The sequence below is a fragment of the Polypterus senegalus genome, chromosome 7 (assembly GCF_016835505.1).
Source record: "Polypterus senegalus isolate Bchr_013 chromosome 7, ASM1683550v1, whole genome shotgun sequence".
NCBI classification, from domain to species: domain Eukaryota; kingdom Metazoa; phylum Chordata; class Cladistia; order Polypteriformes; family Polypteridae; genus Polypterus; species Polypterus senegalus.
The window spans coordinates 124,992,997-125,956,811 of NC_053160.1; the positions used below are offsets into that span (position 1 = coordinate 124,992,997).

A 963,815-nucleotide genomic window follows, 5' to 3' on the forward strand; every position below is an offset into this window, starting at 1 on the left:
GGGTATAACAAAAAAGACAGCAACTGTTCTTATACTGACAGGTGCTCTGACAACAAAATCCAATCTCTGTGATACAGAATTGGTACCATGTTAGGTGAAATCTTTTTTTTCAAACATAGGAAGTATGCTGTTGGATCTATCAGAAAAAGGCTTCTCGCTGAAACTAAAACTACTATTTTTAGAATTTCAAAGTTTTCAAAAATAAATGATTTTCTTCTAGTTTTATCATATCATTTTTGAGACTTTAACCATATTGGCTTTAGCATCATGGAAAATATGAGTTCTTTGCCCAAAATGTCATAAAAATAAAGTATAGACTGATTTCAAGTCCATAGCTTTTCAGCAAGGCTGCTAAAGAATAACCATTCTGAAACGTAACTAGTGTAATCAATGAAGACAGCACATACTTTATTGATCAAACAATTAATCTTTCACCTCATCTCATAGAGAGAGCAAACACTTGAACATGTGTATTCAATGTTTTACAAGTAGGTTATTGGCTCATGGATGTGCTAAAGGATTGATTATGGCCAAATGTAATTTAGAATTTTGATAGTTTTTTTTCATTGCCATTTAATAGTAGGGTACTTAGAACATTATGTAGCTTTGTACATATGACAGTTTTGTATGTGATATTATGCTGCTGATTTCTTGTGTAATGCTATACTGTAAGGCATGAGGCACACCTTTAGTTTCCAATCCATTAATTAAAAAAAAAATGTCTTTACTGCTTATGAAATGTCTTGTGTATGCAATCAAAAGCAACAACCTTATCTGTTTCACGAGTTGGTTTATCAAAGGTGAGTGAAAAATAGGGCTAGGCGATATAGACCACAATTTATATTACAATTACTTTGATCCAAAATGCAATATTTAATATATCTCAATATGTTCTCAAAATACCTTAAAGAGTGAAGATCAGCATATTTCTTGTTAGACCAAAAGAAACAGAAAGTCTGGTGGGAAATTTCCAGTGTCTGGCAGTCTCTGTGAGGTTTGACGAGAGTGTAGGTGCAACCTCATACACACAACTTAATTTTGAGTCATTGCTTCACTGAGCATCTGCGTGGGTAGTTGTATCATGTGCAGATACTGTACTGTTCGAGTTTCATAGCGCTTCTCAAAGTTGTCTTTGCGGTGAACCAAAAATGTGAGAAACTCTGTCAGTTTACACTGAAAGAAAAATGAACAGTCCTAGAAAATGTTGATTCTGGAATGAAGAAAAATGTCATGGTGAATACTTTCCGAATTATGCCTTCAATGCTGTAAACAATTTTGAGGGATTGAAAAAAATAAGAGGACAATGTCAAAGGTCGGGCATTAGGATCTGAACGAAAAAAAATTAGAAGCTTGCTTATATTTCTATAAAAGAAACAAATATAACATCTCATTTTTCATTTTGTATTTTCATGACTATATTTCTATTATAAAAGAAAATCTTGAGACGAGGCTATTGCCAAGAGATTTTTTTCAAGTCCCGCCCTCCTGTCAACCATTTTCAATCACTCCCACAGTCCTCTCAACTCTCATTCATTTGAAAGCTTTTATCAGACACAGTTCCTTTGCTCTCAGCTCTTATAAATTTTTACATTTTCCTCACTTGAAGTTCCCAATAAAGGAAGACTTATTATGTCCAAATCTTATTGAAGAATTTCATTCTGCAGGGTTATCAACAGAAGAAATGAGTACACGTGCAATCCTAGCACCGAGAAACAATGAAGTCAAATGAATTAACGCGGAAATTGTTGATCAGTTACATGCAAATTGGTTAAATGCGTATCAATAGACTATGCTGAAGCAATTGGTGGTGATGGTGCAGAAGATGAAAACATCAACTTACAATATCCTATAAAATATCTACAACCATCAACACCATCCGGTCTTCCACCAGCCAAATTACCATGGAAAGAAGGATGTATTGTAATGTTATTGAGTAATTTATATCTGAGTGATGGGCTATGCAATAGGATAAGATTACAGGTAAAATTCCATTACAATGAACTCCCAGAGACCTAAAAAATATTTTGTTGTAATGAGATCCTGTATTTGTTACTATAGTGCTTTCTTTAACTCGCGTCCAGGTGTTTGCAATCATTTCAATAGCTTCTTTCGGTGTTCATTTTAATGTCCTTCTGCCTACAAGTTATGCTGAAGAGAATTTTTTCTCAGCATTTCCTTGCCATAAAACACTTTCAGGGTGCGAATGTCCAAATCCAATGGCTGTAGCACAGCTGTCCAATTGGGTAGGAGGAATTCAACGCGAACATTATCTAAATGTGGAATCCTGTTGTGTGCAGCATAGTTATCAATCAGAAGCCGAATCATCCTTTTCTTCTTCTTCTTCATATTGTGAGGTTTCTGAACACTTTTGGGATACCCCCCACTCCTCACCCAACGGGAACGACATGCTGAAGTGTGTCCCGAAACGCGATTGCAGCGTCTGTGGAAGATTGTCCGTTGCTGGGGCAGAGCAACAGCGGGTTCACAGCGCTTCGGTGAAGCATCACAGAAGCAAATCGTAAAAGATCGGGGTCGAGCTATAAGTCCCTGTCTTACACCCCAAAACACGAGGCTAAGTCTAAGTACTTTAGCAAAACTAGCTTTATTCAGCTTGAAACAGGAACGGCACAGTTATTTATTGGAGCGTGATCTGCCACTCTGCTATACACAGACACAGCAGTCAGACAGGGTCGTGGCCAGGTCAGTTACCAAGTAATCCTGTTGTCTGCATTTACAATATATGTGCTCCTAACCTTGCACCACCCATCAAGATCTTTTCTGTTTGCTTTGCTGGAGAGACACAGCATAGCTGTGTGCCTGCTGTTGCCCCGGCAACTGATAAACTGTCTTCCACAGAGGTGGAGATCACACTTTGGGACTCTCTTCAGCCTGCTGTTTAGTTGGGGGAGGTCCCAAGAGAGTTTACAAACCTCACATTTTCTTGAATGAGTGGCATATTAATAGGAATGTTTCTTGAACGAGCATCACTGAACCACATAAAAACTGCTTTCTCGACGTCTTCAAATCCAGCAGTTCACATAAATTTGCAACCCAAGATTGTTCTTCTTTTTTTGCTCGGTCTTTCAAGAAAGCTGACAGTGTCGATGTCGAAATTCTGAATTCACTGGCAATGTCTTTTTTTCTTTTTGCCCACAATCGAGAGCTGTAAAAAATGTATTTTTTTTTCTAATATGTCTGCCGTTTCTATAGGAGGGTGACCATGAGTTAAATTCCAATGGATGTTTTTGAAATGTTGATGAGCAATAAGCAAAGGGTATCAGTGAAAACCGCAGGAAACAAAAAAGGCAAAAAAAAAAAAACAGTATGCGGAAAGTTCGAAGAAAGAGAAAAAAATTACAGTGTTTCTGTTTGGGGATTGTTGTGCACAACTAAGCTGTGGCCACAGAACAACCTGCTCTGTGGATGATTCATTCAGGCATTTCAAGGTCTTTTGTGCGCTTCGTTGTAATGAAAGTATCTGCTGAATGTACTTCATAGTAACAAGATTTCTATAGACTCGTGTCACATGGGGAAGCTGTCAGGACCATAAAAATACTTTGTTGTAATGAAAACTTTGTTGTAAAGATATTTGTTGTAATGGAATTTTACCTGTAGCTGTATTCAGAATTGGTCGAACAATTCTGACATGTAAAATTTTAACAGCTGACATGAAAGTTAATGTAGCGCATCTTCTGCGGATAACATTAGACACCAAAGGAGATCTTGATATGCTATTTATATTAAAATGTTTAGAGTTTCCCGTTAGAATACCTTTTGCTATGACACTTAACAAATCACAGGGACAAACATTTGAAAAAGTCAGTTTATTTATTAGAGAGAAAGAAACGATATTCACTCACTGGTAGTTATATGTTGCGTTGTCATGATGTAAGTACAAACACGCAATCAAAATTCAATGTGATATAGATGAAAAGTTAATTAAAAAATGTTTTTACTGAAGTTTTACAGTAAAAGTGCAAGTTTGAAAAGGATTTGCATGTTAATTTCAAAGCCAAACAGAACAAAAAGATAATTTTCTTTCAATTTATTATGTTTTACTATTTTTTACTATGGTTAATTACTTGCTGTAATATAAAATAGTTAGTTCTGTTATGCATATGCAACAATTCCCATGAACACAATCTGTTTAAATTGCACTTCTGCTTCCCCATACGCAAGTGGCAGATCTGTGAAGTGGCTAGTGCATAGCACCCACCTGGGGGTTGGCGAATGAAGCAAGCAAGGGGCAGAGCCCCCTAGTCTAAAATAAAATTCAAGTTACATCTAATGTGTTATTTTTAAATAAAATATTTTTTGCAGTTTAAGAAGCACTGTTTTTTTTTTTTATAGGTATTGTCTGACTTGGGTCACAGAGTTAGTATTACAAAAGACAGAAAGGTTACTCCAGGTTTCCAAGGAAAATACAGGTACTTTATTACAATATAGAGAAGGCAGTTACAGTCTCAAGAGTTCATTCAAAGTAGGAGCTGTTACTTCAGCATTCAAGAACACGAGATAGGACCACAACATAGGCAGTCATCTTGATTTAGTTCCCATCTTCAGATTAGAATAACACCAGCAGCTTGGAATCACTGCTGTGGCAGACAAGGAGAGTATGAGGAAGAGCAGGTCAGAGCCTGGTGTTAAATGTCCTGAACATCGTGCCATAAGCACATCACATGGTAAGACTGATCCTGCATTGGAGAACCAATTACTTTTGGTTTATTGTTTACCACATGCAGCAGAGCAGCTATGGAGTGTTCCTTGCTCCACTGCCAAATGGCAAATTAACAGTGACCCCGGTCACAATAGTATACATATTTTCCCCATATTAATTATAAAGAAATTTCCATTATAATGAAATATTTTTATGCTCCCACGAATTTCGTTACAACAGTATTCCTCCTGTACTAACCTCTGTTCGCAAAGTAATATGGTTGTATATTGGATTTCTTCCAGTAATCCTGACAGATTCACAAGGACAAATATTTAAAATAAAATATCATTGCAAAGTTAATGTGCGGTGAGTTAAATATCCGTTGTTTTAATTAGGAAACTAAATTTACCTGCTAGGGCCAATTTGGCAATGCAAATCCACCTAATTCACATTTCATTGGACTGTGGAAGGAAATAGGATTCCTGCCTTGTGCGTGATGATTGCTGGGAGAGGCTCCAGCTTTCCTGTGACCCTTTCCTAGATAAGTGGGTTAGGAAGACAGATGGATGATTGAATTTACCTGTTAAACAAAATACAAACTCAGAATGAAAATAAACTTGACAATAATGCAATTTTTTCATAACTGATACCAACAAAAAGATTTTCTGGATTATACAGTATTTAACATTTATAATAAATTGTGGAAAATCAAATCAAAGTCCTTAAAATATTTGCATTTACATATTTATTGTCTTAAATATCTAACCAAATTGGAAAAGTGTTACATGAATTTGATATCCAAAATCATATTGGAGAATTAATTATAACAATATCCATGCTTATTGCATAAATTAAATTTACTTAACATTATGAGGTGCAGTATAGGAAAAAACAATTATATGATTTGAGTTAAGCTATATTGAAAGTATTGAGTCGCATACAAAGACAATGGTGTAACAGAGATGCATTGAACATTCATTGCACATTTATTCTTTCTGTGCCAAATATGTTGATTAATGCATGGTGTAACTGTATGAATTATCTTGTTTATATAAAACTCAGTCAATTTGTCCCAGTAACTAAAGCGATTATTAAGTGGATATCTCTGATTCAGAGACATCAGAGTGAGAGAATTTCTACTAAATGTTCTACTAAAAACAGTAAAATTAAAGCAATCACAATGGCCAGGCAACATCTATTCCAGAGTGTTTAAAGAGGATAGTGAATAAATATATAGATATTATAGTATATTTAAAAGGAAATTACTGTAAATATCAAAGGGTGAAAGTTAGGCAAATGTCCCATTACATAACATAGGCCACTTTTAGTAACTATAGGCCAGTAAGTGTGTCGTGTATCATGGGAAAATGAATGGAACCAATTACAGAATCAAACAAAAGACTGAGAACAAGTACATAAATAAACAATCAACACAGATTAGACAGTAAGTTTCACTAATGTGCTAAATTTCTGTAAGAAAACAATAGCAGTAGAGTGTTGTACTGTGTTAGATTGATACAGGAGAAAGTAGGGTGAAATGACACCTTTTATTGGCTAACTAAATAGATTACAAATGCAAGTTTTCAAGGCAGCTAAGGCCCCTTCATCAGGAAAGGTGTAATCTATTTAGTTAGCCAATAAAAGGTGTCATTTCACCCTACTTTCTCCTATAAGAAAACAACAAACGGATGTAAACACAAAGTTATCTATCCTGATTTTTAAACAGATTTCAATAAAGTAACATATCAGAGGCTAGTAATAAAACTGAAATGAGCAGGGAATGAGGGCACTGTGTAAACCTTGCTCAAAACGCTTTCTAAACCTGTCTATGGCTGGATCCTATCTGGCACCATCTCTGTCTTTCCATCTCTTCTGCACTTAAACTGGTGAAGCAGGATTAAGTGAGTGGATAATTTAGTCTTAGTTGATACTCACCCTATACCCCTTGTCGTATGATAAACCTTGACATAAATTAACAAACAACCAATAGATAAACCACTAGGAACTGTATTATGGAAAGTGAACAGCCCTCTAAACATTCTGTAACAGATACAGTATCTTTGCTATCTAGGTGATAGTAACTGCCCATTTAAAACAATTACTAAAACAAACATTTAGACAAGACTTCTGCTTGCAACAAATGTGGACTGCAATGGGCTGAAAGTTTGCACTTCACTATGCAAACCTATTTATGGCAAAATTGGAGGAAGATTTTATGTCAACATTCGTCTTAAAACTGATGTTGTATATCCGTTACATAGATGACATATTCATAATGTGGACTGCCAGTAAGAAAGACCTCCTCCATTTTCATACCAAATACAATTCTTTCCACCCCAACATAAAGCTGAAGCTTAATTACTCAAAAACTGAAGTCAGTTTCCTTGACACCACCATTCAACTGGAAGATAACACTCTGGTAACTTCTGTTTTCCACAAACCGACTGACAGACGGACCTAACTGAGAATTGATAGTTTCCACCCCAAGCATATAAGGCACTTCATTATTTTCAGCCAAGCAGTACGTTACAACCATATTTGCTCAGACCCATCAGACCAGGATAGACAACTGCAGGAGCTTAAACAAGATTTCATCAGACAAGGTTATTCCCCCAAAACAACAGACACTCAAATAAGAAGAGCTACCCAGCCATACCCAGAGACCACCTTCTGGAATATAAAAACAAAGACAACAAGAACAGCATCCCTCTTGTTGTCACCTATAGCTGGCATCTTGAAGCACTTTAAAAAATTATAAAAGAACTTCAGTCAATGCTAAATAAGGACGGAACGCTGAAAGATGTACTGTATTTTCAGAACCACCCCTCCTTGCATACAGACAACCACCAAACCTGCAGCAACTAATTGTCCGAAGCTCCCTAAGTAAACCAATAGAAAGTGGCACATCTCCCTGCCTACAGAAAAGGTGCAAAACATGTGCTTACGTTTATGATACAAATTGTGTAGTTGCACTGCTGAATAGAACATCACATAAAGGGATCATTTTCCTGCAGATCATCTAATGTGGTCTACCTAATCATGTGTATGAAATATCCTGACACTGCACTCTGTTGGGAGGAACTGGACAAACACTCTGCCAAAGAATGAACTAACATAGGTTCTACATAAAGCACAACAATAGGGATGTTCCTGTAGCAGCTTACTTCAACAGCCATGGACACTGTTAGAAGGACTTTAAAGTCAAAGTGCTTATGGGTAACTTCAGAACACAGCAAGTGAGAAAAGAATGGGAAATTAATCTCATACTAAAATTTAACACATTACAACATGGTTTAAATAGAGACAAGACTTTTATGGCCATATATGAGGATAGTTTGCATCTCTCGGACTGACCCAGACAACCTGACTACAGATCCACATTGTATGGTAAAACTCATCAAAAACTTCAAAAGACTCTGTTGGACAGTCTTATCAAAAGATCTTGACAATACATTGTTCTCCTCTCTTGTTAAATGAATCTTAGCCTGAAGAGGTCAATTAATTTTTTACATCTAAGATGTCTCACTTGAAGGTTTTTCAATGCGGTATCTGTCCTTATCTGTATATAAGCATAGGGAATTCTATTCTCTGTATTACATCTTGCCTCAAGAAGGGGGATGAGTTGTCTCGAAAGCTTGCATATTGTAATCTATTTAGTTGCTAATAAAAGGTGTCATTTTGCTTGACTTTTTACAACAAAACAAACAGCAAACGTACAACACACAATATCAAATGTCTGGCTTTTGTTATTCGTGAATAATAAAACACAGATGACCTAGCCAACTAATTTATCCCAGCATAAAAGAATTGTCAATATCATCTGAGGATCTTGATTCTCTAGGATATGTCAGTTCCTCAGAATTCATCCTCGGCTGTCAAGGTCATCTTGTCTCCTCTACATACTGCTACCTAAAAGGAGAATCTTTGAGGTGGCCACCTCATTAACTATAATCCACATAAGATAAAAGTGGGTAGTGATGCAAAGGATAGTAACACTTTTACAGCTTGTTCGCGTCTCTTATTCTTTTTTTAGCAGGTGTTAATTTCCAATAAATTGGATTGTTGTGCTTTTGTATTTTTCAGTACTGACACATTAATACCATCTTGGATGGAGTCCTGGTTACAAAACATGAAATAAATTATTTCTAATTAATTGACAGATCATGAGACCATGGGCCTCATGTATAACGCCGTGCGTAGAACTCGCACTATAACATGGCGTAAGCACAAAAGCCGAAATGTGCTTACGCACAGAAAAATCCAGATGCAGGAATCTGTGCGTACTCCAACTTCCACGTCCTTCCGTTACATAAATCCCGATCAGCGTGAAAACTAACACTCGTGCACGCGCATTATGTAACGACCCAAAATCCTCCCAGATATACGCCTATTTGAATATGCAAATCAATATAAATCGCCCTTAAGCGCAGCCTTCTGTGAAAAGACAATGGGAAAAGCACGGGGAAAATATAAGAATTTCAGCGAATACCAAGTGGAGGCAAAGGAAAAAACATACTATTTGTTCAAATAAACCGTGGTATAATCAACAAAATGAAGTTGATCGAGTGACATAGCGTGTTGGAGAAACTTGAAAGCTCACATTCACAAAATCGCACAGTGCCGGAAATAAAAAAGAAGTCACATATCAAAGTTGCCGTGAAAAGAAGAGTTGTAAGCCCACTGTCTGAGTGTCATATGAAAGTTTATTAGGGTACAGAGAAAAAAGGCACACGGTGGGGAAAAAGCACGAAATGTCAACTTTAATCTCGAATTTTCCACTTTAATCACGTAGTTTATTTTGTCATTTAGTAGAACATTATAAAATCGTTTAATTAACCAGTTTCTCAACATTACATCGTAATTAAAGTAGCACGTTAAATGCTTTGTTTTGTATTTGATCTTCTACTAGTATGTGATCTATGTGTGTGAATCACTGCTTGCTTCTTAAACTGGCTCTCTTCCTCTAACTGGACACAGAGTCCATTACATTTGTGATATTACAGCTCTTTGAATAACTAAAATACTGAGATGTATACGTGATGTCATTTTCATGATGATAGGAGCTAAAGCACATTATTAAACATGTGTTTCATGAGCCTCGTGCTCATGACAAGCATTTATCTTTTGTCGAAATTTGTCGCTGCTTTTAGCTGTGTTGTTATTTTCTTTCTGTTTTATATTCAATATATATTGGCGTGACCGCCCCAAGAGTCCTTGCTTTTCTTTCCCCAAGTAACCGATCGCCATACAATCAGCTCTGTAATAGACATTAAGCCATCTGTAAGCTTAGCCGATTCTTCAAAACGCTTAAAGAACATTGAAATATCTTCGTAGTACATGTTTAATTATTCTATCCTTCACGACACTCCCAGTGAAGAATATAGATTATTTAAATGAAGTTAAAGTTTTATGTGTATAATTTAACAAACATATTTTGCTTCATTTCACCTTAAAAATGATATCGCATCATATGTAAATACGCGCTTTATAAAGTGGCTCAGGTTGTGAGATATTATAACTGTAGTGCAAGTTTACAGTGTGGTGATTGTACTTATAAGTACAAACCGTTCTACAAGGAGCAATTGATTGAGTGCATTTAAAGTTCTTGGGATTAAACTGTTTCTGAACCGCGAGGTCCGTACAGGAAAGGCTTTAAAACATTTTGCAGTGGCAGAGACAGCGTGTGCTTAATGCTGTATACCGATAATTCTTTCCGATCAGCTGCTGCTGTGATTCACACTCAGATACAGTGATATAAATACTCCGAGTCGTGCAGTGAGAGTAATATGGAAAAAGATGATCCGCTGTGGCAACTCCTAACGGGAGGAGCTGAAAGAAGAAGAAGAAATAGAAGTGAGAGTAACAACGCTAAAGCAGTTATGGTATTTGGAATACTATGGCTGTTCCCTGGACCATTATATTGTTACGAGTTAATTACAATCAGATGCATTACACTAATAAACAATATGCGGTTAGTTTCTGTGTATTTATAAAGCCGCGTCATGAAAATAATGAGTAATCACACAAGAACAGTACCATTGCTTTGACGCTGGGTGCCGCCAGTTTGCAAAACCGAGCGGAGAACTTGTGTACGACAAGGCATGAGGTACCGTGGAAAAGTGTGTGGCTTTACGCCAAGTGTAGGTTTTATACATCGCGATTTGAACGTGGAAAAGTTCTTACGCAACATTTCTGTGCGTACGCACCGTTTATACATGAGGCCCCATGTGTCCAGCAAAGTCGAGCCAGTAGTCCAAATGTGCAGATTATATTTGGAATGTCAATTAATTGTGTTCAACTGAAGGATATAATAAAAATATTTGTCCCCTGCTCTCTTCGCTTGCCAAACCCACGTGTTTGGTTTACCGAATATACAATTTAAAGAGATTATTTTCATGGGAATTGTTACATATGCGTTATTTTCACTTTTACTTTAAAAACTTTTATAAAAACAGTACTTCTCCTATATTTCCACTTTGCCACTTTGTGTCTCTGCTGCTCGCAGTGCGATCGCATCTCCGTGATCATAAATATACACCTGACCGAATTGTGTTTTCTTTGAAATGAAACTTGTTGTTGCTTTAACTGTTGCGGGAGCCCAGATTCTCATAGCGTATTGTCCATTATTGTGTAAATCTACGTTTTGTGCATTAAATGATGTGAAGGAGAAAAGACTTTGTTTTCTGCTCTTTGCCTTTTATTTCTTACCTCGCTTTGTCCTGCTATTTTTTTCAATTACACCTGGTCCTGATGATTAACTTCTTTTTGTTTTCGCTAATGCAATCTTTACTATCTTTTTTTTTGATACTGTAGCGACTGACATAATAAAGTGTCACAAAAGTTTTACTTGAACAATTGCTGACTTCGTAACCCCAAGTACAACTTTCTAGCACCCTCTCATCCCCCAGGTCTCACCCAATTTACTGCATCAATCAATACCCCTCTAACAGTCTTCCGTGCTGTACTCCGCCCTCCCTCAATCAGACCTAACAGTCACTTAAAACACAAAAGGCTTCAACCTGGCTGGGATGCTACAATACTTTCTAATTTTACTGCTTTCATATTCTTTACCTTTCTCTGCATGTGTATCGCACCTTCATTTGTTTGAGCCTTTCGAATTCCAATGCTTTCATAATCTCTTACCTGCCTTTTTTTTCTCTCCAACGCTTTTGGGACTCTTTTCTCCGTGTGCCTCTTTCTTCTTTGCTTAGTCATTGACGTTTCATCTAGAATGTATTGTTCGTATACGCTTTATATGTATTGAGTGCACAAGATCTGTGTGTGCTACGTGCCTTTACACGACTGAGTGTTTGCTGGCTGTGCTCTCTTATTTGATATTGCTTGCGTCTCATCTCGCAGGTCTTTTAAGTGTCTTCCGAGAAGATCATGTATTGTCGCCCTGCTTTTTCTTTCCAGGATTTTTTTTTTTTATAATAGATAGACTTGAATTACTTTAGATTAAAGAAAAAAATAGCATTTTTTACTTCTTTTTTCCAGTGTTTAGGGCAGATGCACTTTCATTTAATTAGTAAAAACTGAACATTTCTTTGTGTCCAGTATATAAGCACAGAATTTAATTGGTACTAAAATGAACCAGATAATTTGACCAAAACAATTTTTTACATTTATTTTTTAACATTTTTCTTAATCTTTCTTTCACATAATCTTAATCATTCCACTAAAACCTCTGAAAGCAGCACCCACACTGGTTTAAACAATTCTTTGCTATGAAGCATTTTTTGTGAGCTACGCTTGAGTGGTGTGGCCTTGTTATGTAATAATAACCTTTCAAGTTGTATGAAGCTGTTGTTTAATATGCTTCTGCTTACCTAAAAAGTTAAAATCAAGCTTTTCTGTATTCTGTTTCTTATGTTATTAGTAATCACAAAATGATTAACAATTGCAAGTAAATGAGAAATATGTTTACCCATGATGCAAGACACTGTACTATACAAAAGTATGTAATATTTTTAACCATTTTTTCTTGGCTAATATTTTTTCTATAATAGCATATTTCTGTAGCTTTCATTTGTTTAATTGGTATGCAATTGTTACAGTGGCTTGAGCTAGCATTAGCGTGCATAACTTTATAAGAACAGAAAGAAAAGAATAAACCAGCCGTTCATACTATGAAGATACACATAAAAAAATAGCCAATTGGTATATTAAATGAAAAGTACATTTATCATTCCAGTTGTTTTTCCCCAGAGGTCTTATTATTTTGTAGTCATTTGATACTAAGTGACAGTTGTGATGAACATTCATGTTCCAAGCAAGCCTACTAATTCCCTGTCCGTGTGTATCTCTGTTCAGTTTAATCAATGTTTCCTTAGTAATAACAATGCAACCGCATGATTTGCTTTCCATTTATTACTGTATAGCTCTTCTCTTCTGTACCTCTTGCCCTTGTCCTAATTCCACAGTAAATAATGCCCGCTCACTGTTATTCAGCTCGGGTCAGCAAACTTATGACACCATCTGAAGAAACTGCTGAAGAATACAAAGAAGGGATATGCCAGAAATCAATAAGTAAGTTGTTTGTAGTTTTTCCCTGAAGACACTACCAATTTCCAACAGGCTTGTTTTTATTTAATTGATCACAGACTTTTTTGTAATAAACTTTTCCATTTTAAATTTGATAAGACTAGCTCAAAGAAATTCAGTATTCTTTGCACAAATAAGAATATATTGTAGCACTTAGATTCAAATGTGTGTGAATTAAACTATAATGATCTTAAAAATATTTGCTGAAATGTTAGAAGTGTGAGCTCTTCAACCAGGTAACAGCCATTTTGTTGTTAAAAACACTGTTTTGTTTTGCCAAAGATGCACAGAGCAGAACCTTAGTAAAACAGTTACTAACAAACCTTATAAATGAAATATCTGCATTACCCCGAAAAAGACATCTTGGCTGAAGAAGAGGCCTGAGTTGCCTCAAAAGCTTGCATTTTGTAATCTTTTTAGTAAGTCAATGAAGTGTGTCATTTTACTTAACTTCTCACTACATTCATAATGGCTAACATGGTACAACACCCTAGTACTGCTGAAAATGACTGAAACCCACTCACATTGTATAAACTAGCTCCCACAGTTACCATCAGATATGTAAAGGCTACTGTACAACAACAACATCAACATTTATTTATATAGCACATTTTCATACAAATAATGTAGCTCAAAGTGCTTTACATGATGAAGAAAAAAGGAAAAAAAAAGACTAAGTAAGAATTACAATAAGACAATACTAATAAACACAGAATGTACAGAATGTGTAAGAGCAGTATATTATTTTGTTAATATTATAACAGAACAAGGACTGTTATTACAGCTTCTCATTACCATTAAGCTAAATTCAGTTTCCTTTCACCATTCAGATGCATGCTATTGTAAATTTGCGCTCTAAATGTATCTCTTGTGAGAGTTAAGTTAGGCATTCTGTGCTACTGTTGCTTTTGGCCCAATGCTATTAGCTTGATTTAGGTTTGTCAGTAACCCCAGAGGTTAAAATGTAGGTTTAAGAAAGAGTGGATAGATAGGTCTTAAAACATTTTATCCCTTTTCTATACACCTAATAATTACTGTGCTTTCACGTTAAAAATAATTTGCTCAGTTATCTCTTCTAACACTATAACAGGCGCAATGTTTAATAAGATTTTTTTTTCATTTCATTCCCCAACAGAGTTTTAATAGCTACTTTAAAACTTAATGAGATTCTCATTTTTTTCTTTCTTTTCCTGCCTTAGGTTTTCTATTACTGCCTCACTGGGGTTTCCTTTTTTTTCCTGAATAGCTATATCACACTTAAAATGTTAAAATTTTAATTCTGTGGTGACACAAATCAAGAGTTGAACATATTAAACCTGGTATGAGAACTGTTTCTTTTCAATTTGATTGTGCTCCTGTTTATGTATATGTGTTTGTGAAAATCAGGATACATGTTGTGTTACTAGGACGGATTTAATTTTATTACAATCTCAGAAATGTTAGTAAAACCTTGAGTAGAATGACATGATCATCCCAGATAATGGTAAATGTTTTAACTGAAATATGGAAAGTGCATTGTACACCCTTGAAATCTTTCAGTAAAGTGAACAGTTACACTGTAGTCACTACTTTGTCCTCAGAACACCCCTATTCCTTCTGCTTACTAAAAAATTGCAAAAGTGTTTTTTTTATATTTTTGTTGATTTTAGTTAGAAACAGATAACATTCCATAGAGTTAAGATAAATTTATCAAATCAAATTTGATCCCCACCCAGCAATGGTGTTTACAATTTGCAGGTTGCATTTGCTCCATTATCCATAGGAAAGGGAAAGATGGAACAGTAAATCACAATCACGTTTTTCCTTCAGTTCATGTCAGGAAGACAAAATTGGAATTATGTTTCGTGGTCAACCAGTTACTTGGGGGATTTGGGGGAATATAAATTAATGTTATTTGTAATATGAAACTATAATATACCGGTTTGTGTTGTTGTGAACTTTTGTTTTTATTGCTACAATGAACTTTTTTTTATCATAGTCATTTGTTTACCCATTTTAAAAAGAGTGGTTAATTGCCTATGTGACAATAAAAAAATCAGAATTGAATCAGATGTTTGTAGCAGCCTGTGACCTATGCTTAGTCACAGTTTCCTTTTTGAGCAATGTGGAGCCATTTTGGTGCAGGCCATGAGAAGTCTGCTTGCTTAAAGTGGTAACATTCTTTGGAGAAATCAATATTTTGCCATACTTCTGTCCATCACACTTGGCCTGTGTTCTGTCTGTCCTTTAAAATAGTGGGCATAGATGGACTCCTATGGAGCAGCGTTATAGCTACATGTTCACAATATTTTTGCATTGAAATTCAGCCAATTTACAATTCATTTTTATGCTATTCCATTTGTTTGAATTCCTCTTACCTATGAATTGACAGCTGTTACTCTTCAGAGCACCATATTTTGTCTTTTAAGCCTCCGGCTCACTTGTCAGCCCCTGCTGGAACACAAGATTTGTCATATATAAATCTATGTTAATGGTATCTTAGCATCCTAATATCATGTCTTATTGGTTCCTAGAGTTTTCCTAAACTGGCAGCCATTTTTTGACAAACTAGTGGTTTCCCCATTGTACAGCATGCAGTTGTAGTACTCCCACCTAACATTTTGGAATTATAAGTGGCATCATTTCTGTTTTGCAGCTGGTTATCTACTTCTTTTCTGAAGCCTTTAACTATATAGTTTCTGTACATGGTTTTTGCAAGCTTAATGAAATAACTGATCTCAAAGGCCAATCCAGACTGAGAGCATATCACGTCATCACCATTACTTTTCTGATAGGAGCCATTCTTAAGGCACTAGTTGGTCCCTAGCACATTGTCTCCTTGCTCTGCTGTAGGCAGGTAGCTAACTTTACTCTACAAATCAAATTTGTGAAAAGAAAGACCATGCACAGGAGAGGTTACATTTTTTGTTTACAAGAAATAAATAGTTGATATTGTGAGTAAAGGTATTGTTTTAGGGAACTCAAAATTCAAGTATTTTACAACTCAGTGGAAGTTCCATTAGAATAGCACTCCTACTTGCTAGAGCCTTTGTATATGGTGTATTATGTCAGCCATTCTGGAGCCTTCTACCTGTTTGTCTAGGGAGGGAAATACTGCAGTCTACCTCACATGTTTTTTATATTTCTCATTTATTAAGATTTCTCCTTAAACAGCAGAGCTTCTTGGAATTCTTAGTGTTAATCATTTCTTTAGCAAGTTAATGTAATCAGTTTGTTGCAAGCGACAGGGCTTGTGAAGATTAAAAAAAGGCTTAATCTTCAAAACTAGGTCTCCATTTCAAAAATGAAGTCCAACTCCCGGGAAGGCCTGAAAATGTAAGGTCAGTCTCTCAAGCAAAAGATATCCTGGCCCTCACAAATCTCAAGAGGCAGTCTTTTTGCCTGTAAACCAAAAAGGAGCCAAGCATATAAATCTTAAAAAAGGTTTTACTGATTTCATAAAGTTCCTGGCTCAGAATAACTAAAACAGTGATTCCTAATAGCGATAAATAAAGTTTACTTAAGAAAAACAAACAAAAATGAAAAATAACTAATTCCTCAGCAAAGATGTCTGTGAATAGGGCTTTGCAAGGTCCCCACAGCTGCAATGTCAGGGGGTTCTGAATCCTTAGGTTCAATAAAAGCAGCACAGATAATATTTAGAAGAATAAATATACATACACATACACAATAATTAAAAACGTACTATTCATTAAATGAGAATTACTAATTACAAGAATAAACAACAAAATTTCATAGAAAATGACCTTAAAGTAGTCAATAAAAATTAACAATATAAATAAAGGTAATTAAAAAAAACAATATTAGGGACAGAGCCCGGATTAAACTGTAACAATTTTAATCCAAGAAAGCAAGTGAATATAATGAACAAATAAATTCTCCTGGATGAACTAAAATCACTTTCCCTGTGATCAAAATCAGTACTTTATTTGATTTTAGGAGTTTTGAGAAAACATGCTTTCTTTTACAACTAGAAAGATGTACAGTGTAGTATTGGAATATATAATCATAAAATGTAATCATTGTATAACATCATGATTGTATAAACCCACATTAACTTCATCTGATAATCCACTTTAGGGGACATTTTTAAGTCCTCTTTCAGGCCTAATAAGATGTGTGTCATCCATACAATAACTCCTAGAACCAAATTTTACCACTGTTGCTAAACTGTTGTCTAATTAAACTTAAGTACCATGTTCATTGCAGCTAAAGTTCAAGATTTTCAAAATACAGTGGAACCTCGGGTCACAACCATAATTCGTTCCAAAACTCTAGTCGTAACCCGATTTGGTCGTGACCCGAAGTAATTTCCCCCATAGGATTGTATGTAAATACAATTAATCCGTTCCAGACAGCACGGACTGTATGTAAATATATTTTTTTAAAGGTTTTTAAGCACAAAATAGTTCATTATACCATAGTATGTACAGCGTAACAGTAAACTAAATGTAAAAACATTGAATAACACTGAGAAAACCTTGAACAGAGAAAAGTAACATTGCAAGAATTCATGCTATAGCCTTACAAACCAAACCGCTCACTGTAAACACTTTTTTTTCCCTGTGCTTAAAACTCATTAAAAAAATTAACATTTGAAAAATCCATAATTTAATTAACAACCAAGAAAAGTAACATTGCAACAATTCATGCTACGAACCGAAAAATTAACATTTGAAAAATCTGTAATACATAAACTAACATTGCATGAGTCAAGTTCTGGCATGAAGGAATTGGGTGGAGAGGAGACTACAGTTTTGAGGTAAAGTCTGTGACGATGCGGGTTCACTGCATGCTCCCAGCTCGCTTCCGGGAGCCCTTAAACTCATCACCGTTGGTAATGTTACCGATGAGCACGACAGTGAGGCACTACAGTGGAGCAATCGGATGGTGCAAAAAGTACCAAGTGCTTTTATTAAAATCAACAAAACAACAATCAAAAACAAAGTCCAAATTAAATAAAGTGCAGTGCTTTCAGAATCCTTCAATAAATAAATGAGCCCATAAAAACAGAAGTAAATCCAATAGAAAAAAGTCTTCATTAAATACAACAGATTAAAACAGTGCTCGAAGCAGTCTCTTTAAAAACAAGCCCGGTGCATTCTTTAACTGCCTTCTCGGCCTTACTGCCTTCTTTAACTGCCTTCTTGCGCTCTCTCTATCTTTCGTGCTCTCTCTCTCTCGCTCGCCCGCTGCACAGGGAATGCACAGGGAGAGACTGAACACGTGCGGAAATCATCGGTGCGTACGAACCGGAAGGGTAACTGGCTTGTTCGTCACCTGAGTGTTTGGTTGTAAATAGATGCAAAAGTTTGGCAAACTTTTTTGTCGTAACCCAATTTGTACGTGGTCCGAGACGTTCGTGACCCGAGGTTCCACTGTACATTGTTTAAAAACCCCAGTGCCAGTAGGTGGCTTCCTTCCAAAGACTTCAAGATCTGTTTTTTTTTTATTTCTGATTGCAGCTTAGACTTTTCTTTATGCAAAGTAAACAAAGCTGAATGACTGTTTGTGTCCTGTCATCGCTTGACTGTAGAATGTACAGTTTCTTGTATATGATAGCTTATTTATATCCACTGTTTGACTTACATGATCCAATTCAAGATTATGTACTTGTGTACTAACTGCTGACACCCTTTAAAGCAATAATTCATGACCACATACATAGTGTGCATTTCCAGCTGTGAGTTACTAGTTAACTTAGTGTGCAACTGTGTGACATGTAGAAGGAAATAGAAACCATGCAGATTCACATAGATAATGGATACCTCAGATAAACAGGATTCAAAATGGGAACTGGATTCAACAATATTAACCATCGGATCACCATCACATCAGATATCTTTGTGAATTACTCAAATCATTTTCTGCTGTGTTTTAATTGGAGATTTTTCATTTCTGATGGAGTATATTATTATGCTCATTCATAATTCTGTCTGTCTGTCTGTCTAAAAGTAAACATTTGATCTATTTTAAATATATGCCAAGCTGAAACAAACCTCCCTAAAAGTGATTTTTGAGATATAATTATTTCATTGTATTGTGTTGATACAGAATATATTTATTCTTACAATTATAATGCAATGAGTGTTCATTTCAGTTCACGTTGACTGTTTTTCACAGCATTTTAAAAGTTGTCTGTTTTCTACATTTGTCTCTGTGTACAGGTGAGAGAAGTTTGATAGCTTTTCTAAATGTATTAAATTAAATTTGTCATGTAAAGGCTGAAAAGGGTGAGATATTCTGAGAATTTTCTTTTATTGCTTTAATGTGATGACTGAATCCTTGCCGTGTGGCCCATGCTATCCTTGTGTTGCCTAGGCTCTGAGAACATCTTTTATTTCTTTGTAGTGCCAGAGTGGTACTTATATAAGCTGCTTTCCACCACAGTTTGCAGATTCTAGTTTAATTTGTAACAGTGAACCGTTACTTGACTAAAATAAGAGTTGCTTAGTTACGTGACAGACAGGTGCAAGCTTACATTTTACACTGTGCTGCATTCATTTAATGATCAGCAGTTTCCTTATTTTACAGTATTGTGCTTCTCTGAAACATTGTGAGATGGGGATTTTAAAATCTTATACCTGTGCTCTAGCATTGTAAGCTTTAAAAGGGACCCCAAAACATTTTTAAAAAGAAAATTAGAAGCAATCAACATATTCTTCAAATTTAAAATAATTTCAAGGTGAATCAAACAATTTTTTTTTCCCAAAACTAGCATGTTATTTGTTTGACTTCATTTTATTTTTAAAAAATAAAATCATTCCAAATGGTAATTTTAGTCATATGACTAGTTTTAATAATTTGCATAAGTATCTTCTTTGGGGGTATTGGCTTCCATCACATTCCTTTCCCTCCATTAAGATTAAATCCCCTAAAAGGCTTTATAGTAATCTTTAACCCTTTTCATCTTTTAGCAACAGTGTTGCTTTCTTTATTCTTGTATGTCTTCTGCTGTCTCTACTTTCTGTATTGTGCCATTTTGGTTCCTGTTTTACTTCAGGTATACTGCTGGGATACTACATAACCCAAAAAAATAGATCACTCAAAATATCCTTAATCTCTGTTTTTCAGCAATTAAGCAGTTCTTTCTCATTAGACTAGTTTTTATTCCAAATTAATACAAGGAGTCCTCTTAGGCAGCAAACATGTATTGATCAAATAGGAAAAATATGTTCCAGGTACCACTTTTATGGAAGGGTGAGCCCTTTTCCCATTTAATAAAGTGAGGATGATTAAATGGATATGTCTTTAACATGACACACCCTTTCAAATGTTCCTTCTTAAAAACAAAGGAAAATTGACCTCCCAGAAGGACCTTTGTGATGTTGCTTGCCTCAATTGGCTTCCTCGAACATCTGGTGGAACTTTATGGCTCTGTCCTATCCATAATAAATCTAGTTCACCCTTGAAAAGGGCTATGGTTCTCCATTGTGTGATTTTTAATTACTTATGTTTTTATAACTTTTGTGATGTTTTCTGATTCTGTACTATTTTTGGAATTCCCTTTTTAGAACACGCATCCATACCTTTACTCATATTGAGTATAAAACATCTACACAGATGTATAAAAATGCCATACAGAGCCTCTCAAATCATATAGGCTGCATATAAGCAGATGCAAACTGCCAAACATAAACCTCTATAAAATCTGATATCATAACTAGTTAGAAAACTTAGTGAATGTGTCCCTGGCAATTGTAAAATAATACATTTATTAATTGGAGGTTCTAGACTGCCTATTCTCTGTCTTAGTAATCCTGAAGCAGTCTTTCATAGAAAACATTGGCTAAAACAAGCCGTCTTTCCAGCATGTGCATTGATACAAAGTAACTGCAAACTTTTAGTCACAGTAGGTAATTGTACTTTTTAATTTATTTTCAAATTCAAATAGTAGTTTTATGTTTGCCCCTGGGAGAACTGAGCAAAAGAAAAAGCTTGGATAACAGGCAGCATCATTTTTAAAAGATTTTCCCCATCAGTATGTACAGTATTACATACATGGTGTGCATTTAGAAACATGTGTAATGTGCAAGACTACAGCAAATACCTCCAGGGAATTTTAATAACAAATTAATAACATCTGTCTTTTGCAGTGTATGCGGCACATATAATTGGCCATTCAAAAAATTGGTCATTATATTGACAATGCATATGCTGTATTCATCTAAGTTTCAGTTGAGTAATAATTAACAAAACATAAGCATTTCTACTTATCTTCTGTAAAACTTGCCTGCATGTTTTTTTCCTTTTTCATCTTTGTTTTAAAGGGTGTAAAGCACAATCATGAGAATCTAACTGTAGCTTGTTCATCGGTGTTCTACTTTTCTGTTTAGAGATAGCATATTACCTGCTATTTAAGTTTTTAAAATTTGCCTGTATATTCTGGTTCTATGCAGATTGTACCTGCCTTTATGTCAATAGGATTCAACAGGCTTGTATCTTCTACTGTACTTTATTTGCAAAACCTCAAGCTTTTCTCTCAACTGAAGTGTTTGCTACCTCAAATGACTTTTTAATGTACTTTATAATAACTACATACTGCATTGCCAGATGATATTTAGAGATTATTTTAATTACTTCCTTCTATGCATTCTCTGTCATGATGTTATTGTTTTGCATGCTTCAGTATTTGAAATGCACAGGTTGCCTCAGTGATGTTCACTATTAATGTAATAGGCTGAGATGAGTGTGGACAACTTTTTAATAACAATCTAAATAGCATGCCAGCCTTATTGTTGATTTCAAATTGTAATGCCTATAGTGCAGATGTAGCAATAAATATATGTTTTCATAAATTTAAATCTTATTCCGGGGAGGGAGAGTATTTGGCATTTTGCATTTGATGAAGGGCCCAGCTTGGTAGAAGCACATGATAATAATGAAGTTACAGTAACTTGGTTTGAAAATAAAAATATTTTTGTATGTTGAAATCCAATAGAAAGTCCAAAAGAAAGTGACAACATTGGATCATTCTGTCTTGTTTGTTTTATATTTAGAATGCTGTAATTTAATCAGTTAGTTTTTAAAATTTAACAGCAAAGTCGACAGTTGCAGTTTTGTATGTAAAGTTTTCTACTGCGTTTGTACATATTAAAACAATTTTTCATAAAGCAAAATGTATATAAAGAACATAGCATCCTTAGTGAACTTATATTTTAATTATTATGTGTACTTCCAGTAATAAAAATATGTGATCTGTTTCCATAACTTTATATCTTATTATAGTGGAGGGGAGTAGAAAGTGCTTTGCAATTATAATGGACCCATTTTCCTAGAAGTGTAACATAAAAATAACACGTTGAAATCAATGAGGCTGCTGTGCACTTTCTTTCAGTTTTCTTACTAATAACCCAACATTTATTACTATAACAAATTTTCTTACACAGGATGTAGCTCAAAGAGCTTTACAAAATGTAAAAGAAATTATTGCAAGAAAAGAAAAACAAATTAGGTAAGAAGAAGAATGAATAAATAATTCAATACATATATAAAACAGATCTATAATTTATAGAAAGTTAAATATCATTTTCTATGTCTCTAAAGATAAGTCCGATGATAAGGTCAGATGGCTGGGAAAGACAGAAAAAAAAAACAAAATCTGCAAGGGCTCCAAGGCCAAAAGACTGCCCAGCCCCCACTAGAAATTCTATCTAACATAAATGTACTTAAGTCATTCCTTATTGTTAGATATGTACATACTATATTTCGTTAAAACTGAATTGCCCTATAAAGTTTCTTTTTTGTAAATTGTGCTTTTACTTGAGTAATTTTTCAGGGCTTCCTTTTATTTCCGTGGTTTCCGTGTAAGATACTTATACATAAGTTAATTTTGTTTGAGAAGTAATACTCCTGCTTGGGTAATGTTTTTGTACTTTTTCCATCTCGGGTTACCACCATGAAAAATTAGTGTGGGAAAATATAGGACAATTTAAAATTGGGACACCTTTCAGGACATCTGATTACCCTATATATCCAGTATAATTGATATAAACTTCATAATGTTGAAGAATTTAATATGCACTTTATATAGGTTAGAAAATAATGTATATAGTAAAAAATGTACACGCTGAAACATACATTGGATCACTCAGTGCCCAATAAATGCCATCATTTGGCAGACTTCTTAGCCTATACTCTACTATACGAGGGGCATCCAAAATGTTTCCAGAATTGTGATGTAATGGGAGAGTGAAGGATCAGATTACACACAAAAAAGCTCTGGATTGGTTTTGGCATGTAGTATTGTTTTAATTACCATTTGAGTTAGACCTGTTCATAGTCATTTAGCGCAATGTCGTGGTTTGAACAATATACTAACATCAAGTTCATGTGCAAATTAGGGACTTGTATGCTAACGGCACTGCAGCAACATATCTGAAGCTGATTTCCCCAGTTTGCACATGAACTTGATGTTAGCACATTGTTCGAACTGCAACATTGCGACATCAAGTTCATGTGCAAATTTGGAACTTTTACGCTAGCGTCAATTCAGCACTTCCTGCAGTGCTGCTAGCGTATCTGAAGCTGATTTTGCACACCCCAATTTGCACATTGACTGCCCCTCGTATAGTAAAACATTGTAGTAAATCTTGTTCTATTTCATTCTGAAAAGTAAATGGCCAGATGTATATACAGTTGTTTCTTATTTTATAATTGTTAATTAAAATGTGCAGATGATGAACAGGAAAATTATGGTCTCACTTAGACCCATTCTTATAAGCTCTCAGTAAAGTGGTAATCCCCAGCCTTAAAATTTTTTCACTGGAACTCCAAATCAATCCAAGACTTCAATTTTTACACCAAATAACAAAAAGAAGACTTTGTTCCCAAAAGCAAAGTTTGTTCTTATTCTTTTCTTCTGCTCCTTTCTTGTACAGGAGCAGCTTTACATTGTGCTTTTCACAAACAAAACACCATTAAAGTACTGTTTCTGCCAAAGTGACATCTGTAATGTCAAGTGCTAATGCATTTGACTAAGTCAATTGCATCAAAATACTGGATTTAGTGAAAACACAGTTTTGAAATAAAATTTTTATAAAAATGAGTGCATTCTCAGAATATTAGTTGATGCATGTTTTGAGCTGAAAAATGAAAGATTTCCTTGTTTTTAATGTTAGTTGAGTTGGAAACAATTCAACATTAAGTATTTGCTATATATTTTTTTCTCTTATTTATTAAAAATAACAAGGAATTTATATTTAGAAGGTTAGAAAATGCCATTTTATTTGTCCAGAAGAGAGAAAGTTGTTTAAATTGTTTTTACTAAACTATACAAAGTCTAGTTTAATCTGTTGTTTTGCCAATGTAATAGGTATGCATACAGTTATAGGAGTGGTCTCTGATGAGCATGGGGAGAGGTTTAAATCATTTAAATGTAGGAAAGTTAGACTCACTCCATTTTCCACTATGCATTAACAGACTTCTGTTGATCATTCCATTGTGAAACAACTTTAGAGGATTATAAGAGAAAAAAACAATTAAGTGACTAGTTTTATTTCAATTAATAATTACAGTATATTTAAAAGTGTTGTATTTGTAATTAAGACCTGATGAACCATTTAGATGAACAAGGCAGTCGCCTAGGGCAGCAAAAACTTGGGTGGGTTTAAACATTACAGACACAACATGGAAACATTCAGACTTAATTGAAATCTAAATAATCAACATAGATCTCAGCATTAATGTTTGCAGTGCACTATCAATTGGAAAGTATTTTATGATACATGTAAAAGTAAATTGCATTATTACAAATATTTGTGATGCGCCATCTTTTGGAATGACATACTGAGTTTTATTACTAAAAATAGTTTGTCTGGTATTTCTGGAGTCAATGGAGGCTCTAATCGGAGCTCTCGAGAAACTGACCGAGGAGTCCGAGTGTCTGGGCTTGTGACTGTCCTGGATAAAAACCAAAATCCAGGCCTTTATTGACCTCTTAGGAATAGCCATCAACAATGTAAAGAGACAGTGTTGACCTTGTCAAGAAGTTTACGTACCTCGACAGCAGCAATCACGTCTCTGGTCACTCTTTCTATGAAGTCAGTTGATGGATTGAGAGAGCATGGGTTCATGAGGTCACTGGAAAGGGGTGTGTAGCTCTTGATATCTGTGGAAAAAGACGAAGGTCCAAGTCTTTAGAGTCCTGGTGCTTCCTGTCTTGCTATATGGTTGGGAGACATGGATGCTATCCAGTCTCTCTTCGGAGAATCCTTCGGTAACACTGGATGAGCAATTTCTCACGGAGTCCTGATTGAGGCACATTACCTACATTGTGAGGGAGCATCAGTTACGGCACTATGGCCATGTGGTCATTAGGCAGCAGCAGATAGGGATTCACCCTAATTTCTGAAAGGTGGGACTGGAACATGTGTCTGTCTGGGGGGTTGCCAACCAGGGTACCGAACTGTGCTCCCTATCTTGACCTGTCTGATATTATCTTATCAGATGGAGAGAACCTGATTTTTTTTGTCTGCCTTGAATACCACATATTTTTATTACTTAAAAAATTCACTTTGGCAAAAGTGAGGATTAAAATTTAGGGTACATTCACAGATTTGAGAGGTAAGTAAAAGTCTCATTCTCCATGTCAAAGAAAAAGAGGGCAATAAGACTTTTCCCAGCACAGATGACCAGATACAAGGCAAGAAAGATAAAATTTCACATATCAATCTTTTATTTTATGAAGCATTTATTAAGAAACGCCATAAAATTCATCCTATGTTGCTGAATACAGCAGTGGTCTTGTTTCAGTTATTCTTTTTGAACTTGGTATAGAAAAAGGCTTACTTTTGAGCATGCAGATATTTTTACAGTAATAAAATTATGTACTGTTTTAATAATGAAATACTTAAGAAGAGCAGACCAGCAATGGACACAATGTGGTTTAATTGTAAAGGATACATTTATATTACTTATCCATCTGCTTTTGTGGAGAATTTAGTGTTTTATACACAACAGATTAAAAACTGTAGTTGTGTGAATGCAATTTTTCCATAGTCTCAGCTGACAGTGACCCTCTTCCATAACCAGACATAAGCATCATTTAAAAACAGACAAAAAAGGGCAAATATTTAAACATGAAAGAAAACAGCTGTTAGCTGGACTTTTAATGATGGTTAATTTGCACATACATGAAGCTATTTTATCTTCAGAATAAGTATTTATCTTCTAATGGCTAAAACAAATACACAATATATTTAGAAAATAAATGCTTTATAGGTGAGCTTTTGCTTTCTCAGTACCCAAGTTATTTTGTTCAGCAATAGGCAGGAGTGTAGCATCTCACTTTTTATCATTAAATTCAAATTTTGTTTCACAAAATAGTCCAATAAACAATCTACTGTAGTTACTCTCCTTTATTTTTGGAAAATTCTAGCATTTTTTTTGTTTTTTTTAAACTTCTTGTATTAATGGCCTTCAATTTGTTTTTCTATGATATACAATACAATACAGTACAACTTATTTTTGTATAGTGGTCTTCACGGAGTACAGGCACAAAGCACTATGAAGAAATTCTCAGGTAAAATATAAGCATAGTTTGTATGTGCTCCATCATCAATTAGCACCCAAAAATACTTTCCCTCAAGTAATTTATATGGATAATTTATCCATTATAAGGACGTTCATCATGGCTTTGTAAAGGGCAAACATTTTTAGGGAATTTAACAAAAGATATGGTCAGTGACCAGTTGTCTTGCCAATGTGCCTTTTCTCACTTCAGCAGTGACACACTCTTGATACTAAGCTATGCCTCATATGTGCCTGATCTGTCCAAATGTTCCAGGTTAAAATAAAAAAGAGAAGCGTAGAGATGGAAAAAATGGAAGAGAGACATGACTCTGTATCAGTATGGAGTTTGTGCATTTTCGTTGTGTCTGCATGGGATTTTCTTCAGGCAATTTGTTTTTTTTCTCTCACATCCCAATGATTTGTAGACTATAAACTAGTCCCATACAAGTCTGTGTAAGTATACCATATGCCCTGCAGTGATCTGGTACCTCATTCTGGGTTGGTTCCTGCCTAGTGCCTTATGCAGCTGGCATTGCCATTAGCAACTGTAAACATGGATTAAGCAGACTTACAAAATGGATATATTTAGAACAAAATCTCTCTGAGATTTCTGCTTAATTTACTGTGTCCCAGCTTTGTCCTCAAGTTCTGCTTCTGGCTGGGTACTAAACTTTATACTAAATGATCTGCTTATTCCGGGACATAGTATGCTTACTAAAAATGAAAAATAATGTTTTTGTCTGTGAGTGAATAAGGTTTGAAATTTCAAATAAAATGGACCTTTTGGATAATTTGATAAATATTTTTTACATATTGATTATAAAAAGGTCCAGCTGGATTTCTCTATATGAGGAAGCAAGTCAAGTCATCTGTATAAAAAATAAAAATAATCTTTCTTATTTTGATCGATTGAAATTAACACATCTGCAACATTTTGACCATAAATGAAGAATATAATCCTTGTCAGGAAAAGTTAGAAAATAGAGAATAAAAATTCTATAGCATGATGCAGATGTGTATTTTTTATAAAATAGATCAAAGCAGCTAAATGTGAAAACATTCTAATGGGGTTAAAGAACAAAGATGTAGAAAGCATACAAGAACAGCATGCTACTAGACATTCTGGCTAGAAACCAAACTACACCCTGCATTACCAAAATAGATAGGCTACTATACTCATAATTGCGTTGCTCAGTCTGCTTTATTCTCTAAATGAGAATTTCTCATTTCAGATGCATTCCTTTCTGTCCAAACACCTTCACTTAGCAACCTATTCATTAAAAATAATTAGATGGCGATATTTGCTAATGAATGGCGCAGTCAGTGCTGTTACCATCTAGGAATATACAGTGTATTAAACATTTAGACTATAGTAAACATAGTGAGAAGTCAAGCAAAATGACATCTTCTATTGGCTAACTAAAAAGATTACAATATGCAAGCTTTCAAGGCAACATTTTTCCTGATGAAGGGTCCTGAGTTGCCTCAAAAGCGTGCATATTATAATCTTTTTAGTTAGTCAATAAAAGGTGTCATTTTGCTTGACTTCTCACTACATCCATAATGGCTAACATGGTACAACACCCTAGTGTTACAGACTATACAGTAGTGCATGTAATCCAAATAATAATAAAATGCAAAGGTGATAAATTCATATCCACACTAATAGCTGAATATCTACGGTCCCAAAATAGTCAATTAATTAAATAAAGCTTATTAATGTATTATATTCATATTATAAAGATTTACTGAAAATAACTAATCATGACTAAATACGGTACCAAAATAGTCAATTAATAAAGCTTATTAATGTATTCATATTATAAAGATTTACTGAAAATAACTAATCATGACTAAATTGCTATCCTGTTCTCTTTCTCAGCTTTGCTTTATACTTTCCTTTTTCTTCCTTTTTTCGCTTTTTCTGCTTCCTCTCACATTTACCTTCATGAATATGCTTACGTCACAGAGCATAATTGTGGTACTAAATTCTGATATAAAATCTGGTATAGACAGAGACTTTTCATGTAAATGCATCCTTGAAGGACCTAGGTCTGTCGTATTCATGCAACTGTTGCTAAGCTTTCACATTATAAAAGGTAACTAAACAACAGAATTACTAAGAACATTTGCTCAAGGTCAGGTCTTTTTTAAGAGTGCAGCAGTTTTTTTTTTTTTTTTTTTGGTATTCAAAGTACTTATATTGTTATCTTTTAATACCCAGTGCATCTGTGGCTTATTTCCTCTTTCCTATTATAGAATGACAAGCTGCAGTGATTTCACTGGTGCTGAATACATGCGTCATGTGTGCGTTACTTATCTGTGAATTTCTTCATAATAAAGGACAAATGAAGGTCTAGGGCTGTGTATTGCCTTTTGTACGTTGAATTATATATTTACTCTAAAATGTTTTTTGACGTTTTTAACAGGAAACTGAGCAGGACTTTTTGACTGCTTTCGCTTGCTACTTATTAAAATTTGGACAAATATGGTTGTCTACTATATATATTACTTCTTTACTCTAGTCTAAGCTTTTACCATATAGCTGTTTTTCCTTTCTTCACCTGTAAAAATGTCATTCAGACTGTCTATGCTATGTTAACAAAAAAGTACACAATGGCAGATGGATCCATTCTATAGGAGTGATTATCCAATTGGGCACATATACCACTGGGAATGACCACTTCCCCTGGGCAACTGTGGGAAGCCTCAATGCTCTTACTTGAACACCTGTGCAGTTATTTCAATCTCAAATGTGAATTATGCAAATGCTTCTGAGTATGTGCACATTAATGTTGCAGTTTTATTTTTCACATAATTAATTTACTTTTGTCATTCATTGTTTGATATAAATTTGGAAATCCTAGTGACTTTCCATAGGGTGTGCATACTGATTTTCCCTTTTCCTTTTTAAGAATGCAACATGGCTATAATGGCTTATTTAGGGTGAAAGTTTTGTTTTTGCTTCCCTAACTCACAGAATTACGTTGGCTCAAAAAATGTAGTAAGGAAGTTTTGATGTATGGACTAAAGAAATGTTACATAACCTTTACATTGACAGAAGGTTTTTGTTTACATTGCTGTTGCTGATCTCTGCATCCAGCCCTGCATGTTGGCCCTCCAACCTGCAGGGAAAAACCTGGGGGTTTTTGGCAGAATTGGCACTACAGCCACCATAAAAAACCTCACACTGTTCAATTCCATCTGAACTACTGTGGTGCTGAGGTGTCACCCGTTGCATGTTTGCACTTGGTTCCTAATCTGGGATCCTGAGTTGATTGGTCATGTGGTGGGTGCAGCAATGCGCTGTATCAATACATGCTCCTGACCCCCCTCTCTCTCTCTCTCTCTCTCTCTAGTATAAAATCATCATCAGCTTCTTTTCATCAAATAAAGTATCATCATTTAATGAAATCATTTACCTTCATCTGCTGTCATATTAGAGCCATTTGGGCATAGTATCATCTGCTTTATCTGAAACCTTCATCTAATTTAAATCACCCCGAGCCATCTTATCTGTGGTTTTCACAGTAATTATTTTATATCTTTATTTCAGATCTATCTGGGTCAACTTTATGTCCTATTATGGCTACAAAATCACTCAGACTGGAAAGATATAACTATTGACACAAAATTGGTTTACATACAGTATGGCATAAATAGGGATACAATTTATTGTTTGTTTAGAACTTTTGCAAAATCCTTGGGAAGCAAATTGTATTTCAAGGCTGTGTTGAAGATGTGAAACTGTTCTTGGCCTCATTATTCATGTTTCTGTAAATCTGTAGGTCAAATAGTTCTTATTCACTGTCAAGAGAACATAGTATTACAATTGTATATTTACAGAAGTACAATACATCTGACAATTTGAATGTAATTGTAGGCATCATTATTATTATTAACTTCAGTCATATTGTGGACCAAAATGGTGCAAATCCATTGCTGCTTCAGGATACAAGGAATGGACCCTTGCCAGGCTGTGAATTATTGCATGACTCATTAAGAGCAATTAAAAAACAGGTTCATCAATTGTAACCTTTGCATTCACACATTAATGTATTGTGGGCCATGCTGTGCAGACAAAATATACCATTATTTAGAAGATTCTGCATGATATAAACATTAGCCATGGTGTAAAAAGGACGTTTGCATTTATTGCTTGTACGGGGATGATGATATTCTGACTTGTATGTCTTATGACCTTTTCCCGTAAGTAAACAAAGTTAACATTTACCTCAGGCAGAAACACGTAAGAAATAAAAGCAATCTCATCTGTTAGTTTTCTGGCTCCTGGTGTTGACTTCAAAATGGCAGACAAAAAGTAAAAGACAAGCCTTCATGAAACTACTCCTCATCTTCAAAATGAGTGACAGCTTTTTCTATTTGGTTTCCTGCATAGATTTTAATTTGCCAGCAATTATTGCCTGCAACTTAGTATTGTTGGATGCGAGAATGCTAAACATGATCTCACTTGTTGCAATATTTAATTTTATTACCTTATAATATAATGTAAAAAAAGTCCAATTGTATATCTCGCATGTCATGTACATTGTATATAGAAAAGAATCACACCCCTTTCAAATCCTCACATTTTGCTACTTTGCATCCTGAAATAAATATTCATGCAAAAAATATATATTTCTTCTGTTTTATTTACTCAATGCAACTTATAACAACAAAGTGAAAGATATTTTAGCAATAGTTCAGAAAAAAAAAAAAAAAGAAAAGAATTACTGAGAGGGTTAAAAGATCACCCCCCGTTTCAGTACTTTGAAGAATCTCCTTTTGCTTTGATTACATCCGTGAGTCTGCTGGGATACTTCTCCACCAACTTTGCCCACTCTTCTTTACAAAACTGTTCAAGCTCAATCAAACTGGATGTTGCTGTCATTCCACAGATTTTTAATAGGGTTTAAGTCCGGGCTTTGAGGATTCAACACAAAGACATTCAACTTTGCTGTGTGCTTTGGGTCATTGTCATGCTGGAAGCTGAACCTTCTTCCCTCTGACAACTTTCTGGTAGAGGGCAGTAGGTTTTCCTTAAGAATTCGACAGTATTTTGCCCCATCCATTGTTCCTTCATCTTGATATGTGCCCCAGTCCATGCTACAGAGAAACATCCCCAAAGAGGATGCTACCACCTCCATGCTTTGCTGCAGGCATGGTGTTCTTTGGATGGTAAACTGTATTGGCTTTACACCAGATACACCATTTGGCATTGAACCCAAATAGTTTGATTTTGGTCTCGTCTGACCATAACACCTTTTTCCACTTTGTCTCAGAATCTTGAAGATGTGTTTTGGCAAATCTGAATCTAGACTTGATGTGGCCTTTTTTGTGAAGTGGCTTTTTTTGATGCAACCCTCCCATATAAGCCACATTTATAGAGCATTTCTTATATTGTTGTCACATGCACACAGTAACCACTCTTTGCCAAAAATTCCTGTAACTGCTTCAAATTTACCATAAGCCTCTTGGTAGCCTGTCTGACCAGTTTCGTCCTCGCTCTTCCATTCAATTTAGAGAGATGGCCTGATCTGGGAAAGGTCCTAGTACTACCAAACACTTCCCACTTCCTGATTATGGACTTGACTATGCTCCTAGAGATCGATAAAGCATTTATTTTTTTTTTAATCCATCTCCTGACTTGTGCCCATCCACAACTTTATCCCTGAGATATTTTGGTACTGCCTTTTTCCCCATAGTTAATTGTTTTGTTTCAGTTGCACTTCCAAGCACTGGAATTCTCTAAGAATAGCTGAAAGAAATAAGAATGATTACAGTTGATCACAGGTGAAGTGAGTATAAAATATATAGAGGTAAAGCAGTATATTGATGGTGATTTAAAAAAGGCATTTGTTTTTACTTTATAAGTTAATAAAATTAAATACTGCAACAAATGAGATCATGTTTACCATTTTTTCCTCTATGTCATTATGTAATTAGTCTCATTGCTCGCATGGGCTGATAGACCCATTTGCAGTTTATAAATGGGATAGGCATACAGTTTTCTGACCATTTGGAAATGGTTTGACTGTATGAGCAAACGTAAAGAAATGAAACAAGATAAAAGCCATAAACTGAATTTCCTTTAACACTAGAATGTTTGAAGCCTACGAAAAAACTTGTAATCCCAGCCCACCTTAAATCCCTTCACACCTCTCCATCAGCGTCTTTTGTTTTGTAAATGATTTGATCAGCTCAAACAGCAAGCGGTCTATTATCCCATCCCCCAACTTGACGGAGCTCAACTCGGGCAAAAAGTTCTTCCAGTTAAAGGCAAGGCTCCTTATCTGTGTGTGGGGTTCCTGGAGTTGTATAGGGTAAATAATACAGTATATTATTATTTGGAATGCATGCATTTCATGTGTGTTCTGTGTCTACAAACATCTGGGTAAGTGTAGAATGAAAGAAAATACAATGCAAGAAATGCCGAACACATACCTAAAATAGAAACTTTTTCCAATGTATACTAATAATGACATGAAGTAAAATGGGACTTCCACCTGCAGCTATAGTCACTTTAGCATACAAGCAATTCACCATGCTAGTGTTTAGATGCTGATGGTATATGCGCCCAAAAAGAAGAAGCCTTTGATTTCAGTCTGTAACAACCGGTGTAAAGTTTGGCTACTGGCAAAAGACATTATTGAAGGAATATAAGCAGACCCACACACGCTGGTGAATCATGTCTTCTGGGTATCTTGTTGTCACTTGAATTTAGTGTTTTTCAGTTTTATTCTTGGATAAAAGCACACTTGTTTTGTTATACCTTTGAGAAAGTGTTTATATTTTATTCCAGTAACCAGTTGAATGAGATCAAATCTGTCTCTGTCTCTCTCACACATGCACTATAGCTGCAGGTGGAAGTCCCATTTTACTTTATGATGCCAACCAGAGCTGCATTGTGGTGCAGCAAGTCTATTAGCCAGTGAAAGCGCTGCAAAGAAGTTGTCTGTTGTTATGGTCCTACCTTTGTCCAGTCTGATAGCGGTCACAGGACATCATATATTTGATTGCTGGTACAGCAAATAGTTCTGAGCAGGAATCAACCACAGCACCCACTGTAGTCATCGCTGCTTTTGTAGAAAGAATGGAGATAAATACCATCAACTCAGAAAGGGAGAGGCAAGTTTGTTGTACCACGTGAACGTCACTGAGGGTATAAAACTGAATAATAAAAAAACAAGCACTAACTTTTACAAGTAGCCAAAATTTACACCAGATGTAACAGACTCAAATCAAATGTATGTTTTAATTATATTATAATGATAATAATAATAGCAGCTCACTACTCAAAACGCAGAGTGCCCGGTTTCGAACCCAACACCTTTGGGTTGTAAGGCAGCAGTTCTTACCACTGCACCATTCAAGAATACCTATAAACTCCCTGTCAATTGACATTTGAGCTTGGGTTTTTAACTCATTGACAACAACATGTAAATCAAATGCTTTTTTTTTCTTTGGTTATATTCTCGAATAAAAGCACACGTATTTATTTGCTATTTGGTCCAAAGTTTTCACACATTATTCACTTCACGTCAATATTAGTATAACATGGAAAAAAGTTTCTGCTTTAGATATTTAAATCAAATGCTTTTTTTCTTTGGTTATGTTCTTGAATAAAAGTGCACGTGTTTTTTGATATTTGGACTAAAGTCTTTACACATTATACACTTCACGTCATTATTAGTATAACATGGAAAAAGTTCCTGCTTTAGTTATGTATTCAGCATTTCTTGCCTCACATTTCCTTTCATCCCACACTTATCCTGATCTTTGTAGACACAGAACACATATGAAATGCAAGTATTCCAAATAATGATATATTGTATTATTTACGCTATACAACTCCAGGAACCTTACACACAAATAAGGAGCCTTGGCTTGAGCTGGGAGAACTTTTTGTCCCAGTTGCGCTCCGTCAAGTTGGGGGATGGGACAGCAGGCTGCTTGCTGCTTGTGCTGATCGACACATTTACAAAACAAAATAAGCTGATGGTAGAGGTACAAAGGGATTTAAGGTGGGCCGGGATTATGACTTTTTTTTTAGGCTTCAGGGATTCTACAATAGTGTTAAGTAAGGACTTTTCTTTACTTTGCAATACCAACCATTTCTCTATTTTTGTGTGAACTGTTTTACTTTGAATTTTTACTAAAGGTTTAAAAAGGAAGATATTTTGTCTGTAGAATCATTTCAATGTGTCCCACTGTTGCCAGAATTCCATTGAAGCAAATTAAAGTTACAGAACGTAATTTTGGGTAAACGCAGCTACATCCAACAATACTCATTTGCAGGCAATAAATGCTGGCAAATTAATATCAATGTGGGAAAACAAATAGGAAAAGGCTGCTATTTTGAAGACAAGGAGCAATTTTGTGAGGTCTTTTCCTTTTTGTCTGCCATTGTGAAGTCCACACCAGAAACCAGAAAATAGATGAGGTTGCCATTATTTCTAATCTGTTTCTGCCTGAGGTAAATGTTAACTTTGTTTACTTACTGGAAAAGTTAATGAGACATGCAAGTCAGAATATCATCCTACCCTGTACAAGCAAGAAATGTTAATGTACTATTTACATTACGTCAAATGTTTAAGTTATACAGAATATTGTAAATAACTGTACATTTTTTCTGAACTGCATGGGCCACATTATATTGATATGTGAATGCCAAGGTTACAATTGACTAATCTGTTGGTTAAACTGCTCTTAATGCTCCAGGCAATAATTCACAACCTTGCAGGGGTCATCTCCTTGTCTCTTGAAGCAGTAATGGAGCTGCACCTGTTTGGTCCACAATATGACTGAAGGTAATAATGATGTTAAACTATTGTTTTGTCTTGGTAGAGTAATATACTACTCTACTTTTCCCTTTTGTATTTTTAATGTGTAGCCTTTGTCAGAATGCCTCAAATCTCACAGACTTACCACTGTTTATAAGGTATTGTACCACCTTCCCTTCTACATCTATACTAATAAAAGGCAAAGCCCTCACTGACTGACTGACTGACTGACTGATTCACTGACTCATCACTAATTCTCCAACTTCCTGTGTAGGTAGAAGGCTGAAATTTGGCAGGCTGATTCCTTACAGCTTACTTACAAAAGTTGGGCAGGTTTCATTTCGAAATTCTACGCGTAATGGTCATAAATGGAAGCTATTTTTCTCCATATAATGTAATAGAGTTGAGCTGTATGGCTGTGGGGGGCAGAGTTTCGTGTGACATCAACGCTCCAAACAGCGCTGAACAAAAAACACCATTTCACAATTGAGAAGGCAGAAAAAGATTATGAAGCAAGTGATGCATACAAGCGTATTCATAAATACAAGCATATTCATAAGTACAGCTACTGCGGAAACAAAGCACGGCGTGAACCGTAAGTTTACATTAAGTTTATAGACACACTCCTGCTGCCGTTTGCCATGCCTACGGGGAATGACGGTATTCGCGACATACAAGTTTACTGAGAAGACACGAGGTATAAACGAGACTTTGGATCACTTTGTAATGGAGTTAAAATTGCTGTAGCAAGAAACTTTTAAGTGCCGGGTCTTACCTAAAGTTTAAATTAAGTTCATAGACAGGCTGCCACTGGCGTTTGTCATGCCCACGGGTAATGCGGGATACAAGTTTAATGAGAGGACGCAGGGTATAAACGACAGTTTTGATCACTTTCTAAGTTCAAATTGCTGGTCAAAGGCTGTGCTTATGCAAATTCCGAGAGACTGTGTTTGTGGGGGGATTGACAGTTAAGGCGGGTGGAGGAGTGACGTCATCCTCTCCCCTCCCATTCACCTCATTTCGCTCTGAGCTGAGCTCACAGTACGCCGTCTTCCGAAGCAACTTCGTCAGACTGCCACCAAATACTCACAGAAAAATCCACAAGTTAATACACACGCTGTCTCTAGAGTTTCTCCACACTGAATCCTCCAGGCACTACTTACAAAAGGTTACATTGACAATCGTGTTACGTTATTTTTAAAATGTTTCCTTTTCTTCTCGATTCATTTTACCCTTGCACCCCCTTGGTTTGAGAAGAAGTATGAGAAAATATGAGGTTAACACAGAAAAACAGATCACCAATTCTAGCTTTATGAATAATCGATTCGCCATCAATAATTGTTTTGGTAAAGCCATACTCAGTGTAATCCTACTTCCATTTTTTAATTCTTCCGCCACTAGCCATGATTAAATGAACGGTAAAAAAGTAAGAGCGAAGTGAGGGTGACTTATTCAGGCAGGCATATATATGACAGCAACACTCATGACAATGTCAATCATGTTACGTTATTATTAAAATGTTTCCTTTTCTTTTTCATTACTTCTTTAACACACTACTTCTCTGCTGCGAGGCGCGGGTATTTTGCTATATATATATATATGAATGACCTCCAAAGAGTGCTGAGACTTTTGATCACGTGAACGAGTCTGTAAAAAATGGGGTCTCCTGCCCAGCGAAAGTCGAGCAGCCGGTACACGCGCATAGCTGTGCCGGCCTTTGAGACGCTGACTGCACTTCTGCCTTAAGTCAAAGTGAGCACTTTTAATTTTTTTCATCCTCCCCCTGAGCTATAGCCCAGACAAGTGCAAACACGAGACCCCTTTTCTACACTGCGGCAAACTAATATTAAGGCGATTCGCACTTTCTTTTGCACGTATACGATTATGAGGTCGTCAGCTCGGATTATGAAGACACGCACAGGAGTGGAGGACTGACAGTGCCATCACAGCCGATTAATGGCAGGGACGTCTCACGTTCGAGGAGGGCAGGTCCCAAACGACGTCGGCTCCAGTGCTCGTCGGGGCTTCGGACCTGTAAAAAGAGAAAAGGGAGGGCCAGAAGCACTGCCAGGACACTCACCCCGAGCGTCCTGTCGGTCTCTGTACCGGCACTGCTCTCCCCCACTTCCGACAGCCCACGACTTGACTGACTGGCTCCTCCGCCGCAGGTTCCATGCCCGTCCTCTTGCTCTCAGTGGGTCCGCTCTCACAGGCGGCTCGCCCAGCCGCCCAGGGGATTCCCTCTGCCTCCTCACCGCTTCAGAGATGCGGCGATTCTTCGAGCCGCAGCGGCTCCGATTTCGCAGCCTCCTCTGCTGGCACTGTCGCGCTGCCGACAGCCCGTGGCCCGGCGTGCTCCTGCCACGGATGCAGATCCGGATTGTCCCTCCCTGTAGAAAACAAGGTACAGGCGACCCCGAAGGGCCGATTACTGCAGGGCAGGGCACTCACCTCCCGGATCCCGTCACTCCGAGGCCCCTGCCTCGGTGTGGCCTTCTGCGTCGTAACGCCGGCCTGGCCGTCCTTCCCGACAGCGCGACCCTCGGAGCCCGCTGCGCTCTGCCGGCGCCCGTTCTTCTTCCTCCGCACCCGGGAATGGCCTTTCTGCGGTCTGGCGGCGGTCTCCGGGGTAAACCGCTCCCATGGGGTTGTGCACGGGCTGCTCCTGCGGCAAGTGTGTGGAGTCCGCTGCTGCGCCGGGTCATTCATAAAATATTTATTAATTTGGGGCCCCCGTCTTGCACCAGACGGTTGGACCTACGTTGGGCGCCATTGTGAACTTGAACCCGGACACAGGCAGACAGACATCGTTGGTTCCACCACACACTTGTTTATTTACAATATTTACAAAACTGTGCTCAAACCCCGATTCCCCAACTGTCCAGGCCTCACAAGTCCAATGCCTTTCTCCTGGCCACCTCCCGTCCTCTCTCTCAGCTCCGTCCTCTTCCACCCGACTCTCGCCTCTGACTGGAGGGAGGCAGCCCCTTAAATGGGAACCCGGATGGGCTCCAGCTGCTTCCCGGCAATCCGTCCCAGCCACATCCCAGTGTGGCGGAAGTGCCGGCTGCGCACCCGGAAGCCGTCCAGGTGTCCCCTGTCGTCTTCCCCCCAGCACTTCCTGGTGTGGCGGAAGTGCTGGGCTCCAGGGTTCCTCGGTGGCCACGAGCCCCTACAGGGTTGGGCTTCCAAGTCGTCTGCCCGTGGCCCCCAATACAACCAGGGCGATCGCCCCCTCGCGGTCTGGAGGAGGCACAAGCCCTCCTCTGGTCTTCCTGGGCATCCCGGCCGGGCTCCAGCCCCGGCCGAGGACCACACAGGATATTCCGGCACCGGGGCGTCGCCTGGCGGTGGCCACGGGTCCCTACAGGGCTGGGCTTCCAAGCCCTGTACCCGAGGCCCCCAACATAACCAGGACAGACGTCCCCTCGCGGTCTGGAAGAGGCACAAGCCCTCCTCTGGTCCTCCTGGGCGTCCCGGCCGGGCTCCAGCCCCAGCCGGGGACCACAATATATATATGTGTATATGTAGATATGTATATATGTATATAGATATGAAGATATGTATGTGTATATATATGTATGTATATATATATATATATATATATATATATATATATATATATATATATATATATATATATATATATATATATATATATGTGTGTGTGTAGACTCAAACCCATTATGACAGCAGCAATCCAAGCTGTGAGAAAACAGTAAAAAGGAGGCGTGTCAGACGTCGTGGTACATTTTCTGATGCAGCTAGACGAAAACAACTTTGTGACGCTGCTGCCAAATACACAAAACAATTACTTTGACAATCATATGTTATTTTTAAAATGTTTCCTTTTCTTTTTCATAACTTCTTTAACACACGACATCGCTGCGAAGCATGGGTATTTTGCTATATATATATATATATATGACAGCAACACTCATAACAGTGACAAAACACTTACATTGACAATCATGTTACGTTTTTTTTTAAAATGGTTCCTTTTTTTTTCATAACTTCTTTAACACACTACTTCTCCGCTGCGAAGCGTGGGTATTTTGCTAATTTATAATATAAGCAAGTATATATTGGCAACCATACAACCTGATAAATGCTGATGTTGTAGTTCAGGTGGCACAAAGACTTTTTTGTTTTTTAAAATGTCTCTAGTAAAGGCATCTTTTTTGGTCAGCTTTCTTCAGAACAGGCTGCATGCCTGTCTCAAAATTGCTGCCGAGTTATACTCCTCATGGCAATGGTGTGACTGAGAGATGCTTCTTCATCAGATGGTAGAAGAGAGAGAGGGAGAGGCAAAGCAAGCAAATTTGTAGACTCTCTGTCCAAACCCTACAGCCAATAGGGTGTTGTGGTGCTTAATGGCTTCAGGAAACTTTAGAACAATAGAATTCTGGTGCAACACAAGGGTTTCACACCTTCCCCCAATACCATTTGTTAAGGTGAAGCTTGCCAGCTAGGTAGTTGGCCTGCATGTCGGGGTTGATTGAGAGAGCCCTGCAGATAATCACTTGCCAAACTGGATTTATTCAGTTCCCCCAATCCTTTCGTAAAATTACAAAGCCTCAGTCCTAAAAATGGGGGAAAGGTTCTTAACTATCCAACCACTGCTGTTCTTATCAATGATATAACACTAATGTTTAAGTTACAAATAAAGGCATACAAAATATTTATCAACTTACATACAAAATTTTACACCACAGCAACTATTAAATTCAAATTTTCAGATGTATTGTACTTCAGTAAATGTACGATTATAATATTATGGCCTCTTGATAGTGAAAAAATGATATTTGACCAGCAGATTTCCAGAAGAATGAAGAATGAGGCCAAGGACAGTTTGACATCATAAGCACCATCTTGAAATACAATTCACTTCCCAAAAATATTGTGAAAGTTCCAGACAAGCAATAAATTGTAGTACTATTTATGCCATACTGTATGTAAACCAATGTTTTGTCAGTATGGTTATTTCTTTCCAGTCTGAACTGTCTGAGCGGTTGTGTAGTGTCGCAAAGCCATAATTATACATACAACTGATCCAGATAAATCTGAAATATAGAAATAAACAAACTACAGTGAAAACCACAGATAAGATGACGTGAATTGTGTTTTAAATTATTTGTAGGTCGCAGATAAAGTGGATTGTCTATACCCAAATGGCTCTAATATGAGAGCAAAAAAGGACAAATTTCCACTCAGGAATCTATTAAGTATCAATTATTATTCTTAAAAATGGCAACCAATTCAAGCAGTGCAGGCAATGTGCTGTGGTTTTAGTGGTAAATTTGTCTTAAAAACAGCTAATGTGTTACTATGCAAATTTTCATACTCTAAAAACTGTATATCAAAGTGCCATAACTTATGTGAAATAGGTGTTGTCCTGGTTTAAAGCCCATGAACTGTAATGATGTAATGAAACATTAATAATAACAGTTTATTTAAACACAAGACAGCAGAAGAAACTCATTGTAAAATGTATAATAACTTAATATTTTGTAGCATTTTATGAACTGATCATTTTGGGAGGAAAATTAAGAAGTAATTTGGCAAATCGAGTATATCTCCCCACAGTTGCAAACAGGATGGGATGGAGCAACTTAACTCTAAGCCACCCCCATCTAACTATGCAAACTCAGATAATGTTACATGGGCATTTCTGAAATCCTAACTCCACCTGTGTATGAGCATGCCCCTCTGAGCTTTGCACTCCAACCCCCGAGCCCCCCCCGAGCTCCATGTCTGTCCCATCCCGTGTCTGTGCAGCGAGAGCTACTTGCCAACGTTTGACTTTCTTCCTTTGAGCATTCGAGTGGTTGTCAGATAAGTGAAAGAGGAGAATATACAAAATATTGCAAGTTCAATCAGCCATTCTTAAGGTAAAATTAAAGCAGTAAACTAATTGCTAGATGAAGTCGCACAGAACATTTCTCCATTTTTAGATGGACGAATCACAAATTTGCCAGTTCTTCTCAATGGGAAATTTTGAAATCTTAAAATCTTGTACATTGCGATTTGTTTGAGAGATCTCAATGAAAAATGACCTGTCATGATAAATTTCTTTGATGAACATGTGTGCCTCATCTCAACAAAACTGGTCTACAGGGAACCGAGTTGTTTTATACAGACAGACTGACGGACGTGGGCTTTCGCAATAGAAGCTTAGGAAATTACTGTATATGTGAACACACCTAAAAAATAGTTTAAACTATATGGACTGGAAGGAAGTGTTGGATGTACATTGTTTCATTTAACAGTTTATGCTTGTTATATTTAGATGATGGCAAAAGGCATAATTTTATATCAGAATAGCAGCCTGCAAAAACTATGTTTTGCACTATGACATATGTCATATTATTTTCAGTGACATTCTTTGTTCATATTTCTGTTGCATAGTGAGAAATATGAAATATCTATATGATAGTTCAGTTAAATTTATCGTGCAAGTTGATATGTGGTGGATTCCATTTTAGTATTCTATCTGTATTTTTCCTTTAAAATCACCAATTGTTTATTTTGAATTTCTTGTTTACCTTTGTCTGGAAGAATCTGGTATTTTTTTCTCTAAATATGGCCATATATTTACAGTATATTACTTATGCTATCACAAAAAACTTTATTGGTAAATAGTTCATTATCATTTAATTAATTAGATTATATTATTTTCATTTAATTAAATGTGGTTAATAAAGTCATTCCTAAAAAGCAGTTCATGAAAAATTTAAGAGAGGTGCTCATTCCACATCTTTGTATATTGAACTTGGCTAAATAACCTAAATGCCAGGATTAAAACAATTAATGAAGAAAGAATGTATTTATAAGAATGAGAATGAGTTTTTGTGGCATCTATACTAATAAAAGGCAAAGCCCTCACTCACTCATTGACTCACTCACTCACTGACTCATCACTAATTCTCCAACTTCCCGTGTGGGTGGAAGGCTGAAATTTGGCAGGTTCATTCCTTACAGCTTCCTTACAAAAGTTGGGCAGGTTTTATATCGAAATTCTACGCGTAATGGTCATAACTGGAAGCAGTTTTTCTCCATTTACTGTAATGGAGATGAGCTTCAACGCCGTGGGGGCGGAGTTTCGTGTGACAGCATCACACCTCCCACGTAATCACGCAGTACATAGAAAACCAGGAAGACCTCAAAAAAGCGCTTAAGAAAACATGCATTATATAATTGAGAAGGCAGCGAAACAATAAGAAGCGAGCGAGTGACATATACAACCATATTCATGAGTTCTGCTACTTCGGAAACAAAGCACGATGTAAACCTACACTTTAAATTAAGTTCATAGACAGGCTGCGCTGGCGTTTGTAATTTAGTGCCTGCCCATATAAGGCCGTCCGTCAGCGGCAATCCAATAGCAAACTGCCACGGGTAAATATTCACGGGTGAAGGACTGTGCTTATGGAGAGGAAGATGAGATGGTCAGGGTGGTGTTTGACACAAACTCAGCAAAACTGTGAGAGAAAGTTTTAAGTGCCAGGACTAAGGTAACATTAAATACAGCTATGGACATAGCACGAGATGGCACCAGCACAGCTGGGAACCTTCGATGCATGTACACCGAGTGGCTCACGTGAACTGACGCAGTGCACAGATAAAAGCAACAGTTCCAAAGAGCTGAACAAAACCGAATTACACAATTGAAAAGGCAGCAAAAATATGAAGCGCCTGATAAGCATATTCATAAATCCAGCTACTGTGGAAACAAAGCACACGGTGGAAAAGTCAATGTCCCGCTAAAGGAAGACAGTGTAAAAACCCGTGCATGCAGTGTGTCAGGTCTCAGATAAAGAAGAAGACGAGCTGTTTATTGATGCAGTAAGAAACGAATCGATGAATGAAACCTGTCATCTTTACAACGATTGACAAACACGGAATGTAACTTGAACACAACACATCCTACAAATACGAACCTGATTGAAAGAAATAATGATAATCAAATCCTTGATGACAGCAACACTCAGTAACACTCACAAAACAAATACTGTATATTGACAGTCATGTTACGTTATTTTTAAAATGTTCCCTTTTCTTTTTCTACCTTTTTAACACACTACTTCTCGCTCGATACGCTGGTATATATATATGTATATATATATCCCGCTCTACATACTCGAATAATGGATACTTTATTCGCCATCAATGATTGTTTTGGTAAAGCCATACTCAGTGTATTCATTAGATGAATGGTAAAAAAGTAAGAGCGAGGGGAGGATGACTCATTGAGGCATGCAGGCTGTAGTGCCAACTCTATCTGAATTGCGATCACATTTGAAAAACATATCTTTTCAAGTTCTATTTAGTCCATATGTGTCAAACTCAAGGGCAAGGCCACATCCGCCCGGCGTAATTATATCCGACCCGAGATCATTTTATATACTGTATTATTGTTATTAAAGCCCGGTATATGAAGCGCTGGTAACACAATAAACTACAGATCCCATAATGCAGCTTTCAGCTGCCTTGCATCAGGGTAACCTGAATGCAATTCAGAAGATACAGAAAACAGCATAATTAAATAAGAATCTGACACTTCAGCGGACGTTTTAACCCATGCACAATCACAAAGTGATTTCAAGTGAAGCTGCTTTTATGGGAGACACAAATGCACCAGTTCACCTTGCCCCACTTTCCCTGTTGCCAAGTACTGTTAAACCAAGTCGTCACTACGGTGTTCCCAAATACGCACTTTGCTGATAAACTGAGCGCACTGCGCACTGAGTTTGCACGGCGCTTTGGTGACTTTGATGAACAAAAAAAGTCCGTCTACATGCGGCTCGAACCTTGTGCATGTTTGGTAGCACATATCTGTGTGAGAAGCTCTTCTCAGTGATAAAGACTAACAAAACAGCACACAGGAGTCGCCTCACTGATGAGCACCTGCAATCCATCCTGAGAATCTCCACAACACAGAACCTCACACCAAACAGAAACGAACTTGTGGCCAAAAAGATGCCAGGCGTCCAGCTCTAAAATGACATATGAGCAAAGACAACTGAATGATTTGATTTGTTATTGCACGTAAGAGCGGAGTCAACGTTTTAACAAACAGCGTATTGCACTGATACTGAAATAGCTGTGTGTGTATATATGTAGATATGTATGTATATATGTATATATATGTTTATATATGTGTGTGTGTATATATGTATATATATATATATATATATGTATTTGTGTGTATATATGTGTGTGTATGTACAGTATGTATATGTGTGTATATATGTGTGTGTATATATGTAGATATATATATGTATGTATATATGTGTATATGTATAGATATGTATATATATATATGTTTATGTGTGTGTGTGTAAATATATATATATATATATATGACAACAACACTCATCACTCACAACAGTGACAATCAGGTTACGTTATTTTCAAAATGTTTCCTTTTCTTTTCATTGCTTCTTTAACACACTACTTCTCCGCTGCGAAGCGCGGGTATTTTGCTAGTAATAAATAAGCAGAAGATACAGTATACCTTGGATATAATAAACTAAACTGAACTGAGAGTACTGTACGGTTTATATCCTCTAGAGACTGTAAGCAAATACTCGGGTTGCCTTTGTCTATTTTTTCATATGCTTTAAATATCGCTAAGGTGTTGCATCATTAGTTTATTGTGCATAATAATGAGCATTGTCTCTTTTATAATACTTTATATTTGTGTGCTGTCCTTATCTAGTCCTCTGTTTTTATTGCATTCAATTCTGATATCCTTCATGTTTTCTCAAATGCCAAAATCAAAGATCTTACTGAGATGAGATTTCTTTTTCGTATCTCCAACAACAGTAATAATGAACATTTAAAATTCCTCTCCTTTCAATTAGATTAATAGGAATAGTATTTTGCAATCTTCTAAGCAAAGGAAGAAGGTACATAAGTTTATAACATGAAAATTCTTTAACCTATATAATCCATTTCAGGGTTATGGGAGGCTGAGAGCACTGACAGCAAGGCAGTAAACAACCTGTCCATCGCAACACCCACTCATGCACACAACCATAGTGCCCAATTTGAAATCCCTGGTTACCAAACTTGCACATATATAGGAAGATAAGTCATGCAGACACAGGAAAATTGAACCACTGGATACTACATTTGTGAGGCTGCCCACTGTGCAATTCTCAGACTTGCAAAATTAATTTGTTGCTTTTAATCCTTACAGATTGGTTAACATGATCCTTGTGAAGTAGGACTGATTTTGAAAACATAGGGACAGATTACAGGAAGATAATGCTAATAATCCGTTTAATTTTCTCCTCACTCCAAATGACATCTCCTACAACCTGAAGTTTTAAGAGATATTATAACGTTGTTTTCTCTCACACAATTGACCACAATCTTTTATGTCGCTATGCAAAAGCATTTTCTCTATGAGGTATGCACTATTAATTATGAATGTCACTATCAAAATGCAAAACATTTAAAGGACATCTGGTTAATGGACTGCATATAATGACTACAATTAGTGTGCATCTTTTTTGAACCAACTATGTAATACATAGAAAAGAGAAAAAAAGTATTATTGCTCTTAATCTATCTATTTACATTGGGCTGTGATAAATTGTGCTCCAGTTAAAAGTCAATGCTTCTTTTGCATTTACTGTTCCCAGTCATCCCAGGTTCAGATACCTTAAACTTTTATATAACATTAGGACGTTTTTGATTAAAACTGATCTTTCAGCCTAACATAATTTGTCATCTCCTCTTTGCCTAACATTTTGTAAATATTTTTTTTTCAAGAAGGTCTGAAAAGATTGATTTCCTGTACATTACCCGTTAACTTGTTTTGGGTATCTACAATTCTGTTTGTACAGTAATAATTTCTTACATTTTTTAATCAATTTCCATTTTAAAGACACTAAAATTTACACCAAATCTCATCACTCTTTGCTTATATTGAAACGACTCACCTCCTTCTTTCTTTCTTCATTCAGTACCATGCATTTCTGGAGTCCATGTAGTAGCTCCATTCTACACTTTCTCTTTTACTATTGTATCTTTTATATAATGCCCATCATATTTCAGATGAGGCCTTAAGTGCATTACACAACTTTTGATGTGGGCTCCATGCAGTCCATTGTATAACCCAGCATTCTATTAGTCTTTTTTTAATTGCTTACTGTATGTACACTCTGTTTGTGGAAAGTTATGGATCCAGTACAATCCACATGTTTCATAATCAGCACTTTCTATTTCTCATTGTATAAAAATATTATTATATAAATATCTTAATGTACATGACTTTAGACTTATTTAGACTAAACTTAATTTTACTTGTATTTTCCCATATATGAATTTTGTTTGTAATTAATTATTTTTTTTTTAAGTTTCTGATGGCCCACTTCAGTGTCATCTATATATATAATTCACTAAGGCAAGACAACCATAGAAAGCACGCCGGAAGGGGCGTGGATTCACTAAGCCGCCGACAAGTGAGACACCTATGGCGCACGCAGAAAAGAGCCACGCCCACCAACTCCAAGACCATTGGATACGACGACAACTCACAGAGCCACGCCCACCAACTCGGACGCGATGACACAGAAAAACCAGCATCATTTATATTCGTCTGTCGTAGAGGTCACATGCAGCTCCAACCCACGTGGACTGTTAATAGAGGCATGTTTCTCGCGGAGGTGTATCGCCATATGCGGCGTGTAAAACTGTTTGTGAGGGGTATCCCATGGGATCCTTAAAACGTTCCTTTACAACTGAGGTTAAAACACAGTGAAGTGAACAGTCTTTAAAAAACGAGTTTTCGGTTACAACACACGACCGCGTGCACCATTGCAAACTGTTTTACACGCTACATACAGCAATTCGCATCCGCGACAAACATGAGTCGTCTTAGATACTCCTGCACTTTGTACACACCCACCTCGCTACCACTGTGGTCGGGTGTCTTGGTGGATTATTAATAGAAAGGCAGCCAATACCGCACAGAGCAATGAAGTCTACGTGAGTCACAGGTGCATCTGGACTGTACAAAGACGACAACGACTCGAGTGACGAGTTGGGATGTGGGCACATGAGCAGGCAGTGTATACTGAACGAGAAATCAGCAGACTAGCATGGCGGAGGGAGCGGAGTGGATGTCCTTTTCTTCTCCTCCCGTTCCACCCTGAGCGCCACACGGACGATTGTGTGTTGGTTCATTCCGTGCATTGGTTAAAACCCAATGAAGGAAGCAGTCTTTAAACACCAATAAGCCCTGTGCCTCTGTTTCATTACCGTCTCACCTGCTTCACCAATGCAGGCCCCGCAACAGGCAGCCAACCGGGTAACCAGTCTTTGGGTTCAGGGGGGAGTATGGTTACAAAGCTGAAACTTAAAGGAATTGACGGAAGGGCACCACCAGGTGTGTAGCCTTTCGCTTCATTTGACTCAACACAGAAAACCTCACCCAGCCCGGACACGGACAGGATTGACAGATTGATAGCTCTTTCTCGATTCTGTGGGTGATGGTTCATGGCAGTTCTTAGTTGGTGGAGTGATTTGGCTGGTTATTTCCGAAAACGAACGAGACTCCCGCCTGCTAAATAGTTACACGACCCAACAGCGGTCAGTGTCCAAATTCTTAGAGGGACAAGTGGCTTTCAGCCATGTGAGATTGAGCATTAAAGGTCTGTGATGCACTTGTATGTCCGGTACTGCACGCGTGCTACACTGAATGGATCAACGTGTGTCTACCCGGCGTGGGGAGGCGTGGGTAAGCCGTTGAACCCCATTCGTGATGGAGACCGTGGCTTCCAATTGTTCCCCACGAACGAGAAATTCCCAGTACGTGCGGGTCATACGCTCGCACTGATTACGTCCCTGCCCTTTGTAAAGCCCCCCATGGTCAGGTGACTTGGTGGATTATATATATAATAAAAAAAGCAGCCGGAACCGCAAAGAACAATGAAAAGTCAACGTGGAAACCGACTGAGGCGGTGTTTGGAAAATTAACAGTCAACGTGACTCACAAGTGCGTGTGGACTGTACACAAACGAAAGCGACTTAGGTAGGGAGTTGGGGCGGGCACATAAGCGGACAGTGCGTACTGAACGAGCGCCGTTCAACCCGTCCTTCGCTTTGGAAGGAGAAAGCGAGACGGCGCTCCTCCGGTTTTCAGTCACGGACAATTGTATGTTGGTTCGTAGCGTGCATTGTTGCAATGTTACTTTTCTTGGTGGTTTATTAAATTACGGATTTTTCAAATGTTTATTTTTTCCTCTGTGCTTAAAAATCATTTAAAAAGCGGCCTGATTATGCGGCATACGCCGCAGGTTGGCTAGTCTAATATACTTACCTTGTTTAGCATTTTATCTTGTGATTTGATGTGAGTTCTGCAGCATTACAGGATGAAGAAAGAAAAAAAAGACAAAATATATTAAAAAATAAAATTAGGCAATATTAATTAACATAGAATAAAAGTAAGGTCTCATGGCCAGAGAGGACAGAAAAAACAATAAAAACTCCAGATGGCTGGAGGAAAAAAAAATCTGCAGGGGTTCCGAGGCCACGAGACCCTCCAGCCCTCTCTAGGCATTCTACCTAACATAAATGACCTCAATCAGTCCTCATGGTATTCAGGGTTCACATGGAACAACTTAATGATGATGGTCATGTGGACTTCTGGACTTTAAACCATCAATGTAGAGACATTACACTGTTTTGATCAGGTAGTGTTAGCGCTGTTCGCCACCACAGAAAACCGGAAAAAGAACAGTAGAGAAAGTAGGGGTTAGTATGGATTATGGAGCCAACATGAATGATAATGATAATTAGATGCATATCCAGAGTATCTTTATTAAGCTAAAATGAAGCTATGAGAAAGCCATGTTAAAATAATGTGTTTTTAGCAGTTTTTTTAAAGTGCTCCACTATATTAGCTTGGTGAATTTCTGTTGGTAAGCTATTCCAGATTTTAGGTGCATAACGGCAGAAGGCTACCTCACCTCTTGTTTTAAGTTTAGCTCTTGGAATTACTGTATAAGCAGACACTCATTTGAAGATCTAAGGTTACGTTTAGGAGTGTAAGGTGAGAGGCATTCTGAAATATAGGATAGAGTGAGATTATTTAAAGATTTTTAAACCATAAGCAGTATTTTAAAGTCAATTCTAAATGATACAGGTAACGAATGTAGTGATATCAGAACTGGAGAGATGCGTTTGAATTTTCTTTTCCTAGTTAAGATTCTAGCAGCTGCATTCAAACTAATGTTGCACTGCTGCACTATGGTCCTAATTTGGTATCCTGAGGTGGCTTGTTGTGTGGTGGGTGTTACAGAGCATGCTCCCAACCTCTCTAGGGTCTTGTCCATTTCATTTACTTATTTGTTTATCCATACTGTTTCAGTTCTGCGGAGGGCTGGCGTCCTGCCCGGGATTTGTTCCTGCCTTAATGCCCTGTGTTGGCTAGGTTTGGCTCCAGCAGAACCCCATAACCCTGTGTTAGTATATAGCGGGTTGGATAATGGATGGATGGATGTTTAAGATTGTATTTATGTATTTAGTTATTTTTCTTTGTTATAGTAGCTCTTTATTTCACTTATAGTAAATCATTTTGAACTACACTGTGTGTGAAAATGTTGTATATAAAAAATATTTGGCTAATGATGTTGCTTTGTAAAGGAATTTTGGGGAGAATGTGGGATAAAGAAACTGATCCTTCCTTAACAGCTTTAAAATTTTGCTTGGTAAATTCAGCATAGCAACACAGCAAGATAAACATCTTTATCAAATTCCACAGAAATGTTCACCTAGGCTAGAGCAGCAGTCAGAAAAATAGTCACATCTTCTTTAGTTTCAAACTCATCTCCTGTTATTACCTGAACTAACTTGACAGACTTGCATCTGAATCTGGGAAGGTAAAGGAGTGAGAGCTGCAAGGCAAGTATTAGTTCAACTTAATCCTTACTGGAAGTGTTTTGTCATCTTTTAGGTGTTTATTTAGAAGAAGTGATTCCCACATTTCTCACAGTCTTTGTTAAATTTGTTAAATAGTGCGACTCAAACCACCTACAACTGAACACCAGCAAAACCAAGGAGCTGGTGGTGAATTTTAGGAGGACCAGGCCCTTCATGGACCCCGTGATCATCAGAGGTGACTGTGTGCAGAGGGTGCAGACCTATAAATATCTAGGAGTGCAGCTGGATGATAAATTGGACTGGACTGCCAATACTGTTGCTCTGTGCAAGAGAGGACAGAGCCGACTATACTTCCTTAGAAGGCTGGCGTCTTTCAACATCTGCAATAAGATGCTGCAGATGTTCTATCAGACGGTTGTGCCAAACGCCCTCTTCTACGCTGTGGTGTGCTGAGGAGGCAGCATAAAGAAGAGGGACGCCTCAGGCCTGGACAAACTGGTGAAAAACAGGCTCTATTGTAGGCACGGAGCTGGACAGTTTGAAATCCGTGGCAGAGCGACGGGCGCTGAGCAGGCTCCTGTCAATCATGAAGAATCCAATGCTTCCACTGAACAGTATCATCTCCAGACAGAGGAGCAGCTTCAGTGACAGACTGAGGAGAGCATTCCTCCTCCACACTATGCGACTCTTCAGTTCCACCCGGGGGGGTAAACGTTAACATTATACAAAGTTATTGTCTGTTATACCTGCATTTTTATCACTCTTTAATTCAATATTGTTTTTTATCAGTATGCTGCTGCTGGAGTATGTGAATTTCCCTTTGGGATTAATAAAGTATCTATCTATAGTGCATCCGGAAAGTATTCACAGCTCATCACTTTTTTCACATTTTGTTATGTTACAGACTTATTCCAAAATGGATTAAATTAATTTTTTTCCTCAGAATTCTACACACAACACCCCATAATGACAACGTGAAAAAAGTTTACTTGAGATTTTTGCAAATTCATAAAAAATAAAAAAAGTTGAGAAAGCACATGTACATAAATATTCACAGCCTTTGCCGTGAAGCTCAAAATTGAGCTCAGGTGCATCCTGTTTCCCCTGATCATCATTGAGATGTTTCTACAGCTTAATTGGAGTCCACCTGTGGTAAATTCATTTGATTGGACATGATTTGGAAAGGCACACACCTGACTATAAGGTCCTACAGTTGACAGTTCATGTCAGAGCACAAACCAAGCATGAAGTCAAAGGAATTGTCTGTAGACCTCCGAGACAGGATTATCTCGAGGCACAAATCTGGGGAAGGTTACAGAAAAATTTCTGCTGCTTTGAAGGTCCCAATGAGCACAGTGGCTTCCATCATCCGTAAGTGGAAGAAGGTTGAAACCACCAGGACACTTCCTAGAGCTGGCCGGCCATCTAAACTGAGCGATTGGGGGAGAAGGGCCTTAGTCAGGGAGGTGACCAAGAACCCGATGGTCACTCTGTCAGAGCTCCAGAGGTCCTCTGTGAATAGAGGAGAACCTTCCAGAAGGACAACCATCTCTGCAGCAATCCATCAATCAGGCCTGTATGGTAGAGTGGCCAGACTGAGCCCACTCCTTAGTAAAAGGCACATGGCAGCCCACCTGGAGTTTGCCAAAAGGCACCTGAAGAAATGAGAAACAAAATTCTCTGGTCTGATGAGACAAAGATTGAAGTTTTTGGTGTGAATGCCAGGTGTCACATTTGGAGGAAACCAGGTACCGCTCATCACCAGGCCAATACCATCCCTACAGTGAAGCATGGTAGTGGCAGCATCATGCTGTGGGGATGTTTTTCAGCGGCAGGAACTGGGAGACTAGTCAGGATAAAGGGAAAGATGACTGCAGCAATGTACAGAGACATCCTGGATGAAAACCTGCTCCAGAGCGCTCTTGACCTCCGACTGGGGCAACGGTTCATCTTTCAGCAGGACAACGACCCTAAGCACACAGCCAAGATATCAAAGGAGTGGCTTCAGGACAACTGTGTGAATGTCCTTGAGTGGCCCAGCCAGACCCCAGACTTGAATCCGATTGAACATCTCTGGAGAGATCTTAAAATGGCTGTGCACCGACGTTTCCCATCCAACCTGATGGAGCTTGAGAGGTGCTGCAAAGAGGAATGGGCGAAACTGGCCAAGGATAGGTGTGCCAAGCTTGTGGCATCATATTCAAAAAGACTTGAGGCTGTAATTGCTGCCAAAGGTGCATCGACAAAGTATTGAGCAAAGGCTGTGAATACTTATGTACATGTGATTTCTCAGTTTTTTTATTTTTAATAAATTTGCAAAACCTCAAGTAAACTTTTTTCACATTGTCATTATGGGGTGTTGTGTGTAGAATTCTGAGGAAAAAAATAAATTTAATCCATTATGGAATAAGGCTGTAACATAACAAAATGTGGAAAAAGTGATTCGCTGTGAAACTTTCCGGATGCACTGTAGTTATGCTACTTTGATAGCAGAAGAAACATTTATTTTGCATATTCATTTTACTTTTGTAAATTCCAGTTAATATTGTATCTTTTTTTATTCTTTTATAGCACACTGTGTTACATGCCATGACATTGTTTATTTTTTTATTTAATTCATAATTCATCATGTTGAACAAGTTGTGAGTTTGATACTAGCCTGGTGACAATGCACTACATACTCTACTGCTGTCAATAATAACATGCTGCCTAATAATGAAATGAATTATTTAATTAATGAAGTGTGATTTTTGAATAGAATAGTTTCAGGGTCTTTTTATAGTTAATATTGTTTTGAAATAACAATTCTAAAATGATTTTGACAACTTATCAGTGTAAATCTTTGTGATGGAATGGCATCCTATCTAGAGCTGTTTCTCACAGAGTTCCCAGAAAAGGATCTAGTAATTTGTGACTTGTGAATTACTGTAATTGGGTTGGAGAATATTATTTTATGTTACAAGTGTAAATGCCATATTACATTCCCTTATGTACAGTTAAGTATTTATGACCTACTTAAACTGACCTTTACAACATTTTGCAAAGCATATTTTCTTGGTCTGAATATATTTCCTGAATTCCCCATACTTCTCAAATATTTCAGCATTTTCCTTTAAGTTTAACATCTGTAGTATTTATTCTGTGGCTATCTTTGGAGTATTGCATGATTAGTTTCCAAACCAACCTTTAGAATAAATAAAACTCTTAAGTTGCTTCATGGAATCCTTTTATATTTGAGTTTGGAACTGGTGTAGTTCCAGTAACAGTAGTAGTAATGTCGTGTGTGCAGAGTGCAGTGAAATTCTTACTTATGTGTCCAACTATATTATTTAATCTATACTAATAAAAGGCAAAGCCCTCACTGACTCACTGACTGACTCACTCACTCACTGACTCACTTATCACTAATTCTCCAACTTCCCGTGTAGGTAGAAAGCTGAAATTTGCCTGGCTCATTCCTTACAGCTTACTTACAAAAGTTAAGCAGGTTTCATTTGGAAATTCTACACGTAACGGTCGATAACGTCCGCCATGTTGAACTTTCTTATTTATGGCCCCATCTTCACAAAATTTGGTAGGCGGCTTCCCTGTGCTAACCAAAACCGATGTACGTACTTATTTCGGTGGTATGACGCCATTGTCCGCCATATTGAATTTTCCAACGTCACCAATTTTCAAACTTCCCGTGTAGGTAGAAGGCTGACCCCATCTTCACGAAATTTGGTAGGCGGCTTCCCTGTGCTAACCAAAACCGATGTACATGCTTATTTCGGTGGTATGACGCCATTATCGGCCGCCATATTGAATTTTCCAAACGTCACTAATTCTCCAACTTCCTGTGTAGGTAGAAGGCTGAAATTTGGCAGGCCCATTCCTTACAGCTTACTTAAAAAAGTTAAACAGGTTTCATTTCGAAAGTCTACGCGTAACGGTCATAACGGTCGACAATGTCCGCCATATTGAACTTTCTTATTCATGGCCCTATCTTCACGAAATTTGGTAGGCGGCTTCCCTGCACTAACTCAAACCAATGTACGTACTTATTTCGGTGGTATGATGCCAATGTCGGCCGCCATATTGAACTTTTCAACAGTATTTGTTACTTAAGGGCCCATCTTCAAGAAATTCTATCGATCAAAGAACTGTCACTTACCGAGTGGTTTCCATGCCCGGAGATACCATCTACCTTTTCCATTCTCTTTGTTCCATATTGCACGGCCATATCAGGCTCACTCTTGATATCCGGAGGAACATTGTGTCTTATGTATTGAATGACTGGGACAGGTTCAAGGTGTGGACTGATGATGGTACAGGAGATAATCATACTACACAGGAGCACTAGAAGAGTGAAATGCTTAAGCCCTTCACCTATGGTTCTGCATGTGAGTTGATGGCTGCCGCTGAATTGTTCGGTTGTCGCTTTCAAGTGTACCGAAATGGCCAAATATTTTACACCTTTGGACAACCGCCAATGCCTCTTAAACATCTTAGATTCACAGGTGACAATTTCAGTAGTGGACACTTTGATGTTTATGAATGTTTAAACTCTCAAAAGCTGGATGTGATTTTATCGATGAAACTGGTTGTGTGCTTACAACGCTTGACAGATGCCGAATGTCACTTCAACACAACAAATCCTGCAAATACTGTCGTAATTGAAACAAACCATGAAATTCAAACCGATTATGACAGCAGCAATCCAAGCTGTGAGATTTGAGACAAGATTACTGTTCACATGACCAACTGTAAGTTGCATGCTCAAGAGTAAGCTCAGCGCACAGCTTGGTCATATTACAACCGGAGGGCCGAACTGACAACGTGGCACACAAAGAGATCCTTAACAAATAATTTTTAGCATATTTTCCTTCAGTTTAAAAAGGTTTAATTTTCTTCTTAATAAAAATTTTAATGCAGTACTTCGCCGCTGCGAAGCGCGGGTATTTTGCTAGTAAAAACATAAATTAACTTATGTTAAGTACTCCTTACCCCTGTTTCCATACCACTTGTTCAGTTGTGCTACCAGTTCCTGAAACACTGTGGACATAAAAATACAGAGAAAAACTCCAGTGTACATTTGATTTGAAACAAAGCAATTTATAGAGAATAGTGTTTAAAACAAACAAAACAAAATATGGAAAGAAAACAAAAATAAAAAACAGCATTTTCTGAAATTGTAGGCTTTCAGATTTTTATGGCTGTTTTATTTAGAAAGGAACTGAATTTAATTGGAGTAGTATGGGTGTAGTTTGTTCTGTGATGGACTGGCACTCTGTCCAGGGCTGTTTCCTGCTCCTTTTGTATTCCAGAATAGGCTCTAATGTTGAATCCCCTTAAACTTGATTAAGCAAGTGTAAGTATGGAATGGAAATGAATAGAATTTGAAGTCACCTTAATCGTTATTTAAATTTTTACTGTTATAATAATGAGAGTCTTTACTTTTAAAGAGAAAATATGAGTAATGCACATATTGGCATTTTAACAGTTTCTTAGTTCTGACAATCTGTGCTATTCCATGAGCCAAACTATTTTAAAAACTGCTATAAAAATAAATTAAACTGAATTGCCTGTTGGTCTGCATATCTATTATTTGAAATATTATACCAGTATTGGGTACTGTGATGGCATAGCATGCACTTACCATTTTTACATGGCTTAGAGTTCAGTTTAGTTCCCAGCTTGATTGCCTTTGGTCTGTTTAAATTTCATTGTATTGCCATATTTAGTTATTCCTTCAGTATATATTTTCTTTTTCCTTGCAGTACAAAGATATTCTGTCATGTTAATTGGCAACTTTTGTCAGTGTCTTCTGCAATCGACTGTTACTCCACTAGCCAATGACTGTAATCTGTTACTCATAGAATCAAATTCCTCTCTCTATAACAAAGAGCAGGAAAAATGAAGTAGTAGAAGTTGAATAGATTACTATATTTAAACTGCAAATAAAATTAATATGTATGTTGTTTAAGCATGCAAACAATTCACCATGAAAAGGATAAAAGGTCTTGGCCACATATAGTAGTTCAGAAGAGCTGAAATTATCCAAAATTAATGAGTAATGTCAAGTAAAAGATAAACTGTGTAAAAATGATTCTGTTCTTTACTAAAATGCAGACTTTTTCCAGTCTTGGCCTCTTAGGTTACTTTATCCAGATTGATATGATAGTGCCATTGACTTATTTAGTGGTGAATACATAGGCCTAATATTTTACTAATACTTCTTACAGCATTGAGCAAGAAAGGGCACAAGGTTGGAACCAACCATTGATCACATACACACTCAAAAATATAGGGCTTATAAGGAAACCTCAGTCAATCTAACCTACATGTTTTTGGATACAGCAGGGAATTTCAGTACCTGGAGGAAGTCCATAGAATATTTAGAAAACATGCAAACTCCGCACTTGCAGACTGGCCACTGTGATCTTTTCCACTGCAATTTCTTATTAATTCATATTTGGTATGTGCTGTTTGCATGTGACAACTACTTGAAAGAGACTTCATGCTCTACATGCTGCTAGGTCAGGAAGGAATATGCCTCTGCTCTCTCAGAAAGAATGTTGATTTTTTGCCAAATCTGATTGAAGAACAGTTCTATTGGAACAGTGTGCTCTAGACGAATGAAACAAAGGTAGAGTTGTTTGACCAAAATTGCAGGTGTCATGCTTGATGAAAACCAAAAACAAAAAAAAAAAACTGCATAACATAGCGGTATAGTTTGTGGCTGCCTTTCTGCCGCTGAGTCTACCTAGCTTGTAGTGGTGTAACGTTGCACAAAAGTGAAAAAAGACAAGCAAAACGTGCAATTTCTCTTCATTTATTATGAGCTAGCTGATATACCCAGCGTTGCCTGGGAGGAAAATAAAGTTTTTTTTTTTAGTTTTTTTTAATTGTTTGAGAAAAACACAATTTAAAAAAAAACAACTTTAAAAATAAATTAGCAAACAATGAAGACTCACTAATGTGGTTGTTTTGCGGTCTTGTGTGTATGTTATCATCCAGTTGACGCTCGGAACCGGCCAACTCTATTTAATTTGAAAAGGAACAGGGGCGCGGTGCTGCTTAAACATAAAGAATGCTGGCAGTCGCCTGCTATATACTGTGTAAGCCAGCACGGGATCCTAGAAAGTATTGAAATCGTCAGAGCTACTCTGGACATCTCTCTACTGTGAGGATTCGTGTTGCTGACGTGCTCGCATTGTTTGTGCATTAACAGCTAAGCGTCTGTCTTTCTTAGGAGGTTTCATTTTGCCGGTGTGCTGGCATCGCTTGCGTTTCCTCGGAGTTGGAGCCCTCCCCCCGACTTTACGTCTCACCTCCGGGCTGGACAGACACACACACTTGCACAAGTAGAACTCTATTTAATTTCCAAAGCAACAGGGGCGCAGTGGTGCTCATACATTAAGAATGCTGGCAGTCACCTCCAGTTCTCCCTCTGGTGGTCGATCCGAGTGTCAACTGGATGATAACATGCATACAGTGCCGTAAGATCACCCACCCAGAAGGGGGTGGGCTAGGGTTGATTTCACCCTACAGTATTTTTAGTCGACCATTGAGAAACATTTGTTCCAAGTTTCATGAAAATTGCTCCAGCCGTTCGGACGTCATGCTGGAACATAGATGCATGCACACATTGACTTTTATATATATATAGATTTAACTTGAAAAAATATATACAGTACTTGTACAAACTTGTAAACAGTGGCAAACTGGCCATAATTTCCTGAACAGGTATGGATTGCAAAGAAAATTTCTTTGAATAAAAAAAATTACATTTCTTTGTTTAAAAAAAAACATATGTAAGCATAGGCGTTACAGACAATAATTTATGTTAATGTTGCTGCAACCTACTAACAAAACTTAGTGCTTCTGAAGGTTATCAAATAAGAAATAATAAATATATAGTATAATAAAGTAAAGATCCTTTAAAGTACAGCATGTAGAAAATTATTGATTCGTTCTATTCCCATGTTATTTTAAGAAAAAAATTATTTGTCCAAATTGTCTGCAGAAAGTAGTGAGAACAAAGGCTGAAGCCTCAGATAAGTCATGTAAAACTACAGCTTGTACTTGTTTTTAAATGGCTAGTGTGACTTCACAGTTGAAATATGGGCAAGAGGGAACGTCGTACTGGGGTTCATTCTCTTTTAACATTTTTTTTTTTTTAAAACTTGGTTGTTATTGCTTTTGCCAGGTCTGAGTTAGCAAGGAGATGTTTTTTAAATACCTTAAGGAGCAGTGTCTGCATTCCTCTTTTTTTTTTTTTTCTTTTCTTGTACTGGTGATATTCATATTTGGATGATGGCGTCTTAATGAGTGATCATGTTTGATATACTGCTAGCAACATACCTGTCTTCGTCTTATCCATTTGTCTTTGCCTGTTGCTACTATAGTTTATTGGAAAACTGAAATGTTACCAAAGAGGAGACTTGAAGGATGCGGGAGGATCCTCATGTTCTGGCTTTTCACTGGCTATACATTCGAGGCTGCATCACTGAACATGTGCTACTTCAATTGTGAAATTACGGTTCTGTTGTGGAGTTAGAGTTTTTAATTTTATCGAAGAGAGGGCACACTGTAGGATCCTGGCCTTTACTGACCTCTTGGGCCCAACCTTCAGCAGTGTCTGCAGAGAAAATGTCCACCCTGTCGAGAGGTTTACTTACCTTGGCAGCAGCAATCATGTCTCTGGTGACTCTTCCTATGGAGTCAGTATATGGATTAGCAGAGCATTTTGGGGGTCACAGCATCACTGGAAAGGGATGTGTGGTGCTCCTGATATCTTTGCAAAATGACAAAGCTCCAGTTCTTTAGAGTCCTGGTGCTTCCTGTTTTGCTATATGTTTGCAAGACTAGGACACTATCTAGAGACCTGAGATGAGGACTGGACTCCTTAGTCACTGTGTCTCTTCAGAGAGTCTTTGGGTACAACTGGTTTGACTTTATGTTGAATGAGCAGTTGCTCACGGAGTCCCAAATAAGACACATTACCTGCATTGAGAGGGAGCAACAGAAACAGCATTATGGCCATGTTGTGTGATCCGGCTCACAGGATCCTCATTGTTGACCTGAGCGGCTGGACCAGGCCAAGGGGACGCCCATGTAACACCTGGCTGCGGCAGATAGATTGTCATTTCTTGGGGGTGGGACTACACCATGTGTCTGCCTGAGTGTTTGTCAACCAGAATCCCAAGCTGTTTTGTAGTGTGGTCATTATGACAACGTGCTGTACAAGTGCATGCTCCCCAACTTGACTTGACCTGAACTGGGCACACTGTATCTTGTCAAGTATGACTTTATTCGCTAGCGTTTTGGTCAACTGACCATTACAGTATGAAAAAGTTATGCATGTAACATGTGTAGTTAAAGCTAAACTGTATTCACTTGCATTATAATGTGTGCCAAGACAAATGTTCCTTACTGATCCGCATAGTACAAATACATGTACAATTAAACTCTTACTAGCTTAATGCAACAGGTGACATCACAGCCCCACACTTGAACAGTATAAGGTTTTTTTTACAGTTACTGTAGTGCCAATCTTACCACCAACCCCCCAAGTTGTCCCTGCAAGTTGGAGGACCAGCTTGCAGGGCTGGATGCAGATTAATGTCATAACTAGGACAAAACAGGTTAAGGAAGTAGAGTTTACAGGATTCAAATCAGAAACCTTTTGATTGCTGGTGCAGATCCCTAGCCTCAGAGCCACCACTCTGCTCCAGTGTGGAAGAATAAGAAGTTTCTATAGAAATGTACTTTATTTCTGTAAAAGTGGCCAACAATTGTGAAAGCCACGGCTGTACTTAACAGTATTTTTCAACATCAGACAATTGCTTTTCAAACTTTTGATTTGAATAAATGATTTAAAAAAAATATTGTATGCTGTTATTTGTTAATTTGGATAATATTTATCTAAATGACCCATGTTATTTAAATGAACATCAAATATACATACATGCAAATATGTTAAAACACATATGTTTTTATGTGTACATTGAATTTGTTCATGTATGTCTTCTGTAGATGCTCTTTTCTCTGATGTTCTTAACATATTATATTCTGCAGAATGGGAGCAGCTGACAATATTTATAAGGGAAGAAGCACTTTCATGGAAGAGCTTTCTGAGGCCTCTGAAATCTTGTTCAAAGCAACTTCACACTCACTTGTTATCCTTGATGAGCTTGGTCGTGGGACAAGCACTCATGATGGCATTGCAATTGCATATGCCACTCTAGAGTATTTCATCAAACAAGTAAGTACTTATTGCAGTTAACCTATTTGTTTAGTTTCATTTATTTCCCTGCAATGCACATAGCTTAAGCTCTTTGGATATTTCCGTATTCTTTATTTGCTAAAAGTGTTGGTTTTTAAAAATCTATAATAGAGTCTTCAGCTAATTATGATGGCTGATCCAAATAGCAAAGTCATTTATAATAGTCAAAGCTTTGTAGGACTGCAGTGTGATTTTATGATACGAAACACAGAATCAGCGTTTGGAGTTCTTCACAAAAATTTTTTGATCTTATATTTTTTGTGTTCCCTGGGCTTGCAACCTGTCCAACTGATAATAGTCCCAGAGCTGATATAAATTGAATTAATTCTTTATGTCAGTAATGATTTAGGAAATTTTTAGGTTACCTCAGCTGCGTGTTCAACTATTTGACCAGCAGCTCATTTGAATGCCAAACTGATACATCTTCACATGGAAGCGAGATAAGCCGCATCAAAGGTTTATAAGTGTATACGGTTAAGCCGCATCAAAGGTTTATAAGTGTATACCACCTATTTACATACAGTATAAGATTTACTTCCTTCTATAAGTAAAGTAATTTTCCTTTGCTTCCAAATCTGAAGCTACTTTTGAAACAAATATCCTATAAATACATGGATTCTTCCTTTGCTATAACTGGGAAAACTTCCCCTTTCTATTTCTTAACTGCTGAATCGCAAAAATTCTCCTTTGAGGTTCTAAGTGCAGCTGGTCACTCTGATTCAATGGACTACAATACATTCAGCTGATACTTGTATTCTAAAGATTAAACATTAGGTAAACACATTACAACCCATTATTTGAATTTAATAATCACATAATTGGTACTTTCTTCATGATAATAGGGCTTAAGAGAGTTTTTGGGGTTGCAAATGTATATGATGTGTTTAAAAAATGGTAATGTATTTTTGAATGCTTAAAATAGAAGCTGAAAAAATGTCATGCTACTATTTAAAAGAACCAATACAAGCATCTAGAAATTTGAAGTACCGCTAGCCAAATAAAGGTGAGTTCCAGAAATTATTAATAGCGTTTGATTTCTTCAGTATGTACTCAAACTAGATTGTCATTAGGAGTTATTACAACTCAATTTTGTTGATCATGGCTACTGTCATTAAAAATGTCAGAACAATGGGGTGAAGAAAAGAAAACCTTCAAGAGAGCAGGTTGTAGTTCAAAAGATGCCCAAACTAACAGGCTGTTCTAACAAGATAGCTAAAAAAGGAAGATCTGCTGATGATCCAACAGATGCACAATACATACAGTAGCTGAAGGACTAACCTTGTTGTTCTGCCTTCAACATCATGTTCAGCATCTGTGCAGGTAGGTGAATTACGGATTTTGGAACATCATCAAATTAATAATAACTGTGATGTTACAGATAAAGATGCCTGCTACAGTATAAATCTAGTCTGCTGGGTAAAATAAATTATGAGAAATGAAGATATTGAAAATTATTGGGTTAGAAGGATGCAAAATGCCAGAATAAAGATGACAATGCCTTAGTGGCAGTATAAACACCAATAACAGGTTTTCTTATAGTCTCACTTCAAATTCAAATCCAGCAATGGAGAGAGTATGAGAGGTCTCCTATAAATCTCTGTCTTATGCAAGTTCTTCCTCCTTGTTTGGCTATATGTAGAATATGGTTTGTTTTATTTTCTGTGTTTCATTTTGATTTGTGATTGTTATTTGCTTGATTTTTAAAATAATTAATAATAATTCTTTACATTTACATAGTATTTTTCTTACTACTCAGAGCCCTCAAAGCACAGAGGACCCATGACACAAATCCATGATCTCCTTACTGCATGGCAGCAGCACTACCATTTTTCTTCAGTACCTTTATGTTATTTTCCTCCAATTTTGTGTTGTTTTTTAAAATGGGTGGCAGAGTTGGAAGGCACAGAGATGTCATAGCCTGTGGGCACCTGATTGGCTTAATCTTGCCCTGTTTATAATTATGTACGTTTCAAACAAGTGTTAAAACAAAATATCAATCGGTTTTTCCAATAATTATTTCCATGTACAGGGTAGATCATGTACACTTGTTGCTTTATTGTGAAATATGTGAAACAGTTTTATGCTGGCCAGGTTCTAATTAAATGTACAAGTCAAAACTATACCGTCCCAAAAAGGAAGAAAAAAAAATATAACATTGAGTAATATGCAATACCAGACTCCAGCTTATTCCATACCAGTCCCACTTTGAGTTTTAACAGATTAAAGAAATGTGTGGGTGTTCAGCATAAAGTTGATTACAGTAAATAGCTGAGGCAGCAAAATTATCTTAAGCTTGTATAAGTACATTCAAATAAAGTAATACTTATTATACAGCAACTGCCTACTGTTAAGAATGTAACAAGTGTCCTTCCAGTTACCTACAGAAAGAATATGTATTTTGTAGCTCCTTATTCCTTGTCTCCCTCATTCAACTGCCCAAACTTATACAAGTATTAATTTCTCTTGTTCTATGGATGTAAAATTAGCACCATAATCAAGCAGTTCTTGATTGCTGGAAGTATTTTGCCGATGACATACAATCCCTGAAAACATTTACTGAAACAATTAGTAAAAATGGCATATAGCTTGATTTTTAATACTAGTGAAAGCAGGAGCATGAGCAAATTTCTTGACTGCTGCTGAGCTCTTGGCACTGAAAAGACACTGAAAGTCTTGCTGAAATTTTGAATACCAGTCTGATGTTAAAACATACATACTGATAAACTGATACAGGTTTAAAAAGAAATCTTATTTAAATATTCTTTATGAAGGTTAGCCAATTATTACTGTAAATGGCCAGTATTACCCCTTCTTCTCTCATCTTAGTTATATACATTTTTAGGAGCTTATATTTTTGTGTTATCTTTTTTGTGGCATTTTGTGGAATGTTTAAACTTAAAAAGAAATTTATCTTACAGTTAAAAGGAATACTCCACCCTAAATTACATTTTTTTTTTTTTAGTTACCCCTGTAGTTTGTAGTGGTGGCCAAGAAAATGTTTTAATTTCATGCTTTCGTGTAGAAATTAAATATTAAATATTCAAACTAAACTGGATTTGATAGGTGACCAGTGCTATACTGTGCCAAGCAATGAGAAAAAAGTCCATGGAAAAAAGAAAAAAAAATTCTCATGAAACTCATGTTGCATAATCCAAATGTCTGATTTCCATTTGTGTAGTCAAAATACATTTTTTGTTAAAATATTATTAACACTTACTTTCTGAAAAGCCAGCACTGAATGTAAACAGGCAAGGTATTTCCACAATGCTGTGAGACTGAATTGATGATCTGCATCTCCTTCTCATTCTTTGGTATAGAAGACTGTCTTTAATTTAATTTCTCCATGAAAATTTGAGATTAAAAATCTTTGTCACCCACCATTACATGCAAGATGGGGGTAAGTAGCATTTAAGAAACGCCATGTTTGGAGGCACTCTCATTTATCACCATATGCTTTTTACATGTGTATATGAATGCCAGCTGTGTATCTGTGTATTCATAACAATAATATCCAATAAATGTCATGCACAGATGTTTGAAACTCAGTGAAGTATTGAATGCAGTTTATTTTATTTTATTGAAGGATCACTTTTACTTCTGTATATACATTTACTCTGTATATGCAAAAACTAAGACTGAAGTTGAAATTTGTCTCTCTTATCAGTGAATTTTTGTACCCGATGTATTTACTAGAAATGAACAAGGCCATTTTAAAAAGTAGTCGACACAAAAAAGATGATAACAGGTACTTGACAGTGAAAGAATAAAGTATATTGTAGTTCAATTGTGAAATAGAGTACAGTTTATTACAAAGTTAGAGAAACAATTCACAAACTGTAAGATCAATTATAATATTTAGGTATGTTTGAAATGCATAGTTTATAATACATATTTATATTATAAGATTTTATGGGTTATTTATTCATTTTAGGTTTTTAACATTGTTGTATTGCAGCTAAATGGGGTTTTATTGGGTGGTTTTATATAGGTGTTTTAGTTAATATAGTGCGAGCATGTCCGGCACAATTCTGAGTTTACCTCAGTGGCTGCTGACGTAAGCTCGCAGTATGAGTCAGTTTTGTGTGACATTGATCGAAGTTTACCAGAGTTTGGCAGAATTGTCTCATATAGGGAAAAAGTGGGTTAGTTTTGTGTTATTAATGGCTTTATTAATACTAATGGGTTACAATTGGCTGAGCATGTAAAATGGGGAGAGTGTAAAATGTCACATGTACTGTTAAAACATGTTCGGTGTCGTGGGCCTCAAATCCAACGAAACACTATTTGAGAGAGGAGTCCCACCTGATGACCTCTGTGATTCTCCTGTGTGACTGACATTCTGCCAAGTCACAACATTGGTTTAATTTACAGCAGTTTGGAATGTGCAGCACATATTTTGTTTAGATACGGTGGGAAAGGTTTCTTCCCAAATTACCAAAAAGGTGCATATTAGTGAAATTGCCAGTTCCAAATTGGTCCTGCATGAGAGTGAATGTGGGCAATTGATTGGTGCTCAGTCGAGGTCCATTTCCTACCTTGCTTTCAATATTGCAAGAATAATCTATGGCCTGCCAGGGCCCTGATGTTGTGATTCCTTGTGAGACCACTAAAATAAGACTCAGTACAGGCCAGAATCCAACTAAACCTGCCAAGAAAAGGTTCAGTTTCCTGCAGCATAAGGAACAACTTGAATTGCTGGCTTTGCACTACACCTGGTCATATGAAACTTTGGCTTCAAAATGTTCAAAAATGTGAGAACGGTCCCAAAAATAAACAAAATGCCCTCAAAGGTGAGAATAACTGTTTGTAGACAGTACTGCAAAAATATTTTTTTACAAAAGAAGGCTTTATTAACAAAAAATATACAAAAAATCACATAAAGCTCAAAAGAGCAAGAAGGATTTGCCAGCACAGCAGTTCTAAGGAAACGGGTCCCAAAAAACTATCCAGAAGTCAGAATCTCAAAAACCAGAAGCAAATGAATCAAAAAGTCAATAAACACAAAGACTTAGCAATAGCAAAACAGGGTAAATCTAACCAACTACCAGTGCATTCAATGTTCCACTGAACATACAGTAATTAAAATAATAATTGCATTTCACAAAAATTCATAATTATACAAATGATAAACATGATTAACAATTTAAACATTAACAATAACAATTAAAGAATAAAAATAAAGGGAAAAGGTATAAAAAGGGAATTAAAACTTAAGCCGGGGAACCTTGTTTAACACATAACACCTGTATTAGACTAAATGGGTCTGAAAATATTGCATTATGTTAGCATTTTGAGTTTTCCTCGACTTAATCATATCATGTCACCAGATGCATTTTCCATTAAAACTTTCAGCCATTGACTCCTTACACAAAAATGTCTTTCATCTTATAAGAAAGTAGCTGTGATTGCAGAAGAGAGGATGAAGATATGATACAGAACAGACTAAGGACACAGTGACATAACTATTTTTGACTCTTAATTCTTGTTGTTGATCCTATTACTTTGTAAATGCAACTAATTTAGCTACAAAACTGCTGTATTTTCCAAACTGAATCAAAAATTGCCCCTTTTCCCATCACTTACCTGTAACACCATCATCATCCTTAACATTAACTGCTATTATTTGTGATAAACCTAAGCCTCCATGATTATTTGCTCTTAAATCTCAAGTGGCATGAATATTAGATTTAGGGTATATTGAATGCTTTGTCACATGATATACCTATGATTCATTTTTCCTGCTTAATCTGGAATAACCCTATGGAAACACTACCTCTAGAATCCACAAAACCAGTAGTTTCAAATCTTATGTAACTTGTGGGTCTTTATTTATGTTCATGCACTGTGTGTTTTGTTTCCTTTTTTTTTCATAGTATAGTAGCTAGTTCAGGATGAACTCATTTTTATGGTGTTTATTTAAGGAAATCGTCCTGTCTACAACAAAATGCCACCCTTCTTCTGGCAAAATTAAATCCTTCCTTCCACATCTGCCAAAACCACATCAGTATTCTGACAAAACCTATGTGCGCCCAGTAGTAATACTCCATCCTCCCTCCTATCTCTTTCAAAGGGGCATCTGTTCCTCCATCAAGGAAGTGAACATCATCATTTTACACCTTAAATCATGGAAATGTTTTAGGAGATAAGGCATAATAAAGCTGCAGTGTACATTTGTTTGAAGAAAAATAAGTTTAAAGGAGATGAACACAACTGGCTATCTAAAATGTACTTGTACCCAAGAGAAACGTGTAGCTTAAAATATCGATCGACAGAAGTGCATCTGTCAATGGGTTAACTGCCAGCATTGTAAAAATGATTGACAGCTACTACAATTTCTTCCAAAACGTCCAGCTTGTATTTTCTCATTTTTGCATCTGATTTATTTGGAAGGTGAGAGGATTTGATGGAGGTCAGAGGCAGGAAGAAGGATGGCATTTTGCTCAGTTACAGAATGCAGATGGTGTTTTGTTGGAGAACAGATGCCATTATGAAAGAAATAGGAGAGAGGATGGACTTTTGCCAGAGGATGGATGGTGTTTTGTTGAAGGGTGGAAAATGTCCTAAAATGGATACTGTATAATTGAAATCTTACTGCATTAGAGCATATGATAAAAGTAAGATAAAAAGAGATTTCTTCTGGTGTATGACTTTCTTTAATCTATCCACTGTCTGAGAAACTGCTGTACACTGAAGAGGCTCAGCTCTTTTTCCCCTGAGCATTTTCATAGTGATGACTGCATTTGCAGCTTATTCAGGTGATCATTTCATCCTTACAGCCTCTCACCGAAAACGGATTTGCTAAGGAGAAGTGTAAACATGTTTGTTCTTGGAGGTTAGTGCATGAGATAATTCTCCATTTACCAATTACTGTAACATTAAGCCGCATACAACAAGTTTGCTTCTAACCAAAGCCAGCTTATGCAATGTAGTCTAAATAGGATACCCTTTTGACCCATAGCCCAGTCATAGATCAGATGGATTTAGCTAATTGACCAGAGTCTGCTGACATTGCTAATCTACCTATATATACACTATATTTGTTGCAATGAGCTACAGGTGTTTGGAAAACAGTGCCCTGCCATTTATTTTAGTCACAATCTTGGCTTTAATCCTCCGTGTAAGAATTAACTGGGCAGCTTTGTAAGGTCATGCTAGAGTTCACAGGTTTGCATTCTTTATTCAGATTTGCTCAAAAAGTGGAGTGGTCTGCAAAAGTGGAGTAGTTATTAAATATGATGCCTTTGAGTTTGCAGTTTACCAGTGAAGACAAGATACAATTTTTAAGCCAACAATCCTTTATTCCAATTAGAAATAATATTTGGAAGGATAGAATAATCAATCTAGTCATTACACTTAGTTGGCAGAATTTTTAGTTGAAGTTTAAAGCTAATTTGCTGTCATTTTTTTTTTTTATTGATAAAAGAAGCTTAGAAGTTTATGTGTTAATTGCAAGTAGTGGCATTTGATTTTGAAAAGCCCCAGGCTGACATTTACAACCAGCATTTTGTTCTGGTAAGTTGTTAAAGCAGAGAGGAGGAAAAAGTCACATCTGTAGACCATTTTCTTTTCAATAATGCTCTGTTGTTCAGGTGCTTCTTCTTTTCTTTCTTTTTTTAAGTGGCTGAAAAAGGCACAGTGAATAGTAATATTTTTTTAAACAGAAAATCTCCTAGAATTGATTTTTATTTTTATAAAGATCATCAGTGGTCAAAAAGCTATCGAGGGAGTTTTAAAAAAATATTAATTCAAGTCCATCTTCAGAAATGATTTGTCCATTTATACTCTCATACCATCTGTGCATGTTACTTTCACCTGATTTTCAATTAGTTAATCACATTCTTTTTGACACTGGCACATTAAAAATGTTGTTGTCGAAAGTCAGTAGTCGCTCTACTTTTTGTCCTACTAATGCAGAGTGGTGAAGATTAAGAAAATGCTTACTGTACTGTGCATCTGAATAGTAAAAACAATTGGAAAATAATAAATAGACAATTATTATGTGATATCCATGCTTCTGTTTTAAGTAGGCTAACCCTTGCTTGGTTTTAGGTGCTCAGGACTAGGCTCTTTAGATCTCTATAATAAGCATTACCACAGAACTTGAAGAAGACTTTTATAGTTGTACCGTGGCTGAGTTTCACTCTGTAGGTTTACTTGTTGCTCTGAAGGAAAGGTATTAAAAGTAAGGGATTCATAATGTATTTTTAAACGAGTGTTAAAACTCAATCTTTATCTTAAAATGAAAATTAAGCAATTTAAAACTAAGCAGAAGAAGATCTTGCTGAATTTTAGAATGCTGATGGAAACAACTGACTACCAAAAGCAGATTATTTTTTTGAATGGTCGGGTTGTGTCATTAAGTTCTAAGATAACAGAGATGGATAATGGAAATTATAGAAGTAATGCTATTTTCTGAGATTTAAAGAAAATGCTGAAAATGGAAGCGTCAATGCTTTTCTGAAGAAAGAATTTGGATTACTGGCCAAAAACATGCCCAGATCTAGTAATAAATGTTACTTCATAGCAGCCACTGTATCAGCTAACTGTAAGAAGCACAGAGTTGCTGTTCTTCACTGCAGGTTGCAAGCCAAAATACTTGATGTGTTTTCTGAAAATGCAAATGCTGATTGATTCTGTTACATGATGGAAATGAGTACTAGGAATAGCCCTCTGCGTTTTTTCACCAATCACATTATCAATCCTCTTTCCTTCCTTATACTGTAAATGGCCAAATTTTAAATATGAAAGGCCACCGTATTATTGTGGTTATGGATGCAAAAGTCTTTCTTTCTTTCTTTCTTTCTTTCTTTCTTTCTTTCTTTTGATTAATTCTTATTAATAAAATCAAAAGAACATCAGCATGTTGAAATAAAAAACAATGAATACATGAAACAAACAAGCAGACAGTGTCCTGCAATCATCCCATCACCCAATCCTTCCCATTCCTTGAGCCTTACCCTAAGGAGTTGCAGTCAACAGACCACACCACTACTCCCAAACAAGAGAACAACTGCATCAAAAGTTTGCACTGATAGAAGATGTGTGTTTAAAAACACCAGGAAAACCCTAATGAGCGTGGAATCACTGAATTCCCCATTGATTTATGATGCCATTAGATAGAAAAGAATTGGATTTTAAAGCAACGAAAGGAAGCAAGGAAAAACGTCAGCATCTACAGTGCCCAAGTGGAGACCAGAAAGCCAGAACAGCAGAGCAAAACCAATATATGCAAAAATATCCCTGGAACAACATGTGGGCAAATGCCTTCATGAATTATTTGCTAGGTAAAATGTCCTTTCCCTGCATTCATATTACTCGCTTGACTCATTCACTTTGTGAATTTGTTTCTAATTTGAATCTGACTGATTATTTTCAATTGCTAAATTCTTCTAATAACACATTTCTCCTGTTGGCTTCATCCTCATGCATTCTCATGCAAGACTACATTTTTATTTCAAAGTTGCTCTCCTTCCTTGCTGCGAATGCATCTTTTGAAACTGTCTGCCTATCTGACAGTTATGTTCCTTCTATTGCAAATTTTACTTCTGAGTGTTCTTCATACTGCCATTTTGGAGTTTTAATTGTCTCTGCACTGTAATAATATATTTTGTGTTAAGTTTGCCTCTGAGTTTAAAGACATCATTAATAGTAACACTGGCTCAGGTGATGATGTTGTGTATGACTGGCTGGCTGAAAAAGGTTTATTTGAAACTTCACTATTGGCTGTGCTGGTAACTTAGCTCATACTCCTGCTCTTTTTTTATTAGTGGCAGACCTATCTCTTTTCCCCGCGTATATCAGGTTATTACAACACTTGATGCCATTAATGATGACTCCAAGCCTGGAAACATTCTAAGGTTTCTGTCTCTCCTTTTTCTATCTCCAACTCAGATCAGTACCTGAAGCACATGGTGTCCTAATATCCGATCCACTACCTTCCTACCTCTTTATACATTTTTTGTTTGCTATTCTGTAATTAAAGCCCATTGTGTCCATATGCAACTTTATTTAAGGCATCTGTTAGATATCTACCTTTATTCTCAGTCTTTACTGTTTTCCCTATCTCTTGTAGAGCTATATTTAAAGACATCACTGCATCCTCTAAAAACCCAAATTACCAGCCTTTACCTTACTGCATACAAACTTTATACTATGCTTTTGGCCATGGATACCATTTGTCACTTTTGTCCCTTATACAGTATATCCCTTACAGATTTCTTTATAAGTTTTGGGATTTCCCCCAAGTTGTTTTTGGTCTTCTGTCTCTGACCTTACCCTAACATTTATTCAATAGAGGCTAATTTGGTAAAGAGAGCTGCTAAACTAGTCCTAGCCTCTTGCAGAAAATCTTCTGATTCTGTCTCTCTCCATAAATTTCTGGAAATTCTCATTCTTTAAAATAGTTTCTTACTTGAAAACTTTCAGCAGTGCAGATCAATGGATCATTTGGTCCCTATACTAAGAGATGTAATATGCTGTGCATTTGGTTAGGAGCTGGAAGGCCAGTGGTCCGCATTGTTTTCTCAGTCTCAATTTCTATTTTTTCTTTTTTGCTGTGTTTCTCTGTTTTCAAGTTGTATATGAATAATACTAACTGTACCTTAGTTTGTGTTTAACTTACTTAGGTTTTTATGGCAGTTGTTTTCTTGCATAACGTCCTTGAAAAACAATAACTTAACTTATAACGAAAAGTGGGCGGCGCAGTGGGTAGCGCTGCTGCCTCACAGTTAGGAGACCCGAGTTCGCTTCCCAGGTCCTCCCTGTGTGGAGTTTGTATATTCTCCCCGTGTCTGCGTGGGTTTCCTCCAGGGGCTCCGGTTTCCTCCCCCAGTCCAAAGACATGCAACTTGGGTGCATTGGTGATCCTAAATTGTCCCTAGTCTGTGCTTAGTGTGTGGGTGTGTGTGTGTTTGCACCCTGCGGTGGGCTGGCACCCTATGTTGGCTGGGATTGGCTCCAGCAGACCCCCGTGACCCTGTAGTTAGGATATAGCTGGTTGGGTAATGGATGGATGGATAACAAAGAGTCTGTGGTGCAACATGGGTAAGTTTTTTTTTTCTGGCTGAAATTGTGGTTGTTTAACTGAGTCCAGATGGCTGATTTCCAAAAAAACAGCACTCAGATTTTAAACCATTGTTTTAAAAAATAGTTTACAAGCAAGCAAAACACATGCTGCAGGTTTATTTTCTTATAATTTTATTCTAATACTTTATTTTAATACTTTAAAAAATTAGTCCAACAGAGAATACAGTTACATACACACACCAATTTCTCTTTGTATTCAGAGTATTCTGAGGAGTTCTTAACTATATGAAAGATTTTTGCTTCACCATCAGATATATTATATTTAGTTTGCCTCTGGATGCTTAGGCTTGAAAAGGGATATTTCTCACAGCTTGTATAGCATGTAATAATGCAGGTATCAGATAAAATACTTTTATATGTGTTGATAAATGAAAGCAAAATCTAACTGTAAAATATATAAAATAACTGTCAGTATACTAAAAACACATGTATGATCTGTATACCCTTCTAAAACATAAACTACGGTGAGATACTAATTATTCATTTTATACGCTTCAACCTATTAGGCCTCCTACCCATACCTATCCGCTCTCACTGAAGGTCTTACCCATTGTCATCACGATCCCACAGAAGATAGATAGATAGATAGATACTTTATTAATCCCAAGGGGAAATTCAACAGGTGTTCACTGATCACTTTTCCCACAGTTGCGATTATACACATTTATGATAAAGGGGATTTAATTTTTTCATATGTCCATTCTTTCCTATTCTATTTCTTTGTTGAACAGAGACCCCAGATATTCTAATGGAAATACTCTGCCCACACTGCATGGCATCCATTTTTAAGGACAGATTAACTCTCACTCCCAGGGGGCATTTAACAACTTAAAGTCTGTCAACTTAAATGGCACATATTTGGGATGCATAAGAATATTGTAGTATACATCTAAAAACATGCAAACATGGGGAAAAGAAATGCTACAATTTTAACCAAATATCCTAATGCTGAGAGGTACATCCACTTTCACTGCATCCCCCGTTTGATTTTTATTTTCCTATAATTTTGAATACATTTTTTTCTTTTATAAACCCCGTTTTCCATTAGAGGATTATATGGAGCCCGAGGCTTCCTTAGCAGCTTTGGGTGTAAGGTAATAATGAATAGAGGCACAATCATACACACATACACAGAGTCTTTTTGGAGTCAATGGTTAACCTAAGAGACAAAATGTAGACACAGAGTGTGAAATGCACTTCCTGAACTCCACACCTGGCCAGGATTAAATAGAGGCTTAGGGAACTGTGATTCATAAGTGCCTACCACTATGCCAGTGTACTGCCCCCTAATTTTAAACTAGTATGATTAATTTACAAGGAATGCAACTAGTCACTTACCATTTTTTGTAGAACACAAGAATAGTTTTGATGAGAACAGATCAATAAGACCAATAAGGAGCATCAGTCTTACAAAAATAACATCATGTCAACTTTTGGAGAAATGTTATTAAGCTATCCACTTATCAGTTTTACAAAGTTTTATTTTTTTTCTTTTACTCATTTAAACAAATTTGGTGAAGTAATATGTTTATGTAGCACATACAAACATGAACAGAAGACTAACCTTAAGTGCCACTTTTTTTTTTCTTAAATTTATGAAACAACAAAAAAAAAAAACAATGTACAGTTTTCTTTTTCTCTTTCTCTCCAGAGTAATGTTCACAAACTGAAAAGGTGGGAAAATGCACTTTTTTTTTATACTTTGACTTTTAACACTGTCAAACAGCAAAACCACACCTTCACTCCAGCTAATCATATTGAAGATAAAGTCACAACTGAGCTAAATGTTTCCTTCTTTTCTATCCTACTGTTTCTCTTTTATTTGTCAACCAGAATGTTCATTACTCATGCTCTTTGTATATCTACAGCAAACAGAAAATCTCCCTTCTCACTCGCTCACACACACACACACACTCATATACACACATGCATATCCGTGCATACTTGGTCCGAATTGTTAAATGAGCAGCATTCATATACACTCACATACAGATGCTAACATGGTACTGGTTATCTGCAGGACACCACAATGGGAGAAGTAATTCTTTTTTTTTTTCCTTTCTACACACATACATATTTACTTCTTAGATAGATAGATAGATAGATAGATATTTTATTAATCCCAAGGGGAAATTCACATAATCCAGCAGCAGTATACTGATACAAAGAAACAATATTAAATTAAATAGTAATAAAAATGAAAAGAATTAAAATAAAATTAAAATGTTCGCATTTACTCCCCCGGGTGGAATTGAAGAGTCGCATAGTGTGGGGGAGGAACGATCTCCTCAGTCTGTCAGTGGAACAGGACAGTGACAAAAGTCTGTCACTGAAGCTACTCCTCTGTCTGGAGATGATCCTGTTAAGTGGATGCAGTGGATTCTTCATGATTGACAGGAGTTTGCTTAGTGCCCGTCGCTCTGCCACAGATGTTAAACTGTCCAACTTTAATCCTACAATGGAGCCTGCCTTCTTAACAAGTTTGTCCAGGCGTGAGGCGTCTTTCATCTTTATGCTGCCACCCCAGCACACCACCGCGTAGAAGAGGGCACTCGCCACAACCGTCTGGTAGAACATCTGCAGCATCTTACTGCAGATGTTGAAGGATGCCAACCTTCTCAGAAAGTATAGTCTGCTCTGAGCTTTCTTACATAGAGCATCAGTATTGGCAGTCCAGTCCAATTTGTCATCCAGCTGCACTCCCAGATATTTAAAGGTCTGCACCCTCTGCACACAGTCACCTCTGATGATCACAGGGTCCATGAGGGTCCTCGGCCTCCTAAAATCCACCACCAGCTCCTTGGTCTTGCTGGTGTTAAGGTGTAAGTGGTTTGAGTCGCACCATTTAACAAAGTCCTTGATTAGTTTCCTATACTCCTCCTCCTGCCCACTCCTGATGCAGCCCACAATAGCAGTGTCATCAGCGAACTTTTGCACGTAGCAGGACTCCAAGTCATATTGGAAGTCTGATGGATTTCATACTTTGGGCCACATATGCAAAGCAAATCTTCATTTAAACGTATCAAGAAAACAATCGAAAGTGTTATTTGTATAAGGTGTCTGGGTAAAATATTTTTTTGCAAAATTCTGTATAGGATGAACAGGACTAAATACAAATATACAGTATGCTGTATACAAAAGCAGTTATACAAATAATATAATTTCTAAAGTGGGACATCTAGCTTCCCCCTATACAAAGGAGACAATTCTAGCAGATACAGTGCTATTTCCATTCTAGTCTAAATGGCACTCCATTCAAGTTCAAGTTTATTGTCATGAGTGTGTAGTACAATACAATTCTTACTTGCTGGTCTCCCATAGATGAGCAACAGTAGAACAATACCAACAGTAAACAGAAAAGGACAAATGATTATATATTCATATATTGATTGCAATGATATGCATATAAGACATATATTCAAAGAAAACTATACAGTTGTGAATTCTAGCTATTCAGCAATATAAACCCACACAGAATTAATTTTAAATCTGCCTATTTATCTTTCTGGAAACTTTATGTGGAATTACAAGTGGGCTGAATTTTAATATTTGACTACGTAAGTACAGTACTTGAGGTTGTTTTTTTTTTTGCACACGTATTGTGCACAGTAAGTTCAAGTCTTTTAAACATTAAATTAGTGAAATCAGAAAATGGATATTCAGTATAATGGGAAATTGAAAATGCAACAGGCCGCACAGTAATCTGGATATTGATTAGGCACATGAATAAATGCCAATGCAAACAGTTTTAGGGTGGCATGATGATGCAATTGTTTGCATTGCCACCTCATGGATCCAATGCCATAGTCTGGATATTGTCTGTGTGAAGTTTGCTTAATCTAAATACATCTACAAGGATTTTATTCTGAATGTCCATATTTTTTACTCCTATTCCTCTCAAAACAAGTGGATTAAGTTAACTGGTGATTCCAAACTGGCCCCTCTATCCACATCTAGAGTTTCTTATCTTTTGACCATTGCTATTGGGTTAGGCTGTGGCTTCTGTGACATTGATTAGATTAAATGGGTTTGAAAATGTTATGTTGCATTATAATAGGTATAAAATATGCTGGCATATTTTTAAATTGTAATTTTTGCCTTGAAATGTTCTTTGCAACTAGCATCATCTCTTTCTTTTGCTACTTGACTATCTCTTCAAACAGAAGTGTTAGACTTCGGGACAATGTTTTATCGTAGCTGAGGAAGATTAGCATTTCTAAAATAAATCTGTGCTACTGTGTATTATGCAGATTGGATTTAGCAGCTATAGTCAAGACAAGAAATTGAAGGCTTATATTGGTCTAGCCAGATTATTCAGTGATGTGATGATCATTCTCTGTCAATTTTTTGCCCTTAAAGCGCAATTTATTGTATACACTTTCCAGGGTGGTCCTCATCAAATCAAAGTGTCAGTGATGCATGTGTTAAATACTTAACTATTTCCAATGAATTGCTGCTCTAGGCTGTTCATCATTGTCATGAGTGATGGCAACATTTTGAAATTTAACTACATTTTAACCACCTGGCTCAAACAATTTTTGTTTAATTCCTTTTTGTAGGTGAAATCTCTAACACTTTTTGTGACTCATTATCCTTTGCTATGTGAACTGGAAAAGCAGTACCCTAAAAATGTTAGCAACTTTCACATGGCTTTCCTGTTAAATGAACCGGAGAGTAAAGACAAAGGTTAGTAATTTTACTTTGTATACAAACGTTAGTCAAAAAGTATTTGCAAATGACACAGCTTCCAAATATTGATAGCACAGGACCAAGACACCTGCTGTGATTACCATGTGCACCAAAGAAGAGCAACCATTATTAGATAAATTATGTTCACAGTTTTCTGAAACTGGCACTATTCCTTGCTATATCAGTGTTACAGCATGATGCCGTGTTATAAGTTGAAGCCAGCAATACAGAGTGAGTACTAGGTTTCAGCTGCCACAAGGTGTGTTTTTTTACATGACATCCATACATTTGAATCACTCTAGCAGACTGGAAAATCTGTCACTGAGTCTTGACCTGGTTACACCAGAGTGACAATTTTATGCAGTATATATATGCACCTTGCCACTTTTCATAACATATGCTCCAAGTTGCAAAATACAAAGTATTTTGAAAAGTGAGAGACTGACTTGATGCACTTATAAGATCTATATTGCAGATTTGTTAGTTATGTTAAATGTGTTACTGAATAATTTTGACTTAACCTTATAATATATGCCTCATTTTACACTTCAGAATGTGATATGTTAAGTGTTAATTTTATTTTAACTGTATGGTGTTTGATATTCATGTCATATGTAGTATTATTTATTTAGCATGCATCTTTACCCAAGATGAGTTATATATTTATTTATATTCTTGGCTATTGAGACAGAGGCTCAGTATGGCGTTATTTCAGTGCCACTATTCTGAGCGCACGTAAAAAAATATTGCAAGTGCAAGTGTTGCATTTTGAGGAGAAATTTATTTTGAGCGTACAAAAGCTGAATTTGAGTGAACAAAATTCATTGCTGCGTGCATAAAATGTATTTCAGTGTTTGCACTTATCCATATACACACACACAATAGCACCCCCTCTCGCTCAGTTTTTTCATTTGCGCTTGCTCGCAATGTGTTGCTTGCGCTCACAACATTCTCTGCTGCAAGCGCTCAACTCTCTGTACACCGTTATAAGTGTGCCACAAAACCAACCAATCACAGACTTGGTTTAAAAAATTCTGATTGGCTCTTACGGTCTCCAATCAGCTCGCTAGCTGCTGCATTCCGGAAACAGTCCGAAATGTAGCTAAATCCAGCTAAACTCAATTAAACCCCAATTTGCGGATAATATCTTTAATTATTTTATTTTAAAATATATTATTTGTTAAGACTATCGTTGGTGTAGTATAATGTAGTTGCATTATACAACCATGCCAACTGACTCTCCAAATTATATTCTGATTGGAGACCGTAAGAGCCAATCAGAATTTTTGAAACCAAGTCTGTGATTGGTTGGTTTTGTGGCACACTTATAACGGTGTACAGAGAGTTGAGCGCTCGCAGCAGAGAATGTTGTGAGCGCAAGCAACACATTGCGAGCAAGCGCAAATGAAAAAACTGAGCGAGAGGGGTGCTATTGTGTGTGTGTATATGGATAAGCGCAAACACTGAAATACATTTTTTGCACGCAGCAATGAATTTTGTTCACTCAAATTCAGCTTTTGTACGCTCAAAATAAATTTCTCTTCAAAATGCAACACTTGCACTTGCAATCTTTTTTTACGTGCGCTCAATATTTTTTTACGTGTGCTCAGAATAGTGGCACTGAAATAACGCCATAGCTCAGAATGAACGGGTAGGTATGAGGTTGTAAGTTGAAGTCTGTAACCATTGGGTCAAAACCAGACTGTCCAAAAAAAAAATAAAACAAAACCCATGTGAGTTCTAGGTGAATTCTAAGCACATACAACTTGTTTCTACACTGAAGGTCCAGTTTGAGTCCTGTAAGCTTGGAGAATGAGGCTGGACCTGTCCAGACACCAAGATCCCCCTGTTTCTAATGAGTCTGCACACAGTTTCTGTAAAGAACTTGCAGACTTGGGTGTGAGTGCTGATACTAATGTGATATGGGAGACTTTCCGTGACAAGACCCTAAAGGTTGCTGAAGGTTCTGTTGGTGTTGCCGGTGTTTCAAGAAGGAGGTGTTTCACCACACCAGAGAAGGGTGATCACCTGGATTGTGGCAACTACAGAGGGATAACATTGCCCTCTGTGTCAGGTATGGTCCTTGCTAGTGTCATACTCAATAGGACCCTCAATGTTTTTACGCCTAAGATGTCTACCATCAGCCACTTCCTGGCACTGAAGGTTCTCATGGAGTTTCTTTGCAGCCTTTGTCGATTTTCATAAATCTTTCGACTCAGTTGATCAAGCTGCCCCGTGGAACATCCTGAGACTTTGCAGGATCCCCCCAACGTTTCTGGATATCATGGCCGACTTGTACACTGGTACTGTGAGTGCTGTGTAGAGTGGAGGCAGAACCTCTGTTTTCCCTAGTTGATTCTGGGGTTTGGCAGGGGTATGTTCTTGCTCCTACTCTGCTCAATGCTTGCATGGACTGGGTGTTGGGCAGGGCCATGGGATCTAGCATCTGTTGGTGAAGAAAGATTCACTGATCTTGACTTTTCCGATGATGCTGTGATTTTCCTGGAGTCAATGGAGGCTATGAGCAGAGCTCTTGAGAGAGTGAGCAATTGAGTGTCTGGGCTTGCGATTGTCCTGGATAAAAACCAAAATCCAGGCCTTTAATGACCTCTTGGGCAGAGCGATCAGCAGTATGTCTGTCTAGAATATTGACTTTATTAAGAGATTTACTTACCTCGGCAGTGACATTCATGTCTCTAGTGACTCTTCTTATGAAGTCAGTAGATGGATTGGGAGATCATGGGGGTTATGAGGTCGCTGGAAAGGGGTGTTTGGCAAGGATGAAGGTCCAAGTCTTTTAGAGTCCGGGTGCTTTCTGTGTTTGTATACGTTGTGAGACATGGATGCTATCCAGTGACCTGAAACAAAGTCTGGACTCCTTTGATACTTTGTCTCTTTGGAGAGTCCTTAGGTACCACTGGTTTGACTTTGTGTCGAGCTAGAGGTGGCTCACAGAGTTCCAAATGAGGTACATTACCTGCATTGTGAGGGAGCATCAGTTCCAACACTATGGCCTTGTGGCGTTGTTCCCCAGCTCACAAGATCCTCATTGCTACGAACCCAAGCAGCTGATCCAGGCCAAGGGGACTTCCATGTAACACCTGCTGTTTCGATCTGGATACTGTTTTCGCGCTGTACCACTGCATGTTCCCCGACCTGACCTGAATTCCAGGTGAAAAATAGATACCTTTACCTTAATTGTTTTCTGTTTTGTGGTTCAGGTGTGGTTATAAACCGTTTTTAATAAATAATCCAAACAAGCTTTCTTTAATAAACACTGGTAACAAAAGGAGTATATTATGATTCATTTTAAGTTTATTTTTTGTTTATTGTTATTTTTGTTTATTACATTTCCATTTTTTGCTAATTCTCATTTTGGTTTGCCTTCCTTGTGTTTTGTGGGTGGAGCCCCAAGAAGCAGAGGCACCCTGATGTCACTGAGGAAGAACTGTGTTCAGCCTTAGTATTCTGAAGCTAGGAAAGATCTTTCAGTGTTTTTAGTGTTCATTGATTGCATATCATTATAACTATTGGATTTTCTGGTTTATTGGATTTATTTTCTTCTCTTCATGGTTTTCGAATATTGTATTTCAATTTGAAATTTGTTTGCTCTCGGCTGTCTTTTAAATCAGACTTTTTGCCTCATTTTTGCCATTTTTATTTTTTGAGTGATACATAAATAAATTCTTTGCTTTACAAAAATAGTTTGTTGTCTTTGTCCTTCTTAGTTAGAAGTTTTTAACGTTCATCTCTTTTAGGAGAGCATTTAAATGAAATTTTTGTATACAGTTAGGTCCATAAATATTTGGACAGAGACAACTTTTTTCTAATTTTGTTTCTGTACATTACCACAATGAATTTTAAATGAAACAGATGCAGTTGAAGTGCAGACTTTCAGCTTTAACTCAGTGGGTTGAACAAAAAGATTACATAAAAATGCGAGGCAACTAAAGCATTTTTTTCACACAATCCCTTCATTTCAGGGGCTCAAAAGTAATTGGACAATTGACTCAAAGGCTATTTCATGGGCAGGTGTGGTCAAGTCTGTCGTTATGTCATTAGCAATTAAGCAGATAAAAGGCCTGGAGTTGATTTGAGGTGTGGTGCTTGCATGTGGAAGATTTTGCTGTGAACAGACAATATGCGGTCCAAATATTTATGGACCTAACTGTATTTTAGCACATTAAAGAGGTATTGTGTACTGTTAAGGCAGGAACCCTTTTAGGTTTTTGTAGGCTGAAGCCAGCTCGTGAACCAATACCCCAGTCTGAGGTTGTATGCTCACTGGAGCAGGTGTTCTTTAAGGATTTCTCTGTATTTGGCGGCATTAATCCTTCCTCAGTTCTGCACAGTCTCCTCTCCCTGTCCCTGCTGCTCATAAGCACCCCCAGCATGATGTTGCCACCATCACGCTTTACTATAGGGATAGTACTAATACTAAGAAGGTGACAAGCAGTGCCTGGTCTTTGCTAGACATTGTGTTTGAAGTACTGTCAAAAGAGTTTCATTTTTGTATCATCAGACACCAGAGGATATTTTTCCTTACTTCTCAGTGCTGTTTGGCAAACTTTAAGAAGGGTTTAGCCACTCTACCATAAATGCCGGACTAATAGAGTACTGCTGATATTGTCATCCTTCTAACAGATTTTCCTATCTCAACAGAGGACTTCTGAAGCTCTGATAGACTCACCCAGGTGCTTCCTGTCTGGTTATTCAGTTTGGCTAGGTAGCCAGCTCTAGAAAGATTGTTAGTGGTTTGAAACTTCTTCCATTTAACAGTGATTTACATCACCATCCTCCTGGAAATACTCAAATCTTTAAAATTGTTTTATACCTTTGCTGTGATCTATGCTTCACCTGAAGTTTATCATGGAGGTCTATAGGGAATCCCTTGGATTTCATGGCACTTCCTCTTAGTTTCCACTAATGTCTTCGAAAACATGATTCAGCCTTAAGTGAACACAGTGGCATGTAAAAGTATTCAATCCCCTTGAAATTTTCAGGTAAATATCTACAGAAAATGGTTTATTTTGACTTTGGAAATGGATTGTTACAGCGTAAGAGTTCACATTAAAAGTAGTAAATGGATAAATGTATGTACAAATATTTTATCATACAGAAAATTATGATGGCTTAAATAGTTAATAGTTAAATAATTTTGCATGCCACTGTATATAGATATATAAGAATGGTCACAAACAGACAAGCATATAACACAAGGAGGCTGGTACTTGCTGTTTAGAGTTCTAATATATCTTGGCACAGATAAATAGTTTTATGATACCAAGTCTTTAGTTGTTGCTCCAGGTTCAAGTGGAGGATTCTTCTTACATTGGAGTGCACTCTTTCTCTTTGCTTCATGATCCTTTGTCTGTGGTGTACAGTTCTTTCCTCAGTTAAACCCTTTGATGTGTTATGTGCATTATTCTTCCTGGCACAGATGTGTAGATATTGAAGTTCCCTTCTTGAAGAGATAGCTGTTTCTCAGCGTTCAGACTGGTTCACTGTTTACCTTGGCAAACTGAATCTCATCTCACAGGCTCTCAAAGAAAAGAGTGTTGGCTTTGGGTTCCCAAAGTGAGAAGAGCGGCTCATCAGCTTGCTGTTTCAGAAAATTTCAGTGATTTTTGGATAGTGTGCTCAAGAGTGACCCTAGACAGAGTGCCCCTGTGTATTTCCTCAGAAATCCCATGAGAGAGCCACCTGGGAGAGCCAGAGAGTGTCCCTAGGATGGTGTAGTGAGTTTTAAGGGAATGTATGACTTCTCCTGATTGGATTATAGTCACTTCTAATTACAAAATCAGTGTTTCCTTATAGATGTGTTGTTCTAGCCATCAAAGTTTTCATTCAGCGATTTATAGCTCTTTGTTTTTTGTTTAAGACCATTTCAAACCTTCTAGCTCAAAAATGTCTGGCTTAACTCTGATTTATACCTTTGTTATCAGATGAAGTTCAGGTAGATCATGGTACAAAGAGTTTGGTCACTTACTTTGGAATTTAAGATGGGAGAAGGCAAAGCTGGATGTTCGCATCCCTGTTAAATCTGCTTTTTTAACAGGCCTGGTGTGCTACACAGAATGGGCAATGCCCACTTTGTCCTACACCCAAGCAGTTTAATTTGCTTTGAAGTGACTGGTCTGTGAATTATGATAAAGTAAAGCTTAATCACCAAACATTTTAGTAATTAACACAGATTTGAAGAAGAAAGCCTTAATATCTGATTTGAGCTCAAGCAATTGAATCAGTGAAAATCCCCAGAGAACTGTAAATTAGGACGAATCGGGTCCACCATCAACTTCACAAAAATTGTAAATATTTTAATATTCTGAAAAATCCATGTTTTTATTGGCAATTATATACAAGTTTAGCTGATCCAGATATTTATGTGAAATATGCAAACCCTAATACACACTTGTGCGCACAGCATGTTAAATTTCTCTCTCTTTATTTATATATATATATATATATATATATATATATATATATATAGTGGTATTTGGCCGGCTTGTCTTCCCGACCAATACCCCCAGGCTGCCAGATGGAGCCCTCCCTGCAGTATGGAGGGGCCCCGAAGACCAGCAGGGAGTCATGGACTTTGTAATTTTTATCCTCAGCCCTGCTGATACCACAGGGACCACAAGAGAGAGCCGCAGGGAGGACCGAAGACTTCTTTGTGCCCTATATCCCGGAAGTGTGTTTAAGGAAGAGTGACGTGCTTCCGGGGTGAAGAAGAAGGACTTGTACCTAACCTAGAAGTGATATTTAATCACAAGGACTGGGGATTGGGAACACTTCCGAGTCAGGGAGAATAAAAGGACTATGGGAGCTCCCAGACGGCGAGCTGAGCTGGGTGGAAGGGTGGCAACGCGTCTGGGAGCTGGAGGATTGGATTATTGTATTTGTTATTGGTTTATATGAGTATAGTGGAGGAGAGGGTGCTTTGTGCACTGTGGCAAATTAATAAAGTCGATTATTGGACTTTTACCTGGTGTCTGGAGTCGTGGACAGGGGTTCAAGGGTGCGATATTGCCCCAATCTGTCACTATATATATATATATATATATATATAGGCCAACGTCTGTCTGTCCGCGTTTTATGAGAGAACTACTTAACGAATTTTTAGTTCGGTTGCGGCACCGATTTATTTGAGCAAATCCAAAAGACGGGCTGCGGGCCGAGAGGAGAGGGAAACGGGACCTCATCAGTAGGGAGATGGACGGGGCCCATCCTCACTCATGCGCCAGCCTCCGTTTGAGTCGCTCTGCCTCTCGCCAAGTGTTGGAGCATACCTTGCCTCCGCTTAGCTAGCAATACCTGTTTGTTCAGCAGACATTATCATCTAGAGCAGGGGTGTCAAACTCGAGTCCTGGAGGGCCGCAGTGGCTGCAGGTTTTCATTCTAACCATCTTCTTAATTAGTGACCAGTTTCTGCTGCTAATTACTTCTTTTAATTAACTTGACTCAGGCCCTTTACTGTAGTTGTTTCTTTTTCCTTAATTAGCAGCCAAACAATAATGAGACACAAAACAAGTCGAAACATCACATCATATCTAAAAATAAAGAAAGGCGAAGGTCTCAGTAAGGTTGATCTCTCAGGTCACCAAAACACTTTGACGATGTTCTTATGAAAAACAGAAAATCAACAGTTTTGGAAATGTCAGCTGTGACAGAATGAGAGTAACAACAAGCCATGGAATTAAATAACAAGTTTAATTAACATCAAGAATTGGCTTCTCATTAAGAAACTGGTTGGATTTTGAAGCCCCAGTTTAGCTGGTTATCTGTTGGCCCGTTTCATATCTCATTTCTGTTTGGCTGCATTTTAATGAAGCAACGAATCAATTCAGAGGACTGAATCCTTCTAACAGGGCTATTAAAATGTGAATCAGCAGTGAAAAACAGGTCACTGATTAGGAAAAGGGTTAGAATGAAAACCTGTAGTCGCTGCGGCCCTCCAGGCCTGGAGTTCGACACCCATGATCTAGAGATTGTTTAAGAGTAACGTCTGACATTTTTGTGAGAGAAATCATAGCTACGTGTATTTTAGAGGGTATCTGCTCATTGAGATTTCTCCCATCAGAGCTGAACATTATCAGATACAGTGGCAACGTTTGATGTTGGAGCCTACCTGCCTTCTGCCTGGCCAGAGATACCTTGCCAACTTTTTACATTTTTGGCAAAGAGATCACAGCTACATTTTCACCCCTGATAGCAAAACCAAAAATATTGTATATCAAGAGGCCCTCGGATACCAAGCTATCAATATAAATTCTTCTCAACACAAATAATTACATTTTGTTTTCATTTATTTATTGATTTTTTAAAGATTGTCCTGTTTCACTACTGTGCAGGCAAAGTCACAGGGAAAGCTAGTATGAACTATGAAGCTTATTGGATTATGATATGGAGATAAACTCAGTGTTTAACACTGAGCCCCACTTTCACCAAAATCAGTTTATGGTATGTGTAAACAATTTCTTATCCCTGCTCTTTCTCTCTTTCTTTTTTGAGAACAATCTGATTACATTCCATTTAGATGTATCAAGATACTATTTTCAATGTCTTATTGTGGAGAACCCCGATATAATATTTATTGTTAATTCTGGTCCATTTTTATGTGTTTTTATTATTATTATTTATAATTTATTTTAGTAAGTTTTATTAATATTGTTCGGTGTATATTTTATTTAGTTTCAATGTGTTTTTGTTGTCCTGTGTTCCTTGTGCTTTGTTGGTGGAACACTAATAGGGGGGCTGCCCTGATGTCAAAGAACAACCACAGCCTGTATATTTCAGTCTAGGCAGGAGGACATTTATCCATCCATCCATCCATTTTCTAACCCGCTGAATCCAAACACAGGGTCACGGGGGTCTGCTGGAGCCAATCCCAGCCAACACAGGGCACAAGGCAGGAACCAATCCTGGGCAGGGTGCCAACCCACCGCAGGACACACACAAACACACCCACACACCAAGCACACACTAGGGCCAATTTTAGAATCGCCAATCCACCTAACCTGCATGTCATTGGATTGTGGGAGGAAACCCACGCAGACACGGAGAGAACATGCAAACTCCACGCAGGGAGGACCCGGGAAGTGAACCCAGGTCTCCTAACTGCGAGGCAGCAGCGCTACCACTGCGCCACCGTGCCGTCCGGAGGACATTTAGTGGTTCATTCATTTGTTGTTGAAGTTTATAAGTATTGCTTTTCTTCGTTAATTCTGATTTCTGAATTTCTTGCTTATGTTATTGAGATTACAGTTTACTGGATTGTGGACTGGACTTGTTTGCTTTGGATTACATTTTTATGAAAATCATTTTTGCCCTTGTTTTGCCTTTTAGACATTTTGTGCTTTTTCTAATTTTCAAATAAATATCTGTATTAAAGATTTTGCTTTTGCCTTGTCCTTCCAAACTAGAGATTCCTTATGGTTCATTTCTTTTCAAGGGAATTTTTAGTTGTTTTTTAGGTCACTAAAATATATCATTAACCTTTAACCCAGCTCTCCATTTTTAGGGGTCTCTAATCCAAAGCCTGCAGGTATTATTTGGGGTATCTTTGACTTGTGGTAAGCCTTTTCTGGACAAGCTGGTGAAGTTCCTTGCCTGATTTGTGGAACATTTTGAAAAATCTCACACCCTTTTGCAATGTTTGTGTCACCACTTGACGAAATTAGGTGATGTTCTCAAATTAGGCTCTGGTGGATTAGGTGGATTCGATCATGAGAGTGTAGATGAACGGAAAACATCATTTGTTAACAAGATTAAATACATTTTTAACTGACATGCATTTTTGCAAGTTCAGAATGTGTAGTTTATATCAATATTTAAAACTTTGAATGCTTTTCAACAATCTAGTTTGTGTGTACACGTTAAGTTGTTTTCTTTTTTTTTTTAAGCAATATTCTTTATATCTCTTTGGCTTGATTAATTAATTGGATAGATAAATGAAATCTGTCTGAATAGCTTAAATAAACATGCCTCTTCAGTGAATATTAATACATTTTTGAATGTGCTCTTATATACATAAAAATGTCAGATTTACTTAAATAGAAGATTATTTTTTTATGTTAGTAAGTAGTGCTAACGTGGCAATGTAACAGACAATATTTGCTCACACCAGCCCTGTTTTTAAAGATAACACTACTGTTAATTAAATGTTATTCTCTAAATGGCTATGAACTATATGGCTATATAGTCTAATGAACATGATAGTTGTCAATTTCCTAGACAAAACATGGATGCACAACTAAGAATTGGTCATAAATGGAAAAGTATTTTCTGGGAGTACTTTGAATATGACACTGTCAGTAATAAGAGCAACTGCATAATTCATGTACATGGCACTGAGGTTTGTGCAATTAATTTAAAGGAAAATAATCTGATTAATTTAAATATTCTTAAACTGATTTTGTAAAGAAGTCTTTCATGAAATTGAGGGCTGTGATATACTACGAGTGATATTCAAAAAGTTTCCACACTTTTATATTTTCGTTGGACACGGTGAAGGTGGGAGGAGTAGTAATTGAGCATTAAAAAGTTGGTGAGGTGCTGGGAAAATTGCATTGCAAATGAAGGTGACTATGTAGAAAAGAGATGTAACTTGTTTTTGAAATTCTTAATAAATAGAGTTTAAAAAAGTGTGTAAACTTTTTGAATGTCCCTTGTAAAAATCACCCATCCATTCATCCATCCATCCATCCTCTTCCACTTATCCGAGGTCGGGTCACAGGGCAGCAGCTTGAGCAGAGATGCCCAGACTTCCCTCTCCCTGGCCACTTCTACTAGCTCTTCCGGGAGAATCCCAAGGCGTTCCCAGGCCAGCCGAGAGACGTCCCTCCAGCGTGTCCTGGGTCTTCCCCTGGTTGGACGTGCCCGGAACACCTCATCAGGGAAGCGTCCAGGAGGCATCCTGATCAGATGCCCGAGCCACCTCATCTGACTCCTCTCGATGCGGAGGAGCAGCGACTCTACTCTGAGCCCCTCGCGGATGACTGAGCTTCTCACCCTATCTTTAAGGGAAAGCCCAGACACCCTGTGGATGCTCGGGCATCTGACAAATCTCCCAAAGAAAGTAAAATGTGAGACTAAATTAGTTAGTAAACTTCACATGTGCCTCTGCAGAAAGTTGATGACTGGTGCTGTCAGCTCACTTAATCATACACAAAAAAGACACTGTACTGGCATAGCCCTCTATTGAATGTCAAGTAGGTTGTGTGAATTATTGCCTTCATAAGATACTGATATACAACCCCAATGCCAAAAAAGTTGGGACACTGTGTAACATGTAAATAAAAACAGAATGTAATGATTTGCAAATCAAATAAACCCATATGTTATTCACATAGAAATCATATCAGATGTTGAAAGTGAGACATTTTACTGTTTCATGGAAATCATTAGCTCATTTTGAATTTGATGACAGCAACACATCTCAAAAAAGTTAGGATGGAGGCAACAAAAGGCTGGACAAGTAAGTGCTACTAAAAAAAAGATGACCAATCTTCAAAAATCTGTGTCTACAAATTCTAATATCTGAGTTCCACTAATTATACTACCCTCATATAAAATATACTTATGTTGTGGCAGTATTTACCTGGAAAACACTGACCTGTGCTAATTGAACTGGTTTTGCCCGGCAGGTGCTTTTTCCATTTGGCTTAATTATGATTTTTATTTTGTCAGTTATGAAGGACGTGTTATGTTAAGTAAACTCCAGAGGATGTGCCTCAGATCCTCCATTTTTTGTCACTTCTGTTAACAGTCATGTGATATAATACATGCAGTATATTAACATATATGAATAATATCATTCCTCATATCATGTTATCTGTAATTGCTAGAAAACACTCCAGACCCATGAGTTTTCTGCTTGGATGAATGGGAGCTAAAACTGACATTATTGAATTTGATTGTTACAGAGACATCAGATGATCTGCAGCCAGAGTTTATCACTTTCCTCTATTTGCTAACAAGGGGAGCAGCTGCAAGAAGTTATGGCCTCAATGTAGCCAAATTAGCTGGGATCCCAGATGAAATACTTCAGACTGCTGCCTTCAAATCAAAAGAACTGGAGAACTTAATAAATTCAAAAAGGTAAGAAGTTCATAAATTAAAGACGGCAACCTGATTGAAAATATGTTTTAAATGAAAAACATTCAGATTAATCTAGGATTTAGTGAAATTAGATTTATTATTTTTTTCATATTTAAGGGATGTTTTCAGTGTCATTCTATGTAAGAATGTTTTCCTTCTTCTCTTGTACTACAGTACGTCTCCCCTTTGTAAAAGAAGAACAAAAACATGCTTTGTAAACCTTTTTAACATACAGATATTCAAAGTACTCTGCACCAAACCATGTAATCAACTGTATTTTCTATTGAATATTCTTATCTTCTAGTTTGTCAGGTCAGGTCAGCACGTTCCCGCACCCACCACACGACAAAAACACCTTGGGATCCTGGTTGGCAACCCCCCTGGCAGACACATGGTCCAGTCCCACCCTTAATGAGCATCTATCTGCTGTAGCCAGATGTTACGTGGGCATCCCCATGACCTGGTCAACAATGAGGATCCTGCGAGCTGGATCACCCTCGGGGAATGTGCACATTTAAACCCCTCAAGAGTTGAGGAAATGTATCACAGTTACAATGCAGTTAACTGAACATAGCTATAAATAGCATATTCCTCAGGACTTATTTTTTCCTCTCATAATTTTAAACCATTTTCATTACGTTTCACTATTTACGTGCAAGAATTTCTCAGTATTAACTTTATCAGTGCTTTTGGTGCTTTTGTTAATTGCAGGATGACTGAGAGGTTCAAATTTGTTGTTTTTTTGTAGAGGGGATTAATTTAAGTTAATTTAAGGGTTAATTTAAGGACCTCCATAACAGAAAAGTGATCATTATAACATTTAAGGTTATTAAAAAGGCTTATGTTGCAGTCACCTGTCATGGAAGCATCCTTCAGCAAATTCTGTTCACTCTTACTATGAATGTAGTTCATCATAAAATAAATCAGATGTCCACTGTGATATTTGCCTTTCAAAAATACACAATAGGCAGTAAATCAATTAAAATTAACTGGCTATCACACTTGTGTGTGCATTAAAAAGTCGGCACATTTCATTTCATACTGCTGCGGTAAAGACTGAATCTGTCTGTGTTGTAGGACATTTCTAACAATCCTCTTATGTAACATGCTCCACTGTGTTCTTGAAATATCTCTTGTCAGTTGGCAGCCTAACTATATGCAATGTTATGAAAATATTTTTCAGTATTTTTTCATTTAGTTTTTAAAAATGTCAGATGTACACGATCTACATTTACGCTTTTAGTTTAACCCACAGAAAGTGTTATAGAAACATTTAACAACCTGATTTTAACTATCAAAAATCACTTGAATTAATGTTCTGAGTCTGATCAATCATGAGTTAGAACTACTGCCAGGTTATCACATATTAAATTGCATTTCTGAATTGCTTTCTACTTGTTTTTGCATTGTTAAACCACAAGTTTTGAACTTTAATATTTATATGAACAAGTTCCCTCTATTTTCAGAATTTAGCAAATATATTTGTGACTTTCACTTGGGAACTCTAAATACTCTCGATATTTGTTCTTCAAAACCTTCCCGCAAAGTATATGCAGAAGGTTAAGAAGAATAAGATTGTTCTTATATGGATGTGATTTTATAGAAGGATTTCTCTTACTCTTGAGGATTTACTTTCTTAGCAACAGGGTTTTGACACAGGAGACCCCATTGGCTTTCCACTCACATCAACAAAAGCAAACTCTGTAAATCGGATGTTGATCTAACTCTAGCAAAAAAGATAAACCTTCAGGAAGAAAGTAGAACAATTAGGGGAAAGTGAAGGGCTCTCAGCCAAACACTATTCCAAAACTGTGTGGCGTGTAAGCCAGGCAATAGGGATTTAATTAATAAATTGTGCATGATCAGGACTAATATTAAAATTTCACATTTGAGAAGATTAAGGTTTATATCTCATTGGACAAACACAACCCTGTGGGCCTAATTTAAGAAATTACACAAACATATTAATGTTTATACCAGTTTATATATTCATTGATATAAATGGATTCTTCTATAATAACAAATCTTACTGTACCTCCGCAGTTGCTCTACACCTATTTAAAGTTTGTATCTCCTCCACTTGTCTGTGTGGGTTTCCTCCAGGTAACCCAGTTTTCTCCTACATGCCTAAGATGTGCTTATTAATTTAATTAGTGTCTCTAAATTGCCCCAGTGTTTGTGAGCAAAAGTATCTGCTTGAGGGCACCCTCTATTGGACTGGCACCCTATCCAAAGCTGACTGGCTAAATTGTGTCCAGTGCTGCTAAAAAGGGATTTGGTTCTGTATTCTATGAGATAACAATTTGATAAAAAAGATGGCAAGTGTCATTCGGTTATCATATTTCAATATGTTTTATATCTTGTAGACATACATACAGTAAGTAGTGAAAAGCTATTAATAGATTAAAGGTTATATTTTGGCATATTTTTTGGTGATCAGAGAAGCTTTTTAAAAATCGCTTGACAAAATGGCCAATACCTGATGTTGTGGTATATATACGATTATAAATAATGCTTCACTTACCATATGTAAACCATACACCAGAATGCTTGAGCTGAAAATGCTAGCCACTTGCTAGTAATGTGGTTGCCTAGGCAGCATGTAAAATAATGCCTCTCTACAAGCAAGCACCAAATGTATATACGTTGTGAGCTGGCCATTGTACATGCAGAACAATATACGTGGTAATATATGTTTGTTCTGTCATTAAATGATTATTGGTATAGAGTCAAGGTCCATGGTGATGAAGCTAAAAATTTATGTACTGCAATTGAATTTAAACTAATGATTGCATTGCAAGAATCCATCTCCCTTTAAAAGGCATGTGAGCAAAGGATTTGGTCAAAAACTCTATATTTACTAACCAGCTTTAAGATTTACAAAAGATTAAAACAAAACATCCAAACTGCCAACCCCTTTTTAAAATATCCTGTGCTAGGCCCTATTTCCTGTGAATAGTGCACTGCAATTATTTTTAGCGGATTTATTTTTGATGTCCATTGCTTACTACAGATTCCCTGCCTTGATGTTTTTCCCTAATTAGCTATTGCTAGGTTGCCTCCAGCCAATTTTCTTTCTCCGGAATCTCCAGGACTTCAGTATTTGTGCTTCTTGTTTCTTTTCTTCCAGATGGTCCATATAAAAGGCGACTACTCCACACCTGAGTTTCCTTTTGAAGCTAATTAGTCATGATTACTATGTGACTTTTATACATTACTATTAATAAGTCAATTAGGTAAAATTGTTAGGTAAACAATTTGCCAAACTACAGTAATGTCTGCCGCCCCTCTTTCAGGGAGAACTACAGAATGAGCCCTCTGGCTTTATCACTAGAATTACCAAAACCTAAGAAAAAACTCTTAAATCTGGCCCACCTTAAATCCCTTCGCACCTCTCTGTCAGCGTCTTTTGTCTTGTAAATGTGTCGATAAGCACAAGCAGCAAGCAACCTGCTATACCACCCTCTCACCGCCACAGAACGGGTAAGAAGTTCCCCCAACTGAAGCATTGGTTATCTTGCAGTGAAGTGGTGGAGTTTTAGAGGGGAAGTAATAGATCGTTATTTGGAACACATACATTTCATGTGTGATCCGTGTCTACAACATCTATGTAAACACATCGTTAAAACAGAAACGTTTTTAATGTTTTAGTAATGACAAAATGTAGACATAAACTCTAGAATGTGTGAAGGCTGAAGTCTAAATATCAAATAAACACTTTCACAAAAGGTGCAAGTGCAATACAATAGCTTCCGTGGTGCAGCGGTAAGAACCGCTAACGTGTAATCAAGAGGCCGTGGGATCGATCCTGTGTGTCTCGCAAATTTATCATTTTGAGTAGTGAGCTGCTGTTATTGTTAATATTATACAATAAAAACATACATTTGATTTGCGCCTGTAACAGCCGGTGTAAATTTACTTGTAAATGTTAGCGTTTTTTTTTTTCTTTCACTTTTATTCTTTCAGTCACGATACATACTACCACAACCCCCAAACCACACAACCCAAAAATGGATCTGATGCTGTTAGTTTTTATTTGAAACTGGTAGTAACTGTAGATGTGAGGGTGTTTTCAGACAATGGAACTGTAAATTCTCTGATCTGGAGGGATAAATGCTGACACAAATGCTGGTGAATCTGCCTTCTTGGTATCTCATTATCACTTGAATTTTTTTTATTCAGTTTTATTGAGTGTTCCTGCTTATGCTGAATTAGTATGTACCTTATGGTCCATGATGCCAAAGCCGCACTGACAAAAAAACAAAGACATAGGTATATATGATATTTGGAATTATTCATTTTATGACCTGTATAGTATATTTCGGAAAACACTGTGACACTGATGCAACATTATTCATATTAATTTGCATACCTTCTTGCGGTTGTAATCAGTGACCGCATTTTTAACTTTTTTTCCGATCTTGCCCAGTTCTCTACATTTGGGTACATGATGGTGTTTCTTTTGTACTCCAGGACGTGCAGAGGAAAGAATAGTACAGAGAGGTCAGGTCTGCGGTACAGTAATCCCTCCTCGATCGCGGGGGTTGCGTTCCAGAACCCCCTGCGATAAGTGAAAATCCGCGAAGTAGAAACCATATGTTTGTATGGTTATTTTTATATATTTTAAGCCCTTAGAAACACTCCCACACTGTTTATAAATATTCTCCGCACAGTTATACAGTAAACCCTCGTTTATCGCGGTTAATCCGCTCCAGACAGCTAAATTAATTTCCATGAAGTAGGATTCTTTATTTATAAATCTAATATTTTCACAGTTAGAGCATAGAAAACCTGTTTGTGACCTTCTAAATAAGTTTTTTAACATTATTAGAGCCCTCTAGACATGAAATAACACCCTTTAGTCAAAAGTTTAAACTGTGCTCCATGACAAGACAGAGATGACAGTTCTTTCTCACAATTAAAAGAATGCAAACATATCTTCCTCTTCAAAGGAGTGCCTGTCAGGAGCAGAGAAAGTCAGAGAGTGAGAGAAAAGTAAACAATCAAAAAATCAATAGGGCTGTTGGGCTTTTAAGTATACGAAGCACCCGCGATAAAGCGGTTGCAATGAAGGGATCAATGTGAAGGTAGTCTTTCAGCATTTTTTACAGAAGCGTCCGTATCTTCTAAGCAATCAGCCACTGTGCAAACAGCCCCTCTGCTCACACCCCCTCCGTCAGGAGCAGAGAATGTCAGGGAGAGTGAGAGAGAAAGAGAAAAGCAAACAATAAAAAATCAATACGTTGCTGTTAGAGCTTTGAAGTGTGCAAAGCACCGCGCGGGAAGCATATCGTATATCATTGAGGAATTTTATTTAATACATAATACGTGCTCTGATTGGGTAGCTTCTCAGCCATCTGCCAATAGCGTCCCTTGTATGAAATCAACTGGGCAAACAAACTGAGGAAGCATGTACTATAAATTAAAAGATCCCTTGTCCGCAGAAATCCAGGAACCAGCGAAAGATCCGTGATATATATTTAGATATGCTTACATTTAAAATCCGCAATGGAGTGAAGCCGCAAAAGTCAAAGTGCGATATAGAGAGGGATCACTGTATATGCAATCATCAAATTCAAATGTTAACTGTTCCCACACACCTAAGTACCACCATTCCTATATTTACGACGTGTACCTGTTGCAATGTACACACTTCTCTCTGTGCTGTGGTTCCTATAACATTGAATGGGCACCTGACACTGACTGGGTTTGCTTTCATGGGAGCAGCGGTGGTCTTGGAACAGAAGCTTGTCGATGTTGCATCCTGTTTTTCTATTTTCATCGTCTTTTCTTGTAAGAAGTGACAACAAAGTTCCTCTGCAAGGTGAACAAAGAACACTCAGTGGACACATTTATGCCTCGTACAGTACATGTGCGTTCATCTGCGCCAGGTCAGGCATATTATAACACACAGCAACCGGCCACCTGCGTGCTCCTGCTCGCACTGAATAAGCTCACGTCCATGATGTCAACGCAGCACCGGGCACAAAAAGAAAGAGACAAATATATGTGACATTTTGAAGTAATCATTTTATGACCTGTATAGTACCAATCAGAAAACATCATCACACTAATGCAATATTAAATTTATGGTACTCATAAAAGTTAGCTTTTTTTCAGTTTTATTCTCTCAGTCACGTTCATGATTTCCTCATTCCATCCCTGTCCAAATAGATCTGACCTTAGGTAACAGCATTAGCATAAATTTGTACTGATACTGGATCATCTCAGAGAATGTAATAAACTTAATGTATACGTTTTAAATGGAAAACAAAAACATTACAGATACATTTTTGAGCATTGAATAATATATTTTAGCATGTTTTCATATATTTAATCAACTAAAAATCATTGTAACCATTAGCTTTTATATTAAATTGCAGTATTGTGAATTTCCTCATGGGATTAATAAAGTATCTATCTATCATCTATCAATCTATTTCAGGATGAATGTCACTTTTGGCAGTCATTAAATTATTGCATTTTGGGACTTAGGAAAAAGTGCTTAGATGTATCAGCTGCTTAGAATTGTTGTTTCATTAATGTTGTGATGCTAGTAACAATCTACAATGTAATGGCTAACAGAACAGCCTCTCTTATCTAGAGTTCTGGGTTCAAATCCCTATCCTAGTAACTGTCTATGAAGAGGAAAGTGCATTTTCTCCCTGGGTCTGCATATTGATAAATAGGAATAATCTTTATACGTACATAAAGTACATTCTTCAATAGTAGCATTTTACAAACATGTCAGTTGTAGTTGTTGGAATTAATATTGTTGCAGTGTTTTTTAGGTTTTCTTTGTAGTACCCTACCTGGTAGAAGGCAGTTGAGCTTTTATAGTTACAGATTTGATTTTCATTAAACCGTGATTCCCCTACACAAACCAACACACCTTCTTATCAACAGTCTAAACAGTTTAATATAAATGATCTAATTTTATTTTTTCTGGATTTCATGAAATCCACAGTTAGCACCTTTAAGACCTAGCAGTCATTGCCTCTACTAATGCATTTGAAACACAAACAGATATATGAGTCATGTTATTTTATTTTTGAGCATTTCACACAATATACAGTACTAGAATCTACAATTTATGTAATATATAATATTTTGTTTTAATTCAGTACTGTGACACATTTAACTTAAAAAGGGTAGAAACAAATTGTGATATTTTCCACATTTTCCTGTTTTTCAGGTACAACTGGAACCTTAAAATTTATAAGGCATTTTTCTGAATGTTTATTGACTCAAAAATGTTTCATAGGTGGTCACATAAGCAGAGAGTATTTAAATAAAGTTAATTTGCAGACATATTCTGTGTCTTCATCTTAAACCTAGAGAGTTCTATAGCTTTGCCAAGCAGTCCAGCTGCTGATGTGTTATTTGTAAATAGTTCAGTTTTCCATTTTCAGATGTTTCACAGATAATAAGATACTCTAATTTAAATTTACATAGAATGTATTTGTTACAATAATAACACAAATAAAGTCGTCCAGGTTTTGTTTTCCCAACAGGTAGAAGATAACACTTTACTTACTGTTAAAAAGAAGGCTGTTAGAACATTAAAAATTGAATATTAAAAATGTTACAAAAGATGACGAAAACCTCATAGATGTTAAGTGGAACTTTATGCCAACGTCATTACAGAAACTCTTTCAAAGTTCATAAGGAAAGGTATTTTATCCTAAACACACAAAGGGGACTGAAAGAGGTATACTGACATACTTGCTTGAAGGAGAAGGGTTCATATTCTGAGTGAATTCACCATGATAAAGCGATAGCAGAATTGAAATTACAAAGCCTATAGAAGATGGTGTCTTGACACGAAGAAGAGTACACAAAACAAAGAGATGGTATAGATTTTTTTGAAAGAATGATATTGAAAAACTAACAGAACAAGGCTATTCATCAGACAAAACTGAGTCATACCATAAATTCTGTATGCTACTTTCAAAAAATAATTTACCTAATATAAACATTATTATGTTCTAGGTGTATTACAAATGTTGTGCTTGACTGGTTCTTGCCTTTTACTCAGTGCTGTCAGGATCGACTCCAATTTCCTGTGACCCTTAATTGGAATAAACAGGTCCAAAGTAAGGTGAATGGATGTAAATGTAAAAAATGAATAGCCAGAAGACACTGGATTTATTCATGGTCTATGCTTTTGAGGGATCTATAGCAGGCTTCCCGGGTTTGCCTTCCTCAGATGATTTGTGTACTGAAACAATTTCAGAGTATACACATTGAATTGTGAAACAAAAATTGTTCTAATAGCACCTTAATCAGAGCAACCATTTTATGTTCTGTTTACCAGTAAGTAATTATGGCAATTGTAATTTTCCAACTGAGCAGTCACATTTTTCAAAAGGGTTTGCAGTCGTTGAATTTCTTATTTTTTCATTTGCCAGATACTACACACTTATTGCTCATATTAGTCATTATCAAAGATTTGTGTATTTTCAATCTAGCCTATATCTCAAGGAAATAGGTGCATTATGCCTAGACATTTGATATAGCTCACGTCCAATAAGTATTTAGCCAAATGAGGAAATATCTGCTGAGCACAAAAGTTATCATTTACTGTAAATAAGACATTTAAAAGAAACAGATTCACATAACATGGAAAATATTTCTTTACAGACCTACTTACACAGAAAACATGACTTGTAGTTCTTTGTTTTGTCTATATGCTGATTCTTTACAGTTTAAAAATTAAATAAGGGAGGGAGTAACAGTTAATGGCACCCTGAATTAGCTTTACTTAAGTTATTTTTCTCTTATTAGTTAGATTACCCATCAGCTCCTTCTTTTGTAAAATGAGAACTTCCTTGTCTACCAGTCTAGAAATACTGCCCTTGTCTCCTAGCATTGGAAAGGGGTTCTCAGAGTTCAAGTAGATGATAGCATTACCATATTATGATTTTAACCTAAATTATCCACAATATTATGCACTTTATTATATAGTAGAACTAGGGGGCTGTGCCACCTGCTCGCTTTGCTTGCCCTCCTCCCACCCCCCAGGCCGCACTGTGTGCCAGCCACTTTGCGTCTCTGCCACTCGTGTTGTGATGGGGGGGATGAACACATGCTAAGGAGATGTGGTCGGATCAGCTGCTGTTTTGCTACTGCTGCTGCCAAGCTGTGCGTTCTGCTTGTCGCACTGCGTGTCAATCATTTAAAAGCCTGTGCAGCAGCTGTCCTTTTGTCTCACTGCCTTGTCTCGCAGGACGTTAAAGTGTCTCAGAGAAAATCATGTATCATCGCCTTCCAAGATTTTTTTTTTTATAATAGAGAGCTATCTTAAGTATAGGTCAGGAACACATTAATTTGTCTTTTCCCAAGCCAGGTGAACCTAATAAATTTGAGGTTGGGTTTCCTTACTTGACCCTGTCCAGAAACCTAAGAAGTAGAAACCTAAGAAGTAGGGTCACCCTTTGCTTTTGGAACAGCATCAGTCCTATACAAGTCCTAAATTGTTTATAGTGGGATGTTGCACAAAGAAAATCCTCCATTCCTTTGGGGAATAAAGGAAGAGGAAATCTACTCTATGCTCCTGAACTTTGGATAATGGCTTAATGGTGATTAAATTTATTGATGGAATAAGCCAAGGAAATTTAACTCTTTAATTAGTTTAGCAGTGTGTATGGGAACATTATCATCCTGGAATAGGTGAATATCATTAGACAAAAGTATTTGCACCAAAGGTTGCATCTAGTCTGATGACCTGTTATTTTTTTTACCCTACTTTTATCCATGCAAAGCAGTCATTTGACCTAACGACTCCAACTTGATGGCTGCCTATACTGTTAGGGAGCTTAACGGATGTATAATAGTTGGTAACAAGAAACCTTCGTTCAAGATATCCTTTGCCTTTCTCCAACTGTAAACTTATCAGAATATAGGAAATAATATTAAAGATTACTTGTTACTTTCCATTAATGATGGGTCCATTCTTTGTGCTTTTTAAATCAAGTTTTATGCGATTGTAAATGTTAGATACAACTGTTTTTTGTAGTTTTTGATTGGAACCTATGCCGTGTATTTCAGCTTTGTGAAGCTCACAACATGCTTTTTTTACGTTGTCGCAGAGGTTCTGATTTTGCTCTGTTAGTATTGTGCCACTTACCAACTAAATGTGAACTGTGACCTTGTTGATGTTTGAAATATGTTTTAGTTATAATTCAGCCTGTTGCCTATGACAACAGTTTTGCAGGTTTTGTGATTGATGCACATGTAGTTCAGATAAATTCCATTTGAAATTTTTGAAAGTCTGTTAATTGTTGTGTGTTATTTTTAAAATGTACATATTAAAGTACTAATTCGCAGCCCTTTTATACAACTTATACATACAGTACTACAAACTGCATTTGTCCTTCAGGGGTAATTGCAATTTTAGGTTATTTTATTTTATTTTTTTCATTATTTTCTCCATCCCCTATAGATACTGTATATAAAATGGAGAGAGGGAATATTAAAGACACAACTATTATTCTTCCGAAGTTATAAGTCCAAAAGTGAAAACATTACTGCTGTGGCCGCCATGGAGGGGCAGGAGTGCTTACCTGCAGAAATGTCTGTGCTGTTAGTTTCAGCAATAGCCTTCAGGACTTGGCTAGGGACATTACAGATCACAACATAACCAAGTCCTTTTGAAGCAGCTTTGGAGAATGTGATCCAATGTCATTCAATTAGACCACAGCAGGCAGATTGGAGACTCTGCTTAATTCTATTTTTAATGGTTTTATGGAGTAGGCAGTTTATCATACATTGCTTGGACAAGGAATTTTATTTGGTTTGGTTCTGATTTCCATATCTCAGCACGGGTCACCTTCCTCTCAACCACATTCTCCCATCTTGTCCACACTCCTTATGTCTCAGTGCGACTTCTCTGCATGGTTCTTTCCTCCTCAACTGCTTCTGTCATATAGATTATTGAACAGGATTACAGAATTCCATCTAAAAGCACTTTGTATGATGTTTACTTTTACTAATGTTGCTATCATCATTAGATCCTCATTTCCAAAGAAAAGCTTCTTTCACCTGTTTGTGAATTCCTCTGATATATTTTTGCGTTGTATTTTCCCTTTTCTGCCTTAAGAGTGTGCCGGTAGAGCAAAAGATCTCACAAACCCCACTGAGGCTGACATTTCTTTCAAAGTCCACAGATTATTCTATAATATAGGCTCTTCATTAAGGGACTTGTGACATTTCCAGCATTGATGTTTATAGGTTTGGAAATATGCTGTCTAACCTTAAGCAGACACAGATACATGAAGCCTTGATCTGCATTCCCTGAAGTATTTCATAATTCAATTCACTTTTTGCCAGGAACTGCTAAAGTCACATTTGCAGAAGAAGAATAATTTAAGTGCTTGCCAGATATAGTTTTGTCACTTCTCTAAGAGTCTTATAAAGATTTCCAAGAAACAGCTATACCAAAATATTATTAGAGTTTTTTTTTTAGTTATCAATGTTATTAATTAGATAGCTAAGAAAATTGTCCTCCAAAATTTCACAAAATCTGGATATAATGCACTTCATGTGTAGATGTAATAACAGATGATATATGAATATACTAAATTTGTTTGATTGGATCATAAAGGAAATATCCCTTAAACAGAAGATATATTTTGTTTTATCATATTTTTACTGTTAATTGCATAAAACAAAAGCATTTTTATTTTCAGAACGTGCAATATTATATGTTTATTTTTGTAATATGCACTTCTGTGCATTTCTACTAGCTCTTGGTCACAGCTGTCCTTTGCCATTTCTTGACACTGACCATTAAATATGACCTTGCTCATTTGAGTTTCATTTGCTTTAGTATTTCAGCAGTCTCCTGGTACTCCACATTGAGATTAATTCAGAATTTTCAAATTTATTAAATATCTGTTTGACCTTACAAACTGGTTAAACAGCCAGCACTTCACTCATTTGGAGCTTCATGGCAAAGGCTGTGAATACTTATGTACATGTGATTTCTCAGTTTTTTATTTTTAATAAATTTGCAAAACCTCAAGTAAACTTTTTTCACGTTGTCATTATGGGGTGTTGTGTGTAGAATTCTGAGGAAAAAATGAATTTAATCCATTTTGGAATAAGGCTGTAACATAACAAAATGTGGAAAAAGTGATGCGTTGTGAATACTTTCTGGATGCACTGTATGTAGTAGATTGCTCAGCAGATGTTTAAGATACCTACAGTAGCTCTATGACCAAAAAGTGGGTATGAGGGATCACAAGAGGCCTGGAAGAATACCCACACACTGACAGATACTAGCACAGGTTCAGGCTGAGTGAGATAGGCAAGGATATAAAAGCTAAGTTGATCTGTACCCTTTAATAGGTATTGAAGTCCAGCAAGGTACAGGGACATAGATCTGCCAAAGGCAGCTCTAGAGTAAGTCCACCGAATATTTTCATGGCCTGATCATGTAAGTGACCAATGGATTTCCCCAGAAACACCCTCAGAGTGGGATGAACTTTGTAAGTACCCTTTAGAAACATAAGGACTGACAGTGTTGCCAGAACTCAAGATAGTAACAAAGATTCAAAGGTGTTTTGGAGAAATATGGTGATTACAGAGCTGTTGTTTTGTTTATTAGCAAGTTGGCAGGCCAATCCACTGATGGAAACAGACTTGATTTTAGCCAATATACTCTATATTAGAGTGGAAAAGTAAACTATAAAGGTGACTGACTACTTGGGATGAGGAAATGCCAAGATAGAAGGAATTATCAAAAAATATAGAATGAGTGTTACTTCAGCATAAAGTCAAGTCACATTCCAACGTGGTATCCAGTGTGTAGTAATGTGTAATTTACATGTCACATGAAGGGAATCAAATGCTCCCTGTAAGATGAATAGAGTGGTTGAGTTTTTTATTCTTATTTTTATTTGTTTTTATTTTAGCGTCCTTTAGTTTATTAAAGACACTATACAAATTATTCATTGTAACATTTTATTTACCATTTTCAGCTTTAACAGTATTTGTAGCTGCTGGTAGGTAAGGCAGGATCAAGCACGGGACAAATGTGTGCCAAAAGAAATCTCTCAGTCCAAAAGTTCGTTTTAAAAGATTTTGTGAAAATTTAAAGCAAATAGCCCACACAAGAATAAAGAAAAGGGTTGTTATGCATGTAGAATATAAGGTGAAAAAAAGTCTCTTCTTTAAACTTAGCTTTTCTTGTCATACTTCAGTTGTTTCTATACTTAAAGATGCTGTACTTCACCTTCAGTACGCTCTAAACATACAGCACTGCGCATTCAATAGAGCATGTTGCATTACATACTATTGCACACGTTAAGGCATGGTTTAAAATCATGTGCCCTCCATGCCTTACTCACGGCAAGGACTGGTCACTAACTAAGACTAATCTATAGTCAGAGAGACAAGAAATACAGGTAAAATTCCATTACAACGAACTCCCAGGGACCTAAGAAATATTTTGTTGTAGCGAAAATTTTGTTGTAATGAGATTCTGTATTTGTTACTATAGTTCTTTTTTTAACTTGTGTCCAGGCATTTGCAATCATTTCAATAGCTTCTTTCGCATTAATTTTAATCTCCTCAAGCCTACAAGTTATGCTGACAAGAATTTTTCTCAGCATTTCCTTGCCATAATACACTTTCAGGGAGCGAATGATGCCCAAATCCAATTGTTGAAGCACTGCTGTGCAATTGGGTGGGAGGAATTCAACGTGAACATTATCTAAATGTGGAAGCATGTTGTGTACGGCACAGTTATCAATCAGAAGCCGAATCATCCTTTTCTTCTTCATATTGTGAGATTTCTGAACACTTTTGGGATCCCCCCCCACTCCCCACCCAACGGGAACAACACGCTGAAGTGCGTCCTGAAGCGCGATTGCAGCGTCTTTGAAAGAATGTTTTGCTGGGGCAGGGCAATAGCAGGCTTACAGCGGTGCAGTGAAGTGCCACAGAAGCAAATCATAAAAGAATGGGGCCAAGTCCCTGTCTTGCACCCCAAAACACGAGGCTTAGTCTCAGTACTTTAATAAAACCAGCTTTATTCAGCTTGAAACAGGAACAGCACAGTTATTTATTGTAGCGTGATCTGCCACTCTGCTATACACAGACACAGCAGTCAGGCAGGGTCATGGCCAGGTCAGTGACCAAGTAATCCTGTTATATGCATTTACAATTTACCTGCTCCTAACCTTGCATCACCCATCAAGATCTTTTCTGTTTACTTTGGCGGAGAGATGCAGCATAGCGGTGAGCCTGCTATTGCCCCGTACAGACGTGGAGATCACACTTCGGAACGCTCTTCGGCGTGTTGTCCAGCTGGGGAGGTCCCAAGAGAGTTTAGAAACGTCATATTTTCTTGAATGAGTGCTGCATTAATAGGAATGTTTCTTGAACGAGCATCACTGAACCACATAAAAACTGCCTTTTCAACGTCTTCAAATGCAGCAGTTCACATATGTTTACACCCCGAGATTTTTCTTCTTTTTTTGCTCTGTCTTTCAAGAAAGTAGACAGTGTCGATGGTGAAATTCAGAATTCACTGGCAACGTCTTTTTTCTTTTTGCTGCAATTGACAGCTGCAAAAAATGAAAGTTTTTTTTTTCTCTAATATTAACTGTTATTGTTTTTTCGTGTCTGCCGTTTCTATTGGACGGTGACAATGAGTTAAATTTCAATGGATGTTTTTCACATGTTAACGAGCAATAAGCAAAAAGTATCACTGAAAACCGCAGGAAACAAAAACGGAAAGAAAAAAAAAACAATACGAGGAAAGTTCGAAGAAAGAAAAAAAAAAATGACAGTGTTTCTGTTTGGGGATTGTTGTGAACAACTGAGCTGTGGCCACAGAACCAACTGATCTGAAGATGATTCATTCAGGCATTTCAAGGTCTTTTGTGCACTTCATTGTAATGAAAGTATCTGCTGAATGTACTTCGTAGTAACAAGATTTCTATAGGCACGTGTCATATGGGAAACTGTCGGAACCATAAAAATACTTTGTTGTAATGAAAATTTCGTTGTAAAGGTATTTGTTGTAACAGAATTTTACCTTTAGTTAGAATATACCAATTCAATTAAGCTTGTGAGGGTTATAAGAACATCCCATAGACTATGCACTAATATTTTCCTTTTTCTTTTTCTATTAAATATTACAAACAGATTTGTTTCCATTGCACATGCTATAGGCCACCAGTCTGTCATAAGGCACAATCACAAACACCAGAGCAAATAAACCCACCAATTATTCAAGCAGCATATCTTTTGTAGGAGTCCTCCTATAATATGAGAAATCTATGTAACAGCTGAATTAGGTTTCTTAATAATGGAGCAAATGTTGATGAATCCTTTCATGATGCATTTGTAAATACCTCAGTTAGGAACTGAAAGGTGGAGACATCTTATTTATCACATACATAAACTTCCTGGTTTACTCAGAAATCTAGCTAAACTACAATCATAATGTTAGTTTAGCAATATTGTGATAACATTTAAGAAAGACGTCTTATACCTATGAACCACTGTTTGAGCCATAACACGTTTCTTCTAGTCATATTAATATGAACTGATCAGTATGGTGAATATTCCAGCATATCATATCGTCCAGCTGAGCTTTCCTGAAGTAGAAGAAACACTTCACTGCTATACGCCTGCCAACTCTCTAATTACGGAAAGCTGGAGCGGAAACTACACTCAGCTGCACAGAGAAGAACAAGGCCGTAAAAGAAAAAGCTGAAGAGGAAACACCTGAAAGCTATGTAGATGATTAAAACATTGCAATAATTTGATCAGAACTAGTTGATACATTTGAAATGATGCACTGTATAACTGATTATCAAAATAGTGTAGGTTTAAATTAAAAAAGAAGCCCTCTTACTTGAATAAAAAAACAACTATTTAAATATTAAAGATACACAAAGTATGGATTGAATTGGATTAGATACTGTAGATTTAATACTGAATGAATAGATATTACTGTGTCACCATGTTTATATGGAAAAATATATACAGGAAAAAATAATTTGTTGACACTTTCTACATTCTAATAATTTATTAAGATAATCTGTCAATGGTGAAATAGCATGGCCTCTCAAAGAGGGAATAAAAGGTGAGTGGCACAAGTTGTTAAAGAGCAATTAAAAATAAAATTAACAGTTTACCAATGAACCTTCCATTCTTCTGCCTATTTTACGTTTGTAAAAGTTCACTTGTGTTGATGGAGTTATATTTTTCAGCTACAGTTGTCTAGATTAAAGAAATGTGAAAGATGTGTATCTGTTTGCAAAGAGGTGAGACATTTTAAGGTTTAGCTCTAGTGTTGTTTTTAGGATTTAATAACATAGCAAGGATAGGATGTTCTAGGGAAAAACAAATAATGCATCATAGGTGTTATGGCTCCTAATACAGTTAAATGGGTTGAGTGTGTCTTTTTGTCATTGTTACAAAATGCAGTGATGATGAACTCTTTTATCAAAATAGTATTTCTGACATCACTGTAATATCTTTAAAAGGAACAGCTGCTCATTTGCACTTACTTGCTGCTCTCAGAAAATCTTTTTTATGACTAAATACATCCTGAGACGATGATCACTGCTGAGACGTACAGCAATTGGTATAATAGACCTTACATTCCAAAAATGAAAGAATTACGAGGAAAAAATTGAATGAGTTTATTCTGTTTAGCATAAAATATGTCATAAAATGATATAAAATTTCAAATAAAATAATTTTGAAAATTGTTAAACTGATTAAATGAAATGTCTTATTGAATCTTTAAAAAGCATAATAAATTGGCAAAAAATAGACTAATCTTTACTATGAAAGACCTCTGAAGAATATTTGCTTGATTCCAGGGCAAATAAAGCATACACCTGGCTTCAACACTTTTGCTCACCCACTGATAGTATCTGCTGTCCTTATTAGACACAGAGAAAGTAGATTTAGTTGTATAAGTAAAGTCATTTAATGATTTGGGGCCATGATAAAGCACTATGTGATAACTACATAACAGACCAGAAGAGTATGGTGAATAATCTTACAGTTGAGGACACAGGTCCAAATTAAAAATTAATACAAACTCCTCTTTACTTTTTCCATACATAGCATAGCAGAAGGCTTTGTAATGGGGTGAACATTTTTACATACACCTTTTTAAAGATTTATTCTTTCTAGAATCCATGACTGTGATTTAACCATTCACTGCATGACATGGCTAACCCATGAACACTTTAACTAATTGCAATCAGTTTCACTTGTTGTATATGACAATCCTGAAATTCTAAAGCCCAGCATATTTTAAAAGCAAAAAATAGCACTTCATAATAAGTCCTACTGTATTTTAGTGGACACAATTCCATTTTGTTTTTAACTAAACCTCAAAATGTGTTTTAAATGAAAGTTGAAGGTCTATGAATTTTGTTTACAGCACTTCTCTGTGTATCCTGTCTTTTCTAGTCTTAGCTGTCATTTCATGTTTACTGCAAAGAGAGGTTTTGCCGACTGTACTACTATGAGTTTATTTTTAAGAAAAATGTTACAAATTAAAGTTGATTTTGAAATAAAAGTTCTTAGAGCATTGTTTTAAACATTTTAGGAAATTCCCTACCATACCTTAAAGTGGAGGAAATAATCAAAACACCAGTGAGAAGACCTGAAATGTCCCATGAGTCATACTTTCCACCTGTAGTGTCCTGCATGTATTAGATATTTATGCCATGTTTATTATTCCTTTCAAGTAAACAGTGATGTAGTTTTTTTGTTATAACTTTAAGTTATGGAGCATAGATGTTGTGGTGTGTCTTCTCTGGAATTCATTCAGAATGATACTTCCCTCATAGCTACTATCTTCCCTGATACAGCAGTGGTTATAATTCAACTCAGGCCACAGGATTCAATGGCGTTTTTTGACACAGCCTCAAGAGTGTCTCCTTCATAGTAGCTGGATCTTTCTCTCTCTATCTCTTTCAGTATGCAAAGCACTTTGCCTCTCCTGTTATGGCTACCAATGAGATATGATGAAAGTCATTTGCTTCTGTGAAGTTTCTGAGAGTTGTCTCTCATATTATTGTGTGGGCGTTATTGAAATGAATTGGACTAAGTCATATTGGCCAAACCATTTTTTTTTGTGATGAACAGTATAAAAATACAGACTGTTATATGGTGGGTATTGTACAATATTGATTGTACAAATTAAATAGTTTATAATGTACATTACTTCTTTGAAGTAGTGTTATTTCAAGGATGTCCACTATTCAGTGAGCTAGTGCCACAGGACAGAATTAACCATATGGGAGAACTAGGACCAAAAATACCTAAACATGAAACACAAGTCTCACTCTTCACAAGCATCTTGATGGCTGTATCTGCTCATTTACATTAACCAGTGAAAAAGTTATAGTTAAACAAATGTATTATTATAATTATTATTATAAGCTCTTGAAAAAAATAAAACTAGTCTTGCTAGTCAACTGCTTTGGGCACATCCTGTGGTGGTGCCAATTAGGAAAATGAAATTCACAGGTGTCACAAGTGCAGGGTTTCTCAACCTGTGGCTCGCTTCACCTAAACATGTGGGCCAGACAAGTACCTGGATGTTACTGATACTCGGTCTCAAATCATTAGCATTGGTTATTCTTCTTCCTATTAATGTTTAGTAGATGTTTACCAGCACATTATATAGTATGTGAATGTTCATAATCCTCTCCTATTTTGTGTGTCTGTCAAATAAGTTTATTTGAGCATTTTACAATGCTTCGTTAAGTGCTTCACATTGAACAAAATTTTAAATTATCATGGGCAAAAATAGTTTCTCTATGTAAAGTGTGTGCAGCAGTTCCTAAAATGTTTGCAAGATGTCTTCCCAACCTTCTTTGTGCTTCACTTGTTTGCTTACATGTACTTTTTTTCTAGAAACTGAAAGTGCAACTAGTCTTCTATTTTATCCTTTTATTTTTAAACTCAATCTAAGTCTACGGATGATCCTTTACATTCTTCTACATCTGGAATGCAGAGTACAAAACAATTAAATCTATTTTCAATCCATTTATTTATCCTACAGCTTTAATACTACAATCACAACTGAGGCGATTCTTACCTTGACTTGCACCCTTTAGGTAGAATTAGCTGTAAGAAAATGCAACTCACAAAGGTTTTAGTAGCACATCCTGTCTTAAAAAGCAAGAAATAGCATATTGTTAAAAAAAATAACTCTCAGGTTTCTGGTTTCCTGGGAACTTGGCTCAGTTTATGAGGACAAATATTATACACTGTGGTGGGTGACTGGGTCCCACGCCCCTTCTACTTATGTTCCGGGGGAGCAGCCATGGGTTTACCTCAATACCTCCCCTGGGACGCTTGGTGGCAGCCTCCCTGGCTGACGATGGTGCCTCAGTTTCCCAAAGGGTTCCATGGGAGATGGTGTTCTCCACAGCCCTGTGGGGATCTGGGGTGGCCACGATGAGGTGCTGCATGGATCCCGGAGCCAGCTTGGACAACTCTACAGCCCCGCCCGGAAGTGCAATCAGGAACAGGTGATCAAGCACCTGGAGCACTTCCAGGTGGGCAATAAAAAGGACCAACAACCACCACTCAAGGCCAGAATCAGGAGGAAGAGGATGAGGTTGCCTGGGAGGAGTGGTGGTGCCAGAAGAAAGGTTGTTACTTGTGTTGTTACTGTGCTTGGGACTGTGTTGTGGCTGGAGGGTTCATGGGGAAGATGTGCCCTCCAGCTGTAGAAAAATAAAAGTCCTTTGTGTTTTTACATGTGCCTCTGTGTCAGTCTGTGCCAGGTTGGGCACTATATAGCGCCTTCATTCACAACACTGAGATAATTATGTGAAAATCATTGTTTTGTATGATATTCTTGTGAACTTCTGTTTAGCTCTTTGCATGTTTTTGACAGGATTTCAAGGTATTGTGAGTTTTTTTTTAATAATATGTCATTATACAATATAATTGTTTTGTTTAACCCTGCTTTCTGGAGTGGATTGTTGTATTAGTGTACAGTCGACCCTTGACATACGACCATCCTGACATGCAAACAACTTGATTTACAACCAAAATTTTTGTTTTGATTTACGACCAACATTTTGTGTTATGACCCGAATGCGGTCACATGTATCCGCTTGTGCGATTGTAAACAAACAGCCGAGAGCGTTCGTAAGCATCAGTCGGAGCCCAGATACATGTGTTTGTGGACGTAATTTTGGTCAGTGCAGTGATTTATCTATATATATAATTCACTAAGACCATGGCAAGCAAGACGCATAATTGCTAAGGAAGGAACAGAAGGTTACAAAGGTAAAGAAAGCGATTGTTAAGGGATGTTAGCTAGTGGGCTGGCGCGGCACATAATGATGTAATCAGGCTGAGTCAGCACCGGCTTGCTTTGGAGTGTATTATTACAGCAGTTCACAAAACGACCAGCTTTGAACTGAGTGCTCGACTACTGTCATTATTAACTTGAGAAACAGCGATCACAATTGAAACGAAGAAGGAAATTGTGCGGAAATATGAGAGTGGCGTTCGTGACCGATCTCGCTAATATGTACAGCATGTCGAAATCCACCATCTCGACAATTTTACAAGGAAACGATTTGCATAAGGAGGCTCCTTCTAAACAATAACCACCTTCCGTTTCATTCTCCTCCTCCTCCCTTCCTGCAGCCCAAAGATGTCAAATTAAATGGTGAGTACAGTGTGAAATTGTTGTTTCCGGTAGGCTAGGCACTTTTTATAACTTTTTGGTTAGTACATTAGAAAAATTCTTGGTGTTTTGGTAAATTATGCGCATTATACAACCCTTTTTTATTATGAAAAGGTTAAGTAAGTGTTGCTGTGGGAGGTTCGGAGCGCATTACGGGTATTTCCATTATTTCTTATGGGAAAAATAGTCTTGACTTACAACCAACTTGAGTTACAACCAGCCCTCGCGAACAAATTGAGTTCGTAAGTCCAGGGTCCACTGTATTGGTAATGTATTGGGGTATAGTGTTGGTCAATTGGTTTTGTCTTGCTTGTTTATCCTGCCTTCAGATCGGTAGGGTGTGATCATTCTAACACTGCACTGCAATACATTTTTACATATGGTATAACATGATTCTTATTTACTGAGTAACACATTTGTGAATATGTTCCTTTTTTTTTAATAACAGCCTTCATTTCATGTTTGCTTTATAGACATGTCAGTGGCTATTACATGTGGTTTTCTGCAGCAATCTCATCATGCAATATGTTTACCGCCCTCTTATTTGACAGTAAAATTGTCTTGTATTTTTCATAATGTTTTCAAGTTGACTGTATACATTGTGCTAAACTGAACGCTTTCATGTTGAAATATAATGGATTTTGAGGTGTGACACACTGCCCATTTATTAAAGTGTCACTTCTCTGACTGGTTGCATACACTGCTGCCTAAAATATCAGTATCACTTCATTTTTTTTTTTTGATTTCTTGACCAGATTATTGACTAAAGTCACTTATGTGAAAATCGTGCATTGACATACACACATGCAGCCATTAAGGAGAAGTGTGGTGTGAACAATAAAACGTTTTTCACATTGAAGTATACTTGTACATCTGGATGATTGCGAACAAGAATAAAACATTAAACAGGTTTATGTGTTTGGGAGCCAGTGAAATGTGTTGGCATCACAATGCATGCCATTACAAAATATTAGAAAAAGGATAATAGGGAAAATATATATCAAGGGGAGTCAAGAAGCTGCAAGACAGTGTGGGCAAACAGCTTAATGTGGGTCTGTTTAAAAATTTCATGCATGTTATCTATTTATCCCACCACTGTCAAGTGTGAGTGAGTCTATATATGTGTGTGACCTGAGACAGACTGGTATCCCTTCAATGGACAGTTCCAGATGCTGCTGGCTCTTCCCCACCCTCTGACTCTGATTTGGAGTAAATAGGTTACAAAAAAGGCGGCTGGATATTTTTTGTTACCATTGCACGTTGTGTGCTGCAGGTTCACATCTGCAGGGATCTGCCTAGTCATTTCCATGTAAACATTGCACTTAATTACTGTGTCTGCATACATTTTCCTCATGAATCTACCTCTGCAGTTTTATTTCTAAAGTATTGATTGCATTAATTGCTCCTTTTAGGAATACTTAAAGGATTTGGTAGGAACTGGACATCTTCAGTAAACTCTGAAAAATGGCTGTTTAAACCAGTGGTGATAGTGAAGGTGTGCATAAAATTGGAATGAGTTGTTGTTGTTAAGAAACCTTGTACACTAACATATACCACTACTACAAAATACAGTAACGGTATGCACAACATTTTACAAATTCTCAAGTAACATTGCAACTTTTTTTTAGTACTTAGCAAGTGCTTTAGTTGGTTTATAGCAGAAGCAGCACATTGAAATTGAAGCAACATAGGCAGACTGTAGCAGACAGTTCAAGTGTAGGGTGAGAGCACTGCAAAATCACTTTCTGTAGTCAATAATAATGATGCATCTGTATCTGTTTTTCAGAAATCTGCAGAAATCTCTAACTGAAGTTTGGAGAATTGACGACAGAGAAGGCTTAAAGGATTGGCTTCTTTCCAATTCATCGTTCACTTCTGTATTCTCCAATCCCCACACACCATAAACTTACACAATTTGTGTGATTGCAGATCAGCCATAATGACAGCCTTTTTGTAACTGTTGCAATTATATAATGTTGTGCAGAAAAAATAATGACCTTTTCAATCTTTGGAGTATTGATCTTCAGCTTTTGAACTAACCATTTGCTGTGTCAGGATTATTATTGGTCCTTTTAAAATGTTTTTGTTGCAATTAAAAAAATCTATAACAGTATACTGTAAAGAATTCACTGAGAGTCACTTTACAGTATGCTGTTTACCTGCCAATAGTTTTTCCTGATCTTGGATGTTGGACACTGTTTTTTTAAGCAATTAAAACTTGAAATAAATGTTTTAAATCAATACAAAAGATCTGGGAAGCTTTTTGCTGAGTGTCAAATTAGAGTAAATGAAAATGGGCAATACGAAATGTCATAATTGAAAGTAAATATGCACATAAATGCTGAAATAAAGTTATTGGATGTGCAGAATGTATTTATTTTTGTATTAATTGGAAAAAAAATCTTAAAATGGTAATGAACAATGAAGAAGCAGCAAGCAGCATTATATTTTTAAATCCAGTTAACAGTGAGAAACAATAATCTGAATTGAACACTTGTTTGCATGCATTTTAAACCAAAGTGCCTCAGCTATATTTAGTCTAACCATTTTCAGCCTCAATATTTTATTTATTTCTTCCAATGTATTTGCCAGTTATTCATTTCTTGAAGTTGTTAATTGTTTGTTTAAGGGGTGGTTCAGTAGTTAGCAATGCTGTGTCACAGATCCAGCATCCTGGGTTCATATCATGTACTCAGTTGTTTGAGAGGACTTTGCTCACAGGAGCTGATGGCAGATTTTCATCTACCTACCCAAAGATGTATGTGTAGGCGGATTAGTGACTGTATATTGTCTTCAACTGAAATGAGTGTTCGCAATTGTGAGTCTTTATTTTTGAATTAAGTGCATTTGACAATGTATTTTTGTTTGTTTGCATGAGTAGAACTTTCAAATTTCTATCATCATCCATATAATGCAAGATTTGAACTGAATATCTTGTGGGCAGTCAGAAAGAGAGAGATGTCAGAAATTCATTGATGCACTTAGCATCTTAATAAATCCTATTATTTATAACCCCATTTTAAGGAACCTCAGAGTACTATAATACAATGTACAGTGCATCTGGAAAGTATTCACAGCGCATCACTTTCTCCACATTTTGTTAGTTACAGCCTTATTCCAAAATGGATTAAATTCATTTTTGCCCTCAGAATTCTGCACACAACACCCCATAATGACAACGTGAAAAAAGTTTACTTGAAATATTTGCAAATTTATTAAAAATAAAAAACAGAGAAATCACATGTACATAAGTATTCACAGCCTTTGCCATGAAGCTCAAAATTGAGCTCAGGTGCATCCTGTTTCCCCTGATCATCCTTGAGATGTTTCTGCAGCTTAATTGGAGTCCACCTGTGGTAAATTCAGTTGATTAGACATGATTTGGAAAGGCACACACCTGTCTATATAAAGTCCCACAGTTGACAGTTCATGTCAGAGTACAAACCAAGCATGAAGTAAAAGGAATTGTCTGTAGACCTCTGAGACAGGATTGTCTCGAGGCACAAATCTGGGGAAGGTTACAGAAAAATGTCTGCTGCTTTGAAGGTCCCAATGAGCACAGTGGCCTCCATCATCCATAAGTGGAAGGAGTTCGAAACCACCAGAACTCTTCCTAGAGCTGGCCGGCCATCTAAACTGAGTGATCGGGGGAGAAGGGCCTTAGTCAGGGAGGTGACCAAGAACCCGATGGTCACTCTGTCAGAGCTCCAGAGGTCCTCTGTGGAGAGAGGAGAACCTTCCAGAAGGACAACCATCTCTGCAGGAATCCACCAATCAGGCCTGTATGGTAGAGTGGCCAGACGGAAGCAACTGCTTAGTAAAAGGCACATGGCAGCCCGCCTGGAGTTTGCCAAAAGGCCCCTGAAGGACTCTCAGACCATGAGAAACAAAATTCTCTAGTCTGATGAGACAAAGATTGAACTCTTTGGTGTGAATGCCAGGCGTCATGTTTGGAGGAAACCAGGCACCGCTCATCACCAGGCCAATACCATCCCTACAGTGAAGCATGGTGGTTGCAGCATCATGCTGTGGGGATGTTTTTCAGCGGCAGGAACTGGGAGACTAGTCAGGATAAAGGGAAAGATGACTGCAGCAATGTACAGAGACATCCTGGATGAAAACCTGCTCCAGAGCGCTCTTGACCTCAGACTGGGGCGACGGTTCATCTTTCAGCAGGACAATGACCCTAAGCACACTGCCAAGATATCAAAGGAGTGGCTTCAGGACAACTCTGTGAATGTCCTTGAGTGGCCCAGCCAGAGCCCAGACTTGAATCCGATTGAACATCTCTTGAGAGATCTTAAAATGGCTGTGCACTGACGCTTCCCAGTTCAACCTGATGGAGCTTGAGAGGTGCTGCAAAGAGGAATGGGCGAACCTGGCCAAGGGTAGGTGTGCCAAGCTTGTGGCATCATATTCAAAAAGACTTGAGGCTGTAATTGCTGCCAAAGGTGCATCGACAAAGTATTGAGCAAAGGCTGTGAATACTTATGTACATGTGATTTCTCAGTCTCTTTATTTTTTATAAATTTGCAAAAACTTCAAGTAAACTTTTTTCATGTTGTCATTATGGGGTGTTGTGTGTAGGATTCTGAGGAAAAAATGAATTTAATCCATTTTTGAATAAGGCTGTAACATAACAAAATGTGGAAAAAGTGATGCGCTGTAATACTATATAATACATGGTGATTCTAATGGATGGGGCCCCAAGATATGATGTATTACTGTCTTAATAATGAAGCAATCCAAACAAAATAAAGATCACAGTATTCTTGGATACATATTCGAATGAGTGAGGCATGGTGCTCTTTTTGTGTTATTTGTGAATGAACTAGATGACTGTGAGATCAGTGAAGGTTATTTCCAGCAAGATGGGGCAACCTGTTGCAGGTCAGCTTGCAACATGGCACAAATTGAATTGTTTTTTGGCAATTAGGTCATTTCAAAGGGACTATGGCTACCTCGTTCCCCAGATTAAGTCGCCTCCTGATTTTCTCCTTTGGGGAGCACTGAAAGGAAAAGTGTACAAGAACATGATGAGATGACAGATGATGTTGTGGGGGATCTCCTCCCAGATCTGGACCAGGGCATCACTGAGCTCCTGGACAGTCTGAGGTGCAACCTGGTGGCATTGGATGGACCAAAACATAATGTCCCAGAGGTGTTCTATTGGATTTAGGTCAGGAAAGTGTGGTGGCCAGTCAATGGTATCAATTCCTTCATCCTCCAGGAACTGCCTGCATACTCTCACCACATGAGGCCAGGAATTGTCGTGCACCAGGAGCCACTGTACCAGCATAAGGTCTGACAATGGGTCCAAGGATTTCATCCTGATACCTAATGGCAGCCAAGGTGCCTTTGTCAAGCCTGTAGCAGTCTGTGTGACCCTCCATGGATATGCCTCCCCAGACAATCATTAACCCACCACCAAACTGCTCATGCTGAATGATGTTACAGGCAGCATAATGTTCTCCATGGCTTCTCCAGACCCTTTCACTTCTGTCACGTGCTCAGGGTGAACCTGCTCTCATCTGTAAAAAGCACAGGGCACCAGTGATGCATCTGTCAATTCTGGTATTCTATGGCAAATGCCAATCGAGCTGCATGCTGCTGGGCAGTGAGCTCAGGGCCCATTAGAGGACATGGGGCCCTTGGGTAACCCTCATGAAGTCTTTCTGGTTGTTTGGTCAGAGACATTCACACCAGTGGCCTGCTGGAGGTCATTTTGTAGGGCTCTGGCAGTGCTCATCCTGTTCCTCCTTGCCCAAAGGAGCAGATACTGGTCCTGCTGATGGGTTATGGACCTTCTATGGCCCTCTCCAGCTCTCCTAGAGTAACTGCTTGTCTCCTAGAATCTCCTCCATGCCCTTGAGACTGTGCAGTGAGACACAGCAAACCTTCTGGCAATGACACGTATTGATGTGCCATCCTGGAGAAGTTGGACTACCTGTGCAACCTCTGTAGGGTCCAGGTATCGCCTCATGCTACCAGTAATGACACTGACTGTAGCCAAATGCAAAACTAGTGAAGAAACAGTCAGAAAAGATGAGGAGGGAAATTTGTTAGGTTGAAATCTCTCTCAAAGATTTAGAATGTAAATAACAGGATTTTGAAAGATTGTAATGTAAATCAAGATACTTACTTGACATATTTTGAAGGAATACGTTATTTGTGTTGCAGCAATGCTGAACAGTTCAGTAAAATCTTTCACACACAGAAATGTTTTGTTATACAGGGTGACACAGAAATACGGGAACTATTGAAAAAAAACAATAAAAATAGAAGAAATCCAACAAAAAAAAAATTATTGACAGCAATTAAACCACTACAACTTGCCTTTTAAGAGACAGTAATCCAAATTATCAATGTCTGAAAATTACGTACTGTAGATGGCGTCCTCCTGTACATATGCATTCTTCCAATCTACTGTTGAAGTTCCCCATTGATCGCTGCAACATCTCAGCTGAGATACCACGAATTTCGTCTTGAATTCCTTGTTTCAATTCATTCAGTGTCCTTGGCCGAGACGTGTAGACCTGACTCTTAAGGTAGCCCCACAAGAAAAAAAATCACAAATGGACAAATCCGGTGATCTTGAGGGCCAGGGAATGTCACCGAATCTTGAGATGACACGGTTACCGAACAATTCTCGCACAGTTGCCATTGATTGCCTTGCAATTGATTACTAAATTACTAAATGGCGAGATTGTTTACAGCTCAAGGTCCCTGTTCCGCAGTGCTGCCAACTGTACATGGCTGCCACTACGCATTTCAAAAGGGTTTCTGTGTCACCCTGTATATGTAAAGCTTTAAATAAACATATACAATTTTTAGGGGTGTGTTTGACTTGCAAGCAACATATATAAACAATCAGAACTCTGCTTAGTTTGTTTATGTAAACATAAACATATGACACTGTGTGCCAGAAATAAATATAAATGTAAATACAATTAACACCTTTAACAATAAAAACTATTATAAACATAACCATATAAAACCATGTGTGCAAAAAATAAATATAAATTTGTATACAAATATATATATACAGCACCTTTAACAATAAAAACTATTGGTGCAAAACTTTAGTTGTTTTATAAACTTACTCAAATAAAAGTATCAGTTTATCTCTTTAATCAATCTCTTTGCATTTGGTTTTGCAAGCTGCAGAAGGAACTGTTCTAGGTAATTACAAATTGCACTATACTACATGTTTTAGGATGGTTGACTTTCATTTTGCAATTTAGATAAAGTCTGGAGAATAAGTGATTCAACAGGGTTGACTTTATTTTCTCATTTTCTCTTCTGTGATGGTTGTGAAGCTGAGTACACTCTGAAGGACCTGGAGCCTCATGTATTAACGGTGCGTACGCACAAAAATGTTGTGTACGTCAGTTTCGTCACACACTTTGACTTCTATAAAAACTAATGTTGGCGAAAGCCACGTACAATCTCACGGTAGCCCCCTACCTTTTGCAAACTGGTGGCACCCAGCACCAAAGCAGTGCTACTGTTTTTTTACCTTTCTTTTTCATATTCACATCAAGGATGCAGGATTTATCAAATACACTGGAATTAATTGCATATCATTTACAATTTTAATTCAATTGGATTTAATCATTCTGTAACAATATAATGAAGACTGGCTTCTAAGTCGATTTTGATTTCCAAGAACTGTCCTCTTGGAGCTGTGTGCTGAACTGGCACCAGCTTTACAAAGGCAGAATTTGAAGAATTGTGCTGTACCTACAGTAGTACATACAGTATATATCATGCATTAGTCAGCATGAATGACACTGGATAAAAATTGTCTCAGAATCTGCTACAGAGAGTGTTAATGGTCCTGTACTGTTAACTAGATTAGAGGAGGAATGACAGCAGATATGGAGGATGGTTGAGGTCTTTAATAATTTTGTTTGCCTTTCTGATGCAGCATCCTGAAGACAGCTAGGTGCCAGTATTATTCACTGCAATGCTTTATGATCTTGAGCCAAACAGGTGCTTGTGACGGTGCGGGTCCTGCTTTATGCTCCCTCTTCCAGTTCTATGGACCTGTTGAACCCAACACTGTCCATAATGTAACCAGATGAGCTGGCAGATGAGGACAAATCACACTGAGCAAGGAAATGGTGATAAAGGTGTTCAGTGCTTTTATTAAAACAGTGCCCAAAGTGCAGCGCTTCAAAGTTCCATAAATAAATAATGCACAAAAAGCACAAGTTACAAGTGGAGATTAAAATCCATAATAAATAAATCTTTTTAAAAGAAGGTTAAAATTAACAGGCTGGAAGCAGTTCTTTTTCAAACATCCGGTGCCTTCTTCCTTGTAACTGGTGGCTCCCCTGCTTATCCCAAAAGGCTTTGCAACTGAGGAGTCGCCCTACCTGCTGCTGCAGCTGACCATCTCCTGGTCCGGTTGCCTTCCGCTCCCTGGCTATGTACAGCTTTCTCCCTGGAATGAGACTCGGGTTCCCCCAACGGCCAGGGTGCTCACGCTGGGGCTCAGCCTCCCAAGCCTGTCTAACTCCCGCTGCTTTCCACGGTCTTACACGGTGAGCCATCAGCCTTCTTGGTCACTCCAGCTCCTTGAAATCGTTCAGCTAGAGCGACCACTTCTACCTGTCTCCTCAAGTGTCAGTCCACGTTTTGCTCACCACTGATTGCCCTTGCTGACTAAACTTTTTCTAAAGTTTATATAAGTTTAAACTTACCTTGGTGCATCTGATCATGACTACTTCGCAAAGAAGATACCGTTCTGTCCTTAGCAGTCCAGATAAAAAGACACCACGGCCTGAAGGCAGCACAGACAAGGATGTCATCTCTCCCTTCATGGCTTCTTTTATTGAGAAAATGAAAAAAATTGCTGGGGGTCAGGTGAACTCTTTACAGGGCATCATTCAACAGAATCATACCAAGCTCCGGGCCACAATGATCACCTTGAAGGCTCACTTCCATGTGCTTCAGAATGATGTCTCTGTTAAAGCAATGACTGATCACCAGTCTGCTGAAATTTCTGCCATCTTTCAAGAGGCTGACTCCCTGTCAGCAAAGTTCACCAAGATGGAAGGCTGTCATAATCTAAGACTTGTCATCATAAGGATTGGTAGGGAAGGAAATGATATGCTGGCTTTGCTTCATCAGCACTAGTCAAAAAATTTTCTTGCTCTTGCTTCCTTTGAGCCCATTATAGAGAGGGCACATAGGGTGTATAGTGCATGGGATAGCACATCTTGCCCTTCTGCTATCATAATGTGGTTTATCCATTATCAAGACCGCCTGACAGTTAATTGAGAGGCAGGAAAATTTCAGGAGCTCTGCTTTGAAAGTCATAAATGTTATTTTTATCTGGCCGTTAGTGCTAAAATGGCTGCGGCAAGATGGGCAATGAATGCACCAATCAGAAGAGCGAAGGAGTTACAAGTTACTCCTTTTTTTGTTTTTTCCTGCACGTCTCAAGCTCTCTTTTGGAAGTCAACATAGGTTTTCCAAAACTCCAGCAAAGGTGTGCAAAGCTTTAGATGACTTTGAATCATTTGGCACCTTTCCTCTGTGATACTTTAACACTAGAATTACCAGAGCCTACGAGAACACTCGTAAATCTGGTCCACCTTAAATCCATTCGCACCTCTCCGTCAGCGTCTTTGTCTTGTAAATGTGCCGATTAAGACAATCAGCCGGCTATTCCTTTTCCCACTGTCGCAGAACGTTCACTAAGTTTTCTCAGCTCTTGCCTTGTTTGATTACCTGGGAGTGAGTGAACTTCTGGAGTTTTAGAGTGGAAATAACAGATCGTTATCTGGAACACATGCATTTCATGTGTGTTCCGTTTCTACAGTAATCTGTCTAAACACATTGTTAAAACCAAAACTTTTTCATATTTTAGTAATAAATGTTACAAAATGCTGCGGTGGGCTGGCACCCTGCCCGGGGTTTGTTTCCTGCCTTGCGCCCTGTGTTGGCTGGGATTGGCTCTAGCAGACCCCCGTGACTCTGTAGTTAGGATATAGTGGGTTGGATAATGAATGGCTGGATGTTACAAAATCTAGGCATAAATTATAAAATGTGTGAAGCCTGAAGTCCAAAAATCAAATAAACACTTTCACAAAAGGTTCAAGGACAGTACAACAGCTTCTGTAGTGTAGTGGTAAGATTTGCTGACTTGTAATCAAGGGGCCACCGGTTTGATCCCCACTGCCTCCTGTATTTGCCGTTTGTAGTAGTGAGCTGATTTTATTGTTAATATTATACAGTGCACACATACACTTGGTTTGCGTCTATAACAGACCATGTACATTTATAGTACTGTGTGTGCTTGTAAAACTTACCTTTTTTTTTTCATTTTTATTCTCTCACGATCACGATACATACTACCGCCCTAGGGATCTGACGCTGTTAGTTTTTATTTGAAACTGGAAATAACTGTAGATGTGAGTGGCGTTTTGAGGCCAATGGAACTGGACATTCTCTGATCTGGAGGGATAAAAGCTGGCACACAAACGCTGGTGAATCTGCTTTCTTTGTATCTCACCGCCACTTTATTTATTTTTTATTCAGTTTTATTGAGTGTTCCTGCTCATGCAGAATTAGTATGCACCTTATGGTTTATGATGTCAAAAAAAAAGATGTAGGTATATATGATATTTGGAAGAAATCATTTTATGACCTGAATAGTACCAATAAGAAAACATCATCACACTAATGCAATATTATTTGAAAACGAACAGCGTCAGATCGGGTGTGAATTTACGCTGGCACTGTTAGAGTCGAATCAGGAGAGGAGAGGAGAGGCGAGGCGGGGCGGGGGTGGGGAGGGCGGGATCGTCATTGACAGAATAAAACTGAGAAAAGCTAACTTTTACAAGTACCATAAATTTATAGCTAATGTCCCATATATTTGTCTTTCTTTTTTTCTCCGTGCTGAAAGAACCGTCCTTCCTACATTTATGATGTGTACCTGTTGCAATGTACAGTCAACCCTCGTTTATCGCGGTTAATCCGTTCCAGACTCTGCCGCGATAAATGAATTTCCGCGAAGTAGAAACCATATGTTTGTATGGTTATTTTTATATATTTTAAGCCCTTATAAACTCTCCCACACTGTTAACATTATTAGAGCCCTCTAGACATGAAATAACACCCTTTAGTCAAACGTTTAAACTGTGCTTCATTACAAGACAGAGATGGCAGTTCTTTCTCACAATTAAAAGAATGCAAACATATCTTATCTTCAAAGGAGCACAATCAAAAAATCAATACGTGCTTTTAAGTATACAGAAGCACCGCAAAGCGGCATTTTGTAGAGGAGCGTCCTATCTTCTAGGCAAACAGCTACTGTGTAAACAGCCCCCTCTGCTCACACCCCCTCCGTCAGGCAGAGAGAATGAGAGAGACAGAGAGAAGCAAACAAAACAAGCCACGCTGAAGCATATCTTTTAGCATTGAGGAGTTTTAGTTAATATGTAATACATGCTCTGATTGGGTAGCTTCTAAGCCATCCGCCAATAGCGTCTCTTGTATGAAATCAACTGGGCTAACAAACTGAGGAAGCGTGTAGCATAAATTAAAAGACACATTGTCCGCAGAAAGCGGTGAACCAGCAAAAAATCCGTGATATATATTTAGATGTGCTTACATTTAAAATCCGCGATAGAGTGAAGCCGCGAAAGTCGAAGCGCGATATAGCGAGGGATTACTGTACACACTTCTATCTATGCCATGGTTTCTATTACATTGAAAGGGCACTTGACACTGAGGGAAGCGGCTGTCTTGGAACAGAAGCTTGTCGATGTTTCATCCTCCTTTTCTTTTTCCATCGCCTTTTCTAGTAAGATGCGATGACAAAATTCCTCTGCAATATGAGCCATGAACCCCGTGCATGCCTTGCACAGTACATGTGTGTTGATCCTGCTGCCCTGAATAAGCTCATGCCTTCAGGTGCACGACGTCGACGCAGCACGGAGAAAATAAAAGAAAGAGACAAATATATGTTACATTGGGTATAAATTTATGGTACTTGTAAAAGTTAGCTTTTTTCAGTTTTATTTTCTAAATGAGGATCACGCTCTAACACCCCCTCCCACCCCCGCCTCTCCTGATCTGATTCTAAGTTAAGGCGCCAGCGTAAATTCACACCCGATCTGACGTTGTTCGTTTTCAAATAATATTGCATTAGTGTGATGATGTTTTCTTATTGGTACTATTCAGGTCATAAAATTATTTCTTCAAAATATCATATATACCTACGTCTGTGTTTTTTTTTTGACATCATAAACCATAAGGTGCATACTAATTCTGCGTGAGTAGGAACACTCAATAAAACTGAATAAAAACAAATAAAGTGACGGTGAGATACGAAGAAGGCAGATTCACCAGCGTTTGTGTGTCAGCTTTTATCCCTCCAGATCAGAGAATATCCAGTTCCACTGGCCTCAAAACGCCACTCACATCTACAGTTATTCCCAGTTTCAAATAAAAACTAACAGCGTCAGATCCCTAGGGTGGCAGTATGGATCGTGATTGTGAGTGAGAGAATAAAAGTAAAAAAAAAGGTACATTTTACAAGTACAGTACTATAAATGTACACGGTCTGTTACAGACGCAAACCAAATGTATGTGTGTACTGTATAATATTAACAATAAGAGCAGCTCACTACTGAAAATGACAAATATAGGAGGTAGTGGTGATCGAACCGGTGGCCCCATGATTACAAGTCAGCAAATTTTACTGCTACACCACAGAAGCTGTTGTATTGTCCTTGAAACTTTTGTGAAAGTGTTTATTTGATGTTTGGATTTCATGCTTCACACATTCTATAGTTTATGCCTACATTTTGTCATTTATTACTAAAATATGAAAACGTTTCTGTTTTAGCAATGTGTTTACACAGATTACTGTAGAAATGGAACACACATGAAATGCATGTGTTCCAAATAACAATCTATTGTTTTCAGCATTCATATTATTATTATCATCAGCATTAATAATATTATTATTGTTATTAGCATTATTATGCATATATTTTTTATTTACTTATTTATTGCTTTATTTTTATTTATATATATATATATTTATTTTTATTTTTTTTTATTTTTTTTCTTCAGATTAAATTATACATTTATTTACTTAACTAACTCACCTGAAGGCACCATACATTAGCTAATCACACACACAACTATGGGTACACTAAGGTTTGTCAGTTGGAATGTTCATGGAACTGGCTCTAGAGAGAAGAGATTAAAGATTTTTGATCAGCTTAAAAGACTGCAGGCAGATGTTGTCTTATTACAAGAGACTCATAGGTCTGCCACAGTTGCAGATGAACTTAAAACATCTGAGTTTCCCACACTGTTCTCTGCCGCCTATAACTCTAGACAAAGAGGTGTAGCTATTTTAATACACAAAAATACAAATTTCAAAGTATTGGACACAGTCTCAGATCCAGATGGTAGATTTATAATACTAAAACTATCTATACAAAATCAAAGCTTATGTATTGTTAGCATATACTGTCCAAACATAGATGACCCGCATTCTTTCATAATTTTTCTCTGTACTCTCCGAACACTTGGACTGTCCACTTATACTTGCGGAGATTTTAATTTTTGGATGGATCATTCTTCAGACAGGCTCAGTACAGCTGGGACTCAGCGCAGTTGGCATTCCACTAATATAGTCAAACAGTATATGAGTGATTATGGGCTTTGTGATGCATGGCGATCTTTTATCCCATCCGTAGAGAGTATACTTTTTTCTCACATGTTCATCACTCTCACTCACGTTTGGACTATTTTCTAGTCAGCAGCTCATTATTGGCTGACATTTCAGACACTGAGATACACCCTATAGTTGTCAGCGATCATGCTCCAGTTTCTTTAACTCTGTTAAATAAGAAAACAATCCCATCAGGTAAAACTGGAGGTTTAATACGTCACTGCTTAAAGATGAAGGTTTTGTGGAATATTATAAAAAAGAGTGGGCTTTATATTTAGAACACAATGACATTCCTGGAACATCAGCATCTGTTCTCTGGGAGGCAGGGAAAGCAGTGATGAGAGGTAAAATAATTTCCTTCTCATCACATAAGAAAAAAATAGAAAACAAACGTATTCAGGAATTAGAAGAAATCATTAAGTCTCTAGAGGCATCCCCAGAAGAAGAATTACAAAACAAATTGCGTAAAAGTAAACTAGAACTTAAAGGAATTATTGACAAAAACACAATTTTAGCACAAAGACTACGAATAGAAAACTTTGAACACGGTAATAAATCAGGCAAGTTTTTAGCCAACCAGTTAAAAATAAACAAAGAGAAAACTGCCATATCTGCTGTTAAAGACTCAACTGGGAATATAGTATATGACCCTGAAAGAATAAACAACACTTTCAGAGATTTTTACAAAACCTTGTACTCACCACAGATTAACCCATCAGATAATGAGATCAATGAGTTTCTAGACAGGATAATACTTCCTAAATTATCAGATAGCCAAGCTACAGTCCTGGACTCGCCATTAACATCAGATGAGCTTCAGGAAGCTCTTAACTCCATGCCTAATAGGAAGGCTCCAGGTCCAGATGGGTTTCCAGCAGAGTTCTACAAAGAATTCTGGATCATTCTGGCGCCAACATTCTTCAGAATGATGTGTGAAATACAAGAAAATGGTAGACTACAGCCAAACATGAATTCAGCCAACATTAGTCTCCTGTTAAAACCAGGCAAAGATCCTATATTTCCTACCAGCTATCCCAATTTCTCTTATTAATGTTGACCTGAAAATAATTTGTAAAGCCCTTGCAAAAAGATTAGAGAAGGTAACCCCTTTCATAATACATCCAGACCAAACTGGTTTCATTAAGGGGAGACATTCATCCACAAATTCACGTAGATTACTCAACTTAATAGACTTTTCTTATAGCAGAAACATGGAAACCAGTATATTATCTCTCGATGCAGAAAAGGCTTTTGATAGAGTTAACTGGAAGTTCTTATTTGCAACTTTACATAAATTTGGTTTTGGAAACTTCTTCATAAACTGGTTAAAAATTTTATACAGTTCACCAACAGCATGCGTCAGGACAAATGACCAAACATCAGATAGCTTCTGTCTTCAGAGGGGGACCAGGCAGGGATGCCCTCTCTCCCCCTCGCTATTTGCTATCTTTATTGAACCACTAGCAGCAGCAATCAGGCAAACTACAGTTATTAAAGGCATAAAGTGTAAGAACATAGAACATAAAATCAGTCTTTATGCAGATGACGTGTTACTTTATCTTCAGAATTCTCAATCCTCTCTCTCCCAGGCAATTGAACTAATAAACTCCTTTTCAAGAGTTTCAGATTATTCAATAAACTGGTTAAAATCCACAGTTCTTCCAATTAATTTCTCTTTTGTCAATTCCCTTAATACACAATTGGAATCAGGGAATATTACATACCTGGGCATTCATGTGTCTCCCAGGCTGGCAGATCTAACTAAACTAAACTACATCCCACTATTAAAGAAAGTGGAAGATGATCTTGCTAGATGGAAATCCTTACCGATATCACTTATGGGGAGGGTTGCCACAATTAAAATGATGGTTTTACCAAGAATCAATTACTTATTTTCTATGATCCCAAACAAGCCATCATCTGATTGGTTTAGATCCCTGGACTCCTCCATCACTAAATTCCTTTGGAAGGATAAACCTCCACGAATTAGCTTAAAAACACTACAGAAGACCAAAGATAGAGGAGGGTTGGATCTACCCAACTTCTATCATTATTTCTTAACCAACAGGCTCCAATATATACCAAGATGGTTGCAACATAACCCGCTGGATGAGTCCTGGTTAGATGTAGAACAGACACTTTGCAATACTATAGAGCTTTCGGACCTACCGTTTATTAGCTCAAAAATAAGAAAGCATGAAAGCTTTAAAAGTATTAATATCAGTACCTCACTGACAGCATGGTGGGAATATCTAAAAATGACGGAGTCTTCACTAATTCCATGCAGACGCACACCCATCTGGAATAATCCTGACATATTGCAAAACAATAAAATGATGAACCTCCCATACTGGAAAAGTAAAGGAATTCTATACATGGAACACATAGTTGAAGGATTGGATTTCATTCCATTTAACAGAATAGTCTCCCAATTTGGGATAGACAAGAATAGATTTTAGAATATCTCCAAATTAAATCAGTAGTTAAAGAAAAATTTAAGCTTAAAGTAGAATTACAAACACCATCAAGGGTATTAGACTTCTGTAATCTCAAACACCCCAAATTACTGTCTAAAGTATATAAAACATTGACCAAAATAGATGATACAATAGCAATTCCTATAGGCAAATGGGAGGAGGATCTATTAGTTAGCTTTGATCAGACTTTCTGGTCCCAAACCTGTTTAAAAACTTTTAAAACGATCAGAAACCCCAATTTACAACTAATTCAATACAAAATTCTACACAGAGTACACTATACAGGTCATCGGATGTTCAGGATGGGATTTGTGCCATCTGACACCTGCACACACTGCACAGACAACATTCCTGACAGTTATATCCACGCACTGTGGTCATGTCCACCTGTTCAGGGATTCTGGTATAGAGTATGTGAAGACCTGTCAAAGTGTCTGAAATGTGATATCCCAACTTCCCCCTCATTTTGCTTGCTGGGGAACCTAGAGGATGTCCCGATTGAAACAAATTTGGTTCACGTGGTTCTCACTGCCATATGCATCGCTAAGAAAACTATCCTCATAAACTGGAAAAACAAAGATAATCTTTGCATTAACCAGTATAGAAATCTTTTATTGGATCATATTACACTTGAGACAGCCTCTGCCTCCACTTCAAATCAATCTCTCTGGGCTCCTTTGATCGGTTCCATCACATAGCGATGATGGAGGGTCATTGATATGGTCCTGCGGGATGCTGTGGTTGATGTGGTGGAGAGTCTGAGCTTGGAGTATCTGGAGGATCCCTGGGGTGGGTTCACTAGGGGGGTCTTGGGCTGGGGGCTGCTGCCCGACTCTGGTGGTGCTTGGGTTACCTCCGGGGGTGGGCTTCTGGTGGTTGTGTGTAGGGCCTTAGGGGGGTCTTGACGGTGGCTGGGTCGCTGCCTAGTGGCTGCAATGCCCCTGGGTTGGTCTGGGTGTGGGCCTGGTGGCTTAGGGTTTGGGGCGGCCGTCCCGGATGGGGATATGGGTGGGGCCTTGGGGATTGGGTCCTGGCATGTACGCTGCGGGAAGAGGGCGGACGTGCGGCAGTTCCACCATGGGGAGGGATGTCCGGGAGGGAGGATCCAGCTTTATCCTGGGTGTCTTATGTCTTACTTAATCTGAATGTTGAGTAAATGTGGGGATGGGAGTAAATATTCTGCTGGGGTGGTGTGGGTTGGTGGCCTCAGACTCCGTGGGGCTCTGTGATGCTGCTGCTTCGGGCCATGGCTAGATAGGCTGGGGCCTCCGTGCCCTGGGTGGATTTTGGGAACGGAGGTGCCTATTGGGGCCAGTAGGGGAGCTGGCTCCCTGGAGGGCTCAGGCCCCTCAGCCGTCCTCCCCATCCTCAGACATTTCCCTCCTCCTGCTCCTTCACATCATCACACAAACATGCACATAGGGCCTTGGGGTGTGGGTAAGTCAGGGGTGCGGTATGGATCCCGTTTCCGCAGTCCTGTGGCAGCCTACACCCCAATTTTATTTGCACATTAAACACTTCCACAAAAAACATTCCACACAAATGCACACTTAGGGCCTTGGGAGTGGGCACACTCAACGGCATCCGGTGGGGAAATTTCAGCCTCACTCCGAGTGCGGTGTCCACTTCCAATTTTAAACTGCACCTAGTCACGGAGAGTTTTGGGGGAGGTGGGGCTGTGTGTTGGCATCAGCTGGTGTAGGCCACATGGTGCCGGCACTGCCTGCGCCCCAACCACAAAATGCACCTTATCAGCACACACCAACACTACATTAGAGCAGGCGGAGGGAGACTAGAGGTCTTATCACACTCTGTTCTCAGTTAGCTGCCGGGGCTGGAGGCTAGGAGTGGGAGCTGGCCGTCTGCCTGTGGTCTGGAGTGGTGGGTTGCTTTGCTCTACGTTGGATGGGGTGCCTGCTCACTATTACCCCTGCGGAACGGGCTAACTCTGCGTCCAGGAATGGCTGTACCTCAGGTACGGCAGCACCGGGACCAGAGTTAGGTAGGGTGTGTGTGGGAGTGTGAATGGGTGTCTGGCGTACATCCTTGTAAGTCTTGGGTTGTATGTGTATGTGAGAGCATGAGGGAGGGAGTGTATGACTGTGTTTGTGTGTGACTGTATATGTCAGGTGGGGTTTTGGACTCCTCCCTCTCCTGGGACATCTGGCAATACTACAACATCTTTGCCTACCCTCCCCTGCCTTAAGCATCTGTCTGGTCGCTCCCGGTGGCTGCCTGGTGGGATCTGGTTCCCTGGGCTCTGTTGGATCCTCGGCGGGTGGGTGCCCTGGGTCCCGGGCTGCTGGGTTCCGGGCCCGGCCGACTCGGGGAGAGCGGCTGCGGGCGGCCTGAGGGCTTGCCGTTGATATCTCCGGGACTCTGCCGGCTGCTGGTTGTGACCCCGGGTGATCCTCTGCGCCTCGGGTGGGGGTTGGGGCTTCTCTGGTGACGGCCTCCCTGGGGTCTCCGCGCTCTGGGGTGACCTCTGGATCTCTGGGCTTGGAACTCCCTCCATCTTCCGCACGTTTTGGGGGCAGGTCTGTGGCCCTTCACACTCACTATTGGATGCTCCTATAGAGAAACCTTACACATACAAGCGTGCGTACACACACAGGTGCTCACATGGTGATTTCATAAGTATGACTTGGACATCTTCAGCACATGATCTAAGGTTGTGGTGGCCTTAAATGCCTCAGTAATAATTACTGTATGATTGTCAGCAAACATTTTTACTTTTATATATCTTCATGTAGCTGATGCAGCAATGTTTTTGTCTTGTGGTTTTTTGTTTCCCCCTCTTTCTGCAGGTCTAGAAGCGGATTCTGGTTCATTTATTGTTTATTCTATACGAAACCCCACCCTCCCCTTTACCTCCATCTCTTCCTTCTCTCTCTTCTTTTTCTTTCACTTTTGTCTCCGTGTCCGGTTCGAATCTTAAAAACATCTAAAAATATTTTTAATAAAGTTTTGGTATCAGGCGTGACGTCAGCAGAAGCTGTAACGCTCCACCTGAGAGAAAAACTGTAAGGCTAGTCGCCAGCATTCAGACATCAATTCTGATTGCTTCACAGCCGAACAGGACACGGTAAAAAAAAAAAAAACAAATAACAATCTATTATTTCCACTCTAAAACTCCAGCAGTTCACTCCCAGATAATCAAACAAGGCATGAGCTGGGAAAACTTAGTGAACGTTCTGCGACGGTGGGGGATGGAATAGCCGGCTGCTTGCTGCTTGTCTTAATCGGCACATTTACAGGACAAAGACGCTGACGGAGAGGTGCGAATGGATTTAAGGTGGGTCGGATTTATGAGTGTTCTTGTAGGCTCTGGTAATTCTAGTGTTAATGGGGGTCTACACCCTTCATTTCTCTACTGGGCTGTCACCATGACTTTTCAAACCAATGCTGGTGTGAAGTTTGTCTAGCTAAGGTTCTGCTGTTAACTGACTTTTATTTATTCTAAGAATTTTATGAGGACTGATTAATTCCTAATTGTTCTGGTGACTTTAATTTAACTTCTGTTAACTGCTGTTTATTATGTTTTAACCTTGGAGGGTAATGCCATGGACTGTTCATCAGGGTCTATGTATTCAGTTTACATTTTGCACAATCATTGATCCTGATGGCGGGGGAGTTTTCATTTTTGTTTAATTTTTTCTGTATCGTTTTGTTGAGGGGGGTTGGTGGACGTGTGCATGCAGCTGCTCGTGGTTTTGTAACAAGTGCCATGTGCATATTAACTGTGATGCCTTGCACCCTTGGGTTGTATGTGTATCAGCTTATTAGCCTTTGTAATTTATCTCCCAGATGTCTTAGGGCAGACATTCTGTTTCACTCATGCAAGGTTGGAGGTGGTGGGGTGTTGAGGGCTTTGAGATACGTCATGCCTGGTTTAAAGTCTTACAACCAGTTGTTTAAATGTCTGAGACGGCGGTTATCCGGAGTATGGGATTACAGGTTTTATGTCATTTTTTTGTGGGAAGAGGGTTTGCTGAGACATGCTTTCTGAGTTTGAGGATGAATGGAGGACACCCGCTCCTTTGGGGATTCACATATCTCGTTTGGCACATCTTTCTGTATTTCTTCCTTTCTGCCTTTGCTGTTTGCTTTATTTCAGACCATTGCTAATTTACATATAGCTTCTTGAAATGTGAGAGCCTTGTCCACACCTGATCAAGGGTCTTATGTGACTAACTTTCTACATAGAATCCACATTGATATCACATTCTTAGTTGATATGCATTTGTTAAAGTGTGATGTGATGCGAGCTGCCTCCAAACAATATATGCTTGTCTTATCATCATCTGCCCCGTCCCACAAGTGTAGAGTTATGATACTTGTCAGGAGATCCTTTTAGCTTAAGGTTCTGGGGTCTGGATGTGATTCTAAGGGCAGGTACTATTTTCTCCTGTCCAAGCTTGGTGCTAGGAGGATTGGATTTATTGTGGTGTACTCTCCCATGCCCTTTCATAGCACCTTCTTCCAGAACTTGGCTAGTCAGATTCTTACACACCATGACTTTGAGTTTGTTATTGACAAAGATGCCAATGCTGTGTCAGAGAATCCATTTCTTCTTGGTCCTACCATCCTCTCTCATTTCAATTTTGGCTGACAATTATTAAAATGAATTTTGTTAGCACTCTGCTCTCTCCCTCTGCACCACCTAAGTTCTGGCAAAGTGTTAAGTCACTAGCTTCTTCATTCCTTTGGAATCACAAGAGACCATCTATTAAACACTCCACTTTGATCCCTCCCCGATTTCATGCTGTACCACTGCCTTTACTCAAAGGCCAGTCTGGTTCTGTCTTCTCCCCAGCATCCTGCTTCCTGGTTGTCCATAGAGGCAATATATAATTTCCCCCATTGCACAACGTCTTTTCCAGTTCCTTCTAATAAAATAAGATCCCTTTCTCCTACTGTTGGCCCCATTGTCTCTTATGCAATCCAAACTGCCAAGATAGCACCTCTTCACTCCTTTATTTCATAGTTCTGCCCTAAATATCAGAGGCCGTCCAATTTCCTCTTCCCCTTGGTGTTAGTCTGGTACATCTGTGCTAGGAGATATATTTAATGAGTCAGGACTGGATTAATTCCTTTCTCTTCACTCCAGGCATCCTATCCCTTTCACCTCCCATTTTCTTCTGTTCGTAATTGAGGTCTGTGCTCAGGACAAGTGTAGTCCTCTTCTCTTCCCCTGTTCCAATGCATCCCCTGTACTCATTTGCTTTATCCCTTTCTTATAATTCTAAAGCAGTATCTGGTCTCTATTCCCTTCTCCGTAAAGCTTCCCTCAAAACTTTCCCAAACATGTCTAATTGGCTAACCTGTCACCATCCTCTGCATTGTACAGGAAAACATCTTTCAAAGTATTAAAAATTGTTCTAAAAATCCTAATTAACAGCACACACAATATAAATTTGTTCAATAAACTATACCCTACTCCCCGGGGATGGCATCTAATTAGACTAGATTTAGATCCCCTATGTCACCTCTTAGAGTCCCTGTCACTTTTCTTCACATTTTCTGGGAATGCCCTCTGGCTGAGGCTCTCAGGTGCTATTTAGCAGAATCCCTCTCTACAATTCTTTCTTTCCCCATTCCTTTGTCTCCTCAAGTTCTTCTCCTCCTAGACCTTTCTTCTCTTCCCTCACACTCTTTTTCTCCCAGTTGAGGCTGTTAATGACTGAGACCATTCCAGCTAAATTGCTTTTAGCCTCTCATTGGAAATCTCCTGCCTTTGTCTCTCCTACTATCTGGAAGTCTACCTTTTATAATCTTGTCCTCCTTGAACTTTCTGCGTCATATTTGCTCCATGATGTTGTTTTCCTGTGTACAGCTTTTCTCTTGTGTTTTTTTTTTTATTTTTTTACTATGTCCTGTGCGGTGTGCCAGTTTACTCACCAACTCTTTTTTTTTTTCCCTTTTTTATGTTGTTGTTTAAATAGCAGTCTCCGATGGAGTTTGCTGGTGATGGTGGTGGTTTGGGCTGTTGTTGTGTTTGTTCTTATATAGCTTGACATCAGTTATTTATGTTGGTTTTCTTTGGCTGTATTTCTTTTTCTTGTTATAAATAAAAATTTGATCACAAAAAGAAAAAAAACAGTTACTCCAGAATCCACTTTATAGATTGCAGCTCAGCTTTTAGCATTGTTATACTATTATAGCGGACCACTTTGTACCACCCTCTGAAACAGGATTTTGGACTTCTATCCAACAGACCTCAGTGTGTGCTGCTTGGCAGGATCACATCCTCCACACCGACCCTCAATACCCTCCACAGGGTATTACGATGTCTCATTTTCTGAACTCCTTGTTCACTTCTGACTGTGTGCCCAGAAACAGTCCCAACTCCATCATTAAATTTGATTATGACATCAATAATATAAGACTGATCACCAACATGAATGGAACAACTAACAGTGAAGAAGTTCATCATTTGACTCATTGACACCAGGACAGTAAGCCCACCATTAACCCCACCAGCAAAACCAAGGAATTGATCATAGACTTCAAAAAGCAGAAGGAAGTCATAAGAAACATAAGAAATTTCACAAAAGAAAAGAGACCTTTTAATCCATGAAGCCCATTTGTTTAACTAAAAGTGTCCCAATATCTTATCCATATTCTTCTTAAGGGTTGTTAAGGTTTCTGCTTTAACTACATTGTAACGGCCGACCCACTCGTCTGGAGCGGCAGCTACAACCACCAAGACCCATAGCCTGGCAAACTGAGGAAACGTTAGACCAGACAAACCGTACTTCTTCCAAATAACTTCCCCCAATTGACGATTAAATAATCAAAAAACAAACAGTATATAAAATAATATGTATATATATTGATAATGAAAAGAAACAAACAACAAAACAATATACATTTCACTCCCTCCAAAGCCCCCACACAACACAACCCCAGAAATGAATGGCGCTACGCAATAATTAAAAGTGCATTAATAAACATACAGCAAAAACCCTCCCTTGTCCTGACACTGAACATGAAACAAGTATGACTCACAGAAAACACAAAGACACACATAAAAGTCCAAAAGATTAAATGGAGGATGATTACTGAATGTGAACCTTGTCCAGCTGGAAAGTGTCCTACGGCAATTATACTCATATAAAATTGTTGGCTCTCTCCAGTCCCACAAAAAGCATTCTCACCGTATTATCTTCGGCGTGTCATCATGTTAGGTGAACTGTTAAATTGTCCTATCCAAGGAAAGTACCATTTAGTGATGTTAGTAAGACGTTGCATCTGCATGTCACCTGCACAGGTGTGGTTCTTTCCACTATTAGGTATTGTTAATTTTGCTTTATACAATCCTTATATATTATTTGATATTATCCGTATGTATGGTGTTCGCGTCAACATCCCATACGTATGGTGTTCGCGTCAATACCTCGACTCAGTACAAGTTAGAACCATGCAATGGGACTCTGCCTCAGTAGTTAGAACATAACGTGGCAAACGCGGACGCAGTATTGCATGATTGGCTATGAATGTTCGAATGCTTCAGTGACTCTGGTGGATGGCCGAGTATAGTAAGTCGGTGTTGGTTTGAGCAGATAACAGTAAGTTCGGTTGGTTTTTGGAACATTGGTTTGATGGGGCTTACTTTCCAGGACTAACATTGTCGACTGACTTAAACTCTTCGAAAGCTCTGGAACCGTAAGTAATTTAGAACATATCGCCATTTGCTTGGTACGTCGAAATCTATCTTTGGGCAGTTCGGTTTTAGCATCCGACCTTCTGACATCTATTAGCAAACTGATTAATGATGGTGGGGTATTAACAATGGTCATTGTTTAAATTTTAGCCAGTCTCAGATCTAAAATGACCATGGCAACATAATTATTACTCCGACTCTGATTAAAGTCGTATAATATGGTTTGTTTTGAAAATTTGTTTGCCGGAAAAAATCAAACGAGGTCCGCCGAAGAGCTGAGTTTACGTCTCGCAGCCCCATTTAAACAGGAAGCTCTTCATTACATTGGCTGAAAAGGTGTATTTTAAGCACAAATCAGTGCCATGATAACAAAATTATTTCAAGGACTTAACAAAACAAATAATTCTTTGCAGAGAAAATATGGATTTCACAAACGTAGAATTTGTAGCCCGATTCGATCCGGCTCCCAGTCGCTAGTTTAACTATATTTTTAGGATACTGCAGCTTAAGAGGATTGAACTTTACTGTCATGTATGTATTTTTTAAGCTGGCAGAGAAACAAAATACATAAAAAGGAAAGACTGTGAAAAATAGGAGTAGAAAGAAATTGAAATGAATCCACCCTATTCACTATGACGTCATTAACTTAACAAAGGTGTGTATGGAGGTTATTAGACCTGATGGTGGTGTGGGAGTCCTAAAGTCTACAATGAGTTCCAATATTTTAAGTGTATTAAGGTCACGATTGTTGAGGGCACACTAATAGGTCAGCTGATCCACCTCTACATGATATGGCACATCATCCCAGTTTTTGATCAGGCTGATAAAGGTGATCCACCAATTTTATTGAGGGGTCATTGGAGGTGAAGCTGTTTATTATACAGAGAGAAATGGGCAAGAGAAAGAACACACTCCTGATTTGATGTTGTGCTCAGCATTAGCGACTCCTTCACTGTCTGGCATAGTCCAAATCAATACGAAAAGTTTCCTATGGAGAAGCTCTTGTAAGACTATATTAATGGAGAACTAAAAACTAAGCTTTGAGCCAAAGATTAATTAAAAATATGTGTAAGCACAGGTGCTAGTCTATCAGCATGTTGTCTTAGGGTGGAGGGAGAGACATCATCTGGGCCAGCTGCTTCATGACAGAGGCATGCTGCATATTTGTAATATTTCTAAGCTAGAAAAAGCAGGCTTTTGATTGCACAGAGCTGTGACATCTGAAAGTGAAATCTTTGTCAAATGCAGCATCTACATTTTGAATAGATTGACCTAAACTAAAATTCAAACCTTTATGATTGTTTATTATTTACTTACTCTTCAAAAAGGTATCATAGAACAACTTATGCCCTTAAACCGACACCATTTTAGGTCAATAAAGCAGTTTATGAATGATATGATTGAAGTAATATTTATGTATTATTCATCTATTGCTTATACATTATTCATCTATCACTCCAAAACCCTAGGCTGTAGATGGTGCATCTTACAGAATATATAAAATTTCAATCAATGCCCTAGTTTTCACATGCTGGCAATTCAACAATGCCCAAAATGGATGGACTTGACAACTGCCAAGCCTCGACCACACATTTAAAAGACCCAATGACTTTAATGAATATACATTTAAGTACAATTAATAAAGAGAGATCATAACCAAATGCAAAACTATTTATTAACAATAAATATATCAAGCAAGAATTTTTCATGGAAGAGGTGAAAAGCTGAACCAATTAACCGATATTTCCCACAACATTTCCCAGAATTATTTGAGGAAAAGGGAAAAAAAGAAAATTCAAAATGCCTGAAAACAACACAAAGCTCACTTTAATAATTAGAATGACAAAATATTTTTTGTTACTCAAGACCCTGTTCTCTTGTGATTGTGCTGTAATTTTAACTAATATACTGTAACACATCTAAAAGGCTGTGGTGATAAGAACACACGACACCGACCCAAAGCCTAGTCCAGCTCAAAATGTAATTGCTCACCAAACCAATAAAAAAACCCAAAAATAAGAAAACATGCAAATTTTCAACTCAAAAGAGTCAGGAAAATTGCCATTAAGAAGGTACCACACGCAGAGTCCAGGCCAAATGGTTACACTCCTTTTCTCCTGTGTTTATATACCTCCTAATTAGGCCTGAAATGACAATCTTTTTGATGGATCCTGAGACTTGTGTCTAGCAGAGGGTATTATCTTAAAAAATGGACCAGGTTCCTAGCTGGGAAATGCAGTGTGTAAAAGACTACTTCAGTGCTGCCAGAAAGCCATAACAATGACAAAACAACCACAAATCGATCATGATACAAATAATAAAGTTGCTCTCCACTTTTACTTAAAAAAAATTCTCCGAGCAATCCAAAACAGACTCTGATGGGAGGCCTCCATTGAGAGGCATTACAATGGTGGCTGTAGCTCTCAGGACGCTCTCTCAGGTATGGTGTTCTCAGTGCACTGTCTATGGTCTTGTATAAGTGCTGTTGGAGTGTTTGGGCAAAGTCTGAATGGTGGAAGGTTACAGAGAGATACAATTCAAAAATTTAGGGGTTGAGAAGGTCTGTAGTTAGGGTCCTCCAGCACATCCAGCTTGCAGGAGTAAAGATCTTCAAAGAGTAATAAAACCTTCTTAGAACTTTAAGACAAAATTGTGTTAGATGCCATCGCCCCTGTGGCAGGAGACCTGTCTAGTTCTGGATTTAAAACACAATTAAATTCCCCAGCCATTATAATTTTATGAGTTTTCACACTGGGAATGGATGCAAATACATTTTGCATGAATTCCCTATCATCAACATTCGGTGCATAAATATTTATCAAAATCACTTTACAGTTAAATAAATTACCTATGACAATCACATATCTCCCTTCAGGATCAGATACTACATCTGATACTACAAATGAGACCGTTCTATATATGAGAATTCCCACACCTCTAGTTTTCTTTGTAAAGCTGGAATGGAACATTTGGCCAGTTCAGTCTTTGTGCAGCCGAAACTGATCCTTGCTTAATACGTGGGTGGCCTGTAAAAATACTATTTTAACATTTAGACCTGTTAGGTGAGAAAATACTTTCTTTCTCTTTAATTTGTAATTCAGGCCTTTAAAATTTCATCTCACAAAGTTAACTGTCCGGTCTCTGAGACATTGCTTCTGAACTTTTGTAGTCTTAACTGAAAATAAGACAGTTTTGACCTTAATTTCCAATTTTCCCAGGAGTTATTGCCATGAAGCCTATTGTTACATTGGCACTTATAATTATAAGGATTAAAAGGATATATTAGAGATAGCATACTCTCTTTCTCTGCCCCCCTAGTCCCCCCAAAACCACCTCCCCACTTGAGGCTGGAGCACACTTCACAAAGTCCCAGTCCTCTGACATATCTAGAGACAGAGCACATCCAAAACAAAACAAGCCCCCCAGCAGCGGTGTATGAGGAATAAAATTGAGATATCTATTGCCAATACAGTCCAATTACTTTTAGCATAAAATATAATCAACAATCTTGAGATAGCAAGATAGAAAATGGCAGGGAATGGTGTTAAAAAGTGGCCCTGGATAAGCATAGTAAACCCTAATACAATAATAACAATAACAATAATTAATTAATCAAATGATTAATTTCTTCCACACATACATACCTATGCACATATAATTGTAATAAAGTATAAACAAAAAGTGGCCGAGGAGGGTAAAGGATGTATAATTACAGCGCCAGTATCATTGCAAGTGGATCAAACAGCCAGTAAGATCTTCTTTGCCATGCCATGACAGGATGCAACTCACGATCGTATTTCTAAAAAGTGTTTTGAGATCAGTTTTCTTAACTCTTTTTCTGTTTGCTCCATAGAGGTAAAGAAGTAATGCTTGTCTTGAATATCCACTTGCAGTTTGGCAGGGTACAAGAGGGTGTATCTGATTTCAGCTTTCCGTTACCGCTGTTTAATGTTGTAAAATGTGGCGCATTTAGCAGCTGTTAAAGGTGAGAAATCAGGGAAATTACGAATGTGGTTATATTCAAATATACTCACCTAAAGGATTATTAGGAACACCTGTTCAATTTCTCATTAATGCAATTATCTAATCAACCAATCACATGGCAGTTGCTTCAATGCATTTAGGGGTGTGGTCCTGGTCAAGACAATCTCCTGAACTCCCAACTGAATGTCAGAATGGGAAAGAAAGGTGATTTAAGCAATTTTGAGCGTGGCATGGTTGTTAGTGCCAGACGGGCCGGTCTGAGTATTTCACAATCTGCTCAGTTACTAGGATTTTCACGCACAACCATTTCTAGGGTTTACAAAGAATGGTTTGAAAAGGGAAAAACATCCAGTATGCGGCAGTCCTGTGGGCGAAAATGCCTTGTTGATGCTAGAGGTCAGAGGAGAATGGGCCGACTGATTCAAGCTGATAGAAGAGCGACTTTGACTGAAATAACCACTCGTTACAACCGAGGTATGCAGCAAAGCATTTGTGAAGCCACAACATGCACAACCTTGAGGCGGATAGGCTACAACAGCAGAAGACCCCACCGGGTACCACTCATCTCCACTACAATTAGGAAAAAGAGGCTACAATTTGCACAAGTTTACCAAAATTGGACAGTTGAAGACTGGAAAAATGTTGCCTGGTCTGATGAGTCTCGATTTCTGTTGAGACATTCAAATGGTAGAGTCAGAATTTGGCGTAAACAGAATGAGAACATGGATCCATCATGCCTTGTTACCACTGTGCAGGCTGGTGGTGGTGGTGGTGGTGTAATGGTGTGGGGGATGTTTTCTTGGCACACTTTAGGCCCCTTAGTGCCAATTGGGCATCGTTTAAATGCCACGGGCTACCTGAGCATTGTTTCTCACCATGTCCATCCGTTCATGACCACCATGTACCCATCCTCTGATGGCTACTTCCAGCAGGATAATGCACCATGTCACAAAGCTCGAATCATTTCAAATTGGTTTCTTGAACATGACAATGAGTTCACTGTACTAAAAGGGCCCCCACAGTCACCAGATGTCAACCAAATAGAGCATCTTTGGGATGTGGTGGAACGGGAGCTTCGTGCCCTGGATGTGCATCCCACAAATCTCCATCAACTGCAAGATGCTATCCTATCAATATGGGCCAACATTTCTAAAGAATGCTTTCAGCACCTTGTTGAATCAATGCCACGTAGAATTAAGGCAGTTCTGAAGGCGAAAGGGGGTCAAACACCATATTAGTATGGTGTTCCTAATAATCCTTTAGGTGAGTGTATAATCTCTTTCTGTCTGAGAAGTGACATTACATGCAATTTAAATTGTAACTTTTTGAAGCACACGATAAGACTCCTAGGTTTAGTGGTATTTGATCCCCGTATGTGGTAAGCTGCTGCTATCTCTGTGTCTGATTTAAAGTCCTCTCCAATTATTTTTGAGAATAGTTCAGCTACGAATTTCACTTGGTTTGGAATTTCACAATTCTTTGGTATACCTTCAATTCTAATATTATTCCTTCTGCATCCGTCTTCCATTGCAACAAGTCCTTCTCTGAGTTGTTTGTATTCAGAATTTGCAGCCGTTGCTTTTCCATCAGCAGTAGATATTAGATGTTCGGCTGTTTCAATTCGAGTCATGAATGTTTGCTTGACATCTTCCAACTGAGCGCCATATTGCTTTCGTACAATAAACCAATCAGTATCTATCAGCTAGAAATATTTGGGGAAAAAATCTCAACTTTCTCAGCATTTCTCCATGTAGAACCTAAGAAATACCCTTTCACAGTTACACAATTAAAAGTTGTGAAAACCAGGGGTGCTCTAGCCTTGCAGATGCTTATTGATCATGATACTCTCTCCCCGGGTCCTTACAGTGCATCCGGAAAGTATTCACAGCACATCACTTTTTCCACATTTTGTTATGTTACAGCCTTATTCCAAAATGGATTAAATTCATTTTTTTCCTCAGAATTCTACACACAACACCCCATAATGACAATGTGAAAAAAGTTTACTTGAGGTTTTTGCAAATTTATTAAAAATAAAAAACTGATAAATCACATGTACATAAGTATTCACAGCCTTTGCTCAATACTTTGTCGATGCATCTTTGGCAGCAATTACAGCCTCAAGTCTTTTTGAATATGATGCCACAAGCTTGGCACACCTCTCCTTGGCCAGTTTTGCCCATTCCTCTTTGCAGCACCTCTCAAGCTCCATCAGGTTGGATGGGAAGTGTCGGTGTACAGCCATTTTAAGATCTCTCCGGAGATGTTCAATCGGATTCAAGTCTGGCCTCTGGCTGGGCCACTCAAGGACATTCACAGAGTTGTCCTGAAGCCACTCCTTTGATATCTTGGCTGTGTGCTTAGGGTCGTTGCCCTGCTGAAAGATGAACCGTCGCCCCAGTCTGAGGTCAACAGCGCTTTGGAGCAGCTTTTCATCTAGGATGTCTCTGTACATTGCTGCAGTCATCTTTCCCTTAATCCTGACTAGTCTCCCAGCTCCTGCCGCTGAAAAACATCCCCACAGCATGATGCTGCCACCACCATGCTTCACGGTAGGGATGGTATTGGCCTGGTGATGAGCAGTGCCTGGTTTCCTCCAAACATGACGCCTGGCATTCACACCAAAGAGTTCAATCTTTGTCTCATCAGACCAGAGAATTTTGTTTCTCATGGTCTGAGAGTCCTTCAGGTGCCTTTTGGCAAACTCCAGGCGGGCTGCCATGTGCCTTTTACTAAGGAGTGGCTTCCGTCTGGCCACTCTACAATACAGGCCTGATTGGTGGATTGCTGCAGAGATGGTTGTCCTTCTGGAAGGTTCTCCTCTCTCCACAGAGGACCTCTGGAGCTCTGACAGAGTGACCATCGAGTTCTTGGTCACCTCCCTGACTAAGGCCCTTCTCCCCCGATCACTCAGTTTAGATGGCCGGCCAGCTCTAGGAAGAGTCCTGGTGGTTTTGAACTTCTTACACTTATGGATGATGGAGGCCACTGTGCTCATTGGGACCTTCAAAGCAGCAGAAATTTTTCTGTAACCTTCCCCAGATTTGTGCCTCGAGACAATCCTGTCTCGGAGGTCTACAGACAATTCCTTTGACTTCATGCTTGGTTTGTGCTCTGACATGAACTGTCAACTGTGGGACCTTATATTGACAGGTGTGTGCCTTTCCAAATCATGTCAAATCAACTGAATTTACCACAGGTGGACTCCAATTAAGCTGCAGAAGCATCTCACGGATGATCAGGGGAAACAGGATGCACCTGAGCTCAATTTTGATCTTCATGGCAAAGGCTGTGAATACCTATGTACAGGTGCTTTTGTCGTGGCGAAAAATTCATCATCAGAAGGCTTTTTACCTAAAAATAAAGGCTATTAGGACTCGAGATAGACAAACAGAGTTTTAAGGCTTTATTGCAATAAATCAACCACACGGACTCAACCCAATTCGGCTGAATGAGATTGAGCCCCGATCATTACAGCCATTGAAGTTTTTATAACAATTTCTTATCATTTTGGCTCATGCACCTGGTTTACTGTCCATTATTCCTCTTGGTGTCTGTTTGGCTTATTTTGATTGGTCTAAGACTGGGTGGATGGTTTCCCCCCAGTCTCTTCTCTAACTCCCTTCTTACTCCTGTCTGGCCAGACCTTGAGTTTCCATGGGAACCCTTATTATCTCCTTACTTTTCCTATTACTGGCCCCCTTATGGAATTTGTAATCTTTCTATGCTGTTCCCATTTTCTCTCACTGGCCAAGGCTTCAATTCCATATAGGGGTTTCCTCTCTTAAGCCTTCCAAACTTTTTACAATAGTGACCTGAAGCTTAAGCTTTAATTAAAAAGAAGTATAGTATGTGCTTTCATTTGATCATTGCTTGGCATGCTTGATTTGTCTTAATTTCTATACTAAAGTTAATTGCTAATATATCCTTATAGTATTTTTGCTAATGCCTGCATTTACTAAGATTTTCTCTTCATGCATTAGGTCAGCGTGACCCTGCTTATAGTAAAAGCCTTTTGTTGCCTTTCTGCTGATTCATCAATCCAGCTGCTTTTAGAGGCCTCTTCTCTATGTTATCTCTTCCTAGCTTTGAATCACAGGTGTTCTCAAACTCTTATCCTGTCCAAAACTGGTCTCGGTGTATCAATTAGCTGTTCTTTTCTTTAGATTGGAAATTTTAATGTAAGCCTATAAAATAATGCAATATAACTGATTTTTAGTTAAATATTTACTAGACCTATCGTATTTGCTTCAATATTCTAATTTATGCTTAATCTAATGTTTTAGAAGCTTTTAATTACTTTTTATGGCTCTATATGCTAATTTGCTATTCTCTTATGCTAATAAAAATTTTTCCTTCTACACTTTCTCAATTCTTTTACTTTTAATAACTTTGCAAAAATCTCAAGTAAACATTTTTCATGTTGTCATTATGGGGTGTTGTATGTAGAATTCTGAGGAAAAAAATGAATTTATTCGATTTTGGAATAAGGGTGTAACATAAAATGTGGAAAAAGTGATGCACTATACAGCTGGTGTCTCGGCTGGGTAATGGCTCTGGCCACCCATCACAATGTATATAAAAGAATAATAAGCAGTCAATTTATTTGAGATCAAAGCTTATTAAATACCCAGGTCACAGTTGTTCTTATCTTATGATGCATTGAATATTGATTGATATTCATTGCTGCCTACAGATCAACTTCACTCCCAAATAAACTGAACTGTACATGAAATAATAAAAGTACTATCTGCACTGATGCTAGTTTCCATTTTGAAGAAACCTTTTGAAGGTTTACTGTATAAGTCTTTCCAGCAAACAAATTCTTTTCACCACGAGGGACTGTTAAAAATAAACTTTTTTTTTCAGTGTGGACTTTCATATTCATTTCCTATGCACACAAAAAGATAGTTAACTATGAATATGAATAAAGGAAGGAGTAGCAATATATTAGAACAGTGAAGAGGGAAATACAAAACTGTGAATCTTTTGTCATATGTTGTCTTACATTTTCTTTCCAAGTAGCTTTCACAGAATGCAAATTAATTAACATTATGCTTATTATTAATAGTCACCTGAAACAAAAATTCATATAATATATCTAGGTTGGCCTTCACTTTACAAAACTAAACAATAACGGTTAGTAAGACTATGAAACATTTTCTCCAATAAACAACCAACCATTTTCTGAATCTAGTTATCCAGTACCATGATGTACTCACTAGAAATGATTAAAGACAAAACAGAAGGAGAACAGGACTTACAAGTATAAAAACAGAAGTAAATTTGATTTTACATTTAACATTGTATGGAGAAAAATGCAAAAATTCAGCACAAATAAGTTGTCTGCAGAAAAGGTTTCTGTTGCCAGTAGACTACAAATCAAAGCATAATACTGTACTTCAGATATTTGGAATGGACACGAGCTGCTACATCTGATTATTTCTGAACATCACCAAACATCCGTGTGACACCTGCACTTGAAAAGGACCTTTACTTGCAAATTAACTCTTTGAGGGCTGAATATTCTTTCCAAAAAACATAGTTTCATGAAAGCAGTGGTTTCACAAAGAAATCAATATAAAATGTCTGTTGCTGCATGCTGCAGCTGCCACTTTGCCAAGAATGTGTGGCAGGCTTGCTGCCAGGCTGTCTTCGCGTCACGGTCACAGTGCATTGCAATCTGGTTTCTACCTCTTATCATTGTTAAACAGCAGACCTCCTGTTGAACATTGCTGTAGGCATATCAGCTGCATGAACCCATTCAGCACCATGATTAGCAGGGGACCAGTCAGCTGAAGCTGGAACCACACATTCGTTTTTGATCACTTTCCAGCAATTCATAGTCCCAGTTCAGAGATAATACAGTAGGCAAAACGTCGTCCATGCGGTATTTTGCTTTACATATTCGCTTTGATCTCTCACCATTATACTAGTGCCATTTTTGCTCTTGTCTGTGCCTTACTACTTGGACATCTCGGTCAAACCAATGAAGCTAATTTTCCTTCTAGCAATAAGAGTACAACTAAAACATAACGGTTGGTTTTGTCACAGTTTACAGTCGATTACCATCGTCAACTCCTCCTTTTGACAAAAGTCCACATCAGCCCTGAAAGAGTTAATAATATTTCTTGGAATTGTTTGACAGTGTAATACGTCTTGGTTGGGGTTGCAGCCAAATGCGGAGGTTGCACAAGGAATCTACAATCTGTCATGCTTTACTTTTTTTACCCATTATACTAAATGTTAAAATTATAGCTTTCTTTTCTTAATTTTCCCTCCACTACTTTATCTTTTTTTTCAATTTAAAAAGTTTGCCACAGTTTCTTTTCCACTAGCAATCTAATAGGGCCTTCAGGTGTCACCCGAAGAGTCCTATATAAACCGCCTGTCGACTTTGTTTTTTTTGGTGAGGCATTTCATCATTTCTTATGTTGTTTGGGTTCTCTGAGCACATTTCATCGGTTTTCTTAGTCTTTGACCATTTTTGTTTTGATCTTTTTCTTTTTGACTCATGGTTCCTGTTTCTTTTCACTTTTGTGGGTAGCTTTGGATCTTATAAGATTTCCATTTTTTTGGTTTCTTTAGTATTTAATATTTCGCTTTGTTATTCTTTTGAATTTTGTTACTTTAGAAATGTTTGAGTTCTTATATTGAGATCTCTATTTAATAAATTAAATTAAATGTAAGAGTTTTGTTTATTTGGGTCAGTGGTTTTGGATAGTCCCCTTCCCCTTTTTGGATTTTGCTATTTTGTTGTTATGTGTTTAATTTAGTGAACTCCAAAACTTAGAATGCTTTGTAAGAGATAGACCAGTAGTGGTTTGTAAGTAAAGAAACACCTTAAAAAACTCAACACCTTATTTGTCTTTTTGTAAGTACAAAAATATTAGTCCCTTAGTGGAGAATAATATCTTGCATATAGATTAATGATGTTTTTTTTATTAATGTCAAGCAATGTTTAATTTTTAAATTGAGTCCATTTATCAGAAAAAACTGGGCACTCAATAGCTACAATTGTAAAGCAGGAATTTACTGACCAGGCTAATTAGCCTAAGGAAATACAAGTGGCTATGACATTAAAAGACCATAACTGAAAAAAGCAACTTGTGGGTGGGTTGTGCCTGAGCTTCTTTGTTATTGAATGGCCCAAGAAGTGACAAGCAGACTTATAGTTACGTCGAGTAGTCAGTGATACAATTTTCATAATTTTGGCTCTGTGTGCCACCACAAAGGATTTGAAATGAAGCAATCAAGATGTGATTCAAGTATAGACTTGCAGTTTTAATGTAAGGCATTTAACAAAAACAGAAAAGACAGCCATTTTTATACATGGTGACCCCCTGTTTCCTGCAGAGGCATTCACTCTCTTGGAAATGTGTTCTTTTAAAATTGTGGCATATTAAATAACTAAACAATATCATAATATACCAGAAAAGGCGATATCCCTCCCATAGTGATTACGGCGGTACAAGAATCACATGAGACAAAATATCTTTTAGCTTACATTTACTGATGTTTTACGCGGTTACAGATGGGGAGGCATATGGACAGACTTTATCCAGGTGGGAAATCTGGATCAACACAGTCAGCCATTTTCTCCATCCCCACGCTGGGAGGTTTTTCGACAACTCTTTGTGTCGACAAGAAGTTTCAAGGGTCTGGCTACTGTCCAGACCTTTTATACGGTTCTTCTTCAACTTGCTGGTCCTTTCTGTCTCCAAACAAGGGCTGAATTCCTCCCCCACAAAATACAGAAATATCATAGTGCTTACATGCCGATTCTCATTTCCCCAATAAGGAAAGAAGATTTGTGCTGATAGAGGACAGAAATACCCTAACCTGTGTTTAAGCTGACTATACAAGCCTCCAGTTGTCTTTGGCTATCTAATCCAGTGCTTGGCTAGCAATTCTAACTGCTGAGCCCCTGTGTGCCACAGTTAACATGCACATGTGAATAAAACTCATAACAGTATTGTCCAGATATAGTGACATAAAGAAAAATGTAGTATAACACCCAACCCCCAATTTTCAGGGGCCCAAAAGTATTTGGACAAACTAACAAAATCATGAATATAACAATCATTTTCAATACTTGGTTCAAAGTCCTTTGCAGTAAATGACTGCCTGAAGTCTGGAGCCCATGGCCTTCTTCAAGCCCATGGCCTTCTTCAAGTTCAAATACTCTACTGATGCTTTGCCAGTCCTTAACTGGAGCTTTCTTCTGGTGCTGCTTGTTCGTTGGAACATTCTGCCTTCAGTTTTGTATTCAGCATGTGCAATGCATGGCCAATTGGGTTGAGGTCATTTGATTGCCTTGGTCATTGCAGAATATTCAACTTCTTGGCCCTGAAAAGTATTTGGTTTGCTGTTACAGTATGTTTTGACACAATGCCCATCTGTACTGTAAAGCATCATCCTATCAGTTTTGCAGAATTTGTGTGAATCTGAGCAGACATTATAGCCCTGCACACTTCAGACATCATTTTGCAACTTTCATCAGTAGTCATATCATCCATAAACATCAGTGACCCACTTCCATTCACAGATGATGTGGTATGCTACAGATCATAAGCTGTTCCTTCCCTTCTCCATATTCTTCTCTATCCATCATTCTGATACATATTGATCTTAATTTCATTTGTTCCAAAACTGGACTGTTTTTTAAATTATTTTGTGGCAAATTCTAATTTGTACTTGAGGATAGCTCAGTGGTCTAAACCTTATGGTATACCCTTTGTATTTATTTTTGTGAAGTCTTTTCTTGATTGTAGACTTTTGTCAATGATAGGACCACCTCTCAGAGAGTTTTCTTTGTTTGGCTAAATGTCGTGAACTGTTTTTTCTTCAGCAAGGATAGAATTCTGGGATCATCTAACACAGTTTTCTCCCATGATTGTCCAGGCCTTCTGGTGTTACTGAGCTCAATTGTGCATTCCTTCTCTTTAAGAATGTACCAGATGGTTGATTTAACCACTCCTGGTGTTTCTACTATCTCTTGGATGGGTTTCTCTGCTTAATGATGACCTGTTGTTACTTGCATAGACAGCTCTTTGGACTTCATATTGAGAGTTCAAAGTGACAGCTTCCAAATGCAAATTCCATACTTGGAATCAACTCCAGACCTTCTACTTCCTTAGTGGTTAATTAAGAAATGAGAGAACTTCTCTCACCTGGCTACGGATGGTGTCACAGTCTAAATACTAATGGACCTAACTGTATGAGGATCAGAAAATGGGCAGACGTATGCTTTGTTGAGTACAGTGTGGCAGTAGGGGGCGCTAGCGCTCCCTCGTACCCTCAGGGATGACTCCAGACACCGAGTAAAAGTCCAAGACTTTTTATTCTTTTTCACCATGCACAAAGCACCTTCCACACTACTGATAAACTATTAAATCACTAACTCCAACACAATAAACACTCCTCCTCGCCCAGACACTTGCTCCTCTACCTCCTAGCTCAGCTCAGTGTCTGGACTGAGGCGTCGTCCTTTTATAGCCCCTGACCCGGAGGTGTTCCTGTCCCAGCAGTCCACAGTTCCTTATTCCTTCCGGGTCAGGGCAATCAATCCACCACTTCAACTCTTCGTTCAGGAGCACGACATTTCCTCCCATCACGTGACCGTGATGTACTCCCGGGTCATACGGCATCATAAAGCCCATAAGCCCCCCCACAGCGACTCCTGGTGGTCCCCAAGGTATCCAGCAGGGCTGTGTATAAACACTACAAAGTCCATAAGGCCCTGCTGGACCTCGGGCACGATCCTGCTGTCGGAGAGCTCCTCCTGGTCTGGTGTGGGGACCGCATAGAAGCCGGCAGTCCTCCATAACAGTTTTAAATTATTTATCTGTTTCTATAACAGTTTAGCACTGATCGTGCACATCATCTACCAACATCTACCAAAATACTGACACTACAGAAAATGGCTGTGGAACAGCTTGACAGTCAATTGTCCAAATACTTTTAAGTCTCTGAAAAAAGGGAGGGTTTGGAACATTTATAAAAATAGCTCTCATTCCTAAATGGCTCATACTATACAAGTGTTTCTGTCAAACCCTTTGAATTAATGCTGAAAGCCTACACTTCATTCATGTTATTATTTCTTCATTTCTAATCCATTGTGGTGGCATATTAATTATGAAAATTGTGTTACTGTCCAAATACTTATGGTCTCAGCTGTATTCTACTGGTCACTTAAATTGAGTTGTGAGTCTATATGAATGGTGTCAAGCAGGGACTGGAGAACTGAGGTATGGCTGATTAGGATTGTTTGTTGAAACACAGGGGCTACTCTGTACCATGACATCCCATCAGTCCATGACATGTGACAGGAACTAGTATAAGTATGGTCTCTCAGTCTCTCTGTCTCTTTCTCTTTCTGCAATTCTCCAGAATGTATATACAGTAGAGTCTCGCTTATCCTACCTTCGCTTATCCAACATTCCGTATTATCCGACATCCCACTGCAAAAAACAAACAAACAAAAAAAAAAAAAACGCATCAATTGGCAACAAGAACTGCAAGTTGCGAGCATGAGCGTAGTCTATTTTGTGTTGCTCCCGACTCTGCCGCAGCTAATTACAGTGGAACTTCGGTTTGCGAGCATAATTCGTTCTGGAAATGTGCTTGCAGTCCAAAGCACTTATACAGTCTATCAATGCGAATTTCCCCATGAGAAATAATGGAAACTCAGATGATTCGTTCCACAACCCAAAACTATTCATATAAAAATGATTAATACAAAATATAAATTAAAAATACATAAAGCAAATTAACCTGCACTTTACCTTTGAAAAGAATCATGGCTGGTGTGAGTGAGTTTCAAAACTCTTGTGGGATTCCACCCAACGGGACGACACGCGGAAGAGCGTCCCAAAGGAATCGCGTCTCCCAGCGCTGTAGCAGTTCGACGTAAAAGCCAATCTGAAAAGATCACAGACATGCTATAAGCACCTGCCATTGATGGTTGATACAAGGAACATTATAAATGTGCACGACAAAGTATTACTTTCCCCCGACCCTGCCTGACTGCTGTGTCTGTGTGTAGGAGAATGGCAGATCCTGCTACATTAAATAACCTCGCTGTTGCTGTTTCATAATAAAGCAGGTGTTGCTAAATGTACTGAGATTCAGCTTTGAGTTTTCTGGGTGCAAGACGGGTACTCGCACGTCACAGCACAAATACACACACGCAGTCACAATGCTGTAGTAAACAGTATACGCTCGTACAGATGTTGACTATATGAGTGACGGAGTTAAGGCTCTAGAAACTGCAATTAATTACATTGAGCAACAAGAAGAAGCTACTGGAATCGACATAATGATGCTGCAAAGATGGCGAGACTTCACAGCGAAGAAACGGCACTCGTCAGGAAGGCAGACTATGATCAAAAATGTCTTTAAATCATCACAGGACTGAACGTTTTAAGTACAGTACATACTGTATTTAACGTCAGACGATTCTGTAAATGTAAGTTCATTTTTCAGTTAATTTATTCTGTTGTTTAGTTGTAAAAAATGATTATTAGGTTCGTAATGTGTAAAATTATACCATAGTTTGACGTTTAATAGGCTTTTTCTTAACACCTGCCATTATCCAACATTTTCGCGAGACTCTACTGTATATAGGATGAATTTTATAGTGGACTGGCCTCTTATTATTGAGTATTCTGTTGTCAGGTTTTTTAAATTTAACTGATTAGTATTAGTAACATTATAATTTGAAAGCATGAAACATATAATATGTGTAACAGTTGAGTAAAACTCATTAAACAAGCATTTTTAGAAACACAGGGTTGTGGTTTTTTGTTTTTGAAACTGCACACTTCATACTAATTGATATTGATAACTGTAGTTTGACCCGCTGTCCATTTTCTCTTCCATCAATTAATATTCTGAGCCATGCAGCTGAATGCTCAAAATTCACTCTTTAAAGAAAAATGCTGAATTACATGATAGACTGCATAGCAGGGGTCACATTATTTATTTGAACATGTACCTAAAAGGTTAAAGAAGAAAGGAGGACATGCCATGTTTGCAGATAAGCAGTTCAGCCAAACATCAAAGTGGAGAACGTCACCATCTCGCTACATCACGGCATGTTACACAGTAGCATTCATTTTTCATTTTTAAACTATTTTTTTTAAATGACAGAGCTTGTACTTGTATTTATAATTCTCTGTGTTCTGAAGCTTAAAAGAAATGTATCTACTTGTTTATACCTCTGCCCAGCAAAGGGCTGTGATAAAAAAGGATTGCTTATTTGAGATTCTGAGATAGGTCTCCAAGGAAAGAAATGAGCATCTTCAAAGATGTTATTGGATACTAATCCAAAGTGATAAAGTTGCATGTCTCTGTGAATCAAAAGTGGAACTTGCAGGCTTCAGAGATTTGATTGGCTATGTCTAAGCTTATTGGGGAGCATGCTCAGATAATACTGTAGAGATATTCTCTAAGTTAATGTATCATGGGCTGGATGGCTGAGCTGTTATTTCAAGGATTTCTTTAGGCATTCATGCAGGATTTATTGGCTGGGTCCTAGCCTTGCTTTACTCCTGTGTTGTGTGAACAACTTAAATATTTGATCTGAGAGGTGTGGATTTTGACTGTAGTTTTAATGATCTTTAGAGACAAATGAATTTTTCAAGAAAAGAATAATTTTTCTTATTACACTATTTTCACCAACCATGAAAACCTAGCATAAATTTCATACTGTTTGCATTACTTTATGCAGTTCATCCCTCATAAACTAAACTGTGAATCACTAAACAATTATTCAGATGAAGGTGAATCAAAGCCTAGTATTCCTTTTAATCTTTCCCTTGCTACCAATGCAATGATAGAGAATGACTCACAGTCCCTCTAAGGTCCTATGCAATTTGCTTTCATTGCAAAAGAAAATCTCATGCTTCTGAAAGTTTGAAGCATGTCCATGCTTATTTTAAGTCACACTAAAAGGGCTTCACCCTGTATACACATTTGTAAGCATCTGTGGACAAGTTAAATATTCCTGGAGACATTGAACTTGTCAGGTTTTCCAGACCCCAAGACACTCCCCCTATCTGTGCACTGCACTGAAACTCTATCAATGCAGGCAGGAATTGCTTGTAACCATAGGTTTGCAGCGGCGCTGCGTAATTCGCCGGTTGGCTGATGGTTGATGTGGGGAACAGTCTAACCCGGCCACTAACCCGGCCTCATTACTTATTGTTTGCTGTGTCTTTGTGTATTAAAGTGGTAGCTCCTGTTTGAATAAAGACACTGGCTGTGTCTGTTTGATGAAAATAAAGCTTGGTTTTCCTGAAACCTGTGGACTCAGCATCTTCTCTCGAGTGCAAGACAGCAGCTCAACTGTCACATGGCACCTGAAGTGGGGTCTTGCACCGATAGATCCTCAACAGGTGTACGAGATGAGGCTCCAGAAGGCACTCCTGTCTTTGCCAATCTCCTGGTGAAGACGGCTCCCTCGGATGACCGCGAGCGTTTCCTATCCTGTTTTGAACACATGGCAACACTGATGTACTCGGGATGAGGATCTGTTTTGGCTCCCTTTTTAACTGGGGAGGCCTTACAGGTCATGCAAATTCTCCCTCCAAAAAGGCTTGATAATTATGACTTCCTGAAGCAACAGATTCGCCTCCGCACAAGCTATGACAACCCATTGTCCAAGGGACATCAGTTTTGGATGTGGCATATTGATCAAGATTGGCATATACAGGGACAGGTCCATGACTTAGGAGACCTGATTCAAAGCTGGTATTGATACAGTCTTGTCAGGGATAAGTGAAAACCTTTGTAATAAGATGCTCCGGAGCGATGTCCACTTGCTGCTGGACCTGACCTGGCAGTCCAAGCCACATGTAAACAGAGGGGCTATCTTAACTTGGCTCTGACTTCAACCCAATCATTGCATCACTGTCTGCTGACCATTCATCGAAGCTACAGGTCGCAACTTCCATCTCCACCTCATCCTTGCCTTTCTTCAGAGCAATGACTTCTGCCACCCCCTGCCTCAGTTTCTCCTGCTCAAGACCAGGCTCCTAAAGTTGCTGACAAAGTTGCTGGGGGCACACAGACCAGCTGGGATTGAGCACAGGTTCTTCTGTTGTGATTAACTGGGGATCTGGCTCAGGGGTACTGCCTCTTACCTACACAGACCATAGACCTCATTCTGCCCCAGGTATGCATTTCTCAGGCTTACCTCAGGTTGAAGAAGAAGTTGGTTGGAGGCAAAATCCCGGCTCTGTTGGACTCTGGTAGTGACCTCCGTGTAGTCCACTATGACTTACTCAGGCTCATTACCTACACAAATATGGACTGGGTTAACATTCGCTGTGGTTCAGGTGTTAAAGAATATGAGACTATTTTCCTCCCTCTGAAATTTAAGGGAAATTTAAGGTTTGGACCACCGTATCAGACACTTCACCCTGGCCTCTTTTATTCGAGAAAGGGAATGGACTCTTCCCACGCATCCTAGCCACCTGCAGGGCATCTGAAATTGAGAGGGTGGGGTTCCCTGCTGACAAAGTCAGTCAAGGAGCTGGCTTAGAGCTACAGGCACAGCAGCTATGGGCCTCGGAGCAACAATGGCTGGAGAAAAGTGGGGTGCTGCATCAGGCCCGGAGGAAACAGAGACTGATACTCTAACTGTGTTTATGTGCCTCCAATGGGCTGACAACAGCTTAGACTTTGCATTTAAATAAGCACATGTCACAAATGACTCCTACTAAATGGAGCAGGAGGACCCGAATTTCAAAACAGCACATTTCTTGATTAAGGATGCTTTCTTATATTGGGTGATTTCTGATTGCTGATCAAACAGTTGATGGCCCCGAGCAAGCACAGAGAAATGGTTTTAAAAATTGCTCACACCCATGTCATAGGGGGTAATCTTGGCATGTAGAAGACCAGGGATCACATTTTGAAATGTTTTTATTAGCTGAATATGGGCTGAGATGTGGAACAGTTTTGCAAGTCTTGTTTGTCCCTAATGTCAAGTTGTTTCTCACCAATGCCTATTTTGGATGTCTCCTTTGAGAGGGTTGGGTTAGACATTGTTGGCCCACTTCTCAAGAGTAAGAATGGTTACTAGTACATGCTCGTTTTGGTTAATTATGCAGCAAGGTACCCTAAGGTGGCTGCTCTGCGGAAGGCCAATGCCCAAGCTATTGCTATGGCTATATCAGAAATATTCACGCATATTGGAATTCCTTGTGATTTGTTGATTCGGTTGTTTCACTCCAAGAGTAGATTTCTAAATTGTCCTCTATTGTAGTGGAGCATCAGCATTGTGAACAGGAGGCAGGAAAATGCAAACTTTGCAAATTCAAAAATGGCGATTGAGTCCTAGTGTTGATCCCTTTTGACCCCCATAAATTTCAGGTGAAGTGGCTGGGTTCAGTGGTAGTGGAGGAGCATATGAGTCCTGTAAATTACAAAGTCAGAATACCCAGCTGGTTAAAGCCCATGCAAATCTTACATGTTAATATTTTCAAAGAGTGAAATGAACAACATGAGTTGTTGGCCACGTCAGTAGAAGTTTCTCAGACTGAGGTTGTTATTGGTGATGATATGATGGACTGAGTTGCTGTCACTGTTTAAAAGGAAATTTGGATGTCTTTTCAGTCATGCCTGGCCAGTCTGAAATTGGTAAACAAAAGATCGTAACTGAATATGGCATTAAAATACAGATGTGCCTGTATCGTCCCGTGGAAGTGACAAGGAATATATATGATAGGCGAGGAGATGAAAAAGATGCTCAAACTGGGTGTAATTCGCGAAAGTAAAAGTGAGTGGCAAAGCCCAATTTTTCTGGTTTCAAAGACAGACAGTTCAGTTTAGTTGTGTATAGATTTTAGAGGCATGAATAATGTTTCCAAGTTTGATGTGTATCCGATGCAGCGCATTGATGACATGTTGGAGAAACTCAGACAAGCTTCATATATTTCCATCCTGGATCTCACAAAGGGATACTGGCAGGTACCCCTGGAGGTGTCCGGTTGCGAGAAGACAGCATTTCATACCCCAGATGAGTTGTTTGAATTCACCAGGCTCCTATTTTGGCTCCATGGTGCACCATTGGCTTTTCAGCAGATGATGAATCAGATTCTGCAACAAAATTCTGAGTATGCTGGGGCATATATCTATGATTTTGTCATTTTCAATAATAATTGGAAGTTGCATCTTGACCATCTGCAAGTGGTGCTTGACAGTTTGATGCTGGCTGGGTTGATAAGCTAACCCTAAGAATTGTAAATTGGGGATTCATTTGGGATATACTATGGGGAATGGTTTGATTAAACCTCGGATGGATAAGGTGGGTAAAGTACTTGCGTATTCACGTCCTGAAATGCAGAAGCAGGTTCTTGGTTTCTTATGACTCACTGGATATTACAGGCAATTCATTCTTAACTTCAATGACCTGACGAAGGGCCGAAAAAAACTCACCATTGTCTAGACCAGGGGTCCTCACTCACAGTCCTGGAGGGCCGCAGTAGCTGCAGGTTTTTGTTCTAACCCAGTTGCTTAATTAGAAAGCAATTCTTGCCAATAATTTAATTTCATGGCTTGTTAGTGCTTTAACTCTACTATGTCAGGTAATTCTAATATCCTATATTTTCTTCCCCTTTCTAAGTTTATCATCCAAATGATATGAAGGCTAAAATGGATGAGTAATTCTCAGTGCTTCACTTTTTTCTCTTCACTTTCCTTCCAAGTATTTAATTAAACTCAATAGTGCATGATAAATACACACAGATGTAAGTGGTAACAAGCTAAATGGAGAAATGCTGGACTCTTTTGTCTTTTGCATGTTATTGCTAATTAGGAGCAATTAAAACCAATAATACAACTATTTAAGACTAAAATAAGCAATAAGGGTTCAAAATTTTAACAAATGAGACAACTAAGGTGAAACAGAAGTGTTCATTGAGCAGGAAGTGCTTCTTATTGAGCAACTGGTTTAGAGCAAACACCTGCAGCCACTGCGGCCCTCCAGGACTGTGATTGAGGACCCCTGGTCTAGACCGATGATTGTGAAAGACCTTTGTCTGAATTGAAGGCCTCTTTGTCTTCATTCTCGGTTCTGTGGGATCTGTACTTTTCTAATAAATTCATTTTACAGATGGCTGCAAGTGCTTTCGTTTTGAGAGTGGTGTTCTCTTAGTGTTTTCGATGAGGGGGAACATCCCATCATGTTTCTGAGCAAGAAATTACTCCCAAGGGAACGTTAGTATTCGACCATTTAGAAAGGAATGCTTAGCAATTAAGTGGGCAGTGGTGGCCCTCCGCTATTACTTGTAGGGCAGACTGTCAACCCTAGTAATGGATCACGCTCCGCTCCAGTGGCTCTACTGGCAGAAAGATATGAACTCCTGACTCATTAGGTTGTTTATTAGTTTGCAGCCATTTTCTTTTGATGTTTGCCATTTGCCTGGGTCTATGCACATCATTGCAGACGTCCTCTCATGTCTGGCTGAGCCTGGCTTAGACAGTCACTTTGTTCACTTTCTGTGAACAAAGGTGTTTTTGATTACTGATTGTTTGCTGTGTCTGTGTGTATTAAAGTGGTACCTCCCGTTTGACTAAAGACCCTGACTGTGCCTGTTTTGGTCAAAATAAAGCCTGTAAACTCAGTGTGTTTTCTCGAATTCTTGTGTCTCAAACTGTATAAACTATTTTAAAAAAGACCATTTAGAAAAAGTTAGATCCAAATCAAAATGAATAGAGGAAATATGTTTAATTATTAAACACTCAACAGAACAGATTTAGAGCAGACAGTGGGGATATGGAGATGACACAGAAAAAGATAAAGAGGAACATTACCAAATATACAAATTGTTGAAGGAATTTTAAAAGCAGATTTAAGAACAGTGCTTCCATCTGTATTTTTTTCTTTTAGCAGTTTCTATGTACTGTATCTGCACTGGTAAAATTATGACAGGTCTTTAGTAACAACTATATTGTTACACTTGGAGTACATGCTGATGGCACACAATTCCTTAACTCTTTGTGACACCCACCTTTCTCATTTGAGCATTAAGTAGTATATTAGCAAAAAGATTTTTCCTGATAATGTTGCCTACTATAATCATTATTGACATGCTTTTTTATGGTTGCCAATTGGAAGATAATAAAAAAATAGTTAATAGATGTGAAACCAGGCAAGGAGTAAGGAATAAGTCAGCAAATGTGACTTGCACTAAAATGAACAAATTAAGGAAATTAGGAAATTAAGTTAAAGAAGGTATTCAGGAAATGCAAAATGAACCTAACACTTGGCTTATTCAGAACGAAACTAGGTACTGCCAAAAAATGTGATTTTTTTTCCCTTTTTTATTCTTTAACCAACCAAGAAAATTTTATAATTGGAATGGAGCCCCATATTTATATCGAAAGTCTGCTAAAGTCAGAAGCACTCTCAATCACAAAACGAATTGCTCCTGATTGCATCACATAAATAAATAAAACAAAAACCTCTAAACATAAAAATATAATTCTAAAAGGTTGAAATTCTTAAAGGACAAATAGACAAAAATGTAACATTAATGAAAAACACAAATTAGAAAACTAAGAGAAAAATTCAGGGAGCTGGAGTGATTAGGTGGGGCAGGCGACTCTCCTCGGAAGTACAGGAAGGCAGGGGGAGTCGGAAGGATTCAGATGATGAGCCTTGGTGGTGTCCATGGACAATAAGGACCTAAGCCTGGATTCCGATGGGTAGCACTGCTGTTGAGGCTTGTAGCAGCATGGACCCGGGCACACTGTTTAAGTACAGTAGGATAGCTGTACCTTTTGGTCAGGCATCTTCTCCACCTGCAAGGTTCAGTCAGAATAAGGGGAGGAGATGCCAAGATAAAGGGATGCACCAGGATTTTTAGAACAGTTTCCTTGCCTGTGAGATTTTAGCCTCATTCTAATGGATTTTAATACTTATGGATTTGAACCTCCATACAGTTCACCATTTTTTTTATGAATTATTTATTTCTGGAAGAGAGCACTGCATTTTGGGACACTGTTGATTTTGAATTATTTTTAATGAAAGCACTTCTGCACTTTATTACACCTACCCCTTGCTATATGTGTATTGTGTCAAGATCTGCTGGCACACCTCTTGAGTATGTTATTGGCGGCAGCACGTTCAAGAAGCTCCCTGGAAGGATGCAGTAGCATGGAGCTGAGCTTCCTGTAGCAGCGGTGGGCAGCGGTGGAATGAGCCAAGGTGGTGAGGACTGAAGATTGGAGAAGGAATACAATACAATACAATACAATAGTTTATTTTTGTATAGCCCAAAATCACACAGGAAGTGCCGCAATGGGCTTTAACAGGCCCTGCCTTTTGACAGCCCCCCCAGCCTTGACTCTCTGAGAAGACAAGGAAAAACTCCCAAAAAAAACCTTGTAGGGAAAAATGGAAGAAACCTTGGGAAAGGCAGTTCAAAGAGAGAACCCTTTCCAGGTAGGTTGGGCGTGCAGTGGGTGTCAAAAGAAGGGGGTCAATACAATACACAGAACAGAACAAATCCTTAATACAGCATAAAAATAAAAATTTTAGAAGTACAGAGCAGAATTTAACAGTAGATGATATCTATACTAATAAAAGGCAAAGCCCTCACTGACTGACTGACTGACTGACTCACTGACTCATCACTAATTCTCCAACTTCCCGTGTAGGTAGAAGGCTGAAATTTGGCAGGCTCATTCCTTACAGCTTCCTTACAAAAGCTGGGCAGGTTTCATTTCGAAAGTCTATGCATAATGGTCATAACTAGAAGCTATTTTTCTCCATTTACTGTAATGGAGTTGAGCTCGAAAACCGTGGGGGGCGGAGTTTCGTGTGACATCATCACGCCTCTCACGTAATCACGCATTACGTAGAAAACCAAGAAGAGCTACAAAAGCGCTGAAGAAAACATGCATTATATAATTAAGAAGGCAGCTAAACAATTAGAAGTGAGCGAGTGACATATAAAACCATATTCAGTGGCTCACGTGAACTGACGCAGTAGACAAAAGCAACAGTTCCAAAGAGTGCTGAACAAAAACTGAATTACACTGCTACGCTCAAATAGACAAACCACACGCCGTGGCTAATAGTAGAGGCTTCACCTCTAGAGCTGACTTCCGAGGTTCGATTCCGAGAGGGGATGCGCTTCTTGATTCATTTTATCCTCGCATCCCCTTGGTTGGAGCGCATGAAAAAATATGCGGTTAGCAGAAAGACAGATCACCAATTGAAGCTTTATGAATAATGTATACTTTATTAGCGATCAATGATTGTTTTGGTAAAACCATACTCCGTGTATTCATTAGATGAACGGTAAAAAAATAAAGAGCAAGGGGAGGGTAACTTAATGAGGCACGCAGGCAAAACCACAATAGCACGCTGGGCTTGATGTACTGTAGTGCACGTCAACTCGATCTGAATTGCGCGATCACATTGAAAAATATTTCTTTTCAAGTTCTATTTAGTCCATACTCAAGGCCCACGGGCCACATCCGCCCAGCATGTAATTATAACCAGCCTGCGATATCATTTTATATACTGTATTATTGTTATTAATGGCCGGGGATATGAAGCGCTGGTAACACAATAAACTACAGATCCCATAATGCAGCTCTTCAGCTGCCTTGCAACACTTACCGCGTTAATCAAGTCTAGCTTATGATGCTGCAAGTTATTGCGAAGCTAGCCCACACGATGCCGAAGAGAAAAGGTGATTCTGAACACAGAGCCTTTAAAAACCGATGGGAGGCTGAGTATATGTTTACTGACATTGCCGGTAAACCCGTGTGTCTCATTTGTGGAGCTAATGTGGCTGTAATTACAGAATTTAATCTAAGACGGCACTATGAGACAAAACATCAAGATAACCTGAAAGACCTGAATGCAATGCACAAGATACAGAAAGCAGAAGAGTTAAAGAAGAATCTGACACTTTAGCAGATGTTTTTACCTGTGTAAAATCACAAAGTGATTTCAAGTGAAGCTACTTTTATGGGAGACACAAAGGCACCAGTGCAACTTGCCCCACTTTCCCTTTGCCAAGTAATCTTGAACCAAATCGGCACAACGGTGTTCCCAAATCTGAACTTTGCTGATAAACTGAGAGCACTGTGCACTGAGTTCGCACGCCGCTTTGGTAAATTTGAAGAACAAAAAGAATTTTGAGTTGTTTCAACCCATTTGCCGTAGATGTGGAAACTGCACCTGTGCAGATTCAGATGGAGGTGATTGAGCTGCAGTGTAATGGCACACTGAAGGCAAAGTACGATACTGAATGGCCCGCACAGTGTATTCACTCCATGCCCCAATGCCCAAACTCCGTCTACATGCGGCTCGAACCTTGTGCATGTTTGGTAGCACATATCTGTGTGAGAAGCTCTTCTCAGTGATGAAGACTAACAAAACAGCACACAGGAGTCGCCTCACTGATGAGCACCTGCAGTCCATCCTGAGAATCTCCACAACACAGAACCTCACACCAAACAGAAACGAACTTGTTGCCAAAAAGATGCCAGGCGTCCAGCTCTGATAAAATGACATATGAGCAGAGACAACTGAATGATTTGATTTGTTATTGCTGAAAAGAACAAATTTTATTTATATTTCCAGGTTTTGTTATGCACCATGTTCATATCTGAATTTGTATAATTTTGACAGGATATTTTTTTTATGGAGAGCAAAATATTTTGGGATATTTAAAATTTAAGTTTATTTTTATATAAAATTACATAAGAGTAAAGAAATTTGAATGTTTGTTCTTTTAACGTTTACTTTATTTCTAACTTGTACGAGGTGTGGCAGAAAAGTAATGAGACTGATTTTTATTTACCAAAGTTTAAATTTTTCAAACATCAATGTTATCCCTTCAAAGTAGTTCCCTTGGGCAGCTACACACCGATGGAGACGTTGTTCCCACTGTTGGTAGCAGCGCTGGAAGTCTTCAACCGGTATGGTCTTCAGCATGTCCGTTACACTTTTTTGAATGTTTTCTAAAGTCGAAATGACGTCCTTTGAGGACATTTTCAGTTTAGGAAAAAGGAAAAAGTCACACGGACTGAGGTCAGGGAATAAGGGGCTGGGGAACCACAGGAATGTGTTTTTCAATTGTCTTTCTGCTCAATTGTGAGGTTTTTCGGCACCATTTTAGCACAGACCTTTCGCATGTGCAAATGTTCAGTCTAAATTTGATGAGCGGTAAATCTGTTCAAATTTAATTGTTCACTCAACATTGTTAATGTTAAACGACGGTCTGATCTCACAAGAGTGTTCACACGTTCGATGTTTTCATTGGTTTTCAAAGTTGAAGGCCTCCCTGAAAAACTTGAGCTCGGGATAAAGAATGTTCCCATAGGCCTGTTTTAACTTTTCAAACGTCACACTTGCCGATTCTCCAAGCAACACAAAATTTAATGGCACAACATTGCTCCAAATTCCGCTGTTCCATTTTGCGTGGCCGACAACCAAAAACACAACCGCAAATAGCAGTCACAAAATCACGTAGTTAACGGAAGGAGTTGAAACTTCGCACTGAGCTATGGGAGTGTACTGATACACGTGCTCTATCAAGGACAACAGCGCAGCGTTACCAGATCGCATGCAGTGTTGCCAGTCTCATTACTTTTCTGCCACACCTTGTATAATTTAGACAGGATATATTTTTATGGAGAGCAAAATATTATAAGTTATTTAAGGTTTCAGTTGATTTATTACGGAATAATATTCTGTCAACTAAATAAAAATTCCTTCTATTTAAAATTTAAATAGAAGTTGAACAGATACGATAGTTCATAATATCCACGCAGACTTGCACGTAAGAGCGAGTCATCCGTTTTAACAAGCAGCGTATTGCACTGATGCGAAATACCCTGCCCATTTAATTATTTTGGAATGGATAAATAAATTAAGATTTTGTACAAATAATGTTTTTCATTTTTCTTCCTTCATGGATTCTGGCACCCCAGCAACAGTTGCTCGCACCCCAAAGACTGTATATATGTGTGTATATATATATATTCTAGCAGAATACCAGCTCACAGCCGGAGAAGTAGTGTGTTAAAGAAGGTACGAAAAGAAAAGGAAAAATTTTAAAAATAACGTAAGATGGTTGTTAATGTAATTGTTTTGTCATTGATATGAGTGTTGTTCTCATATCTATCTATATATCTATATATCTATCTATATATATATATATGTTGTTCTCATATCTATCTATCTATCTATCTATCTATCTATCTATCTATCTATCTATATATATGTTGTTCTCATATATATCTATATATATATATATATCTCTATCTATCTATCTATATATATATATATACCGCAGCTTGGCAGCGGAGAAGTAGTGTGTTAAAGAAGGAAAGAGAAAGAAAAGGAAACATTTTGAAAATAACGTAACATGATTGTCAATGTAATTGTTTTGTCACTGTTATGAGTGTCGCTGTGATATATATATATAGCAAAATACCCAGCTTCATGCGATGTCATGTGTTAAAGTAGTTATGAAAAGAAAAGGAAACATTTTAAAAATAATGTAACATGATTGTCAAAGTAATTGTTTTGTGTATTTGGCGGCAGCGCCACGAAGTTGTTTTCGTAGCTGCATCAGAAAATGTACCACGACGTCTGACACGCCTCCTTTTTACTGTTTTCTCACAGCTTGGATTGCTGCTGTCATATATATATACACACACACACACACACATACATACATACATACATACATACATACATATATATATATACATATATATACACATACATATCTTCATATCTACATATTTACATACATATCTACATATACACATATATATATATATATATATATATATATATACATACATACCTATCTACATCATATATATACACACACATACATACATACACACACAAATTATATATATGTGTGTGTATGTATGTATGTATGTGTGTGTGTGTGTGTGTGTATATACACATACATATACTTGTGTGTATGTTTGTATGTGTCTATATGTGTGTGTATAGGTTTGGTCACTGAGTGCAAGGGAAAAATAATAAATTATTGTCTATAAGTTATTAAACAGTAAAACATTAACGTTTTAAGAAGTACAGGTACATTGAAATTACATTTTCTATGTGAGCGTTCAAATTTGTGCCTCTGGTAATGTGCCTTACCGGCATTTAAAGAAAATTAGTTTTGTGTCCTCTGCAGTGTTAAGAGAGAAAAGCTTTGGTTTGGGATAAAAGGAAAAAGGTGTAAAGAAAGGAAAGTTGCCTTTTTCTTTTATATAGTATAGAGATGTGTTAAGCTGACGTTATGATTGCCTTTTGGGGACAGTCGCGGTGGGTCTTGTGTAGACTGGTGAGACGTCCTGCCATTAATCGGCTGTGATGGCACTGTCAGTCCTCCACTCCTGTGCGTGTCTTCATAATCCGAGCTGAGGACCTCATAATCGTATACGTGCAAAAGAAAGTGTGAATCGCCTTAATATTATTTTGCCGTGGTGTAGAAAAGGGGTCCCGTGTTTGCACTTGTCTGGGCTATAGCAGGGGAGGATGAAAAAAATTAAAAGTGCTCACTTTGACTTAAGGCAGAAGCACAGTCAGCGTCTCAAAGGCCGGCACAGCTATGCACGCTGGCTGCTGCGACTTTTGCTGGGCAGGAGACCACAGTTTTTGCAGACACGTTCATGATATCAAAAGTCTCAGCGCTCTTTGGAGGTCATTCATATATATATATATAGCAAAATACCCGCGCTCACAGCGGAGAAGTAGTGTGTTAAAGAAGTAATGAAAAAGAAAAGGAAACATTTTAATAATAACGTAACATGATTGACATTGTCATGAGTGTTGCTGTCATATATATGCCTGCCTAAATAAGTCACTCTCGCTTTGCTCTTACTTTTTTACCGTTCATTTAATCATGGCTAGTGGCGGAAAAATTATAAAATGGAAGGAGGATGGCTTTACCAAAACAATTATTGATGGCGAATCGATTATTCATAAAGCTTGAATTGGTGATCTGTTTTTCTGTGTTAACCTCATATTTTTCATACTTCTTCTCAAACTAAGGTGGTGCGAGGGTAAAATGAATCGGGATGCTCTGATCAATGTAATCGGTGTACCAGGAAATCATGCATTGACAAAGCTCCCCTTGCTTGTAATGCAAAGTGTGATTAAATGCATTATTTTTAACGCGTTATGGAGCACATGCATCAAGCTTCTCAGCTGTGCTTGTGCTAAGAAAAGGAAAGATTTTAAAATAGCGTAACACGATTGTCAATGTGACCTTTTGTAAGTAGTGCCTGGAGGATTCAGTGTGGAGAAACTCTAGAGACTGCGTGTGTATTAACTGTGAGTTTTTCTGTGAGTATTTGGTGGCAGTCTGACGGTTGCTTGAAGACGGCGTTAACGGAGCTCAGCTCAGAGCGAAATGAGATGAATGGGAGGGGAGATGATGACATGACTCCCCCACCCGCCTTAACTGTCAATCCCCCACAAACACAGTCTCTCGGAATTTGCATAAGCACACCCCTTCACCTACAATTTTAACTTAGTTACAAAGTGATCAAAACTCTCGTTTATATCCTCGCCCTCTCATTAAACTTGTATCCCGCATTACCTGTGGGCATGTGAAACGCCAGCGTAGCCTGTCTATGAACTTAATTTAAAGTTTAGGTTTACACCTTGCTTTCTTTCAGTAGCAGCACTCATGAATATGGTAGTATATGTCACTTTCCGCTTCTATTGTTTCGCTGCCTTCTCAATTATATAATGCATGTTTTCTTAAGCACTTTTGGAGGTCTTCCTGGTTTTCTACACACTGCGCTGACAGTCAGTTCACGTGATTACGTGGGAGGCGTGATGATGTCACACGAAACTCCGCCCCCCCACGTCATTCCAGCTCAACTCCATTACAGTTAATGGAGAAAAATACCTTCTAGTTATGACCATTAGGCATAGAATTTCGAAATGAAACCTGCCCAACTTTTGTAAGTAAGCTGTAAGGAATGAGCCTGCCAAATTTCAGCCTTCTACCTACACGGGAAGTTGGAGAATTAGTGATGAGTGAGTGAGTGAGTGAGTGAGTGAGTGAGTGAGTGAGTGAGTGAGGGCTTTGCCTTTAATTAGTATAGATATATACATATATATATATATGTCACACACGCGCATGGGAGGCAGCTAAAGGGCTTGAGTGAAGGCAGTTCGAGGCATGCCGGGTGTGGCAGAGTGCACTGACTCTTTTCTCCCTTGCCTGTAGACCATCCCGGGGATTTCACCTGGATCTCCTGACATCACTTCGGGACTGAGCCAATGGAAGTCGGCCACACCAGCTCCAGTCCCTCTGATGTCACCTCCTCTGAGCCAATGGTGGAAGACCACGTGCCAGATCCATACGACCTCACTTCCTGTCTCCCCCTTTAAAACCTGCCCCTTTTCCTTTGTTTCTTTAGTCTTGTTTTGGACTCGGTTGTATGCACTTCAGTGCTCTGTATTTTGCTAAGAAAAACGACTTTTGCAGCCAGGATACCACAATATACGGGTGGCTGCCCCAACTCTTTATCTGTCAATGTCTCGTTCTTGTGACAGTGGCGTAGTCGGCAGGATGGAGAAGGGGACAGGACCTGCAATATACCCAGGTGGGAGCGTGCGGGCCGAGTATTCAGGCGGGAGGGTGCCCGTGGTTCGGCGTGACCGGTGCGGGCTCCGCTCCCGGCACTCATAACTAGCCATCTGGAGTGGCCAGGAGTGGCGGGTGGGGCTCACAGAATTGGGCTGCCCTGGAGGGGGAGGCAAAAGGGACTCAGTATGCTCTCTTGGGGGAGAGTGCCTGCCTCCCTGCGAAACCAAAGCCCCATTTACCACCTAGGGGTGCCCCAGACTGGCAGGTGAATAAAATAAAAACATGGAGGTTGGACCCTGAACGGCCAACCAACAAACAAGCCTGGTCCTTATGGGCAATGGTAGGGCATTGGCTACGGCCATTTGAAAACACGCCCTACCAAATAATAGAGCAGGTAGCTTGCTATCTGCTCCTGGAAGCGCTTCCCGTGGCTTCACCCAGCGGTTTGGGGCGAGCGGTTTAAGAACATGCTGAGCTCATAGAGCTTATGGAGACGCAGAGGGCGGCCTCACACTCTGGGGAGCAGAACCGTCCTCATGTCAAACTCAGCCGGGTATGTTCCAAGACCTAGCCCCACCCTGTACAATCCGAGCCTGTATTGGCGTCCCGGGCTGGCGCGCAAACCGCTTGGAGGCAAGGAGGAATGCAGGTGGAGGGTGAGGAGGGTTGGTGTGCTCTGGCTAATCCGTTGGCGGTCCCACATACTGGCGTGGTGATCGCCAACGGACACAAGACCACAGGTTTGTTCGACTCCGGCAGCAACATTTCATTGTTGCCCGCCGCTTTGTGCAACCGCAACAGTGGCTAAATTTAAGACCGGTATAACCTGTGTCCACGGAGACATCCGCTGGTACAGGTCCGCCGCTGTGTCATCAGTTACGGAGGGTCAGTTCAGTAAACTCACCGTAGCGTCCTACCTGATCCTCCACACCCGGTGATACTAGGGCGGACTGGTCTAAAATCAAAAGCGGTGAGACACATACCACTCCGGGGTTAATTTGGGCCTCGTTATGGACGGAGATAACCCGTCTCAAGCTGCCTCCACGCCGTGTAATCAGCCGGCAGAGAGAGACGGCAGTCGCCCTGACTGACGTGGCAACTCCGGGCCGTCGCGGGCTAACACGCCATCCACCAACGCCGCGGCGGGCGGGAGGAAACCACGCCCATTGAGGTCGCGCTGACCCTCTCTCCGTGTTGCGGTTCCAATTTAAAGAAACGCCGGCTTCTGAATGACTCCCTGAAGTTTGTAAAAATGCAGTGGTCCTTGTCAATGGCCAGCGCACTAATCAGTCGATGCCACAGGGCCCCTACTTTGTGCTAGATAATGACCTCCTTTACCGTGTAGCAATGCATGACGGGCAGGAGACGAGGCTGCTGCTAGTGCAGCGTACCTTCCGCGGCAGGTCTGTGAGCTAGCACACGCCCACCTCCTAGGTGGCCACCTGGGCACCGAAAAAACTCTGGAGCGGATCAAGCTCCGTTTCTACTGGCCAGGAATTAATGAGGAGGTTCGTCGCTTTGCGCTTCCTGCCCGGAGTGTCAACTGCGACAAGTTCCTAGGAGGGACCGTGCTCCTCTCATTCCTATTCCACTGATTGACGTTCCCTTCCACAGAATCGGGTCGACCTGGTGGGACCCTGGAGCCCTCAGCCCGAGGACACAAGTACATTTTAGTCCTCGTGGATTACGCTACGATACCCGAAGCTGTTCCGTTGCGCTCAGCTACCTCTAAAGCCATCGCACGGAATTACTAGGGTATTCGCGTGGGGATCCCCAAAGAAGTCTTGACAGACCAGGGGACCCCTTCACCTCGGAAACGTTCAAGGAGACTGCCAGATTACTGAAAATAAAGCATTTAAAGACCTCGGTGTATCATCCTCAAACCGACGGATTAGTAGAGAGGTTTAATCAAACTCTCAAGCAAATGCTGCGTAAGGTGGTCAGCGAGGATGGAAGGAACTGGGATCAGCTCCTCCCCCTCGTCCTTTTTGCCTATCGGAAGTCCCACAAGCCTCCACGGGTTCTCCCCTTTGAACTACTGTACGGGCGACAACCTCGGGCATATTAGATATTTTGAAAGAAGGCTGGGAAGAAGAGGCTCTTCCCTCCACAAACATACTGGAGTATATCGCGAGTTACGCGATAGATTTGGAAAGATTCGCCTGTCCTTAAAAGTCACATGGAGGAGGCTCAAGCAGCACAGGCCGGTACTACAACGCGCACGCCTCTTCGGAGTTCCGCCCGGAGATCGGGTCATGGTCCTAGTGCCTACCTCCCACTCTAAATTGCTTGCCCACTGGCAGGGCCCCTCTGAAGTTAAGGAGAGGAAGGGACTGGTCGACTATTTGGTGAGTCAACCCAATCGCCGGCCAAAGGAGCGGGTTTATCATGTGAACCTGCTGAAACCGTGGAAGGACAGGGACCCCGATCCCTCCTCCGCCAGCCCGCTCACTCTTCGCTCACACACACGACCTTAACTTCGCACGGACTTAAGTCCCAGACAGCGGCAGGAGCTGGAAACAGTTATCCGGACCGTTGGGGAGGTAGTCAGTGAGAACCCGGAAGGACCTCTCTGATTGAGCACAACATGTGACAGAGCCCGGGGTTGTTGTCCGAGAACGCCCGTATCGTCTTCCCGAGGCAAAAAAGGCTGAAGTGGAGCTTGAGATCAAGCGCATGCTGGAGCTAGGTGTGATTGAGGAAAGTTATAGTCCCTGGTCCAGCCCCATTGTGCTCGTCGGTAAGCCTGACGGAAGTTGGAGGTTCTGCAATGACTTCCGTCGGCTTAATCAAGTCTCCCAATTTGATGCTTATCCAATGCCACGCGTGGGCGACCTCCTCGAGAGGCTTGGACAGGCTCAATACCTGACCACACTTGACATGACGAAAGGGTACTGGCAGGTTCCTTTAACGGACTCCGAAGGTAAAACGCGTTTAGTACCCCTAGCGGACACTGGCAGTATCGTGTCCTTCCATTTGGGTTACACGGGCTCCAGCAACCTTTCAGCGTCTGGTGGACAAAGTGCTTCGCCTCATAACTCATACAGTGCTGCCTACCTGGATGGCGTGGTCATCTATTCCAGCACATGGAAGGAACACCTACAGCATGTCCAAGCGGTATTACGGACACTTGGTGAGGCGGGCTCGGATTAATCCCAGAAATGCTTCTTGGATTAAGCGAGGCCAAATATTTAGGCTACCTGGTGGGTCGGGGTACCGTAAGGCCACAGTGCTCCAAAATTGATGCCATTCTGAAATGGCCCGTCCATGAACCAAGCGGCAGGTCCAAGCCTTTCGGTTAGCGGGTACTACCGCCGGTTTGTACCCGGTTTTGGAGAGAGCGGCGCCTTGACTGATTTAACAAAGAAGAGGGCCCGAACATTGTGGTATGGACTGAAAAACAGGCGCTGCATTTGGTGACTTAAAGCAGGCCCTTACGCCCACACCTGTTTTGATGGCACCTAACTTTTCTTTGCCTTTCATCCTCCAGACGGACGCTTCGGACACAGGCCTGGGCGCCGTGCTGAGCCAAAGCGTCGATGGTGTGGAGCACCCCATCATGTTCCTGAGCCGGAAACTGTTGGACCGGGAGACCAGGTATGCTGCGGTGGAGAGGGAGGCTCTGGCGATTAAATGGGCGATTACTCAGCTGAGGTACTACCTGTTGGGCGGAATTCACCCTTGTCACGGACCATGCACCCTACAGTGGATGGCCCTCCACAAGGAGTCGAATCCGCGGGTCACCCGGTGGTTTCTTGACCTGCAGCCGTACAAGTTTTCGCTCGTTCATCGCCGGGCGCTCCACGCCAACGCTGATGCTCTTTCGGGTTCACGACCTCTCGGTTAGGGTCGCCCGACCCGTCGGGTCTGGGCTAAGGGGGGGGCCTTGTCACACACGTGCGCATGGGAGGCAGCTAAAGGGCTTGAGTGAAGGCAGTTCGAGGCATGCCGGGTGTGGCAGAGTGCACTGACTCTTTTCTCCCTTGCCTGTAGACCATCCCGGGGATTTCACCTGGATCTCCTGACATCACTTCGGGACTGAGCCAATGGAAGTCGGCCACACCAGCTCCAGTCCCTCTGATGTCACCTCCGCTACGAGCCAATGGTGGAAGACCACGTGCCAGATCCATACGACCTCACTTCCTGTCTCCCCCTTTAAAACCTGCCCCTTTTCCTTTGTTTCCTTAGTCTTGTTTTGGACTCGGTTGTATGCACTTCAGTGCTCTGTATTTTGCTAAGAAAAACGACTTTTGCAGCCAGGATACCACAATATACGGGTGGCTGCCCCAACTCTTTATCTGTCAATGTCTCGTTCTTGTGACAATATATAGATATATATATATGTTAGCAGAATACCAGCCTTGCAGCGAGAAGTAGTGTTTAAAGAAGGTACGAAAAGAAAAGGAAAAATTTTAAAAATAACGTAACATGATTGTTAATGTAATTGTTTTGTGATTGATATGAGTGTTGTTCTCATATCTATCTATATATATATTTCTCTATCTATCTATATATATATATACCCGCGCTTGGCAGCGGAGAAGTAGTGTGTTAAAGAAGGAAAGAGAAAGAAAAGGAAACATTTTAAAAATAATGTAACATGATTGTCAAAGTAATTGTTTTGTGTATTTGGCGGCAGCGTCCAGAAGTTGTTTTCGTAGCTGCATCAGAAAATGTACCACGACGTCTGACACACGCCCTTTTACTGTTTTCTCACAGCTTGGATTGTTGCTGTCATATATATATACACACACATACACACACACACACACATACATACATACATACATACATACATACATACATACATACATACACACACACAAATTATATACATGTGTGTATGTATGTATGTATGTATGTATGTATGTATGTATGTATGTATGTATGTGTGTGTGTGTGTATATATACACATACATATACTTGTGTATATGTTTGTATGTGTCTATATGTGTGTGTATAGGTTTGGTCACTGAGTGCAAGGGAAAATAATAAATTATAGTCTATAAGTTATTAAACAGTAAAACATTAACGTTTTAAGAAGTACAGGTACATTGAAATTACATTTTCTATGTGAACATTCAAATTTGTGCCTCTGGTAATGTGCCGTACCGGCATTTAAAGAAAATTAATTTTGTGTCCTCTGCAGTGTTAGCGAGAAAGGCTTTGGTTTGGGATAAAAGGAAAAAGGTGTAAAGAAAGGAAAGTTGCCTTTTCTTTTATATAGTATAGAGATGTGTTAAGCTGGCGTTATGATCGCCTTTTTGGGGACAGTCGCGGTGGGTCTTGTGTAGACTGGTGAGCGTCCCTGCCATTAATCGGCTGTGATGGCACTGTCAGTCCTCCACTCCTGTGCGTGTCTTCATAATCCGAGCTGAGGACCTCATAATCGTGATACGTGCAAAAGAAAGTGTGAATCGCCTTAATATTATTTTGCCGTGGTGTAGAAAAGGGGTCCGTGTTTGCACTTGTCTGGGCTATAAGCGCGGGGAGGATGAAAAATTAAAAGTACTCACTTTGACTTAAGGCAGAAGCACAGTCAGCGTCTCAAAGGCCGGCACAGCTATGCAGCGCTGGCTGCTCGACTTTTGCTGGGCAGGAGACCACAGTTTTGCAGACACGTTCATGATATCAATAGTCTCAGCGCTCTTTGGAGGTCATTCATATATATATATATAGCAAAATCCCCGCGCCTCGCAGCGGAGAAGTAGTGTGTTAAAGAAGTAATGAAAAGAAAAGGAAACATTTTAATAATAACGTAACATGATTGACATTGTTATATGTTTGTATGTGTCTATATGTGTGTGTATAGGTTTGGTCACTGAGTGCAAGGGAAAAATAATAAATTATAGTCTATAAGTTATTAAACAGTAAAACATTAACGTTTAAGAAGTACAGGTACATTGAAATTACATTTTCTATGTGAACATTCAAATTTGTGCCTCTGGTAATGTGCCTTACCGGCATTTAAAGAAAATTAGTTTTGTGTCCTCTGCAGTGTTAAGCGAGAAAGGCTTTGGTTTGGGATAAAAGGAAAAAAGGTGTAAAGAAAGGAAAGTTGCCTTTTTCTTTTATATAGTATAGTAAAATACCAGCTTCGCAGGAGAAGTAGTGTGTTAAAGAAGCAATGAAAAGAAAAGGAAACATTTTGAAAATAACGTAACCTGATTGTCAATGTAATTGTTTTGTCTCTGTTGTGAGTGTTGAGTGTTGTTGTCATATATATATATATATATATATATATATATATATATATATATATATATATATATATTTTACACACACACATAAACATATATATATATACATATCTATACATATACACATATATACATACATATATATCTACATATATACACACACATATATACACACACATACATACATACACACACATATATACACAGAAATACATATATATATATATATATATACATACATACACACACACATATATAAGCATATATATACATATACATACATATCTACATATATACACACACAGCTATTTCAGTATCAGTGCAATACGCTGTTTGTTAAAACGTTGACTCCGCTCTTACGTGCAATAACAAATCAAATCATTCAGTTGTCTTTGCTCATATGTCATTTTAGAGCTGGACGCCTGGCATCTTTTGGCCACAAGTTCGTTTCTGTTTGGTGTGAGGTTCTGTGTTGTGGAGATTCTCAGGATGGATTGCAGGTGCTCATCAGTGAGGCGACTCCTGTGTGCTGTTTTGTTAGTCTTTATCACTGAGAAGAGCTTCTCACACAGATATGTGCTACCAAACATGCACAAGGTTCGAGCCGCATGTAGACGGACTTTTTTTGTTCTTCAAAGTCACCAAAGCGCCGTGCAAACTCAATGCGCAATAAACTCTAGTAAGCAGTAAGTGTTAGGCAAGGCAGCTGAAGCGCTGCATTATGGGATCTGTAGTTTATTGTGTTACCAGCGCTTCATATACCGGGCTTTAATAACAATAATACAGTATATAAAATGATCTCATGGGCGGATATAATTACACGGGCGGATGTGGCCCATGCCCTTGAGTTTGACACATATGGACTAAATAGAACTTGAAAAGATATATTTTTCAAATGTGATCGCGCAATTCAGATAGAGTTGACGCCACTACAGCCTGCATGCCTCAATGAGTCATCCTCCCCTCGCTCTTACTTTTTTATAGTTCATCTAATGAATACACTGAGTATGGCTTTACCAAAACAATCATTGATGGCGAATAAAGTATCCATTATTCGAGTATGTAGAGCGGGATATATATATTTACATATATATATACCCGCGTATCATGAGAAGTAGTGTGTTAAAAAGGTAGAAAAGAAAAGGGAACATTTTAAAAATAACGTAACATGACTTTCAATATACAGTATTTGTTTTGTGAGTGTTACTGAGTGTTGCTGTCATCAAGGATTTGATTATCATTATTTCTTTCAATCAGGTTCGTATTTGTAGGATGTGTTGTGTTCAAGTTACATTCCGTGTTTGTCAATCGTTGTAAAGATGACAGGTTTCATTCATCGATTCGTTTCTTACTGCATCAATAAACAGCTCGTCTTCTTCTTTATCTGAGACCTGACACACTGCATGCACGGGTTTTTTACACTGTCTTCCTTTAGCGGGACATTGACTTTTTCCACCGTGTGCTTTGTTTCCACAGTAGCTGCATTTATGAATATGCTTATCAGGCGCTTCATATTTTTGCTGCCTTTTCAATTGTGTAATTCGGTTTTGTTCAGCGCTCTTTGGAACTGTTGCTTTTTATCTGTGCACTGCGTCAGTTCACGTGAGCAGCTCGGTGTACTTGCATCGAAGGTTCCCAGCTGTGCTGGTGCCATCTCGTGCTATGTCCATAGCTTTATTTAATGTTACCTTAGTCCTGGCACTTAAAACTTTCTCTCGCAGTTTCGCTGAGTTTGTGCCAAACACCACGCTGACCATCTCATCTTCCTCTGCATAAGCACAGTCCTTAACCCGTGAATATTTAGTGGGAGTTTGCTATTGGATTGCCGCTGACGGACGGCCTTATATGGGCAGGCACTAAATTACAAACGCCAGCGCAGCCTGTCTATGAACTTAATTTAAAGTGTAGGTTTACATCGTGCTTTGTTTCAGTAGCAGAACTCATCAATATGGTTGTATATGTCACTCGCTTCGCTTCTTATTGTTTAGCTGCCTTCTCAATTATATGTTTTCTTCAGCGCTTTTTTGAGGTCTTCCTGATTTTCTATGTGCTGCGTGATTACGTGGGAGGCGTGATGATGTCACACGAAACTCCTCCCACGGCATTGAAGCTCATCTCCATTACAGTAAATGGAGAAAACTGCTTCCAGTTATGACCATTACGCGTAGAATTTCGATATAAAACCTGCCCAACTTTTGTAAGGAAGCTGTAAGGAATGAACATGCCAAATTTCAGCCTTCCACCCACACGGGAAGTTGGAGAATTAGTGATGAGTCAGTGAGTGAGTCAGTGAGTGAGTGAGTGAGTGAGTGAGGGCTTTGCCTTTTATTAGTATAGATATATATGTGTGTGTGTGTGTGTATATATGTAGATATGTATGTATATATGTAGATATGTATATATATATGTTTATATGTGTGTGTGTGTGTATATATATATATATATATATATATATGACAGCAACACTCATCACTCACAACAGTGACAAAACAATTACATTGACAATCATGTTACGTTATTTTCAAAATCTTTCCTTTTCTTTTTCATTACTTCTTTAACACACTACTTCTCCGCTGCTGCTATATATATATATATATACCCCGATCTACATACTCTCAAATAGACAAACCACACGCCGTGGCGCAATAGAAGAGGCTTCACCTATAGCGCCGACGTCCGAGGTTCGATTCCTGAGAGGGTGTACACTGGGTGTATGCCTGATGACCCCAAAATTAGGGTGAAACACGTGTCGCGTATTCTTTGCATTATTTCACAGTAAAACTATTTCAATATATATATACATACATATATATACACACACATACATATATATCAGCTTCCGTTTCATTTTACCCTCGCATCCCCTTGGTTTGAGGCGTATGAAAAATATGCGGTTAACGCAGAAAGACAGATCACCAATTGAAGCTTTATGAATAATGGATACTTTATTCGCCATCAATGATTGTTTTGGTAAAGCCATACTCAGTGTAATCATTAGATGAGCGGTAAAAAGTAAGCCTTGAGGAGGGTGACTTATTGAGGCACTCAGGCGAAACCAAAATAGCACGCAAGCTCGATGTAGTGTGCGTCAACTCGATCTGAATTGCGCGATCACATTCGAAAAAATATATCTTTTCAAGTTTTATTTAGTCGACACAAATATCTTTGGTTGGAATGTAAGGCGAATTTACTCTTTACATTTCTATGGTGAAGAAAAAATTATGCAATGATGCCTACATTTAACTTCCATTCCTACCAAAGACATTTCTGTCAACTAAATAAAAATTCCTTCTATTTAAAATTTAAATAGAACTTGAACAGATCGATAGTTCATAATATCCACACAGACTTGCGTGAGAGCGGGAGTCATCCGTTTTAACAAGCAACATATTGCACTGATACGAAATAGCCTGCCCATTTAATTATTTAGGAATGGATGAATAAAGTAATATTTTGTACAAATAATGTTTCTCATTTTTCCTCCTTGATGGATTCCAAATACAAACCTAATTGCAAGAAATAATGATAATCAAATCCTTGATGACAGCAACACTCATGACGGTCACAAAACTATTACTTTGACAATCATGTTACGTTATTTTTAAAATGTTTCCTTTTCTTAGCACAAGCACAGCTGAGAAGCTTCGATGCATGTACTCCATAATGCGTTAAAAAAATAACACATTTAATCACACTTTCAATTCCAAGCAAAGGGGAACTTTTGTCAATGCATGATTTCCTGGTATATCGATTACATTGATGCAGACATCAGAGCTACAAAAATGTTAGAGTCGGAATAAAGCGCGTTCCTAGGACTGATCGGAGAAAAATTCCATTTCAAAAGACTACCCGACGGAAGACTTAATAAAAGCATGGTTTTGTGCACACTGAAAGCAAGCAAAATCAGATGCATTACAGAAAGCGGACTTTGTGGCTCTTACTGGGGATCATTGGACTTCCTTGACCGTTAGTAATTCTAATTACATCTAATTACAAAATGTTCAATGATCACACTGTTTTAGCCTAATGTACAAAATAAATTTGGCTAAGGTTACTCAGAGTTTAAAGGTGAAGCTGGTCAAATTACCTTTTATTTTTCTGCCTTAGTTTTTTAAGAAGAAAAACTGCACTTTATATTAAAATTTTTTTATTATTATTTAAAGACAATACCATTCTGAAAATGTACTTAAAGTACTTAAAATACCACTTTATTTTTAAGTCTGGCCAATTTTAGCCAGGGATGATATTTTTTGTTTCTATTTTGAATTGAAATGCAGTTTAAAAGCATTTTTTTCAGAAATTAAAAGAGCTTGAGTTTAAAATATTCATGTCCATGTCTATTATTTGATTCTGTCGCCCACTAAAACCCTTTTAAATTAAAAAAAAAAACAGTTGCGACTTGTGGCAAATTTTCATGTGTGATTACATACATTCCACGGCTGAAACAGTGCTGGGCGAGCCAATCCGATGAAAGGACCCCTCTTTCCCATGATTCCTGTGATCCTCCATCAGGGATGACTTTACCATAGGCAGGCAAACAACTTGGCAGGTGGGCCGTGGCACCAATTGCCACATTTGAGTACCGAGAACAGAAACAGAATAGGTGAGGGTTAGTATTCAATTATAACTATCATGTTACTTATGTTTTACTGCTAGTGACTAACAACAGAGATGCAGTATGTACATTTAATCAGCAGCTCTAGTCAGGATATGCTAAACTGAAGTTTTGAGTCTTCAGCCGGGATTTTAAAGGCTGAGACCGAAGGGGCATCTCTTATAGAAGCAGGAAGACCATTCCACAGTTTAGGGGCCCTGTAACTAAAAGCTTGACCTCCCACTTTTATTTTATTAATCCTTGGAATCATAAGCAGACTGGCATCTTGAGATCTTAATGTGCGCATCAGGTCATGATAAGCTCAGACAAGTAAGCCGGACCTTGGCCATTTAATGCTTTATATGTTAAAAGGAGGATTTTGAAATCTGCCCTAATCTTAACAGTGTAAGGATTTAAGAAATGGAGTTATGTGTTCATATTTTCTTGTTCTTGTAATAATTCTTGCAGCCGCATTTTGGATTAACTGGAGACTGCACTGAGAACAGTTTGAACAGCCAGTGAACACTGCATTGCAGTAGTCAATCCTACTAGAGATAAATGCATGAATTAATTTCTCAGAATCCTATTTATTTAGAAAGTGCCTTAATTTCCTAACATTTTAAGATGGAAGAAACATGTTTTCGACAACTTTGTAATATGTGCTTTAAATGACATGCTAGAGTCAAAGATAACTCCTAGATTGCGGGCTGATTCAGTAAAGTTAATTGGGATTCCAACTGAGTTAAATGATGACAAAATATTGCTGTGATCAGCGTCATTCCCTCTAACAATTAACATCTCTGTTTTATCTGTATTTAAAGACAAGTAGTTATCATTCATCCACTCCTTTAATTCGCTAACACAACTAATTAAAGACAACATCGGAGAAACTTCATTTGATTTAAATGAAAGGTATAACTGGGTGTCATCTGCATATGAGTGAAAATTAACATTATGGAATCAACAAGCAGGTTAGGTGCCAGACTCATTTTTAAAAGAACCCACAGACCTAAGCCTGAGGAGGATGTTTTAAGAGCTGAACTTTTTAATGGACTGTTGCTTGATTGTTTTATTGTCTTTTAAATTTTCTTATTCTTTTAATGTCCTGATTTTATGAAGGGGGCTTTGGTTTTGGTTTTATGAATGGATTGTAGTGCTTTTATCGATTTTAGTGCAGTGCAGGGCCACAATGTGGACCTGAGCAACCAGTTGCACTAGTTTGGATGAAAGGTGGAGCCTTCCCATGCAAATGGAGGCTTAAAGGAGGGAGGTATTGGTATAGCAGGTCCGCAGATTAGAAAAAGGTGGTGTTTTTAATAAATGACAACTTAGCTGGCTCGATTTCTGTGTGTCTGTGTGTTTTCACAACTGCGGGAGCTTAGTGACATAATTGGGGTGAGATGCACCAGTACGTGAGGGTGTGACCTGTCTCAATTGCTTCATTGGCTTCCTTCTGTGTGTGACTGGGACACTGCACACATGAAGGCATATAAGGATGAGCTGGCATGAGAAGATCTGAGAATTGGAAAACAGATCAGCAGGAGAGAGAAGGAGCCAGAGGTTGACAGACGGGATGGAGAGAAGCAGGCAGGAAGACAGAAGAGAGCTGGTGCAAGAACAAACGCACAAGCGAGAAAGAGGGGTGGCAGGCAGCTGTGAGGCGAGCCCCTCACAGGAGTGGGTGGCCATCACTCAGGAGCTGTAGTAGAGAATGGCTTCAGCTGGGAGCAGGAGTGACCAGGTGGTGCAAGTGACTTTCCTCATAAGTCTGGGAAGGCAGCAGGAGTCGGAGTAATTCGGATGGTGAGCCTTACTAGTTAAAAGCATTATTCCCAAATATCACGCAGGCAACTGTATAGACACATCTCGCATAAGCGTTACTCAGTTTACTGTATAGGCATGTCTTACATAAGCATCAAGCCCTAGCATTACCTTGGCAATGGTGTAGACACAACTTCTGCTAGCCTCATAATCACATGTCATAAGAAATGTTTTCTAGAGCCCAGGTGTTGCATGTTCTTGACAGTGATACAAGCAGTGATGTTGAGGAGCCTCTCATCAGCAGAGATGACGAAGTGAATATTTCTTCAGGCAGTGAATGTGATCCTGAGGAATCCAAAAGTGACACTAGCATTTGGGTTTCTGTTGACCCTGCCTCAAACAAACCAACACTACCTTGTTTTGATCTTCTGGGGCAGCAAGTAATAAAAATGAATGTTAACAGCCAAAATGCACATGAAGTTATTTCTTGATGATGACATGATTGAAAAAATTGTTGCATGCTGAACAGTGACGTACACCTAAGCAGTTTTTTGGCTGGAGCAAGAAAGTCTGTATCTCCAATTTTAGTCTGTTTTCACTGGATGTTGGTTAGTTTCAGAATTGATTTTAAAATTTTACCGCTGGTTTTTAAATTAATACATGTGTATACTCCCACCTGTTTATCTGAATTGTGTGTTATACACCAGCCATCCAATCTACCAGTCAGTTGTCTCTTGTTGTTTCTCATACTAAGTGCAAAACTAAGGGGGATAGAACTTTTGCAGCTGCTGGACCTCGTCTGTGGAAATCTTTACGCTATTACATTAAAGGAGTCACCTTCAATCGAACTGTTTAAAAACTAGATTGAAGACGCATTTCTACTCTTTCTGGGACCTTCAATGATACTGATAGTTCCTTCCTCTTAGTGATTTTTTTGTTTCAATTTACTGCTGGTTTGTATTATAATTTACTGAATTTTATTCTATTTTTTTATGTTTATTGTAAAGCATTTTGGCTACAGCATTTTGTTGTTTTAAATGTGCTCTATAAATAAATCAATGCTGATGTTGACAAAAGACATACCGTTTTTACTCGTGTACCACGTGCCCGGGTGTAAGACGCGCACAATAATTTTTACAAAGAAAATCGCCCCGTGTACAATGTGCATTGTGATTGGATAGGAAGCGTTTAGAGAGAGACAGAGAGCACGAGAGAGAGAGAGAGAGCGCAAGTAAGCGAGCGAGCCCAAGCAGAAGAAATAAACATTACAGAATTACGTTTCCTTGTGTATGACGCGCACCTGATTTTCTAATGCTAATTTTCGGGAAAAAATGTGCACATGGTACATGCATAAATACGGTATTTTGACTGTATATATGGTATGTGCATCATCATCATCATCATTATTACTATTATTATTATTAGTAGTAGTAGTAGTAGTAATATTAGTAGTTGTAGTAGTAGTATACCTTTTACACTTCACTTTACATTTCAGTTTTTTGTATAGTTTACAGTAGAAAGATGAGATTTTTTTAAAATGTCATGTTTGAAGCCAAGAAAACACAACACTCTTTACAGGTTTGTTTTCAGAAGTAATGTAATGCTAAGGAGGTTAATAAACATCATGAAAATAGCTTAACAGTCATACAAATGTCACTGAGAACAACAGACTCCTTTTACTGTAGCCACAGCACACTTAAAGCCTCAATAAAACATTTGTTTGTCATATGACCAATGAGTGACTTCTGTTTGTTCTTCTATATCTGGCTGGGTGGCCATATCAAAGTATCACAGCACTTGCTAGCCAGTGAAATAGTGCTTGTGGGAAGGCTCTTATTCCAATTTGCAAGGATTGGAGATGCTCAAAAGAATACGGCCACAAGACATCTGAAAGATTGCCAGCAAGTTGTCACATTTCCTAAATTAAAGCGTTTTGTTGTCTACAGAGACATGCATTCTTCTGCTCACCATCAGAACCATGGACTGAAAATCTGCAAAGCTTGACATCTGGCACTGACCTCTTGCTCTTGTGAAATGTACCTGGAGCTTACATGGCCCGAGCTGCCATAGATTGGCATTGAGTCATCTAAAGAAATGAACCCTGCAAGTCCTTTAGGTGTAATTGTTGGATTTTAAAACACCAGCAATATGAACAGTTATGTTCATCAGCACCTGTAATTGCCAGTTGGCTATGCTGCTTGTTAGATGCAAATTGATTCTGTCATCCATCATACAGTCTTTCATTTGCTGGCCTCCCTAGTGCCTCTTTCCTACAAGACCATGCCCAACCATATGTAGCTACTATCTTCTAGGAATGTTTATATGATATTGGCCTGGAGTCGATGAACCTTTCTGTGATACAGAATACATAAGATGTTCTAGGTCTCCAAATAAAATCTGCTCCACACATAAAATCTGCTCCACACAATCTAAAGACCACCACCTACCTGCCTAGTTTGGTGTACTAAGAAATTTTATGCCTATATAATTGCAGACTATAGTATGATGCATCTTGTATAGTAATTAGAGTGCTCCTGAGATTTAGGCTTCACTTATGTAATAATACTGATTAAATTCAAATATATAACCTGTATATAACTGTTTAACCACAAAATACATGCATACATTTCATAAGTTTTCAGCTGAAAGCTTGGACTTGTGGGATTGCAATATTAATACAGAAGTAAAGTGAAAAACATTCCATCATTCTGATCTCTGCTGTATGAATTTCTAGAAAGATTTTTTGTATTTTAAAGTAGAGATATCACCGGGGAAAAAGGAATGGCCCTGCCTCCATTTAGACATAGGATACTTTCGTCTGGTGATGTTATGTTTCAGCCACAATTTCTTTCCTGGCATATGTTCATTTCTTTGTTATTTCTATTGTTTTTGAGTTATTTTTGTTTTGATCACATGTTCTGTTATTTTTTCATAAATTAATTTTTTTTCCTGATCTTTTCATGTTTGCTATTGGTTTTTGATTATATGGATTTCTCCCAAAAATGAAAGGTAATTTTTGCACAATTCCATCATCATCCTGGGTGGTGTTTAGTCTTGATGAAAAAATAGTTTGACTTCTGCTTTTGATCCCTGCATGTTTTTTGACTACCCTTAATTTTATCATCCATCTCTTTCAAAATCTTGTCTCTCTTTTTCGAGCCTGCATGTTTCATGTACTTTTTGTCAATACTGCTGTGTTTAATTATTGTTTAGTATTTATGTATTGTGTGTTTATGCTGTTTATTTACGTTCTTTTTGTTCTATGGGTAGAACCCCAAGAGGCAGGGGCACCATTATGTCACTGTTGATGGACTCTCCTCTGCCATTATATTTTACATTGAAGTGCATTCATTGAGGTTAGTGTGTAACGGCCGACCCCTTACCCAGCCGGCAGCTACACTTTCAAGACCTGTGGCCTGGATAAAATTACTGAGGCTAATCAATCAATATTAAGCTAAACCTCTAACAAATAAAATTTTCCCCACAATCGACGGTTTAAACATAAGCACGCAAAGAGCAGATATATAAAAATAGGTGGATAAATATATTAAATGAAGCAATAACAAAAAATGCTAATTTCACACATTGAAAATAAGTATATATATAGATATGTAAATCCCTCCACCAGAGCAACAACGAGACAACACCATACAGTATATACATGAACAAACCCTCCCTTGACCCAGTAACATATAACAAACACAAAACACAAATAACAATGAATGAATATGGAAAATGCCAATGATAGTGAACTTGAGTCTAAGTATACAACTGTTCTGAGTACAGACGACTGGTCAACAGATAAGTGATGTGTTTGAATTTCCCGGAAAAAATGGAAGGACTTCACCGTGAATCCTCAGCGTGTGGTGGATAATGTAGTCCAACCCCGGGGCCACTGGTGATGATTGAATTGAAATAAGTCTGGCAGAATGAAAAACAAACTGGTACAAAAGCGCGATGTGGAAAACAGCAGGTGAAGTTGGTTCGTTGTTGTAAAATGTAATCTCGGTCTTTCTCTCTCCTCCTCTGTTCCCTTCTGATTGTTTATATAGTAATGAGCCCGCTGTAATTGATTGATTGTAAATAGGGACTTTCCATCTTGGGGCTGCGGCCTCTTTCCATCATCCGTCCCCCCTGTATTTACGGGGACGACATTCACTGAATATAAACAGCAAACAGGATGATGGAAGCAAAACACACTCAGTTCAAACATTGAAAACACTATTACTATGTACAGTAGTCCCGCTAAAAGTGGAGTCTAGATTTACCATCAATATTCTGTTAGATTTGCTGGTTTCTATGGATTTTTGGTTCTGATTATTGGATTTTATCTTTGATTTATGTATTAGGACTTATCTGCCTTGGATTGCCTTTTAAACCATATCCTTTTGCCTTATTTTTTTCTTTTTTACCTTTCCTTACTATTTTTGTTCTTCCTTTGTTTATCATAAATAAATCTTTAATTTATAAAGATTTTTTGTTGGTCTATGTCTATTCAAACCAAAAAGTCATGATAATCCTCTGCCCTGAAGGGCATTTTTGTTTATTTTGAATTTTTAAAAACCTGATCCCCACTATGGGTCTGTGCAAGACTTTGAAGCCAGCATTTTGAGTTTGATTGTGGCTGCCTGAGGTGAGGCCTTATTCTGAGGCTAACCAATGTGATCCTGGTCAGGTTTTCATTTATTATGAGGTCTGTTCACCCCTTTTCACTATCTTCTGTACTGCTTATAACTAACAGGTGAGTTGAGTGCAGTTTTTTACATTAATGGACGTTGGTATAAGTTTATTAGGTAAAGAGAAACTGCACAACATATTATCCATCCATCCATCCATCCTCTTCCGCTTATCCGAGGTCGGGTCGCAGGGGCAGCAGCTTAAGCAGAGAGGCCCAGACTTCCCTCTCCCCGGCCACTTCTTCCAGCTCTTCTGGGAGAATCCCAAGGCGTTCCCAGGCCAGCCAGGAGACATAGTCCCTCCAGCGTGTCCTGGGTCTTCCCCGGCCTCCTCCCGGTTGGGCGTGCACGGAACACCTCACCAGGGAAGCGTCCAGGAGGCATCCTGATCAGATGCCCGAGCCACCTCATCTGACTCCTCTCGATGCGGAGGAGCAGCGGCTCTACTCTGAGCCCCTCCCGGATGACTGAGCTTCTCACCCTATCTTTAAGGGAAAGCCCAGACACCCTGCGGAGGAAACTCATTTCAGCTGCTTGTATTCGCGATCTCATTCTTTCGGTCACTACAAATAGCTCATGACCATAGGTGAGGGTAGGAGTGTAGATCGACTGGTAAATTGAGAGCTTTGCCTTACGGCTCAGCTCCTTTTTCACCACGACAGACCGATGCAACATATTAAATATCCCATAAGTCATTCTCACTGTAGGGAGTGTAAAGTGTGTCATATGTAGCATGTAAGTTGATAAAAAAATCTTCTTTTGTAATGTTAAACAATCAAACTAGTTTTCTACCCCCGGAGTCTCATTGATGAGGATAGTAATATTTTGGCCGGGTTTATGGCTGAATTGTTTTTAATATAACTCTATGAAGGACATTGTAAAGCTATCCCTGTAGGAAGGCCATAAACTGCCTAGCTGGTGTGAAGCTGGTCTGGAGGGCTGAAATGTGGCTATTTACAATTCACCATTCTGTTCCTCAACACCCCATTGGTCCAGGATTGGATGAACAAAAACCTCTCTCTGCATTGCTCTCTATAATATTTCTCTTTTCCCCAAAGCAAAACAATGATAAATATAAAAACAACACCAAATAAGACTTAAGAACAATATAGTTAATTAAGATACAGCCAAATTCATCAATCAATGTATCTTTATGTACCGCTTTTCTAGTAAGGACATTGGGGAGCTCAATCTACCTGCAAGAATGCACGCCACATGAAATACTGCTTTTTCAAAAAGCACACATTCACAAACACATATAAACTAACAACATACAGCCTAACAGCAAGTGTGAAAGAAACCCACATGAAAATTGTACATGGACTCCTTACTCTTAGGTATCATCACATTGCCACCCTCACACTCTTATATAACATTTTTATTTATCAAGTACATAAAGGAACTTTAGGAATGAAGAGAAAAAAATCCAAGTAATTGCTGTCTGTATTTGTTCATTATATGATTGCGTGCACCTTCTTATAATGTCCTCAGAAAGAACAAGAATTTAAAGATGAGGCAAAACCTCATGTGGAGTCAAAGCCTTCAAGTTTATAAATGTATATACAGTAGTTGTGAATTTTAAGAGGTACCCTTGAACTGTACCTGAACCCAAATCACAACAAAATACACAAAAAAGTATGAACTAATAACGGGTTTTGTTTTAGGTAAGGGTTCAACACAGGGAGAGTATAAAAGTACAGCAAAAGGGAAAACACAAAGAACCAAGGCTCCATAGGGCATACCTGTGCACATTTGTGTCCCTGACTACTGCATTGAATGGCTGGTCCACTTGCCCTCTAACCTTTCTCATCAATGCTCATTCTGTAACTCCTGATCTCTCTTCTATCTGCCAGCTGTGCCCTTGCCTCCTAACTCCAGGTTCACCAGTTATATCGCAGGAAGGAGATGTTTTTAAGCCTTCACCAGTGACAGCTTCTGGTTCAGCAGCAAGAATCAGTTCCAAATGATAAAAGAGGCAAAGATCAAACTAATAAACAACAAGCAGGTCAAAGCCAGAAACTCTAAATACATAAAAAACCAAGCCTTATTTTCTAATCAAAAATCATTCTTGGAAAAACACACAAAATCCTGACTCCCTAAACAGTAATAGAATAACTAATCACACTGTAATGTTTTTGTTTTATATTGCGAATATTGGACACCAGCACTGTGAATAGCAGGCCACCAAGTGTACTATCAGCAACAGTATCTGGTAATTTAACAAGTCTTTGAATGCCAAAAGCATCCGAAGAAGATATATTTTGCCATTTTAAAAATGAAGGGACACTTCTTGAATTTCTTAGTATCCGGGGCAGAGCGACGGGCGCCGTGCAGGCTCCTGTCAATAATGGAAAATCCACTACATCCACTGAACAGGATCATCTCCAGACAGAGGAGCAGCTTCAGCGACAGACTGCTGTCACTGTCCTGCTCCACTGACAGACTGAGGAGATCGTTCCTCCCTCACACTATGCGACTCTTCAACTCCACCCGGGGGGGTAAACGTTAATATTATACAAAATGATTGTCTGTCTGTTATACCTTCAATGTTATCACTCTTTAATTTAATATTGTTCTTTATCAGTATGCTGCTGCTGGAGTATGTGAATTTCCCCTTGGGATTAATAAAGTATCTATCTATCTATCTATCTATCTATCTATCTATCTATCTATCTATCTATCTATCTATCTATCTATCTACTGTATGTGGTACCACTCATTGAACCATGGAACAGTAACATAATGAACTGAAATTGCTCAACAATTACTTACACTCAACAATGTACAAGAAAGACCAAACAGCTTTGCAGTTTTGTCCATCTCAAGGGAACTTGAATGTTAAGTGAATTTTGTGGATGTAATTAATGACTAGCAATGAGTGAACCCCAATGAATTCACTTAGCCTTGGGTTTGGTGAAATCATGGAACTGTTTGGGAACTTTACCGAATTTAATGAAATGCATTGAAGTCAATGGGCAAGGAAAAACTGAATTAGTTTTTTAGTGGATTATAATGGGACAGTGGTCTTTTAAGTGTCCTTGACAGCTAGGGAAATGTCCCCAACTATGCTGGACTGATTCTTGTGGCCAAAAAGTTGATGTGAGTTGTGAGGTAGCAGTTGCTACTGGAGATAAAATTAATATAATTAAGCATCAGAACAGTAACATTTTTAGAGAGAAAAAAATAATTCATTAAGGGTTGCACTCCACAGTTTCAATTGCAGGTACTCACCTCCCTCAAACCAAAAAATACAAAGTTCTTTTTTTTCCCCCAGCACATTTGCTCAATCACTCCCACTGCTACCAAATGCAGAACAGGTAAGTGGGTATGTCACTCCTTCCTGTTTGCATCAGCTGTAGACCACTCTGGGTAATACTATTTACAGTGTCGGCTCAGTATTACACACAGATCACAAAGATATTACACAAAGATACAAATACACCAACACATTTTCAGTTACCTTTAGCAGGCGTGCTTTGTGTTTAAACATATGCTCAATTTTTACACAAATGTTTAGCCCATTATTAGGATAGATAGATAGATAGATAGATAGATAGATAGATAGATAGATAGATAGATAGATTATTCATAATTTAATAATACTCTCTGTAGTGGTGCCAGATATGGCCATGCTGTGCCCCTGTGGTTTGTCTACAATTAAGATCAGACAGGTTGTCCTTCTCAGTACCCTAGAGGGGCCAGTACAAGTTGAAAAGAGACCTCAACAGTGTCCTTTGGCTTAGCAAAAGAAGTCCTTAGAGTTAAGAGTTTTGAACAGCCTTGCATTGCTCTAGTAAGGGCTCTAAGGCATTGCTACTTACGCTCCATTAATTATGTATATATCTTGCATTTTCCATTTGATTCTATGGTGTAAAAATATTTTTTTATGCTTGCACACCTTATTTTTAAACTCAAAATGGGGAGGGAGAGGGAGAGGCAATTCAGTTAACACTGACACCACATGGGCCTTCTGAACAGATACTTCTATGAATTTTTGACTGATTAATATAATCAATAGGACACCCACCCTGGGATGGTACATTAATGCAGTAAATGGGGTGTGGGATCTTTTTTTCACATTCTGGTCAGAATGAAGAGATCTGTATAATTTATGAACAAGGTTCATAAATTGATGAGAGTCTACACATTAACACTTTCACATTTTCCGTTGCGAATCGAAACATACCCGAAGACTTGCTTTTACAAATAACCCAGACATGCTTGTTGTAATATGCAAAATAATGCAATTTATTTTTAATATAATGATAATAGAAGATGGATATATGCAAATACATACATATTGTGGTAAGCCAGCCCCCCGTACACAGCAGACACAACACCAAATGTCCAAAGCACACACGTTTATTATGCTTTCAGTCTTACATGACACCTCATAATGCCCTAATCAGCCAACTCAGTCCCTTCTTTCCTTTAGTCTCTCTATGCTTCTGCTGCCTTTACGCCTCTTCTCCCAAACTTCGTCTTCTTCCTCCCAACTCCAGCTCTTCTACTGGAGTGAGGCAGCCTTTTGTATAACAACCCGGATGTGCTCCAGGTGCTCTGTGACGTTCTGGTGGCACTTCCTGGTGTGGTGAAGTGCCGCATGAACACCTGGAAGCACTCTGGGTGTCCCTGGAATTCCTTCCGGCAGCACTTCCAAGTGTGGCGGGGGTGCTGCCATCCAGGATTCCATAAACGTCCGGGCGCCCCCTGGTGGTGGCCATGGGTCTCAACAGGGATGAGCTTCCAAGCTCTGATCCTGTGGCCCCCATGCAGACCAGGGCGTTTGCCCTCTTGTGTCCTAGGGGAGGTATTGGCCCTCTCCCAGGTTCTTCCAGGCATCCCGGTTGGGTAGTATTCCCAGCAGTCCGCCACAATATATATATGTATATTGTGATGGATGGCTGGGGCCCATGCCTAGCCGGGATGCCCCTTCACCACATCTGCCAGGGGGACAAGGGTGGTAAGCCCAGTATCTCCCCCTGGACGCTAGATGGCAGCCTCCCTGGGTTGCAGTGGTGCCTCTGACTCTCCCAGGGCTTCATGGGGGTTGGAGTTCTGTGCAATTCTGTGGGGTTCCGCAGGCACCGCCAGGGGGTGCTGCAGCAGGAACTGCTGGTCCCTTTTGGGCACTGGTTTCACCTTACCCAGAAGTGCAGCCAGATGTTGCCAATCAAGCACCTTGAGAGAAAGAAGAAGAGTGCTTGATGTGACTTTTATACTGTGCTTGAGACTGTGTTGTGGCTGGAGGGATTACGGGGAAGATGTGCCCTCCAGCTGAAGAAAATAAAAGTCTTTATATTTTATACGTGCCTCCGTGTCCATCTGTGTCGGGTCAGGCACCTATATAGTGCCTTTTCTTACACTGGCGTAGCCGGCAGGAATTTGGTTTGTCTTTTCGGCCGGGACCTGTTCCAAAATTTGTGTACACACAGCAGCGGAAGCATGCATACAGTTTGCACGTTGGATCTTGCCAGGGAAACATTTTGGAGAAATGGCTGTATCTTACCAAGCAAGATGTGCACGATATATAATTTCAAGTTGAATAATTGTATGCTTTGTGCATATGAAGCTTGAGTGAATTATGTGCATTGCTACCTTCCATTCCTTTTCTGAGATGTTGAGTGAGAGATCCTTTTCCCACTGTACTCTGGGATCTTTGAAAGGCAGGGACTTTAAAATATTTTTATATATTACAGAAATGCTGTTTGACTCCTCAAGGCTGATCAATATTTTTTCAGGCATACAGGTAGGTGGGAGGTGAGGAAAATTGGGTAGGTTTTTTTTTAACAAAGTTTATAATTTCAAGCTAGTGAAAGAAATGTGTAGCTGGAAAGCTATATTTGCAGTGTAATTGTTCGTAGGATGCAAAGATGAAGACATTGCCTATGTACAGATCTCTAATCCCAGATGTTTTCCAGACATTAAAAGCTGCATACGTTTGAGAGGGTGGAAAAAGGTGGTTCTCATGCAGAGGTGCCACAGATAAAAGTTTCTCTATCTTAAAATGCTTCCTACATTGGTTCCATATTCTGAGGGAGTGAAGCACATTTGGGTTGTTAGTATATTGGTGATGACTTGTACTTATTGGGGTACAAAGCAAGAAATATAAAGAAGTAGTGCAGGATTTTATTTCTATTGCGGACCAAGCCTGTGTCTGCTCACCTATTTGTGTCCAGGTTTTTATAGCTTATATATTCACCACCCAGTAATAAATCTGAAAGTTAGGTAAAGCCATGCCACCTTCTTCATTAGGTCTTTGTAGGGTCGTCTTTTGGATACTTGGATGTTTTGAATTCTAAATAAATGTGGTTATATTTTAATCTAATTAAAAAAAATATTTATTAATGTATATTGGAATGTTTTAAAATAGAAAGGGAAGCTTAGGAATATTTTTCTTCTTGACAATGTCAATTCTTCCAGCTAAAGTGTGATAAAGGGTGGACCATCTATGCAAGTCTTGTTTCATTTTTTCCAGAATTCATTGCCTTTGTCTTAATTTGACTCAGGGATCTTAGGACACTGTATTTCAGCAACAGCTATGTAATCCTGGAAGACAGCAGCTTTTTAAACTGAGTCCACACCAAAAGTACAAACACTAACCAGCTGGTGTGAAACTGTACATCTTTTAAATGTTTCAAATATCCATGAGAGCTGACAGTCACAAATCTTCTTCTAGTTTTCTGTGTCATTGATTCCAAGTGTAACTATTAACAGAGTTTTACTTTTCATTCTTTATTATTTCATTAAATTCATTTTTTAAAATAATTAATTTGACTTTCTAGAAGCATCATTACTTTGTGAAGGTGACAGCTGAGGGACTACAGCAGCAATTACCGCTACTGATGTCACAAGGCTTTTCAAAGCCTTTGGTGGCATATCACATGCTGAAATTTGTACTCCAGTATCCTAATGGTAAGTACAACTATTTTTGCCATTTCTGGATCCAGACTTGCATTTTAGCAATACCAAAGAAATGTAAGGAAAAACAACATACTTGCTTTATTGAACAGAAAAACTGATTTCAGATGTGCTAACGTAATTACAAATGTTAGCATTTAAACATAATTCATTAAGAAAGTTTACCACACTGGAGAATTGGCTGTTGAAAATGGAGCTATGCATTCATATGTGATTGATAAATTATATATCATGTATTTCAAGCAACAATAGTCATTTGCAACATTGATAACACCTTGGCTATATTTTAATCATTCTAAAGGTAAACTGATATATATTTATATAAAAAAAACTCCTGGGAACTTCTCAAAAGATAAAGATTTAACAATTACTATGTTAAGGTAGACCAAGGATCAAAGCTGGGTTTGGAAAAAAGAACAGATATTTTTAAAATTTCACTTTAATTTAGTTTAGTGATATAACAGGCTTTTGAGAATAAGAGGCTAACATGCATCACTAGAAAAGTACAAAAAGTGCTCTTTTATAAAATCCGCTTCAACTTCAGGCAGCACGGGCTGGATGTGTGGGTGAGTCTGAGAAGAGTGTTTAATGCCAAAACTCATTAACTGAAATGCTAACAGACTTTTTTGCCAATGAAAGATGGGGATGATGTTGAGCTTGCTGGCCTTTCCTTCTGCACTGATTTTACAGAACCTCCATAAATGGGTGCTCCCTACTGATCTGCGTGTTAAAGCAAGCTTTGCTGAGATGCAGATTAACAATGCTTTTACTAGGCTCTTCACTAATCTTCAGAATAAAATAACTTGGCAAAAAGTATTTTTTAATTAAGACATTCTCTCCCTACAAAAACCAATACCTTTATGAATCTTTTCAACTTCATGTACAGTTCTAAACTGTTTGGATTGATATACTTGTCAAATTATAAATCTTTGTTGAACAATTGATTGAGTACACGTTAAGGCTAGTTTTACATTTTTAGATGCTGATGTTAATGAAAAATATAGATTACTGTGTTTTCAAGGTACTTAACCCAAACACTGGTAGACCATATTTTTATTATCAAAACACTTGTCTCATTAATCATTTATTAACAGATAATCTTACAGATGCCGGTGAGAGGGTACCCTGCAATCAAGAGGTTGCTGAGGACAAAGGCATCTCCAAGGTGGTAAAGGGCACAGTTAAACCTGGCAGAGCACTTTAGGGGGAAGAGTTTAGAGAGAGAGAGAGAAACAGGCAGCAGAGGATGTCCAATATATACAAGTGCAGGAACACAAGGGCCTCTAAGGGACAGTATACACTGTATATGTTCTGCATGTCTCAGAAGGGCATTGGACATGGGCACCAGCAGAAGTGTGTGTGTGTGAGAGAGAGGGAGATGGCAGAATGTAATCTTACCAAAGAATTCTAGAGTGCAGATGATCCAGCTATTGTTATGGGTACCTGTTCATTGTCATGTGGAAACAATGAAGCCAATGGAGAAAGGCCAGACTTAGCAACACATTCTGGTGTGTGAGGATCTGTTTAGGAAAAGAAGGACACATGAGGTTTCCAGAATGGGAAGTCCACCAATGACTCTGAAAGAAAATCCAAGACTTGGATGGAGTGATGCCAGGAGAGACTGCAAAGACAACTCCCTGTTAGAAGTGGGACAAAAAAAGGCCAGACATTAAAGAGAGAAATAGAAAGAGCGAAACCTAAGGTAAATTAAACACTTTTTTGACAGTACTGGGTGGGGCAGTGTGATGAATGGAGGTTTTTGATTGTTACTGTGTCCATTCCACATGTTTTTCTGCTTTTTCATTATTTAAAAATTATAATATTTTAATTTTGCTTTGCTTGTTATTTCACCACCTTTTTGTTTTCATTTTAGACCATGGGCATCACCATTTTTAGTTGTTTGTTGTTGGCAGTGGGCCCTTATTGTCACCACATTTTCAGCTTCTAAAATATGGCAGCACCCATTTCCCCAGATTTTGGGATAGTTAGGAAAAAAAACTTTCTGTTCTATACTTTCAAATTGTTTTTTTCTGGGATTTGCAACTTTTTTTTATCTAAAGTTACTCATTACTATTTTCTTCTGTGGCATAAATATATCAGATACTCATTTCCTGGTCTTGTTGTTTTGTGGTCAGGACCTAAAGGGTAGCAGCTTCTGCTTTATTTCTCCTAGTTTATTTGTACCCAGATTTACTCTTTTGTGTATGTCTCTTGCTTTTGCACTTTTTTGCCTACTGTTTGTTGTTTTGAGTACAGAGGGCAATGACAACATCTGTTTTTGCAGCTGCTTTTAAATTTTTGAAAGGTGGATAGTACAGGTGGGATGGGAATATTGGGTTATCTTTTTCGAATTTCATTTGTCTGTGTAAAACTGTTTTGTGTGGCCACTACAGCTCTATCTCTGTTAAAAAAGCATATTAATGAGGGGATTCCTGAACATTATTTTTCTTACATTAAAACCAGAAAATATATCTTACTGTACTCTATACTGGGCTTTCGAGTGACTGAGTGAGGAGTCTGAGTGTCTGGATTTGCGAGTGTCCTGGATAAAATCCAAGATCCAGGCCTTTAATAATCTCTTAGGCACAGCCATCAGCAGTGTGTCAGTCTGCGGAGAGAGTGTCGACTTTGTCTAGAGGTTTACTTACCTCAGCAGTGACATTCATGTCTTCCTATGGTCAGTAGACAGATTTGGAAACCATGGGGGATCCCGATATCTATGCAAAAAGACAAAGGTCCAAGTCTTTATTGTCCTGGTGCATTCTGCCTTGCAATATGGTTACAAGATATGGATGCTATCCAGTGACCTGAGACAAAGACTGGACTCGTTTGGTAATGTGTCTCTTCAGAGAATCCACAGGTGCTACTGGTTTGACTTTGTGTTGAATGAGCAGTTGTTCATGGAGCCCTGAATGAGGCACATTACCAGCATTGTGAGGAAGCATCAGTTTTGGCACTACGGCCATGTGGCACGATTCCTGAGGGTTGTCCAGCTCACAGGATCCACAATGTTGGGCACCATAGTGGCTGGACCAGGCCAAGGGGACGTCTATGTAACACCTGGTTGTGGCAGATAGAGAGTCATTTCCAGAAGGTGGGACTGGAATGCATGTCTGCCTTGGGGGTTGCCAACCAGGATCCCAAGCTGTTTCGTCGTGTGGTGGGTGTGGCAACACGCTGAACCTGTGCAAGCTCCCCAACCTGATCTGACCTGACTTGACCTGTACACCTTAAGTCTTTACCTTACCATCTGTCTGAGCAGTGAACAAGCTTTACTTCACCACAGATACTGAGTTACACTTGTATGTTAGCACAGCAATTTAGCCATGGCCGAATATCAGTAAAATGGCCCCCACTGAACAGTCAAAATTTTAACCTACGTCTGCTCTATTACTTTCCAGTGTAGCCTGCAGACGGCGCTCCTGTCGCCCAAAGCTAACGCAGGTAACAAGTTCAGCACATGTGCTTTTATTTTTTTCATTTTCCAAGTGGGAAACGCCTTCCCCCATTTGCCACCTATTTAGTTCCAGCACAGCACAAAAGCACAATTCCCTTTTTTCTTTTCCCTTCTCTTCTTTCTCTCTCTTTGACTCCACTCCTCCTAGCAAGCTTCGTCCTCTTTCATGCAATTCTGGCCACTCCAGGTGCTTGATGACCTTCTTCCGGCAGCACTTCTGGATGTCCTAGATAAGCTCTCTCCCCCAGTCCTTGCAGTAGAGAGGCATCCCAGCCGTACGCCACACCAGTTACCAAACTTACTAGTCTACAGTGAATATACAGTACCAATACCAAGGTATATGTTACCTTAAGAATTGGATCCCTAACTTTGTGTACTTCATGAATAATCATGTTTTTGGATGAAGTTTTTGTAGTTGTTTAGTTTCACGAACATACACAATTTCTGAGATCAGAAAGTGTGCTATAGCAACAGGCTATTAATAAATGCATTTGCTAATATGATTACCATAACAAATTAAATAACGCAATCCAGATATTGTTATGGTTTCATACTCTGTTTAAATGTTGTGTTGTTCTCTGATCCCCTTTTCACAATATATGCAGCTAAAAGGGAACCCTAGGAATTCATTTTTTCCCAATAGCTCCCTGAGAAAAGGTATATATTTTTTTACCTTTATTCCTTGACAAAAGTTTGTTTTATTACAGGTACCACCATTTTGTAGCAATCTCTTTGGACATTGCCATTGCAGATTACCTTAGAACCACCTAGGAATGCACATTGTCTGACATTATTAACAGTATGAGGGTCAGGCCATGCATTTCTGGAGTATACAAAATCTGGATAAACAATGGTGTTCAAGTGTGATTTTTGCAGTAAATAACTATTCCTTATTACAGACTTGCTTTGAGTTTTAAGGTCTTTGGTTTTTGATCCCATTATGTTCCAGCCCTGGTCTAGTAAAAGTATTCGCACACTGGGTGATATATTTGATGAGTCAGGCCTTCAGACATTCTAAACTCTAAAATCTTCCATTTCTATCCCCTTATCTTTCTTTTTCTTTTACTACAAGTTAGATCTTTTTTAAAGCCTGTGGGGTTCCATTGTCTTTTTCTGCTGCTTCGCATTCTTTGTATAGTTTCTCACTCTGTCGTCTGGTTGCAAAACAGTGTCTACATTTATATGCATTGATTTGTAAGGCATCATATTGTTCACTATCAATTAAGTCAATGTGGCTCAGAGATTTTCATTGGTATCAAGGAATCCTAATTATCAACAAACTCAATTGAAAATTGTCCACCAATTATACTCCCTATGTACATGCATATGTTTAGTTTTTTTGTCTGGGATGTCTGATATTCATACTCCCATACTCTCTATCAGCATCCCTTTGCTACCCCACATTTTCATACTTCTAGATTTTTCCTCACTTAATTTATTGGTTACCCAGCAGAGGGTATTTGCGCTAGGGACAAATGCTGCTAAAGATGCACTTGCCTCTCATTGGAAATCTCCTGACTGCTTTTCTCCTTCTGTCTGGAAGTCCGTCTTTTTAAATATGATCCTTTTGGAGATGTCAGGATCAATGGGGCATCTGGCTCTTATACTGATAAATGAATATACACAGTATATCTGGTTTGAGTGTGGATGCCCTCTGGTCCGAGGTGTAACCCTAGTCCTTCTTCTGTTTCTTCTTCTTCTTAATGGGGTCAGTGCTGTGCTGTTCCCTTGCTTGCTGGTCCTCTTGTCCTCCTTTATTTGTTTGTTTTCCAATTTTCCAATTTTAATGTAGCAGTGTTGGGTTGTGTTACAGGGTATTAAGGGAAGTTGAGGTGGGGCCGAGCATGTGGTTGTACCTTATTGTAATTCTTGTTAGAATGGCCTCCCCTTTAAAGTGTTTGCTTTGTATTTCAATTGAAATTTGATCAAATAAAAAGGTCTTTGGTTAGCATTTCAAACATGATGACAATCCAGTTAAACTTTTAAACCAATTTCAATTATGTTTCATCTCCTGATCCTCTTCTTCAATAAAAATTCTTTAATTATTATTTAAATCTGAGCTAGTACTGATACTGTGCAGCATACATTTTAAAGCTTAAGTATACATTTTAGTTTCCTAAAGATACGCTTTTGGTGAAACAGTTGCAATTGCTATGTGATAAATCCAATCCATACCAGGGGGCTCATGAATAGCATCTTGAGTAGAATTCACATTAAAACATGGCGTAAGGACAAAACTAGAAATATGCGTACGCACAAAACAAATTCAGATGCCTAAAACTGTGCGTAAAAAATGTTATACAGTATGTCCTTTCCCTTTATAAAACCTAATCAATGTGAATTTTAACACACATACATGTGTCTACAGCCCCACCCCAACTCCTCTTAGAACTCTGCCTATTTGAGTTTAAGTGAAACGTATAAAAGGAAGAATTTCAGCTAATGAAAAATGGAGGTCTTGTTCAGTGAAGTGGAAAAACTTACTGTTTGGTGATCTTTTGTTCACATTCTATAGTCTTAATTTAATATACAGTAGTACATAATTATATAAGACAGCTTTGACCTTAATTTCCAATTTTTCCAGGAGTTATTGCCATGAAGCCTATTGTTACAATTATAGGGATTAAAAGGGTAGATAAAAAACAGCTTGCTCTAAACCACACCTCACAAAGTCCCAGTCCTCTGACATACCTAGAAACAGAGCACGTCCAAAACAAAACAAGCTCCCCAGCAGCGGTGCATGATTAAAATAAAGATATCTATTGACAGTACAGTCCAAATACTACAAACATGAAACATAATCTTAAATAGTTTTGAGAAAGTAACTCTGGGAATGATATTAAACAGTAGACCTGGATAAGCAGATAACGTTTGAAAGTAAGCCCTACTACAATAAGCCAAGGGTATGATGTTAAACGTACCAAAAATGCCACATACATACATACAGTCATACAATTGTAATTAAAATATAAAAATTAAAATATAAAAATGGAATGTATAGTTACAGAATGAGTTTCATTGCGATTGGGTCCTACAGCAGGTAAGATCTTTGCAATGCCAGGACATGATGCAACTCATGATTGTCTTTCAAAAAATGTTGGGATCTGTTTTCTTAGCTCTTTTTCTGCTTCCTCCATAGATGTAAAAATGAAGAACTTGCCTTGAATGTCCACTTTCAGTTTGGCAGGATACAAGAGGTTAAATCTGATCTGGGTGTTCCGTAAGCGCTGTTTAATGCAGTAAAATCGGACACGTTTAGCTGTTAAGGGTGGGAAATCAGGGAAAATATGAATGTGGTTATTATATCTTGTTTCTGTCTGAGAAGTAACATTATATATAGTTTAAACTGTAATTTTGCAATGCGCACAAAAGTCCTAGGCTTTGACGTATTCAATCCATGTATGTGGTAAGCTGCTGCTATCTCGGTGTCTGATTTGAAATCCTCTCCAATTATTTTAAAGAACAGTTCAGCTACGAATTTCACTGGTTGTGGATTTTCACGATATCCAGGGAGACCTTAGATTCTGATATTATTCCTTCTGCATCCATCTTCCAGTGCAGCTAGTCTGTCTCCAAGCAATTTGCATTCGGAATTTGCAGCCGTTGGTTTTTCGTCAGCGGTAGATGGCAGTTGTTCTGCTATTTCAGTATGAGTTGTGAATGTTTGCTTAATGTTTTCAAACTAATATCCAAGTACTCTAAATTTGTTCTCAAATTTAGATGCATTTTCCTGTATTTTTTCAATTCTTTCTAGCATGCCTCAAAGCGATTATTTAAACAGGTTTCCTGGTCTTTAATATCCTGAAGCAGCTTCTCGTTTATCTTGTGTATGTCCATTATTTCTTTCCTTGTATCATTTATGTCCTTTATCCTTACATCATTTATATCCTTCTTTATATTATCCTTGAGCTCTTTTATGTCTTGAGCGGTGGCCATTGTGGTGATCATTGCCTTCAGCTTGGACAGATCATTTTGGTCTTCCCTGAATTCCGTGGGTGAAGTGTTCTTTGCCTGGAGTTTGTATGTTTTCCTGGTGTGTTTCCTTGGCACGCTTCGGTTTCCTTCCAAAGGCATTCAGGTTAGGGGATTTGGTGATGCTAAATTGACGCTACTCGTGTATGGGTGTGCTTGTATTCACCATGCGATGAGCTGGATTCCCTTCCAGGAATTGTTCCTACCTTGTACACGTGCTTGTTGGGATGGGTGCAAGTATATGGAAGCATATGGAGGAAACCCACCAGGAAAGCATACAAACTCCAGGAAGCAATTAACAGTATATTAACAGTATACATTATTTAAATGAAGTTAATTTATCAGTAAAATATTTTATTTTAATGTATTTCATCATAAAAATGATATCAAGTATACATCCTTGTCTTCTAACAACACACAGCTCCAAGAGGATAGCTCTTGGAAATCTAAATCAACTTAGAAGCCAGTCATCATCATGGCACAAGAAATCAATATGATCTCTAAAAACGCACTTTCTTCTAATTCTTAAATTTGCAATGTCTTCTAACAACAGTAGTTGGAATAGTTTGGCCATTCTGTGCACCATTATATTGTTACAGAATGATTACAATTAAGATGGACTTGTAAATCTGTGTAAAAATGTGTAAATGATATGCAATTAATTTTGGTGTATTTGATAAAGCCTGCATCATCGATGCAACTCTATGAAAGAAAGGGAAACCACACAGAAACAGCAGCACTGTTTTGACACTTGTTTGCCAACTGTTTACAAAACCGAGCAGAAACAGGTTGTGACAGAACCACTAGGGGGCATGTCAGCCACCCAACCTGACACAGACAGACATGAGATGCACACTTATAAAACATGAGTGCTTTTATTTTTTGTTTCTTCACTCATGGAGAACGTGTTCCCTATTCCCACGAGCCCACGACACATTCCAAGCACAAACAGCACACCTTAATACACTTCTCTTCTTTCTTTTCTCTTTACTCTTTCTCCTCCATTCATCCTCGGCAAGCCTTGTCTCCCTGGCTCCCCGATTACTATCTGCTGGCTCCTTATATAAGGCACCCAGAAATACATCAGGTGCTTGTTGCCCTAATTCCAGCAGCACTTCCGGGTGTGGAGGAAGAACCACCCAATCGGGCTCAGGAATAGCTGCAGCACACCCTGGTGGCGCCTCCAGATCCCCACAGGGCTGTGTCTAACTCCATCTCCCATGAAGCCATGCGGGAGTCTGAGACCCCGCCATCTAGCAACCCAGTGGTGCTGCCATCTAGTATTCTGGGGGAGGTAATACTCTGTCCATACTTGTTCCTCTGATCCTTCCAAGGAGGAGGCGTCCTGGCCAGGCAAGGGCCCCGGCCATCCATGACAATTTGTACACATTGTCAGAGGCTGCCGTGAAAATGTGCATAGTTTAGTTTTTATACATCTTGATGTAAGCATAGAAACGGCTGTACGCAACATTTTTGTGCATTTATACAGTACATGAGGCCCCAGGTCACTATATGTGCTCCTATATTAAAAGGACAAAAGGTTTAATTTCTCCCTGTTAGTATAGTTGTGTATGCAGATTGTCCCAGCAATGGACTGATAGCCTGTCTAGGGTTGATTGTTGTCTCTCTCATATGCTCTGGCTTCACTGTGACTAGATGAAGTAGATATAAGAATGTTATATTGCTAACTTCTTTTTCTATCCCATGAACATGCCACCACTTTATACCAAATAGACCAAAGAGGAACATTATGGTAACAGTGACACAACCAAGTAATAAAGAGATTTAACAATTAGAAGATGAAACACTTACTTACTACACTGGTGACCATAAGGTTAAAGAAGATTCTCTACCTTATTGCATGTAATTTAAAACTTCTTTGCACCATAAACTTTACCAACAAAGTAAATGTGCAGTTAATTTCAGTTTATTGAGGCATAATTTGGATGTCTGTATTTTCATACAAGGACCGATTATTTACTGTAAATTATTAACCTGGGTTATTTTCCATTACTGTACTGTATATCACACTATTGTGCTACTGAGAATAATACATCTTTCTGCAAAAGTAATATTACTTATATGATTTAGTACACAAAATAGCAGTGATCACAAAAAAGAAACACAACTTAATAAAGGAAATGATACCCCAACTGTAGTGGATAAACTTATTTGTTTCTGCTGATAGCTAAAAAGACTTGAGATACAACTGATTACAGAATTGCTTCTTCCACAAAAAAATATGTTTCTGATTGATCGTTCTTTAAAGAAATCCTTAATCTCAATGCTGTCAAATTACATTTTTAAAGCAATGTTTTTCTTTGTTATTATTATTATTATTATCATTATCACATATTTAATGGGTATTTTTATTCCATGCAACTTTCCACAATTAGCAAAGGATTTCTTGAGGGAAGAAGAATGCTTAATCAGTTTACAGCAGATTGTGGAACTGCATCTACACAAATTCTGTTTTCATTAAAATAATCTGTACATTCTTGAATCTTTACAGACAATGCTGGCAAAGCTTTGCATTATGTTATGCTTTGAGATAGAAGAACCAATTCATGTAATCCTGCTGCAGCCTGCATCCTAGAGTTTAATTACTGTATCTGTGGATGCTTTGCTAAAATGTAACTCTTGCAGTTGTCTCTTCAAAAACAAACCCCCATTTTGTCTGCATTCTTTAGACATTTTATCCAGCAATCATTAAAACAGGGTTCAGTCTAACTCTTATTGTACTGAAAGGACACAAGAGGACACATAGGGTGATGGGATTTCAGAGACACAAGTGGGCTAAGTTCAGCAGATCTTTCTATTTTTGACGTCTCAGGGTTTCTTCTAAACTGATGCTCATTTATTTACTATACCACTATTGTTTCCTTTCTCCATACCAAAAGAAAAAATGAGTTTCTAAATGAATTATGTTCAAATGCAACTCTACTTTGTGTCAGTTTCTTAAGCCCCACAGACCTGTGTAATACAACACACCTGAAGTCACATTTAGAAGTTAGGGACCTGCTTGCACACATGGGTAAGCTAATGTTTTTTGAATCCAAGTGCTTGGTTTCATGTCCAGCCTCAAACGGCACAAAATGGATAGGGGCAGGGCTCAGAATGGCTTCTCTCCAGTGCTAATCATATAATGTGACAGTTAATTGAGGTAACTACTTCAGAGTTAATGTTAATATCACTTATGTGGTGTATAACATCTTTCCCGTGTTGTTTTCAGTATGGAGGCTAATATTAAAGCTTTAGGATAAGCCTGTAGTGGCTAAATGTCTGCCCTCCACAATAAATTTCTACATGACAGAGGTGTTTGATATTTACACTGTTTGTGAATTTCCCAGGTGCCAGTAAACACCACTATGTATTTTTGTTCTGTGGAGATCTCATATTGAGAGTTTACTAACATATTTTTTATTTTCAACTTCCCTAATTTTCAAAGAGTTCATGCAAAAATTAAAGACATAAATAGGAGGGAGTTATCAGTGACAGACTTGGTTTCTCATGAACAGTACTTAATACTGGTTTGGAAAAGCACATGGAACCACACTAATGGGCGAACGTTACCAGTAGGTCAGCAATTGCCTTAGGTGCCAAGGTCCCCAAGGCCGCATAAAACATCTCATCAACTTACAGTTAAAAAAATTTTTTGTTTTAGTTTTGGTTTTTGCTTATGTTTTTTCTAAAAATCCATATGCTATAATGACATCAGAATGATTAATAATGATTTTCTCAAATCCCATCCCAAAGTCCCTATTAAATTTGACTATTCTACGATCTTATCCATTTGTCTGCGGAAGTAATTTGTGTACATATTAAAAAAAATTAAGTGAAACCCCAGCAGGAGTTAAAAAAGATGAAGCGGGTGGAAAGCAGAAAGATTTTAGCAATGCTGCCTAAAGTAACAACCTTTTCATGGTGTCTAGTGAAGATACCACCATTACTAAAGAGTAACAAGAAGCCACTGCTACATGCAAGACAACCTTACAAGGCCTTCGAATTGGATTGGCAAAGATAGTTATATAGATAATATTTAACAACTAGTGAGTAGCAGTTAGCTTACTAACCAATGTGTTACACTTGAAGATGACCCAGCATTCTGGCCAAAACAGATGTTGGATAAAGATGTTCCAAAATATCAAAAGGGGAGCAGATTTACAAGCAGTAACTATTACATGCAAGTGAAGAATGGAGAAAAGATAAGCAGGTCCAGGCTTGCGTAAAGTAAAAAAGTACTATGTAATGTGCTTTTGTTGCTGCCTGTTTGGAAACTGAGAAGAGAGTACTAAGTGAGGAATGGGTTCAATAACAGGAAAAATCTTTCAACACACTTGAGACAGCACGAAAAGTCTACTGAACACATTACTAACTTAGCTACCTGGTGCAAGCTCTCAAAGAAACCACAAACAAACACAGCTATAGATCAAGTGAACCAAGATATAATTGCTCTGGGATTAAACTGCTGGACAGAGATTTTAAGAAGATTAATTGCAATTGTGAACCGTCTGGCAGAGTGTAACCTTGCATTTCGTGGCAACTTAGACAGGTTGTTTGGATCTGGAAATGGAAGTTTCCATGGAAGTAGAAGTAGAACGGATGGCTCAGTTTTACCCCATCATGTGGGAGCATATGAGAAATTAGGTAAAAGAGCAAGTGATACTTATTTAAGGAAGCATATTCAAAATGAGCTAATTTGCCTTATGGCAAAATGTACAACTGATGCCACTGTAGAGAGAGTAAGGAAAGCCAAATATTTTGCAGTAATCATGGGCTGCACTCTAGACTCACAATTAACAACTATAAATTTACGAGTTGTAAATTGTGAGATTTCAAAAGGTGTCTCCATTCATGAGCACTTTGTTGTTTTTCTTCTGGCACTTGACACAACACAAAAGGCTTATGTAAGTTATTTTTAGGTCTCCTAGTAACACTAGGTTTGGATCTTTCGAACCATCGAAGCCAGTATTATGGTAATGGGAATAACATGCAGGATAAAAAGCATGGTGTCCTGAAAGTGCTAGAACAAAACACCAAGGCATTATGTAGTCCTTGTGGGAATCACACAGTAAATCTTGTTGTTGGTGATACAGCCAAGTCATCTGTGACATCTGTCAGCTTCTTTGGTCTGTTACAGCAATTTTACATTCTGTTTGGTCTTTCTGTTTTGTCTGTTTAGCTCCTCAGTTCACCGCTGGACCATTCCACAAAACATTTCAAGAACTTTACACTAAAAGCATCATCAACATCCAGATGTGAGTGTCGTTTTGAAGCTGTTAAAGCTGTTTACTACCGGCTGCTTGAAATCATGAAGGCATTGACTGCTCTAAAGGTGTAGGCCTCAGAGAAATGGTATGCAGAAGTTGTCTCAACAAGAAGCATTTGCCAGGAAATGCATAGATGGCCTTTTGTGGTAAGTAGCGTTGTGTGGTTCAATGTTTTGTTCCACATAAATAAAGTAAGCAAGACCATGTAGAACCCCAAAGTTTCAGTCAAGACAGTGATGGAGGAAATCAGGGCAGTTACAGAATTCCTCCATGTATTCCAAGATCAGCGATTAAACTCTGCCAAAACAGATTCCAGGGAGATAGCAAAGAGAACTGAGGTGGAGATGAGCTGGCCAGAGGTGCATCAGAGAAGAACAGTTATACAGCTTGAGTGTGAAGGAAGAGTAGCTCTTTGAAAGAGAGGTTTTTCCTGCCTCTTATAGATACAGCCCTTGTTATTAGAGGTGAGATTTTAAACTTATATACAATAGTATTTTGACTCTGTTAGGCAGCGATTTATCCATTTAAAGCCACCACTATATCACTCTTACAGTTTGAAACATTTAATGCAGAGGTTCTCAGTCATGTTCACGGAGGGCCACAGTGGCTGCAGGTCTTATTTCCAACTAGTTTCATAATCTGAAGACAGTCCTTGCTGATAATGAAACTTGCTATCTTACTATTTGGCTTGTTGGTGCTTTCATTCATCCAAGAGAAACTTTATTTGCACCGTAGTTTCCTTCTCTGACAAGGTTAGCCATACACTGTAAAAAATAAAATGTTAAATTTACAGTAAAGTACTGGCAGCTGGGTTGCCAGAATTTTACTGTAAAAAAAAAGTGACAGTATTTTTAGGTCTATAAAAATGTTATTTTTCTGATAAAAAAACTGGCAGATGGGTTGCCAAAATTTTACTATAATAAATAAGGTGACAATGGTTTTAGGTCTACTGTATAACTTTGTAGTAAATATCTGTTTTTTCTTTAAAACACATTCTAACAGAAGGGAATGTTTAACTATAACCAGAAATTCATACAGTATAATAAATATGCTAATCAATAAACCATTAGAAAGTATTGTCAGGGTCAAATCCCAGTACACATTTAGAAAAAGTAAAGTAACATCCAATAGCAAACATGTACCATTTAATTATACACATTGAAAACAATTCAATGTTTAAGGAAGTTATAGCACATTGTCTGGTGGGGAAGTAAAGTTTGCTTTTGTGGTATATGGTGTCCTACAGGTGTACCAGCTTAACGAATACAACCCACCATAAATCAGCTTCCGTAACAACAAAAATCTTCAGCAAGCAGGGAAAAATAAGTTTGTTAACTTTGTTAAAGTTTTTTCCCCTACTATTCAAAGGTATACAGTTCACCAGGAACAATATTGTAAAAGGGGGCGTGTCCTATGCAAATATCGTGACATTGGTGTTACTGAAACAGCGCTTTACCATTTCATATTTTACAGTTGTTTACCTTTGCTATTTAACAGTTTTACAATGCAAAATTAACAGATTTTTTTCAATGTAATTGTAATGCATCTGTAAACGGTATACAGTAAACCCTCGTTTATCGCTGTTAATCGGTTCCAGACTCTACCGCGATAAATGAATTTCCACGAAGTAGAATTCTTTATTTATAAATCGAATATTTTCGCAGTTAGAGCATAGAAAACCTGTTTACGACCTTCTGAATATGTTTTTAACATTATTAGAGCCCTCTAGGCATGAAATAACACCCTATAGTCAAAAGTTTAAACTGTGCTCCATGACAAGACAGGGATGACAGTTCCGTCTCACAATTAAAAGAATGCAAACATATCTTCCTCTTCAAAGGAGTGTGTGTCAGGAGCAGAGAATGTCAGAGAGAGAGACAGAGACACAGAGAGAGAAAAGCAAACAATCAAAAATCAATAGGGCTGTTCGGGCTTTTAAGTATGCGAAGCACCGCCGGAGAAAGCAGCTGCAAGAAAGTGAGCAATGTGAAGGTAGTCTTTCAGCATTTTTCAGAGGAGCGTCCGTATCCTCTAGGCCAGTGTCCGAACAGCCCCCCTGCTCACACCCCCTACGTCAGGAACAGAGGATGTCAGAGAGAGTGAGAAAGAGAAAAAGCAAACAATCAAAAATCAATACGTGCTGTTTGGGCTTTCCCGTATGCGAAGCACCGTGCGGGAAGCACATCGTAAATCATTGAGGAGTTTTATTTAATATGTAATACGTGCTCTGATTGGGTAGCTTCTCAGCCATCCGCCAATAGCGTCCCTTGTATGAAATCAACTGGGCAAACCAACTGAGGAAGCATGTACCATAAATTAAAACATCCATTGTCAGCAGAAATCCGCGAACCAGCAAAAAATCCGTGATATATATTTAGATATGCTTACATTTAAAATCAATGATAGAGTGAAGCCGCGAAAGTCGAAGCGCAATATAGTGAGGGATCACTGTATAGCTTATTTTAAAGGTAGAAAAATATCAATTTTACAGAATTTGGCTGTAAAAAATAATGAAATGTATTGTTTAAGGTATACAGGTAATTTTCAGTAGAACATAAGGCAACTTTCCTTTTTCAGAAAAGGTCTTTTACTTTCACCATTTACAGTATTTTTACAGTTAAATTTACTGACATTTTTTACAGTGTATTGTGGCAGTAGGGGGCGCTAGTGCTCCCTTGAACCCTTAGGTATGACTCCAGACACCAGGTAAAAGTCCAAGACCTTTTATTGTTTTCTTCAGTGCACCAAGCACCTCCCACACTACTCATATATTTAAATCACTATAAACTACTCTTCCTCGCCCAGACACTTTGCTCCTCTCCCACCCAGCACAGCTCAGTATCTGGACTGAGGCACCGTCCTTTTATAGCCCCTGACCCGGAGGTGTTTCTGTCCCATCAATCCATAGTTCTTAATTCCTTCCGGTTTAGGGCAATCAGTCCTTTTATTCAACCCGGGAGCACGACATTTCTTCCCGTCACGTGACCGTGACGTACTCCCGGGTCATACGGCCTCACAGGGCCAATAAGCCCCCCCACAGCGACTCCTGGTGGTCCCCAAGGTATCCAGCAGGGCTGTATATAAACACTACAAAGTCCATAAGGCCCTGCTGGACCTCAGGGCACGATTCTGCTGTCGGGAGAGCTCCTCCTGGTGGCCTGGGGTGCGGACCGGCATGGGAAGCCGGCAGTCCTCCACAGTATGTTTTGCGGACCAGAACAGATTTAAACTTAAAGCTCCTTCTAATTCCCCTCTCATTTAATTCTAATTTAATTTTTTTCATACAGATATTTCATGGTGCATATGCACAGGTTTAAAAAGATGCATGTTACCTGGAGAACTGCTGGTTTATTGGTTTTCTACATTTCATTATTAAGTAACTAGTAACAGCGCACTGCACGTTATCTTGAACATTCATAATTTTCATCCTCTTTCTCTGTACGCTTAGCATTCATTTGCTCAGAGGTTGATGCACCAGCTGGTTCCTGAGCAGCTCTTCTTTTCTCCACCCTAGCGCCCCAGTTCTTCTCTTCTTTCGTCAGCATCTTTTTGCATTAAAACTGATTAAGTCAGTGTTTGTGTTGCAATTACTTAGTACGTTTTCTTTAATTTTTCACTTAAGCTGGCACATAAGTCTTCAATCTGCCCCAAGAATGATTTAAGATATGAAGTGATAGGGGAAGTGACAGCAAAGGTGGTAAGGATGAGAACTGCACCCGTACGCATGCATCACATGGCTGTCCTACTGGCTGCTGCCGAAAGTTGATTCTACAATAAGATAAAAATAAAAAGAGAAATAACCTTGGAGGTCAATCATCACACCCAAACGCAGATAGTAGACGTCACGTAGTATATGTGTGCCAAATTTCTTGTCAATTGTTCAAACGGTTAGCGATCTACAGGTAATTTCAATTCCTGGAAATACAAACGAACAGCCACGGTAGTGTATTATATATAAAGATGTCTGAAAACGGGCAAATATTAAAAGTTAAATGCAGCTGCTAAAAACTGAAATAGACAATTAATGGTTCTGAATTGTAACAGGCAAGATAACAATTAAGCCCAAGAAATGTATTGCTTTAGTAGCAAATAAATGGGTTCTAATTAAGAAATTAGTTGAAGTGAAAACCTGGAGCTACTGTGGACCTTCAGGACTGTAATTGAGGACCTTTGATCTAAAATGTAAATAAAATTTGTCTTTGATGAATGAAAGAACTAACAAGGCCTATAGTTAAATGCCAAGTTTCATTATCAGCAAGGACTGATTTCTAATTAGGAAACTGGCTGGAATGAAAACCTGTAGCTGCTGTGGTCTTCCAGGACTGTGATTAAGGACCCCTGATTTAAAGTTTTAATTCACAAGACTGAACAGAATGAAATAACTTAGAGTTACAATATTTTTGATTTAAGAGCTTAGCTATATTAAACCATCCAAATATATATTTTTTTCAAAATCATATTGCCATTGGTGATGCATACATAAAAGTCTGGCAGTTGAAACTTCAACAAGAGTGGGCGTTGTAGCTGCCTTCCGCTTGAAGCTTTCTGAAGGTTCATCTTTGTTTCTACAACAAAGGAAAGTTTATTCAGTTATTTTGCATTTTAAATATCAAGTAAGTGCTGTAATCTTTTTTTTCTATTTTTATTTGTGTCTTATTGATGAAGAAGTTCAATAATGATGCTATTTTACACTTTGTTTAGAATGACCACATAGATTTGCTGTAATGATTGGTAGTGTTATGTGGACATAACCCTTAAAAATAATGAAAATGGATTAATGGATTCAAGGTTTTCCTTCCTTTTGTCCTCTGGTTGTTAATGAAAAATTCCTCAAGTTCATTTGTTTGCTGTTTAAAAGGCAGTAATGCAAAAATACTCCCAGCAAAGATTTCATGTTTATTGTTCATTATGTGCCAAATAAAATATGACTTGACTTGACTTGGTCATGGAGGCACAGCTTTCAGACATCGACCAGAGTTTAAAAACTGGTTTTCAGCTTTCTGTCATGTAAAAAATATTACTTCGTTTGACATCTATTAATTTTATTAATTGTCCATCAAGATTTAGCAAATAAAGCTCTGACCATTTGCTCTTACTCTTTAAAGGAAGCTAAGTCCACTAATCCAATAAAGGTCAGACTTCCTCACTCAAACTGAGGAAGATGATGAGAGTATTTTTGTGTTGTGGAAGTAAAGATATAAGAGAACAAATAATTTCCATACCAACAGTGACTAGATTGGCAATTGTCCAGAGTTTGCAAGTGTTGACATCTGCAACCTCATTTCTCTTTTCAATGTTACTGATTAATTGTTTTTGTTTAGTGCATTTCAAGAGCAAAAAGCAGCGTATGGACTTCATGCTACATTGTCTCACACTTGTGTGAGGACAGACCCCTCTAGAAGAATTGGAACAAAAAAACTGTTCATGACAGCACTCACTCAACTAATGATTTTTGAGCTTAAACTGTGTGACCTCTGGGAAGCCACTGATATTACAGAATGAACTGTGTGGCTTACCAGGGACCACATTTAATTATTTGGCATTGTGAAGGACAGATCCCACTTCTCCCATAAACTCTTTGTTCCACTTCCATCTGGCAGAAGGCACTGTAGCTTTCTAACCATTTCTGGCAGGTTCTTGCTGTCCGGGCACTAAACTCTGTGCTTTCCCAAAGCGCTCCAATCTGCTTCTAATAGGTTTTTTATAGACAATATTTGTTAAACTTGTTACTGCTGTTGCTTTCAAACTATGAAGATGGTGCCTGTGTTTGGCTTTGCCTCTCCCTCAGTCAAGGCGTTTGTGTTTTTTTACTTGTTTTATTAGTACATTCTCTTCTGATGCTGTCATTTCTTTGTGGACATACATGATTACCACTGAGTACTGGCGATCTGATCTACAATGGATGAGTTTTAATTTAGATGGAATCGTGTTATTTTTTCCAGTACTGCTCCAGCATGATTCGGCTTTCTGTGTACCTCCACTATTGCTGGTCGGGATAACTGCTTACACGTCGGGGATCCCACTGGAGGAAGCGTGGAAAAGGGGCCGGATTTCTTGTGCTGCTTCTTTGGCTTCAGAGAGATTGTGGGGCTGTGAATTTTATTTTATCACCTCATGTACTCAGAGTGAGAGTGAGGTGATCTGAGAGTATTGTTTTAGGACTGCTCCCAGGCAGGTATGCTTGAGACCTGTCTGTCCTTGACCAACCACCACTCCTCTTTTTCTTCTGCGTCCTACTTACCATCTAAAAATGTGGACACCTACTGCTTATCAAGGTAGGAAACCTGATCTGCTTTGTGGCTTACCATAACTTTCTGATTTCACTCAAATTACTGCTCTGCTGAACCTCTCTGCTAAAATGATGTTAATAAATGTCCACTCTGTCGCTCAAAGTCCTTTATTCTCATCTACTTATTTTGCCATGAGAGGCTGGATTTTATGTTCATTTCTGAGATGTGGCAGCGTGAGAATGCAGTCTCACATTTTTTGGAATTGTGTCCTGGGAACTGTTCATTCCAGAGTGCACCACGGACTTCTGGGTGGGAAAGTGGAACCACAGTCATTTTTAGAAGACATTTTTATGCCATATGATTTCTTTGAGTCTTTGCAAGTCTTTCGAGATGATGATGACTATAATTGGATGTATTCACGCCCGTATTATGTTTTAAAATATTGTCTGCCTGGTTCTTCTACATCTTTTCTCTCTGGCTTTCAAATTGGAAGATGGGGACTTTAACATTTATATTGATAATTTATCTAATAATACTGCCATGGAGTTTCAGAGCATCTTCGAAACTTTTAACTTTGTTCAACATGTATCTGGCCTTACTCACATTGCAGGACACACTTTAGACCTGGTTTTCACTTATGGTGTTATCCTTGACAACTTACACATAAATAAAGTTACTTTTAGTGATCCTAAATCAAATTCTTAACATCTCAATCAGCTCAAAGTCTTTCTCTAATACATGTACTAAGCCTTTATTGATTACTCTACTATATCTGAATGTTCATCTCTTTTTAATTTATCTGGTTCTTATGATAATGCTGAGGTCCTTGTTAATTCTTTTAATGATCAGTGCAAGGACATTCTTGATAGGGTTGTCCCTTATAAAATTAGTTGTCGTTCTGTTTTTCACATACCTTGGCTTAACAATCTTACCCATAATCTTTGATGCTCCTGGCGGAAAGCAGAACATTTATGGAAGTCTATAGGTTTGGTTATCCATCATGAACATTTTAAAGAATTACTTTACTCTTATAATGAATCAGTGAAAGAGGCTCGGTCTTATCTTGCTAATCTCATAACCTATAGTAAAAATCCAGTTTTGTCTTGGTAAAGTTCTATATTACTCTACTTTCCCTTTTGTATTAATGTGTAGCCTTTGTCAGAATCCCTCAAATCCCATAGACTTATCACTATTTATAAGGTATTGTACTTTATATCTTCTCCTCACCTTCCCTTCTACATCTATAACCTCAGCCAATTTACATAAAGTAAAAGATAAGTTAAGTTACAACTTTAAATAATGTATTATTGATAGTATTAATAAAATAATAATAACCAAAGTGCAAGTGAATATTGGCAAGCATACAACCTGATAAATGCTGATGTGCCTTTTCATACAGCACACAGACTTGTTACTTACTTAAATGTCTTTAGTTAAGTCATCATTTCTAGGTTTCTTCGGGACAGACCACATGCCTGTCTCAATATGGCTGCTGAGCTGTGCTCTTCATATTGTTGTCCTTTCCATTGTAATGGTGTGTGAGAGAGAGAGAGAGTGAAGAATAAAGCAAGCAAATTTATTAATTTTCTGCCTAAACCCTTATACCAATAGGGTGTCATGGTACTGAACGACCTCTGAATCAAAACCAAATAGCCAACTTTAGACCAATAGAGTTCTGGTGCAACAAATCCCCCCAAAATCTATTTGTTGAGTTAAGCTTGACAACTAGGTAGTTTGGTTTTCCTAGGAAGGCTGATTGAGAGAGTACTGCAGAGAATCACGTCCCCCAACAATGTCATAAAATTCATTTCCTGAGTCAGTTCTAAAGACTTCATGATTAGGCATGAAAGCATATCAATGAAATAAAACACTAATATTACATTTTCTTTGTCTGACTTACCAAGTAAAGATGAACAAAATATTTATCAACTTATATACACAATTTGACCCCACAACAAATCCCAAGGTATTATTCAATACCATTAACAACAATGTTACACCTTCTCCCCAGCATGTTTTGCTTCTCACAGATGATGACTGCAATACATGTCTTAATCATTTTGTGAATAAGGTGATGGATTTGAGATCTAAAATCTCCTTAAGTTCCTATCTGTATGACAATACCACTCAGTAACCAGAGTCTTTTACTTCTTTCTCTCAGATTTCACTTAATGATCTATTTGCAATAGTTGGCAAGCTGAGACCTACATCATCTTCTCTAGTGATATTACCTCCTGTTTTACTTGGGGCCATCAGTCCATCTTTGCTGTCTATAATCAATAGCTCTCTCAAGCAAGGGTATGTTTCCTCCTATTTTAAACACACCAAGGTAATTCTTTTACTAAAAAAAAAAAAACTAACCCTGATCCTAGCTCTATGTGCAATTATCGTCCAATTTCAAAATGTACTGTTTATTAGTAAAATATTAGAAAAGGGGGCAGCACGGTTGCGCAGTGGGTAGTGCTGCTGCTTCGCAGTTAGGAGACCCGGGTTCACTTCCCTGGTCCTTCCTGCATGGAGTTTACGTGTTCTCCCTGTGTATGCATGGGTTTTCTCTGGGTGCTCCAGTTTCCTCCCGCAGTTCAAAGACATGCAGGTTAGGTGCATTGGGGATTCTTAATTGTCCCTATCGTGTGCTTGGTGTGTGTGTATATGTGTGTGTGTGGCATGTGTGTTTGCGCCCTGTGGTGTGCTGGCGCCCTGCCCTGGATTTGTTTCCTGCCTTGCACCTTGTGTTGGCTGGGATTGGCTCCAGCAGACACCCGTGACCCTGTAGTTAGGGAATTGTTCCATATATGTTTTACTTGACTTTAGTGAGCCTTTGATACTGTAGATCATTACATCTTATTTAATAGGCTTAGACAGTTGGTAGGTATTTCTGACTCTGCCTTGAACTGGTTTTCATCTTACTTATCAAATAGAAACTCTTCTGTTAGTTCTGTCACTGCTTCTCTAAAATATGTGGTTCCTCAAGGCTCAATCCTTGGTCTGTTGTTATTTTCATTTTACGTCCTTACTTTAGCAGGGATCATTCAGTCTTTTAAAAACATCTCATTACTTTTATGTTGATGACATTCAGCTATATATTTCTTTTAAGCTACACCAGCTCGATGAGTTATCCGCCCAGCAAAACGGAAATCATGGTTATTGCTTCTGATGACACTTATCCTAAGATTAGTCAAGCACTTGCATCTTTCTGCATGACTGCTAAGTCCAGTGTTCAAAACTTTGTAGTTATATTTGCTTGCTCTCTGAGTTTTAATTTGTATGGTTCTCGTTCCTGTTACTTTCATTCAAGCAATATTTCAAAACTGCATTTTATAGTGTCATCATCGGAACTGGAAAAAAATGTTCATGCATTTTCCTCATGCTTAAATTATTGTAATGTGTTGTTTACTGGATTGGACAAATCATCTCTTTTGCATCCATAAGCTGTACAAAATGCAGTGACTAGGTTGCTAATGTGTTCTAGAAAGATCATATTACTCCTATTTTAAACTTATTGCTTTGGCTTCCAGTGGATTTTAGGATTTGTTTTAAAATTCTGGTACTTATTTATAGAGCATTGCCTGGAAAAGCTCCAGTCTACTTATTCAATCACCTTCTCAAACTTACTGCTTCTTACACAGTTAGATCTCAGGCTGAAAATCTGTTAGTTGTTCCATATACAAGATTAAAAACAAGGGGGGATAGAGCATATGCACCAAAGATTTGGAACATCTCCCTCTTCACTTTCGTATGGCTGACTCTGTGGACTCTTTTAAAAAAACAGTTAAAAATGTTCTTGTTTAGCCAGGATTTTTTTAGAGTCTTTTATTAATTTTATATTATTTTAATTTACATAATGTATTTGTTAGATTTTTCCCAGAAGTTCTTGTCTAGCTTTTTTTTTTTCTTCACCCATGGGTGCACATCTTCCCCGTGTCCCACAGGGAGTACACAGTCCCAAGCACAAACACACAAAGTAAAGCACCCTCTTCTTCCTCCAGCACTTCCTTCTCACAGGCAACCTTGTCCTCCTCCTCCCGATTCTGGCTCCTGGAGTGGTGGCTGCTGGCCCCTTTTATAGTTCATCTGGAAGTGCTCCAGGTGCTAGATTGCCAAGTTCCAGCTGCACTTCTGGGTGTGGTGAAAACACTGCCCAGAAGGGCTCAGGGGATCCAGCTGCAGCAACCCCTGGCAGCACCTGTGGAACCCAACAGGGCTGCATCCAACTCCAATTTCCATGGAGACCTGCGGGAAACCAAGGGACTGCTACAACCCAGGGAGGCGGCCATCTAGTGTCCAGGGAGAGGTATTGCACAGTCCATAGCTGCTCCCCCTGAGCATATAATAAATGGGCGTCCCGGCCGGTCAAGGACCCCAGTTGTCCGCCACAATATAATAAATATATATATATATATATTTATAAATATATATATATATATATATATATATATATATATATATATATATATATATATATATATATATATATATATATATATATATATATATATAAACTGCTCAAAAAATTAAAGGAACACTTTGAAAACACATCAGATCTCAATGGGAAAAAGAAATCCTCCTGGATATCTATACTGATATAGACTGGGTAATGTGTTAGGAGCGAAAGGATGCCACATCGTTTGATGGAAATGAAAATGATCAACCTACAGAGCCCTGAATTCAAAGAGCGCCCCAAAATCAGAGTGAAAAAATTATGTGGCAGGCTAGTCCATTTTGCCAAAATTTAATTGCAGCAACTCAAAATTATACGCAGCACTTTGTATGGCCCCTGTGTTCTTGTATACATGCCTGACAACATCGGTGCATCCTTCTAATGAGATGACAGATGGTGGTGTGGGGGATCTCCTCCCAGATCTGGACCAGGGCATCACTGAGCTCCTGGACAGTCTGAGGTGCAACCTGGTGGCATTAGATGGACCAAAACATAATGTCCCAGAGGTGTTCTATTGGATTTAGGTCAGGAAAGTGTGGTGGCCAGTCAATGGTATCAATTCCTTCATCCTCCAGGAACTGCCTGCATACTCTCACCACATGAGGCCAGGAATTGTCGTGCACCAGGAGCCACTTTACCAGCATTGGGTCTGACAATGGGTCCAAGGATTTCATCCTGATACCTAATGGCAGCCAATGTGCCTTTGTCAAGCCTGTAGCAGTCTGTGTGACCCTCCATGGATATGCCTCCCCAGACAATCATTAACCCACCACCAAACTGCTCATGCTGAATGATGTTACAGGCAGCATAATGTTCTCCATGGCTTCTCCAGACCCTTTCACTTCTGTCACGTGCTCAGGGTGAACCTGCTCTCATCTGTAAAAGCACAGGGCACCAGTGGTGCATCTGCCAATTCTGGTATTCTATGGCGAATGCCAATCGAGCTGCATGCTGCTGGGCAGTGAGCTCATGGCCCATTAGAGGACATGGGGCCCTTGGGTCACCCTCATGAAGTCTTTCTGGTTGTTTGGTCAGAGACATTCACACCAGTGGCCTGCTGGAGGTCATTTTGTAGGGCTCTGGCAGTGCTTATCCTGTTCCTCCTTGCCCAAAGGAGCAGATACTGGTCCTGCTGATGGGTTATGGACCTTCTATGGCCCTCTCCAGCTCTCCTAGAGTAACTGCTTGTCTCCTAGAATCTCCTCCATGCCCTTGAGACTGTGCAGGGAGACACAGCAAACCTTCTGGCAATGACGTGTTGATGTGCCATCCTGGAGAAGTTGGACTACCTGTGCAACCTCTGTAGGGTCCAGGTATGCCTCATGCTACCGGTAGTGACACTGACTGTAGCCAAATGCAAAACTAGTGAAGAAACAGTCAGAAAAGATGAGGAGGGGAAAATGTCAGTGGTCTCCACCTGTTAAACCATTCCTGTTTTGGGGGTCATCTCATTGTTACCCTTCTAGTGCATCTGTTGTTAATTTCATTAACACCACAGCAGCTGAAACTGATTAACAACCCCCTCTGCTACTTAACTGACCAGATTAATATCCCATAAGTTTCATTGACTTTATGCTATACTCTGATTAAAAGTGTTCCTTTAATTCTTTTGAGCAGTATATATATTGTCAAGGACGAGGAGACAACAATAAGGGTTGGGGTTTCCGGCCCGTATATTGTACAGAACTTTGCACAAAAAGGAAAACTGGTCAAAGCACAAACTAAACAGTTCATAGCGCGCCGACTCCTGGCGTCGCGCCATTTTATTGGGGGGAGCGGAAGTGGAGGATGCGGGAAGGACCGCAAGGGAGGATGGGAAGGATGGCGTCAGGGCAAGATGGCGGAGGAAGGGCGGAAGTACGCACTGCGGTCAATCCAGCCTATGGTGCAGGAAGGTCTTTCTTTCTATGAGGAAGCAGAGGGAGAAAGTTAATACCCCACCATTCCCTGGCGCGAATGGTTTCCCAGGTGCTATCGAATCAATCCGCGCCTCCTACTGCGCGTGCGTGACACGATCCCCCTTAGCCCAGGACCGTCAGGTGGGCGGACCTAACCGAGAGGTCGTGAATACGAGAGGGCATCGGCATTGGCCTGAAGGGTGCCCGCCGATAAGTGACAGTGAACTTATACGGCTGTAAGTCCAGGAACCACCTGGTGACCCGCGGATTCGACTCTTTGTGTAGGGACATCCACTGAAGTGCAGCGTGATCAGTCACCAGAGCGAATTCGCGACCCAGCAGGTAGTAACGGAGGTGGGTCACTGCCCACTTAATGGCCAAGGCCTCCCTCTCCACTGCAGCGTACCGGTCTCCCGGTCCATCAGTTCCGGCTAAGGTACATCACAGGGTGCTCGACACCATCGGCGCTTTGGCTCAGCACGGCACCCAGGCCTGTGTCCGGCGTCGGTCTGGAAAATAAGCGGGAGCCCAAAATGGGCGTCCGTAACACAGGTGCCGGCGTTAGGGCCTTCTTTAGGTCACTGAGCGCGTGTTCTGCTTTGTCGGTCCACACCACGTATAGGGGCGCCCTTTTTGTCAGGTCAGTCAAGGGTGCTGCTCTTTGGAGAAGCGGGAACAAACCGGCGGTAGTAACCGCAAGCCCCAAGAAAGCCTGCACCTGTTTCTTGGTATTGGACGGGCCATTCTAAGATGTCTTTAACTTTGGAGCTCTGTGGCGCACCTGTCCTTGTCCCACGAGGTAGCCTAAATATTTGGCCTCCTTTAATCCAAAAACACTTCCGGGGTTTATGCGGAGGCGGCTTTAGCCAGTGTTAGGAGGACAGCTGCGACCTGCAGTAGATGCTCCTCCCAGGTGCGGAATAGATGACAACGTCATCCAGGTAAGCGGCACTATAGGACTGGTGGGGCTTCAGCACTCTATCTACCAGGCGTTGGAAGGTCGCGGGGCCCGTGCAGCCCAAATGGGAGGACCTTGTACTGCCAGTGCCCGCTAGGGGTGCTAAAGGCCGTTTTTCCTTTGCGGATGCCGTTAAAGGAATTTGCCAATACCCTTTTGTCATGTCAAGGGTAGTCAGATACGAGCCGTACCCAGCCGCTCAAGGAGGTCGTCAATGCGGGGCATGGGGTAGGCATCGAACTTGGAGATCTGATTCAGGCGTCTAAAGTCATTACAGAACCTCCAGGAGCCGTCTGGCTTGGAGGCGAGGACAATAGGGCTGGACCAGGGACTATGGCTCTCTTCAATTATGTCCATGTCCAACATCGTTTCACCTCCAGTTCGACCTCTGCGCGTTTTGCCTCCGGAGTCTGGTAGGGCCTCTCGGACGATTACCGGGCTCCGTGACTATATCGTGGGCAATCAGCGGTCCGGCGGGTGACTCGCTCACTACCTCGGGGATGGCTCGGAGTGTTTGGGCTAACTCCTGCCGCTGCTTGGGGTCAGCTCTTCGCCGAGGTTAAGGGCAGTTGTGCTTGCGAAAGGGAGAGTGACCTATGGGAGCTGGGAGCTCCTCTCTATCTCTCAGGGCTTTAACAGGTTGACATGATAGATCCTCTCACTTTCGGTCGGCGATTGGGCTGTTTCACCAAATAGTCGGCGAGTCCTTTCTCTCCTTAACCTCGTAAGGCCCTTGCCAGTGGCGAGCAGCTTCGAGTGGGAGGTCGGGGCGAGCACCATAACTTCGGTCCCAGGCGGAACTCCCTGAGGGCGGAGTTGCGGTTGTAACACCGGGCCTGCGCTGCTTGCGCCGAGTCACGTGCTCTTTTAGGAGGGGCCTGATCTTTGTGAGTCGGTCGCGCAGTTGCGCACGTACTCAAAATGTTAGAGGAGGGAAGAGCCTCGGCCTCCCAGCCTTCTTTTAGGATGTCGAGGATTCCCCGGGGTTGTCGCCCGTATAGCAATTCAAATGGGGAGAAGCCTGTAGAGGCCTGGGGTACCTCCCGGTAGGCAAAAGCACGAGCGGGAGGAGCTGGTCCCAGTTCCTGCCGTCGCGCTGACTACCTTGCGGAGCATCTGCTTAAGCGTCTGATTAAACGTTCGACCAACCCGTCAGTTTGCGGGTGATAGACTGGCGCTTTCAGGTGCTTTATCTGCAGTAATTTGGCTACCTCCTTGAGCGTATCCGAAGTGAAGGCGTACCCTGGTCCGTGAGGACCTCCTTGGATGCCCACGTGTGAAACAAATTAACCAGTTCCGTGCGATGCTTTTAGTATTAGCGGGCGCGGGGAACCGCCTCTGGTACCGGGTGGCATAGTCCACCATGACTAGGATATACTTGTGGCCACGGGTTGAGGGCTCCAGGGGTCCCACCAAATCGACCCCTATCCTTTCAAAGGGGATGTCCACGAGGGAATAGGGACTAGAGGAGCACGGTCCCTCCTAGGAATCTGGCGGGTCTGGCACTCGGACAGGATTGACAGAACCGCGGACCTCCTCATTGATCCCAGGCCAGTAAAAGCGGGCTTAATCCTCTCCAGTGTTTTTGGCCCGAGGTGGCCCTAGGAGGTGAGCATGTGCCAACTTCGCATATCTCCGCCCGGAAGGTGCAGCGGAATTAGCAACAACTTCCGCACCTCGCCCTCATGGGTAGCCACTTTCGGTACAACAGATCATTCTCAAGGACAAAGAAGGGTTCCAGCGTGTGGATCCGTCCGCTGTTGAGCTGTTAGGCAGAACGACGCATTCGGGCAAAGCGCGGGAGTCATCATTCCACTGCTCCCTCTTAAAGGAGGCGGCGTGGACGAAATTGATGGTCCAGGCGCCGAGGAGTCTTGGGGCCTGGGCCGGGAAGAGTTCCTGGCTAGTCCCTTCTCCGGCGGAATCTTCGGGTCAAGGTCCGTAGCCACGGAAGGTCCCCGAGACACCAGCGCCCATAGGGCCTGCCCTTGTGCGGCGTGGAGGCGCGGGAGGGTGCCTTTTCCCCTCATAACAAGATCCAACGAGGCCCCGGGAGCGGCGAATGGCTTACCGCTGATTCTTTTAGACCAGTCTTGTCCCAAAATCACTGGGAAGGGGGTTCAGGTACCACAGCGACCGTCATTTGGATTGGTTCCCCTTCCAGGTGACATAGCAGTGGCGGAGCGATATGACCTAGTCCCCCATGCACACAGTGACCAACAAATGCTGTTTTAACCACTGTTGCGGTAAGACAAAGCGGCGAGCAACAATGGTAATGTTGCTGCGGAATCAAACAAAGCCACCACGGCGTGCCCATTTAGCAACACCACTCCCGTGTTCGGACTCGCCAAGGGATGCGGCGGGTACAATACCTCTCCGATGTCCAGCTGCAGTCCATAGGCTCGGGCGATGTGATGGGGCAGTTTGGTAGCAGGTGACCGGTCTCGCCACACTTGAAACAGCGCGGCGGTCCCGGCCTCTCTCTGGCTCTGGCTGGCGCTTCTGCAGCGTCGAGGGCTCGGGGTGGCCGCCCGTCCCTGCGGTTCCAGCGAGCAGGCTTTTCTGACCCCCAAGTGGAGGACCGCCAACTGGCGCTCCAGGGCGTCGAGGAGGCCCGACATGTTTGATAAGCGTGTCCCGGACCTGCTGGGCGAGGGAACTGGGCATCGCATTGACCAGGCCTTCACAGGCCACCCGCTCGACCACTTTCCGCCCGTGGGTCCCTCTGGCGTAGCCAGCGGCCCATCTTGCCCCAGAACTTCGAGCGCCTGGGCGCGCGGGCTTTTCAGGGTCAAAGACCCAGTTCCGCCATTCGACGCCTGCTGGCCCGGGCTAATGCCGTAGCGGGCCAGTATTTCGGGCTTGAGGAGGTCGTAATTAGCGGCCTCCTCCTCAGGAGGTCATAATAGGCCCAGCGCCCCTTCAGGTATGGCGCCAGGATGGGCGCCCACTTTCGGACCGCTGCCACTCGTTCGGGTGGCGTCCTCTCAAACATGCCCAGGTAGGCGTCGGCGTCCTCGAAGGGCCCATCGGGACTAAAGGAGGCGGCTGCCTGCGAGTCTGGTCTCGCCCGTTGGGCTTCCACTAACCTGGCCGTGGCCTCCAGCTCCCGGGTGGTGGCGGCTTGCGCAGCTGCAGCGCCTGGAGCTGGTCATTCATCTGCAGCACCGTGTTGAGGTCCTGTCCCTCCGTCATTCCGGGATCTCTCTATCCTGCCGACTCGCCACTTGTAAGGACCGAGGAGACAGCAATAAGGGTTGGGGTTTCCGGCCCGTATATTGTACAGAACTACAAAAAAACTGGTCAAAATAAACTAAACAGTTCATAGCGCGCCGACTCCTGGCGTCGCGGCCATTATTGGGGGGAGCGGAAGTGGAGGATGCGGGAAGGACCGCAAGGGAGGATGGGAAGGATGGCGTCAGGGCAAGATGGCGGAGGAAGGGCGGAAGTACGCACTGCGGTCAATCCAGCCTATGGTGCAGGAAGGTCTTTCTTTCTATGAGGAAGCAGAGGGAGAAAGTTAATACCCGCCATTCCCTGGCGAATGGTTTCCCAGGTGCTATCGAATCAATCCATGACCTCCTACTCGCGTGCGTGACAATATATATATATATATATATATATATATATATATATATATATATGTTTCAAAAGTGCATGACTGATGAAACATAGGGTGGTTTTATATTTACAGATTTCCTATTGTATGCATGTAATACTGGTCTTTACTTTTGTCCATTGTCACAGTAATACATATCAGCAATCAACAATGGAAATGTTCCTCCCTGAATCCAGGAGTGCTTCCACTTGGAAGATATTTACCACTACTACTCATGTATGGGATATCGCCAAGGGGTACGTAAGTGCAAATAAACCACTTCTCCCCCTCTACCTGCATCCCTCCTCGTTCCCGGGTAAGTTGCCCAAGGACTTCAGAACAGGCTCCGCTTTATATGAAAGAGACATAATCTGTGGGACATAATCCCCACGGAGTCCACTAGAGGACCGTTCTGCTCTCCCAGATTTTGAGGCTGGCTTAGTTGAGTCTAGGGGCTATATAAGTTCCTCCATGGTGTTAAAGTCTCCCCATACTGGCTGCGTAATGTTTTTGGGAAGACTTTTCAGGATTATAAAGCAGACCTGCTGTACTATTTGAAATGTTTATAATATGAATGGCCACAGTTATTGTGCCAGTTGTTCCCAGAGAGAAAAATCTTGCTCCCGGGTCTACCTCTCTGGATCGAATTCCAAAATTTTTATTTTTTTCACCTGCTTGTCTGGGAATAGCCCAAATTTATCTGGGATCTTGACCCCAATTGTCGGCTCAGCCCTCTCCTCCGAGAGAGCATAATAAGGCCCCTTTGTTTCCTCACTAGGAACAAGCCCACATCTGTGTGTCTCTTCTTCACACTCCCTTTGGTTAAATACCAGCCAGGTTTTATATTTTGAGAGCGGAACCTGCACCGGGTCACTCCTGACCACCGGACAAACCCCGCACCAAGAAACTTGGCCCCGGCCCACCTGGATAGACTTCAGGTCCTCTTCCGGTTTCTTCTGGGAACCACAAATCCTGCCGGCTACGCCACTGTCACAAGAACAAATCAAAGACATCATGAAGGTTTGGGGTAGCCACCCATATATTGTTTCAAGGCTGCAAAATAGGTTTAAATTTTAAAGGAGATGTTCACAGATCCGAGTCCAAAACAGAACTGTGTAGGAAATTACATCATTGGAGGCATCTGAACTGGAAGTGACGTCCTCGAAGGCCCCAGCACCGAAAGTGATGTCATCATCAGCGCTGGGAGCAGAAGTAACACCATCAGAGGCACCAGAAGCCAGTGGGATTAGCCGAGAATGGTTTGCAAAGAACTGAGAGAGACATTATTGAGGAACTATTATTACTCAGGCCCTTTAGCTGCCTCCTACTCGCATGTGTGTGACACTATCTATTTACCTATTGTCATTTATTTATCTATTTATTGTGTAGTATAGCTCTTGTTTTGCACTTGTACTGTGTTTATGTATATATTATTTTTTCTTGCCACTCTAGGCTGTGTATGCATGGTTTGATAAAAAGGCTCTTGACTTGACTCTTTTCTGCCAAGTGATTTTACATAGGGCTTACTGACCATAGGGCAGAATGAGTTGCATGAAGAAATAATCATATGTATATATACACACACACACTCTTTTTATCACTCTGAAGCAACAAGTAAACAATTTGTAAGTATGTCCTTATGTACTCATCCAAAACCATACTTTTATGATTTTTTTTCATGCTAGTCCCTGAAACAATTTCTGTTTACAACTAGACACAGAGACACATTGCATTTGTACCTCAGACTTTGGTTTTAGAGCTACAGTTCTTAAATCTTCTCCTGACTTCTGTTACAGGTGCCCCAGAAAGGTTTAAGGTATTTTTATTTTATATGCTTTTTTTGTGAATTTTTTTTTTTTAAAGAAGCAACATCTGGAATAAACTAAGTACATATTTACATACCACATTCTTCCAATTCTGTGTCATGGGGTGGAGGTACACCTAAACCATTCACAAAGGGGCCAATAGAGAGTGTCCAGTCAACCTAAACAGCACATTTTTGGCATTCAAGTCGAAACTGGCATATTCATAACAGTGGAGTGGAACAGTGACATTCAATCTATTGGGTAAGTTGTAAGGGTCTTAGTATGAAATTGTGAGAGAAAGAGCACTGCACAGAAAACCAACTCTGGGAGAATGTGCGGCAGACAGCCACCAGGTTTGGTAATTGAACCCATGACACTTGAACTGTAAAAGTGCTTGCCATGACTCTTCAATGTTATACTATATGCCATACTGCAAAATCAAGCATAGCATAAAGTCCTTCAGCAAATGTGGTGTTATTCTGATAAGAGTCCACACTGTAATCAGAATCTGACTGAAGGTCTTCATATTTCCACATCACTAGTATTCTGTATCTTTTCTAGAACTTTTTTTGAAGAAGGTGGCATTTTCCAAGTGCAAAATTTGTCTTATATGTGCCATCCAAGCAATCCCCATACACTCTGATAGAAGCTTTGTGTGTAATGTAGCCTAAAGATGAGCTGTCGCACACACAATTTATTTATTGACCTATGCTCAGCTGTGACATGTAATACGAATGACCAATCATAGACAAGTATACATCACTGGAATCCTCAGCTATTCAGTGGTAATAAGTCTTTCACTGAATGTGGCTTGATGCATGTGACATCTTTGAAAAAATCACATTCACTCCGCACAGTGGCGCAGTGGATAGTGTTGCTGCCTCGCAGTTAGGAGACCTGGGTTCACTTCCCTGGTCCTCCCTGCGTGGAGTCTGCATGTTCTCCCCGTGTCTGCGTGGGTTTCCTCCCACGGTCCAAAGACATGCAGGTTAGGTGCATTGGCGATTCTAAATTGTTCCTAGTGTGTGTGTGGGTGTGTGTATGTGCCCTGCGGTGGGCTGGCACCCTGCCCGGGGTTTGTTTCCTGCCTTGCTCCCTGTGTTGGCTGGGAATGGCTCCAGCAGACCCCCATGACCCTGTAGTTAGGATATAGTAGGTTGGATAACAAATGGATGGATGGACATTCACTCCGTTGTGATACATTTCTCGCATTGGCTTATACTGTATGTGTGCAAATTGCGTTTTTTACTAATGCACAGAGAGCAGACACAATGAAAATCTATGATTTATTTGAAAAAAGACAACCTTGGGTATGCAGCAATACCATTATTGCTTTTGATTGATTTGTGGATTTATTGCAATGTACACAAACATCTTTGAAATATAGCAGTGTGACACCTCATGCATAAGTGGATACAGCTACCAAAATATTATCGACAGAATCAGCAGGTAGGAGATAGGATTAGAAATGTAGTTACATAGTCTTGAAAAAGAAGATGGAAGAGAGAGAGAGAGAGAGAGGTTAGGAGAACGCACTGATACAGCGCATTGCCGCACCAACCACACAACAAACCAACTCAGGATCCCAGAATTGGACCCGACTGCAGCCATGCGATGGGTGACACTTCAGCACCACACTAGTTTAGATGGAATGGAACCAGGGTGCAGTTTTTATGGTGGCTGGAGTGCCAATTCTGCCACCAACCCCCAGGGAAAAGCATATTTCAGTTTCTGTATACACAAACATTTTAACAATTATTTTATATTGGAGAATTGTTTCATTTCTAATCTGCATTTCTTGAGATTACCAATAGATTTTGGCACATAGAAGCATCACTAGCAATGCATGGAATATCCAATTTGGGCATAGAATGGCATTGTTACCCTAATAAAGAGGTAACAACATTCAGCCTTACATCATTACTGTACAGTGCCACAGTTGCTTTCATTCGTAATTTCATATTATGTCTGTATTAGCCTTCAGCACTACTACCATGGTCAAGATAGAGCTCACTCCCTGATTTCATGTATTTCTTTGGACTTTTGGAGGAAAACTGTAATAGCCCAAGAAAAACACAAACAATGATGGAACAGGATTTGAACCCAGTGTCCTGGAGCTATAAGACTGTTGTGCTAAATGTTGTGTCAGTATTGTTGCCCAGCTATCAATCTTTATTGGATAAAGTGCCCTTAAGTAACCATGTTTTTATAATGTGATTTACAAAGCAAGCATATATTTCATTGCAGGATGATGATCCCAACAGATCGATGTTTCCTCATTTAATTTCGTTACTGTCAATGCAGAAAGGTAGGATATTTAATTTTTCACAAGAGGCAAATGAGAAAGGAAGAATTATTTTAGGAAATATGCACTTACTTTATGAAACAAGGTTTAACACAGAAAATAAAAATGATTTTCTAAAGATTCCCAGTACTGTTTCAGTATTATTTAATTATATCTGTAATTATCCACTTGCAGCTCCTTCTGAACACTTATTGTGAGATCTATTTTGCTGACCTTTCAGGACAATAAAGACAGAGTAAATTGGAATGTTGGATATTTTTGCCTGCAGCATTCTATTTTCAGGAATCTATTTTTATAGTGCTCATCTTCTTTGTTTTTCCTGTGCAGTACATTGATGTTGCTGAGTTTCATGCTAATGCGATGGGCACGTTCATTAAATACACCGCATCCAGCTCTATGTACTCGATACCCTTTGGAACAGTTGCAGTACAGATGAATATATCTAGCCACCCATGCAGTCATTCATTCCCAGAGCTTCATTTTTTATTTAGGGTCCTGGACAGACTATGGAGTTCTTACTGGTAGATTTAATTAAATATTAAGTATCTTTGGTTTGGTTTAAGTAGTATCTATCCAAAAAGAATGTGAAAATGGAAAAGGGAAGCATGTCACTATTGGGATCTCATTTATTACTGAGATACCAATCAAAGCTGCATTTAAATTGTGGCTAAGTTACACTTTTCTCTAAATATAAGGAATTCTTCATTTTTGTCTGAAATTTTTTTAAAATGCAGAGAAATTGTGTGCCTTCTCCAGACCACATATCTTGTGTTCAAGAAAAATTAAGCAGGTGATGCTGACTTTTCCTCTTGTCATCTCTGTTTATGTAATTCTTAATAATATTCAGATATGAATCTGATTTCCCTAATAAGGATGTAACAGTCGCTACTCTAAAGAAATACAGAAAACTGCCATTTAATGAAAATGTATTAATTATGTGTAGTATTGGTTGTGCTACTACTCCAAATACTTTTTTTCAACAGCCTATTTTGAATTAGGTCTAAAAGACTAGTAGTAGGTTTTATTTTGTAAATTTTACAGATGATGTCTGGTTTTCTTCATCAATGTAAATTACTAAGCTGTCATGACATGATGTGTTACAGCGCTATCAGATGCGGAAGCTGACCACTCCTTTTGTAATCTCTTGCTATACGCTTTATTATTAAGAAAATTCACATCTTCATTGCTATTAATTTTAAGTGAATTTTTTCCATACATTGTAGACTTCTTATTTGTCGGGTCATGTATTTTTCTGAATAAAACAAGCGTCAGTATTTTTATTTCATAATTTGAAATAGAAGTGGAAGTGGCCTTGTAGAGTGGCTTGTTTAAAACTTTCAGTACATAGAGACCAGTAGAACTGACACTTCATTGATCTCGGTTGATAGAGTCAGTAATATTACATGTACAAAATACAATGAAATCCTTGCTTGTAAATGCTAATGAAAATGCAACAACTCGTAACCTCTGTCTTCCTTTCCTGACAAATTACAGAGCAATACGTTGCTGTGTATATTTTAGGACTGTGAACAAATGTTTGGGAACATTTTTTTGTATAAGGCATTTTTCTCAGCAAACTAGTCTTTTTAATCTGGAAAACGTGCCTGTTTGATTAAAACCAAATTGACTGAACAATATTTGAAAATAGGTTATCAAGTGACTTCTGGACTCTGATATTTATTTTTGTGTTTTGGCTTGTTGCTATATCTTTGCTCCTAATAGTTTATTACTCATTTGCCTGTACTACAACTTTGATTTTTGCCTCATCCTTTACTGTGGTTATATAAGTGTCTGATAATTTATCCTTTAATTTGTGCATTTATTGGAATGGAAGAAACAAATGAAAGGCAATCAGATATGTTCTGTAAAAGATTTTAATAAAAGCAGAAATAATTAAATAATAAAAATTAGAGCCATGGGTCATAATTTAGTCTAAAGTATGAGAATGTGTAGGACCATTCACAATCTGAAGAGACCTCAAAGAATCAATCAGGGAAAACCTGTGCTGAGGATGTAAATTTAAAAACCATATGAATATTAATGTCATAAATAAGCTTAAATAATCATAATCAATCATAGCTAAACTAGAGATGTATATTAAGGACCAGGAGGATTGTAATTATTAGTATCACTATGCATAATTCAATTTTAAGGGTCTAATATATCTAGTTACTTAAAGATATTTGAACTACATTATTAAAATCCCTCTAAGTCTACCTTCTTGACCTCTAATGTGTGATTTATAGAGATAGGAGAGATCGCAACTGAACAAGTGGTATCTCTTCTTAATAAACACTTAAAAAAAGTGCAGAAACGTATTGAACATCCCTCATAATATTACCTAAAACAGTTTCAAACAAGCAAGTGTCCAGTAGAAAACATTTGTAGAATGCTTTGCTGTGACACACTTTTATCTGATGCTTATATTAGTAAAAATATGCAGACGTCTCCACTAAGAGATCTGAAATTATTTTGAGGTCAAAGTATGGAGACCACAATATTTATTTGTAATTCATTTTACAGTTGTAGCAGAAAGTAATTTTGCATAGTAACTAACAAAATTAAATATATCATGATAAATATTTATGATCATTTATGATCATAGAACTAAAGCCTGGATGCTGCCCTAAACAGTCAAGTAACCCTTTGGTCCGAGTTGGTGACCAGGTGAAATAAGTTTACATTTTGAGGGGAAGTATGACAAAATGGTGGACTCATTTTAAATTTTATTCCACAAAATTCATTCTACATCTTGTAATGGATTCAGTGCCAAAAAAAATGTAATCACTCCTTGGAAGTTTTTGCTATACAGCATTTAATCACAATCGATCTAATCTTGTTTTGTTGACACTGATAATCAAAAAAAGACTCCTTAATGTCAAAATTAAAATAGATCTCTGTAAAATGGTATAAATTATTTACAAATATAAGCCGCAAAACAATTGATTGTATAAGTATTCATCCCCTTTATTATGACACACTTTAATCGTCACTGGTTTAACCAATTGGTTTTAATGGTTATTTCATTAATTCAATGGACATCCCTTGTCTGGGGTTTTAGTTGATTATAATATAAATACTACTGTACCAGAGGGTCCATCTTGTGGTGAGTCACTATGGTGGACTTAACCCACACAATGAAGGCAAAAGAACACTCCATACATCTCCATGATAATGTGATTGAAAAGCTCAAATCACAGGATAAACTAAGAGAGCTACAGTATGACAACCCAAATGATCTTTCAGGCTACAGTCACTGCGATTGGAGATACTGTAAGAGATACTGTACAAGAGTTATTGTCTGGGTGCTTCACAAGTCACAGCTTTATGGGAGAATAGCAAGTGAAAGCCACTGTAAAAAAAAAAGACATCTTGACTAGAGTTTGCCAGGAGGTATATGTGAAACTCTGAGGTCAACTAGAAGAAGGTTATATGGTCTGAAGAGACCAAAATTTAACTTTTTCAGCATCAGACTATAACTGTCATGTCTGACATAAATCAAACACTGCATATATTTAAAAAATGCAACATGAAGCATGGCAGTGGCAGCGTCAAGCTATGGAGACGATTCTTTGTTGAAGGCCCTGGAAAGATTACAAGGGAAGAGGATAAAATGAATGCAGCAAAATACAGTGAAATACTGAAAGAAAACCTGATGCAGTTTACAGGAAACCTGCATCTTGATATAACATTTGTCTTTGCGAAAGACAATGACACCAAGAATAAAGCCAAAGCTACACAATGGCTTAAAAATGACAATGTTAATATTCTGAATTGGCCAAGTCAGAGTCTAAATTTCAATACAATTAAAAATGTGTGACCGAACTTGAAAAGGCCTGTTCAGTTATGATTGCCATACAGTCTAGCAGAGCCTGAGAAGTATTTTAAAGAGGAATGGGGAAATATTGCATAGATGTGCAAAGCTGATAGAGAATCTGTCCACATAGACTGAAGGCTATAATGGCTGCCAAAAGGTGCATCTGCTTAATACTGACATAAAGGAGATTAATATTTATATGATAAATTATTTTGTGTTTTACACTTGTAATTAATTTAGACCACTTTGAGGAGATATGTTCTCACATTAAACTTAGAGGTTTTTTCAAAAAACCCAAATTAATTTGTTTCAATGATATATAACAATATATTGTGAAAACTTTCAAGAAGTGAATACTTTTTAAAGGCACTGTACACAAAACAGGGATAGGGCTTTGAAACTGGAAGATGAGTCTCCTGTTTATGTTTGCATCGTATGTTCAATTCCATGGAAACTGTTTGCACGTTGTCCCTCTTCCAAATCACAAAAAATTCCTGTAAAATTGTTAGCCTGCTGGTAATACTGTTGTCTGATCTCTAGATTTGCTGAAATGACAAGAACAAACAACCTTCTACCCTTAGCTGCTTACAGATGGTTCCAGTACTAAAACTTGTGCAGTGGTCATTCAGACTCCACATATCTGACCTCTTGTGATCAAAAAATGACATTGTACATTGAATGGATGACGATATTAACTTTTTGCAAATAGCTAGGATACCGTAAATAGGAATCATAGGTAAGAGATAATTATGTTTTGATTTCATTGAACTTTGTGATTATATTAAGGTAATCACTTTAGTTCAAGGTTTTAAATATAATTTAAATGGTTATAGTTTATGTGGCTGCATAGTAAAATTATAATTGCAATACCACCATCAATGTAAAACACCTGGGGCCTCATGTATAAACGGTGCGTACACACAGAAATGGTGCGTAAGAACGTTTCCACGTTCAAATCGCGATGCATAAAACCTACACTTGGCGTAAAGCCATGTACTTTTCCATGGTACCTCATACCCTGTCGTACGCAAGTTCTCCACTCGGTTTTGCAGACTGGCGGCACCCAGCGCCAAAGCAGTGCTACTGTTCCTGTGTGGTTACCTTTTATTTCTTAGAACCACATTCCTGACGCGGCTTTATAAATACACTGAATCTAACCGCATATTGTTTATTAGTGTAATGGATCTGATTGTAATTAACCTGTAACAATATAATGGCCCAGGAAATAGCCATAGTATTCCAAATACCATAACTGCTTTAGCGTTGTTACTCTCACTGCAACTTCTTCTTCTTCTTTTTCTTCTTTCAGCTGCTCCCTTTAAGGGTTGCCACAGCAGATCATCTTTTTCCATATTACCCTCTCTGCACCACTCGGAGTATTTATACAGTATCACTGTATCTGAGTGGGGAATCACAACAGCAGCTGATCAGAAAGAGAATTATTGGTATACAGCATCAAGCACACGCTGCCTTCAGAAACTGTTTCATGCCAGGAACTATAAACACACTCAATCAACTGCTCCTTGTAGAACTGTTTGTACTTATAAATACAATTACCTCACTGTAAACTTGCACTACAGTTATAATATTGCACAACCTGCTCCACTTTATAAAGTGCGTATTTACATATGATGACGATATCAATTTTAAGATGAAATGCAGCAAAATATGTTGATTATATTACACGGATAAAACTTTAACTTCATTTAAATAATCTGTATTGTTAATATTTAAACGTGAGGGCACGGTGCCGCAGTGCTAGCAAGTTCACGTATTGTCCCTGCCTTGTGCTGTATATTTACTGAGGCTGGCACGACACTTTAAGGATAGACGGATAGAATAATTAAACACGTACTATGAAGATATTTCAAGTTTTGAAGAATCGTCGTTGTAAGCTTACCGATGGCTTAACGTCTATTACAAAGCTGATAGTGTGACGATTGGGTATTTGGGGAAAGAAAAGTAAGGACAGGAATTGGAGGTTAGTATGTTTGAAAGAGACAGTACTGCTGCAATAAATTATTTCATCGAAGGTCGCGCCTAGCGCAGCAGCATCTTGTGTGAGACATGAACAATCACTGCGCCATTGTGTTCTCATGTTTAATAACATGCTTTCATTCCAATCATCATGAAAATGATATCACGTATACATCTCAGTATTTTAATTATTCAGAGAGCTGTAATATCACGAATGTAATGGATTCTGTGTGCTGTCGGAGAAAGAGAAAGAACGGAAGCACGTAGTGATTCACACACATAGAGCAAATTGAAGAACAAATACAAAACAAAGCATTTAACATGCTACTTTAGTTACGATTGGATTTGAGAAACTAGTAAATTAAATGATTTTAAGATGAAGTTTATGATGTTCTACTTTAATGACAAAATAAACTATGTGATTAAAGTGGAAATTTCGAGATTAAGGTTGACATTTCATGCTTTTTTCCAACTGTGTGCCTATTTTTTTTTTTGTCTGTACCCTAATAAGCTCAGACGGTGGGCTACGACTCCCTTTTCATGGCGACTTTGATATCTGACAACTTCTTTTTTATTTTGGCACTGTGCAACTTTGTGAACTTGAGCTTTCGAGTTTCTCCGGCATGCTATGTCACTCGATCAACTTCCTTTTGTTGATTATACCACTGTTTAAATCAAAAAATAGTATGTTTTTCCTTTGCCTCCACTTGTTCTTTGCTGAAATTCTTATTTTTTCCCCCGTGCTTTTCCCATTGTCTTTTCACAGAAGGCTGCGCTTAAGGGCTATTTAAATTGATTTGCATATTCAAAGAGGCGTAATTCTGGGAGGGGTTGGGGCGTGACTGCACGCGCGTTACTTTTCACGCTGACCGGGATTTATGTAGCGGAAGAACATGGAAGTTGCCAAACGCACAGATTCCTGCATCTGGATTTTTCTGTGTGTAAGCACATTTCGGCTTTTGTGCTTACGTCATGTTATAGTGTGAGTTCTACGCACGACGTTATGTATGAGGCCCCTGGTTATGTGGTTGTTCAAATAGAGAACTACTTATATTACTAGTTATGTTTGTTTGTACTAATACTCCAAAATAACACATTTTTTCACTTATGTGGCATAGATTTGATTTTTTAGAGAAACATGAAATGCAAAAAATGAAAGAAAGCCTGCTAATGCAGCCCAATTGGCATGTATTTTCTGCAGTGTCACACTTCAAGCGTGTATTTTTTCATTCATTCAGACAAATTCAGAAGTGATGAGTCTACTCAAAGCATTTTTGAGCACTTGCTATCGTGAGCTGACCAATGTAAACAATCAAAAGTCGACTGGTATAGCTGGTATACAGTATGTGTTTGTCTCTTAGGCTACATTTGTCTGATTAATTAATCTTTTTTTTGCAGATTCAGGATAGATACCAATAAAACAGTCATATCATATTTGAATCTCTTGCGAAATAAATTTAAGCAATCAAACAAAAAAAATTGCATATGAACCAAAAAATGGTATTGAGACACTACGGTCTGAATGAAGCCTTGATATGCTGTAGGGGCATACACAGTCAAACGCATCTAGTATGGATTTTTCATCTCATTTTTATCATTGTGACTTTTCTATAGCATTGCTTCAGTGTCGCTAGCTCCTTCATCCCATCACCCATACACAGCTGAAACTTTTAAAATGAAAATATTTCTTACAATTTTTAAACGTAGTATATAAATAAGGCACTGCATGTGTACGTAATTCTTAAGGTCAATACTTAACTTTTTTTATTTGTAAATTTTAAATTGACTGATCTGCCCTCAACACAAACTCAGGCACTGGCTCGACCTAAATGCCCATTGAATGGGGTTGTAAAATGGACCCAAAGGCTGCCTTATGTCTGCAACACCTGAAAATATAAGAGACAGTGAAAAAATAAAAGCAGGATATATTAAATACTTCTGAGATCAGCTATTGCACCATGATCATGAGCATTTAAGCAGCTCAGTTTCACTATATCACAAGAGCTGTTTGTACAAAAACAGATAGGGCAGTGAACTGGCACAATAATAAAAGCAATGTGACAAGGATTAAGAACTGGTTTGCCAGCCATTGTAATGGGCAATGCTTGATCAATGTCAGATAATATAGATGAACTGTCTGCTCTCAGGGTGGGTCACGGTGCATTTTATGTAAAGCTGGCTTAAACCTGAAATGCCTGATACTGTTTTAATGCTGGGCAGATTTTCCCTTATTCAAGCAGTGTGGTATGGAAACTCAGTGTTGTATGGAAACAAACACAGGAAGGATACTGGCCATTTATGTGAAAGTGGAATGGTACATATTACAGTTAAAATTGTAGTGTATAATTCTGACTTTGAAATTCTGGCTGTCTGAATTCATCCACATTATTTGCTCAGGGAGATAAGTCACATCATCCTTATCAATGTTTAAATTCCTCCCTCTGCAAATAGGGATTCCGCAATGGAAATGATTCACTCTGTCACCAACACTTTAATAATGACTTACTGTGACCCTGCAGTTATAATATGTGGTGAATTCAACCATGTTACTGTGGAGGGAAGAATGAAAAACATTCATTATTATGTGTCATGTTGCATTTAAGGAATCAACAAGCTGGAGCTTCTCTATTCAAATGTTAAAGATGACTAAGTGTAAACTTCTGACACCTTTGAGCAGATCTGACCACATCTAATTAATCTTATTAACAGCTGAAGGCCTGTTCGCAGACGGCAATCTGTTACCACCGCAATAGTGAGGAAGTGGAGCCTGCAGGCTGAATGATTGCTTCTTTATGACAGGCTGGAAAATGATGTATAAGTCACATGGGAGCAATTTTGAGGAACTCCGTTTCTGCTTCACAGAGTATATTAACTTTTGTGTCGACACTGTAGCACCCTCAAAGAAAGTTTGTTGCTTTCCAAACAACAAGCCCTGAATTACTAAAAAGCTAAAAATTCTCTTGAATGAGTGAAAGAGCATTTAAATCTGGTGACACAGAGTCTCTGAAGGACACACAGCAACTAATGAAGAAAAGGAAGCTTACAAAGCTAAAAGAGAAAACAAACTTACTCAGAATACCATGAAAGATCTCTGGAATGGACTGGGCATAATTGCTGGCTTCAAGCAATCTAGTGCTCAGGTACTAGAAGGGGATGTGGGCAAAGCTAATGTCATGAATCAATTTTGTTAACACTAGAATTCCTGACGCCTGCGAAAATTTTAATTTTCCTCATAGCTCCTTATCACTGCAGCAATTGCCTACCGACAACTGCTTCTGTTTTGCAAATGTGTCTATTAGCAGCATGCAGCCTACACAGACCCATCCTTCCATTCAGCAAGATCAAGTCATCACATACCAAAATTTTCACAGCTGAAGTGGGTATTGATGTTTTAGTCTGTCAATGAGTTGTAGGGAATTATATAAGTAAATGATATATCATTATTTAAAATAGATACATTTCATGTTCATGATCTATAACGATCTGTGTAAATATAGGATGGCATAGGAAATGCAAGACAATGAACACATAGCTAAAACAGAATTTTTTTTTGTGTGTTATAGTAATAATGATATAATGTTGACGTCAAGTGAAGAATGTGTAAAGACTGAAGTTCAAATATCAAATAAACACTTTCACAAAAGGTATAACAACACATGTGTGCTTTTATTCAAGAATAAAACCAAATCATACAATTTACCTGTTGCTGTGAATGTGTAAAAACTGAAGCCCAAATACCAGTGGGTACAAAATAAAGATGTTTGCATGCATTTGTGTGTTCCATTTTCAACCAGTTTTATTCAATATCCATGCAGCTGTTCAGGCTGTGGGCTGCAAATTTGCAACTATGACAAGGAATGGTAATAAGGAGCTGTTAGGAAAATTAAAGTAGTCCGGAACAATGAAATTTTCACAGGCTTCAGGGATTCTAGTGTTAACAGATTTCTCCTTCCCATTGCCACCTTCTTCCAATTACCAGTCACCCCACAACATCCCTACTACATTAACAACTTCTCTCACTTCAGCTGAAACAGCCAATGATGAGTTCACCTCTGACCATCTGTTATGATGGGGGAGTTTTTCCAAGCAAAATCCACAATGACTTCACACTGTCTGGGGAGCAGGCCAGGCTCTTCTCTGATGCACCCAGCAGAAGCACATTTAATTCAGCCAATTCCAAGGGGAGACATGCTGGTTTCAGAAGTAGCAGACCCTCAAAATGGGAAAGTGGTCACAAAACTAAAAGTCCCAAAAAATATTTAGCAAATTCCCCAACAGAGAGAGGACAGCAATCAACCTTTGGCTGTAGATAAGGGGAAGACAACATCTTTTTAAAGTAAAAGACTTATTTTCTCAAAAGCTCTGTAACAGAGAACTGCTTCATAGAGTGAGAAAAGCATAAAAGATATGCCCAAAGGGCACTCTAAAAAGCAACAGTGTCCAAGTGCAGAATCCAAAGAGAGCAGTCAAAAACAGAGTAGAAGTCAGAAATACAGAGAATCATTAATAATCATAAAACACAGGAAAGCTCACCGACACCAAGAATATGACAATGAACCACATTAGACCAGTGGGTTCTTTATAGAGGCCTTTATAGAGTTGAGGGTGATTCAGTACAGAGTCAGACATGTGGCCTTGAAACATAACTACACAATAAAAAAGATAAACAATATATTAAGCATATGAAAAATGCTTTAAATTAATCAAAGAAGACAATCAGAGATTATAGAAAATTACCAAGCAAAACCATGGCACATTCAGTATGGACTGTCAGCAAATGAAGGACAGGTGATGAGACAACTGAGGAAGCTACACATAGGACAAACAGCAAGACCAGATGGAGGCAGTCCTCAAGTTCTTTAGGCTTGTGCTGTCCAACATTGTTGTATCCTCTGTCAGCTGTTCAGCTTGTCCCTAAGGCTTTCAGAAAGTGCTGTTGTTGTGGAAAATATCCTGCATTGTTCATGTTCTGAAGAAGGCAGGTGCCACTTTACCTAACGCCTGCAGACTAGAGTCACTTATGGTAGGTCTTAATTCATGAAGATCATTTGAGTGGCTGATCCTGAACTATACAAGTCCTCTTGTGGTAGACCACCCAGATCCACTGCAGTTTGTGAAACGGTCAAAGTTTGAAGTGGATGATGCAATTATCTGTCTTCTCCACAAGGCTTTTTCTCACATGGACAAAACTCTAATCACAGTAAGCATTATGATTTTTCTTTTTTTCCAGTGCCTTCAATACCAGTCGGCCCTGTCAAGGGGTAAGCTCAAATATATGCAGTGGGATGTGCCTATGGTGTCCTGGATAATGCACTATTCATCCAGTAGACCACAGTTTGTGAGTGTGGAATGGCAGGTCAACAGCTTCATAATCAGGAGTCCATTTTCAATAAATAAAAAATGAATTGGACAGCTCATTCTCCATGCGTGTGCGTGCTCATGCAGTTGCAGGTAGTTGGTGGACTAATTGGGGTGAGATACACCTGCATATGAGGGTGTGGTCTGTCTCAATTGCTACATTGGCTTCCTGTGGTGTGTGATTGAGGCACTGGGTCCACAGAAGCCAATAAGAACAGGTTGGCATGAGAAAAAGGTAGATCAAGACAGAAAGTGAAGATCCATGAGAGCTCGCTTGGTTGGAGAGGTAGAGGGAGCCAGCTAGCCAACCAGAAATGTGGGAAAGGCAGCCCGGACGTTAGCCCCATGGAAGAGCAAAGGATCAACGCTCTAGGGGCTGGTTCGTCCCCACTGATTATGTGTAGAGAAGTGTGGATGATCATAGCCTAGTCCTCCAGAGATATCTGAGGAATGCTGGTGCGAGCAATAGGGATGATGGGAGGACAACTGACGCAGAGCGGTCTGGCTAGTGATATATGTAGCACCAAGACATGGGTCTGGTGGTTATGGACTATGGCTACTGAAGTCTCAGGTAGCTGAATGAACAATGGGTGAGCTGGGGAGACAAAGAAGGGGTTGTGCTGGGCTCGTATAGGTGCTGTGAATTTTAAAGATCCAATGGCTGTTAAATTTTAAGCTCATTTTAATTCAGATTTTTTTTTTAACCTCACGGACCATCACTGTTTTAATGGATTATTTATTTACTATGGATGAAGCACTGCACTTTTTGAACACAATATGTTTGATTTCCTTTAATTAAAGCACTAGAGCACTTTTTACACCTTCCCCTTGCCTTGTGTGATGTCCTCATTTGCTTGGCTCATCCCTAAGAAATGTTATTGGCGGTGGAAAGTTCAAAAGGGTCCTGGAGGAATAAGAAGTATGGAACTAACCTGCACTGTCACAGTGAGGCTCTGATATGAATGTGAGCAATACTGGAGAACCACAAGGAACAGTTCTGTCTCCTTTTCTCTTCACTTTTATACTCCTCAGATTATAAATATAACACCCGGTCATGTCACTTGCAGAAATTTTCAGATAATTCTGCACTTATGTGTTGTATCAATAGGGGGGATGAGACAAAATAAAGGAGTTACATGGGGAGCAAAACAAAGTAACTGGTTATTGACTTTTACCACAAATAATGCTGTGTCCAGTCACTATTCAGGAGAGGATTTGGAGGGGGTGGTCCCCCAAGTACTCCTAACATGTACTTGGGGGGGTCAATATCAATAACAGGTTAGACTGGTCTCATAACAAAGAGGAACTATACAAGAAAGGGCAGAGCAGACTCTTTTTTTTCTTAGGTGATTGCATTATTTTAATGTGGGTAGTGACATTCTTCACATATTCTGCAACTTTATGATGGACAATGCAATTTTGCAAGCTGTGATGTACTGAGGTAATAACATCATTTCAAGAGAGGTTGACCAAATCAACAAATTAACTAAAAGGACAGGCTCAGTTATGGGACACATCTAATCTCCTAGAGGTAGTAGCGAAGGAGAGAAATCAAACAAAAATGGTTGCCATTATGAACAATACTGCACCTCATCTCTTTGACACACTAACACTAAGTAAGTACTTTCAGCTAATGGATTATTTAGCATATGTATGTCAAGAAACACTAATGGGGCTTCTTTATGCTAACAGCAATATGCCTGCATAATACCTGACTGTGACTGTGATTGCCAAATCAGAAGTTTTGTTTCTTAATTTTCTTCTTTTTCAGTCATCCTGGTGTGTGTTCACACCATAGTGTGTGTGAGCATGTTTGTGTGCAAATGTCTATCTATCTATCTATCTATCTATCTATCTATCTATCTATCTATCTATCTATCTATCTATCTATCTATCTATCTATCTATCTATCTATCTATCTATCTATCTATCTATCTAATGAGCTTCTGTTTAAAGCTTAACTCACCAATGGAGACAAATAAAGTTCTACAGTAATATACTCTATAAGAGACAAAAGGTGACATCTTTTCAGAACAAATCACAGTACAGAAACTGCACTTGTTAAAGTAGTAAATGACTTGCGGGTAAATGCAGACAGAGGCCATTTATCTGTTCTCATCCTCTTAGATCTGAGTGCTGCATTTGACACCATTGATCATAATATTCTTAGAAATCGCCTTAGTCATTGGGTGGGCCTCTCTGGTGGTGTCTTAAATTGGTTTGAATCCTACCTGGCAGGGAGAAAATTCTTTGTGAGTTGTGGTAATCAAATCTCAAAGACACATGATATCCGATATGGTGTTCCACAAGGCTCTATCCTGGGTCCGCTGCTGTTCTCAATCTACATGCTTCCGTTAGGTCAGATTATCTCAGGTTACAACGTGAGTTACCACAGCTATGCGGATGACACACAACTGTACTTATCTATAGCACCTGATGACTCTGACTCTTTCGATACACTAACACAATGTCTTAATGGTATTTCTGAATGGATGAATAGTAATTTTCTCAAACTAAATAAAGAGAAAACTGAAATTTTAGTAATTGGCAATAATGGATTCAGCGAGGTTATCAGAAATAAACTTGATGCACTAGGATTAAAAGTTAAGACGGAAGTAAAAAATTTAGGGGTAACCGTTGACTGTAATCTGAATTTTAAATCGCATATTCATCAGACCACTAGGACAGCATTTTTCACTTAAGAAACATAGCTAAAGTTAGACCTCTTATATCATTGAAAGATGCGGAGAAATTAATTCACGCTTTTGTTTTCAGTAGACTAGATTACTGTAACACACTCCTCTCAGGACTACCCAAAAAAGACATAAATCATTTGCAACGAGTGCAGAATGCAGCTGCTAGAATCCTAACTGGGAAAAGAAAATCCGAACACATTTCTCCAGTTTTGATGTCACTACACTGGTTGCCTGTGTCATTCAGGATTGACTTTAAAATACTGCTTATGGTTTATAAAGCCTTAAATAATCTCGCTCCATCTTATATATCGGAATGCCTGACGCGTTATATTCCAAATCGTAACCTTAGATCTTCAAATGAGTGTCTCCTTATAATTCCAAAAGCTAAACTTAAAAGAAGTGGTGAGGCGGCCTTCTGCTGTTATGCACCTAAAATCTGGAATAGCCTGCCAATAGGAATTCGCCAGGCAAATACAGTAGAGCACTTTAAAACACTGCTGAAAACACATTACTTTAACATGGCCTTTTTATAACTTCACTTTAACTTTATACTGATACTCTGTATGTTCAATTCTTCATAATAACTATTCACAGTGGCTCCAAAATCCATACTGACCCCTACTCTCTCTTCTGTTTCTTTTTCCGGTTTCTTTGTGGTGGCCTGCCTGCACCACCTACTCAAAGCATCATGATGCACCAACATTGATGGACTGAAACCCAGAAGTCTACGTGACCTTCATCATTAGGTCCTTCCATGAAAACCCTAAATACAAAGAGGACTGTTTGACTTATGTTAGGTAGATTGCCCAGAGGGGACTGGGCGGTCTCTTGGTCTGGAACCCCTACAGATTTTATTTTTTTCTCCAGCCTTTGGAGTTTTTTGTTTTTCTGTCCACCCTGGCCATCGGACCTTACTCTTATTCTATGTTAATTAATGTTGACTTATGTTTATCTTTTATTGTGTCTTCTATTTCTCTATTCATTTTGTAAAGCACTTTGAGCTACATTTTTTATATGAATATGTGCTATATAAATACATGTTGATTGATTGATTGATTGATTGACATCTGTTAAGTGGCAGAATGTGACACTAAAAGGCAGCTGTGGAACAGTTTACAGGTAGTTCTTCAAGGAAGTTTGTTCAACACAGTTTCATTTTCATTGAGTTATTTTGAATAGAGCATACCGAACAAAGTTTTGAATTTTTAAAATCTCTTATTGAAAAGTACTGACTTATACTATATAATTTAAAACTTATACTTTATCTAATAAAACAGATAAACATTTGGTGTGACTTCTATTTTGGATACTGTTTCAAACTCTTTGAAAGAGGTTATTTCAACTTGAACATTTGTTATATACTGTATATAGTTTTCATCTTTTACTTGCTCAACAGCTGCTCCTGATGGCAAAATAGATGCCCACGGTAAGTAAATGAAATGCCTGCAGAGTCACATGAACAGCAGTGGCTTGTGACTGATACTATCTATTTGTGCAGTTGCAGTAGCTTGCTCAAACCTAAGTTCTGCCATCTCAGATCTCCTGCTGTTTGAAATGGTATCAGGTAAATGACATGATCAATTTATTTAGAAATAAATGGTAGAAGAAAAAATCCCCTATGTGAGACTCTGACTATTTATTAATACAGTTAATAGGCAGGTATTTTGTATTTACATTATACTAAAAACAATCTCACCACTGCATATGATATTATAATTTATTATTAAAGCATTACAATAACTTCCTATCCATCATGGTCTATTGCAGCTAACACTTTTAGCTTGAGACTTTAACACAGATTTTAACAATTTATATGGATTTTGTGGCATGTTTTGTCACAAGGTCGAGCTGCTAACAGCAAAAGCAATTTATTTAGATAGCTATAGCTGTGGGGAGGTGTGCCAATGAGAAGTGACACGAGCAGTGTAGTTAATGGGTAGTTTAGCAATTATGTACGTGTGATTGGGAATACCAGTGCAACCATTTCTTATTTGGAGTGGGGGGATGGTTGCTGGGAGGTTCATTGAAGTTTACATGTTGTCCCAAAGAGGGCATCGAATATGTAGTGGTGGTGATTTTTGAACAAGATTATGTTTATCATTGCTAGTCTAAACAAAACATCATATTCAGATTATGAAAACTAGACTCAGAGAAGCAGGAGATCTTTTGTTAAAACTACTCAATAAAAAGTGCCAGCTTTAGCCAAAGGGCTGGTAGAAGCAATCAGAGCATTCAAACAGCCAGACTGTGCCTCGTCATGCTAGTTCTACACCAGTCACCAGCTCACCATCACATGTGTTACAAGCCCCAAGTGTGATAAGGAAATGCTCAAACTTAAAGGACTAAATTTAAAAAGCTGAAGGAAGAACCTTGGAGTAATATTAGGCAAAAGGTCATATCTCAAATGTGACATCAAATAGGTGTTTGTACATGCATGACAATGATACTGTTACATGGAATTATATGCCCACAGTACATGCTTATGATGTTATCATTTTTCAGTGCAGTTAAACAATTACATGCAGGCCTTGTAAGAAAAAAAAGATTCTTAATAATCTAGGTCATCTTCTATACTGTAAACTCACAGGTATACACTGCCTTGTGATTTTTATATTTTGGGTGGTGAATTAAAAAAAAGTAATCATTTTTTACCTGTTAGTTATAGTTTTTTTTATTGTTTTTGCACTATAATTAAATATTAGTATTTTACTTTAATGCTAGTTGTTTGAATTTTTGACTTGTTTTTTTTAATTTGATATATTTTATTAATCCTGTTTGCATGACCCTTGGAAGTCAGAGTCCAGGGTCAGCCATTGTGCAGCTCCCCATGAGCAATTTTCAGGTTAAGGGCTTTGTTCAATGGACCAACAGAGTAGGATTGCTTCTGGCAGTAATGAGATTTGAACTGGAACCTTACAATTACCACCACAGATCCTTCATATCAGAGACACCACTCTAACTTTAATATTTTCTAATAGTTAAATCTATGTTTAAAGCAAAACAGTCATTTTACTCAATAAAAGGTCAGTATATTGGTGGAACTGAACAGAGTGATGAATCCTTGCGCCAGGTAGTAGCAGCAGCAGCATGTCTGGCTGTTTTTTCCTTACCAATGAGACAGTTCACTGGAGTGTAGCAAATATACCTCAGTGTGACTCAGGCAGTTGATCACAACACTTTTAAATGATCAGTGGAGAGTTTTTTTTGTTAATTAATATTATGGCCTCTAGAGGTTGTGTGATCAGTCCTGAAGTTGTATAAAGTGTGCAGTAAGACAAAAAAAAAAAACTTTTTACCCCTACTTTAGAATAAAGCTTGACAGGAAGGAGGTGCTTGCTTTTGGCATTCAGAGGACATGAAGAGAATCATACTGACAGTTGTTATTTCTGTTAATGCAAAATATATAACACAATGAATCAGAAAGATATTGTTTTCTAATCTTCCATCAGCAAAATGAATTGTACAAAATGGACCTGAGCTCTTGGAAGAAGAGTTTCATATGTCAATAAAGATGGATCCTCATTTTACTTAACTGACATACTTTCAAATAGCCTAGTGCAGAAACATGGTAGAGATTAAAATTCAGACCAATGGAGAATATTTATTGATTCATTTTAAAGATGACTCTAAAAATCATAAAAGTGAATGTATATTAATGCTTGTTGCTCATTCAGTGCATTTGAAAGAAACCAATGAGAACTTTGAAAATCCTCTTGAGAAAATGAACTACAATAAGCACTTGATTAATATGTGAGAACCTAAAAGTATCTTAATGGGTTAGCAGTCGGGGCATACAAAATTCTCATGTTTTCTCTTTAAGTGGACAGCAGAGCCAAGAATTTACAAGGAATGGCCAGCTAGAAAAAAGCTACAGATCAGTTCCAAATATTTCATCAGACCTAGCTTGGTGGATCCAGATAAAGTGCTTGGTTTAATAAAGTGGTTTGTCAAACCACTTTCAAAAGATGGAGCCCATTTGATTTATTTGTGCCAAAGTTTCTGCCTTTGTTTGAGGCAATATTGGAAGAAGGCATTTTAGCCAGATGTGATATAAGAAATGTGATTTCTGATGCAAAGTTTGATGGTGTGATGGAACAAAAGGATTGGGTATCATTTAAAGAAGTAATTTCACATTTTTAGGTAACAATAAGGATCCAAATTTTAAAGAATTTGTAAAAAAGTTATTAGTTAATTTTAAAGAATTGGGATGCAATATCAATCTCAAAGAACATATTTTGGATTCGTATTTGGAATTTTTGCCTGACAATCTTGGACCAGTGAGTAAGCAGGACAAAAGATTCGAATGACATTCCAGGACATAGAAAGATGGTATCAGGAATGTTGGGATGTCAGTATGATGGAGGACTACTACTGCATGATTCATTGGAATGCAACAGAAAATGTCTAGAAACAACGGTTCACCAAAGAAAATTTTTGGATGAAAAAAAAAAAAACTAAGAAGTGACAAAAACTAGACAAGTTATATGCAATTCAATGAATATGTATTATTGTTTTCTTTACATATGTATTTAAAAATATTAAATTGACTAAATATGTTCATGTTAAAATAACACTGTCACTTGAATAAATTGTGTGATTTGTAAAATTTCTTTTCAATTTCATACTTAAATGTAATGATATGGAAACAATTATAATAAAACCTTGATTATCCATCAGTACCTATTAACCATTAGGACCAAAAAAAAACACCAGCCTATTACTGTACTACTACGTACACTGTGAGCTTTGCACACTGGAACAACTTTCTCTTCTGCTAGTGCATAGTGTACTTCCCCAGCTCCACAGTGTCAGTCACGTACCTTCAGTTTTAATAGCATGTCATAACTTTTCCCTTTTGCTATAATGAATCTACTATACATTGTTATGGCTGATAAACGTATGAATGTTGTGTTGAAACTGTCACAAAAAATTGAAGTTATTGAGCATTTATGAAATGAAGAAAGTGTTTCAAACATTGCTTCTATTTACGGAGTAGAATGAACAGTGAACAATGTAAATACAAATGTGTCGCGTAGCATTACGTATATCTCTGGCCTAAGGCTACCCGATGGCTTCAGCAGGCCCAAAAATGGGGAGCTGGCAATAACAACAAAAATAGTCAAAAATAAAGCAAATGCCCCAAAAGAGGAAGGAAAACAGTTAACATTTGGCTTATATTAAAAGTGCTAATGAAGAATCTTTATAGAGAAAGGGTTTATTTACAAAATAATATCAAAATACAAAGAAAGGCCTAAAATAGCAAAGAAAGGCACAAAGGAGTTGTCAGATTGTTAATCCTTAACCAACAAAGACCTAATACCAAATCAATCAATCAATCAATCAATCAACATTTATTTATATAGCACATATTCATACAAAAAAATGTAGCTCAAAGTGCTTTACAAAATGAATAGAAAAATAGAAGACACAATAAAAAATAAACGTAAGTCAACATTAATTAACATAGAATAAGAGTAAGGTCCGATGGCCAGGGTGGACAGAAAAAACAAAAAACTCCAAAGGCTGGAGAAAAAAATAAAATCTGTAGGGATTCCAGACCAAGAGACCGCCCAGTCCCCTCTGGGCAATCTACCTAACATTAGTCAAACAGTCCTCTTTGTATTTAGGGTTTTCATGGAAGGACCTGATGATGATGGTCACGTTGACTTCTGGCTTTCAGTCCATCAATGTTGGTGCATCATGATGGTTTGAGTAGGTGGTGGTGGCGCAGGCCGCCACCACAAAGAAACCGGAAAAAGAAACAGAAGAGAGAGTAGGGGTCAGTATGGATGTTGGAGCCACTGTGAATAGTTATTAAATTAAATTAAATTAAATCCAAAAATTAGTATTCTTTAAATAAAGCAGAAAGTAATCAAGAAAGCCAAGAAATCCAAGATAAAAAACACAATGATTACTAAAGCTCTACAACAGATAGATCATTTCCATTTCTAAGCCTTCTCAGCTCACTGATATAGTGAGAGGGAGGGCCCAGGGAGTAGTGATGTCAGAGCAGTCCTGCTTCTTGGAGCTCCACCCACAAAGAACACAGAACACAAGAACATTTAAAAGGACACAACTCAGTAATACATGCAACAGAAAATGCAATAAAATAAAGCATATACTGCAATTCAACAAAAACAAGAATAAAATACACATATAATACCATATCAATGTGTTTTTTTTTAATTAGGTGGGGTTTGGAATAGAGACATGACACAGGAAGAGGATTAGGTATCTGTCTGGCATTTTGCATCTGCATCCTGTTAGTATGATTAAGTGCACTTTGTAGCACATTTATTGAAAACACACAAAATCAAGCAGAGCAAAGAAGATACATAGAAATTCTTACCAAAAACTTAATTTCAGACATGAGCCTGTTATTTTTTAAATGTTTGATAGAGGCAAAACATTTTTGTGTAATTGTGGTTTTCTTTTCTGTACTAGATTGGCATGTATAGTCATTAGGCATCTGTTTCATATGAAAAAATATTGAATAAAAATAAATTTTGCTCGAATTTCTGGTAACTTAATACTGCATGGCAACTAACAGAATGAAGTAATCTGGTGTACAAAGTCCAATCAGCTTTGTACATGAATATAAGAAACAGCCTAACCAAAGCAGATTTGAAGCTATTTGGTTCAAGGCTTATCAAGGATGCTAATATCCAGACCATTTTATTTATTTTTTATTTTTTGGAGAATCATGACTAGGGTGTTTAAAAACATCAAGAAAATAGAAAACATTTCTTGAGTAAAATATTTGCCTGCTTTTCATAATTTCATTAACCAACAGACACACTCAGTTACTTGTAGACAGATAGATAATACCATCCCAAGGCACTTTACAAGTATAGATCCATAGTGAAATTCTTCACACTCTTCCCAGAGCAAATACAGATTAAGTGACATTTGCTGAGGGTCACACAGTTGGTCAAAGGAGAGAACTGAATTGGCATCTTTGTGGTTTAGAGTCCATTTTCATACCTTTTACACCACATTATTTAGTTTGATAAATTATTCCTTTAATATTGAATTTCAATTTCCTGCCACCACCATCACCCCCCTTTACATTCTCTTGTGTACTTTATATCTTTACTGGTGACCTTCAGCTTTCTCTTATTAAGATTACTGAGAAAAAAATCCATTGAGATTAAATGGCATCTGTCGCTTTTGTTCTTTCTTCTTGTTAACTCCAAGATAAAAATAGCCTCTTTACTTTAGTGCAAATCTGTTTAGCATTACTCTTGAGTCGTAACATGTATTCTTGATGAAACCGTCTTTCATAATGAACAAATTTTCTACATATTGGCGATATTTGTTTACTAATGTCTACTATGCATTAAACCTAAATCTCTCTAGTATGACATTTTGTCTTTTTTTGTGATAGTAAAAAAATGTTTTAATATTGGGATGTTAGCATCCTCAGGTTTGACATGAAAGTGGGGCGTCCTGGAACTGTTAAAGAATATCTGCTAAGCAGTGCTAGCATTTCACTGCCATTATACTATACTTTATCCACTTTTGTATGAAATCATCTTTAACATAAACTCTACAGCAGTAAATCCCATGTTTCTGTTGGTTACAGTTGTACATGCCACTGCTGCTAGCATGGTATAGTGCAGTGTGTCCCAACCTCGGTCCTGTGGCTGCAGGTTTTTGTTCCAACCAGATTCCTAATCAGTGACAACACCTGATAACACTGATCTCATTTAATTAGCTGGTATTATTTTTCTTTTATTCCACATTCAGAAAAGTACAGCAGCATGATTTTTACATTAATAAGACATTTAAAAATATTTCTGCTTTTGCCATGCTTAACTCTCTTTTATTGATTTCATTATATTTTGCCCTTCTCTGTGCAGTTTTTCCTCTTTGTTGTATCTTACTAATGATAATTAAAAATGAGCTAAGCAGACACACTGGCAAACAACACGGAATAATCAAAGGCTGCAACTACTTTAGCATTAGACCCACTAATTAGTAAATAATGGTTTAATTAAACAATTAGAACACCTAGAAAAGTAGAATAAAGATCAAGATGAAAATATTGTTAAAAAGAAAAACATACATTATTCCCATATAACTGCTTGGTACATTTTAATATATATTGATTCCTGGACATTGGTCTCCAGAATCTGCTGATACTGAGTGGAATCCATGCGTCCCTCAACTTTGACAAGATTCCCAGTCCCTGCACTGGCCACACAGCCCCACAGCATGATGGAACCACCACCATATTTTACTGTAGGTAGCAGGTGTTTTTCTTGGAATGCTGTGTTCTTTTTCCTCCATGCATAACGCCCCTTGTTATGCCCAAATAACTCAATTTTAGTTTCATCAGTCCACAGCACCTTATTCTAAAATGAAGCTGGCTTGTCCAAATGTGCTTGAGCATACCTCAAGCGGCTCTGTTTGTGCTGTGGGCGGGGAAAAGGCTTCCTCTGCATCACTCTCGCATACAGCATCTCTTTGTGTAAAGTGCGCCGAATGGTTGAACGATGCACCGTGACTCCATCTGCTGCAAGATGATGTTGTAGGTCTTTGGTGCTGGTCTGTGGGTTGACTCTGACTGTTCTCACCATTCGTTGCTTCTGTCTATCCGAAATCTTTCTTGGTCTGCCACTTTGAGCCTTAACTTGAACTGACAACGGTGCCCAAATTTATGCAACTGCCTGATTTGGTTTGAACAATTATTGCACACTTTCTGTAAATCCAATAAACTTCATTTCACTTCTCAAATATCAGTGTGTGTCTCCTATATGATATATTTAACTGACATTTTTTATTGTAACAACCAATGATTTATACAGGAAAATAATGACTATTAACAAGGTTGCCCAAACTTTTGCATCCCACTGTATATTTTTTTTTCTACCAAACTTAGTTTTCTAATTTCTATATTGTTCCGAAAAGACAGAACTTGGGAAATAACACATCACTTAATTAGCCCAGGAGTCCAACTAAAAACAGAAGCTGGTTGGAACAAAAAACTGCGGCCACAGTGTGCCCCTAGGACCGAGGTTGGGAAACACTGGTATAGTGTATAGCATTATATAGTTAACAGCATCTGCAGTATAGCCCAGTTTTTACAGGCACTTACCATATTGAGTATTAATGTTATGTTACCAGTAGGCATTCATGATAAATGGGGCATCATATTGGGTCCGTAAAGAGGTAAAAAGACAATTACTGGCATCGGGACAAGTACCAAAATTATTTTCCATATGTAAGCAAAAGTGCAGTATGATCACAGAATGTGTACATCACAGACAGAGGAATACTGACTGAACACTGTTAGAAAATAAGGCAGCTATGCTACAATTAGTGATGAACAAAACAATTTTATGAAAAATGAAATGTACATCAAGTGTAAAAAAAATAATCATTAAACAATTCATGTTTCACAACAAGGTAAATTTACACTATTAGTACATATATTTTTATTTCATCTGCAACTATTTTCTGTATTTGCAAATAATATTTACTCTAGTGTAGAACCTGGAAACGGGGGCACAATTAGAGAGCACGAACTGAAAGCACATTAGAAGCACTTGTCTGCTACTGAAATTCTTTGACTAGGGTGAGCGGCTACCAGCAAATCTCTAGAACGGGGTCCCCAACTCCAGTCCTGGAGGGTTCAAGTGGCTGCAGGTTTTCATTCTAACCCTTGTCTTAATTGGTGCACTGTTTTCCTGCTAATTAACTTCTTTTGAATCTATTTTAATTGACTTGTTTTTTAAGATTTGTTCCTCTGAATTTCTTCATGTCTTTCCTTAAATGGAACAAAAATGAAATGTGAAGTGAGTGAGCCAACAGAAGACCTAATAAGTCAGGACCTGAAACTCCAGCCAACTTCACCAGTTGCTTAATTAGCCTCTGATTCTTGTTGTTAATTAAACCTCTTCTTAAATTCCATGGATTGTTGCTGCTCTCATTGTGTAATAGCATACATTTCCAAAATTTTTTATTTTCTCTTTTCTAAGAGCAGTGTTAAAATGTTTTGGGGACCTGAGCAGATCAGCATTCCTGAAACCTTCACTCTTCTTTAGTTTCAAATACTGTAGGATCATGCTAGTCATGTTTTCATTTTTATCTCATTATTGTTTGGCTGCTAATTAAGGTAAAAGAAACAATTAAGGGGTTTGAGTCTTCAACAGCAAGTCATATAAAGTTAATTAAAAAAAAAGTTAATTAAGTGCAAATACAGGTCACTAATTAACAAAAGGCCTGGAGTTAGGGACCCTTGCTCTAGAACAGGAATTCTCAACGTCAGTCCTGGGGACCCCCTTTGGCTGCGAGGTTTTGTTCCAACCAGCTTCTGGTTTTAATTGGAATCCTGGGCTAATTAAGTGAACTGCCATTGTCCATATTCTGTATTTTGGGAAAAATAGAAATAGAAATTAGAAAACGAGGTTTGGTAAAAAAAAAAAAAAATTAAAATGTACTAAGCAGTTATATGTGAATAATGCATTTTCTTTTTTTTAACAATACTTTCATCTTGATGTTCATTCTATTTTTCTGGGTGTACTGCTTAATTAATCCATTGTTTTCTAATTATTGGGTGTAATGGTAAAGTACTTGCAGCCTTTCACGACTCAGTGTCGTATGCCTGGGCGTCTGATCTGCTTGTTTTAAATTGTCATTAATAAGATACAATGAAGTGAGCAAACTGCACAGAAAAAAAGGTAACATATAATAAAATCAATAAAAGAAAGTTAAGCATTTAAATCTATAGCAAAAGCTTAAATATTTCTAAATGTCTTATAAATGTAACAATCATGCTTCTGTGCTTTCTTAATTCAGAATAACAGAAGAGAAAAAATACCAGGTAATTAATTGAGATCAGTGATATCAGTTGTCACTTATTATGAATCTGGTTGAAGCAAAACCTGAAGCCATAGTGGGCCCCCAGGACCGACTTTGAGAACCCCTGGTCTAGAACGATACTTGCTTAGATCAGCTTACAGAGTTGATGAACATGAGTGCCAATGGTGTTATCTCTCATACAAAATGTGCAGAGCGAGACAGATAGTGGTATTCAATGTAATTCAATTCAGTTTATTTTTGCATAATGCTTTTCACTGAGAGCAGGCACAGAGCACTGTGGCAAGTTTTCAAGTATAATGCAAATACAAACTTTCCTAATTATATAATGAGTACACATAAAGACAAAGATTTGTTTAAAACAGACAGGAAGATAAATCAGTTTGAATCTGATTAAATTAAATGGAACCCAGCAATAACTGTATAAGGGTTAATTGTTGAAATATGGCCAGATGTCAAAAGGAGGAGTGGAAAACAAAAACTCCAGTCAGCAGCATCCTTGGAGAAAATAAACCTCTTGGGAGTCAACAGTCACTTATAATAGAGAAAGTCAAAGATAAAGTATGACACAGTGTTATGAGTGTGCTATGCACGCAGTTCACAAGTCAGAGAAGAGTGTGTACTTTAAATGTCCCCTTCAATGCAGAGGGTAAAACATAAAGTACAGTTCTCCATTCTTGCAAAATCCCCATGGGACCAGACTCAATTTTTTTGTGGTAATGAATGGATATGGGTGAATATAATTTTTTCCTGTCGTCATGTGTGGACATCAAGACAGTTGATGAACAAATGGGAAAATTCTTGAAAATCTATATATATATATATATTACGATTATATGTGTTATATATTATATATATATTACTATTATAATTTATCATCAATGTTACAATCAATACTGTTTCACTGTATGTTGACATACAGTAAAAAAAAAAAAGGTTTTGAATATCTGTTATGAGGTAGTGCCTCATTTATTTTTTTTGTGATTTTGTTTTTTTTTCTGAATTTTCAAATTAATCATTGCCAACATTTTTGTGCATGCGCATAGCAGCTTGTAAGGCATGTTCATAATAGTGATTACTGACTGAAGTACTGTTTTTAAATATTTGTATTGACTTACCTTAGTGGTTTCTGTCAATTAGCAGTTCATTCCACATCGCTGTGTGTAATCTTTTTTTTTTGACACCTTTTGTACTTAAAAGATGGTTTTAAACAGTAACACGGCTCTATGTAGTCCTCCTAGGTGTCACTTGAATCTAGCTGCCATGTGTACTTTTCTTTATGCAAACCCTGAGCTGATGTGTATGGATAGGGCACAATATGTAGGTCTGCTGCTTGTTTACATGGCCTAAGTAATAATCAAGACAAATCCTGGACAATTGAAAGGATTTTATATATAAAAGCCAGATTAATGATTTAGTCTAAAAAAGACGACAGTGTTGTGAAAAAGAGGATGTCTTGTCACCCTAAACCTACATTATTTATCTGTTTATTAGGTTTTGAAAAGAATATCAATAGAGCAACTGTTATATTGTTAAAAAGAATAAAACAGTGATAAAGAGATTTATTGTCATCTGTGTGACATTTTATTTCCCTTACAGATTCTGCTATGTATCCAATTCAAGTGTCTTTTAAAGAGTAAAGGGGGAATTCTGTTGGATATGGAATGGAATGTTTTGCAGACTCAGGAGAAAGTGGCCTTGACCAGTTAGAAACAGGATGGAATTTTGTTGGAAGTGGCTGAGAGTGGAAAACTATTCTGTGAGCAATTCAAAGCAGAACTGAAAACTCAGACCACCACCGTAAAGTTATTATTACTACAGTAATAGTATTGCTGTTATTGATTAATTCATTTTCTAAACTTATTTTTTCCAACTCATGGCCCATAGAATGAATTAATTCTTGATGTAGCACTAGTCTGTCTTAATACACACTCCTTCTATAGCTGTCATTTTAAACATGCTAACCATTGTCTCATCATGCCACTCCCATTATTATTATTATTACTTGTAATATATAAAACTAAATTTGTGTTTTGTGTTTGTTTAATTTACAAATCCATATTTTTGAAACTATATCTGACAAATTTTGCACATATTTCTCATTTCTACAGGGGAAATTTATGTTTGTTTTTTAAATTTTTCCTCCTGGGGAACTTCATGTAGTGACGACACCTGGACTTTATTAGGGAAGTGTGTCCACAAGGCATTTTTATGGCTTAGCATAGGTGTGCAAAGTTGCTCCCTATGGTGGGCTTAGTCCTCTGCGAGTATATGGTTTTTCAATGTCTGGTACATAGAATGTAAAAATGGCTGACATTATATTCCATCTCAGCCCAAGACTTCATTGATTAGGTAGGTTATCCTCAAATAAGTCAAGATTTTGTAGATCTTTGGCTCAATCATTCACTAGGAAAACTAACATCACCTCAACATTGTATGAGGCCACTTTCTGGAGCTTAAGATTTTAAGCTGCTAGCATTGCATGTGTTCTCTTGAGAAGATCAATTGCTCCCTCCACAGTGGGGGCAGACATTATTATTATTATTATTATTATCGGTTTTATTTATGCAGCACCTTTCATACACTCAAGGACACTTTACAATTCAATAAACATTTTAACAAGACAACAGAAAATACATACAAGAAAAAGAATAATACTCATTGAAGAGATGTGTTTGTAACAGGATTTTGAAATGAGTAATAGATTTTTCCTCATGAAGGCTGAGAGGAAGAGCATTCCAAATTTTAGGGGCTATCACACTGAAAGCTATGCCACCCATAGTTACTAACCTCTATTTAGGTACAGTTAGTAAGTTAGCGTCCCATGATCTTAATGCCCGAGCAGGAATGTAAGGAAGCAGCAGCTCAGGTAGATAATGAGGGGCTAAACCATGAAGGGCTTTAAAGGTGAGATGAATAATTTTATATTTGATTCTTGAAAAGACTGGTAACCAATGCAAATCATAAAGGACAGGAGTGATATGAGCAGATTTTGTAGTGTGTGTAAGTAGAGGAGTAGCAGAATTCTGAACATATTGAAATGTATTGATATATTTAGTCTGGAGGCCATAAAACAATGCATTGCAATAGTCCAGACGGGTAGTGATGAAACAATGATTGAGTGTTTCAGTATCCTTCACACTGAGGAAAGAATGCAGATGAGAAATGTTGCAAAGATGAAAAAAGCTATCTGTACTACTGAGCTAATGTGTGGTTAAAAAGTAAAAGTAAATAAAAGATGACACCCAAATTACGGACTTATGCTGAGGGTTCAACCAGGATCCCATCAATGTCAATTTTTAGCCCACGAAGGGTAGAGAGGACAGATTTGGTACCAACTAGTAAGGTTTCTGTTTTATCAGGATTAAGTCATAAAAATGTATCTGTCATACAATGATTGATTTCCCGAATGCAATCAGTCAGTGCAACAGGTGAAGATGTTGCAGTTGCATCAACACTTATATAAAGTTGTGTGTCATCTGCATAGCAGTGGTAGCTTGGACCATACCGATGGATAATCTTACCTAATGGGAGCATATAGATATAGAATTGGACCTAGAACTGACACTTGATGGATACCTTGAGTGAGTGAAGTAATGGTAGATTTGAATTTCCTAATGAAGACATAATACTGGTGATCACTGTGGTATGATATGAACCAAGAAAGATTTCGGGACCAAAGATACCAATAGCTGAAAGTCGGAACAGTAAAATGTCACGGTTAATTGTATCAAAAGCTATGCTTAAGTCAAGGAGAACTAGAATAGCGGCCATCCAGGAATCTGCGGTTATAAGTTGGTCATTGGTTACCTTAAGTAAAGCAGTTTCAGTGCTATGTAGGGCTCTGAATCCAGATTGGAAAGGCTCAAGCAAGTCATGCAAGTTTATATAATCATTAAGCTAAGCAACAACCTTTTCTAAGATCTTAGCCATAATTGGAAGATTAGAGAATGGGCGATAAAATTTTAGCTGTAACGGATCTAAACTAAGTTTTTTTAAGATAGGGGTTACAACAGCATTTTTTACATCACTTGGAACAACACAGATGCGGAAACTGCAGTTGACAAAGTGAGAAATGGGAGTAGAAGGTTTATCAGTACAAGCCTTTATCAGTAAAGTAGGGGCAGGGTCTAAATAGTAAGTAGATTGATTTAATTTAGATATTACTTCAGCAATATAAGTTGATCATTTTAGATTTATTTTAGGCAGGGGATAACTGATATTAAATTTAATCAGCTTGTGATCTGAGATATCGATAACAGAACCAGATGTACAAACATTCTGCAGACCAGTGAAATATACAAGATCCAGAATATGGCCCTTAGCATAGGTTGAAAAAACAATATGCTGCATAAAACTGAAACAATCCAGTACTAAACGCAGCTCATAAGCAGATGGACAGTCAGTATCCACATGAATATTAAGGTCATCAAGCAAAATAACTGCAGTAGACATGTAGAAGGACAAGAGTGAGTGTTTCATAAAGATGAGAGAAAAAATCTGGCTGAAGCTTAGGAGGCCTGTCAATTAATATAATGTGCATCGAAGCCTTTCCAGTGATTTTAACACCCAGGTATTCAAAAGTTGTAATGTCGTGAAAATCAACAGTGGTTGCTTTAAGACAATCACAATGAACCACCGTCAATCCACCACCTTGGCCTGTCAGACGGGGTTTAGACAGGTAAGCAGTTTTAGTTTTAAGTAATCAGCTGAATTTTGCCATGTTTCTACAAGGAACAGCATGTCCAGTTTTTTAAAAGTAGATAAGTCATTGAGAAAAGTAGTTTTATTTGTTAACGATCTGCAGTTCAGGAGCACACAGTGGAGAGTTAAGTCAGATTGTAATCCTTGTTTACTCCAGTCCAGTAACTGCGGCAGGTGTCTCAACCAATTTGTCTGCCTTAAAACATCACCCATATAAAAGTCTCTTTGAATAAAGTGGTGCACATCAATGCCATACACTTTTTCTCCATCTTACACTGCACTTCTGAGACCATAAATGGCCACACCAGTTGAGGGACAGAGGAAGCGGATAATATCCTTGCAATCTTCTCATGCTAGAACACAAGGAAATGTTTGCTTGATGACAGCAGTAACTGCAACAGGGTTCTTCTTAAACCTTGTAAGGATTTACAGGCTCTTGGTCAGGTCTGGCCCAGAAAGCAGTACATTTTAAGGGAACTAGAATTAAAACCTATAAGTATATGGGAGGGAATTTTTGGGAGGTACACTCCAAAGAATGGCAAAGTATCACAGCATTCCTTACCTTCTTGTACTGGAGGTGCATGGCAGCTATTCAACATCTTTTTCATGAATTCCTGAGAATGAGCTTTCATCTCTGGATGTTTTTCCAAGTGTGTTGCTTAGAGATTTAAAGCAGCTATTGGCATACCAATGATTGTTTGGCTGTTGCCTCCATTGTTTGTGAAAGGGTAGTGGGGCCATGCAGCTGTTTGTGGAATCTTGAAAGAATTAATTCCCTATAGCTTTAAGGAAAAAAAGGTCTTCCTTTGAAGGTGCAATTTTATAGTCTCATTTCATTTGGCAGAAAACTGACTGGCCCAGATTCTCACCAATGGCTCTGATCAGATGGCTTTTGCTAGGAATGTAGCAAAAGAGCTTGTGCTGCTTAGAAGGGGTTAACTTCCCTTTGACTGTTATATGGTTCTCACACTGGCGAAAATGGCTTAGTCATTGTTATGGATGTATGTTTTCATGCTAGCGACCTCTGAAGGTATGTGTGTACCACCCAGGCATACATCACCAGCTATTACCCGGCCCAAGTCCAACTTCTTGGTATATGCTGCATCATGGGGTCCATTTATTTATTTATGAATTTTATGCACCTTTAATATGTCCCTTCTCAAAAACAATAAAATTGCTGTTTCAGTGTTTAGAGGTAATATTTCCTGGACTATTGCTTTGAGGTGATGGTGGTGACAAACTGCTTCTGGAGTAGGAATTTCACCTGTGTTGTGGGGGATCATATTGTGTTCCAGCAGTATGGGCAGAGGAAGACTTTCTTCTCTATCCATTGAGTTTACAATGTAATCCGCTGCTCGCCTTCCAGTGGCTTCAGCTACTCCAAAGCAGGTTTTAACTGTATATGCAGCTAAAGGTCTATAGATGTCGAATATGTGAAAAAGTCTGCCCATGCCAAAGACCTATTGCTTTGGCCATCTAGCATGGCATACATCCTCCTGTTTTTGCTGCATTTCACTGCTGGGTAAACATTCACAAGGCATATTTTATGCAAGATTTCCCACTAAAGCCTTTCCCACACAGTGCATTTAGATGTAATGGCTTCATCTGCTGCTTCCTTCTTCCCACCAGGCTGTGTGAGGGGAGAAGAAAACTTGCACAGCCAAGGAACTGGGCCTGGATGGAGAGCAGCTAAATGCCTGTCACTCTCAGTCTCTCTGACACTTGTCTCACACTTGCAAGCAACATGTTTGGTTGATGCACTGCATTTGAAACAAATGTTATGTGCCTTTAATAAGCTTTTGTGTTGATCAAGGGCCGTCTCTCTGAAGCCTCTGCAATTTCTCAAGGGATGATGTTTATGATGAACAGTGCATTGTTTATCTGGGTCATCATTGGCTGGGGGACAGAAAGAGGGAGTTCACTCTGAATGCTGGAGTGCAGATGTGGCACCTTGTATCTTAAGTCAACACAGCGTAAATGACAGACGTAGAGGCCTGTCTACACCCCCTTTATATACATCAATGCACTAATGACAAAATCAACTAATGACGCACTGGTCGGAACAATATGCTCTCATTAAGTGAGATACGGTTATACTCTGTAATTTTTTCAGCAATACATCATTAAATGCATAATGGGTTGTAAAGCAGATTAGGGTGTGTTTTAATGTTTTACAAAATTGATTAATTTAAGAAAAAAAAAAGATCTGAATAGTCAAAAAGGCCAAAAAATCCTGTGTCAAAAAAAATCGATTCCCTGATATTCACAGGTTCATGGAAAATTGCCAAGTGTTTCACATAAGGATCTCTGCATGTAGTAATTATAATTTTTAATTTATTAATTACTCAATATTAACCATTATAACTTTGTTACACACCAGCGCCCACAATTATGGGCACTGCTCCATGTTTGGGATATCTAGTAGTTTGCAACCGAGGATGGCCTGGAGCAAGTGAGGAAACAGAGATTAAGGTGCCAAAAAGTGCAAATGTGCAATTTGTTTTAAAAAGTGTTACTATGCAAAAAACAGACAAGGCATAATTAGTCGAGAATAAAACAAAGTAATCTAGAGTACAATAAATAAGTTCTATAAATAAGTAAAATACAGTTAAAATTAGTAGAAAAAACAGATGCTCACAATCCTTTCCTCCAGGACAATCTGTCCCGCAATACATTTTGGAACTCATTCTGTGGATGGAGCACCATCACCTCCATCATCAAATGAGTAATGGTATTGATAGTGACTCTTTATCGCTTTATCCTCTCCATCATCATGCCAAAGACATTCTAGCCCATAGTTCCCCTTGATGCCATTATGGCTCCTCTGCACCCCATTAGCAGTCTCAACTGCTCCCCAAACTCAGACTCCTGGACTCGCATTCTCTCTGCCACCTCCAATTGATGCTCAGTCGACCATCTCCACTCTTCCTCACAGCAGTGGAGCAGGTTTGACCCTGCTCTTACAGAAGGCACACCCCCTTAAAGGAGACACAACCCTTTTGTTCCTTTACTTTTTTCTTTCTAACCGTCTTATCTTCTGTCTCCTTCCACTCCTGATTTCTATTCCAATTCACAATCTTTCCAGGTTTGTGTGGATGGTGTGTTGATGTGTTTGTTTTCTTTTCAAATTGCTGTTTCTTTTATTCCTATTTCTTTTATTTCTCATTTGCATGTACTTCTCACTTATTATATATTTACACACCTTAACCACTGACCGTCTCTGGCACAGCTGAAGCCCATCAATTAACGCCTCAGCTAGGCAATTGCTTATTTAATAAGACTGCACATGAATGCTACCATGCAATTATCTCATTGTCTTGGCCCCAGTTAGTATGCAAAGTAGGTGCTAATATAATTTGAAAATCAATAAAATCCCAACTTTGTCGCACAATGTGTAACAAACTAGCAAAAAGTTAGCACAAACTGATTGTAAAGGCATATTTAGTCCAAACTTTATTTTTAGGACCGTTAAATTCATGTACTCTATAAAAAGTGCTCAGCATATTAAAACGCATTTATGTGACATTTTTCACAAGTAGAAAAATGAAGCCAAGGATTAGTATGTGTGTGTGCGTGAGTGTGCGTGTGTGTGTGTGTATGTGTGAGTGTGTGTGTGCGTGTATAGCCAGGACCAGAACATACTAATATACTGATAAATTTCTGCATGAGATGAAGATGCTGCATAGCAGTTGCTGGAAAGCCCTACCAAAACAGAACTGAGATAATCAAACTTTGAGGGATATAGAGCCCCAACAACACATTGAGTGACTTAGGTAGTGGGGCAGGGTAGATGTTATGACTATGACTTTTTAAAAATATTGGTAATCAATGAATAAACACAAAAAAATAATTATGTTAATAAAATGGCTTTAATAAGTGACCTTGGGAAAATGCTGACAAAATAAAAAGAAGTGATACCAGTTTCATGTTCATGAAATTTTCTCCAGTTTAGATTATTGCAGTGACCTCAGTGTCTGGCTCTGCTCCTTGACAGGGTAAAGATTAAAAGTGATCCAACCTCTGTTTTGGGTTTCTTAATTAGTTGTATCAGTTCTATGCACATGTACACAGTACAGTGTTACTTAATGGCAAAGAAAGAGAATGGAGTCTGTGGGTGTCAGCAGTCACTAGTGCTGATAACTGTTATCAGCTCCAAGCACTTCCAGCCTCCTGACCCTCATTATGCAGAAAATATCAATAGATGCATTTAACCTGTCAAAATACCAGCATAATAAATCACTGCTGCAGTTGTTTTCAGCTGCCATGTAAGGACCAGATAGTAGCCTATTCATTGTAGCTCACAATGCATTTAATTGCTGTGAGGCTAAATCACATTTGTGACTGAAGGAGGAGGAATGGCAAATTCAACAACAGGTGTTTGTGTTTACTTATACCACAAGTGTATATTAACATCTGGACTGGTCAAGACAGTCTCTTCAGCACCCTCCTATGTATGGAATCACTTTACTCATAATCATCAAAAACTAAAATATTCCTGACAATTGCAGTCAGGCAAGCCAAAGGAAATCTCCAAGAAATACTCTTTAATATTGGCAAAATGAACCAAGTTAAGCCATTGACTATGTCAAGTTGGAGATGAGTTCATCCCCTTAAGTTAAACCAGTCATTTTAGACACAGAGTTTAATTAGGCCAGTTGTGGTGTGCATTTTGCATGGAATCATTCCAAGGTCTCATCTTCAAACATACTTTTAGTAACAAGAATGTCTGCCAAGGTTTAACACTGTTGCAGTGTGCAGTTTAACAGCATAGTAGTAGCAGATCAAAACTAGCTGCAGACTAAGACCTACTGCCATTGCAATATGCATCTTAGAACCAGTGAAGGGATACAAACTTGCATTCTAATTTACACCACCAGGTAAGCAGATCGCACCAGCCTAGTATGGTGGTGAAGATTATAAAACAAATAACCACATAAATCATAGAGACTGTTAAAAACATCAAAAAGCATGTACATCTAAATACAAACGTTTTAACCATTACAATAGAGGTAAGTGATAAAATACACATATATAGCATAACATCTGTCCTTACCAGTAATGAATCAATCATTTAATATTGATCAATTCAGATTCTCCTCCTGTGAAGAAAAAAAAGACATACTGACTAAAACATTAATGTTATTTATTCTTCAATAATGGCAATGCTTTTAGTATAGTGCACATTGAGAGATGAGGTATTATGTTTAAGTACTGTAGACCACCAAGTCTGATATAAAATTTTTCATAGTATTGGTTACTTAAAACTTGTGCTCTAGTGTGTGATTCATGCTGTGAGTAGGTTTTTTTTTTTTACAAATATTGTCCAGTCTGAAGGTGTAACATACTACAGTATATACCTTGTGCGGAAGCCGGGTTTACTAACATTGGGGAATAACCTGTGCACATAATAGCTAAAAAGTATCAAAATTATCATGCCTTGGTATTGGATATTTCACCAGCTTTTCTGTATTATCTACAAAATTAGAAAAATAAAACAAAGGAGGCAATGCTGCTTAAGATGTGGTTCTAGTAAGAAGTAACTATTTAAATTATCATATAAACATTACTCACTGAATATTTATTTTTGTTTGTATTAATTCCACATTTACCAAATACCAAAAAATGTATTCAATATAGGATTTCCTGATACAATATTTAGAATCTTCTGGGTACTTCTTCTTTATTTAAAGGATGAATATATTAACACAGTATTAAAGTTCTAATTCAAAATTTTCTAAGTGTTGTATTATGGTGAAGGGTAAAGGTAGAAAGATACAATAGTTACAATAATGAACGAACAATAATTACAATAATCCTACATCCTGTGTTTTTAACCATTGAAATCCTTGTTAATGCTGTGCAACTCAAACAGATTCAAATAGGTAGTCACCTATCTAAAACCAATAAAAGAGTTTTTTTCCTTATTGACTCCCTCATTTGTTTTTTCTGCTTAGCAAACGCAATGGCTTCTTCTTCTCCTATTTTTCTTTTTGCATCAATTCACTAATCAATTTAAATCACACAACTCTCTTGGTAATTCTTTTAAAAGAGTACACTCACTTTTTACACACAGTTCTAATACAAGCCCATTCACAAAGACAGCACCTTTAAGAAATGAAAACTTAGACACAAAATAATATTTCCCAGTTTCTTTTACATGCCTTTTGCATCCTATTTTCCTTTTGTGTTGTACGTTTAGTATACCAGTTAAATCTTTTTTAAGCAATCCATACCAGAAGGAGACTTTTATCCGGTATTCCAAATCCACTGTTATACTGTCCACTGCTATTGAGACAATACCAGGACAAGAGTGTGATCAGGTGAGTGCTGAATTAACTAATTGATCCACCCTGAACAGATCCCTTTCAAATGAATGAAACAACAAAAGGAGCACCAGAAAATAAAATACAATTATTTATTAGACCTGATTATAACGATGATAACGATTGGCATGGGAAATCTTATAACAAACAACCATGTGAAAACAGAAAAAAGCCTACAACAAACAAATCAAATACTAGTTAAGAATACATATATGAAAAATAAAGCAAACAACCGATTTCTTCCCCAAGCAGAATTTTACATAAGGTTTAAAGTTAACATATGAATATCAACGGCAGTAATAAAAAAAAGAAATAGCACAGTCTATAAAATAAAGCAGTAAAACAGCAATAAAGCAGAAGCCTACCAAATAAAAGAAAAAAACAAATAACTGGTATTTCAACTGCTTAAAAAGAAAAGTTAAAAACCCATTTTGAAACATTTTACCTAATGAACAGGCAACAAACTCTCTCCATTCCTTTATGGGATGGTCTTACACTGTTTCTTTAATTACAGTCAGGCATGACAACAACAACAACAATTATTTATATAACACATTTTCATACAAATGGTGTAGCTTAAAGTGTTTTACAAGATGAAGAAAGAAACGTTTATAAAAAATAAACAAACATTACGCAATACTAAATAGCAAAGAATAAAGTAAGGTCCGATGGCCAGGAGAACAGAAAAAAACACAAAAAAAAACTCCAGAGGGCTGGAGAAAAAAAAAATCTGCAGGGGATTCAAAGACCACGAGACCACCCAGACCCCACTGGGCATTCTACCTAACAAAAATGATCTCAATCAGTCCTCATGATTTTCAGGTTTCATGTAAATTAGATGATGATGGTCATGTGGACATCTGGGGTACTACCTTCAATCCATCAATGTACGGACTGCATGGTGCCTTGATCACCACCACAGAAAAATTGGGAAAAGAACAGCTGAGAAAATTAGGGATTAGTATGGATTGCGGAGCCATAATAAAAATAATAATTCAATGCATATATAGTTTATCAGGGCTACACTAAAATGTAGCTATGAGAAAGCCATGTTAAAATAATGGGGTTTTAGTGTTTTTTTAAGTGCTCCACCATATTAGCCTGGCAAATTTATATCAGTAGGCTGTTCCAGATTTTAGGTGCATAACAGCAGAAGGCTGTCTCACCACTTCTTTTAATATTAGCTCTTGGACACTCATTCGAAGACCTTAGGTTACAATTTGGAGTGTAAGGTGACAGGCATTTCAAAATATTGGACTAATTAACAATTAGGTCCCACCTGTTTCAAGAGGAAGATTAGTTAACTTAGACCCCAATTAGTCTTTCTTTTTATTATACATATTGCTGAGGATGATTACTTTCTAGTAAAGTACTATGTATTTGGTCATGATGTGGTGCTCATATGATACCATCTCAAGCACATGGCAACTGATCATTTGTGACAAGTTTTGTTTTATCCTTGAAATATTTTAGTATTCTCTTACAAATCTTTGACTGTCTGACTAATCCATGTACTTGGCCTTTATTATTTGTCCCTACCTCTGTGTATGTGTCTCACTATTTAGATCAAATTAGACTCAAAAAATGGTAGGTTGAAACAAATAACCAAATCACCCAAAACTGCCGAGTTGGTATAATTTTGATTAAACTTGTAGTGCCTTTAGGACAGAAAGCTTTCTTGAAAACTACTCTCCTGAGTGACAAAAATACATCTAAAGGCTTATTACTTTAACAATCCAACTGTTAAAAAAAAGTCTGGTAGTGCATTTAAGGTTCATGAATTCTACTTCCCTCCAAATATTGTAGAAACTTAGAAAAAAAACAAATAAATATCCTTCTTTATGGTATTGGTTATTTCACCAGTTTTTCTGTAGCTTTGTGTTTCAAAATGATAAACTATTGTTAACTATCTGATCATTTAGCTGAGTTTAAATTAACTGTACAAGAAGAGGTTATTGTTGGACCAACAACTGACATGTCTGTCTGTATCCCACATAACAAAGAAACACCTAACATGGAAAAGGACATTTCAACCTATCTAAAACCTCACTTAACGCATCCACTAAAAAAAACTTAGATTCATACTGCAGTTTTCCTCTGCTTTGGATGGGGGCTGCAGCTACCTCTACCTGCTGGCACTCAACACACAACGATACCACTCAACATGCATGAATAAAAGGCCTTTTCCCCCAACTTAAGACTGATTTTCCTCCTAATTTTTTGTATTATTTTATTTACAATATAATTTATTTTTAGATGCTTTATGAGCTGAGATTCAATGGTCTTTGATGGATGCATACTGTATAACAAATTCATTTATCTTCTTGAAAGAATTCTTAGGAAATTAAATATAATTTCAAATTATTTACACAGCATGAACACATTACTGTGAGTCAATTTCAATTTCTTGTGTGCCTGCAGTTATAATATAAGAGAGGCCTTTTTCAGTGAGAGGGCATACTCCCATAGGAATGAAAAATCAAAAAAAAAAAAAGATCTCCTTAATATCTCTTTGGTTTCTCCTAGACAACAATAAGATCAGAAAGAAATAAAATAAAGACATGCTCTTTTGTCTTATGCTTCTCAGATTTTTGAGAAAAAATACTCTGGTTGTCCCACAAGTGTCTCCACTTGAGTTTAAGCAGAGATCTCAGTAAAGTTGCACCAATGCAACTTCTCCAAGCAGTGTCTTGACATTATCTTGCAGTTTTAAAGGATTTGCATTGTGTTCCCAGTAATATGTGATGAAATGTATGGACAGTTGTTTGTGTTAACTGTGATTAGTTCTTGCTTGTTAATAATACAATTAGTTACTCAAATTGATATTGGTATGCTCTAACCGATTCACAGTCATTCTAGTAAAAAAGGCAGGCCATGTGGTGAAGTGCTTAAGACTTTGAATTCCAAATCCTGCAGTTGTGGACTCACATCCTGCTACGGACACTGTGTGACTCTGCCTGTGCTCCAATTGGAAAAGCAAGAGGAATGTAACCAATTGTATCTCAAATGTTCTACACCACCTTGGATATCATAGTGAAAAAATAGTATATTAATATGTGCTACAATTTTTAAAAGTATAACAAAATATCTTTTCTTTAGGTGCATTTTTTGCAAGCACTCTTCATTTGTAATTTAGTACACTTAAAAAAAGTATATTTTAAATCGAAATGCATTTAAGTATACTTGGTCACATTTTGGTGTATTTTTGTATACTTTATAGTAGTATATTATAAATGTGAATCAGCTTTACCGTACTTAAGCTACTTGGACCTAAATATTCATGTTCACAAGTACAGTTTGGTGTATTTTTTGTATACTTTAAAATAATAAATTATACATGTAACTTTCCAGTTGTGTACTTAAGCATACTAGTTCACAAATAAAGTGTGTGGTATAATTTGTATAAGATACATTTTAAACACTTTAAATATGTTAAGGTACATTTAGTAAGAACTAGCAGAATACCCGCGCTTCGCAGTGGAGAAGTAGTGTGTTAAAGAAGGTACGAAAAAGAAAAGGAAAAATTTTAAAAATAACGTAACATGGTTGTTAATGTAATTGTTTTGTCATTGATATGAGTGTTGTTCTCATATCTATCTATATATATATATATATATATATATATATATATATATATATATATATATATATATATGTTGTTCTCATATCTATCTATATATATATATTTCTATCTATCTATATATATATATACCAGCCGCAGCGGAGAAGAAGTGTGTTAAAGAAGGAAAGAGAAAGAAAAGGAAACATTTTGAAAATAACGTAACATGATTGTCAATGTAATTGTTTTGTCACTGTTATGAGTGTCGCTGTGATATATATATATATAGCAAAATACCAGCGCTTAGCGATGTCATGTGTTAAAGAAGTTATGAAAAAGAAAAGGAAACATTTTAAAAATAATGTAACATGATTGTCAAAGTAATTGTTTTGTGTATTTGGCGGCAGCGTCACAAAGTTGTTTTCAGTAGCTGCATCAGAAAATGTACCACGACGTCTGACACGCCTCCTTTTTACTGTTTTCTCACAGCTTGGATTGCTGCTGTCATATATATACACACACACACACACACACACATACATACATATATATACACATACATATCTTCATATCTACATATCTATATACTGTACATATCTACATATACACATATATATATATATATATATATATATATCCATCCATCCATCCATTTTCTAACCCGCTGAATCCGAATACAGGGTCACGGGGGTCTGCTGGAGCCAATCCCAGCCAACACAGGGCACAAGGCAGGAACCAATCCTGGGCAGGGTGCCAACATGTAAACCTGTTTAACGACGCAGATACCATATTTACAAACCAGGAATCTAAGTGACCATTGTTGTTATTAACATTTACCAATCACCAAACAGGACATACATTCAAAAATAAAAAAAAACCTATGTGGTAATGCTACAACAACAACAACATTTATTTACTGTATATAGCACATTTTCATACAAAAAGTAGCTCAAAGTGCTTTACATAATGAAGAAAATAAAATAAAAGACAAAATAAGAAATTAAAATAAGACAAAATTAGTTAACATAGAAAAGGAGTAAGGTCCGATGGCCAGGGTGGACAGAAAAAAAAAAACTCCAGACGGCTGGAGAAAAAAATAAAATCTGCAGGGGTTCCAGGCCACGGGACTGCCCAGTCCCCTCTGGGCATTCTACCTAACATAAATCAAATAGTCCTCTTTGTAGTTAGGGTTCTCACGGAGTCGCTTGATGTTGATGGTCATACAGACTTCTGTCTTTTAATCCATCCATCATTGTTAGAACATCAAGGTTCTTTGAGAAGATGGTGGTGGCACAAGCCACCACCAAAAGGACACCGGAAAAGGAAACAGAAGAGAGAGTAGGGGTTAGTATAGATTTTAGAGCCACCATGAATAGTTATTATAATGAGTTGGATATACAGAGTATCAGGATTTTAATTACAGTGAAGTTATGAGAAGGCCATGTCAAAGTAATGTGTTTTCAGCAGTTTTTTAAAAGTGCTCCACTGTAATATCCTGGTGAATTCCTATTGGCAGGCTATTCCAGATTTTAGGTGCATAACACCACTTCTTTTAAGTTTTGTTCTTGGAATTCTAAGGAGACACTCATTTGAGGATCTGAGGTTATGATTTGGAATATAAGGTGTCAGACATTCCGATATATAAGATGGGGCGAAATTATTTAAGGCTTTATAAACCATAAGCAGAATTTTAAAGTCAATCCTGAATGACACAGGTAACCAGTGTAGTGACATCAAAACTGGAGAGATGTGCTCAGATTTTCTTTTTCTAGTTAGGATTCTAGCAGCTGCATTCTGCAAACGATTTATGTCTTTTTTGGGTAGTCCTGAGAGGAGTGCGTTACAGTAATCTAGTCGACTGAAACAAATGCGTGAACTAATTTCTCAGCATCTTTCAATGATATACGAGGTCTAACTTTTGGTATGCTACACTTTAAAGAACAAGAAAACCAAACTTAAGACCAGAATAATCTCTGGATGTAGAATTAGAAAATATTCCATGCTCTGTAAGTTCAAAAAATGCTATTCTAAGCAGATTTAGTTTAATAACTTTATCACGTCAATTCATGTACAAACCTGTCCCAGGCAAATGAGAAAAGCAGATTCATCATTGAAAATCTCTGGATATTTCCTGAATAGGAGACTTGTACAGAAGTTTATGAGTATGATCCTTTTTTATTCCCATGATTTTCTGATGTTCATCCATTAACCACATCAGGCAGGTCAAGTAACTTGCTCATGGACACACAATGTCAGTAGCTAGATTTGAACACACAACCTCAGGGTTTGAAGTCTTAACCACTACACCACACTGATTTATCACAGACAATCTTAAAATTTTCCATCTCACGGAAAAATATTAAATAGTTTAGCCATCTTTAATCTAATTAATTTACTAGTACCCATACTCCGCAGCATGCATTGTAATCTCAAATTCTGAGACTAAATAAAGCTACTGTAGGAAACATAGCCCTTTAATTATATGGTACTAAGATAGCAGAACATAAAAAATGTAACAAAAGAGAGGAGACCAATCAGTCCATCAAGCTTGTTTGTTTACCGAACAGCTAAGCTGCCCTAGTATATCACCCAAATTCTTCTTAAAGGTTGTTTGCTTCAGCTACATGTCTCAGTAGTTTGGTACAGAGTCCCAAAGCTCTTTGAATAAATAAGTGCTTTTTGGCCTCAGTCCTAAATGCATTTAATTTCCAGTAGTGTCTTTGAGTATGTGATTCAATATTAAGCTGAAAGAACTCTGCTAGATATACTTTATCAATGCCTTTTACAATTTTGAAGACTCAGATAAGGTCCCCACACAGTCTCCTCTACTCGAGACTAAACAGTTTAGTTCTTTGAGTGTCAGAATATGATTTATCCTGACACCCTGGGATGAACTTAGTTGCTCTCCTGTGCACATCTTCAAATGCTACTATGTCTTTCCTGTACTGTGGTGACCAGAACTTCACACCATATTCCAAATGCAGTCTCTCTAGTGCATTATATAATATGACCATAACATCCATTGAATTATATTGAACAGTTTTAGTGATACAACCTAAAATTGTACTTGATTTTTTAATTGCTTCTTGTTTAGACAATACAAATGTTGTGTCAACATATCCCCTAAGTGCTATTCTGAGGTTGATTCCTTTAGAAAGGGTTCCCCACTTGTATTTGTAGCTACATTCCTTTTGCCTACGTGTAGCATTTCTCACTTTTTTACATTAAATTGCATTTTTCCAAGTGTTCTCCCAGTTCTGAAACTTGTCCAAGTCTTTCTGAATTTTGTTGCTGCCTCCTTTTTGTCTGCTGTTGCTCCAATTTTAGTATCATCTGCAAATTTTACCAGTGTACTAACAATACCAAAATCTATGAAATTAACCCTTGTATACAGTACATACCTTGGGTCGCCTGTGACTTTATGTTAATATCTCTCACCAGGTCATATTAGACAGTGAGTGCGCAGTTCCCCAAGTTTGTCTCATTCATTTCATCAGCAACAATTTACTGCCAAAAATACACCAAATTAGTCTAAAATCATTTTATTATGATGACTTAATTGCCTAAAAAGTATAGAAACACTAGTGACCCTGAATGCAGTAAATTGTCAGTATTTTTTCCTGTATATTTTAAGTGATGTTTTTGTTTAAGGCACTTGAATAAAACAGGCTTTTTTCAGAATTTATTTGAATCCATAAATGTTCATTATAACCCAGCCACAGGAGATGCACAAACCAGTGTGTTTCTTTGTGCCGGTCCCAAGCCTGGATAAATGGGGAGGGTTACGTCAGGAAGGGCATCTGGTGTAAAATTTTGCCAAATCAATATGCGGACAACAATACAAATTTCCATACCCGATCGGTCGAGCCCTGGGTTAACAACGACCGCCACCAGTACTGTTAGCCAACAGGGTGCTGGCGGAAATTGGGCTACTGTTGGCCGAAGAAGGAGAAGAAGAGGGGGGAGATGTGTCCGGAGGCAGGAGGAGAGGAGGAAAGTAAAGAGAGTGGAACTGAGGGTAGGAACTTTGAATGTTGGCAGTATGACTGGTAAGGGGAGAGAGCAGATATGATGGAAAGAAGGAAGGTTGATATATTGTGCGTGCAAGAGACTAAATGGAAGGGGAGTAAGGCCAGGTGGATTGGAGGTGGATTCAAATTGTTCTATCATGGTGTGGATTTGAGGAGAAATGAAGTAGGGGTTATTCTGAAGGAACAGTATGTCAAGAGTGTTTTGGAGGTGAAAAGAGTGTCAGACAGAGTAATGATTATGAAGCTGGAAATTGGAGGTGTGATGATGAATGTTGTTAGTGCATATGCACCGCAAGTTGGGTGTGCAATGGGTGAGAAAGAAGATTTTTGGAGTGAGTTGGATGAAGTGATGAACAGTGTACCCAAGGGAAAGAAAATGGTGATTGGAGCGGATTTCAATGGTAATGTTGGTGAAAGGAACAGTGGAGACGAGAAGGTGATGGGTAGGCTTGGTATCAAGGAGAGGAATGAAGAAATTCAGAGGATAGTGGATTTTACCAAAATGATGGACATGGCTGTGGTGAATATGTATTTTAAGAAGAGGTGGGAACATTGGGTTATGTACATGCACACATGTAGATTACATTCTATGCAGAAGAGTTGATCTGGAGGAGATTGAAGACTGCAATGTGGTGTCAGGGGAAAGTGTAGTTAAGCACCATAGGATGGTGGTCTGTAGGATGACGTTGGAGGTGAAGAAGAGGAAGAGAGTGAGGGCAGAGCCAAGGATCAAATGGTGGAAGTTGAAAAAGGAAGACTGCAACATGTCGACTTTATTTTCGACATATAGTTTTTTTTTCTTCACTGTGGCCCTAATTATGATTCCGTAGAACTATATCACAAATAGCATTATAAATGCAAGTTGCAGTTTTATTATTTATGTATATAGCTTAGCTTGAAGCAAGATCCATATTAATGCAATTTGCTTTAATGATAGTTCAGTTGGTAGGGATGTCTCTCCAAGTTGCACTTGTTTTATTTTATTTTTTTTGGTGAATACTGTGTAATGCACCTGGGCTTGAAGTCTTGAAGTAATAGTATTATTACTGGAAGTTGCACTATTATTTATTTTATTGTTATTATTTATTAGTTTAAATATTATGCAGTTTAATGATGGTAAAGTTGTTTAAAAAGTCACTTTAACGTGTCAGTGGACAGAGGTTGTTAACATTAACAGAAAATGTAGTTGGTTTACAAAAAATATTTATTGTTTATTCCTTTTCTAAGATATGTTCAGTGCAACACAACTTTTGAGAAACACCTCTGAATATTTTATTAGTCTAAATGCCTCTTTGGATGGTTGAAAATATGCTGTCAAAATTTTATCTTAAGTTGTTTGCAAAATTTGTTCGATAAAAAGGTTCTATATTTTGACTGCAACTGTCATGCAATGTGATTCCTTCTCTTCATTAGTGCTACCCCCTTGAAACTATCACTTTATGGAGCCATGCACACCTGTATTAATACTTAAGTACACATTAAAATGTTTTTTTTTACATTATCCAATTCTCATGACAGTGGAATAGGTTATTCTTAACCAGTTTTCTTCAGTAATTGTATTGGAAAATGTGGTTAACACCCACTCATGCATGGGAAAAAAATACCATTGAATACCGTGAAACCGGGATAATTTAGAAAAATACCGTGATATAGAAGTTTGGTCATACCGCCCAGCAGTACCATACGCCATGTTTTAGTGTGAATTCTACGCACGCCGTTATGTGGCTCTCTTTCCCTATCTATTTTAATTAACTTTTAATATGTCTCTTGTCTATCTTTGTCTCTTGTCTGTCTTTGGGCTCACTGTGTCAGTATGTCTTTCTCGCTCATCTACACTTTTCTGTTCTATGTTCCTGGATGGAGGAAACCACAGTCTTCAGCAGACAGAAGAAACCCATGAATGCATGGGAAGACTATACAGATTTCTTGCATATTATGTGAGATTCAAAACTAGGATACTAGATCCGTGATGCAGTAGTGGATGCACATTCATATTTGCCAAATTAAATTTACAGCTTGAGATATCCTGTTTTAGCATGAAATGTAAGATGTTCAGCAGAGTTGTATTTGACTACACTGACAATGTACAGTAGATGATTTGCACATTTTGTTTGATACAATAAGGAAGAAATAAGAAAAAAATGTGGTTAATTATATTATCTCCACAGAACACCTGTTAGACCATTAGAGAAGTGGATTTTCTGTTAGAAATTCAGTGCTGCTAACTTAATTGTGTAATCTTTGTGTGATGTGTTATTAGAAACAGGAAGCCAAATTTTGCCAAGTAAAGACATTTTTTTAAGCCAAATATGCTAAATAAATAGTACTGTATTTAATCTGGACACACTAGCATACAGTCATAACCTACAGTAGGTATTAAACAGAAATATTTTAATATATAATATTATTGTTTGGTTTCATACAGCTTTTCAAATATGGGATGGGCCTTTTTGTTAAGACATGACAACAGGTTGTATAAATATCATTGACCTAATAAATCCATCTTTCTGAAAAAAATTAAAGATGTGGCACTTTGTTCTCAGCTCACATCCTCTAACAGTGACATCACCTCACAGCAAAGCCAGCAACTGATATTTCTTTGCTCATCCTCAGTTCAGTTAAATTTGGATGCTCGCCTTCATGTGATAAACCATAGTTCTATTTTTTCCCAACCTTCAATAAGATTTTTTTTATTCCTATTCCAGCAATGAAAACTTTATTTTGTACTTCAGACAATGACTATGGTCTAAATTCACAGGCTCTATATTTTTCTCTTTGTTTCTAATTTCTGCTTGTCCATAGAAATTTTCACTTTGCTCAGATAGTGATACAAAATTATGTGTTCTTTTATAGAATAATGTTTTATTATAATGTGGTTTACTGTTACAGGAGTTGCAGTTTTTCAGGTTCCTTTGACCACTGGCAGATGATGATTTAGCACGTTACATGTAATATTCTCTACCATTCTGGTGTTATACTGAGCCTTAATGTAAAGCTTTGCTACTTTTGTCATTATATTGTATTTCCTACATTGGTTTTAATTAAATATACTAACTCATTTATTGCGTAGTTTGATAATAGTTTTTTTTACTTACCATTCTGTTGCCTTTTGCTTAGACTACTGTGTTCTGAAATGTTTTTGAATTGATGCAATATTAGTCTTCTACATTTAAACTTTTTTCAATTTATACTTCTAAAGTTCATATTGATAAAGAGATAATGTGAATAATAAAAAATATAAAACCAAATAATGCTAAATTGATATCGCAATGCAATACAAATAAATATAGAGTAGAATTATGCTGATTATCATTACATGATATGATATGCAGGCTGTGCTCAAAGAGTTGTTTGGTAGCTAATCTCATTTTCCTACAACATCAAACCAAAACTTTTTCACTTCAAATTTGTCTCATTATGAAAATCACATTATTCATCTGTACATTTTCCAAACCTGCTCTTCCTGGGCAGAGTCATGGTGAAGCTGTAGCCTATTGCAACAAGCTTTGGGCATCAAAGTAGGAGCAATCCAATGACAGGATGCCAGTCCCATCGCCGGGTGAACACAGGAGCCAGCTTAACATCAGCAATCCACGTAACCCACATGCCTTGGGACTATGGGTGAATGCCTATTTGGACACAGGAAGAACTCCACATATTGGCCACCTGGTCCTTGAACCTCAATCTCCTTGTTGCAAGGCAGCAGTGCTACCACTATGTCACCTCCAAATCAGAATAAATAGGGGTGTATACTATTTGAGCCTACAAAAGGCATTGCTTTTTCCTGGTCACAATCCTAATTTTGAAACTTTTCTGCCACACTATAAAGTTCCTACACTCAAAAGCTGCTGTCCAGGGTTTTTTTTTAATTAAGCTCTGGATTATCCAATTTGTTTTGCTGTTGTGAAAGTAAGTGTGCATAATGGTAATGAAAACTTACAGTTGTGCTCAACCCAAACTCCTACACACTGAGTTATAGTCCCTTATTTGCTCTAATCTTCTTCTTCTTTCGACTGCTCCCGTTAGGGGTTGCCACAGTGGATCATCTTCTTCCATATTTTTCTGTCCTCTGCATCTTGTTCTGTTACACCCATCACATACATGTCCTCTCTCACCACATCCATAAAACTTTGCTTAGGCCTTCCTCTTTTCCTCTTCCCTGGCAGCTCTATCCTTAGCATCCTTCTTCCAATATACCCAGCATCTCTTCTCTGCACATGTCCAAACCAATGCAATCTCGCCTCTCTGTCTCCCAACTGTCCAACTTGAGCTAACCCTCTAATGTACTCATTTCTAATCCTGTTCATCCTTGTCACGCCCAAAGCAAATCTTAGCAACTTTAATTCTGCTACCTCCAGCTCTGTCTCCTGCTTTCTGGTCAGTGTCACCGTCTCCAACCCATAAAACATAGCTGGTCTCACTACCGTCCTGTAGACTTTCCCTTTCACTACTTTCTCTACTCCGTGCATCCTCAACATTCCACTCTCATTTACACACATGTATTCTGTCTTGTTCTTACTGACCTTCATTCCTCTCCTCTCTAAAGCATATCTCCACCTCTCCAGGGTCTCCTCAACCTGCTCCCTACTACCGCTACAGATCACAGTGTCATCAGCAAACATCATAGTCCACAGGGACTCCTGTCTAATCTCGTCTGTCAACCTGTCCATCACCATTGCAAATAAGGGCGCAGATCCGATCCCTGATGTAATCCTAATCCAACTTGAAAGCATCTGTCACTCCTACTCCAGACCTCACCACTGTCACATTTCCCTCGTACATATCCTATACAACTCTTTCGTACTTCTCTGCCACTCCCGACTTCCTCATACAATACCACAGCTCCTCTCGAGGCATCCTGTCATATGCTTTCTCCAGGTCCACAAAGACGCAATGCAACTCCTTCTGGCCTTCTCTAAACTTCTCCATTAACATCCTCAGAGCAAATATTGCATCTGTGGTGCTCTTTCTTGGCATGAAACCATACTGTTACTCACTAATCATCACCTCACTTCTTAATCTAGCTTCTACTACTCTTTCCCATAACTTCATGCTGTGGATCATCAATTTTATTCCCCTGTAGTTACTGCAGTCCTGCACATCCCCCTTATTCTTAAATATCAGTACCAGTACACTTCTTCTCCAATCCTCAGGCATCCTCTCACTTTCCAAGATTCAATTAAACAATCTGGTTAAAAACACCACTGCCATCTCTCCTAAACACCTCCATGCTTCTAAAGGTATGTCTTCTGGACCAACGGCCTTTTAATTTTTCATCCACTTCATAGCTGTCCTTACTTCCTCCTTGCTAATCTGTTGCACTTCCTGATTCACTATCACCACATCATCCAACCGCTTCTCTCTCTCGTTCTCTTCATTCATTAGCCTCTAAAGCCTCTCAAGCCTCTCCCTGGCATGGACTCAAAACTAAGTCATTGATAATGGATCAAATATATTGCTCCACCTTAACTCACAAATGCTTCAATGTGTTGAGATTTGCTCACTGCATTAAGCTGAATTTACTGAGAAGTCAAGTAAAATGATACCTTTTATTGGCTAACTAGAAAAGATTACAATATGCAAGCTTTCGGGGCAACTCAGGCCCCTTCTACAGGCAAGATGTATGAAGAAGGGGCCTGAGTTGCTTCGAAAGCTTGCATATTGTAATCTTTTTTAGTTAGCCAATAAAAGGTGTCATCTTACTTGACTTCTCACTTTCATAATGGCTAACATGGTACAACACCCTAGTACTGCTGAATTTACTGTAATGTTTCCACAGTTATCCCAAGACTTTTCTAGACTTTGCATAACAAACCATGAGGGGTTGTACCTGATCGGTAATTATATTGTCATTTAGCAGGATTCATTGATGGACTTAGACGTTTTTCTCTAAGTATACTTATATTAACCTGAATTGGCAGACGTCTTTAAGCACCATTGTTATACTCTGATATTAGCTGAGTGTTGAAGGAGTAATGGTCTGCACCAATTGTGCTATCATTCTTTCACCAATAGTCTTTTCATGAACACAGCAAAGATTTTGGCTCATTCATTGTTTTAACTCACCAAAATTTTTAGAGATACAAAAGGAGAAATATTTGGATTTGAGTGATGGATGCAGCTGGGTGCCATTGTAACCAAAGTGAAAACAAATTTTAGTTTTCAAACTATATCTGATAAAAGTGGGTGGTATAAAGGAAAAAAAAATAATACTCATAAAACAAGCCCATGACTGATACCTCTTTTACATATTTTGTTACATTTGCCAAACTGTATGACATTTTGTTAAGTTAATACTGGGTGTGTAAAGTGAATATATGATGATGATGATGATGTTTTTAAATAAAGAAGGACAAAACAAGACTTTTTTATATAGTTGTCGTCTGACTGTCCCAAGATGGTGGTTTACAGAGGAAACTCAGAGGAAAAGGCAGGTTCGGTAGACCGGAAACAAGAAGTGAAGTCATCAGAGTCCAGTCAGTCAATTAATCTTTCTGCAGTGGGAGCTGGAAGAGAGTTATTAGATGACAGCACAAACCCCTTTCTCGGAGCCCTGGGGCTGCCTTCCATTCGCATGTATGTGACAACTGTTATATCATAATCTGATTTTGTAAGTCACCTAGGGTAAATACATCAGTCCAACACATGATAAAAGTTTTAAAAGAGTACAGAAGGTAAGTGTAAGCATGTATCTATAATTAATAACAAACCACTAGACTCCTCTCCTTCTCAAAATCTGAAAACACACAATTTCAAGAATGTCAACAACCTTCACAGAGACTAACTGTATCTTTGTGTAACTGATAAATGTTGGCCAGAAAACTGTTGTGGTGGCATACAAACATTCATTCCTCTAGAGGGTGGTACTGCAGGTACTTTGGATTACAGTATGTTACCAGTTATTTAAGTGCTGGCTGACTGATAGCAAGCTAACAAACTAGACTGCACAAAAGGACTAGTAACGAAGTAGTGTTTAGATTAATCAAATGGACATGGCTACTAACAATATATTAATGTATTTGACAAGTATATGATTTGTAATCAAAATAAATATTAATGAATTACACTCTGTGTTTTTACATCAAATATATTTAATTAGGGGCTTGCCCCAACACTATAATAGTACCTATTCTTACTTTGCAAATAAACAAAGGACAACAGGGAATGAAATCACAACCTTCTACTCAAAATTGCAAAAATCTGCCCCTTTCTCTAAAAACACTACAAAAAGAGAAAAACACACTTAGTACAGTATATCTAGAAAAATATTAGAGAATGAGATCCTTTAAAAAGACTTGTGATTCTGCAGTTTACGTAAAATTTTAGATCATACTACTTCACATTCATGGTGGTGGTTTAGTTCAACGAGTACTATTAAACCTTAGTTTAATTCCAGCATTTTTTGGCTTGCATGTGGTGTTCCCTTACAGTTCAAGGTTAATCAGGTTCACCAACAAATCTAAATTGGCCCAATGCAAATTATTGTGCACCATGCTTAACTGACTCTTTTCTTATTCCCAACTTTGCAGGAATTATGTTAACCCTCTGTCACTGTATACCCAAAAGGCAGCTTCATATTAATATCAATACCATTATGGTAAAGCAGACTCACATATAAACATGTAAGTAAGGATTTCAGATCATATGCTAACTTAAATACTAACCCAAATTTGCCAAATAATTACTTACTATTGCATATACAGGGAATTACATAATTATGGTTTTCAAGATATTGGGGAAAAATAAGATATTTCAAAAATATGTAAAAAGTTCTATAACACACTGTTTGCCAAAATAAAGAAAGGCAAACTAGAAATAATGTTGCTCACTAGACAAAAAATGTCAGAAAAAACAAAAAAGGGTCAATATCAAGAAGCCGCCCTATCTATTGTCTAAACCAAATTGCTAAACCAAACATGAAAGATTAAGTCAGCAAAGGGGTCTGTGACACCAATAAAGAATACTATCAACCAGAAGCAGAGATTTCTTTTTTTATTTATCTGGAAATTTGGATGACCAGGAGCTGCATGATGCTGATTATTTACCCTGTCACAGTGATATCATCAACATTGTGTATTTTTTGAGTGTCATTGCATAAGGCATATAAGACTAATAACTCCAATGTGAAATGTAAGGTGTATGAGAAAATGAGGGCAACTATTAAGAAGAATATTAGAGAGGCTACATAACAGATATGGCAAAAGATGACCCAGAGATATTCTTTTAGTGTTTTAGTAGAAAAGATAACTGGCAATGAGGAGATAAAGTGTAAAGAGGCATTAAAATATAAAGACAGTGGAATAGCAGATTCTCTAAACTCACACTTTTCTGGGGCCTTCACATGTGAGGAAGTGGTTATCCTCCCAGAGGTAACAGGGACTACTAAAGTGGTACTTAGTTGGAAATTATAGGAAGAAAAGTACTACTTGGGTTAAATCACCAGGATCAGGCAATTTTCATCCTCAAGTGCTTAAGGAGGTTAATGAGTACATATAAAATTCAACGAGGAAGCAACAAAAGGATACAGTCACGCAGAGCATATAATACTGTATTATTTATTGTGATTTTCAGAATGCATTTGATAAGATCCCAGATGGGAGGATGGGCTCCAAACTAAAAGAAGTGGGAGTTCAGGGTATAGTCACTATACTATAGTGTGTAGATGGGTGTACGATTGACTAAAACACAGAAAGCAGAGGGTTATGGTCCAAGGAACCTTACTTGAAATTGGTGATGTTAAGACTGGTATCCCTCAGAGGTCAGTTTTGGGCCCACAGCTATTTTTAATACATATAAGTGATTTGGATAGGAATATAAAAAACATGGCAATTAAGTCTACAGATAATACCAAAACAAAGCAGATTTGCAGATAATTAAGAGTCCATTGAATCATCATAGAGGGACTTGGGCAGCATATAGGGTTGGGCAGATGTGTGTCAGAAGAAATAAAAATATTAGGTAATGTAAAGTTTTACATATAAGTAAAAATGTTGGGTTTGAATGCACAATTGGAGGTCTGAAAATTGAAAGTATACCTTATTAAAAAGATTTAGGAGTTGGACAAGTGGACTGGTCATTGTCAACTTCCAGATAGTGTTCAGAAGTCATTAACAAGGCTAAATGAATGTCAGGTTATATATCACGATATGTAGAGTACAAATCTAAAAAGGTTATGTTCAGACTTTATAATGTACTGGTGAGGCCTCATTTAGAGTGCTCTGTACAGTTTCAAGGCTACAAAAAAGACATAGAAGCTCTAGAAAAAGTCCAGAGAAGAGTGAATAGGTTTCCAGGACTTCAGGGGATGAGTTTTGAGGACAGATTAAAGACCTAAACCTTTTCAGTTTAAGCAAAAGTAGAGAAGGTGACATAATTGAAGTGTTTAAAATTATGAAGGAAGTTAGTAAACTGGATCAGGACTGCTACTTTAAAATGAGTTCAACAAGAACAAGGGGAAAGGGTAAATTTTGCACAAACATTAGAAGAGTTTTCCTCACACAAAGAACCCTAGATACATGAAATACTGTAAGTTACCTAGCAGTGTGGAAAATCAGGATTGCAAGACGCAAGCCCACAAGGTAAAAATGTAGAAAATTATCTAAAGTTAAAGTTTGAAAAAGTCATATATACAGCAATTGTATAGTTTAACCTGTAAAACATACTGGGATTACCTTTAAGAATGAGATGTCATTTTTATTATAGTGTAAGGTGTTGTTGGGACATTAAAAAAAAAAGACACTCAATCAAACAGTTCAACTTTAGATCTGGAGGTACAGCTTCACCATTCACCATTGCCATGGAACTGTGGTCTATAGTAGCTAACAATTCATACAAAAATAGAGAAAAAAATGATATAGCAAAGAAAAGAAAAGTTCTTGTTTAAGATAAGTTCTGTTTAAAGCTTATATACTGTATCTTGTTTCATTCTTTAAGTTTGTTCATACAGTTGAACCATTTCTAAACAGTCAGAAAACGGTATGCAAATGGTTCTGTCAGTCCATGCTAGCAATGTGCCTATTCCAAACTGACTTAATTAACACACTGTATTACAGATATAGCAAGAATGTTCTATCACATGTTAACTTACAGGGAGTAAAAGGCTATAACATATTCTAGGTAGCTATATGAAATGAATGTTCTATAGGAATCAAGCCAACACTATATGAATTTAACTTAAATCATTATCTTTCTAAGATTTGCTCTTACAGGGAGTATGTATACACATTTCTTGTAGACATAGAAAAAACATTATCCTGTACACCAGAGTACAGTATAAAGTTCTGAAGTGGTTGCTGCTACATGTTAATTAGTTCATTCTTTATATTTATACTATGAGAGATGTTTTGCATACACCTTATGTATGATTTACTTTTAAAGTGTGCATGAGTCTCCTCCAAAGTTTTGTTCTGTCTCCTCATATACCTGTATATGAAATTTTCATATGCAGAATTTAAGACAACAGCTGAGAATCTCAGAATGACCATTTTTGGGGCTTGACAGTTACATCTGTTCTTTTTGTAAATGATGTGGTCCTCTTGGGTTCATTTGGTTGTGTTCTCTGACATGCAGTGCAATTGCTTTTAAGCGATTGTGGCATTATTGATATTAGAATTAGCGTCTCCAAAACAAAGATCATATTTTTCTGCTGAAAAAGATTGGCTTGCTTTTTCCAGGTAAGTACCCCAAGTATGTTGCAGTTTTTATTGTAAGTGACACTAGAGGTGATCATGAGAGTGAACAAATCGATCTGTTCTCAGAATGCAGGGCTTTATTTCAGATGGTGGTGGTGAAGTAGGAGATAAGGCCTTGGATACAACACTTGATTTGCATTCATCTGTGGTCACAGACTTGTGAAGAAGTGCATCAGGGGTATGTGGTGATGCATGGTTTTAAAAACAGTAGAGGAGCTCAGACCCTGTGAATGTAGGTGTGGGGAAGGAAATCCATGTGACTGTAGAAAACTTGATTGAAGAAAATTGGCTAATTGTGCGTAATGTTCACAAAAGCATTTGGCACGGCTTTCATTTGGTACACCTGCACTCACTGGGTATAAAAGGGATCTGAGAGTGGGAGGGAGATGAACTGAAAGAAATCAAGAAAGCAAGATGGAGAAAGAGTGGAGGTAAAACCACAAGAAAGACAGAAAGAAAATGTCAGGATCAGAGTTGAACCGGTATGAAGGAAAGGAGGTGAGATGATGGGATGCCCCGTGAAGAACAAGAGGAACAGTGCTTCAGAGGTGGGGTTGCTCCTGTTAAGCATTAGAGAAGCAAGAGCAGCCAATGGCCGATTTCATATGCTGAAGGATGGTGGAGGGGGAAAGAACTGATTAAGGCTGGCCATGCTCACTGTTGTCTTGGTGCTGCTGAACAGCCTAGAATGGGGAGCAGAGCAGACAGGATTAGAGAAATGCTCTGGGGCTCAAAAGGCAAGATAGGAAAATTAGGCTCATTATTTGATTTTATTCTTGATTTTAACCTATTTATTGGATTTCTTTATTGATAAATTTTAGCCTCCATAAAGACACTGCTTTTATTAAGGTTTATTTATTTAACTGAACTTCACTTTTGAAAACTGTTGGACGTTTTGATTCTAAATAAATGCACTGCACACTTTTACACCCAGATTTTTGTTTGTGTACTTTTTGTCCTAGTCCATCTGAAAGGAGATCAACAATATGTGAGGATGCTGTAATAGAATCACTGCTTTCTCACAACTATAAGAGGAGTTTCTTAGGGTATGATATGAAAAAAGTCCTTTCTTGGGTGTATCTGGAGATAGGTCTATGAGACACTAGATAAATTATCTGGCCTTGCAAATCTCCAATGAAGTTAGTCTGTTGTCACTCTGAACCTGAAACCTGTTATCAGTTGTCCATAAGGAAAAAGACATTCAGATTATGATTTTTACAATAGCTTTATTAACTCAAAAGAATGCACAATGGCAGAGTGCACTTCAGATACATGTCATTTATAACAAATAAATAAATAAAAATACAAATAAAAAAATAATAATAACAAGAATAAATTCTGTGTTTAATGTACTCACAACTATAAACCTACTTTTGCCCATGCTTGTCTATATACAGTATATACATAGTATATATCTATACTAATAAAAGGCAAAGCCCTCACTGACTGACTGACTGACTCACTCACTCACTCACTGACTCACTCACTGACTCATCACTAATTCTCCAAGTTCCCGTGTAGGTAGAAGGTTGAAATTTGGAAGGCTCATTCCTTACAGCTTCCTTACAAAAGTTGGGCAGGTTTAATTTCGAAATTCTACGCGTAATGGTCATAACTGGAAGCTATTTTTCTCCATTTACTGTAATGGAGTTGAGCTCGAAAGCCGTGGGGGCGGAGTTTTCTGTGACATCATCACGCCTCCCACGTAATCAAGTGAACTGACTGTCAACGCAGTGCGTAGAAAACCAGGAAGAGCTCAAAAAAGCGCTGAAGAAAACATGCATTATATAATTGACAAGTCAGCGAAACAATAAGAAGCGAGCGAGTGACATATACAACCATATTCATGAGTGCTGCTACTTCGGAAACAAAGCAAGGTGTAAGCCTAAAGTTTAAAATAAGTTCATAGACAGGCTGCCGCTGGCGTTTGTCATGCCCACGGATAATGCAGAATACAAGTTTAATGAGAGGACGCAGGATATAAACAATAGTTTTGATCACTTTGTAACTAAGTTAAAATTGCATGTGATGGGCTGTGCTTATGCAAATTCCGAGAGACTGTGTTTGTGGGGGATTGACAGTTAAGGCGGGTGGGGGAGTCACGTCATCATCTCCCCTCCCATTCACCTCATTTCGCTCTGAGCTGAGCTCTGCAGCTAATGCACGCAGTGTTACGGAAGCGACTTTGTGACACTGCCACCAAATACTCACAGAAAAATCCACAAGTTAATACACACGCTGTCTCTACAATTTCTCCACACTGAATCCTCCAGGCACTACTTAAAAAAGGTTACATTGACAATCGTGTTACGTTATTTTTAAAATGTTTCCTATTCTTAGCACAAGCACAGCTGAGAAGCTTCGATGCATATGCCCCATAACGCGTTAAAAAATCACGCATTTAATCACACTTTGCAGTACAAGGAAAGGGGAACTTCTGTCAATGCATGATTTCATGGTACACCGATTACATTGATCAGCGCTTCCCGATTCACTTTACCCTCGCACACCCTTGGTTTGAGAAGAAGTATGAAAAAATATGAGGTTAACACAGAAAAACAGATCACCAATTGAAGCTTTATGAATAATTGATTCGCCATCAATAATTGTTTAGGTAAAGCCATACTCAGTGTATTCATTAGATGAATGGTAAAAAAGTAAGAGTGGGGGGAGGGTGACTTATTGAGGCACGCAGGCAAAACCACAATAGCACGCGGGCTTGATGTAGTGCGCGTCAACTCGATCTGAATTGCGTGATCACATTCGAAAAAATATATCTTTTCAAGTTCTATTTAGTCCATATGTGTCAAACTCAAGGCACACATCCGGCCCGGCGTGTAATTATATCCGGCCTGTGAGATCATTTTATATATTATTGTTATTAATGGTCCGGGGATATGAAGCGCTGGTAACACAATAAACTACAGATCCCATAATGCAGCGCTTCAGCTGCCTTGCCGACACTTACCGCGTTAATCAAGTCTAGCTTATGATGCTGCAAGTTATTGCGAAGCTAGCCCACACGATGCCAAAGAGAAAAGTTGATTCTGAAAATAGAGCCTTTAAAAACCTATGGGAGGCTGAGTATATGTTTACTGACATTGCCGGTAAACCCGTGTGTCTCATTTGTGGAGCTAATGTGGCTGTAATTACAGAATTTAATATAAGACGACACTATGAGACAAAACATCAGGATAACCTGAAAGACCTGAAGGCAATGCAGAAGATACAGAAAGCAGAAGAGTTAAAGAAGAATCTGATACTTCAGCAGACGTTTTTACCCGTGCAAAATCACAAAGTGATTTCAAGTGAAGCTGCTTTTATGGGAGACACAAATGCACCAGTGCAACTTGCCCCACTTTTCCTTTTGCCAAGTAATGTTGAACCAAGTCGGCACAATGGTGTTCCCAAATACGCACGGCGCTTTGGTGACTTTGAAGAACAAAAAAATAATTTTGAGTTGTTTCGCAACCCATTTGCCGTCAATGTGGAAACTGCACCTGTGCAGATTCACATGGAGGTGATTGAGCTGCAGTGTAATGACACACTGAAGGCAAAGTACGATACTGCAGGGCGCGCACAGTTTATTCAATCCATTCCTGCAGAAATGCTCCAGCTCCAACTACCTATGCTATCTAGCTCGAACCTTGTGCATGTTTGGTAGCACATATCTGGATATATTTTTATGGAGAGCAAAATCTTTTGGGATATTTAAAATTTAAGTTTATTTTTTATATAAAATTACATAAGAGTAAAGAAATTTGAATGTTTGTTCTTTTAACGTTTACTTTATTTCTAACTTGTATAATTTAGACAGAATATATTTTTATGGAGAGCAAAATATTATAAGTATAAGTTTGAGTTGATTTATTCCGGAATAATATTTCTGCCTGTTTTTATTCATATTTATGTTAAAAAAAGTTAGATTTTAAAAGTTTTAAAGTTTTAAAAGTTTATTTTTATTGTGTTCAATAAATGTTTATCCTGTTTGGATTTTGGCCCCCTGTGCAATTGAGTTTGACACCCCTGATTTAGTCGACACAAATATCTTTAGTTGGAATGCAAGGCAAATTTACTCTTTACATTTGTTTGGTGAAGAAAAATTTATGCAATGATGCCTACATTTAACTTCCATTCCTACCAAAGATATTTCTGTCGACTAAATAAAAATTCCTTCTATTTAAAATTTAAATAGAACTTGAACAGATACGATAGTTCATAATATCCACGCAGACTTGCCGTAAGAGCGGGAGTCATCCGTTTTAACAAACAGCTTATTGCACTGATACGAAATAGCCTGCCCATTTAATTATTTAGGAATGGATAAATAAATTAAGATTTTGTACAAATAATGTTTTTCATTTTTCTTCCTTGATGGATTCTGCCACCCCCAGCAACAGTTGCTCGCACTCCATATATATATATGTGTGTGGATGTGTATATGTATATATGTAGATATGTAGATATGTATTTGTGTGTATATATGTGTGTGTATGTATGTATGTGTGTATATGTAGATATGTACTGTATATATATATATGTATATATGTGAATGTATGTGTATATATGTATATATATATGTATGTATATATGTGTATGTGTATATATATATGTGTATATGTGTTTATGTATATATGTATATATATGCCAGCAACACTCATGACAATGACAACACAATTACATTGTCAATCATGTTACGTTATTATTAAAATGTTTCCTTTTCTTTTTCATTACTTCTTTAACACACTACTTCTCCGCTGCGAAGCGCTGGTATTTTGCTAGTATATTGCATATATTGTATATATATATATATATATATACTGTGAAATATGACTGGCCATTCATCCCGGCCAATACCCCCAGGCCGCCAGACGGAGCCCTCCTTGCAGCATAGTGGTGCCCCGAATGCCAGCAGGGAATTATGGACCGTGGACTTATAATGTACAGCCCTGCTGGATACCAAGGGGGCCACCAGGAGTCGCTGCAGGGAGGCCCAGGGATTTATATTTCCCATATAACCTGGAAGTATTTCCAAGTCACGGGAACGGTAGAAATGATATACTTCCGGGCTGAAGAAAAAGAGAAGTTTTTTTTCAGTATTAGAAAAGGAGAGGATATATTATGGAGGTGAAAGTGAGAATGTTTCTTAATATTGTTTATATGAGTGGAATAAAAAAGGGAGGAATCAAAGATAACACCAAGATTTCTTGCATTAGAAGAAGGTCTGATGAGATCACCATCAAGAGTGACTGAAAAGGAGTTCATGTTCTTAAGCTGAGCTTTAGTGTCAATTTGCAGAAGTTCAGTTTTGTTGCAGTTTTATTTGAAATAGTTCAGCTCCATCTAGGTTTTAATTTCACTGATACAAGTTATGAGCTGAGAAAGCTCTGATAAAATTTCACTATAAACATTGAAATAGAGTTGAATATCATCTTCATAAAATTAATTAACCTAGTCTAAAGCTACCAATGGCTACTAATATGGCCAAGGGGAAGCATATAGACCCAGAAGTGCAGAGGGCAGAGGACAGAGCCTTGAAGAACTCCTTGTGTGACTGACGCTGAGCTGGATCTGCTGTTGCTAAGACTAACAATCTCTGGCCTATCTATCAGACAGGACTTAAACCTCTGGAAAGCAGTGCTAGAGACACCCATAATGTTCACCGTTCTGGACAGTAGAATATTATGTCTAATGGCTTCAAATGCTGCGCTAGGATCTAACAAAATTAATATGCTGGTATGTCCAGAGTCCAGAGTTACCTGAAGGAAAGCAGTTTCACAGCTGTGCTGTGCCCTGAAACAGGACTGAAAGGGTTCTATCAGTTTATTAGCGGTTATGTAATTGGTGAGTTGGGAGGCAACAACACACTCAAGAACTTTTGACAGAAAAGGTAATTGAGAAATAGGCTGAAAATTGTTAAGATCGTCAGCATCAAGACCAGACTTTTTTAACATTGGGGTTACAGAAGCAATTTTAAAAGTGGCTGGCACAAAGCAGTGTCAATGGATATATTTATTATTGTTGTAACAGATGGGATTATGGCATGAAAGCAGGATTTAAGAAGTGTGGTGGGGATGTGGTCTCACAAAGCATGTCATTAATAAACGCAGATGTGACTGGTGAGAATTTAGAAAAGGAGCTGGATGGAGAGGGAGGTCAAGGAAAGATATAAGCAGATGATGGATTTATATTAGTTGAATTATTTAGATCTTTAATTTTATTACTGAAAAAGTTGAGGAAATTTTCACAGACAGAGGAGGTAATTGGGCCAGTCTGAAGTAGTTTATAAACTACAGAGAACAAAACCCTTGGGTTATCATGGGCATTTTCTGTTATTCTGCAATAATGCATGTTTTTGGCTGCAGGTGGTCAGAGAAAGCCTGAATATGCACAGCAAGGCCAGTCTTAGGTGAATTTTTCTCAAGGTGTCTGCCAACTCAAAAAAGAAATGGTTAGCAAATGGCTTCAACTTACTACTAACATTGCAGGATAAATTACATTCATATTCAAGTCAAATTGAATTGTCAAGCACTCTTTCATGCTGTAAACAAAGTTCAAAGGGGAGGGGGGTCTTGGGGATGGGGATAAAATAGATGTAATATTGTGGAGAACTGGGTTTTCCACTTCAAGGTCATACTGTGATGTGTTGCTCTGGTTTGCAAAGCACAAGCAGAGAACTGCCGTTACAGCATACCAAACCACTTCAAGTCCTATGCACAATGCAAGGTTGTGACATTCCAGGTTGGCTCCATACTCCCTTCTTGGTAATGTGAGCCTCTTGAGCACGAGAAGTGCTGTGCAAATGAAGAAACACACTTACAGCAAGGGGTAGGTACAAAAAAGTGATAAGTGCTTTTATTTAAAACAATCAAAAAATAAAAAAATTGAAGTCTTTATCGATAAATAGATTAGATTTGATTCAATCAGATTATCCATCCATCTTCTAACCCGCTGAATCCGAATACAGGGTCATGGGGGTCTGCTGGAGCCAATTCCAGCCAACACAGGGCAGAAACCAATCCTGGGCAGGGTGCCAACCCACCACAGGACAGGCACAAACACACTAGGGCCAATTTTGAATCGCCAATCCACCTAACCTGCATGTCTTTGGAGTGTGGGAGGAAACCCACGCAGACACGGGGAGAACATGCAAACTCTACACAGGGAGGACCCGGGAAGCGAACCCAGGTCTCCTAAATGAGGCAGCAGCGCTACCAATGTTCCACCGTGCCGCCTAGATTAGATTAGATAAAATGTATTAATCCCAAGGGCAACTTCACATGCAAACAGCAGCAGAAACATAAAAACAAGGATACAGACTTACAGGACAAATAATATAGCCAATAAATCAATCGATATGTAAATAATAAATAAATAAATATTGTTCAGATATTTCACAATGGTATTTCAAAATAAACTTAATGAGTGTCCCGGGAGAAAACTCATACCCCTGGGCAGAAAAGACCTCCTTCTCAGCACACCATGGTGGAATGAGCCTGGGCTAAAAGTGCCCCAAGAGAGCACCTCCTAGGGGGGATGGAGGGGATTTTCATGATGACATCTAATTTTGCCACCATTCTTTTTTCTACAACAGTTTCCAGTGTGTCCAGGGTTTGACCTGTGATGGAGCAGGCTTTCGTGATAAGTTTATTCAGGCATTGTGTTTCTTTTAAACTCAAGTTACTTCCCCAGGAGACCACAGCACAGAGCACCACAATGGCTACTATGGAATGATAGAATATTTCCAGCAGCTTGCTGCACACACCAAATGACATGAGTTTCCTTAGCAAGTGCAGTTTGCTCTGGCGCTTCTAATACAAGTAATCCATAAAATTTTGAAAGCTGTGGAGGTTTGTTGTGATGTGAAATTTTGCATACAAGCTGATAAATATTTTGTATGTCTTTATTTGTAACTAGACAAAGCAATGCAATATTAGTGTTACATTATAGATAATAACAGCAATGGTTTAAGAAACCCTTCCTCCCTTTTAGGAATGAGTCTCTTTGGAATTTTACGACAGGGTTGGGGGAAGTGCCTCAAACAAGTTTGGCTAATATTTCTTTGCAGGACTCCCAGTCAACCCCCACAGGAAAGCCAGGCTGCCTAACTGCCAAGCTTTACCTTAACACATGGTTTGGAGGGAAGGTGTGAAGGTGTTCTATTCCCCCAATGGTCTGAAGTATGGCTGTTTGGAACTGGTTTGTATCAAAAGCTTTAAGTACTATGACACCCTAATGGCTGTAGGGGTTGGACAGAAAACCTATAAATTTGCTTGCTTCACCCTGCTCGGTCACTCTCTGACCAAGTGCTAAAAGATCATCTAACACCATAAACTGAAAAGGACAATAAAACGAAGAGCACAGCTCAGCAGCCATATTGAGACAGGCATATGGCCTGTTCTGAAGAAAGCTGACCACAAAATGATGCCTTAAATAGAGATATTTTAAGTAACTAACAAATCTGTGTGCCACTTGAAACTACACATCACCATTTATCTGGTTGAATCGTTGCCATTATTCAAATGTAGTCTGCATATTGTTATTATTTATGAATATTATCAATAATATATTGTTTAAATTGTAACTTAACTCCTGCTTGTCTTTTACTACACCTAATTGCCTGAGGTTATACATGTAGAAGGGAAGGTGGGGAGAAGTTAAATGGTATGTGATGTGAGGCATTCTGACAAAGGCTACATATTAATAATACAAAAGGGGAAAGTAGAGTAATATATTACTCTATCAAGACAAAACAAGGTTAAAATAATCCAAGTAAATATCCTTTAAAAACTCATGAGCCCCAATGCTTCCATCTAAAATTGATGTCTCCTCCGCTTACCCCAACTGGGCTCTTGCAGCCAGAGGTGAAGTCATTCATCCATTCGTGGTTCGGGTCCCCATTGAAAGGCCTTCAACATCTATGGGGTGTCATGCCGAGCTGCACTTGTGTTTTCCACTGTCAGTCCCTTGTCGTCTGTGGGAGACATAGAACATCAGGTCACTCCTACTTTGATCCAATTGTTCAGTAGAAGCACCACTTCCTCAGTCTCTGGCTCCTGCAGTGCTCACACCCGACCACCTGCCTCTGTTGACTTCAGCATGACTTTCTCACTGCTGTTTCTTTTTTCCTTTCATTCTTTCTCACATTTAATCTCTACTCCTTCTCTGACCTTTTTCGCTTCCTCACTTTTCTCTCTGCCATGCAGGCTCCTGTTCTCCTCCAACCTGATAGGGTGCAAGTGTATGATGCTGCTCTCTCCAAGGCTTGAAAGAGGCACCTGACTGACACTCGCATTCGCATGTGTATGCACAACCAGCCAGACACCCCAACTATCATGGAAGCGGAGTGCTTCCACACACCCACACCTGATTCTGAGCCTGCATGCTCTTGGCAGTGATTATTTATTTAAGATCCACAAAGTGCCATAGACAACTTATCACAAAGATGGGTGCAACAACATGCCTTGATCAGTTTAAAAGCTTGTACAACTCACTGTAGAGGTTCCCCACAGACAGAACACAGAAGAGGTGGATTACTTCTTTTCAGCTGTATCTACTTGTACAGTGCTTAAAACATTGAGTTCATTCTAGTTGTAAATGTGCAGCCTGTAAATGTCAATGCTGCATGTAATAAGTTAAAGGAAACCATGATTAACTTAAGTCCTGTGGAGGGTTGGCACTCTGCCCGGGATTGTTTCCTGCCTTGTGCCCTGTGTTGGCTGGGATTGGCTCCAGCAGACCCCCGTGACCCTGTGTTCCCTGTGATTCAGCGGGTTGGAAAATGGATGGATGGATGGATGATTAACTTAAACCATCCAAAACTTTATAAAAGTCCAAGATTACAGATCAAAGCATTACATTCAAATTTGATATAAGCTACCACTATTACAGAATCTGTTACAAAGTGAAATTATATTTATATCAAAAATTGCCATTATTTCATCTAATTATTTTTTGAATTTAAAAGAATATAGTTTCCTCTAAAATTGTGTTTTGCAATGACTGTCAACAAAGGGCAAATCACTAGGAAAAACAAGAATTGATCTATGACAGGAATGTTATGTTCAAGATTAGGTGACATGGTGGCTCAGTGGTGGCACTGCTCCTTGCAGTAAAGAAACCAGGGTTCATATCTTGGGTCCTCCAAGTGTGGAGTTTGCATGCTTCTGGTTTCCTCCCGCAGTCCAAAAAAATGTAGGTTAGGTGGATTAGTGATGTTAAATTGGTTGTGGTGTGTATGTATGTGTTCACCCTGCTATGGGGTGGCACCCTGTCCTAAGACTGTTCCTGGCTTTAGGCATATGCTAGCTGGGTCAGGCACCCATGACCCAGCTCTGTATTAAGATGGCTTAGAAAATGGTATGTCAAAGGCTAAAAAGCTTTAATATTAACCCCTGGGTGGGAAAAAAAGTAAATACTGTATATGTGAAAGTTCACAGTTGCTTACACAGAAATTCTGATACATCCAAAATAACCCTTGGCACTGTAACCGAGGCCCATTGTCTTAGGAAATTTCCTACGTAGAGCTGAGTAAAACAGCTATTATTTCAGTGAATGAGACATAGTACAGATAAAACAGCAAAGACAAAGAGTAGCTAGAGTCAGGATCAGATCATTACCAAAAGCTCTAAGATTGGTCACCAAAACATAAGGGATAAATAATATTCAAATTCAGGAGAAAACAAAGTCAGAGGTAAACATCTACAACTTCAAAAAGAAATTGTTTAAGAAATTAACTTTATTGTGGTAGAGTGATTTTTCTTTACATGAAAACAAAGTGTGTGTTTACTGAGCATACGTATTACATATGGCCACTTTGACCATGTTACCATGCCCTCACGACATCACATGAAAACACACACATAGGTTGTGTCTCTTGGTGATACATGACATTGTACCAACTAATTCCATAATGGTGATACACAATAACATCGCAAAACAAATATATGAAGTTACAGTGAAAAAATAAATCAAGAACAGAAAATTAAAAACAGGAAAAAAAAAAATTCCTGAATTATGACAGCCCCCTTAATAGTGGCAGGAACTATAGTTTACCCAGTTGTTAACTTGTTTGAAGAGTGTCAGAAGTGTTAATCTTTTCATTTTTTCCTGATTTCAGCAATTAAAAAACTTTCTTAGCCACAATCACCTGTGCATTTTAATAACATCCTGCTGCTCCCAGATCTTAAGAATACATTTTTCTTACTATTAAAAATATTTTTTGTATTAGTAGTAAAATGAATAGATAGATAGATAGATAGATAGATAGATAGATAGATAGATAGATAGATAGATAGATAGATAGATAGATTTTATCATAAGAGTGTACTGTATTTAGACTACACCCTCATTATATTCCCTAACACAGAATTGTTCTGTCAGTTATATCTGTCTTAAAACAAATGAAGTTCACCTAGCAACTCTTGTCCATCTGAACAGTGCAGCATGTTCTTCAGGATATACCTACAAATTGAAATAAAACTGAGTTTAGGATGGAAAACCAAGATGTACTTCTTCACACAAAGAAAAACAAAGTAACAAGTCATGCAGTCCAAGTCTACTCTGACAGTCTTTAAGAACTGAATGGATAACAGTTTGCCATGAATGGACACTAATCATTTCTAAAATGACTTATGCTTTAGTGTCTTCTTAACTTAAAAAGAGAACATACAATAAAGGGCATCACAGCGGTTAACGCTGCTGCCTGATGGATTTAGTGTCCTGAGTTTCAATATTTGGCCTATTTGCTATATATGTGGGGCTTGCATGTTGTTCCTCAGTGTACATTCCCAGCGATGTGCATGTTAGAGGAACTGATGATTTCAAGTTGTCTCTGTGTCGGTGTGAATCTTGGTATTTACAGGAATGAGTCCTGCAACAGATTGGTCCTTTCACTGCCCTTGATGCTGTCTGGATAAGCTTCAGTCAACCCATTTCTGAACTGCAATAAGCACATTAAGAATGTTATGTTAGTAATGCAATAAACATATTTTTAAATAATAGGAACATCACATTTATGTGTGTATTTTAAACCGCAGCAGCCATTTTGCATAAATTAGATAAAGGTTCCTTTCAAACTGAAGAGACAGAGAATGGGCAAAAATGAACAAAACAGTATACAGTATGTGAAAACAAGTCAGACAAAAAATGAAATTGAGGGGTGTGGGACCTGGGTAGATCATGCATGTAAGAAGTATGGTTTAGGCTAAAGATCCTTAGTTGGGTTTTCTCTGAATAAAGTGAAAAAAGGCTTTTAGAGCACTTTGGCAGAAATAGTCACAACCATTATTGACTCTGGTTGGCATTTTGAAATAAAGCAAAATGAAAATGATCCCCCAACTTTCTTTCTTTCTTTCTTTCTGTCTAGAGACACTCACCTAAAGGATTATTAGGAACACCATACTAATACGGTGTTTGACCCCCTTTCGCCTTCAGAACTGCCTTAATTCTACATGGCATTGATTCAACAAGGTGCTGAAAGCATTCTTTAGAAATGTTGGCCCATATTGATAGGATAGCATCTTGCAGTTGATGGAGATTTGTGGGATGCGCATCCAGGGCACGAAGCTCCCGTTCCACCACATCCCAAAGATGCTCTATTGGGTTGAGATCTGGTGACTGTGGGGGCCATTTTAGTACAGTGAACTCATTGTCATGTTCAAGAAACCAATTTGAAATGATTTGAGCTTTGTGACATGGTGCATTATCCTGCTGGAAGTAGCCATCAGAGGATGGGTACATGCAGTGTTGGGGAGTAACGAAATACATGTAACGGCGTTACGTAATTAAATTACAAAATAAATGTAACGGTGGGGCGGCACGGTGGCGCAGTGGTAGCGCTGCTGCCTCGCAGTTAGGAGACCCGGGTTCGCTTCCCGGGTCCTCCCTGCGTGGAGTTTGCATGTTCTCCCCGTGTCTGCGTGGGTTTCCTCCGGGCGCTCCGGTTTCCTCCCACAATCCAAAGACATGCAGGTTAGGTGGATTGGCGACTCTAAATTGGCCCTAGTGTGTGCTTGGTGTGTGGGTGTGTTTGTGTGTGTCCTGCGGTGGGTTGGCACCCTGCCCGGGATTGGTTCCTGCCTTGTGCCCTGTGTTGGCTGGGATTGGCTCCAGCAGACCCCCGTGACCCTGTATTCGGATTCAGCGGGTTAGAAAATGGATGGATGGATGTAACGGTAATACATTACAGTTACTGTATAAAAATGTGTAATTCAATTACAGTTACTTGTGTAATTTTTCAGAATTACAATTTAAGTTACATATTAAAAATGTCAGCAAAGCCTTTATGAAATATGAAATAATATTTTTTTGCCTGTTTACACGTTTTCATTAGGCCTATAAACATCGTCCTTTTCCATTCCCCCCCCCTCCCACAGACAATAATTATTTCTGATAGGCTCTCCTATCACGTCTATAATTGCAGCGCCAGCGCCATCACCTCAGTCTGATAGCAGATGCCTGGGCATGTTGTGATCTGAGTTTCAAACTACTACTAGCAATGTCTAATAAAACTGCATTTCACAGCTGGAAATTTAGAAAACATTTCAGATATGTCGCGGAAAAGGGCATAAATCTAATTGTGCAATGTAATGCTTGTTTGCCGGCTATCAAGATGTTGTCCACATCGAAAACCTCAATGTCCAACCTCAGGAAACATCTAGAGGTAAGTGCTGCTTGTAAGAGCAAGCGGAAAGTTTTTTAGCAATGAAGCCTTCACATTGTCACACAGTCACAGGCGCCACGCCACTTTTCACAGCCACACGCTTTTAATGTGCCCAAATGCAGATGTAGCCTATGGCTATTTTAGCTCCCTATTTCGGTTCACTTTAAGCTAGCTACTCTAGATAGCTAGCTAAGGAGGTTGTTGAGCCATATTACGCACTTTCCCTCCCATTTTGTCAGTTTTGATATTAGCGTGCCTGACTTGCTATATGTAATTTAAAATGTGCCTGGAATGGTAGATTTTAACAAAGACTACGCATTGTCCAAGTTTTACATGTATTGTCTTGAATGCAAGCGATCGGCTACTTCAGCATTTGTGATTGAAAAATAGACTGTAAAATGTTTTGTCTAGTAAAAAGTAACATGTTTTTTGTAAAGTGTAAACACAATAGTGGTGCACCATAGTCAATGTCTACCCCATAATTTAGTTTTAATTAATAATAACCACCATTTAATGCTACTACTACTACTACTACTACTACTACTATTCTTTACCACCTGATTTTGATTAGCTTAAATGCAGAATTTGTTGGCTATGTTTTTTTTGAAGTGTCCAAGCATAAGTATTCTGATTTACAGTATCAGCAATGATTTATTTTACAGTTTTTACACTTTTATTTAAGTTTTTATTATAGACAAAAAGCTAACAAAGACACATTCCAAAATAGTTAAGAGCTGCTTATTAAAGTACTGCTTATTGTTTCTTATTTTAATTTTCACTGTAGACAAAAAGCTAACAGAGACACATTCCAAAAGAGCTGCTTATTAAAGTAGTTTCTGATACCTACAATGTTAAAAAGAAATCAAAATGTGTGATTTAAAAAAAATGTTTAACAGTAAAATGTATCTTGAAGTCTGACCTTGTGGTGGTTATTATAGTGTCTTTATGAAAGTTCTGATGTTACTTTGTGTATTAAAAGAGGATCAAAAGTGTTTAACTATTTTAAATAAGAAATTCGGTGTGAATTATCCCATAACTCTGTTGTTTGATGTCCCCCAAGTGCTGTCAGCTGGAAAAAGAATTTAAAAAATTGATACAACATACTGTACAACATAGACTGTAATAGTCTGGCAACTAACAATAAGTGGATGTGACACAATAATTAACTTTCAGATTATTTTTTCTCTGCTTCATTGATGTAAGAGATATTGGTCCATTATTCGGTCTATGCTGCATCAAAGATTTTTTTTCTTCCTATATACAGGCAGCTTTCAGTCACCTTGAACAACAGGGCTATGGACTGATTCACACTTGATTTCACCATAAAGATTATTACTGTCAGGTTTGAAATTGAAAATGGATACATACAAGCAGGCTACGGGTACAGAATACCCATCCAAAAATTGGAAAAGTAATTAAAAAGTAATTAGTTACGTTACTCAGAACAAGTAATTAAAATAGTTACACTACTATTACATTTTGAACAGGGTAACTTGTAACTGTAACGAATTACATTTTTAAAGTAACCTTCCCAACACTGGGTACATGGTGGTCATGAAGGGATGGACATGGTCAGAAACAATGCTCAGGTAGCCTGTGGCATTTAAATGATGCCCAATTGGCACTAAGGGGCCTAAAGTGTGCCAAGAAAACATCACCCACACCATTACACCACCACCAGCAGCCTGCACAGTGGTAACAAGGCATGATGGATCCATGTTCTCTTTCTGTTTACGCCAAATTCTGACTCTACCATTTGAATGTCTCAACAGAAATCGAGACTCATCAGACCAAGCAACATTTTTCCAGTCTTCAACTGTCCAATTTTGGTGAGCTTGTGCAAATTGTAGCCTCTTTTTCCTATTTATAGTGGAGATGAGTGGTACCCGGTGGGGTCTTCTGCTGTTGTAGCCCATCCACCTCAAGGTTGTGCATGTTGTGGCTTCACAAATGCTTTACTGCACCAACAACCATGCCACACTCAAAATTGCTTAAATCACCTTTCTTTCCCATTCTGACATTCAGTTTGGAGTTCAGGAGATTGTCTTGACCAGGACCACACCCCTAAATGCATTGAAGCAACTGCCATGTGATTGGTTGATTAGATAATTGCATTAATGGGAAATTGAACAGGTGTTCCTAATAATCCTTTAGGTGAGTGTATATTTGGTTAACTCACACTGTTATTATGTGTCAGTAAGTAAAGAGAGACAATGCTTGTTCAGCTTAAAGTGACCATTGCCCTCCTTTTTAGGAAAATCAGGTACTTATTGAAGCAATTTATTTCAACATTTGCATACATTAGTTGCAGAGACACATGAGAAAAATCTCCATTCTGTTAAGTACTGCTAAATATAGCACCTCTTTTCAGTTGCAATTTTGTGAAAAAAATGTAAAATCCATTATGACGGACTGATAACTGATAGAATGGGTAGCAGACAAGGCTAAACCAAACTATTTCTGGATTTCACTAGATTGATGTGCTTATGGATAAATTATCCATGCAAGCTTTTTGCAGTGCAACAGAAAAATCAATTGGCCCATCTTCAGCTTTAATCCTTAAACTTACATCATATTCCAATTGAAAGTTTCCAACTGTTCACATACTGCATTTAAAACACCTGATTGATTTTTAGTGAAAATAATCTTGATATTTAGACAAACAACCATTCTTAACCAAAACTATTTTAATTTTTGTAATGCTTATTTGATAGCTAAGGAATCTACTGTAGTTTGTTGATTCTTTTATAATTAAAAACCTTCACATAGTGTTAAAGATTGCTTTGTAAGCTGTTTTATGAGATTGTATGCTATAAATGATTATACTGTATATTAAATTACAATAAACTAAAGAGTGGTGTTGTGAATCATAGCACAATAAAATATGTATGGTTTGCATGCTCCTGTTTGATTGATCTTGAATAAAATTGCTGTCTCAGACGTCCAATACAATAAGTTTTAAATCCCAACCAGGTCAATTTCTGTGTGAAGTTTTCACATTTTTCTTGTGTCCAACTCTTCAAGAGTTTTTCCTCCTCCTCAGACATTCTAAAGCTTTGCATGTTAAAGTGGCACACAATGGGTTGCAAGTGCTTGGGACCTACAATGTATTGCAGTTCAATCCAGGGTTCATTCCTATCTTGAACAGATTTCTGTCAGAAGAATGCAATGCAAAAACCAAGTCTACAAAATTACAAAGTCAAGCTGAGTTGGGTTACATATTTTTTTTCTGAGTAAAATAGCGGCCTGGAAGATTATAATCAAATTAACTAAAGCAGAGCAAAACCTAAGACTGGTATCTTCGTGCACAGTAATACAAACTGCACTAGAGAAGCCATTTGCTAATAGGCATTCTTTTTGTATCTGTATTTTTACTTTACCTAGAGTGAGCACATTTTTTCTACTCTGTTCTTCTCATATGTTTTTCCTCCTTAAGAAAAACAATTTTAAACTACATTGTGTTGAAGCTGAATCACCTCATTATTCACCCCCTACTTGTGCCAATAGTGTTGTATGTCTGAAGTACAATATGGGATTACAAAACTTTATTTCTTATTCCGTATCTATCTATCTATCTATCTATCTATCTATCTATCTATCTATCTATCTATCTATCAGACAAAAATGGCATTATAGTATCAAATTTAAAAAAAATCAAAGAAAAATAATAAGAATACAGTTTTGACATATACTAGGAGGAATTCAGAAAGGACTACTACCTACTGCTTGATTTCAATAGAAAACAGGGGATTTGAGAAGGTAGAATGAATTGAACTGAGAGAAGATGTATCATAAAAGTAAATTGTAGAATCTACTTTAAATTGTGAATAATTGCATTTCTTTTAAATTCACTGTGACCTCACTAGGGAGATCAGACCCCTAGTAAGAGAAAGCATACCACTGCCAAGCCCTGTAAAAAACAAATTTGAAAGCCTTTTTAAGCCTAAGAAAGAAAGACAAAAGATCAAGAAAATATTAAGAAAAAGATCAGTTCGTTCAGGCTCTTAGGTGCAACCACCAATTTCTAAAGCTGTGAAAATTCTAAAAGTTATTCTGTACTTCTTTATCTGTATACTTGGTTCTACAGAAGATAACTCACAGGTTGCAGTTCCTGACATGTCAATATCTAAACTAAAACTGAGTGTGCCTTGTCTGATGCATCATTTTATATAGCCCCCTGGATCATATGCTCGTTCTAAAGACCTCACAGGGTAAATCCTGGTTTGGGTGATGTCCGTGATGTTCAGGATGTTTTTGGTATTACCTGAAATAGAGACAGAGAGAGAGAGAGATTTAATTTATCTGGAGCTTCTCCGTGTCATCAGATAGTAATATAGTTCAGCTGAGATGAAATGTAATGACTAAACAGAAAAATGAATTTGTAATATTAATAAATACCAAAACCCCAATTTTTTCATTAAAAATTCATATGCAATATATATGTAAAGAGTGTCATATGTTAATTCAATTTCAAAATCAATCAAACAGGAGCATGCAAACCAGACATATTTTACCCAGCCCATGAAGTGCCTGAAATCTACATACAGTATCTCATTTGTGTTCTAAATTCAAACCATCCTTCCCTTCAACAAAGCACCTTTAACACCTTTCTTATTAACACGGCGCATAGTAAAAGAGAGTACAATATGGCTATATTTATGTCAGAATTGCAAATGTCATTCTACTTTCGGAGAGCAGGAATGATAGCATTTTGTACTTTAAGGTCTGGGTGCATGAACCACCAGAACCACAATGTGTAGTGTAGCTTATGGTTCAAACTGAAGGGATAAGTTTAATTTCAAAAGCATTGGTGACCCTGGGTCATCAGTACAGTGGGTTCATACCCAAGACATGCCTCAAATATTTTAAAAAGATAATCACCTTGGTTTTGTGTTCATTGTACAAGAGCCTCTGTTTAAATTTTTTTTGTAAAACACTGGTTGCACTATTTGTATAATTTCTTTTCCATTTTACACTCAAACATTTTTGCTACTGTGATTTCAATTCCTGAATGATGGGAAATGTGTTTTCAACATTTTTCTTACTTATAAAAAATCCTGGCAGCACTAGGCACAAGACAAAAAAAGTCCTAAGAAGGGCATCAGACTATCACAGAGCTTTACATTAAACGTGATTAATGTTATAGTATTACTGTTTTGTATTATAAGTAATTATTTTATTACAAAAAAGACATGTACTTTATATTTGTACTATCAAAACAAAAAAAATTCCATTGTGGCAAACTGCATAATGTTCCATTAGTGTAAATCTTCTATCTTCTACATCTTTTTCTTATTTATTAGTACTAGGGTGTTGGACATCTTGCTTGAAGAAGGGGCCTGAGTTGCCTCGAAAGCTTGCATATTGTCATCTTTTTAGTTAGCTAATAAAAGGTGTCATTTTGCTTGGTTTTTCTCTTATTTATTAAACTTAAAACTGATCTTTCATGCACTTTTCCCCTGCATTCATTTCAAAAGATATATAATTTAAATATTTGCTTTACAGCATAAGCAGCCAATGATTTTCTGAACCTAATTGAATTTTAAGATTCTGAGGTTCCTAACAACTGAAAGGCACATTAACTCAAATCAGAACACTCAAGTGGTGTTAACTAGTCTAACATTCACATATTTGGGAAGAGGATTTGGAGAATGATCAATGCAGGATCCATGGGACAAAGTGTGGATTTGAACCCACTCTTTTTGAAACTGTAAGGTAGGCCCTACAGTAGATGTTCTATAGCCAATATAGTCGTTAGCTATTAAAAAGAGCTCTATATTTCCTAAACTAATTAATGAATTAAATAATCAAGCACTTTGCATTTTTTATATTTAACAAAAATAATTATTATTACGTACTGTCAAGACATAAAGGATTAATAGCATTGAATTTGTAATAATAATAATAATAATAATAATAATAATAATAATAATAATAATAATAATAATAATAATAATAGGAACTAACTGGAGCTCCATCTAGTCACTTCTTGACCTACGTTCGTCTCTGTCGAGATTCACGACAACTTCCTTCAATTCGCTTTAGAAAAAAATGGTTTAAGAAACAAATAACTAACAGGCATTTGTGATCATAAAGTGCTTTGTTCGATGTAGAAATTGCTTTATGTATTCTACTTTTTACACAGATACTGCCCTTTTTACATAAACGACTCGATCAGTTCTGCGCTATCTATGACTGTATTGAACGTGATATCGCAGTAACAAATATATATATATATATATATATATATATATATATATATATATATATATATATATATATATATATATATATATATATATATATGTATGGTCCTGTTAATTCTTACACATCTTTAACCACAGAAGAAAGTTTCTGACCATGTGGGCGTTAGAACGAGTTTCCTTGACTTATTTTGAACTATGCCACGTAATATTTGTTCCCGATTCTTGTTCATACTTACAACAACTACAATAACGCAATAATAAAAGTCTCTTTCCGGCGAACGATGAGATGAAGGTGTTGGAAACAATCGCAGCCTATTCTAAATAAAAGTGTTAACAATAAGAGCAGGAAGAAGCGGCAGTAAGGAGTATCATTAGCAATGAAGCGCAACGTTGCAATTTGATAACGTTATTAAAGGGAGGGCCGCAGATGATTTGCACAGATTCATCATGGAAGAAACGTGAATGTTGCGCTTGTGCTGTCGCAATCAACAGGTGTATATGATGAACAAGACACTGAGAAAGAACATGAGAGGAAGCAGAAAAGATATCCGAAAACCGATTATTAAGCAATAGTTTTCTTCTAATTATCAAGACCACTCGCATGTACAGAAAAGCGCCAGCTTCGCCCCGCCTCTATTTGTGGCGATGCAAATCCCTTCTGTACAACGATGCAGCCATCTCATCTGAATCTGCACAAGGTAACGCAGCCAGCGGAGAATAAAGAGAGCTGTGGAGTGGGGGTCATGTCTCTTTAAATCGGAGTCAAAGCCGATTATAGCTGATCTCTCTCGTACCGTCTGTTCACTGATCGTTTTTTTTTTACGTTTTAAAGTTGGATTTACATTTTTCTATGATAAATTGAATTCCATCGCTCAGACCTGGAGTTGCCACTTATCTATCTCTCCGTTTGTTCGTCTTAATTTCCGTTTGCTTATCTTTTGAGAATAATCTGAGCTTTATCACAGTCATGCCTACTAGTCCTTTCGGCTGAGAGTAGAGCGCAGAGGCAGCTTTTTGGAGATGGGTTCCGTAGCCCAGCTGGCGCTTATAACAACTTTCCCTTTGCTCCATACACTGGAGGTTTTTTAAAGGAGATGGTGGGATTCCAGTAGGAGCCAGACTTAAGTGGGATCATGCAGAAGACTGTTCGCTACAATGAGGGGCACGCTTTATACCTGTCCATGGTCGCGCGCAAAGAGGGCACCAAGCGTGGCTACTTGACTAAAAAGACTGCAGAGAACAGCCGATGGCATGAAAAATGGTTTGCTCTATACCAGAACGTCCTTTTTTATTTCGAAAGCGAACAGAGTGCCAGACCTTCCGGGATGTATCTATTAGAAGGGTGTACTTGCGAGAGAGCGCCTTCGCCTAAAGTCACCACAGTGGGCAAAGAAACTCTGGATAAACAGGTAAGGTGATGTGAAAATCATCGGACATAGGTGCCCAGAATGCGAGGGACATGCTTTAGTCACTTAGAATATTATGAATCCATAACGCGAACTTTGAATTCTACGAAGAGTCACTCAAAAGACAACTTACTCGCACTACTTAAAGGTGACTTGCTGACTGAACCTTTGTAACTTGTCTTGATTTTATTCTGGAGACTCTTGATGACTGAGAATAAACTCCAGGAAGAGCTGTAGATTTGGGAGTGCAGTGTCTCAAGCTAAACGAGCAGAGGTTAAATTGAACTTGTGTTTATCTGCGCTCTGATCTCTTCTCTTACAAACCATGCTCGTTTATTTATTGCCTTAACATCACGGTCAAACCAATGGACTATCAGCAGTTAGATAAGCACAATGTCCATGGGGCACACAGGTGAGCACACGCGTACAGTCAAAGGCACACAGGTGAGCGCAAGCAATTACAAAGCAACGCCAACTGTAGCGCATCACATACTGTAGCCTACATTATTGCACCTACAAGTTCACAGGTTTCAGTTTTCACCTAGAGGTGGGCATTTATAGGCATACACTTGGTTATCTTTCCGCTTTCTAAAAGGTGTTTGCTTTCCATTCTAGGTTAGAGCCATTTTCTGGAAAATCAGATGCAAGGCAGAATCCAAATCATGGACGCGTAGCGCAAGACAGAGGCACGCAGACATCCAGATTCACCCATACCGCGATTACAGTTATGATTTACCTTTACACATGTACAGCATTTGAAATATGTGAAGAAATCGGGTATCCGGCAAAATGTCTAATTGATGATCGGGAAGATGTATTACTTCTTCATAGCCGGTTAACTGCTCGGTGAATCAAAAATACTCCCAGAGAGCAGGGATGTTTTACAAAGTGTCCTTATAGTTTGGGTGTAGATTTTTCACAGTAATTCCTTTCTATAAGCTCACTTTTTAATATACTCTGTATTTACAGAAATAGCACATCTTGCGTTTTGATTTTTTCTCAATAAAGTAGCGCAATCTGTTCATCATCCTTGCAAGCACAGTAGCCAGCAATCACCTTCTCCATCGTTTTCGATAGAATATGATGTCATTCATTAATACACAATAGGTCATTCATACACTGCAATATTCACAAATGACCAACAAACACAAATCAAGCGTCATGTCTGTCAATTGCAGTAGAGATTGTAACGGTTTGTACGCGCTCTTAGTAGGATTGGTTCTCTTGCGTACGAAGCTGCTCGGAACAAGACATTACATTAAATTAATGGACAGATATATTTTACCGGTTACACTTCATATATCAGTTTTTAGCTTCGTTCTCAAAGGCCCCCAGGTTCTCCAAGCGTTAGTGTTAACGCTTGTTCTTTAAGATACAGTTTTCTACGATGTTAATTTAAACACTGCTGTCTTTTAAATACTAAATCGATCAATCAACCAGGAGATTGACGGACACCTTCTGATCACTTTGACTTTGACAGTAGCCTATACTGTATCGTATTGCTTTGTCCTGTCGCCACTACATTCACCTGCAAACTGAAAAGTAAATATATTGTGTTTCTAAGTTTATTCATATTATGGTTCTCATTGAATTTATATTGTATAACGTACAGCAATCACCGTCTGAAGATGCTAAATATATTTTAAATGAAAACAATAAAACAGCGACTACAAAGTGAAGTAGAACATGAATCAGACTCAGCAAAATCGCAGTGAACTGAGGTGACTTTTATTAGACCCAGCAAAAGTCCTGGTATCAGGTCCGGCTACATCACAGGGCACGTCGGTGTCGGTTCATTATGATCATGTGATAGGCTATTCCAGAAGACCACAATATTTATTTATTACTGTTTGTTATTATTGGTTGTAAGATTTAAAGCCGCTTTCTGTGATTACACATGAAGAAATACACCTGTAAATGTTTTATATATTTTTCAGTCGTTCTTCAGCAGACGATGTTCTTGTGTCTATAATAGGCAAAAGGTGTCTTACAATTTGTGTAATGTGTCTTTTCGGATTATCTAGTTAACTAAAGTGTAAATGCGGGCATATATTTCCCCCTAAGTCTCTGTGGCTCCATTGAACAAAATTAAAATAATATGTATACATTAACGACAGTCCTTGTAATTTACCATTTAATAAATGGTTTAGCATCAACATTCTGCCACAGTATGACATCTTTATTGCCGTTACTTATTATTCTGTTTTTATCTTAAGTCGAGGATCCCAGAAGTTTGGTTTCACCTCTACCATCTCCAGTAAATCCCAGTGAATGACGCTAACGGTAAACGCACTTAACTTTTATGTTGAGTGCGTTTTCACAATATGCACAATAACTCTTCCGATCTTTCTTCTCTCTTCTAAGTGCGTTTCTTTGCGGCCACATTCAGCGCAGCGAATTTCCAGAGGCACAATACTTGTAAATGTTCGCGAGAAGGGAACGCTCAAGAGCATACCCTCCCTGAGACGGTAATCATTCTGCTACCCATCCCCTTCAAATGTACACTGCAATGACCTCATCCTCGGTGCTTGTCTGTTGCTGAGCAATGCGCCTTCATTTGTGTCTGTCTGAGCAGCAGACGTTCGACACGTCTCATTCAGTAAACTGTGGCGGAGGCGAGTGATTCAAGAAGACATTCGGCGTGTAATGAACGGATATTTTGTGTGAGGTTCACATATCAATTCAAGAATTTTAAGATCAAGTTAAAACAAACTTCCCGTCTTTAAAATGCTGCCCCGCGCGGTAGTGCAGAGTGTATTTCAATCGAATAAGTATGCGAAAACTAACAAATTCCTAATACGAGAAATTGTATAAGGCGAAATAAAGAACCAAAAAAAAAAAATAAAAAAAAAATGATATTTGCTCGTCTTGGACCATTGAGAAAGTACAATAAACAAATACATAAATGACAAGTGTATAAATGCAGCAAAAATCTTCTAAAAGACATCCTGAATAGACATCCCTGCACATTAGTTTGAGATTATTTATGAAAAGTAGATGTGTGTTGAAATTGATATATTTAGCATAAAATGCTACTACATTTTTAAAAAGAGGAAGTCATTAGGTTAGTCGTCATGTTCGTTCACTTAATTAATTAAATGCTGTTTTAATATATGCTGTATACTGTATACTACTCATTGGCCACTTCATTAGATACTGTACTCTTTTCTAGCATAAAGTCAGAGCCCCTTTTGGTACTCAGAAACAGTTTGAATTCCTTAAAACATGAATTCAACAATGTCTTGGAAACATTAATTAATGAACTACAGGAGCTGCAGTATGTGAAACTGACACTATGGCATCACGCAGTTCCTGAAGACATTTTGGACAAATGTTCATGTTGTAAACCTCTCATTCCAACTCATATGGGTTATCTGTTGGATTACAATGTAGGGACTGCGCAGGCTCGGGGTAGATCAACTATGATACAAATGAGGCTTAAGCTTCAGGGACCCTAATACTGGAGAGGTTCCAGAAGCAACTTTAATTTTCATCCCCAAATAACACAAACACTGCAAGCCAGTCACACAGTGACTTTGATATGTGAGATAATCCAGTACAGCAATTGCAATCAAAATCTGAGATCTAGTGGATACATTTTCAAAACATTTGTGGTGATCTATTATGGAACAATCCCACTGAAGAAGAGAACAATGGTTACCCAGACCTCTTTACTGCATGATTTCAAAGGGGCCCCCATAACAGTTTAAGCTTGAGTGCTGCAAAAATGGAGGTCTGCCACTGTGCAAGCCACTGCAGAAAAACTATATCACTGTCATGTTCATTGACCCAACTTCAGATATTGCATGTTTTGTGGTACTGTACGTCATTCAGCTTGAAGCATCAATTTGCAGAAGAAAGCTCTGGCGTTCAAATGAACAGTCGGTATTAATAGAACTAATGCTGGCCAATAAATATTACCCACATCATTACTCTACTGTCACCATCCTGCACCATTAGAACAAGTCATAATAGAACTGTGGATTTCTGTTCTTCTTGCTAAATTCCAACTAATGAAAATTTGTTAAACTGAGCAGCATTATTTCAAGTTGTCCACTTTTGGTGATAACATGCCCTCTCTAACATTCTGTTAATGTAGCCCATCTAGGTTAAGGTCAAATCCATTTTGTGGTCAAAGGTGCTCCACTACAGACCAGTTTTGTAAAGAGTTGCTATTTGAGTGTGCTTGGTCTTATTTAATTTGAATGAGTCTGGCCATTCTGCTCTGACCTCTCTCATTAACAAGGTGTATTCATCCTCAGAATGTCTATTCGCTGGATGTTTTTGTTCATCACTTAATTCTCTGTAAAACCTAGACACTGTAGTACATGAACATTTCAGGAGAACAACTATTTTTGAAAAGCTGTAATCACTATCTGGCATTAGATTAGATTATTGGGTTAAAAATTGAAGCTACATACTACTGTATATCTTGAATTGCAGCTGTAACTGGCTACTTGGAAGAAGGAGTAATTTGCATTAATCAGCAGATGTACATCATAAAGTGGCCAGTGGGTGAAAGAAGTGGAATGATAAAGCAGCAGATAGTTGTTACTGGATTTGGCACATTCCAACATGAATTTCCCACTGTGTGAAGTCTTTAGCTCTTATGTCCCGGTGAGGTTTTTTTAGGGAGACCAGCTGCCAATAAATGAACCAACTAATCCTTCCAGTAGGCTCAGTAGATACTGACCTGCCATTTCCAATGTAACTAAAGAATGCTAATAGTGCACCTCCAATTTACTGATATTAAACTGATCAGGTGCCAGGTTCCTTTAACAGTATTTACAGATGCGAGGCTGAGCGGTGTGTATCAGTTAGCCTGACATGTGTATGGTAGTTGTGCTTGTGTGGTTAGTGACTGAAGACATGCTGCACTTTCTCATGTATTTCCTCTGTGTTCTGAGACAAGTCCAACCTGTCATTAATGTGGACCACCTCTTCATCCATTCCTTGAACAGTGACCTGACATAGAGGGTGTCTGGTGCCATGAAAGCCAATAACCAGTTCCTTGTTTATGCTGAAGTTAAGATGCAGACAATTCTCTTTGCACCAAGAAACAAAATTCCCACCTCCTTTATCAATACGCCCATAAGTGCAGAAACATCTGCAAATTTCTGTAAGTGATATGACCTGGTGTTTTATTTGTAGTCAGAGGTGTATAAAGTGAAGAGAAAAGGAGACAGGACTCTTCTTTGTGATGCTCTAGTGTTGCTCACAACAGATTGTCCATTATCCAGGACACCATTACTTCATCCATGTGCCAATCTCTGAGTTTACCCTGTAACAGGAATGGTATCGAAAGCACCGGGGAAATCAGAAAAACATAATCCTCACAGTACTACCAGCTTTGTCCATTATTACTGTCTTCACCTGAAATGAAAGAAGAGAGCACAGAAAAGTAGCATTATTGTAAAATAAAAAATAAATATATGAGCAGAAAGCCAAAAAATTAAATTGTGAAATTCTTTATTGTAGCCTTACTTTTCATCTTAAAATTTTAACCTTAATTGCTTGTGCATGCAGAAAAATAATTATTTGCAATCTTTGTGCAAAAATACTTATATACTGTGGATATCAAAAGCCTTTTATTCTCATTTTCTTAAAGTAAAAGGCCAATCATACCAGTCTTTTTCACTTTCAATAAGATTGTCAGTCAGTCAGTCAGTCAGTCATTCTCTAACCCACTACATCCCAACTCAGGGTTAGGGGGGGTCTGCTAGAGCCAACCCCAGCCAGCACAGGGCGCAAGGCAGGAACAAACCCCGGGCAGGGCACTAGCCCACCGCAGTCAATAAGATTGTGTTCTAATGAAAATAATGTGGTAAGAATGCATAGTAAAAATTCAGATTTGTCTTCAGCAACGTATCCTTAACAACAGGTTACAATCGAATTTGCACAAGCAGGTAAGAATTTGACTCCGTTCTATAAACAAGACAATAACAACCCTATAAATGTATAATTTTTCTTTCTTAAAATCATGGATGCTCTTGAGTTCTACCTTAAGCAATCCTCAGTCCTCCTGAAAGGATTTTAATGCAGTATAATACAATAAGACATTAAAATTATATTGCTTTACACTACTTCATACTTTTCTGTTTTTTAGACATTGTTCTTACCCAGTAATTACCTCATCATTGCTCTTAAAAAGAGAAGTCAAAAAGCACAAAAAAGAAGAATAAAAAGATCTCAGAATTAAGATTGCCCAGTGGGCTGAAAAAGAAGAACTCTGTCCAAAAAGAGCTAACATGTTTTGTTGAATTGTAACTAGCAATTACACTAAGCTGATCATTGAGGGGGTTGTCCGGGGTAACTCTGATGAGGACAATGTATGGATAAAGGTCCTCTGAGACAGCAGGGGTGAAAATTAAAACAGATAGCCAGTAGAGTCTAAGTTGAGAGCAAAGCAAACATGTAGCTTAAGGAGGCTGGTTCCTGAATATACTGTGTTTTCATGGTTGTGTATTACAGACAAGGATGAAACGTCAAGTGAGGTAGCAAGGCAGTCTCCTCAGGATGCAATATGTTTATAACATTATGAAATAATACTAATACAAAAATGAGCATTAAGCATAAACATTAATAACTACATACACATTCAGTGCCTTATTTATTTAGCAACTGTTAAAACTGAAATATTTTAATTATAAAAGTTGCTTACATTTTTCATAATGCAGTTCTTGCCACAAGCAAGCACCAAGAAACAAAACAGCATATGCACACTTCAAAGCTACACGTCAGTGCAAGATGATGACACTTATTTTTTCATATATAGCATTTTGTACAGTTTATATTGATTGTGTCTTTTTGCTACATTTTGTTATTTTCTGGAATGTAAAATATCTGTTAAATGTTTCTTAAATTTGTGCTGTGGGTGTGACTTGCCTCAGACGACATTATTTAATGTGCTGCCCTGGTCTTACGTAAAGTCTAGGTAGTCTGTGCTTGGGGAAACAAGTATGGCTTGTAATTGCAAATTGTATTGCACCATGTTCAGGACAGATTGAGTGTTTTATATTTTACTCTTTGATATCTGAGAGTGAGTGTGAGATGTTGTTCTCAGGTTTGCTTTAAAGATTCTTTTGGTGAGTTGTGTTATAAAAATGCGTTTGATATTAAACTTGTTATTTTGGTAAATTTCTTTTTGTTTCTACAGTAGATAAGCGAGGCTATGTAAAAACTTTATATTATACCAAGAAAATTTCAAATACTGAATTTTTTGTGGTAACTTGAAATTGTTTGACAATTTCAAAAAAAGCACTGGACATGCAATGAAGGGTGAAACACATGAAAATTTTAATCGATATAACTGAAATAGACACTAAACTGCCTTCTAAACTGGTACCAAATTCTCAAATGATCTTTGAACCACTCTGGTCTTTCAATAACCATGATAATTTATGGATAATATTTCATACTAGAAGGTGCTCAGAGAGAAAGATATATTTAACAATAATTGGGAAATTAGCTTAAGTGATGAATGGATGACTGGGTAGATGCCTAATCCATTTTATATGAGGCTGACTACCTTTTATGTCTAATTCTCTTTTGTCATGTGAAACCAAATTTCATTTTCACTTTAATATTAACAGATACACTAAGTTTTCCATTGTTCTATTTGTGCCTTCTGAGCTATAATTAAACCATGTGCCTTATTGTAAATCTTAAATTCACCCACCTGACCACAGTTAACCCTAATTGTCACACAGGGTAAGAAGTCCAATAAATTGACATTTTTGTAAAACCTTTGGATCTCCTTGGGCAGCATGTTGGCACAGTGGTAGTGCTGCTGCCTCGCAGTAAGGAGAGGTTCATTTCCCGGGTCCTCCCTGCGTGGTTTGCATGTTCTCCCTGTGTCTGTGTGGGTTTCCTCCCACAGTCCAAAGACATGCAGGTTAGGTACATTGGCGATTCTAAATTGCCCCTAATGTGTGCTTTGTCTGTGCGCCCTGCGGTGGGCTGGCACCCTGCCCAGGGTTTGTTTCCTGCTTTACGCCCTGTGTTGGCTGGGATTGGCTCCAGCAGACCCCTGTGACCCTGTGTTAGGATATAGCGGGTTGGAAAATGACTGACTGACATTGGATCACCTATATTCCAAAACACAAGAAGCAGAAAAATGTCTAACATCCTGAATATTTAAGGACTGAAAACACTCTGCCATTTCTGGCAAAATGTTATATTTTATTTTATCAGTTCCATTTTCAAAACAATTCATTTTAGTTTGAATATATTCAAACCCACCCTTAGTGTATTGCCAGCTGTTTTCAGGAATGGATTATCTATTGAAATTTGAGCAAACACCATTATAAAAAGCTTCAAATAGCTAAAGTTTAATGCAATGACTAGAGAGCATAATTTTAGTTTTTAATATACATACTGTAACAGATTTAACAAAAGACATAGACTGTTAAGGTCCACAAGGGAAAAGCTAAAGATGACAGTCATTAGGCAAATGAAATAAATCACTCATAATTATTTCAAATTGGTCAGGAGAACTCTCTTCACTGGTGGTCTGGCCAGTGAAACTTGCTTTCTAGTTGTGCAGATTTTTAAGGTGAAACAACCAGAAAAGGGAGTTCTGGAAGGTACAGTCAGTGTTTGTTGACTTTGCAGTTGCCCTGACCCCTCTAACTTAAGCTTAGGGAACACAGCATGTAAAGGTTCTGAGTCTGAGAGATAGCGTCCGAATTGGTATAGAGAGTCCTTTTTCTGTGCACCACCTTAAATAAAAATGATTAAATGTCAAGAAACCATATTGTGAGCCGAGGGTTCACTTTTTTCCATGTTCAGTGATGATGGTAAAGTCCCAGCCTTAAAGGTTATATAGTCTTAAACCACCTGAAATAGGAGTCAGTCCACTTGAGTGCAAGGGCTTCTCTCTTGATGTGGCAGTTTCTGACTCAGGTAACATGATGGGGTGATCCTTCCTGTAGACAATGTGGCTTAGAATAGCTCGATGACTGTAGTCAAATACATTAGTCTTTAGGAATGAAGGAGAAGAAACGTTGGGGACTACAGACACTGAGTAAAATGTTACTGCATTTTTTGAGTCATTAAACGCTTTTTACATATTGCTGTTCCATTTCAATTTTTTTGGAATCTTCTTATGTAATAAATTCATCAAAGCCATGTTACTTTCAGAAAAATAGGGAACAAACCTTAGGTAATACTCCATAAATCCCAAAAAAAGTATTGTGTACTTTCTTTTTCATTTGTAGCAGAGGCCAGTTCTGTCTGTGTTTGTGATCTGATAAATGAGATTTGCTTCCTTGTAGAGCTGATTTTTAATTTAGAGGATGCAGAGGTGGAGATCTACGAAGATGGATAAGATAACATTCTTCCAACATCCCTCCCGGTATAACTTTGATATTCTTCCCTCTAAGTCACAGATTTTGCTTGCATGCCTGGCATGCCTTGCTTGCATACCTAAGAATACATTCTCTGTTCCTTTTGTTAGCAAGCGGTTTTCATTTTTCAGTTATTTCACATTATTTTGTTTGGATCACATTATACTTTTACCAATGATATAAGTTAAAGCTATCTATTCCCAGGTTTGGTGCTGGCATTAAAGTATAGTCATCACTTACTGTACCTAGCAATTCCAGTGATTACCTAAGATTTGTGTAAGGATTAGTCAACCTACTTGTAACATATACAGTATGATACTATTCAAACAAAACTAGCCCCAGTTTATTACATACCCTCAGTACTTATTACTCAATAGCTGTACAGTGTGTTGTATATACAGTGTACATGTATATATATATATATATATATATATATATATATATATATATATATATATATATATACTAATAAAAGGCAAAGCCCTCACTCACTCACTCACTCACTCACTCACTCACTGACTCATCACTAATTCTCCAACTTCCCGTGTGGGTGGAAGGCTGAAATTTGGCAGGTTCATTCCTTACAGCTTCCTTACAAAAGTTGGGCAGGTTTCATTCGAAATTCTACGCGTAATGGTCATAACTGGAAGCTGTTTTCTCCATTTACTGTAATGGAGATGAGCTCGAACGCCGTGGGGGCGGAGTTTCGTGTGACATCATCACGCCTCCCACGTAATCACGCAGTACATAGAAAACCATCAAGACCTCCAAAAAGCGCTGAAGAAAACATGCATTATATAATTGAGAAGGCAGAGAAACAATAAGAAGCGAGCGAGTGACATATACAACCATATTCATGAGTTCTGCTACTTCGGAAACAAAGCACGATGTAAACCTACACTTTAAATTAAGTTCATAGACAGGCTGCCGCTGGCGTTTGTAATTTAGTGCCTGCCCATATAAGGCCGTCCGTCAGCGGCAATCCAATAGCAAACTCCCACTAAATATTCACGGGTGAAGGACTGTGCTTATGCAGAGGAAGATGAGATGGTCAGGGTGGTGTTTGGCACAAACTCAGCGAAACTGCGAGAGAAGTTTTAAGTGCCAGGACTAAGGTAACATTAAATACAGCCATGGACATCGCACGAGATGGCACCAGCACAGCTGGGAACCTTCGATGCATGTACACCGAGCGGCTCACATGAACTGACGCAGTGCACAGATAAAAAGCAACAGTTCCAAAGAGCTGAACAAAACCGAATTACACAATTGAAAAGGCAGCAAAAAATATGAAGCATCTGATACATACAAGCATATTCATAAATCCAGCTACTGCGGAAACAAAGCACACGGTGGAAAAGGTCAATGTCCCGCTAAAGGAAGACAGTGTAAAAAACCCGTGCATGCAGTGTGTCAGGTCTCAGATAAAGAAGAAGACGAGCTGTTTATTGATGCAGTAAGAAACGAATCGATGAATGAAACCTGTCATCTTTACAACGATTGACAAACACGGAATGTAACTTGAACACAACACATCCTACAAATACGAACCTGATTGAAAGAAATAATGATAATCAAATCCTTGATGACAGCAACACTCAGTAACACTCACAAAACAAATACTGTATATTGACAGTCATGTTACGTTATTTTTAAAATGTTCCCTTTTCTTTTTCTAGCTTTTTTAACACACTACTTCTCCGCTGCGATACGCTGGTATATATATATGTATATATATATCCCGATCTACATACTCGAATAATGGATACTTTATTCGCCATCAATGATTGTTTTGGTAAAGCCATACTCAGTGTATTCATTAGATGAACGGTAAAAAAGTAAGAGCGAGGGAGGATGACTTATTGAGGCATGCAGGCTGTAGTGCGCGTCAACTCTATCTGAATTGCGATCACATTTGAAAAATATATCTTTTCAAGTTCTATTTAGTCCATATGTGTCAAACTCAAGGGCGGGCCACATCCGCCCGGCGTGTAATTATATCCGCCCGAGATCATTTTATATACTGTATTATTGTTATTAATGGCCCGGTATATGAAGCGCTGGTAACACAATAAACTACAGATCCCATAATGCAGTGCTTCAGCTGCCTTGCCGAACACTTACGCGTTAATCAAGTCTACCTTATGATGCTGCAAGTTATTGCGAAGCTAGCTCACACGATGCTGAAGAGAAAAGTTGATTCTGAAAATAGAGCCTTTAAAAACCGATGGGAGGCTGAGTATATGTTTACTGAACCCGTGTGTCTCATTTGTGGAGCTAATGTGGCTGTAATTACAGAATTTAATCGGCACTATGAGACAAAACATCAGGGAGTTCTGTGTTGTGGAGATTCTCAGGATGGATTGCAGGTGCTCATCAGTGAGGCTGAAAGACCTAAATGCAATGCAGAAGATACAGAAAGCAGAAGAATTAAATAAGAATCTGACACTTCAGCGGATGTTTTTACCCGTGCACAATCACAAAGTGATTTCAAGTGAAGCTGCTTTTATGGGAGACACAAATGCACCAGTGCAACTTACCCCACTTTCCCTGTTGCCAAGTAATGTTGAACCAAGTCGTCACTACCGTGTTCCCAAATACGCACTTTGCTGATAAACTGAGCGCACTGAGTTTGCACGGCGCTTTGGTGACTTTGAAGAACAAAAAAAGTCCGTCTACATGCGGCTCGAACCTTGTGCATGTTTGGTAGCACATATCTGTGTGAGAAGCTCTTCTCAGTGATAAAGACTAACAAAACAGCACACAGGAGTCACCTCACTGATGAGCACCTGCAATCCATCCTGAGAATCTCCACAACACAGAACCTCACACCAAACATAAACGAACCTGTTGCCAAAAAAAGATGCCAGGCGTCCAACTCTAAATGACATAAGAGCAAAGACAACTGAATGATTTGATTTGTTATTGCTAAAGGAACACATTTTATTTATATTTCCAGGTTTTGTTATGTAGCATGTTCATATTTGAATTTGTATAATTTTGACAGGATATATTTTTATGGAGAGCAAAATCTTTTGGGATATTTAAAATCTAAGTTTATTTTTATATAAAATTACATAAGAGTAAAGAAATTTGAATGTTTGTTCTTTTAACGTTTACTTTATTTCTAACTTGTATAATTTAGACAGGATATATTTTTATGGAGAGCAAAATATTATAAGTTATTTAAGGTTTGAGTTGATTTATTCAGGAATAATATTCCTGTCTGTTTTTACCATTCCTACCAAAGATATTTCTGTCGACTAAATAAAAATTCCTTCTATTTAAAATTTAAATAGAACTTGAACAAATACGATAGTTCATAATATCCACGCAGACTTGCACGTAAGAGCGGGAGTTATCCGTTTTAACAAGCAGCGTATTGCACTGATACGAAATAGCTGTGTGTGTATATATGTAGATATGTATGTATATGTATATATATGTTTATATATGTGTGTGTGAATGTATATATATATATATGTATTTGTGTGTATATATGTGCGTGTATGTATGTATGTATGTGTGTATATATATATATATATATATATATATATATATATATATATATATATATATATATGACAGCATCACTCACAACAGTGACAAAACAATTACATTGACAACCATGTTACGTTATTTTCAAAATGTTTCCTTTTCTTTTTCATTGCTTCTTTAACACACTACTTCTCCGCTGCGAAGCGCGGGTATTTTGATATATATATATATATATATATATATATATATATATATATATATATATATATATGACAGCAACACTCATCACTCACAACAGTGACAAAGCAATTACATTGACAATCATGTTACGTTATTTTCAAAATCTTTCCTTTTCTTTTTCATTGCTTCTTTAACACACTTCTCCTCAAAGCTGGTATTTTGCTAGTATATATATATATATATATACCTGTGTATATATATATATATATATACCTGTATATATATATATATATATATATATATATATATATATATATATATATATATATATTGTGAACGATAGGGGGCGCCCTCGCTCCCTTGAACCCCTGTCCACGACTCCAGACACCAGGTAAAAGTCCTCAAGTTGACTTTATTTTTCTCCCACAGTGCACAAAGCACACTCTTCTCCACAATACTCATATAATTACAATACTACACAATAATAAACAATAAATCAATCCTCCAGCTCCCAGACACGTTGCCACCCTTCCACCCAGCTCAGCTCGTTGTCTGGGAGTTCCCATAGTCCTTTTATACTCCCTGACCCGGAAGTGTTTCTGCCCAATAGTCCACAAGTCCTTTTCCCTTCCGGGTCAGGGTAAATAGTCCCTTTCTTCAACCCGGAAGTCCGTCGCTCTTCCTGTGACGAACCTCCAGGTCGCAGGGCACGAAGAAGCCCTCGGTCCTCCCTGCAGCTCCCTCCTGTGGCCCCCACGGCATCCAGCAGGGCTTTGCATAAAAACTCCAATGTCCATGATGCCCTGCTGGTCTTCTGGGGACCTCCTCGCTGCAAGGAGGGCTCCACCTGGCGGCTTGGGGGTATTGGCCGGGATAAATGGCCGGTCATCCATTACAATATATATTGTGGAGGCTGGCCCGGACACAGACAGGCAGACACATTCATTTTTCCCACCACACGTTTATTTACACTATTTACAAAAGTCGTAAATGCCACACAAACTCCCAAAATCCCCAAAGTCCTGGCTAGACAATGCCTTACTCTCTTCTTCAGGCCGCCTCCTTGAATCCTCCAGCAAGCTCAGTCCACTCCACTAACGACTCTCGCCCCGAATGAAGGGAGGAGGCCCCATCCACACCCAGGTGTGCTCCAGGTGCTTCCCGGCAATCTCCCGCTGACATGCCCCAGTGTGGCGGAAGTGCCGGCTGTATCCCCTGAAACACTCTGGGTGTCCCTGCTTCTCTTCCCCCCAGCACTTCCTGGTGTGGCGGAAGTGCTGAGGTCCAGGGCTCCAAAGGTATGGGGGCAACCCCTGGCGGTGACCACGAGCTCCTACAGGGTGGAGTTTTGAAGCTCTGTACCCGTGACCCACAAAGGAACCAGGGCGGTCGCCCCCAGATGGTCTGGGAAAGGCACAAGCCCTGCTCTGGTCCTTCTGGGCGTCCCGGCCGGGTCACCACCCCAGCCACCTTTGACAATATATATATATATATATATATATATATATATATATACTCACCTAAAGGATTATTAGGAACAGCTGTTCAATTTCTCATTAATGCAATTATCTAATCAACCAATCACATGGCAGTTGCTTCAATGCATTTAGGGGTGTGGTCCTGGTCAAGACATTCTCCTGAACTCAAAACTGAATGTCAGAATGGGAAAGAAAGGCGATTTAAGCAATTCTGAGCGTGGCATGGTTGTTGGTGCCAGACGGGCCGGTCTGAGTATTTCACAATCTGCTCAGTTACTGGGATTTTCACGCATAACCATTTCTAGAATGGTGTGAAAAGGGAAAAACATCCAGTATGCGGCAGTCCTGTGGGCGAAAATGCCTTGTTGATGCTACTGATTCAACTGACTGATGCCGACTGATTCAAGCTGATAGAAGAGCTACTTTGACTGAAATAACCACTCGTTACAATCGAGGTATGCAGAAAAGCATTTGTGAAGCCACAACACGCACAACCTTGAGGCGGATGGGCTACAACAGCAGAAGACCCCACCGGGTACCACTCATCTCCACTATAAATAGGAAAAAGAGGCTTCAGTTTGCACGAGCTCACCAAAATTGGACAGCTGAAGACTGGAAAAATGTTGCCTGGTCTGATGAGTCTCGATTTCTGTTGAGACATTCAAATGGTAGAGTCAGAATTTGGCGTAAACAGAATGAGAACATGGATCCATCATGCCTTGTTACCACTGTGCAGGCTGGTGGTAGTGGTGTAATGGTGTGGGGGATGTTTTCTTGGCACACTTTAGGCCCCTTAGTGCCAATTGGGCATCATTTAAATGCCACGGGCTACCTGAACATTGTTTCTGACCATGTCCATCCCTTCATGACCACCATGTACCCACCCTCTGATGGGTACTTCCAGCAAGATAATGCACCATATCACAAAGCTCGAATAATTTCAAATTGGTTTCTTGAACATGACAATGAGTTCACTGTACTAAAATGGCCCCCACAGTCACCAGATCTCAACCCAATAGAGCATCTTTGGGATGTGGTGAAACGGGGGCTTCGTGCCCTGGATGTGCATCCCACAAATCTCCATCCACTGCAAGATGCTATCCTATCAATATGGGCCAACATTTCTAAAGAATGCTTTCAGCACTTTGTTGAATCAATGCCACGTAGAATTAAGGCAGTTCTGAAGGCGAAAGGGGGTCAAACACTGTATTAGTATGGTGTTCCTAAGAATCCTTTAGGTGAGTGTATATATATATATGTAAAATGCATACCTTAGGCAAGCTGATGCACATACAGTACTCACTAGAAAATATATCCACTGCGTTATGAAATTGCTTAACTAATCAGAACAGTGCTCCATAATCAATCATCGATATATTACATTTATTTTTAATATAATAAAATATACTGTATCTTAGCACATGTTTCAGAGAAAGCTACAATGAATACAGATTATACAAACAGTCAGTAAAAGAAGCCATTACATCAGTCCAAAACATCTATTTTATGTTTATATAAGCAGTCTATTATTATGTGACCTTAGGTTCTGAACATCTCACTGAAGCAAAACCTACCCATTAGGAAAACGTTTAAAACACACAAAAGTTTCAAATACTTGGTATATATAATTCTACAAATATACATCAAATGTGAAATGGTTTGTCTCAGGGAAAAAAAACAATTGTTGACAACTATAAAACCTGTTTTGTCAGTTTATAATGTTTTGTGTGCTTTAAAACCTTTTTAGTACTACATCAGAATTTTTTATTTTGAAATTTTAATTTTGGAAGTTTATTTTTACTAGTGAAGTTAATAAATTAACCTGATTGCTAAAGTCTGCACAAGTTGATAAATTGCAGTGCAGCAGCGTTAGCTGGTTTGTCCAAGGTACAGATTCAACCAGTTGTCATAGAAATCTTAGCATTTAATATTCTGTTTTTTCACTCTTTGTATTAACTCAGGATATATCTTAGTGTTCTGGGTCTGGCTGTTGTAAAGGATTTTCCTTGTGAATTCCATTATAATCTATGATTACAGTTAAGCTCTCTTATTTGTAAAACCTGAGTGCCTTGAAGAGCTTGTTTTTGTTTTTTTTTGCTTTCAAGTTTATTTCTCAACCTTTTTGAAAAATAACTGAAGGTAATGCATATCTTCCAGTTAGCTTCATTAAAAATAGTATCAGTTGGAAACTTCGGGCAGTTGGCGTGGGAAAGATGGTGGACAGCTTGTTTGGAAAAGAAGGTGGGCAGTGGACATCTACAATGTGGGTTTTCATAGCAGTTAATGATTTTCCATGAATATATTATAAATTATCAAAAAATATTATACCACACCTTGGAAATGACAATATTTGACTTGCTCATTTATACTCTATGGAATTGTCCTGGTGAGGATTGCATTTGCAGAAGCTGGAAAAGTAGACCACACCATCCTTAGCATCCGTCTCTAGGTTCTTCTAGAGATTTTCTGGATATAACCCCTCAGGCATGTCATGGGTCTTTCTCTAGGTTTCTCTCAGTGGGTTGTGCCTGGCACACCACTCATGTGTACACAAGATTATTTAATTTCCATAACCTGTCAAGAGCAAAGAGTTGGTCCTAAAGTCAGTGTGGGAGCCGTATTGCTCTGCAAGTAACTCTGTAACTCCATTCTAGTACTTCAGTATACACTACCGGTCAAAATCTTGGACACACCCATACATTTTCATGTTTTTGATAGAATTTGGTACACCATACTGTTTTCCAGCCACCTCTGTGCTTTCTGCTACAAAAATAAAATCAGTTCCCACCAGTTGTAATATTGTCTTTTACCAGCTGGACACAATTACTAGTTTTTAGAATTCATCAAACTCTTTCTTCTATTTCTTGATGAAATCTTAACATTTCCTCTTCCATGATGAAGGATAACCTTGGCTATGTTGCTCCTACAGTGCATTCACTGACTCATCAGACAGCTTGTCACAACCTTTCAGGGTTTACCTAGAAGTCATCCTCTATTGTCTCCCTGTGCTTTAAATAGGATTTTGCTTCAGCAACTACCACATATGTTGCCTTCTTGGCCTTCCAGTACCTCTTCATCAATTCTGGAGATCCCATTTCTATCTTTTCATAAAAGGCCTCAAGATGATAGCTTTTCTCTCAGTTAATGTCTGTCAGCACAAGTCAGTGCTGCTGGTTTGATAAATGAACGCTACATTTAGGTTTAAGTATTTCAAGAACAAATCGATGTAACTCTACAAAGGCTGAATACTATGAATAGCTGTTAGGTGCATTTTTCTATGCATAAATACATTTTTTTCTGTCTACATTCCAAAATCACAGTGAGGTTTCTGAGTATACCCATATTCAAACAGGTCCTTGAGACAGAGATTATTCCATATCAATAAATGTAACATTACAGTCAATGCTGTGTGGTGAGTCCAACATTAACTATACTGTATGGTCTTTTTCCTTGAATAAGCTTTAATCAACTGATTAAAATGATTTATAAAATATAATGAAAATATAATAGTTGACATAGATATTAAAGTGAGAAAATGAGAAAAAAGGCACTTAAAATGGCAAAATAAATTTAAAGATTGTTTTTAATTAGTAGCATTAAATTGTCAGATTATGAGGGCCAAAATTAAGATTAGGATTGGAATGGTTAAACAGCATACACATATTCTGTGATGATACGGAATTATCAGTTATTAATTATTGGGTTTAAAATTCTAAGTCTGCACACATGTGCAAAATATTTTATCTATTCTGTAGTACTATAAACCCATATCCAAGCAGCTTTCCTCGGGGGTTCTCCATGTAATGCATCTTACTATGAAAAATAATCCTATGTTCGAATAATCTTTTTCTATTTTCCTTGACTTTAACTCCGATATTTATAGCTTCTTGCCATCTCTAGCATTTTGGCTTATTCAATTATTTTGTCAAAAGCCACTTGAACAGTTGTTCAATCTTTCCTCCTCTTTTCAGGGAAACAAGCACCCTGGAGAAAGCTTTATTTCTTTTTTAATGGTAGTCACATAGCAGAAATATCCCAAACACAGCTGTTTAGAATTCAGTCACCGAGACTTAACTGTATAGTGAACTTAAATGAAGCTGACAGCAGATGTTAAAGAAAATACTGGGATGTATAAAAATTTGGGAAATTAACATAGCATAACGTCATCTTAATTTTTGCTAGTTAGTGAACATCCTAATCTAAAAAAAGAAGAATAAACTGCAATATATCTTCCATATCTTCTATATCTTTTTTTGCTCTGGCCTCCCTCTTTAACCTAAATAATCATTCATACTGTAGATGTTATCATTTAATTTGCACAATTCATGTTTTTTTGGTGCTACAGGCATTTCTGATATATATTTTCCACATCTCTTTTATTAAAGTACCAGTCTTATCAAAATGCTATCATTGTTGTGATTTTATAGTTATTGTCATGTGTTTTTAATTTTTTTCTATGTCCTAATGACCTGTATGGTAAGCTTACTGTAGTTTTTCTCTTGAATTTATATAGACTAGCAAAATACCCGCGCTTCGCAGCGGCAAACTATTGCCTTAAAATTTTTATTAAGAAGAAAATTAAACCTTTTTAAACTGAGGGAAAATATACCAATAATTATTTGTTAAGGATCTCTTTGTATACCACATTGTGAGTTCGGCCCTCCGGTTGTAATATGACCAAGCTGTGCGCTGAGCTTACTATTGAGCATGCAACGTACAGTTGGCCATGTGAACAGTAATCTTGTTTCATATCTCACAGCTTGGATTGCTGCTGTCATAATCGGTTTGAGTTTCATGTTTTGTTTCAATTACGACAGTATTTGTAGGACTTGTGTTGAAGAGACATTCGGCATCTGTCAAGCGTTGTAAGTATACAACTGGTTTCATCGATAACTTCACATCCAGCTTTTGAGAGTTTAAACATTCATAAACATCAAAGTGTCCACTACTGAAATCGTCACCTGTGAATCTAAGATGTTTAAGAGGCATTGGCGGTTGTCGAAAGGTGTAAAATATTTGGCCATTTCGGTACACTTGAAAGCGACAACCGAACAATTCAGCGGCAGCCATCAACTCACATGCACATCCATAGGTGAAGGGCTTAAGCATTTCACTCTTCTAGTGCTCCTGTGTAGTATAATTATCTCCTGTGCCGTCATCAGTCCACACCTTGAACCTGTGCAAGAAATTCAACACATAAGACAGCAATGTTCCTCCGGATATCAAGAGTGAGCCTGATATGGCCGTGCAATATGTAACAAAGAGAATGGAAAAGGTAGGTGCCATCTCCGGGCATGGAAACCACTTGGTAAGTGACAGTTCTTTGATCGATGGTGATCACCTCGATAGACATGTTAATGGGGGTACGGTTGGAATGATAAAGGAAATGGGTACCTGTACAATGTAAAGTAAGTCTAAAATACCTGCACAATAGCTATAATCATAATAAATGAACAATAAAACAGCGGAGAATCTGTGGATTAAATAAAAAGGCTGTAATTATCAGCAGGGAGACGTGAATCCCGTGGCGAAGCCAGGAAGGGAATGTAGAGACTGGAGCGATGGACGGCCTTATATAGGCAGGCCAACAACGTGGGAGGCGTTGGGATGGGGGATCCAACGTCGCCTCACACGGTGACTGAGCTGCAGGCTATGAACGTATATATGTACGTAAGTAGGATTCAGTTAGCGTTGGGAACCCGCATACCAAATTTCTTAAAGATGGGCCCATAAGTAACAAAGACGGTTGAAAAGTTCAATATGGCGGCCGACAGTGGCATCATACCACCGAAATAAGTACGTACATTGGTTTCTGTTAGCACATAGAAGCCGCCTTCCTAATTTTGTGAAGATTGGGCCATAAATAAGAAAGTTCAACATGGCGGACATTGTCGACCGTTATGCGTAGAATTTCGAAATGAAACCTGCTTAACTTTTGTAAGTAAGCTGTAAGGAATGAGCCTGCCGAATTTCAGCCTTCTACCTACATGGGAAGTTGGAGAATTAGTGACATTGGAAACTTCAATATGGCGGCCGACAGTGGTATCATACCACTGAAATAAGTACGTACATCGATTTTGGTTAGCGCAGGAAAGCCACCTACCAAATTTCGTGAAGATGGGGCCATAAATAAGAAAATTCAACATGGCGAACGTTGTCAACCGTTATGACCGTTACGCGTAGAATTTCGAAATGAAACCTGCTTAATTTTTGTAATTTTTGATGCGGCCGACAGTGGCATCATACCACTGAAATAAGTATGTACATTAGTTTTGGTTAGCGCAGGGAAGCCACCTACCAAATTCCGTGACGATGGGGTCAGCCTTCTACCTACACGGGAAGTTGGAGAATTAGTGACGTTGGAAAGTTCAATATGGCGGCTGACAGTGGCGTCATACCATCGAAATAAGTACGTACAACGGTTTCGGTTAGTGCAGGGAAGCCGCCTACCAAATTTCGTGAAGATGGGGCCATAAATAAGAAAGTTCAACATGGTGGACGTTGTCGACCGTTATGACCATTACGTCTAGAATTTCGAAATGAAACCGGGTTAACTTTTGTAAGTAAGCTGTAAAGAATAAGCCTGCCAAATTTCAGCCTTCTACCTACACGGGAAGTTGGAGAATTAGTGATGAATGAGTGAGTGAGTGAGTGAGTGAGTGAGTGAGTGAGTGAGTGAGTGAGTCAGTGAGGGCTTTGCCTTTTATTAGTATAGATTGTGGAGGTGGAGGTGCTTTGTGCACCTTATTATAATAATAAAGTCATTATTGGGACTTTTACCTGGTGTCTGACGTGTAGTCTGAGGGTTCAAGGGGACAATAGCGCCCCCTATCTGTCACACTGGACAGAGAAAAGTCATTAAAGATAGTTAGACAGATAATATTTTATTTGTCCCAAGAGGAAAGTTAGTCTTCACAAAAACTCAAGAAATACTAAAGAAAGAAAATATGACTTTATCTTTTAATTTATTAAACAAGCATGCAAAGGTTTGACTCATCAGATCTGCTTGCCAATATCTTTTAGGAAAAATGTAATGATGGTATAAAGTCCAAATATACTGTATATAAAAGGGGAGAACTACAGGCCCATCACAGTGTAACCTGCTTACTCATTAAATGCATTAATTTAAAAATAATTCCATTTAACTACAGCTTAACTTACTACCTTTCAAGTGCTCCCACGCTGTGTTTTGACAAGGAGTGATATGTGTGGCGGCACGGTGGCACAATGGTAGTGCTGCTGCCTCGCAGTTAGGAGACCTGGATTCGCTTCCCAGATCCTCCTTGTGTGGAGTTTGCATGTTCTCCCCACGTCTGCGTGGGTTTCCTCCCACAGTCCAAAGACATGCAGGTTAGGTGCGTTGGAGATTCTAAATTGTACCTTGTGTGTGTGCGCCCTGCCCAGGGTTTGTCTCCTGCCTTGCGCCCTGTGTTGGCTGGAATTGGCTCTTGCAGACCCCCCATGACCCTGTAGTTAGGATATAGCAGGTTGGATAATGGATAGATATGTGGGGCCCCTGAGCTTTCATAATAAAGTGGCCAAATAGGCATTTGTTAAAACAACTTGCATTGAAGTGTAGCAAACCCCAACTTCTAGAAGAGTGCAGAGGTTGCCACCAGATTTACGTAGTAATGAAACTGCTACACTTTCAAAATGAGGGACAGATAGAATCAGGCCCACATCCAATCCCTACAGTGTTTCCACCCCGACACCTGAAAAATATTAAATTTATTCAGCAATAAAAAATTATACAGTATATATATTCCTTATTTACCTATAATAACTAATTGCAATCACAACAAAGAAAGGAATGACAAATGTACAAAACAAACACTACGAACAAACCCCCTGACGATACTTACCGTCCTAGAAAAATCTTTATGGTAGAAAGTTACATCACCAAATCCGTGATCATTGGTGTCTGTCTGAACGTGGAAGGTGAGCAGTAGGTCAGGCTGTGCCAAGACACGTGGATCCTGCAGAGTCTCCTTTAACCTCTTGAATATGTCTTGACATTTGGGTGTCCATATCCACATTGGATTCCCTTCCTTATGAGCCAGTGCAAAGGGGTGGCAAAGTCAGCCAGGTGGGAAATAAACTTGTGATACCACCCCACCATACCCAAAAAGCGTTGGAGATTATTGATATTGGTAGGAAAGGGGTACTCCATAACTGCAACCACTTTATTCAGGTCAACTTTCATCCCTTCACCTAACACCAAATGTCCTAGGAAGGAAATCTGGGACAGTAGAAATTAACAATTCTTTATGTTAAGTGTAAGTTGAGTCTGTCTGAGCCATTGAAAGATGGTGTTGAGTTCCTGAAGATGACAATGGATGGTCGAGGAGAAGACAGTGATGTTGTCTATATACACAAAGCAGATTTTAACAAATCAACCCCCTCAACACTTGCTCCATTAGCTGTTGAAATGTGGCTTCAGCATTTTTCAGCCCAAAGGGCATGACATGTAGATGGAACAAGCCCTAGGAAGTGATAAGTGCTGTCTTTTCCACTCTGCCCTCTCCCATGCATGCCTGCCAATATCCATATTGCAAATCTGATAAACTGAAGACCACTGCCATTTGCAGGGATTCCAGGATTTCATCAACCACAGGCATGGGGTAAGCATCATGATGGGTTTGGATTTAAACACTTCTATAGTCCCCACAATACCAGTACGTACCATCAGATTTTGGGGTTAACACCACCAGTTTGAGGAAGAGGGCTCCAGAATGCCATCTGCCATCATCTTCTTAACCCAATTTCCAATTAGAGTCTTTTTGAAAGGAGAGACCTTTTAGGCTCTGTGTTGAACTGAGACCTCATCAATTGTGTAGATTTGTTGGCACACCATGTTTGTATGACACAGTTTGTCCATCCAGACCATAGGCCAACTCTTCAACAAGGGCTGGAGTTCGGCCGGCTGCAAACAAATGCTATAGTCAACAGAGCTGACATCCTCCATTATGTGGACATAATAAAAACATGCTGCTGGCCACCGCAGATCTTCTCTGCCCCTCTTCATAAACCTGTACACGCCACACCCAGGCAATGTGTATTGCTTCTGTCTAGGATTAATCTCCGTCCCAGGCACCATGATGGAGTCTAATCCCAGAAGCAGTGGCATTGTAAGGTGTGCATCCTCCAGGACGTACACATAAAGCACCCCCCCCAACCCCCATGAGATAGAATGCAGATTAAGCTGAAGCGAGACCCTGCCCCCATGTCACAGTACACTCCCCCATCAGCCAAGAATTTTACTGTTGCTCCCCCCTGCAGCAGCCCATGGGGATTTTTAATTTGAGCCCACATACTATGTCTTATAAAGGTAAAGGTGCTTCCAGTGTGCACGATAGCATCCCCTCTAATATCCCTAACACTCACTGGGACAAACAATAATGGAAGGTCTGCTCCAACAGTGGTGAGCTTTGCACTGGCTGTGTGGTACTTGAATTTACCAGATTTAGGACCTGCCACTGCCCTGTCCCTGGGATCTTTATTTTGACCTCAGAGATTCCAATGAACCCAGTCCTTTTCTATCAAGGACCATACTCTCACAATGCCATTTACAGAACTCACCACTCCACACAGTGCCCCAGCAAGCCTTAGGTTCTTATTATTTCTTCTTCATACATATCAGGATTCCATTTTAAGCATAGTGCACGATATTTGTAGGCAAAATCATGAATCGGCTGCATCTAACTCTGTCTGCTGGCTATCAACTGTTCCTCCACCTCTGTCTTATAATCTGCTGATAGGAAAGCATCCTAAAAAACACCACAAAATGAAGCTCAGTCCTGCGCGTTCTTCTTTTCCACCTGCCTCAATTGTGTGCTGGACCCTTCACAGCAGAGTTCAGAAGTCCCATCAGCTCCACTGGACTCAATGGGTTCGATTCCATAAAAGCTGGTCAATAAAGTTAATTATGTCAACAGGGATACATGCAAGTTCCAGTGTTGGGAACTGCAAGCGCATTGCAATGGCTTGCAGAACAGACAGAATGATCCCCAGTACACCCCACAGATGAGACACGCTGTGAAGGCTGTCTGAACGCATACAGGCAGCACATCACCGCAGATTGCAGCTCATTATCCCACTGCTGATCCCGATGCTGCAAACACTCCACAATATTATGGTCCATTTTGGTGATCAGTGAATCCACATATTCTTTTATCTGAGCTGATTCATTAACGTGCCCATGGAGTGCTTCCTCAAACACACTGGTGCTTTCAGCAATCCACTCCTTCAGCTGATCATATAAGTCAGTCCACGGAGGCACATAGAAATGTTTCTTCAGAGGTTTCTTCAAGGTGGAATTGTACTCGATATTTCTTCCACCTCTTGATGTGCTCTGTCACATGCCAATTATCCACACTGCTGCCACTCTCATGCAAAGCATTTAGACTGGTGGGCCTCTGCAGAAGATTCTCGATTGACATTATAATAAATGAGCAATCTGTATGAAACAGAAATAATGGGAAGAGGTGGAAATATTGTGCATTCGCGTGCCTGTTCGGATGCCAAAATCTGTAAGAAAACCCAACTTTTAGGAGGGTGCGGATGTTGCCACCAGATTTGCATAGCAATGAAGTCTCTACACTTTTAAATGAGGGACAAACACAATTAAGGCCAACACCCAAGCCCTACACATCAGGAAAAAATGTCCTAATAGATTAAATATATTCAGCAACAAAAAAAAAAAAAAAATGCAAACGCAACAAAGAAAGGGGATGACAAAAGTACAAAATAACCAACACGAACAAACCCTAAAAACAGTTTTTATGGTACGTGATGAAGGTGGATATTGAGGTGCTATCACCGGTTAACGGACAGAAAGATGTGGCAGAATACTCTCCTTTTCCGGAATGTGGATAGAGAAAACAGTCCTACCACCAGAGTCCAGAAGATAATTAATATTCTGAGGCGCACCTCTTCACAAACAGCATTGGTGAACTGTATTGGGGGAAAAAAGAACCCACCACTGTCCTTGAATCTGGTGACCATGCACAATCATTCTCTGTTACGTACATCCATTTGATAAAGCAGCTTACCTGCTACTAAGAATGAAGATGATGAAAAAATGAACAAATCAAAAAACCCCACGACATCCTTCTCTTCTGGTTTTATGAGTACAGTGCCTACGAACCCCAAACTACAAATCCCAGAAGCCCTTCTGCATCCATGCATACCTGTTTAAAGACATAGACCCCATAGTTACAAACAGGAATCTGCATACTAGTGTTGTTATTAACATTCACCAAACAGCAAACAGGGCACACCTATGAACTAATGAAACCCACTATGTGGCACCACTACAGAAGAAAAGGAAAAGCAAATGATGAAAAAAAAACTATATCAAGAGAAAGTCATACCTAAAGTATTTTATATATTGCTTTGTTTGGGGATCTTGTTCTGTTTTCTGTTTTTTTGTAATTTGTTCTTTAATCATTATGTACTTTTTAACAATTCACTTTTTTATATCACATCCTTCTTTGAATTTTAAAACTTACTCCTATCGTTCTCTCTGTCTGAGTAGGTTTTTCTCAAGGTGCTGCAAGTTTGTTCTCACATCCCCAAAGACATGCAGGTTAGGTTAATTAGTAGTCCCTAGATGGTCTAGTATGACTAAATGTGGACATGTGAGTGAGTTAAACTTACTGCCAGTTTAGAGATGGTTTCTGCCTTGTGTCCCATGCTGTTAGGTAGGATAAGCTCCACTCACTAACAGCTCTGCATCAAGATGATTTAAGGATGTTATATTATGCTGTTTTCTCTGACATCATGAACAACTCCAGGGAGTTTGATGCCATCAAGACTATTTTTTATAAATGTGCGATTGCTACAATCATATGTCATCTTAAAGTGAACATGCAACAATAAAGGGAAATATAAGTATATAAATCAAATGTTCTCTTATGTAACATTTCAATTAGGTGAATAATTAGAGTTTAGTTTTCCCTTTGATTTTTATATTCAGTTTTCTATGAGCATTCTTTAGACAAACATCTCTTCTGAATTACAAAATGTGAATTTGGTTTTCTCTCAACATTAGCCTCAGCTACTCAACTAAATCTAAAATACAAGTGATGATTGTTCTAGTCTGTATCATTAAGGCACTTTCCATGCCAGCAGGATAACAGAAAAAGCATATTCATCTTTTAAAAAGGCTGGCCCTTTTGACAAATTTGATGAAAGCCTAAACGTAATGTTCAACCAGTCATTTTTCTCACTCTCTGCTAAGTAACAATTCACAACTGCAATTTTTTGGATCAAGCAAGTTGAAAGGATTATGGTTTAAAGTAGATAAAAACTGGGAGAGTGAATCTACTTATATTGTAAGTGATAAGCAGATAGGTACTTATATAATAAGTAGATTCTCACACTACTGTCTGTGTTTGTGTCTGTTCAATCTGAGCAATCTGAGTAATCCCCCATGTTGAAACACATGAAGAAATGTAAAGACATAGGAGACATGCTGGGAGTAGCCTTCAAACACAGCGAAGAGGAGGCAAGCAAGGCTCTTTGAAATGACAGAGACTGAGAAGACTGAGGCTTTACAGAAATGCTTTTGAAGGAGTGGGCGCTGGGCAAGAGAGATTCAGATACACGAAAATGCCAAGGAAACGCATACAAGAAATGATGAAGGTATAAGAGATATCAAATATGTTTAAACATATTCTATAATGTGGGGAGCAAAATCAGTAAGTGTACAACAACATCTTTGCAAAAAAATAAATATTAATTAAAGGAGCAATCTAAATTCAGGTTAAAGGAAAGAATGACACAAAACAAGAATGTTTGTATGAGGACAGTCAGCAAGACCAAACATTATATTGAGTCAACTTCCTTTTTTCTTCATTTGTGCATTACAAAGAATATAACTGATGACTGCAATAGAAAAATGAATTTTCTTCTGATGTGACAGTTAATGAATATCTACATATTAAACAGTTTTAAAAGGACAATGCCACTTTGTGGGAAACAAGTCATATGTAACTGAGCATTGTTTTTTTTTTTGTTTGCATATTTGCACCCAATGTATTTAAAGACGTTTTGTTTGGGTTTGGTGTCTTATCTCTTGCAGTGTCCTTGCTGTTGCTCACATCTATGTTAGTGTTGTTGGACTATGCATTGCTGCTAAAGCAGCTAGAAACAGTTATATTAACTACTTCTTGACTACCATAGACTCATTAGTCTGCAGTATTTTTTTAAGTTGCAAATGTCAGATATTTTCAGCAGAACAGCATCTTCTGCTTCTCTCTAATTTTTCCTTTTGGTGTGCCACTTGGTCCTCATTTTGAATGATCATCCATATTGTCATTTTCTCTTGATCTCATAAACATGATCTCATAAAAGTGAACTATGAGACACCTGCTCTGATTGTGTTCTACCCACTAATTTGTCTTTAAAAGACTCTTTATTTTGGTTTGATTGGATTGGTTTATAAATGAGATAATCAAATTGCAGTAAGAATGGCTGCTGGATAGCAGGCTGCTCTGAGTTCCAGTACTGTCAGTGAAAACTTGGACTCTTTATGTTATTAGGCATTTGCCAAGACCCTTTGTGAGCAGGGCCTCAGGGTGGGCACTAAAGTCACTCTAATGGTATCTGCCCATGACAGTATGGGTTATACTACAGGAGAAAAACACAAAGAAAAACAGGTAACATGCCAGATTCAAAACCAGATATTTACAGACAAAAAATATCTTTGAGAGATAAATTAGTGTGCTGTACTAACAAATATTAGACAAAGAAAACAACAAATGCAATGGAGGTCTGTGGAACACAGTAACTATCAATAACTGGGCTAGAGTTGCCCAGTGTCATACATAAGTTAAAATAAGGGACAGATGAGAAATGTATAGCTGGCTGAAGCTAACTTCAAAAATGCTTAAGTAGAGAGTGTGACAGAATGTGTGGGAAAATAATATGAAACAGGTACACTGCTGGCATGTTTTGTTGATTCAAGCAATAAAGAATCTTTTGGAATCCTGATGATGATATCAGTACATACAATAAATGTTTACATTGAGGACTGGCTAGATTTGCAGACAAAAAAGAACAAGCCAGTCAAGGTCAGGATGAGGGATGAGACATACAAAGAAGAAGGGAAGTACAGTGGATGTTGCATTTAACAGCCTCACAGATAGACAGGCAATATAAGCAAAGCACAAATAAAGATCATTATCACTTTGTTGTATGAATGACAGAACAACAACCAAAGGAGCTGCCTAAAAGCTGTTTGTCAGCTCAACACACTCAGCCAACAATTTACAGTCTTGCCAAAAAGCAACTATTTTTTCTTTTTTTAAATTTTTTTTCTTTTTCAAAATTATTAAAAAAACACAACTTCTTGTCTTATTGTTTCCTGTGCTTTTCAGAAAAAAATACCAGATGCTGTACTATTCTTCTAGCAAAGAGGAAAACCAAATAGAGGCCCATACAAATGAAAAACAGTACACTAAACGTTATACGTTTTATGAAGACATGTCTAGCACCCTATGATAATAGGATCACTTTGATAATCGGAGCTCTTCAAGGAATTTCACTGCTTTCCTTTTTGTCATTTGTGACAATGTTTACATCATCTAAGTTTTAATTTTCCATACTTGCCCAGCATCTTCCAAGTAGGCACAAGAATCAAACTTACTTTGAACATATTCAAATGATTGCCAAATGTCCACCCAAAACTGCAGTTCAAAATATGAGGAAAAACTGAAAACCCCTTGTGAGCTTACCTGTGTAATTAGAAACATTTCATCTTATCTATACTACTAAAAGACAAAGCCCTCACTGACTGACTGACTGACTGACTGACTCACTGACTCACTGACTCATCACTAATTCTGCAGCTTCCTGTATAGGTAGAAGGCTGAAAGTTGGCAGGCGCATTCCTTACAGCTTACTTACAAAAGTTAGGCTGGTTTAATTTCAAAATTCTACGTGTAACGGTCATAACTGGAACCTACTTACGTACATACTGTATATACGGCCTTAGCCTGCAGCTCAGTCGCAGTGTGAGGCGGAGTTGCGTCCCTTATCGTCACGCCTCCCACGTAATTGAGTGCCTACCCATATAAGGCCGTCCGTCAGCAGCAATTCAATAGACACGCTGCCTCTAAATATTCGCAGGTGAAGGACTATGCTTATGCAAACGAAGATGGTCAGGGATAGAATAGTGTTTGGCACAAACTCAGCGAAAGTGCGAGAAAAACTTTTAAGTGCCAGGACTTAGCTAACATTAAATAAAGCCGTGGACATCGCAAGATCGCACGAGATAGCACAAGCACAGCTGAGGACCTTTGATGCATGTACTCCGAGCGGCTCACGTGAACTGACTGTGAATGCAGTACGCAGAGAACAAGCAAGAGCTCCAAAGAGCGTTGAACAAAAAACGCATTACACAATTGAGAAGGCAGCAAAAGAATATGAAGCAAGTGACACATACAAGCATATTCATAAGTGCAGCTACTGAGGAAACAAAGCACGGTGTAAACCTTAAGTTTAAATTAAGTTCATAGACACGCTGCTGCTGGCGTTTGTCATGCCTACGACGAATACGATATTCGTGAGATACAAGTTTAATGAGAAGATGCAGGGTATAAACGAGACTTTTGATCACTGTTTAACGGAGTTAAAATTGCTGTAACGGAGTTAAAATTGCTGGTGAAGGACTCTGCTTATGCAAACGAATAGGAAAGCAAGGTATAAAGCTTAACTTTAAATTACGTTCATAGACATGCTGCCGCTGGCGTTTGTCATGCCTAAGACGAATATGATATTCGCGATATACAAGTTTACTGAGAGGATGCAGGGTATAAACGAGACTTTTGATCACTTTGTAACGGAGTTAAAATTGCTGGTGAAGGACTGTGCTTATGCAAACAAAGATGAGATGGTCAGGGATAGAATAGTGTTTGGCACAAACTCAGCGAAAGTGCGAGAGAAACTTTTAAGTGCCAGGTCTGAGCTAACATTAAATAAAGCCGTGGACATCGCAAGATCGCACGAGATAGCACAACCACAGCTGAGAACCTTCGATGCATGTACTCCGAGTGAAAGAATATGAAAGAATATGAAGCGTGTGACGGAAGACAGTGTAAAAAATGTGGTAAATTGAACCACTTCTCTAAAGTTTGCAGGACTGGGAAAGGTAAACCCATGCATGCAGTGTGTGATGTCTCAGATAAAGAGGAAGACGAGCTGTTTATTGATGCAGTAAGAAAGGAACAACCCTCTGAATCTGAACAAGCCTTTGTAGACATATCAATAGGAAAGCAAGGTGTAAAGCTTAAGTTTAAATTAAGTTCACAACTTAATACCGGGAATGCCTGTTAAATATCTTAGATTCATGAGTACCGATTTGGGTAGTGAACACTTCGATGAATGAAACCTGTTATCTTTACAACGGTTGACAAACACGGAATATAACTTGAACACAACACATCCTCCAAATACGAACCTGATTGAAAGAAATAATGATAATCAAATCCTTGATGACAGCAACACTCATAACAGTCACAAAGCAATTACATTGACAATCACGTTACGTTATTTTTAAAATGTTTCCTTTTCTTTTCATAACTTATTTAACACACTACTTCTCCGCTGCGAATCGCGGGTATTTTGCTAGTGAATATACAGTATACAAGTAATCACTAATCACATTCATTATACTACATTAATTAAAAGGAAGTGGTCTAATATACACAATATAAGTGCTTTTCCTTTTCAAGATTTTATAAAGAAATGGATTTAGTTCAAATTTTTCGAAGATCTGGGGCTTAACGTATAATGCCATGAGTAGAAGTCACACTAAAACATGCTGTACAGACAAAAGTGGAAATGTGCGTATGCACAAAAAAATTCAGAATCACAAAACTGTGTACTTCTGCTCCATAAATCCTAGTCAACACGAAATGATTTCTATATGCATATCAATATAAATAGCTCCTTACATTCAGCATTTTGTAAAAAGACAGTGGGAAAAGCACAGGGAAAAAAAGAAATCAGAGAATGCGAAATGGAGGTTCCGTTATGGTGAAGTATAGGCGAGGAGAAATGTTCTATTTGGTGGCTTAAGCAGTAGAATAAGCAATAAAAGGAAATTGATAGAGTGGTATAATGTGGATACACTCAAAATTTCAGGGTTAGAAAATCACACTATGCCTGAAAAAATAAAGTGGTCAGTCATCAAAGTCACAGTGAAAAGAGAGTCACAGCCCACCATCTGAATATCAACACCACTGGACAAGGTAGCAAACTCCCACACTCCCGAACAGCGAGTTGCTGCAATTATTGGTGACACACTTGTTACCAGCATTTTACCAGGTGAGGAGGACGATTCTGACATCACCGCGGGTGACAATGAGTTGTAATTTCTTTTTTACTTACCATTATCCATACTCGTCTAAATAATTTGCATGTGTAACAAGACAAACAAGCAGTCAGCAGATGCAGTATTAATTACTGTTTATTTAGTTCCAGATAATATTGCAAAAGTGGAACCCCATGCCGAGGATGTGGTTCAGGCGATGATGGTGCTGCTGCTGTGCCGACCACACCTTCAGGCACTGGTTGCTCACACACCCCTGCCTCAGAAACCACTTTGCAATCATCTAGCCATGTGCTGACAGATGTTGCTCTGGAATCACAAAATACATTAGTGGATGCAGTACGAGATGTAGCCAATGCAAAATGGGATGTAGCCAATGAACTATGGAATATAAATGCAGTACTATGTGATATTGATCACAAAATAAATTAATGAATCTGCTTACCTGTTTTTACATTCTTTTAATTACATTCAATTAAAGTTGTAACGCTGTCTGGTGTGACTGATCGTTTGGTGTTTCAGGGTCAGGTTCATCATATTGCATCTCTTTAAGGACAGGCAAGCCATGATTGTGTGCCACATTATGCAGCACACTGCATGCCTGCACAATGCAACACACTTTCTGTGGACTATAGAGTAGAACTCCTTCGGTCTTAAGCTGCCCTATAGTATATTTTACCACTGCCGAAGCCCAAGAGTGGAAGCCATTGTAACGTTACTCTTGTTCAGTCAGTAGGTTGGGGAGTGGGATGAGAAGCCACATCTTCAGCGGGTACCTACTGTCACCTATTTAATTGGGTTATATGGCTACATCATACAGATAATGCACAATTTTGATGAAAGAGGCAATATTAAATCACCTCTTACAGAGAAGCCAGCCATCACGCACAGCACCATTTTCAAGTTTGTTCCCAACACATTTTTCAGGACAAATGAATCATGAGTTGAGCCAAGTCATCTTGTGACAACATTAATGAGACACATTTTCACATCACAAATGATTTGCACATTAATAGAGTGAAAATGCTTTCTGTTTATATAAACAAATTCATTCTGTAAAGGCATCTTTATAGCAATGTGTGTGCTATCAACTTCTCCGATAACGTTGGGGAAATCAGACGTTGCTCCAAATAGCCCTGGCTTGGCATTACTCAGTGATGACTGAGAAATACCAGATTGGTTGTCAGTTCACACTGAAAAGCTTATGTGACTAAAAACCTGAGAGTGGACAGAACTTGCAAAGGAACAGGTACAGCATAATTCCTCACAGTCTTCCTTTGTAAAGCCAGCCTCTGTTCGGCACACTGCTCCAAGAGGGTAGCTCTTGAAAATCTAAACCAACTTAGGAGCCAATCATGGTCATGTGCTAATAAATCAGCATGATCTCTAAATACATATTCTCTTCTGATTCTTCCATTTGCAATGTTCTCTAACAATGCTAAAGCAGCCATGGTAGTTGGAGTAGTTTGGCCATTCTGTGCACCATTATATTGTTACACTAGCAGAATACCCGCGCTTCGCAGTGGAGAAGTAGTGTGTTAAAGAAGTTATGAAAAAGAAAAGGAAAATTTTTAAAAATAACGTAACATGATTGTTAATATAATTGTTTTGTCTTTGATATGAGTGTTGTTATCATATCTATATATCTATCTATATCTATATCTATATCTATATCTATAATAATTAAAGGCAAAGCCCTCACTCACTCACTCACTCACTCACTCACTCACTCACTCACTCACTCATCACTAATTCTCCAACTTCCCATGTAGGTAGAAAGCTGAAATTTGGCAGGCTTATTCCTTACAGCTTACTTACAAAAGTTAAGCAGGTTTCATTTCGAAATTCTACGCATAACGGTCATAACGGTCGATAACGTTCGACAACGTCCGCCATGTTGAACTTTCTTATTTATGGCCCCATCTTCACGAAATTTGGTAGGCGTCTTCCCTGTGCTAACCGAAACCGATGTGCTTACTTATTTCGATGGTATGATGCCACTGTCGGCTGCCATATTGAACTTTCCAACATCACCAATTTTCAAACTTCCCGTGTAGGTAGAAGGCTGACCCCATCTTCACGAAATTTGGTAGGTGGCTTCCCTGCGCTAACCAAAACCGATGTACGTACTTATTTCGGTGGTATGATGCCACTGTCGGCCGCCATATTGAATTTTCCAAACGTCACTAATTCTCCAACTTCGTGTGTAGGTAGAAGGCTGAAATTTGGCAGGCTTATTCTTTACAGCTTACTTACAAAAGTTAACCCGGTTTCATTTCGAAATTCTAGACGTAATGGTCATAACGGTCGACAACGTCCACCATGTTGAACTTTCTTATTTATGGCCCCATCTTCACGAAATTTGGTAGGCGGCTTCCTGCACTAACCAAACCGCTGTATGCACTTATTTCGATGGTATGACGCCACTGTCAGCCGCCATATTGAACTTTCCAACATCACCAATTTTCAAACTTCCCGTGTAGGTAGAAGGCTGACCCCATCTTCACGAAATTTGGTAGGTGGCTTCCCTGCGCTAACCAAAACCGATGTACGTACTTATTTCGGTGGTATGATGCCACTGTCGGCCGCCATATTGAATTTTCCAAACGTCACTAATTCTCCAACTTCGTGTGTAGGTAGAAGGCTGAAATTTGGCAGGCCCATTCCTTAGCAGGTTTCATTTCGAAATTCTACGCGTAATGGTCATAACGGTCGATAACGTTCGACAACGTCCGCCATGTTGAACTTTCTTATTTATGGCCCCATCTTCACGAAATTTGGTAGGCGGCTTCCCTGCGCTAACTGAAACCAATGTACATACTTATTTCGGTGGTATGACGCCACTGTCAGCCACCATATTAAACTTTCCAACGTCACTAATTCTCCAACTTCCTGTGTAGGTAGAAGGCTGAAATTTGGTACTTATTTCGTGGTATGATGCCACTGTCGGCCGCCATATTGAACTTTTAACGGAAACCGATGTCCGTACTTATTTCGTTAGTATAACACCACTGTCGGCCGCCATATTGAACTTTCCAACGTCACTAATTCTCCAATTTCCCATGTAGGTAGAAGGCTGAAATTTGGCAGGCTCATTCCTTACAGCTTACTTAGAACAGTTAAGCAGGTTTCATTTCGAAATTCTACGCGTAACGGTCAACAACGTCCGCCATGTTGAACTTTCTTATTTACGGCCCCATCTTCTCGAAATTTGGTAGGCGGCTTCCCTGCACTAACCAAAACCAATGTACGTACTTATTTCGGTGGTATGATGCCACTGTCGGCCGCCATATTGAACTTTCCAACATCACTAGTTCTCCAACTTCCCATGTAGGTAGAAGGCTGAAATTTGGCAGGCTCATTCCTTACAGCTTACTTACAAAAGTTAAGCAGGTTTCATTTCGAAATTCTATGCATAATGGTCATAACGGTCAACAACGTCTGCCATGTTGAACTTTCTTATTTATGGCCCCATCTTCTCGAAATTTGGTAGGCGGCTTCCTGCACTAACCAAAACCAATGTACGCATACTTATTTCGGTGGTATGATGCCACTGTCGGCCGCCATATTGAACTTTTCAACAGTCTTTGTTACTTATGGGCCCATCTTCAAGAAATTTGGTACACGGGTTCCCAACGCTAACTGAATCCTACTTACGTACATATATACGTCCATAGCCTGCACCTCGGTCACCGCGTGAGGTGGCGCTGTGTCCCCCATCTCAACGCCTCCCACGTTGTTGGCTGGCTGGCTGCCTGCCTATATAAGACTGTCCGTCGCCCGGTCTCTACATTCCCTTCCTTGCTTCGCCACGGGATTCACGTCTCCCTACTGATAACTACAGCCCTAATTTGTTTAATCCACGGCTTCTCCGCTGTTTTATTGTTTGTTTATTACAATTATAGGTATTGTATAGGTATTTTACAATTACTTTACATTGCTCAGGTACCCATTTCCTTTATCATTCCAACCCCCATTACCATGTCTATCGAGATGATCACTATCGATCAAAGAACTGTCACTTACCGAGTGGTTTCCTGCCCGAGATACCACCTACCTTTTCCATTCTCTTTGTTACATATTGCACGGCCATATCAGGCTCACTCTTGATATCCGGAGGAAGATTCTGTCTTATGTATTAAATGACTGGGACAGGTTGAAGGTGTGGACTGATTACGGTACAGGAGATAATTATACTACACAGGAGCACTATAAGAGTGAAATGCTTAAGCCCGTCACCTATGGTTCTGCATGTGAGTTGATGGCTGCCACTGAATTGTTCGGTTGTCGCTTTCAAGTGTACCGAAATGGCCAAATAGTTTACACCTTTCGACAACCGCCAATGCCTCTTAAACATCTTAGATTCACAGGTGACGATTTCAGTAGTGGACACTTTGATGTTTATGAATGTTTAAACTCTCAAAAGCTGGATGTGATTTTATCAATGAAACCGGTTGTGTGCGTACAACGCTTGACAGATGCCAAATGTCACTTCAACACAACAAATCCTGCAAATACTGTCTTAATTGAAACAAACCATGAAACTCAAACCGATTATGACAGCAGCAATCCAAGCTGTGACATTTGAGACAAGATTACTGTTCACATGGCCAACTGTAAGTTACATGCTCAAGAGTAAGCTCAGCGCACAGCTTGGTCATGTTACAACCGGAGGGCCGAACTGACAACATGGTATACAAAGAGATCCTTAACAAATAATTATTGGCATATTTTCCCTCAGTTTAAAAAGGTTTAATTTTCTTCTTAATAAAAATTTTAAGGAGTACTTACTATGAGCTGGTATTTTGCTAGTCTATATATATATAGCAAAATACCTGCGCTTGGTAGCGGAGAAGTAAAAAGAAAAGGAAACATTTTAATAATAATGTAACCTGATTGACAATGTAATTGTTTTGTCATTGTCATGAGTGTTGCTGGCATATATATATATATACATACATGTGTACATATATACACACACATATACTATGGGGTGCCAAACAGGCAAATAAATTGATTTTGTGAATATATAAAGTCGGCGTCAGAATATATAAAGTCAAAACTTGAATATATAAAGTCATTCCCGAATATATAAAGTCAAAACTTGAATATTTAAAGTCAGCGTCGGTATACATAAAGTCAAAACTTTTTTCTAAATATAAAGTCAAAGCTTGAATATATAAAGTCAGCGCTGGAATATATAAAGTCAAAACCTGAATATATAAAGTCAGCGTCAGAATTTATAAAGTCATTCCTGATTATATAAAGTCAACATCGGAGTATATAAACTCACTCCTGAATACATAAAGTGAAAGTTAAAATCTATTGATTGAAACGACTCTGAACTGAACTAAGTTAACAAAAACGTATTCAGAAAAATAAATTAAAAAAACACTGTTCGGTTAATGTTTTGAAAATGATGCATGTGCCCTGCCCAGGATTGGTTCCTGCCTTGCGCCCAGTGTTGGCTGGGATTGTCTCCAGCAAACCCCCGTGCCCCTGTGGTCGGATTCAACGTGTTGGGAAATGGATGGATATTCCAGCGCTGACTTTGTATATTCCGACGCCGACTTTATATATTCAAGTTTTGACTTTATATATTGCAGCGCTTACTTTATAGCCTGTATTCCGACGCTGGCTTTATATATTCAAGATTTGACTTTATAGATTCTGGCGATGACTTTTTATATTCCGATGCTGACTTTATATATTTCAGTTTTGACTTTATATATTCCAGCGCTTACTTTATATATTCCGAAATATTCCAACGCTTACTTTATATATTCCGAAATATTCCAACGCCGTCTTTATATACTCAGGTTTTGACTTTATATATTTGGGAATGACTTTAGGCTATATATTCAAGTTTTGACTTTATATATTCAGAAACAAGTATTGACTTTATATATACCGACGCTGACTTTATATATTAAAGTTTTGACTTTATTTATTCCGACAGTGACTTTAAATAATCAAGTTTTGACTTTATATATTCGCGAATGACTTTATATATACAAGTTTTGACTTTATATAGTTAAATGTAGTCATCATTGCATAACTTTTTCTTCACCATAGAAATTTAAAGACTAAATTCAATTTCCATTCCTAACAAAGATATTTCTGGCGACTAAATAGAAGCTACTTATATCCAAATTCGAGCTATTGAGCTGTCGCCTGCCTGCCTGAATAAATCACCCCTGCTTCACTCTTACTTTTTTACCGTTCATTTAATCATGGCTAATGGCGGAAAAATTATAAAATGGAAGGAGGATTACACCGAGTATGACTTTACCAAAACAATTATTGATGGCGAATCAATTATTCATAAAGCTTCAATTGGTGATCTGTTTTTCTGTGTTAACCTCATATTTTTCATACTTCTTCTCAAACCAAGGGGGTGCGAGGCTAAAATGAATCGTGAAGCGCTCATCAATGTAATCGTGTACCAGGAAATCATGCATTGACAGAAGTTCCCTTTGCTTGTGATTAAATGCGTGATTTTTAACGCGTTATGGAGCACATGCATCGAAGCTTCTCAGCTGTGCTTGTGCTAAGAAAAGGAACTATTTTAAAAATAACACGATTGTCAATGTAACCTTTTGTAAGTAGTGCCTGGAGTATTCAGTGTGGAGAAACTCTAGAGACAGCGTGTGTATTAACTTGTGGATTTTTCTGTGAGTATCTGGTGGCAGCGTCACAAAGTCGTAACACTGCGTTAGCTGCGGAGCGCAGCTCAGAGGGAAATGAGATAAATGGGAGGGGAGATGATGATGTGACTCCCCCACCTGCCTTAACTGTCAATCCCCCACAAACACAGTCTCTCGGAATTTGCATAAGCACAGCCCTTCACCTGCAATTTTAACTTAGTTACAAAGTGATCAAAACTCTCGCTTATATCCCGCCCTCTCATTAAACTTGTATCCCGCATTACCCGTGGGCATGACAAACGCCAGCGGCAGCCTGTCTATGAACTTAATTTAAACTTTAGGTTTACATCGTGCTTTGTTTCCGAAGTAGCAGCAGTCAAGAATATGGTTGTATATGTCACTCGCTTGCTTCTTATTGTTTTGCTGCCTTCTCAATTATATAATGCATGTTTTCTTCAGCGCTTTTTGGAGCTCTTCCTGGTTTTCTACGTACTGCGTTGACAGTCAGTTCACGTGATTATGTGGGAGGCGTGATGATGTCACACGAAACTCCGCCCCCCACACTTTCGAGCACAACTCCATTACAGTATATGTAGAAAAATAGCATCCAGTTATGACCATTACGCATAGAATTTCGAAATGAAACCTGCCCAACTTTTGTAAGTAAGCTGTTAGGAATGAGCCTGACAAATTTCAGCCTTCAACCTACATGGGAAGTTGTTAGTCAGTGAGTGAGTGAGTGAGTCAGTGAGGGCTTTGCCTTTTATTAGTATAGATATTGATTACAATCATGTGCCTTAAATTTATAAAAGATATGCAGTTAATTTTGGTTTATTAAGTGGAGATGGCATCCTGGAATAAGAATCTAAAAAAGAAAGGGAGACCACACAGAAACAGTAGTGCTACTTTGATGCTGGGTGCTGCCATTTTGCAAAACATGTGTACACCTGGTGTGAGGCTGCTGTGAAAATGTGAGTGGCTTTATGCCAAGTTTAGTTTTTATACATCACAATGTAAGTGTGGTAATGAGCTTATGCAACATATTTCTGCATATGCACTGTTTATACACAAGGCCCCTGGTGTTAAGTCATGTCCTTCCCAAAACATACTCCTGTAGCAGGTGTTCTTTAGTCACTTGTTATTATTTGGCCAAAAGAAAAACATTATGTAGAATGTGTTTGTAACAATGTTACTACTACCAGTATTTATAATAATAAAAATAATAGTTATTAAATGAAATTAAAAGTTTTGTTCCATGTTGCAGTTTAAAAAGGCAAGTATTCAAATGTACGTTTTTTTACAGTTTGGAAAGGGTTTCCATAGCTTTGATCATTGTGTTGGAGGGTGCTGATCCAGATGCCTTCCTAATGGATGACTGTAGGAGAGAATATACACAGGGCATTATCTGCCCCGGAGTGCTAGATGTCTCTCCACCCTGGTTTGCAGGGATGCATTGGATTCCCATAGGGCTTCATGGGAGTTGGAGTTCGGTATAACCCCGTTGGATTCGATGGGTACCACCAGGGGATGCTACAGGAACTGTGGAGCCCAACTTTGTCAGGCTTTTGCCTCATCTGGAAGTGCTTCTGGACCATATTAATGGGCCACTGAAAGTACTCCTGGTTGCAGGAAGCTGCTGCCACTGCTCCAGGAGCCAGAGTTGGGAGCAAGTGGGATGAAGCTTGCCAGAGTAGAAGTTGAGGTGGAAAGAGAGAGAGGGAGAAAGAGAGGAAGAAAAGAAGAGTGCTGTTTAATTTTGCTTTATAAACTGTCCTTAATTGTCTGTTTTGTGCTCTGCAAGTCTGAAAGAAGAAGGAAGCATTTCCCACAGCTGAATAAAGCCTGTGTTCTTCTTGTGAACTTGTGTCTGCATCTGTCAGTGTTGTGAGTGTGGAGCTGGTGCAATCATTAAAAATAGAATTAAGAACAGATAAAAGCAGCTTAATCCTAAAATAAAATAACAAGACAATGGAACACAGTCTGTGTTTCAGAACTGGAAGGAAATTTACCACAAACACTAAGATCAATTAAACAATGCAGAGTAAAGCTATTGGTTTTCAGTCTTTGATTAAACACTGATCCCGTCTGAAATATGTGCAATGACTGCTCATTTGCAACTTAGAGGAAGCATTCCCTGATCCAAATCCGCCTGTGGAATAGTTAGCAGGCCAGGTTCCAGTAAGTCCCCAAAAAAAACCTAAAAAAAAACTTGTAATCCTGGGTCACCTTAAATTTCTTCACATCTCTCCATTAGCGTCTACAAGGTACTTGTACAAGTAAGCGTTTTTATTCTTTATTCATTTTATTTCTCTCAGTCACGTTCATGCTCCCTAACCCTGCTGTCTTCAAATAAAGACGTGCAATCACAGAGGTGAACTCAGATAAGGATGAAGTTTTTATTTTGGAGAAAGAGAATAGAAGCCCTATCTGCAAGAAACATCCAGTCACACATTGTAACACGAATGTAAGTTTAATGTCACTGTGCTCTGTGCAAGAAATTGTTTTATGGATTCATTCACATGTGAAGGCCAAGTTTGGCACACAGGGGCTAGTTTGCCTGCATTTAGAAAACCACTAGTTTAGCAGTTTGGAGAATGAAAGGGACAACTGCGAAGGCATTGTACTGTTCCTGAGATGAAATTGAATCCTTTCCTTTCCTTGTTTGGAGACCAGAGAGGGGCCTGCATGTGGAGCAGACAGTATAAAAAGGCTTGGACAATGGCCAAACCCTTCGAAGCCGATGGATGGATGATGTCATCCGTCCGGAAAATCCTTTCAGCGCAGCGGTGGAAAATGGCAGACTGTATACATCAAATTCCTACCTTGGTATTGTCTGCTATGGCTTCCTCCGTTTGTAATGCCGCGTAAATCGTCAGTAAAGAAAGCTAAGTTAATTTCTCTTATATGATTTGTACCGCCGTATCACTTATGGGAGGGATATCGCCTTTTAATATCATATCTCTATATTTTTTGGTTACTTAAAATGCCACAATTAAAAAGAACTTATTCCAATTAGGGAGCTTTTGCTTCTAAAGGAAACATACATAAGAACAATGCAGCTGCACCAGGCGTAAAGGCGAAAGATGGCACTGTTTGGATACAGCAACAGGTTGGGCGTCATCTTGCCAGTCAATCTGCCACAAGCGTATCCTTCAATGAAACAGCAGTTTTTACATTCTACTAATTACATTCAAATAAAGTTGTAACACTGTCCGATTTGGCTGATCATTTGATGGGTCAGGTTCATCATACTATATCTCTTCAGGTACGGGCCTGCCACGGTTGTGTGTCACATTATGCAGCATATTACATACTTGCACAATGCGACATACTTTCTGTGCACTATAGAACATAACATTAATAAAGTGGAAATGTTTTCTATTTACATAAGCAAATTCATTCTCTTAAGGTGCCTTCATACTGTAACACTGGCACCAAGCACCACAATGGATAGATTCTCTCCTCTTTACATGGCTCTTTGAGGTGACTTGTTATCCTTAAAAGGACCACTTGCCTTTTGCCGCACGAGTTGAAAAAAGTACCTGAAACTTGTCCACCACTGTTGCAATAGCAATGTGCATTTTGTTCACCGCTTCAATTACATCTGGAAAACTGGGCGTTGCTGTGAATTGCAATTTGATGTTTCCCAGTTCAATCACAGTGTATGGAAATCTTATATATCAGGATGACAAGAGGATAATACAATCCTATACAGCTGGCATGGCGCAACTCAATGATGTTTGTGAAATACCCAATCGTCAGTAAGTTCATGTTGAAAAGTTCCTTTGGCTAAAAACCTGAGAGTGAACAGAACTTGCAAAGGAGCAGGTGCAATGCAATTCCTGAAAGTCTGCCTTTGTAAAACCAGGCTCCAGTTCAGCCCACAGCTCCAAGAGGATAGCACTTGGAAATAGAAATCGAAATTGAAGCTGATCATCATCATCTATAAATACTCGCTCTCTTCTAATTCTTCCATTTGCAATGTCTTCTAACAACACAAAAGCAGCAATGTTAGCTGCAATAGTCTGGCCATTCCATGCACCATTATGTTGTTACAGAATGATTACAATCAAGTGAATTAAATTTGTAAACAATATGCAATTAATTTCAGTGTATCTGATAAATCCCGCATCATTGATGTAAATCTAAAAAAGAAAGGGAAACGACACAGAAACATTAACACTGCTTTGACGCTGGGTGCTGCCTGTTTGCAAAATCGAACAGAAACTTGTGTACACACAGTGTGATGCTGCCAGGAAAATGTGCTGTGAAAATGGGCTTTACTCCAAATTTAGTTTTTATAGATCTTGACGTGAGCGTGGAAACAGGCATACGCAACATTTTTGTATGTACTCACTGTTTATACACAAGGCCCTTAGTGTTATATTTATAGTCTGAGGTACAAAGAGTGAAGAGAAAAGGAGACAGGACTGTTCCTTGTGGTACTCTAGTCTTGCTCATATTCATATTAGAAACTCAGTTCTTGAGTCTCACAAACTGTGTCCTCTAACACAGATAATCCATTATCCAAGGCACCTTAGGCTCATCCATCTGGGTATCTTTGAGCTTCCTCCTTAACAGGGATGGCTGAATTATATTGAAGGCAATCGAGAAAAATAAAAAACAAGTGAGAATAAGCCTTGTGGTGAAGACTGATACTTGAATCCTCCACTCTAATCTTTCTCCGATAAGCAAACTTCAATGAGTCCAGGTCATCTACCACAAGAGGCCTCAAATAGTTGAAGACAAGTCTCTGATGAGAGATATAAGTGCCACTGGTCTGAAGACATTAAGAGAAGAGGCACCTGCCTACTTTTGAACAGGAAAAATGCGGAATGTTTTCCACAACAGTGCCACTTTCTGGAGTCTTAAGGACAGACTGAACAGGTAACACAATATACCACAAAGTCGGTCAGCAACACCCTTAAGAACTTGAGAACTGAATCCATCTGGTTCCATGGCTTTTCCTGTATATAGCTTCCTCAGTTGTCTCCTCACTTGGTCTTCAGTTATGAACAGCTCATACTTATGGTCAGAGGCAAACTTATCACTGGCAAGTCCAGCTGAAGTGATAGAAGTTGTTGATGTAGTAGGAATGGTGCCGGGAAATGATCATTGATAGTCAAAGTGGAAGGGGAAACCTATTGAAATTTGGTTCAGCGCTTTAGCTTTGTCAACACTCCTTTCTAGCATCTGTGTCCTGGGTTGCCTGAGTCTGGTAATTATGCCAAGTTTATTGCAGGTATTTTTAATGTAATTCTGATTGACTTTATTTTATATTTTAGCTTTGTAAACTTCCTTTCCTTCACTCAGCTTTTTCTTCAGCACTTGCTATGCAACCTACAGAGCTTCTTTGTGACCAGATCTAATTCAGAAGACTTTTTAGCTTCTTAGAGATCCTGGGCTTGTTGTTTAGAAGCAATGTGTGTGTCACTATTCACCTCCCAGCCTGTCCCTTGAAAGCAGCTATTTTGAACAATTTCAGCTTCCAGGCTTCACTTCCTCACTTATTCTGGTGGTAACAGGTTGCTGTCCATTAACAGGCTTGTAGCTGGGAATTTGATAAACCAGATTGTGGTCAAATCTATCCAAAGGTGCCAGAAGTTTTAATTAAAGGCATCTTTAACATTTGAATAGAGCATGCCTAGTCTGTTATTTCCTTGAGTGGAACAAACTGATGGAAGCTTGTCATTGTCCCTTCCAAAGCCACATGGTTGAAATCACCACATGTTATACAGTAAGTGTAGGTTCAGAATGAATTATCATTAAAGTGGTTGAGACAGAGTGAGTTATTTTAGTTTCTGACTCCCCATTTGCAAAGGGAAGAATAAAAACATGTAATATGCTACCTTTTACACCATTCTTCATTCAAATAGATGACCAATCCCACTTCTGTCTTTTATTCACACCACACTGAGTAAATGTTTGCTAGAATGAGATGCAATCCAACATTTAAACATTGTGAGGTATATCAGGTTTAAGGCAGCTCTCCGTAAAACACAAAATGCCACTGTACCTGTATGTGAAATGACACACTATGAGAGCAGACAGTTAATACATATTATTTGAGATCACTCTAACCCTGCCCATTACAATGGATGTCAGACCAGTCCTTGCTTTTATTCTTGCATCAGTATGCAACAGCTCTTGCAGTATAGTGAAACTAAGCTGCTTAGGCACTCATGATCACAGTGCAAGTAGCTGATTTCATACATACCACCTTAATTTTCTCACAGTCTCTTATGATTCCAGGTGTTGCAAACATAAGTTAGTCTCCTGGACCTCTTTGTGACCCCTCCCAAGTTCTCATCCTGTGCAAAGGTTTGTTGAGATGACCTTGTGCTTGGGTTTGCATTGAGTGCAGATCATTGGTTAATTTAAAATCCTTTTAAACTCCATGTATTCCGATTTCTAGTGGATGCTGTCAGTAACAAACTAGAAGTCAAATCCAATCTAATCTTAATTAAGACTAGTAACAATAAAACACGTTCAGAAACAAAAAGAAAAGCAGGGAATGCAGAGATTCAGTAAAAAGGCTGCTGCTTGCAAAGTGCCCAGAAGTTCATATATCTGTCAACAAAAATAATCAGGGAAAGTCAAATGATTTTAAACATTGACGTTACATTTAAAAAGCAGAAGGATTATGTTATTTATATGGTTAATTTTCTAATGATTATAGTTTTCATTGCTTCTTATTGCTGATTAATTAATAGATGGCAATGTTGGTTCTTGTTATTCTGTTATTGCTCAGTTTTGATACAATAAGTTTAAAGGTGTTAAAGAGAATGTTAGGTTAAGCACCGGATGTTTCACTGCAATGCAGAGAGCTAATTAGTAATTTCTCCCTGAATCATGTAAGCATGCAAAAGAAAGAACAGCACCAGTCAAATTAATATGTTGATCTGCACAAAGTAAATGCTGCTTCCCTGCAATGCACATACTAGTAATTAGCAGCAGTTAGATGCTTTACTGTCGATTAGAAAGCTGGTGCCCATGGTGGCCTAGTTACTGGGAAGAACAAATTACCTCACTGATCCCTCTTTTGTGACTGTAAAACTTATTTTTTGAAATATTTGGTTTATTTTTAAAGGAACCCAGAGGCAAAAAAATACATCCAGACTTCTGTAGGTTTCCTCTATATTTCAAATTTAAATAAACAGATCTTGGTTAATATAAAGCATTATTTTATAGTACTGTACATAGTTTGCATATTAAATTCTATAAAATTTCCAGGATAGGAAATAATATCACCTAGAGTGTGTAGGTTCTATCACTGAAGACTGTCATTTTTAACTGAATTAATTTAATATTCTAAACAGTATTAAAAAAAAAAACTTGGAGGACATTCTCCTTAATCATGAGCAATCTGGTAAGATTGTGTGTTTGGAAAGTTGCTCTCTCAAATCTTCTTGCTCTCACTAAGTTACATATTTCACTGTCATGACACGTCACCTGGTGATGCCAGCCTGAACAAGATGGACACCTTTGATGAAATTCTTGGGGGGATCTCAGAGTTAAATACCTTGAGTGCAGACTAAAAGGCTTTTTTAAAGGATTTAGGTTCCACCACGCTGAAATTGATACTTATCTGACGCTCTGCAAAGCAAAATGAAAAATACTAGATTGACGGATAAGCATTACACATATGCTATTGAAAATAAAGCCAGTTTTAATTACATTATTAGTCTTCTTAAGGGAGAAGATCTTTGCTACAAAGAGCAAAATGCAAGCAAGCACAACTAATAAGTTTATCACTTTTTATGTAACAAGTCAGTTTAATAGCAGCAGCTGCAAAAGGATCATGTAAACAAGAGCAAAACTGCTCACCCACTGCCTGATGGGGTGTGTAAAGCACAAAAAGTGTTTCTGTAAATCAAAGAAATCCCTTGGTGACTGCAATTGCCTTGGAAATTCATGTGTAGTACCAGTCTAAGAAGAAAAAGAAGAAATTTACTGAAAGGACCGTGAAGCTATTTTCTGTGCTTAGAAGACAAATATTACATTTGATAGCATATTTAAATTGCTATAGTGCTGATAATGCTGAATTGTGAATACTAGTCTAAAAGATTTAAAAATAGTGCTTCATTATCATTGATCTTGGTGTCATGAATGACTAGAAGGTATCACCACTCTTTACCTATTGATTAAAACTAAAGATTACTCAGTTTAACAAACCCAAGTACACATTTTATAGGAATAGAATTTTTTTGCCAAAATTCTCCACTTTATTTTAAATGACTGCTTTTTTCACTTACATACTGTATGTATTCTCCTACTTATTGTAATACAAGCCTACATACATTTTTGCATCCCCAGAAAGATTAAGATTTGGAAGACCAGATTGATTTATTTTACTATTAGCATTACAATAGATTTCAAAAAGCCATTGAGGTTCAAACCTACAAACATTAACATTAATAAATGTATAGAAGTAGTCGTACCACTTTTTAAAATGTCCAGCTTAAAATAATGTTATATGTTTTCTGTTTTTTGCTATGATTGTCTTCACTTTATTAGTCATGACTACCGATGGCCCACTGATGGTTCCTTTTTCTGCTGGTAATATGGTTTTCCAGGCAGGAAGGGGCAGGTCCAGGAGGACAGATAATGGAAGTGATGTCATATGTGGAATGGCAGTCAATCTTCCAAACTACAGATAGAGAAAAAGAGAAGGCATTAGCACACAGTACCCCAAACCACCCCTGGTTCGGTGGGTAACTACTATCACAAGAGCCCTTAAGCTATCTCCTGAATGGACCCGCAGGACAACACATTATTGTAATATTTGTTCATGCTATGATTTAGGCTGAAAACTGATGCTTTGTTGTCTTTTTCTTTAAGAGAAGCTATATTGCGTATCTTTGTCAGGGCGACATCTGTCGTTCCTAGGAGCGCGGTCTTTAGGGTTGTGACCTTGACTTAATCAATAACCAGCATAAAACATCAGCCTTTCGATGGGAACATTATCCAATCTGAGGATAAAATCCTTAATTTCATTTTGATCTATTGCTTGTTTTCTGTACTTGTATAGCCTGGTTTCAACTTATTTCCTGTTATTTGTCCTTGACCTTGATTTTCCTCTCCTATCGGTTACGGTCACTACAGTTCATTTTTATTATCTTTTTTTTGCCAGTTGACTTGTAGCAGTGCTACTATTGGTTAGAACTGCATCTCCCAGCAGTCCTTGCAGGGCTGTTGGGGGCAAAGGTGGCCAGAGGGGTTCAAAAGGAGGGCAGGGGACGAAGAGAAAGAAGTTTTTGTTTTGGTCGTTTGCTGCTTGTATTTATCTGTGGAACTGCCTGTCGTTTGCCTGCTTTACATCTTCGTGTCCTGGATTGTGTTGTCTGTTGGGGTCTGGAATCATTCGTCTACCTGTTTACTGTTCCTGAGGACGTTGTCTGGATTATTTGGCTTTCACGGAAGAAGGAGCGCTCCTGAACCATTCATCTGTCAACTTACTTCAGCAACTACCGGTAGGACTGTGTTTTTCCATTTCCCTCGCTTCATTCAAATCACTGGACATAACTTCACCGCTATTATTTCATACATGGACTTTACCGCGTGTTTGTCATGTTTATCTGTTAATTGTAATATCGCCGAAGGGATCAGGGGTGGTATTATTGTTTTTCATTTAGTAATTTAATTTCATTATACTTTTTTCGTTTAAGTTCCCAGTGCGTTTTCTTTGTCTCTGTAGTGTCTGTGGGTTTGTGTCGTGCCAAGGCTGGGGTTGTCCCTGGTAATCCTCATATAAAATAAATAACCACCGTCTTTCTCGACGGTGTGAATCTTAGCGGCCTCTGACCGCTACAGATTTTGGCGAGCCGGGTAGGAGCCAGGGTTATTTACGACACCTTCTAGTGCGACTTCACTACACTCTTTCAGAAGCATGTCTGTTGTAAGCGCAGTGCAGGGCGAGGAACTTGAACTTAGTGAACCGCTGGTTGATGTGCGTCCGCTGCCTAGGCCAGTCACGTTACGGTCAGAGCCCCTCTCGAGGAGGAGTTGAGCCTGCTGGATACCCTTTGTGTCTCCAGTCCGGAGCAGCCCGAGATCAGCGAGGGACAGCTTCTGCAAGACCTGACGTTGCGCCTAGAACAGCTAGAGACGCGGGTTGATGACATCGCCCGCAGTTTTCTAAATCGTGATGAAACTGTCCATGATCTTATCGATGCCACGGCCGCCCGAAGTTTCCGAGAGGCGGTTGTGAGGGTGCAGCGTCTGGAGCAGTCCTTCGCGAAGTGTGCAGCGCCTGGAAGCCAATATGAGAGAGGAGATCAGGAGGCAGGTGCAAGAGAGCTGGCGTGCCGTCCACGCAGCCACTGGGGCAGTCGACTCCTGTAGCGGGAGGGAGGAACGACTGGGGACAGTCGGCCTTGTCCGTTGCGGTACCGCGGATGGAGTTTCCAAAGCTGGCCCCTCAGTGTGCACCCACGGGCATTGTCGACTTTGTAGAGGAGGTCGACGTGTTCGTGGAGCTGCATCCTCTGAGTGGAGCCGAGCTGCGGGGATTCCTGAACACGGCACTCAGCGGGCCGGCACGCTCTTGGTGGTTTGCTGAGCGGCACAAATACAACTCCTGGGCGGAGTTTCGCGCTGCTTTCCTGAATGTGTTCCTCTCTGACGAATACCAGGCGCTGTTGGAAGAAAAGCTCCGGACCTTTGTGCAAAAACCATCGCAGAGCCTCCGGGACTTTGTCTTTGAATTCCGTGCGCTGTGTCTGAAGTGGCGATCTGACATGCGTGAGGAAGAGATATTGCGACGTGTCCTTGATGCATGTGACCCTCGGGTGGCTGCTACTCTGAGGGGGGTCGTGAAATCGGTCGATGAGTTGGTGAAGGTGGGGTCCCGAGTGGAAAAGGATTGGGCGGCTATCGGGCTGAGTGGGTCTCGAAAGGGTCCCACGCCTCGAGATGTCCCCTGTCCGAAACCACGAGGGAAAGCCCCAGTGGATCCCGGGCCGATCTCACCCTGGTGCAAGCCACCTTGCCCCTCTTAGTGGTGCCCGTACAAGTGCGGGGTGTCACTGGAGAGGCAGTCGAGATACAGGGAGCACTTATACCCTTATGAAATACAGCTTGTGGGAAAAGCTTAAAGTGCCTCATGAGCAGTTAAGGGAAAGTGCAAAAGTAAAATTCTTTCTTGCGGATGGAAGGGCGAGGGGCAAAGGGCAGGGTTCCCATGAGGTTCTGCTTACATGAGACACACTGGGAGACAGAAGTTTACATCCTGGAAGATGACCATCTGTCAATGCCCTTGTTACTGGGAATGGACTCTCTGGTGTCGGTAGGTCTTACCATCCATCTGTCGCGCTGGAGTATGAGTTGCCGGGGTGGAGTCCATCGGTTTGGGACGAAGGCTCAAAGTAATCTGGTTTGGCCTAACTTGTGTTATTACCTCGCAGTTGGTGGACGAGCCCAGCCCAGTAGAGAAGGCTATTCTTGAACAGCCGGAGCTTGTTCAGCCGCTGCTTAGGAGGTGGCACTCTGTGTGGACGGACAAATTGGGTCGGACTGAGGTGGTATGTCACCACATTCACACAGTCGACCCTGTCCCTGTTCGCACAGAGCTTACAGAGTGTCGCCTCTGAAAAGAGGAATAATCAAGGAGTGGGTCGACCAGATGTTGGCGGATGGGTCATTGAGCCTTCCACCTCGCCTTGGGCTAGCCCTGCGGTGCTCGCTCAGAAGGCCGACGGGACCTACCGATTCTGTGTTGACTATCGGGAGCTGAACAAGAAGACCTTAGATGACGCTTACCCCATGCCCCTCATTCATGACATCTTGGAATCTTTGCATGGGGCAGTGGTTTTCAGCTCCCTTGATCTGAAGTCCGGTATTGGCAGGTGAGGATGGGGAAGAGTAGTATGGAGAAGACTGCCGTCATCACCCCGGAGGGGTTGTTCCAGTTTCGGGTGATGCCCTTTGGACTTAAAAACGCTGGGCGTCATTCCAACGGCTGATGGAGCAGGTCCTCCGGGACTCATTGGAAAGACCTGTTTCGTGTATATTGATGACATCATCGTATTCTCCCCATCTGTCTCACAACATCTGAAGGACCTTGATCACATCTTCCAGCGACTGCAGAAGGCTCATCTGACACTCAACACCGCAAAGTGTAGATTTCTACAGGACCATCTAAACTTCCTCGCCATTTGGTGTCGGCAGACGGGTCCGGTAGACCCAAAGAAAATTAAGTCCATCTTGGACTACCCAGCGCCCCAGGAGGTAAAAAGTCTCCAGCGCTTCCTGGGGATGGCTGGGTGGTTCCACAAATTTGTGCATGGGTTTGCTGACATCGCTGCCCCTTTGTTCCAGCTGCTGAGGAAGGGATCCCCCTGGGAGTGGTCACCAACGTGCCAGGACTCCTTTGAAAGACTTAAACAGGCATTGATATCACCTCCAGTCCTGGCACAGCCTGATCCCAAATTAACCTTTCAGGTCCACACAGACGCAAGTGACCTCGGCTCGGCGCCGCTCTTGCTCAAACTAACCAAGGAGAAGAGAGAGTGGTGGCCTATGCTTCACGGTCACTGAAGGGCCGAATATAATTATTCCACCACCGAGAAGGAATGCTCGCTGTCGTGTGGGCCGTGGAAAAGTGGCGTCACTTCCTGGAGGGGACATCCTTTGAAGTCTACACCGACCATAGGGCTCTGACCTGGGCATTCAATTGCCCGAAGACCACGCCTAGGCTAACAAGGTGGGTTTTGCGCCTCCAACAGTTCACGTTCAGGGTGTGCTATCGGAAGGGTTGTGCTAATGTGGTGCCCGATGCCTTATCCCGGGTGCACGAGCCCGCACCGATGGTATGTGCGGTATCGGTCTCTAACCCTTGGCCTGATCTTCCCCTGAACATGCAGGAAATTGTTCACTCTCAAGCAGCCAGTCCTGTGTGTCAGGGGTTGAGAGAGGGCTCAGGGGGGAGGTCTGACCGCATACATTATAGGGAACTTCAGGGGCACTCTATCGCTGTGTTCCAACAAAAGACCGGGTTACCATTATCAGTTGGTAGTGCCCGAGACATACGTGCCCAAGTTCCTACAGTATTACCATGACAGCCCGATCGGTGGTCACCTTGGACGTACTAAGACACTGTTTAAAGTCTTGGAGGTGGCATGGTGGCCGACGATACGCAAAGACGTCTGGTCCCATGTCCAGACTTGTACCACCTGTCAGCAATACAAAAGCCCACCTGGTCTCCCCTCAGGTCAACTCCAGCCAGTAACCATCACTACCCCGGGGAGAGCCTAGGCGTGGACCTAATGGGACCATTACCCACTAGTAAGGACCGGAAGACCTACCTGATGGTGGTTGTGGACTATTTTACCCGATGGGTGGAGCTATTCCCCATGGCTAATGCCACAGCCAAGAAGATATGTTCCACCCTGAAGGATGAGATCTTTACCCGATGGGGGGTGCCGAAGAACATCATCTCAGACCGGGGCCCGCAGTTTACCAGCTCAGAGGCCGAAGAATTTTGGAAGCAATGGGGGGTGGTGCACCTGAAGACAACAGCGTACCATCCCCAATCTAATCGCACTGAGCGGGTGAACCGGACCCTGAAGACAATGATTGCATCCTTCGTCGGAGACCATCATCAGGATTGGACAAAGTGGCTGCCTGAGCTGCGGTTCGCATTGAACACGGCGGTGCACGAGGTTACGGGTGAGACCCCTGCATTGTTAGCTTTAGGCAGACAGCTAAACGGTCCACTAGAGAGGGTAATTAATCATAAACCACCCAATCCAGACACCTCAATACATGATCATTTGCAAACGCTACAACTTATCACACAACAGGTAAAGGAGAGGATGGTGAGGTCCCAGTCCAGACAATCTCAGTCGTACAACCGGAGACATAAGCCTGTGCAATTCTCAGTTGGGGAGAAAGTCTGGATCAGGACTCATCCCCTCTCCAAAGCCTCCGATAAATTTACAGCTAAACTGGCTCGAAGTGGTTCGCCCGCAACTATAGTCCAAAAGAAAGGACCAGTGACCTATGCAGTAGAGTGGGGATTGCCGGGGACGAAGAAAGTAGACACTGTTAACATCGCTAACCTCAAGCCTTGGTTCGGCCGTACACCACGGCCTGGGGGGGGATTGTAGCAGTGCTACCATTGGTTAGAACTGCATCTCCCAGCAGTCCTTGCAGGGCTGTTGGGGGCAAAGGTGGCCAGAGGGGTTCAAAAGGAGGGCAGGGGACGAAGAGAAAAAGTTTTGTTTTGGTCGTTTGCTGCTTGTATTTATCTGTGGAACTGCCTGTCGTTTGCCTGCTTTACATCTTCGTGTCCTGGATTGTGTTGTCTGTTGGGGTCTGGAATCATTCGTCTACCTGTTTACTGTTCCTGAGGACGTTGTCTGGATTATTTGGCTTTCACGGAAGAAGGAGCGCCCTGAACCATTCATCTGTCAACTTACTTCAGCAACTACCGGTAGGACTGTGTTTTTCCATTTCCCTCGCTTCATTCAAATCACTGGACATAACTTCACCGCTATTATTTCATACATGGACTTTACTGCGTGTTTGTCATGTTTATCTGTTAATTGTAATATCGCCGAAGGGATCAGGGGTGGTATTATTGTTTTTCATTTAGTAATTTAATTTCATTATACTTTTTTCGTTAAGTTCCCAGTGCGTTTTCTTTGTCTCTGTAGTGTGTGTGGGTGTGTGTCGTGCCAAGGCTGGGGTTGTCCCTGGTAATCCTCATATAAAATAAATAAATCACCGCCTTTCTCGACGGTGTGAATCTTAGCGCCTCTGACCGCTACAGATTTTGGCGAGCCGGTAGGAGCCAGGGTTATTTACGACACCTTCTAGTGCGACTTCACTACACTCTTTCAGAAGCATGTCTGTTGTAAGCGCAGTGCAGGGCGAGGAACTTGAACTTAGTGAACCGCTGGTTGATGTGCGTCCGCTGCCTAGGCCGCGTCACGTTACGGTCAGAGCCCCTCTCGAGGAGGAGTTGAGCCTGCTGGATACCCTTTGTGTCTCCAGTCCGGAGCAGCCCGAGATCAGCGAGGGACAGCTTCTGCAAGACCTGACGCGTTGCGCCTAGAACAGCTAGAGACGCTGGTTGATGACATCGCCCGCAGTTTTCTAAATCGTGATGAAACTGTCCATGATCTTATCGATGCCACGGCCGCCCGAGTTTCGGAGAGGCGGTTGTGAGGGTGCAGCGCCTGGAGCAGTCCTTCGCGAAGTGTGTGCAGCGCCTGGAAGCCAATATGAGAGAGGAGATCAGGAGGCAGGTGCAAGAGAGCTGGCGTGCCGCCACGCAGCCACTGGGGCAGTCGACTCCTGTAGCGGGAGGAGGAACGACTGGGGACAGTCGGCCTTGTCCGTGCGGTACCGCGGATGGAGTTTCCAAAGCTGGCCCCTCAGTGTGCACCCACGGGCATTGTCGACTTTGTAGAGGAGGTCGACGTGTTCGTGGAGCTGCATCCTCTGAGTGGAGCCGAGCTGCGGGATTCCTGAACACGGCACTCAGCGGCCGGCACGCTCTTGGTGGTTTGCTGAGCGGCACAAATACAACTCCTGGGCGGAGTTTCGCTGCTTTCCTGAATGTGTTCCTCTCTGACGAATACCAGGCGCTGTTGGAAGAAAAGCTCCGGACCTTTGTGCAAAAACCATCGCAGAGCCTCCGGGACTTTGTCTTTGAATTCGTGCGTTGTGTCTGAAGTGGCGATCTGACATGCGTGAGGAAGAGATATTGCGACGTGTCCTTGATGCATGTGACCCTCGGGTGGCTGCTACTCTGAGGGGGGTCGTGAAATCGGTCGATGAGTTGGTGAAGGTGGGGTCCCGAGTGGAAAAGGATTGGGCGGCTATCGGGCTGAGTGGGTCTCGAAGGGTCCCACGCCTCGAGATGTCCCCTGTCCGAAACCACGAGGGAAAGCCCCAGTGGATCCCCGGCCGATCTCACCTTGGTGCAAGCCACCTTGCCCTCTTAGTGGTTCCCATACAAGTGCGGGGTGTCACTGGAGAGGCAGTCGTAGATACAGGGAGCACTTATACCCTTATGAAATACAGCTTGTGGGAAAAGCTTAAAGTGCCTCATGAGCAGTTAAGGGAAAGTGCAAAAGTAAAATTCTTTCTTGCGGATGGAAGGGCGACGGGCAAAGGGCATGGTTCCCATGAGGTTCTGCTTACATGAGACACACTGGGAGACAGAAGTTTACATCCTGGAAGATGACCATCTGTCAATGCCCTTGTTACTGGGAATGGACTCTCTGGTGTCAGTAGGTCTTACCATCCATCTGTCGCGGCTGGAGTATGAGTTGCCGGGGGGTGGAGTCCATCGGTTTGGGACGAAGGCTCAAAGTAATCTGGTTTGGCCTAACTTGTGTTATTACCTCGCAGTTGGTGGACGAGCCCAGCCCAGTAGAGAAGGCTATTCTTGAACAGCCGGAGCTTGTTCAGCCGCTGCTTAGGAGGTGGCACTCTGTGTGGACGGACAAATTGGGTCGGACTGAGGTGGTATGTCACCACATTCACACAGTCGACCCTGTCCCTGTTCGGCACAGAGCTTACAGAGTGTCGCCTCTGAAAAGAGGAATAATCAAGGAGTGGGTCGACCAGATGTTGGCGGATGGGGTCATTGAGCCTTCCACCTCGCCTTGGGCTAGCCCTGCGGTGCTCGGTCAGAAGGCCGACGGGACCTACCGATTCTGTGTTGACTATCGGGAGCTGAACAAGAAGACCTTAGATGACGCTTACCCCATGCCCCTCATTCATGACATCTTGGAATCTTTGCATGGGGCAGTGGTTTTCAGCTCCCTTGATCTGAAGTCCGGTATTGGCAGGTGAGGATGGGGAAGAGTAGTATGGAGAAGACTGCCGTCATCACCCGGAGGGGTTGTTCCAGTTTCGGGTGATGCCCTTTGGACTTAAAAACGCTGGGGCGTCATTCCAACGGCTGATGGAGCAGGTCCTCCGGGGACTCATTGGAAAGACCTGTTTCGTGTATATTGATGACATCATCGTATTCTCCCCATCTGTCTCACAACATCTGAAGGACCTTGATCACATCTTCCAGCGACTGCAGAAGGCTCATCTGACACTCAACACCGCAAGTGTAGATTTCTACAGGACCATCTAAACTTCCTCGGCCATTTGGTGTCGGCAGACGGGTCCGGTAGACCCAAAGAAAATTAAGTCCATCTTGGACTACCCAGCGCCCCAGGAGGTAAAAAGTCTCCAGCGCTTCCTGGGGATGGCTGGGTGGTTCCACAAATTTGTGCATGGGTTTGCTGACATCGCTGCCCCTTTGTTCCAGCTGCTGAGGAAGGGATCCCCCTGGGAGTGGTCACCAACGTGCCAGGACTCCTTTGAAAGACTTAAACAGGCATTGATATCACCTCCAGTCCTGGCACAGCCTGATCCCAAATTAACCTTTCAGGTCCACACAGACGCAAGTGACCTCGGCTCGGCGCCGTTCTTGCTCAAACTAACCAAGGAGAAGAGAGAGTGGTGGCCTATGCTTCACGGTCACTGAAGGGCCGAATATAATTATTCCACCACCGAGAAGGAATGCCTCGCTGTCGTGTGGGCCGTGGAAAAGTGGCGCCACTTCCTGGAGGGACATCCTTTGAAGTCTACACCGACCATAGGGCTCTGACCTGGGCATTCAATTGCCCAAGACCACGCCTAGGCTAACAAGGTGGGTTTTGCGCCTCAACAGTTCACGCTCAGGGTGTGCTATCGGAAGGGTTGTGCTAATGTGGTGCCCGATGCCTTATCCCGGTGCACGAGCCCGCACCGATGGTATGTGCGGTATCGGTCTCTAACCCTTGGCCTGATCTTCCCTGAACATGCAGTAAATTTTTCACTCTCAAGCAGCCAGTCCTGTGTGTCAGGGGTTGAGAGAGGGCTCAGGGGGGAGGTCTGACCGCATACATTATAGGGAACTTCAGGGGCACTCTATCGCTGTGTTCCAACAAAAGACCGGGTTACCATTATCAGTTGGTAGTGCCCGAGACATACGTGCCCAAGTTCCTACAGTATTACCATGACAGCCCGATCGGTGGTCACCTTGGACGTACTAAGACACTGTTTAAAGTCTTGGAGGTGGCATGGTGGCCGACGATACGCAAAGACGTCTGGTCCCATGTCCAGACTTGTACCACCTGTCAGCAATACAAAACCCCACCTGGTCTCCCCTCAGGTCAACTCCAGCCAGTAACCATCACTACCCCGGGAGAGCCTAGGCGTGGACCTAATGGGACCATTACCCACTAGTAAGGACCGGAAGACCTACCTGATGGTGGTTGTGGACTATTTTACCCGATGGGTGGAGCTATTCCCCATGGCTAATGCCACAGCCAAGAAGATATGTTCCACCCTGAAGGATGAGATCTTTACCCGATGGGGGGTGCCGAAGAACATCATCTCAGACCGGGGCCCGCAGTTTACCAGCTCAGAGGCCAAGAATTTTGGAAGCAATGGGGGGTGGTGCACCTGAAGACAACAGCGTACCATCCCCAATCTAATCGCACTGAGCGGGTGAACCGGACCCTGAAGACAATGATTGCATCCTTCGCCGGAGACCATCATCAGGATTGGACAAAGTGGCTGCCTGAGCTGCGGTTCGCATTGAACACGGCGGTGCACGAGGTTACGGGTGAGACCCCTGCATTGTTAGCTTTAGGCAGACAGCTAAACGGTCCACTAGAGAGGGTAATTAATCATAAACCACCCAATCCAGACACCTCAATACATGATCATTTGCAAACGCTACAACTTATCACACAACAGGTAAAGGAGAGGATGGTGAGGTCCCAGTCCAGACAATCTCAGTCGTACAACCGGAGACATAAGCCTGTGCAATTCTCAGTTGGGGAGAAAGTCTGGATCAGGACTCATCCCCTCTCCAAAGCCTCCGATAAATTTACAGCTAAACTGGCTCGAAGTGGTTCGCCCGCAACTATAGTCCAAAAGAAAGGACCAGTTACCTATGCAGTAGAGTGGGGATTGCCGGGGACGAAGAAAGTAGACACTGTTAACATCGCTAACCTCAAGCCTTGGTTCGGCCGTACACCACGGCCTGGGAGGGGGATTGTAGCAGTGCTACCATTGGTTAGAACTGCATCTCCCAGCAGTCCTTGCAGGGCTGTTGGGGGCAAAGGTGGCCAGAGGGGTTCAAAAGGAGGGCAGGGGACGAAGAGAAAGAAGTTTTTGTTTTGGTCGTTTGCTGCTTGTATTTATCTGTGGAACTGCCTGTCGCTTTGCCTGCTTTACATCTTCGTGTCCTGGATTGTGTTGTCTGTTGGGGTCTGGAATCATTCGTCTACCTGTTTACTGTTCCTGAGGACGTTGTCTGGATTATTTGGCTTTCACGGAAGAAGGAGCGCTCCTGAACCATTCATCTGTCAACTTACTTCAGCAACTACCGGTAGGACTGTGTTTTTCCATTTCCCTCGCTTCATTCAAATCACTGGACATAACTTCACCGCTATTATTTCATACATGGACTTTACCGCGTGTTTGTCATGTTTATCTGTTAATTGTAATATCGCCGAAGGGATCAGGGGTGGTATTATTGTTTTTCATTTAGTAATTTAATTTCATTATACTTTTTTTTCGTTTAAGTTCCCAGTGCGTTTTCTTTGTCTCTGTAGTGTGTGTGGGTGTGTGTCGTGCCAAGGCTGGGGTTGTCCCTGGTAATCCTCATATAAAATAAATAAATCACCGTCTTTCTCGACGGTGTGAATCTTAGCGGCCTCTGACCGCTACAGACTTAAAAAAATCAGTTCTCCTGTTTCCCTGCTAAGTTAGGAAAATTGATATACACAGTCAACCTTGTTTTGGACTAGGTTTACTATTTTAAATATAAAATCCTTCTCCAGAATCTTAGATATTTAGAGGTATCAGCTCAGTATGTTTTCGGTTTCTAGCAGTGCTGCCTTCTGAAGTTGGTGGATGGTGACCATGTCAATGCCTAAGATGTTAAATTGGTGCTCCAGATGGTATGAGTTTCCACCAAAGGTACTGACTACAACAGGAAGAACAACTGCTCACTTGTTGCTCACTCTTGACCTGTAGGTCTTTGTGTTTTTTGATCTTCTCCAGCTGTATTCAACCTAGCTATTTTCAGGTACTGCCACATCTGTTTTCCACATCTGCTTCTTTACAACCTCTGTGACATCCATTGTATTTTATGGTGGGTGTTTGTCTGCTTGAATTCCTAATTTCCATAGTATTTTCACGGTCTCATTATCAACTACTTGTTTAAGAATGTTTTGCCAGATCATGTTTCCAGGGTAAAGATACTTTTTTCAAATGTTAATTGCTGTATCATTGTTATAACCTTGATGTGCCTTTCTTTGTAGTCAGACTGTAGTGTTTTCTTGCAGTAACTAAAAATGTGGTTCACTGTTTCTTTGGATTCTTTACACAGGTGATGCTTGCTGCTGTCAGATGTAAGGCTAATCTTTAACTTTTGGATTTGTTCATTATGAAAATTCCCATTTCATTTTTTACAATGCCTGAATTCAGCCATTGCCATCTGTTAATCTTACTCACTTTTTGTTCCTGTCATGCACTGCCCATGAAATAATTTAAAGTGCCAACTTTCTCTTCTGTTCTACTCTACTCTATTTTCTATAAGGCTGTTTGGCTTCACTAGTCTTAAGTAAGCCTTCAATGTTGATGTTTTTTATTGCATCTTCTTAGCCATCCAGTATGTAATCAGTGAAACCTATTTTATTTTTCTCTACCATCTGTTGGACTTACAAAACTGGCCACTTTTGCTTCAGTGAAGACAGAGTCTATCAAAATCTCTAAAGACCAATTATATCTTTCAGTCTGCAGCTTTAGTTCTTTCTGCTTCCAGTTTACAATTCTAGATGTGTACCTGAGGGCACAGCTGTTAGTGGCCCAGATAGCATTACCCACATTGAGCTTATATTTTGATACATTCCTAATTCTTCTAAAATATCCTTTATTAATAGTGTTCTGAACTTTTTCACGGTTGACATCAGCTCCCTGTAATATGCCTAGGTATTTGTTGGCGAGTTTTTCAGATAATGCTTGGATTTTGTTACTATTAGGAATGTTTACTTCCTCAGTACTGACTGCTTTCTCTCTGTTTATAGCTAATGTGGCACTAATCTTAACTCCATAGTCATATTTATACATTAGCTGGTGACATTCCATACAGCTTCAGATCATCAATGTAAAGGAGTTGGAAAACACTCACATTTGATTTTGAAGTTTGGTAACATAAGTCTTTCTTCAAAAGGATGTAAAGTTAAGGTATTTATAAACAAGAGGGTGGAAAGTGAGTCACCTTGAAAGAGTCCACTTATAATGTTAACTTGAATAACGTCTGTCAAGCTCCTTCTTCTACTGACCAATTGTTTTCTTGACAAAGCTAATTTTATTGTTCAGTCTTGTTATTTCCAAACCTGACAGAATCCGGTTATGTGACAATGAGTCAAAGGCCCTTTTGTGGCATATCCAAGTAATATATAATTGGTTTTCTGGTGGTTGCCATTTTCTAAGATAAGTTTATTGATCAAAAACAAATCTTTCATGCTTCTGGTATTTGATGCTTACGTTTTTTTTCTACTGGAAGCAAGTAGTTTCACTGTAAGTGGTTTGGAATTGCATCAGGTATTATTCCTGTCCTTAGCTTGATTGTTGTTGGCAGAGATTATAAGTCAATACTTTGTACTGTACCTATTGCCTGGAGTTGTCATATACTCGTCAATCTTCCTTTGTTTATGCTGTTGAACTGCTCAGCAATTCTTTGGTATAAACAAACCAGACATTAGAGTAAGAATCCATGCAGTCCATCCTTTATAGAGGATGTCCAGTTCTTGACCTTCTTAATTATTATTGTTATTATTGCTATTATTATTACCATTAGCATTAGGTGAAAGGTAGGCATAAACCCTAGGCTGGGTACCATTCAATAACATGGTGCATTTATGCACTTGCCCAAATACTTAACCTATCACAAACAAGAATACCAATAGAAACTAAACACAGTCAATAGGAGTACATGCATAGAGGAAATGACTATGCCAAGATTTTTAAAAAATATCCTTTATATGAAATGGTAGCAGCCTTAAGCAGTAAGCCACAGTGCAGTTCCAACATATACTGTACATTACTGATAAATAAAAAAAGAAACTATGATAGACATCCAAAGGAGGAACACTAGATTGTCATTAAAACAACATTAAATGTGAGAATACAGTAGAGACAGCTGCCATTCTGTATCCCCAACACGGATTAAGTGTATCAGTCATCAACTTTCTTCAACAACATGTTATAATACAACTGTTATAACATTACTTTGGAGTTAATTTGAGATGGCTCTGTACTGTAGGTCTGAAAATATTAAGCAAAACAAATTGATGATCGAACATGTACTGGCAACTGCAGGGTTTGACAAACCCAAATAATTACAATAGATAAAATATAATTCTGGTGTTTTTTGCTACTTTTAAAATAAGCATATAGTATTCGACAAATACTGAGAATGGCAGACACAATGAGTTAACTATAGGGGCCCGTGGTCACCACCAGGTGGCACTCCAATGCCTTTGGAGCCCGGAAGTGCTGGGGGAAGAGGAGCGGGGACACCCGAAGCGCTTCTGGGTGTGCAGCCGGCACTTCCACCACTGGGAAGTGCCGGTGGAAGATTATCGGGAGGCACCTGGAGCACATCTGGGTGACTATAAAAGGGCCGCCTCCCTCCATTCGTTGACTTGAGTCAGGTGGAAGAAGAACGAGGTCTTGGAGGAGAGGAGAGGAGAGGAGAGGAGTGAAGGCGGCCTGAAGAGAAGTGAGGCATTTGATTGGTGGTCTGGACTTTGGGGACTTGGGGGTTGTGTGGCACTTTTGTAAATATGGATGGTGTAAATAAACGTGTGTTGGGTGACTTGAACGTGTCCGCCTGTCTGTGTCCGGGCCGGCTACCACAATACATAAGTCTTTCAAAAATGATAGTCTACTTATTTAATGCAATCAGCTGAACAACATAACAGGAGGAACAGGAAAAACTTGGATAGATATATAGATTTAGTAATGCAAAATCAAAGCAAAGTAGTAGGAACTTCTTTTGTTGCTTCTGCTGGCTGGGTAGTTGGTGTCACAACTGGTTTAACAACTGGATCACAATCAGATCAAGAGAAGCCTGCCACAGATGGAAGATGAATTAAGATAAGTTATTCTCTAGTCTACAATTAACCAATATATAAAGCATGCATATATAAAATATTTGTTTTGAATGATACATCTGTTTTATAAGATGACTTATTGAGTTAGTTGAAAAATTAAATGTACACCACAAAATTATGCTTGCAGTTGTTAAGGAAACTAAAATGACTTGTCACATACAGTGAGCAAGATTTTTAACTGAATCATTGTAGCTTCGCCGCCAGCTACTTTGCAAAACTGGCTACAATGAATTATGGAGACAAAGGTTAGTGTGTTGTGTATACTTCTGGTTTCCATGGTGACAAAATATATACTGAAACTGCAGCAGAATTTTTTTACTGAGAATAGCCAATAGTGCACCATAGTACAAAAGATTCATACCTTCTCCAAATGACAGAAGTCTTGACCTGAAAAAATTTTGTTTAACCTGAATTGAGTAAGTTAATATTATAAAGTCATCAGTTAGATGAATCCTCAAAAATTCTTCTATGTGAGCAAAAAACATATAACCAACAACTCCTGGAGAAAGGTAAAGGGTATTGGTCATCACAAAACAGAAACCACTGCTTAACTTTAGAGAAGAAACAAACTTCACATTCATGCAGTGGAAGCATACTATAGTACCCTGTTATAAACTGAAGGAAGGACTTCAGTTACCTACCAGCTAATAAAATGGGATATATTCCATCCAATAATCAATAATGTGTGTATTATTGTTTTATCTCTAGTCAACATGAGGAGTTTGAGTCTCATTGGCTTTTGTCTACTATGACTATTGGGTAATCTTGTATTATCCTTCATTCTAAGGTTGAAATGTAAATTTCAGAAGAAAAAAAATGCAAAATAGATATCACTCACATCCTGTTCAGAGTTGGCTAAAATCATATGTGTGTTGCTGCTGTTATAGTCTAGGTCTCATGCAACCCTAAACTGTTTTAAGTGGGTTTGAAAATCAATGGATGGAAGAATGGATAAGTGGCATTAATTCTACATAAGAGGTGAATTTATAAGAGTTCATGTAATAAGCATTTTGTCTCTTACGTTTTTAGACAGTTGTGGTGGTGGAGATTTGGGTTGAAGAACTGCATTATAGACGTTAGCCAACACTGAGCACCAACCTTTCACCAAAAAGCCACCTACGTCATACCAACAAGAAAAAAATATCATTATTACACTGGAAATTATCAAACAGTGTACTGTATACACAATAAATTCCACTTTCCCATGAACACAAGCAACCAGCAATACCAAAAGGAGATTAATGTTCTGGAGTCTCATTCATAAAACCTTGTGTGGAATTGAGTGTAAAAGTATGGGTATGCCAAAAACAGAAAAATGCTTATGCCAAAATAAAATTAGATTTATTAAACTTGGTGTTCACACATTTATACATACATTTATTGTTACGAATCACAATTATCTTGCATAGGTGAACACACCTCAAACCCTGCCTTGTTGCCACCCTGAAACCACCTTATATGGATCACGCTAATCAACCTCATACATATGCAGACATGATGCTGTTGGTCTTCATTGGCATGGTCAGCCTCCCACCTGATGTATCCTGTATCTGAGGAGTCCACAATGTCTCATTTTGGCATATTTCAATATGAGTGCTGTCAATTACAAGCATTACAATAAGAAAACCGGACACTGCTTCAAATTGCTTTTTTATGTTGGCAAAAAACATATTATGTTCTAAGTATGTACACCCACACCATACAAAAACTGAATGTAGTGCCCTGTCAGTCAGTTTATGGCTTCCAGCACAGTAAGCATGAAGGAGTTGAAGCTTGGCTGAAATAATCCTGACCTTCTACCAGTCCACTGACAAGTGAAAACAAGTAGCCAATATAAACTGATGTAAAACTAAAAACATTCCATTAGTGCAAATAAACAGACTTGGCCCTGTTGAAATGCAAGTAAGTGTCAATACAATATAGTAATTACTTTAGACATCTAATGGGTTTGGTACCTCAATGTACATTATAATAAAAATGATAAAAATTATTGTGTGCATGAGACATCATTTATGTGGTTTGGTTGCATCTCCTTTATACTTTCTCATTATGGATTATATATATCTAGGTGTGTTGAGAACATCATTAGCCTATACTGTACTATGCATTTTATTCTGCAAACTTGTGATTTCATTTTTCAGAAAAGTTTGTAATGGACTGTTGTGTGAAATTTTGTATATAAGTTGTGGGCCCAATTGGTCTGAAGAATGTTTGTTTGGGATTGGTATGAATCAGAGGCCATTCTATACCACCATGCCCTATTGGTGTAAGGGTTTGGACAGAGAATCTATTAATGTGCTTGCTTTATCTTTCCCTCTCTCTGACACCATCATTATGAAGGAGATTTTCACACATCATGGACTGAAAAGAAGGCCCCATTTAGAAGCACATCTCAGCAGCCATATTGAGACAGGCATGTGGCCTGTCCTGAAGAAAGCTACAAAATTATGACTTAACTAGAGACATTTAAAGTAAATGCAAGTCTGTGTGCTACCTGAAACTACATATCAGCATTAATCAGGTTATATGGTTGCCAGTGTTCACTTGTATTTTGCTTATTGTTATTATTTATGCATATTATCAATAATACATTATTTAAAGTGTAACTTAACTTCAGCTTGTCTTTTACTCTGTGTAATTGCCTGAGGTTATAGATGTAGAAGGGAAGGTGGGGAGAAATTATGAAGTGCAATACCTTATAAACAGTGCTAAGTATATGGGATTTGAGGCATTCTGACAAAGGCTACACAATAAAGAACGCAAAAGGGGAAAGTAGAGTAATATACAACTCTACCAAGACAAAACAATGAACAAAACTATTTAATTCAAGTACCTCAAGTGACAGTGTAAAAATGTAATATTGCTCTATCTTCAGTCTTGTTATTTTCAAGCTAACACAGACTGAAACCAAATACTGACCATGACCTCCCCAAGGCCTCTTTGAATGTCATTCCAACAGCATTGTTTCCACATATCACACAGGTCATAAGCAAGATGTGAAATTTCACAAGAAGATCCAGGAACCTTCAGAAAAAAGATACTATAACTGAATTGGGAAGCAGAGTGCATAATCATATTTTGATTTTTTGTGGTAAATTATTTATTCATTAAAAGCTAGTAGCACCATTAACATCAGAATTTATAAGCACCAGATGAATATTTCAGAAAGATGGTGTCAACTTCCTTGGTTACCGAAATTAAGGAAACTTGGAAGAGCAAAGTCTAAGTCTAAGCCTGTTTTTAGTGAAGAGCACTATGCAGGAATAACTGAGTTGAAAATGTCCAGCTTAATTAAAAAGGGATAAAAGGAAAATGAATAGATAGATAGTGTTAGTATTTGTGGGTTTATTTGTCCTGGCAGTAGAAAGCTTGAAGCAGATTTCATTGCAGGAAATATTTCACCAGTCATGGAGCTTCACTACAGGAGGTGAAGTCATCCATGAAGCCAGCAGTGACTCAGGTACAATATGCCTTAATACTCTTTTTCACTACGTGAAATAGAAAAGAGTTTTAAAGCAGGATTAGGGTACCTGTTACTCTTTCATTTTGTTATTGTTTGTATATTGGCTAATGCTCATTTTCCCAGAATAATTCTTAAATATTTCACCTATGAAGCAACAGATACCTGTTTTATAACACTGTCTAGCTAATATTTATGTAATAATTATATGGAAGAGGTAAAGTCACTCTGGTTTTAGACTGCAGTTCATTTTGTCTACTTTTTGTTTATGTTTATTCAATAGATCTATTTGAGTGTGAAGTGAAATTCTCCTTTCTATGTAAGCTATTCTAATTAGACAAAGATAGAAAGTTTATACAGTGTGATAGATGGCCAGGGACCTTGACCGGTCAGGACGCCCTTTTGAGGAGAGGACTGGGGGAGTGGAATTATCACCAGCAGTACCTCCTCCGGGACACGAGAGGGCAGATTTACATCGGGGCCACGAGACTGGAGCTTAGAAGCTCAACCCTGTGGCGGCCTTTGGCCACCGCCAGGGATCACCTGATCAGCTCCGGAGCTGTGGCCTGCAGCACTTTTGCCACACTTGGAAGTGCTGCCAGAAGTTGATCGAGAAGCACCTGGAGCACTTCCGGGTGCAGTATAAAAGAGGCTGCCTCACTCCACTCGGGGAGCTGGAGTTAAGAGGCAGAGGACAGAGCTTGCAAGAGAGAAGTGGAGGCAGCAGAAGAAAAAGGACAAGAAAGAGATAAGGACTGAGCATTGTTGGGTTTGTGCACTGTGTGCATTGTGTTGTTGTGCAGAACGTTAATAAATGTGTGTGTTTTTGGGATATTCTGAATCCATGCCTGTCTGTGTCCGGGCTAATCTTCACAATAGACATAAGAAAAACAGCTAAGAGGTAGTAAATCATCTTATAGACTGGAAAATTGCTATAGAAACTTAAAGTACACAACTTAACACATGATCAAATCCATACTATTTTAGGTGTGACTAAAGAAATTTCTTTATTTTATAATAGCAATATATGAGTATACAGTGATCTCTCACTATATTGCGCTTCGACTTTCGCAGCTTCACTCCATCGCAGATTTTAAATGTAAGCATATCTAAATATATCTCACGGATTTTTCACTGGTTTGCGGATTTCTGCGGACAATGGGTCTTTTAATTTATGGTACATGCTTCCTCAGTTTGTTTGCCCAGTTTATTTCATACAAGGGATGCTATTGGTGAATGGCTTAGAAGCTACCCAATCAGAGCATGTATTACATATTAAATAAAACTCCTCAATGATATACAGTACGATATGCTTCCCGCGCAGTGCTTGATTGTTTGCTTTTCTCTGTCTCTCTCACTCTCTCTGACATTCTCTGCGCCTGATGGAGGGGGTGTGAGCAGAGGGGATGTTTGCACAGAGGCTGTTTGCCTAGAGGATAGGGACGCTCCTCTAATGCTTTGGCATACTTAAAAGCCCAAAAGCACGTATTGATTTTTTGATTGTTTGCTTTTCTCTCGCTCTTTCTCTCTGACATTCTCTGCTCCTGACACGCATTCTTTGAAGAGGAAGATATGTTTGCATTGTTTTAATTTAAACACTGTCATCTCTGTCTTGTTATGGAGCACAGTTTAAACTTTTGATTAAAGGGTGTTATTTCATGTCTAGAGGGCTCTAATAATATTAACAGTGTGGGAGAGTTTATAAGGGCTTAAAATATATAAAAATAACCATACAAACATATGGTTTCTACTTCGCGGATTTTCACCTATCGTGGGGGGTTCTGGAACGCAACCCCCGCGATCGAGGAGGGATTACTGTACATATGTATAAAACTGGTTTATACATAAAAATATAGAAAAATATGTAATAAAATTTAAAATTAATATAATATTAAATATGAAAAAATCCTTTACACCTCTCACAAACCCTGAATTAGATTAAACGCTTTTGAGAATGGTTTGTTGTATTATTTTACTTAATTAATAGATGAAAGGATTGAGGGAAGGGCGGCACGGTGGTGCGTTGGTAGCGTTGCTGCCTCGCAGTTAGGAGACCCGGGTTCACTTCCCCGGTCCTCCCTGCGTGGAGTTTGCATGTTCTCCCCGTGTCTGCGTGGGTTTCCTCCGGGCACTCTGGTTTCCTCCCACAGTCCAAAGACATGCTGATTAGGTGGATTGGCAATTCTAAATTGGCCCTAGTGTGCGCTTGGTGTGTTTGTGTGTGTCCTGCGGTGGGTTGGCACCCTGCCCAGGACTGGTTCCTGCCTTGTGCCCTGTGTTGGCTGAGACCCCCGTGACACTGTATTTGGTTTCAGCGGGTTAGAAAATGGATGGATGGATTGAGGGAACAGTGTGCAGAAGGAACAAAAGCTGGCCACACCACAAAAGTAGGTACTTAAAGGTACTAGGATTGTTTTTTCTAAGTTAATTAAGTCAACAATGATTCCAATGCTCTTTTTTAGGTATGTGGACATAAATTGCGAAAACCATCTACTGTTGTTGTCATGTCTATCTGCATGAACTCTTTTTGGACCAATTTTGTTAAAATTTACTGCACTTATTCTTTTAGAAAATTTAATTCCAATATGCTGAACAAAGTGCTTTATTCAATTCTTAAAAATTTTCATAGCTTCCTATTTGATTTTGTTAATATTAAAACAGAGAAAAATTCTGTGCAACCTCAGTTTCTGATTCATTTACCTTAAAGAAAGTATTTCAACATGCATATTTTCCTCTTTTGCTCATTCAATAGTTGCAATAAAACAAATCCCCTGTGCAAGTCAATGAAATGCCTGAAAAAATCACATAGTTGAGACATTCTGTTACCTCAGCTGTTTACTCATGTTGAAGTAGCAAATTTCTGCATAGATTTTAACTCCCTGTCTAGTACTTCTTCTGGACTTATTATGTTTAAGAAACAGTAATTACAATTAGTTATAGGCTGTCCCCAACTAACTGCTAGCAACAGGATGTCGGGCAATGTTATTTCTATCTTGAACTGGAATCCAGTGTCTGTGAAAGGTATTTCAGTTACCAAAAACCTATTTTTAACAATATTTCAACATAAAATGATATTAAAAACCATGTTATTTACTCTAATAATATATATAATAGCATTCTATTATGACAGTTATTTTTAATATGATTCTTACAAAATTATTTTTGATATCTCTATTCTTTATTAAGCGGATAAAAAAACAATGAAAAATGCTCCAACTTTGAAAATGGTCAAGTCCCCAAATGCACCTTAATGTTACACCTTGTGTATATTTTCTGATTTGTTAATTTGCACAAATGATTTAACCCAATATTTAACTAACAAATTAGTTAAATTTTCAGGTGACTCTGAATTAAAATGGATTGCCAGATCAGACAGCAAATCCACTGGACCTAGAAAAAATGTTTAATATGCTGCAATTAAACTTTTTACTTTCTTGCATATGAAGAATAGGGAAAGTATTGTAATCATCCAAAGATTCAATGTTGAGATGTTGATGAATCTCAAAATTTTAGACTTCCCAGACTTTCTTGTATATGAAGTATAGGGAAAGTATTGGAATCCTCCAAAAATTCGATTTTTAAGATTTTGATGAATCTTGACGTTTTAGACCTCCCTGAGTCCAAAAATACCAAAAAATAATTTTTGTAATTATGCCTGTGTGTCTGTCTGTGTGTGTGTGTGTTTGGGTGGTCTCATGGTCTGGAACCCCTGTAGATTTTATTTTTTTTCTCTCCAGCCGTCTGGACTTTCTTTGTTTTTTCTGTCCTCCCTGGCCATCGGACCTTACTCTTATTCTATGTTAATTAGTATTGTCTTATTTTAATTATGACTTTGTCATTTTTTTCTCTTTTCTTCATCATGTAAAGCACTTTGAGCAACATTATTTGTATGAAAATGTGCTATATAAATAAATGTTGTTGTATGTATGCAAACATGTTAACTTGAGCACACTTTCACTTAGGTCAACAAAATTTTGCACACAAGTATTAGGTACAAAATGTAGATTTCTATCAACTGAAATCATTTCTATTAATTGAAAGTGGCACTTATTACTTTATTTATTCAACTTTACTTTTATAATAATTGTTCAGTATATTATTAATTTGATTTAACTTGCTGTTGATGGTTCTTTAATGTACATAATATAAAATACTGTATAATCATTGTCTTGTGGTTTACTCCTCAAATATCCATCCTTATATCTGAGTATATGACATAGTCTAGGGGAGACCACTCCCGATTTTTTTATGAGTACACGTACAGTTTTGTACAGTATGAAGGAAGCAAAAGTATTCAATATTATTACTCATTTAAGAGTTGAAGATATATAATTCTACATTGAATAAAGTGTGGTGAGTCCTGGTAATCTCATTACTGTGCTCTTTTAGGCAGTGTATTGAAGCAATTTGAAAGGCTAATAGATCACTGAGATATATACAGTGCCCACTCTGAGCTGAGTAAACGTCAAGAAAGGTTACACTTAGGCTGTGACATGCACGTGTGAGATCACATCTAGAATATTGTGAGCAGTTTTGGTCTGTTATAAAATAAACATAACAGTGCCTGAAAAAATTCAAAAATAAAGGCTACTTGACTTGAGAATTGAATCATTTCATCTTAGGCAGACAGACATTCAGGGATGACATGGGAGAATCCTTATTAGTATGGATTCTAGCTGTTACATGAAATCAGTAGCTCAAAAAGAATACATGAACATAGATATAATAGGTTTAAGAGTAAAGTTCAAAACTGTAAATTCACAGAGAATAAGTTACTAAGTAGTATGTCAAGTATTTCAACTATATTAATTGTATGTTTTTTTTGTGCTTAATAGCAATTGCTTCTATTTTTCATTCTATTGTATGACATGTGATTTCCATTTTTTTCCTGATTTAAGATTGCCACAATATCATAAAGTAATTTCATGAAGTGGCACAAGCATTGTCACATGTGTCAGCATATACCATCATCACATTTGTTTTTCAACTATAAAGGTAGGGCTGGGAAGAAGGTTTCAATATTATAACAACTTTCCCACCTCTAATTCCATCCATCCATCCATTATCCAACCCGCTATATCCTAACTATAGGGTCACAGGGATCTGCTGGAGCCAATCCCAGCCAACACAGGGTACAAGGCAGGAAACAAACCCCAGGCAGGGTGTCAGCCCACCACAGGGCACACACACACACACACACCAGGGACAATTTAGAATCGCCAATCCACCTAACCTGCATGTCTTTGGACTGTGGGAGGAAACCGGAGCACCCGGAGGAAGCCCACGCAGACACGGGGAGAACATGCAAACTCCACGCAGGAAGGACTAGGTAAGCGAACCCAGGTCTCCTAACTGCGAGGCAGCAGCACTACCACTGCGCTACCCACCTCTAATTGCAACTATTTATTTATTTCCAGATTAATTTCACAATTTGCATTTTTTATTACATTTTTTAACAACATGTCCTTTTTTCTTTAATGTATCCCTTGTTGCTGTTACTATGGTTGGAGATCTAGCACTACAGCTATAACTCTTGTTCATGTGGCACAAAAAGAGTTGCAAGAAAGTCATTATCATGATGCTGTTGCCAGCATATAACATCAGACAACAGAATAGACCAATAAAAACAACTTTCTCATTTTTAGACCCTTATGTAGTATTTTTTACGATTATTTTTATTTTTGTGGCCCTTCTTCTACATGTTTTGCCCATTTCAAAATTTTTCTGCCTAACCATAACAACCGGACAAACACATATACAGACAGTTGTCCTTTCATTAAGATGGATACCTTGAAGAGATATGTCATTAGGCATTCGTCTATCTCTGTTCCTCTGAGTTTCATTCTCAACCTGAGAAAAAAGACAGTACATACTTTGAGGCATCAAGAGTTTCTCAGCTCATCTCCTTGGTTTTCCTCTGTGTCTGCAACCCAGACAAACATCTGTATTGTTTCACCACAGAGCATCACAGATCTCCTTGGGGATCAAGGCTGTGCTGATGTGTTTAGCTTGTAAACCAAGCACTACAAGCTCACAGAAAATATTGATTACTTTGTATTTTCACCATCTGTGCAGTACTCACTTTATAATAATCTATGATTTTGTTTTGGATATTTTAACATAACGCAGGCATTTTAATCTTACTACATGATCATTGTAGTATGTGAAATAAGTATATAAAAAAGTGTATGTTTTCCCAATTTATTGTTTATTTATCTCAAAACATTTTGAACTGTAACAATGATCTGTGAAAGCTGAAACTCAGTGTTTAATGACGCTTATTTTGGATTTCCTTGGTCATCTTTGAAATACGAGAACTGTTCTGATTAGAGTGTACTTTGATCTGCCAGTTGGCATTATTCTTAGGCTCTTGGCAAATCTTTCATGCTCCTTCTAATTAGTCACTGTTTGAATAATAAAACTTTTGTGTCAATAAGTAGTCACAAGAAGAAGAAGCTAAAGTAGGAGAAGAAATAAAAAATGTAATTCAGTTGCACAGCAAGCTATAGTGTAGGACTTAATAGCTTGTCATTGAAAAATTGTTTCTTTTGTGGCAGGCGAAATGATTCAAGCCCGCAGGGCACAGTCTAAGTTTTGAGTGCGTTGAAGCAAATCTGAGCTACGGCGGGTAACATGTCATCCTGCATTTTGTTGTTTTGGTGCTATCCAATATCAAAACTGCAGATACTGTGAAAACAGTTTTATTTGAACAATCTAAATTGTGCTTTTTTAAATGGAGAGTCAAGTTTGAAAATAGAAACATTGGGAGGTTTATTATAGGTTTGATGGATAAGTCAGTATAGCGGGCATTAAAAGTAAAGATTTAGGAGAGATGGGACTGACAGGGAGCTTTTCAGGATGATGCTGACTGAGATTTCTTTCCTGTGTATGTGGATTTTATGAGGTCTTTTATAAGTGGGTCTTGCTCTAATTCTTAAGCAATACAATAGTCTAACAGTAGTAGGTTCAATTGACAGTTTCTTTTATTTTTAAAAAAGACACTTAGATGATAAGAAACTGCAAACAACTGCAATTTAACTTAGTCATACCTTGAAAAAGAGAAAAACCTTAAATTCCTCACTGCATTGATCAGACTTGCAAATAATATTAATAATAATAATAATAATTCTTTGCATTTATATAGCGCTTTCTCACTACTCAAAGCGCTCAGCAATTGCAGGTTAAGGGCCTTGCTCAAGGGCCCAACAGAGCAGAGTCCCTTTTTTGGCATTTACGGGATTCGAATTGGCAACCTTCCGACTGCCAGTGCATACTTGTGACCTGTTATACTGTATAATACATCTGAAAACATTGAATGGGCTGTAAACTGGAGTATATTTATAGAGCATATTAAGTAATTGTAATATGTTATCAAGTGGCATTTTTGTTTTGCCCATCTTTGGTTCCTTAAAGTTTATTATTATATTTTGCATTAATCATCTTTTCAATAAAGAACCAATTGAACAAGTGAAATAAAAGACTTTTAAAATGTGCTAAATTCTCCGCCAATCCACATCATTTGACACACTGATTCTACCAATCAACTATAATCCCATATGGGCTCACAAAGAAGCTCTACTGGGAAAAATGCAACAGCTGCACTGAGCCCTGTTAGCAAACTTAACAGAAAAACAAGCGTAGTAATATAAACATCACTTTATGACTCAAAAGTGAGGTTCTCATACTGAAAAAAGTAAACTGAGTCATTGTTGAGAAATTAAAAATGATTAAAAATGCGGATTTCAATGACACCCAGATTATCAAGACAGTTGATGATGTCTCTTACTTGGCTTTCCAGAACTATTGTGATGGAGCAATAAAAAAAAAACAGTTATCAATTATTTGCAGAATAAACTGTTGACATCATTGTAGTCTGAAAGGCAGTTCTGTAATAGACCAGTGGATTAATAATCACTTTTAATCTCAAAAGCAATATTTGTTATGAGTAACAGAGACAATTTGATTACACTACTGCAATCCTCATTATACTGTAGAGATAAGAGTCATCACTGTACTGTATATTGATTTTTTGTATAATGTAGTTTGTTGTATTTTGTGTTACACTTCATCATATTCTATTGGTATTTATGCTTTGAGGGTGAAAGATGAATAAAAATACAAATATCTTGTTTACAACAAGTCAGTAAAAATATTAAACTTGAACATCATGTAATCCCGCTTACCCACCTATATGACATAAAAAAATTAACGTAAGCATTCATGCTATGATTCCAATACAGTTTTAAACTATGTGCTTAACAGATTCTCTCCACATCCTAAAACATTTGCTTCATACATTTTTTAAGTCAGAAAGTTTAATGTTTTTGCTTTAATCTATGATGTTATATCCTCGCCTAAAGAATTCTTTGTGTTTTATAATGGCAGAAATCTTAAATATGAATTGGTTCTGCTCCTATTTTCAAGACTCTACTACCGAACCTCCTGGAGACTAATTTACAGTTGCTTTCAGCTGTTGATCACATTAGGTCATAAGAGGAAACTGATTAACTTGTTTATTTCTCTTTTCACTTCTTATGAAGATTTTCTCTAAAAATAAACAAGTTTATTTATAACAATTTTAAAAGGATTATCCACTATAAAAGACCTTTCCACATAATGGATGGTAAGGTTTAATTGAACACACTACCTGAAAACAGGAAAAAGAATATTTCTATTTTTCTATCATAACTAAACTAAAAAAAAATCACTACCCACAATATTCATTTTTTGCATCCAGTAAAACTAGCAGTGAATTTACTAAAAATTAAATTAGAATTCTTTGTTTTATCGAAAATTATCTACTGTTAATAACCCTTTTTACATTAATGAAATCACTTTGTTCATTTCTTGTAATTCTTTACGGAAACTTAACTGCTAATGCCTGTATATTAAAAATCATGCATTTGGTGACTGATGATGTTCCAGTGGGAACATTTACTCACTTTTTAGCACATTTTATTAAACTTCATAACATTTTTTTGATAAATGATCATGTTACTTTCCTTCGAAAAAGAATACCAAAATGTATCAAAGCTGTAGGCGTTTCTCACTTTTCAAACATATGAAACTCTTGGACCACAAAAAATAAATATACACATTTTAGTGCAGAATATTGTCAATGTATTATTCCATTCAGACCAAACTGTTTTTTTTCCAATGATGCTTAGTATCAGTCAGTACACACACATTACTAAACACCATGATATGGCAATAATTTTTATGTGATAAATTTTTTATCAATCCATTTCTGGATCGTGGTAAGCTGCAATCTAACCAGAAAGCATTTGACACAAGACAAGAACTAACCTAGTTCATCACAGATCTAACTTAATAGCCATTTGTTTGGAATGCAGAAGGAAGACTGGAGTAGAACCAACATAAACACAGGGAGAATGGGAGTTGCTTATGAGATTCAGAACTAGAGCTGGATTTTTGTGACAAAACCTCTGATCAATGCACTATGCCACTGACATGTTAAAACATTGAATATGCTATTATTTTGTTTTTTCTTAATGTTTTGAAGTCTTCATTTAGTGTTTGTTTTAGCTTCTTTGTGTTCCTCTGGAGCAGGGTAGTCAACTCCAGTCCTCAAGGTCCACAGTGGGTGCAGGGTTTCATTCCCGACAGTTTTGTAACTAAAAGCAATGCCTAGCAGTCTTGCTTTAGTCCTCCAATTTACAGGGAAAACTTGTGGGATGGTGGCAGGATTGGCACTCCAAACCTCACCCTTCCAGTGTGGTGCTGAGGTGTCACTTACTGCACTCAGGTCCCAATCCAGGTGGTTCATTGTGTGGTGGGTGCAGCAACATGTTATCATGCTCCCAGCCTCTCTCTCTTAGTGCTTTTATTCTTCCATCTTAAATGTTTATCACATTGTAGATTTTTCTTTGCAGCTGTTGAGAACGTTATCCATATGATTTATGGTCAGAAACAGGTTTGTACCTCTTTGTCCTTCCCTTCTCTCTATTTTATTTCAAAATATCGAATTAACACACATACTTCATGATACATATATACCGGTTTAAATGGATGCATATTAACTGGAAAGTTAGTAGTTTCTTTGTCATTTGCACCAATTATGAACTGATGCCTGGTTAGTAAAGCAGGCAACAATTTAAATCTTTAATGCAGCTGTTTAAAACTAAAATAGGCAATTATGGGCTCTAACTCATATTGCTTTAATTGTAAATAAATAAGTTCAAATAAAAAATTTGTTTAACGCAAAAACCTGATAGCACTGAGGACCTCTAGGACTAAAAGTGAGTACTCCCTGCTCTAGGAGCTTTACAATATGAAGATTCCATATTTAATTTTTATTTCTGCGTAAAGTTATTTTTTTAAATAATTAAAAATAATCCTGTGTCTTTTGATACACCATTTTGTCGTTGTTATGGGCATCTCCATTTTACTGATGTCACCAAAATGTTTCTAGATTTGGATGACTGGAAGTGGATGGTGCATGATGGCAGTGCTATGACAGTACACTTTCTGGTTATCTGAGAGTGCATTAAAAAAACAAATTACTATATAAGCACCTTATTTAATTATTCTGGCTCTTTTGTTATAGATTGTAGTGCTTCAGTCTATTGAGTACATCTTTTTTAGGCCTGGTCAATTTGCTTTCTATCTGATGTTTCTCATTAGGCAGAATGGAACACTTTAGGAAATATTGGACTCTTTATAGAACTACAATTAGATTTTACATTTTCTCAACCTTTAATTTGTCCACTGGTATTTTTGCCTTAAGTTTATCACTACTTATACGTACAATTCCCCTTCATATTCTTGTGTCTCTTCAAAGAATATTCATTATTTTTCTTCAAATCTGCTAAACTGTGAATTGACAGGTTAGGTTGTGAACTATGAGGTGTCGTTTAGGACATAAATTATTCTTAACAGTACATACACTCAGTGTATGGTGAGTTTCAGTATGTAGTGTGTGTGTTTCAGTATGCAGTTTAAGTGTTTTGTTATGCAATTCAGTATAATGTATGCAGAGTTGACAATGATGTATGTGGTAAACGACACCTCATAATATGAAGTGCCGTTTAGGACATACTAGCTGCACAGACTAAAGAGAAATTGAATAGCTTCTGCCTGGTTGTGTTTTAGCCAGTTGCGCAGACAGAAGACAATAAGTACTATTGCCATCTAAGTTGAGTGTTGATAAGTATACCACTAATGAGGCAGTAAATTGATAGTAGTTTCTGTCTGCAGCATCATTACGTAAGTTCATAAACTAAAACTGATTGACTTGAAAATGGGTATGTACAAACGTTTGACTGGTAGAATGTATGATCTGTAAGTATATTTCTGCAAAACGTTTAAAATTATTCAAAAAAAGGAAACGACATCACAGATTATTTAGTTGTTACTGACACTTTCTGTCCCTCTTATAACTTTTCATGCAGAATTCACCACCTTCTTAATGGTCTTTGTTTTCTGTGATATTATAATATCATACTATGTGGTGAAGTCATCACCTGGGACAGTTTCTATAGTTGATGTAGCAATTTAAGATTGTTTATCAGTTTATAGTCTGCTTATCACTGTGATGTATCAGAATTCTGTTTCTAGTACAATAATGAACCAATAAATACTTTAAGATGAATACTGTTTTGCTTTATTCTTTCGAATTTCCTCAATTGTAACCTTTCTCTTACTGGTGTAGTTTACTTATCAAACAATTGGTAATTCTTACAAAAACATGATGTTTACTTTTTGAATGAAAACATGACTAATGATACAAAATATACTGTAGGACTAATACTCATATCTCCAAACCTGGAGATACTTCTCCATACTTTTTATTTTTAGAACTACTTTATTTTGTTCATTTTATAATGCATAAAATGCCATAGGAAACTTGGAAACCTAAAATGTTGCTCACCACCTTTAGTCTATCAAATGACCCTGGTTGTTAAGGTGTTGTATACAATAAAAATGAGACATTTTTGTGCACATTGTATTTATTGTATTAGTTTGATTATTCATTACTTGCTTCAGCCACTAATACAATAAATGAGAAAATAACAACCTTCAAATGATAAAAAAAAAAATCCTCACAGAAAAACTCCCTTCTAATGAGTTAGACTTTTTAAAATTCTGTATCTTCTTTCAGCAAAATGTTCAAAAGTACAAGTTGAGTCACTTCTTAATCTTTAAGCTGCTTATCCTCATCTTTAACTTTCAGAAACTGGAATATTATTTTTTACTCACACTTTAATCGATTCCTTATCTTTCTCCTTTTTAACTTTTCCAATGAGATCAATGTATACTGCTAAAAAGAATTAAAGGAACACTTTTTAATCAGAGTATAGCATAAAGTCAATGAAACTTATGGGATATTAATCTGGTCAGTTAAGTAGCAGAGGGGTTTGTTAATCAGTTTCAGCTGCTGTGGTGTTAATGAAATTAACAACAGATGCACTAGAGGGGCAACAATGAGATGACCCCCAAAACAGGAATGGTTTAACAGGTGGAGGCCACTGACATTTTTCCCTCCTCATCTTTCCTGACTGTTTCTTCACTAGTTTTGTATTTGGCTACAGTCAGTGTCACAACTGGTAGCATGAGGCGATACCTGGACCCTACAGAGGTTGCACAGGTAGTCCAACTTCTCCAGGATGGCACATCAATACGTGTCATTGCCAGAAGGTTTGCTGTGTCTCCCTGCACAGTCTCAAGGGCATGGAGGAGATTCTAGGAGACACGCAGTTACTCTAGGAGAGCTGGAAAGGGCCATAGAAGGTCCATAACCCATGAGCAGGACCAGTATCTGCTCCTTTGGGCAAGGAGGAACAGGATGAGCACTGCCAGAGCCCTACAAAATGACCTCCAGCAGGCCACTGGTGTGAATGTCTCTGACCAAACAACCAGAAAGACTTCATGAGGGTGACCCAAGGGCCCCATGTCCTCTAATGGGCCCTGAGCTCACTGCCCAGCAGCATGCAGCTCGATTGGCATTCGCCATAGAATACCAGAATTGGCAGATGCACCACTGGTGCCCTGTGCTTTTACAGATGAGAGCAGGTTCACCCTGAGCACGTGACAGAAGTGAAAGGGTCTGGAGAAGCCATGGAGAACATTATGCTGCCTGTAACATCATTCAGCATGAGCAGTTTGGTGGTGGGTTAATGATTGTCTGGGGAGGCATATCCATGGAGGGTCACACAGACCGCTACAGGCTTGACAAAGGCACCTTGGCTGCCATTAGGTATCAGGATGAAATCCTTGGACCCATTGTCAGACCCTATGCTGGTACAGTGGCTCCTGGTGCACGACAATTCCTGGCCTCATGTGGTGAGAGTATGCAGGCAGTTCCTGGAGGATGAAGGAATTGATACCATTGACTGGCCACCACACTTTCCTGACCTAAATCCAATAGAACACCTCTGGGACATTATGTTTTGGTCCATCCAATGCCACCAGGTTGCACCTCAGACTGTCCAGGAGCTCAGTGATGCCCTGGTCCAAATCTGGGAGGAGATCCCCCACAACACCATCTGTCATCTCATTAGAAGCATGCACCGATGTTGTCAGGCTTGTATACAAGAACACAGGGGCCATACAAAGTGCTGCGTACAATTTTGAGTTGCTGCAATTAAATTTTGGCAAAATGGACTAGCCTGCCACATACTTTTTTCACTCTGATTTTTGGAGCGTCTTTGAATTCAGGGCTCTGTAGGTTGATCATTTTCATTTCCATCAAACGATGTGGCATCCTTTCGTTCCTAACACATTACCCAGTCTATATCAGTATAGATATCTAGGAGGATTTCTTTTTCCCATTGAGATCTAATGTGTTTTCAAAGTGTTCCTTTAATTTTTTTGAGCAGTTTATATATATTTTTACATTGTAAGCCCCAGCTAGAAAAAGCCATTGACTGGAGGATTATATCTAAAATATACAGTAGATTGCTTCTGAAAAATAAATAACATCTTTATCATAAAAATAGTCTGGTCTACCTTATGTGTACAACTATTTATATAGCAGTCAATGTTCAATAAAGATGATAAACATTAGTGATGATAGATCTGTTGCAGACACCTAAGGTAACTTCATAATATCAAATTTTCTTAGAAAATTAGTAACAGACTAATGAAATTTACAAATGAAACATCCAGGTACAGGAACAACACTAGATGTGTTGTTTTGAAAACAACCAGGCCTGTCATTAACTGCTGTGAAAAATCTACAGTAATCAAACATTTGTTTGGCAAATATGTGTTATGCTGGAGCTAAGTAAATGGATTCCTTCATTAGCTGTGCTCAGAATCAGAGAGATGATGGCTCATTATGTACAGTTCATAGTGATTTTACATTGTAAATTCTACAGATTTACCTGTAGATGGCTGCTGAATTAGTCTAGTAAACACCCATCAATAAATTGTGCCAACCAGTCTGATCTGCAATACCTATTAGTAACAGATGTTTGCAAATATAAGATGTGGTGGGGCCCTCTAAAAGAAAGTAATATTGTGAAACAATAGCATTTACTACAGTCAATAGAGACGACAAATTTGAAAGGATAATTTCTTGCAGAATTGAAAACTTTTACATAATTAAAATATATCATTGTTAGGTATGCTAAACTAAATGGGAAAAATAAATAATTTCAGGTATTAAAAGGAGGACAGTTTGATTTGTAAAGGCAGTCTGCAGTTGCATCATTACAAAAATATGGCAGAATTAAATTTAAGTATAACTGATCAAAACTCTCAGCAAGCAATTCCTAATGACTGGGAAGCTCCTTGTCTGTGGTTTTCTTTAGTAGTAGATATGTCTGAGTCTTTGCTAGTATGACAAGATGGCTAAAATAAATGTTTTGCTTTCCTAAACAGATTGCTGTGTCATTCGTTATGTCTCACCATGAAATATGCTCAAACTCTTTTAGTAATTGTAACCATAAATATGATAAGAAAATGAAATTAAAAGTGTATTCCTATATATATATATATATATATATATATATATTCCTATATATATACTGTATATTTATTTTATATTATACCAGCAGTAACACCACATGCACTTCAGAGCAGATAAGCCACCTGAAGCTCTCAGCATGTTGAAGTCTGGCCAATAACTGAATGGGAGACCAACCAGAAAAACGGTGCTGCTGAAAGAAGTGTTAGCAGAGGCTACTTACCCTGTAGTCTGAATATGGATCCCAATACTCCAGTGCAGTGATGAGACACTGTGATGTAAAAATGGCACTGTCCTTTGGATGAGACATACTGTAAAATTGATGTCCTGACTCTCTGTGGTCATAAAAGATCCCTGGGCATCCTTTGTGAATAGAAGTATCTCATTGCCCTGGCTATATTGTCCACAATGGCCTAGTCATTCTGCCCCCCTAATCATCCCATGTCTCGCATTGGCTAATTATTTCTCCCCTTCACCAGCTAATTTGTGGTGAGCCTACTGGCGCAAAATGACTGCTGTTTCATCATCCAGGGAGCTGCTGCACATTAGTTGTGGTTGTGGTGGTTCCCCACTCACTATGTAAAGCTCTTTCATTAGGAAGAAAAGCACTATTATTAGTATTATTAGAGAACTGTTGAAGGAATATACAGCATTCCTCCATAGAAGACAATAAAGATAATGCAAAATATCTGTATTATGATTATAAGACCCATTTTCTTTACCATGCACACTTTAAGTATGCTATAAAAGTTATGTGTATATTAGATAGTAAAGAAGACACAGTAGCTTATGGTATTTAATGTATAAACTTGTACTGTATAATTTTCTTGTATTGTATTTTTCTGTGTGAATAAATAAATACAATGAAAGCATTTTAACATTAGTTTGGTTTAGACGGTTATATTTTCCTGGGGCTTAAAGGTGCATGTGAGAGGGTTTACTCCATTGAACGGTAAAGCAAAGTTAGGAACAGGATGACAGGGCCATCAGGCCATCATCAGGCACTCAAACCTCCAAACCCCACCAGGTACGAGACCTAGTGTTCAGGATGTATGGAGTGAACCTTTGGAGTCTATAACATCACCATTGCCTTCAGATCTCTCAACCTTATTCCTGGTTATGGGAGATAAATAGCCTGAGTGTTCCCCCGGGCTTGGTTCAAGAAGGTATACTGTTAATGAGAAACACAAACAAGCTGTTATACTGTATATAAAATAAAGATTGGTTGATTACCATACCTCATAGTTGAGTACTTTGTCTTTAGTTTGTACATGGCATGTGTGATGAGTAACTCAGAGCGTATCAGTATGCTGCAAAACTATTTACCTCTAAACTTCTTATCTGAGTCTTGATTAATAAGAACATTTTAAACCATGTGGAAACAGCAGCAATCCTTTATTGCAAACACAGTATTTTAATTTTACCTGCCAAATAAAATGACTCACCACAGAATTTAGAAGACTTTGAATAGCATATACAAGCAAACCACTGAAAAAATTACAAAATACATTTTTACTGCCAAATATAATGTATCTCAAGAAAAATAAACAACATACTTCATTTAGGTTAAAAAAAATCATTTTATTTTTGGATAAGCATTATAGCCAGGATTATAAGAATGATGTGCTCCAGTCATAAAGAAGATGTGACAATGCTTGAAGCATAAACTAATAACAATTAATCAAGTGCTTTACCCAGGGGAGTGGTTGATGACAAATGTCACCACTAATAATTTGTAAATCCATCCATCTTAATGAAAATTAAACAAATACATACCACAATGGATAGCACTGCTGTCTCATGGCTCCAAAGTCCTGGGTTTGAATATGTCTAGACAGTGCTTGTATTTAGTTAGCGTATTTTACCCAAGTTCCTGCAAGTTTTCACCTAGGTCCACCAATTTTTTCCCATATCTCAAAGATGTGCAGGTTAGCCTAAATGGTAACCCTAAACTGGGACGGTGTGTGCATGAATGTGCTCTGTCAACCTTCCAGTATTGGACTCTGAGTAGGGTCAAGTACTGTCTTGATAAACAATAGATTTCTATGACAGTTAACTGAAAAGCATCTTAGCAAGTGGATGAATAAATGTAAATTACCAAAGCTTCTTCTTTTTAAAGGGGTGTTGGGGTGGAGGGGGTTGGGGGGGATTGGGGGTTGTTGTTGGTTAGGATTGTTTAATGGTTAGTGTTATTATGTGCAGTCTCAAACGTAACAAAATCGGTGTGAGGTCTCATAAAAAGATAATAAAGGTAGGGTCACAACCTAACTACCCTGCCTAAAATCCATAAATATTGCAAAAGTCCTAAAAGGAGGAGGGTGACTGTAAATCCCTGGCTTGTGCACAGAATGACAAAGAAAGACTCTTTATATATTAAGATTTATTAACATTAAAAAATGAAAAATACAAGGAAATTCTCAAAAAATCAGACTTCCAGCAAACACATTCCAATATGTTATCAAATAAACAGAATCCTAAAGAAAGAAGCAGATTTTTGCAAAACTAGGAGAATCCAAAGAAAACAGAAAAACACTCACAAAGTAACACAATGATCCATTGGCTGGGTTACTCACTCTTACTTTCAGATAAAGGCAGAGGGAAGTTCCAGCATTGATGATAGAGTGGCCCCACATCCTGAGGTTCCACCCACATAATTCGTGGAATGGATGCACATTTAAAAGGACAGTAAAATGGTAACAAAAATAGCAAAATGCTTAAAAATATTAAAAATAATAATTCACAAATGACAGCAAAATACACATAAATTCAGACCTCTATATAACAGTCAATATCTTGCATTCAATATCCATCCATCCATTATCCAACCAGCTATATCCTAACTACAGGGTCATGGGGGTCTGCTGGAGCCAATCCCAGCCAAAACAGGGCGCAAGGCAGGAAACAAATCCCGAGCAGGGCACCAGCCCACCACAGGCATTTAATATTAGATCAAAAATAAAATACTGTGATGTTTGAACACAACACTGCAGTTGTGTTTAGAATGCCATGTCTACTGAATACAGCACCTGAGTGAAATGCACTGCCTTCTACTGGTAAGTCAAAATCAATTTGCCACTGACTGGTTGTCATTTGTTCTTTAGACATTTTCTTATCTTTTCCTCTTTAACACTAACAAATATTCTGTAAATGTTTGAAGACACTAAATTTTAAAAATAAAGTCTGCATGAAAGCTACAATAAAATTAGCTAGTGTGCTTTGCAGAACGGAAAGTAATTATTTTAAGAAAATCAGTGTTGGTTTACATAAGCTGACTATTAAAGTATTTAAAACTCCAGCAGACACCTGACAGTGATTAAACCTATGAGGTTCCTATTTACATATTTCAGCTTTAGACTTAGAAACCCAACTGATATACGTTAATAATAATGACCAGCACCTGCATTTAATGGGTATTTAATGATGTGTGATGATGAAGTTCTATCTAAAAGCTGGCTTGACCTATTAATAACATCAGAAACAATTTGAGTGATAACTTACTTTGAGGCAATTCAAACAGTGATGTGCGCATTTCCAGTATGTGACTCCCAGAATGTTACCTTATCAGACAGGACAGGCAGAGAACGACAAAGAGACTGTTTTGAAATGGTGACAGAATACACAAGTTTCTATGAATCAAGTTTTTTTCTAGACCTCAAAGTGTGCAATTCTCTCATTTTTTTAATGTCATCTATGTAATGAAATGCTGCAGCTGCCATCATTTGAAACTGTTGCACTGTAAAGCATAGTAAATTGCAACAGAATGGCATTCCATCATGTGTTGCTAACTGCCTTAGCACCAGTGACACTAGCAGAATGCTATTTAGTACAAGAATGGATGATTATTTTGAAATATTATTGTCTAAGATACTGTCCTGTAGTCCAAGAAGTCTTCCCTAAATTACATGCCCTCCTTACAAGTATATCAATACTCCTTTACCTTAATATAATTCAACTGTGAAACAAATAGTAGTCATGACTGGACACTGGTCAACAACAATTTTGTCCCAGGGCTTGTGATGTGTTCTAATATTTTATAATGATGAATCCAAATATGAATACATATTTTTTTCTATCAACTTTAGTTTTCTTGAGACATCAACTTCATATTTTCATCAATAAACATATACTAGCCATGAACACCACATGAATGGGAGGCTCTTTTTCATTGACTCATCAAAAGTGACCTTGGAAGCTGTCCTTCTTCATAATGGAAAATAAATTCCTACCTTTAGCACATGCCATTAGAATGAAAAGGTTGAATGAAAACATCAAGTTAAATTTAGAAAACATTCAGTATGTTTGTACAAAATGTATGTAGGAAATCTGTAAGGATCTAAAATTGACTACATTTTTGCCTAATCTGCAACTTGGTCACGCCAAGTACTGTTTTTCTTTTTTTTTGTGAGAGTGGAACAGTAGGGACAAGAAGAACTTTTGTGATCAGAAAAGAGATCGCCAAAATGTTCTAGAAAAAAAAAACATGGTAAAAACAGTCCACTTGTCGACCCTGAGAAAGTTTTATCTTCATTCTCTGCATATCAAACTTGAACGTATGAAAAATCTTGTTAAAGCATTGGATAAAACACAAACAGAATTCATATATGAGGTGTGATCAAAAAGTATGGTGAATGTTGATGCAGAGAACAATCTAAAAGCAACGCAAAACAATTCAATACAGGTCCTGACATGTCCATCCTAGAGCCTAGTTTGTGACAAGTTTTAACTTGTTTGATACTGTCAGTCGTTTGTGAGCCTCTGTTGAGTTCAACTGTATTTTTCAAGTTTGTCGTTAATAATGGATATCCAGCATCGCATTAACATGAAATTTTGTTTTAAATTGTAAAAAGCTCAGGAAACCTATCAGATGTTAAAATCGGCTTATGGTGACACTACACCAACAATTAAGACTTTTTACAAGTGGTTTGATCGATTTCGTAATGGATCTGACTCGGTTGAAGACGAGAAAAAATCAGGACGTCCTTCAACATCAATAACCGAGGAAAATGTTGAAATGGTTTCATTCTTCATCCTGACAACGCTCTTTGTCACACATCCCTTCTAGTACGTCAATTTCTGTTGAATAAAAACATTACTCTGTGTCCGCATCCTACTTTTTTGCCGGATCTGGCACTGTGTGACTTCTAGCTGTTCCCTAAATTGAAAATGACCATGAAAGGCAAATGATTTCAATCCATTGAGGATATCCAGGCAGCCACGTCAGCCCAGCTAAAGACACGCTCGAAAGAAAACTTCTAGAACTGCTTCGCAAAGTGGCAGCAGCGTTGGGATAAGTGCATTCGAAGTGGAGGAGAGTATTTTGAGGGTGACTAGCAGTTGTAAATCTTTTACTGCAATAAATGTTTCTTTTTTAAAACATTCACTGTATTTTTTGATCACACCTTGTGCTTAAGAAATAAATTTACCTGGATCAGTGATGCCAAGATTAAAGAAGGTGTTTTTTTAGGTTCTCCGATCAAAGAAGGGTTAAAAGATGAGGGATTAGAAGAAAAGCTGAATGAAGTTGAGAAAGCTGCCCAGCAGAGCTTCAAAAGTGTCTTTGGAATATTTTTAGGGAATTCATGAAGCTGAAATCTATCCTGAAATAGGGTGTGACCTTCTCAAGTCATACCTATCAGTGGAATGTAAAAAGTTATTGAAGATCTATTTCTTGGACTCTCATGTTGGACTTTTTCCTTAAAAAGCCTTGGTGCAGTCATTGATCAACCTGGCAAGTGATTTCATAATGATATTTCCAACATGGAGAAGCTTTACTAAGGAAAATAGAATCAAAGTATTCTGGCTGATTACTCTCTGGAGAGGAGAGACAGCCCTGAGGTAAAGTACAGTTGAAAAGCACAAGAGCCATGTTTTAGATTGTATGATTGTCATTTTATTCAGCATGTAAATATACAATATTTCCAAATTACACTGCATGCCACTCATAAACCTTACCTAATATAGACATTCTATATACATATTTGGACTAATAATTCAAAGTACTTCAGGTATTTTCTCCTTTGGGACAATTTGTTTTTTGTCCAATGATTTGTTTTGCAGCACCCTTTCATGTGGGTTTTATTTTGTTTTATTATTGTTATTATTTTTTACAGTTTATTTAAGAGTTCTCATTGCTTCAGCCATATTGTTTTACAAAGGAACTCCCTTTGCTACCTCATTACTGTTGGTATCATTGGTTGTGACCTCAGTTGTTGTTTGCTGCTATTTAAGAAGGTGGTCCCCATGCTTTGTTACCTTATCATTGAGTTGAACTTTCTCTTATAAAACAAAATAAGTTCTATCCTACTGTAGTTATAGAAAAGATTTCCAAATCAGTGTAAGGAAAATCTTACCTTTTCTTTTGTGACTTCGATTTTCGTTTGACCTTTCATTTGACGAATGATCATGCCCTTACTGGTTTTGGCCCATGCATTTTATTCAGCTGTGCTCTTTCTGGTTCCTTCAGGTAACTTCTATGAAACTTTGTGTTCAAAGCACCATTTTCATCAGATTAGTAGACCCCTACCAAATCCCACAGAGACGCTCATTACTTGAATGCCAGTAAACTGTGCTGGTAAGGTGTAAATGTTTCTTGCATAATCTCAAATAAAGTTTTGAAGTATGAAAAATTTTAACTTATTGTACACGTTTTATTTTCCTCCTACAGTGCTTGTAGGAGTGATTCATGATAGCATTCTCAAAGATGAATAGCATATCACAGATTGTTTTAAGCCAGCCTTCTGTCATTACGTTAAAAAACTTTGATTCAACTTTGTGGCTCCCACTCTCAAACTTTTTTTCTGTGGGTCTGTTTATGAACTTATTTTTACTTTATAATGCAAACTAACTACTTTATTCAAATGATGACAGCCTAATCTCTGACTTCTAACTGACTGATTGTCTTTTTCTAAAATATAGATATTTACTCATGGCATTTCAGTGTGTTAATGTATTGACTTTTCCAGTGGTTCCTATAATTACTGTATCCTGTGCAGTTATATTTTTTAATGTATTATTGTTTACGTTGTGAAAGAATCTAAAAGAAGCTTACAGAGACAGAACCATTTCCAGGTCCTGCTGTTGTAAGATTGTAGCAAACTAGTGCCTACTGTATGTGTTGAGCGCAAAGCAGGGACTTACTCTGAATGTGGCACACTCATGTAGCTCCAAACACTCACTTAATCGGAGCCAATTTAACCTGCTAATTACCCAAACATGAAAATCTTTAAAATGATTTAGGAAGTACCTGAAGTAAAACCACACTGTCTCAAAGAGAATATCTAAAAGCTACATCATCACTGAAGCTATAAGGCAGCAGCCTGTCATCCAGTAAGACAGATGTTATATAAAACAAAGGTCCATGCAGTCTCAATAAATAGGCAGTAATGACTTAGAAAAAAAAGAGCAATTAGAAGTTTGAGTTAATGCTTTAGCCTACAGATTGATTGTGTGCATTTGCCTTAGAATTCTCCTAACCAGAAGCAAAGCTACTAGAAGTAATATAAATGTTAATGGCATCTAGCAATGCCAAGGTACAATGTCTTTTGAACCATCCATTGTCCTCTACTTGAAAAAACAAAAATAACAAGGCTTGGACTGATAAGTGCTGTTAACTGTGGCTTAGGGAACGAAAACCACTTGATTCAAATAATCTATTTTGTTTTAAATTAATGTAATAATCTTATACAAATTGACTTACAAGTTACAACTATTTGCATAATTCTATAACTGGAGTACTACAAGGATAATTCAATGATTCATTTGCAAGAAATGAATATATAATCTATGATTTAACGTCCAATACCTTGGGACAAACTTAGTGCGGAGACATCTATACCATCAAATTGAGACAGTTATCATGTTCATGTCTTCACATGTTAAATGCTTAACCCCATTATACAAAGGTTGATCAAAAAGTCTTGAGTCTGACATATTAAGAGAAAATACTAGTAAAAACAGACAAGTTTTATTTTTCAACATAATCTTAATGAATGCCAATGCACTTATTGTAGCATTAACAATGCTTTTCTATACCATTTAAATAAAACATTTTGTATTGTTATTCATGAGAGGTAAGGAGGCAGCAGTAAAGGTTAAACAGATTGGTTTAGGTGCAATAGGCCCAAAGCTGCCTGTAAGAGCCATTTTCCTAGTTCTATAAGATTCATGAATATTTTACTAGATGATAATGCATAAAATATGGCAGGTTTCTATAACCTCCGTGAATAGAATTGTGTTGGTATTTTCCTGCCATTTCTAACGGCTTTCACTAAAACAATAATCTTTAGTTAGTGACAGCTTTGCCTTGAGTAAGGAATGGAAGGCATATGGTTTTAAACCGTGCCTGGACACATGTCTATGTGCCAATCGGCTTTCGAGCCTTTTGAGTGTGTGAAATAAATATGTAAGAAAATAGCACTTAATTCATGTGCTGTGCCGTATGCTTAAAGCATACAGAAGAAGAAGCTAAGAATCTTTAAGTATATAAGAATTTAAGAATCTTTAAGTAGAGAAGAAAAAGTAAAGAACTTTTAAGTACAGAAATAACTAAAGTTTCTCAAGAAAAGCTAGGTTTAAGACAAGATACATTTTTCCCTTTTTTTTGCCTTTTGTAACTATTTTTTCTTTTATTCTTGTGTGGATTATTTAGTTTTAACTTTCACTAAATATTTTCAAAATGAACTTTTGGACTGTGAGATTTCTTTGACATGCGTCTTACCCGTGCCTGACTTCGCCTTATGCATCGGCGGCTACACTGCTCTTATCCTGTATTTCATGTTCCTTACCATGTTTTACCCTTCAATGAAACCTTAAGGTTGATACACCCAACACCTTTACATGTGAGATCACAGCAATGTAAAAATCTTGACCATCTTAAAATATTATCTCTTATTTATTAATGATCACATATGAAATTAAAAAAATAAAAGGTGAAATGTACATAATAACTGCTTTTAATGTTAGCTTCTTTATTATGACTAGAATATATTGCAAGCATGACAAAAATAACAGTCTTATGATTCAGTAGATTTTTTTTTTTTGTTTCACATATATATATATACTGTACTGTATATGCCCAGCCGGAATGTCCCTGTGATGGAAGGACGGGGGGAGAGGGCATTTTCAGGGCAATGCCTCCCCAGGAACATGAGAGGGCAACCCCTCTGGCTCACAGCGGGGCCACGGTATATATATTTGGTACCTGAGATTTATGTTTTGGAAGCTTCATTTTCTGGCTTTATGTTTATATATGTGGCATTTTTAAAAGTACATCTCTTTGCTATTTCCAGAAGCCTCTGTCTGGGGGTAATGAGTTGCTAGGTGACCTTGCTTTGCTCCTAAGGACCACCACTATAGCATACATCAGAAAGACTCACTGGTAAATTCCAGTGTAGCAAATTAAACTTTTTGTCTGAGACATGGATTTGACTAGGGAGGTTTGATAATCTTAATTCTGACACACTAGCGTTTGACTTATTGCTCTTTTCTCTCAAATTGTTTTTTGTCTTAGTGTTTTGGCTCTGATTAAATAATAGTATGCTGGTGAATGATTTTTGCAATCCTTTTCCAACTAAGATTACGGTTTAACTCTCTGGTCTTCAGAACAAACTACAGGTTGTGAAAAAGATGTTTTTTTATTTTCAATTTCATTCTCCAAACAAACTCATATTTCACAGCCTTCTGCACAGCATCTTAGCAGTTGCTGTCTATCTCCCTTTGCCAGCAGATTATTCAGGTTGGTTGCTGGGAGTAAAAGACTGGCGTTAAGCATTCTGGCCACAGACCAACCAAGCCACTTTGTATTTTCATGACTAGTGAAACAGGCATAGATTCTATTAGATTTATAATGGGCAGAGGTGGGTAGTAACAAGTTACATTTACTTGAGTAACTTTTAAAAAAAAATTGCACTTGTAAGAGTAGTTTTACTGCCCAATACTTTTTACTTTTACTTGAGTACATTTGTGAAGAAGAAACACTACTCTTTCTCCGCTACATTGGGCAACACTCGAATCGTCACTTTTTTTTCCATCAGATACGCTATATTTTTGCCAGAGAGAAGCCGCCAGTGGCTCTACTGCATGACTGTTTCACCAATCAGATGTAGCAACAATAATCACAAGACTCCATTTCACCAATCAGATGTAGCAACAATAATCACATGGCTCCGTTTCACAAATCAGACATAGCCATGCAGTCACATGACCACACACTGTAGCAGCATAGCGGCACAAACTCCTCACAGACAGCGGACAGGGAAAAAAGAATACGGTGGAACCTCAGTTTGCGAGTGTAATTCATTCCAGAAACGTGCTCACAATCCAAAGCACCCGTATATCAAAGCGAATTTCACCATAAGAAATAATGGAAACTCAGGTGATTCGTTCCACAACCCAAAACTATTCATATAAAAATGATTAATACAAAATATAAAGTAAAAATACATAAAACAAATTAACCTGCACTTTACCTTTGAAAAGAGTTTCTAAACTCTTTTGGGATCTCACCCAATGGGACGACACGTGGAAGAGCGTCCCAAAACAACCGCAGGCACCCAGCACTGTAGCAGTTCGCCGTAAAAGCAAATCTGAAAAGATCGCAGACATGCTATAAGCTCCTGCCATTGATGGGTGATAGAAGGAACATTATAAATGCGCAGGGCACAGTATTACTTGGCCACTAACCTTGGCACGACCATGCCTGATTGCTGTGTCTGTGTATAGGAGAGTGGCAGATCCCACTACAATAAATAACCGCGCTGTTCCTGTTTCGAGCTGAATAAAGCTGGTGTCGCTAAAGTACTGAGACTCAGCTTTGTGTTTTGGAGTGCAAGACAGGGACTTGCATGTTACAACCCATGCATGTGGTCACAATGCTGTAGTAAATGGTATACGCTCGTACGGATGTTGACTATATGAGTAAGGAACACAGACTGATGATTGCCCACAACCTAGCAGCGAAAGAGAGAGAAGAATCATCAGCTCAGTTGTGATCACAGGACACTCGGCAGACAAAGCGTAGACATACTACTCGTATTGCAAGACCTTGCCTATTTTTCAAGTCAAAATTTATTAAAAATTTTAACTCGTCTTGCGAAACACTCGCAAACCAAGATACTCGCAATCCAAGGTTCCATTTGTACATGAAAAATGAGAGCTAACTCCTGCTGAAGCTTAACCATCACTTCACTTAGTGAAGAACAAGCACATTTTAACCAAACATGCAAAGACACAGACAGTCAAGGTAAAGTGAGACTTCTTGTACGTACACAAGCTGCCTTGTTCTAATGTTATTTTCTATCAGCTGTGCTATTTGGAGGGCAAGTGAATATGCAGCATTATACTGTCAGTGTACAGGATATCTTGTCACTGTAAGTAGTTTGCACTGTTCAAACATACATGTTACCTACTGTAGGTATTGGCTTCAAAAACTTTGTTGTGAAAACTGAGATGTGGAACTTTGTGTTATTTGTGCATCTTTATTTTGTAAAGATGTTATTTATTTTTATTCTTTTTTAATTTTATTATTTGCAAATAGCAGAATTTGCACATTATTTTATATTTTTGTCTGTCTTATTACAACATTTCTAAAAAATAAATCATTATAATCAAACAGTTACTCAGTACTTCAGTAGTCTTTTCACCAAGTACTTTTTTACTCTTACTTGAGTAATTTTTTGGATGACTACTTTTACTTCTACTTGAGTAATATTGTTTTGAAGTAACGCTACTCTTACTTAAGCATAATTTTTGGCTACTTACCCACTTCTGATGATGGGATTTATATTTAGCAGATTCTAACAAAATTGTTCTAATACTTCTACTACTGTACATCTGGTGAATTCTACCCCTTAACTGATTTTGTTCTAAAAGGAACATTCCATTCTGGAGTGGTGTAATACATCTCTTTTTCTTTTTGAGTTGGAGTTGTTGTATAGGCCAACAGGGGAGACTTTAATGTGGTTTGTCTGTGTATCCCAATGCCACGGTACAGTGACGGGGACACTGTTCTGTAAATATTGGTGCCATCCTTCCAATTTGACATAAAACTAAGGTCCTGACTCTTGGCGGTCATAAAAGTTACTTGAGCATCCTACGAAAAGAAAGGGGTGAATCCCAATGTCCTAGTCATTCTGGCTCCCTAATTATCCCCTGACCCTAATTAATTAACTTTCTCTCTCACCACTTCTCCAGCTAATAGCTAACCTGTGGTGAGCATACTGGGACAAAAATGGCTAGTATTGCATAATCCAGGTGGATGATGCATATTGGTGGGTGTTAAAGCGGCACCCTAATCACTATGTAAAGTGCTCAGAGTAAAGGGAAAACCACTATATACAGTACATGTAAAGAATTATTATTATTATTAAGTTTAATATTTGCTCAATTTTATTTTTGCTTTCATTTCGCAAAAGTTTCAGACTTACTGTTGTGTTAAAAATAATTTCTATTTCTATTAACTGATTATTTCTGAGAATCATATTTTGGTAAAGAAAAATCTTAGTTTAAACAATCGATTTTAACTGCAGCACACAAAACTGCATATCTTATCGCAGTGTTCAATAAATTACTTCTCTTTTTGAATTACTAAACTTAATGGATATGGTCTCACTCATTAATTATGTTTTCTTTTTGACATCTGAAATCCCACAATTCAATTCTGACTTGAAACTGTTCTTAAGCTGAGCTTTTGCTGCTGGATCAGATTGTTCTGGTTTATTAACACTAGACATAATAATAATCAATCTCTTTTTTCTAGAGGTAAAAAATGAATGATAGGATGATACTTTATTGCAGTTTTTTGTATCCATGTGGATTTTGTTTTGAAACAGTAAACATACACTGTAAACTACAAATGTTTGAAATTTTGTATTTCTTGTATTTCCATACATAGGTGATAATCTTGGGCTAGTGATTGGAGAAAGAAGGTCTTTGTATGGAAGTGATGGACAATATTTTTTTTTTACATTCATTGTCTTCCTGGGCTTGTAAAACTGCATCTTGTGGGTCATTTATCAGAATATTATTATATTTCTGTTGTGACTGCATGAGGATGATTTATTATAATACATTTAAGTGGGCTTTTGATCTCTTTTGTTATTCTTTTTCCCCTTTTTTTTCTTTTAGGCTAATGAACCTGTCTTTATCTATGACATCTTTTATGCTCTTCTCTTGTAATGGTATGATCAGTAAAAAATAGTTTTCATAGTTTCTCTTAATTGTTTCTGATTGGATAAATCTCCTGTATATTACTTCTGCCTTCTGGGCATGCATTTGATGATACACTTCCAGTCTCCTGGAATGAGATCATAACAACTCTGAGATCAGCTCTGAGACATCTTCTGATCTTATTCTCTTATCACACTGTTCTACACAACAAGATTCAACACACTATAAGGCTCTTTTTATCAAGCTTGTCAAACAGGTTCAGTTTTGATTCATACTGTTATGAAAGGTCTCTTTTAGTTTATTGTTTGTTGGTAATAGTGTTTAACAATAATCAATAGGTAAGTGATGTAATCAAAATGAGATGATATGATCTTGGTGCAGTCCTCCACTATATCCGCAAAAACTTTTTCTCTCTAGGTAATTTTGCTCTATTTTAAAATTTAAATCATTTAAAAAAAATCAAACTAGTTAATCGCAGCAAAATTTTTATCCTTTTAACATTATAGTGCTTTTTAATTTTGAACACAGAATACCTGAGGCTAATTAGTCAAGTATGAACTAGATCATCTTCCATCGGTTTTACTCCAATTTGACTTTTTAATTATTATTCTGAAACTTTTACACTGGGCAGTAATAGTGTTTCTTTTTCTCATGTAATCAACTTAATAATAAAAGGTTTCTATAAAACTTTCTAAAACAAAATTAAAAGGAATATAACCACCACCACTGAAGGCAACTCACAATCATAAGTGGGCTCCTATGTTTATAGCTTCTTTTTCATGCCTTAGCTCCATTTAAGATGCACTTGTTAGAAAGCACATTGCTACTATTTCACATTAACAGTGTCATTATAAACTCCTTAAAGAACTGGTAATGCATACATCTATGAGCAACATGTTTACTCCAGTGGCACTTAGAGCCGGAATAAGATATACAGTCGTGGCCAAATGTTAATATATTCATTTTCACAAAGTTTTCTGCCTCAGTTTTTATGATGACAATTTGCATATACTCCATGATCAAATGAATTGCAATTAATTGCAAAGTCCCACTTTGACATGAAAATGCACTTAATCCCAAAAAAACAATTTCCACTACATTTCAGCCCTGCCACAAAAGGACTTACTGACTCATTTCAGTGATCCTCAAGTTAACACAGGTAAGAGTGTTGACAAGGACAAGGCTGGAGATCACGCTGTCATGCTGATTAAGTTAGAGTAGAGAGGTTCAATTGTTGTGAAGAAAGTCCAACAAGCGCCAGGACCATCTCCTAAAGATGGTACAGCCGTGGGATCAGGGCACCACCAGTGCAGATCTTGTTCAGGAATGGCAGCAGGCTGGTGTGAGTGCATCTGTACACACAGTGATGCAAATACTTTTGCAGGATGGCCTGGTATCAAGAAGGGCAGCAAAGAAGCCACTTCTCTCCAAGAAAAACATCCGGGACAGACTGATATTCTGCAAAAGTTACAGGGATTGGACTACTGAGGACTAGGGTAAAGTATTTTTTTCTTATGAATCCCCTTTCCGAATGTTTGGGGCTCCCGGAAAAAAGATTGTCCAGAAAAGAAGAGGTCAGTGCTACCATCAGTTGTGTGTCATGCCAACAGTAAAGCATTTTGAAACCATTCATTTGTGTGGTTGCTTCTCAGTCAAGGCAGTGGGCTCACTCACAATTTTGCCTAAGAACACAGCCATAAATAGAGAATATTATCAAAATATCCTCTGGGTGTAACTTCCCCCAACCATCCAAGAACAGTTTGATGATGAACAATGCCTTTTCCAGTGTGATGGAGCACTGTGCTTTAAGGCAAAAGTGATAACTAATTGGCTCGGGGAACAAAACATCGAAATTTTGGGTCCATGGCCAAGAAATCCTCCAGACCTTAATCCCATTAATAACTTGTGGTCAATGCTCAAGAGGCAGGTGGACAAACAACAACCCACAAATTCTGACAAACTCCAAGCATTGTTTATGCATGAATGGGCTGCCATCAGTCAGAAGTTGATTGACAGGATTCCAGGGCAAATTGCAGAGGTATTGAAAAAGACGGACCAACACTACAAATATTGATTCTTTGCATAAACTGGAATTGTCAATAAACGCCTTTGAAACTTATGAAATACTTGAAATTATATACTTCAGTATACCATAGAAACATCTGACAAAAAGATCTAAAAACAATGAAGCAGCAAACTTTGTGAAAACCAACACTTGTGTCATTCTCAAACTTTTTTGCCTGTATTTGACTATACAAAAAATGATTCAGTTTTCCACTTAATGTGCTTGTAGTGCACATCTTTATCATCAGCAAAGACACTCACCACAATATTCTAATGAACAAGAAGACGTTTATGCATGCATATTTTAACAGATTTGACTACACTCCTTTAAATAAAAATATCAATTGGACACCTAAATTTAGGTTTTGCTATGCAAGAAAATAAAGCATTGCCCCTAAATAATATAACTGTCACAAAGACTTTTCTTTAGTAAGATTAATAAGGGATGACAAGATGTTTAAAGAATAATGACAGGATGTTACAGCTGAAGTGACTATAGCAGACTTCTTTGTGTTAAGTTTTTGACATTTCTGAACGTGCTTTCGGAGTTCAAACCTATTTTTATGTTTTCTTTTGATTTTTGTGCATGTATAGAAATGAAAAGAGGCTGCAGGTGCTTCTTCAGTGCTATTTATATTGTATTTGGTTTTCCATTTTATCTAAAATTAAAATGTTTAGTGAATTCTTGAGAGATTTCCTTTTAATGCTCAGAATATACGCTATACAGAACTTGATATTTTATCAAAAAGAATAGATGAAAGGGAGTAGCTGACTTGTGTAGAATTTCTTTTTTTAAAATTCATTAATTTATTACTTTCCCAACTTTTAATTCAAAGGGGAGCCATATTGACACTAATGGCATGAAGTAAATGGGCCCAGGGTTATATTGTGTATCTTAGGCCCAAAAAAGAAGCAAAACCTTTACCCCACTGAGGATGGTAAGTAGATGTCTAGGACATTCTGTAGAATTTGTATGAATCCATGGTATTCTAAATAATAGTGAGGAAAAATGCAACATCAACAGTTGTTCTATTATCTCATCTGGAAACATCTTCTGGTTCACTCTGGTCAGTTGGTTTCACATGGATTCCAATAAAGTTTAAAGATCATGTTCAACTCCTGTTTTGACGTTTAGATTTAATGACAGGTTTCTCTTGTGAGTCCTAACTTTTTTTATTATTATTTCTTGTTTTTGGAATTTGGCTTCTGTTTAAACGTTTAAAATGATTGGACCAAGACTGGATTTTGTTTGCTCTTGTTTGTCTTTTATACATCAAACTTTTTGAATCATCTTTGGCTATTGTTTATATTTGTAAATAATACTTCTAAATATAAAGGAACTTTGCTTTGTTTTTGTTGTCCAGGGGTTTGAAAGTCCCACTACTACCTTTTGATAATTTTAGGAGGTTTTTTTGGTCATATTTCTCTACATCATCTGTCTAGGGCAAAGTCTGATTTTGAGAAAATGCCAATATTGATTTCTAGGACTTAAGGGAGTCTGGGCATATATTTTGAGTGCTCAGACTTATTTAGAGCCTGAATCACAAAAAACACAAATACAAAATAGGTGCTGTTGTTGTTTGTTATAATACTTCTATATTTCTTTAGCTTCAGTAAAAGGTAAATGTTCCCTTATAAAGTATTACCATCTAGCTAGCTATCTGGCTGGTGTAATTAGATGAAAGCAGTTTGCAGTACTTTGGACACTTTAAAATGGCAGTTCCAGTTTCTGACAAGATTAGAAGTTGAATCTGCCAACTGTATGATGTTAAGCCTTAGTTAAAACAAAAGTCACCTTGTTAGAGGATGTGGAAATATGGTTAAAATAGAGAAGCAGTAATTTTTAGGAGAAGAAAAGAATCATTGTAAAAATCCCATTTGATATCAAAATGTGAAGCAAATTGTCATTCACATAATTACTTGTCAGAAATGTTATCTGCATAGGTCAAAACACAGTAGAACAAAAAACAAGAGGTTTCTACAAAACCTGAAACAATCAAAGGAGTCTCAGCAATATCCTAATTAATTCAGTGAGTGAGAAAACAATAAAGGCAGAAGTGATGTTTAAATCCCCAAGAAAATAGGCAAACTGGAGATTGATGGGTAATGTTAGGCGACATGTTAGGTGACATGTATGTATCAAGGATTGTTGAGAGCAGATTAGAAAAAGACCAGGAAGTGATAAACACATTATCCAGGATAGGCAAGTGGTCAGAACTGGGCAAGTGATATAACCAGTCAACCAGGAATCCAAAGGGCAAAATGAAAATTGAAATTCAAAGACAAAAGGAAAGTCAAAATCAAAACCTGATATTAGGGCCAACTTTGGATTAAAACACCAGAGAGTTTTGAAGATTTTTTTAACCACTGATGGATAAATTCATAATGAAACTGTTGTCATTTATCGTATAATTTCCGTGATATTATTGATTCATCTTATATAAATAAGGAGTTTGTCTAGAATCTGAAAACCATGCAAAGTTCCACAACAGAGATAACAAATCCCTAAATGTTATTCAAAAATTGCTGTCAAAAAATATGCAAGATCCTAACTTCCTAAACTAATATATTTAAAAGTAAATGTGCTCCGAAATATTTGCATTCATCTGACATAATGATTGCAGTCATGTGATATGCAAACAAAGATAAACAAGACTGGAGTGACATAATTTGTCAAAATAAGTCAGATTGAAAAATAAACCTCAAAAACAAACCCCTAATAACAACAAAGGTAATTACAGTTGTCAAGTAACTGTAATTGAGAGACCTGACTCAGGCAAATTCACATATGTTATACATATAGAGACAAATGTGAAATCAAGGCCAGAGACATCAAAGATGTGGCAAATAGTGTGAAATGCTATATTCAAGGGTGTAACATGAAAACAAAACTTTTTCTTGTGTATTAATTTACTGGCAATCACTGTATTGCAATAGGCTTGTGGTACATTGCATATATATGAAGGGTTTTTGTAAGTTCTATTTTGATTATTGCCATTGTGGCAGACAACTGTGTGAAGGAATGAACGGGCGAAAGAGTGGGCATAAGACAGTATCTACCCCAGGATGCTAGAGGGCAGCCCCTCTGGGTTGCTGTGGCTCCACGGATTCCCACAGGGCACACTAGGAGTTGGAGTTCATTGCAGACCTTTTGAGTTCTGTGGATGCCACTTGGGGAGCTTTGGGATATGCAGAACCCCTCATGGCTGGAATGCTGCCACAGCAGGAAGTACTGCTGGAAAGAGATCAGCGGAAACTTGGAGCACTTCTGGGTGCTCTATAAAAGGAGTTAGCTGCCACTACTCCGGGAGCCTGAGTCAATAGGAAGGCAGTCGAAGCTTGCTGGGAGTGAGACTGAGAGAAAGAGAGGAGACAAAGAAAAGAGCAGAAAGAAAAAAAAAGTGCTTTTGTGGTTATTGTGTTTGAGACACTGCTGTGCAGGTGGGAAACGAGGGCAAGAATTTGTGTCCTGTATCTTTCTGAGTTGGATTTGGGTGGCTGGAGCAGCCCCTGCAGGCCACAATTTTCCTTTGAGAATTTCATTACTTATTTGCCATTGGATTGCCTGTCTTTGAAGGCAACTCCTGTGCCTTTTGTTCTCTTCAAAGCTCCATTTGCTATAGAGAATTTTTTGTGTAATAAAACATTATAAAGATTCTTGTCTTGACATTTTTGTTACACAAGCCGAAGGCCAATGGGTCCTTCCAGTTGTGGGGCTTTTTGCAAAAGTTTATGGAACTTTGTCTGGAGGAACTCCCTCAATTCAACTCTGTTCATGACAGAATAATGCAGATAATCCACATAAATAATATTAACACAAACAAATGTATCAAACATAACCAAAAATACATAAATAAGGAATCTGTACTCCAGCCTGGGTTCCATAACAGAGATGACCAATACAAAAATATTATCCAAAAATTGGTGTTAAAAAACAAGTAAGATCCTAACTCCCTAGCCAAGTAATGTTTTAGAAGATCTAAATGTACTGCAAATTATTTGTTTTCATATAGAAACAATGGACACCAGCATTACTGTGCTTCTATCTTATATTGGACAGTCATGTGGCAGCAACCAGGTGATGTTATTAATACCAACATGGCCGCAGCCATGTGAAAATACTGCAAACGACAGAGCTCACAATTCAAAACAATATAGACATACAAAAAAAAAGATAAATATCAAAAAGCACAATAAATATACTAAACGACAGAAGATGGAATCAGGGAAGTAAACAATGATGATTCCATTGAATTAACGGATCAGTTACAATTTGAATCAGAATCCTTGTACATCATGGTCAGTTAACTCAGTACATAGTCACATGACATCTGTGGTATAGTTGCATTCAGTGGTATAGGTGCATAGAAAAATTCTGGTATACACTCCTTCCTATTAATGATTTGTGTTTTACTAAGCCATTGAACTTTGATAATGTCTGATCTGTTTGTTTGTTTTTTTTTTGCCAATGGCAGGATTAACTCAAAGTGTGAGATACACTGGGCCTAGGGGTTCAACTTATTAATGTCTTGGACACCCTAAAAGCCTGAAAATAAAAACTGTGCTGGATACCTGACAACAAAAAATTATGAAAACATAGGCTGGGCAGGAAGGAAGCTGTTAGTGAATGCTTCACAAGCTGAGTGAGGCTAGATGCTTGAGTGGAAGCAGCCTATCCAGCAGGGAAGGGAAATGCATCCTTTGATAAGCCTCAGGATGATTTCTGTATGAGAACAAAGTCTTTCATAACAACCAGACAACTAGAAGCCTCATGCTGATACCATGATACTTGCAATGGCCAGGTCATTTCATGATCCTAGTTCACATATTTTGTTTCAAAGATATTAGCTGTCACCAGTAACAATTGCTAAATAAAGTAATCAGTTCAATTAGGCTTTTAGATTATAGTAGTGCTGTTTATTGTCTTTCAATATATAAGCCTGGGCTGAACTGATATTCAGTGTACCTGAGTCCTTCCTTCTTGATATGAGAAAAAAGGTAAGAGTGTTTCCATTTATTTTAGCCTTCTTTACCCTAAAAATTGTGTGCTTCTGTTTTCTATATTCTTGACTAAGTAGAACTGTAGTGCTGGGCTCAAGAATGTTGGCAAGTTTGTTTGTAGCATGCATTTACCCTAGTCAATATATTGAAATAGCAGTTTTAGGATTCCACACACAGCATCTAAGTGTAAATGTGTGACTAAAGTGGCTGTTCTGCGACACACTGGTCAGAAGTAAAAAAAATAACTTGGCTTTTGTAGGCTAATTGTAGATTTGTCTGCTTACAGTGTGCATATTCTAACTGGTAGATAATTTATTTTATATTGAATTGTACTAGAGTAATATTTCAGTGTTCATTCAATACTAAAGCACTAACCAGACATAATGATTAAAATAAAGTTTTTCCCACGCTACATTATGTAGAAATAAGTGTAGCACCTGTATCTGATTGGGCACATAGCGTCAAGCTAAATTTGAAAGGAATAATTGATCTTTACTTAGAGTGACTAGGCAGCTTAAACACATTAGTCCTTCTGTTCTTTAAATTGTTTCCTTTTTATCATTCATATCCATAGCTTTAACTTATTATTTAAATTGTCTTCAGGTCATACTGCTAATAAATGGCTGATTTCAACATACTGTCAAAATAATCTAAAACATAGAAGAAGAAGAAATGGTGTTAACCTGTAAAGAGCTTAAATGTTAATTTTGTGGTGTACTTTATTTTTTTATTTGAATTTACTAAAACCATACAAAAAACAGACTACATTCAGTTCAACCCACCCAAAAGAAAGAGAGGAAAGCCAACAGCCAGAGTAAATTTTAAGAGTAGAAAAGAGGGAGGATAATACTTTTCCCCAATATAAAAGCTTATTCTAAAATGTTATTGATTAGATCCTGCCAGGTTTTAATAAAGTTTTGAATAGATCCACTGAGTGAGTTGGATTTTTCCCAATTTCAAATTATATATGACATCAGTTACCCACTGACTTAAAAGAGGTGGGCTAGGATTCTTCCAGTTGAGCAAGAAAAGTCTATGTGCCATTAGTGAAGTAGTGAAGGCTGGAGCTTGACTGCAATGTTCGCAGGATATATCTTGCCCTGGAAACATTCTGAACAATTTTAAATGATATAGATGTGTTCGATAAAAGATTTTAAGATGAATAATTGCATGTTTTACACATATGAAGCTAGAGTGAATTCTGTGCATGGCTTCCACTCCTTTTCTGAAATGTTAAATAAGAGATCCTTTTCCTACTTTACTCTGACATCTTTGAAAGAAAGGGACTTTAAAATGTTTTTTATATATTATAGAAATACTGTCTGAGTCTTCAAGACTGATCAATATTTCTGCTGGAATTGATTTAGGTGGGATGTAAGGAAAATTGTGCTGATTTTATTTAGCAAAGTTTCTGATTTGTAAATAGTGTGTTGATTTATTGCCATGAGTTTTCCAAAATTAAAAACTGTGTAAGTTTGAGAGGGTGGAAAAGGTGATTATCATGTAGAGATGCCATAAATAAAACCTTCTCAATCTTAAAGTGCTTCCTACATTGATTCCATATTCTGAGTGAATAAAGGACAATTGGATTGTTAGTAAATTGTCAATAACATGTATTTACAGGGGCACAAAGCAAGGAATATAAAGAATTACAGGATTTTATTTTATCCACTTTTGTGGACCAAGCCTGTGTGTGTTCATCTGTTACTGTCAATGTCCAGGTTTTTATAAGTTGTATATTTGCCAACCAATAATAAAACTAAAAGTTAGGTAGAGCCATGTAACCTTCTGCTTTATGTCATTGTAGGGTTGCCCTTTGGATGTGTGAATGTTTTGAATTCCAAATAATTGAGATTATGATTGAATCTTATTTCTTAAAAAATGTTTTGTTAATGTATACAGGGATGCTTTGAAACAGAAAAGGAAGCTAAGGAAGGATATTCGTCTTGACAGTGTTAATTCTCCCTGCTAAAATGAGGTGGAGGGTAGACAATCTATGCATGTTTTGTTTTTCCATGCAGACAGCAAAGTTTTGTTGAAAAAGAGCTTTATGTTTACTTTTAATGTTTACCCCTAGATATTTGAACTGATCTGTAAAGATAAAAGAGAATGTGTCCAATCTAATATTGTCTGCTAGGGAGTTTAATGGAAAAAGCATGCTTTTATTCAAATTAATTTTGAGGGCAGATATCTTTTGAAATTCTGCTAGTGCTGTTAGGACTGCAGACACAGTATTTTTGAACCTGATATATAGAGTACCATATCTACATATAGTGATATATTCTGTTCTAGTCCTTCTCTGATAATCCTCTTTATCTCAGAAGCATTTTGAAAGTGAACAGCCAATGGCTCAATGGCAATTGCAAATACCAGTGGTGACAGGGGGCATTCTTGTCTAGTACCACGTTCTAGTTTGAAAAAGTCTGAAATAATGTTGTTAATACAAACTAAAGCTTCTGGACTGGTATACAGTTGTTTGATCCATGCACATTTGTTTGGGCCAAACCCAAATTTGTGCAATGTATTGAATAGGTAGTCCCATTCAACCCTGTTGAATGCTTTTTCTGCATCCATCGATAATAAGAGCTCCAGGGTGTTAGACTTTGTAGGTGAATATATTACATTAAACCGGCATTGAAGATTGAAAGCTAAGTGTCTGCCTTTAATAAATCCGGTTTGGAAAGCACTTTCTCAATCCTTCTAGCTAGAACTTTGGAGAGTGTCTTATCTTTATTCAGAAATGAGATTGGTCTGTTTGATGCACATTGTAATAACTCCTTATTTTTCATAGGAAAGACGGTAATTAATGCGTGGCTTCTTTAAATGTTAGTAATAAAGGGGGAGATAACTTAATTGTATTTTTATAGTCAATGATTTTGTCTCCGTCTGTGTTGGTAATTATTTGCATTGTATTGCAAACTTCCTGTATGTGGATTTGTTGATCTAAAATCTTATTAGCCATCTTTCCATGTTCATAGTAATGATGTTGCAATTTAAAAATGAGTTGCTCTGTTTCTTTTGTTGTCAAGAGTTCTGATTGCAAATCCCTTTCCTATAAAGTTGCTCATTTGGGAATTGGCATTTATTTGATCTATTCTGGTAACTTTACTGATCAACTCTGTGGGACAGATATGAAATAATTTGTCCTCTTAAAAATGCCTTCAGAGTTTTGTAGAGTATTTCTGCAGAGACCTCTGAGACACCAACTGCAAAATGAGTATGTGGGGCATAATGATTTGAGTTCCATAATCAGAGGGGCGTGGTCAGATATAGCAATAGCGTCATACTTGCTAAATTTGATAATGGGCACAAAATTGTTATCTGTAAAGAAATAATCAATTCTTGAGTAGCAGTGATGTACAGGTGAGAAGAAGAAATATGCTCTTGAGTTTGGATTTAGAAATCTCCAAGGGTTTGATAAGTTATGATCAATTACAAACTTTGTAATTGTTTTTGCAATGTTATATGTTGTTTTGTCTTTATAGTTTTATATTACCTTACTTTCCTCTTTTATATTCTTTATTGTGTAGCCTTTGTCAGAATATCTCAAATCCTATAGACTTACTACTGTTTATAAGATATTATACTTCATAACTTCTCCCTACTTTCCCTTCTACATCCATATAACCTTAGGTAATTACACACAGTAAAAGCCAAGCAGGAGTTACGTTACAACATTAAATAATGTATTTTTGATAATATTTATAAAATAATAACAATAAACAAAGTACATGTGAATACTGGCAACCATACAACCTGATAAATGCTGATGTGTAGTTTCAGGTGGCACACAAACTTGTTAGTTACTTAAAATGTCTCTATTTAAGTAATACTTTTTAGTCAGCTTTCTTCAGAAAAGGCTGTATGCCTGTCTCCATATGGCTGCCAAATTGTGCTTCTCAGTGTGGTGTTCTTTTCAGTCCATAGTGTGTAAGACGGTGTGGGAGAGAGAGAGGGGGATAAAGCAAACAAATTTATACATTCTCTATCCAAACCCTTACACCAATAGGGCGTTGTGGTATAGAATGCCTTCTGATTCATACCAATCCCAAACAACCATACTTCATACTAAAGGGGCACACAATACCTTTCACATTTGAACACCTAAGTCATTTGTTGAGCTGATGCTTGCCAGCAGGGTAGTTTGGCTTTCCTGTGGGTGTTGACTGAGAGATTCCTGTAGAGAATTACTTGCCAAACTGATTTTATGCCCTTGCCCCTGACCCTGTCATAAAATTCTATATCCTAACTCAGTCCTAAAGGGAGGGGGGGTTACTTAAACATTAAACCATTGCTGTTCTTATCAATGATTAATATTACATTTTTCTGTCTAAGTTACAAATAAAGACATACAAAATATTTATCAACTTATACACAGAATTTCACACCACAACAGATGTTATCGCCCCTGTGGCTGAAGACCTATCCAGGTATTTGATTTAAAACACTGTTAATGTCTCCTGCCATTATCATTTTATAAGTGTTCATTTTTGGAATGGATGCAAATACGTTTTGGATGAAGTCTCTATCATCCACATTGGCTGTGTAGATATTTATCAAAATCATTTCACAGTTAAATAAATTACCCTCTAAGATCACATACCCCGTTCAGAATCAGATACTACCAATGAAATTGTTCTATGTATTAAGATTTCCTCACCTCTAGTTTTCTTTGTATAGCTGGAGTGGAATCATTGCAACTGAAATGGATCCTTGTTTAATAAGTGGATCTCCAGTAAAAAAAAAAAACTATGTTGGCATTTAGACCTGTTAGGTTAGAGAATACTTTTTTTCTCTTTAATTCCTAATTGACACAATGTTCACTGTTTCGTCATAGAGATATTGCTTCTGAACTTTTGTTGACATTTTGTACTCTTAAATTAAGGCAGTACATTATTGCATTTAACCTTAATTTCCAATTTTGCCATTGCTATGAATCCTATTGTTGTGTTGGTACTTACAATTGTGGGGATAAAAAGTATAGATTAGAAATAGCTTACTCTATTTCTCTCTTTTGACCCCAATTACCGTTCATTTTGCCTCCCCATATAAGGCTAGATCACACTTCACGAAGTCCCAGTCCTCTGACATAGAAACAGAGCATGTCCAAAACAAATCAGGCCCCCCAGCAGCGGTGCAGAAGGATTAAAGTAGAGATATCTATTGGCAATACAGTCCAAATACCATAAACCTACAATATAATCTTAAAGTCCCAAAAGAATGAACCCAGGGAATGATGTTAAACAGTACCCATGGAGAAGCAAATAATGTATAATAGTATAATCCTATAATTATAATCTTAATTAAAATGCAAAAACAGCCAAGAAGAAAATAGAATGCAGAATTACTGCAAAAGTCTCACTATAAATGGCTCAAATTACAGGTAAAATCTTCTTTGCCCTGCCAGGACACAATGAGACTCACAATTATATTTCAAAAAAGTTTCAGGATCAATTTTCTTATTTCTTTTTTTTACTTCATCCGGAGAACTAAAAATGCAGAACTTGTCTTGAATATCCAATCTCAATTTAGCAGGATACAAGAGGCTGTATCTGATTTAGGCTTTCGATAAATTCTGTTTAATGCTGTAAAATGTGGCACATTTAGCAGCAGTTGCAGGTGAGAAATCATGAAAAATATGAATGCAATTATTTTCAAAAATAATCTTTTGTTTCAGTCTGAGAAGTGACATCATATGGTTCTTGGTTTTCAGGTATTCAACCCACATATGTGGTTAGCCACTGATATCTCAGTGTCTAATTTAAAGTCTTCTCCAATTATTTTAGAGAATAGTTCAGCTATTAATTTCACTGGGTTTGGACATTCATGGTTTTCAGGGAGACCTTTGATTCTGATATTATTCCTTCTGTATCCATCTTCCAGTGTAGCTAGTCTGTCTCCAAGCACTTTGCATATGGAATCTGCAGCCGTTGCTTTTTCCTCAGCAGTAGATGCCAATTGTTCAACTATTTCAATACAAGTTATGAACGTTTGCTTAACATCTTAAAGCTGAGTACTAAGTGCTGTAATTTTTTTCTCAAACCTACTCGCATTTTCATGTATTTTTTCCACAATTCTTTCCAGCATGCCTTTAAAAGTTACCTCAGAGCTATTACTTAAACAATTCTTCTGGTCAAGCTTCTTGTTTATCTTGTTTATGTCCTTTATAGCTTTCCTCATATCTTTAATGTGGTATACGGGGGTTGCGTTCCAGAACCCCCTACGATAGGTGAAAATCTGCGAAGTAGAAACCATATGTTTGTATGGTTATTTTTATATATTTTAATCCCTTATAAAATCTCCCATACTGTTTATAAATATTCTCTGCACAGTTATACAGTAAACCCTTGTTTATCGCGGTTAATCCGTTCCAGACTCTACCGCGATAAATGAATTTCCACGAAGTAGGATTCTTTATTTATAAATCTAATATTTTTGCAGTTAGAGCATAGAAAACCTGTTTACGACCTTCTAAATACGTTTTTTAACATTATTAGAGCCCTCTAGACATGAAATAACACCCTTAAGTCAAAAGTTTAAACAGTGCTCCATGACAAGACAGAGATGACAGTTCTTTCTCACAATTAAAAGAATGCAAACATATCTTCTTCTTCAAAGGAGTGCGTGTCAGGAGCAGAGAATGTCAGAGAGAGAGAGAGACAGAGAGAGAGAAAAGCAAACAATCAAAAATCAGTACGTGCTGTTGGACTTTTAAGTATGAGAAGCACCGAGATAAAGCGGCCGCAAAAAAAGGGAGCAATGTGAAGGTAGTCTTTCAGCATTTTTTAGAGGAGCGTCCGTATCCTCTAGGCAAACAGCCTCTGTGCAAACAGACCCTCTGCTCACACCCCCTCCGTCAAGAGCAGAGAATGTCAGAGAAAGTGAGAGAGACAGAGAAAAGCAAACAATCAAAAATCAATACGTGCTGTTAGAGCTTTTAAGTGTACGAAGCACCGCGCAGGAAGCATATCGTATATCATTGAAGAGTTTTATTTAATACATAATACGTGCTATGATTGGGTAGCTTCTCAACCATCTGCCAATAGCGTCCCTTGTATGAAATCAACTGGGCAAACAAACTGAGGAAGCATGTACCATAAATTAAAAGACCCATTGTTCGCAGAAATCCGCAAACCAGCGAAAAATCCGTGAGATATATTTAGATATGCTTACATTTAAAATCCGCGATGGAGTGAAGCTGCGAAAGTCAAAGCGTGATATAGCGAGGGATCACTGTACTATCTTTGAAAATGATGTTATAGTGTGGTAGAAATCAGATTCTGTCTGCACAAAAAAGAATTAAACTCTCGTCTGTCATGACTCTAAAAAAATTATTGACAAACAAAAAATGTCAGTAGTGTTCAGTTAATTAGTTCAGTGCAGACATTGTAGAAAACTTCATAAAATATGGCATCAGTGTATTTGACTATTTTACAAAAGTAATTATGACTGCAACTTCTGGTAGTAGGGATAGGCTACAGCACTACCTGAACTCTGATCTAGATTGAGTGGGTTAGAAAATTACATGACAATATTTACTAGATAGATTACAAAATTGACTGCACAGTACATTTTAATTAAACAGTTATCATTTTCTGCAAATTTTCTGACATCGATTACGCAGAAATTGACGTGGTTGCAGGACATATTATTTTGCCACTTTTGGTGAATAACTGGAGGGACACACAACTTGCTGCACATACAGCAATATGTTGCTTTGAAACCAATTACCTGGATAAACACTTCTCTTATTTGATGGAAAGATACAGATTGGATAATGAGGCATTGTAAAATTTAGCATATACAGTAATCCCTCGCTATATCGCGCTTCGACTTTCGCGGTTTCACTCTATCGCGGATTTTAAATGTAAACACATCTAAATATATATCACGGATTCTTCGCTGGTTCGCGGATTTCTGCGGACAATGGGTCTTTTAATTTATGCTACACGCTTCCTCAGTTTGTTTGCCCAGTTGATTTCATACAAGGGACGCTATTGGCGGATGGCTTAGAAGCTACCCAATCAGAGCATGTATTACATATTAACTAAAACTCCTCAATGCTATAAGATATGCATCCCGCGCGGAGCTTGATTGTTTGCTTGTCTCTGCCTCTATCTCACCCTCTCTGACATTCTCTGCGCCTGACGGAGGGGCTGTTTGCTTAAAAGATACTGACACTCCTCTTAAAAAATGCCGCTTTATTGTGGTGCTCGGCATATTTAAAAGCACAAAAGTACACGTATTGATTTTTTGATTGTTGCTTTAATCTCATTCTCTCTCTCTGACGTTCTCTGCGCCTGACGGAGGAGATGTGAGCAGAGGGGCTGTTTGCACAGAGGCTGTTTGCTTAGAAGATACTAACGCACCTCTAAAAAATGCCGCGGCAAACTTAAAAGCACAAGTATTGATTTTTTGATTGTTTGCTTTTCTTTGCGAGCGCTCTCTCTCTCTCTCCCTCTGAAATTCTCTGCTCCTGAAGAGAAGAAGATCTATTTGCATTCTTTTAATTGTGAGAAAGAACTGTCATCTCAGTCTTGTCATGGAGCACAGTTTAAACTTTTGACTAAAGGGTGTTATTTCATGTCTAGAGGGCTCTAATAATGTTAACAGTGTGGGAGAGTTTATAAGGGCTTAAAATATATAAAAATAACTACACAAACATATGGTTTCTACTTCGCGGATTTTCGTCTATCGCGGGGGGTTCTGGAACGCAACCCCCGCGATCGAGGAGGGATTACTGTATTCTGTACAAAGTAATGCAGTTTATAGGTCTTTAAGGTTTCAAGAATCATTACCTGAGCAATATGTGGTTGTAATCCAGCTAGGTGAAATGAATAATCAATCAATCAATACAAATGATATTTTCTTCTCTCTTAGAAATTTTTAAATGCCAGAGTTTTTTTTTTTTAGGCAAAAGTTAGAGTGTTACTTACAAACATTGTACTGATGCCCCCACTATGCTGTGAAACGGTCAGATCTTGTTGGGAACTGATTGTTTCTGACTATTTCTTAAGATATTGTGGCTTTATTAAATGCTGCCCTGGTTTCCCTTTATCTCGCAATAACAAGACACAACATGTATACTATGTAGTTAAACATTGTCATTATACTGAAATCAAACCAAAATACAAAATACTATGTTAAAGCACAAGTGCATAATTCACAAACACAAGAGCCACATGAAACAACAACACAAATAACAGTTAATAGTCCAACAAATATTACTCCCGCTTGTATGTCAGTTCAATATATGATCAGATGAAAGTCAGTTAAATGCCATAAGGAAGATAGGGAAGCTCCCAGATAAAAAGCACATATTAATCCTACCAACTCTTCCACTGCTTCTTCAAGCAGTCCACCCCTCAAGAATAACTCTTCCCAAATTGCCCGACCACTTAAAGGTATTCTTATTTGCATGGTGCATAATAGGCTTTCGTATTAGTAGGATGTGTTACCTCCATCCAAATATCTACTCTGTTCCTGAAGTTGCTGATGTCCTCTGAAGTTTAAAAATCCCTCCATGCTTGAGACTTCTTCATTCTTTTAAACAACTTCCTGCCCTTCCAATTAGCTTTTTGCACAAAATTCTAAAGTGACGCATTGATGGGTAAATCTACTTTCTGTTAGTTTGCAAGCAAAGGATGGCATGTATTCTGTTCTTCTACCTCCATTTCCAATAATCGATTTTTTCGAGTTATTGGAAAAAAACTCTACATAACAAAAGCATCAAAACTGGAAAAAGACAGTAAAATTTATGTGGAGGAATTCTTTTATAATTACTAATTTAAGTCTCTTAACTTTCTTAGGCCAACATGCTAGTTTCAGGTAACCTGTTTTTAAATACATTTAACATTAGCTTGCTCCATTTCGACAGACGTCAGTATATTGTAATATACAGTAGAATAAACAAGGTAATTTATGTGTAATTGTATGAAATTACCATGTTTGATCTATATATTCCTAGCGACCATTTATCTTTGTGTTGTTTTCAAATGTTTTGAAACTCATAGACATAAAGTATTTAAACTTAGGGTACTGTTATTCAGAAAAAAAAATGTAGTAACATTGCAGTTAGGTTAAGTTTCATATACTGACCAGGGGGCAGGTGCCCTTGCATCGTTGTGTTCCATTGAGAAAGTACCTGCTGTGCTGTTTTCTATCAGCATGGACTCTCACCTGCTAACTCCACGACAAGCATTTGACCTTTCAAAAGCTGATTCTCAAGTCTCTACTTGGAATTTTGCTACATCTAAGAAGGGATAACATTAATCTTAAGACAGCATGTAAAGTTTATGTATTTATCAGATTTAAAGTACTGGCTACAAACAGACAAAAAAGTTCAATTTTTATTTCTTTGATTGTTTGGATCTGTTAACTTTCCTATGTTTCATCAGTGGGAAAGCTGTTGAAACACAGGCAAGAATTAGTTACATTTAGAATTTGGACACAAAGGAATGCTACAGAAGCTCTTCTTTCACAATTTTGCCATTGTTTAGGTTAACTGGAATATAGTTTATCTGTGGATGATCCCTCTAAAAAGAAAATTTGCAGAAGTGTGAAAAGGCTAATTGACAAGTACATAGTACATCTTCTCCCTTAAAGGAGAAGATCTTAAGACCACTTTAGAAAAAGCCAACACAGTCAAACAAACAGACAATCGATAAGGGGAGACGGCAACACCAGACAACACTGATGTGGCAACTGGTACAATATGAGTAGGTTCTTTAACAAGAAAATACTAAACAAATCCATAATATTTTACAAGATAGTAGTGAATGTGTAGCAGGGCCACATAAGTGTTGTTGTTTATTGTGTTTGCACTCTGTCGCATCTCATCTCATCACCCCGTTTAAACTAGTATGTGTTTGTTTAAATGTCATCCCCGTAAAAAGAAACGGGGAAGGCTGTTGCAGGGAGGCAGTGACCCCCTGGAAATGTCAGAAGGTTTTCCCATTACATCCAGCTCATTATGATTTAAACGGAAAGGAGGGAAAGAAGAGGGAAGAGAGGAGAGAGTAGGAGATTCTACTGCTACTAATCATCAATTTCTGCTTTCATCCTCATTGTGACAGTTTTCCAGTTTGTTTCTCACTCTGCTGGGTTATTGCAATGGATTCATCTCCAGAAACCTTGAGGAATCACCGTGAGCTTGTTCTGATATTTCATTCGGGAGAATCAAACACAAACAGTTATCAGTTATCAGTAATTTGCAAAATTATATACCTGTACTTATTTCACGTTCATTATCATTTCAGTTATCATTTCTTGTCATTATTTGTGTTGCGTGATTGTTATTCGGGTACATGGGCAAGGGAGGATTTATTATAATATATACATTGCTTCTCAAATTGCTGGTGTGGCGGAGGGATATATATATATATATATATATATATATATACTAGCAAAATACCAGCTTCAGAGAGGAGAAGTAGTGTGTTAAAGAAGTTATGAAAAAGAAAAGGAAACATTTTAAAAATAATGTAACATGATTGTCAAAGTAATTGTTTTGTCACACACACACACATATCAACATATATATACACATACATATACACACATATATACACACACACACACACATATACATATATACATATACACATACACACATACAGATAAATATACACATATATATATATATACATATCCACATATATATATACACATACATACATACAAACATATATATATAGATATCTACATATATATACTGTATATAGCAAAATCCCTGTGCTTCGCAGAGATGAAGTACTGTTTTTAAATTTTTATTAAGAAGAAAAGAAAACCTTTTTAAACTGAGGGAAAATATACCAATAACTATCTGTTAAGCATCTCTTTGTATACCACGTTGTCAGTTCAGCACTCCAGTTGTAATATGACCAAGCTGTGCACTGAGCTTACTCTTGAGAATGCAACGTATAGTTGTCCAGGAGAATTTATATATATATCTATAAATTATATATCTATATATATAGATTGCTGCATCCAATATATTACTGCACCTTATTTACATTTGGATATTGTGTTGCTTGTGTTTAACCATCGATCGGGGGAAAATATTATTTGTCACAAGTATGGCTTGGTAGATTGATGTTTTCCTCAGTAATTTATCCAGGCCAGTTCTGCTGGCTGGGTAAGGGGACGGCTGTTACAAATGGGTTAAATTTGTATTTGCTGAAAATCATGATGTCTCAGGTACAGCGAAGACAGAATTTTGATTAGGGGATATGCTAAGGAAAGAACTGGACATTACAAGTTGTTTTAGTGTAGTTGACAAGACTGAGCGGTTGGGAGAGCAAATTTCTACCCACAAGCGAAAAGCGGTAAGGAAAGAATAGAAATAAGAAGCAATAACCTCTGGCTTAAGGTGACAATTGAGTTGGACAGAAACTGTTTATAAGATACAACATGAATTTAACAAAACAGCAAACTGAAAAAAGAAAACAAGACAGGAGCCAACAGGGTAGGATGGGCTGGTTGTACAGACAAGTTAGCAACAAAGCAGCAGGATTAGCTGCTTTCAAACACAAGACAGAAACAACACAACTGCTATTTAGATTGATGGTGACCAATTAGTACAGTGATGTAAACACTAGTAAAAGCCAGTGTTAAAAATAATCAGTGGTATTATCATGAAATGGGGATAACACAGGGCAGACTAGATCATATCAGACACAGTCAAAAGGAAAGTATAGAATACCAAACATCAAAGTACAAGTAAGACAAATTATAATAAAAATACCTTTGTACAAAGTGCACCAGTTAACTTGGATTTTCCCTTAACTACACTAAGTTTGTTTTGATATTTATTTCAATGTTCAGATAAAGTAGGTTAGCACAACACCATCGAATAAACTTCGGGAAAGATGTCTCACTGTGTCATGTGATCCCTGAGTCACAGATGGCATAGCACTGACTCAATGAGCATAGCAACTAAAAAAAATATTGTTGCAAACATGCAAAAGTTATCACAAAATCCCTGTGACTAATAAAACAGTCATAAAAGTAAAACTAAATATTAATTCACATAATTAAACAAAATAAAAATAAGTCTTAAAGCATCAAAATGAAAAAGAAACACTTCCTCATAGGTTGACAGGCTAAATAAATACAAGAGATCCATTTGCTTATTGGAGAAGTCCCAATGTGCTGCATGGGTGTCCACTGACTACACAGACACAAAAAAAGTCTATCTTACTGGACATGCAAAGAGCAGATTTAAACAATTCACTGGATTGAAATTAGAAGCAATTGCTCAGTGTAAATTGGTTTGACTAACAGTAACTGGGCAGCTGACCTTTATTGCTACTAAGATGATTGCTTAGGATGACACTGAAAGCTAAACTTTAAATGATAATCGATAAATACGTAACAAAGAATACGACTAAATTAGCAGGACTGAGTTAGTTTTCTCTGTGAGACAGGAAGCTTGACAGGAATGCAAAAGCTACATATTGCTGTGAGAGAAAAAACAGGACAGAGACAAAGCAAAACACAATCTACATAGCTCACACAAAACTCAAAATGAGCCTTCAACTTCAGACTAGCCCACAAAAACTCCACAGAGGCCCAAGAAAAGTAAACCAGGCTCCATATTTGAGAAACAATCTACATAAAATGCCAAACTTATATTTCACACAAAAAGAGAGGAGAGAAATGCAAAACCCCTGGTCCGTAATAACTAAATAGTTTGTTTAATATTTAAAGATTTTATTGAAAAAAATGAAAATATAAAACTAAGAATGCAACTATGGGTGACGGTATCAAAAAACTGCATGTCTTAGGGACAAACCTTTAATTGAACAAAATCAAGTCTGTGATTTATAATTCTAATTCGAAAAGCAGCACTAAAGTTCCTGCACTAGAGCAGTACTTCTTATACTTTCTTGAAACCCAATTTTGCCTTCTTTGTGTCTTCTAGACCCAGAATTGACTCTGGAGAGACTATTTGGGCAATCACTGCCACAGGTCATAGCAGAGCAATGTTAAATGTTTAAACTGCTTGCAGCAACCCATTGAGAGATATACAACCCTTTCAAATTGAATAAGTTTGTGAAACATGACTCTGCGCAACCCAAATTCAGATGTCATGCACTTAAGAATAATAAGAAATGCACTTACAAATGCCAAATCCACATTTGAATCCAAATATCCAAACGAGAGCAAAAGAAAAGTCAATGCCTCAGTGTCAACACTAAAGCTATGACAAGCTTATAAAGGTTTGGACCAACAATTACAATATCACAAGACCCCACCCCTGTAGGTTCAATATAAAGATGCAAATGTACACAACATAAACAACTAATAAATACATACTAAACATTAAACAACCAAAAATATGAATTGAAAAAATAACAAACAGATAAAAAATATTTAATAACATTAAATACAATAGGTCACAAGTAATGCATATAATAAATAAAAAGGAGAGTCTAGGGCCAAATTCAAATTATAGTTTATTACCATGTGTACACAGAACATAGTGTGCATAATGCAGTGACACAGGATTGAATCAACAGTTTCAAGCTCATTCAAAAAAAAGAAAAATAAATGAATGTAAAACATTTTGACCCCTTGTCATCAATTCTTTTTCAAAAAACAAAGTACCAGTAAACATTCTGTACTTCCCTAGAGGATTTTAATGACTCTCACAACTTCATGTGCAAGTGCATACACAGGGCAAAGGCACCACTTGTAAAACTTCACCTTGATGATTTCTTCAAGTTGTGATGCTGTGAATGCTAAATTACTAACAAAACAAAGAATATAGAACAAACAGATGCCTAAAACAATTACAAAATTAGAAATAAAATCAATAAATGGATTACAAATACACCCAGTATCACGAACTGTTTACAGAAGGCATAGCTTTGAGTGGTAAAGTAGTTCCACTTGAACATTCTGTACATTTTCTGCTATTGTACTCATTAAGTGGATCAGCCTTGCACATTGGCCAGTGAAATATCAGAAGCAATGCTGTAAAATTGGGAATTCAGAAGAGCAGTGCTCTAGAAAGGAGAAAGTAGGTTAAACAAGCTTGCAGAGAGTTATCACTGACTATTGGTTATTATTCCATTAGTCATGTGTAGTGTTCTTTCTAGGTTTAATTTTTTTGTATTGTTGCTTCATCTTTTGATCACCATATTGAATTATGCTTCCTGATTCTTGCTGGCTGTTGATTCCTGCTCTTGATTTTCAAGACTGTGTTTTTATGTTCATCTGTATCTTTGGCTTCAATCTTTGTTTGCTTAACTATTCTGCTCTAATTTTAATCGTTGTTTTAAGAGCTAGGAGCACATGAAGTGTGTCTTCCAAAAGCATTCGAACAACTGCTAGGTTAGATGTTCGTGAACTTGTTTTAAATGTTGTCTCACTGCCTTGTCTCGCGTGACGTTAAAGTGTCTCTTGTGGGACGTCAGTTTGTCTTCTAAGAACAAATAATAACAATAATAAATATTGAATTACTTTATTTAATATTATGTACAACATTGCATACATTGTCATATAAAGTGATGAGTGAAACATCATTGTGTCATTTTTCTTACAGTTTTGCAAAGTTGGCTCTAAACTTTGTTTTTCATGTGATTTTGCAATTGCGAAATGTAAAACTCAACTAAAATTATTATTATTTTTTTAAATTGTTTGGGTGGAAATTAAGAAACATTGTGCCTAACAGTTATTTCACAGTCAAAAACATTATCTTCTTTCTTGGCTTCCCTCCAATGTTGCTGCAACTTTGCCCATCTTCATAGGCTCCTTCCATGTAGCTCCATCCACATCCACATGTATCTCATGCCTACTTACACACTAATGTCACTGATTCCACCTGAACCCACTCTTTTGTGGTCAGAGATAGTATTGTTTGCACTCAGTTTCTCTGAATTTGCAAACTAAACCAAGCCAGGATCCTTTCAGTGACTCGCCTTGTGACCAGCCAGGCCAATATGTTTAGTAGAAAAGAGTGCTTGCACATACATAATCTCTATCTACACCATTTTTTCCTCTGTACACCAGAGTGCATTTCTCCATTCTTTTTCATATAGAGAAAATTTTGCAGATGAGATGACAATATATTGTGAATTAATATTTATTTTGCAGTTTAAATTCAGTTTCATGGAAATTGTTTCACTTATCGTTAACCATTGTGAAGTCCTATCTCCAACACAGACAGGCAGGACACGATTTTGCCAGATGGCACTCGGTTTATTTACAGTCCAGTACATAATGCTCACAGGGCAAAGCACAGCACAGCACAGCACAGTCCCTTTGCCTCCAGTCCTTCTGCCTCCACTCCTCCTCAAGAGCTTCGTCCACTTCCTCCCAATTCAGGCCATTGAGTGATGGTAACTGGCTACTTTTATAGGGCACCCGGAAGGAGTCCAGGTGCCCAACAAGCTTCTTCCGGCAGCACTTCCGGGTTTGGCAGATGTGCTGCTAAATAGGGCCCTGCAACAGTCTAAGTTCCCCCTGACAGTGGCCACTTGCCCTAGCAGGGTTAAGCTTTCATGCTTTCACACGTGGCCCCGCTGTAAGCCAAGGGGGCTGCCCTCTGCCAATCCGGGGGAAAAACGGTCTTGAAAACAATCCCTCACCCAGTCCTTCCATACTCAGGGCATCCTGGCTGTCCGCCACACTATACATAATTATACAATAAAGCTAGATTTTTTTTATTGATTTATATTGGAGGGAGGCATGCTGATGCAGTTGTAGTGATGCTGCCTTGCAGTAAGGAGACCTGGGTTTGCTTCCCGGATCCTCCCTGCGTGGAGTTTGCATGTTCTCCCTGTGTCTGCATGAGTTTCCTCCGGGTGCTCCGGTTTCCTCCCACAGTCCAAAGACAAGCAGGTTAGGTGCATTGGCAAGCCTAAATTGTCTCTAGTGTGTGCTTGGTGTATGGGTGTGTGTGCCCTGTGGTGGGCTGGCGCCCTGCCCGGGGTTTGTTCCTGCCTTGCACCCTGTGTTGGCTGGGATTGGCTCCAGCAGACCCCTGTGACCCTGTGTTAGGATATATTGGGTTGGATAATGGATGGATGGATTTATTTTGGAATCTTACTATAAATATATTTATAGCTGTCACCAATTTCCTACTGATATTATTGGATAGTTTTAAAATTTGCAACTAATGAATACTTCAGTCAAAAACATCTAGTTTGCATATTTGATCTATACCTCAGGCAAATATTCCCTGTAAAAACATCTTCTGCAGGCACATTTTTTGGTTGCACTGCATGTCAAGAGAAATGTTCATACAAAAATATAAATAAAATATTATAAAATATTTTTCATGTATTTGTTTGTTTTCCCAATTTAGTAATCCTTGTATGCTGTCCTACGTCTAGGTTTGGTCACTGTTGGGATTTATTTTTACTTATTTATTGCAAGTTACATTTGGATTTTTGATAATAGTTTTTTTATGCAGTTATTATGGTAATGCCTTTCAGACACATATTGGTGCTATTGTTTTTGGTTGGTTCACTTGTTGCTAGTCACCTGTTCATTTCATTGTTATGTGATGCATCTCTGTATCCTAGCTTTGGATCCCCTTACTATATTCCTGAGAGAGAAGAGGTTGGATGATGTGGAGATAATGAATCAGGAAGTGCAACGGATTACCAAGGAGGAAGTAAGGACAGCTATGGAGAGGATGAAGAATTGAAAAGCCATTGGTCCAAATGACATACCTGTGGAAGCATGGAGGTGTTTAGGAGAGATGGCAGTGAAGTTTTTAACCAGATTTTTTAATAGAATCTTGGAAAGTGAGAGGATGCCTGAGGAGTGGAGAAGAAGTGTACTGGTGCTGATATTTAAGAATAAGGGGGATGTGCAGGATTGAATTAACTACAGGGGGATAAAATTGATGAGCTACAGCATGAAGTTATGGGAAAGAGTAGTGTAAGCTAGGTTAAGAAGTGAGGTGATGGTTAGTGAGCAGCAGTATGGTTTCATGCCAAGAAAGAGTACCACAAATGCAATGTTTGCTCTGAGGGTGTTGATGGAGAAGTATAGAGAAGGCCAGAAGGAGTTGCATTGCGTCTTTGTGGACCTGGAGAAAACATATGACAGGGTGCCTTGAGAGGAGCTGTGGTATTGTATGAGGAAGTCAGGAGTGGCAGAGAAGTATGTAAGAGTTGTACGAGGGAAATGTGACTGTAGTGAGGTCTGCGGTAGGAGCGACGGATGCATTCAAGGTGGAGGTGGGATTACATCAGGGATTGGTTCTGAGCCCTTTCTTATTTGCAATGGTGATGGACAGGTTGACAGACGAGATTAGACAGGAGTCCCTGTGGACTATGATGATTGCTGATGACATTGTGATCTGTAGTGATAGTAGGGAGCAGGTTGAGGAGACCCTGGAGAGGTGGAGATATGCTCTAGAGAGGAGAGGAATGAAGGTCAGTAGGAACAAGGCAGAATACGTGTGTAAATGAGGAAGTCGGTAGAATGGTGAGGATGCAAGTAGTAGAGATGGCGAAGGTGGATGAGTTTAAATACTTATGATCAGCAGTACAGAGTAATGGGGATTGTGGAAGAGAGGTGAAAAATAGAGTGCAGGCAGGGTGGAATGGGTGGAGAAGAGTGTCAGGAGTGATTTGTGACAGACGGACATCAACAAGAATGAAAGGGAAGTTCTACAGGACGGTAGTGAGACTGGCTATGTTATATGAGTTGGAGATGGTGGCACTGACCAGAAAGCAGGAGACAGAGCTGGAGGTGGCAGAGTTAAAGATGCTAAGATTTGCACTGGGGGTGACGAGGATGGACAGGATTAGAATTGAGTACATTAGAGGATCAGCTCAAGTTGGACGGTTGGGAGACAAGGTCAGAGAGGAGAGATTGCATTGGTTTGGACATGTGCAGAGGAGAGATGCTGGGTATATTGGGAGAAGGATGCTAAGGACAGAGCTGCCAGGCAAGAGAAAAAGAGGAAGGCCCAAGAGAAGGTTTATGGATGTGGTGAGAGAGGACATACAGGTGATGGGTGTCACAGAACAAGATGCAAAGGCAAAAAGATGTGGAAGAAGCAGCTGAAAGAAGAAGACTATATTCCTGAATCTATCTTTAACATAGTAGAAGCTCACAGGAACCTCCAAGATGACTTTAATTTTAGGACCTCTTGATTTGCTTTCACTGTTAATTAGCTTTGCAGTGTTATTTGGTAATGTTTGTCTTGCCAGCTTCTCCAGCCTGTTAATCTGATCCACACACTAGCCTACTCCTTTTAGGTTTATCATTTTTTCATTATTTCTATTTTGCCCCTGGCTCTGGGTACAGGGATGGGGGAGATTTGAATCCTCTATTGGCAGTACTGGATTCAAGGTAGGGACCAGTCGTGGTCAGTGTATCAGTCCATCTGTGGGCACACGTTTACTCAAACAAGGCAAATTTCTCTGAGGGTACATCTGATTGTCAGGGAAAAAGTACTCATCAGTATGGGGAAAACTTGCAAATACCATACAGACAGCATCTGGGCTGGGATTTATAGTGAGGATTACAAAGCGGTGGGGTAGCAGTGGTAACCACTATGACACATCTATTGTAATTTATTGTTATTTGCTGTTCATTAAAAATAAAATATCAGACTGATTTTGATATAGAGATTTACTGTGTTTTTGCTGTCTTAAAATCTATGACACTGGAAAAAGTATGTCTTCATTATTTTATTATGCTGTAATATAATTTTAGACATGTGCATGTGTGGAATTTTCTAAGACATTGTTACTAATAACAGGGTGAAAGCTTTCTGTTTAACACACTTTTGGTTAGATCTCCAAATGAAATTATTAATTTGTCATAAATATGACAACTTTTTTGTAGGAAATGTGTGTCTTTCAGGCCTGTACTGCTAATTAAAGAAAAAATAATTTGATCCACACATTGCTAACTGTAACAAGCAGAACCACTGCCGGGAAGCATATCAAATACCCATTGTATTTAATTGTACTGCCTCAAGCACTAGGTATTTATTATCTGTTTTGTGATCCCAATAGGTTTTAAACTGTTTATTAGCTAATTTGAATTTAGCATAGTAAAGACCCTCTGGGTATTTTTCTCTGCATATGCTTGTGTGAACCACATTCTATAAATAAAATGTGGATTTGTTTGACATATATTCATGTGTGGTCTATGTTTTCTAACCTGTACCATAACAAAAATACTAGAAAAAGTAGTTTATGAGCAATTAACTCATCACCTACAGGACCATCAGGTAATGGATCTTTTTCAGTCAGGCTTTAGGCCCCAACACAGCACAGAAACCGCGCATTTACGTGTCCTAAATGACGTCCTTTTGGCATTGGACTCAGGACTCCACGTGGTTATGGTTCTTCTCGACTTATCTGCTGCTTTCGACACAATCGAGCACGACATCATGATCTCCCGACTCAAATCCTGGGCTGGTGTATCTGGCTTAGCCCTCGAATGGTTCAGGTCATATTTCTGCAACAGGACTCTCAGAGTCATACTAGACGATTTTTCATCTGAATCAGTCCCACTCCCATGTGGGGTCCCCCAGGGTTCCATTTTAGGGCCACTACTTTTTTCAATCTACATCCTGCCTTTAGGTGCAATTTTTAGAAAACATGCAATTTCATATCACCTATATACTGACGACTGCCAAATTTATTTCTCCCTCAAGCCAACTGACCCCACCAAACCTCTCCTCGACTGCCTATCTGACATTAAGGACTGGCTGGCTGTAAACTTCCTTCACCTGAACGATTCAAAAACTGAGGTCATTGTTTTTAGTCCCGACTGCAAACAGGCTCCACCCCTTGGCCTCGTTTCTCTTCCCATTCCAGTAACTTCGTCTGTCTCCAATCTTGGAATCAAAATGGATACGTTCCTGAAAATGGATGCTCAAGTCAACAGCACAGTAAAATCCTGCTTTTTCCATCTAAGGCGAATCGCCAAACTCAAGCCTATTCTTTCTAACCACCTCCTGGAATCAGTAATCCATGCATTCATTACGTCCCGGCTTGACTACTCTAATTCCTGCCTTTTTGGTATCAGTAAAGCCACGCTTTCTAGACTCCAACTGGCTCAAAATGCGGCTGCAAGGCTTCTAACTGGAAGTAGCAGAATCCAACACATTTCACCGATTTTGAAACCCCTACACTAGCTGCCGGTTAGATTCAGAATCGATTTTAAGATTCTCCTCCTAACCTATAAGGCATTAAACGGTCTAGCCCCCGCCTATTTGAGTGTCTTGCTCCATTGTCACAATCCCCCTCGTGTTCTTAGATCCGCAGATCAGCTGCTCCTAACCGTTCCCAAGGCACGTTTTAAAGCTCGTGGTGAAAGGGCTTTCACCGTCTGTGCACCCAGGCTCTGGAACTCCCTGCCCTTAGTGGTTAGGCAAGCCGCTTCAGTCGCCACATTCAAATCTCGCCTAAAACGCACTTCTTCACATTGGCTTTTAATTCTTAACCTGTTTCATTTTCCACTTGCCTTTTGCTATTTTCTCTATTTTATTTGGTCCCCTGACCTGTTTTTAGTATCTCTGTTTTAATTCTCTCTTAATGTTTATTTTTAATATTTTGCTTTTAGTCCTGCTTGTTGTAACTGTACAGCGCTTTGGTCAGTTGTAATGCTGTGTTTTTAAGCGCTCAACAAATAAATATGGTATGGTATGGTATGGTATATGGACAAATGGGAGTTTAGACCATAAGCTGATCGTGATCAGTCCTGGTTAACTTCTGTACTGGAGTACGTATATATTTTGTCGACACACTGACAGTATGCTTATGGAAAGGCCCGTTATTTTGTGTAGTAAGTGAAATTTGACATTAATATCAATTAATTTACCTTTGTTTGATACACAAACAGAACGACTACAAATTGGTAGTCAAACTTACTGTATAATACATGTTTAGGGAATAATATACTGCCAGAGCTTAATTAATTTTTCCTGAAGGTGTCTGTAAGCAGGACCAGAGGACTAGTCTGATATACTAGGAGACAATGTTTATACTCAGTAGGCTTATATTTAAGGTTTCATTTATGAAAGATATATTTAAAATGTTATGAGCAAGTTCTCCCTCAATTTCTCTTGAAATGGAAATGCACAATGGAAGAAACTTATGTCAAACACACAATGCTAGCTGGGTCCAGTATACCCTTGCAGTGGAGTGGTGCATATGACTGAAACAGCTTTGCTTCCAAGGCAACCTATTTTAGGCTTAAGAGCTTATGATGTTGACGAAGAGGACGTCATAACTAGGAGAAAAGGTCAATACCATATTCTCAGAATCTGGCTCATTTAATGAAAGGCTCAGCCATGTATTGGATGGATACTGCTTTTGTATGTGTATGTGAGTGTGTTTGGTAAATGCTTGAAAATATTAATAGCAGGAATTGAAGTACATGAATTTTTCATGAAAAGGAATGATAACCACTTTGTAAGAGATACAGCATCCGTTGATTTGTTGTCCAATCACTTAGAATTGCATTAATTCAGAAATGCACCCTTTAGCTGTGCTGTGAATTCACATGAGGTCATTGTCAGAATAAAGTAAACAGTGTTCTGAATGAGAGTTTGTTGGCAAAACAGGTGAGATGCTTCCTTTCCTATCAAAGCTCCAACAGGTATTTTTATTACCATGTTGGTGTCTCCTAAATATTTCTTAACCTCGACTTTAAACTTTTTTCATCTTTAATATTAAGATTATTGTTATAGGCATGGTGGTGGTGCAGCAAACAGTTAACTCAAAATGAGCCTCAGGTCAATGTCTGTGCTAAAATCCCCTTTGAAAATCACTTATAATATACAGGTATATTCATTCTTTGTTCTTGGAGTAAGTCTAAAAGAATACAGTAAGGAAGATTACTGTTGCTGAACAGTGGTGAATTTAAGTATGGGTGACATGGGCAGCCACCAGGGCGCGAATACCAAATAATTCCAAAATATGAATTACAGCCTGAGCTGGTCAAACCATTAGGAATGGCATTTATGAAATTTAAGGGGTGAAAGCTCTGGACAGCAAAGGAGGCAAGGTTGTCGAAGTCTAATACTGACTATTAATTATGGACACTGATGGGTGCAGTCCCTGTCCCACCGGCCAGGGCTCCAAATGGGCGCTGACCAGCACTGTTGCTAAATTTAGAGTATCATAAAGAGGACATGTTGAACTTTAAATCTTTTAGACATATTTCTGGCTCAGCTCCAGTGATGCAAGGATTGGGAAAGACTGGTTATAGCCATTCCACAAGTTTGTTTTGTTCGGTTATAGAAACTTTGACAGAAGATAGAAAAATTAATTATGCTTAGATTCACCTCAGACTTGCTTGTCAAACCAATTGCCTTTTTCCTTTATTCAAGAAGTTTTTGCAATACTAAACATCTATTATCCATGCATCCAGTTATTGTTGAATCCATTTCATTCTGTTAAGGGTGATATGGGTTATTATTTCATTGATTCGTTAATTTATTCATTATCCTGGCCAGGTTCACCCAGTACAAAATAAATGCACTAGACACAAGGCCACAACAAAGCCCCGGAAACCCACTTAACACTACAATTACCAAAGCCTATGAAAAACATGTAATCCTGGTCCACGTTAAATTCCTTTGCACCTCTCTGTCAGCGTCTTTTGTGTTGTAAATGTGTTGACCAGCACAAGCGGCAAGCAGCCTGCTATCCCATCCCCCTCGCCCACTACCGCAGCTCAATTCACAAAAAAGGTTCTCAGTGCTCCGTGTTTATCATGGAGTCAAGTGGTGGAGTTGTAGAGGGTGAGTAATATATTGTCATTTGGAATACATACATTTCATGTGTATCGTTAAAACAGAAACATTATTCATGTTTTTGTAATAACTGACAAAATGTAGACATGAAGTATATATAATGTGTGAAGCATGAAGTCCAAATATCAAATAAACACTTTTACAAAAGGTACAAATATAACAGAACAAGTGCGCTTTTATTTAAGAATATGAGTGAAGAAAAAGAAAGCAGGTTAGGGTAGGCTATTGATACAAAACTGGTTTGGTTCTTCCTTCACCCTTGACTCCAATGCATTTTGTGGAGTCCATCCATCCATTATCCCATCCATCCATCCATTATCCCACCCACTATATCCTAACTACAGGGTCACGGGGATCTGCTGGAGCCAATCCCAGCCAACACAGGAAGGAAGGCAGGAAACAAACCCCGGGCAGGGCGCCAGCCCACCACAGATTTTGTGGAGTTCCCAAAACATTTCCATGATTTTGCCAAACTCAAGGTGAAACAAATTCTGTGCAGTTCACTCATTATTCTTCACTCTGAAGAAGGGACATATAATGATTAATAAATGTATCTTACATGGAATGTCAACCATATATACTCTTTGCAGTAGTGTGAAATAACTCTAAGAAAACACAAAAAGAGTATTACAAATCCAACTAGAAACTGTATCTTCTAATTAAAAAATTCAATTTGCAGGGTCACAAATGCATATATTTACTTAGTAAATTATTAGTGAATCATTTAAACTTTATTGCCAAGCACACTTACTAAGCTTTTTTCTGAGGTTATAGGGATATAAAACAATAGCAAAGTATTAATAGACATTTGGCAACAGCAGCAAATAAGGATATGGTTCACATTAAGAAATAAATATACAAAACAATATGAAATGGTATTAAATTGTAATAATGCTTCAGAGATCATGAAAATCAAAGACATACAGTATATGACTACATATAACAACATTCAAGAAGAACTTGTGATTGACCATTGGGCAGCAAAATGGTGACATGCTGCAGAGTTGTTGCTTTGGATGAGCTATATTAATTTCGTCAAGTCAAAAACTCCTTTCAATGCACTAAAATTAAAATTACACTTCTGTAAATCTCTTGAGTCCCTGCCTACTCCATACCTGATTCACATAACAATGGCAACCTCATTTTCTTTTCATTTTGGGCCACTCAAGAAATTGTGTTTCTTAGAGGTATTTGTAATGACCTGGGGCTTGGTACATTCCAGTGTCTAAGGTCCAAATTTGCCATTACTGTATGTTTTTTACCTTATTTTCAAATTAGATCTGTTCTTAAGGCCTGCAATGTCTCGATATCTGTTCCCTCTATTTTCTCTATACTATTGGCCACTTTATTAGGTTCACCATTCTAGTACTAGGTTGGACCCTGGATTTTCCTTCAGAACTGCTGTAATTCTTTGTGGCATAGATTCAACAAGGTATTGGAAACATTCCTCAGAGGATTCTGGTCCATATTGACTTGATATAATCACGTAGTTGATGCAGATTTGTCGCCTGCACATCCATAATGCGAATCTCCTGTTCCACCACATCCCAAAGGTTCTCTATTGGATTGAGAAATGGTAACTGTGGAGGTCATTTGAGTACAGTGAACTCACTGTCCTGGTAAAGAAACCAGTTTGAGATGATTTGAGCTTTGTAACTTGGTTGCGTTATCCTGCTAGAAGTAGCCATCAGAAGATAAATACACTGCAGTAATAATGGGATGGGCATGGTCAGTAACAATACTCAGGTAGGCTGTGGCATTTAAACGATTGGTACTAAGGGGCCCAAAGTGTGCCAAGAAAATAACCTCCACACCATTACACCATAACCACCAGCATAAACCACTGAAATTGATCCATGATTTTTTCCAGTTTTCTATTGAGCCCATGAGAATAGTACCCTCAGTTGCCTGTTCTTAGCTGACAGGAGTGGCACCTGGTGTGGTCTCCTACTGCTGTAGCCCATCTGCTTCAAGGTTCGATGTGTTGTGCATTCAGAGATGTGCATACCTGGGTTGTTACAAGTGGTTATTTGAGTTACTGTTGCCTTTTTATCAGTTCGAACCAGTCTGGCCAGTCTCTTCTGACTTCTGATATCAACAATGTATTTTCACACAGAGTTCTGGTGCTCACTGGATATTTTCCCTTTTTTGGATCATTCTCTGTAAACCCTAGAGATGATATGCGTGGAAATCCCAGTAGATCAGCAGTTCCTGAAATACTCAGACCAGCCTGTCTGGTACCAACCACCAATACACATTCAAAGTCACTGAAATCACATTTTTTCCCCATTCTGATGCTCGGTTTGAACTTCAGAAGGTCATCTTGATTATGTCTACATACCTAAATGTATTGAGTTGCTGCCTATAATTAGTTGATTAGATATTTGCTATAACAAGCAGTTGAGAAAGTGTACCTAATAAAGTGTTGTTGAGTGTAACTTTGACAGTTCTCTAACTTCATCCTTGAAGCTTGTGACAACAATAGATAAAGTCCTGCACAAGGAATCCTATAAACTATAGCATGTTTAAGCTGCATGGCTGATATAATCTGTATGTACTCCCCCTTGAAACCCCTCTTTACTAACAATCAGTTTTCAAAAATATCTGTGCCTCCTCTAGAAACCCCAATATTCATGCTATTCAGCTGTCCTCTATCAACATCATTTTCATCTTTAAATCTACCTTCTACTGGAACTATTTTCTCTAGTACTACCTGCCAAGTCAGTTCAAGCATCTCACTGGAATTTGACTGATCCCCAACTGCTACTTACCTTCTTTATATTCTTGTCCCTGAGGCTCATTATTTGAGTTGTTCTCTTCTCCATGGTGCATCAAAACATCATAGGTTTAAGTATCTTCTTTCCACCTGTTCAGGACAATCACCAAGCATGGGTGGGACACTGTTGAAAACCTCCTGCTTTTGTGAATGTTTATTCACAAAAAATGAAATGAATAACTGAAAGTGATGGCTGCCTGGATGAATTTTTTATTCTATTTCCTGCTCATTTCCTGACCCTGTATACTATCTCTGTATGTTTGGGTCATAGTTTATGTATTGAGAAAGTAGATACACTGCCAAATCGGATCCATATGTTGACTTGTCACATGTTCTGATGCTGTGATCTAAATACCAGGCAACAAAAATTATACAAAAACAAATTTAGTAAAGAAATTTGAGTCTTATCATAATTTCAGAAGGGTCATTCCACATCAAATCAACTGATTTTCCAGAAATCACACACTTTCAAAAAATTCTGAAAATTACCAGATGTACCCATGTCATCCAGGAGACACCCTGTAAAATTATTTTGATGTAAGATCAATGCTTTCAAAGATACTGTATAGTCAATTTTGTTAGGGGTGTCAAATTTGACACAACTTTATTTTTCCCACAATTTCACAAGACCATATCTCAAGAACTTACACCACCTGGCAGGCTCAAATTTTGCATACTGGCAGTACCTTTATAGGTATAGTATGTAACAAAATCAAAATATTTAGTCTAAATGGCACCACTTGGTAAGAGCAGACATTCAAAAATGAAAAAAAAAATATTTTGCATCTTTGGCTTTGCCATGTTTAGGCTTTCAGTAAAGTATATTTCTAACTGATACACCCTGCTGAATTTTTCTCCATGTTTAGATACCTACACAGGGCTTTTTAAAAGGTAAGTTAAGTTTCAGTGGTGAGGTTTGACCAACAGACCTCTCAAAGGTGAAAAAATCATTTTGGGTCTAATATTCAGACCAGCTTAATGCACCATGGGAATGTCTAGACATTTTAAAAATTATTTTCCTTTATCGTACATAGTCCCTTTTTTCACAAAAAGCAAGTCTTACTTTTCTTATGTGAATCTTTCATTTTTATTTTTCATTCTAAACATGGGTTAAATTCACCATTTGTCAGTTATGATAATCATCAAGTTCTTCATCACTAACTTGGGTAAAGGATTAAGGAAAAAAATAAATCATCAAAGGCACATTAAGCACAACACATGAACAACAGCTGCTTGATTTATCATAAATTTTTTATGTGTTTATGATAAATTGTGGCACGCGGCTGGGGATGGCACCCAGCTGGGATGCCCGGAAGGACCAGAGGAGTGCTTACGCCTCCTCCAGACCACGAGGGGGCAACCACCCTGGTGGCTTTGAGGACCACAAGAACAGAGATTAGAAGCTCAACCCTATAGGGGCCCGTGGTCACCTCCAGGGAGCACCCAGATGCCTGAGTAGCCAAGGCCCGCAGCACTTCCGCCACACATAGAAGTGCTGGGGGTAAGAAGACCAGGGACACCCGTAGTGCTTCTGTGTGGACAGCCGGCACTTCCACCACAGCAGGGAGAGCTGGCAGAAGGTTATCATGAGGCACCTAGAGCCCTTCCGGGTGAGGATAAAAGGGGCCGCCTCCCTTCATTCGATGGCTGGAGTCAGGAGCGTAGCTGGAAAGAGCTCAGAGGAGACGAATGGAGGCGGACCTGAGGGAAAGACATTGGAAAGAGGCCCCGACTTTGGAGTGAAGTGGTTGTGTGTGTTTTCACTTTATATTGTAAACAGTGTAAATAAATATGTTGTGGTGCTTTAAACGATGTCTGCCTGTCTGTGTCCGGGTCGTTTCCTACAAAATACATAGCTAGTTATAAAGAAATGTTAACATCTTGGTAATGCAGCAGCAGGAATGTGACCCATTTCATTTCTGTTTCAAGCAAATTGCAGAGTGTAGGGCATCTTTGTCTTTGAGATCAAGATGGTACACCCTCCCACTGACTGTTATAGGTACACTAGGCAATGCAATGAAACAGTGTAATGGCACCCAACAAATATTGTCTCTAGGTGGCCAATGAAAAGTGCAGGACACTTTTGATGTGCAAAATGTATCAGGATGTCTGATTCTGCTTGACTCTTGTCATGAATCACATCAACCAAAGATTTTTCATCACGCATGCACCCAACATAGCCTCCAATAGGACACTGGTCTAATGTGAGGGACACATCTGATCCATCAGCAGTGTGATTGTGAACAGGCAGGATCTCAGCTGCTGCTTCAGTGGTGAATATTTAGACACTCAATTGACTGCCTTCACCAGACACCTGGCTAACTTTGAGTCTGCCATCTTCTGTAGGGATGTAGCAGTGGCATTCCCAAGTACCAGGTACACTTTTGGCCATTGAGAATCGCATTCTCTGAGATAGGACATCGCCATTTAACATGAAAAAAAGAGTGACATTTTTAATAACTTTCTAATTGAAGACTCAATGATTACCATTATTGAAAAATGGCACATTCAGCCTATATTTAGGATGGAAAATAAACATTAAAGATTTGCATAAGAAAAGTAAGGTTTGTGTTTTGAGAAAGAAGGGGCAATGTAGAATAGATGAAAAAATATTTTAATAAATACCTTTGCATTCCCACGTATTGTTAAGGTGCTCTGAAAATTAAATCCAAAGTGATTTTTTCGATTTGAGAGGTCTGCTGTTCAAACCCTGATATAGTTACTTTTCTATTTATTGCTTTTTCAGAAAGCCTATATAGTTATCTGAATAAGGGAAAAAAAATTAAGTTTGTGTTGGTTAAACATGTGTTTCTGAGGCCTAAACATAGCTGAGCCAAAAATTCAAATGAATTTTTTGTCAATTTCAAGGGGCTGCTTTGACCATGCAGGGTCATCTGGATCAAATGTTTTAATTTTGTCACATGCTATACTAATTATTGTAATATCATGCAAAGTCTGACCATGCTCAGTGGTTTAGTTCTTGAGCTAAGGACTTGTGAAATTTGATGAAAAAATGAGGCCAGATAAAATTGACACCCTCTCTAATCGGTAAACTGGCTGTACCTTGGAAAGTATTGATTTTACATCAAAAACATTTTGCGGGATGTCTGCTGACTAACATGGGTAACACCTGGCAATTTTTCCAGAATTTTATGAGACCAAAGTGTGTGGGCTATTGGTTGGTTTGACATGGAATGACCCAGAAGGAATGTACTTGCTTAGTGAAAAAATGTAGGAAGTGATATGACTTGTTTACGAGAAATGTCAGAGATGTTTCTTTTACTGTAAGGGATTATTGCAATTGTAATAACAGTAAAAATTATTAATTTTAATCAGAGTGGATATACTGCATACTGCTAAAAAAAAATTAAAGGAACACTTTTTAATGAGAATATAGCATCAAGTCAATGAAACTTCTAGGATATTGATCTGGTCAGTTAAGTAGCAGAGGGGATTGTTAATCAGTTTCAGCTGCTTTGGTGTTAATGAAATTAACAACAGGTGCACTAGAGGGGCAACAATGAGATGACCCCCAAAACAGGAATGGTTTAACAGGTGGAGGCCACTGACATTTTTCCCTCATCTTTTCTGACTGTTTCTTCACTAGTTTTGCATTTGGCTACAGTCAGTGTCACTACTGGTAGCATGAGGCGATAACTGGACCCTACAGAGGTTGCACAGGTAGTCCAACTTCTAAGGATGGCATATACGTGCCATTGTCAAAAGGTTTGCTGTGTCTCCCAGCACAGTCTCAAGGGTATTGAAGAGATTCCAGGAGACAGGCAAGGAGGAACATGATGAGCACTGCCAGAGGCCTACAAAATGACCTCCAGCAGGCCACTGGTGTGAATGTCTCTGACCAAACAATCAGAAACAAACTTTATGATGGTGGCCTGAAGGCCCGACATCCTCTAGTGGGCTTTGTGCTCATTGCCCAGTACTGTGGACCTGGATTGGCGTTTCTCATAGAATACCAGAATTGGCAGGTCCACCACTGGCACCCTGTGCTTATCACAGATGAGAGCAGGTTCACTCTGAGCACATGTGACAGACGTGAAAGGGTCTGGAGAAGGGTGGAGAATGTAACAGAGTTCATTTAACTGGTTTGGTGGTGGGTCAGTGATGGTCTGGGAAGGCATATCCATGGAGGGACGCACAGAGCTCTAAAGTCTAGACAATGGAACCTTTACTGCCATTAGGTATCGGGATGAAATCCTTGGACCCATTGTCAGACCCTATGCTGGTGCAGTGGGTCCTGGGTTTCCCCTGGTGCACAACAATGCCCGGCCTCATGTGGCGACAGTATGCAGACAGTTCCTGGAGGATAAAGGAATTGATACCAGACTGGCACCCATGCCCCCTTGACCTAAATGACCTCCAGCAGGCCACTGGTGTAAATGTGTCTTCACAATCAGAAACAGACTTCATGAGGGATGCCTTGGGGGCCTGACGTCCTCTACTGGCCCCCCACACTCGCCTGACCTAAATCCAATAGAACATCTCTGGGACATTATGTTTCAGTCCATCAAATGCCACCAGGTTGCACCTCAGACTGTCCAGGAGCTCCATGATGCCCTGGTCCAGATCTGGAAGGAGATCCCCCAGGAAACCATCCGTCGTCTCATTAGGAGCATGCATACAAGCATGTGGGGGCCATACAAACTACAGAGTACAATTTTGAGTTGCTGCAATGAAATTTCGACAAAACGAACTAGCCTGCCATTCGTTCCTAACACATTACCCAGTCCATATTAGTATAGATATCTAGCATGATTTTTTTCCCTTTGAGATCTGTTGTGTTTTCAAAGTGTTCCTTTAATTTTTTGAGCAGTTTATTTCCTGAATAGATAATAGTTGCACAGTACACAAATTCAATTGAAAGCTTTTTTTGGTGTTTACTTTTTAATATTTTCCAAATTTGGATTTGGCTATTTTCACTTCCCATAAAAGAGTGAATATTAAAACCTTTCAGCAATAAATAAGAATAGAGTTTGGTGTACATTGGGGAAGGAATGAAAAATCTTTCAAATCTGATTTGAGCATCAAGAATATGGTGATAAAAAGCAGGCACTGGGACGCGATGTTAAAAAAATCCAGCATGATGTTACAGAGATCAGAGCCTCAGCTTCCTGGCTGCATTCATTTTTTTTTTGGTTTTGTAGCTTTTAACAATAACAACTAATGTGTATTCCTCTTTCATGATCAAAGTGCTTAGACTGGACAACATAAAATAATTCATCAGTGTTCAAAGCCTTGGATCACTGTACAAATCCATGGTTTGTATAGATCTTTCTTACACATTAATAGATCTTACAAAATGGGATAAAACAACAATGGTTGATTCTTTTTATCATCTGAATGCAGGAAAAGGGCAATCATCTTAAATCAAGGCTAGCAAGGCCAGAATAGAAAATTTTGCATGCATTTCAAATGTAGGGGGTTGGGTGGGGGGATATGCTGTTCAATCTTCTGAAACTATTATTCATTTCATATGAAGACTTTTGTAGCAAAGCAAGCTCTTAACAGGAGCTATTTTAAGTTTGGAGAGACACTGTGTTTTTAAAAGTCAATAGTTTAAGAAATGATGATAGCCTTTCAAGATTCCTTCCACTGACCTCCAGGAGGCACACCAGGTCTCCAAACCTGACACAGACAGATACCAGACACAATTTACAGTACACCATAGACTTTTATTTAGTTATGGAAAACTCTTCCCAAACGTTTCCCACGTAAATAGCGCAGTACACAGCACAAAGCACAATATTTACAGCACACAGCACTTCTTTACTTTGTTTTCTCTTCTCTCTTTCCTAATCCTCTCCTCCTTCAGCATGATTTGTCCCTCTTCATACTGACTCTGGCTTCCTGAGTAGTGGCAGGCAGCTCCATTTAAATAATCGCCAGAAGTACTTATGGTGTCACGAATGCTTCGCCCAGGAGCACTTTTGGGTAAGGCTAGAGCCGCATGAATTGGACTCTCCAGTCCCCACTGCACCCCATGGCATCACGCATAGTACCCAAATGGGCTGAGTCACAGAACTACAATTCCCATGATACCCTGTGGGGAACTGTGATGCTGCTGCAGCTCAGGGGGGTTCCCATCTACCGCTCCGGGGGAGATAATGCCCTATACACACTCTCTCCCCCGGTCCTTCCAATGTGGAGGAATCCCAGCTGGGTAAGGGCCCTGGCTGTCCCTCATATTCCACAAATTGAAAGTTTTTTAAAGTTCATTAGTAGAAGCATTAAGGTGAGATGACCACAGATTACTGTTAAAATGCACTGAATGAAACTCTCTCCATGTAAGAATATGTACACATTCCTCAACTTGTGTATCAAAAAGACAACAAATACTTGGGTACAAGACAAATCAGCAATTACATCATCAAAAAGGAGTTGTTTTGTTTGTTACTAATACCAAAACATTGTTGCAATAATAAGCATATGTCAGCTTTAACTGTAGAAACAAACTATAAGGCATAAGATTGTTTAGAAATATTCATATCTACTTAAATGTTCCTCTACATACTGTAAATCTCTTGAATTTGACTGATAATGAAAATATCTAAACACATGCAAAATGGACATACTCATTTCCAGAGGTTAAAAAAACCTGGTCAATGATCCAGACATAAATAATATTTTCTTACATCTATTCATTTCATGAATATGATTTTCCAGTAAACAATTACACCGAGCATCCTAAAAACACTTTAAGTTGAATTAGAATTCTCACCTAACCCAGTATATGTGACAATGAATGTCTCTGTTGATGCTGTGTGATATACAGGCATTCTGTCCACCATTGGTTCTTGTTTTGTGCCCATTTCTGCAGTAATATCCTCTTACAATCACACACACACTGAGGCAATTTAGAGAAGCCAATCACATTACACATGCCTTTTGCATATGGAAGGAAACCAGAATACCATAATAAAATATCCTCAAACCCACTTAATCTAAATTGGCATTATGAGGGCAGAGCCTGTTCCTACAGCACTGTACACAAGGCAGGATATAGTCCTGTAGAAGACACTAATTCATAGCAGGCAAACAAAGACTACTCAGAAAAATCAAGGTAAACATAAGGAGAATGTGCAAACACCACACAGGCCATGTCTGGGATGGGAACCTGAGATTATGAGTTAGAAGTGCTGATTCCTGCTTCCCATTTAAGGTATTTTACACTCACAAAGTATTGTCATACTTGCATCATATTACCCTATTAGCTACATGTATCTTAGTATGATGACAGAGTTTAATGCTACTGGTTATGAAAAATACTAAAAATATTCCACTAAGCATCAATACAATAGCTCCCATGTATTGAAATCTTATACTCATAATTGTCTTTTCTTGTGTTTTGTAATTTAAGGTACTGATAGACTTCACTCTTGAGCACTATACCGCAAATAGTTTTAGCATCATTTCTTAAAAATTGCTAATTTCATTAGTATGAATTTGTGAGTTAAGTAGCTTTGCTTTCTTTTTTTTTTATTTCCCTGTTTCCCGTCATTACTCTTGAGTATTCTATAAGGAAAATAAAGAGTGGACAAAAATCTGTTTTAAGTTATGTAATGAGCAATTTTAATCAGTCAATAGTCATTACATAAATCATTTTATTAACAACTGCTAATAAATTGATTACATCATTATTGGCCTGTAACCACAAATATGCAAATTTCATATTTCATAAATGAAGCATTTCAATTTGATGCGCCTACAGGTAATACTAAAGATTTTCAGTGCTGTATTTAGTTGACCTTATGTCTTACCTCTTCAAATTTGATGTTATTTTTCACCTGCCTGCCTTCTGGCAGACTCTTTGCCCTTTGTTAACAAACTTTAGATATATCTGGACTTTGCTTGTGGTTAGAATTCCCATAATTAAATTCAGGGTTGTCTAATGATGGTTGCAGTTTTTAGTACAGCTTGGGGTGTCTTGGCAATGTAATGGAAAATTGAAAATGTGTTTAAGTTTCATTAAACAAGATTAAAAACAGCCTATTATCATAGTATGAATTGCACGACTGCTTGATTCAGAGGGTACTGTTAATAATTAGACTTTTCTATTTTGTGGTTTGTAACTAAAAAGCTATGTATGATTTACTTTTGTTTCATTAAGTCTGAATTATATTCAGTGCAGGTCTTGTGTATTAGCAGTTAGGGTAAATGTATTAAATTTTAGCATTAAGTAAAACAATATTGTACATTTATCGTGTAAAATAGTTCTACAGTAGTAATTCTCCTTATTTTGCCTTGCTGATATAAACATGTTGATTCATTTCACATGTTATACAATACATTAATCCAAGGCTGCTAATCTCAGAGGCTGCAGTTTTTACAAAAACCAGGTTCTATCACTCAGATAAAATTATTGGTTATTACTTTCTTCGGCTGTCCTTTACTTTTCCTGCCTCTACACTCAAATTACAAATTCAGAATGAACTTGTGTTGTGAAAAAAGTCATAGCTGAACAGTGTATAAATTTTGGTGGCACATGAGCCCTAAAAAGTGCATTTGATGTCATATGTCTGTAATTTATGGTTTAAACTGTGTGCAGTTTGCACTCAAGGTTCTATATAAATGGGCAACAACAGAAATCAAGAAATGTGACAAGATTTCCATGAACCTAAATCCCTGAACAAAAAACTAAATGTTTAAGAAATAGGAAAGAATATGCTGCAAGTTCATTGTAAATCTCCAGTCTGAGCTGAAATGGCAGGGGTGCAAGCTTTCTCATTTTCATTAAACATGACTATAACCATAAAATTTTAACATATTAATGAAAAAATGACAATAAATAAGAACTTAAGATCAAATGTCATAATAAATTACACTGTTATGGCTGAAAGGCATAATTCCTAAGGAAATATTCCATCTATTCAATGGAATTAGTCACTAAAAACGTCATTGAGTTGCAGAGTGGGAAATAAATCATATTTACTATTGTTAGCTGTGCAATATAAAGAACAGTTGCCATAATGGCTTGACACTAGTTACATGAGGTGGCTTGATAGCTTTTCCTCATCTTCTACCATAGTATTTTAAGTAAAACGAAGCCCCCTTTTCTACGATATGTTCATATTAAGTCTATGACAGCAGAGTATGTGGCCCTACATACCTCCCAACTCTAACTTTAAAAGATCTCAAGGACATAATCTCTGTTATAGATTACTTCTGGAAAAATCAACAAAATTGTTTCTGAGATTAGGAAAACCATTTTAAAGGTCCTGTGGCCATTCCTCATCTTGTGGCAACAGCTATCTGTTTATTCCCGAGTCCTAATATACAGTAAAAGTGCCTTGTGGTCACCAAATGGTTTGGCAAACTCTGCTGGCCTTTTGCTGATTGTCCATGACCTCTGTTTTATGTCAGTGTGAGAATCAACAGTATCTTTCTTATTACAGTTATATACATTGATATACAGGGAACTTAGTGGTTTGCTACTTTGCAACTTCAAGATACCTGAATTGAATTGTGGCCCAGTCACTTTCAGGGTGAAGATTTGACAATCTTGCTGTCTTGACAAATGACCTATCCAGACTTCTTTTTTTCTACAGCTTGTTGAGCAGGTTAACAAGTGATTGATTCTACCTTGTTGTAGTCTGAGTGTTTATGGGGATGATCATGACATGCCCTTTTAAAGACTTGGATTGCTCCTTGCCTGTCCCCAATCACATTAGAAAAAGCTTCAGTTAACTGCATCCCTATATTGAAATCATCTAGTTAAGTGAAGTAAGGGCAACCATTACTAAGTTTACTAAATAATACACACATTTCCTTTTACCAGGCATACAAGAACTGAAATGCAGTTTGGCTTTTCTCCCATTTGCAAGATCCATGTGCTACTCAAGTTGACGGTGACATTTTATTCATGGGAAAATATGGATTAAAAAATTGGTGCACCATTCATGTACATTTAAATGAGGCATATTTCATTACTATGCAGTATCTATAAATATGAAAAATTAAATTATTATTAAGAATTATTTCTGCTCTATATGTGTTTCTGAAAATTTTCTACTTATGTGCAGTACCCCATAATTCAAAGACACTTACAGGCTCTTGATGCAGTCATCAGCTTTTAAGATTGTGTTAATTTATTTCAAGTGGCAGGGAATGGTACAAGATCAACATCAGGAAATTTCATTTGGAATGCCAGCTACAGCTCTGATCCCAGTAAAGTATGTCCTGTAACTAGAGTCGTCCCATCATATATGTATATCATGCACTTCATGTGGGGCCCATGATGAGAGGACTGATGATTCAGGAGCTCTGCTGGACAGCCAATTGGATTGCATGTCTCTGTTGTTTAGTTTGCTTGACTTGAGTAAGAGAACTCCTCCCATAACCCTAATCTTAACCAAATAGTGTAACAGGTTGTATCACGAAACATCTGATATATAATGCGAAGCAATGGCCTCCTCAACAGAGTGAAGTTCTGGAGGCCCATAACTTAATTTTGGCCCAGTATTTACTGTACTAATTAAGTTTATTAAGCACGTTCAGTAGTAGAATTAGTAGTTTTTATTATTAGTAGTAGTTGAGGTAGTAGTAGTAGTATTAAATTGCTGCTTTTGTTGTTGTATCATGTCACAAGTGATACTGTTGGCTATATCAAGTAACAAAGAGTAACAGCATACTGATACCCTGGACCATTATTATTATGATGATGATGATGATGATGATGATGATGATGATTATTATTAATCAGGCCTTCATTTATAAAGGAAACAAATCAATTGGTACATCATTGTCATTAAAAATAAAATTAAAGTCCAAATCTATGGGTTGCCCTCCAGATTGCAGCAGCCCTTCCAGTTACCAGTTTTCAAAACCTAAGCTCATCAAGACATACTTGAGGTTATCCATGACACAACAATGTATAAGCAGCTTGGGTATTACTGGCATCAAATCAAACCTTGCACAGCAGCTGTAGTATGATGATCTAATAAATGGCTTTGCCTGCAAAAACTTTAGATATTTGCTATTGTGACATGCAGCAAAGAGACTGAAGAAACCCCTAAACATTCATTTTCAAGTTTTGATTATTTAAAAAAAAAGTATTTATATTTGACATTAAAAGTGATAGTTACATTTTTGATGTGTGTATCTTTGTTTATTATTATTAATTTATATATTTATTGTTCAAATTAAAGCTTTTATAAGGAATACTAATGTAGCGAATTCAAGAATGACCTTGGCAAAAAAGATTCCATTTAAGGCCCCGGTTTGGCTTGCTGTGGCACTGCCTGTAATTCTTCAGTTCAGCTTATTTTAATTTGTTGCCTCCTTGCTATCATACTACATTTGTTGTCATTTGTAAAACAAATTACAAAATTGAGAAATATCCTTTTGCATACATATTTTAATGAGTATCAGAGTTTTTAACATAATTTTTTCTATCAGGGTAAAAAGGTTGTTAACAGAGATATTGAGTTTGATACATGTTTTGTATTTTACCTCATTAACAGGAAAAAAACAAACTCAAAGTTAAAACAAAATGCTATTCACAGCCAGTAAATATTTCTTTAAAGTATAATCACATTTCATGAACATAAATTGGAATTCAGAACAAAGCTGTATTGTTTCATTGTTTGCTCTATAGAATCTTCTGCTCTTATGGAAAACAGAAACATATTCCCTGTAACTCCCTCATCTCAGTAAGTGTCATCTTTGTAATAATTTCAGTGTAATAAGTGTAATAATTTCATTTGTTAGTCGTGTTATTGGTTAAGCATACCATTGATGGGTTGGTCCTATGTCCATGGCTCTGAACGGTGTAATCATTCATTTAATCAAGTTCAAGACTACTGAAGTTTGTCGACAGTTGGATTATATTTTGCTATTATGGGATGTTTTGATGTTACTTGTCTGAATGTTAACAGTAAATGGTATACACAAAATAGCAGGTACCACATGGTGTAAATCCAGACTGCCCTTACTACTAGACTAAAACAGACAACAAAACAGTAGAACTGTGCAGAAACTGCAGAAGCTTGCTTCAACTCAGGCTGAATTTATTCATATGGGGCACCTGCTTACCTTAACTAGCTCCTAAATAAGCACTAAATACCTCAATACTTAAAGAAAAAAAAAAGCAAGCAGGAGCACGAAACAAACCAAAAATGCTCAAAACATAAAACAAATAAGAATGTGAAAATATAACAGACAAAAACAGAAGAGGTGCTTCAAAATATTTAAATAAAACACCATAGGATCTGCCTTTTCTAAAAAAAAAAAAAGACACAAGAGCTGACAATATATCATATTTCTAGGTCTGCTTTTTAGTTTACTGAAATAGCTGTCACATTCTTCTGACCTCACATGTTATCATATGTCCACCATGTGATCATGCCCCATGATATCATGATATAGCACTCATCATCTGTGACTTTGAACAGTGAAGAAGAAGTCTATCCAGAGCAGCACATAAAAGCATGGTGGCAGAAACTACTACTGGAGAGTATAAGTCGAGATGAACATTTATACACACACACACACTCTCTTGCTAAGCCAAAAACACAGAGGTGTGACCAGAACATCATGTGTGGGTGGGCATTTGGCTTGTCTTTTGGCAAAAAATATCCATCCATCACCATTTTTGTAGGGGGGGTCAAATAATAATAACAACATAGTTTTATATAACATATAAAAGCAAAAATTGTGGCATAAATCATAACCTATTGTTCAATAAAATTAACAGAAGCAATGGAACTTGTATTATTATTCTTTGTGAACAAATATAGAACTGTATCTACAAAGTAAATATCAATAAAGTCAAATGTATACAACATATGAGAGCAAGAACAGTGGCTCATTGTAGTCATTAGGGAGGCTATAGGATATCAGTTTCCAGTGTTTAATCTGGATATTATCTTCAGGACCAGTCTGCGGTTACTCTTAGCAAATTCTGAAATAAATTCATTCATGTCTAGATTTTCTGTGATGTTCTTCTCATGTGCCAGAATGACTCAATTTCTCTTCCTTGAATGCAGCATTGTTCGGCGGAGTGGAGTGAGAATGCGGTTCAAAGTAGAGAAAGAGCTTTCGCATGCAGCTGAAGACACACCAATGATGAGTGCTGTGACATATAGTGAATGCAATATAGGGAATGCCTCTTTGTACTGCTGAATGCATTTTCATGCTTTCGAGAGATTAGCATCAGCTGGCAGTTTATTGATCAACATTGCCTTTGCTAGAGCAGTTTCATTTTGCAAGCTCATGCTGTTTTGCTCTGTGCCTGCAAGTGCCTGAAGTGGTTTCAAGAGAGAATGATCAAGAAATAATTCTGATTTTGGCAGGAGAAGCGATGTGGCCCTCAATAAATCAATACGTTTCTGACAGATTCCTGTCTCCATTTCCACAATAGCTCTATCAAGAATGCTGAACATAGCCCTTTTAAAAGTCTGATTAGGAGCAATTGTTCATCAGAGTCACCATGCCCAAGCGTAGACACAATAATACTATCATCAAGCTGTGAATTAACTTTCTGTTTTTTTTTGAGCGAATTGGTAGGCCTACTTTCACACTGAGAGAAATGCCCCTCCCCGAATGAGTCGCATCTCATCACCTTCAATGTGGCCAGTGAAGCTGTCACCACCTCCCCAGCCATGCACAAATCCACTCCATGTGCCTGTAGAATTGCATTGGCTGGTTTCAGCACACCAAGCACATGAAGGAGGAATTTTCCTGTATTGAAGAAATTCTGCTTTTTTAAATGGGTCAAAAGACCACATGCCTCTATGCAAATGTCAGAAGGGGCAGTGTCAGCCTCTGCTACCTCTGAGAGAAGCCCCCAAATAGTTTCCTCATTGTTGACAATGGACTTTGTAACATCATAATGACTGGTCTATCATATTTCTAGAAGTCTTTTCAGTGTGGGTGTATTGTATGTGTGTGAAACAGAATGTCTGTGACAAAATGTGTTCAATGAATTTGACCAGTCAAAGAACTTCTTAGCCAGAGGTTCTGATTCCATTGCATGTATCACTGCTAAATGGAGCTGGTGGTGGTAGCAGTGTACATATGGAATGTACTTACCAACTTTGTTTTGTAACAAAGCCCGGACACCACTCCTTGCCCCAGACATGACAGAAGCACCATCAAAACACTGACACACTAAATTGTCTGGGATGTAACCTAGCTTAGAGAGATGTGACAGAATTTGGTTACAAATATATTCAGCATCAAGCTGATTCAGTTCAATTAAGCCAATCAGGTGTTCTTCAGGGATGGAGTTCTGGACAAATCTAATCACTACAGTCAAATTCTCAATGTCACAGCGAACCCTGGTACCATCACTTTCAATGCAAAGTCCAGGAGAGTCTGCTTTTTCATATTTGGCCATGATATCTTTTACCACCATTTTGGCAAGAGTCTCAATTATTTAATTTTTAATTACATTGGATGTGTTTTTGTGTTGTCTGGGATGTATTTTACAATTTCTGCAAGTTTGGCATCTTTTTTGATTGTGTAATCAAAGAACTTAAGGAAAAATCCCTCCTCCCCACCTAAATGATTGTGACCACGCAGAGCCAGTTCATTGACTGCAAGGAACTGAACGGCCTCCCCAATGCTTTTCACATAATATCGATTCATTTCTATCTGGGTTGGACCCAGTAGTTCAACTATGCTTTCAGTCGTCTCTGCCCGGAGCGGATACTCTTACCATGCAGACATGGCTCTGACGTGCGGGATATTAGACACGTGTTTGTGGAAGCCGCCACCGTCTTTTTCTAGAGCTTTTTTCCAATTAGTGTAGCCGTGTTTGGTGAATATGTCCTCGCGGTCCGAATTGGAAACACTAGATTTGCGGCAGGCAAACCAAAAGCTGGCATCACGGTCAACAGGATATTAAAGCCATGGTCAAGACTGATACCAGCTTGCACTAAAACATCTGAGTGTCTTTCCGAATGCGCGCTTGGGATGATTAATTAAAATAGGCTGGGATGGGCTATCCATATTTAAGTCAGCAGGCAAGACTGTATATTTTGTTGAAGGTAGAGGTTTGGAGTACCCGACACGGGCGCAGAGTTGGAGAATTGTGTAGGCTTATCTACATCTTTTGGAGTTTCAGTTACCGACGTGGGTGCGCTGTGCTCCGTGTTGGTAAGCAGCGGTGCTGGGCTCAACCGTGGAGCCAGCAGCTTCCGGAAGGACAGAGGATGAAGATGTCTGCTTTTTAATAAGCCACCTATGCATAGCCTAGAAGAATGGAACGTATACACTGTTTCAATTAAAGAATGCGGTCAACAGGTTCAAAACGTGCTGCAAAATGTGCGGCGAAGTAAACTGTGAGCAGCACGGTGCCTGTCTAATTGGAAAGCAAATCAGTTTTGAAAATTAAATGTTATTCTTCTTCAGAGTTTTCATTGAACAGACAGAACATTTCGCAGGGTGGGCACGGCTTGTCTCGGGATGGGGGCAGTGCCCACCCCAGCCACCCCCGTGGTCACGCCTCCGCAAAAACAGCAACCTCTGAATCAGAAATTAATATTCACATTTTTGGAATTTAAAATTGTCATTTTTTGCAGTGTTTTCTGCATATGACTATTTACTTCTGCATTAATCATACATGTTAGTAAATTAATACAGACCAGGTCACAGTAGCACTAACTTGTTCCTCTATGTAGCTAATGCTGTAGGATGGCAACTTATGCTGGTAGGTTTAGCTGGCAGGTGCCAGTAACATTCATTAGGATTGCTTAGTTTTAGTTTGTTAGCAAATAATCTTTGGTATTTTTTTTTTTTTTTTTAAATTTGTTGCTTGAATAACATCTAAAGGGAGACAATAATGAAAGTTATGAGTGACTTTATACTTTTACAGTGGACCAAAAACACCTGACCACAGTTCATTTGCAAGTCTGTGTGCCATTAGTGTGACAATCTAAAGAAAATGCATATATTGTATAGCATAACTGAGACAGAAATGTGACTTAAAACAAAAAAATCTGTGACAAAAAATGTGTATTACAATAGTTTAGTTTTACACTAATTTTGTTTGTAGTGTAAAAGTTTCAGAGAAGCGATGCCTTATTCAAGAAGGACTCCCTCCTATTTAATATCATATCTAAGATATGTTGGCCCACCTAAACCTCACCATTATAAATGACTGTGGTCATGTGGGCAAGTATGTTCTGGGACAAACTGATGTCCTGTCCAGTGTTGGATCCTGTCATACACTTGATACATAATTGGAAATACTTTGGACACTTACAAACCAATACTAGATAAAGAAAATGTAGAAATGAATGGATGATTTAATTATAAATGGACAACTCTTAAAATAAATGCTGAGACCCTGGCACTTAGGCATTCTACATTATTTATTTGAGATTCAAATAGTCTGAATTTGGAAGTGCTTTATTTTAATTGTTTTTTCTTCTTTTATTTCCATAATCATTGTTTTCTTAATGACTTTCAGTATACAGCTGGTCCTTTTCTCTGTTGTCTCCATGATCCTTACGTTTTCTATTGTTTACTCTTAGTTAAGACTGCATGTTCCCTGTTCTTGAACCAAATTGTTGTTCAAGTAACAAAGAAAAGAATTGCCTGTTCATCTTTTCTGCATATTGCCTACTTGCATTTCATGTGTATGAGACATGGCTTCTTCTAATGAAGCTGTGCTTAATCGTTGTTTCTACAGTATGTCCCTGTAAATCCCTTCTGGCTGCATTTACAGATGCTGCACATTAGAAAGTTCTCTGCAGGGACTACAGACTCTAGAGTGATGCACACCACTGAGACTGAAGTTGCAGGTTCATTATCATGGGCAGACAAATGTCTGCATCATCACTTTATACTTTACAAAGAGATTTTTTTCATAATTGTCCACCTCATTATCTTTACTACTGAGCCAAAGAATTCATCGTCTCAAACTGGTAGGAGCACTGATGCCATTAACTGTAATACCATGCATGTAGACATTAAGTAAGTTGTTGGACTAAAACTCATTCTTATTCTTGTTGTTATTAAAGGATTAGTGTTAAGGGAAATGTTGAATGTAAAGTGTTTACAATGTGTAGCAGTCATTGTGTTGTTCGGATGATATTGTAGTGCCCTGCGATGAAAGAAAACATTAATGCAGGCAAAAACTACTGACTGTTTATTGAGCGTGCTTTAACTGTATACAACTGTTGCCTATTCCCTCATCACCCTGCCTCCTCCCACACTGCAGCGCGTGTGAATTGTGTCTTTAGAGGCGCAGTGCTTCCTGCTGCTACACAGGTCCCCCCAGAATTCACATGCACTAGCTACGTTAACTTTGTTAGGGTGCACACTAAGTGCTGTGTCCGAGTGCGATTAAGCAGGGTTGTGACCAGATCTGGAGAACTAACATCTGAATGCCCAGTAGGTACAGGTGTGTTAGGGTAAGCAGGTGCCAGGTCACCAACAGGTGCCAGAAAAGAGTCAAACACCTCTAAGGAATCCAAGTGAGCAGGCTTGATTCAATCCACCGAGAACATTTGCTGTTTGCCACCAATGTCAAGCATGAACATTTTGTCTCTGCGTTCTAGGACTCGGAAAGGGCCAACATAAGGTGGTTTCAGTGGGCTGCGATGTGCCTCATGCTGGACAAATACGAACTTTGCTGAATGCAGGTGGCATGGAAACCAGGAGTGAAGAGAGCTGTGCTGGGCAGGAGGTACCGACTGGAAGGTGACTGCTGTGTCTGGGAGCAGAGATTGGTGTTGGGATGCAGTTCAGGGGGCAGAACTCTGAGGGATAAAAACCCTGGGCACATAGAGAGGTTGGCCAAGCACCAGTTCAGTGGATGAGACCTGCAGATCCTTTATCAGAGCCGTACATAACCCCAACAGCACCCATGGAAAACGATCGACCCAGCTGTCGTTGGTAAGGGAGGCCTTGAGGGTGGACTTAAGTGACCAGTGAAATCGCTCACAAAAGCCGTTAACTTAGGGGTGGTAGGCAGTGGTATGGTGCAGGGTCTTGTGCCATTGCAGCCCAGAGCTGTGAAATGAAACAATGTACCTTGATCGCATGTGATGTGGGATGGCATAGCGAATCACTCAACCCAAATGTTGATAAAGGCTCTAACTACTTCTGTTGCAGTTGTGGATGTCAAAGGGACAGCTTCAGGCCACCTGATGGTCCTGTCAACCACAGTGAGCAGGTGTGTAAAACCATGAGAAGGAGGAAGGGGCCTACTAGGTCCACTTGAACATGGTCGAAATGGCGAGCAGGCACCAGGAAAGGTGTCACTGGGTCTTTAACATAACGATGTATTTTAGTCTTTTCACATGCAACACAAGCCGCTGCCCAGCTACGAATATCTTTTTTGATGCCCCGCCCCCACCTTTTGTCCTGGATGTGAGAGGCTGTGTATGGTGTCAAAGATGGACAATTGTGCATAGGTAACCTGTGCTGGTGTCACACAAGAGGTTAGCAGAGCTGCCGTTTAACTGCACCTCTGACAACTGCAGGCTGGTTTCTGCCAAGCAAAGAGTTCCAGGTCCTCACCTTGGTCAGCCATCCAAGAACATTGGTGTTAAGGGAAATGTTAAATGTTTCTTAATTCAAGCAAACACTGACTATTTATTGAACGTGCTTTAACTATATAAAACTGTTGCCTATTCCCTAATCACCCCGCCTCCTCCCACACTGCGGTGCATGTGAATTGTATCTTTACAATTTTACAAACCCTTGTAACACTCATCAGCAAACAGAAAGCCCCCCTGGATGGCAACACAAACAGAAAATAGTGTTATTAGAGAATTACCTAACAGTAGAAAATAGGATAGGACAATGTTTAAATAGATACATCCTCTTCAGGCTCTACCTTTATGGCATATATCCACTTTGCATCAGATGGGATTACTACTATATTTCACCACCAATATATCATCAGGCACTACCTTTTTCATCTCCTCTGCCTGGCTATTATACTGGTGACCTTAGAACCCTTAAGGTTCACCCTGCAGTTTCACACCTCAGGCCTAGCACCTGGTGACAGATATCTAAAAGGTTAGGTTTCCCTGACGTAGGCCTAGGGTACTTGTCGTTCTATATTTCATGTTCGTAACCCTGCTAAAACCATCAATGAAACCCCTAGGTTGACACACAACATACCCTCACCTCTGAGACCAGAAAAATCTAAGAATCTAGACCAATTTAATATTGAAAGATTTGATTTTACAGTAATCCCTCCTCGATCGCGGGGGTTGCGTTCCAGAACCCCCCGCGATAGATGAAAATCCACAAAGTAGAAACCATATGTTTATATGGTTATTTTTATATATTTTAAGCCCTTATAAACTCTCCCACATTATTAGAGCCCCCTAGACATGAAATAACACCCTTTATTCAAAAGTTTAAACTGTGCTCCATGACAAAACAGAGATGACAGTTCTTTCTCACAATTAAAAGAATGCAAACATATCTTCCTCTTCAAAGATTGCGTGTCAGGAGCAGAGAATGTCAGAGAGAGACAGAGAGCGAGAAAAGCAAACAATCAAAAAATCAATACGTGCTTTTGGGCTTTTAAGCATGCCGAAACACCGCAACAAAACAGCTTCTCCGTCAGGCGCAGAGAATGTCAGAGAAAGTGAGAGAGACAGAGAAAAGCAAACAATCAAGCACCACGCAGGAAGCATTTTGTATATCATTGTGGAGTTTTATTTAATACGTAATACATGCTCTGATTGGGTAGCTTCTAAGTCATCCACCAATAGTGTCCCTTGTATGAAATCAACTGGGAAAAGAAACTGAGGAAGCATGTACCATAAATTAAAAGACCCATTGTCCGCAGAAATCTGTGAACCAGCAAAAAATCTGTGATATATTTTTATATATGCTTACATTTAAAATCCGCGATGGAGTGAAGCCGCGAAAGTCGAAGTGCGATATAGCGAGGGATCACTGTATTTATTAAAACCCATAGCATAATCCAATAATAAAAGATTACAGGTAGATAATGCATAATATAATACTTTAGCTTATTGTCTGCTTTAACTATTAGCTTGTACAATACAGTTAAATATAAGCCAACTTGAAAAATAAAAGAAAATAATTGTCTTAGAATTACAGCAGCAATGACACCGATTCAGACCTTCTTTTCAAACTTCAGGATATCGGACTAATATTAGAACTACTGCTGCCAGCATGGCTGGCCAATATGCAAGTCTTCACACTGTCTTCTTCTGAGAATGTGGCCATTTTTTTATTCTAAAGATATGTTTTTAGTACAGGGTGGTCCAGATCTAATTATGCAGATCCAGAACATCTGGATGACTTTGATTTATGCAGGGATGATTCCAGTTTGGCACGAAGACGATTCTTCAATGTCGTCAGTTCACACACTTCTCGATGGTCCGGGATTTTTCGGGTGATTTTCTATGTAATAAACTTAATGAAAATTGCATAATTAGATCTGGACCACCCTATATTTGGGATTCATGAAAAATAAATAGCAAATAAGCAATTTGATGCGTATTTTCAAAGAGATGTGATTTAAAACAAGCATTTCACAGTAGTAAAATTTCATTTTTAGAGCATATTGTATTATCTCACAGGGGAACTTTACTTAAAAGTGTTATTTATTTTTTTAGCACATTGTACCTCACAAACATATACAGTATATTATATCACCAACAATATGTAGGCACCCCTTCAAACTGCTGAGTTTAGGTGTATTAGCCACACCCATTTTTAACAAATACTTAGAATGTAGCCATGTAATCTACATTGATAAACATTAACAGAATAATGACACATACCAAGTAACTCAGTGACATTAAATGTGGCACTGACATATAATGCCTCCTTTGTTACTCGTCAGTATGTGAAATTTCTGCTCTGCTAGATCTGCCCCGGTTAACTGTAAGTGGTATTATTATGAAATGGAAGTGTCTTCAGCAACAACAGCTAAGTCACACACACACAAAGTGCAAGGCCACTGAGTGCTGAATTATATAGTGCATAAGAATCACTTATTTTGTGTTGCATCATTCACAACATAGTTCCAAATTGCTTATGAAAGCAACTTCAGCACAAGAACTGTGAATCAAGGATTTCATGAAATGGGTTATTTTTTGCTAAGCAACTGAACACAAACTTAAGATACCAAGTGTTGGATGGAGTGGTGTAAAGAATGGCAGTGCAACTGGAGCAGTGCAAAGATGCTGTCTGGAATGATGAATTGCACTTTGCTATCTGGTCATCTGATGAGCAAATCTAGATATGGTGGATGCCAGGAGAACACTGTCTTCTGGAATACATAGTGTCTACTGTAAAATCTGGTGGAGGAGTCATAACAGTCTGGGACTGTTTTCAGGATGTATTCCAGAGAAGGGTACTGCTAATGCAACTGCATTTAAAGACATTTTAGTCAATTGTGCACTTTTAACTTTGTGTGAACCGTTTGGGCAAGGCCCTTTTCTGTTCAAAAAGACAGCTCTATAAAGGCACAGTTTGACGTGTTTGGTGTGGAACAACTCATGTAGCCTGTACAGTGCCTTGACCTCAACACTACTGAACAACATTGGGATGAACTGGAATTGTGAGCCAGGTCTTCTCATCCAACATTTGTACCTAACCTTACAAATTCTCTTTTGGTTGAATGGACACAAATTCCAAGAGAAACACTCCAAACTCTTGTGAAAAGTCTTCCTAGAACAGTGGAGGCTGTTATAGCTGAAAAGGTGGGGCCAACTCCATGTTAATGCCCATGGTTTTGGAATTGGATGTCCAATAAGCTCATATAGGTGTGATGTGCAGGTGTGTACAAACTTTTGGCCATATATTGTATCTCCACTGTTGTATATATTAACTTTAACATGAAACAAAGGGGCACAGAATTACAAATATGGATCTTTTAAATCAGCTTATCTAAGGGATCCTTGAAGCAGCATCTTGGCATAACAGTATCCAAAGAGTTCTAACCAAGGATCAGTTGTCAGTTGAAGAACTTGCATGCATCACAACTTGAGGCTCTGATATGCACATGGAAAAAGCAGAGCACAACAAATAATAAAGGAACTGTTTCCTGTAATGTCACTTTCACAACTGTTATTATTTAGTTTTGAGCAACACTTAAGATGTTTCATACAACATAATTAGGCCAAACCAAATTTCTTATTTCCCATTCCATGTCTAGATTGGCTCCGTTTGATTTGCCTGTTTAGTGCAGTGAATTGTTTGGCTTTTTTCCATAATTAGACGGTTGTGTTTTTGTTAAACATTCAGCGATTACTGAGTTTTAGATGTTGACCTTCATCAGCCAAGAGATTAGACTTAAATGCTTTTTGATTAATCATTTTTCCTGTTCAGCTGTGTAAATCAATTCCTCTACTGATTGCCCTTCTTGGACAATTATCCACTTAGGTTGATTGTATGGGGTATTCAAGAGCATCTGTTATGTTCCTTAGCCTTAACTTTAGTAAATAATGAAAATGCAAAAAGAAATAAAACACTTGAGTTAAGGGCCTGGGGTTATTAACACACTGAGGCAGAAAGTGAGGAAACATAACACCCGCAGAGTACTAGCATCTTGTCCTTGTACCTTTTGTTTGTGTGTACTCAGTATGACATGCTCAGCTTCTCTCTCTAGGTAGTCCTTAAGCTCTTCAGTTCTGGTGTTAATACTGGGCATAGCTTGTTGTCCCCAGTTTCCTATCCTCACCATAAGAGAGAAGGACATGGTCTGTACCATCAAGAGTTCCTTGGTTTTGTTTCCAGGCTCTCCCTATTCTCCTGCTTTAAATATCACAGAGGAGGAGGACTAAATCGGAACAATGCAGTTTGTGAAAGTCTACAGTAGAATTCATACCTTTTTCATTTTCAAAACTTTTGCATTATTTATTTACAATAAATTCCCTCCAGAATTTTGTCAAAATACGGTATTTCAAACAAGTTTTAAATTAATGATATATAGTCATCAACAATGTAGTCGATAATGGTATTCAGGATGCTTCCTTTGAGTCCATTTATGTTCAATGCTCCCTTTTTGCTGGTTAGATAGGTAAAGTTTGTTCTAGAAGCAGAGCTTACAATTTAACAAACCAGTCTTGAATAAGGTACCTTTCCATAGCTGGGCCTTCTCACTGACCAGACTGGAGTGTCCTGTCAACCTGATCTCAGGTAACTGGGCTGTAGCAGTTCTTAGAGAAAATTGCTAAGAGATAAGAACCGAAGCAAGAATCAAACCCAAGCGTAAATTCTGTTTACTTGCAATATTAGCTACTAACCTAACATAGCACCTGAGCAGTATTTATTTATTCTGTGTATATCCATTAGGAGGCTAAATTATTTAATTCCTGATTTAATATGATACTATATATTTTCTCAATTTGCATACACTGTGTTTTGTCTTGGTAGAGTAATACTTTCTCCTTTTGTATTATTAATATGTGGCCTTTGTCAGAATGCATCAAATCTCACAAACGTACACTGTTTATAAGGTACTGTACCATATAACATCTCCCCACCTTCCCTTCTACATGTATAACCTCAGGCAATTAGGTGTAGTAAAAGACAAGCAGTAGTTAAGTTACAATTTAAACAATGTATTATTGATAATATCCATAAATAATAACAATATGCAAAGTACATTTAAATATTAGTAACCACACAACCTGATAAATGGTGATGTGCAGTTTCAGGCAGAACACAGACTTGTTAGTTACTTAAAATATCTCTAGTTAAGGCATCATTTTGTGGTCAGCTTTTTTCAGAAATGGCCGTATGCCTGTCTTAATATGACTGCCGAGCTGTGCTCTTCATTGTGTTGTCCTTTTAAGTTCATGGTGTGTGATGGTCTTTCATCAGTTTGGTAAGAGAGAGAGAGGGCGAGGTAAAGCAAGCAAATTTATAGGTTTTCTGTCCAACCCCTACAGCCAATAGGATGTCATAGTACTTAAAGGCTTTTGATACAAGCCAGTTCCAAACAGCCATACTTCAGACCAATATGGGAATAGAACACCTTCACATCTGCCCTCCAAACCATATGTTAAGGTAAATAGCAGCCTGGCTTTCCTATGGGGGTTGACTGAGAGCCTTTAGCAGAGGAACATTTACCAAACTTGTTTGAGGGACTTCCCCCCAACCCTCTGGTAAAATTCCTAAAGGGGGGGAGGGGTCCTTAAACCATCAAACCATTGCTGTTATTATCAATAATGTAACACTAACATTGCTTTGTCTAAGTTACAAATAAAGACATACTATACAATATATTTATCAACTTGTATGCAAAATTTCATATCACAACACACTGCATCCCAGTAGTCTAGTTTAGTGTGGATATTAAATGATTTCCTAAATATTTTATTTAAAAAAAAAACAGAACATCACAGTAACATTCTACTAATCAAACATATAATGACACCATACCAGAATTAACCATTTACTTTGAATTAAATACAATAAAACCAAAGGAAAAATAGAAAAAAGCTATTTTTAATTTAAAAATCAAAACTGCTCCCAAGGGTGGCCTCGCAAGTTTTCTTCTGCTTAATTACTCCCTCTCTTCCCAAAAAGATTCTTTGCCCTTAACACATTTTTTCAGCAATATCATGTACAAGGAATCTAACCTGAATGGATTAACATCCTCTCATTAACAAATACCTGACTGTTAGAATTAGATTAGATCAGATAATCCTTATTAATCCCAGGGGAAATTTCTATCCATACAGCAGCAGAACCATAAAAAAACAAGGATACAGACTGACTGGAAAAATAATACAGCCAATCAATCGATAAATAGACATATATTGTGCAGAAATTTCAAAGTTAACTTTAAGAGCACATCTGAAGGAAGCATTGAATTCCCTGATAGCCATGGGCAGAAAAGATCCCTAGAGACACTTCTTAGCACATTGTGGAGGAATGAGCCAGTGGCTAAATGTGCTCCAAGAGAGCACATCCTGGAGCCAATGGAAGGGATTTTTCATGAGTTCATCTAATTTTGCCACAATACTCTTTTCCATAATAGCTCCCAGTGTTTCTAGGGTTATCCCTGTGATAGAGGAAACTTTCCTGATAACTTTGTTTAAGCATTGTGCATTTTTTGAGCTCAAGCTACTTCTCCAGGAGACAACAGCATAGAACAACACACTGGCCACTATGGACTGGTTGAACATTTTCATTAGCTTGCTCTATACACCAAAAGATCAGAATTTTCTTAGGAAATACAGTCTATTTTGGCCCTTCTTGTACAGTGCCACTGGGTTGTCAAACTATTGCTCCCAATTGCTCTCACTAACTTGCTTGTCATATTGTACATATTATAATAATGATGTATAGTTTAGAGATGGTTCAATCACCAATTATAAAATAATTAAATAACTTTAGCTAGCTTCTATTCTTTAGCAATTTCATTACTATTTATAAATTTCTCTACCAAACAAGTCTCTGGCACTGCAAAATCAAAACCGAATTTACAATTTAAAGAGATTGTTATTTTCATGGGAATTGTTACATATGCATTATTTTCACTTTTACTTTAACACTTTAGTAAAAACAATATTTGGAGTGAACTTTTCTTCAAGATCGCATTGAATTTTGATTCTGTGCTTACATCATGACAACACAACGTTTAACTGCCCGTGAGTGAATATCGTTTCTTTCTCTCTAATAAATAAACTGACTTTTTCGAATGTTTGTCCCTGTGATTCGTTAATTGTTATAGCAAAATCTATTCTCACGGGAAACTGTAAACATTTTAAAACGAATGGCATATCAAGAGCTCCTTTTGAATCGTGCTTTGCTTTTGGATATACACAAATATCAGCTCTCTCTTTGATATCTCCGTGTTTCAAAACTACTATCGCTGACAATTCGTCACGTCAGTTTATTATAAATGCGACTGTGATCTTTCGGATTCATATAGAAATCCAAGAAAATGTCTTTGCCCGTGTTTTGCAGATAAATTTTGTGTAAAGTGCAATACGTTTGGACATATGATTTTGTATACATTATTGGCTGTAGAATTTCTAATACGTCCGATCGTTTAACTCCTTTGATTCTATGTCACATTGCTTCTCCGTGATCATAAATATACACCTGACGGAATTGTGGTTTCTTCGAAATTAAACTTGTCATAGTTTTAATTGTTGCGGGACCATAGATTCTGATAGCGTATGGTCCATTATTATGTAAATCTACATTATGAGCATTGAATGATGTGAACGCGAACAGATTATTGTAGAGTCGGATATTTTGCCTGTAGTGCTTGTGGATTTCACTTTCACCAAACAACAAATCTTTTAATTCTCGCGGATATGCTTCTTCATTGCGAAGAAACATTACTTTTCCCTAATGGCAGCACAAATTAGATGATCTACAAGTCTCCGACTTAAACTTTAAAACCTTACAATATCTACATACTTCTGATATATGTCCATATATTAGATTTCTTTTTGCTGTTCCTTTATTTTACAGAATAATAATTTCCATTTATTAACGCTAATGCAATCTTTACAATCAGTTTTTTGAGACTTTTAAATTTCCACTGCTTCCATAATCTCTAACCTGCTCTGCATGTGTATCGCACCATTGTTGTTGAACCTCTTTACAATGTTCTACTTTGTATTCTACTCTTTGTCTTTTATTTCTGACCCCACTTGGACCTGCTAGGTTTTTAATTCCACTTGATCCGGGCTGATTAATACTTTCCTTATTTTCAGAATTTGTACATAGATTATTATTGTTCTTTTTTGCATTCTTTTCTCTCCCACGCTTTTGGATCTCTTTTCCACGCACTGCTCTTTCTTCTTTGCTAGTTGTTGACGTGTCATCTAGAACTTTTAAAATTATTGTCCTGATAAAATTTATAAGAGCTGACAGCGCAGGAAGTTTGTCTGCCAAAAGCATTCACACAACTGAGAGGTTAAATGATGGTAGTCTTGTTTGAAAATGGTTGTAAGTAGGGCGTGACTTGAAAGAATTTCACGTTAAAACTTTCCGTCTTGTGGGACTTCATTCCAAAAATTTCTTCATAAAGTCATGTCTTGTCCCAAGATTTTTTATTATAATAGAGAGATATCAATTCCATAATTATCAACCATTGGTAATTATACGTACAAAGAAGAAAAAATAAATGTTAAATTGTGAAAATGCAATTATGAATATACATTCTTAGATTTTTTATTACAGTAACTGTAACAGTGGCACTCAATATCAAAGAAAATGATGTCCTTAACATGTTATACTACCTTTCAATTTATGTTATTTTGTTCGCTATCAGCATTAATGAATTATTCAAATTAACAAAACATTCTCAAACTCATTTTATCCACTTCAGAATTGTGGAAGGCTGGATTCAGTAAAGTGCCTTGAGCAGAGCCCATTTATATACACACCCACATTCTCACTCATACATGGCCAATTCAGACTTGTCAACTAACATAACCAGCACGTCTTTGGGGAGTACTTGGAGGAAAACCTGCGCCAATGCAGGAAGAAATTGCAGACATTACATGGACAACAAACAGGACCTAGGACACTGGACTCATGAGTGTAAGGATTGCACAGGGCAGCAGCAGTTTTAAGTAGGATGGAATCAGGAGACATAACATTATAGTAATATAGTAATAGCAAGCCAACTCAAAGCCAGCACTGTAAAAAATGTAACTAAGTGATAGTCGACCCAGTGTAAAAAAGTTTGTTGTTCCAGCATTTCTGTGTTAAATGTTTAGCTTGACAATCGTTTCTTCATTGTGTGGCGCAGATGTGAGTTCTATTTTTCTTTTCGGTTCAAATGTAAAAATCAGCATTGTGAGAATTAATAATCTGTTGTTTGTGTGAGTTTTTCTTTTGCGCAATGCGCATTTCCTGCGAGAATGTTCTCGATTTATGAGGTTTGGACACGTGCATGAGTCCACGACTCCAAAATCTGTAATTACTAACGTTTTATAGTCCCGACTTAAGGTAAGTAAATGCATTTACATGAGTAGGACTTTTCTTTGTTGAAACCTATATAGTTAAAAAAATCGGGGTACGATTTATTAACAGTTGCCACGCGAGTAACCTTACTAACTTCGACGACCATCGATGATAACCTACTGCCGAACGTAAAGATTTTTATGCGTTTAATGTTAGCTTGTGTTATTTGCAACGTGTAATGATGGCGGGTCCGTTAACTACGGAAGATTTTAATGACTGTAACAGAATCTGAAAATGAATAATTATAAAATGAAAGCTCAGTTGTGCTTATTGTCGTGGCTTTTTATCAAAAGCCACACTATTGCGTTATTTCCTTCTTTCCTTTTTTCACTATAACAGCTTATGTTTTTATACCTCAAAACCCGACATCAGGACTTTGTTCACTTAAAGTTAGCGGTCTGAATTCCGTAGTAGCTGCGGTGACCGACTCAAGCTTTTTAGGCACCATACCAAAGTTGCGAACAGAGACTGGAAGCAGATGATTACATAGTGGATTGGGCAATAAGAGCGTACAAGGCAGCAGCTTGTGGATGAAGTGAAGAAGAAAAATATGAACCTGGACCTAGTCAACACCAAAATGGACCTCACTTTTTCCCTGAGAAGAAAGGAGATTGTCATGGATGAACCACTGGTCTCTGTAGTCCAACAGAGATGGCCAGGCCTTCTCATAGAGCAACAGGTGAGTTTTTTCTAATCTTATAATTCAATTGTTGAGTAGCGATGCTAGTATCTTGAAAATAAGTACATTATTAATTTCTGAATTTTGTTACAGGTATATGCAGAATTTTATCGCATTGCCCAGGTGCAATTGAAAGAAACATTTCTGACATCCTTGGACAAGTATTCGACAGCTCTGATCAAAATGTACAGAGCAAATGGAGGCAAGACAGCACATGAATTGAAATCACTTTTAGAATTACTAGATGAACAGGTACGTAATAAGGATCAGGAAAGAATTGTTTTATAGTCATAAGCATTAACTTAACATAGCATGTGGCAGTGTTGTAATTAAGGCTGTTAAACTGTTTGCTTATGAAGGTGCATGTGGCAAACCCATAGACTGTTATCAAATGCATGCAAAATTATTTTATAGAACAAGCTAAATTATACTGTATATGTTTATATCTGAGTCATTGGCACTACACATATTCCCTCCAATGTCATGGACTACAAATTCATAATGTATTAATTTACAGTTTTCTTTAATGGTGAGATTTACACAAACAATATTTTACCAGAAATAAAAGTACATTCCTGAGCTATTCTGTTTATTATAAATTGAAATTGCCCAGGTTAATAGCATTTTTTTTGTTTGTTTCTGGATGTGTGCATACATTTTGAATAATTTGCAGATGTACAAAATCCTTTCATTATTTGGATTCATTTAACAAAGATGGACTTTTGTATATAGTAAGGAGGAAGGAAATATATCAAATATATTTAGTTGTTTTGTTTAAGTTTTCTTACATTGTCGTTTTGTTCAAACATTATTTCTTTGTATATTCTAACTCTATGACTATCATTCTTGTTAACTTTTCAGACAATGGATGTTACCACACACAAGAGGGCAACGGTTCTACAAGGACTACCTCTGTACTTAAGAGAATACAAGAAGTTATCAACAACATGTCATGTGAGTTCGGTTGGAAATGTAGAACTAAATGATTAACAAACAAGAAAGTTAAGTTGGTAGACAACCTTTCACTTGGCTTTGGAAAAGAGTCAACTATGGTTTATTTTTTCACACCTTATCTATATCATTGTTCTATATTTTTAGGATACAGACTCCCTTCAAATATATACAAATGAAATGAAGATAGGAATATTGGAGGTTGTGAGGCACCATGAGACCCATCCGGGAGCTGCACCAATGAATGTGGCTGTGGTGATAGAAGGTCAAGTAGTAATTGAAGAGCTTGTTGACTTCACAACTGCATTTGTCATACTTGTTGGTCTTCTGTATGCTCTAAACATTCAATACCCAAAAGAACTGAAATACACTTTTGAAACAGTGCAGGTGTTTCTAAATATTGGAGACTCATACTCACATAGAGTATTGTCACTCAAAATATGCTGCAAATGTTAGACAAATGTGTCTCAAATCTGCAGAATAGGATGTGCTTGTATTTTGATTTTAGATTAAGTTAGCTATATCTACTTTTCTTTGTGTGAAATTCTTTCTCCGTTGCAAATTAGTGTTAATGTTATGACAGAATCCCTTTACCCTGTTCAGGTTCTGTTCAAAAAGACATTTTGGAATTATTGATGTAACACTTTTCAATTTAAGATTCCACAACATCAGAGATGGCATGGCTTGTGGTTATTAGTAATATGTTATTAAGAAAAAATTTGAATGCACTGAATATAAATACATTTATAGAAGTGATTTTCATATTTCACATTGTAATAATAATGTAATGCCATGTCTAAGAAAATAAAGCTACATTATTTTCAAAAAAGCTGTTTTTTCTTTTTTGTTAAAATGGAATATGTTGCTCAATATAGTCAGAGTTCTTAAGTAACTGATTACAATGTGCTTTTTGAGTTTGCAAAAAATAAATATATTAATTTCTTGAATTACTACCTTGAAGTTTGCCTAAATTTACTTACGTTTATTCAGCATAGGTTTTTTAGTTACGCCAATTAGAGATGACATTGACAAAGCCTTAAAATTTATGTTAGATGGGCTTAATGCTGTTTTTACATATTAGTTATTTCTACTTGAGCTAATTTAATTTTCTTAGTTTGGCATAGAGTAGCTTATATCCAGTGAACTCAAATTTTGTAATTGGCTGGATTTGTCAATATAATGTTGGGCAAACTCAAAAAGCACATTGTAATCAGTTACTTAATATTTTTTAATTGGGAGTAGGATTGATTTTTTACAGTGAGGAGGACTTGATACAAATAAACAATGGCTAAGATGTAAGTCAAGATTGTAAGAAAGAGTTATGTAGCTTAACCCAAAATGCAAGATGTAAATCAGAGTTGACGAAAAGAAAGAAAGATCTTTAAAACAATTACACTAGAGTTTCAAGTACTGATTAGTCACAAACTTGGATAGTGAAGGAGTGCATGATACTGACCTTTATATAATTGTTGTAATTACATCACAAAACAACAAAAGTAGTTGCAGTGCAACAACTTTGTACCTCGGGGGGACATATTTCAAAATTAATATCTTCAAAAATGTCTTAAAACAAAAAACATACTAGACCATTTTGTTTTTTGACCACTAAAACCCACAAAACAATACATCCATTATTTTTAGAGGCCAGGCAAATGACTGTAATAAATAGTAAACAACTTAAACTAAAAATAAAGTCCAAATCATGATAATGCGGGTGTAGAACTGCCTATTACATTACATACTTTAAAATATTAAATCACAATTACATCATATTTATTAACAAAAAAAAAAGTCAAATAAAAAATGGAAAAAGAATATTCCTATTAAAGATTTGTATTTTGACAGGTTACATCTGATAATTAAAAAGAGTCAAGGACAGTCCTTGAAATAATGTGTCAAGGGTTTGTTAAATATTTTTACTACCTATACTTTTTGGTCATTGTTGAAAAATGTTTTCTGGTCTGAGCTTAGTAGCACTTTTGCTCTCAACATTGACTGATTTTTTTTTTATTACCTTCAATTAATTGTAGCTTGGGTCATATTAATAACCTCCTCACAGGTAGAGACAAAACAAAAGTAATTCTAAAAGGTATTGAATGTAATATGCTTTATATTTCTTTTTTGCCCTTTGCCTAGCAAAATACATTTCAATTACTTTTTGATTCTTCACTTCTTCTATAATATTTGAAGTAGCAGCAGCAAAAGCAGTACTGAAAGAACTCAAGGTTATTTCTTGCACCATTTTGCAAAATTGTTCTCTATTTAATAACTTTAGAGGGAAAAAAAGAAAAAATATTTCTCAAATCAGCTCAAAATATTGTAATATGCAATTGCAAATACACTGAACAAAGAAATTCCCTACAATTAAAAAAACTATAAAGACAAAACAATACAAACATCTATCTATCTATCTATCTACACTAGACTCTCTGATAACCGGAACTCAAACAACAGGCAAAAAAATGGAAGAAATATTCTTAAAATAAAATATATTTTGCGGAAATGTAAGTTTAAACTTGGTGTTCCATGAGTGTGCGCACCACACACTTGTCTACCTCTCCCAGTGTAAATATACAATTTAACCTCACCTATCCTTTCTTTGACTATAATGGTCGGTTTGTTATTTTTTGTATTCAAAATTTTTTGTGCTCCCCAACCCTAAGTATGCCGAAATAGGCACCAAGTAAGTATAAGTGCGTAATGCTTACCCTGTAGGAGAAGATGGAAATATGCAAAGACTTGAGAAAATCGCGCAGTGCTTATGAAGGAATTTAATGTTGGTTCATTGACAATCTATGACATTGAGCCTAAGTCTTAGAAGATAAAGCAGTTTTACGCTAAGTCAGAGAGTGTGTAGAAAAGTGTCATACTCCTTATATGTAGATGGAATTGACTAGGTCCCGTATGAGTGGTTTTTACTGAAAAGGTTTGAGGGTGGTTGTATTTCTGGACTCATAGTGCAGGTAAAAGCGAGAGTGTTTCATGAGAAAATAAGAAAAATGATAAAATTGAGGGCCAGTGTTGATTTTCAAGTGGCTGGCTTACTCAAAATTCACCACAGCATTCTTAAGCTAGACTTTGTAAGCTAGAGCAGAAATCAGTTGATTTTGAAGCTGCATATAGTGAATAGGTTAAAGAAAATGGCTTGACTGCAGAGCAGATTTATAATGCAGACAAGACTGGGTTTAATGTGGAAGTGTTTGCCCAATTGTACTTTGGCTGGTGTTATTGAAAGGTAGCTCACAGGTTCAAACTAAATAAAGAGCATTTAACTGTGCTCGTATGTGCAAACACATCAGGAACTCATAAGGTAAAGTTACGTGTGATCTGCAAATTTGCCAATCCAAAGTGCCTTAGAGGTATAAATAATCTCCAAGTGGATTATCATCTACAGAGGAATAGTTGGATGGATGCTGAACATTTTTTTAAGTGGTTCCACCTGTTTGTTCCCAGTGTCAAAGAAAATTTTAGAAAGAAAGGAATGTCAGAGTATAGTAAAGTTCTGTTCCTCCTGGATAACTGTCACGGACATCCTTCTGCTGAAGAACTCGTTAATGGCACAAGATAGATAGATAGATAGATAGATAGATAGATAGATAGATAGATAGATAGATAGATAGATAGATAGATAGATAGATAGATAGATAGATAGATAGATAGATAGATAGATAGATAGATAGATAGATAGATAGATAGATACTTTATTAATCCCAAGGGGAAATTCACATAATCCAGCAGCAGCATACTGATACAAAAAACAATATTAAATTAAAGAGTAATAAAAATGCAGGTAAAAACAGACAATAACTTTGAATAATGTTAGTTACATGTCTGATCCAACCAATGGATCAGGGGGTGATACAAAATAAAAAAATGTTTTACAGGTTTGACTTCTTGCTGTAAATTATTTTTTTAGATGGGACAATTCTGGACTATCAGAAAAAATACAGGTCTAACCTCAAAGATTCGATTTACACTGTGAATTGAGCTTGGAATTCCATGAGAAATAAAACATTACAGAAATGTTGGAGAAAGTTGTGGCTGTGATGACTGTGAATTCCTCGTTAAATGACAATTTTGAGGAGTTTCCAGTTGACACTGCGGTTGTCAGTAGCAGAGTTTATGATGAAGTTTGTGATTAGTCAATTCTGCTAATGACAAAATGAATTTGTCTCATGATAAGCTCTACGAATTGCTTGCTATGGATGAAGCTGTTCCAGTAACTCATGCACTAAATACAGAAGACATTATAGAAGCTGTAAGAAGACATAAGGAAGCTATGAAAGAGAGTGATAGGTGTGAAATGGAAAAAGTATTCTGACAGAGTGCTTGCAGAACAGCAACCTTTCTTCACTTCTCAGCATGTTATGCAGCTGCAGATCATGCAAAACATCACTTCACATAAGAGGCTTATGGGCCTAAAAGCAAGCTGATATTCATATATTATTCAAGAAGGCAGCAGATAAGTTTTCCAGTACAGCATCATCTACTGATGTGGATCCAAAACCATCCACATCCACTTCTCCTGATTCTGTCCAAGCTGCAGTATCATCAGTTCCGTATGCGATGTTCACTTAGTAAAAACTCTTTGCTCTGTTATAACAGTTTTAAGTGTGTGTGTTTTTTTCCAAAGTTAATTTAAGTTAAAAAAGTTATGTTTTTGAATCTCATTATGTTGAAAAGTTTGACTATTATTTTACTAAAATAATTCTAAACAGAAGTCTATTTTTATAATAAAACTGTGTTACATTAAGTTACTTATTAAAGTTACATTAGTAAAACCTAAACCATAAGGATTTACATTTTATAGTAAGTAATGTATAGTATGTTGCTATAATTTGCTTTTAATTACTATGGACTACACTATTAGGCCTATTTTAAATAGTAACTCTCAAGCAAACAGAAACTGCATTTATCTGGCATCTACCAAAACCCCATGGGTGCTGGAGAGTCTGAATCTGAGTCTAATCCAGCTGACTCTGACTCTATCTATTGAGAAAGAAAAAACATTATTAACTGTAATGATTATAAGTAGTTACTTCACAATACCAAGTACTGTATTTTATATTAATCATGCTGTATGATGCTATATGATGCATTATTTCTATATGATTTGTTCTTCATTTAGGTAGAAAAGAATTAAGCTTGTGCACAGGATAAAGGACTAAAAAACTTGCATTCTTTTATGGGAAAATGCTGACCTCTTGATACTAACCGAACACCCTGTGATATTATAAATCAATGTGATATTTTCTGAATTCTTGCTTAAATTATTTGAGCATTTTCTTAGAACTATGAGTGTCCTGATAACATCTTTATCTGAAAAAAGCAATGTACACATTCCAATTCAGGGAGTCGCAAGCTATTATGATTTATGTATAACCTCAAGATGAACTGCTATGTTTCCTCTTTTTTTCTTATTTTTTTTTTTTGTCAACGAACTTGAGTTTTAAAAGGAAGTCTCTCCTACCTGCTAGCAGGCTGTCTGATCTGACTGTCAGTGAAAGGCTGCTGCGTGTGGCAAATTAAGCTGGCAGGTTAGGGTTAGGGCAGCCTCTTTGACTCACCAAGAATAAAGAAATTGCTTTTTACTTTATACTGGTGTTTATCTCCCGTTGTTTTCGACTTCAGCGACCACACTATCTATCTATCTATCTATCTATCTATCTATCTATCTATCTATCTATCTATCTATCTATCTATCTATCTACTGTAATTTCTCAAAAATTGCAGTCACCCTGTATAAAATTAAACTTCTAGCTTTTTAAAACAATGCTACATTTTTCAGTAAAGTACAAATTTGTTATTGGCTACCTCACAGTTACATGGACCTCAATTAATTTCTCAGCTCATTCATACAAGTTTTCTTCAATTAATCTAATTTCTTCCAGAATTCCAAATATGTGTGTGTTGCATGTGACTGATTTAGGATGCTCAGAAAAGACACTCTACTATTTTTCTTAAAATAGACACAAAGGGTTTCTTTATTTTCTTCTTAGCTAACAGAGTAAGAAATTTTCTGTTAGATGTTTTATATAGTAGGCAGAGCTGCTTGTCTCTTGGGTGCCTGGAGCAAAGGTGTTTTGACCTCTTTAAAAAAGTAAGGCAAACTGTACTGCTGCCATAAAGCTGGAAGTGGCAGTCCTCTTCTTGGGCTAAGTTGACTGACCTGCACATCTGATCTCCATTCTTGGGTATGTCCCTGGAGATACACTCCCAGTCCCTACATAAAACTTGGGAACGAAGAACAGAATTTGAGACAACCTGGTTTTCACTCTTAACTAAAGTGATCTCTCACATAGATATGCACTATTATATGGGTATGTTTTGAATTCCTGCTACACTGTAATGGGAAAAATTGCTCCAAACTGGGTCGATGATTAAGTTAAAATGTATGCATGACAGTACATTTCAATGAACTGGTTTCTACAACTGGGTTGTATCTTGTGCTGTTTCAATAGGTTTTAAGGTTTTAGCTTTTCAGTTTCTTGTAAATTAGAAAGTAGGATCAGAAAATTGAGGGGTTTTGTGGCAATCAATACATTTTTCAAATGTTATGTGATTTTGTTGCATGAGCTTGAATTATATTTATTTGTTTGTTATTAGCTATTCTTATAAGGATACTGTCACTCAGTAGCATTTCTGTGTTAAGGTCCAGTGGGGCACTGCTCCAACAGATGTAGCTGTACAAATAGTTAATAAGCTCCACACTGGTAACTTAATATTAAAATGTTCTTAAAAACTCTCAATGTTGTGTTCTAAATCAGTTTTTATACACCTTCCCACCATATGCTCAATGTTATTTCCTATCTAGAAAAATATTGCATTTTATAATGTGTGAAATTGTCTTCATATATTGTGCTGCATGCCTGTTTTTGGCTATGGGGGATAGAGTTCCTGTCACCTACTGGATGAGCAGTGTTCTAGGTTTACCCTTGGGTTTGTGTGCATGCATGTGTGATGTCTAACCCAGACAAAGTTAAAATATCCGAATATGCCACAGTTTTATTAAGAGACTGGGAACTCTTGATATTTTCAGATAATAGCACACAGGTTTTTTTGGTTTTTTTTAATTGGGCAGTGAGTAAATACACAATTAAAGACATGAATGCTATGTCAAGAGAAGCAACAGTATCTTGTATTACACTTGACAATATAAAATACACCAAGAAAAAAGTAGACAAGAATTTAAAGATATCAAAAGTGAAAACCTTTAAAAAAAAATAAACAGTCCACACTCTAAAAGTCCATTAAAAACATAACAGTGGAGGATACAAACTTTAATGGTGCAAAGTCCAGTTTGTGCGCTGTGTACTTACTGTCCACAGAAACACTCGAATTATCGAATCCCTGTCAGCATCTCTCCTCGTGGAGTAAGCATTCTTTTTTTTTAAACTTCTGCCCTCCTTTTGTTGCTGCAAAGACCTAGGCACGCCTTGCTTCTTGTCCACCAGCCTCACTTGGTCCTTTCATGAGTCTTCCCTCTCTCGCTGGACCCACATCCGGTATCTCTCTGGCAGAACTGTCTCTTCCTCCCTGGAGTTAGGTGTCACCATCTGTGTGCCTCGCATCTTCCAGCCAGCCAATCTATTTGCAAGCCCTTGTGCTCTGTACGAGTGGTCTTGACAGCATTCTCAGTGGACTGTCCTTCCTTCATCACCCATGGCCCAGAAGTATATATCTGCTTCAGTCCCAGACTAGATTAACATGACTATTTATTAAACAATGGTACATACCAATTTGGTTTGATAAGCAGCAGTGTAAATACATTTTCATTGTTTAAACAAAGCAGGTAAATATCTACATCCTGTAGACGGCCAGCAACAATAACTGTAACACAATTAGTCAGGAAACTTGACTAAGAAAAAAAAAAACACCCAGTATACATAAATTTTCCTCTCTGACACATGTGTAATGTGAACGTTCAGTATAGCATCAGACAGGGCCAGACTGGGAAGCTTATTCAGGCCGGGAATCCCAAGTATAACCCAGGCCACACAATATACATCAGTTTTCTTGTACAGGCACAGACTTAAAAAAACAACAAACACCATTTTGTCTTGGAATTTTTTATGAATGAGGAGACAGTAGATTCAGCTTTTACACATACATTTCACTCTTAAATATTAGTTTCAAGACAGCCTCTGACAAAGGGTGGAACAACACTTCATAAATAAATAAATTGTGTAGTTCTATAATATTTATATCAAAACAAATGTGCAAAAAGCACTAAACCACAAAAAGTAGTTGTCAGTGGAATCCACAGTGCATAGATTATGTTTGCAGTTTCAACTGTGAGTTTGGAATCTACACAGCTGCTGTCACTGTCTGGATGGTAAAGGTGAATACTCTTCCACAAAGTGTGAAGTGTTGGTCAAAAAAGACAAAAGACTAACAAATGTGTCAGTGCCACAGATTTCTCTCAAGCATTTATTAAAGAATGCACTTAGTAAACAAAAAACTATGAAACATTTCATGTAGCCTATTCAGTCACTCTCTCATCACAGCGCTAAGGTTTAATTGACAGAGTGCAAGAGACACACTTTAAAAATATTAAAATAAAGTAAAAACAAGACATGTTCATTAACAAACATATCTATACTAATAAAAGGCAACTAATTCTCCAACTTCCCGTGTAGGTAGAAGACTGAAATTTGGCAGGCTCATTCCTTACAGCGTACTTACAAAAGTTGGTCAGGTTTCATTTAGATATTCTATGCGTAATGGTCATAACTGGAACCTATTTTTCTCCATATACTGTAATGGGCTTTAGCTCGATGGCTGTGGGGGGCGGAGCTGCGTGTCACATCATCACGCCTCCCACGTAATCACGTGAACTGACTGTGAACGCAGTACGTAGAAAAGAAGGAAGAGCTCCCAAAGAGCGCTGAAGAAAAATGCCTGAATACTTTATTCGCGAGATACAAGTTTGATAAGAAGACACAAGGTATAAACGAGACTTTGGATCACTTTGTAACGGAGTTAAAATTGCTGTATCGAGAAACTTTTAAGTGCTGGGTCTTAGCTAACATTAAATAAAAACTGTGGACATCGCAACATCACACAAGAGAGCAGCTCACGTGAACTGACTGAACGCAGTACGAGCGATCACTTCCATGCATCAAACCTGTTCAAAAAACGCATTACACAGTTGACAAGGTAGGAAAAGAATATGCTCAGAGCTGAGCTCCACAGCTAAAGCGGTCTTACAGAAGCAACTTCGTCACGCTGCCACCAAATACTCACAGAAAAATCCACAAGTTAATACACATGCTGTCTCTAGAGTTTCTCCACTCTTAATGTATTCCTCGCATCCCCTTTATACCCTCTGATCTCCCATTTCAATTCAGATGCCTCCAATTTCCAGTAAGGCTCTGCTGCGCGATGACAAGTAATAAGTCTCAGGGACAGACCCTACAAAAGTTGCCATTGATTTCAGGCAAGATTGCTTTTCTCCTGGACAACTATATGTTGCATTCTCAAGAGTGAGCTCACGCAGCTTCATCATATTACAACCAGAGTGCTGAACTGACAACGTGATATATAAAGAGAACTATAATAATCGTAATAAACGAACAATAAAACAGCGGAGAACCCGTGGATTAAATAAAAAGGCAGCTTCCTTGGCAAAGCAAGAACAAAGGATGGCTTTATATGTCGTTCGTTTATAAAACAGTGGAGAAGCTGTGTAAAGGCTGCTTCACAAAAAACCAGCGGCGCGCCTTATATGAGCAGGCAGTCAGCTAAAGAAGGGAATCAATAAATATCTATAATCGTAATAAACGAACAAAACATAGCGTACAAGCCACGGATTAAATAAAGGAAATGGGTACCTGAACAGTAAAGTAAGTCTTGCATAGCTACACAATAACTACAACAATCATAATGAACGAACAATAAAACAGTACAGAACCGCGAAGCAAGGAGAAACGGCGGCCTTATATGGCGTTCGTTTATAAGGCAGCAGAGAAGCTGTGTGAAGGCAGCTACACAAAAAAACAGCAGAGCGCCACACTCTGAATGTATTCCTGGCATCACCGTTATACCCTCTGATCTCCCATTTTAACTCAAATGCCTCAAATTTCCAGTAAGGCTCTGCTCTGCCATTGATTTTGAGGCAACATTGCTTTTCTCCTGGACAACTATACGTTGCATTCTCAAAAGTAATCTCAGTGCACAGCTTGGTCATATTACAACCGGAGTGCTGAACTGACAACGTGGTATACAAAGAGATGCTTAACAGATAGTTATTGGTATATTTTCCCTCAGTTTAGAAAGGTTTTCTTTTCTTCTTAATAAAAATTTAAAACCAGTTCTTCGTCGCTGCGAAGCGCTGGGATTTTGCTATATACAGTATATATACAGTATATATGTAGATATATATATATATGTATGTATGTATTTATGTATATGTATATATATATGTAGATATGTATATACAGTATATGTGGATATGTATATATATATGTGTGTATATATGTACTGTAGATCTGTATATATATGTATATATGTGTCTGTGTGTATATATATATATATGTGTGTGTATGTATGTATGTATGTGTATATATATATATATGTATGTGTATGTGTGTATATATGTTGTGGACTCGGACCCGGACACACACAGATGGACATCCTAAGTTCCACCACACACCGTTTATTTACAATATTTACAAGTCAATATACGTGCACACAAACCCCAGTGTCTCTTGCACCGTTCCCCCAATGTCCAGGCCTCACAGTCCTTTCTCTCCAGCTCCGTCTCTCTTCCACCCGACTTCCACTCTCAACTGAAGGGAGGCGGCCCCTTAAATAGGAACCCGGATGGGCTCCAGCTGCTTCCCGGCACTCCTCCGTAGACACGCCCCAGTGTGGCGGAAGTGCTGGCTGCACACCCGGAAGCCGTCCGGGTGTCCCCTGTTGTCTTCCCCCCAGCACTTCCTGGTGTGGCGGAAGTGCTGGGCTCCAGGGATATTCAGGCACCGGGGCGCGGCCTGGCGATGGCCACGGGTCCCAACAGGGCTGGGCTTCCAAGCCCTTTATCCGAGGGCCCCAACACAACCAGAGCGGACGCCCCCTCGCGGTCTGGAGGAGGCACAAGCCCGGCTAACACAGTGCCTCACCACTAGCGAGGAAGGGTTGGTCTGAGCGGCACTTCCTGAAAGGCCAACACGTCCCCAGAGAGGGTCCAACATGGCACCCTGGGACATCTTATTTCGGCACCCCCTCCGAGGCCAACGCCCCCTCTGGTCTCCGCCGCGCTCGCCTCCACCGTCCCCGCCAGCTGGGACACCATCGGCTTCCCGGCGGGGAGTCCTCCAGCGGCGCCCGTTCCAGGAGGGCAGGTTCCAAAAGGCGTCGGTCCCAGCGCTAATCGGGGCTTCGGTCCTGTGGAAAGACAAAAGGGAGGGCCAGCGCTCTCCCCCCCTACTAACAGCCCGTGACTTGCCTGTTTGGCTCCTCTGTCGCAGGTTCCATGTCCGTCCTCTCGGTGTTCGCGGAACCACTCTCTCAGGCGGCTCGTCCAGCCACCCAGGGGTTTCCCTCTGCCTCCTCAGAGGACGGCCCTTCACCAGACGTGCGCACCCAGCGCCGCGTCCCCTCCTATCGGAGGAACCGGCATTCATCCCTCGGTTTCTCCCTCTTCTCTTGGACGCCCTGACGGTCTGGGTCTGAGCATGGTGACAGTTCAAATCCAGCCCCGTCTGCGTCCCTGCAGAGCGACGGGGGACTACCGCGGGCTTGGAGCGCAGGGCGCTAGGACCCAGGGCACTCAACAGCCCCTGCGTACTCGCTTTCCTCGCTTCGCCGGCCGTCTGCACCGCCACGTCCGCTGTTGGGGAATCGCCTACTTGATACCGTTCCTCCTTAGCAAAGTCACGGCCGTTTTCGGCGAATCCCCCCTCATGCTTTACGGGGACGGCAAAATGTACCTTCCCCGCGGTACTCTGTCGGCCAAAGGCTCCAGCGTCGTGCCGATCCTCCGTATCACACGGCGTCTCCCCGACACGACCACCTTCCCCTTCAGCTGCTCCAGCTGAACGACGAGAGCACTCAGCATCTGCAACAGAGGCGACTCTGCGGGCCGAAGGGACTCCTCCGGCTCGTGCAGAGCCGCCGGCGAAACAGGGAGACAGACGTCGGTGGGCCTACCTGTCGATCAGCCACACTCGTTGTCTGCCTCCTGTGGGCCACTCCCTCTGGTCCAATCGGGTCTCTTCTCGGCGCGAGACTGGCGTTCCTTGGTCCCGTCTCTGTACTGTCATTGGCGGGCACACAAGACACACCGGCCAATCCCGTGCCTGTCAGCGGGCGGGACATCCGGCCCGCGGCCATCTTCTCTCCCCTTCTGTGGATGCGGTGGCGTGCCTCCTGGCAGCCTCGCAGCTGCTGCGTGTTTTTGAGCTGCAGCGGCTCCAATTTCGCAGCCTCCACTGCTGCCCTGGTGTGGCGGAAGTGCTGGGCTCCAGGGATATTCAGGCACCAGGGCGCCGCCTGGCGGTGGCCACGGGTCCCTACAGGGCTGGGCTTCCAAGCCCTTTACCCGAGGCCCCCAACACAACCAGGGCGGACGCCCCCTCACGGTCTGGAGGCTGCCACAGTGCCCCACCGCTAGTGAAGACATGTTGGTCCGAGCGGCACTTCCTGAAAGGGCAGCACGTCCTCAGAGAGGGTCCTACTATGTCCCCAGGGCCCCAGCCGGATGCCACAATGTATATTTATCTGTATGTATGTATGTATATATGTATGTGTGTGTGTATGTATGTATGTATGTATATGTATGTGTATATATGTTGATATGTGTATATATATGTATATGTGTGTGTGTATATATATATATATATATATATATATATATGACAGCAACACTCATAACAGTGACAAAACAATTACATTGACAATCATGTTACGTTATTTTTAAAATGTTTCCTTTTCCTTTTCATAACTTCTTTAACACACTACTTCTCCGCTGCGAAGCGCGGGTATTTTGCTAGTCATGAAATAAAGAACAACATGTACATTTAAAAGCACAAATCATTCCATTCACATATGTGTTTCGTTAATAAGAAAATACAACCTTTCGGGTAGCCTATTCAGTCACTCTGTGGGGTAAAAGGACAAAAATTGTTAAAAATGAGACCATACACTAGTAACAAAGTAACTGGTAACAAAGACCAAAACCCATACAACATCCAAATACAACTCAAAGTATATTACAAATTTTTAAACAATCTTCATATATAACTTTAATCACAAAAGCACTAGACGTTCATACCTCTCATAATAACACTCCTGTTTAACTGATAAGATTGAGACCCATGCAAAGTCAGAACCTGACTTCAACAAAAACAAGAGACCATCTAACCAGAAACCAGAAAAGAAACCCTCCAACGTTAAACCGAAAGAATTTGTGCCCACTACAGAGCAATAACGCCTGCTTGATTTCCAGTATAATAACATTATATAATTTCACCATTAATTAATTCAACTGGTTACTCTGAATGCAAGGCCAAGCCAGGCAGCAGGCCACCTGGAAAGCTCCCGCATCAGAGCTTGCCCTTAGTTTGCACTTCAGGTTTGAGTTTTACTGCAGTTGTGTTTGCTCTGCTAAAGGTACTAGCCAGTAGTGATTGATAGAAATGATAAGAATACGCTGATCATAATGGGTCAGAAAATTATCTATTGATCTGCCTTCACTGCTAATACCAACAAATGTCACCACCACTAAATTTGACATCAAGGATTTCTTACACTTGCTCTTTCTCCAGTGTGGATAAAAAATAGCAATAGACAACACCAATGGTTTTGGTTTAATTCTCCTGTTTCAAATAAGTTCATTGTCCTGGTCTGGAAATGACGGGTTTGCAGGAAATCTCCCTTTCAATGATTTGTCAGCCATAAACTGATCAACAAGCATCTGGCCTTGGATTTATTAGCACTGCTACCTGACAGCTAAAGAGTCTTGTATGCGACTTGGGCAGTGTGTATAGTGAGTGTGTTCTTTCTATGATATTGTGCGTTGTCCTGTTTCACTTCAAAGCTTTTCAATTCTAAATGGAAGGCATTGCTGTTCATATCTACTATATTTTCCTGGCAAGGTTTTTGAGATACTCTCAATTTGAATAATGTTTGAAACTATATAGCCACATTTTTTTTGATGACAATCGCAGAAGGAATCGCAAAAAATCAATTAATCTTGTTGTGATGTGAAGTGTGCGTGAAGTTGTACATTAAATTTGGTCAATTACAGATTGAGTAAATTATTGTTAACACTAGAGAACTTTACATAGATCGGTATGCCAGCTTCCTTTTCAAAAAGTTATGTCAATTGGTGATGTTATTGTTATACTCATAGTTTGATTGGTAATAAAATCCAAGGTTTTGAGAGGTAATAACTTACCACAGATATGGATTTGAATGTGCTCGAGCATTAACAGCTTGGCTGCTTCTATAGAAATAATGGAAAATATTTTGGTGGCCACAAAGAAGTTGAGCAACAAAACGGTTATGTGGGAAGTGAGCAATATAACGTAGATTAATCATTATCTAATGTTAAAGTCAGTGTTGAAATAACAATACCACACATCAGATGCCAGAGCTTAAACAAAAAATAAGACTCAAAGCAAAAAATGACCTTGCCATAAAGTAGTAACTGAAAAATCTAAATAGAACACTAGTGAAGTTTTACGATACAGAATATCCACAAGCTCAGACTATACGTGATGCTGGTTTAAGTACCGTCAAGCTGATGACAACACACAGACTGCAGTCTACTTCAGGACTGCTATCCCTAGCAATGGGTTGCAGCATAATCCATTGTGACTCCATGTTGTGATGTGAAATTTTGCATACAACTTGATAAATATTTTGTATGTCTTTATTTGTAACTTAGGCAAAGCAATGTAATATTAGTGTTACATTAGTGTGAAGCATTCATGTTTATCCCCATCATTTAGGAATGAGTCTCTTTGAATTTTACGATAGGGTTGGGGGTAAGTGCCTCAAATAGGTTTGGTAAATGTTTCTCTGCTAAAGTCTCTCTGCCAACTCCCACACAAAGCCAGGCTGCCTAACTGCCAAGCTTTACCTTAACATATGGTTTGAGGGGCAGGTGTGAAGATGTTCTGTCCCCCACATTGGTCTGAAGTGTGACTGTTTGGAACTGTCTTGTATCAGAAGCTTTTAAGTACCACAATGCCCTATTGGCTGTAGGGGTTGGACAGAAAACCTATACATTTGCACACTCCCTCACTCTCTCTCTCTTACCAAACTGATGAATGACCATCTCACACACCATGAACTGAAAAGGACAACACAATGAAGAGCACAGCTCAGCAGCCATATTGAGAAGGCATGGATCCTGTTCCAAAAAATGATACCTTAAATAGAGACATTTTAAGTAACTAACAAGTCTGTGTGCTGCCTGGAACACATCAATATTTATTAGGTTGTATGTTTGTCAATATTCAAATGTATTTTGCATAATGTTATTATTCACGAATATTATCAATAATACATTATTTAAATTGTAACTTAACTCTTGCTTGTCTTTTACTACACCTAATTGCCTGAGGTTATAGATGTAGAAGAGAAGGTGGGGAGAAGTTAAATGGTACAAACACCTTATAAACAGTGGTAAGTCTGTGAGATTTGAGGCATTCTGACAAAGGCTACATATTAATAATACAAAAGGGGAAAGAATGGTGACACACATCAACAGAAACAAAAAGCATAACCAAAAATTAAAAAGTCAAATCTTAAATCAAAATCAAGAAGGAAAACAATCCTTATAACTCAAAACTACTGGTCTCACAGAAAAATTCCTCAACCACAGAAAAATTCAAAAACAACCAATCAATCATAACACCCACTTTTTAGATATGTCTTTAAGCTCCTGACTCCCTTGGTTACATGTTCTAGCTATATCTCCTACTTAAACCATACTAGTCCATGTCTGCCTTTCATCAGAATAACTGCACATCCTTAATAGTCTATTTTAATACTGGATGAAAAACCACATCTTCTTATGCCCAACTTTTCTAAAAGATCTGAATTTATAAGATGGTGTATGTGACATAATGTGTGATTGACAACATTCATTGAGATGTGTACACATGCATGTATGTGACAACTACATTACAGTATCATATAGCATATCTGCATTAGTGTGCTGATGTCATAAATGTGCCAATCCATGCTAAGACATAATCATACAGAAGAATGAACATAAGAAAGGGTGATAACAATAAAAAAGTGCAACAAAAAGGGCATTGATGGCACAAAAATGCACACAGCAGTTGCAAAATCCGGGGAGCAGCAAATTCAAATGTATAACTCTCTTTATGACCTGCTTTTTTTTGGACTTTCTTGTTTTTCCTAAGGATTTTATTTAAGGAAATTAACATACCATACAATTAAGATTTACTCTAACAACAAAGAGAGTTATATTACATACAATCAAGAGAAACATAACAAACCTTATTTCAATCCCTCCCTTAGAGAAAGAGTGGAGAGCCAACAAGAAGCGCAATCCTTTAAAAAAAAAAAAGGGGGAGAATTCCTCTGATATAAAAGCTTATTCTGAAATTTTATTAATTAATTGTTGCAATATTTTTAAAATATTCTGAACAGATTCTCTAAGTGAGAATTTGATTTTTTCCAGTTTCAAATAGTATAGAACAGCAATTTCCCATGGAAAGGTGGGCTGGGATTTTTCCAGCTGAGTAAGTCTATATGCTTATAATCTGGTGTAAGCAATTATAATGGATTTGTCCTTCTCCACTTTAAGCCCATCTTGGAGTACACCAAACACAGTTGCTAATGGGTTAGGAGTGATTGTGACCCCAAGGCTGTCTGATAGGCATTCATAATGTTTTGACCAGAATAATATTAATTTGATGCACACCCAAAACATGCGGCCTATTGAGGCTGGAGCTTGACTGCAACGTTCACAGGTTGAATCTTGTTCTGAATACATTTTGGACATTTTTTGAGTTGAATGATTGAATGCTTTGTGAAAATGGAGCTAAAGTGTAATCTATGCATGGTTGCCTTCCAGTACTTCCCTAAGATGAGAGATCCTTTTACCACTGAACCCCGGGAGTTTTGAAAGGAATAGAACCTTAAAATATTTTTATGTATTATTGAGAAGCTGTCTAAATCTTCAAGACTGATTAGTTTTTCTTCTGTAGTAGAATTGTGTGGAAGGTAAGGAAAATTAGCCACATTCCTTTTAACAAAGTTTCTGATTTGAAAGTAGTGAAAAAATTGTACTGATGGGAAGTTAAATTTGAAGAACGATTGTTCATAAGATGCAAAGACATTATCTACATACAAGTATCTAAGTGTTTCAAACCCGAATGATTTGCAAAGGTTAACTACTGTGTAGGTTTGGGAGGGTAGAAAAAGGTCATTATCGTGTAGAGGTGCAACATATAAAATATTATCTGTCTTAAAGTGCTTCCCGCATTGGTTCCATATTCTGAGTGATTGATGGACAATTGGATTTATGTTTACTGGGACACAGAGCAGGGCATTTAAAGAATGTTCAAACAGTCTTCATTTTGAAGACTGTTGACTGTTTGTATATTCTTTCCTTGTGGGTTTTGTATTTCTTAAGAGAAGCAAATATTCAGGGAAATGGACCACTACTTTGATTAAATCTGGCTTAACCATTAACACCTGAGGATACAGTGTATCATCAGTTATGGGCTAAAAGGATGAAATATTGGGTCATTATAACCATGTTGAATCTCCAAACCAATTTTGTATCTGTTGCTTGGATATTTAAGAAGTTGCATGTTTACTCCAAAAGTGCTAAAAATCCCACTTGTTTACCATTAACAGCATATTGAATGCCAGGTTTCCTCAAAATCAATTTTTTGATATATGTAGTTTGAAAAAATGTCTAATTCTTAGCCATTTTATTTTTCCACAAAAGACTGGATGAAGCATTTTTTTTCATACTGGTCCCCAACTATGAAAATAAGAAGAGGATTGCTAGAGTGAATCTCAACAGGCTCTTCACTTACACATAACACAGCTACATTGGAAGTTGCACATTGATTTTTTTGATACCTACTACACTACAAAATGTAAGTAAAAGAAAGTATGATTTGATTTTGAACTACAGAAAGAATTTAGGAAAATAAATCTTATTCACAATATTGTTAACACCTTTTCTTATTTTCATCCTTCTGTCTGATTATGTCTTGGCATTCATGGTTTGGCAGAAATGACTCGATTTAGAACTACTGAAGGAATTTAAGAAAAATTTTATTGACAATTCAAATATTAGGAATATGCAATATTTGCATCTAAGGTACAATATACACTCACCTAAAGGATTATTAGGAACACCTGTTCAATTTCTGATTAATGCAATTATCTAATCAACCAATCACATGGCAGTTGCTTCAATGCATTTAGGGGTGTGGTCCTGGTCAAGACAATCTCCTGAACTCCAAACTGAATGTCAGAATGGGAAAGAAAGGTGATTTAAGCAATTTTGAACGTGGCATGGTTGTTGGTGCCAGACGGGCCGGTCTGAGTATTTCACAATCTGCTCAGTTACTGGGATTTTCACGCACAACCATTTCTAGGGTTTACAAAGAATGGTGTGAAAAGGGAAAAACATGTGGGCGAAAATGCCTTGTTGATGCTAGAGGTCAGAGGAGAATGGGCTGACTGATTCAAGCTGATAGAAGAGCAACTTTGACTGAAATAACCACTCTTTACAACCGAGGTATGCAGCAAAGCATTTGTGAAGCCACAACACGCACAACCTTAAGGTGGATGGGCTACAACAGCAGAAGATCCCACCAGGTACCACTCATCTCCACTACAAATAGGAAAAAAAGGCTACAATTTGCACAAGCTCACCAAAATTGGACAGTTGAAGACTGAAAAAATGTTGCCTGGTCTGATGAGTCTCGATTTCTGTTGAGACATTCAAATGGTAGAGTCAGAGTTTGGCGTAAACAGAATGAGAACATGGATCTATCATGCCTTGTTACCACTGTGCAGGCTGGTGGTGGTGGTGTAATGGTGTGGGGGATGTTTTCTTGGCACACTTTAGGCCCCTTAGTGCCAATTGGGCATCGTTTAAATGCCATGGGCTACCTGAGCATTGCTTCTGACCATGTTCATCCCTTCATGACCACCATGTATCCATCCTCTGATGGCTACTTCCAGCAGGATAATGCACCATGTCACAAAGCTCGAATCATTTCAAATTGGTTTCTTGAACATGACAATGAGTTCACTGTACTAAAATGGCCCCCACAGTCACCAGATCTCAACCCAATAGAGCAGCTTTGGGATGTGGTGGAACGGGAGCTTTGTGCCCTGGATGTGCATCCCACAAATCTCCATCAACTGCAAGATGCTATCCTATCAATATGGGCCAACATTTCTAAAGAATGCTTTCAGCGAAAGGGGGTCAAACACCGTATTAGTCAAAGTTGCTCTTCTATCAGCTTGAATCAGTTGGCCCATTCTCCTCTGACCTCTAGCATCAACAAGGCATTTTCGCCCACAGGACTGCCGCATACTGGATGTTTTTCCCTTTTCACACCATTCTTTGTAAACCCTAGAAATGGTTGTGCGTGAAAATCCCAGTAACTGAGCAGATTGTGAAATACTCAGACCGGCCCGTCTGGCACCAACAACCATGCCACGCTCAAAATTGCTTAAATCACCTTTCTTTCCCATTCTGACATTCAGTTTGGAGTTCAGGAGATTGTCTTGACCAGGACCACACCCCTAAATGCATTGAAGCAACTTCCATGTGATTGGTTGATTAGATAATTGCATTAATCAGAAATTGAACAGGTGTTCCTAATAATCCTTTAGGTGAGTGTATACAAGCTTCTTAATATTTGATGTACAATATCCAAGCATCTTTGAATTGCCATTGTGCTGATGTCCTGAGGGACAGCGCCTTGGTCATCTGTCCACTTATTTCTTTCTATCATATAAAAAAATCTTGGGACGAGATGTGACTTTCTCGGAGAGACAATTTCACATCCCACGAGACAAGACTTTGCGGCAAGAGATTTAACCACGCCCAGCGGAAATAAAGACAAAGAGTAGATGACAAAGTAGAACGTCGTAAATAATTCAAAAATGCTGGCACGATACATGTGCAGAGCAGGTTAGAGATAAATACGAAAATTCGAAAGTCTCAAAAAATGATAATAAAGACTGCATTAGTGCAAACAAAATTTCAAGCCCCACGAGACAAGACTTTATGCAAAGAGATTTGGAAAAGTCCTGTCCACATCTAAAACATTTACAACCATGCACACAGTTCAATCATTTCTCATCTGTGTGAATGCTATTGTCAGACACAGTTCGTGTAGAGAGAAAGAAATGATATTCACTCATGGGCAGTTATACGTTGCGTTGTCACGATGTAATTCCAAACAAAATCAAAATTCAATGTGATATTGATGAAAAGGTAAAAGCAAAAAGAGATTGAATATATGGACATAGGTGATATGACAGAAGTGTGTAGATATTGTTCGACTTTAAACTTTAAGTTGGAGACTTGTAGATCGTCTAATTCGTGTTGCCATCAGGGAAGAGTAGTGTTTCTTCCCAATGAAGAGGCGTATCCACGAGAATTAAAAGATCTGTTGTTTGGTGAAAGTGAAATCCACATACACGTGCCACAGAGATGCGAAGTAGCTGGCGCATAATGGAGGCAGGGAGGGTTGGAGAGAGAAGCGAGCAGGGGGCGAAGCCCCGTAGTTTTATTATAAAAAAGACAGAAATTTCAACCCATAGTTTTCCACATGCATGAATTCATGTCACAACTTATTTTTCTACAATTGTATTCTTAACAGTCAGCATTCCAGCCAAATGGTAAAAAGACTACTATATTTTATCCAAAAGAGAGAGCAACCAAGGTATCTGTGCAGATGTAGAAAGATATTCCCATAGTATGACTCAGTAGTCTAAATGGTTATATAACTTTTGGATATAATCTGAGTGGCGGTTTTAGATAGATAGATAGATAGATAGATAGATAGATAGATAGATAGATAGATACTTTATTAATCTCAAGGGGAAATTCACATTTAAGGAGAAAATAATATTTATTGGAGTATAAAATGTCTATTAATAAATTAATTAATAAACAGACATAAAAGAAATAAGTTTAAGTGCTTAATGTAGTTACAAATGGTGTTAAGTTGGGAATTACTGCTTACATTCCTTATTTAATCATGAAAAAGCAAAAAACCACTACAAAACCTATTGAGTAAGTTAGTATTCTGTAATTCAACAAAAGCTGTTTATTCACATTGATGACCTTTGTTCATAGTAAGGTTTGTAGCACGTAATAAGAATTAGAACTAGAAACACCGCATGATAGCCACAATCAAACCCAGGTTTTGATCTTTTGTTTTCCTCCATTCACAATAAGGTAATGAATGTGACTCTGTGGAGAAAGGTACATTTTTGCTGCTCATGAATTCCCCTTCTTCCCTACAAAATATATCCTTATTAGACATAATAAGATCCATCCATCCACCCATCCATTACCCAACCCGCTATATCCTAACTACAGGGTCACGGGGGTCTGCTAGAGCCAATTCCAGCCAACAAAGGGTGCAAGGCAGGAAACAAACCTTGGGCCCACTGCAGGGCATAATAGACGATACATTTAACTCAAATACAATACATACAGGCTCAGGATACAGCACATTCTCTAAACATTGGGCAATATATATATATATGAACAAATTAATAAACTATACTTCTGTCTTGTTTGTAACCCACTTATTCAATTCTTGGTAGTAAGCAACAAGGATGATGGAACAATTAGCTTTGAACTAGATGGCGGTCCATCATAAGGCACATACAGTACATAGACTTTTACACACAAGCACACATTCATGCATGCACCAGGAAAGGTGATGTAGAAGTGTAAAGCTTTAGCTTAAGTACTGCTGGGATTTGAACCCCAGCTGCATAATTAGATAGCTGTGCCTCTTTGGGTTCCACATACAGCAAAAAACCTTAACATTACATAGAAACAAAAAAAAAAATCATAAAATTACAAATATGTAAAGGAAAAACAAAACCAAAAACAGAATTAATACACAGTATATAAATTTATTTATAAACAACAAGAAAAATGAAATAAACAAGCAATTAACTTAAGCCAGAGCAATAGCCCTGGATGTACCATAACAGACACCACCCCGATCCAAATCAATTTTGATATCAAAATGATGCGATGCAGCAATTTAATATAAAAATATCATTTTGTGTTAGTACAGAGGTACACTAATAAGATATAATAAGAGTAACAATGAAATCACTTTTCCCATGGAAGTTGGTGTGTAGTATTTTATGATGGGGCTGAAGTCCCATTCAAGGATGGTTGCTATCTTTTACCCAACACTGTGTAGAAGAGATCCAACTGCCCATTTTAATTTTTTGGATAAGTCTGCTGAGAAAATAGTTGGCTTGCTGGATGGATGGATGATATTAACCACCTGCCTAAGACGAGCATGAAAAATTAAATTAACAAGTGGGTCAATCTTTCCAAAATCTGAAACAAAAGAAGAAAAATATATTACGGTAAGGTCCTCTGTGGAATACAGAAGAGTCTTTTATTTAGTCTGATGCTAGCACTCACTCATTTTGGAAACTTGTAGCAAAAACAATTGCAATACCGCTTCATATGAAGGATAAGAAAACGGCCAACCCTGTTGTTTGATGTTGTACTGTAAATGTGTTTATTTGTGTATATAATATTTTCAGTATAAGATATTTTCAGGAATGCACTACTGTACCAGGTTTAGGAAATTACATTTTTGTAATTGTTTGCCCCTGGTATTATAATAATGACACTTATAAGGTTTTATTTACAGTTTTTACAGTTTATATTAGCCTACATCCCATTACATGATAGGGGTAAAGCATCAATAAGAAAGAAAAATTGTTTTATGAAATGTAGCTAATTATACATAATACTGTGATGCGCAAAATGAGGTATTAAATGTGCATGATCATGTTTTAAGTTACTTTTTGATGGAAACTATTTTGTACCATAATTTTGGATTCACAAGATGCTTTTAAGACTTTATCCTGTACCTTGCAGGCTTATGAATTGGATTGATAATGCTTTATAGTTTTAAATATAATTAATTCTTGTTATACACAGGGATTAAATTCCAGAAATTAGGGGTGTAGCAGAAGTTTTCCATTCAAAACCAATACCAGTCAATTTTTTATGATACTCCATGCCTATTTGATACCACGACAAAGAGAGAAATTCCATTCAATGGCTTTTTAATAATGTAACTGCATTTATTGGAGTTAACAATATTTTGCTTTTTTCTGTAATACTTTCATAAATATCAAAATACAATGCAGAGCTTGAATTATGATGTATGGCGGAGATAGGGATACCCACAGTGTAACAACAAATGGGGATTATAATATTGGAGGATTTCAGCATAGGGTTTATAAAGAGTTATATCATAAACTACCTAATTTATCTTAGCATGGACATATTCTAAATTTATACTCTAACATTTTCTGTCTAGTAACTGAAAACTACTGCTTAAAATCCATAATAAACATAAAAATTCTAACATTATTACATACATACTCTCAAATTAATGAATTACAAGATAATTCCAGATATTTTCAGTTAAATTCACCCTTTAAAGCTGTTTTTGTAAGAACATGCTTTTAATGTGTGGCTTGTCAGTGAATCTATTTGTTAAGACTGTAACTTTTATTATTGTAAGATTTAAATTTGCATTATTAGGTGGTGTCACAAAAACGAGACATAGACAGAAAAAGGTTTGGGGCAGCCACCCGTGTAATCTGCTTTCCTGGCTGCAAAAGTCGTTTTTGTCAAATTAACCAGCACTGAAGTGTATACAACGGAGTCAAAAACAGACTGAGGAAAAAGGGAAAAGGGGCAGGTTTTTAAAGGGGAAGACAGGAAGTGAGGTCATAAGGATCGAGCACGTGGTCTTCAACCATTGGATCACAGCCGGACGTGACATCAGAGGGGCCAGAGCTGGTGTGGTCAACTTCCATTGGCCCGGTCCCGGAAGTGATGTCAGGAGAGCCAGGTGGAATCCCCCAGGAATGGTCTACAGGCAAAGGAGTAAAAGAGTCAGTGCACTCTGCCACATCCCGACATGTCTCCGAACTGCCTTCACTCAAGCCCTTTAGCTGCCTCCCATGCACACGTGTGTGACAGTGGTTAAAAATATTAATAAAGAATAATATTTCACAGATTAGTCAAATTGATTTAAATTTCAAATGTCAGAAACTCACGTCATTTTAATTTTCCATGTCTTTTTTTAATATATGTCCCAACTTTAAAGCATCCTGTTTGAAATCAGACTTGTCAGTTTCACATTAATCTTTTATTTCAGAACTTCTGTTAAACAGCCTTTGTTTTGCTGTTTTCAGGGTTTCTTAGGTGAGTCATCAGACTTTGTTACTTCTTATGCCTGTGTACAAACCAGAATTTGAAAATTACTTGTGCTGTAGTTACCTGTACTCAATAAATTTATAACTGTGAGATGCATTGCATTCTTCAATCTACCAGTTAAATATATCATGAATACTTGTATTTAAAGGATATACTAATGAACAGTAGTTTGCCTTCAAAAGCCAATTTGTTTGCAGATTCATATTTAGCACAGAAGTCCTCTGTTTTGATTGTCTTAATGACATGTTTCAGTGATTACAATCAGAGAATTAATGTGAAACCTCTGTTAATTTTTTAGGGTGATGTAGAACACTATTTAAAAGTGATTAATCACATTATCTTTTAATCTCCTCTTACAAATGTGCGACAATACACGTTAAACAGTTACACCTCATTGATCAGTAACATTATTTCACTCTCAAGGCATGCACAAACTAGTTCCTGAATTAATTCCATAATGGGATAAAAGTGTCAATAACATGAGCCTGGGTTATTTCTTTAGCAATTCCTGCACTTGTGTGCTAAAATTTTCTTGGAACGTACACAAAAACATTTCCAGACATGATCTCTCCCATTTTTATGTGTTGTTTCACTCAAATTTTTCTCATGCATTATTGTGCTTTCTGGAGTGATTCAGCTACCTGTAGTCTCACATGAATGCAGTACAGACTTTCTCAGTACCAGTCACACTGTAAAAAGATGATACCATTATGTTTTTGGAAATTTCATACCAAATTAGTACTGTAATATTGGTTCTTCTGAAATTCCTACCTGAAATATGCCATGGGTACTAAAGCATTGATCCTATGGGAAAAATTGACTTATGTTCCAGTATCACACCAGCTTAGGGAGAGGACTGGTGGGAGGAGACACCATCAAGAGGATGCACCGACCCTTCGTTCTCACCACATTGAGGTTTGGTAATGATCCCATGTTTACCTATGGAAACTTGTTACAACTATTGCTTTCTGTACAGTCAAATTTGAAATTTGAGCATCTTCTATGCACTCCTCCAAAGACCCCAAGCAAGTGTAGCAGGCTGATCTGAAGACCTCTATGGCATACATAAGAACATAAAAAAATTGTCAAAAGGTTTCTAATTTAACTATATACTGTATCTCCTGTTATCTCCAGATTCCCACAATTCTTTGCATAAAACCAGGGACTGCCTGGTTTCAGTCCTATATGCACATCCTTTTAAAACTCTCAATCTATACTAATAAAAGGCAAAGTCCTCACTAACTGACTGACTGACTCACTCACTCATCACTAATTCTCCAACTTCCCGTGTAGGTAGAAGGCTGAAATTTGGCAGGCTCATTCCTTACAGGTTACTTACAGAAGTTAAGCAGGTTTCATTTCGAAATTCTATGCATAACAGTCATAATTGAATCCTACTTACATACATATAAACGTCCATAGTCTGCAGCTCGGTCACTGTGTGAGGCGGCATTGCGTCCCCCATCACCATGCCTCCCGCGTAGTTGGCTGCCTGCCTATATTGCGTCCCCCATCCCCACGCCTCCCATTTAATTGACTGCCTGCCCATATAAGGCCGTCCGTACACGCTGTCACTAAATACTCGCAGAAAAATCCACAAGTTAATAGACATGCTGTCACTAAATATTCACAGGCAAATCCACAAGTTAATACTGGGAAAGCCTGTTAAATATCTTAGATTCACAAGTAGCGATTTGGGTAGTGAGATGTCTATCGAGGTGATCACCATCGATCAAAGAACTGTCACTTACCGAGTGGTTTCCATGCCCGGAGATGCCGCCTGCCTTTTGCATTTTCTGTGTTACATATTGCACGGCCATATCAGGCTCAATTTTGATATCTGGAAAAACATTGTGTCTTATGTATTGAATGACTGGGACAGGTCCAAGGTGTGGACTGATGACGGTACAGGAGATAATTATTTTACACAGGAGCACTATAAGAGTGAAATGCTTAAGCCCTTCACCTATGCTTCTGCATGTGAGTTGATGGCTGCCACTGAATTGTTCGGTTTTCGCTTTCAAGTCTACCGAAATGGCCAAATATTTTACACCTTTGGAGAACCGCCAATGGCTCTTAAACATCTTAGATTCACAGGGGACGATTTGAGTAGTGAACACTTTGATGTTTATGAATGTTTCAACTCTCAAAAGCTGGATGCAAAGTTATTGATGAGGCCGGTTGTATGCTTACAATGCTTGACAGATGCTGAATGTCACTTCAACACAAGTCCTGCAAATACTAATGTAATTGAAACAAACCATGAAACTCAAACCGATTATGACAGCAGCAATCCAAGCTGTGAGAAAACAGTAAAAAGGAGGCGTGTCAGATGTCGTGGTACATTTTCTGATGCAGCTAGACGAAAACAACTTTGTGACACTGTCGCTAAATACTTGCAGGCAAATCCACAAGTTCATAGAGACGCTGTCGCTAAATACTCACAGAAAAATCCACAAGTTATTAGACATGCTGTCGCTAAATACTCACAGGCAAATTCACAGGTTCGTAGAGAAGCTATCGATAAATACTCGCAGGCAATTCCACAACTTAATACCGGGAATGCCTGTTAAACATCTTAGATTCACGAGTAACGATTTGGGTAGTGAACACTTTGATGAATGAAACCTGTTATCTTTACCTAGTTATAACTTATATCTTTACCTAGTTATAACTGCCAACCTGTTATCTTTACCCTAATTAAATTAAATGAAAGGTCAAATTACCTTTTTGTATTCCTTTTCCCCCCATTACATAATCTCAGCCAAACAGACTCTCCTAAGTAATCAATATGGGTTGGCAGTCCTAGGGGAAACTTCACAGAGAAAGAGTGATTAAGGGCATAACTTCTGTCCAAACACAACAGAAAACACTTTATATATCCACTTTTGGAATTATGAGATTGGGGCAGGTGCAACAGAATGAAAACCCTCCAAATCCTTCACCTTATTGTTTGTTTTTCAATATTTAGCGATTAATATATATATGCATTTGTGTTATTTAATTGTTCATTTATTTTTAAGATACAGTATGCTATGAAAAGTTCTTTATAATTTAATGATGGATGGTTCTAGTGAACAAATTGCTGTCATCTATCATCCATAAGCACAGAGCTTCCTAGTGATCATTATATTTTTTTTGGTTATTTGTCTTAAAATTAAATTTGATGTTACTGAAAGGAGCTGTTCAGAGTGCATAGTTTTGCAACATTCTCTGTAACTATTCTCTTTCCTTCTTTAGTTTGTTTATAGTGACCTTTGTTCTCTGAAATGAAGTATAATTGGATCAATGGCTAAAGTGATCTCTAAAGTGCTCATGAAACCAAACTTCCTTTAAAAAGCAGGATGTAGGCGGCTTTTGTCGTGCTTACATAAATTGACAGGATGAGCAGTGAGTACAGTATCATCATGAAAGGCATGTGCAACACTCTGGAGACTCATGCAGCACCGCAGTGGAAATAGGGACATGCAAAACATACAAGAAGTGAAAGGTTTTTTAATTAATTAAAATAAGTAGTGTCATTATAACTGTCATTTTTCTGTCACTTTGCCATTTTGAAATCCATTAGAAGGAAATTTAACATGGATTTTGGATGTCAGCTAAGTGCAATTAATCTCTCTGTCTTTTGTGCATCTATTGTAATGTATGAAAGCATTTGAATTCAAAAATTTATAGGCTTTCATTATTTCATTTTTTTAAGTTATTCTAATGCACCAAATGTGAAGCTTCTGTAAATTTTCATAAGGCTTATTCAAAGCTGAAAGAAAATGATAAAGTTTTCATTTTTTAATAAGCAAGTGAAAGTAAACAGATTTTTTAATGATTTTTTTTCAAGGGAGAACCTTGCAAGCTAAATTGCAGATTATTCACTTGACACACATAGATGCACATGTAGTAGTATAAGCTATTTGTATTGTAACAGAAGGGAGCACTAATGTGGGGTCTCTCTACACCCATAAAAATGCCAGACAGAAATATGATATAGAAAGAGTTTATTATAAAAACAAATAGGAATGCCATAAACAAAGAGAGAACGTAAAGTACAAATAAACTGATAAATGCTTTAAATCTCTATCTTGAACACCTGTCTACTGATAACAGCTGGTACACAAACAGAACAAGTGCTCGAATGTCAGAATGAAATAAAAGACTGTGGAATAGAAATGCTAAAGGATCATACTAAATCATAATCATTATACAAGCAGAGGTGTGGAAAACTAAGGAAACAAACAAGAACTGAAAAATGAATCACAAAAACCAAAGTAAAAAATTTCCCCTTAACTGTTTTTGTAAGGAGTTCTTTAATCAAACAAATCTCGAATTTGAATATTGATATGTATGATTTGGTACTGATATGTATGATGACATAATGTGTATCATGACTTCCTTATTACATGACTGACATCAGGTGTAGCAACAGCAAAAAATAGCTACAGTTATGCAAAAACAGACATAAAATGTTGGTGGAGATAAGTAAAATCATAAAATGGAGGCATGGTGATGTAACTATTATAGCAACAAAAATCACATAAAAGACAAAAAAATCTAGTATCAGTGCAAAGTAAATGATAGAGCCCAAATGCACAAATAATGTACATGATTGGGAGACTCTCTCACTTGCCCTCCTTTTAAATACGACAAAACATTCTCCTCTTATCTCTGATTTGTCTTATTCTCTCTTATACGAAAACATAGGAATTATTCCCTCTATTAGTGATCTTTTGTACCATTTCATCTTCTGAAGAAGGTTAAGCAAGAGCACAGTGAGCAAGAGATAGATAACTCTTTGCCAGCTTTTAAAACAACAGCTGAGAGAAAGGTGGGACAGATGGCTCTAGTATCAGCTCTACCATTCTTTCACTCAAACACATACTGGTAGCAGAGCATGATGCCATTAACTTTTACAGTTTCTCACAGCACATGAAATGTCTTTATACATTGGTGTCATCAGAAAGCTAAAGTTTTCTAAGGCTTCCAGCTAGTAAAAAAAAACATACAACAATAATAAATAATAAAAAAGTGAGTAGTGTTCCAGCTTCCCCAGCATGCACTGATGTTCTGTTCATTGACTGGACTTCTGCCTAAAAAGTACTAAAGACCTCTTACATGAAGAGCTTAAAAAATTTTCCTGAACATGTACAACAGGCATTGAAAAGTGTAACTTGGTTTGCCACAAGTTGTACAGCTACTTTTAACTCAAGTGGTAACTTTTGGGTGTTACTTGCATGTAACCCATTAACAGGGATGTAACTAATTGTTTTTTTTTCCTGGAATACAAGGAATTAAGAGTAGTAAGACACAGAAGATAGTATGATGTGCCTAAACAGAAGACCTCCAAGAATATTTCCCATTAGCTCCTCAGGAGAGAAGGTTGTGTTTTATAGTCTAAGGAGTCAGTAAGACCTCTATGCCAAATTTCCATCAGGACAAATAAAGTTCTATCTATCTATCTATCTATCTATCTATCTATCTATCTATCTATCTATCTATCTATCTATCTATCTATCTATCTATCTATCTATCTATCATCTGCCTGCCTGTCTGTCTGTCTGTCTACATAGTGAAGAAAGACTATCTTGAATGGCAGGAAAGCAGGGATGTTACTAATGCAAAAATACATAATTTGTACATTCACAAGTTAAAAATGGAAGATACAGTGAGTAGCACACTATAGTGAGAGCCACAGCAGCATAAGTCACTGCAGATCTAGGCCAGCTGTTTTAGGATGGAACTGACATCACCACAGTTTCAGGACAGAAGTTCAGAAGAGGACTTTCGAAAGGTTTTGACAGGTCACAGCAAGTAATAATGCCAAAACTGATGTCACTGCTGTTTCAGGACAGAGGTTCACAAAATGACATTCGGAAGGTTTTGGCGGGTCTTGACAAGGTCCAGCACTAGCATTGTGTCATGGACCCATTCAAAAATTAAGAGATAAAAGTGGGAAGGAAAACAGTACATCAAACCAAACAATACATATGATTGTGAGGTTCAGTGGGTTTCTGCCATCATGTCGTGTCATAGATCAAACTGAACAATACGGATCATTTCTGTAAAATACACTATTAATGTTTCAGGTCTGTAAGAACCATTTGACATGTCGACAAAATTAAAATGTTATCATTTTTTTCAATTCAAAAGTGTGTTTTTGTTTACATTGTGGCTGGCAACCCTTCTACTTATGCAGCCATGGGCTCCTCACTATCTCCCCCGGGACGCTTGGTGGCAGCCTCCCTGGTTGACGATGGTGTCTCAGTTTCCCGCAGGGTTCCATGGGAGATGGAGTTCTCCACAACCCTGTGGGGATCTGCGGTAGGCTGCCAGGGGGTGCTGCATGGATCCCGGAGCCAACCTGGACACCTCTACAGTGCCGCCCGGAAGTGCAATTAGTAACAGGTGATCAAGCATCTGGAGCACTTCTGGGTGGGCTATAAAAAGGACCAGCATCCACCACTCAGAAGCCAGAATCGGGATGAAGAGGACAAGGTTGCCTGGGAGGAGAGGTGGTGCCAGAGGAGAAGAGTTTTGTGTTGCCTTTAGTGCTTTTGGGACTGTGTATTGCCTGTGGGGTTCACGGGAAAGACGTGCCCCACAGGTAAAGAAAAATAAAAGTCTGTGCTTTTACACATGCCTCTGGGTCAGTCTGTGCTGGGTCGGGCGTAATATAGTGCCTTTTACCACAACATTCAATATAATATAACACAATAAACAATATAATTAAAATGTTTGCATCACATCAGATTTAAATTAAAAGTTAATAATAAATGTGATTACAATTAAAAAACAATTATAATTCACATTTACAGTATTGTTCTAAATCAATTAAAAATGATGAAAAATCTAATATTTTTAAACATATCCTGCACTACACTATTCTATATATTAATAACCTTATATAGAACTTCTCTAGTTTTTGTCATTTATTAACGACAGGCCATCAAAAGAAAAAAAAGTGAGTGGAAAACCACACAAAACTAGAAGATTAAATACACAATAAATCAAAAGGAAGCAATGATTTATTGTGCAGACTGGATAAGGTTCATGACTAAGGCTGACCTTTTATGGCGATTGCTAATTAAGTCATGGTCACAACCCCAGAGACTCCACTGCTAGAAATGAGGGTCATGATCCTGACAACAGTAAACAATATGGCTTCTGTTAAAGGCAAAGCATCAATTTCTAGCCTATATCATGACACTAAGCATGTTTGGACCTGGCCACTAACTTAGATGGGATATCTTGGAAAAGCTTGGGTTACTGGAAGAAGTGTTGGTGAAGCCAGCAGTGGCACTTACCCTGTGTTCTGAATGTGGATCCCAATGCCCCATTGCAGTGATGGGCATCCTTTTTAAAGATCAGGGTGTATCTCGATGTCCTGGCTAAATTGCCCACCATGTCCAAGTTATTCTGGCCCTCTGATCATCCCCTGACTCTAACTGGCTGTCTCTCACCCTTTCACCACCTAACAGCAAACATGTGGTGAGCATACTGGTGCAAAAATGCCTGCCATGGCATCATCCAGGTGAATGTTACACATTAGTGGTGGATGAAGTGGCTCACAATTCACTAAAGCACTTTGAATAATGGGAAAAGTGCTATACTAATGTAAAGAATTGTTATTAATAAAGTTTCTTAATGTGGTTTATATGGGCAGAGTAAGAAAAGGAAGAATCAAAAATGAAACCAAGATTCTTTGTAGTAAAAGAAGGTCTGATGAAATCACTACCAAGAGTGATTGAAGAGGAGCTTATTTTCTTAAGCTGAGCTTTAGTGCAATTTAGAAGACATTTGGTTTTGTTGCATTTTAATTTAAAAGAGTTATATAACATTCAGGTTTTAATTTCACTGAGGCAAGTTGTGACTTGAGAAAGAACTGATGAACTTTCACTTTTAACACTGAAACAGATCTGAATATCATCTGCTTAAAAATCATAACCTAGTCCAAAACTATGAATAATATTGTAAAGGGGAAGCATGTATAGAAGAGCAGAGGATGCTGCTTCATTAATAAGAAATAGCTTGTTGTTAAAATAAAGTGAACATCTGTTAAGCTTTTTTTATGTACCCCAGTAGTCCATATGTAGCACAAATGTAATCATAATGTGAGGGTCAAGACAATTATCTTCATGCTTCTCAAAGAAAAATTTAAATATGATGTTTGTACACTAATCCATTTGTGAAGGTCAGAGGTGTGAGGAAATGTGTAGTATATGAGTAACGTGTGTAGTGACTTATAAAACCACAATAAAACATATTGTACAGCAGCATTATCATAATGTCCAAGACCTCAAATCTTTCAGTACCGTACCAAAATAAATTATATTCTGTCCTCCAGGAAAACTCTCAAAAACACTGAATTGTTTCCAAGAGAACTAATTTCTACTAAGTTTATTATGTTTATTCTGTTATGAAATATATTTTAAAATCTTTTCAAAGAACCTTTATACAGAACTATGAAAGTTTTAACAATACTAACATAAGTAATAAAAACTAATATCAATATTTAAAAATAAGAGGCAACCACAAAAGGACTTGCAGTTAATTATTTTATATTTTCAAAATATACCCACCATCAAAATAAACCAGAAAATTAAAGTAGTAAGTACAAACCTTTTAAGTACAATAAACTGTACAGAATTCACATCCAAGCCAATTGATTATTTTCTAGAAACAAATGCATACTCAGAAGTCTCTGCAGGAATACTCTGGGAAACTCTGAAGGCATATCTTTCTCACAAAAATAAATCTGAAACCAAGAATGCATCTGAGTTAATCAGGTAAATTACCAGAATAGATCTAGAACACACTAGGTCTACAAATGAGGCAGCATATAGGAAAAGACAGGTTTTGTAATCAGAATTTAACATCTTGACAACTAAAGAAACAAAACATCTTATCTTTAAATCATGACATCATTATTACGAACATGATTTTAGCTCAACAAATTCACAAACAGGAAGTCTGCAATGTCATGACAGTAATAACCAAAACAGACAGAGATAAAATCATTGACCATAAAAATATAACCCACAAGTTTAGAGAGTACTATAAGTTCTTATATTCTGCTCAGTTTAAAGAGGAAACAATCTAATGCATTTTTCGATTCATTACAGATGCCACAGCTAGGTACTCTTAGTAAGTGAAATTTGGATAAACCTCTTACATTCTCAGAATTATGTTATAAACTCAATTCAAAGTGGGAAGGCAGCAGGTCCTGATGGCTACCCAGTGGAAGTTTATAAAACATTTTCAAATAAGTTGGCTCCACTATAATTAGCAACTTTTATAAAAGTTAGAGACAAGAAAATTCTACCTCAAACTTGCTGTCTTTTCTAAGAAAAATATGGTCTTACTACAATGTGCATCATACAGACCAATCTCACACCTGAATAATGATGTTAAGATACTCTCCAAAGTTCTAGCTAGAAGGATTGAGAAAGTGTTTCCTTCTGTAACATCAGAAGACCAAAGAGGATTTATTAAAGGTAGACACTCAGCTTCTAAACTTCAGTTTTTCTGTAGTGTAATATATTCACCCATTAAATCTAACACCCCAGAGATTTTACTGTCTTTGGATGCAGGAAAAGCATTTGATATGGTTGAATGGGAATACCTATTCACCGTATTACACAAATTTGGGTTCAGCCTAAACATATGTGCATGGCTCAATACTCTAAACTAGACCAGAAGCCTCAGTTTGCATTAACAACACTTTTTCAGACCACTTCAAACAAGGATGTCTCATTGCTCTTTATAATTGCCTGTGAGCTATTGACTAATTTCAAAATGTATCAGAGATTATGGGGATTATTAGAGAAGGACCTGAACAAAAAATATCACTATATTAAGATGATATGGTTTTGTATATATCTGACCCACAAAATTTCAAAAGATATCTGGGCCCTCATGTATAATGCCATGTATAGAATTCACACTAAAACATGGCATGCAGACAAAAGTGGAAATGTGACATACACACAAAACTGTGTGTAAGCCATCTTCCACACACTTCCGCACCATAAATCTTGGTCAGCATGAAATGTAACACACGCGCACATGCCAGCTTTCCCACACAAACTATTCCCAGAAGTATACCTCTTTGAATATGCAAATCAATATAAATCACCCCTTACATTGGGCATTCTGTGAAAAGACAATGGCAAAAGCACAGGTGAAAAAAAAACTTCAGCAAATGCAAAGTAGAGGTCTTACTCAGTAAAGTGGAGGCAAAGAAAATCATACTTTTTGGTGGCTTAGGCAGTGGTATGAGCAACAGAAGGGAATTGATGGAGCGGCACTCAAAAGTTCAAGTTCAGAATGTCACACTTCCCGAAATAGAAAAGAAATGGTCAGATGTCAATTTTCAACATGAAAAGGAGAGTCGTAGCCCACTGTCAGTGTCTCTTATGGAAGTGTATTAGGGCACAGAGAAAAGAAAAAAAATATTAGGGACACAGTGAAGAAAAAAAGGTTGAAATGTAGACATTAATCTCGAAATTTCCACTTTATATTATATATTTTTTTGCCATTAAATTGGAACATCATAAACTACATCTTAAAATCAGTGTTTAATTTAACAGAGTTTCTCAAATCCCTTTGTAACTAAAGTAGCATGTTAAATATCTTGTATTCTTGTATAGCTTGTATTCCCTCTTGGATCGCGTGGGTTGTGTTCTGGAACCCCTGTGAAAGGTGAAAATACGAGAAGTAAAAACGATATGTTTATATTGTTATTTTTATATTGTCACGTTTGGGTCACAGATTTGCACAGAAGCACAGGAGGTTGTAGAGACAGGGACTTTAAAACACTGCAAACAAACATTTGTCTCTTTTTCAAAAGTTTAAACTGTGCTCCATGACAAGACAGAGATGACAGTTCCGTCTCACAATTAAAAGAATGCAAACATATCTTCCTCTTCAAAGGAGTGTGCGTCAGGAGCAGAGAATTTCAGAGAGAGAGAGAGAGACAGAAAGAGAAAAGCAAATAATCAAAAATCAATAGGTGCTGTTCGGGTTATTAAGTATGTGAAGCACCGTGCGACAAAGCAGACGGAAGGAAGGGAGCAATGTGAAGGTAGTCTTTCAGCATTTTTTAGAGGAATGTCCATATTCTCTAGGCCAGTGTACAAACAGCCCTTCTACTCACACCCCCTCCGTCAGGAGCAGAGAATGTCAGAGAGAGAGAGAAAAGCAAACAATCAAAAATCAATAGGTGCTGTTCGGGCTTTTAAGTATGCGAAGCATATCGTATATCATTGAGGAGATTTATTTAATACGCAATACGCGTTCTGATTGGGTAGCTTCTCAGCCATCCACCAATAGCGTCCCTTGTAAGAAATCAACTGGGCAAACGAACTGAGGAAGCATGTACCATAAATTAAAAGACCCATTGTCCACAGAAATCCACGAACCAGCGAAAAATCTATGATATATATTTAGATATGCTTACATATAAAATCCGCAATGGAGTGAAGCCGCGAAAGTCGAAGCATGACATAGCGAGGGATCACTGTATTCTATGTGTGTGAATTACTATGTGCTTCTTAAATGGACTTTCCATTTCGCAGATAGGAGCGTGCAGGCACTGACCACCGCACAAAATCCAAAATTCATGATATTATAGCTCCTTGAACATTTTACAATAGCGATATCATTTTCATGATGAAATGCATTAAAGCATGTATTAAACATATGGGGGTACAGTGGGGCAGCAATAGTAATGAGCTTGCACCCCATCCAAGGATTGATCTTGCCTTCCTAGTCCAGTGATTGTTCCTGCCTGCTGCAGGATGCTTGCTGGAACATGCATGACCCTGAATGGAATAATTTAATGCAGCAATACAGTCTCTGTCAAATGTACCAACCCTCAATTCCTGTCCTTCCGTTTTCTTTCTCCACTTCCAATCGCCACACAATGAGCTCTGTAATAAATGTGAAACCAGCTTCAAGCTTAGAATTCCGATTCTTCAAAACTTTTATGAAAAATTGATAAATCTTCATTATGCATGTTTAATAATTGTATTCATCCAGAATGAGCATGAGGCAGGAACAGTTTCTAGATGGGGGGCAAGCTCATTGCTATCACTGTGCGACCGCGCTCTCACGTTTAAACAGCATACAGCTCCAAGAGTATAGCTCTTGGAAATTAAAATTGACTTAGAAGCCATTCATCTGTAAATGCATTCTTCTTTTTTTTAAGTCTATTGATTTTATTGTAATCACACAACATTCCATACAAATTGATACATTTTTACAAAAATAAGATTGAAAACAAATGTACTCTTCTATTGAATTGAATTGAATTCTTTTATTGTAATTGTATGGTACAATGAGATTCAATATGCAAATACTCCATAAACTTATTTTCCTATAAAACTATAAAATAACAATAATAATTATAATACAATAAAAAATAATTAAAATATACAATATGAAAGAACAAGTACATTAGATAGATAGATAGATAGATAGATAGATAGATAGATAGATAGATAGATAGATAGATAGATAGTGAAAGGCACTACATACCAATAGATAGATAGATAGATAGATAGATAGATAGATAGATAGATAGATAGATAGATAGATAGATAGATAGATAGATAGATAGATAGATAGATAGATAGATAGATACTTTATTAATCATTAAACATGTATATACAGTGCAGATAGTGCAAATGGTTTATAAAGTGGCTCAGGTTGTGCAGTGTTACAGTTGTAGTGCAAGTTTACAGTGAGGTTATTGTAATTGCAAGTACAAGCAGTTCTACCGGGAGCACTTGATGTACTGATTGAGTGTGTTTATAGCTCTTGGGATTAAACTGTTTCTATAATCTCTGAAGTATTTGCTGTATTGGAGAAGTTCAAATAGACTGTGGCATGGCTGAATGGAATCCATACAGATGCTGGATGGCTTTCCTTAGGTAGTGTGTGCTATAAATGTCCTCCAGAGCTATAAACTTTATCCTGATAATCCTCTGCACTCTCAACACAACCCACCGTACAGCTTTGCAATTAGCTCCTATGCAGCTGTGATACCACACACACATAGAAAGGGTTAAAATACTCTGAGTGATGCACTGAGAGTAACAACACTGAAGTGGCTATGGTATTTGGAATAGTTTTCTCATTCTATGCACCATTATATTGTAACAGAATTATTACAATCAAGTGGATTAAATTTGTAAATGATATGTAATTAGTTTTGATATATTTGATAAATCACGTGTCACTGAATATGAAAAAAGGGAGACCACACAGAAACAGAAGCACTGCTTTGACACTGGGTGGCACCAGTTTGCAAAACTGAACAGAAAAGTGCATATGCAAGGGGAGAGGATGCCGTGACATTGTGCATGGCTTTACACCAAGTTTAGCTTTTATATGTTGCGATGGGATTGTGGAAATGGCCGCATTCAACATTTTTGTGCGTACACACCGTTTACACACAAAATCAGCTTGAACAAAAGTGTTATTTTTCAAATGAACTCTCTAGCACAGAATATTAGACTGGACACCTTCCCATTATTATCTTAGCAGATCAGTTTAAATACCTAGGAGTAAATATCATAAGTAAATATAAAGCTCTTTTTCAATAAAATTTTGATGTCTGCATGGAAAAAATTAGCAGGGAGAATCCATACTGTCAAGGTGAACATCCTTCCTAAGCTTCCTTTTCTATTTCAAAGTATCCCCATATACATTAACAAACAATTAAACTTCAAACTTATCTACTTATCAACACAATTGTTCTACTACTTTCAAATTTAAAACTTTGTTGAATCTTTGAATATTTGAATCTACAAGGTTATAATGAGCCAATATTTCATCCTTTTAACGCATAAGCGGTAACTGACGAAGAATTGTTTTTTCGGGTGTAAATGGTTAAGTCAGATTTAATTGAAGTAGCTGTCATTCTCCCTGAATATTTGCTCCTTAAGGAATACAAAACTCACAAGGAAAGAATGTTCAAACAGTCTTCGAAAAAATGTCTGTTTGTACATTCTTTAAATGCCCTGCTCTGTGTCCCAATAAACACAAATTATCATCAATATACTAATATTCCAATTCTCCATCAATCACTCAGAATGTGGAACCAATGCGGGACGCACTTTGAGACAGACAAGCTTTTATCTGTTGCACCTCTACATGATAATTAACTTTTTCTATTACATTTTTAGATGACACATAATGATGTCAAGTTTTATTCAATTTAAAAAAATATTCTGATAATGAATTGGAAGACCTAGTCCAACACATTAGTCCAAAGTCTCTTAATTAATTTCTTCAGGTTTTTAAATACCTGCCTCATCTCAGGGCTACAGCACAAGTTTCTCTGACTCTGTTTTAGTTAATGGCTTTTTCCAGAAAGCCATGCCAGTCCTCATTACTTCTATTCTTCTTCTGAAAGTAATGCTAAACTCCTATTATGGATAAGAAATATGTCTTTATAAAGCTTATTTTGTTTTGTATAACCAGAAAACATGCTGGGAACAGGAGTCCAATAGGGCAGCCTTGTCAGGTTCTGTGGGGGCCACTAGGTGATGCTGCAGTGATATGTGATTACTACTTTGTGGAACTTTTGATTGACCCGGAAGTGCTCCCAATGGGCAATACCCTGGCACTGGAAGTACACACATTTCTAAGATATGGTTTTGTCCAAAATGAAAAATGTACTTGATTTTAGTGTTTGTGTGCTTCCCCTAACACTATTGAAGGAAGTTAAAAATAAAAGTGATTTTTTCATGGAAAGACTTTCTCATTGGTCACACTTTGTATATGTTGTACATGTTGTTTTCACTGTTTAGGTCTGAAAGCTTTCTGGTATATACTATATAGGCATTTCAAATAAACATTGCCAATCAAATGGGCAATATAATATATAATATAACAGAAATGGGAAAGGTGCTGTATAAAATGTATTATTATTATTATTATTATTAACCTCAAAGACATTGTTGTTTGCCTAGCCCAGTGACTGTGAACATCCCAAAATGATGCACCTATATTATCTAGTCATTATAAATTAACCTGGCATAAGTGAATAAGGGTCTGTTACCATTCAGAATTGCTTCTTACCTTGTACCTCTTGTTGTCAGGATTACTGAAAAGATAACCCAGAAAATTGAAAGTGAGTTGGTAGAAAGTATATATACAGTATATGTTTAATTAGAGGCAAAGAAAGCCATTTTGTATATTTGTGTAAGAAAATAAGACTTTGAAGAGCTTAAAAGCAGTGTGAGATGTTTAGAACAAACAAAATTGACAATTTTTATTGTTTCAGTGGAGGACTAAATTGTCCTATCATTTAGAGACCATGAATTTCTATTGTGAAAAGCCTCATTGCCCTCCTGGGTAATCCTGATTGGTGTAGTATCATCTATCCTGTTGGATTTATTTCTTTGCTTAATGGTGCTTTGCAGAATGACCAGAATGAAAAAGTGCCCCTATATTTTGTCTTCAGTGTTATTATATTCTTTAAAATCAATGTTCCATCTTGTTTGTGTAAGCAGTTCTTGTGTTGTAGAAGACATAGTGTTTTAATTTAGGATTTGACAGAGAAGCAAAGGTGTTATCACATTTAATATCTGGTGGTATCGTTTTTAAGCTTTATTTCAGTGATGTGTAGAAAATGATAGCCTAACCTTTAGACTATTATTTGATAATGTCAGTAACATTCAGTAATAAGCTTGAATCTTTGTTTTTGCTTATTAAAATTGCCACGTTTAATTTTAACTTACTACAGGTCACTGACTGTCAATGGTAACAGGACTTTCAGGAAGGTCAGTCCTATGCCCAATAAAGACAAAGTTGTTTGCAGAACACTATTTATTAAAACAAGGTTTTTTAAACCTGATTGTATTTTTTTAATTACCTCTTAGCATTGTTGTCTGTTGTGGCATGTGCATTTTAAAGTAAACTTGAAATTCTGAGTGTGGGTCCCTCCTACACCTCAAGTGAATAAAAAGATGACTAACAGTATCGTACCTGTACTTGTATAAAACCGTAACTACTCTATGTTGGTAATGTTAAGTAAGGAAGTTGAACTAGAAAATATAAGGCTGCTGATTCAGTTGCAACTTTTTAATGATCGTGTCTCTCTGGATTATTTAACATACACATTGCGACAACTGTAAGGGGTGAGCTAGCCACCCAACCCAACAAAGACAGATGCAGGAGGCACACTTATAAAAGATACAGTAGATAGATAGATAGATAGATAGATAGATAGATAGATAGATAGATAGATAGATAGATAGATAGATAGATAGATAGATAGATAGATAGATAGATAGATAGATAGATACTTTATTAATTCCGAGAGGAAATTTACATAATCCAGCAGCAGTATACTGATACAAAAAACAATATTAAATTAAAGAGTAATAAAAATGCATGTAAAAACTGACAATAACTTTGAATAATGTTAGCATTTACTCCCCCGGGTGGAATTGAAGAGTCGCATAGTGTGGGGGAGGAACGATCTCCTCAGTCTGTCACTGAAGCTACTCCTCTGCCTGGAGATGACACTGTTCAGTGGATGCAGTGGATTCTTCTTGATTGACAGGAGTTTGCTTAATGCCCGTCGCTCTGCTACAGATGTTAAACTGTCCAGCTTTATTCCTACAATAGAGCCTGCCTTCTTAACAAGTTTGTCCAGGCGTGAGGCGTCCCTCTTCTTTATGCTGCCTCCCCAGCACACCACCGCGTAGAAGAGGGCACTCGCCACAACCGTCTGGTAGAACATCTGCAGCATCTTATTGCAGATGTTGAAGGACGCCAACCTTCTAAGAAGTTACAGTTGGCTCTGACCTTTCTTACACAGAGCATCAGTATTGGCAGTCCAGTCCAATTTGTCATCCACCTGCACTCCCAGATATTTATACGTCTGTACCCTCTGCACACAGTCTCCTCTGATGATCACGGGGTCCATGAGGGGCCTGGGCCTCCTAAAATCCACCACCAGTTCCTTGGTCTTGCTGGTGTTCAGGTGTAAGTGGTTTGAGTCACACCATTTAACAAAGTCTTTGATTAGCTTCCTGTACTCCTCCTCCTGCCCACTCCTGATGCAGCCCACAATAGCAGTGTCATCAGCGAACTTTTGCATGTGGCTGGACTCCGAGTTGTATTGGACGTCCGATGTATACAGGCTGAACAGGACCGGAGAAAGTACAGTCCCCTGCAGCGCTCCTGTGTTGCTGACCACAATGTCAGACCTGCAGTTCCCAAGATACATATACTGAGGTCTGTCTGTAAGATAGTCCACGATCCATGCCACCAGGTGTGAGTCTAATCCCATCTCAGTCAGCTTGTTCCTAAGGAGCAGAAGTTGGATGGTGTTGAAGGCGTTAGGGAAGTCCAGAAACAATTCTTACAGCACCACTGCCTCTGTCCAGGTGGGAGAGGGATCAGTGTAGCATATAGATGATGGCATCCTCCGCTCCCACCTTCTCCTGATATGCGAACTGCAGAGGGTCGAGGGCGTGGCGGACCTGTGGCCTCGGGTGGTGAAGTAGCAGCCGCTCCATGGTTGTCTTCACATGTGACGTCAGTGCAACAGGCCAGAAGTCATTCAGCTCACTAGGATGTGATACCTTTGGGACTGGGGTGATAAAAGCCAAAGCCTCGGGACTCTCCCCTGTTCCAGACTCAGGTTGAAGATGCGCTGTAGAGGACTCCCCAGATACTTTCCCCGATACAAAATCTGGAACCCCTGCTTTACTGGCAGGAATTCTCCTCAGCTCTCTGCTCACCTGTGCTGCTGTAATTGTGGGTGGGGATGTCTCACCTATGCTGGTATCAGCAGAAGGATGGTTTGGAGGATGAAGTACTCCGAGGTGAGAGTGGGTTAGGGTGTTTAAACCTTTTAAAGAAGTTGTTCATTTGGTTTGCTCTCTCCACTTCTCTCTTGATGGTGGCACCCCGCTTCGAGCTGCAGCCAGTGATCTTCATCCCATCCCACACTTCCTTCATGCTGTTATTCTGCAATTTCTGCTCCAGCTTTCTCCTGTACTGCTCCTTCGCTGCCCTGAGCTGGACTCGGACTTCACAAAAAAAAAAAGCACAAGTGTTTTTTATTTTGTTTCTTCACTTGTGGGCAACACCTTCCCAGTTCTCACAAGTACACACACAGTCCCAGGCGCAGCACACAATAAATCAATTTCTTTCCTTCTTCTCTTTCTTATTCTCCTCCATTTCTCCTCTGCAAGCTTTGTCTCCCTATTCCCGACTCTGGCTCACTGAGTAATGTCCGCTGGCCCCTTATTTAAGGCAGCCGGAAGTGCTTCAGGTGCTTGTTGCCCCATTTCTGCAGCACTTCCAGGTGTGGTGGAAGACCCTCCCATATAGGCTCGGGAACAGCTGCAGCTCCCCCTGGCAGCGCTCCTGGATTCCAACAGGGCTGTTTCCAACTCCATCTTCCATGAAACCCTTTGGAAGTTTGAGGCACCGATGCCATCTAGCGTTCCGGGGGAGGTAATGCTCTGTCCACACTTGTTTCCCCAATCCTTCCAAGGAAGAGGCGTCCTGGCTGGGCAAGAGCCCCAGCCATCCATGGCAACATGCTGATTTTTTTGAACATATTAAAAAGAAGTAGTGCATTCTAATTTTGTAAGTAAATCTGTGTAAAGTCTGGTAAATGCATACAATTCTCAGGGAATCACATATTAGGTATAGTCAACAAATTTAATGACTGGCTGTTGTGTGAAACCACAGTGGTTGCAGGCAACTTGCAAATTTTATGTATTTGTGAAACAGCTCTATCTGTAGTGCCAATGTTCTGACCTGATGGTCTTAAAATAAACTAAAAACTCAAGACCTACCCAAAAACCTGGCCTCAGTGCCTTAATAAGGCCTAAAATATAAAGTTAGCCTTACCCTGAATCTCGTAAACAGGCCTGTAGTCTGCACACCTAACATTAAAAAGGGAGTGTAGAATCATGAAAAATTCATAGCCCCACATACCAAAACAAAGTTTCCTTCCATGTAACAAAATAAGCTAAACTAAATTAAGCTTGATTCAAACACAAGAATATAAAAAAGAAATCAAAAGAATATTCAATAAGATACAAAATAATTATTGCCAAAGAAAGTAATTCAAAAGCAAACAGAATCCAAATCAAAGTTTAAAATCAAATCCAAAAAACGCAAACTGTTCACAAGCCATAAGAACGTTACAAAAGACCAGAGCATGAAGAGGAGTCAAAGATGAGGAGACCAAACAAAAGCAGTTAGAAATCAATGTCACAGCAACTAGTTTATGGTCTGCAATTCTCATACAGTAAATAGGGCCAGTGCTACCCTGAAAACTTTCATAGCCAGGGTCTGTGTCCACTTTGGTTCAACTTTGAGAGCACAGGACACATAACATAAAGAAATAGTAAATACATTCTCAATATAATGCTGAAATACATAATAATCAATAAAAAACCATACTCCATAACAAAATAACAAAGTTAAACTGAAAAGCTGATAAAAGGCCTACTTAAAAAAAAAAAAAACAAAACACAACTGAGCCAGGGTTAGGAAACACTTATTCACTCATACATGTTTAATTTTCTACCACAATGAAAAAAGTGAACCATCAAGAACCATCCCATTTCACAAAACAAAAGGAACACCAAAGGACAACCATTCTAAGCAAGTGAGGAAAATTAAAATAAAGACTGAAGCACTTTGATTTTAAGCAGAGCCAATTATGCATTTCTCCAAGTTGCTACAAGAAAAAAACAAAACAAAATCGTAACTAGCAGAAAGGATATCAACCCTGCATATGAAAGGCCAAATACTAACAGGCCTAAAAACATTTATTGGTGTTCAGACTCTCCTAACACATTTTCAATTAAAGAAAATCAGTGGTGCATTAGGAATGACAGTAGGCAATGTCTGATTTACCAATTGGTTGTGGATATTTGCACCATTTAAACTGAGAATGTTTGTTGCTGTCAAAAATCTACAAACGATTAACAAAAGAGTTCTCAAATTCAACAAAACAAATCACAACAATATGCTGTAAACCCAATAGCAGGCATCCCTTTAGTAACCTAACAGTTGTTCATCCAATTAGCTTTTAAATTTTCTTTAACAAGATTCATTAAGAAAAACTGATTTATCACTCGATAAAGAGCAAGAGTTTATCTCTGTAGTACTTTGCATGTACATTTTGTGTGACTGAAATCGACAAGCTCTGCCTGCCTCTGTTTTGTTAATTTAATTAGTTGTTTTTTCATCAATTTTAATAAATTATATGAGACACCCTACATTTTAATTAAGATTACCTTTCCACAGCCACTTTTTCTGAAAAAAAATTCTATTCCCTATGTACTTTATTTGATTCTCTAGTCTACACAAACGGCCTGTTTTTATTATGATGTATACGGAGGCGTGACCACGGGGAGGCTGAGGTGGGCACTGCAACCCAAGCCCCCAACCAGAGACAAGCCATGCCCACACTGCGAAATGCTCTGTCTGTTCAGTGAAAACTCTGAAGAAGAATAACATTTGATTTTTAAAACTTGAGTTGCTTTCCGATTAGACAGGCACCGTGCTGCTCACAGTTCACTTCGCCGCACATTTTGCAGCACGTTTTGAACCTGTTGACCGCATTCTTTAATTAAAACAGCGTATACGTTCCATTCTTCTTTTATTTTCTGGTTGGTAACACCAAAGACTATGCATAGGTGGCTTATTAAAAAGCAGACACGCAGCACAGCGCACCCACGTCGGTAACCGAAACTCCAAAAGATGTAGATAAGCCTACACAATCCTCCAGCTCTGCGCCCGTGTCGGGTACTCCAAACCTCTGCCTTCAACAAAATATACAGTCCGGTCTGCCTGACTTAAATATGGTTAGCCCATCCCAGCCTATTTTAATTAATTATCCCAAGCGCGCATTCGGAAAGACACTCGGATGTTTTAGTGCAAGCTGGTATCAGTCTCGACCATGGCTTTAATTTCCTGTTGTCCGTGATGACAGCTTTTGCTTTGCCTGCCGCAAATTTAGTGATTCCAATTCGGACCGCGAGGACATATTTACCAAGCACGGCTACACTAATTGGAAAAAAGCTCTAGAAAAAGACGGTGGCGGCTTCCACAAACACGCGTCTAGTATACCGCACGTCGGAGCCATGTCTGCATGGTAAGAGTATCGGCGCCGGGCAGAGACGAGTGAAAGTATAGTTCAACTACTGGGTTCAGCCCAGATAGAAAAGAAAAGATATTATGTGAAAAGCATTGGGGAGGCCGATCAGTTCCTCGCAGTCAATGAACTGGCTCAGCGTGGTCACAATCACGTAGGTGGGGAGGAGGGACTTTTCCTAAGTTCTTTGATTACACAATCAAAAAAGATGCCAAACTTGCAGACATTGTAAAATACATCACAGACAACGCAAAATACACATCCAATGTAATTCAAAATTAAATAATTGAGACTCTTGCCAAAATGGTGGTAAAAGATTTCAGGACCAAATATGAAAAAGCCGACTCTCCTGGACTTTGCATTGAAAGTGATGGTACCAGGGTTCGCTGTGACATTGAGAATGTGCCTGTAGTGATTAGATTTGTCCAGAACTCCATCCCTGAAGAACACCTGATTGGCTTAATTGAACTGAATCAGCTTGATGCTGAATATATTTGTAACCAAATTCAGTCACATCTCTCTGAGCTAGGTTACATCCCAGAAAATTTAGTGTGTCAGTGTTTTGATGGTGCTTCTGTCATTTCTGGGGCAAGGAGTGGTGTCCAGGCTTTGTTACAAAACAAAGTTGGTAAGTACATTCCATATGTACACTGCTACCACCACCAGCTCCATTTAGCAGTGATACATGCAATGGAATCAGAACCTCTGGCTAAGAAGTTCTTTGACTGGTTAAATTCATTGAACACATTTTGTCACAGACATTCTGTTTCACACACATACAATACACCCACACTGAAAAGACTTCTAGAAATACGATAGACCAGTCATTATGATGTCACAAAGTCCATTGTGAACAATGAGGAAGCTATAAGGGGGTTTCCCTCAGAGGTAGCAGAGGCTGACATTGCCCCTTTTGACATTTGCATAGAGGCATGTGGTCTTCTGACCCAATTAAAAAAGCAGAATTTCTTCAATACAGGAAAATTCCTCCTTCATGTGCTTGGTGTGGTGAAACAAGCCAATGCAATTCTACAGGCACATGCAGTGGATCTGTGCACGACTGGGGAGGTGGTGACAGTGTCACTGGCCACACTAAAGGAGATGAGATGCCACTCATTCTGGGAGGAGCATTTTTCTCAGTGTGAAAATAGGTCTACCAATTCGCTCAAAAGGAAATGGAACGTTAATTCACAGCTTGATGATAGCATTGTCATGTCTACGCTCAGGCATGGTGACTCTGATGAACAAATTGCTCCTAATCAGACTTTTAAAAGAGCTATGTTCAGCATTCTTGATAGAGCTATTGTGGAAATGGAGACAAGATCCTCACAGAGAAATGTTGAATTATTGAGGGCCACATCGCTTCTCCTGCCAAAATCAGAATTATTTCTTGATCATTCTCTCCTTAAACCACATCAGGCACTTGCAGGCATAGAGCAAAACAGCATGAACTTGCAAAATGAAATTGCTGTGGCAAAAGTCATGTTGATCAATAAATTGGCAGCTGATGTTAATCTCTCTGAAGCATGCAAATGCATTCAGCAGTACAAAGAGGCCTTCCCTATGTTGCATTCGCTATATGTCACAGCACTCATCATTGGTGTGTCTTCAGCTGCATGCGAAAGTTCTTCCTCTACTTTGAACCACATTCTCACTCCACTCCGCCGAACATTGCTGCATTCAAGGAAGAGAAATTTAGTCATTCTGGCACATGAGAAAAACATCACAGAACATCTAGACATGAATGAATTTATTTTAGAATTTGCCGAGAGTAACCACAGACTTGCCCTGTAGATAATATCCAGGTTAAACACTGGAGACTGACATCCTATAGCCTCACTAATGACTACAATGAGCCATGTTTCTGTTCTTGCTCTCATATGTTGTATACATTTGACTTTATTGATATTTATCTTGTAGATGTAGTTCTATATTTGTTCACAAAAAATAATAATACAAGTTCCATAGCCTCTGTTGATTTTATTGAACAATAGGTTATGATTTATGCCACAATTTTTGCTTTTATATGTTATATAAAACTATGTTGTTATTATTATTTGACCCCCCTACAAAAATGGGGATGGATGGATGGATGGATATTTTTTGCACCCCCAGACAAGCCAAATGCCCACCACACATGATGTTCTGGTCAAACCTCTGGATGTATAGATTATACAATGATATTTCCATATGGTACCAGTCAATTGCATTTTAAACTGTAAATATTACACAGCCACAGATAGAGATTAATTTTGATATATCTGAGAGTTGAAATTTCTAAATATCATGTTGGGAGAGGGACTGACACACAATTATGAATGCATTCATCTAGATGTTTGTCTGGCTACCATGCAGCTAAAGTTGGTCTATATAATAGGTATCTCCATCATTAAGACACATATTTTACCATCACTCAAGCCTCAGATTAGTGTGTGGGTATCTTTTTTCTTGTGTGCATCAATAACAATTTGTATCAGCCTCACTCATTAAAGTGGATCTACAAGACAGCAAGCAAGTAAAAGACATGGTTAAAACAACATTTATTTCTGCAACATGTTTCCATACAAAGGATGTAGTTCAAGAAGTGCTTTACTATATTCCAAAAATTTTGTTACATGAAAAGAAAACAAATTAAATTTAGATAAGACTGACTGACTAATAATGAATAAAAAGGATAGATAGATAGATAGATAGATAGATAGATAGATAGATAGATAGATAGATAGATAGATAGATAGATAGATAGATAGATAGATAGATAGATAGCTTTTATAATTAATAGCAGTAGAGTCATCAATAAAGATTTTTTTTTGTCAGAGGGCCAAGCTGGACAAAACAAAAAAGCAAAACATAAAACAAAAAAAGCAAAACAAAAGCAAGACATAAAATGTTGGGGTGTAAACAAAATTGAGTTAAGTTAAGAAAGAAAAGATGTGTAACACAAAAACAAATGTAAAATATTGAGGAAAAACTAGGTCAAAGAAAAAAAGAGCGAGCAAAGGTTCTTAGGACAGGAAGCAAAAAAAAATTGTTTTGATCATTGTGGTCAACTGTAACTCTGAGGGTTGCCAACTATGAACTATAATCCTAAAGGACAGAAAGGCAGCTCATCACTCACAACATATGGCTGATCAAATGTTCAGAAAGCAGTAATAACTAATTTTTATATATAAAATAGGCACATTTTATGGTATGAAATGTTCCAAAGAGAACAAGAGCAAAAATCTGAAAACAGGCCAACTACTAAAACACTAAACATAGACATTAGAGGCTTTCACCAGTATAGCACTGAGTTTAGCACTGCTGCCTTACAGTTCCTAGCCTGTAGATTTTTTTTACATGTATGCTGCAATTTAATGTGTCTAGGTTTCATGAAAATATTATAAAAAAAGTTTGACTAGAATAGTCCAACAAACTTGCCTATTGTATTTGCATAATTTTTACAAAATAACATCTAGTCAAGTGTTAAAAGCCTGTAAAGTAAAACTCTCTACTACACTACTTGGTAATTTATTTTATGGGTCTCTGGTTGTTTGTGTGAAGAGACAACTTCTGTTATTTTTGTAAAATCTACTCTTTGCAAGCTTCTATCAGTGTCTCTGTGTTTAGATAGATCGATTTTAAAACATAATTTAAAAAAATAATTTATTTTCATTGTATTCATTCCTTTCCATAGTTAAAAAAAACACGTAAATCATGTCACCTCTTAATCTCTATTTCCTTAACTGAAAAATTACAGAAGATTTAGTCTTTGTTCATAGGTTAAACCTCACAGTACTGGAATCAGCCTAGTCTCTCTCCTCTGAAATTTCTTTAGTGCTGGTATTTTTTGTAATGCAGAGACCAAAACAGCACACAGTACACCAAGGATCACATCAATAACCCTTTACATGGATTCAAGTGTTAAAATATGCTTACTCCAAGAAACAAGACAATGCATCAAAAAATCTGATTTATAAAACCTGGCATACAGACATTTTTCATAATTTACCTTTAGAAATCACAATCATGTTCTCCTGCCAAGTTTGCATTTATAAATCCTGACATTTGCGTGAAAAGCTGTGTACATACTGTAGGTCTACATTTTGGGCCTCTTTTTGTGCTTAGTGCTTAAGCAAAATTTCCCTTGACTTACACTCAACCCTCTTGACTTATTCTCTACACATCATGATATATAATTTAACATCCTATTAGCCTTCTTACTAGCTTCTGTACAGTGTCTAGATTTAAAGAGTGATGAATACACTCATAAGATATCTTTGCAAGTTTCAAACCTTCCATTGTGTATTAATAGTTAAAATTTTTACTATAATTCCTATGCATAACACATTTCTTGCTTGGATTTGATTTCATCTGCCATTAATCTTCTCATTCTGCACCTATCTGACTAATTGTGGATTATCTGGCATTTTAACTACTTTGGTAACATCTGCAAACTTAACCAGCTCATTTTTTACATTGTTATCCAGAACATTTACACACACTGTAATAGTGCTGACAAGGTGCATCTTCCAGGGATTGGACACCACCACTGTAAGCATTGCAGTCAGAAGCAGGATGAAAAAAAGCCCTACTATCCAATTTTTATTATTATTGGATTATATATCCAAGTGCTGAGAGCCACAGAGCCCACAGTGGACTTACTTCACTCATTTAAAGAGTTGTTGGATAGTTTTGAGGCTTAGATCCAGGATTTGGAAGGCCGTTTGCAGCATCAGTACAGCAAAGAAGACAGCCGAGAGACTGCTACCTCTGCAGCTGCACTACCACTTCTCCATCTGCTAAGATCGACTGACCTGGGTACGTAAACACCAGCAGAGCTTCCTGGTCATGGAACTGTGAAAAAGTGTGGCATATCAATTTTCCACTTACCTCAGGTGGGCCATGTGAAAAAGAGCTGATGGAAAAACTGCGCAGGCACAAGGACAAGGCAGATCATGGAGGTGTTACACATTAACAATGGACCTGGAATGGTCTTTGCAGTGTCACTTAAGTGAAGGAACACAGTCCAGAGATGGGAACACCTGTAGCTACACACAAGGAGGTTTGCCTGCTCTTCTGTAATTTACAGATCACAGTTTTAAACACATCTGTTGCACTGCATGACACTATACCATGCACTATCCCTGTGACGATGCGGGTTCTACTCCATACTCCCACCATTCTTCTGGGAGCCTCTTGAACCTGACACCATCAGTAATGTAACTAGATGAGCTGGACAATGAGCATACCAAACGAAGCAAGGGGAAGGTGCAAAATGCAAACAGTGCTTTTATTTCAATAAAACAAATCCAACAACAGGGTCCAAATAAAGTACAGTGCTTAAAAATTATCCTTAAATAAATAATCCATTAAAAACAAGGTGAAAATCCATCCATCCATCTATTATCCAACCTGCTATATCCTAACTACAGGGTCACGGGGGTCTGCTGGAGCCAATCCCAGCCAACACAGGGCACAAGGCGGGAAAAAAACCCCAGGCAGGGTGCCAGCCCACTGCAGGGCATACACACACACCCACACACCAAGCACACACTAAGGACAATTTAGGATCACCAATGCACCTGACCTGCATGTCTTTGGACTGTGGGAGGAAACCAGAAAACTCAGGGGGAAAATATGGAGGTTAAAATACCAATAAATAACTTCATTTAAAACCAAGGTTAAAATACTGGCTGGAAGCAGTCCCTTCTTTAAAAACCTGGTGCTTTCTTCTTTTAACTGACGGCTCCCCTGCTTCTCCCATATGGGCCCTGCAACAGGGGAGTCACCCTGCCTGCAGGTGCAGCTGACTTTCCTTCTGATCCGGTAACCTTCCAATGACTGGCTCCGTATGGCTAATCCTCTGGACCGAGACTTGGGTTCCCCAATGACCAGGGTGCTCACATTGGGATCCTCCCTCCCAAGCCTTCATGACTCCCGCTGCCTTTTGCGGTGAGCTGTCCACGATTCTGGTCACCACTGCTCCTCTGAAAAACTCAGCAGGATCCACCCCTGAGTGCTGGCCAAACATCCCACTAGCGCTCACTTCCCAGCTGCCTGCAACTACCATCAAGCCTGCTCTTTTGTTTGCTTGCACCAGCTCTTCTTCTCCAACCTTCTTCTCCCTTAACCTTCGTCCTTCTCTTTTTAAAACTCTCCTCCATACTCAAGCTTCTCCCATTTATAATGGGGACATGGCACAGGTTGGTGATTAGCAGCTCCCAGCATCAATTACAGACACAGGCGATCCCACACCTGTGCACTTCAAGACAGAAATGGCCACTCCTGCACCACACCCGGGAACCACTCCGGCCACACTGCTACACCCTCTCTTTAAGCCGCGAGTGCGGCAATCATTTATTTTAAAACTGGCCATTCTTTTCGAGCCGTGAATCCACTATGTTACAGACCCCTGCTGATGTGCTTTTGTCACCAGCCATACAAACACAATGGAAGTAAAGACAAATCTGCCATTTCAAAGAGCTGTGCACCATTACACCATACAGTGTCTTTAAGTCTCACTTCTTTTAGTTTAATTAATTATGTGTCATGTGAATATTATAATAAGTATCTCTTTGGTGGTATGCTTTTGCTGCTCCCTGATAGAATTTCAGCATATTAGTGAAGTATCATCTCTGCATCCGACCTAATGTTGACCACGCACTAATGCATCTGTTCTTAAATTTAATGTAAGTCTTTTTCTTAATGATTACTTCCATCAATTTAACCGTGATGCACATTAAGCTAATTGGTCCAGTTATTTTATTCAGAAACTTTATATAATGGCATAACAATTGTTACCTTCCAGTACTTAGGAATTTACCCCTGTGTGCAGTAATTTTTGAAAAATAAACTTTAATGTATTATATACTCTATGTACTCACTAACCCAGGGCTATTCAATTACAAATTCAGTTGGGCCAGATTGCCAAACCAAGAAGGTAAGCTGGGCCAGTCATTTTAGCGGCAAAGCAGCTCGTAATGACAAATTTTAAAACCAACACAAACAAATTTATTGAAAAACATAAGGTTTATTCGTTGTTTCTCTTTTAACTTTGGTCAGTTTGCAGAGCAAAAGGTGCATACAAAAAGAGCTGAATTAACAGAATCTGAGGTAGACCCTATTTTTTCCACTTACAAAAGAAAAAAAACTGACCTAGGCTACATATCTGACCTATCTGATCACAAAGTGCATAAAACAACATAGTGCACAGTAGTAGGCTATTAGAAATAACATTGTTTCCTTTTGAAACAACATAAACAACTTGCACACATTTGACACAGGAAAATCTCAAAGTGCATAAAATAAAAAGTGCACAGTATTCACAACTATAACAACACTGAGGGAACATATTTTAAATCACCATGTGTGATTAGGCATGCCTCTGTTACGCATCCCACATTATATTGATGTATTGTAGGCTACAGTTACCCTGCTGATTTAGTGGGAGAAGTGACATTTTTTGTTTTGAACGAGAGCAGTGACTTTAGGCTCGTAAGTTGTCAATGCAATTCGAAGGCATTGGTGGAGAGTATGGTCAGTCAGGGAGCAACGAGAGTTGCTTTTTATGGAGTTCATGTGTGAAAAACTTGACTCACATGTATATGTTGATCCAAACATACTGAACATGACGATCGCTACTTTCTTAATGTTAGGGAACTGATGTGCGTTCACATCAGTCCAAAACATTGCAGGCCCGTTAGTGGAAAGCTCCTGTGCCATGGTTACAGATGACTGCATGTCAACAAGTTCGAGTGTGAATTTCCCCTCGTCAATGTAAGGGACCAGTTTCTTAGCTCTGGCGGATAAGTACCCTTCTATTTCAACAGTGAACGGGTCTCTGACAAAAACGGCCAACTCTGTGGGCAGATCAAGTCCATCCAATCAACCAGCAAAGTTATTTTTCAACATCGCAATGAAATCTGTCATCACATCCGTGATTTGTGCGGGGGGTAAGATGCCTTTGCGGAGTGTCGGAAAATGCAGCATTCTGCCTGTGCTCAAATCATTTGCGAAAAGGTCCAGTTTAACTTGGAATGCGCGCATCTGTTCCACAAGGTCGATGACAGTTTTGTCTCTGCCTTGAAGTCCCAAATTGAGATCGTTCAGGTGTTTGAATATGTCGCTCAGAAAGCAGGCATCGGCCATGAAGTTGTCGTCCAGTATGCGACTCAAGTGCGTTTCTGCCTTTTTTTGCTTGCTGCCGCGGAGGAAAGTTATGATCTCTTTTCTGAGACCGCAGAAACGCTCCAGTGCTTTGCCTTTGGACAGCCACCTCACGTCATTATGCAAAAGAAGGTCGTGTTGCTCAGCAGATATTTCTGACAGCAGCATGCGGAATAAGCGGTGTTGGAGGCTTGATGTGGAGTGAATAAAATCAATTATAGCCATAATGCTGTCCATTGTCGTTTTGAGTGCCCCGCTTAGTTTTGCGCACAACACCGCCTGATGCACAATGTAGTGTAAGGAGATCAACTGAGGTGCAACAGCGGACCAACGTGCTGCCAAACCATTCACTTTCCCTGTCATGAACGGAGCCCCATCTGTCACAAGCATGCACACACGCTTCATATCCAGACCACTGTCTTTAAAAAAGGCGGAAATTTTCCCAAAGACTATATCGCCAGTTGTGTGTCCTTCTAACGGCAGTAGGCCGAGCAGCTCCTATCGGAAGCATTTGCCATCAAAAAAACGGACATATATGTACAACTGAGCAGTCTCCTAACAGCGTTTCATACACATCTGCAGCAAGAATTTCAACCCTACGAATGTTTGAAGTATCTGACGGGGGCACGTTTTTTATAGCAGATACCACGCTCATTTTAATTTTATCGTCATTTATCACCTCATCCACGACAGCCAGCATACAGTCCTTCACGGTTTCAGAGTCTGTGAATGGCCTTTTCTTTTTTGCCAGTATCCAGGAAACACGAAGGGATGCTACAGTAGCTCTCTCTTGGGCTGTGAATGACCGCACCATGGTAGTACTGCTCCGGTTGTAAGATGCAATCAAACTCTGCACTTTTGCAGTCCTCTCTTGAGATCCCTCTGGAAAATTGGTGCGAAAAGTGTGGTGTTTCTCAACATGATGCCTCCGCACATTGTAATCTTTAAATACTCCAACGCACTCATTACAAATTAAACACATCGGTTTGGCGTTTGGATGTGGCGGAAAAATAAACAAGTATTTGTCAGTCCAGGCAGGGTTAAACTTACGGTTTTCATTGGCAATTTTACGTTTCAGTGTTGAGAAAGACATATTGATAGTAATCTAAGCTACTATCGGTACGCTCTGCATTGTTTGCGTGTTGCAGGCTACGTAATTTACGTAGGAATGCGCGTTTTTGGCGGGACCATAGACATAATATCCATCCATCCATTTTCTAACCCACTGAATCCGAATACAGGGTCACGGGGGTCTGCTGGAGCCAATCCCAGTCAACACAGGGCACAAGGCAGGAACCAATCCTGAGCAGGGTACCAACCCACCGCAGATAGACATAATAAATACTTTATATTTATGTTAATATACTATATACTTATATTAATATAATATATATATATTAAATTATATTAAATAACAATTTATGAATAATATACAAAGTATATTAATTAATTATCTATGGGCGGAACCACGGGCCGGGCCACTCGGAGGTTGATTCTGGGCCGCATTTGCCCCGCGGGCCGCCAATTGAATAGCCCTGCACTAACCTCTTAAACACACCAGGGTATTACCTGATAGTGGTGATTTCTGATATTTCAGCCTTTTCAATATATGCAGCTCTTCTCCCTCTTCAATTTCTAGATCATCAAGTTACTTGCTGATAATCCTTGTTACTGTTGGTATGTTATTGACGTCTTCACACATACAAACTTCAGAAAAGTGAACGTTTAGAGCATTTGTTATTTCACTGTCTATACAATTTAGTTTACCCTTATTTTTCTTGTTATACTTCACATCCTCCTTGGTTATTTTTTACTACTAAAATACTCAAAGAATATTTTTGAGTCATAATTTTCTCTTATTAGTGCTATGGTTAGTGTTAATGTTCTGTGTTAGTGTGCGATTTTATTTTTTTTTAAATAAAAAAATTGTGTGGGTGCAAGCTGTAGCATGGCAGACAGACACCGGGGTATTGATGAGCAGTTACCTGGCCAGGTATTCATGTGCGGACATTCGCAGCAGCCAATTGCTTTTTAACACTCTAGTATCCAAGATTAATGGACTTGATTCCCATATTAGTTTAAATGGGGATCGCGCAAGATAGTAGGCGGATCAGTTCGGATGGAATATGAAAATAAAGGAAAATCAGGAGTGAGAGTCACTACAGCTAAGAGGAGGCAGAGTGGCCAGTAACCCCATGAGGGAGCAAAGGGAACAGTGCTTCAAAGGGTGGATCGTTCCCTGCTGAACAGTGTGGAGTTGAGGGGCGATGAAGATGTCTCCTTGGGATCCAGAAGATGCCAAGGGTACATAGAAAAAGACAAAAGTCCGGCTCCAAGCATTATGGCAGATGCTGACTGAGGCAGTTATGACGAGAGCCACGGAGAGGAACCACAGCTACTGGCATCTCTTTCTGCTGGAGGACCTGTGGGGTGAGATGGGGAGAGAAGGACACACTCGGCAGAGCAGATTAGAATCCAGTCCCTGGCTGATTTCATGATTGAGTTTTTGACTTATTTATTGCTGATTTTATTTCCACCTGAAGAGCACTGGATTTTATTTATTTATTTGACTGCACTTTTGCACTTTAGTTTATTTAAACCCTTAATTAAGGGTTAAGAAATGTAATAGATAAATGAAAATATTTGAAACAAATCTATATTAAGAATGTGTGGAAGAAAGGAATCAAAACTACTTATTGTACTTTATGTATAAAATTAAGAATTGTAGTGCTACAATACACTTTTTGTTTGAAAGCGTGACAAACAGGCTTCAAGAGAGTAATGGCTCATGTCATTCAATGTGATCAAAGTTCCTGTGTGCTCAATAAATCAATTGAAGATAACAGCTTCCTCATTAGTGGCATCTTGTGATCTTCTGGCTTGTCGATGTACACACTTAGTTAATTTGCACAACTAAAAAAATTCTATTTATAGAAAGCACCAGCTCGGATTCAAGATGGCTCTGAGTTCACAGCTATAATTAATGTGCTGATGATTAGGACTAACCTGAGCATTAATTTTGAAGAGAGCAGTACTCTTATGTCTCTATTTTGCTTGCTGTCTTTTTGAAGGTTAATGTTATAGGATAATAAATGAAATCCAGAGTCTACATGATCGGGCATTGTGATGCAATAACAGAACATCTCATGACATTTAACTTGACCATTCTGTTCCCCATTAACCCATTTTCTAAAAGCATATTCTCAAAAATGCTTTAAACTGTCATTGCTTTACTGGTGACCTTTAAATAAAGGAGGTAGCTAGAACATGGCTGTCTGCAGGTCGGCTTTTTGGAAAATTATGAGTTTTTCTGTGATAATTTTAATAAATCCATTATAGAGAATTTTTGGCTCACCTTTGTGTGTGTATCAAGTAAATAAAAGTGCAGATTGGTCTGTCTGTTTGTTAGTAATGGTGCAAACAAGGATATATGTGCCTTCAAATACCATATTAATATGCTAAAACAGGGATACAGTTTTGACAGCTAGTTTGTGCATATTAAAAATGCAGGTTATAGAGTTATAGGCAGAAATTAGAAAGGTGTTCATGGAAAATATATGTTACCACCTGCATACACTCCATACTGAGCAGCAAGGATAGAAAGGGATGGGACTCCAACAATATCCCTGGTGTTTGACGATATTGTGAAAAACCCTGTCTCTCTGTAGAGGTCTTTTGGTGCCATGCAGTAAAGCATTGATGGCAGTGAATGTGGGCAGTTCTGTACCCTGGACATCACATGTCTGAGTTGCTGCCCCTTGGTAGGCAGTTCTGATCCATCCAATTGCAGACAAACAGATTTAAGAACAGTTTCAATCCCAGAGCCATAGGAGAACTGAATACTACTAAACACCTATAATGATTGACAATGACCAATATAACAATCACTCTTGCACTACAAGTGTACGTTTTAATTCTTTGCAAGTTATATTATTTATCTATTTCTATTATTTCATTCAATTCATATGTGCATTATAATACCTAAGTGTAGTATTTAGTTACTCTATTGAATTACAGTCATATGAAAAAGTTTGGGAACGTTTGAGTACCCTCCCTCTCAGCCTGCATAATAATTTACTCTACTTTCAAAAAAAAAGATAACAGTGGTATGTCTTTCATTTCCTATAAACATCTGAGTACTGGGGTGTTTTCAAAACAAAGATTTTTAGTGAAGCAGTATTTAGTTGGCTGTGTAAAAATTTGGGTACCCTTGTAATTTTGCAGATTTGAATGCATGTAACTGCTCAATATTGATTACAATATATACAACACAAAATTGGTTGAATTAGTTTGTTAAGCCTTGAACTTCATAGACAGGTGAGTCCAATCATGAGAAAAGGTGTATAAGGTGGTCAATTGCAAGTTGTGCTTCCCTTTGACTCTCCTCTGAAGAGTGACAGCATGGGATCCTCAAAGCAACTCGCAAAAGATCTAAAAACAAAGTTTGTTCAGTATCATGGTTTAGGGGAAGCCTACAAAAAGCTATCTCAGAGGTTTAAACTGTCACTTTCAACTGTAAGGAATGTAATCAGGAAATGGAAGGCCACAGGCACAGTTGCTGCTAAAATAAGGTCTGGCAGGCCAAGAAAAATACAGGAGCGGCATATGCTCAGGATTGTGAGAATGGTTACAGAAAACCACAGATCACCTCCAAAGACCTGCAAGAATATCTTGCTGCAGATTGTGTATCTGTACATCGTTCTACAATTCTGCGCAATTGAAAAGAACATCTATATGGCAGGGTGATGAGAAAGTAGCCCTTTCTGCACTCATGCCACATTATTGTATGTAAATGCTCATTTAGACAAGCCAGATTAATTTTGGAACAAATTGCTTTGGACTGATGAGACTCAAATTGAGTTATTTGGTCATAACAAAAAGTGATTTGCATGGTGGAAGAAGAACACTGCATTCTAAGAAAAACACCTGCTACCTACTTTTAAATCTGGTGGAGGTTCCATCATGCTGTAAGGCTGTGTGGCTAGTTCAGGGACTGGGGCCCTTGTTAAAGTCGAGGGTTGGATGAATTCAACCCAGTATCAAGAAATTCTTGAAAATAATGTTCAAGCATCAGTCACAAAGTTGAAGTTACGCAGGGGTTGGATATGCCAACAAGACAATGACCCAAAACACAGTTTGAAATCTACAAAGGCATTATGTAGAGGGAGAAGTACAATGTTCTGGAATGGCCATCACAGTCCCCTGACTTGAATATCATTGAAAATCTATGGGATGATTTGAAGCAGGCTGTCCATGCTTAGCAACCATCAAATTTAACTGAACTCAAGAGATTTTGTATGAAAGAATGCTCAAAAATACCTCCATCCAGAATCCAGACACACATCAAAAGTTATAGGAGGCGTCTAGAGGCTGTTATATTTGCAAAAGGAGGCTCAACTAAGTATTGATGTAATATCTCTGTTGGGGTGCCAAAGTTTATGCACCTGTCTAATTTTGTTATGATGTATATTGCATATTTTCAGTTAATCCAATAAACTTAATGTCACTGCTGAAATACTGCTGTTTCCATAAGGCATGCCATATATTAAAAGGCTACTTTGAAAGCTCAGCCATTGATAAACAAAAATCCAAAGAATTAAGAGAGGTTCACAAACTTTTTCATATGACTGTATATTGTGTTGTACTATAATTGATTTATGCCCCTTATATGTGAATGCACCTTAAGGATTGTGGCAATTCCGTTATACTAAGTGCAATGACAATAAAAGGAATCTGAATCTGAACTCTACACCTTCACCCATAACCACGTGTGTAATAAAAAAAAGCTGAAAGAGCACCTCTTCCCGGAAACTAACATGTCACACAATGCTGATGTAACCAATTTGCATGACTTCATTACATCTGTGAACCTCTGTGAACAATCACGATTAAAGTCCAGGACTGTCTGAGAAGGAAAAAATCAAATCCATAAGCCCTCCATGAAACTAACTAAGCAGTAACAATAAATAAAACTCTCAATAGGATTCCACGTTCCTTTTAACCTAAATACCTCAAAAAAGCAATACAAAATTTTAGACTTATATCAATATTTATTATGCATCAGATGTTAAACAATTACTAGTAATAGGCTTAAAAAAGCAAAAATGAACAAAAACATAAAAAATAAGCAAAATTAGAAGAATCAACAAGTTAGAAATATTCAGGTCCATTTGGAGAGTTAGTTAATGATTTAAAAGTTGAAGCATTTTGAAATTTTATTAGTTACTTAATTAAAGAGTTAGTTATCACATTTTTATTTATTATGTTCTAGTATCAATGACTCTTATTCAAAAATAGCAGCAATAATAGAATGCAGATACATGCACAGAATACATTAAATACATGCTTTTTTACACTATTTGCAATACCACACACTTAAAAAAATAGCCCAGATAGGCTCGTGGTGGTTTCAATAGCTTCCAAAGACAGCAGATTCTAATTCAAGTGATGTAAAAATGGCATCATTTGATGTTCTTTTGTTAGAGGTTGATTGTGGAAGGTCTGTGATTAATTTTAGTTTATTATGTTCTTTAACATAATATTTTAGAAAGAAGTACATGATGAAGAGGTAAAATGTCTGTAAAAGTCTCAAGCCAAAATTGTTGGATGCATTGGACCATAATGGGGAACAGGTCTGGAGCTTAAATTACACTGGTCAGTATAAGTTTTGTTGCAAGGAGTGTGGCAGGGGTTCTAAGCATCTATACATATAAAAGGCAAAGCCCTCACTGACTCGATCACTAATTTTCCCACCTTCCATATAGGTGGGAAGCTGAAATTTCACATGCTCATTCCTTGCAGTGTACTTACAAAAGTTAGGTATGATTCATGTCCTATTGCAACAACTAAGGGGGGGGTGGGGGGAATGGGTGTACCCCCTAAACTTTATATATAGATAGGGGAAACCCCTCCTCACTATTTCTGCAACTTCCAATATACGTAGGAAGCCCAAATTTCCCATGTTCATCCTTTACACTGTACTTACAAACGTTAAGTATGTTTCATTTCGCGCCGTGCCCTGTAACGAACTTTTGAAAATAACGTATTCTTTTTGGCGGTTCTCACCATTATGCCGTAAGGAACTTTTGGAACTGACCTCTCCTTTTGGCGGTTTCATTCCTTATTTCTGTTAACAGACAATTTATTTCACGTAGAGACGCACAAGGGCCGCCCCGGTCCCCTTTCCTTTTTCCGCACAGCCGCTGTCCGCCCACCTACCACGTGGTTGGCTCCCTGCCTATATACATTAATGACATCCCATGCTTATCCACTGCTTCAAGCCTGTTATTGTTGGCCTTGCTTCATGTCTTCCTGCTGGTGCTCATTTACACCACCGCTTTAAGGCTGACATTGTTGGGTTTCCTTACTTCCTCACGTCTCCCTCCTCATGACTGTTGCCTTTTCTTTTACTCCACCACTTCAAGGCTGTCATTGTTGGTCTTCCTTACTTGCTCACGTACGTCTTCCTGGTGCTGACTTCCACTTTTCATTCCCTGCTCCACCTCTTCTTGCCTTACTTTGTACTTTCTTTCTCAACGGGTGCCAAGTTTACTCCAAATAACATGTCTATTCCAGTGATCACCGTCGATCACAATTTCACTGACCTGTACCCAGTGGTTTCCATGCCCCGAGATATAGCCTGCCTCTTCCATTCTCTCTCTTACTTATTGCATGGCCATATCTGTCTCAGCCTTGATAGCCGCAGAGACATTGTGTCTTATGTACTGAATGACTGGTTCAAGGTGTGGACTGATGACGGTACAGGAGACAATTATACTACACAGGACCACTATAGCAGTGAAACCTGTCAACCTATAGCTGTCATCCTATGGTTCTGCATGTGAACTGATAGGTGCTGCTGAAATATTTTACACCTTTGGACAAGCGAGAATGCCTATTAAACATCTTAGATTCATAGCGATTTGGGTAGTGGACACTTCGATGTTTATGAATATTTTAACTCTGACAATGTGGACACAAAGTTATCAATGAAACTTGTTGTATCTTTACCACGGTTGACAAACGTGGAATGTAACTTGAACACAACACTTCCTCCAAATACAAACCTGACGGAAATAAATAAAGATAATCAGATCCTTGATGACAGCAACACTCATAACAGTGACAAAACAATTACATTGACAATCATGTTACGTTACTTTTTAAATGTTTCCTTTTCTTTTTCATAACTTCTTTATCACACTACTTCTCCGCTGCGAAGCGCAGGTGTTTTGCTAGTACCTTATATTGCTCAATCCAAATATAAAGCCATTTTTTCTATCTGGATTAGTTTTCTTGTGATACCACCTTCATGTTTTCATCATTTAGTGTCATTACAAGATGAAAGTAATTTTAATCATTATTAAATTATTTTTTCATGTAGCTATGAATACTTTTGGCTATGAACATAATGTGGATGAGTGGTGCTTGTTCATTGACAATTCAAAAGTCAGCTTGAAATAAATTCCCTTTTGTATCTATAGTACATGCTACTGATATGGAAGAGTCAAATGAGAACATGCAGTTACTTTTAGAAAATATCCAGCATCAGTAATACAAGTGTAATATCTATTGAGATATAAAGGTAATTGCACTTTTGCTGCCATTGCTGCTTGGTTATACCAAATATGTTGTCTTTTGTGTGAAAGGGACAGTAGGAACAAAAAGAACCTCTATGTTCAGAAAGAGGGGCCGAAGTGTGCCTCATGGGACAGAAACATTTAGTAAACAGTCCATTTGTTGACCCTGAGAAAGTTTTCCTTCCTTCTCCACATATCAAAGTTGAACTTAAACTTTGTCAAAGCTATAGGTAAGACGAACAGAATTCATATACTTAAGAAATTAATTTATTTTGGATGAATGAGATGCCAAAATTAAGGAAGTTGTTTTTGTCGGTCCTCAGCTTAGAGATGTTTTAAAAGATGAGAGAGATAAATAAAATTGAGAAAGCTGCTTGGCAGAGCTTCAAAAGTGTCTACACAAATTTTTGGGGAAATCATAATGTTGAAATACTGAGTGTTTTTCTCAAATCATACCAAACATTGGGAATGAAATATATCATTGAAGAATCATTTTTTGATGCAAACTTGGACTTTTTCCCAGTTAGTGGTGAGCATGGTATGTGATTTCATGTGGACATTTCCAACATTAGAAAGCATTACCAAGGAAAGTAGATTTAAAGTGTGCAGGGTGAGAAAGGCCCACCGAATCAACAAGCTAAGTAAAAGGGCAGACTCAGTTATAGTCCGAGGTGGGTAGTAACAAGTTACACTTACTCCGTTACATTTACTTTAGTAACTTTTTAAAAAAAATTGTACTTCTACGAGTAGTTTTACTGCACCATACTTTTTACTTTTACTGAGTACATTTGTGAAGAAGAAGCACTACTCTTACTCTGCTACATTGGGCAACACTCGACTCATTACTTTTTTCCATTTACACATTTATATACGCTATATTTTAGTTGGAGAGAAGTCGCCAGAGGATCTACTGAATGACTGTTTCACCAATCAGACGAAGCAACAATAATCACATGACTCTGCTTCACCAACCAGACATAGCAACAATAATCATATGACTCCGTTTCACTAATCTGACGTAGCCATGCAGTCACATGACCACACACAAACTTCCTGCGTCTGCAGCCTTTGAGAGACTCTTTAGTCATGCAGGGCTCCTGATCACTGCTGAACGGTCACAGCTTCACTGCAGGAACCTTGAGAGCCAACTCCTGCTGAAGCTTAACCATCACTTCACTGAGTAAAGAATAAGCATGTTTTAACCAAACATGCACAGCCACAGACAGTCAAGGTAAAGTGAGACTTCTTGTACGTGCACAAGCCGCTTTGTTCTAATGTTATTTTCTATCAGTTGTGCTATTTGGAGGGCAAGTGCATATGCAGTATTATACTGTCAGTGTACAGTATATCTTGTCACTTGTAAGAAAGACGCTATATAGTACGCAACCCGACACAGATTAGACACAAGAGGCACATGTAAAATTAAATAAATTTTTATTTTTCTTCAGCTGTGAGACACGTATTCCCCGTGTGTCCCACTAGCCCAACACAGTCCCAAGCACACAATAAACACTTTCTTCTCCTCTTCTTCTCACTCCACCAGTCCTCACCAAGCTTCGTCCTCCTTCCACCCGACTCTGGCCCCTGAGTGGTGGTCGCTGGCTCCCTTTATAATTCACCCGGAAGTGCTCCAGGTGCTTGATCCCTGATTTCCGGCTGCACTTCCGGGTATGATGAATTTGTTGCCCACACAGGCTCAGGAGTCCCCAATACAGCGCCCCCTGGTGGTACCTGTGAGACCCAACAGGGCTTCATCCAACTCCAATTCCCAGGATGCCCTGCGGGAACCTGAGGCACTGTTCCACCCCAGGGAGATGGCCAACTAGCGTTCAGGGGGAGGTATTGCAACGTACATGGCTGTTCCCCCTGAATATAGTGTGCAGGGGCGTCCCAGCTAGGTAAGGACGCCAAGCCCCTGTCACACACTGTAAGCAGCTTGTACTGTTCAGACGTACATGTTACCTACTGTAGGTATCGGCTTCAAAAGCTTTGTTTTGAAAAACTGAGATTTGGAACTTTGTTTTATTTGTGCATCTTTATTTTGTAAAGATGTTATTTATTTTTACTCATTTCTTATTTTGTTATTTGGAAATAGCAGAATTTGCACATTATTTTATATTTTTGTCTGTCTTATTACATTTCCAAAAAATAAATCATTTATTATGATCAAACAGTTACTCAGTACTTGAGTAGTCTTTTCACCAAATACTTTTTTACTCTTACTTGAGTAATTTTTCGGATGAGTACTTTTTACTTCTACTTGAGTAATATTATTTTGAAGTAACGCTACTCTTACTTGAGTACAATTTTTGGCTACTCTACCCACCTCTGGTTATAGTATGCACTCTGGAACCCCTGGATGTAGAAGCAAATGAGAGAATTTAAAAAAGTTGAGTGTTATTGTGACTAATGCTGCACATTCCCTTTCTGACACACTAACAATGGGTACTTTCAGCCAACAAATTATTCAGCAGAAGTGTGTCAAGAAACACTACTGGGGAACCTTTATATCAACAGCAAAATATCTGCATAATGCCTCACTGTGACTGATAGCCAAATGAGAAGTTTTCTTTATTTTTATTTTTTTTTCTTTGTTCAGATCAAAGTGTGTGTGTATTTATTTATTTAAAGAGCTCCTGTAAAAAGCCAAATTTCCGGCAGGAGACTAATAAAGTTTTATCTATCTATCTATCTATCTATCTATCTATCTATCTATCTATCTATCTATCTATCTATCTATCTATCTATCTATCTATCTATCTATCTATCTATCTATCTATCTATCTATCTATCTATCTGTAAGTATGTCTGTCTGACAAATGGTAGAACTTCATATTACCATTGTTGGCTGAGATGCTAAAGGCTAATTTTTCTCTTGAAGTTTCTTTCAACAGAGTCCGAAAATATCCTTTATTCATATGCGTAATGGTTAACCAAGAAATATTGTTTCAGAAGGTTCATTCCATGTCTTCCACACTTTAGCTTAGTGGCAGAGAAGCGGTAATAGGCTTAATGTGAGAAAAACAGAAAAGGCAGGAGCTGCGTAAGTCACCTTTGGCCTGCTGTGACAACTGTTTACAACGTCTATTTTAAAGTCTTATTAATTCTTCATACAGGTCATCTTGCAGTTTTGCCAACATAATAGATTAATATCTCAGCCCCTACAAAGATAACATCAAGATTCAGGGAAAAATATAATTACCATCCAGATTATTACATTGTTATTATAATTGAGAGCTAATCAGAATAACAGAAAATTGCTGTGTTGCCAGGAAATTATGTTCTGGTTAAGGAAGTCTCATAGCGAGTAATATGCTTCCAAGTAACAAAAGTGTTCTGAATTTAAAAGTAGAATCGTCTACAGAATATAGTGTGGATTTTTTTTGTTTTTTATTTTAAGAGGGACTGTCATCCTGTCAAGATGTTTTCCACCTCTGTGCCCAATGCTGCCAGAGAGGCACCAGCTGCATGCAACCCTGAACTTGATAAAAAAAGCTAGTAAGCCTCCAAGTAAGAACAGCTTTCAGAATTGCAAAATAGAATACAACATGTTGTGCAGATTGCTTTTCTTTGAGATGGACTACTGTCCTGTCCAAGATTTGTTCCAGTTCTGTGCCTAGTGCTGCCAGATAGGCACCAGCTACATGTGACCCTGAAATGGATAAGCAAGTTAGAAAATTCTTGGATGAAATGTGGGTTATTTGTTAAAAAGTCAATAAAAATAGGTGAATAAAATTAAAACATAACTGTAAACATACCAGAAGAGCCATTTTTATAAATACAGTTTAAATAAGTATCCTTTCTTTGACAAAGAGATATAAGTATGACATTCTTGAGTTTGATATACTAGATTTAGTCCACTCCTTACAAAGTTTAATTGGACACAGTATTCTCTTTATAAAAACATTAATGGGGTAAAAATTGAAGACATCACTGAAAGTAAACAATAAAACAAACCTTAAAATCTTGTGTTTATGCTTTCTAGAACTTTTCTGAATTAAATGTGGACAAGCCTGAAGTAATGGTAAAATCCAAACTTGCTCTAGCTTACACTGAACAGCACTAATATAAAGTATCAATCTATCCATCCATTATCCAACCTGCTATATCCTAACTACATGGTTATGGGGGTCTGCTGGAGCCAATCCCAGCCAACACAGGACACAAGGCAGGAAACAAACCCAAAGGCAGGGCATGCGCACATACACACACATACACACCAAGCACACTTTAGGATCACCAGTGCACCTGACCTGCATGTCTTTGGACTGTGGGAGAAAACCAGAGTACCCGGAGGAAACCCATGCAGACGCGGGGAGAACATGCAAGCTCCACGCAGGGAAGACCTGGGAAGCGAATCTGGGTCTCCTAACTGTGAGTCAGCAGCGCTACCCACTGTGCCACCCCTCTATCTAGCTAATAAATTGATAAAAAGTTGTTTTTATATTTGACTAAGTGCATTACACTATTGCTTTTGTGGATTCCTCTATTGTAAAAATAATAAATACAGTGATATCAGTACATAAACTACTATTAGTATAACATACAGAAGAAATATAAAGCAGTCTACAGGGACCTTTATCTTCTTGTCATTGACGAGTATCTTTAGGAGTGGTTTGATACTTGTCTTCCATTATTGTGCAGAGTTTTATGTTGGGAGTGGCCATTCCATACATGGAGCTATTCAGTTCTGCTGATAATAGTGTTTATTGATGCTAGGCACAAGTACACCTACAGACTCACTGTTATGTTTTTCTTTTTTATGTTTTACAGCATTATTTCACAGTAATCTTCGGCCATGATGCTCAGAAGCCTCTGGAGCTCCGCACTGAGGAGGAGGCCGATTGTGATGAGTGGGTGGAAGCAATTCAACAAGCAAGGTACTTTGAGAATTCAGTCGGGGCGGGGGCGTCCGGGCAGCTTTACAAACCCACGTACACTTGCATTTCCCCTGCAGCTCTGCCAAGCTTACTTATTTTCAACCTTCTGCCTGCCGTTTACTGAGAGACCCCTTTCTTATTGTTCTTGTGCTCTTGGCTAGACCACACATTTTTCTTTAAGTGGAGAAGAAAAAAAGAATTGTAATTCCCAAATGTCCTGCTGGTTAATTTTACTCTGTTTCCCATGAATAAAAAATGTGAATCTAAGCTCAAAGACTAAAGTTGGCAAAGGGGTGGGAGGATCGCAATGCTTTTGACAATTTGCAGAAGATGGAGGACCTTTATTATGTAATACTGACTACTAAAGATGCGTGAGCTGTATTTTAGTTAAATAAAAATAAAATTAAGGTTTTTAACATTTTACTGAACAGCATTCCATTGTCCTTTCTTTTTCTTAGGATCAGTATTTATAGTCAGCATGCATCTCCATTTCAATTTTAAAGTGGTAATGTTGTATTGTGTTCACTAGTGCTGCTACCTCACTAGCAACAATTTCATTCAGTTTTGAAGGTGATAAGGAAAGCATGCTCCTTGAGTACGTATCTAGATGGAGGATTAGTTCTTTGTCATTTCCCAATACTTCTTACATTATTGTCCCATTCAGTCTTAAAGGTAGTTGGTAAATGAAGAAGTTTGTGGTAACATAAAATGTTTACCTGACCACTGCTGTAGCTTCAATCCTTCACAAGACAAGATCAGCTAACAGTCCATCTTCTTATCTGATTGGCTACATACCGTATCTCTAAACAGTTATCTGCTTATAGCTGTAGTTTATTTTTGTAAATGTATAAGCTGCCCACTGAGACTCCCTGAGAGCAACATCCTTTAACACACAATGCATGCAGTACAAACTTAGATTGATAAAACCTTAACACAGCAAAAATAACCAGGGAAATAGCAGAAAACACAAATCACAGTCATAATTCAGGCAAGAGTCAGAAAAAACAGAAAGGTTAAAACAAAGTTAAACATCAAAACCCATACCAAACTCATTGCGGTGGGCTGGCACCCTGCCTGGGGTTTGTTTCCTGCCTTGCACCCTGTGTTGGCTGGGATTGGCTCCAGCAGACCCCCATGACCCTGTAGTTAGGATATAGCAGGTTGGATAATGGATGGATGAATGGGTACCAAACTCATGATCAAAAGATATGTAACAAACTTTCCACAATATTCTTAGTTTTTCTTCCTGCTTATAAAGGATGTTATTATAGTAGGCGGCATGGTGGCGCGGTGGTAGCGCTGCTGCCTCGCAGTTAGGAGACCCGGGTTCGTTTCCTGGGTCCTCCCTGCGTGGAGTTTGCATGTTCTCCCCGTGTCTGCGTGGGTTTCCTCCCACAGTCCAAAGACATGCAGGTTAGGTGGATTGGCGATTCTAAATTGGCCCGTGTGTGTCCTGCGGTGAGTTGGCACCCGGGATTGGTTCCTGCCCTGTTTTGGCTGGGATTGGCTCCAGCAGACCCCTGTGTTCAGATTCAGCGTGTTGGAAAATTAATTAATGGATGGATGGTTATTGCTACACTGTAGATGTTTTTAAAAATATATAAAATCCTTAATACATTTTTTCTGAGATCTCATTATTTTCTGATATTTTGAATGTCAAGAAAACATTTGGGGTAATTTTTTTGGTTTATAGCAAGACATTATAATTGAGTACATTTTATTATTTGTGTATTCTTGTTTATCATGACATGTTTTTTGAGGTTCTTGTTATCAAGATACAACTCCCAGTTGCTAAGAGGTGTGCCCTATTTGACAGGCTGACACCAAAAATCTGACTTCAATTTATGTGTTTTTGGTTGCTAAATAATTAGCAATTCTATTTTTGACTTCAAGTTTAGTTAGTGTTCTGGTTTTAGCAAATGTTTATTTTGAATACCTGGTTAATGAATTTGCTTTGGTATTTCAACTTACAATGCATCTCCTGATCCCTTTTTATAGCTTGTTTTTGTAGCAAGGAATTATGCTTTTTAAAGCCTATGCTGCAAGGCAGCTGAACTGCTAGCTCTTTTGACAGACTTTTAAAGGAAAAAACATTTTGCTCTGTCTTTTCACTATGGAGAACAGTTATTTGTTTTAAAAAAGAATTGAATGCCCAAATACCAAACACAGCACTCTGTTAAATCGTATAGGTGGGAAATGATGACTCAACACACCATGTGACCTCCATATCATGTGACCAGTAACAGGCAAAACAACTGCAAACAATATGACCATGGCAAAATGGCAGTGCTGATGAACAAAGGAATATGCAAAACAGAGTTGTGGTGAAGTCAGTGTTATAATGATGAACATAATTTAATTGATTGATAAATTTAGCCGTTTCCGACTTTCAGCATGTCCCTGGGCCAGCTTTCTCTATGCCTTTCTGTCTTGAGCAGCATCTCTTAGCTACTGCAAACTCATGCCTGTTTCGTTTTTGATGATATTTATCCAATGTGTTCATTGTCATCCTGGTCTCTTTGTTCCTCTGACTTTTCCAAGAATGACTCCTTTTAGTAAACCACTTTCACACATCACATATCCAACATAAATCAGTCTTAGCTTAATGATCTTTTCTTCCAGAGTGATGTCTGTCTTGATGTGACTTGTAATTTTCAATGTCCGTGGTATGCAAAGCAGCATTCTGTAGTACCGTATTTCAAATGCATCGATCTTTCAACTATCCACAGATTTCAAAGCCCAGCTTTCACAGCCATACATAGCAACAGGGAACACAAATGTGTATAAAACTGTGCATTCAGTTGCAAGACTGACATCTTTGCTTTTCTTGTTCTGCTTATCATTGCACTTTGACCAAAGGCTAGGCATCGTTTAACTTTGGGCTCTGATTTGCCATATCAATCAGTTTTGGATCCTAGGAAAATAAATTAATTTGATTCCTTCATCATTGATCATCATTTACGAGGGATGCTCAAAAAGTTTCCGCACTTTTATATTTTCATTGAAAACGGAGAAGACACAAGGTGTAGTAATTGGGCATTAAAAAGTAGGTACGGCCCTGGGAAAATTGCATCGCAACCGAAGGTGACTATGTAGAAAGTGATGTAATTTATTTTTGGAATTCTTAATAAATAGAGTTAAAAAAAGTGCTGAAACGTTTTGATCATTCCTCGTACATACTGCTCCATCTGCTGCTGTCATGATTTTGCTGTTTTTGACACTCAGGTGCAAGCCCTATGTTGTACTCTCATTGTCACCTTGCTTGATCAGCTGTTTAAGGTCTTTCTAGTTTTCCGCAGGCTTGGTGGTGTCATTCACGTATTGCAGATTGTTGACATTATGGCCAATTTTTTACACCAAATTTCAATTGATCAAGGTCCAGTAATAAAGCAGTCTAAACATTCTTTGAATAATTCTAAAAATAGCTTTGATAAAATCCCAATGTACAAAAATCTTAATTCATAGCACACTGCAGCTATGGCACCAAATCTTCGGTCAATCCTGAAATATTCACTCAGGTCGGCTGCAGAAGGGCTCTCAAAATGTATTCTTTTGAACACAAAATCACTAGTAAATCATTAGTTATTAATTACTAGAACACAAGCCAAGGCATACAGAGATATTGCTTTCAAACACTAACCACTTTTGTATATTTCCATTGCCTTCTGATTCTTTCTGTAGCCTGAAAATACAAGTATTTGAAACCCCATAGTAAATTTGGATGTTACGTAATATCATTCCACCCTCATTTTAATATCTTTGAAGAGTCATTTTTCAAATATAAGGTTTTTAGGTGTGGCACAAGAATGAACTCACAACTGAGTATGTGTTTTAATTAAGAATTTTTAATATATAGGAAAGATCTGAAAGAGAAAAAAGATCTTTCAAAGAATATTGAACTGATATCCTAGCATGTTCAGGTGGATGTACTGATTTTCTTTTAATTTTGAAGGAAAGCACCAGGAAATGAAAGGACCAAACTATGTAAGCAGAAATAAAGTCTAATTTATGAGCAGGAGCTTACTGTAACTACCAAGCACTGCAAACAACACCAAAGCAAACATCAAAGCCAGGTCACAAACCATAGTCATAATTGAAGAAAGAAGCAAAATTCCTAATGGTATCCCTAACTACACTTATCACGTATTTTGCTTAGAATTCTTTTTCTGCAAGGTTGATCCAATGCTTGGTTAATGAATAGCCATGTGCGGCCATTTTTATACGCTTGCTGTGTTACATGATCAGCAACAATGATGGAATCATCAACAAAATGGCTGCGACCATGCAAAGATACAGTAAATAAAAATGGTGTTGCTATAAAAATGGTAAAACTTATAAATAAATCAATGACACTACAAATTCCACAACATGAAACAACTTGTGTTATAAAAGGTAGGGCTATTATTTTAAACACTATTCCAGAACATTTATTATATAGCACATTTTTATAAAAATGTGTAGCTCAAACCATTTTACAAATAATAAAAAAAAATACAGTGAAAAAAAACAAATTCTAAGTCTTTTGGAGTCCCCCGCAACGGGACGACACGCCAAAGAGTGTCCCAAAGTGTGATTGCTGCATTTATGGAAGATAGCCTATCGGCTGTCCTGGCTCCCGGAGTTGGAGCAGTTCACTGCAAAATCAAATCCAACAGGATCGAAGTTGCACTATGAGCACCTGCTGTTGATGGGTGATACAAGGAACATTGTAAATGCAGGGAACAGTATTACTTGTCCGCTAACCTGGCCATGACCCTGTCTGACTGCTGTGTCTGTGTATAGGAGAATGGCAGATCACGCTACAATAAATAACCCTTCTGTTCATGTTTCAAGCTGAATAGAGATGGTTTTGCTAAAGTACTGATACTCAGCCTCGTGTTTTGGGGTACAAAACAGGGACTCACATGTCACAACAGAAAATTTTAAAGTGAATGTTATTTGACAAAAAGATTTGTTTTTCTGTTGATATCTTTTGCAGGGTGCATATATGGCTAAAACCAAGTCAATAGTAAGAGAGCTGAATAATGACAAACACAAGTCCCAAAAAGTGAGCTTCATAATAATAGAGCATATCATTATTCAAGTCTTGGATGTTTTGAATTTTGATAAAAACTGATGAGGCTTGCAATTAATCATCATGCATTGATATGTACGTAACAAGGCACTGTGTTGAAAAATGCACATATTGCAATCTTGTGATGCCCTGGGTTGACTGCAGCCTGACATCATCTGTTTGTTGGGACCTCAATAGTTGTGAAAGAGTGACTAATGCAATGAGGACACACAAACAACAATGTTGTTGCCATGAAAGTTGCATTGTGCTGTTTATTCCTCACAAATAAGGCAGTGTCCAAATAAAGTGCTGGTCATCTTCAATAAATAAATAACCAATAAATAATCCATAAGAACAGTGCTCATTGTGGGAGATAAAAATCAATAAATCCAAAACAACAATAAAATCAAGAATAAAACCACAAAGTTAAAACTGTGTCATCTTTTCTATTCATCTGTGAGCCTAATTTGTCTCTAACTTGCCTCATCCACCCACCCACTGAGGCTGAGACACCAGCAAGTGTGGTTATCCTTCCATTGGCTTCCATCCCAGCCATCTCAGCTGGTCATGTCTGTAAGGCCCAAAGCCAGACTCTTTCATACCACCACTATCCCTTGGCACCAGTAGGACAATCCTCGATCACTTAGCAGCCGTGACTCAACCCTGGAGCACAATTCCTCTCGCTCACTGTGGGTCCTACCAATCACCAAGCCTCCTGTCCACCGCACCACCTCACACTCCCTGTCTTAACATCTTGTTCTTACCAATCTTTGATACTCGTGGGGTTGCACATGCTTTGCCTAACGATCTGAAAATTGGAAATTGGCTGAGATTATTGTGTTTGCACGTGAATACAAATTCAGCCAATTTCCCCATTAAATACCTTGCAGTAGCCTAGCATTGCAGTAGCACGCACTCCCAACCACCAAGCCTAAGCCACACTGTTTTTATTTAAAAATACGTCTCTATGGACCACTATATTGCTTTACCACAAATCTCTGTATGTGCTACTGTAGTAATCATATGCAATATGCAGGATAAATAAACAATTTTGAAGAACAAGTCAGGAAACTTGTATTTGATATTTGCTGCTATTTCTAAAACAACCAACCCAATGACACTGACAAGCAATGTTTCTTCTGAAACATGCTTTTATTAATAACTGTAGCATTACATATCTTTAATATATACTGTATATTTTTTGCATTTTCTGTTATCCTGACATGTACTGTAGATTCTGTTTATGAGATTTATGTTTCATTTATACTTTGTGTGAAAGAGTTCACTTTTATTCTAACCTTGATTTTCTTGTTTATGCAACACTGTCGGTACATATCTCATTACCATGGTAGTTGTGTTTGTGATTTCATAGAAATGACATTACATTAATATGTTCTTTCTATCAGTGAATACTCTACATATTGATTCTCTTTAGTATAATTAGCTTTTTATTCAAGTAGGCCCTAGCACTTTAATTCTTATTGTTTATTTAGATTTGATCTTCTGATTTTTGACCCGACTATAACCAGGCTAATCAAGTATCTCCTGGCCCTGTTCTCACAATAATTTTTAGACTCTCTACATGTCTCATAACAATTTGATATATTAGATTAGAAAAAACTTTAACTGATGATGAAATTCACATGCATACAGCTGGAGAAACATAAAAAACAACAAATACAGATTCACAGGACAGATAATACAGTCAATCAATCAATAAATAAATACATAAATAAATTAATCAAAACTTAACATGTACATCCAGTGGAAGCACTGAATTGGTTGATAGTAGTGGGAAGAAAAGACCCCCAGAGGCACTTCTCTGTCACACCTTCACCAGTGCCGTTAGGTCAGCTGCAGGGTCGTCAGCTGGAAACCACCATTCATGGATGTTTAGTCCCCTAAACCAGTACATCTCCCAGCGAGGGGGCCAGTGGCATCCTGGGGATATCTCCCTGCCTCCCCCTGCAGCGGCCTTCACTGGGGTGTTGACCCCAAACCAATAGCTTTCCTCTGCAGCCAAAGCCAGTAGCTCCCTTTCTCTGCTTCCTCTCCCTGTGCCTTTATAGCTTTCCTTAAGCTCGAGCCTGCCACTCACACACCATGTAACACTTGAACTGTCGCTTTGCCAACAAAGCCCTGACAACCGACCTCCATGTGGTAAACATTGGCTTTCCAGTCAGCATATTGGCACTCCATTGCCAGCTCGATATACCTGAAGTACACCCTTTCATGGGCTGCTATCATACCCACATCCCAAGGGATTGTTACTTCGATGATTAAGACCCTCTTCTCCACCACAGACCAACAATGTTTGGCCAGAGAATAGTTATTGCAACCTCTCTTGGGAAGGCCAACTGTTTCCTGAGATCAGCCAACATCTGCCACTCTTTGCCAGGTGTAAGCATGCTAACCAACTTCTGCGTGTGAGGTTGATACATACTGTTGCTGGTGTGCAGTTTTCTGCCCCTACAGCTCTCCAGGATCTCAGCCAGCTTTGCCAGGTGCCACCTGAAGCTTCCCTGGGTCAAAACCACCTTACAACCTGACAATATGTGCTGGAGGCTCACCTTGAAACTCCCACAGAAGAAACAGCCTACCCCCTCACCATACAACTGTGTGAGGTTCTGAGGGCATGGCAGGGTATCGTAGGTTGCCCTCGACAGGAAGCTAAGTCTAGATTGTGGTGTCCTTCAGATGTCTGCCCAGGTGATGTGTCGTTTAATGGTAGCTCCCCATCTCGTCCAAGCTCCTTGGCTGCCCTGGGATATTGCTTTCACATGGAAGCACTTCTGCTCCTGCCTGGTGACTTTGTCTAACACCATGATCTTCTGTTGTTTCTTGGTGGCTTTGGACTAGAACTGCTGCACTGCTTCCCAGCCCAGACCAGCATTGGAATGAGCCTATAGTTAAATGTGCTTCATGAGAGTGGCTCCTGGAGGAGATAGATGGGATTTTTCAATGACCAATAAAGGAAACATTCCATTTTTTTTACAGTGTCTCACAAAATGGAGCTTTTCTACAATTTAAAGTTGAAGATTTCCCCTTTCTATTGGGCATTAGATTAGAAACAAAGAACCTATTAAAGGCATCTAATTAAACGTTTTAGTGGAAAAAGAATAATAAATATATCCAACAAACGCCTTCTATAGATTTCTTGAACAATTACCTCTAAGTTTTCATGCAGTTGTAATTAATGTTTATTTGTGACAAATTATAGATGTTCTAATGTCTGTACTGTCTTAACTTATGGGCACGTATAATGTAGCACAGCCAAAATGTTGAACTGGGAATTTTCTTAGTTCTGTATGTGAAAAGGCTTAGGAGTCATAGGATTTTGAAATGGTCAGTCATCATGTATAAGAAGACTGAAACATAATGGAGATGTTGCCTGGTCTTGCAGGTACTATGAAACCAGTTAGTAGCTGTAATGAAGTAAAACAAATTCTTGTAATTTCAGCCTGAAGAGGAAAGTAAAAAGGTACATAATTGTTAAAAATGTAATTTTGAATAAAAGATGAAATAGAAAAGCCAAAGAGTTTTTCACAGCAAATATGCTATGTTTGCTGTTGGCCTTGTTAGCTGAATATTTGCCTGAAAATTTGCTGTGGGACCAGCTTTGGTAAACATGCTTTTTTTACAAGCATCCTATGATGCTTTTGTCATTCAAGTAACGATGGCACAGTGTTTAGCACTAGTTGGCAGATGCTTCCCTATCTTTTAGGGACACTTAAAACTAGTTCAGATCCTCTTTCCCTATTGAATTCAATTAATTTTGTGGAGCTCTACAATGCTCAGGAACATTTCCGTGATTTCGCCAAACTCATGCCAAAGCAAAATATGCAGGGTTTGCTCATTATTATTAGGCCCCAAGAAATGGAGCTTGAGAAGAAATGATACAAAAGTACAGCCCAATAAGTGGCAAAAAAGAATCAATAGAGTAACACAAGAAAAAAAATAAAACTTTTTCTTAATTCTCAAAATGTATTCATTGCACTGAGAGCCACCACAGCTACCATACTGTTTGAGGTATTGTCTTCAGAAAAAAGGAACTGTTTCCATTAAGCATTACTGTGACTAATCTGCCTGTTTCCCATTTGTGTTATGACATCTGGCCTATCTGTGCTGCAATTCTCTGCTGCATCTACTGACGACATGTTTAGATAAAAAGCAAGTTTGTGACTATAAGCTGATGCTTAAAATTTACATTGTGGCCTTCTTCTGTTTTGTTTTGCTTTTCTGATAATTGGCAATGGATTGTGTTGGTTTTTTTTTAGTACATTCCTGACTCTTCCTTTATGGCTGCCTTCGCTTCTCTGCTAACCTCAAAGCTAGATTTCTGTTTTCACTATTTCTGCCTCTCTGATCCTGGCTCATGTTTGTCTGGTTGCCATTTTTTAAATCACTTAACTTGTCTTGATCATCAGCTTTTATAATTCCTGTAATTTAATTATTTTAGACCTGAAATGTATTTATGACAAAAGACCCAGTACACAACTACCATTATAAGTGATGGTTAAAGTGCAAAAAGAGTTACTTGACTCATAGGATAACAGCCTTTCTTTAATCATTTCTGTCTGTTTGGAGAGAATCAGAATTAAAAATTACTAATTGATTCCACCATTTATATATACCTTTATAATATATCTTAACACCTAATTTTGGACGATTTCTTACTTTACTTATGTAACAGGCCTTAATAAATGAGTGTAACTTTTACACTTTCCCTATTAATTAAAACTGGGCACAAGAAATGCAAGACTGGAAACCAATATATAGGTGAAAATGTGGTGAAACAAAAGAAGACTTGTAAGCACACCAGAGTGAAGAAGACTACAACAGGACTGTAACTAAAAATCTGATTGTGGAAAGTCAGAAGTCATCGCATGAGTGAGCAAAATGCAGGTGAAATAAATAACATAATCCTGTTCAAGGTGGTAGGGGGCCAGAGGTTATCCCAGGGGCACAAGGCAGGAAACAGCCCGGGACATGGTACTGGTCCATCTCAGGGAACACTCACACATTTACCAACAAGATAAAACAGGCAGAATGTTAAAACTCTAAAGTGAAAGCTGAGTGATTGCCGAACAACATTTTAATTAAGTGCAAACCAGGTGAAAATGGCACATACTACAGAGTAGGTCTTTAATAAGTAATGATAAATACTTGGCTAAGGCGATGTATGCAGTATGACAGTATGCAAGTTGTGCATGATGTTGATTTACTGCTGGCAAAAGAAAAAAAAAAAAAAAGACTATATTAACAGTACAATACAAAGAGGCTCAGCATTGAATCGTGTGTGCAATTTAGCAGTTGGGATAACCGCAAAAGCAAATATAAAAACTTTTTTGATATTTCTTTTTTATTTCAAAACATAAATCAACAGGACATTATATAGATTAATAGTGGTATCAAATTGGCAAGATTCTATATGTAACATAATAGGCAGCTTTATTTCTAAGTTGTGACCACTGTGAGAGCACATAGTCTCTTACTTCCAATTTAGTAACTGAGGTTATCATGGGGGGTTAGTGATGTACCCAAGATTAATTGTACTCTTTTCATAGAATACAATCCATAGGTTTCTATCATGCTTTAGTTTAAGAAAGAAAATATATATATACTGTCACAAGAACGAGACATGGACAGATAAAGGTTTGGGGCAGCCACCCGTATAATGTGGTATCCTGGCTGCAAAAGTCGTTTTAACAAATAATCAGCACTGAAGTGCATTCAACTGAGTCCAAAACAAGACTGAGGAAACAAAGGAAAAGGGGCAGGTTTTAAAGGGGGAGACAGGAAGTGAGGTCATATGGATCCAGCACGTGGTCTTCCACCATTGGTTCATAGCCGGACGTGACATCAGAGGGACTGGAGCTGCTGTGGCCGACTTCCATTGGCTCAGTCCCGGAAGTGATGTCAGGAGAGCCAGGTGAAATCCCTCGGGAATGGTCTACAGGCAAGGGAGAAAAAGAGTCAGTGCACTCTGCCACACCCCGGCATACCTCCGAACTGCCTTCACTCAAGCCCTTTAGCTGCCTCCCATGCGCACATGTGTGACAATACATAATATAGTGATAGTTTTGCTTGCATTTCTCATCCAACAATCCTATTTTAAAGATTGTAGGGGTTCCTATAGGCTTATGTATGCTAAAATATATTACTCATTTTTAACAGCATCTTGAATATGAGAAGAGGGATCTCTGTTTCATCTACTATAAGCTGCTGCAGGTTCTTCTGGTCACCATACTGGAAAAAAGGAAAAAAAACCTTAGCATCCGAGTATATGGAGTCTCTGGACTAAAGAGCATGTTCTTCTCTGACAAGCCTAGAGAAATAAATGCCTTTAGTGCTGAAGAGAGGAGACTGCATAGCAACCTGTCCCAGATATTCTCAAAGGCTTTAGGAAAGCTGATCCATCAGGCCTTTTCAGCTACCTAATGAATTCTCATTAACGACACTGACGGAAACCAAGGAGAAGTGCCTTCAAGACAGAAACCAAGAAGCACTTCTTTACAAAAAGAGCTGTGTAAATCAAGAACACATAGTTAGGTCATGTTCCTAAAGTAAAGAATTTTAAAGCATTTATAAAATATCAAGGAAAACTATAAAGACAACTCTAAACTTACAGAACAAATCCAGCTTAATGGACTGAGTGAGTTCTGATTGGTAAAAAGTGTTCATATGTTTTTTGCTTAGTTGATTTATAAAAGAAATTAAATACAAATAAAATGAGCAAATTAGTAAAATTTTGTGAATAAACAGTCATTTTACTTGATTGCACCTATCGAGTAGTAGGCAACATGTTTACCTTATACTTAGGCTGTCTTAATTTTATGGTACCAAAATGATATTTTTCAATTTATATAGACCCAAATATCCAATTGTAGGTATAAAATAATCCCTCAGGTGTGACGCACAGTGCTTCTAAAATACACTATGTGTGAGTCCATATATCAAAATTAATAAAATGGTGAAGAAGTGTAAATCCCACAAGAAGTTATTACAAGTCTGGATAAAAGTGCAGTGCTGGTGAAGTGAAGAAGGTGTGAAGGGAGGTAGGGTTAGTGGGAGAAGGGGTGTCAAGTCTAAAATTGAAAACATGTCCTTTATATGATACATTCTTCTGTCACGTCTGTTTAGGTGATTTTGTGTAAATTAGACTGAGATGAGCAATTGAAGTGAATATATTACAATTATCGTTCTGTATAATATGTTAGTTCTGTATAGAGAATTTTTTACTACAATGCAATGAAACTGTGGGGACACAGAATGACATTTTTGTCTTGAAAAAAATGAGTATAGAAGATTAACAATGCTGTGTTTCAAGGGCATATCAGTATCTGAGCCAGACAGGGATTTCACTTGTTAAGCACTGCCAGACTGGACAGCTTGCAGAAGGAGATTAAGGGCAAAAACCTCTTATAAAAAGACAAATGTGGAGTGTGTGTCTCTGCTTCATATACCAGCATAGTCTCTAAACTAAACAGTTTTATGGCATACTCTCTGAAATTGCAACACACCACCTTAGAGTATAGTGGCTGTTGCAATACTAACCTATATATGCAACACAGTACATAACTCATGAAAATAAGCAGCATGTTCCTATCTATTGCACATACACATTACAAAAATGTATCCAAGGTAAATGGGTCCCCTGCTGGCAAAAGAAAATATAACCACTATTTAATACATCACTATGTTTTATGCAGTAATATGTGGATTTTATTTGCTTTATTGATACATAGACTTTATCTTGCATTTATGTTTTCCTATGAAAGTGTCTTAACTTGTACTAAAACAAGTACTGTATACTGCTTCATGCAGATGATATTTATTCTGTGAGACAAAGCCTCTTTCAAAATACACACAAACCTGTGACAAACTAAAAATCAAGAAGAGCGCCAGATTTTTATATAACCAAGAACCAAAGATATTCTTTTTAAAGAAAGAAATAAATTGAAGAAAAGGCAAATGAGAGCAACTAAATCATTTATTTCACTCATTTTTGTAAATAATATTTGAATAAAATGGTAATAAAAAGGAACAAACATGTCATCCATCGTCTGACTCTACTGTATATTTTAATACTGGACTGTTATTCAAAAATTTCCACCCAGTCTTTGAGATCTTTTCTTTTCTGAAGAACCAAGAGCAACAGATAAAAAAACTTTCTTCCAATGATGATAATGACAATTATACTCTGTTTTTTTGGCAGGTTGCATATTGCAAATTTAAACCAACATTAAAATTCAAGTGCTATTTTTTCTAATGTTCAAGTGGTTTATCCTTGACAAATACAGTAAATGGATGTCTAGTATAATTTTGGTATTTTTACCTCTCCTTTGAGTCTCTCTTGTGTACTTTATTTTTAGTAAATACTTGATTTTCAGATCTTGTGGCTCAATTAACATTTTTCCAAGCACCACCAGGGTACACTGTCATGTTGTAACATAATTAAATTTAGAAAGCATACAGTACCTGTTTGTATTATTCAAAATTCCTGTGTCCAGAAATAATTATTTGTACTAGGTATTAATTATCATACATTAAAAATAATCAGAATTATGGCCTGTGGTGTTTGGGAGTTGATCCTGAAAACACTAATAACATATAAAATGCAAAACAGCTATTTGTAACAGCTAAATGTTGTTGTTATTTATTAGCCAAAATAAATACTCCAATGTAGTTGGACAATGAAGGAGCAAAAAATAAGACAATAACAACAAACATATTCTCCATCAACATCTTCCGGACCAATGAACAGAATCTTTCCTGGGGTCACAAATATGTTGTAGAACTCCTGTAAACATTTTCTGAAAGCTTCCCTGTTGTCATCCAGAATTCCACTCTACAATAAAAGAGCTCAGCAATCCTAGAGTGGATATACAGTATATGGTGGGAGTCCATCAGTACAATAAGACACCCTGCTTCCTTATACTGGCCCACAGGACTAACTTTCTTTTATCCACAGTCTCCATATTTATATTCTTCCATTTTAATTGCGGTTGTTAAATTATGTGTGTTTCATATGTATATTTTGACTTAGTTTATTGTTGTTTTTAGGTGCAGGAATATATTTTTGTAGTCTTTTTTTTATTCAACATATATTTTTTTTTTATAGTTTATGTGACGTTCATAGTTACATCACGTGACCAAGTCTGTCATATTGCTAATGCCATGGGAAGTGATGCTATAAATAGCATAGCAATCCCTTTGGTACATACACTTTTGTTCTTCACAACTCTTAATGAAAGTTACTATCAAAATAATTAAGCCCTAGCAACAGGTTTTTGAACTCTTTTTACTCTTTGGCTTTGTTTCTGGTTTTGTCCTTTTGTCTTGTTCATTTAACCTTATATTCTTTCCGGTTACAACCTCTACCCGATCTTGGCTAAAATTTTTGGTCGATGCTTTTGATCTTCTGGTCCTTGCCTCACTTGCAATAATCTTGAAAGTCTAGGGGTCATGTACAGTAACACTCGCAGATTCAGATGTGCTGTAGAATCCATCCTCACAGGATTGATTACATCCTGGTACATCAGCTGCTCAGTTCAGGTTTGCAGAGCTCTGCAGCATGTGGTGAAAACAGCACAGCAGATCATGGGCACACAGCTTCATGTGATCCATGACATCTGCATCACACAATGTCTTAGGAAGGTAAACAGTATCAGGTAGAACTCCATCCATCCTACACTGCCACTTTTCACCTTCCTCCCCATCTGGGAAGCATCTAAAGTCCATCTAAACATGCACCTCCAGATTCAAGAACAGTTTTTACCCAACTGTAATTAGACTTATGAACAATCAGTATTCTTGTCACCTCCACTGCTACTACTACTTTTAACTTGCACATTCACTTGATGTCACTATTTTTTATTATTTCTAAAATTTATTTTGCCTTTGGTGTTTGTTTCCTGCCTGTGGAGGCACATACAAGTAAGCATTTTATTGTACACGGTACTTGTACACATGATAATAAAGAATTGAATTGAACTGATTAAGAGATTCAAGGGAGAGCAAGGAACTTTAATGTCAAATGGTAAATTAAAAAGGCAGGTGGCCACTCTAGAAATGTAGAGGAATCTACCAGTGGGACCTAGAAAACCCAAAATGCAGAAGAGATCGGTAAAAATCATTGAGTATCAATTTGGTGAGTGTAGTCTCTTAATAATTTTTAACTGTGTTTATTGACAACTATGGTTCCTACAGTAAGGTAGGACTTCACAATATATATATTTTTCCAGTTATTATCCATCCTAATGAGGGAAAGGTTTTGAGATTAGACTTCTATAAGTGAAACAAATTTACAGAATGACCTATGCAGAAAATAAAAATAAGCATGAAATTGCTTCCTAAATTATCGTCAGTAGTCTCCTTCCACTCCAAAAAAGCAAAGGATGATTAGAATGTGAAAATGCTCTGGGTCCCCAAAGTGGGCTGAAGGTGCAGGAAAAAAATGTGAAGCAACAGTGGAAGATGGAACAGATTATAGAGAAAACACAACCTTATTTTAAAACAAGGGATAAAATAATTTAAATGTCTATCACACAGAAAAAGAAAAAAATGAATCATTTATAGCACTTTAAGAGTGAGAAAGAAAAATGGTTGGGACAGAAAGTGGATTGAGGAGCTTCCTACAGAAGCTTGTTAAAGGAATAGGCAGATAGATTGATATACACATACCAGAATGAACAAAAAAGAAAGAAAATTAAAAAGAAAGAAACATGTCTGACTTGGCAGTTACAGTCACAGTGAGGCATTATGCAGATATATTGCTGTTGGTATAAAGGAGCCCCAGTAGCATTTCTTGACACACTTTTGCTGAATAATTCATTAGCTGAAAGTACTGGATGTGCAGCATTGTACATTGTATAATAAAAACCCTCATTTGAAGGGTAATGGATATACATAGTGATCCAAACAACAATAAGAAAAGCAATGCTAAATAGAAACCTAACCGCCCTCTTTGGTGTGACTACCAAATACTTTTATTTATATTTGATATTTTAGCTCACTAACTTATTCAACAAAATATTTTTGAATTTCCTGCTTCTGACTTCCAATATATTTTTCATTTCTAGTTTTAAGCCACACTCCTCCTCCATTAGTATCTTTTCAATGCTTCCTTTTCATTAATGACCACTAGATTAGAAAAAGTTCATAGGCATCCTTTATTAGTACCCTCCGTGGTTTCCTGTTTAGGAAAGCACAACTAAATCAATATAATACCCACAATGCAATCCTCTCATGAGTAGGCTGACCAAATTTTTATAATCCCTAAAGGGCACATAACTAATTAATTAAGCTATCATGTATATGTCATCAAATATTGTAGATGGGTGGAGGGGTGTTGTACTAAATTGACAGCAAGGATGGCTAGTACCCTTTTCTATTATCGTGACGCAAATCGGATTTTCGTTTTTAATATTAGGCACCCAAAGGGGACATTAACATTAGGGACCTATAGGCAACTATGCTTCACCCCCACTAACTTTAAGGTTAGTATTTGTGGTTGAGGTAGGTCAGTCTAATAATTTAAACTCCAAAAATTAAGCAACTGGGGCGCATCTCCCATGGAGCTCAACACTAGAATGGGTAGGGACTGCCGTCTGTGCCGTCCGTTTAGTACAGGGGTGTTATTCAAATGACCAGTTTATTAAATGACCAGCCTGTTAAAAAAATTGGAACATGTGGTTATATTCCAGTTATTAAATAAGATGCAATGCATAAAACCGTCTGGTCACCCTACCCATGAAACCATTTTAGCAGCCTTACTTACATTTCATGGCCTTACAGGAACATTAGTCACTAAAACAGTTCATGTCAGTGCAATGTTGAGTGTCTTTGGCTGCTTGAGCAAAAAATAGTTTCTCTAGGGTGGCAATGCCTATTTCAGTGTACTAACAGTATAGCTCAGAGCTCACCTGAATTCTGATCTCCTACTATGTCCTAATAAAAATTTAATATTTTAAGGTATAAGACAGAGCTTTTCTTAAAAGATTTTTATTTAAGAAACAAGCCTCCCAAGTGCTTATTAGAAATTCAGTCCAAAGATATATTTTACATTATTGTTATTATTAATGCTTCATTTAATCTTCTGACTGTTGAGGAAGTTAAACAGTCTTATAATTCTAATTCATTTTTGCACACATTGTCTCTGCTTGATAAGTAATAAGATAATAGAAATGTTTAATATAGTGTTTAAAACTAAACTGAACATGTAATCCAGTCATTCATTACATAATTGATTAAATGTGTGCAAAATTAAACCTGGTGTTGAATTTTGTTAACATTCTCCATGTGGAGTATTAAACTTGCTTAATTTTATACAAATAAAATACAGTGTAAGCCTATAATTGCACTTATAGACATTCACCTTAAAAAATCCAGGAATTCCCACAATTATTTTATTTCATTCCCAAACTGTTACAATGCTGCTGCCTTGCAGTAAGGAGACCAGGGTCCCTATTCTGGGACCCACCTGCATGGAGTTTGAATGTTCTGTGTGGGTTTCCTCCGGGTGCTCTGGTATACTCCCACAGTCCAAACACATGTAGGTTCGATGAATTGGCAATCCTCTGTGATGGACTGGTGTACTGTTCATGGTTTGTTCCTTACTTGTGCCCTCTGCTAGCTGGGATAGGCTCCAGCAGACTCCTGTGCCCCCTTTGAGGGTAAAGCAGGTTAGCAAATGACTGACTGTTGTGTTCAATATGTGTGAGACTCTCTAAAGTTTTTTTTTTTTGTGTGTGATACAACAGTCTCTGAAATCCTACAGCTAGCAGAGATTGTTTTGCGTTTTAGTATCATAGCTACAAATGTTATATTGCAAAGTCATTGAAACGATGTTGTAGTAATATAATTTCAATATATAGATCTTGGTCTTTTTGGGATCTTATGCTTTTTTTTATGGGTTTTTAGCGATTTTGGACTGGCATTTTTATTCTGCAGGCAGCAAACATTTCCACAGATGTGGTCCTTTTCGTTCCTACGTGTAGCTCACAACCACACTTTACTTCCCACTCCTAAATCAGTGTCAAAACTAGTCTTGAACATAACAGAATAAAATTGCATTTCCTTGAACTTTAAAATGTAAAGAACAAAATATGGTAACAAATGTCAAGGCAATAAAAAATATATGTAATAGTGTAGATCAGTATGATGAGAAAACCCCATCTGGTGCTTACTCATATAGAATAATTAGAAAATAAAATAAAGGGGTTCAGCCCAGCAGTCTTACTTTATATTAACAAGTTCTTGCCAGATTCAAAAAAAAAATCTAAACTGATCCTCAAAGGGGAATTATATTTTTTTCCAGTCTATAATAATATTGAGCATGGATTATTATACAAAATAATTTTTATGCAAATAGTGTGATATAGGGTATTACAACAGATTTTTCAGGGCACAATGTTATCCCAATCGGTTTTAGTACAAATATTGCTATTAAAGCATTAAGATTGATATTATATCCAACACAATTTCTCTTGACAATTTTGAAATTGGTTCACCTTTTTAAAAGAAAACAACTGCTGAGGGCACAAGGAATCAGAAAAATGTCACAAGTAGACCTACTTAAGTAAAGACTAAAATTCAGCACTCTTGTTTATGCTGAACTCCAGTGGGTTTTTGGTAACTCCACATGGCTTTCATTTGTAAAAGGTCAGGAGACTATCCCAGCAGTAAAGTAAGTAAAAGGTACAGTGCTGTAATTGTCAGGTGTTAAACCAGGAAATACTGGCTATTTTATAACTTTGTTCAAATGTTCTTTAAAACATCTGTCCAATTAAAATACCTTTTTTTTTAGTAAATGCCCTAAATGATAACAAACATACAAATAGCACCGGCAGCATGGTGGTGCAGTGGTAGCGCTGCTGCCTCGCAGTAAGGAGACATGGGTTCACTTCCCGGGTCCTCCCTGCGTGGAGTTTGCATGTTCTCCCCATGTCTGTGTAGGTTTGCTCTGGTTTCCTCCCACAGTCCAAAGACATGCAGGTTAGGTGCATTGGCGATTCTAAATTGTCCCTAGTATGTGTGTGTGTGTGCCCTGTGGTGGGCTGGTGCCCTGCCTGGGGTTTGTTCCTGTTGGCTGGAATTGGCTCCAGCAGACCCCTGTGACCCTGTGTTAGGATATAGCGGGTTGGAAAATGACTGACTGACAAATAACACCTTAATCTTCTTTAATCCGTCCTTTCCTGTTTTATTTGAGAAATCCACCAAGGAATATTTTATAAATGTGTCTTGTTTTCTACCTACACTAATTTCTTTCTCTCCCTCTTTCTCTTTCTGTCACCCCTGTAATTTAAATTTTGCTTTGTAGTTCACATAAAATTAAGTAAACAGCTGTTTTTACTACAAACTAAGTACTATTATATTGGTATATATGAATGTAATCTATTTATCAGTAAATAGAGTGAAATAGAGCATAATAATGATAATAATAATAAACTATTATATAGCGCCTTTGCATTTTCAAGCACAAGCTACAGTAATTCATTTATTACTAATTAATGATTAATATGGGCACTTCATTTTGTACTCAATAATACCAGACCAGCTTCTTGTGGAATTTATATTGAGCAAATATTATATTCTTTTTGTGGAATTGCATGCACTATACAGTATTTCAGATACTTTGATTTCAAGTTCCAGTGTTTTGTGAATGTCACTTCATTTTTCTCACAGTAGTTAATGTATTGAAAGATTTTGTCTTTGGTTAGAGCCATTTTTATTCATATAATGTATTATTCATTCATTCTTTCAGAAAGAAAATAAATAATCTTTTAGTGACAAAATCTAAATTTTCTTTTTCTTACTTAACACTCACAGTCTTCTCTACTGGTCCACTGAACTAAAACTGACAAACTGACAAATAAAAAACTACTATATCTTTGAGAGGTAAAAGGGAAAGGGGACATCATGTTGGAAACCAAGTAGAGATGAGAAAAATAGAAAATGTACCCACTTGATATAGGCAGTAAAAAAGTAGATTATTGAACTTGAGAAGCAACAGTCCCAAATAATTTTCTACTTTGTTGATCATAATATATCAGTCCATTCATGTTCAATCCCTCCTACTTCAGTTAAGGGCTGTCAGAATCAGAGCCTAATTGGAGGGAAAATAGAAATACCTGAAAAAAAAAAAACAGTAAGACATTGAAATAATGAGCAAGCTCTATACGGTGACTGACTTTACCGAGATTCACACTGAACTGGTTTAAGACAATATAATACCAAATTGCTTGCTTCTTCACTTAATGTAAAACTCAGTTATTCATTCTCAACCAATATTAACTTCAAGCAGAAGTTAATGCACTACCTTTATACAAAAGTATCCAAATTAGAGGTCAACTTATAAAAATTGTAATCCAGATGAACTTTGGTTTTTACCAGGCAAGCAAACGTATTATTTAAATTACAGATCTTATTTAATATAGTTTTTTCTTTCTGAGTTTTATACATAGACAATTTTGCTTGACCAATAAGAAAATTAGCTTGCTTTCCTACAGGTCTTTTAGCACCAGTTACAGCACTACCATAAAAAAGTGCACAATTATCAAAAGACAGGTTAACGACATTAAAAGTAGATGTAAGAAAATATAAAAGCAGGCTGAATTAAAAAAAAAAGAAAACATGAAAAACGGGTTCCCTCTCCTTTCAAAATGGACATTTATCAGAAACTAAATTGATCAATGAGTGAGACATAGACCACATGAGACAAAACAATCCCAGGCAGCACACGCCATTGCAGGTTGTTAGTTCTTTTATTTAGTGGCGGCTTATAGGAACTTAATCAAGTTGGGCTCAGATTTTTCACCCTCTCAAGCCTGCCACTTCAGGCATTATCAGAGATTTGTATCCAGCGATGTTTCATCACACATTCTCAATAAAGGAGTTTTCCCGAAGTACCATCTGATGAAATCAAGACAGGTTGCTGATGAGATCTCTGTATTTCTTCATAGTCCTCCCTTTTCAAAACAACAGGCACAACAAACAAGTTGGGAAAAGCCGATTGTAGCTTTGGTGTGCCATTTTTCTCTTTTTTCTCTTTCTTCATCATGTAAAGCACTTTGAGGTAAATTGTTTGTATGAAAATGTGCTATATAAATAAATGTTATTGTTGTTGTTGTTGAAATAATCCACAACAATCACCTTCAGGTTAGGAGGAATGTGTTTATGATTCCTTTGTACCAACTGAACAATCTGTCCTGAAGAGTTCAGTTTCAAAACTGACATTCTCTCTGTGCTTGTCCAGCAATGTTTTTTTAAGTTCACCAAATGACAAGCCTGGATCACTCCAGATTTAAATAGCACCTGTTGTGACTCAGCTCCAGTCAATTCTGGATCATGGTAGATGCCACACTCAAAACAAGGAATGAATTTCCATTAAAAACAGTGTCCTGTCAAGGTACAGTGCCCCCACTCCATACAGAAAAACATAGGCCAGTGGACTCTAGGACAGAGCTGTTGGACCATAAAGTACTTTCCAGAATGCCTGTATCCATTACTGTTTCTTCTAGTGACAGATACATCATACATTGCCTCCCATTCCAGAAGAAAAAAAACCTCCATTTCCCTCTGAAGTGCATATAACAATTCATGTGGTGGTTCCCGATCTGCCAGTCTATGTCATAAATTAGGCTAGGCTACCAAATTGTTGATTAATTATTAATGTCTGTCCTCTGAAAGACAGCTGCAGAAGCAACCATTTTCAGCGATTTAAATGGCTCCTCACTGATTCAAGAACTCCTTCTAAGTTTTTTTTCTAATAAACATTTTCTCCAAAGAACAACTCCAGATATTTAAGCCCACCACGTGTCCACTGTAACCCAGTTGTTCATCCCATTTACCGATCAACAGTGCTGTACTTTTATTCCAGTTCACCTTAGCCAGCAACACTGCATAAATAGCCTTCATCACTCTGATGTCCTACCAGCACTTCAATATCATCTGCATAGGCTGCTGTACAAAAAGGTAGTGGACACTGAGGGGTAGACAAGCCACTCACTACTCTGTGCAGTTCTCTGTGCAATTCCTGACAACAGACGTTCCTAATTCCCTGTCTACTCTAAAAGATGCACTAAGCCCACCATTAATTTTCATCACACTCTGAATATCATTATACAGGATCTTAATCATACTGATTAAACAAAGTTTTAAACTAAAGCCTTCAGGTATCTTCCACAAGTCCTCATGCTCTACTCGATCAAAAGCTTTTTCCTGATAAAGTGATATAAGTCCAGTATGTAGATCCCCCAAGCTTACAGGTGTCAAAAATGTCTTAATGAGAATCAGGTTATCATGAATATAGTTGCAGGACACAAGATAACTCTGATCAGAGTGAACTACTGTATATATTCCATCACCATACTCAAACTGCTAATGCTTGAGACAGAATTTTATAGTCTTTGCAGAGCAAAGCCACAGGTCACCGGTTCTTGTTGTCAGGAAGGTCACCCTTTTTAGGAAGAAGACCCACCACTACTGTCCTGTAAATTAATGGCAGTAGTCCTTGGTACAGATTGTCTTGCACAACAAATAGTAAATCAGGTCCCAACATGTTCCAGAAAATGTGATAAAGGGGTTGAATGTCTACTTCCTTTGAATAGAGCTCGGTATAAAAGTCCACGGCTATTCAATACATCTGTTGGCAACCTGTAGATCTCAGGCATTGAATCATCGGATCCTGGTTGTGTTTCCTTTTTAAGACAAGGAAATATTTTTGCTAGTTCATCAGATTCTGATTCAATTTGAAACTGTGAATGCACCAGAGCACCCTGGATTTTATAGTGGAATCATTTAGAAAGTGTAGCCTTTTGTTTTTTTTTACAATTTCCAAAATGTTTTCATCAAAAGAGGAAGCCATTGACAGCTGAAGAGTAACAATTTCTTCCTCAAGTCCCTCATTGACTTGTTGATGCTCTGAATGTCATTCAAAGTGTCCTGGCAAATCCAGTGTCCTAAAGAAAACTAAAAAAATTCAAACTAAAATTCAGGTAATGACGTAATCAAATTTTAAATTGCCAGTGAAAGATTTTTTGATGTGTTTTGGAAAAAATAATTTGACAGAAAAACAATCAGTGATCTGATGAAACAGTGGAGATTAAAAAGTTAAAAGGCTAAAGTTATCTTTAAAGGTATAAAAACAATCTAATCTGACAAGAGAAAGCAAGTCACCCCTCATCTGCTCCATGTATATTTCCTCATGTCTTCATTCATTGCCCTCCACATGTCTTGCAGGTCAAACTGCTCAAAGATATGCCATAGCACCCATGCAGAAGGAGGTTGAGGCTCAGAATTGAGCTGTGCTAGCCATCATTTCAAGTACACTTAAAATCCCCTCCTAAAATCATATATTCATCTTAAGTCAAAGAGGAAAGTGTGTGACTTAATACTTTAATAAAAATCTACCCTTCCCTTGTTATCCATCACTGTTTAAATCTACTCTCTCTATATAAAATCCTAAGTCTAAAAGTTCAACGATTTTGTGCAACATTTTTATGTGACTTTCTATGTCATGTTTTTGTCACCCTTTAAATCAAGCTTATTTTAAAACCTACATATAGATGTTTGGTATCATTCTTTTCAGAATATATTGAACTTTAATGTGATGTTGTTAGATTTTCAGATTCTTATTTGGTTTTTAAATTATAAACTAAAATATCAAGAACTCACGTCCCACGAGATGAGAATTTGTACCAACAGATTTAACCACGCCCGGGGCCGGAAATAAAAGACAAAGAGTAGATAACAAAGACAGCTGCTGTACAGGCTTTTTTTAGTGTTCGAAACGCTGCATGAGATGCAGATCACGCAGCACGGCAGCAGCTGATCGAGCAAAGAGGAGGTAAAAAAAAACAGTATTTGTTTCCCATTGTATCACCGTTTAAAAAGGGGTTTCAGAGGAGCGACTGCATCTCCTTGTGGTGCATTCAGCCTCCCTCTTCACAACATGAGTGGCAGAGGCGTGAAGTGGCTGGCGCGTAGCGAGCAGGGGGTAAGCCCCTTAGTGTTAATATAAACAAAAGATTATTTCTCAGTCACATCTCTCATCATAAACAGACAGCCCTTTATGAACTCAGTAATGGAGATTAAGTTTAGGTTCAAACGTTAGTTAGGAGGATCCCCCTACTTTATGCTTTCATGGCTAAAGAACACACTGCCACCCCTGCTCCGTTTCCACTGTTTTGCATTTCCAGAAGGAAGACTGCTGCCTGATGTTTTTCTTTTAGAAATTTGCACAGCGTGTCTCACTTCAGCACATCCCTGGACCCATTGATATTAAGGGGTTTTTGACAATATTATTCCTAAATTACATACCCAAAAATGATTCTACTCATGTAATAAAAGACATGCAAATAGCTGCACAGTAGTGAATATAACACTCCAAATGTATTTATATGATAAAAAATGTTTGTTCACATCAATATCTGATAAGTAAAATACACACAAATTTGCAGTTTAGGGATTTCATTTAAAAAAACTGGATTTTACAATACATAACCAAAACATTTTATGCTGCACAATCCTGGAATCAATTTTCTTTTGTGCTATCATCTGTCAGCTAAGATTGTACCAAGTTTAGATGTCATATTCCACAGCATTGCAAAGCTATACTGTTTGGCACAAGGTGTCCCCCTATTTGGAATATTTTGTATAACACAGATTCAGATTATATATCACTCTGAAGCAGCAAGTAACCAATTTTTAACTGTGTACATATAATTATGTACTCATTCAATCCTTTACTTTTAATTTTTTTTTAATTGAAACATTTTCTGTTTACCGCAAGACACAGTGCTGCAATTCATGGATCTTCTCCTGCCTACTGCTTCAGCTCACCAGTGACCCAGAGACATTTAGTCTGTTTACATATATTTATTTCTTTGTTATTGTGGCTTTTTTGGCATTTCACATCTAGAATAAACTAAGTATGAACTAAGTATATTCATACATTTTCATATAAGATGGGTTATAGGAGTGGAGACAATGCCTTTGCTGTTAGTGCTGGGCACAGGGTAGGAAAGGGCCATGGCCAGGACCATAGAGCTAATCTCACACACACCACATGCATACCAATTCATATTGTGCTTGCTTCAGTTTAAAATCCATGATGACTCTTTCTAAAAAGATAAAGCATGCAGCTTAGTCAATATGTCCTGCAGATTTCTCTCTCACTATACTCCTCCAGTGCAGTGTTTCTTCAGAAGCTGTTTCACCAAACTAATAAATAAATAAACAGCAGGGAAATAAATCCTGGATTACCATCCCTTCCTGCCCTTGGTTTAAGATAAGAAAGTTTTCACTCTTGTAATGCTGTAACCTCCTCCAGGTTTCTAACTTCCCTGAGAAAGAAAACTGGAAGAGATGAAGCCTCCTTCTTCTCCACTGTCTGAGATACAAGAGTCATTGGAATCAATTCCAATGTATACTCCACTTCTCATATGCTTCTTGACCATGGCTTTGTTGACTATTCCTTCTTGTTCCTCTCAGTGCTTTGGGAGGAATTAAACTTGTCATTCTTTTCTGCTGATGTCATATCTACCACAACCCATACACCAGCTTCAGAAGACGTGTGCAACTATAATTGGTCTTGTCTTTTGAACTGCACCTTATGTCCTCTTACTTGCCCAACACCACCCCGTCTTTCCACATTTCTACATCAACACTCTCAGTAATCTCTCAGCTTTTGTTTCAGTTTATCTCAAATCTTGCTTGCCTATTTCATTGTTCTCTCTCCTCATGCTGTCCACCCACCGTTGCCATCCCAACCTCAGCTAGTGTTTACTATTCTTTCAGTTTGTCTGATCCCTCATTATTGGGGCCCGGCAGGCTTATCAGCAAAATCTTATTTTAGACACCACTTGTCCATATTCTCTTTCTAAGAGTTAATCTGATAAAAAGGGAGAAACATTCAAGAGTATAATTTTTTTTAGCTGGAGTGGATAATGGGAGGAAAGAAACAAAGGCATCTCTACTAATAATTTCTTGTTCCACAATATGATCAACTAAATCATCAGAGTCAAAGATATACAGTAGTGGTAAAGTGCAAGATGATATCAGTGGAGGTACTTATATGTAGTATCCATCTTTGAGTATAGACAAAACCACATGTGTAAACCCAAAGTGACAGGCAGCAGAGTGGGAAGGTAGCTTCAGTTGATGTGTGAAGTGAATATGGCCCAGCTCTCAGTTAACTCCACATATTTTTAGAGCAGTTTCCACTCACTCCGTTTATGTTCACCAACTTGCTTTTTTCAGTAGAAGTTTCCTGTTTGATTGATGAAGACTCAGAGATTTCTATACTCATCTACTTTAATATGTTATTGCTGGTTTTGATAGTATTGACGAGGCCACTGACCTCAAATTCTCTCAATAGATAATCTGCTGACCTTCTGTCAAACCCTCAGCCTTTACAATTAACCAAAGGAAGATGCTCATCTCCAGGTATTGACTTATAAAAAATAGAATTTGATGTGATTCATAAGTTGCCACAATTACAAGGGTTTCAAATGTTACATATGCTAACCACGTGTAACTGAAAAGAAGCATGAGCAGTAATTAAATTGAGGCCGAAATGTTTTTCAAAGCTAGTTCCTTATTTAGCAAAAGGGCATTAATTATTTTGTCTTACTTATTTTTTTTTTTGTTCTTTATTTTGCCCTATACAATTTCTCATATTAGGAATGTGTTAGTTTCCACATACCCCTTGGGGTCAGCCATTGTACAGTGCCCCTGGAGCAATTCAAGGTTAAGGGCTTTGCTCAAGGACCCAGCAGAGTAGGATCACGTTTGGCAGTGATGGGGATTTGAACCGGCAACCTTTGGGATACCAGAGCAGATCCTTAGCCTCAGAACTACCACTCCACCCTTAAAAACCTGAAATAAGCAAATATGAACAAGCTCGAAAAATGCTTGCAGAAGAAAAAGAATTCCAATTTTTAATTTATGTGTTGTGGAATTACACAAGGCTTGTGTGTGCTAGGTAGCTGCCTAAGGCATAGTGGGTGTGTTCATTCTCAAGTAGGCTCTATTCAACACTCTTAAGAGTGAAAAACACAACTTTTCTTCACTCTCCTCACAAGAAAATATGATACCAGCTTTACAAAGATACACATCTAACAAGATGACTCCAAAACAACAATGTTTACAAGCAAGAACTCTAAAGGTGACATTACTTACACACTAATTTCGGTACGTCTAAAAAAGTAAAGGTTAGTATTACAATTGCCAAAATAGTACATATTGTGTTAACTACAGTAGAGTAAATTGTGTTTTTTTTTTTTTTTGTTCTCTTTTATACTGAGCCTTTTTTTCCTATGGCACTGTTTCACACTGCAAAGAACTTCAGGTTTTAACTGCCTTCTTTCATATTTGCCTATTTGTAGTACTTGCAAGTTTACAAGTTAGGTTTAGCGCATCTAATAGTAGTTTTCATTTGTTTGCAGTCTAATACATTTGCTATTCAATTTTGCATAAAACCTGAGTGTTACACAAAACAAAACAAATTCGAACTAAATCAAACTTTTAAAAAGGTGTGGCTGTAGGGGGCACTATTGCTCCCTTGAACCCTCAGGTACCACGCCAAACACCAGGTAAAAGTGCTACAATAATTATTTTTATTATAATAATGTACACTAAGCACCCTCCACTCCACACTACTCATAAATAAGCCAATCACAAATACAACAAACAATCCTCCGACTCCCAGACGCGTTGCCACCCTTCCACCCAGCTCAGCTCGCCGTCTGGGAGCTCCCATAGTCCTTTTATTGTTCCTGACCCGGAAGTGTTCCCATCCTTCAGTCCATAATTCCTTATCACTTCCAGGTCAGATAAAAGTCCTTTTGTTCATCCCTTCCGCTCATGTAACTTACTCCCGGGGCATAGGGCAAATAGCAGTCCCTGGTTCTTCCTGCAGTGACCACTGGCGGCCCCGATGTTATCCAGCAGGGCTGTGCACTACAACTCCAAAGTTCATGATGCCCTGCTGGAATTCGGGGCATCTCCACATTGCAGGGAGGGCTCCATCAAGTGGTTTGGGGGTCTTGACCGGGATAAACAGCCGGGCATAGTCCACAAAGGGCACTGTTAATATTACAAGTACAGTCGACAGATTTGCATGACAGAAGAAGCAAAAATCATATTAGTAAGTTCATACCAATCTCTTTCAATAAATATTCTTCATAGATGGCAGGAAGCAACTAGCCACAAAATTTCATAGTTTGTTCTGGAAAATCTGGAGAAAAACCTAACAAAATATAGTTGAGAGTTGGTCATTAAAATATATGAAAAATGTCAATATTCAATCATTAATATTCAGTATTCCTTATTATTTTTACTCAGATTTTTTATTCAGAATCATATTTTCTTTTGAAATTGCCATTTCTCTGCTTGCCTGAGAAATATGTTCACAGTACAATTGACTATTAAGGAATTTGGCTTGTTGGTTGTAGTCTAAACCTGAGCAAATCACTTCATTTTGGTTTTCACTGTGTTACAGAAATTAAGGAGCTTAATATGAAATATGCATTTTACAGCCATTGTCATATGAAAAGCAAATACTCCAGCATACTCCAAACTATAGCTGTCTCCCTGAAAGCAGCAGTTAAAGTTGATTTATAATGAATTTAGAATTGTACATATACACAAAATGATGTAATCAAAAATATAGTGTGGAAACACACAATTTGCACTATTGGTGCACACAACAGGAGAAGAATTTAGGATAACAGTAATCATAGGTTGTCATATTTGGCTGCAGATACCTGTGCCTTGCTCACCACCAAAGCTCTGAAAAAAATACTAAAAGGCAAATTCTATTATAAATAAAAAAGAAAGGATAGGGAACATAATAGTAAATTTTTGCCTAACCGGTAATTAACATGGATCTTTTACCATTTTAAACATGGTTTGTTTGCATATGAAAATTTAATGAATAATTTTGTTGTGAAAACTGCACTTTAATGTTATAGTTATATGGACCACAAATAGAAATATTCACAGGTGAACCTCCAGGAAATGTTTAAAACCAACAATAATATAATATAATATAGGGCGGCACGGTGCCGCAGTGGGTAGCGCTGCCACCTCGAAGTTAGGAGACCCGGGTTCATTTCTAAGGTCCTCCCTGCGTGGAGTTTGCATGTTCTCCCTGTGTCTGCATGGGTTTCCTCCGGGTACTCCGGTTTCCACCCACAGTCCAAAGACATGCAGGTTAGGTGCATTGGTGATCCAAAATATTCCCTAGTGTGTGTGTGTGTGTGTGTGTGTGTGTGTGTGCGCCCTGCGGTGGGCTGGTGCCCTGCCCAGGGTTTGTTTCCTGCCTTGTGCCCTGTGTTGGCTGGGATTGGCTCCAGCAGACCTCTGTGACCCTGTAGTTAGGATAATGGATGGATGGATAATATAATATAATATAATGCATTCTTATGTAAATCATTGGTGGATAACCTTACTTTAAACACATTATATAGAAGATCTATAACATGGGTTATTTTCATTGTTACTCTGGAGACAACTGAGATGCCTAAAATTCATTTCTGCACTAAATATGCATTGCCTAATTATATTACAATATCATGCTATTGCTGTGGCACAAATTTTATCTCATTGACCAGGCCAGCTGGGCTCAGATCTTGTCATTGTCTATGTGGAGTGTGCACTTTCTCCCACTGGCTGTGTAATCCTTCCAAATTCCAGACATAGTGATTATGATTAGGTGAACTGGCTACTGTAAATTGCTCTTGTATGAATGTGATTGTGGGTATGTGGAAAAAGGTGGTCCAGCAATGGAGTACTTTACTGTCCTGTCTTGCACTCAGTGGTGCCAAGAATGCAGCCACCTGTGACCTTGAATTGGATAAAATGGGTTAGTGAATGTTATATCTTACAATATTATTATTGTCATGATAATATATTATCACTAGAAAAATTCTGTCCTACTTATTTATTTCCAAAAGTTCAACATGTGAAAAAATGTCAAAGTTTCGACTAAGGAGATGACAGAAAAACAGAATTAGAAAATTTAAGCAGGCTGCAGACATAATGGTGATTTAGCAATATGTGAGCCGGTTTATGCAGGTTTGAAAATGTTACGTTATGGTAAACTTAATGAAAATATTACAATTCTGTATTCAACAGCAGTTTTGCACAGTGATTGACCATGCCATCACACAAATCCAGTTATGTAATTTTAAATCCCAGATCTGCAACTGTCTTCTTGGGATTTGCCTGTTGTACTGTTCTTGTGTTGATTTGATATGAGATATCTGGTTTCCTTACACATTTTAAGATAGTGTATAATTGATTATTTGGGTATTCTAATCTGGCTTTGTAATGGTGAGCGTGCAAGTGTAGCTGTGCACCTTGAAATAGACTTATCCACCATTTGGGATACGTCCTGCTGAGATAAACTATGCACCAGTAGTTAAATACGAAAATGGAAAGACAGAGATTAGATAGGGCAGCAGCACCCTGTTGTAGCATTTGTTGTCTGCTTCCATTCCCAGGTAGAATGCTGCATAGTTTTCAATTTACACCAGTTATCTCTAAGTTAACTGCCAACAATAAGTAGTCTTGGGATGTTTCAGTGCTGAGCATCCATATGGAAAATCTTACCTAAAAATGGCAGAATGGTGTTTAGCATTTTTAAGAAAGTGAATGATTCATTGTTACCCAACCTGTATGTGTACTATTGAGCATGTTTTGTGAAATCTAACTGGAAGCAAAATTGTCCTTTTCTGCACTGCGAAGAGCTTTAAGTACAAAATGCTCTTGTAAATTGTGGTAACCATGACTACTGTGCCTGAATGCAACAGACTGATACATTATAGCACATAGAAATAGTCTGTTATCTAATAACCCTTCACATATTTTCATGTTAATTAGCCTGTTAATAATATTCAAGTTCCATTCAAGCTACCATTTTTATCACTGGTCAAAATTCTTGCTATATGGACAGCTCCTTGAAAAATTCTAGTCTCAAGGTGAATAAAAATAAAATGATTTGTACAGTAACTCAAAATTGACAATGCAATACAAAATGGACATGGGAAAAACATTGCAATGTTACCTTATAAAGACATAGGCAATATTTGTAATGTGTATATTTATTGTATATGCTTCTGTTTACAAGGCATAAACTGCTTAATCTAACTATTCAACATGTGTTGGAGCCAGGACTTTACCTGAAAATATGCACAACCACTTTATAGAAACATCGTAGCCATAAAGCAAAACAATATTCTTCTGGAAAGCATGCCACGGTGTTAAAAGCACACCTTCTAACTCAAAGCTCAATGCATTTGCAGGGTTTCTGCTATTAAACCCTATTTCAGGGTAACATTCCAGAGCCAAGGCCTGCAATCACTTCCAGGTTCTGAGTTCTAACTTTCAGTGACATGAAACTGATCCTAGTGGCTATCATCCTCTTGGCCCTAACCCCCATTTATAATAGCCATGTTAACAAAATAACCACCAGGTCACATACTCTCTTGGTTCTACAGTGGACTCCCACTTGTCTCTTGTGGAAACATCTAGGTGCCCCTGCTGAGCCAAAGGAAGTTCCTTGCTTTCCACCAATTCTCTATGGCCTTATTTTATTGGTAATTAGCTAGAATGTATCCCCTAAGCCATCCTTTTAAATTGTTGGTGGCATATTGTCTGGACTTCCTCAACCTCTCTATATCACTCTGTACCTCTTGCTGTCTCTTCAGGCTTCATCTCACTTTAACAGTCCTCTTCTCTTTATGCTGGTATGCAGATGAATTGTATTTTGGAATTGTATTTTTATGAGTGTGGGTTTAACTCAATCTCACACCCTGTCATACCCCAGTGTCTCTATTATAGGCTTTAGCATGAACTTGGGGATATGAAGTATCAGAACTGAGAGTCAGTGAGACAATAAGGGAGACAAACACAGTTGACGTAATGAATAAAAAGGTGTATTTATTGAAAAAAATGCTCCATAGAGAAATTATCAACAAAGAATGCACACAAACACTGCAATAAGGAATTAGGATGAAAAACAAAAAAAAAAATCACATTTTCCACATGGCACACACCTTGAAAAAAATCTTCCAAAAAAATCAATCTCCTTTTTAACCAGCTCCAAAAAGTCAGCTCTTCAGTAAAAGGAATGCTTACCCTGCTTTCTCCACCAATCCAAAATCTTGGGGTTAATGCTGGCTTGCCCTGGCAAATAGGAATAACTGTCTATTCCTGCCTGTAAATCACCCTGCAGCTGCCTTAATTCCTCTCGTATTGACCTTCTTCTGGTCTGAACTGAACTAACCCATCACCTGACCAGAGACTAACACACTTCTTTCTCCCTGGTCATGCACCTAGCCTACCCTACATGATATCTCTGCCAATTGCGCCACACACGTGCCTACATTACCAACATTCTGCAACTGGCATCAATCATATGCCCACCTGTTAATTTACAGCCCCTTTTCTTCCAAACACCACAGTCACACCCAAAGAATACTGCGATGAAGATTGAAGGGTAGCATGCGCAAGCTTCGATCCGAGGGCCCTTTGAATGGAAACATGAGCCACTCCATCCACTCACAGCCTGGCAATAGACAGCCAATCAACGTGTGCACCTGGGGAACAAACGGGTAAGTAAATAGGCACCTTTTTTCTTTTATTATAAGGACTATGCATGCAAAGAAATAAAAAAATGGATCAAAGTGCTTCTTAAATTACCACATTGGGAGGCATTTCCCTAATTAGCCTTACCTTTCTGTTATAACACCCAAGTGCCTTTTTTGCTGAGACACCTTTCTGCCAGTCAAGTATCCCTCTACAGTTTAAGCAATATTAATACAAAGATGTGATCCCTTTATTAAAAATAGTAATAGCTTTGTTAAAAAAAATGCTGTGAAATAAATCCTTAGTAATTCCTTTTTAACACCCAAACCATTTTTCATCCATGGATATTAGCCTAACATTTCCAGGCAAGATTTTGCTTTTTTAAATAGCAAAGAGTATTTGGTTTTCTTAATGTGCTTTAATTTAAATCAGGAATGGGTCTTCGCTACTAAGACACTTCTTTTTGAAGCTTTAATAAAGCACACATCTTTTCTATAAGCACTTTATTTTCAAAGTAGTCTCCTGTTTTTTGTTTTGGCACATAATACATTTTTTGTTCCAGTAGTCTATTTTAAACATGTTTCCTCATTGCAGTTGCTGTTTTGGCATTGTGGCAGGATGTCCTCTGGAAAGCATTGCTCACCTTCACATATAAGGAGACTAGACAGTAAGAAAAAAGCTGCTTTTTTCTTACTGTCTGTGACTCATATACATGCTGACTGAGATGAACAACAGAGGAGCACAGCACGTAAAAGAGAACAAAACCTGGCTGCCCTACTATTTCACTACAGGTTGTCCTTGAATTGCTGGCCTATTGTTCCACTTGTTCAGTTCTATACTCTGTAGAACATATTTACACCTGTCATACTTACTCTGTGCAATTCCATTAGGTTTGCTCTTCAAACATCCAGTAAATGATTTGCCCTGCCTGCTATTTGGAATACCAACAACTACATGTTTGCTTGTTTCGGTGTAATGAGATGTATGCCACATGCAAAAATGGTATGTTCCTTTACATTGAGCCAATGTGTGGTATGTAATTTTAGCAATGTTGTGTGCTCACACTCTCAAGTTTCAGTTTCAAATCAATCTGCATCACTGACCTACTGTGAGACCTTAAGTTATTTAATGAACCTATACTCCTTTTGTATAAAATGTTTTATTCAAAGTGACAAGGATAAGTGCAGAGACTTTCTGCAGAAGCCAACTGAGGTTAAAAAGACAAATAGTATTAGAGATTATATATGTACATGATTTCCATAACCTCACTTCCTTTTTAACTGAGCAGTCTAGTAATTATTTCATGTGGAAAACTATTGTTTCCCGTTCTCACCATTCAATGGTTCTTTTGTCAGTTCCCTGGCTGTCTTATCAAACTGAAATCTGAGACTTCTGGTACAGGTCCAGATGTGAAAGGTGGAACGATGGAGATAGTAACAGTTGATTAAGTGAAACAATTCACTAACACCCTACCAAAGTAATTAGCCTTGGCCATATGAACTCATTCAAATCGACGGCTGATGTGAAATTTATTTTTTGAAATATCTGTTTATTTATGTTAACATAATGTTATATGTGATATTCTGGACAATATCTCAGCATATAGGAATTGTTCAAATGTTAAAGTTGGTTTCTTACAGGCACAGGTATCCCTTGGGTTTTATTTTCATGTAATGCTAGCTTACTGCTTTCTGTTACACTGGTTATTTTTCGGATAAAATCACAAAGTACACTTTCATGTGAGTACTTGATTTTAAAGGATGAAGACAGAACAGCAGAATTGCCAAAAGATAAACACCACCTTAAATATAGGTAGTAATCGAGTACGTGAAATCATTTGAAAATAGGTGGGATGGTACACCATGAAAAATAACATTTAGCTAGCCACACAAAAAAATAAAACCTATACATTCTTTTGTGTGCAGCAGCAGAATCTTTTTTTTTCTTGATATTATTTTATCCAAATAGTCAAAGGAAATGGCTACTTGCCTCTTGCAAAGTAAGCAAATCAAACAGATTACATGTCCTGATCTCCTGCCATAATGAAGCACTAAAATGGTTGTAGACCAAAAAAAAAAACAAAAACAAAAACACGCACACAACAGGTCAGCTCTTTTCTGCTTTCAGGTCTGGGCCCACTGGATTAACCACACTCCAAGCAGCCAAGCACCAACTCAGCTTGCAGGTTTTAGGCCTGTTTAGGCCCTAAACGGGACAAATGCTTCTTTTAGGTTTTAGGCTTGATTAGGCCCTAAATGACACTAGGTTTAGCTCAACATGGTTAATCTGTGAAGACTATAAAATGATGCAACTCTACCTGTAAATACTGAAGCATGAAATTTCCTATGGAATTAAGATAAGCTGATGGAAACAAAAGGCACTAGATAGAATAGATAGAATCCCTCTCTTCTAAATGACAAAGAAATCAAAGATCTTTAATATTTTAAACTGTTTATTGAAAGGATTCCAAAAAAGAGCACAAGAAAACCAAAGCTGAACATAAGAAGCAAAAATAAGTTTGCCCTTGTGGAAAAACCTAAAATCAATCCAATCCAATAAATCTCAGGAAATCCAAACAATATAAATCAAAAGACAGGAATCAAAATAGAAAAGCAATGCCAAAGCTGTCGTAACCTCAGTTGCTTCATCTTTCATACAGCAATCCCCCAGCTGCATAATCAGATAGCCCTCCATACAGACAGCAGGGCAGATAGCAAAAGCAATACATAAAGCATAAGAACAAAATGAATAAATACAAAGACAAAATAAAAACAAAAAATATATAATAGCATAATATGAAAAAATATGTATAATAATAGCAGAAAGATTAAATGAACAACAAATAAACTTAAACCCAGGCAACACACCTGTCTGTACATTAAGGAGAGTTGGGTTCCTACATAAGTGTCATGAACTACAACGTAGGTGTCCCACAGCACCCAAATACCAAAAAGCAGTTCCAAAATTGCCCAGTGGAGAGTTTTACCATCAAATCCCAGATAGATATAAGAGTGAACATAGGCCTTCATAAAATACAAAGTTTTTTTTTCACAAAACACTGTGTTATACTATGAAGCTACAAAGAACACAAACGCATGAAGGAGTTGCCAGCAAAGAAAATCCAAGAAAAAACCAAGTCCTAATACAGTATTCAAAGCGAAGTAACAAAGTGAACAGGTTCAAAATATCAAAAAAAAAAACAAAAAAAAAAAACTGCAGTACATCACAGTAACTCACCAAAAACCCTACACATATTTAAAATGAACTACTAAGAACTGTGGAAGACCCGCCAGATATAAAGGTGGAAAAGCAGTTTCTGGCAAAGATTGGCAAGTGGCCCTGCCTCTTAGGGAACCACCCACAAAAAACATAAAACATAACACAGGCAAAGAAAATGCAGCAGATAATTAATGAAAGTAACAGTGAGTAGGAGCCATTTGTCCCAGAAAGCAGCAGAAAAAACATGTTCCTCCTTGCTTGATCTATTACTCTCTCCTGTGTACCCTCTGGATCAGTACCAAATGGATAATCAAAGCCTTCACACTGTCCATCTTATTCACATTCAATATTGACATAATTTCACCAAATTGAGGCACCACTTCTTTGAATCTGCTTCAAAGTAAAAATATCCATTCAGGATGAACAAAAATTACCAGAGTTTCAAATAATAGCTCTATGCCTGGAAAATGTTACAACTAAATATAAATAAGGTAAGCATAAAAATTGAGTATTTCTAATAAATTTAAAAGTCAACTAAGGAATATGCTGAGGTTTAATTTAAAGAGTATAAATAAAAATTATATTTGTGCACTATTTCTGTTCTGTTTGATTGTGGCTTAGTGTCATAATTCTGGCTTTTTTTACCACCTGATTCATTTTTGTCCATTTTTACATACATTAATGTATTATTTCTGTCTTAATTTGATGAGGTCCATGTAATGCCCTTGTAAGGATGTTTCTAATCACATTCTCTGCTAACACATGATGTCATAGCCCAATCAGTATTTAAAATAGTGGAACAGTTACATGGATTTCCCAGTTTTGGAATATTAGTAAAAAAAACTGAAAAACAAAAACGTCTGTATAATGATGTCTTTAATTTAATGTCTTTTACTGGTAAAAGACCAATACCTATAGCTTTATTTCTGATGGCAAAGTTTGACAATTATGTTTTTTCATTGCCTAGTATTTTTGTCCTTTATAGGTAATTGCCTATTTTAGGACTACACTTTTTGCCAACACTTTTAGATTTTCATTCTCCTGATCGTTCAAAGCAGCCTAGGTCATCCCCTGTCTGTCCAATAGTTGTACTAAATTTCATTGTGATGGACTTTCAGTTTGAATGACCAATTCCATGTTGTCTTAGAAACAGTTGGTTAGATACATAAGTTGTGTTAGTAGAGGTCAGTTTATTAAGTGTTGCATTATCTGAGAAGATACAGAAGATGAAATGTTGTTCAAAAACAAGTCTTATTCCAAAATCAAAAATCAGTAAAATCTTTCATCAGAGCCAATAAGCTATAATAAGAAATCAAAGTTGAAAAATTCAAAGCCAAAAATCTTTTATTCAGAAAGCCAAATTAAAAAAGCTCACATCAATAGGTAGAATTTTGTAGTTTCATGTAGTTTCACTGTCTTTAACATCTGCAAGATCAGACCAAATCTGATGAAGTATGCAGCACAACTAGTGGTTCAGTCATTGGTCTTGTCACGTTTTGACTACAGTAAGGGGTACCTGCATGTGCAACTAAGTCACCACAGATGATTCAAAATTGCAGTGCCATGTCTTGTATTTAACCATCTTAAGCATTCACCTGTCACTCCTCATTTCAGGTTGCCATACTTTGGATAATACCTAAAACCAAGGTCCTGACTCTATGTGGTCATAAAAGATCTCTGGGCATCCTTTATAAGGAGCAGGGTTTATTCTGATGTCCAGGCTAAATTGCCCTCCATGGCATGGTAATTATGGCCCCATAATCATCATCTCTCTCACAGCTTCACCACCTAATAGCTCATGTGTGGATAGTCTACTAGTGTAAAAATGGCTGCCATTGCATCACTGGGTGATGGTGGTGGTTGAAGTAGCTCCTCACTCACTATGAAAAACGCTTCGAGTAGTGAGATAAGCACTATAATATATGTAAAAAATATCGTTATTTTTATTATACTGGTTTCCTTTAGCAGCATACATTAAAATCAAATGCTCCTTTTCACCCTCTCAAGTCTGCTAATGAATGAGGTCTAAAGTTACAACCTCTGTGTGGCATCAAACTTCAATCTGGACTCTTTTAATGTGAAGCTCCTTGCTGACAGAATATGCTGCACACTTCCATCCAAACTTCTGACTCCCTCACAGTGTTTAAGAAGCATTTGAAGCCTCTCGTCTTCTGTGAATATCTGTGTAATTGAAAATGGCTTTAAGTAGTTTCTTATAACAAGAAAGATGAACTATTCTTGTGTTGCTCTGTTTGGTTTAAAACTCCTCACTTGTAATGATTAATTTTGCAGCCGTAGCACTTGTTTGAAAACAGTCCCCAGACTGATGTTTACTTAATTATGTTAAACTCTTTTTAAGTCACTTCAGCTAAATATAATCGGGTAGGTGACATCATGTGCCACACTTAACATCACACAAAGATAAGGTCAAAAAAGATGTGAAATATATTAGCATCTTTAAATATGTTTCAAATAAACAGTTAAAGGGAAGAAATGGATTGTTTATATGTTAAAACTCCAATTATTAAGAAAAAATACAAAATTAAACAGAAAAGCAAAACACAGCATTAAGTTTATATATATAGTGCAATATAGTGGTCTCCCATCAGCTTGAATCAGTATTAACTAGATTAATCGCACAGATAACGCTATATAATTGTTTGTATTCCTTAGCCCACTAAAACGCCTTGTTGTTTGGTACAGACAGGAGTATACCTTCTAGAGCTGTCATTTGTCATAGCCACTTTATGGCATGATATGGCAGGTTGTACACTCTGATATGCCTCTTTCAGTCTGCACTTCTCTTTCATTCAGCTTTTGCTTGTCTGTTATTCTCCAGGGGTCACATCAGCCTTCATCAGCCCCTTTCATCAGCAGACTGTTTGCAAACCACTCAGCAGTGCTGCAGTTCCTGAAACACTAATATCAGCCCATCTGAAACACTCTACTATGACTCATTTAAAAAACACTGATCCACCTACCTGTTTTAAATAGCTTGATCTACACACACTGTATAAAACTACCACTGATTAGGCAGTCAGTCATGAGTCACATGAGAAGGTCAAGATCAGATGGACCCAAAGATGGAAAGAAGGCTTCATCAAATTAAAAATATTAACACTAAAAAGTCAACGTGAAAGTGCAGATCACAAAGCAAACTGTTTTATTTGACTGATATCATTATAAGAGACTGATCGCAATTACCAATGCAGTATACTGAAACTACTAACAGTGTCTTTGCCCAAAATCATGCTTAAAAATTAGAAACTTTGTAATTTAGTCTTGCATTTCAAATTTAAGTACAGCTAAAGAAACAGCTGATGAATTTTGGTTTTTGATTATAAAGCACAGAAAAGTTGTACTTTGGTGTTTAAAAAGTAAGTGATGCTTCTACTGTTGATATAATACACATATTAAAACAAAGATGTTCAGCATTGTAGTTCAGCTGTACAATCTGAAATAAAGCTGAATACCTAAAGAAATAATTTTGATGTAAATACAGGTTACTTTCATTTTCATTGAGACAGATTGTGATGCTGTCTATATGTTTTTATCTGTTGTAGCTTTCTCTTTCAGAAACATGTATAACATGAATATGTGCAAAAACATAAATATGAACATATATAACATGAATAGCACAGATTCTGATTAAATCGTGCTTAGTGACTCTTTTGAATACAGATAAAAGTTTCATATCCTTTTGAACTCCCCCACATATAACCTGACTATCATAACACAGAGTCAGAAACATGATGAAAAGGGTGTAAGGCCTCTGAAAGAACCATACAGCAAGCCAAGAACCTCACTTTCCTGTTCAGAATAGGCTCACCCAAATGGGAGCTGGCTTTAGAAGTTAATAATATAAAGACATTCCCAAAATACTAATCCAAAAGCAAATCCAAGAAATGTGATAAACCAGAAATAACAACTCACTACTGACTCCTACAACATTCACTGAACCATTACTTGATCTCTCTTCTATCTGACCCACTGGAAGTAGCCAGAGGGAGGAACAGCAGCAGTGACCTCAGGGTTGCTCAGCTACCACCCACAGAACACACAGAATGGATGCCACTTTGAAAAAACAGTACATGACAAACAAAAAATGTACAGAAATAACATGAATAATAACGCAAATATAATAAAAAAAAAACAGTAAAATAAAAAAATAATTATAAGCTAGGGTATAATTATAATAGGGCATAATTCTGGCTGTAATACAACACTGACAAAGACTAAATAAGCATGGCTGAACATTTGCCCTTCTCTAACTTTCCCATGCCTTGCTTTATTTCTTGTCCTGAGATAGACGAAACATAAGTCACAGGTCTCTAGTCCCCAGCTTTACTCAAAAAAGGCTCCTTATAAGCAAATTCACTGTAATGTTTACAATTTGTCAATCTTTGATCACCTCTTACTACAAAGAATTAAATTCACACTCAAGAAATATTCTTTTCTACAGCCAAACAATGCTGACAAAAATAGATACCAGCACTGAAAACTAATGCATACTGGTATATCTGTACAGAAACTACAAAATCCAGTGTCTTTTTTATTGTAGTAATTTAAATGCACAACAGTCAATTCAATAATTGAGTCGTATCTTCTTCTTCTTTTAGCTTCTCCCATTAGGGGTTGCCACAGCGGATCATCTTCTTCCATATCTTTCTGTCTTCTGCATCTTGTTCTGTTACACCCATCACCTGCTTGTCCTCTCTCACCACATCCATAAACCTTCTCTTAGTCCTTCCTCTTTTCCTCTTACCTGACAGCTCTATTGTTAACATCCTTCTCCCAATATACTCAGCATCTCTCCTCTGCACATGTCCAAACCAGCGCAATCTCGCCTCTCTGACTCCCAACCGTCCAACTTGAGCTGACCCTCTAATGTACTCATTTCTAATCCTATCCATCCTCGTCACACCAGTGCAAATCTTAGCATCTTTTAATAATTGAGCCGTATACTGCCTTTAAAAAAAAGCTTGCTCGTCTCAGTTTTTGATGAACTGTTATTGAATGGTGTGTTCTGGAGCAGGAGGGTTGGAAGTAGTTTTAAATAAATTAAATAATAAAGTTGTTTCTAATGAAATGGGTTGCACCAACCAAAAAAGAAAAATATTACCTGTAAAATATATATATATTTTTATTCACAATGCCACAGCCATGTAAGTTATTGAAGGAGTTAACCTAAAAATATACTCTTTATGAAATGGGAAACTTCTGGATTAAAGCAAACAAGCAGTTTCATTTACTGATTAATTCTGATGCTTCAAACATGTATATCTTACAATTACAGGTTTCTGTACACAACTAATAATTACAACTATCTCTTTTTGTAAGGGAACTGCAGGAAAATAAGGAATTTTTACTACAACAGCAACAGAGGCTTTTACTGAGATTCCTTTTCGTTTGTCTAAGAACCTGCAAGTTCTTTACCTAAAGCATTTTGCAGTGAATCCAGAATTGACAGATGGTTTCTACATCAGTGTATTCTCCATCCATCCATTTTCTAACCCGCTGAATCCGAACACAGGGTCACATGGGTCTGCTGGAGCCAATCCCAGCCAACACAGGGCACAAGGCAGGAACCAATCCTGGGCTGGGTGCCAACCCACCGCAGTCAGTGTATTCTTATTTCTAAAATAAAACCTAATGCATTACCAAAACCTTAAAACAAACCATGTTTATGTTCAATAATGGAAATTCTAACTGCTATGGACTGATACAGTATTTTTACTGCTTAAGGCAATTCCTGAGGCCTTGTGGATAAATCTTGGGGGTGTTTAAATTGTGCCATTTGTGCTGTTTCTTTTGGGGTTAGTGTATACTTTGTTTTCTTTATGTTTTGAGGCTTGCATCAAATCCTATTAGATAATACAGCCATTAGTCAGTATCAATCTGCTGAAGAAGCTATTACCATGTCCGTGCCATTGTTAGGTAGGGGAAGATGGTTCTGATGAGTAAAACATTGAAAATAATTCAAATAATCATTAGGGACTGTAATGATGGACTATTTAACAAAAACATAGTTTGGGATTAGAGTGTTAAAGGAAAAGAGAACTTTAGTGTTTGCGAAGATTGTTTAAGGAAATACACCTCATTATTAAAATGGTATTTTTTGTATGTGTGACTGAGTGCAAGAGTGAAGAAAATTTGTGTTGTGATAGGATGTGGCCCTCACACCAGCCATGTGCATCGGGGAGGAAACCAGGAAGATAAAAAATTAACTAAAGTTGCATCCTTATTACATGAAGAAGATGAACATTGGGATACCACAAAGTACAAATAAATACAAAAGTTGTTAAAAAAAAAAAACCTTTCTTATAAAACTTACACCAGCTTGCGTCAGGGTTGAAAAACATGATCATTTTATCTTTTAAAAATCTGCTGTGGTCACCTGGTAAAAAAAAATGCCAAAGTCCCCTGTGTGATTGTAGAATAAATGTCAGATATATGCACCTCATCAACTCAGCATAATGCCACTTAACAGACTAATTAACCACACAGTAGACATACAATACCTAGTGACATATTTGATAATTACACCCTACTCCCGTGCTATTGACCGATTTTGGGAATGTTTGAATTCTCCTCATAGGTGCCCAGTTTAAATGGCTGTTGAACACTAGTCTGTTAGGTGAGGCAGCTCATCCTTTTTTCTAATGTTCTACTACCAAAAAGCACAACTTTCTCACCTCTCTCCATCTTCCTCTCATTTTCTGTCTCTATTTCTCCGACCTTAGCTTTTTTTCTAAGCTCCCACCAGTTGAAACTGTGATCCTCTCTCCTCTTGATTCTGCACTTAGCTACCCTGTGGCTACAAGTCTGTCCTAGATTTACTTCTGGCCAAGGCTCAGAGTCATTTGCTCCATACATACCAGGCTAGATCTCATTCTAGTGGTCTCTCGTATCTCCTCACAACTTCTGTTGCCTTTAGAGGGCTATGTTACCAAATCATGCCCATAAAATGTACAGTCTGGGGCAGGGGTGGCGAACTCCAGGCCTGGAGTGCTGTAGTGGCTATAGGTTTTCATTGTTACACTTTTCCTAATCAGTGACCAGTTTTCACTGCTAATTAACTTTTTCCCCATCACTTTAATAGCCCTGTTAGAAGAGTTCAGCCCTCTGATTTGATTCCTTTCTTCATTAAATGACAGCCAAGCTGAAATGAGATGTGAAACAAGCTAACAGATGACCAGCTAAACTGGGGCTTCAAACCCCAACCAATTTCACTCCATTCACTTTCTCAATGAGAAGCCAGTTCAATTTTAAGTTTAATTCCATGGCTTGTTGCTGCTCTCATTCTGCCACAGCACACATTTCGAAAACTGTTGTTTTTCTGTTCTTTCTAAGAGCACCGTCAAAATGTTTTGGTGACCTGAGAGATCAACCTTACCAAGACCATCACCTCTCTTTAATTTCAGATTAGATAATGTGTGATGGGCACAGGGGAGCTGGTCGTGTGGTGGCTAGTTTTGTGTCTCATTATCGTTTGTCTGCTAATTAAAGAAAAAGAAACAACTATGGGCCTGAGTCAAGTTAATTAAAAGAAGTAATCAGCTGCAAAAACTGGTCACTAATTAAGAAGATGGTAAGAATGAAAACCTGCAGTCACAGCGGCACTCTAGGCCTGGAGTTCGCCACCCCTGGTCTGGGGTCTTGTGGTGGCCTTGTTTGTTGCCATTCCAGGGTACAAATGAGTGTACTTGTTTACAGCGAACCCTATGCTTCAAAACTAGCATATGCAGGGCCTATTTACAAGAAAAAAAATAGTTTTGTGATTTCTTTAATGTATAGAGATAAATCTACTAGAGGTTGTGATACATTAATGATAATAAAACCACAATTATTTCAGTGCAGCATTAGAAATTAATTCTCATTCTAAATCTTATTCAAGACAAAATGTCTCAGATCTATGGGAATGGTTCCGTTTTTTGCAAAATACAATTTGTTTCTAAGGAGCTAAATTCTTATATGTTGAAGTAAGGAAATCACTCTCCTATTGTTGGTTATATTAAATTAAACAGCTTTTTGTGCTTTAAATTACAAATAATGAATGCTGAACAGTGTATAAAAATGTGTATTCAGTGCTATAGCATACGTTATGCCTTTAGTATTAAAAATAGAAATATTTTTAAAAAGTGAAGATGAAATGTAAGTCTAAACTGAGTGAAAGTTCATAACCAAACACCAGTTCTATTTTTTATCAAAGCACAATTAGAAATCAGAAAGCACAGTCAAGAAAACTAATCGGAAAATCAAAACGAGCATAGAGCACTGCACACCACATGTAAAGTATTTTTATCCAATCTTGCATTATCAAGAAATACATTACCCCTGACCTTTATACTCTCTATTCCAGGGGTGTTTAACTCTGATCCTGGACGTCCACAGTGGTTGCTGGTTTTCCTTTCTGACACTTTCTTCATCAAGGATCAATTTCCACTGTTAATTGACTTCTATTTCTTTCGTTTTAATTGCTGGGTTTTTAAAGACTCCAGCCTCTGAAATATTTTTTTTTTCCTTAAATGGCAGGCAAACAAAAATGAGAAGTGGAGTGGGCCAACAGATGACCAGCTAAATCTAACCTATTTCTCTCCAGCCAATTTCTTAATTAGAAGATGATTCTTATTGTTAGTTAAACCCATTATTTAATTACATGGCTTGTTGGTGCTCTCAATCTGCCATAGCTGACATTTCCAAAACAGTTGATTTTTTTTTTTCTAAGAGAACCATCAAAATATTTTATGGACCTGAGCAGATCAACATTACTGAGACCCTAACCTTTCTTTATTTTCACATATTGTGTGATGGACACAGGTTTGCTGTTCATATGTTGGCTCACTTTGTGTCTCATTATTGTGTGGCTGCTAATTAAGGAAAAAAGAAACAATTAAGAGGTCTTGTTCTTAAATAGCAAGTCAATTAAAAATAAGGCAAAAGAAGTTCATTAGCAGCAGAAATTGGTCACTAATTAAGAAAAAGGTTAGAATGAAACCATGCAGCCACTGTAGCCCTCCAGGATTCAGTGGCATCACAGATTATGTTGTCAGGTTGTCTTGCATAGCAACATGGCAAGCAATGTCCAAAGTGACAGTGCCCACAAGAAGCAAATTGGCTTTCTCTATTGGGGCGACCGGGATCTTTTCCTGAATAAGATCAGACACAATTGTGTAGGGTGCGACAGGAGCTTCAACCTGCAGCTAAAGTCACTTCAGTATAAATGTACTGTGTCAGCATGCCTGTGCCGATCAAACAGAGGAAGCTCTGCAGTCTCCTTGTGACTTTACGCTGTAGTAAGACAAGTAAATGAATCAAGGTAAATAACATTCGATCTGGCTTTTATATTAGTAACATATACATGTTTTTTATATAAAGACCATCACAAGATATAATCACAAACATGACTTTGCATGATACCTTGGCGAGCTCTGTAAGCCCTGCTTTTTTTTTGAAGGACAGTTGTGGGGCAGACTGACTGGCAGCATGATGCCTGACCTGTTGTTGCATCCAAACGGTGCCATCTTTCGCTTTTACTCCTGGTGCAGCTGCATTGTTCTTATATGTGAGTGTTTTTTTTTTTTGCAGGAAGGGCTTCTGTTCTCTTTCTCCGATGTAGAACCCTTGTCCTCATCTGAGTTTACCTCTGCTATTATGTATGTCTTTATTTAAAAACAGCAGTGTTAGGTTGGGGGTGAATATGACTGAGAGAGTAAAATTGAATAAAAAACCCCCAAAAAACACTAACCTTTACAGGTACCATAAATTTACACTGGCTGTTACAGACTCAAATCAAATGTATGTTTTAATTCTATAATAGTAAGAATAAGAGCAGCTCACTACTCAAAACTACTCATCCAGGATTGAACCACGAAGTCTTGATTATGAGTCAGCAGTAATTACTACTGCACCACCAAAAAGGTTGTATTAAGGGCGTATCAATGTCACACCCTAACGAGAGTTCTTATTCTGCAGTTGTATTCTTGAATAAAAGCCTCACCTGTTTTGTTATACTTGTACATTTGTGAAAGTGTTTATTTGATATTTGGACTTCAGGCTTCACACATTATACACTTCATGTCTACATTTTGTCTATTATTGCTAAAACATGAAAAACGTTTCTGTTTTAACAATGTGTTTACAAAGATTGTTGTAGACACGGAACACAGATGAAATGCATGCATTCCAAATAAAGATATATTATGTATTCTTTACAACTCCAGGCAAGTCACACGCAGGCAAACAGACTTGAGCTGACAGAACTTTCTGACTTTTCTGCATTGGTGGGGGGATGTGATAGGCTGCTTGCTGATCAAAACATTTACAACACAAAAGATGCTGACGGAGAGGTGTGAACGGATTTAAGGTGGGCCTGGATTTTTTTTGTAGGCTTTGGTAATTCTAGTATTAAGGCTGCCTGCGCTACTTAATGAGATAATTTCAACTCCAAGTAGGAAACTTTTTCTACCTATCATTTTCAGTAAGTTGGCTTTCTGTCTGTCCTCTATGGTCTCTCTCAATTTAGTTACCTTTATTTAACCACTTCTACACCTCCAGTTAGCCAACAAAGCACATTGGCCCATGGTTATCTCTGCTTATCTACATTAGAGTACTCCTATCCCTTTCAAAGTATTAACTGTATTGGTTCTTCCTGTGTCTTATACCACTCCCTTCTGTCTTCTGTTTCATTAAAAACATTCCAAGCTGTATCTACAGGACTTACTAGTTTGCACAGTCCATAATGAATTGTTATTTATTTATGCCCCTATTTTGCCAGGACAGAACACCAGAATATTTAATGGACTAGGTCATTTGTTTTTATTTCCTACATTTTTTTCTATTTAAATTTTTTTTTTTAGGTTATAGTGTCAGTTTGTCTTTTTCTGCAGTTATTTGCTATTTGGTGTAGGGTTCTCAACAGCAGTACTATTGTTTGCCATGTGCCATCTGTTGGAATAAAAAATGTCATGCATTTTGTTACTATATGCATTACAAAGTACCTTCTAATAAATGGCTCATAATTAATCAAATTAAAGAGAGCATGGGTAAGTGTATATTTTTGCACCAGAATGTCTTCCAGTTGTCTAGCATCCATTCAAGTAATTATTTTAAAATGTGCTCCTAGTGCTGCCAGAATAGCCTTTAGCTCACCACAATACTGTAATGGATAAGTAAGGAAGAAAATGATTGGATGGACATACAAATTAGGCAGAGTTTAGAAAAGGTCTTTGTTAGTGTTGCTAAAAATCTAGCCCAATATCTCTCTATTATAAAAAAAATCCTGTGGGAGGGAATGACTTGGAGACGATACGTGAATGCACGTTAAGATCACGGAAGGCAAATAAAAGACCCGCGAGATGAAAGAGAATGGCCAAGGAGCATCCCGCGGAGATATGGAACATGAGATTCTTGCAAGACACGCCCTACTTGCAAGCAATATCAGAGCATGGCCATCAAAAAAAAGTCAGTAGTGTAAAGGCACGCAGCACACAAAGATACAGGGGTCTCAGTGCATATAAAGCGTATAAAGGACAATACATTATAAATGAAACATCGACGACTAAAAGTTCGCATTAGCTCAAACAAAAAGAAAATTAATCATCAGGACCAGGTGTAATTGAAAAAATAGCAGGACAAAGTGAGGTCAGAAATAAAAGCCAAAGAGCAGAAACAAAGTCTTTTCTCATTCACATTATTCAATGCACAAAACGTAGTTTTACACAATAATGGACCATACGCTATGAGAATCTGTGGTCCCATAACAGTTAAAGCAACGACAAGTTTAATTTCAAAGAAAACCCAATTCGGTCAGGTGTATATTTATGATCACGGAGAAGCGATCACAACGCGAGCAGCAGAGACACAAAGTAGCAAAAAGGAGAGCGGGTGTACAGGCTTTAAAATTATCAAAGGGCAGCGCGATAGCAGCTGCCTCCCTCCCCCCCTTCACAATGCGAGCAGCATTATACATCCTGCAAGAAAGAGATTAACCACGCCTGGGGCCAGAAATAAAGGACTGTTGTTTTTACAACGTCACGCGAGACAAGGCAGTGATCCTTCATTTAAAACAAGTCCACAGACATCAAACCTAGCAGTTGTTGGATTGCTTTTGGCAGACAAGCATCATGTGCTCCCAGCTCTTAAAACAATGACATGGACAAGCAGAACAGGCAGCTCCCAAGCAGCAGAAAGACTGCAGATGTTCCGAAAATAACAAATCTCGTTAAATTGTATATCTGGTAAACCAAACATGGGGGTGGGCGACCGAAGCGAGCAGGGGGCACGAGCCCCCTAGTTTATAAAAAAACACAATATTTTGGTTTTTGAATCTTTATCAGGTATGTGTGTGTATCTTTGCAGCTCATCTGCAGATTCTTCACTGTATATTTTATCATTCTTTTCATCTTTAATTAGTGTTTGTCTGTTGCTAACAAAAAGCTATGTCAGTGAATTCACAGCATGAGGTAGTGTTCTTTTTCTGTTCTTCATATTATGGATCACTTTAATAATATTCAAGGGCAGAAACAAACATGTTGTCCTAAGTGAGCATGTGCATCTTTATCATTGCAGGTACCTTAAAATGTTATGCACATATATTGACTGGTGCAAAATTTTTCATGTTTTATTATATAAAATGATAATCACAGTTTGTCATTTACAGTACCCGTGGCGCAATAGGTTTGATGGGGCTGGAGCGCTCTATCCTTCAGACATTGGAATGTCACAAATGCCCTGTGCAGACTAAATGGGAGGACCCTATACTGAACACAGTCTTCTTCTTTGCGGATTTCGTTAAAGGAATATGCCAATACCCATTTATCATGTCAAGAGTGGTAAAATATCGTGACCTTCCCAGTCACTTGAGGTGCTCACCGACTTGCTGCATAGCAGAGACATTGAACCAAGTCACTTGATTGTACCAACAAAATTCATTAGAAAAGTGCCAGCCCCCATTTGGCTTCAGAACAATTATGATGGAACTAGACCAGAGACTAAAACTGTCATTAATAACAGCAAGATCCAGCATAGATCTGATTTCAAGCTTGACTCTCCTTAATTTTGTACAGTCTTGCCAATGGGCCAATAAATTTGAGTGAGAAGTGTGCATCAATACCATAACACAGTACCCATAACTGCGCAATATATTCTATAATTCTCAACCTTCTTCTAAAATGTCCAAAATACCATGGGGTTGTCATTCATATAATAAATCAAAAGGGAGAAGCCCATGGAGTCCTGAAAGGACAACTTGGTAGGCAATCAATACCATGGGAATCAACTGCTCCAGTTTCTTTCTTCCTCCTTCCTTGTGAAGTATCTGTTTCAGCACCTGGTTGAACTGCTATACTAAGCCATCAGTCTGAGCATGATATACTGAGGTTTTTAGATGCTTAATGTGGAGTAATTTGGCAATTTGCCTTAACGTTTTCGAGATACAAAGAGTACCATGGTCCCTGTGGCCTATAGTGGAGGGTTCTGAGGGCCCGAAAAATGTCTATCAAAAGGTATATCAATGATTGGGACAGGAATTAGAGGAGCACATTCCTTCTGAAGAATCTGTCGCAAATGACATTCTGGGCAGGAAATGCAAAAGTGATGGACCTCTTCATTAATTCCTGGCCAAATAAAATGGAGTTTAAATACTCTCAAGGGTCTTCTCAGTACCTAAGTGGACACCTAAGAGGTGGGGGTGTGCCAATTCACAGATTTGTCACTGGAAAGTTTGTGGAACTAACAACAACCTCCATACCTCACCCTCATGCCCTGCTACCTGATACCATAAATCATTTTTCAAAACAAAGTGTGATCCCTGAGGCAAATTCGTGTGTTGTTCAAACAACCACATTCAAAGCAAACTTCATGGAATCATCATTACATTGCTCTTGTTTAATGGAGGCCAGCGTCTGTTTAAATTGAAACTGTAATTGTGTAAGTGGGTCAGTGGGGACCTCTAGGGGCATGGTTACATCCTGGGCTGTCACGTCCTCCCACTCTAATACGTCATCAGACTGCAATGGAGGAACTCCATTCTACTCTCAGTCTCATCCTACTGAGTAGCCATGTGACCTTGTTCAGTTGCTGGTTGTATACGAGGCAAGGGAACAGCTTGTTAGATTTGCACCATCAATGAAACAATATATATATCAGCTCCAAGGAATCCTATCTAATCCAAAAATAACACAATATACACAATTTATTATTTCAAAGAAAAAGACCACATAGTAAAATACATTTTCAATATTCCAGCAATTTGTGGTAAAACTACTTTTCGTGAGTGTCTGTAAAAACTTCAGTTTACATGGAAGGTGCCTTATACATAGTTAAGCAAGCAGGTTAGAGCCAATTATTGCACAGCTATTGTCAAGCAATCAAGAAAGACTGCTTTGGATCTTTCTGATTGTAATTTTAATTTCCGGCATGTTTTCCAGTACACCTGCTGCCAACAGACAATTTTGAAATTCATCATCATCAGTCTATAAACTTTGTTTGGCTATTTCTAAAAAATGTTCTATTCCTTTAGGAAATTCTAAAATGCCTTTTACTGTTGATTGTTTTACAAAGAGATTTCTGACAATAGCATTGGCTGTGACAGGCATTACTGTATATTTACACTACAGCCGAAAAACAACTGATGCCATTTCAGTGCCTTGGTCAATAATAAATACTTCCAGCTGAAACGTTTTTAGTGCACAGTTTCATTGCCTGTAATCAGATTGAAGCAAAATCAATTTACTCTTTGCAAGCTGTAATTGGCTGGCACTGTTAAAATATATATACAATATATATATACATTATGGCCAACTTTATTATCAGGTTCCAATATATCATCTAGAATTATTACTTCATTTTATTCCCTTTGAATTTTCTAGTTTTATCTCTGCTTGCTTCTTGCTGTAGTGGTAATTGCTTAGCATAACCCCGTTTACTCAATTAAAAAAAATAATATCTAAAATATCTTGAAGTCAATATATTTATCTACACTCATTACACATCCGCATAGTTCCCAGTGAGTAAATGGTTTCTGACAGTATCTTTGTTACATGAAAAAGTCATTTAAGGTAACAATAATCATTAAACTTAGTTTTGTAGGACAAAGTGGAATTGCCTTCTTTTTCCATAGAATGGTGGAGGAGAGAACTGCTAGCGCGCCCTTTACTGACACTTAACATACAAAGTCAGTTTAGCCAAGGTGTGAGTTTGCAACGGTACTGCGCTGGGTCTCACTTTCTAGGTCTACATCTGATAAGACTGCATCAGTCATTATCAAGTGACTCTGGCATTGGCTCAGAGGTGTCTTGGTATTATATCATTTATCTCCATGGTCAATGAGCAAGACAAGTATAACTCAACCTTTGCCAACCTGATTGAGAAAACCTTGACCCAGTTATCAACCAAAGGATGGACTTATGTGCAACTAAGAAAGCAATGGAGAAATGTCCACACATTCTTTTATAACACTGTGCAAGCACTAGTTCTGTACTGTCGGCCTGTGGTATGTCTGGCTTAAACCTCTGCTTTATAGCAGCACTCCTATTAGCAAGGGATTAATCATAATAAAGGCTGTGTGACCATTCTTCTCAAAAGGGTTTGGAAGGCCCTCTGCATAACATAACACTAAAACAAGAATTTGACTGCAATATAGAAATAGAGTCACTCACCCAGCAATTACGAGAGGCACAGATGTCGTTTTTAGCTTTGTCTTACAACATATTTTTAAAACATTTTCACTTATATTTTAAATCTTAAGCATCTTTGTGACAAACAGGTACTATACATTTACTTCATATGACTTTTGTAAGTAGGATAATAATAATGCTTGGGGGTTTGGGTTGGATAAGGAACAACCGCATAAGGCCATGTCTGTAAATAACTTCCCCTGTCTTTAGAAAAGTTACATTTACCTAACATACCGTAAAACTATTCCAGCAAGCAGCACATTCTCCCTGGAATGTTCTTTTTAAGAATTGCAACCCTAAATCCCTTCCTCAGTGTCCAATGGAAAAAACAATAAAAGCATAACTAACAATCAAATAGTCCTCACCATGTCCTAAATTTAGAAAATATGACTTTAACTGACCAAAAAAATGACTTCGTCTTTACTTATTCAGTGTAAATTGTTACTAAGTGTAAAAGATGATGTAATGTGCCCTTTTACTTGTCTTTCTTTGATTTTTGATTATCATATTTTATACTTTCAGTGAGGCATTTATCATTTTTACATTTAATTTTTTTTTTCTGTGATCTCATTCTGTGAGAAACTGTCATATGTTCTAGTTATGAAGTTTTGATTTATCCAGTGTAGGCAATCAAGAAGGTGCTGAAAAAATGGAAAAATCTAAGAATTTTTAAATTTAATTTCCTTCACGATTTAGATCAGAATCTTTATACAAAACTGTATATTTTGAGACTGTTCAGAATCGGTTTTCTGCAAGTATTTCATGCAACACAGTAAATTCCATATTATAAGTTAATGATTTTATTTTTAGTTTTGTAGCATACATTATTTACTTGCATTTTTTTTAGTTTTTAATTCTCTTAAATCCTGCTATGTGTATGTACGTTTGTTCAGCTTATAATTTAATAGCCAGCATTATGTGTCTTATTTAGAAAGATTTATTTGTTTGCTAAGAAAGAAGCAACAGAAACTTTGACCTTGTTATACATATATATTACCTGCTGTATTTGATGTACTGTTTCATTTACAAATGATAAAATAATAATTTTATGTTTTCTAAGAAGACTCAGATTTTTCTAACAGCTGGTATTACACAAAGAAAAAAGGTATCACACTTACAGATGTGATTAATTAAATTTTAACAGTTTCACAATGATGTATTAATCTCAGGAACATTTTTGCTTCTATGTTGCAGCTACTCTGATATTATTATTGAAAGAGAGGTGCTGATGCAAAAGTACATCCACCTTGTGCAGATTGTGGAGACAGAGAAGGTGGCTGCAAACCAGCTGAGACATCAGTTAGAAGATCAAGACACGGAAATCGAAAGGCTGAAAGCAGAGGTACTGCACGATTAACCATTCAACCTAATTATATGTGAGAGATGAGTATGCAGCAGCTTGGAGTTAATGTGCACTGAGTGACATAATTAACATAGAAAAGTTTTCTTGGGAGATACTGCTTTAATTGTTAAAATGTTTTATAATATAGCAGTTAAAGAGAGACATGTCAGAAATTAATATAAAAATACACATTTTAAAATGACATCTTTTACTAATTGGAAGCATGATGGAATTAGAGCTGCTTCCTCATAGCTCAAGAAAACATGGTTTTGTAACTGGCCCAGTCATTGCCTGAATGGATTATTAATGTCTTTCAAATTTCATTGTGTACTTCTGTGTTTTCTACAATATCTGAAGAAAAAGAAAAAAATAATTTATATGGATGGATATGTGGGTTTAGTGGTAGATGGAGCAGTAGGCATGATCAGGTCAAAGAAAAGTTTGTTAAAGTTGCTGTCACACTTGTTTAAAGTTGCATGTTGATTGCTGTGGATAAAGTAATTTAGTAGTTGTAATAATAATAATAATAATAATGCATTTCAGGTTATTTTTTACATGGCTCCTAAATGAGAAGAGGATCTGTTGTAACCATGGGTTTGACCAATTGTAATCTAGACCAATGTTCCTAAACTTTTTAATTTGATGACCCAAATAAAATAATCGGTACCATACTGGGACTCAAGAAGAGGACTATTACCATAATGACAAGAGAGACATAAATTGGCAATAGCCATATTAATTAATCAACATCATTTATTAACCCTATCTTAAATAACATATTTAAAAAAAAAAGAAAAATTCCAACTGTGTTCCACCATTAATAATACATTATTCCAAATGAGCTCCCAAATTATTCACAATATGTCAGTTTTCATTTAACAATTCAATAAACTGAGTAAAATAGTTTAGACACAAAGGTAAATTACTCCCAAAAGCGTATGCATTATTTGTATTTCTTATGAGCAATTCTTATGAGCCTAATGATAAATGTGGCAAACAGTTCAGTTTGAAATGTTTAATGCTATCAATTGTAATGTTTGCCAAAGGCTGTCCTCTACAGCCTGTCTCACATTTTAGATATTATGTGGCATTCTTACAGTATTCCATAGACCAACAAACACAACCTTCACACTATCAGTGGAATGAAATTTATGAAACCACTTTAAAATAGTGTTGTGCAAAGTAATTCACCATCACTGAGGCATGTTAAACTTACTGCAAAATGTTCTTTCTAAGTCTGGATTCAATGTATGCCATAACAGCAAATGTGTGATAAGACAACAACCAAATGTGCATGGTCACTAAAACTGCATTTAACATATAACTCTGGCATGGCACTACATATATCCCCAACCTAGAGATTCAATCCGCCGAAAACACTCCAAATATCATCACATCCTTGTTCCTCACCTGTTATTTTAATTTTGACAGCTCAAACTAGTACTACAGTGTCTTTGCTTCCAAAGCTTGCTTGCCTCCCCCATTATTATGCTTGTTAGCCATCTCAGTTTGATTGTTTCATAGGTTGTGCAAGGAGTGTTAGTGTTTTCTTACTATATAAATGAAAGGAGTTGTTAATGGGACACATGTCAGATTGCACTCTTCCAAAATAAATAGTATTCTAAACAGAGGACAGCATATCACTCACCAGAGCTTGTGCTTAGATGAATGAGGCTAATTTTACTACACAAACTTGTGGGACCCATCACAAACACTGGGCTGCGACCTATAATTCAAGAAACATTGATCTAGACCACGTTCTTTAGTAGTACACGCATTGCACTTTTTCAGAACTATCCTACTATATATAATTTAGAAATATGACATTCAGAAATTCTGAAATATGTCCTAAACAAGATATTTATTCTAAGACACTTTTATAGTTTTAACATAAAAACATTTACATACTCAGTTTACTACAAATAACTGCAGCTATTGTTTAGTTATCTAAAACAGTTTTGAAAAGTAGTCCCAGGTGAAATAATATTATTTTGGGCTCCTCTGCTTGCATTTAGTATCTGAGCCAGAGATAATCTCCAGTCTTAGTTGGATTAAAAGTTATTGTTATTGTACAGATCAAACACAATAAACCAAACCGGTACAAAATTGAGTGTAAAGTATCATGTGATATTAGGGTTGCAGTGCAGTTTCTGCATTAAGGGCCAGAGACAAAGCCCCCACTAGATGTTGTGCAAAATAAGTAACAGACTTTCCTCAGTAATTTATCTTATTGTTAAAATATTTATAACAATCTCTCAAATTTCTCTTCTTAAAGAATAAGGTTAGTATTTTTAAGTTGAAATTCCTCACCTCTCTCAGGTTTAGTGTTACGGTAATTCCTGGCATGCATTACTAAGTTGTGTGTTTCTATTTTTGTGAGTGTCCAATCCCAGTCAGTAAGACAATATGCTTTAGTACCAAAGTACACACACATGCCCAGCCACAGAGAGCCAGCCTAGAGTCACCATTTAACGCAACATGAATAACATGGAATGAAGAAGGAATTAGAATTCTTGTGAAAACCTCATGTGGACACTTCATGTATGTAGACAGAGCTGTTCAAACATTTCAGTCATTCTGAGGATGTCTTTTGTTAATTCAGGGAAAATAAGACCCCAGTTCCTGAACTAAATTAAGATGGTTTGAAAATGTTATTAAAAAAATATGGCACAGTGGTGTAGTTGCCTTGCAAATTTGGTGTCCTGCATTTGAATCCCATGCGATGGACATCTGCCAGTTCCTCCTACATCCCCAGGCACATGCACGTTACGTCAACTGGTATTTTTATTTTTTTTAATAATTTTATTGTAATCATTCCATACATATTGATAAATTTTTACAAAAAATAGGATTGAGATTGAAAAACAAGTCGACCCCCACCCCTGAGAGAGAGAGCATGGCCAACGGGGTAAAACTGAAGGCTTGTAAACATAAATTAAGGAGTTTAATAGACCAATAGAGATTAATGGAGAATAAAAAGAAATGAGGAGATAATTGCTTCCTCTGTGCTTTAAGAGAGGTTTTGAAAAAACTTTGTACAGATCCTCTAACTGAATATCTGATTTTTTCCAATTTAAAATAGTATAAAACATTGGTTTCCCACTAACTTAAAAGGGGAGAGTTAGGATTCTTCCAGTTTAGCAAAATAAGTCTGTGTACCAGAAGTGTAGTGAATGCAATCACAGTTTGTTTGTCCTTTTCCACTTTAAACCCATCTGGAAGAACACCAAACACTGTTAATGGGTTAGGAGGGATTGTGAGACCGAGGCTGTCTGAAAGGTAGTTAAAACTTTTGGTCTAGAATGATGTTAGTTTCGTGCAGGCCCAAAACATGTGACCCAGTGAGGCTGGGACTTGATTGCAGCGTTCGCAGGTTGGATCTTGCCCTGGAAACATTTTGGACAGTTTTAGGCGAGACAGATGTGCTCGATATATAATTTTGAATTGAATAATTGTATGCTTTGTGCATATGGAGCTCGAGTGAAGTCTCTGCATTGCTACTTTCCACTCCTTTTCTGATTTATTGATTAAGAGATCTTTTTCCCATTGTCCTCTTGGATCTTTGAAAGGGAGGGACTGTAAAATAATGTTATATATTGCAGAGATGGTGCCTGAGTCCTTGAAATTGAGCAATATTTTTACCAGCATGGACGAGGGTGCAAGATGAGGAAAATCGGGCAGGTTCTGTTTAATAAAGTTCCTAATTAGAAGATAGTGAATTGGTGTTTTTAAACTGGTACTCCACTGGATGAGTGCAAAATAAAACAAGTGCCCTTGTCTATGACTGTTTCATGCCTTGAGCCATGTGTTAAAGAGATATGCCTCAGCACCACTGTGACCCTGAAATGGATTAAGCAGGTTTGAGAATCTGTTATAACTACAAATGTAAGTAACTAAGTAAAGTGAAAATAGCTTGTATGCAAACTAGAAAGTAATTGATAAATTAAATAGCCTATGCCAAATATTTGAAAATGTATAACACTGGTATAATACAGTGCCCATAAAGAGTGCCTTTCCCCTACATAAATGACACAAAGTGATGTTTTTAAACTCTCACAAAATTATCAAGAACAATTGTCTTACTAGTCTTTACTATTTAATTTTTTCATATTGCATGTATGTTTAAGGAAATTGTTTATGTGTGCGTTTTTTTTTTTTATTTTGAAATTAAATGGTACTTTTTCACCGAATCTGAAAACTACAAACCAGGCAAGGGTGAAATAATTTCTGAAAAGCTTCATATAGGGGCAAATCTAAATTCACATTAACAAGGAAGATCATTTTGAAGCCTAAAATTTGTTGAAATTATTATTAATTTTACTAGTCATTTCACACATTTTGATTTATTTTTTCATCAAGATGGACTGTCAGTGTGATTAGTTTGTTTTGATGAGATACATTTGTTTCAGTCTTCAATTGTCAATATGAATCAATAGTCTTAGCATAAAAATAAATTGACAAATAAAGATCTTTATTGTTGATACATTGTCATTTGTCATTCTTACAAAAACTGTTAAAAATACATGGACAACAAATGTAAACATCCTTCATTTCTGTAAGGCATAACAAGTGAATGTGTCAGAAATCCTAACACTATACCGGATGTACACGTAGTTAAAAGTGCGAAATAACCAAAGAACACACAACGTTTTTATATATGGTGCTTAATAAAATGGAGAGTGTATGTTGTTATGCCAATGGAGAAGGATGGAAACCAGTTGTAGTACTGCTTTTTGGGCAATAAATGCCTGCAAAGAATTGAGATACCAGCACCCAGGAAGAAAGGTGACAGCCCTGGAGGACCATGGCTGATTTCATCTCATACTTACCTTCTATTTACATGTTATAAAATGTATATTTAACAGACATACTGTGATTATGTTTTCTGTACAATATTTATAGTGTATAGTAGATAAAGTGTTTTATTATAGCTTGTGAAGGATTTCACATGAACTATTATCTATTAGGCAGTGTTTACTACTTATGGCATACTTTATTTGTCAAGCAATTTAAAATAGAGTTCACCTAGAAAATGTGTCACTTTTTGTAAAATGAAATGATTTAAGACAGATATCATAAGTAGATCATATTATCAATAATAAACAGAAACAGATTATTCTTTTTAAAGCACAGTTCATAACAAATTGTATCTGAGAAGGTCTGGAGGCAAATTAATTAACTTTGAGGAAATCAGTGCACTTTAAAAGTTCACCACTGGCTGCAGTTTTGATGTCCTTTTTAATATAAATAAACAAATTTACTGCAACCACTTAAACAACATTTGTTATTTATGCAGCATATACACAGTCCTCTTATGTTATAGTTATATATCTCCTAATTTTAATAATAATTCAGTGTGATTTCCTTTTTTCTGATATCTTTCCTCTGTTAGAAAATATCAGTATTTGTGCATGGAATTTCCTAATTGAACAGAATATTTACCTTTTTAAATATTTTTATGTACTTTAATTTGTAATTAAAAGTGCTGAAGGATAGAGAATGTCTTATTAAATGATAATTTCTATGGGCGACACGGTGGCACAGTGGGGAGCGCTGCTGCCTTGCAGTTAGGGTACCCGGGTTCGCTTCCCAGGTCCTCCCTCCGTGGAGTTTGCATGTTCTCCCCGTGTCTGAATGGGTTTCCTCTGGGTACTCTGGTTTCTTCCCACAGTCCAAAAACATGCAGGTTAGGTGCATTGGCGATCCTAAATTGTCCCCGGTGTGTGCGCACCCTGCGATGGGCTGGTGCATTGCCTGGGGTTTGTTTCCTGCCTTGCACCCTGTGTTGGCTTGGTTTGGCTCCAGCAGACCCCTGTGACCCTGTAGATAGGATGTAGCAGGTTGAATAATGGATGGATGATAGTTTCTAGATTTGTAAAGGCCTTCAATGACACATATTGCCTTTTCTGGTAAAAGGATACATTTTTCAGAATGCAGGAAATCAGCAAAATCCCCATAATCCAAGCAGACATTTATTTATTTCAGTGGCTGAGCTACATACATTTTTTCAGCATTTTTACTGTTTGTTAACATATGCTCACCTAACCTTCTGAATTTTATTTGATCATCAGCGATGTTAATTAAAGACTAAATGACATCTATAGAGATTAAGTGGCACCTGTAAGGATTTTCATTCTAAGCTTATTGCCTTAGCCTGACCTATTGCCTACTCTAATAGGTACTCTCAGGCACCGATGAGCACACATTGATCTGTAGCTACAAATTAACTCTTATCTGATCAGCAGAACCTACATGTTTACTTAAAATATTTTTCCCTCAATCTTTTTCTCATATTTTCAGTTGTACATTTAATCTCTTTTGGTACTCTATCCTCGGAAGCTGTTGGACCAGAAAAAAAGACTGGACTTTATTTCTATAGCACGTTTTCATGTACAGCATGTAACTCAAAGTGCTTTACATGATGTCAAAGAAATAGTTACAGTCAAAATAAAATTAGAGAAAATTAATCAGGAATAATTAGCATACAAAATATAAATACACACATAAGATAGATATATAATAAATAGAGAACTAGGGTCCTTATATGTAGAATCGGTTTTAAGTCTCTAAAAAATCTGCTGATAAGATAAGATGGCCAGGGAGGACAGAAAAAACATTGAGATAAATATGCTAGAGAAAATGAAAACAAAATCTGCAGGGAGTCCAAGGCCAAAAGACCACCCAGCTCTAACAATTTATTAATTACTGATACTGGATTGCTCCATGGGAATGCTAGGTAACATTGTCGGCATTGTAAGTTGAAATTGGAAAAGGTGCCAGCCCACTTCTAACACTGATTTCTGCTGGGAAAAGAAAGAGAACAGTTACAGGAATATGTTCTGGATGTAAAAATTAAATTCTCATTCACAAGGTAAAGAATCAAGTAGGACTGCAAGAAAAGCTGCTGAAATGACAAAAGAAAATGTCAGATTCTTGTTAAAGAAAATAATGCAATTGAGCTCAGTTTTAAATGTGGGTCAACTGTACAGCCCTCAACATTAAAGCATATAGACAATATTTCACTCGATAGAGATCCCATGCTAGATTCCACTGAAACTATGAACAAAAGAATTGTAATGAGAGTATAAGTTCATTCACTCCTCTAAGAGCTGCATGTTACAGAAAGAAACGTTATCCCTCATTCTCATAGCAGACACTATACAAGAGAAGCTAATGTGCACATGTCCACAGGATTGTGATTCACCATTTTACATACTCTACCAGGCAGCTAAAAGTTCTCAGCACACACCTTACTATAAGGCCACATCTACAACAGAAAGTGATAAGAGATATGGTGACAATACTATTTAGTGTTTGAGCCAAATAGTGCCAAATATAATATAAGAGGTTCCCTGCGGTGGGCTGGCGTCCTGCCCGGGGTTTGTTTCCTGCCTTGTGCCCTGTGTTGGCTGGGATTGCCTCCAGCAGACCCCCGTAACCCTGTAGTTAGGATATAGCGGGTTGGATAATGGATGGATGGATAATATAAGAGAGATTCAAAAATGTTCAGAATATGTGCCAGGTTTTCAAAGGAAGAAACCTGCGCCTCATGTAGAAAACTATCACTGAATCTATTTGTGTCTGGGTAGAGCACCAAGAATAAAAGTCTTTACAGATGTTCAGTCTTTGTGCAAAACACTTAATACAGAATATTCTGTACTTATAGACCCTGCAACAGCAAAGGCTAAACAAAGGAACAATGACCCAAGCAGTATTATGGCTTACTAGGAGGTCTATTTTGCAGGAGAATGAAGTAGTATTTAACTGATCATTTGTTCAAAATCTCCTACTTATGATTAAACAGAAATGATGTGCTTAGTCCTGAAGGCATCAATGACTACGTTTGTTGTAAACTGGCCAGGAAAGGAAAAGAAATTAACAGACGAAAAAGATGAGTCTCTACAAAAGTGGAAACCGCACAATAAATCACCAACTCAGCCTTCCAAAGTAAACTATAAGCATAGCCAGCAACAGGGGAAGAACTGCATTCTACCATTTTGTGCATTAACAAAGTGCTTAGATCTGCTTTTTCGACCTCCTGCCAGACAACAAAGTCAACCTCAGCAGCAGCCAGTGTCTTTTGTTTCACAAATGCCAGACATACTCATTTATAGTGCTGGCAACCCTTGAGTCATTCACTGAGTACTGTACCCTTATCACCATTTAATACCCCCAAACCCTCCAAAAAGTTTGCTGTGTACAGTAGCTGCTAAAATTTCTTGTTTCAGTAAATTGGTCACTTTGAGCAAATGGCTGCCTTCAGTCTATCACTTGATTCACCTAAATGTCTATGGATTTGAAATAAAATGTAATCATACATAAAGCTAATCCAGAACCAGGATTGTGCAACTTCTCTTATCAATGTGGACTTTGTTTGGGTGTGGTGAGCTATTGATCGTGGTGGTATGGAACATGATTTGGAACAGGGATAGAAGAGGTGAGAACAGACATGACTTGTGTTGATTCACTTCCTATACAGTTAATTATTTAATACAATTTGTTTAAAAAAATATTGGAATAGCACTAGTAAAAGTAAACATAGCACAAACATGCACACAAAAAGCCTGAGAGCTTGGTAAACTTCAAATATAGAGCAGCAAAATGAAAAGTCCGCCCACCTAAAGTTTTTTTTTTTTATTTCTTACTTTCAAAATAGCTAGAATTCACTTTAAGAAACAGTAGAAAAAAGCAAAATCAATTTTAAGAATTTTAATGTAATTTAAAAGGAAATTTTTACAAACATTGATGTAAAATGTTTTCAAAGCAAATCTTTATAAACTGTACATTTGTGCTTTGTCGATAAAGCATAGTGCAGTTGTGCCATCTTTGTAACTAAAATAAGTTCAAATACTAAAAAAAATTGCAACACCTACTTGTCTCCCTAAAAGAACATGTGAATTGACACCTCTATAAAAAATCCCTCTTGTCAATACAATTTGCACAGAGGTCTGCCAAACTTGCCATTTCTTTTATCAAAAGACTGTTCCTTTAATGACAGACTAAAAAATGTCACAAATGAAACTCCTATTTTCTTCTTGTCTCTAGAGGGCACAGAAACCTAGATAGAAAAACATATGAGACTGGGCTGTCCCTATAACAGAGCAGATGGCAAGAGCCATGCCGTGGGGATGGGACCTTCCTAAATTTACCAAGTCTCAAGGGAGCAGGGATACCAAGACAGCTGGAAGAAGCTCCAATGTGTTGGCACTCATGTAATACTCATGCCAGCCCAAGTCTGGAAGTGATTTTGTTACTTTGTCAGTAAGTGATCCTAGGATATGCAGAAACATTCTTATCATAAGGTTAACTTTGTGTTTAGAGTGTCAAAGTAGACATGTATTGGCAAGTAAGCCTGGATAATAAAAGGTTGGAATGAGACTGCCTCAAGGGGCCATGTGTTCACCCAGTGCTGAAGGTTGCAATAGCTCTGTAGTGAGTATTCCATAGACACACAGGGCTGCATGGGAATTGTTGTTCTGATCCAGAGCACTGATGGGTTTCCTGGGAGCCCCAGAAGGAGCTGTGGAGAGAAGGTTTCCTCATTTTAGCGAGGTTCTAATTGACCTGGAAGTGCTTCCTGGATGCAGTGTGGTACCATCCGAAGTATTCCTTGGTCTTGTATAAAGAAAGTAATTCGTCTAGACCCTGGGAAATTGGAGATGGGTGGAAGAGGGCAAAGTTTGCCTAGCTGTATTGGAGGGAAAAAATAAGAAAACAGATACACATTAGCTGGCTTTGTTCTATCTATTCAATTACTGTACAATTAACAGTTTTCATCAAAGTTATCAATTAAAGTAATTTGTACATATGGTTTGAGGTAAGAGATACTTTATTCCTTTCCTAGTCAGCTTTCTCCAGACATGTGGAATGATTTTCAGAGTGCTATATTTTCATTATTAAGGAGTTCTCCTTTTTCACCTTTGGTCACATCTTCTGATTGCAGTTTCTTTTTGAGGGTTTTACACAAAGTGTTCTCGGATACTAGCAAAGTCCTATATTGCACAGTGGGAGGAAGTTGGAGCACCTGGATGAAACCCACACAGACATATGGAGAACATACAAACTCCACACAGGAAGAACCCAGGTCAAGGACCCTGGTTTCCTTACTGCAAGGCAGCAGCTGAACCACTCTGCCACTGTGCCACCTCATGAATCAAGTGAGAACATACAAAGAGAATCAAAACCATGTATTCTCACTGGACTGTATTTAATAAAGACTGGCTTCCCTACTTTTCCATCTCTAAATATTTTCACTTAGATTTCACTCGGCTTCTTTACTCACACTTCTTTTACATTTAATAAACTTTCACTGGTTCTTTCTTGTCAATTTTACTGATAATGAACATTTGCCCAAACTTATTTCCTAACTCCAGGCTTAAATAGTTCTACTAAGGAACAACCAGTTAAACTCACCTTCTGAATTCTCACTGCCTAGGGACTTTTTATGGTGTCAAGGAAAATTTGTACAACTCCTCTGTGGCTGGTTCAGTGTGCTTTGTAGATATCAAAAAATCCCTTAATTCTCCATTGTTCAAAGGGGTAATAATTTATTAAAGTAAACAGGCTTCTTTTAATGTTTGCAGGTGCCACCAGTTATCTGTTGGGGCTTTCCAGTCCACAATAACCTACCTACCTCTTTAGGACAAAATCAAAACATACTGTACATCTGTCTCCTCCTGGTGGCCCTTCAACTTGCTAGCATTAATTCTCCAATTGCAAATGTAGGTTGCTCTGATTTTGCTTCACAACCTATTGAGCCTTTCTACTGTATCATCAGCATATTTTTTCTACCATCATTAACTATTTGCTGATCAGTAACCTTCCACACTAAATATAATTGCTTGTTTAAAAAAATTATTGAAGACAATTTGCACAGCCATGGTATATTTGATATATGTGAATATATATTGTGATAATAGCTGTCAAACATTTTGATAACTTCTTTGATTTTTGACTTCAAGCAAACCAGCTATCTTAGATAAATACTTCACTTCTTTTACAATTGATTAATACAGGAATTGCCCTTTTGCTTATAGAATGATGAAGAAAATACACACCATTCTGAGTAGCCGACTTTTTTAAGAGGGATATTGCAATGATCCCTACAGAGACACTGTAATTACTTTAAAGTGAATTTATGACAAATTATAAATTTAATCTAATTTTGTGCCTTTGTTTGTTTTTTGTGTTTTAGAACTTTCTTCATTTACATAATGACTGCTCCTTCGAGCATCATGCTGGATGTGACTTCACATCATCAAGCATCTTTGCTACGCATTTATATTTGGTATTTGTTTTTTTTTCTTTTCTCTGATTCCGATTTTGTTTTGGTCTGTTTAAAAGTATAAGGACCTGATGGAACTGAACTGAATAAGAGTTCCCATGTAATAATTCCAGACCTCGTTTTTATTCTTTATACCTGGCCAATGTCTCACCATAAAATGACTGTATTCTGATTAATCCCCTATAAAATAGTTTAATGCTTTTTGGGAAATTAACCCTATTTATTCCCCGACTTTGATTTTGTCTAGCACATGCATATATAATTTCTGCCACTCTACAGAAATGACTTCTCAAGGAAGCTAAAGATTTTTTTTTAATTTATTACCTGAACTGAATTTTGACAGGATGTGTTCATAAGTATAAACTATTCAATTAATATTCTTTGTGTCATTAAACAACATTTCATTGTTATAAAAAGAGCCAAGATAAATTCTTTTCACCATTGTAATACTAACATGTACTTAATTGTTGTAGGACATTCTGTTGGCACAGTAGTTCCTAGCCTGGTAGTTGTCTGTGTGAAATTTGTATATTCTTACTACATTTGTGTGTTTACCCCATGGGAACTTCAGTTGATTGGTAACTCTATATTGGCTCAATGCAAATGAGTGTGAATTTACATATAAAAATTCCCTGTGATTGGCTAGTAGCCCTTCCTCCTAGGTTCCTGACTTATACCTGATACTAACAGTCTGGGCTCTTATTACAGTCTATGAAAAAAATGCACATTGCTGAAGGTATATGTGTGGCAGGGTTTAAATGAAATGACCCTTTGTATAAAAAATGAACTTTCACAGTCAGAAGGCCAATAAGTCACTTGAGCCAGTTGACTTCTCCTTTGTCTTAATTGGCCAAGACAGATACTTTCCACATTTTGAGATCTCAGAGGGTACAGGCTGTAAAGAGAGGGCTACCCAAGATAATTCAATCCATCTTTCAATCAGTGTTACACATATTTGAATTTACAACAGTGTCATTTTATGCATTTGGATACAAGATTGACTATGTGACAGATAGGGGGGGGCACTATCGCTCCCTTGAACCCTCCGATCAAACGTCAGACACCAAGTAAAAGTCCAAATATTGACTTTATTAATAATGTTCAGTGCACAAAGCACCCTCTTCACCACTATACTCATTTAATAAACCACAATACTACAATAAACAATCCTCCAACTCCCAGACGCGTTGCCACCCTTCCGCCCAGCTCAGCTCCCCGTCTAGGAGCTGTCACAGTCCTTTTATAGTCCCTGTGTGACGATGTGGGTTCTGGCTCCACGCTCCCATGGTTGTTTGGGAACCCTTGAACCCAACACCGTCGGTAATGTCACCGATGAACTAGTCAATGGAGGCAAATTACTGAGCAAGGGGAAGGTATACAAAAGGTGCAACAGTGCTTTTATTAAAAACAGTCAACAAAAAAACAGTGTTCATAAAGTGCAATTGAAACATTCTTCATTAAATAAATAATCCATTAAAACAGAAGTGAAAGTGGAGGTTAAAACCATTGGAAAAAACAATCCTTTAAAACGAGGTAAAATGTTTCTTACAGGAAGCAGTTTTTTTAAAACAACAACAAGGACGATAAGCCTGGTGCATCTTTCCTGTTGGCGTTAGCGTCTCACCTGCTTATCCCGTTTGGGCTTAGCAGCAGGCAAGACGCTCTCTGCAGCTGCCCTCCTGAAACACACGCATGAGACTGGAGACCTCCCGAACCCTGGCTTCGGTATGGCACTCATCCCAGTCTCGGAGAACTTGGTTTCCAACCAACGGCCAGGTCGCCCACGTTGGGGATTCCAGAACCAAGTCTCCTGACTTCCGCTGCCTTTCCGCGGCTTCTCTGCGGCCAGTCGCCTTCCCTCGGTCACTCCTGCTACATAATTGCTCAGCTGGAGCGACATCCAAATCAATCGCCTGGGTGTAGGCCCAACACCCCAGCTTCCTTACAGCTGCCCTCGATCGTGCGCTCACCACAAGCACGCACCGCCTGTCCGTCTCTCTTGCACCGCATGCTTCCTCGCTCCCTGTAACCTCCGTCCTCTTTTCCTTTCTTTCCTTTTTCTTTTCACCCCCCTTCAACCACTTGCGCTTCTTTTTTATAACGTGAGGGGCCATCACAGCTGTAGCATTAGCCACGGGAGCAATCACGAATGTGGGCAGTTCCTCACCTGTGCACACGGTGAGAAACGCCCACATCGACGACTGCCCCGCGGCTCGCTACAACATCGCCCCCCCTGATTATTTAAAAATGGCCTTTGCTCAGTGAGCTGTGGACCCTTAACACCACACCCTGTCCCGGAAGTGTTCCAATCCCCAGTTCATGTGGTCCTTATCACTTCCGGGTCAGATAAAAAGTCCTTTTCTTCATCACGGAAGTACATCACTTCTGCTGTCGCTCTGCCTGTGACATACTTACAGGTTATAGGGCACATATGACTCTCTATGCCTCCTTGCTGCATCCTCTGTTGGCCCCTGGGGTATCCAGCAGGTTTGTAAGGGAAAACTCCATAGTCCATGATTCCCTGCTGGCATCCGGGGCACCTCCATGCTGCAGGGAGAGCTCCATCTGGCGGCCTGGGGGTACTGGCCGTGATGACAAGCCGGCCATAGACCACAACTCATATAACCTAATATCATCACACTGCACACCACGTCAACTAAGATATTACCTATTCCAAAAATCTCTATATAATCCTCATTTTGTCCTATCTGTTTCCATTCAACCACAAAAATGAGCAGGTACAGATTACCTCATGCCAGACACCCAGCATACTCTTAATTGTTTAAGAGATGCCAATGAAACCAGGATAAAGGTGTCAATAGTGTATTTGTTGTGTTTATATTAATTTATTCCCCTTCCCTAACAAGAACTCTCTCTCAAAAGCCGAGGCTTTATTCAGACCTACAATCTATTACAGATTACAGTAATCCCTCCTAGATCACGGGGGTTGCGTTCCAGAACCCCCTGCGATAGATGAAAATCCGCGAAGTAGAAACCATATGTTTGTATAGTTAATTTTATATATTTTAAGCCCTTATAAACTCTCCCACACTGTTAACATTATTAGAGCCCTCTAGACATGAAATAACACCCTTTAGTCAAAAGTTTAAACTGTGCTCCATGACAAGACATTTGACAGTTCTTTCTCACAAGTAAAAGAATGCAAATATATCTTTTGTTCAAAGGAGTGTCTGCATCAGGAGAAGAGAATTTAAGAGAGAGCGGGCGCAAGAAAGAAAAATCAAACAATCAAAAAATCAATACGTGTCCTTTTAAGTTTGCCGAAGCACCGAATAAAGCGGCATTTTTCAGAGGAGCATCAGTATCTTCTAAGCAAACAGCCTCTGTGCAAACAGCCCCTCTCATCTCCTCCGTCAGGCGCAGAGAACGTCAGAGAGAGAAAGCGAGATTAAAGCAACAATCAAAAAATCAATACGTATGCTTTTGTGCTTTTAAATATGCCGAGCACCGCAATAAAGCGGCATTTTTTAGAGGAGTCGTCAGTATTTATTAAGAAAACAGCCTCTGTGCAAACAGCACCTCTGCTCACACCCCCTCCGTCAGGCGCAGAGAATGTCAGAGAGGGTGAGAGAGAGGCAGAAACAAGCAAACAATCAAGCAGTCAAAAGAATAATCAAGCATATTTTATAGCATTGAGGAGTTTTAGTTAATATGTAATACATGCTCTGATTGGGTAGCTTCTAAGCCATCTGCCAATAGCGTCCCTTGTATGAAATCAACTGGGCAAACAAACTGAGGAAGCATGTACCATAAATTAAAAGACCCATTGTCCGCAGAAATCCGCGAACCAGCGAAAAATCCGTGATATATATTTAGATATGATTACTTTTAAAATCCGCGATAGAGTGAAGCCGCGAAAGTCGAAGAGCGACATAGTGAGGGATTACTGTATGCTGTTTTGGGAATTTCTAGTCTCAATAAGGACTGACATTGTTACAGAACAGCTAATACTTTCACACTGGTTTAACATTTTCTTAGAGTTATTCATAGGCTAGTTTTAAAGCTTCTTTTTGAAGTCTTATAAAAACATAACGGCATATAATAATTCATGCCTAGCTATAAATGTGAAGGAATATGCAACATCAAACCTTCTTCATTGCCTGGTTTTCTTTTGATTCTTTCTTTTTTTATTTTTAATGCCCAGAAACCAGAAACACAATGTTGGAAACACTGGAACTTAGCAGTGCTTGGTAATGTTTATTTTGATTCAAAAAAGATTTTAAAAAGCATCAATCAATCCATTTTACAATCTGCTTATCCAATGGAGCTGGAGCCTCTCCTGGCATTAGACATAAAGCAGTAACTCATCCTGGATGAGTTCCAGTCTATAACTGGGCACACACCAGCACTTACCGAGGCACATTTAAAGTTGACATTTAATGTAACCTGGTTAATGATCCCAGGATTGCAAATATTCAGGTAGCCTCCTTCAGCATGGAAATACTACAGTCTATTTACCAATTAAACTAAAAATCTATAAGATGCATTAAAGAAATAAAAAAACTGTGACCCGACATTTGCGTGATAGACATATGAGCGCCGACAAAATAGCGCCGATTAAAACGCGGCGTCAAAATAGCGCAGACAAAATTGCGAAAGTTTCATTAAATATGAATTACTAGTTTAAAGCATCTATACTAATAAAAGGCAAAGCCCTCACTGACTCACTCACTGACTCACTCAATCATCACTAATTCTACAACTTCCCGTGTAGGTAGAAGGCTGAAATTTGGCAGGCTCATTCCTTACAGCTTACTTACAAAAGTAAGTCATTTTGAAATTCTACGCGTAATGGTCATAACTGGAAGGTATTTTCGGCCATATATACTGTAATAGAATGCAGCTCGATAGCCGTGGGAGGCGGAGTTCTATTTAGTCCATATGTGTCAAACTCAAGGCCTGCGGGCCACATCCGGCCCGGCGTGTAATTATATCCAGCCCGCGAGATCATTTTATATATTATTGTTATTAATTGCCCGGGGATATGAAGCGCTGGTAACACAATAAACTACAGATCCCATAATGCAGCGCTTCAGCTGCCTTGCCGAACACTTACAGCTTTAATCAAGTCTAGCTTATGATGCTGCAAGTTATTGCGAGCTAGCCCACGATGCTGAAGAGAAAAGTTGATTCTGAAAATAGAGCCTTTAAAAACCGATGGGAGGCTGAGTATATATTTACTGACATTGCTGGTAAACCCATGGGTCTCATTTGTGGAGCTAATATGGCTGTAATTACAGAATTTAATCTAAGACGGCACTATGAGACAAAACATCAGGATAACCTGAAAGACCTGAATGCAATGCAGAAGATAGAGAAAGCAGAAGAGTTAAAGAAGAATCTGACACTTCAGCAGACGTTTTTACCCATGCAAAATCACAAAGTGATTTCAAGTAAAGCTGCTTTTATGGGAGACACAAATGCACCAGTGCAACTTGCCCCACTTTCCCTGTTGCCAAATAATGTTGAACCAAGTCGGCACAACGGTGTTCCCAAATACACACTTTGCTGATAAACTGAGCACACTGCGCACTGAGTTTGCACATCGCTTTGGTGACTTTGAAGAACAAAAAAAGAATTTTGAGTTGTTTCGCAACCCATTTGCCGTCGATGTGGAAACTGCATCTGTGCAGATTCACATGGAGGTGATTGAGCTGCAGTGTAATGGCACACTGAAGGCAAAGTACGATACTGCAGGGCCGCACAGTTTATTCACTCCATTCCTGCAGAAATGCTCCACCTCCGTCTACATGCGGCTCGAACCTTGTGCATGTTTGGTAGCACATATCTGTGTGTTAAGCTCTTCTCAGTGATAAAGACTAACAAAACAGCACACAGGAGTCGCCTCACTGATGAACACCTGCAGTCCATCCTGAGAATCTCCACAACACAGAACCTCACACCAAACATAATTGAACTTCTTGCCAAAAAAAAATGCCAGGCGTCCAGCTCTGATAAAATGACATAAGAGCAAAGACAACTGAATGATTTGATTTGTTATTGCTGAAAAGAACACATTTTATTTATATTTCCAGGTTTTGTTATGCAGCATGTTCATATTTGAATTTGTATAATTTTGACAGGATATATTTTTATGGAGAGCAAAATCTTTTGGGATATTTAAAATGTAAGTTTACTTTTTATATAAAATTACATAAGAGTAAAGAAATTTGAATGTTTGTTCTTTTAACGTTTACTTTATTTCTAACTTGCATAATTTAGACAGGATATATTTTTATGGAGAGCAAAATATTATAAGTTATTTAAGGTTTGAGTTGATTTATTCCGGAATAATATTGTTTTTATTCATATTTATGTTCAAAAAAGTTAAGTTTTAAAAGTTTTAAAGTTTTAAAAGTTTAGTTTTAGTGTGTTCAATAAATGTTTATCCTGTTCGGCCCGCGACCTAAAGTGTGTTTTGGATTTTGTTTGACACCCCTGATTTAGTCGACACAAATATTTTTGGTTGGAATGTAAGGCGAATTTACGCTTTACATTTGTATGGTGAAGAAGAATTTATGCAATGATGCCTACATTTAACTTACATTCCAACCAAAGATATTTCTGTCGACTGAATAAAACTTCCTTCTATTTAAACTTTAAAAAACAGATACGATAGTACATAATATCCACGCAGACTTGCACGTAAGAGCGTGAGTCATCCGTTTTAACAAACAGTGTATTGCACTGATACGAAATAGCCTGCCCATTTAATTATTTAGGAATGGATAAATAAATTAAGATTTTGTACAAATAATGTTTTTCATTTTTCTTCTTTGATGGATTCTGTCACACCCAGCAACAGTTGCTCGCACCCCAAAGAGTGTATATATACAGTATATATATATATATATATATATACATATCTACATATATATATACACATATATACACTATATATATTGTGATGGATGGCCGGCCATTTATCCCGGCCAATACCCCCAAGCCGCCAGGTGGAGCCCTCCTTGCAGCGTGGAGGTCCCCAGAAGACCAGCAGGGCATCATGGACATTGGAGATTTCATGCAAAGCCCTGCTGGATGCCGTGGGGGCCACAGGAGGGAGCTGCAGGGAGGACCAAGGGCTTCTTCGTGCCCTGTGACCCGGAGGTTCGTCACAGGAAGAGCGACAGACTTCCGGGTTGAAGAAAGGGACTATTTACCCTGACCCGGAAGGAATAAGGACTTGTGGACTATTGGGCAGAAACACTTCTGGGTCAGGAGGTATAAAAGGACTATGGGAACTCACAGACAATGAGCTGAGCTGGGTGGAAGGGTGGCAACGTCCTGGGAGCTGGAGGATTGTGTTTATTGATTGTATTGGTGATTTATGAGTATTGTGGTGGAGAGTGTGCTTTGTGCACTGTGGCGACAAAATAAAGTCAACTTGAGGACTTTTACCTGGTGTCTGGAGTCGTGGACAGGGGTTCAAGGGAGCGAGAGCGTCCCCTATCGTTCACAATATATATATATATATATATATATATATATATATGTATATATGTAAAAATGTATGTATATGTATATATATGTTTATATATATGTAGGTGTGTATGTATATATGTATTTGTATGTATATATGTGTGTGTGTATATATATGTGTATATGTATATATGTATGGATATGTATATATATATGTTTATGTGTGTGTGTGTGTGTGTATATATATATATATATATATATATATATATATATATATATATATGACAGCAACACTCATCACTTGCAACAGGACAAAACAATTACATTGACAATTATGTTATGTTATTTTCAAAATGTTTCCTTTTCTTTTTCATTACTTCTTTAACACACTACTTCTCTGCTGCGAAGCGCGGGTATTTTGCTAGTATATAATATAATAATGTTTATTTTAGAAGTCAATATTATGAGACGCGGCATGCCATCAGCACGGCACACAGATAGTCCTTAAGATCACACCCTGCATATGTAGGAAGAATTGCAGCAAGACATCTTGATAGTTGAGCGTATTTAGACTTGCTGGCTGCCTGACTGCTGGTAATTCCGCTTTGTAGGCCTATACGACGTGTTATGCCAACCCTTGACTGAGTTATTTGTTTGTGGTATGCCATCAGCAGTTATAACAGTTATAACATAGCACATAATGTGTGCATAATGCGCACGTACGTATCCCACTCTTTTGGCCTCTCTCGCGATTTTGTCGGCACGCATTTGTCGAAAACCAATTAGCAGGTTTGTCGGCGCTCATTTGTCCGTTGCGGTTTTGTCGGCGTTCATATGTCTATTGCGCTTTTGTCGGTGAACCAAAAAAACAAGTGTAGAATAATAAGTCATACTCTTTCTATTCACAATTTCATACAAAACATAGTTCTCACAGTTGCCACCCAACCAACTAACATACATTATATATATAAAATAGTGAGACCATTCTAATTTAATTATTTGCAGTGCAAAAAGCATTAGTAAGTTGGAAAGTCAAAGGAGATGTGAAACTTCTGAATAATGTGAATTATGTAAAAACCCCAAGATAAAAGTGAGCAGTTTGATCCTACCAATAGGTCAGGTTAGAAACAGTGAGAAAGTGATACAGGTGGCATACCTCTTATCTGATTTTAAATTACTGTCCAAGCTGGATACAGAAGTAGAACTTCACTCTCTTCAGATGGGTTAATGAAACAAATATAGCTCCTCAAATGAGGACAACTACACCTTATGTACATGAACACTAAAATGGAATACAACTTATCCCCCAATCAGCTTTTAAGTGTTACTTTTCAACCATCTATTTGCCAATCCAGATTAATTTCAGATGTAGGTTATTCCTCCATGATCCCCCCAACAAACACACATAGTACAAAACCAATCTAATGTGTCTGAGATGTGTAAAGAAATGCAGACAGGGAGAATATGCAAATACCACATAGGCAGTTCTCAGGCTGGGATACAAACTCATATCTCTGGGGCCATGGGGTGACATTGCCTTCCCATAAACTTGGTAATCTGAAGCAGAGAATAGCAGCTCACTGCCAGAAATGTAATTAAACGAAAGCAAGCCAACTGCATGTTTTGACAGTCAGTCTACCAACAAAAGTTTATTTAGACCTGCTGAAGAAAACATAGATGTTACTGTAAAGTCTAAGTTTGTAGACCACACTCTCTAACTCCTATCTGGCATCTTCTCAATGAAAATCTTAAAAGAAAACGAATGCTTTCTTATTTGGACACATCTACTTTCCATGAGTCTACATCAGACCTTAGGGCAGTTATTTATAGAGAATGTGAAAGTGGATGTTTATTTGAATCTCTTATGTTATAGAAGTAAAAATCTGTTTTATAATAAAGATTACAAAACTACTTGGTTCATGTATCTGAACCAAATAAATGTGTTTTGTTGGTTTATAACACCACATGGTATCTACTAAGCTGAAATCTGTCATTGACAAATGCTGTTTCCACTGTAACCAACTTAATTTGGTGGTCTCACCTTTTGGTCTCTCTAAGTACCTAAACTCTGCCAAGTAGCAAAGTTTTGCTTGTCACTGGAAATTTTGATATGCTGAGAGTCAGCTCCCATTTTCTGATCTGTTTCCCAAATTAATATGTTTGCTTTCATCTTTTCTTCTGAGTTCTTTTTTCAGAAAGATTAGAGGGCAAACTGCTTTTGTGCCAGCTATAAAACTGTTACCTAATTCAAGGTTGTGACATAAAGCTCACTACTGTATGTACATTATTTCTGGTAGCTTAAGGGCCCTTATTTTTGTACCCATAATAAATGACAAAGTAGTACTAATGGTGATTTACTGGTGAACTAGTAACATTAATAAAAAGAGGGAGAACTCAAAGCAGCAAACAAACAGAAGGTAAACAATAAATCTACTGCCTCTGTGGACTTGGCAGGCCGCCACCACAAAGAAAACCGGAAAAGAAACAGAAGAGAGAGTAGGGGTCAGTATGGATTTTGGAGCCACTGTGAATAGTTATTATGATGAATTGAACATACAGAGTATCAGTATTAAGTTAAAGTGAAGTTATAAAAAGGCCATGTTAAAGTAATGTGTTTTCAGCAGTGTTTTAAAGTGCTCCACTGTATTTGCCTGGCGAATTCCTATTGGCAGGCTATTCCAGATTTTAGGTGCATAACAGCAGAAGGCCGCCTCACCACTTCTTTTAAGTTTAGCTTTTGGAATTATAAGGAGACACTCATTTGAAGATCTAAGGCTACGATTTGGAATATAACGTGTCAGGCATTCCGATATATAAGATGGAGCGAGATTATTTAAGGCTTTATAAACCATAAGCAGTATTTTAAAGTCAATCCTGAAAGACACAGGCAACCAGTGTAGTGACATCAAAACTGGAGAAATGTGTTCAGATTTTTTTTTCCCAGTTAGGATTCTAGCAGCTGCATTCTGCACTCGATGCAAGTGATTTATGTCTTTTTTGGGTAGTCCTGAGAGGAGTGCGTTACAGTAATCTAGTCTACTGAAAACAAAAGCGTGAATTAATTTCTCCGCATCTTTCAATGATATAAGAGGTCTAACTTTAGCTATGTTTCTTAAGTGAAAAAATGCTGTCCTAGTGGTCTGATGAATATGCGATTTAAAATTCAGATTACAGTCAACGGTTACCCCTAAATTTTTTATTTCCGTCTTAACTTTTAACCCTAGTGCATCAAGTTTATTTCTGATAACCTCATTGAATCCATTATTGACAATTACTAAAATTTCAGTTTTCTCTTTATTTAGTTTGAGAAAATTACTATTCATCCATTCAGAAATACCAGTAAGACATTGTGATAGTGAATCAAGAGAGTCGGAGTCATCAGGTGCTATTGATAAGTACAGCTGTGTGTCATCAGCATAGCTGTGGTAACTCACGTTGTAACCTGAGATAATCTGACCTAACGGAAGCATGTAGATTGAGAATAACAGCGGACCCAGGATAGAGCCTTGTGGAACACCATATCGGATATCATGTGTCTTTGAGATGTGATTACCACAACTCACAAAGAATTTTCTACCTGCCAGGTAGGATTCAAACCAATTTAAGACACTGCCAGAGAGGCCCACCCATTGACTAAGGCGATTTCTAAGAATATTGTGATCAATGGTGTCAAATGCAGCACTCAGATCTAAGAGGATGAGAACAGATAAATGGCCTCTGTCTGCATTTACCCGCAAGTCATTTACTACTTTAACGAGTGCAGTTTCTGTGCTGTGATTTGTTCTGAGGCCTGACTGAAATGTATCAAGAATAGCATGTTTATTGAGGTGGTCATTTAATTGCAAAATGACTGCCTTCTCTAGAATTTTACTTAAGAAGGGCAGGTTAGAGATGGGTCTAAAATTTTCAAAGGCAGAGGGGTCAAGATTATGTTTCTTAAGAAGGGGTTTAACTACAGCAGTCTTAAGACAGTCTGGAAAGACCCCCGTATCTAATGATGAATTAACTATGTCCAGAATATTGTCAATTAGCACGCCTGATATTTCTTTGAAAAACCTGGTTGGTATTGGGTCAAGGACGCAGGTCCAGGGTTTCAGTTGAGAGATTATACTATGTAATTCAGGTAAATCTATCCTGGTGAAAGCATTTAATTTGTTTACAATGGAGTACCGGGGCTTTGGAGGTTCTGCAGTGTTGGGGAGATATACTATGTTATCTCTAATATCATTAATTTTTTGATTGAAAAATACAGCAATGTTCTCACAGGTATGTCCAAGTTGAAGTCTAGAGTTGAACATAGTATTTTCTGGTGCCCTTTCATCCCCAGACATAACATTGGCCTTAAAGTGGCACAAAATCATGGTAGTTCATTGATCCCTGATACAAGTACTAGGTGGATGTCTAGCCTGGTGTCCCTCATCCAAAGGCTCCAACTTGGACATACTGTAGTCACTTGAATGTGTTTGATAGACAACATGAATTCTCAAGAATAATTTTAGGGCTGCATGCCTCTGGTTTCTTAACAGGAACCATAACATATTTCCTCCCAGTTCAGGCATTAATTATTGCTCTGTCTCTGCTACACAGTGCCCAGTAATGACCATCGTACTAGCCCTGGCTAGTCAACCCTTGGCAGCAAGGTTATTATAGTTAACAAAAACTAACATCAAAACTGAAACTATTATTTAAAAAGCATTTTCGTAAACTGAAATAAAATAATTAACAAAACCAAAATTAAAAACTAAAACTAAATGAAACTATTAAAGTAGCTGGAAAGACTAACTGAAATAAAATAATAATTTACTCAAATATTTTTAGTTTTAATTTTTGAATAAATGCTCTTGCCGTTAGTCTTTAACCCTTGTAAGTTTTGCAGTCCTACTCTGGATAAACAGGTTTAGATAATGTATATGTTTTCTTAATGTCAGACTCTGTCTCTGTTGTTTTGTGCCTGTCCATACTCTTATTATCTGCTCTTGCTCTGCTCATTATGGGATTACTCTTCTTATGGTGGGCTATTCAAGACTCACCACCCCTAACCTTGACACTACATGCTTGTTGTTCTTTGTTTCATTTTTTTATTAATTTTTTATTAATAGGTACCAATATTTTGAGCAAATGAACATTGTAGAGTTGGTTACTAAATTTTTATTTAATTCATTTAAAACTGTTTCCTTAACCTTCACCCTTGAGACTTAAGTATAACCTAATAAGAAATTAAATCAAGCCAACAAAACATCTCAGCACTGAAAGCTGGCATTTAATTTTTTTTTCTACACCTAATTGTAAACCTCACGTTAGACTGATTAAATGTTACTTTCAATTCTGTTATAGCCTTTTAATTCTAGTCTATGTTGTATTTTCTTAATTAGCTGGATTTGAACATTGGAATCCGATATACTGATTAATATAGATGGGTTTGTAATATATAGGTATTGGATTCTGTTTTTCAGAAAACAAGAGGAAGAAACTACTGTAGTTAGTAAGGTAGCTGAATTGTTTTGAAGATTTTTTTTTTTTAGATTTTTTTGATGTACAGTACTTGCTGTTTTATGTTAATTTAGGCTTCTTAAATTAAAGAACAAAACATTTTTCAACATCATTGTCAATGAGTAGTAACAATAATGGTTTGTAGCAGTTCTTTTCCCCTCAGATGAATTACAACCAGTTTGCAAAGAGTACTACCCTAATTGTGTGACAGTAGCATTCATTATCTACAAAGTTTCAAACTCTTTTTTTAAATTCTAGTGGTTACCTGGAGTATTTTGAACTGTAAATTAACAAAATGTACGAAAGAATTCAAAACTATTTGTAGAAATCCTAGGTGCCTGTTCTGATTGTAACAATGGATATCAGTTCTTGTCTCTTGGCTTGTTAACTTGTATCTGTGGAACAATTTGTATGTCTTTGTACATTCCTGCTGCAAATAAATTTCCCCTTGGGATAATAAAGTCTGCCAGGCCTAATCTAGCATAACCTAACCTAGAAAATAATCTTCCATTTCTATGCTAATTATTTTTTCTTAATTCTAAATACTACAATTTTACTAGCACTCAGAGGAAAGCACAACATATAATAAAAGCGAAAACATTAAATCAGTAACATGAAATAAAACATCCATATTGAAAAATATTCAGAAAGTTTTCAAAATTTATATTAACCTCAATTAGGCAGCATATGCTAATATTCTAATAATACTTTAAAAAGAATTTAGACACCTTACATGTTTAATCTATTTAAACATCTTAAAAGGAAACAATGAATATATCAGACATTTTTAAATTGAAAATTCTACTGTGTTATGTTTATATTGTTTTATTATTGTTTTTTTATTTAAAGATTCTTTGTCAAATATTTATTTTTATTATGTATTTTCTTCTAATACTGTTTTATTTATTTATTACAAAGTTTCCATGTGTGTGACATTGTTATCCTATGTTCCCTGTATTTTGTGGGTGGAACATTTCTGCTAAGGATTGCCCCAGCCTATAAAAAGCAGGCTGGAAAGTGAGTTCCTTGTTGTTTATTGTGTATGTTTGTTTTTTGTCTCTATTGTTTTTTTTCTTGCTGCATTCTCAGGTTTTTGATTATTTTCTGCTCTGCCCTTGAATTAATTGTTAGGATTGTGTGGGGATGTGTTTGCCTTAGAATTGCCTTCATGGTAACTGTTATTTGCTCATTTTAGCTTTTTCTTGTATTTTTCCTTATTGTGACTAAAATCCTCATAAATAAAGATTCTTGTGGGACTTCTCTGTATAAAAGCCAGAGTTTTAAATGGTTTCCTTCTAGTGAGACTTATCTGGGGCTCTGTTGTGATTTTTGATTTTCTGTTCTTCATTCTGAGGCCTAGACAGGCCTGGAGCCTGCTAGCCTCCCTATGATTAGGTATGCTTTGGGGTGAGAGCTGTTTTGGGCAGGCTAGTCATGATTCTGTCTGGTTTGTGTGGGTCTCACCCATTTGAACATTTCGTGTTTCCAGAATTACAGCACAGTGATTGAAATTTGTTTCTTTAACCAGAAAGAAGTTACAAAGATGATGTCCAAAGAAAGTGAAAATGTACCTTAACCAATCAAATACAGAATGCCTTAAATTTTAATTTGCCTTAAAATTAATTTTACATTTTTGATAGTTGTTTCCACTTTCCCATGGATAAAAAAACCCTCAATATTCTTTGAAAAAATATGAAATCATTGTCCACACTTATTGCTACAGGTTAATTTGAAAATGTTACAGATTATTAATTTTTGGTCCAACACCAATGGCTACTGAGGCCTGCCAAATTCAGCTCAGCGTCTCAGAGTAGAAAAATGCAAATTTCTCTTAAGAGTAGGAGTAAAAGCATGTTACTAATTTTCTTAATTTAGGGAACTACTCATAACTTTACTAGGATTTAGGACAGCTTGTGAACTATCCTGAGTCCCTATGAGCTGCCAGAAGATGGTGTTCAGGTAAAGATTAGCACATACATCCCACAAACACTAAACTCCTGAAAAGATATATCCATCTGACAAAGATGGAATAATATCCATTGCAAGTTTTGTTTATTATGTGATTGATCCATTCTGCATGGAGAAGCCATGCCTTGTCAGCCAAAATGACAGTGTTGGTAATGTTTTGGCCACAGCTTTGCAATAGCGATGATTTCTATATGTCATAACCAGCCATTTCTCAAACTTTGCAACAGACTTTGAATGCTTTTATAACATGTAAGGTAGTACATTTCCCCACCACACGAGTTAATATTAATGCAAGCTGCATTCATGTAAATTGGCATGCAGATAAAGAGCATTGACCAAAGTATATTTGAGCATGCATGTATCAATCGCAAGCAATATCATAATATCAGTGTACAGGTGAGCACTGATATAAACTTTTCTGTAGTAGCCAGAGTTATACTCTTAAGGATAAATGGGGCTGGATGGGTGATTGACAGCAAATGTCATACAGGTATGCTGAGCTTTGCATTTCATGAATCCCTGGAACAGGAGTCTCCCACCTTTTTACCTCTGAGAGCTACTTTTATAAAATGAAAATGACTGAGAGCTACTCATGTTTTCTAACGTTTATTCTCATAGCTTATTTCAACCCAAACAAACTGAATAAGCTTGTTTTGCCTGAGCATGTACAAAATGTTGGTGTACACAACTCATATTTTGCATTAAAACATCACAAAAATATTTAGTTCACCTGCAAGTGCATTTTGTATGAATGAATTAAATCATGAATGTTGTCAAAACAAAACAATGCAATTACAAATACACAGATATTACTTATTCAGTTTGTCATTTTGTTACATGTCACTGTTTCACTTCACAAGAGTATTCACGTGTTTAATTGCATGTGTGATGTGTTTTTCAGTTAGTGAGATGACTGGCACAGCATGGAGTCAACAATAGAGGTGTATGGTGGAGTGTAGCTACTTAGGTTCACTCTTATGGAGTAATTAAAATGTTCATCTGTCAGTCTTATTCTGAACATTGATTTCATGACATTCTTGTCAGAAAAGACAGACTCACAGAGTTATGTAGACCCAAACAAAGCAGACATTTTCAGATCTACTTGGTGAAGATTCTTATACTTATCTGGCTCTACTAAGCTTCAGAAATGAGAATGTTGTTGAAACTTTAACTGCACATTATTTTGATGGTTTACTAACACATAATATATAAAATCCAATGTCTCTCTCTGTCTGTATGTCTGTCCACTTTTCACGAAAGAACTACTTAACGGATTTAGATCGGGTTTTTTCTATAATTTGCTTGAACATTCCGGTTGATTTTGCGACTTCCCTCATTTTGCCATGTATCATAGTTTGCTTGCGGTACTGATTTATTTGCACGAATCCGAGATCCATGCAATGGGCATTGGGGTGGGGCCTTCCTCACTTACTCACCAGCTTCGGGGCGTATTCTTTAACTCTGCTTAGCTAGCGAATGAGAGAACAATTGAATTCAACATTGTCCGATATTTAAAATAAAGTGTTACTTATGTCTTGATGAGTTTGAGTCTGGATATTCTCTTAAGTGTATGTGCCACATTGAAAAGATAGATAGCAATCCAGATTGTGGATAGTGATTTTGTGTTAAAAGGATCGTGATATGGTTTTTTGGAAAGTTCACCCACCCCTAATTTGACTAATCAAGTTTTTAAATTTATGTAGGATTCATTAACACTTTGGCAAACTACTTGGAAAGGGGTTGTGAGCTACCGGTAGCTCGCGAGCGAGGTGATGGGGACCCCTGCTCTGGAACATTTGTCTTACATTTTATAACTCTGGGAAGGTTCATGAAGACAGGTGGAGACTTCTGGGGCACTAGATAAATTGATCCTCACAGAAGATAAGGGGGATCACTGAGAGATGCACAGCATGCCAAACTGGAAGACAAGTGGAATAATGGAAGAGTGACCACGGCTTATATCCACAGCTAGTTAGTAACTGCTACTTTAGGAAGGGCTTCCCATGGCCATTAGCAGGAAGGTAACAATTCTGTATTATATATATATATATATATATATATATATATATATATATCATTGATGCCCCTATCAATCAGCCACCAATCTAAATCAGCCAATTGTCACAGCAAAATACTCAAACAGCGGTTTATACATTTGCAGATCCCAAAAAAGCTTTTTTTTACTGTGTTTGTTTTTCTAAGCTTTAAAGTAACTAAGTTGTCATACTCCTTTACTTAAAGTAGTATGGCAGTGAGACTGCATAAATGTCTTGTTTGTTGTGAGAAATTCCTGTAAACAGAGGATAGCCAGGCAGACTTTATCACAGAGAGCAGTGCAAGATATTGGCTTTTACATTTGAGAAAGTGGAGTAAGAAACTGAGAAAATGGAATTGAATGACTCATGGTGTGAAATTAGACAAACTGCAAGAAAAGGTGCTTTAATGAATTTAGACCTTTTTATTTTGTCCTTTAATTATAAGGAACACCACTTTCCTGAGTGTAGATGGTGAGTGAGACTGTGTTCAACATAGTAGCTCACATTTTTTATTTGAAACTGAACAGATAAAAAAGAATTTGAAATTGATTACTATTATTTGATTGCATAAAAAAAGGCTTGTTAGCTTAAAAGTGAAACGTGTCTATTGTATTCATAAGAATTACTTCTTAATCCTTTGAAATCATTTCAGGGTTTTTTTTTTTTGTTTGTTTGTTTTTTGTCTGGCACCTCCTGACTCACCGGTATGAGAAAAACACCCATATATGATACGCCATTTGGCTTTTTGGAATTTCCCCATATTTGTGTCCATCTTTACCCAACAAACATAATTTTAGGCCACTTTTGGACCATATTTTGTGCAGGAAATTGCACCATTATGATGAAGAGAACACCAGTAAGTGTCCCCAGAAAAAACGTTTAGATGTACGTGAAGTTGTGAATGCCACATCAATGAACCCCAGGGATTCATCCCTAAGGGGACAAAAGATGTCAAAGTTACCCCTTTTCACAAAGCTTGCAGATTGTTAATATAGGCATGTGGAATGCCATTTTATGCTATTTCGAGTTTTCTAGTCACAAATATAATATTTTGAATATTAGAATATTTTACCACTGGTCCAAGCCCTCTGAAAGCCACTCCTAAAAGGTTTAAATGACAAATGTCAAACATAAGCATGTAGGGTATTGTTTAGACTATTTCAAGGTCAGTAATTACAAATATAATGTTATAAGTGATTTTAGACCCTTTACTGGGGATCTTGCTCTTATGGACCTCAAACAGATTGTGCAAAATGACAAGGTTTTATTAGAATCGACAGTATTTAGACGTAAAACATTTAAATTCAAGTGCATATTTTAATATTTGAAATATTTGACCCAACTATTCTTTTTCATTATGTACTGCACTTCTGCCTAACGAAGTAAATCATTATATTTCTTATGAATATCCCAAATTAGGGCAGCTTATGCTAATTCTGTTTTGTTTTACTTGTAAACTTTTTAAGAATGTTAGCCTGTTACTCATGCTGTATATTACGGTTAGTCCATTTATAAATGCACCTCAAAATTTAGGACTATCTAGCTGGTACATTATAAAGTAGAGTAAAAAACAAACATCTAAATAACAGAAATGTATGTTTTGATGGCAACAAAACTGCAGTGCAAATAATGATTTAAAACCTTAAGGTTTTGTGCAGTGGCATACAAAAGTATTAAATCCCCTTGAAAATCATAATTTTCTGCATGACAAATAATTTGTATACATATTGTGTTTGCTCTCTCAGTATTTTTAATGGGAACTCTTATACTGTAACAATACATTTCCAGAGTCAACATAAAACATTTTTTGTAAATATTTAACTAAAGAAGAAAAAGTCAAAAGTTAGTGTTTGCATAAGTATTCTAGACCTACACATTAATAATTTGTTGAGAGCATGAAACACACATCATTTGGCATAAATCTTTTTTATCTCTTAGTAGAGAGAATAAACTGCATAGTCAGGGAGAGCAAGACTCCAAACTGGGAGTGCAACCTACAAGATGGAGATACCGAATATCAGATTAGTGGAAGAACTTTGGGACAGTATGTGTGATGATAAAACCTTTTTTGTTTATCTTGATAATTGTCTGAGGTGTTTTTCAGTAAAGAGCTATTAAAAGATTTTCTAGGACTAGTAAACTTTTCATCTGAGTAGTCCTTGAGGCAACTAAAATTTGTGTGGCAAATGCTAGCACTGTATTTTGGTTGCCCTGTATCTGAAGAAAAGTGATAACCACTTTAAGTATTTCACTGGTTTCTTACTCAAATGAAAAACAGAGCCAAACTTTTATTATTTTGCATGCAGATCAAGCATCAAACAGTACTTTTATGCTTCTTCCAAAACTCTGATTAAACATGCATAGCAAAATAGGCATCAATAACATTGTAAATGCTGACTTCGAAAACTCCCTTAGCAAGTGAATACATCCTAAATTTGAATCATTCCTATCCATTTAAGTGCTAAGTATTATTTTTAAAGGTTACACAAACCTTTAAAAATATATCCAACAAAATTTGAATCCTCTGCTTGAACCCTCTGAGAAAACCAAAATAAAGGCATAATACAACTAGAATGAATAATATTTCAAAGTGGCTGTATCTCTCTGAATATATTCCTATGCTCTGCACATAAGTATATCATTCCTAAAACCATTAGACAGAATCATGTCCTCATTTATTTGAAATAGGAAAGCACCAGGCACAAACCAACCATTGACTCGGAGACCTGAGTCTCAGGGAGGTATATTTCTTAACAAATGAGCAATAAAAAACAAAGATAAATTAGAACCTTTGGAGTCAAAGTGACAAAACAGTCTTCCATCATTGAGAGTGCATCTTGTAGGGCAGGCATTGTGAAAACAGTTGCAGGCAATCTATTGATCCCTCATGATACATTTATTTTCAGTTAGCACAGGGTAGGGGAATTAGGATAATTAGTGTTTAGCTATGTGTTGTGATATCTTGTGTTCACTAACGATTTTTCTGGAAAAAGCTTCTTGCTTACTCTTGCTCATAATCAGAAGATCAATAAGATTCACCTTTTCAGCTTTAAAACGTATTTGTGTATTAACATCTTTCACAAATGAGATTTTGGTTGGTTATGTAAATTACAAAAAATTGTTTAATCACAGATCCGGAGACTAGCTTTGCTTCTAATTGTGGATATTTTCTTTGTTGATTTTTATCCCAGTGCTATGATTTCTTTATGTCACATTATCAGTAACTCTAATTTAGCAGGTGTCTCTTGTGGTGGATTAGTGTCCAGTGCAGGATTGGCTCATGAATTACACCCACTGCCACTTGCAGTGGCTCTATTTGGCTGTAACACTGTAATGGATAAGCAAATTCAGAAATGGATAGATGAATAATCATGAAAGAACAAAGAATATCTCTAGTCGTGCTATACTCAAGCACAAGTTCATGTTAATGATAGCTGAGAAGTCATTTTATTGGCAGTGTGCATAATTCACTTGACTTAAATACATTGTGTATTATCAGTGATTCCTATAGGACAGAGGGTGTAAGAAACCACAGTAAAATATTAATGGTAATGATAAAAAATTAATGATCTGACAATCTAGAAAACAATGCATTAAGAATGCCTTCCATATAATAATTTATGTCAAGGTACACTATTTAATCAATTAAAAAAGGGAATCAGAGAATAATGTAATATGCGGCCATCTGGGTTGTACAATTTTATAAGACTGGATCTGTTTCCCACTCTTAAGACTTCACTTGTAAAAATCTTTAAAAAGGTTTCTTATTCTGACGAGTGCTCCACACAGTAAAAATAGCCAGTGTTAAATTAACGCTTTAAGTGGTAAGTCATTTACTCTAACCTGAAATGTAGTAAAATGTAAAGATTATCACCACATCAAAGCAGAGAAAATACATCTTACCTCTTTGTTGGATGGCATTGATCTCATTTACATGTGGTGACCCACTGATATAACAAAATCATTGAAGAGTGCAATTTTAGAAAAAAATATGATACAGCACTTTCTGAATGTATCCACAAGCAGAAGTTAGTTTGAACTTAATGCTCTTTCAACTGAGTAAATTCTTTTATATTTCAGGAGTTAAAACTCAAAACTAAACTAAAAATGGGATCTCTACCTAGATTGCAGTGAACTGGTTACGCTAGTCAGATTTGGCAGCCTGAATTAAATGATTTCCTTTTAATAGAATTATCCAAGTTTTTCATTCAGTATCTGCATGTTAATGTTAATGCAGTTTTTTTTTAAGTTAATCCAATATTTGCTTGGAAATCAGTAAACTAATTTATTTCCTTCTACGATGCAAACAGAACATTCTTGTTAAAGTCTTAATGTGAGTTTTAATGAACAAACAGCACTCAGTTCTAATGTCTGTATTTTAGGTGAAAATCAAGGTTACCAGAATTTCAAGATCTCATTAATTATGTTCAAGCATTGGCTTGGTCTAGTACTATTACATATGTTTCAGTATTGCTCCCTCATGCAACAGGTTGTAGGATACTTCATATTTAACTTTCAGTATCAATGATGGATTATAGCTTTTGGTTGTTTTTTCCTCCATGTGTGTTGAAACAAATTTGTAAAGTATGATACTAGACACAGTAATAAATGTGTGAATAAACATTACAGAGGAAAAGTTAATTTTGTTTTCTGGAAAGACACACTAAGGTTTAGTCATTCTCTTTTTAAAGTAATGGTTCTATTGGGGTTTTAACTGGTACGTCCAGTTTTAATTAGTAAAGCATGTCCACGTTGTTATTCCTTTGTTTATTAGGATGAAGTCAAATTTAAACTATTTTAGTATTGTCTCTGTTGGTTTTTGCTCTGTTTTTTAACATTTAGAATTAGAAGTTGCAACTTCCTTAAACTATGATAAATACTTTAATAATTTCATCATTTGGGATTTCAAAGAAGAGACACTTTATGTTTTTCATCTTAGAAGTGTTTGTGCACTTTATTACATACTGGAAAGAACATTATTGTTAGAGAAATGGTGTTAGTATTGAAGTTCCTAAATGAATTTGGTAATATCAGTGTTATGTGAAAAATATTGTAATTTTCCAAAAACTACAGAAATAAATCAACTTTCAATGCATTTAATAAATCAAAAGCAAACTTACTGCATTAACCATTGATAATGAAATTAATATTTCATCTCCATGCATCTGCTTTTGACAAATTAGATTTACAGCAACAATAACTGAACCCCTGCAGAAACATATTCAAGATTGAGCATTCTTTAAAATAAGTCATGAAATAATGAAGACAGAAACTTCTCTGTGCTGTGTGTATGAAATACTAACGAGTCATCCCTGATGAAGGATCACAAGACTCGTGGGGTATTGGGGTCCTTTCATCGGATTGGCTGGCCCAGCTCTGTTTCAGCTGTGGAATGGCCAAATGGGGGAGGCAGCTTGATGGCTGAGGTCTCCAGGACTCTAAACAAGTGCAAATCCTATTATGTGATATCATCTACTGTTAAATTCTGCTCCGTACTTGTAAAAGATTTATTTTTATACTGTATTGAGGATTTGTTCTCTTCTGTGTATTGTATTGTATTGCCCCCTTGTTTCTGACACCCACTTCACGCCCAACCTACCTGGAAAGGGGTCTCTTTTTGAACTGCCTTTCCCAAGGTTTCTTCCATTTTTTTTTCCCTACAAGGGTTTTTTTTTAGGATGTTTTTTCCTTGTTTTCTTATAAAGTCAAGGCTGAGGGGCTGTCAAGAGGCAGGGCCTGTTAAAGCCCATTGCAACACTTCTTGTGTGATTTTGGGCTATACAAAAATAAATTGTATTGTATTGCATTGTAAATTGTAATGATAAATGCATCTGCCTCACTGCCAGTCGTCTGTTTCTTGTGGTTTCTAGTCATGTCCTGAAAGAGTCAGAAGAAGTGATAGACTGTCCAGCCCACTCAGCCTTAGAACAAAAATATCAGAAATACTTTGCTCTGTTTTTATAAGAATTTGGCTGACCTGTTTGGAGACCCACTAATATATTATTGGATCAGCAATGAAATGCTTTTGTCACAATATGGAATCTTAAAATATATCAGATCAGTTTATTTTCTGTTTCTTTTATAACTAATTTAGAAGGATATGTATGGCGTTATTTCAGTGCCACTATTCTGAGCACACGTAAAAAAATATTGCAAGTGCAAGTGTTGCATTTTGAGGAGAAATTTATTTTGAGCGTACAAAAGCTGAATTTGAGTGAACAAAATTCATTGCTGCGTGCAAAAAATGTATTTCAGTGTTTGCACTTATCCATATACACACACACACAATAGCACCCCTCTCGCTCAGTTTTTCATTTGCTTGCTCGCAATGTGTTGCTTGCGCTCACAACATTCTCTGCTGCAAGCGCTCAACTCTCTGTACACCGTTATAAGTGTGCCACAAAACCAACCAATCACAGACTTGGTTTCAAAAATTCTGATTGGCTCTTACGGTCTCCAATCAGCTCGCTAGCTGCTGCATTCATTGTGGCACATCTGCGAGATGCTTCTGGTGATTTTATACATTCTTGCCTATCAATTACCACTAATGTAAATCACAGTAAGAAGAACATGAAAACAAAGGCATTCTTTTTAAATTGTTGTATTTATTGGAAAAACGCTTACACAAAATAACATTACTCCCAAAAGTACCTATTCTGGAATAATGACTATTATATATGTTTGTGGATTTGAAGGAGCTTCAGGATCCAGGCATTGACTGGGAGAGTACTACACCAACGATAGTCTTAACAAATAATATATTTTAAAATAAAATAATTAAAGATATTATCCGCAAATTGGGGTTTAATTGAGTTTAGCTGGATTTAGCTACATTTGGACTGTTTCGAATGCAGCAGCTAGCGAGCTGATTGGAGACCGTAAGAGCCAATCAAAATTTTGAAACCAAGTCTGTGATTGGTTGGTTTTGTGCACACTTATAACGGTGTACAGAGAGTTGGCTCGTAGCAGAGAATGTTGTGGCGCAAGCAACACATTGTGAGCAAGCAAATGAAAAACTGAGCGAGAGGGTGCTATTGTGTGTGTGTATATGGATAAGCGCAAACACTGAAATACATTTTTTACACGCAGCAATGAATTTTGTTCACTCAAATTCAGCTTTTGTACGCTCAAAATAAATTTCTCCTCAAAATGCAACACTTGCACTTGCAATATTTTTACGTCGCTCAGAATAGTGGCACTGAAATAACGCCATGGATATGAATGCTGTTTATTGCTGATAAAAATAAAACCTTAATTTAATTAATTTAATTTCATTATCTTCTCTCTAAATAATTCAGCTACAATAAAATGTAAAGAGAAATTGAAGTCTAATTGTTTGTTTGTTTTTTTGCTTTTAAACAAGAAGTGATAAAATAATGTTGCTGCAATGTTGGATTTTGAGAGTACTAAACATTGACATACTCAGATTGCATACACTAGAAATGTTTAATAAAAAAACACCTAAAACACAGGAATCAGGCCTAAGTGAAAGGTTCAGTCATTCTCTTTTTAAAGTAATGGTTCTATAGGGGTTTTAATTGGTATGTTTAGTTTTGAGACATACAGTTAAGTTCATTGGCTACACACAAGTGTATTACTACAATAGGAAGTAGCCCAACTTTACTTAAACAAGTTTTCAATTGGTTATATTAATTATTGAATATTTCTTAAAATATTTGAATTATTTCAAATGATATTTAAATAAATGTTTTTTTTAGGATGCATATATAAAATGCTTTAGTCCTCTTATTTCTGTATTTGTTTTTTAAATTTTTTCCTTCCACTGTTTTTAGCACTGTGAAAATGAAGAACATTTTAAGACAAAATTTTGCCAGGAAAATTATTGCTTTTATTGTATTCGTCTTTCCTGGTTAATGGTCTATTATAATTTTGGTATTGACAAGTTGAAATTCCACTGTATTCTGACAGAGGCTGCAACTATCATAGAAACCAAATACAGACAATGTCACTGTAAAAGGAATGCAAAGTGATGTTTATTGTCCTGCTGCCTCAAGATTGTAACAATAAAAACTTTTAATAAGGAGTTTCAGAAACATGACTTTATAATGTGCAAAGCAGATAGAGAGAAAACAGTACAATTTGCAACATGACTGATACCCAAGTAGATCATTCCACCTTATGTCCAATATCTTATTCATTTTATTTTCATTTTTTAAATATTTTATTGTTATCCAGTGGACATGGACGCAGTGTGTTGAAAGGCAATATGACTGCATTGGTGTAGCATGTTACGACTGCATAGTAAGCAAAATAAAGCTTATAAACATTAAAACCCATTTTGCCAAATGGTTCATGAGCAAGATTGTCTTTTTTTTTTATCTATATATTTTTTAACCTTCATTTGATTTCGTTTAGTTTCTGTTTATTTCAGTGTGTGCCAACCTCAGTTCTGTGGCCCCCCGTGACTGCAGGTTTTTGGGTTTTTGTTCCAAAAAGATTCCTAATCAGTGACAACACCTGATATCACTGATCTCATTTTATTAGCTGGTATTATTTTTCTTTTATTCTACGTTCAGAAAATCACAGTAGCATGATTTTTACATTTATAAGACATTTACAAATATTTCTGCTTTATGCTTAACTCTCTTTTGTTGATTTCATTATATTTTGCCCTTTCTCTGTGCATTTTTTCTCCTTCATTGTATCTTATTAATGACAATTAAAAGTGAGCAGAGCAAACGCAAACATGCTGGCAAACAACACTGAATAATCAAAGGCTACAAATACTTTAGCATCAGACCCACTAATTAGTAAGGGGTGCAACTAATGATTATTTTGGTAGTCGACTAATCGTTCAATTTATTTTTTTTGATTAGTCGATTAGTCACGATTATTTCATGCCTAACTATTTTGATGCCTGCGACCTGTGGTTGCACATTCTGTCCCGGGCTCCAGTGCATGTCTTACCTCTTCTGCTCATATCTGTCAACCTGTGAATGTCATCCTGATGTCTCTGCATTAACACGATTAAAATTAATAATAATCAAATTAAAATAACAAGCAGTGAAACATATGAATTTGAAAATAATCAGATGTTTTTATGTTAGTGTGACCATCACAATAAAAAAAAATACATTAATCAATACAAATTAAAGTGCACATAGCCTTTAAACACAAAAAGTGCATTTAACTTAACCAAAAAACACATCGTTAAAACTGAAACGTTTTTCATATTTTAGTAATAACTGACAAAATGTAGACATAAACTATATAATGTGTAAAGCCTGAATTGCACAGGTCAAATAAACACTACTTGTAAAATTTACCTTTTTTTTTTACTTTTATTCTCTCAGTCACAATCACGATACATACTACCGCCCCCCCAGGGATCTGACGCTGTTACTTTTTATCTGAAACTGGGAATAACTGTAGATGTGAGTGGTGTTTTTAGACAATCGAACTTGAAATTCTCTGACCTGGATGGATAAAAGCTGACACAGAAACACTGGTGAATCTGCCTTATTCGTATCTCATTATCACTGATTTTTTTTTATTCGATTTTATTGAGTGTTCCTGCTACGCTGAATTAGTTTGCTCCTTATGGCCCGTGAGGTCAAAGCCGCACTGACAAAAAAACAGAGACATAGGTATACTGTATACGATAATAAAGCAGAGTCGATGTATGTTTGTTTGTCCGCCATACAAATCTGCACCTGGCATCCAATCGCCACCAAACTGGGCATGGGGCTCCTTTGTGACCAGGAGAAGGTCATGGGGTATGTTTGGTTTGGAAAAATGTTTATGGTGAACCGCAGGGCACCTTTTCACCGACACAATATTCGGCACACGTCCCCATACTTAAGATGGCGGCACGTTGTAACAGAACTTCACTGCGGCGCCATCTAGTGGCAGCTTTGGTCTCTGTGCGTCGCTGTTTACCCATGTTTCTTTAAATTGCCAAGAGATGGCAGAAGTGTTCAAGTATGAGAAGGCCAACTACTTTGATCGGGTGAAAATGAACTGCCATATAGATGTATAACGTGAAAGACCCAGTGCGCGTAACTGGCTGACACAGCCGCATTTCCGCACGTCACACTCCCACACGCACTGATAGTGCTGTATTTCATTTGCCAACGTCCGTTATATAAAAGCACATTTGAGCAAAGACTCGCCTTAAAAAGCCAGCATCCTTCCCCCACCATTTTCCCCAAATGCAGCACCGATTGTATGCCACTTCTCTCTGTACTTACCATTGCCAACGTCCTTTACATGGCATCATGGTTCAATGCAGACGCTCCTTACAAAGAGAGCACCCCTCCCCGCCATTTTTCCCAGTACGGTTTCAGTGCTACTCTTTCTCACTGGCTTTCCGTATTTGTGGTTCTATTTCCTCGCTTTCAGACTGACAGTACAATTTCAGTGTTACTCTTTCTGACTGACTGGTGCTATTTGTTCGCTTTACAAAGTATTGTAAATAACGAAAGTTCATCTCACTGTGGTGCTTATTCTGTACATAATACCATGTAACATGTTATAATTGTCCTGCTTTTCGCTAATATACCCATGCCACCGAAAAAAAGACGTAGAATTGGAAGGTCCACTTCACATGCCACAAGAAAGTCTATTTCTAGGGCGTCTGAAACACCACAGCACACAGAATCCAGAGTGGAGGAACTTACAATAAAATGTCAATCAGAAAACTGTTTCTTCTATTTCTATGTTCTGTTTCTTTCATTTGGGAAATTCACCGGTTATAGATTTCCGGGCAACGTCGGATGCACGTTTGAACAGAGACTCGCCTTAAAAAGACAGCATCCTTCCCCAGCCATTTTCCACACATGCAGCAACGGTTGTATGTCACTTCTCTCTGTAGTTACCATCACCAACATCCATTAGATAGCAACATGGTTCAACACAGACGCTCCTTACTATGTAATACCACTCCCCTTTGTGTCAAGACTCTCTATCCAAATATTATTAAGGCAACTATCATGACACATTGCGCAAGACATAAACATATTTTCATACCAAAAATACCATTGATTCCAAATGATTAACTCTTTGATTTCAAATTGCTCCAAATTCCTGTTCATTTGGATTTTGCTATGTCAATTAATAATGCTAAAGGGCGATCAATACAAGTTGCATGCACCAATTTTGAAAATCCGTGCTTTTCACATGAACAACTCTACGTTGCATGTTCTAGAGTGGGCAATCCTCAGAATTTGTTCATTTTCTCACCACAAGGGAAAACAAAAAATATAGTATATCCAAAGGCTCTAGAATGAGCACTTATATTACCTATTACAATAAAATGTGAATCAGAAAACCGTTTGTTCTATTTCTATATTCTGTTTCTCTCATTTTGGAAATTCACCGGTTATAGATTCCTGGGCAACGCCGGGTATTCCTGCTAGTATATGATATTTGGAATTATTCATTTTATGACCTTATAGTACATTTTAGAAAACATTGAGGCACTGATGCAACATTATTCCTATTCATTTGTGTACCTTCTTGCGGTTGTAATCAGTGACCACGTTTTTTTTTCCCCCCAATCTTTCCCAGTCTGCACAGGACTCCAGGACATGCAGTGGAAAAAACGTTCCTCTGCAAGGTGAGTCATGAACGCTCTTCTTTTCTCAGTGGATCCCATACAATGCCTTGCACAGTACATGTGCTTTGATCACCGCCAGGTCAAGCTTGCTATAGCACAAGCAACCGGCCACCTGCGTGCTCCTGCTAGCCTTCTGGTGTCAGCGCACAGCATCGGGGGAAAAAAAGAAAGAGACAAATATATGTGAAATTTTAAAAAAATCATTGTATCACCTAAATAGTACCAATCAGAAAACATATTTGCAGTCATGCAATATTATTTGAAAACGAACAGATAGGGTGTAAATTTGTTACTTGTAAAAGTTTTTTTACTTTTATTTTCTCATTCTCATTCACGCTCTCCCTCCCCTCCTAATCTGAACCTAACTAACTAACTAACTAACTAACTAACAGCACCAGCATAAATTCTCAAGAGACGGCGGCATCACAGCTCCAGGATGCTTGCGTTTCAGATGCTCATGCATCGCGGTGGTGCTGTCGTGAAAAGAAAGCTCCACTTTGCATAATCTGCATTCAACATTTTTTTTTTTTTTCGGTGAAGTGCTCCCACACTTTAACTCTTTTAGGGCTAATTTTTTTTTTGTTTCTTATCTCCCAGGGCTGAATATTTTTCCAAAAACTAACATTTTTTAAAAAAGAACACAAAGCAATTGTTTAACATATCAAATCAACAAAAAAATTAACTTTTGACAAATGTTACTGTCTTGCATGTTGTATGAGCCTGCATACTCTATGATTTCACATACATATCACATACATTTTACACAGCAAAGTCTTGCGCAGTCTGATCTTGCTTAAAGCACTTAATTTCAGTTATTGCCACATTGCACTGCTTACAATACGTGTTGCTTTGGTGCCTACTTTTCAATTGTCTGTTGCTGCACTTTCTCACATATATTGTTAGTGTGTACTGTAGAGAGACAAGTCACCCTTTTGCCATTGTGCCATTCCACTGCCACCAAGTTTTCTGCCCGCATGAAAACCATATTGTCACCTCTTTTCATCTTCTGAAACTTTATGAACTTTATGCATGGCATTATAGCCTGGCTCACCCCATGGGATTTGCTTCTGTTTATTACAGAAGTGAATAAAACTTTGCAGCAGCACGTACCTATCACCATGCTGCATAACCTGTCCAAAGCCACCAGGGGACAAAGCACGTTTGGACCAATGCTCCCTGAAGTTATATCACCAGTTCTGTCCCATCTCTATTTGTAATACCACAGCACGCTTCATCTCGTCTTTTGTTGTGGGTTTACACTTTGAAAAATGAGAACGCGATGCAAACGCAGCCCACGATTCAAAAAATTTCTCTGCCTACCTGTTTGTCTCGTCTGACGGTAGCTGAAAAGCAGCATCAGGAGAGAGCAGCCTGAAGTACAGCAGCTGGTGATCTGTCGTGTCCAACAGCAAGCCATGACGTCTTGTGAAGTCCAGCAGCCAGATCGGCTTTCAACGGATCAATGTTTCTGTATTTATCCCACGCGAACCTTGCCGCAGATGCATCGGATGCGCGAAGGCGCTCAACTGGCAGCAGATCCACTGGCGCGGCATCGGCTGGTGTTTGATCAGCTGATGCCGGCTTCTCACTCTCTTGCTCGATCTCCTGATCACTGTCAATAAAATCCGATTCTGAAAAATCAGAGCCCGACTCCACGATAATGCGCAAAACATTGTCTGCCGAGTGTTTTCTTTTCTGCACTCGCTTCGCTCCCTTGTCACATTTCGATGCCATCTTGCCATTGTTTACATTTCGCAACTCATGCAAGGATTAGTTGCCGAGTCAATGAGTCTAGCATTCCTCCAAGCACAGAGGGAATGCCTGTGACGTGACATTAACATCTGATTATCGCCCTCTATCCCTGGATGTCGACTTTAGTCGACATTCACCCTCAACCCCTCCTGTCGACAAAAGTCGACATCCGCCCTAACAGAGTTAAAAAGTTTCTGTCTCAATTTTTTTCCATCTCCTTCCCCCTCCTCTATTTGACCATTGCAACCACATTTATTTTCCTCTACATTCTTCTTCTGCTTAGACGTTCTTCTTCGTTGGTAGGACTGTGTGCAGTCTTGACAAACAATAACAAATTATACTGCTCCCAGACGTTCATGTAGTGCATTGCAGTTACAAAAACCAATGTGGTTCCTTGTGACTGGAGCCTCTATTGAAGGTTCTGTTTATGACGCTTCGACAATAAAAAATCTGTGTCAATGATTTTTTGTAGTCGACATCATCAATTACGTTAACTAATTGTTGCAGCCCTACTAATTATTAAATAATGGATTAACACTAGAATTACCAAAGCCTACGAAAAAACTTGTAAATCCGGCCCACCTTAAATCCCTTTGCACCTCTTCATCAGCATCTTTTGTCTTGTAAATGTGCCGATCAAGACAACCAGCAAGCAGCCTACTATTCCATCCCCCCACCGCCACAGAATGAGCACAAAGCTCTCCCAGCTCATGCCTTAATTACCTGGGAGTGAATTGCTGGAGTTTTTGAATGGAAATAATAGATCGTTATTTGGAACACATGCATTTCACGTGTGCTCCGTTTCTACAATAATGTGTATGAACACATTGTTAAAACAGAAACATTTTTCATATTTTAGCAATAAATGACAAAATGTAGACATAAACTATATAATGTGTAAAGCCTGGAGTCCAAAGATCACATAAACACTTTCACAAAAGGTTCAAGGATGATACAACAGCTTCTGTGGCGCAGTGGTAAGAATTGCTGATGTAATCAAGAGTCCCCCAGTTCGATCCTGACTGCCTGTTATATTTACCGTTTTGAGTAGTGAGCTGCACTTATTGTTAATATTATACAATAAACACACAAAAATTTGATTTGTGTCTGTAACAGCCGGTGTAATTTTATAGTACTTGTAAAAGTTAGCATTTTTTCAGTCACTTTTATTCACTCAGTTATGATACATACTACCGCCCTGCAAACCCGAGGAATCTGACGCTGTTTATTTGAAACTGGGAATAACTGTGGATGTGAGTGGTGTTTTAAAACAATCGAATTGGAAATTCTCTGATCTGGATGGATAAAAGTTGACCCACAAACGCTGGTGAATCTGCCATCTTCGTATCTCATTGTCACTTGATTTTTTTTATTCAGTTTTATTGAGTGTTCCTGCTTACGTTGAATTAGTATGCACATATTCCGATCTTGTTCAGTCTCCACATTTTGGTGCATAGTGCTGTTTCTTTTGTACTCCAGGACATGTAGAGGAAAGTAAGTTCCTCTGCAAGGTGAGCCATGAACACACGTACATGCCTTTCACAGCACATGTGTGTTGATCGCCGCCAGATCTAGCTTCGTATAGCACAAACAACCGGCCACCCGCTTGCACTGAATAAGCTCATGCCTTCTGGTGTGTGATGTCAACATGGCACTAGAGAAAAAAAGAAAGAGACAAATACATGTGACATTTTGAAGAAATCATTGTATGACCTGAATAGTAACAATCAGAAAACATCTTCGCACTAATGCAATATTATTTGAAAACGAACAGATCGGTTGTAAATTTATGATACTTGTAAAAGATAGCTTTTCTCACTTTCTCATGTTCACACTCTCCCTCGCCCCCTATGATCTGACTCTAACTAACAGCACCAGCATAAATTTACACCCGATCTGACGCTCACAGGGGGTCCACAGGAACGAGGTTGGGAAACACTAGTTTATTCATTCATGATTTGACCACTGCTGTTTTAGGTTTGTTACTATTGGCTTACTGTACCTCGTCTACCTGTTGTTGTGTTTTTTGTGAACATTCTTTCAGTTTAGTTTTAGCTTAAAAATTGCTATTTGATGAAGGTTAAGAAATTTATGTTGTACCTGTATAGAAAAGGGATGGCAGAAACATGCAGATTATCAACGAAAGATTAAGTGAGCCCCATGTTGCCCCAGCCATTTTATAAAGCATGCTTCAAACATGTTTTAGCAGTTTTACTCTATTCCTGGATTATGCTTTGCACAAGACTAGGTCTAGGTGTTTTTTATTGTTACATATACAATGTACAATGAAATTTTTAATTGCGTAATGTTTCTTGCAAACACCATAATCAACATAAAACATCAGGAAAAGAAAAAATATTAAACTTAAAAGTAAAGCTTGCTATGGGAGGGCTTGAAAAAAAATAGCTTTTTATTCATTTTCGATGGATTTTCACAAACATCCCAATTCTTAATAATTGATTTCTGGTAGGAAATGCTGCTGCAAACTTTTGAGAAGAATTTTCTGACTTACTTATTTGTGCATATACTTTTTTCCCTTGACTAACTTGAAATGCCTTTTTATAATTTAGGCATACCTGGTAATTAAAATAAACCCAATACAACAGTCAAAACCTCACACACGTTTCCTCAGTCAATAAAATAAAGCATTTTATTAGTATCTTGCTTTATTGGTAGAGAATATTAAAGAATAAAAAAGAAAGGAGATAAAGATTTTATAAATTGACAAATGTTTTCTTTGTTCCCTCCTTACACAGAAAAATATTGTTAACAGGATTAGGATACAAGTTCATCCTAGTACTTCTGGATGTGTCACACCAATGGCTGTTACCTGAATAGCAGTGCATCTGGTGTTAGGTGCCCCCACTTTGATGATTTCAATTAACAGTTCTTCATGAATGTCAAGATTTTGGGGGTGATGAGTGCATTTTCTACTTTATTAAGCTTTTGGATGACTGTGACTTATTTTTGTGTTGCATTCAGAAGAGCATTCTCAAGAGCTTGACAGTACACAGCTAGCTGATCTCCTGCCAATTAAAGCTGCATCATCATTTATCAGACTATTCTTGTTAGTGCCAGCTGCCTACCAGTCAGCTGTTCCTCAGAAATGATAGTCATTGGTTCCTTTTATATCCAAATCGAAAATAATAGATTCTGAAACTTGTGAGAGATCAGAAGACTTACAATGAGCTTCCTAAAGCTTTCTTTACTCACCTAACCCTGCAAAGGTCTGGCTAGTGTCTTTTTCTTCTCCTGCTAACATCATACCTTTTAGTGGTTGAATACTGAAGTTGGCTTGTTACTTACTATATGTATGTGCAAGTTCAATTTTATTTGTAGCGTTCCATCTAAAACAGATTTTCATTTTCCTATAGAAGTTTTTTTGTTATTTTTTAGCTTCACAGTAGTAAGACCGAGAGTGTGAGTAAAAGCAACTGAAGGGACTTTATTTGCTATGAAACAAATGCAAGAGGGGCAGAAAAGACAGCTGTTAAAAATTATGCATTTCATCACAACTGTTGCAGTTTTACTTAATTTAAAAGTAAATGTATAATCTTATAAAAAATAAATGATAGTTAAAAAGGTATATTAGGAAATATCCATTAGGTTATGTTCAAGCCAGCATCTAATTAAGCTTCCTATGGAGCGATGGCAAAGCTTACCTTGTTAACAGCGTGAAAACATTTTATACACTATAATGTGAACAGTGGCATTCATGCTAAAAAATAAAAGAGAAAACAAAGTGTTGACTTTGTGTAATGAGAGAAAGTCATTTGGGAATGCAAGCAGGAAAAGAAAAAAAAAGTAGGGAAATGGTAAAGCCTAGAGACATTTGACATTTACTGTATTTTAGAGCAGAGAATGTCTCATAGCAGACAGGTACAAGGATGTAAGTAACAAGAAGAGCAAATAAAATCATTATAATTATTATAGTAGATGTAAAAGAATTACAGCATTTGCTATACAGTTATACTGTATGTTGTGGCAGGCGGCTGGCGCCCCTGCACACTATATTCAGGAGGAGCAGCCCTGGACACTGCAATACCTCCCCCTGGATGCTAGAAAGCTGCACCCCTGGGGTGGAGCAGTGCCTCGGTTTCCCACAGGGCTCCCTGGGAATTGGAGTTGGGGGTACCCTGTTGGGTCCTGCAGGCACCGCCAGGGGGTGCTGTGTTTGAGACTCCTGAGCCCATGTAGGCAGCATATGCATCACACCCGGAAGTGCAGCTGTGATCAAACACCTGAAGCACTTTCAAGTGAACTATAAAAGGAACCAGCGACCACCATTCAGCGGCCAGAGTTGGGTGGAGGAAGACAAGGTTGCTTGGAAGGAGTGGTGGTGCCAAGGAGGAAGAGAAAGTGTGGTGTATTAGTGGTGTGCTTGTGCTTGGGACTGTGTATTGCCTGTGGGTCACAGGGAAGACGTGCGCCCACAGGGAAGAAAATAAAAAGTATTGTATTTGTTTTATTTTACATGTGCCACCCGTGTCCAATCTGTGTCGGGTCGGGCGCTATACAGCATCAATTCTTGCAATGTACATACCTACGTTTAAAGTTACACCCAGGAATTGTTAATGAGATGCTATTATAAATTATGCCCTGCCTGATGTTTCCATTCACAAAATCTTGCTTCCAGGAGGTTTACGTCTGCAAGAGATGCTAGTTTGTCCAGAACCTTGAGTTGAGGGTTGCTTATTTTGAGGAAGCAAATATCTAGACTATATTGCAATACTGTATAGAATAAATGGGACTTGCCCAGGTCTCCTATAGAAAAACAGTGTATAACCCTAAAGTGGGACTGGAGGAGACTTCAGCCTGTCAAGATTTTTCAAGGGTCTGCCATCTGCTTCTATTTTATTTTTATTTTATTTTAAATTTGCCCATTTAGTTGTTGCATGGTTAATTTCTTTACATTTGTTACTTTCCTTTAAATTCCTTTGTTAACTTAGTTAATTCACTTATGTGCTGTGTTACATGTCTGTGTTTATTTATAGTGATTTAATCCTTTATTGTCCATATACAATTTCTTGAATTTGTCATTTATTTGTATACCCTAATTTACTCACAGAGACACACACAAAGTTTTGGGGTCAGAGTGCAGGGTCTTTGTTAAGCACCCCTGGAGCACCTGCAGGTTAGGGGCCTTGCTCAAAGACCCAATGGATATTATTCCTTCTGTCACTGCCAGGAATCGAACCGGCAACATTCAAGTTACCATCACTGTAGAGGGACCAGCCACCTAACTAGGTAACAGCGATCAGGTGCTGCAGTTAGATAGCTGCAGCACCTGAGGGACATTTAAAGAACTTGTGGCCACTGCTTCTTAGTGACGGGTGGGCAAAGCCCAATTGATGCTTCTTCTTTTGTTGCCAAAAAAAAAAAGATCTAAAGCTTCAAGGCTTTACAAATAGTTACAATAGTGTAGTGATTTAAAAAAATCATAGCAGCCGTGAGTTCAAGGCAGCCAGCAGACAAAGTGCACACATAAACCCTTGTTGATCACATAGTTTCAATCAGACAGGTGCACTAAAAGGCTAAGTGAACACTTTGTGTGTTTATTTTGATCTTATGATAATTAGGTTGTCATTAAAATGTTGCAGTAAATGTATATGTTAGAATGGGTGACAGTTTTCTAGGATAAAATGTTTAAATATGTTGTCCAAAAAATGAACTTATTGTCATCATGAATATTGTACCACCATACTGTGCTTACCTGTAACAAACACTAATGAATTCTTTGCTCTTTCTATCAATCTTTCAAGTAGCGTTAGAAGGACTGCTTACTGTTGCCACACTTGTTGGAATTAATATGTGACTTTGGCAGGCTTGCCATTTTTATTGGCTCCACTGCAGCTGGCAGTAAAGCTACTTATCTGTATGGTGAAATGCCAAGTAATAGTGATGCAGTTTGTCAGCAGCTTTATGATAGCAATATAAACAACAAGAATTCAACAGCACTAAAAGCCAGCATTGGAGAGATGCTACAATATATTATCTACCACTTATTAATAATTATGTGAAAACGTTTTCTCATCAGGGGACTTTAGGTGTGAAACAATATGAAGTTAATATTTTTCCATTAGTGTTTGTGGAAAAATTGCACTAAAGGGCAAAGAGAATACAATACAATACAGTGGTTCTCCAAACTGGTCAGCCAAATTCTTATGAAAACAGAGCAAAGTATTTCTGATATTTTTGTTCTAAGGCTGAGTGGGCTGGACAGCCTATCACTTCTTCTGACTCTTTCAGGACATGACTAGAAACCACAAGAAACAGACGACTGGCAGTGAGGCAGATGCATTTATCATTACAATTTACAATGCAATACAATACAATTTATTTTTGTATAGCCCAAAATCACACAAGGAGTGCCACAATGGGCTTTAACAGGCCCTGCCTCTTGACAGCCCCCCATTCTTGACTCTCTGAGAAGACAAGGAAAAACTCCCAAAAAAAACCTTGTAGGGAAAAATGGAAGAAACCTTGGGAAAGGCAGTTCAAGGAGAGACCCCTTCCAGGTAGGTTGGGCGTGCAGTGGGTGTCAAAAGAAGGGGGTCAATACAATACAATACACAGATCAGAACAAATCCTTAATACAGCATAATAATACAAATTTTAGAAGTACGAAGCAGAATTTAACAGTAGATGATATCACATAATAAGATTTGGATATTTTTAGAGTCCTGGAGACCTCATCCATCAAGCTGCCTCCTCATTTGGCCATTCCACAGCTGAAACGTTGCTCGGCCAGCCAATCCAATGAAAGGACCCCTTTTTCCCATGATTCCTGTGATCCTCCATCAGGGATGACTTTACCACTGGCAGGCAAACAACTTGTCAGGTGGGCCGTGGCACTAATTGCCACATTTGAGTACCGAGAACAGAAACAGAATAGGTGAGGGTTAGTAACAAATTCTAACAATCATGTTACTTATGTTTTAGTGCTAATGACTAACAACAGAGATGCAGTCTGTACAGTTAATCAGCAGCTCTAGTCAGGATATGCTAAACTGAAGTAGTGAGTCTTCAGCCAGGATTTAAAAGCTGAGACCGAAGGGGCATCTCTTATAGAAGCAGGAAGACCATTCCACAGTTTAGGGGCCCTGTAACTAAAAGCTCGACCTCCCACTGTTATTTTATTAATCCTTGGAATCATAAGCAGACCGGCATCTTGAGATCTTAATGTGCGCTCAGGTTTGTAAGTCATGATAAGTTCAGACAATATGCCGGACCTTGGCCATTTAATGCTTTATATGTTAAAAGGAGAATTTTGAAATCTGCCCTAAACTTAACCGGGAGCCAGTGTAAGGATTTAAGAACTGGAGTTATGTGTTCATATTTTCTTGTTCTTGTAATAATTCTTGCAATCTTAATCTTAACGAGGTTTAAGAAATGTCCTTGTGGAACTGACCATGGATAAGGAGGTTTAAAGAATGTGCCTACAGTAGAAGTCCAAGTACAAAAGAACTGTATAGTATGGTATTTACTTTGTTATTAGGCAACCAGTTCCACACTTCTGAACTCCATATATAATTCAGTATCTTCTGTATACAATACATTGTTAGTTTCAAATCCCCTTTCATGGCATGTGAAGTAGTGCAAAGCTTTGAAGCAATCAGAGTGTTCACAGTGCTTCAGTGATTTTTGAAGCTTTGGAAATCAATCATATAGTAATGAAGCTTTGATACAGGCTTTGATACATTGCGGTAAAACAGTGGGCTTCATTAAAGTGATACAAGCTTCGAAGTCTTGGTATCAAACATGCCATCCCTACTGCTCCTTATATAGTACCATTTGTTTTTCAGCTATGCTGTGCTTCCTTTCATGCCTGCCTCCTTCAAAGCTTGCAATATTTTGATCATTCAATTTTGTCTTTTTGGGGGTTTTAAAATGTGCTTTTAGTGTTTTGGATTTTTCATTTTGGATCACAAATTGGGCACTGGTGAACTGGACAGATATGAGTTAGGTTGTTCATAAAACAGTAACAGGCAGAACAGAAAATGTAAGACAGAGTTTACAAATGTAATGTGTATTTATGCATGAATTTGATGCAGTAGCTGAAAAATGACTTAATCCCAGTAACAATGTCAACCTAGAACGTTGTAAAAATGTCAAAAAAAAACAAGTTTATATGGTGATTTTGTAGTAATAGGAGATGTTTATTATTCAGGTTTTAATGGGAAAAACAATACAGTGTATAATTACATAGCTGTAGTCAGTATATTCAAATTTTATCAACAGGAAAAGCCTTTCTGGATTTAATATTTTAAAATGGTCAGGAAAGAACTCAGGGGGTAGAAGTAACTGGAACGTTAACAACAATAATTATTTTTATAGCATGTTTTCATACAAATGATGTAGCTCAAAGTACTTTACAAGATGAAGAAAGAAAAGTTTATAAAGAAATAAAAATATGAATATAAGATTAGGCAATACTAAGTAATACAGAATAAAATAATGTCTGATGGCCAGGAGAAAGAAAGAAAATCTAGAGGGCTGGAGAAAAGAAACAAAATCTGTAGGGGTTCTGAGGCCACAATTCCACCTAGCCCCCTCTGGGCATTCTACCTAACATAAATGATCTAAATCAGTCCTCATGGTTTTCAGGCTTCACGTAGAAGAATTAGATGATGATGGTCATGTGAACATTTGGCCTTCAATCCATCAATGTAGGGACTGCATGGTGCCTTGATCAGGTGGTGGTGGCGCAGATTACCACCATAGAAAACCGGTAAAAGAACAGCAGAGAAATTAGGGGTTAATACGGATTGTGGAACCATGATAAAAATGATAATTAAATACATATACAGAATATCAGGGGTACACTAAAATGAAGGTATAAGATAGCCATGTTGAAATAATGGGTTTTTAGCATTTTTTTTTTAAAGTGCTACACCGTATTAGCCTGGTGAATTTCTATCGGTAAACTGTTCCAGATTTTAGGTGCATAACAGCAAAAGGATACCTCACCACTTTCCAAGTTTAGCTCTTGGAATTATAAGCAGACACTTATTTGAAGATCTAAGATTATGATTTGTAGTGTAAAGTGAAAGGCATTCCAAATATGGGATGGAGTGAGATTATTTAAGGCTCTGTAAACCAAAAGCAGTATTTTAAAGTCAATTCTAAATGGCACAGGAAACAAGTGCTCGGATTTTCATTTCCTAGTTAAGATTCTGGCAGCTGTTAAGTTCTAGTGATCATAATGTAACATCACTGAGTCATGTAGTTGAAGTGGAAATCCTGACAGCTTTCAAAAAAGATCAATAGACACTGGGAAAACTTAGCTTTTAGCTACCCAAATGGGCTTCTTGGCCTGAATAGTCTCTTCTTGTTTGTAATCATCTTGAGTAATATGTTTCACTGTGATTTAGCAGATTATATGTACAAAAAATTAAGCACATTTTCATCAGATTCAGAAAACTCTAAATGAGACCAATTTGAATAAACCTAAAAATGGAGATAAGGAAGCATTGGAGTTGGTTTAAAAGTACACAACATACAATGCAAGAGAAGGTTATTCCAAAATGAAGAAGCAATAGCAAATTTACGAGAACTCAGTGCAGTGGAAAAATATATAGCTATCATAAACAAATGGAAAAGAAAAGTAGCAGCATAATCGGCATATCTCGAACAATTCCCACACTGAACATAGTCCTTATGGGAAAATGAGAGCTACAGTTTAAATTTTTATTAGGAATGACCCAATTCAAATGATGAACTGAAGGGGTTCTTACTTCATTTTAGTAGTAGGAGAATGGTCTCACAAATGAAGTGCAATAGGAATAGTAAGTGTAAAATAAAATATACAGTGAAGCAAATATAAAACACTCTCAGTTTATAGTTTTCGAAATTGATTAACCTCTCAGTAGATACAGACACTATTAGGGATGTACTCAGTGATTTGGAAATTATATTAAGAGATGTGTTACTAAGACTAAAAAGGATAAAATAAAATACATTTCCAGGACTGTATAAAATTTACTCAAAAGTGCTCAAAAAGTACACTTATAAATACTGTAATTCACAAATATTGTTTAGAAATAACTGCATCATGAGATTACTCCTTAACATTTAAGTTAATAAATGTTGACTCATTATATGAATTAGGTGATCAAGCTGATCCTAATGACTATAGCAAGTAAACTAAACTATCCATCCATCCATTATCCAACCCGCTATATCCTAACTACAGGGTCACAGGGGTCTGCTGGAGCCAATCCCAGCCAACACAGGGCGCAAGGCAGGAAACAAACCCCGGGCAGGGCGCCAGCCCACCACAGTAATGCAATACAATACAACTTAATTTTTGTATAGCATTCTTCTCTGACTGCAGGCACAGTGCACTGTAAAAATTCCCAGTTAAATACAAGTTTCAATTATAATAATTACTAAATACAGAACTGACACACGTATAAATTAAGATTCATTAAAACATAAAAAGAATAAGGTAGAAACTAATTAAACATAAATGTAAACCAGCAATACCTGTCCATTGGAAATAAAAATTGTAAAACAGGAATATAGAAAAAAAATATTACAGTGCGAGAGACTTACTGTAGGTCAACTCTCCACCTATTTGCACTATATGCTAAAATTCTATAAGAAGTAAACAAAAGCATTCAATGAGAAGGGTGCATGCAATATTATTTTTTGATTTTGAAAAATGTTTTGATAAGAGATAAAATATGAGAGGTAAAGTAGCAAACTAAAAGAAGATGAAAGTTTAAGATCCTATGGATTCAAATAAATGATAGAATGTCACAAAGAAAAGTAAACTAACAGAAAGGGTGGCTGCCCTATAGTCAGAAAAACATTACAGGTAGACATGCATGGAATTCACACTTGGGCAGATATTCTGCAGGAGAACTTTATTGTAAATAAATGTAAACTTTAACATATAGGAAGTAAAATGTTAAATATAATTATACAATGGGGTGTGGCCTGCAGGGGCACACCAGCTCCTCAAACCTTACACAGACAGACACAGTTCAACAACATACTTTTTATTTTCTTGTGGGAAACGCTTCTCAGGAATTTCCTACCAGTCCAGCACAGTACGCAATCCAAAGTACAAATTAGCACAGTAATAAAGCACCTAGCTCTTTGTCTTTGCCTTCTCTTCTTTGTCTCTCTCTCTGTCTTCTGTCTCCACTTCTCCTCCAGCAACCTTTGTCTTCCATCTCCAGACTCTGGCTCCTTTTATGTCACACTCAGGACCACTTCCAGTGGCCCATTAACATGATCCGTAGCACCACTGGGAGAGAGGAAGCCTGGCAAAGTAAGGATCTGCCGTCCCTGCAGCATCTTCTGGTGGCACCCACGGAACCCAGCAGGGCTGTGCCAAACTTACATGGAGCCCTGTGGGAGTCCGTGGCACTGCTGCAACCTAGGGGCTGCCATCTACCACTCCTGGTGTGATAATGCCCTGTATGTGTTCTCTTCCCCAGTCCTTTCACTAAATGGGCATTTTGGCCAGGTAGGAGCCTCAGCCATCCACCACAGCGGGTATCAACTCGAAAGTACACCTGAGGACTTGAACCGAAAATTTGACTACTGTATATGCAGATGATATTATGATATTATATATATCAGATCCAAAAAATACTGTGCCTGCAGTCCTAACAGCACTAACAGAATTTCAAAAGATTTCTGGTCTTAGAATTAATTTGAAAAAAATTGTGCTGTTTCCAGTGAACTCTCAAGCACACAATATTAGATTGGACACCTTCCCTTTTATAATCACAGATCAGTTTAAATACCTAGTGGTAAACATCACAAATAAACCTTAAGCTCTTTATCAACAAAATGTTGCTGTCTGCATGGAAAAACTTTATCTCACTTTAGCTGGAAGAATTAACACGGTCAAAATGAATATCCTTCCTAAGCTTCTTTTTCTATTTCAAAGCATTCCAGTGTATATTAATAAATAATTTTTTAAGAAGTTAGACTCAATCATAATCTCATTTATTTGGAATTCAAAACATCCACTTATCCAAAGGGCAGTCCTACAAAGACTTAAGGCAGAAGGTGGCATGGCTCTACCTAACTTTTTCTACCTAACTTTTATTTTATTACTTGGCAGCAAATATACAAGCTATAAAAACCTGGACATTGACACAATCAGATGAACATACACAGGCTTGGTCATAGAAATAAAATCCTGCAGTACTTCTTTATATTCTGTGCTTTGTACCCCAATAAATACAAATTATTGCCAATGTAGTAACAACCCAATTATGCTTCATTCACTTAGAATATCAAACTGATGTAGGAAGTACTTCAAGATAGAGAAGCTTATATCTGTGGCACCTCTGCAAGATAACCAACTTTTTCCACCCTCTCAAACGTACGCAGTTTTAAATGCCTGGAAAACATTTGGGATTAAATCACTTAGAGATCTGTACATAGACAACGTCTTCACATTCCTACGAACAATTACACTCCAAATGTAATTTTACGGCAACATGTTTGTTTCACTAAATATTATTTAGAAATAACTGCATCATGAGATTACTCCTTAACATTTAAGTTAATAAAGTTAACAAATTAGAAACGTTTCTAAACAAAACCTGCCCAATTTTCCTCATCTCTCACCTACCTCTATTCTAGGAAAAATATTGATTAGTCTTGAGGACTCAGACAACATTTCAGTGATATATAAAAACATTTTAATGTCCCTTCCTTTCAAAGATCCCAGAGTACAGTGGGAAATGTATCTCTCACTTAACATTTCAGAAAAGGAGTGGAAGGTAGCAATGCACAGAATTCACTTTAGCTCCATATGCCCAAAGCATACAATTATTCAACTTAAAATTATCTATCGAGCACATCTGTCTCGTTTAAAATTGTCCAAAATTTTTCCAGGTTAAGATCCAACCTGCGAATGCTGCAATCAAATTCCAGCCTCATTGAGCCACATGTTTTGGGCCTGCACCAAATTAACATCATTTTGGACCAAAATCTTTAAATGCTTTTCAGACTGCCTTTGAGTTACAATCCCTCCTAATCCACTAACAGCTGTGTGTGGTGTACTTCCGAATGGGCTTAAAGTGGAGAAAGACAAACAAACTGTAACTGCCTTTACTTCACTATTGACACGTAGACTTATCTTGCTCAACTGGAAGAATCCTAACTCACCTCTTTTAAGTCAGTGGCTAACTGATGTTATATATTATTTAAAATTGGAAAAAATCTAATTCTCACTTAGAGGATCTGTGCAAAACTTTTTTAAAATCAATAACATTTTAGAATAATTTAAATTGAGGAAGCGGATTCTCTTACTTTACTATTTACTTACTTATTTTTACTACTATTAAAGTTTTACTCTGTTGGCCAAGCTCTCTTTCTCATGGGTGGGGGTTGATTTGATTCAAACTTAGTTTTGTAAAATTTGACTTGCTTGTATGGAATGTTATTTGATTTTAATGAATTCAATAAATTATAATGTTAAAAAAAGTACACCTGATGAAAAGGACTTGCAAGTCATGGTTGACTCATCATTGTCTACATACAGACAGTGTAAGTCCAGGCATGTTAGAAGACTAATACCACACAATGTTTAGGGTATTCAATAGAAGCTATTCTTAAGCATTATGTATGAAGGTAAAATTCCATTACAACAAATATCTTTACAACAAAATTTTCATTACAATGAAGTATTTTTATAGTAACGACAGAGTCTATAGAAATCTTGTTACTATGAAGTACATTCAGCAGATACTTTCATTACAACAAAGTGCCCAAAAGACCTTGAAATGCCTGAATGAATCATCCACAGAGCAGTTAGTTCTGTGGCCACAGCTCAGTTGTGCACAACGATCCCAAAACAGAAACATTGTAAAAAAAAATTCTTTCTTCGAACTTTCCTCGTACTGTTTTTTTTTTTTTGCCTTTTTTTGTTTCCTGCGGTTTTCAGTGATACCTTTTGCTTGTTGCTCATCAACATCTGAAAAACATCCATTGGAATTTAACTCATTGTCACTCTCCTATAGAAACGGCAGACACGAAAATACGATAACAGTTCATATTAGAAAAAAAAAACTTTTTTGCAGCTCTCGATTGCAGCAAAAAGAAAAAAGACATTACTAGTGAATTCAGAATTTTGCCATTGACACTGTCAACTTTCTTGAAAGACAGAGCAAAAAAAGAAGGAAAACCTCAGGTTGCAAACATATGTGAACTGCTGCATTTGAAGACGTCGAAAAAGCAGTTTTTATGTGGTTCAGTGATGCTTGTTCAAGAAACATTCCTATTAATGTGGCACTCATTCAAGAAAAGGTGGGGTTTCTAAACTCTCTTGGGACCTCCCCAAACTGGACAACACGCTAAAGAGTATCCCGAAGTGCGATCACCGAGTCTGTGCTGCATCTCTCCACCAAAGCAAACAGAAAAGATCTCGATGGGTGATGCAAGGAACATTGTAAATGCAGGGCACAGGATTACTTGGCCACTGATCTGGCCACGACCCTGCCTGACTGCTGTGTCTGTGTATAGGAGTGTGGCAGATCGCGCTACAATAAATAGCCCTGCTGTTCTTGTTTCAAGCTGAATAAAACTGGTTTTGCTGAAGCACTGAGACTACGCCTCATGTTTTGGGGTGCAAGACAGGGACTTATAGCGCAACCCCGCTCTTTTATGATTTGCTTCTGTGGTGCTTCACTGCACCGCTGTGAGCTTGCTGTTGCTCTGCCCTGGCAACGGACAAACAATCTTCCACAGACGCAGAAATCACGTTTCTGGATGCACTTCGGCATGTCACCCCGTTGGATGGGGGTGGGGGGGATCCCAAAAGAGTTCAGAAACCTCACAATATGAAGAAGAAGAAAAGGATTATTGGGCTTCTGATTGATAACTGTGCTTCCCACAACATGCTTCCACATTTAGATAATTTTCGCATTGCATTCCTCCCACCCAATTGCACAGCAGTACTTCAGCCATTGGATTTGGGCATCATTCGCACCCTGAAAGTTTAAATCGCAAGGAAATATTGAGAAATATTTTCATCAGCATAACTTGCAGACAGGAGGAGATGAAAATTAATGTGAAAGAAGCTATTGAAATGATTGCAAATGCCTGGACACAAGTGAAAGAAAGCACTATAGTAACAAATACAGAATCTCATTACTACAAAATTTTCATTACAATGAAATATTTTTTAGGTCCCTGGTAGTTCGTTGTAACGGAATTTTACCTGTATATAGTTCTGGTCTCCATTTTACAAGAACAGCATTAGACAAAATCCAGAGAAGATAAACTAAACTTTCTCCAGGACTGTGGGGTGTGAACTACGAGGAAAGACTGAAAGAGTGCAGTCCTTTCAGTGTAAGCAGGAGATTAAGAGGGCACATAATAAAAGTTTCAGAAATATGTAGGGAAATAGTACATTTAACTAAAATGTGATAACATTGAAGGAAGGTGGTTAAGGATAAATTTTAGTACAAACGTTACAAAGTTTTTCTTTGCTAGGATAACCATGGATATGCAGAATAAGTTGCCAAATAGTTTTGAAGAAACAGTATGTTGGAGACTTTTAAATCATTGTAAGTAAGAGTCAATAAGCTGTATTGGGCTCAACATTGTGTTTTTTGTCAAAGTTTTTCTCATGTGAGCACAGGCCTACTCTGTCTAACCCCCAAATATTAAATTGTTCTTAAAAATCAAAAGCAAAAACTCATGCACAAAATAAAGTGCGTGCCAAAAAAACTACTAAAACAATGAAATAAAATTACTAAAAATGCAGTCCTCCAACCAATGGTGCCATGCACACTGTGTTTCAAAATAATGCTCTGTTAGGTCACCATTTTGGGCCATCAAAAAAGAAAGATTACTAGCAGATAAAACAATAAAACAAATGTAGAAAAAAATACAAACAAAACTAGATTCAAAATCTGTAACTGAATGCAGAAATTGTGATCAAAATGTAATGTCTAATTCTTACTAATGCTTTTCCAGTGACAGTATCTTCTGTCATTTCTCCAAGTCATCTTTACTCCGATCTCCATAGCTGTCACAACAGTTCTGCTTTCTAAAACTATCTTGATGGAACTTTTCCAAGTTATTTAATCTAATAACAGTAGAGAGACAATATGGCATGTCTCTATGTCACTGGAAAAAGTGGATAATCCAAATAAATTAAAATATGCTATCACAGGAAACTATGCAAATAAAAATTAAAACTGCATTACAAAAGTCTGGGCACACCAGTTTCCTATCATACAAAGGCATATATAACAGGTGAGAGGGCGTGCACTTATATATATATATATATATATACTAGCAAAATACCCGCGCTTCGCTGCGGAGAAGTAGTGTGTTAAAGAAGCAATGAAAAGAAAAGGAAACATTTTGAAAATAACGTAACCTGATTGTCAATGTAATTGTTTTGTCACTGTTGTGAGTGATGAGTGTTGTTGTCATATATATATATATATATATATATATATATATATATATATATATTTTACACACACACACATAAACATATATATATATATATATACATATCTATACATATACACATATATACATACATATATATCTACTGTAAACAAGCGCTATATAGCGCCCGACCCGCACAGACTACGAGAGGCGCGTGTTCACACTCAAAGGGCTTTATTTTTGTTTCTTCAGCCGTGGGCACACGTCTTCCCCGTGTCCCACAGGCCCAACAGAGTTCAAGCACCAAAACTCACACAAACCAACCGCTTCCTGGCACCACAACTCCTCCCAGGCAACCTCTTCCTCCCGATTCTGGCTTCGATTGCTGGGAGGCAGGCCCTTTTATGCCCCACCCGGGAGTGATCCAGGTGCCTGACCAGCTGGTCTTAATTGCACCTCCGGGTGGGGCTGATAAACCGTCCAGTGTGGCGGCTGGATCTCTGCAGCACCCCCTAGCGGCCACCCCATCTCCCAACCGGGCTGCTGTGGTGGACTCCATGTCCCATGGAGCCACGGGGGAGATTGAGGAGGAATCCAGTGCCAGGAGACTGCCCCAAGCGCCCCAGGGGAGGTATTGCAAAGTCCATGATGGCTCCCCCGGGACATATGCATCAGAGGCGTCCTGGCGGGCATGGGACCCGGTTGTCCGTCACATGGCCCCTCCCTCAGATGGAGCTTGTGGGGCTCATCGGCCAGCCCCGCCAGGGCCGGTCTTCTCCAGGACGGGGAGTCGGCATTCCTGGTTCCGCGGCTGCGCCCTGTCAAAACAGAATAAACAGGTCTGGGGGCGTTGCCCCAACGTCCCTCGGGACGAGCCCGCCAGACATGGCCACCGCGGCCACAGTCATAACACCGCCGACTCCCTCCAGTACGGCCCCTCTGCATGCGGAAGCAGGCAGGGAACATCTGCCCCTTCGCCCCCTCCGAGGAGGGCTTGTGACGGTTCCGCCCCTCTGCAGTGCAGCCCTCCTTCGGCTCCAAGCCGTCAGGCATACACTGCTCTATGTACGGGGTTTCCGGTTTCCTCTTCCGGTTCCCCCTTTTCCTTTGGGTCGCACTGGCGGTCTGAGTCCCCTATGAGAAAAGAGGGACCCCGCACCGCCTCGTCCCTTTGGACTGCCGCAAGACTGGCGCTAGCGGTCGGGGCGGGTTGTTTGGCAGCCGGTTTCCACCAGCTGCCTCCCGCGCTGTCCGCCTTGCTGTCAGTCATCACAGCAGCCTCTCGTGTGGTGGGCGGGTCCGCCTGACAGGCAGTACTAAGCAACACTGCTGCCGTCGCGTCCGCCCCTTTTCTCTGTGGTGCCGGCTTCACTTACCTGCACCGCTCTGTCCTGCCGGTGGGAGGCTGGCCACCCGCCGTCCGGCCATTCAGCCAGGGCCCGCGGGATACCGAGCTTCTTCTCCAGCCCCACCTTCGCCTCCGACAGGACCTGAAAAACTTGTAAAAGGGACTGTAGGGCGAGGACAATGGACTTCACCTCCCCTACAGCCCAAGAAACATTAATAGTGGCGGCCGGCGGTGGATTTGGGCTCTCCGTGTCGCCCTCCGCCGACCGCGTGCCAAGAAGACCCTGTGGATCCCCCACAGGCCCCTTCGGGTAGTCTGGAGGAGAGGGAAGGCGTCCGTCATCCCGCCTGCCGATCCTCCTCGGCGGGTGATTGACACACGTCCCCGTTTACCTGCCGCGAGCGCTCCTGCCCCACTTGCAGGGTGCCGCTGGGAAGCCTCGTCCGGGCTCTCCTCCGTCAGCCGCTGGCTCAGGCCGAAGGGAAGACACAGCTCCGCCTCGCTCACCTCCGAGCTGGCTCCGCCGTCACGCCATGGACACCCGTCCCCCTGCCCGCACCGGGTGCTTCGCCCCTCGGCGTCCAGGAGGCAGGTCGACCCACATGCGGAAAAACAAACCCGCGGCCCGTCACCTACCTCCGGTGGCATCCCGTGCGGCGGACTGGCGTGGCGGCGTCTGTCAGTTGGCCTCTGTGTCCGCCCGGCTTTTTTCTTCCCCATTGCAAAACGCCTACAGCAGCTCCTTGGCGGCCTCAGTTGGGTACTCCGCGCTGGCTTGCGCGTGCCTGCTTGCGGCCCCTGCCGCGTGTGCGCTCTTCGCGCTGTACCGCGTGTGCTGGCTTGCGGCTCCTGCCGCGTGTGCGCGCTTCAGTGCGCTGTGCTGTGCAGTCCTGCCTGACTGCTTGCCTATAGCTGCGTCGGGAGCGCGCTCTCCGACGCCGCTGAGCCGAGAACCGTGCCCCGCGCTGTTGCGCTTTGCTATGCCGGGTCAGCAAGAGATTTTAACGCAGGTTCCGACCCAAATGGACGGGCCGGGATCCTGCCGACTACGCCAGTGTAAACAAGCGCTATATAGCGCCCGACCCGGCACAGACTACGCAGAGGCACGTGTTCACACTCAAAGGGCTTTATTTTTGTTTCTTCAGCCGTGGGCACACGTCTTCCCCGTGTCCCACAGGCCCAACAGAGTTCAAGCACCAAAACTCACACAAACCAACCGCTTCCTGGCACCACAACTCCTCCCAGGCAACCTCTTCCTCCCGATTCTGGCTTCGATTGCTGGGAGGCAGGCCCTTTATGCCCCACCCGGGAGTGATCCAGGTGCCTGACCAGCTGGTCTTAATTGCACCTCCGGGTGGGGCTGATAAACCGTCCAGTGTGGCGGCTGGATCTCTGCAGCACCCCCTAGCGGCCACCCCATCTCCCAACCGGGCTGCTGTGGTGGACTCCATGTCCCATGGAGCCACGGGGGAGATTGAGGAGGAATCCAGTGCCAGGGAGACTGCCCCCAAGCGCCCCAGGGGAGGTATTGCAAAGTCCATGATGGCTCCCCCGGGACATATGCATCAGAGGCGTCCTGGCCGGGCATGGGACCCGGTTGTCCGTCACATGGCCCCTCCCTCAGATGAAGCTTGTGGGGCTCATCGGCCAGCCCCGCCAGGGCCGGTCTTCTCCAGGACGGGGAGTCGGCATTCCTGGTTCCGCGGCTGCGCCCTGTCAAAACAGAATAAACAGGTCTGGGGGCGTTGCCCCAACGTCCCTCGGGACGAGCCCGCCAGACATGGCCACCGCGGCCACAGTCATAACACCGCCGACTCCCTCCAGTACGGCCCCTCTGCATGCGGAAGCAGGCAGGGAACATCTGCCCTTCGCCCCTCCGAGGAGGGCTTGTGACAGTTCCGCCCCTCTGCAGTGCAGCCCTCCTTCGGCTCCAAGCCGTCAGGCATACACTGCTCTATGTACGGGGTTTCCGGTTTCCTCTTCCGGTTCCCCCTTTTCCTTTGGGTCGCACTGGCGGTCTGAGTCCCCTATGAGAAAGGAGGGACCCGCACCGCCTCGTCCCTTTGGACTGCCGCAAGACTGGCGCTAGCGGTCGGGCGGGTTGTTTGGCAGCCGGTTTCCACCTGCTGCCTCCCCGCACGCTCGTCCGCCTTGCTGTCAGTCATCACAGCAGCCTCTCGTGTGGTGGGCGGGTCCGCCTGACAGGCAGTACTAAGCAACACTGCTGCCGTCGCGTCCCGCCCCCTTTTCTCTGCGGTGCCGGCTTCACTTACCTGCACCGCTCTGTCCTGCCGGTGGGAGGCTGGCCACCCGCCGTCACGAAGCCATTCAGCCAGGGCCCGCACGGGATACCGAGCTTCTTCTCCAGCCCCACCTTCGCCTCCGACAGGACCTGAAAAACTTGTAAAAGGGACTGTAGGGCGAGGACAATGGACTTCACCTCCCCTACAGCCCAAGAAACATTAATAGTGGCGGCGGCGGTGGATTTGGGCTCTCCGTGTGCCCTCCGCCGACCGCGTGCCAAGAAGACCCTGTGGATCCCCACAGGCCCCTTGGGTAGTCTGGAGGAGAGGAAGGCGTCCGTCATCCCGCCTGCCGATCCTCCTCGGCGGGTGATTGACACACGTCCCCGTTTACCTGCTTCGCGGAGCCGCTCCTGCCCCACTTGCAGGGGTGCCGCGCTGGGAAGCTCGTCCGGGCTCTCCTCCGTCAGCCGCTGGCTCAGGCCGAAGGGAAGACACAGCTCCGCCTCGCTCACCTCCGAGCTGGCTCCGCCCGTCACGCCATGGACACCCGTCCCCCTGCCCGCACCGGGTGCTTCGCCCCTCGGCGTCCAGGAGGCAGGTCGACCCACATGCGGAAAAACAAACCCGCGGCCCGTCACCTACCTCCGGTGGCATCCCGTGCGGCGGACTGGCGTGGCGGCGTCTGTCAGTTGGCCTCTGTGTCCGCCCGGCTTTTTTCTTCCCCATTGCAAAACGCCTACAGCAGCTCCTTGGCGGCCTCAGTTGGGTACTCCGCGCTGGCTTGCGCGTGCCTGCTTGCGGCCCCTGCGGCGTGTGCGCTCTTCGCGCTGTACGCGTGTCGCGCTTCAGTGCGCTGTGCTGTGCAGTCCTGCCTGACTGCTTGCCTATAGCTGCGTCGGGGCGCGCTCTCCGGCGCCGCTGAGCCGAGAACCGTGCCCAGCTGTTGCGCCGCTATGCGGGTCAGCAAGAGATTTTAACGCAGGTTCCGACCCAAATGGGCGGGCGGGATCCTGCCGACTACGCCAGTGTAAACAAGCGCTATATAGCGCCCGACCCGGCACAGACTACGCAGAGGCACGTGTTCACACTCAAAGGGCTTTATTTTTGTTTCTTCAGCCGTGGGCACACGTCTTCCCCGTGTCCCACAGGCCCAACAGAGTTCAAGCACCAAAACTCACACAAACCAACGCTTCCTGGCACCACAACTCCTCCCAGGCAACCTCTTCCTCCCGATTCTGGCCTCGATTGCTGGGAGGCAGGCCCTTTATGCCCCACCCGGGAGTGATCCAGGTGCCTGACCAGCTGGTCTTAATTGCACCTCCGGGTGGGGCTGATAAACCGTCCAGTGTGGCGGCTGGATCTCTGCAGCACCCCCTAGCGGCCACCCCATCTCCCAACCGGGCTGCTGTGGTGGACTCCATGTCCCATGGAGCCACGGGGAGATTGAGGAGGAATCCAGTGCCAGGGAGACTGCCCCCAAGCGCCCCAGGGGAGGTATTGCAAAGTCCATGATGGCTCCCCCGGGACATATGCATCAGAGGCGTCCTGGCCGGGCATGGGACCCGGTTGTCCGTCACACTACATATATACACACACATATATACACACATATACATACATACACACACATATATACACACAAATACATATATATATATATATACATACATACACACACACATATATAAACATATATATACATATACATACATATCTACATATATACACACACAGCCATTTCGTATCAGTGCAATACGCTGTTTGTTAAAACGGTTGACTCCCGCTCTTACGTGCAATAACAAATCAAATCATTCAGTTGTCTTTGCTCATATGTCATTTTAGAGCTGGGCGCCTGGCATCTTTTTGGCCACAAGTTCGTTTCTGTTTGGTGTGAGGTTCTGTGTTGTGGAGATTCTCAGGATGGATTGCAGGTGCTCATCAGTGAGGCGACTCCTGTGTGCTGTTTTGTTAGTCTTTATCACTGAGAAGAGCTTCTCACACAGATATGTGCTACCAAACATGCACAAGGTTCGAGCCGCATGTAGACAGACTTTTTGTTCTTCAAAGTCACCAAAGCGCCGTGCAAACTCAGTGCTAATAACTCTAGCCAAGCGCTGCATTATGGGATCTGTAGTTTATTGTGTTACCAGCGCTTCATATATCCGGGCTTTAATAACAATAATACAGTATATAAAATGATCTCGCGGGCCGGATGTGGCCCGCGGCCCTTGAGTTTGACACATATGGACTAAATAGAACTTGAAAAGATATATTTTTCAAATGTGATCGCGCAATTCAGATAGAGTTGACGCAAGACTACAGCCTGCATGCCTCAATGAGTCATCCTCCCTCGCTCTTACTTTTTTACCGTTCATCTAATGAATACACTGAGTATGGCTTTACCAAAACAATCATTGATGGCGAATAAAGTATCCATTATTCGAGTATGTAGAGCGGGATATATATATATATACATATATATATACCAGCGTATCATGGAGAAGTAGTGTGTTAAAAAGGTAGAAAAGAAAAGGGAACATTTTAAAAATAGCGTAACATGACTTTCAATATACAGTATTTGTTTTGTGAGTGTTACTGAGTGTTGCTGTCATCAAGGATTTGATTATCATTATTTCTTTCAATCAGGTTCGTATTTGTAGGATGTGTTGTGTTCAAGTTACATTCCGTGTTTGTCAATCGTTGTAAAGATGACAGGTTTCATTCATCGATTCGTTTCTTACTGCATCAATAAACAGCTCGTCTTCTTCTTTATCTGAGACCTGACACACTGCATGCACGGGTTTTTACACTGTCTTCCTTTAGCGGGACATTGACTTTTTCCACCGTGTGCTTTGTTTCCGCAGTAGCTGCATTTATGAATATGCTTATCAGGCGCTTCATATTTTTGCTGCCTTTTCAATTGTGTAATTCGGTTTTGTTCAGCGCTCTTTGGAACTGTTGCTTTTATCTGTGCACTCGTCAGTTCCGTGAGCCACTCGGTGTACTTGCAACGAAGGTTCCCAGCTGTGCTGGTGCCATCTGGTGCTATGTCCATAGCTTTATTTAATGTTACCTTAGTCCTGGCACTTAAAACTTTCTCTCGCAGTTTAGCTGAGTTTGTGTCAAACACCACCCTGACCATCTCATCTTCCTCTCCATAAGCACAGTCCTTCACCCGTGAATATTTACCCGTGGCAGTTTGCTATTGGATTGCGCTGACGGACGGCCTTATATGGGCAGGCACTAAATTACAAACGCCAGCAGCAGCCTGTCTATGAACTTAATTTAAAGTGTAGGTTTACATCGTGCTTTGTTTCCGAAGTAGCAGAACTCATGAATATGGTTGTATATGTCACTTTCGCTCGCTTCTTATTGTTTAGCTGCCTTCTCAATTATATAATGCATGTTTTCTTGGCGCTTTTGGAGGTCTTCCTGGTTTTCTATGTACTGCGTGATTACGTGGGAGGCGTGATGATGTCACACGAAACTCCGCCCGGCGTTGAAGCTCATCTCCATTACAGTAAATGGAGAAAACTGCTTCCAGTTATGACCATTACGCGTAGAATTTCGATATAAAACCTGCCCAACTTTTGTAAGGAAGCTGTAAGGAATGAACCTGCCAAATTTCAGCCTTCCACCCACACGGGAAGTTGGAGAATTAGTGATGAGTCAGTGAGTGAGTCAGTGAGTGAGTCAGTGAGTGAGTGAGTGAGTGAGTGAGTGAGTGAGTGAGGGCTTTGCCTTTTATTAGTATAGATATATATATTATATATATATATATATATATATATTGTGGTCGATAGGGGGCGCTCTCGCTCCCTTGAACCCCTGTCCACGACTCCAAACACCAGGTAAAAGTCCAACAGTTGACTTTATTAATTCGCCACAGTGCACAAAGCACACTCTCCACCACAATACTCATATAAATCAATCACTAATCACAATAATAATAAACCAATCCCCCTGCTCCCAGACGCGTTGCCACCCTTCCACCCAGCTCAGCTCGCCGTCTGGGAGCTCCCACAGTATATTCCCTGACCTGGAAGTGTTCTCAATCCCCAGTCCATGTGATCCTCAATCACTTCCGGGTCAGGTAAAAGTTCTTTTCTTCACCCCGGAAGTTCATCAAAGGAAGAGCGACGGGCTTCCGGGTGAAGAAAGAACTTTACCTGACCGGAAGTGATTGAGGATCATGAACTGAGATGAGAACACAGCATAAATGAGTCCTCGGTCCTCCCTGCAGCACCCTCTTGCAGCCCCTGAGGTAAAAACTGTAAAAACTACAGCGTCCATGATTCCTAGCTGGTCTTCGGGGCACCTCCATACTGCAGGGAAGGCTTCATCTGGCGGCCTGGGGGTATTGGCCGGGATGACATGACATCTCACAATATATATATATATATATATATATATATATATATATACACACTCACCTAAAGGATTATTAGGAACACCTGTTCAATTTCTCATTAATGCAATTATCTAATCAACCAATCACATGGCAGTTGTTTCAATGCATTTAGGGGTGTGGTCCTGGTCAAGACAATCTCCTGAACTCCAAACTGAATGTCAGAATGGGAAAGAAAGGTGATTTAAGCAATTTTGATCGTGGCATGGTTGTTGGTGCCAGACGGGCCGGTCTGAGTATTTCACAATCTGCTAAGTTACTGGGATTTTCACGCACAACCATTTCTAGGGTTCACAAAGAATGGTGTGAAAAGGGAAAAACATCCAGTATGCGGCAGTCTTGTGGGCGAAAATGCCTTGTTGATGCTAGAGGTCAGAGGAGAATGGGCCGACTGATTCAAGCTGATAGAAGAGCAACTTTGACTGAAATAACCACTCGTTACAACCAAGGGTATGCAGCAAACCATGAGGCGGATGGGCTATAACAGCAGAAGACCCCACTGGGTACCACTCATTTCCACTACAAAAAGGAAAAAGAGGCTACAATTTGCACAAGCTCACCAAAATTGGACAATTGAAGACTGGAAAAATGTTGCCTGGTCTGATGAGTCTTGATTTCTGTTGAGAAATTCAAATGGCTCCTTAGTACCAATTGGGCATCGTTTAAATGCCACGGGCTACCTGAGCATTGTTTCTGACCATGTCCATCCCTTCATGACCACCATGTACCCATTCTCTGATGGCTACTTCCAGCAGGATAATGCATCATGTCACAAAGCTCGAATCGTTTCAAATTGGTTTCTTGAGCATGACAATGAGTTCACTGTACTAAAATGGCCCCCACAGTCTCCAGATCTCAACCCAATAGAGCATCTTTGGGATGTGGTAGAACGGGAGCTTCGTGCCCTGGATGTGCATCCCACAAATCTCCATCAACTGCAAGATGCTATCCTATCAATATGGGCCAACATTTCTAAAGAATGCTTTCAGTACCTTGTTGAATCAATGCCATGTAGAATTAAGGCAGTTCTGAAGGCGAAAGGGGGTCAAACACCGTATTAGTATGGTGTTCCTAATAATCCTTTAGGTGAGTGTATATATATATATATATGTCACTGTGCATTGCAATGGGCTAGCATCCTCTTCAGAACTCCTTTTTGTTTTATGCCAAATTCTTTTAGTGTAGGCTTCAGTTCCTCACCACCATTTACTGGATTTAGTAGTTACTTTAAATAGATGAATAAATGCATATTTGTATCATTGTACAGAAAATAATATTTCACAATGTTGGATTGCGCAGTCTCCATTTGGAGTTTGCACATTCTCCATTTTAGTTTTTTGCAAATCCCCTGTAATATGCTTTCCCATTCCAATGATTTGTATGTTAAAAAGACGGATGTTGTTTGAGTGTCCACTATATTGAACTGATGTCTTGTCTACTTTTTTGCTCCTGCACTATGCATAAGCATCTACATTATGCACAATACTGTTAAAATGGTCTCCTGCTCACTAATATCTTGTATTAAAATAAGTGGGCTTAGAAAATGAATGAATGGTTATATGAAATAATCCACGACTGTGGTAAATTTCAGGACCTATAGTATCTGAAGGACTGTAATAAAAACTTCCTACTTTGATTCAGAAGTGTACTATTCCTCCTTTATTCCAAATAAACTCTTGGCTCTGCCTGAAATTACAAGGGGAAAATAGGCAGACATAAAAAATAATTGAGTGTCATCTTTGTTTTACTTTTAAAGTACACATTGCTGTTTAATAATGTGTACAATTGCTTTAATTTAATGAGACAAGTGAAGTTTAACTTCAGGAACTGAAGCCCATTTTCCAGCAGAGGATCATTAATCACTTAAATGTATATACAGAGCTTTTTAGGGAAGCTTCTACACCGCAGTCCGTACTAGAAACTGCTTTTGTTTTATTTAAATGTGTTATTTGTTTCAGGTGAAGGGCATTCCCTAATCACAAAATATCTCTCTTTAGTAAACAAAGTAATATACGGTACAGTAAGGTCCTTATACTAAAAATTTATCATCCAAACTAAACAATTCTAAAGTGAATATTTATTCACAGTCAGTCATGCCTTTAAGACAGAAATGACATAATGGTTTTGGCTTACTAATTCACACACGGGATAAGTGATTTTCTGGCTTTCACATGCTGGAAGCTTTTGCAGTGCACACAGGCGGAACACAACTCATTTCAAGCCCTTTTTTGTGTAGTTTGAATTTTTGAGTGCTTGAGAAATCCTTTCTAAAATAACTCTGGGTTATAACTATACTTGCAGGTGTTACAGCTGAAGGGGTAAATGACATAATTTGTTTAAAAGCCATTTCCCATTTAGCATTTCATCTTATGGCTTTCTGAAACTTTTACCTATCAATCCATTCATTTTCTGAAGTAGTTTATGCAACAATTGGGTCAAATTATATCTGAGTGTATTCTGGTAGCATTGGGTACACAAGAGAAACAGGAGGAACCAACCTCTTTAAGGCACATTGGCACATCATGGGGCACTCACATGCATATTTTTGATTACATTATTATAGACTCGGACACCTGTAACCCTGAACTGGACAAAGCAAGTACAGAAAATGCATTTCCCTTTGTCTGATTTAAGTATTTTTGGAAATATTGATATTTAATTTTTATGACACCTATTAATGAGTTATTTTGTGTATATATGTAAATTATCTTTAATGTTTGTCATTGGGTTCAGGGTTTATCATTCGGTTGTCTCAGGATTCAGACTTAGAATTCCTGCATTATTCTAACTAAGCATTTTTTCTGTAATTGTACATGAATGGTATGGGTAATAGAATACACCTGGATTTACAATGCAGCGCATTTGAGCACATTGTATTACACATCGTATTGCAATGGTTAATCAACATCAGTCCTGGAGGGCCACAGTGGCTGCAGGTTTTTGTTCCAACCAAGTTGCACAATTTGAAAACAATCCTTGCCAATAACAGGTCTTATTTAATATCACTGGTTAGTATTTTAACTCTACAAAGTTAGATCTTTCATACATTTTTTTCCTGTCTAGTGGTACAAATGATTGTAAGCCTAAAATGGATGAGTGATTTTCAGTTCTTCACTTTCTATTCAGTTTCCTTCTGAGTAGTTTAATAAACTGAAAAGCAAAAGATGAAAACACAAGTATAAATCGAAACAAGCTAGACAGAGAACTGCTGGTTCCTTTGTCATTTGCATGTTATTGTTAAAAAGAAGCAATAAAAATCGGTCAAAACAGGTGTTTAAGACTAAAATAAGCAATTAAGGGTTCCAAATCTTAACAAGTGAGTCAACTAAAATGAATCAGAAAAATGTTACTTCAGTAATAAATGCTTTATCAGCAATAAATGAATTTTAATGAGGTAATTGGATTGGAACAAAAACCTGCAGTCACTGTGGCCCTCCAAGGCCAATGTTGCTCTACCCTGATTTAAAGGGTCTGAGTCTTAAATAGCAATTCAATTAAATTAGCAAAAAAAACTGTTCAATAATTAAGAAAATGGTTAGAATGAAAACCTGTAGGCACTGAGGTCCTATCCAAAGAATAAAGTAAATGATGGTTGAATGTTTGCATACATACATTTATAAGAAGGAGACATAGCTGCAAGTGCTTGATATAAATAAGACAAGTCATGACTATAACAATGTCTAGTTACTTCTTTAACTTCAGAAAAATGACATATGTCAAGTACTTTATTGCAAGTGAATGGATGACCAGACCAAAGACTAAAAAAGTCAGAATTCAAAGTAATACTGTTCCTCTTTCAAACATTATTAATGTAGAACCATTTCACCTTATTTACACTTTTTATTCTGGTCAGGGTTATGGAATTTTCATTCTTCCCCTTGCTCTTCGTACTTACAAACACAGTTAAAATCAGTTGGCTTCTTTCAAAATTAGCTGAAATTCTTAAGCCCCTCATCCTACCTAAAATAGTGAGCCCAAGAAGTCATTCACTCTTAATTTTACTGACATCTAATGATCATAGAGTAAATGAAGAGCTCCATCTAACTGAATAGGTGCTACTTCACTAAGAACGTCTGGTACAACACATGCAGTCTTGTCTCTTACTGCAGCTATTCATCTATGGATGATAATTATTGTAATTTAATACATTTTATCTAGTTTATGCATACATTTTTTGTTGTAATTGTCATGTGCCATGTTTGTCTTTTAATTGGAGATTTATGACACATGTCACTTGGTTTGAAATAATCATCTATTTCAATGGAATGTTTAAAAAGGATTCTGTGACAATGAATTGAAAGTTTAAATATGCATACAGTTTAATGATACTGACACTAAAATTCAGTTTGCTGCCTATTTCATAAATGTGAAACACACTTAAAAGAGATTGTGAGGGATTTTAAAGCTTTTTGGGGGGTAGACAACAAGGAATATTGTTCCTTAAAGACACTTCTTTTCATAGTTGAGTAATACAGGCAATCACCTACACACTTGGAAAACCAAATCTATTTGTGTGTATTATTCACATCACCACTGAGGTGCAGTATGATTTCATAAATGTGACATGCTGCATATTTTCCTCAAGAAGACACACCAAAGCGCACCATTGTGCAAATCACTGTGTTTTCTCTGCAGGAAAGCTCACTACATGGAAATTCACATGCTTCCCTCCCAGCTGTTAACTTGCAACCACTCTTTCCTGTTTCTTGACTAATACAAGTGAGGGCTCATACACTCTGTTTGCTGTGGTTACTGAACAGGACTACCAGGTGGCCATAAGCGGTTCCTTTAATATCCATGATAACCACCAATATGGCCAGAGCATCCAGTAGTCTCTGGGTTTCATGATTCACACCAACCACCAACATCACATATGACCAGAGTGTACAGTTTACTTTGCAGCAATGGGCTGAAGTGTTGCAGAACCATGGGACAACACTGGACCATACCACCATCTAACACCTTCAAGTTAGCCCTCCAGCCTTCACTTACCAGTGACAACTGGAGCAACTGTCAACTGTGGACACTGTTAGGTTTAGGGTAGGGGATACCAGCCCGAAGGCTGTATCAAAAGCGCATGGGTACACATACTCCAATTATAAAACTCTTTATTTTACAGGTCCCACCCATCCTACAAATTGTACAATAATAGTCATATTATTAAAAAGTCTATCCATCAGTTCTAAAAATATCCTAAAATGTAAATTAAAATATATCCACGACATTATTAAAATATTATTTTAGATTTTTGATTCTTATAAAATAATCCCCCCTATTAGTCAAAATTAAAATATTTAAAAATAATAATTAATATGGATCTTAAAATTTTTTTTCAACCTGGATATAAAAAGAACACCAACAACAGACCATAAATAATTAAAATAATACTATTCCTTTTAAAAAAACAACCACTAAAAAAAAAATACTGGGATACAGTAACTTTACTGCCCCACTCCCTATCACTCCTGGTGGCCATAACTAGGATCCCTGTGCTAAAATAAAATATATACACTAAAGACGCATGACACACAACCAGGCCAAACAAAACTCACAATACTCCAAATACACAATCGACAAGAAATAAAGCTTTAACATTAGGGACCTGAGTAATAAATTTATCCTTAACCTCAGGGCCCTGTTTAAAGGGGTTAAGATAAGGGTAAGGAATGGGATTGACAATAAGAAACCAGAAACAAACACTTTCACATCAGGGACCTGGGCAACAATGTTGTTTTTAAACTCAGGGCCCTGTTTTAAAGGGGTTAAGATCAGGATAAGGAATGGGAAAGACAATAAACCATTGAAAAACGCACACTTTAACATCAGGTCCCAGGGCAACAATTTGTTTTTAACCTCAGGGCCCTGTTTAAAGGGGTTAAGATAAGGGTAAGGGCTAGAGTAGACCATAACAAGACAAGAAACAAAACTTTAACATCAGGGCCCTGAGTGATGAATACATCCTTAACCTCAGGGCCCTGTTTAAAGGGATTAAGATCAGGGTAAGGGCTGGGATTGACAATAGACCACTAACAAACCACAATTATTAACAGGGTTAAGGACAATCCCAAAGGGAGACCTTCAAGCCTGCTCTGCTAGACTGGTGTATGTGCAAACACTCTGCGTACCTGAATTTTTAATTTCTTATCGTTTTCCCCCTGAGCATGTTCTCAGCACCTCTTTACTCTGTTGGGCACAGAGGAAGCATTCAAACTGCTTCCTGCAACCCATCAAGGCTTACCTCAAACCTGGCTTCCATGCCATCTGTTGTCAGCAAAGCATGTGTTTGTCCAGCATGAGGCACACCAAAATTACCACATGATGCCCTGCATCTTTCCAGTTCTTGGAGCAAGCAGATAAGACATTTATACTTGACAAAGGTGCCAAACAATGCGTAATCTCAATCTCAATAGTTCACCTCAAGTCTGCTCTGCAGGATCCGTTTCAAAGTTTTTCCTCTGCTCAACCGCAGGCAGGCCCCTACCGCTTGCGATGACCCTATGTCTATAGAGCTCACAGACATACAATAATTCACCCAACTCCAGTCCCAAACCTACATACATGCACTCTGAAAGGGTGCATAGTGTGTGCCCAGACCAAGTTAACAATGCCCATGCTTTTGAATTATAAGGGCTGAGTGTACCGTACAACCTTAAAAGCACAAGTCATATGTTGTCAGGTGAGAGATGTGAGATGTGTTAAACTGAATAAAATGTTGTGCAGTAGTTTCTGCTTTAAGAAAGCTTTTTCTGATGTGCTTTTTCACATACAAAGTGTTAGGTAAGATATATGAGATGTGTTAGGCTGAATAAAGTGATTTCTTCACATACAAAGTGGCAAATACCGACACTTACAACAGTAATATTGTAAAGGAAAGGGGTTTGTGGCTGAGCAATAGAGGGAAGGGAACACTTATATTCTGCTGGTTGTGTATGTTTGTGTGTGTGTGGCATTCAATAAAAGTTTATGTTCAATAGGCTTAACTCCAATTGGACATTGAATGTTAAGACATGGTGTCAGAAATTACTACTTGTGCATGACCTTCCACTAATATAATATTAATCAAGGAAAAAAAAATAGAACATAAAAGGGCACAGCAAAGTTTAACCCACCATCAAAACTTTCATTTGACAAGTCAACAGAATGACTGGACTGAAAACAATACTTGCTGAGACTTAGGACTGCTACTAAATTGGAGAAGGATAACAGAGATGTGTAAGTCAGTTGTTTAACTTAAGTGATGGGCAGCAAAGTAGAAAACATTTTCCGACTGTTCATGTTTACAGAGGAGAGAGAGAAAATGGACTTTGGTGTAGTGTTACAAAAGTTTGACGAACACTTTAGCCCAAAACGCAAGCAATTCAAAAGTGCACCTGCTTTCATCTGAGAGTGCAATGGCATGGCGAAAAGGCTGAGACTTTTATCTAAGCCCTTTACAAACTATCAGAGCACTTTGGCTTCGATGTGAGTAGGGATGAGACTATTCAATATCGCATAGTGGTGGGCATTTTGGATAAAGAGCTGTCTTCACAAATTACAATTAATGTCAGATCTCATATTGGCTCAAATAGTACAAGCAGTTTGTCAGCCAGAGGAGGTTACATATTGATTTAGCCTGCTAGACGAGGTGTCGGCTTATGTGCTTTAAATTACATGCACATATAGGAAAACAAGAATGTGTCCAGGTAGACCAAGGTATACTACAGTCATGCTATAAACAGAACAGAAAAAAAATAAATTACGTAAATGTGGAAAAAATACAACACAGAAAGCAAAAAAGGTGGCCTGCAATGAAGTCAACTTATAATAAGCATCACAAAACTGGACACTGGGCAAGAGTGTGTAAGAGCAAAATAGATAGTGAAGTCACAGATCAGAGAGAAACTTCATTGGGATCCGTGAGTAATTTAGATAGTGGTGAATAGCAGTGAGCAGTGTAACTTCACATGGGTGCCAGTCCACAGAGATTTGAGACTGATACGCGTGCAGATGCTATTATAATGTGTGAAGAGACTTAACATTCTTATTGCAGAAAGAGCTCTGCAGTCATCAAACATCTCACTTTATAGCTCTGGGGGTCAGTTGGAGTACTTAGGTCAGTTGCAAGTCAGCATAGAGTTTAAAGGCAATCTTTACCCCTTCCCAGTCTATGTGGTTCAAGCACACAACTGGAATAATGTACTAAACAGGCCAACAGCAGCAGATATAGACCTTGTAAAAAGAACTGAAGAGGTCCATAAGGTATTTGGTGAGTGTGGCACACTGAAAACTGAGCCTGTAAAAATTCAGTTAAAAGAGAAGGCACAACCTTATAAAGTGCACATGGCTCACAGGGTTCACTTACCACTGATGAAAAAAGTCAATGAGGAGCTCAGCAAGATGACAAACAACAATGGCATTATTTAGCAGGGAACACAGACATAGAATTGGGGAGGTGCACATTTATGTTGATTTGAAAGATTTATTCTTTCCACCCCAGAGGAGATTATTCCAAAGTTCTGTTCATCAAGACCACATTTATAAGCTGACCACATTTATTACTTAATTTGCCAGATTATCTTTCCATAGTTTACTGTTTAGAGTAACAAATGCTCCAGCTGATTTGAAGCTGAAAAAAGAAAAATGTTTTCAATTACAAACACATTTATGCTTCCTTGGTCACAGCATTGATCAGACAGGTGTACGATCTGATCCTTCTAACCAAGCATGGACATGGTATCAAGCACAGCAAGCAGCATTCAAGCACCTTAAAGAGCTGTTAACAACAGCACCAATTCCCGTTTATTATGAAACTAACAGAGCCATTGCAGTTTCAGCTGATGCAGACAGCTATGGAATTGGTGGAGTGTTACTTCATCTCCATGGAAAAAAATGGAAGTCAGTGGCATATTGTTCCAGGCGACACACAGAAGCTAAAAGATGCTATGCACAAATATAAAAGGAATGTCTGGCGTGAGTCTGGGCCTGTGAAAAAGTTTGAAAAGTACCTGGAAGACTACAAGATGGTGACTGATCATAAACCTTTAGTGCCTCTCATCAACAGCAAAGACTTGGATAAATTTTCACAACGTTACCAAAGACTTCTCATGCAGCTAATGAGGTTTAGGCCAACAGCACCAGGGAATACTCTCACTGGGGGAGACACGCTATAGCAGAGTCCTGAATGTTGCTCTGATTAACAAACAGACACATGAAGAGGTTGAGTATTTTGTGGCAGCAGTTATGGAGGGCATATGTGCAACTCATCAGAAAATGGAATGCACTCGAGCAGCCACAACAGATGAGAAACTGCAGGCAGTAATTACGTTAATTCGTTCTGGGTGGCCAAAGCATATGTGTAATACCCAAGTGATAGTTATGTACTCTATTTCTTCCTATTGTGAGGAGAGCTGTCAGTGTACAATGGCATAAATGAAGTGGAATATTGTAGACCAGACTATAAGAGCAGACATTTTGAAGAGGATATATGATGGGCATCAAGGCCTGATTAAATGCAGGGAATGTGCCAAAACCTCAGTATGGTGGCCATGATACCATCAGACATCCACGACAAAGTTATGTCAGTTGTGAACTGAAAAAGGTGCATAAAAAAGAGTGCCTTTAATATCTACACTTCACTAACTGACCAGTCATGAGATGAAAAATGCTGTAGACCTCTGTGAACATGATAAACAAATTTATTTGTTTGTTATTCAAGGCTTATTGAGATTCTACATGTACCATCAACCACAAGCAAACATTAAAACTGAAAGCAATTTTTTCTAGGTTTAGAATCCCAGAAGAGGTTGTGAGTGATTTCTTCGAGCATACTACATCAAGTCTTCACAATCCACAAGGTAACAGTCAAGCAGAGCGGACAGGGCAAACTGCAAAAAGAATCCTTAAGCAGAATGACCCTCTGGTCGCCCTTACATGCTATAGGTCAACACCATTTGTCACCACCAGGGCCACCCCAGAGGCGAATGATTAGAAGAACTCCACCCATCCTGGAGAAAAACCTTTAACCCAAATGTCGATATCAAAAAGAATATTAGGCTGCAAGGATGCAGAAAAAAAGTCAAAACAAGCCTTTTACTCTAACAGGCTTAATGGGGTAAGGTACCTGCAAAACTAAGTCTGAAGAAACAGGACCAATTCTGCAGTTGTTGTGCATGGAAGCATGACACCTAGGTCATATATCATTAAAACTGATCATGGAGAAATATCTCCAGTTAGTGCCCAAATTCCAGTCAGCTGAATATTCTAAACAGTGAAATTCTGTCTGTTAGTCATGGAAAACTGAAATTGCATCTATTCTTTATTTTGAAAAAGGGGGTGTGATATGATACTTGCGACGGTAGTATCATAAAGCAAAGGAGCAGGAGAGGGAAAGAGACACTTACGTTCTTCTGGCTGTGTATGTTTGTGTGTGCAGAAGTATGTGCTCAATATACTTATGCACAACTGGTCACTCAATATTATGACATGAAGCACTACATTTGTTTTCAGTTTTTGGTAACCGAAACTTTTTTTTTTTAGCCTCTGGCGGTTTACCACTTACCTTAGTACCACTTTAGGTTATCCAGTAGTCAAGTATTAATTTTTCTGACTTGTGACATAGTTTAACCTGTCTTCGGCTTGCTTATTGATGACTTGTAACTTGACTCTTACCTAAGAAAAATGACTTACAAGGTACCATGTTATACAGCTATAATTATTACTTTTCAAATTGTATTCTTCTCATTTATATACCATTCCTCTCTCTCCTTGGCCATTTGTCAGCTCAGCCAACCCCGTTTTAAAAAATAGCTCTTCTCTAAAATGATTTGCAGTCTCCTGCTTGATTCAAGTCACACACTGGCCACGTGGGGTGTGAGTATGACACATATATAGTCTTTTTATTCTGCCAACTTCATAAACTGCCAATCCAAGTGAGATTCCATCATGCCACAAAGTCATGCTATGAGTTGCTGCAGAGAAAAGTGCCACAAATGCTTTGTTGTACACAGAAAATGATGTCCCATTAAGTTCTGTGCAAGACTGCAGGTGTTATGGCCAATGTCAAAGGACCGTCTGTTTTTTAGAAGTACTAAGACATTACAGTATGCTATCCAAGTCACATGAATTAGATAATGTTTAGCTGGCTAAGACGTTTATATGCTTAATATAAAGTAAGTGATATCAGGGTTAAGATTGCTTTAATTTTTTAAGTCATTGGCTGCATGTCAAAGTGGAGAGCTCACACCCATAACCCTTGCTCCATTTCACTGTAACGTGGCAACTTTGATTTGTTTCATGGGAGAAAATTTTGAATACTAAAAACAAACATCATACAAGTTAAGCACTGCCAAAGGTATACAGTAAAACCTATGGCTGTCATATCAATACATTTTTTGGATGTTAGGTGAAGAGCAGTGATTTTCACAGATCTTTTGGTGGGCAAGAAGGGGAACTTTACAAGAATGGATTTATCATATACTAGTGCCTCCTTTAATTCTGTGGTTTTAATTTCACTGGAAAATTGTATGCAATGCTACAGGCATTTTAATATTCACAACCATGGGAAAAATACATGTTTGTGATTGCCGATTATGTCAGATTATCAGAAAAGACGTTACCCCATCTTAACAAGACAAAAAATAAAATAATTCCTGAATAATTACATGAAATACCAAACATAACAGCAAGAGACAGCTCATAACTTAAATGCTAGGCATGAAGACTTCATTTTATGCTGCCTGATTTTATTTACTTAAATGCAGAATGACCTGATGTTATGAAATACCATTAATTAATTCTACAGAATTAACACAATTTTCTATTGCACAAACTTCCCATGTACTTTACAGATTTTCAGAAATGTATTACTGTATTCCAGAATGTTACACACTTACGCCATAGTGATTCTTCTGTGTCTATGAACTTTAGCAGTCAATGTCTAAACCCGTTGTGTGGCTGTCGTTAGAAAAAATCACCTTCATTTATACTGCTTAATATGTACAAGTATATTTATAATCTGCTAATTTTACCAGAGTTTTTTTTAAATCACTATTTAAAGTTTTTTTTTTCCTTGTATAACTACCTTCAGTATTTCCATATATACTTTTGTTTACTAGTGATAATTGTGGTTAAATAAACAGCAAGACCCAAACAAGGATAGTAGTAAATCAGAGCTGTTTATATCATACCATAAAAAGCAAAACGCACAAACAGAAATAAAGCGAAAAGGTGCAGTGCTTTAGTTTCACCGAACCGCATCTTGATTATCTGTGATGGTCAGAACAGTCTAACAGCGTCTCCCTTATTGTTTAAAGCGGCAGCAAGAAAACTGGCACTGCCTTCATCCAGTTACCTTTTTGAGAAAGCATTTAGCTATTGGAAGGGTGATAACAAACACATTGATCATAAATAAGTTATAAAACTTAATTCTAAATTTTAAATGAGGGGTGTTTGATGAAATATGTAATTATTAAATGTGCAAAATAGTTGCTTATGTAACTATACTCTAAAGTGGACAGTACAGTGGTGTCACTTTTTCAAGGAGTTCAGGATTCACATCATGGGCTTTCCCGATGTCCATGTGGTTTTCCTCCCACAGTCCAAAGACATGCAGGTTTGATGGATTGTTTAATTGAGCAGGGGGGTGTGGTAGATAGGGGGCGCTCTTGCTCCCTTGAACCCCTGTCCATGACTCCAGACACCAGGTAAAAGTCCTCAAATCAACTTTATTCAATTGCCACAGTGTACAAAGCACACTCTCCTCCACAATACTCATATAAATCACTAATACTAACAATAATACAATCCTCCAGCTCCCAGACACGTTGCCACCCTTCCACCCAGCTCAGCTCTCCGTCTGGGAGCTCCCACAGTCCTTTTATATCTCCTGACCCGGAAGTGTTCCCAATCCCCAGTCCATGTGATACTCAATCACTTCCAGGTCAGGAAAAAGCTCTTCTCTTCAACCCGGAAGCCCGTCGCTCTTCCTATGACGAACTTCCGGGTCATAGGGCACGAAGAAGTCCTCGGTCCTCCCTGCAGCTCCCTCTTGTGGCCCCCATGGCATCCAGCAGGGCTGTGCATAAAAACCACATTGTCCATGATGCCCTGCTGGTCTTCTGGGGACCTCCATGCTGCAAAGAGGGCTCCACCTGGCGGCTTGGGGGTATCGGCCGGGTTGAACAGCCGACCATCCTCCACAGGGGTGATGTGAAGACATTTAACACTTTATGGAGGGATCCCACTTGGTGTTTTTGGCAAGCAAATGCTTGATCATTTAATCAAATGGGCTAAGGAGGCCCCCTTTGAAGATTCCAGGGTGTGAACAATTGATTGTTTAACCAAGTGTGAGGGTGGTAGGGTGCTTGATAGGGGGGCCCCTGTTTGTAACCTTGGCATTTATACACCCAGTTAACTAAATGCCACCACCCAAAAAACTTTTTCACCCTAGCTGATCACCTTGTTTACCTATATGGTAGAGCCAGCCCCAATTACAAAGATGCTGCTTTCATGCATTACACTAAACCCTACAATCAATTAAACATCTGTAAAATTCTTTTACTAAGAATGTATTTTATGTAAACTACTGGTTAAGATTCAAGCTTACTTTATTTAGTCATGCTTACACAAGATGCAATCTCAGTTGCAGCTAATAACAAGACAGAAAGAAATGAAACAAAACAAATAGAGACAAGACAGGTTAAGGTAAGGCGGTTTGATAATGCATTTTTACACAATAATTGTTACAGGATACATATCTTAATCACTATCTCCAATATTCCTTATTAAAACGTTGTATGGCACTAGGAAGAAACAAATTTCTGGGTTTTCAAAGTGAAAATTCTTCTTGATTTACTGAGGTTAAGATCCACATGTAATGAATGTCTGGCGTCAGTTGAGATTATTTCTAGTTTCTTTAGCATTATCCTCTAACAAACACTTGCCAGATCATCTGCATCAGTCTCAATAACTTTGGCTGCTTGCTTAATAATCTGCTGGAGCTTTTATAAATTTTGGTTTGTTAGACCACTAAACCCAGCCAATGAAGTTGAAAGTGATAACAGACTGGATCACATTGCAATAAAAGGACAACATGATTTACTTGTCTGCTTTAAATAGTTTGAGTTTACGGAGGAGAAATAAATGCTGATTGCATTTAGAGAATTTTTTTTTTTTTTGTATTTGCATTCCAGTTAAGATTGTTATCTAAGTTAGTTCCTAAGTATTTATATTCATTTACTATTTGTACCTCCTACCCCAGAACAACAATGGGTGAACATACAGATTTCTGTCTCCTGAAATCAAATATTATTTATTTAGTCTTTTTTTACATTCGGAGTGAAAAAGATTTTATTACACCAGTTTACCATACAGTCCACTTGATTTAGATAGTGGCTTTCTTCCTCCCTAGTACTAGGGTGTTCTACCGTGTTAGCCATTATGAATGTAGTGAGAATTCAAGTAAAATGAAAGCTTTTATTGGCTAACTAAATGCATCCTATGAGCATGGTGTCTTCTGCATACTTGACAATGGAGCAGTGGTCATTGTTCTGTCTCAGGTCACTTTTGTACAGAGTAAATAGTAATGGTGATAAGACACACCCCTGTGGACTTCCTGTGTTTGAATGAATGACTTTTGAAAAAGCGTCCTATACCTTGACTGTCTGTGAACGATTTAAAAGAAAGTCTTGAATCCATAATGTGATAAATGGGTTTACATTCATACTATTCGGTTTTCCAATCAGTATGTGAGGCTGTATGGTATTGAACGCTGAAGAAAAATACAGAAATAGTGCTTTGACATATGTACCAGGCTGATCAAGATAAGTATAGATTTGATGTAAGATAACAAGCAGAGCATCTTCAACACTTTTGCCTGCACAGTAAACAAATTGGTGGTTATTTTGAATAGACTTTGTCTCTGTCATTAAAATGGATTTCACTAAATGTTCAAAGCATTTCATTGGAACAGAGGTGAGTACCACTGGTCTGTAGTCATTCAGACAGCTTGGCCTGGAAATGTTAGAAACAGGGGTAATGACTGATTGTTTCCACAGCTTAAGTACAATACTACAGGTCAGAGAAAAGCAAATGAAAAACTGAAGAGAGTTGCTTAAACCAGGACTTTAAGAGCAGACCTGATATGCCATCTGGCCCCAATGCCCTGTTTGTTTTAGCCCACCACAAGCCTTTCTCCACTTCAGATAAACTGAACCCTATCACAGCAGAATTCCTGGTGTTTTTATAAAGCATTTCCTTTTCTTCTGCATTTTGGGTGCTGAAATTGCTGGTTTCAGATCTGGTAAAAAAAAGTTAAGTTCATCTGCTAAAAGCTTCTGGTCTTTATCAACTGGAAAGTGCACATTCGTTTTAGAACCCAGTCCTGTGATTGGCTGTAGACCTTTCAAAAACTGCTTTGGACTGTTATCATTAAACCACCTCTTGATTTTTTCCCCATACATCTTTTTATTTTGTTTGGATAACCAGTAAATTCTTTCTGTGAAATTAGTTTTTCTTCTGTCTTATTTTTTTAATAAGCATGATATTTTTCCAGTAGTATCGCTTTAACCTCTTTAGTGATCCATTGTTTTATGATGGGGTACACCTTGACAGTTTTTTCCTTAATGATCATTGATTCACAAAATTTCATATATTCACTTACGGTGAAAGTGGCCTCATTAAGTGACTGTGAGGATGTCAGCATATCCCAGTCAGTACAGGAGAAGCATTCTCGCAGTTCCACTATACTGTCCTTGTACCGATTTTGTGTTTTTTGTTTGGCTTTTTTTTTTTTGTTTCATTTTCTGTTTGTACAGTAGTAGGTGAACAACGATGTGGTCAGATGCACTCAGGGCTGCCCTATGATATGATATGTAGGTGCTAGGAACATTTCCTAGTGTTTTGTCCCCTCTAGTATTAGTATTCATGTACTGATGGTAATGTGGTAATACTGATTCCAGAGTGCATAAATTAAAATCACCCATCACAAGTTTGAAAGAGCCAGGGGATTTGGTTTTTAGTGTCTGAACAGTTTCATGAATCGTTTCAGCTGCAGATCCTACATCAGTATGCGGCGGTATGTAAACTACGGTCACAAATAAACTGATTAAACTACCGTGGTAAATAGTAAGGGTGAAGTCTGGTGGTGAGTAGTTCAATATTCGATGTACATATGCGATTTTTTTACAATGATATTCTTGCACCACTTTTTTTATTAATGTAAAGGCAGACCCCACTACCCATCTGCTTACCAGAAACTGGATTTCTGCCTTTCCGTACACAATCAAATGCATCCCCTTCAACGGCTGTACCTGAGTTGGTGTTTTTAAACCAGGTCTCAGTAAAGCACATCAGACAGTTTTCTCGGTACTCATGGAGGTATCGCGCATATGTTCTCAGCTCGTCAAGTTTATTCCGCAAGGACTATGCATTGCTCATAATGATAATTGGCAGAGGGGTCTTAAAACTTTTCAGTCTCAGATGTACTCAAAGACCACCTCTCTTTCCTAGCTTTCTGAGTTTGAAAGCTTTTAATTCGTCCGGTATATTAGTAGTACACGGAGAGTAATAGGTAGCTGGTCTCAGTGAAAGCGCATCCCGGATGTAAATGAACAGTGCCGACTACAGACCTGGGGTTTCCTGTGCAGGTAGAGTGTAAGTGTCATGTTGGATTAGAAAGGTGATAATGATCAAAAGTAAAAAAAAACTTTTGCAAATGTTATAAAGCATCTTATAGAAATAAATACACTATTAAAAGAAAACAATTTTTCACGATTTAAGAACAATAAAATAGGCACGAAACATCGAGAGATGCACTGATAGGTCTGCTACAGTGCAGCGACCAGAACAGCCAGTCAAGGGAGATATGGTGACACTGTACTTTGTTACCAGCTGCTTCCTCTCAGCACCAGAGTTCTGGATTCAAATTACAGTGCATTCTTGGTATGTCCTGCATGTGCAGAATTTCATTGCTGCTCATTTTGTCTTAATGGAATTTCTGTGGGTTTTCTGCACCATTCCATAAATATGCAAGTCAGGTTTATTTGACAGCTCTAAACTGGCCAACCATAAGTTAGTATGGCCTTTTCAATAAGCTTTCCTTTTTAGGTATTAACTGGTTCTCCATTCAGATCTGGGTTTCTGCATTGTGCCGATGCTGCCAGGACAGGCTACCGTCACCTTCAACTTAAACACTTTCTAAAATAAAATAAAAAAAAAAACATATTTAGAAAACTCATGTTTGACTTTAGTCTTTTCAAACCTTTCATACACCTGCTGTGTTTTGGACATTTCGATTATTCCCTTATGACACCTTGCTTTAGTCTTTTTTGTGGTTTAAGCTCAGCTGTCCTCCTGGTATGAAGAGGTCTCAATTTTTCTAGTTTTTCTGGAGCTGAAAGCCCCACGTTCATATTTACACATCAAGTTACAGTTGCCTGTCTCTGTTCACCACATTCTACTTTTGTACAGATATTCATCCAGTGGCTAATGAATAAATGAGGATAACCTTTTAGTGTCATCACAATACAGCCATCCATATAACTAAATGGATCCATCACCAACAAGCAACACCACATAAAGCATGGCTAAAAATTATTTATTAAACAATAACATTAATTATAACAAGATAACTATAAAGTGAGTTATTTTCAGAACTTGAATGTAAATTAACAAGAAAATCCTTTGGGGAAAAAAAAGCTGAGGTTATAATGTACCTTTGAATATTTTAGTGTCACTAATGAAAATCATCCTTTTCTTTTCCTACTTTACCATAAAACAATGTTAAATTAGGGGCAGTGACAAACGCCATTGTATTCACTACTAGCCACTGTATTTCTACTCTAAATCCTATAGCGAATGAGGCATGAGACCACAGACAATTAGTTACCATGACAAATTAGTGATACAATGCAGTTAAAAAGTATCACTTTGTGATTTCTCATCCTATTTCACATTTTTGACAAATCACTCAAAATGTAATATTACATAAAGGACACCAGTGTGAGCAAATAGCACATTTTTAAAATGTATTTTTTGAATCCATAATATATCCAACACTGTCTGGCACTGTGTTAAAAATGAACACTTCATAACTGGTTGTGCCATTTTCAGGTGCAGTGTCTCCAACTAAATCCATCCATCCATCCACAGGGTCACGGGGGTCTGCTGGAGCCAATCCCAGCCAACACAGGGCACAAGGCATTGATCTCACTCTTCCTGGAAGAACTACTTTATATCAGAAGCACTGGTAGTTTTCTGAGCATGAACTGCATATATCAAGTCCTGCAACTACTATAATCGGCTTTAGGTCTGGACATTGACTTGTCCAGTCTAAAACTATAATTTTGCTACTTTTTAGCAATTGTGATTTAGACTTGCCTTTGTTTTTTGTATTATTGTATTGCTGGATAACAAAACTATGCTTTACCTCCAGTTCCTAAATGGATGGCCAGACATTCTTCATTATAATTTTACTAGCTGCGTGTGGTCTTCGGGACAAAAAACAACCCAAAGAATCCCTAGATTAGATTAGATTGTTTATTTAAAAAAGCACATTTAAAACAACAGAGGTTGCACCAAAGTGCTGTACAAAAAAGCATTAAAATAAACACAATATAAAAAATCATGCAAAAGCAAATTAATAAAACAACCAATTGTAACATCCACCACAATCTCATCATACACAATGAAAGACAGAAGGAAACAAGTAGGTCTTAAGCTGACTTATAAAAACCTTGATTGAGGATGAAGACCTTGGGCCTCATGCATAACACCGTGCGTAGAATTTGCACTATAACATGACGTAAGCACAAAGGCCGAAATGTGCTCATGCACAGAAAAATCCAGATGTATAAATCTGTGCGTTCGCCCACGTCTGCGTTCTTCCGCTACATAAATCCAGATCAGCGTGAAAAGTAATGCTCGTGCACGTGCCTGCTGTCCCGCCTCGTCTCCTCTCAGAATTACACCTCTTTGAATATGCAAATCAATATAAATAGCCCTTAAGTTCAGCGTTCTGTGAAAAGACAATGGGAAAAGCATGGGGGAAAATATAAGAATTTCAGCGAATACCAAGTGGCGGCAAGGAAAACGTACTATTTGTTGGTATAAAAAGTAATATAAACAACAAAAGGAAGTTGATCGAATGATATAGTGTGTCGGAGACACTCGAAAGCTCAAGTTCACAAAGTCGCACATTGCCTGAAATAAAAAAAAAAGTTGTCAAATATCAAAGTTGCTGTGAGAAGGCAAGTTGTAGCCCACCGTCTGAGTGTCATATGAAAGCTTATTAGGATACAGAGAAAAAAAAGGCACACAATGTGAAAAAAGCACAAAATGTGAACTTTAATCTTGATGTTTCCACTTTAATCATGTAGTTTATTTTGTCATTAAAGTAGAACATCATAAACTTCATCTTAAAATCGTTTAATTTACTAGTTTCTCAAATCCCATTGTAACTAAAGTAGCACGTTTAATGGTTTGTTTTGTATTTGATGTTCTGTGTGGTCTATGTGTGTGAATCACTACTTGCTTCTTAAATGGGCTTTCTCTTCGTCTGTCAGGACACAGAATCCATTACATTTATGAAATTATAACTCTCTGTATAATTAAAGTACTGAGAAGCATATGTGATATCATTTTCATGATGATAGGAGTTAAAGCATGTTATTAAACATGGGAACAGGGTGGCGCAGTGATTGTTCATGTCTCGACGGAAGATGCCTGCTGCGCCATGTGTGACCTGCGATGAAATGTTTTATTACAGAAGTACTGTCTTTTCCAAACATACTAACCTCCAATTCCTGTCCTTCCTTTTCTTCCTCCAAATACCCAATCGCCACACAATCAGCTCTGTAATGGACGTTAAGCCATCTGTAAGCTTAGAGCGCTGATTCTTAAAAACTTTTAAGGAACATTGAAATATCTTCGTATTACATGTTTAATTATTCTATCCATCTATCCTTCCAGTGTTGCGCCAGTCCCAGTAGGAATACAGCACAAGGCAGGAGTAATCTGTAAACAGAGCGTCAGCTCCTCGCTAGCACTGCGGCACCGTGTCCTCACATGTTTAATTATCAACAATATAGATTATTTAAATATAGTTAAAGTTTTATCTGTATAATATAATAAACATTTTGTTGCATTTCATCTTAAAAATGATATCATCATCATATGTAAATACGCGCTTTATAAAGTGGCTCAGGTTGTGCAATATTATAACTGTATCGCAAGTTTACAGTGAGGTAATTGTACTTATAAGTACAAAGCATTCTACAAGGAGCACTTGATGGACTGATTGAGTGTGTGTATAGTTCTTGAGATGAAACTGTTTGTGAACCGCAAGGTCCGAACAGGAAAGGCTCTGAAGCGTTGGTCAGATGAGACCATTTCAAATAGCGAATGGCTGAGGCAGCGTGTGCTTGATGCTGTATACCGATAATTCTCTTTCCGATCAGGTGTTGCTGTGATTCACACTCAGATACAGTGATATGAATACTCCGAGTGGTGCAGTGAGAGTAATATGGAAAAAGATGATCCGATGTGGCAACCCCTAACAGGAGCAGCTGAAATGAGAAGAAGAAGGTACAGTGAGAGTAACAACGCTAAATCAGCTATTGTATTTAAGAATAGTTTGACCATTCTGTGGACCATTATATTGTTACAGGTTAATTACAATCAGATGCCTTAGACTAATAAACAATATGCGGTTAATTTTAGTGTATTTATAAAGCTGCGTTTGAGATGTGAATCACTGCTGTGACGCTGGGTGCCGCCAGTCTGTAAAACTGAGCGGAGAACTTGCGTACGACAGGGTAAGAGGTACCGTGGAAATGTGCATGGCTTTACGCCAGGTTTAGGTTTTATACATCGCGATTTGAACATGGAAACGTTCTTACGCAACATTTCTGTGCGTACACACCGTTTATACATGAGGCCCCTGATGTGCAGATGCAAGTCATTCCAAAGCCTAGGAGCAACAACTGAAAAAGATGTATCTCCCCTAGACTTCAGCCAAGATCTTGGCACTACAAGGAGCAGTCGTCCAGATGACCTCAGTGCTCTTCGTAGCACATAGGGGTGAAGGAGCGAGACCATGCAAGCCTTTAAAAACAAACAACAAGATTTTAAAATCAATGGGACACCTCACCTGTAGATAGATAGATAGACAAATATATAGATACTTTATTAATCCCAAGGGGAAATTCATAAACTGTAGCCAGTGGAGAGACGCTTAAAGGAGGGAAATGTGATCCCTTTTTCTTGAACCAATCAAAAATCTAGCTGCAGCATTCTGAACCAGCTGAAGGCGCAACAGAGCAGATTTTGGCAGACCCACGTATAAGGAATTACAATAATCTAGTCGAAATGTAATAAAGGTATGAATGACTGTTTCCAAGTCCTTCTGTGATAGAAAGGACTTTAGTTTAGAAATTTGCCTCAGTTGGTAAAAACTGGACTTTACTACCATGGAGATTTGTTTTTCAAAACTTAGTGATGACTCAAAGATGATACCGAGGTTTCTGACATCATTATGAATCATTGCTGCCAAAGGTCCTAAGTGCATGCCGATTTCAACTGCAGATGTGGTAGCACCAAAAATAATGACTTCTGCTTTATTTTCGTTTGATTACACGCCTTGTGTTAGAGTAGCTGGCTGAGAGAAATTCCCATCTATTTTAACAGACATAGATCTGCCTTTCAGGTAGGACACAAACCCTAGCAGGTTTACTATATTAGTAAACTTGTAGAGGCATCAGCCACCTCTTAATTCTTAGGAATTACCCACTGCACAGAATGTGGACCCACCTGTGCTTGCTGCCCCACTGGCTTTTTCAAGACACTGATGATACCATATCTTAGGTGTATCGCTGGCATTGGAGTCCTATTAATCTTTGTCTCAAGAAAGTACCTCCAGATAGAAAATGTTTTTAGTGCAAACTTCAAGTCGTGCCTTCTGTTGCTGAGGTGTTTCACTTGCACACTTTTCAGCCTTAGCGTTTGCTTCCTTTTGACTTTGTGTTTCTTCATCTGTGTCATTAGCAGGATGTCATTGTTGTGCGGTGGCGTTTGCTGCATGCCGCTCTTTTGTAGTGATAAGTTGTGATAAGCCAAGTTCAGTGGTATAGAGACAGCCGCTTGACTTGTCACGGACATTGGGGAAAAAGGGTTGGAGGAATAAAGCTGTTATTTACCTGTTTTTAGCACCCCCTTCCCAGAAGAACACGGCAGTGGAACAAAGTTTCACCGGTGTTTGAACACAAGGTTGCTGAATGAGCTGCATCTGAAGCCATCTTGTGAGTGTGGAGTCGTGCTCCCATAACCGCTGCAGGAGAGGAGGGTGAAAGTGTTATGTTTAAATTCAGAGGAACAGGTCAGAAGGATAGAGACCATAGTTTCAGAGTAGCCAGCAGAGGGGAACAGAAGTGAAAGTAGGAGAAAATAAAACAACACTCGCTTAATAGAGACTGAACTAGGAGCCTTCACGTCACCAAGTGTGACGATGCGGGTTCAATACATGCTCCCATCTTCTGTCTGGGAGCCCTTGAACCTGTCACCGTCGGTAATGTCACCGATGAGCTTAGCAGTGAGGCAACAACATAGCAAGGGGATGATGCAAAAGTGTCAAGTGCTTTTATTTAAAAACAACAACAAAAACAAAGTGTTCAAAATAAAGTGCAGTGCACTCAAAATTCTTCAAATAAATAATCCATAAAAGCAGAAGTGACACGTGGAGGTTAAAACCAATAAATAGAAAAAGTCTTCTTAAAAACAATGAGGTTACAATACTGTAGGAAGCAGTCTTTTACAAACAACAACATCCCGGTGCCTTTTTACCTGCGACTCCCCTGCTTCCCCTGTCTGGGCTTCTCAATAGGGGAGTCGCCCTACTTGCAGCTGGCCTTCTCTCTGCTCCTAACTGGTTACCGATCCCTGGCTCTGGTAGGCACCACTGAACAGCGACTTGGGGTTCCCCAACGACCAAGGCTCTCACGCTGGGGACACGATGTCCCAAGCCCCAACTCCTGCTGCCTTCCACGGTCTTTTGCAGAGAGTCATCCGCCTTCCGGTCACTCCTGTCCTTCATAAAAACAAACTCTGTGGGAGCAACCACAACTACTACTCCCCGGGTGTCGGCCAAACACGCAGGCTTCCTGCACAGCTGCCGCGAGCCTGCACTCGCTCGCTTGTTCTCCTGCACCGATTTTCTCTCTTTCCTCACTGCTTTCTGCTTCCTGCTTTCATCCTGCAACCTCCCGTCCATTCTTTCTTTTTTCCTCCTGCAACCTCTCGTTCTCTTTCCTTTCTCTTTCTTTTCTCCTTAGCCGATTCGCGCTTCTATTTAACTAGAGGGCATGACAGCTGTGGCAAATCAGCAGCCCCAGGAACAGTCATGGATGTGGACAGTCTCTTAACTGTGCACTTAGGTGAGAAACGCCCACATCACGAATCGCCCTGAGATCCGCTTCAGCCACACAAACATTTTAAAACTGGCCTTTGACAGGAGCTGTGGGCCCGCTATACCACACCAAGACAGACAAGAATGCGCGCACGAGTGCAGAAACATTTAAATAGGGTGGAGTGATCAGGTGTTGATGAGCGCTGCGCATCATAGACATATATAGGTAGACACTGCATTCACTGTGTTGCCCAGTCGACACGATGTGTCAACATGTCTGTTATATTGCGAGTGGCAAAAGTGCCATTTAAACTAATACAGGTAGATGTGGAAACCGGGTTTTTTGATGAAAAAACAATAATGTTTATAACAGTATCATTTACGTACAGCAGATTTTAGCGAATCATTTAAATGCAATTACTTATATCCATTTATACACTAATAATGGCAATTATTGAGCTGAAAACTTGACCAATGTCTGAAAGTCAAAATAGTAAGACTGCAACTGGCAGTGTGGTATTTCTTTTAACAGTGAAATGATACATTCAATGAAAAAAATAAACTATTTTATTGTATACAAATTGGCTTAATAATTTCTGAAAACATTTCACTCATTCCTCTCTCAATCTCTTTCTCCCCCTCACACACACACACATGCACACAAACACAATGTGGCTACTTAATTATACAGTCAACCCTTGACATATGACCGGCCTGACATACGAACAACTTGATTTACGACCAAAATTTTTGTTTTGATTTACGACCAACATCTTGCGTTACGACCCGAATGCGGTCACGTGTATCCGCTTGTACGATTGTAAACAAACAGTCAAGAGCGTTCGTAAGCGTCAGTTGGATCCCAGATACATGTGTTTGTGGATGTAATTTCGGTCAGTGCAGTGATTTATCTATATATATAATTCACTAAGACCATGGCAAGCAAGAAGCATAATTGCTAAGGAAGGAAGAGAAGGTAACGAAGGTAAAGAAAGCGATTGTTAAGGGATGTTAGCTAGCGGGCTGGCACAGCACATGATGATGTCATCAGGCTGAGTCAGCACCGGCTTGCTTTGGAGTGTATTATTACAGCAGTTCACAACACGGCCAGCTTTGAACTGAGTGCTCGACTACTGTCATTATTAACTTGAGAAAGTGATCACAATCGAAACGAAGAAGGAAATTGTGCGGAAATATGAGAGTGGCGTTTGTGACCGATCTCGCTAATATGTACAGCATGTCGAAATCCACCATCTCGACAATTTTACAAAGAAAAGATTTGCATAAGGAGGTTCCTTCTAAACAATAACCACCTTCCGTTTCATTCTCCTCCTCTCTTCCTGCAGCCCAAAGATGTCAAAGTAAATGGTGAGTACAGTATGAAATTGTTGTTTCTGGTAGGCTAGGCACTTTTTATAACTTTTTGGTTAGGACATTAGAAAAATTATTGGTGTTTTGGTAAATTATGCACATTATACAAACGTTTTTTATTATGAAAAGGTTAAGTAAGTGTTGCTGTGGGAGGTTCGGAGCACATGATGGGTATTTCCATTATTTCTTATGGCAAAAATAGTCTTGACTTACAACCAACTTGAATTACAACCAGCCCTCAAGAACAAATTGAGTTTGTAAGTCTAGGGTCCACTGTATACAGGATAGGATCTAAAATCCTTGAAACAGAACTGTCTTACATAGCTTTTTCCATGTGTTGCCACTCTGTAATTTGAGAGCATTCAGTCTGGCAATATGATGCAGCCTTAGCTTGTGGAAGACAGATACAACTTCAGACATTAGCATAAAATGATGGTTGTCAGTTTCTCCTTGAGAAAAAACACATCATCTGAACCAATCTCAGTCCGAACAAACTGATTGATCAAAGATACACTGACAGCTTGCCCTAATGGTGACTGTCGGATAACACGCTCAGCTACTTTGACCACCTTGACTATACCCTCAGAAGGAATCATCAAACCTCCTTTGTTTTTTAATGTGAGCAAGTGGTAGCTTTAATCATATGATGCCGGTACAGCACCTGTTACCAAACTAGCACAGCACACATCACAGGACAACTTTCTAAAAATATGTCGAATGACAAACTCTGAGATGTAAACAAGGGCATTTTTCCACAAGGCCACCAAAGTGGGTTTGTAAGTAGCTATGGTCACACACAATTGCAGGGATATTTGCAAAAGGGGATGGAAGCTCTTCTTCTGCTGCTGCTGGTGCAGAGGACATCTCAACAGCAGACAGGGAGACAGTCTCATCCTGTGCTGCCACATTTCCAGAACTCATCCTGCGCTGCCAAGTTTCCAGATGTGCTTGGAGAGGCACTACACCGAACCATGAGACGATGGAAAATGGCCTGGAACTGACCAGCTGAAGGGTTGTTAACAAAGGCGTTCATCTTCAACGTGTTTTCTGCCTTCCAAAAATTATTTGTGCCAGCGAAAAACTTGAGCTTGGGATAAAGAATGTTCCCCATAGGCCTGTTTTAACTTTTCAAACGTCACACTTGCCGTGTAATGGCACAACGTTGCTCTAAATTCCGCTGTTCCAATTTGCGTGACGCACAACCAAAAACACAACTTCGCTAATAGCAGTCACAATAATCACGTAGTTAACGGAAGGAGTTGAAACTCGCACTGAGCTATGGAAGGGTACTGATACACGTGCTCTATCAAAGACAACAGCGCAGCGTTACCAGATCGCTTGCAGTGTTGCCAGTCTCATTACTTTTCTGCCACACCTCGTAAAGACAATGCAATTACCATGGTAACACAGCACATGAATGCATAGCTTTGCTAGCTTAGCCTGGCTAAGATTATAAAAAAGGATTTTCTAATGGCCAGATATAACCAAAACAATTGTTCAGCCTTTACCTATGAAATGTAATCCCCTAGGATCTGGTTTGGAGCATACAGCGGTTTGTACAATCCCAAGCAGCACATGCGTGAAGCATCTTTATCCACTACTTCACTCCACAGCAGTGCCACTCGCAATATGGCGGCAACGTTGAAATACAATGCTGCTGGTCATGCAGTGTCTACCTATATATGTCTATGGTGCACATCCCGACGTGATGGTTTATTGGAAGTCTGCGGGTAATGTAAATTAAGATTGGATAAACAAAAGGGCTCAGGTTATAAAGGGGTTGTCATTTTAGCAGGTCTTTGGTGTTAAGTGTAGATTTGTTCTACTGAATTGCCTAGCTCCTGAGAAAAGATACGTACTGACCTTTATGAATATGGTAGTTTTTTTTTTATTAATTTTTCAGCCTTTTCTTCGTAAACTATCTTGTAGCTTTTTGAAGGAGGAGGAAGAGTTTTTTTTTGGTTTGTCTGTTTGTTTTTTCTTCACTTTTGTTTTGGAAGCCACTGTAAGTTGTGTGTATACAGTAAGTTGCACTTATGTGTTTGTAAGGTGTATAACTTGCACCTGCACTGATTTTCTTTTGTTTTGGATGTGTCTTTGTATTGGACTTTGTAAATATTTTTGCAAGACATTTGTTTGTAAATAGTTTGGACACAGCTGGAATAAAACAGAATCCTGTCTTTGAATAGTCTTTTTTCAATCTGAGTCTCTCATACTCCATTCCTTGGTTGCTCAGTCTTGTCTATTGGCACCCCAAGTCAGGAATTATACAACAGTGTTCTTGCCTGGGGTTTCACAGAACTGAGGTGCATGCAAGAGCCAAAACAATTTAAAAGTGCATGCATGGGCCATCTAGTGGCTGTGGTTGAGTGTGAACAAAGTGGACTGTTCCACACACACAGGCCTTTTGTTTATATACAGTATGTCTAATTATGCTGAGCAGAATTCATAATTTCAGGTAATAGCAAGTCATCGGGGTCCTGAGGCAAAAAAGCATTCCCACACTATTATACTGCCACCACAATGATCTCACTGAGGTCTTGCTGTGAAATGCTGTGTTTGCTTTGTTTTACATTTGTTATCCAGAGTGATCCACTTTTTTTCTCATTTATCCAAAGAATATTTTTTCAAAAGGCTAGGATACCTCACACGTTCTGCCTATGAAATAAGAGACAGTTAACTGTGGTATATACATTGTTGTTCACCATTGAAGCCCATTATTGCCAATTGACTTTGTAATTATGGGAATGTGAACATCGTTCTTTGCTAAGGCAAAAGAAGCCTACAGTTCACTGGATGTTTTAAAGATCATTTGTGACTTCTGGGATGATTTCAAGCCACACTTATATGATACGTTTTGCAGGCCAGACACGTTGGAAAGACTGATTACTGTTTCAAGTGTTTTCCATTCAGAATTTATGCCTCTCACTGTGGTTTGGTGAAGTATTTAGAAAGGGGTTTGTAGCTCTTTCCAGATTGATCAATATCTACTTTTTCTAGATCTCTTCTGGATTTATTTTCTGATTTTTGGCTCTTTGTGCTTTTTAAATCTTTGCGCTATCAAATCTACTGATTAGAAGGGTCAAAATAAGTGAAATGTATATTGAGGAAAGCTGTCTGTAGTCAAGTCTGGCTGTGTTCAATCAGCTGACTCTAATGATCACTTTGATGGGGACTGGGCAATTAGTGCTTCATACAAGTGCCAGTTGGTGCGGGACAATGTTGTTCATTGGATAAAAGAAATTCATTAAGAGAAGGACTCTGTTCTTTGTTGACTCAGGAACCTTTAATCTAAAATAATAATAATAATAATAATAATAATAATAATAATGGAAATCAGAAATAGAGAAAATATTTTTCCATGGCATGGTCGAAAAATACTCAATGATATTCAGTAAATGGAAGAACTCAGTTTCATTATCTTTAGATTGACTTTCTGCATGATCCTTCTTTGTAAATTCTGGAGATGTCCTTATTGTCTCTCATGTACTGAAATAATTTTAACTTTCTTGTTTTAGTCACATATGTTTTTATATTGGGTCTGGGAGCTGTCACACTTTTCTTCCTAGATGTTGGCTCAAATGCTTTAGAAAAGTCACTCTGAACCTTTCTTGCAACCCTATCAGATCCTAATCTATTTAGAAAGTTTATGAAACTCTCAATGGCAAAATTATGTTTTGTTATCTCTGTATTAATTAACTGAAGTACATTCTGGCAGACAGTTTACGTGCTGTTGTATGATGCAAATGCAACAGGACTCAGTTGAGTGAGTGAGTGATATTACAACTTGCATTCTAAATCTTAAATGATGTAGTCACAGTAGAATCACTTTAGCTTAATTAACAAATAAACATGTTTCCTCTGTCTCCACAGCAAGGGCAACACAAATACCAACTCTGCATTTTCATTGTTGGCCATTATTAAAATTGGACATTGCCACTTCTGTGGGAGCTGTCTACATTAGCAGATCCGTGTTGTATTGTAGTACATGGCAGTAGTTAACTGCTTGATCACTTACTACTCTAAACTAATTGACTGATTTCCTTAGAAGCATATTGACATAGTATTGCATGCAGTTTAAAATGCAGACTCAAGATATTATATACTATATGCATAAACTATGTTTTAATGGATAAATGATTTATAGATTTGGAAGTTCTTGCATCGGCTATCCACCTGTATTATACAAATATCTTATATATAAACATCTACGTGTGGAAGTGTGTGCGTCGAGGCGGCCTGGAAGTGCAAAGGTACGGCATGAAGCTCAAAGAGGAGCCATGAAGTGCCTAGATGGGGCTTGGCGGTCTCGTGGCCTCAGAACCCCTGCAGATTTTATTTTTTTCTCCAGCCGTCTGGAGTTTTTAAATTTTTTTCTGCCCTCCCTGGCCATTGGACCTTACTTTTATTCTGTTATGTTAATTAGTGTTCCCTAATTTTATTTTATCGTTTTTCTCTTTCCTCATCATGTAAAGCACTTTGAGCTACATCATTTGTATGAAAATGTGCTATATAAATAAATGTTGTTGTTGTTTTAAATTGAAACTGCCGAGAAAAGAGAAACTCGCTTAGCCACTAATACATAAGTGAGGCGAGCACATCAGCAAAACAGAACCTACCAGAAGAGGGAAACTTGCTTAGCCGCTGATAGACAACAGAGGCAAGAATGCCGGCAAAACAAAACCACAGAGGAAACAAAACCTCACTTAGCTGCTAATGCACAACCGATGCGATTGATTGTTCGAAGTGCCAGAATCCATGGTTTCTAGAAGCCCGGGCTTTTTACAGCGCGGGCTTACAAAGCTGGTATATATACATATATATATACTAGGGGGCTTTGCCCTTTGCTTGCCAACCCCGGCTTGCGCTACGCGCCAGTCACTTTGCATCTCTGCCACTCCCGTATGTGGATTTCACTTTCACCAAACAACAAATCTTTTAATTCTCGCGGGTTTACTTCTTCATTTGGAAGGAACACTACTTTTCCATGATGGCAACATGAATTAGACGATCTACTTTACTATCATTTTTTGAGGCTTTTGAATTTTAGTACTTTCATTATCTGTAACCTGCTCTGCATGTGTATCGCAGTAACTTACATCCACTATTTGTCTTTTACTTCCAGCCCCGAGCATGGTTAAATCTCTTGGCACAAAGTCTTGTCTCGTGGGATGTGAAAGTATCTCTCTGAAAAAGTTACATCTCATCCCAGTATTTTTAAACATATATATATATAAAAAGGTACAATTACATATTAAAACTAACAACATGTCATTTATGGAACTTTCCAGTCATCAGCACATACAACTACAAATGTTAAGAATCAGACTGGCAGTAGTGTTCTTTTTTTGTGTGTAGATTAGTTCTGATGTTCCTTTAAGGTACAAAATTGATAAAATGAAAAAATTATAAAAAGGTTTCCTTAACAGGAATCTAGGTGTTGTAAAAAAAACTGTTCAGATTAAAAATGAGTCTTCATTTCCAGTGAAAGCTAAAATGGTGTAAATTCTCTATTAATTACTCCATTACCTTGTTATATACAGTATAGTATAGTAAAGTCAAGCAAAATGAAATCTTTTATTGGATAACTAAAAAGATTACAATATGCAAGCTTTTTAGGCAACTCAGGCCCCTTCTAGGATAGGTCAAAAAAGTTAAGACTAACCATAAATTTCAGGCTTAATTTCCTCATTCCAGTTTGGAAGTTGTTTACCTCAGCACTCAGAAGTCAAGGAAATGACATAGATCAGAGTTGTAATATTCTGAGTTTGATTTTTGGATATTATTTTGTGGTTTACCTGTTAGGGATATTAAGACTTTAAATTGGTTTTAGATCTGTGCCTGTTTTTTTGTTTTTTTATTTCTCCCATTCATACTATATTTATTTTCAAGTGCATCTAATTTAATTCTGTTTTGGCTGTTCTCTTTCCAGCAGTGTTAATTGTGCAAGAAACACTTCATATTAGTGATGTACGCTATTGCAGTCTGATAATTTACATTTTTTATGTCTTTACCTTTTCACAAGTGTTCATATCTTTCAGCTTCTGCTACAGTGATATTAACAAACAAGTGTCATGATCATGAGTTTTATGACCATGACTGCTAAAAAAATCACCCTATTGTATTTCAAATAACAAACTCTATGTACAAACGTATGACATGAGGCCTGTAAGGTATAGGATGGGACCAAGTTAACAACTGTGTTTATTTGGTGTTATTTCTTTGATATGTGAGTACCTGTTGAGTCTGAGCTTGTTGATGGAGACTGCACAAGAATATTCTTGGAAAAAATGTTAAAACAAATACTTTCATTATTCAATGTTTTGCTTAGTAAAAACTTTTCCAAGAGTACACATCATTTGTAAGACAAATAATATATTATCTAAAAAATTTATAATATTAATAATCTCTCTATTATAAAAAAAAAATTTAAGGCAAGGCTATTGCCAAGGGATTTTTTGAAGTCCCATGAGACAAGACTATTGGCAAGAGATTTTTTCAAGTCCCGCCCTCCTCTCAACCATTTATGGTTAACAGCCCACATCTACGGTACTCTCACCTCTCATTCGTGTGAATGCTTTTGTCAGACACAGTTCCTGTGCTCTCAGCTCTTATAAATTTTTATGTTTTCCTCAATTTAAGTTCCCATTAAAAGAAGACTTATTATGTCCAAATCTTATTGAAGAATTTCATCCCGAAGAGTAATCAACAGAAGAAATGAGTACACGGGCAATCCTGGCACAGAGAAATTATGAAGTCAAACAAATTAAAGCGAAAATTGTTGATCAGTCACCGGCAAATTTGTTAAACATGTATCAATAGACTATGCTGAATCAGTTGGTGGTGATGGTGCGGAACACCATCAATACATGCAGTCATATTTATAAACAAATATGACTTACATTTTTTGCTTATACGTTTGCCAAACAGATTTCTATTTTAACTACATATAAATTAGTGGAATACAGTTTTTTAAAAGCTGCTTCAGCCACTGACAACTCCTCCCAGGTGAAATGTGACCAAAAAAAGCATATAGAGGGGGGTAGCAACAGATGTGCACAGTAAAGATAGTATTTCTTTTTTTTGCGTAAAATTACACAAGATCAGAAGATGTGAAATATAAATTGAATATGTTACTTTGGAAAAGAATAATAAAAAGAAAGAAAATTGTTTACAATTCTTGACTTTCAGTGATATTCCATTAGATTAGTGTATTACGCCCTTTTTATGCACTACTGTTTTTAAAGTTTTGAATATTGTACTTGATTATCTTCTGTGTCTCTTTGTCAAATAATTAGTTCCTAATCAACATACCTTCTGTGTGAAGTTTTCTTATTCTACCAATGTTTAAATGGGTTTTCACTGAGGTTTCAAGTTTCTTTCTGTATTTTCTTCTGATGGTTTATTGGTAATTATAAATTAACCTGGTGTGTGCAAGTTACACTGTCATCCCTTTTACTGCTGGGTCCTGTGTAGTGTTTCTTAATGCTAAGACTGGCTTTGATTACCAAAGGCTTATAGCAGGAAATGGCTGGTATAGAAAATGAACTAAAAATGGCCAAGAGTCAGAATAACAAACTTAATAGTCAAAAACATCTTATGTATTGTCATGGACAACTGGGATCCTTGCCCCGCCAGTACGCCTCCATACCGGAAGGATCAGGGGAGGAGATGTGGCCGGTGCATTAACTTCCCCGGAACACAAGGTGGCAGCCGCCCTGGACGATATCGGTGTCTTGGACTCCCGCAGAGCTCCATCTGGAGATGGAGTTTAATACAGCCCTGTTGGGGTCCGTGGACGCCACCAGGGCTGCTGCAGCAGATGCTGAGCCACACCCGAGCACCTGGAGCACTTCTAGATGCCTTATATAAGAGATCAGCAGACACTGCTCGGTGAGCCAGATTCAGGAGGGGAGAGAGACGAAGCTTGCCGACGGGGAGTGGAGGAGAATGAAAAGAGTAAGAATAGAGAAAGAGAGTATTGTGCTTTTGGGGACTGTGCTAGACTTATGGGGAACGGGGAAGGCATTTCCCACAAAGGAAAAAGAAATAGAAACCGTGTGCTTTAACAAGTGTGCCTCCTGTGTCAGGTTGGGTGGCTGGTACGCCCCCTGGTGTAAGTATGTAAAAATCATTTAAGTAGAAACATGCATGTTAATGATAATTTGGCATAAGCTACTTAACAAAATATCATTTAAAGATATCTTTTGAAAGCATTTTATCACATCTTTAGTAATGTTAAGAGAAAAATCTGAAACTGAGTTAAAGATGTTTATATTGAATAAAATATATATTTGCATGAGGTCAAAATCTATATATATAATTCACTGAGGCAAGACACCCATGGAAAGCACACCGGAAGGGGCGTGGATTCACTAAGCCGCCGAAAGTAAGACACCTATGGCGCACGCAGGAAGGAGCCACTCCCACAAACTATAAGACCATTGGATACGACGACAACTCGCAGAGCCGAGGTTAAAACACAATGAAGTAAGCAGTCTTTAAAAACCGAGTTTTCGGTTACGACGCACGACTGCGTGCAACATAGCAAACTGTTTTACACGCTACATACAGCAATTCACATCTGCGACAAACATGCGTCTTCTTAGATGCTCCTGCAGGAAGACGGAAAGTCTATGTGAGTCACAGGTGCATCTAGACAGTGCAAAGACGACAATGACTCAAGTGACAAGTTGGAGGTGGGCACATGAGCAATGGCGGTCCGGCAGTTTTCAGTCACGGACGATTGTGTGTTGGTTCGTTCCGTGCATTGTTACAATGTTGCTTTTCTTGCTGATTTATTACATTACTGATTATTCAAATGTTAATTTTCTCCCTGTGCTTAAAAATCATTAATAAACCGGCCTGATTATGCGGCGTATGGTACCCCGCGGGTTGGCTAGTGTCTTTTAATGCATGATGGCAACACATTGGAGACATTGTTAAATGGTCTGAGAGTCTGGACACCATCAGTTTGATTTGTAACTAGGTAGACTTCTGTGTTGAGTTTTCTTGTTTGTTGTTATTACATGGCCCAGTGTGAGTATGCCTTGCACCTGCAATGACTCATAACTTCCTTTAGCTTCCATTTTAGGTTTCCTTTGGCAAAGGCATCATCCTAATGCCATAGAACAATTGAAAGTCTTGCAGAAAACTTCTAGAAAAATATAATCCACACTTTCAGGGAGAGAGCTACTAAACATGAGAACACTGGAAGTACAATAGTAAACAAATTAACTGTGTAGGAGCAAAAGAAAGAGAAGCTACCTGCCTGGAAAAATGTAATACTCCCCCGCATCCTAGAGGCAGGCACCTCCTGGCTATTAAGAGTCAGTAAAGTGTTTCATCTTGATAAAGCAGGGATCAGTTTATTTAGAGCAAAAGATGCATGTAACAGAGAGCTGGTAGGAGACCTGAGTGACTCCTAAGTGTAAAAAAAGGTCCCAAATGAGAAACCTAACTTTTAAAGAAGTATGAAAGACTCACAGGATTTTGTGACCCTGCAAGTGATTTGTGGGATTGGCAAAGGTTGAGGTTCACGTGGCAGAGTGCTATATGAGTCAGGAGCTGGAAGGTGTTATGCCTTTGGTGAAAACATAGGCTTGTCCTTATAAGGACAAAATGAAAATTAACCAGGATACTAAAAAGAGAAAAAGATATTGCATGGGACACAGGAAAAGTCATCACAAAATGAAGTCATCTAAGCCGTTTTCAAAATGGTGACAAAAAAATAACATTATTAAAAACTGAAGATAATGCAATGGACAAATAAAAATATTTTCATGGATTACAAAATATGGTGAATGAAGCTACTCGAACATCTCTGGGGAGACTTGAAAAAAGCCCTCCATCAACAGTCTCCAAAACTTGAAAGGATCCACACAGAAGAATGGCAAAAAAAACAAAATTTAGGTGTGCAAAGGTTGTTGTGTTATACCCAAGAAGACTCAAGGCTGGAATCGCTATCAAATGTACTTCAACAAAGTACTGAGTAAAGGGTCTGACATTGCACATGACAATACGACATTTGAGTTTTTGGATTTTTTTATATATTTGTAAAAATTTCTAAAATCCTGTTTTCACTTTGTTATTTTGAGGTACTGAGTGTTGTTTGATGTGGGAACAAATTAACTTAAATGGTTTTAGCTCAATGCTGCAACATAACAAAATGTGAAAAAAGTAAAGGGATCTGAATACTTTCTTAATCCACTGTAAACCAACAATCCGTCGGCCCAGGACAACAGTTAACAATCAGCCTAACCTGAACATCTTTGGATTATGAAAGGACAAAGGAGTCCCCTGACAAAAAAAAGAAGCCTTGGAAGACTCCTGTGATGCTAACCATTGCATCACCATGTGACTCAGGGTACATACTGTGGTGGATTGCCGGCATGTTACTCTGGCCCTCAACCCCAGGCCGCCAGGAAGAGCCCTCCCGACAGCATGATCATGCCCCGAGTTCCAGCAGGGCATCATGGACTTTGTAGTGTTTTTACACAGCCCTGCTGGATACCTTGGGGGACACCAGGCGTTACTGTAGGCGGGCTCATAGGCTCGCATGTGCCCTACAACCCGGGAGTACATCATAGTCATGTGACGGGAAGAAACGACGTGCTCCCGGGGTGAAGAAAAGGACTGTTTGCCCTGACGCGGAAGGAATAAGGAATTGTGGACTATTGGACAGGAACACCTCTGGGTCAGGGTGTATAAAAGGATTGTGGGAAGGCCCAGACAGTGAGCTGAGCTGGGAGGTAGGAGGGCGAAGTGTCTGGGCGAGGAGGAGAGAAAATTGTAGTATTGTTGTTTGTGGTTTATGAGTAGTGTAGAGTGCTTGGTGCACATTGTGATTATAATAAAGAATAATAATTATTATACTTTCACCTGGTATTCAGAGTGGTACCTGAGGGTGTTAGAGGTGGACCACGCCTCTATCTGCTACAATACATATATAAAACTAATGATTTATAATTTTTTTTCCTGTTTGTTGAATTCAGTGTATATCCCATGTTTCAATTATTTTAATTTTTTTTCTCAGATTGTTGCTCTCAATAAGACAAAGGAGCGAATGCGTCCTTACCAGGCCAATCAAGAAGATGAGGATCCAGATATAAAGAAGATAAAAAAGGTAACTTTTAGAGCCTGACAAGATTTTTCAGTACAGGACAGTGTGTTATGCTAGTATTATTTGTTGAAGCTGTTCATTTCCACTTACAGCATATGTATTTCATTCTAAAAGATGCAATTGCATTGGTTATGTTAAAAAAGTCAATACATCAAAGAAATAATTTAATTATAGATCTAACAATATAAATGCAAATGCTGCCAAATGTACTCTATTACTGCAAACTGACATGTATTCCAAAAGATTGTGGAGGTTTGCATTAGGATCTTGAGTAAATATGAGAGAGTTTTATAACAGATTTCAAAAGTAGGGCTGTTGTTGAAACTGTTTTCTGAAGGGAGCAATATGCAACAGATGAGAGCCTTCTCAGTCTCAAAAATAAAGTTGCAAGCTTTGCTGTTCATTTAAAAGACGTGCAGTCACATTCCCTGTCTCATTCTCATGTTGAACAATCCCACTCACTCATATTTTGGGTAACTGATGAAGCCATCTGTTTGCAAATTCTTTCACAAGTTTAAAGCTCTCCCAGGGAACCAAGTCTCCCTTATATTCCCTGAAAGCTTCAGTTTCTCATTTTTAACTTCATTCTCTTAAGCTCTTTCCATTAATATATTGCAACTGGTGTTCTTACGCACATTTCCTCTATGCACTTGAGGAGATTGAGGATGGCATGTGTAGATGCAGGTACTATATCTTACACTCTAGTTCATCTTCTGATTGAGATACTGAGAAGCCTTCTATGAGATTTTAGTCATCCACATATTCACATGGTTATTCTTAAAGAACTCTAATTTCCTTCCACATTTCAGATATACGCTTCACATTAGTTGAACACCATTAGTACTTTAGAAATTCCACGGAGTTGAAATCCTCATTAAAATGATGTATTTTAATGACTTAACTTGGCTACAAGGGATTTTTAAAACCTAAACAAGATAAAAAAACCTTATAATAATGGAAAAACAATATACATTACTGAATATCTTAATTTCTAATCCATTTTTAATATAGTCATCTATAGGAAATAGCCTCCTTAAAGCTGACACTAATAAATTCAAAGTCAGGTTCAAAATGGTGTGACAAGTAATTCACTCCAGACATCCTAAAGGTTTGAGGCAGTCACTCGTATATTATATCACAGTGTTGAGAGACCTCTTCTTTGTCAAATCTGTCAAGGGTGCCACTCTCTCTGAAGTAGTACCTGGCCAGTCCGAGAAATACTTGGACCTGCCGCTTGGTTTGCAGACGGGGCCATTTCAGAATGGCTTATACCATTGAACATTGTGGTTTGACGGTTTCCGACCCACCAGGTAGCCTAAATATTTAGCCTCTTTCAATCCAAAGAAACACTTCTTCGGATTCATTTGAAACCCGGCTTCACCTAGCGCCCACAATACCACTTTCACCTGCTGTACATATACCTTCCATGTGCTAGAATAGATGACAATGTCATCTTGGTCGGTAGCACTATACGCATTATGGGGTCAGAGCACATTGTCCAACAGATGTTGGAAAGTCGCAGGGTCCCCGTGTAACCTGAATGGAAGGACACAATATTGCCAATGTCCATTAGGGGTGCTAAATGCTGTCTTGACCTTAGCGGAGTCCATTAAAGGAATCTGCCAGTACTTCCTTTTGAAAGAAGCCGGCAGTTATTTAAACTGAAAATGTATCTCAGAGAGAGGGTCCAGTCTGACCTCAAGGGTTGGGGATTCTTTCCTCCTGTGATGGCCTCTTGGACTCCCATATCTCTCTCTGCCGGCTGGTTACACACCGTGGAGACAGCTTGAGTCAAGTGATCCCCGTCTATTGCTAGGCTTACGTTTTATTCGGGAGTAGTAATTAGTACACCGCTTTTATTAACAGACCAGTCCCGCCCCTGAATCAGCAAAGGGTGGATTCAGGAGGACCGCCACGGGGACTTTTTTCATCGTTCCTCCATAGCTGATGAAACATAAGCCGGTTTTATATTTATGGACTTTGCCATGTACACATGTAACACTGGTCTTTACTTTTATCCATTGTCACTGTAATATGTATCGGCAAGCAACAATGGAAATGTTGCTGCCCGAATCAAGGAGTGCTTCAACTTTGTATCCATTGATGATTACTACTCCTGTATGTACTAGTGACAGGGGGTTGACAAGTGCACATAAACCACCAATCTCTGTCCACCTGCATCCCTGCTCATCCCCGGGCAGGTTGCACACCCCAGGGCCTGGGAACTCTGGAACAGGCTCTGGTTTACATGAACAAGACAGAGTTTGTGTGACGTAATCCCCACAGAATCCCCCAGGGGACCGTTCTGCTCACTCAGATTGTAAGGCTGGCTTTGATGCTTCTAGGAGCTGTATAAGCTTCTCCATATTGTGGTAGTCTCCCCAGACCGGCTGGGCAAAATATTTGGGGAGTCCCTTTAACAGAAACAAGCAGGCTACCTGCTGCACTATTTGAAATGTTGTAAGCTCAAATGGCCTTAGACATTCTGCTCCTTGCTCCCAGACAGTGTCTGCCTGCTCCTGGGTTGATCTCTCAGGATCTAACTCCCAGTTTTTCAGGTTTTCTACCTGCTGGTCTGGGGAAAGCCAATATTTACCTGGGATCTCAACCCCCATGGAAGGCTCAGCTCTCTCCTCCGAGAGAACATAATGAGCCCTCTTTGTTTCCTCCACAGGAACCAGCACACATCTGTATGTCTCATTCATATTCTCCCTTTGAGAAAATACTAGCCCGGTTTCATATTTAGTTACTTCTGACCCCCGGATGATCTCCACACCTGGTACTTTCCCACCTGGTTAATTCTCAGGTCCTGTCCCGGTTTCTTCAGGGAACCAAAATCTTGCCGGATACACCACTGTGACAAGTAATTCACTCCAGACATCATAAAGGTTTGGGGCAGTCACCCGTATATTATTTCCTGGCTGCAAAAGTTTTAAATAATTGAACAGAGATGTTCACAAGACTGAGTCCAAACCAGAACTGTCTGACTGGAAGTAAGTTGGAGGCTTTAAAGGCTCATAGAGAAAGTGACGTCATCGGGGCTGGAACGGGAAGTGAAATCATCCAATGTGCCGAAACCTGGTGTGATTTCCCGGGAATGGTCTGCAAGGAAATGAGAAAGACAGTCAGCATATCCTACCACCCCCTAGTCTGATGTGGTATTACAATTAGTCAAGCCGTTTAGCTGCCTCCTATTCGCACGTGTGTGACAATTGTTATTTTTGTACTTCAAAGTATTTAGGACAATGAATGTTAAACCACAATGGTGACTGCTGAAATCCGGCTTCCAACGGACTGTTACATTTTGCAGATATTTCATATGTGTTTCAATTTTAGAATTCACACATGCATACAGGGCAGGATTATAACTTTATGGTACCCTTGATCATCAACACCTTTGATAGTCTTGCATGGCCAGATGCAATTCTTAAATGAGAATTTTATCTGGGGACAGCAGTGAAAGCCACCTCTGAAAAGGCTCTGTCCATGGGGTTTCTTCCTAAAAATACATCCTCATTTTTATCCAATCCAGGCACTCAAAACAGCCAGGGTTGCATTGTACCAAAAAAAGAGCTTTTTTCCAACTGGATAAGATAAATATGTAAGCCAACTATGAAAAGAAAGGGAGACTGCAAAAGAAACTGTCTGGTCACTCTCACTCCTATAATCTCAAAGTGCTTGGAGAGGCAGGTAATGGCAGAGATAAAAAAGACCATCGATGTAACAGTGGACTCCCATCAAAATGCTTTTAGGAAGAACCGCTCACTATTAACACCATTTCTTCTGTTATTCATCTGGCTCTCACCCACCAGGATAGAAAGAACTCCTTTGTCAAATTAATCATCTTGGATTTTACCTCTGCCATTAACACCATTATCCCCCAAACACTGGTGAACAAAATACTTTGCAACAGGATTTTGGATTTTCTCACAAACAGTCAATATATATACTGTATTATGTAATGAATATATAATATTATATACAACAAACAAACAAAAAATATGTATATATAACTGCTCAAAAAAATTAAAGGAACACTTTTTAATCATAGTGAGACATCTGGGGTGTTGATCTGGTCAGTTAAGTAGCAGAGGAGGTTATTAATTAGTTTCAGTTGCTTTGGTGTTAATGAAATTAACAAATGGTGCACTAGAGGGGCAACGATCAGACTACCCCCATAACAAGTATGGTATAACAGGTGGAGGCCACTAACATTTTCCCTCCTCATCTTTTCTGGCTGTTTTTTCACTAGTTTTGCATTTGGCTATGGTTAGTGTCACTACAGGTAGCATGAGGTGATACCTAGACCCTACAGCGGTTCTCCAGGAAGTTGAGTACCAGAATTGGCAGGTCCACCACTGGCGCCCTGTGCTTTTCACAGAGGTTCACCCTGAGTACATGTGACAGACGTGGAAGGGTCTGGAGAAGCCTTGGAGAACGTTATGCTGCCTGTAACATCAATTAGCATGACTGGTTTGGTGGTGGGCCAGTGATCGTCTGGGGAGGCATATTCATGGAGGGATGCACAGACTTCTACAGGCTAGACAATGGAACCTTGACTACCATTAGGTATCGGGATGAAATCCTTGGACTCATTGTCAGACCCTATGCTGGTGCACCTGGGTTCCTCCTGGTGCATGACAATGCCTGGTCTCATCTGACAATGCCTGGTCTCATCTGGTGAGAGTATGCAGGGAGCTCCTGGAGGATGAAGGAATTGATACCATTGAGTGGCCCTCATGCTCGCCTGACCTAAATCCAATACCTCTGGGACTATGTTTCAGTCCATCCGACGCTGCCAGATTGCACCTCAGACTGTTCAGGAGCTCAGTGATGCCCTGGTCCAGATCTGGGAGGAGATCCCCCGATGCCCTGATGTTGTCAGTCATGCATACAAGCACGCTGGGGCCATACAATCTACTGAGTACGATTCTGAGTTGCTGCAATGAAATTTCTGCAAAATGGACTTGCCTTCCGCATCATTTTTTCACTTTGATTTTTGGGGTGTCTTTGAATTCAGTCTTCTGTAGGTTGATAATTTTCATTTCCATTAAACAATATGGCATTCCTTAATTCCTAACACATTACCCAGTCCGTATCAGTATAGATATTCAGCCATATATATATATATACTAGCAAAATACCCGTGCTTCGCAGCGGAGAAGTAGTGTGTTAAGGAAGTTATGAAAAATAAGGTAACTTTTTAAAAATAACGTAACGTGATTATCAATGTAATTGTCGTAGGCTTATTTTAGTATTGAGAATGATGAGTATGATTGTAAATGTTGTGTATGAGAAATACACATTTTTAGGATGTAAGGATCTCTTTGTAAACAACGCTTGTAGTTCTGCCCTCAGGCTGTAAAATGTCTGCTGAGCTTACTCTTGAGCATGCAACGTACAGTTGGCCTTGTGAGAAGCAATCTTGTGTCAAGTCAATGCCGACCTTTTTTAGAGTCTGGCCCTGTGACTCATTTATTGTCATAGCGAAGCAGACCCTTACTGAAAATTGGAGGCGTTTGAACTGGAATGGGAGGTCAGAGGGTATGAGAGGGATGTGAGAAATAAATACAGTCTTCTCTAAGCCTGTTTCAGTGAAGACAGTTGCCCCAATTAGGTTCTTGTGCAGAGATTCGATCTAAAGCCTGGTGCCATTACAAAGTTTTGGTGGTTGTAAGTTTCGTAGTTAAACGGTGGAGTAAACGAAAAGTTAGGTGTCACCAGTAGGCAGACGTGAAGCAAGGCAAACAATAACAGGCTTAAAGCGGTGGAGTAAAGAAGAAGGGAGCTGTGAGCACAAACAGCTGAGGACAGTAAGGAAGAGAGTGAGGAGGCACATGAGCACGGGATGTCGTTAATGTATGTAGGCAGGGAGCTAACCACATGGTAGGTGTGTGGACAACGACCATGTGGAAAAAGGAAGGGGGACCGGGGGTGGCCCTTGTGTGTGAAATAAATCCTCTTTTAATGGAAATAAGGAATGAAACCGCCAAAAGGAGAGCTCAGTTCCTAAACTTCCTTATGGCGTAATGGTGAGAACCGCCAAAAAGAAGATGTTATTTTCAAAAGTTCATTACGGGGCACAACACAAATGAAACATGCTTAATGTTTGTAAGTACAGTGCAAAGGATGAGCATGGGAAAACTGGAAGTAGCAGAAATAGTAAGGAGGGGTTTCCCCTATCTATATATACAGTTTAGGGGTACACTCATTTCCCCCCCCTTGGGTGTTGTAATAGGACATGAAACATACCTAACTTTTATAAGTACACTGCAAGGAATGAGCATGCAAAATTTCAGCTTCCCACATATATGGAAAGTGGGAGAATTAGTGATGAGTCAGTGAGGGCGTTACCTTTTATATGTGTAGATAGCAAAATACTCGTGCTTCGCAGCGGAGAAGAAGTGTGTTAAAGAAGTTATGAAAAGAAAAGGAAGCAAAATACTCGTGCTTCGCAGCGGAGAAGAAGTGTGTTAAAGAAGTTATGAAAAGAAAAGGAAACATTTTAAAAATAACATAACCAGTGGTAAAGCAAGGAAGAATCCGTAATAAGGACGGTTGGGTGCACGTAAAAGGGGTGCCTGCTAACCTAAAAGGGATATTCGGAGCTGACAGCTTTACTAGTCTGTTGTGGAGCAGGCGTCGGCCATGGATGGACACTAACACTGAGTCACCCGGGTGAGATGGACTTCATTCTTCAATAAAGGAACTGTCACCGAGCCGGTGAGATCGCTTCTTTACATGTAAATTAAGTAAAAGCGTCCACGGTGCACATCAGGATTGGTTGTCGGATTCACTGCAGACTTCCCAGGCTGTGTGATTATAAAATTTTGAAAGAAAGTTCAGATAAAGGACTGGGGAACGTGTGGGGATTGTGTGTGTCTGGGTGTCTAATTTATATGTGTATATAGTTGTAATATATTTGCGCTGTTTATAAATAAGAGATTAGTGCTGCTGATGGATGGCCTTATATGGGCAGGCAGTCAATTACATGGGAGGCATGCGGATGGAGGACGCAATATAGGCAGGCAGCCAACTACGTGGGAGGCGTGGTGATGGGGGACGCAACTCCGCCTCACAAGGCGACCGAGCTGAAGGCTATGGCCATATATATGTACATAAGTAGTATTCAGTTATGACCGTTATGTGTAGAATTTCTAAATGAAACCTGCTTAACTTTTGTAAGTAACCTATAAGGAATGAGCCTGCCAAATTTCAACCTTCTACCTACATGGGAAGTTGGAGAATTAGTGATGAGTGAGTTAATCAGTCAGTCAGTCAGTCAGTGAGGGCTTTATTAATATACATATATAGTGAAAGTAATAGTCCCAACACACAGAAAACGATTTGGGGCAGCCACCCATATACTGTCCCTGGCTGCAAAAGGGTCTTGTAATGAGCACTGATGTGTATAGGTAGAGTTACAGACTGAATTGTTGTGACTGAGGAAAAGATGGCAAATTTAAAGGCAATGCCCAGAAATTACATATGTCGTGGCGCCGGGACCAGAAGTGCCGTTAAATCAGGCAGGTTTTCCTGTATTTGGCCTACAGAGATAACATAAGTAGGTTTAGCGCACTACTCCACTGCCTGGCCTGGTGGGTAATTATCTCCACTTTGTCCACTCAGCTCCTAATCGCACATGTGTGACAATATATATACTGTGTATATATATATATATATATATATATATATATATATATATATATATATATATATATATATATATATATATATATATATATATATATAAAGTATGTTTTTTTTCAAAACAAACAAGCATTCAAATTTGCAGACCACATGAGAACATAAGCAAAGCAAAAAACATTTATTCGCCACCAAAACCCTACCACCCCAACATATATATATAACGTGCAAATTACAAAGACACAGGGGATGCACAAACCAGTGTGTTTCTTCGTGCCAGTCCCAAGCCCGGGTAAATGGGAGGGTTACATCAGGAAGGGCATCTGGTGTAAAATTTTGCCGAATCAATATGCAGACAATACAAATTTCAATACCGGATCGGTCAAGCCCTCAGTTAACAAAGGATGCTGACGGAAATTGACCTGCTGTTGGCCGAAGAAGGAGAAGAAGAGGGAGGAGATGTGACCGAAGGCAGGAGGAGAGGAGGAAAGTAAAGAAAGTGGAACTGAGGGTAAACTTTGAATATTGGCAGTATGATTGGTAAGGGGAGATAGTTAGCAGATATGATGGAGAGAAGGAAGGTTGATATATTGTGCGGGCAAGAGACTAAATGGAAGGGAAGTAATGACAGGTTAATCGGAGGTGGATTCAAATTGTTCTATCATGGTGTGGAGGGGAGAAGAAACGGGGTAGGGGTTATTCTGAAGGGACAGTATGGCAAGAGTGTTTTGGAGGTGAAAAGAGTGTCAGAGTAATGATTATGAAAGTGGAAAGTGGAGATGTGATGATAAATGTTGTTAGTGCATATGCCCCGCAAGTTGGGTGTGCAATGGAGGAAAACAAGATTTTTGGAGTGAGTTGGATAAAGTGATGAACAGTGTTCCCAAGGGACAGAAAGTGGTGATTGGAGCGAAATTCAATTGACATGTTGGTGAAGGGAAAAGAGGAGACGAGGAGGAGATAGCTAGGTATGGTGTCAAGGAGAGGAATGAAGGATTTGCCAAAAGGATGGACATCGCTGTGGTGAATACGTATTTTAAGAAGAGGATGGAACATAGGGTGATCTACAAGAATGGAGGAAGATGCACACAGGTAGATTATATCCTTTGTAGAAGAGTCAATCTGAGGGAGATTGAAGACTGCAAAGTGGCTGCAGGGGAAAGTGTAGTTAAGCAGCATAGGATGGTGGTCTGCAGGATGTCTTTGGAGATCAAGAAGAGGAAGAGAGTGAGGGCAGAGCCAATGATCAAATGGTGGAAGTTGAAAAAGGAAGACTGCTAGGTTGAGTTTATGATGGATGTGAGACAGGCACTGGGTGGCAGTGAAGAGTTACCAGACAGTTGGGCAATTACAGAAGATGTAGTAAGGGTGACATCAAGAAGGGTGCTTTGCATGACAACTAGACAGAGGAAGGAGGAAAAGGAAACCTGGTGGTGGAATTGGGAAGTACAGGAGATTATACAGAAGAAGAGGATAGCGAAGAAGAAGTGGGATAGTCATAGAGATGCAGAAAGTAGGCAAGAGTACAAGGAGATAAAGTGCAATGTGAAGAGAGAGGTGGCGAAGGCTAAAGAAAAGGCGTATGATGAGTTGTATGAGAGGTTGGACACTAAGGAGGGGGAAAAGGGGCCTGTACCGATTGGCTAGACAGAGGGACCAAGCTGGGAAAGATGTGCAGCAAGTTAAGGTGATAAAGGATAAAGATGGAAGTGACTCACAAGCGAGGAGAGTGTGTTGAGCAGATGGAAAGAGTACTTTAAGAGGTTGATGAATGAAGAGAACGAGAGAGGCAGAAGGTTACCTATGAAGAGAATGAAGAAAGGAAAGGCTGTTGGTCCAGATGACATACCTGTGGAAGCATGGAGGTGTTTAGGAGAGATGGCAGTGGTGTTTTTAACTAGATTGTTTAATGGAATCTTGGAAAGTGAGAGGATGCCTGAGGAGTGGAGAAGAAGTGTACTGGTGACAATATTTAAGATTAAGGGGCTGTGCAGAACTATAGTAACTACAGGGAGATAAAATTGATGAGCCACAGAATGAAGTTATGGGAAAGAGTAGTGGAAGCTAGGTTAAGAAGTGAGGTAATGATTAGTGAGCAGCAGTATGGTTTCAGGCCAAGAAAGAGCACCACAGATGCAATGTTTGCTCTGAGGATGTTGATGGAGAAGTACAGAGAAGGCCAGAAGCAGTTGCATTGTGTATTTGTGAACCTGGAGAAAGCATATAACAGGGTGACTTGAGAGAAGCTGTGGTATTGTATGAGGAAGTTCGGAGTGGCAGAGAAGTACGTAAGAGTTGTACAGGATATGTATGAGGGAAGTGTGACAGTGGTGAGGTCTGTGGTAAGAGTGATGGATGAATTCAGTGTGGAGGTGGGATTACATCAGGGATCGGCTCTGAACCCTTTCTTATTTGCAATGGTGATGGACAGGTTGACAGATGTGATTAGACAGGAGTCCCCATGGACTAAGATGTTTACTGATGACATTGTGATCTGTAGCAATAGTAGGAAGCAGGTTGAGGAGACCCTTGAGAGGTGGAGATATGTTCTGGAGAGGAGAGGAATGAAGGACAGTAGGAACAAGACAGAATACATGTGTGTAAATGAGAGGGAGGTCAGTGGAATGGTGGGGATGCAGGGAGCAGAGTTGGCGAAGGTGGATGAGTTTAAATAGTTGGGATCAACAGTACAGAGTACTGAGATGGTGAGAAGAGAGGTGAAAAGAGAGTGCAGACAGGGTGGAATGGGTGAAGAAGAGTGCCAGAAGTAATTTGTGACAGACAGGTACCAACAAGAGTAAAAGGGAAGGTCTACAGGACAGTAGTGAGACCAGCTATGTTATATGGGTTGGAGAAGGTGGCACTGACCAGAAAGCAGGAGACAAAGCTGGATGTAACAGAGTTAAAGATGCTGAAATTTGCATTGGGTGTGACGAGGATGGACAGGATTAGAAATAAGTACATTAGAGGGTCAGCTCAGGTTGGACGGTTGGGAGACAAAGTCAGAGAGGCAAGATTGCACTGGTTTGGATATGTGCAGAGGAGAGATGTTGAGTATATTGGGAGAGGGATGTTAAGGATAGAGCTGTCAGGAAAAGGAAAAGAGGAAGGCCTAAGAGGAGGTTTATGGATGTGGTGAGAGAGGACCTGCAGTTAGTGGGTGTAACAGAGCAAGATACAGAGGACAAAAAGAAATGGAAAATGATGATCCGTTGTGGCAACCCCTAATGGGAGCAGCCAAAAGAAGAAGGTGCAGAAGACAAATTACAAAGACAAAATCCATAGATACAACAGAAAAGCAATCTAGTTCTTAAATGGTTAATGTTAGAATCAGAGTTGATAATGTTGAAATGTTGGCACAAACCAATCCTAAATCGAAGCAGTGGTAATGGTTTGAAACATTCAAGGCAGAAGGCACAATCCTTAGGGGAAGAAACTGGAATAATTACACGCATGGTGTGTAGTTGCCGCCAGTCACAGGAGCATGTCCAAAATTATAATTTAGGTGACCATCTTAATGACTGTGTGAAATGAACCAAAGTATATTCATGGGCTACAGAGTGCTGATGTCTGGATATTGTAGGGGATGAAAGCTAGTTTAAAATTGGCATTGAGGTGATGACAGAAATGTTTTTTCTTGCAACATTTGTTCATTTTTAACACATCCAATGTATATTTATGTGTTTAATAGTGGTCTTTTTAGGAGACTTGTCGGTGGTAGATAATTTATTATAATTAGAAGCTTGCTGTCTTTTGGACTGGGTTAACAAGAACATCATTGTTCTTTGAAGTTCAAAATCATTGCCTCTTATTTGAGCATTGTCTTCATGAGGCATTGGATTGGTTTAAAAATGTAACACTCAGTGAGCCATCTAATTGTTTTCACCCACTTTTAAGCAAAGTTTTCTCATGGTTGTCTCCAGACGAACAGTATATATTACAGCTTCAGTGTCTCAAATGCACAGATGATTCAAATATACAATACAATAAAATAATTTAATAATCTTGGATTAAAGGTGATCAAAATCCAAAAGACAGAAAACTAGGTTCTGTATAAAATGTCTTAGGATGTAAATGAAGGCCAATGTTAGCAGGTTGCTATTAGAATATGTGTAATCAACCACAATTGTTAAGATCTGTGAATAAAAAAATCTTGCTGTTATTTCCAACATACAGAAAGTTTAATTTTTTTTCTTTGTTTCACAGTTTTCTTTGTTTGAAATTATTGCCTTTGGCTTTTTAAAAATGTTCTTCAAGTAATTTATCCAGTTCTTTTTTGCCCAAAAATAGAAAAACAAACACACATCCCTTGTAAGTGTATGTACTAAAGTAAGGTAATAAAATCGGAACAAAGTGCACAAGACATTGCATAGAAAATGAACTATAATTACTACAGTAATAGCAAATCAACCAAATAAGGCAAAACCCAACACATTGTAGCTATTTTTATAAACGCAGGATAATATTCAGTATAATTGTGAATAAAGTGCTGAAGAAGGAAATAGAAAAATAGGCCAAAGCCCAAGTCTTTGTTAGCTAACGTGCCAATCTTATGTTTGCAAGGCTTCATCTTTTCTAAGTAAAAATCCTAGACAAAATCAATTTAATGTGGCTGCATTTCTATAACCTTCATTTTTTAATATACCCACTAAGTTGACACCTGTTCATTTTGTTATCTTTAATTTGGATCACCACATTATATACAGAAAATATGTGCCTAGCACCCAATATTTTGTTATTTTTTGTGAAGTGTTTTTTTAATATATTATTTGTTGCTGTTTTAATGGCAAATGCGAATGAACACAGATAACCATGAAGATTCTTGTGAAATGAATGAACTGTGAGTCAACTTTAGGTTTTATGGTGCCAGCACCCTCTAATATCCTGGTTCTCCTAAGCACTTTCCAGATTGCTCATATGGTTAATCTGGACCTAAATTTATATCCAAACAATACCTCTGTGACCTTTTATTAGGATAAAGTCACCGTCTATGTTGTTTGTTGTAAAACTCAACTAAAGGAATTTGATGTCAGGAAAGGCATACATTCTGCACCAGTTCACTTGAGATTTAATGGAAGGAGCCAGTCAATCTAGATGAAACCTGTTCTGTCAGCACACTAACAGATAAGCTTTATAGTCTGACTGGAAGATGCACATAATACAACAAAACAATTACAAGGGTGTTAACAAAATGAAACTGAAGCCCAAAGAGACAACCAGGAATTTAAGTTGAGAGAACAAAAAGCATCAAAACTGAAAGTAACACACAAGACAAGAGTCAACAAAATATTAGCGGATCTCTGCCATTCTCCAAATACAGTAAATCTTTTTTGGTTTACCATCTGTCTATTTTGACCTCTAATAACTGTCATTTGTCAATTAAATAGGTGTGGTTTTGTGCAGAAATCATTGTTAGTTTGCATTGTAACAGTTTTCTGGAAAATTATTGCACTTTTGCTTATCACTAACTCTTTTATGGGATTGGTGGGGACACTACTCCTAACTGTCATGTTCATAATTTAATTGATTTTCCACAAAAAAACAATTCTCCAGGACCTTTACCATTGGCTTCTTTTTTGCCTAACCTCAAGACGATAGAGATTTTTATCCTAAATGTGAACTTAATTTTAATACAGATCAAAGCTAGTCAATCCGTTTGAGTGAGCAGAGTGGGCTAGTAACACAATACTCTTACTAGCAATGCACAATTTGAAAACTACACCAAATTACACTTTGTTGAACAAGGCTTATGTATATATAAAAAAAAAACACACTGAACATTTCAGTGGACAAAAGAAAAGAAAAGTGTAAGAATATCTCACAAAATGGCCCTGTTATTATAGTATATCTGTTAACCTAAATTTTTACAACTATTACTGAGCATTATTTGCATTATTATCCTCAATTTAGAGGAATCAACAGCTGGAATTAATGTTGGCTGCTGCTTGACAGTAAATTTCAATATCTCTCTGAATAGAATTCTGAATACCTGAAAGGATAAGTTTGATATGTTTCACGTAAAAATGATTTCTTCACAGTCATGGCAGATATTAATTTGCCACATAAAATTGTGTTCTAAAGTGTAGCTTTTTCATAAATTTTAAAATTACTTTGTTCGATCTTGCAGCTTACAATGGGTCTCAAGGGCACATTAGTACAAAAGTGATAGAAAAAGACTTTAAACGTACCAAATATCTCCACTTTAAAGCAGCAAAGGCTTTGATGTAAGAAATGTTGCTTCTGTTTTTATGAGGCATTTTTGTGATAAGGAAAGATAATTAGGAGTAATTATTTTATCACTGATTCCTTGAACTATTTATTTCAGGTAAGAATACATTTCCCGTTCACTTGTCTGCTCACAGCCGCTGCAAAGAATGGAGTTTAGAAATAAGTAAAAAGTGATCAGCACAAAATTTGAGTGATTTGTCCTTGTCCATGTAAATAAAAATAATCTCCATATACTCATTCAAATCTCATGAATACTATGAAAACATTTAACACAGCAAAAAATAAGATTAATAAACAAAACTTACTCTAATGAAAGCATTCCATTTGGTCCTTCAAGTTTTAATCATTTCTTTCAGTTTAATTTTAGAAACTGGAAAAATGTCTCCATAACTTTGTGATTAATGATAGCTAAAAATTCGTCTTTGTCAGTATCATATACTACAGCAATGTGTAAAAAAGCGAGCTCATCCCCGACATGCTTATGTTCTCCAGCAGAGGAGGCAACACATCAGAGTTTCTGCAATAAAGGCACTCTTCCTCAGTGGCTATTACTTCACATTTTCCACACGTGTACCACCAATCACTACTTCCTTGTTGTATTGCCAGATCTTCCAATTGCTTATTGTTCTCTTTTTGTCTCTCTAATTCTGCTCTCCTCTCTGTTCTTTTCTCTTCGATCTCTTCAAGCTCCTCATCAGTATATTCTGACTTGTACAAATACAGTTCTGCGATTATGTTAAATGTATACCTATCTTCATAGTGGAATATTTCAAATGATAGTATATTTTTCTTAATGCTGAAATAATTCAAACCTATAAAGAATTGATTTTCAAAATGAAAATGTCATGTGCAGCATTCACAAAACGAGTTAGAGGAAACCACACCCCTGAAGGAATGAAAGGTTGTGGGGAGGGGTAGACAAATGGCAAGATGAAGTGCATAAACAGTTTTGTTTTAACATGGCTGAATCTAACATATGCCTTTTTTTTACTAAAGCAGTGCTCCCAACCTCTCACTCTCTCTCTCTCAAGCAATATGAATACACTTTTTTACAATAAGTGTGCACTTTCAAGACATGGAGCAATATATGATAACATTCTTGCCTTTGTATTTGATAAATGTAAGCCTTTTTGTCATGTTTGGACTCATGTATCCCTCATCTTATATGATAGTAAGCTGCAAGAATAAACAAGTTATTTTTTTAATTAACAAAAAGCTTCAACTTATAATGCATTTTTATGTGACAAATTAATATATACTATGATTGTGAAGAAATAAAATTGCTATGAAAAATACCAGACTTATCCTTTAACAACACTGTTATTTCTTGTCTCTTTTAGGTTCAGAGCTTCATGAGAGGTTGGTTATGTAGGCGAAAGTGGAAGACTATTGTCCAGGATTACATCTGTTCTCCCCATGCTGAAAGCATGAGAAAAAGAAACCAGATTGTTTTTAACATGGTGGAGGCTGAGACAGAGTATGTTCAACAGCTCTATATTCTAGTCAACTTTTTCCTGCGACCATTAAGAATGGCGGCCAGCTCAAAGAAACCACCCATTAGCCATGATGATGTGAGCAGTATTTTCCTCAACAGGTAAAATATGAAAGAAAAGACAATGTGCGTCTGTAACAAAGTTACTTTAGTGGCTGTGATAAAACTGTATATAATTATAAATCACACAGAGCTTTGTGTATACAGAAAAAAAATATTTTTTTAGTGTGTTGTTTTAACTACTTGTGTTTGCATGAGTCTTTTCAAAATACAGAACTTTACTTTATGAGTGTCAAAGCAGCATCTTAATATATAGTCAAAGGCAGAGACTACTAAGATGGCTATTTAAAAGGACTGGTCATGTACTTTTCATCATTAACATGAATGCTTTCTTGAAAAATAAGTTTCCAGTAGTTGTGGTGATTAAAGATGTTAAAGCTATTTAAAATCATCCAGGATCAATTATATTTGTGCCTTTATCAGTAATGAACACACCACCATTTCCTCCTTGATTGGCCCATTTATGAGAGAAGTACTAGATATAGAACAGATGCAGCATTAAAATGGTAACAGGGATGAGTATATTTCTTCTGGACAAGGGAGAAAAATGATTAAGAAGCAAATAGATAACTATGTCAAATCATATGAAATATATTTCTTCTTCAACCCTATAATATATCACTGTTAAATATATTGATATCACCTAACAATATCTATCAGTCTTGAGGACAACAAGCACCTCATTAAGTTGTGATAATCTAGAGCTGTATCTTTTCCTTGGTTTTAAAATGATGGCTGCATCAGACAGCACAGGTCTAACGAAATATGTATGTAATCTAAAAAAAGTATGCCAGGTCCGCTAAGAGAATCTGGTCTCTTTCAGGGTCCACTTGAAAAACATCAACGATAGAAACATCTTTAATGCAATAATACGGACAGTGACCATTGCAGTATAGATACAAATAATGAACTAAAATGAACTCACAAAAATAAAGAACTAGAGAAGAAGGACAGAAGTAGTCTTTTTAACATTCATATTTAAAATATTTTAAAACTTAGAAATGGTCTTTGCTTATTTATTTAATGTGAAAATGCAAAAAATACAATTAGTTAATGCAATACTTTGTAGACATGCCAACATTGTTTTAACCATTCAGTTTTCAACAACTAATAAGTCATTCATAGATATGTTACATTGCAGAATGATTGAGTATCTAATTTAATCCAAAACTCTCTTAATGTACGTTATTACATCACATGAGTATTGTTCATTTGTTTGCTTATTGCTTAAGTAATTCATCCAAGAAATCTGCCACAATATGTTTCATTTCCTCTAAAAGGTTGTTTCTAAAAAAACTAAAATTATTGTGATTCCATCCTGAATCAGCTAAAAGGGATTTGAACGTATAAAATATAGTATTCACATTTATTATTTTAACCCTGTTCTAAATTTAGCAGTCTTCTAATAGCAACAACCTTGCTCTCAAAGGACTAAAAACTGAGCAAATTTCACCTAAGAAACATAATGGTTTCCCATTCCAGTGGGTTCCCACTGAAAATTGAGATTATAAGTGCAATTTCAGGTTTTTCAGTACCATAAGTATAAAACAGTGTTCTGCCGGGGAAAGAAGTAAAGCAAATTTTGAAGTTCATATAATGTGTAAAGAGCAGGAGATGAAGCTTCATTTTAACCTACTCAAAGATTGAAAAATCTGGAGGACATTAAATTGAGTCATCAGAGTAAACAAGCAAGTGTTTATTAAACAGAAGGTCTAGTAAACACAAGATCACACACTGTGTCTGTAATTTCTGGTAACCAAGAAGCACCAACCTTTATCTTGTCAAATTAGTGATGTCAAGTGTTATGCATCTCTAATTGTCCGAGCACAAAAACACTATGGCAACATTAAGCAAAAGGTTCACAAAGTGTCAGCAGTCATAATAGCATTATGCTACATAGTAAAATGTTTTTAACATCATTAAAGATCATTAAAGGGTGACTCAAAATTGTAGAACTGGATTATACTATAAATTCCCATCAAGAAAAAAAAACATCAGGAAGGGCATAAACAAACAAGAGAAATTATCAAAAAATCCAAATTAAAACAGAAGGGTGTTTGAAACTAAATTTAGGCTGAGTTAGGATGTCCCTATCAGCTAAATAATGTTCTGGTTATGAATTCTGAGGCTATTTAATTAATGCTACTTTATATAGATGTAGTAGTAGCAGCAGCAGCACCTAGATTTTTCCTTCAGATCCCTAAACTCAAGCACACGTTAGTTCACAATATTAGACTTCTACCTGCAGATTATTTACTTTATTTTGCACTGCTGCTATTTTAAATACGAGCCTTTGAACCTCTGGATCATTGACTGTTAAAAGTCCAAATTAATGTCACCCCCATTTAGAACGTTCTATTTAATTCCAGATGGACAGTATTAAAAAGGGTGGCAAACATCATTTATATATATTTTTAAGATAATATTAGAATAATCATCAGTTGCAGCATGAGCTGCTACACTAAGGGCAGGGAACAACCACCAAAAGTCACTGGTTAACAACAAAAACTATTTTTAAAACAAAGCTACATCTATCTTGTTTATATTTAAGGAAAGTGTCCAAACACTTTGTTGTAATGAATAGTATGAATGGATAAACATCTTTCTTTTAGATTTTCAAGCAGTCAAGGATGTTAGCAATCAGTCATAACATACACTGTTAGATCATAAAATTTAAATCGGTAAAACCAAAATTAATAGCTAAAAAAACTAAGACAAAATCAAAATTCTTTCCAAAATTAGTTATTTGCTCAACCAGTAGTTACTTGGCCAAAAAAAAAAAAAAAAAAGAAAATTCAGTTGTGCATGTATTTTTACATGTAGGAAGTAGAAATGTGAGATTTAAATCCACAATGGGAGGTTAGTACTATTTATGAGAAGTTTATGACTCATAGTAGACTTACTACTATTGTGACAAGATACAGTGTCTGCATCTGGACAGTGGACTGACGCGATTATATAATCAAGAAAGCTATTAGAATGTTAGCTTATATAGCACCTGCAATATGTGAAGTATAAGCTGAAGAAGGTTACACTTAAGCTATATAATGCACTAGTGAAGCCTCTCTTGGAATATTGTGTGCTCCAGGTTAGTCTATATATTACAAAAGCACACAGTAATGTTTGGATGAAAGCAACTAGGCTGATTCCAGGACTGAGAGGTATAAGGTATGAGATGAATATGATGTAGTTGAACCTTTTTGGTTTAAGCAAACAGAAATAAGAGATGACATGATTGTAGTGTTTAAAATCATGAAGGGATTTAGTACCATGGATCAAAGCTTTCAAATACTTACTTCAACAGTAAACTTGTTAAAGATAAATGTTACACAAATGTAAGAATGTTTTTCGTCACATAAAGAATCATATACACATATAATACATTACCAGATAGTTTGGTAGAGAGTTAGACTTTAGAGACCTCCGAATCTCAACCAGATGTTTTTGTTGGAGAAACTAAGTGGATAGCATTGGCAAGCTTTGCTGGGTTAAATGGCTTGATCTTATCACAATTGTTCTAATGTACCTGTGAACACATAAATAACAGCCAGACACACCAAATGGGACTTCTCACAGAAAAAGTCTGAAAATGGTGATGCAGTGATGTTTCCTGTATGAGAACAAAAATTGTAAAAATAAATGATAAAATTAATTGCACATTAAAACCAAGTCAGAAATGAATAATTAATGTGCTCCTGACATAGTCAAAACCAAATTTAGAACTGAATGTAATTTACTGTAAACTAAGTTTTGTCATAATTATGTTTCATGTGTAAAATCACACACTTCCCAAGGATTATTCCTGCCTTGTGCCCTATGGTTGCAGGGATCGGCTCCAGCTTCTCCATCAACCTGCTAATGATAAAGCAGGTTTAGAAGATAGATGTAAAATACATATCGCAAGATGATCCTGAATGTGATTTTTTATTGTCATATGTGATGGATTAATTTGCCAATTATACAGTACATGCACAGTATATATTATATAGACAATGAACAAAGAGATTGTGTAATGTCCACAAATAATAATATTTCTTACTATAATATTTCATAACAACCAGCAAAGATACCTACTGCTTTACTTCCCAGTTTTATTGCTGTGTCTAAAATGTATTCAGGGTTATATACGTAATTTTCAAACCTTTGTTTTACAAAAATGTTACATAAAACTCATAGACAGAACTTTATTTGTCCACAAGAGGAATTTTGGCTTTTTGCAGAAACTCTTTAAATAAATAAATATGTTTATATACACACACTATGGTCTGAAGAAATGCCTGAATGAGTAAAAAGGGAAAAAAATAAAAAGAAAGAAAAGAAAACTTCTGACTTGGAAGTTACAGTCACAGTGAGGCATTATGCAGGCGTAGTGCTGTTGTTATAAAGAAGCTCCAGTAACATTTTTTGCCACACTTCTACTGAATAATTTGTTGGCTAAAAATCCTTAGTGTTAGCGTGTCTGAGGATGTGCAGCATTGTTCATAGTGGTGCTCAGTGTTGTTTTAATCCTCTCCTTTACTTTTACCTCCAGGTGATCGAGAGTGTGTCCCAAAACTGACTCTGCCCTTTTAGTTAGCTTGTTAACTCAGTGTGCCTCTCTTGAAGTGATGTTACTAACCTACACACACCACAGCATAGAAAATTGCACTGGCCACTGGTTGTAGAAGATGTGAACGATGATACTCACTGCTTTGCCCTTTCTTATATAGTTCCTCTGTGTTCTGAGACCAGTTTGACCTGACTTTAATGTGCACCTCCAAGTAATTCTAAAAGTGGACCATCTCTACATCCACTCCTTGAATAGCAATCGGACATAGAAACATAGAGTCTCTTTGGTGCCAAAAAAGTCAATAACCAGTTAATTGGTTTTGCAGATAATTGTCTTTGCGCTAAGAAACAAATTTCTCTACCTGACTCCTATACTCTGTCTCATCCCCTTTATTAATACATCCCATAAATGCATGTTCATCTGAGAATTCTTGCAAGTGAAATGACCTGGTGTTTTATTTATAGTCAGAGGTGTACAACATGATGATAAAAGGAGACAAGACTGATCCTTGTGTTGTTCCAATGTTGCTCACATCCATATCAGATAACACAGGAATATTAGAGAAATGATGAAATACTGTGCCTGCATCTTTTGACTTTCACCACTCGGATACAGTAGCATATCTTTGACAGCCAGTGCTTCTTCAGATACATATAAATTATGTACAGTGAAGTGTCATTAACAAAATGCATAACTGCACAGAATATCTGAAGCACAGAAAGCCTGCTGTCTCGATTGCTTTTTGTTGTTCGAATGGGTATGGTGCTGTTACAATTTGTTTCTTTGAATAGAAGTACAATTGTTTTATTTTTTTTTTTCTCTTTTTTTCAGTGAGACAATTATGTTTCTTCATGAAATATTCCATCAAGGCCTCAAGGCTAGGATTGCTAATTGGCCTACATTAGTTTTAGGTAAGTCTGGAAATATTCTTTTGATGAATTAAACAAGTAATTAAGGCAAACAATCTGTTTTTATTTTAATTTTTGAATAATCCAGCATAATAACATGATAATATAAATGAACTATTTATCTCAGTGAAAATAAAATAAAATTGGAATTAATTTTAGTACACAGTTAAACAGGTAATAATAGAGTATAGCCACAAAAATAGAATAAAGGCAGATCACAAAGGAAGAGAAAGACCAAGAGACAAACGTCAAAAACATTTTAAGTGTCACAACCAGTAGGTCTGCACTGTATTTCATTCATCAGTGCCAATATTTTATCCAAATATCAAAGTCAAAATAATCTCAGCCATAAATTGAAGTAGAGTCAACTACAGAGATTTGCACAGTAAAGTCTTTTAGCAGATATCCACAATCATGGACTTTACCTGGCATATGGCACTGCTTTATAAAGTATAGCATGACTGATGTCACGTGGCCAACTTACAAGAATGATGCCCCCTAGCAACAATCTGTCTTAAAATGGCAATGGATTTACAAAATGGCAGTGCTCATTAAAAATAAAATATTAACACAATAAATACAAAACAGAGACCATACAAAATGGAAGTAATGATTTGTTTGGATTCTCAGTGATCCAGAGCCCCTGAAAAGCTGTAGTTGTTAAATATAGAAAAAATTACTAAAGTTTGCAAAATCATAAGAATTTAAAGTCTATTCTTGAAATCAGGTTTACCATTAGTAGGTTTGGTTATTTGTTTGAATGAATACATATATGTTGATATAAAGTGTGCATCCTTTATGGAGTTATTTTGGTCATAACTTTGATACATTGTATTATTTTAGCTCAGTAACTTATAAAGCATCTGGATCTTCTCTAGGTTAATGTTCCTATAAGACATACTTATTTTTTGTCTGATATTAATGGGTAACAAACAGTTATCATTTGAAGTATCCATGAGCTGGGACAGATTTATCTGTGACATTTAGTTTTCATGAAGCTATCACTAATCTTGAATTCATTTTAACATAATATATTGTTTATGTGTATGTAATTTACTTTCCTGATCTGCTTATTGTTTAATTGGCTTCTTTTCTTAAAAACCTGAAGAAATAATGGGCCAGTGTCTGTATTAACTATAGTAAATGCACATCACAAAATTATTTTTGAGGATTCATTTATACATTTATGTGATTTGTGCAACCCCCGCATATCATACTAAAAATATATTTGTATTTATTTGATCAATTGTTTAATTTTGGCATAGTACGTCATCACAATGGTTTTCTCTAGTTATCCCCCTTTAGGTCCCCCAGCCTACTTACCAGAGATAAAACCTTTTCTAAAATATTTGCACAATACTAGCGCTGTCCTTCTCTGTAATCATGAGTGTTTAAAGATACTTTCCGAAAGGATAAATAGCAACCTTAATGAGGTACAAGAGCCCAGATAGCCCAATAGCTTATACTGTCCATCCTGCACCTTGGTTGGGTGCCACAGAGTGTTGGAGGCTGTAGGCAAGCTGTAACAACTCTCTCTGTGCCGCAGCAGTGTTTCATCAGAGGATACCTGTGCCTACCCATATTAAACAGGGTCTGTATCATACTTTATTAATACATTTAATTATTAATGTTTTAAATATATTAACAGATCAAAAGTGATGGTGTCCATCCATCATTTGTTCTACTATTTGGTGTGTTGATGTTCCCTTCCATATCTTTTGCTTTTATCTGCCCACCACAAGAGTGGGGAGGTCACTCCCTCTATTTCAAGTTTATCAGGTAAACAAGCATGTCCTCAAGTCACCTCTTGGGGCCTGCATTTTTGATGCGTTTTTGACACCTGCATCTCTTATCCAATTCAAGCTTTGCAATGTAACAAAGCCAGAGAGTTTTTACATTTCCATTGCACTACAGCACTGAACAAGTAAGCCTTTGATTTGCAAGCTTAAACCTTACTTACTATTTCCTTTTTCTCTTAAAATAAACATCTGAAAATGATATTATTGAATAAAATTCCCAAAAATTCACATAATCTGTCAATAGCATAAGAGTAGGGTGTAGTTATTGAATATGCTGCTAGCTATTGTTTGCTTGAAAAGTGCTTAATCAGTCTGTCAAGTAGCATTGTGTTGAGTTGATCAAGTGCATATTTCTTTTGCTTATTCTGCAGGTGACTTTGGCCATTTTTTTCTCTCCAAGCTACCAGGGCAGACTTTCAAGAGATAATAATGATCATGTTTTTCAACATTGAAGGACATGTTCATACAGAGTTTGTTCTCCATAAACATACTGTTAATCAGTGCCATCACAATGAAATAGTGAGCTGTCTACAGGACAGCAAAAGGAAAAAGTTTGTAGTATGACTATATACCTGCACACACTGGACTGTCGGTCAATGAGTTTTTGATAAAAAACAATGTGGTTGTTTCTTCGCTTCTGCACGCTACATTCCCCTTCCACACACACACAAATCCCCACCTCCAGTAGGTTGAGAGCACGTCCCATTACAGAGCTTGACTTTATAATTAGCTTGTTGATTCTGTGGGCCTCTCTTGAAGTGCTGTTACCAACCCAGCACACCATAGCGTAGAATATTGCACTGGCCATCACAGAATTGTACAGCAAGTAAAATATTCCAGTACCACTTTAAAGGAGCTTAGCCTACTAGGAAAAAAATGTTTTGCTGATGTAATCATAGGCCATGCTAACTGAAGTGGTAGGAATTTTTGATAAAATATGGAGAGTGTGGGGAGACTGGTCATTGAAAGAAAGTGGTGGTGAATGGAGAGAAAATCTATTTAAAAAGTGGTTCAGGGTGTTAACCTTGTCTACATTCCCTTCAAGCCCTGATTTCTGAGTGAGTTTTTTTTTTTCTCTTCAAGTTTCCTTCCAGTCACTCAGCTTTTTCTTGAGTATTTTATATCTTAATACCTTTATAGCCTCTCTATCCCCAGATCTGAATGCAAATTATTTTCATTCAAGAGACTTTTTAGCTCCTTGGTAGTCCAGGGCTTTTTGTTTGGAAAGCTACCCACTATTTTTGAGGATATAATTGTGTCAAAACAGATGTTAATGGAGTCTGTGATGCAGTGACTGAAATTCTCGATATTACTTCTGTGTGACTCACACATCATTTCCCAGTCTGTCTTTTGGAAGCAGTTATTAAGAGTCATTTCAGCTTCCAGGCTGTACTTCTTCATTATGCTGGTGGTAATAGGTTACCATTTAATAAAAGGCTTGTACATGGGAATAAAATGGATCAGATTATGGTCAGATCTGTCCAAAGGTGCCATAGAATTACATTTAAAGGAATTAGAACATTAGAACACTCTAGACGAGAACAGGCCATTCAGCCCAACAAAGCTTGCCAGTCCTATCCACTTATTTCTTCCAAAAAACATCAAGTCGAGTTTTGAAAGTCCCCAACATCTTACTGTCTACCACACTTCTTGATAACTTATTCCAGGTGTCTATCGTTCTTTGTGTAAAAGAAAACTTCCCAATTTTTGTGCGAAATTCACCTTTAACAAGTTTCCAACTGTGTCCCCATGTTCTTGATGAACTCATTTTAAAATAACAGTCTTGATCCATTGTCCTAATTCCCTTAAAATTTCCTTTAATTCCTTTTAAACACTTCAATCATGTCACCTCTTAATCTTCTTTTGCTTAAAATTTATAGGCTCAGCTCTTTTAATCTTTCCTCATAATTCAACCCCTGTAGTCCTGGAATCAGCCTAGTTGCTCTTCTCTGAACCTTTTCTAGTACTGCTATGTCCTTCTTGTAGTCTGGAGACCAAAGCTGCACACAGTACTCAAGATGAGGCCTCACCAGTGCATTATAAAGGATGAGCATAACCTCCTTGGACTTGTACTCCACACATCGTGCTATATAACCTAACATTCTGTTAGCCTTCTCAATGGCTTCTGAATACTGTCAGAAAGTCGATAGCTTTGAGTCCACTATGACTCCTAAATACTTCTCTTAAGGTGTACTCTCGATTTTCCGACCGCCCATTGTATATTCAAACCTAACATTTTTACTTCCTATGTGTAATGCTTTAAATTTACTGATATTAAATTTCATCTGCCACAAATCTGCCCAAGCCTGTATGCTATCCAAGTCCTTCTGTAATTATATAACAGATTCCAAATTATCTGCTAATCCACCTATCTTGGTATCATCTGCAAACTTAACCATCTTGTTACTTATATTCCTATCTAAATCATTTATATATATTGAAAATAGCAGCGGCCCAAGCACTCACCCCTGTGGAACACCAGTCTTAACATCAGCCAGTACTGATGAGGTTCCTAGCACCATCACCCTCTGCTTTCTGTGTCTGAGCCAATTCTGCACCCATCTAAAAACATCACCCTGAACTCCCACTTCTTTTAACTTGATGCCCAACCTCTCATGTGGCACCTTATCAAATGCCTTCTGAAAGTCCAGATAAATAATATCATATGCTCCACTTTGATCGTATCCTTTTGTAGCCTCCTGATAGAATTCCAGCATGTTAGTAAAACATGACCTCCCTTTTCTGAACCCATGCTGACTGTTCAGAATAACTCCTGTCCTTGCCAGGTGTTGCTCAATCTTATCCTTAATAATTCCTTCCATTAATTTCCTGTGATGCATGTTAAGCTTACTGGCCTATAGTTGCTTGGATCTACACTCTCACCCTTTTTATATAATGGGATGATATTTGCCAATTTTCAGTCCTTTGGAATCACTCCAGTGCGCAGTGACTTCCTAAAAACATGTGTCAAGGGTTTATATATGTACTCACTAGCCTCCTTAAGATCATGAGGATAAATATTATCTTGTCCTAGTGATTTGTTTGATTTCAGCGTACTTAATCTGAGCAGCACTTCTCCCTCTACAATTTCCAGATCCCCCAGTATCTCCTTAGTAGTTGTGTTTACCTCTGTTTAACATATGAATAGAGCAGCTCTGTTGTTTCCTTGAGTCGAACATGACACATAATGGTGAATATTTTTCATTGTTCCCTCCAATGTGACGTGGTTGAAGTCACTACTTTTTATAACTGCAGGGTCAGAATAATTAATCAATACAGTTATGGTAACAGAATAAATTTTAACATTAATAAGGATGATGTAACTTATCTTTCTTGGCAAATGAATTAGATGAATTCCAGCCGCCAGAATTTCAATTTCTGTATTACAGACTATAGTTATAACTGTAATACTGTATGCTCCATTTTATACCATTTCTGTTTCACACAGGCAACTAGACCCCACACCTGCCTTTTTTTCCACACTGCAATGAGTCACTGTCTCCTCAAATAAGATTAAATCTGTTCTGCATTAAAAATAGTGTCAGGCATATCAGATTTCAGCCAGCTCTCTGTCACGCACAAAATGCCACAGTACTTGTATGTGCCATGACCTGCTCTGAGAGTACATAATTCATCCATATTCCTAGAGAGCAACCAAACATTGCCCATGAGAATGTGTAGCTGACCTGTTCTGAATCCTTTCTTTGTTGCTCTTATTCTTGCTCCAGTTCTGTACCTTATCTGCCCCCGGACAAACAATCCCTGTGGTAGGGTGAAATAGAGCTGCTTAGGCATAAGATCACAAGACAACAGCTAATCACAGAAACATTTAATACAGTTTCTCAGTGATTCTTAAAATGTCCAGGTCTTGTTAAATGCAAGGTAGCCTTCAGATGCTGTTTACTCTTCCTGTGACGTACCCAAGTCTATAGCCTGTCCAAGAGACAGTTGAGACAAGCTAGAGCGCACGTTTGCAATGATACCAGCAGATCATTGGTAAATTTCAAATGCACATGTATATATTCAGGTCCATTTTATGATGAGGGCAGTACAGTGGTGCAGTGGTAACACTGCCGCCTCATAATGTGATGAACCATCCAAAGCTAGACTCCCATGACCAGTACTTAAGTTGATGCAAGAACACATTGAATGCTATTCCAAATCTTTGAACTGGCAGGCAATTTGAAATTAATTGAAACTGTAGTATGGTACTTGCCCATTAATATAAATATATGCCTCTTTCCTCATTATCATCTTCAGTCCACACCTCAGTGAATTTATCCTACATTAAGGGAAAATGGGTGACAGACTCACAGGTTTTTTTAGGTACTTCTAGTAAAGCAGCTACTGAGTGTGTATACCGTAGCGAATGTTTCTATTATCTGTATGGTGAAGTTGGCCACTATTACGAGTTATATTGTGCAACTTTAAATATATTGTAGTTCACTGAAAATCATTTAAGAGTAGTGAAGTTGCTGCTCTTCTCACCTGTGCCTCAATTCCATAATTTTAAAATGTAAAACACTAAACTAACTATATCAGCAAGGCAGCTTCCCATTTGAAATCACTGTGACCCCAGTGAGAGGCCTAAGGGAAATTTTTTAAAAAGTTCACTGAAGCTATTGTTAAGATTCACATTCATCAATTGCCAATGCCTGTTTCTTTAGATTTTACTTATGAGTAGAACTCCTCCAGGTATGGTTTGGGCTTTATTCCTGATGCAGCTGTAATGAGCACTGGTTCTATGTCTCCTTGATCTAGAATAAGCAAACATGTTGCATTATAAGGGCAGTCATAAGCAGAGGCTGAACTCAAAGACATTCACAGGGGACTAAAGTAGCACATTAAATTGGGTTTAATAACAAAAGATGAAAAGAACACAAACATTGGGCAAATTACAACTTATGCCTGCAAAGCCTACCTACACAAATGCACTGCTGACAACAAACAAGTACAATTATTTCTACCCTGTATGAGTCCCTTAAAAATTATGTTATTCACGCCTCTGGCCCTCATTTATCCCTCTTTTTAGTTGAGCCCTTGGCACCAGCTAACTCAAATGTCCATTCTTCCTTGCCAATGTAAGGCTATTTAAATCACAGCCCTCGATTGCTTCCAGCCTTCCTGAACTAAATAATTCCATGGCCCCAGGTAGCAAAAAATATTGTATGTTCCCTTCATCATACATATGAAATAGGGAAGGCCAGACAAGCTATTCTCCTCAGTACATTTGCAGAGTTAAAATATACTGCTCTCCATTGAATTGGGGAAGTGAAAATACATACATATGCTTTTTCAAATTTGAATTAAGGTCTTAAATGACCCAGCTTTGTGATGGCACTGCCCCATGCTGGTTTGATTAATGTTTCTACTCTCTTTTTCAGTCAGAATATTAATAAATGACTGGTTGTTTTAGTTATTTTGGTTATCCTTTGTTGTTAGTAATTTTCTGTACTTACTGTACCATTTCTGGTTTTGCATTTTTTGCAAAGACCTCTATGATATTCTATTACTACTACTACTGCTGCTACTACTACTACTACTACTACTACTACTACTACTATAATAATAATAATAATAATAATAATAATAATAATAATAATAATAAAACAACATCCCATTTCAAGGTCTACCACCTTGTCATGATTGGGTGGCTTGCAATGAGCAATGCCAGTATGAGATTTATGCTTCTAGTAGGGCCATCCATGCCAGTAATGCTGAGGGGATAGGGCCAGGCTAAAGGTACAGCACTACCCACTCCAGCAGAGATATTAAAAATGGTGTTATCAAGAAACAGAATTCATATTTGTTTGGTTGTAACCCAAGTAAAAAGAACTACATTCATAAGGTAGAGGCCTATGTTCAAAAAGTGAGCTACAATCATCCCTGGCTAATGGTGAAGAAAATAGCAAGTATGGAACAAGTAGGTGGGAGCCGCTGAAGTATGGGTACTGCAATGATCATTCCACGGAGTAGTGGGCCTGATCACCAGATTCAAACTACTATGGCTATTTCAGCAACTTTAAAATTCCTGACCACCAAAGCAGTTAAGATCTGCGAGTGTATGCAATTGGCAAAATATAACAATGACATAAATCATGAAGTACATATTACATAATATAAGAATTAGAAAAGACACAACATATTAGAAACACAATTACACATCCTTTACACAAAAATAACCAAACATACAAATTACAGAACAAAGAAACACAGGTCAGTTATGAGCCATCCTCATAATTTCATTCCACAAATAAGACTTGAATAAATGAAACAGGAAGTTGCTGTTAACTTAAAGAAATAAACGGGAAATACCAATAACAGCACGGTCCCATTCAACACATGGACAGATAACACATTCAGCAATATGCACCCTAGAACAGTGGAAACTACAACAACTGATATTGACACCAACGAACCCACCAAGACACCATCCATTGAAGATTATATACAACTACACCAATTGACAGAGGACATTGAGAGAACACTCATACAATGCACAGGAACAGAACCTATTTTGTATCCTCTTATACCAAAATCACTGAACAGAAAGAAACTGTTACCAAGAACAAAACACATTAATGAAAATACAGTATTCTTCCACAATACAAAGATAAAGTTAAAATATTAACAAATGTGCATACACTATATAATATATGCATCTACAGTCTCCAATGTCACCCACATTGGAATGAAAACATGAGATAGACCAAAAACAAGAACATCACACCAACCCAAGAAACGCGCCTGGGACCGCCAACTAGAAACACAGATTAAGAGCATTAGAAGTAGCTTAGGCCGATTAACATAGTGCAAGAAGTAAAACACATCAATACTGCAAAGAATCCTTCATCAGTATTTAATTGAATAAAAACACACAAAATTTGAAAAGCACAATCAACATATAGACACATACTTAGGTACATGTAAACAAAAACCTGTACAGTCAACCCTCATTTATCGCGGTTAATCCGTTCCAGACTCTGCCGCGATAAATGAATTTCCGCGAAGAAGGATACTTTATTTATAAATCGAATATTTTTGCAGTTAGAGCATAGAAAACCTGTTTACGACCTTCTAAATACAATAATCCCTCCTCGATCGCGGGGGTTGCGTTCCAGACCCCCCCCCGCGATAGGTGAAAATCCTCGAAGTTGAAACCATATGTTTGTATGGTTATTTTTATATATTTTAAGCCCTTATAAACTCTCCCACACTGTTAACATTATTAGAGCCCTCTAGACATGAAATAACACCCTTTAGTCAAACGTTTAAACTGTGCTTCATTACAAGACAGAGATGGCAGTTCTTTCTCACAATTAAAAGAATGCAAACATATCTTATCTTCAAAGGAGCACAGATAATGTCAGAGAGAGCGCTCACTTAGAAAAGCAAACAATCAAAAAATCAATACGTGCTTTTAAGTATACAGAAGCACTGCGATAAAGCGGCATTTTGTAGAGGACCGTCCTATCTTCTAGGCAAACAGCCACTGTGTAAACAGCCCCCTCTGCTCACACCCCCTCCGTCAGGCAGAGAGAATGAGAGAGACAGAGAGAAGCAAACAAAACAAGCACCACGCGGGAATCATATCTTATAGCATTGAGGAGTTTAAGTTAATATGTAATACATGCTCTGATTGGGTAGCTTCTAAGCCATCCGCCAATAGCGTCCCTTGTATGAAATCAACTGGGCAATCAAACTGTGGAAGCATGTAACCTAAATTAAAAGACCCATTGTCCGCAGAAAGCGGCGAACCAGCGAAAAATCCGTGATATATATTTAGATGTGCTTACATTTAAAATCCGCGATAGAGTGAAGCCGCGAAAGTCGAAGCGCGATATAGCGAGGGATTACTGTAGTTAACAAACAGAGGATAAAACTGCAAATTATGCTATATAATGAAAACAACATAACTTACAATTATAAAACAATGGAATGGTATTTTACAGTCACATACTGAAAAATACATTAGAAACCAATAGATAGATAGATAGATAGATAGATAGATAGATAGATACTTTATTAATCCCAAGGGGAAATGACATGCCAAGATAGGAAAATCTTACACAATACTGGTTTTCCCTGTGATCTAATGCAGTTCTGCATAATAGCACAACAGTTTGAATCAAGGAACAGCAGAAAATCATGGGCAACATAATTCCAATGCCCTTAAACACAAATCATCTTAACAGATCACACAGAAGCAATAAGGAAAACATATAACTGGAAGACACCAGACTTATATGGAGTTCAAAATTTCTGGTGTAAAAGGTTCACCACTCTGCAATTGGTACTTACAGACAAACTGACATATGTTATACACAACTCACAATAGACACTCCTGGTTTTAACAGAAGATATCATTTACATGAAACCCAAGTCAAATGACACCACAGATTCCCAAAACTACAGACCAATCACATGTCTGCCTATGCTCTACCAAATACTTAACTTGCTACACAACAAACACAATATACACATTCATTACAGATAATGATATACTTACAGCACAACAAAAAAAAAGGTTGCCAGAGGCAACACATGGCTGGCAAGGAATGTCTTTCAATTGACTCTGTGTCACTAACAACAGGCATACAAAAAAAAAAAATAAAATGAAACCTACACAGAGGATCCATTGACTGCATAAAAGCATTTGACAGTGCCCTGCACACGGCTACTACAATTATTATACATATAGAAGATACATCCCATAGTCATACAGTGCCTACAAACAGTAATGGGATAGTAGAGAACACCATATGTATGTATCACCAAACCATAAACACACATACTCAATAGCAATAAGACAAGGCATCTTCCAAGAAGATTTATTTTGCCTTCTTTTGGTTCTGTCTTGCTCTCAACCTATTATCAAACAGATTAAACAGCACACAATATTGATACAAGCCAAAACCAATACCAGCAATACACTCCACCAAATATATTCTGCATGGATAGTATAAAGATATATGCAGGTACAAACAAACAATTACAGCATTTAGTAGAAATAATGAAAACGTATTCACAAGACATACACATAAAGTTTGGACTGGTCAAATGTAAAATGATTAATATAGAAAAGTGATTCCTTAAATAAGGTGGGTATACCCTTTAAAATGACAACTGAATCAAGGCTGTGGCAGATGGTTAACTATACAAATACCTTGGGATCTAAGTGGACAAACTTACAGAACATAAACAAATTGAACATACTCTTGCACAAAATTATACATCACACCTTTCACAAATGCTAAAAAAACACTAGGATGAATGCCACAGAATTTAAGCTAGCAATAAATATGTCATACCAATACTCAACTTATTCCTTTGGAGTTATACATTGGTCCCAAACAGACCTACAACAACTCCAAAGGAAAACATTAACAGTACTCGCAAAATACAAACAACACTACCCCAAAGAAGCCATATATTGTAATGAGTCGATCTTACCCATGCTAAGGGAGGAAGGGATCTCATAGATATAAGTAAGTTGCATAACATGTACTGCCCTGTGTTGGCTGAGATTGGCTCCAGCAGACCCCCGTGACCCTGTAGCTAGGATATAGTGAGTTGGATAATGGATGGATGGACATAACATGTAGATTAATAATTTTAGAAAAATCTTCTATCCAAAACAGCATACATTAAAACTACACAAAGCAACAATTTGCAGACACAAACTACACACCACTTAACAAATAAATTACAGACAATATCATGGTTGACATAACAAACACACCACTTAAAACACAACCATGGACCCATAAACATATGGCATGGTAGACATCCTCATGAACTTGATCAGCCTTATATGGAAAAGATTGTGTCAAATAGGTAGCTAAGCCGTGGTGATACGGACATAGACAGAAATGCACAGACACAATCAGATGACAAATATTAGACATCAAGAACTATCAGTACAACACAAACTAGAAGATACATACAAACCATATTGTATGTGATGGATTGTGGGCGGTATATATTAAAAATACACCCCCACACAATACTAGAAAGCGACACACATGAATTATGCTGTGACAGAACTATACTGACAGGCAAAACTATCCAGCTTAACAGACCAGATGTGACAATGGTAGACTAATAAAATAAAATTACATATATTTTACTGATATTGCCATAACAAACACACAGCTTATAAAATATACACACAAATAAAATACAGAAGTACACAGAACTGATAAAAGAAACACGTTACTTGTGGAGAATAGACAAAGTAATCATTGTGTAATTATTGTTGTATCTAAAAACTGATGTCATCCCAAATACACTACACAAAAGCCTTCTGACATTAAATATAAACTAATGCACATACATAAAACTACAGAAAGCAGTCGTTGTAAATATATGTCACATAATGAGGAAATTCCTTCATACAAACACAACAACATACACACACACACACACGCACACACACACACACACAACATAAAATTGCCAAATGTCTTGGCCTAGGCTCAATACAGGTGATAACAATGAGACTATCCCAGAATATATTTTGAATAATAATGATGTATTTTTTCATGCACTTCAGTTTTCCTCCCACATCTCCAAGAGAGGATTATTGGTTTTGATTTGATGAGTGTGTGCATGATTGTGCCCTGTAATGAACTGGCACCATGTTCAGGACTGGTTCCTGCTTTTTGCTGTATGCTATTATTAGAAATACCTGCCACCACAACACTGAACTGGTTAAAAAGGGTTTGATAATGGATGCACAAGTAAAATTATCATAATATGCGTTCTTCATCATCTTCTTATAATTATTATTATAAAAACATATTAAATGCAAATGAACCATTCCTGTAACAACTGTGACCCAGAAGTAGCAAGGTTGCTCTTCAGTGATCAGGATCTGTAATTCTCTTGCTAACTCAATTAAAGTTCTTATTGCATAAATTAAAAGAGGATTGATGAGTGCTTACAATAATCTCTCAGAGAAGTGATGATCCATTAAAATCACTTAACCTTCTCGATTTCTATTTACTATGGTTTTTGATTCTGGTAGGCATTTTACATTAGGCATACTTTGGAGCAGTAATCCTCTACTGCATATTGTCATCATGCACACTTGTATTTAAGATTTCACTTCTTGAAAGTTCTCAGGTCTCGTTTTGTGCAGTGTTGGATTACCCCTCTCTGCAACACCATTATCTTCTTGAATAATGAATTTGAATATTCTTCTACCAGCAAATGACAGTTTTTTATATGCTAGGCAAGCTACGTGAAAAAATATGTAGGTCATTTTTTCTTTTTTATGTCAACTAAAGTAACAAAGGTCTAAAGATGAATACTTGAAATGAAAAATCAGCTCCAGGAATGAAAGCAGTATATAAAGCGCATGTTAATAAAGGGATTGCTTCCTATGCTTTGGTTTCAGATCTTACCAAATCACATTTTGTGTGGGAATGTAACTTTTCAGGAAGCATGGTGGTGCAGTGATAGCACTGATGCCTCGTTGTTAGGAGACCTGGGTTCACTTCCCAGGTCCTCCCTGCTTGGAGTTTGGATGTTCTCACCGTGTCTGCGTGAGTTTCCTCCGAGTGCTCTGGTTTCCTCAAACAGTCCAAAGACATGCAGGTTAAGTGCATTGGTGATTCTAAATTGTCCCTAGTGTGTGTGTGCCCTGTGGATGTGTTCCTGCCTTGCACCCTGTGCTGGCTGGGATTGGCTCCAGCAGACTCCTGTGTCAGGATATAGTGGGTTGGAAAATGACTGATTTAATTTCTCAGAGGGGATATTCTTAATACTTTGTTTTCATCTCATACCCAAATAATGTAGGTTAAATAGCTTTGTAATAATTAGCCGGTGTGGGAGTGATGGTTTCATGTGATGGACTACTGCTCTATACACAGTTAGTTTCTGCCTTGTGCCTGTTGCTCTTACTTTTTTAAAAAGAACAGAACACACTGTTCAGATAGAAAGCTAAACAGTAATAAAAAATAAATAAATTGTTCCTATGAGACTGAATTATTTCAGAAACTGGCCAGGCCTGGAACTGAACTTAGGTACCTTAGTTTACAGTCATACTTGGTTCAATTCAGTAACAAATACTATTTAAAAAAATTAGCCAGAACATGATCTAATTCATTCTTTTCTCAAGATTAGGAAAACATATGAGAACACTTCAGTTTTAGCCTTTAGTAGATAGTTGGACTGGATGTTAAATATATATTTTTTGTGTGTGTGTGTTTGTGTGTGCTTGTGGCTAATGTGTGTAATCACTTGCTTTTAATTAAAATCACCCTTTCTCTTTTCAGCTGACCTGTTTGACATTTTATTGCCAATGTTGAACATTTATCAAGAGTTTGTGCGCAACCACCAGTACAGCCTTCAAGTTTTGGCAAACTGTAAACAGAACAGGGATTTTGACAAACTGCTAAAACAGTATGAATCCAATGCTGCATGTGAAGGGAGAATGCTAGAAACATTTCTGACATACCCTATGTTCCAGGTATGGCTTTTCTTTATCTGATAAGCATCATATTTTTTGAATTACTAACAATTTTCTTTTCTCAGAGGGCTATTTTTATCTATAAACAGGTGGCCAGATTCTCTGAGTTCTGGGAAATGCCCAGAACAACCCCATTTTGTTGATGAGTGTGTGTCCAAATCTTATTGTCCCAAGTTGAAATCTCAGTTTGTAGCATATAATTAATCAACATTTTTTTAAACATGTTATTTTTAATTCACTATTTAACATTGTAAAAAGATGATTCATAAATTATGATGAACAGTGTATGTCCTAAAATGTCATCTTCATGAGACATTATGATAGGGAGATAAGGTAGTATATGGAGCTAGAAAGTGAATATTTTACTTCTTGTGATTATTAACTACAGTGCTGCTTTTGGTATGAAAATTATAGTGGGACCATAAGGACTTGGGAGAGAGACACTGTAAGAAGGGGTGACCCATCCAGAGAAGCTGCTTAGAGGACGTGTCTGTGTGTAGTGAGTGAGGAACAGGTTTAAGCACTTCAAGAGCAGCACTTACCAGCCCCACTCCTCTGCTTAAATCCATCGGTCTGGGTACATGGAGACCAGCAAAAGAGTTAGTGAAAGTGAGCGCATATGGTTTTGCCAGCCATAAGTGAATGGTATGAAGTTGAGCATGAGGTCTGAATGTGCAGGCAGAGGCCACAGTAGAAAAAAAAAATCATTGGATCTACGTCCAAACAAATATGGCATTAGACAAGATGATAAATATTTTCTACTTTTTCATTTCACCATAAAATGAAGAAGCAATGTTATTCTCAGATTCCTTGAAGTTCAAAACCCCAACTATACACATGGTTTTGAAAATCTATCCAGGAAAAGCTAAAACAAATTAACAGAGACTGCTAATTGTAACACTGCTGACCACACTTAACAGCATTAATTTGAATAAAGAATGGAAAATATTTGAAATAGCCAAAGTGTACTCTGAATGTACACCCTCTTCACAATTAATAAAATGAGATAACCATGAAGCACCTTTTTATTTTTTATCAAGAAATCAGCAACAGAAAGGAAGCTATCACTAAAGCAAAACAAATTTCTGAGTTTCAGGGTACTTGGCCAGTAACTCCTATTTTATTCCACAAACAGTGCACCTCATATCTTTTTTTCTTTTTTACATTTTCTCTCAGTGTAGAAATCAATCACTGAAAAATCTGTCCATATGCTAAGTATGTTTGTGTATTACAATTCTGAAATTTAAGTTTGCTGTTTATATTAGTGCATATGTTAATGCATAATCTGTACAGAAATAAAAGGCAAACTGTAAATATATTCTCACTCACCCCCGCTACAGTCTCTACAGCTGTTTTCAGTTTTTTTCTGTTTAATTAGAAAGCCAAAAATCTTAAGCAAAAATAAAAACAATAAGGTGGCATACATAATTTTTCTTGTTTCCTTATGAGCACATTTTAGAGGCTTAAGGACAACTTTTCCTTTCACTTAGTGATACATTTTCCAGAAATAATTGTATTATTTTTATTTTTTCATAAATTTAAATGCACATTTGTATTTTTCTGTAATTTGTTTATGTGCAGTATATAGCCAAGGATTATTTTTCAATCATCAATCTTTTGTTTAGCATTCCTCTATCACAGCTCCAAAGTAATGGGATCAAATTACAGCTTAGCCATTGCCTATGTCATATTTACACATTCTCCCTTTCGTGACAACTGTATAGATGTTTTTAAACCATAATAAAATGTCTGGCCTAAATATTACCACTTCAGAAAAGTAACAAGATTCTTAACCAGTCCCCTTACAACTGTCTTCTTCTGCTATTCCTATCTACAGTATTTGTAGAAGATCTGCTTTTTTTATTTTGACTTCTTCTCAGCTGTTGCCACAAGATATTGAACACTGGTATCCAGATGTGAATGGCTGCATCTCCCCTCCAGCTCACACCTTTCTTCTCACTCTGATTGACATTATTAAACCTTTCTACCCAAGTGTTAATTTAATTTCTGTTTTGTATACAACTAGACAATAAACACAAAAAAAGTTTCATTTGAATTACTTACAGTCCTTCAATATATGTAATGAAGGATATCATAGACAAATCTAAAATAAATTACTTATTTCAGTCATGGGCTATGGAAAGCATCTGCAGCAGGAAGGCAGTTGTAGATACACCAAAATTGCCATAAAACTCCATCCAAATCCAGGATGACAAACAGTTCATTTGGTAGAGCTAACTCAGCTGAGACTTTGGGTAAGATTAGTATTCCTTCCAGTGAACATATTGTCACACCTTTTCCTGCTTGTGTGTACAGTATGTCCAACTGATACTGTAGCAGAGGGCAGATCAATAACCCTGGCACAGCTGCATGTTCACTTGAACATTGTGAAATTATGCAGTTTATCTGTGAAGGGCTAGTGCCCTCTTTGTGGCTAGTTCCTACCTTGTACCCAATGTTTGCAGGACAGGATCCGTCACCTTCTAATCAGAATATTATTTTATGCTGTTCTGTTATTTCATGCCTCGCAGTAAGGAGATCTGGGTTCGCTTCCGGGTCCTCCCTGCGTGGAGTTTGCCTGTTTTCCAAGTGTCTGCGTGGGTTTCCTCCGGGTGCTCCGGATTCCTCCCACAGTCCAAAGACATGCAGGTTTGGTGCATTGGCGATCCTAAATTGTCCCTAGTGTGTGCTTGGTGTGTGTGTGTGAGTGTGTGCCCTGAGGTGGGCTGGCGCCCTGCCCAGGATTTCTTCCTGCCTTGCACCCTGTGTTGGCTGGGATTGGCTCCAGCAGACCCCCGTGACTCTGTTTTAGCATATAGCGGGTTGAGTAATGGATGGATGTTATTTCACTTTCTTATTAAAAACAGTTTATACATGTTAACAGATTAATGATGTCTGTAGTTAAGAAAGTTAGGTAAAAAGTAGGGTGCAGTAGATTTTCTATAACTTCTTCTCCAAAACATACCTCCAGTTAGGTCTGTTGGTGTGATTTGGATTTGAGACTGTATTGCAAAGTACTTCCTTAGTGCATTGAGGTAAAGTCTCAAGTGACAACTACATTTACACAGGTCCTGTTCATTTGCTTCTTCATGATAAACCACTGACAATATTTTTGACTTTTTGGAATTCTTGCAGTAAGCAGAGGTCAAAGCTTAGTTCAGACAAAGATTGACGGACTTCCTTACACCACCATGTAACATAACACAGCCCTCTGAGACTTGCTGCTCACTTAAAACAGACAAGGTTGTTTGTGTGATTGTTTTTCTTTTTTTTTCTTCTTTTGGAAATGCACTGTATTTTGATGTGCACTTTATTGCACAGTTCCAGTTCTAAGCTGTCTACAGGATACATTCAACTTGTTAAAGGTTAATAAGGAATGGGCTTATATATTTCATACGCTAAAATGTAAAAAACAATTTTCATGACATGTTTATTTCTATATAGTACAGAAGTTTTTACCCCACATACAGTAAAAGAAAAATGCTGCTATGTCATAAAAACTTGATTTCATAAAGCTTAATTGCATTATTTCACAAATACTTTGGTTGATTGTTGTTTATATCATCACATACACATACACACACACACACACAGTTTGTCTTTCAAGACAGTTATTAAGCAGATATGTAGTTGACAATCAAGAGCCAAAAACCTTAACAGTACTGGGCAATAGCAAGGCATGGAAAAAATGGTCAAACTGCACTCAGAGATCAATCTGCGGTTTTAACTCAGACTTTTAAAATTGTGAGGCAGCAACACTAACCACATTTCAAAAGTAAATCAGCGATTTGTCTCTGAAATACTAATGCTATAAATAATTTATTTTTGATTTTCTGCAAATTGGAAATGTGTCCATGAGTGTGGTTGTATCCATTCATGTTCCCAGTAATGAGTGAGTGATTCATCAAAAACTGCTTCTTGCTTTGCTCCTGAATGCTTTGTGTGGCTTTTATTATATATGTATAAGCTTTGGCTCCTTTAATGAAGAAAGCAAATACCTACTAGGGTGGCATGGTGGCGCAGTGGGTAGCACTGCTGCCCCACAGTTCGGAGACCTGGGTTCACTTCCTGGGTCTTACCTGTGTGGAGTTTGCATGTTCTTGCCATGTCTGCGTAGTGTTTCCTCTGGGTGCTCTGGTTTCCTCCCACAGTCCAAAGACATGCAGGTTAGGTGCATTGGCGATCCTAAATTGGTCCTGGTGTGTGTGCCCTGCGGTGGGCTGGCACCCTGCCTGGGGCTTGTTGGCTGGGATTGGCTCCAGCAGACCCCCATGACCCTGTTTTAGGATATTGAGGGTTGGATAATGGATGGAAATACTGTACCTACTATGGTTGGAGTCCATTATAGATGCCCATGGCTACTTAAAGATTTATATTTTGTCCGTTTCTAGCACAAACCAAAGTCTGCAGTGAGTATAGTTTTCCAAACCTTTTCTGAATTTATCAGAGCAGGTAATTACATTAAAATTTCCCTTCATTCAGCAGCACACTCCCTTTCTTTTTATGTGATTTAGATTTTATCAATGTTCTGCTTTTGGATTAAATGCATTTTGCTGCTAAAGCCCTGTTCATATTCCCATTGGGCAAAATATGAACTGCCTATGTTTGTATCATGGATCCTATAAGGCATACTAATGTATTGGGCACAGTATAACACACACACAAAGTCACAGCAATCATAGCAATTAAACCAATAAACACTGCAACCAACCTATATGTTAATTATGACCCTGTATCAAAAAATCTATAAAACTAATCAAGTATTTTCTATGTAGAATTCCGTTTCTGTATTAGCCACATCATCCTTGCTTAGTCAGTATAAAAAAAAAGTCCATGAAAAGGCTTATTACTCATTGAAAAGAAATAATACATTTGTGAAATAATACGATATTCCCTCGCTTAGAGTTTTACTGTGTTTAATGTTTTTCAAATGCAGTTGTTTACATTAAAATATATATATGTTATTTGAATAGGCATTTTAAAGCTTTTCTTTACACTGCTAAAAGATACTTTATTCAGATTTTTGTTGGGTTTGGCTGTTTAAAGTAATTTAACAAATTATACAAATCTTACATGCATGTGTAAAGATACTTATCCTGAATGTGGTCTGGATACAAAAAGTAAATAACTGTAGACAGATGATGATTACTACACTACTTCACACTGTTACAGTGTAGAACGTTTGCAAATGTGTCAACATATGATGCCAAAGAAGATAAACTCAAAAGCTGCTGTATCTGTACATAGAATCCTGCAGACACGCTAGTAATGCCAGGACTGGTGACGGTGAGAGATCTCAGGATATTGTGTACAAAAGCAGTGGCTACAACAGTAGGGTAAATCATTTCCTGTGATTCTCTGACAATTTTTGGCTGATTAAACTATCTAAAACATTTTACTTCTTAAAGGTTGATCTTTGATGGCACTGAAACTTAAAAAGATTCTAATTTAGGTTTCATTAAAGAATGCAACTTTGTCACAGATGTTTCTCCTAAAATTCCTTAGGAGAGCGGCTTGAAGTAAAAAGGTGATATGAGATATAACTGAGGTAAAAGGAGTGAAAAATGAGAATTTGGTTTGAAATGCAGGGTATATTTTTCGAGATCTCTTTCTTATCTTGTTTTAAACTCTTTCAAGCCTTCATATTTAATATTGGTCTGATGCTTTTATCCAAGTTTGCTTACAACATTTGAAATATGATTGGTTACTTTTCTTGTGTTTTTCCAATTGCAGCACAGGCAGATGACATGACTAGCTTAAGTTCACACAGTGGTGCCTATAGTGAGATTTGAATCCATAACCTCAGAGTTTGAGGTCCAAAGTCTTAACCATTGTGCCACACTGCCTGCCCTTTCTTTGACAATGAGTATGATCTAATTGGAGCACAGCAATGTAAATTACAGCAACTAATAGAATTATTCAGAAGCAAGGACTACAGCTTTGTAATCATGGTAAAGTTTTTGATAACTACCATCCATACATTTCACTGTATATTATTGAGCACACAATGCAAATACCATTAAACTGCAAAGAAAAAAAAATGTCAAAAGACACTACTTGGAAGATACAAGTCCATTGTGTGACTTTGCTTTGTGTTTGCATTTTGTTTTTCTCCACTGAAACTCAGGATGAGACCCTTGTGAGAATGCTGGGGTATTTTTTTCTCAGGAGAAAAATCTGGGAAGCATGAGATAATAGACAATGACTCCATTTTATTTCTTTTTGATCTCATTGTCGTTGAGAAGAAATCAAAAAGGTATTAAGGAGATCTCTTCTTAAATTTTTCATTCCTACAGACAAAGCACAGATCTGTTGCACATAAGAGTGCAAAAATGGTAATTCAGCTGCAGGTTGCATGTGCCATGCAATAATTGGGCTTCGGACTTAATGGTGCTGTTCCTCTTCACATTAAAGGGGCATTCATGAAAAGGATTAACAATCTGAAACAACAAAAAAGAACATATTCATTCAATAAATTGAATTTTACAAATCAGGGCACTATCCATGTGGGTCATAACTAGTAAACATAAAAATATGTTTAATGAAACTGTAAAAAACTTAAACACACAGAACCTAGAACTGTAGAAATGAGTCCAGACAAATCAGTGATAATATTCTACATTTAACACTTTGTTTCCCTTTATCTCTCTTTTTTAGTTAGTTCCCAGAAAAAGCTGAGTGTTCTACTGTATGCAATTTAAAAATGTATATTTATGATTGAAGTGAATAATAATAAGTGAAGTGTAGTGGGAAAGAATACATTTTTTAAAAGATCAGTGGTGACATTACTCACGTGAAAGCCATGCAAGTTATACTGGGCTTTCACTGGAAGCAATTTGACATCTGATTGTTGTTTTTGGAGCTGCAAGGATTGTGAAAATGGACACTTAAAAAAATAAAACAAAGTGTGAGTGTATGCTTTGGCTGTGCAGCAGTTGAACTGCTGTGGGTAGAATGATGTTTTTACTGTACCTACTGTATGTGAAACAGAAAAATAAATTGCAAGTTGGGCAGAGAGAAGGTCAGGACCATTAAGATCAAACATGTTAGTTTTTTGCCCTTTTTTGAAGATTAAAGAATCATTTTCAAAGTAAAATAGTAATATTTTCATTTTATACTTTTTATTTATTTGTTTTTTTGTTTGCTTCTTGCACATTCCCCTGGAATTATGTGATAACCTAACTTAGCATCACAAGTTATTTTGGCCTATGACTGCCATTCCAACCAGCTCTGGCCAGCCACCCTTTTAATCTCTGTTGGCTTTGTTTTTCTTACTTCTATGTCTACTTTTCAACAGTATATCTTATCTGCTTGCTCCACTTCAAGCACACACCTAAAAAGAGCACAACAGCTAAAACATTTTGTTTGCTGTTTTACAGGATAACAAATTATATACCTTCCAAAGATGATGATGTTATTTAAATGTGCTTATTTTTGAAAACAATCCATCACAAAACAAAAGAAACTGACATATATTTTTTAAAAACTAAACATTAACTTTTCTATTAGAATGTTACATATAATGTATAAAAAAGTGTGCAAAGTGAACTTTAAGTTAGATATTCTGATCTCTCTTTAGATTCCGAGGTATATTATCACTCTTCATGAGCTCCTTGCCCACACCCCTCATGAACATGTGGAACGTAAGAGCTTGGAATTTGCTAAGTCTAAACTAGAGGAACTTTCCAGGTGAGTCTGACTATCCACATATTTTGTAACCTGTTGTATCTATCAACTAACAATACAATATGAAATGTTAACCTTGAGATGTGGAGGAGTGAGGTGAACTTTCACAACCAGTGATCCAGTTAATAACATTTATAATACGTGAAAGCCAACTGTAGAGTTGAAACCAGTGACGTGAAATTTTAATTTCAAAGCATCCTTCAGAAATGGTAAACTACACATAGAAAGTCAACCACTTAACTGAGGAAACAAATCATTTTATTGCTGGTATATTTTACAAGGAACACTGGTATTAATGTGTCTTTTTTCCTGCCATTTTCCTGTTAAGCCTTTGGGTCATCTTATTGTTGTGCTTTACACTTCTACATTTTTTTGCTATGTGCAGGTCTCAGTTATCAACCTTGATACATTCCATCCACTTTTTCCATGGTTTACCTCTTACTCTCCCATTTCTGATGCACTACCCATTTTATTAAATGTCACTCTTCCATTCTTTGCATATACCCATCCCATCTCACACTTGATGCTTGAATCTTGTTTTTAAAAGCCCTTATTTTCAGCTTCTGTCTGATTTCTTCATCATACATTCTGACTGCAATCGTTATGCCAGTATTGCAGTATTTCATCTCCGCCTTTCTTAAGTTTTATTCTTTCACAGCCCAAGTTTATGTACTTTATATTAGAGCAGATCTAACGTTTGCTTTGTACAAGAGTGTTTTTATCTTAAGTGGGCTCTGTTTGTCCCAGAAAACTCCAGTGATTTTTCAACATGCATTGCCTGCTCCTTGTTTTGCACTTAGTTGAATATAATGTTGCATAAAAAAAAAATGCGGATTAAAAATAATGTAATTTTGTTATTTAGTACTGTATGCACATAAAAGAATAGTTACAAAATTGAATTGACTAACAAAAGGAAGCAAAATGGAACCCTCACTTAGATCACCATTGCTATAAATAAGAATTTATTAAAACCTTTTGATACTATCATAATCTGAAGTTCCCGGTGTATTAGTTTGGCAGAAAAAGATGGTCCTTGCTGTTGTTGTTATCACATGAGAACTCTGGTCTTACAAAAACAGGACGATTTTTTACTGCATGTATTTCTGCATACGCTACAATGCATATGTAAATTGATGGTTAGTATTAAAACTGAAAACTGCTCAGTGAAAGATAAATGATGCAATATTTGCAAGGACTGAGTCTAAAACTGGGGCAAAAAATAAGAATATAAAATCTGAATTTAAATAAATGAGGAACAATTTCAAAATTCCAAAAGAACAAATAAAAAATATCACAAAAATGTAATCAAGCATAAACACAATTAAATCTTCAGTGCAGTGTGTTGCTTACTCTTTTAAATGGAACAGAGTTTATCAGGTGGGAGCTGCCAAGGGACAAGACAAAACAGGAAAAAAGTTAGAAGTTATTACAACTAATAATCAGTTATCTTTTCAAAGCTGAAATTAAGTTCAATGTTTTTTATTTATTCATTTTTTTACTTTTCACAGGGTGATGCACGATGAAGTAAGTGACACTGAGAACATACGAAAAAACCTGGCTATTGAGAGGATGATAGTTGAAGGATGTGATATCTTACTGGACACCAGTCAGACATTTGTAAGGCAAGGTAGGCATTTTTGTTATTCTATGAAAAACAGTCCACATACTTAATTAAAATGTATTATTCAGTTTCAAGTTGCCCAAGACAAATGGTAAAAGATGTTGGTGTCAATGCCTCCAATTTGAATTGTCAAACTCTGCACCATCAATGGATCCAAAAACCTGGAGAAATCAATACCTTCCACTTAAAGAAATAACATCCGTTTCTGCCTTTAGAACTTTCATTATGGCGAAAACTGAAATCTCACAACTTTAGATAAAAGTAGTGGAAAATAGACTTAAGGATAAGGTTAAATGAACCAATATTTTCTTTACATTGTGAAAAAAAACACTATTCTCAGATAATCACTGTTTAAAATGTGCAGTACATATCCAAATGATTTAATATTTTTTCATTTATTTTAATTTGACACATATAACATTCAAGTCAAATTAGCAAACCAAAATTCAGCCCTCTCCCAAGTGAAAGAGAGGAGAGCCAACAAACAAAACAAATCTTTAAAAGCAGGAAGGAAGGATCAGTATCCTTTTCCCTGATACAGAAGCTTATTCTAACATGTTATTGATTAGATCCTGCTAACTTTTTTAAAAAGTTTTGAACAGATCCTTTAAGTGAGAATTAGATTTTTTCTAATTTCAAATAGTATAGGACGCCAGTTACGTAAAAGAGGTGGGGTAAGATTCTTTCAGTTAATCAAGATAAGTCTGCGTGCCAGTAGAGTGGGATAAGCATTTACAATCAATTTTTCCCTTTCCACTTTAAGCACATCTTGGAGTACACCAAACACCACTGTTAATGGGTTAGGAGAGATTGTGACACCAAGGCTGTCAGAAAGGCATGGAAAGATTTTTGTCCAAAATAATGTTAATTTGGTGCACACCCAAAACATATGGCCCAGTGAGGCTGGAGATAGATTACAACATTCACAGATTGAATCTTTCCCTGGATACATTTTGGACAATTTTAAATGAGATAAATGCATTTGATAACAGTTTTTAAGTTGAATGATTGAATGCGTTGCACATATGGAGTGTATTCTATGCCTGGCTGCCTTCCACTTCTTTTCTGAATATTAATTGAAAGGTATTTTCTCCACTGTATCCTGGGATCTTTAAAAGAAAGGGACTTTAAAAAGATTTTTATATGGTATAGATGCTATCTGAGTATTCAAGACAAGTATTTCTTCTGGAACAAAAATATGTGGGAGGTTAGGAGAATTGGGCAGGGTCTGTTTAGCATAGTTTCTAATTTGAAAGTAGTGGAAAAATTGTGCTAATGAGAAGTTACTGTAAAAAATGAAGCTTAATATTTCATAGGATGCAAAGACATTATCTACATACAAATCTATAAGTGTTGTAATCCCAGACATTTTTCCAAACATTAAATACTATGAATTTTTGAGAGGGTAGGAAAAGGTGGATATCATGTAGACATGCAACAGATAAAAGCTTCTCTGCCTTAAAGTGCTTCCTACTTTGGTTCCATATTCTGAGTTAATGAAGGGTAACTGGATTATTAGCATATTGAAAATAATTTATATTTACTGGGACAGAGAACAGGGAATATAAAGAAGTACTCAAGATTTTAAATTTATTGAAGACAAGGCTTGTATATATCTATCAATTTGTGCCAATGTCCAGGGGCCTCATGTATAAAATGTCGTGTACGGCCATTTCCACACTCACTTCAAGATGTATCAAAACTAAATTTGGCCGAAAGCCATGCACATTTTCATGGTACCCCCTCACCTTTTGTATGTATGTTTCTGCTTGGTTTTGCCAACTTGTGGCACCCAGTGTCAAAGCAGTGCTACTGTTTCTGTGTGGTCTCCCTTTTTTCAGATTCTCATCAGTGACATGGGAATTATCTTGTATATTGAAATTAATTGCATATTGTTTGCACATTTAAGGCACTCGATTGTAGCCATTCTGTAACAATATGATGGTGCATGGAATGGCCAAACTATTCCAAATACCATAGCTACTTTAGTGTTGTTACTGTCAGTGCACAACTCAGAGTGTTTTAACCCATTGTATCTGTGTGTGGAATCGCAGTTGTACATCGGCTGATCAGAAAGCCATGGAGGACATTTATAGCACACACTGCCTCAGGAAAGCTACCAACATCTTCATGGATTCCACTTAGCCATGTGTACAGTCTATTTGAACTTCACCCATCTGGCAAACACATCAGAGCTTTGCGTGCACAGACATAGTGGCTCAGAAACAGTTTCATCCCAAGAACTATAAATGCACTCAATCAGACCATCAAGTACTCCTTGCTGTAAACTTGTACTACAACTATAATATTGCACAACCTGAGCCACTCCATGAATCATTTGCATTATCTGCACTATATGTACATGTATATTGTACGTATGCTTTCATATTGTATATTTTTCATTGTTTTATTATATTATTAACAATTATTATTGTATCATTTTATAGGAAAATAAGTTTATGGAGGGTTTGCATATTGAATCTCATTGTACCATACAATGACAATAAAGGAATTCAATTCAATTCAATAGAAGAGTGAGTGTATTTACAGATGATGATGAATGATTTCTAAGTTGATTTTGATTTCCAAGAGCTATCCTCTTGGAGCTGTGTGCTGTTAGAAAGTTAGGATGTATACTTGATATCATATTTTATGATGAAATTTGTTAAAGTAGGTATATTACATTTTACAGATACATTTAAATTTTTAAACTTCATTTAAATAATGTATAATGTTAATAATTAAACATGTCAGGGAAACAGCGGTAGCAGTGAGCTGGCTCTCCATCCAGGGATTGTTCCTTCCTCGCGATGTATGCTTATTGGGACTGGCGGGACTCTGAATGGATGGACTATGGATGTTCCTTAAAGTTTTGAAGAATTGGCATTCTAAGCTTACAGCCTTTTTTACATTTATTGCATAGCTTATATTGTGGAGATTGTTACATGGAGAGAGAAAATGGAAGGACAGGAATTATAGGTTGGTACATTTGCAGAAACAGTACTGCTGCAATAAATTATTCCATTCAGGTTTGCGCACATCTCAGCAAGCAAATCAAATAAACCTAGGATTTGATTTTAAACAGTCCCAATACAATAAATTTAAGGAGTTCCCATGGAGAATGAGATAATGTATGATAGTACATTCCCGATACAATAAACCAAGGGTATGATGTGAAAAAAAAAACACACGCTGTAAATAGCTATTTACTTTTTGGTTTCAAAATGCACTCGGTAGAAGAAATTTCAATATAATGACTGAAGTTTAACCAAAAACAAAAAGAAGAAGGAAGGAGGCTGAAAAGGAAAAAGAATGTATAGTTATGGAAAATGTCACATTACAAATGGACCAAGTTGCAAGTTGCAAGCAGAATCTTCTTTGCCTTGCCAGAACACAGCATGTCTCATAATTGTGTTTCAAAAGGATGTCGAGATCAGTCTTCTTAGCTATTTTTCTGCTTCTTCCGGAGAGCTAAAAATGTAAAACTGACCTTCATTATCCAGTTTCAATTTGACAATGAGCAAGAGGTTGTATCTAATTTCAGCATTGCATAGGTACTGTTTAATATGTTGAATGTGGCACATTTAACACCTATTGAAGGGAAGAAACCTGGAAAAATACAAATGTGGTTATTTTCAAATATCTCTCTATCCTCTTTCATTCTGAGAAGAAGCATCAAGTTTTCTTTAACCTGTAGTTTGTCGAAACGGATAACCAGGCTTCTCAGTTTTGAGGCGTTTAATCCATGTATACAGTAGGCTGCTGAGATCTCGGTATGTCATCTGAAGTCCTCTCTAGTTATTTTAGTGAATGGTTTAGCTATGAATTTCACTGGATTTGGACTTTCACATTTTTCAGGGAGACCTTCAGTTCTTATGTTACTTCTATATCTATCTTCCAGCGTAGTCAGTTTGTCCGTAAGAACTTTACATTCTGATTTGGCAGCTTTTGCTTTTTCATGGGAGCTCCATTAGCAGAAGTGTCATTTTACCCTTTTTTTTTAAATTATCATCCGGAGATATCCTGTATTTACATTGTATGCAAGTATAAATAAGCCTACGCAGCAATCAAAGGTCCCAGAAAGAGAAGGAAAAGGATAAGGCAACTAAAGTTCCTTCAAAGCCTAAACTGGTCATGGTATGGCCTACTAGAGACTGACCTGGAACAGATGGGCAAAGGAACAGATATGCCAGGACCTCACACTGCAGCATCGGCTCCAGCCAAGAGTGAAAGTGGGAGCGAAACTGCAAGTGAGGCAGATAAGAGGGATTCGTTGATTCCATGAGGATTATTGGAACTGAGCATGGCCTTTTTATCCCCGCTATCAACTGCAGCTAATACTCCCCATGAGTTAGCAGCATCAACCCCAACTGGACTCACAAATCCACCTACAGAACACAGAGAAGACTGAAACGCACTGCCTGAGCTGAAGGTAATGATTGTGCACCTGGGGTGGGGTTGGGGCAAAGGAGGGCAAAAATGATATAAAGAATGATATAAAGAAGGACAGAAAGAAAGAAATAAAGGACCTAAACAAGAAAAATGAGAAACAGCTTCAGGGTATAAAAGACCTGGAGAAATGTTTAAGTATTAAGTTTACTACAATCTTTACAGAAATACTAGAAAACATTGATGAAAAATATGAGTAACTTACAGAGTAAAAGTACAGTAGAGTAATTGCTGCTCAGCTTAAAAATGTTAAGCAAATGTTTACAAGCCATAATGAAATAGCTGAACAATTGACATATGCTGCTGAGGAAAAAAATTCTTTTCTCTCTGATTAACAGAGGACAAAAACAAGGTCTGATAAACTGGAAGATTCTTAATGATTTGCTGTATCCCATGCATTGATTAGAAATTTATAACATTATACAACTTGATATATTTTATTAAACATCAGAACAAATAACTCTTTAGCTTGCACTGGTGTAGAAATAGTCTGTGAGAGAATGCATGTTTAAAATGTTTTAAAATTGAAACCTTAAACCAACTATTGATCACAGTATTTTATTCAGTAGAAGAATGGTTTATATAAAATTTCTGCTGAGTATAAAGTGTGAAAATTAAGTGTGACATTTAAATAAGTATTTTCTTAAGAACATCTTTAATCCAGTACAGTCTAAAAATGATATATTTCAAGAAGTCAAATATAATTCAGGCCATACAAGCCTTAAGGCTTAGGCACTGCATGCAATTTATACCAAAAAGGACAACTTAGCTAGGTGTAATACATGATGGTCAAATCAAAACAATAGCTAAAACAAATTTAAGAAGAATGCATTACAAGTAGACGTGGCTTATGATTTCTGATGCGGTAAACAATTACATTTTCATTTTCACACTAAATAAAATGTCCATGAAACAGGCTGATATGAAAAACATTTGCATCCAAAAGCAGTGATCAAAGAATTTGGAATCAACAAGACCTGGGGCCTCATGCATAACGCCGTGCGTAGAATTCACACTAAAACATGGTGTACAGACAAAAGCGGAAATGTTCGTATGCACAAATAAATCCAGATGCATAAATCTGTGCATTAGCCAACTTCCACATTCTTCTGCTCCATAAATCCCAGTCAGCGTGAAAAGTAATGCACGTGATTGCGCCTGCTGCCACTCCCAAAATCTTCCCAGAATTACGCCTCTTTGAATATGCAAATCAATATAAATAGCCCTTAAGCTCAGCATTCTGTGAAAAGGCAATGACAAAAGCACGGGGGGAAAATAGAAGAATTCTAGCGAACACCAAGTGGAGGCAAGGAAAAATGTACTATTTGTTGGTTTAAACAGTGGTATAAACAACAAAAGGAAATTGATCAAGTGACATAACGTGTTGGAGAAACTCGAAAGCTCAAGTTTATAAAGTCGCACAGTGCCCGAAATAAAAAAGAAGTTGTCAGATATCAAAGTCGCCATGAAAAGGCGAGTCGTACCCCACCGTCTGAGTGTCATATGGAAGCTTATTATGGTACAGAGAAAAGAAAAAAAAATAGGGACACAGTGGACAACTTTAACTTTGAAATTTCCACTTTAATCACATAGTTTATTTTGTCATTAAAGTAGAACATCATAAACTTCATCTTAAAATCGTTTAATTTACTAGTTTCTCAAATCCCATCATAACTAAAGTAGCACGTTACATGCTTTGTTTTGTATGTGTTCTTCTATGTGCTCTGTGTGTGTGAATCACTACGTGCTTCTTAAACGGGCTTCTCTTCCTCCGACTGGACACAGAATCCATTACATTCGTGATATTACAGCTCTCTGAATAATTAAAATACTGAGATGTATACTTGATATATTCATGATGATAGGAATTAAAGCATGTATTAAACATGGGGACACGGTGACGCAGTGATAGTGAAAAGCCAGCGCCCTATCCAGAGATTATTCCTGCACCTCCCCCCCCCACCGGTAAGATGCATACTGTGCTGTGTTGGACATTCAATGAAATAATTTATTGCAGCAGTACTGTCTCTTTCAAACGTACTAACCCCCAATTCCTGTCCTTACTTTTTTTTCTCCAAATACCCAATCGCCACACAATCAGCTCTGTAATAAACGTTAAGCCATCTGTAAACTGAAAAAGCAGATTCTTCAAAACTTTTAAGGAACATTGAAATATCTTCGTAGTACATGTTTAATTATTCTATCCATCTATTCTTCCATTGTCGCACCAGCCCCAGCAAGAATACAAGCTCCTTGCTAGCGCTGCGACACTATGTCCTCACATGTTTAATTATTAACAATATAGATTATTTAAAAGAGTTAAAGTGTTATTTATATAATATAATAAACATATTTTGCTTCATTTCATCTTAAAAATGATATCATCATCATATGTAAATATGCGCTTTATAAAGTGGCACAGGTTGTGCAATATTATAACTGTATTGCAAGTTTACAGTGAGGTATTTGTACTTATAAGTACAAACAGTTCTACAAGGAGCACTTGATAGACTGATTTAGTGCATTTATAGTTCTTGGGATGAAACTGTTTCTGAACCGCGAGGTCCGTACAGGAAAGGCTTTGAAGCGTTTGTCACATGAGAGCAGTTCAAATAAGCAGCATGGGTGAGGCAGCGTGTGCTAGATGCTGTATACCGATAATTCTCTTTCCCATCAGCTGCTGTAGAGCTGAGAATTCCACACTTAGATACAATGATATAAATACTCTGAGTGGTGCAGTGAGAGTAATATGGAAAAAGATGATCCACTGTGGCAACCCCTAACGGGAGCAGCTAAAAGAAGAAGAAGGTGGAGTGAGAGTAACAACACTAAGCAGCTATTGTATTTGGAATAGTTTGGCTATTCTGTGGACCATTATATTGTTACTGGTTAATTACAATCAGATGCCTTAAACTAATTAACAGTATGTGGTGTCAGGGATGCCAGGGGCAACGACCCAGCCAGGACGCCGTGAGGGACCGGAAGAGGGTCAAAGCCCACCCTGGATCACGTGGGGGCCGCCTTCTTGGTTGTTCTGGGGGCCACGGGTTGAGGGCATGGAAGGCCTACCCTGTAGGGGCCCGTGGTCACCGCCAGGAGGCGCCCCAATGCCTTGGGGACCTGTTGCCCCAGCACTTCCGCCACACCAGGAAGTGCTGGGGGGAAGACTTTGGGAGACACCCGGGGAGCTGCCGGGAGGACAGCTGGCACTTCTGCCACGCTGGGGCATGGCCAAGCTAGGAATGCCGGGAACACCTGGTGCTCATCCGGGGACTGTATAAAAGGGGCCGTCTCCATTCATTCAGCGCTGGAGTCGGGAGGAGGCAGGACAAAGCACAGAGGAGGTGTGGAGGCAGCCCGAAGAAGACATTTGTGGCCAGGACTGAGTGATTGTTGGGTTTTGTGCACGGGACTGGGTCTGTGTGACCAATATTTGTGTAAATAGTTTTGTAAATAAACGTGTGGTGTTTGAGTAACAACATGTCCGCATGTCTGTGTCCGGGTCGGCTCCACAGCGGTTAATTTCAATGTATTTGATAAAGCCAAGTCAGGGATGTGGATCTAAAAAAGAAAGGGAAACCACAATGGAAGAGTAGCACTTCTTTGACGCTGGGTGCCGCCAGTTTGCAAAAGAGTTTGAGCTACTGTGAAAATGCGCATGGCTTTACATCAAGTTTAGGTTTTATATATCACGATTTGAGCGTGGAAACGGGAGTACGCAACATTTTTGTGTACACGCACTGTTTATAAATGAGGCCCCTGGTATGTAAATGATTAGGTTTATATGTCCACCATGCATCTTACTGCCCATGGTGGACTGTAGTTCAGGTTTATCATTATTTTTATCTATTTTTTAAAAAAAAACAGTTTATTGAATTTATTAAAACTAAATAACATTACATACAAGCACATCAAATTTTACAAAACTAAGTTCAAATCAAATCAACCCCCAACCATGAGGAAGAGAGCTAGTCCAACAGAGTAAAACTTTAATATTAGGAAGAATAAGTAAATAAATCCATAAATAAATAAAAATAATTGAAATAAATAAGGGAAGAGAATCCACTTCCTCAATTTAAATGTTTATTCTAAAATGTTATTGATTAGATCCTACCAGGTTTTTAAAAAGTTTTGCACAGATCCTCTAAGTGAGGCCTCCAACACGTCGCTTGCGAACTACCAGTAGCTCACAACCCCTTTCCAAGTAGCTTGCCAAAGGGTTAATGAATCCCACATAAATTTGAAAACTTGATTAGTCAAATTAGGGGTGACGATCTTTCCAAAAATTCATATCACGATCCTTTTAACACAAAATCATGATCCACTATCTGAATTGCAATCTATCTTTTCAATGTGCCATACACTTAAGAGAATATCCGAACTCAAACTCATCAAGACCTAAGTAACACTTAATTTTAAATAGCAAACAAAGTTGAATTCAATTGTTCTCTCATTTGCTAGCTAAGTGGAGTTAAGGAACACGCCCCGAAGCTCGCTACATGTTTCTTGGATTCACGCAAATTAATCAGTAACGCAAACTATAATATATAGCGAATAAGAGATGTCGCAAAATTGTCCGCAATGTTCAAGCAAATTTATAGAAAAAAACCCAATCTAAATCCGTTAAGTAGTTCTGTTGTGAAAAGCGGACAGACATACAGACAGACAGACATTGGATTTTATATATTATATATTAGTAAATCTTCAAAATAATGTGCAGTTAAAGTCTCGACAGCATTTCTGGAGCTTTGTAGAGCCAGATAACTATAAGAATCTTCACCAAGCAGCTCTGAAAATATCTGCTTTGTTTGGCTCTACATACCTCTGTGAGTCTGCCTTTACTGATGTGAATGTCATGAAATCAAAGTTCAGAACAAGACTGACAGATGAACATTTAAATTACTCCATAAGAGTGAACCTAAGTGGCTACACTCTGCCATACACCTCTCTTGTTGACTCCATGCAGTGCAAGTCATCTTACTAACTAAAAAATACATCACACATGCAACTGGAAATGTGAATACTCGTGACGTGAAACAGTGACATGCAACAAAATGACAAATTAATAAGTAATACCTGTGTATTTGTAATTGCATTGTTTTGTTTTGATAACATTCATGTTTTAATTCAATAGTGTGAGATACACTAGAAAATGCATACAGACATACAAATGCACTTGCAGGTGAACTAAATATTTTTTGTGATGTTTTAATGCAAAATGTGAGCTTTGGACACTAACATTTTGTAAATGTTCAGGCAACACAAGCTTATTCAGTTTGCTTAGGTTGAAATGAACTATGAGAAGAAATATTAGAAAACATGAGTAGCCCTCGGCCATTTTTATTTGGTAAAAGTAGCTCTCAGGGGAAAAAAGGTTGGAGACCCCTGATATATAACATCAGTTACCCACTAACTTAAAAGAGGTGGGTTAGGATTCTTCCAATTGAGCAAGATAATTCTATGTGCCAATAGTGAAGTAAAGGCAATTACAGTGTGTTTGTCCTTCTCTACCTTAAGCCATTTTGGAAGTACACCAAACACAGCTGTTAGTGAATTAGGGGGGATTGTGACACCAAGGCTGTCTGAAAGGCATTTAAAGATTTTGGTCCAAAATGATGTTAATTTGGTGCACACCCAAAACATATGGCTCAATGAGGCTGGAACTTGATTGCAAGGTTTGCAGGTTGGATTTTGCCCTGGAAATATTTTGGACAATTTTAAATGAGACAGATGTGCTTGACAAATGATTTTTTAAGTTGAATAATTGTATGCTTTGCACATATGGAGCTAGAATGAATTCTGTGCATTGCTGCCTTCCATTCCTTTTCTGAAATGTTGAGTAAGATATCCTTTTCCCAATGTACTCTGGCATATTTGGAAGGGAGGAACTTTAAAATGTTTTTGTATATTACAGAAATGCTGTCTGAGACCTCAAGACTGATCAATATTTTTTCCGGAATAGAAGTAGTTGGGAGATGAGGAAAATTGGGCAGGTTTTGTTTATCAAAGTTTCTAGGTTTATCATTAACAGTGATCCTAACTCTGAGCACTTGTATTGCCTTTACCGCACTCATACGCATTATTTCTTTGGAATTACATTTATCAGTCAAAACAATCATGTGACTGAGTTTAATGGTGACTGGATAGGTGCCTTCATGAGCCCACGGTTTTGCAACAACTGTTGGTCATATAGATGTAATAGTATCAAAATGTTAGTAATGACGATTATTATAATTGTGTCATACTTATTGAGGGAGTTAGAGAAATAATACACAAATAATGCACCTCATCATCACAGTGTCAATGCCAACAGTTTCTGCCATATTTAAAGTTGTTTTAACCTCAGTAGATAAAAAGGAAAAAGCTTTATGTAATGGGTTAGCAAGCTATTGAGAACTGAACAAATGGTGTCCATCTAATGATAATGCTAAAGTGATCTCGGCATCCATTGTTGTCTCCAGCACATCACGTTTGTGAGTTTGTTTAGATGTTAAATGCAGTTCATCACACTCCTTCTGACAGTATTTGGTACCTGTAAATCTCTGTGATCTAACACTTCTTGCACTGCATCACCAATCATGATCATTATATCCTATCCTAAACATTTCCATGCATAGGCTTTTTTTGATTTTAAAATAATTTCTTACTCTTTTGTTTAGATCATACAGTAGCTTCTGGAGGCTATTTTTTTCAAAGGGAGTATACTGTGTACAAGTTATTGTATTTTCAAGTGAAAGTACAGTAAACATATACTTTAAAACCAATTCATCCATCCATCCATCCATTTTCTAACCCGCTGAATCCGAATACAGGGTCACGGGGGTCTGCCGGAGCCAATCCCAGCCAACACAGGGCACAAGGCAGGAACCAATCGTGGGCAGGGTGCCAACCCACCGCAGGACACACACAAACACACCCACACACCAAGCACACACTAGGGCCAATTTAGAATCGCCAATCCACCTAACCTGCATGTCTTTGGATTGTGGGAGGAAACCGGAGCGCCCGGAGGAAACTCACGCAGACATGGGGAGAACATGCAAACTCCACGCAGGGAGGACCCAGGAAGCAAACCCGGATCTCCTAACTGCGAGGCAGCAGCGCTACCACTGCGCCACCGTGCCGCCCCAAAACCAATTCATCTGCATAATTAACTTAAAAGTATTTAAAAAAAATAATCAGTAGATCAGTATCTTTTTTGTTGAATACACCATACTCCAAATCAAAGAAAATTATGTTTATATCATAATGTACTGTATAATGAGAGTTCAAATATACAATCAGACACTCCTAAATGAGTAAACTACAGTTATAAGATTATGATATTACAGTTATAAGATTATGATATTAAATAGTGGGCTGAGAAAATTAATGAATAAAACTAATAAGTACAGTCTATTTCTTTGTTTAAGGCTCTCTCATCCAGTTGCCTTCTGTAGAGCGTGGAAAATTGAGCAAAGTACGCCTTGGATCATTGTCACTGAAGAAAGAAGGTGAAAGGCAATGCTTCCTCTTTACAAAGCACTTCCTGATCTGCACCAGGAGTTCAGGAGGAAAACTCCATTTGCTGAAGGTAGGCAACCACAACTGCTTCCAAGAAAACCAGCATGATGTTTCTTTAGGCTTTTAATTACAGTATTTCAGAATTATGGTAGAGATTACATTTTCTTATATAAAGTACTGTATATGTAAAAATAAAATAAATAATTGATCTTTCTTCCGGGCCCTCATTTATCAGTATCTCTGAATACACCATGCTTATGTACTTTGTAGGGAAATATTTTGATATTTGTCACTATAAAGTTTTTTTGTGAATCAGTGCATATGTCAACATGTATTTCTGAATAAGACCTAAGCATGTTGTTTTGAGGTTGTGTAATGTATCATTATTACATCTGTATGCTTTTGAAAGTCAGAACTAAAAGGAGTATTGTAGCTAATGTCACAAACTCCACTCTGAGTCATAACAAGGTTTGGGGCAGCCACCCGTATATTTGGTATCCTGGCTGCGAAGTTGCAAAAGTATAAACAGCACTGATGTGCACAGAACCGAGTCCAAACTGAACCAAGGGAATAGGGAAAAGGTGTAGGCTTTTAAAAGGGAAGACAGGAATTGAGGTCCAGGGGGTCTGGCTCATAAGGGTCTTCAACCATAGGCTCGAGCCCGGACGTGACATCATAGGGGCCGGAGCCGGCAAAGTCTTCTTCCATAGGCTCGGATCCGGAAGTGACGTCAATAGGTCCAGGTGGGATCTCCGGTGAATGGTCTACAGACAAGGGAGAAAACGAGTCAGTGCACTCTGCCACATCCCGGTCTGATTCGGAATTGCCCTTACTCAAGCCCTTTAGCTGCCTCCCATGCGCACGTGTGTGACAAGGCCCCCCCCTCAGTCCAGACTCATTGAGTCGGCAATCCCAACCGAGAGGTCGTGAACCCAAGAAAGAGCATCTGCATTGGCGTGAAGAGAGCTCTGACGATGAACGAGCATAAACTTGTATGGCTGGAGGTCAAGAAACCACCTGGTGACCTATGGATTCGACTCCTTGTGCAGGGCCATCCACTGTAAAGGCGCATGGTCCGTGATAAGGGTGAATTCCCAGCCCAACAGGTAGTACCTCAGCTAAGTAATTGCCCATTTAATCGCCAAAGCCTCCATCTTATTCAATGAACCTCCTCAGCATACTGTATGCTAGCATTGTAGACAATATTCAATAGTTTGCATATTAATAAGAAATACATTTACATTTTTCCCTTTAAATAAAAAAGGCATAAAATTAAAAAAATGGTAAAAGTATTCATCATTAAAATAGGGCCCGCAACTGGTAATAGAGGGCTAGAAACAGCAGATTCCATTTTATAAAACCTATCCATGATGTTTACATATTTTACCAGGCAAGGAAAACTTCCTCCTTCACATTCCATCATTATTGCAGCCCATGTGGCTGTATTTCCAAGCCACATATAATATAAAGCCAAAGATCCAGCTATCAATATTGCTCAGTATTCTTAGTCAGTGCCTAGCATTTAGCGCTTTAGACTACTACTTCCAAATGTTCAGGTTCCAGTAAGGCCAAGACAGGCTCCTTATTTTCATAAGTGATAGAAGGGATTTCCAGGAGGAGGCTGTTAAGAAATGAAATGATAAAGGCAGCACGTCTTGGATCTTGGCTGGACCTTTAATAGTGAGAAATTAGTGGTTCAATGGGAGCAGAGGCTGATAGAGAGCACAGTGATGTTTTGTGACTGCTCTGTATTGTCACCACTAACTCCAGAACTGATTTATAGACTGATTTATTTTGTTCGTCTGTGGGCTACGTCTTTCTTTTCAAGGTCGTCCTCTTGCTCTGGGGTGCAACGATGGTCTGGGTCCCTCTATGGGAAGAAAAGAGACCCCGTGCCATCTGTGAGACCGATGCTATCAGTCGGGGCGAGGTGGTTTGGCAGCCGACACTTACCAGCCAGCTCCTCACACGCACCTCTGCCGGTGCCCGCCCTTGCCATGCGATCGGTCATCACAACAGCGTCCTGTGTAGGAGGTGTGGCTACTTGGCAAGCAGAACTAACCAATGCTGCTGCCCTTTCGCACTGCGTTCCTATTTCTTTCTTTATGGTACTTACCTGCATTGCACAGGCTGGAGAATCTAGCGTCGAGCTGCTTCAGCCATCCAAATATGGCCTCTAAAGGCGCGCCGACTTTCTCCAGCCTCTAGAGCGTCTCCTGCAACAGTCACAAAACCAGTAATGAGACTGAACGGGTTGCAGGTTGTCCTCCAGCTCCCATGCAGCCAAAAGCATGTCCGCTTCTTTGGTTGGTGGTGGACTCGGTCTTACCTTGTCCGATTCCGCCAACTGCAAGCCATCAAGGCCCTGCGTCTTCCTTGCACACACCCTCAGGTGTTCTTTGGGTTCAGGGTGAAGGTTAGTCACCCCTGCCTGCACTGTTTTATCAAGAGGACTCTGACACACACCCTCCACCCCCTTACCTGCCTTGGGGAGGGTTCCTTGCTCCTCTGTGGGGAAAACCGTGCCAGGGAGATCATCTGGGCTCTCATCCTCCGACCATTATTTTGCGGTGAAAAGGGGCTCCAGACCTGGCTCACTCTCGCTTGCCCCACCGTCATGTCACAGACAGACGTCTCCAAGACACCAACACGGATCCAGCCCTTTGGCATCTAGGAGGTAGGTAGAGAGAAAAGCCAAGTAACACGCCCATGGACAGTCATCCCTGGGTCCGTCACCTACCTCCCTACGGATCCCATCGTCCTGTATAGCGTGGGCGCGTCTGGCTGCCGACCTATGTGACCGCCCGGACTTTCTCCTCCCCATCAGGCACAGTGTTCACCAGAGCATCTCTGTGCTGTCGCAGGGAGCGCTCCTCACGCTGCTGTGCCATGTGCTTTCCTTGCACTGCTGTGCCGGGTCATCACACGAATGAAAAATATAGGTCCCTGCCTTACGGACGGCCAGGAATCCTGCCAACTACGCCAGTGTAATCAAAAAGCGCTATATGGGCACCAACCCTTTACTGACAGACACAGGAGGCACACTTATAAAAGAAATAAACTTTTATTTTCTTCGTCTGTGGGCTATGTCTTCCCCGTACCCACAGACTCAACACAGTCCCACACTAAGCACAAGCACAAACACAAACTCAAATAAACACAAATCATATCTCTCTTCTTTATGTCCTTCACTCCTCTCCAGCAAGGTTAGTCCCTCTCCTCCCAACTCTGGCTCCCAGAGTAACGACTGCTGGCTCCTTTTATAACACCACCGGAAGTGCTCCAGGTGCTCATTGACTTTCTTCCAGCAGCACTTCCGGGTGTGGCAGAAAACCCGCCCAAGTGGGCTCAGCAGTTGTTGGAGCACTCCCTGACAGCACCCTCGGATCCCAACAGGGCTGTAGCCAACTCCAACTCCCGTGAAGCCCTGCAGGAGTCCGAGGCACCACTTCAACCTGGGGGCTGCCATCCCCAGGTATTATGCAGCCCATGTCTGTTCCCCCAGACCATATACAGAAGGGGCTCCCCATGCATGGGTCCTGGCTGTCCACTACTATATATATATATATATATATATATATATATATATATATATATATATATATATAGTGTATATATACACATATTATATATTTTATGCTGGACATATACGCATAATGCTAAACCTTTTGCAATCTATTTTATGTATCATATGATGGTGACATGGTGTCACAGACAACTTTAAAAAAATTATTTTTAATCAATTGGGAAGCATTGTGACATGGTGATTAGTGCAGCTGCATCACTGATCTAACATGCTTGTTCATATCCCACATCTGGTCATTATCCATGTGTTGGTTTTTCTCCAGGTACTCAAGTTTTTCCCCTTCACCTCCAAAGATGTGTGTGTTAGATGAATTGGCCCTCTGTGGGTTTGTGTAAGTAGGCTCTAGAAAACAGTGGCATCCTGAAAAGGGTTGTCTCCCAACTGCTGGTTTGGGATCAAGCCATCCAAAATGCTAAACTGGGTTAAGACCGTTTGAGAATGTTATATTGCAGTAACCAATTCAGTGTTTTAGCAGGTTTTTTCCTTTGGTTATTAAACAAAAATGTAGCATAATGTTTCATTTTATAAGATAAAGTTCCTGCCAATTACCATTTCTTTGCATATTTGCTTTCTAAATAACTTCCCGAAGCCTTGCAAAAGTGAAAATTGAAAAATAAGACTGTGAAATATAATATAATGACTGTAATGAAAATCCACTTAGTATAGTATTACTATCTATAGATGGCACATTGGCATAGTTTCAGCATTGGTGTCTCATAGTAGAGTTCAACTACTAGAGTGCTCACAGTCTGTATATTGGCTGCTTGTTTTCCCTGTGTTCATTGGGTTTCACTAATTACAATTTTTCCTTCCACATCCAGTATATTACTAAGTTAATTGGTACCACTAAATGGCCGTGGTAGGTTTTTCTCTGTTCTTGAGTGTGCTTCATGTTATTATGCCTTCCATTGGAAGCTGGCTTAGAAAATCCATCCATCCATTTTCCAACCCACTGAATCCGAACACAGGGTCACGGGGGTCTGCTGGAGCCAGTTCCAGCCAACACAGGGCACAAGGCAGGAACCAATCCCGGGCAGGGTGCCAACCCAGCACAGGACACACACAAACACACCCACACACAAGGGCAAATTTACAATCATCAATCCACCTAACCTGCATGTCTTTGGACAGTGGGAGGAAACCGGAGTGCCTGGAGGAAACCCACGCAGACAACATGCAAACTCCACGCAGGGAGGACCCAGGAAGTGAACCCAGGTCTCCTAACTGCAAGGCAGCAGCGCTACCACTGCGCCACCGTGCTGCCTGGCTTAGAAAATAGATTGATTATAAGCATTGACTCCTGTTCTAATTCATATTTTCTTTTTTTCTTCTTCTTATTACAGCAGGGCGGTGTCTTATCACTTATTGAGTGCACCCTAATTGAGGAGCCTGATGCAAGCGATGATGAAGGTAAACTACATTTTAAAAAAATCATGCTTGAAGTGGTCTACCTATGGAGGAAATGGTTGAAATGTATGATTTACATTGAGACTAGTCTTGATAATGACTTTTGAGGGTTAATTCATTGAGTTACTATTTTAAAAGGAAGAATAATCCACTTCTTGTGTCCCTTTTAAGATCAAAACATTTGATGGTACATAAGGGAGTTCCTAGGCATACTGTTGACGCAGAAGAAGTATTTCTTCCTTTAGTCTACACAGCATCTCCATATTCACTGAGCGAATTTTAAATTTTAAATCATGTATAACATATACTGTAGGCTTAAAGTGCAGGTACAAGCTGTAACAAGCAGAAAAGTAATATAGGTTTATGTAGTCCTGTCACAGGTAATGTAGGCATCATTCTGGCATCGCCAGGCTTCAAGAATCCTTCTTCAAATTCCTACTGTGTTGTTCTTGGCTAATTAAACATAAAATCATATCTAATGGAGGCAAAGTGTTATCTTGCAAGATATGTTCTGTGTTATTGAGGATGTACAACAAATAACATTGTGATGTTATTATTAAAATACTAAGGGGCTCCGCCCCTGCTTGCTTCGCTCGCCCACCCCCGTGTTTGGTTTACCGGATATACAATTTAAAGAGATTGTTATTTTCATGGGAATTGTTACATATGCATTATTTTCACTTTTACTTTAAAATCTTTTGTAAAAACAATACTTGTCCTTTATTTCTGGCCCCGTGTGTGATTACATCTCTTTCACGCCAGATGTATAACGCTGCTCGCGTTTAGAATTGGGGTCGGCTGAACGCACGATAAGGAGATGCCATTGGATCATCTGCTGTCTTTTTGCTGCTTGCGTGCTGCCTGTTCTCATTGTTTTAAGAGCTGGGAGCACATGATGCTTGTCTGCCAAATGCAATCCAACAACTGCTAGGTTACATGTCTGTGGACTTGTTTTAAATGATGGCTCATTGCCTTATCTCACGTGACGTTGTAAAAACAATAATTGTCCTTTATTTCCGGCCCCAGGCGTGGTTAAATCTCTTTCTTGCAGGATGTATAACACTGCTCGCATTGTGAAGGGGGGGGCAGCTGCTGCCTCGCTGCCCTTCGATCATTTTAAAGCCTGTACACCCGCTCTCCTTTTTGCCACTTCGTGTTCCTGCTGCTCGTGTTGTGCTCGCTTCTCCATGATCATAAATATACACCTGACTGAATTGTGTTTTCTTTGAAATTAAACTTGTTGTTGCTTTAACTGTTGCGGGACCACAGATTCTCATAGAATATGTTCCATTATTGTGTAAATCTACGTTTTGTGCATTGAATAATGTGAATGCGAAAAGACTTTGTTTTCTGCTCTTTGCCTTTTATTTCTGACCTCATTTTGTCCTGCTATTTTTTCAATTACACCTGGTCCTGATGATTAATTTCCTTCTGTTTGCACTAATGCGATCTTTTATTCGTCGACATTTCATTTATAATGTATTTTCCTTTATATGTTTTATATGCACTGAGACCCATGTATCTGTGTGTGCTGCGTGCCTTTACACTACTGATTTTTTTTGCGGGCCGTGCTCTGATATTGCTTGTAAGTAGGGAGTGTTTTGCAAGAATCTCATGTTCTATATTCCTGCGATCTTTCGTCTTGCTGGTCTTTCATTTGTCTTTCATGATCTTAACATGAAGATCACGTATCGTCTCCTAGTCATTCCCACCCACAGGATTTTGTCTTATAATAGAGAGATATAACAGGGTTGGTGAAATCAGGTGTCACCTTGTGTGTGCCCATTGACTTCAAGAAATATTACACACACCAGTCTCATTTTATGGTATTCTAAATCCATTATTAAATTCATGTCTTTATTCTGTACAGGAAAGGTTACCGGGCAAGTATTTGGTCATCTAGATTTCAAGATCATTGTGGAGCCTTCTGACGCCCCATCATTTACTGTTGTCCTGTTGGCACCTTCACGACAGGAGAAAGCAGCATGGACCAGTGACATCAGCCAGGTATTATTTGATAGTGAATGCTTGCCAAAAGCAGAGGCTCAAATAGTTTCCACTGTATCAATCACAATTTAAAAAATAGCACCATTTTTCAAAGGCCTTAACTTATTGTCTCTAGCCAAGTCCAATCTAGGAGAATGTATAGCGATACCTGAAAAAGAGTGGATAATAGATCAATCTTTTTCTAATTACATGTTAGAATGGGCAGTAATTCTTCTTGGCAGTCTTTTCTTTAAAACAGTCACTGTGTGGTCCAGGGTTTGAAAATAAAACAAATAAAACAGTGATACTTACAGTAAGTAGTTTACTGAAGTAGTAATAAGAGTAATAAGTTAATAAGAGTGGTACTCTGGAATGCTTTACACTTATGCTTGCTTGGAAATTATTGTTCAAAATACATGGGGAAATTCATAAGATAAGAGCAGAACTGTATAAGATGTCCATGACAAACTACTTAATATTGTAGAAATGAGAAGGAAAATTGCTGTAAACAATATCTTATGGGTAATAAATTGTTATGGTGTACTTATAGAACACTAGCATTAGTCTTATTTTTTATTTAGGTGTTCAAGAGGCAGCTAATCTTGTCACAACAGGAGGATGTTAGCACCTAAATACAATGTGACAAATTAGTTTCTGCTAGTCTGGCCACATGCTGCAAATGGATAGCCAAGTCTTGTCCAGCAGCCAACATTCTAAGAATTGATTTATATTAACAATGCCTCTTTATATACTGTAGCTGAATGATTTTAACACCAGTGTTCAGCACATTTGCCCATTGGTAAGTGGGTGTTATACTTAGAATTTCAGCCAATATGTGAACACAAACTAATTTTAAAAGCAGACATACAATTAGATGCTTTAACATTAAGAATGATGAGGAGCAAATACATCAAGAGAATCACTGATTCACATCAGTGCCTTTTAATCCTAATCAAATGACTTTATCCATTCCAGTCTTTTTTTGGATAGGTATACAGTGATGCCAATTCTTCAATATCATGTAATAGTAGAAATGTATCTTTGATTGCAGTCTTTGCCCTCTGTCTGCTTTTTTATACAGTGTATTTTTGTCCATGTTCTTTATCTGCCTGTAAACCCCTGATTCTCTAAAGAATCGCAAATCCAACAATGGCAACCTCTTTCTGTTCCCTCCGATCTTTGGAGGGATGAAAAATCATGGAGGGTGAGAGCGTCCTGGGAAAGTTTTCATTTAATTAAATAAATATATATGAACTAAAATTAACCAATTTATTAAAACTAAAATTGAAATTTAATTGTTATATCATTTAAGTCCAAAATTTCTTTGAGTTGTTGAACTCCTAAGTAAAAAAAATATCCAAGTGCAAAGGTTTAAATGAAGTAAATTGGAAACAAAAAATCCATTAAATGGTAAATTCAAAATAGTTAATCAAAAATTTCCTTATCAACAACATTTTTGGTAAAGATGGTTTCCTGTCGTTGAATCAGTTCTCCATGGTATGGAATAGTTAAAACCTTCACTTTAACGTCATATGAATGCCGAACTCTTGAAAAGGCAACATAAAGTTGTCCATGTCTAAATACAGGCTCAGATAGGTAAATCCTTACTTTGTCCATGGTTTGTTCTTGGGATTTGTTGATCGTCATGGCAAATGCAACCTTAATGGGAAATTGGCGTCATTTAAGTTTAAAAGGTAATTCCAAGTCAGAACTTGTAAGGTCATTTCTGGGAATCAAAACAATATTGTCAGTATGGGATCCCGTAAGCACTTGTGCCTCAATAACATTTTCTCTCATGCTGTTCACGACCAACTATGTACCGTTGCATAACCCTTGTTTAGTATTAAGGTTTCTTAATAGCATGACTATTGTCCCTACTTTAAGGTTAAGATTGTGTTGTGGTAATCCGGCCAGGTTAATAGTAATTTAAATATTCTAAATATATGGGAAATTAAGATGCTCAGTTTCGTGTTCAGAATCAACACAGTCAGTACAGTACACAGTGCCCAGAGGGGACTGGGCGGTATCATGGTCTGGAATCCCTACAGATTTTATTTTTTCTCCAGCCGTCTGGAGTTTTTGTTTTTTCTGTCCCCTGGCCATTGAACCTTACTCTTATTCGATGTTAATGTTGATTTATTTTTTTATAATTATGTCTTTCATTTTTCTATTCTTTAATATGTAAAGCACTTTGAGCTACTGTTTGTATGAAAATGTGCTATATAAATAAATGTTGTTGTTGTTGTTGTACTTAGAAAGACGTGACTTTCTCCAGTAAGCAATCCAAACACTTGGTTATTTATCTGGTCAACGTCAATAGGTTGTATATGCGGTGGTGTGTGTGTTCGCGTTCGGGCGGCAGTTGTATTGTGCACGGCTCGCTTCTGGCTTCTGATCCCAGCTTGGAGATCTACATTACTAAATGAAGATTGTATATTCAGTGGTGTGCGCGTTCGCGTTCGGGCGGCAGTTGCATTGTGCACGGCTTGCTACTGGCCTCTGTCATCCGTCCATATATACAAACATTGCTAAACGAAGGTTGCATATGTGGTGGTTTGTGCGTTCGCGTTCGGGCGGTGGTTATATTGTGACCTGACGTTTAGTTTACAGGTTGTGTTGTGTTGTTTGGGCTCCACCTACTGACTCTGGGAAGTCGCTGGGCTTGACTCTGGGGCGTTGAGGCGCTGTGCTTGTGCGCTTTCGGTGCATCTGGGCTCTAGCATTAACCTTCATTTAGTAATATAGATAGTCCAATGAAAAATGTAGACTTTTTACTCTACATCTTTAGCTCTGCTTACAGATATTGTCTCATGCTTGCTTTCGGCCATGACTCTACCACTTTCAGTTTTTGCAGTCCATCATTAACATGCCTACTGGGAAGAGAAATCAGCATGCAGAGAAACAATCTTCAATGCTAGGATTGGCTCCAACAGACCCCCGTGACCCTGTAGTTAGGATATAGTGGGTTGGATAATGGATGGATGGAAATTGGCAGACGTTTTTGAGCATTCACTTAAGATGAAAGAAGGTGATGAAAAGTAAAATATGGCAAAATGTTTAATTGACAACAAGGGAGACAAAAGTATTTAAGTAACTAAAAATAAACAAGCCATACAGTACATCTATTCTTGATATTAAACGTTAAGCTACAGTATACAGACATTCAAAGAAACAGAGACAAATATGCATAGAAACAGTTAAAAGTGACACAGTCAAAACAAATGTTTTAGATTTGTTGTCCAGATAATTGGAGTTTTGGATAGTGCAAAAGGCATCGTTTAATGGTCTTCCAAAACTTTTAGTTGCAACTTAACATAAAAGGTTATTTTACCAAAACAGAAATCAGCAACTCCATCTTTTCTCACAAACAGTGAAGTAAAGACTAGAATCTGTAAAGTCTGAAAATAAAGATATAATGTGTCATTCAAGAATGTACAAGGGGAAGTCAAAAAGTAAAGGGACATTTGAGAAAAGGGGCATTTATTCTAATGATAGAAAAGTGAAACATACCTTATTTTTCTACATAACCTCCCTGGACTTCAATGCACTTTTCTCAACGTTTCACAAGTTTTTTGATTCCGTCGGGAAAAAAAGTTTTTCGGTTGCATCTGCAACCAATTTTGCACCGCATCAAGGACTTCTTCATCACTTGCAAATCTTCTTCCCCTTAGTGCTTCCTTTAGTTTCCAAACCATGCTCACAGCCTTACTTTCCGGTTCGTGATGATGAACCCAAGTTTCATCTACAGTAATGATTTGCTGTAAAAATCCATCTCCCTCACCACGATAACGGGTCGCAGGTTTAACACCTTCCTCAAACAAAAAGCGAATCACTGCCTTCAATTCCTCCTTGGTGCAGATCGACAATGGAGCTGTCATGTTTAATGGTCTGCTACTCTCCATACACTCGAACGAATAACACGGGAATAAGAGTTACACGTTGTATAGAAGTGTTGGCGACTACACTCATTCAGCGCTGGATACGAGCAGTGTTACCAAACTCTGAAAAGAGAAATTAAAAAATCCCTTTACTTTTTGACTTCCCCTCATATATTTAAGGATTGTATAATCCCTTTGTCAGTTAAGTTTTACACAGGCCTCTGTTACCAATGATTCAGTACTAGACAATTCTGTTTCAAATATTTGATGACTGGATGTTTTTCTAGAAATAGGAGGAGGAGTAGGGCAATGCAGGGAGATGCAAAAATACATATATTGATTATTTCTTGAAATTGATGTTTTCAATATTGTTTGTATATTGGATATGTACTCATTTATCTCCAATAATAATGTAAAAGCATTTATTTAAAAGCTAAATGTAACTCTTATTAGTATTAACATGAAAATGGATCAAAAGCTTCTCAATAAGAAGAAAACAGAGGGTTCCAGAAGTGAGGCATTCAGAGGGATATCCTTAGGAACCCTGTTATGACAATTAATGGGTAAATAGGAAAGTACAATTAAGTTCAATTCAAAGCAAAGCACTGCATGTGGTCACAATCTAGCTGGGCACACAAAATGTAAAATCTCTTGTAGCCCCTTTCTTCTGAGATGTTGTTTTTAAATACAGTGGTATTTGTGATTTTGTGAATAACAGGTACAGAAGATCTAAGTACCAGTATCTGATTATAATAGGAACAAGAATGTTCAGGAACAGGCAAAAGGTTTGAAATAAATTTTAAAAAATCAATGAGAACCAAATATACCAAATCCAAAACACTAGTCAAAGCCAGGGTGAAAATTCAAACTCAAGCCTTGTTAACAAAATCACTTTAGATATGTACACAACATGTGTTTTCTTAGCACAATATCTTGAATTGTGGACAAGATTTCCAAGATTTTCTTTCTGTTGTCCATCAGTTAGTTATTTCTTTATGTTCAATTCCTGTCAAAATCTTGTTGGTCTCTAACTGAAAGAATCTGGGTAATATGACTATTAATTCTTGTAGATCTTCTATTCTCAAGTTCATTAAACTAGAACTGTTGGCAGCACAGATATATGGTTCTGCTGGCAAGACAATTTCAAATTTGGAGCATATTGCTTAGTCAAACACTACAATAACTGCAGGATGTCCTCTGTTTAATAGATGTAACTTTGTGTTTCTGTTTTGTCTTTCAGTCTTTTTTTTCTTTGCTCTGTCTTCTGTAGGAGGGTTGCTTGAAAATCTGAAAACAGCAATGGCTTACTTTTATTTTTTTGCTCTGGTTATGGAGGGGGTTGCGTTTGGGTGGAAAGGGAGGTAGCTGGTGGGATATTATTCTGTTATATGCTTTATGTCTTTTTTGATTTTATATATATATATATATATATATATATATATATATATATATATATATATATATATATATATATATATCCATTGACAATTGGGTGCTTACAATTTTAATGAAAAATGTTTTTAAAAAATCAGTGTTGGATGATGTTAAATGCATGGTGGCATTTTATAAAATACATAAAATATGAAAGGAACATTTTTGGCAACCATATCTCCTTACTAGGCTGAGTTGATACATTTAATCCACAGGGTGACAGAGGTTTCATAATAAAATACTCCCAATATACACTATATCCTTGGAACAATAACCAAAATAATGGGTAAGTATAAGTAATATTATTTTGGGAAAAAGATTTGAAAGAAATTAAAAAGATTAGGTTAAAATCAGTAAAACACAAAAAATAGACATTAAAACAATATATATATATATATATATATATATATATATATATATATATATATATATATATATATATATATATATATATATATATATATATATATAAATTCTTCAGCACTTCTCTTTGACCCTAAATACATATTTTTATTAAATTTTTTCTGTGGGGAAACTGAACCCAAAATGAAACTCGGATGTTTTTCTTATCCTGCTCACTTTTCTAAATATCATGGCAGTTTCAAAACTCTGCCCTATACAAGCTAAAAGGTGCCCGCCCTTTCTAACTAAAACATGTGTTGCAAACATAACAGACATTTAGTAGAGATTGTACCAGGGACTGACATAATAATAACATTCCAGAAATTTTAAAAAAATGTACAAAATGACAATCAGTTTTGTATACAATGCAGTTTGTGAAAATGCAGGAAATTAATGTCAATATGAACTACTGACATGTTGCTTTGAAATGTACATGTGCAGTTTTGATGCTCCAAAGCTCACAGTGTGGCAAAGTGGTGCAAACTGCAGTAATGAGATAATTGAAAAAATTCAAATCAAAATATTTCTTGCAATGTTTAAAGACAGTATATTAATGATAGACTACTAAATATGTATTGTATGTCAATCATAATGGTTTATACTTGACTCTTGTTTTTTTTTGTGATTATTTTCCATCAATCCATCCATTATCCAACCTGCTATATCCTAACTACAGGGCCACGGGCGTCTGCTGGAGCCAATCCCAGCCAACACAGGGAGCAAGGCAGGAAATAAACCCCTGGCAGGGAACACACATACACCAAGCACAATTTAGAATCACCAATGCACCTAACCTGCATGTCTTTGGACTGTGGGAGGAAACCGGAGTACCCGGAGGAAACCCATGCAGACACTGGGAGAACATGCAAACTCCACGCAGGGACGACCCGGGAAGCAAACCTGGGTCTCCTAACTGCAAGGCAGCAGCGCTACCACTGTGCCGCCCATCATTTTTCAATCCATCCATCCATTTTCCAATCAGTTATATCCTAACTACAGGGTCACGGGGGTCTGCTGGAGCTAATCCCAGCCAACCCAGGGTGTAAGGCAGGAAACAAACCCCAGGCAGGGCACCAGCCCACCGCAGTGTGATTATTTTATAATATTAAAAAAAAACATCCTTAATGAAAATGCTGTCCTGACCATACTGCCTCTTCTCCGTACTTCATGTGCTGGCTGTGGTCATACATTTCTAGCCATTACAGTATGTAGTAGAAAACAGGTGTTTCCAACAGCAATATGGCTTCAGCCCCCAAAAATACACAAAATGGCAGTTACTGTGATCGAAAAACAACAAATAAAATTATGTCACGGAAATGTTATGAAAATAGCAATATAAAATTCTTATAATGGCAAAGCAAAAAATACATGAATATTTAAATTCCACATGTCATGACAAGAGGATGTCAAAAGTATAGTTTTTATGTTATTTCAGTTTTTGTAAAAATATAACTGGCATAAAATTGTAAAATTCAGGTATGTTAAGTTCATAGAAGGCTGTCCAAATAGACTTACTGGACTATTTTATCTTGGTAGAGTAATATATTACTCTACTTTCCCCTTTTGTATTATTTAATATGTAGTCTTTGTCAGAATGCCTAAAATCTCCCACACTTACCACTGTTTATAAGGTATTGTACCATATAACTTAACTCCCGATCTTCCCTTCTACATTTATAACCTCAGGCAATTAGGTGTAGTAAAAGACAAGCAGGAGTTAAGTTACAGTTTAAATAATGTATTATTGATAATGTTCATAAGTAACAACAATATGCAAAGTACATTTGAATATTGGCAACTATACAACCTATAAATGTTGATGTGTATTTGCAGGCGGCACACAGACTTGTTAGTTACTTAAATCGTCTCTAGTTTTGGCATAATTTTTGGTCAGCTTTCTTCAGAACAGACCGCATGCTAGTCTCAATATAACTGCCGAGCTGTGCTCTTCATTATGTTTTCCTTTTCAGCTCATGGTGAGATGGTCTTTCATCAGTTTGGCAAGAGAGATAGGGAAGAGTAAAGCATGCAAATTTATAGATTTTCTGTCCAACCCCTAGAGCTAATAGGGCATCATCGTACTTTAAGGTTTCTGATACAAGCCAGTTCCAAATAGCCATACTTCAGACCAATGGAGCAGAGAAAGACTTCACACCTGCCCCCAAAACCATGTGGTAAGGTGACACTTGTCAGCTAGGCAGTCTGGCTTTCCTGTGGGGGTTGTTTGAGAGAGCCCTGCAGAGAAACACTGGCCAAACTAGTTTTAGGCACTTACCCCCAACCCTGGAGTAAAATTACAAAGGGACTCATTCCTAAAATGCAAAATTTCACACCATAACATGGACTAGTAAAAAAATTTCTATGAAATATTAGTTAAAGGGGGTGATATTTATGCAACCAAACTTTTTACATTTTTTCCTGAATATTTATGTTTTGTTCGTCTTAATTGTGAAAAAAAATAATCATGTGATTTATCTTGCTTTTAAATTTTACTTTAACAAATTCCAACTTTTCCATAAGATTGTGTAGACTTTGATATTCACTTTACCTAGGCATTAAACTAGGAGTGTCTGCCTCTGATCCTGGAGGGCTGCAGTGTCTGCAAATTTTCCTTCCCGCATTTTCTTAATCAGTGAACAATTTCTTGTGTTAGTTGACTACTTTTCTCCTCGTTTTAATTGCCTTATTTTTAAGACTCAGTCCTCTTCATTGCTTCTTTCTTCCTTAAATACCAGACTGAGATTTGAAGTGAGCTAGCCAATGACCAGTTGACTCAGGGCTTCAAGCTCTAACCAGTTTCTTAATTAGAAACCGATTCTTGTTGTTAATTTAACCTGTTATTTAATTCCATGGCTTGCTGCTGCTCCCATAGCAGACATTTCCAAAACTATGGATTTTCATTTTTCTAAGAGCACCATCAAAATATTTTGTGCATCTGAGTAGATCAACATGAGACCTTCACCTTTGTTTATATTCAGATATTGCATAATGGATGTAGATTATCCCGTTGTGTGTTGGCTGCTTTTATATATCATTACTCCTGCTAACTGAGAAAAACAGAAATACAAGTAAGCACTAGTTCTAAAAACAGAGTCAATTAAAATTAAGAAAAAATAAGTTAATAAGCAGATAAAACTTGCTGCTAATTAAGAATATAGAATAAAATCCTGCAGCTACTATAGCCCTCCAGGATTGGAGCTGGACATCTCTGCACTAGATTAAATCTGGGTTAGAACAAAATGCAAGGGATTAACAGATGTCTTTTCAGAAACAAAACTTTTTTTTCTTTGGAGTAAATCCTGAACTGATAAAAAACAAGAACATAATTTAAGAACCCACTAAATTGAGAACTAAGTTACATATTTATGAGCTCATTGAACTATGAAAATGGGCTAGATTCACAAATGAGAAATTAAAACAGAAATAGATGGACTATAGGTGAAGCAAGGTGGCCACTGCCTATAATATAAGCTGAAAGGCCAAGAGAACTGAATCAAGACAGCTGTAACTTTTAGCTAGAAAACAGCCTGGACAGAATCAAGACAGTCATCACCCAAATTGTGGTAATTGATAAATATCTGAGATAGATGCCTAAAGGATTGGTCTGCAGGGCAAATAACAGCCACTAGCTTGGAAGATAGCTGAATAAAAACAAGACAGCTGCATAATGACTGACCAGCTTGGTATATGTAAAATAACTGCCAGGTTGCTGAATGGCTGATTGAACAAAAAAGAGCATTGGCTGCTTTTTGGATGGCTGGCTTAACAGAACAGGAATGCTTCGGCTCAGTTTGACATAGCCAGTTTAACACAGAGGGGCAACTTATTTCTCTGGGATGGGAAAACTGCAGTTTTAGCTGACACTGCCACCTTAACAAGCGGCTCAAGAGTGAAATGTGAATTCTCATGAATAGGCCTATGAGTGCTTGGCATGACACGATTGGTTTATAGGAAAAAAAAAAAAAACTAAAATAAAACTGCACTATTTTCATAAGAAAAGAATATATAACCTAACCTAATTTGCCCCTGAACAAAAGCTAAAGTCTTCTTTGCGTCTACCTCCCTTTCTTTTGGAAAGGAGTCAACTCACCTACATGGCCAGAATGCCTTAGTCACACTTGAACCCAAGTGAGCATGTGTATTTATGTCTTTGGCAATGAGATACAGTCAACAACAGTGCAAGGGGTTTACAAAAAAAACAGTTTATTCAGAAAGCATTAGGGTTAGAGTAAGAACCATTAGAAATATTTTGGCGAGTATAGACCATTCAGCCCAACAATGCTAATCAATCATATGTACCTAATTCCTACAAAATAACATTAAGCCTACTTTTGAAGTCCCTAAAATCCTACTGTCTACCACACTACATGGTAACTTATTCCATGTGCTTATGGTACTCTGCGTGAAGAAAAACTTCATAATGTTTGTGTGAAATTTACCCTTAAGAGGTTTCCAACTGTGTCCTTTTGTTCTTGATTAACTCATTAAAAAAAGATCCTTGATCCTCTGTATTAATTCCTTTCATAATTTTGAACACTTTACACATGCCTCTTAATCACCTTTTGCTTAAATTGAAAAGGTTCAGCTGCTTTAATCTTTCCTCATAACTCATCCCCTGCAGTCCTGGAATCAGTCGAGTCACTGTTCTCTGGACTTTTTCTAGCATTGCCATGTCTTTTTTTTTTATTTCCCAGATACCAAAACTATACCCAGTACTACAGATGAGGCCTCTCTATAAGTTATAAAGCTTAAAGCATAACCTCCTTTGACTTGTATTCTATGTGTCATTCTATACAACCTAACATTCTTTTAGCCTTCTTAATGGCTCGTGAACATTATCTGGAAGTTGACAGTAGTACTCTCCATTTTCATACCTCCCATTGTGTATTCATATCTAACATTTGTACTTCCTATGTGTAATTCCTTACATTGACTTACCTTAAATTTCAACTACCACAAATTTGCCCAAGCCTGTATTCTGTCCAAGTCCTTCTGTAATGATTCAATAGATTTTAGATTATCTGCCAATCCACCTAGATTGGTATCATCTGCAAACATAACCAGCATGTTGTTTATATTCCTATCCAAATCAGTTACATATATTAAAAATAACAGTGGTCCTGGAATGACCCCTGAAGGACACTACTGTTAACATCACCCAATTCTGATAAGGTTCATCACACCATAACCTTCTGCTTCCTGTGTTTAGCCAGTTCTGCACCCATCTACACAATTCACCTTAAACTCCCACCTCCTTTACGTTTGATGCCCAACTTGGATCTGCCCAATCACCTTTTTATATAATGGGATAAAATTTGCCATTGTACAGTCCTTAGAAATGTTCCCAATGCTCTGTAACTTTCTAAAAATGTGTGTCAAGGGTTTATATATGCACTCATTAACCTCCTTAACTAGTTGAAGCTTAATGTAATCTGGTCCTAGTAATTTTTTTAGATTTCAGCCTATTTAATTTAAGCAGCACTCTCCCTCTACTAATTCCAAATCATTCATGACATTCTTAGTAGCCCCAGTTACTTCTGGAAGGTTTTCCATTTCCTTGTAAGTGAAAAAAATGCAAGTTTAGAGCATTTGCTATTTAACTCTGTATTATTTTAATTCCCCTTTACTGCTCCTGATATGCTTCACCACCTCCTTCACTATTCTTTTACTACTAAAACACTGAAAGAATCTCTTTGGGTCACTTTTCACCTTATCCGTAATATCTCTCTGTAACTGCCTTTTAACTTCCCTAATATTGTTTTTAATGGATTCTCTCATGGTCTCATACACACTATGATTAACATTAGAGTTATTACACTCCTTATACAGCTGTTTTTTTTCCTTTTCCAGCTTCTTTATTATGTCCTTATGTACTTACTGTGGAGTTTTTATTAATTTATTTTATTAATTTCTTTACAAATGTTGAATCTGTCCTATATCATAGGTAAAACATTTTTAAATCTTTTTCACCGCTTTTCAACTGTCTCAACATGTATAAGCTCATCCCAGTTGATCACCTTTATCCCCATCTGTTCAAAATTTACCCTTCCAAAGTTTTAGTCTTTCCATCCATGCTCTGTCAAAACACTAAGAACTCTATTATATTATAGACACTTGACCTAAGTGGCTCAGTCACCATTACATCCTGAATTCTATCCTGGTTAATTCAGAATACTAAATCTAGGCAGGGTTCCCCCTATGTGGTGCTTTAACTTGCTGTGCTAAAAAAATGATTACGTCTAAAACTCCTTCTCCTGCACTCTGCTATTTGTAAGGCAAACCCAGCTAATACTTGAGTAATCAAAATCCCCAATGACTATAGTATCACTCTGCAAACTTGTCTTTAATATTTTTTAAAAAGATGTGATTTTAAATTACTGTCTTCCTTTGGAAGGTTTATAACACACTCCTAAAATAAGGCTTCTATCCTTTATTCTTTTCCAGCTGAACCCATACATCCTCATTAATATGTAGCTCATCATCCTGTGTTATATTCATCCTCATCTTTGTTATTTAGCAATGTTTTCTTATTGCTATATCATGATTATGTATATGATGTCCAGGTTGGTCATGACTGGCATCACATTAATCCAGGGTCATCAATAGTCATAAAACCAAGGATGGACTAGAGCACAGGTGTCGAACTCCAGGCCTGGAGGTCTGCAGTGGCTGCAGGTTTTCATTCTAACCATCTTCTTCATTAGTGATCAGTTTCTGCTGCTAATTAACTTCTTTTGCTTTAGTTTTAATTAACTTGACTCCAGCCCCATAGTTGTCTCTTTTTTTTAATTAGCAGCCAAACAATAATGAGACACAAAACAATCTGCCACATGACCAGCTCACCTGTGCCCATCGCACAATATATGAAAATAAAGAAAAGTGAAGGTCTCAATAAGGTTGATCTCTCAGGTCATCAAAACATTTTGACAAAATTAAATAATGGGCTTAATTAATTAACAGCAAGAATCAGCTTCTCATTAATAGATTGGTTGGAGTGAAATTGGTTGGAATTTGAAATCCCAGTTTTGCTGCTCATCTGTTGGCTTATTTCATGTCTCATTTTTGTTTGGCTGCCATTTCATGAAGAAACGAATCAATTCAGAAGACTGAATCTTTAAAAACAGGGCTATTAAAATGAATGGAAAAGGAGTTAATTAGCAGTGAAAACTGGTCAATGATTAGGAAAAGGGTCAGAATGAAAACCTGCAGCCACTGCGGCCCTCCAGGCCTGGGGCCTCACGTATAATGCCGTGCGTAGAACTCGCATTATAACATGGCGTAAGCACAAAAGCCGAAATGTGCTTACGCACAGAAAAATCCAGATGCAGGAATCTGTGTGTACTCCAACTTCCATGTTCTTCCGCTACATAAATCCCGATCACAGTGAAAAGTAACGCTCGTGCACGCGCTTTATGTAACGCCCCAACTTCTCCCAGAATTACGCCTCTTTGAATATGCAAATCAATATAAATCGGCCTTAAGCTCAGCCTTCTGTGAAAAGACAATGGGAAAAGCCCGGGGGAAAATATAAGAATTTCAGCGAATACCAAGTGGAGGCAAAGGAAAAACATACTATTTGTTCAAATAAACCGTGGTATAATCAACAAAAGGAAGTTGATCGAGTGACATAGCGTGTTGGAGAAACTTGAAAGCTCACGTTCACAAAATCGCACATGCCGGAAATAAAAAAGAAGTCACATATCAAAGTCGCCGTGAAAAAGCGAGTTGTAGCCCAGTGTCTGAGTGTCATATGAAAGCTTATTAGGGTACAGAGAAAAAAAGGCACACAGTGGGGAAAAAGCACGAAATGTCAACTTCAATCTCGGCATTTCCACTTTAATCACATAGTTTATTTTGTGTGTGAATCACTATGTGCTTCTTAAACCGGTTCTCTTCCTCTGACAGGACACAGAATTCATTACATTCATGATATTACAGCCCTCTGAATAACTAAAATACTGAGATGTATATGTGATATCATTTTTTTTGATGATAGGAGTTAAAGCACGTTATTAAACATGAGTTTCACTTCGATGAAATAATTTATTGCAGCAGTACTCAGGGGCGGCTCTAGGCTTGTGGTGGCACTGGGCAGAGGAAGAATCGGTGGCTCCTTTGCCCGCCAATGTCAGTAAGGTAGCTTATGCACGGTGGATGGCCACATCCGTTGCAGACACTGCATAGCCACCCTCGTGCTCATGACACGAGCATTTAACTGTTGCCGAAATTTGTCGCTGCGTTTTTAGCTGTGTTGTTATTTTCTCTGTTTTATATTCAATATATATTGGCGTAGCCGCCACTGCAGTCCTTGCTTTTCTTTCCCCAAGTAACCGATCGCCACACAATCAGCTCTGTAATAAAAGTTAAGCCATCTGTAAGCTTAGCGCCGATTCTTCAAAACGTTTAAGGAACATTGAAATATCTTCGTAGTACATGTTTAATTATTCTATCCTTCACGACACTCCCAGTGAAGAATAAAGATTATTTAAATGAAGTTAAAATTTTATCTGTATAATTTAATAAACATATCTTGCTGCATTTCACCTTAAAAATGATATTGTCGTCATATGTAAATACACGCTTTATAAAGTGGATCAGGTTGTGCAATATTATAACTATAGTGCAAGTTTACAGTGGGGTGATTGTACTTATAAGTACAAACAGTTCTACAAGGTGCAATTGATTAAGTGCATTTAAAGTTCTTGGGATGAAACTGTTTCTGAACCGCGAGGTCCGTACAGGAAAGGCTTTAAAACGTTTTGCAGTGGCTGAGACAGCGTGTCCTTAAAGCTGTATTTCGATAATTCTCTTTCCGATCAGCTGCTGCTGTGATTCACACTCAGATACAGTGATATAAATACTCCGAGTGGTGCAGTGAGAGTTATATGGAAAAAGATGATCCGCTGTGGCAACTCCTAACGGGAGGAGCTGAAAGAAGAAGGAGAAGTGAGAGTAACAACGCTAAAGCAGTTATGGTATTTGGAATACTATGGCTGTTCCCTGGACCATTATATTGTTACAAGTTAATTACAATCAGATGCGTCACAGTAATAAACAATATGCGGTTAGTTTCAGTGTATTTATAAAGCCGCGTCAGGAAAATAAGGTGTAACCACACAGGAACAGTAGCACTGCTTCGACGCTGGGTGCCGCCAGTCTGCAAAACCGAGCGGAGAACTTGCGTACGACAAGGTACCGTGGAAAAGTGCATGGCTTTACGCCAAGTGTAGGTTTTATACATCGCAATTTGAACGTGGAAAAATTCTTACGCAACATTTCTGCGAGTACGCACCGTTTATACATGAGGCCCCTAGAGTTTGACACCCCTGGACTAGAGCAATGAGAACAAGCAAAGTTATTGCATCAAAAGTGCTTTATACATTTTGTTTAGGGTCCAGACATAATGTGCAGTGCAGTTTTTCAACAATAAATGCAAATTATGTACAATAAAAACAGTGTTCATGTGGAGGATAAATCCAATCAATAAATAATTCAATTTAAAGGTTAAAGTCAAGATCTGATATTTCTAAACTCAAGTCCCATGTGTCCTTTGTCAAACTTGTCTCCTCTGCTCAGCCTTGGTGTTTGTTCAGCTGACGAAAATAAAACAGCAAGCATGGTCAACTCTCTTCAGCTTATGTCCACACAATGGTCCCTAAATATCTGTTGGGACAAAAGAGCCTTTCTCCCTTGTCTCACCACCATCAGCTGCTCCATGCTCCATGCTCCATGCTCCATGCTCCATGCTCCATGCTCCATGCTCCATGCTCCATGCTCCATGCTCCATGCTCCATGCTCCTCTGAGCACCATTGCTCCATCTGAGGGGCTTTCCCATTCTCCTGACTTCCTATCTCCTGCTCTCACTCACAGGCACCTTTAATCCACAGTGAGTGCAGGGTGTGGCAAACGACCTGTGGAGTCTTGATGAGGGTCAGCTGTGTTAAGTCCCTGTGTGCATATTAAATGCAATTTGCAAATTAATTTGCCTCACTGTTTTATTAAAAAACCTCCCCAGACCCCTAATGTGTCTTACCATGATGCTCAGCTACATACAGCTGTAACTCTTATTTTACTTTTGATACTCCAAGCATTCAAGCAAGTGATTTTACTCTGTTACTTATTATACTTTGGACTAGAAATGAAATTATAATTCATACTGTATTAGTTTTTACACTACTGTTCTTCTCTCCATGTTCAGTACTAAACCTGTCCTATCCTAGACATTCTACCACTGCATTCCCTAATTTAAATAATCCTTGGCTAACTTACTTATAAGCCTCCCCACCCATCTCACAATAAGGGTGCCAGACCAATTCAGGACACATGAACACAATCGCACTTACTCAAACCTGACAAATTTATAGTCTCCAGTTACATTAATACACTTCTTTGGGAATTAAGTGGAAAATCGGAGTATCTGGTGGAAAAGCAAGGAAACATAGAGAGAACCTGACACAGATAATAACCAGGCCAGGATTTAGACCAAGTCCTATAAAGCTGGAGACATCAGGTTTTACCACCGCAGAGATTTTTAAATCATATTTATTATTAGATCAATGGACCAGTACTCAAAATATCAAGTAATGTGGGAAAACATTTTGTTTTTTCTCTTATATAAAAAACTATCATGTGGGAGTCAGAAAATAATATTTACTTCTTAGGAGCAAAAGTGAACATAATTTATAATAAGTTTACCTGCTATGGATGTGATTGGATCTCGCTCACCCTGCCTGCAGCTGCATTAAGGCCTTGCTCTTGATTTAATTGTTAAATTAAAGCAAACAAGACGCAGGTGTTTTTCCAGTTTACTCAGAAATTGCAACAATAAAACAAATGCTTTACTTGTCAAGAAAATGAGAACAAAATAAGCAGTGTGTCTGAATCAGGTAATTTATATGTCTGCTTTTTAGAATTTTATTGTGTCTGCCTGCTTAAAGAAAAAGAAACTCATATTCAAACAGGCAGAATTTTTTTAATCTTTCACCATTTTGCTCCATGCATTGTAGCCTTTGGGACCATCAACAGCTGAAATTTAACCCTCTACCAAACATTAATGCTCACTTTTAAATTTGTACTGATTTAATGTGCTTGTAAATGCTTCCTTCCTGTAGATGACAGGAGAATGTTCGTATCCATTAGGTTAGGGATATTAAACAAATGATTAAATCTGACATCATTACATATAACATTTAATTGCTGTATTAATCATTTCCTTTCCTAAAGCATTTACTAATCAAAGTTATTTTACCTTTTAATTGGTTTAAGAGTCTTTCAAATGTCACTGATTAAAAACATGGCATTTGTTTGTACAATGAATTTTGTTCAACAGCAAAAGCCACAGACCCTCATTAAAAAAAATGCATTGAAGTTTAGCTCTCTTTATACTCATTCTCATTGATTTGATTTAAATTTAAAATATATACAGTAAGAATGGCTGGAAGTCCCAGTTGACTTTGTTTCATTACAACAAATTGGAATCTTTGGATGTTTCATATTGATTTTAGCTATCTGTGTTCTGTAGTCAGATCTTCTTCTTCTTTCGGCTGCTCCCATTAGGGCTGGGGATCATCTTTTTCCATTATCTTCCTGTCCTCTGCATCTTGATCTGTTAATTACACCCATAACTTGCATGTCTTCTCTTACCACATCTATAAACCTCCTCTTAGGCCTTTCTCTTTTCCTCTTACCTGGCAGCTCCGTCCTTAGCATCCTTTTCCCAATATACACAGCATCTCTCCTCTGTACATGTCCAAACGAAAGCAATGTCACCTCTCTGACTTTGTCTCCAAACTGTCCAAGTGTCCAACTGAGCTGACCCTCTAATGTACTCATTAATTCTAATTCTGTCCATCCTTGTCACACCCAATGCAAATCTTAACATCTTTAACTCTGCCACCTCCAGCTCTGTCTCCTATTTGTTTGGTTAGTGCCACCGTCTCCAACCCATATAACATAGCGGGTCTCATTACCATCCTGTAGACCTTCACTTTCACTCTTGCCGATACTTGTCTGTCACAAATCTCTCCTGACCCTCTTCTCCACCCAATCCACCCTGCCTGCACTCTTTTCTTCGCCTCTCTTCCACACTTTTACTCTGTACTGTTGATCCCAGGTATTTAAACTCATCCACCTTTACCAATTCTACTCCCTGCATCCTCACCACTCCTCTGGCCTCCATCTCATTTACACACATTGTTTTGTCTTGGTAGAGTAATATATTTCTCTACTTTCCCCTTTTGTATTATTAATATGTAGCCTTTGTCAGAATGCCTCAAATCTCACAGACTTACCACAGTTTATAAGGTATTGTACCATATAACTTCTCCCCACCTTCCCTTCTATATGTACAGTATAACCTCAGGGAATTAGGTTTAGTAAAAGAGAAGCAGGAGTTAAGTTACCAATTAAATAATGTATTATTGATAATAATAATAATAATATTAATAATAATAATTCTTTGCATGCATACAGCGCTTTTCTCACTACTCAAAGCGCTCAGCAATTGAAGGTTAAGGGCCTTGCTCAAGGGCCCAACAGAGCCGTGTCCCTTTTGGCATTTACAGGATTTGAATATATATTTATATATATATAATATTCATTAATAATAACGACATGCAAAGTACATTTGAATATTGGCAACCATACAACTTGATAAATGTTGATGTGATTCAGGTGGCACACAGACTTGTTAGTTACTTAAAATGTCTCTAGTTAAGGCATCATTTGTGGTCAGCTTTCTTCAGAACAGGCTGCATGCTTGTCTCAATATGGCTGCCGAGGTGTGCTTTTCATTGTGTTGTCCTTTTCAGTGCATGGTGTGAGTTGGTCTTTCATCAGTTTGGTAAGAGAGAGAGAGAGTTAGGTAAAGCAAGCAAATTTATAGGTTTTCTGTCCAACCCCTAGAGCCAATATGGCATCATCGTACTTAATGGCTTCTGATACAAGCCAGTTCCAAACAGCCATATTTCAGACCAATGTGGGGACAGAATACCTTCACACCTGTGCTCCAAACCATGTGTTAAGGTAAAGCTTGGCAGTTAGGCAGCCTGGCTTTCCTGTGGGGGTTGACTGAGAGACTTTAGCAGAGAAATATTCGTCAGACTTGTTTGAGGCACTTCCCCCAACCCTGTCATAAAATTACAAAGAGACTCATTCCTAAAAGGGGGGAAGGGGTTCTTAAATCATCAACCCATTGCTGTTATTATCAATAATGTAACACTAATATTACACTGATTTGTCTAAGTTACGAAAAAAGACATACAAAATATTTATCAACTTGCATGCAAAATTTCACATCACAACACACATGTATTCTGTCTTGTTCCTACTGATCTTCATTCCTCTCCTCTCTAGAGCATATTTCCACCTCTCCAGGGTCTCCTCATAGCACAACATCACAACAGCATCAGCAAACATCATAGTTCATGGGGACTCCTGTCTAATCTGCGGTCAAATCAACATCCATAAGTTTCCAGATCTCACCATTTCGATTACAGTTTCAAGTATACAAAGCATAACCCAGTAGGACTGGGTACAAAGCAGGAATAACCAGAATTGTATGTCAATCTATCTCCGACCTAGTCATGCATGCTACCATGGTATCTGAACCAAATTAACCACATATGTAAGAAAATACACATGTACTCAGACAAAACTTCAGTGAATTAAGGAAGAGCAGGATGCATATCAAATCCAGGTAGCTGGACCAGTGAGGCAGCAGTGCTAACTTGTGTGCTAGGCAGTTATGCTTACAGAGCTCTCTAGAATTTCAAAATGTTGTATTCCCTTAAATATAGCTCAATTTTAGCCAGTAGACAGAATACAATTACATATGTAAATAGATTTCACTTTCAACACCATTTAGAACTCTATAAGCATCAGGTAACATAGATGGTTGAATTGCACCATGAATTACTATGACACTAACATAGGTCATGAAAATAAAAATCTTTATGAGTTTTTACATATCTGATGCATTAATTGTTGCTCATATCTTTAATATACTGATATATTAAATAAATATATCACAAATTTCAGAGATATTTTACAATGACCTATTCCAAAAGAATTTGAAAAACCTACATTATGAAACAAAACATCTCACTTGTTAGGGTGCAGTAGATGCTATGGTACACCTGAGCATGTCAGAAGCACAAAAGCTGGAAGTGTATTTATCTTTATAAACAGAATTAAATAAAAGACAATACTCTATGTTGCCCTGGGACTGCTGTTTTGCAAACAGATTATTCTCACATAATGGTGAATTTGACTACCCACTTAACTAATTTTAAAATTCAAGGAGATGTTCACTTTTGTCTTCTGCACTCTTTAAATTCCAAGGAGGTAGGGAACACAAAAATATGTTAATGTGAACATTTAACAGAAACCCACCAACTTAAGAAGATCTATTTAGAAACTTTTATGCTTTACATCAGTTTTAGAAAGTATTGAGATACTTTTTGCACATTTGTTGCATTCGCAGTCTTGTGCTAAAATCACTTAAAATCATTTTTCTGTCCATCAAACTACATTCAGTTCCCCCAGAATGACAAAGCATGAACAGGATTTTAGAAATTTTTGAAAATCTATATAAAAAAAACCTACAAAAATATCCCTGAAGTATCACATTGACACAAGTATTCAAACCCTTTGCTATGAGACTTGAAACTTGGCTCAGGTGCATCCTATTCTATTGATCATCACTAAGATGTTTTTTTACACCTTGTTTGAAGTCCACCTGGGCTCAATTCAATTGATGTTTCATGATTAGGAAAGGTGCATACCTGTTTATATATGGTTCCACAGTTAACAATGTGTATCAGAGCTAAAACCAAGCCATGAGGTTAAATTAACTTTCTGCAGAGTGTAAAGACAGAATAGTGTCGATCTGGGGAACACTTAAAATTCCTGCAGCACTGAAAGTTCCCAAGAGCACCGCCACATTAATGATGCATAAATGGAGGAAAACTGGAACAACCACAACTCTTCATAAAGCTGACCAAACTGAGCAATTGTGGGAGAAAGGGCCATGGTAAGAGAGATCATCAAGAACCCAGTGGTCACACTGGCTGAGGTTCAGTGAACCTGTCTGGAGAGGGACGAAACTTCCAGAAGGAGAACCATCACTGCAACACTCCACCAATCTGGACTTTTTGACAGAGTGGCCAGACAATCCTCTTCTCAGTAGAAGACATGTGGACGCCTGCTTGGATTTTGCAAAAAGGCACCCTAAATAATCTCACATTCAGAGTTGTCTCAGATATGACCATTTAGTAAAGACTGAATGTGACATATAATGGATTAGTGTTTTGCCCAAAGATAATTCCTGCCTTGTACCTGATTTGAAGAAAGGAACTGGCTCTCTGCACCCCTTTTAGGAAAATAAACAAAATCATAGGATGTGACGGGTGACTTTAGTAGAACACCCTTTTTAGCCCAGCTACAATGCAGACCTCGAAAATCTTCATTTGGAACAGAGCTGTCTTGGCATAATAAGACTACAACTAAGATTTTGCATCTAGTTCCATTTTCTAAGAATTTTAAGTTTCAGCAAGGAATTTCATCGTGTTACCTTAGATGCCTTTGTACAGAATCATGTCCTTTCCATCTGATCACTAACCAGCTTCTTTCTCTTTTCATGAGATATTCATGAAAACATGGATTGTTTTTATTTTTCCAATAACCCAAATGCAGTTGGACATACTGCGTCTGGCATCATACATTATTACTTATCTATTATTTCCTAATTTTTTTTTATTATCTGTATGTCAGTCAATTTAGTGTTAATGCATGGTGTCTTATATTTATTTTCGTAATAAAGTGCTTTATGCAGCCAATACATGATGTCTCACAGTATGTGATGATTACGCACAATTATAGCACTTAGCAATAAAATTCAAATATACTACCATAATGTTTACTACTGTATGATATAAGGTTAACATGTGAGTTAATTTAATAAAACAAACCTGTTTTTGAGGTGTTGGATCCTATTATTGTAGTAACAAGCCAGCAGCCAGCCTTGGATGGAATGGCACTCTGTGGTTGGACACACAAGCACCACCCACACTAACGATTAGTTTATTAGTGCGATTTTGCATTCTAGGAAAATAAAAAAGTCTCAAGAGGAAGCTCATGAGCAATAGGATACAATTCAAGCTATAATGAAAACAGTGAGGTAGCAATATTCTAAATTATGAAGTTTAATTTTAATGAACAAATGGAAACTTGCCAACATCAGACACGTAATTTTTAATCCTTTGCAAAGTAGACATTTATGATTACAGTTACAATTTAAAGCCAGTTGGGTGTTCATAATAACATAGATCTCTATTTTTCCAGTGCATTGATAATATCCGCTGCAATGGGCTTATGACCAGTGTGTTTGAAGAAAACTCCAAAGTTACTGTGCCATTCATGATCAAGTAAGTCACTTTTACATCTTTTTTCAGTATATGGCTGTATCCTTGCACTGTTCTTTCAAGACAGAATTTACCACGATTCTGCAGATAATAGGCAGGATAGCTGCCATTAAAATTTCATATGAAGAGGGAAATATATCCTAAAACCTTTATCTAATGTGCACAATGTACCGTTTCCTGAGATAGTGCTCTTATGACTCATGTTCTTTTGCAGTTTCAAAAAACATTTGCCTTAATTTGACATATGAGGATACAAACAACTTGTTTTTTCAAGACTGAACCAGTGATGGTGGTGGTGGTTGGAGCTTATACATAAGCAATAAATATATTTTTATTTTTCATTGTACAATGGTACATGAAACTAATCGCACTAAAGAGCCACTGGAAGCAAAAATTAAGTTTATATCAATAAAAAAAAATTCTAGGCCACCATTTTTATCTTTTTTTGATATTTTTAGGCATGTAATATCCTCTTTCTTTCTTGAAAAAATTAATTTTCCTCTCTTTGCATACCACTTAGAATCTCTTCCAATGCTCTTTGAGAACCATTATTCTAGAACAATATTCAAAAAAGTTATTTTTGTCATAAAATGTCTCCTCTGTTGTCCATTCACTAGTGATATGACAGATGTTTCTAAAGCATTTATTTGTTCTTAATTATCTCTTTATTTCTATTGCTACATGTTCCACACTAATGCCTTGAAGATCTTTTTGCACTCCAAATATATACACTTAGTTACTTGCTCTTGTCTCCTTATGAACAGATCTTTAGCAGTTCAGATTAAATTGCCTGCATGACACAGAAATACTGGTTAAATTTTCTTGTTTATCCTACTATTCGTTATGCTGTTTATTTCGCTTACTCTTACTCTATTGCAATTCCTTGTAAAAGCATGTGGGCTAATGGTCATAAACAGGACAATCTAAAAATTGAGAACATATGAAGCACAACATCTTACATTCCTTATTTTAATTAAGTATTTCTTTTAGGGAACATTAACAGTTTTTCTTTAATTGGCCAGTAATAGAGGCCACTTGTTAACAAATAAACTACTGCATAATACTTCAGAAATTGATTTACTTAAACATGTAGTCTCACAGTAAGTGTCCCTAGAAACCTGTGGAATGCTGGCAATAAACTGCATTATCAATCACACCATGTGATGATGTAATAATATGAAAATAATAAAAAAAATAATTCTAACAAAACAGAAAAATAATATTCTAAACACAACAATATAAGCTTGAAAAGTTTCAGATCCTTCCAGGTAAACCCTATAATTCTTAGTTCAAAGAAGTAATTAATTTGAAGCCAGGAAGCCTGGGTAGAGTGTCAGAAACATGTGGAGGATTAGTTACGCTTTTGCGTGCTGCTTTACACCAAAGAAACCTGTGTTGGTGTCCAGTTTGGGTGAGTTTTGAAGCAAAAGTAATTAAACTGGCAGATTTATATGGAGACTTGCATTTCTTACTTGGTCTATTGATTTTCTTGCTTTTTCATTGAAAAATCACAATTGGCACAGTTCATATGTTAGCTCCTACTGGCAATGTAAATGTCATAACAATATCCTCATTGCACCACTCAAACTAACATACAGTATTTGGTACCCCAATGTCAGGTATAAGGAGATTGAACTTCTAAATCTCTATATGTTTCTTCTAATGTAATTTCTGCTGCAGCAGCTGCGTCTTCTTTTACCCTCACACAGCAGTTCCCATCTTTAAGAAGCCACTAAAAAATGATCTCATGAAAATAAAACCTTTAAGAGACATTCCCTTTTATTGGGTCACTCTTTTCATTATTCTAATTAAAAAGACTCATCTTGCCAGGCTTTTCTTTTTCAGGGTGCAGCAGGTTGCACTGGGAACCAAATGCTGGAAATCCCAGAGATTAATTTAGAGGAAGACTTAATTAATTCTACTGAGAGCTGGCTGCCCGAGAAGGCGCTCTCTGCTGTGAAGTTGCATCACCATATTTTGCAATTCTGCTGAACAGCATATGTTCTCTGAACATGCAACTTTTTAACTTATCCTTTCCCTTTCTTGAGTTTGAAGTAATAGTGTAAATGCAGAGCTATGAAAACAAGTGGGTATTTTCATGTCATTTATCTATGTGTCTGTTTGCTTGGTTTACTCAATCAAAGCTTTGCCTCACCACTTCGATCACCAAGGCAGCACAGAAGGGCTGATAATGGATGGCGACCTCCAACTCTGTCATCCAGCAGTATAATTTTCCACCTCGCGGACCATAGGCAATCTTGCCAAAGTCCGCAGGACACCTTGCCAGCCACGGGGGAGGCAGCTGTACGGTGAGTGAGGTGACCCTCGCATCAGCTTTTTTTCTAACCTCCCTTGGGCCCCACTGCCATCCTTGAACTCCCCGTCTTTCACACAGTCCAACTGCTCTGTAGTTCACTGCACGTAAACTGCATTAGAAGCACCCAAAATGATACACCTTTGTGACCTTTCATATTTTGTTCAAGACTTCTTTAAAAATTGAATTAATCATTTTATCCCTTCTTGAAACAGTACACCTTCAGAGGCAACTCCATTTCTTTAGTTTTCACTGACATTCTCTGGCCATAACACTCAGCTCACTTATTCAGTCTGAAGACCCTGGTTGTATTCTCTTCTAGATCTGATGCTCGTCTCCATAAAGATGATGTTGACATATGTTTCAGCAAGACACTCAACTCCTGCAAGGTTCCTCAGATTCGATACGCTAGTGTTGAGAGATTGCTAGAGAGGCTGACAGATCTGCGCTTCCTGTCCATTGACTTCCTGAATACCTTCCTCCACACCTACCGCATCTTTACTACTGCTGCTGTGGTAATGGAGAAGCTAGCCGACATATACAAGAAGCCCTTTACCTCAATTCCAGTCAGGTACTTCATTCTTTTTTACTTTAACACAATGTTTAGAACAACTAAAATATTATAGAATCTATACAGAAGAACTCGTTCTACTGACATTACTTGACGTCTTAATTGCTCTGTGGTATCTGTTGTGGAGAGGGATGAGTTTGTATTTCATCTGTACATTTGTTGAGCACAAATGAAATTAAATTGATGCATTGCTTATCAAAATTGGTTGTTGAGTGCATAGAAATCTTAAATGCTCTGTTTTTATAAATACATTTTTTTTGTAAATGCATGAATACAACAGTGATTGTAGTGTAACATACATTGACAATAAGAACATATATTACTAGGCAAAAGTACGCTTTTACTAATATATGACTAGTTTATAGACTTTGTTCCAAACTCATTAATTTCAGAATCAAAATCCAAGGGATTAATTTCATTCGGTATTACTGTAAATGTGGAGAGACTGTTTAAAAATTAATTTTCCATTCTATTAATTACCTCATGTTGTTTGTCATGGTGGCTAAGATAAATTTGTAATCTCTTGTTTTCATAGCAATCACAAAGTTTATGATATAAAGCATAGCAATGGGGGCCAGTTGCAAGCCAGTACCAAACAACAGAAAATGATATTAAAATATTTATGAAAAAATCCCAAGTTACTCAGGTCGCATATTCTACATATTAGTTATCCAGTTATACTTCCATAAAGCATGCAGCTTTTATAAAATATTGTGAAATAAATATTTATGAAAAATCAGGGTACTGAATGAACGTGAAGTGTTTTCAAACAATATTTAGCTTTTGAATTGAAGATCCATCTACCCCCTCAGGAATATTTATTTAACAGTATTTTAGCACAAATAAATGCGTCTTGCACTTTGTGAGTTAGATGTTTTAATATTGTTTGCTGTTGTCCAGAATTTCCCCCCGCTGGTTTCCAGTGATGCATGATGTATCATTATGCGATCTCTGTTAAAGAAAATATAAGATTGAAAATTTTGATGACCATAACTACAAACAATAAAGGGTAATTAAGAAATTAAAACATTTTTGGGTAGTGTTTTCCTTTAACAGTCAAAGGTACTCTCATTCATTCAATCATTCATTTATCCAACTATCTATCATCACATCTACTCTTTCTAGTCATAGACATTTGCATACTCTAAATGGGAGCAAAGCAGAGGCTAGCTCTTGTAGTAATGATCATTCTTGTATAAAAAGGGCTATAGTTTGTATTATAACTTGCCTACTAGACAAACAAAAAGATTTTGGGAGCCAGCCAGGGTTTAATTTGTATGAAATGAATGAACAAAGTAGAAAATACAAATGGGTGCACTACCAGCAGCAACTGGGAAAGGGTAACACCCCAGTCAGGACTGTTGTTTTCTGTATTTGCTTGGTCTTTAGTCTGTCATCTTTCTAGGGTGGAAACATAGTTATGGAAAGAATGGTGGGCAACACTGGGTGATGCCAGGCCTTGTGCAAAGTTTATTTTTCAGGTCAGCAAAGTTGTCATTAAAGAGGAAATGGTCAGAGTCATAAACTTAATGGCTTGAGGCTCCATCAGTCCCTTTGTTCCCATTTTCTTATTTTTGGTAAATGCAATGCTATGGTTATAGCATGTTTTTGTGGTTTTATATTATATTATATTATATTATATTATATTATATTATATTATATTATATTATATTTAACGTAATGTATCATTTTCCAAAATGAGTTTTTGACAGCACAGCTATTAGTCCTGCTGCCTTTCAGTCCAAGAGGCTTGGGCTTAGTTCCCATCTGGTCACTTGTAGTCTTCACATTCTCCCAATGATCTTATGGGTTTGTCAAGGTCCTGAAGGTTTCACCCAGATACTCAAATTATACATAATACTTTGACTGAAATCTCTAATTTGGCCCATTGTGAGTGGGCTAGTCCAAATGGACTAGACTTTGGAAATGAAATTGTCTCCTAGCATATGGAACATCCCCTCAACAGCAGATGGACTCCCTGAGGTAGATTTGGGGTTATTCATAAGCCTTAGACTGCCATGTGGGAATCCCATGTGGGAATTTGTGTCAGTAGTCGACACTGTTACCTGAATGCCACTTCTTGAATGAGGGAAAAGCTGGCAACTGTTAGTGTGCTTGCCCCTTGCACCTTGTTTTGTTTAGGTACAGTATGGGTTGTTTCACGACTACAACAAATGGACAGCCTGATTTGATTCTGATCAGCAAATGAAAGTAATGAAGTCTGCATAATAAATACCATCTATGAAGACATGTTACTCATGAATTGTACATGTTACAATCACAATCAAGGATTATTATTGTCTTTTTATTTGCTTTCTTATCTGATCTACTGCTGTAGAATATGGATGGAATCAGAAGTTTTCAACTTCATAATTCATAATTGAATAGTTCATAGTTCATAATTGAATCAAATGGGTAATGTGTTGGCTGGAAACACACCAGAAATCAAAAAATGTCACAAGAATGTTTTGGAAATGCCCAGTGAATGCATGTGTCTTTCACGGTTTTATTTCCAAAAGAGTTTACTTGGGGAGGAGGCTATGAATATGGAACCTGAATTAACCCTTTGGAAGGCTTCAGTAGTAGCAGTGGAATTGTGTGTTGGTTTAATTGTTGTATATATTGTGCAGTTATGCATAAATAAGAGGAATTTCAAGTGACCAAGTATAAATTCTTGTAAGGATATGGTTTATAAGGTTTTGTCTAAAAGAACAAAGAACTTGTTAAAAAAATAAAATCACTTCTTTTCAGATGTAAAATGCTTAGCTTACATTTTGCTCTTTTGACCTATTGATTATGGAAGCTATGTAAACTTGCTTGGTAAGCAATTATGCACATATACTTCGCAGCAGAAATAATATAAATGTATAATTTGCAAATCTGAGCATGGATAACAATGTCCAAAGGTCTAGATAGTAGGCCTTTGTGCATGCACTTCCAAACATACCTTAAATGAGATTTTTTAGGCTTTCAATTAAGTACAGATTGGTTAGTAATAGTGAATTGTTCTGAAAAGCTTTCCTTTCTTTCAAGACATGTCTGGAACTGCTTGGAGCAATTCAAATAGATTTTGCAAATTACATAATTTTACCATGTGAACCGAACACTATCATTAAATATTTACATTTGGGTTTTACCACCTTATTGTTGTATATTTCACCTCATGTTTTATGTTATTGCTATGTATTTGTTGCCATCAATAATTACATTGGTGCTAAAAATTTTTAAAAAACTAAAAGGGTCAGAATGTAAATAGACTGTTTGTTGGACACATGAACACTGATAAGGTGGCATTATGATGAAAAAGATCTAGTGATTCTCTAATGTGATATATTTCTTACTGCATCTAATATACTTTAAATCTATGTATGTCATTAAACTTTATTTGTTTACATTACACCTTCATCTTCTTATTTGAAAGTGTTGGAATCCTTTTTTAACTATTCAAAAAATTACTTTAAGTGAAAAAGTAGCATCAAAGACTTGAAGGTAGAAATTAATGCAGCAATGTAAATTGATCTTCCATTGTATTGTGTTGTAATTGCTCACTTTGAACATTAACCCTTGTCTACTGTCTTCATTGTCTTGTTTCATCATAAGGTGTACTATGTTGTCTTCCTCTCCTTCCTGTTACACAGGACACACTGCCGTTCTTCTGATCGTTTATTCTTAACATCTACCACTCCTGACCTCAGCTTGAAGATCACAAGAGTACTCCAGGACCCATCAAAGTAACTTCATTTTGGATTCTCCTAATTTAAGCAAACCCATACCCTCCTCATTATTTGTTTTTATTTACTTTGGTCACTTTTATTTGTTGTTAGCTTACTGAAGGCCCTATAGATGCGCTTTCCCTCAATACTTTTTAATCCAATATCAGTGTCCTCACTTATTAAGTGATCCAGTATTTTTTATATACCTGTATAATTTTATTTATTTTTTTATTTACATGCAATACTTCGATCTAATATTTTCATTATTTCATTGTCTTACCTGGGAATGTAGCCTTTATTGTTAAGCATGTGGTCTCAAATATCAGTAAAGTTATTCTTTTTCTCTGAGACTACTACCAGCTCCCCACAATGTCATCATGAATGTATATCCCACCGTATCTGTTGTTACTTTTGTGTTTATTCATAGCTCTCATCACTGTTTTCCATAAGTTTTATCTTTTGGAATTAGTTTAATTTATTTTAAAATTGTTATTTACCATATGTTTTAGCTGTAAATGTGCTTTATAACTCCATCAGTAGCTAGTCTCATGTATAAAGAAAGGGTCTAAAATATGACAAAGATAGTAGCAGCATACGGCTGATAAAATGCTTCATCATTAAAAGACTCATTGTCTAATTGGCAACCGCAAAAGCCGATGTCACACTGCACAACGTCAAGTTGGAGAAATTGTCAGACTTGACGACCACATTTGCTGAGCTTGTTGCCTGAACATGTCAATTTATTTGACTAGAAATCAGTGGGCATGTCAAATTACCCAACTGTATGACAACTTTTCAGCACACTTCCTCACTTCCAAAGTTCAGCATGATTGTCCCTTTTTCTGATACCCAATACCCTGATCCCTGACGAAGCCAGTACAGTATGACATCAGAAGATGAGACATTAGAAAAATGAGCCTCCCTTTTGTTTGTAAGGTCATTACTCCTCATCTCCGTATTCTGTGTATTCTGTGTCCTGGTGGGCGCTCCTTCGTTGTTACCTCTTATGCACAATAAGCCTGCCCCTGTGACTTAAGACAAAAACCAAGCCAATTTGATTTGGTTGAGACGAATCACAGACTATGTCAGTGTAGATGACTCATGGTTAATGGTGTGTGCCACAATTGTCTCTGGTTCAGTAAGATTATTTAAATGATGCGTGCAACTGAAAATAGCCAGAAAAGTTATGTAATGTGATATGGACTATAAACCACAATTGTGCAGTTAAAGTTGTGAAAATACTATAAACATTTAAACATTATTTCCAAAAGACTCAGGGAGTACACACACATTTCTCCTATTGGGTTTTGTTTGATATAAAACCAGAGAACAATTACTGAATTAAGAAATTTTCGGAGTGTCTGTGCCTATACGACTTTTTTCTTCATTAGATATTTCTAATTAAAAAAAACAATGGGAATCTTTTCAGGGTAAAAAAAAAGAAACAAATCAAGGATAAGAGTCCAGTCAATTTATGATTCATAAGTAAATTGTTCAAATAAATGGCAATGCTTAAGATTGCTTTAAACGTTTCCATAGTTGCTGAATTTAAGGTGGGGTAGCATTTTGTCCAAAAACGTCACAATGAAACAAATATTCAGACCCTTAACTCAGTTCTTTGCTGAAGCACCTTTAGTAGTGATTACGGCCTGGAGTCCTCTTGGGTATGCCATGACAAGCTTTTACTACTTGGATTTGGTTTGCCAATTGCCATCAAGCCTCAGTATGACAGTTTTAATTTTTCCATTTTGCTGCTCTGAAAAATGTGTGTACATAGATTTACACACTTTTTAATGCAAATATATATCTTGTAAATCTGCATTTTTAATAAAGTCATTGTTTAAAAACCTTTAAGTTGCCACTAAACTCACATTCATAATTGAGTGCTTTCTTTTATAAGGGCAGTCAAGTGATATGACACTTCATTGTAGTTAATATTTCTCACAAAATGAACAGAAAAACACCAAGAGCCGACAATTCATCTTGTATTGCCAGAGTTAAAATCTTCTTCAATTAGAATCATTCATTTGATCCAGATGTGTGAAGCAGCTCAAAAGTGAAATATGTAAAATCACTGGCTTGAAATAATGCATATACTGTATATGGCAAACAAACAAGGCTCATTGCTTTTAAAATATGTATGTTCATGATATGGCAATGACATAACATAATCCAACATGTTTAAAGTGTTATGCTTAAAGGACAAAAGACGCTGACGGAGAGGTGCAAAGCGTTTTAATGTGGGACGGATCTACGAGTTTTTTTGTAGGCTCTGATAATTCTAGTGTTAACTCAGCTCTTTTCATAGCCATCAGCCATACCACATGCACTTAAGAATAATTAATCCACCTGAAGCTAAGCATGTCTGGGCCTTGCCAGTACTTGCATGGGAAACCAGCCAGGAAACCTCAGGTTGCTACTGGAATAGGTGTTGGTGTGGCCAGTAGGAGCCACTTACACTGTGGTTTGTGTGCTGATTCTAATGCCCAAAACTGAAAAATGGTGTTATTCTTCAGATGAGACATGAAACAGAGGTCCTGACTCTTTGTGATCATAAAAGATTACTGGGCATCTTATGAAAAGTGTAGCATGCTCCCCAATGTCTTGGCTAAATTGCCCAAAATGGCCTTATCCATTCTGGCAGTCTAATTATACCCTGTCTTTAATTGTCCAGCTATCTCTTTTACACCTTCATAACATAATAGCTAGTTTGTGGTGAGTGTACTGTTTCAAAATGGCTGATGTCATATCATCCAGGTTGATGCTACACATCAGTGGTGGCTGAAGGGATTCCTCACTGTCTATGTAAAGTGCTTGGAGTAGCTGTTAATGTGTTATATAAAATGTATTTCATTTTTATTATTTTAGTATGAATATAGAAATATCCAAGAGTGTGATAGCAAAACCCAATACTTTGCTATAATATTTTTTTTAAAGTACAAAAGCGATGGTAAAGACCAATACTTCACTGCAACACCTTTGCCATTTTTCCTGTTTATCAAAATTCTGACCACAATTCCTGGGGTGGATTTCCTATTTGTGTGGTATGATCTCTCACCAGACTCAAAGTTTTTTGAATGCCTGTAGCAGTGACTTTGTTATACTGAATTACATTTTATATGAGTCAATTAGTTTGAATTATAAAAATATATTGAAAATTCCATTGACGGTAATTAAATTCCAAAAAAGGAGAAAGGTAAAGAGAATTGCTCAAAAGGAAATTCACTTTAGCTACAACTAAATCCAAAAACAATTAAAATAACTATGCACTCCAAATTCCATCTCTGACAAAGGTCCAAAGTCAAACAGTTTAAGTCTAAATAAAGTCAGAAAGAATTAAGCTTTCCAAAATCCTTCACTGGCAGAGATTCATAGTCACAACATTAGGTTTTAGGACATCTAATATGGTCACAAAAATTATACTTTAAAATCCTTCACCAACAGAGAGCCACAGGTACATTAAAAACAGGGTGAGGAAACCTGTTCTTTTTAAGCTAGTGAATTAGAACAGACCATTTTTATGGGCAAGTGTTGTTTCTAAAATCACTTACTATTTTAATAGTACCCTGTACAGTATATTACCACCTTTTTCTGTTAAACAGGCACAGGCCAATATATGACCTCATTCTTCTTAATGATTTTGCATACCTGTTGCAACAAAGACAGCATATTACTATATCCTTTAAACAACATGATACAGTGATACCTTGAGATACGAGTTTTATTCTTTCCAATCTCGTAAGTCAAAATGCTCGTATTTCAAATCAATTTTCCCCATTGAAATGAATTGAAATGAGATTAATTCGTGCCAACCCCCAAAAAACCACCCCAATTTTTTGTTAAGTGTTTTCAAAGTGGGCGACACGGTGGCGCAGTGGTAGCGCTGCTGCCTCGCAGTTAGGAGACCTGGGTTCGCTTCCCGGGTCCTCCCTGCGTGGAGTTTGCATGTTCTCCCCGTGTCTGCGTGGGTTTCCTCCCACATTCCAAAAACATGCAGGTTAGGTGGATTGGTGATTCTAAATTGGCCCTAGTGTGTGCTTGGTGTGTGGGTGTGTTTGTGTGTGTCCTGCGGTGGGTTGGCACCCTGCCCAAGATTGGTTCCTGCCTTGTGCCCTGTGTTGGCTGGGATTGGCTCCAGCAGACCCCCGTGACCCTATTCGGATTCAGCGGGTTAAACAATGGTTGGTTGGTTGGTTGTTTTCAACATAAGAAAAATGAATTTATAATGAACAAATATTGTATACAATCAAAATAAAACCTAATACATAAAAGAGAATCTAAAGAAATAAAGAGATGTTGGGGAAGTCGATTAGCGTATTGTAATGTTTTTTTCTTTCACTTCACTTTTGCTTAACTTAATTTTAATTTCTTCTTCACTAGTTTTTTTCTTTTTTGCCACTCTTTCGTCACTTTCATTTTCAAGGCGTTTCAATAGAAACCTGTCCAAGGAGCTTTGTTTAGCCCTCCTCTTTAGAATGCTTAAAAGAGTTAGGCAAGTGTCATTAAATAGCGCCGCTGCACAATGAGTTTCTTTTCAATAAAGTCAAGTGTTAGGCAAGTGTCATTAAATAGCGCCGCTGCACGATCAGTTTAAATTCAATAAAGTCAAGTGTTAGGCAAGTGTCATTAAATTCATGGCTCGTATTTCGAATTTTGGCTCGTAACTCAAGACAAAAAATCGACCTAGTGACGGCTCGTATCTCAAAAAACTCATACGTTGGGGCACTCATATCTCAAGGTACCACTGTAATACGCACAGTTTCATACTTTTTTTCATTTAAAAATTACAGTAGAACCACAGCTTACAAGAACTGACAGAGGAATACAAAAAATAATAATAAAGAAAAACAGTTCAAAATTTTAAATTAGCATTGCATAAGATGACCTGCACTTTTCCTACAGTATGTAAGAGGGCCTAGGTTGAGCTGTCTCCCAGAGTGCAAAGTGTCTCCCATACTCTTGATCTTCCAAGGAGAAGTGTAAGAATAAAGGAGATAACCTGCAGGTAATTCTTACTTCTTCTCATCCACACCAGTGTGAGAAGAATCCCATGTATTCTTGCAGTGATTAGCTAACTGTGGAATGGTATTCTGTGAGAACGAGCATGATTCACACTCCATAGCACTCTCATTCTCTCACACTTTCTGCTGTGCAAAGGGGCATGAGAAAAAGTGGGACATTTGCTACTGTACTCAATATCTTCTACAGTGGGAGGGTAAGATTGAAGATGCATTACACTACATAATGTCACACTGTCTTTTTCAACCTTGTGTGCAGTGGTGTGAGAACGTGGGAGTCATTCACATGCTATACTCTGTATCTCTTTTTCACACCACTGAGATGCAGCCCTCTTGTGCTCTCACATGCCTCAGACCACATGGTATGTATAGTTTCTCTGTCTTACTCACTGCATTGTTTTTCTCAAGTGCTAATGTCAAATGAATAATTGTATTGATATACTGTATGTATATATGTATGTGTGTATATATATATATATATATATATATATATATATATATATATATATATATATATATATATAACTGCTCAAAAATTAAAGGAACACTTTGAAAACACATCAGATCTCAATGGGAAAAAGAAATCCTCCTGGATATCTATACTGATATAGACTGGGTAATGTGTTAGGAACAAAAGGATGCCACATCGTTTCATGGAAATGAAAATGATCAACCTACAGAGCCCTGAATTTAAAGACGCCCCAAAAATCAGAGTGAAAAAATTATGTGGCAGGCTAGTCCATTTTGCCAAAATTTAATTGCAGCAACTCAAAATTGTACGCAGCACTTTGTATGGCCCCTGTGTTCTTGTATACATGCCTGACAACATCGGTGCATGCTTCTAATGAGATGACAGATGGTGTTGTGGGGGATCTCCTCCCAGATCTGGACCAGGGCATCACTGAGCTCCTGGACAGTCTGAGGTGCAACCTGGTGGCATTGGATGGGCCAAAACATAATGTCCCAGAGGTGTTCTATTGGATTTAGGTCAGGAAAGTGTGGTGGCCAGTCAATGGTATCAATTCCTTCATCCTCCAGGAACTGCCTGCATACTCTCACCACATGAGGCCAGGAATTGTCGTGCACCAGGAGCCACTGTACCAGCATAGGGTCTGACAATGGGTCCAAGGATTTCATCCTGATACCTAATGGCAGCCAAGGTGCCTTTGTCAAGCCTGTAGCGGTCTGTGTGACCCTCCATGGATATGCCTCCCCAGACAATCATTAACCCACCACCAAACTGCTCATGCTGAATGATGTTACAGGCAGCATAATGTCCTCCATGGCTTCTCCAGACCCTTTCACTTCTGTCACGTGCTCAGGGTGAACCTGCTCTCATCTGTAAAAAACACAGGGCACCTGTGGTGCATCTGCCAATTCTGGTATTCTATGGCGAATGCCAATCGAGCTGCATGCTGCTGGGCAGTGAGCTCAGGGCCCATTAGAGGACATGGGGCCCTTGGGTCACCCTCATGAAGTCTTTCTGGTTGTTTGGTCAGAGACATTCACACCAGTGGCCTGCTGGAGGTCATTTTGTAGGGCTCTGGCAGTGCTCATCCTGTTCCTCCTTGCCCAAAGGAGCAGATACTGGTCCTGCTGATGGGTTATGGACCTTCTACGGCCCTCTCCAGCTCTCCTAGCGTAACTGCTTGTCTCCTAGAATCTCCTCCATGCCCTTGAGACTGCAGGGAGACACAGCAAACCTTCTGGCAATGACACGTATTGATGTGCCATCCTGGAGAAGTTGGACCACCTGTGCAACCTCTATAAGGTCCAGGTATCACCTCATGCTACCAGTAGTGACCCTGACTGTAGCCAAATGCAAATCTAGTGAAGAAACAGTCAGAAAAGATAAGGAGGGAAAAATGTCAGTGGCCTCCACCTGTTAAACCATTCCTGTTTTGGGGGTCATCTCATTGTTGCCCCTCTAGTGCATCTGTTGTTAATTTCATTAACACCACAGCAGCTGAAACTGATTAACAACCCCCTCTGCTACTTAACTGACCAGATTAATATGCCATAAGTTTCATTGACTTTATGCTATACTCTGATTAAAAAGTGTTCCTTTAATTCTTTTGAGCAGTTTATATATTTATATATATTTATATATATAAATGAGTATATATTTATTCACATTTGCTGCTATTCTACAAGAAAGGTGAGTGGTTGTCTAAACATTTCACTCTGTGCTAAATTCCACTATATTCAATGTAAGATGAGATTCTACTGTACTATACTTATTCTGTAAAAAATATATGCTTACATTCAAGTACTATTTTAGTCATTCTTAATCAGCAAACCATAGCAACTTAATTAAACATTAATTTCTAATAAATTATACAAACTTCTGATTTTCTTATTTAGTCCCTTAAAAAGAAAATGTACAATATCAGCTCATATCACTTACTGTTACCATTTTTTTCTAGTTGAAAATTAAGAGAGCTGGAGTCTACTGACAGGGCAGTACTCAGCCCTAAAAAAGGGTGCCAGTACTTCATGGACACACATTTGCAGAATTAATAACAAGTCACTGATTAATATTAACGTGCAAGCTGGATTTTGAACTCAGTCTGCTGGAGCTGTGAGGAAGCAGTGCCATTAAGATGCTTAAAATAATTCCTATTGGAAGCAAATCAAATTTGTTTTTAGGTATTTGGAAAGTTTCAAGTAGGATGCAAAAAGCCAACTGAAATACTAAAATTATTGTAGCCAAGTAAAACTGCTTTCATAATTCTGTGCATATTTTTGGCCTCTGTGAATCAATCAACCCCTGTTCTATTTATGATGCTTCACAAATTATATCATTACAATCAGGTTTATTAAGAAGATGATGTTAATGTGTAACAAACAAGATAAATGACACAATCGTTATATATATGATAAATTACAAAGTTTGAGAGAGTCTTTACTTAGAGTAGAGGTCAGTACAGTAGATTCAGTTAAAATACATGGTAGAAAATGTCACCTTTAAGTGTAATGAGAATGTAGACACTACATTATGTATTTGGAATAAGATCCAGTCCTGGAGAATCTCAGGGAATCTGGTTAGTGTGAGGCAAATAAAAATGTTAAAATGAAAAGTTTTATAAATCAGAGGAAATAATGTAAAGATATACAGTAGCATGTAGAAGGCCAGGGTCGCCAAGCCATCCTTGGTGTAATATCTTCATAGAGATTTGTCCAGTTCAGAACTTTGACAGTAATCAGTAACCTCCATATAGGTTGTTGATACATGGCTCACAAAGACCACTAAAATGTTAGTTGCAGAAAGAGAGAAATGATGAAGTGAGACAGAATGTCCCTGTATCAGAGGGGTAAAGAAACAACAAAATGAGGAATTGCTTTTTAATTAGTAGAAAGAAAGGCAGGATCAAAGTTTGTTCACTGATTTTTTTTTTTGACACTGGTGTCTGTAAAGCCTTTTATTGGTCGAAACAAGACTTGTTTTGTGAGAGTGTACTGTACATGTGGAATTTCTGTTTGCCGTCAAATGTTCATATAGTCACTTGAGTCAAGTTTGTCTACTGAATTTCTCTGTTGCAGTGTTACGCACATGCAAGATGTAAGAGCCCATTTAACAAATTTTCATGAAATGGCTAAAACCTCAGTAGAGCGTCCAAAGAATTAGATTCTGCAGAAGATTTGAGTGATTTTTCTAAATTGTTATTGATTCAATTAACAACATAGTACAACCATAGAGGCTGCATAGTATTGCTTCTCACACAAACCTGAATGGATTCACTTAATTAATTGTACTGTTAAGTGTATATTAGGATGGATAATAGCATTGTATAAAGGTTTTAATGAACTGGCTCACTTAATTTTTTTTTAATAATGAAAACCATTTTACAACGAAATTGTCTGTTTTAATCGATCATTATTATTTATCCATAGCATGAAATGGTTAAATAAAAAATCAAGTCACTGTCTTGTTTTTTAGGTCTCTGGAGATATTCTTTGCTACAAATCAAAACAATAGGAGTGAACAAACAAATAACAGCAAGTCGCCTCGTTTATGCAGGAAGTTTTCATCCCCTCCTCCCTTATCAATTTCTCGAACATCTTCTCCTGTGAGGACAAGAAAATTGTCACTGAATTCCCCTGTGAACTGCAAAGGGGCCCTCGACCTTTCAACATCCTCAACGGTCAGTAGTCCTACATCCACCTACAATCCTGCAATGTCTCCCCCACCGGTCTCTACCAAAGCACCACTGGATCTTAGCAAGGGACCCTCTTCACCTGAACACAGCCCTGGGCCAAATGATGAAAACTCTGATCTGCCACGAATTGACCTTTGTGGAAAGTTGAGAAGGAGCATAAGGAGAGGTACTGTAGATGGTTATAATATGAAGCTTTGAATTCATGATTTACAAGTCATGTGATTTCTGTTTGGGTTATAAATTATTTAACTTTGATATACCCATTCAAATAAAATATTATATTCTCAATAATATCAACTAGAAGGATGACAACCTTAAACAGTAAACAACCCCATTATCACTTTCTGAAGGACCAACAAAATCCAACCCTGTATGTTCATGACACTACTTTAAAAAAATTAATATGATGTCACATTTGAAAAATTAGTGTGGTCAAAATTAATCAGAAAACAAACAATACTTAATAAATATAAATGTTCCTGTTCCCTTTGTTCAAAATTCAGCTAAACATATTTAAAATAAATAAGCAGCACAGCAGCAAAATCTCTTGTTCTTAATATTTTGTATATAATCTTTTTTTAAGAAATTTTCAGTTGCATTATAGTGAGAGAAGTGTAGGCCGGTAGATACTGTTGCTGTCTCACAGGTCTGGTATCCTTGGTTTGATTCTCATACCAGTCATTATCAGTGTGGATTCTGTATGTTCTCCTTGTGTCTAAATAGATTTTCAGCTGAGGTTCCCCCCACTTCCCCAAAGAACCACATCATGGGGATATCACTACCATCCCTACAGGACCCATAAACAAAAAGATGCACTATGAAGGTAGCCAAGATCATGAAGAACTCCTCTTACAATTTTTATAGCCAGTTTAAAAGGTCAAGATCCCGCAGTCGCCTGCACTGCCTCAAAGCAAGAAGAGAAAGACTGAGAAAGAGATTTTCTTAAGTAATAAAGATAACTAATGGTCATCTTGTCAGGCATTTTTCCAAGTTGTAAAAAAATAGCCATCTATTATTTATATTTATTATCTATTATTTATTTTTTAACAATTATTATACCTGTAATGTGTATATATGTTATACATTTACAATCATTTGAGTATTTTTAATCTGCATCTTTTAATATTTAATATCTATTTTTAATGTTATTTAATTGCACATTACCAGCTACTCACTGAGGTTCATTTCACTGTATACCCCTGTGTGTGTACATGCAACAAATAAAATAAAATCTTGAATCTCAATGATGTGCTGATTAGGTTAATTGGACCTGTGTGTATGTGTGCATATATGAGCCATGTTATGGATTAGTATCTGTCTAGGGCTGCTTTGTCACTTTATGCCTAATGCTGCAAAGATATATTCCAGCCCTGTGCAACCCTGATTTTGATTAAGAGGATTCAGGGACATTATTCTGTGTTATTACAGTGATAGAGTTACAACAAAGCATTGAGAATACAATGCTGTATTCTATTGATATCAAACATGACGTCCCATCCTTTACTAATATTGGAAAAAAGGGTCCATGAAATGAGAATTTGAATTTTTTTTTTTTTTATATGATATAGGATATCCTTTTCCCCCGGGTATGGTAAGTCAGTTAAGACTCTTCTGAAACAATTATTCAGTATTGTTAGCAATGTCAGTAATAAAAATTTGTCAACAAACATTTCTGTTGAAGATTTTTCATTTGCATTTTCAAATAGGCATCCAACCTCCAATGACAAAGCATGAATAGAACTCAGCATTGCTAGCATTGTAACAAAAGAACTGGTTAAAGACAAAAGTAACAATGGCAGTTAATCCACAAAGAAGTGAAGTGTGGGGATGTTTTTTAAATCAAACATAAAATAGTAACATGCAGAATATATAAGGCTGGCTTCATGGTAATACAAACTGTATACTTGTGCATCTAAAAGAAACACCCTGGTGTAGAGAATAATATGGCATGTTAAATAGACTTTGCCTCCCCAGCATCATCTTCAATGTAGCCACAGAATTAGAGTAACGAAAGAAAAGAAAGCCAAAAGCCTGATTATCAATCCCCCTTTGTGAAAAAAGATCCTTTTACCAGATACAAATCTGAAACTTTACTAAGTAAAAGGTGTGGAGGTGTAATTTAATTTATAATGTACAAATGAAAATACATGCCATTCAGTGGAATGGGCAGTGTTCTAGCAAACTGAACTACCTGTAGCTCAAATTTAGCTCACCGTATCCTATCAAATAATACAAGCCATCAGAATAGGTTTTCTGAGAAATCAGAAGTATTAATGACAATGGAATATCATAAGCTCCCACTTATTTGTCTGTTAGCTTAGAGTTACAGTTCACATTAATGTGTTATTTGCAGTATAACATATGGATGACAATCTTTTCAGAGAACTGTATTATAAAAGAAATAAACCTTATCACCCAATTAGAAATACATGTTACCTACTTCAAAGAAAAGTTTACTAAACAATCAGTTGCTCACCATGTCATTAAATTGAGTGGGTAGTGATGTCTAAAACAGCTAAGTATCATAGTATACAGTAATTATGTTTTAATTTTCATTCCCATTATATTATGTACAAAACACGGGAGACTTTTCACATGGCTGGAACCTTCACATTTGTTATGTCACCTAGAAGTGACAGTATAAATAAGTATAAATTCAGTTGTATAATCAACCAATAAAACATCTTTAGTGTTAGTTAGCTTTATTACAAGTAGGCATAGGTTTCATTTCATTTCTGAACTGTTTGTGACTTAGACTTTGACTCCTGCTTTGCCCCTGTGCTTTGTTTGCGCGGATAACTTTACGATCTTCTGGTTTTGACCTTGCTGGTCTTCTACTACAATTTTGCCTTGTGTTTCTTATCTCCCAGTCTTTTAGTTACCTCACAATATTTCTGGAAGACACTAATCTTTAATTCTCATATAGTTTTGCAGACACTTGTACATCTGCAAAATGGGAAAATTACTTAAGAGTTTTTTGGGGTTTTTAAGATTTTTTTTGGGTGGAAGAGAGGAAAGGGCGGCACGGTGGCGCAGTGGTAGCATTGCTGCCTCGCAGTTAGGAGACCTGGGTTCGCTTCCCGGGTCCTCCCTCCGTGGAGTTTGCATGTTCTCCCCGTGTCTGCGTGGGTTTCCTACGGGCACTCCGGTTTCCTCCCACATGTCCAAAGACATGCCGGTTAGGTGGATTGGCAATTCTGAATTGGCTGTAGTGTGTGCTTGGTGTTTGTATGTGTCCTGCGGTGGGTTGGCACCCTGCCCAGGATTGGTTCCTGCCTTATGCTCTGTGTTGGCTGGGATTGGCTCCAGCAGACCCCCATGACCCTGTGTTCGGAAAATGGATGGAAGTTAGTAAAGTCTGCTTCCTAAAGCCTGGTTCATACTTCTGTGTTTACTTGAGTTAAAAATACATGTAAGTTGTAACAACAGTAAAATCAATTCAATTCCTGTCTCTCATTCACATCAGTCTAGCAGAGTGCAGTACTTTTTTTAAACAAAAAATGTGACATGTTGCCCATTTTCCACATAAATACACAGTGAAATGCACCATCATGTGCATTATTATGTGTTTTCCATAGGGAAACTCAATAAACAGAGAGTCTTCCTATGTTACCTAGCAACGAACTTGTCCTAGATGAGGATATGCAGACTTCCATTGATTTTTTTCCATGAGAGATCTTTATTTCAGTACTAAATAACAGGGATGTACATGTGGAATTAATCTATGAAAGCATATCCAGACAAGTACTAAATAATTTTCACCTTGTGTGACTGGCATGAATTTCACTAAAGGTGAAACAAAATTTATTTTGCATTTTTTTTTGTATACAGAGCTTTGCTACAAGTTGAATTTTGAAAAGTTATTTTGCTTATTACTATAAATGAGTTCCTTAGTCTAAAGACAAACAGCTCATTCTATAACCTTTTCATACATAGCTTGATTTGTGACCTTCTGTTATATATACCTCACCTCATATAATAAAAATATGATCAGAGTAGATTACATTGTTAACTGAATTAAATGATAGTACAGTTTAGTGATATAGCCATAGCAGATTAGCCATATGCATTTATTATTTATCCCGTTCATAACCACAGCTCATATAAGAAAGCAAGAGATGTTTTCCTGTATTGGTCAAGTCTGTTAGACACTTTCTTTGTATTCCTGCATTGTTGACACCATCAGAGCAATTCGTCACTGACAAATGTACTCAAAGAATAAAAAGCTTGACATGTGAACTTACTGACATGCTGAATTTTGTTCATTTTAACATGGTAATTTTGTGAAAACTCAAAGAAACCTGTTTGAAATGAAAAAAGTGAGCTAATTGAAGTTTACTTAACTTCGTACTTAAGTACGAACATCATTTTGAATTTTAGCTTTGTTAAAAAAAAAGAGTTTTTAATGAAATTTAAAAGTTAAAGGCAATGAAGAAAAAGCTAAAAAGTTTTTTTTAAAAAAGAATTTAAATTGAAACTTTCTCAGAGTTTTGTGTTTCTCTGCATTTTATTGAATAAAGGTATACAGCTACCGAACTATGCAAACCTGACACCTTCATACCGGGGTCATGCTTTTAAATGGAAAATTCGCCTCTTCCCCCAAAAGTGGTGTTTTTGATTCAAAAGCCCCATGTAAAAGGGGTTCCAAATAGTGGGCTGCCTTCATTTTGCCAGAGCAATCAATTTACCAACAGTTTTCAGTATACAACTGGATGACTTGACCTGGAATATGGAACATGAATAACATGAGATTTTTTTTCATGGATGATTTGATACTGTTTGCTGTTGTCCAGTGTTCCATTAAAGCTTTAAATTTGTTAGCTCCATTTGTAGGAAACATGATGCACATTTTTTTCTCATTCATCACTACAAACCACAATGGGTTTAGTAAGATTTAAAACGAATATCATTTTTGGGTGGGGTAATCCATTATCAATGTTATTTCACCCTTGTAATATATAAGATAAAAACCTGAACAATTAATAATACCTCCTTTATAATGTTCCATCAAAGTAATTTTGACCATGTCATTAACACTATGTATATTTGTTATTTATAGGAGTGTAAACTGCTCCAAGAGAGTTAAAGAAAATTAAGCAAATAATGTACAAAGCTGAACTTATCAAGTTAACCTTGAACCCTGAGATTTAATAAAACTCCTTTACTACAGAAAAATCACCAAATAAGCAAGTTCTGGATCAGCAGTGTAGAGTACTACATCATTTGTATAAAGCAATATTTTTTGTTCAGCTCCTCCCTTTACAGATCCCCAAATCTCTGGTTGTTTGCACCAAATAGATGGTAAGGAGTTCAAAAGCGACTGCAAGTAAAATGTCTGACTGACCATACAAAAGTAAGATATTGAGAGTGTATATAGTTCACATTAATTAACATTCAGGCCTAGAATATAATAACTTAATCCTTGAACATGTATTGTTTCCAAATTCCAATTTAAGTACTGATGTGAATATGTAACCATATTCAACCCTGTGAAAAGCTTCCAGGAGCACACAGAATTCTTTTATTGTTTTACTCATTAGGTACAGATTAAAAATTGTCTGTAATTAACAAATTGAGTTTAAATATACAAGATTATTCATTGCTATATTCGAATTGCAAAGTCTTTGACCATAATCTTAACACCATTGTTCAATAATGAAAAGAAAAATATCTGGTAGGTTTCACTTTCTTTCAGGTTTTTGCCTTTTTAGGGAAAACCTGTAATTGATGTCTGGCATTTTGTCTTTGTGTCTGAAGGAAAATGTTATTTTCTCTAACTTCTCTAGCTTCCATGAATGTGGAGAGTTTGTTTAATAAAAATCTAATTGATAGCCAAATAAACTGTTAAATCCAACAAAGCAAAAATGGTACAGGCCTAGATGGCTTGCTTGCCATGTTCATGAAACTTAGATAGATGTTCTTTTGTAATATATGCCCAGTTTCAAAGCCAAGTTTGATAAAAGTGGTGTTTGTAAATGTATCAGATAGTTGGTGACTTTTTAGCATTGTTTCTGTATGTTTACTTGTTTATTTTTTGTGTTCTTTCTTATTGAGTATTTGAATTGAATTCTTATTTGTTTCTTGGATTCAAGATGGCTTGCAGTATTTTTATGTCATGTGATGGATATGGGAGCATGATGCTATATGATGTCATCTATAAAAATATCTGGGGCACAATTATTTTTAACATTGAGTTTTTGCACACCATTTTATCAATCTCTGAGTGTGTATATTTTGTGCCTTGACAGTGAATTTTAGCACCATTCATTTTGAGTAAAGTTTCCCCTTATTTTTATAGTGAGCAGCAAGGTAAGGTAATGGGTGTTATTTCAACATAATACCTCTTTAAACACAGTCCAAAGAGATGCTTAATTTTTTCATTGCATGGATCTCCTGTGATCATCCCAGATTCCTTCCACTGTCCATGAACATGTTAGACTATTTAGCAAATCAAAAATTGGTTGGGCGTTTATGTGTGTGGGAGACATGTTCCCATTATGGGTATGATTCCTATTTTGCTCCTGTAATTTTGAATGCAGGAGCAAACCAATGCTAGAATGCAAGAAGAAAACCAATGCTAAAATCTGATGAATGACATAGATGTTGTTGCCACTCCTTGTCATGCTGACATTTTGACATTTAAATCTAAATAAAAGCAGAATTTCTCTAAACTAAATTTCATCATTAGTTACTTTTTTGTTAAGCAGGAAGTGTGCTTCTGAAAGTGAGACTTTTTTTTGATACAAAAAGGATGGCTATGGCAGAAATATCCTTGTTGAAAATGCATTCCAACAATGAATCTATAACAATCAGAACTAGGGGCAATTTTTTTAATTATTACATCACTATTAATATTCCTTAGCTGAAGAAGAATTATAAAGGCAAACCATAATCAAGCAAAACTAAACCATAATACAAAGCAAATGCAGTACGTCCAACATATAATTTCTAGGTTTTTCTATGGTTTATGCACTTAAATATAATATTATAACTCTATAATCTAGTAGAGCTAATACTGTGAAATTATTATCAATATCCTGAAGATTAAACCTTGACATCAAGTTATATGTCCTTATCACGGAGATTAAAACTGCTAATAACAATTTTATTGGCATTACATTATATTTTCTGCTGTCGAGGAATGTATACAATATTTTTAAAAATATTTTTTCACAAATAATAAAATAAATAAGCAGACAATAAAATGAACCCAGTCCTTTAATATTGAAGGTGTATCAGTGGTTGAAGATGCTAATCAAAAAAATGCAAAAAGGACAGAAAAAAAAATTCAAAGAAATTTCCCAAAAGTAAGAAATATGGGAATATCCAGGAACCCAAATTGTGCCTGGCTTAAAACAAGGATTGTCCAAAATACTAATTAAAAAGGACTCTTCACAAAATTGAGGTTTTCCTAGAAATTAGACAATGACAGACAGCGAAAATGAATGCATTAGTGCAGAGTTCCTTTTTTTATGTAACGGTCATACACCTGTAAAGACAGTCACGGGTGCCTGGCTGAATATTTTACTGACAAAAGATGTCGTTATATGAAAGCAAATCTCAAAAACTAAAGTGAAATGTCTTGAAATAGGAGAACAAGACCCACATCTAATTTTAGGTTTAAAAGCTTTCAAAATACTAGAAATGATTTAAAGAGTTGAAGGCACACTAGTGACATCCAATGGATACACTGCTACACAGCCTAAAAATTTTAAATGTGTTTTAAAGCAATTATCCATTTCTTATTTCAGTATAAAATGCAACCGAAGAAACAATTCCACCTGCCAGAACAGTGCTATTAGTTTTTAAAAAAAGATTAAAATGGAATGTCAACTTTTAATACAGAAAGATGTAGGTAAAAACTTTGAAGAGCCTACAGAATGGACTGATTGATTCTGTCATAATAAGAAATAAATATTGGTTAATTTTCCTTATAACGAGTGAGACAAAGGAATGTGAGGATTCAGTGTACCCAAAGAATTTGGTTAGATGTATGATTGTGGGGATTTCGTGTACCCCTGGCAAAAACAGATCTCACAAGTGTTTTATTCAGGCTCCTTCACTCCTCTAAAGGTGGATGCACTGCTCAGTTTTCTCTAAACAGTTTGAGTAAAGATGCTTTCCGAGAAAGTTTTTGTTTCCTTTATTTAGCTTTTGGAATATGTTAAAAACTGGAGGTATTTTATAGGACTGTAAAAGTGCAGATGGAATACAGTACAACGTGCAAAAGTCTTCTTCATGACAGTCATAGTCTTCTATAGTAAAACCAATATAGAAGATGTTAAAAATCTGCAAAATGTAATGGCTCATGGAAAGAAAGGAGGATTGAAAGTAAATGATAAGTATAGATTTACACCAATTAAAATCAACTATTTACGTCCAATGACAATAGATCTTCAGGTAGCTTACAGTCTGACCAAGAATATTTAAGTGCACAAGTACAAAATACCTGTGCCAACTACAAAGAGCATTAGGCTTAGAGTGTTCACTTGCAGACTGTTAGACAGCATAAGGATTCTGTTGAACACCTGAAAGTGGCAATATAAATACAAGCATGAAAAAAAATGGGTTGTGCTTACACACAGACTAATTAAAGAATTAGTATTATATTTTGGAACTGAGTAGAAAATCAGTGAAAGAAACAACTAATGACTCAAAAGATTTTGCTGTTCTAACAACATTATAACATTCTAACAACATACTTCTACATATAGAAACCCATAGAAATTCACACATAGAGAGAAAGTAATGGATACATTGTTAGGGTATGATAAATTTCATGAATGTGAATACAGGTATATGTTAGAAACCTGTTGTGTTATAAATCTTTAAATGTCTTCTCATTTACCATGGGAATGGAACACCGTGAATTTTGTACCTAATACCACATGTCCAAAAATATGATCTGACGTTTCAGTTTAAATTTCTTACTGTAACACTCTCAGCAGACTGAGCTTCTACAACAAGATAGCAAAGAAGGAATTTAGATTCATAAAGACTGTCAGAGTACTGATTCCTGTATCTAAGAAAAATGGATATAGACTTCCAAGGAAACACACAGACGTGGTGATTTGACAGATGTCATTAAGAAAATTAATTTCCCTAGAGAGTTGACGCTGGTAAAGCCATGACAGCATTTCCAAGACAAACTCAGTAACTGATAGAGTCTTGCTAAAAGGTAAAGGGATAATTATCCCTTCCTCAATGAAATCAAAATTGACAAGTCTTATTCATGAGGGACACATAGGCATTAAAAAATTAAGAAGTGGGGAACATGTAATGCAATAGCAATACATGACCAAAATATGGAAGTAGTTATAGTAATGATTGAATATTCCATTGTCCAAAGAAGGTGTGTGTTAAGAGAATCACAAGAAAGTATGAGCAGACGTGTCTCGTTTGGCAGAAAATATCTTACCAAGTATGAATAATTAATCACACTTTGCATATCTTGCATTGTTGTCAAAAGCAACTACCAAACAAACCAATGAGACCATTACAAAACTTTACATCTCCACAGATTTCTTGAAAGATAATGGGCTACCAGTTAACAGTCATGACTTAATTTTAACATACACTGTACCTAGATCAGTCGAATAGCCTAGCTGAGAAAGGAGTGCAAGTGGTGAAAAAGCTGTTGAAGAAAGTAGCTATACTTGCTCTATAGCTATAATACTCTTTTTCCTTCCTAACTGCAACAATACAAGTTTACTTACCCCTGCCAGACTGTTGCTGGCAACCCCTTCACTATACAGGTTTACTTTCACAATATATGATCTCTGTTATTGAAGCCAATTCAAATCATTGTGTTTGCAGTTAAGTCCCATTAATATAAGGCACCTTAAATAATGGGACTTTGTTATGTATTGATATTCACAAAACTTTAATTTTATAGTACAGCTCACATATATCCACAAATAAAATGTGAAGCTCACCTTCTTAAAATCTTTCCCTTTTAAAACAAGGGAAACTAATTTGAGGATGAAGTCACCATTTTCTAAAATGCATAATATTTTAAATTGACATAATATTTTCAGAGCTGCTTAATCCACTTCAGGGTTGCAGGAGTGGTTGCATCACCATTAACAGCAACATTAAGTGTATGGTAGAAAGCAACCCTGGACTGGGTACCACTCCATCATAGAGCCCATCCAAGCAAACAGAAATGGAGTGAATTAAGAGTCATTAATAAACCTAACACACATCCGTGTGAAGGTGGAAGAAGGCCAAAGTGCCCCAAGAAGAGTGCACCCAGATGCAAACATGACTGGATGCAGGATTCAATCCCAAGATGTTGAATCTCTGAAGCAGCAATAGTAACCACTGTTCCAGCCTCCATCCTAAACTTACATGACAAAACATGAGACAGCAAATAAGCAGTATTTGTCACCAGTTTGTATGGTGACAAATACTAACATCAGACCTTTAACATATAGCATTTAGATAGTCAACCCTACCCTGTATCCCCATAAAGATAATTACAAACAGTTTGAAAGGTTTAGTTAAGTTTATATTTCAAGAAGAAGGGCAATGTGTTCTGTAATGGCAAATACTTGAAATATTTCCAAAAATGTGGTGGATCTTTATTTATAATTAAAGATGGAGACCTTAAAACATGAAGTGCATTGTTGAATTGCTATATGATATTTTGTATGAAAACATGAACTTTATTTCAATATGGTGTGAATACTTTAGCTATTAAGTTTATTCTCTGTTGTATTCCTTCCATATATAGCCTGAATTAAGTGTACTCTTTAGAAAGAAAATAGTTATATCATTAAGAAGCCCATATACCTCTCAGAATCTGATCTGCTCTTGTTGTTAATATTAATTTAAACAGCTGTGCTGGAGTCTGTGTCACTGGACAAGTTTATTCCAGAGAGCCCTCAGACAAGTGAGCCAGGAGATATTTCTCCTTGTAGGTCTCCTTCCACGCCACGACATCTACGATATCGGCAGTCAGGAGGTAAGGGAAATGATCAGCTTGATAGCAATTACAAACAGCAAATGTAAGCTAAATTTGCATTTTCTGACTGTTAAATCTGGTGCAACTGGGGAGGGGTTTTCCTTAATAACAACCAGAATAAGAAAGGTAAAACCCATGGATGGGACGAACTTCCATCATAAGATAACAGAAATACAGCCACACACACCAACACAAATTTATTGTTACAGTGTAGTGGCAACAATGAACTTCACAGCACATCTTTAGACTCTGAGATTTAAGTTCTATTAACATGGAAGGTGTCTGACATATGATAACCTGGAATCTAAGTGGAGTCTAGAATCTATGAGGTGATGAAATAGTTAATTTCATAAAAATATTCAATATATATACAAATGTCTGTTAATAAATGGTGTAACTTATATTTCTCCAAGATAAAATAACAGAACAAAATCATGTCATATTGGGCATCCAACTTGAATTTAACTTTCGTATGATCTGCACTTGTGACTCTTGGTTGTTCTTTATAAACACAAATTCAAGAAAAAAAAACAAACAACAAAACCCCCACAGCTTTTGGCTAACCGCTGTGTTTGTTGATTTAAGATATCTTAAAATGAAATTCAGATATCTAAAAGTATGTCTATTTTAGTATATCCCGAATGCATCAACTGTCTCAAACTCCCTTTGCCCAGAATGAGATTTAAGTTTAAGAAAAGGAGTCAGGAGGCAGATAGTGCAGGAGTTATGGGAACATAAGCAGAACTATTTCTATTTTGTCAGTTGTTGCTCATTTGAAATATATGGTTAGGTGAATACAGCATGTGTGTTGTTAATATGTGGAAGGGATTTTGTTTTTGCTAAGCCCGTTGTGTGGCCAGTTCTTAGGACACACATGCACCACAAAAGGGAGGCAGAATTGCATCCATAATTACCAGTTCTCAGTGTCAAGACTTCAAATAATCATTTCACCATTTGAACATAAGACTGTTCAAATGGTGAAACCAAAAAATATGTAAGCACCCATATTCTTATACAGATGTTTACTGGTAAATATTTCAAACCAATGTGCACTTTGCACATTTAGGAAATGATGTACAGTATAGACCAAATGCACCTCACATATATCACACAATAAAGTGGAACATCTTTGTTCAAATGATGATGCCTGTTATCATAGTTTATCCCTTTTAGCAGAGTTTAATTTGCAACAATAAGTGATTATCAGAAATTTGCTGTAGTATTTTTCAGTATAGTTAAGTGTGATTTCTGTTATTTATGCTGTGTTTTAAACATCCTGCTAGTTTAAAAATTAACTTACTTCCATGTTTTTTTGTAAATGTGAGTTACAGTTCTTGTATGCAGGTAACTGCACAGTTTTTAGGATACACTTTAAATCGCGTCATGAAAATAATTTGTTTTATAACCTTGAGACTGAACTGCTCTTTTAAATGTGACCAAGGGTATATAGTACAGTCTTTTTTTCCATTACACCCAGAACTTCCCTCTGTACCTTTTAGTACACAGGTATCTCCACATGCAAAAGAAACATAAAGTCACAGCAGAGTAGATAAAGGCAGTAACTTCTACAGTGTATACTCAGTTCTTGGCCAATACACTGAATCATTACACCGTGATATGCTGAGATGCATCCACTTACTGAGCCGGAGAAAATGAAAAAACTGCACAGACATTACATCATTTAATAAAATACTTTGCGCCCTTTATATCATGACCTATGGACCCCAAAAGATTTTTGCATGTAGTTTTATTTTAATTGGCCATTGTGAACTCCAAATTGTGAACTTAGCCAATCACTGAAGTTTGTATTGACCAACCTTCAAAATATAATAAAATAGGGTTGTTACTAAATAAATATACTTTTTGAAGAGTACAGATATTGTGTTTAAAAATATGTTAAAAAATACACTTCCCTATATGATCTCCTCAAGTACGGTAGCATTGAGCTTTACTTCAAGATATCTCAGATACTATTTAAGACATATTTTGACATATCTGGATATAATTTTCTGACATGTTCAATGAAATTTTACATATCTCAAATATGTTTAAAATATCTAAAAATATTTTCTTGCATGTTTTCAGATATCTGAACTGCATTTCAAACTATCTTCAAATTACTTCCTGCTCATTTCAAGATATCTCAACTACATTTTAAGATATCTTAAAATAGGCAGTTCCATTGAAAGTATGGAATATTTTACAGGAAGTGATTTTAAGAAATTTCAAAATGAATTTCAAATATCCTAAGATGCACACCAAGTCAATTTGAGATCTTAAAATGTACTCTAAATATCTTAAACTGTAAATTAAAATATTTTGAGATATTTGGAAATAAATTGCAGATATATTAAAATTTGAACTGCATTTTAAAATATCTGAAATTCATTTTGAGATATGTCTAAAGGTTAATTTGGTTTGTCTTACTAAACTGCCCTTTTCTCCAGTATGTTGCTGGTTCCCTCGAGGTGTTGTCAAAATTAACAGAGTTTGCATAGAATTTTTGGGTGTTCATATATTTAATAACATTTCTAGTCAAAACAGGAAATATCTGCTCATCAAATTCAACCAAATTGTCAATGTAATCTCAATAGCACAGTAGAAAATAGTGTATTTGTTGCATGTGTTTTTCATTTGAAAGCCCTTTTTCTGTTTCTGTTTTGCTTACTTTTTCAATAGGGCAATCTGTGGAAACAACCCGCTGTTCTGTGTCTCCGGCCTCTGCATTTGCAATTGCCACAGCTGGAGCAGGCCATGGAAGTCCACCAGGTACTTGTAAGCTTTAGTGCACTATGCTCTTTCCGGGCTTACCTAATAGATTAAAATTGTTTAAAGTGCCAATAGATTGGCCATACTGTAGGTAATGAAGAAATATATTAAATTCTGATGTGCTGTTTGTATGATTAGTGAGTATTTGTAATACATTTCCTTGCATGTATGTGTAGCTTCCAAACTCCTGAAGTAACAGATACAGTACAGAGAATTAACAGATGTCTTTGTAAAAAATGCCATATAAGATGGCCAGCTCATTAAATACCATTGGTATTTGTGAATGATCCTCATCAATGTGATCAGCAAAAGAAACATCTTCAAGAAATAAATATAAGAATAAAAATATGCCATCTTTATGCACATAATATGTCCCTGAAAAAACAACCATTAGGTGAAATCTTGTAATTCAAAATGTAATCAAAATTAATTTAAAAGGAAAAAAGGTATGCTTCCTGAGTTCCTGATTTGACATTCTAAAAGAACAACAAATCCCAGTGAAATGAATACAGTCACTTCAATATTAATAAGACTTATCAAAACCCAATGTAGAGTCTCTATCCCTTCATTAATGACTCACCAACATGACTGTTTATCAGCTACCATTAAGCTCTTTCAACAACAACAACAATAACATTTATTTATATAGCACATTTTCATACAAATGATGTAGTTCAAACTGCTTTACAAGATGAAGAAAGAAAAAATAAAAATATAAAAATAAGTTTAGGCGATAATAAGTAACAAAGCAAAAAGTAGGAGGACAGAAAAAACAAAAATACTCCAGAGGGCTGGAGAAAAAAAATCTGCAGGGGTTTCTGAGGCCACAAGCCCGCCCAGCGCCATATCTATAGTACTACATAGCAAAGAAATTAAACTTATGGCCTTCATTGTTCTGTTTACAGTATTTTTACTTTAATAAAAATGTAATTAAAATAGTACATGCCTAGTAAAGACAAGGAGACCAAACATCAGTAATGTTTGCCAAAGAAATTAAGGATAGGACATGGCAGGAGTGGCAGCAGGTATTATTGCTGTGAGCTGGGTAGTGATTGCAAAAGAGTGAGTGAGAGGGTAATGGAGAAAGAAACAAAGAGTGGAAGAGGAAATGATTTCTTTGTATTTTATTACAGGATCATGTACAACTTCTGCCTCTTTCTTTTCCTTTGTAACAAGAGGATGAGACTGGCTAGAAGCTGAAAGTTAGGCCTTAAATGTGGCATTGGCCATCAGCAACAGCAATAGCAGGTGGAGCAGATTAGCAAATATTAGGATAAGATTTCTTGTACCTATTTTTCCTACAGCTGTCTGTAGCACTCAATAGAAAAGCCACATTGATTCTAATAACTATGATAAAGATGCTTAATGAGTCAAAAATTGGTATTAAAATAAATCCCTTGTAAACATGAAAACTTGCCTGTTTGTATCTGGTGGGATATCCTTATTTTAAATGCTTTAGAATAAGAAATCTGCTCCAGTATTTTTACTATTTTTAAAGTAAAGTACATATTTTAGTACTTCAAAATGAAAACAATGAATATATAAAAAGAAGAAGCATATATTATTAACAAAATATTGTATTGCTAGAAAGAAAATCTGCCTCCACTTGAGTTGCCTAGAAGAATTAAGAAACCCTTCTTTATGTTAACAATGTCCAACTGTACTGTAATTGCTTCTAAGAAATTTAAATAAGCAAGAAACATTTTTAACAATTGTCAGCCACTGCCTTCATTTACATAATCTTAGCAAGTCAGAGGCAGCCAGCAGCACGCTTCTGTGAAGGAAGCCACATAATGTGACATGCCCAGTGACTCACTTCAGCTAGTTCACAATTTGCTCCAACAACATCAAACAGTTTTGTCTTTAATCATACAGTCAAGCTTTGTGCATCAGATCTGCCAACCAATGAATTCTCATCTGGAAGTACATGTAGCAACAAGGAATGTTAAATGTGCGGTTTAAACCTAAAAGTGAGGTCTCTGTTTTATGTACCAAGATTGAATGGGAAAAAGATAGAAAAAGGGCTGAGATTGCTGCTAAACTTGCTATAGCTATTAACCCTTTTTACAGTGCTGGCTCCATCAGGTAGCACACTATTGGCTGTCACAAAAGGGACGCACACAAGGTCAGCCTGCAGACAGTAAATTAAACATACCCACTGATTTTCAGTTGTGTAAACTGACCTGGTCCGGTGACAAGATCAGCAACTGTGATCAGTAGTCTGACATACTCAGCTACTAAACTAGACCTAAAATGTGACATCGGCTTCAGGCTAAAGGGTGTAAGATCTGTATTGATCATTCACTTTATTTATAACTAGCAAAATACCCGCGCTTCGCAGTGGCGAAGTACTGCCTTAAAATTTTTATTAAGAAGAAAGGTAAACCTTTTTAAACTGAGGGAAAATATGCCAATAATCATTTGTTAAGGATCTCTTTGTATGCCACGTTGTCAGTTCGGCCCTGACCAAGCTGTGCACTGAGCTTACTCTTGAGCATGCAACGTACAGTTGGCCATGTGAAAAGCAATCTTGGCTCAAATCTCACAGCTTGGATTGCTGCTCTCATAAGCATACAACCAGTTTCATCAATAACTTCGCATCCAGCTTTTCAGAGTTTAAACATTCATAAACATCAAAGTGTCCACTACTGAAATCGTCACCTGTGAATCTAAGATGTTTAAGAGGCATTGGCGGTTGTCCAAAAGGTGTAAAATATTTGGCCATTTTGGTACACTTGAAAGTGACAACTGAACAATTCAGCAGCAGCCATCAACTCACATGCAGAACCATAGGTGAAAGGCTTAAGCATTTCACTCTTATAGTGCTCCTGTGTAGTATAATTATCTCCTGTACCGTCATCAGTCCACACCTTGAACCTGTCCCAGTCATTCAATACATAAGACACAATGTTCCTCCGGATATCAAGAGTGAGCCGGATATGGCCGTGCAATATATAACACAGAGAATGGAAAAGGCAGGCACCATCTCTGGGCGTGGAAACCACTCGGTAAGTGACAGTTCTTTGATCTATGGTGATCACCTCGATAGACATGTTAATGGGGGTATGGTTGGAACGATAAAGGAAATGGGTACCTAAACAATGTAAAGTAAGTCTAAAATACCTAAACAATAACTATAATCGTAATAAACGAACAATAAAACAGCAGAGAAGCCGTGGATTAAATAAAAAGGCTGCAGTTATCAGCAGAGAGACGTGAATACTGTGGCGAAGCAAGGAAGGCAATGAAAAGACCGTAGCGACAGACTGCCTTATATAGGCAGGCAGCCAACAACGTGGGAGGCGTGGGGATGGGGGACCCAACGCTGCCTCACACAGTGACCGAGCTGCAGGCTATGGACGTATATATGTACATAAGTTGGATTCAGTTAGTGTTGGGAACCCACGTACCAAATTTCTTGAAGATGGGCCCATGGGTAACAAAGACCGTTGGAAAGTTCAATATGGCGGCTGACAATGGTGTCATACCACCGAAATAAGTACGTACATCGGTTTCGATTAGCGAAGGGAAGCCGCCTACCAAATTTCGTGAAGATGGGGCCATAAATAAGAAAGTTTAACATGGTGTACGTTGTTGACCGTTATGACCGTTACGCGTAGAATTTCGAAATGAATTAGTGATGAGTGAGTGAGTTAGTGAGTGAATGAGTCAGTCAGTCAGTGAGTCAGTAAGGGCTTTGCCTTTTATTAGTATAGATATTAAGTTTAATTATTGTGAGTTTTATAAATGCATTTTATTCATCTTTGCAAGTGAATTCTGAAATCTGTGTTCTTTTCTGGCCTTCAAAAACTCCTTGTAACATTACTGTACATTTGCTTTAATTGCAGCCTTCAACAACTCTGAGAGAATGTGTGACAAAGAGTTTATAATTCGAAGAGCAGCAACCAATAGAGTTTTAAATGTTCTTCGGCATTGGGTCTCCAAGCATTCTCAGGTAAACTGATCTCAATTTCTAACAGATTACTGACTTGCACATTTGAAATATTGACATGCAAAATTAATCTCTGTGACTACAATACAGCATAGGAAATTTTATTTTCACAAGTACAAGAAATAGTGTATTTTCAGAGAGATCATATTTTGTTTAATTTATGTGGACAGAACTGTAACACAATGGTTACAGCTTCTGCCTCAATGCTCCAGAATGCTAGGTTTGAAAGTTGAACCCAACTACTTCCTGTGTGGAGTTTGCACTTTCTACCTATGTATGCACAGGTTTTCCTTCCACATTCCAAAAATGTTCATGTTAGTTGAACTGGAAGCTGTAAAAGGCCTGGTATATATGGGTGTGTGTTCATGAGTATTGTGCTCTGGAAAAAGATATGCAGATGTGGAAGATCAAATATATTGTAACACTAGGAGTCGCTGTTGCTCCTCTAAACTGACAAACACTCAGGACACCAAGTAAAAGTTCTAAGAAGAGTTTTAATTCTTATTCTTCTTATTAATATTGTTCCAAGCACCATAGCCAGCATAAATAAACGATCACAATAATAATAATTCTCTCCTCCAAACCTCCCAGCAAGCTCTGTCCTCTACCTCCCAACTCCAGCTCGCTTGCTGGGTCTCCAACAGTCCTCTACATTTTCCTTGATCCAGAAGTGCTTCTGTTCTTCCACTCACGTGACTTGTTAGCACTTCTGGGTCAGATGGAGAATCGTATTTTTCTTCAGAGTGGAAGTACATTGGGACTCCCGTCCTCGCGACCTGTATAAATACGGCATGAGTCCTTCTGTTCCTTTACAACTCCCCTTGGTGGCACCAACGGCACCCAACAGGTATGTGCAACTGAAATCCAAGTCCCAGGATGCCCTGTGGGAATCCGGAGTACCGCCAGATGCCAGGGAAGTGGCAGTCTAGCATTTTGGGAGAGGCAGTGTCCTGGAAATGCTGCCTTCCCCCATCCTTCCATCACAGTGGCGTTCCAGTCGGGATGAGCTACCGGCCGCCCGCCACAATACATAATGTGTGTTTGTAGTTCTTTCCTCTAGTATATGAACTTCTCACTTGCCCGCTGACTATGAATTTGCTTTTTACTTTTAAATGGTGCCTATTTTGTCCTGGTCAGTTACCATAACCTATCTCTGAAAACCTCCTTCCTCAGAGATGTTCATGAAAGGGTATAGTTAAAACAACAGGAGACACTATAGTACCATAGCCTTTTTTTTAGGTTTTTTGTAGGGTATTCATTGGAGGCTCTGATTAGGGCTCACAAGAGACTGAGAGGGGAGTCTGAGTATGTTGGCTTGTGAGTGTCCCAGATAAAAACCAAGATCCAGGCTTTTAATGACCTTTTAAGCACAGCCATCAGCAGTTTGTCTGTTGGGGGAGAAAGTTTTGACCTTGTCAAGAGGTTTACTTACCTCAGCAGTGACATTCATGTCTGTGGTGAATATTCCTATGAAGTCAGTAGACGGATAGGAAGAGCATAGGGGGTCATGGAGTCGCTGGAAAGGGGTGTGTGGTACTCCTGATATCTATGCAAAAGGGCAAACTTCCAAGTCTTTAGAGTCCTGATGCATCATGCCTTGCTATATGGTTGCAAGACATGGACGCTATCTAATGACCTGAGACGAATACTGGACTTCTTCGGTACTGTGTCTCTTCGGAGAATCCTTGAGTATCACTGGTTTGACTTTGTGTCATATCTTAGCCGTATCATTGGCATATGAGTCCTATTAATCTTTGTCTCAAAAAGAAAACCTCCTTTGCTGAGGTGTTTCACTTGCATGTTGTTGAGCCACAGCAATTGCTTCATTTCAACGCTCTGTCTCTTCATCTGTGTCATTAGCACAACTCTTGTTGCACGGCTGCGTTTGCTGCGCATAGGTCTTTCGTAATAAATGATGAAAAAATGTAAAAGTGTATTCATGTGCCATCTAATGGCTTTGGTTGAGCATGAACAGAGCGGACTGCTCCATACACACACACACACACACACACACACACACACACACATAGGTCTTTTGTTTATGTCTAATACTTAAATGGAGTCTTTACATAAGAACATAAGAAATTTTACAAACAAGAGGAGACCAATCAGTCCATCAAGCTTGTTTGTTTAGATGATAGTTAAGCTATCGCAATATCTTATCCAAATACTTCATAAAGGTTGTCAAGCTTTCTGCTTCAACTAAGTGTCTTAGTAGTTTGTTTCAGATTTTCCTGCAACTTTGAAGACCTGGATTAGATCCCCACTTAGTCTCCTCTGTTCAGGACTAAACAGGTTTAATATTTTTTCACAGTAGTTGGAATGCAACTAGTTGCTCATCTCTGCACAGTGCTGTTAAGAACTCTACCAACATACACCTTTAAACAGCAGCATAGAAATTGTTTTTGGACCTGCTTGGTGCTTTTTCATCTAGAAGTACTACTGTTCTCTCATGGTTCTTTTTACCAATGGATATTCTCTCACTAGTATGGTGCATCAATATGAAATATAACCTAAACTTGTCCTATGCGCAACGTATGAAGCCAGTATAAATTCTTTGCAAGACTAAATAGATAAGGAATTTCACCATTTTAAGACTTCTGTGCTGAAGTGGAAGATGTTCTCTTATATATGCAGAGCTGTCCTTTTTAATTTTCTTTTGGAACACAAAATGTGTCTTTTTTGCTATCCATTTTATTGCATTCTAGTGTTTTCTTTTGCAGTCCCTACCACCATGGATACTGTTATTATATTGTGCAAGAGCCTTTGTTAAATTCACGCTAACTTCACCTTGGCTTCAGAAATACTTTAAAGTCCACTCATTTGCTTGAGTATTATTATGTAATGGTGACATTTAACTTATGTTCCATTTACTGAAATGGATGTTCATGGATTCCTGTAGAGGAGGCAATGGACTAAAAGTACTTTGCAGAATATTTCTTCTGCTCATAACTGCTTTTAATAGAATAGAGAAGTCTTTAATGCCAGTTCTGCTTCTTCCTCTGGTAATTATCCTAGAGAATAGAAACAAAAACAATCTCTATGTCTGTCATTATATAAACTGTCCTATTAAATTATTTGACAAAATAATATGGATGAGCTCAGCTGTCTCAGCAGTGAGGAATTGCTCAGGGTCACACCCCTTTCCATTATACTTTACTCACTCTGAGAGGAACACCTGTGGCCTCCAACAAACAAATACTTATCTGTTAAGCAGAAGGAAAGCTTTCCTATGTCCAACTATATAAAGGCAGGGCATCATCTTACACAGTGTGGCAGAAGGCTGTGTCTTTCAGTCTTGCACTGCTCTAACCTCACATTACACTCACTCCTCCCCTGGAGAGCCCCAAAATGTCACCTGCAAGAAATCACTTAGTGTGATTCTTGCACTCACTGCTAGTCATCCTCTTTGAGAGTAGTGGTATGTGAGCTTTGAAGCTCTGGGTCAGAAGAAAGATCCTATCCAGCTGACAAATAAGAGCATTCTCCCCTTACCCTAGAAAGCTGGGCCTCTGACCTTTACTGTAGCGAGTTGGTTATCATACTGCTCAGTGGCACACTTTTTCTCTCTCTCAGCTTCTATTCTGTATGCCCAATTATTACCAGTCAGTTCCTCAGCCCAAGAGCTTCAAGCTAAGATGTGGTAGAAATTTTACAGTTCTCAGGGTAAATTTTCAGTCTGGCCAGTGCTGGCATAGGTGAACACAACAACAAGTATCTTGCCTGGAAAAACTTTTTAATTACAATTATTATATAATTAGGTTTAAAATAACATATTCTGAAATTAAAGATTTAATGTATTTTCCTGAAAGGTCAGTTTTGAGTTTGTTTTCCACAAATCCCAAATACTGCATTGTGTACTATCCAGTCTTCCTCACAAACAATAATGCTACTTTATAATGCTTTTATAATATTTTAAATACCAAAAGAGTGCTAATTTGCAAATTGAAAAAATATAAAGCATTAATGATAGGAACTATAGTCTGTTCATTACTGCTCATTATCAAAATGTACTTATTCTGATTCACGATGGCCCCTAATCCTGCCACAGGGCAGGAACAGGTCCTGGACGGTAAAACAAAAATATGATATTTTATTATATTTTTCAGGATTTTGAGATGAATTACGAATTAAAAATGGGAGTCATTACTCTCTTAGAAGAAGTGTTACGTGACCCTGATCTGCTTCCACAAGAGAGAAAAGCAGCAGCTAATATTTTAAGGTGAGTATTTGGACAATGTTCTTATTGTGCTGTTTTATCTTTTACAGTTTGCATACAGTTTCTACAACTGCGTTCCAGTGTGCAATCTAAGAAAGTTAGCTAAGATGATACCTGAAGAACTCAGGAATGGGAAAAAAACTTTATTTTTGTTGAAAAAAAAAACTTTAGAAGTCACAGATAATCAAATTGAGCCTCACTGGTTTGAATATATATATATATATATATATATATATATATATATATATATGTATATATATATATATATATATGTGTGTGTGTGTGTGTCATTTCAGATATCCAGTCAAATAGACTGGTTTGAATATATATATACACTATAGTTTAACTATACACTGCTAAACATCATTTATGTTTCACAGCTCCAGTTTTCAGAAAGGAATAAAACACACCTGACAGACATATGGTTCTTGTATAAAATATGTATAATAATGACAACAATGTTGAAACAGTGATGAAGTGGAATGGAGATGGTAAACTTAGGTGGCTGCTCTCTGCCTACATGTAAATTCCAACCATTCTTATTCAAAGCAATTTATATATCTGAATTGACCTATATATTCACACAGATGTATCTCAACCAATTTATATATCTGAACGGATATATATACCCCGACCAATCTATTTTAAACAATGTATATATCTCAACCAATGTATTTTGTTGGACAGCTTTCATCTGCAGGCATCCTGGTCGGGATGGGTTCTGATTCTTTACCTGGCCAGGAGACCAGTAGGATGTAAGGACAGGGAGACAAGGCTATAGGCTTCTCCAACATGATAGATGGCAACCTCCCTGGGTGACACTACCAGTGTAGACACCAGCAAGGCACACTGGAACCTGGAGTCCGATAGAGCAGCCTTGTCGTGTCCCATGGGTACCACCAAGGGGTGCTGTAGGGATACGTGATTCCAGCTCTCTGGTATTTCCAGTTGAACCAGAAATGCTTCCATCAGTCTATGCCATGTCACTGGAAGTAGTTCTGGGTTCAAAATAAAAGGAACCACCCTGCCATATTTCGGCGAGTCGGAGTCAGAAGGAAGGAGGACAAAGCTCGCCAGGAGGTGTGGAGAAGAGGAAGGAAAGAAATTAAAGAGGCATTGTATGTATTGGAGACCCATTATGAAGGCTGTTTTGATAATAATTCATGTATTTGAACTTGTGATTTGTGTCTATGTGATGCTGTCTGAGGTTTGGGGTGCTTCAACACCCCCAACTGCTCACAAAATATACTGCTCAAAAGAATTAAAGGAACACTTTTTAATCAGAGTATAGCATAAAGTCAATGAAACTTATGGGATATTAATCTGGTCAGTTAAGTAGCAGAGGGGGTTGTTAATCAGTTTCAGCTGCTGTGGTGTTAATGAAATTAACAACAGATGCACTAGAGGGGCAACAATGAGATGACCCCCAAAACAGGAATGGTTTAACAGGTGGAGGCCACTGACATTTTTCCATCCTCATCTTTTCTGACTGTTTCTTCACTAGTTTTGCATTTGGCTACAGTCAGTGTCACTACTGGTAGCATGAGGCGATACCTGGACCCTACAGAGGTTGCACAGGTAGTCCAACTTCTCCAGGATGGCACATCAATACATGTCATTGCCAGAAGGTTTGCTGTGTCTCCCTGCACAGTCTCATGGACATGGAGGAGATTCTAGGAGACAAGCAGTTACTCTAGGAGAGCTGGAGAGGGCCATAGAAGGTCCATAACCCATCAGCAGGACCAGTATCTGCTCCTTTGGGCAAGGAGGAACAGGATGAGCACTGCCAGAGCCCTACAAAATGACCTCCAGCAGGCCACTGGTGTGAATGTCTCTGACCAAACAACCAGAAAGACTTCATGAGGGTGACCCAAGGGCCCCATGTCCTTTAACGGGCCCTGAGCTCACTGCCCAGCAGCATGCAGCTCGATTGGCATTCGCCATAGAATACCAGAATTAGCAGATGCACCACTGGTGCCCTGTGCTTTTTACAGATGAGAGCAGGTTCACCCTGAGCATGTGACAGAAGTGAAAGGGTCTGGAGAAGCCATGGAGAACATTATGCTGCCTGTAACATCATTCAGCATGAGCAGTTTGGTGGTGGGTTAATGATTGTCTGGGGAGCCATATCCATGGAGGGTCACACAGACCGCTACAGGCTTGACAAAGGCACCTTGGCTGCCATTAGGTATCAGGATGAAATCCTTGGACCCATTGTCAGACCCTATGCTGGTACAGTGGCTCCTGGTGCACGACAATTCCTGGCCTCATGTGGTGAGAGTATGCAGGCAGTTCCTGGAGGATGAAGGAATTGATACCATTGACTGGCCACCACACTTTCCTGACCTAAATCCAATAGAACACCTCTGGGACATTATGTTTTGGTCCATCCAATGCCACCAGGTTGCACCTCAGACTGTCCAGGAGCTCAGTGATGCCCTGGTCCAGATCTGGGAGGAGATCCCCACAACACCATCTGTCATCTCATTAGAAGCATGCACCGATGTTGTCAGGCATGTATACAAGAACACAGGGGCCATACAAAGTGCTGCGTACAATTTTGAGTTGCTGCAATTAAATTTTGGCAAAATGGACTAGCCTGCCACATAATTTTTTCACTCTGATTTTTGGGGCGTCTTTGAATTCAGGGCTCTGTAGGTTGATCATTTTCATTTCCTTTCATGTGGCATCCTTTCGTTTTCGACATTACCCAGTCTATATCAGTATAGATATCCAGGAGGATTTCTTTTTCCCATTGAGATCTGATGTGTTTTCAAAGTGTTCCTTTAATTTTTTTGAGCAGTTTATATATATATATATATATATATATATATATCTCAACTAATATATCTGAACCAATATATATATATATATATATATATATATATATATATATATATATAAATTTATATATTCAAACCAATGTATCTGAACTTATATAAATATATATCTGAGCCAATTTATATATTTATGAACCAATCCTTTTTCCTGAATGGCCCCTCATATATGTATATATAAATTTATATATTCAACATCCTTCTTTTTGGAAATTTGTAAATGGCCACCCTAACATCCACATTCCTGCTCACTAAGCCAGTACAGATTCATCAGCTTGCTATTGGAGAAAGGGAGGAAAAGAGAGATACCCAGAGAAAAATCACAAAATGAAAAGGGAGAACATACAAATTCTTTAGTGTTTCTGTTGTTTCTTCCAATTTTTAAACAATATATTATCTAAAGAATTATACATGTACTGCGGTGGGTTGGCTCCCTGCCCGGGATTGGTTCCTGCCTTGTGCCCTGTGTTGGCTGGGATTGGCTCCAGCAGACCCCCGTGACCCTGTCTTCTGATTCAGTGGGTTGGAAAATGGATGGATGGATGGATTATACATGTAGCTCTATGGGTATATGGTCCAACAATGCTTGTAATGAATTAAAGTATTTATTCTATGATACAGAAAGTAATATATCAATATATTTTGAAAGTCTTAAATGAAACTAAATATTAAGGGCATTTGGTGAGAGTAAAAGCCAAGTAATACTGGAAAAATAGTCAGTAAGGCAATCATGCTGGATGACCTTAGAGAGGTTAATCGTATTCCTCATTGATCCTTTTGTCAGTGCCCTTTCTCTGGAAGACCAAGATGATGCACAACTGAGAATTGAAGACATACTTCAAATGGTAAGTGTTAGTAGTTTGAATTCCAAGAATGCCTTTCTTTCCCTTGAGCTCTGAGAGGGATTTTAATAACCTTTGGTGACTAAGGTCATGATCTATTTTTTTTTTTCTTTAAGTTTTCTACTTCCTTTATTTTCATTTTTTGTGATCTTTGAAAAGTTAGAAAGGCAACAGGTAAGCTGCTAATTCTATCCCTTAGAGTTTTCTTTATTTTAATGTGTAGTTTGAAAACCAATTTATAAAGGTCAGATTGGATCAAGAGGAGTAAAGCATTATCAAAATTCAGTATGCACAGAGGCCCCCAGCTAGCACAATGTGCACAAAGTGCTTAGTATTGATACTTCACAGTTCCACCAAACTGGAGCCATATTCTCACATAGATACTGTATGTGGGTATATTTTCAGGTACTCCAGTTTTCTTCCTACATCCTTAAGATATGCAGGTTAGTTTAACTGGCAATTGTTAACTGAGCTGGTGTTAGTGACTATTGGTGAATGCATGAGTGTGCTCTGTGATGGACTAAAACCTCAATTAAGGTTTCATCATGACTTGAAATCAATGTTGCCAATATGAACTCAGGTCCCATATTTCAGAATTCAATAAAGAAAATCTTTAAATGAATGGATTGATGCAGAGACCTCCCAATTTATACCCTATAGTCCCAGTTTATATAAAATGAAATATCTGAATTTAAAATGCTCTTTTATTTAGCATTTATACAAGAACAATTTGTAGTTGAGACAAGGTAGGTGTAAATAAACCTTATTATCTCAGAGGGAAAATAGTTTGCAGCAAAAATATATAAACATAAAATACTGTAGCGACCCTACTGTAACAGGTTTAAAAAGGAAGACATAGCAGGGCAAAGAAGTGCTTGCAGAACAGTTTATTCGGAACAGTCAAAAGAAAAAAAAAAGGGAATGCACAAATGTAAAACAAAACAAGCAACCTTTAACTTGTACTGTTTACAATTATCTATGAATGTCTCATTATTATGGCCATGAGAGATGCCATCAAAGGAAACTGCGATTCATCACACATATCCCACCTCCCGTCCTGAGGTCATCTGTTATCTTTCTAACCCACACCTTTTCATTGTCCCAGAACCATCTAGAAGTCCCCACCTCTATTCCCAGCCCCTCTATACAGGGTACCACCCCTTTTCTTCTTTTTTACTTCCAACAATATCCCCGACGTCAGCCCTCTGCATCACTCTCCACCCTCCCTGCTAGATCCAATAGCCACCTCCAGGCCTCAGCCCAGCCAGGATGCCACAATATCATTCTGCAGATGCAAGGAAGGAAAAAAAAAAGATTGTTTTCTGCAATCAGAAGGCAAGCCGTGGATTTCTAAGGGCTTAACTTAATCAGTAATTCAAACTACAGTATGTATTGCTAGTGTATCAAACTTTCAGGTTAATCATCCGATTCTTAAAATGATGCATTTACCTGTTTATAAATAGAATGTACTTATATAACCCTAAAACATATCTTATTCCAGGTGAAACTGAAAATATTTTTCATCAAAAATTATAACTCATCATTATGCATTAATAGCTTTAGGACTGAAAGTTTATCCAGATAGTTGTAGTATTCCTAAAAATGAAAGTTCTCTCTCACAGATGTTATTGATTAAATGGCTTTCCAAGCGGTGATGCATGTCGAGGCTTTAAATTATAGGTCTCTAAGAAGATGAGGCTCTTCATTGCTTTTGGAAATTTGATTTACCCTAATTCTCCTAGTGCCTTTTTCAAGAAATGAAACAAAAGAACAAGAATATTCTAAAGCCTTATGCTTGTATGCATAAAATTGACAGACAAGGCAAATTTGTGAACTTTTAATGTCCTCAGTTCATAAAGGAGATAGTGCAGTATAATAGCCATCTGGTGTTGCCAGTGTTACTATGGCAGGAAAGATCATTTTAATTAATTTTAATTTATAATGACCATCACTTACTGAGTAACGTTGAACAGATTGTTTTCTTTAATGTCACATTTGACTATTACTATCTATATTTCTGTGATTAATCAAAATCCTTACTACTAATTTAATATTGGTTAATAGCCCATAAATGCAGTAAATGTCAATCACCCTGAAGGTAAGAAAAGAAAACTGAAAGTTGTGTCATACCGTTGCTTCAGTGAGCATGATGGGTTTGATATTTTACACCAATCCACTTGGTTTATAATACAGTAAATCAACTTGCTTTCATTAAAATCCTAAAGCAGTGAAATCCTGCTTCACATTTCTGTAATATTTTATCTAATACAACACATTTTTTTCCAACCTACTCCTTAAAACTGAAGGACCAGAAAAGCTTCCCCTTTCTATACTTCATTATGGTAAGATCTATGTTTTGTGTATAGTTAGAAGTGATCAAAGTTATCTTCTAGTTAGTTTTTTTCTTTTCTGCTAATTTCCTTTCCTTCATTTTTTCATCCTGTCTTTCATAGATATAATGTTCTCGTATGGTTTCATTTGATTTTGCATTGAATAGTGTGGTGCATGATTTTACAAAGTAGATATTCATTTAAAACCAGGTGAAATTCTTTGGCAGAGTTTTAAAAGGTTTCATTACTGCTTGTTAGAGAAGAAGAACTAATAAACTATTTAATAAAATAATCATTTTTTCATTTGTTTCTTCATTTTCTAGACATGATTGAATTAATCTAGGTCATGAACATTCACTCACTCACTCGCACTGGGCCAATTTAGATTCACCAGTCAGCCTAACATGCATCTCTTGGACATAGTAAAGGAAACACAGTGACCCAAGATAACTTAATTGTAGAAGGAGAGTCTGTGTATACTCCACAAACTGATGCCAAACGCTTCAGTGAAGCAAGATATGTGGAAATCAGCACACGGCTCTGGTGTTTCCCAGAATTGGTCTGTAAATTGTATGTCATATCATTGAGCCTGCACTGAGTAGATTTAGGATGCCATACAAATGAACTATGTAGTACTGTTAACACTGCATTATTGTCCCATCCAAGTTATCCAAAACCAGGGCTTCTTCAAATATGTTTCAAGGTCTCTTTTTACCCATACTGCCTCTCTATACATTTGAACTACTGTCTCAACCTAGTGTTTGTCCAGACACCATATTTTATCCTGGAAAGGCTTTGGGGTATCCTCTCCTTAAAACAGAAATCCCATTAGAAATGCACAGATAAACCTATAGTTATATGTTATACCTCCGTCGCTACTTTCATCCACCTATTTTTACACTTACTTGCCTTTTGGGATATACAGTTCCCAGTTGAAAAGCACTTGCACCTATGAATATTATCCAATAGAACAGTGTAAATGTGCAAGTGGGAAAGCAGGCTTAATAAGTTTGAACTTTTAAGCAATAAATACCTAGTGCCATAAAGCAAATATAATGTGACAATTTACACCATACAACCTGAATCATCATGTAGTTCATATTATGTGACTTTTCCAGCAATTTTCAATCCTAACCTTCATTTACATTATCTTAGCAAGTTGGAAGCAGTTGGCTCCTGTGAAGCTGATCACCTAATGCAGGGGTTCTCAAACTCGGTCCTGGGGGACCCCTGTGGCTGCAGGTTTTTGTTCCAACCAGCCCCTGTTTGGACTCCTGGGCTAATTAAGTGAACTGTTGTTTCCCAGATTCCCTGTTTTGGGAACAATATACAAATTAGAAAACTAAGTTTGGTAAAAAAAAAAAAAAAGTATTAAAATGTACTAAGCAGTTATATGTATTTTTTTCTTTTTAACAGTATTTTCATCTTGATTGTCATTCTACTTTTCTAGGTGTTCTAATTGTTTAATTAATCTGTTATTTACTACTTTGTGAGGCTGACGCTAAAGTAGTTGCAGCCTTTCACGATTGAGTGTTGTTTGTTTGGGTTTCTGCTCTGCTTGTTTTTAAATGTCATTATTAAGATTCAATGAAGGGAGCAAAATGCACAGAAAAGGGCGAAATATAATAAAAAGAGAGTTAAGCATTTAAATCCATAGCTCCAAGTTTCTTATAAATGTAAAAATCATGCAGCTGTGCTTTTCTGAATGTAAAATAAAAGATAAATACTACCAGCTAATTAAATGAGACCAGTGCTATCAGGTGTTGTCACTGATTAGGAATCTGGTTGGAACAAAAACCTGCAGCCACAGGGGGTCTCCAGGACCGAGTTTGAGAACCCCTGACCTAATGTGACATACCCAATGACTCACTGAAACTAGTCTGTTGCTCCCTAGGATAAAACCTGTTTGATTTTAGGAGGGGTGGGCTGTATGTGCAGGAGAGCTGCTCATCTGAAAGTATAATGCACAGAATGTACGAATAAAGACCATGTGGTTTTAAACCTCACAAACAGAAGAGAAGCTCAGTACGTCTCATATCTCATATTTTACACGTTAAAACATAATGGAAAAAAAGACAAAAAAGGGCAAAAATTGTGGCTGAACTTGCCACAGCCATTAGCCCTTCCTACAGTGCTGGCACAGCAGCAGCTCTGTCAGGCAGCATGCTTTTGACTGTCAGAAAAAGAGGTGCTGGAAAGTTGGCACTCGACTGAAAACTGAAGCCCATGTCACATTAATCAACCATGTAACTTGAAATGGTGCAGTGACAAGATCAGCAACTGAGGTCAGCAAATCTAACCTACCCCATAACACAAAGTCATTTAATGTGACATTGGCTTAAGCAGACGAAGATCAGCAAACACATCAAATATATGTGCTGATTACCAGGTGATGTTTATCTTGTAGTTGCTTAAATTCATGGCAATGACTAAAAGCGTTCTTAAGTTTTATTTCTCTCTGTAAACACCTTTTTTGTCTGACCTTATATATATTTAGACATGTTTCTAACCTCATTAGCTTGGGGCACATAAATCTAAGTCCTGCGTCTATCGTACCATTTGCCTTTTGAAGGTCATAAGACTATATTACAGTTCTCACATATAATAGTACTTTGAACCCAGAAGCAAAGGGTTGGAGTGAAGTTCAAAAGTGAAAATCACAGCAAAATTGGAATGATATAGCAAAATGTGCCTGCAAAAACCTTGCACCCAGAAGCTTGTGGGGTTGGGTGATTTTCTGGGTTGCAACAAAGTGTGCTTGTAGTACTATAAACTTTGTACTATATGTGCATTGTGGCAGCATGTCACTTATTTATTTGATTTTACTTATAACATAACAGGCTGTTTTAACATAGGAAATAGAAATAAGGTATCTTTTGTAAAAGTTCTCAGTCACACATTTAAGTGTTTTGCTTCTTCTTGACAAGTTCATCTCCTTTCTTATCTTTTTCCAACAACGTTTCTCACAAATTCAATTTCTGTGAATGGATAATAGTTTAGAACAGAGGCGTGCAAAGTTAGCTCTGACTGCAGGTTTCTGTTCTAATATGAATACCTAATTTTAAATCAATACTTGCCAATAACAGATTTTATTTAATTGTATGGCCTGTTACTGTTTTCATTCTGCAATATCAGGTCATTTTTAAATTGTGGATTTTTATCTTTCCAAGGCTTTTAAAAATCAAGTTAAGAAAATTGATAGATGGATATCATCCAAAAGATTTGTAGTCTGAGTCAGATTAATAATTCTCAGTCTTTTATTCTTTTTCTCTTCCATTTCCAAATATTTTATTAAAACAGACAGTTCACAATAAATACACACAGGTGTAAATGGAAACAAGTTAGACAGAGCACTTGCTGGGTCTTTTGTCATGTGTATCTTATTGCTAACTAGCAAAATACCTGCGCTTCGCAGCGGAGAAATAGTGTGTCAAAGAAGTTATGAAAAAGAAAAGGAAACATTTTAAAAATAACGTAACATGATTGTCAATGTAATTGTTTTGTGACTGTTATGAGTGTTGCTGTCATCAAGGATTTGATTATCATTATTTCTTTCAATCAGGTTCGTATTTGGAGGATGTGTTGTGTTCAACTTACATTCCGTGTTTGTCTAGTCTATCCCTGACCATCTCATCTTTGTTTTCAACCATTGTAAAGATAACAGGTTTCATTCATTGAAGTGTTCACTACCCAAATCGGTACTCGTAAATCTAAGATGTTTAACAGGCATTCCCGGTATTAAGTTGTGGATTTGCCTGCGAATATTTAGCGGCAGCGTATCTATAAACGTAATTTAAACTTAAGCTTTACACCTTGCTTTCCTATTGATATGTGTACAAAGGCTTGTTCAGCGTCAGAGGGTTGTTCCTTTCAACAACAACAACATTTATTTATATAGCACATTTTCATACAAAAAAAATTTAGCTCAAAGTGCTTTACAAAATGGAAAATAGAAAAATAGAAGACACAGTAAAAAATAAAAATAAGTCAACATTAATTAACATAGAATAAGTAAGGTCCGATGGCCAGGGTGGACAGAAAAAACAAAAAAACTCCAGACGGCTGGAGAAAAAAAATAAAATCTGTAGGGATTCCAGACCATGAGACCGCCCAGTCCTCCTACTGCATCAATAAGCAGCTCGTCTTCTTCTTTATCTGAGACATCACACACAGCATGCACGGGTTTACCTTTCCCAGTCCTGCAAAGTCAGTTCACGTGAGCCGCTGGAAGTACATGCATCAAAGGTTCTCAGCTGTGCTTGTGCTATCTCGTGCGATCTTGTGATGTCCACGGCTTTATTTAATGTTAGCTCAGACCCGGCACTTAAAAGTTTGTGCCAAACACTATTCTATCACTGACCATCTCATCTTCGTTTACATAAGCACAGTCCTTCACCAGCAATTCTAACTCCGTTACAGCAATTTTAACTCTTCGTTTGCATAAGCACAATCCTTCACCCGTGAATATTTAGCGGCAGCGTGTCTATTGGATTGCTGCTGACAGATGGCCTTATATGGGCAGGCACTCAATTATGTGGGAGGCGTGACGATGAGGGACGCAACTCCACCTCACATGGCGACCAAGCTGCAGGCTATTGCCGTATATATATACGTAAGTAGGTTCCAGTTATGACCGTTGCATGTAGAATTTCGAAATGAAACCTGCCTAACTTTTGTTAGTAAGCTGTAAGGAATGAGCCTGCCAAATTTCAGCCTTCTACCTACACGGGAAGTTGGAGAATTAGTGATGAGTCAGTGAGTCAGTCAGTGAGGGCTTTGCCTTTTATTAGTATAGATAAGCAGCAATTAAAAATAGTGGATGCAGCTGTTTAAGGTGAAAATAAGAATTTTCAGGGTGCTGAATATTAACAAATGTGACAACTAAAATAAAGCATGAAAAATATTAACTTGTACAATGAGTGCTTTAACAGCAACAGTTGAACAAAAACTGTCCAGGACCAGCTTTGCAGACCCCTGCTTTAGAATAGTGACCACATAAAATTACATTTATTGAGCAGATAGTGCAAAGAAGTGATTAGCTTGCAAAATGTTGCTAGGGCAAGCACATTACTGGGTTGGCACAAGGCAGAGTAGGTATCAGGATAAAAAGTGTGAATCACACTAGCATTCTGAAGAGAGATCTAGTGTATATGCTTGTATGAGAGCTGTGTTTGTAGGGAACATTGTGCCCTGTCTGTTTGCTGCATACACCAGAATGAGCCTTACAGAAAAGAGAGAGAGAAGGAGAGAAAAAAGAAGCAGCCTGTGCAGAAGAATGCAATTGCCAAAGAGAGGGTAAGGCCAAGGGTGATAAACCAGGAAAGAGTTCTTGGTATCATGCTGACCCTTTAAGAAGTCAGACAGAAGACTGTAATGCTTAGTGATTACAGCCATTCAAGGCCTACTAAAGGTCCTCTGGGCAAAGGGATAATACAGTAGGTAATACTGGAGGCAGTTCTAGCCTGCAATCCCTGTACTGCCACCCCTCAGCCCAGAAGTGATTCAGATTTAGTCAGAATGTTCCTCAGGAAGGGGTTTAATGCCATCTCAGTGCCAAACTCAAATTGATTCTAGAATTGAGAGGCACATTTATGGCAGTTGATTTTGAGTACTGGAGCAGTAAGCAACTTGGGAAGCCAACCTACCAGACAGATAAAGGAAGAACACTTGTATTGTAGGGAATGGAGAAGCACAATGTTATTTTTTTTTACCTACTTTGATTTGGAGCTAGTTTTTTTTTCTTACTCTGTTTCTCCCTTCCTATAGGTCATTTAGTACAATAAAGTTAATATTCTTGTTTACCTTTTGCTTCCTTGGACTTATTTAGAAAGTAGATTCCAACCATCACACCTTATTAAACATAAACTATTAGCAATTAAGGTAAATATCAAGTTCTTTCTTAGCCATGGCTGCTTATTATTTTACATTGCATAAAATTTGAATGATATAAAATAGAGTGTATTGATGTATTACCTTTTTACAATATATGTAATATTTCAAGTATTATATAGACTCTGACAGTATCCATTTTATGCAATGCATTAAAACATGTTTGAGAAAGGAATGAATGAATACTGAATGACAGTATTTTGGTAGTACCCAATGAAGAGCATTTTGATAATAATAAGTGGTAATTAAACAAATAATCTTTTATAATTAATTTCTTTCAAGGATGAATTAATAAATAATTAATGAATTGTGAATATTATGAATTCATAAATAATCTCAGGATATGACTTATTTTGAAATGAACTAATAAGGGAGCACAGAGAGATACAAATTAAATACAAGTTGGTCTCTTTATTTCATAGGTAGACTAACAAGGATTTGTTCTGTACCTTTAGGCAGAGTATCCAAAAGCAGAATGTTTTGAAAGCCTATCTGCTATGGAGCTCGCTGAGCAGATCACTCTCCTTGACCACATTGTGTTCAGGAGCATCCCATATGAGTGAGTATTTATTTTTTTTTATTGTCTTTCTGCATGCCTTCCTTTATATAAATGTTTGTAGGAGCATTTGACCCTTAAAGGTGACAGATAACGTGAATAGTAATTGTCCAAGTGTGCTTCATGAAAGGAACTGGCTAAGTGGGTAAAAGAGACACTGCAGTAAAATTGATAGAGGTATAACTAGCTTAATTTCTGTTAGGCTATTAGTAACTTAGATTTATTATCTTTTATTCTCATTAGGTTTGCTCAAGAACAAAAATAGAACATAGTAATATATAATTTATGTGAAGCTCTATAGTTTATGACAAAGAAATCCTCAGACTCATATATCTCAGAGAATCCTGAAGAGACAGAAAAATGAAAGTTGAAATCTAGTACATGCGGTTTTAATGACAAAGACGTATTAGTTTATAAAAGACTTACATATAGACACATCTAGTCAGCAAATTTTAATTTCTGTTAAAGAGTGGAAGAATAAACTTGAAAGAGGAAGCAAGAAGGATAATATTTCTGTTTTTAGGTGGGCACACAGAGGATGTTTAGATTTCTGTTGTTGTCTTACACTTATTCACTTTCTACCTTCTGTGGTGGGCTGGCGCCTGCCCGGGGTTTGTTTCTTGCCTTGCACCCTGTGTTGGCTGGGATTGGCTCCAGCAGATCCCTGTGACCCTGTAGTTAGAATATGATGGGTAGATAATGGATGGATGAACTTTCTAACTTTGTTCTCATCCTAGTGTGCAAATAAGCAACATGCTAGAAACATAACGTTGAGCTTTTAATAAAAGTAGTCTTTCAAACAATGTCATATGCCACAAAGGATATGTTACAAACTGAACTTAAATACTTGCACACTGGACTGTATATATATATATATATATATATATATATATATATATATATATATATATATATATATCATATGTATAAAGAACACCAGCAGAAGAGTACAAAATGAAAATATGGAAAAATAGGCTGACTCAAAAGTCATAGGAGATAGACTAAGAAACAATCAGAAACATTCAGATAAGCAAATCACTAAAACTTAGAAGATTCCTGTCCTTATTAAAATATTGTAAGACAATGTAATAGTAGTCATTGAGCAAACTGTCATCATAATATCAGAGTAATTGAATTCTGAGCACTGTAAATTTACTGATATGCAAATTGAATTATCTATTTGAGATATCCCCTGGTACTGTGATAAGAACTATAGAAGTTTAGCAAATTTCAAAGCAGAGACATTAAATCATAATTTTGTGTACTTATTTGAAATTTCTGAATATAAGTCCCATTATCGAAAATGCTTTTGAACTTAAGTCATTTTTCATAATTTCCAGTTGGCTGTTGATATTTGTGTTGGTTAATATTTGCTAATTTTCTTTTACTGTTTCTAATTGACTTGAAGGAATAACTAGTGGTAACAAGGAGCTTGATCTGAGAAATACTATTGTAGTTGAATTAGAATGATAATTTTTTATAACAGACAGAAACTTACAAATCACCTTAACCCAGCTTCATATTTTCAATGTATTATTTATCTATTAGGTCAAATTACAGTTCGTAGTAAGTCATAAGAAAAATGACATTCTTCTCCAACTGACTCTTTTGTAAAACCAAGTTAATTTGTGTAGCCTTCCCATATTACCCCTCAGGCTACCTTTTTCTAATAAAGTCACTGCTAGTCAGAGCTTAAAGTTGTATTTTACATTTTCAGGGAATTTCTTGGCCAGGGATGGATGAAGGTTGACAAGAATGAACGAACACCATACATTATGAGGACCAGCCAACACTTCAATGATGCAAGTTTTTCTTTTATTCATTTTAAATAATATAAATATTTATCAAATAGCGTTGCCTCAAGGTCAATAAAATGTTCATTTGGTCATCCACCTGACCTGTGACCAAGGTCTTAATGTAATGTTACTAACCAGTTCATTTCATTATGTAAATTGTTATTTGTTTTGCCATGTAGACATTGCATCTTTAAATATAGTTATTTATTCAGAGTAGTTTTACTGCACCATACTTTTTACATTTACTTGAGTACATTTGGGAAGAATAAATGCTATTCTTACTACATTGGGCAACACTCGAATCGTTACTTTTTTTCCATTAGATAAGTCTGACAGATAATTTTCAATCTGCTCTGTGTAGAGTATTCAGTCAAGTTGCGCACATGCCTTTCATTGCATCTCCAGCTATGATACGAAGTTTAGGATGTTCCCCAAATCAAGGCGCTGTAGCTTTGAGGACAGATGTTGCATTTTTCGTTTGAAAGCATTAACTGAGCTAATCATATTGACCATGGTTTTCTCTTTTCCTTGCAGCTGTAAATTAAGCTCATTCAACATGTTGGTCTAGCGGCCATTGATCATTATTAAGTTGCTTGTATTCTGCCTGTTTAATGAAAAGGAGAAACTCTTTTTTCTCTGGCCAGGGGTCTTGAAATCTCAGCAGGAATTTCTCCCTAGCCATCTACCTCAACGAAGGCATCTTTTATCTCTCCATCTTGGAAGGACTTCTTATGCTTAATGATCGAGTGACTCACCCGGAACAATGCTTCGGTGTGTCTACCTTTGCTTTTGAATTCAGCCGAGTGAAAAATAACGGCTGTCCGATTAACTGCGATTTTAGTTCCCTCTCCTTTCTCTTTCTCAGATCGCTTTTCGGAAGGAAGTCAGTTTTTATGAACTGTTCGAAAGTGCCTTTCCACATTTTCCTTCTTTGGAATAGCAATGATAGATTGACAGATCAGACAAACGCACTTCGATTGTGACATTGTAAGAGAAAAAAATCCTCTTCCAATTCCACATCCAGCCCATAACCAATCATTTTTTTTAAATTCCTTCTTTAGTCGATATAGTCGATATAAATGGGAAGGCTAACTAAATCACTTAGTAAGCCGGAGTTTTGCAGTAGCTTGCGCGTTTGATCATGCGTGCGGGATGACCAGTGTGTTAGAAGAAAAGAGATCTCAGACTGACCGCCCTGTATATCAATCAAGTGGCAAATGCCATAGGAAGTATATATGATAGACTAACATTAAAAAAAATTTTTTTTTAATGCAACGCGATCTACCTGCACTACCGATCGACGTATCGGCCGCCCCGATCTAATTAGTGAAAGTGTTTTTGATGAGAGTATTTTGGGGGATTTCGTTTTTCTATTGGGTGGGGGTTGTCCCTAAAAATTGATCAAAGTGTCCTTTCTTTGTGGATACCTACAAACACCACATGCACTATGCTGCCAAGATTTCAGTTTTTAACTAAACAGGAAACTGGGCTTTTGTTGATGAGTGAATGAGTGAGTGAGTTAACTTTGTATTATATTTATCATTTATAAATGATAAATTAGGGCTCTGGTCAGTAATGTTTTTCACTGTAAGCATCACGTGTAGTATTTGTAAATACTAATATTTTAGTACCAGTATGGTGTGACAAAAGAGCACCAATAAATAAACACTGGCAAAAGGGTAAAGTGGCAAATAACGTGCAACAGTTATTATTGACATATAAACAGGCGGCACATTTAGACTTTTTGCAAAGGTAGGTATGTGATGTGCCACTATAACTTGCACAGTAAAGCTTTTCTTTATTTGACATAGTTTTGTGTTGTGGTTTCATTTGTGTGTTCTCTTTCTTTTATGTTTTTTTTTTTTTTGTCAAATTTTGCTTGTAGCACTATACACTGCACAGTACAGTGACCCTTTACTTGATGCACAAATGTTTGCTTCTGTACATTTGTCACAGCACATTTCTTGGCATTCTTTTCTCCCACATGCTTTATTCAGTGTGTCATTGACCACAGTTCAAACCACAACTGAACAAGAAAAGTGTATGTAGCAGATGACTCAACCATAATAGCGTGAAGGGAACCACAAAAGAGGAAAAAAATGTAATAAGTGTGCGTTTGTGCTGCAAGAAGTGTCAGTATAACCATGGGTGAATGAATTACTAGCCATAGACATAGCCTCAGGAGGATGACTGATCAGAGATGGAACTATGATTCATGTATGTCCCCTCTGAAACTAATTCCTGGGTATGCCCCTTTTTCTAATCTCCTAATCTTCCAACTTTGAAAACATAAACAATACACTTGCAAATTGTAGTATGAAAGTATCAGCAAAATAAATACATGTAAATAACAAAGATCCATGAAGCAATTATAAAATGTAAGACCACACATTAAATGAAATCATTAACACATTATTCTGTTTGTTTTAAAAAGATGAATGCTTAACCTGACTTGTACTTAGTACTTGAAATTCAAATACTGTAAAGTTACTTTATATAAAGTTATTTTTTTCCATTACTTAAGCTAAACAATGAGAGCTATGGTTTGTTCTATAATCTCTTTCTTCCCCTTCTCTTAAATGTTTTACAGATGAGTAATCTTGTAGCCTCTCAGATCATGACACATGCTGATGTCAGCTCTCGTGCTAACTCCATTGAGAAATGGGTGGCAGTGGCTGATATTTGTCGATGTCTACACAATTACAACGGGGTGTTGGAGATCACGTCAGCCCTCAATCGTAGTGCCATCTATAGGCTGAAGAAGACCTGGCTTAAGGTTTCAAAGCAGGTACTTCCCACTCTGCTTTTTCTTCATTTATCTGTTCATATTTCAACACTTGAAGAAGATTGCAGAGATCAAAAGTACTGAGAAGAGCCATAATGATACTAAAGCTTCTGAAAGGAAGGCAAGTTGTGAGAGATATTTACAGTATGAGAAATGTCTCTGCACCAAAAAATATGGAAAAACAATGGAGATGCAAAATTATCCACCTATATACTATATATATATCTTTAACAGCTCTGACATCTGAGTGTCTCTTATGTCTTCTTCAAGTTTATATATCTAGGAAGAATTTGAAGTGACATTTTCTAAACTTTGTTACTTGCACCCGGACAGCAAACTGAATAGACTTGTTTGCTGTCACACTAATCTCTACACAGAGAAGGATATTCTGTTTGGACACTTAGCTGCCAAGTTAGCTGCGCTGGAACTGGAATAATTGGACGGTTCCTGAATCTATTTCTAAAAGCCTTAGTTTTAAAGTCTAGTGTTTCTTGAGTTAATTTCATCACAGATGAATGGGTTTTCCAACTCCAATATTCAGAAATGTATAAAGTGGATTCAAAAAGCATTCTGACTCCTTCACTTTATTTTGTTGTAGATTTAATTTTAAATGGATAATTTTTTCATTTTTTGCATGAAAATCTACACTTACACTACTAAAATATGTTTTCAGAAATGTTTGTATATTTATTAAAAATGAAAAAAAAAAACTGAAATCTTTCAATCATATAAGTATTCGGACCCCTATTCAGAACTTTGTAGAAGCCCGTTTGGCAGCAAGTACAACTCAGAGTCTCTCGGGTTAGTCTCTATAAGCTTTGCAGATCTCTCCATAGATGTTCTAAGAAGTTTTTAGTCTGGCTTTTGACTTGGCCAACCAAGGACAGTAAGAGCTTCATTCCAAAGCCACTCCAGCGTTGTCTTGCCCCAATGCGTTGGTCTTTGTCATGCAGAAAGGTGAACTGTCTTTGGTTGTGTGCACTCAAGAACATCTCACTGTTTGACTGCATTCATCCTTCCCTCAGTTCCGATTGGTTTCCTTGTCCCTGCTGCTGAGAAGCATCCCCATAGCATGATGTTGCCTTCTTCATCATAGGGATGGTATTATGCAAGCAATAAACAGTGTTTGTTTTCACCAGACATAGTGCTTGGAGTTCTACCTGAAGAGTTCAGCTTTTGTTTCATCAGAACAATATACTTCTTCATGCTCTTAGAGTCTTTTAAATGTCATTTGACAATCTCCAAGCTGGCTATCACATAAATGTGATTAATGAATGCTGCTGAGACGGTCATCCTTCAGACAGCTTCTTCCATCTTAGCAGAGGACTTCTGAAGTGTTGTAGTGACCATGGCTCTTGGTCACCCCTCTGGCCAAGACTCTTCTTGCTTGGTAACTTAATTTGGCCAGATGGCCAACTCTAGGAAGAGTACTGATGGTTCCAGACTTCTTCCATTTCACTATTGTTATTGTGCTTTTGGGAGCATTCAAAGCTTTACAAATTATTTTATACCCTTGCCCTTATCTACTCTTCACCGAAGATTTATGGTGGAAGTCTACACAGAGTTCCTTGGACTTCATGGTTTGTTTTTTTTTTTTGTCCTAACATGCAGTGCAAATTCAGGGACCTTATATACATAGGTGTATGCCTTTCTAAATGTCCAGTCAATTCCGTTTGCTACAGGTGGACTCCAGTCAAGTACTAGACATATCTCAATGGTAATTAAAGCAGATAGGATGCAGATAACCACAGTCTTAAGTGCCACAGCAAAGGTTCTGAATATTTACATAAATTAGGCATTTCATTTTTTGATTTTTAATAACTTTGCAAACCTTTTTTGAAAACATATTTTCATTTTGCCATTAAGGGTCATTAAAGTGTAGACTGATTGTGAAAAGTGCCAAATTTCTCAATTTTAAATTAAATCTACAATGTAATAAAGCATGCAGAAAGTGAATGGGTTTGAATATTTTCTGAATCTACTGTATCTGCTGCACGATTGGTGCAAGCTGAACGGTCACTAGCTGCTGAAATAGATATTTTGATATTGTTTGTCTCTGTAAACCTTTATTTTTGAGCCAATGGTAGGGTTAGAGTTTTCCTGTTTTCCAGGCCTTTTCCTAATTTATGTTCTTTCAGAGCTGAAAGAGGATGAGAGCATGGGGGAGGGCACCAATGGGGTGTTTCTGTTTTTATTTAATGCTCTTTTAAAGTAAGCTGTAATTGTGCTCTTCTGACTAGTATTTGCTAACTCAATAAGGATTTCCTCCCAAAAATAGAGAAGAAAATCAGAAGTAGTTCAGATGAAACAGGTGATTTAATTTCTATGCCTTCTCGTTTTTTTCTTCTACAATGCTCTCCAAGGATATCCATTTCATTGTGTTTAATAGGTTTATTAATTCATAGTGAAACTTGTTAAAATGGAGAAATTTCTGCAGGAAATGCAGTGACATCATCTTCCCTGCAATTTTCAGGGGAAGTAACATCTTATCACTAGACATAATGTCTCCTATCATTGCACATAAAAAGTAAAGGGCAATAAATGATATGATCATGGGTTTGATCATCAGAAGGAAATGACAATCACAATATAACGATTACTGGCAATTCCACACTGTCTGTTTAACCTCCCAGTTTTATTTCCAGTGCTCCTCCCATTACATGACCACAGCATAACTGATTAATGGTGTATGACAACAAACACTGATAGGTGCCAGAATTTAGTCTAAGTGCTAAATTCATGCATTACTTTTTAGTCCAAAAATCTTTTTAAAAGCCACAACCACAATTCATTCAATAGAAGGCAATCATCCTTTTGGCTTCTGTCAGCTTTAAGAAGGATAAGATCTATAATTAGCACAGTATTAGACAGCAATATATTTCATGATAGGAGGAGGAGGTTGGGAGCATGTGCTGATAGGAGAATAGTTGAAAATGTACAGCTTTGCAAATCTGAAAGTAAAATGTGGAAAGCTATTAATATATACAGTTAGGTCCATAAATATTTGGACAGAGACAACTTTTTTTCTAATTTTGGTTCTGTACATTACCACAATGAATTTTAAATGAAACAACTCAGATGCAGTTGAAGTGCAGACTTTCAGCTTTAATTCAGTAGGTTGAACAAAAAGATTGCATAAAATTGTGAAGCATTTTTTTTAACACAATCCCTTTATTTCAGGGGCTCAAAAGTAATTGGACAAATTAAATAACTGGAAATAAAATGTTCATTTCTAATACTTGGTTGAAAACCCTTTGCTGGCAATGACAGCCTGAAGTCTTGAACTCATGGACATCACCAGATGCTGGGTTTCCTCCTTTTTAATGCTCTGCCAGGCCTTTACTGCAGCTGCTTTCAGTTGCTGTTTGTTTGTGGGCCTTTCTGTCCGAAGTTTAGTCTTCAACAAGTGAAATGCATGCTCAATTGGGTTAAGATCAGGTGACTGACTTGGCCATTCAAGAATTTTCCACTTTTTTACTTTAATAAACTCCTTGGTTGCTTTAGCTGTATGTTTTGGGTCATTGTCCATCTGTATCATGAAATGCCGCCCAATCAGCTTGACTGCATTTAGCTGGATCTGAGCAGACAGTATGTCTCTGAACACCTCAGAATTCATTCAGCTGCTTCTGTCCTGTGTCCCATCATCAATAAACACTAGTGTCCCAGTGCCACTGGCAGCAATGCACGCCCAAGCCATCACACTGCCTCCACGTGTTTTACAGATGATGTGGTATGCTTTGGATAATGAGCTGTTCCACACCTTCTCCATACTTTTTTCTTGCCATCATTCTGGTAGAGGTTGATCTTGATTTCATATGTCCAAAGAAAGTTTTTCCAGAACTGTGCTGGCTTTTTTATATGTTCTTTAGCAAAGTCCAATCTAGCCTTTTTTATTCTTGAGGTTTATGAGTGGCTTGCACCTTGCAGTTCACCCTCTGTATTTACTTTCATGCAGTCTTCTCTTTGAGACGGTTGGAGAGGGTTGTTCACTTGGTTGGCTGTTGTGAAGTGGCTTCTCTTCACCATGGAAATGATTCTGTGATCATCCACCACTGTTGTCTTCCGTGGACATCCAGGTCTTTTTGCGTTGCTGAGTTCACCAGTGCTTGCTTTCTTTCTCAGGATGTACCAAACTGTAGATTTTGCCACTCGTAATATTGTAGCAATTTTTCAGATGGGTTTTTTCTGTTTTCGCAGCTTAAGGATGCTTCTTTCACCTGCATGAGAGCTCCTTTGACAGCATGTTCTCTGTTTTACAGCAAAATCTTCCACATGCAAGCACCACACCTCAAATCAACTTCTGGCCTTTTATCTGCTTAATTGATAATGCATAATGACGGACTTGACCACACCTGCCCATGAAATAGCCTTTGAGTCAATGGTCCAATTACTTTTGACCCCCTGAAATGAAGGGATTATGTTAAAAAAATGCTTTAGTTGCCTCACATTTTTATGCAATCTTTTTGTTCACCCCACTGAATTAAAGCTGAAAGTCTGCACTTCAACTGCATCTGAGTTGTTTGATTTAAAATTCATTGTGGTAATGTACAGAACCAAAATTAGAAGAAAGTTTTCTTTGTCCAAATATTTATGGACCTAACTGTAGTTTAGATTTTAACTGTTTTATGTATTTTCAGACAAAAGCTCTTATGGATAAGCTTCAGAAAATTGTTTCATCAGAAGGAAGATTTAAAAATCTCAGAGAAACACTTAAAAAGTAAGAATTCTTCATGTCTGTAGTATTGTTAATGTGTGTTACAAGGGTGGAGTAACAGTAATACTTAAATGTATTTTCAAGTTAAAAGGAAAAGTAAGATCAAGATGTCTGATAACATACATAGAATGTTTTTAATACATTCTTGTTTATCATGGTGATATGTTACATGTTGTTCAGACATGCAAGTAAGAATTTCATTGTACTCTATACACATGACAACTCTGCTATTATTAGTAGTAGTCATAGCTGGTCAGGTATAATACAAACTTCTGGACTTGACTGACAGTGTAAGATGGGAACCTAGAACTAGTGAAGTGGATGGAAACCAAGAAGTGTTAAGCAATGTTTTTTTCTGAAACTTTTCCCAGTATGCACTTCATTTTTAAGGTGTCAATGCAGTTGTTCTTTATGAAGATATGGCGAGTTTTTCTTCCTGCTCCTGATTTTATTAAATTCTTTTTTTCTGACATTTCTTGCAGTTGTAATCCACCATGCGTTCCTTATCTAGGAATGTATTTAACAGATCTAGCATTTATAGAAGAGGGAACGCCAAACTTCACAGAGGAAGGTCTTGTAAACTTTTCCAAGATGAGAATGGTGAGTGCAGCTTGCAGAAGGCAAACCGAGAGCCCCAATAGATTTATTCATCATTCTCTCTCTGATAACAGCAATTCTTCAGGTTACACATCCACTTAATGAGACATTAAGTTTCATTATTCTTTGTACAGAGTATCTGTGGATGCAATAAGCACCTTCTCAAATTTATGTACTGTATATTTAGAAAAATTAATTTAATGATAATGGTTTCATCCCAATCTGAAAATGTGCACATTTAGTGATAATAAGTAATTTCCTGTTTAGATTGTCATTTGTGTTTTTGTAGACCTAATGTAATGACCTTTTTAGGAAATAGGTGCCTTTCAGGTTATGCTTTAACCCCTCTTGAAAATTTACAAGAAAACAGTTGGAATTTAATTATGTGTGATGTCATAACAGTTCGCTTCAAAAATTTCAGGATAATGGCAGAATCAGCAAGAATTATTAAAATTGCAAAAAATGAATAACAACAAAACAAAAATATAATAAACCATACTAAAATGCTGTGATTTGTATTTAAATTGTTCCAGTTTCAGCTTGGGTCATCCTGCAGATCATTGCACCAACACCCATGAGATACTGCGAGCACAACGTAAGCAAAATAAGTGCACATTAAAAGGGTTAAAGAAAGACTCTGGGAAATACTAAAGGAACAGGCAGGAATTAAAAATAGACGATAAACCATCTGACAACAATCCAAAACCATGAGCATAAATCATTGGTGCAAGGTCACATTGTGCTCTTAAAGCTGCACGTTATTAAAATTATCTAGCTGCAGAAATAAATATTCAGTGCACAGCAAAGGGTTGCATAAGCTATTGTGCATAACTATGGATGGGCCACACCTGCCCTCTTGTTTACCCATGTGTCTACAAGCTCTTCCCATGTTTGAAGAGATACCCAAATTTACATGTACATTTATGTTTATTTTGTTAGCAGACACTTTTATCCAAAGTGACTTACAAAATTGTAAACATTGCACCATGTGTACATGGTACAATGTACCACGTACTAACATGTGTATTAGTGTTTATGGGGATTATGTTGAAAAATGAAACTTTGGTGGTTTTTGTTGGTGTAATAGACCAGACACAAAGCATTTTAGGCTATGCCTTGTATTAGTAATGTTCAAAATATATCATGTAAATAACAACTGAGAACAGAAATCTGAGATCTACTGTATTTCATAAAAAGTGTGTTAAAAGTGTATTAGCCATAGATTAAATACACAAATAACAGTGTAACAAAACAGAACACATTGTTTTGAATTTGAAAAATAATGACATTTTAAAACACACTTTGAAAATAAGACTAAATAATGTCAAAAATAATACCATCCATTATGTTAAGATATTTAACACATACACAAATGATTACTAAACACAAGTAGCTTTACGGGTTTAAGTATGTATGCAATTATTTTTGCAAATGAAAGTGAAAGACATTTCTCTAAAAACTGCAGATTCTGTAGCTTAACTGAATGACAACATACTGTTTTATTCATGCTTTAATATTATGTTTAATTGTTCACAGATATCCCATATCATCAGAGAGATTCGTCAGTTTCAGCAGACCCCATACAGAATAGACCATCAGCCAAAGGTAGGCAGCTATCCTGTGCCTAAATAAGTTGTCACATTCATGCTAAGATAAAATGATCTATGCGGCACAAGTAAAGAAAAAAAAAGACTGGTCTGGTTAGTTTTGTTCAGTTTTCATTCCTTCTCAGTTACATTAATTGAGAAAGAATAGTTACTGTGTCCTATTGGTACAATATTTGTGATACTTATACTACATGTTGTAAATAATGCTTGTTTCATATGGTATGTTTCACAGTGCATACCATCACAATGGTCTTTACATGTCACATAAGGCTATAATTTAATGCTATAAAAAGAAAAATGTACAGAACATATGAAAATAATATCAAAAATGTGATAAACGACAAAATTCTAAATACTGGTATAGACATGAATGATGATGGTGTCACATACCTGTTTCAGATCCTTATCTAAAAGCTTAATAGAATTTCCCTGGGTGCACTGTCCCTGCATTTTGCTTGAAAATGTTACGTATCAGGTTGAATGGCTAATGTTCTTCTATAAAAAGTTACACTGCCTACTTTGTAATTCTCACAAACAAAAGTATCAATATCTATTATACTTATACCATAAGTAATACAAAGTAGGGCTGTCTGTTGTAGACCTTCAGGTCAGGTCAGGTTGGGGAGCAAGCATTGGTACAACACATTGCCACACTCACCAGATGACGAAACAGCTCAGAATCCTGGTTGACAACCCCCCAGGTAGACAGGCAGTCCAGTCCCATCCTCCAGAAATGGCCCTCTATCTGCTGCTGCCAGGGGATCGCACCACATGGTCATAGTGCCATAACTGACGCTCCCTTATGATACAGGTAATGTGCCTCATTCGGGACTCCATGAGCAACTGCTCATTTGACACAAAGTAAAACCAACAGTACCCAAGGATTCTCCGAAGAGACACAGTACCAAAGGAGTCAGTCGGACACTAGATAGCGTCCATGTCTCACAACCATATAGCAAGACAGGAATCACTGGCTCTAAAGACTTGGACCTTCGTCCTTTTGTATAGATATTGGACCACCAAACAGCCCTTTCTAGCAACCTCATGACCCCCATGCTCTCTCAATCCATCTACTGACTTCATTGGAAGAGTCACCAGAGACATGAATGTCACTCCTGAGGTAAGTAAACCTGTCAACAATGTCAACACTCACTCTGCAGACAGACACACTGCTGATGGCTGTGCATAAGAGGTCATTAAAGGGCTGGATCTTAGTTTTTATCCAGTACACTCACTTTATCCCAGAAACTCTCGAGAGCCCTTACAGTCTCCATTGACTCTGTGAAGATCACACAATCATCAGCAAAGTCAAGATTAGTGAATCTTTCTTCACCAACAGATGCCCCACAGCTACTAGACTCCATAACCTTGCCTAACACCAAGTCCATGCAAGCATTCAACAGAGTAGGAGCAAGAACACACAACTGATGAACCCCAGAATCAACTGGGAAAAACATAGAGGTTCTTCCTCCACTCTGCACAGAGCTCATAGTACCAGTATACAGGCAGGCCATGATATTCAGAAACTTTGAGGGGATCCCACGAAATCTGAGAATGTCCCACAGGCCAGCTCAATCAACTTCACCTGGACTTAATTTCATAAAACCTTTGGTTTACTACACTACACAGTGCAGAATCAACATGGGATTTCGTATCCTAGCTTTGATTTTAAAAGCTGAATGAATAACGTGTTAAAATGGAGAACAAAGTTTAAGTAACTGCCAACATTCTTCATTTTGAGCTAGTAGTGATCACTGAACCGTAAATCATATGGCAGTCTGCCATTAGTAAACACTAGAGCATGCTGAAAAGCCAGAGTACAATATATTTTTTGAGAGGTGAATGGTATTGGACCTACTGCTAAACTGTAAACCCAGATAATCTTTAAAGACTTGCCAGTCACAGCAGATTGTCTGCACACACGTTCAAATATCAGTAGTGTTGCACTCTAATCTCTGCATTCTATTGGTTGCAAAATCCACAGTGAGATGACTAAGCAGCAGTGGACTGTTTGCCTGTGAGAACACCAGAAACTGTGCAGGGTGACATTGATTGACCAGATTCAACACATAATGACTCACTGTTTTGAAACTGCTTGGGCATGCACCATTGTCATCACTTAATCATATCTCAAACAGGTATTATGATTTATCCATGCTATCATGTTCTGCTTACATCATGTGAAACCTAATTGCAATTGCACAGCAAGTCGCCAGAAAATCTTCTGCTTTTCTGCTGTCCTGACTGCCAAGAACAAAAGTCCAGATGCACCCAAATTTAAACTGACAGGCAGAGATTTTTGAGCCATTAAAGAATAGATGGGATGAAGCTTAAGTCAAAACTCTGAAGGTGAGGAAATTGTTCATTAAGTTTAAGGGACATCAGTAAAATCAATTTTGCTAACAAAACCAGAACTATAACCAGAATATTATAACTAGAAGAGTGCTCAGAACCTAATTACAATTTAATAAATGGTTTTCTCAACAAGTTTTTCCCTTATTTTTGCAAAAGTTTTCTACATATTTAATGCCCAAGACTACAAGAATCATCTATATTGTGACCACCATGATGTCACGCATCATGTGACATGTCCATGTAAGTCTAGTAACCAAAAAGCATCAAAATATTCAGACATATAAAATGGCAGTGCCTAAAACAACTATCAAAGTGTGACAACGCCACAATAAGCTATAATTTTTCACTAAAAAGGGGTTGGATGTTATGGAAACCAGAATTCCTTGCTAAGCTTTCACTTTGAAAAGATTTCCTAGGGTAATGTTAAGATAGGAAGGACTTTTATAGTGAAGCAACGTTACAGGAAGGTTATCATCTTACAGAAGGTAGAAACAAAAAGAACTGGGAAAAAAAGGAAGGCTTAGGGGGGAAAAAGAGAGATCTAACAGGCCTGTAAAGTAAACCTCTTGGTCAGATATTAAAGATTATAACTTGGCTGTGGGTTCTAAGTGGAAAAGCTTCTGGATAATTCCTTTAGTAGATTATGCTTCACTGGATATTTTCAGATTTTAGAAAAAGAAAAAAACAACCAGCACTGTATAAAGAAAAAAAGTTCCATTGGTTAGGTGAGATCAATCTTATTTCAAAAAGAAAACATACTTTTCACATGCTTGGTGGAAGTGTTACAAATAATATACACATTCTTTTTAGTTTATTCTGACCTGTTCTTTTGTTTTTATATTCCTGCACTTGTATTTCTTTGTAATTTAAATTTAAATTCTAAATATATGTAGCTTTGTTACATGATAAATCAAAGGGGGTAAAACTATTAATTTTCCTTTTAGTATATAGTAGCTCAGCTTGTCATAAGTGATGATAGTTGCGCGTTACAAAAGTGTAACAAAATGGCATAGCTAAAATAATAAATAAATAAATAAAGGCGAATATTTGTGTACTCCATTGTATCCACTGATATATTACTAGCAAGAAAATGCATACATTGGTGATAAAAATACAATGAAAAAGAAAAATAATCTCTAAATTTGACAAGGAGGCAAGATAATAATAAAAATGAATCCTACTTGGTTTGAAATCCGTAATTCACAATAGATATTTCCTTTTCACCTCACCTCTGGAAGCTGCTTTTCCACTTTGTGCATTCTACTCTTTCCCGTAATTCTTCTCTAAATTCCAGTCCTAAGAAGGAATCTGATGAAAGTTTAGTGGTTGACATGTGCTACTAACTTTATTATTTTTCAGTGTTGAATTAACTTACACCTGTTTTCATAAAGTAGCATTATGTTTACTGAAATAAATGCTTTAATGTAAGTTTGTCAAAATATACTGTACATTAGAAAGCAAGCATAAAAGAATGCATGCACAGTAGTGATTTTAAACATCTTTTCATTATTACATTTGAGAGGAGTGAACTAACTATGGTACTTCTGTTGTTTTGCAGGTCACTCAATACTTACTTGACAAAGCCCTTATCATGGATGAAGACACTCTTTACGATTTGTCTCTAAAAATTGAACCCAGGCTTCCAGCATGAGCAAGAGATCACTTTCAGTACTTGTCGCAGGAAGGGCGACAGTTTAAGGAATGCCTTTATGAAATGCATGGCCCTTAGTAAGAAAGGAAATAATGTGAAGAATCAAAGAGCATCATGAAAGGAGCTCTCAACAGAGAGGAAGACCAAATCATTTGGCCAGAAGAAATGGAGGCGGATGGCAGTAAAGAAGCAGGAGCACAGATAACGTGAATGGCTAACTAGTGAAAATTGTTGGCTGAGCCACAAAGAATCTTTATGGCTGAAGGAACGGAGGTAGAGGACCATTTTAAAAAATGGACAAAACCTGTTTGATGAAATATCTATCGGAGTGACTGTGACAGTTTTAGAAACTGCACTGCTTTAATGCATTCTGCTCCAGATTTCATTTTTAAATCTCTTCACACTGTGACTGATTTATTTTCTTTTTAGTTCTTCTGCACTCAGATTTGCAAGAAGAGCTCAGGTGATAATTTTGTTCATCCCACACTTGACCCAAATAAGCACTGATTTATGTTTGTAAATTGAATGTAAAAATAATTTTAGAATAATATCACTTAATTCAAATTTCAAAATGTAAAATTAGGTGAGCTAGTTAACATTTACATATGGTTGATTATCAGAGTGACTGTTTGCTTTACACATATATTCATTTTGTAGAAGACATGAAAACTAAACACCTTGAAATGTTTTTGAAACTTTGCATGATGATCCCTTCAACCCCTAGTAAGTGTGATACACTACCAACTGCTCCACTTTTTAAGTAATATGCAGGGTGTTCTCAGTAAAAATAACACCATAGTCTTGAAGAGAAGGTTTCGTTGACTGTGTAACACTTAGCTATTAAATATGCAATGCTTACGTTTAAATAATCACAATGATTCATTAAGCATAAAGACAGAAACATACACTATACTCTAATTTCCACTGAGTCGCTGGTAGAAATGAAAAATGTTTTTAGAAGTCTTTTACAAATGAAATACATATTTTGTTTTAAATGATGTTGGTAGCTGACAATATCAAGAAGCAACATGGTTAGTATAATGTATGTTAAAATAAATTATTCTAGTCATAAACCATTGTGTAGATACTGTGTAGGGAAGACCAACTGTACACCTCTAGGATTCTTCTTTAAGATGTAATGAATTCCTCATTTCCAAAATAGAAGTGTGATATTTTTTTTCAGTAAAACACATTGCTGAGCATGCATTGTTTAAATATGGTAAATAGTATCGTATATGGATATAGGATATAGCAATTTGATAATAATGTGTGATACAGTAGTCTGCCAAAGTATTATGGAAATAGAAGTATGTTTCTTTAGAAAACAAGTGGGGAGTCTGTGATGATCTGACATGAACTTGGGGCAGATATACTCTAGGTGGCATCCTTTTGCTTGATAGAAATAGAATCTACATAAATGAACATGTTTTATATTTGATGCCCATTTTTTGATGAATATAACCTTAAATAGAGACACTTTCATATTCAAATTTTTAGGTTGCCATGATGAAACTAATTGCATCTATCCATATTGCATGTTTGTACATTTATGAGAAAGAAGAATACATTTGTGCTTTCATCTACAAGCTATATTCTGTACAACTGGCTCTTTCCTTGTCTCAAGAATATGTATAGTTTTGACATAAATGTTAATTCCCAATCAAAATGAAATTTTACATGATTCGTATTTGTATATGGTCATTACTTAAACCCCTGGAAAAACATTCCCAAATTAATACATTTTGCACATTACAGGCTACTGTTTTAAATTTGCCTGTGTACATTTTCTACTTTAAGTTGCTCCTACATATGGAATGAATTAGCTATCAAGAGTACCAAATATTAAAGAGGAAAGAACTTCAGTAATGTTACAAGAGAAAGAGAAACAATAGATTGTTAACAGACAATACATTCTTATTGTAGATACACAAAAAATATGTCCTACTACAAAAGGAACCCATAAACCAAATTAATTTAACCTGCTTCATTAAGGGAAAGTACTCATTCATACTTTATCTGGCTGCCATAGTCTGTTTTTTGTAATGTCAATACTATTATTATCATAAAATATGGCTCTACATCATTTATAAGCCCAAAATGAATTTGGAGTATTTGGTTCATTATTAGAGAGATAATCAATGGTACATTTAATTAATATGAATCGTAATTCATTCGTTTCTATTGTACTTGGTAGTTTTTCTTTTTTCCCTTATATTCAGCATGAATCATCATGTGTGTGTGTGTTTTTTAACTATAGTGACTGTGCAGTATTTAAATATTTTCGAATTTACAAAATAGTAGAATAGTTTAGAATTATGCATACCCAAATAAAACCCATCTAACAATTACAATCTATAAATATAAAATATATTTTTGGTCTCAAAAATGTACATTGGATTATACAGTATTGAATTTCTCATTATTTCAGAGTCTAGATTTAGAAAATAATGGCAAATTCCAGAGCACATGGAACTTGCATGAGCTCTGAATTAATTCTTACACTGATAAATTGTTACTTAAACTTTGGAGTGGTAATTCTATCCTGAAAGATAAAACAAATTAAAAATATATAACTTAGGTTTCATTGGCAAAAAAATGGGATTGAGTTGTAGAGGATGTAGAGGTTTTTATTTCCAAGGATGATGAATTAAAAAGTAAAGACCAAGGGATGTGGTTACTTGAAGACATTGTCAAAGGTAGGGTATAAATCTGGGTAGGTTTTTTCCCACTCAGGAAAAACTGGTTTGATGTACACATTTGGACTGTGAAGAAGATATTATCAAGCTAGGGTTGATTCTCATTACTTATTTGAAATTCTGATTGTTAGATTGGGTTCTTAACATCATTTCACGTTATCTAAAGTTGTGTTGTTATGGAGGCTCTGGTATAGTTTTACCATAATTTCACTGTCAGTGGAACACTTTTGTAATTATATCTCTTTAGTAGAACAAAGAGAAGTGGTAGAAAGAAAGTTATGTCGAGTTTGATGAAGTCTAGATCATACATATACAGATTTCTTTTTCTGAGAATTTATATTTGAAACAGAGTACATTACCAACATACAAGTCTGTTAATGGGGAGAAATAGATGGTTGTTTAATAGCACTTCTGCTTTAACATAATATGTACATTTTAATCAGTCTGAGAATGTGATAACAGCAAGACCATCATTTTTTAACCTCCGTTATTTCTCATTCTACATAAATAGTTATGCTTGTTACAATTCATTTTTATATACCGAGACATTGAAAGATGTTTAAGATTTTAAATACATTTGTAAATAAGACTGGGTTGAGTTTCTACCTCTTCCTTAAGTCAGAGGGTTTATTATGAACTCCAATATATAGAGTTGCCCAAAATTACTATGACATCATGACTGCATGGTTTACGTGAAAAAAATAGTTAATCTCAAATAAGTAATAATCACTTCTTGAATATTTTGATGCATTAAAAGAAAAGTTAATATAACAGTGTATAACTGTAGAAAGTGACACAATGCAGAGATTTATATACTGGTAATCTGCTTAAAGGAACAGACCATAGTGGGGTTTGAAACAAAAGGCAAAAATATTTCCTAACTATAAGTCTGAAGGTTATGTATAAAAATAACAAATTATTAAAAATGAAAACTTACTATAATAAAATATAGTTAACATCAGGAAAATACAGCTACAGTCTATGAAAACACATTAATTAAATGCAGGAGAGGAGGAATGACACTGACACTTTTAGACCACAAATCTTTCTTGAGTGCATTTTCAGCTCTCCCACAAATCGATGAAACATAAGCGCAACACAATCATATATGCTAGCTTTAATATAAAATATCAATAAAGAGACATAGTATAAGTAAAGATAACACAGATTAGATACAGTAAGTGAACCTTCCACAAACGATCAAGTCCATTAAAGGGTATGTAACATAAAAAAACAATTAAAAAGAGTGGGACATAAACATTTTCTTATAATCGAGTCTAAAGGACAAGTAACTGCTTAGCTGAACAAATACAAAACCAATGTGAAACCCATTGTTGCTGTAACACTCTACCGAAATTAGAAATCAAATTAAATTAACCATAAGTAAGTTTAACCAAGAAAGAATGGATATTCCAATTTATGATAAGAAACTTGAAACTAAAATCAATTTCACTTGAATGCAGACAACAAAAAGCCAAAAGAATATCAGGTTTTCTAAAGATAATTGCAAACAACGGTGAAAAATGTAAGAATTTTATGTTAAGCCTTTGAACATTGAAACTGAACAAAGAGCACAAACATGACTTTTAATGTAAATGTGGCCGGTTACGAGGTTTAGGGAATGTGAGAGCAGAGGTTGAAAGGTAAAACTAATAGAAGCTACTGTACTTTAGAGATAAACAAGGTTATAGATGTATAGCTTTTTTTTTAAATGATGTTGGGAGCATGCTTTGCCGGACCCACCACACGGCAAACCACCGGGATTGAGATCTGAGTAGAGCCGTGTAATGGCTGACACCTCAGCACCTCACTGAATAGTGTGAGTTTTTTTACAGTGGCTGGAGTGCCAATTCTACCACCAACCCCCAAATTTTTAAATGAGAGCAAAAATAAAGCATCTGCCCTATCTATCATCTCCTTAACCTGTATTTCTCTTAGTATACCAATGGGTTTCCTGGATAAAATCAATCTAAGTATTCATACAATAAAAGTGTGATAGTATTTTCATCCTTTTTAATTTGTGGATCACTTTCAAGAAATAAGGCTTATTATTACTCTGGGGTCCTGTTTAACAGTAGTGTATAATTGTGATATGCATACATATGATGCAACAGCAAGCAGTTATTTATCATCATTAAGTAAAGATAATGCAGCACCCACATCTTATAGAACCAGAAAGGAGAAGGAGAAATATTTAACAATCCTAAATCCATGCATTTCCCCAACCCCACCTATTTAGCCTTTCAAAATGAAGCAAAGACAGGATAGCTATGCTCCTTCCTTCTACAGACAGTTGTATTTTGTTGGTTAATAATTTAAATAAAAGATTTCTTATTCGTAAGTAGTATGAAATTTTGCTACACATTTATTTTATGACTCAACTTTCCCTGGGGTTTAATTAGTGTTTTTATGAATGACTTTCTCACTTTATGTCAACTATGTAATTACTACAAGGAACTGTGGGCTTTATGAGTTAGTAACAAAAGCTGAGTAGGGCTAAAGTTGTACGATGTAAGGAATAAATTTAGCATTGCAGGGACTGAAATGATGATGATGATCATGATGATATACTTTATTAATCCCCAAGGGAAAGTATTCAGTGTTTTTGTTTTCTTCTTTAGTTGAAACTGAATATCATCAAAAATGGTTTTAAAGAGCTGTCACTCTGAAATATAGGAAAATGGTATAATGGAAATGTCTTTTTACCACTGCTGATAAACAAAACCTTAATGGTTTTGATGCTTCACCAATATTTTGGTAGATATTGGAAAAACCAGAATGTCTTGAGAAAACATAAGAACACCTTTTTCTAATTAACATACTGAGTTAACATATTTTACTTTTATTTTAAACCTTTTTGTAAGCTTTCAATAATTAAAAATGTAATTATTTTACACAAATTAAATATGGTAATTACAATTTTCATAATATAGTAAATTATTAAAATAATATATTACATATACTGTATACATATATTACAAAATGCTGTTAGTCTTTTTTATTAGGATTATAAATATATTGTTAATATCTTGGAAAACGTGATCCAGCTTGCCATTCAATTGAACACTCAAGTGAGTCGCCAGAAGGGAGTGCCCTTTAAAGCCCAACCTAAGGCTACTTCCAAGGTAATCTTCCTGATTAAGAGATTCTCCTGAAAAAATCTTTGTGCCACCCAGTCAGAATGCCCTCTAGTAAGATCTGGGTTCATTTGAAGGATCAGGTCACTATGATCATCAGCCGTAACAGGCACAGTAATCTGCACCACATAAGGAGGATTTCATGTGGTTGCTTTTTAGATTCACAAATGTCTTTCAATTTTCTTTTGTTCCCAAGGTTTATCTTGTGGGGCCTCCATTGATAGGGCTTGTTGGTAGCCCTTCTCCTCTCTTATTCATGACTGGCTAGCCCCTTTGAGTACCAGTGTGGTTTCTCCTTTTTCTATGTGGCCCATGTACTGGGGAACTGAACATGCTATATACAGTATATATATATATATATATATATATATATATATATATATATATATATATATATATATATATATATATATATTTATACATGTCTACAGTATTTTAGTAACATAGTATATATATATATATATATATATTGTGAACAAACAATGTTGAGCCAGCAAATAGTACTGAAGTTTTAACATTTTCTCTGTTTAAGTAGTAAGAAAAACTAAATTTAATTTTAAGACTAACAGTACTACATGATTTGTGAAAGTTTTGGCTTTCTGCATGAAGAATTTGTTTGGCTCAACACTAAATATATAAAATCATTGAATAATCATATGATAGCATGGGCTTGCTCTGCACTGGCATGTCTTTTGTTTATCTAATATGCATTAAATACCTGCTTAATAATTTCCTTTTTTACAAGCATATCAGAAATACCCAAGTACAGTATGTATATTTCCTTATCAGACTGGAGATACTGTATCTCTCTAATCATGTAAACTTATGGATTCTGAAGTTCAGCTCCTCATATGATTTTCTGGACCTGAAACATTTGGAATAACTGAAGAGTGTTACTTGAAATGAATTCCCTTATCATAGATGTGTAATAAGAAGAGACATAACAACAATGAACAGAGCATTCTCATCGTAACATACTAAGATACAGGTAGAGTGCTACAAAACATCAAATTTTAACAGGTATGGGGCTACTTTAAGTGCAGGTCTGATGACTACAGCTGAGGTCACTGTTCAGTGATAACTGTGCATTTAATTATATTTTTTGCATTATAACACTGTACTGTAGACTCACTGGGCACTTTATTAGGCATAACTGTTCAACTTCTCAGCCAATCACATGGCAGCAACTCAATATATTTAGACATGTAGACATTGTCAAGAAGACCTACTGAAGTTCAAACCAGGCATCAGAATAGGGAAAATGGTGATTTAAGTGACTTTGAACATTACATGGTTGTTGGTGCCAGATGGGTTGGCCTGAGGATTTCAGAAACTGCTGATTCACACACAACCATCTCTAGGGTTTACAGAGAATGGTCCGGAAAAAGAAAATATCCAGTGAGCAACAATTCTCTGAGCAAAAATGCCTTATTGATGGCAGAGGTCGGAGAAAAATGGCCACACTGGTTTGAGCAGGTACAAAGGCAACAGAAACTCAAATAACCACTCGTTACAACTGAAGTATGCAGTAGAGCATCTCTGAACACATCGACTGGCAACTGAGGTTACTATTCACACAGGCTAACTAAAACTGAGCAATAGAAGATTGGAAAAACATTGCCTGGCCTAATGAGTTTCGATTACTGCAACATTCAGATGGTAGGGTCAGAATTTGGAGTCAACAACATGAAATCATGGATCCAACTTTTCTTGTATCAACGGTTTATGCTGGTGATATTTTCATGGCACACTTTAAGCACTTTAGTACTAACTGAGTATCATTTAAATAACACAGTCTACCAGAGTATTGCTGCTGAGCATGTCCATCCTATGTCCATCCCTTTATGTCTGTAGTGTTCCGACTTTCTGATGGCTACTTCCATGTCACAAAGCACAAATCATCTCAAATTGATTTCTTGAACATGACAATGAGTTTTTTGCTGCACACAAATTGCCTCCACATCCACCAGATCTTAATCCAATTGAGCACCTTTGGGATATGGTGGAACGGGAGATTAGTGTCATGGATATGCAGCCATCAAATCTGCAGAAACTGTGTGATGCTATCATGTCAATATGGACCAAAATTCTTGAGGAATGTTTCCAGCACCTTGTTGAATCTATGCCACGAAGAAGTACAACCATTCTAAAGACAAAAGGGGGTCCAAATCGGTACTAGAAAGGTGTACCTAACAAAGTGGCCAGTGACTGTATATGTAAAATATATTACAGAATGAAAGCTTTGTCACTTGAAAAAGATCATTTGCCAGCAGGAAACCATTAACATCCTTTATGTATTGTGTAAGTTATGTATATTTGGAGAGAATAGCAGACAAAGGCGCTACATAGTAGCTGACAAAGAAATTGCACCAAAGGTTCAATAGGCTTATTTAATCATTGAGGTAGCCCCTCCAGTTTTCCATCACTCAAACATTCTGATCTCCTCTTCACCCTCTTACATCTGATGGCCCATTTTCTATTCGTATTAAACAGTATTCCTATATTTCTACAATACATTTTGCCAAATGCCTAATACAGCCCTGCTTTAAGTAGTATGGGAAGCTTGTAATTTGAGCATTCTCTGAGGGTCAGAGGTTTATCATCTAGAGAAGGTTACCTCTGAGAACAGTACCTTATGCATGATAGATAAATTTCCATTTAAATGCATTCATTATTACAATCAGGAATTTATATGCACTGATTGGTTACTTTATTGGTGAAATTATCTAATATTGAGTTGGTACCCATTTTGCCACCAAAATGCCTAAATTTGTTGGGACCTGGACTGCATTAATGGTGTATCCATTGACTGTTGGGAAAAGGGTATATCTGTGTTATATTACTGTGTATCAGCACAGAAGTAGGATTTGCTTTTCCAATGTCCATTGCGTCTTTCACTTAGATCAGCGCTATTAAATCTTGATTTTAACTGATAGAGGTGAACTTAGTTCAATTGTAGACTGACATTCCTTACTTATGACAAAGTATGACAAGTTGTGAATTCTGAGTTGCCTGTTTTTGCTCCTGTTTGCTCTCCTGTTGAATATATTTCTATGGTTAACAATCATTCTGCGTTCAGGGCCACTGAGATAATTTGGCTTGATGTTCGTTTCTCTGAATTCCACACATGCAGATCTTTGGGCACATATCTCCCTGCTTTAAATAGGACTGTCTGCACATATAACAGTGTCCCTGACTGAACAGTCAAACATGTGGAAAGACCAGGCAAACATAATAGTGCCACTCATTGTATAATTAAACATTTATAGATATTATATCAGTGAAAGTCAGCATGCATCACAATGTATGGAGTTTCCAGTGATTATCAGTTGTAGCCTTCATTTACTTAATCATATTGTATTAGGGACAGTCACAGTGCATGCCCATACATACCAGTCATGTAGTGTGACTCAGTCATAGCAGTCTATCACTCACACGTTTGTTTTATGGAGTGAGAGAAAGAGTTGGCAACCAGTAAACTGGCAGATGGATGCAAAATGCATGCAATGTAGTCGCAAGGAAAGAAGAAAAGTAGGTGTTGTGGACCTTGTGCATAGAAGAGAGGATTGTCTACTTCATGTCTCTTGTTTGTCATAATTTGACAGAATGGAAAAAGGACAAAAGATACTGCAGTCGAACACACCATATCTGTCAGCTGACTGTCATAATGCAGAGTACTTAAGATACTTAGGAAATGTGGAACTGCTGAAAAGGCGTCATCCCTAGCAATGTCTAGTCATGTAATCTGACTTCCTTAAGGTAACTAAACCCAGCGGTCTGTCAGTTTGATATGCAAATCAAAATCATGTAGTTTGCCACCTGCCTTAAAATGCATTTTGAAATTTTATCATTTGATAAAGCTAGTGATGATTATCATGATATCACTGTGGATACATTTTTTATTCCTAAATTCATTCATTGTCCCAACCCACTTAGCCCAAAACAGAATGACAAAATAAAATTAAAGTAGAATTTTAAGAAGAATATTCAACTCATTGAGGGTGCAGTGGCATAGTGGTCTCAAACACCATTCCTTGTTTATTTTAGGCCTAGATGAAGATGGATGTCAAACAATCAATACAATCCAGTTAATGATATTAATGAGTAAAAATGGTAATCAAAAATCATGTTTCTGGGTTCTACTTCCTATAAAATCCTTGGTGTTATATCTTTTGTGGTAAACTAAAATGTTATTGGGTGGAGTAGTGGTTAGGACTGCGGCCTCAGAGATTACAGTTTTGAATTTGAATTCAGTACTAATTGTTATTTATATTCAGTTTGTACATTTTCCTCATGTCTGTCAGATTTTCTCCCACATCCCAAAGATGTGTCTGTAAGTTTGAGTAGAAATTGGCCTCATGTGAGCCCATGAATGATTGTGGCCAATGATGACCTGGCACCATACCCAGGGTTGTTTCCCTGCTGAGACGGACTCCACTTCACGAACCTCAGATTAGATTAAGAACATATGAGAATGTTAAGTAAAAAAGATCTTTTCTAATAATTACAGGATTAAATATCTACATTTAGCAATTTCAGATGCTTACTGCACTCACTGAATTTCTCTTTTTTGTATTGGTGCTTTTAAATGGGTTAATTAATGTAACAATATAACAGGTTGTGGGATGTGAACTTAAAATTCCATAACCTCCATTGCAATCAAAGAGCTGAGGCCACAGTACTTGTTCTGACAGTTTGCCATTTTTAGAGTATCCAATACAACTGCAACAATGTAAAAAGTATACTTTGGAAAAGAACTAGCTGAACATTTTTTCTATGCAGTGGATCACATTTTCTGGCAATATGATTTTGCAAACTATATCATTTATGATTTTTTTTGTTTACAGCAAAAGTGAGAAAAAACTTTTTTTGTTTGCTCTTTTGTTAATGGATGGCGACGTAGTTTGTCCTGACAGATTTTTTTAAAGGCAGACTGGTTCAGACAGTTTTGGGGCATTTTGTAAGCCCAAGTCATCAGAATATCAACAGCTCATTCAAAGTGTAGAGTATTTAAAATCTTTAATGAGCCACAACAACCACCAGAGGGTAGCATTGATGTTCATCACCTTCAATGAAAATCTTTAAGTCTTAATTTTGGTGCTTGTTGCTTTAGTTATGAGTTGTCTTTTAACATTTCTGTAACCTCCATACCTTGACAATTTTAAAGCTCATAGCAATTTCTCCAGATCACATATGTTTCTCAAAAGAGCAGAAATGAAACAGTGTGACTAGAAACTAGTGTTATAGTGTTTATTTGCATGATATTTATTGGTATTTTATTTATTTAACTTTTTTCGTAAAAACCAGTTCAGAAAATTGACTACTAAATACATTTTGTTGTTTTTTTCGTTTTTTGTTTTTAAATATTTGTCTGTTTAAATGTAATAGCAGGTTTAGTGTTTGTGTGTTAAATGTTGCAACCAAAAACATGTAGCAGGTTTAATAATCTTAAGAAAAGAATAAAAAATAAAAAACAGATACATTTTGTTATCTGAAAACCGCACGGCCCAGCATGCTGCGATTGCCAATCTTGAGAGACTGTCCTTGTTTTGTATATTTATGTATAAAGTCTTGTTTCTTGCTCATTTATTCTGGACTAAACTTGTACAGATAATTAAATTCCATACTTGTATGTAAAATAAAACTTTACTTTTAAATGAATGAAATCTCTTTCTCCACTTTATTAATGTGGACTGTTACTGTAATAACACACCTCAACATCTAGAATAATATGAATATAAAACAAACATTTTTAAAAGGTTGTGTTACTGAATGACTAACCACACAATGCAGGGATGAAAAAAGAGAACAGAAGCATCATCAGTTTTATGATCTTTACAGAATTCTGCCTTTAGCCGTAGAAGCCAGTGAAATCCAGTTAAGCTTACCTACACTCTTAAAAATAACAGTTCTTTAATGATGTTTTATGGTTCTTTACTGGGATGTGTGGTTTCTTGTTGAACCTTTGCTTGACTGAGTGTAGCGGCTTTAAAATGGTTGCTGATGATCTGAAAGAAGACAGACACACCAATATCCAGATTCTGCTGTTTATTCTGCAACAACGTCATCCAACTGTAACAGCGTCATCCAGCTATAAGACAGGCAGTAAGGGGCACAGTCAACACACGCAGCGACAGGCTTTCTCTCTGTCTCCTGCAACAGCATCATCCAGCTTTTGCCTGGAGTCTGCTGTTACACTACATGTGCGTCCTATGGGTGTTTCATTAATTAAAGCCACCCTGCTACAACAGGCAAACAGGAACTATTATACAAAAGGTACACTGATTGCATTCATATTAAAAAAAATTCACAATATATAAAACAAAAACTTTTCAGTATTAAAAAAAAACCATCATTTTGAGAATATTCACAAAAATAAAACATGATAAACTGACTCAGCCACATAAGCACCATTTTATTCTGGAAAGGGTTCTTTGCATGTGATATTTTTTGTGCATTGAAAAACTTTCTAATATGTAGAAAATAATCCTGAAATCTTGAATATATGGTAGACTGCAGGACACTAACAGATTAAGAAAACCTGAAGTTAGCCAATGTTATTGTAGGCAGCAAGAGTCCTGCTGAAATCATGACCCATTGGTATTTCCTAAATCTGTTGCTGTCTTTCCATTGTTATTTACTGTATGGAGTCTGCTAATAGATCTAAAGGTTCTTTCTGGAACCTTCATGTAGATATGTCTTTTAAGAACCAAAAATGGTTGCCCTATGGCATTGCTCTAAACGGCCACTCTGGCACCTTTGTTTTTAAGAGTGTACTTCCCACTAACATATCGTTCTCAGTCACATTTAAATTCAGTTCTGGGTATCATTCACAGTTATCGGGCATGCCATCCCCTAATGACTTTATTTACCATCTCTGGTGTACTGAGAAATTCACCCTCTGCCAGAGAGGTGCCTCTCTCTGTCTCTCTCTCTCTCTCTATCATAGTGATCCTTAAATCTGCTGTTGCATTCATAGAGTCTCACAACTCCTTATAGTTATCAACGGACTAACATCAAGTTTTGGGGGCATTTCCAAAGTTCTTTCTATAGCAATTTGCATTGCTTTAATAGTCTCTTTCAATGACATTTTCCTTAGTTTTATCGGTATGAGGATCACGGTGGTAACATGCTAGGGTGGACAGACTAGTGCCCCCATCTGCACAACAACATCTGCCAACACATTTTAGAGAATTCCCAAATGCTCCTAGAATGTTCTGGGGCTTCTCATATTGAACTATGCTTTGTACACCTCCTGATAGAGACACCAAGTGAGCATCTTAACTGCATTTACAGACCACTTCAACTGGCTTCTCTCATTCCTAAGAAGCAGTGAGTCGGTTCCAAGGTCCTCCCATAATTATTACACTCTCATCCAGTCATAGTGAGTTAGCTCAGCATCTATGCACATGAACTCATTTCAGTCACTAGTACTTACAATTTCATTGTTTTTGTTACTCACCAGCGATTGTGATTCAGATGTGAAGATGAGGGTGTAGACTGGGCTGTAAACTAAAAGCTTCATCTGAAGACTTAGTACTACAAGGAGCTGTGGCCAGAAAGACCTAATATTTTTGACAGGGCCCATTGAAACTCTTTGTCTCTAACCTTCTCCAGAGATGATGGAAAAAATATTGCAGAAGTGAGGGTTAAATTCACCTTAAACAGAGGATCCTCCTGGTTGTTCCAAACATATCTTCTAAGGCAAGAAAGAGACATTCTTCTTCAGCTCCATAGACAAGTATGCCAGAGACCATCCCACTCTTACCGGTTGCCAGAATGGCGTTGCAACCTGTTTTTTGATATTTCATTGTGTTGGTGGTGAGCTTAGATTGTAATGTCATATGAGTTATTCATACTGAGCCTGACCAGACTACAAGGATCACCAGGGAACCAGGCAGTCACCGGCAAACACCACTCCCAGCACTGACTCCAGGATTGTGCCTGGTATAATTGTTTCAGTGGGGGGTCTATTAGTTTTAATTGGCCCCTCATTAGCACTATGTGCCATGCATTAGCATGTAAGGAGCACATATCTACAAAAAATAATATATCAATGAGTCACATAAACCGTCCACCTCAAAAATAGTGCAAATATTAACGCGGTCGGCTAATATTTATTCATTTAATATACAGAGAGAAGCAGTGCAGTGACTAAATGGATAGGGTTACTGTCTCATAAAAATTAGACCTCAGCTCAGTCATTCATCAAGGCTGCATCACAATATCACAATAAGCTTCAAACTCAATACCACAGTTTTTATATACTATCTTTCTTTCTGAGAATACCTGACTGACTTTAAAGATAATTGTTGAACTTGGCAAAACATGGACTAAAGACCCCAAAAATAGCAGTTGATATCTTGGGCAGAAGTGGTGAGCAAAGACTTTAAAGATTAAGCAAGAGGGGTGTATTTTGTTGTTTAACAAAATGATACAGTAAGCAATTTCTGCTTTTATATATGCTACATTTGCTTAATAATCATAATATTTAGTTCATCACAGATTATGTTTATTTGAGTTCTACAAGTTATACAATTACACTATATATTAAGTTTAATTTTTGTAACCTACTTCTTAGGCTGTATTTTAAGATTTGTTCGCAGGGTAGTGTGCATTAAATTATACTCAATAATCAAAATGGCTCTATGATTTATATTTAAATATACTGTATGTGAAATTTTGCTGTTTGTACATAATTACAAATACAATAGCTTGTTTTCTAAGAAATATAATTATTTAGCTTTGTTATACCATTAAACAGATTTGCGGGACAACATTCCTCAAAACATATACCTTTATTTTCCTGCACAGATTCTTTTTAAAGTTAACCCACGATGTAATGTCTAATTCTCTTTTACTTTGACCTTTAACAGTATCTGCGTTATAAAGTCCACACTTTATTCTATGAAATGCTGAATTATTAATTCTACCTTATCTTACTAGGCTAACCTTTCTAATGCATTTAGTTCCTAGTGGCACAATAAGTATAAATTCAAAGAAGAAAATAATCCAGTATAATATTATAATGTAGACAGACAGACAGACAGATAGATAAATAAATAGATATGTTATTGATCCCAAGGGAAATTTAAGTACCGATAGCCAAGGAGCATATCAAGTCAGATATAAACTTTTAGGTACACACAATACAGATAACATTAAGTAAGTACACTGGGGTTGTAATCTTACACTCCAATGCAGGTAATGTAGATGGTGCATACAATAATGCTAGTGCAATGAGAATTGTGCAAATAACGTTACTACCAAAGTGACAGGTGGCACATAATAATAAAGTGACAGGTACTAAAGTGACATAATATTAAAGTAAATAAAAATAAAGTGGTATGGCTTATGCTGATAGAATAACATATTTAAAGTGACACATTATGAAAAAAGGTTATGCAGTAGTGACCAAGTAGTGAAATATCAATGTAGTGCACAGCTAATATAGCTAATACAGCTTATGTGCAGAGAAGGAGCCTCAGGACATGAACTCAACATCCTCCTGCCCCGTTCAGGAAGACTTAAAGAGTTTAATGGCTTTGGGAACAAAATATCTTTTATATCTGTCCGTATTGCAGTTCTTAGACTGCAGTCTACCACTAAACAAACTCCTCTGCTTAATTTTGATGGTATATAGCGGGTGATGTTCATTGTTCATACTAGATAGCAGCTTTGATAGCACTGTCTTCCACAGTGTGGGGACTCTCCCCAGTCACATGCTCAGGTTGAAGATGTGCTGAAGGGGTTCTGCACAGGCCCTTAGAAGTCTTGGACACAACTTATTTGGGCCAGCTACCTTCCTAGGACGCAGTCTCTTCAGTTCCCCTCTAATGGTGTGAGGAACAGGGGGTGGGGAAGCAGGGGGGCTATTAGCACCTTCTGATGTGCCGCTATGCTGGTGAGGTTAGAGGGCTACAAGATCTATGGTGTCAGCCCCCTGGTAGCCAGTGAGTCTGTGGCAGTTAAAGCCGGAGCAGGGCAGTCGAAATGGCTGTAGAAGAGACTGAGCTAATTTGCTCTCTCCACCTGGTCCTCTGCTGTGCAGCTGTTTCTCTGCTTATAGCCTGTGATGGTCTTCATACCATCCCACACCTCCCTGTTATTTTGCTGAAACTTATACTCTACCTTCTTCCTGTGGGATTCCTTAGCCTCTCTTAGCCGAACTTTAAATTCCTTCTGTACACTCTTCAGCTTTGCCTGGTCCTTGTTTTTGAATGCACTCTATTTTTGTTAAGAAGGCCCTTAACATCACTGGTAATCCAGAACTAATTATTAGCAAAGCCGCATACAGTTTTAACAGGAACAACATTGACCATACAGAAGTTCAGATAGTCTGTCACACAGGTTGTAATCCCCTCGATATACTCTTTATGTGTTTCCTCCAGAACATTCCAGTCAGTAGACTCAAAACAGTCCCTAAGGGCATTTTCAGCTTCAGGTGACCATTTCCTAAAGGTGCATGTTGTTGTAGGTTATTCAATGCTACAAAACCCATCATGTCATCAAATAAAATGCATTTTTTGTCAGTTCTCAACTTATTTCTATTGGCTTCATTCCTGAGCATAACTCTAGTCCTCACGGAAGCTTGCACTAAGAAACGTGTATTATTTAAAATAGACACTATGTGTATAATCAATCACAGTGTCAATAACTATTTTATTTTATTTCACAGGAGACAGAATTTTAAGCACAATACACTTAAATTATAACCATAAAGCAGCCATGAGTTGATAAACTTAACAAGCATTCAATTACTGTGCAAAAATAAGAAATGGCAGGGGAAGCATAATGATTTATGACCAGAAATTCTGTACACAATTATTCATTTTAATTCTTTCAAAATGTGAGATTATTTTGCATTAAATACACAGAAGAGACAACTGTAAATTCTCACTCACTCAAGATAATCAACTTTATTCAACTTTATTTTTGTAAACTTCAGAGTGCTGTAACAAGTTCACAAGTAAACTAAATTTGCAAACTTTACAAATTACAAAAAACACACAGATAAAACTACAGATTAAACACACAGTAAACAAAGTACTTTCTAACTCATTAACATAAAAGGAACCTAACATTATACGTACATCAATATTATTGTTGATCTATGAATAGTTGAGAACAGAGGAGAGGAAAACAAAAAGATCACTCAGTAGCATTCCTGAAGAAAATAAACCTCTGGGGGCCCACTGTCATTTACAGTACAACACAATGTCATAGACAAATTCAGACACAAATTTGGTGGCATCACCGGGTCATCAAGTGATTTAGCAGAACCCTGTGTATTGTCATGGAATCACATCACAGTCTATCCCAGGCAGTATACTAAGCACTGCAGTACCTGCCAGTGGGGTCAGCTGCAAACCCACAACATGTGGACTCCAGGCTTTGGCAGATACGGCTTCTAAACTCTTCCTGGTGACTTCACCTGAACCATCTACTCCACCATATTGGGCAAAGGAACGTAGAATTTTCAAGAAAGCAAAACACAAAAATATGCAAGAATTAAAATTAAATTTAAAAAAAGTGGAGAAATACTCCGACTCAATCAAAGCAAATATAATTTACAGAGGATGTTGACAATACTAAAATCATTTTTTAACTGTAAGACAGACTTTTCTCTTTTACAAATTTCCAGGGATAAAGACAAAGATTGCCTCTGGTTACTTACACATAGAGAGGGAGCAGTAAAGGCATTCCATTGTTCATTAGACTAATTTCTGTAATCAACTAGCCATGCTACCTGTTGAAGACAGGTAAAAGAATAATTTAAAAATATTTTCCATCTCTTGACTTTCAACTCCTTTCCTATTCAGGTATGTGTGAACATCTTTTATTCAGCACTGTGTCTCTCAAGCACATTCCTGTACAGACTACTTCTCAGACGATCATTTTTTTGAGGTGTACCCTGTCTACTTTTATGCCTCCCATTCCATTTCTCTTCCTTGCACATGTGGCAGGTCCTGGAAATACAAGGAGCATTCAATAATTTATCTACCTCAATAGGAAAAAACGAGTAAAAAAATATTTGTTTTATGTTTCAATATCCACTTTTCCTCCAATGACATGAATTCCTTTGAAAAAAAATCTTCTGTTTCACCTTCAAAACAAAACTGCCTTGATGGATTCATCATTTGAAAACCACTGTCTACAGAGAGATTTTATAGGAAATAGGAGGAAATAAACTGTGGGGGCCTGGTCAGGACTGCAGGGTGGATGGTTCAGATGCCAGAACCCACATTCTTGGATGGCAATCTGTGATTGACGTCACATGTGAACCGGCATATTGTTGTGAAGAAGCAATACGCCTGCTGTGAGTTTTCCTCATCTTTTCTCTTTGATTGACCACAAAGCAATCATTGTGTTGTCGTAACTCTCTCCAGTTATGGTCGTCTTGTGTAGCAAAAGCTCCAGAAGCAAAAGTCCTTCAACATCCCAGAAGACAGTTGCCAAGACTTTGCCCATAGATTTTTCTGTCTTGAACTTTTTTGGGGTCAGGGATGACGTGCTATGAAGGCATTGACTCCATTTTGTACTTGTGATCTCTATGATAAACCCTAGTCTCATCTCTAGTCACCAAATGATGAAAAAGATTTGCTTGGTTTTAACAGATCATCTCCAATTTCTCTTGACAGCACTGGAGCCTTGTGACCTTCAGATATGGTGTCAGCATTCTTGGACTCCATCTTGCACTGACCTTTGATATGCCCAACTTTTCATGAATTATTTTCCAAACTGTACCTGCTGAGATGCCCATTTCCCCAGCAATTCAGGAAACATTAATTTGTCTGTCTGACAAAATTAAACCCTCGTCTTTCATATACATTTCTGTGGAAGTTGCTTCCACAGGCCATTCAGTGTGAGGGTCATCTTCAAAGCTTGCTCCAAAATTTTACTTTGTAGGATGATGGTGCAGACTCGACATAAACTGCAGTCATGTGTTCATGGATCTCCTTGGGCTTTTTCCCTTCATTTGTGAGAAATTTTATCACTGAACATTGCTCCATAACTAGCATTTTCTTATTTGATTCACACAAATACTCTCCTGACATCCTGTATCTTGGAATGTTAGACTCGCACTGAGCCACAACTGTGCAGGAGTAACCTAGAGACATGTCACAATGTGCTCGGACTTGTTTCAACATGCTTGCTTTCTTTCATTCTCAGGCAGAAACATTTTTGAACACCCCTCATATTTCCAGCCCAATAACAGGTGAAAACCCACATAATGGCGCAGTGGTGCAGTCCAGTGGATGATGCTGTTGATGACCATGGGGACTGTTTAGGTTGTAAACATAGTTTTGCCACTGTTGGCAGTTTTCCACCATGAAGTTCTGTCAATGCCCACATCAATAAAGGAGGGGGGTTCCTGCTGGAGTGTTTCTGCTATCAACATTGGGTGTCACATATAACTTTAAAAATAGCCCAAATCAATTAAAAAATTTTGTCCACACAACAATTTCAAAACTGGCCAAGTTTGACATTAAAACCGTACATCTGGAAACCCTGCTCACACTTCTTCTTTCATTACATCACCACAACCAGCCTGACCAATCACACTAAAGCCAAATTGACCAATAAGATTGTTTAGAGGGATTGGACACACAGAATTTAGTGTTTTATTATACAGCAAATACCTGAATAAGAGGTGAAAAAAAAAGAGCAGCGCCCTTACCTTGCTACAGGCCTATTACAATCGCTTAACATTTGACTTATGCCTTTTAGGAATTCATCAAGCTAGCGTGTCTTTGAATCTATTTCTTGAGTTGAGTTTTCCAGCCAAACACAACTTAAGGGTAGGGAACTGAAAAGACAAGAAACTATTTCCCTGTGGTACTAAAGACTGTTAAACCAGTAATAAAAGTCAATCTGCTATCAATATTAAAATTTTTATTCTACTTTCATCTATTTTGACTAGAGGTGTGTGTAGAAGAAGGGTTGTGTGATAAAACAACCTACCCCCTTGAAAACACACAAGAAGTTGAAAGGTATTCTCTGACTGAACTGTAGCCAAAATCTGATCAAAATTAATTGGAGATGATGTTCTGGTTGACCTTGCAATCCTTCTAGTTATTCACATCAGCTTTTAAGACATTTATAAAACTGCACAAGCATCCTCTTTGCACTCTTTCTTTTAAACGGTAATCTCTCTCTTTACTGTAGTTTCCCTCTGCCTTCTTTGTCCCGTGTCCTTGGATTTTTCCTCTTTTCTGTAACAACTATATGCGAATGCTGTAAATATCTATGATACAAAAATGTTCTTAATGTCTGGTGGCCATTAAGATCAAGTGTCTAGTTATGTCCTGTGACGGACAGCCGAGTCCCATGCCCGGCCGGGACGCCCCTGCTGCATATGTTCCGGGGGAGCCACCATGGACAGCTCAATACCTCCCCCGGGACGCTTGGTGGCATCCTCCCCGGCCGTTATTCGTTTCCCTGTCTCCCACGTGGCTCCATGGGACATGGAGTCCTCCACAGCCTGGTTGGGAGATGGGGTGGCCGCTAGGGGGTGCTGCCGAGAGCCAACAACCCGGTTGGACGAGTTATCAGCCCCACCCAGAGGTGCAATCAGGGCCAGTTGGTCAAGCACCTGGAACACTTCCGGGTGGGCTATAAAACGGGTCAGCCTCCCTTCATTTGAGGCCAGAATCAGGAGGAAGAGGACAAAGTTGCCTGGGAGGAGTGGTGGTGAGAGGAACAGTTGTTTGTGCTGTATTTTGTGCTTTTGGAACTGTGTTGGGCCTGTGGGACACGGGGAAGATGTGCCCCACGGCTGAAGAGAAAAATAAAAGCCTGTTTGTTTTACACGTGCCTCTGTGTAAGTCTGTGCTGGGTTGGGCGCTATATAGCGCCTTTTACAGTCCTTTGTCACTCACAACGTCTAGACAAGACATCTTCAACCTAACAGTGGCCAGCTGATTGGTGTGATTGCTTCCATCTATAATAGATGTTGCCTTACATCCCCTCACAGTTGTAGAGCCACTACCTCAAAAATGCTTATGGTTTGTCATCAAAAGGTTCCTATAATAAGAATCTCAGCTTGTGAGACTTTCCAGTTAGGCTTTCTTGTTTTATTGGCACCATAGTTTATGGCATGCTTGATTTTTTCAACTGTGAAACATTCTCACCCTATTTCTTAAAGCACTGTATTAATGAACGCACTTTTTCACTCTCATGAAGTTACAACCTTATTAATTCCCCCTCCCTTAATTGTGGTAGTGCACCCTTACTCTTCACTAGCTGTGGTGCACTTCCCTCTTCAGTACAGATTCCTCATGGGTTCACTGATAGAGAAGTTTTATAAACAAGATTACACACTTTTCTCACTGGGAAAACACATACCTGTTGTGAGAGAGAAGCAGGCCATCTTCATTTTGTGCCTAGTTTGAATGAGCATTAGTCATTTATTTAATCAGACTTTGTTTCTAATGGTCAGAACCATGACTAATTCATTTTCATTACATGTTTGTGTGTCCTGTTAATTTTAATTGTAGTAATTATCCAATATAAGCAAATAATATTTATTTTGGAATATATTTTGCTTGTTCTCTTATTTTACCATATATACACTATAAATACATAAAATATTACAGAATTTTACAAAATTTAAAACTTTAATAATCTAAAAGAAATGTTAACTTTCCTTGCAGGTTTCCTGTTTTTGTTTTGCATTTATCCATTCAATATCTTTATGAGTTTCTCATGTGTTTGCCTGGGTTTGACTCATTCATTTTGTCTGTTGCGTTATCTTCCTGCGAGAGGATTGCTACTACAGTATATTTTAATTTAATATGTTTCTAGTTTCTGCTTTTATTTTGCTTATCTGCAAGACAGGAAGAAGAGAATCCACAGTGTGATTTATTAATCCTAAGCCTTGGTAATAAATAAATCTTGGAAACACACATGTTCTTGTAAAAAAACAAAAGAATAATACATACAGTAGACTATTATATGTTTTTCTGTAAGGTTCTAGTATTTATTGTATCTACTATCATGGTACAAGGGACAGACAAAGTCCAAACAAAAGTTGGAGTGCCAACCTGGCCACCTTGTTTAATAATTATTCAACAAAAAATGGTCTTTCTTATCAAAATAACCAGAAACTCAATGGCACAAGCACAAAGTAAAGAAATAACTAATCACCACTGACAGTTCTTCACTAAGGTCTATCTATGGAGCTCCATCCTGTATTAGGGTCAGGTCTAGACTGATATGCTACATTCCAGGAATGGCTGCCTTTATTTGGACTGGAAAAGGGAGTCTTCTCTGAGCTTCGGTGGGAAGAATCAAGACTGTTAGTGACAGCATTTCTACTCATCCTGGAGTGGTACTGGGTAACACTGAGTTGTGCTGATATGGTTATTTAAAGACGCACATGCATGACCACACATGACTCACATTCTTTCTTTTTATTTACCATACCAAAGTGCTCAAGAATACGTTTTACAAAGATATTAATTTTCTTTGATCATTGGCAGTTAAAGTGACTTAATTAAGATCGCATAATCAATAACTGAGTTTTACAACTTGGTGGTTTTAACATTCATAGATCTACAGGACTCGAATCATTATGACAGTGACAGAAAAATTCCTTTAGACTTATACTATCTTTTGAATTTTTTCCTATTAAATGTGGCTTAATCATAGAAGGTTTGCATTGTTAATTTGTATCCTTTCATTGTTTTATTGATTTTAGTATATGAATAATAACTGTCAGGTAATGGCTTGATAGCTCCATGGGAATAGACTCAAATAGCGGCTGACTCTCTGTCTTTGTTAAGCTTGCCAGTTCTCCCTATGTTTGCATGTCTATCTAGCAATAAACAGCAATGGGGTAAGCAAAATTGATTTGACTAGATTTCTTAAAATAAGCTAAACAATCTTACATACAAAAATTTTTGGATAAGTCAGTGAATCTTATAATAATGAAAACAAGATTTAACAACTTAATGTAAATGCTTTTTGCTTGTTTAGATATCATTTTTTGCAGTATTTCCAGATTCTCTGATTTTGCCCAAACATCCCAAAGATGCTAATTGCAGTTTATCAATTTTGTAAAATTAGCAACTGATTTTCAAAACTATTATTAAAGTTTTTTTAACAAAATAGTCTTTTTATTATACACAAAATTTAACTATATGCAGTATCAATGTATTCTTTGCTTTGTGGTATGCTTCACTTATAATTGTATCATGTACTGAAGCTATTAGAGAAGACAATGTCACAATTGTTTCAAATTTTCCTCAAAAAGCTGACTGAATCTATCAGTATTTTTTTCTAAGGTGAAGCATAGGTAAATACTGTAAGTATACACATTTGTACAAAGTAGATGGTGATATACAAAGGGTAAGGAATGAGACGGTATTATTGATTATGGGACAAATTGGTATGTTGGCAAGCCGTCTACTGCATTTTACCTATTGTGCTATGGTTTGCACTCATCACAATTTGGTTTGATTTTATTTAATTTTAATTTGAAATAAGCAATCAAAAATAACTGAAGTTGTAAACAAAACAAAGTCAAATCAAAAGTCAAAGACAGCCTTCAAATTATTTATCCAAAAAAGAAAAGTTTTCTAACAAAGCAAAGAGTTTTGTTCTATGGAAAAAAATGGAGACATTGACTGATCAGCAGCTTGTTCTTAAAATATGGTAAATGCCATGAAGTCACACACATGGATGTACACCAAACTCAACAATTTTAAATTTGAAGTTGAGGAGGTAATGTCACCAACCTCATGCAATGCTACACATAGCAAAAAACAATAAACAAAAACTAAAGAGAATCAAAATGTTATAATATTATTATTACTGATTATTTGACTGACACTTTTATCCAATGTGTCTTACAACATTTCTGATGGAATATGTTCCATTTCATTTGATGCACAGGCAGGTGAAGTGACTTGCTCATTAGCAGTAGCAGGATTTGAAACCACAACCTTGGAGTTTGAATCCAAGGTCCACATTTTTAATCACTACACAACATTACCTGCCACCCTCCATTATATAGTAATGGACTGCCTTGGTGTTAGGACCGTATATTAGTTTTATAGTATTTTTCGTTTTTTAAATGTAGTAATTTCCCCCTTCATCCTTGTTTGATCTTTGTTCAAGATTTTTGTATTACTTTAATTTTCAACAGTCTCTTTCCTCAACTCTGTAAAATTAGAGCCTTCAGGTATAACCTTAAGTGTCCTAAATGCTTCTTTTGGTTTTCTTAGTTCCGTGCTGAGGCATTAGTTATTTTTGCTTGTATTGTTCAGCTCATTTTGAATCACCAATTTTATTTCTGATTTTTCATTTTTTCGGCCTTTGCTATTGTTACTAGTGTAACAAATCAATCACAATTTATAAAAGCAGACTGACTAATATCTCTCACCTTGCTAATCTGTAAGGCAATGAATATAATAACTGGTGAATATCACCTCACACAGTATCCTGCCATACACCACCCTTTAACAATAGAATTACCAAAGCCTACAAAAAACTCATAAATCCAGCCCACCTTAAATCCCTTTGCACCTATCCGTTAGGGTCTTTTGTCTTGTAAATGTGTCGATAAGCCCAGCAGCAAGCAGCCTGCTATACCATCTCCCGCACCAATGCAGAAAGGGGCCAGCTTAAGCCTTGATTACCTTAAAGTGAAGTGCTGGAGTTTTAGAGAAATAATTGATTGTTATTTGGAGTACATGCATTTCATGTGTGTTCCGTGTCTACAACAATCTATGTAAACACATCATTAAAGCAGAAACATTTTTCATGTTTTAGTAATTAATGAAAAAATGTAGACGTAAACTGTATTAATGTGTGAAGACTGAAGACTAAATATCAAATAACCACTTTCACAAAAGGTGCAAGTGCAATACAATGGCTTCTGTGGTGCAGCGGTAAGAACTGCTGACTTGCACTCAAGAGGCGGCAGGATCGATCCTGGGTGTCTCGCAAATCTACCGTTTTGAGTTGTGAGCTGCTCTTATTGTTAATATTATACAATAAAAACATACATTTCATTTGTGTCTGTAACAGCCGGTGTCAATTTATAGTACTTGTAAAAGTTAGCCTTTTTTTTTCACTTTTATTCTTCAGACGCGTTCACGTTCTCCCATATCTGACCCTAACTAACAGCGTCAACCTAAATTTAAACCCGATCTAACGTTGTTCGTTTTCAAATAATATTTCATTAGAGCAACAATGTTTTCTGATTGTTACTATTCAGGTCACAAAATTATTTCTTCAAATTGTTCCATATATTTGTCTCTTTCTTTTTTTCCCCGGTGCTGCATTGACATCATGCACCAGAAAGTATGAGCTTATTCAGTGCAAGCAGGAACATGTGGGTGGTTGGTTCCTGTGGGCTACAACATGCTTGCTCTAGCGGCGATCAACGCACATGTACTGTGCAAGGCATGCATGGGTCCACTGAGAAAAGAAGAGTGTTCTTTGCTCACTTTGCAAAGAAACTTCATTGTTGTTTCTTAGAAGAAAAGGCGACGGAAAAAGAAAAAGAGGATGCAACTTTGGCAAGCTTCTATTCCAAGACCACCACATACCCCAGGAAAGCAAACTCAGTCAGTCAGTGTCAGGTGCCCCTTCAATGTAACAGGAGCCACAGCATAGAGAGAAGTGTGTACATTGCAACAGGTACACATGTCGTAAATGTAGGAAGGGTGTTTGGGATCTGTAAACATTTGAATTTGATCAATTGTATATAGTGCGGAACTGACCTTTCTGTACTATTCTTTCCTCTGCATGTCCTGGAGTACATGGCAAGATCGAGGTAAAAAAGAAACATGGTCACTGATTACAAGCGCAAGAAGGCATGTAAATGAATATGAATAATATGAATAGTGTTGCATCAGTGCCACAATGTTTTCCAAAATATACTATATAGGGCTTAAACTGGAGGGCAGCACAATGGCGCAGTGGTAACACTGTGCTGCCTCGCAGTTAGGAGACCCGGGTTCGCTTCCTGGGTCCTCCCTGCATGGAGTTTGCATGTTCTCCCCGTGTATGTGTGGATTTCCTCCAGGCGCTCTAGTTTCCTCCCACAGTCCAAAGACATGCAGGTTAGGTGGATTGGCGATTCTAAATTGGCCCTAGTGTGTTTGTGTGTGTCCTGCGGTGGGTTGGCACCCTGCCCAGGATTGGTTTGTGCCCTGTGTTGGTTGGGATTGGCTCCTGTGTTTGGATTCAGCGGGTTGGAAAATGGTTTGAGGGCTTAAAATGAATAATTCCAAATATCATATATACCTATGTCTCTGTTTTTCTGTCAGTGCAGCTTTGACATCATGGACCATAAGGTGCATACTATTTCGGCGTGAGCAGGAACACTCAATAAAACTGAATAAAAAAATTCAAGTGACAATGAGATATGAAGAAGGCATATTCACCAACGTTTGTGTGTCAGCTTTTATCCCTCCAGATCAGAGAATTTTCAGGTCCATTGTCTCAAAACACCACTCACATCTACAGTTATTCCCAGTTTCAAATAAAAACTAATAGTTTCAGAGCTGTGGGTGGGGAGTGTGGTGGTTGTATCATGATCGTAACTGAGAGAATAAAAGTCAAAAAAAAAAAAAGGTAACTTTTACAAGTACTATAAATTTACACCGGCTATATGTAAACTGCTCAAAAAATTAAAGGAACACATTTAAAACACATCAGAACTCAAAGAAAAAAAATCCTGCTGGATATCTATACTGATATGGACTGGGTAATGTGTATGGAACGACAGGATGCCACATTTTTTGATGGAAATGAAAATTATCAACCTACAGAGGGCTGAATTCAAAGACACCCCGAAAATCAAACTGAAAAAATGATGCAGTAGGCTAGTTAATTTTGCCGAAATTTAATTGCAGCAACTCAAAATCGTACTCAGTAGTTTGTATGGCCCCCACATGCTTGTATGCATTCCTGACAATGTCGGGCCATGCTCCTAATGAGACGACAGATGGTGTCCTCGGGGATCTCCTCCCAGACCTGGACCAGTGCATCACTGAGCTCCTGGACAGTCTGAGGTGCAACCTGGCAGCGTTGGATGGACTGAAACAATATCCAAGAGGTGTTCTATTGGATTTAGGTCAGGTGCGCATGGGGGCCAGTCAATGGCATCAATTCCTTCATCTTCCAAGAACTGCATGCATACTTTCACCACATAAGGCCGGGCATTGTCATGTACCAGGAGGATCCCAGGACCCACTGCACCAATAAAGGGTCCTTTTAATGGGTCCAAGGATTTCATCCCTATACCTAATGACAGTCAAGGTGCCGTTGTCTAGCCTGTAAAGGTCTGTGTGTCCCTCCATGGATATGCCTGCCCAGACCATCACTGAGCCACCACCAAACCTACAGGCTACAGGCAGCATAATGTTCTCCACGGCTTCTCCAGACCCTTTCACGTCTGTCACATGTGCTCAGGGTGAACCTGTTCTCATCTGTGAAAAGCACAGGGCGCAAGTTGTGGACCTGCCAATTCTTGTATTCTATGGCAAATGCCAATTGAGCTCGACAGTGCCAGACAGAGATCACAGGGCTCACTAGAGGACGTTGGGCCCTCAGGCCACCCTCGTGAAGTCTGTTTCTGATTGTTTGGTCAGAGACATTCACACCAGTGTCCTTCTGGAGGTCATTTTATAGGCTCTGGCAGTGCCTATCCTGTTCCTCCTTGCCCAAAGGAACAGATACCAGTCCTGCTGATCGGTTAAGGACCTTCCACAGCCCTGTCCAGCTCTCCTAGCGTATCTGCCTGTCTCCTGGAATTTTCTCCATGCTCTTGAAACTGTGCTGGGAGACACAGCAAACCTTCTGTCAATGGCATGTATTGATGTGTCATCCTGGAGAAGTTGGAGTACCTGTGCAACCTCTGTAGGTTCCAGGTATTGCCTCATGCTACCAGTAGTGACACTGACCATAGCCAAATGTAAAACTACTGAAAAAACAGTCAGAAAAAGAGAGGAGGGAGAAATAATGTCAGTGGCCTCCACCTGGTAAACCATTTCTGTTTTGGGGGTTGTCACTATCACTATCGCAGGTCACTATCAGGCAGGATTTGTGACGTGGTTGGCACCAAGTGGTCTTTATGTCCAAACAAAAATAACAGCTCTGCCATAATTATCTGAAAATGGACCATAAATAAATATGCAACTAAAACTATACAAATAAAAAATCAAACCATATCAATTTCAAAAATCCAAATGAAAATGTACATTGAGACTCACCAAGATTTAAGTCAAATCTAAACTGCAATCTGGACATCACGAAGGAGAAGAAATGGCATTCAACATCATTTCCAAGGGCTGAATCACCTGTAAGAATCAAACACAGAAACTAAACATGCAGTACATAATGAATATTCCAAACTGAGTTAATAAGTATGATATATGCACATATTGAAAGTGTTTCACATAAACATTTTATTTAAGTGTCCACAAACATTTACTGTCATAAACACGTACTGTATGTTGAAATTCAAACATAAGAAGCAGGTGAAACAATGCAAAGAGCAGATCTTTTGAATAACTCAAATTATTTTTAAACCAATAACGGCAGACTGCATAATAATGTGCAGTGAATACACATGACTTATAGATTGCATCCTCTTTCTCTGTACGTTTACCATTCATTTGCTCAGAGGTTGATGCGCTTGCTGCTTCCTGAGCAGCTCTTGTTTTCACCACTCTAGTGGCCCGCTTCTTCTTTTGTCCCATCTTTTTGCATTAAAACTGATTGAGCAGTTTTTGTGTTGACATTACTTATTACGCTTTTCTTAATTTTTCACTTAAGTGCCAATCTGCCTCAAGAATGATTTAAGATATGAAGAGGTAGAGGAAGCAACGTCAAAGGTCGTAGAGATGAGAACGGCACCCATACACATGTGCTACACAGCCACACTTCTGCCGAGAGTTGATTCTACAATAAAATAAAAAGAGTAATAAAAATTATCACCCCGAAAGTGGACAGTAGAGGTCACATAGTGTTCGTGTTTTAAATTTCAGGTCAATATGTCAAATGGTTTGCGAGCTACAGGTGATTTAAAATGTTGGACAGACAAACGGACAACCACGGTAGCGTATTATATAAGAAGATTATTAGTTTCTTAAATGGCATAGGAGAGCATCACTGTAGTAATGTGCCTTACTGGCATTACAAGCAATTCAAAAAATTAGTTTTGTGTCCTCTGCAGTGTTATGAGAGAGGCATTTGTTTGGGAAAAAATACAGGCAAGTGAAGATGTCTGATAGGCTAGCATGAGATTTCTATTGGCCGGAATGGTATAAAGATGTAGCAAATTATATAAGCGTATGCAGACTGTCAGAAAATCGGACCAGTGAAGAGAGGAGACAAAGTTCCATTAATACCTTTACCTGTAGTGGAAGTGCCTTTTTCCAGGATAGCGGTTGACATTGTGGGTCCTGTGGAACATAGCCGCACAGGACACAAATACATCCTCGTGGTGTGTGACTACGCAACCAGGTTTCCAGAAGCTTTTCCCCAGAAAAAGACAAATGCAAGGAACATTGTAACTGCCTTAATACAGCTATTTACTAGAGTGGGGATTCCAAGGGAAATGTTAACTGACCAGGAATCCAAGCTAACAGCAAAATAGAAAAGACAGGTGAATAGTTTGTTAGGAATTCAGGGGTTAAGGACCACACCCTATCCAGACAGATGGGCTAGTGGAGCAATTTAACGCCACCCTAAAAGAGATGCTGTGGAAATTTGTTAGCATTACTGGATCAGATTAGGACCAATGGCTACCATACCTGTTGTTTACTTACCGGGAGGTTCCGCAGGTGTCCACAGGATTCTCCCTATTTGAGCTGTTGTATGGTCGTCATGTGTGAGAACCCCTTTCTGTGCTAAAGGAAACCCTAGAATGAGACAGAGACAGAACTGAATCTCAAAACATGCTAACATTTGTCTTCAAGTTGCAGGAAAAATTTGCCAACCTATCATAGTTTGTGAAAGAAAACATGGAGAACATACAAGCCAAGCAGGAAGCATGGTACGACAAGGCAGTCAGAGACCGAAGACTTACTGCTTGGACAGAAGGTACTGTTATTGTTACACTGTAGTTACTCAAAAAGGTCCTTTCAGTTATGAGATTGACATGCCTAATCACCCTAGAAAATCAAGGCAGACTTTTCATATTAATATGCTGAGGCCATGGCAGAAGTATGCTAACCCTTCCAGTCAGCTTTCAATTCATATCATTCCGGAAGAAGAGGAATCAGAGGAGCAGTACTTGCCATCATGCAGAGAGGTCCAAGTGGGACCATTATTAGAACATCTAGAAGAGACTAAAAGAGCAGAAGATCAAAACTTGATTCCAGGGGATCTGTTTGGATATTTGCCTGGTAAGACTCTTCAAATTCAACATGATATTTGCCTTCCTCCCCAGGTCCTGTGAGAACATCGTACTGTAGGATTACTGCACAGACAGAGACATACACTAGAGCATACATAGATGATGTTGTGGTATACAGCAAGACCTGGGAGGAGCATCTACAACACCTGGCAGCTTTGTATTTGATAGGCTAAAAACAGCTGGGCTCTTGGTTAACCCTGAAAAAACAGTCACTGCCATAGAAGAAGTGCAATGCCTTGGGTACACCATAGGGGGCGGTCTGATCCACCCCCAAATCAACAAAATGGCCGCAATCAAGGATCGTCTGCACCCTGGAAAAAAAAGCAGGTCCAATCATTCCTTGGTTTGGTGGGGTATATTCCCAATTTTTCTAAGATTGCAGCACCCCTCACCGATCTGTTCAAAGGATCTGCACTATGCAACATCAAATGGATAGAGTGATGTGAAAATGCTTCTAAATCATTGAAAGAGATTTCTGTAAGATTGTTGTATTGCAATGTCCTGACTTTGCAAAACCCTTTATTTTGCAGGTCGATGCCTCAAAGGAAGGTTTAGGAGCAGCCTTGATGCAGGTGGAGGGTGACAAAAGGAAGCCAATTTTATCTATCAGTAGGAAGCTGTTTGACCAAGAGAAGTACACTACCTTAGAGAAGGAAGGGTTAGCGATAAAATTGACTGTAGAGAACTTAAAGTACTATCTTCTTTACAACAAATTCATTGTGGAGAGCTACCACCAAGCTTTGCAGTGAATTCAAAGGATGAGGTATTCTAATGCTTGTCTTTTTTCCCATTTAGAAAGTGCAGAAGGACGTCTTTGCTGACAATATGAGTGGCTTCTGGGGGGCAAGTCTCGTGTAGGAGTGGAAAGGCAGCTCTGGCATTGTCCAGCTGGAATGACGTTGTCTGACTCCTACTCTTAGGCATGCCTTCCACGATCTCATAACACTAGAAGAGTAAGAGAAAGTGCGAAGCATTTTAGGATTGGCTTGATGCGGCTTATAAAAGGGATCCCATATCGGCAATTGTCTGGGCAGCAGCTCAGGGAAAAGAAAGATACACAGTTCGTGTCCCAAAGGTCGACACTGCTATGCACTGCACTTCCCGGCTGCTTGCATTTTTCTAGTAATTTGTGCGGAATGGGAGACACCACTTTCACAGATGCATCCACGTCATTGTGTGCCCGTGGAAGGATGCCGTTCAACAGCTAAATTGGTTGGCACGGCACCGAATACAAATGGGAATATCCAGCCTGTAGAGAGGGTCTTCTGGCTAGATCTTACTGAGAGTGGGAGGTACTTGGTAGAACATTCTCGTCAGTTTACCAAGCACTGTGGCTTATGCCTTGATTGTTGTAAATATTTTTTTTTTTTTGTATATATTTTAATAGATATTTCTGGATTAACTTTGGTGGAGGTATTTTTATTGGGTTGTGGTTAGCAGTGCACTGTTTATTTAGTACATACACTTTTTCTTTTTCTGTATTTTGAATATTCTTGTTTTTGTTAAACCCTGTACCATACACTGTTTGAAGGAGAAGTTTCCTGACTTGGATTACTGCAGAGGAAGACTGCTTTATTTTTGTTTTTTATGTATATGTGGGTGTCACCAGGTTGTGTGCATTTTTCTTTGGGACTTTGTCAGTACTGTAAATACTGTATACAGTCAGCATTTTTGGTTCCCATTTCATTACTGATTTAGTGTGTCCTTTGCGCTACTGGACTGTGTATATATATATTTTCTGCAGGGCATTATTTTTGTTTTTCTTTGTGTGTACCTGTAAATAAAATTTCACTTTATTTTTGCAAAAACCCAACCCTTTTGTGTCTTTGTCTCCCTGTCTTAGGTCCTGCTCGATCCCGCATACTAGACACCTATAGTGTAGGCTGGTGTCCCCTAATTCCCACTACACAGGGTGTCACAATAACATCCATCCATCCATTTTCCAACCCGTTGAATCTGAACACAGGGTCACGGGGGTATGCTGGAGCCAATCCCAGCCAACACAAGGCGCAAGGCAGGAACCAATCCCAGGCAGGGCACCAACCCACTGCAGACAATAACATGTAATCTTCATATAATTTAGAAAACGGAAATGTTCTAGATAATATTGTGACAATATGATAAGTACAACGTGTTAAATATACTAGGATATTAGTGTTTACCAAGAGTATATAGCTGATATAGTACAGCACATACCGTTCAAAATGACTGAAAATGCACAGACCCAGATAATCGTCTGCCTTTTGTAAAACATCAACACTTCTTGTTTTCTGTCTAGAGCATCTTTGTAGAATCTATCTTTGTTACCAACTCAGGCTGCTCTTCAGCTTCTTGGAGAAGGCTTCTCTGAAACTTTTTGACAGCAAGCTCTAACTCAGGTTCACATTTCAAATCTATTAAAACACAAACCTGATATATATATATACTGCTCACAAAAATTAAAGGAACACTTTAAAGAAACACATTAGATACATCAGATCTCAATATGAAGTTGGATATCTATACAAATAACGACAGGGCAATGTCTTAGGAACAAAAGGATGCCAAGTCTTTTAATGGAAATAAAAGTTTTCTGCCTACAGAGGGCTCAATTGTATAGACACCCTAAAATCAGAGTGAAATGAAGATGTGGCAGGCTAGTCCATTTTTTCAAAAACTTAATTTCTGCTACTCAAAATGCTTTTCAGTATCTTGTGTGGCCCCCACGAGCTTGTATGCATGCTTGACAATGTCGGGGCATGCTCCTAATGAGACGACGGATGGTGTCTTGTGGCATTTCCTCCCACATCTGTATGAGGGCATCCCTGAGCTGTTGTACAGTCTGAGGAGCAACCTGGCGGCGCCTAATGGACCGAAACATAATGTCCCACAGATGTTCTATTGGGTTTAAGTCAGGGGATCGTGAAGGCCATTCAATTGTTTCAATTCCTTCATCCTCCAGGTACTGCCTGCATACTCTTGCCACATGAGGCCGGGCATTGTCGTGTATTAGGAGGAAACCAGGACCTACTGCACCAGCGTAGGGTCTGACAATGGGTTCAAGGATTTCATCTGGATACCTTATGGCAGTCTGAGCACCATTTCCTACGCAGTAGATGTCTGTGCGTCCCTCCATGGATATGCCTCCCCAGACCATCACTGACCCACCACCAAACCTGTCATGTTGAACGACGTTGCAGGCAGCATATCGTTCTCCTTGTCTTCTCCAGACTCTTTCACGTCTATCACAGCTGCTCAGGGTGAACCTGCTCTTGTCTGTAAAAAGTACAGGGCACCAGTGGCGGACTTGCCAATTCTGGTGTTCTTGAGCAAATGCCAGTCGAGCTCCACGGTGCTGGGCAGTGAGCACAGGGCCCACTACAGGACGTCGGGCCCTCAGGCCATCTTCATGAAGTCTGTTCCTGATTGTTTGGGTAGAGACATTCACACCAGTGGCCCTCTGGAGGTCATTCTGTAGGGCACGAGCAGTGCTCAGCCTGTTCCGCCTTGCACAAAGGAGCAGGTATCCGTCCTGCTGATGGGTTGAGGACCTTCTACGGCCCTGTCCAGCTCTCCGAGAATAACAGCCAGTCTCCTGAAATCTCCTCCATGTTCTGGAGATTGTGCTGGGAGACACATAAAACCTTCTTGCTGCAGCATGTGTGGATGTGCCATCCTGGAGAAGTTGGACAACCTGTGCAACTTCTGTAGGGTTAAGGAATCACCTCATACTGCCAGTAGAGATAATTACTCAAGCCAAAACTAGCACGAGTGGAAAACCAGCCAAAAAAGATCAAGAGGGAGAAACTTGAAATGACCTCCACATGTAAAACCAGTCCTATTTTGAGGGTTTTCTAATTGTTGCCACTTTAGTGCACCTGTCGTTAAGTCCATGAACACCAATACAGCTGAAAGTGATTAATATAGTGGCAGTAGGGGGCGCTAGTGCTCCCTTGAACCCTCAGGTACAACTCCAGACACCAGGTAAAAGACCTTTTATTTTGGTTCACAGTGCACCAAGCACCTTTCACACTACTCATATATTAAACCACAAACTACAATAAACTAAATATTCTCTCTCCTCACCCAGACACGTTGCTCCTGTCCCACCCAGCACAGCTCATTGTCTGGAGTGAGGCACCGCCCTTTTATAGCCCCTGACCCGGAGGTGTTTCTGTCCCAACAGTCCACAGTTCCTTATTCCTTCCAGGTCAGGGCAATCAGTCCTTTACTTCACCCCGGGAGCACGTCGTTTCTTCCCGTCACGTGACCGTGACGTACTCCCGGGTTGTAGGGCACACAAGGGCCCATGAGCCCTCCTACAGCGACTCCCGGTGGTCCCCAAGGTATCCAGCAGGGCTGTGTAAAAACACTACATAGTCCATAAGGCCCTGCTGGAACTCGGGCACGATCCTGCTGTCGGGAGAGCTCCTCCTGGCGGCCTGGGGGTGCGGACCGGCATGGGAAGCCGGCAGTCCTCCACAATATATATATATATATATATATATATATATATATATATATATATATATATTTAAAGTGAATTCAGCAAAGTACACATTTTTTTAGCATCTGAGTCCTAACCATCATTCTCCAGATTGATGCTGTGTCTGGCTTCAAAGACTGATCCTTGGCTGTCTGGACTGCTGTTGTCGCTGACCTCCACAACTGCCTTGTGGCTCTCTAGACTATATCTTCCACTGATGTTCAAGGCTGGAAGAGGCTGAACATAGACAGTTACAGCTTGGATACCATAACCCTCAAGATATTCTGGGATGTATCCCTCTACCAGACAAGGGATTATCTTCAAAAGCTTGCTTCCAGTTGAGGGATAGGGTCTTATCAATTCAAAACCTCCTCTATCTTTTGGTTTGGGAAATTCTTAAGTTGTGTTTGGAACTCGTCTGATGTTCAATACTTAACTGTTAATAAAAAGATGAACACAGTTAAGAAAACGTACACAAATAGTAATCTCAACTACAGGCGACATAGTCTTGGCACACAGATCTCAAAATAATTGTATTAAACTAATAAAGCTACAGGGAAGTAGATAACCTTGGGAGGTGGGAATGCTAACTTATGTAGATTAATAATACAGTACTTTTTGCTAACGGGTTTTACCAGGGAAAACAATCTTTCTCTCTCCTAGTCCAGCCTGCTGAGGTTCAACTCTATCACCTGGCGTGGGTACATTATCGTGACACAGTCCACTCGGGCAGAAAAATCTGTGTGAGTATGTAATCATTTTCTTGACGGTCTTGAGTGGAGGTTGCTTTTTCACAGCTCCAACCGAAATAACGGTACAGTGGGACTATGGGGAAAATAGTATTCACATTTCTAGTACATAAAAAACACCAACGTTAAATTTATCATTGTGGTTCAGATAGTCTAGAACATTTGCTTGCTAACGGTATCTACCATGAATGCCTCTCTTGCTACAGAAGCAGCTCACAATTCATTGGGTGTATGGGTACGGGACGAAGCATTGACCCAACTCACATCAATTCTTAGTTCATTAGGGAAGGGTGGCGTGGAGGTTGGTCACTGTAACCCATTGCTCTGGTCACGTTCCAATACTGCCTCAGCCTCTTGTAACAGTTTGAGAACTGACTTTGCCATTAGCTAGCTATCTAATACTCGCTGAGATAATGTGGCAAGAACTTAAGCGTTCCTGGGGGTGTCTGACAGCAGGAGACCATAAATCTCAAAAGCCCAGAATCCTTTGCACCTCAAAATCCCAAAGATGTCTGCACTTCAGTCTTAAACAAAAATATGGAAGTAAACCTGTTGTATTTTGTTACCATTGATAGCGATTATGTATTTCATTAAGTCTTATTTAAACTATTTGGTGATTACAAGTAATTTTATTCATCACACAACAAATTACCTTTTACAAACTGATGTAAATATTAAAGCCACCAGTGATCTAAAACACATAGATCTGGGGTAATGACTGACATTTAACTGATGGACAACAGACGGTGAAAAGAGTGCAGTGCAGCTAACTCAGTTGTAAACTGTTACCAAAATACTTTTCATTTCAACTTAATGCAAGTAGTCATGCTGTTTGCACCAAGCTGGTTTCTATTGCAATGGTTTTAACACTTTTGATTAAATATATAAAGAAAATGAATACATTTACAATAAATTTAGTGGAAAAATGTAACAACAAATACTAAATAGGTAATTGCATAATCATGTTAAGTATTTTTTATTTATCAAATGTCTTCTTTGCTTTATTACCCTTTAAATTTCTAATTGAATTACCTGCAATTTACCTTCAAAATTTTTAAAAGAAGATACAGCACTAGAACATTTTGTTTTATGGCTATGGAATTTACCTAAAATAACTAATGCAGCAATTTTACTGTTTTTTTAATCTCCCTTGTAAAATTCAACATAATATCAATATCCTTAAAAGAAGATTCAGTCTTTAATCATCTTCAGGTAAAACTTTGTAAATCAATTTAAAACAATTTACAGAATACACAACTGAAAAATAAATGCTTCAAGTGTTAATTGGGAAAAAAAATATTTCCTTCCAATGCAAGAAGGATATAAAAAAGGAAAAAATCCACTTTATGATTATTACCACTTTTTTTACTTAAACATCATTAATACTACATTTGGAATATTCTCTCAGAATAACCAGAATCTGGTATCTCTCCAAAAATTCAGTAGATTTAAGCAGCTCAACTTGTTTGTTTAATAATTGAGTGGTTTGACAACTTTTGTCTCTAAACACTCTCTCTTTATTTCTTTAATGTTTTTGTTGTTTGACATATAATTAGTATGTGGTTAAAAACTGGCTTTACATTTCAGGATTAGTAAGAACACTTGTTTGTTAAAATTAGAGAAGGTCATTGAGACTATATTTCTGCCAAAGTTACACTTAAATAAAAAATCAAGACCCCTCTCTTACACACAAATATCAACTTAGGAATAAAGCTCCAAATCGTATTCTTTTTTTAATACAATTTATTATTAAATCTGTGTAGTGTAAAAATGTAAAACATTCAGCCCACCCTGATTTTTAAATTTAGCTGCAGTTTATTTTTCTAAAATAGTGAAATCTACAGTATATTGTCATATGATTGTATAAAATAATTTATCGAACTTGTCAATAAAACACAAGGGTACATTCCATGACAGACCATGAAACTAGCAAGGATAAAAATTACATTGTTTTTGTGAAGTGTGAGGGTGAGTGCAGAATGGTAACAAATTGCACCAATTTTGGGGTTTCCCATTTTGTTTTGCAGTGTACAATTTCTAGAAATATCTCGAAAATTGTGGTCCTGGTTACAGCTCCTGTTCCACAACTGAAGTGAGAACAAATCATTTTGAAATATATGTTGTCACAAACTTGATCACGAGCCATAGCAAGGTTTGGGGCAGCCGCTCATATATTACTTTCCTGGTTGCAAAGTTACAAACAAAAAAGATAGCACTGGTGTGCACAAATCAGAGTCCAGAACAGAACTGACGGAGTAGAGGAAAGGTGAAGGCTTTTAAAGGTCAGGATAGAAAGTGACGTCAAAGGGGCTGGGATCGGAAGGGTCTTCGACCATAGACTCGGGCCTGGACATGATATCAAGGGGGGCAGAACCGGAAAGGTCTTCATCTATAGGTTCGTACCTGGAAGTGACATCACAAAGGCCAAGTGGAATTTCCTGTGAATGGTCTGCAGGGAAGTGAGAAAAAGAATCCGTGCACTCTGCCACATCCCAGTCTGATTTGGAATTGCCCTCATTCAAGCCCCTTAGCTGCCTCCCATGCGCAAATGAGTGACAATGTGCAATAGGGCACCTGGTGTCATCACTAAGGCATTGATACATCTCACACCCTGTCACTGTACCTCATCTATGTCTATTCCTGTTATTGTGCCTGACCTTAGCTCATCATGTTATTCTGTCTCTGCTGGGTCAGTCATTGTTAGTGTCTTCCACTAAAAGTTCCTGTAAACATTGTATTGTTTTTACCACATGAGGCAGAATAAAAAATAGAGGTTAAACTTTTACACTACATTTAAATACTCCTCATAGAGCTCAGATTATCATTTCTAATGACACAGGCAGTAGTACAAGTTCTTACAGATATGAAGTCTGTGTCCCTACAGAATGTAAAGGAGCAATATTAGATCTGGCCAAAATATATTTTAATGTAGAATGAAGATTAAAGGGATTGCAATATCATCTACCTTATTATTAACCATTTCCCACTTGATTTTTTAGATATATGACTTTACCAATGGTTTTGCTTTACTCTGTTGTCATTTTTTTCACAATGGAAAAAGGTTAATTATTGTTATTATTAAGATATTTACACAGTATTTGATATTATAGCAGAAATGTTTTAGAAGTGTTACTTTGTGTATATAATGATTAGTCATTTAACTCAGTGGTTCTCAACCTGTGGGGTGGGCCCCCCTAAGGCAGCACAAAGTAACAAAAAGGGGGGTGCAAAGATGTGAAAAAAAGAAAACAAGAATCAAAAATATGAAAAATATATCTATTGAAACCAAAACAAATGAACTTAAACTACATTCTGATACTAGAAAATTAAATATAGAGTTAGATAAATGTCGATAAAAGTTAAGTAGGTATAATAAAATATACATCTATGATATATCATTAATTTAAAAAGAACAAATTGGTATTAGTGGGCTCCTTTCAAAAAAATGTTAGTGGGGCGCGATTAGAACTGTTATGAAAACTCGGGTCGCAAATACTTAAAGGTTGAGAAACGCTGATTTAACTTCTTTAAATTGTCAAAATGATTACATCATCAAAGTCAAATTTTTTAATGAAATCATCTGTTGTTTTGCTGACTTAATTGCATTCAGTCCATTCAGTCCCCTATCTTCCACAAATCTCTGTATATATATTTTTTTTTTTTTGCCAAGTAGCTACACATTTAGCAAAGCAAATTAAACGAGACATTACAAATAAAGCACAAAGGATAAACAAAAAAGATAACCCCAAATACAGATAAAGAAAGTTTCTAAATGTTCAAAGGACAGAAAATGAGATCGTCTGTTCAGTCATAGAATACAAAAGCAATCTGTTAAGTATCTCAGTGTTATTGCAGTGTTAACTAAAACAGTAGATCTTTTTTTGGAAGTGAAAGAGATGAAGAAAGGCAATGCTCATTCATCAAATAAACATTTAGTCTATACTGCCTAGAACATTTGATTGAAAAATAATGAATCACAAAAGCGAAGTGTATAACTAGGGGAATATGCAAAGCAAATTCTAGAAATATGCCAGTGTCTAAGCAAAAACAGAAGGGATACTTCAACAAAGACAAACGAATAAAAAGCAAAAAAAAACCACACAAATCTAAAGTTTTACACAAGTGCAATTTCCCAGTTCATAATTTTAAACAGCAAAGAGCAAAATACAATACAAACAAGTGATAATTCTGTTTTTAAACAGGTAAACTATCGAAACAATATACTATTCTGTATGTTTTCATTGCTTTTTGAGCTGAAGTATTCATAAAAAAAAGAAAATCAAAGAAATGGGGTGCCATAGTTTGCTTTGCTTACATCAAAGTTCTAACAGTAAAGAGACATCCAGCTTCTAAAAAGTTTGTAGAGGGTTGGCAGACCATGTTAAGGAGCATTATCTGAATTCAATTATTCCTGATTAAAAGTATTTTCATCATACATATAAAATGGCACTCATTACACCACCTACCAAAGTCTCCTTGAACTTATATGTTTGCCTACTCATTGTACCCATTAGAAGTATCAATCCTGCCCACTGCCCCAAATTAACCTAAACTACAAACAAACAATAAAAACATGCATGTTGCGCAAAACAAAGCTGATGTGATTTAAGCCTAAAAAATTGCCTGACTTCTTCAAAAATCCCAACTAGAGAGAGAAGGTACTTGTGAAAACCCTGGAACCTTTGGTAATACTCTTCCTCAGGGCAGTGTGACACATAAATTGTGGTATAGACAGTCATATGCTTAAAGCTGATAAAGCAGATGAATAATTAATGTTAAATCCTTCGTCAGGCAACATGATCACTTTTTTTATACCAATATCAAAGTTGAGGTATGGTAAGGGCAGTGGCCCTCACATTCCCAACTGAAATGGAGAATTATGTCATTCTCAGTTCATATTGCTCAATGTTTTGGCTTAATCAAAATAAACACAGAATAAACACTCCAAAACATAAGAAGTATTTTTTTTTTATCTGAGCAAATGAATTGCTAAATTACAAAGTGAAGGATTTTCTGAGTCTATGGAACAGCACTCACATGAAATTGTTGTTCTTAATCTGTATATTTAAATAAAAGAAAGGTTGGGAGCATGCACTGATAGAGCGCATTGCTGCACCCACCACATGACGGACCACCTCAGAATCCCTAATTAGGACCCGACTGCAGCTGTGTAACAGGTGACACTTCAGCAACACTATATTTTGAATGTGGCTGGAGTTTACTGTGGCTAATCCAATCCTGCCACCAACCCCTAAGTTGTCCTTGCAAGTTGGAGGACCTATTTGCAGGTTAACATCATACCCAAGATGGAGAAATTGCAGGTTAAGGACCTTTACTCAAGGGCACAACGGAGTGGAATCACTTCTGGGATTTACAGCATTCAAACTGCCAACCTTCCCCACTGCCTTCATAGCAAAATGAATGAAGGAACTCTCCACTCGTAGTATACAGGTGTTTTTCACTGTACACAGTTTCCTTGTTGTTACTTGATTTTTTTTTATAATTTACTTGTAATGCACAGGACCAATTAAGCTTCTTACTATGAAGTAAGAATATTACCCTGGCCTTAGCTTAGTCTGCTTACATTCAGGTACAAATAAATAATGGAGATGACATGTGCCGAGTTCACTTTGGTACATCTGTGCAAAAAATGGTTAATATTCTCAGATTATTTAATAGCTTTCTCCGGTTTTAAACAATTATTACAATGTATGTAACCTCTGCCCACCTACTCTATGGCATACGCCACATAAGAAGCCATCTTGAGCAAATATAAATCAAAAATAAACAGCAAAAATGTCTACAATTTTATTTTAGCAAACAAGCCAACAATTGGGATTAAGTCACTCTAATGTAAGTTTAATTCATTTTCCCCAAGTGAAATTTAAGTAATATGTTGTGAGTGCCATGCTGGATGGGCTGGCATCCTGACCAGGATGACAGCTGGTTCCTTGCCAGGAAGGGAGGTCATACTAGAAAGAAAGGGATGGACCAGTGACCTGATTCGAATGAAAGCCAATTTCCTGTCAGGAAGGGAGACTGCAATGGAAGGAGAGGGATGGACTGGCATCCCATCCAAATGGGTGTGTGTGCCATTCCTGGAAGGGAGCCTTGAGCAGGACAGAGGGTGTCTGCTTCCCAGGGGTATGGTTTCCCCACCGTACATACAGTGGCAGGATCCCACTGGCAGAACACACATATGGATACCTATATTGCAGGCTGGGAATTGCAGTCTCTTGGGACAACCCTGCCAAAGTTCTTTGGTGCAGCCAGGGAGAGCTACAGGGGATCGCCATACCCTCTTTGAAGGGCTTCTGCCTGACCTGGAAGTGCTTCCAATGTGCAATGCTGGGGCACCAGATGTACTCCCAAGTCTGGCATAAAAGAAGCTAGGCTTCATGTGTGAGTGGTCAGAGTTGGAAGGAGGTGGATCAGACCATGTAGGAGATGTGGAAGGAGAATGAAAAATGATTACTTTGTTGTGCAGCTTGAAAAGGAGGAAATTGGAACCTGTGCAGTTATGCTGAAGAAACACTTTATATTTGAATTCAGGACTGTGTTGTGTAGTTGTGTCTGGAAGTTTGGGGAGCTGCTACATGCTCAGGTGGTCACGATGTGCTACAAAAACATCATCACAATCATACAATAGGCAAATCCAAATTTGAGAGGGCCCAGAATATCAGTAACATATATATTGTAGTTTTGACAGAAAACAAATGCAAGCTTGAGATTTACTGTATGCCTTCATAGTGCTGGCACACTCCAAGTCTGAAAAAAATCTCATCCAACAGTTTTTCTCTGGAGTGACGACAGATGCACATTCAGGCTTTGACAAAGCTCACTGTTGAAGGTCAGTGTCAGGCCGGACAAGGTGATTATCTCGCTGTCAACAGAAATCGGATTGGCTGGAGCAATCGCCTGTAATCCTACTCCAACAGAGACACGCAAACAGCTTTACAGTTCTCTGATCATCTAACTGCAGAACAGCCTATCTTCTTTTCCAGGATACTCATAGGGTGGTGAGTACAAACCCTGAAAAAGTTAGTGATTGCTTGCTTGAAGTTATTTTTAAAGTAGCAAGGACATAGTGCAAATATTTGTGGTTTATTTAGGAGAGTATTTCTTTTTTGTCTAGTTTTTGAGCAAAATTGATTTAAAAGCATTTGCAGCTAAAAGCACATTGATATGTTTCTTAATAATAATAAAAAGATTAATAAAAAAAGATTAAAGAACATACAAATCAAAAAGTTCTAAATGGGATAAAGTTTAAGTATTGATATCTATCTTTCTATCTATCATAGGCAATCATGACAACATACTAAATATTTTATTTTGTCTGAAAGAAGCAAAAAGTGTCATTATCATTAAAATTAAAGTTGCAGAGTAATGATTACTTAGAAAGTCTCATTTAGCTCAACAATGACAAATCCATAAAATAGGCTATATTCTCGATAAAGCTAACTTTCACAGTAGAAAAGCTTTCTGTATCACGTAAAAAGTACCCATACAAGGCTAATAGAATTATGGTGTGTTTAAGGACAAAACATGCTTTAAGGGGCATTTTAAATAAAATATATCACAGATAAGAAGGAAATACAATTCCGTATCACTCAAATCTTGGGAACAGATCATCATATTTTAAACATTATAATTTTATAATCTTAAATACAGTAAAAAAATTAAAATGGGTAGTCAATTTTAGAGACATAAAATAATGTATTTTTATTGAAGGACACTTTAAAAAAAACTGTTAAGGGAATTGCCACAAGACATTATTTCTTCCATTCATCCATCCATTATCCAACCCGTAATATCCTAACAACAGGGTCACGGGGGTCTGCTGGAGCCAATTCCAGCCAACACAGGGAGCAAGGCAGGAAACAAACCCCGGGCAGGGCGCCAGCCCACCGCAGACATTATTTCTTATTACCAATAATAAGTATTATTAGAGGTTTATCTTTGACATTTTGTCAACTGATGACCTTTAAGTATAGTGCATCCCATTTTTACTTGTCAGTGCTTGCAGGCAGCACTATTGTTGCTATATATTGATCATTCATACAATTATTATTATACTTTTCTGTACTGGATTATGAGTGGAGTAGGCTAATAAGGGCTAATAATAGATTATTCCTTTTCAAACCTAGAATCATGAATTATGCTGCTAGGAAAAATGTAACTGCCCTGTGACAGAAGAAACTTTTTTAAATAATTATGGAAATTATTAAAGTGTATGGTTTTCATCAATTATTAATATTATTTATTATTCTAGTAACAATATGCAAAAATGAAAATAACCTAGGCAGGCATAAGCCATGTAACATATTGCTAAGTGCAACCTAAGAAATTTACTTGGCCAAATAGATCAAATAAAGCTGTTATAAATAACATATTGATGAGTAATGAGAAACAGAAACATACATTTTTTAATGCATTTTAATTGGTGGAACGGCTAGTTATGAATTGTGAGGGTTAGAAACAACATGGTGATGGCACTGATTAGGGGAAGGCTGTGATAATGACAAAACAGTCATTGGAGATCCTCTCCACAATCCAATGCAGTTGTACATTAAGCGGGACTACAAGGAGACAGTGATCCATGTAAATCAAGGTGTTCCCAAAAAGGATTTTTCAGAAGGTCAAATTGGACATCTGATGGCACCAAGTAAATCCAATAAGGGGTAGAAAGAACACTGCAGATGTTGAAGGATCATAGTCAGCTCAAAGGCTATAATAAGAAGCTGCATCTTTAAGTAAACACAGGCATTGGACAACTTCTCTCCAAGACAATGCAATTGTATGGTAAAAGAGATTACAAGGACATAGTAATCTGTGTAAATGAAGGGGTTCCTGAAAAGAATTTTCTGGGAGGTCCATTGGATATTTAATGGCATCAATTAAATCCAATAATGGCAGAAAAAAACTCTGAAGATAATGGAGCATCATAGGATATAATGAGTAGTTTAATCTTTAAATAGAGAAGACTCATGATTTTAATTGCTATCCCCTAGCAACCCAGAATTTTGCAGGAAGTTCCTGACCATAAACAAGATTCCCAAGATGATCCTCAAACACTTAGCATGGAGAAGCAAACACTTAGCATGGCAGGCAGTGTGGTATAGAGGTTAAGGCTTTGGACTTCAAACCCTGGGGTTGTGGGTTCATATCCCACACTACTGACACTGTGTGACTATGGACAAGTCACTTAACCTGCCTGTGCTCTAATTGGCAAACCAAAAAAAGAAATGTAACCAATTGTGTCATAAATGTTATAAGTCACTTTGGATAAAGGCTTCAGCCAAATAAGCAAATATAAATGTAGAGAGTGCAAAAGTTGAAGAAAGGGAGAGACTAGAAAAGGGGATCTATGGTGGCATTTGCAGGAAAGCAAACAGACCACCCCAATCAGCTACTCTAGGAATGATCGATCATTAAAAATAAATGTTCTAGTTTAGAATGATTTCAGATTTTGTGTTTTCTTTTTAAAGTTGACATGGTAGCACATTAGCTAGCTATATAATGCACTACCTAGGCTTCGTGTGGAGTAATGTATACAGTTTTGGTCTTCAGACTATAAAACAAGGCATTGCAGTGGTTGAAAAAGCCCAGAGAGTAGCAACTAGGTGGATTCCAAGACTAAGAAGTATTAGCTAAGATTAAGGGCTGACATGATTGAAGTGTTTATATTATAGAAGAAATTAATATATTGGATTTCAGCTGTAACTTTAAAGTATATTCAGCAACAAGAACACAATTTGAAATTTTTTATGGGAAGATTTTGTACACGTTATTTTTCTTCATGCAAAGAACTTTAGAAACATTTAATAAATAGTAATATGAAGGGGAGAAGGACTTTAGGGGCCCTTCAAAGCTCAATTTGATGTTATTTTGGAAAATCTAGGTGAATAGTATGGAGGAGCTTGTTGGGATGAATGGCTTGTTCTCGTCACAATTGTTCTAATATTACATATTTTTTTATTGGGGGCTTTGTCTGTGTACTATGTTTCTCCCAAATCTGAAAATGATGTGAATTATGCTAACGGGCAATTCTAAACTGGCATGGTTTGAGTGAGTGCTTAAATGTATGTGTGATACATGCTTAAGCATACCTTGATATACACTTGCATCCCCTGTGACTATGTGGTTCATTCAACAGTCATGGGTTGTGAATCTTTACCACACAGTAAGGAAAAAAAGCTCTCTTACTAAAAATAATCCACAAATGAATGCCTTGCCTTTGTTTATCCACACACTGAACCTTAGCTTAAATAAGCAAAATTCTGTATTTAAAAAAAGGGCTTGTTAAAGGGAAGCAGCTCTGGGTGAACAGACTTTCTGCATGTCTGCGTGCTGCATTTTACTCTGCAAAAACACATTTTCACTGTGAAGATCAAGGATTAGTTATATATGCACAAATATATAACTTGTCGTCATTGTGAAAGGGAGTCTTCAAAACAGCTGATCTAGACATCAGAGGATAGATCAAGAAACATGATCACAGACTCACAGACAAAAGGTGAACCCATTCCAGACCTTATCTGAGAAAATAAGAACCATCTAGGGGCTAATTGTACCATGGGGTGTAGGTAAGGCACTGGGATCTTGCTGGTATATGGCAGGTCAGGCCTTGCACTGTAAAAGCCTCTACTGCATATGGCTACTGGTGTCTGTGTGGGTAATGCTGGAAGGAGGAGCTAACTTACAACTTCCTTCTCAACAAATAGCTGTCAAGAGTAACAAGAAAGTATCCGTAACCTGGTGTCATTTCTAAAGGGCACAGAGTCTCAGAACGGTTATGGCAGATATGACCTTTATATGGGACTAAAGGTTTTAAAGGACAATGTGCCTGAAGGCCTTCAGAAGGAAGTGTGATGTACGACATCTGAATAACTTTTTATTGCAGTTCATAAAATAAAAATAAAATAAACATCACAAGGTGAAAATTCAGAGAGAATGATATGAGACTATCAATGAATGTTTGTTATCACAAAACAAAAGATTAACATATGCAGGCAGATATATGAGCTAGTAAAACATAAGCAGGCTGAAACAAAGAAGAAAGACTCCAAAAAAAATCACTAAGTGTGTAACCAAGTCAGGTGGTTATTTGTTTTAATTTTGGACACATTCTTAATTTCCATTAATCTATTAGGAAAGTTTAAATCTTTAATTACAGAAAGTGAAGTTCTCCTTTCATTAGAACATCAGTTTGGATAAATCTGAATGACAGCTGTATAAGTTAAGTATGGAGTGCAAGTGATTAGAAATGGCAAAGGAAATAATATGATATTATCATTCCCATTATACCAACAAAACCAAAAAAATTATAATCTGCATCAGTTAGTTACATTGATCATATTCTAATAATTACTTTTTATACTTTATCCTGACTTTGTATACTTTCTCTTTGTATTTATTTAAATGTAATAAAGTTAGCCTGTGGAACAAAAGAATACAATTACAATTTAATTTTATCCTGACAGCAGAATGATACTGTTATTTTATTCAATTTTATTAAAATTTCTTTCAAAAAGAGACAATTGTGTAGTACTTTATGGGTTTTCTTGTGGATTCTGCACTGTCGCCCTGTATCTCAATTTGTAAACCTTATACTTACAATTAATTGTTAAGCAAACTGTATATCATTGCTTGCCTAGACAAAGAAGTCTATTTTATTTTTTACTCATTCTTGCAGCATTTTGATTTACTTTGGATTTACTCTGCAAAGAAAGTGAGCACTTGGCTGATAAACCAGGTATGCCCAAACACGTCATTGCCGTTTCAGTGAGGATGAAAACTTTTTCAAAATAATCTGAAAATCCTAGTGTGGGCAAAAAACAAAAAAATGAAAATGGTGTTTTCTAATTCATCCATGTTACTGTGGACTAAGCCTGACTCTTTGGTGAAGTAATTTAAAAAAAATTAAGTGCTCCAGTTTTCAAATTGGTTAATTAAGTCATGAGGTGCACCTGAATATTATACTATGCATATATTTTCTAACTTTGCTTTTCTTTACAATGCATTCTGGGATCCACTATGTTTCTATGACAAAATCCTTTATTCTCAAATGTGGGAGTCTCTCTCAGTTTCTTAAAATGTTCTTTTTTGCTCTTTTTTGTTAAATAGGTTATTACTGGTACTACTGTTACTACCACCACTAGACGTACTTCTTAGCACACTGCAGGTTAAAGCACAGCACTATATACATGTTGAACTTGCTTACACATCTCCTAATTAATAAACTTTTTAAAGAATTCACCTTCAGGTGGCATGGCTTTAGTATGAAATATGCTAAACCTTATGAGGGATAACTAATTTTACAGTAATCCCATTAATATTTATTTAAACAGAGTTTTGTTAAATGAATTTTTACAATTGGATTAATCAGAATGTAAAAGGATTGCAGATGTATATATTTTTTTAGGCACAGCCTTCTTACTTATGGTGGAATTGGAAAGAAGTAGTTTTGTTTTCATACAATATATTCTGGCTTAGAAAAGTTTTTGAATTGGGAGGGACAAGCTTATAAGTGGGCCTCCTTCTTACACCCTCTCATTTTTTATTGTGTTGGGGTGGTCAGTTCTGGAGATTGATGCCTTGGGGGTTGTCTTCATTTAGGTGCGACCCAGGGCAAATCCTCTCCTGCCCCCTGCTGGATCTGCCATTGACCATGGTAGTCTATAAGATGCAGCAAAAATGCATATGAAAACACTTGAACAAACCTATATATTCAACAGGTCTCTTCATCTAAAACAATACTTTTGATAACTTCTTTACTTTAAAAGAAACCTTTTTGGAAAAATCTGCTCTGTTAAATATTTGCCTACATCAGAGGTGGCAAACTCCAGGCCTGGGGTGCCACAGTGGCTACAGGTTTTCATTCTAACCCTTTTCCTAATCAGTGACCAGTTTTCACTGATAATTAACTTTTTCCCCATCACTTTAATAGCCCTGTTAGAAGAGTTCAGCCCTCTGATTTGATTCCTTCCTTCATTAAATGACAGCCAAGCTGAAATGTGATGTGAAACGAGCTAACAGATGGCCAGCTAAACTGGGGCTTCAAACTCAAACCAATTTCAATCTTATCGCTTTCTTAATGAGAAGCTAATTCATGCTGTTAAATAAACCCGTTATTTAATTCTCTGGTTTGCTGCTCTCATTCTGCCACAGCACACATTTCGAAAACTGTTGTTTTTCTGTTATTTCTAAGAGCACAATCAAAATGTTTTGGTGACATTAGAGATCAACCTTACCAAGACCATCACCTCTCTTTAATTTCGGATATTGTGTAATGGGCACAGGGGAGCTCGTCATGTGGTGGTTTGTTTTGTTTCTCATTATTGTTTGGCTGCTAATTAAAGATAAAGAAACAACTATGGGGCCTGAGTCAAGTTAATTAAAATAATTAATCAGCAGCAAAAAATGTTCACTAATTAAGAAGATGGTAAGAATGAAAACCTGCAGCCATTGCGGCACTCTAGGTCTGGAGTTCACCACCCCTGGCCTACATCTTTAAAACCCATCTATCAAAAGCCACTGAAATTTAAACATACTTTTAAAAAATTTGGCAGCACAGTGGTTAGTGGTGATGCCTCAGGGAACCAGTACTCTAGGTTCAAATCTCATGCGTGGTTACTGTCTGTATGCAGTTTACACATTCACTGTGTCCATAGGACTTGCAGGACAGTCTGGACAGAAATTTTAAATTAGGCCTGTGTCAGTTTGAGTGTGGATGTGTGAATGAGTGGGCAGGGTGATTAATTTGCACTCACTACCAGGAAAGGCTATGGTAGCCTACAATTGTGAATTGGATTAAGTGCATATAAGAATTTTATATTCAAGAAATTGAATACTTTTAGGTTTTACACCACTGTATTTTTTGTTTGACTGGCTTGTACTAAAAATAAAACATTCACAGTTTTATTAAACTGCTTAACCCTGTTTTCTTATTACTTTCATGGATTGTTTGTGATTGTCCAACAGTGTATCTAGATATATTTGAAACACCAACATTGTCAGGTGTGTCAGCAAATTGGCAAAAACAGCATGGAAATACTTTTAATCTTTGTCTATGTCATTTAGGACACTCCCATACCATTCAACTTTTTCTGGAAGATATCACAGCAGCAGCTTGGAGTCATTATACCATTAATTTTGGAAAAGCAGACATGCTCATTTTCAAATTATGTATAGGTAGACACTCATGATTAGGATTAGTTAAGTGAAGCAAGTCCTTTCGGGTTTTCTTATAACATAAGCAGCTTTGCTCCTTTTTTAACCAAACATTCTTCCTTTGTTTTGTGTTTACTTATTTGTCCATCTGTTCCACATATTAATGGACCTGGATTTGATTTTCAGTCTAATAAATTATGTTTTTCCTGTGTCTAAGTAATTTTTCCAAGGTTATCTGTATTCTTTTCACACCTCAAAAATAAGCCTGATAGATTTAATTGCAGGTTTAAATTGATGCCGTATGACAGAGTGTGTGTATGTGGGTAAGTTTGTCCTGCAATGCAGGACATTCTTCCAGTGCAGAACATAAGTGTACTGACTGAGAAAAGGACAGCAGGATTAAAAATAAAGAATGAGGAACAGGAGAAAGAATGGAGTCAAGGTCAATCCAAAGGTCAAAAGATAAACACCAGAGTCAAGTCACTAACCAAAAAGTACAGTAAAAATACAGAGCTTTGTTTCGAATAAAGAGTAATCAAGAGTAAATAGAAGTAAGTCACTAGTTTTGGTCCAGTCTTGAAGCCTTTATACTGGCACACCAATGTCATCACAAACGGTGCATCCTCAATGCATTATGGGAAAATTCCCATGGACATGGGCTAAACAAAAGCCACTAAATGGTGGTGCCCATAGTCAAAACAAAATAGTATTGGGAAAGACAGTAAAAAATAATTAACTTTTAAATTGAAACTCTAAATAAAATTCTGCTTAAAGAATTAGATACTTTGGATTTTAGAACCCCAAAACGACACTGTGATGATTTTTAAAGCTTCAGGCAACCCAGATGAAATCTAAAAATTAACTTGGATCATAGTAGTAAGTTAAGAATATGAATTAGTGGTTGCTTAACTCTAACATAGTCTTCTTTGCTCATTTGATGCTCACTTTACAGCACTTTGTCATTGCCAGGACATAAATGTAGGTCCACACCACAAGTGGAGTGCAGAACATTGCCTAAGCCAATTGAGGCAATGGAGAACACCAAGGATATGTCCTGTTCTCGGTAGGTTAATTCTATTTCTCCTCCAATAGCATTTTTGAAAAGTTTTATTAAAGGATTAGTGCCATCAACCTTTCATTTTCAGAGGAGTGAAAAAACTCAAAGTACACCTCCAGAATCTTCCATATTCTGCCAACCATAACTCATTTTGGACTAAACCTGGGAAAAAGCTCAAGACTGAATCTTGAAGCTCCCATCATGGACATCCTGACCATCAGACAGCAGTTTGTGAGGCTGAGGAACTGTATGTCAGGAATGGTGGTATGTAATACTGGAGGACCTCAGGGAACTGTCTCGCTCCATGTTTACCTTTTACACAACAGTCTTCCAGCACAATACTAGTGCTTTCCATCTACAGAAATTTTTAGATGACTTGTCCATCATAGGCTGCATTAATAATGGAGATAATTCAGAGTAGAGGGATGCTGTTTGAATTATGGTGCAGGGACAATAACTTACATCAGTAAGAAATGTTGGACTTCCGACATGCCAAAAAGTCTCGAAGACCTTTCAAGCAGAGGACACTAAAGTGCCTGGGGGTTCACATAAACAACAAACTAGACTGGTCTAACAACACAGTGGTACTGTACAAGAAGGGCCAGAGCAGACTGTACTTGCTAAGGAGACTCAGGTGTTTTGATTTCTGCAGCAAGCTGCTGGAAATGTTCTACCAGTCCATAGCAGACAGTGTGGTGTTCTACACTGCAATTTCCTGGGCAGGCAACCTGAACTGAAAAGAAGCAGAATGCCTGAACAAACTTATCAAGAAGCCTGCTCCATCACTGAGCACACTGAAAACTGTTGTAGAAAAGGGGATGGTGGCAAAACTGGATGCCTCATGGAAAATCCCCCATCCCCTCCAGGAAATACTCTCTTGGAACAATTTTTTGTCACAGACTCATTCCACCACAGTGTTTAGAATCAGAAGTTTAGATATCAATCACAATTTTTATTACACCACACTTACTTGATCTACCTGTCAGGAGTCACCCTCCAATAACATGCAGCAATGTTTCTTTCCAGATTAAATGATATTTATAAAGAGCCTTTAGTTGGCTACAATATAAGCAAAAAAACAGTTTATGTTTAAATTCTACACAAGTACACACCCATTGTATACTAGGTAATGAATACAATTATTTATTTAAGTAATGTACTACAATACTTCTGTGCCCTTCACGGATTGTCCATAACGAACACCATGTTCAAGAATAGGGGAGTTCATATGTGCACTTGGCACCAGGAAACCCTAGGACAGTTCAATGATCAACTTTGTGGTTGTGTCGTCAGACTTGCAACCACATGTCTTGGACATTCGGGTGAAGAGAAGGGCAGAGTTGTCAACTCATCACCACCTGGTGATGAGTAGGCTTCGATGGTGGGAGAGGATGCCGGTCAGGCCTGGTAGGCTCAAACGTGTTGTGAGGGTCTGCTGGGAACGTCTGGCAGAGTCCGGACCCGTTTGTCCTGTAGGACTCTGGAGGCAGCTAATAGGTACCGGCAGGCCAAGAGGAATGTGGCTTCGGTGGTTGCTGAGGCAAAAACTCGGGCGTGGGAGAAGTTTGGAGAGGTCATGGAGAACGACTTTCGGACAGCTTCGAGGATATTCTGGTCCACCGTTCGGCATCTCAGGAGGGGGAAGCAGTGCAGTGTCAACACTGTATATGGTGGGGATGATGTGCTGCTGACCTCGACTCGGACGTTGTGGGTCGGTGGGGAGTACTTCGAAGACCTCCTCAATCCCACTAACATGCCTTCCAATGAGGAAGCAGAGCCTGGGGACTCGGAGGTAGGCTCCCCCATCTCTGGGACTGAGGTCACCGAGGTGGCTAAAAATCTCCTTGGTGGCAGGGCCCCGGGGATGGATGAGATACGCCCAGAGTTCCTCAATGCTCTGGATGTTGTAGGACTGTCTTGATTGACACATCTCTGCAACATCACATGGACACCGGGGACAGTGCCTCTGGATTGGCAGACCGGAGTGGTGGTCCACCTCTTTAAGAAAGGGGACCGGCGGGTGTGTTCCAACTACAGAGGGATCACACTCCTCAGCCTCCCTGGAAAAGTCTATTCGGGGGTCCTGGAGAGGAGGGTCCATCGGATAGTCAAACCTCGGATTCAGGAGGAACAGTGTAGTTTTCGTCCTGGTCGTGGAACAATGGACCAGCTCTACACCCTTAGCAGGGTCCTGGAGGGTGCATGGGAGTTTGCCCACCCAGTCTACATGTGTGTTGTGGACTTGGAAAAAGAGTTCGACAGTGTCCCTTGGGGAATCCTGTAGGGGGTGCTCCGGGAGTATGGGGTACCGGACCCCCTGATAAGGGCTGTTCGGTCTCTGTACAACCGGTGTCAGAGCTTGGTCCGCATTGCCAGCAGTGAGTCAAACCCGTTTCCAGTGAGAGTTGGACTCCGCCAGGGCTGCCCTTTGTCACCGATTCTGTTGATAACTTTTATGGACAGAATTTCTAGGCGCAGCCAGGGTGTTGAAGGGGTCCGGTTTGGTGGACTCAGGATTGGGTCACTGCTTTTTGCAGATGATGTTGTCCTGTTTGCTTTATCAGACCGTGATCTTCAGTACTCTCTGGATTGGTTCACAGCTGAGTGTGAAGCAGCTGGGATGGGAATCAGCACCTCCAAATCCGAGACCATGGTCCTCAGCTGGAAAAGGGTGGAGTGCCCTCTCAGGGTTGGGGGCGAGATCCTGCCCCAAGTGGAGGAGTTCAAGTATCTTGGGGTCTTGTCCACGAGTAAAGGAAGAATGGAGCATGAGATCGACAGGCGGATTGGTGCGGTGTCCGCAGTGATGCGGGCTCTGCATCGGTCAGTCGTGGTGAAAAAGGAGCTGAGCCATAAGTCAAAGCTCTCAATTTACTGGTCAATCTACATTCCTACCCTCACCTATGGTCATGAGCTGTGGGTAGTGACCGAAAGAACGAGATTGCGAATACAAGTGGCTGAAATGAGTTTCCTCCGCAGGGTGTCTGGGCTTTCCCGTAAAGATAGGGTGAGAAGCTCAGTCATCCGGAAGGGGCTGAGATTAGAGCCGCTGCTCCACCACATCAAGAGGAGTCAGATGAGGTGGCTCTGGCATCTGATCAGGATGCCTCCTGGACGCCTCCCTGGCGAGGTGTTCCAGGCACGTCCAACCAGGAGGGACTAAGTCTCCCAGCTGGCCTGGGAAATGCCTCGGGATTCCCTCAGAAGAGCTAGAAGAAGTGGCCGGGGAGAGGGAAGTCTGGGTATCTCTGCTCAAGCTGCTGCCCCCGTGACCCGACCACGGATAAGCAGAAGGGGATGGATGGATACTGCAACACTCTTTATATCATTGAATAAAATCCTAAAGCAATATCAAATAAAGATGAGCTGAAACACTAAAGCTGAAATTCCACTGGTTGACATTACTGAGACAGGCCAAATTGTGCCTCCAGAAAGAAAAAAAAGTTAACTCGATAATGGTGAAGCATGATTGTCACTGACTTGATTTGAGATATCTGATGAAGTGATGTCTAAGGCAGGAAATTGGTTGGGTTACTCATTTTATCACAAACAATGAGGTAGCTCAGAAGCTGGCACACATAAATGAGTATTGAAATTAGTAGATATATGTCTACAGGCTATCTTTCAATGCTGTAACATCTACAGTATATTTATCATACTTGCAGCATAACAGAAAATTTATTTTTTGTGTCTAAAAGATGTGTAATACTGAGCAGGCTCCTGTCAATCATGGAGAATCCACTGATGTCACTGTCCTGCTCCACTGACAGACTGAGGAGATCGTTCCTCCCCCACACTATGCGAATCTTCAATTCCTCCCGGGGGGTTAAACGTTAACATTATACAAAGTTATTGTCTGTTTTACCTGCATTTTTATCACTCTTTAATTTAATATTGTCTTTTATCAGTATGCTGCTGCTGGAGTATGTGAATTTCTCCTTCGGATTTATCTATCTATCTAATAACAATAGTGCATATTAGGATCCATAAGCTTCAGGTCTCGGCTAAATATTTTATTAGATGGTATAAAAGATGAGAGGGCGGCATGGTGGCACAGTGGTAGCGGTGCTGCCTCACAGTTAGGAGACGCTGGTTTGTAGAGTTTGCATGTTCTCCCCGTGTCTGCGTGGGATTCCTACGGGTACTCTGGTTTCCTCCCACAGTTCAGGTTATGTGCATTGGCGATTCTAAATTGTCTCTAGTGTGTGCTTGGTGTGTGTGTGTGCACCCTCCCTGCCTGGGGTTTGTTTCCTGAGTTGCGCCCTGTGTTGACTGGGATTGGCTCCAACAGACTCCCATGACCCTGTAGTTAGAATATAGCGGGTTGTATGATGGGTGGATGGATGGATAATGGATGGATGGATAAAAGATGAGACAAAATCCACAAAAAGATTTGGGGCAGCCACCCGTATAATTGTACCAGTTTAGATCCAAAAACGAACTAACTGGTGTGGTTGAGATAATGGGTTTTTAAAGTGCAGCAGAGGAAGTGTCGTAATTATGACTGGAACTGGAAGTGACGTCATTGGACACATAACCAGAAGGGGCACCAGAAGTCATGGAGGCCAGGCGGAATTTCCCGTAATGGGTTTGCAGTGGAAAAAGAGAAAAGATCAGTGCAGCTCCCCACCCCCAGGTCTGGTGTGGAATTACCTTCCTTTGAGCCCTTTAGCTGCCTCCCATGTGCACTTGTGTGACAATGGTCATGTATTATAATGCTTTTATTCCTTTTATATTTTAGTAATGCAATCTAAATGTTAACTGCTTTCCTTAATGAATTGCTAACATTACTTGAAACTCCTATGGGTTACTAGTTGCTCTCTACCTTATGATGATGGTGAAAGTATTTTCTTTTAAATAAATATGAAGATGACTGTCTTTTTGAAAATGAGATTATCTGACTTGTGAATAACTGAATCTATACAGATTCTCATTGCAGTTATTTATTTTGCTAAATACGATTTATCTTCACATGTAACTTGAAGATTAAAGATTTAAAAAAAAAAATAGCACTAGTACGACCTCACTTACTGGGGTGTACTGTTTTCTTAAGTCAAAGTAAAATGGTTATAGGTTGAGTTCAGTCTTCAGTCTCTTGCTTGTTTTGAATTTGTACTTACTCTCGGTGTTCACATTAGTTGTTTCTAGACTCTCTGTTTTTTCCCACAACTTAAATTCTTACATCTCCAGTTAATGGGTATATTTCTCAAGGCAGTCGAGTTTATATGGCACAAACAGTCACCTGGCCCTCACATTCTATTTTTTGGCCCAAGTCAAACAGTTCGAAAGTAGTGTGATCTGCTCAGCAGTGCGGTATAGTGATTAAGGCTTTGACTTCAAACCCTGAGTTTGTGTGTTCAAATCTTGCTACTGATATTGTGTGACCATGAGCAAGTCACTTTACCTGTCTGTGCACCAACTGGAAAAAACAAAAAAAAGTAACTAATTGTATCTCAAATATTGTATATTGCCTTGGATAATGGCATCAGCCAAATATGTAAATACAAAAACTTCAAAATGAAAGCCAGGAATTGTGTGTTTTAGCAGGATTTTATTATAAGATTATATTTTTTACAGTGCCTTTAGATAGCTGTCCTATCTACAACCTTTAGCCTATTCGAAATGTCACATTGAATCATGAGATGCACATGCTGAGTCCCGCTAGAACAGGAAGTTGCCGCTTAATCTAATTTGTTTCTATTTTAAAAATTTTCCTGGCACTAATCTTTCAAAATGACTTCTCACACTTTTCCTGCGAGCAGGCAGGGAACTATTTATGGAGGCAGAAATCATTTCATAGGAAGACAGAAAGAGACAGAGAAGAGTAATGTATTAAAAGTGACTGACAAATAACAAAAGAGTCAACATAAATATATAAGCATGAATAAGACTCCAATCTCCATGCAGGGGTTTTTGTGGTGTAGCAATCAATCTAGCCACCTATATCCAACAGACAAAAACATTAAACACCACCGAGTTGGAAATTAACTCAATTACACTTGAAATGTAGAAACTGGGTGAAATTCAAATGAATGATGTTAACCATGTTTTTCTATTGTAACCAGAAACACTGGGAATCAATATTGTTTTCTGACATTTTATTAACAAGAAACACCATTTTAATTAAACATAATATGACAAAAATGTTAATTATTACTTACTGTAAAACAATCATTTAGAAATTCTTAAAAAACATTAAAAAAACACCAGATACTCAGATATCAGTAAATATTATGTTAGGATGTAGAGAGACCTAGGGTCAATTTTTTGCCTGATTTACATCTTATATTGTATCCTTAGGTTTTGAGTATTTATCTAGTTGTTGTAATATCACAAAAGCAAACTTTATATGTATGTGTAATTTGGTATTTCTCAAATACTGGGCTGGAATATTTGGTATGGGGCTGTCATGCCTCACTGCAAGCAGAATTCTTGCAGTTCACCGAGTGATCACATAGTCAGAAATGGTCAGGATGTGTGATGAAACTTGACCTATCCTTTCACTCTAGGACAGATGGCCAGACGCTAATTTGGGAGCTTACAATTGCTGGCTCTGACATTATAATCTGCTGAGATCTTGCAGTAAGGAGTGTATATTAAATGTAGTGTTGACTCCTGTTTGAAAGCTTCTGTTTGAAAGTTTCTTCTTGCAACCATTTAACACCCATAAGTATCCATATAAAGTGAATGAAACATACCTAATGAATATTGATAGGTACTAATTCCCATATAAAAACCATTTGATTTTTACATGGCAAAGGTAAAGCAATGCTATTTTGAAGACTTAATTCAGAAATATAAAATATTTTTAAAAACCTAATAAAAAAAGTAACTACTGCCGTTAATGATGACAGCTCCAGAGTTTGGACATTCTCATAAATTAAAAAGGTATAATTTAAAAACAGATGCAAAAATCACTTTACAATACAGAGAATTAGTGTCAGAACCATAGGTGGAGACAGCAAAGCTTTCCTCACTGGATCAATGTATCATACCTATCATTGGAAAATGTGCTGTGAGAGATGTGGTGGTAGAACTTGAAGGGACAGCACAATTGTGAAATGAGGAACATGTGTCATCAAAGCTTACCATTGTTGCCATTTGTAAATAGTGAATGAAATCAAAGATGCTTTTCAGTCAACTTTTATTTATGCTAACATAAAAGGTTAGCAAGGCCTATACAATTTAAGTGCCTTGAGCATGGGAAAGGTGCTATATAAATAAAATTTATTATTACAATTGTCTCCAGTAACACCCTGTATGTCACATTCTGCCAGGGGCCGCGTCCTCACTGGTGCAGTCTTGCAAACTCAGATGTACATAACAAAGTCATGTAAATAAGCTACATCCTAACAGATATTGCTTCATGTCTGAAAGAACGTAAAAAAAAAAAATACGTTAAATAAAATTGTCAGTGTACTCAAGCCAGGAGATACTAAGGATGAGATCTAGCTACCACCCCATCTTATAAGTGAAAAGACAGTGTGCAAAGGTTATGAAAGTTAAAGTAACATAAATCACATTAGTGATGCAGGTACACTGATTACTATATGCTGTGAATGCATGTGATCACCATCAGGCTGCTGGATCCCAGGGCAGGAAGAGCCAATCTCGAGAAGTATCAGGTGGGAAGCAGGCCTGAAACAGAAACCAATCCATCGCACGACACACACATGCAAATTCCAATAATCATTCACACTAACAATTAATCTAACTTAAAAATCTTTTGCACATACCTGAAAAAATACTACTTGGTTTATTGTGTATCTAGGCAGAAAAACTATTTCAATATCCATGGAAGTGGATGTAATTGCTAAACAAAACCTATATAACTTTTAACTTACATTTTTAAATGCTGTTATAACATCAACATTGTCTAAAAGTATGTGGACAAAACTAATATATGAGAGAAGTAAACTCTGAGAAATATCATTTTTATTATGAGAATCTGACAGCCTCATAATAGTCGATTATTTAAAGGGAGCCAAGATGCTGAGTTGTCATATTGAGAAAAGAAGTCTTGTGATGAGTAGTTTCCAGCTAAGTCTGGCTGCTCATTTGTGTTCTGCTATGTCCACAGGACAGTCAAGGTGAGGCAGTACTATAGGAGTAAACCACTGTTAAAAGTCTGTGTACTTCACAATCAATTCAGGCGCACACAAGCAGAGGTGGGTAGAGTAGCCAAAAATTCTACTCAAGTAAGAGTAGTGTTACTTCAAAATAATATTACTCAAGTAGAAGTAAAAAGTAGTCATCCAAAAAATGACTCAAGTAAGAGTAAAAAAGTATTTGGTGAAAAGACTACTCAAGTACTGAGTAACTGTTTGATCATAATAAATTATTTATTTTTTACAAATGCTGTAATAAGACAGACCAAAATATAAAATAATGTACAAATTCTGCTATTCCACATAATAAAATAAAAAATGAGTAAAAATAAATAACATCTTTACAAAATAAAGATGCACAAATAACACAAAGTTCCAAATCTCAGTTTTTCACAACAAAGTTTTTGAAGCCAATACATACAGTAGGTAACATGAATGTTTGAACAGTGCAAACTACTTACAGTGATAAAATATATGGTACACTGACAGTATAATGCTGCATATTCACTTGCCCTCCAAATAGCACAGCTGGTAGAAAATAACATTAGAATAAGGCAGCTTGTGCACGTACAAGAAGTCTCACTTTACCTTGACTGTCTGTGTCTGTGTGTGTTTGGTTAAAACGTGCTTGTTCTTCAGTAAAGTGATGGTTAAGCTTCAGCAGGAGTTGGGTCTCATTTTTCATGTATTCTTTTTTTCCCTGTCCGCTGTCTGTGAGGAGTTTATGCCGCTACTCCGCTACAGTTTGTGTGTGGTCATGTGACTGAATTTCTACTTCTGATTTGTGAAACAGAGCCATGTCATTCTTGTTGTTACGTCTGATTGGTGAAACAGTCATGCAGTATATCCACTGGCAGCTTCTCTCTGTCAAAAATTTAGCGTATCTAATGGAAAAAAGTAACGATTCGAGTGTTGCTCAATGTAGCAGAGTAAGAGTAGCGTTTCTTCTTCACAAATGTACTCAAGTAATAAAAAATAAAAAAAACAATCACAGATCAAGAGCAGATATTTGCATATTAGATCAGAGTATAACTTGCCTTTTATAGCCAGAAAACTCATTTGCTAGCTTAGATATAACCTTTTGTATACTTCATGCAAACAACCTCAAACAAGCTTCATGAAATGTAATACAATTGAAATCTACATTCTGGAGTTTTATGTTAAGATAAAGAATTTTGAAGCTGATACTAAGTCAAAAAGATTTCAATTTAATAAAGTGAGCCGGCGGGGGCAGCCTGGCGCAACAAGACACTAAAGCCTATAGTATACTTTTTCTTCACACTTTTATTCCTCAAGTCAAGTCTCTAGTCCAGGGGTCTCCAACACGTCGCTCGCGAGCTACCAGTAGCTCACAACCCCTTTCCATGTAGCTCGCCAAAGGGTTAATGAATCCTACATAAATCTGAAAACTTGTTTAGTCCAATTAGGGGTGGGCGATCTTTCCAAAAAATCATATCACGATCCACAATCTGAATGGTAATCTATCTTTTTAATGTGGCACACACTTAAGAGAATATCCGGGCGCAAACTCATCAAGACCTAAGTAACATCCATCCATCCATTATCCAACCTGCTATATCCTAACTACAGGGTCACGGGGGTCTGCTGGAGTGAACCCGGGACTCCTAAATGCAAGGCAGCAGCGCTACCCACTGCGCCACCATGCCGCCCAAACCAAGAAACACTTTATTTTAAATATCAAACAAAGTTGAATTCAATTGTTCTCTCATTCACTAGCTAAGCGGTGTTAAGGAACATGCCCTGAAGCTGGCGAGTGAGTGAGGAAGGCCCCTCCCCTTGGCCTGCTGTGTCTCTCTTGGATTAGCGCAAATAAATCAGTACCGTAAGCGAACTATGATACATAGCGAAATGAGAGAATTCGCAAAATCAACCAGAATGTTCAAGCAAATTCTAGAAAAAAAACAGATCTAAATCTTTTAAGTAGCTCTCACACGACAGACAGACAGACATTGGATTTTATGTATTATATATTAGTAAACCTTCAAAATAATATGCAGTTAAAGTCTCAACAGCATTCTCAGCATTACTGGAGCTTAGTAGAGCTAGATAACTATAAGAATCTTCACCAAGCAGCTCTGAAAATGTTTGCTTTGTTTGGCTCTACATACCTCTGTGAGTCTGCCTTTTCTGACATAAATCTCATGAAATCAAAGTTCAGAACAACGATGACAGATTATATGACTCCATAAGAGTGAACCTAAGTGGCTGCACTCCACCATACACCTCTCTTGTTGACTCCATGCAGTGCCAGTCATCTGAATAACTAAAAAACACATCACACATGCAACTGGACATGTGGATAAAGTGACACAGTGACATGTGAGAAAATGACAAATGAATAAGTCATATCCGTGTATTTGGAATTGCATTGTTTTGTTTTGACAGCATTCATGTTTTAATTCAATAGTGTGAGATACACTAGAAAATGCATAAAGACGTACAAAATGCACTTGCAGGTGAACTAAATATTTTTGTGATGCTTTAAATAAGTTGTGGACACCAACATTTTGTAAATGTTCAGGCAAAACAAGCTTATTCAGTTTGTTTGGGTTTGTTTTGCTATGAGAATAAACGTTAGAAAACATGAGTAGCTCTCAACCATTTTGTAAAAGTAACTCTCAGGGGAAAAAAGGTTGGAGACCCCTACTCTAGTCCCATAGGAGAATTAAATGGCAGATTTGGCAAGACAATGGGCAAAATATCTGTTACTAGAATATATGTATCAGAACTATTTTGACAAAAACAGGATGTTAAGCCCAAGAAAGCTTAACAATATTACTCACCTGAATGTTCTAAAATAACATCAAGCCGAGTTCTGAGAGTCCATAAAGCACTGTTAAGTCCCTTTAGTGTTGTTCCCAAATAATAAAAGCTCTTTTCATCATAGGCACTTCACCCAGAGTAGCCTTTCAGAAAGAACTCTGATCTCTTTAAGTAATCATATGTGCACAACCCTTTCTCTTAGCAAAAGTGACTGGAATGGACATTTCTTTGCCATTTCTCCATGCGTTTGAGTTGGACTTCCGTTTCTGCACAACCAATTTTGAGATTGTGTTCCCTCTGTTGTGGGTTCCCCTGCTCCAAAAAGAGTACAACATACATTGGGGTATCTTTAGTTGTCAGACCCTTTACTAGTGGCTTCCACTGTGTTTCCAAGGTTGTTTATTTAAAGAGGTATTCTACAGAGACAAAGACAGACGCTTAGACATTTGCAGCACATCTTTTGCAATCAAAAATTGCATCAATGTTTGTAACATGTAGCAGGTCCACATGGACTGGTTATAAGCATTTGTAAAATGTGTTATGTTCATGAACCTTTGGCAGAGCTATGACTGTGTTAGAATTTCTTAAACTGTAGGTTGCGACTTGAATGTGTTTGTGATAGGTCGCCACATAATTATGTAGTGAAGTTAGCCATGTTCATCCAAGTGCAAATTCAGTGCCAAGTGCAATACTGTAACTCCCTTTTTTGTGTGGCATTTATTGCAGTAGTATGTGAAACTACATCATTAACACATCATAGAGAGCCTGAGCTTCTACGGCACGAAAATATTCCCCATGACGCAACCTCCCCCTCTCAGAACTTGTGAAACAATCAAACTGAGATGACTGGCAATTAAAGATGCATATAAGAAAGGAATGAAGAAAATGAAAATAATAGATGTGGCACATGGATTTTCATGGTGTTATGAAGGGATGAGTGAATAGTGTGGTTGTATACAGTGTCACACACGTGTGAGTAGGAGGCAGCTAAAGGGTCTGAGTAAGTGTAATAAAACATCTGACCAGGGGGCGGCGGAGTGTTCTGACTGTCTTTCTCAGTTCCCTATAGACCTTTCCCGGGAAATCCAACAAGGTTCCGGAGACTCAGAAAACATCACTTCCGAATCCAGCCCCTTTGCTGACGTCACTTCCGGAGCCAGCCCCTTTGATGATGTCACTTCTGGTTCCGGCCATTCTAATGACATAATTTCCTCTCCAGACCTTTAAAGCCTCCATCTTGGGCTACTATAGTCAGTTCTGTTGTGGACTCTGTTATAAGCACATCGTGCTTCAAAAACTTAAACCTTTGCAGCTCGGAAAAACAATATACGGGTGGCTGCCCCAAACCTTTATGATGTCTTTGGCGTATTATTGTCACAACAGCTATATAGTGCAAGGACATTGTTGTATACTGAAAGCAGTTTCAGTGGCCATGTACAACTGGTCAATACTTTATCACATGTTCACTGTTAAGGCATAGTGCTCAACCTAATTCTTTAACCAAAGTACAGAGACATTATTACATTATTACAAGTTTAATGTGCATCAGCAAGGAAGATTTCCTTCTCATGACACTACTTTAAAGTGGTTGGATATCTTTAAGTCTATTGGCAATGTGAAGGACATGTTTGGACTGTTGAGAACTACAAAAACACAAGAAAATATCCAAAGGTTGAAACAAACTGTAGACATTCAGCACAGTGTCAGTCAGTACCATTAAACATTTCACATGGAACTGTTTGCCAAATTCTTCATCAACATTTAGCCATATAAATAAAATAGTACTTGCATTTTTTAGAAATAATTTAGCTATTTAACATAATTGTTAAAAGAAAACTGGGATATGTTAAAGTATTTTAAGACACATTTAGAAAACTGTATCGTTATATTAATTGTGGAGCTATTATGAAAGACGTTATTTAAGACAAGGTAAATCAAGTGCATTGATTAATTTTTTTTGACAACTATATTCCTTATCTGGTGCCATAAATCAGGTGACATAGTTAAGTTATTACACTTACTAGTCCTTCATTTTTTTTTTCATTTTTTGTAATCAATTTATTTCTTTTAGCTTTACTGAAGCTTATATAAAGCATTTACACTGGCAATGGTATACTGTACCTCAGGATTCTATTTCCTGTTTTGAATTGAATTTATTATTTTATTAGCACTATGTTTACTTTCCACTTTTCTGTTTTAGTGACATGTAAACATAAATGACATGTGAACATAAATTAAATATTTTACAAAATATGTTTTTGCTTAATATTTCTTTATGCATTTTTTAGTTATTCATTTATTTATTTCAGTGACACCACAAGCAACATGAAATATGGCATAAAATGTAAGCTGTCTTTTTCATCTGTCAAAGTTAAGAGGGTGGGCTCTAACAAGTACTGTTTATTGATTTATGAATCGTTAGTGAAGTACATACTCACAAGTCTGTGGCGAATACAAGGGCAAGTAACATTGGCCAGTATTACCACACAAAGGGGCTACTTTAATATGAGAAGCTCCAAATTCATCAGCAGGAGCAGTTTGCACTTGAAATGTTGGATGAATGTACAGTATGGCCTTTAAAGGCTGAGGATTTATGTCCACTCTACTGAAGATTCACCAGGTAAAATGCAATACTCATAAGAACCCACCATCTTAACTTTTGCAGCTGAAAATGACAATTTTCATTTGATTGAATATTTCATGTTGCATACAGTGGCGCTGAAATAATACTGTAAATAATACATAGATTCAAAAATAAAAAGCAAAAACATTTCATGAAACATTTGACTATTCCTGTTTCACATATCATTGTTTTTCATTTATTTACTGGCACATTTCACTATACACTTATTTATTTGCATATTTAATTATTTAGTTTGTTTGAAATATTCTAAAACTAAAAGTAGTTCATTTATTCTGTTCATTGGTTGAAAATTGGGCCAAAGACTAGAATGGGAATTGAAAAACCGGTTAATTTCAGTATACTGAATTTATTACGTCTGTTCACAGGTTTACAGTAAGGATGGCAAGCACCTTCTCTAGAATGCTGATGGGCCGCAAGACAGCCATGCTTCTGGCCAGCCTTGGAACTGGTGCTCTGGCCTCTGGTTACCTAATGAGTGATGTCAACCATGCTGCAGTTATTGATAGGACAAAAATCTTTCCTCCCAGGTCAGTGACAAACCTTGGTAGACCTGTAGGCACAAATTTAGCCTAAAGGCTTGAAAAATATAATAATGAAAATAAGAAAGGAAAGACCAAAAAAAAATCTATCTACAGGTTTCATCATAAATGTGTGTGCAGAACCATTGCATTTGAACTTGCTTTACATTTTCAGCTATCTTAGAATTTCCTATATACAATGTGCAGAAGCAAGGTGTAAAAAAGTTGTAATGATGTCTGTTTTAAGTGATTTTTTTTTAAAAATATTATTTAGTATAGGATATATAATGCCCTGTTTTGACTTTTGTTTTATGCATATTGCATTATTACCTCAGAGAAATTTGGCAATTGTCTATAGTGATAGTAGATGCAAATGGCTGAGTGTTCCATGTTTGCTTTCACTGTACTTGGGGGGAAAACTTGGAAAAGATTTTTTAAAAAGTCACATATAGATGCCTGCTATATTGCATCTCTTACATACGGTACATCTCCTGTCATGAAGAATCTAAAATAATTATTTTTTGTTTAACATATGTTTACCTAAGTGCCTACTATGATGGAGAGGATAAATGCGCAACTCTTTATCTGTCTGTAGGTCACACTGCACACCTATTAAAATCAAGTTTATTTTGGATACTTTTTTCAAATTTATATTAATAATAAAAATTCATAATTTGTTCCTCCATGTCCCATACTTCCTCATTCCAGTATAGGGCCATGGAGGGTCAAAGTGTATCCTGGATAGGACACACATACAAAGTCAATTTTCGATTTAGTGAGATTAGCAAATGGATATTTCATTTATACTGTATGTATATTCACAAAGTTGGACAGACTAGCAACAGTCCATATAATAATAAGTAATACTATGGAAATACAAACTCAACTTTATTCTTTACACATAACAGTACTACAACTACTACTACTACTACTATTATAATCCTAACTAGGGGGCTTACCCCCTACTCGCTTCGCTCGCCCACCCCTCTTGCCCGCGCTATGCATCAGCGTGAAGAGGGGGCCTGAACGCACCATAAGGAGAGATGGTTGCTCCTCCAAAACCCCTTCTTGCAAAATGCAGTTATTTTTTACTTCCTCTTTGCTCGATCATCTACTGGACTGCTGCTGCTACTGTGCTGCATGATCTGCATCTCGCGTGGTGCTTTGAACATTTAAAAGCCTGTACAACAGCTGTCTTTGTCTTTTATTTCCGGCCCGGGCGTGGTTAAATCTGTTGGCACAAAGTCTCGTTTTGTGGGATGTGAGTTCTTGATATTTTAGTTTAGAATTTAAAAACGGAATTAGAATCTGAAAATCTAACATCACATTGAAGTTCAATAAACACTGAAAAGAATGATACCCAACATATATATGTAGGTTTTAAAATAAGCCAGATTTAGAGCATGACAAAAAACATGACATAAAAGCGTCACATAAAATCGTTGCACTTTTAGGCTTAGGATTTTATATACATATACAGTGGGATGCAAAAGTTTGGGCAACCTTGTTAATAGTCATTATTTTCCTGTATAAATTGTTGGTTGTTACGATAAAAAATGGCAGTTAAATATATCATATAGGAGACACACACAGTGATATTTGAGAAGTGAAATGAAGTTTATTGGATTTACAGAAAGTGTGCAATAATTGTTCAAACAAAATCAGGCAGGTGCATAAATTTGGGCACCGTTGTCATTTTATTGATTCCAAAACTTTTAGAACTAATTATTGGAACTCAAATTGGCTTGGTAAGCTCAGTGACCCCTGACCTACATACGCAGGTGAATCCTATAATGAGAAAGAGTATTTAAGGGGGTCAACTGTAAGTTTCCCTCCTCCTTTAATTTTCTCTGAAGAGTAGCAACATGGGGGTAACAAAACAACTCTCAAATGACCTGAAGACAAAGATTGTTCACCATCATGGTTTAGGGGAAGGATACAGAAAGCTGTCCCAGAGATTTAAGCTGTCTGTTTCCACAGTTAGGAACATATTGAGGAAATGGAAGACCACAGGCTCAGTTCAAGTTAAGGCTCAAGTGGCAGACCAAGAAAGATTTCGGATAGACAGAAGCGAATGGTGAGAACAGTCAGAGTCAACCCACAGACCAGCACCAAAGACCTACAACATCATCTTGCAGCAGATGGAGTCACTGTGCATCGTTCAACCATTCAGCGCACTTTACACAAGGAGATGCTGCATGTGAGAGTGATGCAGAAGAAGCCTTTTCTCCGCCCACAGCACAAACAGAGCCGCTTGAGGTATGCTCAAGCACATTTGGACAAGCCAGCTTCATTTTGGAATAAGGTGCTGTGGACTGATGAAACAAAAATTGAGTTATCTGGGCATAACAAGGGGCGTTATGCATGGAGGAAAAAGAACACAGCATTCCAAGAAAAACACCTGCTACCTACAGTAAAATATGGTGGTGGTTCCATCATGCTGTGGGGCTGTGTGGCTAGTGCAGGGACTGGGAATCTTGTCAAAGTTGAGGGACGCATGGATTCCACTCAGTATCAGCAGATTCTGGAGACCAATGTCCAGGAATCAGTGACAAAGCAGAAGCTGCGCCGGGGCTGGATCTTTCAACAAGACAACGACCCGAAACACTGCTCAAAATCCACTGAGGCATTCATGCAGAGGAACAAGTACAACGTTCTGGAATGGCCATCTCAGTCCCCAGACCTGAATATAATTGAAAATCTGTGGTGTGAGTTAAAGAGAGCTGTCCATGCTCGGAAGCCATCAAACCTGAATGAACTAGAGATGTTTTTGAAAAAGGGATATGGTCCAAAATACCTTCAACCACAATCCAGACTCTCATTGGAACCTACAGGAAGCGTTTAGAGGCTGTAATTTCTGCAAAAGGTGGATCTACTAAATATTGATTTCATTTCTTTTTTGTGGTGCCCAAATTTATGCACCTGCCTGATTTTGTTTGAACAATTATTGCACACTTTCTGTAAATCCAATAAACTTCATTTCACTTCTCAAATATCACTGTGTGTGTCTCCTATATGATATATTTAACTGACATTTTTTATCGTAACAACCAACGATTTATACAGGAAAATAATGACTATTAACAAGGTTGCCCAAACTGTTGCATCCCACTGTATATATATATATATATATAGAGAGAGAGAGAGAGCAAGAGTAGATAATCCTGTTATTATTATAAGTATATTAATAATAATTACTGTTATCTTTCTATCTATTTTCTAATGGGCTTATTCAGTTATGTGTTGTAGTAGATGAAATTACAAAAATACAAGGCAGGAATCAATCTTGAACACAAGTTCATCACAAGGCACATTCACACATAGCACCACACATACAAGGCAAATTATATGGATGGATGCCCTTTGGCATTTTTTGAAACTGTTATACATCATGCTGACACCTGATATTAGGAGATTTGGAGTCCAAGTATGAAAGGATTGAATCTTTGTATTACATTGCCATGGCCAGTGAATTGTGGCCAGTTGGCCTACTGAACATCACCAAAACTATGACCTAGTCTGAGTTAGACTGTGAAAGTGGACTTGCTGCTGAGGTTCAACTTCTCAGGAAGTGCTGTTGACTAGAACTTATGTAGCAGAGGTAGTGTCAAGATAAGGGAGATATATTTCAGGCCACTGTGATTTAAAATGTCTTTAGTGCATGTGGATGCCTTGTTTAATGACTGACTCAAACTGTGCAGGGTTATTTGCAGATTACATACAATACAATACAGTTTATTTTTGTATAGCCTAAAATCACACAGGAAGTGCCGCAATGGGCTTTAACAGGCCCTGCCTTTTGACAGCCCCCCAGCCTTGACTCTCTGAGAAGACAAGGAAAAACTCCCAATAAAACCTTGTAGGGAAAATGGAAGAAACCTCGGGAAAGGCAGTTCAAAGAGAGACCCCTTTCCAGGTAGGTTGGGCGTGCAGTGGGTGTCAAAAGTAGGGGGTCAATACAATACAATATACAGAACAGAACAATTCCTTAAGACAGCATAATAATAAAAATTTTAGAAGTACGGTTTAACAGTAGATGATATGACATAATTAGGTTTGGATATTTTTAGAGTCCTGGAGACCTCATCCATCTCGCTGCCTTCCCATTTGGCCATGCCTCGGCTGAAACGTTGCTCCGATGAAAGGACCCCTCTTTCCCATGATTCCTGTGATCCTCCATCAGGGATGACTTTACCATAGGCAGGCAAACAACTTGGCAGGTGGGCGTGGCACCAATGCCACATTTGGGTACCGAGAAAGAAACAGAATAGGTGAGGGTTAGTATTCAAATATAATTATCATGTTACTTATGTTATAGTGCTAATGACTAACAACAGAGATGCAGTATGTACAGTTAATCAGCAGCTCTAGTCAGGATATGCTAAACTGAAGTAGTGAGTCTTCAGCCAGGATTTAAAGGCTAAGACTGAAGGGGCATCTCTTATGGAAGCAGGAAGACCATTCCACAGTTTAGGGGCCCTGTAACTAAAAGCTCGACCTCCCACTGTTATTTTATTAATCCTTGGAATCCTAAGCAGACCGGCATCTTGAGATCTTAATGTGCTCAGGTTTGTAAGTCATGATAAGTTCAGACAAGTAAGCGGACCTTGGCCATTTAATGCTTTATATGTTAAAAGGAGGATTTTGAAATCTGCCCTAAACTTAACTGGGAGCCAGTGTAAAGATTTAAGAACTGGGGTTATGTGTTCATATTTTCTTGTTCTTGTAATAATTCTTGCAGCGCATTTTGGATTAACTGGAGGCTGTATAGAGAACAGTTTGAACAGCCAGTGAACACCGCATTGCAGTAGTCAATCCTACTAGAGATAAATGCATGAATTAATTTCTCACAATCCTGTTTATTTAGAAAGCGCCTTAATTTCCTAACATTTTTAAGATGGAAAAACATGTTTTGGACGACTTTGTAATATGCTTTAAATGACATGCTAGAGTCAAAGATAACTCCTAGATTGCGGGCTGATTCAGTAAAATTAATTGGGATTCCAACTGAGTTAAATGACGACAAAATATTGCTGTGATCAGCGTCATTCCCTCCAACAATTAACATCTCTGTTTTATCTGTATTTAAAGACAAGTAGTTCTCATTCATCCATTCCTTTAATTCACTAACACAACTAATTAAAGACAACATCGGAGAAACTTCATTTGATTTAAATGAAAGGTATAACTGGGTGTCATCTGCATACGAGTGAAAATTAACATTATGTTTCCTAATGAGAGATCCCAGTGGAAGCATGTAAAGTGAAAACAGTAAAGGTCCCAGTACTGAGCCCTGCGGACACCATATTGAACTTCTGTGTATAATGATGGAGTACTGTCTGCACATTTCTGTACATACTGGAATCGATTTGATAAATAAGAACTGAACCAAGCGAGCACGGGCCTGTAAGCCCAACATCGTTTTCTAGCCTGTGCAGTAAAATAGAATGGTCAATGGTGTCAAATGCTGCACTTAAGTCCAACAACATAATTACAGTGGAATTTCCTTCATCAGAGGATATCAGAATGTCATTTACAACCCGTGTTAGTGCGTTTCTGTACTATGACCAGTGCGAAAGCCAGACTGGAATTTCTCAAATAAATTGTAATGCGTAAGGTGTGACTGAAGCTGACTGGCGACTACTTTCTCTAGTATTTTAGAGAGAAATGGTAAATTTGAAATAGGCCTATAGTTATTTAGTATGTGTGGGTCTAGGTCTGACTTTTTAAGTAAAGGTTTAATGACTGACACTTTTAGTGCATCAGGTACGTGCCATGCAGTAATGAACTATTGATAACGGTTAGAATAGGCTGCAAGAACATCCATTGCACTTTTACTAGTTTTGTTGGCACTGGATCTAGGGAACAAGTAGTGGGCTTCATTTTAGTAATTAAAGTTAAGACTTCCTGGTGAGTTACAGGATTAAAATTATTAAAGTGCTGAATGCAATGTGCACAGGGTCTGCTAAGCTAGTATTTGGTTTGTACTGTGATGCTGAGATCTGGGATCTTATATTTTTAATTTTCTCATTGAAGAAGTTCATAAAGTCTGTACTGCTAATATCTGTTGGTATTTTGCACTGTTGATCTGAATTCCCATTTGTTAATTTAGCCACTGCTCTAAAAAGTACCCTAGGATTTTTATTATTGCTATCTATTAATGTAGAATAGTATTCTGAGCGAGCTTTAAAGAGGGCTTTTTTATATTTATTTACACTCTCTGTCCATGCAATTTGAAAGACATGTAGCTTTGTTGTTCTCCATCTGCTCCAGTTTTCGACACTCTAATTTAAGAGCTCGAGTATTTTCATTAAACCAGGGAGAGTTTCTATGTGCTTTGATCACTTTTGTTTTAGGGGAGCCACTGTGTCCAGAGCATCTCTCAAGGTCACATTATAATGTGATATTAGCTGATCTAAATTGTTTTCCACGTTTACATTTGATGTTAACTGATCTAAATGGTTTTCCACAATTACACTCGACTTACTCAAGGTATCTATAAATTTTGAAGCAGAATTACAATCTAGATGTCGCACTGTCTTTGTTTTAATCTGCGAGTGCGCTGGCATGGGCAGAACTAAATCAAATGTAATTAAGAAGTGATCGGAAATAACTACATTTAATGGAGTAATATTTAAATTTTGAATTTCAACTTTGTAAGTTATAATTAAATCTAAAGTATAGTTATGATTATGAGTTGGACCTTTGACAATCTGACAAAATCCTACTGAATTTAACAAATAAGTAAAACATTTGCTAAAAGTGTCAGTTTCCACATCAATGTGTACATTAAAAAAAGATTAAAGCATACTGTATACTGTAAATGACATATCTCACATTAATATGTTATTTTAATACAGTTAAAACCTATGATTTTGTCTTTTTTTTTTTTAAATTTTTGGATTTTCACCTTGGAAATCCCTTTTACATGTACTGCCCACACCAACAGTTTTCCCAATTAAAAATGTACTCATCTTTCTGTTTTTCTAGCTCTGACTATCCAGACCTTCGCAAGCATAACAACTGCATGGCTTCTCATTTGACCCCTGCCATATACTGCAGACTGAGGGACAAGCTCACACCCAGTGGCTGGAGTCTGGACCAATGCATCCAAACAGGAGTGGATAACCCAGGACACCCATTTATCAAAACTGTTGGCATGGTTGCCGGTGATGAAGAATCTTATGAGGCAAGATGTTTTTTGTTTGTTTGTTTACTTTTTATTCAGTTGTGACAAGTTCAATTCTGTATGCTCCATCCCAGAATATAATGGTTCAACATTGATATTTAAAATTTTAGTTTAGTACAAAACCCAAGGACATGATGATTACAAGGAGAAAACAAAAATGTATTCGGCTATAATGAGTGACACCTTCTCAGGATGGTTTTGTTTGTTTGTATGTGATTTTTTTATTTCAGCATGTACATTCTTTTAAAGGGCAAAGGATTGTGTAAAAACCCATGTACATGACCACAGGTAAACAGAAAAATGTGAATGCACTATGTGGTGGTGCTACCTAATTTCGCACCCCCAGAATTTTACAATTTGAGTGGGCAAAATTAGATTTAAAGCTGGCCACATGGTCAGTATCGACAGTATCATAAACTCTGCACCTGCACCTTTCTGTATACAGAAATCTGATTGTATCCATTTAGCCGCAAGCTGGGGTAAATTTTTGTAAAGCATCAGATGGTTGTACTGAATGGATAAGGTAGTCAGTTAAAAAAAAAATTATGAGCGATGATTAGGAGAAAAGGTTATGGCAATGGTCATTACTGGGAGTAAGAAAGATTTCAAAGCCAAATCACTAACAGAAAATCAAAGTCTTAAAATGTAGAGTTAGTTTCTCTTGCCAGGATTCACAAAAAAAGACTTGAAAATATTGCTATTTTTATCCAATCTTGGATAATCAGGGAATGCATATTTATACAGTGGCAACAATAGCGTCACCCATTGAGCACTCCTGTTGCATCATGGGATAAATTGCTGCAGCATCTGGAATGCAAGCCATCCCAAAATGGCAGCACACATGGCCAAAACAAAATGGCCATGAAAATGTATTAAAAAATGATTACCTTTTCTGAAAAATCTCTGATCCAACAGTATAGATTAAATTTGAATTCCTTGGATCAGAAAAGCTACAGAAGGATGTCAGATGGAATTTTATCCCCAGAAGCAGATGTACAAAAGAGGCTGTGGTATCTAACTATCATGTGGGAGGCCAGCATGAGGCCTATGATAAGGAATTATAAGCTGCACCAGATGAGATTTGACAGAGTGGGCAGACAACAACAGTTGCCTGGGTGCTTTACCAGCCACAGCTTTATGGGAGAGTGGAAAACAGCAAGCCACTGTTGCAAATTGTGAACAGTGAGTTTGCCAAAAGGCACATGGGTGTCACTGAAGTAAGCTGGAGGAAATTTCAAAGGTCTGATGGGATCAAAATTGAGCTCTTTGGCTACCAAACTAAACCCCACATTGCTGTAAGCCATGCGCTGGATATTATCATATTATCAAAAACTTGAAGCATGCTGGTGGCAGCATAATGCTGTGGGAATACTACTCTGCAGCAGGCCCTGGAAGGCTTGTGAGGGTAGAGGGTAAAATGAATACAGAAAAATACATGGAAATCTTGGAGGAAAACCTGAAGCAGTTTTCACAAATCATTTTGGCAAAGATTTGTTTTCTAGCAAGTCAATGACCTCAAGCGTAAAGGTAAAACTACACAGGAATGGTTTAAAAACAACAATGTCGTGGAGTGGCCAAGTTAGAGTCTGGATCTTAATCCAATTTTGAATTTGTGATTAGACTTTAAAAGGACTGTTTATTCCCAACCCGCAATTACAGTGTTCAGCTGACAGAAACCTGTAGTCACAAATTCAAGGCTGTAAATAATGCCAAAGGTACATCTAGTAAATTTATTTATTTATTTATTTATTTATTTATTTATTTATAAAGCACTTTAAAAACAACATCAAGGCTGACCAAAGTGCTGTACAATAAAACCCCAACATATTAGACACACAAAACCAAAGGGTAAATGAAACAGAAACACAAGAACTGAGGAGATTCTTAATAAAAAAAATATACAGATAGCTAACATATCATACTGGGTTAAAAGCCAGTAAAAATGTATTTTTAAAAAGGATTTAAAGGCAGCTAGCGAAGGAGCCTGCCTAACGTGCACCAGCAAATCGTTCCAGAGTTTTGGGGCTGCAACTGAAAAAGCTCGATCACCTCGGAGTTTGCATCGTGTCTTGGGAACACGTAAAAGTATCTGGTCTGCTGACCTGAGAGAGTGAGACAGTACATAAGGGTGCAGCAGTTCCGACAAATAAAGAGGGGCACAACCATTAAAGGATTTAAAAACAAATACAAGGATCTTAAAATGAATTTGAAAACGAATTGGAAGCCAGTGAAGGAAGCCAAAATCAGGATAATGTGCTCATGCTTTCTTGTGCCAGTTAAAAATCGAGCAGCAGCGTTTTGTACCAGCTGTAGGTGAGCAATGGAGGCCTGGCTAATTCCAAAAAGAAGTGCATTGCAGTAAACTAGACGAGATGTTATAAAAGCATGTACAGTATCACTGTTTCAAGGGTGCGCTTAGACAAGACAGGTTTGATTTTTGACAGCTGCTTCAACTAGAAAAAGCAAGATTTTACCACTGCGTTCACATGGCTATCAAGTTTTAAAGTGGGATCCATTTTCACACCTAAATTTGTGATCATGGATTTCTCAAATTGAGCCAGGTCAATGCAGGGGGTTCCACTGTTGCTATTGGGTCTAAATAGCATGACTTCTGTTTTGTTCTCATTAAAATTTAGAAAATTTAATGCCATCCAACTCCTTATGTCAATAAGGCAGTCAAGAAGGGGCTGGACAGAACATAGACCTTGGCACTTCAGAGGGAAATAGACCTAACAATCATCTGCATAAAGATGAAAGGAAATACTGTGTTTCCAAAAAATAGCACCGAGTGGCAGCAGGTATAAGGATCATAGAAGAGGTCCCAGGATGGAGCCCTCTGGTACCCCCCAGGGGAGGGCAACAGAGGTGGAAGTAAAATCATCAATACTGACACAAAAACTTCTATCTGAGAGATAGGACCTAAACCATTGTAGAGATAAACCTGTGATGCCCATGGTGGGGCATCACTGCTCCAGCCTGGAGATGAGAATCTCATGGTCTATCGTGTCAAAGGCAGCTGTTAAATCCAAAAGCATAAGTAGTACACAGTCACCAGAGTCCACTGTTAAAAGAATATCATTAAAAACCCTTAACAGAGAGGACTCAGTGCTGTGGTGAGTTTTTAACCCAGACAGGAACACTTCCAGAATTGCATGTTCGTCCAGAAAGGACTTCAGGTGGGTATAGATGACTTTTTCCAAGAGTTTGGACAAAAAAGGTAGTTTGGAAATAGGCCTAAAGTTAGACATAACAAAGTGGTCCAGACCCGTTTTTTTCAGCAGTGGTTGCACAACAGCATGTTTAAAGTTTTTAGGCACCACACTAGAGGTTAAGCTACTATTAATAATTGTAAGAATAAAAGGACCCAAGGTAGAAAAGACCTCCTTTAAGAAGTCGAGGAGGGACAACATCAAGGGGGGAGCCAGACAGATTCATACTGAAAACCAGCTGCTGTAAGAAGGTGAGAGTGACAGGCTTGAAGTGATCAAACACAGCCAAACAGGGTATTAAAATGGATGGATCATGAGAAGGTGGTGAAATGAGGGCCCTAGTGCTTTCAGCCTTCTCCAAAAAAAGTGAAGAAAATTGTCACAAGTTTCCTTAGAGGCTTCCAGAAAGACAGGTTCATGAACATTAAGTACAGAACTCAATGTGTTAAAAAGTACATGGGGTTTGTGAGAGTTGGAGCCAATAACTTCAGAAAAACATTTTGATCTTGTAGCTTTCAAAACTTTCTGATAACAAAACCAACTTTCTCTCAATATTTCTAAAGAAATCTGCAACCTGTCCTTTTTCCACCACCGCTCAGCTAACAAATACTGAATGATCGATTGGAAGAGGTCTGTTTTTACTGTAATCTCATTGGTGTTAATAGAGTGTGACACAGGCTCAGAATTCTATTTTATTATGGTTAAGCCAGAGTGAGACTCAAGGTGAGTGTAATGATTCACTTTACAGTGTTTATCCTAAATAATTCTTGGGACAGTATTCTGCTGGCATCAAGAGGATGAAAAAACATCATGGTGCAGAAATTCATGAATATTTCTATATGTTCTGACACTTTATGGTAACTCTATTGTAACACATCAATATTCATGAGTAGGACAGAGCCTTCAACCAAAATAACAAAGAAAAAGCTGTAAAGCCAGTTTTAGAACAAACTGAAACTGAGCCACTGCTTGTGATGACAATGTGAATTGGTTATCAGATGTTGACATGAATAGTGAAACTGATGCATATGCCACTGTACAACCAAACCACAGTAATATGCCTGACGCCTTTGCTCTTGTGAAGCTCCACCGTGCTTCAACAGCAGCTGTGTTGCAAAAAAGCAAAATAATTAATATCAAGTGCAAAGACAAGAAAGAAGTTATCCCCTAAGCACTGTTCACAATGCAGCAATTGTCAATGTTCATTTCAGGGGGAATGTGGAAGTCATTAAGCCTTTAACTGTGGTAGTCTGCAATAACATAATGGGTCCAACAATCGAGCAGCTCAGGCACTGACATTCTACCTGTGCAAGAAACAGATAAAATATTATAAGAAAAGAGTGCAAAGAAACACACTTCTATTGTAGCGATTATAATATTGGGTGTTGTTTCAAAACATATCACACAAAGTACAGTATGTGTATTAAATCTCTGTCAGTGCAGGTGTGGACACTGGATATACCTTTCCTACTGTATTTATGTTGACATGTTGGCATTTACATGATTCTGTTACGCTTAACTTTTTTGTTGATGAAAAAGGTTAAAGTTTTTGGCTCATTTTTCTGAGGGTAAACATAATACTAAACACATATTTCACCTTTTTGACCATTTACAAATACTTGTATCGGCCTCCATGTTATAAAAGAACAGAACCAGGATCATCAGCTGTCATATTTCTCTCCATTACCCCTTCTCCCTCTCCAGACTTTTGCCACCTAGGACATTCTGTTACTCATTTTATTTTAATTTCAGAAACACAATGTTTACATTTAGTTTTTAGGTGTTAATACGTTTTAAAATACACAAAATTCAAGTGCTTGTATCAAGTTCCAAGGAGTAGCATTCACTTTTGCCTCAATTAATTTTAGTTTGTGGGTTAAAGCCAATGTCCTTGATCTTTGTCACTATCTTTGTACTACAAAGCCTCCAACGAACTGCTGCATGTTTCCCATTATTGTCTCAGAAGATTTTATAATGTACCTGGCTTATTTTGGGACACTTCACTGACAAGGAGAAATGCCACTCTAGCGGTAACTGGAGGGCTTTAAGAAGCAAAGATTTTATGAAGACAGCATGGAATAATACTAATAATAATAATGCAATAAACTGATGGAAAAATCAGCTTTGTTTCTACTCACAGTTTCCTCCTGAGTGTCTAGTTTTCTTATTTACATAGATTGCAATCACCTACTTAAGGAGCCACATCTGTCTGCCTGTGCTCTCATGAAACAACTTGTCTACAGATTTTATTGACATTTAGCACACTGATTCTTCTAGTAAATTTGTCTAGACAGTTGAATTTTCATCAAGATAAACAGATTCAAATAGAGCATGTACAAAGTTTTGAAATTTCAAAATCTCAACGTCAAAAAACATAGAAGAATTTAGAAATTTGTCTATTTTAAAAAGTGAAACATTCTGTGCAACTTCAATTGTGGATTGTTTTACTGTTGCAAATTTTCTTTACAAGATGTTACTTTACCTTGTACATTTTGTATATTTTCCCTTGAATAGTCTGATCTAATTAGTCAAAACTCTTGCACAAGCTGTTCGTACACCAGCTCAAATCTCCTGCTGTTTGAGCTAAGTTAAATATGAATTTTAATAAACACTAAAAGTAAAAAAAGACTCTTACCTTTATCTCAAAGGAATGGGAAAGGAATTATTTAAGGATCACCCTATAAGGGCTTAAAAAGACAACTGCAGTTGATACACATACATAACATCTGATCCACAGGTTGTGTAACACAGACTGCACTGTGATATACAGTTTCTATGGTGCATGAAGAGGCAGAATTGTAGTTTTGTTCAATTCTTACTAGTTGTGGCACAAAGGGGGCTGTGGTGGTAAAACTGTTGAGCAGTAAAATGTACAAGAAAGGCTGAATTGAGGCTACTTTTATCTGTGCCTGAAGACCAGCTTTTGCTTCTGTGCATCTTTAAGAACAGTGTCATCTTTGGTACTCCTATTATGTAATAAATGAGCTCCTTTCCAAGTTCTTAGTTATTGGGAAGAACTAAATGAATTACTGGGTTTTTATTACTATTAAAAGTTAGACACAGAACTGCAGTTGCATTTCTCCTTTAATGGGGTAGTATTGATTGTGATTTATGCTAGTAATGGTAATTTTGCATTTATAGTTTTATTTCTTTTGGAAATTCACTTTATTTTTAATATGTTTTAATTTAATGGGCATCTGAGTGGTGTTCTATTACTACATATGAGAAATGGAATATTATTTACTGTACTAAATAACTGTTGGGTGGCTATTGGGATTTTTTGAGATCTAATTTCTTATTAAAAAAACATTTTTCAGTAAAAAATATCCTTACATTACATAATAATTCAATATTTCTCCAACACTTCACTTTATTAGCAAAAGCTAAAGACCTGGGGCCTCATGTATAAGTGGTGCGAATGCACAAAAATGTTGCGTATGAACGTTTCCACGTTCAAATCACGATGTATAAAACCTTGGCGTAAAGCCACGCACATTTCCCCGGTAGCTCATACCCTGGTATATGCAAGTTCTGCGCTCGGTTTTGCAGACTGCCGGCACCCAGCGTCAAAGCAGTGCTACTGTTCCAGTGTGGTTTCCCTTTCTTTTTTAGATCCACATCCCTGACACAGCTTTATTAATACACTGAAATTAACCGCATATTGTTTATTAGTTTAATGCATCTGATTGTAATTAACCTTTAACAATATAATGGTCCACAGAATGGTCAAACTATTCCAAATACAATAGCTGCTTTAGCGTTGTTATTCTCACTGCACCTTCTTCTTTTTCTTTCAACTGCTCCCGTTAGGGGTTGCCACCTTGGATCATTTTTTTCTACATTATTCTCACTGCACCACTCGGAGTATTTATATCACTGTATCTGAGTGGAGAATCACAGTTGTACAGCAGCTGATCAGAAAGAGAATCATGGGTTTACAGCATCAAGCACACACTGCCTCAGCCATGCTGCTCATTTGAACTGCTCTCATACGCAAAACACTTCAGAGTCTTTCCAGTACAGACCTCGCTGTTCAGAAACTGTTTCATCCTAAGAACTATAAACGCACTCAGTCAGTCCATCAAGTGCTCCTTGTATAACTGTTTGTACTCAGTACTTTGTACTGAGGTTTGTACAATTACCTCCCTGTAAACTTGCAATACAGATAATATTGCACAACCTGTGCCACTTTATAAAGCACGTATTTACATATGATGACAATATCATTTTTAAGATGAAATGCAAAAAAATGTTTATTATATTATACACATAAAACTTTAACTTAATTTAAATAATCTATATTGTTAATAAATAAACATGTGAGGACACGGTGTTGCAGCGCTAGAAAGGAGCTGGCACTCCGTTCACGGACTGTTCCTGCCTCGCTCTGTATTCTTTCTGGGACTGGCACGACACTGGATGGATAGAATAATTTAACATGTACTATAGTGGTTCCCAACCTGTGGGGCGGGCCCCCCTAGGGGGTGCGAAATAACAAAAACTGGGGCACGAAGATGTGAAAAAAGAAAACAAGAATCAAAAATATGAAAAAACATCTGTTGAAAACAAAACAAATGAACTTAAACTACATTCTGATACTAGAACAATAAATATAGAGTTAGATAAATGTCGATGAAAGTTAAGTAGGTATAATAAAATATGCATCTACATTTCAAAAAAATGTTAGGGGGCGCAATTAAAACTGTTCTGAAAACTCAAGTCGCAAATACTTAAAGGTTGAGAAACACTGATGTACTACGAAGATATTTCAGTGTTGCTTAAAAGTTTTGAAGAATCAGCATTCTAAGTTTACAGATGGCTTAACATCTATTACAGAGCTGAATGTGTGGAGATTGGGTATTTGGAGAAAGAAAAGTAAGGACAGGAATTGGGGGTTAGTACATTTGAAAGAGACAGGACTGCTGCAATAAATAATTTCATCGAAGGTCACACACGGCACAGCAACCATCTTGTGTGAGGCTTGAACAATCACTGCGCCTCCGTGTTCCCATGTTTAATAACATGCTTTAACTCCTATCATTATGAAAATTATATCAAGTATGCATTTCAGTATTTTAATACTGTGATATCATGAATGTAATGGATTCTGTGTCCTGTCGGAGGAAGAGAAAGCCCATTTAAGAATTACGTAGTGATTCACACAAATAGAGCACACAGAAGATCAAATACAAAACAAAGCATTTAACCTGCTACTTTAGATAGGACGGGATTTCAGAAACTAGTAAATAAAACAATTTTAAGATGAAGTTTATGATGTTCTACTTTAATGACAAGATAAAATATGTGATTAAAGTGGAAATTTAGAGATTAAAGTTGACAAGCTGATATTTTTTTCAGATCTTTTCTGACATTTTTGACCCTGTGATAAAAGAAAGACACAATGGTTATGATCCTCGAACCATGAAACATCACACTGATCTGGACAGTTCAAAGGTATTATCTTTTTATATACTCTAGTATATATATCATGTTGTTATGTTTAGTTGACATTTTTTCAGATGCCAGGAATTTTCTTTTCTCATGAATGCTGTTTGAGCAGAAGTATTTAAATTTGAGTACCTTTTCCACTTATGGAATTGTAAGGGATATCTGCTTATGGTTATGAATTTTAGGGTGAAAGTGGACATGTTATATTGTTTTGCAGGCAATGGTAGATACCTGAAGAATATTTTAATTTAAGTTTACTGTAATACCTTATTATCAGAGGACATGTGAAAAGAGGAATGTCAATACTACTACAGAATACACCATTAGCAAATTTGGGGAACTTTGGTATTATTGCTCTTTAATCACAGCTTTGCAAAAAGTAAAGCTAAAGCAAAAAGCAGCAGATCATTGGTCATTTTTTAAAATTTTTCATGGAAAGATGCATGCAAATTAAACCGATAAATATCTTACATTTCTATTAAAAATAGTTTTGAAAATGAATGCATACAGAATCCAACCTTTTTCTCTATGAGGATGTTACAGCACCCTTAGCTCTCATCAACTTCTATATGTTCTAGGTGGAAATCCAACACAGGTGAATATTTGATTCTGATCCCTGCAGAATGCAAGGAATCAATGTCAATTTCAGTAGGTTGCTAGCTTCCTAGCTGCAGCTAATATTTTGTGAATCAAAATCATTAACTTAATCAAAGCTGCATTCTACAGCAAATTGGCCATTATGTAACTGCAAGTCATTCTTCCAGTGAGCATAATGCCATTATCCCTTGTGCATGTAAGCTTGATTCTGCATTCTAGACCAGTGAAGGCTTTTTCTGAACAAGATAAAAGGCAGCAAGAAACTTCTACTTACAATTTATTATTTCTAATTTCTCTTTGGATTGATGTGTTAGTCCACCTGTATATTGTCAGAATAACAGCTGGGGTAAGGTGAGGTTTTCAGAACTCATTCTGACAGCATAAGTTTGAAACATATTTTTGACCCTTACAGGTAACCCATGGGCAATTTGACGAGCGCTATGTGCTATCTTCAAGAGTGCGCACTGGCCGCAGTATTCGTGGCTTAAGTCTGCCACCAGCCTGCACTCGGGCTGAAAGAAGAGAAGTGGAGCGAGTTGCCACCATGGCTCTCTCTGGACTTAAGGGTGACTTGGCTGGCCGCTATTACAGACTAACTGAAATGGCTGAGCAGGAGCAGCAGCGTCTTATTGATGTGAGTATAAATATTTGCGTTTAATTTATTTCATATATTCATATAGCTCTCCTTTCATATTTCCACTGTATTATGGTATGAATATGCAGGTATGCAGATTGGTTTCCTCTGAGATTAAAAGAGGGTAACAGTTTAAAATGTTCATAATAGCAAAAAGTATTCATGAAAGTATTACAATTTAACCTTTATTGCTTAAAATGTAGGTGTTAGCAACACCTCAGGCATCATTTAATCACATAGGCAGTAAAAAGGTATTACAAGTTAACCTTTATTGCTAATAACATAGGTGTTAGCAACACCCCAGGCATCATTCAATCACAGACAGTAAAAAAGACAACCAAGGCCCTATGTTTAAGATAATCTGCCCCAGCCTTTTTACACAAAACAACATTTAATAAAAAAAAAAATGTACACACATGTGTATGACATAGCAATATGAAAGGATAGCCAGAGATAAAACCAGATGTGATATAGCATTAATGAGAAATGAATGTCACATTTAACTTACATTAAGGCAGCATCAGAATTTAATTTTGGGTGTGATCAGCTCCTTTGAATAATAATACTTTTCAAATTAAACTTAAAAGAAAACATATATGAAACAGAGTACTTAAATACAACAGATCAAGCTCTCCACTTTTACCTATTTATGGTCATAAAATGTTAAAATGACACTGTGGTTATAAGCAAAGAAAATTAGATTCCCCCCTCAGTTTTAAAGAGTTTACTCCACAAGGTAGGTTATAGATATTCATAGTAGAACTGCTACTGTTATGACACAAGAAGTGCCAGATGTAGTGGCTGTACATGTAGTGAAAATGTCACCTGGGTGTTTCCCACAAGACTCATAGGAGGTATGACCTTTTGGGAAGTAAACTAAATGCATATCTAAGGCATGCTGAAAGAGCAATATCTCTCAAATGTTCTGGAATAAACCAGGACTTACTAAGGCTTTTGCCAGGGAAACTGGAAAATGAAAATGAAGTAAAAGTCTGTGTACCTCTTCATTACTCTGCATTATTGGGCAACTACACTGTAGACAGACTATAAGGAGATGTGAAAAAAACACCCAGTATTTCAAGTGAAAGGTGTAAACTTGAAAAGTTTGCCCAGAATGGGTATTTTAACAAATTCAAGTTATAAAGTTATAAAAAAGAAAAAAGCCCAAATAGTGACTTTGGCTAATGTCCATTTAGCCACACCTTGCTTCCTACCATTGGGCCTAATGTTTCATAAACTGTCTCTCTTCTTTTTCGATGTTGTGCCCCAGGAACATTTTCTTTTTGATAAGCCTGTCTCCCCACTGTTAATTGCTTCTGGAATGGCTAGAGACTGGCCTGATGGTCGTGGAATTTGGTAAGAATGTAGATTGAGGAGGACAACATTCCCTTTGTGCCCTATTTGTACTGTCTATAGAATAGTAATATCCTTAGAAGAACTAGATATATTTCTTCTGCTCCCCGTGCATGTTTAAATAAAAATAAAATGTATATCTTCCTTAACTGATTATGAAGAATTTTGTCAATTTTTGTTACATAACCATAGAAGATGGCACTTATGTTAATGTATATAAAATAACATCTTAAGAAAGTTCTTCCAGTAAATATGTTTATATTTGCCCCAAAAAAATCAAATATGATTAAAGTGACATGTGTGACACTCATTCTCATTAGATGTTTAAAAGAATAAAGTACATTGCTTTGAATGTACATTGTAACAGTATTATCTACATAACTACTGTGTGATTGTGCCTTGGTATCTTGTTTTGCTGTGTAACCTGGAATGGGTGGCGATCCAATCAGGTAAGACATAAGAATGCAACCTTAGTGATATCATTACTCAGGTTACACGGTAAGTATGATGTATTGAAATGATGCCCACTAAGGTTATTCAGATTATATCTGAGTAATCAGTACAAATGTACACTATAATTAGAACTCTTAAGGGTAAACTGCAAGATTAAAAATGAAAACTTGATGTTTCTATTTAAGTCTATTGTATTGTCTAACTGCTCATACAGCAATTATATCTGTATGTTCCCTAAACATGCAATACTCACAATACAATAAGTATGCACTTATACCAAATATAAAAAAGTAGCAAAACATATAAAAGAAAACAATTGAATGACAATGAGAGACATGATAAGCCTCTTTCGAGGTGGCAACCCAAGGAAACAATGGTGGACACCAAAAGTGAAGGATGCCATTAGACTGAAGAAGGAGGCCCTCCATATGTGGAGTCCTGAAGAAGCAAAGGAGTACCAACTGGCCAAAAAGGCAGCTGCTTGGCGGTCAGGAAGACACCTGGGTGTGGGAAAAATTCACCATGGAAATCGACTATCCATCAGGCTCAAATACATTCTGGCAAATCATCAAGCGACTCAAAAAGGGAAGGTAGGGTTTCACCCAGACTGTTCTCAGCAAGGTTGGACAAATGCTTACCCAAAATGAGGTTGCAATCTGGCGGTGGAAGGAACATTTTGGTGAGCTCTTGAACCTGATGGACATGCCCTCTGTGAACATGGCAGTGTCAAAATGAGAGATGCTGATGAAAGATCAAACCATTTTTAATGAAGGAAGTCACTGAGGTAGTTAAGCAATTCCACAGTGACAAGGCCCTGGGGTTGGGATGATATCTGTCCAGAAATTCTGAAGGATCTGAACATTGTTGGGCTGTCATGGCTGACATGCCTTTTCAATGTTACATGGTTGTTGAGAGCAGTTTCCCTGGGATAGCAGACTGGAGTTGTATCACCACTTTTAAAAAGGAGGATCAGAAGGAGTGCTCCAACTGTCATGGAATCACACTCCTCAGTCTCCCTAGCAAAACGTATGCCAGGGCACTGGAAAGAAGACTCCTCCCTGTCTTGGAGCCTGAAAATCCAGGAGGAGCAATATGGATTCCATCCAGGCCATGGAACAGTGGACCAGCTATTTCCCTCTTAAGGATACTAGAGGGAACATGGGGATACGCCTCCTAATCAGTTTGCATGTGTTTTGTGGAATTATAGAAGGTGTATGACCATGTTCCTCAAGTGATTCTGTATGGGGTACTGGGAGAGTCCATGGTTCTGAGGCTCTTCATAAGGGCTCTTCAGTCCCTCTGTAATCACAACAAGAGCTGTGTCTGTATACTCGGAAAAACATCAGCACCATTCCCAGTGAATGTGGAACTCCACCACAGCTGTGCTTTGTCTTCTGTTCTGTTTTTGATTTTCACAGACAGGGTACCAAGGCACAGGTGGGGTGGACGGTTTCCAGTTCTGTGGCCTCAGAGCTGCATCTCTGCTTTTTGCAATTTACATGTTCCTGTTGGCTTCATAGAGCTGTGTACTCCGGCACACATTGTGACAGTTTGTAAGTGTGAAGTGGCAGGGATGACGATTAGCACCTCCAGATCTGGGGTCATGGTCCTATATAGGAAAAGGATGGACTGTCCCATTAGAGTGGGAAGTGAGTTACCGCCTCAATTGGAGGAGTTGGGATCCCCTTTACAAGTGAGGGAAATAGGGATGGTGAGATCAACAGGCAGATCATGGTGGCAAGCACTGTTATGTAGTATGAGCAGAGCCAGAAGGCAAAGCTCTCAATTTACTGGTTGATCTATGTCCCTACCTTTCCTGTGGTCATTAGCTTTGGGTAATGATCAAAAGGACTTGATCACGTACAACTGTACAAAATGAGATTTCTCCACAGGGTGACTGGACTCTTCCTTAGGAAATAGGGTGAGAAGCACAGACATTCTGGAGAAGCTCAGAGTACAGAAGCTGACCCACTGCATCAAGAGGAGCCAATTGAGGTGGTTCCGGACATCTGATAAGAATGTTTCCTGGATGACTCCCTGTGGAGATTTTACAGGCACAATCAGTTAGTAAGACACCCTGAGGAAGACCCAGGGTCTAGATTATATTACACACGAGGTCCAAGAATGCCTTGGGTTCCTGCAGTAGGAGTTGGCAAGTCTGGCTAAGGAAAAGAGATGTATAGGGCCCTGTGACACAGTCTCAGATACAGCAAGCAGTGCAAAATAAATGAATGAATGAATGAATGTCATCATACTTCTTGTCAGAGAGATTAATATGCTGCTGTCTACAAATACAGACTTAGATAATGTCGTATATTCACAAGCTTTTCTTTATTTTGGACCACACTTAAGTAATGATTCTGAACTCTTTCAAAAGACTTGCATCAATTGGTTTCTCAAACAAGGCAGGTAATATTGTACTTTGAAAAGGAAAGAAATGGACTTAAGACAGTTACAGCCAAGATGAAAAAAAAGATTGTAAATAGCAATAACAAAGTGTATGCCATGTAAATATGTTCCAGATGAGTTCTCTCTTTCCACTGAAAAAAAATCGCAATTGAAAATGTACATTTATCCTCAGCAGATTTTTAAAAGTCTAGATAGGGTTTGAATGACATACTGTATGCCAAACCTTGCTCTAAATGTAAATCAACTGCAAATTGTACAGAGATTTGTTTCTAGGAAACTAATGTCAATGATTATATAGTGGTATCATGTTTATGGCTAGCCAACTCGCTTATAAAAAGGTTTTAAAAAGCTTGTTATCTTTAGAAATAGTGATGTCTTTTCTGCAATCACTTCTTTTATATTTTACCCTTATGAAATTATCTGAAATCAAAAATGCCACAATAAAATGAAAGCAAAGAAAAATGCATTTTAATCCAGTTCAGGGACAGATCTCATCAACGATGGATAAAGAGCTGGAAGCAAATTAACCATTAAAATATTATTGAATTTGGAATTAAGCACCTAGTTCTCCACAGCATTATTCCTACATCCAGCATGCAGTACACTCTCATGATTCAGTCCTCTTCATCTTGTAGCCTTTTTGTCTTTAGTTTTATTATTATTATTATTAGTAGTAGTAGTAGTAGTAGTAGTAGTAGTAGTAGTAGTAGTAGTAGTAGTAGTAGTAGTAGTAGCAATTCATTAATTTTAGTCAAAGCTGATGTTACATCATTCTCTATTGTAATAATATATAATTATAATAAAATTATATACTCACTGATTTAATCAGTTCAGTAGGACATCTTTACGTTCTTGTCTTGTCAGATCTGGAGGATGTATATCATCCCATTATATAAAAAGGGTGACAGGGCTGATCCAAGCAACTATAGGCCAGTAAGCTTAACAAGCATCACAGGAAAATTAATGGAAGGAATTATTAAGGATAAGATTGAGCAACACATGGCAAGGACAGGAGTTATTCTGAACAGTCAGCATGGGTTCATAAGAGGGAGGTCGTGTTTTACTAACATGTTGGAATTCTATGAGGAGGCAACAAAAGGATACGATCAAAGTGGAGCTTATGATATTATTTATCTGGACTTTCAGAAAGCATTTGATAAGGTGCCACATGAGAGGTTGGGCATCAAGTTAAAAGAAGTGGGAGTTCAGGGTGATGTTTTTAGATGGGTGCAGAATTGGCTGAAACACAGGAAGCAGAGGGTGATGGTGCGAGGAACCTCATCAGAACTGGCCGATGTTAAGAGTGGTGTTCCACAGGGGTCAGTGCTAGGGCCGCTGCTATTTTTAATATATATAAATGATTTGGATAGAAATATAAGTAACAAGCTGGTTAAGTTTGCAGATGATACCAAGATAGGTGGATTAGCAGATAATTTGGAATCCGTTATATCATTACAGAAGGACTTGGATAGCATACAGGCTTGGGCAGATCTGTGGCAAATGAAATTTAATGTCAGTAAATGTAAAGTATTACACATAGGAAGTAAAAATATTAGGTTTGAATACACAATGGGCGGTCGGAAAATCGAGAGTACACCTTATGAGAAGGATTTAGGAGTCATAGTGGACTCCAAGCTATCAACTTCCAAACAGTGTTCAGAAGCCATTAAGAAGGCTAACAGAATGTTAGGTTATATAGCACGATCTGTGGAGTACAAGTCCAAGGAGGTTATGCTCAACCTTTATAATGCACTGGTGAGGCCTCATCTTGAGTACTGTGTGCAGTTTTGGTCTCCAGGCTACAAAAAGGACATAGCAGCACTAGAAAAGGTCCAGAGAAGAGCGACTAGGCTGATTCCAGGTCTACAGGGGTTGAATTATGAGGAAAGATTAAAAGAGCTGAGCCTTTACAGTTTAAGCAAAAGAAGATTAAGAGGTGACATGATTGAAGTGTTTAAAATTATGAAGGGAATTAGTACAGTGGATCGAGACTTGTATTTTAAAATGAGTTCATCAAGAACACGGGGACACAGTTGGAAACTTGTTAAGGGTAAATTTCGCACAAACATTAGGAAGTTTTTCTTTACACAAAGAACGATAGACACTTGGAATAAGCTACCAAGTAGTGTGGTAGACAGTAAGACGTTAGGGACTTTCAAAACTCGACTTGATGTTTTCTTGGAGGATACAAGTGGATAGGACTGGCGAGCTTTGTTGGGCTGAATGGCCTGTTCTCGTCTAGATTGTTCTAATGTTCTAATGTCAAGGTGAGACTTCAAATTATTGAGCTTGAGGAAAGCTTTTATTTGACAGTTCTCACAGACATGAAACTAATTATATGAATGGGATTAATAACAAATTAGCTATGCAAAAGGCTCAATTGAAGAGTTATTATATGATTTATGATAAATGATTTGTTTTTACATGTACAGTACATTGGTTCCTGCCTTGTGCCCTGTGTTGGCTGGGATTGGCTCCAGCAGACCCCCGTGACCCTGTGTTTGGATTCAGCGGGCTGGAAAATGGATGGATGGATGGATGTACAGTACATGGGCAGTTTTCCTTATTGTTTTCTGGACTGTTCTTTATATCTGCATATAGCAGCATGAATTATATAATGGAATCCAAGCCAAGTCACTAGAGTCATATAAAAGTTACTGAAAAGTGAGCAACAGAAAAAAAAAAATATTTCTAAGGTAGCAATAATAGACATAGTACATCCTGATCTGCCAGCTTGTCAATATACTAAAAAAATTATTATTAAGAACCAGAAAATAATATAATATTAATACTTTTACAGGGTCTTTTCGGCAATTAAAACTAACCCCAGAGGCTTTCCAAATCAATCGAAAAGTTGGTGATCTCTGTTGAATTTTAGAGCGTTCCTTATAGTAGAAATCTGATTTCAGTGTGGTGCCTAGATTTCTTCTCACCATAACACTGACAGGAAAACATCACCAGCAAATATTAACATTCCAATTAATGTTCTTTTGTACCAAACTGATAAACTATGACAAATGTTGAATACTCATTTGGAAGTTGAGGCTTCATTGACCGTTAGTTTTGAAGAAATACATTTCATAAAAAAACTGATAAACCAGTATGACTCCATTTCTATCAAAAATATATAAAATTATACCACAAGGTGTTCATCCAATAACAGGAAATGCCAAAGTATGCTTGAATATATGAGAATTACAAATTACAAGGGAAGTGTGACTAGAAGACATGAAGGTTTATGTAAGATCACATAAACCATTACCCTATGAAAATAAATTTACCCTTCTATTCATTCTCAATATGGTATGGATGGATAGATATTTGATGTGATATGGTACTGATGGATGATAGTGTATTGATAAAGGACTGGTTCATTATAATAAAATTATATACTCACTGATTAAATCATTTCAGTAGGACTTCTGATCTTGTGAACTGGATGACTGGATGTGAACATTTTTAATGCTATGGAGGCTTATAGTTTAGTTCCAATTCCAGAATTCTTACATTCTCTAAGTATGTATTATTCCTATATCCATTTGCAGTTGTCATATGAAAGAAAGCTAGAAAAACTATTAGATGTTTAAAATTGTAAATGATTTATTTATTTAAACTTGCCTTGTTAGCTGGCTGCACTAACCTTCAAAAAGTAAGAACCTGTTTATTAATTCACACTGTGATTTTCTCCATTGCAAAATAACATTGAAGAGGACAGACAAAAGGACCAAATGTGATCACACACAAATGACTGACAGAAAAAAAGTGAGATTCCCAGAGAAAGCACAAAGAAACATTATAAACCTGTGTAGATGACTTCAAATATGGGGGTGTAGATCCTGCAAATTCAAGCTAGCAGATGTAGTGTGCAAATGACTTTAGATCACCACATAAATCATACAACCTTCATTTCACTAACTGGTAAAGTGTTATACTATAAATAAATACATTTTGTACTTATAAGCACTGAACTTGCATACTGCCTAAAAAGGAATATCATTAGACTGCCAAGAAAAAAAAAAAAGATAATCCCTAAAGCAACAAACGTTCTAACATACGAGTACATTTTAATTTCTCCAGAATTGCAGACATTGTCAAAACAGTATCTTTTGTTCTGATAGACTTACATTTTAAAATCAATGGAAAATTAAAATAAAATAGACAAATACTATAAAAAACAATGGAAACTGCTAGATTTGGTGCATCACCTCCAAATTTAGCTCTATGTTTCCACTTGGGCAGAAGCCTAAAGCAGAGCAAGACATCTCTGCAAGAATGCAATCACAGAGAAAAAGACAACACACAAAATGCAGTACTAGGATTTGATGTTTAAGCAGATGATCAATCAGGATAAGATCATTTTTCATAAATTTGTTGCGATCCACTAGCATTTTTTTATTAATGCATCAGTAAATCATCTAGAAGAAATACTGAATATCAGTTACACTTGAATATTATAAAGTTTTATGAAATCCTTTCTTTTGGCCAGAAGGTGTGTGAAACTGGGGATGATCAGATCATTTTGATTCCTTCCATGCAAAAACAGTGTTACTACAAAGGTGGTGAATAAAGTTTTAGAGAAGACAGAAATGGAAACAGAAATAAAAATACAAAAAAAATTCCAAATGGTTTTAGGTAATTCCTAAGTTTAACTGTGTGAAATAAGATTGAATTACCGAATCAATAATATAATTGAAAAGAAACTTTCTAACTCCTGAGGTTTAGAAGTATTTTGTTCAAATTTAAAAAAAAAAAAACATGTTGATTACAAAACAATAAAAAATAAAGGTTCTGTTTTGTTAAAGATGATATTACCACCCTCCACTATCCCGTTTACCTTCAGTGTGGGTACTTGAGTGTACCCTGTTAATGACTGGTGCTCTGTTTGGAGTGGATATCTTCAGAATGTATGATGTTAAAGACTGTTTTCAGAGGTATATAGCTTTGAATAGTGTTTCTAACTCTTTGTTTTCAGGAGTTGATAATGGTGGAATAACATAGGCTAAAGATTAAAAAAAAAGAGAGACTAATGTCTGCATTTTAAATGAAAACATAATAGCGTGGACCATGCCTTATCCGTAGCAAGGTATACTCATGCATATTAAGATAATTTACAGCTATTATTCTATCACACATTTGGTATTCCAAGGGAATCTAAACAAACGCAAGAAGAATGTGCAAACTCCAGACAATGAGCCATTGTTCCCGCCATGAAAACATCTAAAAGTAAATGAATTAGCCAAAAAAACACAAATACAAAATTCTGAAAGTTATAAATAGAACATACATACAGTATATTAAAATAATAATAATAAAATAGAAATTAAAAACCTTCAATTAGCATTTCTACTTCTGTTTCACTACTTGAACTTAAGCAAAGGTTTGTATTTCACAAGCAAACAGAAAAACTTAGTATGGATGAGTTTCCTAAAAGCATTGTCGTGCTAAGAGCGTCATAAACACAAACTTAAAATCAATTGTTACTTTAAAAGGATCAAAATCTGTTGTGACTAAAGTAGCACTTTAAATCCTTCTTCATCTACATTTTCCTTGACCTACCCATTAATCACTAGCTGCATCTTAAGCTGGTTACCTCTTGGGCCATTTGTAGTGACAGATATTGGTATCCATACAGAACACACTTAACTCATATTGTGACAGTTTATAGAACTTTTAGAATACCAAAAATTATACTTGAGATTATATCATTTTGATAATAAAATGCATTATAGAATTTGTATGATTACATGCTATTGATAAATTAGGTTATTCCTATTAGTAATAATATTTATGAGCTAATAATATTTCCATGTCCTTTAAAAGATTTAAAGAATCTGTGTTCTAGAATTGCAGCTGTCTTTACTTTGATGGAGACTTTTTCTGTATTCAGTTGGCTTTGGAGAAATGCAGAAAGAAAGAAAATAGGAAGACAGGACTGTTTGGGAGTATTTTGGTGGGTGACTAAAGGGTGAAAGCAGGCATTCCTTTCATGCATGTCTGTTAACACCTATAGCTAGCCCAGTGGCTGGAGAACAATACAATGAAGTACATTTGCAAGCCTCCAGCATAGTAATAAGTAAAGTATAGAAACAGTTTTATGAAAAATGTGCTTATGCTGTCTTTATAAATCATTGAATGGCATTAGGCTTTCACCTCAGCCTTGCACCATAGAGACATGCTGGTGTGGTGGTTGGAAATTGACTTCCTTATCTTAGGGCAAGGGTTTATTTCAGCCTGGTGTGGTGCAGATAATCATAACTACTGCTCTGCCAGAGTCATTTTGTTTAATTCTCCAGTTTATTGAGTTACTCCCTATATACACAGGTACTTAAGAAATAAACATATGTTGCATAGTCCAAAGGAATGATGGAATTTTTAACACATGATGTAATTTATTTACTTCATTTAAGGACTGTGGAAAGATTACATGAATAAAATATATTTTATACAAATCCAACTTATACATCAGGCAGTCCAGTTGGTATCTATGTATATTAAAGAGAATGAACTTAGGTTATAATGTGCAGTACAGGCACTTATTCAGTCTTATTTAACCTTTGATTTTTCTTGTTTTTGAAAAAGGTGCTACATGCATGCATCAATTGCAAACTAAGAAAAAATCAGATTGTACAATAAATATCTACATAAATATTTGCCACATAGGAATTCTGCAGACATGACTTTTGTTTTTTCTGAATAATTCTAATGATCATGTTTTTATTCTTAAAATTTTTGACCCATAGGATCACTTCTTGTTTGATAAGCCAGTTTCGCCTTTATTGACATGTGCAGGGATGGCACGCGATTGGCCAGATGCCAGAGGAATCTGGTATGAGAAACAGGCATGCTCAGTGGAAGAACAAAATGTGTCTTGAATGCATGGTCTATATTGCCAAAGTTGTTTTGAAGTCGAAAGCTCAGGCATTTGTACAAACTATCAATGACATTTATTTTAAGCTTTGCTAGCTAATTCTATTTACATTTTCTATACCAAATAAATTATTGTTGTATTATTAACCACATTTGTTTTGGTTTGAGGATTAATTTTATTTCTCCTTGCTAATTAATGTTAAAGTAAATTACACTAATTAGCTTGAATGCTAACATGCACGACACTTCTTAAATGTAGTAGTTTCAGTTATACAGGTTGTCTTGATTTATATCATTGTAGTGTCTCTTCTTTAACAAAGAGTGCAACAGCATTGTAAAATGACTACATTATCTGTAAAAGGACAAGACTTTATTACACAAATTGCACTGTTAGCTTGACAATGCAAGCTAGAAAACGATAGCCAAGAAAGCAAGAGGCAAGAGACAGACAGACAGACAGATACAGGGAGATTCACTCAAAAGAGGCCCTAAATATTCTGTAATAACTCTAGCTTGGACAAAGCAATCTGAACAAAACAACGTGCAATGTGTTCCTCAGTATACAAGCCAGGATGCACCTGTGTCAGGGCGATGAGGTAGGTGCTAGATAGCCGTCACGACGTTTAACCTCCATTTGAAACTTCTGGGTGCATACTGCCCATACCCCTTTACTCAGTCACTCAACTTCTCATCAGGAAAGTGGTGTACAGTATTGAGCAGCACGTCTTCATCGTGCAAACCTATTGGGTCACCAATTTATTTAAGTGATGTCAGAATCAACTGGATGATAGTGAGTTAACAGAAGGTTACTCCCAGCGAGATGGGGCAACATGTCACACATCGGCAACGAGCATGGCGGAAATTGAGTCCTTCTTCGGCAACAGGGTAATTTCAAAGGGGCTTTGGCTACCACGGTTGCCGGATCTGACACCATCAGACTTCTTCCTTTGGGGTATGCTCAAAGGAAATGTCTATCAGAACAAGCCTCACACTGTGGAAGATTTGAAGGAAAACATCCAATACGAAATCGCTGCTTACCCCTCCCGAGACATTTGCCAATATGTCCAGGATCATGGAGCCCCATGTCGACATTTGTCTGGCAGAAAACAGAAACCACTTCCAGCATCGCATGTAATGCAATCGGTTACATGTACATTCAAGGTATATAGCATATTTTTTTGTTTAAGATTGCTTCATCCTAATGGGAGTTACAACAGAATATTCGGTGCTTCTTTCAGGTGAATCTCCCTCTAAGTAGATAGCTAGGTAGGTAGATAGGTAGGTAGGTAGGTAGGTAGGTAGGTAGGTAGGTAGGTAGGTAGGTAGACGGACGTACTTTATTTCACCCCAGGAAAAAAAAAAATACTTTAAAATGAGCTCAATAAGAACACAGGGGCATAGATGGAAACTTGTTACAGGTAAATATTGCACAAGCTTTAGAATGTTTTTCTTCACACAGAGAATAAACTGCCACGTATTGTAATTGATAGGAAGAACTTTATGGACCTTCTAAATCAGACTTGATGTTATTTTGGAAGAAATTAATGGATAGGACTGGCATGTTTTGTTGGCCTGAATGGCCCACTCTTATCTAGACTGTTCTAATAGCTAGTACTAATGGGTTATATTTATAAGAAATCTGTATTGTAGCATATGCTAAGATATGACTAAGTTGTTCCAGTCAAATTAAATAAATAATAAATAAGCATCACAATGGCGTTCTTGCAAGAAACACAATGAATTAGGAATGACAGGGATTCTGTACAAGCTGCTTTCAAGAGTGTTTGTCGCAGACTCTCGGTGAATAGCATTAATCAAGCTAAAGTAATTGTCCTTTAGCCAAACAGAATAACTGTTTGCATCTAGCACCCCAAAGAAGTCATACAGCAATGGGGCACAATTTCTATATGAAGATTAACTATAGCAAAGACTCAACTGACATTGAAAGACAGCTCAAAAAGCAGCACACAAATATCCTGACAAACAAGTCAGTATAGTTCAGTTTTCAGAAAGGACATGAGAAATTTTTTGACAAAAAGATGTCATCCAGCCTAACAAAACTTGCCAAGCAAAGGAAGCTTGACTGAGTGTTTTACTCAGTAGGATAAAAATTTGATTAAAAAAGTCTACGCCACAACAGCTAAACCACAGCATGAGTCTACTTATACGTAACTCAGAACAGTATCTGCAATAAGTTACATCCGCCATATGTGACATGGCCAATGTATTTCAAGACCATCTTTATTAAGGTTCAAAATTAAAGCAGACCTTCTTGTAACAATGAAACAAAATATTGAGTATGTTAAGTTACCACAATAACTACATTATGCTCTCAATGCAATTGTAATAACTATGTACACTAAAAAACAAAAAATCTCAAGAGCAAACACATAATTTGCAAACACTAAACTTTATGTACTCTTGCCTCTATGCTTCTGTTTAAATTCTATTCATTTAAAATTGACATTTGATATAACTAATCATATCCTAGATAGATAGAGAGATAGGATTTTATTTGTCCCCAGAGGGAAATAGCTTTTTACAGATGCTCAAAAAAGAAATAAATAAACACACACTAGGGTCTGAACACACACCATAATGACAAAAAGGAAAGAAAAGCTTCTACCTTGGTAGTCACAGTGAGCTGTTTTACAAGCATATTGCTACTGGAATAAAGGAGCCCCAGTAGTACTTCTTGACATAATTCTGCTGTCCTCAGCATGTGTCAGAGAGAGGATGTGCAGCATTGTTCATAATAGCACTCAGTTTTGTTTTCATTCCTTCCTGTACTACTACCTCCAGGGAATGTGTCCCCTTTAAATTAGCTGTTTGATTCATCAAGCATCTCGAAGTTATGTTACCAGACCAGCACACCACGGTGTAGATAACAACACAGGCCATCACAGAGTTGTAGAAGATGTGAAATATGTCACTCCCCACATTAAAGGGGTACAGTCTTGTAAGAAAAAAGGGTCTGCTCTGTTCTTTCTTGCATAGTTCCTCTGTTTAATAGTTGTACTCTAAATTCTTTTACCAGAACCTCAGAAAATCTTACACACTGATGTATTCAGATATGTGCACATGATTATTTTTTGTATTTTGTCACTACATGCTGCTGTCTGGTTTAATTTAATCTGCAGTCTCGGCATGCAGTGTGTGTGTGTTGATTCTGGTTTGATGTATGGAATTTACTGGAATACAGAATCATTCATTTTTGAAAATATAATACATTTCCTCACACTTTATTTAGAATGAAAGAATGAATAAAAATTCAATTCTAACAATTTGGAAGGCACAGAAATGGAAGGATTGTGATCAAATGTGAGTGTTTTACAGATATGTTCCAGGAAGTGTTGGCTTAGTTTGAAAACTGTTAGACTAGTAAATTCAGCTCTTCACCGACTACAAGCTTACAGCACTAATTAAAAGAACTTAAGTTTAAAGCTGAAATGAAATCAAAAATAGCTTGGTTGGAAATTACTTGTATGCACAGGAGCTCAATACACTCAGGAAATATATATGACAGTGGTTCTCAACCTGTGGGGTGGGCCACTCTAGAGGGGCGCGAAGATGTGAAAAAAAGAAAACAAGAATCAAAAATATAAAAAAACATCTGTTGAAACCAAAACAAATTAACTTTAACTACATTCTGATACTAGAACAATATATATAGAGTTAGATAAATGTCGATAAAAGTTAAGTAGGTATAATAAAATATGCATCTACATTTCAAAAATATGTTGGGGGGGCACGATTAAAACTGTTATGAAAACTCGGGTCGCAAATATTAAAGGTTGAGAAACGCTGATATATGATGTTGTTTGTGCTCTAGTTTCCTCAGGGCCCTGTTCAGTTCCAATGACCTGTAAAAGTAATTCTATAGAGCTTGGTGTAAAGTGACCAGGCAATCTGGCATTAGTGAAACAATCCTAATTTTGAACTTTTGCTTTTGTTTACAAAGTCATCAGAAAAGGCTGAGCATCACAGTTTTCATTGAGGAAAAGTTTTTTACTTGGAATCTCAAGTTCCTTCAACTACCATTAAGTGGCAAGAACAACTGCCGCATAGCCCTTTGCATCAATAACATTTGAACTTTGACACATAATTTGTCTTACTATGTAACATACTTAAAGTAATCTTTATAGTACGGTTTGTTCATATTATGACAATGCTGCTTTACCCAGTATATTTTAATCTAAGGCATAAATACATCTATAGTTCTTTGCAAAAACTTAAACCAACTTAATTGTTTGTATAGCCTGCTATGTGATTTCGAAGAATGCCTGTGTACAGAAAACCTAGGCTACAATTGATTTAGAATAGCATGTCCATGATTCTTCACAGATCTGACTTTTGTCACTGAGATATGGCTACCACAGGAAAATTGCCAGTATTAAATTAACACTTAAAAGTATTTATTTGGAAATATTGCTTTAATACCCTAAGGGAGGCTCAGATATTAGCAGTTTTCAGTTAGTGGCAAACCATAAATTCAATGTTTTTCAATTAAACATTGATGGAACAGTCTCCCTTTGTTAGGGGTGAATAATGCTTTTGAAAAGAGAACCTTCCATCAAAAGTTCAAATTTTTCAAAATTTTCTGTAGCGGGACATACCAGTTTTTGTTTTCCTTTTTTTATTTTAACATGATGAAGCTCCAACAGCTAGTTTTATTGGAAGCACACCCTGTGCTATTCAATAAACAGCATAAAACCATGGAGAAGGAATGCTGCTGAACTTAATATAACAGAAAACTTTCTATTTGCAGAAGAGATGAAGCACACTTGTTACAGTTACCAACATAGCCTATCTGTTATAACATGAGGATAATTTTGATGAGAACAGGCCATTCAGCCCATTAGCAAAATGTACTATAGGATATAAAAAATTCTAATGTTAGCATTTTATCTTGGAGGAAGAGTTTACAGAAAGTAATTAATTGCACATGATATAATGCTGACATTACAACAATATGGCATTATGATCAAAATTTTGTAATGTGGCATATTTGTGTGGCTGTATTTTCAGGATGTAAAGCATTATAATATTGGCCTTAATGTCCATGAATAATAGTGATCATGAAATATTAATTTCTAATTGTAAATATACTTGCACTGTGGTGCTAGTTTACAATTAACAATTAAGTCACCATGGCAACATTACTAGGTTGTATCCATTCCACTTTATCACACAGTGCATTGTTTTTTTGCCGTCAACATGAAACCAGCATAAGAGTTAATGTAACAATGGAGATTTTTCTATGAACTTCACAGCATTTCGCCAAACAACCACAATTTCCTATAGTCCTGCTTACTGCAATGTTTTGAGCAATTTTTATTGCTACTACTTCCCAGTTTTGATCTAATGAGACTCACATCACTTTTTGAAGATTTATTTTACATATAACAAAGAAACATATATTTTTTAAAAGATTTGAAGTAAGAATGAGTATTCCTGAAAAAGATTAAGATTTTAGGGGAGTCACATTGCAGAACTGTTGTTTTACACTTTGGATATTACTATTCCAATAATTCTATTAAAAATGCAAAAGCATAAAATATAATTTTGTAGATATTTGTATTTTGAGGGGTTGAATAAAAATAAATTCAACTTAAACAATGTAAAAAAAAGCATTAAAGTTAGAATGGCAACAGATAAGTAAATCATGCAAGCAAGTAGCATTTTTTCCATTATTTCTATTTACATCGTTCTGTTTCAGAATGAGCCAGTAGTGGATTCAGCAAGCACGCATAACAATAAAATAATAAATTAAAGAGAAGTCTTACAACATGCATTGTGCGCTTGTGGTTGTGCATGGTGCAAGGTATGTCTGGTTTGCTAGTCTAACTTATACCCTGAGTTCAGTAGAAAGAGGCCTGTTTAAAAAAGACTGATTTAATATCAAAGCAGCACTGTTGCAAACTGGAGGTCAGAAAAGGTGTGTATTTCAAACTAGAACACACTGAGATCATAAAATGTGTCTTTTACCTAATAGGCACAACTTTGATAAAACCTTCCTGATTTGGATCAATGAAGAGGACCACACACGGGTAATCTCAATGGAGAAAGGTGGAAACATGAAGAGAGTCTTTGAAAGATTCTGCCGTGGATTAAAAGAGGTGGGTCGATATTAAACCGTGTGTTTATGCATTATAAAATGTGTTTTTTATTTAATTTTTGTCAAAGCTGACATCTGACAAACAAAATATATTTAGATATTTAAGTAATATAGTTACAGTAAATTTAATATCATCTCAGCATAAGAAAAAGTGAAAATGCACCCTTCACTTGAAACATCTTACCTCCAGCAGCACAATTTAAATCATTCGTCAGGGTCTGTTAAAGGAAAACAGTGAAGAACTTTGGCTAAAATGATATACAGTAGGTTTATTGGGTTAATATTGTCACATATTATATGAACTTTGCTAGTTTAATGGCCATTTTTGGGGTTGACATTAAGGATATAATGCACTTTTCAAATTGCATCTAGGCTTTGTTTACTAGGTACATTCTGCTTTAAATTCTCTTTGCATAAACTTCTCATGCACAAGTGTGCTATAATGAATACATTCTGAGAGAGATTTTTTTTCTTTTGTTTTGCTGTATGATCAGTTAACTCCACTTAAAATGCAAAGAGAAATATAACAAATTGGAAGTGATCAAGATGTATCAGATATAAAGACACAGAATAGAACTCTAAAGAGATTTTGTTGATTTTATAGTGTAAATGAAAAAGTCAAACCTCAAGCCTTTCTTCAGGATGACTCTAAGTTTGGCCACACTTGTTAGAGTGAAGTAATATGTAGGATTTGACATTAATAGTCCTAACACCAAGAGTTTTGGATTCTTTTACAGGTTGAACGGCTGATTCAGGAAAGAGGCTGGGAATTCATGTGGAATGAGAGGCTGGGATACATTCTGACCTGCCCTTCTAATCTTGGAACAGGACTACGTGCGGGTGTGCATGTCAGGCTCCCCCAGCTCAGTAAAGTAAGATAAGTGAAAAATAAAGTAACACCCTTCATTTCATATGAAGCATTTTCTACAACGAGCACCATACCAATACACTTTACAATTATGGAGATAATGTAAACATATTTATGTATTTTTTACAATAGGAGCACAGGCTAATTGACTTGCTCACAGTGAGTCAGAGATAAAGACTGAACCAGACACCTTGAGTATTAAGTCCAATACTTTGCCACTTGACCATACTGCCTCTGGTCAAAGCAAAGTGCTAGTTTTGTTCCCATAGGTAAATAAATGATGAATTTTTAAATTCATTATAACTAATACTGATTATTTAGTTTTCATTTATCTATTAAACACATATGTGACCTTACTATGGACTCATGGTAGGATAAATTTCAATTAATAAAATGTCATATTAATTTGACTTATTTTTAAGACTGACACTAATTGAACATTATGAGAAAATAATAGACTGCAACATACATTGGTATATGAACATATGTTGGAGAGTATAGCAGGTTTTTTTTTTTTTATTCTCATTTTTAATGACTACTTAAAAGCCCTGAAATTGTATTAATTTAGTGCAAATCTGGCTTTACTTTTTGCCTTCCACCTTTCCATATTTCTTTGAGAAGGATTAACAATTAACGTTTTTGTATTTTGAAGATGTTAAATGCTCTCAGTAAAATTAGGAAATAAAGCTTCTATAATGAAGCTAAATTTAAATACAATTTTTATTGAATACACATTTATTTATTAAATATAAAAATTTTATTGAATGTTTTATAGAGGTGAATGAGAACAAGTGTATGCCTGAATAAATAACCTGCTTTAGTTTACAGTCTTTCAACCATCCTTATGTTTAACTTAAATTGAGTTGTGCCTGGACTGGACTCCTTGCCTTTTTTTGGTAATTGCCAAGTTTGTAATAATAAACACACAAAATGAGTATCAGTCCACCCTGCAGGCTCATGAAAACAGTGCCACCTCTCCACTGCTCACATAACAATTAAGCACAACCTCTCTGAGTAGTTAACTTCAGTATCACTCACAGCTCTGATCACAAAGGCACTCAATTACTCTGTCCCATATTTACATCACAGCACTGAGCCTCACATTGTAAATTGCCTATGTTCAGTATTTTTAGATTACGCTTCCTGTATTGTGGAAACAATAAAAGGACCGCCTATAAGTTTGGCAAAAAGTTTGGGAAAACGTTTATGAGATGAAAAGGAAGAATTAAATCAAACAGGTGTAGGTGAGAATACAGGGAGGAAATCAGGAAATATGATCTTCAGAGCCAGAAAAGTCGAACAAAAGTTAAGTCAAAAAGCACAGCCAGGAGTCCTAAATCTTCTTATTAGCCTTTCCCTATCTTCTGTGAAAGTTTGGTTCTTAACAGCCATCCAAAGCTTGAATGTTAAGAACAGAACACTGCCATTTTAAATAATGCTGACAAGATGATTTCTTGCACAGTAACATCAGCGCCTCACTTGACCAGCCAATACTGTTGTCATAGACAATATGGATGGAGCCATGAAAACAAGTCACAAAATAGCAATGCCTAGGAGAAAATTGTCCTGTAATGATATCAAAAACAGGATAATAAATATGAATAAAAAGAATAAATCTATAGTAAAACAGAATTAAAATGGTTCACGCTAAATCTAAAAGTGACCAAGATTTGTGAAAGCCTGTTTTGTCTGCCATTAAATGCTTTGGCCTCCTGTCAGTTTCAATTTACTCTTTTTGGATTCTGACCTTTAATAAATACACACAATATATACCAATATAAATACACACAATTGCTTGGTTGCTTTCTTTCTACATTGCTCCTTGCTCTAATCTGTAGAAACAGTTTTGTGTGCTGCCAGAACACAGCAATATTGTGGCATTTTATTCCCCAATCTCAAGCCTCAGTTTTCAGGCTGTAAAAGCCAATGTTAGAAGGTAGCACTGAGTGTATGACCACTTTTCAAGGAACAGTCACTTGGTGTGAGCCTGTCTGGGAGTTTGTCTACACCTAGACTCGTTTTAAAAAGCCAATACTGCATATTTCTTACCCATCAGAATTATAAGTAAAATGGTTTAAACAGCTCGTTCTTATCATTCAGAGGATTACTATTTTCTCAGTTGCAGCACTCTCAATCACCATTAAAACTACAGACTAAGGACACAAATTGGTAACATAGTTTACAATACAGCTTTTCAGGTTGTAAGCCTAATATGTCCCACCAAAAAATGATCAGAGGCAGAAATGCTGCTTATTTAGAACACAATTTTCCCATTTTGAAAATATCTGCAAAAAATGCAAAATGAGGTCACTAAGTAACCTGAAGGTAAAACTAGTAACTGTGCTACTGTTTCAGATCTTGGGACAAAACCCTACGCAGGCGTTAGAGCAACAATGAGAGTCCTAAATCCTAAAAATATAAAAAAAAGTAGCAGAAATAACACAAATCGCCATAAATCAAGATTAGCCAGTGAAATGAAGACCCATACATAACAGAGATGGTGTCACATGGTGTAAAGTGCTTTTATTTCAACAAATAAGTCTAGGGGTCAACCACAAAGTGCAAACAGTTCAAGTCCATTAAATACATATGACAAAATCCAATGCTCATGGGCAGGTTAAAAAACAATAAATCCACTCAGAAAACAAGGTCTCCTGCAGCAATTTCTAATCCATTCATAGTGGCTCACTCTGTCTCCCCCATGCTCACCCCAAAGGGTCTTCCCAGCTGGCGAAGACATGGATAGCTACAGTCACTTTCTCTAGACTCTTCCGGCATCAGCTGGACCTCCATCATCCCATCTGATCATACTCCCTCAGCACTTCTTGGATACCTCAGAAGCTCAGCAGGGTCAACCCTCACAGCTCCAGTGGCTTCGCTCCCGCACAGAGGCCAAACCACCCAGCCTCTGGTTTCCTTCCAAAAACCATCTTTACCTCCAAATACTGCACAAAATTCTTTTAAACCACATTTGCAGGCGAAGGTCGCATAATCACAAATCCCTGTGGGCAAATAAGGGAAATGGCTTCTGTGCACCTCTCACATGTACATACTTAGCCAATGCCTCACCCACTCCCTGGAGCTGCACTGATTCACTATTATTCAGCTACACCACACTTGACTCATAAGTGCACTATATTATCTTAAAACTTGTACTGCCACATACTTATCACATACTACCTTTCTGGGAAGGCTCAAAATTCTCAGTTTTCTTAGTGCTTCTGTAAAGTGCAGTATTTGATTGAAATGGCCTCCATGCTTTTTCTTTTTTTTATCCTTTCTCCCCACAAGATGAACTCTGCATCTTACTTTCAAGTAGTTAACTTCAGTAAAGATTAATCTGCAACTTCTCCTAACAGGATCCTCGCTTCAACAAGATTCTGGATAACTTGAGACTTCAAAAAAGGGGTACTGGTGGTGTTGACACTGCTGCTGTAGGGGATGTGTTTGATATTTCCAATTTGGACCGCATTGGCCGTTCTGAGGTGAAATTTACTTTCTTCATGTATTTAACATTTTTATATCAATCTCAGCGTATGTTTTATGATTCTACAAAGCTGTAAATTATATAGTCAACTGGTAGAGCAATAAATAATCTATATCTTCAGTTAATTTAAATGTTTCTGAGACATTGTATACTAAGAGCAATTTTCAACTTGACTTTTACTTAAGTGCCAAAACACCTCCCTTTAATTTCTCTCTGTAATCACAGCACACATATTTATGCATGATGTAAAAATAGAGAATTGAAAGCTAGATGTCATAAGTCTATGTATTGTACAATAATGCTTTATCTTTAGAACAAAAAAATGCTAGGTGGATATAAAAAATGGCCTGGAATTGAGTTTCATACTAGTTGCAATTAAAGAAAAATAGCCTGGTTCTTTATTAACTTGTAAATTAATATTACTTATTATAAAACTGAAAACCCTAAATTGAGATTTTCTTCATAACAAACGTGAAAAATTCAGAACAATTAATCAATCTAAAGAAGGGGCACTATGAGGTCACTGGAAAAGGGTGTGTGGCACTCCTGGTATCTTTGCAAAAGGATGAAATCTGTTAGAGTCCTTGTGCTTCCTGTTTTGCTACCTGGTTGCAAGACATGGATGCTATTCAGTGACCTGAGACGAAGACTGGACTCCTTCGGAATACTTGGGTACCACTGGTTTGACTTTGTGTTGAATGAATGGTTGCTCACAGAGTCCCGAATGAGGCAAGTTTACTTCATTGTGAGGGAGCGTCAGTTACAGAACTACAGCAATGTGATGTGATTACCCGAGGGTGACCTAGCTTACAGGATCCTCATTATTCAGGACCCACGCGGTTGGACCAGGCCAAAGGTACGCCTAGGTAACATTTAGCTAACGGAAGACAGATGATCATTTCCAAAGGGTGGTACTGAACTGTGTGTCTGCCTCAGGGGTTGCCAACCAGGATCCTGAGCTGTTTCATCATGTGGTGGGTGTGGCAACGTGATATACCAGTGCCTGACCTGACACCTAAGATAGATAGATAGATAGATAGATAGATAGATAGATAGATAGATAGATAGATAGATAGATAGATAGATAGATAGATAGATAGATAGATAGATAGATAGATACTTTATTAATCCAAAGGGGAAATTCACCTGGATTCTTACATGAGTCTGTCTAAAATGCTATAACAATTAACCTGCAAGAACTGCTTAAAAACTAATACAGCTTTCCTACAACCACTACTAGAACAAATCTGCCTGGTTCTTTGTATTTTTGCTACTTTTTTCCCCAAAAATAACTAAAACTAACTATAGGATATTAATGTGAGAGTAATTCTTTTTTTTAGCATTCCTGTTTGTAATCGAAAAATATATTAAACAAGAGATCAGCTTGATTCTAGGTTTTGATAGTTCTGAATGCTAGTGTAAAATCAGTTTACAACTAGAAAACCTGCTATAAATAAGATGTAAAATGAACCCTTTCAGTATTGACATTAGTTTTAACTGTTTTTGTACATGACTTCACCATTGGCCGATACATTTTTGAAGAACTGAACATACACTAAAGAAAGTGTACTGACGAAATTTGAATTTTCATTGCTTTTATTGGGTTTCGTCTTTTGTAGTTTGGTTTATCAGAATCAGAATTCACTTTATTGGCCAGGTACACAAATGTGTACTAGGAATTTGTCTTGATAGTATTGGTGCAATATACAAAGACAGCACAGAATACAAAAGATAAATATAAGAAGATAGCTACACTTAAAAATGTGTTGATGCTGACCCTACACAGACTTCTATGACTCCGATTGGCCAGTTTGGTAACTATAAATAAATAAATAATAAATAATAAATGTGTCTAGTGCTCAAAGTAGGAAACAGATTGATTCTATAATGAATATCAAAAGCTAGACAAATTGAAGATCTGCCAGCAAAAACAAAGACACGAATCAAGGGCCTGAGACTTACTGGTTTTATGTTCTAAAGATTACTTCATCCAAACTGAAATCTATTTTCTTATTTATTGTAAACCATACCATGGGACATATTGACAACGGGGATAAGACAGAGTATGGGAGACAGGTGGGGAACTTTGTTTCTTTGTGCAAACAGAATTGTTTGCAGCTTAACATCAGTAAAAACAACAAACTGGTTATTGACTTTTAGTGCACCAGAGAGCCTCTATGCCTCATTATTATTCAGGATGTAGAGATGATGTAGCGCTACAAGTACACTTGGTCCATATAAGTGAAAGGCTGGACTGATATAGTAACAGAGAGGAACAACATAAGAAATTATAGTGCTTAAACCTGTTTCTGTTTCAAGAGACTGTAATCTCGTAATAATATCCCTTACGTGTTCTCTCTGTGATAGCAAGTGTGATTTTCTACTCTGTGGTTTGCTGGGCTGGTAACATCACTTCAAGCAAGTGCCACTTCAAGGCCCATCAATTTAACAAGCTAATTACGAAGACAGATTCAGTTATGACACATACTGTCCATCTGTTGGAGGCAGTAGTGGAGGAGAGAATGAAGACAAAACTAATGGCCATTATGAACAATACTGATATGACACACTAACGTTAATTGCTTTCAGCAGAAATGGATAATAAAATGCTACTGGGGCTCAGTCATACCTATGCCAATATGTCTTTATAAAGACACACTGTGACTATTCTTTTATTTTTAACTAAGTCAAATGTTTTCTTATTTTTATAATTTGTGTGTACATTCAAGAGCAGTTGTTTATGTTTTTTATAATATTTCTTCAGCTTCTGTAAAATACTAAATTTTCCTTCTTGGGAGAAATAAAGATCATTCATTCTATCTATATAAAATTAACAAGACTTCTAAAAACACAGAGTCAAGTTTATTGTAAAGTGTCAATTGAATATCATGTTCTTTTAAGACACATTCATTAGTTAATAGCAAACAACTGTGCTATAATCAAGACTAGTAACTTTAAAAAGGTTAAAACAATAAATATGATGTAGTAGAGTAATAAGGAATAGTCAATCTAATGTGTTATGTTAATTGTTATCCTAAGGTAAAGACATACACACAGCTTCAAATTTCCATCTTGAAAAGAACAGACTATACTTTCATGTATTAATTTTGTAGCTCTGGAATAAACTGTACTCTTTTTTTACCCAATATGCCACGAAATGTTTTATGATAACCTGTGCCATGTGAGGAAATGCAGCTGTAAGGTCCACATCATCACAGTGCAAAACTTTTTCATACAGTATGCAATTAGAAAATCCAATATAAATTTAACCCTATATTTTACCATCCTGTGCATTTAATGTGTTTCTCTTTGCTATCTTGTCCTTTAGGTGGAACTTGTGCAGTTAGTCATTGATGGAGTTAACTATCTGATTGACTGTGAGAAGAGACTTGAGAAAGGTCAGGACATTAAAGTTCCTCCTCCTGTCTCCCAGTTCAGAAAATAAGCTACAACTGTGTGCCAAGGAATCACACAGTCTTCCCAAGCATCTTTGGCAAAGCGGAAGGTCTTAAACTTTACAGTATGTATAACAGTATAGTGTAATAATAAAAACAAATGAAACTTATGATCCTGGAACTGTGATTATTTCCACATATATGAGACTATAATTTAATGACTTTGCTGTATTCAAAATACAAGAGATCCCAAAAAAATACAATGTATTCATATTACATTAAATGAAAACTGAATACCCTATTATTCATAATGTTACAAACAGGTGCTGCACCCTATGCTCATTGCTGTGTATACAAAAACCATGGTTAAAACATTGTAGGATGCTATTTAGAATCTGTCTTCTGTGAGCTCTGAACCCAGATGAGTTGGCATGTAGTTTTATATGTTTTTATGTAAAGCACCATTTCTATGATGATACAGAAAAGCTATGAAGTACGTAAAAGTATGTCATGAAAGCACGTTTTTTTGTCACTTTACTCTAGTTTCATTTTCTCCTTCACCCCTCACAAAACTCTAATGATGGATAAAGTGAGTTTACAAAGGGCATGATGATCAGTTTCTACCCCATACATCCTATTCTATTTCACCTTACAGATTTTTGATTAGAGATGTGGTAACTGAGAGGTCAGCAAGTTACACTGAATTCACAGTTAAATTTCAATTACATTTCAAGAACTTTCATAGCCTTGAAACATGAAACATTATCCTGATGACAAAGCTACTTTCCAAGATGAGTATATTGCTGTCATGAACAGATGTACTGTAACTAATTTGTTTGACACAAACACATTCTTCAACTTCACTACCATCCTGGATCGTTGAAAACTTTCAGAACAGTTTCATAACTCTTACATATCCGTGGCCTCACTTCAGTATGAATCAGCAGGAATCAGAATGTGTTACAAAAAAAAAATAAACATATATACAGATTAATGTTAGCTACCTTCCTGTTCTAAATAGCATTACAGTATCAACAAATGTAATGCCCTTACTCATTGAACAGCTGGCTTTGTGGAAAGATAAATGTTACCAAATAAGGTGGAATACCAGTATAAATTAAAGCAGTTACTACAAACCAATGTAATACCTAAAGACTAGAGGTTAGACAGCTTTGTACTGTTGCATAAAAAGTACATAATGCTGATCTGGAAAAATACAGGTTAAAAAGTTTAGCATGTCTAAAAGGTAAATTTGTGGAAATACCAGATAGGATAAAAGCTATCTATATAGAGGAGCAGTGCAAAAAATACTGTATATGCATGACTTTGAAAGCTGAAGTTGTTAAAAAGCATATTCTTTACTGCTATGAGATGAAAAATGTTGTAAATGCTGCTGGTGACTATAAAATGTTCTTTTACCTTTTCTTTCTCCTCAACTTTATCTTCTGTTCTGCCAGCAAGGCAAAATGTGGCAAACTACTTGGACAGGAGTAACTAGACCAGATGATGCACATTTATTGAAGAAACTGTTGCAAGGGTTAATACAAAAATCAGAGACATCATTGACAAAACTGAAATGCTAAACCTTGAACAAAGTCAAAAGGAGAAAACCCAGACGTTGATAACCAAATGATGTACTGTGACCAAAAACCTACATACAAAACCATTAACAAAGTTAAAACAACAACAACAAGAACATTTATTTATATAGCACATTTTCATACAAACAGTAGCTCAAAGTGCTTTACATAATAAAGAATAGAAAAATAAAAGACACAATAAGAAAACAAAATTAATCAACATTAATTAACATCGAATAAGAGTAAGGTTCAATGGCCAGGGGGGACAGAAAAAACAAAAAAACTCCAGACGGCTGGAGAAAAAATAAAATCTGTAGGGATTCCAGACCATGAGACCGCCCAGTTCCCTCTGGGCATTCTACCTAACATAAATGAAACAGTCCTCTTTGGATTTAGGGTTCTCACGGAAGGGCTTGATGAAGATGGTCACGTAGAATTCTGCCTTTTAATCCATCCATCATTGTTGGAGCATCATGATGCTTTGAGTGGGTGGAGGTGGCGCAGGCCACCACCACAAAGAAACCGGAAAAAGAAATAGAAAAGAGAGTAGGGGTCAGTACGGATTTTAGAGCCACCATGAATAGTTATTATGAGGAAATTGAACATACAGTATAGAGTATCAGGATTATTAAAGTAATGTGTTTTTAGCAGTTTTTTAAACTGCTCTACTATATCAGCCTGGCGAATTCCTATTGGCAGGCTATTCCAGATTTTAGGTGCATAGCAGCAGAAGGCCGCCTCACCACTTCTTTTAAGTTTTGTTCTTGGAGTTCTAAGGAGACACTCATTTGAGGATCTGAGGTTACAATTTGGAATATATGGTGTCAGACATTCCGATATATAAGATGGGGCGAGATTATTTAAGGCTTTATAAACCATAAGCAGAATTTTAAAGTCAATCCTGAATGACACAGGTAACCAGAGGGGAATGGTATGAATTAAAAATGAATGTGTTCACAGAAACAATTAAGTTATTTAAGGTCTGAATTTCTAATCTCGGATGCTGCACTGAATGTGGTTTGGGGTTATAGAGGGTAGTGTCAGTGACATAGCACATTATGCTTCCTGGCAACAATGACTCCAAGCAACAATGCACTGTGTTTTGACAATACAGTCATTACATGATGAAGTCTACAAAAAACGGTAATGTGATAACCTCAAAAAATAGCAATTACAAAAAACTACAGTATTTACTTGCAGTTACACTGTTAAAGAAATATACCCACATATTAACATTCACTGAAATCAGGAGAACAGTGAAAATGTATTTAAGACAAAGCAAATTAGAAAGCTAACACAATCTGTAACACTTTCAACTTTAACTTTCAGTTTTTGAGAGGAGTTAGCACGAGTAGAATATTGAACTGTAGTATAACAATCATAGTTTTGATGTTGGTTATGCATCACGTACTTTGTGAAGATAAAACTTCATTAACAACAGTGTAGTTATATATTTGCCCTCACCAGGTTTTTGCAGGACAGTATATAGTTTCTCCCGGAGGTGTCCTGCTGACTATAATTACCTGTGCCCTTTTAGTCTTCAGTATTATAAATAAATTAGCGAAATGGCACATACAGTACCTGCATCCTTTCAGGTGCACATGACAGAGTGTAGAACTATGTCACGGCCACAAGTTGACGCATCTTAAGGGGAATTTGAATAGTACTGTGAGTGTCTCTTCTTGAAGGGCCCTTGGGGAGCTTTATTGACCATCGCTCATCCGTTTCTCCCAGAATCGACTACTTACTGCCGCTGGTTTGGAAGTAGCATGATATTGAAGTACATCAAGGTTTTAAGAACTACATTTTGGTTTTTTGGCTATTGTTACCAATTGAAGAGATGCTCTGGATCAGGCAGGGGAAGCGGTGTATGGGAGCATGAACCAGCACCATCTTGTGAGCAGGTGAGAGCATGCGTGGTTAACTTGCTTGTTTAAAGAGATGCTTAACAGAAAAAATGGATGACTTGCTGCCTCATATATAACGCTGTGTGTAGAATTCACACTAAAACATGGCATACGGACAAAAGTGGAAATGTGCGTATGCACAAAAAAATTCTGTTGCACAAAGCGTTGCGTAAGCCAATTTCCACGTACGTGAACCCCGGAATTACACCCCTTTGAATATGCAAATAAATATAAATAACCCTTTAAGTTCAGTGTTTTGTGAAAAGACAATGTCAATGGCAAAGGCACTCGGGTGGAGAAGAATTTCAGCAAATGCGAAGTGGAGACAAGGGACAACGTACTATTTGTTGACTTAAGCAGTTTTATAAACAACAAAAAGGAAGTTGATCGAGTGATACAGTGTTTCAGCTTTCCAATCAGCTGTTGTAGAACTGTGAATCCACACTCGGATACAATGGGTTAAAATACTCTGAGTAGTGCACTAAGAGTAACAACATCAAAGCAGCCGTGGTATTTGGAATAGCTTGGCCATTCCATGCACCATTATATTGTTACAGGCTGATTACAATCAGGTGCCTTAAATTTGTAAATGATATGCAGTTAATTTCAGTGTATTTGATAAAGCCCTTGTCGTGGATGTGAATCTAAAAAAGATGGGAAACCGCACAGGAACAATAGCACTGCTTTGACACAGGGTGTCGCCAGTTTGAAAAAATGAGCAGTAACATACGTACGCAATGGGTTGTGCTTCCGTGAGAATGTGCGTGGCTTTACACCAAGTTTAGTTTTCATACATCGCAATGTGAATGTAGAAGCAGTCGTATGCAACATTTTTGTACATATGCACCATTTATACATGAGGGTCCAGGTCACTTGGCAGTTGAAGGTGGGAGAAACTTATGAAAGCCTGTAATGAATGAAGACAGTTAAGGGGGAAGAAAGATAAAGCAGAGCTAATTGTAGGATGTTTAGGATTGCATATGGCCATGAACTGGTTTTTAGATGTCTATTGCACAATAAATTGCACCCGTTTGTCCACCCTCTCCTACTGTTCTACGGGCCCCAGTCTCTCTATCAAGGACCTGGGGTCTTCCATATTTATCTGTTAAGAACCTGAGGGCCTGACATACATAAGTACACTGCATTTTTGCAGTAAATAATGATATGCTGATGTTGGAAAGTTATATTTTGCTACAATTTGAAATGCCAGTTGTTGTTTTATTATTAATGCAATAACACTACTTCAGACAATTATACTCTATATCTATAAGTAGTTTAGATGGTCTGGTCAAAAAAATACTCTGATTGATCAGTATTCACCACATAATACAGTAGTCTGTATTAAATAATGACTGGACAAAATGCAAGAAGCTTTGTAGTTTTTGTGACTATTAGCAACAATAGCTTTGACCATTTCAAGAGCATAACCTTGTACAAATATAGTAGCCTAATGAGCTTAGGACAATCCATGTTATTAAGGCACTTACAAAAGTCCGTTAAGCTCCTCTCTGATGACTTGCATTTGACAGCAACTCGTTTTTGCAATGATTGTACCCAGGAGGTTATGTTTATCTCTTTTACTGAAGCTTCCACCCAGACCATATGCCTGTCTTCCTGTTACATTGGTAAACATAGATTGACAGGCTGCATGCTGCATAAAGCTTATTCTGTAGATCTGTGTAATTTTCAATGAAAAACTTGTTTAAATTTAAAATAATTAAAATATTATTTGAAATGAACAGGAGTAGACACAATTGTGTCTCTCCTGGCTTTCAGAAGGTAGTTTGAAAAGTTCCAGCTTTAAATGCTTGAAATGTATTTGTTAAACTATACATTAATATTCATTTACTTTACTATAAATAAAACAGCATTGGTGTATTCGTTTGTTTAAAAAATATTTTTTTTAAAAAAGGATATTCACAATATCTCCTGTTTTTCAGGGGTTACCCTCCAATTAATAAAGTGGGAATGCCACCTGTATTAACTTGCTGCTTAAGAGTGTCTAATTTCCTGAATTACTTTCTTTTTTATAAATATCCATTTTCACACTCACATTTTTCTTTTAGGTTTATACGGTCATTATTGTCATGTGTACAAAGTACAGTGATATTCTTCTTTGCATGATTACACAGCAAAGAATGTTTGCTTTGGGAACACTTGCTGCAAAACCTACAATAGCCCCCATTTGTTCTCTACTAATCCTCTTTCATTTTCTCATGGAAAATATTCCTGTACTGCTACAATGGACTTGTTAGTTGGAAAGCAAAGTGATCAAGAAATAAAAAATTAATTAGACACAATCCAGGAGTAGTGCTCCAATGACCTAAGTATCATTCAAGTGGTAATGTCACCACTTCTGGGTGTCAGGTGGTAACAGTCGGTGTATGTTGCCCACAACAAAACAGCCGTCTGACCTGAAAATATCATAAAAAGGTAGCAGCCATATTTAAGAAAATGCTGTGTAAAATCTAAGCTAAAATAACAACAATAATAACAATATGAAAACAGTAAAGATAAATATTGAACATAATAAAAACAACATGCAGTGTACAAACTACAAAATCATTGCATAGCTCCTTTCCTAAGGTTTGATCTCTGGATGTGACAAAATGTTTGGCAATTGAAAAGTGAAATTGACTCAAGCATCTGATCCTCCAGATCAAGACTACACCAGTGAACCAAATAAAAGATCCTGGAATTGCATCAGCAAGAATCCATAATCTTCTCAATATTACATTTTCCTATAAGTAAAAGTATGAATATGTATGAGATTGGAAACCATGGAAAGAAGAATGAATATTGAAGTATGCCCGTATAGCCAATTTGTACATTACAAGACCAATTTGTTTAAGCATGGTATAGCAACTTACAAATTTAGGAACTAGTGTACAAGATGCCACCTTCTCTCACAAGAATCTGGGGATGAGGTGTAAATAAACTGGACCACTTAAGCTATTGGATAAATCTAAAAGTCATAAAATCAATAATGTGTTTTCAGATTCATATCATTTAAAAGACAGCATTATTGACAGAACCAATCAATGTGCTAGACTAAATAGTGTTTCACTGTTTATTTAATTGTACCTTTTTAATAAACTAACTGGAGAAATGCAACATGCCTATGTCAAGTGGCTATTAAAACTGTTTTGCATAAGAAAGTTATTGCTGAGCTATTTCTGCATTTTCACTGCATTATTTCTGCTTTATAGAAAAATATATAATGCATGAAGAAAATATGTAAAATTCTGATTAATATTAAGTAAAGTTTTCTTAAAATTTATAGTCATGAAATAAAATGTTAATTATTTCTTGTTATTTGAGTGATGCTTTAATCCAAGAGTGACTTACATTTGCAATACAATTGGTTACATATGTTATGCTTCTCCATTTGGAGAACGGTCAGATGAAGTGACTTGCTTGTGGTCACACAATGCCATTAGCAGGATGTCAACCCACAACATTAGGGTTTGAAACCCTAGGTCCAAAGCCTTAAACTCTATTAGCCCTAGTTAAAAAAGAAAAAACAAAAAACCCTACAAATATTCTATACTGTATAGAAAAGCATTCAGTAAGTTGTGTTGTATTTATGATACACCCAAATAACCATTGAGGCTATAAGTGATGTTCGTTGTCTTCTGAAATTTCCCTGGCAAAGTCGGGTACTAGTATCTATTTATTGTGGTGAATTGTGTATGAAATTACTGAATGATTTATCCCTTTTGAAGAATGCTTAAAGCACCATGGTTTTAAAAACAATTCTATATTTTATTTTCCCATTTTGTGATTGTATTGTTGCAATCATGGTTATGACAAAATTAATAAAGGTGGTTGCATTATGTATTATAAAGAAGGAGATTTTATGCTTTAGCCATACTTGTATCTTTATAGTGGGGTAACAAATTCTAGTATATGTAGCAGAAAAGTATTATGTAACATTTTAAATCTGTTAAGATTTTCAGTTACTAGTCTAAGCAGGACAAATTCATTCTAGTTTGCAGTTTTTTAAGGTTTTCCCTGGTTTGGAATGCAGTATTGGGTATTTATGTAACCTAATAAAAGATAATCTAATGTCCCATGTATGAATTTATTTATATTAGATTAACATGTTATCAGTTTATTTTAAATATTTATATTCATATACTATAAAGCAGGGGTCTCAGACTCCCGGCTCATGGGTGATTTGTAGCCCCCCGTCCCCTTCTTACCAGCTCGTATATGACGTCAACAAAATAATGCAATCCGGCCCGCGAAATGTAAATTTACGTAACTATTTTCACCTGCTTCCTTCTTTTACTTGTTTAACTCTGAACAAGTTTAAAAATAATTTTAAATTAACAAATTATTTAAAATTAATGTAAATCTTTCAGTTCTGTCATTTGGTGCAAATGTACAGTTTTTAATAAAAAGAAAGCTAGTCATTTTTTTTTTTTTTTTTGGAATTCATTTGCTTGGTTGTCAATAAAAAGATGTCTCTTTTCAAACCAAAAAGCAAGGTGGATGCTGAATGCAGACAATTTCAAGAAAGTTGGACATTACAATATTGTTTGTGGAATTAAGTAGAAATACCACCTTTGTGCAAAGAAAAAGTCGCTGTTTTGAAGGAATATAATCTCAAATGTCAAAACTCAACTAAACAGGAGAACAGTATGATAAGTATCAGGGCAAAGAGAGGGAAAAACCAGCTATGCAGCTACACAAAAGTCTGAAATTAAGCAAAGTCTTTTTTGCAACGTAAAGAAGCAAGTTATGTGGTAAGTGAGTTCATCACTAAGGCAGGAAAGCCATTCACCAAAGGCCAGTTTCTTAAGGATCAGTGAAATATTGTGTCCACAAAAGACGGGCTAGTTCAAAAATATCTCCTTATCAGCAAACACTGTGGCAGAGCGAATAGGTGAGTTATAAAACGACATTTATGATCAGTTACGTGAGAAAGCTAAAGATTTTACTGCATACTTGGTGGCCCATGACGAAAGCATCGACAAAACCAACACTTCTCAACTAGCGATTTTCATTAGGGGTGTTAATTTTGATGTGACTGAAGAATTGTTAAGTTTATGTCCGATGCATAGCACCACAGGCAATGATATATATCAGATTCTGTGTGATGCATTTCAGCATGCTGGTTTGCCATGGAACAAACTGGTAGGCATCATCACAGATGGAGCCCCATCCATGACAGGCAAAGAAAATAGAATGGTAGCATTGGTTTAAAAAAAATAAGAAGAGGAAAAAGCTGATTTAGCAGTAGTTTTACACTGCATTATTCATCAACGAGCACTGTGCATCAAATATTTAAAATTTGGACATGCCATGTCTGTTGTTCACAAATATATTAATTACATCAGGTCAAGGAGTTTATAGCATTGCCAGTTCAGAGCCTTTTTAGAAGAAATTGAGTCAACTTATGGTGATGTACTTTACTGCGGTGCGTTGGCTAAGCAGGAGAAATATCCTGAAGACATTTTTTGTGTTGAGAACAGAGGTGAAAAATTTCATGGCAGATGGCAGAATGGATGTTCCTGAGTTGGAAGATCTAAAATGGGTCATGGACCTTGCTTTCTTAGTGGACATTACACAGGAGCTGAGCATACTTAACTTGAAGCTCCAGGGCCCTGATCGGTTCATCACAGCAGCTTATGAAAGTGTGAAAGCTTTCACCACAAAATTAAAATTATGGAAAACACAGCTTTCTGCCAAAAATCTCACTCATTTCCCAACATGTAGATCTCTTGTGGAGGATGGCACATCATTCAGGAATGGTACATATACATCTGCTATTGAAAACCTACTGCAGGAAATTTGATCATCATTTTGCTGACTTTAGGTCACACCGCAACACCTTCCAGATGTTTGCAGACTCCTTTTCAGCTGATGTAGAGAGTGTTCCAAGTTTGTTCCAAATGGAACTTATTGACTTGCAGTGCAATAGTGAGCTAAAATCTAAGTTCAGAGAGGGACTGGGAAATGCAGACTTGACTGGACAGTTTGTGAGATAATTACCTCCATCCTTTCCAGAACTGTCCAAAGTGTTCAGTCAGGAAATGTGCCTTTTTGGAAGCACATATTTTGTCTGTATGAGAAACGTTTCTCAACTATGAACTTTAATAAATGCAAGTACAGGTATAGATTTACTGATGCTAATCTTGAAGCTGTACTCAGAGATTCCACTGTAAACTCAATTAGGGCAAATGTGGCAAGACTGTGCGAGTAGAAATGCTGCCAGGTTTCTGGACAGAAATAGAATATTCAGGTATTGCATATGTTAGGTTAATGCAAATTTTTCTTAATTTATTTAAGTTAATTTAATGAAAAAGAAATGACACATCTAAAAGTAACGTATTTAGAGCATAGTTTGCATTTTGAAAAAATATGTTAGTAATGGAAAAAAAATAGATTTAAAGAATATTACTATCTCTTGTTGTACTTGAACATTCATGTGGCCCCTGTATGACATGACAATACCAGCAGTGGCCCGAAGCCAATTTGAGTTTATGACCCCTGCTATAAAGGATTGTCTAACAAAGGATTTTTAGCACACCCATATTAAATACACGAAATACAAGGGTACTTTGAAGGTGTTATTTTTATATAAATCTCTTATATATTGCTGCAGTCCGAAGAAACTATTTATGTATTAATACTAAGGTAGAACTGAGATTGGTAATTTCCCTAACTGATTCCATTTCCAATTGAACATTCAATAATAGAAAACACTCATGGTTTTAAGCATAGTGGTGCACAAGATCAGGTCTGCTGTCACTGACAGCTGGTGACTTTTTCATATAATAACGGGGCCCTACAAAACAGTGTTTTTTTTCTCCTTCCCTGATAATTATAGGACGCGACATTTATAATATCAGTCAAAGTGGCAATTACAGTATATAGAAATCAAAGTCCAACGTGAAAGACAAAATTGACACATCTGTGCACAATACACAAACACAAGGCAGCCATGTCACAAAGTAACAACACAAACTACAATTATCAGTGCCAAAATAATGAATCTGACCCAATGATATTTTAATACATAACCTAGTGAAATCAATTCCTAGAGTGAAAACATATTCCACTCCTCCATGATAATCTTCTAAGCTTGTCTTCAGCAACTACTTAAATGTCCCTATACCTGCTGAAATACACACTATATGTATCTTGGTAGGCTGTATTTTTCTAGTACAGAATCAGTTTCTCCACACCAATGTGGTCATGGTGATCCTCTGAATTCAAAATTCCTTCCTTCTCTCAGAAGTTCCTACTTCCTTTTGAACTACTTCCTGTTCTTTTTCATTGGTCAGTCCTCAGTACTTCCCTCTTATAACTGAGGAGTCCCCACTATAAATTGGGTAAGTAAACAGTATGAAACTCTGAGACAAGCAATAATGGGAAATGACAACACCAAAGGCAACACTAACGTGGCACTGCTACAATGGGAGTTTATGTAATCTCAACAAGACTATTAGGGCAGAACTAGTAAAACTCCCTGCAGCCTCTGAATCCGTTAGAACCAAAGGCTCTGAAAATTAATTGTAACTGGAATCGTTACATTTACGAAAAATATTGTGAGGGATGGCCAGCATCCTTAACTGGCCAGGACACCATTAGGCTGGAAGGAAATTGGGAGACATCTTACATAGGGCTTTGTCACCTCCAGGACAGTAGATGGCAGCAAGCCCACGCTTGGATCCCCACATGGGTGTCCACAGGGCATGCCGAGTATTGTAGTCCCAGGGGACAGTCCTGTTGGGTCCTGTGGGTGCTGCCAGGGGGAGCTACAGGATTTGGGAGTCCCTCTTCTGTGGGACTCCAACCTCACTTGAAGAGCTTTGGAGCTGCGGAAGCATAAAATTGGAAGCACTCCCAGGGGATTAGATTAAAGGAGCTGCCTACCTACATCAGGGAGCCTGGGTCGGGAGGAGGTGGACAAAGCTTGTGTGGAGGTGTGGAGGAGGCAGCAAACAAAAGAGAGAGGGAGAAGAGAGAAGACAAAGTATAGTGGCTTTATTGTGCTTGTGAATACTTGTGGCTGTGGTAGGAAACGCTTGATTCAAAAAGTTTCCCATGACATAAAGACTGTTGTGCTTTGAAATTGTGTCCTGAGCCTGCTTGTGTTGGCTGTCCATAATATAAATATATATAAACCAACAATTGATCAGGCTTAATAATTACATTTTGACAGTAAATCATTTTGTACATCACCTGAATTGTTTTCTTTCTTGCAAATGCTTTCAACCACACTAAGTGTATGTTAATTTGTAAGATTAAATCCAAAAGAAGAAGGATAACTACATTCAGAGTGTCAAAAGGATAAACACTGAGTTCTAAAACAAGATGGAATACTCCAAAACTAGCAATACTACAGGAACTATCAAAGTGTTTCTGATAACTTATATATACAGAAAATATTAATCCATAAAAATAAGATCATACTTCATCATGTACCCAACTTTATTTTAAATGTTTAGTTCTAAATAAAATAATGGTAATTTGAAGAAATATATATATGCAAATGTAATACAGAAATACCGTTAACAGTTTTTAAAAAATCTAATGACTTTCAAACAATGTATTTTTTTGGACTTAGTATGGTAATGACAGTAATCATTAAGAGGTTGACTCAAAATATTGCTGATTTGTTCCTTTATTCAGTCATGTCCAAAAGAGTTAAAACTAGATAAACTCTGATGTAGTGTAACAGTTCAGGATATTTCTTATATACTGTATTCAGCAGCTGGTCTTTGAGGACAGTTTCAGAATACTTACACAGATTCAAAAGTCCAAAACATTAATGGTACATACCCTATTTGTTACTAAGCATAAATTTAAAGGAATTAATCTTATCATTATACTCTGAAAGCACATAAATCCAGTTCAAGGTTTCAAGATTTATGTCTATGTTGGCAACAAAAGGCTGCAAGGCAAAAATTAATCCAGAAAATAACAACATAAAATCTGCCTTTTGTAGTATACAATTCCACACATAGTTACAGTCACTCATACTAAGTCAATTTAGGTATCAATCAGCTTAAAACAGAGTTCCAAGAGAAAATGGCCACCACTACAGTTCTGGGGCCTCATGTATAAACAGTGCATACGCACAGAAATGTTGCGTAAGAACGTATCCACGTTCAAATCGCAATGTATAAAACCTAAACTTGGCGTAAAGCCATGCACATTTCCACGGTACCCCATACCCTGTCATACGCAAGTTCTCCGCTCAGTTTTGCAGACTGGCGGCACCCAGCATCAAAGCAGTGCTACTGTTCCTGTGTGGTTTATCTTTCTTTTTCAGATCCACGTCCCTGACGCGGCTTTATAAATACATTGAAATTAACCACATATTGTTCATTAGTTTAATGCATCTGATTGTAATTAACCTGTAACAATATAATGGTCAACAGAATGGTCAAACTATTCCAAATACCATAACTGCTTTAACGTTTTTACTCTCACTGCACCTTCTTCTTCTTCTTTCAGCTGCTCCCATTAGGGGTTGCCACAGCAGATCATCTTTTTCCATTTAACTCTCACTGCACCACTCAGAGCAGCTGATCAGAAAAAGAAAATTATCGGTCTACAGCATCAAGCACACACTGCCTCAGCCATGCTTCCTATTTGAACAGCTTCTCACATGGCAAACGCTTCAAACCTTTCCAGTACAGACCTCGCGGTTCAGAAAGAGTTTCATCCTAAGAGCTCTAAACGCACTCAATCAGTCCATCAACTGCTCCTTGTAGAACTGTTTGTACTTATAAGTACAATCACCTCACTGTAAACTTGCACTACAGTTATAATATTGCACAACCTGAACCACTTTATAAAGCACGTATTTACATATGATGACGATATCATTTTTAAGATGAAATGCAGCAAAATATGTTGATTATATTATACAGATAAAACTTTAACTTCATTTAAATAATCTGTATTGTTAATAATTAAAGGATACAGTGTTGCTACACTAGCAAGGATCTGGCGCTCCACTCATGGATTGTTCCTGCCTGGCACTGTATGCTTCACTGGGACTGGCGTGAAGGATAGAATAACTAAACATGTACTACGACGATATTTCAATGTTCCTTAAAAGTTTTGAAGAATCGGCGTTATAAGCTTACAGATGGCTCAACGTCTATTACAGAGCTGATTGTGTGGCAATCGGCTACTTGGAGAAACAAAAGGAAGGACAGGAATTGAAGGTTAGTATGTTTGAAAGAGACAGTACTACAGGGGCAGCCTTAGGCATGTGCAAACTGTGCACCTGCACAGGGCCGCCAAATCCCAGGGGCCGCCATGCCAATATATATTGAATATAAAACAGAAAGAGAATATAATGACAGCTAAAAACAGTGGCAAATTTCAGCAAAAAAAAAAAAAAAGTTAAACACTTGGGGCGGCACGGTGGCGCAGTGGTAGCGCTGCTGCCTCGCAGTTAGGAGACCCGGGTTCGCTTCCCGGGTCCTCCCTGCGTGGAGTTTGCATGTTCTCCCCGTGTCTGCGTGGGTTTCCTCCCACAATCCAAAGACATGCAGGTTAGGTGGATTGGTGATTCTAAATTGGCCCTAGTGTGTGCTTGGTGTGGGTGTCCTGCGGTGGGTTGGCACCCTGCCCAGGATTGGTTCCTGCCTTGTGCCCTGTGTTGGCTGGGATTGGCTCCAGCAGACCCCCGTGACCCTGTATTCGGATTCAGTGGGTTAGAAAATGGATAGATGGGTTAAACACTTGTATCATGAGCACGAGGTGGCTATACAGTGTCTGCAACGTGCATAAGATACCATATTGACATTGGTAGGCAAAGGGGCCACCGATTCTTTCTCTGCCCTGGGCTGCCACGAGCCTAGAGCTGCCCCTGAGTACTGCTGCAATAAATTATTTCATCGAAGGTCGCGCACAATCACTACGCCACTGTGTTCCCATGTTTAATAACGTGCTTCAACTCCTATCATCATGAAAATGATATCACGTATCCATCTCAGTATTTTAGTTATTCAGAGTGAACTTGAGCTATGTCAGAGACACGCTATGTCAGTCGATCAGCTTTCTTTTGTTGTTTATATCACTGTTTAAACCAACAAATAGTATGTTTTTCCTTGCCTCCACTTAGAATTCGCTGAAATTCTTCCATTTTCCCTCTTGCTTTTCCCATTGTCTTTTCAGAGAACATTGAGCTTAAGGGCTATTTATTTTGATTTGCATATTCAAAGAGGAATAATTCTGGGAGGAGTTGGGGCAGGACAGCAGCGGAAGAACGCGGAAGTTGGCGAACACACAGATTTATGTATCTGGATTTTTCTGTGTGTAAGCACATTTCGGCTTTTGTGCTTATGTTATGTTATAGTGTGAGTTCTACGTACGACATTATGTATGAGGCCCCTAATCACTTCCAAAATCTATGCCACGATGTGCGTTGTGGCTCACAGCCCCCACCCCCTACACACACACTTTAAGGAGATGATTTCAGTTATCATATCCACACAAACTTTAGTTTATGTTTATGTTCTTGTTTATCAATCATTTCATAGTTTTCCTGGCATCATCCCTTTATGTTAATATGAATTTTTCTCTTGTTCATTATATGCTGGTCCAAGGGGGTGTCCGGGGTCACTAAGGTTACTAATGCTACTTGTGGCGTGGTCCTGTATGAATTCTTGAGGTGCTGCAGACATAGGATGGCACATTATCTTTCCTGCGCTTTTTGTAGAGCTTTTTATTTTATTTCAGTGTTTTTGTAAATTGAGTTGTCTTTCAATGATTTTTTTTTTTATGTTTAGATTTTTGAAATTAGGTCTTGTTGTAGGTATTAAATCTTTTTTTGTGGATTTTATTTTGTGTCCTCCTGTTTTGCTTGACCTTTGCATTTAGTTTAGTTTTTGTTTTAATATTTTCTTTAATAATTTTGGTACATTTGAAACTTGCTTGAGTTGTTTTTCGCGCCAATTATTTAGCTTAATAAAATATATAAAATACATATTACTTTGTTTCCTTTGGCCAGGCATTTTAACAGTTCCCTTCTCCCATAACTTATTATGAATGTAGGCTTCAGGCCTGTTTTTGAGTTTTTGGCCAATTTGAAACATTCAGGCCTTTTTATTCTTTTTTTTTTGAGAGATTCATATTGGTTTCTCATATTACTTTTAATTAACTGTGGTATTTGTTTTGGGGGTTTATTATTATCTCTTTCCAATTTTTCTTCTCTTTTCAGTTTTTGTAGTAGCTGTTTATCAGTAATAGTGTTTAAGTTTAATTTCATTTATTACAAGATATTTCTTTCTGTATCAGGTCAGGTCAGGTCAGGTTGGAAAGCATTTACTGGTACAGCTTGGGATCCTGGTTAGCAATTCCCCAGGCAGTGGTCCAGTCCCACCCTCTGGAAATAACCCTCTATCTGCCACAGCCTGGTTTCACGTGGGCATCCCCTTGGCCAAGTCCAGCCACTCGGGTCCTCAACAATGAGGATTCTGTGAGCCGGATCACCTTCGGCAATTGCATCGCATGGCTGTTGGGCTGTCATGATGCAGGTAATGTGCCTTATTCGGTACTCAATGAGCAACTACTCATATGACACAAAGTCAAACCAGCAGTGCCCAAGGGTTCTCCGAAGAGATACAGTAGCAAACGAGTTCAGTCTTCATCTCAGGTCACTGTATAGCGTTCGTGTCTCGCAACCATATAGCAAGACAAGAAGCACCAGGACTCTAAAGACTTGGACTATTCGTCCTTTTGCATAGATATTGGAAGCGCCACACACCCCTTTCTAATGACCTTATGTATGAATGAACCAATAGCTCAAACACAGGTTTTTTTTAAAAAGAAATCTTTATCAGAAACATTTCAAAACGCATGTGGGTGCAGGTATATGCATATGTATGGCTACCATTCTTATGGCATAATGATACACTACTCTCAGACTTTGTCTAAAATTATCCAACTTTCTTTTGTATAGGTAAATTCATCCCATTTTATTAAACTGCATGAACACAAATCAAATTTTCTTGAATCTTTCTAGCTTATTATGGTATGTTTTCCAATCAACCTTTCCTAGTTAAGTGCTTTAGGATTATACAGTAAATATACCACCTAAATAGTTTAAAAATAAGTCAAAAATCAAATGCTGTCCAAAATGTTAACAGCAACATTTACTTCTATAGCACATTTTCATACAAAGGATGTAGTTCAAAGATTTTTACAAGAAGGCAAAGAAAAAAATGCGAAGAAAATCAAATAAGAAATAAGAAAATAAGAAAACCAGGTCAAGACATGCAGGTTAGGTGCATTGGTGATTCTAAATTGTCCCAAGTGTGTGCTTGGTGTGTGGGTGTGTGTATGTGTGTCGCCCTGTGGTGTACTGGTGCCCTGCCCGGGGCTTGTTTCCTGCCTTGCACCCTTTGTTGGCTGGGATTGGCTCCGGCAGACCCCCTTGACGCTGTAGTTAGGATATAGCGGGTTGGATAATGGATGGATGGAGCTGACAAACCCTTGGCCCACAAATAACAAAGCCTGACTTACTAGTAAATTCATTCTATTTATTTATTTAGATAGATAGATAAATGCATTTCTCCAGTAGCTTTTCTTGACACAACTAAACCAAAAAGGATTTCAAAAATTCAAAAAGGAATAAAAAATATACATTGAAAAAATAAATCTCCAAAAAAACAAAAGAGCAAATTATTAAAACTATTACAACATGTATCACAGAAACAAGAATGTTAAGTCTAAAAAAAATCACAATCAGTCAGTCAAAGAAAAAAGTCAAAAAAGCCACAAACCTAACAAACAAACACTCAGGAAACAGTAAAGCAGAACTAAGCAACTAATACCAGAGCAATTGCCTGCAGTATGTTGAAAAATCAGGAGACCACACCATGCATCCCACCCCCTCAAAGGCACAAAACACAAACTAACACAAAAAAACAAACTTAAAGCGTCATTATTAAAAGACAAAAGATATACAGTGGAACCTCAGTTCACGAACGTCTCAGTACACGTACAAATCGGTTTACGACCAAAAAGTTCGCCAAACTTTTGCCTCGGTTCATAACCACACACTTGGTATATGAACAAGCCAGTTTCCCTTTTGGTTTGTACATGTTCAGTCTCTTCCTGTGCATTTCCTGTGCAGTAAGCGAGCTAGCAAGAGAGAGAGAGCGCAACACACACACAGGCGTGCGCTAGAGAGAGGCACACACACAGGCGCTCCAGGCTTGCAAAAGAGAGACACACTCACACACGAAAGGGAGAGCGAGCGAGAAAGGGAGGGCTGGATGCATAAGGTAGAAAAGGTTTGTTTTTGTTTTCAGTTCTGTTTACAGCAATCGGTTCATAGCGTGCATTGTGGCAATGTTACTTTTCTTGGTGGTTTATTAAATTACAGATTCAAATGTTCATTTTTTTCTCTGTGCTTAAAACTCATTTTAAAAAGTGTTTTTATCGAGCAGTTCTTAGCACTATAGCGTGAACTATTGCAGTTTTACTTTTCTCTGTTGTTCAAGGTTTTCTCAATGCTATTCAATGTTTTTACATTTAGTTTACTATTACGCAGTGCATTCTATGGTATAATTAACTATATTTGTGCTTAAAAACTAAAAAAATATATATTTACATAGAGTTCATACGGTCTGGAACGGATTAATTGCATTTACATACAATCCTATGGTGGAAATTGCTTCGGTTCACGACCAAATCGGTTTATGACCAGAGCTCAAACAAAAAAAACACTTAAGGAATAATAATTAAATATAACTGAAAAAATGGCAAAAACCTATTTTATTCTACCACAAAATAATATAGAAAAAATACAAAAATAAACAGGAAACTATGACCAATGGTATTCCACAAAACATCCTTATGAAGCTGAGACTTAGATGAGTAAGTCTCACTTCAATAAGCCTCCTTTTCAAATCCAGGCACAACTGGTTCCGTAACCACAAAGTATTTCTCATTAACTCAAGATATTTAGGCAATCCACAATTAAGCACAAAAGAGAGTTGCAATGTGAAGACTGAGTAATAATGACTGTAAATATGAAACTGTGTATTATAGGACAGCTTGAAAAAGTCTACAGTTTTATTTAATTGTCTTAAAATAAAATCCCTGGATCACAGAAGATTATACAATTTCTTTTGCAATTCTGGTACCATAAAAGAATGAAATAGGTGAGACCTTCAAAAAGACCTACAAAAACAGGCCAGAATACTAAATCACCTACTCCAATGTAGGTCTCTTCCAGGCAATCCTGACCTTAGGCAACTAGGGTACTTTGGGTATGTCTAGGCCTCAAAATAGGGAACTGGATTTTAAAGTTTACAAAACAATGAGAGTCTGAGATATCTCAAAAATTTCTCACAAGAATGAAAATGTAAAACTCTGGCTTGTACAGAAACAAGTCCTTTAAGGACCTTAAAAAAACAAATCAGGGTTTATTTATTAAACAGAAAAATAAAAGAAAATATTGAAAAGAGCAAAATGGAGTTCCCTGAAAGGTGAAATGCAGAAATTGAAATTTAAGAAGTAAAGCTAAAAAGCAAAAAAAAAATTAAAAAAAACAGCAAAAGCAACTAGTTTATATTCAAAATGTGTTTAGTAGCAAAAAATGTATTTCCAAAATGGTTTAGGAAGCAACCCAAAAGGAAAATCAAAACAAACTTAAAAAACAAAGAACCACAACCCAAGGACAGATAAAAAAATCAAAAACAGAAAATAAGAACTTATAACTAAATCCAAGAAAGGAGATCCAAAGTACACAAGCAGGAGTCAATGTCTCAGCACTGTGTTAAAGCATATCTGCCCTTTACTTAGTGGCTGCAGTTTTAGGGGGACCTGCCACCTTAGGTTCAATATAAAAATATAAAAAGAACAAGGAGAATATTATACAGGTTTTTTTACTGTTGCCATTAAACTTCTCACTATCTGGTTGAATAACCAATCAGAGATTTGGGAATGGTAAGAAAATGAATTGAACCAAAATTATTTGTGGAGATGACATGGTATTTTTCATTACTGACTCATAATCATTGCTTCCAAAAATCTCTTAACATAGTTTACAACACTATGTATTCAGTAATTGGTCCACATGACAAAAATTACCAGATAAACCTATATGGTTTCCATATGTACTACTGTAAATGGCATGACAAGTTTTCCAGAATTCTATAGTTCAACAATAATTTCAAGATAAGATCCAGAATAAATTAAACTTTATCTTTCCATTTATTTTTTGCCATTTTATTACTATGTTGCTTTGATTTCCAGGGGACATAGCAATGTGCATGTGCCATCATTGAAGTTATATTTATAAACTGAAACCACATATACAGTACTTTTATGTTTGAACTTGAACAACTGTTTCTCAAATGTAACTTTCAAAACATTTTTTCTTAATATTCAAGTACTAGCTTTCCTAACCATCTCTCATGTAGTAATTATACCTTCTTTTTAAGGCAAAGTGACCATTGCTTATTTGGCTAGGTTTTTATTGGTACACAAGGACTGTAGGACAAGGACAGTAGATTTAACAAGTATGCCAGCTACACTCCCAGCTGCATTCCTGGGTGAATACTAAGTGAATGGATGAAATGCGGGCGGCACAGTGGCGCAGTGGTAGTGCCTCGCATTAAGGAGACCTGGGTTCACTTCCCGGGTCCTACCTGCGTGAAGTTTGCATGTTATCCCCGTGTCTGTATGGGTTTTGTCCGGGTACTCCGGTTTCCTCCCACAGTCCAAAGACATGCAGATTAGGTGCATTGGAGATCCTAAATTGTCCCTAGTGTGTGCTTGGTGTGTGGGTGTGTCTGTGTTCCCTGCGATGGGCTGGATTCATTCCTGGTTTGTGCCCTGTGCTGGCTGGGATTGGCTCCAGCAGACTCCTGTGTTAGGATATAGCAGGTTGGATGATGACTGACTGGATGAACTGCAGCTCTACCAACATTTTGTCCAGCCCTGTACTTCATCTGATAAAAAGGGTATTTATCATGTCTATAGAGACTTCTGTGGGCAAAAATGCTTCCCAAAGGACATTCATTTAGGATGCAATCTAAAAAACTGAACTCAGGGTGACTTAGATGGACAAAATAATGCACATATAAGCAGGCTGTAGACCTGTAAGTAGAGTGGACATGGATCCAATCAACAAAGGTTAAACTTTCCTTTAAAACTAGGGGCATTTATTTCTTCTGTCTCTTTGGAGTAGGAAGCCACCCACTCTGCTCAGTGCAAAAAGCTCACAAACTTTCATTGGCCTGGAAGATACTCTGAATAAACTTTTGGACTTGAAAGCTCTGAACCCACTCTAAGAGCTACTCTTTCAAACCAAGCTTGGTGCCAGTGATTGAGTCCAGTCTAAGACTGAGAATCAGCATTGCTTCAAGAAAGGAACTTTAGCAACTAAATTATTTTGTCAGAAAAAGTAATATTTTCCCCTATTGAATGACAGAGGACACAGTAAATGGCTTAACAGAAAGTTAGGAAAGGCAACACCACATGACAGAAGAAGGACCACTTAGAAAACATAATGACTGCACTCCAGTGCATGCAGAGTCCTCCATTTTAACCTAGCAGAATGAGATGCAATTACACACAGCAATGGACATTATGTGTAAAGACTTGGTATCATAATAAGCTGTTTATTTGTGCCAATATAAATTAGAATTCTAAATAGCTAATAAACAGTCAGTTAATGCCCTCCCTTGTCATGTTTGACTGTATAACTAACTCATGGCTGTGGCATGTAAACATCTAAGCTATTACAAACCTTTAACTACATTGGAAACAAAAGCCTTAAATCACAACATATCAATTTAGCCTTCTCTAACCGAGGCCAGTACATTAGAGCAGGATAATTAGAGTGTGATGTTGTGCTATAATTCCATAAGTGAAATGCTATATTGGAAACCTTGTAAAACCAAGAAATCTAGAAAACTAAATAAACTAAGAATAGCCAGCCCTGTTTGAGTTACATTTATCTATCTAGCCAGTCTAGGGTGTCTTGTGTCCTATCTTCTATATTGATATATAACTAACTATATTGTTTGTATAATTCTTTTGTTTATCAGAAAATTGCATTATTATGTTTCTTAAAATGAGTGTGCTTCAGTTATGTTGACATAAGTCTAATGGCTGGAAATCCCATCAGAAGAAAAGGTAAGAAAAATAAAATGGTGCCAGACCGAACAATCTAATTAATCATTGCCACTGCCAAAAACAAAATTTATAATTAATTAACTGATTTACTGATTGATTTTCTTCTCATGCCACCTTCGCCCAAACTGGCATGGTACAATGGGAATAGGATAACTTGTTTTACTTAAAACTGAAAAAAATCACTTGATGAGTAACTGTTTAAAAGTTCTTTACAAACTGGCAAACCTTTTGCATTTCTGTCTTCATTTAACATGCAGAGCATGATGAACCATTGCTATCATTTTGGCTATTTAAGTACTGTGAGTGGTACATTCATACTAAATCTTTTTTTTTTTTTCTTCTCTGTATTTAGATGGCAGAGTGTATGTTCTGGTTTGAATAAGATGCAGCATCACACACTTTTTACTTCTTAAAAAGTTTAAAAAGTTTGAAGTATGTTAATTGTGATTAAGCTATAAAAAAAATTGCAATTTAAAAAAAAGAATGCAACATGCCATTCTTATGTACAGTATTGTAACTTCTCACTTAATAACATCACAAAATTCACACAATCCTCAAAGCTAGTTATATCTGTATTACACTTGTGCAGACCCCCAAATGGCAAAAGGTTGACAGGGACACAACCAGGACAGAGCAGTATATGCATAAGACCTACTTAGAGCCATGTGAAGAATCAGCCAAATATGGCAGAAGGAAAGGTCCTTCACACTGGAAAACATGGTGTGCTAGGGGACACCATGCCCTGCATGTTTGTTGATTTTCCTAGAAAAGCAATAGTTAGGGGCCTCAATGTGAGAGAGAGAATGAGCGAAGCAACCAGCGTTTGAAAGGTAAGCCTCACCATCTCCTTATAAAGCGACTGAAGCCAGGGAGGAAACACTAGAGAGGGCAACACTTCCTGATTACAAGACCCAGGGATACTTGTAGTGGACTAAGCACCATGTTTGAAACAGAACATGGCTGCTTTAGAGACTTGGCCCTTTAAAGCCAAAGTAAGGCTCAGAAGTACAGTATACACGCACCAGGAAATATAAAAGGTTTTCTAACTTAGCACCCCCTATGACTCAGGCAGATACTCTCCAGAATGGGTTTTAAAGGCATCTAACAGCTATTGATAAGATTTGAGTGTAGAGTCAGAAAGAGAATGACATAAATGCTTAAATGGCAGAAGGATTAGAAGCCACTTTCTTAAAAAAGGGATAAAGAAAAAACAGGTGGAAGGAGTACTTTTATAGCACTTTGTGGTGGGCAAGCCAATGTACTGGGGTTCAGTACCTGCTTAGTCAGACCCTGGGCAGCATTAAGTTTTGACATGCTACCTTTCTATTGAGAATTTTTTTTTAAAGGTGAGGTTTTTATATACTTTTGACTTCCTGTGTGGTATTCTGGCAGCCAAAAGAATCTCTTCGTATTATTGGCTGAACCTCTTTCTGGATTCTGTCCTTTTGGGTGTGTTTTTGACTTATATGAGTTCAACAAAAATAAAAGAAAAATAGTTTTTCAGGATAACATGTTAATGATTATATGTGGCACTGTTATTTGGTCATTTATTTTATTACTTTATTTTATCACTCATTTTCTTTCCTTTTCTAGTGCAACTAATTAAACACAACAAGAACAGAAAATGATTGTTCTGTATTAATTTGGTTTGTACTTATCACAACTTTCTAATAGCCAGTTTTGTTGAAGCAGCATCTTTTGAATAGCCTAAGAGCTCCACTTAGTGGTCATTCTTGATACTAATGGTAAAATACAGAAAAGAAAAAAATACTGAAAAAAAGAGAAACAGTGACACTAAACGGACAAATGATTACTGACATTGAGAATGAAATGCAGGGGAGGAAAAGACATTCACTTCCCCAATTTTCTGTTTCTGCTACACTTTGTATAGTGCCTTCTAGTCTCTGCCACTTGGCAGAAGGTTTTATTTACTGTGCAAATGAACCACTGCCTGGCACTGTGAAAATAGGATATTTTTCTTGTGTCTGCAAATTGTTTTTTCCCTGGGTATTCCAGTTGTCAGTCCACACTCAAATATGTGCAAATTTGTGGATTTAAAAATAATCCTGTACACATGAGAGTGGGTGTGTACAAATGTGTATTCTTTGATGCAGCTGCATCTAAATCCAGTGGTGGACATAATTCTAGATACTTTACATGTAATATTCTAATACTCTGAAGAATGCAGACATACTGTATAAAGGTAGATGCTATTTATAAATGCCAACTGACTATGTTTATTTACTTTTTTTTTAAGAACTTTCCAAAGTCCAACTGTTATGGCCTCAGACATACTGCCCATACACTAGACAATGGAACAGAAGAGGTGTATTACCCTCTGTGATGGAACTGGGCCACCGGTGAGCCTGAACCACGATCACAAAGTATGTTTATTATCCAAAATACCTCAAAAGTAACAAGCACAGTTTCTCTTTCTCCACAATAACTCACAATTCCTCTCCTTTAACCACTGCACTGCCCTCCTCCCGTTGATTGTTGCTGTATGTCCTCTCAGTTCCAACTCTCCTGAACAAGGGAGTGCAGTCCCTTTTATTGAGAACCTGTGAGTACTTTCAGTGCAAGGGCTGCTGCCCATTGTAAGTGGTCATAAGGAAGTCCAATGTATTGGGGAGTGCATTTCCCTGTAGCGGCTCCTTGCACCACCACAGACCACAGCAGAGCTCTGCTGTCAAACTACAACTCACGGCATTCCCTGCTGGTTACTGAATGGGAGTTGATATGGAGGGCTGCTGCCATCTACCGCCTAGGGGGAATAAACATTCCTCACAGACCGTTCTTCACTGTCCTTCTTTTCTTTTCTCCCATCCATGGAAAGTATTCGAACCATTTCCAGTCAGGATTCCTGTCAATTTGCCCAAAGTCTTCCGTCCGGGTAAGAAATCTTCTTCTCTGCTCAGGACATCCGTGCATCTATTAGGGCGGCCTTGTCTGGGTGCGACATCCTTCCCTCTCTTGGCTGAGATGCCTTTCTGTGCACTCGAGGCCTCCCATCCATGTAAGGGATCTTCCCGAATCCATGCTGAGATGCCTGTTTATCCCATGTACCACCTACATCTCTTATATTATTTATCGCATACTTCCTTTCCCTGAACTTCCTGTACAACCCTACCAGTAGATTACATCTATGCAAAAAAGCACTCAATGTTCTTTCACCCTGCCAATTTATGTGACATAACAGGCAAGAATGTCACATTATACTTGTATTGGTAATGTGACTAAATCTGTGTCTTATCACAAAGAGTGGACTGAAACTGCAAACCAGTACTAGACAAAGCAGAAAACAGAAGAAAAGTAATTTATAATAGAAAGACAGAGCATTTGTTTTTTCTTGCTCAGCTGAAATTTTAAGATAAATTGAACTTCACAAAAATAAATATGAACATGAATATAACTGTGACAGTAAGGGTACTTACCTACTTACCTATTTACTACTCCTGTTTTGGGAGCCTCTTGCACCCTATAATGTTAATAACGTAAACAGGTGAGCCAGGCAGATGAGGACAAAACATACAGATAGCAAGGGTAGGTGCATAATGGTGCCAAGTGCTTTTATTAAAATCAAGTCAAAAATCGAAACAGTGTGCAGTGCAACAAGATGTTCAATAAATAAGTAAATAATCCGATAAATTAAAAAGGTGTTGGTGTAGGTTAAAAACAAACCATAAATACATGCACACAAAACAAGATTAAAATACACACAGAGCAGGAAGCTGTCCATAAAAACATGAGCCCTGGTGTAATCCTTTAAAAACTGACATCTCCTCTGCTTACCTCTTACGAGGCCTCGCAGCAGAGAAGACGCCCTGCTGACAGGCACGGCAGTCCTTCTTAAACCACAAAGTGTCCAGGTCCCTACTGTTCCATGGCTCAAAAGCAGGGCTCCCTGTCTGGACCAGTAAGACTTCCAGTCCAAGCCTCCCTTCTTCCTATAACATCTTTTCTCTCTTTTTCTTTCATTCTCCTTTCTGTCCCGTGGAGGCGTGTCATATACTACCATTTAAATGGGCAGAGGTGTGAACGTGCTGCACCTTCCAAAGAATCAATGAGACACCTGACACATGCGCTAACCTTTGCAAAGAGCCAGACCAACCTCCAGCAGTTCTTGGAGCAAAGTGCATTCACACATCCACAACAACCCAGTTAGAGCCTGCACTTTGTGGGGCGCAATTATTTATTTAAAATCTGCACAGTGCCACGGACCACTCTTCACAATTATTTATAGACATCAGAAAACAAAATTGATAATTAGACTAAAAATATTTATTCATAATGAACTCTGCAGACAGGCTTCAGTATCTTATATAAAAAGCAGACTGTAACAATCTTGCGGTCTTGTATGTATGTTATCATCCAGTTGATGCTTAGTAACCACAAGGGGACCCCAGAGAGCCCCAGACACAGCAATAGAGTCTACACTACAGTATCTATACTAATAAAAGGCAAAGCCCTCACTGACTGACTGACTCACTCACTGACTGACTCATCACGAATTCTCCAACTTCCCGTGTAGGTGGAAGGCTGAAATTTGGCAGGTTCATTCCTTACAGCTTACTTACAAAAGTTTGCAAGGTTTCATTTTGAAATTCTATGCATAACAGTCATAACTGGAACCTGCTTTCGTCCATATATATGGTCATAGCCTGCAGCTCGGTCGCCGTGTGAGGTGGAGTTGCGTCCCGCATCATCACGCCTCCCACGTAATTGAGTGCCTGCCCAAATAAGGTAAATATTCGCGGGTGAAGGACTGTGCTTATGCAAACAAAGATGAGATGGTCAGAGAGACACGCTGCCGCTAAATATTCGTGGGTGAAGAACTGTGCTTATTCAAATGAAGACACTGCCCCTGGCGTTTGTCATGCCTCCAACGAATACGATATTCGCGAGATACAAGTTTAATGAGAAGACGCAGGGTATAAACAAGACTTTTGATCACTTTGTAACGGAGTTAAAATTGCTGGTGAAGGACTGTGCTTATGCAAACAAATAGGAAAGCAAGGTGTAAAGCTTAACTTTAAATTAAGTTCATAGACACGCTGCCACTGGCTTTGTCATACCGAGAGACTGTGTTTGCGGAGGGATGGACAGTTAAGGCGGGTGGGGAGTCACGTCATCATCTCCCCTCCCATTCACATCATTTCATTCACTTCATTTCACTCCGGGCTCAGCTCCGCAGCTGATGCGGTCTTGCCGTTCTTTTTCCTTAGTGTTTAGTCTCTCTCCTTTACTGATTTATATAAAGGAGAGTTGAGATCCGAGAGACTGTGTTTGTGTGTTTGTGGAGGGATTGATAGTTTAGGCGGGTGGTGGAGTCACGTCATCATCTCACCTCCCATTCACTTCATTTCATTCACTTTCATTTCGCTTCGAGCTGAGCTCCGCAGCTAACGCGGTCTTGCGGAAACAACTTTGTGATGCTGCCGCCAAATACTCACAGAAAAATCCACAAGTTAGTTTGTCATGCCTACGACGAATACGATATTCACGAGATACAAGTTTAATGAGAAGATGCAGGGTATAAACGAGACTTTTGATCACTTTGTAACTTAATTAAAATTGCTGTAACGGAGTTAAAATTGCTGGTGAAGGACTGTACTTATGCAAACAAATAGGAAAGCAAGGTGTAAAGCTTAACTTTAAATTAAGTTTATAGACACGCTGCCACTGGCGTTTGTCATGCCGAGAGACTGTGTTTGTGGAGGGATGGACGGTTAAGGCGGGTGGGAGAGTCACGTCATCATCTCCCCTCCCATTCATGTCATTTCATTCACTTCATTTCGCTCCGAGCTCAGTTCTGCAGCTGACACGGTCTTGCTGTTCTTTTTCCTTTGTGTTTAGTCCTCTCTCCTTCAATGATTTATATAAAGGAGAGTTGAGATCCAAGAGACTGTGTTTGTGTGTTTGTGGAGGGATTGACAGTTAAGGTGAGTGGGGGACTGACGTCATCATCTCCCCTCCCATTCACCTCATTTCTTTCACTTCATTTCGCTCCGAGCTGAGCTCCGCAGCTAACGCGGTCTTGCTAACTTGGTGATGCTGCCGCCAAATATTCACAGAAAAATCCACAAGTTAATAGACACGCTGTCGCTACAGTTTCTCCACACTCTGAATCCTCCAGGCACTCCTGAGCATTAGCTAATTTTGAGGTTTGGGAAACCAATAATGTTACTGAAAAACTTACAACCACCGAAACTTTGTAACGGCACGAGACTTCAGGTCACATGTCTGCAAAAGAACCTAATTGAGGCAACTATTTTTACTGCCAGTTGCTCAGGGGAGAGAGTTTTTATTCCTCGCATCCCCGTTATACCCTCTGATCTCCCATTTCAATTCAAATGCCTCCAATTTCCAGTAAGGCTCTGCTTCGCAATGACAATTAATAAGTCTCAGGGAGGAACCCTACAAAAGGTTGCTATTGATTTGAGGCAAGATTGCTTTTCACATGGCCAACTATACGTTCGTTGCATGATCAGCTTGGTCATATTACAACCGGAGTGCTGAACTGACAATGTGGTATACAAAGATATATTATTGGTATATTTTCCCTCAGTTTAAAAGGTTTACTTTTCTTCTTAAAAAAAATTTAAAAGCAGTACTTCGCCACTGCGAAGCACAGGTATTTTGCTAGTAAGAATATAAATGCAATAAATAGTTTTTATTCCACAAAGTACCTTCCAATGAACACCTCTCCAACTATTAGCCACAATCTTATATATAATGAAGACTGTAGCAATCTTGCGGTCTTGTATGTATGATATCATCCACTTGACGCTCGGAACGTTTCTACTGTGCAACCAACAGTTTTATCATTGTGCTCCGTAAAAGCGACTGACAGTTTTATCATGAAAAATCCGTAATATTATTTGTTTGGTGTTTAATATTTGTTTCTGTTAACTATATTTTAATCTTGCATTATTCTTATAGTAACAATGTTGTATTGGTAATAGAATGAAATCAAACTAATAATGGTATTCATTTAATTGACTTTTTTTTCGTTGTCAAAATTTCTGCCTGTAATACTTACAACACCACAAAACAAAAATTAATCTGTCAAAATGTGTTTTTTTAATTATATTTTCCTCAAACAATTAAAAAAAAAAACTTTTTTTTCCTCCCGGGCAACAGCGGATATTTCAGCTAGTATTAATTAAGTGTAATAATGCCTCATAATGCAAATACATTTAATAACTTTTAAAAAAAAATATATGTGTGTTTGTAGCAGCTGTAACCTAATGAAGAAGACTGGAAACACCTCCCACCCATTTCTATTCCAGAAGAAACACTGATCAGTCTTGAAGACTTACACAGCATCTTAACAATATATTAAAACATGCACAGTTTTATGCAACTGAATTTTGCATAAACTTTTGCAAAAAAAAAAAAGATTTCAGAAATATGTTGATGGGTTTCTTTTCAGTTCCTAATAATTTCAGATGTGTGGGCCTAATATAAAAATCAAAAAACAAGACAGATAATGTTCTTCACAGTTTCATTGACTGAGTAAGTCAGTATGACGAAATATAGCTATGCCAATGTCATTGTTGGCTGGGAGGGATAGTGATTCTTTTCTTCTTACCAAGTTTTTGTGCTGGATATGTAGAAAAGATTTATTGATGATTGTGTTGGTGGTGCCTTTTGCTTCAGAAGCCAGCTACAGGAATTAATTGATTTCACTACTTTCCATTTTTACCAAACTCTACCATTTCTAGAAAGCAGTATTTCTATCAGCTTTCCTAGATTTAAAACCTCTTTTTTATTACAAGCCAATTAACTCACTCACGTGCCTTCTCTACAGATCCTTCCATCCCTTGCATATTAAAAACTTTGTTCCATTTTTACAGTTCCTTAGACTCCATCCCCCTCTGCAGTGATAAGGTTGACTTCTGTAATGAAGAACTCAGAATGATGTGTTTATTCATTGATCGAGGATACCATTTAAATCAAGCCAAGAGTAGTCATGTAACATCCACTCTAATGAGAACCACAATAATGAAATCTCTATCCCACAGGTCATCAAACAAAATTTGCCAATTTTGCAGACTGATTCCTCCACAGGAGCCATTTTTAATAACACTCCTTGACCTCCTTACTTCGACCACCTAATCTACTCAAACTTTTTGTTCGCAGCTCACCTAACATAGGAAAGCCACATTCCTCACCAGGCATTTCAAGCTACAACAGGAACTGCTTTGTAACTTGCCAATATATCACAAACTATACCCTTGTATCTGGTGCCTCTGGTAAATTCAATATTAGACAAAGGGGCGCTTACCTGTCTGAAAATCTTATCAACTGCATTTCCTGAAGGCCATGTCTAACTATTTAGATAGGTGAAACAGGGAGTTGATTAGAGGGTCGTTTCAGGGAGCATGTTTGAGCTCTCAGGACCAGAGAGCTTACAAGCCTACTGTAGAACACTTCACATCCCTCAATTATAGCCACATTGATCTCTCTGTTTGTGTTCTTTCACAAGGCTTTAAAGACACTTTTCAAAGAAAAACTGAAAATGCTAAGCCCAGCCTTTTGATCACAAGGTCTTAATGACCCACTAACATTTGAATTTGTCCCTTCATCTTCTGTAATGGGAGCTATTTCTCAAATACTCACACCTTTTTTCCTTTTGTCTGCCAAGGTTTTCTTTCCTCCTAAATGTTGTTACCTACTCTTACCTTTTCAGTTGCACACCTGATGAAGGCTATACATAGGGTTACCATTTGCCTGTGTTTCCTTTAACCCTATTTTGTCTTTCTAGATCCATGCTGACACAGCCCTTCACTAACTCCATATCTCAAATTATATACAGTATTTACAGTTAAGTCCATAAGTAAAACCCAAATTCCTAAAAACTTGAGATGCTGTGTAAAATGTAAATAAAACCGGAATGCAATCATTTGCAAATTTCATAAACCCATATTTTATTCACAATAGAACAAAGAAAACATATCAAATGTTTAAACTGAGAAAATGTACCATTTTAAGAAAAGAATAAGGTAATTTTAAATTTGATGGCAGCA

At 38.0% G+C, this 963,815-nt stretch overlaps 3 protein-coding genes across 8 annotated transcripts in view; all 3 read left to right on the forward strand.

Moving 5' to 3' along the window:
* msh3 (mutS homolog 3 (E. coli)) overlaps positions 1–112,345 on the forward strand; it is a 351,434-nt gene extending 239,089 nt beyond the window's left edge. For 3 of the 4 annotated variants that reach the window (XM_039759260.1, XM_039759261.1, XM_039759262.1), the window contains exons 21-24: positions 60,454–60,640; positions 76,306–76,432; positions 88,360–88,534; positions 111,019–112,345. In XM_039759260.1, coding sequence (XP_039615194.1) covers positions 60,454–60,640; positions 76,306–76,432; positions 88,360–88,534; positions 111,019–111,136 — 607 coding nt within the window. In that variant the 3' untranslated portion in view covers positions 111,137–112,345. Of the gene's footprint in view, positions 1–13,108; positions 13,156–60,453; positions 60,641–76,305; positions 76,433–88,359; positions 88,535–111,018 lie in introns of those variants that run through there. The other variant, XM_039759263.1, reaches the window with a different exon arrangement.
* A 183,560-nt stretch (positions 112,346–295,905) lies between these two features.
* Positions 295,906–831,947, forward strand: rasgrf2b (Ras protein-specific guanine nucleotide-releasing factor 2b). Of its 3 annotated transcripts, XM_039759265.1 has the most exons (28): positions 295,906–297,017; positions 520,470–520,576; positions 573,317–573,464; positions 675,175–675,264; positions 690,477–690,730; positions 696,069–696,148; positions 710,226–710,419; positions 717,999–718,108; positions 719,614–719,732; positions 731,588–731,748; positions 736,608–736,674; positions 738,542–738,678; positions 760,711–760,793; positions 763,427–763,675; positions 767,314–767,406; positions 776,347–776,732; positions 787,407–787,532; positions 790,212–790,301; positions 794,150–794,256; positions 798,363–798,475; positions 802,094–802,154; positions 810,826–810,929; positions 812,644–812,728; positions 815,313–815,510; positions 820,145–820,224; positions 820,704–820,821; positions 822,355–822,423; positions 826,339–831,947. In XM_039759265.1, the coding sequence occupies exons 1-28, from the start codon at positions 296,742–296,744 to the stop codon at positions 826,429–826,431; spliced, it is 3,798 nt and encodes a 1,265-aa protein (XP_039615199.1). In that variant the 5' UTR covers positions 295,906–296,741; the 3' UTR covers positions 826,432–831,947. The 3 variants fall into 3 exon arrangements, with proteins under 3 accessions (XP_039615199.1, XP_039615201.1, XP_039615200.1); XM_039759267.1 differs by lacking the exon at positions 787,407–787,532; XM_039759266.1 differs by lacking the exon at positions 767,314–767,406.
* Positions 831,948–868,776: 36,829 nt separating this feature from the next.
* On the forward strand, positions 868,777–933,337 carry ckmt2b (creatine kinase, mitochondrial 2b (sarcomeric)). Its single transcript, XM_039759268.1, has 10 exons — positions 868,777–868,876; positions 890,988–891,149; positions 898,131–898,329; positions 906,897–906,992; positions 907,996–908,217; positions 919,173–919,258; positions 925,295–925,418; positions 926,155–926,289; positions 929,645–929,770; positions 933,101–933,337. Exons 2-10 carry the CDS (start codon positions 891,001–891,003, stop codon positions 933,215–933,217), a joined length of 1,254 nt encoding a protein of 417 aa, XP_039615202.1. The 5' UTR covers positions 868,777–868,876; positions 890,988–891,000; the 3' UTR covers positions 933,218–933,337.
* The last annotated feature ends 30,478 nt before the right edge of the window (positions 933,338–963,815 follow it).

Coding starts and splice junctions, on each gene's coding strand:
- rasgrf2b (XM_039759265.1), top strand. CDS start 296,742: ATGCAGAAGACTGTTCGCTACAATGAGGGGCACGCTTTATACCTGTCC. Junction 696,149..710,225: donor TTGGCCTACATTAGTTTTAG/GTAAGTCTGGAA, acceptor TTCTCTTTTCAG/CTGACCTGTTTGACATTTTA. Junction 787,533..790,211: donor ACGATATCGGCAGTCAGGAG/GTAAGGGAAATG, acceptor CTTTTTCAATAG/GGCAATCTGTGGAAACAACC.
- ckmt2b (XM_039759268.1), top strand. CDS start 891,001: ATGGCAAGCACCTTCTCTAGAATGCTGATGGGCCGCAAGACAGCCATG. Junction 908,218..919,172: donor AGCAGCAGCGTCTTATTGAT/GTGAGTATAAAT, acceptor TTTGACCCATAG/GATCACTTCTTGTTTGATAA. Junction 929,771..933,100: donor ACCGCATTGGCCGTTCTGAG/GTGAAATTTACT, acceptor CTTGTCCTTTAG/GTGGAACTTGTGCAGTTAGT.